This window comes from Mustela nivalis (genome assembly GCF_964662115.1).
Source record: "Mustela nivalis genome assembly, chromosome: 17".
Classification (NCBI taxonomy): domain Eukaryota; kingdom Metazoa; phylum Chordata; class Mammalia; order Carnivora; family Mustelidae; genus Mustela; species Mustela nivalis.
The window spans coordinates 18,346,825-19,481,825 of NC_139036.1; the positions used below are offsets into that span (position 1 = coordinate 18,346,825).

Below are 1,135,001 nucleotides of genomic sequence, written 5' to 3' on the forward strand. Positions count from 1 at the left end.
CTTTTGTTAAAAAAAAAAAAAAAGAAAAGAAAAGAAAAGAAAGAAAGAAAAGGAAAGGAAAAAAAAAAAAAGGATTTCTTGGTTCCCAGACCAGTCCACAAAGAACCCTTGACTCCTGGTAGCTCCCAGGCCCCTTGGGGTCCACATTCCACCTCCACATTCCACCTTCCCACCTAAAGCTGAGGACTTCTAGATTAACTCAAGAGGAAACTGCTTCAGAGCCTCATCGACCCTGTGACATGCCTCTGGGGTACTCAGTTGGAGTTTACCTTGGGGACTGCAGGATCGGGTCCCTCCGGGGACTGGGTCTGGCCCCGGCACAAGGGTCTGGTGGGGGCTGAGTCTGGGGGCTTGTGTTGCATCAGGTCTGAGAGGTTTAAGGGGGAGTCCTTCTACCGAGGGGTAGCTTACAGCCAGGAAGCAGGACAAACAGCCCTTACAGGCCAGGATCTGGATATAGAGACCTCCTGGGCTGTGTTTTTTCTGTCTTGCAGGTCCTTGTTGCTCGCTCTCCCTCACCTGTTATGGCTCAGGATTCTCACTCCTACCCTGCGGGTTTATCCTGAGTTGTTTTTTTTTTCTTTTTTTTTTTTTCCCCTTTAATAAGAGCTCAGTGTTAGAAATGCGATAGAGCGGTGCGTAGGTGGTTCAGTCGTTAAGCTTCTGCCTTCGGCTCAGGTGGTGATCGTAGGGTCCTGGGATCCAGCCACACATCCGGCTCCCTGGTCAGCGGGGACCCTGCTTCTCCCTCTCCTACTCCCCCTGCTTGTGTTCCCTCTCTTGCTGTGTCTCTCCCTCTGTCAAATAAATAGAATCTTAAAAAAAAAAAAAAAAAAGAAATGTGATATAGTATATTGTGGAAATAAGAACAACTGTCCTTCAAAGTTTATAAAATAGGGCACTCCTATAAAATAGAACCCCCATGCCTCCTCGCTCCCACTCTAGGCAATCATTCGAACCCCTAACCATTCTGCTGGCATTCACTTTTGTACCAAAATTCAATTCGGTATCGAATTCGATTTCTTGATTTTTTGGTATTACATATTATAGAACACAATATAAAATATCATACCATATACATGGTCCCCAACACACATATGCTTCTTACCCTTCTGTATATCCTTATATCCTGCCTCTGTGTTCATTCTCCAATCTTGGCCTCTAGCCCAGCCACACAGCCACTACCATCATCCTGGGGTCTCTCTCTGCCCCTCTCCTGTGTTGGATCTCCAGTCTCCAGTCCCCGCTATCCTCTTTCCTGGTTTTCTCCCTTGTCTGGCTGGAGCACATTCTTTAGCTGCCTGAGAAAAAATGTATGGGAGGTCAATTATTTAAAAATCTCACATGTCTGGAAATATCTTCATTCTACCATCACTGAGATTTGGCTGGGGACAAATCTAGATTAGAACACGTTTCCTATCAGAATTCAGAAGATAATACTTCAAAATCTGCTTTGAGAGGGACGCCTGGGTGGCTCAGTTGGTTGAGCTTCTATCTTCAGTTCAGGTTATGATCCTAGGGTCCTGGGATTGAGTCCCACATTGGGCTCCTTGCTCAGTGGGGAGCCTGCTTCTCCCTCTGCCTGCCACTCTCCCCTGCTTGTGCTCTCTCTCTCTCTGATAAATAAATAAATAAATAAAATATTAAAAAAAAAAATCTGGTTTGGGGCACCTGGGTGGCTCACTTGGTTAAGCAGCTGCCTTTGGCTCAGGTCATGATCCCAGGGTCCTGAGATCGAGTCCCACATCGGACTTCCTGCTCCATGGATAGCCTGCTTTTCCCTCTACATCTGCCTGCTGCTCTGCCTACTTGTGTTCTCTATCTGTCAAATAAATAAATAAAATATTTAAAAAAAAATCTGGTTTGAGAATTTCAATGCCATTTAAAATCCCTGATCCTTGGTATGTGACTTGTTGCTTTTTTTCTTTTATCCCTTTAGGATTTTTAATCCTGGGATCCTGAAACTTCATGATAAGAAAGCTTGCTATAGTTCCTTGCTTTATTTTGAAAGATTTCAGAACTATAAAATAATGCAAATATAACACATAATGAAATACTATGATATAAACATTGTAAAACCATCTATCCATCAATGACGTTAAAACATTACTAACACGTTGAAACCCCTCTGTAAATGGCCCCCTCTTCTCGAGATGTGCCTTGAGATCTGTTGTTTATCCTTCCTGTGCATTTCTTTATTCTTTCACTGCATAAAATATATGTTAATGTATGTCATTTCACCCCGTTTTAGAATCTCTATATAGATGGTGTCATAAAGTATATATTTTTCTGCCATCTGTTTCTTTGCTCCTGGTTGCTCGCGAGAGTCATCTGAGAGTACCCACTCATTTCCACCAGGATATTTCATTGTTGGACTACACTGGATCACCGCTTATGTATCTATTCTTCTGTTGACACTACGTAGGTCCTTTCCAATTTTTGGTTAATAAAAAGGTACTGCTCTTGACACTCTGTACGCGTCTCCCGGAGCCCACTTCTGTACTGAAATGGTTCCCATTTCTGCCAGCACACTGGAGTCATGTGTGGTTTACAGAATCCTAATGTCAAGGCTGAGCCCCAAATTGATGAAACTAGAATCTTGGAGAGTGGGGGGGGGAGGTGGGGATGGTGTCCGGTGTGATGGGCTTGTAAAACTCAATGGGTATTCATATTAGCCCGTGGTGATGACTACTGGTCCGCCTGGGGGCCACCAGCCCACACGTGTGGTCCTCCAGCCAGCGGCTTGTTAGACGGACACTCACAGACCCTGGCCCTGGCACCGTGAACGAGAGTCTGTTTCGGGAGACCTCAGGTGATGGAGAGATCGTCTTCAACACTTTTCAAACTCCCCCCCTTTTTTTGTGTGTGTGTTTCTTGGTTTGAAATGACTATCAGTTGGAAGTTGGGCCTTCTTCATGGGCCTTACCTTTGGGTTGTCCAATTTTCTTGACTTTTTCCTTGTACGCTCACATCTCTTTTTGTGTTTTACTTCCCGGGAGATTCTTCTCTCATCTCCATCCCTTCTAATGCTTTTTTATTTATTGTAAAAATTTATTTATTTTTTAAGATTTTACTTATTTGAGACAAAGAGAGAGACAGAGAGATCACAAGTAGGCAGAAGGTGGGGGGGGGGGGAGGAAGCAGGCTCCCTGCTGAGCAGAGAGCCCAATGTGGGGCTCGATCCTAGGACCCCAGGATCATGACCTGAGCCGAAGGCAGACGCCCAACTGATTGAGCCAGCCAGGTTCCCCTCTAATGGGTTTTTAAATTCTATTATATTTTTAATTTTCAAGAGCCTTGACATTTCCTTTTTATTTCAGTTTAACACTTCTTTTTTAAAAAATTACACTCTTGATTTCAGTTCAGGTCAGGATCTCAGGGTTATGAGATCGAGCCCCCGGAATTGGACCCTGGGGTCAGCATGGAGTTGGCTTGAGGATTCTCTTTCCCTTCCCCCCGAGGGGGGACCCTTCCCCCTGGCTAGATCTCTCTCTCTCTAAAATAAATAAATAAATAGATCTTTATTAAAAAAAAAAAAAAAAAAAAGATTCTCCCTCTCCCCTCTGTCCCTCCCCCCACTTGCTTGCTTGCTGTCTCTCTATAACTAACTAACTTTCTTTTCCTCTTTCATGGGTGAGTACCCTCGGAGGATTGTTCCCTGACCCCTTTCTCCTGAGTATTGGAATCTCTATTTTTGGTTTGTTGGTTTTGGTCAACTCTTGGCACCTCTGCCTGTTCCAGCTGAGGGCCACACAGCCAAGCTACTAGAAACTGTACATGTAGGCAGGGCTTGCGTACAAGGGGCCTCATGGGGGTGACTGGGCAGAGAAGGGGAAACGCCAACATTAGGATCTGTCAACCTTTTCAGTTCATTCCCCAGTGACAGACTGAATAACATCTTGCCTTGGGGGCAGGTAGATGGAGAATAAGCCAGCTGTTAGTGGGGAAGGGGCTGGAGAGTCTCTCCATTAACCACTGCCTCATTCCAGTTTTTTGGCTGGGCTTGGGGTCCCCAGTCCCAAATCCTTCTAGTGCACCCTTGGCCAGCAGTAAACCCAGCAGTAAACCTGGGTCTTCTAGGGTCTACCAGGGTCAGGAAAGGGCCATGTGGGCTATGAGAAGGGACCTGGGGATCTAACGTCTTCCCAACAATACTATTTTCATACCCTTCCTAACTTTCACCTTAGGACACCTGGCCTCTCCGAGTTCTGAGAATTCGGCAGATTCTGCAAAGCAAATGGGCTTGTTCATGGCTGGCTTTCTCCCTTGGAGACATTTTGGGGAGCTGGGGAAGCTGACAGTGTATCTTCCATCTCCCCAAATTCCCAGACCTCTCCTCTCCTTTATGGCTTTATAATTTATGCCACTTCACTCCTTTAGGTCGTCCTGGTGGAGCTTGGGGGTAAGAAGAAATAAAAATGTGTTCAGTCTTCTCTATTGAACCACAAGTCCCTGTCCATTTTACAAGCATTTTCACATTTGTGCACAGAAGTTCTTACAACTCTGGGGCACCTGGGTGGCTCAGATGTTCAGCATCTGCCTTTAGCTGAGGTTGTGATCCCAGGGCCCTCGGATCGAGTCCCGCATCGGGCTCCCAGCTCAGCGGGGAATCTTTTTCTCCCTCTCCCACTCCCTCTGCTTGTGTTCCCTCTCTCTCTGTGTGTCTCTGTCAAATAAAGAAATAGCTTAAAAAAAAGTTCATACAACTCATTTTGATTATTTGTATGTATACTTAAATTTTTTTTTCTAAGCAGAAATGGCCTTGTTTTTCCATTCAACATGAGGGTTTTGAGTTCTACCACACAGAGATCGAGCTCATTCTTTTCACTGCAGGCAACATGCTACATTCTTTTCCAACCAGTTCTCTATCGATGCGTCTCAGAAACACAAGTGACTGTGGTCTTTGGGGCCACACACCGGCTCAATGCAAATTCTAATCTTTATTGTTACAGATTTTGAAGCATAACTTGTCACAGAGAAACAGTATGTCTTTTTACCACCTGCCAGCGGCAAGGGCAAAAAAGCTAACGGTGGGAGCCTGAGAGCCCGGAGAGAAGGCCCTTCGAGGAACAGGAGTACGGGGCAGTGGGAGAGTGGCCGGATGGAGAGATGGGGATACCAACACACACACACACACACACACACACACACACACTCTCTCTCTCTCTCTCAAGCTCTGTCTTCAGGGAAGGGTTTTTCAGAAGCATTTGCTCACTGTCTAAATTATTTTTCATGCCCAACTGAAGCCACTGAAGAGGAGTGAATTTTAAAGGCTTAGGGGAGACTTGTCCCCCAGCTGGGGACGCAGCTGAAGACTGCTCTTCAATGAGGGAATTCACCGTATCCCCCAGAGCCCTTCCAGGCTCCACGAGCTGGAGAGAGGCTGAGCAGAACCTGGGGAGGCTGTCAGAGAAGTCCCCAGAAACCCAAGCAAGGGCCAGCATTTGACAGCAGCACCTGAGCCAATCCTGAGCCAAGGAGGGTGCTGCTTCTGCTCCCAGAGCCCTCGGGAGGTGGAAGGGTGGGCAAGCCTCTCACCCAGCACCCTCTAGGACCCACTGCTCATCTCTAGGGTCCAAGCTCAGTTTTGAAGGGTAATGGGTTCTTCTTCCATTAATAGGAGAAAGCCCAGCCCAGTGCCTGCTGCAGTGCATATGGGAGGGCCCCATAAGGCCGGTCTGCAGGCCCTTCCGGCCCACCCCAAGACAAGACCAAACTTAAAATGAATATGGAGGTAGACTGGGGGAGGGTGCAAGGGAAGGGCAATAAATAAAGGTCAGGGCTGAGTGGGGTGGCTGTGGGGGGGGGAGGGAGGAGGGCTCCCAGGGAAGAAGGGGGCAGAAAGGCACTGAGTGGGGGTTAGGAGACTCAGCCCCCCAAACATTGGTTGGTTGAGTCGGAGGTCACGTCCAACAGGGCTGTCCAGCTGAGGGCTCCAGACTGCTCACCAGACCCTCCCAGCTCGCTTTCTCTCTCGAACTCCTCCACTGCAAAGTCGGCTCCGTGCACCAAACATGTCTCTGCTGGGGCAGGCAGGCGGGCCCTTCGGAGGTCGTGTCAGCAACGGGGAATTGCCCAGGCAGGCCTTTTGCCTTTAGGGGAGAGGAAAAAAAAGGCCACTATAGGGTGAGCAGAGGTTGGATCCCTCCCCAGCGACAGCCTGAACTTTGGGAATAATGTGGTAATGCAAAACTTCCCCCAGCTTGTTCCGCAAGCCCTGGGGCCCCTTCTATGCCCTGGGACACCCAGATAGCCTTCCTGGCTATCTGCTGAAGACCTACTTAGGGGACACACTCCACGAGAATGTTGCATTTCTCCCATCCACCCCCAGCCCCACGAGGAACACAGCATGGTCCCCACATTAGCCATCATGGAACTGGGTGCAGAGAGATCAAATATTAGATTGAGTCATATCGATGCCAACATCTGACTATTTTTGATCTATAAAGAGGCAATTTCATATGGCTGAATCTGATGGTTTGCCCAGGTTCACGTGTCTGTGGGTGGCACGGCTGGGACTAAAACGTGGCTGATTCCAGACTGTCCTCTGTGGGGGATTTCAGGAGAAGGAGGGGAGAGGGTACACTCCACATACACGGCCCCGGGGCCTCCCTCTCCAGAGACCTGCTCACCTGTGACCTCTCTTAAATGCCCTAGCCTGTAGCTTCTTGGCACCATCGAGGCAGGAGAAAGGGGAGGAGGGAAGACAGGGAGCGGGTGAGAGCTCCCACAAGGCTTCCCGGTGTGTGTGGGGGGGCTGCTGCCAGCACACACAGCCTGTGGGAGAGTCACTACTGGGCGGGGTGGTGGGGGGTCAGCTGCCAGCTGCTGAATGCATGGGCTGCGTGTCCACGGCTCCTGGCCCAGAGGTGCCAAGTCCAGCTGGGGCTTCTTTCTTGAAGGAGACTCACACTGCCTGAACCCACTGCATGATGCTCCCAGGTTGCCCGGGTTGGTTCACTGCAGGCAGGAGAGGGGTCTGGCTCACTTCGGATCCCCCCGTGCCCGGCACAACGCTCAATAAACAGAGAATTGCGAACGTCACCTAGCACTGTGGTTTGGGTGGACTGAGTGAGGAAGGAGGACCATGGGGAAGCAGAAAAGGGAGAGGTGGGTGCGTTAGAAGGAGCAGCCTGGTACTCACCGGGGCTCTTCGGGTCGGGCCAGGGTGAGGTGCCCTGCGGGTCTGCAGAGCTGGTCCCAGTCTCACTGGCCAGGCTGCTCTGGCTCCCGGAGAGGGGGCTGGGCCGGCGGGGGGGCCCCATCTTGGGGGACTCCATGCTGCCACCTGCAAGGGACCATGAACTGAGATGGGGATAATCTCAGCCTGATAAGGAGCTGATCTAAAATCTCAGTTTGGGGGCGTCTGGGTGGTTCAGTTGGTTGAGCGTCTGACTCTGGATCTCAGCTCAGGTCTCAATCTCACAGTCATGATTTCAAGCCCCATGTTGGGCTCCACACTGAGCGCAGTCTACTTAAAAATAGGTAAAAAAATAAAATCTTCTTGGGGTGCCTGGGTGGCTCAGTGGGATAAAGCCTCTGCCTTTGGCTCAGGTCATGATCCCAGGGTCCTGGGATCAAGCCCCGCATGGGGCTCTCTGCTCGACAGGGAGCCTGCTTCCCCCTCTCTCTCTGCCTGCCTCTCTGCCTAGTTGTGATTTCTTTCTGTCAAAAAAATAAAAAATAAAAATAAAAATAACCTGTAAAAAAAATAAAATCCTCTCATTTGGAACTGTGCTAGGTGTCTGTGGGATTGTCTGCCCAGAGTCCCTTACCTGCTGCCCCACATGGCTGCCATGTTCTCAGGAAACCCTGCCCTCTGACCAGTACTGGCTGGTCCAGGATATACAAAGGTCACTGCCTAGGCCTTCAGGTGGGTTCAGCAAGGAACAAGTCACCAGCATGAAAACTAGCAATGATGAGTTTTTCCTGCCTTCACCGATTGAGGGGGAAGGGTGTACATATTCACTAACTCAATGGGATTTTTAAAAAAGTTTGTTTGTTTATTTAAGTAGTCTCTACACCAGCATGGGGCTTGAACTTGACCCTGAGATCAGGAGTCACATGTTCTATGGCCTGACCCAGCTGGGTGCTCCCCAGTGTTTGTTTTCGTTATTTTTTTTAGACTCTATTTATTTATTTGAGAGAGAGAGAGCATGAGCAAGAGAGAGCAAGCACACATGTTGGGAGAGGGGCAGTGGGAGAGCTTGATGCGGAGCATCAGCTGAGCAGAGAGCTGAGCTGAGCAGAGAGCCTGATGCGGGACTCAATCCCCAGACTCTGGGATCATGACCTGAGTGGAGGGAAGGCAGACGCCCAACTGACGAACCCCCCGGGGCCCCCCAGTGGTGTTATTAATTGCTGCCTTTATTAACTAAGTACTCTTCCCTTATGTATAGCTGTTACCTCGTGGCCAAGCAGAGAGCACAGAGGTGAGGCCTGTACTACTCTGTGCTCCATCTCTTCCTACCTACCACACTCCCTTGGTCATGGCTGAGAGCTGGTATGAGGGAGGGTTCACTGCTCTGTGGGGGGTGGGGGATGCGGGGGCATATAAAATCTGCCCCAGAAACCAAGGCCGGCAGGTGAGTGTCCTTCACACTCTTCTAAGTTAGACTCTTTAGACTGAGAGGGCTCAGAGATTGTCTAGTCCAGAAACAGTGTCGTCTCCTGTGTGGTCTCTACCTACTGGTAATGACCACTTGGAACAGTGTGCTGAGGAGGCTTCTGAGGCCATATCAGGCTCTGTGGGAGAGTCCTGAGATCGACTAGTCATGTCTGCTAGGGGCACTGGAGCGGAAGCGGAAGTGTGCATGCCAGGCATCTGCCGGCTCTGATCCAGCCTGAACTGCCATCCCCATCAGGAATTTCCTCCATATTGGCACTGGCAGATCACCCCACCTTGGTCCCAGGACAACACCCTGAAGCATGTCCTTTCAGTTTGGAACAGTTATTATAAAGCTCTCTGCTTATGCATTAAAATCAGCCTCCCTGAAATGTTTATCAAATACCCCAGTTTTCTACCCTCTGGAGTAATTCTAACTGACCTGGTCCTTTTCCCAGGAAGGCCCTCTGTGGGTTTAAAGGAAAGAAAAGTGTGCCCCCAGGTCTTCTCTGCACTAGCCTCCAGGCTCCATTAACTCTCTTTCATATGACAAGGTCATAGAGGCCAGCTCAGAGAGGTCAAACTCAGAAAACACTTTAGGGACCACATGCTCTGGGAGACAGAGGCCCAAGAGGTAAAGATATGTATTAATCAGGGCCCCACCGTGATTTCACGGCAGAGCCGAGCTAGACCAAGGCACTTTCTACCTGATGTTCACAGCTCTTATCACTCATGAGACAAAAAAAATCTCACCCTGGGGATGCTCGCTGGGAGCCTAGGGGGGGATCCAGGTATGCAGGCAGGTGTGCTAGATCTGCCATCCTCCCTTCGCCCCTGCCGATCCATCTGGGTCTCCTCTATGTCCCGCTCTGCAGAGAAGCTAATGCTTAGCTCCTGGTCATCCCAGCCCCACGCCCCCCTCCTCCCCTGTCAAGAACAGTTCTGCAGACACCAGCTGGGTGGCCACGAGCTGAGGAAGCAGCCGTGCCATCGGCACGAGGGGCTTCAGGAACAAGCAGTGTCCTTGTTCTGCTTACCTGCTTCTCCGAAGGGCTTGGCACCTGTGGGCTCCCTGACCCCTGTCAGAAGAAGTCTGTCCTCCAGGCTAGAGGTGCTGAGATCTGAGTCACTGTCACTGTCACTGGAAACCACTGGAAAGAACAGACGCCAGCATGAGAGGTTACCCTTCCTGGTCACTACTAGTAGGCACATCAGGCAGAGGGCCTGGGGCAGGCCTCCCTTCTGCCGGGACAAACTGGCTGGTCCTTGTGTTTGGGATACAGAAACAGTGGTCTGGGGAGCGGAATGGCAGGGTACTCCGTTCTGACAGCCAAAGAGGTGAGGGCTGGTGTGAAGAGGCTGGGCCTCAGGCTTACCTCCCTACAGCTGGCCGTCTCCATAGGTGACCCTGTCCCACTGGCAGACTCAGGATCCTCTTGCTCTGGTAGAAGCCGATTATCCCCTTGGGTTGCAGGCACAACTGCTCTGAGACGTGCACCTGGCCACACTCAGGGTGTAAGGCCACGCCCCTCTACCTTGTGCTGAGGCTGTGTTATAGGTACAAAATATCCGGTCCTCGCCAACCCTTATAGAGCACTCCAGGCACTTGACAGCTGCTAGCTTGCTCAAGCTTCTGGACAACCCCAAACACGGGGCTTGCGGGTGAGGAAGCCAAGGCACTTGCCCAAGGTGCTAAGTAGGAGGGCTGGGGTCACTCTCTGGCAGAATGGCTCTACCCCTCTGTGTCTGCAACCACTCTGATTTTGCTGGGAGAAATGAACTGGGAGCCAGCAGGCCTGGGCACTCGTCCCAGTTCATCCAGGAATGTACAGTGGGGTCTTGTGAACACAGACGGGAGCTGGGCTGGTGGGGCTGGAGTCCCAGGAGAGGGGAGGAGAGGGAGCTCTCCCAGCAAACACCTGCTGTGGTAGAAACCTTCTTTTCTGGACTACATGGCACCACATTTGGCCAGTGGATCAACAGTGGGAGTCATAATACCGGATATATTCATAGATTAAACATTCTATTTTAATTTTAAGCATAGACATGTATACCCATTCACCCATCTTTTGATGGAGGGATTGGGGGCTGCTTTGAGATCGGGCCCACAGGGTCTTCTGTGTCTAAGCTGTGTCTGTATGGCGGTATCTGTTCTCCCCAGGCACGGGGTCTCTACACTGGAGCACAGCTTAGAGACATTAGCAAAGTGGGATGAGTGCAGGATCCTTCTCTGCTTTTCCATTTCTTTCTCCTGCTTTTTACAGTTGTCCTGCCCACACCTGATTCAATAGCTTTTTTAAGCACGTTGCTTCTCTCAAGACTTTCGGAAGTCCTGGTTTTAATGAAACAACTCTGTCTTTTCCTGGCTCTTTCCAGCAGTTTACGTAACGTTTAATTAGGTGATGTCATCCTCATACCAAGTACCACACAGCACAGAAGGTCTGGGGTCATGGGTAAACCACTCTCACGGGGCACTGACTCGGTGGATGGGGTGTGAGTCCATGTGCCTTGCCAGGGAGGGCAACGTGCTGGGTCCAGAAGGAAGGGACGAGAGGCTGGGCACTCTGCCCCGCACAGTGTCAGCTGCCCAGAGAGCACGACTGCCCAAAAGCTCCGAGCCCCAGAGACCCATGGAGTGGGGTGGGTGACGAGATTGGAAATCAAGTCAGTCCATGCCCAGGGTGGTTGAGAGGCTTCATGTGATGGGTCAGGCTCCCTGTGGAGCCATGTGCAGGGGAAAGCACTGAGCCAGCGTCAGCATCCTGCAGGAAGGACAGTGGTCAGGCAGGGAAATCCCCTGGGGTACAAGAGCAGCTGCAGGAGGACCCAGGCCATGGAGCTTCTAGGGCCTTCTGGAAAGCCTTTGTGCCTTCAGCAAAGGGAGTCACAGGTCACTGAATCTGGCAACCGGAGGGACGGAGCTGGCCAACCATTCCAGCTCTAGGAGATTCTCTACCCCGTGCGGCCTTGGCAGAGCGTCTGGTACACAGGTGCTTCGGGAAGCAGTCCTGATGACTGCTTGACTCTTCCCTCTCCCCATCCCCACATTCTGCCCGCTTTGCCCACTGAGTGGTTCTCCAACCAGTGGCCTCCTCACCATGGTCGCCTGCTTAGCTCCAAACCTCCGTGTCTCCAGTCCGGACTCCTACACTCGCTTCCCACCGGGGCCCCACCTGTGGGCACCTCTCTTGGCACGGAGGGGAATGCTCCAGCTAACACGAACATCCTAGCCTACCCTTTCATTCTTTAAGATCGTATTTATTTATTAGAAAGAAAGAGACAGAGCATGAGCTGGGGAGCAGCAGAGAGAGAGAAAGACTCCCTGCTGAACAGGGAGCCCAATGCGGGGCTGGATCCCAGGCCCCCGGATCATGACCTAAGCCAAAGGCAGACGCTTAACAACTGAGCCGCCCAGGCGCCCCCATCCTGCCCAATCTTACTCAGGCTTCTCCACACGACTGGGTTCTTACCAAACTGCCGGTTAGTACCTCCTCCAGCAACTCACTTCCTACTGCTCAGAATTCCCTGCCCATGCCTCTTCTCCTGGGTACTTTTTGTTTACTGATTTGTTCTTTTAGTAATCTCCACACCCAACGTTGGGCTCGAACTTACAAGGTCAAGAGTCCCACACTGTACCGACTGAGCCAGCCAGGCGCCTGTCTCCTCCAGGGAGCCTTCCCTCTCACCTGAGACTGGCTGGCTGAATGCTCTAGGTATTCTGCTACAGCCACTGTCTGCTTTCAGTGTGCATGTGTGTGCATACGTGTGTGTGTGTGTGTGTGTGTGTGTGCATGTGCTTCCCCAGCAGACTGCTGGGATCCTGGGGGACAGGGCCAAAGTGCACTGGTGAATGAGGCTGGCGCACTTCTTGCGCACAGCCTGACCCACGTGGGTGGGACAACAGTGATGCTAACGTGACTGTTCCCAGCTTTTCCTTCCTCTAGCTGCTCAAGGATTTTTTTGCCTTTTCTGCTCTCTTTCCCTCCTGGCCTTCCCCAGAAAAAGAGTTCTGGTTTGGCTTTGAGGGCTTGTAGCCTGGGATTCAGAGGGGCTGGGGGTCCATATGCCCCTTTATAGTATTTGAGAAGTGCAAAGGCCTGATTTATTCTGCAGCTGCTTTGCAGGTTCCAGATGGGGTGTCTTTGATCATGACTCCATCTACAGGACCTCACGGGTGTTGGTTTTGTAAGCATTGACATATTTTTGACTCACTTGGTGACAGAGGAGGCATCTGCCCTGGGGGTCCCTGGACAAAGGGAGTGGGAGGTGGGCAGGAGGCTGAGAGCAGCTCCCCGGGTCTCCCTTGGGGCAGCTGCAAAGAAATCAGGGAGGTGGTGTCCTCCCAACAGAAGGGGGACTGGCAGCCTGTTAAGCAGAGGGGAGTCCCTGAGGAGAGCTGGGGTTGATTTCCAAATGGCTTCCCTGAGTCTCTGCTTATGCATAATGTAGTCATTCTTCCTGACTTGGAATGCTCTGTCTCCCCTATGGTCAATAGGGACAGGGGGGACAGGCAGCTCTCCAGTGTTGAAACAAGGCCGGGGTCCTTTTGTGCTACTGTGTAGGTGACCAAGGGAGCAAAACACCAAGAGCTGGACGCTTAACGACTGAGCCACCCAGATGTCCCCATCCTGCCCTATCTTACTTAGGCTTCTGGAGAAGGAGACGATGGGAGAAGGTGTCTCGGACTCAGGTTTTGGTGGCAAGATCATTTATCCTGCTCCTTCACCCTCCTCCCTGGCCCGTCATCTGCACATGCAGTGTGGGGTCACGCAGGTCCCAGAGTGAGCTTAAATTGCAAGAAGACAGTCTTGTGTTACACCAGGGGAGCAGCTTTTGTTGTGAGGGGTGGGTCTTGTCCCAAGCATCCCAAACTTGGAGGCCAGTTTGGGCACCATGTTGCCTAGTCCCACGTGCCCAGGTTGTTCAAGTTCTATAAAAAAATAAGTCCTCCTCAAGCTAGGCAAGTTAGGCAGTTGACTTGTTCTTTGTCTCCTTTTACAGACCCCAAATGGCCATAGCCATGGAAAGGGGAAACAGTTCCAGATGACAGCTGAGCTCACAAAGGTGTCACAGGGCAGGGAACCAGCCAGTCGACAAGACTCATCCCCCTAGGCCATGCCTCCCTGGCTCATTGTGTCTGGAACCCTGAACTGGGGCCAGACCTCAGCTTCGAGGTCTTGGTAGTGCAAACCCAATTCCATTCTAATCCACTGTAATAAACTCTGCTTGAAACAAAGAGACCGAAGGAAGCTAGTAGTGTCCACACCTGGCCTTGGTATTTACTGTCGGTGGGAAAGAAACACACCAAGAAGACACTGCTGAGAATGTACCTGGACAGGACCCAGTGCAAACACTATGTACCCCAACATTCCTCCTGCAGCAGGGGAAGAAGTGTTTCTTCCTCCTCCCCCTCTGACTGTGGCCATAAAACCTAAATCTTGGCTAATCTGCCATTCGATTGCCGATTGCCACCTTTCTCGCCGCATGGCAGCTGTGATTGTAAATCTTCCAGGTCTATTAAAGAAGCTTTTAGGCTCATAAATCTTTTGGCCCTTGCTCTTCCATCCTCAACAAAACACTCTGTGTATCTGAAGGCTGATTTTTCCCTTCTAATTCCCCCAAGACAGTCTAAGATGGCTTGTTGATGAGTGCTTGTGTTCAGCCCACGCCTGATTTTTCAGATCGAAGATGGGAAAGCACTAGGGACAAGACGGTCCCACTCATCTGCCCAAGGAGAAGGAGGAGTCACAAATGGACTCACCTGGGCTCTGCCAGAAGGCAGGGAGGAAGGAGGGCCTCCCCCACCCCAGCGGCCCTAGACCCAGGACCCTCTGCTGGGGGAGCTGGCATCCCTGAGATTTTCCCATCATGCCCCAGAAGGGCTGCCCCACTCTGCTCAGCTCTCATCCTTAGCAGTGGCTAGCTTCTCTGGGGACAGGCCAGCTTTTTCTTTTTCCCTGGCTCACTCTTGGATGGATTTGCAATTTGACTGTCACCATGGAAACTCAGAGTTTTGGTACATGAAGGTGGGGGGAAGTTTTCCCTTTTGGAAAGTCTTTCCTGACTGCCTCAAAGGACACGTGGAGCAGCTGCTGTCCTGTGAAGACACCTTACCTGGGATGGTCCAGGCGACAGGCAGGATGCTGGCCACTTGACCTCCAAATACTGCACTGGGATTCGGGGGGGATATAGTTCCTGGCTCTTCTCGGCTACCCCCTCTTTTTGTGGCCCTGGGCATTTCTCAGGGCTTTATCACACACAAAGAGACCAACCTGGACAGCTCTTCAGTCTGAGCCCTAGGATTCAACCTCAGGTCGGCTGTGTTTCTTTGGTGGAGGGCCCCCAGGGTCCCTCTCTGGCTGAGAGGTGGGGAGATGTGACTTCTGGGCCACAACATCCGCCTGCTGGCACAGCAACAGCCCGTGAGCCTGGGAGGCACTAGCGAGCTGCTGCTGTTCCACTTGGAGGCTTCCAAAGCCCCCAGAAATGATGGGAATTAGAGAGGAAGAGAGATATTTTCAGCAAACATTCTGCCAAGGCAAAGCAGATGGTGGAAAATTTTGCATACTAAAACCAAAATAATTTTTTTTAATGTAAAGGGAAGATGAGAAGGCCCCGGGGAATGCATAGACGTCCCCAATTAGCCTTACCCTGCCTACCAGGCTGCAGAGGGCAGCACTGGAACTATCCCCACCGGGACAGGAGAGAAGCTGTATCTCCCACAAAGAGGGCGGGGCCTGCAGCCTGAAATCCCACTGAGGGGCCTCCCAAGTCTGGGGCTCTGTCTGGTGGTCGCAGTGGGGAGGTATGGGGTGGTGAAGGGGCACTGGTTCTGCTGGGTCCTTTTCTGGCTTTCTTGTGAGCATTCACATGGTAACACAGGCGGCATCTGGCACATGGGAGGGGCCTTTTGCTTGAGGGACTCTTCCGGAACTCAACTTCCACACCACCTGCTGCAGGACTGGCCTTACTGTGTTTGGTGCCAGGACCAACCTCACAGGGGTGGACTCACCTTCTCTGGGGGAGGGGGACATGGATTCCTAGGTTGTGCCAGAGAGATGTTTCAGAGGCCATTTGCAGGCTGGGCTAGGATTTCCTTCTGAGACCTCTGCTCGTTCCTCCCCTCCCAGCGGGCAGGGCACTCCCCAGTCTGCCCTTGCCCTCCGTGCTCTGCTCCCTCAGGAGTCCTCCCCTCAAGGCGAGCCACCTCCTCTGCTGTCTTCCCAACGCAGGCTTTCTGGGTTTCTCTCCAGAGAAACTGTCAGAGGCAGGCACTGTGATGTGAGTGACAGACTTCTAGCTCCCTCCCCACATCCAGGCTTGAGTCCTGGCCCTGCCTTGGACACTCCTGGGCAAAGACCTTCATCTCCCTGAGCTTCAATCTTCTCCTCTGTGAAACAGAGACAAGAGCAACCCCGAGGAAATAAGATCGAGTAGGACAAAAGGCACCGCAAGTTCAACAAGCTATGCAGGCCTGTAAATATTTTTAAAAATTCAATTCCAGTTCATCCCCCCAGAAGCCCAGCTAAATTGTGCCTCTATTGAAAAGTGTCTTCGGCCCTGGGGGAAGGGGAAATGGGAGACAGGCCCTTCCTCACTCTCCCCATGACTGCTGGGGCAGCTCTCCAGGCCCCTCAGACACTGCCCGGCATTGCATTTCTTTTCCTATGAATGACTGTCTTGATTCCCCCAACTGTACCAGGAACCGCTTGAGGTCAGGGCCCCGTCTCAAAATCCGCATCTGCCTCCTTTCCTCGGCCCCCAGCACTGAGCTTTGGGTCAAGCAGACACGCAGGAAATACCAGCCCGCTTCCTGGAAAAACCTCCCCAGGAGAGGATGCAGCAGTGAATAGAGACAGTAGGACTGGATGGTGGTCAGCAAGGTGGTGACAAGCCAGCTCCGGTTCCAGAAGGGGTGGACCCAGCAGGCGCCTCCTCACAGCCTCCTCCCTCTTGAAGGACACTCAGGTGGGCCAAGCCAGGCTGCTGGTGGCCTCAGCCTGAGCCAAGGACAGACAGATTGGGGGGGAGCGGTCAGAGGCTGGTTGTCACAAACATGGGGTGGGTAGGCCCTGGGCAGGAGATGATGGGGGGCGGGCCTGAGGCACTGTTCACACACAGTCTGCTCTTCTTTCAAATCCAAGTCCAGGGGCACCTGGGTGGCTCAGTGGGCTAAAGCCTCTGCCTTTGGCTCGGATCATGATCTCAGGGTCCTGGGATCGAGCCCCATATAAGGCTCTCTGCTCAGCAGGGAGCCTGCTTCCTCCTCTCTCTCTGCCTGCCTCTCCGCCTACTTGTGATCTCTGCCTGTCAAATAAATAAATAAAATATAAAAAAAAAAAAAAAGAACAAAAAACCCCCACCAAATCCAAGTCCAGGGGAACCTGTCCTCATAGGGATGGATCCTGGGAAGCCAGAGAGGGACAGAGCCCACCTCCCTCTCTCCCAGACCCCAGAGTCAGGAGATCTGTGACCTTTGCTTGCCAGCTCCCTGACTGCCCTAAGCTTCGTTTCCTCATCTGTGAGGTGGAAATAGCACAGGATAACCTCAGAGAGCGGGGTGAGCATATGGCACTCAGGGAGGCCTTCTTCCTTGGTCTCCCGTCTGGGGTGCCACCAGGGACATCAGTAGCGACAGCACAGACGAAGCTGGGAACTGAGAGTTGGGGAGTGGAGAGTTTCCTGTGCTTGCTTGTTCCTTCATCATTGATTTTAATTAACTCCTTTCTTTGGGCTCACAGACAGACCGGAGGCGCTGGATAATGAAGACGAATCCTCAAATCAATAGTGATGTGGTCGCCAGCATTGAAATCTTGTGGTCCTGCCCTTGGTGGAGGAGCCCCAGATAGAATGGGAGGGGGAGGATGGAAGATAAGAACAGCTTCCTCCAGAGTGAACGTGATACTCTGCGGAGGCAGAGTGTTCAAGAAGAAGGGAAGTCAGGGAAGGCTTCTTGGAAGAGGTGGAATTTAAAACCAGGCAGAGTTTAGACAGAAACGCTGGGACAGAAATGCTGGGGCTAGGGTGTGTCTGGCATCCCTGACAGAGAACAGGAAAGGCAAAGGCCAGGCAGTGGGCTTCGTTGGGGCCTGGACAGCCCCGCTGGCTCAACAGAAAGGCTTCAGGCTCAGGCACCTAGGAGTGAGGTCTGGCTTTGGGTGTGCTCTGCACTATTTCTCTCTGGCGGCTTATTGCTGCTGATTTATAGCACAGATGAAACAAAGTGAATGAATATCTCCTGCCTTTGCTGGGATCCAAAATGTGCCTTGCTTCTCTCCTTACCACAGCTCTCTCTCCTTCTGTCTCTATGGGTCTCTGGGCTTTTGTCTTTTGTCTCTTTGGGCCTCCTTTTTTGCTGATGTTTTAAAAAAAAATCTCTCTGCCTTTGCTTCTCTTATCTTTCTTTCCTGACTTATATGTCTTGTGTGTCTTTGTGTTCTGGGTCTTCCTGGGTTTTTTCCTTGGTTCCTCTGTTTGTGGTCAGGTTCTCACTCTACAGTCTCGTCTCTCAGCGTCTCTGCCCGTCTGTCGTTGGGTCTCTGTCTCTTTCTTTCCCCAGGCCTCTCTGTCCCATTCCCTCAGGGTCCAGCCTTCTTGGCTTTTGGGTTCATCCCTCCAGTTCCCCTACCTGAGCAGAGGCTCAGGGCCATGGGGTCTGTGCTCAGAGCCTGAGTGTGGGGGATGGGCTGCCAGGACTACCTAAACCCCAGGTGGACCCAGAAGCAAGTGAGGCAGGAGAGGCCTGGGCCCCGGTCCTGTATGGAAATCTGGGTAGATGGACTCTCCTATCCTTGCTGCGGCTCCTGGGCCAGCAGTGGGGAATCAGCTCAGCCTATGTGCCAGGCCAGCCTTCACCTATGATGGCACAGCTTTCTCCTTGGGCTTTACTGGTGTCGGACAGGGCAGGCGGGCCTGGGTTTATTCACATCACCTAGGTTCCTAGAGGCTGAGAAATCTAGAGTGGGCAGAGTTGAATTGTAGGTTTCTGCAGTGACACAGGTGAGTGGCTGGAGAGGGTGTGCTTCATGGCACAGGGTGGAGCCCCGCCCAGGCCCCCCAAGTGGAAGTTCAGCACACATCCATTAACAGAAGCCAGAGGCTGACTGTGGGGGCTGCTTCCCCGGGGTTGGCTCAGATGGGGTGGGAGTGGGGACAAGGAAGCCCAAGACCTTGCCTTGGAGTTGGAATCATCCAATTAACTGAGGCGGACACTGGGCTTGGATAAATGAGAATGGACAGCCATGCCCCTGACCTCTGTGGTATGGCTAAGGAGGACCTTCTGCTCTTGGGAAGTCAATCCCCAAGCGAAGGAGGATGCCCAGGACAGGCAGGGGGTGCTGCTGGGGCAGGGGTGGGGCGCAGCAGTGGGAGCCCATAGTTCACTGAAGTTTCAGGCTTCTGTTCTGGGGAAGCCCCCCCTTCCCCCCGCATTCACACCCACTGGCATCGGGCTAGCGTTTGGCTTCACCAAGGGCTCTGAAGGTCAGGACAAATAAGTATGCATGGGATTCTCTTTGAAAACAGCCACAAAAAAAAGGTAGCCGGGCCTCTACTTCCCTGAGATTTAGGGAAAGGGCAGAGTTTCCTAAATGCGGAGGGCATCTTTCTGTCCACACTGAGATTATCTGACCTCTCGGTGCCCAACTGTAACATGGGACCACAGTAGGACATGGCTCACTCTGCCCCAGTTGTCAGGAGATTCCACGAAACAAGGAATGCCCCCCGCCTGGCACAGGCTACGGTGAGAAACCATGCAAGCAAGCCTTGGCAGCCACCATTCTTGCTGGTTTTATCTGGCTGCTCAGCACTGAAGCCTGAGGCCGGCCTCTTTCACCTGCACAGACCTTCAGGCAAACAGTCCCCAGGCCCTCAGAGCGTGCAGGAATGGCAGCCACATGGGAAGACTGCCCGCTGAGCGCCAACCCCCTGGTCTTCCCTGCCTGTGGAGAAGGAAGGCATCTAGCTCCCCAAATGGCTGGGGGAGCTCCACACAGCACGATGACCCTTTCTCATTTATTGGTCTTCTGGAGCCAGACAGCTGACCTACACTATGCAGACTGGAGTCAGGCATTTATGGGTTGCAGTGAGGGACGCCTGACGCCCTCTCAGACACTCAGAAGACAGTGTCTCCAGCCTCTTCTCTAAAGCTCCCGGGATCCTGTGCGCCTGTGCACCTGCGCGTGTGTGCTTGTGTGTGCGTGCACAGGGAGGGCAGGGCCAGTGCTGAGATGGGGCTGGTCTCTGCGGGAGGGGCAGCCTCAGCGTAAGATCTGTGAGCTCCTTCACCACCTGCCAGAAATTTCTCCAGAAAGTTTCCTTCCCTTGGATTTGGAACAGTAAGATACCAAAGCTGGAAGACAACAGAGTGTCCCGGCCCCCTCATCTCCATCCTACTCCTGGGGCAACCCGAGCCCAGAGAGGAAGGAAGACTTCCAAAAACTAATTTCCCTAGCCTGGGGCCAGGATTGGGGGTGGGGAGGCACAGATGTGAGGCTGTCAAGCTCTGCTTTCCACAGGTCAGCTGGCAGTGTCAGTGGGTGAGGTGGGCTGGGCATGATATTTATTTTGATATATTTATCATATTTCTGGATATGAGTATTTATTTCTGCAGAGCAGTGTGCCCGCTTTTGTTGCAACAGATGTTCCCATTGGTCTAATTCCTAGGCTCTCTCTTTTCAATAGGGATGTGGAAACAAGAACTATTTCAGTTTCTTCTTAATAACGCTGGAAGGGTGGTAATCAGAGTGGCAAGAGACAACAAGGAGGGGTGGGGACTTCGGCCAACCCAAGAAAGCATGCCCAGTGTGAAGAGGGAAGCTGCCTCAGCTGGTCCAATTTGTCCAGGGAGGGGGCAGTCAGCAGACTTTCTGATGTTTAAAACAGCCAGAATTCCATATCTTTTCAAATAATAAGAACTCTTCGCATTTAAAAAAGTTATCAGTGAACTTAAACCAGTGAGCCAGATCGAGTTGCAACCTCAAACACAGGCAAATGTCCAACCCTCAGAGGACAGATGGCATCCCACTTCCCAACATGGAAGCCCTCCTGCTCTGCCATCCTCTGCCTCCTTCTTCAAGCCTCAGCCAGCCTGGCCCCCTGCAAGGAACACACCCTCCCAGCTGCTCCGAAGGCTGCAGGGAGTTCATGGGCCATGTTGGAGCCAACGTGACAGAAATGGCAAGTCCAGAGTCTGGCTGGGGACATATTTGGGGGGCGGGTGTTGGTGAGTCGGGAGTGGGAGAGGGCAGCTGAGCGCTCCAAGGAGCTTCCAAAATGCTAATTTCTTAGGAACAGAGAAAGAAGGAAGGTGGCATAGCAACAGCTGGCTCTGGGCAGTGAGCAATCCTGTATGAAAATAAAACATTTTACAATCCACAACCGTGGCTCATTAAGAATGAATGGATCTACTGGTATAAATAGCACGCTGCGTTAAGAAGTCAGGAAACAGCATATGGGTTTGATGGAAAAACGGCTGCCACTGAACTGCTGATTAGTTCTGTTGGCTGCAGCTCTGCACTAACGAGACAGAGGTCTGTGGTTCCAAGCTTTTGTGGGCCATGTGGATTTCTCCATCTTGGGCCATAGCATGTATTCCCATCTCCCCAGCCCTGATCCCAGTACGGAGGCAAACTCTGGACACATAGTAACAACTCTGTGCTGAATTTCCCTCAATTTCTAAAGCACACTATCCTCCCTATAATAGCCAGCCTCTGCTTGAATGCTCCCAGTGACAGGGAACTCACTACTATGTCAGACCCAAAACCTCTAAGTCTGTGGCTACTGAGTAAGAGATACAAATTTCCCCCTGTGCTGTCCCAGCCCTGCTTTAAGGGAAAGCAGCCCTAAGTAGCCATGCCATCTGAAGGGATACAGGCTAGATGTGAAAAGGACAGCCTGAGTAGGAATGAGTTGGGCCAACCACCTCCTCCCTGAGTGCAGATGTGGGGTCGTAAGTGCAGCCAGAGGAAGGGCACGCCAGATGCAGGGGATGGAGCTGACCTGAGAAGCAGCCACTACCATACTCTTCCACCCCAGGGGTCTCACAAGCCTTGTCTCCTCTGTTTCCGGAAGACCTTTACCAGAAGCCTCGCAGCAACCCCTGTACTTGAGCTGGCCTTGGTGGTCTCCATTCCTTGCAACCAAAAATCCTCCTGCCAAAACTGAAAGGGGACAGCCACTGTGCGTGGTGATTTGGGCAACGGTTTACTCTATACTGAACCCAGAGGGGAGAGGAATGGCCTGTGATTCAGAAGCCTCTTGGCTGCAAGTGTGTAGGACAGCCTCCCCCTCCTCGTCTATCCTGAAGCTGCCCCACGGGCTGTCTGAGCATCTGATGAGATAATGACCATGAGTTGCAGAGCTCTGGCTGCTGCCAATGTGGCGCCCAGTGTACTGGACATGGTGGTGTTGGGGGTGGAGGTGGGTTAGCCGGGAGTCATTCAGCAAGGCTGGCCCACGGTAAACATTTGTAGCCTGACCTGAACCAGACCGCTCAACCCAAACAATCCTGACACTTGCTTTCCCTGGACTGCAAACGGAACCACAGCTGAAAATTTTTTAAAAAGTGTTTAAAATTTAGTGAACCAAGGAAGCGATAATGAAACCCCTCTATTTTTCTCAAAACGATCCAACTGGAACAAATCCAAAACCTTGAAGTACTTTTTTGAAACAGACCTTGAATCACCCAGTGTGTAAATCTGTTCAAATCCTTCCAGGAAGCCCTTGCTCTGCTCACGGGGCTGCCAGAGGGCAGGACATGGGAGGGCCCTGCAGAGGGACAGGGACAGGGACATGGGCTCAGCAGAGATGGGAAAGTGCACTTGCCCCACCACTATGGGAACTCTAGAGACCTTCCTGTGCCGCAGCCAGGGACCTTCTGGCCTACCGTGGCTTCTGTGCTCTCTCTGAGGAGAAGTGGGAGGAAAGGGGTATCTGTACACTTGGGTAGGGCTTTATGGGTCTGTGGCGGAAGACGAAATGAAAAGGCCTCCCTAATCCAGCCAGGCCACAGAGCAGTGATGAGGGCTTTAGTCCTCTCCCACCTGCCCAGCCCCAGGCTCCAGGTAAAGGCCAATACGGCAAAGCCTTACCAAGCTCAGGTGGGTCTCCAAGGGATCCCAGCTCTCTGGTTCCCATCTGAGAAAAGCAGACACATCCTAGAATGCCCTTCGAACAGTGTATGTACTCAAGACTCAGGGCTTCAGGCCCCCATTTCCGGAGCTCAGCCACAGCTGGGCCAGTTGGGGCAGACCAACCATCGAGTAGATAGGGCAATGTTGCCCAATGTTGCCTCCAGTCAGAGCACTGGGGGCTGAAGAAAAGAAGCCCCATCATGTTAAGGATCCTTGTCACTGGACGGAGAGAAGCACAAAACCCTGAGAATAATTTTCAGATGTAATGACTTCACTCAGATAAATTCCACTCTCTCTCTAGCTCTTGTAGGAAATTAGGCTCATCTAGTATCCAAGACAAGCCCTCCTCCCCACTGCCTGCTTCTATCATAATGCAAGGCTGCAGAAGTTAAAGGCTTGATTTTTCAGCCTCCCCTGTTAACTTTCTTCCATTCTTTATAGTGATGGCTGGAGCTGCTGCAACCATCTTGTGACCATGAGGGAAAGAGCAAGAATTATAAAGACACCTGTCCTGACATCAATAAGCTGCTGAACCACAGCTTCAGGTGCCTTCCCTAAACTTTCTAGCATATGACAAAACAGATAATCTGTTATTACCCAGATATGCCAGGTTAATATGGTATTGGCCACCCCTACAGCCAGCAAATATCTTTGTGTATAGCCCACGGGTGAGAATCCAGCTCAAAGGAAAGAAGTCTGCTAAAGAGGTGGGCCAAGCTCTAAAGGGATTAAGACCCAAGAACCCATAGTACTGCCTCCACATTTTACACCTTTTTTTCACAGGGGAGCAAAGAGACCAGGAGTGTGCAAACTGGCATTAGTCATTACTGCCATGAACTGGAAGCAATGATCCGCCACTGAAAAGCAGTGTGGAGCACACACTCCATTTAGATCTACCAGGTGCAGGGCACCTGGGTGGCTCAATGGGTTAAGCTACTGCCTTCAGCTCAGGTCATGATCCCAGGGTCCTGGGATGGAGCCCTGTGTCGGGATTCCCCAGTCATCAGGGAGCAGCTTCTCTCTCTCCACTCTGCTGTGCTCTCTGTGTCACTCTGTCTCAGTCTCAAATAAATAAAAACATTAAAAAAAAAAGATTAGATTGTTTAGGTGGGAAGGTGGACCTCTCTCAGAGACACACAGGTCAGACCCAAGGCCACTCAGGTCACTCTGTTCCTTCCTCCATCCTGGGGAAAGAATGAATGACCTGCTATAAGCAAGCTTACAGAAGTCTCGCCTGGTGGTCTGCGGGCAAATCCTTGTCCCAAATCAACACCCAGGGTACAGAAAAGGGTGAGAGAAGTAAACTCAGGTAGTCAGCCAACCTGTTCTGCACGTGCAGGAGCGTCACCAGCTCTCTTTGAGATAACACAGCAGAAAAAAAATCTTGGATCTTTTCTAATATATTGTGTTATTTTTTTTTAAGATTTTATTTATTTGAACGAGAGAGAGAGATCACAGACAGGCAGAGAGGCAGGAAGAGAGGTGGGGGGAGCAGGCTCCCGGCTGAGCAGAGAGCCCGATGCTCAGATCATGACCTGAGCTGAAGGTAGAGGCTTAACCCACTGAGCCACCCAGGTGCCCTCTTTGTGTTATTTTTAACTTTTTTTTTTTTTTTTTTTTGAGAGAGGGGTGGGAGGGGCAGAGGGAAAGAGAATCTTAAGCAGATTCCATGCCCAGCAAAGAGCCCAACATGGGGCTCAATCTCACGGCCCTGAGCTCATGACCGGAGTCGAAATCAAGAGCTGAACGCCCAGCCAACTGCACCACCCAGGCGCTCCTAACATTTAGATCTTTAATCTTTCTGTGGCATGTTTCTGAATACATACGGAACGGGTGGAAATCTAATTATGCTAATTCTGGTTGTTACATAAACCTGTTATTTTCCCACTGAATTGAAAAACTACCTATGTTCAGCTTCCATACATCCTTAGGTCTATTATTTCCCTATTCTGTTCTACTTACCTATTTATCCTATAAATAAATATTCTATTTATTCTGATGCCAATACTTTACTATTTCTATTGATTATAGTAATTTTATAGTAAGCCTTAAAAGTAAACAGCTCTTTCTACTATCTTGCCATTCTTAAAAAAAGAAACAAAATTGGGGGTGCCTAGGTGGCTCAGTGGGTTAAAGCCTCTGTCTTCAGCTCAGGTCATGGTCCCAGGGTCCTGGGATTGAGCCCCGCATCGGGCTCTCTGCTCTGCGGGGAGCCTGCTCCCCGCCTCTCTCTGCTTGCCTCTCTGCCTACTTGTGATCTCTGTCTGTCAAGTAAATAAAATCCTTTTTAAAAACGCCAAAACACTATGTTAAAATGAAATATAACTCATATGCCTTCAAATTCACCCTCTGGAAGTGTAGGATTCCATGGTTTTTAGTATATTCATTAAGTTGTGCAACCATCACCACTATTCAGTTCCAGAATATCTTTTTTTTTTTTTTTTTTTTTCAGTATATCTTTATCACATGTTCTCTGTACCCATTAGCAATCCTTCCCCCTTCCCCCCAGCTCCCTGGTCCTGGCAATCATGAATCTACATTCTGTTTCCATGGATTTGCCTGTTCTTTTTTTTTTTTTTTTTTTTTAAGATTTTATTTATTTATTTGAGAGGGAGAAAGTGAGCAAGAGAGCACAAGCAGGGGGAGTGGGAGACGGAGAAGCAAGACACCCCACTGAACAGGGAGCCCATCTTGGGACTCAATCCCAGGACCCTGGGATCATGACCTGACCCGAAGGCAGACATTTAACTGACTGAGCCACCCAGGTGCCCCATGGATTTGCTTGTTCTGAACATTTTATAATCAGAGTGAGACAACTGTTATGACCTTTGTCTCTGGCATCTTTCACTTAGCAGAGAGTGTGCACAGTTCATCCATGGCATAGCCAATGTCAGCAGCTCACTCCTTTTTTAAGGTTGAATAATATTCCACTGTATGATTAAGCCATGTTTCGTTTATCCAGTGAATAAGAGAAATGTCTGAATCTGTTCCTTCCTAAAAACTCCACTGGGAAATCAGATTTTTTTTTTTTTGTCCTGTAATAAAGTTCTATGATTTTCTTCAAGTCGAACCTACAATTGCTTTTCAACTTCACTTCTAGGTATTTTATAATTTTTGCTGCAATTATGAGTGAATTTCCCCATTGCTCCTTCTAATTAGCAGAGAGTAAAACTATCAATTTTTTTTGGTGTGTAAACTATCAATTTACTTTGCATCCTGTCAGTTCCCAAACTGTCTTATTAATCCCAATGGGTTGTCTAAGCAGGCTCTCTTGGGTTTTCTTAGTATACAGTCACATCATCTGCAAATAATAAAATTTTTTCTCTTTTCCAATAGCAACAGATTATTTTCTTGCCTTATTTCATTAGTTAAATACTATAAAACACTGTCAACTGATGTCTGTTTTTTTTTGTTTGTTTGTTTTGTTTTTTTAAAGAGAGCACGAGAGGGCATTAGCAGGGTAAAGGGCAGAGGGAGAAGGAGACTCCCACTGAGCAGGGAGCCTGACTTTGGGGCTTAATCCTGGGACTCCAGGATCACAACCTGAGCCAAAGTCCCACACTTAACCGACTGAGCCACCCAGGTACCCCGATAGGGGTATTCTTGATTTGCATTTTGATAGAGCATGGCTTCGGTTCTTTATCAGTGAATGTAATATTTGGTAATCGGATATTTTTTCTTCCTTGGTAGTTGTATCATATTTAAGCAATTTCCTTTTATTCTCATATTAAATTTTTAACTTAGCATGTATTTGTTTTTAACCTTGGAGAGGAAGACATTTTGAAGCAAGAGAGGAAACCTAGAAACCACAAAGCCAACAAAAGACATACTTGACTTCACAAAAATGAGAAGAAACAGGTTTTGAATGGCAAAATACTATGAGTAAAGACCAAGGTCAAACAAAATGGAAAGTCAAGGAGGAAAGCATTTGCCAGCCATCTACCATCCCTAACATATAAGCAGCGCCTGCAAATCGATATGAGAAAATAAACCACTTAATAAAAAATGGGGTATGGGTTCAAACGGGTAATTTTTAGTGTATGTGCTACTGTAGCAAGCACAAAACAAGTACCATTTTTAAGATTTTTAAATGTATTTGGGGGGGAGAGAGAGGGAGAGAGATATAGAAGAACAGGGGTAGGGGAAGAGAAGAGAGAGCATCTGATGCCAGGAGTAGCTTTTTTTTTTTAAGATTTTATTTAGTTATTGGGGCGCCTGGGTGGCTCAGTGGGTTAAGCCTCTGCCTTCGGCTCAGGTAATGATCCCGAGGTCCTAGGATTGAGCCCCGTGTCGAGCTCTCTGCTCAGCGGGGAGCCTGCTTCCCCTCCTCTCTCTCTGCCTGCCTCTCTGCCTACTTGTGATCTCTCTCTGTCAAATAAATAAATAAAAATCTTTATTTAAAAAAAATTTTAGGGGTGCCTGGGTGGCTCAGTGGTTTAAGCCGCTGCCTTTGGCTCAGGTCATGATCTCAGGGTCCTGGGATCGGGTCCCACATCGGGCTCTCTGCTTGGCAGAGAGCCTGCTTCCCTCTCTCTCTCTCTGCCTGCCTCTCCGTCTACTTGTGATTTCTCTCTGCCAAATGAATAATGAATAAAACCTTAAAAAAAAAGTTTTATTGGGGCACCTGGGTGGCTCAGTGGGTTAAAGCCTCTGCTTTCAGCTCAGGTCATGATCCCAGGGTCCTGGGATTGAGCCCCACATCGGGCACTCTGCTCAGCAGGGAGCCTGCTTCCTCCTCTCTCTCTGTCTGCCTCTCTGCCTACTGGTGATCTCTGTCTGTCAAATAAATAAATACATCTTTAAAAAAATTTTTTTTATTTATTTAAGAAACAGAGCAAGAGCGAGAGAGAGAGGACACATGAGTGGGGTTGGGGGTGCAGAGGGAGAGGAAGAGCAGACTCCCCGCTTGATCCCACAGCCCTGAGACCACAACCTGAGGAGATGCTTAGCCGATGGAGCCCTCCCGGTGCCCCCTAGGATCAGCTTTCATGCTGGGAAGCAGGGACTGCGGGGCAGGAGGGGGATGATGGTCCTGGGGTTTCCAGAGGCAGGGGCTCTACTTCATGAGGGGAGCTGCTTCATGAGAGTGGGGGTGGTTTTCATAGTCCTCAAGTCTCTCTTGGGGTTGTCCAACAGAACTGTGACCCAGGGGAGTCTGCAGGCCCTAGGGAAAATCCTTCCAAAGTTTTTCAAATATCCTGGTGGGGTATGGGTAGTTTATTTATTCATTCATTCATCCACTCTTTTACCTAAGAAGTCTCTATCCCATGCCTCTCCCATGCTAGGTAGTAAGGAACTGGCCTATTCAGACAGACATGGCCCTGCCTGTATGCAGCTTCCAGTGTGGTGGGGATGGGTTCCCACCCCAGTGCTGCTCCCTCTATTTCTGCCTGGCCCTGAGCTCTGTTTGGGTTGAATGGGGTTCTCTAAGGGCTAGGCTTACCACACAGGCTCTCACTTGGCCTAAAAGCTATAGTATTGACCCCAACCAACTACTAGGCCCCTGGGTATGGCGGATGATAGGCCTGGGGAGGGGAAGCCACTCCTGGAGCTGGAAAAATGTTAATTGGTCCTCCAGTTGTCAGTGGTTTGGAAAGGCCCCGTGAGGTCCCTATGCCAGACTCCCAAGGATGCCAGCTAGGGGTTGTCTGCTGCCAGGAGTCTGACACCTGGAGAACAGCTTGAGAAGGAATTGGGACTGAGGCAGTAGCCCCTGGCAGCTCAGGAGGCTTCCAGACAGGCAAGGTAGAGCATTAGGCAGAGCCTGACCTCCAGACCCGTATACCACCAGGAAGCCACAGAAGGGCTAGTGTGGGGCTGACCTTCCCTCGTCCCAGGCCCAGGCCCATCACAAGGATGGGCCTGGGCTTCCAGTCTCCCACGGGGGTCCAATAGCCACCGAATGCCTCTATGAGTACACAGTAGGGTCTGCAATGGCCAGGGGAACCAAACTCAATTAGGAAGCACAGATCCCACTTCTGCAGAGGCTCATCAAAGAAGACAACCACAGGATCAGGCTTGTGACCCCCTCCTTGCAAACCCCTGGTGCTTTGGTTCCTGTGGCAGAGAACCTCTGAGCTTTCGTCCTCCCTCCCCAGCAATGCCTCCTCCATGTCGTCCACCAGCTCCTAGTCTTCCTCCCTCTCGACTGTGGGCTTTCTCCAGTTCAGGCCTGCCCACACCACATACTCCATGCACCCCCCAGTGTACCCCATCTCTGCATGTATGCAGATACCCTCTGGGCCTCTCCAACTGGCCTGGAGCCAGCAACTGTCACCTTTCTGCTGCCCATGGGCAAGACACATAAGTCATCTGCCTGGACCCCCCCTTCCTGCTCATCACTAAAATGGGGATCATCATCACAGAATTGCAACATGCCTGGCCCGGGGGCTGCACAAAGGATGTGCTGCCTCCTGCTCCAGAACCCTGGAAGCTTCTGACCCAGTCTGCAGATGGAGCCCAAGTTCACCTGGAGAACCTCCACATGGTCCGGCCTGGCCACAGTGCAAACTCAGTTAATAAACCATGCCACCTGCATGTGTGGGGGCCGCTGGCTTCCTCACCCGCATCATCATGCTCCTCTGCATGACTTCGGGGAGGGAGGCCCTGTCCTTCCCAGGGTGTGTGTGAGCACATGAGTGTGTGTTAACGTGTATCCCGTGTGGATGCTGAGCACACAGGGCAGTGAGGACACCTGGGGCCCATCAGAACAACATTCTGTCTCCCCAGCTGTAACTCCTCCATCACCCCAAGGGACACAGATGTGCCCCAAACAGGGCAGGGGCATGAGGAAGCCACAGCTGGAGGGTGGAAAAGGGACTGAGTGGAGGAGGAAGCCACTTCTCCAAAAAACCCCATTCTGGGCTCCTCCCTGAGGCCAGTGCCATGCAGCCTGTGCTCCTGCCCGTCTGCCCAGGGGACCCTTGCCCTTGCCCACGGTCCCTACAAGGGTTTTGCTGCGGCAGTGATGGCGAACTGGTGGGAAGGAGAAGTGCAAACAGAGGCCCCCAGAATTTGTGAGGAAGGCCTTCTGGACAAAGAGGCGGGTGACACCTAGGAGAGGATTTCTCAGGAGACCAGAGACCCCGCAGTTAATGCTGGTCATGGCTGGACAGGCTGACCTACAGCTGACGTTTACTTTCCACAGGATATCACTTGGCAGCCTTCAACATTTTGTAACAAACATACCTTAATTTTGCAACAAGGGGAAAAAAGCCCAAAAGATAGATGCCAGGTCTTAAACCAAACACAAAGATCTTTAAGAGCCCCACAAAAACAGCTGCCATGTCTACGCAGACCCTAAACTTGGGCCCTTTAGGCCAGAAGGAGCGAGGGCCCAGAGGATAAGACCCGGCCTTTTGGTGCCATCTCAGCCATACAGCAGCTCAGTAAGTGCAACCTCTTCCCTGGGCCTCAGGCTACACGTCTCTAAAAAGGGGTTAAATACCCACCCTGATCACCTCTGGAGCCTTATGTGAGACCAGGAATTTTAAAAATGAAGATCACGAACATTAAAGCATCCTGCAAATCGGGGAGGGCCGTCTACCATACCAGGTACTGTGACCACCAGTGGGGCTGAGCTCCCTTCCGATGGCGGCCACCTGGCCAGCTGCCACAGCAGTGCAGCTTCCACGTGACCCAGAGGGCCCTAGGTACAGTCATCTTGCTCATTAGGACCAGGGAAACCAGGAGTCCTCCTTCCAGAGATGCAACAGAAGCACCAAGAAGAGATGGTACAGGCCAGCTTTGGAAAGCTGCATTTTCATACTTTGCGAGAAACCTCAGTAGGTATCATGCTCCTGCGAAGATCCATAGCGCTCACAGCATCCCTAGCCCCAAAGGAGCCTTTGCTTGTGAAATGGCCCCCCAGTGGACCCCCTGCTCCAAGCGATCCCTGTGCTAAGGTCCAGCCGCCCACGTGGGTGTGGGTGGCAAGCCGAGGGCCCAGGGAGGGACGATGTGCCAGGATGAGCCCCATGCAGGTGTGGCAGACCCTGGCCTGGTGCCTTAGCACTGCCCAGCTGGCTGACAGCAGGATTGTGACAGCTGCTATCTAGGGACAGGCAGCAAAGGGGACTTACCTCTCCCTCGGGCCCACGTGTAGACACGACTAGTCTCAGTGCTTCTGGGCTTTTGCTCGGTGGGCTCCATGGGCAGAGGTCGGAAGTGGGGGTCATCGGCCCGGCCGGGGGTCTTCAGCGGCAGGATGTACTTGGGGAGCCCTTTGTAGAACCAGGCCCCCGACCTCTTCCAGACCTGGCAGGGGTGACATCTGCTTAGAGCAAGGGACGCAGGGCAGCCCTCCCTGTACTGCACTCCCATATGGCCCGCCCTTCTCTCCTGTTGGAAAGGGCTCTGTGCTGTGGGTGCCCAGAAGTTGCTCCATATGCTACCTGCATTCCTCCCCTCTGCCCCTTCCCTCGAGGCTCTGGGGCAGATCGAGTGGCGGGAAGCTCAGAGAAGGGCCAGGCTGAGGGACGGTGCAATACTGGAAGCTGGACTGGAGAGCTCCCCGGGGTTGAGGCGCTCTCTGTGCCAGTGCCGGGAGGGCCCCAACCTCAGAGAGTCCCAGGTTAGAATTCCTAGCAGCACTGAGATACGGTCATCAAACTCTCCATGCCTACTTCAAGAAATGCCAAGTACTCCCTGATCTCTTTTCCACCGAAGGATATATGTTCAGGGTATTCAGTAAGGGGGGTGGTGGAGAGTTTGAAGGTACGTGACCTTCTTAGAGAAGACTTTGGCGATGCAGAGCAGATGGCTGGGGTCCAAACCTTGGAACTGTCACTGGGCCGCTGTGAGATAGGGACACATGGACCTTCCAGATTCCCAGTTTCATCACCAGGAGGTGAAATGTAGGAAGAGTTCCTGTCTCACAGGGTAGCCACGAGGACCAGACTCTGGAATGAATGTAAGACGCCACCAGACAGATGAGATGCTTATGGCCGTCACTGCCACCCTCTTCCTCTCATCTGACAGACAAGGAAATCCTAAAACCAGTGGACCAAGTTCCCAAGGGGAAGGGGAGGGAAGGGGTAGAGGGAGAAGAGAGAGAGACTTTTTTTTTTTTAAGATTTTATTTATTTATTTGACAGAGAGAGAGATCACAAGTAAGCAGAGGGGCAGGCAGAGAGACAGGGGGAAGCAAGCTCCCCACTGAGAAGAGAGCCCGATGTGGGGCTTGATCCCAGGACCCTGAGATTATGACCTGAGCCGAAGGCAGAGGCTTAACCCACTGAGCCACCCAGGTGCCCAGGAGAGAGAGACCCTTAAGCAAGATCCAAGGCGGGCTCCGTCTCACAACCCTGAGATCATGACCTGAGCCAAAATCAAGAGTTGGACGCTTAAGTAACTGAGCCACCCAGGCACCCCTCAGAAGAGAGAATTTAAAATCAGAAGGCCAGAGGCTGCCCTGATTTTCTCTAGGACAGAGTTTCCTAATCCCCAAGCCTCCTCTGTACCTTAGTTCTATGGGTTGTTAACACAGGCTGGACCAAAAAAAAAAAAAGTTTCTAATCATGTACACTTGGGAAGCACTAGGTTAAACAAAGCATTACTGCAGGATTTCTCAGAGCCTTTAAGATACCAAAGTACATAGGGTTCTCCAACAGAGCCAAAGAACATACAGTGCTTCCCACTTAGAATCTACTCAACAGGTTTTCCTAGAGAAGCTCAACCCAGGTAATTGGTCTGCACAGACTCGGCACCTAACTGTGCAGCACTGAAACCACTCAGCTATCATGACTCATCTTCTTGTGCTCCAGAGTGCTAGGCCTGGGGCCACTGAGTCCCAACCCTGTCCCTGGCTCAGATCACTCACCCCTCCCTCCCAGGTACCCTTGCAGAAGGGACTGCTTTCGTGTGGCTCTTGAATAACATAGAATCCATCTGGTAGGATGAATGCCTGTGGAGACCCCTTTAAAAAACCCTTTCTGATCCTCACACGGCCCTCCTACAGTAAGTATTTATTTGAATTGACAGAGTGAACACACAGTCTAAAATTGACGTGGTGCAAAATTAAAAAGTCTCCTCCCCATTGCCAGAGGCATCTGGTGATAAGTTCTTTGAAGAAGCTCTGTTACTATCCCCACTTTCCAGATGGGAAAATTGAGGCTCTAACAACTTAAGCAACTTGCCCAAGGCCAGCCCTCATTCTACTGGCCTCTGTTCTACAGGGGAGGTCCCAGAAGAGTCTCATCCCAACAGTTTACAGATGCAAAGTAGATGCTCACTAAGTGTGGCTAAGTGGTGAGTAAAGCCTCAGCAGGGCAGACCTCATCGGGGACTGAGTGTCCTGCAGAATGGGCGCCTTGAAGGGAGGGAGCTGCCGTATAGGCAGAGGGAAGGGGCTCAAGCAGTGGCTGCCAAGGCCACCCCTGTCTTGGCGCAGCTGCTACGTGGTTCCTGAGAACACAGGCCCAAGCCCAAGAGGCCACAGGTGGCCAGCGAAGTGCTCACTCTGCCTCTGCTTTGCCTGCCTCCCCTGAGCACACCGGCCTCCTGTCCCCCAACATGGGCTGGGCCTCGGGGGGATCAAATGGAGCAAGCCCTCAAGAACCAACTGTATGCCCAGGGCACGGACACAATTTGTTCTAAAGGATCGTGTAGATGCACCCTGTGTTTGCCTCCCACCTAACCCTGCATCGAGCAACTGTTCTGTGTCTCCACCACCCCTTTTCCATGGCTTCAGAGTTTGGATTTATGAAACGTAATTAAACCAGCCTTCCACTGATAGACATTTACCTGGTTTCCAAAGTTTCACTCTTGTGAACAGCACTGCAGCGATCATCTTTGCAAACACATCAGTCAGGTGTCTGTTATGGCCTTACACCCATAATGGGTATAACCAAAACACCCTGGGGGCGGATCTGCTGGGTCAAGGCATGCGTCTAAGTTTAGATGGGGACATCCATTGCCGGACCGCCCTCCAGGAAGAAGAGCTGAGGCTCCAGTGGAGTGCTACATGCCTTCAGGCTGGGAAGCCTGCACTACATTTCCCAGTGAGATCTAGGGTCTGGTCTGGGGACCAGCTCAGAGCAGTTCCCACGGGCTGCCGGATGTGGGGGACATGCATGTCGGGACCTGCAGCTACCAGAGTTAGGTGCCACAGGAGGGAGGATGGGGTCCCCATGGTCCCCTCTGGGGCACATTGTGTGGGCCTCTTTGAAGGGGACTGGAGGGGACAACACCAAGGGTGACTCAGTGACAAGGTTTATGTGTTACTGCTGTGTGGCTTTCCGTGGGACAGACCAAGAGATGATACGGAGTTGAGTTTGGAGACTCCACAGGGCCAGACGCATGCCTGATCCTCACTGAGGCCTCATAGTGGGCTTCTCGGTTCTTCCTCCAGAGCTGGGACCATGGTTCTGGCCCAGGCATGTGCATAGTCCTCACTTTCCTTTTTTGTTTTAAATTAAAATTAATTTTAGTTTAAAAAATGTCCATAGGTGGCTCAGTTGGTTGAGTGTCTGCCTTGGGCTCAGGCCATGATCTCTGGGTCCTGGGATTGAGCCCTCTGTCTTGTTGTCCAACTCCCTGATCAGCAGGGAGTCTGGTTCTCCCCCTGTAGCCCACCCCGCCCGCCACCCTGCTCATGCATACTCTCAACTAAATAAAATACTAAAATATTAAAACATAAATCCATAACATGAAATTTACCATCTTAGCCATTTCTAAGTGTATGGTTCAGTAGTGTTAAGCACATTCATGTTGTATAACCCATCTCCTGAGCACTTTTTATCTTGTAAGGTGGAAATTCTGCACCCACAGAACAACAGCTCCCTAGTCCCCTGTCCCTCCAGCCCCTGGCAGCCACCATTCTACTTTCTGAGAATCTGACTCAGAAAGAATTTGATGACTCTAGGTACTTCATATGAATGGAATCGTGGGGTATTGATCTTTTTGTGACTGGCCTTTCACTAGGCATAAGATCCTCAAGGTGTCACAACCTGTGTCAGAATTTTCTTCCTTTTTGAGGTTTAATACTAGTATTCCACGGTAGGTCTACACCACATTTTATCTAGTCATTCATCCATGGATGGACACTTGAGTCATGTCTGCCCTTTGGCTCGTCCTTACATTTTATTTTTTTAAGATTTTATTTATTTGACAGAGAGAGAGAGAGCACAAGCAGGAGGAGCAGCAGGCAGAGGGAGAAGAAGCAGACTCCCTGCTGAGCAGGGAGCCTGACGCAGAACATGATCCCAGAACCCTGGGATCGTGACTTGAGCCAAAGGCAGACGCTTAACCCACTGAGCCACCCAAGTGCCCCTGGTCCTTTCACTTTTAGAGACCACTAGGCTCTACCATCCAGGAAGGGGCCCAGGGACAGGGCACTCACCACTGTATCTTCGAACTCCTAGCACGTGTCTGACACACAGGAGGAGGTGCTCAGCAAACAGGCTGCATGGCGGAACTGGTAGCTATAGGTAATTTGCCAAAAAGTATCCCAATCCATACAGCTGTCATCTTCCTAGAGATGTGACCTGAGGGTTTCACCTAAGTCCTTGTAATTAATGAAGTGGATGAAATGTTTCAGATTAAAGAGGGATAAAGAAGAAGTGTTTAGGAGTGCCTGGGTGGCTCTGTAGGTTAAACGTCTACCTTGGGCTTATGGCACAATCTCACGGTTGTGGGTTGAGCTCTGCATTGGGCTCCTTGCTTAGTAGGGAGTCTGCTTCTCCCTCTCCCACTCTCTCTGCTTGTGGTCTGTCGAATAAATAAATAAAATCTAAGAGGAAGAGGAAGAGGAAGGAGAAGAGGGGGTTGGGGGAAGGGGAGGGGGTGGGGGAGGGGGAGGAGGAGGAATTAGTAGTAGTGCTCAGCAGGGCGTACCAGTGTCCAGCATTCTCCTGCAAACCTACCTGACTAGATACTCCCAGCCCTTCCTAGAGCACCAGTGCCACCCACAGCCGGGGCTGCCCCTGGGTCCCCTGGCTCATCACAGCCAACAGGCCCCAGGCCCTCAGGCTCATCACCTGTTGCAATGATCCACTTCCACCCCGACCCCATGCTTAAAAAAATACTGATCAGTAAAGTGCTTTTAGAAAATAGGATAAAGGGTGCCTGGGTGGCTCAGTGGATTAAGCCGCTGCCTTCGGCTCAGGTCATGATCTCAGGGTCCTGGGATCGAGTCCCACATCGGGCTCTCTGCTCGGCAGGGAGCCTGCTTCCCGCTCTCTCTCTCTCTCTGCCTGCCTCTCTGCCTACTTGTGATCTCTGTCTGTCAAATAAATAAATACAATCTTTAAAAAAAAAAAAAAAGAAAAGAAAATAGGATAAAGATGGCAACCCTCTTGGGTCCCCTCACTCTCTGGGAGCTTTGTACCATCACTTTGCTATTGCTAAACAAACCTAGGGTGCTTTGGTGGCTCAGTGGGTTAAGCCTCTGCCTTCGGCTCAGGTCATGATCTCAGGGTCCTGGGATGGAGTTCCGCATCGGGCTCTCTGCTCAGCGGGGAGTCTGCTTCCCCCTCTCTCTGCCTGCCTCTCTGCCTACTTGTGATCTCTATCAAATAAATAAATAAAATCTTAAAACAAAACAAAACAAAAGCTTGCTTTGCTTTGCTGCCCTCTCCCCCCAAAATAGGATAAAAAGCCCAAAGTTATTAGGCTCCATTGCATGAACACGTGGACAGTCAGTGGTTTTTTTGGTATTCAATTATTTTTGACCTATAAATCCCCCCATTAACTTTCATATAATTCATTCTGACATTTATGCTCAGCAGGGAGATGACCCCATGGGCTTACCCTAGGGTCCAGTGGGTCAGTCATTCCATGTGAGTTCATAATCCTTGGGCCTGGGGTCTGCCTACTTCTGACGCCACCACAGTGGACAGAGACCAGAAGACCAGAAAGGCCAGAGATCCCAGACCGGCTTGAGGAACCGCAGCTCCTGAGCCCCCACAGCAGGGGTGACTGGAGCACGCAGGGGCCTTACCCACTGTGGCGGGCACTCCTGGGAAGGAGCATATGAAATGCAGTGTTTTGGAAAGTGCCTTCCACAGGGGAGAGCAGGACTGCTGAGTTGAGGTGGGAGGGATCCCAGCTGGCTGAGGGGTGTCTCCTCCCCCGCCGTGAATCCCTGCCCATCCTCAGACCTTCTCATGCCTTGAAAAATGCAGGACCGGAGCTTTGACTTTGAACCCCGTTTTTTCTGCTCTGAGCATCCAGGCCCATGCCCTGTGGCCTGGCCCAGCAGCCCCCACCCCTGGCCTGCCCTAAGAACAGCAGCAGCAGAAGCCCTCCACAGATTGGAAAACCTCCACTTCCAGGAGAGGCCGTGGGACTCTGCAAAGCCCTAGTCCTCTCCCCACGTGTGGTCTGCAGTGATAAGGCCAGGACGGCGGCCAGCCTTGAAAATGCCTTTAGTTAAGAAAAGACCCACGCAGCAGCATTTGGAGGGGTGGCCAGTGGCATGAAGCCCTCCCCGTATAGCACTGCTTTTGTGCTCTGCTTCGAGGTTTTCATTAGGATTTCAGCTCACGGCCAATCTGACTGCAGCTACTGATGGATATTAGCCAAGCTGTTCCCAGGGAATTTTAATTACCATGATAACGATCGCTAATCATTGGCGTTTCCTAAATGGCTGTGGCTGGAGAAGGCGGTGAGTGCCAGGCCCTGTCAGGAAGAAGAGGATCCTAGGGGACCAGCCACTGGGGAGGATGGACAAGGGATGGCCCAAGACCTCTGTCCCTGCTCATTACCCCATCCCTTCCATGTGCTCCTGCCTCTCAAACAACTCGGGAGTGCCCTTGAATGAATTCAGGTGAGGCACCTGGGTCTGCGCAGAGGTACAGTTTGGGGCCTTTGCACATGCTGTTCCTTCCACCTGACATGCCCTTCATCCTCGTCTCCCACCAAGGCAGTGACACTGCCCGTCAGAAGTCTTCTGCACCACCTCGAGCCGAGGCAGAGCACATCTGCCATGCTCCTGGAGGCCACATGCAAATGCAGCAGCTCCAGCATTTTGCCCAGCCAGGGAGCTGGGAGCCCAAGGGTAAGGCTGTGCCCGAGCCACCCCCGTATTCCCAGGGCCCCGCGAGGAGCCGCAGCGTGGCAAGAATGTTGCCGACTGACAAATTGAACGAATAAACGAGGAAGGCAAAGCAAAGGAATCATCCTCAGGGGACAGAACTCAGGCTCTGTCTTTAGGGAGACCATGTTCTGTCTGCTTAACAAGCTCCAGGCTGGCCTGGTCTTGAAAAGCCACAAGAAATGGCCTGTTACAGAGACGTCTTCCTGCTTCCACTTTGGTCTTGTAAAAAGAGTTTCTTAAGGAGTCAACCCACCTGGCAGAGAGGCTGCACAGCCTTCCCTAACTCATTACCTGAACACATATACACACACATATACACACATACATGCACGCACACACAGCATGTCAACCTCCTGGGAACTCCACCAGGCAAGCTAAACTCCATAGCATGGCCAACAGGACCCCAGAACTCTACCAGCCTTGCCTCCCTCACCAGCCCTATCTCTTGCCTCCTCCTGCCCTGCCCTCGGGATCAGCCAGACAGAGCCGCTCCCACTCCCTGACCACATCAAGCTGACTCTTGCTTCCAGGCCTTTGTACCTGTTTTCCTTCTTTCCTCCCTGGGCTGGGATGAAGAAATCCAGCCTTTAGGAAATGACATTTATCCAGAAGCTTCCACAGAACTGTGCAGGTCTCCCACTGCAATGCACACACAGTTCTGACTATCCATGTATATGCCTGTTTCCTGCACCAGATTGAAAGCTCCAAATCTTGTAACAGCAGGATGCACATAGGGCCCCAGTGCCTGAAAGCACACCAAAATCTGCCAGCTGGGGCCATGAGCTCATCTGAATTTCAAGGTTTTATGTAACTCAAGTTCCTTAAGAGAAGCCCTGGCTTAGAGGGTGCCATGGACTGAAGTGGGTCCCATGCCCTAATTCCTATGTTGATGTCCTGGGAGGCAGGGTTTGGAGATGGGTCTTCGGGAGGTAGTTAGTGCCAGATGGGGCCGTAAGGGTGGGTCCCTCATGATGGCATTCATGTCCTTAGAAGAGACAACAGAGAGCTTGCTTCTCTGGCCTCTGTGGGAGGACACACGGAGGGGGCAGCCGTCTGCAGGCCAGGAAGAGTGCTCTCAGTGGGAACCAGCTCTGCCGGAGCTCTGATCTGGGACTTCTAGCCTCCAGAGGGTGAACAGTAAATTCTAGTTGTTTAAGCCTTCCTTCTGTGCTCTCTTGTTATGGCAGCCTGAGCAGAGTAAGACAGAGTGAGAAGCCGGGAGGTTATAGAAGTTTAAAAAATGGCCCCTAATTATTATTCTTTCCTCCCATCAAGAAGTGGGGTCTGTTTCCCCATCCCTCACATCTGCTCTAGGCTTGTGACTTACTTTGACCAACAGATCGTGGTGGGGGGAACACGGGACTTCTGGCCAGATCTCGAGAGGCCAGGCAGCTTCCCTTCTCACTGTCTGGAACACTGTGGCCATCCTGTGAGAGAGCCTTGTCCAGTGTACAAGATGAGAGGCCACATGGAGAAGAACGGAGACACCCCAGCCATAGCCAGCACCTTCTGCAGAGGAGGGAGACTTCTCGGACCCCTCCCCCAGTTGAATGGTCCATGACTGCAACCCTCGGATGACGCTGGGAGGTCTCAGCAGAAGAACCTCCCTGCTGCACCCAGCCCACACTGCAGACTCAAGAGCAAAGAAATGATTGTTGTTTTAAGACATTTAAGGCTCCAGGCCTCTAGCAGGAGGTCCATCTCTATTTAGACACTTCTAGAAAAAGAAATAATCAGGTATGTTGATAACTAATTGACTAAAGTCGGAAAGCTAAACTCAGGGACTTAAAAGCAACAACTGGAGAATAAAAGGCTCCTAGAAGTTAAAAATACAAAGTAGAAATATAAAAATGTAAAATCGGGGCGCCTGGGTGGCTCGTGGGTAAAGCTTCTGCCTTCAGCTTGGGTCATGATCTCAGGGTCATGGGATCGCAGTCCCGCATCTGACTTTCTGCTCAGCGGGGAGCCTGCTTCCTCTTCTCTCTCTGACTGCTTCTCTGCCTGTCTGTCTGTCTGTCTGTCAAATAAATAAATAATCTTTAAAAAAATAAAATAAAATAAAGGCTGAAAGAGAAAAATGAGGAAATTTGGAATGTGGAACACAAAGAGAATGAAACAGAAAAATGTAAAAGAAGTGATAGGGAACAAAAATGCTCAATTTGAGGGATCTAAACTCCTAATAATAGACTTCCCAGAAAGAGAAATTTAAAAAAAAAATTCCTGGACCTGAATAAGAACATGTGTCTTCAGATTAAAGGATTTTTATTGAATATAAGGTAGGAAAAATGAAAAGTTAAAAAAGCAATAGTTATATACTCATAAAATCATTTAGTTCCAAGTATAAAAAAGAAGATCCTAGAAGCTTCCAGAAAGAAACAGACCTATGAGGAAACCAGAATCAGAACAGTATCAGACTTATCATCGACAACACAGGTTGAGAAAAGGTATGCAATCCAGCGTTCTATAATCCAAACTATCAATTGAACATGAGAGCAAAGTAGAGACTTTTTAGATCTGCAAGGACTCCAAGTTTTCCTTACACATTCTCTTTTTAAGAGGCTACTTAATAGAACTGTTTTAGAATGGAAATTGCTCCAGTTCTAAACTCAGTCTTTTTACCCCCACACCCTCTATTGACTTGTGACCCTTCATTTCAAAACAGTATATGGGAAACATTATAGTTTGGTGAGAGTAAGGATATTTTAAAGTGGATATTTTACCATTTTACTGCTATAAAATGAGTTGATTTCAGTTGATCATTTTATTTTTTCGATGGAACTTTTTTCTTTTTTTGGTTGGGGAGAAAGAAATGAATGGAAGAAAAATTATTTTGCTTTTATTTGAATATTGCTACTAACAACTTATAATAAAAGTACATTGCAGGAAGTGAAGAAATATTTTGAAATTTAGCAAAATAGCTACAGTATTCAAGTATCTGAAATTTTAATATGGTGAGTCTTAGCGCTTTAGACTTTCCTATAAGTGACAGTATCTAAGTTATTCTTAATAGTCACAGTCGATAATTCTGCTGACCATAGCAGTTAACCTAAAATTGAAGATATTTATGTGACACGAATAGCCTGTGTTTTAAAAATTAAATATTTTATATAAAATTGGAAAAAAAAAAAAGAGGCTACTTAAGGATGCACTCCAGCAAAATGCAGGTGAAAAACAAAAAAGAGGAAGACGCAGGCTCCTAGAAACAGAGTTTCCAACTCTGGAGGGTGGTAGGAGGAAGTCCCATGAGGTCGGCTCTCAGTAACCAGTGCAGGTTGGAGCCCGAAGAGGGTCTACAGGGGTTTCTGACAGGAAAAGAGAAGGCTCTGCACAACAGAAGGTAAAATCAAAAAGCTGTAAAAGGGCATAACATTTCACTCTCTTGTCTTCTCTGCCCTGGGAGCAGCTCTCCTGCCACAGCCCTCACTCCCTGTGATGTCTGCCTGTGCAAAGTTCATCTCCACCCCCTTCTTGGACAGGAGCACCTCTCACCTCTCACTGTCTGCAGTGGGGCTAAAAGCACAAGGGGCACTGACAGATGGGGTACCCTATAAGAACCTCAGCAGCTTGGCAGCCCCACATCCCCTGACCTCACTTATTCCCAGCAACAGCTTCCAAACCAGTGAATTTCAAGGGACATTGACAGGGAAGTCAAGTTCATTGGGACTGGGACTGCTGTGTTGGGGAACCTCATCATCGGTTAGGCCAGGAATCCCTCTCTGAAGCAAGAGCTCTTCTCCTATGCCATTCTGGGCTTTGCGTTCTTGGAGGCCATGAGGTTCTTTTGCCTGAGGTGGCCTTTCTCATCCTCTTCACTATCTGAAGGAGCTGTCTCCACCTCCCATAAGTCTTTCTCCTGAGTCTCATCTGCCCTGTATGTTCCTTTTCCTATACCTCCCCAGGTAGTCTGCAGAAAGTGATTGGCTTAGGGTTTGACAGAAGGGAGGCAAATAAATACCGTGTTAGTAAGATTTTTTTTTTTTAAAGGGCATAGCATTTCATTATTCTTTTGTCATTGAGGAAGAAAAAAAATCAGTAAAAACCTTCAGGGAAAATTGAATCTCAGACCAGAAAGTCATGATCTAAATACCAGGTCAATTAAAATATGGCATAGGAATGAAAAATTCAAAAGGAATTAATCAGATCATGGTAATTTTCATTTGGGGGATGTAGGGGTCAAGATAATTATCATAAATGTGATCTTCAGGGGTGCCTGAGTGGCTCAGTCGGTTAAGCGTTAACCTTCTATTCAGGTCATAATCCCAGGGTCCTGGGATCGAGTCCTTCATCGGGCTCCCTGCTTAGCGGGGAGTCTGCTTCTCCCTCTCCCTCTGCCTGCTGCTTCCCCTGCTGGTGCTCTCTCTCTGGCAAATAAATAAATCTTTAAAAATATGTGATCTTCACATGCCATCTGACCCTGAGGTGTTTAATTGTTACAAAAAATTAAGAAGTTAAATCCCCAGTAATTGTTGAGCATTATGTATGTGTTATGGACCGTTTTTAGGAGTTTATATACAGTAACTTATTTAACTCTCACCAATATCCCGTCCTGTCGGTATCAGCATAACTCTATTTTACAGACAAGGACACACCCAGTGCAGAGAGAACAGGGAAGACAAGAACATAAACTGGAGCCCATGCAGTCTGGCCTGGGACCTGCCCTCTTCAACTTCTTATAAAATCATGCACGGGTTTGCTAAATCAAATGCTATTTTTGCATTTCTCAACCTGAACTAACTTAGGGACAATGTGTTCTAACTTTTCTTAGATTCTGTATTTGTCTATTTGGCATCCATTGATCACATGGCCAAACTACTGGCCAAAGACATTGCTATTGGCCCTGTGATGTGGTTTTTGCAGGCACGTGAAGGTCATGTGACAAGCCCTCATCCCCACACCGCCAAACACTGCCTTAGTTGACCCTCACCCATCCGGCCAGTATCCCCCTGCCCTAAATCAGTCAGGGCCGCCCTGTATGCCCCAACACCTCCCTAAACTGCTTCAACTAGGCAATCCAAAGACAGTTACCCTGCCCTGCCTTGCCCTTCCTGTAGAAACCCCAGTAAAGTCCCTGGCCTAGGTTTTCCCCTAACTCTTTCCTGCCTCCTGACCAAACCTGGTGCTTCTCCATATAACCCGTGGGTGGCGTGCCCCCTTCTCTTGGAACTATATGCAATAGATTGTTCTTTCAAGGGCATTTGCCTCTGTGTTGTCACTTAGTCACTTTTGTAAATTAAGACCCAGGGAGGGAGAAAGAGAGCATGAGCATGCATAAGCAGGGGGAGAGGCAGAGGGAGAGGGAGGGGGAAAAGCAGGCTCCCCATGGAGCAGGGAGCCAGATATGGGAGTCGATCCCAGGACCCTGGGACCATGACCTGAGCCAAAGGCAGATTTTTCACTGACTGAGCTACCCAGGCACCCCAGGAGTCGGAATTTTGATGATGGGAAACACCTGGATGGTTTTCCAAAGGGAACCGGGGCTTCTAGCACTGGGTCCCTCAGAAAGCAGAAAGGGCTGGGGGCATCGTATGCTATTGGCTGGAGTGCATCTGCTCTCAAAGACAGCTGGCCAGGACCCTCTAACCAGGTTTCCGTGGTGACAAGCTGAGTATGAAAAGCTGTAATTATAGCTAACAGCGACAAGCTGATACCGAGCAAGGCAAGTTGACATGAGATGTGCTGATGTAACACACAAATGCGTTTTTAGTACTAGTTCAAACCAGATTGGGACCATCACACCTTAAAGTTCTGGCTAACGGCTTGATTACCTGCTGCCCTACTCAAGAAGGAAGGAGACTTGGCACTTATATGGTGTGTGTGACTGTGGCATGGACCTGACTGTGTATCTGCTCAGCGTGAGCAGCGAGTGGGGGCAGAGAGTAGGCCACTAGGCCTGTTTCCACACAGAGGCAGCCCAAGGAGCCCCATGGTATCTGCCAGCCCTCAACCCTAGAACAGCAACCTCTACCTGCCCTAGGTAAGGGGGTGTCTCTGTGATCTGGAGTATGGCTGTGATTCTTACCCTGAAAAGGTACTGTGGGTCATATCAGCAAAAAATAGAAAACAGGTGCATCTAGTTTTCCTAAAAAAAAATTGCTCAAAAGTAGAATTCATTTGATCAACAAATGAATTAAAATAAAAAGCTCCTGAGTGGGGAACTTACGGTACCAGAAAATGAACAGTGATCAATGAAATAAAGACAGAATTCAGTCTAAATAACTGGGTACGTATAACTACAAAATGATAAAAATGTGAAGGAAATGATGCTTGAAACATAGATGTAAAATAATCAGCTAACGGGTGCCTGGGTGGTTCCATCGGTTAAGCATCTGCCTTTGGCTCAGGCCATGATCTGGGAGATCATGAGATGGAGCCCCACATCGGGGTCAGGGAGCCTGCTTTTCCCTCTTCCCTTGCTCCTCCCCCCTGCTCATGTTCTCTGTCAAATAAATAAATAAAATCTCTTAAAAAAAATAAAATAATCAGTTAACAAAAGAGACTCTGGGGGCACCTGGGTGGCTCAGTGGGTTAAAGCCTCTGCCTTCGGCTCAGGTCATGATCCCAGGGTCCTGGGATTGAGCCCGGCATCGGGTTCTCCGCTCAGCGGGGAGCCTGCTTCCCCCTTTCTCTCTGCCTGCCTCTCTGCCTACTTGGGATCTCTCTCTCTGTGTCAAATAAGTAAATAAAATCTTAAAAAAAAAAAAAAAAGAGACTCTGACCCAAAATTCCAGATTGTCTCAACAAAAGCAAAAACTGGCTTAAAACTGTAACATACATAGGACTAAACCTAACCAAAGACATAAAGGATCTGCACTCAGAAAAACCACAGAGTACTCATGAAAGAAATGGAGCAAGACACAAAGAAAAGGAAAAACGTTCCATGCTCATGGACTGGAAGAACAAACATTGTGAAAATGTCTAAGCTACCCAGAGTAATCTACACATTCAGTGTATCCCTATCAAAATACCATCAATTTTTTCCACAGAGCTAGAACAAAAATCCTAAAATTTGTATGCAACCAGAAAAGACCCTGAATAGCCAAAGGAATGTTGAAAAGGAAAACCAAAGTTGGTGGCATCACAATTCCAGACTTCAAGCTCTATTACAAAGTTGTAACCATCAAGACAGTATGGTACTGGCACAAAAACAGACACATAGATCAATGGAACAGAATAGAGAGCTCAGAAATGGACCCTCAACTCTACGGCCAACTAATCTTCAACAAAGCAGGAAAGAATGTCCAATGGAAAAAAGACAGCCTCTTTAACAAATGGTGTTGGGAAAATTGGACAGCCACATGCAGAAAAATGAAACTGGACCATTTCCTTACACAACACACAAAAATAGACTCAAAATGGATGAAAGATCTCAATGTGAGACAGGAAAACATCAAAATCCTTGAGGAGAACACAACACAGGCAGCAAAATCTTTGACCTCAGCCACAGCAACTTCTTGCTAGAGACACCGCTAAAGGCAAAGGAAGCAAGGGCAAAAATGAATTGTTGGGACCTCCTCAAAATAAAAAGCTTTTTCTGCACAGCCAACAAAACCAAAAGACAATCTATAGAACGGGAGAAGATATTTGTAAATGTCTTATCAGATAAAGGGCTAGTATCCAAAATCTATCAAGGATTTATCAAACTCAACACCCAAAGAACAAATAACCCAATTAAAAAATGGGCAGAAGACGTGAGCAGACACTTCTCCAAAGAAGACATCCAAATGGCTATAACAGAGACATAAAAAATCACTCGGTATCAGGGAAAAACAAATCAAAACCACAATGAGATACCACCTCACACCAGTCAGAATGGCTAAAATTAACAAGTCAGGAAATGACAGGTGTTGGAGAGGGTGTGGAGAAAGGGGAACCCTCCTACACTGTTGGTGGGAATGCAAGCTGGTGCAGCCACTCTGGAAAACAGTATGGAGGTTCCTCAAAAAGTTGAAAACAGAGCTACCCCACGACCCAGCAATCGCACTACTGGGTATTAACCCTAAAGATACAAATTTAGGGACCCTAAGGGGCACGTGCACCCAAATGTTTATAGCAGCAATGTCCACAATAGCCAAACTATGGATAAAGAAGAAGTGGTATATATACACAATGGAAAAAAAAGAAAAGAAAAGAAAAAGAAAAAGAAATCTGACCATTTGCAATGACATGGATGGAACTAGAGGGTATTATGCTAAGTGAAATAAGTTAATTAGAGAAAGACAATTATCATATAATTTCACACATATGTGAAATGTAAGAAACAAAACAGAAGAGTATAGGGGAAAGGAGCGAAAAATAAAACAAGACCAAATCAGAGAGGGAGACAAATCATGAGAGAATCTTAGTCATAGGAAACAAACTGAGGGGTGCTGGAAGGGATGGGGGAAACCGGGTGATGGGCATTAGGAGGGCACGTGATGCGATGAGCACTGGGTGTTGCCTACAACTGATGAATCACTGACCTCTACCTCTGAAACTAATGCAATGTATGTTAATTAACTGATTTTTAAATAAGTTTTAAAAAAGTGGCTGATATGTCTGCTCATGTCTGGGCTCCTCATTCTCAGAGGCCAAGGGGTGTTAACAGACACTCTATTATAACGTAAGCAATTAGACAAATACTGCCTTAAATATTTAAAAACTTCTATAGGTAAGTACACACTTATCCATCCCTTTAAGGTAACCAACAGAACTAAAACTAGGAGAAAGTTTTGTCATCCCAAAATACATGATTTTCTGAATTTTTTTTCTTTCTCTTCCTGCTTCCCTCATTCCCTCTCTCTCTCTTATTTTGAAAATGTTCTCCTTTTCCTTGCCATTTTTGCTCTGTACAAACTGAGTTTAGAGCGGCCATCTTTCCTCATTGCTGGCTTCTCTTATGTCAGAAAGATGACGCTTACAATCAGCCTCTGAAGACGGAGCAGATATTAATTCAAACAACATTCATTCAGCACTGCCTCTGTGTTAAGACAGAGCCATGGAAGAAAAGATTGCATGTGTGTGCAAATGAGTGGCCCGTGGCATAAAGCCACCCCAGACTGAGGGCCACGGCCAAATTTTTCTACCACCGGAGACGATGTTTCATGCCCTGCCTTCAGGAGCCGTTCCTTTCTGACGGTCATCCCTATATCCATCCCCCAAGGGCCTAGAGGGTAAAACCTAGCCAGCTTGCACCAATAAAGGCCTTCGAGTAGCCCCAGAGCCGCGGGACAGAGCTCTCCTACTGCAGGCTCTCCACTTACCCCTTGGGAAGTGCTAACTCATGACTGACATGCTCCAGAAAGCTAAGTGAAACCCCTCCTGGCAGTATTTGTATTTTAAAGGATAAAGATTTTTAAAGGATACTACTTGGGGTGCCTGGGTGGCTCAGTCATTAAGCGTCTGCCTTCGCCTCAGGTCATGATTCCAGCGTCCTGGGATTGAGCCCCACAAAAGGCTCCCTGCTCCTACTTCTCCCTCTCCCGCTTCCCCTGCTTGTATTCCCATTCTGTCTCTGTCAAATAAATAAATAAATAAAATAAAAAATAAGAAATCAAGGATAGTACTTTATAGCCTCCAGAGCGTGTGTGTGTGTGTTTGTCGGGGAGTCTGGCTATCTCCTCTAGGCTCCCGCGCATCCTGTCTGGACAGTCTCCTGCTTCCGGGGTACTGCTGGGGGCTGGCGGGTTCCCCACACTGGAGCCAGGCCTGCGCCTCATCAGGAGACATGCTGGAAATCAAGCCTCAGCCAAGATGGAGCTCACACCTGACCTCTCTGCCAACCCCACCACAGCCTGAGAGTGTGAGGGAGCCCTTGTGAATTTTCTTCTCATTTCAAGTGGTTTTTGAGTAAGCAGATCAGTCTGGAAGGCAAGCAATTGGCAGTGTAGTGGAACAGAAAAAAATGCAGTGAGAAAGACTCTTCTGAGGGTGTTATCTGTTTTCTTGACAGATAATTTAAACACCTTGGCTAGACTATTTCAGAACCAAAGGAAATGCTCTGGCTTCCATTAACCCCTGGCAAGGGGCTCGCTCCTGGGAGGCTTCCTCACAATTCCTGGTGAGGAGTGTTTGCCAGCTTCGGAGGGAGGTGGCTCTCTGTGGCTGTGGCGGGGCTGTGTGGGATGGGCCAGCCTCCACCTGGGGCCTCACCCCTTCCTCACTGCCTCAGCTCTGGGGCTGCGTGTCCCCCAGGTGCTGTCCTGGCCCCCCACGTCTCCCCATCACCTGTGAGATGGAAAGGTCCCCGCAAACCACCGAAAGCAGGGACCACCCCTCCCGCCACAGGGTATAATCAGCATGTCCAATGTTCTGATTCCAGCTCTATTCATTCCCCACGTGCAGCAAGATAGTTAAATATTAATATTAATATGATAGTTAAATACTTCCCCCATCTTCCTTCTCTATCGGGTTCCGCAGGCCATCTTGTCCCCGTTTTTGGAGTGGTCTAGCGAGGTCACCAAATCTGAGGACAGGCTCAGGACACTTTCACAACTGTGGTTAATTACTTGCTTTGTCAACAGAGCCTGCGGGCCCGCTCTTACTCTTCATTTGCCGGCAGCCTGAAATCCCTCTGCACCCCAAATATTTAACTGTCTTGCCTGTTCTAAGCCAGATTTGAGAGGGCAAGCGTGTTGTGGTGGTGTTTGGCCACGGAGCCCGCCTCTGTCCCCAGATGGAGTGGGCCGCACGCGGGAAATGAATAGAGCTGGAACCAGAAAATTGGACAGGCCAATTATACCCAGCCAGGTCTTTTCAGAGGAGCTCTGTGATTTTGATTCAATTCCCAGAACAACAAACATGACTGTGTTTAAACACAGGCTCAGAAACGTATTCCACGGCCAATGTGAAAGTGTTTCTGGGCTGACCGCTCCCCGGCAGGACTGGTGGGCCTCTTGGGAATGCTTTCCTCGGCTACGGATCTGATTATTGCTTCATTTCCAATGGCTCTTGCTCCTTCTTGGGGGAAAACCAAGAATTCTGAGGTTCTATGGCCTTGTCTGTCTTCCAGAGACATGGTGGTTTCTCTTTGTTTGCAGCTTTCTCCCCTCCTGCCTTCTGAGAGAGCTTTAAAGGTTTTGTTCTTAGCACCGACTCAAGCTTTTTGGGGTCTGGTTTTTGCAATCCCCTGTTACCTTTAAGGGGTGTACTGTGAAATCTAGCATCCACACGAAACTGCATGAAAACACAGTATATTTCAAACAATTATACTCAAGTAAACACCTGTGAACTGGTGAAGAAATTAAGTATTACTGAATCTGAGAAGCCCCTCTAAGCCCTCCCTGTCTTCCAGAGGAAGCCACTAGGAACCTTGTGTTGGGGCGCCTGGGTGGCTCAGTCGGTAAGCGTCTGCCCTCTGCTCAGGTCATGATCCTGGGGTCCTGGGATCGAGCCCTGCATGAGGCTCCCTGCTCAGCAGGAAGCCTAGTTCTCCCTCTCCTACTTCCCCCTGCTTGTGTTCCCTCTCTTGTCTCTGTCAAAAAAAAAGTGGCGGGGGAGGAGAAAAACTTTCCAACATCTCGAGACAGGCTCTCTTAAAAAAAAAAAAATCTTGTGTTAAGCAATCCCTTGTTTTTCTATTAAACAACAACAAAACAAAAAACGAAAAACCACCTATGTGTGCCTTTCTAAATAAGATAGTATTTACTATTACTTGTTTCTGAACATCATATTCTTGGATCACTGTGTATTCTTTGGTGATTTTTTTCCTTTTGCTTATTGTGTTTCTAATTCATCCTTTGATGAGTTTAGCTGCTGTTCTTTTTTCACTGCTATATATTATTCCATAGCCACGATTTATCTATCCACTGCACTGTGAAAGGCCATTTGGGCTGTCTGCAGTTTTTTGCTGTAACAAAATATACTGCTACATGCACTCTTGGTCATGTTCTCCTGAGGAGCACTGTGAGAGTGTCTCTAGGTCATACAACCAGGAGTTGGGGGTGACGTGGGACATCGTGCATAGGAGATGATATGCAAAAGGTACCAGGTGCAGTGTGGAGATGAACCAGCCGGGACTCCTACCAAAAGGACTACTCTGATTTAGTTTGTAGACAAGGGAGCATCAGGATCTGGCCCATGACTGTGACAAAATCCTCAAGTTGATGCAGGTTGGAAGAGCTGGCAAAGTTCAAGGGTCAAGGGGACAACCAGGTGCTGGGACTCAAAGCCAGGTTCGGAGATGCAGATGGTTATTAGAAAGCAGTCAGGGCCAGGCTGGGCTTCAGTTCTGGGTGCATCAGCCTGGTCTGGGATGTAATGACCTACAAAGTTGAAACAAGAAGAAGCAGGGCAGGAATCCAGGAGTCCCCCGAGGGGCAGAGGGAATGACTACTTTGGCAATGAAGCGGAGAGAGGTTGAGGACCACCTCTATTCATGCATCCTGTCTCCCTCCAGCCCTGGAGCTGTCCTGGAATAGGGGGGCTGAGGGCCTATTCTTGAGAGCAGTGGTCACTGGTCTGGTAGAAAATCAGGAGCAAAAAGCTGGTCTAGTTGCAAGAGCCTGTGAGACAGCCAGGTTCAAATGCTAGCTATTTGTGTCCTTCCTGTGTCACCTTGGACTTGTCACTTGAGGTCCCAGAGCTTCCATTTGGCTGGAAAGTGGGGATACAAACCCCCATGCCTGGCCCAGAGGAGGATCCCAACAAAGGCCAATTCTTTTCTGCTTTGTTTTTTGACAGAGGGATCTTCTGGCACTGTGGCAGGTCATGTGACTTGAGTTATTTCGTTAGAAGAGGGGATGGATATGTTTTTCCGGGGCTGGGCACCACCTAGGAGCTTAATAAATACTTCCTGAAGGATGGAGTCACACTCTACTCCCTAGTCTCCATCTGCAAGACAGCTGGCTGGGGGAGGGGCATAATCGTGCCAGCCAATGTCATTTGGCATCTGAAAAACGGGCAGGAAAATCTGATGATCCAAATTTTTATTCAAATTAATGCAGGAAAACAACCAAATTATATTCTTTCTCCCTAGCTTTTCGCCCACCTCCCAGGGACACATACATGATGATATCATAGCAAAGAAGCCACGAAAACCAGGTCATAGAGGTCTAATAACAGGGGCATGGGAGCAGAGCTGGGTTGTGGTGTCACGATACCCACATACCCACAGTGACAGTGAAGCTGGACTGTACCATGTTATGCTATAGATGAGGCTAGTCACACAGATCACAAAGTTCCTAAGCCCACAGACCACTGAGCACCATGAGGTGGCTGAGTAAGTGGGGGGCACCCACGATGTGACAGAGCCAAGCGTTAGGAGCTATGGGCCATGCTCCTGGTAAGGCTTCGTAGCTGGCCACATCAACCCATCTCCCTACTTCCTACGGTCAAAGGCCCCCCCACCTCCTGTCAAGCCCCCCTTCCTCCCCCACCCCCGGAGTGGAACTCAGGACTTTGACTTTGGAAGGGGGGTTATCTGACCAGCTCCATGCTGCTCTGTGAACACGTCGGCACAGCGTGTCCCCATCCTGGACAGTTCCTCCCCCAGAGCCCCTGGCCTCCCTGCTCTACCTTCTTTAGGTCTTTGCTCACATCTTACCTTCTCAGAGAGGTCCATCCTGGTCAGTCTCCACCCTTCCCCCTTTTTACATTTTTATTTTTTTAAGATTTTATTTAGTTATTTATTTGAAAGAGACCGAGCGAGAGAGCACAAGCAGGGGAAGCAGCAGAGGGAGAAGCAGACTCCTCGCTGAGCAGGGAGCCCAATGTAGGGCTTAATCCCAGAGTCCTGAGATCATGACCTGAGCTGAAGGCAGATGCTTAACCAAGGGAGCCACCCAGGTGCCCCTCTCCCCCCTCTTTTAAAACTGTGGTTAAAATATATATTACATAAATCTTACCATTCTGCCCATTTTTAGCTACACAGTCCAGGGCTATTAAGTACACTCACAAGGTCGTCTCCAGACCTTTATCAGTTTCATCTGAAACTCTGGCCCATGAAAGAGTACTTCCTCCTTCCCCCAAGCCCCAGCCCCTGGCAACCACAATTCTACCTTTTATGAGTGTGACTACTCTAAGGAGCCCACATACATGGGGTCCTACAATATTGGTCCTTCTGTGTCTAGCTTATTTCCCTTAGCATAATGTCCTCCAGGTTCTTCCATGTTGTAGCGTGTGTCAGAATTCCATTCCTTTTTAAGACTCGGTACTATGAGCAATAATCAATACACACAACACGTTGTCCATCCATTCATCAACAGACGACACCTGGGCTGTTTCCACCTGCAGGCTGATGTGAATAATGTGGCAATGAACATTAGTGGACAATGTCTGTTGGAATCCCTGCTTTCGGTTCTTTAGGGGATACGCCCAGAAGGAAAACTGGTAGGTCACTAATCTGCTGAGATGCTGCTTGTCCACAAAGGCTCCAGTGTTCCACATTCCCCCCAGCAGTGTGCATCCTCACCAACACGTACTATTTTCTGTTTTTTTTGTTTTGTTTTGTTTTGTTTTTAGGATTTTATGTATTCATTTGATAGAGTGAGAGAAGGCACAGCAAGGAGAGAAGCAGCAGAGGAAGAGGGAGAAGCAGGCTCCCCGATGAACAAGGAGCCTGATTTGGGGCTCGATCCCAGAGCCCCGGGATCATGACCTGAGATGAAGGCAGACGCTTAACCAACGAAGCCACCCAGGCACCCCAAATTCTTGCTTTTTCAATATCAGCTATCCTAATTAGGTGGTGACGCCCTCCCCATCCCGCGCCCACCACTCCTGATCCTTGGCTCTGTTCCTCTTTTTTTTTCCCATTCAGAATCTGACAGCCTATATAATTGCTTATCGATTAGTTCAGTTACGTTCATTGTCTGTTCTCTCTCTTCTCCCCCAGCCCCTGCTAGGATGTAAACTCCAGGTACAGGTATTTGGCTGTTTTGTTCACTGCTATGTTCCAAGGGCCTAAAATAGTACCTGGCACATAGTGAGTCCTCCATGATGAGTGAATGAACAAATGAACAAACGGAAGAACAGGAAGTTGAGTTGTTAGAAGCTCTGGAGGCAGACACTCCTGCTCTAACTCCTGGTCCTATCAATTACCACCTGGTGTCTTTGGGCAAGTGACCTCCTTTCTCTAAGCCTCAGTTCCAGCATCTTTCCCACAAGGACAATAATGAGTACCTCACCGGGCTGCTGAGAGGCTGAAGCTAGATATTCACTGTCTGGACCACAGTGGGAGCCCAGTTAATGTCCATACTCAGTGCTGGACTGGGTTCCTCTGGAGTGCACCAGCAGGACAATGGGGCCAGTGGCCAAGAGCACAGTAGTGATAAAGTCCTCTCTGCAGTGCACAGATACAGGTGCGGGCAGGAACCTCAAATAAGGGGTGGGGAAGAGGGCGGGAGATGACTCTGCCCTTTCCCCACAGGAGGAAGGCGGGGCTAGTTGACCCCAGGATCCTACTTCTTCTGCCACTTCCATGTTTGTGGGAGGCCAGGAGCCTGCACCAACGGTCTGCCTGGCACAGCCACGGAGTGTGGGAGGCGACCAACACACCGAGGAAGTATGACCATCCGGGTCCCCCTGGCACGCTGTGACAGCAGCCCAGAGCCAGACACAGATGGTGGGGCCCTCAAGCAGCCACCCGCCTGCCTCCTCGAGTGCCAGCCACCCACTCCTGAGCACACCCATGGGTCTCTGGAGGGGGCCCTCTGGCAAAGCTGTTTGCAGCAAAAATCCAAACTGCAAGCAACAGCAGGACCGGGAGAGAAGCAGCGTGGGGAAGCAGATGGCAGTTTTGCAGGGAGCGCAGGCTGCTGGCCTGGGAAGCAGGTGCCATGGGGGTGCTGGGCTCAGCAGGCGTGGCTGCCTCCCACTGGCACTGGCTGGCAGTGAGGGGAGCCCCTGCTTCTCCTGGCCTCCCACAGGCCTGTGCCAAGGTGGACCCTCTCCCAGGTGCTTATCTGGGCTATACTGGTCAGGCTAGGCAATTTAGAGATGATTTTTTAAAAAAGATTTTATTTATTTATTAGAGAGAGACACAGAGATAGCACAAGCAGGGGAGAGGGAGACACAGACTCCCCACTGAGCTGGGAGCCCAATGTGGGGCTGTATAAGGGGCTCGATCCCAGGACCCTGGGATCCTGATATGAGCCGAAGGCAGATGCTTAACCATCTGAGCCACTCAGGTACCCCAATTTAGAGATGATTTAAAGACCACCACGGGAAGCCACTTTCCTACCTAAAAAACACCTTTCCAGTCAATCAACAAACAGGAGAGAGGGGCCAGGAGTTGAGAATACAGACTCCGTGCCAACGGGCATCCAGGTGGGACCCCAGCCAAGGCTAGCTGTGATGAGACTTTGGGAAATCAAAAGCACCCTGCTGGGAAAAGGTTCTGAAGTGATCTGAACAGGGAACCCTCTTTCCTTTTTTTGCAAACGTCTCTTTCAATTGGGAAACATTTCCTGAGTCCTTTTATATGCAGAGCGCTGCAGGAAGCGGAGTAAGTGTTGGTGTGGCCTGGACTCCACTGAGTTATAATCAGGATGCAGAGTGAAACTGCAAAGGCAAAGCAAACGCTCTAATTGTATTAATCAGCTTTCAATTGCTTACAAATTGGTCTTCTCCCCTTCCTAGCTCAGCCCCCTTGCAGACTGCCTGCATTCTCAAAGCCTTACTCCAAAGCTATAGCCTCTGAAAAGAGGCTAGCGGAATGGTTTCTAGAATCCTGGGGAATTTAGAGTCTAATTAACTTTTCCATGGATTACAGTAGAACTCTGAGTGAGTCACTCATTTTTTTTTTAAATGAATTGGGATTAAAGGCTAAACAAGAAATGAAATGATTTCCGCCTTGCAACGTCATGTGCTTAGAAGCCCACTAACACATTCAGGAAAGCATGTGAAGAAAGGGCAGAAGGACACCAGCCAAGGAGGAATCTGACGGTCAACCTACATACAGCTGGTCCCCCATCAGACGACAGAGTGGGCCAGATGGGAAGCACATCACTGGTCCACCTAGCAGGGATGGTGGGGGGCAAGGGTCCAAAGCCTTCCCGGCATGTCTGTGGGTTTCTGGTGCTGTGGAGGAGCTGTCTCCCTCCCCCAACCCTGTATTCATTGATGGGAGAGAGACTCCCAGAAAAGAACCAGGTGTGGGAAGGAACTGGCATAGTGAGCTGCATCTGGGAAGGTGTGCTTCTTTAAGGCTCAACAGTGGGAGAGCAGGGATAGGCAGGAAGGACAAACTAGGCCTGCAGATTTCTCCATCCCCCCTAGACCCAATGGCCAGAAGGCCAGGTCACAGGAGAGCCATGGTGCGCCTTGGGGGGAGTGAAATCCCTGACAAAGGACAGGGTTTGCTAGCCGTGCATGTGCTGTCTCAGGTAAATCCCGAGTCTGCAGCACTCACAGCGTCTGAAGGTGGACGGATGCGTGTGCACCAAGACAAACACAGACCTCCAAAGTCAGAACGGGGGAATTGAAAATGATCTGGTAGAAGACCATGGATACAGAAGACAGAGAATGGAAATGCACCCTTCAAATTAAAAGTGCCCCCAAGAAGAAACAAGAATGGTTGAGAACGAAGCAACAAGCAAAAACATAGTTGAAACACTTTCTGGAGTCCAAGATCCCAGTCTATCTTTTCTAGACCACAATCAATGAAAATGACCCAGGCATATCCAGACAAAATTTTTCATTTCCCAATATATACATATAAGTAACACCTCCAGGTTATTTAGAGAGGAATAAAAGCAAAGTCTGGCTTCAGACTTCTCCCCCGTGTCTGTGCTTGCCGTGAAAACTACTTTCTGTTGTGCATTGGATCCTGTCATCCCGCCTTCTCTTTTTCTCAGTTTTGCCTTCATGGGCTTCATCTACTTGGAGGCTCAGCTGCACGCTCGAAACGATCCTCTGGCTCCCAAGGTCCTCTTTGGGGTTCTACAGCCGTGCCTGAAGTGCCATTTAACCAGTCTACTGAGGGCCACTTCACGTTCCCTTCGGGTCTGTCTGTCCATCCTTCCCTTCTTCCGCCCCTCCCTTCCTTGCCTCCCTCCTTCCCTTCCATTTATTTATTTATTTTAGAGAAAGAGAAGAGTGGAGGGGAGAGACAGAGAGAGAGAGAGAACCGAGCCAACTTGGTGCTGAGCCTGACGCGGGATTTGACCTCAAGACCCTGAGATCATGACCTGAGATGAAACCAAGAATCAACTGCAACTCCCAGGTGCCAGCCGTGCCCCCTCTTTCTGGTTCTTTAAATCTCGAACACATGTCCAAGTTTATTAAATTGCCAACAAGGAAATCAGAAAAGTGACTACAGAGTGTGCCTGTTCAAGGAGGGAATGGAGATGGGAGTGGGGGAGGGGAGTGGGGAGATCCAATGCTTATGTAGCAGCAAGTTGAAAAAAGGCTAATTGGGTAAAAACTGTATTGTGTGGTCACAAAAACATAAAGACATCATATTCATGACAGTTGGTAGAGCAGAAATAGGGCCTTGGGACTCCAGGCTGTTGGGAGTGACAACCAGGGATCAAAAATAAAAAACAATTGATACGAAGCAAATGATATGGGGCTGCCTGGATGGCTCAGTGGGTTAAGCCTCTGCCTTTGGCTCAGGTCATGATCTCAGGGTCCTGGGATCGAGCCCCACATCGGGCTCCCTGCTCAGTGAGCAGCCTGCTTCCCTCTCTCTGCCTACCTCCCTCTCTGCCTACTTGTGATCTCTGTCTGTCAAATAAATAAAGAAATAATAATAAAAAAAAAAGCAAATGATAAGGAAGCCTATGTAGCTGTTAATGGGAATGACATTAAATTATTGTTCTAGAAAACTACCAAATTAAGTTCAATTGAGTTTTTAAATTTATTAATAAAATTTTTCATTTTTATTTACTTCTTAAAGATTTTATTTATTTGAGAGAGAGAGAGAGAATGAGAGAGAGAGAGCATAAGGAGGGAAGGAGAGACAGACTCCCTACTGAGCAGGAAGCCCGATGCGGAACTGGATCCTGGGACTCCAGGACCATGACCTGAGCTGAAAGCAGTTGCTTAACCAACTGAGCCACCCAAGCACCCCACATTTTTCATTTTTTAAAAATGAAAATGGTTCGTTTTTTTTCAAATGAACCATTTGAAATTCTTGGAAGGGAATTTCACTTGGTTTATTTTTCAAATTTGGTGATTCCTTTCTCAAAGGTCCTATTTGTTTGATGTGGTTTCTCTTCCTTCTCTTATCTCTTTTATGTCACTAATTTTAAAAATGTATTTATATTTCTAGTTTCTTTATTTTCTCCCATTCTCTGGATACCAGTCCTACTTGTTGCATTTGCTGACTCTCCCTCATGGTGATTCTTTCCACATGTGGTTGGCGGACAAGGGACAAAAGCCACAGAATTCAGAGTGAGAAAGATTATCAATTCTACCATCAGTCACGTGTCTTTTTTGTATAAAGGCAAGAGCTAGTGAGGCATCTGCGTGACTCAGTCAGTTAAGCAGCCTACTCTTGATTTGGCTCAGGTCATGATCTCAGGGTTGTGAGGTCGAGCCCCATGCTGGGCTCGGTGTTCAGTGGTGAGTCTGCTTAGAATTCTTTGTCTCCCTTCCCTCCACCCCGTCCCTACTCTCCATCTCTCAAATAAGTAAATAAATAAATCCTTTCAAAAAATTAAAAAATAAAAGCAAGGGTTATTACTAGATAGAAAAAGACATACCATGCATGAGCCCTTATTTATGACTACACAAAATTATATGCCAGCTAATTATGGAATAAATCAAAAGTAGTAACATAAAGGTCTGTAAGAAAAGAGGGAGGGTGCCTGGGTGGCTCAGTGGGTTGGGCCACTGCCTTTGGCTCGGGTCATGATCTCGGGGTCCTGGGATCGAGTCCCGCATCTGGCTCTCTGCTCAGCAGGCAGCCTGCTTCCCTCTCTCTCTCTCCCTGCCTCTCTGCCTACTTGTGATCTCTCTCTGTCAAATAAATAAATAAATCTTAAAAAAAAAAAAAAAGAAAAGAGGGAATATAAATGCTGCTATTTATTTTTCTCTTCCAAGAATCCATTCTGAGGATATAATTTTAAATGCAGGCAAGAAGTTATGTACAGATATATACCGTGGTTCTTAATAAGGGGGAAAAAAAAGGAAATAACTTAGATATCCTAAATAACCAAATGTAGCCATATGCAGAATGTTTTCAAAGAGTTAATGACTGTGCTGAAAACTACTTATGATACAATGTTAATTTTTTAAAATTTTATTTATTTATTTGAAAGACAGAGATCACAAGCAGGCAGAGAAGCAGGCAGAGAGAGAGAGTGGAGGAAGCAGGCTGTCTGCGGAGCAGAGAGCCCGATGTGGGGCTCGATCCCAAGACCCTGGGATCATGACCTGAGCTGAAGGCAGAGGCTTTAACCCACTGAGCCACCCAGGCACCCCTACAATGTTAATTTTAAAACATAGGTTCAATAATATAAAGAAATAAGGCAGAAGAAAGACCGGAAGTAAACATGCCAAGATGTTTGTTAGCAGTGATTGTCTCTGGATCCTAAGATTTTCCATTCTGGGGGAGGGGGAGTGTATTTCTTTATGCTTTTTGATATACTGTAAATGTCAATAATCCACATTAACTTCATAATCAGAAAAGAGTAAAGTATGTAATGTTAAAAAAAATGAAAACTTTAGGGCACCTGGCTGTTTCAGTTGGTGGAGCATGTGACTCTTAATCTTGAGGTTGTGGGTTTGAGCCCCACGTTGGGCATACAGATTACTTAAAAATAAAAACAACAGGGGTGCCTGGGTGGCTCAGTGGTTGGGCCTCTGCCTTCAGTTCAGGTCATGATCTCGGGGTCCTGGGATTGAGCTCCGCATCGGGCTCTCTCTGCTCGGTGGGAAGCCTGCTTCCCTCTCTCTCTCTCTCTCTCTCTCTCTCTCTCTCTCCCTGCTTGTGATCTCTGTCAAAAAAATAAATAAAATCTTAAAAAAAAAATAAATAAAAACAACAGGGGCACCTGGGTGGCTCCATCAGTTAAGCGTCTGCCTTCTGCTCAGGTCATGATCTCAGGGTCCTGGGATTGAGCCCCCCATCGGGCTTCCTGCTCAGTGGGGAGCCTGCTTCTCCCTCTCCTTCTGCCCCTCCCCATTGCTTGTGCTCTTGCTCACACAATCTCTTTCAAATGAATAAATTTTTTAAAATCTAAAAAAAATAAAAATAAGAAATGAAAATTTCAAGGAGTAGCAACAGCTAAGAATTTAAATATCTAGGATAATATTAACTAGGAGAGCTGAAATACCGTCATACTAACTTTGACATTATAATAGACCATTTATTCTCAAAACAATAGCCAGAGTATCCTTTAAAAAGAGGTAGGGGAGGGGCACCTGGGTGGCTCAGTGGGTTAAACCTCTGCCTTTGGCTCAGGTCATGATCTCAGGGTCCTGGGATCGATTCCCACATTGGGCTCTCTGCTCCATGGGGAGCCTGCTTCCTCCTCTCTCTCTGCTTGCCTCTCTGCCCACTTGTGATCTCTCTCTGTCAAATAAATAAAATCTTAAAAAAATAAAAAAGAGGTAGGGGATTCAGGTCATGTCTCTACTCTGTTCAAGACCGTCCAAGTATTGCCCCTTCCACTCAGAGCAAAAGCCAAAGTCCTTACACCGGCCTACAAGGACCAACGTGCTCTGACTCCCTGCCACATCTCTGACCTCCTCTTCCAGTCACACTGGCTTCCTTGCTGTTCCTCAAGCCTACCAAGGACTGCCTGCCTCAGGGCCTTTGCACTCACTATACCCTCCACTTGGAATACTTTCCAATCACAGAACAACATAGTGTGCTCAAATGCCATCTCATCCATGAACCCTTCCCTGACCACCATATAAAACACAGCAGCTACCTGCCACATTCCCAGCACCCTCCCCCCTTTACCCTGAGCACCTTGTCACCATCTGTGACATGGCAGGATTTATGATGTCGGTGGTCTCCCTCTCCCACGAGAGGAGCTACTTTGCCTAGCACATAGAAGATGCTCGGTAAATACATGTTGGATGCTCATATGGATAAGCGCATTAAATTGGGGCTGAAGTTCACATTGGTGGGGCTGAAGTACATAGAGCAGGCAGCAACACCAACCTGAAAGCACCCGGGACCTTTAACCAGCACCCAGGAAAAAAATCTGGACAATTACAGCCAGAGAGGACAAGGAGGGACATGTCAAAAGGAGAGGCAGATCTGAGCGTCTAGACACAAAAATATGAGTCTCCACCAGAAAACTCAGGTTCTCCCATCAGGATGTGGCTTCTGCCGCAGGACAGAACTCCACGTTTTTATCACAGGCTCAGAAACAGCTCTAAGTGGCACTTAAAATGACATTTTAAATGCTTTCTATTTAACTATCTCTTTGTTGTGATTAGATAATTTTTTCTAAGACAAAAAGGCATGAGGAAACCAATTACCCTGTCACTCTCCCACCCCCAAAGCAGCCCCTGGATACAGCCTCCACGGGTACGCAGCCTCCAAGACCTGCATACTGTCTGTTGCGGCCCAGCCACACCTCCTAACTGGCTGCGGTATGCCAGGTACCACAGAGAGGGAACGGAGGAGCACTCCTGATTTTGCTAAGTTGTATTGGCCTCCAGAAGTTCAAGGACAAACTGATAGCACACTGCACAGCCTCATATTCTTTGCCTTAGAAGAGATAAGAAAATTCATCCTAAGCTATTTTGGACTTTTCTGGGCTCTGGAGATTAGGAGGGGCCGGTGGTGGGCCCTGCACAAGGCAGCTCAGGATGGTTGGGGGGGTGGTAGCGTAGGGGTGACCTGAGGGGGTGCTGGCCAGGGGCAGCTGCCTCCTGACTGCTCCACTAAATCATTACATTTGCTGAGTTCATCCTCCACCTCCTCTTCCCTGGCAGCTCCTTCCTCTCTGTCCTCCCACAGCTGGGGGGGGGGGGGGGGTGACTGTCATTTCATCCTGCTAAGTGTCTGCCACAAGATACTCTTTGAAGGAATTTCCTCTCTTGCGGCAGTGGATATCCCTGCCTCTAAAAAGGGAACCCTGAAGACCAGAAAGACCTCAGGTTCAAAGTGGGGATTTCTGGCTGGGTGAGAGGGAGGCCTCTGATATTACGAAGTTCCTGTTCAAGACAGACATTTATGTGCCTTTTGTACACTTTAATGACCTTGCTCGATTCCCACAGCACCTCTGGTGCTTTCACCCTGCAATGGATGAGAAATCAGGGACCTCCAGGCAAGACAGAATCATAGTTCATACTCTGAGGACCTTCCTTGTTCCAAAAACACAGCAGGGACCAATGAGAATATTCTAAAAACAAGAAAACTTATCTGTGCTTTAAAAATAAGATATATTCTCTATACCTATCTCAATGGATCGGAGACTCCAAACAGTTACTATTTTGAGGGGCTGAAGGCACAGCCTACTGAGCTCTGAGTCCAGAAGCAGGTGGAGGGAGGCAGCTGGGAGCTTAGCCTAGCAGGCCACGGGGACTAAAAGTGCCACCTGGGAGGTGGAGCACCAGAAACCAGAGCCACTGAAAGTGGAAGCTGGTGAAGGGATTTCCCACCTGGGGAAGGAGGCTGAAAAGAGCACAGATGTCCGCCCTGCCCAAGCCAGTGCTGATCAACTCTGGGCATAATCCCCATTGTCACTGTGGACAATCACTAACCCAAGACACAAGGCTTTGCCCTTGGGGGTGGGGGTGAGGCGAGGGGGGACCCAGGCCCTGCGTGGAGGAAACGCAGGACCCCTCGGCAGGAGATATGGCTGGCGGTGGTGGGGCAGGGAGACAGACTGACTCCCACTCAAGCTGAGCATACAGACCCAAATTCCAAGACACCTGAGGAAAGCTGACGCTAAGAAAGACAAAGGACAAAACCAACAGTTGGGAGACGGTCCCAAGGTTTAATGAACTAAAGACTACCCGGTACTAACGACTCTCCCCAGAAAGTATCCAGAAAGATTAAAGGAAGAAACAAGAAAGAGCAGTTCGGAGCCCCTGGAGGATGGATTGAGGTTCGGCAATGGATCCAAGGGGATTTCCAGGAGAGGAGACACGCGTTAGCAGGAGAGCAATATTCAAGGACAGCACAGCTGAAAATTTCCCACAACTGAAGACCTTTTATGGATCCTCCAATTAAAAGCCCATATCAGTTGCCAAGCAAGGGAAGTAAAAAAATAAACCCACACCCGGAAAACCGGGGGTATGCTGCATTGTGCCCAGCTCATTCTGTTAGCAGATCCCTGCCCCGTGAGCCTCCACGGAGAGAAGCTTCGTGCTGACATCCTCCGTTTCAGCCCCGACCCTGGTACAGTAGAGGGAGCCCTAGGGTTTGGGGTTAAGAGACACAGTTTGAGCCCCCCCCCCCGTGATTGCCTCAGAGAACTCACTGAGCCTTGATTTCTTCTCCTCAAATGGGGTCAGAACTAGAAGTATGGAAACGTACCAGAAGGGACTCTGGGGTGGTATCATCACAGCAGACCACGGCTATGTTGGGTTTCCAGTTCTCCCACCAACTAGTGTGCCTGTAAGTTACTTGTGTCTCCATTGCTCCACCAGTAAAAGGGGATAATCATAGCAACCGCCCGTGGGGTGGTGTCAGAATGGAAGGAATCTATCTATATAAAGAACTTGGTGCAGTGCCGGGTGCATAGTTAACAGCCTAGGATAGCCATTGCTGTTACTGTAATAAGAGCCTTGCCCAAAATGCTATACGCACCTGTGCTCGGTGCAAAGGACTTCCCACCAAAACCACGGGGCCCAGGCACAGCAGAACCAGGGCTCCCTACCCCCTCTGCACGCGGAACAGGCAAGCAGACAGGCTAACCCTCCCCACCCTTCTTCCTGGCCATCCTCAGTGGTCCCACCTGGCCTCTAGAGAAGGCCCTCCCAGCAACCAACCATGGATTTCCCCAACTGCAAGTGCTTGGACCCACCCCAGGCCACCCCCACCTGTTGCCCTGGGCATCCTACCTCTCTCTGCTCGCTGCAGATCTTACACAGCCAAAGAGGCCTCTTCTGGCCAGGGGAGGCCTCGATCCCACATTTCGTGCAGACTTTCTACAAGAGAGAGGACACAGGAATGTAAGCACTTCATCTACTTCCTCCTTGGTTGAGGGGCTGAGAAACTCAAACTGATGCAAGGAACCCACTGGCCTCTTCCAAGGGGATGGTGTGAGACTCAGACCAGCAGGGTACATAACTCAAAGGGCACAGATCACCTAAAACCCATAGCTGGCTTTAGGGCACGACAGGGGTACCCATCCGTGGATCGCCACGACACAAATTCCCCACCACGCCCCCACTACATTCTGTTAGGGTCCCATAAAAAAGGAAGCTGGCTGATATTCATGGCTTATCATTTTCCACAGTAAAGAGCTGGAAGCCACCCAAACCCCTGATACCAGGGGAAGATCCAGGCCAGCAGAACGGAATACGATGTGGCCTTGACTTAGCAGATTATGTCGCTACCTGGTAACAAGGGCAGTAAATGATACTGTTCAACAACGAACACACACATTTGTATACAACCACACAAACACCTCACATGCGTGCCTGACAAGGTAAGAGGATGATCTGGGGAGAAACACCGGTGGCAGGTTTATGCCACATTGCCCACGGGATGATTCCAGGAACCCTGTTATGTAAGTAGGAGGCCCGTTTTATAGGCAAGCAACCCAGGGGTCAGAGTACTTGGAAAATTTGCCCAAGTTCACGCAGCAGGTGAGTTAGATAGCCTCAGGTCTGACTCTAGAGCCATTATATAATTTTCTCCAGACGCGTAAGTAGCCCGGACCTAGTTTCCTTAGTGTTTTTCCTTTAACAGTGTTGCTGAAGTTCATGACTTCTGCATCCACGTCTCACTTCTCTGAAACACACAGCAGCAAGCAGCAATCGGGGTTGGGCAAGGCCAGATGAAATTCGCAGGGAGGGAGAGGGGGACTTTGTGGGGCTGGGACCTGTTTCCAGCTAACCCAGGCACAGTATGACTCAGCGGCCGGCCGTGTGTCCTCCTCAGAGAGCTGCCCCACCTGCCAACCCATCTTCCTACCCCCATGGAAGCAGCCCTGTCCCTGCCAGGCTGGGGGCTCTCTCCTGCTTCCCGCCACCCGGGGAAGGTGAGATCTGTAGCTTGGCCTTTTCTGCAGGCTGCCAACTGAGCAAGGAGCACACTCTCCTCAGAGAGGGAAATGTCACCGACTTGGCTTCCCAGAGCATGTCGTCACTGCCCGATCAGGCGGATGAGCCCAGCACCGCGGGAGGCAGGAGCCAGCTCTCGGCAGAAGGAAAGCTTGGATGCATGGGGGGTGGTGGGGGGGTGGTGAGACATTTGCTACCATTCAACACTCAGGTATGAGAAATGCCACATCCATTTCTCCAAATAAAATGCAACCTGCTTCAAGCTTTCGTCGGTCTGGGCCGGCAGAAAGTCCATTCCAGTCACAGCCGGGGCCCCTGGGCAGCTCCTGTGAAGGCCCTGAGCTGGGGGTCTCTGGAGGTGCAGTCCATCTGGGAAGGGGTCAGTGAGTGTTATCTGGGGTGCTCACTACTCTGCTGTTCTCCCTCTGAGCAACTGTGGTCCCTCGGAGGAGGGGGATGGAGGCCCGGCCACTTTCATACCAGGCCGGGGTTTGGGCTGTGTGACAGGCTGGGGCAGAGCATCACTGGGGCCAGCGGCCTGTCTCCCAGAAGGCCCGAGCTGCCTCTCATGACCTGGTCTGGGGACTCTCCCTACCCTTCCCAGCAACCGTTCTACCCCAAGGACAGGGGCCCCCATAAGCCCACAAGATGGGCCTCGGAAAAGCACAACATGGGCCTTTCTTGTTGGGGGTAAAGAGAGAGGAAGGAAACCCAGAAGCCAGTTGGCTGGTTTCCTTGCTGTTTCCCACCAACCCCCATGAATGGCACGTGTGAGAGTAAGTGAGGCCCTCCCAGCGTGGCGAGATTTTCCTACTGCTGAGCAGGTAGGATGACAGCTCGTCCTCTAAGTTCACTCTGCCCCTCCCAATGAGATGAACGTGTGAGGAATAACAAGAGGAGAGAGGGCCAGTTACTCCCATTTACTGGACAATGGCAGGGGCCACGCACTAGGGCCCTGGTGACAAAGTATGAACGAGGGGAGGGTCATGCTCTCCATTATGAGGATGAGAAAATTGAGGTTCGGAAGTGTTTATGACTGCCCAAGGCCCCCCAGCAAGTGGGGGACAGTCAGGATTTAGGAGGCTCCCTTCTTCCAGAACCCAGGAAACTGGATAACTCCCTCCCCAGCTCAGGTGCCCAGCAGGTGCCCAGGGCTCTCCAGGGAGCTGATTCATGTCCCCAGGCGTGTGGCTGATGCCTCTTGACGAGGCAGAGAAGGCAACGCAGGATGACCCTGGGTCAAGGCTCTGTTGGGGGTGGGGGAGCAGCCACACTGCTCCCCAGCTGCAGGACACGGGTTCCAGGAGCGAACACTTGGAAGTGAGGCTGGGAGGGTGGGCACACACATTCCCTCGATAAATATCTGGTGGAACGAACATCTGCGCTGCTGGAGGCACTGCAAGAAACTGGGGGAGAGCGCAGAATGGCCGTGTTGTCTTCTCCCCGCAGACCGTGGGACACAGACCGCCCAGCCTAGGGACAGGAGTGGCATGGACCAGCCGCCCTCCAAGAGCTGCGTCAAAGGCTGTTGGTCAATTCTCAGAAAGAGGGATGGGTTGCATGTCCCCAGTGTGCCCTCTGCCTCTTATCCTGTGGGGTGCTGCCCCAGCCCACGCACAAGCCTGCTTTCAAGCTAACAGCCATCACTGGCGGAGAACCCCAGTTCTCGCCACCTTTGCCATCTTCATGGGTCTGCAGCGTCTCTGGCTGGGGAATTCGGGCCAGCAAAAAGATAACATGCTCCAGTTCAAATAATACACAATGGCTGCTCTATTAAATCTTGGATCAATAAGAGAATAATGAGCCTTTTCTCCTTATGGGTTTGGTCTTTGCTCCAAGGTTCCAATGAAGAAAATTAGGCAGGTGGCATTTTAAAAAGCCCAGGACAGAGAGGACAAGGCAGCCATGATATCAACTGGGTGCAAAGGAAACACTGCACCATTATGTCAGGGGCAGTGTCGGGGGGAGGGGCCTGGGGTGGTCCCTTACTTCCTGCCTGAGATGGGTTTCCACGGAGTGGAACTGCCCATGGGGAGAGAGCTCCAGCTTGCGGGCCGGGCCGTGGCTCTCTGTCACTTCCTGCAGCTGCAACCATGTGGGCGTTAAACAGTACAAGTCTAGCTCCTGGGTCAGCCTTGGAGTAGAATCAACAAAGCTCCCGGCCTTCAGCGTGCATGTGCTCACTCTTCTTTGCCTCCACGTCCCTTTTGCAAATATGTATTGCAGCTCAGAGCGGGTGGCTCAGGCCGCAGGCCACAGGCTTTGGGCAGGAAAGTACAATCCGCCATATAGATGCAAACTTGGACTTGTTTCTGAGCCGCACTTCTTTGCCCGTAAAACGGTGGTAACTGGCAGACTCCCACTGTTGGGAGGAGCGAGGAGATGATTCAGGAAAGTGCTTAGCGTACTATGTGGTAAAGAGCAGCAACAACCACGGTTCTTCCCCGCACACCTGTCTCAGCGAAGGATGCCAGCACCCATCAGTCACACAGGCCCAAACCTGGAAATGTCCTCGGTCCTCTCCCTCATTCCCACCAAATAATCCATCGCTGAGAACTCTACATCTCCCTTGGTATAGTCACTTCCCCTTCATCGTGGCCCGCCCCCCACGCCGCCCCAGTCCACACTGCAGCCATCTCCAGTGCCCCTGCCTATACCGTGGCCTCCCAGCACATCTCCTCACCCCCACTTTGGCCAGCCTCCAGTTGCTTCCGGCATAGCAGCAGGAGTGATCTTTTCAAGATGCAAATCTAATCATGTCATTTCTCCTGTCCCTGCCAGCTTAAAAACCTCCAGAGACTTCCTGTTGTTCTCTGGATGGAGGCCACCTGCTCTTACATGGTGTGCCATGCCTGCCCGGGTTGGAACTTCCTCATCTGCCTCAGTTCACACCCTTCTCCCCGGCTTTACCACCTTGCTCTCCACACTCTGAGACCTAGCCATGTGGGCTTGCCTTCAGGCCCTGGTCTTCACTTGCTTCTTCCACCACAGGACCTTTGCAAGTGCTGCTCCCTCTGTCTGGGATATACTTGGTCATGCTCTCTCATTGTTAACCTATGCATCCTTCAGACCTCAGCAAAAAGCACCACTTCTTCAAGGAAGCCTTCCCTGACTTCGTACTTCAATGGAGCTTCTGTAATAGTCTCTTTCCTGTTTTCCTCCACTGTCAGGTCAAGATTTTTACCCTCAGGTGTGGTGACTATCATTGCCTCTACTAGGCTGTCAGAGGCCATGTCTATTTCTGTTCACTTTCCTGTTTCCGGTGACCAGCACAATGAATACTTGTGGAATGCATGAACAAATAAACAGGAGATACGTTTAGTATTATCATTGAGAAAAGCCAAGACATAGCCCTTCGTAGAACATGCCGAACTGCTGGGGAGCTGAGACCCCCAGAGACAGGAAACAGTCTGCAGCACAGGCCAGGGTGCACTCCCACCCCCACCACGTGGTGCTCACCAGAAGGGCAGCAGGAGAGCCCGGACAGGGGACAGAGTGTCTGCAGTGGCAGGATGGCTGGCCAGGTGGGCCTCTGCCTCAGGGCATGGGGCAGGAATCCAGCCAGGCTGGCCCACTCCCAGAGGAAATGACACTGAGGGTCCTTTGTAAAGGATGTGGGGGCATGGGGGAGAGGAGGGATGTGTTCCGTGCCTCCCCGTGACCGCTCCTGCGTGCCCAGGGGTATATCCTGCAGGCCACCTGTGTGTGCAGACTCATTCCATGGTCCCATCAGGTGCCCTCTTGGACATCATCATCATCCAGGCCACTTGGGTCACCCCTCTACTCCTCAAACCCCCGCCCTGCAATCCAACACTTTCACCTTCCCACACCACGCCATGGGAGCAGAAGTACAAAAGGTCTGAGAGGCCACTTGCTCCGGATCTCAAGCATTTTATTCCCAGGCCAGGCCTTTACCTCCTCACTGTGAGCGCCCCAACCCATTTCAGGGAGAACCCACGGTCTGTGGGGCTTCCCAAGCTGCTGCTGGTTAGGAGAAGGGAGGGGGCGCAGGGCCCACAGTAGGCAGGAATGCCACCATTGGGCATGCAGACCCCGAGGCCTCATAGGACCAGGGGTCGGAGAGCATTTAGCTAGCGGGACACAGCTACACGGCCCTCGACACCTCCTGAGGGCTTCACAGCACCATCAGTCGTCCCTTAGAAAGCCTCGTGCGTGATGCTCAGTCAAGCAGAGAGAGATGGAAATGTGCTCAAATGGTTCATGCAAGGAGGCCGGGGCATGTACGCTGGGCAGTAGACATGAATATTGAAGATGGTTCATTTGAGAATATCTGGTGCTTCAGCAAACATCTGATACCTGACACAAGGCTCTGTTCTAGGAAGGAAGGGGATGAACAAGGCATGACCCCTTGTCCTCAGTGGCTCGGTGTCCCTCGGAACAGAGGAGTTTATGAACTGGCAACTCTCATCTAGAAAAAGACTTCCTGGGGAGTTCCGATCATCTGAGGGTGACTCAGGGTAATCTGTAGGTGAGACACCCTTGTGAGGACCCACGCCGCTGTGATACTCACGGAGCGGCTGTCCCACTCCCGGGGAGTGAGGGGACACAGGGCCGCCCCCCCCGAATGTGGGCAGCACCTGCAGGAAGCAGTGGGAGGAGCAAGCATGCCCCTCCCGCCACAGGATGTGCTCCCAAGGCCAGAGATCGAATTCTCCACAAGGAACCATTCGATCGCATTTCAGGGAAAGCTACGCAGCAGTAAAAATGCTGATGACAGAAACCAAAAAAAGTGGAAACAATCCCAGCAAAGCTGTATTTGTACTGAAATGGAGCAACACTCACAATAAATTAAATTTAAAGAGCACGTTATAAACAGTATGCAGAATGTGATACTCTGCCGTATAAATATGCATAAGTGCCTGTATCTATTTAGAAGTCAGTATATGCACAGAAAAATATATGGAAGGTTAGTAACCCAAACGTAAATCCCATCATGCTAGGTCAAAATCTATTTCCAATGGATAAGCAGAATTCCTATTTAAAGGAATGCTCTGGGAAATCACTCACCCCAAGTTCATTTTTTGCCAGATCTGGATTTTTGTGGGTCAGGATGGATTCAAGAAGCCGAAAGCACATGCACAAATAGGTAGGAGAAAGGACTTTTTGGTTGACTGTAGCTTGAATGTAGATCGTCAGCCTTGTCCCTCAGCCTCTCCCAGATGATGTCACTGAGTACCTGACCCCCAGATCAGAGGCTCAGCCCTGCTCAACCCTGGAGACATGAGCCAGGTTTGGAGGGGCTTCACCAGCCCCCGTGGGCCAGGAGTGCAGGCGCTGGGGATGGACTTGTCTCCCAGTTTCTGTGTCAGGAACCTAGTTTCTATATCAGGAACCTGCAGCCAGGTGACTTCACATAGTTGAGATACCCATGTACATATTATAAATATTTATATAGTCCATGGTGCACTTATGCGACAGCAGGCACCAAATTAGGTGTTTTATGTAGAACTTTATCAATTTTCATAATAACTTAGAAGGTAGGTATTACTGTCCCGGTTTTACACATGAGGGATCTGAGGCTTGAGATTAAGGAACTTGGCCATGGACAGCGGGGCTGGGAACCCCATGGTATTTGAGCTCCAAGCAGCTGCCCAGACAGATACCAATCCAACCACCCCCCACACCTCCAAGTGATGGCAGAGCCAGCCCCGCTCCAGAACTGTAGACAAGGTCATGCCTCAAGTGGGAGAGGACACAGCCAGGCACTGCCTCCTTCCCATTCACCCAGGGCCAGTGGGGCGACGGGCACGCTGACCTCAGCCCTGATTGCCTGTAAGTACCGAGTTACTGGGGCCCAAAGACGCGCAGCCTCGAGAACGCCAGCCATCTGCTGCTCCATCTGAGACACTAGCCAGGAGGCAACCGGAGAATTTCAGAAGGAAGTCAACTCTCTCTGTGCTTCCCACCGTAATGCTGGCCTAGGGACACACCAGTTCTCTCCATCCTGGGTGCAGGTGGCAGGCGCATGGCCATGCAGGGCCAAGTTCCCCTCTTCACCCAGACTTCTGGGAGGCTGCATGGCCAGATTGCAGCAGGCCCACCCCCACCAGATGAGCCGCTGACATCCGCCCATCAGCCCCCCCCCACCGCCCGCCCAGCCCCCAGACGCCTCTCCCAGTGGAAAAGAAGCACCATAGATTTCAGGACTAGCTTCCAAAACACCTCACTCCAGCCAGTGAGCACCGAGCCCCGATTGGAGAGTGAAGTTGACAAAAGTCTGAGTTTTTTAACATTCACAAGCAGATGATAAGAAATTGCAATTGGATGCGACTTTGGATCATCTCTGTGCTCGTGCCCCACTGTGTGCATCTGACAGGGTCATAGGCTACTTTGGGCAAGATGAAGCTGCCAGGCTGACTGGGACGGGGATTGGGGGTGGATACCACCCCCTCCCCACACAATCCCACTAACTCTTCCTGGTCCTACTTCTCCTCAGCATCACCTCTCAGACCAGAGACTGTGTCTGGTTTTTGCCTCTCTTCCAGACAAATGGGAATCAACATGCCTAAGAACTTGCCACTCCTCTGAGAACGGTTCTATCAAATCCCTGAACACAACCCTCCTAAAATCTCCTGAGCCTGGTGTGCACCTCAGGGCTTGCTTGTCACTGAGCCAATAGGCCAAGGGAGAAAGAATATAGCAGTCAATGGGTTCCACCTTCAAACTTTCCAGAAGCTCTGAATGCAGCCTGCTGCTCCCCTGGCTTGGCTCTGACAAGTCCTGAACTAGAATCCTTGAGCCTGGATTAGCTCCTTCCAGCCCAGGGGAAGAACTCCTTGCTTCTGCACCTGGCTTGCCAGCCTGGGTTCCTGGAATGGACGGTGCCTGAGCAATGGCTGAGGCCATCTTGTCCCCCAGACTCCTAGCCGCAGGTCCAGCGGGCTCCACCAGAGTCCCTGGGGGACGAGGCTGGGACCAGTGGTCTCCATGGTGTGCCCCACCATGTCACACAGTGGCCTGTCGCTCTCCAGCTCTACTCTGTCAGGAGGGAGGGCAGGCAAAGGCCCAGGTGGTGGAGGGAGCCAGCTTCCATCCATCTTGCTCCCTGCTGCGTGGTTACTTAGAATTACAACTCATAATAATGATAATAGCCACCATTTATTGAGCCCGGCACCATGCTCAGCGTTCAACACACATTATCATCATCATATTCAATCTCGTTTACATTCGCAACAGCCCTACGAGGGTGGTTTTATGATCTGAATGTCATGGATGAGGGATTGGAAGCCCAGAGAAGTGGGGTGGCTTGACCAAGTTCGTGTTACAAGGAAATGGCAGAGTTGGGGGAGGGGCAGGTCCGTAATAATAAAATCAAGAGCTTATATAATGCATACTGTGTGCTGGGCACAGCATGGGGGTTTCACACGGATTATTCATTTAACGATGACAGGAACGGGGCAGACAGATTCAGTAACTTGTCTGGGGTCACACAAGGGAAGTGGAAAGCTGAACTGGGATCCCGGTCCTGATCTTGCCTCTTGCCCATGGCCCTCTACAACCCCCCACTTGTTAAGAAGGATGCTTCTAGGGCCCAGGAAATGAACAGACAGACATTGGCTGTGCCAGGAATGTGAACACAAGGAACCGAAAGTCCCAGAGCAAGCTCTGGCCTCCCTCAGCCCAGCCAGGGCTGCAGCCATCAACCTCTGCTTTTCAGAAGCCTAGGCCTCTCACAGATAATTTCTCACTGGAAGAGCCACCTGCCACCTGGTAGAAATTTGGCTTGGGTTCTGTTACAGGAACCTTGGTTCTTGGAATCACAGCTGAAGAAAAGACTGGATCTTTTTTTTTTTTAAGTCCTCACAATCCAGCATCTTGAAAATGCCCTGCCCCTCTCAGCACCCTCTCAGCACTCAGCTCCAAGTAAGCCTGGCCCCTCAGGGTCCACCACAAAGCCACACCTTGGATGGGGGACACTCACCGTGGTCTCAGTGCTGGCCACGCAAGGAGCCTTTGGCCAGGTCTGCCCAACAGACCCTTGCTCACAAACTCTGCGGCTCCAGGGTCTGTGACCCCAAAGACACTGACCTTACAGCCCCATGTTTGGAAGACTTGAAATCTCTACAGGAAGACGCAAGGCAAGAGGCTCTGTTAAGCCTCCACCATCCCTCTCTCTAGAAGTTGGTGGGCAGCAACCTTAGCTGCAGGCCAGAGCTCATGCAGGCCCAGAACATTCAGTAAACACCTCTGAAGGCCGCTAACCCCAGGTTCTGGAGCAGGCTGCAAGCCCAGCAAGGCTCCCAGGTGAGGAGCAGAGAGAGAAGAAAACATACACACCCACACTTGAGGATCCCAGCCCGGCCCCCCATCCACACCCCACTGTCTGCTCCCGACACTCTAGGTACTTCCATGCTTCCAAGCTTTTTCCCAGGCTTGCTTCATGCCTAGCAAACGTCCTTCAGGCACAAAGCGAATGTCTCCTCCTCCAAGGCTCCCTCCTTGATTTACCACTACCCCTCCCCCCCCCGGCGAAGTACTAGTTACTCCCTCGTGTGCACTTCCACAATGAGTAGACATTTCTAGAGTGTTGACAGCATCATACTGAAATGGTCTCTCCTGGGACTGTGCCCCCTCTAAGATTATGGATGACTCCTTGAAGAAAAAGGACATCGCTTGCATTCAAATGCCCAACTTTAGCAGGTCCTTGGCATGAAGTCAGCCAGGAAAGGAGGGAGGGGCCGAGCGATAAGCAAGGCGGGGATGCCACAGGTTTTGAGGACAGGAGGGACAGATCAGATCTGGGTTTCAGAAAAAATACTTTTGCTGAGTGATTCAGTCACATTCCTGGCCGATCTGTCCTCCACATTCTCAGCAAAGGTTCTTTTTCCAGAACATTCCTAAATGCCTATGGAATTCCAGCTCCCGGTTGGGTAAGGGAGGCGAGGCAAAGGAAGGATGCCAGGTCATTCTGGGCTGCTAGCGTGGACAACAGGTTGTATGGTGGTGAAGTAAACAGGGCGGGAAGAAGGTCAGGCTTTGGACATGCTACTGCCTGCAGTGTGAGTAGACTCCCTTGGAATAGCTGCCTGTGGTAGCTGGTACATGGGATCAGGGCTGGGGAGGAAGGCCAAGCAACAGACAGAGAGGGAGGACTAAAGCTGGGGAACTTGGCTGCAGATCAGGGAACTTTCCATGTTGATTTCACCACCCCTGGAAGGTGCTCTGGGAAGTCCAAAGCTTTGACCACCTCGTTCCCTGAGGGAGCTCTAGAAGCCTGGATGGTGCCCAAGGTGCTCAATAAATGTTTGCTTAGTCTGAAGGGGACTTGAACACTTGGATTCTTAGGGATGGAGCTGGTGGAGAGGGAAAGCACAGAAGGGCAAGGGGCTGTCACAGGGTCCAGTACCTGGAGGAGGCGGAAGGGGACCTGGAGCACAACCATGGGGCCCAAAGCTGGACAAGACTGCCAACTCTCCAACGACCTCAAGCTGCTTGGCCAAAGAACAAGGTTGGGAAACGGGAGGGTTGGGGAGACTGGAGGTGGCTGGTCAGGGTCTGTGAGAAGCCAATCAGGAGACCAAGGTCTGTGAGAAGCTAAGTCATGAGACTAGGGTCCGCCTGGTTCAAGTCAGGAGACCCCATCAATCCCCCATTCCTGCGCCCACCACCTCGGCACGGGACATTCCAACACCTCGGGACCCCCACCTGTCCTCGGGGTCAGCACTGCCTTCTCTGAGTTCACAGGATTATCATTACGCTCAAAAGGTCAGTTAATGTGAAAATACCCTCTCCCTCCAGTGCCTGGGACACAGTAAACATTCTTGGAGCTAAAAAATACCCTGTTGGAACTGATTTTTATTTTTCCCTAAACTTGAAAAACACAGCAGACTAGACAAACACCCTAGGGCTTCAGAACATTCCAGGAGCAGCAGCACTAATGGTCAAGGGGGGGCCCTGCTGATGAGCCCGAACAGAGCACCAAGGAGAGCAGTGACCGGTCTAGGCAGGGTGGAGTCAGGCCCCAGCCTCAGGCCCCCCAGCCCAGGTGTTTCATTTATGCTGCTGACGTCCCCAGCATGTGCCCAGGGAATGGACAGGAGGCCATGGGTACCATGTGGGCACAGTGAGACTTGATGGTGTAGGCCGTAGGGAACAGCACACCAATCACACCTGAGCAGAGAATGAGCTGGGAAAGGAATGAGTCTCCACTGCAGGCAGTCAGGAGCTGGGTGGGGAGGCTCTGCAGGGGCTCCGGGAACTCAGGCCCCTCTCCCTGGAGGGCCCAAGCCACACTCCTGGCTACACCTGGAAGCTCAGCAAGGCAAGTGTGGTTCCCAGACAGGAGGGGTCTCGGGAAGGCCTCCTGGTCTCAGCTTCTCCATCTGTCAAGATACGCCTCCCACAGAAGGTAGGATGACAAAGGTGAGGAAAGGGTTTGGAAGGGACCTTACAGAGTCCCCAAGCTGTCTCTGAGAAGGGCCTGGTTCTTTCTTGGTTTGGAAGCCCGGGCTAACGGGAGCTCTGGGAGGAGAGTGCATTCCCTGCTCTCCCCTCAGCAGGAGAGGCGCCCTATGCTCCTCACAGTGGGGGAACAGAGAACCAGCTAAATCCACCTTGAGTTAAGGTCAGCGAACAGCAAACAGCCAGGAGGGAAATGTCGTGAAGGGAAAAACAGAGGCCATTGGAGAGTGATGAAGAATCGCAGGCCCTCCGAAGTGTGGCAGCTTGCCGGAGAGGTGAGGGCCACACCACTGCCTGGAAATGTCATTATCTGTTATTTACCACAACAGAGGACAAGAGGCTGCACGAAATTACTGTTCCTGGTAACAGCCACTAAACAGATTTGCCAACACTGTTTCCTGCTGTCCGTGTTCTCTCAAAGCTACCCTGACCAGACCCCAGGAAAAGAGCTGCTAAGCCTGGATGGGGCTTGAGGGCGTGCTAGACAGGTGTCCTCAGGGACGAGGCCCAACCACGGTCCCCAACACCCTAACCCAAGCCTGCAGAAGCCTTTGCCCGCTCAGTGAGGAGCTGGCCTCCCAGTGATTCTGGTTCACCACTCAAGAACCCCCAGCAGACCTCCCCCGCAACAGACATCCAGCCACTCAGATACTTCAGGGGTGTGACAAATCAGGGTAAGTCCCCAGGCTCACTCTGTAATAGGTCTGCTTCAGGAGGGGGGGGGGCAAGTGCTAGGATTGGGCACTGCACCCTATGATGGTGGGATCTAAGGGGAATGCACTTTGTCAATAGCCTTGGTATCCCACCGGCAAGCTAGCACCAGACAGCACCTTCCTTTGCAGGGTCTCCTACATGTCTTTAGCAATCTCTACTTCCCACAGAATATATGGGCAAAGGGTTGAAATGAGCAGTGAGAGTAGCTCGTTTAGCCTATTTCTCCATCTGGAAAATGGGTATAATCACTGCCCTTTGCCTACCTACCTCTGAGAGGGGCTGTGAGGGTCGTGTGGCATCAGAGAAACATCAGAGGCAAAGGAGCTCTCAGAAGCACATGTCAACCCCCACACTGCCTTCCTCCTGCTGAGAGGACAGGGAAGCAACCACAGCCAGAGCCAAAGCACACTGGGAAACAAACTGATCACGGCTTTAAAACAAGAAACCCAGCTGCGTTCCGGAGGCTTGAGAAACGAGGTTTAGCTCTCAGCTGCTGCTCCGTGATCTGTGAGGCTGGTGCTGGTCCCTGGGGAGCAGGTCTGGGGCAGGAAGCCTGCAAAGGCTGACACAGCCTGAGCTTCACAGGAGGAAAGTGCTAGAAGGGCCCAAGAGACCCTCTTACCTCCTGGTTTCCCTCTGCTGGGGCGGGGGCAAGGGAAGGGGGGACCGAGGCCCTGGGATGCTGCCCCAGGGTCCCCTGGGGGGATCGGAACAGAGACGTGCCTATGGCAGGCTCTCCTGACTGCAGGGCCACTCGCTGCAGGTGTGGGCAAGGCTGGCCGGTACTGGTGACAGATGCAGATGGCTCGCATCTACAGTCGTAGGCACCCCAGTAGATATGTCCATCCTCGCACTCCCTTCTGGGAAAGAACCTGACTCGCGGCCCCAGCTGGACTGCAGGCTTGGTGGAGGAGAGGAGTGTGCTCACGCATGTGCGCCAGAGAAGCCTGAACTGCAGAGTGGGGCTGTGGCCCTGGAAGAGGTGGGACTTGCGGGGAGAGGACACACCTAAGGGGGAGAGGGGTTGGGCCCCGCGTCCCTCCCCAATCCCGACCCCCAGAGGGTGTTTGTGAGCAGCCTAGAAGAGAAGGGTCACAGAGAAGTGTGAAAAATTCTCTTACGTCGTACAGCTCCTACAGATGGAATTAGATTTCCATGTACAGACCTGAAGGGGGATATCTTTGATGTTATTAAGTGAAAAAAGAAAAAAAAGGTTAAAAAAAAAAGAAACCAAAGAGTAAAGAGTATATTATGGCCCCATTTACAGTTATGTATGTATACACACCTATGCCTACTTGTACACATGTGGAGACAGAAGGGGGCAGGACAAATGCCCAGGCTGTGAAGGATGGGGGTGGGGAGTTGAATTTTACATGCTCTGTACTGTTTGATTTCTAGAATTATTATGCAGTTACCATATGCCAGGCACTGTTTCTAGAGCTTACCATATACCTCACTCCTTCCGCCCCTCCCGCCCCTGTGTGAGGTAGGTGCTATCCCTAGTCTTCATTTCCAGGTCAGGAAACTGAGGCAGAGAGGGGAGAGGCAGTTCGCGCAAGGGAGACGGTGAACAGAGGCAGCACCTCTATGCAAAGGTGAAAAGTATTTTTTGAAATTCCAAGGGGGAAAATAAATTCTAGATGAAGAGAACCAATACAAATAAGGGGAGGCTATCTTACAAAATCCTTTAATACTCTGGGCCCCAGCAACACCCCAGCCCCCCATGACACACACCCCTCCTCACTTCTGAGGGCCTGGCACCCTGTGGGGATGCTAACAGGTTGGGACAAGTGTTGGCACACTTTTTTGGCAAAAGGCCAGAATGTAAGCATTTTAGGCTCTCTGTCACAATGATTCAAGGGTGCCACTGTCAACTCAAAGCAGCTGTATGTGAATTGGCAGAGCCTGTTCCCACAGAACTTGATGGACACTGAAACTTAAATTTCATGTAACTTCCGTGTGTCACAAGATATCTATCTTCGATTTTTTTCAACCATTTACAAATGTGAAAACCATTCCAGTTCAAAGGCTGTACAAAAATTGGTATTGACCCCCGAAGGAGTGCCCCCCAGACCTTGGGTCCCTGGTGCAGGAGAGGAACAGGGAGCAGGCAGCGTCCCCAGAATGCCACACTCGGAGCTGGAGGCACAGGTGCTGGCAGAGTCAGGGCTCAAGGTGAAGCCCGAGAAGGGGCACTGTCAAGAGGGAGCACAAGAAGGTGGCCCCACAAGGGACAATCAGGAGGCTGGGGCAGCGCCTACCCCAGAGCAGAGGAGAACCAACCCTCCCTGGTGGCCCAGCTCTCTCCAACAGCCTCTGCCCCCCAGCACCCTACTGAGCAGCTCCCCTGACATTAACATGGATCCATCCTTCTCAGGGTGATCCCTGTCACACCTGGGTGACCTGACTGTATGGAGCAGGTGCCCAGTGACCCATCCTGGCTCACTAGCTATGCATTTTTGACACTTCAAAAGCAGGACACCCAGTGGGGACAGTAAGTCACAGAAATGTCTCTGGATGAGTCATTTAGGCAGGGTCAAAGGGAGAAGCCAGCTGCCCCCTACTCCCCAACATGCCGCCTGAGGTGGGAGTCTTCTACTCAACCCAGACCTTCACTTTCTCCCAGGTCACTTCAGTCTCCCCCCACCCCCGCAACATCCACCTCTGGGCTGTCGGCTCCCTCTAGGGTCCCTCTTCAGATGCTGTGGCCTCAGATCTTGCATGCCCCAACTGGTCCCACCAGCCACTCCCCAGGCCTGCTCCTGCCCCAGCCCAGCATGCCAGGCCCTGAGCACAAGCATAGCACCTGGGCAAGGCCATCTGACCCTGCCACTGACCCTCGTGCGGCCAGGCAAGGGACAAACACACACCTGTTTCCTCCCCTGCAGAGTGGGGACCATGACCTCCCAGGGCGGACGGTAATTCAGTGGGCTCTCAATCACTGGCAGCTTCTGTTATTTACAACTCCTTTCTGTCTTTTGAGTCTCCATCCTGGTTGTTCCTCTCTGAATTCAGGCCCCTGTTATTACTACTTGGATAATTCAGCATCCAGCAGGCTCCCCAACCCACTATGCATTCCCTCATCCAAATCTGTCTCTGGAAGGAACCTCCCCAAAGACCCACCTGTTTGTCCTTTCCTTTTTCCACACCCTTCGATGGCTTTGCTGCCTATAGGATCCTTAGCAGCCCGCTAGATTCCTTCCCTCCCCCAGCCTGTCTCTCCCCGTCCACCTGCCCCCCACCAGCACTCCCCCACACCCTCAACTGCCAGCTATGGCCCATGGGCCACCAGTCGGAGCTCTCCCTCTCACGCTGCCTCTACACAGCTGTGTCTCCTGAAACGCCCTCCCCTGGGACCTCAGAGCCCACCCTCCTGGGCCCAGCTGGCTGAGAACCAGCTCTTCTCTGCAGCCCTCCAGCTCTCCAGGGGCCCTGTGCTCCAGATCCTGGATCACAACACACCTCTGTGCTACACATTCTCACACAGCCCCGCACTGTCGGTCACCACCGGTGAGCTCTGGGAGGCGGGGCTTGGCGGGAAGCTGAGCTAGGCGGAGAGTCCCCAGAGAACCGCAGGGAGTGACCCAGTGGCCACAACTCCCCCGCCTTCTCTCTCTGGGAAGCTCCTGGCCTTGATCTCGGAAGGCTGTGTGCTTCCCAAAGGCCACCCTCGCTTGTCAGCTCCTCTGCTGCTTCTGTCCTGATGACCCTGAGTTCAAGGTCAGCGGCACAACGGAGTGAACAGAATGGGCTCTGAACTGCACAGAATGGCCAAGAAAGAAGCCAGCGTGGGGGCAGAAAAGCCACGCCACAGGCACCGGAACAGCAAGAGAGAAGTGTGCCCTCGTGGAGATACTCTGTTCCTTAGATGCTGGAGGGAGGCAAATGTTGCCTCCTGTGTGTGTGTGTGTGTGTGTGTGCGTGTGTGGTGTCTGGTCCGTCCTGCAACAGCAGCCAAGTCAATTCCTGCCAAGCAGCCTGGGCAACACACAAGCAGCCAGAGCAGGCCCACAGGGCAGACGAATTAAGTGACTTTTCCTGGGAATTGAGGAAACATGAGTAGCTGAATGAAAAAAATTCATCTTGGTAATGAGGCACAAACACACGTCTTCTACATCTGAATTAGGTCGAGGAGGAGAAAGGACAAGGCGAGGAGAGGACGTGCTGCTGTTGGAGGAGGTTGCTGTTTTTGTGGTCCGAAGACAGCTGCTGGGGATGGGGGCAGGGCAGGGGGCTGGACGGGGCATGGGGATAGGGCTCAGGCATGACCTTCAGCCATCCAGGAGGCGGACCTATGAAAACCTACCCCCTCCCAGCCCTCCTGCACCTTTGGTGGCATTGTGAAAACAGTGTGGGTGCCATGGAGACCTGCAGGACAACTCCCCAGGAAAGGAGACACAGAATCACAATGGCAATGCCACTTCTGGAGAGGATGGAAAGCAGAGCCTTGAAGAGAGATGTGCATATCCATATTCCTCACAGCACTACTCACAGCAGAGAGAATGTGGAAGCAACCCACATTCCCACCGACCCATGCATGCATGGACAAAGTGAGTTAGGTACACCCAGTGGAGTATTATATGGCCTTAAAAAGGCAGGCAATTCTGACACAGACTCCCACATGCATGGACCCTGGAGACATCATGCTAAGTGAAAGAAGCCAGTCGCAAAAAGACAAATGCTCCAGGATTCTGTTTATATGAGGCACCTGGAGAAGTCAGACTCCCAGAGACAAGAAGTAGGCTGGTGGGTGGCAGGGACTGGGGTGGGTGGGAATGGGGGTTAGTGTTTAATGGGTGCAGAGTTTTGGGTTTGCAAGATGAGAAGGTTCTGGAGATGGATGTTGATGGTAGACAACAATGTGAATGGACTTAATGCCCCGGAATTCTACCCTTAAAAACAGTTAAAATCATAAATTTTATGGAATGTACATTTTACCACAAATTAAAACATTTCTAGAAACTGCCTCCTGTTTGGGGGGACTCAAGCACATCAAAGGAGCAGGATGGAGCAGCCCCCACCATGTAGGCCCGACAAGGGGCAGCCTACAGAGATCTGAAGGGTCATCTGTGGGGCTTCTCCCTCCCCAGTCTCCCCGGCCTTCTTTCTTCTGCTTCTCATTTGTGCCTCGCTCTTCAGCATCTTGTCTGCTCACCCCTCCCTTCCCTGGGCCTGGGATGCTTTCTTCAGATCCCACGTCAATTTCTTGTCACCGTCTCCGCTCAATGTCATCTCACAGGGGCCCACCCATGCTTCCAAAATAAAACAGCTCCTTACTACTCCTGCCCCACTGGCTGTCACTGTGCCTCCCCCTCTACCCTATGGTTTGGTCTGCTGCTTTCTGGGATTAGCGTATTTAGTTATTCTTGCCCATCTTGCCTCTTTCTAGGTCATCCACTCCATGGAGGTGAGGCAGGGCCCCAGCCCCAGTGTGTAGCCAGGATGCTCAGGACCGGCCTGCTTGGTTTCAAATCCTGGCTCCCCAACTAACTTGCTAAGGGTCCCTGGGTGAGGCTTAACCGCTCAGTTTCCCCATCTGAAAAAGGGCAATGAGGACAGTGCTGACCCCACAGGGTGGTTAGCAGGACTGAGTACGTTCATGCGTGAAAAGTGCTTACAACACTGTTTGCACGGCCAGTGAGAGGAGTTACTAGCTCCGCTTCCGAGGGCTGGGCTGCCTCCTGCCTTGTTCATCGCTGGTACCGCCACAGCCTGGAACACAGTCAGTGCCTAATAAAGACTGCAGAATGAGCGGAGGACAGAATTCTGCAGACAGACAGCCCTTCATGTAAGTCCGTTTCATTTGCAAGGCCTAGGGAGCTGAGCTGGCCCCAAAAGGAAGTGAAAGTTCCCCAACAGGGCTGCTCCATTCTGTTGCCCGCATCAGCCCTTGGCTCCTCAAGGTGGGCTCGACCCAGCCCCAGGTATTTAGCTTTCACACTGGGAACATCCAGAGAACATGCAGGCTGCTTGGGAAGGTTTTGGGAAAAGGGCTAGAAGAGCTGTTTCCCCCAGTGGTGGTGAGGGCAGCCAGCCAGCCCCTCTGCCAGCACTGAACCGAGCACAGGTGGGAGGGCAGCCTCCAGACAGGGCCATCTGGGTGTGGGGGGGGTCCCCAAAAGTGTCATCCATGTTGACACAGACACCCATTCTGGGAGGGGGTCCCACATAGAGCTCCTTGCTCAGAAGGGGGCCTGCTTATCCCTCTGGCCCTCCCCCTGCTTGTGCTCCCTCTCTCCCTGACAAATAAATACAAGCTCGAATAAATAAATAAATAAATCCGAGATCCATGTAGAATTGACTTTTGTGCCCAGAGTGAGGTAAGTCAAGATACATTTTTTTTTTTCCAGATGAATATCCAAACAGCTTTGCATTATTTATTCAAAAGACCATTCTCTGCCCATCAGTAGCTCCACTGCCCTAAATTACACTTTCTATTTTCTCTCATCTTTGTCTCTGGTCTATGGGAATACTGATTTTCTGACAAGTAGTATTAAACTTGTAGGCAACAACCCTGCTAATAAATTCACCTACTAATTGTGACCATTTGTATTTAAATTCTGTCAGATGCTCTCGTTACATAATGACGTTATTCACAGAGGATGACAGCTTTAGCTCTGCTTCTCCAAAATGTACACCATACATGTCTTTCCTTGCCTGATTGCACTGGGCCGGGGCTAGTTCAATGTTCGATAGAAGCAGTGATAAACATACATAGAACTTGCCTTATTCCTGATTTTAAAGGAAAGTTCTCGATATTTAACCCGCGAATATGCTTCTTCTCCTGCATTCTTTAGAAAGATGAAACCCTGGGGCGCCTGGGTGGCTCAGTGGGTTAAAGCCTCTGCCTTCGGCTCAAGTCATGATCTCAGGGTCTTGAGATTGGGCCCCATGTCGGGCTCTCTGCTCAGCTGGGAGCCTGTTTCCCCAACTCTCTCTCTGCCTGCCTCTCTGCTTACTTGTGATTTCTATCAAATAAATAAATAAAATCTTAAAAAAATAATAATAAATCAAGATGAAACCCTGCTTCTCCAAGGAAGGGAAATGCTGTGACTGCTTTGGCCTGAAGGAGAGGAGGCCCAGCATGCCTCAGCAAACACCCCCGGGGGACCCAGCTCCCCATCACCTGGCTGGGTGACCCAAGTAGGCCACGTGACCTCAACTGAACCCTTACTCTCCAGCTGTGACTGGGGAACAGCCTCACCACCCCTGCTCTCCCTATAGCTTCGTCCTGATGATCAAACAAGGGGTTTTGTGAAAGAGCTTTCTAAAGCCCAAGGGACATCATAAGGTAAGAAAGACCACAGGTTTGGTGTCCACTGTTTGCAAGAGAAAGGATGGCCTGAGGGAGGCTGTGGGGACCCTGAGCTGGGGTGTGTGTGGTGTGGGGGTGGGGAGGTGTGGGGGAGGGCAAGGCAAGCAGAGGGCCAGAAACACGGGCCTGAGTCTGAGCCAGTGGTGGGGGCTAGTGCTGAGGCTGGGATCTTAGAGCAGAAGCTTTCTTTTTCCCCGGGGACTCAGCACACACTGTGGCGACCACTGTTTTCCGGGCAGGCTCCTCTGTCCACACCTTGGAACACATTTTGGCTGAGGCCAGAACAGCTGCGACTGCTTCCCTGTCACGGTGACAGGGCCATCCCAGGCTCAGGCTGGCTCTCCTGCAGCTCCGTCTGGCCTCCCCCATGGTTGGTGCAGACAAGACTCTCAATCAAACCGAAAGCTGGCTGACTCAGCTGCTAAGCAATCAGAAGCGCCAGGCCTCTCTAATTAGCAGCCAGCCCCTCTCCCTTCCCACCACATCCCTGCCATAATGAGGGCTGGTGGCCCAGGCGTGCAGGCCCAATTACCGAGGGGGTCACCGCACCCAGGCATGCCCAGCATCACGGGCTCTGCTGGCACGCTCATTAGCTTGTGGCTGCTGAATGTACCAGGGATCTTCCTGGGGATAGCTCCATGTGGCCAGGAGCACCTGAGACTTAGATCTGGACACCTCCCAGATCTCCCAGTGTCCCTTCTGCAGCCTGCCCCCACCCCTACATTGGGACTGCAACCCACGCGTGTGCATAGTAATGGCACTGGCAGGCAGGCAGGGGGCCCACGGCCCCCCATCACGCAGGACAGACCCAGTAACCTCTCACTCTGGCCTGGCTGCAGTCTAGGACCCGCTTTTCCTCCTGCGACCCTCCATCACCCACCTGCTTCGATACAGTGAAAAGATGGATTTTCTTAGAACATGGCCCCCATGCAATTGCTGCCTCATCTCCAGCCCCACTGTCTCATCCCCAAGGACAGGCAGTGCCTAACTCGCCACTCACTGTCGCTTTATGTCCCCCTGCCATCCACTCACCAGACAGCAGAGAGGCTCATCACTTATAAATACAAATCAGATCACATCACACCATGCTCACAACACTCCACTGGCATCCCATGAAACTTAGAATCAAATCTCAACTCCTGACCTTGACTTACAAAGCTCTCATGTGATGGGCATGTCCACCTCTGCCCCAGAGGCCTTCATCAGTTCCTTGAACATGCCCAGCTGCTCTCCCCCTCAGGAACTTCATGCTGGCTGCTCCCTCTGCCTGGAAAACACTTTTCCATCCAGATCTTCCCAGAGCTGGGTCCTGCTTGTGCTCGGGTCTAAGCTCAGAAAGGCCCTCCTAGTTGTACCCTACCACACTGCCCTGTTCTAACTCACTCATACCAGATAGTATTTTGTTTGTTTGTTGTTCCCCTCCTCCTGGAAAAAGGCTCCATGAGAACAAGGGCTTTGTCTCTCTTGCTCATGGTATTGCCAGCACCTAGAACAGGGCCTGCATATAGTGGGCCCTCTACTATTTGCAGGATGAATGAATGAATGAATGAATGAATGAACAAATGAATGACACCATCTTCTCAAGGATGAAGAAGAAAACACACAAATGCCTACTTGCACCCTCTCCTCACACTTCTACCCAGGAGCAACTTCCCTTGGAAACCCAAAGGCCTCTTCACCCTGCTGCCCAAGCCAAGATCAGATTCTCAGCCCACAGCAAAATATGAACAATTTCAAACTGGACCAGCCCAGGGCTGTCTGGGTTAAGCCCAGGGCTCAGTCGGTTAAGCTTCCGCCTTGGGCTCACATCGGGATCCTAGGGTCCTGAGATCAGGCCCCATATAGGGCTCCCTGCTCAGCAGGAGTTCCATCTTTGGAACTCTCTCTCTCCCTTTCCCTCTGTGTGTGCTCTCTTTCCCTCTCTAGCTCTGACTCTCTCTCAAATAAATATATAAAACCTTAAAAAAGAGAAAAACTGGAACAGCCCAGTACTCCAGGGTACAATGGGGTGGGGAGTGTCCAGAGCATCTAGAAGAACATTTTTTACCACCCCTCCCCAAGCAGCTGGGATCCTCCCCCGGGATTGCCACTGTTGTCTAGGACATGGCTCTCCAAGGACCCTTCACCAGTCAAGACAGCATCCTGCCCCAATAGCAGAGGTCCCATACTTTTCCAGGCGAAGAGAAAAGCCTCTGCCCCCTCATCATGGTCCTGTAAACCTGAACATTAATAACAGTTGTGGGTTGAGGGGCAGAAAGGGGAAATGGGCTGCTGGGCCCCACTGTCCCAGGCAGAAGTCATAAAGTACAACCCTATCTGCCCAAGGGCTGGGAGCAAGACATTCTGAGTCCCTCTGCCTACTGCCTCTGTTGGTATCTAGCCCGGGGCCATGGAAGGGTTAAGGAGAGGCAGGCACACGAGTGCCCACCCCTATCCTGCCACCCAGGCCCCGGCCACATCTCCACTGTTCTTGAGACCCTTGCGACTCCACAGTCCTTAGCCCAGGTCATCACATGTCCCAGAATGGGAGGGGAAATGACCTTAGCTGAAATCCTGACTTTTCCACTTATTAGTTCAGTGTATTGACCCTTTTGCATCTGGGTTCCCTAACCCAGTTTTTGAATGCCACTCAAAATGACCTTATCAAGGTTGCCAACAGCTTTCACGCGGCTAAGTCCATGTTTACTTCTTTGACTTCTCTATATCTTACAGTCCTCTCGGCTCTAGCCACTTCACTCCACCCCATCCCCAATCTTCTATTATTTCTTCCTAGAATGTACTGCTTCCTGAAACATTATTATTTATTTGATCATTATTTGGTTTTTGTTCCCTCATCCAATATAATCTCGAGAGAGAAGTTTCTATCTCTGTCTTGTTGACTAAAATAACTTGAGGCTTAAAACAAATGGAAGAAAAGTACCAGTAAAACTAGAGTGAAAAACAAAGGAAAGAGGGAGATATGGTATCTTGGGAACAGCTCTCTAACCTAGGAAGGTAGTAAAGGGAAGTCCCATAATGACAGCTCTGCAGCAGTTAAGTTTACACTGGAGTAGGACTAAAGATCCAAAAGAGGGGAAAATGTAGGCTCCATGCAATAGATGGTAAAATTGGGATGCTAAATAATCCTCAGGATTGGAAGGCATGTTATTCTTGGGTCAGTAAGAAAAGAAAGGCAATTAGAAACTCCAGGAAAAACAAAAAGTTATTTTAAGAAGTCTGGGACTCGATCTGAAACAATTTAATATGTGGCACCATTTAAGTAACCAGTGGAGTATAAGAAAAGGGAAAAATCCACTTGACTTTGCAGAAAAGATCATTCTCATTTGATGGACCAGGGATCGAGAGCAGATCAAAAGAATTAGAAGTATAATCCTAGCTCACTGTTTCGCCCTGAGGAGAATTTTAGTTCTTTAATAACTAATAAAGTTTTCTGAGTACTTCTGTGCCAGACAAGATTGTTAAGACCCAATGAATATAATATTTAATCCTCACAATTTTCTAAGGTACATTATCCCTATTTTACAGATGAGGAAGATGAGGCTCAAAATATTAAACCAGTTTTCTGAGATCATCCAGCTAGTGGAAAAGCTGAATTTATACCCAGGCCTGTGAGACCCAGAGGTCCACTCCCCAGAGTTGGTCCTAGAAGTCAGACCATTCAACCATAGGTTCTAACTCTTCTTGCCAAGAAGGACAGGATATCAGGACAGGTGTGTGCACGCATCTGCACACAAGGACACACACTGACACGTACAACATACACTCCTAGAAGCCAGGGTGTAGAGTCACAGAGCAGATCCAGATTGGGAAGCCAGAGCAGGGTCTTACCTTCCTGCAGTCTTTGCAGAACACTGATGAGCTGCCCAAGAAGCCTAGCACCTCCCCACAGAGCAGACACTGGGAAAGGCCATTCCCCATCACGTTCCGCCTCATGGTCTCCAGCCGCTCCACCAGCCGTCTGCAGCACAGAACAGAGTCAGATGGATGTGTTTCCTGTTCCCAACCTGACCGAGTATGGCTGCCATGGGGCCCCAGCACTATACCAGGGCCCATGTGCTGTACCCTCACCTGGGATACTGTTCCCTGCCCCACCCTTTTTCCAGGCTACCTTCTAATCATTCATTTGCTCACCAACTATTAATTGAGTACCTACAATGTAGCAAACAAGCCAGAGACAGACATGCTCTCACAGAACAATAAAGAGGAAGCCCATAAAAAGTCAACTAGCAAACTGACTTCAGACAGGGGGGTGCTATGAAATCAAGTAAGTGTGTAGGGAGAAGACTGAGGGGGAGCATGTCTGGTGGTGATCAGTGAAGGCCTCTGTGAGAACATGTGAACTGAGAGCTAAAGAATGACAAGGCAAAACCAGGCGAAAAGCAGGGCACGGTGGGGGGCACTCCAGGTAGAGGGAAGAGCGTTGGGCGGGGGGGGGGGGGTGGCAAAGACAAAGGCCTTGGCATATGAGAATTGCCAGGAGCCCAGTGGCCATTCCCTTGTGAGCCTGCGGGAGCCTGGGATAAAAGGAGGCCGGAGGGGGTGAGAAGGGGGCAGGTTACATGGGTTTTGTAGGACACAAAATAGGGTTTGGATTATTTTCTTTTTTTTTTTAATTATTAGATTTTATTTATTTATTTGAGAGAGAGAGATAGTGAGAGAGAGCATGAGCGAGGAGAAGGTCAGAGGGAGAAGCAGACTCCCCGTGGAGCTGGGAGCCCGATGCGGGACTCGATCCCGGGACTCCAGGATCATGACCTGAGCCGAAGGCAGTCGTCCAACCAACTGAGCCACCCAGGCGTCCCGGGTTTGGATTATTTTCTAAGATCAACATGAAGCCACTGAAGAATTTTAAGTAGAGGAGGGATTTGATTTAAGGGACATTTGAATTTTTTTTTAATTCTTTAAAATTCTTATTTATTTATTCATTTATGTAAGTAATTTCTACATCTGACGTGTGGCTCAAACTTAGTATCACAAGATCAAGAGTCACAGGTTCTTCTAACTGAGTCAACCAGGTGCCCCCCGAGTGGCAGTTTTCAAAGCTCACTCCTAGAAATCCAGGACTACAAGGGAGTGCAGGTGAGGAAGCCAGCAGGAGATGCTGGGAGGCCCAGGGAAGGGGCACTGAGGCAGCATTCATGGAAATGGAGTACAGGAGGTCAGAGAGAGAGAGGAGACCTGGGATGATGTAGATGTTTTGGTTTGAGCAAGTGGCTGAATGAAGAAAGAAAAAGAGCTTCCCTTCGAATCTCTGATGCCGGGTGTCCAGAAGCCAGCCCTGAACCATGCTAAGCCTAGGACAGAGGCCTCTCCTCAGGGTCCCACGGCCCCTCAGCCCACCATGACCCCTTCTTTTCATGGCAGCACTACAACCCTCACAAAAGTAGTGGCCACTTCTGTTTTGTTGGCCACTGTATCTCCAGTCCCCAGTGGACACACAGGGAAAGTTCTTGAATGAAGGAACAAGGACAGATGCAGGTATGTTATCTCAACCTCCCAGAGAGGAGGATGTATTTCCCCCATTTTAAAGATAAGAAGACTGAGGCTGAGAGATGTAAAGTCACTTCCCACCAGCGTTACATAGTTCCTAAGAGGCAGAGCCCAGTGCCCAACACCTAGGCCCCCTCTCCCTATACTTTCCCCTGAGGTGATCAGGAGAGAATATACCGCCTCGGTGGTTCAGTTGGTTAGGCGTCTGCCTTTGGCTCGGGTCATGATTCCAGGGGCCTGGGATTGAGCCCTGCATTGGGCTCTGTGCTCAGCAAGAAGCCTGTTTCTCCCTCTTCCTGCTACTCCCCCTGCTTGTGCTCTTTCTCTTTCTCTCACTCACTGACAAAATAAATAAATAGATTCTTAAAAAAAACAAAACTGCATTTCTACACTGTCTGACTTTTTAAATGATCACATATTTTAACAAAAAAGATGAACAGAACAAGGAGATCAGAATCAAATTAATGCTCAATGCCATGCACCGTATTTGTTTTCCTACTTGTGTTTTTCCGTGTCTTTCCAATTTTCTAGGAGGTATGAACTGCTTTCTCAACTCAACAAATGAAAAGAGACACCACCAAACTGTCTGAAGGCTGGACAGAGGTCAGCTCTGGACGCTGGAGGCCAGGAGAGCTTAGAACAAGCTGGAGAGCATCTTCTCTTGGAGTCCTTGTTGGGGCAGGATGATCCAGGTTCAACTTCCCCTTAAATCCCTCCTCTGGCTTGACCAGAGCAGACCCTCACGTGTATGGAGCTGAAGAGCTCCAAATGCATTTCACCATGCTCATTCATTCCCGCACAGCCGAGGGCCCACGCAGGAGCCACATTCCACTTCTTACAGAGGAGAATACTGAGACTTTGTAAAGCTGGGTGATACATCTACACCCCAGGGGTGTTCGGGCAAAGCACACTCCCTCCCAGGGCTGCATGCCAGCGCTAGGACCCAGGGCGCCACTCTCAGCCCACGGATCTGACACTAAATGACTTTGCTTCCTCTCAAGCATTCTGTTCCTGCCCTAGCTCAGAAGCACTCCTTACCCGATTCTCTGCTGCTCCATGACGTCCAGCCGCTCTGCCCTCTGGATGACCTGCAAGATGGCCTCCACCTCAGCAGGGCTGAGGCACTGGCTCTTCCTCTGCTTCTCTGTCTGGTAGGTGTGCACAGACCAGCCCGTCTGCAGCCTGGAGAGAGCACATGGCCGGCCCTGATGCCACCGCAGGGCAGACTCAGGCAGCCCCTCCATATCACAAAGCCCTCCCACCGCCAAGAACTGTCTGGGGACAGCCCAAGTGCTATATGTGCAGAAGAGGGGTTTGGGGAACAGGGCAGATGCTTCAGATGCTGGCTCTGACGCCTGCCAGCCACTGGACCCCACAAAGACGGCAGGGCTACCTTAGCACCGTGGGTATGACCCACTGGACAGACGGAGAAGGCCACTGCCACAGCACAGGGGGCTGCGAGGGAAGAGTGCAGAAGACCAGCAAGACTGAGATCTGGGGGCACCTGGGTGGCTCAGACAGTGAAGCCTCTGCCTTCGGCTCAGGGCATGATCCCAGGGTCCTGGGATGGAGTCCTGTATCAATCTCCCTGCTCAACGGGGAGCCTGCTTCTCCCTCTCCCTGGGCTCCTCTCCCCTCTTTGTCCTCTCTCTCTCTCTCATTTAAATAAATAAAATCTTAAAAAAAAAAAAAAAAAAGACTGAGCTCTGTGGCATCGAAGTGAATGGAGCTCACTGTGGCATGGATAAGAATGGTAATTAGATCAAAAATTAACCCTGAATGTAAAAGGAGGCGCACATAGCAGTTTGGAAACGAGAGGATTTGAGGGCAGGAGGGCGGCGCTGCCGCACAGAAGGAGAGCCAGCGAGGGTGGGAGGCGACAGACAGCAGTGCAGAGTAGAAGGACGCACGCCCTTCCGGTCTTTCTCGAGGGAATGGAGTGGCAGCCACAGACCAAGCCCCAAATCTCTGCCCAGGGTCCCAGCCTGTCCGAGACATTCTGTGCCAGGTGCTAGGAACACGGAGGTGGGCAAGAGAGCAAAGTGACCGCCCCGAAGAATGACAACAGGCTTGGGGACACAAGACAACCCATCATTGACACCAATATTTACTTAATGCAAAACGAGAAGAGCTATTCATTTGTGAGCTGTTCACTGGGCGTCCTCTGCGAGGCCAGGCTGGGGAGGTGTTGGGGACAGGCTGCTGGGGGGGGGGGGTACATGCAGGTGGACATTAGAAGGCTGTATAAATCAGGGAACTAACCCGATCAGAGGTAAGGTTCTAGAAGGGCCTCCCTAAAGAAATGACAGCAAGCAAGAGTTTCTGATGCAGGACACAGGGCAGGAGGGTGAGGATGTGGACACCTTCTTGATGGTTCCCTGACACGGACGGACACTGGTGGTCTTAATTCACTGCCCTGTCCGGGCTACTGCAGCTAACAGTTCTTGTAACTATCCATGCGGTGCACATCAGGAGAGCTAAAGAACATGTCCTTCCTCTGCAAGTCCAGCAAGCCCATTAAGGGGAAGGGAAGGGTTCAGATCGGTGTCCACCGGATGGTCTTAACTTTAACTCAGACCCTTCCCAACCATGAGAATGTGGGCAGCTGCTCATCCCGGATTTCCTGATCTGTCCCTTTATGGGATGTCACGCAGAGTAAATGGGGCAGGGTATACAAAGTGCTCTGCACACAGCAAATGCCCAACTGCTTCATCCTGATGATGACTAGCATTCTCACGGGCAGAACCATCAGGAATGGCTAGACCAAAGATGCAGTGCTCCTACAGGATTTTGCAGGATGAAAAGTGCTTCCCCAGAGAAAGAAGGTGATGGTGCTCAGGCAGGAAAGCCACACGTGCAAAGGTGCAAAGACGTAAAGTAGGGTGCCGTACCAAGGGTCTCCAGACTTCTAGACTGCCTATGTCTCCAAGTGAAAAAGAAGTACTGCCCAGAGCAACACTTTTGGAAGAGGTCCTCACAGGGCCAGGGAAAGTGAACAGCGGGAAAGGGGCAGGGCCGGTAGACAGAGGAAGGGAGGCCAGTCCTTAGAGTGAGCAGGGGCACAGGCCCACCTTTCTTCTGTGTATCAAGTAGGCTCAAGGGGTTTAGGCCTTGAAAAGAAACACTTGGCCACCCCCAGCTGCAGGTTTTCTCAACCTGAGCATTTCTGGGATTCAGGTAATCAGGGATTGGCCAGGACACCCTCCGGGTGTGAGTCCCTGGGCCAGTGAAGGAGAACTGGAGAACAGGGTCTCCAAGCCACCCCACAGGGAAAAGGCAGGTCCGGGAACACAGAAATGGGAGGGCACAGCACCAGCACCGTCATCTGCCCTGCAGGGTGCCACTCCTACCCAGTTAGCTCTGGGCCTGGCGCCAGCCCCAGGCATGGCATACCTCCTCACACCAGACCTTCCTGTTATCCTATAAGGCTGGCCTCCCCTTCTCTCAGCAGAGTAAGGAGGCTGAGAGCGATTAGTCCAGGGCCCGTGACTGCTGAAAGCCCGGCTAGGCTTCTCTGGGGCATCTTCTTGGCCTCCTTTTCTGCCTCCATCTGGTCACTGACCAAACCCTGACAACCTGTCCCCTCAGACAAACTCCTGCCCTGGCCCACTGCCCCTATCTGGTCAGGTTGCAACTCCCACGATGGCCCTGGTTAACACGGAGCCTCTTGTTCCCCTGAATGCCCCCCACCCGATGCCACAAAGGTGGACTGCTTGTGGCTGCCAAATGCATCTGTGATTGTAAGCCCCAAGGAAGAGTCTTCAGTGGCCCCTGGTACCCGTCAGTAGGGTCCCCTGGTACGGAACCTTCACCCCTCCGCTGCCCTGGCCTCACACAGTGTGCTTTGGGCTGCATTCTGTCTTCTCCAGGCCTTTGCTCACGCTGTGCCCTCCACCTGTAGTGCCTGCCCACCTCCTAAATTCCCTTTCCACTGTGTCACTCTTATTCCTTTCTAAGACTTCTTTTAGGGACCGCCTGGGTGCTCAGTTGGTTGAGCATCCAACTTTTGGTCTCAGCACAGGTCATGATCCCATGGTCCTGGGATTAAGCAGCACATCAAGCTCTGTGCTCAGCGTGGATCTGCTTGAGATTCTCTCTTTCCCTCTTCCTCCTTCCAACATCCCACTCATGCCCTCACCCTCTAAAATAAATAAATAAATGAAATCTTTTTTTTTTTTTAAAAAAAGGACTTGCTTCATATTCTGGGTGAAGATACCCTCCAAGATGGGCTGAGTCCATTCTCAGAATTCCCAGACAACCCAGGCATAGCTCCATCATGGAGCTTAAACATTATTTTAAGGCCAAGTAGGACCCTCTGTCCCCTCCTCTTGAATGTGAGTCTGGAGGACCAGCCCTATACCATCTGGCCCCTGCCCACTTCCCCAACTTCCTTTCACCCCATTCATCACCTCCTTCTGCATTCAAGCCACACCGGCCTCCTGCCAGGCCCTCTACATGTCCTGTTCCTTCTACCTCAGGGCCTTTGCACATACTGTTCTTTCTACCTAGAAGCTCCTTCCCCCTATTTCCATCTAACACTTCCTGCTACTCCAGGACTCAACATAAACCACATTCTCAGGGAAGCCTCTCCAAATTCCCAGATTAAATTATCACCTGCCTTCACCCCCACTGCCTGTTTCTGCTGTCCAAGTAGCTGTGCTGGGGTAATTCCATGTATATTGCTCCCCTCTCCCCACCAGGGTCTTAAGACAAAGGACCACATCAGTCCTGTTCACTGCTGTGCAGTCAGTGCCTGGCCCCTAGTAGGGGTTGAGAGGGTATCCTATAGTGCCGGGGGACAGACCTGAGCCGAAGCCAGGGAAGGCAAATTCCCCAGGCCTCCCAGAGGAACCTTCAGGGCACAGAACCTGGACGCAAGATCTGTAGTGTTCTCCTTTACAGAGCCTGGCATTACAAGGAGCCTGGCATTATAAGGCGGCACACCCTGGGGAGGAGATAAAAGCATCTGCTCTACTAAAAAATGCTACAACAGCTTCTGGCTGCTGCTGAGGGCAAGACAAGGTCAGGGAGAACTGAAGGAAATGCCAGGGGGGTCATGAGGGGTCGCACCAGGCCCCAGCTCCTTGTATCCTGCCAAGGAGGACACATCGTCATGCCCAGCATCAGGGCAGAGAGGGAGAGCGACTGGTTTCCTCCCTGGTCTCCCCCGCACGGGCTGCACAGGGGCCTGAAACGAGCCAAGCCATCCTGGAGAGAGGGACGAATTAACTGAGGCACAGAGATACCTGCCAATCACGGAGGACTCCACTCTTGGGCATTTTGGATTAATTTTTCTAGCCCTCTTTGATGTTTCAGCTCTGTCCCCCTGCAGGCCTATAACATCTAATTGCAAATTTCTTGAACTTGGTCCCCTATGGGAAATGTTGGCTCCCATAATTGGCATGGTTTGACAGATGAAGAGGAGTTCTTGGGGCTTATCAGACACCAGGGGCCTCCAAATCCCTGGATGGGGAGGGAAGCCTGGAAGGCGGGAGAGGTTTCTGGGAGGTTCTGGGTCTCTGGCCACAGTGGGGAGGTGGGTAGAGATGGCCTGACCTAACTGGGTCTGAGGGGTCACCAGGCTGAGGGATGACAGGGAAACTGGGAGCTGGAGGGGACAAACCAGAACCAGAGAGACCCTGACAGGGTACTGGAGGAAACTGGGGACGCTTCGAGGCTGGCTGTGTGTTGCAGCCCGGCGAGGTTCATTGCCCAGACTTCCTCTGCCCTCTCAGTGTGAGGCCCTCAGGTGAAGGGGCATCCAGGTATCAAAGTCTCCCCACTTCCAGGGGCTCAGGGACTGGAAGGCTCAGTGACAGGGGGATGTACACTTTCACCAGAGAAGGCAGATGAAGTGGTTTGATCCCCTTCAGCCTGCTGTAGGCCTGGGAGTCAGGGGGCCTGGGCGTGGGTCCCAAGGTCTGCCATTGGGCAAGGAGCCCGGCCTCCTTTTCCTCCTTGGAGAAATGAGGGTACATTCCAGTTAAAGGAATGAATGGCTGTTCAGTGCCAATCTTGGGGCCCGGAGTGTGGCAGGCATTAGACATGTACTTGTCCCCAAACTTCTCTTTCTGGGTCCCTGATATTGAATCTTGCCCCCAAAAGGAGGGAAGCAGAGAGAAGGAGAGAAGGGAAGGGCTGGCAGAGCCTTGGAGGTACTCACTTGGCTCGCAGGGCGAGCTGCCGATCATTGGGGCAAACCCACTGGTCATTCCCACTGCCGAAGATGGTGTCGGCCATGGCTCGGAGTGTCCAGGGCGGGGCAGGGAGTCACATCTGAAGGGAGAAGGGGGAACAACCAAGAGCATGCCATCAGCTGGGGTGCAGGTGGCAGCCAGGGATCGTCAGGCATCAAGCACTGGCACTTCCAGCATGTCGCTGTACCCGGCCGCCTGCAGATTCCTGGCCATCAGAATCCTCTGGCTTCTGTTCCCTCAAATCTCATCGTTCAAAAGGATCACAATTTGGGGAGGGGAAACTAGGTAGCTCATGTAGCTAAGTGACCAGATTGGACAGGACTGGCAGGACATCCGGAGTTAGAAGCAGAAAGGGAAGGAAGAGGGAAAAGGGGAGGGCAATTGACTCCTGCCGCTCCCAAGTACAGCCCCTACGGATGAAGCACAGTGCCAAGCAGGAGGGGTTGGGGCTGTGGGGCACACAGCTAGATGGCCTGGGGAAGCCGTATGCCACTCCCAAGCCTAGGGGACACACCATGGCCACCCCAGGCCCACAGGCGCAGCTAAAGTTGGCCACTTTCATGGCTTCTGCTCCCCAACATGTTCTGCTGACCATCACAGTGCTCCCCAGGACAGGAAGGAGGGTGGGGAGCCAAAGCTAGGACGACAAGGAAGATGGCACCACTGGGAATCCAGCAGGGAGGCCACTCTGCTTCAGAACTTCCTGGGGCTTAATGTGCATGGTCTAGTCCAGCTGCCTTTCTCTTTGCCCCCGAGGCTATGACCAGCTCTTTGATGATCTAGCATAAGGGTACTGAGCATGTATGCTGAACGGAGTGTGTGTGTATGAGTGTGTGTGTGTATGTGTGTGTGTGTGTGTGTGTGTGTTGGGTGGAGAGAATGGCAGCTGTAACTCAATCCCAGAGCAAAGATCAGGGGCTGCACTGAGTTATCCACACTGCCCTCTTCCAATCCCATCTAGACCAACAGATCTCAAACAGAGGAATCCTTCCTACTCTTAAAAACTACTGAGGCTGCTGGGGAGCCTGGGTGGCTCAGTCGGTTAAGCGTCTGCCTTCAAGGGCTCAGGTCATGATCTCGGGGTCCTGGGATCCAGCCCCGGGTCGGACTCCCTGCTCAGTGGGGACCCTGCTTCTCCCTCTCCCTCTGCATGCCCCTCCCCCTGCTTGTGCTCTCTGTCAAATAAACAAATAAAATCTTAAAAAAAAAAAAGCTTGTATATTCATAGCAGCATTATTCACAACAGCCCGAAAGTGGAACTAATTCAAATGTCCGCCCACTGATAAATGGAGATCATATGGAGTTATCCATACACAAAAGAATATTATTTGGCCATTAAAAGTGAAGTAGTGCTATAAGCTATAAAATGGCTGAATCCTGAGAACATTATGCTAAGTCTAAGAAGGTGGCACAAAAGGGGAGCCTGGGTGGCTCAGTCGCTTAAATGTCCGGCTCTTAATTTCAGCCCACGTCTTTATCTCAGGGTCATTAGTTCAAGCTCTGCATTGGACCCCACACTGGGCATAGAGCCTACTAAAAAAAAAAAAAAAAAAAAAAAAAGCCAGTCACAAAAGACCACATGTTGTATTATTCCATTTACAAGAAATGTCCAGAACAGGCAAATCCACAGAGGCAGAAAGCAACCCTAATGGTTGTCAGGGGCTGGAGTGCGGGTGGAGGGAAGAAGGAATGAGTTTCTGCTAATGGGTTCAGGGTTTCTTTTTGGGGTCATGAAAATACTCTGCAATTAGGTCGTGGTGATGGTTGCACAACTTTGAGAATAAACTAAAACCAATGAATTGAATCCTTCTAGAATGTGAATTTTATGGTATATGAACTACATCTCATTAAATGGTCATAAAAAGTTTTTGAGAACACCAAATTATGTGGGCTGTATCTATTGATACCACATTAGAAATTAAAACTGAGAAAAAAATTAATCTAGATTCATCGAAAAACAATAAACCCATTAGGCATTCACATGTTTCATTTAGAAAGTTGCATTTTCAGAACAAAAACGAGTGAAAATAATGGCTTTGTTTTGCATTTTTTTAAAGATCTGTGTAATGTTTGGTCTAACAAAAGTTAGCTGGATGATATCTGATTTTTCGTTCAATCTTTTGTGATTCTGTGGTTTTGTTCCACGTGATGGAAATCTAGACTCTCATAAACACGTACTACAGTTGGGAAAAGGAGAAGTATTTTAACAGTCTTTCCAAATATTCGTGGATATTTTTTTCTCGTGTACCAGGTTCAACAGATGGTAGCTTGTTAAAGATTTAGTGCTAATGTGGCATCTGAAACCATATTCATGAACTCTTCCTTTTCTGTACATTTGTGAGAGAATGGGATGGAGCATTTCATTATTATTATGAATTTCCTGAAAGGTGGTGGAGACACCCTCCCCAGATCCAGATATCATGGTTTGAGAGCTGCTGTTCCAGAGTAATGTCACCGATTCCTATGATGACCAGCAGGGGGCAGTGAGTTGGATGTAGCTAACTGACCCACACAGAGACCAAGCCCATGACCCTGACTGCAGTGGTCTCTCTGTCCCATTTGGCACATCCAAGCACCTGCTCTCTCTCCACTGTGGGCCACCTTGGGAGAGAGCCCAATGCACATCCAGACCCTAAAAGACCCACCTGCAGAGACCCCATGGCCAGGCCCAGCACTAGGATGCCACCATAACCAAAGGCCTTCTCAAACCGAAAGTCTTGACCTCCCCCCAAATGAGGCTAACGTATGATCCAGGAAAACACAGATCAGGACAAAAATGACACACTTATCAAACACCTGTAAACCAGCGTCCCACTTCTAGCCTTCAGTGCTCTGTGGTTTGTTTTGTTGCTTTTCAGAACTTGTTATCTTGGGAACAGCACAATCACACTGCCCCCAGGCTGTGAAAAGCATTACTCTGTTCCAAGTGAACGTGCAGACCACACTACAGTTCATTAGCCCTGTTTATTATTGTTTAAAAGAATACTCTAGGAGCTTCAAGAAATGGAAGTGATGGGGGTCCCCTTACCAGGTCCCCTTACCAGGAGAGAAGGTGCCGGGGTAAAGTGGGTGTCCCACTGGTCATTTGGGATCACCTCCCAGGTGCCACCGCTCCTGCAGGGGGCGCCATGTCCCAGGCCATGAGGGTCCTGAGCCTTCCTTCCTGTCCAGGGGCAGCGGGACATAGTGAGGAGGGGGTGGCCCCTCTGCTCTACCAGTCACCCCCACAGAAGCAGCGGCACACCAGTGGTGACCCCAGAGGGTTGGAGCAAGCCAGGGAACCTCAGGGTGGGAACTCCATCTTCTGCAGAACTTTTAAACCTAGAGTGTATGGAGTTGGGGGGGGGGGCGTGTTGAGGAGAAAAAAGGGTCCTATGCTCTCAGGCTTAAACCTTCACCTGCTTTATGGTGAGGACAGGTGGGGACATCCATGAGAAGACAGCACAGATGGAAAGAAGATGCAGCAGTTTCACAAGCCGAAATCAATCTTTATGGAATGAACCCCTTTTTGTCCCCTTTGGGTCACTTCCTAGAGAGGCAAGATCCTTGGGGATCATGGGCAAGAAAACCCCTAGCTAACATTAATTTTTCCTCTGACCCATTTGAATTCTATTCCTCTTCTTCTCTTTTTAAAACTTTAGCTGAAACAACTCTGCAACCACCCACAGGCATTTCTGTTCTGTTCTCTCTAAATCTCATCACTATTTTTCTTGTTAGACAGAAGAGAAACAAGAGAGGTTAAGAGACTGAGGAAAGGTTACACAGCTAACAGCGCTGGTCTAATAACCCTTTGTTCCATAGTGATGTCTCTGCATGGGGTCACCCTCCACCGTAGGGCAGAGGGAAGGCTTTGGGGGCAATGAGGAGGGGAAAAGACTCAAGGACAGAAAAGACCTGAGAAAGTCTGGCTTTTATGCAAACTTACTGGAAGGCCAGGAACCAGTCAGTGATCTTCCCTGGGCCTGCGTTCTCTCATAGGTACCGAAGGGGCTGAGACAGACATGCTGGAGGGATCACCCTGAGCAATTCCGATAGGCAGGGAGGGAGGGACAGGTGGTAGTAGGGGCAGGGGGGTGGGGGACAGGACACTGGTGGCTGCTCTAACCCGGGAGGTGGGAACTGAGCCCCACCCCAGCCTAGTCCCCCCTGGGGTGGGAGCAGAAAGGCATGCCCCTGTCCCCCAGCTTCAGGGAAGGCAAGCAGACAGATGTCACTTCCTGGGGTCTCAGGCTGTGAATGCTGGCTGGCAGGGTCCTCATCGATGCTAAGATCTGCTAAGATCACGGCTGAGCATGTCCACAGGGGTGGCTCCGGGAGAGAACTCGGGCTTCCACCCAGGCTGCCTCGAACATCTCATAAGGCACAGCTGTCCTCTGCCCACACAGAGCAACCTCGGGACAGATGGGGACAGATGGAGAGAGAGGAAGGGCAGCTTGAGGAGCCACATTTTAGGAAACTGCCAATGGAGCCAGCTTAGGTTCTCCAAATCTCTTCAGTCTGAGCCGCCAGCTCCCTGACTCTCCAGCCAAGCCCTGTCCTCCCTGAACCCTCTTCATCCGGGGGCCCTTCTGCCGAGCTGTGTGCTCACCACCAACCAACACACACCTCCCAGGGCTCTGCTCCCCTCCAATGGGGGCTCCGGAAGGAGGGCCGGGGAGAGCCCCTTCCCAAGGCCCGTGTGCACTTCAGAGCTGGGTCCTTAAAGATTCCAAAGAGCAGGGCCCTGGGAGTTGAACATGGACTACACTCTTGTATGAACAAACTCCAATCAGTCCAGGTCAAAAAATCAGCTAAAGAGGGAACCAAACAGGGGCTTAGAGAAGGCAAGTAAAAAGACGGGAAACGCAAACCACACGTTCTCCAGGAGGAAAGAGGGACTGGGCCAAGGGCCTAGAGAGAAGCGAGGTGGGAGGGTCTGCGGAAAGGGCTGCGCAGAGCTCTGGCCTCCTCTGTAAGCAAGGGGATAACAGGCAGCCGGGGCCAGGTCTGTCTCTGAAGTCCGTCCGGCTGTGAGGGCAAAGAGCCCAAAGGAGACAGTAACCAGTGTGTGTGTGTGCACACTCATATGTGCATTCCACCGAGGAAGGAGACTGGTCCTGCAGGAGGCAGGCTCAGACCTGGCAACCCAGAATCGCCCCACTCTACTGACAACTGGCTCCCATATCCTCCCCCCAGGGGCCCGGGAACTCTCCAGGGGCCTGTGTCCTCCTCCCCTCTCCATCCCTGGAGCCCAGCACAGGGTCAGCTACACAGCAGGTGCCCAGTGAATCTCTGTTCATTGGAACTGACTTCATCAGAGAGACAGGTGTTCCCAGACAAGGAGCGATGCAGATAACAAGCCAAGCGTGCCCAGAGCAGAGCTGGGCCAACCATGCTCTTCGACTTGCTCACTCACAAAATGGTCTGTTCCTCAGGATTCACCACAGGGTAGTCAGCCCTCCAAGAAGGCAGTGTGCCCAAAAGCTGGGACTCCGGGCCTGCGAGTGGGGCCTCCTTCCTGCAGAGCAAGACTCACTGAGCCCTTGGAGGCTATGCCCTCAGGGGCACATAGGCTCAAGGGACACCTTCACTCTGGGTACCAGGAACAGGGAAGTGGAAATGCCTGGTGATCATTTCCTGAGACAATTCTGTGGGGAAGGAGTTCATGAGCCTCAGGCAACTTTCTGAAGCAGATCTGTGAAAACAAACTTGGGCTTCCAGGGAGATTCAATTCTCCTCTCTCTAAGGTCCAAAGCCCCTCACCCTGGGCGTTAGTCACTGCAGACAAACCCTGCCATCACGGCCAGGCTGTCTCCACTGGGCACAGCAGGGTATCACAAGCAAAACCAGCTCACACTCACTCATTGCCCAACCCACATGGAGACTCCTGACGTCTCAATGTAAGGACTCCCATTTTTTCCCCCAGGTATTTCCGTAGAGCTTTCAAATAAAATTGGATTCTTGCCACACATCCTGCTTGGTGGTCTCTTATCACATTGTACTTTCCTATGTTGTTAAAATTCCTCAAAAACATGGGTTTTAATCATTTAGTTTAGCATTCTGGATATATTTTATCACTGTCCTGTTTGGGAGCCCATAGATCGTTTCCAATTTTGTTCTACTGTATTTATATTCAACAGCAAAACGGATCTCTGGGAGGTGAAACTCTATGCCTATCTCTGATTGTTTTCTTAGGATAAATTCCCCATAAATATCCCCATAAAAAAAAGCATTTTTTTTTCTCATATATTGTTGAGACAACTTTTACCACAGTGACATTCAGTCTCTCAACGCTTTCAGGTGCTGGTCTCCGCCTACTCTCTCCAAGGTGCTTCTAGAATTATCTACTACTTTTTGAAGCGATAGCAGCACTTTTGAAGTGTCCCATTAGCCTCCTGTGGATTTTGTATTTTTGATCCCAAAACTTAAAACCTATCTGGAAATCTCCAACAATTTGATTTTAAGATGTACACAGTCCCATAATCACTAAAACAAGGCCTCCTCTCCACAAACATTCAGATCTACTTGAGAGAAACCTTCTGCCCCCTTAAAGGGAGAATCCAGTAAAGTGAACACAGATGTGAACCCAGAGCCCCAAGTGACCCAGGTGGTCAGGTAATTCCCCTCCAGCCAATGTTCTCCTCCAAACGGGGGTGGGGGCTCCCCCTCCACCCCAGTTGAGGATGAGATGAGAGCACGCTCCTATAGACTCCACGGAGCAGCCCAAATCATCACTGATCCAAGAAAACACTACAGTCAGATTCCCAGCCTTCCAAACCGCTTTATCTGTTTTAACACTGCACTGGGACACGCTGCAGCCCAGGCTGTCTCTGAGGTCACAGAGGGTGGGGAGCTGCAAACCCACCAGCCCTTTGAGAAGGATTACACACACACACACACACGCACGCACGCGCGCGCGCGCGCCGGGAGTCTCTGCTCTGCCTGCCAGGGGCCAAGGCGGGTATAAGAGGCAACTGCCCTATTACCAAAGCTAATGACCTTTTCTTTGGTGTGGTTCCGTCTCCCACCTTTAGATCCTGGCATTTTCTGCCTCCTTGATTTTGTTTTAGGGAGACTTCCACAGAGATGACTGGGACAATGACTCCCCTGGGTATGGTGTGCATCGACAACCTCGTGGGAAGAGAAGAACTGATACAGAGAAAAGAGTGGGAATGAAGCAGGCTGAACGGAAGGGCTCAGAGAAACCACGGGGCCAAAGAGGGAACACTGTGTACAAAGGTCAACACAGTCACCAACAAGTACAGGGCTCTGGCTACAAAGAGCCACTGAGAGAGAACAAGAAACATGCATCCCTCCGTGTGCAGTGCAGGAGGTTTTTTCTGAAGCATGATGAAAGGAATGCATGGTCCAGCCAAGGGCCACAGCTGGCCCACGGACTCAGGAACCATAAATAAATGTCGTACCAAGTTTGGGGGTGGTTATTATGCAGCATTATTGTGGCAACGAATAACCGTTACAAATGATACCTGGTAAATAAAATCGCAACCCCAGCCTCAGTACTCCGCCAAACCCCCTCCCACAGCTATCTGTGGAGTTAAACTTCCAAACCTGTGAGCCATGGGAAGGCCAAAAGCCCAGACACAGGAGGCAAATAGACACAAAGGGCAAACAGAAGCAGCCTACCCCCAGCGCCATGCTAGAGTGAGGAGGAGGTGCTGGGGGAGGGCCCAGAGCCTCCTCGGGTGGCCTGTACAGAGCTGGAAAGAGGCTTCATCCTGGTGCCAAATCTGAGCCGACACCCAGACGGCAGCACCCGCGAGGCCTCAGAGCCTGCTTCTAGCCCCCGGGGCCCCACTGCTGTGAGCCTTCAGCCATGCCTGCCTGGGGCGGGAGGGCAGAGAGGCCGTTCCCCCTCTACCCACCAGTCTGCCTACCCGAGACAAGCTCGCTGTGAGGGGATGGGGTGGCAGGGGAGGAGGTGGCGAGGGTCTAAATAAGGGAGAAAAAGCAGGGATGAATATTAAAAATACTTGCTCCCGAGCTGGTGCTTCCCAAGGCCTCCGAGACGCCTGTAAGAGCCCTCAGTTCTACGCCCAGGTATTAATATTCCAGGGAACCCTTAGCAACAGGCCCTGACATCTGTTCGGTTACCATGATACAGGCAACATGCTAATAGCAAGATAAGGTGAGCAGAGACATCCACGTTCCCTCCACCTGTCACGCAGCCCCGGGAGGATCAAAGAGCCAGACAGGAAGCCTCAGAGGCCTGTCTGAAGCCAGAGGGAACCTCTCTGTGGTGTCTTGGGCTAATTACGCATGAGGCAGGGCTCCAGGGTTCGGGAGAAGAGGTGCCCTGAGGAAGCCACTGCCTGACAAACGTCCCTAGAACCTACCCCGTCAGCAGGCATCCTCACAGATCTGCTTCCTCGGGTGACTCTTCCCTCCTGCCCTGTTCTGTTCTCCGCCTCTCCTGTTAGGCCTCACACTTGGCCTTTGGACCTCCTGAGGTCTCACGCCCTTTGCTTGCAGCCAGAGAGCTCATCCTTAAAGCTCAGATCAGGACGTGGGATTCCCTTGTTCAAAAACCTCCAAGGGCTCCCCACTGCCAAAGGAACAAACAAACAAACAAACAAAACCCAATGCCACACTCAAGGTCATCCATGCTCTGGCCCAAAGCACCCCTCCGAGCTCACCTGCCACCACATCTCTCCACGAAACTCATGCTCTAGCTACCAGGAGCCTGGGAGCATTCTGGCCGCAGGGGTCTGCCTCTCAGGAAACATGGCTTCTGCACACCATCTACCTGAGGTGGCCTGGACCCGCCTGTCTGGGAATTCCCTTACTCCTCCCCACCCAGCTCCTGTTTGGAATCCAGCCCCCAGGCCTCCCCACAGCATTTCATCCCCCTTCGTATGGGGGACAGGGGGGCACTCCACCTCTGTTACCCGTATGAAGACCGCAGCTCCCAGGACACACCCCGGCGGCCCCAGCACGGTGCTCAGAACACAGCGGGTGTCGGTCCACCTCTACGGACCTAATACTAACTAATCTTCGAGCATTGACCGCAGCCTGTGGATGAACGCCCAGCCTCCCCGGCCTCAACCGGAGGCCCCACAGTGTGACTCTCACACTTCCCTAACCACGTGCAGGCCCATCCCCCGCACAGGCCTTGCGGGTCCTGCCTCTGGCCCACCCTTCAAAGTGGTCTCCACCAACTAGAACCATAGGAAATCTAGAAAGGACCCCAGCTCCTGAGGAATGGTCAACAACAGCATATCCAAGCACAAAGGCACGGTCGATATCACAAATGACAAATGACCTGGACAAGGGTTTACGGCAGGATTCTGTACAAGAAGTAGGCACAATGATGCCACGATGGACCCACTGCATGCCCCCGCGGGAAATGCAGAGTCCACGCCTAACAATACGCTTCGGCACTGGGGGTGAATTTCTTTCCGTCATCATTTTCTAAGGCTACGTAAGGCACCCTACCTGTCCTCGTGGCTCCGGCTCACTGTCCTCCTTTCACACGGGGCTCTCTTAGACCCCACGGCCCCTGCTCGGATTCCCACAGCCTTTCTTGTCCATTGTCTTCCAGGCCAGCCAATCCTGGACACCCCGTGGCCCATTCTGTGGCACAGCCCCACTGAGTCACAGAGCGAAGAGTCTGCTGTGGCCCTCCGAAAGGCAAGCAGCAGCCACTTTTGGCTCCATCACCCTCATTCATTCAATAAAACAGCACTGAGTGGGGACCGTGTGTCTGACTTTGCTGCAGGGTGAGCTGGGGTGGTTCTTTGCGCCCCCAGAAGGCTTCCCGAGGGAGGAGGCCTCCCTTACCACGAAGTAAATCCTGGGTGAAGTAAATCCTCACCCATGATGCCCACTCGGCTGGGCCCAAACCCCTGCCTGTCTCTTTGTCTAACTGAATCCGTTTTCTCGTTCCCAGGCTGAAATGCTGTGGAAAGCCTCCAATCGAAATGAGATGCAAAGCATCCCACTTCTTCCCCCTCTCACTTCGAGAGCCAGCCCTCCAATTTTAACAGCCACATGCTCTGCCTACATGTCCCCAGAGGCACAGCTCGCTTTTGTTACTTCTGAAAGGCCTAAAACAGGGCAGGGACAAGTCCCAGCTCCAGACAGTAACAGCTGGTGGAGCTCCACCCTGGGGGTCCAGACCCCCAGAGCCAGACTCTACCTGCACACACACAGGAGGGACTGCAGCCTCACCAGCAGTGGTCCATTCCCCATCAGACCACGTGGCATCAGTCTCCTAGGGCTGCTGGATCCATTCACCAAAAACCAGGGGGCTTACACAATTCTAGAGCTCAGAAGTCCAAACCTGAGATGCTGACAGGGCCAAGTTCTTTCTGAAAGACCTAGAAACGAATCTGTCCCATGCCCCTCTCTTGGCTTCTGGGGTTCACATGGCAATCCTTGGTGCTCCTTGGCTTGATACTGTATTGTTCGAATCTCCATCTTCTTCTTCACGTGGCATTCTTCCTGTGCGTGTTCACATGGTTGTCTCCCTGTGCCTCTCACTGTCCTGGACTGAGACCAAGGGGACTCCAGGATGACCTCACTGGGACCAAGGACAACCACAGTGCCCCTAATTCTCAATAAGTCCACATCCTGAAGTGCTGGGGGGGTGGGAATTCAACATAGCCCTCTGGGGGACACGATTCAATCTAAAACACAGGGCAACCACAGAAACCGGAGCCCTACACTGGGGGTGCAGACAGCGGCTTATGAGGACCCTTTGATGTGTATGCACAGATGCATGAGTTGGTCTAAAATGCCCCCTGGAGCTCCTAGGTGCAGGAAACTGGGAGAGGAGCCTAAATCTAGGAGAGTTGTCATGGTTGATGCAAAAAGAGGATTCAAGGAAACCATTTCTGGGACACCTAGGAGGCTCAGTCAGTTAGGGGTCTGCCTTCGGCTCAGGGCATGACCCAAGGGTCCTGGGATCGAGTCGGGCATCCTTGTTCAGTGGGGAGCCTATGTCTCCCTCTGCCTGCCGCTCTCCCTGCTTGTGCATTCACTTGCTCTCTCTCTTTTTTTCTCTCTCTGACAAATGAATAATCTGTGAATAATAAACACAACAATCTCCTTTGGTCATTGCTTCTCTTGGGAGCTCTTAACAGGGGAGTTGTGACTCAGATGGGAATAAATTATACCTTTACTTTTATTAACCTGCAACTGACATTATCTATTTTCTTCCACTATAAATGTAGGCAACACATCATAGTCATATTATCAGTATACCTGTGGCTTGGCCGCTAATAGACCAATAGATATTTACATATCACAGAATTGCAGATATCCCCAAATATTATTTATGTTCATCACTACTTCAAAATTGTAATAGTTATTAGACCTACTGTAAGGTGATTTACTTAATGATTCAAAGGACAGAGATTACTGTATCAAAAGCTCATTTAAAAAAAATATTCAGATAACTCCAAGTCAATATAATTGGTTGCTCTGTAATCCTGTTTGTGCATTTAAAATCATTATCCTGAGGAAGTTACCACAGGATTCACCAGGCTATCAAAAAAAAGGGTCGATGGCACACACACACACACAAAAAAAGAATGGGAGATGGAATCAGAGCTCAGTTAAGGTAATCAGAAGAAAACAGGCTTGCAGTGTGATAGGTGATGTGGCCCCTGGGACTCTGCTTAGAAAATCCCCAGTCCTCTCGGGGCTGCCAAGCACCCCACTTAGGGTGCACATGGGAAGGGGTGTTAGCATTGTTTGTCTTTTAGTGCAGAAAGACAAGCCTGCTTTTGTGTGTGCAATGTGTGTGGGTCTGAAAAGTCGTAGTCCAACAATTTTTGCAAAGGAAATCTGAGTTTAGTTCACACCTGGGAGTCGTCGTTAGAGGAGCCCAGCAGAAACTTCTCCACGAAGCAGAGAAACCTCGGGAAGGAAATAAGGTGCAGGCCAGCTCACTGGCTTGGTACAGTCTCAATCCTCAAGTATGCAGACAGGGGCAGTCCCCCAGGTCTGGGGGGCAGCTTCAACACCGTCACTGCCCCCAGCGGCCTCCACACGGCCCCGCCAGGACACTGGCTCTCGGGGGGTTCTTCTCAGGCTCTGCCACGTACTTCTCCATTCTTCTTCCACCCAGTTCGACCAGAGCCTGGGCAGGGACCCTGGCCCTGGCTATATGCTTAAAGCCAGCAGCTAAGGCAAGCCCCAGCCGACCTAGCCTGCTATCTGCTAGCCAGCTGTCCTCTCTTGGTCATGGAAACACAAACAGACGTTTCTCTGTTCCGAATCCAAGGTTAAGTACTGCGCTGCCAGGTGCCAGCCGTCAACTTCTCTGCACCCATTCCCCTGGTAGAGGCGAAGACCCCAAACAGATGGGGGTGCCCATCCTGAATGTCCATGGTGAGGACTGCCAAGGACTCAGGCATGAGAGGAGGGAGCACGCCCAGCATGCAGCATGGCACAGAGGAGACAGCAGGAGAAAGGCCAGCTTGGCCCTGAAGCTATGCCATGGGAGAGAGAAAGCCGCTGGCTTTACGGGGCACCACCTACCTGCCGGTCCTTGCCCCAGGCTGATCCACTGAAGTTCATCACAATCCCAAGGGGACGGCTTGACCATCACCTCCTTCCAGAGAAGGAGCTGAGACCTGACGCTTGAGAGGTGCAGCCTCAAGGCCACCCAGCTGGCCACTGGCACTTTTGGTCCCCTTCTTTGTCCCCCAAGGAGCCTTGGCTATGGCATGTAGCATCTAATGAAAGCCAAAGACTGGAGTAGTCGGACACCATGTCCTGTGCTCCCAGCACCACGGAGCGTGCAGGGGTTCACAGAAACTGAGACGCACAGAAACTGGCCAAATAGTCCTGGGAAGGCTTGGGGTTATCTGGGTCACAGCCGCACGTGCAGGCTGCTCTGGCCCGCCCCAGAGCCCTCAGAGCAGTGAGGCATGAAGCCACAGGTCTCTGACGGCCCCTGCTCCCCGCCATTCCCACTGCCTGACTCAGGTGCTCACCCAGACCTCGGGCACCCTGTGATTCTAAGTGGTTTGCCTGCCTCCAGTATCGCCCGCCCAGACGTAGCCTACCCTGCCATCAGATGGGCCTGACAAAGGCCCGGCTCTCCTTAGACACTTCCAAATCAAGCCCAGCATCCTCACCTAGAAGTTCATGGCCATCCACAGGTTCTACCCCACCTTGCCAAATTTGTCTCCAGACACGCAGAAACACTTGGCCTTCTTCCTCATGTCTCAACCCACACCACCTCCAAGCAGCCCTCTTGCTGCCCCCCACTCCATACCCACTGCCCCAGCCTGAAGCAACTGACATCCTCATACACACTTTTTACCCCTTCCTAGCACCTGACAATTCCTGATGGCTCATGAATGTGTCTGACCTTTCCTATTGGACCAAATGTTCCCGGGGAGCAGGACAAGCCTCGTGCCTGGACAATGCTCCAAATGTGCACTGGAACAGGACCGAGAGTCCAGGAATAAGCCCATGCATCTATGACTGGGTGATTCTGATGCACTTGACAAGGGGGTCAAGATCATTCAATGGGGAAACGAGATTTCTTCCAACAAATGCTGCTGTCACAAATGGGGAGCCATATGCAAAAGTATAAAATTGGACCCTGCCCTCACACCACTTAAAAATTCTAACTAAATGGGGGTGCCTGGGCAGCTCAGTCAGTAACCATCTGTCTTCAGCTTGGATCATAGTCCCAGAGTCCTGGGATCAAGCCTCACATGGGGCTCCCTGCTCAGTGGGGAGGCTGCTTCTCCCTCTTCCTCTGCCACTCCCCCTGCTTGTGCGCTCTCTCTCTGTCAAATAAATATATAAAATCTTTTTAAAAATTAACTAAATGGATCAAAGAACTAAAACTATAAGACTCTTAGAAGAAAATATAGGGGTAAATCTTTACACCCTCAAACTTAGGAGCAGTTTCTTAGCTACGACACCAAAAGCATGAGCAACAAAAGCAAAAAAAAAAAAAAAAACAGATAATTTGGTCTTCATTGACATTAAAAACTTCAGTGCACCAAAGGATGCTCTCAAGAAGGTGAAAAGATGACCCACAGAATGGAAGAAAATATTTGCAAATCATCTATCTGATAAGGGTCTAGTATTCAGAATAAGTAAAGAACCCTTCCAGCTCAACAGTAAAAGGCAACTCAATTTAAAAATGTGTGAAGGACTGACATAGACATTTCTCCAAGGCCGATATACACGTGCCCCAAAGCACATGAAAAGATGTCGGACACTGTCAGCCATCAGGGAAACGTAAACCGAAACCACAACAAAACAGTGTTTCGCACCTACCAGGATGGCGAACATTTTTTAAAATGGAAAACAGTGAGTGTTGGTGAGGATGTGAGGAATCAGAGCCCCCTTACACTGCTGGTGGGAATGTCAAGTGTTGCAGCCACTGTGGAAAAGAGTTTGCCGGGTCCTCAAAAATCAAACACAGAGGGGCACCTGGGTGGCTCGGTGGGTTAAGGCCTCTGCCTTCAGCTCAGGTCATGATCCCAGGGTCCTGAGATCGAGCCCTGCATCGGGCTCTCTGCTCAGCGGGGAGCCTGCTTCTCCCTCTCTCTCTGCCTGCTTCTCTGCCTACTTGTGATCTCTGTCTGTCAAATTAATAAATAAAATCTTTAAAAAAAAATAAATCAAACACAGAGGGGTGCCTGGCTGCTTCTGTCGGCAGACAGAATGGCTTTTGATCTCAGGGTTGTGAGTTTGAGCCCCACCCTGGGTGTAGAGGTTACTTAAAAGTAAAATCTTGAAACAAACAAATAAAAAAGTTAAACGTGGAATTACCATATGACTCAACAATCCCACTGCTAGACGTGTTCCCCCAAAGAACTGAAAAGAGGTGTTCTATCAAAACCTTGTACACAGATGTTCATAGCAGCACTGTCTGCAACAGCCAAAAGGCTGTGGAAACAACCCAATGTCCATCACCTAATGAGGGGAGAAACAAAATATGGCAAAACTGTACAGGGGGATATTACTTGGCCATAAAAAGGAACAAAGTTCCTATTCATGCTACAACACAGATGAACCTTGAAAACGTGACAACCACAGATAGCTGCCTCGCCTACAACTACCTTTATGTGAAATGTCCAAAACAGGCAAATCTATAGAGACAGGAAGTAGACTGGTGGTTGCCCAGGGCTTACAGGAAAGAGAGCAACTAAGAGTGGAAGGATACAAGGTTTACCTTCGCAGTGATGAAAATGTTCAAAAACTGGCTGTCGGACGGTTGCCCCATCTGTGAATATACTAAAACCCACAGAAATGTACATTTTCTTTTCTTTCTTTCTTTTTTTTTTTTTTTTTGAATTGTACATTTTAAATGGGTGACCTGTATGGTATATGAGTAGTATCTCAATAAAGCTGTTTAAAAAAAAAATCACGGGGCACAGTGAAGAATGAATTGGGGTCTGAACAAGACAACCAGGTACACAGTCTCCAGCAGGCAAAGAAGAGGCTGTTTATATTTCACCATCAACCCCTGATGGTCTGGGGCCAGTTTAACTGTAAATTAACCTCAAAAAAAACAAATCACACAACAGATGGTACATTTGTGGAAACACTGCAGGAGAGGGGCAGGGGCGAGAAAGAGAGAGACAGAAAGCAAATACATTCAAATGCTAAGAATTACTGAATCTTCGGGGAGGGACGACAGGTTTCCTTTGTACTATTTGCATCGAGCTCTTCTGCAATGGTTGTAAACCTTCATAATAAAAACTTTCATGGTGAGCTCTCAGTGGCTAAAGCTGGAATGATGTGGACAACAAAATAAATAATACTAACATCGGATTCTATAACCCGTAAGGTAAATATCTATGAGTCCTTATATAAATAATTGAGCAAATAACTAAAGAGGGCAGTTCCTTTTTGCAGAAGAGCTCCAACTAATAAATGTAGAAGGAATTAAGGAAACCGAAGAATCACCATAAAACATCTCAGTAACAACCGTTACTGCCTCCCAAAATTAGGAGGCAGAAGTTTGAGAACAAACAGGGTCTATTTGCATAGTCCCAAAGTATCTCCCCCAGAATATTTGTTAATTATGAAGGAAAAAATAGTAACTTTAAAGGAGAGAAACCAGCAGACACTACCGGAACCAAGTGATCCACACTGACACCACCAGTGATAAGACATTTAGACATCACGTATCTCCTCATACAGTTCACTGAGAAAGACATATCCCTCTGGGAGAGTCTTACCAAAAATTCACAGCCCAAAATGAATCACGAAAAAATACCAGACAAACTCAAACGGAGGGACACTTTAAAAGTAACTGGTTAGGGGCGCCTGGGTGGCTCAGTGGGTTGAAGCTTCTGCCTTTGGCTTGGGTCATGATCCCAGGGTCCTGGGATCGAGCCCTGCATCGGGCTCTCTGCTCAGTGAGGAGCCTGCTTCCTCCTCTCTCTCTCTGCCTGCCTCTGTGCCTACTTTTGATCTCTGTCCGTCAAATAAATAAATAAAATCTTAAAAAAAAAAAAAGTAACTGGTTAGGGCGCCTGGGTGGCTCAGTGGGTTGAAGCTTCTGCCTTTGGCTCAGGTCATGAGCTCAAGGTCCTGGGATGGAGCCCCGCATCGGGCTCTCTGCTCAGCATGGAGCCTGCTTCCCCTCTCTCTCTGCCTGCCTCTCTGCCTACTTGTGATCTCTCTCTGTCAAATAAATAAATAAAATCTTTAAAAAAAAATAAAATAAAATAAAATAAAATAAAAGTAACTGGTTAGAGCTCTTCAAAAATGTGACCACCATGAGAGAGAAGGGAAAAATGAATGAGGAGTGGTCATATTGTTACATAAGCAAGTCAAGCAAGGTGAAGGGGACACAGGAACTCTGTGAACCATTTTTGCAAATTCTATATGAGTTAAATTATTTCAAAATAAAAAGCTTTTAAACTGTGCATAATTAAAAAACAACTTGAAGGGGCGCCTTGTCTGTGTCAGGCAATTTTTAGGACTTTCATTGTTTGAAACTATTACACTTGTATTATTTCAATACTTCAAGATAACATGGATTAAAATCTAGATGACATTTTGTTTATTTTTAAAGATTTTTAATTTATTTACTTGAAAGAGAGAGAGAAAACAGCAAGCAGAGGGCAGGGGAGGCGGGACAGAGGGAGAAGCAGACCCCCAGCTGAGTAGGGAGCCTGATGGGGAGCTTGGGACCTTGGGACTTCGGGATCTGGCCTAAACCAACCAAGCACCCCCAGATGGCATTTTTAAATAATGCTCCAATCTATTTAGTAACCAGTTTGAACTAGTTTTGCTTTAACAGTGAGTAGGGTCATCCATGGCCCTAAACTCCTCCAAAACCCTGGTTAATGAAAACCATCTTTGTCTCATTACCCCGGTCGATGCTATTAATGTATTCTCCTCATGGAAAATTCATATTGCACTCACTGACCCACCAGCCAGAGATGACGCTGACCCGAGTTCCAGAAAAGGGAACCAGAAGAGAAGTAAAATATTAATAATAGAATCTAAGCGGTGGGTATGTCAGATTTCACGGTAAAAGTCTTTTGACTCAGCTTTACATTTAAAATTTTTCAGAATGAATTGTTGTTAAAAAAAAAAAAAAGGAAAGGAAAAATTACGAATGAGTATTTTGGGCACTCGATCCATAAGCCGAGATTCACAGCCTCAGTGGGAGAAAGCAGAGGAGCGCAGGGGCCCCATTTGCTGAAAACTATACCTGCATGCCCTCCTCCTCCCTACAGGGTCTGCAGGTGACGGGGCTGCCTGGAGGAAGGAGAAGGAGTGGGACTTCCCTGCCACGGCAGAGGCCTGGGGCCTGTGGAGACAGTCTCCGTGTAAATACATTCAGCCCTGTGGATCCAAACCATGGCAGAAAATGAGCAGCAGCCCACTGTTTTTATTAGCTCCAAATGAATTCGGCAACGGATGCCCCGGCTGACCACGCAGGCCCAACCTGGTCCTGTACTCCCAGGTAGTCCCGTAGAAGGGCACGGAAATTTGCCTTTTCTGACGAGCAATAAAGGGCAATGGTTACAAGTCTGTTCTTTGGGTCAGGTGTCAGGTTTGCATTCTGCCCTGTGAATTATGAGCTCGGTGACCTTGGACAGCTCCTTTATTTCTCTAGGCCTTAGCAGCCTCATCTGTAAAACGAGGAGCTGTCTCCTGGGGCTGTTGAGAAATTAGATCAGTGCTTCTGAATCAGGGTGATTTTGTCTCCCAGGGGACATCTGGCGCGTTCTGGAGACAAGGCAGGGGGAGGGGGTGCCACTGGCTACAGTCCCGTGGGCAGAAGCCAGGATGCCACTAAGTATCCTACAAGGCACAGTCCAGCCCCCCACAATATGAAATCATCCAGTTGAAAAGGTCAAAGCACAGGTTGGAGACGCTCTGGTTTATTTAGATGCTGCGGATAAGACATCCAGCACTGGACCGTGACACTATGCGCTCTCTGTGAAGGCCACCATCACAACCATCGCTGGACCACCACCTCGGCCACCAGCACCCTCACCATCACTGCCATGGCCCATTATTAGCAGCATTGAGATCCCAGGACCCAGCAGAATGCAGGGAGGGGGCATCAAGAAATGCCACTGTACCAAACAGAACTAACAGGTCCTTCCTTGGGGTGGAGGACCGCCATCTTTGGACCTGCCCCTTCAAGCGGCTGAGCTCATCTGAGCAACCTGAAGCAGTCTGGGGCAAGGAGTGGGAGGTGGGTACGGGGAGTACAAGTGGGGCACTCTGGGGAAGGGGTCTGAACAGATGACGATGATGCCTGCTGACACCTCGTTTAACACTGACCACGGGCGCACCTGGGTGGCGTGGTTGGTTAAGCGTCCGACTCTTGAATTCAGCTCAGGTTATGATCTCAGGGTCCCAGGGCTGAGTCCCTGTGTGAGGCTCCCCACTTAGGAGGGAGTCTGCTGTAGAGTTCTTTCTCTCCCTCTGCCCCTTCCCTCACTGGCTCACTATCACTTTCTTTGGAAAATAAAAAAATAAATAAATCTTTTCCAAAAATCCACAAAAACCTTAACTCAATTCTCTCAGAGACCGAAGGAGGTCACGTCGTAACAGAATAATATATCCACCCTCCCCATCATGACTGCAACTACGGAGCGGCGTTTCCCTGGCAGGGAGGAGCAACGTTTCACAGAATTTGCCCTTTGCCTGTGGCCAGTCTTTCCACGTATCTGACCTCTGCACAAAGAACCTCAGAAGGTAGATGGTTCCCAGGCCTTCCACTCCGTTTTGTGGGATATGTCCAGAGGATGTCATTTCCAGGCAGGGCAGAGGCCTGGGGAGCAGCAAGTCCCCCTCCAGCAGGAAGGGAAAGGCCACACTGCCTCTCCAAGAGACCTGTCGGGACCCACTGGTGAGGCCATACGAGGAGCCAACTCCAACGCCCATGTCTCATGGAGCCAGGAGCCAGCCAGCCTGCAGCCGCTGCCGGGACACCACCGTCCACCCGGTCACTTTCCCAGCCCTCCTGACTTCTCACTGCCAACCGCAGGAACTCACTCAGACGAAACGGACCTGAGGTTCATCCCCAGAGAAGTCAGAAGGAGGAGGACCTGGGGTGTCTACGCTTGTATCCAGGCTTGGAGAAAGAGCAGCTCAGGGGACAGGGCCCATAGCAGGTGTGGTCAAGAGCAGGCGAGTGCAACAAGTCTGGGGCTTGGAACGAGGGAAGTCAGAGGAGGCCAGGGAAGGGCTGAGCCGAGAAGCGGGTGCCTGCTGGGGCATGACATGCATTCCATACACACACACACCCTGCCTGCTCTGGGGTCTCAAAGACTAGGACACAAAGGGAACACAAAACATCATACAGGAGAAGTGAAAGGCATGCTTGTTGATTACCTGTTAGAAGAACCACCACCTACTGAATATTTACTTATTTGTCAGGCTTGGTGCCAAGTGCTTTGGCAAATCATGGCAGGGTTTTGTTTTTTATAAGATTTTATTTATCTATTTATTTGACAGACAGTGAGCGAGAGGGTACAGCGGGGGAAGGACAAGGAGACTCCACGCTAAGCACAGAGCCCAATGCAGGGCTTGATCCCACAACCCTGAGTTCATGACCTGTGCCAAAATCAAGAGTCAGATGTACAACCAACTGAGCCACCCAGGCACCCCTCACAGCAGGTTTTAACATGCCCATTTTACAGGTGAGCAAACTGAGGCTCATAAAGACAAATGATTTACCCAACGTCACACATTCATAAGTGACAAAGCCCGGAATTCGAACTTTAAGCCCAAGCTCTTAATTTCAAGAATATCCCAACAGCTCAACACTAAACAGAACTACATGTGTTTTTAAGTCAATCACCCCCACATAAACACACACAGTCTTTTTGCTTTATCCTTTCAGGTAAGTCAGAGATGATGAATAAGATTCCAAATGGGGGAACACTATTTTTTTCAAAAATAAGAAAACAACCCAGTTAAAAAATGGGCACAAGATCTGAACAGACACCTCATCAAAGAAGATACACAAATGGCAAATATTAGCATACGAAAACATGGTTAATATCAAGTCCTTAAGGAATCACAGATTAGGATAACAATGAGATACCTATTAGAAAGGTCAAAAATCCAGAACATTGACAACACCAAATGCTGACAAGGATGCAGAGCAACAGAAACACTCTTCTTTTTTTTTTTTTTTTAAAGATTTTATTTATTTTTTGAGAGGACACACACAAGCCAAGGGAAGAGCAGAGGGAGATGGAGAAGCAGACTCCATCCTGAGTGCAGAGCCTGATGCAGGGCTTGATCTCACAACCTTGAGATCACGACCTGAGCTGAAATCAAGAGTTGGGTGCTTAACTGACTGAGTGACCTGGCACCCCGGGAATCTTACTCACCGCAAAACTGTCCAGTTACTTTGGAAGGCTGTACTTTACAAAACTAAATATACTCTTCAGTTATAATCGTGACCCCACAATTCCACTCCTTGGTATTTACCAAAGAAATGCAAACTTACATCCACACACAAAAGGGCACACTAATGTTTATGCCCGTTTTATTCATTATTGCCAAAACTTGGAGCAACCCACACGTCCTTTGATGGTGAACAGATAAATACGCTGTGGTACATCCATAGAATGAAATAAAATTCAGTAATAAAAATGAGCTTAGCCCATGAAAAGACATGGGGGAAACTTAAAGCATACTGCTAAGTGAAAGCAGCCAGTCTGGAAAGGCTATGCGCTGTATGACTGCAACTCTGTGACATTCTGGAAAAGGCGAAACTATGGAGTCAGTAAAAAGATCAGAGGTGTTGGGGGAGAAAGGAAATGAACTTGTAGAACACAGGATTTTTACGGTAGTGAAACTATTATAGGATACTGAAATGGTGGATGTACTCATGTCTGTCATTATACAACTGTCAAAACCCAAGGTACAACACCAGGAGTGACCCCTAAATGTAAAATACAGGCATATAATTAATAATTATACATCAAGGGATGCCAGGGTGGCTCAGTTGGTTAAGTGACTGCCTTCAGCTCAGGTCATGCTCCCAGAGTCTTGGGATCAAGTCCCACTTCAGGCTCCCAGCTCCATGGGGAGTCTGCTTCTCCCTCTGACCTTCTCCCCTCTCATGCTCTCTCTCTCACTCTCTCTCTCAAATAAATAAATAAAATATTTAAAACAAAATGAAAAATAATAATTATGTATCAATACCAGCTCATCAATTGTAACAACTGTACTACCGCATCAATGCAAGAAGTTAGTAAGAGGGGGGACCTGGGGGCAGGAAGGGGATATGTGTGAACCCTCCCTATGTTTCACACAATTTTTTCCTGTAAACTTAAAACCATTCAAATCAAATGCTAATAGAACAATTTTTTACTTTTCTTCTACAGAGGGAAAAAAAAACATGACTCCCCGGTCTTCATCTGTGGGAAATCTGCTACTAGGATTAAAATTAAGTTGGTAGACCACGTCAGACCCTTCAAAATGTTTTTGTGTCAGTTACGGATCTGCTATCATCCCCGATCACAAACAAGGAAAGAAAGCACGTACTGTTCGTGCCTTTATTCCGCGAATGTCTTCTGTGTCCCCACCACATGGGGACACAGCCCTATCGCAGACGGCTGCCAGGCTGACAGACGCTAGCTCCCAATGCTTTTCCTTCCCCGCCTGTATCACAATTTGAACGTGTGCATTTCTTTGTTTGTTAATCTCTGTAAGATCCTGGGGTGGGGGTGGCTCCGTTTTGTTCGCTGCAAATCCCCAGTGCAGCCGCCCCTGAGCAGGAGGAATCCCGAGTGAACCAGACAAGGACTCCACGAACGCGGGGGCCACACCAAGAACGGCAGAGGCAAGAGCAGGTCTGCTGGGGTCCTCTGCGGCAGCCCCGGAGGGCCTCGGACAGAAGAGTCCGGTGGAGAGCCAGAAAGGAAAAAGCAGGGACTTGGCAGGCATGAGGCCGGCATTCCAGGAAGACAATCTTCCTGGTAGGACTGCCAGAAAGGAAGAGGCCTCTGTGAATTTCAGAGCTGGAAAGTCACTCAGGAGATTGTTACTTAAGATCACAGGCCTTAAGGACACACAGCTCTTGGGTACCAAGTCAGAGCAGGTGAGATCCCAGGACCTCCTAGGAGCCCAGGAAAAGGGCAAAGTGCACCTTGATTCTTGGGCCTTCACCTAAGTGAAGCTAATGATAGAGGAGAGTGAACGTAGACCCCCAAACCCCCGAACCCCCTGCAATCCCCTGCCATCCAAGGTCAGGGAGTGTAGCCAGAAACAGCCAGCTCAAGGATGAACTACCTCTGATGTCAAATCCCCATGCTAGGCCATATATACTCATTATTTTTAAATTAAAATAATTTTTTAAAAATTTTAATTAAAATTAATTTAAAATGAAAACAATCACCTCTGCTGTATCATAACTCCCAGAATCCCCATTATAGCGCTGCTGGATTTCACAGATGTGCCCAGGATGCTGTGGGGGGCTGTACCCCACGCAGACAGTGACTGGCTTCTTCCAAGTTACAGACCCTGTCCAAAGTTTCACCAGAAAGTATACAGAAGCGGGCTCTGCAGCGAACAGCCTGTGTCATTTGGGACCAGCTCAGTTTCCCCACACTCTTTTCCCTCTTTCACACAAAGAAGCAGCTATCCAGGGGCGCCTGGGTGGCTCAGTGGGTTAAAGCCTCTGCCTTCGGCTCAGGTCATGATTCCAGGGTTCTGGGATCAAGTCCTGCATCCGGCTCTCTGCTCAGCGGGGAGATCGCTACCCCATCTCTCTGCCTGCCTCTCTGCCTACTTGTGATCTCTCTCTCTGTGGAATAAATAAATAAAATCTTTAAAAAAAAAAAAGAAGAAGAAGAAGAAGAAGGCAGTCATCCTTTCTCAACAGGTTTTGTCCCAGATGAACTCTGTTTAACTCCAAGTTCCAAACACGGTGCCTGGAACATAGTAGGTCCTCAAGGGGAAAAAGAAAAAAACCCTTGCTTTTAAAACCAAGCTGGTCTCTGAACACCTGGTGAGCTTCTCTGCACTAGAAGGAAGAAATGGGAGAGTTAAATAAGACAACTGGCCCAGATGACCGCAGGCTGAACGAAGCCCTTGCCCAGGGCTATCGGCCACGCTGCCTGGGCCAAGCTGGAGGCCAGGAAAATGCTTGCTTCCTTCTCCTGCAGGAACTCAGTGCTCTGGCCTGGAGAGGAGTTTCCTTCAGCTGTCCCCACCCATTTCCTCCAGAACATTCCATGTTCAGCCAGGACATACCAAGAAGAGGCCACTGGGACCAACTGGGAGGGGTGGCCTGAACCCCTCTTCCAGGCCTCTCTGTGCACACGACCTGCACTTCCGCCTGGCTCCCACTGCCTCCCCACACAGAGACCAAGCCTTGGTTTGTCCACCCTAGACCTGCCTCTCTCTAGATTCTCCAGGCTGCTGGCCAGAAACAGCAGGAGACAGGCTGGGGAGCTGGGCTGCTTGCCCTTAGCCATGGCCCTAGTTTGGCCTCTTATACTCTCTTTACTTAGGTCCCTGACTGGTCAGTCTACCTCTAGTTCTGGTACGTACTACAGGTGAGTCTCTTCAAGGGCCGTCATGAACCACTCCCCTCCTCAAGCACCTTCAATGTCTCCTACTGCCACCTGAATGAAGTTCGGAGACCACACCCAGATTGACAGCTCTCTCCGGCATAACCCAAACCCACCCTCCAGTCCCCACAGGGCTCATAATGAAATGAATTCTACCAAGATCTGAACACACATTTCAGGACCTGGGAGTACAGATTTGCCCTAGCTGGATCTTATTCCTCCACCACCCTCCCCCCACGCCTCCTGACTCTCCCGAAAGCCCTTTCCCTTCCTGGTCTCTGAAGTCCTCTAGCACACTGTCCCCAAACCTCAGGCATCTAGTGCCACTTGCTATCCCCACGCAGCCCCCGCACTAGTCTTTACTTAATATTTTCCTTAACATCCACTCATTCTTTCGCTACTACTTCTTTTCAAGGGAAACTTTGTATCTCCACCTTAACTAGGAAACCATGTCAGGGTGCCTAGTCTGACTCTTGATTTTGGCTCAGGTCATGATCTCAGGGTCATGAGATGGAGCCCTGCGCTGAGTGTGGAGTCGGCTTCGATTCTCTCTCTCCTTCCCCCTCTGACCTTCCCCCTAATTCGTGCACATGTGCACTCTCTCTCTCTAAAATAAATAAATCTTGGGCGCCTGGGTGACTCAGTGGGATAAGCCTCTGCCTTTGGCCCAGGTCATGATCTCAGGGTCCTGGGATGGAGTCCCACATTCAGCTCTCTGCTCAGCGGGGAGCCTGCTTCCCCCACCCCTCTACCTGCCTCTCTGTCTACTTGTGATCTCTCTCTCTGACAAATAAAGAAAATCTTTAAAAAATAAATAAATAAAATAAATAAATCTTTAAAAAAAGAAAGAAAACCATATCATTTGCCATGAACAGATGGCAACTGAAGAAAACAAAGTTATATTCTAATAGACATGAAAATAAATACATAATTCATTAAGTGTTTCAAATGCTCATCTATATAATGTACTTAATATTACTATGTACTTACAATCACACCCCAAGAAATGCTGTCTTGGCGATTTATTTTTGCCTCTCATGGCCCTTGGTTTTTCCGGCTCTGTCGCACAGTTATCTGGGGACCTGTTCTAGGCCTGTCCTGGTTGACCCCAAATGTGAGCACGTTGTGGGCAAAGAGCCTATCGCCTCTTTCCTGGTGCCTATGGACAGCATCATGTGTAATAAAGATATTTTATCAAACCAAATGTTTCAATTAGCTCAAGTCGTATTAATGGGTCCCATTTTCTGCCTCGCCTTGGGCTCACTACTGCTCAACTCTCTACTGAAACACACATCCTCTCTGCCCACCAAATCAATTCCTGTCCACCGGGTCTCTTGGACAATGGTATAGACAGTGACGGTCACAGCAGCACCACCTGCGGCAGTTGGGGGAGACCCCTGCTTTCTCTTCCTCCAGAGCAGCAGGACCTGGGCAACCCAACCCGGAAAAGCAAGTCTCCCATTAACCATTAACCCACACTCTCCGGCCCAGACACACACACCCAGCCCTGGGACTTAGCAGAGTTCTGGGAAAACCCCTGTATGAGCTGAGCCTCTGGTTCCAGGAAATACAAAAGTCCTCTTCCTGTCCCCTCAGAGCCAGAGACCCCAAAACACCTACCAGGAGCCGGAGAGGCTTCGCAGAGGGCGCCTGGCCCTGGTGGCACCCCGGCGGGAGGTGACTCTCCCTCCCACCACGTGTTGTCAGGGGTGACCCCAGAGGAAGATCTGAATCACTCAGACTTAAGTCAATAAGTGGCAGCCGCAGGGAGGCCCCAGCTGGAGCCAAACCAAGGCCTGGATTCTTCCCAGTGGACTGAAGCTGGGACAAAGGCAGCCCACAGCCGGTCTGCTGGTGACCAGTCTCCCTGACAACACAGTCTTTTCTGTGAACAGACTAGGGACACTTCCTATTAGAGGGAGACCTCCTTTGGGAATGTTTATAATCTTTTTATCTTTTTTGTATTATTTTTGTAGTCTGGTTACTTTTATGAATTTCAAGGATTTTTTGTTGTTGTTGTTAGAAAGGGTACCTTTCATGGAAAGGTAGCCAAAATATGCATTCTAGGGGCACCTGCGTGGCTCAGTCAGTGAAGCATCTGGCTTCAGCTCAGGTCATGATCCCAGGGTCCTGGAATCGAGCCCCACATCAGGCTCCCTGCAGGGAGCCTGTGTCTCCCTCTCTCTCTCCTGCTCCCCCTGCTTGTGCTCTATCTCTCTGTCAAATAAATAAAATCTTAAAAAAAATAAATAAATAAAAAACCTCGTTCTAGATAGTGTCATGCATGAGACATCTCATAAGTATGGGTGTATTTCCCCAAGGAAAAGGTAAACTAAGGAACAGATAACTTGACCAATGCCATAAACGGAACAGCCTCCCAAATATAGCTTGAGGAAGACAAGGATACGGAGTGAGCCCCTGTGTAGCCAGGGGCCGTTACATGCTGACACCTGCCTACAGTGGGAAGATGACAAGGATCTCCTTTTTGACCTTTTCATAGTGCAAACAAGTTAACAACAGGAAAAAAGGTTGTCTTGATAAGAAAAAAACACCATGTCTGGCAACCTATCCCTCATGGAGAACAAAAGCAGATGCCACTGAAAGGGATGGTTGGAGAGCATCATGAAGAGGTTCTCAAACTGGGTTCCAAGGAGCCCTGGGGTGTCACACCACCTCTTCAGGGCTGCTGATGGAGAATGGAAGGAATACAGAGTGTGTGTTCCAACCCAACCCAGAGCAACACAGCACTCCTCTGCTCCCTATACTGGACTTTCAGGGAAGGTTTTATTTCAGGAAAGCTCCCATAGCTAACAATGTTGGGGAAAGCTAGTAGGTGACACTGGTGGTATCACGCAGGAGGACGGGACACAGCTGTCTCTGAGTTTGTGGGAATTGGCGGCCACATCCCCAGGTACACTGGGAACCAGCTGGTCCTTCATCCTGAAGGTGGGCAGAGGCTGGCCCAGGCATACATTTCGTCTGTCCAGCATTCCCGTCTTTGCGCATGAGTCTTCCTCCAGGCCAAGGAAAATTATGCCCACAAGTCCTTGGGGGAGGGGTCCGCACAGACACTATATGGCCCCACGTTCCCTCCTCAGGGTGAACGTGACTGGGCCCAACCAGATAGAATATCCCCACCCCTTGAGCACAGTGACTGGCACAGGACTGGGCGGGCCTGTGGGTCCTTCCAGGGTTCTCTCAAGAGTTACTGAGAAACACACTCTTTCCCAGTGAGAGTAAGCTGTGAGGACAATGTTGGCTTGGGATGACCAGTGGCTATCTTGCCACCACAGCCTAAGGATGAAAACAAGCTGAGCTGAGAGATGGAGGTAAATAACCCAGATGGCATCGTCAGTCGCTGGATCCAGCCATGCCTGAATCACCACCCTGATTCCAAGTTGCCGGGTTCACAGAGTCTCCTTTATGTTCAAGCTGGTTTAAGTCAGGTCTTTGTCAGCTGTAATCAAGAGTCCTGAGTAAAGCACCTCTCCAGGAATGAGAAGGAGCGGAAACGTATACAGAAATTTGAGTGAGCTTGACATGAATTAACATGTTGGGCGCCTGGGTGGCTCAGTGGGTTAAGCCGCTGCCTTCGGCTCAGGTCATGATCTCGGGGTCCTGGGATCGAGTCCCGCATCGGGCTCTCTGCTTGGCAGGGAGCCTGCTTCCCTCTCTCTCTCTCTCTGCCTGCCTCTCCATCTACTTGTGATTTCTCTCTGTCAAATAAATAAATAAAAAAAAAATTAAAAAAAAAAAAAAAAAAAAAACATGTTAACATGTTAACAGAAATGTCCTAGAAAGGAGCTTCCTGCTCCAGAGATCACCGGCCCCTGTGGAGGGCTGTGCCAGCAGCAATCTAGCCTGGAGATACCAGGGCAGTGGCTGCTTCCCCTCAAAATGCCCAGGCTTCATTCCCAGGCCTACTTGGGCCCTTTGCAGCAGCCGCATGCCCAGAGGAAGCCCTGCACCCCACTGTGGGCTTCTTCCCTGGCCCCTGGATGGTGTGGCAGCCTCCCCATTTGTCCCCACAACTGAACTGCCCCCTCGGGATCCACCCAAGCCACTACGGGAGGTTCACCCACTCTGCATGCCCCAGGGCTATGTGAGGCTGTCCCAGGTCTTCCCAGACTCTGGCTTACCTGCCAGGCCCAACAGCCCCAGATTTGCCAGGGCAACCAGACTAGTGCAGCTAGAACAAACGGCAAGGAAGTAAGTCTTGCGTGCTGACTTGAGAACCTTCCACACTAACATGTGGGGCGTGTGTGCCCCCTCTGGCCTCTCTCAATCCAGCATCATCCTGCAATGTGGGAATCCCAAGCAAAAAGGCCCCCGTCACTGCTGTGTCCCCACCCTCTTTAGTCAAAACCTCACCGAACAGGCTTGAGCATGAAAGTAGGAACCCAACTGTTTCATGAATCCAGAGGTAAGATGTGCAAGAAGGAGGCTGAAAGGGACAAAGTGAGTGACTCGTATATGAAAGAGGGTAAGGTGATACTTAATATAAATAGGAAATAAAAGTTCTTTATGTAAGTGACTGAAAAACACCTTAAAAAGAAGAAGAGGGGGAAATCAGTAAAATAAATCTGTTCCTGGAAAATAAAGGCATTTAAAAAAAGCCGTGTGCAAGAGAACATGCTACAGGGGTGCCTGGGTGGCTCCGTGGGTTAAGCCTCTGTTTTCGGCTCAGATCATGATCTCAGGGTCCTGGGATGGAGCCCTGCGTCAGGCTCTCTGCTCGGTGGGAAGCCTGCTTCTCCCTCTCTCTCTGCCTGCCTCTCTGCCTAGTTGTGATCTCTGCCTCTGTCAAATAAATAAATAAATACATTTTTTAAAAATGCTACAAATATGATCAGTACATATTCCATTTTAAAACTGGAAATGTGGGGTGGGGAAGCCAGGTGGCTCAGTCATTAGGCATCTGCCTTTGGCTCAGGTCATGATCCCGGGGTCCTGGGACTGAGTCCCGAGTTGGGCTCCCTGCTCAGCGGGGAGTCTGCTTCTCTGTTTCTCTCTACCACCCCCCGCCCCTGGCTCATGCTCTCTCTCACGCACTCTTTCTCGCAAATGAAAAAAATTTTTTTTAAATCTTTAAAAGCAATAGATAAGATAAAATTGGATGTGTGGGCAGAAGCGTTATGCAGTGAACTAGAGGCACAAAGCGCCTCCAGAGAGTGGGGCCAGGCCAGCAGGGGCGGCAGGCATGACCAGGGCTACGTTGGGGTCTGGAGAGCCAGAGCCTGCCTAGGGGGGGTTCCCCAAGGATTGACAGGCACAGCAGAAGCAGGATGTAAAGACTGAGGAGCAAAGGCTCCCTCCACTATTCCTGCATCCACTTGGGTTTGATCTTTCCTGCCCTCCTCCCCTCTGCCCCTGCCTGCCTGAGGTTCCTCCCCCACCCCATCCCTGCTCCACCCACAAACCTGCTGCCCTCCCCTCTGCTGCCCAGTCGCCTTTGCGCATTGCTCCAGCAGCTAGCTCCCCACCCCCGCCACTGCCCTTACAGCACCCCAAAGTAATCCTGGCCCTTCCCTCCTCCAGCGCTGCCTCTGTGCCTCAGCTCCCTGCCCCCAGGGCCTTGGATGACCCTTCCCTCCACCTCATCCTTGTAGCCTCAGCCAGTGGGGCTACACCCAGAAGCCTTCCTTGATCTCCTTGCCCCCTCGGACACTGTCCCCACCCCCCTCAGGGCTGGGCATTGGCTCCCTTATGCCGGTTCACCGGAAAAGCCTGCACCTGCTTCACCTTTGTGCTTTCACTCATTCGCGCCACAGATATGCACCAGGCACCTATGATGTATCAAGCCTATGCTGGCATAGGAGGGGCGTGAGCAAGACACACCCCGTCCCTGGCTTGGAGCTCGTGTCTTGGAGGGCAACAGAGTCACCAAACAAATCAGTGCAAATAAATGCATCGGTACCAGCTGTGATGGGGGCTGAGAGAAAAGTGCACGGTTCCTGAGCTCCAAAGTAGAGGAAGTCGAGGAGGGCATCTCGGAGGTGGTGAGGGCCCCAGAAGGGAGAGGACGGTGGGCCAGGCACACTTTGCTAAACACCTGGGGAACGAGTGAGTGGCTAGAGTGAGTCAGGAACTGCTGGTGTGTCCGTGTCCTTGCAAATGCATTTATCCCCTCTTCTTACCCCGACAGGTCACTGGTACCCAGAGGGCTTTCGCAGCAAACAGATCTTCGGTGCACACAGGACAGGCCCACCTCTGTCACATCTCGGCAGCACTCAGCAAGAGCATGTGGCTCTCCGCTCACGGCTCTCTTGTGGCTCCCAACACGGCCAACACGCCCGGTGCGGGCACAGCCCTGGTAATGGATGCCCAGAGGACATGCTAGAAGGATGGCAAGGTTCTGTCTGGCCTCTGCAGGCAAGGGCCACCACCGGTCAGTGACATCTGCCCACGGGAGCAGGAGTACGCCACCATGTCCCATATTTTCTGTACCATTTGCGGTCCCATAGAGGACCACACAGGCAAGAAATTTCCTGTAGATCTAATGGCCTGGAGTAGCCCCCCGTGACTGGTATCCTATTCCTTATGGACCACATGGACCGTGCGAATAATACTGTTTTCCTGCTTTGACCACTCACAAGTTCAGAGCTAACTTTGTGGTTCAGAGGCAGCCGACTGTGCACAGCTCTCTGGCTTGAGTGTGTATTCTCTCTCCCTGGTTCTGACCTTCTGGTTAATCTACATTTTTCCTGATCTTGCTTTTGCAGGTTTCTATTTAATTACATACACACAGACACAAACATATGTACCTAAGTATACAGAACACACCCTCTTCTAGATCTGACACATATAACACCTATTTTATGTTTCTGTTGCAAAGACACATTTCTACATGTTGTCTATATTCCAGATCTAGAGAGAAAGCTACATTCCCGTGGGCATCTGGATTCCTTCGTGGAGCCAGATGGAGGCCTACAGGGAGAGATGGGCAGAAGACGGGGAAAACAAGGAAGAACAAAAGCATTCAGATCACCCCCACGCCCTGCTGTGAACAGAGTCTGGGATTAGAGAGGAGAGGCTGGGCCTTTAGTCCCAGCTCGGGCCAGCAGTAAGGGAAGTACAGGAGAAAAACGACTCTCACCACTGCGCCCCTCGCCGGGCAACATGAGGTTTTACCAACTACTGAATGCATATAAAACAATCTGTCCTACTTACTTTGTTCAGTTGTAACAGAGACTAAATGGAGAGGTTCCTGACTGCTAATCAGCGCTAAGCCCCCAGCTTATGCCACCGGCATCATTATCAGCACTGGAAAGAATATTCTGGGCAACCAGCATCCAGCCATGAGCAAGAAAACGCCACACTGCACGGCTTCCTACAAATGCTGGAGGCATTTAACAAGAGTTGAGCCTTTGGAGCCGACATCTGTATGCAGAGTCCTTCCTTGTCCCTCCCTTCCCTCCACCCCAGTGTCTGAGAACAGCGCCTCACTGAAGGACTTCAAGTCCCTGCTTCGCACAGCCAGAGAAAAAGCACCGTGCAGATCAATCACACTCCTTGGGGCTGGAACTGGCAGCTGCCACCTCCCCCTGGTGCCAAGGACCAGGGCTCCAGGCCCCATGCACCACCTGCAGGCCAGGTAAAGAGCATGAGCGAAGGCTGGAAACCATGGGGCAGTGTGAGGTCACCGGCAGCCGACACCCACGCACACCTCCCACCGGACGTCACATGCACTTCCTCTGGCCTCCCGTCTGCAATCAGAGGCCCATTTACTCCACAACCACCAGGGTTTGGAGGTACCCTAATTCAGTGCCACGGAGTTTCAAGTAACAGGTGAAAACGAGACAGTGACAATTACCGGGGAACGGTTAGGTCTTTCTTTACTGTGGGAACGGACAGAATTCACAAAGGTGGTAAGACGAATTCTAAATTCTGGAACGTTCCCGGCCCAGCCAGAGGCTGAAAGTAAAGGCCAAAAAGCGTAGGGGAGATGGACAATCAAGAATGAATCTGCAGAGGCACCTGGGTGGCTCAGTGGGTTGAGCCTCTGCCTTCAGCTCGTGATCTCAGGGTCCTGGGATCGAGCCCCACATCGGTCTCTCTGCTCAGCAGGGAGCCTGCTTCCCCCTCTCTCTCTGCCTGCCTCTCTGCCTACTTGTGATCTTTCTCTCTGTCAAATAAATAAATAAAATCTTTAAAAAAAAAAAAAAAGAATGAATCTGCAAACCAGGTCAAGTGACAGAAGAAGGTCTCGTGTAGATTATCCCTGGGGATGCACTCTGCCGTAAAAGAACCTGGCCTTTATCTGATGACCCTTCCCCTCCTCCACCTTACCACTGCTGCCCAACTGTCTTCTGGGGTGGGGGCGCTATAGAAGCCCAGCATTTACACCGTGACCAGCCTCCTCAGGCCCAATGGACCCTCTGGGGGGTGCGTCCCGAGCAAGCAGGGATGTTGAAATCCTTCCCCTTGAAAATCTGGGAAATGAGCTGAGTCTCAACTGCTTTCTGGAAGAGTAAGCTGTAAACCCAGGAGCTGGTGGAGGGCCCACTTTCCCCATGTGGGTACCCAGGAAAGAAAACGATCGTGTGCGGTGGGAAACAAGAGGCCACATGAGGCTGAAGCAAACACTAGTCAGAGAGAGGGCTGCTGTGTTTCCCTTGGGTCCATGGGCTTGATTCAGCCCTTCCAGCGGCCTGAGCTTCCATGAGATACTCCAGTGACCTGGCAAGAAATTCCCATTTTTGTTCAATGGCTACTGCTTGCAACCACCTAGCCCTTGTTAGCCGGATGAATATGAGGTCCGTTCCTGACCACACGTTAAGCCAGGAGATCTCAGCCAGTCTCTGGACTGATGAAGAACACCCAGGGGGGTTCCAATCGTGGCCGGGGAGGTCTGGCTCCATCTAGTGGGGAGAACCTTGAACAATAACCTCCCTGAAATGCAGAGGCCTCCCCAAAACCACCGATGACACTCTCCAATCCATTCTCCTCCAAGGTCACAGAGAGCTCTTCAAAATGCAACCCAAAATGGAACTCTCTAGGTCCATCCTCCAGGAGCCTCCTACTGCTCTGAAAATAAAACCAAAATCCTCCCTGCTAGCCCACCCCCTCCCAGCACTCACTCCCCATTTTCCCTCCCCTCAGCAACCTCCCAACAACCACTAATCCCCTTGTTTTCTCTATGAATTTGCATATTCTGGACTTTTCATATAAATGGTAACAGGTGGCCTTTTCTACTCTTTCGTTTATCTGTGCTCCAATCTTTATTATTTCTTTCCTTCTGCTCACTTTGGATTTCGTTTCTTCTTCCAGTTCCTGAAGGTGGAAGATTATTAATTTGAGGTCTTTCTCCTTTATTAATACAGGTACTTTTGGTTTTTTTTAAGATTTATTTATTTATGTATTTGACAGACAGAGATTACAAGTAGACGGACAGGCAGGCAGAGAGAGAGGAGGAAGCAGGCTCCCTGCTGAGCGGAGAGCCTGATGCAGCACTCAATCCCAGGACCCGGAGATCGTGACCTGAGCTAAAGGCAGAGGCTTTAACCCACTGAGCCACCCAGGCACCCCAATACAGGCACTTTTAACATAAATTTCCTCCTAAGCACGGATTCAGCTGCATCCCAGAACTTTGGACATGTCGTATTTTCATTTTCTTATATCTCGAAGTATTTTTGAATCTCTCTCATGACTTCTTGGACCCATTGGCTAGATAGCCATGCTTACTTTCCATCTGTTTGTGAACTTCCCAAATTCCCTTTTGTTACTGATTTCTAATTTCATTCCACTGTATGCAGAGAACATACTTTGAAGGATTTTGATCCTTTGAAATTTAAGGAAGCTTATTTCAGGATACAGTTATCTCCTGGAGCAAACTCTATGAGCCCTTGAGAAGAACGTGGACTCTGCTTCTGTTGGGAGGCGTGCTGTGTAGACATCTGTCAGTCTTAGCTGGTTGACAGGGTTGTTCAAGCCCTGTGTTCCCTTGCGGGTCTGGTCTGCCCCAGTCCATCTACTACTTTGGAACCTTGAAGGTTCCAACTATGACTGTTGAATTGTCTGCTTCTCCCCTCATCTCTGCTAGTCTTCGCTTTGAGTATTTCAGGGGTCCCTTGTTAGGTGCATATATAATTGACATGTTTTCCTGATCAGTTAACAGTTACAAAATGTCTTGTTTGTCTCTCGTCACTATTTCTGTCTTTTTTTTTTTTTTTAAAGATTTTATTTATTCATCAGAGGGGGGGGCGGGAGAGCGAGCACAGGCAGACAGAATGGCAGGCAGAGGCAGAGGGAGAAGCAGGCTCCCTGCCGAGCAAGGAGCCCGATGCGGGACTCGATCCCAGGACGCTGGGATCATGACCTGAGATGAAAGCAGCTGCTTAACCAACTGAGCCACCCAGGCACCCGTCACTATTTCTGTCTTAAACATTTTTTCTGCTATCAGCGTGGCCATCTCAGCTCGCTCATAGTTACTGCTAATGTAGTATATCTTCTTCTACTCCCTTACTTTCCACTGACATGTATCTTTAAATCTAAAGTGTGTTTCTCGTAGACAGTATAGAGTTGGGTTTATCCATCCTGTTAATCCCTGTCTTTTATTGGACTTTTTAGTCCATTTGCACTTAATGCAATTATGGATAAGATTTATGCCATTTTGCTATTTGTTTTCTCTATGTCATGTCTTTTTATTCCTACATTCTTCCATGACTGCTTTCTTTTATGTTAAATAGGGATTTTCCAGCATACCATTTTAGTTCTCTTTTACCACATATTTTTAAATTATTTTCTTAGTGGTAGTCCTGGAGATAACAATTAACATTTTAACTTAAAATGATCTAGCTCTGATTAACAGCAAATCAATTTCAATCAACATACGAAGACTCCACCATGATAGAGCTCTGTCTCCTCCCCCTTCCTTTGTGCTGTTATTGCTATGCAAACTACATCTCTTAAGGTTATCACCCTGTCAACACAGTTTTATAACTATTGCTTTATGCAGATAAAAGAAAGGAATTCAAAAAAAATACATCTATAGCTTTAAAGGTGCTCCTGATATCTTCATGTGGATTTGAGTTCCTGTCTGGTGTCCTTCATTTCAGCCTGAAGGACTCTCATTAGTATTTCTTGTAGGGCATGGCTGACAGCAACAAATTCAGTTTTGATTTGTCTGACATGTCTTAATTTCTCTTTCACTTCTGAAGGATAGATTTGATTCTGGATGTAGAATTCTTAGTTGACAGTCTTTTTTGTGTTAGCGCGCTTTGTCACCCCACTGCCTCCTGGTTTTCATGGTCTCTGATGAGAAGTCAGCCGTAAGTCTTATCAGGGATCCTTTGCCAGATTAAGTCTTGCCCTTCATTTCTGAGCTCAACCATCTCCTCCTCCCTGGACTAGGTCAGGCCCTTTTGCACATGCCCCCCAGCACTCTTTACTTCTCTTTTGTAGGGATGATTACAACTGTAATTAAACAATTAACAACAGAAGTAGCTCTTGAGTGCATTCACACGTGTGTGTGTGTGTCTCACTAGAAGTTCCATAAGGCAAGAACCAGGACTGTTTTGTTCACTGCTCTATCCCCAGAGGCAGCACAGTGACAGCACACTGTAGTCTTTCAAAAAAATATTTAGAGTGAATGAATGAAAGTCATCTCAAGGTAGACTGAGTTACTGGGGTCAATTCTTTACTTCCAGTCATTGAATAAGATAGCCACACTCTGCCATGGCCTTGTGGTGGGCAGTGTACTTCCCTGTCCCTTGGCTTGGGACTGAACACATGGCCTGGGACTGGCTGATGGGATGTTGGCGGATATGATGTGAGAGAAGGCTTGAAATGTGCTTGTGCCCCTGAGCTCGCTCTCTTGTACTCCTGCCTGTCACCATGACACAAACATACCTTGATGGTCACTGGTGCAAATGATCAGACACATGGAACACACCTAAACCCAACTCCCAGCGTGAAGTCAACAAATCCCACTGAGCGCAGCCTAGGTCAGCCAGACCCCACCCAAACCAAAGACCCATGATGAGGAATAACCACTTACTGACATATGCTGGTGGGTTTTGGGTGGTTTGTTATGCGGCAATATTGTGGCGAGAGATGACTGAGACATATGTCTTGGCAAGTTTTGAGGAACACAAGGAAGTCCTGGGGAAGGTCTTCCATCTGGTCCTTCATATGGCCCACGACTGGGTCCAAACTGATTCTATGGTAGACCCACCTCCCTCCTCCAGACTTACAGAATAAACACTCTAGAATTCTACAGTCCCACACCTGGGATAATGATCCCGAGTGGCAGCCTTCTGGCTGCTGGAGAAGCCCAAAGTGGATTAGGTACCTGCACAGTACCAGGCACACAGTGGAGGTTAATGGGAGCTCATCTTTGTCCTCCTCCAACCACCCTCTCACCAACACCCAACACGGCCTGAGAGTGCGTCTTCACAGCCAGAAAAATCTGGGTTTCTCTGCAGTGGATTTGGGGTGGGCGTTCCCAGTTACTGATCCTTCTTGGGGCCTCCACTGATTCCCCCAAACTCAGGTAAAGAGGAGTGGGCAGAGACATGGGCAGGCAGAGCCTATGCCTTACATTGTTACCCTGATTCAAGGTATAATCTAAGGTTATACTCATCCATTCAAAATGTATAACTGTCTCTTTCAAGGAGGGCTTGAGGCAGCTTGGGGACTAAACACAATAACAAATATACTTAGGGATCAAAGAAAACAGAGGCCAGGCAGAGAGCAGAAAGAGGAGATGCCACCAGAAATCTGAAGATTAAACTGAGAGACACATCGAACTCACTGAGCTCACAGCTCCACAGAAAGGGAGCAGGTACGTGGGTTCCAGAATTTGATATAGCACTGATGTCTGAGTATGAACCCCACTAGCAGGCGGATCCAAGGCCCAGAGGACACCCCATAGGCCAAACCAAGAACTCGTTACTAGCAATAAGAATCACACTCACCCACATACCAAGCATCGTTCTAAATGCTTTGTCCAAGACTTCTCATTTCATCCTCACGACAGCAACACAGGGACTCATTGTTTCCATTTTATAGATGAGGCAACTGAGGTCGAGAGGCAAAGCAACTTTTCAAGGTCACAGAGGAGTGCTAGAGGCAGGATGAAACCTCTAAGTCTGAACCCAGAGCCCCTTGCCCCTTACCCAGGAAGCAATCCAGCTTCTGCGCTGCTCATGCTAGGTCCCCACCGCATCCTACAGACGCGGGGCACTTCTGGCTCTGGGCCAGCTACAGGCCACCCTCCTCTCTGCTGAAGCCTCACTCCCTCAGCTTCCGAAGCTCTACCAACCTGCTGGCCTCGCCTAAGTGTCAGAACCCTACAACTGCCCATGAGCCTCCTGCGGATAACCCGCCCCCCGCCAGCCTCTGGGGCACTTTACCTTCCCACCCCCACTAACCCTGCCACCCCAGCACACAGCCCTCCTCGCCGCCCAGCCCTCCTCCGAGCGCAGCGGCTCCCAAGCTATCTCAACGTGCTGGCCATCCCACATGCCTGCCCTAGACTCCAACACTAACGCCCTAGGAGCCCATGTTCTTCATCAGTCCGCAGAGCTCAGCCCTCAGAGTGATGTCAGGGAGGCTGCTCCAGGGCAGGGACCTGTGGCGGCAAACCCTCAAACCCTAAGTAGCTCCTCAACCCATGCTCCAGACAGGCCTGCGCAAAGTGAGGTCCGTCCCTAACTGAATTCTGGCAGCTCCCTTGGCTTGTCCTCTCCTCGAGGACCCCAGAGAGGGACCCAGGCATCAAGTTTCAATTCTGTGAAGGCGACTGACATGCCACACAAGGCCTGCTTGGTCCCAAGGTCCCTCCCTGCCAAGTTATCCCCCATCACCCTGTCGAGGGTAATGCAGTTCACCATGGGACCCAAATCCAAAGACAGGTTTACAGGCAGTCTGAGGCCATCCCAGCCCATGACCCATTTTGTGCAGGATGAGAGGAGGCTCCTTTTATCCGAGGTGCTTCTCTCCCCACTGTTGGAAAATTATTACAGTACACTGGTAACATGAAAACAAGAGACTTAATGTCCATTTGTTGGAAAATCACTGTCATCAACTACGTAAGAAGAAGCCGTCTTCTGTATGGTACCCTCATAGGACACTCAGCTTGCAAAAATGACTTTGGCAAACCTACCACAGCAATGTCTACCTGCAGCTCAGGCCAAGCAAGATGCTCCAAGCAGCTGAATGACAGGCCTGGCAGCACCCTTCAGAGGGAGAGGGGGAGGCTACGTGGGGAAGAACCAGGGCCTGTTTCTGCTGAGCTCAAGTCTTAAGCGTAAGGTCCTAACAAGCCCAGACAGTGGGAGAAAGCTCTTCACGTCTAGACCCCAAAGCTGAGGCTTCCACAAATGAGGAGAGCGCCTCGAAAATTAGAACTGGCGCGAAGAGACGGCTGCAGGAACCGGCCGTCCAGAAGGGCCCTCGGATGGAAACGGTAAATGCGGGCCACTCAGGCAGCTGCCCCGAGACACAGCCTGGACTGGGTTTTATCATTTGAGGTTAGAAAGGACTTCACATTTGTCTCTGACCTTTTTTTGGCAAACGTCACCCATGGACCCTGCCCCTTGATCAAACACTTTCCCAGACCCTGACATTAAGGAGGACAAGCACTGTGACAACTCAGACACCAGTCGGAATTGGGTCGTCTCCTATCACTAATCGGTGTGATTCAATGACATTAAAAGAGCAACCAGAAATGACTTCATTTCCTTTTTTACTTTCAATGAGGCCCCACTTAGAATAGAACGATTTGGATGTTGAGCTTTCTTAGGCAAACGGTCCCTGAGGGATGGTGTGGAAGAACCCCGACTCTGGGTCTACCTTCTGATCAGAGCCCCGAGCTCCCCCTCCTCTGGCCCCCCAAGCGCTCCACTTGGAGGAGCAAGAGAAATGAACCTGGTTTCCAAAAATGAAGTTCAGAAAATCATACACACTCCTACATTTCATCTTCTAAATTAAGACAGCGTTCTCCATTAACTTCCCACCGGGGACCGAGAGAAAACTGTTCCAAAACTCCAAACTAAATTTAAAGTTAGAGGGGAAAGAAAACAAAACAAAACAAAACAAAGATTTGCCAAGCCCAAACGTTTGAAGTAGCTTTGCCACCAACTTTTTAATTAGACGTAAAGTGACTACTTGTCCGAGAGCTCACCTTGTTAGCCCAGGAGTCCAAGGGTTCAAATGGGGTCATAGAAAAATATAGGTATTGGTTAAAAGCAGATTCCACTGCTAAGAGAGTTCTAGCAAGATGAGGGGTGCAATCCACTAAAATATGGGGGCTAGCAGTTTGGCTGCAAGCAACAGAAGCCAGGACGGCTGACGTGAGCACAGAGGAATTCACCAGAGGGATACCTCCTAGCTCAAAACCAATGGCAAGGCTGAAGGCGCTGATGTGGGAAAAAAAAAAAAAAAAACAGGAACTCTAGTAGCGGCAAGAAGCCGGTCCCCAAAGTCTCTTCAGCAACACTGCAAAGACAGTGACTCCACTAGTTTCCTTGATTGCTTGACTCAGCACAAGTGTCAGATCCCAGAATGGCAGCCCCGCTGACCCGCCCAGTGTGGGCCCAGATCCCACCCCTTGACCTGGGTGATGGCTACATGACAGCGTACACTTTCAAAAATGACTCAAGCAGTATACTTAGGATGTGAGTAGTTTTCGAAACAGATCTTATACTATTTAAAAAAAAAAAAAAAGTTAGGCCTAACCTATGACCCAGCAATTCTACTACTCCCTACGGAGGTAAAACATGTAAAACAAATAATAATACATAAGGCACCTGAAAACATATGTCAACAAGGAACTCAGGGTTGCTCTGTTTACAACAGCCAAAAACTCAAAGCAGCCCAGGGGTCTATCCATAGGCTAGTGGGTAAGTAAATGGTACATATCCATACAATGGAGCATGACAGCAATCAAAAGTAAGCTCACACCAATGACAAGTATCAAGACTTTATGTCAGGGGCGCCTGGGTGGCTCAGTGGGTTAAAGCCTCTGCCTTCGGCTCAGGTCATGATCCCAGGGTCCTGGGATTGAGCCCCGCATCAGGCTCTCTGCTCAGCAGGGAGCCTGCTTCCTCCTCTCTCTCTGCTTGCCTCTCTGCCTACCGGTGATCTCTGTCTGTCAAATAAATAAATAAAATCTTTAAAAAAAAAAAAAAGACATTATGTCAAGTGAGAGAGGAAGAAGCCTTTGACAAGGGGCGCCTGTGTGGCTCAGTTGTTGAGCATCTGACTTCGGCTCAGGTCATGATCCCAGGGTCCTGGGATCGAGCCCCACATCGGGCTCCCTGCTCAGTGGGAAGCCTGCTCCTCCCTCTCCCACTCCCCCTACTGTGTTCCCTGTGCTCCTTGTGTCCCCTGCTTGTTTCGCTGTGTCTCTCTCTGTGCCAAAGAAATAAAATCTTTAAAACAAAAAGAAGCCTTTGACACAAGAGTACATACTGTATGATTCCATTCATAAGAAGTTCTAGCACAGGCAAAATTGGTCCATGATGGAAACAAATCCAAACAGTGGTTGATTCTGAGGGAGTCCTCCTCCCTCACTCTCAAAAGAGATACAAAAATTAAAGATAAATAAAAAATAAAATATATATAAAAAAAAAGAAAAGATAGGGGATGCCTGGGTGGCTCAGTGGGTTAAGCCTCTGCCCTCAGCTCAGGTCATGATCCCAGGGTCCTGGTATTGAGCCCCACATCAGGCTCTCTGCTCAGTGGGGAGCCTGCTTCTCCCCCTGCTTGTGCTCTTCTTTCTCTCTGACAAATAAATAAGTAAATAAAATCTTCAAAAAGAAAAAGAAAAGATGCGATTAAGATAGTGAAAAAGCTAGCCATAAGCTGGGAGAAGTGTTTATTACACATAATAAACAAAGAATTAGTACCAGAATGTGAATGTGGGAGGATCACTTATGAATCCAATATTTTTTTTTTGAATCAGTAATAATCTAATAGGGTACTACCTGGAGGAGGGGGAGGGAAGAGACAAAAAGTCAAATAGGAAAGAAATAGATAAAGAAAAGTACAGGTGCATAAATAAGGAAGCACAAATCACTCATAAATACATTCAGTGTTAGCCATAATTATCAAAATGCCAATTTTTAAAAAGATTTTATTATTATTGCTTTTTTTTTTTTTTTTTAAGAGAGAGAGACAGAAAGCATGAGTGCAGGGAGTGGTTAGGGGCAGAGGGGGAGAGAATCTCAAGCAGACTCCAGGGCCAGGATGGAGCTCAACTGGGGGCTCAATCTCAGGATCCTGAGATCATGACCTAAGCTGAAATCAAGAGTCAGATACTTAACCAACTGAGCCACCCAGGCACCCCAAGATTTTATTTTATTTTTTAAAATAATCTCTATACCCAATGTGGGGCTCGAACTCACAACCCCAAGATCAAAAGTCACATGCTCCACCAACCGAGCCAGCCAGGCACCCCTTCAAACGCCAGTTTAAACGACAGTAAGATATCAGCTCCTACTCACCAGACCGACGAAAACGAAGAAAGTGGATGGTATCAAGGATTGGTGAAGAAACCAAGCAACCAATGCTCTGGTCCAGGGCTTCGGGGAGCACACGTGGCTTCGAAAGGACAGGAGGTGAAGGAGCACACGAGCCTACAGCCTTGTAATTCTACTCCCAAGTAAACATCCTAGAGAAATTTTCACATGGAGAGGATGTTGGTGATAGTAGAGAAAAGCAGAAATAACCCAAATGCCTATCAACAAGTGGCAGGGAGAAATAGACTGGGTACTAGCCACATGCAACAACAGGTGAATGTCAACAACACATAAACACACGCATCAGTTTAAACAGGGATCCGGCCTGAGTCCACTGCCAATACCTCAAAGCATACAAAAATCCGACAATATATTGCTGAAGGATATAAACCTGTATGGTAAAGCTATGAAGGACAGAAGGTTAATAATTATAACAAAATCCAGGTTAGTGCGTCCCCTGGGGGTGGGAAAGAGGGAGAGCCATTTAAGGAGAGGTAGAAAAGCAGTTCTAAAGGGCTAGCAGTGCTCTATTTCTTAAGCTAGGTAGGCAGACATCGGTTTCATTATTCTCCTTTAAACTGTACATGTATGTTTTATATGTTCTTATATACATACATTTCACAATAATTTTTTAAGTCAGTAACTTCTTATATTCCAACATATCCAGTTGAAAATAAATGTTTAAGGGGCACCTGGTGGCTCAGTGGGTTAAAGCCTCTGCCTTCATCTCCGGTCATGATCTCAGGGTCCTGGGATTGAGCCCCACATCAGGCTCTCTGCTCAGCAGGAAGCCTGCTTCCCCCCCTATCTCTCTGCCTGCCTCTCTGCCTACTTGTGATCTCTGTCTGTCAAATAAATAAATAAAATCTTAAAGAAAAAAAAGAAAGGAAGAAAGAAAGAAAAGAAACGTTTAAAAAAAAAAAAAATCCCAGGGCTGGGTGCCTGGGTGGCTCAGTCAGTTTGCATCTGCCTTTGGCTCAGGTCATAATCCCACAGTCCTGGGACTGAGTCCCTCATCGGGCTCCATGCTCAGTGGGGAGCCTGTTTCACCCTCTTTCTCTGTCCCTATCTCCTGCTCGTGCTTATTGTCCCTCTGTCTCTCTCAATCTCTCTCTCAAATAAATATAATCTTTACTTATTAAGATTGTATTTATTTGACAGAGAGAGAGACACAGTGAGAGAGGGAACACAAGCAGAGGCAGTGGGAGAGGGAGAAGCAGGCTTCCCACTGAGCAGGGAGCCTGATGCGGGGCTCAATCCCAGGACCCTGGGACCATGACCCAAGCCGAAGGCAGCTGCTTAATGACTGAGCCACCCAGGTGCCCCTAAATATAATATTAAAAAAATTTTAAAAATAGATGCACCGGGGCACCTGGGTGGCTCAGTTGGTTAAGCAACTGCCTTCGGCTCAGGTCATGATCCCGGAGTACCAGGATCAAGTCTGGCATCGGGCTCCCAGCTCCACAGGGGGTCTGCTTCTCCTCTCTCATACTCTCTTTCACTGTCTCTCTCTCAAATAAATTTTAAAAATCTTAAAAAAAAAAAAAAAAAAAAAAACAGATGCACCTAGGTGGCTTGGTCAGTCCAACTCTTGATTTTGGATCAAGTCATGAACTCAGGGTCGTGGGACTAAGCCCCCTGTCAGCTCTGTGCTCACAGGGAATCTGCTTGAGATTCTCTCCCTCTGCCCCTCCCCCCACCATTCCCCCTTCTTGTACACAGGTGAGGTACACATCCACATGTGTATATCTTGTCCACATGTGAGTGAATGTACATGCTCTCTCTCTCAAATAAATCTTAAAAAAAATAAAAATAAACATAAAAATAATTTAAAAACCATGAACTAAGAAAAAGGTGTGTTGCATGTGTGTCAATCATCGTTCTTACAGAGAAGCAAACATGTTAAATAAAATCCAGGTTATAAAATCATGTATATAGAATGATCTCAATTTTAAAACAGTTAAACAACAGTTATCTCTGGGGGTTGAGAATCAATGGCTTTTATTTTCTTGCATTTCTGTGTGTTTTCTAAATTTCCACAGGGAATGTGAGTTATTTTTATAATTCAAAAGACCATTACTTTGAAAAAGTGTTAGGTCGTGGTTAAGCAACATCAGGGCAGAGGGTCCTGTTCTGCACAACTCTAGGATGGCTTCGAGCCAGGTGCCCAGCACAGTCTGGGATCTGGAATGCGTGATCCCTGGGACCCTACAGACTCTACAAGGAACCCCTTTAAGGGGGGAGTATTTCTCCCCAGAGCAGGTGGGCATGACAGGGATCTTGCACCAGTGAAAATCCCAGCCCATGGAAAAGGCTGATTTGAGATGGCTCCAAAGGGACAGATTCAGAGGCAGAGCAACAAAGAGACTAGCTCAGTTCAAACAACGGAAGACTTTCCACCTATGCCAGCTGCCCTTAAAAGCCAAGCACTAGGGGCGCTGGGTGGCTCAGTGGGTTAAGCCAACTGCCTTCAGCTCAGGTCATGATCCTGGAGTCCCAGGATCGAGTCCCACTGGGCAGGAGTCTGCTTTTACCTCAGACCCTCCCCCTTCTCATGCTTACACACACTCTCTCTCTCTCTCAAATAAATTAATAAAATCTTTAAAAGAAAAAAAAAAGCCAAGCACTAAACAGTGAGCATGTCACAGTCCACCAGTGCTCAGAGATGCACTGAGGAAAGTCTCCTATCACAAAGGGGGTTAGACTAGTATTAACCTCTAATTATATAAGTACTCTTCCTTTTATGGATTTAAATAGATTGTATACTTAAAATGAGTGAATTATTTGAGGTATATGAATTAACTTATCAATTTAAATATAATTTTAAAAATTTTAAATATCAGAGAAGGATACATTTCCTTTTGATCATCCCCACCCCACACACACACAAATCTGGTCCCCTTCTCCCTTCCCTGGAGATAACATCTTTTATTATTAGTTTGGAACATATTTTTCTAGACCATTGTATATGCTTTTACATATAGATGTGTGCTGCATGGATGCATACTCATATAAAGTATAAAGGACTATGTGTATATATTTCTACAAATAGCATCATAATCTATTTACCACTTTGAAACTTGGCTTTCTTCCTCCCATAGACTTAGAGATTCATCTATATTATTTCATATGTACATATATTTATATATATAGTTTTGTTTTGCTTTAGGGGGGCAGGCAAGAGGGAGAGAGAGAGAATCTTAACCAGGCTCCATACCCAGTGTAGAGCCTAACTTGGGGCTTGATTTCACAATTCTAAAAGATCATGACCTTGGCTGAAATCAAGAGTTGGATGCTTAACTGACTAAGCCACCCAGGGGTCCTTCATCTATATTGTTATATAAAGATCTAATTCCTTTTCTTTTTTAAAAGAAGGTTTTATTTATTTGAGAGAATGAGAGCGCACACAAGCAGGGGGAGGGGCAGAAGGAGAGGAAGGAAGCAGACTCCTGGCTGAGCAGAGAGCCCCTGCACGGGGCTTGATCCCAGGACCCTGAAATCATGACCGGAGCCGAAAGATGCTTAAATAAGATACCCAGATGCCTCTAACTACTTCTTTTTCAAAGCTACAGGCCAATAGGCCACCACCACTCCCAGCTACTCATACCTGGTACCATACGATTCCATTTATATAAAGTGCAAAAAAGGCGAAACAAATAGAAGGTGTTGGAAGTCAGTGTCATAGGTTCCTAGAGGCATAAGGAAGGCTCCTAGGAGGCTGGTAATGATATGTTTTCTTTATCAGGGTGTTGGTCACATGTGTGTTCATATTGTGAAAATTCATCAATTTTGTTACGTGTACTTCTCTGTATGTGTGTCATACTTCAAGACTTAGCAACAGGACGCCTGGGTGGTTCAATGGGTTAAGCACCTGCCTTTGGCTCAGGTCATGATCCCAGGGTCCTGGGTTCAAGTCCCTCATGGGGTTCCTCACTTAGCGGGGACCCTGCTTCTGTCTCTGCCTGCTGCACCTCTACTTGGGTCCCTGCTCTGACAAACAACACCACCACCAACAAAAAGATTTAGCAAAACCAGAATAAAGGCAGCAGTGACCTTAGACCCAAGACATGAATAAAGACATGCCACCCCTTTGACTTCACTCTACCTGGAACCTTAGACTTCTGGTGACAGTTGGGAGGTGATACAAAGGTGGGTGCCCAGGTTCTGGGGGGCCATCTCTGGGGATGTGGAAGCAGGGCCAGATCAGCTCTGGTTTCCTCCTGTCCCCCTCCACTCTATTGGGTTTGGGGAGCACTTGCTAAGCTTGGATGTAGCTGGTGGGGAATCGGCCAAGTCAGTGTAATGGCCCTTTTCTTGCTGCTGTGATGCCTGGGGGCAATCAAGGTGACGTGCATCCCTTTCTGTTGGTTGTGGGGTATCAGGCGGACCTGGAGAAATTGCAGAATCCGGCAGGTGCTACAGTCCTCAGCGCAGACATCCTCAACCCTCTGACAGCCAGGCCAGCCTGGAAAGGGAGCGGCATTCAATGGGAGAGCATCTCCTTTCATACGGAGCTGCATGCTGCTAAAAATACCAGAGCACCTTATGTAAGACCAGAGTTACGCAGTGAGCACCTTATGTAAAGGCACTTAGTACACCATGGCAGCCCAACAGCTGGGGGATGCCATGACGACTGTGGGCAGTGTTATGATGCTACAGTGTGTCTGCCTGGCGAGGAGGGTGAGTGATCGTCACTGTCCAGCCCAGCCTGACTCACGCTGCTGTGCGCAAGCCAGCAACGTATTGGCAATTTTCGTCTTTAGATCTGGCCATCCGAGCAGCTGGGCTGATGCTGGGGTTTATAAAGTGGCCTCTTGCTTGCCCTCAATCCCCTTCTCATTCACCGAGGATACATCCTGATTCCCAGAAATGCAGTGTCTTGGATTTAAAAGGGTCTCCTCCCCACCCGAGTCCCCTCACGGAGTAGCCGGGAGGAGTGGCCGATTGGCCTGTGCGTGGAAGTGAGCGGGGCAGCCCATCTCGTTGTTGAGTGATGGTGTGAGTAGGAAGGAAGAGCCATGGGACAAAGCTAGGGCACAGAGTATACCAGGGAGAACAACCTCTGTAGGGCCAAAACCGACCAGAGGAAATTTCACAGGGACCAGGTTGATAAAGCCATGGGATCTGAGGCTTAGAAAGGAATGTCACGTGGACATCAATTTGTTAAAATAAAAAATGCATCTGCCCTATGACCTAAGGATTCTGTTTCTCAGGATGTGCCCTAAGGAAACCCCGGCCTGTGTGCACAGGTGGAAAGTTCTGGAACAGTCTTCATGGCAGTTTGGAGTCACGAGTAACTGTATAGTCTGAACATTTACAGGTGGTGGAACAGCTAAAGAGACTCAATCATATGGTTTGTGTGATACATCTGTGTACCGTGTGCCTGTCAATGGGTCATCCCCGCTATAGTCAAGTGTTCTAGCCTGTGTATTTCCCCCAATTTATTTGTCCATCCTACTGCAGTTGGGTGATTTCCAGTGTTTTGGCGATTACAAACAGCGCTGTTACAAACATTTGAGTACATGCCTTTTCACCACAGCCTTTTGCCATTAAGACATAAAAACTGGCAAAGTGGGGCACTTGGATGGCTCAGTGGGTTAAAGCCTCTGCCTTCGGCTCAGGTCATGATTCCAGGGTCCTGGGATAGAGTCCTGAGTTGGGCTCTCTGCTCAGCAGGCAGCCCGCCTCCCCCTCTCTCTCTGCCTGCCTCTCTGCCTACTTGTGATCTCTGTCCAATAAATAAATAAAATCTTTAAAAAAAATTGGCAAACTGAAAGGGCACCTGGGTGGCTCAGATGGTTGTGCGTCTGCCTTCCACTCATGTCGTGATCCTCCGGTCCTGGGATCAAGCCCCATATCAGGCTCCCCACTCATGCCCTCTCCCCTACTTGTGCTCACTTTCTCTCCCTCTCTCAGATGAAGAAATAAAATCTTTTTTTAAAAAATGGTAAACTGGGGCACCTGGGTGGCTCAGTGGGTTAAAGCCTCTGCCTTTGGCTCAGGTCATGGTCCCAGGGTCCCCAGATCGAGTCCTGTGTCGGGCTCTCTGCTCAGCGAGGAGCCTGCCTCCCCATCTCTCTCTGCCTGCCTCTCTGCCTACTTGAGATCTCTGTCAAATAAATAAATATATATATATTTTTTAAAGATTTTTATTTATTTATTTGAGAGAGAGACAGTGAGAGAGAGCATGAGAGGCGAGAAGGTCAGAGGGAGAAGCAGACTCCCCATGGAGCTGGGAGCCTGATGCGGGACTCGATCCGGGGACTCCAGGATCGTGACCTGAGCCGAAGGCAGTTGCTTAACCAACTGAGCCACCCAGGCGCCCCGTATTTTTTAAAAATTAAAAAATAGAGGTAAACTGCAAAAATAAATAAATAAAAAGTGGAAAACCACCACTTTAAGCCTCAGTCTTGAGAAAGCCAACATAGCCTACCTTGTCAATTCACCCTTTTGGTTTTTAAACACTGTCCTTCCACGGGCTACACCAAGTAAAGGGCACTGGCCACAGGGGCCACACCTTCTAGTACCACTGCTGTGTGTCCTCCGGCAAGCGCTTCGCTTCTCGACACATCAATTTCCTTACCTATAAAATGGGGATGGGGCGCCTGGGTGGCTCAGATGGTTAAGCATCTGCCTTCAGCTCAGGTCATGATCTGAGAGTCCTGGGATCGAGCCCCGCATCGGGCTCTCTGCTCAGCAGGTAGCCTGCTTCCTCCCTCCCACCTCTGCCTGCCTCTATGCCTACTTGTGATCTCTGTCAAATAAATAAATAAAGTCTTTTAATAAATAAATAAATAATAAAAACAAAATAAAATGGGGATAATAAAAATACTTTGCCCTTCACCTGGATGAGGATGAAATAAGAGAACAGTGTCTTAGTCAATGTCAGGAGCTCCGACCACTGCCAAAGGCACCCTCTCTCAGCCCCCGTGATGCACCCTGCTTTGGGAGGCCCACCCCCCAGGAGAGCCTAGCAAGACTCTAACACAGAAGAGGGCAGCGACTGAAGGCAATCTCAGCCATCTCCCAGGGGAGCAGAGTGGCACCAAAAAGCCGTCCCCACCACACCAAACCACTACCCCTCTCCGCCTCTCCAGTCATTGAAGACGCGGTGCGATGGCCCTCACTCAAAATATGGCCTAAACCCAGGGGCATCTTTCTAGAGTCATTATTAACGGCACATGCCAGCAGTCCAGCAATAGCAGCAACCACTGCCCAAGAAACACATTTTTTAATGTTTATGCAAAAGAAGAGAGTGAAGCGTAGTATTTTGTGTTTTTAGACGACAGAGATGGAAAAAAGCCCCTCAGAGCTTACAGTACAGAGACTTAGGAGCAAGAGACTCAGGGCCTCACGCTAGTGGTTGCCATGGCAACCGTACTTCACAGCTGGAATTCATTTTCATATGACAGTGACCTGCAGAGGGAAGGAAGGACCAGGAAACTTCTTCTGTTGAAGGTTGAAGGTGGTACAGTTTGAGGGGGAGGCGGGGAGTTGATTTTATTGACCAAAAAAAAAAAAAAAAGGTAAAAGTGCCTTAGGGGACAGATATGACCCTAGCTACCAGAGGGCCCTGCAGGGTTCTCTGTACCACAACTTTTACTTAAGACACACACGCAGGGCACCTGGGTGGCTCAGTGGGTTGGGGCCTCTGCCTTCGGCTCAGATCATGATCCTGAAAGACCCCTCTCCCCTTTCTAAAGGCTTGTTTAAGTAACCTGATGTCCCCACAGCACCCCCTCTCCCCTTGCTGAAGGCTTGATTGTCCCCATAGCTGGATGGCAACACATACCAGGATGTCTATTGTCTATGGTCAACCAGCCTGTCAAAAAGGGAAGACAAATGAGGAATAGAGTGTACCTTGGACTTTCCAGAGTGCTGAGCCAAGGCCCACCAGAACAAACCGTTGTGTCCTTGCCTTAAACCCAGTGCCTGACAATGCTTGATTTAAATTAACCAATCAGATCCCTGTAACCATGCATCTGCTTCTGTAAGCTTGCTTCCCGCCACCCCAACCCTTGCCCTATATAATCTGTTCCCCAACCTAGCCTGGCACGCTCAGTCCACAAAGGCTGATGCGTCCGCAGGCGCCTGTGTAACCAATAAACCTCTTGCAATTTGCATCCAGTGGAGGCATGCTGTTTGATTCTTGGGTGCAGCTCCAGGGTCTTTCAATCCCAGCGTCCTGGGATTGAGCCCCGCTTCGGGCTCTCTGCCCACCAGGGAGCCTGCTTCTCTTCCTCTCTCTGCCTGCCTCTCTGCCTGCTTGTGATCTCTGTCTGTCAAATAAATAAATAAAATCTTTATTAAAAAAAAAAAAAAGACACACACACACACCGTCCTGTTTCTAGGGCCTCAGGGCAGATGTCACAGCCTCCCTGAGTCATTTGCCCAGCCATTAACCATCTGTTCTGTTACAAAGTCTTTTCCTGGAGTCCCAAAGCAACCAGCTGACCACGCCACGGGCACAGCCCACGCACCTGGGCCAGGTGCCAAGAGGACAAAGAAGATTCCTTGGACGGAAGCACACGCTTCCCCAAATGGCAAATCCTAGCACTGGAAACGTCTTGGAAGTCAGGCCGACTGGAGTTCCAGCCTCTGCCCTGCCCACCTACAAGCTTTGCGACGAAGGCAAGTCGCTCAGGCTCTCTGGGTTGGTGTCCTCATGGGCAGGAAGAGACAATGATGGCAGAATTGAAGCACCCACCCCTCTAGGCACTGGGAGAATCTCTCTCTCTCTCTCTCTCTCACACACACACACACACACACACACACACACACGGGAAAGATCAGCACCCTGCCCCACTCCTAATGACCACTTAGTAAACAGCCGCTGTGGTGTGGGGCCAGAAAATCCTCTCTCACACCCGCGATACAACTGGAGGCTGATGGCAGAGAACAAAGCATTCAGTTGGGTGGCACAAACTGTAATGAATCCATCCATAACTCAGAGGAGGTGTAGACAGATGGTGATCCGGAAGGCTGGAAGAGTCTAGGCCAGAGGTGTGGTTTCAGCCAGACACTGAAGGATAAAAGGGAGGTATGCCCAGATGTTTGGGGCTGGGAAGTCCTTTCTCGAGTGCTTGCAGGGGCTTAGGTCCCAGGGATCCAGGAGAAAGGGAACAGGCCTCAGGGGCCCAAAGAGCCAGAGATCAGCAGCAGAGAGCTGCACCAGGGGTGTGATGAAGAGGAAAAGCCAAGAAAAGGGCCCCCAGTGTGGCCGGAGGAGTCACAAAGCTTTCCCAAGGCACAGGACTCAGCTGGGGGTCCCGGAGGGTAAGGACAAAAGGGCTGACCATGGTAGGGAGGGAAGAAGCTTCAGGCCTGGCAACTGGTTGGGGAGAGTGAGGGCCCAAAAAGGAGGAGACTTCAACTCTGGGAGGAAGAGATCAGCTTTGTGTGGGAGGAATGGCTTTGTGTGGAATGAATGCCGAGCCTCTGAAGATTGCTGTGGGAGGAGGGTCAGCCACAGGGCGAAAGCAGGAGTCAGGGACCATCCATCTACAGGTGATGCAGCAGATGGACCGCAGAGGCCAGACTGAATGGCTGGCATCAGAGAGATCCACTAAAGGGCCTCAGAGCCTGGCCCGAGATGTTCAAGGCCTGCCATGGTAGCCGGTTCACAGAGGGGCAGCGAGAGGCAGACATACTTCAGGGAGAAGGGAGTATAACGGAGAAGGGAACCCCACTCCCGAGAAGCAAGTGAGAGCAGCTTCCTGGGAGGAGGAGGCCAGACTCGGATGCACCAAGTTTGGAGGTCACTGGAGCATCCGAGCGGGGCCAGGACTGGTGCTAGAAGCCAGAGAGGGGGGCTGCCCCATGGGGCTGCTGAAGAGAGCTTCTGGGAAGCTAAACACAGCACCCCCAAAAACATCCCGCTATGGGGGGGTCCAAAGAGAAAGAACAATGGAGAAGAACCAAACAAGAAGAGCAGGACACCCTAGAAATCACAGCAAAGCAGACTGCAGAGCAGGCTGCATGCACACAGGGTCCACTCCCCAGGCGGAAGGACCAAGGCAGCAAACAAGAGCAGTGTTTGGAAACAAGATGACTTTCAGGAAAGCAGTTCCAGCAGAGCAGTGGTGGGGCTGGGCTGCACCAGGCTGCAGAGGATTAAGAAGGGCAGCTTGGAGCTGAGAGGCCGGCACCGGGTGCAGAGCACTTGTCTGGAAAATGTGACAGTGAGAGAAAAGAAGAAATGAAGCTTAGGCCTCTGATGCATGATTCCTCCCCGCCCCCACCCCAAAGATGAGAGGGCAAGTGGATGTCACAGGCAAGAGGATGAGGGGCATGGACAGGAAGAGCACTTTCGCTCAAGGTGGAGGGGAGGGAATAGAAGGTGCAGAGACTGGACAATAGCCCTTGATCCGACAATGCTCTTTAGCAGGGTGCCCAGGGCCACCCCTGGCTCCCCCAGCCCCCAGCTGCTAGGAAGATCAAAGAGTCCCATGAAGCAGCACAGGTGGAACCTGATCATTTAGCAGAATCCCCCTGGCCCTGATCTCACTGTAGGGTTTCCACCTTCTGCATCACACTTCTCCCTAGAACGACGTCAGGGGAAGGAATTGGGGGGGGGGGGGTGGCGTAAAAGACCACCCAGATGGAAAAATCAGGTCCTCAGCCTTCCCCGAAGCCAGGCAGGACAAAAATCCCAGACCTCCCGGCAGAGCCCTTGTTGAACCCCAAAAAGGGGGCTTCTGCCCCAACAGCGCAACTGTCATGGGCACCACTAGGAGCCCCGAGCCTGCATCCTGAAAGCAACAAGGCACCCTGGATGGATTTCAACAGTTCTCCAAGTCTTCTGCCTGGGAAAAACAGGAGGGCCTGCCTGATGGCTGGAAGTGGCTTTCTGGAGGGCGAGAAAACAAACCCAGGGCAGGATTCCCACACTGAAAGACGAGGGCAGAATGAACCAGAGGAATCCCGTCTGGCCAGTGAGAAATACCCGCATCCCGCACTCACACACTTCTGGGCACGCACGTGCCACAGGGGTCCCACTCCCGACCACCTAACGACGGGCAACAGCTCAGGCCCGGGCCCACCGAGGCGCCCCAAGCCAATCACCCGGAGTGTGGGATCCTCACACCGAGGGCAGGTTGAGCACAGAGGAGCGGCGGCTCCACCACACCCGGGCCCCTTTTGCCGCACGTGCGCGCCCCGGCGGGCAGCCGGCGGCGGGCGCTCGGTAAACACGGCACTTGTTGACTTGCTCGCGGGGAACGCTCACCCCAGCGCCGCCTGGCGTCTGCAGTTGCGCTCGCCGCCCACTCCCTTCCCCCACCCGGCCGCCCCCGCCTCGCCCACCGCGGCGCCCCACCCCTGGGCGCACCACGCGCTCCCTCGCGGGCCCGGGGCAGACAGCAGGCCAGGCCCGGGGCGCACGCCGTTCCGGGACGGGGGGCGCTGCCTGCGGCCGCTCAGGTCCAGCCCGAGCTCCTGGAGAGACGGGAGGCGGGCGCGGCGGGGACGGGAGTGCGGCTCCAGGGCCTGGAACGCCCCGCCGGCCCCCGGGGCTCGCCCCCACCCGCGAGGCGAGAGCTCCCGGGTCTGCCCGCCGCTCCGCAGCCGCCCCGCGCGCCCGCCTGGGCCCCGCTAGGAGCCAGACACACCCCCACCCCCGGCCCTCCGAGACTGGGCCCCGGACGAGGGGTGGCCCCACTTTAGCCACACTCACCTGGGATGGGGGGGGGCGGTTCGGCTCTGCCGCCGGGCGCGCTCCCTGGCTGCCCTCTGCCGGCCGCCGCAGGTACCCCGGCGCCAGCCCGCCCCGCCCCGCCCCGCCCCGCCCCTCGCCGCCCTGGGACCTGTGGCCGCGAGCCGGGAGTCGGGCCTGAGGTCACCCGGTCGGCGAGGGCCCCACTACACAGCAGCTCTCTCCATAGGACGGGTGTCGATGGCTTCTTTTTGATATTGGATTCCAAATATCACTCTTTTCTTAAGGAGCTTCAAGTCCCCAAAGCCAAAAATGACCTAATCTAATAATCCCTGGACGCAAACGGAAGGCGGGTATGGGTTCTGGAGCCTGAAACAGAACCCGGGACCCGCTGGAAGTCAGCATCCTATTTGTTCAATGAACGAATCCTCCACTGATGGAGGGGCAAATGGAGACAACGCTACAGTCACTCAAGGAAGCAGCAACAAAAAGCTAAAGCTTTCAACAGCCTGATGACTTGGTTCCACCATTTTAAGAACCTCTGCAATGTTCTCCATCTTATCCACTCTGAGCCTCGAGGTGGGAGGGGGAAGAATGGAAGGCTACGCTAAAGTCCTTCAACCCTCCACTCTACCCTCCCAAAATTTATAAAATGACTTCCTGAGAGAACGCCAGAAATCCGTAGTTGAGTGATCACCAAATCAGAGCCCTGCTTTCCAGACACACAGCAACCCCAACCTGTACCAGCGGGAGACCTCCATTTGGGATATGGATCTTCCCCATGGGAGATGTGATCTTGGCCATGTGAGCAAATGTCTCTAAGCTAGCACCATCCACCAGACTTCCCACAATTACAGAAATGGCATACTCGGGGCGCCTGGGTGACTCAGTCGGTTAAGCATCTGCCTTCAGCTCAGGTCATGATCCCAGGGTCCTGGGATTGAGTCCCTTGTCTGGCTCCCTGCTCACTGGGGAGCCTGCCTTCCCCTCTCCTCCCTGCTCATGCTCTTTCTCTCTCTCAAATGAATAAATAAAATCTTGAAAGAAAGAAAGAAATCACATACTGCTGGGCTGCCCACTAGCTACTTGTCGTAGGAGACTGATTCTTAAACTCCATTTAATTTTCCTTAATTTAAATCTAAATCACCATGGTAGCTAGGGGCTAAGTCTCAGTTTCTTTATTTGCAAAACGGACAGAACAGTCCTACTGTGAGGATCAAATGACCCAAGACCTGGCTCTTTGTAAAAAATCAGGGGTGCCTGGGTAGCTCAGTCAGCTGAACACCTGTCTTAGGCTCAGGTCATGGTCTCAGGGTCCTGCTGAGACCCCACTCAGCAGGGAGTCTGCTTCTCCCTCTGCCCACCCCCATGCTTGGGCGTTCTCTCTCAAATGAATAAATAAAATCTTTTTAAAAAAATAAATAAAAGGGGGGCGCCTGGGTGGCTCAGTGGGTTAAAAAGTCTCTGCCTTCCACTAGGGTCATGATCCCAGGGTCCTGGGATTGAGCCCCGCGTCGGGCTCTCTGCTCTCTCCTCCTCTCTCTCTGCCTGCCTCTCTGCCTACTTGTGATCTCTGTCTGTCAAATAAATAAAATCTTATAAATAAATAAATAAATAAAAGGAGTTGTTAACATAATTTTTATCACCATCACCTCACTAACCCTAAAATCTCAAGGCTGCCAGGATTCTACAGGCTCTACCCCAGCTACCCGCCCAAAATCCACCCTCCAGGAGGTGTGCCCTTCCTGCTTTTGCAATAGCTGGTGACAGAGCACTTGTCCCCTCTGGGGGAAACTAGTTTCTCTTTGGACTGCTGACCACCTGGAGAAGATTTATCCCCAACACTTCTGTGTGAGTAGATTTTGGTGGATGACGCAAAGAAGTGTTGAGTTTCAAGAGTGCTCAACAGCTAAGGACAGGGTGAGGCCCAAGACAGCTTTGAAAGAGTCAGTGCCTTAAATTAGGGACAGAGCCTGCTTTCATTTCAAGTCTACATATACTTGTCAGGTATGTTGGAGGATGCCCCATTACTGGGATTTTTCTGTGTTTTTCACAGTCACACTGGGACTAAGGATAGGAGGTAAGGATAGGCAAGGACCCATTTTCCTCCCATCATACTGATGTAGGAAAGATGTTAGAGTTCGAAACTGAGGGCCACGATAGAATTCTTGAGATGTCTTTGGTGCAAAAAGGTATTTTTTTTTTTAAGCACGGGGACAGGACACATGGGCAGAAAGAGCTGCACCGGCATCATGAGGAGTACTCACAAGTTGGGAGGGGGTTAGAGGTAGCATAAGTCTCTAAGAAATTTTGGGAGCAAGGTTTCCAGGACCTTGAGATGGCTAGCTATTGTTGGGAAAATGCTGTTTATTACTGTCTAATAAAACCTGAGTCATGAGACCCTTCTGGGTCTCATGGGCCATATGGTTGGGGGATTGCCAAAACATATCTTGGGGGGTTTAGAGATGAAGGAAGTTTCCAAAGGAATTTTTACATGTTTAAGTAGACTTACAGGATCCTGGTGTGGGGAGTGGGGACTTGTCAGGCTAGGATTGCCTTTTGCCCTTAGCAAAGTATTAACATTGAGGCAGTTGAGTCCTTAGAGGAATGTCACTCTGTCAGTCTCAGGGACTTGTGAATGGGCTACAGGTAGTAAGGAAATTAAATAATTGGGGTTTTTTTGCCTTTGTTTCCCACATCAATATCAAGAGTTTACAACTGTTGCCCTAATTTATCACAGTTTTGGCTTTGATTACCAAACTGAGGTAGTGTAAGATTTCTTCACTCCAAAGCTACTGTCTCCAGGGAAGTCACTACGCACAGACCACACTTAAGGAGTGGGGTGTTATGTTTCCCTTCCTTTTGGGGGGGTACCTACATAATTTATTTGGAATTCTTCTGTATGGGAGACTTGTCTCTTCCCTCCTGTGATACTGTGATAGGACAAGAAATATATATTTTGGTCTTCTTCCCGACTCCTAACCAGAGTTCCTAAAACACTTCCAACTTCTGGAGTGGTAAGAACAATAGGGGCATCTTTTGTTATAAAATTCAGGTTTTGCCCCAGACTCCTAAAACAGCTCCAGTGATCAAGTGAGAGGAGCGTCTTTTCTCATTCATGACAAGCCCCTCTCAAGCAAACCTGAGTCTGTATTAAGGAGTGACTTTTGGAAAGACCCTAAGGATGCCCAAAAGATGGAAGAGCCAGTTGCCAGGGGGAACTAGCTGTGTTTAAAGGGTTGGAATTTTCAGCTCCCATCTCTGAGGAGCAGAGCGGGGGGAAAGGGCTGGGACTTGACTTACTGGTCAATGGCCAAAGATTTAACCAAATTGCTGACAGAAGGAAGCCGCCACAAAAATCCTAACTGAAATGGTTGGGAGAGTTTTGGGGTTGGTGACCGCATGGAGGCGCTGGGAAGGTGACGCCGCAGAGACCGCACGGAAGCTCTGCATCCCTTCCCACGTACCTTGCCTAATGCACCTCTTCATCTTGCTGTTCGTCTGCATCTCTTAACATATCCTTTGTAATAAATTGGTAACACCTCCCGCCCCCGCTAATTTATAACCAATCAGTTCGAAGCGTGGGAGGCCCGGACCTGTGATTGGCAGCTGAATGGGCGTGAGGGTGGGGGAGGCGTTGTGGGATTGAGCCCTTAATTTGAGAAGTCTGTGCTACACCTCTGGGCAATTAGTGTCAGAATTGAATTAAATTGTAAAACACTCAGCTGGCGTCTGGCGACGAGTGGAGACTAGCTTGCTGTGGAAAAACCCATGCAGCTGGTGCCAGAAGTGTTATGTGTCTAAAAGGGAACAAAGCAAAAATTTCCTTCAGTCCTTGTCAGGAAAGTGGGATTGGGCTGGAATGGGCCCCGCTTGTGAGAACGGCGTGCTTTGGGAAGAAAATGAATAAAAAGTTGAGGAGTGAGGAGCTGTGGACTCCGAGGTGGTCCCGGAAGGTCTGATGCAACAGCTGTGTTCAGTTACTCAAGGTAAACGTTCCCCGGGGAATTTAGAGGTAGGTCCAATCCCAGGATTTAGCTCCCAGGATGTAGAAGGAAATGCAAACCAGTAATAAAACAGGCAAAATAGTCCTTTGGTTATCATTGGTAATAGCTCAAATGAAACTAGAAGAGAGTTCTGGGTTGGACTTTGATGCTAGGCTAAACTCCGATTTGGGTCTAAGTTTCAGTTACTGGCCTTGAAGCCATCCACCAAGGGAAAAAGTATGCAGCCACAACAGAAAGTACTTCTAAGACCTCTCTAGTCCCCAGGAAGGTAGTCAACGTAGGGAGAGGGCAAAATCAAGAAACTGTTGAAACCAGGAGGTAATGGTGTGAAGGAGCAGTTACATCCTGTAGATGGGTGTCAGCTGACCAGGAAGCCTTTTTTTAACTTTTTTTTTTTTTTAAGATTTTATTTATTTATTTGTCAGAGAGAGAGATCACAAGTAGGCAGAGAGGCAGGCAGAAAGAGAGGGAAGCAGGCTTCCCACTGAGCAAAGAGCCCAATGTGGGCCTCGATCCTAGGACCCGGAGGTCATGACCCGAGCCAAAAACAGAGGCTTAACCCACCGAGCCACCTAGGCGCCCCCCTGGGAAGAAAACCTTTAATAAAATGGGTGGCATAAATAAATGCATAAATACATAAATAAAATAAAATGGATGATGAAAGTAACAAATTTGGGGGCTATGTCTCTGTTTGGGTTTTTTGTTGTTGTTGTTGTTTGTTTTTTAAATTTATTTTATAGAGAGACAGTGAGAGAGGGAACACAAGGGTAGGGGGGCGCAGGGCGGGGTTGGGGAGTAGGCTCCCTGCAGAGCAGGGAGCCCCACGTGGGGCTTGATCCCAGAATCCTGGGACCGTGACCTGAGCCAAGACAGACGCTTAACGACTGAGCCACCCAAGGGCCCCTATGTCTCTGGTTTTGAATGCTGCTGAGTGGAAGAGCACGTTTGGTGGATGCGGGACCCACAGGTCACTAGGGAACAAGCACAGACTACTGGGTTAAAAACCCAGAAACATAGCTTCTTCTTCCCAAGGGAACAGCCAGCTTTCGGACTGCATAAAAGCCACAGTAGGGTCTGTTTACCCTGAGAAAGGGACAATCTGTGCCCCCACCCTCCAGGTAGAGCACCTCAGATGAAGTAGCAAGGCACGAGGGATGCTTTATGGTGACCCAGATAATCACTGCTGTATATGCCCATTGCTCAGATCAGGATAAATGCCAGGGTTAATGGGGGTGCCTTTCACATGGGCACCCCATATAAATTTACTGCTGTCTAAAACGAGGGACAGTTCTGGAATTTGCTGCCTCGGCTTCCCCTCATGGGTCTTACTGATATTAGTAAAAACAGTAGATGAGGGACGCCTGGGTGGCTCAGTTGGTTAAGCAGCTGCCTTCGGCTCAGGTCATGATCCCAGCGTCCTGGGATCGAGTCCCACATCGGACTCCTTGCTCCGCAGGGAGCCTGCTTCTCCCTCTGACTCTGCCTTCCACTCTGTCTGCCTATGCTCGCTCTCGCTTGCTCTCTCTCTGACAAATAAATAAATAAAATCTTTAAAAAAAAAAAACCAGTAGATGAATTAATGAGAGATGGGGGAAGGGCAGAGCCTAGGCACCGGTTTAAGCATGGTGGAAATTTTTAAATGGCTATTAAGAAAGAAGGTGAGGGGCACCTGGGTGGCTCAGTCAGTTAAGTGTCTGCTTTCGGCTCAGGTCATGATCCTGGGGTCCTGGGATTGAGCCCTGCGTTGGGCTCGCTGCTCAGCAGGGAGCCAGTGTCTCCCTCTCCCTCTGCTCATGCTCTCTCCCTCAGTCTCTCTCTCAAATAAATAAATAAAATCTTAAAGAAAAAGGGTAATAAAGCAAATATTGATTAAGAGCAAAACACAGTGGGGCCTGAGTGGCTCAGTGGGGTAAGTCTCTGCCTTCAGCTCTGGTCATGATCTCAGGGTCCTGGGATAGAGCCCTGCATTGGGCTCTCTGCTCAGCGGGGATCCTGCTTCTCCCTCTCTCTCTGTCTGCCTCTCTGTATACTTGTGGTCTCTGTCTGTCAAATAAATAAATAAAATCTTTTTTTAGGGGTGCCTGGGTGGCTCAGTGGGTTAAAGCCTCTGCTTTCAGCTCAGGTCATGATCCCAGAGTCCTGGGATCGAGCCCCACATGGGGCTCTCTGCTCAGCAGGGAGCCTGCTTCCACCTCTCTCTCTCTCTGCCTGTCTTTCTGCCTGTGATCTGTCAAATAAATAAATAAAATCTAAAAAAAAAAAAAAAAAATCTTTTTTTTTAAAAAAAAGAGCAAAACAAAGAGGAAAGAGAAAGGAAAATCATGGGACTCACTCAGCAGAGTGGAAATCTTTAGATAGCTATTAAGAAATACTTGAATGAAGCAGACATTGATGGGGTTAAAACAAAGGTGTTAATACAGCACTATCAAAGGTTGAGTAGACCAAAAGGACTCCCAATGTTAAAAGGCCCCAAAGAAGTCCACTTTATTGAGGCACCTGGGTGTCTCCACTGTTTAAGCCACTGCCTCCGGCTCAGGTCATGATCCCAGAGTCCAGGGATCGAGTCCTGTATCAGGCTCCCAGCTCCGTGAGGAGTCTGCTTCTCCCTCTGACCTTCTCCCCTCTCATGTTCTCTCTCACTCTCTCTCTCTCTCAAATAAATAAATAAATACTTTAAAAAAAAAAAAAAAGTCCACTCTATTTACCCCAGTTTGGAGAAGATACCTAACCAGTTCTACCCAGCACAGTGGTTAGGTAGAATAATCAAGATTAAGATTGACAAAAGGGCTGGGCTGGCTCAACTCCTCACTGGGAACCCAAAGCTGTTGTTGTTGTTGTTTTAAAGATTTTATTTATTTATTTGACAGAAAGAGAGAGAGATCACAAGTAGGTAGAGAGGCAGGCAGAGACTGAGAGGGGAGGCAGGCTCCCTGCTGAGCAGAGAGCCCAATGCAGGGCTCAATCCCAGGAACCTGGGATCATGACCTGAGCTGAAGGCAGAGACTTAACCCACTGAGCCACCTAGGTGCCCCGAAAGTTTTTTGCACATTAGGGAGTAAATGGTCAGAGGGTGAAGAAATTAAGTTCCTGGGACCCCTTTGCATGAGAGCCCCACGAACCATGGTGTCAAAACCCATTGGCAAAGCCTCCATTCGGGCCGCAAAGAGATGGAGAACATAGAAGTATGTTGAGTGTTGGTAAGATTATGAAAGTCACGGGGCGCCTGGGTGGCTCGGTGGGTTAAAGCCTCTGCCTTCGGCTTGGGTCATGATCCCAGGATCCTGGGATCGAGCCCCACATGGGGCTCTCTGCTCAGTGGGGAGCCTGCTTCCTCCACTCTCTCTCTGTCTACCTCTCTGCCTACTTGTAATCTCTGTCTGTCAAATAGATAAATAAAATTAAAAACAAAAACAAAAACAAAAGATTATGAAAGTCAGAATATTTAAACAGGCTCTTATGTAAAGCAGTTGTGTCTTCTTTATGTGAAGGTTTTATGGGAATGAATATTATATCTGCCCAGGAAACATTTCTACTTATAAACCAAAACCTGTTGATGGAATCCTAATGGAGGCCACAGTCAGGCACATAAGGATTGCTGGAACTAAGGTAAAAGTTTGTGGAACTGGAATGTTTGAACAGGCTTTATGTGAACCGGTTACATCTCCTTACCTGATTATTTATGATGAGAATGTGTTAGAGCAGAAAGCTAGTTGGGCTTTAACAGGATGCCTGGAGGCCAGCAAAGGGGGAATAAAGGCCCACTTCCCAAGAAGGTTCCAACCTGCCCTGACGGCATTCCACACATGAGGCCACAAGAAGCCAGACCAAACTGGACAGGCCCCAGACAAAGAAGGCCTGAGACTCTGACCAGGTAAGAAGAAAAATCACAAAACCCTGCTCCCAAAGAAATCCCCTCCCCAAGTAAGAAATAGTCCACACCTTCGTGAACAACTGTCAATAAAAGATAGAGACTTAAAGCCTTGGCACAGCTCTCTCTGGGCTTGCTCTCTCTTGCATCTCCAGAATCCACTCTCTCTTCACGTGTGCGGCTCAACCACTGTCTGGTTCGTCCTTGAATTCTTCTCTTGTCACAAGAATAAGACTCTCCAGTGACCTCTGGGGGATGGGCTGGGCAGTCGCCTCAGAGCCTGCAGTTCTCCCCAGTCCACCCAGCAACAGATGCACATTGTGTCTGGTTGGGAAGGGTTCCCCCTACCTGATATTGTAAAATAGAAGGGATACAAATCCGGATACCTGGGTGGCACAGTCGGTTAAGCATCTGACTCTTGCTTTCAGCCCAGGTCGTGACCTCAGGGTCGTGAGATTGAACCCCATGTAGGGCTCAGCACCCAGCATGGAGTCTGCTTACAGCTCTCTTTTCCCTCTCCTTCTGCCACATACTCCCCTTAAAATAAATAAATAAAAATTTTTAAAAAGAAGGGAATTAATTCACCCTCAAGCAATATTCCCTGGACATGCTAAATGGGAACCAGTAAGCCTGTTTGAGCCCACACAGTGTCAAATATAAGCTTGGGCCCTGCTAGGGACAAATTCTCTGTGTCATACCCCTGTGTAGGATATAGACTGGGACTTCGGGTAGAAGCCTGTGAGTGAGTGCCTCGGGAACTAGAGAATTTCCATTTGAAGGGGAGTGACTAGCTTGCTCTCTGACATTCATTGAAACTGCCCTAAGGACAAAAGGACAAGAAGTAATCTTGAAGCCTCAAGTCTGTGAAATGTCTTGGGGGAGGTCAGATGAGGCACTCCCTTGATGATGGCAAAGCCCAGAAGACTTCCATAACAGCATGGAAATGGTTTCTGTCAGATCATGCTGCCTGGGGAACACATAAAGACGCCGGAGTTTCTGGGGCAGGAGACCATCACCGTGGGGGTTAGGCTGAAGAAGACTTCTGCTTGTGTGTGTGTCTGTTTAAGAGACCATGTTTATACTTTAAGCCAATTTCTCAGATGGGACCTCTTGTGTCAGAAGCACAGGAGGGCTTGGTAAGTATGTAGACTTATAGGTTCTGGTATTGAATCACATTTGCACATGTTCTCCCAAGGACTCCGATGTACACCAACATTAACCCTTTCAGGAAGGAGTGGAAATCCACCATCATACCTCTTAAGAGACAAAGTCCTCTTTCTGCAGATGCCAACCTTGGTTCTTCTTCAGCCCATGTGTAGAACATTGGAACAAACACATTGCTCCATTTTGAGCCCATAAGAACCTCAGCAGGAACAGTCTCATTGACCATCCTTTTGAGAAAGACTCTCATGTTAGCCAAAATTATCAGGTTCCTCTGATCCCACTTCTATTCTTTTTTTAAAGATTTTATTGATTGATTGCTTGGTGAAGGGCAGAAGGGGAGGGAGAGGGACAAGAAGACTCTTCATCCTGTTGCCAAGTCCGAGGTTGGGCTCCATCCCATGATCCTGAGATCAGGACCCGGGCTGAACCAAGGGTTGGATGCTCAACTGCCTGAGCTATCCAGGCACACCTCCTTTGATCCCACTTCTTGACTGGGCCTCCATCTTGGCCTATAAGAGCTGCAACTTTGAACACGAACAATTTTGTTCACTCCCCTCATATAGAGACTTGAAGAAAAAAAACCTAGTATGGCTTTTAGTAGCCTAATGTCACCACGTCACCAGGATGACCAGCCTTCCTTGAGTTCCTGTCTGAAAAAGTTCAAGGTTGCCAAAAGGATCTACCATTTGTTCCAGCTAACACTTGTCTTTAAGCCGCTGACCTCCATTTTCTTAGGGCATTTAATCAAAAAATTTAGTATTGCATATCCTTTCTGTGTCCCTTTGAGAGGTACATGTACATCCTAAAACCTAGGAGTATATTCCTCAAGGACCTGGGAACCATTCCTTTAAAATATAATCATCAGGGATGCCTGGGTGGCTCAGTGGGTTAAGGCCTCTGCCTTCGGCTTAGGTCATGATCCTAGGGTCCTGGGATTGAGCCCCACGTCAGGCTCTCTGCTTAGCGGGGAGCCTGCTTCCCTCCTCCCTGCCTCTCTGCCTACTTGTGATCTCTGTCAAATAAAAAAATAAAATCTTGAAAAAATAAAATATAATATAATCATCAGGAAGGAAGGAATGACAAGGCCCCTGTGTCTCAGTCTCTGCAAGATGATAGGTGCCGAACTGTGTTAGTGCCAGATTAATGGCCTAATCCCTTTGACACTGACCCCTTACCTGGCTTTGGTAATTTTTCACTTTCCTGACTGCTCAAGCCCCTACTTGCTCACTGTCCCTATTCCCTCATCCTCCCTTTAAAAGGCCAACTCCGCTCCACACAGCGCAGAATGAAAGTCAGTTCTATACTAAAGAAGTCTCTTCCCCCTGTTGCTATAGTATTGAATAAAATCTGTCTTTACCACCATCATCTAATAACTAGTTTTGTGTTTTTGTAACACCTCCCAGGAATGTTCTGGATGAGATGGAGCCTGGGGCCTCCTGCCACCTCAGGCCTACAGTCCTGTGACTCAGAATTAAACAGCAGCTCACAAAGGCAAGCTGGAGGGCAAATTGCTCAGCCATCAGCCAGTAAGGCCTGGATCTGGTCACACACACAAAAATCTCCCCTTGCTCGGTCAGGGAGGCCCTAGAGAGGCAACAGCCTTCCTATAGAGCTGGCAGCACAGTCAACAACAACTAATACAAAAAGAAACTTTGAGGGGCAAAGTTTCTGGGTGGCTCAGTGGGTTAAAGCCTCTGCCTTCAGCTCAGGTCATGATCCCAGGGTCCTGGGATGGAGCCCCACATGGGGCTCTGCTCAGCGGGGAGCCTGCTTCCCACCCCAACCCCCTCTCTGCCAGCTTCTCTGCTTACTTGTGATCTCTGTCAAATAAATAAAATCTTTAAAAGAAAAAAAAACAAAAACAAACTTTGATCTCTAGAATTCTGGAAACAGCCTTAGGGTGGAAGTGTAGATACAATCAATTAACATTCTAAAAAAAACTACAGTCCTCAGAAGGGCCCCAGCACTTAATCACACACAGTGTGGGGAAAGGCTATGCAAACAAAACCATAAGCTGGTGGGTCCCAACCTCCTAGGACTTGCATCATGAAGAGACAGCCAACAATGGCCCAGGCCACAGATCGTTACATTCATGGAGCACACAGACCCAGTGTAAGTACTTTCTCTGCATTATCTCATAGGTACTATGAGAGTCCCCATTTCACAGGCATGGGAACCAGGGCTTAGAACAGCTAAACGTACTTCTCCAAGGTCACAGAGCTAATACGCGATTGGCCCAGGATTCCAACGCAAAACATCTCGTCTCTAGGGCTGGCTCTTCTCTTCTCCATTCCAACACAAAGGTTGCTTGGTGCCTCAGCTCCCCCATTTCTGCCGCTGGTAGAGTGGAGTCCATTCAGCCTTCGTCAGGCCTCTAGTCCCACCTCCCTGGGTTCCGCCAGCAGAGCCCCTCTCCTGGGCTTCCAGACATCCAGGATTTGGGGGATCTCCAAGAGGCCAAGGTCCCCATGGGGGCTGTTGGCTCAGTGCTGCCCAGTCGATGGCAGGTGTCATTTCAATGCTCCCAGGCACTTACAGGAAGGGAAATACTCCAGGAACATCCAAGGTCCCCACCTCTGAACCAGGCTGAAATATTGATCGGGTCACTATGTCTGTAAGGGAAAATCTTGAAAAAAGCACCCTTGGTGCTGGGGCCCGGAGGTATGGCCCTGACAAGCATCATTCTCATTGGCTTCCACGAATTGCATCAAATATTTTGAAAGTTGTGTTTTCAAGGAATAAATGTCAGCCAGGAGCTGAGAACGTCTCATCACTGCTACTTCACCCAGGTCTTTCTGTCTAGAGAAATAAACACTGATCTGAATGAAGCCGGCATACTAGGGTTTCAAGCAGACGAGGTTCAGCCCAGCACCACCAAAGTCAGAATAACAAAACAAGAAAGGAAGTTACTTCCTGAGGCCAACACAGAGAAAACAGTGGACTAAAGTCTCAAATACTGTCTCCAGAGTGCCAAAAATTCTTCCGGGTTATGTAAGGAAAATGTGGGGCAAAGTGGATGGGTACTGAAAGACCCCCCCTGTCATTAACTAATTAACTGCTCTTTTGTTGTGTAAAAGTACCCCTCCTCCCCTTGCAATGTAAAGACCCTTCCCCCAGGGTTGAATTCAATGTAACTGCTCTTTTGCCTTTCTGTAACCGCTTGGCTTTTAGGGCATGACACTTGACTCCTGTTTGAACAATATACCCTCTCCAGTGGCAGTGTTGGATTCTTGGGTAAGGGGATCCGCGGGTCTTTCAGTACATGCAGGTACAAAGTCAAGGTCAAATCCATCCCTGCCTTAGAGTCAATCACAGGTGGGGCTTTACTGGCTCAGGGCCATCCTTAGCTCTTGAAGGAGTAGTTTTGAACCCTTCAGGGGATGCTTTGCCTGCAGAGTCTTCCACCTAAGCAAAAGTCCTCTTTCGTGAATTTTTTTGTTTCTGTTTTTTAAGGTTTTACTTATTTATTTATGTGTGAGAGAGAGCACAAGCAGGGGGAGTGGCAGGCAGAGGGGGAAGCAGGCTCCCCCTCTGAGCAAGGAGCCCAAAGTGGGACTCCATCATAGGACCCTGAACTGAAGGCAGACACTTGACTAACTGAGCCACCCTGGTGTCCCGTCTTTCATGAAGTTTAAAGCAAACAAGACAAAACAAAATACGATACACTTGTGAGGCAGGCAGGCTGGCTCTGGGGACCCGGAGGGGGTTCCACAGGACCAGCCAAGAGGGTCCCTGGGTGTGCACAGGATAGAAAGCAGAAGTGAGCCAGCAGGAGGTAAACGTGGAGATTATTGTAGGTGTAGAAAGAATGCAGGTGTGGTGGGTGACCCAAAGGAAGGGAGGGAGTCTCCTCTTTGTTTGGGGCCTGGGGGTTTTTAACTGAGCATGGTGGCCTGACATTCATGTCCTCTACGGCATCCAGGAACTGGTCAGAACAAAGATGAGGGCCCAGGTGTTATTCCTTAGAGCTGGGGGGGACCGGGGATCCAGATGTCTAGTGCTGTGCTCTGAATTACACATATGATAGTTTTTTCCCTGTCATTGACACCTGGTCCTTTCTTAGATTTTATCCACCCTAAGGAAATCATTAACTCCTTGTCCCTTATAAGCAGGACATACACTATTTGGTTTCTTTTTTTTTTTTTTTTTTAGGAGGGTTTTTCCTCAGTAAAGAGTACATTCTTTAATAGGACTCTATTTGAATAAGAATTCCATACAAATAGAATATATACTTAACACAAGAAAGCAAGGGAGGATTTTACATTACACAGAACAGACATTCAGTTGGTTCAATCATGGGTGAGTTACCCTTCCAACCAAATACTTATTTTTTATATTTATTACAAATATTGCATTCAGTTCAGTATATGACAACAATCACACAGTTTTAACATTTAGTAGCATGAAGCCCACTTAACTGTTTCCTTCCAAAGGGATATAGGATGTAGTCTTCATTTCACAAGGGTAGAAGTGACTGAACTACTGTCTGCTCTTTAATGTTTCAACTAACCATTCCATTGCCTCATCAAGGCCAGTGCCTTTGGTTGCTGAAGTTTTGAATATTTGCCATTTTCGGTCCTTCAGTGCGGGTAACCCAAGTGAATTTGCCATCTCTGAGGGAGTCATGGCCTGTTCCATGTCCTGCTTATTTGCAAACACCACTAAAATGGCTTTTCTCAGCTCTTCTTCCTCCAACATAGCAACTAACTCTGATTTGGAAATGCCAATTCGATCTCGGTCACAACTGTCTACCACATAAATGACTGCATCTGTGTTTGAATAATAACATCTCCAGTATGGCCTGATACTTGTCTGTCCTCCTAAATCCCAAACTTGGAATTTAAGGTTCTTGTATGTTACCGTCTCAACATTGAATCCAATAGTAGGAATAGTAGTAACGACTTCTCCAACCTGTAATCTGTATAAAATTGTAGTTTTTCCTGCTCCATCTAATCCCAAAATTAAAATCCTCATTTCCCGGGTTCCAAACAGACTGGAAAAAATACTTGAGAAAAACCCACCCATGGTGAACCGCCTGTCCGCCCTTGTCGGTGGTCAGAGACAGGCCCCGGCCTCGGCAGCTACTCCTATTCGGGCCTCGGCGCCTCCACCTCTGCTCGCCTTGGCCTCCGGGTCCGGCTTCGGCTCCCAAGCGAATCCCTTGGAAGTCCGGTCAGCCAGCAACTTCCACGTCGGACTCCCACTATTTGGTTTCTGAGGCATGTGTAAAAGTGAGGGTGCAGGTCCTAGCAAGAACAGAAGCAGGAAGGTGCCTGGGTTAAGCGTCTGCCTTGGGCTCAGGTTGTGATCCCAGGATTCTGGGATCCAGCTCCACATTGGGCTTCCTGCTCTGTGGGAAGCCTGCTTCTCCCTCTCCCACTCCCCCTACTGTGTTCCCGCTCTTGCTGTCTCTGTCAAATAAATAAAAATCTTAAGAAAAAGAAAAAGAACAAAGCAGGAAAAGGAGCAAAAAGCAGGTTTCCCTATCTCACAGGCATGAGGGACTAGGTTAAAGGGTTTTCAAAAACACTTAATCCTCTCCACAGCTCTAGGATTTAAGTATTCATTATGGTAACTATTCAAAAGATGAGAAAACTGAGAAACAGAAAGATTAAGTATTCCCCCAGGTCACATAGCAAATAAGTAGCAGAGCTAGGACTGCAATCCCACCAGTTTAGTTCCAGAACCCCTACAAGTAAAACCAGCACAAGACGTAGCCACCCAGGTGGGGCACATGGGTCCTCCCCAAACCCCCCATCTCAGGCCTTAGGTCAGCCCAAACAGTTCTCCAAGCTCCTGGCATTTTCCCTGCCAGTTTCTCCCTCTGGAACCCCAGCTCCTACAGGGTCTGGGTTCAGGTCTGAAGATGGGTTTTTAAAATGCTAAAAACAAGGGCCATCCGGTTGGCCCTTGATCTCAGGGTCATGAGTTCAACCCTCACTTTGGGTGTAGAGAGTATTTAAAAGTCTAAAACCAGGACGCCTGGGTGGCTCAGTGGGTTAAAGCCTCTGCCTTCGGCATGGGGCTCTCAGCTCAGTGGGGAGCCTGCTTCCTCCTCTCTCTCTGCCTGCCTCTCTGCCTACTTGTGATCTCTGTCTGTCAAATAAATAAATAAAATATTTTTTAAAAATAAATAAATAAATAAAAATAAGAACTTAAAAAATGTATTTTAGACCTACATAAAGGTATAAGGAACAATATAAAATATACATATATGTGGATGCCTGGGTGGCTCTGTTGGTTGAGCATCCGACTCTTGGTTTTGAAAGACCCGCGGATCCCCTTACCCAAGAATCCAACACTGCCACTGGATGCAATCAGCAAGAGGTTCTTTATTGTTACGCAGGCGCCTGCGGGTGGTCAGCAGCTCCTGCTAGCTGAGCACACCTGGCTGGGGTGGTGCAGGATTTTTATAGACAGGTACAAACAAGTCCTGGATGGGACGGGGCCGATTGGCTGACAATTTGAACATTTGAAAAAAGGCATACTTGGTGTTAGTGGATTGGCCCTGGAAGACCCCCTCGCGTGAAGAGAAAGGGCGGGAAGGGGAAACAAAGAGGAGAAGCTTGACCCCATCACTCAGCAGAAAGGCATCCTGTCTACGTGACCTATGTGACCATGCAGCCCCCTTGCCTACATGACCATGCCCCGGCTATACATGACCATGCCCCGGCTATTAGGAGAGGGTATCTTGTTCAAACAGGAGTCAAGTGTCATGCCCTAAAAGCCAAGCGGTTACAGAAAGGCAAAAGAGCAGTTACATTGAATTCAACCCTGGGGGAAGGGTCTTTTCATTGCAAGGGGAGGAGGGGTACTTTTACACAACAAAAGAGCAGTTAATTAGTTAACGACGGGAGGGGGGGTCTTTCAGTTTCAGGTCAGGGTCTTGAGATCCAGCCCCAGATCTGCTCGGTGCTGGCTGTGGAGCCTGCTGAAGATTCTCTCTCTCTCTGCCCCTCCCCCATCTCCCTCTCTAAAAACAAAATAAATAAGTTACATACACACACACACACACACACACACACATACACAAACACACACACAGTGTACCTGCTGCTCAGCTTAAGAAATAAAATGTTTCAGGACCACTGGGTGACTCGGTCATTAAGTGTCTGCCTTCAGCTCAGGTCATGATCCCAGAGTCCTGCTCAGCAGGAATGCTGCTTCTCCCTCTCCCATTCTCCCTGCTGTGTTCCCTCTCTCTCTGTGTGTGTCTCTCTCAAATAAATAAATAAAATCTTAAAAAAAAAAAAAAAGAAATGAAATGTTTCTGGGGTACCTGGCTGGCTCAGTCAGTAGAGTATGTGATTCTTGATCATGATCAAGATCTTAGTCATGAGTTTCAGCCCCACATTGGATATAGAGTCTACTTAAAAAAGAATTTCAAATGTTTAAAAAATGAAATGTTCCCAATACAGTAGAAGCACCTTGTATAACTTTTCTGGTCCTGGTCATCTCCCAACCTCGAGAGGTAACCTTTTCTAGAATTTAGTGTTTCTGGTTTCCCTGCATTCCTTTATACTTCTATATACCTGTGCATCCTAAAATGAAATATAATGTTGGTTTTTGTGCTTTAAACTTTCTATAAATGGTAACATTCTCCATGCTTATTTATTTACTTATTTTTAAAAGACTTTATTGATGTATTTGAGAGAGAGAGCAAAGCAGGGGGAGGGGGAGGGAGAGAAGGAGAAGCAGTCACCCTGCTGAGCAGGGAGCCCAACTTGGGACTCGATTCCTGGACCCTGAGATCATGACCTGAGCTGAAGGCAGATGGTTACCTCACTGAGCCACCCAGGTGACCCATAACTGCTCAGTTAAAAAGAACTCATTTTATTATTTATAGATTTTATTTATTTATTATATTTGAGGGGGGAGGGGCAGGAGAGAGAGAGAATCTCAAGCAGACTTTCCGCTGAGCGCAGAGCCTGACTTGGGGCTCAATCCCGTGATCTTGAGAGCATGACTTGAGCTAAAGGCAGACACTTAACCCACTGAGCCAACCAGGTACCCCTACAATTAACCATTTTAAAGTGTACAGTACAGGGCATTTACTGTGTTCACAGTGTTATGCAATCATCATATCTCTCTAATTTCAAAATTTTTCATCACACTAAAAGAAACCTCCACATCTGTTTAGTAATAACTTCCTGTTTCCCCCTTCTTCCCACCCCCCCTGGCAACCAGTAATCTGCTTTCTGTCCCTATAGATTTGCTTATCTGTATTTGGCAACTTTTTTGCTCAACATCCATGTTGTCCCATTTGACCATAGCTTGTTTATTTTCATTCCCATAAAATAAAATCAATTCCATTATGGGAATCAACCACATTTTTAAAATTCTTCCTCTTAAAAAATTTGTTTTAAACAAATTATTTAAATAATAAAGTAAAATAAAATTCTTATTCCCGTTGATGAATTTATAGAACTTAAAAAATCATTTAAAAATGTTATTAAAGATTTTATTTACTTGACAGAGATCAGAAGCAGGCAGAGAGGCAGGCAGAGAGAGAGGAGGAAGCAGGCTCCCCACTGAGCAGAGAGCCCAATGTAGGGCTCGATCCCAGGACCCTAAGATCATGACCCAAGCCGAAGGCAGAAGCTTTAACCCACTGAGCCACCCAGGTGCCCTTAAAAAATCACTTTAAAAATAAGTATTATATGCATTGGGCAACAAAATTAAGCATCACAAAAGAAGATAAAAGTGAAAGCAGTCTCTCTCTTCCTCTCAAAGAGACAACCACTTTACCTGATATTTATATATCCTTTCAGCACTTTGCCAGATATATATATATATATATATAGAGAGAGAGAGAGATATTTGTGTGTGTGTATGTTTATATATATTTAAATTTTTTTTTTTTTTAAAGTATGCTCCATGCCAGCATAGAGCCCAGTGCAGGGCCTGAACTCACAACCCTGAGATCAGGACCGGAGCTGCGACCAAGAATAAGATGGTCAACCGACTGAGCCAGCCAGGTGCCCTATATATGGCATATATTGTTCACGCATGTGTTACTTAATAAGCATTTTTTAAAGTTTATTTATTTTTAGTAATTTTTACACCCAATGTGGGGCTCAAACTCATGATCCCAAGATCAAGAGTCGCACACTCCTCCAACTGAACCAGCCAGGTGCCCCTAGTAAGTATTTATTGAGTGCTTGTTGTATGTCAAGCACTGCTTTAAGTGTTGGAGGTACAGCAGCGAACAAAACAAAGTTTCCAGCTTATTCTCTTGCAGAAACAGACAGAGGACACACAGACAACTAGATGTAGATGTCAAAGAACGATAAGCACTCTGGAGGAAAATAAAGGACAGTCAGGGACAGTAGTCAGGAAAGGCTTCTCATAAGATAATATTTGAACTGTATCTATCCTCCAAGGTTTGGTAGCTAGGATCTGTGAATTAGACTGATAGAAAACAGATTTCAAGAGAATAAAAGTTTTAAATACCTTATGCCAGAGCTTACAGAGAAAAAAATGTGGTCAAGGAGGAGGGCTAGGTGCTTGAGGCTTGTATACTACCTTAAGTCAGACAAAAGCAAAGGGATTTGGGGTTTCCAGGTGGCCAGGGAACAGGGGAAGGTGACCAGGGGGAGTATGGTAAGCAAGGGTTGTCTAGTAAGGTTTGTTATGCAGATTTAAGTCAGTGACTTCTGGAATTAAGAGTTCACTTCTGGTATGGCAGAGGGAGAATTCTCTACAAATGTAAATTTCATTTATAAATGTCAATTTCCTTTACAAGAGCTTTTTAGAGCTTTTCCTGTGTCTGCTAGTTCTCAGTGGTCTTTCGCTCAAAATAAACCATATTCCAAAGAGGTATATTTTGGGGTGGCATATTCTGGTACCCTTTAGAATGAAGGCAGGACATCTAGAGCAAGAGTGTTCTGGGGGCAGCAAGCATAAAGATGAGAGCTGAGCTGTCTCAACGTGTTGAAGAAGCAGCAAGCTCAGTGGGGCTGGCGGAAAGTGAGGGAGGGGGTAGGAGGTGTTAGCAAACCATTTCCACTGCTCTGCACTATTCTCCTCCATGAACACTTTCTTGGCCTCTGTCCTGAATCAGTCTAAATCAAGCTGCCTTATTCTGTTTCAGAAGCTGCCAGGGACTCCACCATATGGATATGGTGCAATTTATTGAACTGGTTGTAGGGTATTCCTTTAACTTTTTTTTTTTTTTTTTTTAAGGTAACAGGAGGTATGAAGTGTATATAAAAGAAAACCACAGGCCCCAAATGGCACCACTTGGGCCCAGTCAGCTAACAAGATTTCATACCTAACCTAACTGCAGTTTCAAACCCCCAGCCATGTAACCTTTAACTGTAACAAGTTAACATGGAATTAACTGGTCAATGCTAGGAAATTTACTGATAGAACCCTTCTATTCCCCTCAGGAGGGCAATCTTGCCTAAACAATGCATTCCTTGCTAATAATTTCCTTTTCTCCTCTCTCCCTCCCCCCCCCTTTTTCCTTCTTTCCTTCCCTCCGTCCTTCCCACATCCCTTCCTTCCTCCCTTCCTTGTTTCCACTCTCTCTGTCTTTAAAAACCTTTCTTTCCTTTGGCTCAGCGGAGCATCTCTCCACTTGCCAGATATCGGGATGCTGCTCAACTCATGAATAGATTGATAAGGCCAATTAGATCTTCAAATTTATTCAGCTGAATTTTTGTTATTTAAAAGTGAAAATCAGAAAACAGTTGGAGTGGGTAATAAAAGGAGGAAAGATAAAGAACAGACCTGCTCTTAACAGTTGCAAAGCCTGGGGCAAGCGTAGAGACAGAGGCCCACATACCGTATGTCTAAATATTAAAAGTTATAAATTAAACTGACATACTGTTAAATAAAAGATGTACCATTTCCCACCTTGACAAAGAGACCTTCATAACAATCTGGGAGGCTAGATTTTAATTTAAAATTTCAGTGCCTTTGGGGTTCTGCACCCAGCCCATGGCTTGCCTCTCCCTTCCCATTCCCAGCTCCGTCCTACACTGACAAGGTCTTTGAATGAATAGGTCTGGACACCTCAGTCTGCCTATTGAGTTGCCAGCTATGCTGCCCTTGGCCCAGAGCTACTCAGGAGGACAGACTCAGGAAAGAGGCCCAGACAGGTCCTACAAAGGGGCTGGGTCATTTGCACAATAAAATCCAAGATGTTAGGGACTCAGATTGTGGGTTAAAGGACGGGAGAGAGGGAGCACTCGATTCCATAGACTTCTTGTAACTTACGGAGGGAGAGAGCTGGAGGAGAGTCAGAGTGGGGTCCCGTGAAGCACAAGACCCAGGATGGAATCTCCCCTTGCCCAAGTCTAAGGCTGGTTCTGCTAAACAGTGGAAACTGCCTGGTGGCCTTGGGAAAGAAACTGACAGCATGGAGACAGTGGGCAGGGCAGAGCAGGGAGTAGGAACCAGCAGCCCAGCCAGCCGCAGGGACCCAGCTGAGCAGGTAGCAGGAAGGGTTAAAGTCACAAGCTCTCCAAGGCAGGCCCACATAAAGCTCTGGCCAAAGGGAAAACTTGATTCTTACAAAGAGACCTCAAAAAATACTGTCATCTCTACCTTTGAATCTCATAATACAGTATATGTTAATTAAATTGAATTTAAATAAAAAATATTGGGTACTTAAAAAAAATACTGTCATCTCTTCTGTTGGTCGGTGAAGATCATGGTAAAATCGACTGCTTTCCTGCAAGAGATGTAGAACTAGGAATGTGGGTTTTGTCACCAGCAAGACTCCAAGACCTGACATTTACCATTCACGTGCATGTACCCATTCACCTTGGTTTTCTCAAGTTCTCCCTAGCTTTTTTATTTTAAGCAAACTCACCTGCAACATGGGTTTAGAACTCACAACCCCAAGGTCAAGAACTGAACCTCATTAACGTAACATACAACATATGCATGCTTAGGCACATTTCCTTAAGATCCATTTGTGACCTGAAGCTCTCTTCTACATACAATGACAATATTCTTTCTGAATATTGATCCTAAACCAAATAAAAGAGACCCATTCACCCGTCTTTTGGGGAGTCATAGTATGGCAAGTTATAGCTTTGGAAGTTATTCCCTGTGATCTCCTTATTTGCTGCAAATAAAGTTTCTTCTGTCTGACACTCCACCTGGTATAGTCTCTACCTGGAACTCACCAAGGAGGGAATTCCCATTAGTTCAGTTGCAATTTCAGGCCTGATTTGGTAGCTAATTAACACAGAGAGCCTGAGCAAGTCACTTTGCATCTCTCTGATTCTTCATCAATCAAATTGTGATATACTTCCTCAATTCTATTTGCAAGAGATTTTTTTTTTTTGGATTTTTTTTTTTTTATAAACATATATTTTTATCCCCAGGGGTACAGGTCTGTGAATCACCAGGTTTACACACTTCACAGCACTCACCAAATCACATACCCTCCCCAATGTCCATAATCCCACCCCCTTCTCCCAAACCCCCTCCCCCCAGCAACCCTCAGTTTGTTTTGTGAGATTAAGAGTCACTTATGGTTTGTCTCCCTCCCAATCCCATCTTGTTTCATTTATTCTTCTTCTACCCACTTAAGCCTCCATGTTGCATCACCACTTCCTCATATCAGGGAGATCATATGATAGTTGTCTTTCTCCGCTTGACTTATTTCGCTAAGCATGATACGCTCTAGTTCCATCCATGTTGTTGCAAATGGCAAGATTTCATTTCTTTTGATGGCTGCATAGTATTCCATTGTGTATATATACCACATCTTCTTGATCCATTCATCTGTTGATGGACATCTAGGTTCTTTCCATAGTTTGGCTATTGTGGACATTGCTGCTATAAACATTCGGGTGCATGTGCCCCTTTGGATCACTACATTTGTATCTTTAGGGTAAATACCCAATAGTGCAATTGCTGGGTCATAGGGCAGTTCTATTTTCAACATTTTGAGGAACCTCCATGCTGTTTTCCAGAGTGGCTGCACCAGCTTTCATTCCCACCAACAGTGTAGGAGGGTTCACCTTAAGAGATTTTTTTTTTTTTTAAAGATTTTATTTATTTATTTGCCAGAGACAGAGGGAGAGAGAGCGAGCGAGCACAGGCAGACAAAGAGGCAGGCAGAGGCAGAGGGAGAAGCAGGCTCCCCTCTGAGCAAGGAGCCTGATGTGGGACTGGATCCCAGGACCCTGGGATCATGACCCGAGCCAAAGGCAGCTGCTCAACCAACTGAGCCACCCAGGCGTCCCAAGAGATTTTTTTTAAAAAAGATTTTATTTTTATTTATTTGACAGACAGAGATCACAAGTAGGCAGAGAGGCAGGCAGACAGAGAGAGGAAGGGAAGCAGGCTCCCTGCTGAGCAGAGAGCCCAATGTGGGGCTTGATCCCAGGACCCTGAGACAATGACCTGAGCCGAAGGCAGAGGCTTAACCCACTGAGCCACCCAGGCGCCCCTTGCAAGAGATTTTTATGATCATTCAAAACTGCATTCCGGATGCCTGGGTGGCTCAGTCAGCAAAATGTCTGCCTTTGGCTCAGGTCACGATCCTAGGGTCCTGGGATGGAGTCTTACATTGGGTTCCTTGCTCAACATGGAGTTTGCCTCTCCCTCTCCCTCTATCCCTCACCCCTGCTCGTGCTCTCTCTCACTCGCTCTATCAAATAAATAAATAAAATCTTAAAGAAAAAAAAAACAACAAAAAAAATGCAAACCCCAATATACTAAAAATGCATTCCCGAGGTCCTGGATGGCTCAGTCGGTTAAACATCCAACTCTTGATTTTGCCTCAGGCCATGATCTCATGGTCATGGGATTGAGCTCTGAATTGAGCTCCCCACTCAGCAGGGAATCTGTCTTTCCTTCCTCTGCTCCTCCCCCCACTCACACTCCTTCTCTCTCAAATAGATGAATAAATAAACTCTTTTAAAATAATGTATTTCTTTGCTGGATGTGAATTTTCTCTTTCAAAGCTGACTGGCTGGCTCAGCATAACCTCAATGCAACCTTCACCAAAATCAAGAATAGAAATGTGGGCAAGCTGTTTCCTGCCAGATGAGCACCCAGGCAAGGAGGACCAGCTGAGAGGGAACACATGCCAGCCTTTCTTGGAAAGGGAGAAAAGATAGCCTTTCCAAGCACCTGTCTGCAAGCACCAGGGGGGAGTAGGGCAGTGTACCTGGAAAGTAAACCCTGACATCTCATCCAGCAGGTGATCATCTGTGCAAAGGATCTCTGTCATTTACACCCCCACTTAGCTCCTAGGGAGAAAAACAGATAGGTGAGGGGCAGCTTCCAAGCATTCACCATGTAGAGAGTTGTGCTGGACAAAACTGGGAGCTTGCCAGTGTCTGAGAGGACTGAATAACAGAAGGGTCCCTTACAGAGTGATGTGGCCACACATGCCTGTGTTTGGGTCAGTATTAATGACTGTCATTACTGAGCAGAAGAGTGCCAAGCTTGACAGAGCTGATGCAATTGCCATCAAAATCCCAACAGGCTATTTGAAGAAATAGATAAGATGATTTGGAAAATGTAGATGGAAAAGCAAAGGCTCTACAATAGTCAAAATAATCTTCAAAATGAACAGAGCCAGAGGGCACAAACTACCTGATACCAACATTTACTACAAAGCTGACCAGAACCAGAGGGATGCCTGGGTGGCTCAGTCAGTTAAGTGTCTGTCTTCAGCTCAGGTCATGATCTTAGGGTCCTGGGATGGAGCCCCACGTTGAGCTTCATACTCAGCGGACAGTCTGCTTCTCCCTCTCCCTCTACCCCTCCTCACCCACCCCCCACTTAGGCTCTCTCTCTCTCTCAAATAAATAAATAAAACAAAATTTTAAAAAGCTTATAATAACCAGGACAGTGTGGTATCAGTGGAAAGAGAGACAAATACATTGATGCAACAGAACAAAACCCAGAAATGGATTCATATAGTTAGTTGATTTTCCCAAAAAGTGCCAAGTCAAGTCAATGGGGAAAGGAATGTTTCTTCAATGGAAATTGCTGAATCAACTGGAAATCCATTTGGGAAAAAGTGAATCTTGAGCCTTATCTGACCCTTATTCAGAAAATTAATTTGAGGTGGATCATAGACCTAACTTTAAACTCCGGGACCCTAAAGCTTCTTGAAGAAAACAGAAGACTATCTTTGTGATTAGGAATAAGGGAAGACTCTTCAGGCAGGCTACAAAAAAATGGCTTCCGCAGAATTTAAAATGTCTGTTTATCAAGAGATACTATGAAGAAAATAACTGACAAGCTGCAGATCTGGAAAAATATCTTTGCAGCCGTAACACTGACAAAGGATTTATATGCAAGACACGGGAAGGGCTCTTACAAACTGACACTAAAAATAAAAACATTCCAGTTACAAAATGGGAAAAGACTTCCGATAGACACCTCACAAAGTAAGATACACAGGCAGCCAACACACAGTTGAAAAAGTACTCAACATCGTTAGTCCTCAGGGAAATGGTTTACAACCACAGGGAAATATGACTTCATATAAACTAGAATGTCTAAAATAAAAAACTGATGCTCCAGTTACTTATTGCTGCGTATCTTGTCACCCCAAAACTTAGAAATGTCAGTATAATAATTTATTATCTATATTTATTATCATATATTATATGACAATATAATCATTTTATTATCTCTTACAATTTCTTTGGGTCAGGAACTCAGGAAGGGCTTGGCTGAGAGAGACTGGCCTGGGAGGTAGGGGAGGTCGCTCCTGCTGTTGCACTCAGACTCTAGCTGGACATGGGAAATCAGAGACTGGATAGCTGGGGTATCTCGCGCTCTCTCTCTTCATGGTCTCTCTCCTTTTTATGGTCTTTCCATGTGGTCTAGTTTGGCTTCTTCACAGCATGGCAGCATCGGGATACTCAGACTTCCTTCCTGGGGGCTCAGGTCTCCAGAGCTAACAAGGATGCTGTTGCATTATGTTTTATGACCTAGCTAAGAAGGGACAGCATCAGTTTCACCACATCCCGTGGGTTACAAGTGAGTCGACCAAACCCACCTAGATTGAAGGAGAGTGGAATTAGACTCTGTCATTTGATGTGAAGTGGCAAAATTCTCGAAGAGCACGGCGGGAAAGGCGCTATTACTGGAGCCGTTTTTGGAAAATACAATCTGTGGTGGATAAACCTGTCAAGAAAAGCAGACAGATCACACCAGGCCTTGTAAGGTATTGTGACGGGGACCCACTGGAAGGCTTTAGGCAAGAGACTGAAATTCGCCAGCCAATTGTCTTTAAAAGTTCGTGGCAGCGGGTGTGCGGATAAAGATCTTGCGAGGAGGCTTTGGAAGCAGAGAGACCATTTAGGACGGGGGTCCAGCAGCTCAAGTGCCAGGCATGGCCGTGAGTCCCCGCCAGGATGAGGGAGGGCCACCAGGTTTCCCCTGGTCTAGCTGTTTTGCTCACTGAGAACCACGGAGAAGTAAGTTTGTTGGAAACGCGTTGGACTTGAAAGGCCAGGGTAGACGCTTGAGACTGGAACTCGGGACATAAAAATTTAGGGAGACGACCAACAGCATTTTAAAAGGCACGGAGGTGGACTTACGTGTCAGGACAAGTTTTATACACTCTCCCCTCACTCCTCCGGGACGAACTTAGGACTGTGCAAAGGTCTCCCGCAGGCTGAAGGGCGCATGCGCACACCTACGCTCCCGGGCGGCCGCTCCTGGATTGCGCACGCGCGGTGTGTGGCGGTCGCCATGGAAACGCGTGGCGCTGACCCGGCGCTCGGCTCCTGCTGCCGCGGGCTCGGCGGCAGGGGTCTCCGGCTGTCCCTGGCGCAAGTGGCAGCGCGGAGGGCTGATGGACTGCCGCGGTGTGGTAGGGGCGTCGGGGTACGGCGAAGAGGGCGAGGACGATGAGGACGACGAGGAGGAGCGAGAGGGTGGCACTGTGGGCTGCCTGGGGGCCAAACTGCCCCCCATCGCAGGCAGCGCCTCAGAACTGAACAAACGGAAGGTGAAGAAGAAAAAGAAGAAGAAGAAGACCACGGGGTCCGGCAAGGGGGACGGTAAGAGGAGCAACTAGCGCAGCAGCCTAGGCTCCAGTACCACAGTTTCTTCTCCGAGGTCACCTGTCCTCACTCCTCACAGAGACCGCCATCTACTTGGGGACCACTTCAGACCAGAGACAGAAACTCGCCAGTCCCAAACAGAGGTCCTCCCGCTCTCCACACATACCACTTAACGCAACACAGTAATGCCCCAGCCCTGCCCATAAAAACCATACATGTCCACAGGACCCCAAGTCCTGCATGGAGAATTCTCAACATTCATGGAGACCCTCTACCCCACAGAGATCCCCAACACCCCCAGCGTTATTCCTGCAGAGCTTCCCAGCTCACACAGGAACTCAGCTTTGCATGGACACCCTCTCCATTTCCTAATCCCTCAGCTAAAATTCAGAATCTTAAATAACCACACTTTCCCCAAAGAAATGTCAAGCCGTCCTACAGAGATACCCTCATCTTCACCAAGACTTATCCCAAGCCCAAGATACTAAGACACTGGTGACAAACAGTCACAGAAACACAGGATTTTGCTTTCTGCCCCATGTGTTAGGGGCACCTGCCTTCTTGATGTTATGTAGACTTACTGTAAATGCATAGAAAGAATCCTTCCTGCACAGGCTGTCTCCTGCCCTCGACTACACATGCACCATCACACCAGTCACTGCTACATAATCCCCAACACCCTCAACAACACCCCCGATAGCATTATAACCACCAAAAATATAACTAAAGTACAGATACCTCAACCAGCACACACATTCCCAGGCGACACATACATATGGGTACTTGGCTACACACTCAGGTGCATAACCCCCACCTCCCACAAACACTTCATACACACGCCAACACCTGCCACAAGCCCATAGAGTACCAATATTTCACCAAGTTCCTGTTTCAGCAGCCTTTGGATTTCTTGACAAAGGCACTGAGCACCCAGTGTATGGAGAGTGAGTGTAATGATGACATAGAAGGCACCTGCCTCTGAGTGCTGTTTCCACTGGTGTGGTCCCTTTCTGGGTCTTTGACTGTCAGGGAGGTGGCTCTCACCTCTAGCACAGGTAGTCCTTAGTTCAAGTTTCTGGGCCCTGGCCTGTTGTGTGTAGAGCTGGCATTGCTTGTAAGCTGGAGGCAGGGGGAGTGGCAGCCTTCCCCACGTCATCCTTGTGGTTTGCGAAAGGGAGCAATAGGAAGGTTATAATGACTTCCTCCGGTGGAATCTTCATAGGCAAAAAAAAGTTCTGGAGTTGAGGTCAGAAAGCCCCACGTGTATCTGCAAAACCAAATTAGGAAACTTACTGTCTTTTGGCCTAGTTTCTGACTCTGGAAATAATAGTGGCATGTAACTCTTACGGTCAGCAGGGGACACCAAATAGTTTTTGAGGAATAGGAAGAAAGAGAAATGCCCAGAGAGGATTATTTTCTTATTTTCTCTTTTTTTGCAGGGGGGGGGGGTTGTCTGTCTACCCAAAAAGCAGAAGGATAGGCTGATGAAAGAACCACAGCTTACAATATTTTATATAAGGGCTCTATAATTCAGAAATGGTATTAATGTAAAAAACAAAACAAAATAAAAAACAAACAAAAAAAAACCCCACCTCAGTAGAGGCCACACAGCAGAAATAGTTCCTGACTGGGCATGATATTGCTTTCCACAATCAGATTTAGGAAGCTTTTCTGTTTTCTCCATTCTTCCCATTGTAAACAAGTCCAGACTCCAGGTGGAGTCATAGACTCTTTAAACTGCTCGGTACCTGGGTGAGATAAAGAGCATGAATGGAACGGTGGAAAGAATAGGAACAGGGCACTGGGATCCAGGCCTATGTTCAAATCCTGGCCCTACCTCTCACTATGTAATTTTGGTAAGGTAGACTTTTGGAGTTTCAGTATCCTCACCTGGAAAATAAGGCTTATCACCTTTATCCAAAGGACCCGGCCTATAGTGTGTTTTCAGTAAACCGTTCATCTTTCCCCCAAATTACTTGACCGAAAGCCTAGAGCCAGTGGGTATATAGGAGGCCCTTGGGCTTGCCTCTTTGAGCCCTAGGTCAGGAAGGGTCTCCATGCCCTTACATCTCTGGGGATTTGGGCATCACACCTGCACAGGCTGAGGGCAAGCCTGACCACACAGGCTAACACCCTTGATCTGCTCAGCAGATAAACAGCAGAGTCGGTGCCTGAAGAGTCAGCAGCTGTCCTCGTCCTTTCACGACATCTTAAGTTCCAGCAAAGATCATGGCCCCAGGCAAGAGCACAAACAGGACAAAGGTGAACACAAGCCCATCCCGCCTTACTCCACTGTAAATCTCCCCCATTTCGCTGAAATAGAAGAGAACCTCTCCAACCACATCAACGAAAGCCTGCGTTGGGACGGAGTTCTCGCTGACCCAGAAGCAGAAAAAGAAAGGATTCGCCTATATAAGCTGAACCGGAGGAAGCGGTACCGCATTTTGGCCCTCAAGGGCTTCCACTCTGACCTGGGTGGCGAGGAGAGCCCTGAGAACCTTCTGTACCTCTGCGATAAAGACAGCAGCTCAGATGGCAGGTCCTGCTTTGAAGGAAGCCTCCCTCCCAAGCTGCTGCCCTCTGACCTGGCTGCTGCTGCGCCAGAGTGAAAATCCAGCTTGACGCTTTCCCCGAACCACCAGCTTTTGTGTTACCAAAGAATAATAATAAAAGGAAATCAGACTGTCTGAAGGAAGCAGATGTCTGGTGTGTTGATGAGGTCAGCTTCTCCGTCCACCAGGGTGCCTTTCGTGGCCTGGGGAAGGCACTGTTTCTGAACAGAAGCCACGTAATGGACAGAGCTCTTTCTGATTTTTTTTTTCTCGGATAATCTGGCATCTCTTTGTTACTTAATTTCTCATCACCAACATCTGTAATCTTCCCTAAAAGAGAAAATGTGTAGATTATATCGATTCTAAATCTAAAGCTAATTTAATGGGTGAAACTCCTCACACAGCATGCTTCTCTAGGCCCAAGGAAAATGCCCCAAATATCCCAGAAGGGTTTTTTTGGTTTTGTTTTGTTTTTTTAAATTATATACACTCCCTGCCCTTATGTGGTCTTCAAAATAACTGAGTTCCAGAACTCCATCCCTGGGAGATAATTATGAGAAGTCTCAAAAGGAGTATTGCTTCTCTTCTAAATATGGTCCTCCCAAGGGAGCGAATTGGCAGTTGCCAGAGGGGAAGGGGGTTGGGGGTGAGGGAAATGGGTGAGGGGGCTCAGTGATGGGTGGTAAGCAGACTTGTGGTGGTGATCACATTATAGCATCATACACCTGAACTTATGTAATTTTACTTCATTAAAAAAAAAAAATATATATATATATATATATACACACATATATATATATGGAATATATATACACACACACATATATATATGTGTGTGTGTGTGTATATATTCCTCCTCTAATCTCCTAAAACAGCATTTTAAGCAAAGTTCTAGTTGTCCTAAGTTAATATTCTTGCTTTGCTCCAATATTTATTAAGTGGGGGCCAAGGTATTGCATTAGTTTGGGTTCTCCAGAAGCACACCCTGAGACAAAGACTCAAATGGAAATAGATTATTTGGGATCTAAAGGAAAGCTCAGTAGGGAAAGCACAGGGAGTGGAAGCCAGCCAATCCAGGGGCACGGTTAAGCCTGTTTCCCTACTAGAGCTTAATCCCACCTGGAAACATTGTCAAGATCCTCCGGCCTGAGCCTGAGGGAGCTGGGCCCTTCTACTGCCCACAGGCCTTGGCTGAGGGATGGTCCTGGGTGTGTGTGTGTGTGTGTGTGTGTGTGTGTGTGTGTGTGTTAATTTCCTGGCATTTCCTGGAGGCCTTCCTCAGGCACAAAGATGCAGATCCAGAGGTCCAGGGTGGGGTAGTCTCTATGCAACATAGTGCAGGGCCCAAAAGGGACAGAGCGGCGGTTTAAGATCAGGTTCCTGCCTTCCAAGGAGTTACAACCTGCATTGTACTCGGGAGAGGTTGAAAGCCAATACAAAACATTACAGAATGCTTTTTTGAAAGTGAAGGGAAAGTGGTCATCTTGGTCCCTGCTAGCCCCAGCTGACACAGCAGCCCTCTTCTCACCTTTCCTTAAATGGCCATTTACAAAGTTGTTACCATACTGTGACAAAATATAACAAAGGGACTTTTGGAAAAGCCCTGTCCTCTCCCTAGACTCTCTAGGTTAACAGGCAGGTCCAGCAGGGGCCATTAAGCAGACAGGAATGGCCCTCCCTGGGATGCTGTCCAGATTGAGGGGCACCTATAGAATCAAGTGAAGAGGAACAAGGGCTTTGGTGTGTCCCCATGGGGAGGAGGAGATGGGACATGTGTTAATCCTCAGCCACAGGACCTTGCCTGATGCCTCAGGGCTCCAGGTAAAGACAGCAGAGGATAGAGCGGTTCGGGTGGTTCAGTTGTCCTCCGGATCAACTGTAGTGGCTGGGGGTGTGGTGCGTGGGACAGTGAGGCCATAGGATCCCTTGGTCTCTTTGCAGGGGCGTCTTCCATGCGTGGTGAGAGTGGGGCTGGCCTGTGATCACCTTTCTGCTATGAGATATCCCGGTGCGGTAGTTAAAATGATGAGCTTTGACATCAGAGCTGAATTTATGTCTTTCCCGCTATGTGCTAGCTGTGTGAACTTGGGGAGATTGTTTAACCTCTCTGAGCACTAACCCCCCACATCTGGAAACAGGGACACAGCTGCTTACCTCAGTGCGGTGGGAATCAAATGCAGTACTTACATAAAGCCTTTAGCAGAGTGCCTCGCCCCTGGGAAGTACTCAGTCCACTGGGAGAGTTTTGAGCAATGATATTTTAGGTTGGGGTGGCTGCACAGCCACTGAGGAGGCTGTCCTGCTGATGGTGTAGTGCTCATCCCATCAGAGGGTGTTTCACAGTGGGATGTGGGCAGCCAATAGATACAACTTGAAGAAACCACAAAACAAATTACAGGGGTCTGGAGCAAGAGGGAATGCAGGAGAAATGAAGCCAGGGTCTCAAAGTCTGGTGGACTGGGGGCTTTCGGGCCAAACATGAAAGTGTCCCCGTGTAACCTGGGACTACCAGCTAAGGAGCCTGCTTCAGAGACAAGCGGAACAAAGCTGAACTCAACACCTAGCCTTGGGCAGAACTGCCCCATCAGACCTGTTCATTTTTACACAAGAAATAAATGCCTGCTGCCATGTGCCACTACGGTTTTGTGGTTGTTACGCAGCAAGAGCTGACTAATAGCAGGTGTTCCACGAAGGCCCACAATAAACATATTTGGGATCTGCAGCTTTTCATTTTCCCAAACTTATTTGATCATAGAACCTTATTTTATTCCATAGAAAGCATTTTGGGAAGTAGTGTTATGAACAAAACACTTTGTAGTGATTCTACTCTAAAATAAAATTATTAGAATTCAATTTCGAGGGGTTCCTGGGTGGCTCAGTCAGTTAAGCGGCTGCCTTCAGCTCGGGTCATGAATCTGGGGTCCTGGGATCAAGTCCCGCATCAGGCTCCCTGCTCAGCAGGGAGCCTGCTTCTCCCTCTCCCTCTGCTTACTGCTCCTCTTACTTGTGTGCTCTGTCTCTGTCAAATAAATAAGTCTTAAAAAAAAAAAAAAAGAATTTAGTTTTGAGAAGAAGTATTTCTTGCAGTAAGATTTGTTACCTAATCAATAGAGTCATTCCCTTCTCATATCTCTGGGGAGTATACGAAAATGGCTTCCTAAGATTTATCATATTATTCATACACCTGCTACTTTTTCCCTTGAGGTACCAGCTTAATCTGATTTGCTTAGGTATTTTTGAGGCAAAATTGAAATATTATTAGTTTCAACATGTTTGCTTCTCTCTCTCTCTCTACACACACACACACACACACACACACACACACAATTATAGCTTTAATCTACACGCTTTAAATATTTTTCCAACATAACCTTGAAACTGCTATTCGCTCATTCATTTTATGGGAAATTTACACTATATAATCTAAGTGGCAGTGTTAGCTCTTGTCTCCTGAGCCAGCCAAATTAGACTTAATTTCTGTTAAAAAGAGACTGGCTTAAAAAAAACCAAACCCCATGCACACACATAATTATATGCATTCTTGGGACATATTTAAGTTGTAACTCAAAGATTAACCGATAAGCCACCAAGCCTTGCGGTGAATTTGACACTTGAGTGAAATAAGATGCCTTCACTTTCGATTATTCTTATCAACTCTTCTCTTATCAACACTTTGCCCAAAAGGACTTTGCATCAGGGAAGACAATGGCCTGAGATTGAAGAGATTGTAGGTATTAAATGAATTATGTTATCACTCCAGCTGCCTCACTTCGAGATACTGGAAGTAATAACTTCCCACAGCAGGCGGACCTCACTTCTGCCCCTGTACTTCATTCTTGACAAGAGTGTGTGAAGGACACTGATAGACAAGGAGCCCTACAGTGGGGTCCTGGTGCCCTGATTCCAGTGTTTCTAACTGTCCCTTTGTCCAGTGCCTACAGGTTTGTCTGGCCCAGAGCAATGTCCCACCGTCAAGTAAAGATGTGTTAGACTAACACATGTATTTCTTCTACAAAATGGGAGAAAGGCAATTTTTAAAAAATATTTTATTATTTGACAGAGAGAGAGAGATCACAAGTAAGCAAAGAGGCAGGCAGAGAGAGAGGAGAAGCAGGCTCTCCACTGAGCAGAGACCCCAATGTGGGGCTTGATCCCGGACCCTGAGACCATGACCTGAGCTGAAGGCAGAGGCTTAACCCTCTGAGCCACCCAGGCACCCCAAGAAAGGCAATTTGAAAGAAGAGCCAAGAAGGAAGGGACCGGCCCAGTCATAATTTCAGGGTAGGTGGGTTTTCGCAACAAGTACACATTGAATCTGCGAACAAATGCCCTAAAACTATCTGTGCTGAGGGGTGCCTGTAAAATCTTTCTGTGCCCCAGGGGAATGCTCCTCCCGACAGAAGTATCATGGTATTAAAATATAATCACATCTTAAAGTGTCTCAAGATGAGGTGTTTTTCTCATGTTTCTTCACCAAAACATGATTTTACTGTAAAAAAAGAGAGGCATCTCTAAGTTTTGTTTCTTTAAAGATAATTTATTGTTAAATGAAGAGGTCACAAAGCAAAATGGAATGGGACAGATGTCAAAGATAAATTTAAAAAATAGTTTTTGTCAAACACTGTTCTGGATTTTCTAAGGTTAGAAACAGGAAAAGAGTCAAATGAAAAGGTAATTATTCTTTTTCAAAAGGTCTGACCTTGAAAAGGAAACAACTTTTCTCTGAAAATACAAAATCATCCTTCTTACATGAAAGCTATAATTTAAGAGACTGAGAAAAAAGACTTTTTAATTCATAAGTAAACTGTATCTCTCCGATATGCTTAAGAATGGTTGGTTTTAAGGAATTTTAAAAATCATTGCTTCCACCTCGTAAACTCACACACAAGTCCACCAAGATCAATGTCATTTGATCCACCCTGAAGTGTCCCATTACATCTTCTTATGCTTCTTTCCTGTAACTTGCAGCAAAGCAGGTTTGAAGAGAAAGAAAGGATTAGAAAGAACTGCAGTTAGTTCCCTAGTGAATAACTTAAGATAAAACCTGCTTTTCAATTTGCCTTACCCATTCACAATGACTCACTTCTACTTACTTTACTGATATATTTCAGATTCTCTCCACAGCTAGAATGCTTTGTCCAAACTTAACCCAACCCCCCAAAAACAAAACAAAATCTCATACGGACATCTCAAAACGTTGCCTTGTGCAAAGGCCATGTTCTCCCATACGTGTCTCCTGCCACGCTGCCTACAATATCGTTCTGAGCTCATTCACATGTCCCCTCTGGGCCAGGACACAAAGCCTTGGGAACTCTCTTAACATAATTTAAAAATTACATTTACCGCTTGTCTTAAATGCCAAGATTATGAAATCAGAGAGGGAAAAAATCCATTTTCATCAAGAAATGCCACGTAATTTACTCTTCCAAAGGAGGACAGCATCTGTCACTCTGCATAGTGGAGGTCCTGGAGTCCCAGAGTGCCACCTTTATCAGTCGCCGCTGAGCTTCGCTGTGGCAAACTGGGGACCACGAACCCACTCAAAGGCTTCACCGAGGGTTTCGTCCAACAGTTAGGAGCATGACAGACCACACATTGTTAAAGCTGAAGAAGACACTGGACAGTTTGGCTCTAGAGGCTTCGAATGACTTTAAGGGAGAACGATTATCATCACGCCTGCTCTCCTCAGAACACAAGTCCCTGCTGTGGCTCCATGGTCCCCAGTCAGCTCTCGATTCTGTTTTCAGGACACACAGAAGCCATCAACAGAAACCCCAAAATACTGCGGGAATCCGGGTTTACAATACTCTACAACCCTTGAGCACATGGTCTAATTTGGATGTATTCAAAGGAAATATTCATGGATTGTTCTTTCCAATATTGGAAGAGAAAAGGCCACCTGCCACATTTTTCACTCAAACCCTTCAGGGCTTGGCAGGAGGAAGAGGCATGGGCTGGTGGGGAGGCAGAGGGGGCCGTAGGCTGAAGCCAGACACAGCCTGGCCCACCATAGCCTCTGGCCCAGCCACCCCTTCTGCTTCTGAGCCTGGCTCAGCTGAGCTCTTGGAGTGTCCTCCACATGCACCAAACGCCATGATTGTCTCTCATGTTACGGTAAGCACTTACAAGAAACGTGCACCATCCCAACGGCGCCCAAGTTTTGGGGTTTGGCTTGTGACATCAATCCCTATCCTGAAGTCACCTTTCCTGCACCTGGAGGGAATGATGGGGCGATTTTCTTGCTTTCTGGCTTAGACTTAAGGCACTGCAGAACTCCTCTGCGGTGTTGACCCCGTCGAAGTTGACCCGGGGTCCCAGGAAAGGACGCACATCCTGATGAAGCAGGTCACTGGAAACATCTACATCTGCCTCTCCCAGACGCCAGCCAGTCCTGAGTGGGCCGAAACCTCATGGAGTCCCCAAAAGTGGTTTCCCTAAGCAGTCCTTCAAAATGCTATTTCTCTAGGCTATGTTTTGTCTTATGAAGAAAATAGGAAAGTATTTGGAAACCCAAAATACATATCAGGAGAGTTACACAAGCCTGGGGAGACATTATCAGATGCCAAGTGTTCAAGGCACTTTGCCCAAACTCGGACCCTACCGGTGGAAGGACCCAGAACTGAGGCCACGGCTCTCAGACGGGCCCCTGATGCATGTGAGCCTCCTGAAGAGTGGGGAGAACAGGGTGAACCTTTTCTCCCTTTCTTAAAAAGGCATCTTATATTGTGGCTTGGGTTTGGTTTTTTTTTTTTTTTTTATATGAAGAGGATATAGAGAATTCTGAGAGTTTGGGTGAACAGGAATACGAATGGAAATGGAAATAAACGACGGAGTGGAACTGAGCTCTCCATAGGTTGGACCCGGGTGGCGGTCACAGCTCAGGGAACCAGCACTGCTGTGGGGGAAGACCACTCGGGGCTGGAAGGTCTTACAGCTCACTTTTTCCAGCCCAGAGACTTTCTCCACGCTCTTCCTCAGGCTAACCAGCCGAGAGGAGAAGAGCCCTCTCCTCCCTCCGGATTTCAAACTGGGGCCATTTTCCTTTCGCTCCAGTTGGCTTTTTATTTGTTCAACAAATTGAGACTTTGGGGAAGCCATGCAGCTGCAAATGAGAAATACACGCCTTTGGAGACCAATCTGAACACTTTTAAAAACCCATTTCTCTCCATGACTATAAGAGGCTGTGACATTGTTTTCTTCCCCAGGCCGGACTTTGAGGGACGACGAGGCCAGACTCCTCTGGAGCACGTGGGCCCCTCGAGGGCAGCGGAAGAGCCGGTCCGAGCCCACCCCACCCCGTCAGCACTCATCCGAGAGGCTGTCGCTGCCCAGGACCTCTGAGGCTTCAAGCTCTACGCTGGACAGGAACCTCCTCAGGGTCTTGCGGCAGTTGTAATCCAGCGTGGTGGTGTAGATGGTCTTGGGGTACTTGGGGTAGACGATGGTGGTGCTGAGGAAGCGGGCGGCCCTGTGGCGGGGCTCGAAGCGCACTTCCGCCTTGTAGCTGCGCCAGGTGGAGTCGGGGAGGCAGGTGACGGTCTGGCTGCAGGAGGCCACTGCCAGGCCCAGGGGCAGGTGGACGTTGTCGATGAAGTGCCGCTCAGAGTCATATTTGACGGATGACGTGTACCTGGGCAGGAGAGAGAAGGCAGCTCGAAGCTGATCCCCTGAGCTTGGGGCACGATGGCCCCCACTGTGACCTTGATCCTCTGGTGGGGTGCAAACCCCGAGTTGGGGCTGCTCTTTTCAGAAGCAGCCCAAAGCTGAGGAAGAGCTTACTGGGAGGTACTGTTCAAAGCACTTTCTTTCCAGGATCTAATCTAACGGAACCAAGCACCAGGGAGAAGAAATGAATGTACAGAGGTCAAAGTCACAGTAGGTGTGAGTGGTGGGGCGGGGATTTACCACGTTCACCCTGCACGCACTGTTTCTCCTGACAGGGGGCAGCCCCTGGAGGCAGCGCCTGTGTGTGTAAGCTGGAAGAGCCGCTCTGGCTGCTTCTCCATGTCTTGTTTCCTCTTTCTGAGAAACGTGCCCAGAAGTAACTGAGCAAAGTGTTCACATGCAGCAAGTGGTGTATGTCAGTGGCAGAACAAGGCAGGTTCTACCCCCTCATAAGGGGTCCCTGCTTTGTTTTCTCTGTCCCCTGAAGTCACCATCAGCTTGCTTTTTTTTTTTTTTTTTTAAATGAAGCTCTCTGTCCAATGTGGGACTGGAACTCATCTGACCCTGAGATCAAGATTGCATGCTCTACCGACTGAGCTAGCCAGACGTACCCCCCACTCCCCACATCGGCTTTTTAATGACAGAATGAAGGACCCAGGAATTCTTAAAAGTTCAGTAATACCAAGTACTTGAACTTGGTCCCCCGTGGTCTTTGATGGGGAGACCCCTCAAACCAGAGACTCAGAGATCTGACCTTATCAATTAGAGCCAATTACCATCTTGATTTCCATAAAATAAATCAACTTCCATGTTCCTCAGCAACTCCTTTACCTTTTTTTTTTTTTATTCTTTCTTTGGTAATTTGGGAGCTAATTATTATTATTTTTTAATGTAAGCAAAGCATTAGTTCATTTTATTGAGTAATTATTACAGCTTCATAGAGCATCACACAGACCCTACCCCGTGGGTCCAGGAGTAAGAATCAGCATTCTTTCCAGTGGGTCGGTTGGATGATGGAAACATCTATTCATTCCCCTTAAGCAAGTGGGTAAGAGGCTGACGGAAGCTAAGGTCGGGAAGTCATGTCCTCATTTTGTTCAAAATAAAAGCTCCACAGGAATAAAGGACTGAACGGCTCACCTCCAAACTGGTGAGCTGCCTTTGTTCCCCATCAAAGGGCCCTTTGTGTTAGGGAACTGAAACTCCAGCAAAAAAAAAAAAAAAAAAAAAAAAAAAAGCCCACAAGCTACCAAAAGTAAAATTCCTTTCCCTGAAGAGACAGATCTTTAACGGAGACTCTGTGGATCTCTGCCCCCAGGTAATCCCGGATGAGATCAATTCCCAAAGGAAGACTCGTCCTTGCCCAGTGAAACTGTAACAGGAGACAAGGGTAGAGCACCTTGAAGCAGGGACGGGGCAACAGGGCACGCAGCTTCCTGAAAGAGGAATTATTTTATTATAAAGCTCTATGCATCTGATGGTCACGATATGCAAAGGCAAAAAGGGCAAAAAGCAAGTCGCAGGACTTTACATATAACATGATCTTGTTTTTATTTCAAAGGGTACACCCTTTGAAATAAAAACAAGATCATGTTATATGTAAAGTCCTGCGACTTGCTTTTTGCCTTTGCATATTTATCATATAGATAAATATATCTATAGATAGATATATATAGATATCTATAGATAGATATATTATATATAGATATTTTAAATTTTTAGAAGATTTTAAGATTTTATTATTTATTTGGGAGAAAGAGCACAAGCAGGTGCAGCAGCAGAGAGAGAAGGAAAAGCAGGCTCCCGACAGAGCAAGGAGTCCGATACGAGGCCCTATCTCGAGCCCTGAGATCACAACCCGAGCTAAAGATAGCAGCTCAACTGACTGAGCCACTCAGGTGCTGCAGGGTGTGTCTATATATTTAATTGGTTAGAACACATAAGAAATCCAACATAGTACCCAACAAACTATGAGTAGTCTTTGGCACTTTTTTGTGATCAACTTTTTTTTTTCCAAAGATTTTATTTATATATTTAACAGAGAACACAAGTAGCAGAGAGGCAGGCAGAGAGAGAGAGAGAGAGAGAAGCAGGCTCTGCACTGAGCAGAGAGCCCGATGTGGGGCTCGATCCCAGGGTCCCGGGATCATGACCTGGGCTGAAAGGAGAGGCTTTAACCTGCTGAGCCACCCAGGCGCCCCTGTGATCAACTTTTTAAAAACAAACAAACAAACAAACAAACAGGCATTCATTTCTAGAATAAAGAAGGAAAAAATGAAAAACTCCAATCCAATCTGGACCCACTGTATTTACCTTACTTCCATTGGTGGTAAAGGGTCAAACTCTACTCCTTCACCGAAAGACAGAGGGCACAGCCTTGGTGAGCAGGCAAAGGTGAGAGGGCTAGGCAGAGATGCTGGGTTCTGCAAGAATGGAGAAGACAGTTAGACCACAGGCCAGGCCCCCCATGGAGGTGCTGGCTCTGAGCTTCCAGCTGATGGGCTCGACTGTGATTTGTGTCCCTGTCCTGGGAATGATCCTGGAGAAAGGCTGCCCCACAGCATTGGAAGAGCTTTGGCTGGAGAGCCAGGAGGCCTGGGTTGCATCATTACCTGTACACCAAGGGGATGCCTCCTTTCTCCACTGGGATTTTGTGAGAGGTTAAGGAGCTCAGCATCATGACCCTGGGATGAGACCCTAGGGCAGTTGCCCCATCCCGCATCAAGGCAGGGAGAAAACCTTGACAAACTGGGGTTTCATTAACCAGAACCCTCAACAATGTGTCCCCCAACCCTGCCATGGTCTCAGCAACACTCCAGAAAAGGCCAGAACAAAAAACTCTACCACAAATTTTTTCACACTGAAGATTCAATGGGACTTGACCTGTGCCTTCCCAGCCTCTGGGACGGCTCGATGAACACCCAAGCAAGCAGAGGGAGCCACAAACTCACTGGTAAGATGGACACCAAAACAGTTCTCTATACCACCTTCCACTGCTCAGCAGACTCAAAGAACCAGAGCACAGCATCCCTAGAGGTTAACTGGCTCCTGGCCTGGACGAGGCCCTGAACTTTCTGGTTCATCAGGTAGCCTGAATAAGGGAGGGTTCTGTCCTAGACACAGGTGCTAGTTTTCCCCGAGTTGACTGGAATTGGGCCTCTGTGGTAAGTGTTCAACAGGGAGAAGCGCCTTGGGTTCCTGGGGTTACTGGCAATCTGTCACTTTCTTTGCCTCGTTTGAGAGAAGGATCCACACTTGGGCCAGGATGTGGAGGTGGCAGCCCCGCCCCCCGACATCTTCCAGGGTAGAGAAGGAAGCAGAGAGTTTTAGAAGGGAGGCTCTAAGACTTATCGTGTTACCAGGCCAGTGTCAAGTGAGGGTGCAGGGTTGAAATACGAAGTCAGAGGGGACCAGGGTAGGTGAGGGAGGAGCAAAGTGTCCTCTGGGTCCAGCTCTTGAACTTGGGTGGAGGGCTGAAGAAGCCCTGGCTGGAGGAGGGGCTGTGGCTGGGAACCGTGGTCAGTAACAGGGGCAGGAGAAGGTGTGGGCACTGACTGCCGCAGAGCTTTCGGAAACAGCCCCCGAGCAGGGACAGTGGGCCCTGCTCTGCCCCCAGCTCCCTGGCTACCAGACCCTCGACCTAGGGAGTGCCTCCGGGCAGCCCTGGGGGCTGTGGGATGATAGCAGGAGGGGAGGTGCACAGCTCTGCCACACTCACACTGTAGCCAGGAAGTCACACAAGCCCTCAGTTCTCCTGCCCCTGCCTTATGGGCTCGCTCCTCCCTGCCAACCCAACAGACACGCCACACCTTGGTGCAGGTGCAGGCTGGAAATGGGACAGGCATCAGGAATGACAACAGACACATGAACAAGGTGCCACCAGGGAATGGGGACCAAGCCATTGATTTTGGCATGGCTCTGGGAAGCATCAACGAAGACTTCCCAGAGGAGGTGACAAATTGAGCTTGAAGGGCCAGCAGGGGTCTGACAGGTCAAAAAGGCAGCTGTAGGAGAGGGTGGGCTCAGAAGGAAAAGGCATGCGAGATAGAGGGACAGCATCAGAGACACCAATGTATGTATCTGCCTGTGGTCAGGAGGGTGAAGCTAGAAGGACCAGACAAGGGTTCTGAAGGCCAAGTTGAGGCAAGTGATGCACTCCAAAGGGAATGCACTCCGATGTCCCAGAGACAGGGTCACTGGGTCAAGAACTCCAAGCCCATCGACGTGCATAGGTCTTTAAGGAACAGCAGCTGCCACTGACTACTTCACCCCAGCGGAGAGGGTCATACAGAGTCATCTCCAAGGGGTAGGAAGGGGGGCTGAGAGCCCCACTTTGAGCCTTGGCTGAAGACAGGATGTGGCTTCCCCTGAGCTCTAGGTAAAGGCAATAAACACCACCACTGAGCGATTCCTAAGGCAAAAAAAGACTACGTGTTTTTTTCTTTAAATAAAAACCTTGAAATAAAATAAAAGGATTCCTTTTTGAAAGGTTCCACCCATCTAAAGGCCTCCCACCCTTCAAGTGCCAGATGGGGATTAGGTGACAGGAGAAGGGGCTGGCACCAGGAGGCGGGAGGCTCAGGGGGTAACTTTTCTCCAAGGTCCCCTCCCACACCATGAACACGGTCCCCAAAGGCTGGTCCCTCCTGCTCTCTGAATCAGGGAGCTGAAGCACACACACCCTTCTCCCCAAGACCAGCCAGGAGGGGGCTGGTCCTTGGGAGGCGCCACCGGTGGGGCGCTAAGCCCGGGGGTCCCAGGCCCGCAGGACAGAGAAGGCTGGGGTTCCTTCTCGGTGTCCCCGGCCCCTCTCCAGCCCGGCCCCGGGCAGGAATATGGCCGAGCCGCTGCCTGGCAGCCCCGGGGGCCGCCACCCCAAAGACAGAAGGCGGGGGCTCGCCTCTCCCAGGGCTCCCGCGCCTCCCAGGCGATGACAATTTTCCAGCCACCGGCTCCAGCTGGCCAGGCTCTCGCCGCGCTCCCGCCCCGGGCTCCCCGCGATGGCCACGCCGTCCCGACGGGCGGGTGGCGGCGCCGACGGCGCTCCCGGAGCGGGCAGGCAAGGCTGGCTGTCCCCAGGGAACAGGCTGCGAGTTGGATGGGGAGGGAAGGAGCCCGAGCGGGGCACTCACCGGGGCCGCGGGGGTCGCCGCCACGTCGGGCTCCAGCGTCCCGGGGACCGGTGCGCGCTCCCCGCCGCTGCCGCCGCCCCCGGCCGCCGCGAGCCCCCAGTGACTGGGACTGGGGCTGGGGGGCAGCCCCGAGTCCGGACTGTCCAGGACGCCGTCGCCCTTCTTCTTGGTGTCCACGAGCTCGGGCACATCCTGCAGGCTGAGCCGGCCCACCATGGCTGCTAGCGCGCCGGGGTCGGGGGCCGGGGGCCGGGGACTAGCGAGGGGCGCGAGGAGCGCACACGCGGGCCGGGGCCCCTGCCCGCCCCGCCGCCCTCCCTGCCGGCTGCCCGCGCGCCGTCCGGGTCCCGCGGGCCGCCGCGCTCCCGGCCCCGCCTTCCGCCCCGCCCCGCCCCGCCTCTCCCGGCGCGCGGGGACCGACCCGCACCGGCCGAGCCGCGAGGCCCGGCGCCAGGGGCCGCTGCGCTCCCGCCGTGCGCCGCCCGAGTTCCACTCGGCGCTGCCGCCCAGTCCGCCTCGCGCGGCCGATTCGGGAGCGCTGGGGGCGCCGGGCGGACTCCGCCTCGGGAGGGACAGGCACCCCAGCGCCGCCGCCACCCCGCTCCCCGCTACAGGTGGATGCGGGACCCTGCTCGCACCAGGCTCCTCTTGGCGCCCTGGCCCCTGGCCCTGGCCCGGCAGGGCCCGGCGGGCGCTAGTGGGGAGCCCTGGCGGTCTGGAGAGCCAGAGTGGAGTCCCGGCCTGCGGAGGCCTGGGGAGCCGGCCGAACCCAGCGAGCAAACAACTGGAAATTATTAATAGTTAATGCGCCTCGTATGGCTCCAAACGCCTCTTGGCTCAGCCTTGCGGGCTCTCTGTGTCTCCGGCTCTCACTTCTGCCCCGGAGGAGAAGACCTACTCCGAGTATCCTCAGGGGACTCCAGGAGGGGGACCCGCATCCCTCCCTGGTCTGGCGGCTCAGCTGAACATGCTGTGACCACACCAGAGGGGAAAATTCTGCAGTGGGCGCAGACTGGGACCTCGAATGACACGAGCTCAGTAGGCTGCCCAAGGGCTGTCTAATGGGCTAGGGGCTCTAATAGGTGGGGGCCCTAGTTTTCATTCATAACTTCCTTTCTAAGAACCAGATTGGGGGATTCCTCCTTTCTTTACTTTGACAGAGAGACTCCATCTCAGTGGGAACTCGGTTCAGTACCGCCAGCTGTAGAACTGGGCTATCCTCAAATCTAGGACTTTTGCTCCCAGAGCCCTTCATGCTTTTCAGTAAATGCTGGAAGCTCCCACCCCCACCAGCCACCCTCCTCTGGGAGTTTCTGATGGGTGTTTAGCTCAGGGCTTGGAGCTGGAGCCGCACCTAGACCCAGCTGGCACGTGCCAGCCCTGAGAGGCGCTGTGTCCTGTGCCCCACCCCCCACCCCGGGCAGTCTACGTCCTGGCAAAAACAGGTCCCCGCGCTTGGGACCGGTTAAAGCCAGAATTCAGAGTGGGTCAATGTTAGAGTTTCTCCTGGCAAAGTTCAGCCCTCCTACCTTCCTCACTCATCATTTTGAAGTAACAGAAAAGGGAATTGACTTGGTCCAAATCACATAACAGGTAGGAGGCCGCTTGCCTTGGATCATTCCCTTCCCTGGAAAATAAAACCTGGCACATGCCTGTGTCCTGGGAGGTCGCTCATTCATTTACTGTGAGAATGGATTACAAAGTCAACAGGGCACAGTCTTGGACCAGTGGTTAGTGCAAGGATGAACTGTTAGCAGTGGGCCTTAGAAGCTGGGCCAAGTACGCCGCTGTTCCTTCCTGCCCATGCTGCTCCCACCATCTGCACCTCCCAGGCTGCCTTCAACACCGGGGCACCACGGGAAGAATGGGCGTGCTTCTTGGCATTGTGGAAAGCGTGGTCTGTTGATTGTGGGAGGACTTGGCGCCCTGGAGGGAATTTGCCCCCCAGCATTCCCAGCTACATTCTAAGAACCCTTCAAGTAGAGGTTAGGCAGGGCTTTCTGAACCCAGAGGACGGTCCTCAGGCATCATCCAGGACAAATGCCAATGAGTTCCTGAAGCATAAGCCAATGGTCCACTGTGGCCTCCTTCCCCGCAGAGGAACCCAGTATTGGTTCACACACAGAAAAAATTGTGGAGGGGCTTGAAGACGAATCCAGCCCCAGGTCTGGACACTGATGAAGAAGCAGAGTTGGAGACCCACCCAGATTCCCCAGAAACAGGTGCTCCCTCTGCATAAGCCGCACCAAATTCGGGTCTTCTGCTGGCTCCCAGCTAATCCAAAGACAATGAGGAGGAATCCCAGGTTTCTACCCCCCATCAGACTGTCTATGAAGTCAAAGGGAAGTCAAAGCTCAAAGGGAAGTCCGAGCAGATTGGAAGTCTCATGACGACCGAGGGGAAGGCAGGGAACATCCTGCCCACTCTGGTATCTCCACCAACTCACCATTCCTGGTGGAGACAGCAGAGATGCTCTCACCATCCAGCTTCGACCTGCCCATGTGTCCTGAGTGTGAGATCAGGGGGATGTCCTCTGTCGCTATGAGGGAGCCACGCCCCTCAGCCTGGAAGGCAGCTATATCTGCTCTGCCCAAGCAATGAGCTCATACTGTGAGTTCGTATGGTTGTCCTTTGGAAGAGCTCCATGACCTGTGCTCATCGTTGTCCTCGTCTTATTACCGATTGCTTTCCCAAGGACGCTTCTTTAAAAATCTCTAACCAGGGACGCCTGGGTGGCTCAGTTGGTTGGACGACTGCCTTCAGCTCAGGTCATGATCCCAGAGTCCCGGGATCGAGTCCCACATTGGGCTCCCGGATCCATGGGGAGTCTGCTTCTCCCTCTGACCTTCTCCTCGCTCATGCTCTCTCTCACGGTCTCTCTCTCAAATAAATAAATAAAATCTTTAAAAAATGAATAAAAATCTCTAACCAGAGCTGGAGAAGGACAATGGGTCCCACCTTTACCCACCCCTGGTCAGCCTCTAAAGATAGGCCTTCTTTTGAGGGATTGCCGGGACTCACCTAGAAATCGGGGGTGGGGGGACTCCATGACACCAGACAAGACCGCAGAGCCTATTGAAGAGTGGCCTCTTCTTCACACTGGCGTTCCACAGCTGGCCAGGGCCATGGTCCCCCTGCCTGGGTCACAGAGACCAGTGTCCTCACAGGACTTGGCTTCTGGCCTAAGGCCTTTCTCAGAGGCGTCTGAGAAACAAAAGATGCCGATCGATGATGCCAATCCTGCATTTTCCCTTTTTCTGCACTAAATTAAGCAGATGCCTGAATGGAGTTGAGTCAGACAAGCACAGGGCAGGACCTCCCCCCCACCCCGCCCCGGCCCCCAACTGCCACAGCTTATTGTTTTGGAACAGCTGGTCTTCAGTAAACCCAGCCAGACAGCAGATTAAGAACACCCAGGGGTCCAGCATGCTGGCTTGTGCCCCTTGCCTCATGGCACCTTGTCACCCCAGCCCCTTGGGTCCCAGGGTTCTGGAATTCTTGATGCGGTGGATTTGCCTTACCGTGGAAGCAGGTCCTTCCTTTCCTTCATCTGCCCCCCATCAAGCCAAATGCTTTCCAAAAAATGAAACTTTTTTTCCGTAAGTATTTTAGGGCTAAGATGATAGTTTTCAAAGAACATCAAAAGTGACCTGCTGGATTCAGTTAAAAGGAGGAACTGAACTGGGGCACCTGGGTGGCTCAGTCGTTAAGCTTCTCTGCCTTCGGCTCAGGTCATGATCCCAGGGTCTTGGGCTTGGGCCCCCGCATTGGCCTTCCTGCTCAGCGGGAAGCCTGCATCTCCCTCTCCCGCTCCCCCGCTTGTGTTTCCTCTCTCACTGTGTCTCTCTCTCTGTCAAACAAATAAATAAAATCTTTAAAAAAAAAAAAAAAAGGAGCTGAATTAAAAAGGGGATCCTTGGAAACGACACCACTCGCGGGAGTGTGTGTGCACAGGCGTGGTGAGGTCAGTTTCTAACCCTGAGCCCCTGGCGCTCACAAAGATAGCCTCCACCAGAGAGAGCCAAGGGATCCCAAGGTTCTGGCTTGGCGATGTCAGAGGGAAATGCGCCTGGGGGCAGAGATCAGCTCCTTCTCTGACCTTTCAACTGGGTGGAGAAACCTCCGGCTCAGCCCAGCGGGGGGCGACACTGAACTTAGAAGCTGATTGCGGATTGGGCGGGAGTCAGGCTGGTGTCCCCTGTGTGGGGATCCCCTTGACCCCAGACACAGACTCTATGCTCCTCTATCCTATTTGTTTGCTGAGAGCAATACTCCCAAAAGCTCCCTAGTTACACAGAAAAAAGCCATGGCCTCTGCAAAATAAAACCCAGATGGGATTTTGCAGAGAGCTGGGGCACACGGCCTCCTTGGAGCGGCATCAATACACTTGCGCTCCTGGCTCCGTCCTGTGTATTCACACTGAACAAGGATTTGCAGCCCAGAAAAATCGCTCTGAGTTGAGCAATTGAAGTTAAGACCCTTGGCTCCCTGGCGGAAAGGCAGGATAGAAGGGTGTGCGGTCACCATCCCTGGGGAACACACAGCAGGTCTGTGCGGTCACACTCCAGAGGACGCAGGGAGACATCGTGGTGTTTTAGGACCACCCCAGGATTTGCGCTTGCCTGGGCTGTGAGGGGAGAGACAGTGAGTGGGAGCCCGTGGAGGCGGCCAGTTGGCTCCACGGTGAAGATCTGAGCCAAGGTGTCCCTTCCCTTCCCGGGAGCTGTAGCCCCAAAGTGCATTCTTCTCCTCCCCCAAGTTCAAAGCTGAGTAGACGCAGGCAGGAGGCGGCTGTGGTTTGCAGCTATGTACAACTGGGAACTCTCCATACTTGCTGAAGACATTTACGTGCCTTTGAAGAAATGTTTTTCAGTTCTGAGTCTCAGCTGAAAATTAGCCAGGGGTGGGGGAAGAACGTGGGGTGAGAGGAGAGGGACCAAAGAAAAACTGCTTCTCATGTTTTCCCACGCCATATCCCTGCGGGGGGAGGGGCGCTAGCATTTTCCTGCCTCTTGCCCTGCGCTTTTGTGGGATGACCCCAACCCCTGACAGGTATTTCTGGAAATCTCTGAAGGTGTCTCTCATGTGCTCATAAGTAAATCTGGTCACACACATGAGAAGCCTGCCGTCAATTTTCTTTTTCCTGTCCCCTCACTACCCCTGCCTCTGGTTCTGCTAAGTTGTGTGATGGTGTCCCATGAAGGTGACCCACCACGGTCCCCTGGCAGGCTGCCCTTGCTGAAACCACCCTCGGATCCACCAGGCGCCTGGGGATCCACCATGCCGTCGTGGGTACTGTGCCTCTGCCCCTCACCAGGCACTATCCAAAGCCCTGGGCGCTGCTGCCAACCCTGATGGTGGGGGGAGGTTAATTTGGAGGGTGGTCCTGGAGAAGCATGGCTTCCTTTTTGCCAGCTTCTCGCACTAGGATTAGAACTTGAACCCTGCAGGGCTAGGCCAAGGAGTGAATAGTAAAAGATACACAACTAAAAAACCCCTTTGAATTCCAAATCCCTCCCCACTGAGCCAGGCCCAGCTTTCTGCCACTTCTCCTAGGACTTCTTTAAGAGGCTCTCGGGTCCTGTATGGAAAGAGGCTGTCTGGACCTGGGGTTGATGGGATACTCCACCTAGGCCTCAGCTGGAACTTCTGCTCCACCAGTACCATCAAATGTCACCCAAGTCCCATCTCAGTGCTTTGTTTTTGTGTTGTTGCTGTTTTAAACATTTTATTTATTTATTTGAGAATGAGCAAGAGAGAGCACGAGCAGGGGGGAGGGGGGGCAGGGAGAAGCAGACTCCCTGCTGAGCAGGGAGACCAACAAGGGACTCTATCCCCGGACCCAGAGATTAAGACCTGAGCCGAGGGCCAACGCTTAACCAACTAAGCTACCCAGGGCCCCTCAATGCCTTGTTTTTGAAGGCTGAAAGGCAGACCTGATATCCCACAGATATCAGCTAACCTGTTAGCATCAATGCTGTCTGCGTGGCACCCTCCTGGGGCCAGGGCTGCCAGGTCAGAAAAGGGGCCTTCTGCAGTTAGCAGGCCGTGTTGGAAGCAGGAGTTTCTAGAATGTCAGGTATCATCATCTTCTACCCCCCAAGATAGGCTTCCACCTAGGACACGATACCTGCCTGTCCTTCTACACACTTGTAATCCAAAGAGCAGGTAACACAAGCTAGGCCCGGGCCTTTCATCACACACAAACATTGAAAACTCTGGGCTCTGTGCTCCTAGTTGAAATACTATTTATGGCCTCATTCCACCAGAACACATTTAGCTCTGCTCCAAAGGCTGATAGCTCTTACCAAAATCTGTTTTGAATTTGAGTGTCCGCTCTCCCACAAGACTCATTCATTCGACCAGCACCTACTGTATGAGAGGTAGAGAGCGTGGGAGCACAAAGAGAGCTCCACCCAGCTCGGGCAAAGAGGGAGGTGAGGCTTGGGGAAAGATTTCTGGAGGAAGTAGCACATGTGCTGATTTTAAAGCACCGAGGAAGAAATAGGCAGGCAAAGAAGAGAGGGGGAGAAGACAGAGGAACAACAGGCCAAGGCTGGGAGCTCGGATGGTCTTTGCTTATGACTGAGGGATAGACTGTGAAGCATCCTCTTTACCTAATGCCACCTGCTTCGTGGTCAATCTTGGGAGCTTTTGGTGGCCCCAGCCAGGAAGGCCTCAGGCTGCCCGAACTGTAGGGATAAAGGCCATTGTTGGAATCCAATCATATTTCCTCGAGTTTGCCTAAGTCTCGGACTAGATCTTGAGACATCATGGCAGAGATCTGGTGGTCGTCCTTCTCTTCTGGCTTAGCTTCATTAGGTAGAGGGCACTGCAGACATGGCCAAGGCTCCAAGTTCAATCCCTTCTGGAGTCGGTTCCACGGCTGGACATGCGTCCTGCAGAGCTGTTACCCTGGTGACCAAGGGAAGCAAGAGGTAGGGTGGCTGGCTTCCAGCCATGCTCTTGGCTGGAAATGCCATGTCAAGTTTATGGTGACAAGCTCTTAATTCTCCTCTTCACTTGGGATGGGGTTGTTTCATGACTGTGTGCTCTGGCAGATGAGAGGATAATGTTTTTATTTTTTTTAATGTTTTAATTTTTTTTAACAGGACTCAGTTGAGCTCATGTGCCTCCATATTCTCCCAATGGAGAACTGTATTGCTAACTCAGTTTAGTTTCCTATCTTCTAGAAATGACTAGTGGCTTTTAGGTAATCACTGTTCTTATTCTCTTTTGCCTGGGTGGCATCTAGGGAGGCTTATTCTGACATGGTGACAGCAGGGGTGAGGTGGCTGGGGTGAGGGCCTGGTCCATGGTCAGCAGGGGTGAGGTGGCTGGGGTGAGGGCCTGGTCCATGGTCACCTTCCTACCTCTTTGGCCTCCATTAAGGAGAGCTTGTTTGGCTTGGCCATGGAAGGCTACTTTTCATAGCCATAAGCCACGCTTTCTGCATCATAGTTGTCCTGTGCAAGAGGTCTTCCAGTGAGCTGGCCCTTTCATTACCTCTGGGAACTCAGGCTGCTTGGGAGCCATCGTCTGCCCATGATGGGGTGTGAGAGGCTCTGTGGGGCACACCCTCCCCTAAGCCTGTCAGACACTGTTTCTTCTCCCTCAGGTGCTTCCTTTCTACCTCCTCCAGGCTCCTCTATGGGGCATGAGTTCTCCTAGATTGATCAAAGCAAGCCAGGCAAATAGCTTCTAGATCAGTATTTCCCTCAAAATTAGGGGGGTGTCTCTTATACACCCAGAGGGCTCAGCCCAGAGTGGTGGGGTTCTGGAATTCTTCTCAGTGGACTTCAGCCTCTAAGCCAATTTATATTTCCTCTAGTTTTTCCTTTCCTGATAGTCAAAACCCTCTTTCTTTTAAAATGGAAAAAAATAGTTATGTCAAAATGCACAGTGATGATGGTGTGGCTGGTATGCCAAGACTTCCAGAATTTTGTCTCTTGAAACATAAAGGTAGGGGCACCTGGCTGGCTCAGTTGGGAGAACATGCAACTCTTGATCTCCGGGTTGTGAGTTCAAGCCCCACATAGAGATTACTTAAAAAAAATTTAGGGGTACGTGGGTGGCTTAGTCACTAAGTGTCTGCCTTCAGGTTGGGTCATGATCCCAGGGTCCCCGGATCAAGCCCTGCATCGGGCTCTGCTCAATGAAAAGTCTGTTTCTTCCTCTCCCACTCCCCCTGCTTGTATTCCCTCTCTTGCTCTGTCAAATAAATAAATAAAATCTTAAAAAAAATTAAAGGTACACTTTTAGAATAAGAAACAAAACCCAAACACAGTGCTATCCCAATACTCTCGCATGGACCTCCACACTTTCAAGACCTCTCAAGACTTTCCTCTCTACTCCAGAATCACAAAAGTCTATGTAGTTCCGAAGCTAAGGATTTAAGCTATGACATCTCTGTATGTTCCCTCCTGAGGACAGTGCATATAGGACTGCCTGTGACTGGAGTGGTGGGCAGAGGGGAGAGATAAAGAAGAAAAGAGGCTCAATTTAATATCAAACTATTACCTCTCTCATACACAAAGGATAACCTTTGCTTTCATGGGTGAACCAACAAAGCACATCCTCCAGGAGCCCTGACCACGAGGGAAGCCACAGGGCTCTTGCTTCCTAAGTAAGCTTCCTTGCTGCAAGATATAGGCCCGGTTGAATCACATTTGGTTTTATGTAACGAAACCCAAAGGGGAACTTCTGCTTACTGAGTTTCTAGAGGCAGAACTACAACTATATCCTCTAGATCGAGAAGCAGGAAAAAACATCTCGGGCCCGTAAGGTGTGTGTGTGGGGGGGTCACACATGCTGTTGATAAGAGCAAGTGTGAAACCATCTCTTTAGAGGATGTTTTGGCAAGGGCTAGAAAGATTTTATTTTTAAAGATTTTATTTATTTATGTATTTGTCAGAGAGAAAGAGAGAGAGAGAGAGAGGGCACAAGCAGGCAGAGGCAGAGGGAGAAGCAGGCTCCCCGCTGAGTAAGAAGCCCAGTGTGGGACTTGATCCCAGGACCCCGGGATCATAACCAGAGTGGAGGGCAGTGGCTTAACCAACTGAGCCACCCAGGCATCCCAAGCTAGCAACACTTTTTTTTTTTTAATAGTTTTTTTTTTTTTTAAGATTTTATTTATTTTTTTGGGAGAGAGACAGTGAGAGAGAGCATGAGTGAGGAGAAGGGCAGAGAGAGAAGCAGACTCCCCGTGGAGCTGGGAGCCCGATGCGGGACTTGATCCTGGGACTCCAGGATCATGACCTGATCCGAAGGCAGTTGTCCAACCAACTGAGCCACCCAGGCGTCCCCCAAGCTAGCAACACTTTAAATGTGCACTTTAAACGTGTCCTTTTAAATGCCAACAGAATAATTTTAGAAGAGTATCCTACAAAAAGGTGAGAACAAGTAAGCAAAGATACTTACACACGTGGAGCTTCACTGATTTTTTTTTTTTTTTAAGATCTTATTTATTTGAGAGAGAGAGAGAGAGAAAGCACAAGAACGGAGAAGGTCAGACGGAAAAGTAAACTCCCCACTGATCGGGAGCCTGATGTGGGACTCAGTCCTGGGACTCTGGGATCATGATCTGAGCTGAAGGCAGATGCTTAACTGACTTAAGCCACCCAGGTGCACAAGAAAATGTTTAATGATCAAATAACCATATTGGTTGACAAGGAGAGTTGTTAAGGGTGACTAAGGCTTTGAGACAGAGGAACAAGGAAAGGAGGGTGGTGCCATAGAGAAATGGGGCTGAGGTTATCTGGGGGTGTACCCATGTGCTAATGATGGGACATGCAATAAGCTGCGGTCAGCTAAGGGGGAAGGACACATATGAAAAATCTGAGAAACTTCAGAAGGCACAGCTGGTATTTACACCTGGGATACCTGTTCTCTGAAGGAGTGTGGAATGCAAACTTCGGGGCTTCACCACAGTTCAAGGGTCAGGACAAGAAGAGTCGGGGAAGGACACCAAGAAGTATGGGAGCAGGAAAGCAAGGCATCTAAGGAGTTTAGGAGTTCCCAGGGGTGGGGAAGGACTCATCAAACAAATGGAGAGTGCACGGAGAACGAAAATTTAGCAAGAAGATCATCAGTGACCTTCCACAGAAGTTTCTGGAAACTAGCTGACTAGATGCTGAGTAAGAAGAAATGCATGTGGGGGACAGAGGCAGTAGCTGTACCTTCCATTTGAAATGATAACTAGAGCAACAGAAGTAGCACAGGGGCTGGGAGGGGGCGCAGGATCACAGTGGGGATAAGCAAGTGAATGAAACTCTCAGGGCCTCCATTTTCCATCTGCAAAATGAAGGAATTTGATCCATGTTCTAAAACCAAATAAACGAACATACTATCTAACACTTATGCTCCAGTTCAGGGCTTCCGAACTACAGACCTGGGACTAGCTCACACACAGCAAAGACCCAAACTGATCCCTCCAGCTCTGGGGCTGTTTGGGGGACACTCTGAAGCAGCCACAGTCCCCATGTCCATTGCCCCTGGCCCCCGCACCCTCTTCAGTTGAGTTGCCCCAGTGGGAGGGAATGGGAGCATACACATTCTCATTTCCATGTTTCAAGTCCGGGGACGTTTGGGAAGCACGCATACACAGACATGGTTTTGAAAGAAGGATGAGCTTCCCTTCAGATGGTGCCCAAGCTTCCTCCGCCCATTCCAGTGGCATTGTTTTGTTTTTAGAACACAGCTGCCTTGCACCAGGGGTTCCTTGCCCCTGATGGCCTTTTTCAAGGTGGCAAGGGTGAGCCCAGGAGGGGGACCCTTAGGCTACTCACACAGGATTTGGGGGACAGCTGAGCTGTTGAACAGGGAGTGTGAACTTCAACTGAAATGGTGCCCTTTCCTGTCCAAAGGGGACACTGTTCCCCACCCCACCTACTCCACTCCAAGGTCAGAAAAGCCACATGCAGCAGTTACTAATAAGGTGAACAGCTTCTGGACTGACTTCTGGAGGAAATCCGTAGTTCTTCAGACATGTTCTGGGGGGCAAAGTAACTCCACAAAGGTGTAATTCTAACCTCCCCTTTAGAGTACATATTTAAGGGGCGCCTGGGTGGCTCAGTGGGTTAAGCGTCTGCCTTCAGCTCAGGTCATGATCCCGGGGTGCTGGGATTGAGCCCCAAATTGGGCTCCCTGCTCAGTGGGAAGCCTGCTTCTCCCTCTCCCAATTCCCCCTGCTTGTGTTCTCTCTTTCACTGTTTCTCTCTGGCAAATAAATAAATAAAATCTATTTTTTTTTTAAAGAGTGCATATTTAAAACCTACTCCAGTAACTGAACATTCAGAACTCTAGTAACACCACATGCATCCTCAGATGTGTTCCAGGCGCAAATGTGTGATGATACAGACCCTTCGTGTGTGAATGGGAGCCATCGGGGCTGCTCTCATGCTCGTAGAGCTAGAGTCCTTGTCACGGCTGTGTAAGCAAAGAATATCTGGGATTGGAAGGAGGGCTGTTAAAATAAAACTGCTGTTAGTTGCAAATTCTAAGATGGATGAAATTAACATTTCTGTATCTGGTGCAACCAAAGCCAAACACAGAAATATACTACTGGATGAGGGGATTGGTGCATATAACCTTAGATTTCGAATGCTATCTGTTGGGACACCTGGGTGTCTCAGTTGGTTAAGCGTCTGCCTTCAGCTCAGGTCCTGGGATCGGGTCCCACATTGGGCTCCCTGCTCAGTGGGGAGTCTGCTTCTCCCTCTGCCCCTCCCCCTGTTTGTGCTTTCTCTCTCTCTGACAAATAAATAGAATTTTTAAAAACAATAAATAAAAAACTCTATTTACAAACAATAAAATGCTTTCTAGTTAAAAAAATAATTTCAACATTCTCATGGATTTGCTTCGAAAGTTATTTGAACTCAGAAAATACATGCATAAAAATGCTTCTGTGTCAGGGACCCTGGGTGGCTCAGTGGGTTAAGCTGCTGCCTTCAGCTCAGGTCATGATCTCGGGGTCCTGGAATCGAGTGCCGCATCAGGCTCTCTGCTCGGCAGGGAACCTGCTTCCCTCTCTCTCTCTCTGCCTGCCTCTCTGTCTACTGTGATCTCTCTCTGTCAAATAAATAAATAAATAAATAAAAATCTTAAAAAAAAAAATGCTTCTGTGTCGTAGAGCAAAAGTCCCATGTAAAACTGTCTCGTACACTGGAAAGCCATAGGTATTGCATGAGGAGCATGAGCAGAGGCCAGAGTCAAGGCCGCATACCACCACCTACCAGCCACACAGCCTCGGCAGTATTTGCCCTCCCGGTCCCCAGCTCCACGTCTATAAAATTGGAGCCAATCGCACCTACTTCACAGGGATTTTGCTCTCCTGAGACATTACCAGGTGTTCAGGACACAGTCAATCCTCAGTCGCTAGTTTCCGGATAGCACTGGAAAAGCACAGACCTTTCAGGCCCCCTTAACAATCAAAGTCAGTATCTGCCTAACAGTAGCCGGGTGGCAACCCAACGCCTGGGGCTAAATCAGCTGGGCCCTCACCTAGATCAGTGCCCTCTTCTGACAACCGAGCCAGCCAGCTACCCTGCCCCCGGAACACAACAGGGTATTGGGTTGTGGGGTCTCTCTGTGTGAACTCATGCATTCATTATACAATATTTGTTATTTTTCCATCTGTCTGCTAATGGTAGCCCAACCACGGGGCTTTCATTCGTGAAGAATTCTGTGGAATGTGGGCTCTCCAGCAGCTGGTCTGCTTCTGTTGTCCCTGAGAACTGCCTTCCTTCTCCAGTAGTGCAAAGCAAACAAGCACAAGAAGATAGAGTTTCTCTCCCCCATTTCACCTGGTACCCCTGAAAGTGGCAGCCCGCCTTGCAAATACTTGTCTTGGCCTCGGAAGTAAAGGGAAGTTTTTGGAGAAGCTGTTCTTAATTTCGCACTTTTGGAAAAATTACCCCAAACAGGAAGAAGCCCGGCAAGCATACAGATTCCATTTGATTACTGAGCAGAAGCTACCAGAGCCCTCAGATTAAGTGATATACATTCCCAGGGGACAAAGCACCAAACCCTGTTTAACTTTAATATCGCTCTATCTCTTAGCACTCTCTGTATCAAAATCCCCAGAGGGAACTGAAAGCCCAGATTACAGGGATTCAGCTGGCCTTGAGAAAGGTCTAAACTTCTTTGAAAGGCAACTGTAAACTAAATAGCTGGTGATAAATAGCCTGTCCCAAGATATTCTTGCGCAGTTTTTTTTTTTGGTCATTGTAGGTGAGGGGGTGGGGGGGTGGAGAAAGAGGGCAGGCGAGAGTTTTGTCCCTGCCTGCCATGAATGGCCAGTTGAAATCTGGTCTGTGGACACCAGACACCGTATCTAAAGAATTCGTTTGGAAGGCAGCCTTCTAATTTGCATTCAGAGGAAACGTGCCGCATTTTCCACAACAGGCAGCCCAGCCAACAGGAGGGAGGGAGAAAGCTCTCTTCTCCTTGTCTGCAAGTTTATCCCTAAATGCTATGAAAATAGCAGCTGCTCGGGCAAGGGGACGAGAGGGTTTGGAGAGTCCTCAAGCTTTTGAATAAGTTGGATATCACGGGCATGACCTAAAAGGGCAAAGACCAGCTATTATTCCAACACCCGTGGCAGAGGCAGCCGGCACAGAGCAGCATGGTTATGTGGCCCACTGGCCGTCTTGTTCAAGTCAGTCCAGGAACAGAACAAGCCCTGTGGCTGCCCACCATCCAGCCAGGCCAGCTGCCAGGGGTGTGGGCTTGGCCAGTGATAATGAACGCTTCCTACTTCACACTGCTTTACAGTTTACAGAGCATGGGCATATCACCTGGTCTTAGGTGACCTATATAGTCTGATTCATTAGAAACCCCTTTTACAGACCCTGGAAACTAAGGTTCAGAGCATCAAAGACTCATCCGATGTCAAAGTGCCAGACCCAGCCCTGGAGACCAGGTCTTGGACACCTTCTTCCCATTCTGCTGCTCTCCAGGGCCTCTCATGCCCAGTTATGGAGGTTAAGAGGGAAGAGACCCAGGCAGGTGAACCATCCCGCCTTGCCCTTCTAGAGGGTTATAAGGAAAGGTTTCTTTCTTTTTTCATCAGACTGATCTCTGGGTACCCTTCTGAAGTGGGGGAGTTGGTGAAAATAAAGAATGGAAACTAGGTAATGATCTCCAAGCCAACTCAATGGAAGTGCTGCAACAGATTTTCCACCACTTAAAGAAACATCAGATTTCCCAAAAAGTTCACTGCAAAATGCCCACCCAGTTATTAAGGAAACAGGATTAACTTACTGTGGACGGGAGAGAACTCATTTGCAGTCACATGGAAAAGCAGGCTATGACTGGAACAGCAAAGTGGAGAAGGGAAAGTCAACAGGATAGAAATTCAGGGCACAGGAAGGGTTCCAAGTTGGAAGCAGCACCCTTTATACATATTTACAGAAGGTGTCTGGCACAGCCCGGACATGCTAGGACCCTGCTGATGAGCAAGGCTGTCTTCAGGCACTGGTCACTTCGGTGGTCAGGGAAGGGGCCTGTCTTAGGCAGGGAACAGGGGCGCAGGGGAAACACTGCGGGGGGCCCATGGCTCAACGGCTTCCTGATTCCTTTCTATTGTCCGTTCTGTTTTCTGTCAACAGTGAGGAAATACACCCTAGCAAATGACATCCAGTAATGTTTAATTAACTGTAGTACTTCATGCTCCAATATGCACCAAGAAATCACTTCCAGATGGGGGAGATGAAAGATATTTACACAAAACGCAGTCTCTTTATTTTAAGGAAACTGATACCTCCCAAAGGTATGCAACTTTGAGGGTCTGACAGGCTATCTATTTTGATAAATCCTAGAATGAGACTGGAAATTCGAATTTGCTATATACAGTGCAACACGGACTCTTTCTGCATTCCAGCTTTTCATGCGGCCATGTTTCTAAGGCTATTGTTTAAGGGGCCCAATGCAGTTCTAATGATTTTATTTTTAGAAATCTGACTTAGAGTAGACAAAAAGTGTGAAACACTGGGTTTACCGTCAGCAAGTTAGTTTTTTCTTTTCTTTTTTTTTTTTTTTTTGAGATTTCTCTTCCTAGGGAGAGGAATTACATTTCCAGCTGTGACCTTTTGGCATTTTTCCCTAGCATTCCGCAAATAGGGAACCAGGTTTCCTTGTCCAGCAGCAATCCAGGAGCGGCATAACAGCCCCACATCAGGCAGCAGCTGCAGACCTGCTTGCTCGCCCCGTTGGCCTCACAACTGTCATCCTGGTCTTTGGCAGTCTGCTCTCAGTCCTGTTTGATCTGCACCGAAGAGCCATCCTAGGCATGAGAGACCAGACACCTTTTTCGGGGCGGGGGGGGGGGGGCAGGCAAAGTCCTAGGTACTAGTTCTTTGTTCCTTAAGAAAGGAAAGGGAGTGGTGACAATTTCAATTCCAGAACTGAACTTGGAGGTCAAAACACTCTAGCCATTGTGGTTCCTGTCTCACTGTTATGATCCAAACGGAACTTTCTCCAGCCTGGGCCCCTCTAAGCCAGCCAGCAGGAAGTCTGTCCATAATAAGAACAGCAGCTCTTTTTCAGTTATAAATGGTCCATATTTATTTTACCCACATAAAGTGGCTTCAAAGTTTTGTTTTTTTTTTTAAACTTAGAGAAAGCAGGTGGGGGGTGTGGAATGGTTACAGTGTCTAATTTTATTGCAGTGGTTTTTAACAAAAGGGTAAACATTATAATTACTTCTATGCCAGGCCCTACTCCAAACATACTGATTCAGAATCTCCAGGCAACTGTAGGTGTAAAAAGGGCCCCGCATGATTCTGACACGTATCCCCAGCTGAGAAACACGCTGTCTTTAGAGGACGCATATGCAGCATTCAGACCCCTTCAATGAGGCATTTAACATAACTCCTCCTGACATCTGCTGGCTCCTTGGAGATTCCTGACAATGTAATAAATCAAGAAAGCAACTACCCTGGCTGTGACCACCAACTGGGGGAAAACATCGGCTTGACATCTCAATGCGTTATGGAGATGTCCAGAAAAAGACTCTTCAGGAATGAACTGAAAAGAGAAGTATGCATTGATAAACGCCGAGAGTGACAAGAACCATGTGAAGCCTGCCGGCTTCCCCGGCTCCCCAGGTTGATGACAGATGGCCCAAGTGGTGGTGCCATTTGTAGATGGGCCCACTGGCCCCTTTCTAGAGGGATGGGGCCGGCTCTGAGCAGGTGTTTAAGGCCAACGTTCTGTTCCTAAGGTATCCATGGACCTGCGTTCTTTCCCGATAGTAATAAAGTCATAGGTCACTCTGGCACTTCATATTGCTTTTGTTGTTTCAGATCATTCTGGAAAGTAATTTGGGTTTGAAAATAAATGGGCAGGAAGGGGATTAAAGGGCTCAGGCCTCCTGCACTGTCCCACAGCTTCATCTGAGGAGAAAGCCTAGGACAAGTTTTTCTAGGAAAACGTCCTAGTTTCTCTTCACAGAAGGCCATCCCTTCCCTAGAAGTCAGGAGTAGGGTGGGGATAAAGATATGGAGAAAATAATCTGCTTACATCATGCAGTGAGTGGACAGATACAGGTCTATCCCCAGCCCCAAGCAAGGAGCCCTACGGCACAGAGAACACATAGAATCTTCCCAGGTGAGACACACAGTGGGAATTTCTCCTTAGACGTATACAGACAGGGGACTGTTGGTTATGGAGAAATGAGAAGAACGCACTAGCCCAGTCATGACAATTATGTACCAGGAAAATGGACCTATGAGGAAGAGTGCTCCTGCCTCCACTGCCTTCATAAAGCAAGGCCAATGTCCTCCACCTGTATTCTGCCACCTCCTCCAGAGCCAAGCCCACAGAGCAGAGAGGACAAGTCTTAGGGCTTGGCTGCAGAGGTAACCTCAAACAGCAGCAGACGGAGGAAAGGGTGGGATCCAGGTTTTCTCACCCAAGCTGCCTGCACAGGCACGGGAGACGGGGCCACAAGCCAGACGGATCTGACTGCAGAGGTTGGGGAGCTAGACTGGTGACAACGGGATGGTTTGAAAGCAGCCCAGGAACACAAGTGGACTGTGGGTTCCTTTTGCCCACCGCCGCCTCTGCTGTAGGAATCTGGGATCAACTAAGGAGGCTTTTCTTCACCCTGCCCTTGCTTGGCTTCTTGATCAGGACGCAGATTAAGACAGGTCATGGGCAAGACTCATTAACAACCTGTATGTCTCAGGAAGTTTCAAGACAGATGATCCGAGAGTCAGGGGGAGCACAGGAGAGTTGGGGGGGTTGCTGAGCATCACAGGCCAGGAGACAAAAGTGCCCTGTGTCAGCTCCTACAGTCTCTTTTTAATCAGTTTCTCTAGTTTGCGGATACGCGAGGACTCCTGTTCTGGTGTTGGGGCCAGTAAGGACAGGGAGCTGGAGCCTTCTGGACCTGAAGGTGGAGTGGGGAGCCTCTGGCGTAGAAGCTCCAGCATGCTGCTCTGCTCACTTCTCTTCAGCCCCTGATTGAAAGACAAAGGAGGATAATCATGAAATCTGGCCCCAGAAAGGCCTGGGGGGAAAGCGCAGCAGTGGATTGTGCAAATGGTGTAATTACTCCAGGTGTACGATGAACACTTTATTGAGGGCAGTTACCAGCCCAGGCCAGGAGCAGCCCGGGAGAAAAGCAGAGGAAGGAAAAACAGATAATAGGAGCAAAAGAAGGGGTCAAGAGAGAAGGGGCAGAGTGCGGAAGGGTACTACTCCTTCCCCACTGCATTCCTTCTGCTCCCAGCCTCCACGGTGCCATGGTCCTCGAAGGGGCACGGAGGTACCAGCACCATCAGGAATTTATTTGGCCCAGGAGCTTTCTCCCCAGAACACTTCTTAGAATCTGGTTTGCAGCATGGGGTCAGGCAGAGGCACTTTGAGAGAGCTACCCAGGACCCCATGTCCCAACCTTCTCCCCTCCCCACCCCAGTTAAGAACCAGAGTGTGACAAGGATGTGCGAGTGTGGACAGAACAACTCACTGAACTGACCTTCATGTCCAGTATCTTCTGGAAGGTTTCTGTGTTGCAGTCCGTAAGGAGTTTGATGTAGTTGTCAACAAACACCACCAATGGTTCGTGAGGAGCCATCACTACCTACCAGGGGAGAGAGACAGGAAGTCATGACTGGAAGGCAGATGATCATTTTTTCCCTAATTGCAAGCTGACCTGAAATGGATTCTGCAAGATCTCCTTAAGTGACAGCAATCCTGAGCTCAGAAATGTCCCAATGCCGTATTTCATCTCCAAATTCAGTGACAGCATGGTTTTTAAAATTTGCTAAATCACAAGTATCACCTTTTGATTGCTTTTTGAGTACAGATTCCTATGTCCCCCTCCTGAAGACTTTAGCTCAGAAGGCCCGGGCTGGTTCCCAGGCGATTTTTACATATTGGGACCATTCTGCGAAACACCGTGTTGGAGTCTCCTGTTTTGAGACAGGGGTTCACGATAGCTGCTCCTTCTGTCCCAAGGCACCTCATCCCTGAGGGATGGGTCGCAAAAGTCATAAAGCTAAGTGGGTTATAGGGCACCTGGTGTGTCTTAGTCATTAGGTTAAGACAGCTGGGTGTCTTACTCATTAAGTATCAGCCTTTGGTTCAGGTCATGATCCTAGGGTCCTGGGATCGAGCCCCCATCAGGTTCCTGTTTCTCCTTCTCTAGCTCCCCCATGCTTGTGTTCCCTCTCTCACGACCTCTTTCTGTCATAAATAAAATCTTTTTTTTTTTTAATTAATTTATTTATTTTAAGATTTTATTTCTTTATCAGAGAGAGTGGGCGAGAGAGCAAGCACAGGCAGACAGAATGGCAGGCAGAGGCAGAGGGAGAAGCAGGCTCCCGGCCGAGCAAGGAGCCCGATGCGGGACTCGATCCCAGGACGCTGGGATCATGACCTGAGCCAAAGGCAGCTGCTTAACCAACTGAGCCACCCAGGCGTCCCCATAAATAAAATCTTTAAAAAAAAAAATCTAAGTGAATGAGGACAAAAAGACAAAAATCTCAAAGCTGCCTCACTCTTCAAGACTTAAACTCTGAACTTCATTTAACTATATTCATTTAAACTATTGATTAATACACAAACAGAAAAAAACTAATGGTATTGAGAGCCTCAAATTCATTCCTCTTTGGTTTTGGAATGTCGTGTCTGATTTTCTTCCTGCCGTGGACTGGTTTTGTTGTGAACTCCTGAGAATGGACCACAGAGGGGCAAGGACCAGTTCACTCAGACATTCCCTGCAGATAGCTCCCAAGCTTTGAGCTCTCTCTCCGGTGGGTAAACCAGCTGTGGGGGGGAACCAACGAGGCTGCTTCTGACTTCCTAAGGCCAGAACCTTACCTGGTCCCACGGACATCTCAGGTGCCATAGCTACCTTCCACTCCTGCCATCATTTGAGAGTCATTCTGTTTGGGAGACAGACCTGACCAGCCTGCAAGCCCTGCTCTTTTAGGAACATTTCATGATGGTTTCATTCGTTCTCCAGGTTTCCCCTCTCCTCCGAGAGCCCCTCACCCCACTTCTCAACAAGGGCAGGTGAAAATCAGATGCAGGTGCTCAAGGCTTCAGACATTTGCAACATCATCACCCACATAAAATAATTTGTTACATGGGGCTTTAGAGAGCCCATTCGCTGATTAGATTCAGTCCCTGAAACATCTGTTTAGAGTTCCTGTAAAGTCGTAGAATACAGAAAGCTGAAGAGGTTTATGGAGAAGGGAGTAACTGATACCTGGGCTGGAAAGTCCTGCTGAGAAGCAAAGAGATCCTTGGCTGAGACACTGATTCATGGTGACAACCCACCTGATTTCCAATCTTGGCCAAATCCTACTACAAGAGAATCCCTTTACAACAAAAAATTCATTTGTCAGAAAGAATTACTGATCACCTGAGTAACTCTGTCTATTGACTTTCAACAGTATCTAATGAGGTCAAAATCTAGTCCAGCTAAGGAATGTGGACAATCCCTTGGAACTGATAGGGACAGACCCTAACCTGTACTTTCAAAACCAGTACTACTTGGAATAAGCCACCAGATAACCAACCCCTTTTAACAGAAACTCCGAGGAAGACATAAGCCCCACCTTGAGTATCATTTCTGCGCGGGTCATGCCTTTCACAACAATCTTGGTGTAACTGGCAGGTGCTTTCCTCACCACCTGTGAGCCAATGGAAGGTAGATCAAGCAGGACCATCTTCAGGGAATGGGTGTCCAGCAACAGCTGTGGGAATGAAGCGGCATATTACACAACACTTAGTATACCTATGCTGATTAGTAACAGTTTCCTGATTTTAAATGTAATGCATTGGAGAGAATTTTGAAAATAAAAACTTTCTTTACAACTCCTACTGCCCAGGAAAAAACAAGGGAGACACAGTTAAATGTGGTATATCCCTTTGAAAGCTGGTAAGCTTTTTGTTCTTACCACAAAAAGGAAATGGAATTACGTGACAGGATGGAGGGGTTAGCTAATGCTGCAGTGGTAATCATTTTGCAATATATAAATGTATGAAATCAACACCCTATACTTTTATACTTACACAGTGTTGTAGGTCAGTTATATCTCAATAAAGCTAGAGAAAATATGTAGTAGAATTCCTGCTGGTCTATGTATGTGTAGATAAAACTAAACTAGAGGGACGCCTGGGTGGCTCAGTTATTGAGCGTCCGCCTTCAGCTCAGGTCATGATCCTGGAGTCCTGATTGAGCCCTGCATCAGGTTCCCTGCTTGGTGGGAGGCCTGCTTCTCCCTCTCCCATTCCCCCTGCCTGTGTTCCCTTTCTTGCTGTGTCTCTCTCTGTCAAATAAAAAAAAACAAAATTAAACAAAACTAAACTAGAGGGGTGCCTGGGTGGCTCAGTCAGTAAAGCATCTGACTCTTGATCTCTGTGTCGTGAGTTCAAGCCCCATGTTGGGTTCCACGGTGGGCATGGAGTCTACTTTAAAATAAATAAATAAAAACACCACCCCCCACTAAGTTAGAATCATAGTATACACACAGTTTTATATTAGAATCATAGTATATATACAGTTTTATAACCTGGTTTTCCCAGTTAATATATGGAGTTTTTTTTGTATTTTATTTTCCCATCTTGGCAGTCTTAAAAATTATTCTTTTTTGAAGGTTTTATTTATCTGAAAGAGTGAGAGACACAGAGAGAGAGAGATCATGAGCAGAGGGAGGGGTAGAGGAAGAAGCACTATCCCCACCAAGGAGGAAGCCCGATGTGGGACTCCATCCCAGGACCCCGAGATAATGACCTGAGCTGAAGGCAGGTGCTTAATGACTGAGCTACCCAGGCGCCCGTTAAAAATTATTTTTAATGGCTACTTATACTCTATGGTGTGTGTGTATATAACTTTACTTATTTATTTTTAAGATTTTATTTATTTATTTTAGAGACAGAGAGAGAACGAGCATGGGGAGGAAGAGAGAGGGACAAGCAGACTCTGCACTGACTGTAGAGCTCGATGTAGAGCTTGATCCCACCACCGAGCTGAAATCAAGAGATGGACACAGGGGTGTGTGGGTGGCTCAGTGGGTTAAAGCCTCTGCCTTCGGCTCAGGTCATGATTTCAGGGTCCTGGGATCAAGCCCCACATTGGGCTCTCTGCTCAGCGGGGAACCTGCTTCCTCCTCTCTCTGCCTGACTTTCTGCCTACTTGTGATCTCTGTCAAATAAATTTTATAAATCTTAAGAAAAAAAAAAAAGAGTTGGACACAACTGACTGAGCCACCTAGGCACTCCTAGATTTTTATTATTATAACCAATGAATGCTGTGGCGAACAACTTTGTATATACTAATTCTAGGTCTATCAAAGGCATTTCCTTAGGAGAGTCTTTAGGACAGATCAAAGGATAAGGACATTGTAAGGTTCTTGATACAGATCTTGAACTGCTTTTCAAATGGAATGTGCACCTATTCACGTATCTGGCAGGAGTGCAGGCTACACCCTTCCTCATCAGCCCTTAAGATGATCATAAAATTCTTGCTTATTCAACAGGCAAAAAATGGTAACTTGATATATATATAAATTTTGTTTTAAAAGATTGTATATATTTATTTATTTGAGAGAGAGAGAGAGAGGGAGGGAACACAAGCAGGGGGAGAGGGGGCTTCCAGGTGAGCAGGGAGCCTGATGCAGGGCTCGATCCCAGGAACCTGAGATCATGACCTGAGCTGAAGGCAGATGCTTAACAGACTGAGGCACCCAGGCACCCCTAATTTTTTTTTTTTTAAGTAAGCTCTATGCTTAACCTGGGGCTCAGACTCATGATCCTGAGCTCAAGACCTGCACACTTCATTGACTGAGCCAGCCAGGTGGCCCAGTATTGCTGTATTTTTAATTTCTCTGATGTTAGTGAGGATGTAGGAGAGAAACCAAATTTAAACATCAGTATCTTGGTAACAATCTGCCTTTTCCTTCCTTTGTTCCTTTGTTCCTTCTTTCCTTCCGTTCTCTGGGATGCCAACTGTTCAGAAGAATATTAACTTTCCTGATTGCATACCAAGTGTCAGGAGAGATGACTGGGATGTTTTGTTTCATTTAATTTTTACAAGAGCCTCCCCAATGGGCATTTATTGTTCCCATTTTATAGATGACAAAATCAAAGCTCTAGAGATTGAGTTAACTTGCTGATGAAGGTGTGTCACATGATGGACAGGTGCGCCAGATGATGAGGTGAACAGGACACTGTATCTCTGTTTCCTGCCGCCCGGATACATGCTGTGGAACAGTGTTGGCTTCAAGTTCACACTGTTTCCTGATGATTCCACATGCACTGCTAAGCAGCTGCACTGTTGGCAACCAGGTGGCAGGGAAATGGCTGAAGCCTCAAAGGGCATATACACTCTGGCCTGTTCCAACAGTTTAGGAGAAGAGAATCACATACCCACCAAAGGTGGCAGAGGGTGACAATCCTACTGCCACCATTGCTCTGACAGTGAAACTTTTTTTTTTACATTAAAAAAAAAGATTTTATTTATTTGACAGAGATGCAGGGGGCACAGCAGGCAGAGAGGGAGAAGCAAGCTCCCTGCTGAGCAGAGAGCCCAATGCCAGGCTCGATCCTAGGACCCCGGGATCATCACCTGAGCCGAAGGCAGCCGCTTAACCGACTGAGTCACCCAGGCACCCCTACACAAATGTTTCTAACAGGTTTATTCATAATTGCCCAAATTCGGAAGCAACCAGGATGTCCTTTAGTAGCTGAATAAACTGTGGTAATGGAATATTGAATTTCAAAACTACGCAGAAATGAGCTTTAAGCCATGAAAAGACATGGAGGAACCATAAATGCCTACTACTAAGTGAAAGAACCCTGTGTGATTACAACTACATTATATTCTAGAAAAGGCAAAACTATGGAAAAAGAACAAATATCAGCAGTGGCCAGGAACTGGGGGTGGTAGTGGGATGGATGGGTGGAGCACAGAGGATTTTTAGGGCAGTGAAATTTCTCTGTATGACAGCATAATGATGGATACATGTCACTATACGCTGAACCTACAGAATGTAACACTAAGAGTGAACCGTAACATAAAATACAGACTCTGAGTGGTAACAGTATGTCATCTTAGGTGCAGCAGTTGGAACAAATGTAGCAATCTGGGGCAGGCTATTGCTAATGGGTGAGAGGCTAAGCTTTTGTGGGGTAGGGAGGCATATGCGAACACTCTGTTCCTGCCCTTCAATTTTGCTGTGAGCCTTAAACTGGTCTGAAAAAAATTTAAAGCCTCAATTAAAAAAAAAAAGCTGGCGAGGAAGCTACATGGAGGAAAGAAGAATGCCATGTGGTAGTGTGGCTAGTCAAACTGCCAGTCATTCAACTATTAGGGCATTTGGGGCTCTTCTTGGTTTTCAGAGATGAAAATTCTTAACTCTCCTAGTATCTGTTTTTTGAAAAGGCCTTGGGCTTACAGTCAAATACCTAAGCTAGGTGCCTGGGTGGCTCAGATGGTTAAGCATCTGCCTTTGGCTCAGATCATGATCTCCAAGTCCTGGGACAGAACCCCATATCAGGTTCCCAGCTCAGCAGGTAGTCTGCTTCTCCCTCTTCCCCAGCTTGTGCTGTCTCCATTTCTCTCTCTCTTTCAAATGAGCAAATAAAAAAATCTTTTATTTATTTTTTAAAAAGATTTTATTTATTTGACAGAGAGGGAGAGAGAGAGATCACAAGTAGGCAGAGAGAGGCAGGAAGAAAGAGAGGGATGCAGGCTCCCCACTGAGCAGAAAGCCCGATGCGGAACTCGATCCCAGGACCCCGAGGTCACGACCTGGGCCAAAGGCAGATATTTAACCCACTGAGCCACCCATGTGCCCAACAAGTATTTTATTTTATTTTTTTTTTAAAGATTTTATTTATTTATTTGACAGAGAGAAATCACAAGTAGATGGGGAGGCAGGCAGAGAGAGAGAGAGAGGGAAGCAGGCTCCCTGCCAAGCAGAGAGCCCGATGCAGGACTCGATCCCAGGACCCTGAGATCATGACCTGAGCCGAAGGCAGCGGCCCAACCCACTGAGCCACCCAGGCGCCCCTCCAACAAGTATTTTAAAAAATTAAATTAAACTAAAGTACTAAGGGGCGCCTGGGTGGCTCAGTGGGTTAAGCCGCTGCCTTCGGCTCAGGTCATGATCTCGGGGTCCTGGGATCGAGTCCCGCATCGGGCTCTCTGCTCAGCAGGGAGCCTGCTTCCCTCTCTCTCTCTGCCTGCCTCTCCATCTACTTGTGATTTCTCTCTGTCAAATAAATAAACAAAATCTTTAAAAAAAAAAAAAAAACTAAAGTACTAAGCATGCACAGGAGAGATGAGGTTAGACTGCTTGAGGCCTACACGAGGAGCCCAGCATCAGAACACTTATCAGAGCCCACTAGAAATGATCGCTGCTCTTGCTCCGAGGGAACCCAATACATGCCTCTGAAGAATAAGCATGTTAAATCCCAGGTATATTAAAAACCTAGATATGATAAGAACAACTTTCAGAAGAAAACAGATTCTTCTTCTTACTTATAGATAGAGAAGAATGAGAAACAGGACAGATAAAAAAAATCTATTACCTTAAAATGAGGCTAGATCAAAAGATACAGAAGCAAAGGAAAAACACAAATCAGAAAAGGGTATCTGCGATATTGGTAAAGGAATAATATTCAAAATATATAATAATTCCTACAAAGCAGCAACAATAAAAAAGGCGAGCAAAACCTCAACAGTAATAACACCAACAGTGGGGCAAAGATTTGAACAGGTAATTCACAAAAGCAGAAACTTAAGTGCTCACAAGGCATCTGAAATGATACTCAACGTTATTAGTGATCCAGTAAATGAAAAGCTACAAGCTATATACCATTTCATGATCATCAGAGAGACAAAAGTAAAACGGTTGATACTACCAAATGTTGGCATGGATATGGTGCAATGAAATTCACACTTGTCGTAAGAGTACAAATAAAAGCACTTTGGGGGAAATCCAGTAACGTTTTCCTACCTGGGGATGTGCATAACCCATAACACAGCCCTCACACTTACATCCTTCAGCGAAATTCTTGCCCACGTGAAAAATGCTTCCTGTATCCACTGTTTATAAAAGCAAAAGACTGGAAACAATCTAAATGTCCATGAACAGCTGAATGATAAACGAATGGTGGCATATTCATGCAATGGAATACAATACTGAAATTAAAATGAACGGATTCAAACATACATCAACACAGATAAAACTCAAAAAACTGCTAGGCAAAAAAAGCCAGCCAGGAAATGATATGTAGAGTACTGTTTATATAAAAAGTTTTAAAATGCAAACAAAAATCATATAATTTGAGAATATACACAGATGGAATATACCAAAATACACATGGGAATGATAAAAATCAGAATCAGAACAATGGTTACCTCTGGGCATGCAGGCAAGGGAATGGCTGGCTAGGGCCCACAGGAGGCTTCAGTAATAATGGTAATGATTTACTTTATTAAAACAATAAAGCAAATGTGGGAACATGTTAAAATTTGACTGAGCTAAGTGTTAAGCCAGTATTCTTGATATTAGTTTCTACACTTATGTTAACTGGGAACACTTCTTTTTTCTCTTTCACTCTCTCTCTCTCTTTTAATATGCTATTTGATGCCTGGTAAGGATTCAACTTTACCTTCCATGCAGCAAATTTTCAGAGCCTTGTCAAAATCAAAGCCGTGTCTTAGCATTATTTGTTGGAGGGAAAAAAATGATTAGGTTTAAAAACATATGGGGATAGTTCCCACTTTTTCTGTACTTCCTACTTCCCAGAGATATATTATATGCATAAATAATTGTATGGTCTTAAGTGACAGGGAGAGTTCTGAATGAACTTGACATAATTCTTTGGGTCTCCTCTATCTTGAGAGATTTGGTATTTTCAAATCCCTAGTCAGTCACAATAAAATTCTGTTCTCACCAGACATCTGTACTGATGGAAACCTCAGTCTCAGGTTTTACAAAAAGCAATGAGGTCAGAAAAGGCAAAAGCCAGTCTGACAGCCTTTGCAGCTGTCTGTGGGAAGTGCAGGTGAAAGGCTCCATTTATCATGAAAATCTGCTGCTTGTCATCTCTGAAAGTAGCTAATAGTTCATCTCCTTAGGCATGAAGCATTGGGCAAGAGGTGGCCATCAGCCAAATTTGAGCCTCAGAGAAAACTTTTGGGGTGGTATAGCTTATGTTGTTCCTGTGTTACTGGGGTGCAAGCCTGGCCAGCATGTTGTGTATATGGAAGGTCATCACCCAGATGTGGAAAGTTTGAAGAGTTCATCTCTTTTTCTTTTTTAAAAAGATTTGAGAGAGAGCGAGCAAGTGAGAGTGTAAACATGAGTTGGGGGAGGGCCGGAAGGAGAGGGACAGAATCTCAAGCACACTTAACCTATTGAGTGTGGAGCCCAAGGTGGGGCTTGATCTCATGACTTTGAGATCATGACCTGAGCGGCAATCATGAGGGCGACACTTAACTGAGCCACCCAGGCAACCCTGGAGGGTTTGTTACCTTCCTTCCTTTTCTTTCTTCTTTTTTTTTTAAGATTGTACTTATTTATTTGAAACAGAGAAAGCACACAAGCAGGCAGAGTGGCAGGCAGAGGGAGAAGCAGGCTCTCTGCTGAGCAGAGAGTCTGACATGAGACTCAATCCCAGGACCTGGGATAATGACCTGAGCCAAAGGCAGTTGCTTAACCAACTGAGCCACCCAGGCGTCCCTAGGGAGGATTCAGTTCTTTTTCTTACCTTCAGATTTTTAACTTATTTGATGGAGAGAAGCACAGCGAGAGAAGGAACAACACAAGCAGGGAGAGTGGGAGAGGGAGAAGCAGGCTTCCGGCTGAGCAGGGAGCCCAATGTGGGGCTCGATCCCAGCACCCTGGGATCATGCCCCGAGCCACAGGCAGACGCTTAACGACTGAGCCATCTAGGCGCCCCATGAGGAGGATTCATTTCTTAAAGAGTCTCCTATAGGGCACCTGGGTAGCTTGGTCAGTTAAGTGTCTGTCTCTTGATTTTGGCTCAGGTCACGCTGTCAGGCTTATGAAATGGAGCTATGTGTCGGGCTCCATGCTGGGTGTAGAGCCTGCTTAAGATTCTTTCTCTTCTTCTACCCACCCTTCCTCTCTTAAAAAAAAAAAAAAAAGAAAAAGAAAAAGAAAAAAAACCTCTTACAAATCTTGGGCAGGGGAGGGGGAGCATCATGACTATCACTAGTTATGAAAACCTTAAGAAGATAAAGGCACATTCCTAGAAGGTTTTTGTTTATTTAGTAAATATTTATCCATTTATTTGAGAGAGAAAGAGCACAAGAGAGTGGGAGGAGGAGCAGAGGGAGAGAGAGAATCCTGAAGCAGATTCCCCACTGAATGTGGAGCCTGATGTGGGGCTCCATCCCAGGACCCTGAGATCACAAACTGAGCCAGAAAGAGTTGGCTGCCCAACCTACCAAGCCACCCAGGGGACCCTATTTTTCACCTTTAGAGCTTTAATCCACCTGGAATTTTTCAAATCAAGATATAATTTGCATATGAATAATATTTACCCTTTGAAAGCATAATTCAGTTTTTAGTATATTCACAAGGTTGTGCAACCATAACCATTATCTGGTTCCAGAACATGTCATGACTCCACAAAGGAACTCCTACCTCTTTGCAATCAAATCCTGTTCCCTCCTCTCCGCTTGCCCTCACCAACCACGAATCTACTTTGTCTTTTAGATTTGCCTGTTCTAGATATTTCATGTAAATGGAATCCTACAATATGTAGCCTCTTATATCAGGCTTCTTCCACTTAGTGTAATGTTTCCAAGGTTAATCTATGTTGCAGCAAAAGTACATACTTCATTCCTGTTTGTGGCTGAATAATATTCCCATTCCAGATGATACCACATTTGTTTCTCTCTTCATCAGCGAGATACATTTGAATTGTTTCTACTTTGTGGCTATTATGAACAATGCTGCTATGAACACCCGTGCACAAGTTTTGTGCAAACAGACTTTTCCAGTTCTTTTGGGTATGTATCTAGGAGTGAAAATGCTGAGTCGTTGGTAATAGCCCTATGTTTAACTTTTTGAGAAACTGCCAAAGTACTTCCCCAAATTTCGGCATTTTACATTCACACCAGAGGTGTAGGAAGAGTTCCAATTTCTCCACATCTTTGGTGGAACTGATTTTTTTATATGGTGTATGGTAAAAGTCAAGATCAACCCCCCCCCACCCCGTCGCCCCAACGTGGATATTCAATTACCAGCACTGTTTATTGAGATCATCCCTTCCCAACTGAACTGCAGGGTCACTATGGCAGAAATCAAGTGTCTGTAACATATACACATAGTGGGTCTATCTCTGAACTGGATTCTGTGCTGTTGGCCTGTCTGTTGTCCCTGACGCCAGTACCGTGCAGCCCAAATTATATGATAACATTAAAATGCCACCAAAGACATTGTCATTCTCATCACACTGCATATCTGGAGATTTAAGTCCTCTGACTGTTCTTTTTTAAAAAACTATTTTAGGTATTCTAAAGTCTTTTGCATTTCTACCTAACTTTTAGACTCAGCTTATCAATTTATATCCACACTCTCACACCACCCCACCCCTTGCTAGTTTACTATATCTAGAGATGAATTCTAGAAGAACTGACATCTTCTTAATATTGAGTCTTTCAATCTATGAACTTGAGCTACCCTGCCATTTTAATGTTTCTTAATATTGTGTTGTCTTCCATGTAGAAGACTTGAAAATTTTTGGACAGATTCATTCCTCAGTTGTTTCCTGAAGCTACTATATATGGTTTCATTTAAATTTTTTCATTTCAAATGGTTTGTTGCTGGTATATAAAAATATGAAAAATCAATACTGGCCTGAAAAAATCAATTCTGCAACTCTGTTAAATTTGTATTTTAAACTATTTTATTTATTTTTTTTAAGATTTTATTTATTTATCAGAGAGAGAGAGAGGGAGAGAGAGCGAGCACAGGCAGACAGAATGGCAGGCAGATGCAGAGGGAGAAGCAGGCTCCCTGCCGGGCAAGGAGCCCGATATGGGACTCAATCCCAGGACGCTGGGATCATGACCCGAGCCGAAGGCAGCTGCTTAACCAACTGAGCCACCCAGGCGTCCCTAAATTTGTATTTTAATAGTTTACCTGTAGGTTTCCGGGGATACCGTCATTCATAATCATTTTTCTCTGTGAAAAATGACAGTTTTGCTTCTTTCTAATCTGTACCTATCTTTTATTTCTTTAAGAATTAATTTTCTTTTTGTCTTATTGTTCTGAACAACAGAACTTCAAGGGCAATACAGGAGAGAAATGGCTAGACAGGAATGGTGGTAGCAGACATCCTTGTCTTACTCCTAGTTTGAAGAGAAAATCTTTCTATAATTGACCATTAAGCAGGTTTATTGTAATTTTTTTTTCATTAACTGATTCCTTGATTTCGCAAGCTTGCCTGGTCCTCCCAGCTCCAGGACCTTGGTGACCCTGCTGATGGTTGTAAACTCCTCTGCAGGGGTGGCTATTGTTTGTCCCCTTGCTCTGTGTGGCACAGCGGGAGGACCCTTTCGGCTGAGTGGTAGAAAGGCTTCAAGCTCAGTGGGAAGGATGGGCTCATAGAAATCAAGGTGGGTCATGGCTTAAAGAGACATAGGAAAGTGAGTGATAAGGTAGGTAGATTCAAGAAGCTCTACAGAAAAAACATGGAGCACAACATGGGGCTTGAACTCACGACCCTGATATTAAGACCTGATCTGAGATCAAGAGTTGGACGCTTAACTGACTGAGCCAGGTTCTACAGGTGCCCCTGAACGTAAGTTCTACAGTCAGAAAATACAGAAGGAAGCTAGTTTAATCTCAGAAAGCATGGGGTTTTATGTCAATTCTCAAAATTTTATTTTGGATTACTCATGAGTAGGGTAACACCACTGTTGTTGTTTTTATTATTATTATTTTGGTAAATTTTGTTACTATGGAGAGGTTTAAACCTATATGAAGTACACATAATAGTATAGTGACTCCTTATGTACTGCCACGCTGCTGCCACCAAAGACATCGTCATTCTCATCACACTGCATCTATGCTTCTGATCCAGTGGCTCTCACTGGGGGTGGTTTGGTTGTACCCTCACTTGTGCTCGGATGTCTGGCGATGTCTGCAGACATCTTCCCTTGTCACAATCAGGATGGTGTTGCTGGCGGCTAGTGGGTAATGGTGAGGGGTGCTGCCAAATATCCCACAATGCACCTGACATCCCCACAGTGGAAGGTTCCTGGGCCTAAAACGTCAACGGTGCAGAGGGTGAGAAACCCTGCTGTTAGTGCTCTACCCTTCACTTAATTTTTTGGGGTAAAATGTAAGTATATTGGGATGTACAATTCTGAACTGTAGAATTCTGACAAACGGATTTAGCCTTTGTAATGCACACCCCTCTCCTAAGTTTCTGTATAAAACCTTTATCAGAGTCAACCATCTTTCTTCTATTCCTAGTTTGCTGAGGCAGTGGTTGGTGAGTTTTATTTAAATCTATCCCTATGGGAATTACATTGTTATTGATCCACTTGCTTTTTTATTTATTTTTTATAGATTTTATTTATTTGACAGAAAAAGAGCACAAGCAGGCAGAGTGGCAGGCAGAGGGAGAAGGAGAAGCAGACTCTCTGCTGAGCAGGGATCCCGATGTGGGGCTCGATTCCAGGCCCCTGGGATCATGATCTGAGCCGAAGGCAGCCGCTTAACTGACTGAGCCACCCAGGTGCCCCGTCCACTTGCTTTTTTAAAAGATGTGCTGAACTCCACACTTAGAAGAGATTTACTGGGATTTGCCAAGAACTGTGCCCAGGAATAACCATTCTATTTTCTCATTCTTCCAACTGCCATTATGCACATACTACCTGATTCTTTTTCCTTCTCCTTGGTGTTTGCGCTTAAAAAAAAAAAAAAAATCTAAATTTTGCTTTAAATATTTTTTTCCAGATGATTTTGAATTCTGTGAATTTTTAAAAAGTCAATATGGTCAAAATGGAGTGTGTGTTTATGTGTATGTGATGGAATATTATTCAGCCTTAAGAAAGAAGGAAATTTTGAAACATGAATAAACCCTGAAGACACACTAAAGTGAAATAAGCCAGACACAAAAGGACAGATATTGTATGATTCTGCTCAGATGAGGTACGTAGAGCAGTCATATTCATAGGGATAGGAAGGTGAATGATGGCTGCCAGAAGGAAATGGGAAGCTACTGTTTCACGGGAATGGAGTTTCAGTTTAAGACGATGACGAGGTCTGCTGGTGGAGAGCTGTACAACAATGGGAAGGGACTTAATACTACTGTACACCTAGAAGTGGTTCAGATAGTCAACTTTATGTTATGTATGTTTTACCACAATAAAAACAGGGTCAGTATGTATATGAAGACAATATAAAGGAAAAGAAAATAGCTTCATAGGCGATACACTGCTCAAAATATTTCAGACTCTGTAATATGATACATCTGGAAGGGGTGTGTGAGAGTTTGATTCAGTGCTCTTATTTAAACATGAGGAAACTGAGCCTAGATCAGGGAAGCAATGGCTCATGATCACAGGGACCATTAACAGCAGAGTAAGGACTGGGCCTCAAGTCTTGGGATCCTTTCCCCCCCACACCATATTGTGCTGCTTCCTGTATGGTAAGTTCGTGCAAATGGATTGTATTTCTCTTGTGTGCTCAGTCACAGATACCATCGCCATAAGACTAATTAATGACTCTGCAAATCCTGTAAGATCAACATCTAGGAAGAAGCATTACAAATTTTGGTACAGTTCAGTTCTATGTGCCCCTGCAATTGCTCAAGAGGACTCTGAGGTCCACAGATAAATAATTCAATTCATATAGTAATCAGGAAGAGAATAAAGAGCTGGGAAATGTCTCCTTTCCTATTTTCGGCACAAGTGTTGAAGATAATCTAAATTTAGGATCTAGTGCCTTTGTGACAAAGCAAAGGCAGCTGAGATCAGGCAAAATCTTGGCTTTCAATTCCACAGCTTTGTGAAAGCTTGGATTAGAGCTGCTACAAGACGTGAGTCAGAATCTGTTGCAGCCTTTGTAAACTACCGGATTCCTGTGGTTCTGTTGTCCAAGTAACCGCGCCTCCAGCTATAGGACTGCGTGCGTTCTCAGCCCAGGTACTCAGGGCAAGCGTGGACCCGCCTATACCTGAACTTCATGTGGGTATCCAACCGGGGTCACCTTGCCCTTCAGTTCCCACCTGTGCCCACTTCTGGGCCAGGCTCCCTTATCACACACTCCCATTTGCCTTGTGAGCAAAGTAACATCCAGCTTCGCAAATGGTTTTCTCATCCACATCTCAAAGCAGGAGTTAATTCTGGCCAAACTGCTGTTTTTCAGAAGATATGGGCTTTGACTCCCAAGCTGATTATTTTACCATTCTTTTGAAGAAGAGAAAATCTGAGGAGCACAGGTAGGATATTGGATTTCTGTGACAATATGAAAATATCATGGTTATTAGACACTCAATCAGCTAGCATGGCCCACGCAAAGCTGCAGACTCACAAAAACATGTTCCCAACAGGCCGACTTTGTGTTCCAGTGGCTTCGTCAAGTCTAGAGACAAAACGTTAGGAACTCGTACCTCTAGAGCTTCTCTTAAGATACAGAGATCATTACTGCACATCCTCTCTGATTACACACAACAGTGAGGCGCACAGAACGATTTCCCAGCGAACAGGTACTAATGACTGGAGACATGCTGGGGCATTATTCTGCCGTCTCCAACGGACAGAGTTAGTTCTATGCTTATGACATTCAAGAGTCAAGAATTGCAAAACACTGAAACTCTATAGTCAGTGTCTGGATCTATGCAACCTCCCAGGAAGCTTTCTGAGACAACACTTTGGACTCTGGCTTTTAAAGCTGGTCAGCCAGACAGCTGCAGCAAGTAGCAACCAGATGTCATGGGTGGGCGAGGCGGGTACTGAAAGCAGAAACAGAGTCATGTTCTTGGTCTGAGCAAGCGAATATCGGGAAGAGCCAGCCTCTGCTGAGGGCATACACATGCCAGACGTTGCATCAAGGACTTGATGTGCACGATCTTGTTCAATCCTCACAACTGCCCTGTAAGGCGCAACTACAATCAATCCCCGTTTTCTAGATGAGGAAACTAACTTGCTGGGAGGTTTGCTGAAGGACAAGCAGTTGCTGTGTTGCAGAGATAGGATTCAACTGCATACCTTCAGCATTCTGGACCCCAGGACCTTCATGTATATACCATTCAGCTTTTTCATAAGATAGGAAGGCAATGGCCCTTACAAAAAGAGTATAGAAACAGGGCACGTATCAGAGTCAAGAGACTCCTGATGTTCACAGCTATTGCATCCCTGGCTGCAATATCTCATGAAGGATCCATGATGCACTGGGGCACAGGCCAACTTGCCGTCTTCCGGAGACATGACTCGGGTCAGCAATGCTGAGGGCCCAGGGTGAGGGCAAGTCACTGGGCTGGGAAACATCTGAGCCTCTGCCAAGTCGACTAACTCAGGGGAAGAGCAGGACTTATGGAAATGTCTTGAATTACATCATCTCACTTAAAAATGTCGTTGGGAGTTCTTTCCAATATAAAAAGTAACCGAAACAGGTAAAATGTTGCTACCTAGAGGTCTAGAGAGTATTTCTTTTAATGAATACAAGGGAATCATTTAAGGTCAGGACACAAATAGCTTGTATCTGAATAGGTGTTTATCAAGAGTTAGGGGCTGAGTATTATTGTTTTTGTTTCTAAGGTTATTTAAATTGTTCTCCAAATCCAAGCACCTCAAATTTCAGACAGTCTGGATAGGTGATGGCCGAAAAGAGGGGACTCCGCTGTAGCACATACCTCAACCCATCAGCGCTGAGGTGACACAACTGGTGAGCAGAGGTCTCAAAGCACAGAATTCAAGTGAACAGGGTGGGGTTAATCACAGAAGGCTTCTTGGGTGAGGTGACTGGCGTCTCAGTACCAAAAGGATAAGCCTTTCTTTGCTTGATACTCGGAAGTGTCTCTAACCAGCAAGTAAAGGACCCAAAATAATCAGAGTCTTTGTTGCCCCCTCTGCCTGGACTCTTCACTCTTCTTTCTTCTCAAGTGCCAGCTTTTGGGGGAGCCTTCGTGGAGTGTCCAATCTGAAGCCATTACTCCTTCATGCCCCTAAGATATTTTTTCACAGAACCTAGTTTTATACCCTTTAGCATATTTAAGGTAAAATTCTCATTTATTTATTAACTCACGTCTTGTCTATCTCTTCTTACCCGGGTGTGAGCACCTGGAAGGAGAGATCTTTTCTATCTTGTTCACTGTGGTACGCCTGTGCCCAGCATAACGCCTGGGTACGTAGGTGCTTGACAAAAATGGTTTAAATAAGCAGATGAATTAAGCTGCCAGGTCATCTTCTGTCCCCAAACAGAAGAAATTAGCAATCTGATTTCTCCAGGGTAAGTCCCTACTAGAAAGATTTGTGTTTGACCTAGGACAAAAGCCTAAGAAAAAGGCCGATTTATCTCACCTGTTCTGCTCCCACCATGCTAATTGGCTTGCACTTGAAGAGATGGGTTATAAACTTGGGAATGAAGGAGCTGTGGATTAAAAAAGAAAAAAAAAGAACAAATTAGGCTTATTCTCTCTCTCTATTTTAAGGTTTTACTTATTTTAGAGGTAAAGAGCATGCACGAGCAGGGGGAGGAGCAGAGGGAGAGGGACAAGTAGACTCCACGATGAGTGCTGAAGCCCGATGCGCGGCTCAATATCAGGACCCTGAGATCATGACCTGAGCCGAAATCAAGAGTCAGATACTTAACAGACTGAGCCACCCAGGCACCCCAGGCTTATTTTCCTTTTGGTAAAGAAACACAGAAAGTTTTTTTAAAAGGCCCTACTTCCTTCTACAAGAAAACAGAAATCAAAGTAGATGCTATTATCACCTCCCAGCAACCACTGCCTTCTGTTTCTTCCAGCCCAAACTGTGGTTTTATTTAGGTATATGTGGTCTTGGGATGCTGGGGAAAAGCTGATCCCTCCCAAACTGCAGAGGGGAATTCTAATTAGCCTTAGCCAGTCAGACCATGGCATTTCTGTGCTGACTGTTGGTGGTCCTGAGGTTGGGACATGACCTTAGCCGGCCACCCGGACCACAGGAGTGGACTTCACTGCATGGCTGCGGGAAGATGTCCTCTCTTCTTCAGGGTATTCTTATGTTTGGCTAGAACACTGAGAGCCATTTTACCATCATTCTAAGAATGAAGCCAGCCCCAGGAGAGCAGGGTAGAGTAAGGAATTTGGGTCCTTAGTGACATTGCTGAACCACTGAATCAACCATTTTTGGATGTGTCCTACCTCCGACCTTCTGGTTATACCGAATACAAAGCCCACCTCATGTTTAAGTGAGTTTAAGTCACAGCTTCTCTTACTATCAGCTGAAAAAAACTCTAACAGATATGAGAGTGAGATAGTAGAGGATGTTAAATGCAAAGACAGAAAATAATTGCTAAGGGAGTAACTGTCAGAACAAGGGAAAAAATTCATGATCTCTGAAAAATTTACTGGGGACTGAAGGGCAAGCTGGGTTGGGGGAAGGGAGTAGGAATTTCAACAGGTCAGGAGGGCTTTTTAGAAAAAACTGCGGGCCTGCGGAGGGAAAGCTGTTGTACAGGTGCAGAATGGAAGGTGTAAGAACAAGAAATGCCTATCACCGAATAGCCAAAGGGATATTAAAAAAGAAAGCCAAAAGTTGGTGGCATCACAATTCTGGACTTCAAGCTCTATTACAAAGCTGTCATCATCAAGACAGCATGGTACTGGCACAAAAACAGACACATAGATCAATGGAACAGAATAGAGAGCCCAGAAATAGACCCTCAACTCTATGGTCAACTAATCTTCGACAAAGCAGGAAAGAATGTCCAATGGAAAAAAGACAGCCTCTTCAATAAATGATGTTGGGAAAATTGGACAGCCACATGCAGAAAAATTAAATTGGACCATTTCCTTACACCACACACAAAAATAGACTCAAAATGGATGAAGGACCTCAATGTGAGAAAGGAATCCATCATAATCCTTGAGGAGAACACAGTCAGCAACCTCTTCGACCTCAGCCGCAGCAACATCTTCCTAGGAACATCGCCAAAGGCAAGGGAAGCAAGGGCAAAAATGAACTATTGGGATTTCATCAAGATCAAAAGCTTTTGCACAGCAAAGGAAACAGTTAACAAAATCAAAAGAAAACTGACAGAATGGGAGAAGATATTTGCAAACGACATATCAGATAAAGGACTAGTGTCCAAAATCTATAAAGAACTTAGCAAACTCAACACCCAAAGAACAAATAATCCAATCAAGAAATGGGCAGAGGACATGAACAGACATTTCTGCAAAGAAGACATCCAGATGGCCAACAGATACATGAAAAAGTGCTCCATATCACCCGGCATCAGGGAAATACAAATCAAAACCACAATGAGATACCACCTCACACCAGTCAGAATGGCTAAAATCAACAAGTCAGGAAATGACAGATGCTGGCGAGGATGTGGAGAAAGGGGAACCCTCCTACACTCTTGGTGGGAATGCAAGCTGGTGCAACCACTCTGGAAAACAGCATGGAGGTTCCTCAAAATGTTGAAAATAGAACTGCCCTATGACCCAGCAATTGCACTACTGGGTATTTACCCTAAAGATACAAACGTAGTGATCCGAAGGGGCACATGCACCCGAATGTTTATAGCAGCAATGTCCACAATAGCCAAACTATGGAAAGAACCTAGATGTCCATCAACAGATGAATGGATCAAGAAGATGTGGTATATATACACAATGGAATACTATGCAGCCATCAAAAGAAATGAAATCTTGCCATTTGTGACAACATGGATGGAACTAGAGCGTATCATGCTTAGCGAAATAAGTCAAGCGGAGAAAGACAACTATCATATGATCTCCCTGATATGAGGAAGTGGTGATGCAACATGGGGGCTTAAGTGGGTAGGAGAAGAATAAATGAAACAAGATGGGATTGGGAGGGAGACAAACCATAAGTGACTCTTAATCTCACAAAACAAACTAAGGGTTGCTGGGGGAGGGGGGTGGGGGAAGAAGGGGGGTGGGGTTATGGACATTGGGGAGGGTATGTGCTTTGGTGAGTGCTGTGAAGTGTGTAAACCTGGCGATTCACAGACCTGTACCCCTGGGGATAAAAATATATGTTTATAAAAAATTTTAAAGAAAGAAAAAAAAAAAGAAATGCCTATCACCGAGGCCAGACCCAGGGTGGACTGACCAGGAGAACACAGGGCCCATGACCAAGGAAGGAGAGATAATAAAACAAGGACATGGAGGTCAAGAGAAAGTGCTGGCTAGCACTTTCCTCTCCCATTCTGCAAAAGCTGCTCTCGGGGCCATGACTCCTGCTCTCCCATCTCTCTACACATTTGTGCCTGCTCACAACTGATGACGTACTGGCCACCTCAGTGGAATGGCACTGGCCCCTCAATTTCAGCATATCCAGGACTTGGCCCCACCCTGGAACCCAGGCTCAGTGGACCAGAGTTCACCTACCCAGTCACCCAACCCAGAAACCAGGAGTTCCCCAAGGCTGTTCCCTCGGCCTTCCACCCCAGTATCAATCAGTTCCCAGCCCTTTCCTTGAACTTCCCCGCCCTCCTGACCACGCCCACCACTGCAGCCCTTACTCTCCTCACTTGAGCTCTTTCAATTTTTTCCTAACTGGTCTTGCTGCCTTCAGCCTTATCTTTGCAACTATCAGCTGCCAAAGGGATTTGCTGCAGATGCAAACTTCTTAAAATGCCTGCAGACAAGGCCTTCCTTGATTGTTTTGATTCTCTGTCCCCAGCCATATCATGCTGAGCTGAGGCATCCTATGCTTGATTCTTCAGGCTACTTAATGCCTCTCTGTGCCTTTGCGTACCCTGCCCCCGTGCCCAGAATGCCTTTCCCTGTGACCTTGTGGGACACTACATACACATATCCTGCACCCTGCTCAAGGATTTCTCTCCTTATGAAGCCTTTCCTTGGTTACCTGCACCATACTCTACACAGAGCCCACAGACCTCTAGCCTAGCATATAACCTTCTTTACGACACTTATTTGCTTGCATGTTTTTTCCTCCCACCTGACCGTAAGGCAAATGAAAACAGGGACCACGTCTACTAAGCCAAAGCACTTAATTCTGTGTCTGGGACATAGTAGGAGCTCAAATGGCGGCATGTTGAATAAATAAATAAAAACAAATTAAAATGGTAGCAGCTACCATGTTTGAATGCAACCTTGCTACCAGCACTTTACCAGAAGTTTATGCATGACTTCTCATTTTACCCTCTAAACCACTATTAAGAGATTTGCCTTACTGTCCCCATTCTTTTTTTTTTTTTAAGATTTTATTTATTTATTTGACAGAGATCACAAGTAGGCAGAGAGGCAGGCAGAGAGAAAGAGAGAGAGAGAGGGAAGCAGGCTCTCTGCTGAGCAGGGAACCCAATGTGGGGCTCAATCCCAGGACCCTGGGATCATGACCTAAGCTGAAGGCAGAGGCTTTAACCCATTGAGCCACCCAGGTGCCACTACTGTCCCCATTCTTGAATGGAAGATAATCAGTTTAGTGGTGAGGGAAGCTGCTTGTGGTTCAAACAGTAGTTTTTTATTTTTTATTTTTTAAGATTTACTTATTTATTTGGGGTGGGGAGGGGGCAGAGTAAGTGGCTGGATCACACAATCTTGAGATTGGGACCTGAGCAGAAGGCAGAGGCTTAACCCACTGAGCCACCCAGGCAGCCCTCAAACAGTAGTTCTAATCTAGAGCCGATTTTGATGTCTAAACAGGAAAGACTGCTGTTGCTTCAGAGACCAAATGGAGGCAAAAGCAAACATCTACGGCCTCACACTGATGAGCTAAGACAGGAAGTTAAAAAGAAAGAAAGATTAACTCCAGAGATCAGGTCTAAGGGGAGGTCTACTGATCAGGCGGGAGAATGGGGATCATGTAGAAAGGATTCTTCAGGGCTCGAAACCAGAGCCAGGCCAAACAAGTAATGTGACACTGAATTCATGACTAATCGCAATGGTACATACAGTTTATAACCAAAGTTACTTCTCTCTAGACTGTACCCTGGAATCGGTTGGCTCTGGGTGCGGGGCCACAAGAGTGGGGTGAGGAAAATACAGGGACCAGGAATGTGTCATGGGGAGGAGAGAAGTCCCAGCAGTGTGACTGGGGAATGGCCGGGGCTTCCCCAGTTGTGTGGGATGGTGGCGGCGGCCCTTGCTAGGGAGGAATCTTGCCACAGCACTACCGCTGAAGTTTCTCCTCTTGGTTGGGGTTTTACAAGTTTGAGAGGGTACTGTGGATTAAATAAGAGCACCACTTTTTCTGTCAGGGGTTAAACTTTTCCAGGTGTGAGAGATGGGCATCCTATTCCTGGCTCACCCAAATATGAGCTTAGTAATAAAATTTAAGGGCTCCGAGAGAACGTGAGACTGAAGCTGGGACTAGCTAAGCAGATGGACCCTTTACTCACTTTGATGTTTGCTCAGTCAGACCCCTGTGCAATCACACTGGAGATTTTTTGCCACAGTAAAATTTTACAGAGACACTGTTTCAACCCAGGATATGGGAGTGTCACAACGTGATTTATCAGCAATGCCTTTAACACACACTGAAGAGCACTCAGGGAGCGAAGGGAATGTCAACTCCAGGGTCATCTGCCATATTGCAAACATTAATGCCTCCCTGGAGAGTCCACTCGATCCTTTCTTGACAAACTGGAAACTGAAGCTAATGCACAAGCCCCCCTATAATTGTTGTTCCTTAGGGATTTATTTGTGAGGGGGAGAGCGAGCCGTAATTGAATACAAACCAGCAGAGATCTGGGGAAGATAGAAACCTGGAGCCCTAAATCCCCACCTTGGGACTGGGATGAGGACAAGCTAAACACAGTAGCTCGGAATAGGCTGACCTTCCTGAAGCCCCTTCCTTGAGATGTGTGCCAAAATGCCTGTTTGCTTTTTGGTCAGAGGAGGCACTGACCCTCTACGCTGCCTGGCCTCCGGGGAAATGGTGCTATGGCCAGATGCTGCCTGGCAAGGGACCAAACCATTTATTTCCCTACTTCCAAATGTCAAGCCAGAAATGGCCACACACGAGAATGTAGCAGAAAGACATGTAGTGCAAGCATTCACTTCATCTCCTTTGGCACTGGAAACCCCTGCCTTGCTCTGCCCAGTTTCCAGTACCTTCCCTGGACTCAAGGATGTTTAGAAGCAAATAAATTCTGACAGTCCCAATAATATGTACTGAGGGGAAGGAGGAAGTGGAGGCTTAAAAGAAATAGAACAAGGGTTCCTACCCTAAAAAAGCTTATAATCTAGTTGGAGAGACAAACAATATACATGAAATTACTGAAAAATAATTTTAATTATCCAAATCTATAGGGAAGCAGGGGTACTGTTACGTCCACATCATTCAAAGTAACAGTTTCCCCAACTCATTTCTGAGTTTGTCTTCATTTGGTTGATGTTTTCATGCTGTTACTGCTGTCTGCAACTTTTTAAAGTAGTGGATTTAGTTTTATTATGCTTCTTTGGGGTACAAAAAATTAGCTCGCCTACAGGCACCAGAATAAGCCCCAGCTGGATGGTGGGACACCTAGATTATGAGCATACGGGTGGTAAGTATGGCATTCAAAATAACCCAGTGATGAGAATGTTCCAGGAGCACTGGTGTGGGGGGGAGGGTCTGTCAGTTAAGGATTCAAAAAAAATTTTTTTTTAAAGATTTTATTTATTGATTTGACAGGCAGAGATGGTAAGCAGGCAGAGCGGTAGGCAGAGACAGAGAGAGGGGGAAGCAGGCTCCCCACTGAGCGGAGAGCCCCATGCGGTGCTCGATCCCAGGACCCTGGAATCATGACCTGAGCCGAAGGCAGAGGCTTTAATCCACTGAGCCACCCAGGTACCCCTAAGGGTTCAACTCTTGATCTTGGCTCAGGTCTTGATCTCGGGGTCATGAGTTCAAGCCCAGAGTTGGGCTCTAGGCATGGAGCCTACTTAAAAAAAGAAGAAGAAGAAGAAGAAGGAGGAGGAGGAGGAGAAGAAGAAATAAAGAATATTCCAGGACTTACTTTGCAAATTTAATGCAGAACTGCGTAAAGTATTTCCGTGTGGAAGCCAGGTTGTCACGGATGATAGGGACATTCTGTTTAATGTGAAGAATGACAGAGGTGACATAAGGGCTCTGGTCACCAACGTGCTCCACATTCTGCCACTGCATCTGAAAATGGATATGGAGAAGAGAAACCTTTAGATCCCTCATAGGAGGACAGTCTGACCCGTTCTGGGAGAAGGGGCAGGCGGAATGGCAATGAGGCTAGAGCTTAGCCTCACACCCACCATTTTATCTTGGGCAGTGCTTCTTACCTCATCTGCCGTGGTTGACTGTGGATAAAAACATGTAAGCCCACCTTATCCTGGCCAGTGAGATGTGACTTAGGTATCTTTTCCTAACCTGTCCCTCTGATGCTTGAAATAGCCGTCCCTTCCCATTCAAGTGGCCATCTTGTAAAGGAGCCCTCACCACATAGGTGAACTGGATGGTCCTGTGGCAGTTCTGTCAGAAGAGGGGTGTGGGGGGACAGGGCAGGGGCAGCCACTTGTGAGCATGTTGGTAGCTTGGGAGAATGGAGCTGTTTGGGGCCAAGTGAAATGAAATCCAGATGAGGGCTACTTAGGTCTTTCTCTCAAGTATATTGTGAAGAGGGGAGGATTTTTGAAAAAAGGGAGCTGGACCTGATGTGACATGTGTGACTTTAACTTCAAAATAACCTGGAGTTAGGAGTAGATAAAATAAGATTAGTGAAGCTGGGTATGGGTCCATGAGGTCTGTTATACTGTTTTCTCTACTTTTGCACACAATTGAAATTTTTTCGTAATAAAACATTCAGGGGCGCCTAGGTGGCTCAGTGGGTTAAGCCTCTGCCCTCAGCTCGGGTCATGATCCCAGGGTCCTGGGATCAAGTCCCACATCAGGCTCTCTGCTCGGCAGGGAGCCTGTTTCCCCCCCTCTCTCTGTCTGTTGCTCTGCCTACTTGTGGTCTCTCTCTGTCAAATGAATAAATAAAATATTAAAAAAAAAAACATTCAAACCTTACTCCTAAAACCATTGAGATTCTGTTGGGGTTTCCATTAAGGGAAAGAAAAGAAGATCCCTGGCCATTACGAAGGAGTGGGTCAGAGGATAAGACAGTGACATGAGGAAGAGGGCGGGAAAGTGGGGCAGGGACTGTGGGTGGCAGGTGCTGGGCAGACCAGCACCACTGAGAGGACCCAAGTGATCCCTGAGCAAGCTGTGAACACAAAAGAGAGAACTGCTTGGCTCAAGCTCTAACCATATGAGAGTTGGGAGAAATGCTCTGGAAAATGTCTATAGTAAAACAGGGAAGGACGCAATGCTACAGTGCCTCTCCCACCTTGGACACAGAAGGAGGAGAGAGCCTGCGGAACAGGCAGCAAATGGGCACTTTAATCCTGAAAAGAGCAGGAATGTCCAGGAGGAGTTCTGCTGAGTCAGCCTCTCTAAGTGGAGCTGGGCTGTCTGTTAAAAAGATCCGAAGCCAAACGCACACCATATAATATGTTCATAGAAGGAAGGCAGTAGTTCTGAGGCCCTGATGTCTCTGGCAAGAAAACACCATTTTTTTTTTTTTTTTTTTATAGAGCTCTTGGGGAAAGGAAAAATTCAATACTGAAGGAACTTGTTTAAAAGTATCATATTGTGCATGAACAACTCCCCAGTGCCTGGGAAGCTTGAGTGACTCTACGTTTTGTCCTAATATTTCGTCAAATCAGCAGATATTTATATTTTAAAAGCTTTAGGTATGTGTAAGGATATAAAAAAGCAGGAAGGACTTCCATCTTCATTTTAGAGATAAGAAAATCAAGCCCTAGAGACGTTCAGTCTTATGCAAAGTTCCACAACAAAGTGCCAGAGAGGAAAAGGTCCCCAAATTTTTTATGGGGGAGAATCAGAAACAAACAATGGAGTAACAGTGGAAAGTTCTGTATTAACTGACTTTATAGTCTAATGCTTTGGTTATGTGTAATATTTTCCTCATTATCTTTTTATCTTATTCAAAAGGTTTCTTTTCCCATCTGATTTCAGAGAGTTGACCCATCCAAACAGTGAGCATCCTAGGTGAGGAGCTTAAATGAGCTCACAGGGTGAGGCCAAAACTGACAGATGCTGTTAATGTCTCTACTTCATCTTCTCCCCACGTCCGTAGCAACACCTGGAGCAGAGCATTCTGGGTAAACACAGAATCTGGGAAGGGAGTTCGATGCCCCTCTCCTCCAATGGCCATGAATGACTATTCATGAATGACTACTGTTTTCCAAGTTGGCAGCATTTTGTATTTCAACATCTCAAAAAGTTAATAGATAATTACCTGACAGAAGACAACTGTAAAAGGAGGTGGGGATGTGGCCTGTCATTGGCTACAAAGCAACTCTGAAGCCAGAATGCGTGGGATGACGGACTCTGAGTTCCTGCTGGTGAGCTAACCCCTCTTGATCACCACTGGCCATGCCAGTACACATCCACATTTGCAATATATGTGAAAAGATTTGATTTGCTTTAATACCTTAGCCAGTTATAACTCTACTGGTCAAATTAAAAGAAGTATTAGCAAAAACAAAGTAGATTTGTGATTTTAAATTTAAGTCAGCTTAATGACATAGGAAACCCATTTAAGCTGCTGGAGAACAATGAAAGTTGATGTTGGTTTTACTATTTAAAAAAGAAAAATCTGCAAAATGTAATTAGCAATGACTCCATCCAGTCACTACCTCAGATGGGTTGATGCTGGCTGTCACCCATCCCAGATGACTTAAGGTTTGAGCTGTAACCTGAATGGCCCAAGATACACACATGAGGACCCACCATAGGCAGGTCCCTTCACCTGGCACTCTGCATACATCACCTCATTTACTACTCACACATGAGCTCATTGGGTTCTCACACCAATCTTGTACATGACGAAAGTAAAAAAGCTTAACGAGGTTAAGTAACTTGCCCCAAGTTACGCAGCTGGTAAATGACAGGACAGAGACAACAAGTCTGTCTAAAGCCCAAGCATTAGAGTACCAGGCTGTTTCCTAGATGCTTGTTTTTTTAAAAAAAGGAACAAAAACACTTAATGTGCCTTAATGCAAGGTAAGCCTTATTTTTCAGGGAGATGCTAATGAAATATACAGTGACCAAGCAAAGTTCTCTTCCAAAAAAGGCAACAAAAAGTAGCTTGTACTAGAGGAACAAACATCATGAAAAGCCATCAGTAGGAATAAAAGTCCAACCTTTCCAGGTAAACTTTGCATTTGACAGTTAAAATTTACACTGCCCTACTTAAAAGGTTTTCCTTTTGTGCTTTTTGTTTGGGTGGGGCTACACAGGATTGTTCCTGTATAAACAAGAAAAACAGTTTGCCAGAGAAGCTGTGATTAAGATATAGGACTCACAGAAACAGCACGAGAGGAAATGATCGCACTAAGGTACAGAGAGAGACTGTGGGGCCGGGGCCACAACCCTGGTTTCTGCTACCTGAGGAGCAAGCGTGTGATGGATGTTAGTTACCACTTTCCAGGGAAGGCCCAGGAGATAATCACTTCCCAGCGAGAGCCCACTGCAGCAAATTCTGACCAGTCCACCAATCAGAGAACAGAGCTCTGCAATCAGTTTACTTCGGACCTTGTTCTTCTCTGTTGCTGTATGAAGCTTGGAGAGAGGCCTCTCCTGAGAAGCTACTTTTCCTCAAATTCAAATTCCTACCTATTCATTTTGAGCATGGAACTAGAGATAGAGAACACACTGACACACGTGGATTCTGGAGCTGTTTCAGACAATCGGAGTCTACTGGTGTGGTTTAGGCTGCCAGGCCACTGGGCCCCAATGACAGTCCTTGCCCAGGCAACTCACAGGCACTCGAACGCCTGTCTGGGCTACTTTTACTCCTGCAATATGCATCTGATGTATTTATAGGTACCTCGTGCGTGCACAGCAGTGGATCGAGCACTGCGTGGGAATTAAAAAGGGAAAAGGAACATTTTTTGAGCACCTGTGTGATCATGCATCACGTGGTTGACATTGTCACATTAACTTATTGTCTATAACAATACAGTAAAGGACGTAATATTACTCCTGCTTTACAGATAAGACAGACTTGAGGATAAGACGTGCTTTGGCTAATGAGGCATAACTGGTAAGTTAGCAGGGCTGAGGTCTAGAATTTGGTACATCTAACTCGAGAGTCCATGCTCCTTCCACTTTACCATGCTGCTTTCCAAAAGTGTTACCGCCCTAAATGAACTTGACATTAGCTGAAGGCATCGGAGCAAGCAAAATCTAGGTATGAGGCTGTAGATATGCAGCTGACTTGGTGGTGGTGATGGCAGTGACAGGAGGAAGACACACGTTCCTTAACTTTAAGGGGAAAAAATCAAGAAGATCCAGAATAGAAAGTGGAGTAATAAAGGCTTTAAGAAGATAAATATATGTATTTTTTACTCACTACTAGGCCAATAGAAAGGTAAATTTGTACAACATTTCTCTTTTTAAGATTTATTATTTTAGAGAGAGAGAGAGAGCGAGCGAGCAAGTGTATGCATGGAGGGGGGTGCAGAGAGGAAGCAGACTCTCCGCTGAGCTCCCCACAGGGCTCCAACTCCCAAGAGGGAGATCATGGCCTGAGCTAAAACCAAGAGTTGGATGCTTAACTGGCTGAGCCACACAGGCACCCCTGTACAACCTTTTGGAAATCTCTACCAAAAATTTTAGCATTTTACATAGCTTTTGATCTCTACAATTCCCTTTAGGACAATCTGATGTTAATAATTATGAATGTTTAGAAAATACTCACATAGTCACCCACATACGTGAGGCTGTCTATTGCCAGACTGGTTTTTTTTTAAGATTTTACTTAATTTTTTTGATGTTCTTACCATATAGCTTATTTATTTTTTTATTATGTTCTCTAGCTACTATATAGTACATAATCAGTTTCTGATGTAGTGTTCAGTGATTCATTAGTTATGTGTAACACCCAGTACCCTCCTCAATACCCATCACTCTGTTATCAATCCCAAGATTTTACTTATTTGAAAGACAGAGAGCAAGACAGCATAAGCAGGAGGGGGGCAGAGGGTAAGGGAGAAGCATGCTCCCAGCTGAGCAGGGAACCCGATGTGGGACTCTGTCCCATAGGACCTTGGGGTCATGACCTGGGCTGAAGGCAGGCGCTTACCTGACTAAGCCACCCAGGCACTCTGCCAGACTGTTTTTAAATGTAAATAATTGGAAATAATTACCAAAAGTGAATTCATCACATACATTTTAAGGGAAAGAGTACATTAGAATACTTAAAATGAGGAAATCTGGAGTCTCTGCCAGTCCAGAGTTCTAATACTGTCTGTCCAACCAGGTAAGTTACCCAACCCCTCTGAACCTCATTTTTCTTGGCTGTAAAACTGGGATGATAATATCTATAATCCATACAGTTACTAAAAGATGACACATGGAGTGCTCTTAACATAGTGCCTGACAGGTATTAATTCCATGGTAAATGTTAACCTACTGTTACTACTTAAACAACAAATACTCTGTACTATGGAAAACTATGCAATCACTATAAATTACTGTAGCTCTGAATTGAATGACACAGAAAACTCTTAAAACCTGCTAAATGGGAAAAAAGTTATGAAAGAGCACATACCGTATGAACTTATATTTTTAAAATACATGCATAAAAGACTAAAATTTATTAATTATGAGTGATTTAAATTTTCTTCTTTTAAAAAAATTGTATTTTTTTACAATGAAGGGGATATGTTTTGGTCATAATGAAAAAGGAATCCCTTGGGGAGCCTGGGTGGGGTGGCTCAGTGGGTTAAGCCTCTGCCTTCGGCTCAGGTCATGATCTCAGGGTCCTGGGATAGAGCCCCACACTGGGCTCTCTGCTCAGGAGGGAGCCTGCTTCCCTCTCTCTCTGCCTGCCTCTCTACCCACTTGTGATCTCTCTCTCTGTCAAATAAATAAATAAAATCTTAAAAGAAAAAAAAAAAAGAATGTAAAAGACATAAAAAAAAAAAGGAATCTTCTATAAAAAAAGAAAATTTTTTTTTTAAAGATTTTATTTATTTATTTGTCAGAGAGAGTGAGCACAGGCAGAGGCAGAGGGAGAAGCAGGCTCCCCGCTGAGCAAGGAGCCCCATGCGGGACTCGATCCCAGAACGCTAGGATCATGACCTGAGCTGAAGGCAGCTGCTCAACCAACTGAGCCACCCAGGCGTCCCAAGAAAGATATGTTTTGATTGTAAGTGGAAAAGTGAACTTGAGGGAGCCCGATGTGGGGCTTGATCCCAGGACCCTGAGATCATTGTCTGAACCCAAGGGAGATGCTTAATGGACTGAGCCACCCTGGAGCCCCTTGAGGATTAACCATAGAGTTCTGTTGGCCTCCTGAAATAGATCTACATTTTAATGACTGAGGAAAATGAGAACAGATTTGAGCACTGTTCTAGCTATTTCAAAATGTCTTTGGGGGACAGAAATGCAACCTCCTAAATTAGTACATGTTCACAATCTTAAAACCTAATAGAATAGAAATTACATGCCAAACTGTAAGGAAATTTAATTTGTTCAGTTTCTTTTTTTCTTTTTTTATCCCCCCCTAAGACTACCATTAATGGACAAAAGGCAAAGTGTGTTTGATGTTGGACAGAGAGATTCTTTTAACCTAGTGATGTGAGAAGCCCTAGGAAAAAGGACATAGTGAGGAAGGTACCATGTGACCTTCCTTTCTTTTTAAGGAAGCCACAGAATTTTTTTAAAAAATCCTACTTAAAAAGCCTAATTACAGTAGCTAATTGCTAAGGATTTATAGAATTTACATTTAAAAGAATTTTATATTTCCACTAAGCAATTGCCCAAGCAATTGCCTTTTCAAGAATCAGGACACTTGGTTTTATTTCTGGCTTCACTGTTATACGGTTACATGGCTTTGGGCATATTATGAAAAAGAAAATAAATGCACTAGAATGACAGTTCGTTGCTTTTCAGGGAGAAATATCCAGACTAGAATACTTGGGTTGGCCACTCAGTCCCTTTTCTCCCCTGTAGGAAAGCCATGGTGTCAGATCGAGAAGGGCTGAAGATAAATTTCAAACAGGATGCTTGTGGATACTTGAAGAGCTCGTGATCAGGGAAGCATGACTATTTACATAAATCCAGCAATACCAGGCATACACCAACTTAGGGCCCTTCCACTTTAAGGCAAATTACTTAAGCTACTTTTGCTTCAGTTTCCACGTTTGCCAAAAGGACTTACTCTGTATGTATGGCATCGTACAATCCTCCATAGAGAGACCTGAATTTGAATCCTGGCTCTCCCACATGCTAGCTAAGAGGTTTGGGACAAGGGACTTGACTTCTCTGAGTAAGTAACCTTATCTGAGAAAGGAAGAAGGAAATAATAATACAGGTACCTTGTAAATTTATTGTCAGAATTGAATGAGAATACTCCATTTGGGTGCTGATTCCTGGTAAAGTGCTCCATAATAATAACTTATTACCATCTCATGGAACTCATCTAAGAAAATAAAGCAATATGGGAGGGAAAGTAGCCTGAAAGGTCATTTTGACAGAAGTTACCCACAACATTACTGTAATCTCAAAGTCAGAACTTCAGAGAGACCATTAAACTCTTTTTCTTATTTCACATCTGCCATAGCGGCCTGGCCTGTTTAAGGCTATTCCTGTGTATTTCTACCAAGCTGTGCCACTCTGTTTTCCTCTCCTTTTCCAGCAGCAGGGTTCTTGTCTATAGTTGGGGAGCTAATAGCTAGATGTGGGCATTTCCTATTTCTGACCTGCCTTCGATCAGCTACAGGATGCTACTTGTTAAAGTAAAAAGCCCTGGGGCACCTGGGTGGCTCAGTCCTTAAGCGGCTGTCTTCACCCGGGTCATGAACCAGGGTCCTGGGATTGAGCCCCACATCGGGCTTCCTGCTTAGTGGGAAGCCTGCTTCTCCCTCTCCCCCTGCTTGTGTTCCCTCTCTTGCTATGTGTCTGTCAAATAAATAAATAAAATCTTCAAAAAAATAAAAATAAATAAAATAAGAATCTCTTTATTGAGACACCTAGGTGGCTCAGTGGGTTAGTGTCTGTGTTTAGCTCGGGTCATGATCTCAGGGTCCTGGGATCAAGCCCCGCATCAGGCTCCCTGATCAGTGGGGAGACTGCTTCTCCATCTGCCTGCTGCTCCCCCTACTTGTGCTCTCTGACAAATAAATATAAAAACTTCAAAAAAAAAAAAAATAAAAGGACCCCTATTACTGAGTACTATCAAGGAGCACCATATCTTCAACAGCCCTGTATGCACCTAAACATTTCAATCTATGATCCTGCCATTTCCTATAACAATACTCTATGTCTACCAGCTCCATCCTAGGGTCATCTATATCTCACTTTGTCACCATTCTTTGGTCAAATGGGTGTCTCCAAAATTTAGTTCTGTCTTCTTCTTGTCCTCTTTACCTTCAAAGTCATTCAGGGAATACTACATATGTTAAGCTATGCCTTGGAGATCCAAAAATGAACAGACACAGCCCTCAATCTGTTTAAAGCTTAAGAAGGGAGACAGCTATAATAAAATAGAAAGGCAGTCTAGGTATGTGGTGTTTTTAGGGAGAAGAACACTGTGGGTGAGACAAAAAAAAGTGGTGACACTGTAAGAGATCAATTGTTTATTATTATTATTATTATTATTATTATTTGAGAGGGAGTGGGAGGGACAAAGGGAGAGGGAGAGAGAGAATTTTAAGCAGGCTCCATATCCAGTGTGGAGCCCAACACGGGGCTCGCTCTCATAACCCTGAGATCAAGAGTTGGATGCTTAACTGACTGAGCCACCCAGGCACCCCTGCCAGAGATCAAAATAGCCAAAACAATCTTGAAAAGAACAAGGAGGATTCATATTTCCTGATTTTAAAGCTTGCCACAAAGCTACAATAATCAAAACAGTGTGGTACTGGCATAAGGACAGACATAGAGATCAATGGAATAAACGGAAAGTCCAGAAATAAACCTGTGTATCTATGATCAACTGATTTTGGACAACAAGAGTATTAAGACCATCTAATGGGTAAAGAATAGTCTTTTCAACAAACGGTACTGGGATGGCTGTAAATCTACATGCGATGAAATGAAGTTGAATCCTTACTTCACACCATATACAAAAATTAATTCAAAATGGACTGAAGGCCCAAATGTAAGAGCTAAAACTATAAACAGTCTACAAGAAAATACAGGTATAAGTCTTTGTAATTCTGGATTAGGCAATGGTATCTTATATAGGACACCAAAAGTATAGCACCAAAAGATAAAATACAAAGATTGGACTTCAACAAAACTAAAAACTTCAGTGTTTCAAATAACAAATAACTGAGTGTGTGTTGAATCTAAGCACCTTGGGGTAAGGTCCATGTCTTTCCCAGCATAATCATAATCAAGAAAGTGAAAAGACAACCCACAGAAACGGAGAACATATTTGCAAATCATGTATCTGGTAAGGGGTCTAGTATTCAGACTATTAAGGAACTTTTACAACTCAACAAAGAGACAACCCAATTTAAAAATGGGTAAAGTGGGGACGTCTGGGTGGCTCAGTTGGTTAAGCAGCTGCCTTCGGCTCAGGTCATGATCCCAGCGTCCAGGGATGGAGTCCCACATCGGGCTCCTTGCTCAGCAGGGAGCTTGCTTCTCCCTCTGTCTCTGCCTGCCATTCTGTCTGCCTGTGCTCGCTCGCTCTCCCTCTCTCTCTCTGACGAATAAATAAAATCTTAAAAAAAAAAAAAAAATGGGCAAAGTGGATGCCTGAGTGGCTCAGTCGGTTAAGCCTCTGCCTTCACCTCAGGTCATGTTCCCAGGGTTCTGGGATCAAGTCCCGCATTGGGCTCCTTGCTCTGTGGGGCGTCTGCTTCCCCCTCTCCCTCTGTTGCTTGTGCCCTCCCTGTCAAATAAATAAATAAAAATTTTTTAAAAATGCCACTTCCTCAAGAAGACTTTCTTCGCTTCCCTCCTTGATACGAACAGAGAGATGAACTCTCTCCTCTTTTAAAAGAGAGCGTATTTTGTACTTTTCTTATAGTAGTGATTTTCCCATACCTAATACTGCTGTTATTTGAGCAGTCCTCTCGTCTCACACATCTCTTACCCCACACTTTCCGAAATCTAAGCACCTTGGGGTAAGGTCCATGTCTTTCCCAGCTTTGCAGCTCCCAGCACTGTGCTGGGTAGAGTCCGAACTGAACTGCCCAACTAACGGTAAAAATGATGGAATTGGGAGACAAAAATAAGCATTATCGCAACACAAGTTTTAAGAAGTCCTAAAGAAACCACACAAAAGGGCGCCTGGGTGGCTCAGTGGGTTGAGTCGCTGCCTTTGGCTCGGGTCATGATCTCAGGGTCCTGGGATCCAGTCCCGCATCAGGCTCTCTGCTCAGCAGGGAGCCTGCTTCCTCCTCTCTCTCTCTGCCTGCCTCTCCATCTACTTGTGATCTCTCTCTGTCAAATGAATAAATAAAATCTTAAAAAAAAAAAAAAAGAAACCACACAAAACAGGACACAGGAACAAATAACTGAGTGTGTGTTGAATCAATCTGTGACCACTTGGCTTGTTTATATCTGGTCATTTTCATCACATGGATCTCATTTCACTAGAACTCCAGAAGACTCAGACAAAGAGTAATGGTCTCCCAGCTGCTGCGTTCCCTAGTCTGTGGTTTTCCTATGATATAAACAAAAGATTCTGGAGGTATGGTCTCTGTTAATATTTGCTGGTGTGGGTCTGGGGGAGAAATGGGTGGTGGTGGGGGGAGTGTGAGGGAAATCCACTAATGAACTGACAGTTCATATAAGCAGCACCTGGAGTGTTAAACTTGCCTACAACTGTTATTTTACTAGGGGGGAAAAAAATCCACTCTTCCTTTGGTAAATGTAAAATTCTTTTACCAGCTGCATTCCGATCTAAAGTGTGTGGCAGTCCAGGAGAGATGGCAGCTGGAACAGATCACATGCAGACACAGTGAATGTTCACCAGCAGCTAGGGGATAATCAGAGCCCAAAGAATGAATCTTCAGAGCCACATTCCTTTAAGAAAATGGGTTAGCCTCAATTTGCCTGCTCACATGCTACTCATAAACACTGAGAATCCTGGAAATACACATCCACATCTGATTGGTGGAAGGATCAATCTTTTGAATCGAAACTCTGTGACATCAGCAATTCTGGACTTCCCACTTAGCTTCATAAAACCCTGTAGCTTAAGCTTTGGTTTTAATCCTATTTTTGTTAAATATTTATGATCTACTACAAAACTAAATTCAGACCAAATGTGTGCTTACACAACCCTGTGACACGGCCACTGCTCCTGACCGGAGGGAAAGAGCAGCAACACGGATTGGCACCAGGCCAATCACCTTCTTCATGCCCTATCCTTGCCACACTGGGGGGCAGAGAGCTGCATTTCACGTACTGATGAGATCACCCGGGCCCACAGAGGTTAAGTTGTTTGCTCAATACCCCCAGAGGAAGAATGAGGAGAGTTCGGTCCATCTGACTCCAAAGCCAGTGTTTTTTCCACTGTACTCTGCTACTGTCCAGTGGGTTCCAGAGTTCTTTCTTTCTCCAGAAAACTGCTACAAGAATCTGATACCTCAAGAACAGGCATTGGCAAACTTTTTCTGTAAAGGGCCAGTCAGTATTTTAGGCTTTTTGAGCCATATGGTCTCATAGTTTGCTGACCCCTGCTCTAGAAATTCTAGCGTAGATAGCCTCATGTTATTTGGATTAAAGAATCAAGAAAGAACTGCCCATTTCCAACTTAATTAATCAATGAACAAGAGAGTCTTCCATAGGCTGTATGGTCCATGCAATTCAGGAATTTGGGTACTTTTAGGAAGAAAAGGGTGCATCAAAGCCGACAAGAGAGTCTTCCATAGGCTGTATGGTCCATGCAATTCAGGAATTTGGGTACTTTTAGGAAGAAAAGGGTGCATCAAAACCGAACAGTAACATAAGGCAGCATGTGCTCCAGGAAGAGACGGAGCCCGACCGATGCGCCACCATGACAGCAGGAAACCAAGGTCCACAATTTGATCAAATATTATTGTGCTGATACTGGAGCTCAGAAAGAGTAAGAAGTTACTGCTGTAAGCACTAACAAAAACGCCCATTCTGGTGAGACCCCTTTAAGGTTTTTCACATGTGTCAGATGCTCAACAAAGACGTACCAAACATACCTACTCCCTGTCTTATTCTCAGAGGACAAGCAATTGGCCTAAGGCACAAGATAAATTCATCTCCTAGAGGCCTTTCGGTCTCCTCCCAGCTGACACTTGAAGCAGTGAAGAACCCGAAGAAGCCACTGGCCAGGGATGATAGCAAGCACCTGTGGTCACTCTTGGAGGACTAAGAAGAAGCTCTTCCCCAACCTCACCTTGCTCATGGCAGTCAGGGCAGGATCGCAGGCAGCATCCAGATCTTGGACCAACAACTGGATGCTGCTAGAGATGACACTGCAAATCAAACAAATTATAGTGGTCATCACTTAATAATTTTTTAAAAATTTATTTATTTATTTATTTAACACAGAGAGAGAGAGAGAGAGACAGTGAGAGAAGGAACACAAGCAGGGGGAGTGGGAGAGGGAGAAGCAGGCTTCCCACTGAGCAGGGAGCCGGACGGCAGGGCTTGATCCCAGAACCTTGTGATCATGACCTGAGCTGAAGGCAGATGCTTAATGCCTGAGCCACCCAGGCACCCCGGAGGTCATCACTTTAAAGAAATAACTTTTTGAATGACTAACACAGCCCCATATCAAAATCAGTTTCATCATTTCATCAGAAAAACTCGAATTTGCTTTCAAAAAGGAATGGATGACAACGAGGAACGTCTTGGCTCTTCATTCTTGCTTGCATGTCCTGGTCTTATTTGGGTGTGTCCCCCACGGAGTCAGGTCGAAAAATTTCACGGCTAGTCTCCCTAATCACTCCACTCAGAATCCCTCCTTCACTTCTTCCTCTAAGAGCACCTGTTCGTTCAAAATGTTTAAATGAGAACTTGGGGGGGGGGGGAGCTGGGAAAAGGAGAGGAAATGATCTAAGAAGAGAATCCTGATTTTTCCTTAGTAATGGCCTACCTTAATCTCATTTACTGACCACACACACACACAAAAAATACTGCAAGGCAACACTAGTGAAAGAACTATTCTGAGAAGGCTTTACAGTTTGAACTTCTTGGATAGACACCCTCTACCCCAACCATCCCCCTCCCCCCACCTGGCTAAAATCAAGCTGCTCACACTTTGTGTTCTAAGACACTGAAGTGGAGCTGACCCTCTGTGGATTTGGGGTGGCGTGGGAGGCAGACAGGAGGACTTGGACTTGCCTTCCTGCAGGGATGGTCAAGGGAGGATTTCTTCTCTTTCGTTATTTTAGATAGGGCAACAATAAAGACCCTGTTAAGCTAAAAATGACTGCCTCTGAGCAGGGCAAATGGGAGGCAGCTGCGCTAGTTTCTGATGCTTCTTCTTACTGGCTGCTGAAGAATAATCCTCATTCAACAAGGGGCCCTGGAAACCTCTTAGGTTCTGTGGTGGCCGAAAGCTGACAGTCCAAGACATGTTGCTTTGTGGGGGGTAAAGGGCAGGCCTTAAGCAAGTATGTGCAAGGTACGTACGTGCTGAACGTATCCATTTCTCCAGTCAGATTGATTCGTTCAGTCAGACTTACATCAACTTTTTCCTTGAGTTTTTCTTCTAGCTATTAAAAATGAGAGAAAAACATGCTTAACAATGATCCAAAGGAGTATCATCATAAGAGCACGTAATATTTACTGAGTTTGATGATTCAGGTACAATTCTGGGCACTTTTCCTGTCCTGACTCACTTCATTCTCACAATCCCATGAGGTAGATTCTACTATTATCTTCATTTTACAGAAGAGAAAATAGAGGTGTGACAGCAGTGCCGGGAGTCAAACTTCCTCCATAACCTTTGCCCTTTAGCACTGGGCTGTAATTGTCTCTTATGACACACTGACAATTCATTTCATTAATTTTAAAAAGACCCCAGTTTTCAGGATCCTCCCTGCTCCATGAACTGAATGCAGGCTCACTCACCAGCACTGGAAGCCTCTGGCGGTGAGCGGTAGTAAAACCAGTTCAAGTATTCACTGAGTGCTCCGACAGGCCACCCACTATGTTAAGGTGTTGGGGATACCGAGGTAAACAAAAGAAACACAGTCTGCCTTCGTCAGCCTACAGCCAAACAGGGAAACACTGGCCACGCTCCCAGCCGCCTCAAAGAAAAAGACAACTGACCAAGAATTGTAAACATCTCAGAGCATCCCAGGAACTGACTCACCCAACACTCCCAAAGCCATTGATTACACAAACTCAAGAATAATGAGTATTTTGTCTTAAATTTAAAAATGCTCTTAGGGGTGTGTAAATTCGTGTATCCTTTCAGAAGGTAATTTGTTTAAAAAGCAGAAATGTAAATACACATACTCTTTAAAACAGCAATTTCAATTCACATCTAGAAATAGACTTCGACGAGAATGAGTATGATATACAAAGATCCCTGAGTACTCTTTGCAGCATTCATGAATTCAACCACAATTTTCAGAAAGCCTGTTTTGTGCCCAGCTCTGCAACAAGAGTATATATGAGTTACTAAGTGAACAAGACAGAGAAGATACTCTTTCCATGAAGCTTCCATTCTGATCTTGTTTATGTTAGTGACAAAACTGGAAACCATCCACATGCTTATAAGGGACCGATAAAGCAAATTACAGTAAAGGCTTTCAAGGCTTCAACTCTTCAGTGGCCTTTTCCTGTTACACTGAAAAAAAATTCAAACTTTCTAACTATGATTTGGGTTCCGTCAGGCTCTCTGGCTCACATCTTCTTCCCCCCTTGCCTGTTTGGCTTCACTTTGTGATGTAACTTAAGGTCCTGGAACATACCAAGTTCACACACACCTCCTCAGGGCCTTCATACTTCACACTTCCTGCTTTGTCTTCCTGAAATGCTCCTTGCTCACCCTTCCTAACCGGTTCCCTTGCTTTGCCACTCCCTACCTCCCAACCCTTCCACACTCCTCACCTGGCAGTCTCCTTTGCCCACCCTCCGTCTCTGCTTCAATATCACCTCTCCTCAGAGATGCCCTCCTTGACCAGCTACTTCAGTAGACAACTCCCTACCTAGCACTCGCCACAAAACTGAAGTTACATCTTGGCTACTTATTACTGTCTTGGCTCCTCCTTTAATTCTAAATTCCTTGACAGTAAAAAACAATCTACTTTGTTCACTGTTAATTAATGCCAAATACAGTGCCTGGTCCTTACCACAGTAAGTGCTTCCTGAAGAGCTCTTGGATGAAGGAACGCAATAACAGGTGTAAAAGTGTTACACAATTAATGAACCGATATCAATAATTGGTATTGTTTAAATTTTTATTTTCCAATTCTTGTCTCTGGTTTCTTCTTCCATTTCTTTTTGCCCTCTTCCTGCAATTTTTTTCCTAAGGAAACTGGATTGTTTGGATTCTCTCTAGAATTTCCTACAGGTTGGATTTTGTTGATTGTAACCATGAGGTATTAACATGTTCTTCTGTTCCTTGTATTTTCTGTAAATTGTAATTTGATGTAGAAGCCTGATCAGATTCAGGTTCTTCTCTCGCTCTCTCATTTTAAGAAACCTATTTCATGATGGTGTTGTGCTTTTTTTTTTTTTTTTAAAGACTTTACTTATTTATTTCTTATGGAGAGAGAATGAGAGAGCACAAGCCGGCGGAGCAGAAAGCAGAGGGAGAAGCCGGTTCCCTGCTGAGCAAGAAGCCCAATGAGGGACTTGATCCCAGAACTGTGATTAGGACTTGAGCCAAAGGCTGAGAGGCTCACCTGACTAAGCCACCCAGGCATCCTGGTGTTGTGTACTTTTATCAGGAGATACATGATGCTTGTCTCTTTTTTGTAATGTCAGCAGCCATTGATGGTCAATGCCAGATCCCTTATTTCATTAGGAGATATAAAAGAATGATATTCTAATTCTATTCTTCTTCATTTACTAGCTGAAATTCTGCTTTATAATGAGGTATTTCCTGGGGCTGCGGGTGGCTCAGTTGGCTAAGCGTCTGCTGGTCCTCCCTCTGCCCTGCTTGTGTTCTCTGTCTCACTTAAATAAATAAAATCTTAAAAAAGAGAGAGAGAGAGAGATATTTCCCATTGTCAATGATTTCCTTAATCTGAGGTATAAGTTCAATAGGAAAGAAAGGTTAAGAACTTTCCCTTTATTTACCAGTATTCAAATCATATCAGTGGTTTCTTAGGCTCTTCGAAGATAGTGCACTAAGAAAAGAGAAATCATCAAACCACATGGATATAAACATATCTGATGTTTTCGGTGCATTGCAGTTAACTTCTCATTGATGTTTACACAGCCCACCTCTGACCAGCAGAGCTTATTCCTTGGCTCCTGTGTTAGGTTCTTAGACTGCTCTCACAAATCACTATAAAACGTGGTGGCTCAAAACAGAAGTTAATTCTCTCATAGTTCCAGAAGCCAGAAGCCCAAAATAAGGTGTTGGCAGGGTTGGTTCCTTCTAGAAGTTCTGAGGGAGAAACTATTCCACTCTCTTCTATCTTCTGGTTGCTGGCAATCCTTGGTGTCCCTTGGCTTATAGGCACATCACTCCAATCTCTGCCTCTTTCTTCATGTGGCTTTCTTCCCTGTGTTGGTTAGATCTCCCTTTCCTAAGGATGCCAGTCATTGGATTTTAGTCCTTGGATTGGATTAGGGTTCACCCTAAATGCAAGATAATCTCTTGTTGAGATCCTAACTTGACTACAGCTTCAAAGACCCTATTTCTGAACAGGGTCACATTTACAGGTATTGGGAGTTAAGACTTGGGCATATCCACACATCCTTTTGTACAAGAAGCCCATTATGGCTCCTGAATCCCTCTGAAATGACTGTCACCATCTTTGATATTTTTCTTGCTTTTTGCATGACATGATGCTCCAGGCTCACCTTGTACATTTCCTCTCCCAGACCCGCAATTACTCAATTCTCAAGGAATCTCTGGTTTCTTTTAGGGGACAATGGTATTTAGAGATCACAATATAGGTGCTAAGAATGACTTTTTTTTTTTTTTTTAAAGATTTATTTGCTTGACAGAGAGAGAGAGATCATACGTAGGCAGAGAGATAAGCAGAGAAAGAGGGGGAAACAGGCTCCCCGCTGAGCAGAGAGCCTGATTGCTGGGCTTGATCCCAGGACCCTGAGATCATGACCTGAGCCGAAGGCAGAGGCTTAACCCACTGAGCCACCCAGGTGCCCCTAAGAATGACTTTTATGATCAGTAAAAATAATCTTCACTAGGGACACCTGGGTGGTTCAGTCAGTTAAGCATCTGCCTTTGGCTCAGGTTATGATCCCAGGGTCCTGGGATTGAGTCCCAAATTGGCTCCTTGTTCATCGGGGAGCCTGCTTCTCCCTCTGCCTCCTGCTTCCCCTGCTTGTGTGCGCGCGCGCACGCTCTCTCTGACAAATAAATAAAATCTTAGAAAAAAAACTTCACTAAATAACAAAAAAATTGGCTACATCTATCATGAGTCATCAAAATGATCTTTGGTCTACTAGTACTTCTAGAACTTTTAAGAATCTGTTGTAGAAAAATAACAAAAAACATATTAGATGTTCTTTGTAGGAGTACTTTAGAAGCAAAATCCTGAAACAGCATAAACAATTATGAGGGATACTGTGAAATAATTAATGGTATTATCCCTTAATGAAATATTATGTAACAATTAATAATGCTGCTAATAAAGACATTATAGAAACAGGAGAAATGCTAGTGCTGTGATGTTAATAAAAACAACAAAGGGATATGAGACTGAATTAAGTTAAGATGATAGCATACAAAACTATGTTTATGAAAAAGGACTGAAAGAAGTATTCCAAATGGCTAATACGATTATGTGATGATGATGGAATTAAGAGTCATCATTTTTATGTTTTTCCCCCCTTTGGTTCCACGGTCATTTTGCTTTTCTTTTTAATTTTTCAAATTATTTATTTATTTATTTACTTAATTGACTTTTATTTTTAAAATACTCGTGCGTGCGTGTGTGTGTGTGTGTGTGTGTACACACACGTGTGCATGTGCACACGCGCATGCATCTTCCTTTCCTGCACACATCCAAAACAGTTAAATAGACAGCATTTCTTCAACACCAAACTCTGGGACCTCTGTCTTGGAGGTCCTCACAGACACTGCCATCCTGCCCTGGGAGTTCTTGGGGCTAAAGGGAGTACTGTCTCTGACTCCAAGGCCAAACCTTGCCAGATCATTCCCTGTGTGATTCAGTGTGACCACATCCCCACAGAGAGCAAGCTACTGCCTCTGGCTGGCTTAACCTCAACTGTGAAGCTTTGGGGAGAACACTTCTTATTTTGGCCTCCTGTATTCATGCCCTGGCTCACAGGCACTCTGAGCTGTACTGTCTGAACCATCACTTATGATTACCTTCCTGTGATCCAGACATGTGTAAATAATAAACCCTAAGAGGGGGCAAGAGCACAACCTTCTCTAGTTCTTTTCCTTCTCTTGGCCTTAGGTGAATTCCAGCCTGAATGTGAAAAGGAACTTCTAATCCCACATTGAGGCTAAGTGAAAAATTCTTCTTCTGGGTCTTCCTTCTGCTAATGGGGAGCTCCAGGAGGAGCATCATCCTTTCCTGCTTCACAGTTCCTGAACGTCAGCATCCAAACAATGGTTGTTGGTTTAGGCAGACTGGGAATGCTGTGTACATTTCAGGAGACGCATAAAAGCCCAAAGGATTTTGCTTAGCCTCGTAACACTTCTGAGAATGGAGTCACTGGCTGTGACTCATCGCCACCAGTGGCCGGGTCCTAGCATCGTTAAGTCTGTCACTGCTTTTCTCATAGGGGAGACAGTGTTACTGACCTACTTTCAAAAGGGCATGTCTTTTGAGCAGCTGAAACTAGCCTGGGGAGGAGATTGGTCAAACTTTCTTCCCTGGTCTCCTCTTAACAAGGCTCTGCTATAAGATGGCTGCCTGGACCGTCTGCTGGCTGCTGCAGTTTTCCTCTATGACCAACCAATCTTCTCAAGGCTGTACATGGCTTGTGAGGGCCCACACTTTTACCAACTAAGTCAGGAGGCCCAGATGGTTCTGGAAAAGGCAGCAGCGGGCAGCTCACCTGCTGGGTGGTGGCCAGACAGTATTCGGCGGTGCTCAGGATACTGCAGATGAGGCAGAGCTCCTCGAGCGTGAACTTGGCTACTTCTGAGCCTTCCTTCTCCTTGAGGAGGCTGCTGATGGTCAGCCCTCCACTGCTGCTTGTGGTTCTGAGGAAGGGGAACAGGAAGTGGTTAGGAGGGGCTTCTCATTAGCTTCCTGAACTGGTAACTGCCCATCTTAAGACAAAGAAAAGGGGGAAGGAAAGGCCGGATGTGGCCCAAACAAACCCACATACAATGAGCCTTTTCCTACTGACCTTACCTTGACTATCATCTGTTTAAGTTCTCTGGCCATCAGGAGTAGGAAGAAACAATTCCAACAGTGAGCCAGTAACCGGTCATAGTAACTATGATGACCTGGATACTTGCAGAGAAGCCCGCCGAGTGGCCTCTGCTTAGCTTGCCATCTCCTGATCTGGAGAGCTCATTCAGGATCATCTGTAGCATAAAGCTTGTTTCACCACTGTTTCAGGTAAGAAAATTCTGCACAGGAGTTTGTACATTGTGCTTGTGGTGGGGTACCAAGGTGAATGCTAATACATGGTTCCTGCCCAAAGCCCCGACTGCCTTCTCCCTGCCTACTGATCTAAATCACATGTTCACAAAACATACAAAGAGTTATAAAACCTCCTGCTCTTTCAACTGTGAGAGTCTAAGTTCTTTTTAAAGCAGACAGAATTCAGTGACATTTACCTTAAAAACATCAAAAAAATAACCTTAAAACCGCCCGGTCTTTCTAGTAGTCACAGATTAGAAAATATCTTCATTTCCAGTACTGACAAAGGTGTGAGGGTACGGACACTCTCTTGCACTATGGGTCACGGGCATGAAGCTGTCCAAACTTCCTTGAGGTGTATTTCACGAGCTTAAAAGACACATTCACATATTTGACCCAGTAGTTCTACTCCTGTTCAGGGATGCTTTCCTGAGTGTTATTTAAAATACTAAAGTAGTAAACCCAACCTAAATGATCAAGTAAGAGAATGGTCAGTAAAAACGTCAGAAGCTCAGTGAGGTTCTCCTGCATGTTGGATTAGCATGACATCATGAAAAGTGCTGAATGTTCTCTGCTGGCCTCCCAGATCCATCCATTACTCTGTTACTCTTCCCTTCCCTTCTCTGTGGCTCAGGAGACTGACCTCTACAGACTTATCACCCTGGCTCCCTGGTCTTTTGGCCTCCTGTTGGTTTCAGTCAAGTCACCAGGAGATGCGACAAGAAGGCGGAGAGGTAGAGGAGAGAGAAAGTCTGAATCCTAACAAGGCCTCCCACTCCCTGTGCTTCCGTGTGGTGCTGGCAGGGACTGTGGCTCTCCATTTTCTGTGTGGCAACCATTTGTCCACAGCCCCAGCTCTCAAGGGAGTTTTAAAGTAGTAACAATCACCACCTAGTATCTGGATGCTTCAGAATCCTCTGTTGGCTCCTTTCACTTTGCCCCCATTTCTGTGAATAGTTGCTTTGGTAACAATACCCTAGCTGAGTGCATCATTTGTTTCCTGCTGTGACACATGGGGAAAATGCCAGGGCAGAACGATGCTGAGTGAAAGCAGCTGGGTATAAAACTCCAAGCAGTATAGTCCCAATACCCTTAAATAAACAAAACCACAAAATCACACACATTATATTTATAAATAAAAAAACAGAAAAACATATACCAAAAGGTTCAATTTGTTTTCTCTGGGTGGTGAGATTATAGTTAACTTTACTTCTATCTTTCTGCTCTTCTATGTTTTGTGAACTATAATATTTTGATGATCAGAATAAAAGTTATTAAAGAATCTTAAAAATGTTTTTATCATAGTCAAAGAAATTTTCATTGGTGAAATATATCTGTTACTTCAAATCTCTGGTTAGAGCATAGAGCTTTTATTTTCTTTCCTCCAAATAATGTAAAACTCCCATATATGACACATTTTAGTGAAAGTAACAGCAACTACTTTCAGAATTACTGAATTTAGCCATGGGGATGATTAAAAACACTAAATTTCAAAGCATTACTTTAGATCATAATCTACCATAATCGAAATTGCTATAGAACCAAAAATCTTTGGCTCCATGCCCAATGGGGAACCCAGTGTGGGGCCTGAACTCACGACCTTGAGATCAAATCCTGAGCTGAGATCGAGAGTTAGATGTTTAACCGACTGAACTACCCAGGTGCCCCAGAACCAAAAATCTTTTAACTTTAGTCGAACAGCCATTAATTTCAATTAATAAGCAATATAGCAATATTCTAATGTCCCAGAATACAGTGAAGCCACGATAATTAGGGGCTGTGCTAGGCATCCCCCTCTCCCCAAATCCTACTATACCTTCAAACATTAGGCTATATTCAACAAGACACACACACTCTGGAACGTAATCACATCGAGGGAAAAGCAGACTCATGCCTACCGTGCGCTCATCATCCTAGGGTATGCTCTCATTGAATGAAACTGCCCATGCTGTTTAAGAGTGATTGCTACCACCACCTTACCTTTTTTGGCCAACAACCTATTGTTGAACCTAGATAAATTAAATATATACATAATGGAACGACTCCCTTGGGTCCACTGTGGTTAAGATCTGACCTGTGTTGGCAGCCAATGTGGGCATTTCCCCCAAAGGTCTTGATTAGCTGTGGAATCCCATTAGAAAGGAAATAGTTTCAGACCCTCGGGAACTCAGTAAGAGTGTTTCCCTCCTTGAGACTCTTAGCAGTTCAGTAAACAATGTCAGAGGAGATTTCCTTGGATTCCCATATTTAGGCATTTTCAGAATCTTACTTCCCCACTGAGGTCACAAAGAACAGCACTCACTTGGGTAGATTGCCAGAAAGGATTTTCCAGGCATATTCTCGGAGGTACTTCTGGAAAATGGTGGTCAGGGCGATCATTGGCTCCCCAGTACTGAGCTGGGAGCACTGCACCATGCACTTCTTGTAGTAGACAAAGAGGTCAGCACAGCTGGGGAGCACAGCACCCCCTTCGTCAGTGTTGGGCTTAGGTGGCCCCTGGGCTTTAAAATCGGCCACAAACCGATCAATCAGCTCGCCAAGGTTTCTAGGAGGAAGAAAGTCTATGATGTTATTTCAAGAAACATAAAGCAAATGTGCTTGCATGTCATGAGTGAACAATTCCTAATGCTCTTCACATTTAAAGCTGGACCATGTACATCCCTATCTTCATTAACTACCACCAGCACTCGAACAATAGCAGCAGCAAGAACACTTGGCATTTACTTGTGTGCTGCTCTATACCTTTTCCAGGCATTTCATGATCACATCTGACCCCAAGCCTCTGTAAGGGGAGCTAAGTTATTAGGGGACCCTCTAAGAGATGAAAAAATTAAGGTCTAGAAAGTTTGTCACACAATTTAGTGGCCCAGCTGAGCCTAAAAGCTACCATTTAAATGCCTGCCCTGGTCCTACTACCCTATCAGCACCATTTCCCCTCTCCACAGATGAAAACCCTAAGTAACAATAGTGATCATTTTCTGAACACTTATGATGTCCCGGGCACACACCATGTCAGCACTTTATTTTTATTTCTTTTTTTATTTTTAAAGATTTTATTTATTTATTTGACACAGAAAGAGAGATCATAAGTAGGCAGAGAGAGAGGGGGAAGCAGGCTCCCCGCTGAGAAGAGAGCCAGATTCAGGGCTCGATCCCACGACCCTGAGATCATGACCCAAGCCAAAGGCAAAAGCTTAACCCAATGAGCCACCCAGGCACCCAGGTCAGCACTTGAGAAGCATCCTCTCACTGACTTTGACTCACTCTTCCCAGTAACCTTACAAAGTAGATAGTACTCCTGTCCTCATTTTCCAAAAAGCAAGGAGCAAAAAAGTTAAGGACCTTGTCTGGGGTCACAGAGCAAGGGGGTAGGGGACCCGGGATTCAAACCACTCTACCTTCCCATCTCCGAAAACACAACAAGGTTATGATGTCAGTAAATAGTCTATAGTTAACCTAAATGTGCCCACAGGACAGATACCTGAGCAGGGAGAAATGGTAAAGTATTCTAACATTTTCCTTCTCCTTTAATGTAGTTTTTCTCCTTAAAACTTTGAGAATTGAAGGTGGAAAAAATCTTGGGAGAAGGCAGGGTGTGGCAGCCCCAGGCTTACTGCAGGTCACGATGGTGACAAATGGTGGCAGCTGTCCCCCCATTCCCCTCTCAAACATCACCGAGCATGCCTCAGTCATACTGAGTCACCACAGCTCGGGTCCAGCAGGGCTCTCTACTCATTGTTTCCTACACTGTTGAGCTGTACGAAGAATGGGAGGAGTTCCCACCCCTTGACATTTTATGTCTTTTTAGGTTACTGTCTCAGGCTACAGGAATCCAGCTGTGCTTTCAAAATGTATTTATATAACAGGAAGACCAAGACAAGAACCACACACAGCATCAATTAGCAGGAATAGGAGAAAATTTGACATTTTACCCAAGAGCTTTTCCTACTGAAAGTTGATTATACCCAGATGTCACCATTCGGCCCTCAAAGAACTTCAGGGCCTGGGCTGGGTCCTTGTGGTGTTGGGTCAGTGAGCAGGGAAGGAACTTGTTAGCCAACCTGGGAAAGCTGCAGGGTCACAGCCCCCTTTCCTGCTCTGCCTGCTCCTCTGCCTGCTCCACCTTGCCACTTCGCCACCTCTGCCCATCCCACCTGCACAGGGCCCCTCCATTCCCAGCCCAACTCACCTTAACTGCCCCCTGCCCCGTCTCTGTCCCTGACTCTGGGCCCTTGCCTGTGATGCCTGGATGCCTCCCCAGGCCAAGATGCTCCCCTTCACCTCTCCACTCATCCGTAGGCTTGGCCCAGATGGCTTCTATTCACGCCAACCCTCTGTCTCAATTTCAACTGCTGTCATCTGTGACACACTCACACTTCATTATTATTATTTTTTTAACACTTTACCCTCCAGCATAAGGATGTCAAATGTTCCAGAAACATGATGACCTTCTCCCATCCTGGGCCTGTAGAAGGCGATGCTATCAATGAGGGCTCTCTTTTTCATTGATCTGTGGTATAATTTCAGAAGCCTTCTTGATACAGCATTCTTGCCTGTCACTGAGGAGCTGAAGCTCGTACATAAGGTTAAAGGGGCTTGTTCTACACTAGAATCTTCTCTGATTCATGTTATCACATGTTCTCTTGAGAGTAGGGATAAGGTTTGTCACTTCTGCTCTCCCCAGGTCTACCCCTCACGTGTATGTGTGAAGCTAATCTAGTTATGTCTGTGCCCAAGACATACCAGCTGAACAGCCACCACACTGTTTCCGAAGGATGGCAACGGAAGGGTGGGTGCGTGGAGATGGGGCAAGGGCTGGTGCAGTGGAGGAGAACATGCAACAGAAAGCAAAAGGTTGCACTTGAGCCTTCTTAGGAGAGGTTCTAATTGCCAAATCTCTAGTGCCAACAAAAACAGGGGCCAGAGCTCTGAAGTGTTTTTACTTTAACCAACTTAGTCCGATTCCCCTACTAGTTGAGGTCAGGATACTTACTTCCCTTGTGTTTCAGAGCCAATCCGATCAATCAGATTATAAATTAACCATGCTCACAGAACATAAAGAAAATTTCCACTTAAAAAAATCTCTGAAGATCCTCCATACTTTGTAATCTGTCTCTCAGGTTATTTCGGACACTGTTCTCTGTGCGGATGAGATACAAACCCATCAGAGTAAGCTTTCCTCCCTTACCACACTACTCTTTGTATCTCCATGCTTCTCTGCCATATGAGACACTGGAAAACGAGTGATCAATGTGTCACAGCACAGATGGTCCAATCCAATTGATTTTCAACTAAGCACTTCATATGTGTAAGGCTCTGGGTGCCACACATATAAGATATAAATGAGTTCAACTAAAACAACAACAACAACAACAACAAAGGTTGTCCTTTCTTCCAGGCACCAAACACTAGCCCGAATTCTGATGAGACCTTCTTGTAAGATTACTGGAGAAAGGAGTGTGTGGCCTATCGAGCCGCTGACTGGTCATGAGGAGGTGTTTTTTAACACCATAAAATAATTACAATCAAGTAAGAGTTTATAAAGGTTCAAGTCCTGATCAAGGTGTTTCTGTGTATGGGGGTTAAGATACAGCATCGGCCCATTAGAAGCTTTGGTCTATTTGGGGAGCTAGGACCCTGAGGCTCAGGATATTTAGATTTCAAGACAGCAATAAAATCCTAATTTGGCAGTACAGACGATATGAACAATTTGTTGCAGACGAAGGAAACTAGAGAAAAAATTTCGCAGCAGACTCAGATGAGGGAATAAAGGCCTGGAGTCAGAGGTGAGCACAGAACATGGTGTATGGAAGCGGGGACGTGAGGAAGAAGGGATGTGGCTAAGGCAGAAGTCACGAACTGGAAAAGTTTGACGTACAGTTTGACTTACACAGTCCTCTGTATTCCCACAGCAAACTACTGGAAGCTTCCTGCCTTCACACCACACACCACAATCAGGGCACTAGAAATACAACCTCCTCACAATGGCCCTGAAGAGAAGGCATTCTTATGTCCATCTTGTAAATGGAGAAACTGAGGCTGAGAAAAGTAATATAGCTTGCCCTAGGTCACAGAACTCGTTGGAGCTGAAACCAGAACTTGCGGACATCAGACTCCAAAGCCCAACTCTACCTGCTGTGCTGTGCTTTGATTTTATGATACCCACACTACAGTGTGGATGGTATCTTTCACCCCTGCCCCTATAGCATGAGCTTTCTGCCCAAGAACTGTAGAAACATGTCGGGGAGTCATGCGAACTACTGCTGGGGGTCCTATCCTGCTGATCAGTGAAGTGACCAAGGAAGAGAGACAACCGCAGAACAGTTTCAGCAGAGGAACGAACGACCAAGGCGGTTTCTTCTGGTGGATTTGCAGTCCGCATCCCTAGCAACAATATTCAAACCAGAATGACACAGAGAAAGGAAGATGGCAGTAAGACAAAGCTGGCAAGGAGGTGAGCATGGCCAATGCCGTTTAGGATCCCCAGGAGCTTACAAAGCTTGTTAATTCAAGGATACTAAAGCTAATTTGCACCTCTTCCTCCCCTGCCCTTGGGTTGGGGTTGAGGATTTGGCTCTGGTGTGGCCAGTGGGGGTGGGAAGCCAAGGTCTGGCTTGAGCACAACTGGGAGATGGATTACACACAGGTAAGTGAAGCAAGTAAGTAAATCCATGAAAGATCTAGGGAGCCAAGTTTCTCACTGCTGCAGAGTGTAGTCAGAGATGAAGGAAGGGAAAGGCAAAAACAAACCCTGTTGTGTTGGATCAGAATTCGAGTCAGCATCAAAGGCTTCTGCACAGCAAAGGAAACAGTCAACAAAACCAAAGACAACTGACAGAATGGGAGGAGATATTTGCAAAAGACATATCAGATAAAGGGCTAGTATCCAGAATCTATAAAGAACTTACCACACTCAACACCCAGAGATCAAATAACCCAATGAAGTTAAATGGGCAGAAGACATGAACAGATATTTCTGCAAAGATGACATCTAGATGGCCAAGACACACATGAAAAAGTCTCCACATCACTTGGCATCAGGGAAATACAAATCAAAACCTCAGTGAGATACCAGCTCACACCAGTCAGAATGGCTAAAATTAACAAGTCAGAAAATGACAGATGCTGGCGAGGATGCAGAGAAAGGGGAACCCTCCTGCACTATTGGTGGGAATGAAAGCTGGTGCAGCCACTCTGGAAAACAGCATGGAGGTTCCTCAAAAAGTTGAAAATAGAGCTACTCCACAACCCAGCAATTACGCTACTGGGTATTTACCCCAAAGATACAAATGTAATGATCCGAAGGGGCACATGCACCCCAATGTTTACAGCAGCAATGTCCACAATAGCCAAACTATGGAAAGAACCTAGATGTCCATCAACAGATGAATGGGTAAAGAAGATATGATATACACATACAATGGAATACTATGCAGCCATCAAAAGAAATGAAATCTTTCCATTTGCAACAATGTGGATGGAACCAGAGGGTTCCATTATGCTGAACAAAATAAGTCAATCAGAGAAAGATAATTATCATATGATCTCTCTGATATGAGGAATTTGAGAGGCAGGGCAGAGGGTTATGGGGGCTAGGGAAGGGAAAAATGAAACAAGATGGGATCAGGAGGGAGACAAACCATAAGAGACTCTTAATCTCAGGAAACAAACTGAGGGTTGCTGGGGGATGGGGATAGGGTGAGGGTAGCTGGGTTAAGGACACTGGGGAGGGTATGTGCTACAGTGAGTGCTGTGAAATGTGTAAGCCTGAGGAATCACAGACATTACATGTTAATAAAAAGAATTAAAAAAAAAAAAGAATTAGAGTGAGCATAAACTCACAGGTTTTAATATACAAATTGGCTTAAAAATAGACACAGGTGTATATGTCTATACATGTATGTACACACACATATATTTGTTCACTCTCTCAGCTGCATGGACCTAGAAGCATGACACTCAAGCAGTAATGAACATACCTGATACCCAGAACTTAGTTTTTTTTTTTTTTTTTTAAGATTTTATTTATTTATTTGTCAGAGAGCGAGCGAGAGCAAGCACAGGCAGACAGAGTGGAAGGCAGAGTCAGAGGGAGAAGCAGGCTCCCTGCGGAGCAAGGAGCCTGATGTGGGACTCGATCCCAGGACGCTGGGATCATGACCTGAGCCGAAGGCAGCTGCTTAACCAACTGAGCCACCCAGGCATCCCCAGAACTTAGTTTTTAAATATCATTCCCTGGCAAAGAAACAAGAGAGCCTGGAAAAGTGGGTGATTCCTGGGCTGGGATAGGAAAATACCAGATGAGCTGGTATATTTTATTGTGCCAGAAAGCAAGGGCCCCAGAAATGATAGGCTCATACAAAAAGAATGAAAAACCAGCCTGCAGGGGTCCTGGTGGCCAAATCAGAGACAGTTTGAGCAATGAAATAATGATGGATCCTGAGAGAGGAAAAGGACATCAGTGGAAAAACTGGTGGGAAATCCAAATAAGGCCTGAGTTTAGCAAATAGAACTGTTAACTCGCTGGTGCGGTAACTATCCTGTGGTTATGCAAGACGTTGACATCAGGAGAACTTGGGAGAAGGGAATATGGGAAATCTGAGCTATTTCTGAAACTTTTATGTAGGTTTAAGTTTATCCCAGAATAAACTTAAATAAAGGTAATAACGGCTATAATCCACTGAATAAAATAGGAATCTACGAGTACGTGCTGACATAGTAAGTGGGGGAAAGAGAAAGCTTTTGAGAACTAATAAACACAGAAGAAATGATGGTATTAGAAAAAAATCATCATTCAGCAACTATCTTAGTAATAAATGATTCAGGCAAGTATCAGGGGGAAGTGAAAGATGAGAAAAAGACTATATGATTTCAACGTTTTTCCTGACAGTTATTGTTATTAATTACTTATTAATAAAGAAAGAAGCCTAGCAGACTCCAACTAAAGAAAGTAAAATAAATGGGGCACCTGGATGGCTCAGTAGGTTAAGCCTCTGCCTTCGGCTTAGGTCATGATCTCAGGGTCCTGGGATTGAGTCCCACATCGGGTTCTCTGCTCAGTGGGGAGCCTGCTTCCCCCTCTCTCTGCCTCTCAGCCTACTTGTGATCTCTCTCTGTGTCAAATAAATAAATAAAATCTTTAAAAAAAAAAAAAGGCAAAATAAAAATGAACACCACAGGCTGTAGGGCAAACTGATACTGCACGCCTCTTGATGTGAATTACTGAGAAGCACCCGGCCCCACTTCTGCATAAATCACTGATCATGAGAAAACATTAGTCAAATCCAGACGGAAGGACATTCCACAAACGAGCTGCCTGTACTATTAAAAAATTTCAAGGTCATGAAAGATAAAGAAAGAATGAGTTGTTTTTCTGGACTGAAGAGACCAAAGAGATGTGACAAGTAAATGGACCTGTGGTCCTGGCATGGATCCTGGATCTAGAAAAGACATGACGGGGACCACCAGCAAAATGGAATGGAGTCTACAGATTAAATGGTACTAACGGATCAGGTTAACTTCCTGATGTTGACAGGTGTGCTACAGTGAGGTAGACTGCGTGCTCATTTATAGGAAGCACGCACTGAAGTCTCAAGGAGTAATGGGGGCACTCTTGCCTGCAAATTGAAGAAAGTATCTATGTAGAGAAATCTCTTCTCCAAGGGTCAGCCAGAGAAAATCCCTGCATTCCCAAGATGGAAAGGTATATGAACTTCCTTCTGGAACATAAACAAAAGTTGAGAAAGCCGCTTAAAGCATACAAGGACAGCTCAGCCAAATCTGCTAAGGAGATGGCTTTGGGGATATCCCTACTTCCTTCGTCCTCCCACTGCTGTTTGGCTTTTGGTTGGCACAGGTGCTGCCAGAACTTTCTCTGGGCAGGTGGGAGGCTAGGGAAATGAGAGGGCCATGTCAGGCCCAACAGAAAGCTGGCAACACTGATCAGGCCACCCAACCACTGACAAGTCTGGGATAAGAGCACCAGACAGGCAGGGCAGGCCAGGCACGGTTCCTGACTACTCGTGCCAAGTGCCAACATGTCTGCTATTCTCAGCCTCGCCACTAATCCTGTGAGGGGAACTTTACTAACTGCACTGGAGAGAGGACAAAGCCAACTCCGAGAGGTTAAGTACCATGCTTGAGCTCTGACTCAAATCCAGGTCTGTCCGGCATCCAGGCCCACGCTCTTTCCACTACACTCTGTTGGGTCTCTGTCATTGGGGAGTTTGTGAATGGTCTAAAATTTTCCTCCACTGCAGATTTTTTGAGTCAGAGCTACAAGAATGAAATAAGTACCAAAACAGTCCCCACCTGAGTTTCTTCCCTTCAGATTCTTGGACAAAAGGGAGGAAGGGCTTTGCAGAACCCCTTGAAATTGCACTCAAGATAGTGTGTGGGTTTATGTGATTTTTTTTTTTTTTTTTTTTTTGTAAGAGAGTCTACAGTTTCATTGGGCTCTCAAAGGGATCTGTGACTCAAAAAAGGTTAATAGCCACCGCTTTAGGCATTATTTTGTCTGATTCTCTGCTTTAAAAGTTGAGGGAATGGATTTCTTGAACTCTCTTTTCTACTTCAAGCCTTTGCTGCTTATTCTGGAACGACATCGGTACAACCTACGCAATTCTCCTCCGAGTAGCTCCTGCTATATCCCCGGGGCTGTGGAAACATCCTAGTGAGGCCAAGCGGCAGGCTGAGTGGCCAGCACTTCATTTTGCAGAGAGAAATGGAGAGTCCCTAAGGAAGGGAGGTCGGGCTCTCTGCCCGAAGTATCACGAACAATGACTATACTCTATATGAATCAAGGCCATGTGAAAAGAGTAGAGACTGGAATTATGATAATTCAGGAAAACGATTCTCTAGACCAGGAAGGTTTGGGGAAAGTACGTGTTATTCTCAGATATGCACTTTCAAGTCGGGATCCAACAGCTTTTAAGCCTCTCTAAAAATAAGAATTTGGGTTGGTGAGGGAAGAAGGGGTTTTGTCCAAAGTCATCCAGGTGGACTGCGCTAAGACCTGTTAATCTCATAGGTAAACAACAGCTCTTCTACCTGCCCCCCGCACGTGTCCTATTGACTTCCTGAGAAAGAAGTTAAAAAAAAAAATTTATTTATTTGAGCGACAGAAAGAGAATGAGCGATGGGGAGGGGGAGAGAGTGAGAAACAGACTCCCTGCCAAGCAGGAAGCCCAAAGTGGGGCTCAATCTCAGGACCTGGAGATCATGACCTTAACTGACTGAGCCACCCAGGTGCCCCAGGGAAAGGGTTCTTGTTCTTTTTAATAAGAAGACAAGGTGTTCCAAGAGAGCGAAGAGCAATAAGTAATTACTGCCTTTCTGTGTGCCTTCGGACAGAAGCCCAATGGACAGAGAGGATGAGGCAAACTGGCTTTACAAAGCAAAACGTGAAAGTAACTCTTTTTGGGAGGGATGGCAGGTAGGAGGTTGTTTTTGTTAACACAGATGGCTCTTCTATAAAGTTCGTTTTCTACGACTTTAATAACAAAAGATTTTGTAATTGGGGACCAAAAGAGTTGACATAATCTACAAAATCAAATAGGTGAATAATAATGTCCTATATAGCGATTCCACTGGAAATAGCCTCTTAGTCTCATGGTTTATGTCTGAAACATATTTGGAAATAAGAATTTGCTAACTCACAACAGAAGCATTAAAAAAAGGGGGGGGGGACACTAAACTTTACTGCCTAAATGCTTTCCCAGAGAACTCCCTTAGAGAACTTTCTCATAGGCGCTATTGTGCTCCCTGTGTGAGCCACTGTCTGGTCCTCCCAAGTGTGTTCTTCAGACAACGAGGCCTCGTCTCAGAGTAGGGCCAGTACCTCCAGAAACCTGACCTTTCCAAAATCTGGCTTCCAGTGTGGAAGGGCCTTAACAGATCCTCTGGCTGTGGACAGACTCAGGGATGAGGAGGGGGTCTTCCTCCTCTGTATGAATAATGGACATTGGAACTTGAAGATAGTCCTCTGACTGTGAGGAAACTTGGCAGCAGAAACTTGTGAAAATTTTCAGGAACTCCTGAGTTTGTAAAAAAAAGTATATATATTGGGGCGTCTGGGTGGCTCAGTGGTTTAAGCCTCTGCCTTCGGCTCAGGTCATGATCTCAGGGTCCTGGGATCGAGCCCCACATCGGGCTCTCTGCTCAGCGGGGAGCCTGCTTCCCCCTCTCTCTCTGCCTGCCTCTCTGCCTACTTGTGATCTCTCTCTGTCTATCAAATAAATAAATAAATAAATAAATATTTTTTAAAAAGTATATATATTAAATGGATGATAATCAACAAAAGAAAATAAGAATCCACCAGTCCAAACTGACATAAATAAACACAAACACATGGGGGGAGAGGAGGAAGTGCTTTCTTACAGAACTCCAATCAAAGAGGAGAGGAGATGGAAACAGAAAATCAGCATTTGGCAAACACTACAGTAATAATTGCTTTAGGCAGAAATCATCAAGGGATGTCAAAATGAGTGGGCAAAGTGTGAGGAGAAACAGGATATTCACACAGTCCCAAAGTATCCCCCCATAAGATACTTATTAGTTACAAAGAGAAAAATAGTAGCTTCACAGCAGAGGAAGCTAGCTGGCAAGCACCTTAAGCCAGTGATCAAAGTTAACAACACCAGTAATGGGACACATCCAAATGACGTACCCAGAGGGACAGAATGTCACCTATAGGGGTGCCTGGGTGGCTCAGTGGGTTAAGCCTCTGCCTTCAGCTTGGGTCATGATCTCAAGGTCCTGGGATGGAGCTTCACATCAGGCTCTCTGCTCAGCAGGGAGCCTGCTTCCCCCCCCTTCTCTCTGCTTGCCTCCCTGCCTGCTTGTGATCTCTTTATCAAATAAAAAAATTAAAAAAAAAAATCACCTGTAATGGAATACTTGCCTGCAATGCATAATCTAGATCAAATCAAGAGCAAACATCACACAAACTGAAACTGGTATACTGTAGAAAATAACTTGTCAACACTCTAAAGTGTCAAGGTCATGAGAGACAAACAAAAGACTGAGGAAATATTCAAGGTTAAGGGAGACTAAAGAGACCTGACAACCAAAGGCATGACGGGATCTTGAGCCAGAAAGTGGACACACATGGCACAATGTTACCCTCCTGATTTTGATAATTGTGATTATGTATAAAATGGTAGCATTCTCTGGAGGAAGGATCTATGAGAATTTTTTGTAACTTTTTTTTTTTAAGTCAAAATTACTTTAAAATGAAAACCTAAACAAAGTATACTTGAAAACACGTATGTTAAAGATCAGGTTTCTTTCTCCATTTTCCAGTGCCTGACATGGTCAAGCCTTGTAGCTATGTAAGAGCTCAGTGCCCACGTAGGAAGGGGTTGTTGGGATCCATTTGGGACATAAGAGTCAAACTCAGGCTTCTAAGGTTAGTCAAACTCTAAGATTTACGAATACAATGAATGATAACACTCATAAGATATAAAAATACCCTAGGTTTCCAGGCAGGGTCAAAGGAGGCCTGCCAAGTCCCTCCTTCAGCCTCTGGAAGGGCTTATGCCCTTATGAGCCCCAATCATGACCAGAGGAGGGAGAAACACAGTAGAAAACAGCAAAATGTTCATCACTCACTTGTCCTGGGACTCAATATACACGTAGAGATGAGGCTCGAAACACTTGGAAACAATGCCATGAAATGGATTGTCTGGGGCTTTCGGCTTCTTTGGCTGTAAAGAGGAGGAGAAAAGAAGAAAGAAACCTATGCTTGAGCCATCTTTGCAAGTTTTCAAGCAGTTTCAAAGAATACATCCCTTCAAAGTTGACTCCTGACACAGATAAGTAGCACTTGATGTAAGTGAACTGGGACTGTGTCTTGCATTATGATTCAAGCCAGTTTGTGCACAACGAGCACAGCTTTGTTAGCATCACTGACTTGCTGTGTATGGTGAAAGATTCACTGCTGCTCTGATAACACATGCGCTTTCGATCTGGAAGCTATTCATCATCCGACTGATGTTTTAAAAAATTTAAATCCTAGCTAATACCAGTACCTTATATTTGTACAGTGCTTTAGAATTTCTAAAGTGCTCTCATGTGATAAATTTTTCACAGCCTTCATTTAGTGATTGTTTTTATAGACCAAGCACTTTATATGACAGCTCATCTATTCCTCACAACAACCCTTGGTGTAGAAATCAGTACTATCACATTACACCTAAAGGAAGGCTCAGAGGGTTCTAGTGCCTGTCCAAAGGCAGACGGTGAAGCTTCCTACCTCCTGAACTAGAACTCTTTCTGATACAGCATTGCTTTGCCACTATGGCTTCCAGACTGTTGAATTGCACTGATGAGTAAATGCAAGAAAAAGAATGGTAAAGGACCAACATAGCATTGCCAACTTTTTGTTTTGCCACTTCCCATTCTCATCAGTTCCTAAGAGTATTTTACACACAAACACTATAGCAGCAGGAGGGCAGTCCTTCCTATGAAAAGACAGTTGGTGACCTTATGCCAGATAGACAGATAGATAGGCAGACAGACAGACAGGCAGTTTTGTCTTTATTTTTTGCCATGGACCACTGTAAAATGGCCAGCACTGGTCCCCAGTTGATACTTAAAAACGACTGATATACAGGCCATCTAGGTAGACAAGCATTTAAAAACTGTTTGCTGGGTGCCTGGGTGGCTCAGTGGTTAAGCCGCTGCCTTCGGCTCAGGTCATGATCTCAGGGTCCTGGGATCGAGTCCCGCATGGGGCTCTCTGCTCAGCAGGGAGCCTGCTTCCTCCTCTCTCTCTGCCTGCCTCTCTGCCTACTTGTGGTTTCTGTCAAATAAATAAATAAAATCTTTAAAAAAAAATAAAAAAAAAAAATAATAAAAACTGTTTGCTCCCTAATTCCTTTTCAAAAAAAAAAAAAAAAAGTGAAGCTCCTCCTAGATATCTCTTTCAATTTCTAAAAAAGTCAATTCTATTTATTATCAAATGCCAACAAAAGGACCCTTAGCCCTTGCTGGTGTTGATGCTAGAGTATAATCTGGGCATAAATTGATAACCCATAGCATACCTGTTGGGTTGAACTGTTCGTATCTTTTAATAAATATAGGAAAAACTAAGCCCTTAATGACAAACACAATAATGATTCTCTTCCTCTAGTAACCTTTTATTTTTTAAAGATTTTATTTATTTATTTGACAGAGATCACAAGTAGGCAGACAGGCAGGCAGAGAGAGAGAGGGTGAAGCAGGATCCCTGCCAAGCAGAAAGCCTGATATGGGGCCCGATCCCAGGACTCTGGGATCATGACCTGAGCCAAAGGCAGAGGCTTTAACCCACTGAGCCACCCAGGCAACCCCGTCTAGTAACTTTTAAAAATAAAACACTAGAATGGCTAAAAACATCTGTAAAAACTGGAAATGAAGACCAAAAATTCAATGTCAACCTTAGTATCCCCTTCAATGTCCTATTTAGCTCTCTCTCTTATCCCTTTCGGAGAGTTCCATGTTTTTAGGGTTTTTTGGCAAGGTTTTAAGAAACTTTGGTATTCCCTAAATTACATTGGGTTGTTTTTCTTATCAGCCAGAAGCTACCACCAAAGTAGTCAGGTCTGAGGCTGAGTCCACAAGAGACTCCCCAGCCTGGGTTCACCAAGTTTGAATTGGCTGGATCCAAAGTTCCACTTCATTTCACAGATGCACTGAAGTTTCTCCTACACTCCCAACTTTAAAATGGTGGATCCATGATTTAGTACAATGGCTGTATAGGGGTGGTCCTTATCTAATTGTTCTATATTTTCCAAATCAGTTATCTATTATTTCATTCTTTTCAATAAGGTAATTGTTAAATGAATAGATAAATGTGATTTGTCTAACTTATATATGACCAGATATTCTGATTTTAGAACTGAAAACTATAGCCACAATGCACAGATTAGTCATTATAAGGCTTTTATTTATATAATCCTTTAATATATTTAATATCAATACAATTATTGATATAGTAATAATCATTAATATAGCAATATAATCAATATATCAATATTAATAACCCTATAATATTTATCCTATTTATATTTTTCTTGTGCCAAAAATCTTCACACATCTACAGGGCAGCTTCTGGTAATTATAAATTGGGAGTTTATATAATACAGAATGTTCTCATGTTTTAAATCAACATATTTTAGGAATGCCTCGGTGGCTTAGTCTGTTAAGCATCTGCCTTTGGCTCGGGTCATGATCCCAGGATCCTGGGATCAAGTCCTGCATTGGGCTCCTTGCTCAGTGTAGAGCCTGCTTCTCTCTCTGCCTGCTTGTGTTCTCGCTGACAAATAAATAAAATCTTAAAATAAATATACCAACGTATTTTATTTATTTATTTTAAAAAAGATTTTATTTATTTGATAGAAAGAGACATGGAGAGAGAGGGAACACAAGCAGGGAAGGTGGGAGAGGGAGAAGCAGGCTTCCCGCTGAGCAGGGAGCCCTATGTGGGGCTCTATCCCAGGACCCTGGGATCATGACTGGAGCCAAAGGCAGACCCTTAATCCACTGAGCATCTAGGCACCCCTAAATCAACATATTTAACATAAGTATTTTGTATTTGGCTTTACTAATTTATGTGCAATTTTCCAATTACTGACAATGTTTTAGTTTATCACCTTAGAATGGCTACATTATGAAATTTAAGTTCCATAAATTAGATAGTAATACTGTACTGATATTACATTTTCTGATTTTGTTTTTTTTTTTTAAAGATTTTATTTATTTATTTGACAGAGAGAGATCACAAGTAGGCAGAGAGGCAGGCAGAGAGAGAGGAGGAAGCAGGCTCCCTGCTGAGCAGAGAGCCCGATGCGGGACTCGATCCCAGGATCCTGAGATCATGACCTGAGCGGAAGGCAGCGGCTTAACCCACTGAGCCACCCAGGCGCCCACATTTTCTGATTTTGATCTGTGGTAATTTAAGTGAATGACCTTCTTGCTAGGACGTACATACAGACATATTTAGAGCTAAAGGACATGATATATGCTAACTTATAAATTATTCCAAAAGAGAGAAAGAGACGAGGGGAAGGGGCAAAAGTGGACAGGGGGAGAGAGAAGGAAAGGAGGAATGGAGGCAAAAAAAAAAAAAAAAAAGGAAATGAGAGAGTAAATGTACCAAAATGTTAACAACTGGTAAACCCAGGTGAAGGATATTTGAGAGTTCTTGTAATATACTTAAAACTCTTCTCTAATTTAGGTATTTTCCTTTTAAAAAGTAAAAAATAACAATAAAAAGCTTGGGAGATGGGAGCCAAGGGCCTGGCAGATAACCCCGGGAACAGTTGTGGAGCAGTCAAGCAATGGCACGTCACCAAAACTTTGGCTAGCCCAGCGGACATCGTGTGGGAAAATATGGGCATTTGCGCCTGAGTGAAATAGGGCTTAGAATCAATTTCACGGTCTTAACAATGCACTATAGTTATGGTAGCTGTCACCACCAGGGGAAGCTGGGAGATGGGTACATGGGACCTCTCTGCATTCTGTAACTACCTATGAGTTTATAATTATTTCAAAACACAAAGTTTTTTGTTTTTTAAGTGGTACAGGAGAATTGGACTCTGAATGTGAAGTGGTTTTAGCAATATCTTAACCTATTTATTTGGCTCTTATTTTCCTTTTTACATATGTGCAAAAGTGATATACAATAAAAATCTGGGTCTAGAGAAGTCTGAGGAGCTCATTCAGAATATGTATAAGAGACAGATTCTAAGTAATAAAAGAAAACAGTTCCGTGCTATTCAAACAATGTCAACTCGGTCAGTCTTCCGCAGACCCTGTGCTCCGAGGCACCACAGAGCACTCGGAACCTGGCCCTCAGGGAGCGGCCTCATCAGACAGTGTGGGTGTCCCAACCCTACAGGCAGGTGACCGCTCTGCCCCGCCTCTGCCCACTAATGCCAGCCACTCCTGGAAGCGAGAAGACCTGACACCACAGTTCGGTCCGGTCCCTTGCAGCGTTTTGAGTGTGAGCTGTTAGCAAAAGGGGAACAATGCTTTTTTCCCACAGGGCTGCCTCAGGGCTGTGGCTTGCTTGCTCCTATTTAGATAAGAGGTGCTGGAATTTCAGCTCACAGTGGCGTCTCCCTAGGCACTGTCCAGCTCCCCAGAGGGGCAGGTCTCTGCTGAGAGAACACATGAAGCCATTTAGCAGTAGCATTCGGGCTGCCTGTCTGAGTGTGTGAATTCAGTCCAAGAGCCGCAGATGTTTCGGTTATTTCCTCCCAGAGTTGGAGGGAATAATAGAAGGTTACTGTTGTCACAGTAAGGAGCTCTACAGCTGGCCCCACTTCCTTTTATTACCATCCAATGTAAACAGATGAAATCTAACTGCTTGGATCACCAGAAGGGTACATTTTTCAACCAGAAATTCCTTATTTCTTCTCCCCTTTTCTTTGAGCACCCTCAGTCCCCTTCTGGGTACAATTTTTGTTTCATCACTGGGGAGTGCATGGGCAACTGGTGGCTCAAACTAAGTACATTTTTTCAAGCTCACACTCTTTTCTCAACAGCCCACACTGCAGGAACAAGTGGGGAGAGACCCTGTCCTTAAGAGTCAACTGTCTACTTACTGCGGCAGTGACACACGGCTTGGGTAACCCCAGACAATCACTGGGGGCCTTCTCCTACACCTCTGGCTCCACCCAGCCCGAGCTTCCTGTGAACTTTCTCTCTAAGGCCTCCAACTCTAGAAGCCAGTAAGTAGCTGGGAAGAGGGAGATCCTGGAGCTGCCCCCTGAGGAATTACAAGCAAGACAAGTGCTGGGGAGGCTGTGGGAGGCTGGAGGTAGTATGTGGGTGTCATCACTAACAAGCCATGGCCAGTGAAGCTGCAGCTGGGCCATACAGTCCAGAAGTTTTTGGTTCTTTCTTTTTAAATGGATCTCAAACCCCTGATTCCAAAGAAATTTTACTTGGAATTCCATTATAGAAGTGACTCGTAACAGAACTGCTGTTTGGAGAGAGTCAGAGCCCTGGTCTCCTTCCAACACCCCACTAGTGACATGTGATGGGAGCACCAAGGAATACAGTCTGAAAACTATGGGCTCTCTCTAAAGAGGAAAACACTAGGCAAGTCTAGAGAGAGTAAAAAATCTACCGTGTGGTCAGTTAATGGTGGACAGGAGTCTGCCTCTGCTTTACCCCCTGTATTTGTACTCTGTGTGTCCTTAGAAGGAACAGTCTTGGTCCTTACAATAATAATCTCTAGCTTCCATGATGAGCAGAAAGTTCCATGAGAGAGAAATCATATTTTATCCAGTAAACAAATTTCATAGTAATGGGGGCCTCTATCATAATCCAGTTTAATGATATCCGGGATGACTAGCTGAAGGGGTAATTTTTCATGGTGGCACAAGGATAATGACAGCCACAGGGCCCTGAATAGGGCACTACAACCCAAAGCAAACTCAAAGGGTGCAGGTGATGGGCTGTGGGTAGAAGACACACCCAGAAGAATAAGCTCAACGACCAGACTCTTCCTTTCCAAGTCCTTCCTTTCCACATGCAAAAGATGCACTTCAGTTAGAAGAAATCTTTTGTTATCTCCCACACTAGCTGATATGATGGCTTCAAATCAATTACAGCTAATCCCACAGATCTCTGGGATATAGCCCATAAGGTATCCTTCCAGTTTTATTCATTCACCTGGGGTTCGTTTCTGTGACTTCCACTTTTCACTGAGACAGCCCCGTGTAGTAAAAGAAAAGAGCTCCATGGAAGGAATTCTAGTCTTTGACTTTTAGATCTTGCTTCCAGTTCTAGCTTGTCCATGCCCGGACTCTCTAACCCTGGGCAAATCCCTTAACCTCTCTGAGCTGCACACACTGCAGCCCATAGAAAATCCTATAAAATGAGGGGCAGGCATTGGGAAGACGAAATGAAACAGAGCCCATAAAAGACGATGAAACTATAAAGCCCATAAAAACGTGAGGTATCCATGTTATTAAAACCGTTTAATCAGTGGACCAGACACATTTTACTGCATCACTTCAGAATTGCTCCTGGAAATGCTGTTGTGGCTCCTGCCATGATTGTACACCTACCCTCACCAGGCGAGGAATGTGGGTTAGCGGCAAGCGCTTGGCTATGGGGATCCCGGGCTGGTCTTTCCAGCCAGCCTCCCTTTTGGTGGTGTCTGGAGCAAAACAACACTATAAAATAACTGCTCAAGCAGCCAAGTGTAGAAAATTAAAAAGAAGGATCACTAATCCAGACAGGAAAAGGCCTGATTTATTGCTCTAACTGCTCTGTCATAAAACGGCAGTGAAACAAAAAGCACCATTCTATAGGATGAAGGGAGAGGAAATTTGGAGTTGGACAGAAAATCCGAAGGAAATGAAAGTGCTAGTGTGCTCTGAGAAGTAACTCTCCAAATATGCCAGTGGTGACCTTGATGTTTCCAGGCCTCCCCAACGCCTTCCAGACCTCAAGTGCTCAGCTCGCCCTGAGTGGCGGCCTCTCCTCGCTAATGGTGCTGAGAACTCCACTAGGGATCCTGGGGTCTCTCTCATGTCGTCACCGGCCCAATGAGAACCTAACAGAGAGTGAGGCTGGCAGGCGTAGGAGATGATGAATGAGGAAGGCAGGAAAGGCTCGGTTTTCAAAAGGCACCTTCAGATAAGGGCTTTCTATAAAGACCACCAAAGTTGTAATCCTCTGAACGCTGTCAGTGGCCAAAGGGCCACATGGAGAGGTGGGCAGACCCATTTTCAGAAGCAAATACAAGGTAGGAGGCATGGGGAAAAGGCAAACTGGACTTACCTGATCTAAATCTCCTTTCTCTATCACCAGTTCCTCCATCTCTGGTGTTGGCTCATCTTCCAGGAAGGGATTGGTGGATGGGGGTGGAGACTCAAGTTTTTTCTGTTAAGCAGATATGAGAAAGAGACAGGTAGTTTCTGAGCATATTCTCAATGCCTTTCCCCATTGATCTGCTTTTTTCTGAGGCTCTCCCAACTGCATATGATCTAATGAGCAAGAACTGAGACAACACGGACCACATCTCTTATCTCCCAGCCTTCGTACCATTTCCCACCTTTCTGAAACCTACTGCCCACCCCACCCCAATCCTAATCTGGCTAAAACTCTCATTCATCCTTCAGCCCTCAGATTAGAAGTCCCTTCTTCTGGGAAGTCTTCCCTGTCTCTTAAGTTTGGGACAGATGTCCTGCTCCATGTTTTCATCCCACCCAGTATGTCCCATCTACCCAGGTATTTATCAGAATGTTACCACTATCCATTTATTTGTCTTGCCAGAGAGCCAGCAGGAGCCTGAAAGCAGAGCCTTCTGTGGGCCATGGTGAGGGTGGTGTCACCATTAATAAGTGACAAACCTGGGTTTGAGTCCAGGCTCTCTCACTTGGATACATGGCTTTACTTCTCCAAGCCTCAGCTCTTCCCGAATGCCCACAAGGCAGAGCTGCGTGAGGATCAAATGAGACCTTGTGTGTGAAGCAAGAGATACATACATAGAACAGCTCAACGCAACATCTGGTGTGTAGGGAAAGCTCAGTAGGTGGGAGCTCTTGTTAGGACTTAAGGGTTAGCAGAACTGTGGCGGTGCCCCTCTCAGTGGAGTGACTCTCAGGTGAGAAAAAAGTGAGAACACAGAGCTAAGAAGTTCTGTAAAAAAGAACTCCTTTTAATGACAAGTTAAGACCCTGTCCCTGCTCTCGTGCCTCTCTGGAATACCTCTGGGAATTGGAAACAATGGGTCCATCAAATTACAAAGGCAGAGGCTCCCTGAGCTTCTGCCTTCTTCCCTAGCCTCCAATGAGGCTCTCCAGGTACTGCCTGTACCACTGGCCTACCAGTAAATAACACATTAGGAAAAGCTGATGGGAGGACACAGACTCCTGCTGGTTGGAGGGCAATGTTACTGCTCAGATTAATTTGCCGTGATGAAAGAGTAAGTCTTCCCAGCAAGCAACTGCCAGCACCACTCAGCCTTCTATGCAAGAGCCCTGTTGTCAGAGCCAAGCAGACCACACTTCTCATTTCTGCTCTGCAGCTGTCGTAAGCCATAAAGAATTACAAGTTTGGGTTTAGATTTTAAATAACTCAAATGACATATTCCATGAGCTCTGGGGCTGCTAAATCAAACAAAAAAATTGCCAAGAAACGAACGACTTTCCAATTTTAAAGGAATTCCTTCTTTTTGCTGTGATGACAGTTGGTTTCAAGTCCATACAGGAAAGAAAAATTCTTCATATAGCAAGTTAAGTCCTACTAATTAAACCACATGGGATCCCAACACCTCCAGAACAATAAGGTCCCCAGGATGGCCAAGCTGTCTGACTGTTAGGAAGAGAACCTGGCCTTAGTCAGTAGTATATCTGCATCTGGGTCCGCCTGCACAAAGCCTTTTCTGGGGCCCTCGCTGGACATTTTAAATCATCAGAGAAGGAACTCTGAAATTTAAGACTAAACTGTTTCCTTTCCCAGGAGGAGGAAGCTTTCAGTTATAAGATGAAAATTCCACAATTTCTGCATTTCTCATTCCATGTATACTTTATTCCAGCCCAACTCCTGATTTGTCCTGAAAGAGATGGCCTGCAGGCTTCAACTGCTAATGACTGTAAACACAGGGACCCGTGCACCTGGTTTAATATTACTGGGACCTCTCTCGGTACCACCACACTCCTATCTCATATTGTGATACTCATGTATAGGCTTCTTTCTCCATTAGACCATAGGCACCTGTCTGATTCAATTTTTCATCCTTTCCCAAGGCTCTGCAGAAACTGAGCTTTAAAAACTCCTTTTTAGGGGAACCCTCCTACACTGTTGGTGGGAATGCAAGCTGGTGCAACCACTCTGGAAAACAGCATGGAGGTTCCTCAAAATGTTGAAAATAGAACTGCCCTATGACCCAGCAATTGCACTACTGGGTATTTACCCTAAAGATACAAACGTAGTGATCTGAAGGGGCACGTGCACCCGAATGTTTATAGCAGCAATGTCCACAATAGCCAAACTATGGAAAGAACCTAGATGTCCATCAACAGATGAATGGATAAAGAAGATGTGGTATATATACACAATGGAATACTATGCAGCCATCAAAAGAAATGAAATCTTGTCATTTGCGACAATGTGGATGGAACTAGAGGGTATCATGCTTAGCGAAATAAGTCACACGGAGAAAGACAACTATCATATGATCTCCCTGATATGAGGAAGTGGAGATGCAACATGGGGGGGTAAAGGGGGTAGGAGAAGAATAAATGAAACAAGATGGGACTGGGAGGGAGATAAACCATAAGTGACTCGTAGTCTCACAAAACAAACTGAGGGTTGCTGGGGGGAGGGGGATTGGGAGAGGGGGAGGATATTGGGAGAGGGGGGTGGGGTTATGGACAATGGGGAGGGTATGTGCTGGGGTGAGTGCTGTGAAGTGTGAAAACCTGGCGATTCACAGACCTGTACCCCTGGGGATAAAAATATATTATATGTTTATAAAAAATAAAAATAAAAAATAAATTAAAAAAAAAACCCTCCTTTTTAAATTTGTGAATAAACCCTGATCGGATGAGAAACACTCAATAAAAACCTGTGTGTGTATGTGTGCGTGTGTGCACACGTGCACATGCTTGGAGCACAGTCTCAAAAAATATACCCCAAACTATTACACAGTGGACATCTCTGGGGAGAGGGATTAAGAAGGAAGAGATTGTTTTTTTAAAGTGTTTTACTCTGGGGCCCCTGGGTGCTTCAGTGGATTAAGCCTCTGCCTTCAGCTTAGGTCATGGTCTCAGGGTTCTGGGATCGAGGCCCGCTTTGGGCTCTCTGCTCGGCAGGGAGCCTGCTTCCCCTCTCTCTCTCTGCCTGCCTCTCTGCCTACTTGGGACCTTTCTTTCTGTCAAATAACTTAAAAAATCTTTAAAAAAAAATAAATGTTTTATTCTGTTTGAGCTTTAATAAGCATGTATTTCTCACTCTCCTTTTTCTGGTAGGCAAATTATCTGAAGAGTGAGGATGATTTATAACTAAACTCCGTATTTCCTAAAACCCATAATATTTTAAAAATTACATTTTAATATAATTAACATCAAATTCACCATGTTAGGTGACTTATAATTGAGTGATTTTCAGTATGCTCACAAGATTGTGCGAACATCACCACCATCCAATCCCAGAACTTTTTTTTACTCCAAAGGAAGCTCCATATCCATTAGCTATCATTTCCACTCCTCCCCTTCCCCGAATCCGTGGCAACTCCTGACCCGCTTAATGTCTCTATTGCCTATTCTGGACATTTCATACAAAATGTGGCCTTTAGTGTCTGGCTTCTTTCAGTCTGTATAGTGTTTCTAAGGATCATCCTGTGTTATGTGTCAGTATTTCCATTTGTCTATTAAAAGATTTTTGGGCTGTTTCTAATTTTTTATTATTGGCAATAGCGCTGCCATGAACATTCATGTACAGGTGTTTGTATGAACATAAGAAAAGTTTCAATTCTCTTGAGCATATACTTCAAGGAAGCATATGTTACTCTAAAAAAAGTTTCAGATTGCTTTGCCTTTTAAAAAATCTGGCAGTTACCCCTTTACATTAGGCATCTGTATGTTAGCACCACAAATTGCATGAAAACAAAGAGTAACTATTTCTTCTGAATGTACAAACCATCACTAACACCAAGACTCAGTGCTGGGAGACTAAGCAAGTGCACCGATAAGAGACAAGAATAGAGAAAATAGTTTAAAACAGAGGCTATCTTAAATTTGAAAAAACTCATTAACTTTTGGTCCTGTAATTCAACTTGTATCATAAGAAAATAATCTCTAATGTGAACAAAAATCTGTTCGCTGTGGCTCTGTTTAGAATAGTGAAAAAATAACAAGTACTTAAGGGTCTAACAAGGAAAGGACAGTTAGGGAAATTCTGGCCCATCTCTATAATGAAATATAATGACTGAGAAACCCCTTAAGACAGGACATATGAAAAAAAGCTATAAAACTGTATTCACACATCATATATAAAAATAAACTCAATATGGATCACAGATCTAAGAACCAAAAACTATAAAATTCTTAGAATAAAGCATAGGTAAATTCTTGTGACCTTAGGGATGATACCAAAACTCAAATAACAAAAGAAAAAATATATAAAAGTAGAATTTCATCAAAATGAAAAACTTTTGTGTATCAAAGGACATTATCAAAAAAGTGATGACAATCCACAGAATGGTAGAAAATATTTACAAATCATGTACCTGATAAATGATAGACTATATCTAGAAAATATTTTTTAAAAACATACCCACAACTCAACAGTAAAAGAGACAAACCTAGGGACTCCTGGATGGCTTAGTCGGTTAAGCGTCTGACCCTTGAACTCACCTCAGGTCCTAACCTCAGGGTCCTGAGTTCAGGCCCTGCATTACATAGGGAAAAAAAAAAAAAAAATAATAAGCTAATTAAATAATGGGAAAAGGACCAGACATTTCTCCAAGAAGATGGCCAAAAAGCACCTAAGAAATATGTCCAATGTTATTAGTCATTAGGAAAATGCACATCAAAACCACCACAAGAGGGGTGTCTGGGTGGCTCAGTTGGTTAAGCATTCAACTCTTGATTTTGACTCAGGACATGATCTTGTGGTCGTGAGATTAAGTCCCAGACTGCTTGAGATTCTCTCTCTCCTTCTGCCCCTCCCCCTGCTCTCTAAAATCAAAGTTAATAAATCTTGGGAACAAAACAAAACAAAACAACCTACCACGAGAAACTAGCTTATACCCATGAAGATGGCTGTAATAATAATTTTAAAAACCCAAAAAATCATAGATACTGACAAAGGTGAGGAAAAAATCAAAACCTTCCTACACTGGTGATGAGAATGTAAAATGGTACAGCTTCTATGGAAAACAATGGCGGTTCCTCAGAAGGTCAAATATAGAGTTACCATGTAACACAGCAATTCAGCAATCCCCCTCCTGGGTATACTCCCAGAATTGAAAGCAGATACTTACACAAAAACTTGTACATGAATGCTTATAGCATTATAAACAGCCAAAAAGTAGAAACAATTCAAATGTCTATTAAGGGATAAATGGCTAAACAAAATGCACACCCAAAGGAGGGAATATGGGTCAGCCATAGAAAGGACTGAAGTACTGATACATGACACATCACTATTCTAAGTGAAAAAAACCAGGCACAGAGGGCCACACAGTACAGGGTTCCATTTATATGAAACATTTACAAGAGGCAAATCCATAAAGACAGGAAGTAGATTAGTAGTTGGCTGGGGTGAGGGGAAGGAGGAAACTACAAGTGGGTGCTATGGTGGGGAGGGGTTCTTTGGGGGGCAATGGAAATGCCCTGGAATTGGATAGTTGGGATGTGGCATAACCTTGTATATAAACTAAAAACAACTGAACTGTATACTTTATTTTTGGCAGAGGGAGAGGAAGAGAGGGAATTCTCAAACAGGCTCCATGCCATGGATGTGGGGCTCAGTCTCATGACCCTGAGACCATAACCTTGAGCCAAGGAGGTGCCCCGAACTGTACACTTTAAATATGAGTGTTATGTGAAATTTTGTTATATGAATTATATTTCAATTTAAAAAATGTATTTTCTTTAAGCAGGCTCCACACCCAGCCCAGCCCCAATGTGGGGCTTGAACTTATGACGCTGACTGAGATCAAGACAAGAGCTGAAATCAAGAGTCAGATGCTTAAGTGACTAAGCTACCCAGGCTTAGAATTTTAAAAGTGTAATTTTAGGGGTGCCTGGGTGGCTCAGTCGGTTCAGAATCTGACTCTTGATTTTGGCTCAGGTCATGATCTCAGGGTTGAGACTGAGGCCCACAATGGGCTCCATGCACAATAAGGAGGCTACTTGAGATCCTCTCTCTCCCTCCCACTGGCCCTCCCCATTCCCCTGCTCACTCGTTCTCTAAAATAAATAAATAAATATTTTTAAAAAGTGCAATTTCAATTTTAGAAAATGAGCACAAAGTCCAAAAGTCCAAAGTCCTCCTTTCTGACTGTTTTCTCTTGTCTCCATTCTTGCTATAATTTCTACCTTTTCTATCTTGACCTCATATTACTCTCTTTCCAGAAACAAATTATCAGAAGTTAATCTCTTCCAATGTTATTCAAATGAAGGAATACATTCCTTCACCATCAAATAAACCATTTATAAAATGTTTTGAAGCACAGTGGTGCAGTGGAAGCATGCTGGGCCCATAAAATGTTTTGAAACATCAAAGGAGAGCTATTTCCTTGTTCAGGACAGAAGTAATTGTACTGTGGCGGAAGTGCTGAGACCCCACCCCTCCCCCACTTGCATGGTTTCCCTGACTCAGGTGTTAAGTTGCTGGAAGACTGAGGTACAGCCACTCTGGGTGGGCTTTCTTACATAGTGAGCCTTCTGCAAACACTCTTATATGCTCAAACTGCATGGCTGAAAATCATAACTATAGATTGTAAATTTATAATTTAATTTTTAAAATCAGACAAATATAAATGTATACTAAAATGACCCCTATAAGCCAAAGGATGATTCTATTTAGAAAGGCAATTTACACAATGGCCAAGAGGAGAGGAAATCCAGCTGCATGAAATGAGAACATTTTAAATTTCATTTAAAAAAAAAAAAAAAAACTTCCAAATTTGTTGAGCTTGTTACAAAGACTCAACCCAAACTATTCTGCTTGCCTAGAGGTTGAATATGAATGTTTACCTTGAATCTCATCATTGAGTTACTAAGAATACATGTAGGTGTAGTTAAATCACATTGAGACATTTGCTTTTAATTTCAAGGCATTTTAATTTATAGGGTACTTTGAATCCCTCTTAAGGGCCAGGAGTTTAGGCAATTAGCAGAAAGCAATGGCAGCTCACTTCTTCCAATAAATTACAGGGCACTGTAGGGCACTATAAACTTGTTAGGGCTAGTACCATAAAACAAGATGAGCCCTGTCCTTAAGGTTCTTTCAGTTTCCACCTCTATCAGATGTCAAAGTTGCATCTGTCAAAAAAGAGCCAAAGATGACGCATCACACTGATCAGTTAGGAGGAGCTGGACTGTGGCACGTCCTTCTGGGTGAGTTCATAGTCTCTCCAGCTCACCCTAATTGTTAATCAGTCAGCAAAGGACTTAAAAGGAACTGAGTAATACAGTGAGAAGGGGGTGGGTGGGGCTGGGAGGGTCTTTGGTCAACATGACTCCTTGGCTCACTTATCTGTTCCCTAACTTTGCAAGGAATTCAGAGCCCTCTATGAAATTTGGCATACACTACAGGATATCAAGATACACCTTGGTTCATTTTGTAGTTTATTCTGATGCCCTGAAATAAAATGGTAACCACAAGCAATTTCCCAAAAACCAACGCAGCACAGGGAGGAGGTAAGGAGTCAAGGAGCAGCAAGTCATCAGGTGAGGTGCCGAGCAGCTAGACTGTGAAGTCAGGCCACTCGGACCCCCAGCCTGTCCCAGGCCACCTCTTCCCAGCACTGTTGGTAGCATGATCACTGGCTATGACTAATCCACCAGCGGCCCTGGTCCTGAGGCCTACAGGCTGCAGATGAAGGTGTGGCCCCACCCGGCCCACAACATAGAAGTGGTAGGAGAGGCTCAGAATGAACATTACCTACAGTGAGGAGCATGACATTTTCATATTCCCAAGGCAGGCTGCAGTGAACTGATTCTCTATGACCTGGCTTGCCCCGGTGAGGTGGCGGTGGGAGTTCTGCTGCCTTTCTAGAAACTGACCTTCAAGGGAAAACCCTTAGAGATGTTATGGACCAGCTAATGCCAGGACTTGGAATGCAAAATGGTTGCTGGGCCATGATAACTAGGACAAAGAGTGGTCTGGGGAAAGAGTCTGACCTAAAGAAGTTGAATGATTGGGGCACCTGGGTGGCTCAGTGCGTTAAGCCTCTGCCTTCAGCACAGGTCATGATCTCAGGGTCCTGGGATCGAGGCCCACATCTGGGCTCTCTGCTCAGCAGGGAGCCTGATTCCCCCCTCTCTCTCTGCCTACTTGTGATCTTTCTCTGTCAAATAAATAAATAAAATCTTAAAAAAAAAATAAGTTGAATGATTTGGAGAAGTCTGTGGAAAAGACAGCTGACCACTAGGGGGGAGAATAAAGAGTTTATGGCTTAGCAGGATTCCCTGGCCAAGGATTTGTAATCTGGAACGCTCCACAAACCTTAATAGTAGAGGATGCAACAAGTGAACAATTGGAGAAATTTATAAATCAATTCTGCCAGAAAATTTCCAAAACATAAGGCAAAAAATGGTAAATTGATAAAAAAGAAAAGCCAAAAGGTTTAAGTGTTCCCAGCTGACCATGACCAGACTCCCTGGAGCACAGCACCTGCCAGGAGGTGGAAGGCTCAGTCCAGAAGCCTGGCCCTGCAGAGTGAGCCTAAGTACAGAGAGGCCACACGGCCCCAAGAAACAAGCCCTTCCAAACCCTCTCCTCCCTCAGACAAAAGGTACTGACTGTGGGCCAGCTGCCACTCTGACATTCATAGTTATTTTCTAAAAAACAAAACAAAAAGTGTTGTCTTCAAAACAGCTCCTTCCCGTTTTTCATGGTCTGTATCTGTTATCCCATTTAACAGGCTCACCTTGTCCAGAGGGAGCCTTCCTGAGCCACATTACTCTACCTCTTTGGGCCTCTGGGGCATCTACTAGCACAAATGAGATGTGATGTGTCCTAGGACAGCTCCAGGTTTACGGGCTATCGTGGTCATCAGATAGAACAGGGCCATTTGTTCCCCTGCAATCCTACAGCTCCCTAAATGTAAAAGCAAAATCAGCAGTGAGTAAGGCCCAGCCAAAGGAGACAAAGGGTTCAAAACAGGTGTTTGGCACTAGTGTTATTCAAGCAGCCTGCATCGGGATCTATTTCCCATACGGGTTGCTGGAATACCGGCTCAGAGAACCCGTCCTTAGGCTCCCCTGACTCGTCCAGCAGAAGCCAAGGGCACACAGTGGGGCGCTGCCTGGTGGGGGTCTAGGCTCAGTGCTTCAGCTGTAGGGCTGAGCCCAGAGCTGCATGGGTCTCTGTATGAAACCAGGCCAGAAACACGGCGCAGGTAGCGCAGAGGGGAGGGTCAACATAAGGTTATCAGGTGCTGAAGTCAACCGAATACTTCTCAGGAGAGAGACACATTCTTTTTCCAATCACATTCCACTACCTATTATTTCCTTTTGTGACTTACATCTTATTTAGGGGTGTTTTCATTTGTTTTATGGCCTATTTTTTTCCCTTGTTACTAAAAAGAAACCAATTTTGAACATGCAGTAACAAGCAGAGGAATATATGTATGTATTTTTATTTTTTCAGTATGGAAAGAATGCTCTGTGGTTCCTTATATTTTATTTCAATACTCTCATGACTGGCCCTAAGTAGGCAGGGCCTTCTGGTCTCACCTTAAAACTGCCACTGCCACCACTCTTCATCCCAGTGTCCTGAGGGACCAGATCCCAATACACCTACTCTGAGGCAGGTCTTACAAGAAGGCAAAGACGGGATGCCGCTGACGTCCCAGGATTTTAGGACTAAGAGCATGGGGGCTCAGGAAGGTAGGAAAGGTGAAGTGTGAACAAGCGAACAGGACTCCAGGCCCAATCTCTGTTCTGACTTCCCTGCTTCAAACAGAGTAGCTGTTTTTCTGCATTTGCAGTGGTTGTGTGACCACTGGTAAATCTGAAATGAATATAGCACTTCCCTCCTACAGCTGATGAAGCCCAGCGACTGACCACAGACAAACGTACATAGCACAGTGTGGAACACACAGAGGATGTTCAAAAATGTTAGCTGTTATTTCATGTGGATTCCGCATTAGAATTTGTTAAACAGTTTGGAAGTTCCTGTTTTGGCTCATCTCCCTCATTTAAAAAAAACTGAAAAATGACTTAATTAAAGCATGTGAAAACAAAAAGTATTTTTAAAAAACGATGGAAATGTATGTGTGTAAGAAAATTTCAAACAAAATACCAGAATAAAATAAAAAAAATAATTCTCTGCTTCTCCAGTACTCTCACTCCAACTTCCTTCCCCAGAACATCCATTGTTATCATTTCTTGACCTTATTTTACACGTTTACATTCATAAAGATGCTTTTTGGTTTTTACATGTGGAATTACACCATATATACTAGCTGCAGCTTCCATTTTCCATTTGACAATGTATCTGAGAGGTTTCTTTAAGATTTTATTTGTAATTTTAATTTATTATTTATTTATTTATTTTAGTATTTATTTTTATTTATGTGCCAGAGAGTATGTGAACACAGGCAGGGGGAGAAGCAAGCTCCCTGCTGAGCAAGGAGCCTGATGTGGGGCTCGATCCCAGGACCCCAAGACCCCAACCTGAGCCAAAGGCAGATGATTAACTGACTGAGCCACCCAGGTGCCCTGAGAGATTTCTTTTCTATGATAATACATCTAGATAGATCCCACATTCTACCATTATTCCACAGTATGGATATATCATATTTTATTTAACTATTCTTCAGTGATAAACATTATAGAAACCTTTTTTTTTTTTTGCTTTGAAGGCTGCAGTTCCCCTTTCTTAGTACATCATCCTCTCCATGTATGGATTTTTCTGTAGACCTCATATCTAGATGTAAAACTGTTAACATGTAAAAGCACATGTTAGCTTTTGATACATAAAGACAAGTAGCTAAAGACTGCACCAATTTGTCTCTTAGCACTAAAAGTCTGTATTGTTAGTCTTGTAACTTTTTGCCAACCTGATAAAAGAAAATGAGTATCCTGTTCTATTTTCTTCATGTTTATTGGCCAACTGTATTTCTTCAGTGAATTTCCTGCTAGACTCTGTACTCATTTTTCTAGTTGGTTACTTGCCTTTTTCTTATTGATTTTAAAGAATTTTTTACTTTGGATATAAATTCTTGGCCTTAGAGCTTAAACTGTTTTTTCCTAGTTTGTTATCCCTTAATTACATTAATGGTCTCTTTTGTTCTTTTTTGTATTTTGTGAAATCTTTCAGCTACTTTTCATTATGGCTTCTGGGTTTGATGTCTTGTTTATCTCCCTTGGTACTCTGTTATTCAAGGCTAGTTTCTTCTAGAAGGCAGTTCACTGAATTATAGCAGGGTCTGGATTGGATCACAAGTGTCTCTTGATGTGTTGGTCCAAGGATTTTCCTACCAAATCATATCACTTCTCCATTACCACTTTTAAAGGAACTTAAGAGGTCTGACTCTCTTGACTTGGATTTCTTCCTCCTTAGCTCCTGTTTTCCTTCTCTCCTCATTCCTGCTGGCCTGCACAAGGTCTGTGTATTTTTTGCATGACTAGGGAACAGAGATGAATCAACCATGATTCCTACATTCGAGGAGCTCAAAGTCCATGTGTGTGCATGCCCATGTGTAATGATGCAAACAGAATTTACTATAAAACATAAAAATTTGGTTTCCTTGTGGAGAGGAAATCTGAAGAAAGCATATTGATGTGTTAGCAAGGAGGCTGGGTTTCTGAAAAGAAGTTTTTAGAGAGATGCTTTGAACCTGGTCTTTGCTTACATAGATATTAAATGATATTAACTAACAACACACACTCCATCTTTCCAACAGAGGTGCCTGGTCCTCAGATCTATGTACCTTTCTGTTTTAATCTTTTAGTGTTTCTCTGACATGCAAATTTGTATACTTGGCTTTCAGGTTTACAAAGACACACTGACCTGGTCTGCTGCCCAAAGACATTAAGAAAACAAATTCTAAGGTAAAACATACCCTACATGTGATACAGATCAACAGCTGATAAAGTAATATGGTATTTGTGACTAAGTAAGTGAGGCTACATGCAGCCACTACTTAAAATGATGACAGGACGTTCTAAAAATGTGCAATACTCTGTGTCCCCATTTGCACAATTTAGTGAAATCCCTGGAATGAGGGACTGAGCAGTTGAGCCACTGGAAGGAACCACCAAACTGGTAAAGACTGAAGGGAAGCCCCACCCCCCAACCCCCTGATTTCCTGTTCCAGCTTCCCTCGGGAAGTTCCTACCAGAGTTCCATCTGTCAGGGTGCACCCGGAGAAGCGTTTGGCGAGAAACCCCTCAAAGTTAGTCGTTCTCTGAATAGCAAACAGAAGCAATTTCACTTCAATTTCCTTAGCTCTGGTGCGCATAATCTTGGCAAGTTCTGTCCTTCAAAATAAAGAAATAAGAATGATGTTAAAAAAAAAAACCCAAATCTGTTCAAGATAGGATAAATGGTTTTAGCTTATATTCCCCCCCAAAAAACGGTTTTAGCTTACATCCCCCCACAAAAAATGTGGTCATTTTAAATCCTGAGGTCTGTTACCAAGCTGAATGTTTGGAGAATAGAAATACATGCTCTAAATAAGAATTTGAAAGTGAAATGGCCCACTAGTCAAAAGAAATCGAGGATTAAGGAGATCAATTTGTTTATATAGTCACTACTATTTTTAGATCTTTCAACCTTTCTGTAATTTGTTAATAATGTAAATATAAAGCACTTACGAAGAATTTTACAAGCATACATTTGATGTATGATGTATTTATATATGCATAATTTGACATGCATATATTTTATATGATGTCACAAGTCATTCCTTACTGGATTACAAAGCCCCCTCTTCCAAAGAGCTCAATCACCATCTCTTCACCCAGAGAGCAGGAACCCTGGAACTACAAGTAGGAGGCTACAGTCCCCATGTGAGAAGTGACGTGCATGTGCTCGGGCGGGTCCTGCCTGCAAAGCTTGTGTGCCATTCCAGTGTTCTGCTTCAGAGTGGGAGCTGTGGGGTAGCAGTGACCTGGGAGCTCTTAGGAAGTACTGAGCCACAGTACTGAGCCATGGTTATCTTCCCATACAAAGAAACGGCAAAACCAAACAAAGAGCCTCTGCAAGTCTTTGAAAATTATGTATCTGTAGAATTTTAGCCAAAATTCCAACAATAAAAGCTTGGCAGCAACAGAAGCAACATGGCCATTAGCTGCCACTTCGATGGCAGATTTGTGGCTGACTCCCTGCCTCCTGCAGACTGCTTTCTTTGCAGAATTAGTTTGCAAGTCACTGAACTGTAGCCTCAAGAGAATTATTTATCAATTTCTCAAGGAATGTGCTTTCTTTGCTAATCGGGACTTAGAAAGCGACAACCACAACTGTCCTTGAATCAACATTTAAAGGTTATCTAAACCTGTGGTAGCAAATATGCTTCTGAGAACAACAGCCACACAGAATGTACATCAGAATGAACTCGAATGCACACTGTGGGCTCTGGGTGGTAATGGTCTGTTCCTGCAAGTTTATCAATTTTGACAAATGTACATTTTGGTGGGGGATGTTGATAGAGGGGGGCTATGCACGTGTGGGGGCAGGAGTATATGGCAAACCTTTGTATCTCCCTCTCAATTTTGCTGTGATCCTAAAATTACTCTAAAACAAAATGCCTATTAAAAGAAAATAATAGGGACGCCTGGGTGGCTCAGTTGGTTAAGCGGCTGCCTTCGGCTCAGGTCATGATCCCAGCGTCCTGGGATCGAGTCCCATATCTGGCTCCTTGCTCGGCAGGGAGCGTGCTTCTCCCTCTGCCTCTGCCTGCCACTCTGTCTGCCTGTTCCTGTTCTCTCGTGCGCTCTCTCTCTCTCTGACAAATAAATAAATGAAATCTAAATAAATAAATAAATAAAATAATAAAGGCAAGAGCCTTAAGAAATCTGCCCCCAGGTGTTTAAAGCATACAACTTTATTATATATTCTCTGATTTTAAGAAAAATACCTACCATGAATTGTTCTAAGGTGGCTGAGTTATGCTCACACATGGGGCTTTTAAAAAATAATTAGCCTGGAGTTAATGTAACTGTGCACTGTGAGAAGGGCATAGATAACTGGGGCGCCTGGGTGGCTCAGTCAGTTAAGCATTTGACTTTGTCTTAGATCATGATCTCAGGGTTTTGGGATCAAGCCCCATGTCAGGCTTCCTGCTCAGTGGGGAGTCTGCCTGTCTCTCTCCCTCTGCCCCTCCCCCTGTTTATGCTCTCTCTCTCTCATTGATAAATTTAAAAATAAAATCTTAAAAAAAAAAAAGAAAGAAAGGCATAGATAACTAATAAAACCCAGTTACTACCACTGCTGTGGTCAAGCAGCAAGTAAAGGATTAAAAAAAATTGACTCTAGCTTTAGCTTTGTCATAGACACACCAATCTAAACTTCTTGGGTTTTAGCTCTTCAATGTAAATGGACTCCCTGGCCCTGGGCTTTGTTCATGAAACTGCAGAGACAGGACGAATGACAGAAGGTCTTTAGGATGCTTAGAACATTCAGATGCCGATATTATTAACTATCCAAAGACTATAAAAACACTGCATTAGGGGCAGGAAATTTGTTCAGGAAATATTTCTTGAGTGTCACTGAAGTATGTGTCCCTGTCCCTATGGAACGATGTATGTAGGAGCAAGTCAGAGAAGCATGGATATATACACTGTACACTGATATATATGATAGAGACACAGGAGAAAATGTAGGGTGATGAGTAACACAGGAAAATCTGGTGGATGAGCCTTGTGTAGGTTAAGTCCAGAAGGCAGGAGCTGTTCAAGGCAAGGGTCAGGCTACAGGAAAGTCTTAGAGCAAAGACAGGAGCAGACAAAGCTGCTGTGTTTTATACATATTACTCTAAAGGGGGGGAAGAGGGGAGGAGGCTTTGACTATAGGCTACCAGCCCAGGACTCTTGTGTACCCTTTTCCACTTTTTTTCTAGAAGTTTTTACTCTTACTCCACATACAAGCCCTCTCCCTCTAGGTTTGGATCTCTGAAGTTGGAGAAGTCGGAATACAGCTGCAGCTGGAGTTCAGGGGTTGATTTTGGATTTATAAAATATGACCTTCAACAGAAAAAGGGTCATCTAAAAGGAGAGAGTCCAGCACAGATGAAGACGTTCTCATTACAATGATGACTTTCCAATAACAACAACAAAAAGGTGGAAATGTTACCCAATCCACAAGACAAGATGGAACCTCCAGACACCAGGGGATTGATTTCAACCAACCAATTTCAATGAACAGTAAAACCAGCAGAGTTGGACTCTACCTTGTGACATGGCAAAATTCTACTGCAATCCTCTCGGTCATGTACCACTCACGTGGAAACATACGACCATATTTCTCCTCATAGTCCACAAGCTGGCGTTTTATCCAGGCATAGCGTCTGTCGATTTTGTCCAGCCAGGCGACCTTAGGAAGGTAGGAAACAAAATCCACGCAGTGCTCAGAAGTAGTGCTGACAGTTTTAGGAAATAAACAAAAACACAGAACCAAGAAAAACACAACCAATCTCTTTATTTCTTACAGTTTTGTTTTATTTTGCTTAATTTTATTTTACTTTATTTATTTTTTAGAGGGGGAGACCGAGAATCCCAAGCAGGCTCTATGCCCAGCGCGAAGCCCAGTGCAGGGCTTGATCTCACAACCCTGAGATCAGAACCTGAGCCAAAATCAAGAGTCCGACACTCACCCAGCACCTGAACCTCACCCAGACACTCCTATTTCTCACAGTTTTAAAGAATATGGGCTACTTTTTCACTTGATCCAGAGGTTCTTAACTTGGCTCTATGATTAGATTTCAGGGATCTGGAAATTTCCTGAAGCGGTATGCGAAGTTTTATGCACAGGTACATTTTTCTGGGGAGAGGATCTATAGCTTCCATTAACTTCTTCAAAGGGTCAATGACCTCAAAATGGTTAAGAACCATTGAACTGTATGGGGCACTTGGGTGGCTCAGTGGGTTAAGCCTCTGCCTTCGGCTCAGGTCATGATCTCAGCGTCCTGGGATGGAGTCCCGCATCGGGCTCTCTGCTTGGCAGGGAGCCTGCTTCCTCCTCTCTCTCTCTCTCTCTCTGCCTATCTCTCTGCCCGCTTGGTCTCTCTCTGTCAGATAAATAAAAAAGTCTTAAAAAAAAAAAAAAACAACCATTGAACTGTAGAGTCAGCCCCTAAAATTCACAGTTCAACATCAACATTTTAAGGCAGTAATACTATTAAAATATGAATCAGCAGACTCGAGGTATTTAATTTTCAATAAAATTCAAATGTCACATCAATTTCATTTGGTTAATACTTACATCTTGGTTTTCTTGAAAAAGTACTAGATATTCTGACAGATGCTGTTTAATAAACTTTTTGATGATTTCTTGTTTGATTCTAGGATCCAAAATATTAGCAACCAGACATGCATCCCGTAGGACATTGCTGGGTCCTCCTGGCCTCTGGTAAAACAAACAACACAGCATTTCAAGAGCCTGAAACAACCTTTCATTCTCCAGGACTCTGACAGCTGCTACTTCTTGTTCCTCTCTTGAAGTTATTATTACTTCCATTCCCCTGACACTTATTCTTTTGCTGTGGATGGATATTTTAGTTACTTGCTACTCAATGAAAGAATGATTAAGCTAGTATGTAGTAGCCAATACAAAAGCTACTCTGCGAATCAGCAAGGAGACACTGTGGAAACAGGGCCAGCAATGGTCATAGGAAATTCTGCTTTCTGAATACAAAAACTGAAATCGCCTTGGTGAAGAGCCACATGTCCAGAAGGACACCACTCTTACCCCCCACATGCCACTTTCCCCTGATTCCAAACTCCGACTCCTATTCTTAAAGTGCCATATTTGTGCCAAACAGTGCAGTGGCATTTAAAATCTAAAACCAGGTTCCAAACTGCCAGACTTGTTTGGCTGTCAACAACCGAGGCAGGTAGCCAGAAGTAAAATATTAGTATACTGGTCCCTTGATCTGAAAGGCATTAGAAGGCTACTGCCTTCTGAGGGGCTATATTGATCCATCACGATGGGAAGGCCTTTATTGTTACTGAAGGCAATGAATGCAATCTAGCCAACTTTTCTTTAAAGTAACTCACTGAATGAACATGGTTGGCGGGGTGGACTAGAACAAAAAGAACACCTGGAATCTACTCTTGGCTTGACTAGATAGCTGTGTGGCTTTGGCGCAATTACTGAAACTCATCCGAAAAATAAATTAAAAAAAAAAAAAATAGGACTTCAATTAGGTGATGATTAACGTTCTTCCAAATCTTTATGACTCTTTTGGGTAAACTCTGTCCAATAATGTGTCTGTCTTGACCGAAGTTCAAGAGTTTTGTTAAGTGTTACTAAGCTGCCTGAGAGCTAAATTGTTAGGATGCTGACTCACTCTGTGCTGAATGGTTGTTATGCTATCTGTTGAACGCTCTGACTGCCCACCTCTTGCTTCTGGATGAAAGTGTTTGATCTGATAGAGAAGTCACAGAAGCCGAAACCTATGGGCTCATGGATTCAGATATTTTCATTTAAAAAGGGCTTAGTAGGTTACCTTGTACAATTTTTACATTACACAAATTTTATTTGTGAAATAGGAATAGCAACACAAGGCCTTTAAGAAAAGATCAGTCACTGAAAAGGAGAATACAAAACTTAAAAAAAAATTAAGTTACCCAGCCACAGAAAAAGTAAGCAAGTTGTTAAAGAAAACCATTAACTTCATCTGCCTGGTGAGATCTGAGAAAAAGATATAAAGTAGGTCATGACTCGTTTCTTCTAAACCATAAAGCTAGGCTTCATTCATATCTTTCTGAAGCTCCATGAAACTGGGCTAGATACCAGAGTATAGTATAGCAGACTCTGGGCTAAGAACAGTCTGGGCTAAGAACAGTTTATAATTTGTGAATGTCCTGCAATCCCTTTTAAAAGAATGGCTTTCCAACATCCACTCCCCACAGTTATAGCAAATGAATAAAGAAAATAGAGTCCTGAGAGGAACACATTTTACAAATAAAAATAACTGATTACTAGAAGGCAGCCATTAACCTATGCAGACATTAAAATCCAGAGCACGTTTCCTATAGGAAGTAATCTACAAAGCCGGGGCAGCTACCCCCACCTACTTCCTAAGTCTCTTTCATGGAGCACAAAGAAAAATGATCAAGATATTTCCAGTTACTGAATTATAAAGCAGGTCCAGGAAATGTCCCTTGGCTCAGTAAATGAACATATACCGCCACCTCTACTTGCCAAGTGCAGTGAGGAACGCTGCTTGCCTGTGTGTGCTCTAGTTCATTTCTGTGTTGAATAATTCTTTCTCTTGAAATAGCTCAAATAATAGAGAAAAAAAGCTTCTAAAGGTTCTTTTCTCCCCAACACATGCAAAGCATTAAGATTACATCTGCTACAATTTGAAAGATAGAGCTAAAAGCAGCTACCCAGGCACAGTGACAGCCAAGTGAGGCAAAGCTTGTTATGGGAGAAGTGTAACCGTAGCCCACAAGCAAAATACCAGAGCCTTCGCAGACACAACACAAACAGCCATGCCACCAGCGAGAGTTAAAGGGATTAATCCCAAAGAACAGGCTTCTGATCATTAAAAGTGAGTCTCCTGTGACGCTCTGAGAGTTACATAAGCCTGTGGATGCTCCTCCCAGCTGTCTCTTCACCAAACTGAAACCAGTAAGTTATGTAACGATTCTAAAAAACACTGCGGCTTGAAAAAAAAATTTTAACACAGGCATGAGAAAAAAGAAATTTGCTGGGCAGATGAGATACTAGGTTTGACACATATTAAATTAAACCAAAATAAATTCTCGCTCTTTGATGCTGAAGACCACAGATAAAGAACCAACATCGCTTTGGGATATTTAAAATCAAGGATGGTCTCATCACCCCAAACCTCTAGCAGACAGACTTATGGCTGCCAGCAGGCACTTCTGGAATGGTAAAGGAAGTCATGGCAGAGAATGTGAATTAGGAAAGAATGGTGATAACTTCTAAGACAGGATGGATAATAATACCTTGGTGCCCTGGGAAGGAAATGCTTCTTCAAAATCAGCCAGGATTTGCTGTCCTAACTCAGTCTGGGCAGCCTTCACTCTGCAGGGAAAAGAGAACATGTTATTGCCTGGTGTCATTTTCATATATCCGTAAGTAAGTATGCAAAGATCGATTGGGCTCAGATTGGGTGGTGGCTAGAGAAGAGAGGTCACACACTAGTTAGTAGCGGCTTTATGACCAGGACCCAGGCATCTGATTTATTGCCATGATGGATTTTCTATATCCTAAAGTTTTTCTAGGCTAACCCTCGCCTGGTGTAAGGGAGTATATGTTTATCTTTCTAAGGTGTCATCAGAGGGTAGTCACGCCATGAGAAAATGCTACAGAAGAACCCCCAATCCAATAGAAATCCATGTTGGATTACTGCTAGGCCTGCATTCCTGCTCCTTGGAGTCCAGAACACAGGAGGACTCCAACCTGCCTCAGAGATGCTGCTTTTTCAATCCTTAAGTCAACATCAGGATCCTAAGTTTTAACAAATGAACAAAAGAAGGGGCACCTGGGTGGCTTAGTGAGTTAACCCTCCGAATCGATTTTGGCTCAGGTCATGATCTTGTGGTGGTGGGATCAAGCCCTGGGTTGGTTCTCTCTCCCTCTCCCTCCTGCTCTTGTGCGCTCCCTTGCTCAAATAAATAAATAAATAAATAAATAAAATCTTAAAACAACAACAACAAATGAGCAAAAGGAATGTTTCCTAAAGTAAAAAGAAGAAGATTCGAAAGACAAAATAAGCTGTTACTTGGGGGTGAAGGCCACTGAATGAAGGCTGAAGTTCACTCAGAAGCCTGGCTGACAACAAAAATGAGCTCAAAAGGAGAGGTCAGTACCTAACCTAGCATTTGTGTGTCTACCAGGAGCTCAAAAATACTTGTCGGCTGAGAGGAGAGAGGAGAAGCAGCTGGCATGAGAAAGGAACTGTGCGTGTCAGCACCACCTGCAATGATCACGTCCTCCCCCTGGGCCGGGGAGCTGGATGCCTCCCGCCAGCCATTCTCACAGAGCTTACTGCCCTGAGCCTGAGGCAAATATTTTACCCTTGCTAGAAGCGCCATAAAATCATGTTCTTCCTTTTTTGGTCTCCACCCTGTTACTTTGGAATTAACTTTTGAAGTTTCTAGAAATAGCAAATAGCTCAAAACCACAGTTTCTTGGGCTATTCAGCAGTGGCTGGCAATCAACTGAGAAATTTTTTTTTAAATGAGGGGATAGGCAGGACCCCAAACAATCTGGTTTTTTTCTGTGGCATCGTTATAATTATGCTTTACTCCAGGTACTTTTCAGGGTTTTTTCACCATCTTCAAAACTTTTAAAACCACTCTTACAGGTGGCTTTGTAGCCTCTTTAGTCACTCAGTGACAGAGATAAGGCTGTTACCGGAGCGGCCCCCAGATCATAAGCAGGACCAGCCACCTCAAGATGCCGAATGCACAGTGGGAAATATGCCCTGAGTGTGAGCTCTGACAGGAGAGCAGAGAACATGCTTCTGTAAAACTACCTCAGAGGTCTTGTGACTCCACATAATGGGCCAGGCAGACAGCCTCCCCTGGGCCCGATCACAAGACAGAGCTTCCAGAGCCTCCGGCCCTTCTGCTCCGGCTTGCCTCTTGGCACCACAAAGAGAGAGCACCAGTTCCTCCCAAGACACAGGGACAGTTCCTGGAGGGGAAGTTCTACCCCCCCGTCAGGGACATTCCTGGTCATACTCTCATGGCTCCTGAGCACCTCAGTGGTATGAAGGTTCCTCTGCCCTTTACACCCTCCCCCCTCCAACTCCACCCAGCAAAAGCTGGGGTGCCTGAGACAGCCAGAGCCTATGGTAAGGCTGGGTACTTCCAGAGTGCAGAAGACAGGGGAAGTACAAGAGTATTACTGGCAGATCCCCCTATCGTCTTCTTCAGTCCATTTCCAAAGTCATGTCTTGAGATAGTCTAGACTTAGCTCTGCCACCAGCGAGCCACATGTAAACAAGTCATTTCCCTTACCTGGGCCACAACTGAGAAGATTTATGAAGTAAGAGGGTGGGGATGCAGGCCTGGACCGGATGCCTCTCCCTGTCCTCAGGAGGACTGCTTATGCCTCTGCACCCACCTTCATGGCGAGCTGGCAACAGCAGACCCCTGCACTGGTGACTGAAAGCGAGACCTATGGCTAACACAGGAGCAGAAGAGTGGGCTTTGGAACATAAACGTTTCCATGGAATATAACTGTTTCCAAGCATAGTTTTCCAAGTGTCCATCGATGACTTGGATGAAAGAGCAACCATGTCCCCCTTACTGATGTTAGTGACGACATCTATAAACCCCAACCAGGCCTCCATGCATTTTCAGGGTGAGACGTGAACAGCAGTCTTTACCACCAGTTGCCTCAACAGGATCCTAGAAAGAAGTCAACACTAAAAGAACACATCTTTGGCCACACTCCTTCCTCTGCTAACGAAGAAAAGGAAGTTCCTATGGTAAACAGATGGGACCAGCTGAGACGCTGGTAGCAGAAGAGTTGAGCTATCCTGATTTTCATAAGAATGATTAAGAAACCTATCTACAACTAACAGAGAAGAGAGTAAATAAAAATTCCTCCCGGTATCCAAGTAAGTCATCCACTTAGATGGTGACAACTCAGGGTTGATCATACTTAGAAAACAAAGGAGTCACTATGCTCCTCAGAAAGGAAGGTCAACCAATGACTTCTAGCACCTGCCATACCATCTGACGAAGGACTGTTCAAAGATGACCTTTCCTGGGACGCCTAGGTGGCTCAGTGGGTTAAGAGTCTGCCTTCGGCTCAGGTCATGATCCCAGGGTCCTGGCATCCAGTCCCACATCGGGTTCCTTGCTCACCAGGGAGCCTGCTTCTCTTTCTGCCTGCTGCTCCCCCTGCTTGTGTTCCCTCTCTCTCTTAGACAAATAAATTTAAAAAACAAAAACAAAAAACAAAGGTGACCTTTCCTACATGTGCTATCAGTTTGCACAGTGGGTGGAAGCAGAAGGATACAGCAAATTATGAAAATTATTTAGACATTTGTAGATAAAGTAATCCTGATGCTTCCATTACCTTGTAAATGCCCCAAGGGAAATACCCTCAGGACTTCACAATGAACTGACCTCCTAAACACACAGTCTGTCCTGGACAGAATGGCTAATGAGTCAGATTAGTCAGATGCTCTATTTCCAAACAGACAGGCTTTCTAAAGAATCCGAATCCAGAATCTTAAGTGTGATTCTGGGGGACAATGAGGCATAACCCTTAGGCTTTTGAAACTGAAGTTCTTTCAGAAAGGACTTGTTGAAGTCACACAGCTAGTCAGGCCGTTTCATTCTCTAATTTCTTTCATTGCTACACCATGGAACCCCCCATCCCCTCCAGCCTGCCAAGTACCTCTCCCACGTAAGAGGTTAGTTATAGTCCCGAAAAATATGTTTTTTTTTTTCTGAAAAATATTTTTTAGTTCAAGAGTTTTATGGGTTTCAAGAGAGTGTAAGAATCTTCTACTCTTTCTCAGGAAATACTGACTGATTACTAGAAACATTTGCTCTCATGGATATTCTTAAGCCAGGAGGCTCTGAAATGTAAAGATGATATCAAAGAAAAAAAATCTTTCCCTCAATGCTACATTAACATTTAAGCATTTTCCAGAAGGGTAGCTGGAAGAAATAGCTACATTCAAATCAAAGCCCATGAACCTCATATTTCAAATGTACAGGCAAAGGTTTCAGAGCACAACCTTTCATGTGACTACTACGATTTATAGAGAGCAAGCTATTAAACTGGAGAAACTGAAGCAATGTACACAGCATAACTCTGCTGCCTTCTCCCCTGCCCCCCAACAAACAGCTATTTCTATCATTTCCAGATGGTTCTACCATCACCATGCAAACATAAGGGAGGAGAATTCACCAGAAAAGATGCTAAAAATAAGAAATCTGGACTTTCCTCAAACTTTGAGTACCTCTTGAAAAACAATTGTAGTCAAGCACTAAAAACCAGATTTCTTGTGTTTAGGGTTACTTAATAGCACATATTTATTCTGTATTAACCTACACAAATTTTTTGCTAATAGGAGTTGCGAAATGAACTGAAAGAAAAAAGTCCTCCTGTTGGCAGCAACGCTACATGATAATGAATGTTCGGAGCACTGAAATACATTACCAGAATGTCAGATTGTCTCTTTTCAAGGAGAATGTCTTACAACAGTAATCACAAAGTTCTTTCAAATTTATAAAAACCACCTCTTTGAAAAATGTTAAAAAGCAGAGTCCTAAAAGACTGCATCCTCTTATTCGTCCCTACATTGCTTTTTTAGGAATAGAATTCAGTTCTGCTATATTCCTGCCATCCAATAATGCCGCCCAACAAAACCGATTTTTCTTTTTTAATATTTTAAAAATTTATTTGGCAGAGAGAGAGACAGCGAGAGAGGGAACACAAGCAGAGGGAGTCAGAGAGGGAGAAGCAGGCCTCCCGCCAAGCAGGAAGCCCAATGCGGGGGTCGATCCTAGGACCCTGGGACCATAACCTCAGCTGAAGGCAGACGCTTAACAACTGAGACACCCATGTGCCCCAATGCAACCAACTGATAACAAACGCCTCCCCAGATCTCCTTGGCCTCATGGTTACTGTCTTGGTGAGGTTCTTATCTTTTCTGGTCTAGAACATAGTCTCAATCTCCAGTCCTTTATAGCTACTACAAAACACAAATGAGATCATGCCCCTCCCTGCTTAAGATCTTTCCTGTCCACAAAATAAAGAATAGACTCTTTCACAAGGCGTACAAAATGCGACTCTACCTACCTATGCAGACTTTCACACTATGCTGTCCTCCAAAGTACCAACTGATCTTTTAAGATCAGATGAAAACTGAATTCTTCTGTGACCCTGCCCTCAGCCCCTAAAGGCTGAGTCCTTCAGTTTCTCTTCTGAGATCTGGCTATTGCTGGTACTGCATCTACCACTTCCGTTGTATCTATGCCACACTAGAATTTTCTACTAGTGTCTCTCTTCTGCCCACAACAATGGTGAACTCCTTGAGGGCAGAGTATGTATTTCTTACTTTGTGCTTTCAATACCCTAGCACGGGCCCTAGGACACAGAAAGTCCATAGTGTGTATCTATTAGGTAAATGAAGGAAAGAATAAGTGAATGAGAAAAAAAAGATCAACTCTGGACTGTCACAAGGGTAAGGGGAGGTGATAGTGCCTTCCTTTCCGTTCTTCTCCCCTATCCCCTGAGAACAAGTCTGCCTTCTCCATTTGAGTCTCCTTCTTTCTGGCAGCTCATAAGGCTCTGTTTGTCTGCTCTCTTTGCTACTTCATGCCCCCATGTGATATGGCGATTGGCCAGTTCTAAGTGTGAAGGAGTTAGGAAGGATGGGGGAAAGGGTGGTGATTTCCCTAGTATTCTGCCAAGCTCTGTTCTTACATTCCCTAATAGTTCTCTGGCATTTCCACTCTAAGATGGCACACTGAGCACATGCTGCAACCTCCCCTTCCTGCTCCAGATCCTGAGAAATAATAAAAAGGTTTTAATAAAAATCCAGAACCAGGCAAAAAAGGAAGAAGCATGCTAGAAACTCAGAACTGCTTGGTAGCACGGGCTTGAAGAAGGAAACCACTGCTGAAAACTGTTTTTCAAAAACGAAAGACATGAGGACAGTGGATCCCATGAGCAGGAGGGACCCTAAAGTAAATGCCAGCAGGCTATGTTGGGCTCTTGCAAGGGGAGTAATGAAGCCGGCTGGTGTCCAGGTCTGCATCCCTGCCTTGAACGCTCAGGTCATGGAATGGGTATGGGTCTGAGAACCTCCGTAGTGGCCAGAGGGCTGACAACATCCAGGCCGATCAAGGAGCCCCCAAGCCCAGCAGATCAGCCACTGGCATATCTACCTGGCAACTCCTCCAGCTCCAGACCCATGTCACCTAAGAAGAGCTATCTGTGGCTCTTAGCTGAGCAGCACATTCCACCCCTCTCTTAGCAGGTGGTAATAGAAGAGCAACCCTGATCAGGATGACAGAGAATCTCAAAGCCAAAAACGAGCTTTCAGTTAGAAATCACCAAACACTGGAGGAATGCCAATGCCAAGAAAGAGTTACCATGCTCAGCAAACCGAAAACCTTCTATCAGAGGACAAAGAAACAGAACAGGCAAATCAGAGCTTTAAAATACATATAATCTGGGGTGCCAAGGTGGCTCAGTTGGTTGCGTGGCTGACTCCTGATTTTGTCTGGGGTCATGATCTCAGTCAAAGTTGTGGGATCAAGCCCTGTGCTGGGCTCTGCACTGGGCATGGAGTCTGCTTCAGAATCTCTCTCGCCCTCTCCCTCTGTATCACCCCCCCATCCTCCCTAAAGAAAGAAAGAGAGAAAGACTTAAAAGTTCCCGTATTCACATAATAGAAATTCCACAAAGAGAAAGCATAGAGAACAAAGCACAGAAACTACTCAAAGAAACAGAAGAAAGTGATTCCTCAGAACTTAAGAAACTCATGAGTCTTCGGACTGAAGATATGGTAAGTACAGAGCAACATGAAGGAAAAGAGACCTATATCCTAGTAAAATTCCTGACCAGCCCCTCTCCCTAATCTCAAAGGCTTCCACAGCAAAAGAAAAATGAAATGAAAATAGATGACCTTATTAAGGAGTTAAGAATCAGATTGACCAGATTTTTAACAGGCAACAAGAAATGCCAGACCAAAGATTCGCCCAGTCTATCATACAACAGCTAATGGGTAGAAGCAATCTGTGTATCCACCCACAGATGAATGGATGAACAAAATGTAGTGTATATATACAATGAAATATTCAGCCTTAAAAAGGTATGAAATTCTGAGACATTCTACAACACGGATAAACCCTGAAACATTTTACTAAGTAAAATAAGCCAGACACAAAAGAACAAATATTGTTTGATTCCATTTATATGAGGTACTTACACTAGGCAACTCAGAGAAACATAAAATAGAACACAGGTTCCCAGAGATGGGAAAGGAGATAATGGGCGTTACTCTTTAATGGATAAGAGTTTCTGTTTGGGGTAATGAAAAAGTTTTAGAAATAGAAGTGGTGATGGTTGTATAATATTGTGAATATAATTAACACCGTTGAGTTGCACACTTGAAAATTATTAACATGGTATATTTTATGTATATATTAACATGATTTAAACAAAAGAAAAAAAAGAAATAAGAAACCCGAATAGACCAATTAATAACCATGGAAGAAATCACAGCGAGAGTCAAAGATCTACCTTTAAGAGAGTAACACACCCAGATGGTTTTACAGGCAAGATCTACCAGCTCTGACAAAGTATCAATGTCCAGAATATATAGAAACAATAAGAAATAAATAAATAACTCAACAGACAAAAAGGCAACGGGTAACAGGCATTTCAGAGGAAACACAAACGGCCAATAATCAAAAGATAACTAGTCTCAGTAGTCACCAGGGAAATGGAAATGAAAGGAACACGATGCTATTTTTCATCCACCAGTTAAATAAAACAGGAAAAATGACAATATAAAGCTTTCTTGAAGGTATGGGGAGTGGGCACTCACATACTCTGCAGATGGTACTATAAAACAGATAAGGCCTCTTGGGAAGGCAAACGTGCAGTGGTTATTAAAATTTTAACTGGACTTTACCCATGACATAATCTTTCCTAGGGAAATATTTATCGATGTGCAAAAAGGGATCACTTTTAAAGATTAGAAGCAAACAACCTAGTGATAGGAAAATTATTAAATAATCTGTGGATGTTATACTACAGAATTCCAGGCATCAATTATAAAGAATGAGGTAGGGGCACTTGAGTTGCTTAGTTGGTTAAGCATCTGCCTTTGGCTCAGGTCATGATTCCAGGTTCTTGGGATCAAGTCCCACGTCGAGTTCCCTGCCCAGTGGGGAGTCTGCTTCTCCCTCTGCCTCTCCCCTCCATTTGTGCTCTCTCTCTTTCACTTTTGTGCATTCGTTCTTTCTCTCGCAAAAATAAAATCTTTAAAAAAATAAAATAAATTTAGAAGAATAAAAAGAACAAGGTACGTTTGTATATCAATGTGGAGAATCTCTAAAATACATCGTGAGGGTAAAACCAAAAAGTAAGTTTCAGAATGAAGCATATGGTGTGAAACCATTTATTTAAAACCAAACAGCCCAAACCCACAAACTGAAACTACAGATTTCTATAAGTGCACAGATAAAAATCAAGAGGAATCCACATTCACTTGATAATAGTCACTACTGTCACTGCCTGTACAAGCAGCACTAGGATCTCAAGGAAAGCTAAAGGGGACTTCAGTTCCATCTGTATATTTATTTGGCTTTTTTTTAAATAAAGAAAATGCATACCTATATTACTTACATAATTGCTTACATGATTAAAAATATAGAAACTTAAGGAAAAAGAGGCCTGTGGCAATCAGGCCTGATTAAGAAGACGGAAATGAGAATGCTGGCTGCTGTCAAGGGCCCAGCCCCTTTGTCTCTTCTTTGTTCAAGAAAGATTAGGATTCGTCAATTGTGACCATCTCTGCCTCCTCAGTATTCTCGCTGCGGCTATTTCTAATAGAAAACACGCTCAATTTACTCCTCTCTTATTCTCCTTTAGAATCTTCACCTTCCTTCTAAGTATCAAGTCTCCTTCCTACTGGCTCTGAATCTGGGACTGAAACTCCCAAGAAGTAGGAAGAAAAGAAGAGGTGAAGTCATCATTTTGTCACATCTGAAGTTCTAGTGGCAAATGAGACTTTCCAAAAACTGCCACAACAGTACAGCCTGTCCCACGTGCTCTTTTTGTCAATGAGACTTTGCTGTTCCTCCAAGTGAGGGGCTGTGGGGAGACTACGTTCCTTCCTCTAATCCTGGCTGCCTTGTGACTCCCTCCCACAGTGACTTCCAAGGCCTAGTTCTCTTGGGAGGCCCATTCTTGGGACCCAGCCACCTAACCGTGAGGAAGACCAAGCAGCCCATGGAACACAACCCAGCCGAGCTCCCAGCAGACAACAAGCACCAACTAGCCAGCCACCAGAGTGAGCCCTGGATCCCTCAGGCCCCCTCCTGACCCATCCCAGCTGATGCCGCATGGAGCGGAAGTGAGAGACATTCCTGCTGAGGCAGGTTAAATTACACAAGTGAAATACTTGTTGTTGTGAGCCATTAAATGTGGTGGTGGTTTGTTATAAGGAAACAAACAACTGGAACAGTTTTCCTCACAAATGTGGATGTCCACCTACATAATTCGCCAGCTGCCCCTCCAATGATGCCAGGCCAGCAGCAATCTAAGAGAGATTGCTTTAGAAGACATAGTAAGGAGTGGGAAAGGGGTGTAGACATCTATATTCCACCAAGTTACATGACATGACATCTGAGGGTCTCTCTTACAAGAAGATGCTGCAGTGAACATACTGAGCTAGCTGCTGAAGCACAGCCCAGCGCCATCTTCCTCTAAAGCAGAAGACTGTCTTCTCCAGCGACATTTTACCTTTCGGAAAGCTGCCGGATCTGTGGAATTCCCATATACTTGTGGAAGTGCTCCAGAACATTCATCACACCCTGAAGAAGATTAGCAACTTCTCCATATTGTCTTCGCCTGGTCATAACTCTGCAAGGGAATAAGAAGTTGAGAATCTAGAAACACCCGAAAGACACAAGATACAGATATGGAACAACCTACTTTGAGCTCCAAAACAGACATCAACTTGATGTGGTAACCATTTACTAAGCGCTAATTGTATATGGTCTTGCACACTGGAGGTGGGGGAAAAAAAAAGAACTAATCAAACGCCTCAAAGTGATATCACTTAGTAAGAGAGACACAGCCAAGTACATGAGTGGGATAAATTGAGTTCTCAACAGAAATACACATTATGTCCTATGGGGGGTACAAAAGAATGTGTGGGTGATAGATTCTCATTGGGTGGGGACACAGAATCTGGGAAGACTATGGATTTGGGTTGGGTATTACGGGATTAGCAGACTTTTGACAGAAAATAGGGATAGGAATGTTACTATCTAAGGATTACAGCATATGGGCAAACCAAACACATCTTCCCAAGATACAACAAAGGACATTTTTAGGCATTTATATGTTAACTCAAAGCTGTAGGTGTAAAGCCAATGCTAAGCAACTCTCCCAGACATGTCTACTTTCCCTATGGTTAATAAAGCTTAAATAAAAGGATGCTAATAAAAGCACTGGGAAGGTCAAATTTGTAGATCTAAATTTTTTATTAGGGTTGGAGTTTTAAATTAAATGTTCAATATACAACCTCCCTTAAGAAACATTAAAAAAAAAAAAAAAGGAGGCATTTAAAAAGACAGGATCTTCAAACCAACTTGGTGTTATGGTGCTACTGCAGCCTGGTCGGATAGTCTGGTGGGAAGAGACATCTGGAGCATCTGGAGCAAGGGACAAGGAAACTGCTCTTCTAGTCTACCGCTGGCTGGCTCATATCTCTGATCACTACTCACAGGAGAATAGACTAGGGTTTGCTGGAGCTCATAACCTTCCTGGAGAGACCAGGAAGGAGTCTGACCCTGTCCACTTCCCAGCTTCAGACACTGCATCTAAATTTCTGTGAAGATGTTCTTTCTTGGTCTACACATGAGACACTACTGAGGCTGGGGCAGGGCAAATTCTCAGCCACGTCAGAATCTTGCTGGTAAAAGAGGCGTTTGGATTGCCTCTTATGGTAAATAACCAGTGCCTCCTTTGAATACTACTTCTAATGTCCTCAGCCATCATTCCTTACAGCTCCTCTATAAACCAAACAGGATGCAACCGTCTTTGAAAAAGTGGGTTAAAAAAAAAAAAAAAGGAATGAATGATAAATCAAGACTTTCTTTTTCTCTCTCTCTCACTTTCTCTCTCTTTCTTGCTTCCTTTCTTTTTTAAATCCCTGTTTCTATACAGAACATCCAACAGCATTGCAACTGAGCCCAACACAAGTAGGAAAACTTGCCCAGGCAGGGGCTATAGGGACAGAGTATGGTCCCGAATGACTCTGCTGGCCTTAATGGTAGAGATCCACCACATTTAAACGAGCCGTATTCTTGGAATCATTCTCCACACATTGTCTGGGTCCCTTCCACACTCACTTGCAACTCACTTCAGACTTTCAGGTGTTTGTGACATTTTGAACACCAGAGGGCACAAAGCCAAATGGTGACTAAACACTTGAGACCAATTTGCAGGAAGTGGGGCAGAAGAGTGAGCCTTCCCTGGCTGAGTAAAATACCTATGATGCCATTTTCTTTACATGGCACGTTCATTTCCTGAGGACCCCAAAGAGAAAGTGGACGCTGCTTACTCGAGGGAATCCACACCACCTGCTAACATGTGCAGATGGTTCAGTGTTGTGATCGACGTGGTCAGGTGGCGTTTGGCATGATCTAGCTGTTTAATATCACGGGTGATTTCTTTAACCTATGGAGTGAGAAACCACAGGAGAAAAAGGAAGAAGGTTTAGAAACATGGAAATCCGGGGCGCCTGGGTGGCTCAGTGGGTTAAAGCCTCTGCCTTCAGCTCAGGTCATGATCCCAGGGTCCTGGGATCGAGCCCCGCGTCGGTCTCTCTGCTCCACAGGGAGCCTGCTTCCTCCCCTCTCTCTCTCTGCCTACTTGTGATTTCTCACTCTCTGTCAAATAAAATCTAAAAAAAAAAAAAAAAAAGAAACATGGAAATCCATCTGCAAGTAGCTCCACAAGAAAATAAGGCAAATGAAGCAAGGAAAAACAAAAAACAAAAAAAACTGAGGTTAGCCCCTGGAGAAAACACAGACATTCTCATCATATAAAATTGAAATACCTTCCAATCAGTCCATTTAAACCTCATCTGGCATTTCTTCAGAAGACTTTTTACCCAGAGGTACAAAATCCTCAACTGTGAGAACTAAATGAACTTTGTTTTTCACCCCAAAAGAATCGATCCAAATGGCAATTTAGTATGGAGCTTACAGGGTCCAGGAGCCAAGTTTGGCACGTCTGCTCTGGAACAAGATCAGGAAAGTATGCTTTCTGACAGGAGGGCCACCAGGTTCAATACAGAATGGATAGTATTAGGCGACTAATTCTGTTGAAATGATCTTTATTCATGAAACCAAGGTTTACTGCCCGATCCCCAGCAAAGAAAGACTTGATCTCAAATCTCAAGAAGACTAAAATAATGTAACATATGCCTAACATGTACTGTGAAGTCTTCAGGAGCAAGAAGATAACTGGGGAAGTAAAATTCAGACACTGTTGACCCAGTAGATCCAAGAGAAATAAACTCTACCTGGAAAACAAGTATATTTTAGTCACTAGAAAAGCACATTCAGTAATAAAAGTGGGAACAGTTCTCCAACTTTACTAACATCTAGGCAGAATGTCCAACTAGACTGCCTGAGCTCATGTTGACCAAGAAACTTTCTGAAGAGCAATTTGGTTTCCCAGGTTCTTTGATACCTAGAAGGAAGGGGAGTGCCCTGGACACTAGACACAAATATTCTAGTCCCTGGAAAGACCCAGCTCTCATTAAAAGTGAAAAACGTGGGGAGTTAGGTTCACATGATCCGGTTTTTCAGAGTTTGATCACCCTGGGTGAACCCATAAAGTAAAGATGATGACCTTCACAGCTTTGTTCCACACCCACAAACCTGCTAAGCTGACCTGGATCTTGGCAGTAAAAGTCTCTCTCACAGGGACTCCCCCCATCAAGCCCCCTCTCCCTGTTACTCTCAGGCCATCAAAGTATCTCTACATCTGTTCCCTGGGGGTAGGAGCAGGGGTATGGGAATAGGCTGAGAACTTCTTCCCGGAATAACTGAGCTTAGGGAAAAACAAGATCAGGAGTGGTACAGTGAACTAGTATAGGAGTTTGGTCCTAGGATCTGATAACCCACTTCCAACACTGACTCATCACCCACTTTTCTACAGAAAAATCCCTGCACCTCTTCTGAGCTTCCTCAGAAGTCTTTGACTATTGCATTAAGAATCACAGTCATCTGTGACTCTTCTCATTCCCATATCATTATTCAGCCACTAAATATTCTTTCTGTGCCTCATCACAAAAACTGCCCCTGTCTACTCATCCTCATCCTTCAGGCCCTCCCTGGAGCTCTGCACCAGAAGTGACTGGTTTCTCCATTCCCAGTACCTTCCGTCTCTCCCCATCACATATCCTGTCTTTCCTGAACAAACGGAGTTCATGCAAAGGATGCTCAGGTCAAAGTCACAGGGATCATTATACCTGGAGTTAATGTGCCTGAACTGTAGCCAGGGGCAGCCAAAAAAGGACAAAACATGCTATGGTAGGTTTTGGAGTTAGGCAGCTTTAGGGTTGAATCTCAGCTCTTCCACTCACCAACTCTGTGTCCTAGAATAAGCTCCTTAGCTTCACTGAGTCGGTTTCCTCACCTGTAAGATGGATAATCACAGGGGCACCTCTGTGTCTCATTCAGTTACGCGTTTGCCTTGGGGGCCAGGGCCCTGTGATCCAGATCTAAGCCCAAGGCAGATGCTTAACCAACTAAGCCATCCAGGTGCCCCAATATATAAAATCTTTTTTAAAAAATGGGTAATCATAAAATAATAATGATAATAAAACCTAGTTGATTAAGTTGCTGTGAAAGCTAAATTAGATTACTTGTATCAAAGGATATCTATGACAGTAGCTGGCACCCTGAAGAAGCTCAACGAACATCCATTCTCTCTCCAGTCCCTCTTCTTCCTCCCTTTAGCAAAGCACGAGCCAGGAGAGCAAACTGCTGGAAAATAAAACATCTACTAACTCTCGCTCTTCAGTGAACAGTGGATGGTGCTGAGGCAACACATCCTTGGGGAAAGAACCATAAATCTGAATCCCTCTCAGATGACAGCTGCCTCTCAAAGCCTACTGAATTCTGCGACAAAGCACAAATATTCATATCTTCCCTCTGATGAAAGGGTTCTGTTCCTCTGACCCCTCCTTTGGTAGTTAAGGCCCGTAACACTGCCTGCCTGGAAGGAGGAAGAGAAGAGCTGACGGTAAGAACAGCAACAACCGATTCTCACTCAGGGGCTGTGGGTGTCACACGTGATCTCAATTAATCCCCACAATCCTGGGATGTACCCAGGACTATTACCTCCATTTTACAGTGATGAAACCAGGCACAGATGGGTTGATTGACTTGCCATGGTTTGTAAGTATAGGTGCTGGATCCCAACGCAGGCAGCCTGCCTTCAGAGGTTGTGTGCTGCACCACTCTGTCAAGCTGTCCATCCCCCTCCCACTCCATATCCTTCCCTATCTTGCCAAATGGCCACTGAAAGAGAGCTGCAGGACACACAGAAAGGTGACAGCAGTTCTGTAATAAATCAGAAGAGGATGTAGGGCAAGAAGGATTCGGGAGTTTCTGTAACCAAAAGAAGTAGGGGGGGAAATGACTTAAGTAATGACTTTAGTCACAAGCTTAGTACTATGCTCAGTGCCCTTCATACATTTAATTTTCCAATAGTCATTTAAGGCAGGTGTTATCATACTTATTTTGCACCTGAAGAAACTGGAATTCAGACATAATTCAGAGATACAACACTATGTGGTCAGAATGTGAGTGCAGGAGCTAACATTTTACGGTGTCCCCTATGGTGTCCCCTCACGGAGCAGGAGTGGGGTAGGCTGGATTCCCAATGAGCAGATAGGCCTCCTGTGTACATCACCAGGAAACACAAATTTGTCAAGGGAGAACTTAATCAAAACCATAAGCACGTATCGTGGCAGGAGACGCACCCCCTCCTCCCAGATCCAGTAGCAGTTTTCACGCTACACCATATTATATGTCGTGTATCTCAACTGAGAAATATATGACATATAAAAATGCCAGCGAAAGGAATCCGAAATGACTAGAAAACTATTTTGGGGAGAGAAGAAGAAAACTTTTTCCATTTAAAAATAGGGCTGCAACTGCAGGGCAGCTGGGAGGTGAGTCACCGTATGTCTAGCAGCTCCTCTTGAATCGATCTGGAAGGTACTCCCAGGCCTTGATTCAGAGATGTGGGTGCTGTGGCTGGCAGTGAGTGGGAGAAAAAGCCCAGTAATCAGAATGACTGGACAAGAACTGAACTTTCTCTTCGAGTGCAAGAAAGTTTGGAAGAAAACGAAACTCACCATTTGCTCTGATTTTTCTGCTTTGTCTTTGATATCTTTGATTTTGCCAAAGAGTTGCTGAATAGCTTTCTGAGCCTCTTCAAGTGCCTAGAGTAAGAATGACAAACATGAAGCAACACAAGACAGCACCAGTCATTAACCCATAATCATGTCTAGTTTCAGAAGAAAACTACCACAAAGCTCTCTGGATTCACTATACTTGTGTGGACAATTTCACAGCGCCCAAGCGGTAGACAGACTCTAGCATTCAGATACAGGCAAATACACAGGATTCTTGCCAATCTGAATCATAAAGTTTTAATTTAAAAAATGAGCTCCCTCCATCCATCTCAGGGATTACTACAGGTTTTTAAAAAACTTTTTTATTTTATTTAGTTTTATTTTATTAATTTTATTTATTAAATTCAATTAATTAACCCAGAGTGTATTATTAGTTTCAGATGTAGAGTTCAGTGATTCATCAGTTGCATATGACACCCAAGGCTCATTACATCACGTGTCCTCCTTAATGCCCATCATCCAGTTACCCCATCTCACCCTACTCACCCTCCCCTCTAGCAGCCCTCAGTTTATTTCTTATAGTCAGAAGAGTCTTACGGTTTGTCTCCCTCTCTGATTTCGTCTTATTGCAGTGTTTCATCCCTTAGGGATTATTACATTATTGATAACAACACATAAATAAGACATGCACATTTGTGCCTTTTTGTGCATCTGTTTGTACATGCACACATCCATAATAACCATCAAAGCTTATAGAGAGACACAGGTGGCTGTAAGTTGGGAGAAATTCTGAATCTTGAAAGTTCCAGCAGACTGTACTTTCAACAAAATCAACCATACCTGGGGATTCCAGAACTGTGGCAAACCTTACAGACGTTTCTAGTACCCTGTTTAGAAACCTATGACATGAAGTTAGAAAGAGACACTTAAAACTAACGGTGAGGGGCGCCTGGGTGGCTTAGTGGGTTAATCAGGGCATCAAAGCCTCTACCTTTGGCTCAGGTCATGATCCCAGGGTCCTGGGACCGAGCCCCGCAAAGAGCTCCCTGCTCAGCGGGGAGCCTGCTTCCCCTTCTCTCCCTGCCTCCCTCTCTGCCTACTTGTGATCTCTGTCAAATAAATAAAATCTTTAAAAAAAAAAAAAACACATCAAAAAACAAACTAATGGTGAGCCAAAGGCTTCTTACTGGAAAACTGAGAAGATAGATGCCACACATTAAAAGTACGCTAAGCCATGGTCATGTCTGTGAGTAGGGGAAGCAATGTTCGCGGAGTTGTCAGGGTGCTAAAACCACACATGTGCAGAACATTTGTACTTGGAAAAGATGCGGCAGCCAGAACAACTAACGCTGCATTTCATCAAACATACTTTATTTACGTTGGACTGAAGAGTGGCCTGTCCCAACCAGTCCTCACAAGCCCTCTCTGAATGTAACGATAAGGCCAGTGTAAGCCTAGAGCCGTGTGCGGCCCTCGCAGCCTGCATAGGGAAGCAGTCATGCTCCCTGACAGCGCCACCCCACAGAGCCGAGACAAAGGGAGAAGAACAGAAGCCTGGACAGAATGATTTGGACTCCTGTGTCCAGCTATACCCAATGAAAAAGCTACCTCTGGACCACAAACTCACACGTCTTCTCTTTGCACTTAAAAAAAAAAATCCCCCCAAAACAAACGCGGGTTGGCTTCTTCTGCAAATTCTTTCCTGGCTGGAGGCAGGGTTTGTGCCTTCCTTTCCTTTGTAGGTTTCCCAGGCTGTCCACTTCTGATACTGGGACTCCTTGTTGCTTCTGGAGTTCCTTGCCCTGTGTGCGGCTCAATCCCAAACAGGAGATGCATACGCTGAGCTGTCGCACATGACTGTGTTACGGCTTCTAACATGCATGTCCAGAAGGTCCTCTGAGAAGCCGTTCCTTTAGTCCACTGTGGCTGAGCCTGAGGGGACATTATTCTGGCAGCGGCTTATACCCCCTCCTGGGGCAGACCAGGTCGGCGCATGTTCTCCCTGCTGGATCGCTTCACTTGTATCTACAAAGGTTTGTGAGCAAAGGAGTTTTACACTCGTGATTTCTGCCACCTGGACATAGGATCTTAATCATCAGAAGGTCTGGTCTTCAAACAAGAGTTGGCATTGCTCCTGGAGCCCCAAATTCCTAACTTGGGAAATGTTACCTACAAAGTAGGAAATGATCGAAAGATGAGACGAAATGGAAATGGGTCACACTGAGCAGCTTCTCTCAACCCCATTCTGTCCCGAGAGGGTGACTCACTTGGCCATCTTTTCTCCCAGTTTCATGCCATCCTGCCCTTCTCATTCTAGGACTCAGCACCCCCAAATTGGCTGTGGTGGTGCGAGAAAACCCTGTGTTTTCCAGCCAGCAGGCAGCAGTGTGAGGCCTGCCTCTGCCATCTCACTCTGTGTGCAACTTCTCTGGGCATCTGTTTCCTCATCTGCAAAGTGGTGATAATGGCACTTACTTCCACGGTTCCGGGGAAGGCTTAGTGACATAACAGGTGTAAAAAACTGCACAAATATTAGGTTTATTTCCAGGGCTCAGGACGACCCAAGCAAATGCATGCTGCACCTCTGCACAGACACAAAGAGACATGCACATATAATGTTCCCTTGACCATGACTTTCCTTCTCATTATGACCACAGGGCTGCCCACTATCTGATGATTCCTACCCTAAGCCCCTCCCTGAGTGAATCCTCGTCTACTCATTCCACCTCCCCATCCCAAGAATTCACTTCCTCATTTCTAAAATTCACCTCCTCAAAACCAGCATATAAGCAAGAGTCTTTCGAGCGCTGCTTACTACCATTATCACCCAACTTCAGGCTTCCTAAGATTATGACAAACCAAGTCCTACCAATATTAAAATGATAAAAAGGAATAAAAAATACCAAATCTCCATTTACAACCAAAGGAGGGAAGTTTCAAAATAAAATGTTCAACACAGCCACCAACAGTGTGCAAATCTCTGCTGTATCCCATGGCCTAGTTCAAATGCCACTTCTTCCCCTTCCCTCCCAGTGCCCTCGCCTGTAAACACACATGCAGCACACGGTGGAATCAATTCATTCATCATCTGGGTGTCTCTGACCCTTTATGCATACTTAACATTTTTAATAATTTTGAGGGGGATGTGTCTTTTGGTTGGACCATGACATCCCTAACAGGGATGGATGTATCTCATTCATTGTGACTTACTGGCACTGAAGGCAGTGCCTAGAATACTACAGTAGGCTCTCAATACATTTATTAAGTTGAATTTTAAAATCCATCATGGGGTACACACACACACACACACATACACACTCCATCTTTGCTCTCAGGAAAGTTAGGTAACAAATACATTAACCACAGTAGTTCTGGCTATGCCAGCATTTCAACTGCAGACCTTCTTTCAAGCAATATAATTCAGTTTTGCAATCCTCCCATACTGAAAAAAATACAGGCTAATTAACCTAGACAATGAGACAGGAAAATGTTTTACCTTGCTATGCTATCAAATTTTATAAAACCGTAGCTAGAGTAGTAAATTATTCACTCATATATAGGTGTGTGTGTGTGTGTGTGTGTGTGTGTATACACATATATATACACACACACAATTATGTATTTTTCATATATATACTTTATATATATGTATATAAAATTTCATCCACCCCAGAACCTTCCATATATTCCTCTCCTCTCCATTTATGAAAGGAATTTTTCTATGATTGTCTTTGAATAAACTATATTTTTAGATTATCTCAGATATCTGTAAACACTAGATCATAATTTTTCCTTCAGAAATAACTGCTAAATCATTGTGTTTGGCCATGCTGCTCAGGAACTAGAACAAATTTTAATATCCACTTTATTCAATCAACAAACATGATACTAGAGATGCAGGGATAAAAAATGTAATTCCTGCTCTCAAGGAGTTTATATTCTAATAAGGCAAATAAGATAATAAATAGTAAAACACTGAGATATGATAAAGATATGTACAGAATGTTGTGGGAGCCCAGAGAGCCCATCGCCAGCACTGGCTTTTGTTTGTCTGTTCATTCACTTGGGAGGAGGAGAGAAAGAGAAGGAAGGGACGCCACATATTCACTGTGAAGGCCACAACTTCACAAACTACGATTTAAGCCAGAATGTTTTAAAATAATAGCAGTAAAAGTAGGGAGTACTTTAAATATGCTATTTTAATTAATAACTTAAATTAATAATACATTAATAAATTAATAATTTTAAAATGCTATTAAAACTGCTATTTTTCAAATCTATACTCTTGCCACAAATTCTCACTTTCCAGCCACAGAGACCCTCACTGTCTTGTGACTGAAGACAACCTCTATCTGAACTGTTACTCTGTCAGCATTTCATTAATTCATTCCTTCTATCATTCAACAAATATTTATTTATTTGACAGAAAGAGAGAGAGAGAACACGCAGGGGAAGTAGCAAAGAGAGAGGGAGAAGCAGGCTTCCCGCTGAGCAGGGAGCCCAATGCAGGCCTCGATCCCAGGACTCCGGGACCAAGACCTGAGCCGAAGGCAGACACTTAACTGACTGAGCCCCCCAGGCGCCCCATCAACAAATACTTACTGAGCATCTTTCATGCACCAGGTATTCCTCTAAGCACTGAAAACCCAATAGCGGATAAGACAAACATGGTCCTTCTCCCTGTCCTCAAGGAACTTACTCCGAGAAGTGGTATGTGGGGGAAGATACTGGAAAAAAAAAAACAACTAACTGAAGAAAGGAAGGAGAAAATTTCAGAGAGGGACAGGTGTGTTGGAGGAACTAAGGAGGGCAGTGGGAGTGAGGGAGATGGTTGGTCACAGAAGAAAGAACATATGAATTGGGACCTGCAGGATGAGGAAGAGTCTGGATTTTCAGATCTGGAGTAAGAGAATTCCAAGTAGAGAGAACAGCAAATAAAAGATCTTAATGCAGAAAAAGACCTCGGTGTTTGGAAGGACCAAAAGTATGGCAGTGGATGGCAGGGTCATCGAGTGGGAAGTGCCAATAATTTGGAGAAGCAGGCAGTTGCTGAAGCCTGGGTGGCCGCAAAGGCCTGGTAAAATCACAGGATTTTGTTCGAAGTGCAATGAGAAGCCACTGAAGGGTTTTAAAGAAGGGACTGGCAAATGGTTTACATGCATAAAAGACCACCCTGGCTGCTGTGTGGTAGGGGCTATAAGAGGCAGGCATGAAAGAAGAGACTGCTGGGAAGGGCTGGTCTAGGTGAGAAACAGGGCAGGTCTAGAGCAGGCTGCCAGCAGTGCTGGGAAGCAGCTCAGTGACTGGGATTTCTGGGAAGATCTCACCTGTGGGACTCACTGATGACTGAATGTAGCTAATGAGGAAAAGGAAAGAATCAAGGATTACTCTTTGGACTCAGAGCTCAGCACTGAGTCTGCCTGTCCCTCTCCCCTTGCTCCTACCACTTGTGCATGCACGTGTGCTCTCTCAAATAAATAAATATTCTTTAGAAATTTATGTACACTAGGATCGAGAATTACCACTGATTTTGACAACAGGGACGTTGCTGACGACCTGAACAAGAGCAGCTGCAGTGCAGTCAAGGGGATGGAAGTGGACTGTGACGATGTGATGAACGGAGGCGAGTACAGAGCAGGGGCCGCCACACAAAATATTTACTATATGACCCTTAGGAGGAAAAGGCTGCTGACCCCTGGTGTAGATTATTTTTTCAACACGTGTTTGCTACAAGAGGTGAGAAAAATGGGGCAACAGATGGGAGTGAAGGGAGGACATTTTGAAGACGAGCAATGCTTGCACCTGCCAAGTGTGGGAATAATTCAACAGAAGAGGAGAAGCTGCTTCGGGAGTCTGGGAGGGGGGATGGTAATGGGACAATAAGAGAAGAGACAAACTTTTTTTTTTTTAAAGATTTTATTTATTTATTTGAGAGAGAGACAGGGAGAGAGAGCATGAGTGAGGAGAAGGGCAGAGAGAGAAGCAGACTCCCCGTAGAGCTGGGAGCCCGATGCGGGACTCGATCCCGAGACTCCGAGACCATGACCCGAGCTGAAGGCAGCTATCCAACCAACTGAGCCACCCAGGCGTCCCGAGACAAACTTTTTTACAAAGTTCTGAGATTATTTAGTGTATAAATGTTAGTTCTTGGGGCGTCTGTGTGGCTCAGGCAGTTGGGTGTCCAACTCTCAGTTTTGGCTCAGGTCATGATCTCACAGTCGTGGGACTGAGGCCCCGAGTCAGGCTCAGCACAGAGCTGACTGTGGAGCCTGCCTGGCCTTGTCTCCTTCTGCCCCCGCCCCCCCCCCCCCCACTATTCACGTCTGTGCACGTCCACGCACACTCTCTCTAAAAAAAAATGTATTAGCTCTCAAATAAGGCTGTAAATGTCCTTCAGAGTGTAGACCAAGGACACGACTGGCATTCTTATATCCCCTATAGGTTCAGGCAATCACCCATTCTGGCTGCCAGAAGGACAGGCCCAGTTTCTGACTACTGTCTCAGTATAATTATTAACAGCTTCTTCTGGAAAGTGAGTCTAGGGACTGAGTATATATACGATCACATCACCTACAGCATCTAACCAAAGCCAGAGCACAGCTGGAACTTGCCAAGCACTTGCCAAATCATTACAACTGTCACAGGGCACTTCCAGAGGAGCAGCCATGCTGAGACCACTGCTCTGAATGCGGGGTGCTGACACCCCTGTCTTTCCCTAACTAGCAGTGGTTCAAAAGCGTTGTACCACGCTTTCTGTAACTGTTTTCTACCTGGAAAATATGGAGTCTCATGCCCCTGATGCTGCAAGGGGTCAATAAATTCTAAACCCTCTGAAGTCTTCTAAAAAGTGTCAGGTCATGGTATAAAAAAGCACTACCTGAAAGGCAACTGTCCACCAGCAAGGACTGGCTTTTTGGGGGCACAGCTTGCACAGAATTATGTGATATTACTGATCATGTCATGCACAGTGATGCTCTTATGGCATTAAAAGAACCATCTTCTAGCCAAATATCCTAAGACACATGACATTCAGCTGAGAAAGGCTAAAAGGACCAAGTTCAATACTTGGGTGTAAGGTCTGAAGAAGTGTGCATGATCCCTTCTCAGACAGTTTCCAGTCGAAGCTCCTTTAGATCTGGCATCCTACCAGAACTGTCTTTGCTGAAGGTACCACGTTTTTCTTCCAGCAAACAAGATCGACACAATCCTCCATTTCACAGTCTTAAAGAAAGATAAATTGCCAGATTTTTTTTTCATACTGGAATACTTCTCGTTATAACAATGTATGAAGTTGAGGAAATTTAATACAACTCCTTTTCCAGAAGTCAACAGGGTTCTTCTGAAGCTTATTCCATTAAGCACGTCCATTCTCAACACACACCCTGATGTCTGCTATCTAATCTCTAATAATCAATGACATGGGAAGCGTTTTGTCATTCAGAAGGAAGGATCATTAAGGACTTATAAAAGGTTTAGATTTTATTTTCAAGTAACTCTAAAATACTTTTATTACCTGGCTAATCAGAAAATGTGCTGAAAGATAGATTCTGGAGCTGTCCCTAGAAACTCTTTAAAAGAAAATGTGGCTACTTTCCCACTCCAGGCTGTATGTGGATTAAAAACAGAAGTAAGCACCCAAAAATGTCTGCTTTCAATCTCCCCTTACTGGAATTTCTAAACCGAGCACAGAAGCGTGGCTACCGCCTGAATTCGAGGGTGTTACTAAGCGGCAGTTACTACAGTGGTCCTCCTTAGAAACTCTAATTCTACCGCTGGGAGAGACAAAGCCTCCCACTGAGCTGGCTTAGAAGGTGGAGCAGAACCAATTAGGCAATCTCTGTATTTTTGTGCATCATTAACCATAACTGTTATTCATTTTCCTTGCCTCCCAAAGTAGACCCCAAACAGACCATACCAAAGCCACGTTAGGTCATGTGCACAGAAGACAAGCAGCATGGAACCTGGCGCTGCAGACTCTACTGCTTTTTGCTTTCATCTTAAAAAAAAATTTTTTTTTCCAGAACTGTCATTTGCCACCTGTGTAGACAGAGATCTGAGCCAGTGGAAATGCCTTGAGAAATTAATATCCCCTTTGGCTCTTAGAGGCATGTAATTTTGTAGTTTGCTCTATCAGAGAACTGTATCGCTTTTATCCCGTGAGTCCACACAGCCTCTAAGAGATCTGAAACCAAGATCCCATTTGTCACCACTGCAGGAAGGAGGAAAAGGTTAATCATTTTCAGAAGAAGTGGTATGGCTTCATGTTCCTTGAAAAAATACAGTGCTAATACTCAGGCTTCCTGGGAAGAAAGTTTTATATTTTCCCACTATTCTGCTATCATTTCTGTGGCCCAACTTTACATCTGTCTGCCAGTTCCTTTCCTATTGTTTGGAAAAGCAGTGCAACATATTAGTAAAGAGCAGGGTTTCTGAACAAGCAGACTAAGATTTGAGTGTTGGCCTTGCCACTTACTGTGTGATCTCTACCAAGCCGCTTTACCTCTAGGAGGCACAAGCTCACCATTCCTAGAACAGAAGCTCCGCCCACAAAGACAATTTGTCAGGAAGGGAAACAGGGTTTATTTGTGAACACCTTTGGAACTGTCTACCCAGTTCCTTCCTTCTGGGAATCTTCCTCTCATCGTGTTCTTATGGAGTCTGCTGTCTCAGAAGCAGGCCTGGTCTATGCTGAGCCAAACAGTTTTCTTGTGATTTTCCAGAATAAATTGGCAAAGAGTGTTCACCTCTCTCTGGTGGGAGCCCCAACATGAGAAGCTAAGTTAGAGAGCAGCAGGTTCCCCTGTAAGGGAAAGAGGCTGGTCTCCAGATAGGGATGATGAAGCCAACACATGCAGAGAGACAGACAAAGAGAAAAATTCTGAGCACTATTCCAATCCCGGCTTCAATTGTTTGATAAGCTCAGCTGAGACAATACGCTTCCACGGTCTGACTTCAACTTCTTCAAAACAAGACACGAGTACCTTTCAAATAGTCCCCCTTTTGACCTAAGCCCGCTTGAACTGGGATTTTGTCTTCTGTACCTGAGAGAGTCCTAACCGAGGACTCAGTTCATAAGAGGGACTCACTAAATGGCCATTACTAATATTATTCCCAGATCTCCCAGATGGGAGTACGATATTTCAAATGTGACTATCCCTTCAATGGCCAAAGGTTGCCGACCGATCCTTTAGCGTTTGTAAGTAAGCTGGTTAAGGTCAACATCTGCAGGCATACGCAGAAGAATGGCTCATGGATCAGGGAAACTGTACCTTTGAACTATGCTGAAAATGAGACATTCTCCAGGAAAAAAAGAAAAAAGTCTCAATCTTTTGTTCACTTCTTCAATAAAAAGTAAGCCTATTATATGTACTATGTTAGACACTGAGGAGAGAAGATCACTAGATGAGGACCCATCTTTAAAGAGCTCATAAGGAATACACATAAGAAATAGAAATAACTGTAAAATAATGACACAAAGAGGGCAATGTAAATAATGCTAGAATCATTTGGAAAGCAAGGGACATCTACCAGAGGTAGACAGCTAGGGATAAGTAGCCTTTATTTATGGAATGTCCCTTGTTTTGATACTGTCTGCCACCCCTGGCATTGCCAAGAGCTGTTGCTATGGAAACAGGAGAGGTGCTTGAAGAAGCCGATAATCACAATGCAACCCATTCCCCCCACAAGGGCGCCCAATAGTAGTGGAGAGTACAGGAATCTCACAGCTATGGATGGCTGCATGCGCAATTTCCCCGTATCCTAGAACACACCGGGGACCTTCTAGGTCTGCCAGAAATCATCAAATGCCAGATGGGCACCCATGAGATATGACTTGCTGGTCTCAACCCTAACTCCTCCACTGGCCATTCAGAACCCTTAAATATAAAGCGGTTTTATTCAAAGCACAGATTTCTTGCCACGTTTGTGAACCAAATGAATGTAGAGGGCAAAAGGAGTAATTCTCACCTTATTTGTTAAAATGCTCCGTTCCACCTAAGTCACTTTTATTTATGATTTCTGCAAACCACATCCACTGAAAACATGAACCAGACAGTTCATTTTTATTTTTTTAGGAGACAAGCTAGAAGTTAGAATCTAAGACGAGACTGGGACACAAATGCAGCAGTGCCCAAAAAGACTAAACACTGACCTTTTCCAGTTCTGCTTCTATCTGTTATCGCCCATAACTGAAAACAACTCAGCCCTGACAGAGCTGGGAGCAGCGAATGCATCTGAGCACACCTCGCCCTGCAGAACTGCAACCTAGCGCACTAGCACACTGAAAGCAATAACCCCGACTGGCAGCGAGAAGGAAGTGTTTAAACAAACGTCTCGGCCAAACAAAAGGTACAGAAATTCAGTTTTTAGGAGATGGGGCACGCTTCAAGGAACCATTTGTCCAAGTTTAACGAAGGACTGCTTCCCACAAACAGCTCAGACTTCCCGGTTGCCAAGTTAAATTTGAAGCCCCCATATTTTACTGCTACTCCTTATTTTAGTCATTTAGAAACTCTCACCTAGGTCATGAGTTTTTATTCAGAAGAAAATCCCCTTTCGTGCTGGCATCTGGGTGTTCCTCCAGCTGATTTTGGAGATACCTTCTGTACCAAATGCCCTTTAGGCTATGGACCAGACCCACCCCCCCACCTTGGGGTTTCATCCGTGATCTTCTCTTCCTATTTCACTGAACTCTCTCCAATACCTCAGGTGCACAAAGACCACACAGCTCTCTCTGTGTATCCCTGAGCTCTTCTTTCAGCCTGGTTTCCTGATCATGCTGAGATGGATCCAGAGGGTTAATCAGGCCACAGTCACTTTCATTGCTAGGATTCCTTTGGGAACCCCTTAACTTTTCAGGCTCTGAAGTAGAAAAATGTGGCTCCCAAATCTTCTAAATTTTGACACTCTTTCAAAAGAGAATTTGGGATGGGCAAGTACACAGCATCCTGGGAATCAGAAAATCTGGATTTCTGATTCACTGAGTGTGACATGGGCCAAGTCACACATTCGTCAAGATCAATGTGTGCACAATATGTTGAAGGTAAGATAAACATATTTATGTTGTAGTAAAACATTAGCATTATAGGTCCAGACAAATGTCTCCAAATTTACCTTCTTTCAAAGCAACTCAAACATGTCTTCGCTTATAGTGAACCCATCAAGAAAGACCTACTAGTCTTATGACAATTCCGTCTTAATTCTAGAGAAGAGGGTAACTACACGCCTGACAAATGTACTGGAGCCTGGGGCTCCAGGGTGGCTCAGTTGGTTAAACGTCTACCTTTGTTGGGTCCCCCAATAATGGGTCCATGATTAAAGGAGCAAGACTGATACAAAGCGAAGGTCAAGCAAAGCAAAGGTCAAGCAAAGCTTTATTTTGCGCCAAGCATTGAGAATCAAACCGACCATTCGGGGATCTCCTCTTACAGAGAGGGCAACCCCTCCCTGCCTTACAGTCTAACTTTTATAGAGCAAAGGCCATGTGGTTGGGCCTGGCCACACACAGGTGGCCAATGAGATTGTAACACACAGAGGAAGCTGCACAGTCATGCTAGGTCACACACGGGTGGCCAACTGAATTACAATTCACCCCATAGGAGCTATTTGAACTAGCCTATCACCTTAGTCAGAATTGGCGCCCAAAAGGCGGGGCCCACACTCCTTGGTAGCTAGGGAGACAGTATGTGTGCTTTACTGATTGGATGTCTCTACTCGACCTGACCCACCCTTGTATTTGGGCTTTGTTACCTGGGACTGGTTTCCTGTGCTTGGCTTTTAAATAAGTTCCCGTGAGGGGGCAGGGTCAATTTAAGTTTTACCGCATAAACAACAAAATGGCTGTTCAACCAGGGTGGGACTGCTCTAGCTGAATAGGCCCTTACACTTCCAGCTCAGGTAATGATCCTAGGGTCCTGGGATTGAGGACTACATCAGGCTTTCCTGCTCAATGGGGAATGCTCAATGCCTGTTCTCACTCTCCAGCCCCCCCCCAAATAAATAAATAAAATCCTTTAAAAAAAAATGTACTGGGTGCCTGGGTGGCTCAGTGGGTTGAGCCGCTGCCTTCGGCTCGGGTCCTGATCTCAGGGTCCCGCATTGGGCTCTCTGCTCAGCAGGGAGCCTGCTTCCTCCTCTCTCTCTCTCTCTCTCTCTGCTCTGCCTCTCTGCCTACTTGTGATCTCTCTCTGTCAAATAAATAAATAAAATCTTTAAAAAAAAATGTACTGGAGCCTGACCATAAGATGCTAATCCAATCATCAGAAATCTCCAAAGATCAGAATCTCCAAGCATTCAATGAAAAAAAAGAGTGCAGCACTTGGCCTACTATAGATGGTATTACCATATGAATAACAGTTGGTTATCTGTCCCTACTGCACTTAAGAGACTGAGAACAAGAACACTTCAGAAGTATGACAAGGAAACAAAGGTGAGTAATTAGGTCTGTGATGGGGTAAAGACCCCTCAGAGTTCACCTCTTCTTCTGCTTTATAAAAGGCAGTATTTGGGGGCACCTGGGTGGCTCAGTGGGTTAAAGCCTCTGCCTTCAGCTCAGGTCATGATCCCAGGGTCCTGGGATTGAGCCCCGCAGGAGCCTGCTTCCTCTTTTCTCTGCCTGCCTCTCTGCCTACTTGTCGATCTCTGCCTGTCAAATAAATAAATAAAATCTTAAAAAAAAAAAAAGGCAGTATTTGGATCATCAGATTTACTGGTCAGTAAGTGTAACTCCAGAAGAAACTGTCACCCTTCTGGTTGGAGGCCATTGTGACAGGAGCACTGATACGGTTTGCCTAACATCCATATTCTAGGTATCACATGCGATGCCTAGAGATGAACTGCATCTATCCAGGGTTTACAATATAACATGGAAACAAAGAGCCAGAAATCCTGGCATGTGATCCAATACTGTATGAAGGATGGTAAATTTCTCACATGTTTTAGAGCTTTAATCTAGATGACTGTAGAGCACCAGACCAAAGCAAACTTAAAAAAAAAAAAAAGGCATTATCTCTAGTTTTGCAAAATTAATGTCCTTCTAGAGGAGACCTGAGTCCAAATTACAGGAAAGGAAATTTTATAGCTGTATTACAGACTCACAGGGATTTAAAAATGGAAAGGATGAGAGGGCAACCACAGCACTGAACTCATGCTGTTCTAAATTCTGCATTTCCATGGACAAAAAAAGGAAGAGGAAAAAGGAGGTCAAGTTCTTACATGAAGACAGAGTTTCAAATTTCCATCCATTGTTTAAACATATCTGAATGACTTATTTTGTCAAGGACCTGGAATCCGGAAAGCTTTGCCCTGTCAGCAATTTTTCTAATGTGCAGCCTCAAACTAAGGATGGAATTTTCCTTCCAAAATCACTAGCTACTAGCAGTCAGAAGCAAGAGTGACCTGGGTAATAGCCAGAGCAGTTACAGCAGTGATGAATGGCATTTTCCTCTTTAGATGCAGAGACTCTGGTTTAAACTTGTGACTGCCTTTAACATGGAAACAAGCAGATGGCAAAAGTTACACTTGACCTTCTTGCTTGGCTCCTGATGTCAATTTATATGGAGATGGCTCAGAAGAAGAATAAACTTCAGTGTTCCTTCTTGGCACACTATTTTCCTAAAACCATTTTCAGTAGTCATGTTGCACACAAGTGGGACTTCGTGTGTTTCTAAGGTCAGGGAGGAAAGAAGCCAACTGCTGGACTTGCTAGCTAAAAGAAATCATCTGGGTAGTTTTTCTGGTTGGAGGGGGCAGCATCACTGTTGGTAGGTACTTAACACAAAAACTTTTATGACTCTATGGCTAATCTGAAACACACGGTCTCTATGGAGTAAATGAAGATAAAATAGGAACGTATGCTTGTCTAGTGGAAAAATAAATCTATTAAAGTTCAGAACAATGGGGGAAGCATGTGTCCAAAGAAATTAAATACTGAAATGATTAAAAATTACTGTATGATCCAGTGATTCAATGCCTAGGTATATACTAAAAGGAATTGAGAAGGGGGGACTCAAAGAGATACTTGTATGTCAATATTCGTTGCCATTTTTCACGACACCCAAAAGGTGGAAACGACTCGAGTGCCCAAGAACAGACAAACAGATACACAAAATGTGGCAGATGCATGCAGTGGAATATACTCAGTCATAAAAAAGGAATGAAGCTTTTGAATATGAATGCAAATCCCAGATTAAAATGCCAGAACTCAGCAATAAATTAAAGAGACAATATACAGTGACATAGCAGGTAGGGTTAAATATTACAAAACCAAACCAAGGGGTGCCTGGGTGGCTTAGTCACCGGGCACCTGCCTTCGGCTCAGGTCATGATCGCAGAGCCTTGGGGTCGAGCCCCATATTGGGCTCCCTGTTTGGCAGGGAGTCTGCTTTTCCCTCTCCTTCTGCTCCTCCCCCCAACTCATGCTCTCTCTTTTACTCTCTCAAATAAATAAGACCTTAAAAAAAAAAAAAAGGCAAAACAAAAAGCTAAGCTAACTGATGAGATGGAAAAGTCATACGATCACCAGTAGAAGCTGAAAAGTCATATGATAAATTTCTATATCCATTTTCTGACAAACATGCTTAGTGAACCAAGGTCACAGGTCTAATTCCTTAACAGATACAAAATCCAGAAAACAAGTAAACATCACAATTCGTGTCTCTTTGCTTAGTTTGTTGGCATTAGTGCCCAGCACACAGAAGGCAAGCACTCAGTATTTACCGAGTGAGTGAATGAACAAATATATTAATTAGAGTCACTGTCATAAAATCAAGAACAAATTCCCTGCGGGGGGCACATGGAGGGCTCAGTCTGTTAAGCCTCTGCCTTCAGCTCAGGTCAGCATCCAAGCTCCTGGGATGAAAGCCCATATTGGGCTCCCTACTGAGCGTTCCCCCTGCTTGTGTGCTCCCCTTCTTAGGCTCGCTTGCTGTCTCTTTCTCACTGTCAAATAAATAAATAAAACCTTAAGAAAAAAAAAAAAAGAACAAATTGCCTGAGATCCCTACTTATTTAACACTGAAATATTACTCAGAAAGAGCATTTCTAAAACTTTTTATCTCAGGTCCCTTCATATCCCTGGAAATTACTGAGGGCCGCAAAGAGATTTTGTTTTTGTGGATTGTATCTACTGATATATATACCATATTGGAAATTAATGCTGAGAAATTTAAAAACCATTTATCTATTAATATATTTAAAAATAACAATAAGCTCCTTACACGTTAACATAAATAACATATTTTTATGAAAAATAACTCTATTGGGCACCTGGGTGGCTCAGTCATTAAACGTCTGTTTTCGGCTTGGGTCATGATCCCAGCATCCTGGGATCGAGCCCTGCATCAGGCTTCCGTCTCAGTGGGGAGTCTGTTTCTCCCTCTCCCTCTGCTGCTCCCCTGCTTGTGTTCTTGCTCTCTCTCTCAAATAAGTAAAATCTTCAAACAAAAAACTCTACCCAAACAAAACAAATTTCTTGAAAACAGTGTCACTGCTTCTATGCCTTTGCAATGATCTTCGGTGTCTACTGTAATAGAGGCCAGCTGGACTCGCACATATGCTTCTGTACTGACTCTGCTGTGATACGTTGTTATGGTTGAAAAATATGATGAGAATCGGGCTTCACACAGATAAGTAGTTAGAAAAGAAATATTTTAATACCTTTTTCAGGTGCTCGCTGATAATCCTCCTTGAAACGACATCAAACCTTGAAAAGTGGTGGCTTCTTAATGATTAGCTGCAATGTGGAACCTAAAATCTTTTTTTTTTTTTTTAAGATTTTTAAATTTATTTGACAGACAGAGAGCACCAGTAGGCAGAGAGTCAGGCAGAGAGAGAGAGAGGAGGAAGCAGGCTCCCAGCCGAAGCAGAGAGCCTGATGCGGGACTTGATCCCAGGACTCCGGGATCACGGCCAGAGCTGAAGGCAGCGGCTTAACCCAATGAGCCATCCAGGTGCCCCTGGAACCTAAAATCTTAATGAACTTCTCACACCATTCTACTTTAAAAGCCCTTGGTCAGCTGTGCTTTCGTCAAGGATGCAAGGAAAAATCTTAACTCTTCTTGAACCCATCAGAACTGAAGGCAACCAAATATCCTACAATCCAAGGAAGGCCAGGCTCCCCACGGACAAATGGGGACACCCATGGGCCACCACCTATGTGGCAGAGATGTTCAAGGAGCCAGAAAGGCATTAACTGCAATTTCTCACAGATTACCAGGGGCCACTTACTACTCGCACTGAGCCCTACCACCTCCAAGTCAGCACAACAGCTGAAGAACCCTAGGCTCAGAGAAGCTAATTAACTTGTCCAAAGTCACACCCAGTGGCACAGTCAAAACTTAAATTCAAAAGGTTTTTCACTTGACCCAGGCTGCCATCCCATGTTACATCAGTGACAACATCCAATCCCCCCAACGCTTAGAGAATTCAAAGGAAATGCTCACTCCTTCACTGTACACAGAGGAGAGAGAAGACAGCTGTTTGAATTCCTTATGGGTTGTCTTCAAATCACAGATTTTTAGAAGACAAGTGGCGAGGGGTTCCAATACTCAGCCGCCAAGTCACTGCCAAAACGTGCTGTGGAGGATCCTGTGCAGTAAATGGGACACAGCATGGTGCTAAGACCGGCCCAGTCTCTCTACAAGTCTTTGCCTCGACTACAGTCAGTAGCTCTACAAACAGGCCAAACTTAACACTCACTCAGAGTTAACCTCAAGTAAATGCAAACCAACCTTGACCTCTGCACCGGATGTCAGAAATCCTGGTTGGGGAGCCTCGATCAAAACCAGGGACTCCATTCCCCTACAAAAGTCTGCAGGCAAAACACAGAGCCCTAAAAACTCTCACAACCTGACTCCAGCACTGCCCCACTGGGTGGTCATGGTGCTTCCCTCCCAGGTCATTCTAAGGTCTTAGCAATTTCCAAAGGTTAATGTCTTCTGTGGACATTTTGAAAAAATACAATTCAAAAAAAATGTAAAAGAAACAAAAAACACCTAACCATTCTCAGTCACTACTGGAAAAACTTGAGCGTGTGCTTTAAAAGCTCAATTGCTTTAGAATTAGTATCTTTCAGCAGGAGGAAGTAAGTGCCATGCCCCCTCCCCTTCCTTTTCAAACTATTTATAGTCCCTTTAATAGTAATGCCATTTATTTTATTCCATTTACGGGCTTCATTTTCCTCCCAAAGAGAGGATGAGAGAGAATAAATTTGAAGTGATGAAGGAGAAAAATTCAAACCATCCTGCAAGAGAACTAACAAGTACAAATTCATAGCCCCACGTAACGAAGATCAATGTTATGCTGTGAACTGCCACCATTTACCTAGTGCAAGCTCTTGGGGAGCACAGCTATTTTTTTTTTTTTAAAAGATTTTATTTATTTATTTGACAGACAGAGATCACAAGTAGGCAGAGAGGCAGGCAGAGAGTGAGAGAGAGGAGGCAGCAGGCTCCCCGCGGAGCAGAGAGCCCGACGCGGGGCTCGATCCCAGGACCCCAGGACCATGACCTGAGCCGAAGGCAGAGGCTTTAACCCACTGAGCCACCCAGGCGCCCCATCTATTTTCATTCTAATGCCTGAATTAGATGAAAAGCTAATTTTGAGGGTGAAAAGCAAAGAACACTTTCTCCTTGGAAGGCAAGATGCTTTCCTGATTTAGTTAATAAATCTTATGATCTCTCCATGAAAAGAGAAGGCAAGTATGATTAGTCCCCTTTTCTGAGAAAATGGAGACACGGAAAATTTAAGAAACATGGCCCTGGACAGATACCAAGGACAGGAAGAAATTCTTTGTTTTCTGGGGCTGGCATTTGATACCAAAATGAGGATAAGGAAGAGAAGAGTAAGTCTCTCAAAGTATGCCACATGGCTCTGAACCCATCCTGTTCAACCGTTTCCTCTACAATGTGAATGAAGACAGAAGGCATGCCTGCAAGTCTGCTAATGATAAAACGGGGAGGTCATCAAGACTCCAAAAGGCCTCAACTGGCTAGGACAATCAAGCAGAACTAGCAAGAAGAAATGGGGTGTGTGGCAGGGGGTGGGGGGAGGACATAAAGTCCAGTACTTGATCTCAAAAGAATCTCTTAAACAAACAGAGGAGGGAAAAGTTGAAAAGTAGTTCATACGAAAAAAGACCTGGGGCAGATGTTGCAAACTGTTGGCACACACGTGTTTTGTTTGGCCTTCGCAGTATTTGTGGAAGACACTAAGCCAACATCTAAAAATCTGAAGAGTCACATAAAAATCCGGATTTCCGGCTTCTCTTGAAAAACTGATAGATCTGGCATCTCCGGGTCTGCACTGAGGGCTGACCACAGTCGGTCTGAACTGGGCTGTAGCTGTCTCCTTTTAGAAAGGGCATTCACTCATCCACAGGATACACGTGGATGCACACTGGCCTACTGAAGCCATTTAGGTTACTTTCTTAGCTCTGTGGGCATCTGTCTGCAACTTTTGACCTGGGGGTTTCGGAGAACTGCCAACTCGACTGTCAGCAGAAGCTAACAGCGGGACACAGCTGCCAGAAACTGCACCCAGTCTGAGGTGATGGGACAACAGTGTCTAAACCAGTGGTTCTTAACTTCTGAAGAGTCATGGATTCCTTAAAGAATTAAAAAAAAAAATCAATGAGTACTTTCTCAAGAAATTAATCTATTCATACAAAAATGAGTAATCAATTTCAGGAATTATAATAATGAATTTCAGTCCCCCTCAGCCCCCAGTTCCCACATTCACAGCACCAGTGCAGAACAAGGAGGCTGAGGCATCCCACTATGTGTCCACACAGCATGTCTACTCCTGGCTAGGAACCCCATTTTAAGAATGATGCTGGGTGGCTCAGTTGGTCGGACAGCTGCCTTCGGCTCAGGTCATGATCCCGGAGTCCTCGGATGGAGTCCCGCATAGGGCTCCCAGCTCCACGGGGAGTCTGCTTCTCTCTCTGACCTTCTCCTCGCTCATGTTCTCTCTCACTGTCTCTCTCTCAAATAAATAAAATCTTTAAAAAAAAAAAAAATTAAAAAAAAAAAAAAGAATGATGCTGACAAAAAAAAAAAAAAGAATGATGCTGACAAACTGCAAGGGAACTGGGATGATAAAGGGTCTGGAAATAAGATCACAGAGCTGAAGAAAGAATGGTTACCCTAGGAAAAGGAACACTAAGAAAGGAACATAATATCCATTTAAAATTTTAGAAACTATAATAAGGAAAAGGGATTAGGCTTGCACCGGTCCAGCTGGCACAACTAAGAGCAATGAGAAGTTACAATGAGGTCTATTTTACTATTTCAGTTCAGTCTAAGAAAGAAGTTTCTTACAATTAAAGCTGTTCAAAACTGGAAAAGACTGAGACTGCCCTGTAGAACAAAACGGTAGCTGCCCATCACCATGAGTGTCCAAGCAGAAGCAGGCCAGTGAATTGTCAGGGATGTCACAGAAAGGATTCCTGAACTGAGTGCAAGATTGTACTATGGATACCTAAAGCTTCTTACAATCAGATTCTGGTGAGCTGGGCTGGAGATGGCAATTAATAGTTTCTTCCCCTCCCAAACCTTAGTCTTGCTCTAATGCAACAGTAACATGGCAGCCAAGCTCTACTCCAGAGACAGAAGCCCAGGGGCTGATCCTTCTGGTGTTTCTCAGTGAGCATACTGGGAATTGGTCAAGCTTTGGCCACTCTTGAGATTTCACATGCCAACCTTTTCTTTTTCCAAGCCGCTCCTCTATTCACCTCTTTCTACCCGAGGTCAAGCTGTCTGTTTTAATTCTCAGGAAGCTGCATACAGTTCACAGCATATCAGATCATGTATTAGTTGAATTGACTCATCTTATCCACGAAGTTTGAAACATGTGGGCATTTAATTAAAGCTTTTGCCTGATGATTTCAGCAGAAGAAAATGGGGAGAATTCTGTGCCGTATTAACTTTGTATGAGCATCACAGTCTGGTTAGAAGAGGTCACAGACTAAGCCAGGACCAGTTCAAGTCTGCCACGTAGGAGGTGGTAAACAATCAAAGGTCTCCACAATGTGGAACTGAGTGCGAACCATGCAGCTGGTATTTCAGAAATCTCAGAAATCAAAGAAAGTGCCTTACTGTGTCTTCAATTTCTAAGTCACTGCCTCTTCAGAAATAGTTTTGTAGCGAGAACCACTGCTTTTCTAAAAAAATTTTGCTAAAAATATCTTTTAAGACACTGTGAAGGGGAAGTAAACATTTCCCCCTTCTTTAGAGATTAAAAAGCACATCAGTTCCGGTCAAACACGATCAAGATGAAATTTCCTTTGGTCCATAATACTGCCCTCCTCCCGAGTGTTCCTCAGAAGCTTCGGAAACAAGTTCTGAAAGCAGACTTTTCCCTCTATTCCAGGGAAGAGGGAAATCTGGGGCCTCTTGACCTATAAAACTCAGTATTTTGGAACATCCATAACTCTCCCAAGTCTGTGCCAGTCAAGTCAGAGTCTCTCTTCAGCAAACCACCAGCCAGCCAGAGCTGGACAGCAAGACTTTTACCCCTATGAGTTGACAAGGATGGGACCCAAATGCTCCTTGGGAAAAAAAAAAAAAAAAGTCTCGCCATCAGCTTGCATTACAAACTGCTGGAAAAGACAGATGGAGGGGATGACAGGAAAAGCAATTATTTCTTCTGGGCTTCCTTTCTGTCTGGATTGTAAGGAGACGAACACAAAATTCCACCACAGATTGAAATGCTATCTAAACATTCTTGAAAATGTGGTCTTGCTCTCTGAAATACGACCCGCCCCTGCGGCAGCAACCTGTAACCTATTAATATGGGAAGGTGGGGAAGGCCAACATTCCCACCGGCTGTCCCATCTGGGGCCCGACTCTCTACTACAGGGGGTTTGTGACCACAGGTTCAAACACAAACAACTAAATAAAAGATACAGGATCGACAAAGCATGACCCAACAGAAAAATCCTGATGAATCATTCACATTATTTTCCCATTCTTGGAATTTGATAAACCTGAGACTCCTGTAAAGTATTTTTTCCTGAGCTACTCTAAGAAGAGGCTGAGAGCCCAATGCGGGACCCGATCCCGGGGAGCCTGCTTCCTCCTCTCTCTCTCTCTCTCTGCCTGCCTCTCTGCCTACTTGTGATTTCTCTCTGTCAAATAAATAAATAAAAAATCTTTAAAAAAAAAAAAAAAAAAAAAAGAAGAGGCTGAATCACACGAAATAGTTGGGTTATTTCAAATGGTAGTCACTGGGGACTAGTCACACACAAATCAGGCTCTCAACAGCTTTGTGGGGACACACATTGATCAAAATGATGTTTTATGGTAAAGGGCTTTTGTTTCTTTGCAATAAATAAATAGTCTCATAGAGACCAAATATTCAATACAGTTGAATAAAACGTTACTGGTCTGAACATAAAGCCTATGTGTTGAGAAAAATACAGAGATGAGAAGATTCGATTCTTGCCTCAAGGAACTTATAAACTAGTCAAGGAGACAAGAAGTGTTCACTAATAAGTCAAAGGAGACCATGGAAATCAAATGGAAAGTACAGGCACAGGCCTGGGAGCTTGTGGGCGGAAAGCACATACATCTAGCTGAGGGATAGCAGGATAAATTTGCTCATCTGCAGAACGAGAAGTGTGGACCAAATGAGTTCCAATTCCCTTCTAGGTCTAAAATTCTGATCCTTTTGTATGTTCAGGTGAGCTAAACAGAAAATTTCATGGAGGATTTGAGGGGGCCCTTAGGTAAGATTTTGAGATGAAGTTACTAGAAGAAGAAGAGGAGAGAGATAATTTCAGGCAGAAAGAGGTCCATAGGTTCAGAAAGCACAGGGTGTGCTTGTAGAGCACGGAGTCTTCTATATGGATGGATCTCAGCAGGATGCAAAACTGGAAAGGCAGATTGAGGCCTTGAAGGCCAAGCAAAGAAACTTGGATTAAATTCGATAGACAGAGGCCACTGAGGTTTCTGAAGAGGTAGATGACAGGGCCAGACATATAGAAGGAAGGCTCAAGGGCGGAAGGAGGCAGGAGCATTTGCAGGTAACCTTGTTACTCTTGATTCCCTCCCAGCGCTCCATGTACACAGGCCACCCTGTGAAGTGGTGCTTCATGGGAGAAACCTAAATGACCAAAACAAAGCAATAAGAACTTAGAACCACGCAGGAACCAGGAAATCGGATCAGCTATAGGAAACTAATATGTCCATACAGAAATACTGATGATAACAACAAGGAAGAAGGTAGATACTTACATAGAGGCCAATGGAAGATGATTATTAGGAGGAAAAGAAAGTAGCAAAATGGAGGAGAAACAGAGGCAACGATAAAACTAAAAATGTAAAAGGAAGAAAAAGAGACTGGTAACACTGGTCAGCTACTAGCGGAAGAAACACGAGTATGAATGATCAGCACATTTATTCGTAGATGACACCTCCTACCCCCCGCCCCCAATTTGGGTAGCACGACGTATATCTGAAGAAATGGGCTGCACTGCAAGTCGAAGAGGACAAAAACACAGAACTGGAGTTACTACAGAGGCACACAGCGACCTGACTGAGTCAGTACTGAAGAGGGAAGAGCAGACACAGCATGAGAAGACTACAAAGGCGTGCTCAGAACCTTTATTATGACAGCAAGTTTTGAAATATGATGCCTAAACAGAACAGAATCCAAATAAAAAGGAAAATGGCTGATAGATAACATCTGCCCCCCGGTCGTTAACGGAGCCCTCCACCCCATACACTCCCTTCCCACCTTCATTCCCTTGCAACAGCCCTTCTTAGCTAGATCCAAAAAGAACTATAAAACTTGGAAGTGAATACATGTCTGACACAGAGGAGAAAGACAAGGCAACTCTGGTTTTCACACACGGGCTCGCACGGCCTTAGCCTGGGTGAGCTGTGCTACCATAGGCTCCTGCTTGCACAGGCAGTGAGTGAGAGCTCGCTGCTGATCTGGGCAGTCTACCTCCAGGATTAGTGGGACAAGTCAGGCACATTTCCTGCTGCGTATGGACACATCCCTAAGAAAGTGCTCTCTACAAGCAGGCAGATCAACATTTTGGTTGCTTGTTTGCCGGGTCATGAAGAAATCAGAAGAGAATGATTAATATGGAGGAATAAGTTACTTACTTGCCTGCCATCCTGCCCCACATTTGTTTGACCTCTTACAACAGTTCGAATATTGTCATCCAGTCTCCTAGGAAAAAGTTAAAGGATAAGAATGATTAAAACAACCTCCATTCTAAAGTGACCAAAAGATAAAAAGGTGACAGCGTACCCACCCACTTCCGCAGGTTGTACCTCCTTGTCCAGAAAACCAGACAGGTTAGAATGATCTAACCGAAGACCGAGGCCTTAGACCATAGCTAAGGCAGCAACAGTAATGTAAGAAGCCAAGTACAGTACAGACTGATGAGTAGTCCTTGTTTTTTAAAAAACGCTATTCTTGCTTAATATTCAGAGCTGTCCAAATGGGCCAGTGTAAGGTTTAATATTTTTCAATAGCAAAACCCAGGAATGACGATGTTGCTGAAACTTAACGGAACAAGTCAGAGAATTTGAAGTACCCTCCGCAAAACCCTCAGTTACTTCCTCAGGAGCCAGAGTGCTACATAAGATCCATGATGCACCCTCTGGGCCCTAACTGTGCAAGCTGTGTAGGATGTGGGTCTGTGACCTCTGGCTCTAATAGCGACCATTTAGTGGTCCCTCAATCAGAGAAATTTACATCAGTCAATTTCATTTTTCATGTAAAGAATCTTTTAAAGGTATATCGAGAGAAAGCCGAAAATAACCAGTTTGCAGTGATTTTTGGAACATTAGGGAATTCCCATTTTCTGTGCAAATCCCGGACATATTAGCAGTCTCTACCAGAATTGTTATAGCTGAAATCCACCAAAACAATGAGAGATGCCCAACTAAACAATACATTCAAGGCAAAGGTCTTCACTGAAAGACCCAAAGCTTGTAAGGAAAAAAGGAATCATCTCCTAGATTGAAAATGAAGGCTTCTCCTCATCAAAAATCAAACAAAACAAAACCAAACAACTAATTTGCCCTAATGACATTAACCATTACAGTATTAATTACAGTGAACAGACACTGAGCAGCTGCCATATGTCACAACTGGAAATCCAGATGTGGGCAAACCAGAATCAGGCTACTGGGGAGGAAAGACACTTGTCTAAGTCTGACAAGCACATTCGAGATTAATCACAACATTTAATCTTGGGTCACCACAAATACCAACCAGCAGATCTGACCATCCTGTTAGCTAGTATATGGCCACAGAATACATGTATATGCCCATCCTTGTATCTAAGCCTTAGGAGAACAAAAAAAGGTAAATCTGCTAAGGAAATAAAACCATTAAAACTACAATAGAGGGGCTCAGGGTTAAAGCCTCTGCCTTCCGCTCAGGTCATGATCCCAGGGTCCTGGAATCGAGCCCCGCATATTGGGCTCTCTGCTCAGCAAAGAGCCTGCTTCCTCCTCTCTCTCTGCCTGCCTCTCTGCCTACTTGTGATCTCTGTCTGTCAAATAAATAAATAAAATCTTTAAAAAATAACTGTCATCAACAGCAAACTTGAGATTTCAGTTTTCTAACAGATAAGTGTGATCCAGAACATGATTAACTAAATTAACAGCATGCTTTTCAGTAATTATTAATAATCATATGGGGTTACTTACCTTATTTTCAGTCTAATTTTGTTCACAACTTCATCTATGTTTGCCAGAGACTACAATAAAGAAGGAAAATGACAACTATTATTTCACTTTCTAGATCCTTTTATATGGAAATGATAAGCTATCAAACCTATTTATAACATCTCAAAACATTTAATCATAGTGTGATACAATTTTATTTTAAAAAAGTAATGGGGGGGGGTGCCTGGGTGGCTCAGTGGGTTAAAGCCTCTGCCTTCGGCTCAGGCCATGATCGCAGAGTCCTGGGATCGAGCTCCACATTGGGCTCTCTGCTCAGGGGGGAGCCTGCTTCCCTCTCTCTCTCTCTCTCTGCCTGCCGCTCTGCCTACTGTGATCTCTGTCAAATGGATAAATAAAATCTTTTAAAAAAAGAAATAAAAAAATAAAAATAAAAAAGTAATAGGGGTGCCTCGGTGGCTCAGTGGGTTAGGCATCCAACACTTGATTTTTTGACTCAGGTCATGATCTCAGTGAGATCTAGCCCCACCATGGGCTCTGCACTCGGGGCAGAGTCTGCTTAAGATTCATTCATTCTCTATCACTCTCTCCCTCCCCCCTCTCCCCATCTGCCACTCACCCAGCTCTATAAATAAATAAATAAAATCTTAAAAAAAAAAAAAAGTATAGCAGTTGTTGGCAACTATTGCAAATTCCAGCTTGGTATCTGTTTTTGTAAATACAGTTTTATTGGAACATAGTCATGTCCACTCATTTACCTATTATCCACAGCTGCCTTTGAGCTACAAGTGTGAAGCTGAAATAGCTGCAACACAAACAGAATGGGTTGGGGCACCTGGGTGGCTCAGTAGTTAAGCAACCCCCTTCAGCTCTAAATTGTACAACTCTACTTATACAGTTCAAAAATAAATGAGTGTATTCTCTCATGTTAGAAGCCAGCAGGACAGTAGTTATCTCTGAAGAAGGTAGTTACTGTGATGAGGTAAGAGGGGCCATCTAAAGACAAGGGCATCAGGGTGGCACAGTCAGTTAAGTGTCATAAGATCAAGCCCCAGGGTGGGTACCATGATCAACATGGAATCTCCTTGACATTCTCTGAGATTCTTTCCCTCTGCCCCCCAACACTCTCTAAAGTAAATAAATCTTTTTAAAAATAATATGTTGTATTAATGTCTTCTTTCTTTTTATTTATTTGTTTCAGAGAAAGAACATGACCAAGCAGGAAGAGGGGCAGAGGGAGAGGGGAAGCAGGCTCCCCACAGAACATGGAGCCCAACGCAGGGCTGGATCTCCCAACCAGGAGATCATGACCTGAGCAGAAACTAAGAGGTAGATGCCTAACTGACCGAGGTACCCAGGTACCCCCCCTTTTTTTTTTAAGATTTTATTTATCTGAGAGAGAGAGAGAGAACAAGCAAGAGAGTGAGAGGGCACAGGAGCAAGGGGTGGGGGAGAGGGAGAGGGAATCTCAAGCAGACTCCTAGCTGGGAACAGAGCCCACGCAGGGCTCAATCCCAGGACCATGAGATCATGACCTGAGCCAAAATTAAGAGTAGGATGCTCAACTGACTGAGCCACCCAGGCACCCCTAATATCTTATTTCTTGATCTGAATGGTGGTTACATGGTTGTAATCATTCTGTGAAAATTCATCAAATTATATACTTAAGATGTATGTATGCATCTATATTATACTGTATTTTGATGAATAAATCTATTTTTTTCTGAGTTTGTAGGTTCATCAGAAAAAATGCCTGGAAAGATAAATATTAGTAGCTTTATAATCTAAATCTACATAGTAGCTGTAAACTATGAAATCAGCAGCCAACAGCTGTATCTAAGAAAAGGATTTAATTTTTTTCTTCTTTTTGCCTATAAGTACTTACTAATTGCTCTACACTGGCTATCCACTGCTACCGTAATTATAATAAAGTTATTTGTATCTTAAAGACAATGACAAAACAATGGGACTACTTCCAACCTTAAGCCAGCAGAAAATGTGAGGAAATGGTGCCCCCTAGTGGAATATAGTACAATTACAGAGCACTTTTTTTTTTTTTAAGATTTTATTTATTTATTTGACAGAGAGAGATCACAAGTAGGCAGAGAGGCAGGCAGAGAGAGAGAGAGAGAGAGGAGGAAGCAGGCTCCCTGCTGAGCAGAGAGCCCAGTGTGGGACTCGATCCCAGGACCCTGAGATCATGACCCGAGCCAAAGGCAGCGGCTTAACCCACTGAGCCACCCAGGCGCCCCAATAGAGCACCATTTTAACTCAAGTTGTCAAAATGTAAATTTTAGAACTCTTTCCCTCTCCCCCAACAGATATTTTACCTGAAAAGGAATCGGGGGTAATGCAGGAATTGTGTTTATAAATTGCTACCAGCAACCTCTGGTGGCAGGAGGGGGCTAGGAGCCTGCCAAGAACCAGGTCACAATGTTTGAGATGTCAGACCAGGCCATTTACATCTTGTATGTTCTGACAAAGGCAATGGTTGCTTAGAATTTTCAGAAATCTAGATCAAGGTGATGATGAATCTCAGAGAAGAGAAGTTGTTTTAACTGATGAATTCTCTGTCCAGTCACTCTGAAACCAGCCTGGGTATAAGTCACCACCATGGTAAAAGGAGCTGAGTTTGTTGAGGACCTAGATTTGGCCCAGCTCTGCCACTACAAACCTGCTTAATGTACAGAGGGCAAGCTGTTCAGCCTCTCTGAATTTATACTTCCTCATGTATAAATTGGACACAACAGTTCCTACCCTGACTATCTCTGCTGGAACCCATTCCCTTAAAAACATTTTCTTGTTTTTGGTATTTAAAAAGAACTATTTTAAAAATGTTAACATTTGGAGAATCTGGGTGAAAGGCAGCCATGAATTCATTGTACTATTCTTGTATATTTTCTGAGAATGGATAATTATACCAAAATTTTAAAACAGTACGGGGCGCCTGGGTGGCTCAGTGGGTTAAGCCGCTGCCTTCGGCTCAGGTCATGATCTCAGGGTCCTGGGATCAAGCCCCGCATCGGGATCTCTGCTCAGCAGGGAGCCTGCTTCCCTCTCTCTCTCCCTCTCTGCCTGCCTCTCCATCTACTTGTGATTTCTCTCTGTAAAATAAATAAATAAAATCTTAAAAAAAAAAAAAAAAACAGTAATCTAGGGACACCTGGGTGGTTCAGTCGTTTAAGCGTCTGCCTTTGGCTCAGATCATGATCTTGGGGGTCCTGGGATCCAGATCCATGCCAAGCTCCTTGCTTAGTGGGAAGTTGGCTTCTCCCTCTCCCTTTGACCCTCTCTACCACTGGTACTCTCTCTCTCTCGCTCTCCCTGTTTCAAATAAATAAATAAATAAATAAAATATTTTTTAAAAATTGTAATGTATTTGAAATGGTAAAACATGGACATGACCAAAATGGCAATAGAACAAGTGAAGAAATAGTGAAAATCAAGGCTTCCTCTTCCCCTGTCCTGCCTGTCTCCCCCAGTTCTGCAGAGGCAAGGGCTCTGAGATGGTTTCTTTTGTACCTTCCCAGAAACAATCTATGTATTTAAAAATTATCCATAACTTACATCCCCTGCTTTAGGTAATGTGCAGTGTCTTGCATCATACTTTTTTCACTTAACAATGTAAGTTGGAGGTCATTCCGCAGCAGTAAATATTGCTTTGGGTGGTAGAGTAACCAATTCTTTTTTTTTTTTTTTAAGATTTTATTTATTTATTTGACAGAGATCACAAGTAGGCAGAGAGGCAGGCAGAAAGAGAGGAGGAAGCAGGCTCCCTGCTGAGCAGAGAGCCCGATGCGGGCCTCGATCCCAGGACCCTGAGATCATAACCTGAGCCGAAGGCGGAGGCTTTAACCCACTGAGCCACCCAGGCGCCCCAAGTAACCAATTCTTAATTAATACTCCTTAAACACGAAGGCCTTGCTTAAGCCATTACAGTTTTTCTAAGGAGAATAATTCAAAGTATGTATGCCTTCAGATATTCAACTGCATTTAAGGGAGCATTTATGGCCTAAATGGCCATAGTAGAAAAGTCAAAATAAATCAGGCCACATTTACTCGAGGGACTTTTATGTCACTACAGACACAGGGCAGGGAGGCTCTGGAACAAAGAATCCAGATCGGTGACCCTGGCTGCAGGTGATATATCCCCTCTTTGAGAATCACCTTTCTAGTGTAGGTATAATGCAGTTATACAGTTTTATTTTATCATTTAAAAATGTTTTAATTATTGAAAAGTATTCCCTGATTCTTTTTTTTTTTTAAGATTTTATTTATTTGACACAGAGAGTGAGCACAAGCAGGGGAAGCAGCAAGCAGAGGAAGAGGGAGAAGCAGGCTCCCTGCTGAACAGGGACCTGATGCGGGGCTCGATTCCAGGACCCTGAGATCATGACCTGAGCCAAAGGCAGAGGCTTAACCAACTGAGCCAACCAGGCTCCCCTGGAAGTCTTTTTGAATCTAAAAGCAATTCTTGCTGATTACAGAATATACAGACTCCCCCTCCCCGCCCCTCCATTAGAAAATAATCAATCACCATTAGCATCTTGGTATATTGCTTTCTACAGTTCCTTCTAAGCAAATATGTAGCTTAAAAACAAATTAAACTGGGATGATAAACAATCTGACATGTTATTGTTTTCACTTAACAACATAACACCTAGAGCACTTTGGGGGGGGTCATTAAAAATTTTTTAGATATAGCTTCACATTGAAGAGGAAAATTACCCAGAGCAGGCCCAGGCCAGGAGGCCCCAGAAGATGGAAAGTTACTAACAATAAGCTAGAGATCACCAGAAGCCCTACTGGGAGCAAGAAATAACCAGTCGCTTCTGCTTCTATAAACAGGCTTCCTGCCACAGGCTCCTTGACTACAGTTCCCACTTAAAGCAGTCCCTACTCCCCCAGTTTAAACCCACCCACAAGCCGGCAGCTTTGGAACCTAACTGCCTTCAGTCCCTATAAAAGCCCTATAACCCCATCGCTGGGGGCCCAGAACTTCAAGCATGAGCTCATCTGGGTCCGCCGGCCTAAAATAAATCCGAGTTCTCCTACTTCTCCAAAAGTCACTTGGTCTCTCACAGGTCTGATTATTTTTTTGCAACAACATGACTCTTCTTTCAAAGTTCTTGGTTATATTAGTTTTATATTCATTTTTAATAGATTTTATCTAGATTCCCCTAATCAAACCTCTAATGAAAACATGACAGGGTGCCTGGGTGGCTCAGTGGGTTAAGCCGCTGCCTTCGGCTCAGGTCATGATCTCAGGGTCCTGGGATCGAGTCCCGCATGGGGCTCTCTGCTCGGTGGGGAGCCTGCTTCCTCCTCTCTCTCTGCCTGCCTCTCCAACTACTTATGATTTCTCTCTGTCAAATAAATAAATAAAATCTTTAAAAAGAAAAAAAAGAAAACATGACAAATGATTACTTTGTTTTCTTCTAGGACACTAGAAGAGTTTCCCAGATTATTGCTAACAAACCTGGCTACTCTTCAGAACTACCCAGAGAGCCCTGATAAAGAGAGAAAACGGAGTTCCTCCTACTTGGACCTAGGGAGTTAGAAACATCCAGGGATCTCCTTGCCTCCCCGAACATACCTCCAGGCAACCACAGACTTCCAAGTTACTGCTGTTCAAAAGAACTCACACACACATCCTCCTCCTCCTTTAGGTGACACTAAATTTATTCTTGATATACTGACATCTACTTTAAATATGCTAAACTTATGATTCAGAAGAATTCACTGCAGGGCCCTGACTTGGGTGGCTTTTGCCCAAGATCTAGCAAGAGATTTCTAGAATTTCTAACAAGAATTTCTAAAAGAAATTCTAAATCATGCCACTATTTTCTGCTACCTTTCCATTAAGGTCCATGGGACTCTGGGTTGAACAATATATTACTAAATGAAAATCCGGGATTGGGGAAATAAAGGTAACCTTGTGTCATAAATGTTCTTAGTTTGCTATAAGAAACTGCACTACAGGGCACCTGGGTGGCTCACTGGGTTAAGCGGTTAAGCATCTGCCTTTAGCTAAGGTCCTAATTGGGATTAGTCCTGTCCGGCATTGGACTCCTTGCTTGGCAGGGAGCCTGTTTCTTCCTCTCCCTCTGTCGCTCCCTGGCTTGTGCTCTCGTGCTCTGTCAAATAAATAAATAAAATCTTTAAAAAAAAAGAAAAAAAAACCCTCACTACACATTATCATGTATGAGGAGGCATAATCAGACAAGACATATAACTGCATATGTGTTCTCATAAACATGCAGAGCTACCTTCAATAATTTAAAATAAAATACATATAAAAACATACCAGGAAAAAGTAAGAACCTGGCGGTTTCCTGAACAATTTGCAAATCTACCAGTTATTTTGGCTTTGATGAGTCAGCCTTCTTGACAGGGTGGGGCAGATGACATTTTCACGGCTAAAACTGCTGTTTTTATACCAATTGTTCCCAAATTTCTATCTCCAGCTAATTCCTAGAATTCCTTTCACAGAAAACAATGAGCTCTAAAGGCTATCTGTGAAATCTCAAAGACAATTACAGGGAATCATACCATTTCTCCAACTTCATTTTGAAAAATTAACATGTCCGTTAGAAAAAGTTCAGGAAGGATATACGCCAAGGGGTGCCTGGGTGGCTCAGTGGGTTAGAGCCTCCGCCTTCAGCTCGAGTCGTGATCCCAGGGTCCGGGGATCGAGCCTGGTCGGGCTCTCTGCTCAGCAGGGAGCCTGTTTCCCTTCCTCTCTCTCTCTCTCTCTCTTTCTGCCTGCCTCTCTGCCTACTTGTGTTCTCTGTCTGTCAAATAAATAAAGGATATATGCCAAAATACTAACAATTATGGGGATTATGATCTCCAGACTCAGATATTCCAAGTACATATTTCTACCTGGATGGTCCCAAAATGCTCAAAACTTAGCTCACTCTTAAGCCTACTCCTACCCTATTTACCACTGAAGCTTACTTTTCCTCCTTAGGCCCAATTTTAGGTAAAGGTGTCAACATCTACCCAGTCTGCAGGCTGGAAATCAAAGCTCAAAATCCTTCATTTGGTGCATAACGTGCAGCTGAAATGCCATTTCTTCTGTGAAGTCTGGATCCCTCAGACTTAGTAAGTAAGTGCTCTGTTTTCACAGTACACTACATGCTTCTTTCATAGCAACGCTACCACATTTAAGCTGAGCATTCTTTCTCCCTCTGGTCTTCCTGGTTCTCATCCCAAAAAAGCATGTTGGGGGTACCTGGGTGGCTCAGTAGTTAAGTGTCTGCCTTCAGATCAGGTCATGACCCCGGGGTCCTGGGACTGAATCCCGAGTTGGGCTCCCTGCTCAGCGGGGTGTCTGCTTCTCCCTCTACCCTTCCTTCTGCTCGTGATCTCTCTTTCTCTCTCTCTCAAAGCAATAAATAAAACCTAAAAAAAAATACCCCAAAACAAAAAAAAAACAAGCATGTTAACAAGGCGGTGAATACATCACTATTAAATGTTTAGAATGGTGTCTGGTACGCTCAATAAATGTTAATTATTATTAGAGTGGTCGCAGAACTTAGGACTCTTCTGAGAGCAAGCAACAAGTAATAATAGCTATACAAACAAGTCGTTGCAGAGTCATAATAACTTACTGCTAATCTGCCAATGGTGTAACTAGTACCCATCAAGGTAAACTGGAAGCCCTATGTTGGTAAGAGCCACATCTATCCTGTTTATCCTCCAGCCCCCAATTTCCTAGAGAGTGAGACAGAAGAGCTGTTTTTTGATTTGAGGAAATTTTAGGTTATAAGTCCTTTCAACCACCAAACTCTGACTTTTGACTCCCAAACAGCTTTCCAGTCTTGCTCTCTCCATCCCCGTGTTCACTCAGATTCTCCTGGTCCCTCTTAAGTGATCCATCACAGCAGTCTACTAACCGGTCTCCCTGCCTTCCAGGTCTGCCTTCCCCCAGTTCATCCTCCCCACTGTGGCCAGGTGGGATTTTGAAAATGTGACACTCTGATCCAGTAATGACCCTGATGAGAGTCCCTGAATGAACACCCCTGCCTAGTCACAGTCTCTGGTGTAGGGTATGCACATCCCCAAGAGGTTTGCAATAATGCTTATTAGAGTGTGAAGAGACAAACATTAAAACCTCTGTTTTTATTATGTAGATGACAAACACTACTAAAACCTCATTTATTTAAGATTGGTACTAGAATATGTGCATAAGATTTCGAGGGTATCCAAGCTTAAAATTTAGTTCAGTGAAAATGAGTTGTGTGGAATGAATTCTACCATGAGGTGTGTGGTATCCAAAAGAATGCAGTCTGCAAGGCCAAAGAACAAAGTTCCTTCAGGTTCCTGGCTCTGCCAACCCCTTTAGCCCCCACTTCCTAGAAGGCCACGCTCCCTGTGCATGCTCTGTGTTTCTCATCTCTGAGTCTGCCCTGTGCTTAGAAGGACCTTCTTTCCCTATCATCCTGGAAGATTTGCCTGGTGGTTTACTCTGCCTCATTGTGTTTTGCCAGACTGCCACAAACCTGGCCACTTTATAGGTATCAAGTGTCACTTTATAGGTTAAGTACCTCACACACAGAGACCTTCCCCGACCACCCATCTCAAGGAGCCCCTCCCCAGGCGGTCATGTTCTATCACTGTGCCTGCTTTTATCACAACATCAACGATGGTTTTCTTATATTAGTATTTATATATGTATTTGTTGATCTGTTTATTTTTTTCCTTACACTACACTCCATAAGACCAGAAACTTGCCTATCACATTTACCATTTCTCCCCAGTTTCTAAACAGCGCCTGGCGCTTAGTAGACACTTAAAAAATGTCTCTTAAGTGAAGGAATGACTCCTTTAAGATTTGGTGGAAGGGCTCCCTCCTCTCTGAGGTTTTGATCTTCTGAAGAATTGTTTCCCTGTTCCTCACTAAACCATTGCATAACTCTCTTCCAGTATTCACCAATGTCTCCCCCGAACCTTGATCACATACACTTCAAGGGAGCATGGATTAGGCATCATTCATTTTTGTGTCCCCAGCACCTAGCACAAGTTGACCAATAATACCTGACAGGTGCCCAATGAACCACTAAACATTTGCTGAATTCATAAATGAAAAACCAAGAACTCTAGCTGGTCTCCCAACTCTTTTTTTTTTTTTTTTTTTTAAAAAAAGGAGGCTCCATAAGCCCAAAGTGGGGCTTGAACTCAGGACCCTATGATCAGGGACACCTGGGTGGTTTAGTCGGTTAAGCGACTGTCTTAGGCTCAGGCACGATGCCAGGGTGCTGGGATCCAGTCCCGCATGGGGCTCTTTGCTCAGCGGGGAGACTACTTCTCTCTCTGCCTTTGCCTGCCACTCTGCTTGTGCTCTCTCTGACAAATAAATAATAAAATAAAATAAAATGGACCCTAAGATCAACAGTTGGAGGCTTAACCAACTGAGCCATCAAGGTGTCCCCCAGCTTTGCTGTTTCTACTTCTGATCTACTTCTCACCGACATACCCATAAACCAATTTTGTAAGAAAAACCCATCTGGCAAGTCACAGGCAAGTCACCCAACACAACAAAGTAAACAGTAAAGTCTGAAAATTTACATCTCGTAACAGGAGTGAAAGTAGCATTATGATTCCTGGGTTATCCTGCCCTCTTCATCCCACTCTTCCCCATTAGTTTCAAAAATCCTTTCTACTTCCCAGTATACTATGAATGTGGGGGTACTCTTACAAGCTAAAGGTGTAATTTCTAATAATATGCTCACAAGACAAAGAATTCCACTCTCACACAACAGTATTTTGTATTAAGATACCTCCCACCCTTAATCCATTACAGTGGGGTTTGATTTGAATTTACCTCTCACTTGTTGATCAAGTCTCCTTAGATTATGTAGTATAACACACCAATCATAACACTAACGATGAGATAGAAACCACTGGCATGAAGGAAACACTATACTTACTTGTTCCGTTGGGAACAGGGTATTGATATACTCCACGGCATTGAAATCTGCTCGATCTAGAGGATCCTGGCTTGGAAATACCTACAAAAAGACAGGGGATTTAAAATAACTGTCATTTTTCTGTCTTGTTTCATGTGTTATTTCTTTCCTTCCTATTAAATGGTAAATTCTTTGAAGGCAAAAAAAAAAAAAAAGAACAACAACAACAACACAAAATATCTTTTTCATCTTACAAGGCCTAACGCACAATTGCTCAGTAAAATTATCTGTTAAAGTAAATCTTCAATTTTGACAAACATCTGTAATTTTAACATCTTGGTGCCACTAACAGAATGTGCGACTATGGCAAGTTCCACAGATATCAACAAAATCCCATGGACAAGGAAAAATAAATGGGCATTGTCCACTATCAGATTAAATCAGCTGATGACATGATTGTACTAAGGAAGCCTTGAGAAAAGACTTACGCACTATGTCTCTGGGAAGGCTCAGCATTAGAATTCACTACGAATCAAAGCAATTTTTAGGCTCAGACAGGGTCAGGAAAATGGAGCTTGCCTTTGGGAACTTGCCCTTTAACAGAAGAAAGAATACTGCCTTCTGAAAAATAATTCCCTTCAAAAGCTACAACTTGAAGAATATATAACAAGCAGTCGAGGGGCACCTGGGTGACTCAGCCGGGTAAACGTCTGCCTTTGGCTCAGGTCAAGATGCCAGTGTCCTGGGATGGAGCCCTGCATCTCCCTCTGACTGCTGCTCCCCCTGCTTGTGCACACACTCTCTCTCTCTCTGACAAATAAATAAAATAAAAATCTTAAAAAAAAAAAAAAAGAAAAGAAAAGAAAGCAGTCGTGTGATCACCTGAATACCAAATTTCACCAGTTCAACATAGTCATTCTGAAAACCAATTCTTTTCTGATGTCTCTTATTAGATAAACTTATGCCAGAACCCAGTCTTATTAAGAAAGAGCAAAAATGTGCTCTTCTAAAATTCTTGCCAAATGGTAACTGACTGAATTGTTTGTTTCTTCTACTAGAACCCACTAGAGAAAATGAAATGCATGTCTTTTTCTGTCCAGTGGAGGTGGGTGGGGAGCTGTGTCTTGAACAACTAAACCTTTGCCCAGAGGTCTGGCATCCTCAGGATGTGCCAAATGTGCTTTGTATGGCTAATCCAACCACTGCTAGAAAAACACATATCCAAAAATCTATAAATGGCACAATACAAATAAATCAGCACAGTGACAGACCTAGAGTAAGTGTTAATGCTCAGTAAATATTAGCTATTAGTAATAATAATAGCAATGCTTTACTTCAGAAAACTTCCCAATGGTCCCTAAATGCGGCATAAACTTCCTTTACTTAAATCTTATCCCCTACACCACTACCTTTAAAGGAAATCCTCTCTCTTTATCAGGAGCAAAACTCTGCACAAGAGTCTAAATAAATAAACTTGAAAAGAGAATTTAATCAACCAAAAAGTCCTTGAAGGGAAGAAGGCCTCCGGGCAATATCCATAAATCCAATCCAAATTAATCAACAGCAGGAATTCTCAACCATTTAAGTATAGTAAAGGGGTCCTTTCCCAACCGTGTCCCCTCTGCTCAGTGATCCGCTTCAGGTATTAAAGTTGCTCCTCCCCTCAATTCCGAGTCCCTCACAAAGGGCTAGACTGAGACTCGGGAGCAGCGGCACACCAACCTGGTAAATAACCTCCCCACAATCTGAGGTTGGTGTCCGTGAACTCCTTTTTTCCAGGTTCATGCTTTCAAGGGTCACGGTTTCTCTGCCCAAACAAACGAGGACGCCTTACCCTCCAAAGACAATCAAGGCCTAGAAAGGGCTCTCTCCCTCCCTTCGATTCAAAAACCCCTTCCCACCACCACCTTCCTCAAACCTTTCCCTTCCCTTCATCGCCTAGCTCCCACTTCTCCGTCCCAAGACCGCTTCCTCCACGTCCCACCCCGGGTCCCACCCCCAGACTTCCCAGTCCTCCGCTCTCCTCCCCTCAGGGGGCGGAACGCTCACCTGCTCGATGGCGAGCTGCACGTCAGGCGTGAGCTGCAGCACGGCTTCCAGCTCCTCTACGAACTCCAGCTCCTCCTCCTCCATCATCCCGCTGCCCAGCTCTCTCCTGACGCCCACCTCAACCCAGAGTCTCTCCTCCAGCCGTCACCCAAGCCCCAGAGCCACAGCTCTCTCCTTGCAGCGTTCAGGAAAATCTCCTGTCACCCAGCCGGGCACTTCCGGAAAGCTGGGCACTTCCGGAAAGCCGGGCACTTCCGGGATCCGGGGCACTGTGGGATAGCGGAGGACTGACCTCTGGTCGCCCGGAGGAGGCATTCCCATCACGTTCCGAGTCTCCCGGGGCGGACTTGTGGTCCGGCGGTCCCTGCCTGCCTTCAGCTCTCCTTAACATGATGGGGTCCCGCTTCACCTCGCCGAGGGCGCGCCCCCCACTGAAGGCCCCGGTGTTGAGGAGGGCCTGGCTGCCCTGGCAGGACCCCCAGTGAGGGTAAGCCCCAACAGCGTCGCGACGTACCGATAGCAACCCTCACAGGCCGCGAAGCCGGCGATCCTACAGCTCCCAGGGCCCTCTTGATCAGTGTCCCCCAGGTGTCCCCCTGCCACCGGGGGGAGAAATGACCCCAGCTGGTAAGTGGCGATGTGGCCAAGGACAGTTTTCGGAGGGATAGCGTCCACTTGACAGTTAAGTTCTCCATGTGCCAAGCCTCTAGTAAGGGTTTTCTGGGGGTGTCTGCAGCTTCTCCATGGGTGGGGGGAGGGGGTATGTTGGGCGTGAAGGGCTAGATTAGACAGTGCTCCGCCGCTGGGGAAATGTTTACTTTCTGAGACTCAGTATCTAGAGCCTAAGTCCCATTCCAAGACTGATAAACTGTGGGTTCATGAGCAGATCACTCCGGCTGCCCTGCTTACCCCGCAAAGATAAAAAGCGCTATGCAAATTTAAGCTAGTAATACAGGTAATATTAGGGTGTCTAGCTCTTGTGCACCGCAAAGGAAGGAGAGGCCAGATCACCCTGTGGAACCACTTTTCCTCCAGACACTTAAAACAATGAGGCGATGGCAGCCAAGGAAGAGTTGTTTTACCAGTTAAACATTGTGAAATTGCAAAATGGAAGAGTCCCTGGCCCCACCCAGCTTTTTTTTTTTTTTAGTTTTAGTTTTATCGAAGTCGTTTGTAGTAAAAACATGGAAGCGATTTCTAACCGTAAGGGGAGGCTTAAAAATGTTAATGGGCTGTACAATAGAATAAATAGTTTTGACTCGTGAAATCATGGTTTTGAAAGTTACTTGCAGGGGAAAATGTGCTTAATATATGCCAGAAAGTAAAATGTACATTTGAGGGGCCCCTAGGTGGCTCAGAGGGTTAAGCCTCTGCCTTCTGCTCAGGTCTTGGTCTCAGGGTCCTGGGATCCAGCCCACATCAGGCTCCCTGCTCAGTGGGGAGCTCCCTGCTCCCTCCCCACTCCCTCTCTGCCTGCCTCTCTGCCTACTTGTGATCTCTCTCTCTCTCTCTGTCAAATAAAATCTTTAAAAAAATGTACATTTGAGAAAGCAAAAATGTACAGTGTGGTCCCAGTTCATGTGTAGTTTGCACATATAAAAATGATAGCAAATAGTACTGTTCTGTGGGTGATGGCATGTACACTCTTTGTACATTTTCCCAAAATGTCTACAAATAAACTGTCATACTTTTGTAACACTTTTTTGAAAAGGAAAATGTAATTTTATCCACCTGTTTTGGGTCTGTATCTTTTATATGAGGGCTTAATTTACATATAGTAAAATTCAGCTTCTGGTTTATAATGCCAGGAGTTTTGTTAAGTGCATATAGACATGTCACTACCACCCCAGTCAAGTCCTAGGACAGTTCTGTCATTCCTCCAAATTCCCTCATGCTCCACCCCATTGCTTGGCAACCACTGACCTGATTTCTGTCCCAACAGTTTGGCTTTTCTAGAATGTCATATAAATGGAATCATATAACATGTGGCCTTTTTGAGTCTGGCTTCTTTCACCTAGCATGAACCTGTTGCGTGTCATCCATTTTGTGCATCTATCAGTAGTTCATTCCTTCTTGCTGGGTGGTATTCTGTGTAGCTATACCACAATTTATTTATCCATTCCTTGTTTGAAGGACATTTGGGTTGTTTCCAGTTTTTGGCAATGATGAATAAAGCTGAATAAACATTTGTGCGCAGGTTTTGTATCAGCCAAAGTTTCCATTTTATTTGGGTAAATACCTAGAAGTGGGATTGCTGGATTGTATGGAAAATCTGTGTTAAACTCTGTAAGAAACTGGTAAACTCTTTCTCCAAAGTGGCTGTGTCATTTTTGCATTCTTACCAGTGCTGTATGAGAGTTCTGGTTGCTCATAGAGTTTGTTTGTTTGTTTGATTTGTTTTAAAATTTTTAAAATTTATTTATTTGACGGTGTGGGGGGCACAGGCAGAGGGAGAGGAAGAAATGGGCTTCTTGCTGAGCAGGGAGCCTGACGTGGGCTTGATCCCAGCATCCTGGGATCATGACCTGAGCTGAAGGCAGATGCTTACACAGACACTTAATGATGGAGCCACTCAGGCGCCCTGCTCATAGAGCTTATTTTTAACAATGAAAATAAGTAACATTTCCTAGCCCCTACTATAATGTCAGGCACCATGCTAGGGAGTCATTGTCTCTTAATCCACATGGCTATCCTGAGGTTAGAAATTAGTATCATTGCCCCATTTAGCAGATGAGAAAATGGAGATGTAATTACAATAAAAAACTTGCCTAAGCATTTCCTTGGGAATCTACAAGAACCTTCCCTTTCCCCTCCCCCAATAAGACTATTTAAGTGTGTGTTAAGCAACTACACAATACTGAATGAAATGTTTGGCCAAACAAACAAACAAACAAAACAATACAAAAAAACCTTGTCTAAAGTCCTGTAGCTAACTCATCCGAACATTCATTTACTCATTCAGTAAACTCACTAAATGTATTGAATGAGTGAACGAATGTTTCTACTGTTCCTGCTGGTGATAGGCACTAGGCTAGGTGCTGGGAATTTAGCAATCAACAAAGTAAACCCATTGCTTGCCTCCACAGGGCTATTTCCATGTCTGAAAGGGTATTCATACAAATAAACATAACTGTGATAGGTCTAATGGAAGACAAGACATATATCAAAAGACTATTTTGATAGAGTGTCTGGATTGGATTTGGGGGTCAGAAAAGCTTCTCTGAGGAACTAATTTTTAAGCTGAAGCAAAGGGTGGGGGGTGGGAAGAATTGGAGGTGACAGATGAAAGGAATGGTACATGCAAAAGCCTTTAGATTAGAAGAAATTGGCTGCAGCGGGGGGAGACTTTGAAAGCTAAGGGGAGAATGGTACAAGGGGAGGCTAGAGAAATATCTGGTGCCAGATGACCGAGGCTCCTGAAGGTCATGCTGAGGAATGGGAAACCTTTGAAGGATTGTAAGCAGAGAAGTGATCTGATCAAGTTTAGCATGCCTGCCATCAGCCTTAGTCCTCTCATTTTTGTTTTCTTTGCTTCTGAGCAGCGTGCATTATTGTAGCCAGTCAAGCAATGAGGATAGGCCATCTCCAGTCCATATTCGTGCTGTCCCAATTTCCACTGATATCCTTTTATGCATCCATTGTCAACTCTCAATTACACTCCCCTAGCCTTCCTATTCCAAAGCTCCCAACTCAGTGATTTCCTTTCTCCCTCTTTGCAGATATTAGTAGTGAACATGAGCTTGAGTTTAGGAGAGTTGCACAGTAAAAAAAGTGTGAGAAGATAAAAGCACAAATATAGGTGGACACTAGGTTTTCAAAGAAGGCATTAATAGGGCACCTGGGTGGCTCCATCGGTTAAGTGTTGACTCTTCATTTCAGCTGGGATCATGGTATCAGGGTTGTGGGAGCAAACCCTGCTCTGGTTTCTCTGCTAGGCATGGAGTCTGCTTAGGATTCTCCTTCTCCATCTGCCCCTCCCCCTTCCAAAAAAGGGGTGTATATATATATATTTTTTTTAGATTTTATTTATTTATTTGACAGACAGAGATCACAAGTAGGCAGAGAGGCAGGCAGAGAGAGAGCAGGGGAAGCAGATTCCCTGCTCAGCAGAGAGCCTGGTGCTACAGGGCTCAATCCCAGGACCCTGGGAGCATGACCTGAGCCAAAGGCAGAGCCTTTAACCCACTGAGCCACCCAGGTGCCCCAAAAAGGGGGGTATTAAAAAGGGGGGCTAGGGGTGCCTGAGTGGTTCAGTGGGTTAAGCCTCTGCCTTCGGCTCAGGTCATGATCTCAGGGTCCTAGGACCCAGCGGCTCTCTGCTCAGCAGGGAGCCTGCTCCCCGCCCCGCCACCTGCCTGCCTACTTGTGATCTCTCTTTCTGTCAAATAAATAAGAAATCTTAAAAAAAAAAAAAAAAAAAGATAAGTAATGGGCTAGACTGATTTATTTATGATTAGCAGAAGAGGGAAGTGGAAGAAGTCAGGAAAGACAGCTTATACGGTCTTAAGATAAAATATGGACGTTTACATATAGAAGTTTGGATATGAAAAAAAGGAGCTTGTGATATTGTCACAAAGGAGCTCAGTTTAAAAAAATTGTTTTGCCCCTGTGGGATGGGGTATAGCTGGTGACAGAAAACATATTTTATCACTTGAAGTTTTACCTTATACATAAATTTAGTCTCTAATACTTAAAACACATTCACATATCTCAGAGACCCTGTCTTTTAATGGGCAATGGAGAAAGGGTGGATTGGCAAAGAAGGATAGGCCACAGGGGGTTTGCGGTATGCATGTCTGAGGACAGCATCAAAATAAAATGGAAAAAAAAAAAAAAAGACAACAACCACCAGTAATCCCCAAAAGAATTCTTATAACATTTCTCATTATGCCATAAAACAAACCAAACAAACAAACAAACAAAGCTAAGTCTATAGATGAAAGTATTAAGTCGTTTTAAAATAGCCTTTGTTAATGAAACCCAGTGAGGTCTCTAAATTTCATGTGCCTGTCAATTTAGCATTTCTTTCTGACTCAGTTAAAAGGAGTCCCCAATACCCTGTTGTATTTGCAACTGGTTTCACTGTTTTCGAAGTAGCTGTACTACATTAAGTGGACATCATGCAGAGTATGTTATTTTATAAGATCAAGACAGTATCGTTCTTCATTTAAGCTTCCCTTCCATAATGACCTTCACTCTCCATAATAACCTTCCCCTCCATAATGACCTTCCCCTAAACACCTGAGTTTTTTGTGAAATTTCTTGCCAACCCTCCCCCCGCTGCCAAAAAAAACAAAAAACCTGCAACATGTCTGAATGATCTGATCCTTACCTACTGAGCCAGTAGCATAGCCCCTTGCCAACGTTGTCTTAACTAAAAATACTCCCTACAAATTTCCAAAATGCCCCCTAGGACTCCTCAAACCCCATCACACACAGATCCTATTATCACTATGGGTGGCAGAGTTCCCACATCAACTTGTAATGGGGGAATGCAGTTTGATTTCTGCAAGAAATCTTATTCGAAAAATGTTTTCTTGGCTTTCCTTTAAGGACTATTTTTAGTACACGGCTTTTCATGAAGATACAGTCTTTTGCTGACCAAGCCTCAGTTTTTTGAATATCCAGAACACCACTGCTCATTCTTGATTGAAATTCAGGTGTTCTGCTTGTTCCCATAGGCTGGATACCTGGTTTCGTTTTGATTGGTACTCTGGTTCTCTGTGCATGCCCATTCTTGCTAAGCAGATCATAATCTCCAGCTAGCTTCAGCAGCTCCCCTGTTCCCACGATCATAGCTCAGGCATTCAGTCATGTATACACGCTAGCTCCCAGATGTTTTTAGAACCCTTCCACATTGGCTACATTGGGTTCACATTCAGTAATTCCCTCACCTACTCAACAAGGTGATAATTATAGAGGCCAAAATGACAAGCCCTTTTGTGTAAGTCTTAAACTTTACAACAAAAGTAACATTAGTTTTGTAAAATTGACATTAACTAACGAATACAATCATTATAATGTAGCTACCATTGATTCATTGTATCTGACTCCTTTGAGTGTCCAGTATCTTTTAATCTTTCTTGAGTCTGGATCCCTTGGAGGACATGAAGAACTCTGTGTAGATCCTTTCCCCCAGAAAAATATACATTTGCACATTTTGCATGCAACTTTAAGGGCAGGGGGATCCCACTGAATATTTCTTTTTTTTTTATTTTTTAAGATTTTATTTATTTATTTGACAGAGAGAGAGATCACAAGTAGGCAGAGAGAGAGAGGAGGAAGCAGGCTTCCCTGCTGAGCAGAGAGCCCAATGTGGGACTCGATCCCAGGACCCCGAGATCATGACCTGAGCTGAAGGCAGCGGCTTAAACCACTGAGCCACTCAGGCGCCTTGAATATTTCTTAAAGTTAAAAAAAATTTTTAATGTCTTTTATAAATCCATGCCTCCTTCTGCTGAACATAAAAATCTTGTGAACAACCCTCCCACACATAATATTCTCCAGTTTCACAATCACTGATAACACGGTTGATATCCCTTCTCCACCAGCCAAGAATGTTTTAGCTGGCTATGTTTTAGGTTTACATTGGAAAAGCAGTTAAAAGTTTTATTTCCTTTTTCTTTTAAGATTTTATTTATTTATTTGACAGAGAGAGAGACAAGCGAGAGAGGGAGGGGGAGAAGCAGACTTCCAACCAAGCAGGGAGCCCGATGCAGGACTTGATCCCAAGACCCTGGGATCATGACCGAAGGCCATTGCTTAACTAACTGAGCCACCCAGGCATCCCACATATTTATACTTCTACCAGTATTGAGAAAAGTACCTATGTCCTTGTGTCTTTATGTACACTGGATATTATCAGTTTTTTAAATATTTACTTACAAAGCTTTTATTGGCCTTTTTGTATTCTGTTTATTTCCAGTTTATATTATTTGAATAATTCTGTTGTGTCATTTGTGTTTCTTCTTGACTTATAGGATTTCTTTGTCTATTCTGGATATTAACCCTGGTTTTGCTACATACTACAAATATTTTTTTCTAAACTTTTAACTTGTAACTAGTGCCCTTTGATGTACAATTTTGTTTTTAGCATACACAAATCTGTCTTTTTCTATATGACGACCTGGGTTTCATGCCTTGTTTGGGAAGGCTTTCTCTAGACTGTGAATTCTAAAAATAAAAATATTTTTCTTTTTTTTAATATATATTTTTTAAATTTTATTTATTTATTTGAGAGAGAGAGAGAGAGAGAGAGCATGCGCGCATGAGAGGGGGTAAGGTCAGAGGGAGAAGCAGACTCCCTGCGGGAACCTGAAGTGGTACTTGATCCTGGCACTTCGGTATCATGACCTGAGCCAAAGGCAGTCACTTAGCCAGCTGAACCACCCACATGCCCAAAAATATTTTTCAAACTTTTCTTCTGATATATCTATAATGTTGCTTTTCATGTTAAATCTTTTATATATTGAAATTTATGTTTGTGTTTAGTGTGTGGCATTGTATTAGTTTTCTGGGACTGCCGTAACAAATTACCAAAGGCTGAGTGCCTTTTGACAACAGAAATTAATTTTCTCAGTTCTGGAGGCTAGAAAAGTCTGAAATCAAGGTGTTGCTAGGATTGATTCCTTGTGTGTGGTGGGGGGTGCTCTGAGAAGACACTGTCCTTGAGAGAGAAGCCAGTCCTTGGCATCCCTTGGCTCATAGATTCATCTTTTCAATCTCTTACTCCACCTTCACGTCATCTTCTTTTCTGTGTCTGTGTCCTTTTCTGTTTCTTATAAGGATACTCTCATGAATTTAGGGCCTACCCTAGTCCAGTCTAGTCTCACCTCAATCCTTACTGTAATTAAATTTGCAAAGACCCCATTTCCAAATAAGGTCATGAGGTTCTGGGAGGACAACATTTCTGCAGGGACAGTACTCAACTAATTTTATTTTTTCCAAAGGAAGGCTAATGGTTTCTGTGGTGTTCTTAGTCCTTCCTTTCTTCACAAGTATGATGTGTTTGCCACATACTAAATTTGGTGGGTCTGGTTTAGGACTCTGTTTTATGCCACGGATTTGTTTCTTCTACACTATTTTAATTACGATAATTTGAGGGTGTTTTGATATATTGTAAATTCCTCCCTTCCCCCCAGTGTTCCTTATTCAAATATTTCTTGGCCATTCTTGCACATTTTCTCTAATTCCTGTGAGCTTTAGGAAGAGCTTTCTGAGTCTATGAAAACCGTGTTAGGAATTCCATTGGAATTGTATTGAATTTAACGATCAATTTGAGGAAAATTGACATGTTTACGGTATTGAATATTCCCTTTAGGACCATGCTCTCCATTTGTTTAGGCTTTTATAGCTTTCAGTAAAGGTTTGTAGCTTTCTCCATTTGGGTCTTGCATATTTCTTATTAGGCCTAAAACTAACCAATATTTTTTAAATTTTTATTTATTTATTTATTTTTTTTAAAGATTTTATTTACTTGAGAGACAGAGATCACAAGTAGGCAGAGAGGCAGGCAGAGAGAGGAGGAAGCAGGCCCCCTGCTGAGCAGAGATTCCCAATGTGAAACTCGATCCCGGGACCCTTGAGATCATGATATGAGCCAAAGGCAGAGGCTTTAACCCACTGAGCCACCCAGGTGCCCCTAATTTTTAAAAAAGATTGTTTATTTACTTATTTGACAGAGGGAGAGAGAGTACAAGCAGGGGGAGCAGCAGAGGGAGAGGGAGAAGCAGGCTCCCTGTGGGGCTCAATCCCAGGACCCTGGGACCGTGACCCAAGTGGAAGGCAGATGCTTAACTGACTGAGCCACCCAGGCGCCCCTCTAACAGATTTTATAAATTTAAAAAATGTATTATACCTGAAACTAATATAATACTGTATGTTAACTGTACTGGAATTAAAAATTTTAAAAATACTATAAATGGTCTTCCTTTTCTGTCACATTTTCTAATTGATATTTGCTGGCTTATAGAAAAGCCGTTTAATTTCGTGGATTGATCTTGTATCCAGCCACTTTATCTCACTTCTTTTATTCTATATTTCAGTTGATTTTCTTAGTTTTTCTTCATAAGTTACTATATTCTCTTTCTTTTCAATGTTAAAATCATTTTTGAGGGTTTATGTGTGTGCTGCTCTATTGGCCAGAACCCCAACAGTAGAGTATTCGACAGCAGCAGATTGGAATGAACATGGTTCTTAAAATTGAAAGAGAAGAAAACATATAAAGAGGAGCCACTTGAGCCACAGATGCTGCATAAACAAACAGTGGACTTAGAACACCCAAAAGAAGGAAAGTGACAGAGTCTTGACTAGCAAGTGCTTCCTGTCCTTCACATTGTGGTAGGATTTAAAACTTTCTGAATCCCAGGATGCTGGGTGGTTCAGCTGGTTAAGTGGTTAAGTATCTGCCTTCGGCTCTGGTCCTAATCACGGGGTCCTGGGATCGAGCCCTGCGTCGGGTTTCCTGCTCAGCTGGAAGCATGCTTCTCCCTCTCCCACTCTTAAAAAAATCTTAAAAAAAAAAAATCTTAAAAAAATAATAATAATAAAAATGGGGCGCCTGGGTGGCTCAGTGGGTTAAAGCCTCTGTCTTCGGCTCAGGTCATGATCCCAGGGTCCTGGGATCGAGCCCCGAGTCGGGCTCTCTGCTCCACAGGGAGCCTGCTTCCTCCCCCACTCTCTCTCTGCCTGCCTCTCTGCCTACTTGTGATCTCTCTCTATCAAATAAATAAAATCTTAAAAATAATAATAATAATAATAAATCTTTCCGAATCCTTCTAAGACCTGTGCTGGGCAGCGTGGTCATGTTACCTCACAACATGGGAACTTGCTCTACCTCCAGGGTAAATGTATTTCAATCTGGCCCCTAACTCAACAGTTTATTCAGCCTTTCGACTCACGATTAATAGTTTGTGATTCTGTGAGGTCGGTCACAGATGGGGGCGGCGACACTCAGCTGCTACATAAGCCTCGGCCAGCATGCTTGAGGCCAAGGTTCTGGTTGCTATGTATATAAGAAAGATCCCGACCTAAATAAGAAACTTACTTCCTTGTAACTAATTAGCTTCCTCTGCATTGTTTTTAGATTTTCAGCCATAATCTTGTTGAGAAGTCATTAAGTCTGGGGTGAAAATTGCCTGTGTGTGGTAAAAGACACTACAGACTTAGCTTTGCAAAGAAGGGTTTCCTTCATTGCTTAAACAGGCACCAAGGGCCTACATAATTACAGTTTCCTAAATAGGTTAATAGAGCTCAGCCTATAAAGAGCAAAAACTAGATACTTACATAGCAGCTTGAGTTTCTATAGATATTATCACGCCCACTTTAAAGACATAAACCGAATGCTAATAAGGATGGGGCTCTTAACTATTTTTAAATTTGAAGTTACCAGAACAGATGAAGACCTTGTCTATGTTTTTGTGCCAGGGTATATACATCTGTGCTCAAACCCACTCTCCCCCAGTTAAGAATTCCTTTCAAAACAAGTGATAACCCACTTTGAAAGATAATCTATAATCAAAAATCAAATTACTTTTGACTTATTAAAAATGAAGTTTGTGGGGTGCCTCGGTGGCTCAGTGGGTTAAATACTCTGCCTTCAGCTCGGGTTGTGATCCTGGGGTCCTGGGATCGAGCCCTGCATCAGGTTTTCTGCTCGGCAGGGAGCCTGCGCCCTCCTCTTTCTCTGCTTGCCTCTCTGCATACTTGTGTTCTCTGTCCATCAAATAAATAAAATCTTTTTAAAAAATGAAGTTTGTAAAGATTTTAATAACATTGAAAATACTTACAAGTGAAATATTATTCAAAATTAATTTAAGGCACGATCTCAATCAAAAATATAATAAATGCAGGGCGCCTGGGTGGCTCAGTGGGTGAAAGCCTTTGCCTTCGGCTCAGGTTGCGATTCCAGGGTCCTGGGATCAAGCCCCACATCGGGCTCCCTGCTCAGCGGGGAGCCTGCTTCCTCCCCTCTCTCTCTCTGCCTGCCTGTCTACTTATGATCTCTGTCAAATAAATAAATAGAATCTTAAAAAATATATATAATATATATTATGTATAATATATATATTATATATATATATAATAAATGCATTTAAAGAAGACTGGGAAGGGGCACCTGGGTGGCTCAGTGGGTTAAGCCGCTGCCTTCGGCTCAGGTCATGATCTCAGGGTCCTGGGATCGAGTCCTGCATCGGGCTCTCTGCTCAGCAGGGAGCCTGCTTCCCTCTCTCTCTGCCTGCCTCTCCGACTGCTTGTGATTTCTCTCTGTCAAATAAATAAATAAAATCTTTAAAAAAAATAAAATAAAATAAAAAAATAAAGAAGACTGGGAAGAATTTTACCTGGGTGCGTGGGTGGCTCAGTCATTAAGTGTCTGCCTTTGGCTCATGTCGTGATCCTGGGGTCCTGGGATCGAGCCTGGCACTGGGCTATCTGCTAAGCAGGGAACCTGCTTCTGCTTCTCCCATTCCCCCTGCTGTGTTCCTCTCTCATTGTGTCTCCCTTTCTCAAATAAATAAGTAAAATATTTTTTAAAAAAGAATTTTACCGAAATACTAGTACCTGAGAGTAATATCTCTCAGTGATGGCATTATTTGTGATTATTTTCCATAGTGGGCATGTTTTCTTTCTAACATATTTTTTTCCTGACATATTTTTTAAAAGAATTTATTTAGAGAGTGCACGTGAGCAGGGGGAGGGGCAGAGGGAGAGAGAGAATCTCAAGCAGATTCCTCGCTGAGTGCAGAGCCTAATGCTGGGGCTGGATCTCATGACCCTGAGATCATGACCTGAGCCGGATTGATTCACTTGTTTAACAGACTGAGCCACCCAGGTGCCCCTGACATATTTTTTGATTAAAAAAAATAACAATACCGGGACGCCTGGGTGGCTCAGTTGGTTAAGCAGCTGCCTTCAGCTCAGGTCATGATCCCAGCATCCTGGGATCGAGTCCCACATCGGGCTCCTTGCTCCGCAGGGAGCCTGCTTCTCCCTCTGACTCTGCCTTCCACTCTGTCTGCCTGTGCTCGCTCTCACTCTCTCTCTCTCACAAATAAATAAATAAAATCTTAAAAAAAAAATACTTAAAAAAAAAAAATAACAATACCATCAGAGTTTAATTGAGTAAACAAAACAATCCTTCTACGGAATTATTTATGAGACATGAAGTCACTAAAAATTATTGATCTGATTTAGGAAGGCAGCTGAATTTGTTCACAGCAATTTGCTGGCTCTAACTCATTTCCTTAATGGTTCGATGCCCTTGAATATTTTCTTAAACTTGAGTTTGGAACTCACACTACTTTTAGTTAGGTGTGACTCTCTGCAGACAAGCAAATTTTTGCACTTAACAGCAAAAGAAATAGGTGAGAGTGCCCTAAAAATACAAGCAATACACAAAGGCAGGTACTATATAATCAGTTCTTTGTGTAAATTACGGTCTTTATTGACAGGGATCATTATCACTGTGTACCAGAGCGAGGACTTCCCTGTGGTGCGCAGCTGTGGTCACTGTTTGTAGAAACCACGTGCTTGGGGTGTGACTGTGCCTCTTAGACTTAGAGTTTGCTTTTGCAAATAGTCCAGGATAAAACCGAGGAAGCGGCAGCCTAGAAGCTGGCTAAGGCCAGGCCTACCTAGATCGTCTTCAATCCAATCCATGTTTACTGAGAAGTTTCAACAGCCAGTAACTGTGCTGCAGGGAACCAAGATAATGAAGGGTCCCTTGCCCCCGTCCGGCACATAGTTTACACGTATTTCTGAAATTCTCTCATCTAATTCTCATAACCACCCTGTGAGGTCGGTAGAGGAACCCATATCTTAGAGAGAGGTTAAGTAGTTTTCCCCATGTCACCCAGCTTACGTGAAGCAGGGCCATCGCTGGAACTCAAGCCTCCTCACGCTCCCCGCTGCGCTGTGTGTCGTGGCTGCCTTCTGAACCGACAGGCCCTGCCTTGCCCCTTAGAGAGGCCCGCAGTCCACAGGGGAAACATGTAGACAAATATCAATGCCAGGCCGCATTGACCAGGTATTCTTGTGGAGTGCAAACAGAGTACAGGAGAAAGAGGAGAAAGGCAATTGATTAACTTCCTCCTGCCACATTCTGGCCTAAAAACAAGCCGCGCCTCCTTCCTTGTGCAGTAGAACTTCAAATGCATTATGGCTTCGGTTGGTTCCAGCTATTCCCATAAAAGGCTGTCACTTCCTTCCTCTTTGTACACCTCCTTTTACCTTTCTCTATGTCTCACAGTGCCTCCCTTTTGTCCCCTTGTTGTGAATTCCAGTTTCTGGATCCGTCTCTCTGCTTGTTCTGAGTCAAAGGAGCTGGATCGTGCCCCTTTTATTCCCCGTAACAGTTCTGATCTCAGTCTTCTGAAGGATCTTCCTGTGCTGTATCTCCGTGTCTCCCATCATTTTATTTCCTCCCTTGTTCTTGCTCTGTCTCTGCTTCCAAAGCCTGTAATACAGAAATGAGGTGCAGTTCTAAGCAAAATAGTTCATTTCAGAATAGAGTTTTTCTCTGTTACGATTTTTAAGTAAATGGGTGGCTATAGACCTCCAAGGTCTCTCAGTCCTGGAGCTTGAAATGAGGAGGTCCTATGTGTGAATCTCAGTTGTTTTTCCTTGACGCATTTTTCTGGATAGGAAGAAAATGTCCTTGATCAAGGCTAGCAACCTACACATTGCACATCTTTTTGGCATTCACCTGGCTATTCTCAGAGTCTCGTAAAAGTAAATACGGTATTTTCAGTTTAAGTCTAGAGAAACCAGGGAACAGAATGGGGGAGAGTTCTGCTATCCTATCCCCTAATGGTATCCAGATCAGGGTTTAAAGGAATGGAAGAGATAGGGTAGAAACCAGAGGAATCCCACCATGGCTCTCCCACACTTGGAGCTTGATCAATTCCCATTCAAGGGAATTTTGCAAATGAGTTCTCACTTTGCAAGTGAGTCTTCTCTTAACTAACATCTGGTAACTCCAACCTCACTATCAAAATCCACCTAAGAGACATAACTAAAAACTCCTTAAATCCCAAGTCTACGAGATGAAATCACCCTGAACATCAGTCAGGAGCCCTCAGTTCTAACTTGAGCCTTGCCATGTCATAGAGTGGCCTGTCAGTTTACCATTCGCTCCTCGATTTCTTCATCTAAGAAAGGAAGTAATATATTCACCTTCCTCACCAGGTCATTTTGAGAACCAAGTGAGATTAATATATATGAAAGTGATTTGAAAAATTGTAAAGGCATATATAAATATGAAATGATATTAATAACAGCAGCATCAGAACCCATAAAGTACAGTCCACACATTTAAATTTATGAGGAAACAATTAGGAACAGTGGTTATTAATCAGAAACTATGTTGTGAAAAACAACTACTCTTCCCTTGCTTACCAAGTTTGAAGGTAGTGTAGTCATTAAGCACACTGACCTTGAAAGCAGAAAGTAATGAGTTCAAATCCCAACTCTGCCACCCACCAGGTGAACTTGGGCCAGTTTTTTTTCATTGCTCTGGGTCTTATTTTGCGCGCACACACACCCACACACACACAGAAGATAGATTCTTTGTGACCAATCCAATGAGATAATGCTTGTAAAATGTTTGATACAGTGCCTGGCACATAGTAAATATTCACTAAATATTAGCTTTGAAAAGTATCAATATTTCTTGAGCACTGGGAATGTGCCAGGCCTAACTTGGAAAACAAAAAGAAAAGACATCGTCCTGTCTCAAAGAGCTAACAATTAGTGATCTAGAGGGACATTTATAAATGTGCCCCAAAAAACCAGATAGATAGAAACCTTCCTGGAGAAGGAAACACAACTCAAAACTTTTGAAGGATGAGTAGAAGTTTCTGTTAAAAAGACTTTGTCATTTGCCTAAGGGGTTGAAAAACCAAGGCTCGTATTTATGCTTGTTGGCTTTCTGGTGATTCAAGCTTAACATTCTGGTGACAACGTGAACCCGGTGTTGGAAACTTACTTGACTCACTATTTTCTGTATGTGAAACCTAAGTTTATTTTGTTTTCATTTCATAGACTCCTTAAGAGCTGTACAGACAACTTCTTGCATAGGGACTAGACGGGTTCCCACGACTTAAACGTGTTAGCATCCTTGGTCCGTCCGCTGATCCCTAAGGAGAGAAGGCAGGGAAGACTGGTAACCACTTATCCCTCTGGAAAAGCTGGAGCTGGAGCTGGAGGTGGTTGGGATAAAAAGGTAGGGAATAGAAAGTGCAATGCATAAGCATTTGTTTTGGAGACCACGAAAAGTTTACACTTAGCTGTCCTTTGTCCACATGCAAATGTGAAAATACAGAAAGCTTTGTATTTGCCGGATATCTTGCTACCATACTGAAGTGTCTTTTTCAGTTCACCAAGTATGTTAGCAGTGAATTTGGGAGTTAGAGATGTTACCCTAATTGGAAGAAATTTCAGATTTTCCCTTGGGTATTCTGTTTCCTTAAAGTTGATTAAATCTCTCAACAATATGTAAGATGTTAAAAGCTGTGTTTATGTCTGCTTCTACATCAGTAACTGCCGTGTTAGAGAAATGTAATTGGCATCTATTTGCAATCATCTGTTATCTTTTAAAAGTCACAGAATTGTAAGAATTTAGAACTGGAAGAACCTTAAAGAGCTTTTAGTTTAGTCTTGTCCTTTCACAAATCAGTAAACAGTGGCTTAGAGAGGCTGAGCCCCACTGTTTCACACAGTCCTCTTACAGGGCTTTCCTCAGGATTTTGCATGGTGATGATGGGAAGAGACCCACAGAGCCTTCCAATCGCAGTAGGCATAAGTGAATTAATTGCCCCCCCCCCTCCGGCCCATGTTAGCGGAGGATGATAGAGACCAAAGCAAAGTAAAACGTTGGGAAGTCCCAAGAGGGAGAGAAGCCAGTAATGTTGAAGCTACTGTATTGGCCCATGTGACTGGTGTTGAGTGAAGATGACTCGTTTCCAACCCATTCAGGTTTGCGGCACCTGGATGGAGCACTTTCAAAAAAGAAAACGTTGTCAGTAGTCCCGGAGACTGCCTAGGATCTTGACCCGAAGGCAAGAGGCTGTACCGCGGTGCTGCAGAAAGTCTGCAGACCTGGTATTCCACCTCGCTAGGCGGATGGAGAGAGGGACTACTGGGTTCCCTAGCATGATTTAGAGCTTTGAGGAGCGACCCCCGCCCCCTTGGAGGAACTGCACCAGTTGGCAGGACGCGGAAAAGCCTTCTGTGGCCTACAGAGGGATCATTTCCTTAAGACTCCCGTTTGGACGCAAAAGTGCTTGGTAGATAAGCCAGGCGGGCATGGCCGCAAGCTCGCCCGTCCTCTCCTTCCTTCTGCCAAAGAGAGATGCCCGGGCCCGACGCGGAGGGCTCGCCCACCCTCGGGGGAGGTGTGGGGGGCTCGGCCGAAGGCATCTTTCTCCCGGACTTTCTCGGGGCCTCCCCCACGCCGCCGCCTTCGCCTGGGGCTGGGAAGCCAAGGAGGGCAGTGGGGGCAGGTGCGGGGCGTTCCGTCGGCCGCGTCGGTCCCGCCGGGAGGGGGACGCGTCCGCGGTGACGGAACAGAAGCCCGGGGAGCCTCGGCCCCCCGCGGCCGCTCGGAAGGCTCGTGCGGGGCGCGGCGTCGGCGCCTTCGGAACCTCCGGGGCTGCAGCTCGCCGCCGCCGCCCTCTCTCCGGCCGGCCGGGGGAACCCGGGGAAGCCTCGCGGCCCAGGGGCGGCGGCGGCGAGACCCCGCCCCGCCCGGCCGGCCCGCGCCTATCGCGGCTGCCGGCCTGGTCACGCGGAGAGTGGCGCTGCGGGCTCGGGGCCAGCGCCCGGCGGCTGCCGGAGTCGCGGCGGGGCCGGGGCCGGGGCCGGGGCGGGGGCGGAGGGCGGAGGGTAGAAATAGGGCCGGGCGGGCCGCGCCAGTCCGAGAGTCGCGCAGAGCCGACCTGAGCCACGCCGAGGGCGCCGAGCGCGGCGACCGACCCCCGGAGCACCCATGCTGCTGACGCTGGCCTCGGGCTCGCTCTTCTTCCCGGGGCTCTTCGCACTCTGCACCTGGGGGCTGCGGCGCGCGCGGCCCGCCTGGAGCGACTCCGACTGCGTGATGATCAGCACCAGGTAGGGGCGAGGCCGGGCGCCGTCCGCCGCACCCGGCCGCGCGCGGGCTGCCCGCCGCCCCGACCCGCCGGCGCCCGCCCCTGCGCCGCGCCGAGGGCGGAAAAGGGGGGCGACAGGAAGCGAGGGGGCTGCTTCCCTGGTGCCTTGCCCCTCCGGGGCGCTGGCCGGAGCTCTCGGAAGACCCCGGCGTCCTCGCGGGGAGGGAGAGAGGGAGGAGGATGGAGGGCGCCCACGCGGGTCCGGACCGGGCGGGAAGCGGCTGGTCCACGTCTGCCAGCTGCTTTGGGGGTCAGGAGCGCGGCGGCGGCCGGAGGCTCTCCCTCACCGCCCTGGCAGCCTAGGGGAGAGGCAGGTTGAAGGCTCTGGGCTTTATGCTGTCCGCTGGACTGGATCCCACCCCCCTTTTCTTTTCTGCCGCACGTTAGGCTGGTTTCTTCAGTGCAGGCTGTGTTGGCCACCGGGTCAGGGATCGTCATCATCCGTTCCTGTAGCGACGTGATCACGGACAGGTAACATCCAATGCCAGGTGGAAGCACCAATGACAGCGCTGAACTTTTTCGAAGTTTCCACGTTTGAGTGGCTCCCAGGCGCTAGTCCTTTATCAGCACAGGCGGTTGGGTAGCTGATGGGAGAATCTTGGCCCCATAATTAGCCCCTCCTCTCTCTTTACCTCTTTCAGCCTCGCCCACTTCAGAGAAAGTAAACTGAAGACGTGCTAGAGAATGACAGGGTCTGAGTCTGATTTAAGGTGGCCCACTGATTCAAGTTCTTTATGAGCCACCTAAGTGTGAGAATTATTTGGAGTGGGGGGTCTGGCCTTTGGGTCTTTTAAATGATTTCACTAGATCCCTGCTCTGGGGCATTCTTTGGCCCAAGGGTGGTTAGCAGAGACCCTCTGTGGAAAAGGGACAAATCCACCAACCCTTTCTTTACAAGGGCTGCTCCCGTGTTTCCTCTGGATTTGCTAAAGGCAATGAAAAAAGGTTTCTAGGGCTTTTAGGAAACTGAACTGTACCTGAATTACAGCTCAGTCCCCAGGCAGGTCAGGAAATGTGCAACCAGTGAAACAAATCATAAAGACCAGTGTACTTTGTATAGTGTTTAGACCTGGGCAGTTGTGCCCCCGCCCCAGCTTATTCCTAAAAAGCCATTGTTTTCACCTTTTTTCCTAGAACGACTCTTTCTCTTCCTTAAAGAGTGGTAGTCAAATGTGCAGGGAATGTCTCATAGCCTTTCCTAGTCCATTTCTTGTCGATTCTGCAAAGTGTCCTGGTTTTTACCATTTGAGCATGGAAAGGGATGGGAGCAGGAGCGGGGTATCCATTTCTCTGTGATCTGCAAATTTAGTGTCTGAATCTTGGGATTAGTCCTGCCGTTGTGACTTTTGTGCTTTCCTTCCTGTGCCTCTTTTAAACAAAACCAGCTACTGGCAATGAATGATAGCTGCCAAGAGAAGATAGGTCAGTTGATCTTGACTGCATATACCAAAGGCTAACAGCATTTGCTTGGCTGGGTTCAATTTTTTATTTTCATTGAGCATTTTCTGATCATGCAACAAATTCTCTCACTGTTCCCACTCTGTCACATTAAGCTTGAAATCAGCCTCTTTTGCAAAGATTAAAGTGACAAATGTGACTTTGCAGTATTTTTTTGAGCTGATATGAGGGCAGGCATTGGGCAACCACTATATATTTCAGATGTTTGCACACCATTAGTTCTGTAGGACCCCTTTTGTGTCTTCCCCTCAGAAGCTCTGTTTTTAGTGGCTGGATCATGGTGGCACACCTGAGTTTGGTTTTAGGTTCCTCCTTTTCTGTATCTTTATGCCTTAGATTTGCTGGTCACAAAATGGAGACAGACACATCTCTGTGCCCTCTGCCTTTGCATGTATGTATAAGCATGTTTTAAAGGCACCTAGATCATCTTGGGGGGGAAAAAGGCCTTTTGGGGTTCGTAGACTGTACACTCAAATATTTTTCTATCGTATGCCTTTTCTTTCTTTTTAAAAAAGATTTTACTTACTTGAGAGAGAGTGTATGTGCTTCCGCACTCAAGCAGAGGGAGGGCAGAAGGAGAAGTAGACTCTTCCCAGAGCAGGGAACCCGACATGGGACTCCATCCCAGGACCCTGAGATCATGACCAAAGCTGAAGGGAGATGCTTAACCGTCTGAGCCACCCAGGCGGCTATTATATGCTTTTCCATTTTATGTCTTCACACAGAATATGTATTTATAAATCCCCCCAAATTATATGCATAATATGGTGTGGGACTAGAGATTTCAGGAGATTCTTAAAGCAGTCCAGATCCCCAAAAGGGCTAAAAATCCTGTGCAGTTTAAGCACTTATATTTGGATAGTGCTTTTTACATTCAAAAGGACATTCACACTTCTAGTTTTTTAATCCACACAAGAACTTTGTCAGGGAAGGAAAAAACAAGAATTATTATCTTGATGCTACAAAGAAAGTTAAGTCCCCGGCTGGTGGCAGTTAAGATTATAATCCAGACCTCTTGTTGATAAGTTTTTGGAGAGTCCTGCCTATCAGCCACAATTTCACATCCCGTTGAATCGGTTGTGCAAAATATCAAAATCCCAGGTACCTCTGGAGGGGAGGGATCAGTTGCATTTCAGCTAAGCTTAGTAGTTCTTCATAGTTATTGTGCTTGGAATTGCTTCAGGAAAGCAACTGGAGGCCGTAGATGAGCAGTAGAATAAATATTGCCATATCTTTGTTGCCCAATGGAACCTGGCTGAGGAATTCACATGCACATCTTGTATATTTGCCATTACTTACTTGTTTGCCTGTTTCATTGCTTCTTAATGATACAGTCATGCCGTGAGAAGTGTGGACTCGTTCAGGAACAGGGATTTGAATGGCACCCTCTCTGGAATATATTGCCAGTGTTGCAGTTCAGTGGGTTGGCTTCTTAGGAAATCACCGGAAACAGAGTTAAAAATACAAACTTGAGCTCGCGAGGCCGTGCAGGTAGAGGCTCTGGGGAGTAGAGTCCTTAACCAGCACTGCAGGTGATTCTGGGGTTCAGGTAGTTTGAGAACCATGAAACTAAACTGTTTCTTCTCACTGACTCAGGGGTGCTCAGTAAAAATGTGACAATTGAATGAAGCTAATCCTTCTCAGCGAGAGTATATGATTTCTGTTTTGATTTTCTCCTTTTTCTGTAGAATGATTATTTCTCATTTGGGAACAAAATGGTAGACATTGGAGACTTTCCTTCTAATCTGTTCTGGGCCTGTGATAAACAGTTTAAACTCTGCAAATATGGAATAAACCCCTTTGGGCAAGTAAAGGGGAATGCTGTCTTTTGTCAGAGCTTCTCTGCTCGTATCTGACTGCTGTAAGGTAGTCCTTGAGCTCTGGGCTCCTTTCCAGATGTATTTTTCTTAATGAGTGGATTTGGGATTAGCCACAGAATTACCCACGTAATTACCCACGCAGTTACCCACGGTCAGAGTAGCTTCCCAGAAACTTCCGAAAGTGGGGTTGCGAGCAAATATGTGAGGAAACTCCCAACTATTGAGCAACTAAGTAGAGTTAAACTGGAAATATTGGATTGGGCATTTGGGACACCTCTGAACAAGTTCTTGGTGGGGCTAATGAATCATTTGTAGAGATATCTATATCAAAGTTAGCTTTTATCAGAAAATGCATTCGAAAGGGCTAAATCAGGGAAATGGTGACAGCTGGTACTGAAACACCTGGTGCTGAGTGAGTCCCAGCTTTCTGCCTCTGACACCTAGTAATTGGCCCTGTAACTGAGAGAAAAATCTTCACTCGCCTTATTTATCACTGTCAGAGTCTTCCTTGTAAAGCGTTTGGAGTGAAAACAGCCACTTAGGTACAAAACTGACATCTGTCATCATCTCATGGACTGTTCATACGCTTTCTTTTAGGCACTGGCTTGCCCGAGAGTATGTCTGGTTCTTGATTCCATACATGGTCTATGACTCCTACGCTATGTACCTCTGTGAGTGGTACCGAACCAGAGACCAGAACCGCGGACACTCCCTCGCCACCTTCCGAAACTTCCTGTGCAAAAACCGCCTCATGATCACACACCACGCAGTCATTCTGTTTGTCCTTGTGCCAGTTGCCCAGGTATGGCCTTCCCAGACAGCCGACAGCCGACTCAGTCCCTCGTCTCCTCCTGTTAGACTGGGTGTCTTTGACCAGTACTTGCGAGCCTGGATTGTCCCTCTTTCTTTCCCCTTCCTCCCGCACCCACTGTCCTTTGCCCACTCCTTCCCTGGTAAAGCCTCCCCGGCAGATACTGTGGGGGAAAAAAATGCAGTCTGCAATGTCGCTGACCCTCCCTACCAGTACTTTCCTTTATGCAGTACCCTAGCCCTCTGTGATTCCCTGGCTCTGTCAGAGGCCCTGTCTTTAGTTTATACAATATAAGAGCAGCATACAATACAATACAAAACAACATACAGATTTTTTTTTTAAAGATTTTATTTATTTGACAGAGATCACAAGTAGGCAGAGAGGCAGGCAGATATAGGAGGAAGCAGGCTCCCTGCTGAGCAGAGAGCCGAATGCGGGGCCTAATCCCAGGACCCTGGGACCATGACCTGAGCCGAAGGCAGAGGCTTAACCCACTGAGCCACCCAGGCGACCCCAGATTGTTTTTTAAAAAAAATGAGAGTAGCTCATTCAACTGGTGAAGTGCTCTAACGTTGTCAGAGAGTACTGTATGTGCCATGTTGATGTCACAAAAACCCACTCTCAAAGCAGATAGCCTTAGAATTTCTCCTCGGGTCCATTTGCCCATCCCCCTCTTCCCCCTGCCCTGAGTGAGAGAGACAGGGAGTGCAGAAAGGAAATTATTAATTCCTAAGTGCCTACCAGGTGACAGCTTCTGGATTGCAAAGCTCATCGCTTTCTACTAATAATTTGAAGTATTAGAAATGACAATTAGATATTCTCCGCCCTATACCAGAGATGAAGCAGCTGGGGCTCTAAGAGCTTACTTATTGTGGTAGTAAGTGACAAAGCGGTCCTTCTCCACTATCCTATTTTTTTCTGACAAGATAAAAGGAGTGGTGGGAGTACATTACATTCGTAACAAAGATTTTCCTGGTTGCTCTGGGACCCTGACATCTAGCACAGGGCCTGGCATATATTTTGTTGAACTAAACTGGCCAAGTGCCCTTGGCATGACTAAGTTAGATACCCAAAAGTAGGCTACAGGGTTCCTTCCGGCTGACATTGGATTTCAGAAAAAGCTTGGTGTGTGAAGCGATCCCCTGACCTCTGAGTTGCCTCTGGATCCAAGGGGGTTTGACCCTCCGAGCACTACAGCTGTGGAGGCCGAAGACTACCAACCAGGTGTCTACTCGCTCCTCTAGCATTGCCCTTTCCCTTCATGGTCTCATGGTTCCCCTGTCCAGTAGCAGCTTATTTCCCTTTCCTTTCCTTTTCTTCTGTAGAGGCTCAGGGGAGACCTGGGGGACTTCTTTGTCGGCTGCATCTTCATGGCAGAACTGAGCACTCCTTTTGTGTCGCTGGGCCGAGTCCTGATTCAGGCACGTATGGATGATGGGGCTGTAGTGGTGGGAGGAAGCTGGCCCGCGGCTGACTGGGGGTGTGTGGGAATCCCATAGCGCTAGGTATGGTGGGACAGGACACCCTTCAACAGATGCAAAGGTCTTCTGAGCCTGTGGGGGTGACATTGTACTTTTGATTCACATTTGATACAGTTTTTTAGGTATTTTTTCCTGGCCAGATTTGTTTTGTTTTGTTGTTGTTCTTGTTGTTAAATCCACTGTTCTTGTGTGCCTCTCGGCTGGGTGGCTTAGGCCAAGTTCATATCACTGTCGGAAAAACTTCGAGCCTGTGTGCACACAGAGAGCAGCACTCAGCCAGCTTTGCCACAGGTGTCAGAAGACCGGATGTGTGGCTGTTCTGCCGTGGGCCTTGGGCCGGTCGCTCCCGGAAGGCACGGAAGGCACGGAAGGCATGGTGTGGCACTAATGGCCCTCTCCTCCCCTTCCTTCTGCAGCTGAAGCAGCAGCACACCCTTCTGTACAAAGTGAATGGAATCCTCACGCTGACCACCTTCCTTTCCTGTCGGATCCTCCTTTTCCCTTTCATGTACTGGTCCTATGGCCAACAGCAGGGACTAAGCCTACTCCAGGTGCCATCCCGTATTCCCTTCTACTGCAATGTGGCCAATGGCTTCCTCATCGCTCCCCAGATCTACTGGTTCTCTCTGCTGTGCAAGAAGGCAACCCGGCTCTTTGACAGCCTCCCAGCCAAAAAGGATGGCTAAGTGCTCCTGGGGGTCAGGCAGTGAGGGTGCCGCCTCAAACACTCACTGCCGCCTCCATGCAGTATTCCCATGGACCAGACTGTGCCCTGGCTGGCCTCAGGCTTTTGGGTATTGATGAGCAGCCGGGTTTGAGTTTTTCTAAAGGATAGTCATCTGATCTCCCTCTTCTAACCTGCCCCTTTGGCCAAAGCACTTTTTTCTAAGTAACAGTGACTGGATCCTGTCAGACCTCCACTGGCAGCAAGGCAGTTTTAATGAAAAGCCCAAGGATCCCTCCTTGGGTCTTACCTCCAGGGTTCTGGGAGGCAGAAGCATGGGGTGTGGAGACAGGTAGACCAGGGTGCTAAGTGTCCAGGCATCTGCCTGGCCCGAATATTGGCGGCTACCCACCTTTCCTACCACTCAGGGCAGCATCTATACTCACTGGACCAGCAGTAACAAGTGATGAACTCAGTTCTTGAAAAATACATTCTTGTGATGTTGGCCTGGGAAAATCATTGTGGGTAGGTAGTTTTTTACTGTTTACTAGGTAACTCATCCTGTCATCCACGTGCCAACGTTGAATTCCCATGTCCACTGACTTCCATTCAGAAGTCTTCCTGGCAGGGGAGTAAGAAGCAGGGAAGGGAACACTTGAGTGGGTCAGGAGGCCGATGGGTCTGCGCCACTACAGGCTGACGTGGGAAGACTAATGTCAAACTTGTGAGCTTGTTGTCCCGTCACAAATCCTATTCCTATCTTATGTCCCCTCAAACCCAGCTTTCATCATGTCCACACGCACAGGATGCTGTTGTTAAAACGGCAGGGGTAAAGGGACGTGGTGCCTAGCAAGCTCTTTCCCAGGTAACCCCCCCACTTTGACATTGTCCCTTTCATAGGATGTGTTAACAGGCTTCTGTATCCTAAACTGTGAGAGGTATCCTCTAGGCTGCCTCCTGCTAAGCCAGAGCTTCTGTTACAAAGCCTGTTCCCGCAGAAGCGTACTGCCACCTTGCCGCAGAAGGCTGGGGAACAAGAATGCAAGAGCTCCCTGGCCAAAACATGTCCTGTGGACTGACCCATCTACCATTTGCAGATAGGATCCTCTGGTGCCAACACTAATTGTTCCCTATCCACTAGGATGGGTTTTTAGAAACTGCTACCATGAAGTTTTTTGTTTTTCAAATGGTAGTAAAAATCTAGAAGTTTTAAAGTGCCTTTGAACTCACTGTTGTCCATGAACTTGCAAAGTACTGAGTATGTAACAGTGTCTCAAATTCTATTTCTGTCTTTAATGGGTGCCATTTAAAAAATGTCAAATGCTGTAATTTTTTTTTACCGTTTTTGTTTACTGTCAGTCTGTCTTTATAAATCACCCCTGTGGTGATTAAAGTGCACTAATATTTCCCAGCTTCTTCTCATTTGTGAAATACATCAATATCGACTTCTCTTCAGACCCATCCTGTGACCTGACAGGAATCCCTGCTGTGAGCTCTGGCTTCTGGTCTGTATTCACATACACCACACAACTGGCAGAAGTTGGGGTGTGGTCACACCTTCAGCATTCAGGAGGGCCTAGCTCATACCTCCCTCTAACATGTTCCTGGGGTTCCAAGAGTACCTCATCAGGTCCTAGAGTTCAAGCCCAGTGGTCAGGCAGCTCTTGGCATGATCTTCCCTTCCTATGTGAATCCCAGTTAGGAGCTGGAAGGGAGCCAGAATAATGCTTTATTGTGAGTGAGAGTTAAGCATATGAAAGTGATGGGGCATATCCTTTTTCCCTCCTTGCCTCTCAAACACCTCTACAAACAGTTCTCCTAGTTCTGTGATAGACATTGGATACATTAAGGCCCCATATTTAAGGCCCTGTGTACACCACTGACTGCTGCCACTCAGTCTTGAAAACCATGACAGCCTCCCCCAGGCATAAGATAATTATACCCAGACTTTAAACCCATCTCTGGTGTTTACCAGACTGTTACAAAACAGCCCCTCCCGCATCCACTAAATGGAGCTCAAACTCCATGGCAGAAGTCCTCCATTATTAGTCTACTAATATTAGTTAATTAATATTAGTTAATATAGTTAATATTAGTTAGACTAATATTAGGTTATTAGTCTACTCCCTGACACTCTTCTTGGTACAGTGTTCTTTTTCCCTTTTGGGTTCACAAACCACATGGCCAACTCGTGGCTAGTTTTTTCCCTTGCTGCCCTTGTTAAGACACCACGAAGGGACTCTTGAAGAGGCTTTCAGTGGAAAAGAACATATACCTTGTCGTTTTTCCACTTGGGTAGTTTCACCTTTGGACTTCTTTGCTGAATTCTAGGGTAGGTAAGTCCAGTTATGAACACATTCCTCCCAGCCGGCCTTGATATTTAAGACTCTAGCTGAGCCCAACCGCACAGCACATCTGAGTCTAGTCTATTGACCAGAATAACTCAAAAGAGACACAATGAAACTCAAAAGAGAATTTATAATTTGTATGTTACAAACACCTAAGAAACTATTTTCTTTACAGTTATTGCCGTATACGTTTTTAGCTTGTGTACAACTTCATGTAACTGAAAGGCTTGCGTTTTTCAGTTTGAGCCCCTAGAGACCCCACCTAGCCAGGGCCCAGCTGTTCTCTGGTGCACAAAGGTCAGAAGTTGCTGATCTTCTGCAGCAGGGTCTGGCGCCGCTCCTCAGGGCTAATGTTCTCAGCGATGGACTTCAAGAAGCGCTGCTCATTTACCTTCTGGAGCAAGGAGCTACCAGAAGGGTTGGCCTTGCTCAGTGTTTCGTAGCAGGTGAGGATCTCCAAGGCCAGAACATAGAGCGGTTCGCACACCTCTTGGTGGAGCATGGCCATGATATGCAGAACGTGACAGAATACCTGGGTATAAAAGAACAGGGTCTCCTGGGTCAGGTCCTGTTCTTGAGCCCAAGGGCCAACCGACTGAATCATCCGAACAGAGTCCAGGAGGTGGGTCAGACTGTTACAGAGAAGCTTGACTACGTGGCTCCAGCCTTCCATTGGAAGCCAGTTACGACAGCTCTGGCTGCAGAGAAACTGGAAGGCTCTCAGAAAGAGCACGGAGAACTGGAGCTCCTGGGCAAAGGGCTTTAGGTTGAGCAGAGGAACGAACTGAATGTACTCCAGGCTGTATGGGACGTGCAGGAGTTGCTTCTCCAGCAGTCTCCTGGTCAGCTGGTACAAGTGCTGCCACTCTTGGGGACTGCACCAAGGCAGGACTTGTACCATGACCACCAGGAAGCCCTTGCTGAACAATCTGACCTCCTCGGGGTTGCCAACATCCACCACCAGGAGGGACAGCATCTGCTCGGAGATGCTGCTGGAGATGGAGCAGCACTCCATCCAGGCTAGCAGCCCTGTGCCCGGGCCATAACCAGGGTGGGCTTGGGAGGTCCACTCATCCTCAGAAAGCTTACAGATCTCAAAGAGCGTGGCGGGCACCTCACACTTGAAGTGGCCCTCAAAGAGGTTCTTCATTCTCAGGCGCACAGTCCAGTCAAGCTGCTCCAGCTTCCGGTGGAGCCAAGACAGGGACTTGATCCAGGTGTCTGGGGAGAAGGTCTCAGTATTGGCCAATATAATTTCACAGAGGACCTCCAGGATATGGATCACCAGGTCCTTCCCATCCAAAGAGAGGCACCGTTTCTCCCTGGGGAGCTGCCAGTATTTGCTGAAGCCATCTAAGAGCTGGCACAAGCTGAAGAGGAGGGGGAACGGAGAGCAGGTGTGGAGCCAGTATTCCTCCAAACACGCATTTGCTTCAAGAGTCTGGATGAAAATCTTCAAGCTGAGGTCCACCTCTTTGATGTCGAGCAGCAAGAAAGGCAGGACGAACTCCTTCAGCACCTCATCTGGCTCAAGAAGAGCGGCAACCGGGATTCCCTGGGGCTTCACAGGATTCATCAGGCAGCCCAGGAGCTCTAAAAATTGCTTTTCTTCCTTGGGTGTGGAGAACTTTGTCCAGACGGTTTCTTTGAGGCAGGACACCACAAAGCTGGTGGATGGATTTGGACCCTGCTCTTCCAGAAACCGGAGAGCGGGGAAGGCAGTGAGAATCTGGGCCAGGAACTTATGGGTGCCGAGACTGACCACGGCCATGCTGCACATTTTCTTCACGGTGACCTCCGGGTGCAGAATGACCAGGCGGGCCACAGAGGCCACGGCTTTAGCTAAGCCCTGTTCAGAGGTGCTCTGTGTGAGCTGGTTGAAAGTTGTATTGACGTCCTCCTGAAACCCATCCAAGAAAGGCAACAGCTTTTCAGAGAGACCCTTCCGGCCCCAGGAGAGCAGGGTGCCTGAGAGGACTTTATTTTTATCTGGCAGCGAGAGGTCTGCATAGCATTCCAGAATCAAGCTGATCACTTGTTTGATCTGAGATTCAGGGATGGCTCTGTCTGCCGTGGTCACTTCTATCACCGTTTCCAGCAGCTTTAACACCAGGTCTGGCTCTCGGAAGAGGGCCCGGTTATTAAGCAGGCAGGCTAGCCACTCGTCTGAAAAGGCCCACTTCTTCTCAGAAGCAAAAATGTAGCACATTTCCATATGCCGGTCCATCTTCTGCTCGATAATGGCCATGGCAATGGAGGCAGTGATGTCCTTCTCAAAGCCCTTGTTCTTCAGCACCTTGGCTGTTTTCCTCAGGAAGTCTGCAACGCACTCTGCCAGCTCCGAGACCACCTGCCTCTCCTCCTTGGACAAGCTGGTAGAATCCAGGTAGAGCTTCAAGTTCTGGCTGAAGGAAGTCAGGCTGTCACACAGCCGGAAGCTGTCATAATTTGTCCCCTGGCTGCCATTGAGCATGGCCTGCAGCTCCTCCCCCCACTCCTGCAGCAGGCTGCACATGAACTCAAACCCAATGAAGATTGTCTCGCTTGGAAGCTTGGCCAGAGAGGTCAGGCTGATGTCCCGTTCTGCCTCCTTTACCTTCTCTGCCAGTGCCTGCTGGTGATACGGGTTCTGGGTGTCCGAATTCCACACGGAGATCACCGTGGCCAGTTTGTCCAGATACATGGTTGCAGACACTTCCTGGGGGTCATCCTCCATCAGTGCAAACACGGTCAGCATGTCTGCCAAGTTGGCTAACGCACAGCACTTCATCCCTGGGCAGAGGATTCGACTCTGGATTTGCTTCAGCCCGGTGAGCAGCATGGCCAACAGGGGCATGGTGGGACACACATCTGGGTCCGACTTAAACCTCTTTGGAGGGTGGGAGAACTCATCTGAGGATGACAAATACTTATGGGCCATTGTTCTAAACTGGGAGAGCAGGGGGTCCTGCTGATTGCCTTTGTGCTTCATCATTTCCCACCAGACGCTAAGGAAAAAGGCCACATCCTTTGAAGATGTGTCAACGGACATGTGCTCCAAAAAGTGCTCGAGTTCTGCACGGCAGATAGCAGTGGGCAGGGCCATAAGGAGCTGGATAAAGAGTCCAGAAGCTTCCAGAGACTTGAGCAGCTCAAAAAGGACCGTGTGATTGATGGTAGGGATCATGTTGCCTACTGAGAAGAACACATCTTCCTGCCACCGAGTGTCAGTGTCTGAAGGGGTGACGGGGTAGGGCTGAAGAACCTTGGCCCAGATGATGATCAGAGCTTTCTTCTTCCAGGCAAAGGGCTGGGAGCAAGCTGTGGCAGAGGAGATCTCCCTTAGGGCTTCCACAATGGGCTGCCCAACGCGTTCCCAGTCAGACTTTGTCATTTCTGTCAGTGCTTTGGGGTGGAACAGCTGCTCGGCAAGCAAAAAGCCCCCATGCAGAATAGTCATTTCCTCACAGATATTTACGGGTCCTGCACAGACAGAAGCCGCAAAGACAGAGGGTGGTGACAAATCTTTAAAATAATCAGTAGAGGTTAGATGAGAGACCTCAGCTGGTAGGTTGGCTCTCATTATCAGGGTTAGAGACAATAAGGGTTCTAAGGGGGGGAGGAGGATAGGTTTAAGAGCCGCTGCAGAGCTGGAATCAAAAGGACTCAGCTAAGGAATAAAGGACTCCCAAAATCCCTAGCCTGGATTGAGAAGACCATGGGTATCACTGGGTGAAGAGAATCAGAACAGCTTTGGAGGGACCAGTGTTCAGTTTTTGTTATTTGGAGTCTGAGGTAGAACATTAAGGTCAAGCCGTCCTCCAGCAATGGAAATGAGAGACTAGCAAGGGAGGTCTCTGCCCAGAGGGGTCAACTGAATGAAAAAGCAAATGAGACCCTGCATGAAAGCCTGTGTAAAGGAAAGGGCTAGACCCTCCAGCAAAGGATGGGCCAGTAGAGGACGTGGGGAGGAAGGGCTGAGAGAGAGCGAGCGAGCACAGCAGTACCAAGCTACAGGGGCCACTAAGTATGTACTGTGGAATATGACAGTCGCGCTTCTAAGTAATGATATAGTCTAAAAGGGGCATGGGCCAGGGCTGTGGACATAGAAGCCATCAGGCAAGCCCTACCTTCCCTCTTTTCTCCTAAAGCCTGTCTTGCAAACAGATTTCTAGTTTTCTGCCTTTCAGGGAAGCTGTTGACCCTACAGCTCTGTCAAACAGAACAAACTACCAAAGGCTCTGGTTCTTTGGTAGAAACCAAGAGGTAGACTCAAAAAAATTAGTAGATTAGGAAAGAAAAGTCCTTTCTCCAGGGAGCCAGGAATCAAAAGGCTTATCAAGGAAGGCATTTGGGGATGTTTAATTAGACATGGCTTTAAATCCTAGTTCAACCACCTGGAAGCAGCTAAAGCTTCTCTGAGCTTCCCTTCTGTGTATGTGGGGAAAATACAGACTTCGTATTAGACTGGGAGGATCAAATGATATATACTAGTCAAGCCCTCAACACTGGTTGTTCAGTATTAGCTCCCAATTCCATCTCCCAGAGCTGCTGAGTGTTACACAGGATACAGCTGTTATAAGCCTCTGGCTACAAAGAGCCTGAGAAGTGCTCAGTAAGTGATACCCCACAAATGTTTCCATTGTTGGAAGGGGAACCTTGTCATTATTCTTTGCCTTCACTTGCTCAATAATGGGAAAAGACATAGGTCTTTCTCAGGTAAGCTGCTTCTGGCCCAGGAACAAAATCAGAGTACAAACGCTACTCACTATCCAGTATTCCCAATTTCTCCCCCTCTTCCCAGGGCCCGGAGATGCCACCCCTTCTTCATTCGCTCACACCCCCAAGAACACATCTTTCCCAATTTCACAGGCCAGGAGCCAACAAGAGAATCTTGATTCAGGAGACTAAAATCTATCTTGGCCTTTGACTTCAAGGGAACGGCAAAAGCCAAAGGATCAGCACTCCCATACAACCAACTGCTGAAGGCAGTCCAACTTGGCTCCCAGTGATGGAGGCAGGCTCCCAGGAACAGTAGTTGCTGACAGGTCTCACTAGGGATTCTGCCCCCCTCCCTTTTTTGGCTCAGGCTGCTCTCCTAGGCTCCCCAAATGTTCCCATTGACTCTGTAAATTTAAATTTATTGCACACTCCTGAGATATTTGTCCCCCAATATGCCAAGATATTATGTTCACTGTGCTACCTAAAGGAGTAAGTCCCGGGACCTATTGATTAATAGCTGGGCAAATCCCACCTGTTTTTATCACTAAGTGCCCACGTATGTTAAGTGCTTACTCCATGCCAGGCACTGTGCAAGATCTCTTTTAAAATTCTTCAAATCAACCTTTTGAGAACTATTCTTGTTTTAGAGAAGGTAACACTGAGATTCAGAACAATCTGCTCGGATGTCCAACTACAGTGTGGTGGGGCTGCGATTAAAATCACCACAGCTGCAGCCCTCCATGCTTTGAGTTCTGCTGTTCCACCACTGAAGGCCTGGCTGGCAACAGGACTACACCATTTCTCCACAGCCTGTTCCTGGCACCTCTTGGGGTGCCTCACCCCAGCTCTCTCAGGACAGCCTCCTGGTCTCATCTCCTTAAGAGCATGACCAGCGGGGGGGGGGGGGGCAGAAAAGGAGCCACCAATTTATACCAGCTCCCCACTCCTTCCTCCCAGACCCTGGGAGGTCCCATGAGGTCTCTGAATCAAAGCGCAGGTAGATTCAGGAGTGCCACCTCAGCTCCTGCAACCCTTCCCGCCAACTGCTGCTCGGGTTAAGCAGCTGTGCGCAAAACACCGCACCAGTCACTGTATACATGTACTCTCAATCAAAACGCCCCCAAACTCGGTGTGGTAGGTACGTTCTCATCATCCCCGTTTCGTCGAGGGGGACCACATGAGCGTTAAGACGCTTGCTCAAGAACCCAGTGGCCGTCCAATAAACGGAACAGTCAGGGTAGCCAGGATTCCCCGGGGGCGTCTCGTCCGAGCCCGGCAGTTTCCAAAGCACGTGCACGAACCCTGTCCACGTTCAGGAACTCTACACATTCGCTGGGCCCTTCACGTGGAAAGGCGCCCGAGGGGGGCAAGAGGCGGACCTCGGAGCGCCGGGGCCGGAGCTAGAGCGGGGCCTCCCGCACCCCCGCCCTCCTACACCCTTCCCGACCCCGACAGCTCCCTTAGTCCGGCCCGCTCATCACTGCCCTGGTCGCGGGTTTCGGGACGCAGACCACGAGGGGTGAGAACCGGGAGCCAAGACACCCACCTAGGTCCATGGCGGCGACGCTGGCTGCAGCGCGGGCCGCCCCTCCCCCGCGACGCCCAGAGGGCGGCGCAGGCGCCACGGCACAATGGGTGGTTCCGGGGGCGGGGGCGGGACAACCGGCCGCGCCTCAGTCCCCGCCCACCATCTCAACCCAGGGAGGCACCGCGCCGCCGGCCGCTCCGCGCACGCGCAGTTCTCACCAACAGGTCTGCGGAGCGCCAGCAACCCGGCCCACAGCGCCCCCTACCAGCCCGAAGCCTCCAACCAGCCAACAGGCAAGTACCCGCCCTTCTCTTCCGCAGAGTGCGCCTCGCCCCGGCCCCCAAGTCCGGTCCCTACAGTTCCCTTTGCTCCCGCGGCTCAGCCACGCCTCTGTCCAGCCCGGCCCAGCCCAGCTTCGTGAGTCCCGGCGGTTCCTACCCGCTAGCTCCGTCCCAGGCTCTGAGTTCGCTCCCATCCAGGAACCCTCGGGATCCTTCGCTTACAGTTCATCCGTATTGAACGACCTCCACAGACTGCCCACTAACCCGCACAGATGGGCCATTCTGAGAGGCTTCCTGCCCTGAAGAGTGTCTGTCGCACAGACGCACATTCCACTCCCCACAGCTACGCCCCAGCGCACTTTTCTCACGGCAACACAGTATCCTTAATTTTCTGGAATTGTTGGCGCCTTTAAAGTGTTACTGGCCGCCCTCCCCAGAAAATAAACTTTGCTAGCGAGAGCAAAGGTGGGGGAGATCCAATCCAATAGCCCCCAGTTCTGAGAGCACACACACACGAATTTCCTATGTTCTCACACAGTACCATGTCTCCTGTGCTCCCTTTCCCTTCTTCCCAGACCTAATCACTAACCTCTAGTGTTTCTAACTCTCCATCCTCCAGCTTCTAGCACCAGCTATCACCTAGAGAGGGCATAGGGGCCGGGCTTCCCCTCCTCCAATGTGCCAAGTGGAGTTTGAGCTGGCCTGTGCTGCTATTAAGCAGTTGAAGGGACCTGTGAGTGATCAGGAGAAACTGATGGTGTACAGCTTCTACAAACAGGCCACCCAGGGCGATTGCAACATTCCTTCCCCACCTGCTACAGATGTGAAAGCCAAGGCCAAGTGGGAGGCATGGAACGAGAACAGAGGGATGTCCAAGATGGATGCCATGAGGATCTATGTTGCCAAAGTGGAAGAACTAAAGAAAAAGGACACTGGTTAAGAAAGTGGTTAAGGTGTGAAACAGAATGAAGTAGCAGGGTTCCTCCGGTAGGGAAAAGGGCTTCTTAAAAGACCCATGGCTGACACACCCAGAAACCATAACCACCATAGCTGAGAAACATCAATAAATCTCTTAAACTGCTTGAGTGTGAGTGACTGTTGTTGGAAAGATGATTAAAAGTAACTGAGAGTCCTGAGGTGTCCACAATATATAAAAAGCAGCTCTGCTCTAGGGAAAGTTCCATCACAACTGGCTTTATGATTTTAAAGAAGAGTTCCCAGACTTCCTATCCCAGAGTATATGCAAATGTTTGGCAGGAGGAGAGAAGTTGGGGGAAGAATCATGCTATGAAATGCCTCAAGATCTGAGGTCAAAAGACCATTCTCCAAAGGCTTGGCCTCCCAGGAAAGGGGAAAGAAGGAGAGGAGGCCAAGGCCTCTTATCTCTTCAGGGGTTGTCCGTTCACTACTAACCCAACATTAGTGAGGGGAAAAGGGCTTTGGTTTCCAAAAAGCTAAAGTCAAATCCTACTACCAAAAGCCCCTACTGGAACGCAGGCCTGATGGAGTTAATATTTTGAGGGAGTCAAGTGAAGAAATTGATGCATAACAACACAGCTGACTAGAAACAACAGATCAGATGGTTTCAAAATCTCAGTCTTGAAAAGCCTCATTGGAGGCCATGCAACCAAAGTTTTCTTGGAATTAGTTTGTAGCTAACCCTGGTTTCTGCTTGGGGATGTCTATGGGACAATACATGGAAATGAGTTTGTTTTAGAAGCACAACACACCCCTTGACAAGAGCCAAACACACCCCTTTTGGCAACGGCCAAAGTGTCTCTGCTCACCTTCCACTCCTTAGTGCCAATTATCACAGCGGCATCGATGCACAGTAAGTGCCCTGGGATATGGAGGAAGCTATGTGATATCATTAACGGCATATCAGAGAAAAAGCTCTGCCGTGGCATGGGCCTTCCCAACACTTTTCCTCAAAAACTATTTTCATAGATTAAGACATCAGCTCAGTTCTAGTTCCAGAAGGGCCATTAAACAACAGAAGCAACAACCATAAAGATTTCAGAGGACAAAGGAAACCAAATCTCACCATGTATTTTCAGGATCTTCTGTTCATGTCTTTGCAAGAAGTTGATATAGACTAAGTACATGACGTGAGAATAAAGTATCCCCAGGATGTCACAGTGACTGAAGAACTATTTTAGGTTGGGCAAGAGCCACTTTGTTGTACAACAGCTGTGTTGTCCTCTCTCCTTTTGGAGGATATTACAAGCACATTTTGATGCTTTAAGGCCCCGATTCACAAGAAGTGTGAATTACTAGTAAAAATAATAATGGAACATCTTGCTCCAAAATACGGTGTTAACTGAGGCACTGCAGGTGTGTGTACAGTATGCTGAATTTTGTGGGGAAAAGGGAGAAAATGTATTTGTCTGCTTAATGAGGCAAGGGGAAAGAAATTGGTAGGAGCAAGACTTTTCAATGTATATCTTTTTCATTTTTGATTTTTGTATTACTGACTCTGTTATAGAAATCTGAGGGAAGAGTATTTCTTGGGGCGCCTAGGTGGCTCAGTTAGTTACAACCGACTCTTGGTTTCCACTCAGGTCATGATCTCAGGGTCATGAAATCGAGCCCCACATTGGGCTCCAGGATCCGTGTGGAATCTGGTTAGTTTCTCTCTCCCTCTGCCCCCATCTTGGCCCTCTAAAAATAAATAAAATCCAAAAACAACAACAAAACAAGATTATTTTTTCGTTGTTATTGATCATTAAGACCAGAGTAAATTTCCTATTGACTTCCCAGAAAGATAAGAAATCTAAGACCAAACTGAAACTACCCATGAACTCTCACCATAAATTTCAGTGGACAAATTGGAACCCTCCTAAAAACTGCTAAACCACAATGGCAACTGCATGTGACAGGTGAGATGGGCAGAAAGTCCCATAAAGGAGCTGTGAATGTCCACAGCTTTGCTAATTCTACCAAGATGTCAAGCAAATATGGATTTCATACTAACTCTCTGGGTAGGCTCGGGGAGCGCTTGCAACCCAGCCATTCTAAAATTTCTCTGGATTTAAACCCAAGGAAAATTTGAATTTAAACTTAATATGCCAGAACTCCTCAACCCTCAAGGCAAAAAAACCCCAAAATAACTGTTATGAAAACACAATTCTAGAGAAGCCAAAGAACTTTCCAACTTCATCTGTTTTAAAACGCCAGCTTGGGCAAAACCATCTTATAACCTTGTTTTCTAATAGAGCATACCATCCTCAGAGGTGTTATTCAAAATCCATACAATAATTTCCCTGTGTAGAAAAAGTGAACCAATGGTCTAGAGAAGGTACATATATAACTTGGTTTGCTTTGAAACTCTGTCTCAAGACAGTTTAAGTTGAAAGTGCCATGGAGCTGGAAAAAGATTTTTTTCTCTCGGTGAAGGTAAGATTACCCTAACAGAAGGTGAGCTGAAACCCTGAAATTTCCTGGCAGCACAGAACATCACAGGTGATTTCATATATATTATTCTGGAACTGGTAACCTCTGAGTCAATCCTTTTCAATCTCCTCAACTTCTTGCCTAAAATCTGAACCTGGCCACTACCATTTTAAACAGACTCTCAGAAGCTGGTGTAACAACGTGATTCAAGAAGTATACTTTCAAAAACCATTTTTTTTTTAAGACTTATTTATTTGATAGGCAGAGATGACAAGTAGTCAGAGAGGAAGGCAGGGAGAGAGGAGGAAGCAGGCTCCCCACCGAGCAGAGAGCCCAATTCGGGGCTCGATCCCAGAACCCTGGGATCATGACCTGAGCCAAAGGCAGAAGCTTTAACCCACTGAGCCACCCAGGTGCCCTAAAAACCATTTATAATAAATATGGCCAATGTAATTCTATTTCCAATGATTAAAATTTATTTCTTCTTTGGAACCAAATAGAAAACTACAAGAAATCATTAAAAAGGGGCGCCTAGGTGGCTCAGTGGGTTAAGCCTCTGCCTTCGGCTCAGGTTATGATCTCTGGGTCCTGGTTGCCCCACATTGGGCTCTCTGCTCAGCAGGGAGCCTGCTTCCCCCTCTATCTGCCTGCCTCTCTGCTGACTTGTGATCTCTATCAAATAAGTAAATGAAATCTTAAAAAAAAAAAATCACTGAAAAAAATTTTTTTCAGGCTGAAGAAATAATCTAATCCATATTTAAGAAATCTAACCCATATTTAAAAAGTCGAAATTCTTCCAAAGATTTAAAAAAGTTATATAAGGAAAATAGCATGAAGCCAGGCATGTAGCAACATAGCACATTAGCTCCTTCCATCTGTTTTCTCTGGCTGCTCAGAATTTCAAAGCAAAGAATGTGTGGGGTGTTGGTCAAATCTCTTGATTCAAGAACAAAATTTCTTTAATATATTTTTTTAATTAAAAAAAATTTTTTTAAGATTTTTTATTTCACAGAGGAGAGAGATCACAAGTAGGCAGAGAAGCAGGCAAGGAGTGGGGAGCAGGCTCCCCACAGAGCAGAGAGCCCAACTTGGGGCTTGATCCCAGTACCCTGGGATCAGGACCCGAGCTGAAGGCAGAAGCTTTAACCCACTGAGCCACCCAGGCGCCCCTCTTTAATATTTTTGAGTGTCAAGGGCCTGCCAGAAGAAGGCGTTAGAACAGCATGGTGCCAGTAGTCCTGCTATAAGCTTATCAAAATTCCCTCCACCTCCAACCACAGGTAGTGTCCCACATAGCTGCCCAATCTAAAAAATAATTTATGACTAATCTAATAGAGTTACACAAAGAATGTGCCATTCCAAGAACAGTGCTGATCACAGCAACAGTTCTCCTCTAACTGGATAGACTATAGGATTTTATTTCTAAAATATATCTTAGCGCTTTCAAAGATTAAGACACACAGATTTTTACCACCCCAGCCTCCTTGCTGGTACAGGAAACAAGCAAGGTGTGAGGGTCTTTATCATGCATGGACACATCACGCCTTGCAGGTGCCAGACAGGAATCACAAATGCTTGTTCCACATCATGTCCTCTGTTACCCCGAAGCCTTTGGTTTCTTGTGTCTAGCAAACCATTCATCACTTTTATCTGCCGCCATTGCCTGCAGAAAAGAGAATCGGAATATAGATTTAAGCCCATAAAACAATACAGTCCACTTTGTACCTCATTGCACTGCCTGTAGTCATTAACAAAAAGTGCTCATTTGGGGCACCTGGGTGGCTCAGTGGGTTAAGCCTCTACCTTCGGCTCAGGTCATGGTCCCAGGCCCCTGGGATTGAGCTCCGAATCAGGCTCTATACTCAGTGGGGAGCCTCCTTCCCCCTTTCTCTCTGCCTGCCTCTCTGCCTACTTGTGATCTCTGTCTGTCAAATAAATAAAATCTTAAAAAAAAAAAAAAAAGTGCTCATTCAGGGGGCACCTGGGTGGCTCAGTGGGTTGAGTGTCCAACTCTTGGTTTCAGCTCAGGTCATGATCTCTGGGTTACAGGATCCAGCCCCATGTCAGGCTCTGCACTGAGCGTGGAGTCTGCTTTAGTTCTTGCTCCCTCTCCCCCCAGCTCACGTTCTCACTCTCGCAGATAAATCTTAAAAAAAAAAAAGCATTCATTCAGCATAGAGTATATGTTTAATTTGACAGGATGTAAGTATTGAGCAAGTGTCTGCAGATTTTTTTTTTGAAAATATTTTATTCACTTTTGTGAGAGAGAGAGAGCGTGCACGCGAGAAGAGTGAGAAAGCATGAGTTGGGGGGTAGGGCAGAGGGAGAAGCAGGCTTCCTGCTGAGCAGGAAGCCTGATGCGGAACTCGATCCCAGAACGCTGGCATCATAACCTGGGCCGAAGGCAGACACTTAGCCAACTAAGCCACCCAGGCGCCCTCAAAAAACTCTGTTAAGAAAATAAACTGGTGGGACACCTGGGTGGCTCAGTTGGTTAAGCAGCTGCCTTCGGCTCAGGTCATGATCCCGGCGTCCTGGGATCGAGTCCCACATCGGGCTCCTTGCTCTGCGGGGAGCCTGCTTCTCCCTCTGACTCTGCCTGCCACTCTGTCTGCCTGTGCTCACTCTCGCTCTCTCTGACTAAATAAATAAAATCTTTAAAAAAAAAAAAAGAAAAGAAAAGAAACTGGTAAGCCATAGACTGGGAAAAGTACTTGCATTTGTAGATACTTAAAAAATGACTCACAACCAGAACTCCAACCAACAAGATAAATAACCAATTTTTTTAAGAAATTGATTTGAATGGGCCTTAAAAAATAAGCAAATATTTAAATGAGGGACATTCCAGGAGAATAAAATCGTGTGAGCAGTCACGTAGTATGAAAATACATTCATAGAGATTACAGACTAGAACAGCTAAAATGTAAAATAGATCAGAGGTGTGTCTTCTAAGTAGTTTGTCATGAGTCTCAATGGCTCATATAAATCGTTCTGTATTGATATAGCCCAATTGTATTAAAACTACTTAAAAAATGCATAGGGAAAACCAACTATATAAAATCATTTTTCATTAATTAGGGAAATTTTATTTTATTTTATTTTTTTTAAATTTTATTTATTTATTTGACAGAGAGAAATCACAAGTAGATGGAGAGGCAGGCAGAGAGAGAGAGAGAGAGGGAAGCAGGCTCCCTGCTGAGCAGAGAGCCCGATGCGGGACTCGATCCCAGGACCCTGAGATCATGACCTGAGCCGAATGCAGCGGCTTAACCCACTGAGCCACCCAGGCGCCCGGGAAATTTTATTTTTTTAAAGATTTTATTTATTTATTTGACAGAGAGAGACGCAGGGAGGGAACACAAGCAGGGGGACTGGGAGAGGGAGAGGCAGGCCTCCCATGGAGCAGGGAGCCTGATGTGGGGCTCGATCCCAGGACCCTGGGATCATGACCCAAGCCAAAAGCAGATGTTTAACAACTGAGCTACCTAGGCGCCCCTAATTAGGGAAATTTTAATAAAACTGGATTTTTTTTTTAAAGATTTTTTTTTTTTTTTAATTTATTTGTCAGAGAGAGAGAGAGGGAGAGAGCGAACACAGGCAGACAGAATGGCAGGCAGAGGCAGAGGGAGAAGCAGACTCCCTGCCGAGCAAGGAGCCCGATGTGGGACTCGATCCCAGGACGCTGGGATCATGACCCGAGCCGAAGGCAGCTGCTTAACCAACTGAGCCACCCAGGCGTCCCATAAAACTGGATTTTAAGTGACATTAAGGATATACTGCTGATTTTTAAAATTGTGCTAATATCAATATGGTACATAAGAAATTTCCTTGACTTTTACTTCTTTTAAATAATTTAAAAATGTATAAAATACTGGAGTGCCTGGGTGGCTCAGTCAGTTAAGCATCTGCCTTCATTTGCCATCCATCCCGACAGCATCAGCTTCCTAAAGCATAAATCCAGTCACTTCAAAAACTGTTTAATCTTCGCAGAGTCCTAGGATCGAGCTCCACATAAGGCTCCCTGCCTGGTGGGAAGTCTGCTTCTCCCTCTCCCTTTGCCCCTCCCCAGTTCATGTGCACATGCAGGCAAGCACTCTCTCTCAAGTAAATCTTAAAAAAAACCCAAAATGTATAAAATACTTAAGTACTTAGGGTTGAAACAACACAGTGTCTAAGATTTGCCTTAGAATTCCCTAGCAAAAAAGGGGCGCCTGGGTGGCTCAGATGATTAAGCATTGCCTTTGGCTCAGGTCATGATCCCAAGGTCTTGGGATTGAGCCCCCACGTGGCCCAGCAGGGAGTCTGCTGCTCCCTCTCCCTCTGCCTCTCGCCCTGCTCATGCTTTTTCTCTCTCAAACGAATAATCAAAAAATCTTGGGGGTGGGGTGGGGAAAGAATTCCCTAGCCAAAAAAAATGTGGGGTGGGAAGGAATAATGAAAAATTATGGCAGTGTTGATTAGTGACAGTCACACAGAAATCTGTTGTACTCTCCTGTGTATTTTTGGAATTTTTAATCACCAAATATTATAAATAAAATCTATTATAGAAAGAAATGGATGGGGCGCCTGGGTGGCTCAGTGGGTTAAAGCCTCTGCCTTCGGCTCAGGTCATGATCCCAGGGTCCTGGGATCGAGCCCCGCATCGGGCTCTTTGCTCCGCCGGGAGCCTACTTCCTCCCCTCTCTCTCTGCCTGCCTATCTGCCTACTTGTGATCTTTGTCTGTCAAATAAATAAAAAAAAAAGAAAGAAATGGACAAAAGACTTGAACATAGAATTCGTAAAGGAAGGTGTGCAAATAGCCAATAAGCATACGCAACGGTGCTGAACATCAGCAATTTATCAGGGAAATGCAAATTAAAACCACGATGAGAAGCCATTTAACACATTCTAGGACAGCTAACACAAAAACCCAGAAAAACACAAATGCTGATGAGGATATGGAACACGTGGAACTCTCAGACACATACATGGCTGACAGGAGAGTAAAATGGGCCAATTACTTTGGACAACTATTAGGCAGTTTTTCATAAAGTAAAAGCAATTCCACTCCTAATTATTACCTAAGGGAAATGAAACATGTCTATAAGATTTACACAAGAATGTTCACAGCAGTCTTCCTTATTGTGGAAATAAAATCTGGAAACAACTCAAATATCCACCATCAGAAGAATGGATAAGCAAATTGTTATATTTATAAAACTGAATACCACTTAGCAATAAAAAAAGAAGAAGAAAAAAAAGAACTCTGATGTGTGTAATTACATAGAAGAATCTCAAAAATGTTATGCTGGGTGACAGAAGCCAGGCACAAAAGAATACCTACTGAATGATTTCATTTATATGAAGTCCAAAGACAAAAATAATGTGACAATCAGTACAATACTTACTTCTGGGAGGCAGTGGCGAGAATTAGCTGGAAACGGGCATGGAAGAACTTTCTACAATGATGAAAATGCTCTATATTTTGAACAGTGGTTGTATGAGAATATTTAGCTGTCAAAACTCATCAGATAGAACACTAAATTTCTGTTCATTTGTATTTCGTGTACACCTTACCTCAGTAACAACAAAAAAATACTTGTTTAGAGCTTAGGGAGGAGTAGGAACTAGAAATTAGGAAGTCAGAGAATGGATGATGGTTGCAGCTCAGAGAAGAAGTAACCAGAGTAGTAGGTAACTTCTACTCAGAGAAGAGGAAAAATGTAGAATGAGAGTAAAAGACAGCTAGAGTGGGACTGTGGGTAAATTGTTCCGGAATGAGACAGAAAGATATGCTTGTGTCAGAGAAGCTGTCAGGGAGATATGAAAATGTCAGGATCTCTAAGACAAAAGAAGAGAACTTGAAAGAGGAGGAAGTTAGTCAGTGATATGAAAAAGCAAGGAGGAAAAAGTCTAACAAATGTGCCAACTGGGAGGTTGTCCAGGATTCTATTTTCCTTTATGATAAAATTTATTAATGCTATATATTTTGTTTCCTGTTTTAATTAAATTGAATGTCTATTATGTCAGCAGTTTGCCATGCTCTGTAAACCATACAACCATCCTATGAGGTACATATCTTTTTCTCAAATTTGCAGGTAAGAAAACTAAAGCCTAAGGGATCTTGGCTGGCTCAGTTGGTAAAGCATGTGACTCTTGATCTTGGGGTTGTGAGCTCACGCTCCATGTCAAGCACAGAGATTACTTAAAACAAAATAAAACAAAACCACCAAAACTGAAGTTCAGAGAATTTAAGTAAATTACTTAGAGTCAGCCACACAGATAGTAAGTGAAGAGCCAGTGATTCATTCCCTGAATCATCAACAGAGCATTCCTAAGTTCCTACTACACACCAGGTATGTGCTAGAAGCTGGGGTACAATGATGGCTTTGGATGTTGATTCAAGACGGAGTTTGATGAGGATAGAAAAGTCGTTGCTGGACTTGGCAAGATGAAGTCACTGGTGATTTCAACAGGAGCGTTCCCCCAAGTGACAGCAGCCAGTGCAGAACAGATTCAGGTGTGAAGGGGAGGTAAGAAGCAGAAACAAAGTGTAGGCAGACTTTTTAAAAAAGAACTGTGGAGAAGGGATATGGGGCAAAAGACTTTTAAAAGATGGAAGGCATGAAACCTCGTCTGCATGCTGACCAGGACGATTCATTAGAAACGAAGGGACTGCCACTCTACACTGGAGATGAGAGGACCAAGAAAGCTAAAGAAGCAGGGCGGGGAGTATCCAGGCCTTTCCCCTCGTTGAGCAAAATCATGATGCATGGGGCAGGAGTGGTTCCCCAGGCAGCGTGAGCAAGCGCAAAGGCATGAATGCTATACCCAGTTAAGAGTCATATGGGTGCTGAGGTGCCTGGCTGGCTTGGTCAGTAGAGTGTGCAACTCTTAATGTTGGAGTCTTGAGTTCGAGCCCTATGCTGGGTGTAGAGATTCCTTAAAAAAAAAAAAAAACCAAAATATTTTAGGGGCGCCTGGCTGGCTCAAGCGGTAGAGCATGTGACTCTTGATCTTGGAACTGTGTGTTCAAGCCCCATGTTGAGTATAGAGATTACTTATTAATAAATTTTTTTTTTTTTTTTTTTTTTTTTTTTAGGGGCAACTGGGTGGCTTATTGGGTTAAGCCTCTGCCTTTGGCTCAGGTCATGATCTCAGGGTCCTGGGATCAAGCCCTATGTTGGGCTCTCTGCTCAGCTTCCCCTCCACCCCGCTTGCCTCTCTGCCTACTTGTGATCTCTGTCAAATAAATAAATAAAAATCTTTAAAAAAATTTTTTTTATTTTGTGACAGAGAGAGACACAGAGAGAGAAGAAATACAAGCAGGGAGAGTGGGAGAGGGAGAAGAGGCTTCCCATCCAGCAGGGAGCCCAACGAAGGGCTCGATTCCAGGATGCTGGGATCATGATCTGAGGCGAGGCAGATGCTCAACGACTGAGCCACCCAGGTCTCCGTAAAATCTTTTTTTTAAGATTTTATTTATTTATTTAACAGAAAGACACAGCGCACAAGTAGGGGGAGTATCAGGCAGAGGGAAAAAGGAGAAGCAGGCTCCCCGCTGAGCAGGGAGCCCCATGTGGGGTTCAATCCAAGGACTCTGGAATCATGACTTGAGCTGAAGATAGAATGTCACACCGACTGAGCCACTCAGGTGCCCCACTTAAAAATAAAATCTTTTTTTAAAAGAAGAGTCATAAGGGTAGCAATGCAGACACATGTTCCTGGCTCAAATGGCACCCTACTGCCAAAAGGACACAGCACTGGACCCTCCTGCTTCAGCCTTTCCCCCACACACTTAACACGATCCGCTGTAGGCCTATGGGGATACAAAGTCAGAAATGAGACTCACGTCATCCAACAATTTGCCTCCCTCTGGATCCATCTTAGAAAGTTTTCGAAATGCTTCATCTCCCACAAAGCAAATTTCATGTCCATCCTACACCAATAACGAGAAAAGAAATCTGGCAAAAAGATACCTTGAAGAAACCCCTGGTGCAGCCCATCCCTTTCTTGAGTAATAATACTTACAGGGTCAGCCAGAATGACCACTTGTACCGTTGCCTTCCCTGGCGTATCCAGACTCACCAGGGGAGTCAGAATCTTCTGGTTCTCTCTTTTCATCAAGTCTTCTAAGTCCGGTAACTGGAGGAAAATAAAGTGGGAAAGCGAGCATGGGGTCATGTACCACTCCCACACTATGGTCCTCATCAGCCCTAGGGGAATATCAGATCAATCAGAGAGAACCCAGGCACCACTTGTTTGATTTTATTATCACAGCCACTCTTGAGACAACTGGTGAACTTGATACCAAGCCATAACTGGAACGAACCTGAAGAAGGGAGGGTTGAGGTTCTTAGCTGATTCAACTGGCTAGTCCCAGAACTTACACGAAAGATCCAGGAACAAACATTACCTCTTTCTCGGGGCAAGAAAAGGCAATTCTTCCAAAAGCTGCTGCATGATCAACTCTACCCTTGATACCCTGCAGCTCCAGCTTACACTGAAAAGAAGAAAGAAAGTGGGTCTAGTTTTTTGGAACAGGTTATGTGGTTAAAAGAAAAAAAAAATCAAACAGTATTAAAGGAATAAAGTAAAAACTATCTTTCCCTTCTACTTTCTCCCAGAGGCTTCCTGTGTGTCCTGCTAGACACATGGCATGCACAGATTTTTTTTTTTTAAATATAAACAGTAGCATCATTTACACATTTTTTTCTTCCCTTGTTTTTATCCAATGTTACTCCGCTGGCACATAACAACTCACCCTATTCTTTCTGATAGCTGCACAGTAATCCATTCTATGGATAAACCAAAAAATATTGAACTATACCTCTAATGCACAGGACATTGAGGTTATTTCTTATCTTTTGCTATTTCAATGCTGGAACAGATAACCTTTTACACATTTCTTTGCCCACATGAATGGTGAGTACGGCTTTGAAATAAATTCCTTTGAGTAGATGTGCTGGGTCAGAGTGCAAGGACTAAAGGACTAAATCATGTTCAGATGCTAAGTTATTTAAAAAAAAAAAAAAAGATAAAATAGATTATCATTATAGTACTAGATGTTATCTCCCTCTGTTCTGACTCAGCAATTCCACTTCTGAAAGGCTATATCCCCAAATATAAACAAAGGTAATATCTGGGTGATGAGGTTATCAGCAATTTCTATTTTTTTCTTTCTGTTTATCTCTGTAAATATTGAATCACTGTGAAAAAGCTCTTGAGAATAACCTTCATATAACCTCGTTTATAAGCTAAACTCAAAGTAACAGATTACTTCTCTCCAAGATCACTCACCTGGTTATCAGCATAGCCCAGCAAAGCCCTTTGCGTCTCCTCATTTTTTTCATAAATTTTCATTCCCAGTAGATTAGACCAGTAGTTCAAGGACTTCTTAAGATCAGACACTGCTAGAGTTACTTTTAATATAGGATCTGGAGAGTAATAAACAATAGCAATTTATAGATCAGTGCAATGGAATCGAAGAAAGACTAAATCAAGCTTGGGTATATATAAGAACTTAGTACATTTTTTTCTGAAAATTTTATTTATTTGACAGAGAAAGAGGAAGAGAGAGTATGCGCACAAGCAGGGGCAGCAGACGGAGAGGGAGAAGCAGGCTTCCTGTGGAGCAGGGAGTCCTATGTAGGGCTCAATCCCAGGACCCCAGGATTATGACCGGAGCAGAAGGCAGACACTTACCTAATTGAGTACCCAGGTGCCACAGGAACTTAGTTTATGATAAGAAAGGGATTTTAGGCTTAAGGATTAAGTTTAAAGAATGAAACCATGAAAATACTAAAAATAGGTCATTACTGCTACAGCTTGGGGATGGAAAAAGTTTTTTTAAAAAAAACCTGACACCAGAGATAGAAAAGCCATGAAGGAAAAAATACACTAGGTTAATTGCATGAAATGGAAAATTCCTAGGCAATAACCACCAAAAAAAAAAAAAAAAAAAAAAAGAAAAGAAAGAAAAAGAAATGAAAAAAATTATAATCAAAGAATAAATGACAAAGTAGTAAACATTTTTGGAACATATATGATAAGAAGTCCTTAATATTTAAATAATCTTCAAACATTACTAGGAAAAAGATGAACATCCTAGAAAAAAAAATAGGTAAAAAGCACAAAGTGGTATTCCACAAAGAATGAAGTGGAATGGTCAATGAACATATACAAAAAATTCAACCTCACAAATAACCAAAGAAATTAGAATTAAAACATTTTGTTATTTCATTGGCAAATAATTTTAAAAGTTACAGTGTTAACTGTGATAGGGCAGGGGGAAAAAAATCACAATCATATAATACTGGCAGAGGGCAAACTAGAATACTTCTGGGCAACAATTTGACAGAATGTACCCAAAGCCTAAAAAATGTAAACAGCTTTTCAAAGAGCAATCCTATTATTACCAATTAAAGAATTAATTGCAAATGTATGAAGGCCTTTCAGGACAAAGACATCTTTACAGTGCTGCTCATAACAATGAAACATAGGGACAACACAAATATCCAACATTTAGACAACGGTTTAATCTTCCCACCAAGTAATAACGGTAATAATAATGGAATTGTTACAATGGAACATATGATATATAGTTAGATTTTTTTTGGATAAACGACTGGAAAAATACTCTCTAAAATGTTAACAGTGATTATCTGGCTATGTGAGTACTGTTTTCTTCTTTCTTCTTCTTGGCTTATCTGCCTAGGGAAAAAAATCTATTTTTGCAAAACAGATAAAAGTTATACTAAAACATCTGACATCATTGGAAGTTTTTATATTGTAAGGTGACCTTCTGAAGAGCTGCTCTGAGTATGAAAAATTCGGTATATTCTTCTTTGGTTTTCACTGCCTCAGCCCCATTTGCTAGGACAGCAATACCATGACAAACGCGAAGTGTTTCTCACAGATACCTCTGTCTTCCAGACTGTTCCTTTTCCCTGTTCACTGAGAAATCAACAAATTCCAGCCAGCTGAGTCCCTGAAGGATGAAGGACAGGAATGGTAACAAGTGGGTGAGACTACCGAGGACCCAGTGAGTAAAAGGAAGACTGGACACCAGCTAGACTGATAGATCTGACTCGATTACCAAATGGAAATTAATGCCACAAAGGTATTATCATTTCAAAGGACAAAAACATCTTGGGATTGTGGGGCTCTCCATTTTTAGGGATCTTTAAAAATTTATTTTTATTTTTTTTAAGATTCTATTTATTTATGGGCGCCTAGGTGGCTCAGTGGGTTAAGCCTCTGCCTTCGGCTCAGGACATGATCTCAGGGTCCTGGGATTGAGCCCCGCATTGGGCTCCCTACTCAGCAGGGAGCCTGCTTCCCCCTCTCTCTCTGCCTGCCTCTCTTCCTACTTGTGATTTCTCTGTCAAATAAATAAATAAAATGCAAAGAAAGGGGAGCCCTCCTACACTGTTGGTGGGAATGCAAGCTGGTGCAACCACTCTGGAAACAGCATGGAGGTTCCTCAAAAAGTTGAAAATAGAGCTACCCTACAGCCCAGCAATTGCACTACTGGGTGTTTACCTTAAAGATACAAATGTAGTGATCCGAAAGGGCACATGCACCCGAATGTTTATAGAGACAAAGTCCACAATAGCCAAACTATGGAAAGAACCTAGATGTCCATCAACAGATGAATGGATAAAGATTTGATACACACACACACACACAAACACACACACTGGAATACTATGCAGCCTTCAAAAGAAATGAAATCTTGCCATTTGCAACGACATGGATGGAACTAGAGGGTATTATGCTTAGCGAAATAAGTCAATCCGAGAAAGACAGCTATCATATGATCTCCCTGATATGAGGAAGAGGAGATGCAATGTGGTGGGGGAGGTTTAGGGGTAGGAAAAGAATAAATGAAACAAGATGGGATTGGGAGGGAAACAAATCATAAAAGACTCTTAATCTCGCAAAACACACTTAGGGTTGCCGGGGTTAGGAGGGGTAGGGAGAGGGTGGTTTGTTATGGACACTGGGGAGGGTATGTGCTATGGTGAGTGCTGTGAAGTGTGTAAACCTGGCGATTCACAGATCTGTACCCCTGGGGCTAACGATACATTATATGTTAATAAAAAAATCTTTCACTGTCCACAAAATAAATAACAGACTCTTTCGCATGGCTTATAAAATGTGACCATCTGCCAGCAAGTCCTACAGTAACCTCCCACACTGGAAAAGATCGTTATTTCCTTTGCTGAGCTCCAGATGAAAAGCATGTAGCACTGCACACACAATCAGACTCAGTACAAGGGGCATTTGGGCACTGAGGCAGACCAGTGGAAGGAAGAGAATATATGTGTCCCATCTCAGGTCCACTTAAGGAAGTGTGCCCATGCACTGAAATGGCAGGCAGAACTGCCTTTGCTATTCACTGGTACCTTTCTCTGCTATTGTTTTTCTTTTGGCAGAGCAGAGAGCAGAAGGTGCAGGGATTACACATGGGATGAGGATGGTTCTTCAGTAAACGAAACATGTTGTGCAAAGTTTCTTTCCACATGGCAGTCACCGTGCTGGGCCCCTCACTTCCCTTCTGCCCTCACTCACCTAGCGCCAGCACTGTGGTTTGTGAAACTGACCTCAGTGGGAAAGAGAAGACCAACCGGTCTAAGGATAAAACCTATCTGCCTTAGCAATGATTTATTCAGAGCAGGACTGTGAATCAAATCTGACCAGGAAGTCTGCAGGAAACTTCCAGAAGAGTTTTGCTCTGCTCTTAATAAAAGCAACAGGAAGTCAGTCTCTCCTGCCATATGAGAATGTGGAAGCAGGTAGCCCCAGCTGCTACTGGCAGCCACCCAACAACCACAAGGGAACCGGCTCTAGAAGTACACCCCTACAGACAAGAGGATGGAGAGAGAGAGAAAAGTTAGATTCTTGATGCCATTGTTGAGCTGCTGAATCAGCTAACCTATAGAAACCTGCTCTGTCAGCTATTTTCTTATCGTCCATGCTAGTCTGAGATCGGTTTTCTGTTACAGCTGAAACAGATATACTCCCAACAGAACAGAATCAGAACCAGTTAGATCAGGGCGCCTGGGTGGCTCAGTGGGTTAAAGCCTCTGCCTTCAGCTCGGGTCGTGATCCCAGGATCCTGGGAATGAGCCCTGCATCAGGATCTCCGCTCAGCGAGGAGCCTGCTTCCTCCTCTCTCTCTGCCTACTTGTGATCTGTCAAATAAATAAATAAAATCTTAAAAAACAAAACAAAACAAAACAACAGGTCCCCTAGGATTATGCACTAAAGCTCTAATATGAAAATATGATCTCTCAGGATGCCTGGGTGGCTCAGCTGTTTAAGTGTCAGATTTTTTAAATTTCATCTTAGATCATGATGTCAGGGCAGTAAGATCGAACCCCACATAGGGTTTGACACTGGGTGTGGAGCCTGTTTAAGATTCTCCCTCTCCAGGGATGTCTGGGTGGCACAGTTGGTTAAGCCTCTGCTTTCAGCTCGGGTCATGATCCCAGGGTCCTGGGATCAAGTCCTGCACTGGGCTCCTTATTTGGCAGTGAGCCTGCTTCTCCCCCTACTGTTCTCCGGCTGTGTGCTCTCTCTCACTCACTCTCTAAGGAAAAAAAAAAAAAAAAAAAGATTCCTCAAAGAATAAGAAACATTTGCTTAGGATAGATATCATGTCAATATAGAAACTCCATAGGAGAAAGAGATCTGATTCCTCTCTCCTTTCATCAAAGATGGTGTTACACAGAGGGCTTTTATTAGTCCCAGTATAATTACCTGACTGAGGTGGGTTGTGATTCTGCAAATAGAACTTATATCCTCCTGGGGCCTTGATTTCAAAAACACCTTCTGTAACTTCATTGAGTGGCCACTCCAGCTTCCTGGCATTGCTGACAGCCTGGCTAGAAGCGAGTGTGATACCCTATGACAAAAAACAGTATTACAGATCTTTTCTAGAGCAAGATAATGAGGCAAAACCATCATGTCACCTAAGATTTAATTGGCATTCAAAATTTTCTTCTAGTGATTTTTAAAAAGATTTTATTTATTTATTTGAGAGACAGAGAGCAAGCACAAGCAAGGGGAACAGCAGAGGGAAAGGAAGAAGCAGGCTCCTTAACCTGGGGCTCCATCCCAGAACCCTGGGTCATGACCTGAGGGAAAGGTAGACACTTAAGTGACTGAGCCACCCAGGCGCCCTAAGAAGTTTGACCATTTTAATACCAAAGATACTTTCTTTTAATTTTAAAGATCTAGTCAGAGAAATCTTGATTTTACCTTGGCCTGCCAGCTACCTACTTGAGAGGTTTTTATTTATTTATTTATTTAAGATTTTAATTTATTTATTTGACAGACAGAGATCACAAGTAGGCAGAGAGGCAGGCAGAGAGGGAGAGGAAGAGAAGCAGGCCTCAATTCGGGACTTGATCCCAGGACCCTGGGATCATGAGCTGAGCCGAAAGCAGAGGCTTTAACCCACTGAGCCACCCAGGAGCCCCTATTTTTGCTTTTTAAACAAAAAAATTTGGGTGCCTGGGTGGTTCAGTCGGTTAAGTGTCTGCCTTCAGCTCAGGTCACGATCCCAGGGTCCTGAATTCGAGTCCCATGTTGGGTCCTCTGCTCCTCAGGGAGTCAGCTTCTCCTTCTGCCCCTCCCCCCACTTGTTCTCTCAAATAAATAAATAAAATCTTAAAAAAATAAAAAAATTTAAACCAACTATCTGGGTATTACTTAAAATTTAATCACAATATCTAAAAATGTACACTATGCCTTCTGATAAGACCAGCTGCAGTTCTAACTGGGATTATCATAACAGCCTCTCTTTCCCTGAGTTGTCAATCCATCACCCACTCTGTAGGCAAAGTAAATTTTCTGATGCATACTCTACTCTCAAGACAGCAACCCTGATTGTATTTCCCCTGCTTAACACCCTTGATAGCTCACAGTTTCACTCAGGGATGGCTTCTAATGGCCTGAAAGGCCCAACACAACCTGATCCCATCGTTTCTGACCCCATCTCCTCCCACTTTCCCCTTGTTCAGTCTATTACAGCCAACCTGGCCTCCTTGCATTTTTTGGGAACACGCCAAGTGCTTTCTGAGGGCTTTTGAATAGCCTGTTCTATCTGGATTGCTCTCCCCTGCAATATCCACATGGCTAACTAACTCTCTTCTCTCACATGAGCTTTTCCACAAATGTCCCCTCCTCCCTGATACCCACCCTCAACACCCTCCTTAGAATTAAAACCAGTCATCCGTCCCATACTCCCCATCTCCCTTCCTCTGCTGTTCTTTTCCAGTAACAATGATCACCTTTAAAACAACATAGCATGATTTATTTTCTATTTATTATATATTGTCTGTCAGGCCCTGATTCCCTCCCCTACAAGACATAGATTTTTTCCCATTTTGTTTACTGGTTATCCAAACTTCCTGGAACCATGCCTGGTACATAGCAGGCATTCAATAAATACTTGTTGTATGAATAAATACCACCATAAATAATTTAATACAGTTCATTTCACACAGCTGTTAACATACATGTAAACTAAATTCCTAGGTGTGAAACTGCAAGGACAAAGGTCAAAAGCATTGTTTTGATACCACCAAACTGAAGCTGTAGTAATATATGCCCTTATAAAAGTAATGTATGAGAGTGGCAGTTGGCTAACACCCCCTTTTTTTTTTTTTAAAGATTTTATTTATTTATTTGACAGAGAGAGAGAGATCACAAATAGGCAGAGAGGCAGGCAAAGAGGGAGAGAGGAGGAAGCAGGCTCCCTGCTGAGCAGAGAGCCCGATGCGGGGCTCGATCCCAGAACCCTGAGATCATAACCTGAGCTGAAGGCAGAGGCTTTAACCCACTGAGCCACCCAGGAGCCCCGGCTAACACCCTTTTTAACACGGTGTGCTATCACACTTCTTGTTTTTTGTCAATTTGATTGGTGACAAATGGCACCTTGGCAGTTGAACATCTTTTTCAATGTCTGAGAGACATTTCTATGGCTGTCTGTTCAGTTTTTGCCCCTTAAAAAAAATTAAGTTGTTGATCATTTGTTTTTAAAGATTTATTTGAGAGAGAGACAGACAGAGAGGGAGGAAGGATAGAGGAAGAGGGAGAGAATCTCAAGCCGACTCCCAGCTGAGCAGAGTTGGAAGTAGGGCTCAATCTCATGACCCCAAGATCAGGAGCCAAAATCAGGAGTTGGACACTAAGCAAGTAGGCCACCCAGGTGCCCCTGGATCCTCTTCTTTTTAATGTATGGGAATTCTTTATATAAATGGGAGTTCTATGTAACCTGTTTTTCTTTTTGTTCCATGAACTGAGGAGCCCAGAGTTTCCTTTTATTAGGGATATTTTATTACCAGAGTCTCTTAAAAAGACCCACAGTGGAGCAGCCCCGCTGTTCTCCACCTACATGACCTCTAACCCCAGCGGCACCATCATTCAACATCTGACTTGAGCTGGTGACATGATGATGGTGCCAAGATGCTTTTGCTCTTCCTTCCTCTCCCTGACTTAGATTTGGAGAGTAAGGAAAAGATAAGAAGAAACAAGAAAAATCACTAAATCCTATTAACTTTACTTCCTAAACATCTCTCAAATCCACCCAGGTCTCTCCATCTCCCACTACTGCGTGAGTTAAGGAGCTTTGAGTACTTTGCTGTACTACCCTTTGAGCTAGTTTCCTCGCTTCCAGTTTTGCTTTCTTCAAACCCAAAACCCATGCTCCAGCCAGGTGAATTCTTGCCTACCACATATACTGTGTCGTTCCCCTACTTCAAAAATGGCTTCACCCTGTTTTTAGAATAAAGTGTAAATGCCCTAGTCTGATGGCCCCAGCTTATTTCTCCAGCCTCATCTTTGTCCACATACATCCACCTATGCCTATTCCAATCTTGGCACTAATCGCACTCATCAATCTTTCCTTGTTTCCCCCACCTGACAGGAAGCCCCTTAGGCGAGGGAACATGCTTCACTCTGCTGTAACCCCAGGACCTAACCAGGTAAGTCACAATAAACATAAATATAGTAAATATATATGTACTTATATATAACTAAATATAAGTATAGTAAATATAAATATAAATATAAATAATATAGTAAGTCACAATAAATATCTGTAAAATGAATAAATTTGGGCTACCTGGGTGCCTCAGTCAGTTAAGCATCTGACTCTTGAATTGAGCTCAGGTCATGATCTCACAGTTGTGAGATCAAGCCCCTCATTAGGCTCTGAGCTGGGTGTGGAACCTGCTTCAGACTCTCTCTCGGGGTGCCTGGGTGGCTCAGTAGGTTAAAGCCTCTGCCTTTGGCTCAGATCATGATCTCACAGTCCTGGGATGGAGCCCCACATCTGGTTCTCTGCTCAAGGGGGAGCCTGCTTCCCCCTCTCTCTCTGCCGGCCTCTCTGCCTGTGATCTGTCAAATAAATAAATAAAATCTTAAAAAAAAAAACCCAAAAACTCTCTCTCCCTAATAAAAATAAATAAATGAGTAAAGACATGAAGAATGAGAAAAAGAAAAACAGACACTAATTATGTTAAATCTGAACTATCCTTTTCATTTATAAAACACTTTTATAGATATTTGAGTCATAAAAATTCCATTTAAATGTCATTATTATTTTAACATGAGTTAAGAGTGATAACAGAATCAACTGACCAAAATAACATCTAGCATGAGGTAGATTTGCTTGGCAGATCCCGAGAGAAAACTGGTTACTTCTATCTCACTGTGTACTTGGACCCAGTGGCATTCTATGTAGCACATAGTAGCTGCTCAATAAGAGGCAGATCCTGTAACTATTATTAGATACACAGTGACTTGAACTCTTGCATGAATGAAGCAATAAATGCAGTATATGCAATGCTTCTCTCTCTTTCTCCTGAAAAGCTTCTCCTGTTTTTCTCTGACTAGCACTGCCATAATAGCAGAGCCCGATCCTAATGGTTCATTAGAAAGAAAATACTTCTCTGTTTGATGACCAGGACCTGCTTAAGCAGAACAATGACTCCGGTCCTTCTATCTCTCAAGGTTCAACAGAGTCTTGTCTCTGTCAAAGCTGTCTCTAAATCTCGAGTCTGCCTCCTACTGAACACTGGAAAAACACATTTTCTCCCAAAGCAGCTCTGAGACTGGCACACAAGCACTAATCTGCACTCAAAAGCCATCAACTGAGCAGTTATCATACTTAAAGTTGTATCAGGGACCTCAATAAAGGCACAGCCAAAATCTGCTCAAACAAAATGCCATTTACCATGAAGTCATTGCCAAGCTTGTAGTGTCCAACGCCATAATTGTAGGTCAGTTCTGCAACAAAATGATCATCCTCAGGTCCAAATCCCACCATTGTCTTACTCCACTTCCCATCATAAGGCCTAGAAAGATGAAAGTAAATGAATCCAGTGAATACAGACAAAATCTGCATCAGGCCTCCCCTCAGGAACTCTCGGGACAGAACAGTGGGCAGTCCCCTCTGGTCCTCTAAGTACCTGTAAGGATGCAATGACCTCTCAGCTGTTGCTAAAAGCAGCTTTGGACAGTGCTCTTGGGCCCCACCACCAGAGGCTCCAAAGATCCACCTGTCTGGCACTTACTTGAGGGAAAGATTTGTCTACCTTTTCTTTAAAGCAGGGGACATACTCCTATAAAGATACTTCTCCAACCGGACCTTTATATTTTTGCATATCTCTCAACAAGCATGCAATTCTCATTAGGCCTTGGAATTTTCCATTTTGCTATGGCTACTAAGCTAAGACACTCAGTAAGACATTGCTTCATTTAGGGCCACTGGGTGGCTCAATCAGTTAAGCATCTGCCTTCAGCTCAGGTCATGATCCCAGGGTCCTGGGATCAAGGCCCATGCTGGGCTCCCTGCTCAGGGGAAGTCTGCTTCTCCCTGTCCCTGCTGCTCCCCCTACTTGTACTCTCTCTCTCCCTCTGTCAAATAAATAAATAAAATCTTAAAAAAAAAAATACAATGATTCATTTAGAGGATACACTTACTTGTGTTTTTTTAGAGCTGCCACATTAATTTATTGATTTCTGAATTTATTCTACTGCCTTAAACTCACCTCAAACAACTTTCTTCTGTTCTCCAAGGGTATTCAGAGCATAAAGGAGATTTTAAGAAACAAGGTGTCATACCCATTACAGGCAGCTTTGCAGCCCTCTTCAAATTCCTCATGCCGCAGAATCTGATAAGGAAATTAGAATACCAAGAATCAGATAAACAACATTGTGAAATCTACCTAGATTTGGAAGCAGCACTGTGAAGTTAAAACCTTCACTACCACCCAGAAAACCAAAGGATGGCCTCCAGCATTAGAGAATTCTGATTTGGAATCCTGGCTGTCACTCAATAGTTGTCTGAGATTGAGAACGTTGCCTGAGAATGTTGCTTAGGGCCTGAGTCTCCCCATGTGTTGTGAGAATAGATAACTTATTACACCACTGGACACAGAACCCCACACACAGTAGCCTCTCAATGTCTTAAGTTTCTATTCTCCTTTTTGATTCCCACAGCTATGGCTCCAGTTCAAGTTCCTATCAATTCTCTCCTAGACTATTAAAAATCATCTTTACTGATCTTTCCTTAATACCACCATAAAATTACGTCCCTCATGCACAGCTCTCATCACAACATTACCCTGTTCTAAAATGTAAGAAAGCTCCCTACTTACTGTGCCATAAAATCCAAATACCTCAGTATTCAAGATACTATCAGAAGTAGTCCCAACCTATTTGTCCTGATATCCCATCTCAACTTCAACTAAGAAATCTAAGCTGAAGGCACAGAAAACTAGTGGTGTTTCCCAAACAAACCTTATCTTTGCATGGGTTCTTTCAGTTTTTCCAGTATACTCCTCCCTCTTATCTTTGTAGAAATCCTGCCTATTTTTATAGATCAACTCAAATGCAAGAAGTCCATGAATTATTTCCTGATGACCCAAGCTGAAGTTAAATCTTTCCTGTAGTTTTTAATACTAGTAGCTACTACTTATATAATACATATGATGTATCAGATATTCAGTGTTTAATCTTCACAACAACCCTTTAATCAATGAGGAAACATATTAAGGGAGAGTTCTGTGGTTTTTCATCACTTATGAGGTTTTCACTTCCATTACTGTTAGCTAAGTACAAACCAAACTGTCATCTCCACCCCTATCCTAAGCCAGAAGCTTCAATTGAGGACACTAAGGTCATTTTCATCTTTGCCACCAAAGCTGTTACCAACACAGGACCACGAAGGACAGACAATAGGTTTTAAATGTCTGATGAATTCGGGTAACTCCCTTGCCCTCTACATCTTCTGCACTCTCTATATGAAATTGCACTCTTACACCTCTAAAGCCCTGGTTTATCGGGAGCTCCCCAAGAGCTTCCACCTGCATTTGCCACCCAGGTGATCCCTGCAGAATCGCAGCTGATCATGGCTGGAGGGGCCGCTTCCGGGTGTTGGAGACAATGGATTCTGACTTCACACTTAGATCTGGACTGTTGAGAGGAGGGCCGGAGCATTCACCCGGAGACTGAATACTCGTAAGAGACCATTCAAAGCAGGCCTGAGAAAAGCAGAGCTCTAAACAGGCAGATTATCTTAGCCGAAAGGCTTCAAACCGGAAGAGATTGGGTTATTGTTCATTGGGAGAGTATTATATTACTGTTTATTGTCTTTCCCACTAGACTGGAAAGTCCACGAGGGCAGAGCCTCAATATTTGTGAATGAACTCAAATGAAACAAACGTGTGTGGGGACACAGTCGGCGACTTATAAAGACCCCTTCCAAGATCACCAACCCAACCAGCAACATACAACGCTTCCTGAAGGTGAAAACCCGACAGGGCTAATGGGGAGACCAGGGCTAAGGTCGGACACCTGGGCGCCATTGGAGATTCAAGACACACCCAACTGTCCCTTTCCTGGGCCAGTGGGGCGCAGCGGCCCCGGCCACCCACCCTCGCGCCCCAGCCCCTCTCGGCCCCGTCTGCACCTTCATCCCCAGGACATCGCGAAAGAAACGCGCGGTCTGGAAGCGGTTTCCCACTTTGAAGACGAAGTGCAAAGCTCGACGAGTAGCCATAGCCACCAGCGGCACACATCCGGCAGAACTAGAAGCCTGCCCGCCCGCAGATGCGCAGACGGGTCGTGACGTCACTGGCCGCCGCCGGCGCGCTTCCGTGACGGCGCGGGGGAAGATGGCGGCCCTGGTAAAGGGCTGGAGGTGGGCCACGCGGCCGTTGCTGTGGGTGGTCCAAACCTGGGACCTCGACAGGCGGCGCTGGGTCCGGGCGCTGCGGCGGAGCCCGGTGAGGGTGGTGTTTCCATCCGGACAGGTCGTGGAACGGAAGCCCGGTCCTGGGAAGCAGCCCCAGAGGGCTGCGGCTGAGGCCAGTCCCTACGAGCAGCGACCAAAGCAGCCGCTTCAGGTGTCCCGATCCCAGACGCCCTGCACCTGGGAAGAGTCGGGGCTTCGCTATGATAAGGCTTTACCCGGGGACAGAAGGCTGAGGTGATGTGTTCCTGAGACTTCTTCTGTATTCCCCTTTCTCTTCCCACCTGCCAGCGGGAACTTAACGTTTTTCCTCCCATTGGAAGACTTCTCCCGGTATAACCCTCGGGTTTTTATTATGTTTGGAGGGCAGAATAAGTGTTTTCTTTGGAATTCGTTTATGTTTATGAAGCTTTTTATGTTTCTTAGAACTAGGTGTGTCTCCGTAACAACGATGTTGGTCATTACCTGTCTTTTTGTTTCCACCCACAGCAATGTAATGACAATAGTTAAGTCCAGGCCATTTCGGGAAAAGCAAGGAAAGATCCTGCTGGAAGGCCGCAGGCTGATTGCAGATGCTCTCAAGGCTGGTGCTGTGCCCAAAGTTTTCTTCTTTAGCCGTCTGGAATACATAAAGGAGCTACCCATTGATAAGCTGAAAGGTGTCAGCCTCATTAAGGTGAAATTTGAGGATATCAAGGATTGGTCCGACCTAGTAACACCACAAGGAATAATGGGTCAGTGGTTATACTATGTGTCACTAGAAGTAGAGATCTGGGATTACTTATTCATAATTGACTTAGGGCAACACATTTTATTTGAACCAAATGCAAAATGTTTTCTTAAGACACCCAGAAGAAGGGGCACCTGGGTGGCTCAGATGGTTAAGTCTGCCTGCAGCTCAGGTCATGATCTCCAGGTCCTGGGATCCAGCCCTGCATCAGGCTCCCACTCAGCGAGGAATCTGCTTCTCCCTCTCCCACTCCCCCTGCTCTCTCTCTCAAATGAGTGAATAAAATCTTAAAAAAAAAAAAAAAAAAAAGACACCCACCAAAAATACAGTTCTGAAATCTGTGGATCTTATAGTATTTTCAGTGGAAACTGCAGTCAGTTTTTCTGTCAATTGTATTAATGGTTCTTTTTTTTTTTTTTTAAGATTTTATTTATTTGTCAGAGAGAGAACGCGAGCGAAAGTGAGCACAGGCAGACAGAGTGGAAGGCAGAGTCAGAGGGAGAAGCAGGCTCCCTGCGGAGCAAGGAGCCCGATGTGGGACTCGATCCCAGGACGCTGGGATCATGACCTGAGCCGAAGGCAGCTGCTTAACCAACTGAGCCACCCAGGCGTCCCGTATTAATGGTTCTTTACAGTCTCTAGGAATAACCGCTGTTCCTTAAACATTATAATTTTTTAGGTAATTTTTTCAACTTTTAATGTCCAACTAAAATATATAAGAAAATGTTTACAAAAATATTTAGCCCTCCATTTGCACAAGACTTCTGCCAGTGTGGTGATACCTCTGCAGCGTTGACCCCGTTATTCTAGAAGCTTACTTACGAGGAGTAAGCTGCAAGCTATTAGCCTGCTTGGCCCATTGAACAGGAAACCGTGTCTTTATTTGGTTGACTCTAACAAGATTCTAATAGACTGTGGGGTCTATTAGCACTTGGAAGATATTTTTTTCAAATATGGAAAAACTAAATTCTTTTTTTTTTTTTTTAAGATTTTATTTATTTATTTGACAGAGATCACAAGTAGGCAGAGAGGCAGGCAGAGAGCCTGATGTGGGGCTTGACCCTAGGACCCTGGGATCATGACCTGAGCCAAAGGCAGAGGCTTTAAACCTCTGAGCCACCCAGGCACCCCAAAATTGAATTCTTTATATCTTTTTGACTTTGGAATTATACCTTAGATCTGATAATTGAATGGCAGTAAGTGGAGAATTTTCTCTTGGATAGTAAGGGGCAATTGGGGCAGGGTCTCTCATATCATTGTGCATGTGTTTCCTTGTGGTCAAGTTCAGTGATTAGTTGGGAGAGGATATTCTGGGGACCATCTCTTGTTCTGTAATCCAGCAAGTCATAAGGATCTGTGACCCTGCGCTTAGAACTCTCTCCCAGGGTGGGGATTTGGGACTGCTAGAGTCCTTCATTTACTCTAAGTGTTTGTGCTCTCGTTAGCTACACTTCTAATTCCTTACTTTATGCTACAGTGCAGGTATCACTCATTTTCACTATGCTTGCCACTTCGGGCCTGTGTGCTAACAGTGGCCAGCCCACCCAGGACTTCTGTAACCCTCCTTGTCATGACTGCTTTCATCATTTCATGACTCTGAAAAATAAATGTTATTTAGCTTATTCTTTTTTTTTTTTTTAAGATTTTATTCATTTATTTGACAGACAGAGATCACAAGTAGGCAGTGAAGCAGGCAGAGAGAGTGGAAGGGAAGCAGGCTCCCCGCTGAGCAGAGAGCCCGACGCAGGGCTCGATCCCAGGACCCTGGGATCATGACCCAAGCTGAAAGCAGAGGCTTTAACGCACTGAGCCACCCAGGTGCCCCTATTTAGCTTATTCTTATGTATTATTTATATGGGGGGGGGTTGGGCAAAGGGAGAAAGAGGTAAGACCGCCTGTCAGATTTCCAGCACCTCTCTAAAATCCAGTGATAGAAGCAGGGCCTCTGGTAGAGAGCTCTTATCACTACAGCTGATCAGGTAGAAGTTAAAGAACTCCTGAGGCCCCTGCCCCACTGAATGGACTTAAAGCTGTCTGTGGCTCCTAAGGGCAGGACCTTTAGACAGGTGCCTAATATCATCTTGGTGCTTTCATTGATGGCTTAGGTGTGTTCTTGGTGTAAATAGATTGGACTGGCCTGTGGCGGGGGCGGGGGCGGGGGGGCGGCAGTTTAGGAGCCTCTGATAACATGAGGAGCCCCCACACAGCATATATTGATTGTGTTTGCAAGAGTTTTTCATAGGAAATGTTAGGACATGTGCATAGAGATACAGGGATATTCGCTGCAGGGTTGTTTATAATAGGGGAAAATGGAAAATAAGCTAAATGGCAGTCAGTTGGGGAAGAGCTAAATAAACCTGGGATGTTCATGTTACAAAATAACGTGAAGCAGTTAAAATAAGGTAGCTCCAAATGGATCGATGTGGGAAGTTCTCTAAGACATCTCATGTTAGAGAATTGAATAAGGTTACAGAATAACAGGGTGTGAATCTTTTGTGCAAAAGAAAATAATGCCTCTTTATGGGTAGATGTATATATACATAGGTAGATGCATGAAACATTTTGAAGGGATACAGCCTCTGATCCAAAATAGTTATGGGGGGGTGCCTGGGTGGCTCAGTGGGTTAAGCCTCTGCCTTTGGTCAAAAAAGTTATGGGGGTGAGGGGCACCTGGGTGCTCAGCCGTTAAGGATCTGCCTTCAGCTCAGGTAATGATCCCTGGGTCCTGGGATCAAGCTCCGCATGGGGCTCCCTTTTCAGCGGGGAGCCTGCTTCTCCCTTTCCTACTCCCCCCTGCTTGTGTTCCCTCTCTCACTGTGTCTATGTCAAATAAAATCTTTTTTAAAAAAAAGCAAAACAGGGGCGCCTGGGTGGCTCAGTGGGTTAAAGCCTCTGCCTTTGGGCTCAGGTCATGATCCCAGGGTCTTGGAATCGAGCCCCGCATTGGGCTCTCTGCTCAGCAGGGAGCCTACTTCCCTTCCTCTCTCTGCCTGCCTCTCTGTCAAATAAATACATAAATAAATAAAATCTTTGGGAAAAAAAAAGCAAAACAGTTATAGGGGCTGGGTATCACTGGTAGGACTGTATGTGTGAAATCTTTTTTCTTAAGATTTTATTTATTTTTTTGACAGAGAAAGACCACAAGTAGGCAGAGAGGCAGGCAGAGAGAGAGAGTGGGGGAAGCAGGCTCCCTGCTGAACACAGAGCCTGATGTGGGGCTCGATCCCAGGACCCTGAGACCATGACCTGACCTGAAGGCAGAGGCTTAACCCACTGAGCCACCCAGGTGCCCCTGTATGAATTTTTTTAATCAGAATGTATTCCTGTATTACTCATGTAACTAAATATAGGAAGATGGATAAAGTAATGAAAAGCCAAATAATTTCCTTGGTCACAGCAGACAAGTGAACCACCTGTTTTATTTCCTCAGGGATTTTTGCCAAACCTGACCATGTTAAGATGACATACCCAGAGACTCAGCTTCGCCATTTGCTGCCCTTATTGTTGATTTGTGACAATCTCCGTGACCCTGGGAACCTGGGGACGATTCTGAGATCTGCTGCTGGGGCTGGCTGCAGCAAAGTATTACTCACCAAAGGTAGAGCACTTGTTACTGGGTGGGTCAGGTGGCCATTTGTAAGTGAGCCAGCTCTGTGGGTAGACACTCATGGATTTGAGTCTTGGATCTGCCCCTTATTAGCTCTATGTGTGAGCAATATTCTGAGTGTTGGTTTCCTCCTCTGTAACATGGTAGATAACAGAATCTGGTAAGACTGGTAACATGGTAGATAACAGAACCTGGTAAGACTGTTTGAAGATTGAGATGGCATGCATGTGGGGTTCTCAGCACTTGGCTTGGCACAGCACACACCGAGTACTTGAGGAAATGCGGATGCTCTTTTAAAATTATTTTGCTATATTATTAACTGCTATATTATTAACTTAAAATCAGTCAGGGGAAGAAATAGATGCCAGTTTTAAATTTCAAGTCCTTCCTGTAATGATCTTGAGTTACCAAAATATTGGGTACATGAGACCTTTCTAACTCTTGACCTGCTGAATGCTATAAAAGGAATGATGCAGATGGAGTGTGATTATAAAATTGGGATGCATTTGTCTTAGCCTTGGGATGGGTCAGACACCCCCACACAAGTTAGCCTCATGACATTTCTCTCCTGTCATCAGAAATGGGATGAGTAGGAGGCGCTTGGGTTCCTCAGTCAGTTGGTTAAGCCTTTAACTGCCTTTGGCTCAGGTCATGATCCCTTGGTCCTGGGATCCAGCCCCATGTCAGGCTCCCTGCTCAGCGGGGAGTCTGCTTTCCTTCTTCTACCCTTCCCTCTGCTTGCCCCCCCATCCTGCTCTCTTGCTCTCAAATAAATAAAAACTTTAAAAAAAAAGAAAAGAAATGAGATGAGCGGGCTTGGTTCAAAAGAGACTTACCTAACACCTGGGACCTACCTAAAAACTGCTTCTTACAACTTGTGAGAAGGGTGGGAGGGAGAGGATCATTCATTGTAAACTAGTAATGACACCCACTGCTGAGACTTGCCTCTGTGGTTTCTTTCAACCCTTTGTCCCTGTCCCACGTTGTTGGAATAGGTGGAGTAGATACAGGGACACCAGCATGAAGAGCTCGGTCTGGGGTTCCATCATCAGTACCCTGCCTGCTTAGCCACCCCCAAGAGCCAGTGTGGTTTTGAAAGTGTACCTCTATATTGCAGGTGGGCGGTTTCCACATTGATGGTAGTGGTGTGGAGAGAGGAGGTGGGGAAGGAGCAGGGAACACTTGGTGTGGTGCCCAGGATGGAGGGTATGAGGGCGAGGGAAGAAATCTCTTGTCCCTTCCTCCCCATGGGAAAGGGGTCAGGCTGGATGGCTCTCCTCATAGGTCTCGGCCCCTCCCCTATCCCTCCCTCACCTCCAGCTTCTTGACAGAGAGCCCACCTCCCACCTTTGGGTCCTTGCGGTGTTGGGGGAAGCCCCTTGGTGCAATGTGTGGGCACATTTTAAAATTTGGTTTGCCTACTTAACTCTTTCCTGAAGTTTTTGCGGTAATTTAGAATGTAACTTAGAATGCAGAGAGTTATGCCAATGAGTTCGGGGAGGGTGGGCCCCTGGCCTGCAGTCCTGGGAAAGAGCGCGTGCAAGTGGCTGGGCTTAGCAATTCTTTTTTTTTAAGATTATTATTATTATTTTTTTTAAGTTTTTATTTGACAGCGATCACAAGTAGGCAGAGAGGCAGGCTGGGGTCAGGGGGAGCAGGCTCCCTGCTGAGCAGAGATTCCCGATGCGGGGCTCCATCCCTGGGTCCTGGGATCATGACCTGAGCCGAAGGCAGAGGCTTTAACCCACTGAGCCACCCAGTTTCCCTGGGCTTAGCAATTCTTTAAGAAGACTTCCTTTAGCCTTGTTACTGTGTTGTGAGAGGGCGTGCAGGTGTATGTAAGAGAAGGCTGTTGCCTTGGCTCTCCCTGGATTACTGTAATCGTTCCCATCAATTTTCCCCCTCTCCAGTGGCTTCGCTGCCCTGGTGCAGATTCAACATTGAAGCCAAATGGGTCTTTCTTTCTAACGCATAAATCAGATTCTGTCACTCCTTTGCTTAAAATCCTTCCACCCCATTATGTTGTCTGATAAAACCCCAAATTCCTCAGCTTGGCTACCCACCCTCCTTTAAATTGGTCCTTGCCTGCCTCTTGTCTCATCTCCCACTGCACCCCATCCATTATTGGCCAGATCACCTTCCTTACAGGGTTTGGGCTGTGGCGTTCTCTATCACTCCCCCCGCCTTTCTTTGACAGCTTCCTCCTGTCCTTCCAGATCCAGCTCAGGGTCCTGTTCTGTGGGGTGTTTTTCCTGATTGTTCCACTTTGTACCAGGGTTTTCTGTCACCCTGTTCATGCTGCTTTTATGTCAATCACTGATATTGTAGTCGTGTTCAGATATTGTCCCAACACTATTGCCCACTGTGCCACTTGAGGTTGGGGCTTTAATGCTCTTTGCATCTCCTGTACAGTATCTGGCCCAGGTGGATGGTCCTGTTGAAGGCAGGAAAAAAGTCTGTTTCAGCACTAGCAGGAATGCATCCTGTGGTCCCTTTGCTGGACGTTGCCATAATTAGGGAGGCAGAGGTCCCAGCTCTCAAGAAGGCTACAGTAGGACAATTTTTGCTTTCTTTCCTGACCCAGAATTAATCTGATTTATCCAAAAGTCCCCTTGTCTGGGAGGGTTTGTAATCCTCATTGAATCCTGTCTTTTCTAGGCTGTGTGGATGCCTGGGAGCCCAAAGTGCTACGGGCAGCGATGGGTGCACACTTCCAGGTGCCCATCATCAATAATCTGGACTGGGAAACCTTGCCCAACTACCTGCCCACAAACACCCGGGTCTACGTGGCTGACAACTGTGGCCTTCATGCCCAGGCCCAGCTGTCTAATAAAGCCAGTGACCATGGCTGGGTATGTGAACGACGACTTTCAAGGCTGCACAAGTATGAGGAGGAGGTGGAGGAGGAGGAAGATGATCTAGAACCTGGAGCCGGTAAAGCCTGGCTCCCTGAACTTGAGGTCCAGAGCTATGACTTGGACTGGACAGAGGCACCAGCAGCTGTGGTGATAGGTGGGGAGACCCACGGCTTGAGCCTGGAGTCCCTGCAGTTGGCCGAGAGTACCAGGGGCAAGCGGCTGCTAATCCCCGTTGTGCCTGGTGTGGACAGCCTGAACTCGGCTATGGCTGCGAGCATTCTGCTTTTTGAAGGGAAGAGACAACTGCGTGTGAAGGCAGAACACTCGAGCAGGGACAGGAGTTAACCACTGAGAGGGAACCTGGAAGTCAGTCCTTGATTAAAGGGGGTCCCAGACCCTCCTGCATTGTTAGGAGATAGGCAGAGGCAGTAACTTGTGGCTTCCCAGGCCACATCCAGGAGGCAAGCGGTGGGCAAGGTGCTATTATATTATTACTGGAAAAATAAGAATCTCCACGGGTCTCTGCTTATCCTCAAGAACAACAAGGGTGAGAATTCTTCCTGAGCTATCCCCCTGCTCCCTAACAAAACTTCCTCTTGAGAGAACCCAGAGATCGAGCATGAGTTGTGTCCCAACTGGTGGCAGCGTGGGATTGCTTTGATACATTTGAGGGGAGCGGTTTTTTGGCAGGAACAGTCCCAGGCGACGGCCTGGACTCTGCTATGGGGCCCTACTGTGATCTAGTTGGCCCAGGACCTCATGCAGATGTTCCATGCCTGTGGCCCGCACATTGTTCTTGAGCCCCTCCATGCCCTGTCAGCTTTTAGAAAGTTGGAGAACCCATAGCCTTTGTGCTGTGCTGAGCCCACCAAGACTGGGGCCTGGCCCTCTAGCTTCACAGAGCCGTACTGCCAGGCCCACCAGCAGGCTGAATCTGGGAGGCAGCATGGGGACCTCTACCACTGGAGTCTGTCGACATTTGTTCTCAACACCTTAGAAAAGTACTAAGAAAGCAGAGATCACGAACAGAAGTTCATGCCTTTCCAGCATGAAACCGGTCTCCTGCAGCTTTGTCCTGGATTATTTGTTCCTGCTGATTCTTGTTACAAAATAAAGATCAATGAAAGAGCAACAAACCCTATGCCTTGTTCCAGTAAAAACAAAACTGTAAAAAGAAGTATACCTGTCCTGTAACTCTCAGCCTATTTTGTCACATCAGGTGAAAGAAATTTTCATCCCATTCACTTTGCAGTCAGTGGCTCATATACCGTGACTTGTGAGTTCTTCCTGCATGTTTGTGATCAGTCAGCAGAGCAGAGGGCGTGCTTTCCTTTCTTCAATATGACTACAGGGGAAGCAGGTGGTGGCGGAGTTTTTTGAACGAAGATAGAAAATTGCTCTCTTACATTCTTTTCCATCTGAAGGCCAACATTTGTTTATTTGCCACTTCCCCAGGAAATCAGAATAAAAAATGAGCAGTACATGACAAGCACGGGCTCAGAGATGCTGTGGGATGGTTGGCCCCCGGGCTCCTCGCCTTTGTGCGGAGTGAGCACTGTGGGTGATTTTTGCCACAAGGTGGCAGCCGTGCTTCAAAGCCACTCCCAGCCCTTAAGGAGGGGACGGGTTTCGCGGATTCAAGTTGTTGGAAATGCTGGAGTCGGTCTCTCTCCACAGAGAGCAGGCCTGTGTTCTTGTGTTCAGAGAGGCAGAAGGTGGAGAAACATCCAGCTTCTAGTTCTCAGCAGAATCTGAGGCCTAGGTAGATGGCGGGCCAAACACTAAGGAGGAATCAGAAGTGGGAAGTGGCTGCAGTAAGGAAAAGTGGCCCAACTCCTTCCCTGGAATGGAATGTCTGGGAGGGCAGCTCTGGGCAAATGCTACTGTCCCTGGACACCTGCAACTCCCCTTGGGAACCCTCACCCCGGTTTGGAGCTTCAGGGCAGGGAGAGCTGCAGAGCCCTTTCCCAGCCCCCCAGCCCCACCGGCCAGCTTGCTATGAGAATCCTGTCCTTAAGGCCCAGAGGGTGAGCAGACCTCTGGGGACAGGTTTCCACCAGTTTCACCTGGGACCTCCTACCCCTTGCCCCATGGTTGATAGGAACACCCACTGTATCCTTCCAAGCTGAGCTGCCTTTAGCTCTACTTTGGACATCTTGCCCCTTGAAGGCCCCAGCAGCAGCACCTCACCAGGGGTCCTAGGATTAGTGCTGAAAGCCACCAGCTGTGCTGCAGGGCCCAGATGTCCCTCTCCCCCCACCCCAGTCCTGAGGCCCAACCCCTCACCCCATTCTTCCCCAGGAGCAGATCTGGCTGGCTCACTTAAAACAATTTTAGGAAACACTCACGTAGGCATCTTTAAATTCCAGGAACTTACATTCTGTCTTCCATCAGTGAACACGCAGAGGTAATGAGCTAGAAGCCAAGTGAATGGATGAGCTCTTTATTGCTGTGGACAACTGAAAGTCTGAACAAGGTTGTCCTGTTTTGTCAGTGCGGCTGAGACAGAGCAAGCTGGACCGCCCTGGCTGGACTCAGGAAGCCTCGGCCAAGGCCAACGCTCAGGGGCCAGGCATAACCGGTCTGTTGCAGATGGCACTGGTTCTCTTCCTACTATGTTTGTTGTAGGGAAGCTACCTTCAGCTGAAGCCGCCTGTTTGGAGGGCCCTCCTCAAAGCTGCTGCTACTTTAGAATGCAAGAAGGGAATAAGGGTTGGGGAGGGGACAAGGTTGCAGCAGGCTTCCCTCTCACCTCTGTGATGGGAGGTATGTATGTATGTTGGGGTGGGGGGCGAGGGGTGCATACTGACTGCAGACCAGGAGGCATAGTGGCTCCTGACTCGTTGGGGACTTCCTTCCACATCCTGTGATGCCCAAAGATTTCCTTTTTAGCCTTGGGTCCCAACATCATGCCTCCTACTGAATCCTAGTTCTAGCCTGTGTGGGTGACTGGCTTGTGTGAGGCACGAGCACCCAGGAATCTGGACTTGGGGCTGCCTGCCTCCTTTGGGCTATATACTGGCCGACAGGCTTCCATGAGTTGGTACGTTTAACAGAAGTCCAACAGTCCTTCAGAACAAGTCCTACCCAACTACAACCACACACTTCCTGGCTTGGGAAGTATTCCAAACCCCCAAGGGGCTGGAACACATCGTACCTTAAACAAAGCAGATTTTCTTCATGCTTTCTCATTTGAGGCATACCCAGGATATTCTAATGTCATAGTTCCCCTACTAGATGGAAAAATCCCAGCCATAAAGTAGACCCAACATAAAATTGTCCTGCAAACCGCCCTCTGCTTCCCAGAAAATATATCCTTTGCACCATTTATTAACATTAAACAATCAAGAATGAAGCTAATAGGCAACGGCCATTTGTCAACAAAGAATTCTCCCTTGGGCGACCTGCTTGGATGTAAGCCATGGAGTCAGCAAAGAGGGAGCCTGGGTGCCTGGGTGGCTCAGTGGGTTAAGCCTCTGCCTTTGGCTCAGGTCATGATCTCAGGGCCCTGGGATCAAGCCCCACATTGGGCTCTCTGCTCAGGGAGCCTGCTCCCTTCCTTCTCTCTGCCTGCCTCTCTACTTGTGATCTCTGTCAAATAAATAAAATCTTTAAAAAAAAAAAAAGGGGGGGGTGGTTCAGGGAAGTTGTAAGATCCCAAGCTCTGGGCCTCGGGGTCAGTCTTTGGGGTCAGTCCTCTGTTCACACGGCACCACCGAAAGGAGCCACAGAGGGCCACTGTGGAAGCTCCCCACCATCCACATGAGGCCATGTTCTAGTCCTATGGGGCAAGCACTGGCCTCCCCAGCCTGGCCCAGGGAGATGGCTTACAATCAGGATGTGTCTGCACCTGTGCCTGTGTGCTGGGGGCTGGGCCAGGTGCCTGCTCAGATCCCTCCCGGAGCTACGAGCCAAGTCTACACACAAGTGCAGGTTTGTGCACATGCACGCGCGTGCGCACACACAAACACTTGGTATTCTCCCTAAGCTGACACCGGTCTGGGTCCTGCTGATCTGATCTTGGACCATGGTTCCGTCTCTAGATCACTGCAGAGTTCCATTTGCTACCCCAGAACAAGGCAGCAGGAGGAGAGAACAGCTTTTTTGTGTCTTTAATTAGGCAAGAGGCAAAAACAAAGTCTGGCTGAAAATTTACCACTTGAATCTTGGCTGATGCCAAAGACAGTACCAGCTCCCTGTGCTTGGGTAAGCGAGAGCCACTGCATTTGAGGATATGCTGGGCGATGGTGGGTGGGTCGGGGTTGGGGTTGAGGGGGAAGCAGGCAGCCACCTCACTCCTAGAAAGGAAGCTTCAGTTGCGCCCTGGCATTTAGCGCTGCCCACTGTATGTACCAATTCCAAACACACTCCCTTTCTCTTAACCGGATCTTTATTGTTGGGGACAGGTTAAAAAAAAAAAAAAAGTCTCATCTCTGTTGTGAAAACGGGTAGAACAGGTCATTGTGGCGAGCACAAGATCTGGAACCCCAGGGTGGCATCTTCCCCTCCCACCTTCCTGCCTCCAGACACGGTTTCCCTCGTTTCCCTCGCTGCTGACCGAAGCCCTTGAATAGATCACAGCTGGGGTTTTAACCTGCTTCCAATTAGTGACAAGAATTAAGGTACCTTGGAGCTGCTTAGTGGGACTTGGGAAGCCACCCACATCGTCTGCATCAAGAACCTTGAGGATCTCTGGCACTAATGAGACGGGGGTTTGCTGGCATCGGGGAAGCAGTCTCCCCCAGCGTTTGCCCTCAGGGCCGCCATATATACTCAGAACTTTCTTGTTGTAAACCTTCTCACTGATCTCAACCCACATGCCGCTCTAAAAGGGGAAGTCTGGTGACAAGGATCCAGTGGCCCTTAAGGGGCAGTAGTTCAGTCAGCCCTGTAAGGCCCTAGAAGAATCACAGATGACCTAATTTGTCTGCTGCAGGGACTTACAGGGACCCGTCACGGGACTGGGTTCCTTCTGCACCAGAAGAAAAGAGACTTCTCTTCCCGGGCTATCATGATACAGGACACAGGCGGAAGTCCAAGGAACTCCATCTTCCAAGTGAGGGGAGTTCACCTTGTCCTTGCATCCGCCACACTCCCAGAGGAGAGTTCCCAGAGAAGTCCCTAGCCCAGGCTAGAGCTAGGGTTGCCCATTCACAGGGAGAGCTGCGTGGGGTTCCCTGTTTCAGCAACTGGCCTCGGGCTTCAGAGCATGTGCTCCCCTGTGGGGAGGGAATGAGCACCAGTGTCCACAAGGAGGCCCGTGATCAGGGAATCCACCCTCTGCCAGCACCAAGCAGACCCAGGAGAGATGGCAGCCAGAGCTCCAGCAGGGATCTGCCTGTGGTCCGCTAAGCCAAAGGAGCTCCTCGGCCTTAGATGACCAGTTCTTGACAATTCTGAAACACCGCTACTAAAGCCTCCAAAGAAAGTCAAGAGGATCTTGTATGTCCCCCCGCCCCTCCCCAGAGCCCAGCACCACGAGCAAAAAGATTTTTGTTACTAAGCACAGGAAGGGCCAAGTTGTTGATAATGTCCAGAGATGCCTGCTTTATTTCTCGCTAGGCGAAGCATTTCAGGCTTGTGACAAGTGACCGATTACCAGCTAACTCCGAACCTCCAAACTACGAATCAACAATCAAGTCAGCAAGGAGCAGTGCTGTCAACAGCTGACGGGGGCCTGGGGGACAAGTGGAGCCAAGGGTAAGGCCTGTGATCGCATGAAAGACCCTAACGCCTGGTTAAGAGAGGGCCAAACTCTGTGAATCCCTAGGCGAAGCCCTCCACCCCAAGTGCCAAGGACATAGCTGTTAACTTCCTTCTGTGGGAGCCAAGCTACCTGAGCCTAGCCGCGTGCATCCAAGGCCCACTTTTAGTGGACATGTCCTCTGCTCCCCCTGCCAACCTAGGACACAGCTCTTTGTGCAGGTTCTTAGGAAAAAAAGCTAGGCTTCTGGTAATTTCTTGTCTCTTTTTAGTTCTGCTTTGAAAAGAAAAGAGGGATGACAGGTAACCAAAGGGGACACAGGTACCTCGGCAGAGCTGCAGCGGCCCCAGGTCCAGAGCTGGGCCGAGTCAGAGGTCTGTGCCGGCGAGGCGGGGCTCCTCTAAGGACACAGGGCTGGGTGCCTCCCGGGAAGCTGTCCAAGAGGGGGGAGTTTATGAACAAAACTCCAAGACCATAGAGGCTGTCCATATGAGAAGGCAGAAACTTGGAGAGGTAAGATCCAGGAAGAAAGATGTAAGGAAAAAATGAGAGGCTCCTTCTTATCACGGTAGGAGCTCAGAGGAAGCCACCACTACATGAATCACTACCAGAGCTATGCTTTTTCTCCCCGAGAAAGAACACGAGCTTCCTTTGAGATCTTGAGATCCCCTGGCCCAAGAACCGGCTGCCAAGCTGGTGTTTTCCCCTCACACCAAGAGAGAAGAAGTCACTTAGGAGAAAGGAGGTTGTTGTCAGCAGCTCCCTTTCCCTCACTGAGCTGTGCTGGGCCCTGCGCAAGCATGCGGACACCAGGGGTGGGACCAGAGCTCCAGTGTGCTGTCCCGCCATGTTCGTTCGGCACAAGACCACCCTGCAAATACTTTGCCGAGAGCTAGTGACTGGGAGCAGGCTGCAGTCCTGGTTCTGGCCGGGTTCTGCCAGCCCTGTGGATCCCAAGCAGAGTCTCCAGACACGGTGGGGTTCTTCTGCTGTGGAGAGGAGGTGCACCTTGGGGTGCTGAGTTAATGCAGAAAACAAGGCACCACAGAGAGGTTGGACACTTGGGTTGTGTGATTCGGGACACGCTGGAAAAGTCCAAGGGTGGAGGGAAGGAGAGGGAGAAGGAAGAGGAGAAGACTGAGTTTTTAAATAACATCTCCTGAGGCTGGAGCCCCCTTAGATGGGCTCTGGTTTGAGCTTTTCTGCTAGGAAGTCATTCACAAAGGCCTCCACAATGGCGGGGGTGATCTCTTCCACGTCCATCACGTACTTGGCCCGGGCCGACATGTCCAGAATGGTGAGCAAAGGGGCGGCCTCGGGCAGGTTGGTGTAATCACGCAGGGAGTCAGTCATGTCATCCTGGAAGTTACCAGAGGGAGAGAAAACCAGTCAGTCTTCGAGAAAGAGGGCATCCCCCCCCGATGGCATCCCCTCCAGTGTCCTGAAGAGTGGGTGGCCCCTGGGAAAGATGGGCTCTCAGAGACCAGGGAGCAGCGGACTCGACCCTGCCTTGGAGAATACTCTACATCTCACCAGACCACCAGACAAGTCCTCTTTTTTCATTAGCAGAGAAGCAACCTCTGCTTGCTAAAAACGTGTTGTCCTTTAATGACTTCTTTTTGCCATTATCTCTTCAATTATCTGCAGCCCCACTCTGGGTATCTGAGGCCAATCTGGACTCCCAACTCTGGAATGATGTGAACAGAAATGGCTCACTGTCCCCATCCCACCCCTGAGGTTTAGGGGGCAGGAGCTGCAGAGCCAGTTCAGAAGACAGGGTTCGTGAAGCTTATATGGGTGCCTGTACTGACCATACATTCCCACGGACTGGCCTGTCCGGGTGAATTTCCCTTACTAAGTATAAAAGCAAACCCAGAACCCCGAAGACTAGTAGAAGAATTTGTAAGGGAGCAAACATCTCAGACCACCTCTCATTTGGTAGAGAGCAGGAAACGGACTCCACCCTCCCACCCCAAGGCCATCTCCCTATAAGACAGCACACACAGCCTTCTGAAGTGGAGGAAGGCCCAGGTCCCTCTGCACAGGAAGGGCTCGGGGTACTCCTGGCCTTAAATGCTGGCGAGCAGGAGGCACAAAATTTACCAGTCATTGGTTTCTCAGACAAAAACCATTCCTTTTTCAAAGGGCAGATCTTTAGGAAGATGATTAGAAATGGCACACACTTCCAGCAACGCCCGGTGATTCAGCATCTCTGTTCCTGTTGACCCCCCCGCAGGCCCTCCGTGTGGGTTCATCAACCATCTCCAGGATAAGCAGAGGGGAGGCTCCTGGAAGACGACGGTCCACCGAACTCTCATTAGGAGGTCTGGGCCAAGCTGAGCACAGTGCTGTAGCCCTTCCCCTCTCCCTTGGAGGAAACCACGGGGAGATGAATTTTAATGTCTACTAAGGCTTCAGTCGGATGACTTCTGCCCTCAGAACACGACAAATGCCCTTAGCTCTAGGAGGAGTGGGAGACGGTTAGAGTCCTGGCTCAGAAGTGCCCCGTCAGTGCCTGATGACCCAGCACCCCATGCCCAGCCCCTTCCATGCCGCCTGGCTTCTGAGCATGGAGGGCCAGGGAACGGGACTAAGAGAGCTGCAAGGTCAGGAGCCCAGGTCAAGTGCACAGCAAGGACAGGATGGCAAGGTGGGGAGCTGGACAGCAGAGGATTCTGTCAGACCCTCCCCGGTCCTGGCGCAGGCATCCTGCCCTCGGGGACTGGCCACCTGCAGGACCCCATGGACAGGAGTGAGAACACTGCCTCAGGGGGTCCCACTGACCTCACACTGCCTTTTGCACAACCCACTTAATGTGTGGCCCTGATAAGTCACTTCTGTGAGCCCAGACTTTGTCCCCTGTAAAATGCATTCAAGAACTACGCGCTCGGGTTTAAGTGCGAGCCAGCAGATGAGCCAGCAAGTGCGCATGCCCGGCGGGTGCCCTCCAAGCCTCACTCTGCTCATCTGTGAAACATAATGACGCTGTTCCCAGTCTAGGAGGGTGGGGCGGTGGGGAGGAACATGGGATGGTGCCCATCAAGCTTGCTGCCTGGTACACAGAAGACCCAAATGCGCCTTTTCAGTCACATGCCTAATGCACTCACTGGAGCTCCCCAGCCCCACCCCTGCCCCCTGGCTCCGCTAGTCTGTTGTGCACCCATCTCTCCTCTCACAGGCGTCTGAAAGGGGTTAGAGTTTAATACATTCAGAGCAGCCTCCATTTGTGCTTTGTGTGGAGGGGGCTTGTGTCGCCCCAAGGCAGGGCCCTGTGAACCTGCTTTGTTCCCTCCACCCAGCAGCAGAGCAGGGGGGAGTTTAGCTGCCTGCAAGGGGCCCGGCAGGGCTGAGCAGGGGTGGCTATTGAAACGGTGATGAATGGGTGGTGGTTCGGGGTGTCTGGCCATGCGGGCTCTCGGGAGACCCCAATGGCACAGCGTGAAATGAGTGCCGGGCTCTGACCCCCTGGGGATACAGATGGGCGGAAAGAAGGCAGGGGGCTTCCAAAAGGGTGTCTGTCCATCACCAGGTTTGGCCCGGCGCTGGGATGGGGCGGGGGGAGATGGCGGAGCATGCGTGGATGGGCCGCCTGGGGGTGGGGACCGAGTCAGAGCAGCGACAGCCATCTTACAGGGACTCCTGCATTGCCGGCATAGAGGCTCTGGCCCCCTGCGGGAGCTGGCCCAGCTCAGCACCAGGCCTTCTCGCCCTGTGAGAAGTCCTCTGCGCAGTCCGTCCCCGATGGAGGCCCTCAAGAGACAAGGCCTGGGGCGCGAAGAGACTGGGACAGCAGCAGTGTCCAACCTCAGCACCCTCCCCGGGGGGCTGGGAAATACAGGTCTGAGTCGTGGGTATTGCCAGCCATAGGAAGCGCCCACTCTGCAGGCCAGGGCCCAGAGACTGGCCATGCAGACGCTTTGTAAAGCATCCCAGGCCTGGTTTGGACCCAGCCAGGATGGAGGGAGTGCTGCTGACCATCTTTGTGGCTGCCACTCTTCCTAGCAGCCTGGGGAGCAGCCCTTTCCCAGGAGGGCACCCCTGTGGCTCCGAGGCTGCCGAGTGGCAAACGAGGGAAGAAGGTACAGCAGCCACAGAAAACGGTTTTCCATATGGGATGATACACTTTTTCATGCCACATCTGTCTGTGGGTTCTTCACCCCAGATCCTGGGGTTCCTTCTAACATCCCCTAGAGCTGCATCATGCACTTCCCAAAAGTTGGGTCTGCTGAGCAGCCCGTAGGCCCCAGCGGCACCTACCTCCCCCGCCACAAAGAACAGAAGTGGGGCCTCCTCCTCTTTGGCTTTGTACTTGGCAATGATCTTCTCGGCTATTGGCTGGATCAGCTGCTTGGCTGCCTCAGACTCCCCATCATCCTCAGAATCTGTAATGGGGAGAGAGAGACGCGAGAAGCACTGGTTTGTGGAACAGATGGAGTGGCGCCCCCTGAGGGAGCTGGGTCCAGGGCCTGAAATGGCCATTTGGGAAGCCCCTGCACGGAAGCAACATTTCCCCTGGGACACAGGCCTTGCCTCTGGGGTACATGAGGCGGTGGGGGGGGGGTGTAGGGGGAGTCCGTGGCACATGCACACCACTGCACTGTGCTCCCACAGGAACAACTCACTGACACCCCAGACACCGCTATTCTTTCCACCGAATTCATCACAAACTGGCCTTGGAAGCTGAGCTTCTCCAAAGCCAGGACCTAAGGTCCTTGTAGTTTTTCTCTCAATCACAGAACCGCAGAATGATCTCAGATCTGACCTCCTACTGAAGATGGCAGAAGAGGTGGTAGCTGGGGCAGTGAGGAGGGGGTCAGGACTACAGTCCAGTCTGCAGCTTTGTGGCAATGGGGAGGCACTGGGACTCCTGGAAAGCCAACTTCATGGCTGGCTGGACTCATCAGGGAGAGGATGGACTGCCTTCCCTGGATGTCCCAGAGTCCCTGTTAGTCATCTCTTGCCTCCAATGAAAGAACAGCAGGGGAGCAACTCCGGGGGGCCCTGGGGCTCACTTCCGCAGGAACTTGTAACCCAGAACAAGACAACTCCCTGAGTGGCAAAGCAGGGAAGGGGAGGCAGGCAGCAGGACTTTCACCCAGGAATGCCACATGGCCCCAGGGGCCCGCAGCGTGCAGACGTGTCAGGACCTATTCCTGACTCACATCCAACCCGCTCTGTGATGCTGGGAACTCGCTTTGCCTCTCTGGGACTTCCTAACCAACATCTAGAGAGGGCCTGTGAAATGCAACTGTCCCTCAGTTCAAAACGATTCCCTAGAGGCCCTGCAATGTGGGTATGTGAGCCAGCGGCAGGCAGCAAAGCCCCGAGGACAAGGATTCCCCAAGACCATCCTTCCCCAGGAGACCTCTTTTCTCCAAGCACAGTGACCAGCCTGCAAGTCAGTTTGCAGGCTTCCAGAACACCTCCCCTACCCACCCCATCAACTGAATGGGTTTCACAACATCTCAGCCATGGATTCTAGGACTCCAAATTATTTTGAGTTGGAGCTGAGTAACATGTCCCAAGGCAGAAGGTGAGGTGGCGCCTGACCAGCAGTCACTCCTTTGCAAAAGGAACAGGGGTCATCCCACAGGGCTACAGGGAGCCTGGAGTGAATGTTCTGGTGTCTTCCTGCCCCGCAGAACAGCCCCCCACTGAACAGAGAGTGGGGAGACTGAGAGGGACACCTGGCCTGAGATGCGGCCCTGTGGCTAGGGTGGGGGTGGGGCCTTCGCCCAAGGGAACCCAGCCCGCAGCTGCAGCTGCTGCAGCAGGCTTCCTTCCAACAATGGGTCTGGTTGTGGGGCGGGCTCCAGCCTGACCTATTCTTCCCAGCCGGCAGTCTAGGAAGGAAAGCACAGAGCCAGCTCCCAGAACCCCTCCCGCAGGGGCAGAGCCATGAATAAATCATTGGGGTCAAAAGCAAGGCTGCAGGGAAAGACAAAGGCCCAGGCTTGGCATTGTTCCTGACAGAAAGAAGCTGCAGGGACAGACACCCCCCCAAATGTGAGATCCTTTGAGTCTGGCCCACCCTGGGACTCCTACCAGGATTCCTACCTACGAACAGGACAAGGCAGGGGCCCTCGTTGAGCTGCACAGCATTGGAGTCGGAGAGCTCTAGCACGGGCTTGGGGTGCCACGGGAACTCCCTGCAGTCCTCATCGTTCAGCACCTCCACTCGCCCCTGCCGCGTGATCACCTCCCCCTGGGGGTCCAGCACGATGAGGGTGGGGATGCCTGCAAGGGAGAGAGAGCTCGGTTGAGAGTCCGGAAGTGCTGGGGCGGGTTCCAGGCTCAGTCACTGAACAGCCACAGGACTCCCTTGCGACTTGCCCAAGGAAGCCGGCAACTCCCTTCCCCTCTCCTGGCCTCATGGTCTCAGTGTCCCCCACTGCAGTGTGGGAAATGGACAACACTTCCCTCCTTCTCTCACTTTGTAAATATCGACAAGGTAGTGCATTCAAAGAACTTAGCACCGGGTCTTGGCATACAGAAACACGCAATAAACCCTCAGGAGATCTCAAAGAAGACACCCCTGCCACCTACAGGGGACCAAAAACCCAAGCAAAGGGTGTGAAAACACAGGCCCATACTTGCCAGCCTGCCAGTGTGAGGGTGGGGGAGCCTGGGGCAGGGGCTGCACACAACAGGGGACAGCTGGCTGCCAGGGAGCCCGCGACCCCACCTCCATCTCTAGCCCTACTGCCTGGAGAGAGAGGGTCCTGGGCTGGAGAAAGAAATGAGACACAAGACTCCCAGTAAACCACACATATTCCCAACCATTAAGCCTCAAGTGAGAAACCAGAGAAAACTCCATCCTGGTTATAGTCGCATTTGGGATTTCGACCTCCTGGCTCTTTGTACCCCACTGCCCGCTGCCTCTCCTCCATCCAGGGTACCCCCCACCAACCACAGACCACAGCCACGGCTCTGTCCTCTTGGAGACACTTGTCTCTCCAATGACAGCAGCTCCTGCCCACCCCCGCCCCGCCCCCAACCAGCCACCTCTCCTCTGGAGCTGACCAGAGCTTTAATTTTATCTGGGCCAGTGACAGCCATAGCAATTTAATATTTATAGATTCCAAAGTATTCAGTGAGTAATTTGCTCTGCTGACATTTTACTTCTCTGTGGGGGGAAGAAGGGGCAACAGCCGTCGAGGGACCAGGAATATGGCCCCAGTGTTTTGTAATGCTTGTGCGGCTGTTGGCTCAGCAGGGAGGCAGTGGTGGGCCTGACTTCAAAAGGACTTAAACAAGTCCATTATGTTCACACCTATTAGAAGAAGTGGCTGGGCATGTTGGAGAACGGGTTCACAGAGAAATGGAGAACTGCCGTTCCCACTGTATCACGTACAGACGCACGCAGCCGGGGCTCCTGGGACATTCTCAGGACTGGCCAGGCCTCCTGAGTTGTGTGTCACACAGAGCACACAAGAAATCTGGGGTGTTTCCAGTTCCATCCTGACAGCAGCAGGTCAGCCTCCAGAGTCTGGCCTCCCCATCCCCGAGGATGGGTGGACGCCGCATCCTGAGGGATGGACGCGGACACCGCGACACGCCAGCCGGCTGTTGGCGAATGCCTCCCATAGCCATACCCCATCTCAAATAGGCTTTGGTAAAGTTCTTGGCAATTATAAGTGCTGGGTTGAACCGGGGCCCGCCTCCTACTATGATTAGACAGAGCAGCTGGCCTGTTTGTAGTCCAGACGTGGGATGCTGAGCTGGTCTGTGAAGAACACACAGGCAAAGGACAGAGAAGCGAAGAAAAGTAAAACCTGAAGGCAAAGAAACCCACTTCCCGGTTTGGTGCCTCAGTTTCTCCAAGGGACTCCTAGTTTCTAAGGGGTCTTCTCGATTACCACGACTATAGACTCTGAAGTCCTTGGGGTCCAGCAGGACAAGGACATGGGAGCCCCAGGCTGGCTGCTGAGGAATCCTCAGCTGATTCCACCAAGGAACAGCACCGCCCCGGGCCTTGGCTCTCCCCAGCCCTTAGATCACCCACCTAAGGTCATCCGGCCACAAGTGGCCACACTGAGATAGGAGCCCTGGTCTGCCTGTTGTTTTTCTTTTATTTATTTATTTATTTATTTATTTTAAAAGATTTTATTTATTTTATTTGACAGACAGAGATTACAAGTAGGCAGAGAGGCAGACAGAGAGAGAGGGGAGGAAGCAGGCTCCCCACTGAGCAGAGAGCTCGATCCCAGGACCCTGGGATCATGACCTGAGCCAAAGGCAGAGGCTTTAACCTACTGAGCCACCCAGGCGCCCCTGCCTGTTGTTTTTCTACCTGGCCACTGCGGGTGGGGGCGCTCTCAAGTAGTTGAGGGAACTCCCCCCTAAAATCTCCCCCCAGCATCCACAGCTTTCTCTACTTCTTCCTCAAGGCTACAGAGGGAGGCTGGGGCTGCCATCCCCTCTTCCCTCTCCTCCCGGCAGCAAGCCATCCCCACTCCCCTCGCTTGAAGCAGGTTCTCCCAGGCAGAGACTTCTAAGGAGAAAATAGGGCAAAGCCTCTAATGGGAAACTGAAAGGGAATGGAAAATTTCTAATCGATGCCTCTGTACGAAATAACTTCCACGCCAGCGAGGGGCTTCTCTGAAGGGAATGCAGAGGGAGCACCTCATCTCTGCTGGAGCTCGTCGGCTCCCGGCTGGCTGGGTTGACCGGGATGGCTGAGGGAAAGCACAGGGAGAATTCTAAGGAAGATCCAGGCCACCCACTTAAACTTCCTGGAGCCTCATTTCCACAGCTGTCACAGGGGGCGGACACCGTCTCCTCCTCTCTTGCTGGGTGTTGTGAGGAGCGAACAAGAGGATAAGTGTAAAACGCTGAGAGCGGAGAAACTGCTGTACCATGAGTATACTCCATCCGCGCTAGCTCTTCTTATAAAGTGGTTCCTTATTGCTAGTTTTGGTTGTCCCTGGGTTGATTATTTGGCCCCTGGGAAGGCAGAGGTAAGGAAGACTGCTGCCATAGCCTAGTGGGATCAACAGCAATCTCTGGGCTGGCTGGAGGAAGTTACCTGAACAAACAGAATTCAAGACAATGTCAACGCCGCCGCGAGGACTCTGTGACATCTACCCCGCATGGGGCTGGTGTCTATTTACTTGCGCCATCCCAAGCTTAACGCTGGGCAGAGGAAGAACATAACACGCCCTGGCTTCTAGAGAGAGCTTCTGCCTCAAGCCCTCGGCCCTGGGCCTCCGGGCTGGCCCACGAGCAGTGCCTACACGTCCCCTTCACAGTCTCCCTCAAAACCCACAAAGAAAGAGCAAGGCCTCAAAGCCTGCTCCAAATGGTTTCCTCCTGGGAGGAAGCTATCTCTGAGTCTTTAAAACAATCTCAAAGCCATGTGTCCTGAGCCTGTCCTACATTGAGTTTGTCTGCTTCTCTACTGCGGGGGGAAGAGAAGCTTTTGAAGGAGGTGGTGGTGGTAGGGGCCTGGGGCCAGGGAGCTCAGTCAGGACAGGAGCCGGGCAGGCTGTCACCCTGAGAGCTTTCTTTCTCTGCTTCTAGATGGCAATAGGATCTGAGGGGGCTGGGAGTCATCACGCAAAGACTGCTGGGAGCTGGAAGAGAGAAATGGAGGAAAAGCAGCCCCTCTGCAGGAAGAGCAGGTGAGGGCACATGGCCGGGCAACATGTGATCCCATGGTGGGGCCTATAGCAAGGAGGAAACAGTTTGTAAAATACCGTTAAATAGAAAGTAGCGAATATCTAGCACCGTGTGTGCGATTACAGCTCTGGGTAAGTATGTATGCGTGTGGACAGAGACCAAAAGGAACTCAGAACAGGAAAAACAAGTGTGTAGCAAGGCAGGAATGTGGGTGAGAGGGATAGAGATCTGAGTTTTCTTAATTGGTGTTATGATAAATGTGTATTAGCTTAAAATAAAAACCAAAGAAGAACTGGAGGGCAGTCAGGCAAGGACAACAGACACAGACCACGCCTGGGCCACATGGCCTGCCAGTTTCCTTCAGCAGCTCTGTCTGCACTCCCCGCTGACTCCCCCAAACCATCCCCTGCCTGGAAAGCCCAGGGAGGGAGAGGGGCAGCTGGTCTGCGTGGTAAAACTCGGGAGGATCGCAAGGCAGGGTGCAGGGATGGCTCTGGCCAACTTGAACTTGGCCCGTAAGCCCGCAAGCCACTGGGGCCGCGTGTCTGTGACGGGAGGCACAAAGACATTTATGGTCCCATTCTTGTAAGAAAGAGAAACCAGACCCAACAGAGTGTCCATCAACAGTGGAAAGGCGACGTAAACTGGGTCGCTCCCACGGTGAAGCCCTTTTCGGCACTGCAGAGAAATTAACCAGGTATCAGAGCAACAAGAAATCTTGAACACAGAACTTTAGTGAGAAAAGCAAGTTACAGACTGGTATTACAGCATGTCAGCACTTAAGTTTGCTTCTAAAAAACACACCTGGCACGGCTATTTATTATTCATGGGTTTGTACATAGGCAGTAAAAATATGAAAACCAATTACAAAGATACACATGAAACGTATGGCAGCATTTCCCCCGGGGAGGGAGCCCAGCACTGCGGGGCGGCACGGGAGGCTCCCCTTTGTCTGTGTTCCTGCACCCATTTGTTTAGATTTTTAACACCTGCAGCAAAACGGTCACTTCTAGGTGGTGGCCACATGGATACTTATTCTTACTCTTTGTTCTTCCTTATTTTTTATTTTTTATGTTCTCCAAAGTAAACGAGACTTTACCAGAATGGGACACCGAGGCAGTGCCCAGCCTGCCCCCACCCAGGGCTCCGGGGCCAGCCCTCCAAACACTGAGACTGGGCTATGAAACACACTGGCACTGGCCTGTCCTCCCCCTCCACTGAAAAAAAAAAAAAAAACAAAAACCACTCAAAAACACGATCTCCAGATGGGTTGTTTCTGTACGAAATCAATAGGTTCTGCCTCAAATTCATTTTTGATGGGGGTGGGAAAGAGGGCCAAGTTCGGGAAAGAGGGAGGAGGATGGCAGAATCAAGAGGAAGGCGGGAAAGGGAAGAGGAGGAGGACGGAAAGGGGGTGACAGAGAAGCCAGAGAAGGCAATCCTGCTGCCCAGGGTCCTCCCACTGACGCCCCCGCCCCCTGCTATCCCTCTACCCCCCAAGGTTGGAAGCACCATCCCACTCCAGGACTGTTCTTCTGGAGGTGGGGCCTGCCTCTGTCCCTCTGTCCCCTACACAGCCCTTAAGCTGTCTGCCCTCCCCAAAGGTCAGGGCCAGCAGAGGGGAGAGGAGGAACAAAACGCTAGGGCCCCCAACCCAGGAGAGAAGGGGCACTAAGCCTCCTTGCAAAGAATACAGTGTTCTCTGACAGCCAGGATTAGGCAATTGCTAATGGGATTTGCCTTTTGCCAAGTGTGTCTAAATGCTTTTCTTAGAAAGGCATTTTTAAACCGCTCCTAGGGCTGCAAACTCCCCAGGCTGCATGAAGCTGGGGCAGTAGGGAGACCTGGGACTCAGAGTAAAAGGGCCACTCGTGGGACAAAGGAATACCAGGGCCTCGGTGAGCCCAGATGTCCTGGTGAAGCTGCTGGTTAACACTGCCTGGGCTCAGTCCAGAGCGCCAGAAGGAGCAGGGATCAGCCACCAGCAGCGGCAGCAACAGCAGCAGTGGTAGGAACAGGACTTTCGGCTTGGGCAGGCCAGTCACAGGTCTGGTAAAGTCCTCAAGATCCGTACACTGCCACGGCCAGCTGCACAGGCAGCTCAACAAGGCATCTTATGCAAGGTGTCCTTCGGGATGCTGGGTCCAGCTTCCAGGATGAACATTTTCATTGGAGCTTGTTGGGATCACACAGGGAAGCTCTGTGCTCATGTGCCTCAATACACAAAGTGACCATCAGATCAGGGTGCCTGGTCCCTGTAAGGCACGGGCCAGGCGGAGGTGGCTCGGCAGTGGGTTGAGCAGGGGAACGTCCCCGGTGCTGCTCTTCATCGGACCGCTTCAGGAGGAGACACAGACCCCAGGACACAGAGAGAGTCAGGAAGCATGAGCTCTCCCAGACAGCCCTGCAGGATTTGCTGAAGACCGGATCCTCAAAACGGTAAGAACCCTCTACTGACCCCACATACGTGTGGACTGTGTGTACATGGTGATATTGTAATATAGTAAGAAACACACAATTGGTCTTTATCCCCAGTTCCTGGCACTGAGCTCCCCAAACCCTTGTAATTTCTTGGGAGGAAGGGGTGAGAGGGACCTCCTGTTATAATACTTGGTCTTAACAACATTTGATCTCAGATCCTGACACAAGAGCTTCTAAGACCCTTGGAATCTGGCACGATGGTGTCTTTGCATGTTGATGAGGTGACCAGTGGCTGGGGACCCCTAAAAAGCTTCAGAAGGTGGAGTTTGGTGGCCAGAAAGGCCTGAATGGAAAGTTGGATCATCCAGCTGGGCCCCCTGACCTCTGCCCCTGGGGGAGGGGAGAGAAGGACTGGAGGCTGAGCTAATCCACAATGGGCAGGAATTGAATCAATCCTATCTTTGTAAAGGAACCTCCATAAAGATCCCTAACTGGTGGGGGCAGAGCTTTGGGTTGGATTGGTGAGCACCTGGAGATGCTGAGAGGGTGGTGTGCCCAGAGGACATGGGGGCTCTGCGCCCCTTCCCACACACCCCAGGCATCAGTTCCCTCTGTCTCTTTCTGGCTTGTAGCCTTTACAATAAACATGAGAATAAATCAACTGCTTTCCTGAGTTCTATGGGCCATTCTAGCAAAGTACCAAACCCAAGGAGGGGGTCATGGGCACCCCTGATTTATGGCTAGTTGGTCAGAGCATGGGAGGCCTGGACTTAGGATTTATGTCTGAAGTGTGGGGGTTCTGGTAGGACGGAGCGCTAGATCTGTGGGATCAGACACTAAGCCCAAGTAGATGGTGCCAGAATTTAGCTGACTTTTAGGACACCCAGGCGGTGTTAGAGAATCTAGGAGGTGAGTGTGGAGGGAAAACCCCACACACATTTGGTGTCAGTGTGTTGTAGGGGCGCCTGGGTGGCTTAGCTGGTTAAGTGTCTTGCCTTCAGCTCAGGTCATGATCTCAGGGTCCTGCGATGGAGCCCTGTGTCAGGCTCTCTGCTCAGCAGGAAGCCTGCTTCTCTCTCTGCCTCTCTCTCTCTCTCTCTTTCTCAATTAAATAAATATTAAAAGAGGAATAAAGAAGGAAAAAAAAGTGTTGTGAGTAGGGGCACCGGGCTGGCTCAGTTGGTGGAGGGTGCAACTCTTTTTAAATAAAATTTTTTTATTTTATTTATTAGAGGGAGAGACAGTGAGACAGAGAACGAGTAAGCAGAGGGATAGAGAGACCTGCAAGAAGACCGTATTGAAGGCAGAGCCGGATGTGGGGCTTGATCTCATAACCCTGAGAACATGACCTGAGCTGAAATCAAGAGTTGGATGCTTAACCAACTGAGTCACTCAGGTGCCCCACGTGCAACTCTTAATCTCAGGGTTGTGAGTCCGAGGCCCACGTTAGGGGGAGAGCTTACTTAAAAAGTCAAAAGAGCCCAAAATATACAGTCATACATATAAACACATCTGTTGAATGACTTTGGAGTTGTAACCAGAGAGTCAAACAAAGCTCAGAAAATACTCAGGAGTCAATCAAAAATAATTTTCAGAGTTCCATGATGCTATGATGAATAGAGAAGAATCGACAATTCCATCAAGGTCATAGGTATCAGAGCTGGACTGGAGGCATTTAAATATCCTCAGACGCAAACAAGCAAAATCCAACCGAGATGGTGCACCTGGCAAAGAGATCCCTGCTTCCAAGACTCAAGAAATGATACCACACCACGGACGTGAACTACAAGGGCTCCAAAGGCAAAAACCATCCTAGGTGGAGGGCAAGGAGCCCGGATGATGGACCTACGCAACCTCCGCGAGTCGGGAAGAGACTTCCTGCGGCTCCGGTGCCAGGCCCAGGGCACCTCACTATTGCCTTCTGCTTCCCTCGGCCGCCTCGCCCCGGCTGCAGCACTCGGGAGATGCCCAAGAAATGATTCCTGAAGCAAAGCCTGAGTGAACAAGAAAGAGAGGAGGAAGGATAGGAAGGAAAAGAACTCCTGGCTTGGAACTTACACGTCCCCACTCCGTGTCCTAAAGCAGCAGCCAAGCCACAAGAAAGGAGTCAGCCCTTGCAGCTACACACGGGAACGGGACACGTGGCAAGGGATCACATGAGCATGGGAGGCCGCAAGAGGAAGGTCTGCGCTGGAGGGAAGGCACTGGGGCAGCAGGCCAGGAGAGATGGCAGGGCTGGGGGGTAGGAGGGGAGGGTGTTCACAAGGGAGCAGTAAGAAATGGGGCTGCACAGGTATCTGAGACCAGACTCCGGAGAGTCTTGGAAGCCAGGCCACAGCCATGAGGGCTTGCTTCTAGGCAGGGGATGAATCCCACTAGTGGAGCCAATCTTCTGGAAGGTTCCCAGGGTTGGGTTGGTGCATCCAACATGCTGGGATGAAGCAGGAAAACCTGGTGCGGAGGAATGCTGGCGTTCCAGGTGTATTAGAGCACCAGGCCTCTGCGAAGGAGATGCAGGAGAAACCCAAGAAACCGAGTGGCAGGAAATAGCAGATGGGTGATGTGGAAGGAGAGGGGGAAGGGGAAAGGATTTCAGGGGTAGCCCCAAGCGTCGGAAAACAAAAGCAAATGAAGCGAGAGGAGAATAGGGAGGTCAGTGGATTGCCAACATCCCCGGTCATTCCCACGAGACCTCAGCCCATGTTAGGCTTGATCTAGAACTACGGGACAACTGGAAAATGCCAGATTTCTACCTCAAGGCCCGTCTCCCTCCCAGTGCCAGACTGCTGAATCCACACCACCAGCTAATGGGCAGATGTGACTAATGGGCATCTCAAACGCAGCATGGTCTAATGGGCATCTCAAATGCAGCATGGTCAGAATTAAGCTACCGTTCAACTGAATTCATACGGCTGCTGGCCACATGCCCCACACCCAGCGCACACAGCTCCCCCAACTCCGCTGACGGGGGCTGCCTCCTTCCGGCCGCTTGGGCAGGAAGCCATGGAGCCGTCTCTGACTCTCCCTCACTCTCACACCCCACATCAAATCTGTCAGCAAACTCTAAGACCCTATCCTCAAATTCTGTCAATAACCTGCCCGGTCTTACCACCCCCACTGCCATTCTTCCTCCCTGATCACTGCCATCTTGGCCCTGGATGACTACAACATCCCACAGCAACCCCCAAATTAATCTGTTACTGAGGTATCGCTTTAGCATGGGGTCTAGAACCGAACCTGTGCCATCCCCGAGGAGTGTCTGTACTTGCAAGAAACTTGTACTTACAGCTGGCTGGTAAGATCAGTACAAACTACTGCATAAGAACTTACCAACAACAGGCACTTCCAACAGAAACCAGACCCCTGATGCACGCGGAACCCCGCCTCCCCAACAATGCCAAGAAGCAGAAGATTGTAAGTGGCCCTGTGAGGCTGGAGGGAGGAAAACGCAGGGGCATGGGCTCTGGGCTGCAGCAGCCACATGGGCCACTTGTCTCTCTCCCCACAGGTAGGTCCATCACGAGTCCCAGTGTGAGGCCAAGTCACAGGGGGTGCTCACTGTGTCCACCATAAGTACCAGTGGATGATCTGCCTCTGGGATTTCTCTTCTAGTTTAGATTAAGTGTCACTATGGCACTGATCACCACTTTAATCAAAACTTTCAAAAGGCTCCAAGGTGCAAAGGGTCAAGATCAAGATGTGCGGAATGGTGCTCGAGGCTCGCTAGGAGGTGGTGTCACTGACTTACTGCCCACTCTGCCCTACAGTACACTACAGGCATCCTATTCTGACCTTTGCCCTCGCCATTCTCTATCTAAATCCCGTCCATTCTGAAAGGCTCTGCTCCAGAGCCACCTGTCCTAGGAAGCCTTCCTGGTTCAACAGCTCCAAACCAGAGTCTCATCTGAATTCAGATTATTCCGCTGCGCAGCCGGTCACTAGGTGCTGCCTTGAGAAGGATCCTGTGCTTCTTTCCACACTCTCAGGTCACTGCGCCTTAGTGCGTGTCTGGCTTGATGGGGCCAGAGGCAGACGGATCAAGGTCAGCTGGCAATGCCTGCCAGGATGCCCTCAGGAATGGGTCCTAAGGCTTCGCCCAAGAGGTCAGTGATCAAGGAGGCAGTCAGCACAAACACTGTGCCAGGGAGACTGTACACCTGAGAGCGAGAAAGCAGGCGGCTCGGAGAGGGGACAGGTCCACTCTGAAGAGAGACTAGCACAGAGGGCAGAGGGGGTTGTATACCAGGGAGCCAACCAATGAGCAGCAGCAGGCCAGCCTGAGGCAGAGGACGCTCGCTGGTGGGAGCTAAGATCAGCCTGAATCTCATTTTTTCACCGTGGCTAGCTGCGCCTGCACACAGTGCCCCTCCAGGTCAGCCTGCTGGTCCTTAACTGAGAGCCCCTTGCAGTCCCCACCACATGCGTGCTTCTCATCCCCACACTGCCAGGGCCTTAAGAGTTGGTGCCAGATCAACGTGTCTCCGAGAAGTCCCCATTCTCCTCCTCCTCAGTCGTGGGCAGCCACTTTCCGGCTGCCCGGGCCACACCTAACAACCGCGGCTCCTACGTCTGTAATATTTATAGGTTGGCAGCTGCGGAATCTGAGTGTTCCCTTCTCCGCTGGCCGAAGGCAGGCAGAACGTGATCCATTTAATTCTTCTGTGCCCTGCCCAATAGTCTGTAGGGCAACCTTGAACAGTGCAGCTTGTGATCTCTCCTTCTGAGACTGCTGTTCTGTACCAACCCTTGCCACACTTCCCCAGGGTCCCCAGAGGCATCTCACGGAGCAGAGAGAAAGGGCACAGACTGCCACCCTAAGTGACTATGCATGATATAGACCATCTTTTGGTAATTGTTAGTTTCAAGTGATTCCACAGCCTTAGCACTGACTGCCAGGAACACCTGCGCCCCACCCCCCCACCCCCCCGCCACTTTCCCCATCCAGTAAAGGGCTCTACCTCGGGGAGGAAAGATTCCGCTCATTGATGGCATGGGCTGGGAAAGAATGTGCCTCTGCATGGAGTGGCCTTGTGATGGCTGGGACAAGTGGCAGTCTTCTAAGCCCTCATACAAAATGGCACTTACTGGACCAACACTTTCTAGTTCCTCAAGACATCATCATACTCTGCTCTTGAGATTATCCCCCAATGTAAGTCTCCTCCTGTCCACTCAAGGGCAGCACCAGGCTACTCTTCTGGTTTCCTATTTCCCACGGAGCTCAGTGCATGGGCTTGGTGGTTAGCGGAAGTTCAAGAAATAGATTCCCATGCATTTAAACCTACTCTGCCTTTCTTCCAAAAAGGATTGGAGACTGCTTAAAAAGTATGTGATATAAGCCAATAAAAACAGATGAAAATATCCTCCTGAAGGGAAAACAGGAAGAGTAAATGAAGCTAACAGGGTCAAGGGCATGCAACAAAAAAGGTGAGTTTTGCAAAGTTGCTAAAAGTGGTTAACAAATTCAGCTCTGGGTTTTCTAGGGGTTACGGGGTGGGGGGTATGTGGTCCATAATGAAATCCAACATACACAAAAGATGAAGGAAAAAAACTAAAAACAAAAATCCACCACTTGCTCAAGAGAAGTTCAGCTTCTGCCGGGCACTATAGGATAATTTCCTGAGCACTAATTCCTACAAGTGGGATTTCTAAATTAAAGGTTTTGTAGATTTTTAAAGGCCTTTGATGTATATTGCCAATTGGTCTCCTGAAAGTTTGTCCTGATTTACATTTCTACTAGTAGTCTGCTCTCTTCCCTATACAGGGATTCTCTTTTAGTGGGGATCGGGGTGCTCGGAGTTCTTTGCAAATGAGATAGATACAAATTCAGTGTTTTCATCTGTAAATCATGATATGATCCTATCATACCAATGCCCTGGATGAACTGCCTGCCTCATATCCTATACATAGTTTTTACTAAATTCTCTCTCTTTTTTAAAGCTTTTATTTATTCATTTGACAGAGAGAGAGAGCGAGCGCATGCGCGCACAAGCAGGGGGAGAAGCAGGGCCCCTGGGTTCATGACCAGAGCCAAAGGCAGAGACTTAACCAACTGAGCCACTCAGGTACCCAATTCTCCCTTTTTTTCTAAGGAGATCTCTTTTTCTATTAAAGATATTGACGATTTGCCATACATGTTATTAATATTGTTGGTTGCCTTTGTTTAAGTTTTTTGACATCCAAAAGTTACCTTTTCTATTGTAAAAGGAAATTTAACCCTTTCCTTCAAGTTAATCTGTTAAATATTTATTAAGGCCCAACGCTGAAGCCTCTCAATTTTACTGAGGATAAGAACTAGTTCAAGTTCACTCAGTGGAAGGTAGAGACAAGACTGAGTTGTTGGTGGCCTAGACAAGAGAGGTGGTATCAGTGAAAGTGGAATAATATGAGAAACAGGAAACAATGCCCCAGGCAAAGATCCAAGAGGCCCCGGGCCTGGTAGATGTAGGAGAGTTGAGATCCTTCTTGGTATGTACCTCTAAGATGCCTCCGTGGTCATATGTGAGGGTATGCTCCACGGCCCAAGCATGTCGCAGAGTCACGTTTTGTGCACATTTGTGTGTGAATACATGCATGTACACAGACACGTACAGAAGCTGGAAGAGAGGAGGCAGGAGAAGCCAGAACATGACTGAAGGGCCTTTGTTGGGGAGTCAGAGGCAGACACATATCAAAGACGCCTGCTGGTGTATAGGGGGAGTAGAGAATAGAGAAAACTTAGGAATGTCTCTGTATTGCTGCAAGGACCAAGATGAGAAATCTATGGTCCTCAGAAGAAGCAGGGTACAGCTGCATGTAAACCTGGGCACTTAAGGGCAGCAAAATCTAGGTATCACTAAGAAAAGCTCTGGAACTACCCAGCCTACCAGTAGGTCTCACCTAGAGCCCCTTCAAGAACATCTAGTCACAACCCAGGGACTGAGGCTGAGGGACATTCACACTGGCTGACTGCACCCCTTTCCCACTATGCAGTTACAATAAGATTGTGATGGGATGCCTGGGTGGCTCAGTGGGTTACACATCTACCTTTGGCTCAGGTCATGGTCCCAGGGTCCTGGGATTGAGCCCTGCAAAGGGGGGCCTTGCTCACTAGGGTGTCCACTTCTCCTTCTGCCTGCTGCTTCTCCTTCCACCTGCTGCTTCTCCTCCTACTTGTGCTCACTCGCTCTCTCTCTGACAAATAAAATCTTAGAAAAAAATGTAAGACTGTCACATCTCCTTTAAGCGACACACAGAGTCACCTCTGGGGTGAAGATCTGAATCCTAGGACTAAGGTGTGTTTTTTAAGTGAACAAAGGGGACCGAGGAAAACATTCAAAACCCTCCAGCCCTGTCCTTTCCCTGTCATACTCTGATTGCAGAGGACCCTTGCCCTGGATCTCTTTCCCAGTAGCCCTACACCGGCAGGGCCTCTGTGTCTTCTGCTGATAACATTCTTTCTCTTTATTTTACATTTAAAACTCCTATGGTTTCCAGATCTCCATTTGAATGTAACATTCTTACCTTCCCAGCCAATCTGGATTCCCTGTTACAGGCCCCGCTAGCACTGGGGACACCTTCCTTCAAAGCACTCACAATCGCACTTAGGTTTATTTGTACAATTGACTGATGGGGTATGAGCCTCCCGTTTAGGACTGTAAGCACCCTGCGGGTAGGGATGGGGTCTGTTTTTACTCAAGACTGTGTCTCCCAGGCCCAGAAGAATAGACCTCCTCTAGCCAGCTCTCAGTAAATAACTTGTCAGATGAATGAATGTAAGAATTCAGAGACCTGAAGTTTCACTTATCCTCACAAAGGGGCAATTTAACCCTCTGTTTAGTACCACCAGCCAAAGGTCATTCCTGAGACTCCTCTCGACAGATGCTGCTCCTACACCAAGGCCCGCATGATTTAAGTCTCTGTGCAAACAGAGTGCGAGAAGGAAATAAACTTGTGATATTTTCTTAAAGTCACTCAACCCAGTACCCTTCCTTCTGGACCAGTAAACAATTCCTATCTATCACTTAGCTTTTGTTGGGGAAGGGAACTGATTTCATTTTTTTAAAACGAGGCATGAGCCTCCACAATCCTGAAGGGTTAGCTTCAATAAGACCTAGCTTATCAATACCCAAAGTGTGGTCCCTGGGCCACCCGCATCAGTGTCACTTGGGGGCTTGCTAGAGAGGCAGGATCTCAGCCCCACTCGTAGCCAGACCCAGGGAATCTGAATCTGCCTTTTCACAAGCTCCCTAGAGGCCTCTTATGTGCGTTTGGAATGGAGAAGCACTGACTTAAAATTAACTGTTCATTTTTTTTTAAAGCTTAGCTCCAAACAAAGCCATATGCTTTCTCTAAATGGTAAAGAAAAAGCTCAAAGAACCTTATGAGTCCCCTCTAAGCTGTGGAATTTGTGGCTAAATTTTGATTTGCCTTTTTTCTTCCCCCTCCTACTCCCTATAACACAAGAAGCACTGAGAACTCAAATATTAGCTGTGTCTGCCTAGGGCTAACCGGGACCTGGTACTATGGCTACCAAGGAAATGAGTTTAATCCTTTTTTTAAAAATTGAGTTATAACTGACATAGAAGAATGCATTTAATTCTTAATAGGTCAGTTAAGTGCTTTATCAAGACAAAAGCCAGCCGGGTGAAGGCTGAGAAGAAGATATTCACATTATAGAGAATAAAAACACAGTTTGCCTCATTTAATAACTGTTACTCCCAGAAAACACACATGATTAGTACTTTAAGTCCTAGTTTTCAACACTCTCAGGAAATGAGTTTTCTCACCTACAAGTCCCAGCCACTCAGCCCTCACTACTGTGCCTCAGGAACGAGAAAATGCTCTATATCCCTTACCCTAAGAATGCTCCCAGAGACTCCTTGCTGCAGGGATTTATCAGGCCCACTTTGTGGATAAGGAAACTGAGGCTCAGATCATGATAATGAGCAATGAGGAAACGGAGACTCAGAGTCTCACTGATGGAACCAAAGACCATTCCTAGGTCTGTCTGACAGGTAACCTTAGGATAGGGTTCTGCCCACATCATTTGGGATTGAGGGCTCCACCGCCCAACTGCATCAGAGCACACGAGGTCAGGCGCTGAGAAGGGGCTGTTCCGCCTGGACAAGTACTTCAAGAAAAACAAAAACAAAAAAACAATGGCTTTAATGGGATATAATTTACACACCGTAGAACTCACAGCATATAATTTTTAAGACAGCCAGGAACACGAACAGTTATGGAAATAAAGATGTCCTTTTCCCTCTAAAAGAAAAGCCAAAGGTGTGGTGAGCCAGTCCAGCAAGTCTTCAGGGAGCCCCATGGAGTCAGGAAGGCCTACCTTGGATTCCGTACAGCCGGTTGAGGCGTGACCGCCGGGCCTCGTCGGTATAGGGGACAGCGAGCCAGGGCATCTCACTGAAGTACTGTTTGAATGAGTCCTCGGACCTACAGAGACACACATGGAAGCAAGGCTCGGTTATCCCCAAAAGCACCACTGCAGGGTCCTCCCTGCCTTCTACCAAGCTACAGCCAGGGCTCCACAGGTTTGGCGCCCCTATTGTGCTCCTCGGATACCAGATTACGGGGTGAGGGGGCGATGGACTATTCTACCCCCTCTGGTGTACACGGAAAAGCAACAGCCTCCTCACAACAGGCAGATGTGATCTAGGCCATTCCAAGCAGCCCGCTCCCTGGGTCCTAGCAATTGAACTCCGGCCCAACTTCTCATTTATCAGCAGCGATAGGTAGCACTTCTATAAGCAGCCTAGGTGTCCATGGACACTGCATTCCCATGACACTTCTAGTCTGTGCGTATGACAGTGTATAAGCACACTCTTAACCAAGCGGAAGCCTGGGATTCCATGTATAAAAAAAAACTATAAGAACGACAGATCTAACCACAGTGATAGGAAGCAGATGAGGGGCTCCCCGGGGCTGGGGTTTGAGGGTGCGGACTGAGAAGGCACCTTGTGATGATGGAAATGGGTACATACACTGGTCAACATACATTGGGTACATACACATACATACAAGGGTACATACACTGGTCAACAATCATTGAATTGTACGAAAGTGATACTTCAATAAAGTTTTTTTTTTTAAGATTTATTTATTTGACAGAGAGAGAGAGAGAGAGATCACAAGTAGGCAGAGAGGCAGGCAGAGAGAGGAAGGGAAACAGGGTCCCTGCTGAGCAGAGACTTTTTTTTTTTTTTTTTAAGCTTTAAAAAAGCGACTGCTCCATGGGTTATGCCTTCAAATCTAATCCCCAGTCCCATGCAGAGATGGGGATCTGGGGATGGAGCACGGCACAGTGCAGACTTCAAAGAGACAGAAGGGGGGGCACCTGGGTGGCTCAGTGGGTTGGGCCACTGCCTTCGACTCGGGTCATGATCTCAGGGTCATGATCTCAGGGTTGTGGGATTGAGCCCCAGCATCGGGCTCTCTGCTCAGCAGGGAGCCTATTTCCCCCTCTCTCTCTGCCTGCCTCTCTGCCTACTTGTGATCTCTGTCTCTGCCAAATAAATAAATAAAATCTTTAAAAAACAAAAACAAAGAGCAGAAGGCCCTCGGTGTGCTGGCATCCTGGAGAATGTTCTGTGAACAGGGACTTAAGAAGCAGGAGCACCTGGTAGCTCGGTCTGAATGGGACCTGGGGTTTTGTGATGAAGGAGGGTCATTGATGAGTAAAACTAATAAGAGGGCCTGAAGCAGAGGAAGTCGCAGTGAAAAGGACCTGACATGCTCCAGGAGTAGACTTCACCCTTATTGTCTTTAGGACAGCCCCAAGGCCAAGCATGTGGCCAGAGTGAGGGGAAATTGTGGCACAGCCATTCCAGACAGGTGTCAAATTTCATGAGCCTCTGGCTCTTTCCTTCCCATCCTTCCCTTCCAAGCCCTTTCATCGTAATCCAAAACGCTGAACACATCAGAAAATCACATCCTGATCTCTAATGACCCAGGCTGGAAGTGGACAGGCCTCAACATTTACAGCAAGGACAGGTTTTTCTCGGCTCCCCTTCAGACAGCTGTGTGAGGAAATCTGAAATGTATCTCTCCGTTTGCCAATCATCCCACATAAGCCTTCCCCAACCCCCATCTCCACACTCTACCCTTGGGAGGTGAGGAGATGGTAAGGCCAGAGAAACGCATGTTAACCACCTCTGGAAAAGGAAACCACATAGCCACACGCCCCAGCTCGCGTTACCTGTCCGCACTAACAAAGATGATCTCAAATTTCTGGCCTGCCTCCTTGATCTTCCGGTAGGATTCCACCAGGACCCGGGTGAGGCTTCGGCAGGGTGGGCACTGCAAGAGGAAAGGGGGATCCTGCAGCCTGACGCTGGGTCTGGCCTTCCCATTTCCCAGCCACTTGCCAAGAGAGACCGGGTAAGCAGGACCCAAATAGGACTGGGAGAGCAAAACCCAGCTTATTCATGGGTGCATCCCACCCACACAGGGCATGCCAAGGGGCGGCAGTTCAAACAAACCCCCCATAGAGACTGCTGGAAGCCTCATCAGAAGGGGTCAGGAAGACTATCCTTTCAGACCAGTCAAAAGAAGTCATCTTCTTGCTGCCATCATCATTCATAATAATAAGCGCCCATAACATGCCAACAATGCGTCAGGTACCGGAGGAGGTAAGAACACTGGGGAGACGTGCCCGAGCAGTAACACCTCCAAGAGCCCACCACGATGGGCCCTGCTGGCAACATCCCCGCTCCCTTCCGTCTGGACTGAACACTCACCCAGTGTGCGGAGAAATAGACTCCCACGTGAGACCCCTCCAGGCTGCTGCTCTCCAGGGACTGTCCATTATTTCTAAGCAAGGGCCCTGCAATGACTTCCCTGAAGGGTTTAGGTCCCCAAGGGAATTCCAAACCTGAAAACAGGCAACAGATGGTGAGAACGTTGTTAAGATTCTTCCTTACCGCCTCTGGCCCAAGAGACCTCGGAGAGGCACAGCCCGACAGCGTTACCATCAAACAGTACTAGTACTTGTTAACACAAGCGTAGACTCTGGGGCTAAAACACAGGGACACAGGTGGAATCCATTCGTGGCAGAGCCCCACCTACCTCTGAGACAGTGGTTCCTGAACCCAGGTGATCACAGGGCCCATCTACTGGGCAGGGTGGGGGGTTGGAAAGTTACGGAAGCCTGGGTCACATTCCGAGTCTTGGAATCTGGGGCTAAGGCTGAAGAGGTATGTCCAAAACATGGCCAAAGAGACTCCCCGGGTAGGTCTCTGATGCTGGGCCAGGCTGGGGAATCACTGCCTCATGGAGTTTCCTCAAGTCCAGCCCTGGAACCTCCGCAGCTCCCAACTCTGACGGCGTTTTAGAGTCAGCCAGGGAATTTTTGAAAATACGATGTTCCTGGGGCCCACCCCCAAAGATTCTGATGCGGTTGGTCTGGGCTGGGGCCCGGGGAACCCAGTGAGAATTAAATCCAGTCAAAGGAAAGAGTAAAACTCACTCAACCCAGATGTTCTACATTCTGATGACACGTAAGCCCCAGGCAGGAAGAGCAACAGAACAGTGTTTTCTCACGGGGTGGTCCGTGGACCACTGCCTCAGAAATTGCCTCGGGTGGGGGAGATGGGAGAAGCACAGACTGGTTAAAAATGCAAGTGGCCAAGCCCACCACAAAACAAAGGGACCCTAACATCTCTGGAGGTGGGGCTGGGAACTCTGCATTTTTAACCAGCTCAGAGTAGAGAGAGAGTGTGTGTGTGCATGTGCGTGCATGCGCTTGTGTCTGTGTGTGTGTGTGTGATCCGAGAAAGTGAAGACTGGGTTCTACCAGGCCTGGGTTTTAACTGAGGGCTATTCTTTGAAGCAGGTGAAATTTTTACCGGAAGAATCCGTGACCAGGGTTGAATCCCCTAATCAGGAAGTGAGGAAGGGAAGACCTCACGACACTTGAGGGCTCCAGTGCGGCAGGGAGAGAACCAGAGCTCGGACAGCCAGTGAGCAGGACGGTGATAAGCACTCGGCCGCTCACCCGGCTAGTCAGCAAGGCCTACGCTGCGGGACTTGAGCAGCACCAAGAAATGAGGTCAGTCACCTCCGGGGCCAGGAGAGCGACACAGAGACTGTGACTTTGCGATGGTGAGAGTTTAAAAAGACAAAAAGCCCACAACCTTCGAGTCCGCCTCTAATTGTTAAGGTGACAGTTACTATGGACACAGCACCGAAGTCCGTCTCCGGGCTCTCATGGCTTCTCACTCAGCCCTCAAAACCGAACTTCCCTTTTCCCATTCCATCTCCTTTGGCCCATGAATTAAAGCCCCCAGCAGAGACATTCTCATCTCTTTAAAAATCTTAACCGTGACCTGGAGAATACTGTAACTTCCTCATGGCCATACGCTCTTGCCGAGTAAACCCGCTCATAGACATTTCATATGCATGATCTCTGCCACTGGGGACGAATCAGGGTAGGGGGACGGAGCGGGGAGTCCGGGATGGCCACGTCAAGGTCCTACCTTCTGGGTCATCGCGGATCACCAGCAGCCCATTCCTGCACACGACCTTCCCGGTGGTGGCGTCTAGGAATATTAGTGAGGGAATGTTGGAAATGCGGTATTTGTTCCAAAGTTTAAGCTGTAAGAAGAACAGTGAAACAGGTGGTTAAGTCCAAGCCACACGAATTGCAGCGTCCCTTGTGCGCTTCAGGCCCGAGCGGTGAACACACTGAAGTACAGATCAACCAACAAGCGAAGCTGCAGGCCCATGCACCCATGGGCCCCTCTGGGGCAGGGCAGGGCTTCTGAGTCCCACCCAGGCAGGAAGGGAGGCTTTTTGTCGGTGCCTCTCAACCCTTCTGAGCGTGCAGGCGCTCCTCTGCTTCCCCGGCTCTGCTGTGCCCCCTGAGCCCCAAAGGAGAGGGGACAAAAATGAGAAATGTAGCAAACCATAAAAGTTAAGATAAAAATAAAAAAAATAACCGGTTTCCCGCACCTGGAGCGCCGGCAGTGTCCGTGTGTGCCACTCACCCACAAACAAGGGGGAAGCAGCATCCTGAGCCAGCCCCAGCCCTCAGTTCTCGGTGCCACTTAAAACAACCCACAGTCTACTGGCAGACTCTTGAGGATGGCTGTGCGAACAGCCCAGGACACGGAGCTGAGTGGGGGCCGGCTCCCTTCCTGTGCTCTCAGCCATCGGGGTGAACACCATTCAGGTGGGCCACTGGGCGCTCTGGAACTTGACTGCCAAGCCCAGAGAGTGACATAATTACACAAAATGTCCAACTACCAAGGTGGCTCCAGAGAAGAAAGAAACCAGGGGAAACAGAAGAATGGCCCACTGGTGATTTAACTGCAGCCTCCCTTCCGGGGGCCGGGGGCCCAGGCAAGGGGGCCGGCCGCCTGGGCATTGGCAGAATGGGGCACGGATGTGTCCAAAGGAAGCAGGCACCAGAAGTGCAGCTGCACAGAGCAGATTACTGTTTTCAATCCAATCCCGAGCAGCAAGGGAGTCGGGTGGGGTATATACCAAGAAGTGTGAGGGCTTCCCCTGTCTGTGGAGACCTGAGTCTTGGCAGGAAAGGCTGTGGGACCCCACCTCCAACTGGCTGGGTCCCGCCTTCACAGTGGGCTTCTGAACCAGCCCTTCGAGCACGTCGTTTGCACTGCCCAGAGCTGCATCATTCCAGAGAAACCTGATAGAGGCTGCAGCGTCTACATGTTTAGAAGAAGTTGTTCGGGGCCCCTGGGTGGCTCAGTGGGTTAAAGCTCTGCCTTCGGCTCAGGTCGTGATCCCAGGGTCCTGGGATTGAGCCCCACATCGGGCTCTTTGCTCAGCAGGGAGCCTGCTTCCTCCTCTCTCTCTGCCTGTGCCTCTCTGCCTACTTGTGATCTCTGTCTGTCAAATAAAATAAATAAAATAAAAATAAAAATAAAAAAGAAGAAGAAGTTGTTCAATGACAGAACAAGACCATCCTGTTGCTGGGTTTGCTCCGAAAGTTCGCTAGTGCGAGGATCCAGCCAGGTTAATAAGCTTGAAAGAGGGCAGGGAGGAAGATGAAGTGACTTCTCTGGTTTAAAAAGTAATTACTGGGGCGCCTGGGTGGCTCAGTGGGTTAAGCCGCTGCCTTCGGCTCAGGTCATGATCTCAGGGTCCTGGGATCGAGTCCCGCATCGGGCTCTCTGCTCAGCAGGGAGCCTGCTTCCTCCTCTCTCTCTCTGCGTGCCTCTCTGCCTGCTTGTGATCTCTCTCTGTCAAATAAATAAATAAAATCTTTAAAAAAAAAAAAATAAAATAAAAAATAAAAAGTAATTACTGGGAAAGAAAAGTAATGATTGGAAACAATGAGAAATGTAGCAAACCATAAAAGTTAAGATAAAAATCAGCCATGACTCACCACTTATGAAAGCTGGGACAGCTTCACATTTCTACCAGCGGTCAATGAGAGAGCCCATTCCTCAGTATTCTTACCAGTGTTAGTTTTTTGTTGTTGTTGCTGTTTTAATTTGACAGGAAGAAATGAAGCCTTGTTTTTGTTGCTTATCTTTTACTCATTGATCTTTAGGCATCTCATGTCTCACTATTGTAAGCACACTGTTTCTTCCCCATATTTTTTTGTGACTGGTGAGTGCTAAAATGCACTCAGCAGATACTAACTGGCACTTACCAACTTAGCATTAACCTCCCTCCTTAACTCCGCACAAAAGATGCAAGAAAGAACAAGGCAGATGAAGTCATTGCCTTCTCAGAGCTTCTTTTTTTTTTTTTAAGATTTTATTTATTTATTTGACAGAGAGAGACCACAAGTAGGCAGAGAGGCAGGCAGAGAAAGAGAGAGGAGGAAGCAGGCTCCCTGCTGAGCAGAGAGCCCGATTCGAGGCTCGATCCCAGGACCCTGGGATCATGACCTGAGCCGAAGGCAGAGGCTTAACCCACTGAGCCACCCAGGCGCCCCAACTTCACAGAGCTTTTATTCTAGTGTGAGTGACACACAACAAAACAAACAAGACTAGAGCAGTAATTTCAGATACTTGAATAAAAGAAAAAAGAGCAGGCTAAGAGCAAAGGCATCCTGAGGGGGGTAGTGGTACCTACTTCAGAGAGAGATCAGGGAAGGCTATCTTTGAAGAAACGACATTTGAGTACCAACCCCTGATAGGAGACAGAGTAGGATATAAATCGGAAATCATCACTGCCTGCAAGCTCTCAGGGGTCACGGGCCTGCATGAGGTTCTCCAAGGATAGGACACGGCTACAGATGGAAAGGCACTCCCGGGCAGATACAGGGGCAACCCACTAAAGACTGAGAAGGAGTGACAAGTGACAGAGGAGGAAAACAGGAAGACTCTGGTGTCCCAAAAGGCAGGTGGTAGAAGTGTTTTGGGGCGGAGAGATTAGACTCCTGTGTCAAATGCCACTGAGACATTGAGTTTGATGAGGACAGAGAACCAACCAGCGGATATGGCAACCAAGGTGATTCACGACCTTGACCAGTCAAGAAATCAGTAATGCAAGGATGAAAGACTGAGGGAATGGAAGACAGAGGGCCTGGGTGCTGCTCTGTCCAGGACACACACCTGGAGTGGGAGGGGGACCAGACAGACTCGAATCTGCTTGCCAACACGAGACACCTAGCAGAGGACAATAATTAAAGGAAAGGTTGTACAGGGGAAAAGAAAATGGCAGAGAAGAGGCTAAAGTGGTGACAACAGCCGACTTTCCCTTAGAGTTTTGCTGTAAAGGGAGCAGAGCACAGGACTGTAGCTGGAAAAAAACAGGATGAGGTCAGAGAGAGGATATTTTAAAGATGAGGTCAGGGGGTGGATATTTTATAGATGGGAGATACTTTAACATATGCTGTTGGGAATAATCCAGATCAGGAAAAAACTGATGAGAAGGAAAAATCCAGGAACAAAGCTGGTGAGTAGGCCAGAAGGTGGGATCGAGATCATAAATAGAAAGACAGAGCTGGAAAAACAGCTAACTTTTGAATGTAGAGTATACTCTTACTTCAAAGCACGTTGGAGCCTGCATAGAAAGCCATGCTATTTGTAAATAAAGGTAACTTTAGCTTCTTTTTTCAACCTTTATACCATTTCTTTCCTTTTCTTATAGAACTAGATTGGCTGGAATTTCCAGAACAGAACAGTAAGTAGCAAGCATCTCTAACTTTTCTACCTGATCGTAATGGATAGATCTTTTACTATCATATGTAATTTCAGCCCTTGGTGTGAGATATTCTTTACACGATTATTATTTAGCTGTAAAAGGAAGGGAATTCTGATACATGCTATAACATGAATGAACCTTCTGGACACCACGCTAAGTGAAAGAAGCCAGTCACAAAAAGACCAACACTGTGTGATTCCATTTCCATGAGGTACTTAGAGTAGTCCAAGTCGTAAAGACAGAAATTATAATGGTGGTTGCCAGGGGCTGGTGGACGGTGGAGACGGAAGAAATGTGGCATTAATGGGTTTACAGTTTCAGTGTTTTTCTTTTAAAAACTGATTCACTTCTTTGAGAGTGTGAGATAGAGAGAGAGAGAGAGAGAACGTGCGCGTAAGGGAGTATCAGCTCGATCTCACGACCCTAAGATCATGACCTGAACCAAAACCAAAAGTCGAGCACTTACCCTACTAAGCCACCCCAGTGCTCCTAGAATTTCAGTTTTACAAGATCAAAAGAGTTACAGGGATGGATGGTGGTACTGGCTACACATTGATGTGAATATATATAACACTATTGAACTGTACACTTAAACATGGTTACGATGGTAAATTTCATGTCATGTCTATTTCACCAAAAAAAAAAAAAAAAAAAAAAAGCCTCCCATTACTTTTTGACCAGGAATGGATGGCTACTTTATGGGTATTTCCCCTCCCAACATTTTATTTATTTATTTGACAGAGAGTGAGAACACAAGCAGGGGTGATGGCACGCAGAGGGAGAGGGAGAAGCAGGCTCCCCGCTGAGCAGGAAGCCCGACATGCGACCGGATCCAAGGACCCTGGGATCATGACCTGAGTCAAAGGCAGACGCTTAACTGACTGAGCCACCCAGGAGACCACATGGTTATTCTTTTGATCTGTTGCAATGTATTTCATTAGTAGTCTTTAACTGCAAGGTTAAACCATCCTTGGCTTCCTAGAAGAAATCTTCCCTGGTCACACTTATTATTAAGGGATCCCAGCTACCATCTTTCCCAGGCCTTGGGGCTCCCACAAACAAAGAGCATCTGGCTACAGACCTTCTTTAGGGGCAGCCCAACTGTTCCCTAAAGTAAATTGCAGCCTGTGAGCCTGAAATATAAAAATGGAAGATTTGTTGTGATTAGAATAGAGGCACCCACATTGCACTTGAAATGTAAGCATTGGCTTACTGGCTAGGTCTTTTTAAAGGACAGGTAGCTTCTGGTACCCAGGCAACCTAGCGCCTAGAAGCTGAGCCAACCCAGTGTGAGTCAGGGCCATTCCCCAGTTGACATAATAAAAGGGGGACCTGCAGGTTGGCTGGCCTGCCGGGTGATACCCTACGGGCATTAGTACAATACCTTTTAAGACTCTAAGAACAAAGATGCTGTCTCACTACCCCGCACAAATTAAAAAAAAACAATTTGTTCTGGGTCCCTCCTGTAGGCAGAAGGACTAGAAAATCCTTCCTCCGTCCCACCCTTAATCATCAGAAATCATTCTTTTCTCTTAGTATCCTTCTTGGAAAGGTAAGAAACCTCTTCAGAATCCCCCTAACCCTTCCGTTCCCTCCCTCCTTACTACGTATGCCCCCCCTTTCTTTCTCATTGGGGCTCAGGGGAGACAGGAGGTCTTGGCTTATGTTTTATCCACAGTTGTTGGATCTTTTGTTTCCAAATAAAGGCCCACTGGTTCAATGGAAAGTAATGATGCTCATCACTGACACTGCAAAGTCCATCCTTCTGTAGACTAATACATCATGATATAATTTTATAGAAAAATGATTTACTGAGGAACTTCCGGCATTCACAGGTGATGCACAGACTGCGCAGGCCCGTCCTTTTTGGGCTGCCGCATCACGACCGCCCTGCTCTGAGTCAGTGCAGAAGGCACGGGAATGATCTTTCTAAGGATGTCCATTTTGATACCTCAGTCAGAAAGTGAACCTTATGTTAGAAAAGTCACAGAGGTCCTCTTTGATGATTCTCTTATGCTGACTGGAAAGGAGAAATGCCAGAGCTTGAAGAAATGATCCCAAGACTCACCCTTGTGTATTTTCAAGTGTGTGTGACATCTCACATCCACTAACGGTTTTCAAAGAGGCCTCTTAAAGCAGGTTTCATAACCATTTTGGTGTTGTGGACACTTTGGAGGATAAAAGCTACAGATCCTTTCCCCAGAGAAAAATGCACATTCACAAAAAAAGTCTGTGTGTCATTTCACAGATTTTGTGAACTCCCTGAGGGCTGCGGTCAACCTATCTGATCCCAAGTGGCCTATGGACCCCAGATGATGACCTCCACCATCTTGGGAGTTCCTCGTAGGGCACGGCTTGACCTTGATTCAACTGAGAGAGCTACGATAGTGCCCCATCCATAAAACTCCCTCTAATAAAAATCAGCATTTGCCTAAACTCTGAGATGATGTAACAGTGAAGAGTGGGAGGTTATATCCTGGTCCCACGCTGCTGCTACACTCCTGAACTCTGTCGGAACCAACTACTGCCCACGGCCTCCAATTCATCCTCTGCCTTCACGATGCTAAAGATCAGAACCACCCAGGACGGAGTGCCGACTGTACCCTGTTTCTTTGTTTTAAAGATTCATATATTTAATGAGGGAGAGAGAGAACATGAGACAGGGCCCCCTGATGTCTCAGAAGGAGAAGCAGATGCTCTGTTGATCTGGGAGCCCGATGCAGGACTCGATCCTGAGACTCCAGGATCATGACCTGAGCCAAAGGCAGTCGCTTACCCGACTGAGCCACCCAGGTGCCCCTGACTGCACTTAGTTTTAAGGATCTCCAAGGAAGGAGTTCCTCTTCCTTCCTGGTGTGATATTAGAGCATTTCATCAGAGACAGGAACCAGAGTCGGGGCCTTCTCACGCTCTTAGAGCTCCTCCTTCTTGGGAGGAAATCCGGCAGTGCAGAATGAACATGGGTGCCAGCAGGCCGGGTTCACCTCCCGGCCTTGACCTCTCAGTGGGCGTCAGTAGGAGACACGGTTATGGAGCTTAGGCGGGTCACGCCTGCTTGCCTGGAGCAGTAATGCCCACGCCTTGGGTCGAATTTGAAACTTAGGTGAGGTGACAGGGGAGGAGACGCTGTGAAAACCAAAGCACAGTACACATGGGACACGTCACTAGGGTCTGCATCCAATTTATGCTTATTGCCCCCTTGTCTTGTCAGCTTCCTCTTAAAAAAAAAAAAAAAACAAACATTTTCCTGTCAGCTCTGTTATAAAGTTAATCAATCAAACACATAGTTAGTGGGCTGTATATAGAACTCCCTGGAAAATGGGATTTCCTTCTGTCGAGGTGGTATTTTTGCCATGAGCACCTTCTGCAAAACACATACCTATTTTTTTTTAATATTTTATTTATTTATTTGACAGACAGAGATCACAAGCAGGCAGAGAGAGAGGAGGAAGCAGGCTCCCCGCTGAGCAGAGAGCCCAATGCGGGGCTCGATCCCAGAACCCTGGGATCATGACCTGAGCCAAAGGCAGAGGCTTTAACCCACTTAGCCACCCAGGTGCCCCAAAACACATACCTATTTTGAGGCCAGGTTTATGAAGTCTGTTGGCTTCCCCCCACCCCCCTCCTCTGCCTGCCCTTCCGTTTTGGACTTCCAGATTTTCAAGGGGCATCTGGAAATTGTTTTGAGTAGACTCCGTGGACTCTGCTCTTCTCGTTCCTCAGAACTCTGACACGTGTGACACGTGTGGTTCGGACAGGACTCTCAGCTTGGCCTCCTCACCTTGTGGCAGGTGACCTCGGGGTCAAATGCAGTGTGCCTGGGGTGGAGGTGCTGGGGAGGAGGGAGGACCCCAGGCTGGCTGCGCCCCACCCCCATCCCCGCAGCCTTTGAACCAGACACTGGAGAGAAAAGGCTCCCAGCAACCTCAGCATGTGGACAGGGCCTCCCTGGCTGGCATGGCTGCAGCTGGAGACAAACGAGTGATGTTCATATCCAGTGCCTGCCCTGTCTCGGGTGACCATCTGGCCAAACGTCCACCCCGAGTTCAGTCCGACGATAGTCGGACTGGCTGTGCTACCTCCTTTCGGAGCTGCCCAGAGGCCAGGTGACGTGGGCAGAAGAGGTCGCAGCAAACCCTCTGGGCACAGAGATCTAAGGGCTTAGAACTAGTCTGCCAGATTCAGAAGCAAGGCAACAGAGATGAGATGGGAAAAAAAAGGCAGAAGAGACAGTATTAGCTCAGCTTGGCAGAAATCAACAAGGATGACAAAATGGGCTATTGAGTTACTTGAAAGTTCCCGTTCCTCGGCTGGCGGCTGGTTCTGGTTAGCAAAGCCGAGGCTGTGGTTGGAGCTATCATCCTAGGAATGCCGGCCAGGAACGCTTCTCCAGTGACCCACGAAACAATGAAGCAAATATCAAAAGGGACAGGGCTGGGAACCGGCAAACTGCAAAATGGCACGCTCGAAAGCCGAGCGCTTCTGACACACGGGGAGGAATCTGTCAGCACCCACAGATGCCACAGGGAAATGCAACCTGGCGATTTCCGAGAAGCCCCAACTCTGGAGGGTGACTCAGAATCTGTCTCTCGTTCCGAGGTCTGGGCCTTGCACTTGACTGGGGGTCCAAGTTTTTACTTAACAGCTGCTGCAAATCTATGGGATCAAACCCAAAGCTAACACAGATGTAAGATTCATCAGCAAGCTCCCTGGCAAGGTCGGAGAGCCTTCTTAGGCAAGGCTTCCCCGTGCCCTTCCACCAACTGCTGACCACAAAGCCTTAAAAGCATCCCCACCCTTCCTAAATGAACACTACTGAAGTTCATTATCTATACAGTCGGAGAGAAAAGAAGCCCTCCACACACAATCTGGAGGCAGCCCATAAGGCTGCAGGTTATTTAGCATAGGCTCTGGAGCCCAGACTGGCCAGATCTAATTCTGCTCTGGCCACCCGCTGGTTGGTGACCTCAGACAAGCTATCTCACTTCTCTCTTGGTTTTCTCATCTGCAAAGTGGGGATAACAGGGGCACCTGGGTGGCTCAGTGGGTTAAGCTGCTGCCTTCAGCTCGGGTCATGATCCCAGGGTCCTGGGATGGAGCCCCACATTGGGCTCCTTGCTCAGCAGGGAGCCTGATTCTCTCTCTGCCTCTCCCTGCCACTCTGCCTGCTTGTGTGTACCCTCCCTCTCTGACAAATAAATAAATAAAATCTTAAAAAAAAAAAATGGGGATAACAACACCTCTACCTTTGGCTAGAAGTTGTGAAGATTTAGATTATGTTCCATGAAGTGCTTAGACAGAGCCAGCATGGATGGGGTACTAGAGGGTTAGTTAGCTGCTGTGATTACTATCAATTACTATTATTGTTGCTGTTGTCACTACTGTCATCGCAGGATCACTCTCAGTGCTCCAGCAGAACCCTCTCCCAGAGGTAAGATGAAACCTTGTTCCTGAGGCATGATTCCAGCATGATCTGTCCTGTGACTGAAATTTTAGCCTGGTACAGCTGTTGGCTGGCCAAGTTCACGCCCGGATACATGTTATGTGTTCAATGGATGATGGGTGACCAAGTGGGATGAAGGACTGGAAGGGAGGGCACACTGTGGAGGGGCCAGCCAGACGAGACGCCTAGCTAACCACTAGCTAAGGGCCCCCTGACGTCTAAGACTCTTCCCAGGGCCCTGGGACAATTGGAGGCCCAGAAGGCTTTTTAAATTGAAGAACAAATTGTTCAAAACAAGTGCTGGTGGAATTAGAGCTCTTCTCCCTTTCTCTGATGGGGTCTTAGACTCCTGCACCCTCTTCATCTTCCCACCTCTCCTTTGCCTGAAGCCAACACAGAGAACTGACCAGCAGGTGAGACCAAGGGAAAGAGGCAGGCGATGGGCCAGGCTGAGGACGAGAAACCAAAGTCCTCCTCGAGGATTTGCACTCATGAACCTGGAGTGATGATCAATGCTCCCTTCACCATAGCTCCTTCCCAAAGAGGGTCCATGCCCCATGGGTCACAGAGTGTGAGGTTCAGGAAAGAACACGTCCACCTGCTTCCCGCAGGCACAGGTATCAGGCCTTACACGCGCCACACACCCTCCTTCTGGGATCATCTCTGCCACTGAAGGCTGTACTAAACACAAAAGACAAGACTGGGTTGGAGTGACATTAAAAAATTGATCCTTCATTACTCTAAATATCAGAACGGTAAGTTTTCTAACCAACGGATCACTGACTTAGCTGGGTTATGGGATCCAATATTGGCTCTCGTTGCCTGCCAGCATGAATCAAAGTTCTGCAAGACAGAAACAACGGGGGTGAAATACTGGGTCTGCCTTCAGGAATCTTACAGTTTACCAGTTGAAAAGGATTACATTGACAGATGTTACCTTTTATCTGTTTTACCACAATTAAAAAAAAAAAAAAAAGATGGAAACACAGGACGTCTGGGTGGTTCAGCTGGTTAAGCATCTGCCTTTGACTCAGGTCAGGATCCCGGGATCCTGGGATCAAGCCCCACATGGGGTTCCTTGCCCAGCACGGAGCTTGCTTGGCCCTCTGCCTGCCGCTCTCCCTGGTCCTGCTCGAGCGCTCTCTTGCTCTCTCTCTCTGACAAGTAAATAAATACATAATCTTAAAAAGGGAGGGCGGGGCGGGGGGGGTGGAACCATGACTACTTTGTCCAGGCCCAGGGCAGATCACAGCAACTGCCAAGAGGAAGGAAGACACGGTGCAGGAGGTAGGTTTGCTCCATCTCAGGGGATGCAGCGGGAGAAAAATGTGGTGACCACCCCCCCCAACTCCTGTTTATTAGTGCCCAGGTCAGCTGCTGGTTCCTATGCTAGCGGAGGGGGTGGAGGAAACGACTTCTCTGGCCTTGTAGCACTTGCAGCACAGGTAGGGGAACCGGGCCAGGAGACAGCCTGACGGAGTGAGGGAATGCCAGTCACTCACTGGTGCTGTGCGGACTTAAGTTCTTGTGAGCCTCACCTTGCTCTGCATGAATTCTTTTACAACAGAAATCGCTCTGCCCCTGGTTGGAGAGGTGCCGGAATGGTATGGCACTTCCTTTTATTCAAGAGTTGTCTCTCCTCAGCAGCGGCCAGCCCTCCAGCACACGCCGCACCCGTCCACAGCAAGCCAGCCTCTGCCTTATCCTGCGACTCCAGCGCACTGTCAAATGCACGGCTGGTTCCCAGGTTGAAGGGCCACACACGGTCTTGGGCACAAACCAACCACTATCCCTTAATCCTTTCTCCCAGGGGATCGCTACGTTCTGACAGCCCCCCAGCTTTACTGCATCGAGGTGGGAAGCAGTGTGGCCAGCAAGCGCTCAGGCTCTGGGTGCAGACAGCATCCACTGGAACCTTTGCTCTGCTGCCTCGGCCAGATTGGTCTCTCCAAGCCTCTGGCTCTTCAATGGTGAAACAGTCCGGTAGTACCCATCTCCTGGGAGAATCACGCACGTATGTACTCAGAACGGCCCCTGGCCCCCAGCAAGCACTCACATGAGGACACGTCTAACATGTGCCCTTCCAGGTTGTACATCAGAAAGCCCACTGAGGGCAAGGGCTCTGCACACAGTCACACTGCCAAGAGCACTTAACAGGGAGTCATAGACTTGGGTGATTGGGACAGCTTAGCGGCCCTGGTCCACTGGGAGCCAGGATGAGAACATTCTACAAGAGAATTTCTGCTGGGGTGCCTGGGTGGCTCAGTGGGTTAAAGCCTCTGCCTTCGGCTCAGGTCATGATCCCAGGGTCCTGGGATCTAGCCCCACATCAGGCTCTCTGCTCTGCAGAGAGCCTGCTTCCTCCTCTCTCTCCCTGCCTGCCTCTCTGCCTACTTGTGATCTCTGTCTGTCAAATAAATAAATAAAATCTTTAAAAAAAAGAGAGAGAGAGAGAACTTCTACCAGCAGGTAAGCAGATCAAGCCTGACAAAGGAAGGGAGAGCAGAGGAGTCTCTACTTCCCCAGCAACGATGCTGGGGGTGGGGCAACAGCTCCCCTTCTTCGTGGAAATGAAGACAACACTGCAGGCTGCCCCCCCAGTCTGTGGACCCTTCTTTCTGTGGAGTGACAGAAATTGACTAAGAAACGCTCACAAGCACCTGAGGCGCAAGGGGGGCTGATGGTGGCCATGTGGGTGGGCATGAGAAATTAAAAAATAAAAAAGGAGTGTCCCCCACGGCTTGGAGACCCGGGTCTAGCGGCAGTGGGCCCCCATCTTGTGAGTCTGGTGACAAAGAGCATGGGAAGGAGGCTGCATCCCACATGCAACCAGCAGCGGAAGAAGTCCGCAGGGAGCTGAAGCCCAGTGGCCTCCTCCTCCCTCTTTCTCAGAACTCACTCACCAACCAACTCTGTCACCAAACGTCCTTGCAGAAGGCCACACCTTGGGATCGGCCTCAATCAACAACAACAGCAAATTATTAAGATTCTAAATGATGTCCACCAACATAAACACAACATAAACACAAAAATGTTAGTATTTTCTTCTTGCCCTTTCAAAATTGCTGAAATGCAAAATATTTCTTTCCTTCCTCTGCCCATAGTTCATTGGCGCTCTAGTTCCCTGTGGCCTTGGAGAATTTCGTTCCTCAATGCTTGCAACCTTGGAACCTGGTATCATTTGTAACACTAATTAAAGAGGTTCGTTGATTCTGCTATACAACTTCCTGCCCTAATGACTCAACAGGCCAGGAGATGAGCAGTTTGTTGGGAGTACAAAGGAACATATGGCTGCCAAGTTCTTTCTGGCCGACACCACAGACGGAGGGAAAGGCTGTTCTGTTTCCCCATGCTGTAGCTCTCACAAGCTGACAGGGGGATTTCCTAAAGCCCCATCTGGTGCAAAAAACCTCTAGCTGGGCAGAGTGGTTTGGAATAGTAAGAGGGTGGCTAGTAATAACAGACCAGGGCCAAATGCTATAGAGGGAGAAGGATTAAAGAAGCTGGGAGTTTGCCCATGAGACAGGATGAGGAGCCAGAATCAGACTGGAATCTTGAGAGATCATGTCCTGGTCCCAGAAGCAATGGCTCCAGGGTCCTGGGGGATGAGGGGGTAGAGCTGGGGCTTCTGCAGCTTGTGTCACTGAGGTTCCTCTGCTGATATAATCAGGAAAGAGTTCAAGTTGGCCCACGTTCGTTGGGAGCAGTGTATTTTTACTCGAATGCTGGGATCCCCAATCTGCCACCTCCTTTGAGAGACGTGTCACCACACCAGTTCAACCCAGAATGTTGAGTTCATACCACAGAGAAATAAATCCTGAGTGTCTGCACACCAGATTTTTATAGGACCCAGAAGGTTGCAAGGAAACACAAAAGGAAAAAAGGAACTCTCAAAATAAGGACCATGTGGAAAGAAGAGTGCCATGCCATGGCTTGTAGATGTGGTGATTCTGCTGAGGAAGTTACTTGTCGGGGCAGGACTATCTCTCCATTCCTCGCCCTTAGTTGGAAGGTGGCAGACACCATCAATTCACTTCAACTAATCCAACCAAGGGACTTTGCAAAAAGTAAGTTAGCAAGGTTTGTTTCATTTTGTTGAAAAAAAGAAAAAAAATCCATGCTAAGAAGCCTTTTCTCATCTGAAAACAGAATAAGCTCTCGCCCCTGACGACCACTGTGATGGTGTTAGCGCAAGGTCCCGGACACGACAAAAGGGCTCCCCTCAGGGGCACCTGGGTGGCTCAGTGGGTTAAAGCCTCTGCCTTCAGCTCAGGTCACGATCCCAGAGTCCTGAGATCGAGCCCCGCATCGGGCTCTCTGTTCAGCAGGGAGCCTGCCTCCCCCTCTCTCTCTGCCTGCCTCCCTACCTACTTGTGATCTCTGTCTGTCAAATAAATAAATAAAAATATTTTTTTAAAAAAAGGGCTCCCCTCAAGCCTCCTCCATTCTGGGGGTGCTGACAAGCCATGATCTTGGAGTTCCGGACTCTGATTTTCTACTCTCACTCAGCACTAGAATGACACATCCAACATGAACACTGCACATGACAGAGCCCCCCTGAAGCACGTACAACAGTGGAAAGCTCTGATGAGAAAGAGGCAGATGTTGCACACCGTGGAATCAAGGGCGTTTTGGGCTGTGAAGTGACTTGCCAAGTCAACAGCAAGTGGGGATTCCATCCTTCCAGAAGGCCTATTCCCGTCACCTTCACAGGGCTCCAAATCAAAAGACGGGCTCATGTGTCCTTCACTAGACACATCCCTCCCAGGTAATAAAATCTCCTGTTACTTTTGCATATAGTCAGCGCTCCATAAATGATTATGGTGACAACGGTGACATTCAGGTCAAGAAAGAGGCAGCTTCTCAGCTTCTCGCATGTGACTCTACAGACGCGGCATGAAAAACAAGCCGAGCTGGTGTCTGCTTTTTCCCCGTTCACTGTAGTTTCCTAAACAGCTACTAAAGAAGTTGCTTTCCAAAAAGAAATCAGGCCAGTAGGCTGGAAACTTCCCGCAGCTTCTAGTCAGTTGGGACGGCGACGGCGTCACCCCTCCTAACCCCAGTGCTATGACACACAGGCCGGCAGCGCAGGCTGAGCGTTTCCATGTCCACTCCTGAGATGAAAACAGGGGCAGGAAGTGTGGTTTGTGCGAATTACAGAAATGTTTAGCATTTCAGCACTGTTTGTACCTGATCCATGGCGGGGCCACTGGCACTCAGTAGAGCACTCCTTTCCATTTCCCAGCTGATTGTTATTTCATTGGGGTTTTTTTTGCTGTGCAAACCACCCCCCCCACACACACACACTGGCTACAGGAAAGCTCTGTTTCTTGGCAGAACTTTCCAAGTGCCCAGTTAAACTCCTTGTTACCACTTTCCTGCCTCAGGAAGGCCCGCAGTGCTTGGGCCAAACGACAAGAGGAGGGAAGGAAACATTTACAATGATGTGAGAAATTTCCCAGTCTGGTGGGGGCGGTGGGGGAGATCAAAGAGGACAGTCATTGGGGCCCATTCGGTGCAGAGCCTGGCACAGGAAGGTGCTCCGTAAATTGGACTGGACTGGGCCATGACAGGAATGCCATTATGTCACCGGGAACTCGGCAGGCTCTGCTGCAGCTCTTAGGAGCGGCAGGAGTTACCCTGCCATGGACCAGCTGTGTCCTGAGTGAAAGGAGTCGCGTCCTGTCTTCAGAAGCTGTGATCACCATGCCCCCCAAGGCCTTTATATAGAAATGGATTGCGGCTTGCACGGGTCCCTTCTGCCAGTTCTTGAAATGAAAGGGTCCACAGTGAAAGGAGGAACAGCAGGGAGAGAGAAAAAGGGAGGTAAATTGTTTGGAAAGTAGAAGACTGGGTAGAAAAGATGAAATTCAAGACAGATGTATGAGAGCCGCAAACAAATGTCCTTGAATTTATGCATCCAAGTGATTCATGTAGAATAAGGAAAACAAAACAAAACAAAACAGAGCTCCACATCCAATATAGAAAGAAATATGGGAGTAAATACAGAACAACGTATTACATTCCCCAATTCTTACAAAGAAATATTGGCGATCCACATCTCTCTGCTAAAACAGAGCTGTTATGAAACAGGGTAAGTGAAAGGGCTGAGACGAAATCGTTAATTAAGCAGAGGGTCTTTGCAGTCTCTGTCACTCTCAACAGGATGTCAGCCACCAACAATTTATGTCCAATTACTGAAAGCTGATTTCTTATCTCCAAAGGTAACTGCTGCTGCTTGCTTAACATCAGCAGAATTTTTAAAAACATAGTAGTTATTTGCCAGGTTAATGTCTGTCCATTAGGAGGAAAAAAGGGGGGGAAAAAAAACCCAAGCAGGAAATATAGATGGGCGTTTCCACAGAAACACAAAAGTCCAAGATATTGGCCGGAAAGACATTTTTACAATGAAGTATTAGTGTGTGTTGTTTTACTTCTAAACAGCTAACTCAAAGGGGCCATGGCACAATTGGTTCCAAATGCTTCATACTGAGAAGAAACACAGGCAGCTGGCCTCGCTGGTTAACGACTCTCAGTTTGAGGCTTCAGATGGTAAAGAGAAAGAAGAAAACAGCAAGAATGTCCCTGGTTGCTAGGAGGGCCAGAGAACTGGGGTGAAGCAGCGTCCGAGGACAGGACATGGCCAGAGGTGCGGGGGGGCAGGGGGCGAGGGAGTTTTCTAGAGACATCAAGCGTCACACTTTAAGACACCGCTCAGAGTAACCTCAGATCTATACCATGCATATGCCTAGTCGCTTACTCATCAATAGACATTTACTGAGCATCGAAAACCTACCAAGTATTTGTGCCAGATGGTGTGGGGATCTTCAAGGGAGGAAAGGAGTCTGCTGTGTACCTGAACCTGCTTGCCATCTGGATACTCCACCTGGGATGCTGGTCCTTGACCCACACACCCCCAAGCCCCACAGTGGGACATGTGAGCTCCATGGGCACCAATCTCGGGCCACAGGGGACTGCAGCAGGTGTGTACAACTGATCTGAGGCCAGTCATACCCTCTCCTGCTAATTTAGAAATTGAGCCTGGGTGGCTCAGTCGGTTGGGTATTTGCCTTCAGCTTGGGTCGTGGTCCCAGAGTAGGGCTCCCTGCTTCTCCCTCTTCCTCTACTGCTCCCCCTGCTTGTGCTCTCTCTCTCTGTCAAATAAACAAATAAAATCTTTAAAAAGAAATAAAAGACAGATTCAGTACGGTCAGAACTTCCCAACCAACGTGTAACGCCTAGGTTAGAGGAAGGCGCCATATTGATCCTCTCAGCCCTCAGGGCTGCTAGAGCGCCCCCGCCCTCACTGCCCACCCCCACCCGCCGTTAGTCCCTGCCCTCTGGTGGCAAGCTGCCCTGTCCCTTCATCCCAGAAGACAAACAAAGATTGTTTTCTAAATGCGGTAGGGATGGGGAAAAGGTGGACCAGCGCTGATTAGACATACAGTGGTGGAGGTGAAGCGGAGGCAGTAGACTTGCTAGATCAACGACAAGCAGAGAAAAATGAAGGTGACCGAGAAGGAGCAGGCACAAAAACAGACGGCAGAGAACAGAGAAGGAAATGAGAAACTGCAGCCCCCAAGGAGGAGGGCGAGAGAGGCCCGCTTTCTGACTCCCATTCTGGTCCTCTGCCTCCCAGCTGAACTCGATTTCCTGAATCTGGATGCCCGTGTGATTAACAACTGTATTCTGAGAGCCTAACCCAATCCACTCATGCCAGCTCGAGTGCATTTCTGTTCCTTGTAAACAACCCCTAACTAAGCCAGATACATGCATACGTGTGCACGGGGGCCCGTGTGCACCATGACATCCTCACCGCTTAAAACACCAGCGAGAGAAAAGCAAAATAGCGTTGTATCCTGAACCCTTTCTAATCCCTTTCTCATCTGTCCTTCCTCTGTCGCCCCCATGGCATTCCAGGACCCTGGGGAGGACACTCCTCCATGTGCTATGGATGCAGGGACGGAAGCAAGACGACTCGCCCAAGGTAACAGAGCCCACCAATGCCCGCCAGCAGCCTGGAAGATACAGCACTTCTTAAATAGAAGCCTTTTAAAAATACTACATGCAGACATGAGAAAAATCAGCCCGCTTCTCCGACTTGTGGGTCAAAGGGAAGGCGACCGTGAACAAACTGTGACAAACTTGCAGAGAGAAGCGTCCCTCTTTGAGGTCCCCCCGTGGAGGGGTGGCTCTCCCTCCAGAAAGGCTGTGCATTCTCTTTGGCTCCAGAAGACGCTGCCCTAAGCTGAGTCAGGAGGGAGGAAAGCCTGAGGTTTCTACAGACAAGAAGAATGGCCACTTACAAAAACCCCAGTGTCCTTTCCAGCACATTCCCAAGGTACCACAGCATTCGTGATATCCAGAAGCAGACGCTGCCTGTCGCCACCGACATCAGTTTCCAAGACAGGCGCTGTGCTTTGCGGACGCTCCCTGGCTAGGTGCGCCAGCTGATTCTAGATTCTAGAAGCCACTGGTGCCACAGAACTGAAAGGGGCTGGGAGTGTATAGTTTCTGAGGTTGCCACCAGACTGCCTTTCTGCTTCAGAATAGAAACGTCCTAGTGAATCAGACCTCGACTATGCCACTAATCACAAAGGCTTTAGGAACTCAGGATGCTGAACAGAAACCACACACAAAGTGATTCTCCAGAAGCAGCTCGAACTTTCTGGGACACGCTGACCATTTTCAGGAGCTCAATAATCTTGTCAGCCTTTACCAGAACTGAACTCTTCAATGTCTACAAGCTTCAAACTGGCCTCCAGACCCCCCGAGGGCCCCTGAGCTCGGCTGTAGGTGACTTAACAATTAAGACCCCAAGTTCTCCAGGCTGAAATGAAAAAGGTCGGGACCAAGGGTGGGGTCAGCCCGGCCCGCTCCTCTGAGAGCAGCTCCAGGCCACAGACAGAAAGGGGAAATGCCCAAAGAACCAGGCAGAGGAAGGAGGGGAGGGGTGGGGTCTCAGAAACGTTTGTGGTCACTGTGTGCCCTAGTCACGGCGAGAAGCTGGCTGAGAGAGCAGAGTGGTGACGTGGACCAGGTTGTCCAAGTCCCTTTACTTCCCTGAGAAAGCGATCTCTGCTGCAAACTGGGGGAAATGGCCATTCTTGCCTAGGAGGGTTGCAAAGAGGATAGAAAGACACAGAAAATCCAGTGGCTCCTTCCGGAGTGCAGATTCCCCACACGCCATTGTTCATATCTATCATTGTCACAAACTTGACACTGACAGTCTGTACTCCCTAACTCTTATTTACTGGTTTTAAACACTCTTTTTTAGAAAACAAAATTTATTTTGAAAGGAAATTTTATACTGCTATTGTAAATGGAAAACCAGTACCACTAAACAGAAGATAAGTTTATTTTCAAAATAAAAAGAACAAAAACCAAAGAACTATTAAGCTTCATCCAGCCCCTGGTGCCTGCAGAAGACTCTGAGGTCTGCTTTCTCTATTGGCAAGGAGGTTAGCAAGCGTTCCAGGGGTTTAAAGGAAGAATGTATTCAGCACTCTTTCCTGATATAAGCACAGACTTGAAACGGCGGATGGAAAAAGCATAATGTAGATTAATCAGTGACTCCAATCCCAGTAACAGTCCTGTCACTTTAAATTCTTTGGGTCCTGTGCCAATGGAGGCAGTGATGAGAAAAGGGGACAAGAATCTAGTGGGGCCCAGCTCAACCTTACATGCTGACCGTGGCCCCACTGCTTCCAGAAAGCTCTATAGAGGGGCACCTGGGTGGCTCGGTCATCTGCCTTCAGCTCAGTCATGATCCCAGGTCCTGATCATGATCCCAGGATCGAGTTCCGCATCAGACTCCTTGGTCAGTGGGGAGCCCCCTCCCTGCGCTTCTGCCTGCTGCTCCCCCTGCTTGTGTGTGCTGTCAAATAAATAAACAAAATCTTAAAGAAAGAGAGAAAGAAAGAAAGAAAGAAAGAAAGAAAGAAAGAAAGAAAGAAAAGGAAAAGAAAGAGAAAGTCCTCTACCAAGGAGGAAACCCTGCCAGCTTGGTCTCACTTTTGTCATTGGGGTCGTCACAATGACTCCTCCCCACAAGCCCCTCCCCACCCCACCCCCCAAGAACCCACCTCAGCCACAGCAGTGGGTTGCCATCAAGGAAACAAAAAACGCACCATGACCAGGAAGCTGGCAAGGTCCCCTGAGCAGTTGGGTTACATTTATGCTAAACCTAACTGTATCCACCTTGACAAAGGAGGCCTGGAGTCCTCTCCAGCGAAAAATGGCACATTGAAAACAAAGAGCTTCTCCAACAACGTTTAAGGCATTTCCCTCTAGGAAGACCTGCATCAGAATCCCCTGGGGGGCTAGAGATTGCTGGGCCCCACTTCTGACTCTCTGAGGGTGAGATGCAAAAAGATAGATTTTAAGAAGCTGCCTGGCAATTCTTACACCAGGCAGTAAAGTTTGGGTCCTAGCTGCTTTTTCCTACATAAGTCCCTGTGACTAGGTTTGTTTTCTTTTTTTTTTTTTCTTCCCTCCCTGGGTTACTTCTTACCCATTCTGCAGACCTCAGACCAAATGTCATTTCCTCAGGAGAGCCATCTCTGCCCACTGCCCCCTCCGAGTCTTAGCCCGGGTCCATCATTATACGTCCAGGTCCTGACGTTCCTCCTTCCTAGCCCTGCTTGTGATTTTCACGATACATGTGACCCGTCTTCCTCAATGGCCCTGCCAAGCTCTGAGAGGACAGAGCTGAGAGGCCCCATCTTGGACACAGGGCCTGGCGCCAGGTCCGCCCATAATCCAAATCTCTGCTGAGTAAGCGAATGAGTCTGGATCACTATCTCTAATTCTCATTTCTCACCATACCTTGCTGGTCTCCATCCCAGTTTTTCCACACCTTGAAAGTCCATGCCCTACTGGGTACTGGGAAAGGGGAACCCTATTGTTGAGAGGGTTTTGTTTTTGTTTTTGTTTTTGTTTAGTTGAGTATTTTTTTTTTTTAAGATTTTATTTATTTGACAGAGAGAAACACAGCAAGAGAGAGAACACAAGCAGGGAGAGTGGGAGAAGGAGAAGCGGGCTTCCCCCTAACCAAAGAACCTGACGTGGGGCTTGATCCCAGGATCCTGGGATCATGACCTGAGCCTAAAGCAGATGCTTAACAACGGAGCCACCCAGGCGCCCCAGTTGAGTGGATTTTTAAATGATTCCATCTGCTCACCTGAGGGGAGTTTTAAAAGTTTAGAGTTCTTTATACACAAAGAGAGGGTTAAAAGCCTTCACAGTCCCCCCTGCTCATTTCAGCCCTTGAATCTCCTGGGACCCCTTGTACCCCAAGGAGACCCAGCAGACTTATACCCAGGGCTACAAGCAGAGGGAAAGGAGGGCTTTCCATCTGGTCCAAAAGAGCTTTCCTATGGCTAGCAAGAACTTGACTGCTGCCCTAGGATCGATTTATCCCATAGATTCTCTTCGTAAGTCTGTTCAAAAGTTTTGTTTGAATTAGTCCAGCGCTCTCTGCAAATGGGCCCCAGAAGGAGGCAATCCCTGATCCTTCAACGAGTATAGACACGGGCCCATCTGATCCATACCACCAGCTCTGGCAGGCCCAACACCCGCAAATATTTAGCTCTGCCATGGGATATGTAGGATAAATTAAGTTTAAGGGGAAAAAAAATCATAAAACAAGCCTCTAAGTCAGAAGACTCTGTGTACCTTGGCACAGGGAACGTATGTGCTACAACAAATCAAATCCAGTGTGCCAGAGAACTGCATCGAAACCAACAGAGAATGATCCCTGTCATGTGAGACAGGGAAGTCGACAGCAGTCCCTGAGGGGAGACGGAGATAAGAGGGTCTAATCTGGCCCCTGCATCTGCCAAAATTCTTTTCAATAATGGCTGAAGAAAGAAATGGCCTAAAACCCTATGTAAGAGGAGATGGACACTCCAAAGTCAAGGCTTTTGCAAACACAGAAGGAACAGGAAATCCCCTCAGGTTGGCTTTCTCACGACGGCCCTCGCTTCTAGCATTCTGACTGGAAGCGCTGGGCGGGGGGAGAATCTTACCTCATGCGAGGGCATGCTTTCCACTGGGGACCTTCCAGATGTAAACACAGGGCTTCATCTTGTTTGCTAAGTACTTGCCTTTCACTAGAAACCCCCCAGTTTCCATGGTAGAGCCTGGCCTGCCCCTGGACGGCTAAATTCACTCTAGCTGGCCTGCCTGCAAGCAGCCCCATCATCCACAATAAACGGGGGTTTATTGGTGACACTTACCCATCCCCGGCCAAAGAGGTGACGGCAGGTACCGATGAGATACTTGCTTAATGAGCCAGGGTTTCTCAGGCCAACGTTTTATCGGGATTTTACCTCATACCCCAGTCACTTTTCCCAACTTGGGGACAGATCCATCAGAAATCTCAGATTACCCGTAGCTCTGAAGGAGCCCTTCTTCTTCGGATAGGAGCAGGTCATAGGCCAAGGGCATGGACACAACCCTGGGCTACTGAGGCTCATCCAGATCCTGTACTGTGATCATTTATGAGTCACAATCAGAAATGTTCTCCTAAGGGAGTGGTTTCAAACAGATCAGAAGAGATTTCCATTCTAGCCTTTCTTCTTTGTAAATTGTTTCTAATGATGACACTTTCGGATGAGCTGGGCAGACCTCTTCTAGAACAAAATATACAGATAGGCCTTCTTTACCACCTATGGTGCAAGTTTATGGCCTCAAATGGAGAGCTGATTATGCTAATTAACTGTTGCCAGAAGGGCTTAACACCAACTATTCTAAAGCCAAAGTTAGGGACGCCTGGGTGGCTCAGGTGTTAAGCAGCTGCCTTCAGCTCAGGGCATGATCCCAGGGTCCTAGGATGGAGCCCCGAGTGGGGGCCTTTCTGCTCAGCAGGCTCTGCTTCTTCCTCTCCCACTCCCCCTGCTTGTGCTCTCTCTCTCTCAAATAAGTAAAACATTAAAAAAATAAATAAATAAAGCCAAAGTTACTGTTTTTGGCTAGAGGTTTTCCAGCTTTTGGTTGATCTGTATATGAATCAGCAGCTCCCCCCACCCCCCACCCCCACCAGCTGCTTCCTTCAGTTGCCACCACACAGAGGTCACCAGGAACCAGGACCACAGCTAGGGAGTCTGACAGGGCTTTGCTAGGGCTTTCTTTCTTGACAGGGCTTTGCTAGGGCTTTCTTTCTTGACGAGGGTGACATGAGCTGTTAGGACATGCATAACCTTACGTCTCTATGTAGCAGGTGTACCGTTACCGTGATACACATTTTTAGCCTCGCTGCTGATTCTTCTTTGTTCTCTCCTCCCTTATTTTTATTTTAATTCTTATGTATCTCGTCCCTTGTTTAGCTTATTGTGTCTCACCTTTATTTTTATCCTGTCACATCTTCTGGCTTTTTTGAACATGGATTGCAATAGGTATGCCTGTGATCTGTTTCTAGAGGAAACACCAGTGCCTTGATCTGAAATAAGGGCGTTTTTAGACCCTTGTCCACAACTATGAAACCCCTAGTTTTCAAGGACAGTCTAAAAACTTGAGCATAAAAGCAATCTGTGTCGGTGGTTACCACCATCCCAAACACCAGCAGGGGAGTCAAAAATCTGTCACTGGACAAGGTTTTCCTAAGCAGAATTCCTTATCTATACCCAATGGAGGTCAACTTTCAGTGGCACAAATATTCCCTGCTCAGTAGTAACACTGAATCAAAACAGGATCAAATACTGTTCCATTTTCGATTTTCTTCTGGTCCTTAGGGGAAAGTCTTAGTTTGATGCTAATAAATGATGAACATTTCTCCAACACCTGCTCATCTCCCTTTCAACAGTGAAACAAATCAAAACTTTAAAAGTGAGTTGATTTAAAGAAAAATAGTAAGTAAATGGTAATATAGCTGGTATTCTATGTAACAAAACCACAAAGGTGCTAGAAGGACTGAGATGTGGAAAATATCAGGGAAAACCTCACATCTCCCTCTTTAACCCATCGCAGGCCAGGAGCAGGCAGTGGTCAATTTTCAGAGTTTATTTCCTCCCTTCCGAGTGCCCTGCCACGGTCAAATTAGGCTTCACCCGCCAAGGAAGAACTGACGAAATGATTTAAGACTGGAAGGATCCGGTTCAGAGGACATCCCATCTCCCACTGTCCGGGAGTTTCTTTACCAAGAACATTCACCACTCAAGAAAAAGACCAAGTCATTCCAGGAAATGCTTTTAGATCCAACTTCCTGTTCAGCTCGAGTTTTACAGCTAACGCTGCTCAATCTGACCCCAAAACCGTGTTTAATGGAATCTATTAGACATGTTTATCCACATTTACCAATAGCAAAAAGTTGTCACTTGGAAGTGAGACCAGGAGGCACTCCCTAAACTCACCAAAGGAGTTAAGACCAGAAATACTGGAAGAGATCCCTACTGAGGTCATTTGCAGTTTAGGGGAATTTTTGGTTTGGGTTTTCTCTTCGTTTTAATTGCTTATAAAAGCTCCTTAATGTCAAGGAAAGAACAACAACAAACGTGAAAAATTAACTTCCCCGAGATGTTTATTCTAAAGAAAAGCTGTGTTCCCTGCAGCTCTGTTGGGGGAGGGGATTAAAGCTAGATACTAGGGTATGAAAAGGAAAGGGAAACTCCAATCACTACAGTACAAAACAGCTGCATTAAAAGGCCCGCCAGAGAAGCAACTTCTCTGCTTTGTCAAAATCTGTTTCCCAGATCCCAGATCTGCTCCAGGGGTACCAGCATCAGCTCCATTCCTGTCAAAGGCCGTTACGCCGACTGTCGAAACCAGACTTGGACATCTTCATTCTCTCTGGAAGGCCTGCACCTCAGGTCCTCCTAGTGACCCATTAACCATCCTCCCAGAGTGCAGCGCCTTTCACACAGATGACTAAAGTGACAGACACAGCTAAGCAAATTGACAGAGCAGGGGTGGGGGTGGGGGATAAAGAACAATGCATTTCACTGTCCCAAATCTGCTTCCTATGGTCAGGGCCAACCCTGAGAACCAGCACCTCAGACCATTCCTGGGTAACTGTGAAGAACAGATCCTAGGACAGATAGGTATTCGTTGGTTTTGCAATAAGCCAGACAGAAAAGATAAATCAGGAGCTAATGAAAATGGTTACTTCCGGGGTAGCTGGGTAGCTCAGTCAGTTAGGCGTCTGGTTGTGATTCCAGCTCAGGTCATGATCTCAGGGTTGTGGGATTGATCCCCTCATCTGGCTCCAGGCTCAGCAAGGAGTCTGCTTAAGAGTCTCTCTCTCCCTTTACCCCTCCCGCCGCTCTCTCTCTCTCTCTCTCTCTCTCAAATAAATAAGATCTTTTTTAAAAAAATGGTTACTTTTCAAAAGTAGAAGTGAGACTTCTCTTAGTTTATTGTTTTACACAGTTTTGACACTGGGACCATGTAAATATTTAATGTGTTAAAAGAATAAAATCAAAAAGCATGAGAAAAAAAGCAAATGCTAAAGTTGAATAGGAATAGAAACATGTGAACCTGACTGTTTATGGTAATTATTACATTATCTGTACAGAAGAGCAAAATCATTCAAGTGACTTTTGGGTACAGTTCTGACTTTTCACTCTTACCTGGAGGAAGGAAGGAAAGAAGGGAGGGAGGGAGGGAAAGAAAGCAAAGGAAAGAAAGAGCTGATGGGAAGAGAGGAAGGAAGGGAAGATTTTATATACAATTTTATAAATTATATATTACAGTTATAAATTTAAATTCTATAAATTGTAAATTTGTAAACAAATTTGTAAATAAAGGACATTTGGGATAAGAAGAATGCAAATATGCAATAAGAAAGTAAGGATGGGGCGCCTGGGTGGCTCAGTGGGTTAAGCCGCTGCCTTCGGCTCAGGTCATGATCTCAGGGTCCTGGGATCGAGTCCCGCATCGGGCTCTCTGCTCAGCGGGGAGCCTGCTTCCTTCTCTCTCTCTCTCTCTGCCTGCCTCTCAGTGTACTTGTAATTTCTCTCTGTCAAATAAATAAATAAAATCTTTTTTTTTTTTTAAAGATTTTATTTATTTATTTGTCAGAGAGAGAGCGAGCAAGAGCGAGCACAGGCAGACAGAGTGGAAGGCAGAGTCAGAGGGAGAAGCAGGCTCCCTGCGGAGCAAGGAGCCCGATGCGGGACTCGATCCCAGGACGCTGGGATCATGACCTGAGCCGAAGGCAGCTGCTCAACCAACTGAGCCACCCAGGCGTCCCAATAAATAAAATCTTTAAAAAAAAAAAAAAAAAAAAGAAAGTAAGGACGTGGGGTGCCTGGGTGGCTCAGTGGGTTGAGCCTCTTCCTTCGGCTCAGGTCGAGATCTCAGGGTCCTGGGATCGAGCCCTGCATCAGGCTCTCTGCTTGGGAGCCTGCTTCCTCCTCTGTCTACCTACTTGTGATCTCTGTCTGTCAAATAAATAAAATCTTAAAAAAAAAAAAAAAAAAAAAAAAGAAAGAAAGTAAGGACGTGCCCTGTGATGCCAGTTCTGAATCGAACAGACTGTACTGAGCTCGAGATTTTAAAAAACATTTGGGTTTCTTGGTTATGTCTACTGGAAGTGTCTGGAAGCAGTGACACCCCTAGCAGCAGGCACGCCTGACATCTACACCTTGGTTTCTATTTTTTTTTTTTAAGTTTTATTTATTTATTTGACAGACAGAGGTCACAAGTAGGCAGAGAGGCAGGCAGAGAGAGAGGGAGAAGCAGGTTCCCTGCTGAGCAGAGAGCCTGATATGGGGCTCGATCCCAGGACCCCGGGATCATGACCCGAGCCAAAGGCAGAGGCTTTAACCCACTGAGCCACCCAGGCGCCCCCACACCTTGGTTTCTAAACACCATTTCTCTACCAGAAGGAAGCAGGGTTTCTAAGAACAGCTGATTCTAATAAGATGGGGTCAAGGAAAGCAGAAGTTGAGCATGAACAGCTGCCTGTGTGCCAGAACAGCAAGGATATACTTAAAGAATGTTGGGGACAGGGTCGCCTGGATGGCTCAGTCATTAAGCATCCGCCTTCACCTGAGGTCATGATCCCGGGGTCCTGGGATCGAGCCCCGCATCAGGCTCCCTGCTCGGCAGAAATTCTGCTTCTCCCTCTCCCATGCCCCCTGCTTGTATTCCCTCTGTTGCTGTTTCTCTGTGTCAAATAAATAAAATCTTTAAAATAAATAAAGAATGTTGGGGACTTATTAAAAGGACGCAAGAGATACCCTGAAAAGGTTCCCATTCATATGGCTTGGGGTTGTGAGAGCACTAAAAAGAATAATAAAATTAATAGATGCATTGAACTCTTTAAAAATCCATGAGTCTGAAGTGATAATAATAGAATGTAAAGATCAGCATTCTGCACTGACCCATGTAAAAACGTATTTAGGCAAGGGATCGTCAGTGTATCAATGAATGCTAAGCCACTGGGTGGGGCAGACAGGCTCTCTCTCCTCTGCTGTCCTGTCCACTGCTCCCCTGCGGTGTATTCAAGAAACCTCTACCTTAAAAAAATAAATAAATAAAGCCACTGCGTGACAAGTTCCTGGGGACAGACTGTTCCTATGGTCCTAAAACATTAGAGCCTTTATTGCTCATTAATTAGGAAGGAGAAAATGCCTTTACAAGAAACAGATCTGGAGGACTTTTTAACCAAGCGGTTGGGCTCAGCCTTGCCAATTGCTACAGACGGAATGTTTGTGTCTCTTGAAGTTCGTCTGTTGAAATCCTAATCCCCAACACGATGGTATTAGGAAGTGGGGACTTTAAGGGGTGAGTCGGTCACGAGAGTGGAGGCTTCATGAATGGGATCGATGCCCTTATAAAAGAGGCCCCAGGGAGTTCATCTGCCTCTTCTGGCCACATGAGGACAAAGCCAAAATAAGGTTATCTATGAGCCAGGACATGAGTCTCACCAATACCAGACCTGCCAGGGCTTTGATCTAGGACTACTTAGCTTCCAGAAATGGAAGGAGAAAGGGTCTGTTACTTAAGTCATCCAGTCTATAGTATTTTGTTATAGTGGCCCCAATGGACTACGATACCAGCAACAGGACAAAATCATGACGTGCCTCCTGATAAATTACGATCCAAAGTATATGCCTCAGCTGTCCAGTGTTGCCAAAAATGTTTGACTTGAATCTTATCATGGGACACAAATTCAGACTGACAACTTCTAGAAGATAAATGACCTACGTCCTTCAGGTATCACTATTCCATTTCTTAGTTATAAGAATGATACTGTTGTTGCAAAGAGAAGTCCTGTTTTCCCAAGATACATAATGAAATGTTTAGGAATGAACTACCATGACGTACACAATCTATTTTCAAATACTTCAGGGGAGCAAAAAAATACCCACCACTCATACATTTGTACAGATTTATATCAGGTTCTTAAGGAAGCTCTGTGGCCAATGTGGGGCTTGAACTCACCATCCTGAGATAAGAGTCCTATGCTCCACCGACTGAGCCAGTCAGGCGCCCTGTGGGTGTATGCCACAGGTTCCTCAAAATCAGCTCCGCAGGCCAGCAGCAACATCAGCGGCAGCAACAGCAGCAGCACCTGGGAACTTTTTTTTTTTTTTTAAGATTTTATTTATTTGACAGAGAGAGACAGTGAGAGAAGGAACACAAGCAGGGGAAGCTGGGGAGGGAGAAACAGGCTTCCAGCCAAGCAGGGAGACTGATGAGGGGCTTGATCCCAGGATCCTGGGATCATGACCTGAGCCAAAGGCAGATGTTTAACGACTGAGCCACCCAGGCACCCCAGCACCTGGTAACTTATTGCAGGAAAATGTTTACCATTGGTAAATTTACGTGTGGGGTGCAAGATGGACATTTATCACACTAATCTTTAACATTTCTGTAGGTTTGAAATTTCCCAAAGTGAAAGGCTGGGAGTATAGAGAGGGAAATGCATTTCCTTCTAGGGGAATCTAAAGATGGGTCTTCCTCAAACTGCTAGTTCTTGAATGTCCATGTGCTCTGTTCCACGTATAATGTGCTACTGAGACATCAGTCCCGAGGGGGTAGGGGTCAGGCAGAGGGGGTGACTCTCTAAACGAAAGAAAACAGAAGAACAAATGGGGTTCCGCCACATGAACTGCCACCTTTGGTGTTTGGGCCACTTTTCTCTAATAAACTTCAGTTCGACCAAGATGTACGAAGCTTCGGAAGAACTCATCTTGCATTTCTGCCCTATCTAGACAATTCTCTGGTCCGGCACCACCAAATTTTTTTCCCCCAGACTTCTACCCTGAGAGAATTTCCAAGCTAATTGCAACGGAAACCATAATTACCCCATCCCTCACTCTGAGGTTCTTCTAATTAAAGGGCCTCCTTAAGGAATGTATTTGGCATTAAAGGAGCAAAGAGGATGATGCAGTTAAGTAAACTGTTATGAATTCTCCTAAAAACACAGATGACCCAGGAGCTGTTCAGCCTGTCCGCTGCCCAGGGAAGGGCCAGATAGCCTGGAGCCTTCTCACTTTGTTAAGTGATGCTGAAAGGTAAAGGAACTAAAAATTGAAGGGCAGATTAAAGTTTATCTCCTGGTTAAGCCCTTCCCAGAGGCCAGGCTTCTAAGTCTCAGAACTAGAACAGTACCCGGGTTTACAGAAAATCACGGCATGGGACTAAACAGATCATCTTGCCCGCACTGAGTGGACAAGAAAACCGAGGCACCCAGAGGTCATCTGTCTTGACAAATGTCATTCGTGCTCCTTGCCAGTGTGGCCTTACAGTTTGTAATGCGTGTGCTTATAGCCTCCGTATTAGGGATCAACAATATTTTCTGGGAAGAGGAAACTGCCAGCATTTGGGAGCTGGCAGTAAGCAGCAGGAGTGAGATTTTCTAATAAATAAATAAAAATTTTAAAAAAAGATACACAATTACAATTTTTAAAAAAGATTTTATTTATTTATTTGACAGAAAGAGAGATCACAAGTAGGCAGAGAGGCAGGCAGAGAGAGTGGGGGAAGCAGGCTCCCTGCTGAGCAGAGAGCCCGTTGCGGGGCTCGATCCCACGACCCTGAGATCATGACCCGAGCTGAAGGCAGAGGCCCAACCCACTGAGCCACCCAGGCGCCCCCATAATTAGAATTTTTTAATCAAGCTTTTTTTCCTTGGGTAAATGAGACAGATTACCCATACATATATGTGTATTTATGAACATGTGGAGAAAGATATGTGCATGTATTCATACTCCAGCAGAGTATGGTTACTGAGTGATGCCTGTGTTTTACCCTCCAGTACAGCCTGCGTTTTCTAACCATGTGCCTGTAGCTCTGCTTTTGTACGTAAAGAAAAAAAGGGGGAAGTCCTCTTCTTTTTGGAAAAGTTCTGGCAGCCTTGGAGGCTGCTCAGTCTCGGCCCAGATCGAATGAAGACTTTTTAACTGAATTAGCAATTACACTGCTGGATGTGAGCTAATCTAGTTTGCTATCTCCAAATACATACTCTTAGCGAAACAAATGATTGGAACATGGGTCAGGGCAAGGCCAGCACTCAAATACTGCTTTGCTGCAAACCCTTAGCTGGTGCCAGCCTTAGGCTGGAGTCGGAACATTCGAGTGGAAACATTTTACAGGAAAGAAAACCGATGCCAGCTCAGTCAGCAAGTTCTCTGGCTTCTCCAGGGAATTCTTTCCAGTCCTTCAAGTTATATTCAGGGAAGGGCTTGCACAGCTACGGAAGTAGAGTCTCCCTGTGTTGAAGGCCAAGTCCCACAAAACTACGGAGCTGCAAAACACCAAGGACATTTTTTTTTTCTCAAAGCTTGGAGAGTAGCAGTTTGGCCTTCTGGATAATCCCAAACTTGTGATTAATAAGAGAAAAACAGACAGCCTAATTTAGGAGATTCAAAAGTTTAAACAAACTTTTGTTTGTGAGCAATCAGCTAGCTTCCGAAGGATACGCTGGATATGACAAAGTGTAAGTGAAGGTCCTGGATGGGGACTCCACCTTGTCAGTAGAGACCCTCAGAGTTACAGGAATGTGACCTAGTTGGAGGGGCTCAGGGGCAGGTTGTGGGGAAGATATATGTGGGGCTTCCTGTGTATCCTCTCCTAGCTGGACCCTGCAAGAGCTCCAGGGGTCTCCCTGCATCCACTCCTGGGGTCACTTCTCTCCATCTCCTACCCACCAGGCCGTCTGCAGACTTAACGTAAAACACCTGTTTAAAGCCATTTCACGTTTCTTGCAAGACCTATTTGAGGTAAGCTTTTAAAAAACTACAGAAAAACAAAAAAATGACCTTGTAAAAAAGAAAGGAATACTGTTTCTGCCTCAGACCATGGAACATCACAGAGATCTTGTGCTCTAAGTTAATATGTAGCTCAATTAAAGTGATCACGAAAGAATAACATCAGGTTTGCTTTAAAGTGTAGATGAAAAAAAGTCAAGAATGGCCAGTAACCTCCTGAAAAATACAATAAAAATGCAGGATTTGGGGGGCACCTGTGTGGCTCACTCAGTGAAGCGTCTGACTTTTGCTCCGGTCATGATCTCGGGGTCCTGGATGGAGTCCTGCATCAGGCTCCCAGCTCAGCGGGGAATCTCCTTGTCCCCCTCTTTCTCCCTCTGCCCCTCCCTCCTCTGCCTGCCTCTCTGCCTACCTGTGATCTCTCTGTGTCTAATAAATAAATTAAGAAAAAAGATACACAATTACAATTTTTAAAAAAGATTTTATTTTTTAAAAATAAAAATGCCCATGCCCTCCCCTGCCCATGCCCTCTCTCTCTCTCTCTTGCTCTTAAATATTTTTTTTAAGTGTGGGATCTGTACTACTGGTTATTAGAAGTTATCATAAAGTCTCCATACATACAGTGTTTTGGTACATTATAGGAAGCCAATGCAATAAAACAGAAAATCCATAAATGCATCCAAGTGTATATTTTTTACAAAGCCATTTCATGTTCGAAACCCTTCTGACTCCTTCAAAATGAAGTCTCATGTACTTCCCAAATCAGTTTTGCTCCTATCACTCTTTCCAACTGCCAACCTTATCCTTTAACATTCACAATTGTCTGTCCTCAGAGACACCCGCCCCACCGCCACCCCGCCAACCCTGTCCTCTGCATATGTTCTTCCCTCTACCTGGATGGCCCCACTCTGTCCTGTTTCTCTGAGACTTACTCTTTCTCCAGGACTTGATGAGATTTCTGTGAAATCCCCCGATTTCATCGCTTTTAACTCTCATCCAGCCAGCAGAGTGACAGCACTGGGTATGCAGCGTGCCCAATGCCATCCCAACACACACATCACAATTCTCTCCTGCTCCCCCTGACCCCCTGACACTGAGAGCAGAAAACATGCCCCTCCACCATGAGGGCACCAGGCTCGCCACCCAGTATGTGTGTGTAGGAGTAAATGAAAAGAAGGGAAATGTCCAGAAAGGACAAAGAGGAAAAGAGGCTACTGAGGCTTTCATCTCAAAAATCACTGCACAGGACCCTGGGTGGCTCAGATGATTAAGCGTCTGTCTTCTGCTCCGTTCATGATCCCAGGGACCTAGGATCGAACCCCGCATCAGGCTCGCTGCTCAGTGCAGAACCTGTTTATCCCTCTCCTTCCGTCATTCCCTCTGGTTGTGCTCTCTGGCTCTCCCAATCAAATAAATACATAAAACAAAGAAAATCTTAAAAAAAAACCAAACAAACCAAAAACCCAATCACTGCACAAACGACAGGTGCAGAGCACATAGAAGCCCACATCCAGAAGGGAAGCAACAGCCGTGCGTACGGCGCACTACCCCGGCCACAGGCCTTTATCCGGTGTGGCCGTCTCACAGATGAACCTCAAGACCTAGCGAACCCCATCTGCCAAACAATTCCTTTCCTCGCATCTTTTTCTACTTCATTATTTGTTAACTTCCCGACACAAATCTGTTTCTCATCAAAGGGTAGGCAGTCGTTACTCACACCAGGTTCCATCAAAGGCCAGACCGCCTGGAGGAGGCCATCCCAGAACAGACACAGCAGCCGCTCCGGCAGCTCCTGACGCTGACCCAGGGGCGTCCCAGCTTCTGACTCACCAGGCACCTGCTCGCACTCTCCGATCGGGAAGCTCTGGGCAGACAGCTTCAACGTCCAGGGGGCTGCCTGACACATCTCTGCTCTGATCCAGCAAGGGCTTCGAACCTTCACAGATTACAAAGTGGAGGGAGGTCTCTAAAGCCCTCGAAACAGCCCTGAGCTGCAAATGCAACCATCTTCCCAAGGCATTTTGGCAGAAGTTTCTGTCCCTGCTCACTTTCACATACTTAATACTGAGCGTTATGTCTGCAGCATCTAAACTGGATACTGTAGAAAGATCCTGTAAGAATAATCGGTGTAGATGGGATTCAATAGAAACAATGAGCTCCCTAGCTCTACCCACTAAAACAACACTCCTCATTACAAATACTCAGTTCTGTAAGTTAACCGGAGAAACGAGTACAAGGGAAAGGAGAAAGTGTTAAACAGGTAAATCTTGACTTCATTTCTTATTCCCTCTGCTCTTTTGTATTCCATGAACAATCAAGGGCTAAGTCCCACCAAATCTCCCTCCCAGTGTCTCTGGGAACAAGTCCCTCACTTTTTCTTTGCTCTCGGTCAACAGAATGGTACTGGGGGCGGGGTTGTGTCTGGGTGGCTCGGTGGGTTAAAGCTTCTGCCTTTGGCTTAGGTCATGATCCCAGGCTTCTGGGATGGAGCCCCACATCGGGCTCTCTGCTCAGCAGGGAGACTGCTTCATCCTCCCTCTCTGCCTGCCTCTCTGCCTACTTGTGCTCTCTGTCAAATAAATAAATAAAATCTAAAAAAAAAAAAAAAAGAATGGTGCTGGGATTGAGTGCTTGCTCCAAACAAGGGGTTCTCAGCCAGGGGTGATTTTGTTTCCCAGGGGACACCTGCCAATGTCTGGAGACATTTTTGGTTGCCACACCTGGGGAGAGCAGGTGTTATTGGCATGTCCTGGGTAAAAGGCAGGGATAATGTTAAATATTCCACAATCCACAGGCTAGCACACCACCCCACCCCCAGCAAAAGCTGATCTGGCTCAAAGGGTCAAAAATGCCAAGGTTGAGAAGCCTTGCTCCAAGCCTCTGCTGCCATCCTTTTGGTTTCCATTCAGTCCTGAATCACTTCCTAATTCTCATTCCCCAACATAAGGAATGGAGGTAACAGATTAGAGAAACTGAGGGGAAGTTAATTTAGTGAGGCACAGGTTCTGCCAAGTCTTAGTAATAAGGAAAGCATCTTGAATTTATTGTGTGATACAGAAGACTCACAGGCAAGCTTTAAGGGTTCATTTTTATAACCTGATATGAATTAGGAGGTGTAAAGGAACATCATGGAATAGGAAGGGCCAGGTTGGATGAGGAATCCTATCCTCTTTCCTTCTAAGCAAATACTCTGGAATTACCCACAGGTCCAGAACTTTGACATATGTTTTGATTTTAAACAAGGTGATCTTTAACTGCTGTAATTCTGAAGGCATAGTCACAACTGCCATTAACCAAAGAGTATACGATTCTCAGGAATCCAGGAGCTCCAGTATTAAGACTGGGCCAGTACAATCACCTCCATGATGAGACAGACAAGGAATCAATTATTAGTATCACCTAAAGGGAAGTTTGTAAACCATTTCTTTTTCAAATATGAACCACAGCACATGCATGTTTCTCACAAGCTTCCTTGAGTGGAAAAAATTGCAATCTAGTACCTAACCAGGACTTAACATGTTTTATCCATTCCCAATCTAGCTATGCTGCATTACTGATGAACACCCAAGAGTTTTTCTCAAGCTCGTAAAATGCTTTCATTAACAAGTCACAGAGGGGCGCCTGGGTGGCTCAGTCGTTAAGTGTCTGCCTTTGGCTCAGGTCATGATCCAGAGTCCTGGGATCAAGCCCCGCATCAGGCTCCTTGCTCGGCAGCAAGTCTGCTTCTCCCTCTCCCACTCCCCCTGCTTGGGTTCCCTCTCTCACTGTGTCTCTCTCTGTCAAATAAATAAATAAAATCTTAAAAAAAAAAAAAAAAAAAGGATAAGTCACAGAGCATCTCTGGTGCTATTTCTTTATTTCCTGGGAAACTGGAGGGTGGGATACGGGGAAGGAATTGTCAAAATCTGGACATGGCCACAGAAGAATACTATACATGTAATTTTATACGCCATGTGTGCTGTGGGGGAAAAAAAAGGAGTAAAAAGTTGAGGACTGTGGTTCTAGTACAGAACAAAGAAGGCCTGAAGTAATACCAGCTGTATATGGAGACACCCAGGACAAAAAGGCGAGCTCCAGGATCAAGTCCGAGCCTTGCAGCTAAGCTGCTGTACACTCCAGGCTTGGACACTGAACCACACCATCAGAAGACAGACAGCTACACAGAGTGTGCAAGCACCTGTGATAATCTGAATGGCATGCCCAGATATGGATTAAACCTTATTCTGGATGGGTCTGCACCTAAATCATAAATCAATGAATTGATCATAAATCATAAATCAATAAATTGATCATAAATCAATAAATTGATTGAATAAAGCAGATTTCCCCACCCCAGTGTAAGCTCTGTCCAAGTCAGTGGAAAGCTTGCAAAGAGCAAAAGGCTGAGTAAGGGGGAATTCAACTGCCTACTGTCTTTGAGCTGGGACACTGGTGTCTTCTGCTTTTGGTCTTCTACTGGAACTTACACCACCAGCACTCCTGGTTCTCCAGCCTGCCGACTGCCGACCTTGGAATTTCTTGGCCTCTAAAACTTCATGAGTCAATTCCTTATAATAAATCTCTTCATTTATAAACACACACACACCTCTATGGGCTCTGTTTCTCTGGAGAACCCAGGCTAATACTGAGCCCGAATCAATGACTTGTAGGTCACTGAGAGAGACTATCGCCTTTGAAATTATGCACTGGGGAACGTCAGACTCTTACTGGAAACTTTTAGCTTCTGCTTACCTGAGACCTCCATAGCCCCTGTGGTAGAAGGACTGGGGGAAGTGAAGTTCTAGAAGCTTTGTTCATAATAATAGTGGTAACAGGGGCGCCTGGGTGGCTCAGGTCATGATCTCAGGGTCCTGGGATCAAGTCCCGCATCCTGCTCTCTGCTCAGCAGGGAGCCTGCTTCCTCCTCTCTCTGCCTGCCTCTCTGCCTACTTGTGATCTGTGTCAAATAAATAAAATCTAAAATAATAAAAATAGTGGTAACAACCAATGAGTTTGTAGGAGATTTCCTCCCTCCACAAAGAAAATAAAAAACCCCAATTTTCTCACAGTTGGTCAAGGAAAAAATGTTTAAGCCTTCATTTAAGTCATTTCCCTGGAAAATCAGGGCAGTTCATTTACTACACAGGACAACAGAAAAGGGAAGGTGGGAAAAGGAAACAGACCGGAGTCTAGTAAGAATGAACTCTTCTCGGCTTTTCATTCTCCAACACACACTCCTAAAATAGAATCATTGTCTTCTCCTGCCTGAGTTCTCCGCTCAAGCACCATCCTTTTGCCACCAAGGCAACTGTCATTACTGCAGAGGCCTACCTGAGAAAACCAGAGTCTGCTCTAGATGAATAAACAAATTAGCTGGAACAAAAGACAAAAAAGACAAGAGAAAAGAATAATTTTGAAGGAACACATCAACACTACAATTAACATAAAGGCAACTTATTATTAAAAATAAGAATAATTCTAGCTATCATTAGTTGACTGCTTACTTCGTGTCAAGCATCACATGCTTAGAACAGTGCCGAGAGCTGAGAGTGCCACATCAAGTATGAGCTATTTTGATTATTTAATCTTGTTGTAAGTTAGAGCAAATGGAGAAAGAAGAGATGTCTGAGCTGCTTTTTGAAGAATGATGTAGATTTTATCAGGCAGGTTATGAATAGGTTGGGAGAAGGCAGCCAAGACAGAGTGAGAGAAAGGATGAACCCAGGACACTTGGGGAACTGGAAGTTTTTGGAATACTGTGGAATATAAAGCCTTGGAGGGTGTTCAGGAGGGTAGGGGAGCAGTGATGGTGATGGCTGGTGCCATGGGGGTTGAGAAGTAGGACTCTCGTTCATGTCATCATGGAAACAAACTATTGGAAATGAGGCCAGAAGAGAAAACCCCTGCTACACACTGGGGCCATAGTCTGGAGGAGGAAACAGACAAGAAATTGTCCTTTACTTAAAGGAGAGTTAGGGGCGCCTGGGTGGCTCAGTGGGTTAAGCCACTGCCTTCGGCTCAGGTCATGATCTCAGAGTCCTGGGATCGAGTCCTGCATCGGGCTCTCTGCTCAGCGGAGAGCCTGCTTCCCTCTCTCTCTCTCTGGCTGCCTCTCCGTCTACTTGTGATTTCTCTCTGTCAAATTAATAAATAAAATCTTAAAAAAAAAAAAAAAAAGAGAGTTAATGGACGACACGAGAGAGATCTGCCGAGCCAAGAAGTAACCGCAGAGTGGAGGACCGGTGTGTTAGAGTCCTCCACAGCTGAAGGGACAATGCATACAGTTTATTTCTGAGCCCCTCGACACCAGATAGAGAAGAAGGGAGGGGCAGCCTTGGTAGAGGAATCAGCAGGCACAAAGGCTCAAGGTTGATGCAGCCGGTGGCGGTCTGAGGATCTCTGGGGCAGGTTGACACGGTAGAGTGCAGAGCACTGGTGAGTGTGCACACCGGCGCACAAGAGGACCCGGGAAGCTGGGTGGGGCTCGGCAGTGAGAGGCCTTAAGGTCCACACCAAGGAGTTTTGGATTCAATCCGCCTGCAAAGACGGTGTGTTTGTATGAACAACTGGTGTTGTTAGGAAGGTCTTCTGGGAGCCCTGTCACGGGGGTGAGACTGGAGGTCAGCAGACTGGTTAAGGCAATCCTAGAGCAATTCTGCAGGACCTAATCGGACCCTGAGAATGAGGGGAAATGAGTTGAGAAATGCCAAGGATTGTAGCTTGGGTCCATGAATCAGTAGGACGCTGTTATGGAGTTAAACAGAGCCTTTAAAAACAGGTAAAACCTGTTAAGAGATCAAATATTGAATGAACTAATTAATGAAAGACTGGGTGGAGAGTGAGGAATGGAGAAGTCGTGTAACAAAGACGAAGCAGAAGGGGTGGAAGTCGGGAAACAAGTTTGGTTTTGGATCCATGGAAACTGAGGTCTCTCCAGCAACCAGGTAAAGACACCACCAGCTGACTGACCGAGTTGGAGACATCCAACATGAATACTGCACGCGAACCTACTGGTAATTTGCTGGACTTGGCCTTTCCCCACCTGGGGTGAGGGGGGGTATGGTTTACCTCCTACAAAGTGGGGAGGAGCTTTCAGCAACTGCATCTTTGTGGCCTCTAGCAGGGGGCAGCAAAACGGGATGGCTCAGAAAAAACAACTCCGCTAAATATGTGCGGTTCAAGCGAAAGGTCTCTAGAAGCTTCTCTCACAGGTATGGAATTCAACAACAATGCCCACTGTGGTAAAGCAGTGTTTTTTTTTTTTTTTTTAAAGATTTTATTTATTTATTTGACAGACAGAGAGGCAGGCAGAGAGGGAGGAGGAAGCAGGCTCCCTGCTGAGCAGAGAGCCTGATGCAGGACTTGATCCCAGGACCCTGAGATCATGACCTCAGCCGAAGGCAGAGGCTTTAACCCTCTGAGCCACTCAGGTGCCCAAGCAGTGTTTTGATCCAGGCAGAGAGTGATGAACAAAATGACACTGAGAACAATTCATCTTTCAAGGAGAATCTCTGAGCTATATTTTGTTTGGTTAAGAATGGAAATTCCACTTGCATTCCAACCTGATTGTCTGATGCACCAAATTCAAGGATGAGGTTTCATTCAAGAAATTTAAAAAAAAAAAAAAAAATAGCGAGATCACAACAATTTTTTTTTAAAAAAGCCATTGTTTTTCTTATCCTCAGTCAGGGCATAATTCCTAATCCTCAGTCTCTGAATACAACACATGGCCTTGAGCAAATCATTCTTTTTTGGGGGAGGGGATGTTTATTTCCTCATAGGTAAAATGAAAGAATTTAATTAAATAACTTCAGATTAACAACCAGGGCTGAGGTTTATGATAAGATTGTGTTAGGGGCACATAAAAGAAGAAAATGTCTTAATAAGCACTTCTTTGTTGCCTGCTTGAGCCTTTCTCAGTAAACTAATAAGTTACACTTTTCCTGGAGAGAAAAATCTTGGAAATGACCCACTTCCCCAACAGGAGAGCACTTCCTGTAATTCACATGTGGTAGAGTTAAAAAAGATCATTTGAACCTAGCTCAGAGAGGTCAGGGAGAAAATTCAAAATAAGTGTTTGTTTTTCTGATCAGATCCAAACAATCGGTCTCAAAATAGAGCACCCCAGAAAAGCCACAGACTCTTCTAAGTGGCCGGAAGCTAGCACACCCGAGGACCTCTACTCACGGGAGTGAGAAGCAGAGAAGAGAAAAAGGCGCTCAAGGCTCCCTTGACCACAGCAGGTAGAACTGGGGATCCCTCCATCAAATTCCTTTTACATATTTAGGAGAACATTCTTTTTTTTTTTTTTTTAGATTTTTAAAATTTATTTATTTGACAGAGATCACAGAGAGAGGGAGAAAGAGAGAGAAAGAGAGGAGGAAGCAGGCTCCCTGCTGAGCAGAGAGCCCGACGCAAGCTGAAGGAAGAGGCTTTAACCCAATGAGCCACCCAGGTGCCCCAGAACATTCTTTAGGCCAAAAGAACAAGTTGACTGTTAAGGTTAGATGCTTCTAACCAGAAACCAAGCAGGCCATTTGGGCTGACAAGAGGATAAGGCTAGCTTAAACGAGGCCCTCCCCTGCAAATCCCAGTCTGGGCCAGAGCTCCTAGAGGTGGATCAGACCAGGGTCAGTGGCTCAAATGTCTGGAACTGTCTCCCTCTCTTGCTGCTCCCTCTTTGGTGGGTAACGTGAGCCCTGGCCTCTGCTCGGTGAGTCTATGCTGTCCACAGCTGTCCACAGGAAGCCTCGTGTTGGGGGTTGAGAAGCTAGAACAAAAGAACAATCGGCTGGAGTCTGCATGCTTGTGGAATGTCTTCCTGGGAAAAGTGAGATGGGAAATTGGTGGGAAAAGTGAAAAGGAGTCCTAAACACCAAAGGCAGAACAATAAAGCTTACAAGAGTCAGAAGGTAAAAGAAAAAACTGAGAATGAAAGCACCCCCGGGTTGGTAAGGATTTCTTCTTGTGACCCAAGAGCACAACCTTAAACGAAAAGCCTGACAAATTTGACTTCATTTTCAGATTAATAAATAATTCTATTTATATAAAGCTCTAAAAAGGTAAAAGTAAACTATAGTGTTTAGGGAAGCACACTCGGGCTGAAAATTCTCCAGAGAGGCAAGGGAATCATTGCCGTGAAAGTCAGGGTGATGGTTTCTTTGGAAGGTAAGGGGGGTGGGGTGGGAGCTGGGCCAGGGAAGGTGCACACACAGCAGACTTTTAGAGTCTGGTGAAGGTCTAGTTCTTGACTTTGATGTAGTTATATGGAAGCTATAATGTGGGAACTTGTGTATTTATGTCTTTTGCACTTTTCTGCATGTATGTGTGCTGGACATAAAGGTGGTTTTCTTTTTTTTAGGATTTTATTTATTTATTTGAGAGAGAAACAGCACAAGCAGGGGAGGGGCAGAGGGAGAAGGAGAAACAGGCTCCCTGCTTGACACAGGGCTTAATTCCAGAACGCTGGGATCATGACCTGAGCCAAAGGCAGATGCTGGATGCTTAACTGACTGAGCCACAAAATGCCCCTTTGGTTTTATTTTTAAAGTTTATTTATTTATGAGAGAGAGCATGCACAAAAATGCAAGTAGTGGGGAGGGGCGGAGAGAGAGAGAGAGAGAGAATCCCAAGCAGACTCCTTGCTGAGTGTGGAGCCTGATGTGGACCGATCCCACAAGATCAGATCTAAGATCATGACCTGAGCTGAAACCAAGGTCAGATGCTCAAGAGACTGAGCCAGCTGGGCCCCCCTGGACATAAAGATTTTAAGAAAAAGTGAAGGGGAAGAAGACAGCTAGGCTGAGAGCACATGACCCCAGAGGGACTATATACAAGAAAAGCCAGGATGGAGGAAAAAGGACCAAGCTTGTCTTCTCCCAGTGATGATCAAAACTCAGACAAAGGCCATTCAAATAAACTGTTAAAAAACAAAATTATTATTAAGCAATTATTAATTTTTAAGGTGTGGTAATTTGGTTGTGTGTGTTTGTGTATTTGAAGATTCTTTATCTTTTGGAAATACATTCTAACATGTTTATGACAGAAATGACATGACATCTGGGATTTGCTTTGAAATTAACTGATGGAGATCAGACGAAACACCACTGGCTGTGAACCACTGAGGCTGAGTAAGTAGATACGATTCATACAGTATTTTCTCTACAGTGAAATTAAGTTTGGAAGTTCCCATTATTTATCATCGTTTTTTAAAAATAACACAGAGGAATATATTCTTGGAAAGACTCTAACACTGGTTATTCTACAGCTTGGGAAGGACTCTCCCTGGGACCACAAATGAACATATTTCTTAACATCCAGAGCCTCTCCTAGGCCTCCCTGGGCCCTGCTCAGCTCCGATCCCCACCTAAACCCACAGTCAGCAACTGTGACTGTGGTCACAGAAAGTGCCGCACACCCTCTTTCGAAGTCCGAAATAAAGGATTATGATCACTAAAGAACCTTTCATAATATCTTGGAAAGAATCTAAAAATGCCTCCATTGCTTTTAGATGGGTAGAACCAAGTGGTATTAAATCTAAAAATGTGCACAAATGTTCCTTTGACAAAGGACTCGTACCCCAACTATATAAAGACCATTTACAAATCAGCTATGAGAGGAGTGATCCAATTAAAAAAAAAAACAGGCAAAAGATTTGTGGACACTTAAAAAAAAGGAGATGCGTGGATAGCCAATAAGCAAATGGAAAGTGTTCAACATCGTAAATCATCAGGGAAATGCAAATTAAACCACTTCACAGGCACTAGAACAGGAGAATTATAAAGGACTGACACCGCAAGACGCTGGTGAGAACCCTCATGCCCCGCTGGGGGGTGTATAACATGGTGCAACCCCTTCAAAGAACTCTTCTGAAGGTAAATATACATGTACCCTCTAACCCTATAATCCCACTCGTAGGTATTTCCCCAAGGGAAATTTAAAAATATGTTCATGCAACAAACTGTCCCAGCTTCTAGCAGCCATCTCCCACCCCAAACTGGAAACCCCTCCAACAACAAAAGAATGGAGAAATTGTGCCATGTTCATTCAGTGGACTACTTCTCGGCAACATCCAGGAACTACTGACACGTGCCACGATACAGATGAACTCCACAAATGCTAAAGGTGTATGTGTGATTCCATTTATATGAAGTTCTAGAATGTGCAAAAGCAAATGATAGTGACAGAAGACCAAACGTGTTCGGGGGGTGACTGGGAAAGGGCAAGAGGAAACTTTCAAGGGAGATGGAAATGTCCTACATCTTGTTTTGCATGATATTTACATAACAGCTGTCCAAACACATTGAACTCAACACTTAAGACCTGTGCATCTTTTCTTTCTGTATTGAAAAAAAAGTTTGTTCTTTCCATCTTGGGGTAGGTAATGGCAAACTCCAGAGTGAACACGTAGTGCCTGCCTACCCAGCGTGTTCACCTTCCCAAGAGTGATCACCTCCCCTTCCCATCTTTCTCTGCTGTTACTCTGTCCTGTCAATCTCCACCCAATCTGCCAAGCCAGAGCACTGGGAGTTGTCCACCATCTTCCTTCTACTCAGTCACTCCCCGGATCACTCCTGAACCCACCTCTCCTCTCTCCATCCCAGCTGCCTTAGCTGGAGCTCAGATCCACGTTACTACACCTGCCTCCTGAACATTTCTGGTCTGCCCTCCCCCCCCCACCCCTGAATCTATCCTCATCCAAACACAGAAGCCTCTGCTTAACTTCCTTCTACTGCTCTCCCTCACCCTGAGCATATAGACCACACTCCTTAGCAAGAACAGCAAAAGCACTGAGGTCCTTTCGTGCATCGAGCCGTTCTTCGTTTTCGCTGTTAGCTGCCCAGAGCACCCTCCTACCACCTTCCCTCTTCACACTTCCCTCCCACCCTATCTTCACACCCGTCCAACCTGCTAAGTCCCCACTCGTCCTCAAGGCTTGGATCAAGCATCAGCTACTCTCACAGGCCTAGCACCCCTCCATTCCACTCTGCCTCCAAACATCTTTTTTTTTTTTTTTAAGATTTTTTATTTGACAGAGAGAGAGAGAGAGAGACCACAAATAGGCAGAGAGGCAGGCAGAGAGAGAGCGGGGAGCAGGCTCCCCACCAAGCAAAGAGCCCAACGAGGGGCTCAATCCCAGGATCCTGAGATCATGAACTGAACCAAAGGCAGAGGCTTAACCCACTGAGCCACCCAGGCACCCCTCCAGACATCTTTTTACACTGGTGTGGGGGGCTTCTATACGTCTAAGATGGTTACAACTGTGTGCAAAGCACCTGACATTTGTTAGCTCGTTTAGTAGTAATTATCCCTCTGCATAATGAGGATTGGCTTTCTGTCTCTAAGCTGTAAATGGGGGCTATTTTGTTCAAAATTTCCCCTAGTACCTTTTCAGGCACCGGGAGAATATAGGTACTAGCTTACCGGTTTGTTGAATGAATGAAGGAACGTCAACACAAGTGAAGGCGCAGGGTGGCTGCTCTCTTAGTCCAACTAAGTGAAGCGAGCACAGTGAGCAGGCCAGCTGCTGAGCCTTCCACCGGCTGGGAGTGGCAGAGCCCAGGCGTAGCCAGAGCAGCTAGTCCGTGAGGTAGGTCCTGTGCCGTGCCCAATCCCCAGGCGCCTCAATGGTCTTACTCTCTTCTCTAACTGTGAGCCGCTCCTCACAACCACCACTTACAAAGAGAGTACCTGCTGTATACTGCACATTGTCCTGGCCCCTCACGCACCTGCAGTGATCTCACCCCAGCAACGGTCCTGAAGGTGGGCATCACCATCATCAGCCCCGCGTTTACGACATGAGAAGACAGAGGTTCCGAGAGAGTGAAGGAACTCGGTGGAAAGAACCAGAGCCACTGGATGGTAAAGGGGGAACAGACAGCAGCTCTAAAACAAAAAACCTATGCTCTTCCCACTCACCACACTGCGTCCCAAGAAGGACAAACTGAGTAACTTTCTTCCTGCTTTGAGACACCGGTGTTGAGTCCTGGTCATATAGCTGTGCGTACACTTTTCAGAGAATGGGAAACCAAGACTCATGGCCACTCTGTGCCTTGCTGAGGCCAAGAAGTAAGGACAGGAGGAGGCGGGGGTGGGGACCGCAGGCCCAGGCCCCTCCTGATGGTTCACCCCGCGTGCCACACTTCTACCTTCTCAAACCCATCTTCTGGCTGAGAAGACCGGGCTTCATGTTCAGCACTTCTAGAGAACGAGAGGAATGAGCATAATACCTTTAGAGTTTCTAATGGCTCTGGTTTAAAAAAGCAAAACTCTTGAAGGCAGTGGATTAAGTAAGCCTCTGCCTTCGGCTCAGGTCATGGTCTCAGGGTCCTGGGATCAAGCCCCGCATCGGGCTCTCTGCTCAGCAGGGAGCCTTCTTTCCCCCTCTCTCTGTCTCTCTGCCTACCTGTGATCTCTCTCTGTCAAATAAATAAAATCTTCAGGGGAAAAAAAAGGAAAAATCTTTAAAGCTGAACTTCTCACAGGCAGAGACAGAGCTGACAAGAGCCTGTTTTGCACGAAAATGGCCTTGAGGGATAGGTGCAGTGTTGGAGGCAACTGGGGAAGAGAAGCCAGAAGGCATGAGGATCTGGAAGGAGCCTGTGGGAAGCTGGTGGTTTAAGGTGAGGTTGATTGTATCAACCTGGGACTTGAGGAGGTGACTGGCTCGCAACCTCCCAAGAAGTGATGAAAAGCAGAGAACCCTGCTGACAGAACTGTGATCTTGTGGAGAACACCACAGAATCTGAGGAAAGCAAGCTGGACTGTGCCTGGCTATGTGGAACCATGAGACAGAAGCCACCGAGGTCCCCAAAGCCAGGCCGTGGAGCAGGACCAGAAAACCGGTGGGTGGGTGGTCCCGTCTTCCCTGAGAAAAGGTGGGGTGAAGGAAAGATCTCGGAGCAATCGACCCAGCCTCTTCCCCCTCCACGTATCTGAGACATCAGTTCATAGAACCTGCACTTCACTGTTAAGTGGAAGAAGAAAAGAGGAGTTTTCTATCTTTTCCTCTCATTTCTTTCTTCACACCAATGTGTGTAAGAATCGTGCCTATCAAGGCAGAAGTTAGCAGGCCGGAGGAAGAAGACAGGTCCTTTGGATGAGGACCTGGCTGGCTCTTTGCTAAATCTCGGTTTCTCAGACAGGCAACCGCCCTGCTGGAGGCCCAGGTCTCTCTTCTCTCCCTGAGCTCCGCAGGCAGGAGCTGCTCGCTGGCTATTGTAAAAGTAGTCTTTGTTCTTGGAGTCCAACCAGCGTGGGCCTCAAATTTCCATGACACCCACAGCGGGCAGTCCCTCCCACGCCACCTTCATGACCTGAGGCTAAAGAAAGAAAAAAGCTGGCAGTAAATGTCCTGGGCTACAAAACTAAAATCTCCTCCCAAGAGAGATCACACATGAGAGGACCCCTGGAATTCTCCCCAGAAAGCAGGCACCCGGAAAACCAGAAATTCCCCTAAAGAGAAGCAAGGAAAGCTCGCTTGGTGGAGATTTTTTAGAGATAATTGTTCCAAACAGTGCAAAGTAGAGAGATGGAGCAGCCAGACCACAGGACCTTGGCCTAGTCAGGGGGATAAGCACAACTAAAGGAAGACCGGGGCAGAGGTGGGGGAAGGGTGTACCATGGACGTGATGTAGGGCGTGGTGAGCAAAGAACAGAGAAAATCAGGATACACAAAAGCAAGTTCTGGAAGTATGCCCCACACTGTTGGGGGAGGGGGTGGACTGAGTGCTCACAGAAGGGTTGAGCTGGGAATACCTAGAAAGAAGTATCCCTCTATCTTGCCATCCAACTACCTTTTTGAAGAAAAAAAAAAAAAATCTAGGGACGCTTGGGTGGCTCAGTCAGTTAAGCCACTGCCTTCGGCTCAGGTCGAAGGGATCAAGTCCTTCTGGGACTTGATCCGACTGGGATCAAGTCACACATTGGGCTCCTTGCTTGGCAGGGAGCCTGCTTCTTTCTCCACCTCTGCCTGCTGCTCTGCCTGCTTGTGCACTTGCGTTCTATCTCTAACAAATAAATAAATAAAATCTTTTTTTTTTTTTTAAGATTTTATTTATTTGACAGAGAGAGTTCACTGTAGACAGAGAGGCAGGCAGAGAGAGAGAGAGAGAGAGGGAAGCAGGCTCCCTGCTGAGCAGAGAGCCCGAGGCGGGACTCGATCCCAGGATCCTGAGATCATGACCTGAGCCAAAGGCAGCGGCTTAACCCACTGAGCCACCCAGGCGCCCTAAATAAACAAAATCTTTTAAGAAAAATTTTTTTTAAAAATCTAGTTCCTAATCTGGTTTTCTAGCCACCAGAGAACAGGGAAATGCAGTGTCCTGGATGAAATGCAAATGATCAGACACCAGCACAGGGATGGAGGCCCCCTGCAAGTTAATAAATTAGCCTGAGCCACTGTCTGATCCAAAACATCTCACCATGCGTGGATGTCCTGGTAGAACTGATTTCTAGAGTGTGAATAAACGGTTCCGTGGCAGCTATACCCCAACAACCAGTCTAGTACCCAGGGAAGCAAAGATCAAAACCATGGTGTCCCCACACTCACAGTAACCCACCCCGCGCAGCTACTTGGTCAACTAAAGCTCCTGGTGGCGAACTGGTCTACCTCACCTTAGTAACAAACACTGTCGGCCCGAGTGGCCCACTTGCCTGTCCTTGTAATTTCTAGATCCAATAAAAATGAGTATTAAAATATGCTATTAATTATTATTATTAATTTGTGGGGGTTCTTTCCTCCAGATACATAACTGAGGACAAGGAACAATGACGGAGGAATGCAAGGAAGAAGAGCGTGGCTGAGCACATCAGCGGGCAAGAGCCATCTGAGGGGGAAGCAGGGTATCTAAGAGAAAGCAATCCTAGGCCAGGTCCCCCGGGTAAGATGGACTGGTACAAGGGAGAGAGATCCAGGAACGGGGCCTTGGCAGGACAGGTCCCGTAACAATCAGGCAAGCCTTGGATGTGCGCATCTGAGCAGGAGATCGGCAATCAAAAGGCTGAAGGATTCCGCAGCGGATCTCCTCCTTCCAGATTTCCATTTTTCTCCTGTTGAGTTTCTCAGCCAGGGATGGTCTCTGCGATTAAATGACCGAAAGGTCCTTTTTCTCCACAAGCCCCATTCCGAAGACAGGCTCTGTGCCTACCTGGGGACTGAGATGCTGGCTTTTTGAGCTCTCCTGGGAAAATGGGAACAAAGGCTCTAAATATGGCTCAAAACCCTTGCACGAGACCACATGGAAAAGGCAGCATGAGGCCGGCAGGAGGAGGAACCCATCAGAATTAAAAGGCTCTGCATCCAGGACCCATCCCGTTTGGATCGCTGTGCAAGATTTCTCCAACCAAAGCTCCCGGGTCCCAAGTGTAAGGCTGACTGGATTCCCATCAGGAAACTGCGCAAGGGTATGTTCTTGTACAGAGTCTCTCCAACGTTATTCTTGGCTCTGCTAACATTGCTTTGGCTTTAAAAAATCAATAAATAAAGCAAGCAGAAGGTCCCTTCACATCCAGGCTGGACTAAAGGGGCTTTGCCCTTACCAAGCCAAAGGGATATTTAGCCCAAGGAGATCACTTCTGCTGGATACCTGACGCTTCACATGATTTTTCCTTGGGAAGGCCAGCAGTTCACAGGAAGCTTTGCTACATGAGAATCGATGTTGCTAAGCTACCAAAAGTCACTGTGGTGAGAGAAAAGCCAGAGATTGGGGCGGGGGGGGGGGGGAGTACAGGAGAGGGGGATGGGACATCAACAGGAGAAAAGCAGGAGAAAGGGAAGAAGAAACAGGAAATATAGTCCAGATTACACAATGACTTTTAAGGCTCTGAAAGGAAATGGCTAAATCCTGAAAATTTCAGTTCTATAAAGTGGATCAAAATCCTTTCCAGTGATCCTAAAATGACATGACACAAAGAAGTTATCTAGAAAGAACAGCTCTTACTCCTCTGGGTACTTTGATCGAAATCGAAAGGAAAAATGCCTTGATCTTGTTCTATTATTTATTTTATCATTTTTGTCTGACAATCTGGGTACAACAAACTTTTATCTAGTAGGAGCTCAATAAACACTTGCTGGTGGACTGGCCAGTACTCTCCCAGGGAGAAGACCGCAGTGATGAAGGACGGATAGGATAGGGGAGAAGAGGGTGTGTACGAAGTTCTGTGCTAACGGGGCTGTGTGTGATTCGGGGGGTGTGATGCAGTAGGTGGTCATTAATGTGCTTTTTAAAAAATATATATTTATTTATTTATTTGAGAGAGAGGGAGGGAGAGAGCACAAGCAGGGGGAGGAGCAGGTGGAGGGAGAGGGAGAAGCAGACTCCCCGCCCAGCGGGGAGCCTGATACAGGGCTGGATCCCAGGACCCTGGGATCATGACCCAAGCGGAAGGCAGACACTTAACAGACTGAGCCACCCCCATTCATAAGCTCTTGCCATCAAAGTCAACAAGCGTACTTCTTGTTTTGCAACACATGGTGGAGTTTTTCCAAATCCCGGGCGTTCTCAGTCCTTTTCTCTGTCCACTAAAATCCTACCGCTTACTTCTCCAAAGTGAAGAGGCTAAGGAAAGACTCCATATTGTCAGAACCAGCCACAAGGTAAACAAAGACAAAGAAAGTGTGTGGTAGCCAATTAAACAGAAACACAGGCTCCTGGCAGCGACATGACCCAGTTTTTCCATTCACTTGATGTAAGTAAACCCCCTTTACTGAGATGGGCCCTCTGACGGCTTCAGGGGGGGAAAAAATGAAAGGTTTTCCATGTGTTTCTATAAGGCTTCTCTACCTCCTTTTCCCTAAGAAAAAGTAAAATTTCATTAAACCCAACTCCCATTCAATGGAAAGGAAATTATGTAGGGTGAAAGCACATGGGCTCTGGTGGTGTGCAGACCTGGGTTCGAATCCTTGTTCTGTCCCCGCCCATTAGCCATGAAGTCCAAGGGCAAGTCTGCTGAGCCTCCCCCAAGCCTCAGTTCCCTCGTTCACAGAACACAGATGTCAGTAACTACTTCGCAGGTTGCTGAGGTAACTGGGACAGGCAAGCCATGTTGTCCGTGTGTGCTCTGTGAGTGTTCCTTTCCCTTCCGCTTGGATTCACACCACACCTAAGGGAGTAAGCACAGAAAAGAACAGAACACTGGGCTTAAGGGGTTTTTAATGGGCTGGTGGAGGGGGGATACTCCACATCTCAGAACTGGAGAAGGTTCAGCAAGATTTTAAGAACTTTAAAAAAGTAGGGCGCTCTAAGGTCTTCAGACAACTGTGATTATCATTCACAGAGAAAAACGACAGTGGGGATGTCAGAGAACCTTCTAGATACCTGGGAACTTATGCAAGCACTGACTGATCCACTCCAATTGCTAGACTCAAAAAACAAGTCCCAGGAAGTTGGGAGTTAGAATCTCAGAGCACAAAGAGAAAGCACCATGGCCTTCTGCTTAAGGGCTTGTGCGGGTCAGGAAACAGGTTCGGCTCTCAGCTCCTCCCCCCACCAGCGAGGCGACCCTTGCCTCCTTGGAGAGTGAGAAGGCAGAGCAGTAAGCCCAGTCCCAGCTGGAGCCAAATTCTTACTAAGTGGTGAAGTTATCGTGCTTGCAACACGCTGAAAGCTTTGAGCCTTGATGGCTGGATGGTTGTGCCATTCAGGTCAAAAAGTAGATGGTGGAAAGGTGAAGATAAAGGAGAAAGGCTGGCGGGTTAATCCTGGGGGGTCACAGGATGCAAAATGAGTGTGGTGCCTGGGGTTTCAAGTTTAAGGCCATAGACACTTCAGAGCCCGTGGATACTACTTCTACTTCAGAGAGATCAACAAAGCACTGGAATGCTTAGTCTTTGCTCCCCCTGGATTTGCCAACACAAAACGTGGCCTCACTCACAAAGGGCACGCAGGAGCATGGCCAGTTCACGATCCCCACACCAGCAGTCTAAGGAAAAATGCCCAAACCTGAGATCCAAACTTACCGAGACAATAAATTCGAAACAACCAAAGTCGACACCTCACAGGTAAGGATCTTAATTAAACAGTGTCAAAAATGCAAATGTGCACGCCGTGTCTGGACCTACTGATTATGAAATAAACTTGATTAAGAACAAATCCCTTTTAAGAAGAGGAAAGAACCCAGCAACTCTCAGTGAACATCAAATGCTGTTCTCAATTAGCCCTTTTCCTCTGAACTTCACAAAGGACCAGCAGGTGGGAGATAATTAACGTTTTAATAAAACTTGTTTTACATGTCTCGGTTGGAACCTTTTTTGTTCTGCGAAGCTTTTCCCTCTCCAGCCCCAACACCCACGAAGGAAAATTTTTTTCCACAACATCATTTTTCTGGTTACATTTGGGGTTTTAGAGGACTCCGGGAAGATAACGGTGGACGAGGTAATTTATGAAAAGGAATATTTCTCTTTATCCATATTTACATTCTGCAGGGGAGTGAGTTTGGTTTTTGGATTCTCCTCCCAGGCCTATCAGGGGAATAAAGGCCTTGCTCCCACTTGACAAGATTTACGGAGCAATGAGAGGTCTGCAAGCTGACGCAAGCTACACCACCCACTTCATGCAGCGCACGCCCCCACCCCATTTTCAGAAACGGCTGACTGACAGCTTGAATTTCTCCCTTACAAACCTCTTGTCTTTAAAAGCAGCCTTCTAGTAGCTTGCCACCCTCACCCGCAAACCTCGGCATCCGCATAAGCCTGTCCCAGTATAAAAAGGCTAGTGCGTGGGGCACCTGGGTGGCTCAGTGGGTTAAGCCTCTGCCTTTGGCTTAGGTCACCCTCTCAGGCTCCTGGGATCAAGCCCGGCATCGGGCTCTCTGCTCAGTGGGGAGCCTGCTTCCCCTCTCTCTCTGCCTGCCTCTCTGCCTACTTGTGATCTCTCCCTCTGTCAAATAAATAAATAAAAACTTAAAAAAAAAAAAAAAAAAGGCTAGTGCTTGGCAGTGTGTATTTGATTAGGTCTCCAACAGCAAGCCCTGTTGCCTGCAGTCGGCATCACAAAAGCTAACATTGTACACACTGCAGAGACCAACTCGTCAAGGTACCCTAAGCTAAGACAAGGAGGACAACTGTCTTCCTTTTCAGAAAAGGAAACTGAGGCAGCTGAGAAGATTAACTGTGATGCTTAAACCCAGGGGATCTGAACCCAAGACCTGGGCTTTTTAGTCCTGGATAGATCAGAGACTGCATTCCATCTGAGAGTAACCTAAGCTCACCCTGCCGTGCACAGCCCAATAATTATGATTTTTGGCATTTTAATTGGACTCAGACCTCAGGGTTTGAATTTAAGAGGGTGAGAGTTAAAGGAATGTGTGTAGGGATTAGGGCTGGAATGCTGCCTGCCAGTTACAGTTCGTTTTCTCCTCGGGCCTTTCCAAACCCTCCCGGATGCCTCTTTTCTGCCACTGCACAGCCAGGCCAGGCCTCCCACCATCCAAACGCCAGGTTCCTTTCCAGCCCTGGAGCCTCTCCACCCCACCCCAACCCCACACACAACCACACCCGCACGAGGCTCCATACAGCGGGGTTTCCCAACCATGGCACTAGTGCCATTTTGTCGGGGTACAGCCTTGCACATTAGAGAACATCTGGTGGCAGCCGTGGCCTCTCTACTCATTAGATGCCAGTGACAGCCACCTCACTGTGACCGGCAAATATGTCTCCAGAAGGCACAGGAGATTTTTAGGGCAGAGAAATCCTTCTGTGTCATATGGTAACAGTGGGTACATGTCATTAGGCGTTTGTCAAAACCCACAGGAGGTACAACACGAAGAATGAACCCTGATGTAAATTACAGACTTTAGTTAGTAATAATGGATCAATATGGGCTCATCATTTGTAACAAATGCACCACACTAGTGGAAGAGGTTAATAAGAGGGAAAACGGGGAGGAAGGGAAAAGGGGGGGACATGGGGACTCTTGTACTTCCTGCTCAATTTTTCTGTAAACCCAAAACTGCCCTATAAAATGAAGTTCATTAACAATCCCATAAATGCAGAGAACAAAATGATGGTTGCCCGAAGGGATGGGGGTGTGTGTGGGGGGAGGGGTGAAGGCATAGGCAAAATGGGTTTTTAAAAAAAAAGAACGAATCATAAAAAAATTTTAATGAAAAAATAAAGTTTATGAATTTAAAAAAAAGTCTCTAGACACTGCTATCTGTCCTTATGGGGCAAAATCGTTCCAGGTGAGAAACCGCGCTGGAGGGGGCAGGATGGGAGCCTGGAGTGAGCCGACCAGTCTAGCTGACTGGGATGGTGGACAGAAAAGGTGAGTTTTCTGAGTGTACGTGGGTTGCAGAGATGCCTCTGGAGGACCATCTTATTGGGAAGTCGCGGGGAGGAATAGGGTCCACGCAGAGCCAAGAAAAGAGGGACCAATCCTCCTGTCCTGACCTCAAAGCCAGCTCCTGGGCCACTACATGAAAGAGAGAGAGTCAGCACAAGTTGGGGGAACAGGGGAGGGAGAAGCAGGCTACCCACTGAGCAAGGAGCCCTATGCGGGACTCGTTCCCAGGACGCGGGATCATGACCTGAGCTGAAGGCAGATGCTTAACCAACCAAGCCACCCAGGTGCCTCTGCCTAGGCGATTCTGAGGGCTCTGGCAGGGTTATGATGGAGACAGAGACCCATGTATCCAGCCCTTGCTTTGTTTTTTTTTTTTTTTTAAAGATTTTATTTATTTATTTGACAGAGAGAGATCACAAGTAGACAGAGAGGCAGGCAGAGAAAGAGAGAGGAGTTAGCAGGCTCCCTGCTGAGCAAAGAGCCCGATGCGGGACTCGATCCCAGGACCCTGAGATCATGACCTGAGCCGAAGGCAGCGGCTTAACCCACTGAGCCACCCAGGCACCCCAGCCCTTGCTTTGTATGCCCCCCAGGATGCAGGAGATGGGTCAATATGAAGTTTACATCCATTTGGCAGACACACAGACATGCACACACCTGAAATGTGAAGTCAGCCTCCCCTGCAGCCTTGAGTTCTGACTCCTGTCATTCCTTTCACCTGTGACCCCATTTCTTTCCTCTTTCCTCTTTTATCACCCCTTCCCTTGATGGCTCATCTTCTCTAAGAGAGAAAGAAAAGAGGCTCCCTGGAGAGTCAGATGAACAGGACACAGTCATACACACACTGCGGGAAACAATCAGGGTGCACTTCGTGGGAAAGCCAGGCAAGGGGACGAGCGGCACTCAGCATCCCTAAGCTGCTTTGGGGACACGGCCTGGCCCGGCTCGGAAAGACCAGAGCTTTCCCACATGGTCCATTTTCCTTTACCCCATCCATTTCTTCCACGGTTGAACCTTTTGGTAAAACAGGCCTTAAGAATGACTCCTCTTCCTCCTAGGGCCTTTGGGTGGATCAGATAGGACCGTGTGCACCTAGCCCTTAACCTGGTGCCCAGCGCACACAGCACACACAGTGACCTTGAACGCCACGGGTCTGAAGAGCACACATCCCTTTACACATGGATTGTTACAGTCCGGTTCTGAAAATGTCTCTCCTCCTTACGATTTCCTTACTAACATTCTGTTCTAGCTACTTGATTGTGAGAACACAGTATATAAGACGTGTAGCATACAAACTATGTCTTGTCAGGCAACTGATGTTATTGGGAAGGCTTCCGGTCAACAGTAGCCTATGGATAATGAAGCGTTTAGGGGAGTCAAAAGTTACACGTGGGTCATCTGGCCGTGCTTACTAGATGGTTTCTGCTATTATCTAGAGCTCTGCCTCAACTTCACTTTTAACTAAATCTAAACACTTACTAAGCCGTCTCATCTCATCAAGCCTAGCCCAGGGAAGTTTCTACAGAGTTGGCACAGCTGTTCTCGTAACAGGAGTTTCTTCCCCAGTTCAAGACTCTCTCAAACCCTTACCAACAGATGCTTGAGCCTTCCAGACTTCCAACACCATAGAAAGGACCAAGCGGCCCTGGGCTACCCCAGCCCACTGAGGCTCCCACAGCGTGTGCCCCATCAGCAGCTCACCCCATTTCTCCATTGCCTTCTATCACAGAAAATATTCTCTCCCACCCCCTCAACCAGTGGTGATTTCGCATGCCTCACTGTTTAAACTACACCTCTCAGAAAAATCCCCGCAGCAGATAAACACAGGATCTGTAATGGGAACTCCAGCACTCCCAACAATAGTGCCACTGTCACACATGTGTGAGCTCTCGTGAAAGCAAGGGATTGGCAACCTAGGGCTGCCGTGCCCAGGAAAATTATTTCCTGTGAGAGAAAGAAAACAACCTTCAGCTCCTGGCAGGTCCCGGGCAAGTCCAAGGCAGTCTCACTGGAGAACTGGAATGCCCGTCTTTGGGAATCCAGGAGGCAGAGGTGGGTAAGGACTGCAGCCACCCTCGAATGCCCAGATGGGTGAAAATAAAGGCTGCAGCATCAGGGCCTGGCTTTTTCCTAGCAGAGGAAGAACAAAACCACCATAGGCCGCCCAACACTGCTTAGAGGACAATCAATTAGCGCGATGAGTCATGTGGTCAAGAGAAGCGGGGCGGGGGGGGGGGTCATATTCCATTTCTTTTTGAAAGCAACTTCCCAGGTCTGATACAGTTATGGCTCATCAGTCCAATGTAGAAAGGCAATCGCTTAAATTTAATAAGAGAAAGAAAATGCTGGGCAGCCTCGCTGACATCCGGAATGTTCTGCTATTAGGAAAGGAAATAGAGAATTGACAGACAGCATCATCTATTGGCCTTCAGGATGCGCAGGCCCCTGGCAGTCAGCAAAGACTTCAATACTGTGAGCTCTTCAACTCGGTGTTATTAAAAGAATTCTTGGTTCAAGATTATTTAAGGCAACCCGATATTATTGGCCGAGAAGTTTCCATGAATGGAGCTGGATGAACGACACTGAATTCTCAAAGAACTACCTACCCACTGCCACTCCCTCCTCCTCTCCTATTCACCCTTGTTCCTACCTCAGCCCCCCTCTAGGCCTTCCGAGACAGTTCTCTTCCCCTAGCTCAGGTTTTCTCCGCCTTGGCTCTTTGGGGTGGGGTGGGGGCCCCCACCTGATCACAGTAAGATGTTTGGCTGCATTCCCCTCCAATTGTGACAAATGTCCCCACAGGTACCAAATTACCCCTGGTATGTGAACCCCTTCCCTAGTGTACTGTGATCCTCTGGACTATGTTCCCTTCTACTTCCCACTGCCTAGAATAGTTTCTGGTCCCAATTTTATCTCTTAACTGTTTTGCCATCAGGAATCAGTTTGGACATCACCTCCTCTGGAAAATTACTATGACATGCCCACCTTGCCAACCCCTCCCCCCACCAAACAAAAAGGGAAAGGGGCTGGGATTCCTCCCATGTGCCCGCCCTGCCTTGTGTATGGTTTTCTGATAGCACCTCTGTTCCATAAGTGTCTCCTTATCTCATTTAATAATTCATCCCTCCACTCATTCATGCAACAAATACTGAGCTGCTAGGTATAGGAAATATGACGTAAGACTTGGGTTCCTGCTCTCCTGCACTCCCATACTAGCAATGGAAGACAAACAATGAACAACTACAAATAAGAAAATGGCAGACATTAATAGAAGCCATAAATACTGCAGGTCTAGGAGACCTAGCTCCTTAAGGGCAAAGACTGCCTTATTCATTACTGTATCTGTAGGAATCAGCACTGGGCCTTAAAAAAACAAAACCAAAAAACTAGCACTTTCCCCTGTCTCTCCAGGCTTATGTCATCTTCTGCTCTCTGTCATGGTGATTAAGGTATGGGGGTTCTCTCCTGGGATACAGTAAGCTTCTTGAAGGAAGGATCCTACTCTATTTAGAAATTTTACAGAGAGAAACCAGAGGGTTTTGTTAAATGATTGTCCTCACACTACAGTTTTTAACGCTAACATTTTTTTTACTAAAGGTAGAGCTAAAATGCTTGTAGGAGGAGAAACAAGCATTTTATAGACAGAGAAACTGAGGCTCAGAAATGGTAACTTGCCCAAGGTCAGAAAAACCAGGAAACCAGACTGAGCTCCCAAACCCAAACTCTTCCCACCACATACCACTGCGTCTTATAGAAACCAGACAGACACAAATCAGGTAGAAATGTCAGGAGAAAATCTCCGTCCTCACAGAAGACTGCTGGCAAGCTGTGGCTAGCGTGTAGGGTCCTCCCTGGGTGGGAAGAGGGAGGTGGTGAGTTTATTTACAGGCAAAAGGGATCTGCTAGTTCAAGAGGAAGAAGAATGAATGACATTAATTTTTCACTCTTACCGCTGGGACTGGGCCTAAACTTCAGCTCTTTCTTAGAAGGCCAAAAACCACTCAAAAGCCAACGCCTATAAAGAAGAGGGCCAAAAATGTCTGCCTTTTTCTTTTCAAGAAAGAAGGGTTTGCAATATTTAAAAGCTTGGGCTTGTTCTGTACAGATATTTAAAAATGACCCCATCTGTTGAGCGAGAAGCATCTTCTAAGAGGCAGAGTGGTAGAGTCATTCCAAGGAACAAGCATGGACTTCAGGAAGGCAGACAGGCATTCAAATCTGCACCCACTTAGCCTCTCCAAAGTCAGGTATTTGGAAGGCGCGGCTATGATATTTAAGTGAAGTGGGGGATAACAGGGCCTAGTACAGAAGCGGACTTACTGATCGCTAAGTCCTTCCTTTTCTGCAGTTCATGCCAGGAAAGAACCTTGGCCTGGGAAACAGGAGAGCTGGTTGCAATTGCCAGTTCTGCCCCAGCTCCGCTGTGACTCAGGTACTCCAACGGTCCTGACCTCCAGCTTCCTCTCCAGTCCCTACCTCAGGCAAGAGTTCTAGGATTAAAGGACGCTTTGTCATTTAAAACCAGCACAACGCCTGGCAAGCTGCAGGCACTCCCTAAATGTTAGCTCAGTGATACATCACCTGGATTTTGTCCTGGAAACACTCGTCCTATGAAAGCTGCCCCCCTCCACTTGGGTGTAGTCACATCTGTCAGCTGAACAGTGACACCAGAAAGAGGTTCCAGCCCTCCATGGTCACGTCCCCAGAATATCCCTGGCTGTTTGCTCCAGCTGATAAGTCAAGACTGAACCTGAAACTAAGGGAAAGTATCATGACTCACCTCCTACCTCTCACCAGTCTTACCATTGTTCACACACACAAAGAACAGATATCCGTGATCCAACCCAGGCGTCAATCAACGTTAGCACTATTCCTTAAAATCTATTATGATAAAATAGGGGAAAAAATGATCTTCCAAGAGCAAGCAGATTATCTTCCTCTGATATCCACAAGCAGAAGGCATAAAATGTCTTTCTGAAGCTCCCCATCACAGTGAGGGTCCTAAGCCCACCTCTAGAGAGGCAGGCGAGGACTGGGGAGGAAGACTGCAGGGATGACAAAGAGGTCACCAGAAAGCAGGCGTCCTCCTGCAGCTGTCTCACGCTGCTCTGTGCCCCAAGAGTCAACTGTCAATCCACAGGCTTTCCGGGGCTTGTTTTCTTTCCTGCAAACGTGTCTACAGGGACGTGAGGGAGGGGAGAGAAGAGAAGCTAGAGAAGCACCTTTATATGCTCATTTCTCCTATCATGCCAACACTGCGTGCTGCCCCAGAACCATTCCCCCAGGGAGCGATTACTTAAGAGCAGTTAACAAAAGCAACTGAGGTCGGTCACCAGGTGCTGGCTTGCCTCTTCCATTCAGCTACTAGCATTACATGCAACAGTGTATTCAGTACCTACAACTCTTTAGAAGCATTATTATGCCCATTTTCCAGATGGAGCCTTATTAAGGTTCAGAAAGGCCAAGGAACCTGCCCGAAGTCATACACGATCTCTAAGTGGCTTAGGAGGATTCAAACCCAAGATGTTGAACGCCACAGCCAGAGGGACTGACCGCTGCCTTAACGAGAAGGATCAGAGTAACTCCCTTCTGGAGTGACCTCTCGGAAGCAAACCACCCCCCCACCCCGCCCCAACAAACACAGGTTCTTTTTTTTTTTTTTTTTTAAGATTTTATTTATTTATTTGACAGAGAGAGATCACAAGTAGGCAGAGAAGCAGACAGAGAGAGAGGGAGCTTGATTCCAGGACCCTGGAATCATGACCTGAGCCGAAGGCAGAGGCTTTAACCCACTGAAACACCCAGGCACCCCCAAACACAGGTTCTTAATAAAATTTGCGATCCTTTGTGGGAAAGGGAAAGTCACCGGTCTGTGGACAAGGAATAGTTAAGGCCACATTTCTGGGCTTCATTTTCTCCGTTTTGTGGGCTCAAGTCAGATTCATAGCATTAACTTTAATGCAAATTTTTTTTGGAGGTGATTCATGTAGAATTCCTGCCAAGAATTTTAATAATTAGGCTGAATGAGACCAAACTCTGTCGGTACATGCCTGACAACATCTGCTGATGTTTCAGTGATCCTGGAAGGCCCGTGAAGCCTGGGGAAGGCCTGGCGAGCAGGCCCCGTGCGGGGCTTGGCAGTGGAGAAAGACACCTGTGGGCTGCCCGCGACTTCAGCCTTCCATCCGAGTAACAACTAGCTCCAATTTTATGACACCCCATAGCCAACGGGGATGGGAGGAAGGGAGACAACAAATCAGAAAAGGCTCATAAAGAAAAATGTTTCCCAACGGTCTCTTTTCTACTGCGAGTCAAGGGCTATAAAGTGTTTCTCTCTAACTTGATTTTTAGCCTTTTGCTCTGCCTAACTCAGTCCACTCCCAGCAGGAACGGGGACTCAGCCACAGGGCTGGAGTTCTTTAAGGGGAAGGGGAGAATGGTAGAGAATCCAAATCTTTTTTCAGGAATCTGATTCCTGAAGGGTGGGGAGCCGCACAGTTGGGCAAAGGCCCCTGGAGGGTCTGTTTCCCATCTTTCTCTTCCTCTCTCTCCCGGACACACACGTGCACGTGTGCTCACATACAGTCTCACACTCAGAGCACCAATGACGCCCAACAAAGGCCCATGGATCAAAACTTTCCTGCAAGGTGCTATCATTAAAAACACTGAAATTATACTGAGATTATAAAATAATCGATAAGCTTCTTAAAGCAGTCCTCTAAAAAGAGAAGTTTAGGTCACCCTGCCCCTTCCCACAAAGGTGAAGGACAATTATGTCCCAGAATGGTAGTGAGATATAAAGGTGTATTATTTGTGTGAGACACAAATCATACTTTTGCAAACCATGGAAAATGGTTTCAGCCATTACTGTCTGATAGAAATATAATGTGAGCCACCTATGTAATTTTAAATTTCTGGGCGCCTGGGTGGCTCAGTGGGCTAAGCCGCTGCCTTCAGCTCAGGTCATGATCTCAGAGTCCTGGGATCGAGTCCCGCATCGGGCTCTCTGCTCAGCAGGGAGACTGCTTCCCTCTCTCTCTCTCTCTGCCTGCCTCTCCATCTACTTGTGATTTCTCTCTGTCAAATAAATAAATAAAATCTTTTAAATAAATAAATAAATAAATTTCCTAGCAGTCCCATTAACTAATCTTAATAGATTTTAACTCTATATAATTGTAATATTATCATTTCAACATAGAATCAATGTCAATAAGTATTAATGGGATATTTTACATTCTTTTTTTCCATATTTAGTCACTGAAATTCAGGATGCATTTTTAAACACAACACATTTCCATTTCAGGTGCTCAGTAGCCATGTGAGGCTTGTGGCTCCTGTATGGACTCCAAGGCCCTAGGAATCGGTGTCACTAAGTACAGTCCAGAGTTCCAGCTGCTAAATTGTGTATTTCTGAGTGACCAGCCTGTAAATAATAAATATACACACTATGCTTTTAAAATATTTCTTTAAAATCCCAGGGTCCTGGGATCGAACCCCGCATCGAGCTCTCTGCTCAGCCAGGAGCCTGCTTCCCCCATCCCTCTCTCTGCCGGCTTCTCTGCCTACTTGTGATCTCTGTCAAATAAATAAATAAAATCTTTTAAAAATATATTATTATAAAATATTTCTTAAAAAGAAAAGGCCATTTTTAAAATGACTCTAGGCAAGTAATCTTAACCTTCTTGAGCTTCAGCTTCATCAAATGTAAATGGAGGGACCCCTGGGTGGCTCAGCTGGTTAAGCATTTGCCTTCGGTTGAGGTCAGGATCCCCAGGTCCTGGGATCGAGTCCCATACCAGGCTCCTTGCTCAGCGGGGAGCCTGCTTCTCCCTCTGCCTGCCGCTCCCCCTGGTTGTTCTCTCCCTCTCTCTCTCTCTCTGACAAATTAACAAATAAAATCTTTTTTTTTTAAGTATTTTAAAAAAATGAAAATGCCCATGCAACTTCCCTTACATGGGTGTTGTAAGGATCATATGCTAAAATATTTACAAAAGGGCTTTGTACAGTGCTATGCAAATGCTGATTATTGTTAGTACAGCTCCTGGAAGAGAACAGATCATCCTTACAGATCAATAGCATTCCTGTCTTCAGTCTATAAACATTTTGCACACAGCTGTCCTTCCTTCCTGAAGACATATATAAACAGTAAGAAATGTATACCAATTATCAATCCCCTAGCACTGGTACCATATCACAAGCCACAAACCTACTTTATGAGAAAAATCCCATCATAATTTCCAAGGCATATTTAAACAGTTATTTGGTTAAAATGAAGACCTTGGTTTAAAAACAGGAATACAGGGGTGCCTGGGTGGCTCAGTGGGTTAAGCCTCTGCCTTTGGCTCACGTCATGATCTCAGGGCCCTGGGATCAAATTCCACATTGGGTTCCCTGCTCTGCAGGGAGCCTGCTTCCCTCTCTCTCTCTCTGCCTACTTGTGATCTCTCTGTGTCAAATAAATAAAATCTTAAAAAAAAAAAAAAGACTATATCACTGGTCAACGAATTCCAGAGAAAATGAGCCTTGCCTCCCAGAGAATTAGACAATTCAGGAAACATGTCCTGAACTAGTGAACAAAGATGGAGAACAGCCACCCTCCATACCATCCACCCATTCACCCCACCTTGCTCCCTTTCATCCAGCCTCCTCTTTTCAGTGTTCTCACAAATTATTTGTGAATTTGGGTGGTTAGAAATAATCAATACTTTAAGATTCAGGGGAGAGCTGTTGTCTAAATATTTCCTGATAATTGAACAAAGACTTGCTGGGTTCTCCTCCTTGCCCCACTGTTAGGATAATGCAGACAATAATGCAAGCTTTGAGTAACGATTAAGTGAATAAGTGAGTAGTAATTATGTTTTGAAGAATGATTTAGGTTAAGAGAACCCAGAGAAAGCTTCTGTCTTTGGAGAATGAATTGTAGGCAGAGAACAAATCCTCTTTTGCAACGGCCACCTGCAGTACTTGGCGGGCACGCTCTTCCCTGGACGCAGAATGCTGATCCAGGCAGTGGTCGTGGGTGCCATCAACGACAGCAGCCCCACTTTACAGCTAAGCCATAAACGCGCCAGGTTTCTCTAAGTCCAGATACATCTAAGAGCAGCCTTTCCCAAAGTGTGTTCCGCTCGACATGTCCATCATTTCAGGAAGGACGAGGGGGAACGGGCAGGGGCGGCATGGCCCAAAGTGAGTTTTGGGAAATCCTGAGTCCACATGGCGCTCACCAGGTTCTTTGGCTCCTAGTAGTGTTCTGGGATGGGGGTGGAATGGGGGACCAAGCCAGGTGTGGGGGGAGAGAGGGATTTTTCAGGAATCAGATGTGGAGTATTCTCAAGTTGATATGAGCGTATCTTCAGACACTTCCACCTTCATAAAGAACTACAAAATATACTGGGAGGCAAAAACAACAACAACAACTAGAAGAAGAAGAAGAAGGTGCAGAGTACCTGTTTTGCTGTCTTCATACTTCCTAAACAGCACTCGACTGAGTGCAGCCTGACAGCATGGGCTCGGCAGCCAGACCCACCTGCCTTCTCCCACCCAGGCCACCCCTACAGATACCAGAGGCCCCTAATCAAAGGCAGTTCTGCTTCTGTACCTAAAGAGACCAGTAGCAAAGGTGTTAACATTCGGAAACAAAATGAATCATAACAACTTTTGCGCTCTTAACCGAGCGTTCCCCAGAGTTTGCTCGTGGTGGGAATGTGCTACAAAGGAAGGACCATGCCAGTTCTGACCCCTGATTTTTCTACTCTAGAGCCCAGTTTGGGTGTTTCAAAAGCCCATGTTCTAACTCTCTGGACTGAAGACACTGAGGTTAAATGTGAACAGTGCCCAGCACTGTTGCCCAAACATCAGCCTCAGGGTCATCATGAAGTTCCTTCCATCCACTGGAGCGCCAAAAACCGTCTGCAAACCCAAAACTCGAAAGTACACCTGCTTCTGTTATGAGGAAATCCATGTAACCTTTGATGTTAAAAAGAACTCCTCATGTTTAAAAAAACAAAACTGGAAAAGAAAAAACAAACAAACAAACACTGGAAACCGAGATTAGGGCTTTTAAAAAATACACACCCTAAAAAAAAAATATATATATATACACCCTGCCAGTAATCTGTCCTATTAAAGAACACATCTTGCTATCTTCTTTTAAGTTAATATTAATTCAATGATTAAAAAAAAAAAAAAGACTTTGGTCTTCTCAGTTTTAATCTCAAGACATGGCAAATTCTGAAATTACAATAGCTCATAAACCCAAGTGTTCCATGTAAGTATCCTCCCTGACATTCTATGATTTTTCTATTATTTGGCAAGGACAGATTATTGGAATTTGTGTTTGTTTTTCAGTGATACCAAACAGAAGCAGATACTGATGAGCCTAGAATGAAGTCTCAGTACAGCATTTTGACTGACCTGCGCTGATTAGAAAAAGAGGAAAGCCACCAAAACCATGACAACTTTTGGCTATTCACAAGACAGCATTTCTTTATTTCTACTGGAGCTTTGCAAGGGATGAAAAATGAAAGCTTCATATACTTGTGTTTCAAAGGAAATGAATCTTAACTACTTTACATGACCCGGATAAGCCAGCTACTGGGAAACGGCCTGTAACAGATAACATATCTTAAGAAATTTTATCAAGTGAGATCTCCTTTAATATCTACATCTATTTCCCATCAATATTACAAAAGAGTCACCACTAGGGGCGCGGGACTGGCTCGGTCCATGGAATGTGTGACTCTTGATCCCAGGGTAGTGAGTTTGAGCCCTGCGCTGGGTGTACAGATTACTTAAAAGCAAAATCTTTAAAACAAACAAAAACCTCCAAAGAATCATCATGAAATTTCCTCCACACATATAAGCAATTTATTTGTCAGGGGGAAAATCTTAAGAGTCATTTCATTCATTCACTGTGAAAATTTCATGAAGACCTACAAAAGAAACTGTTTTCTTCTATAAAAGTTCTCTCCAGTTCTAGGTTGGAGCAACATGTCATACCTTCTAAATCAAAGAAGTTATGACTAAAATTCTGATTTTTATAACTGGCAGAAAGATGATGAAATGTCTTCCAAATGCTGTGGGAATTTTTTTTAAAGCTCCCAAGGCATCATATTGTCTATTCGTTTTTTTTTCTTTTTTTTAAGAATTTATCCTCAGTTCCAAGTTAGAGTTCAAGTGCAACAATACTCAGAACTGACGACTTTTTTTCTTAAACAACATACTTTGTATATACAGTGTTATTGCTTCGATGAATGAATGCCAACAAATGCGGTCAGTATTGTTTCCAGATTCTTGGAGCAATTGTACTCCTTGTACAGTCAACCCAGTCCCGTCTGTCCTCGATTACTTAATTTTCAGTCATTTGCAAACTCAAAAGTGAAAATGTAGAGGCATCTCGGCCACTTTCTTCAGCAGCAGAACAAGGAATGCGGGCAGTTCACAGATGTTCTCACACAGGTCTTTGCAATGCAAAAATACACTGTGGGAAGAATTCCCTCCCTAGATGAAGAAGATTTGGGGAGAGGGAGTTTCCATTTGGGGGGTGGGGGGTAGGGAGACTATGGACTTTAAGAAAGAATCTCTCTTGTTATAGCTTATCTTTTGTAAGCTTTTTTTTTTTTTTAAACTATCTTTTGCTGATTAACTCCATTCTGTCTATTCTCTCAAAGGACTCCAAGTTCCCACAATACACATGTATTCAATTTTACTGCTTTGCACTTGATATACTGCTTTGTAACTGTTCAAGGCATTTTCTGTGAACATTATGTTTCTGTCTCCCAAACTGTACTCTAAGCTTCTTAACGATAAAAACCATGCCCTGCCTTCACCTTAAATTTTTTTTTCTTTACCATGACTGCATTAAACCTATACATTAATTTTGATTAAATGACATCTTTACAGTATTTCACATTTCCAGCTAGGAACAATCTGTTTCTCCACTGATGCAAGTCTGTTCATTGTTTTTTTGTTTTGTTTTGTTTTGTTTTATTGGTTTTTTTTTTTCTTTTAACGTCTAACTAAAGTTTTGAGTTTTCTCTATCTAGAAAAACCACCATGCAGATGGTAGGAAACTCCAATGAGTCTGTCTCCCCAGGTTTCAGTCTTACCCCTAGAGGTAACACCTCTCAACATCTTTTTTTTTTTTTTTAAGACTTTATTTATTTATTTGACAGACAGAGATCACAAGTAGGCAAGAGGCAGACAAAAGGGCCGGGAGGGGAGGAGGAGCCTGCTGAGCAGAGAGCCTGATGCGGGCCTCTATCCCAGGACGCTGGGATCATGACCTGAGCCAAAGGCAGAGGCTTTAACCCACTAAGCCACTCAGACGCCCCTTCTCAGCATCTTTTTATGTAGTTTCCAGAAGACGTTTGTGCCTGTGCCTATGTTTATAAGCAAAAATATCATCTCTTCCCGCCCCCTTGCTTTAAAAATGCACGTTATCACCTTCTTACCTCTCAGCTGGAGACAGAGAAATACTCAAGGGAACGGATTCCCTTTCATAGACTAGGCAATGCAGGATGAATTTGGAGCTGAGAGTCTATAAGCTGATCCTGGGCACAGAGGGGCTAAAGATGAGCACAGTCTACACAGCACAAATGAGAAATCTTTTCATAATTTACTTAACCAGTCTTCTCCTCATAGGCATTTATACTATTTCACATCTCACCTGCAAATATTGCCATCATGAATATCTTTGTATAGATATCTTTGTTTACATTTGTAAATTCAGATGGATCAATTCCCAGAAATTGAACTGGTAGGTCAAAGATGATAAACATTTTATCTATCTATCAATTGGTTCTTGTGGGACTTGAACTCATGATGACCTTGAGATCAAGACCTGAACTGATAGCAAGAGTCAAACACTTAACCAACTGAGCCACCTAGGCACCCAGATGATATGTGTTTTAATTCTGAGTGACAGCACCAAGGAAACTGTAGCTGTTTATACTCCCATGAACCACATGAGGACCTGCCTCTCCACACCTTTGCCAACGCTGAGTATTATCCAGTGTTCTTTCTGCCAATCTAAATAGTGACATATATTTTATCAGTTGCACTTCGTTCATTGTAAGTGGAACCAGGTATCTGCTCATTTTCACAAACATGTTTATATGTTTCTCTCTCTGTTTAAATTCTTTAACTCCAATTTAAGAGCTGTTTATGCATTTCAAAAAAAAAAAAAATGGGCCTTTTTCTCTGTTGTATGTGTTGGAAAGATTTTTTTTTTTCTCCTCAGTCCATGGCTTGTCATTTGATCTGCTTTCTGGTATTCTAAATCACACAGAAGTTTTGTTCCAGTCACCAACAAAATCTCGTTTAATTTTCTGTATGTTAATTTCCTTTCAAGAGAGGTGAAGTCAGACAGCAAAATTAACAACCAGTCACCAAAAATCCTTCCCCCAAATCTGTGAGAACTTGGAAGAACAAAAAGCTGTGAACCAAGCCACTGCCAGCACCCAATGATGTAATTCATCGAAATGGCACATGCCCTGGAAAGGCACGTTTTCTCCTTTTGTTTGAAAAGTCCATTATGCTTGTCCGTTTCCCAGAGTCCAGCAACCCACTCTGCCTCTAGTAAAAGATGCTGTGGCTTAGCCGTTTCCAAACAGAAGTGATTACAGATGAAGATTCTGGCCCTTGCCCTGCCACACCAGAGACTCCTCAGCACAACGCCCAGTTCAAAAGGTAAAGAAAGACTTGGTCAATTTCCCAAAGAAACTATGGCTCAACACAAGACCAAAAGGAAAAAAAAATGATAACGAGGCAGGTTCTCCAACTACCCACTAGGTCCCCAGGCAATGAACAGATGACAGATGTTCTCAGATAACTATTTCTCTTCCAGCACTTTCTTCTTCTTATCCTTTCCAGTAAAAGAACAGAGAAAAATGAAATAGAAAAAAAAAAAAACCCACACATTTAAAAAGATTTCTCTTTTCCCCTCCACTGGCATAAAGTCACTTACATTACAGCAAAGACGTTGACTCTAATTAGAATGGTGTGTCCTCCCAAATTCAGGGAAGATTTTTTAACTGCATTCTAATTTGTTCTTGGTAGTTGAACATGACGGTCCCAAATTAATGCCTGTGCAGGCGGGAGAGCTTAAAAATAATAATCAATGTGCCACCACAATGATAAGCAAAGGTTCTTTGTAGGGGGTTTATTTAACAAATCCCCTACAAATGTTTGTTTACTTAACAAACATTTCTGGAGCCCCTGCCACATGTCCGGATCTGTGGATGTGAAGTCCGTGCCTTTCAGAAGTATGCCATCTAATGAGAGGATGAAGCCCATGCAACGGGAACTGCAGTCACCTGAAGTCTTCTCAAAGAAGAACGCATCAAAGTGCTAAGAAAAACTATGGGGGGCTCACACAATCAGACTGGAAGTGGGGGGGGCATGAATACAGCAAGCGTGGATTATTGTAAAGGGAAGCCTGGAAATAAAAAGGACAGTGATGGAATAAGAGCTTAATTAAGGGTTTATGAAGGGAGAAGGAAGATTTTTTTTACAGAGGAGGAAGTAGACAGATCATAGAGGAAAGATGGAAAACAAATACTGAGATTGCAATTGACAGAGCAAGCAAGATTCCCAGAGGAGACAGGATATACACAATTCAACAAGTATTTACTTACTTATGGAGCATAAGGAATAACACGGAGGACATGGGAAGATAGGGAGAAGTGAGCTGGGGGAAATTGGAGGGGGAGACGAACCATGAGAGACTGTGTACTCCGAGAAAAAAAACTGAGGGTTTTGGAGGGGAGGGGAGTGGGTGAGGTGAGCCTGTTGTTGGATATTAAGGAGAGCACGTACTGCATGGAGCACTGGGCGTGGTACATAAGCAGTGAGTTTTGGAACACCAAAAAAATTTTTTTAATTAAAAAAATTAAAATAAAAATTAAAAAAATCTTAAAAAAAAAAAAAGAACCAAAAACACCACACACACAACACACACACACACACACACACACACACACACACACACACACACCATACCAAGTATTTACTAAATGCCACCTTGTGCCAGCACTGGACTGGATGGAGACAGAGATGATTAACAAAGACTTGCTTCTGAGCTTCCAGAAGCTCACAGTCCACTGAGTGAGGTAATTAATGAAACACGCAATTGAACAGAGAGTATTATGATATGGGAAGGTGAGGTGCACGCAAGGCACACCCAAGCCCTACCCGGGGAATCAGGGCTTCCTGGAGGAAGTGGTAAGTTCATGGAATCAAAGGCAGAAGTAGAAGAAAGAAAACAGATAAATAAAAATATGAAAGGTGAGGGGAGGGGTTAGAAAGGAAGCCGTATTAGAAAAAACAGGATTCTATAGTGGACCATAAGTGGGATTAGGATTAGGATGCTGGATAACCTCTAGGAATTCTTTCTAAGAAGGGACCAAAAGTGAGAGAGAATTAATTAATACCCGGCATAATGCTCACCAGCCCTCACGCAGAACAAAGGAAGAATAAAACAAGGGTACCCTGGAGCTGGAAATGTGACGGCAGTTGACCCAACAAAGGGTGGGAGCTCTCGGAAACCGAATGGCACAACACTAAAATGAGTGACCACATACGGGGGGCAGATCTGGAACATCCAGGGTTTCCCTCGGACCCCCTGCCAGGTCTTCTCCCCTATTCCCCAGAGTTTCGCTCTCCAAGCAATCAGGTCTGTTTTTCTCTTACTCTCTGTTTTCAACAGCATTTTGAAAAGGCACTTTTGCAAGGCAACGACTGGGAGAAAAGTACTGAGGCTCACTCCTGTCTAGCTGCCAGAGCACTGTTTTAGTCGAATGTCAAATGAACAGGGAGAAACGGAATGATGATTTTATTTGAGTTGCTTCCAAGGAAAAAGAACCTCCAGTGAAATACTGGGCCCACTTTGCTGGAAATTCTGGCATGTCGACAACAGAAATGAAAGCAGAAAATTGCATCTTCCAGAAACAAAGTATCAAATGGGAAAAACCTCAAGGAGTGATGTGCTTTCGGGTTCCTGTGGCTCAGGATCCATTTTATTCTTTTCTACTTCTTCCTGCTGAAAATGAAATGATTTCAAACATAATTTCCCCTTACAGGGGGCTTTTGGAAATGATTAAAGTTCAAATCCCTTGTTTTAGGTAAAATTAATGTATTAAATTCCAAACTTACTGAACTAAAAAGGGAGGCAAAGAAAATAAATAAAAATATATTCCCAAACTCTAGGATCAAGGAGATTTTTAGGCGTGGTTAAGCGATGGTTCCTCCTGGTGACATGTGAAATTGCGCCCCAGCTAGATTAGCTACTGTAAATATTCAAGGACTCAAAGTTCTAAGTGTTTGGGGTTTCCAGGGATCCCGGCAGCCCAGAGGTAAATGCTATGGGCAAATGGGGGAAAGGCAAGATGAAAAGATGGGGCAGTGATCTTGGAGCTGTGAAGCTATCCCAAAGTATGGAAGGTCTTACCAGTATGCTCAGAAGTTACAACAGCCAACAGGCCTCCCTCTGAGTTAATCGCCATCTTAACCTCTTCCTTAGAAACTAACTTACTCTCCCTCCCTTCCTTCCTCCATCACTCCTTTCCTTCCTTCCCTCCTTCCCTTCTTCCCGGTGTTCTGCTATTTATTCTTTCTTCTTCTTCATCTTTCTTAATATATAACTGGAAAAAAAAATCTGGGTATGTTTCAGGTACACAATGCGATGATTCAACACACACATATATTGTTAAATGGTTACCACAATTGGACCAAATAACATGCCCATCACCACACACAGTAACACATTTTTGTTTTGTTGGGTTTTTTTTTTTTTTAAGATTTTATTTATTTATTTGACAGACAGATCACAAGTAGGCAGAGAGGCAGGCAGAGAGAGAGGGGGAAGCAGGCTCCCCACTGAGCAGAGAGTCCGATGCGGGGCTCGATCCCAGGACCCTGGGATCATGACCTGAGCCGAAGGCAGAGGCTTTAACCCACTGAGCCACCCAGGCACCCCCAGTAACACGTTTTTTATGTATGTGGTGAGAACGCTTAAAGATCTGACCTCTTAGTGGATGTCAAGTACACAGTACAGTGTCAGTAATTACCATCACCATGCTGTACATTACATCCTTTTCTTAAAAAAAAAAAAAATTGTGCTTTGGTGAGTGCTGGGAAGTGTGTAAACCTGGCGATTCACAGACCTGTACCCCTGGGGATAAAAATATATGTTTATAAAAAATAAAAAATTTAAAAAAAAATTCTAACCAAGTGGAAGGCAGATATTCTCAGCGGGTCTTTATCTTCTTTTCACTGATCACATTCATACTACACTCACTTCCTCCTGTTCCATTACGCATGCTGGAGTTCCAAATCAAATAGACTTTGCCTCCAACAAGACCGCTTATTCTGATGTGAACAAAGGGGAAAAGTCTTCTGTCTGGGCCTCTTTGACTCAGGAACCAAAAGCCAAGCCCCAAGTGCCACCCTGTCACCTCCTTGTTTCTTCTCAACCTGCTCCCACTCTCTCATCAAGCTGCTGCCTCTTCCCTGACCCCTGTTCTTCTCGTCCCATCTTTTTTTTCACACCTACGCCTTGAACTCAACCCTGGCACCTAGGGGCCTAGTTTGGCTTGACCCTGGGCACTCTGTCAAGGACTTGGCTGGGACCAATTTAACTGTTCCACCCAAGTCAGACCACCCACCATAGGTGGACGCTCCAACCGGCTTCAGCCTCCAGGAGGTAAATCCCAGCTTCCAGATTGGCAACAGGCACGTAGTGAGCGTATCACAGGAGTAACGGGAAGGAGAGCGGACACGATCGGGCTCTGCAAAGGACATGATGGCCAAGGGAAGGGAGTCCTAGAGGGTGGGCAGAGTGGGCAAGGGTGAGGAGGGCATTCCAAACACAGGGGAGAGCACGCCAGGGAAGAAAAAGAATGTGTTTTATAGTCTGCTTTGTGGACAAGCACCCCTAATTGATTCTAATAAAATGTTGACTGAGCTCTGGGCGCATGAGCCTGTGCTTATTCCACAGATTAAGTATTTGTGGAATAAATGAAATAGCAGTTTCATTTAAATGAAAAAGTCAAGCTGTATGTCTAACTCAGAAAAGAACCTAGAACATTCTCCTACCAGAAGTACCAAAATGAAAACGAAAGCCCCCAGAAAATTCAGTATCAAGTCCCCCAAGACGCAGAGCTCTTCCCTTCTGTAATCACAGGATGACTGTGTAAGGCCTGGCCCTTTGTGCCCGAAACAGAGCCACAGAACCCCAGGCCCAAAGCAGTCTGGTCCTGATTAAGGCTATTTTCATACTAGAGGGAGGAGGAAGGAGGATCTTAAAGGAAACTGGAGGAGCCCAAGAGGCATTGGTGGCCTCACCACGGCACCCTCCTTTGTGAACCGGGCTAGGGGGGCCCTAATTCTCATCTTCACTTGCCTGCTGAGTCAACAACTCACTTCAGTTCTAACAGTCTTCTGTCTTCCTGACTTAAAAAGGGTTTGGTTGAGACCTTGGTGAATTTAAGGCCTTGGACAACAAAGTTAGGTTAAATCAAATCTGCAGAGCCTCTTTCCTTATTAAAATGGTTCTGGAAGGGCTGTTCCAATTAAGCAGCCTTTGTGATAGGGCTCCATCAATGTTGTGTGATAGTTCTTGGAAACTGAAATGCCATTAAATGTGAGTGGCAACAAGAAAAAAGCTCTATAATCTAAGCATGATTGGAAGTTAAATTAATGCAGCCAAGTCTGTGAATACTGGGTCAAATCCCTTTCCATATACGTACTTTCATCGGGGGGGGTCCCAGATTCCGTGTGTCCCTCCCCCCCACCCCCCGCTGCCACCGCCGCTGTCCATGCTTTGCTCACTGAAATCCCTGCATTCATCTCACTTGGACCTCAGGTGGAAGCTAGGACAGCATATCAATCGACATTCATCAGGTAGTACCTAGCTCCGGAGGCAAAAAAACAACTGGGAAAATACTGTAGGAAAAGAATCCAGAAAAATCCAACTAGACGCAACGCTTGGGAACACGCCCTGTTCAATCTTGGTAGACCTACTGTTGCGTGAGCTCATCTGTCCGGACCTCCCTCTGCTCGCCCTACAAGCGAACATTCCTGAGCCTCCAGGCCACAGAACAAAATGTTATTTCCTTCTCTCTCCGCGTCAACTCCCACCAGCACCCTAAAGGTGTTCATCACTTGGCTACACTGCCCACCCAGCTCCATAACGCCCTCCACGCTGAGGACCTCGACCTCCAGTTCACCTTAGCGTGGCAACATCCCAAATTTGTAACACCCGACTGCCCCAAATTCCAGATGGCAAACTTAGAAATCCTACTTCCTATCCTTTCACTTCTCCCATACAGCTACGTCTTTGGCCTTGGGGAATCTGACAGCACCTTACAATTATATAAGTTCAGCCTAATAAGCCAACATGACCCCTACGGCTGTCATCTCAGCAAGGCACACCTGGGGAACACCTAGGCCCCGCTGGAATCGGACTCCACAACCCAGCAGGGACTGTGCCACCACCTGGCCTTGGTGCTCATGCAGTCTCTTAGCTCAGTTCCTCCCTCGTCCCCCGGCCCAGCATCCAGCTGTGTTCCCTCCAGATGTGTGGTGCTCGCCCCGGCTCTCTGACTCAGAGTCACTGTCCAGCCGAGACCGCAGGGCCTGGCTCATCAGCTAGAACCTCACTGCAGCGAAGAGGGCATTCTCCGCCGGCTCTTAATTTTTGCTGCCCTGCAAACCCAGTCTCTAGTCCTCCAGCCACCAAGGCATCTAAGGATTCTGTCACTCGCTCAGGAGTCCATTCCCGTCCCTCTCTTTCAGCTCCCTTGCTGGTGCCCACAGCAGGTGTTTTCCAAGTCTGCCCATTCTCCCACCCCAGAGCCATTCACTCAAGAGCCTTGGCTCCACCATGAAAAGAGGACATCCAGTAAGGATGCTCCGGGTCCCTCCTTCCTCAGTTTCCCTCCTTATCTCCACTGCCCCCCACCACGGTCTCAGAGGTTGGCACCGCACCTCCCACCGCCCACTCTTCCACCTGGGCTCTTGTTACCCCAAACCTGCCACGTAAATGCTATGTGACCTCCGGAAGTTGACTGGCCGTCCTTGTGACTCAGTCTTCTCATCTGTGTCATACAGAACGTTGCACCCATCTCACAGATCCATCCATCTCTACTAACCACTCAGTTCCCCGTGCTGAAGACCAGGCGGGACCACAGAGCTAAAGCACTTAGAAAGCGGCCTATACCATAATGTGACACCAAGGCCCTCCGTCTCTTCCTCAGAACTCTTCACTTGCCTCTCCTGGCTCCTTAGCCTCCATCATTTGTCCTTGCTGGCCTCTGTCCCCAGCCCCTCTGCCTGCCCCCTAAATTCAAGGGCTGGTTGCACCCTTGGCTTTCTTGTCCTCTCTCAAGGATGAGCTCATCTGTTCCCCCAACTTAGATAAGGTCTGCCAGCTAATGGCTCATTCATTCCTCATCAGGCCTCTTTTCTGGGCTCTCTCAGCCTGGCGTCTCCACCTGTTCATTCCAAGGGAATGACAAACATGTCCAAGCCGAGGTAAATGCTTTGCCCAATCTGCTTCTTCCCCTGGATTTCTTGTATTGGCTGATGACATCATTATCAACCCAGCTCCCTGCTTCAAACCTTTAGCAGCACGCCAGGCAAAGGGCACAGCTCTAGTGTACCCATGTCACCTGGGGCCATTCTGGTAAAGAGAAATGGGTAACCACTGTATTCACAGGCATAGATTCCAAGTAAGGATCCTGAGTTAGAAATGGGATAGGGCCACAAATAAAACCTAAGGGGTATATTCTCAAAGCAAGAGCTTAATAAAAGTCCCAGCTAGCTCAAGTCTGGGGGTCAAGTTTGGGGCTAAGAGCCAGAGACAAGAGAAAGTGAGAAAGGGCCTGGATGAAGCCTGTGCCAATTCTCCCAAGGTGCTGTGTGTGACTCAGCACATCTCATCTGATGTCGCTCATCTCCTTCTACTTCTCACTCCAACTCTACTAACCACTCAGTTCCCAAGCTCCTCTAGGCTCCTCCTGGTCGGCTTTCCCTGCTACCACCATCCCACCAACCCAAGGTTTCTCTTGTGTCTCACTGCACCACCAACAACCACCCCCAAGCTGTTCCCAGCCTTCTCTCTCTCTCTCTCTCATCGCCCATCTCTCTAAACCATAATTATGATCATACCATTGCTCGGCTTTAAAACCCTCAATGGCTCCTGACTATTAGGAACAGGCACCAGCTCTTTTGGTCTTCACAACCTAGCCCCAACCTGCCTTTCCAGCTTCCATGTGGCATCACATGGAAGATACAACAGATGACTACGGTTCTTTGTTGCCCTGGAACATGCCACACTCTGACCCCTTCACCCACCATGTGGGTTATCTCCTGTCTGGGGCACCCCTCCTTGCCTCATCCCTCCTACAGCCAATGCCAACGCTTCTCTTATGTCTCGGGACGTGAGGCTTCTTCCTCAAGCAGAAAGCTCGTTATTTCTCCATCCCTGAGTTTTTTTTATGTTTGTTAATGCTCTGTATTCCCTATACATGATGATGGGCTCCTCAAAGATAGGGCCCTTATCTTCTCCATCCAGTTTCTATCCCCAGGGGGTACTATTAGGGCATCTAGCACAGAAGAATAATGTAAATAACCATCTAGTGAGTGCTTAACTTTTTACATGCACCATCTCATTAATCCTGACAAGAACACAGAACACTTTGAAATACTTGGGCAACTCCAAGAGATTCTTGGATTCCAAAACACACCTCCGCCCTTTGCTGCCCATCTCCCAGAAACCAGGTTTCTTTGTCACTGGAAACCTCTGATTCACCCACTGACTGCAATGTTAATTACTCCTTCACAGACTGGTGAAGGCTGAGAACTTTCTTCAGAATTCCACCAATTAAAAGCTCATTTGGATGAAACAGATACTCTCAGAGAAAAATACAAAAGACCAAAAGTAATTAAGAAGTAAAAAACTTGAATATAACAATAACCACAGACTATCTACACCTTGTTGTCAAATCAACACTTGCCCAAAAAGGCACTGGGCTCAGACAGGTTCACAGGCAATTTCTTTCAAAGCTCTAACAGATATTATCATGCCATTTAAACTATTCCAGACCCCCAAAAAAAGGACTGTGAGTGATGTTTACTTTTCCCTTCTTTTTTGTTTTCTAAAACTCCACACAGAGCATTATTACTTTAATAATTATAAAAACACACTAAACGTACCAGATTTAAAGGAATTTTTAGCAAGGAAATTATTATGAATTTGTACAAAGTTTTATCTATTTAAAAAAAAGAGCTTTCGGGGCACTTGGGTGGCTCAGTTACGCATCTGCCTTTGGTTCAGGTTGTGATCTTGGGGTCCTGGGATTGAGCCCCAAATTGGGCTCCCTGCTCAGCAGGGAGTCTGCTTTTCCCTCTTCCTCTGCCCCTCTCCCCGCTAGTGCATTCTCTCTCTCAAGCAAATTAATAAAATCTTTAAGAAAACATGAACTTTGGGATGCCTGGGTGGCTCAGTCAGCCAAGTGACTGCCTTCCATTCAGGTCATAATCCCAGGGTCCAGGGATTGAGTCCTACATCTGGTGCCTTGCTCAGCAGGGAGCTTTCTTCACCCTCTGCCTGCTGCTCCCCCTGCTTGTGTTCTCTCTCTCTGTCACAAATAAATAAAATCCTTAAAAAAAGATTTATATAAATCAAGAGCTTTTATATATACTTTATGAGCAAAAATCAGGAAAGGAAATGTTCAACAATGCAGAAATATATTAACTTTTTAAAAAAATGATTTTATTTATTTATTCGACAGACAGAAATCACAAGTAGGCAGAGAGGCAGGCAGAGAGAGAGGGGGGAAGCAGGCTCCCCGCTGAGCAGAGAGCCCAATGCAGGCCTCGATCCCAGGACCGAGATTATGACCTGAGCAGAAGACCGAGGCTTTCCCCACTGAGCCACCCAGGCGCCCCTCTATTTACTTTCTGTTTACAAACCTACAACATGCCAGGCAGGTCCTGGGGACAGTACGGTAAGCTAAACACACAAAATACCTATCCCTGTGGCATTGACACTCTTGTAAGGAGACAGACATCAAAGAGCCCCAAACACACATATTAAAAACTCTTTATTAATAAATACAGAGGTCACAATGAAAATGCCTATGATACTGGGACAGGGGCCTTATCTGGGGATCAGGAATGATGGGAGTATCAAACAACTGTGAAAACTAATGATGTCTTGAATGATAAATGCCATAGGAGAATATCCGCAACACTTGGAGTGAAAACTACAAACTGTATGTATAGTTTAGTCCCACTTTTGTATAAAAATTCTATTTACAAAAAAAAGTCTGGAGGGATACACAAAGGCAGTGAAATGCAAGATGTTGGCAGTAGTAATTCAGGATTCCTATTTTCTTCTGTTTCTCTGTATTTGCCAAATTTGCTAAAAGATCTTGAATTCTTTTTTTTTTTTTAGATTTGATTTATTTATTTGACAGAGAGAGACGTAGTGAAAGAAGGAACACAAGCAGGGGGAGTGGGATAGGGAGAAACAGGCCTCCCGCTGAGCATGAAGCCCGACACGGGACTCGATCCCAAGACCGTGGGATCCTGACCTAAGCTGAAGGCAGATACTTAACAACTAAGCCACCCAGGTGCCCCAAGATCTTGTATTCTTGTATGGTTTGTGCCTTTTCTTCAGGAAAGCCTCATTTGAAATAATTCATTTTTTAAAATTGTGATAAAATATACATACCCTAAAATTTTAACCATATTTACAAGTACAGTTCTGTAGCACTACGCACATTCACCTGATTCTACAACCATTACCACCATCCACATCCAGAACTTTCTCATCTTCCCAACCTGAAACCCCATACCTATTAATCACTAACACACCAATCCATTTCCCCCAGGCTCCAGCAACCACCAAGCCTCATTTGCTTTTCAAACGCCAACATTCAAAGACCAAGCTCCATTCACACGTTACGTGTCAATTACAGCCATCTGCCAAACTCCGGGCCCTAGGAAAGACTGTCCTAGTAAGTCAGGCGGGTGCTAGGATTTTACGGAGCTGGGACACAGGTCTAGGTGGCAATTTTGGACAACCAGATGATGACAGGTCGGGGTGCAGCAGGGGGAGGAGTTTCCTTAAAACAGAGATGGGAAGGCAAAGTAACTGCTTGCTTTGAAGTCTGGCCCGGGGCCCTGGGGGCAGTAGGATGTTTTCCAGTGGCAAGGACTAGCCGACCATAAACTTCTTCCTTCAGCTCAATACTCACTGCCTCTGGCTAAGAGACACACACACTGGCCAAAGAAGTCAGAAGGAAGGATTGATGGTAAGGAAGAGATAGAGAAACTTAAACATCATAGAATCAGATCACCCGGAAATGAAATGCAGGAATTTTCTTTCACAGTACTCTTGACAGCTGGCCACAGAGCACCTGTCCCATCACATCCAATGACAGGGGTACAACAGAGCCCTGACATTCCGGAGAAGAACATCCAGACAGCTCCATAAATCCCCAAACCCATAAATACAGAAAGAGGGATCGAGGCTTCTGACTTTTTCCTGATTTTTTTTTCTTTTCCATGTCTCACCTCTCACTGCAAGTTAACCCCCTTTTCAACCTTCTCCAGAACTCTATCTCACTGGAAAAAAATGCTGTCCTGGCTCAAGCAACCGCTAAAACTTTCATGAACTTCCTTGTTTCCCTCTGAAGTATCCGGTGGACTTATTCCCAGCACAGCAAAATTCATCATCCTAGTCTTTAATTTATCCAAAACTCCTTTTTTTCTGGCTAAAACCTAGCCCTTCTTTGGACATCTTTGCTTTTTCTTCCCTAACATCATTAATACTAGCAGCTGATTTTCTTTTCAAAACAGCCATTTTGTTTGTTTTCTTCCCACAAAGAAAGTTTTAATTAGTTAAGATTTACAACCAAGCTGCAATTCAAATCCACGTCTCAGTAAAATTACAAATTACTACCTGTCAGGAACCTGTGGGATTGCTTGAAACACTCAAAAATTCAGGACAGTGTTAAATCTGCAAATCCTAAGTATATACTATTTATATGGCTTCCTGCCCCTCTTTTTTTTTTTTTTAAGGTTTTATTTATTTATCTGACAGATCACAAGTAGATAGAGGCAGGCAGAGGTGGGGGAGAGCAGGCTCCTGGCCAAGCAGAGAGCCCGACTTGGGGCTCAATCCCAGGACCCTGAGATCATGACCCGAGCCGAAGGCAGAAGCTTTAACCCACTGAACCACCCAGGTGCCCCTCCCACCTCTTTTTTCAACGGCAGCCTTCCCCTGGGAACATGGTTCTAGGTAATGAAAAGTTCTGTTCTTAAATATGACTGCCCGTCTTCCCACCTGAGCAGCCAGTAACCTGTTCAGAATACCCTGGAAGGTGAATGGGTGATCTGATGGAAGGCTGGGAGGAGTACTGGAATAGAAGATTAAAAACAACAACAGTCGGCCAGGGATAGGGGGAGGGTTGGGCTGATCTGGCTAAAGGGCAGGGGTACTTCACCAGAAGGCCCTGGGCTTTGAGCACTCGGGTAGATCAGCTGGCTCAGCATCTGCCTTTGGCTCAGGTCTTGATCCCAGGATCCTGGGATTGAGCCCTGCATCAGGCTCTCTGCTGAGTGGGTAGTCGGCTTCTCCCTCTCCCTCTGCCTGCTGCTCTCCCTGTCAAATAAATAAAATCTTAAAAGGGAAAAAAAAGAAAGAAAAGAAAAAAGAAGGCCCTGGGCTCTTGGGGGTAGAGAAGAAAGAGGTAAAAAGGAGACGGGCTAAATGGGAGACAGGTGATAGCGCATTTCAAAATAGCGCCTGGAGACAGGCCCGGCCACCCCTCGCCAGCGGTCCTTCAGTTCCTGAAGTCCCCACATCAGGTTCCTTTGACTCCCCAGAATGTCAGCAGCCAGAGAAGCTTCTACAGACAAAGCTATCTCCTCTGAGAAGCTGGGCTGCTGGTAATTAAGAGAGGCAAGGATAAACATCACAGATAAAGGAAAACCACCGTTTGTAAGCCTGAAGCCAATCTTGGCCAAAACTCTGGAGGAGTTGTTGAGGTCACGGGACTGTTGCGGGGAAGGAAGAAGGGCACAGATGAAGGTCTGCGGCCATTCCAGCCTCGTACAAACGTGCTGTTCACCTGCCGATGAGCCGAGGGTTTAGGCAGTGGGGTCAGGAAGGCACCACGCCGCTTCTTTAAAATGTGCTGACTTCGTATTTTACTTCCAAACAACGGCAGTTTGGGGAAAGGTAGTATATTTGGGATATCTGACTTCACGGGGAGAACATTCAACGAGCTTCTCTCCATGGAAGACTTGTGGACAAGACAGAGGCCTGAAGGTCGGAGAAGGCCAACTGGTAAGGGGCCAAAGCAACATGCTTTCACCAGACTATTGGATGAACATTAACCTGGGGGGAAGTTTCTCACTGTGTCCCAAAGGACTGCATTCTGGCCCGGTTCGCCTCAACGTTATTCCTGATTCCCTTGAAGAAAAGTATCAGGGAATAAATATCACCAACACATACAGATTATCACAAAACTAGGAGACACATAAATAGTATGATCAGCTGTGTAAATGTAATACTGAGAACAATTTTTATGATCTGCTTCCAATTTACATGGAATGCCCATACGGCAGAAGTCCTCCTTCCTACAAGGCAGCATCAGCTGAAGGTGAGTGGGGCCTTCCCCCTGGATGGGCCTCCATCTGGGGGCCCAATTCACTCCTCTTCACCTGCCTGGCCCCCACTGGCCTCTGAGTTGGTGACTCCCACAGTAAAATGTTGGTTTTTTTTTTTTTTTTTAAGATTTTATTTATTTATTTGACAGAGAGAGATCACAAGTAGGGAGAGAGGCAGGCAGAGAGGGAGAGGAGGAAGCAGGCTCCCTGCTGAGCAGAGAGCCCAATGTGGGACTCCATCCCAGGACCCTGAGATCATGACCTGAGCCGAAGGCAGCGGCTTAACCCACTGAGCCACCCAGGCGCCCAAAATGTTGGTTTATGTTATTAAATATGACCCTGTGTAATTCTTTTTGATGGTGCATTAAACTCCCAATTCAGTCTCCTCTCACTTTCAGCCTTTGCTGATTTCGCTTCTGCAGCAAAAGCCAACCTCTGATCAAAACAACTTCGTAACAACAACCTGTATATACAGAACATACCAGTTTTTCAGGGTGCCTTCTTTTTCTTTGGTTTATTTGACCTTCCCAATATTCCAGGAAATCTGGCTTTACTGTCTGTCTTACCTGGGAGATCAACTAGCTAACAAGGGTCAATGGCAAGATTTCAACTCAGGGTTTGGGTTAAATCTTCATCTACCATTTCCTAGCATACCACACACCATCCCTCAACCCCGGGAGAAGGCCTTGATTGGGGCTGACCCAAGCAGAGGAGACTTAAGGCCAGATCGCAAAGCCCCGGGGCTGCCCTGGAGAGAGAACAGACCTTGGAATCCTTGCTTTACTTCCACTTTTAATCTTCTTAAAAAAAAAAAAACAAAAACTTTATAGTAATGTTTAATCCAAAGACAGCTGACTCTCATTTACACCTAACCTGTGTTGAACTCATATACTAAATTTTAAATCTCTGTTCCCAAAAATGCGTTTTGCTCTTTAAGATCTCCTTGGTAACATTAGTGATTGGTATCTGGGCTACAAAAACAAAAACAACTCAAAAACAAACCCCAAAACAACCCCCCAAAACCCCAAAAAACATAAAACAAAACTTGGACCCAATCAGTGACTGGAGTTAGAATAAAATCCCATTGGAAATCCAACTCAGGAAAAGTTCCAACATGACAGCTGTGTGGCACACTCCGAGAACAACCTGTCTAGAAAGAAGGAAGACTGAAGAATCCCAGGAAAGGGGGCACTCAATAGAATGCCTGATTGAATTGAGTCTTAAAGGAGGCCATAAGTCAAATAAGACAAAGGGGAACAACTAGAAAACTAGAAACATCAACAAAAACAAAAAGCTATGCAAAAGAATAATTATAATACACTGGCTGAATTTGCCTTGAACAGTATTTGCAGATTCTCAAGCAAGTAGGAATCACAGTTATATAACAATGTAAGTAGCAATGACTTTGGTGGAGTAAAAGTTAAGGTACAGAAAACAAGACCAGGAGGGGGAAAAGAGGTGAAAGTGGGAAGAAACCAATAGTCTCCAACCAGGAAGTCTTTACTGAAGGATGAGGATTAAAGGCATAAGCATGTGATGTAAAGCGCAAAGTGTAATCAAGAAAGCTGTGAATGGTGACATGATCATATCAAGAGAACCAGGAAGGCAAGGTTCAGTTTAAGTGAGCTAAATAATCATCCCTCCTAAGAGAAAAGCAACTAATAATGTTGATAAAGGAGGGACAGAGAAATAGGAGCGGGAATATGTAATTATTTAGGTAATATTAATTACCAGAATTAAACAACAACAATAAAAAAGCCGTAAACAGTTCAAAGGGGTAGTTTTGGGGAACAGAATGAAACAGAGAAAGATCCCTGTTTATTACAAACCTATGTATGTATGTTTATTTTTAGCCACAAGCATATATATATTTTTTTATTTTTATTTTTTTCCCACAGGGAGGAGAGTGCAATGGTAACTTTACATGGGAAGCAGGCACTTGCTGTTTTCACTGCAATCAGTATTACCTCCCAGGGAGCCAGAAAGGCCCTGCAGGAGGCTGCCTTCTCTGACACATTTGCCATTTGCACGAGGAACACCTGCTCTGGTCCCGCAGTGACAGGTCACACCTGCCAGGGGCACTTGGTGCACCCTCTACCCTCTGTCCTCACCGCTGCGTTCAGTGATTCAGACCCAGTCGTCTCAGAAAGCCCTCACCCATGGGTCATTCATGACCAGGGCCTTGAATGCAGAGTGTTGAGCAGATTAAATTATAAAGAGAGGATCTAGGGGTGCCTGGGTGGCTTAGTGGGTTAAGCCTCTGCCTTCGGTTCAGGTCATGGACTCAGGGTCCTGGGATCAAGCCCCACATCAGGCTCTCTGCTTCTCGGGAAGCCAACTTCCCCCCCACCCCCCACCTGCTTCTCTGCCTACTTGTGATTTCTCTGTCAAATGAATAAATAAAATCTTTAAAAATAAATAAATAAAGAGTAGATCTAGCTGCACGCAGGTGGTAGGGGAAGTCAATTACCAGGCCACATCTGGACCCTCCAGATCTGGGTGTTGGGGCCATCTCCTCCAGCCCCAGCCCACTCATCCAGTGCTCCTCACAAAGAAGGAAGTGTAAGAGACAAGCATATGGTTACCGGGCCGAGGGTGGCTTGCTAGGGGTGCTCATCTACAGGAAAGAAAGAGCAAGCCGTGGGAATCTGGGACACTTGGGACACTATTAATGATAATTGCGGCTGGACACTAGGTCATTTTACAAGGCTAAAAGGAGAACCCAATGGAAAAACAACCATATATAAATACAAAGAGGAAGGGTAAACCTTTAATGGAGATGCTACCAGGAAGGGATGCACCGAGAGGAATCAACCATCGTGACCGCAGGAAGAGTGAAAAGACACAGATGGGTTTCATGTACGGGAAATGGGGAAGCCCCAGCTGATGGCTTATCCTCCTCTGTACAGGGCTCCGAGGATAAACTAAGAACAGCGCGAACTCAGAGCAATGAAGGCCCCCGTGTTGGAGGACAATGGAGAGTCTGTGTTGGAATATATTATTTAATTGTTTATACATTTTTAAAATTTGAGAGACAGTGGGTACACATGAACAGCGGGGAGGGGCAGAGGGAGAAGCAGACTCCCGGCAGAGCAGGGAGCCTGCTGGATGCAGGGCTCCATCCCGGGACCCTAGCATCATAACCTGAGCCAAAGGCAGATGCTTAACCGACTGAGCCACCCAGGTGCCCCAATTTTTAAAATATTTTTAATCTCTTCAGAAACAGGAAAAAAGTGAAGGCCTAAGATCATCTGAAAAGTCTGCCTCCCTGCCTGGGTACCGGCCAGTGTTGCATGGTTTTGTCCTGAGTGCTGGTTCCCAAAGTGTGATCCCTGGCCCTGCGGCCGTGACATCAGCAGCATCACCTGAGAACCAGCTAGAAGTGTGAATCCGGGGGCCCCACCCCCGGCCCAACTGGCCAGAAACGCCAAGGTGGGGCCCAGCAATCTGTATTTTAGCAAGCCTTCGGGTGATTCTGATATGGACTTGGGTTCAAGAACCACAGGCCTTGGGCGCCTGGGTGGCTCAGTGTGTTGAGCCGCTGCCTTCGGCTCAGGTCATGATCTCAGGGTCCTGGGATCGAGTCCCGCATCGGGCTCTCTGCTCGGCAGGGAGCCTGCTTCCCTCTCTCTCTCTCTCTCTCTGCCTGCCTCTCCATCTACTTGTGATTTCTCTCTGTCAAATAAATAAATAAAATCTTTAAAAAAAATAAAAAAAGAACCACAGGCCTTAAGCAAAACAAAACTCAGGGACAGTTTTGGGGGCTATCTGTCATCTCCTTAGCAGAACTGCTCACTCTCCATTAAGTGAAACTGTTCCACCCACTCGAGTCCCGTTTCCATTTTCGCTGCTCTCCGGCCCTGAGGCGACTCTGTCACTGAGTTTTGCTTCACCTCAGGTGAAAGCCAGAGCCCCTTCTAAGACAAGAAGCATCTTAAAGCAATCTAAGAGCTAGTCTCCCCGCCCCAGGGTCAGGGCCAGAGGGAGGCCACCCTACCCTGAGTTCTGATGGGAGCCAGCAGAAAGGACTCCTCATAGGAAGAAGCTTCTGAGAGGTACCCGTCTGCCCCAGCCATCGGTGGGCAGTACGTGAGCTGGGGGGCCCCTCTTCTGAGCAGCTGAGCGGGGCAGGAGTGCCATGTGGCTGGCTTTGCCTAAGTCATCTGCTATTACAAGGACGCAAGAGGCACTTCTGTTCTGGCTCCTGGCATTCTCAACGGAGCTCTCAGATATCCTCTGGCCATTTCTGACTTAAAATAGAGCAAAGTGGGAGTCGGCAAGCAGTACCTATACCCTATACACTGGGATGACGGGCTCCAGCGATGCATCTGCTCCCAGTAGGAGGCCGTCAGCGCTCCAGGACAGCAGAGAAGGTTTCCTGACTGCCACCATTTTCCTCCAGAGAGGCCCCGACAGGCCGGGCAACCAGACGAAGCCTTGGGATCGCTAACATTCTCCCCATTAGTCGGTGTTGACTGGCAAGATGTATTTATCATACCCAGTTCTGGACACCCCAGTGTTTTGTCACCACAAAGCCCCGACGACACAGATACCCTAGAGACCCTTGGTGGGAACAGGGGACCGTCATTAAAGACGGAGTTTTCTTTACATCCTCCTGCTGAGGGCAATGAAATTTCATACATTAGTTACCAGCTCCATGAAACAGAACTCATTTTCATTTCTCCTAAACAGTCTTGTGAGAAGTTATGTCCAGAGGTTGGTGGGCTGATCTGCGGGCCTGACCATCCTCAACGAGGGAAATGAAAGTTGAAAATTCCAAAAGCCCATTTAGAATAGGGCTAAGGCCCACCTGAACATAAACAGGGTGGTCTAAATGTTCAGTACTGTTCCCTTTCTTCAAAGTGCTTATAACACGGTTTGGAGAGCAAAATGAAAATTACAAATCAACGTGAGTGCCAAATTGCTGAGGAGGAAGTAACACCAGATGCTCCTGAAAGGAGCCCAAAGAGCTGAAGGTCCCCAGAAAGCTGGGGAAGGCCTTCTGGAGGTCACAGCTGGGTTTGGGCAGACTGAGCACAGAAGGACAGACCCTTTCCAGGCAGGAGACACGACCGGCGCCAAAAGGAAAATGGGCCAGAGCCTGTGGCGGGGTCCGGGTTACCTGAGGTCTGGGAAATTGTTGAAGGAACCTAACATGACTCCTTCGAGGAAAGTTAGTTATAAAGGCAGTGGGGTATAATGGTGGACGGAATCCTGACTGCATGTGAACCCAGATGCCATCACTTAACCAATCTATATAATCTTAGAAGTTCCCGAACCTCCTTCTCATCTACAAAATGGGGCTAATATCAGCCCTTACCTCATAGAGTTGTTTTGTAGATTAAATTAATACACGTAAAATATAAACAATGTCGGGCACCTGGGTAGCTCAGTGGGTTAAAGCCTCTGCCTTCAGCTCAGGTCATGATCCCTGGGATCGAGCCCCGCACCAGGCTCTCTGCTCAGCGGGAAGCCTGCATCCCCCCCCCCCCCGCTTGTCTCTCTGCCTACTTGTGACCTCTCTCTGTGTCAAATAAATAAAACCTTAAATAAATAAATAAATAAATAGATAGACAATGTCTTACATATAGTAAATGTTTATAAATATAGGTACTGTCAGTAGTAGTATTATCCCATATGTTAACTATACTAATTCCAAGATTATTTGCATGGATTAGTATTTCAAGTCAACCAGTTCACAGGTTTTTCTTGCAAAGTCTAAACATCCTCAACTGTATCTGAACCAGTGTGAATGCCTGACGTTCACATAAAATTTTGGAGCTGGAGAGAACTTAGGAATTATCCAGTCCAACTAATGGGATAAAGATGAGGAAAGAGACTCAGAAAGGCTATTTGCCTGTGCTCAATAAAAATCTCCTTTTGACTGATCTGAATTATTCAAATCCCAAAGGGAATAAGAGATGGGTGGTCAAGCCCCACTCTTCCATTTTTTTTTTTTTAATTTTATTCATATATTTGAGAGAGAAAGTGAGTGTGAGCATGGGGAGGGACAGAAGGACAGGGAGAGGCAGACTCCTCACTGAGCGGGGAGCCTGGTGTGAGGCTTGATCCCAGGTCCCCAGAATCACGACCTGAGACAAAGGCAGATGCTTAATCAACTAGGCCACCCAGGCGCCCCTTCAGCTCCTCCCCCCTTTAACCCTGCCTCTTTTCAATCTTTGTGACCACTCAGAATAGTCCCTTCCCACCAACTTTAATATCTGCAGCCTGAATCCCCTAAGAGGACTAAAAATTCGCCCGTTTCCAAATCCTCAAAAATTCCAAAATGCAAAATAATTTAGTGTCTCATTCCTGGTGCCCCTGGGACCAAGACACAATGTAACCAATCCCATAAAAGGTACTTTGGTGTTTCTGGTAAGATTTCCTCCTTCAGGGTGCAGTCACCATTGGCAGAAGCCAACATCCGCATCTTAAGCACAGAACCCTTCTAACCGCCAAGAGTGCTTCATAAGACTGAGGCAAGGCCTTTGGGAGAAGAGCTTGGCCAAGGGAGAAAATCTGATTAATAAGAAGATAAGCAGCCAAGAAATAAATGAAAGGACTGCTCACAGAGAGAGCACGAGAGGAAGGAGGGGGAGAGGCTTGGTACACACACTGCGAGAGGGACAGAGAGCTTTAAGGATAAGGAACGGGGGAGGGTTAAGAACTGGTTTTCTAATATTAGACTCACCACATGCTCAATTCCCAAATCCCAGCCAAAATGAGGGCCCTGTCCTGCCGTGAGTCCCAGGCAGCATTCTGTTTCAGGACACTTTCTGCATCAGGACTGCACGTGAATGCCAAAGTACATCCCATCCACTTCAACTCCTCACTCCAACAAAAACTACTCACAGGGCTTATCTTGAGATGTCCTTTCATCTCTGCCTCCCACTAACTTAAAACAATGCATTATAAAACTATTCAAGACCCCTACAGCAAATCCACATCCCTATTATTCACAAAACACTTCTTAGAAAGCTGTTCATCCTCAACCCTACGTGGTCTGTTTGAGAAATCCCGCCTTCATTTAAGTGGCTTTGATAGAATAAATGAAAGCCTTCGTGACTAGCAGAACGTTATCAATTTGGACTAAATTCACAGATTCCAATGCAAGCAGCTGAGGGCCTCAAGCCTTGAGCACAAACATCCCTTGCCCTTTATTAATTGAAAAATAAACAGATGGGAAGAGGCATGGGTGCTTGCCTCGCTGTGCAATTTAACAAGTGAGGTGACGTCTTTGGAATTCCATTTATTTTTTTAAGAAGGCATTTATATTTAACGGAATGATAAAAGTCATAAATGCTGACTATGGGAAACTTAGGAAGCGCAAGAAGAAAACCAAGGGGTCACTTCTGAGAAAGTTCTTAAAACTGAGGGTCAAAAAAAAAAAAAAAAATCATCCCAAGTCTGGCCAAATTGCAGCCCAATTAAGTACATTCTCCTAACCTGTTTCCAAGCGGACTTTCTAGTTGGACGGAGCATTCACCTGCTGCCACTCATGGTTCTGTCACTTAAACCAGCCGCAGGTCTCCACTCCCATTCCTGGGTTTCTGGGGATTCTTGGGCAAGGAGTCACTTCTCTGCTTTATGTGGTCTACGTGACATCCAAAAATCTCCCCCTGCCCACTGAACAACACTGAGACGTCGGGGGGGCTACCACCCGATGGATGGCTGCGACAATAGGGCAGGGGCAGGGACAGGGACACACACCAGAGGCTCTTCTGAGGGCAGCCAATCAGGCAATGAGGTTTGGGAAGGGCAATTTCTGGAATCTGACAGCCATGAAATTGGGTCAGGGTGTGGCCAGAGGAAAACTTGAAAAGCCCTAGAATCTTACGGCCAAAGAAGAATCAAGAGGAATCTAGAAAATGAGAGGTGATCCAAGTTCAGAGAAGACCTGGTAAGCTCTTGCGAAAATGAGAAGACCCCAGGCCTCTGCCAGTCCTTGAGGGCTACAGTGAATGAGTGTTCTGATCAGTGAGCTGTGTATTTGTTCATCCCAAATATATATATATATGCACGCAGCACCTACTGTGTCTCAGACCGGGTCCTGTGTGGAACAGGACCAGGGGTCACAGAAGGAGCTTGCTGTGACAGAGCTCTGGGAGAAGATGCTATTAAGGTGGGTGCAGATGGCTGGAGTCTAGCGAGCAGAGCCACCACGCTGCCCAGATCAAAGTCTGCTTGGCATCCTTCAAACATACCCAAATAAGATCTGTGGCTCCGTGGCTGTGAGGTTACGCTATCCTCGTCCCCCTCCTGCTTACATCCGTTGTCCCCTAAAGAACGGCTGGTCTCTCCATAGCACTAGCGTGCCGCCCATTCAACCTGTGGAGTAAAGCTGCGTGTCCCATCAGGCCTCAACCCAGTGTAAACACTATTCACTTGCACACCTGGCTGAAGCCACCTTCTCTCATTAGATGAAAAATGTTCTCCATGACAAAAAGCCTTCAGTCTTACCTTTCCCTCCTCCTAGCGCAGAAGAGTGGCCCTTTTGTCTGAGCACTACAGCTGCGCAAGACCCCCTGCCCACCCCCTCGAGAGTGGCCGCCTGGCAGGTGTGAGCCCAGGGCCCGCGTTCACCCCAGCTAAAGGCCTTCCGTGAACAGACACGCTGTGCAGCTCGGGCTCGGAGTCTTTCCTTCCACACCGTCCAGGCCCCAGGAATGACCAAAGACCAGACGCTACTGTGACCATCGGACCCGTGTGAAATACACGAAGCGAGGGGGGAGCAGGGAGAGAATGACCGGTGTGCCAGCCTGCCTTGGCGCTCCCATGCCAAACACTGGCCATGCAAACAAGTGAGGCAAGAAGGATGATCCGGCACCAGCCTTAACAAGCGTGTGGACCATCGGTCAGGCGTCAGAGTGGTCGGCTGAACCAGTTTTCAGATTACATGGTCACATAATAGACTTTTTCCCAGTACAAAGACATAGATCACATTTATACATATAGACTCACCTTTACCAGAAAAGTTAAAATAACAGGGGCGCCTGGGTGGCTCAGTGGTTTGGGCTGCTGCCTTTGGCTCGGGTCATGATCTCAGGGTCCTGGGATCGAGCCCCGCATCGGGCTCCCTGCTCCGCAGGAAGCCTGCTTCCCTCTCTCTCTCTCTCTGCCTGCCTCTCTGCCTACTTGTGATCTCCGTCTTTCAAATAAATAAATAAAATCTTAAAAAAAAAAAAAAAAGTTAAAATAACATAAAACTGGGAGTGTCCCAGAAAATGCAGGATGTGGGTTCACCATCACAAAACCTACTGATATAAAAGAGATGGAAAATAATATTTTCCCTCTGGTAAATACAAGCTAATCTTGAGGGCTATTAGGAGAACAAGAACTAATATGTACCTATACGCACTTAGATCAACGTTAGGTACAAAAGGAGTGAGTGCTATGCAAATTTGTTAAACAAGGATAAAGGAATGAGATTTTATTTTTTTTATTTTCTAAAAAATTTTTATTGATTGATTTGATGGGTAAGCGGGGGTGGGGTGGGGAGCAGCAGGCTCCTAGCTGAGCAGAGAGCCCAACTGGGGGCTTGATCCCAAGACCCTGGCATCATGACCTGAGCTAAAGGCAGAAGCTTAACCGACTAACCATCCGGGGCACCCAGATGCCCCAGGAATAACATTTTTTAAATGTCACCGTTTGGTGGGCCGCCTGGGTGGTTCAATGGGTTAAAGTCTCTGTGTTAGGCTCAGGTCATGATCCCAGGGTCCTGGGATTGAGCCCTGCAATGGGCCCTCTGCTCAGCGGGGAGCCTGCTTCCTCCTCTCTCTCTGCCTGCCTCTCTTCTGACTTGTGATCTCTGTCAAATAAATAAAATTTAAAAATAAAATAAAATAAAATGTCACCATTTGGAACAACATGTTTAACAAAAATTTGCTGTGATCTCAGAGACTCAAAGTTTATGGGGCAACCATCATAGCCTCCAGGGGCTTCAAGCCCACAGAGAAGGAGCCCAGGGCTCTAGCTACCGGGGCTATCTGGTTAGAAGGGTCTGTAGCATGGGGCCAGACACCAATTCCCCTTGCTAGTCTTGGGGGGATGTTTAATTAAAGCTAGCTAGGCCTTAGCTGGGTAAACACTTAAAGAAAGCTTGAGATTAACTAAGATATAGGTATAATTTTAAAAGATGACCCTTAAATACATATATAAGACAATAGGGAGTATCTTTTACTCCCTATCTGTACACTGCCTGCCTATTTGACATTATCAAGTAATTATTAATTTGGGGGCATGGTAACAGTATCAATTATTTTTCAAACCCTAATCTTTTAAAGGTCATAGTCAAATACTTATGGCTGAAATGATAGGATGTCTGAAATCTGCTTCAAAATAACAGAGGGGAAGAGGGAAAGTAGGGTGGCAAAGGGAAGAGATGGAAAAAAAGGTGCTAGGAACTGATCATTGTTGCAGCTGGACGATTGGTATATGGGGGTTCACGATGTTGTTCTGTCCACTGTTGTATACATTTGATATTCTCTAAGGAAAAAAAATCCTTTTTTTTTTTTTTTAAGGAAAAAAACGGGCGGGGGGGGCGGCTAGCATGACTAAATGAGGAGGCCAGGCATTCCAGAGAGGGAAATGGCCAGAGGAAGAACTTGGGGGAAACAACAAACACCACTCAGAAACAACCAGACCATGATCCTACACAATGAATACCGAAGTCACAGTTTAGGGGAAAACTTGTGGGGAGGGGAGGGGCAGTGAAAAAAAAGAAAAACTGAAATATTCACATAATCAAGAATAACGTATGTTCGTCCAGCATTATTGCCAGTTAAACTTCATTTCCTTCCAAACACATACACAAAGTTACTGGGGTCCCTCCCTCCCGACCCCCAACACCCCCTCCCAACACACTCACACCAGACAATTTCACTCTTCTCTGCTCAGATTCCAGGGAGGTATCCTGGAGACAGACATCAAAGGAGTGAGAGCTGGCAGCCCAGAACAGGTCATGCTGTCAGAGGGAGGCTAGGAACCACATGAAAAGCAGAGGATTCACAGGGCGTTTTATTATTATTATTATTATTTTTTAAAGAGCTTCGAAATGTCTTTCGTTTTAGTTTTAGTTTAAGGACAGCTGCCTCTGGGGGGACGGCTTTGAAGTCATATAGCCGAGAGCAGCACTCAGCAGCAGGCCAGCGAGGGAAGAAAAATGCTGCACCCAGCGGAAAAAACCAGAGGGATCGCGTCGGGTTACGGGTTAGCCTCTCCTCACTAAATAATAACCCAGGAGATTTATGCTTGATATAAGGACATGACGGAAGGAAAAGGAATATTTTTGCCAGATATAAATAGTGTAGCTGGGGCTGGATTCGAACAGGCTACCAAGGCTAGAATGGCAAGGACCCTCCTGAACAGCAGCAGTCTACAGAGATTAAGGGAATGAGAGCCTGGTAGGACCCCACTAATGACCTCTTATTCGGAAGGGCACGTGCTGGAGGATACGAGGGGCCAGAGACCAGAATAAGCATATCACTTGGGTTGTTTATTGCTCTAGAAAGCGCTATCTGGAAAGCAGGGGATGGGAGGTCCAAGGACGGAGGTGTGGCGTCTGCAGCAGAGATGTGACAAATAGGGGGCTGGCCACGGTCACGGCTGACAGTCAGCAGGAAGGAAAAAAGAAAAAAGTCAGAGCATAACGTTGACCCCAGCTCAGCAGCTCCAACTGACACAGAAGAAAGAGAACAGAGACGTTCCCTGCTCAACCTGCCTGTGTGTCCAGCATCTTCCCAACTCCTGTGGGGATACTGAAGAGCTGAACTGGCCGTAACTTTGTAGTAACAATCCCAAGGAGGCTGTCGGCAACAAGGCAGAGGGCAACCAAGCTGAAATTACAAGCCCCATCTGTGGGCAAATATAAGACCTGACAAAACTTTATTCGAGAGCAAACAAACAATACAAACTAGGAAGCTTCCAGAAAGATTCTACAACACAACAGCGAAGTTGCATTTAAGATCCAAAGAGTAGACCACTGGAAACAGGAGAAAAATGTGCAAAATGCATGCTTGTGTTTAGGCCAAAATGTTTAAAAAGAGAGAGAGGGGGCTGAATAAAATGAGGAAATACTGTAAGAAAACTAAAAATGCAGTTACATTTTTTACAAGATCCATTTAAAGGCAATAAAAAACAACAGAGCCAAAACTACAGAACTGAAAGGAACAATAAAAAGAGAACAGGGAACATAATTTTAAAAAGTAATTAAAGGGAGGAAAAAGGAGACGAAACTGGGGCGGGGGGTGGTGCTGGGTGGCTCGGTCAGTTAAGTGTTCGACTCTTGATTTCAGCCCAGGGCGTGACCACCGGGTGGTGGGATCGAGCCCCGCACGAGGCTCCATACTGGTGTGGAACCTGCTTAAGACTTTCTCTCTCCCCCTCACTCTGCTCTTGCCCCCCTTCCCGCCCCGAACCCTCTTCGGTGCTTGCTCTCTCTCTCCCCCTGAAAGGAAGAAATAAAGGAAGGAAGGAAGGAGGCAGGCACACTGAGGATAGAACAAATGAAAGCGGAAAAATACCTAAAGATACAAAGGAATCTTTGACCCAGGAGTTCTTAGGGATTTATTCTTCGCAAATAACCAAAGACATGCATGAAGATGTACATAAAACCCAGTTTATATCCACACTGATTATTATAGCAACATTTGGAACTGGCCCAAGTTTCCCATAGTAAGGAATTGTTAAATAAAGCACAGCATATTTATATAGTGGTATACAATGAAGCTATTAGAGATCATCTGTTAGAAAAGTATATTCTTGGGCGCCTGGGTGGCTCACTGGGTTGAAGCTGGGTGGCTCAGTGGGTTGAAGCCTCTGCCTTCGGCTCAGGTCATGATCCCGGGGTCCTGGGATTGAGGCCCACATCGGGCTCTCTGCTTGGCGGGGAGCCTGTTCCGCCCCCACCTTCTGCCTGCCTTTCTATCACTGTCTGTCAAATAAATTAATAAAATCTTAAAAAGAAAAGAAAAGTATATTCTTGGGGCACCTGGGTGGCCCAGTGGGTTAAGGCTCTGCCTTTGGCTCAGGTCATGATCCCAGGGTCCTGGGATCGAGCCCCGCATCGGGCTCTCTGTTCAGCGGGAAGCCTGCTTCCCCCTCTCTCTGCATACTTGTGATCTCTGTCAAATAAATAAATAAAATATTTAATAAAAAGGGAAAAAAGTATATTCTTACATGGAAATATGAAGACACAGGAAAAGGGGCCAATAGGTGATTTCCCCCCCATATGCTTTTTGTATTTTCCAATGTTCTACCATGATCCCATATTACTTTTCAAAGAGAAAAATATCCCGATAGATGTTTTGGTAAAATGAAGAAAAAAGAGCCTTGAGCAACTTTAAATTCAACAGCAGAGCTGCCAAAAATCAATTCCACTAAGGTCAAAGGCAGCTCCCCTCACGAAGCTATCGCCCAAACAAGCCTCCTCACTACTCAGGATTGGCACCTTACCATTTGCCTTATTTTACAACAACCCAGCAGGCTTTCCAGAACCCTTAAAAATAGGAGTCCGCTGCACAGCCATAAATTCGTAGCCTGTGTTTGCCTCCTCGGATTTTCCACAGGACAGGCAGGCTCGAGACTCTACCCTCCCTTCCCTATGCCAACATATTTCATTACTTTTAAATAACCTGTCATTTTCTAAAGGTAAATATTAGGGTTAGCTCCTTCTCAGGCATCATAATTCTCTCGCGACTAAAATGTTTGTGAATGTTAAATCTCTCAAATGAGGCGCGTGTCCTACGAGAAGCGACCCTGTGGACCACGGACTCCCAGCTCCACGCAAAGGATCCCAGCTCAGGGGCCCCCAGAGAAAAGTCACAGGAGGGGCACAGAGGCTCCAAGGAGATCTACTGGACGGAGGTATCTGAGATCACAGTGGAAAAGCAATAGGTATTTGCTGGCAAGGTCCTAAGAATTCACCCCCAGGTGGGTCCGCTCTCCAGAGCTACATACTTCTTCCAGCCTTCAGGCACTGAAAATTAAGTAACACCTTGTCACCCAATCATAGATCTTTCTTCAAGAGAACACTACTAACATATTTTAAAATAATCCCTCCGGCCACGTGAAAAAATTCGTAATTGGCAGTCCTAGTTTATGGACAGAAAACAGTGTTACGAGAGGGAAGTCAGAGATTCATAAAACCACAAAGTTGGAAGAGAGCTTGAAATCTATCTCCATGTCTATGGACAAATGAACAGATCAGCCAAATGTGGTACGCACGAGACGCAGCGTTAGCCTGACAAATTGAAGGAAAATCTGATGCGTGCTGCGACACGGATGGACATTGAAGACATTACGCGAGGTGAAAGATGCCAAACACGAGACCAGTACTGCATGGCTCCGCTTCTGTGAGGTTCCTAGGGGAGTCAAATTTATAGAAACAGGAATGTAGAATGGTTGATGCCAACGAGAGGGAATGAAGAGCTATTGCTTAACAGGTCAAGAGTTTCAGGTGGGGAAGACGAGAAAGTTCTAGAGATGGATGGTGGTTGACAGTCGCACAGTAACGTGAAGGTGCCTAGTGTTACTGCAGTGTACACTGGAAAATAGCTAAAATGGTAAATTATTATGTATATTCTACCACAAGAAAAAAAATCTTAAAAAAAAAAATTTTTGTGGGGCTCCTGGGTGGCTCAGTGAGTTAAGTGTCTGCCTTCAGCTTGGGTCATGATCCCAGGGTCTTGGATCGAGCCAGGAGTGGGGGCTCCCTGCTCAGCCAGGAGTCTGCTTCTCCCTCTCCCTCTCCCCTTCCTCTCCAACCCTCCCGTGCTAACATGCACATGCTCTCTCAAATAACTAAATACAATCTTAAAAAAAAAAAGTCATTTCACTCAATAACTCTCCCACTTAAAAATATATATATATATCACCTGCTATACAACTGTGCTCAAACTTCTGTAAGGTGAGCTTGGCATCTAGGTAACTTGTGTTCCAATCTTGTCTGTATCAGCCCCAAACTCCATATATACTTCTGACTTTGGAGCTTCAAGTTTACACAGACCCTTCCCTATATGAGGACCGCCTCCAAAAAGAGCCATTTTCCTGTCAGCTGCAAAGGCCTTGCTTTGTGTTCAGGTCTACACCGTACCTCCTCTCACATGTTCGCTCTGCTTTAGCCAGTCGCTCCTCTCCGAGCAACAGGAGGACTCTTTCAGTTGAACAGATGGCAAAGGGCCAAAAGTAATGGTGAATTTTTGTTGTATTTGTTTCAAATAACTAAAAGTGACCAGATCCAGGGCACCTAGATGGTAGGCCACGAGTCTCTTGATCTTGTGGGTCGTGAGTACGAGCCCGACCATACTGGCCACAGAGCTTGCCATCAGTCAGTCAGTAAGATAAAGGGCCAGATCCTTTTTCTTTCATCTCTGACAAATTATCCAGTGCTGGAAAAGTCCCTCTGCAAGCAGCAGGGTCAGTCAGTGGGGTAAATGAAGGTGGGGAGAGAGGTAGGAAAGGAAGGAAGTCCCTTTCCTCATTCTCACCTCAAAAACACCAAGCTCTGTGTGGGGATTCCCACGGAGTTCATAGTCCTCAATCTCAGAAACGGAATAAAAAAATCCAGAAATGCTTGGGCAGAGGTCAACATTTTAAAAATTGTGGCCAACAGGGTAAGTGTTCTCGTTTGGGCAAGGGCCGCACTGGGAAAAATTTTAAAACCAACAATAACAAACCACCTACCAACTGTGAAACACATGGAGAAGAGAAAATTGGGTGCAAAATGGAAATGGCTTTTTCTAAAATGGAGTCAGCTGCCCAAAGGGCTCACCAGAAAACTCTAGGAATGGTTGCTTCAGTAATCAACAACATACTAGTGATTTGTAACAGAAAGCCTTTCTCTTTTAAAGTACTCGTGGAAAGCGCCAAAAGGGGCTAAAAAACCATTTTCTCAAGCCTGCAGTCCCGTGACAAGTCTCTGTGACAAGCCGTGCCCTCTGTCACCACCCTGGCCCGCGCCTTCTCATTAGCCTCCCCGGCCGCTCTTCCCCGCTCTAGTTCCCCAGCAAAATCATACCAGAATAATTTTCCTGAAATACCACAATCAGCATCTCATGCCTTTGCTCAAAACCCTTTAATGGCTGCTTAAATCATCACACACCCAGGGTAAACTTACTAGCCTGCTTCTCTAGCCCCACCTTAATGCAGACTTGCGCTCCTCTACTCCCAGAGAGCACCTGCAGCGTGGGGCCCTCTCGGGACCAGAGTTCGAGTCCCTGGTCTGACTTTTACAGCTGTGTGGACCAGACCACTTTGTGACAGAAGGAGGCTGGGTTTTGGACAGGAGCTTGAATCCCATCACGGTCACTTGCTAATCTGTGTGGATTGAGCCTCAGTTTCTCCCTTGAAAAAAGTGGATTACCACCACCTACCTCCCAGCGTTGTTTCAAGGGTAAGGTAGAGAAGAGCCTGCAAAGCATCGGCCCGGTCCCTGGCAGGCTGGTCTTCCCTCTGTGAGTGCCCTCACCTCACAGCCCTGTGGCAGGGAAGGACACTGCTGGCAGCGCTCTGAACATAGTCCAGGGCTCTGAGGACAGTATGCATTATGCTCACGCTGGGGACTCTACCTGAAATGTTTCTTCCCCCCTCCCCTTCCAGGCCACGGCAAGTCCTAGCTTCTCAGCCCACTCCAGGAGGTCCCAGGCTCGCCTTCCGACTCATTCCACACGGTTCCACGTGGCTGAATGCCATCTCTGTTTTTCATGGCTTCTCTGACCCAGGTAGGGCTTTTCCTCCATAAGAAGAACATAAACTCCCTGGAAACCATGTGCTGCAGACTCCCAAATGTTCCTAGGGTCTCCCTGTGCAAAGTCCCCTACCTCCAGCTGCCCTATAGACTGCAGAGTGAAAAGAGCACAGCGATAGGAGCTGTTGCATCACTGGCAGCCCTTAAAGCCAAAAATCACCAAGAGGCCACCCGAGCACCAAACCAGGCCATTAGAGGTAGCTCGTGACACACACAGTTTAAATGTTAATTAGCTGATGACCCTTAGAAATCGGAAGATGCCACATTTTGTAAACATTCTGAAAGATCTGACCTCCCGGCTACTCCTTTGAGACGAAGGATGCCCTCACCAGTTCAGCCCAGACTTCCCATCATCTCCGCACGGGATGAAGCCAAAGCAAAACCGAATTACTTTTTACTCCTAAATCTCTACCAAAAGTTACAAAATAGAGATACATGAGAAAGGATGTGTGATTCTAGAAAAAGGGGCAAGGAGCATGTTTCTTTGCAGAAGGCCCCCAGTGTAACAAATCAAGAGGTCCAGCACCAGTGTCTCAAAGCAGGCCACAGGGCCACAGCGCACATAGCTCTGCCCACCCTCGGTTGTTGGCGGCGGGTCTCTCCCATTTGCTCCAACTACTTAGGTCTCCGGGGACTTTTTTTTTGTTTTTGTTTTAACCTTTTTTCTCTAGAATCTTGTCAATTCTGCCCTTTCACAGAAATGCTAACCTTTCAGAGATAAACAGCCAATCCGGAGCTCCCCTTGGTTAGGGCAGCAAACCACAGCCTGGAAATGTCCCTGGAGTCCTGGGACCTTGGCTGTTTTCTCCCTGTTGGCTGCTCAAAGGGCTCTTTCTTCGCTTCCATAGACATTCCTTCCTGGGGTAGGGTTAGACTGTGCGTGTGTGTGTGTGTGTGTGTCTGCTGTTGGGGGAACTGGGTTCACTAAAAGAAGACAAGGGGCTGATGGATTGTATGTGCTTGAGAATTCAGAAGCCTGTCTTCTGAGAACTGAAAGTTTCAGCCGCTCTCCTGAATTCTCTCTTTTCCAAGACTGTTTAGTGTGGTCAAGACCCTAGCCCACCCTATCTCCAGGAACACACCAGCTGAGAAATTCCTGCCAAAGACAGGCTGTATTTGCTTCCCAAATGTGCCTTAAAACTGTGATCAACCGGGGCACCTGGGTGGTTCAGTGGGTTAAAGCCTCTGCCTTCAGCTCAGGTCATGATCTCAGGATCCTGGGATCAAGCCCCACATTGGGCTCTCTGCTCAGCAGAGAGCCTACTTTCCCCCACACCCCTCTCTCTACCTGCCTCTCTGCCTACTTGTGATCTCTGTCAAATAAATAAATAAAATCTTAAAAAAAAAAAAGAAAAGTGATCAACCAGGTGATTCTGCCACTTCCTGGCTCCATAGGCACACCTTTTCATCTCTCTGGACCTCAGTTTCCTCCTCTGTGAAATGGGGTAAAATGCCTACCTCACAGGTTCTTATGAAAATTAAACAAGGCAGGGCATGGAAGTATATCCCACCCACGAAGGTGCTCTGTGAAACCTCCATGTGACAGCTTGGGTCAGCCACTAGGTAGTTCAGCACAGCCGGTTCTGGAAGCAGAGGGCCAAGTTCAAACACCAGCTCAACCACGGATCAGGGTGACTGGCAAAACTACCCAGTGCAATAGTGCCTCCATCAGAGATCATGTTGAGACAGGGAAGCCAAAGGGACCCCATGAAAGGAAAAGCTTTTCTCTCCTTTGCTTCTTTTCTAGCTTCTACTCTTGCTAGGACTGGCACCCCAACCTTTCATCTGCCTTAACAAATGTCTACCTTGTAAAGGCCAGGGAATTGATGTTTATTTGGAGTCTTCCAGCATAATAGAGAACATCTGAGGAGTGTCCAGTGAGGTCCCATGAACATTTTTCAAGAGCATGGACTCCAAACACCTTGAAGCAAGACCCCTGGCTCTAGGGCATAAATGACTTATGAGGGACCCCTGAGCATTCATCTTTGTTCAACCAATTCCAACTTCCTCTCAGCTCAAGCTTGATTTCCATCCCGTAGGAACCCAAGGGCCTCTTTTGCTGGTCCTGTGGGACACCCCTCGGGGTCCTCAGACCTGGCCTCCTGCATCGGTGTGACAGTATAAATAAATACATACAAAGCAGTTAGGGTCTGACAGAATGCACACCCAATAAATGGAAGCTATAATCCTTCCCCTTATTATGATTCTTTATTCTCAGCATCCCCCCCCTTTTTTTTTTAAGATTTTTTAATTTGTTTATTTGACAGACAGAAATCATAAGTAGGCAGAGCACCAGGCAGAGAGAGAGAGAGAGAGAGAGAGAGAGAGAGGGAAGCAGGCTCCCTGCTGAGCAGAGAGCCCAATCCCAGGACCCTGAGATCAGGACCTAAGCCAAAGGCAGACAGGCCTTAACCCACTGAGCCACCCAGGCGCCCCAGCATCCCCTTCTTTTATGGGGATCATTCTAGATCACAAAGTACTAGATGTCTGAGTTTAGTGGTGAACTTCAAGCATATTAACACCAGTAACCATCAGGGCCTGAGTGAGACGAACCGGAGCTGCTGACTACTGGATCTCACGTGGGAAGGAAGGCTACACCTCACAGCTACTCTGGATTCTACGTGTATGAATGACAGACCACTCACCTTCCCAGACATTGCAGGCAGGAAGAATGGGGTTTCCATGCATTCAACTCGTTTTATAGGTGCATGTCCTATGTGGTATCTGCTAGTATGCAACAGTGACAAGCACAGGGAATATGCATTTTTAAAAGATTTTATTTATTTGACAGACAGAGATCACAAGTAGGCAGACAGACAGGCAGAGAGGGGGAAGAGTGGGGGAAGAGTAGGGAAGAGAAGGGGAGCAGGCTCCCCACTGAGCAGAGAGCCCGATGAGGGGCTGGATCCCAGGACCCTGGAATCATGACCTGAGCCAAAGGCAGAGGCTTTAACCCACTGAACCACCCAGGAGCCCCGGGGAATATGCATTTTTAAAAGCTCTCCATTGACTCTGAATATCAGCCAGGGTTGTTGTTTCAGTTGGAATAAGCTCTTCACACAAAGCTAACAGAACTAGATCCAGCCACCATGCCCTGCCTCTCCCTACTGCTCTCCGAGGTTGGGAAGTGTATTCCCATATGGACCCACACTTTAGAACAGGAAGAACAGAGACTAAGTCTTTTCCCTGTTGGCCTGCCTTTCCAGCACTACCCCCTCCCTCAATCCGGAAAACGCAGCAAAGCGAAGGCCCTCCAGCCCCCTGGGAGCCTGGGAGCAGCAGCCAGGGCTGGGGCTGGGGCTGGGGCTGGTGTAGGCAGATAGGACCCATCCAGAGGCCTCGGCTTGCAGGTCCAACACCTTGGGATAACAGCCATTTGGCCAGAAGGAGCCAGGGAGGGGATAATGCTGAAATCAAACAGCTCAACAGCCAGAAGCAATTTGCCCCAAGAATTGGTCCTGCTTGGAGGCAAAACAATTAGTAGGCTGATGACAGTGTGATGCTTGAGAAATAATTTTTTTATAAAAGGAAGGAAAAGCAGGGTTGCTTAAAAGAAGCCCTTTAACTCAGAAGGCAGTTCCATCCACCTTACAAATTCAATGCCCTCTGAATACACATCCATCTGTCACAGCAGGGAATCTTTTAACTAGCAAAAGAGCAAGAGAAGGAATTCAGATCAACATCACGGGCTCTAGCAATAAAGCTGGTGCCAATTCACCCCTTTCCCTCGAGGCAGGAAAGAATCAAGGAAGAATTTCAAAATCTTTTTATACAATTAAAGACAGGGATCCGGTGGGGGAAGGGAGCAAGGACAGAGATCAAGAAGCTTAAGGCTTGTTATTTTCAGCTCAAAATAAATCATGATAAGAAAGGAGTAGACGGTGTGATTTTATTTTTAAGATCTAATCTAAGGCAGGAAGGGTACTGAGTGTTGGGGGAGGCAGGAGGGTGGGCTGAGCAAACAGTCAGGCCGGTATAGATCTTCTCGCCCCTCCTCCAGCCCCCCAAAACAAAACCAGAGCTTGCTACATGCCTCCAGAATTGTACAGTCTTGAATTACAGTTTTCAAATAATTCAGATTCCACACTTAACAAATTTCAGAGATGTGAGGCAGATTACAAAGAATATCCAGCAAAATACATCCAAAGAACTGTACACAATCAAGATGGTAGCAGAGAAAAGAACAAGACAATATGGTAATTTTGGCAGAAGAGGACCAGCACATCACACACCAAACCAACAAAAAGGACTCCATAAGAAATATACTTTCATAGGGAATCTGGGTGGCACAGTCAGTTAAGCGTCTGCCTCTTGGTCTTGGGCTCAGGTCGTGATCTCACAGAGTCATGGGATCAAGCCCTGGGGCTCCAAGATCAGTTGGGAGTCTGCTTGAAGATTCTCTCCCTCTGCCCCTCCCCCCATTGTGTTCGCTCTAAAATAAATAAATTACACACACACACACACACACACACACTCATGATTTCTCAAAATGACTTTAGCATCCGCTGTTGTCAATGATCCCTTTCTAGAAGTCGAACTCTTAACATGCTCCAATCACTGACTGTTTATGAAGCCAACACAAAGGAAAATGGGTAGAATCCTCGCACTGTGCATTATTAAAAAGCATTTCCTTGGGGTGCCTGGGTGGCTGAGTGGGTTAAAGCCTCTGCCTTCGGCTCAGGTCATGATTCCAGGGTCCTAGGATCGAACCCCGGCATTGGGCTCTCTGCTCAGCAGGGAGCCTGCTTCCTCCTCACTCTCTGACTGCTTCTCTGCCCACTTGTGATCTCTGTCAAATAAATAAATAAAATCTTAAAAAAAAAAAAAAAAGCATCTCCTCAGCAGAGCCAATTAAGCTCTTTGAAAATACACATCAGTGGGCTGCCGGGCAATTGCAAGGTCTACAGGTACTAAGACTGGCGACCCAGGGTTGGGTTGGGTTTGGTGCTTCCTTCTAGCAGAGCACAACCACAAATTCGTTTGTCCTCCTCAGATACTCTTAAATCAGGGACAAAAATGTACTATGCTAATCTATGTTCATGCACACACACATACGCGCGCGTGCGTGAGTGTTTATAAAAGAAATCTCTTCCCCCCAGAAAAGCTTTTCTCCTTATTTTAAGATTTACTGGCTCATCACTCATGAGATTAGAACTTTCTAACGACTGCAAAGTTGGAGATTAAATGTTGTAGTCCCAGCCCTCAGAAACCAGACTGCAGATTCTGCTGCCTGTTTTCTCCGTGGAGATGGCCAAGTTCCCTTTCTGCAGACATGGGTGGTTAAATCTGGAGTCTTTTCCAATAAATGCATTTTAAAAATGTGAGCCAGAGGGTGTCTGTCAGTTGTGGGGAAACAAACCTCCTGCTTACAGGCACTCTCCTACGGAGGCTGGCAACCCCACTTCCATGTATGGAAGTGAACGAAAGCAGAAAAACCTCAGGCATGAGTCTGGGCAGGGCTGGGGGGCGGGGGCAGCATTCCTCACGGTGAAGCCAGTCCTGGTCCAGAGGGATGGGCTACGCAGGCCCTGCCACCCTGCCCCTGGCCTGGGGTCCTGCAGATTCTTTAGTGGAATGGCCATAGGGCAGGAAGGATGGGGAGCAGCAGAACAACGGGCCCAGCTGCATCAACAAGCAGAAGGCACCCAGGAAGTGGAGGCTCATCCACTCCGAAAGCTCAGACGAAAGGAACCAAGCCGGCTCAGGAGCAAAGGCTGAGCCCGGAAACCCAGTGCTACTCGGCTCCCGCGTGCACTGACCTCAGCACAGTGGAATGCAGAATTCTCCACAATTTGCCATCCATCACCATTGCTCTCACAAGGCCAAGCACTAAAGGAAGGGAAGATTTTTGTGTGTGGTCTAAGAGACTCCTAAGGCTCAAAGGACAGTGCCCCACTTCTTGCCAGGGCAAGTGTAGAAGTTGCAAAAAAAAAAAAAAAAAAAAATGTTCAGGTCACACAGGGGCAGGGGAGCACCCTGCAGGTGTCATTGGCTATAAGACTCTGGGTAAGTAATTGCAGGGCTCTGTGCCTCAGTATCCTTGTCTGTGCAATGAGGATAAGAACCATACACCTTCTCTTTCCTCTCACTCTCTAGAAATCGCAGCCACTCTCCTGGCTCTATTTGCTGGTGACTAACGGGCCTTTCTGAGGCCCAGACCCTCCACTCTGCAAAGGAGCATCTCTACCTGCTTGTACTCTCCTTAGCCTCCCCCTGCAAACCACCAGCCTCCCATTTCCCAGGTCTCAGCTGGTGACACACCTCGAAGCCACTAACTCCTTTCTGTCTCACCCTGTCTTAGCTCAGGCTGCCATTAACAAAACACCGAGAAACTAGGGAACTTTAAGAGCAGACGTTGATTTCTCACACTTCTGGAGGCTGGGAAGTCCAAAAATCAAAGTGCTGGCAGTTTGTGTGTCTGGTGAGAGCTCTCTTCCTCGTCCACAGACCACTGCCTCACACGAGGGTGTGGGGAGAGCAAGCTCTCATCTCCTCATAAGGGCACGGATTCCTCGATGAGGGCCCCATCCCGTGACCTCATGGAAACCTCGTAAAGGCCCCACCTCCAAACGCCATCACACTGAGGGCTAACTTGCACACATCCATCTGGGAGGACAAAAATATGAGCATACGTCATTTTACTGCCCTTTGCTTGACCATGCTTTGCAGATGGTACGTTTTTGTTTTTTGTTTTTTTTTTTTAATAATGACAGTCTGTGGCAAGCCTGTGCTGAACAAGTCTATCAGAGTCATTTTCCCAAAGCATCTGCTACCTCTGTGTCTCTGGGTCACGTTCTGGCAATTCTCACAAAATTTCAAACTTTTCCAATATTACTATATTTGAATTGCTGCAATCTCATAATGGTAAAAATTTTTTCTTAAGATTTTATTTATTTGACAGAGAGAGAGATCACAAGTAGGCAGAGAGGCAGGCAGAGAGAAGAGGGAAGCAGGCTCCCCTCTGAGCAGAGAGCCCAATGCGGGTCTCGATCCCAGGACCCTGAGACCATGACCTGAGCCAAAGGCAGAGGCTTAACCCACTGAGCCACCCAAGGGCCCCATGATGGTAAAATGTTAATGGATGAAGAGTTGTTTCTCGTGGTTGAACAAAGAAAGTGGTTTCTTGAGACGAAATATACTCCTGGTGAAGACTCTGTGAAGACTGTCAAAATGACAACAAATGGTTTTTTTAAAAGATTTTATTTTATTTATTTGAGAGAGAGTGTTTGTGTGTGAGAGACAAAGAACATGAGAAAGGGAAGAGTCAGAGGGAGAAGCAGGCTTGCCATCGAGCCGGGAGACCAATGTGGGACTTGATCCCAGGACTCCAGGATCAGGACCTGAGCCGAAAGCAGTCACTTAACCCACTGAGACACCCAGGGGCTCCAATGACAAAAAGATTTAGATTATTGCATAAGGGTGGTTGATAAAGCAGTGGCCGTGTTGAGAGGATGGACTCCAATTTTGAAAGGAGCTCTAGTGTGGATTAAATACCATCAAGCAGCATCACAGGCTACAGAGAGCTCGCTCATGCAAGGAAGGGTCAATTGATGCAGCAAACTTCACTGTGGTCTTATTTTAAGAAATGGCCATAGCCGCCACCCTGATCAGCTGTTACCACAGAGGCAAGACCTTCCACCAGCGAAAAGATGGTAACTCACCAAAAGCTCACATAGGGTCCACATTTTTTAGCAATAAAGTATTTTTACTTAAGGTATGTACATTTTTAGACATGCTATCACATACTTACCAGACTACAGTATAGTACGAACGTAATTTTTATATGCATTGGGAAATGAAAAAATTCATTTGACTCGCTTTTAGGGCAGTAGTCTGGAACAGATCCTGCCATGTCTCCCAGGTCTGTCTGTTCTGGTCCACAGCAGCTTCCAAAGCCAAGGACACAGCCACAGGTTGTATCTCCAAAGGCTTCTCAGACACCCCTCCCTCCCTCGCCTCCCATCCCCACTGCCCTGTGTGGTTTCCTCACCATCTTTCCCTCTCCATCCAATGCTGTCCACTAGATAAACAAACCTGGTGTCCGATGATTTTGCCCAACTGCAAGTGTTTGGAGCATGTTTAAGGTAGGCGAGGCTCGGCTACAACGTTTGGGAGGTTAAGGTACAAAATGCATTTTCAACTTACATGGTATTTTCAACTTACGACAGGGTTTATCGGGACAATCTACACGCAATTTAAAAAAATTTTAGTAGCCACTAAAAAGTAGAAAAAATCTGGTAGAAATTAGTTTTCATGATAGAGCTTACTTAACCCAATATAGCCAAAAGATTATCATTCCAACACGCAAGTGATTAAAAAAAAAAAAAAAAAGGATTAATGAGACAGCTTCCATTTTTTCTTGGCACCACCTCACTGACATCTGGTATATATTTAATACGGTACATCTCAGGACCAGCCACATTTCAAGGTACTCAAGGTCACACATGGCTAGAAGCTGTTGCACCGTGTGGCTCTGGTCTCTTGCCCTCAAGTCCATTGTCTACATGGCTACGATGGTTATCTAATCTGATTATGGAAGGGCCCTTCTCAGAATGCAACAGTGGCTCCCATCAGGACACAGTCCTGCACCCTAATGTCCCTTCGCCTTCTGCCCCCGCTTGCCTATTTAGCCTCATCCCTTACCATTCACTCCTACCTCTCATGTTGGGCTCTGGCAATGAGGAAACTGCAAATTGCAGCTTGTGTAACAGTGAGTATGGCAGAATACTAATTTTTTTTTTTTTTAAATAAACTCTACACCCAATATGGAGCTCAAACTCACAACCTCAAGACCAAGAGTTGCACGCTTCAATGACTGAGCCAGCCAGGCACCCCCTAATTTTGTTTTAAGCATATTTCTTTAATTTTAAAGACTTTATTTGTTTATTTGACACAGAGAGAGACAGCGAGAGAAGGAACACAAGCAGGGGGCGTGGGAGAGGGAGAAGCAGGCTTCCGGCTGAGCAGGGAGCCCAAAGCAATTCCAGGACCCCGGGATCATGACCTGAGCCGAAGGCATGACTGAGCCACCCAGGTGTCCTTAAACATAGTTATGCATGGATATCTGTAAAACGTGTGAGGGTACAAATGACAGGTACACATTTGCATAGAAAAAACTCCAGAAACATAGGCATCAAAATGTAAGAAATCATGACCCGTGGTTGGTGGAATATGGACAATTCTGAGCATGCTTCCTTCTGCAAATGTATATTTTTCTCATTTTTTTATAACCCCACAATTAAAAAAGGTAGTGGGAATAAAGGAACTTGCCAAAGGCATGGGCCCTAAAACCCAGCCCAATTACGGTATAAACGTTGCTCTGCATGTTTATTCGGTCCATCGTTATTCATGAATTCCATCTTTGCAAATTTGCCTCCTTGCTCAGATTTATTTGTGACCCTCAAATTGATCTAGTGATGCCTTTGCAGTCATTCATAGACATGCGCTGGTGAAAAATCTTGAATTACCCGCCTGCCACACATGTCCCAGAGGAGGTCCAACTAGGCAGCAGCACGCTGCCTCCTTGTTCCAGCCTGCCCTGTAAACAACTGTCCCTTGTCTGGTCTGTTTAGTGCCATGTTTTTCACACTTCTGTGCATTTTGTTGGTGGGTGACCTCACTGTTTAAAATGGCTCCTAGACACCATGCTGAAATGCTGTCCAGTGTCCCTGTGTGCAACAAGACTGTGCCATGTCCTAAGGAGGGAGATAAGCTGCGTTCAGACATGGGCTCTACCGCTGTGGCCCTAAGTTCAGTATCACTGAGTCCACAGGCTGTGTCGCATGCAGTGTCGTAAGGCGGAAAGAAGACTGAAACAAGTTCTGTGCGTGGTCCCCGGGGAGGGAGGGAACCGCGCGTGCCCACGGTCACCACGGCTCCATGCCGCATCCGCTCTCTGAAGGGCAAAACGGCAGAGCACGGCTTCAAGAAGACAGCGCAGGGTTTCGGAAAGTATGTTCAAGCGCACCAAGATGATGCATTAATAAGAACTGCCTCGAGGAATGCTTCCCACCCGAAGTTCGGGACATCTAAAGTCTCCCTCTAGGACAATCACTGGTCTGGCCCAGCAGCCCCCTTTCCGGACTCAAGGCCGCAGCCAAGTGTGTGTCCAAGGAGGGCGGCTCTGTGCCGACTGTGCTGCTCTCCACTCCGGCTTCCCTCTTCCTTGCCCAGGTCAGAATGATCTCCTGGAAACAGAGGGCAAGTTCCCGCGACCCCAGGCCCTGCAGCAAGGTACCCAGGGTTCAGGTCCCGGCGATCCCTCAACACGGGAAGGGCGCTAACTGCCTGGACAGGCCCTGAGATAACACACCTCCTCTCCCTTCCCCGCTGGCCCAGCAGGAAAAAATGCCAAGGCCGTGGAGTCATCCGAATGGAATTTCTCTTTCACGCTTCGGAGCCCCATCAGCCTGGACTCACCAACTGAAACACCTGGCTCCTTTTAAATGCCTTTCTTTACATCGCCCATATTGCAGCCTTGGTCATAATCCCCTTCATAAGTGCTCAGTGTGGTTGTTCGGCAAAGTAACGTGTTTGTTTTTTCAGCGATGAGCTCCAGCCACTTGAGGCTTTCCACGGAAGGAGGTCTCCCCGGCGCCCCGGGCCTGACCCCAGCCCTTCCTCAGGAAAGGGCCTTGGCTTGCAGGCACAGGCTCCTGGGACAGGGAAAAATCGCAGTCCTGCTGTCTACAGGCCAAGATCCACAAAATCACTTGGGAAAAACAGGACTGTGACATTTCCCTCTTTCCAGGATGCTTATCTCTCTGTGCTACCAGCGAAATTTGGTAATATCCTACCGAGGCTGCTGGCCATTTTTATTTAAAGTGCCACCAGCGAGGCACCTGGGTGGCTCAGTGGGTTGAGCATCTGCCTTCGGCTCAGGTATGATCTCAGGGTCCTGGGTTCGAGCCCCGTATCGGGCTCTCTGCTCAGCGGGGAGCCTGCTTCACCCCTCTCTCTGCCTGCCTGCCTCTCTACTTGTGATCTCTGTTTGTCAAATAAATAAATAAAATCTTTAAAAAAATAATTAAAGTGCCACCAGGAAGGATATCAAGGAATATCATGGACCCAGCAGTAGGAGACCTGGAACCTAGAGGCTGGTCAACAGCGTGGCAGCATTCGCTCCGGGCCTCAGCTTTCTCAGCTGTAAAGGAAGGCAGCAGCTACATAATCCCCAATATCTTTCTCGGTTTAACATTCAAAGACCCCACTGCCCAATGCTATATAATAAGAGTATCTGTTTAACTATGATTCAAGCACAAATATACAGAAGAATGTATGTCTCTCTTAACTTTGAGACTCGCCTTATTGCTTGGAATTCTAGTCCTCTTTCCACCCAACTCCCACCAACTCTTCGATTCTTGGTCCCGACCACCTCATTCTTTCTTTCAATAAATATTTCTGCCTAACATTCCTTAATAAGTTATACCAAATGTATTAAGGATGAAGACCATAAAGATGAAGGGCGCAGAGTCCCTGCCCTCGGCAACATTCTGGTCTGGCCGGACCAGACACTCGGCAGTCACCACCACCCGACCAGGGCAAGGGCCATAGGCCACCGCCATGCTGAGGGCTTTTTCAACTCTTTGTCATCTTCAAACTTCCACAGCGGCCCTACAAGGTAGTACTACTACCATTCCCATGTTACAGGTGGGGAACCGACTTGGGAAGATCAGAGTACATTGTCCAATCTCAAAGCTAGAAAACAGGAGAGCAAGGTCTGAGCCAGGTCACCCACGAGAGGGGTCAGCCTCTCCAGCTGCTGTCTGACTGGGTCAGAGCCGTCCAACTCAGTTCTCGGAGCTTCTGCTGGCAATCCCAACCCTATTACAATCAACTCACCAATCATCGTCCAACAGAGACTCTAAGTTCATATATAAATGTGTGTGTATGTGTGTACATACACACACACATCTCTCATGCCTTATCTCCCTAGGACAATTAAAATTAAAAATGCCTTTGAGACCAGGGACTTTGTCCACTAATTTCGCTGCATCCTGACACTGCCTGTGGCAAATGAGATACTCAAAAAGCACATGACTGACCAAGGCTGGCCAGTGTCAATACAAAGCAATGAAAAGCACAGGCTTGATTTTTGTAATATGAGTGCATATTGATGAGAAATCCAGCTTGGGAGCCTCTTAGTCCCTGTCATTGCTCCCCCTCTCCCCAACACTGCACAGCAGTGGAAAATTCCCAGAGAGATTTCTTTTCCTTTATTTCACAAACAGAAGCCATTAACCCCAGGTTTCTTCTATTGGATCAAACGAAGCACATTAGAAAAGGCACTTCTGCAACCTGGCCCGCAATGAGCTTCTTGGCTTTGACTTTAACCTCTTTGGTACGAAGGCATCAGTTTCCTACTACCTGGCACGTCCGGAATCCAGACCTTTTCTCATTCCAAGCCCAAACCCTGAGAGAGGCCCCGATCACTGTGTAAGCGGTCAGCTTTCCAAAGTCTTCATACATGAAATCGCCCCTCCAAATCAGAAGCAACAGAAATGTATTCTCCTGACCACCTGCCAAAGGAACTTTTGTTTTCCTTATAAAAGGTAACAATGTTCGCCCTGAGCTTAGGAGCCTGTGGTCACGCATCAGTTTCCAAACAGGCAGGTCTCTGTCTCGGTCTCTCTCTCTCTCTCTCTCTCCCTCTCCCCCCACCTGGTACTTGGTACTTAATTCTCTCCAGGGCTGGATCAAATGAACTTGCTCCTTCTCAACTTTCCCCCTTCATTCCCACATGGTTATTTATATCCAGAATATCTTTCTTTCTTAATCCACTGAACCACCCTCTCCCTCATTTGAAAAGGTCACTTTCAAGTTATTCTTTCCAGAAAGCTTTCTTGAAGGAGGTTGTCGCTAACTCTTTTTCCCCCCTCCGTTTTACTTTGCTCAGTAAGACACGATGGAGCAAGGTTGCTTACTCTTTTCTGAAAAAGTGCCATTTAACTGCCAACTAGATCAAAAAGGGGTAAAAACAAAACAAACAAACAAACAAACAAAAAAAGCCCTATGCTAAGACAAAGCATTCACAAACCAGATACACACTCTTTCGGGCAAGAGCACCATTTTTTTTTTTTTTTTAAGATTTTATTTATTTATTTTTCAGAGAGAGAGAGAGAGCGAGCACAGGCAGACAGAGTGGAAGGCAGAGGCAGAGGGAGAAGCAGGCTCCCTGCAGAGCAAGGAGCCCGATGTGGGACTCGATCCCAGGACGCTGGGATCATGACCTGAGCCGAAGGCAGCTGCTTAACCAACTGAGCCACCCAGGCGTCCCAAGAGCACCATTATTTTGTTCACATAAGTTTTCATTACGAAAGTGATTACATTGAGAGCATTTGTAAATCAGGGACCCACCACCACAGACACCACTACCCTAACATAACGTTAAGCAATGTGGGGTATTTGGTCCAACCTTTCTTCTTATACATCTGTTTAAACAGTGTTGTACTATAATCAGGGTATCTGTATAATTTAGGATCTTTTTTGAATACAATATCTGAAGTACAGTTCTGTGTTCCAGCAAAGGTCATTCACTCCATTTTTAATAGCTGTTCAACATGATTCTGAGACTGTAATTTACTTAACCATTCCATAGTGAACATTTCGTGTTGCCAATGTCTTACTATTATTAGGCAGCTTGAAAAGATACCTTCATGAAGATAAGGTGAGGCAAGAATCATTCTAGTTTTGTTCTGTCCTACAGGACTTACAATCAATTCTCATTTATGACCAACTGTTCAGAAAATATTCTCCCTTCTAAACTGACACTCAGGGACACCTGGGTGGCTGAGTGCGTTGAGCCTCTGCCTTCAGCTCAAGTCGTGATCTTAGGGTCCTGGGATCAAGCCCCACATCAGGCTCTCTGCTCGGCAGGGAGCCTGCTCCCCCCGCCCCCCGCCCGCCTGACTCTCTGCCCACTTGTGATCTCTGTCAAATAAATAAACAAAATCTTTAAAAAAAAAAAAAACAAAACAAAAAACCTTACACTCATTCCCTTTCTCTTCTTAAATCAAATCCCATTTTAAAGTTCACTAGGTCTTTGCAAAGTTTGCCTTTCATAATTTGTATTATCTATTTATCTATATAATAAACCTATTTAATTCCCACGGCAAACTTCTGATTTTCCGTAAGCAACCTGAATCCACAAACTTACAACTGAAGTAGTTACAAGTTTTCTCGGCTGCCACTTACAAAAATGAGTAAGGAATGTTCAAAGGAAGGGGAAAAGCTGTGTGTGATATATGATATGACTTTTGATGTAATATTTGTACATTTTTCTCAAACAACAGATGCATCCCGAAGATGTTGTAAAGGAGGTTTTTTCCCCCCTCAGTGGAAGAAATCACATCTTGAACATCTCTTAGGAGCTTACAATCTAAAACAGTTTGGCCTAATAAAATGAAGATCCTTCCATAATGAAAATAACAGACATAATCCCTTACTATTTCATAACTTTGGATTCTGGGAGTGATGGATTTTCTCAATGTGCAGCACACTCAGTAAATAAAAACTGATATTAAATACGGTTTGCCTAATACCAGTCATCACAAAAGACACAGCATAATACAAGGGGCTGGCATGGGGAAGTCTTTTGTCCCTGTACAGACCCAAATACTCTTGGAAGGGAAGAATGACAGCTCAGAGAATGAACCTCTTAATTTAGCCAAATGGCAGGGCTCAGCACTGGAAATTCCAATAGACACAGCCTTCTCAGTGCTTTATGTCAGTTCTAGAAGGGGCCCCTCTGCAAGGACAGGGAAAGCTGCTTTCAAAGTTCTCCTAGGCCCTCCGTACTCAGGGAACATGTCAGGCTAAGCCATTTCCCTTCTAGGGATAGTGGTGTCTGGGAGGATTCTGTTCCTTGTCTCTGTGTTGGGTTCAAATACCAAGGCAGGCACGATATGAAGTTATCACAAGGCCATGCGATGACATTTCTAGTCTTTACCCACCGGGAAGAAAAAGTAGCACCTGTCATGGACAGCCAAGATCTGTTTAAAAGACTTAGCTTAGGGACACCTGGGTGGCTCGTGATCCCGGTTCCGGGGCTCCAGGACTGAGCTCCACACCAGGTTCCCTGCTAAAAGGTTTGGCTTTTTTTTTTTTAAGTGTGTCTCAGAGACACACACATACGTACATGCTTGAATATGTACAAAGTACCTCTCAGGAAATATGCAAGACACCGGTCACGGTAGCCACTCTAGGGGAGGCAAGCTACAGTCAGCAGTGGGAGGGAGATTTCCTTATCCCTGCATGTCTTTCATTTTATCTGAAATTTTATTTAACATGTGAAGACATGGTCCTTTCACAAAACAAAAATTTCCAATGTTAAATCTACCTGTGTAGAAAATATGTAAGCAGAGACATTCGTATATGCAGGATGTGTTTATTCTTTTTTATTTAAGATTTTATTTATTAAATGAGCACAAACAGGGGTGGCAGTAGAAGAAGAGAGAAGCAGGCTTCCCGCTGAGCAGGAAGACCCACGCAGGACTCAATCCCAGGATCCCGGGATCACGACCCGAGCCGAAGGCGGATGCTTAACCGCCTGAGCCATCCAGGTGTCCCTATCTATTCTTTTTCTGGAAGAATATGTAAGACACTGTTAGTGATTATCTCTAGGAGGATTATTTTTATAACTAAAAAATGAAATGCTGGCTTTCTCTTGCAAATGGGAAAAAAAATAATAAGTAGAAAACTGTGTTTACGTGCATGCAGAGTAAAGAAATGATAAATGGCTTTTTAACGTGAACATCATTCATTTGTTCTATGGATGAACACCGACAAATCCTGGCTCCTCATGAAGACACACACCATGTTTGTTTCAGGAATCTGGACTCTCCTGGTAACTACTTTCTCCGTGGCTGTATGAGCCAAAAACTAGGCTCTGGTGACCTCGGAAGAAGCACAGGAAAGCTGTGCTTCGAAAAGAGCCTCAAAACCAGAGTGTCCCACCACAGTCGCTGCAAATTAATACTCTCCACGACTCCAAATGAAAGTGAATACGTTCAAGTGGTATTAAGTAGTATTTTACTCTTAAGCACGTTTGTAAAAGTAGGAACAATGCATTCGAGGGCTGAAGCCAGCAACGTTTGGGAAAGTGTTTTCCCCCAGGAAAAGTGCTTTAAGGCATTTAATTCCAATTCATCCTCAAACCTAACATATGAAATGTCAGAATTCTTAGGTGCCAAACTGTTAAGCATAGAACGGGTTTACGCTTCACCTTGAATAAGAAAATACACCTGGGTGAGAAAACAAGCACATTTTCAAATAGAGTAAAATTTTGAAAGTAAACAGAGTAATTCATCCTAGAAAGTCAAATATTACGAAAAATCTATCTGCACAAGGACACTCGATTGCTTTGTAGCTAGTTTCCTGTCTCTTGCTAATTTTGAAACAAAATGCCACACTTAATTAGCCAGCCAGATTCTCATCCTGCCTGAGCCCGATGGGGAGAAATGGCATTAAGGAAAAGACTCCCTCAGGCTCTATTAGTGCCCTAATGAGCCAGTAGGGAGAGGGAAGTGTTGGGATAGGGACAAGGCAGCCACAGCCTTCAGAAAGAGCAGGATCTGGACATCCAGAACAAAGCGGGGTGCTCCCGCTACACACGGACGGGGTCTCTGGCCGTCCTACTCTGGTCTGGCTCCTCCTACAACGTCCTCTGGAGGAAACAAATGCACCAACACTACACAGGGGCCCAGCCGACCCCGAAACTCTCCTCCTGCAACGTATGAATTATATCCAAGAGGGAGAAAACATGCCCCCAAGATCACCTACCCCCAGCCATGGTTTCTTCACCAGCAGCTAACAGATGGAAGGAGCAAAGATTTTCAAAATGGGCAAAAAGGGGAGATTCTGCAAACTACAGATCGGTGGAGTTGACACCAACCCTTCAACAGATGCTACAGCTCATTAGAGTTACTAGACACACACTTTGGAAAAGAAGTAATGAACTTAGAAGCAAGCATGGGTTACACTACACAGAAGTCACTTCGGACTATCCTTCCTTGAAAGGGAATCGGCAAATGCCTAAGTTATAGCAAGCGATCTGTTCAGGTCTCTGACGGTCAATGCGAACTGCATGGAGAAATGCAGGCTGAATAATATATATCATTGGGCAAATTTGAACTGGCTGGATTTTAAGTCATTTCGACAACTGACTAATAAACCAAGATTAGGCTGGAGGAGTCTTCCATGGTGTGACCTGGGCCTCCATCCCCAGATATAGTGACAGTCTGGAAGGAATCACGTAGTTCAGAACTCAGAAAGGATTATGATTATCATGGATGACCAGACACACATGTGAAAAGATTTTGACAGATGGCAGAAAATTATAAAATCTACGTAAACTTATTCTTTTTTAAAAATGCACTAATTTGGGGCACCAGAGTGGCTCAGTGGGTTGGGCCTCTGCCTTCGGCTCCATCATGGTCTCAGGGTCCTGGGATCGAGCCCTGCATCGGGCTCCCTGCTCAGAGGGAAGCCTGCTTCCCCCTCTCTCTGCCTGCCTCTCTGTCTCTCTCTGTTAAATAAATAAATAAAATATTTTTTTAAAAAAATTTACTAATTCATCTGAGAGAGAGAGAGAGAGAGAGAGAGAACACAAGCAGGGAGGAGGGGCAGAAGGAGAAGCAGACGCCCGGCTGAGCAGGGAGCCCAATGTGGGGCTTGATTTCAGGACCCTGGGATTATGACAGGGACCAAAGACAGATGCTTAATTGACTGAGCCACGCAGGTGACCCTAAGCAAGCTTATTCTTGAAGATTAACAGATACAAGATTTGGGACTGTGTTCTCGTTTGTTTAGGTACTAAAATGATGAAAAAGACCTTGGAGTTTTGGTTGACAAAAAGGTCAGGGAGTCAACACGGTGTAATGTGATTGTCAGAAAAGCTAATGCAATCTCAAACTATGACGGAGTTAAGTTTACATAATACCTCAACAAAGAAGCTAACAATGCCTGACTCTTTGTGCCCAGGACAGACCACCGTGGTATCTGTGTTCAGGTTTGGGGACTACCCTTTAAGAGAGGTCCCAGACAATCTTGGAGAGGGCTCAGACACAAATGGCCAGCCAGGATGGGAAGGAATTCGGAACCCAAATCATAGGAGAAATGGCCAAAGGACCAAGGGAATCTTTCATCTCAGAGGCAGAAGAGCTGTCTACAGTTCCTTGATTGCTGGCCATCCCCGAGGAGAGGATGGCTGATGTCAGAATGGCCTTCCAAGGAGATGGTACTTTGTGGTCACTAGAATGCTCCAGCAGAGACTGACCACTTGGCGGGCATCCCGCCATGGGGTTAGCACAGATGACTCAACTGGGCACCTGCAGTTCATTCTTATCCCCTCCCTCGGGTAACACATTCTCATTTTCCTTGGTAAGTGTCCCCCCCCTCCCCACAACCATCCCTTTCCTGATTCTCAGCCCACTTGGTCTGTGACCCCACCCTCTGGCTCTACAGGTGAAGATATGACTTAGGTTTGGTCAATCAGAATATTACATACCCTGACTACGGGGACTGGTCCTGGGATGACAGGGTGACCAAGCTGGTCTCCTTCTGCTGGAGTTCTGAGAGGACAGGACACAAACCCAGAGCAGAGGTGACCCTCGTGTCAGTAGGAGAGTAGCCTGCTAGAGGTCAGGGCCCCAGCACACAGATGGAGAAGGGCAGCCCATCTGGAGGACCTACGAGGTGGCCAACACAGTACATCTCAGAAAGAACAGCCTAGGATACTTTTTAACCAAAGAGTCAACATTCTATAGGCCTTTAGAGATTAAGGGGGAAATACAGATAAGGGGTTGGGAATGTGGCAAGGGGGCAGACCCAGAGAAAGTTTAAGTGGAAGAAGAAACTTTAGAGACACAGCTACCAAATGCAATGTGTAGACCTTATCTGGATTCAAACAAATAACTGTAAAAAAAAAAAAAATTATGAGACTATCAGAGAAATTTGAATACTGACTGGTATTTGCCGATATTAAGGAATTACCAGATTTTTTTTAGGTTTGATAGGATAATGTGATATTTTTTTAAAAAGAATTGCCTAGTGAAATTTTTTTTTTAAGATTTTATTTATTTGACAGATAGAGATCACAAGAAGTCAGAGAGGCAGGCAGAAAGAGGGGGAAGCAGGCTCCCTGCTGAGCAGAGAGCCCAATGCGGGGGCTCGATCCCAGGACCCTGAGATCATGACCTGAGTCAAAAGCAGAGGCTTAACCCACTGAGGCACCCAGGCACCCCAGTGAAATATTTATGAAGGAAATGATCTGATGCCTGGAAGCGGCATCAAAGCAGTCTAATGAGGGGGAGGGAGAGAGGGTGTATATGAGTTGGTGATCCTTCTATCTGGGTGCTGGGTACAAAGGGACTCACTGTGCTATTTTCCCTTACCAGTGTGATGTTTGAAGTTTTCCATAATAGTCAAAAAATAAATGGCAGGAGAAATATACACAGACCAGACTCCGCTACTCCCTCCCAGCTCAAAAGTTAAATTGGAATCCATTCAGGACAACTGAACAAGCAGTCAAAGAGATGGTCTAGAATTCTACCTATATTCAAAGACACAGAGGTGTCATCAAATCAACAACTGGCCAGTAATTATCGCTGTCCTAGTAAGAAACTGCAGGGAAACAAGAGCACATGACCGGCCACTAGATGCTGAGTCTAGGTGCCCAGTGTAAGAGAATGCTGAGGGTAGGAGTGATACAAAAAAATAAAAGTTGAGATCTGTTCTCTCCTGTACTCTGAACAGGCATAACATAGGGGCTGGAATATCCAAGCGCCTGGGGAAAACATTTAAAAGGCACTTACTAGGCACTCGGCACTGTTCTAAATACTTTTCGAACATTAACTCATTTAACCCTAACAGCAACCCTATAAAGTGGACATTATCATCTCCATTTTAAGGACCAGGACCTAGAGACACACAAACTTGGTAGCTTGCACCAAAATCATGTTGTTAGAGAGTGACAGAGGTGTGATTCAAACCCGGGAAACTCAGGCCCAGAGCCCACACTCTTACCCCCCGTGCAAGATTCTGAGCATTCACTTCTAATAATGGAGAATTTGTGAAGATCCGTGGGGACAAACGCCTTCTTAAGCTGCAGCTAAGCAGGGGTCCAAAGTGGAGAAAAAGCTGTCCTCTCTCACCTACACTCACTGCCATCCAGAGCTGTGGTTTTTCCCCATCGCAGGTTGTTCCGCCCAATCTGTATATTTCACATCAAACCCTGAAAAATGACTAACAGATGAGGCAGCTGTGCTGTGAGCCACCACGATCAAAAGAAAACTGTCTTGACCTGATCACATTTAAAGGGAAAAAAAGGCAACATCTTCTGATTTTAAACAGACTACATCCATTCAGATTTCTATCCCTGGCACGCTGACCAAAAAAGACAAATAAAAAGCAACACGACGGATTCATCTGGATAAAATTCTCATAGGAAAACAAAAAGAGAAATCCTATCCCTAGAAGAGTGAAACTCACCACACCCTGTTTTATGACTATGCAACAATGATCTGAGATAAAAGCATTCTTAACTGGCGAAATATTACTTGAATTTACCTGTAATTGGTGTCTGCATTGAAATAATAAGATGGGGAGTGGGTGATAGAAAGAATGCTGAATTTAAGCATACATGGTTTTTTAAAAAGGATTTTCTTAAGTGTAGTTCAATGCACCGTATATCTGGTCCAAGAGTTAGGACCAGCAAGCGGCAGAAAATTTATGTTTGCTTTTAATCATGGATGCCACAGAACAAAAGTTTCCATTACAGGGTTTCACTTGAGAATAACAGCACTCAAGCAATTTTCAATTACTATACTTCTTACTTGTCATAAAGCAGAAAGCACATGTTTGAGATTTTACTGGAAGTTAGAACAGCAGTTTCTGAAAACCTCATAAAAGGGAGGACTGATTTAGTCCTAGGATCTCTGCAGGATACCTGAAGTTCAATTTTGTCTCTGAACAAAAGCACTGTAGCAGCCCGCAGGCTTTGCATAGGATAAAGGGAGTTGGGGGCACTTCACTCACTGGCTGATCTAAAAAAAGCCAAATCATTAAAAGGCCCTTAGAAACCACCATCACCACCACCACCACCACCATGGAAAGGAAGCAACAGAAAAGAAGCTCTGGCTTTCCCATCTTCCAGGCAAATGCTTTCAGCGGTTAAAACTACTTCTATCTTATTTCAGGGTCTTCTATGCAGATCTAGAGTGAATTCACACCAGAAGCCATTTGTTGAAAAGAGAACTTCCAGCTCCCTCCTCCTCCATGGAGAACGTTTGATGTGAACGTTTTGTAAGATACAATTTCACGAACAGAAAGGACTGAGTTGCATTTAAGGGAGTTCAGCTGAGCCCTTTCATCTGACACTGTGACCCTAATCTAATAATCGGTTCTCTTTGCTTCAGTTCTCCAACTCGAACATACTTTGAAAAGTTAAAGTGTTTGGTATCTACTGATTACTAGCTGCTGGAAGATGTAATAGGCGTGCATTTCTGAGTTCCTTGGAAGAAAAATTCTTGAGAAACACAAACTATCTATGAAATACAAAAGCTTGGAATGGTAAGTCTGCAGATAGAAGACTATTTTAATGGCCCAGGATTTTTTACATTTCAAAAGCGGAGAGTAGAGTCTTTTCCTATTTTTGAGCACAGAATTACAGGGTAATCGAGTTACACATCTATTTGCTTGTGTAAGTGCTCTCTGAAGCACCCATTAAGAAATAAAAACAAACAAAAACACCCACATACTGCAGATATATACAATTATACAATTCAATTAAGGCCCAACTCTAATATTAAATGTTAAAATCAAGCTCTGTAATAGTGAAAGTGCACATTTCAACTTAACACGGTATGGAAACTACCAAGTTTTCCCGTTTCCAGTAGAAAAGTCACATGACTACTTTCTGTGATCACCTTACCCACAGTCTCTGCACCTAAGAACTGATTAGCATCCCTTCCCTCTGGTTGGTTTCTGTCCTCAAGGAGCTTATGGTCTAAATGAAAACAAAAACAAAAATAAAAACCTGAGGTGCCTGGGTGGCTCAATCAGTTAAGTGACTGACTTAGGCTCCTGTCATGGTCATGATCAGCAGGAGCCTCCTTCTCCCTCTCCCTCTGCCCTTTCCCCCACCCCTGTTCATGCTCTCTCTTGCTCTCTCTCTCTCTTTCAAATAAATAAAATCTTAAAGACAAATAAAATAAATGAAACAAATAAAAAACAACCTAAGTGCTAGACTATTTGTGCACAAGAGCTATGGAAGCCCACAGAATCATCTCACGAAGAGGGAAAAGAGACAGGAAAGCCTCTTAGGGAAACAGGGAGACCAGGACTGAGTTTAAAAGTTCCCAACTCAGGGAAGCCTGGGTGGCTCAGTGGGTTAAAGCCTCTGCCTTCAGCTCGGGTCATGATCCCAGGGGTCCTGGGATCGAGCGCCGCATCGGGCTCTCTGCTCTGCGGGGAGCCTGCTTCCTCCTCTTTCTCTCTCTCTGCCTGCCTCTCTGCCTACTTGTGGTCTCTGTCTGTCAAGTAAATAAATAAAATCTTAAAAAAAAAAAAAAGTTCCCAACTCAGTCAGTCAGGAGGAAAGAGAACACCATGCAGGTGAGGGAGGAGACAGAACAATCAAGGACCATGCTCTAGAATTTGGACTTGACCCCTAAAGCTATGAAGAACTACTAAAGAATTTTTAAGCAGGAGAATGACATAATCAAAGTTACAATTTTGGATCTGACCATTCTGGAAACAGTCTAGAGCAGTGCTGTTCAAGGTGGGTCTGCAGGCCACTGCTTGCCTATAAGCTGTTTGTTAATGGTCCACACAAGGTGAGTACAAACGCTGAGAATGAGTACTCAGAAACGTTTATGGCAGCTCAACATTGCAACAATATTGGGTTTGTGATTGATGGGTTCGTCTTGTTGAATAGGACAGAGACCAGCTTGCGTGAGGTCAACTTATGGGGTGGTTGCAGGTGGTTCAACCCAGACAGAAAGAAAAGACGGAGTCATGTTTAGTAAAGGCCACGTGCATTGGTGTGACTGGAAATTAACAAAACAAAATAAAACTGACCATTGACAACAGACAGCTTGAGAAGCTGGTCTGAGAATCATTTCAGGAGTCAAGACTGGAAGCAAGGAGGGGCGCCTGGGTGGCTCAGTGAGTTAGGTGTCCGACTCTTGGTTTCATCTTGGGGCATCATCTTGGGGCATAATCTCGGGGTTGTGGGACTGAGCCCCCTGTTGGGCTCCATGCTCAGTGTAGAGTCTGCGCCTCCTCTCTTCCCCTCCTCTTGTGCCATCCCTCTCTCTAATAAGTAAATAAAATCTTTAAAAAGGGGGGGGGTCACCTGGGTGGCTCAGTGGGTTAAAGCCTCTGCCTTCGGCTCAGGTCAGGATCTCAGGTTCCTGGGTCGAGCCCCGCATTGGGCTCTCTGCACAGCGAGAAGCCTGCTTCCCCCTCTCTCTGCCTGCCTCTCTGCCTACTTGTGATCTCTGTCTGTTGAATAAATAAAGAAAAATCTTAAAAGAAAAATAAAAAAAAAAGATTGGAAGCAATGAGCCCCAGGAGAAGCTGCTGGTGCACAGTGGTCCAGATGAAACCTGAAGTCGAGCAGTGATGGTAGGGATGGTGAGAAGAGGTCCAAGCTGAGAGAGGTATTAAAGAGATCAGATCCACACCAGGACTCAGTGCCATGTGGATGTGAGGGGTGCAGGAGAAGCAAGGATGGCTCCTGAGATTCCAGGACTCTTCTTTCCTTTTAGAAAAATGGCCAGGTATAAAGCAATAGCATGCAAGGACCTCATGAGCGTCAGGACCAGCAAAAAAATTCTGAGTTTGTAGCCATTTTCTTGGAGTGCCTTTGAATGAGCAGAAGAGCAAGTTAATGAAATACAGAAAACTAAGCACCCTGGCGGTTAGCACTGAGCACTGCTGGGAATTCAGTGCGTGAAAAAGGAAAACATCCTATGCCAAGCCTATGCTCTCCCCCCTTAAAGGAAATCAAGCCTCAAGGAGCCCAGTCTATTCATTTGGGACCAGCTGGAGCCCTGGAGTCCCAAGTACTATTAAAAAAAAAAAAAAAGACCCTCCCCCGAGGCTATATGCTGAGGGACTCGCTCATCTCCCCACCCCAGCTGTGTATAACACAAACCCCTCCTTCTCAAATTTATGCAGATATTAAAACAAGGCCTCAGACCAAAGGGAACAATGATAAAAGAGGGGTTGTGGGTAGAAAGCGTAAATGAAATCAATGATCCTAACCTCAAAACCCGCAGCTTTCCTCTTGTGCTCCGGTTCACAACCCTGTATCAATCAGCAGGGGCTGTGGACAGCTAGCCAGTCAGGCCTGAATTGCTAGCTTGAGGACTGAACAGTAACCCAGCGCGGGCTACACTACACATCTGAGCAAACCCATCCGACAACATTCCAGAGCTAGGAAGGGAGGTGGCAGCGTTAGGGGGTGAGATCTTCACCTCTCCACAGGGCGGGCACCATCTTCTTCCCAGGCAGCAAGAGTGGCAATCTGGCAACCCTCAGGCTGCCCAGACTGAAGCAGGCAGGATCGGCAGCAGACACGCCTAACAGCTCTGGCAAACCACAAACGAACACCAAGTACATAATTAATCTCTTTCAAGAAGGGTGTCTCATCATCTTAAAGTTGTTACCCTTTATCATGTCTGAGCTTCACTGATCTGATGTCTCAAGTTTCACCGGCAAGTGTGAGTATGGGGCTCAGTAAATCTCAGAACTCTCAGTTCTTTCAGGAGTGGTATTTTTTATTTTTATTTATTTTTAAGGATGTATTGATTTATTATTTATTTGAGACAGAAAGAACACGCATAAGCAAGGGGAGCAGCAGGCAGAGGGAGAGGGAGAAGCAGGCTCCCACTGAGCAGGGAGCCCAATGTGGGGCTCGATCCCAGGACCCTGGGATCATGACTTGAGCGGAAGACAGATGCTTAACTGACTGAGCCACCCCTGTGCTCCTAAGGAGCGTTATTTTTTAAATATTCATTTGCTTTTGTTGTTTCATTCTTCTAGGTCTTTCTCCTCGGTCCTTTCCACTGAGTTCCTTCACCATATCCTCCTGGATGCTGGTAAAAGTCATTTGTTAGAAAAATCCAAACAGTTTTGCATTTCTGTAATGTGATACATTCCAGAGGCTCAAGCTCTGAAAGAATTCCTCAATTTCACAACAATTTAGGAACAACAGCTAGCACTTACTGAGCACATACTACACGCAGGTGCTATTACCATCTCCACTTTCCCGGTAGGAGACCTGTGGCACAGACAAGCAGGGCAATTTGCACAAGGTCCCACAGTTAACAAATGACACAGGCAGGATCTGAGGTCAGACGTCTTCATGATGCAGAGAAGAAAAATTAAAGGTTTAAAAAAATACATGACAAATGATGGAACAAGGAAAAAGCCTCTCAAGGAAAATTGCTCTTATTACTTTAAGTGAACCATGGTCTTTTATTAGACAGATCCAAGTCCTGGAAACAAAACAAACGGAGGGAGCCCATGCTGCCTGGTCTAGGCTCCTTTTGCAGAAGGCAGAAAACCCCGATTTCCAAAGCTGTGCTTTTCTGCCATCTTTCAGCGCCTTCCAAGTGGTCTGTCCCGATCACAGAGGTCATTCTCCTGGATTTGAGGGAAAATGAGCTGGAAGCGATGGAGCTCTAAGACTCCTTGGGTTGATACCAAGCTTGCCCCTTTCCAAAGAGCCAAAGGGATTTTGGTGAATTCTAGTTCAAGCCTCTGACTTGAGTCTGACCCAATACAACCACCCAGGACAAGCCACCTACACAGAGAAGCAAGAAGATTCCACTTCCGCTGACTGGAGCAGGTAGACCAGGGATACCTCCTGGGTGCTGGTCTCCTGCCTCCAACTTTATCTTTTCCTTTCTGTCTGGCAGGAAGTTGAGGCCAAGCCAGACACCAGCAAACCTGTGTGATCCAAGACCTGTGGTCCCGTACCATTTCGTGTCAATACTCCCACACTGACTAAATGTAGTCCATCAGACATCCCGCCCAGGCAGAATGGAGTCCAGTGGTTTTAAAACCAAAACCCTTGTTCCCCTCTATGACGCTGTGGATCGACTCTCCTAGTCTGACAACTAAGCAACTTATCCTCATCTGAAGGAATAGAGCAAATCCCTGAACTTTCCAACTACTCATCCCATTCTCTCTCTACAGAAATCTGAAAAATGTCTACCAACAAAACAAAAAGCAAACCTACTTATTAAAACAAGTCTAACTACCTTAACTTCAAGATTATATGTTTCCTGACAAAACTGCTCTTATAAAAGGCACTCAAAGTTCTATTATCATCTAATTACAATTTCTATACAGCTATTTATGTGTGTGTGCTTGGAAGCTAAAAAAAAAATGAAGCTTTCAATTACTTTTGCACCTACCACAAAAGCAAGTAGAAACAGGACAACCTTTCACCGGGACTTTTTTTTTTTTTTTTCTTAAATGCTAGAGTCCTTTTCTTTTTTTTTTTTTTTTTTTTTAAAGATTTTTATTTATTTATTTGACAGAGAGAGGTCACAAGTAGGCAGAGAGGCAGGCAGAGAGAGAGAGAGAGGAGGAAGCAGGCTCCCTGCTGAGCAGAGAGCCCGATGTGGGACTTGATCCCAGGACCCTGAGATCATGACCTGAGCCGAAGGCAGAGGCTTAACCCACTGAGCCACCCAGGCGCCCTAGAGTCCTTTTCTTAAATGCTGTTTTCTCACAGCTCCAATCAAGGTGAGCAAAGCCAGGCAAAATGCAAGCATAACGTATATGGTCATCCCCAGACTTTCTTACTACATAAAGGGGAAATTGATTAAAAAAAAAAAAAAAAAAAAAAGTACCACACAGCATTTTCTTTCCCCACCATAATTTTTCAATTTTCTTTAGAGTAATGCCAGCCAATAACTAATTAGAACCATACCCTTTGTCATCCCAATGGGAAGCAGTATATGAAAGGTTGTAAAGAACAAATGTTAATGAGAACTTTTAAAAATTAGTAATCTGGAACTCTAGTTGCCCCTCTGTGTAAAACAAATTCTATCCTTTGAAACTATTTTTAGAGTTGGTGAGACAACATGGTCAGGGTCCATCAGCAAGAAGGTAAGTAAGTGTTTACCCACTCAGCACCCTGAACTGAACTGGGGATGCGCTGGCCTTCTTCACTGTTCTTATTATGAAGTTGCCATCACAAGCTCACAGACTTACTTCTAAGCATCTCGATTTCAGACAGGAGAGATAAAAACTCGAAATTTTTTTTAAAAAGAAGGGAATTGTTTATTCTCTTTGATTTCAAGGGAGAAAATACTTCCTGTCAAAGTGAGTACCTTGCTTTTGTAGTTTCTAAAAGTATGTTTTCCATAAGAAACACAGCTGAAGTCTTTTTACCTGGTATATCACAACGATTATATCTGGGATCAGGTCTCGAGCTGCCCAACTGCGAACATCCAGAAGCAGAAACTACAGCCTTAAAAACTGGACTTCTTTACCAGAACAAAGTGAACCAGTGGATGCGAGACACAAAAACTGAGAAAAAATGAATTTTTGACATGCTCGGCACCACGGTTTGGCCATGCTCAGCATTCTGAACTGTATTTTCAAATGAGGGTCTGCCCTGTGTGGTCCAGACTTTCACCCCGGTGGAATGAGCAGGTCCAGACTAGGGACAGAGACCTACTTTTTGTGTGTGTGCAAAAGGACTAGCCAGGGCAGAGAGAACCAAGCATGGCACAGATCATATGAAATAGTCTCCTTTTCCAAGAAAAAGCTTAAAACATTTGCAACACATCTTAATTTGCTTCATGTTTTTACCATCCAGCAAATTTCCTTCATCCACTGTGAAAAACACAATAGGCCTTAGGTCTGTAACATTTACCATCATTATGTGTTTGCAAAAACTAGAAATCATTTGTATTGCCCAATAAGGACATTTTATACCCACTGGTATACTACAGAAATTCGCGGTAACAATGAAAATATTTTTTGGTAAATCACTTTCTGAACATTATTCCTCCCTCAACAGATCATCAAAACAGCCACCAAGGAAAACAAAGAATTCCCATACATCTTAAGCAAATAAAGGACTGGCCATTCACATTCATGCACTATCAAGTACATAAATCAAATAGGAGCAAAATCATCTAAAAAGTGGTTAAAATGCCAAGTTTTGCCTCTGTGTGGTTAGTGAGCCCATGTTTTCCCAATGTTAAATTTACAAACTGTATTTGTTAAACTGTATTTCCTACTTTAAATCCCAAGTCTGTACCTTACACTGCCTGGGGATCGATGATTTACTGGAGACATTTGGGGTCACAGTATAAGCCTTTCGCTCTTACTAAATCTAAATCATGCTTCTCAACAAGGCTCTGTACATATAAAAGGAACACACGGCAGGCCGTTACCATCCTCCCTAGAGGCACCTAAAAGCCCCTGAACGGCCCTTCTCCTGTCCACTCCATAAACTAAGATTCTCCTCTGAAAGGGAAGGGGCTAGATTCACACGTTGCGTCAGGCTCACCAATTAGGCAAGAGCTCTCCAAAACTTGTCCTGTTTCGATTCATGACGAAATTTCACGAATTCGTTTTCTTAAAACAGACACCTTCATCCCAACTGACACTCGAAAACGCAAACTAATTTCAGCAGGAATGAAAAGTTGACAGCGAAGTGTAAATTTCCCCCAACCCTCGTTTCTCCACTTAATCTGCACCTCTGTTCAGCGTTTAATTCGAAGTGTGCCGAGACAACCCGGACCCAGCAACTAGGGGGCCGCACGGACGGGTCCGTTCCCGTGCCTGGGAGGCATCTGGGGAGGGACCGCCGGACAGGCAGACAATGAAAAGCTCCCCGGTGGCCACCAGTCGAGCCCGCGGGTGCGGAGGGAAGAGAAGAGGAGAGGAGTGAGCGCCCCTCTCTCCCAAAGCCACGGTCAGCGGCTGCCCCCCGGGACGCAGGGCGGCCTGGCCTCGGAGTCCCGGGTCACTGGGTGGGGGAGGGGCGGGGTCCCCTGAGAAGCAGATTTCTTTTGGGGAGAGGAAACTTCCTGGTCTGGGCATTATGGGTAGGGGGCGAGCGCCTCCCCCACCCACTACAGGTATCCGCCGAGAGCCTGGCGGCTAAGGGAAGGAAGCAGCCCCTCCCCGCGCCTCCGGCCGGGAGCGCGGTGTCACGGGGTCGGGACCCCCAGCGCGGCCGCCCCTTCTACGAGGCTCCCAGCGCGTGGGGACCTGGCTCGCCACTCCTCGGGACGCAAGCCGGTATCCAGGGCCGGAGGGTGTCAAACTTACCCCCACGGGAGCGGTCTGACGCCCGCACGGAGGAGTTGCCGCGGGAGCCCCAGGACGGCGGGGTCCTCCGACCGGGGCGGGCATACACAGAGGAAGGGGACACTGAGGGACACGAAGGGAAGCGCGTGCAGGAGCGCACGCAGGAGCGTGAGGGGCTGCGAGGGGCGCGGGCGAGGCCGGCGAGGACCCTGCTCCCCCAACTCGCGGGCTGCTCTCCCAGGCCGGGGGCGCCGACGAGGCCCGCGCCGCTCACCTTTCTGTGCTTCTCCTTGTAGGGCAGCGCCAGCCACGGCATGTCCCGCACGAAGTCCTGCCACTGTCGCTGGTCCTGGTCCGAGGACACGAAGACTATCTCCAGGCGGCGCCGCGGCTCGGGCTCCGCGGCCGCCCCGGCTCCCGGCCCCGGCCCGGCTCCAGCCCCGGCCCCCGGCCCGGCCGCCGCGTCCCCCCGCAGGCGGCCGTAGAAGGCGGCCAGGCTGCCGCTGAGCTGCGCGCAGGGGGCGCTCAGGCTGCAGCCGAAGTAGAGCCCGAGCAGCGAGATGCCGCGGGCGCCCAGCGAATGCACGTCCACCTCCTCACCGCCGCCCGTCACCAGCTTCTCGCCGAGCAGCTCCTCTAGGAAGCCCGACATCCTGGCCCACCGCAGCCCCGGGGCACCCGGGTGGGCAAGCGGCGGCGACCCCGCTCGCTGGGTCCGCGAGGCGGGCGGAGGCGGCGGTGGCGGCGGCGGCGGCAGCGGCGGTGGCGGCGGCGGCTGGCGCGGGGCAGGAGAGAGCCCCGCCCGCCCGGGCCCGCCCACGCCCCGCCCCCTCCGGGCTGCCCTTGCCACGCCCCCTCCGTGGCAGTCTCGGGCCACGCGCTGGGCCCAGATCTGCTGCAGCTGGCCAGCGGGGCAGGGGCTTCCACCACGCTGCGGAACCGCCCGGGAAAGCACCCGGGCGAGAAAGCTGACCGGAAACGCCCCACTCTGAGGGCTTTCTCCCAGCTAAGTGCAGAGAGAAGAGGGGTCCTTGGAACCGGCCTCTCTGAAGCTGTAGTCCTCAGGGAGCTGGACTTGGCCTCCAACCTTCGAACTCTTGATTCTCTCCGGACCTCCCCCAAACATTCCCACAGTACCCCCCACCCGAGTGCTCGCTCGCCTGTGCTCCTCTCTCTCCCCAAAGCCTCATTGACCATTTCGTACTCCTCTGGCCTCTTGCAATGCTTACAGGACTTAGCATCTTCATACACAATTACTTCATCAGTCTGGGTCTCACTTGCACTACTTTCTCTACTGTATGTTTCGGGTATGTTTTTGTCTACTATAGGAGAAGCGGAGGACGCCACCTCTTATATTTTTCAGGTAGCTTCTGATCTGGAGCTAGGGATACGTGAGAGAGTCCACGATACTTGCACGTGGGTCACAGGTCTCCATGTGGGGGTTCAGTCCACAGGTCGCCAGCAGCCATTCCCCTCCAGCGAGTGGCTCTGTTCCATCTCCACAAGTGTAGGCAACAGATGCCACAGCGTCTTTCAATCAATGCTGATTGCACTCCTGAATGGGTTCCATAGCTTTTATCAAGTCTGATGATAGTTAAGAAAAATTCTAGGAATTTTTTTTTTTTTTTTTTGCCAGCTGGCAAGATGCTACCCTGTGCTTAGCTTAAACAGGTGGCCTGTGGAAAGCTTTCCCGCCTCACACACACACGAAAAAATAAAATGCATACCCTGCCAACCCGCGAAAGAGGACCTTTAGTGTGTGTGCTCAGCTACCAAGAACCTAGTGAAAGGAAAAAAACGCTCCTCTCACTGCCCTCCAGCATGCCTTGTAAGTTATTTCTTGGGCACCTACCGCCATCTAATGGAAAGAGTGAAAAAAACCCGAGCTCTGCCAGAGCCCAATATGTAGAGATACTGGCAGGCATGGTATTTCTGTTATTTTATAGCGGCTTTCCACACACACACAAATACAGATACAAATCGTGGCACGCTTTACAAGAGTTCAATTAAACTTCAATGTAATTCCGAGATCTGGGCACAAACATAAATCTTCATGCCTGAGGTTCTTAGTTTATTTAGGATTGAACAGGGAGTTGTACTGGTTTTCAGTGCCATGAAATGTTATCACACAAACTGGTGAAACAGGCGGAGATGGAAACCCAGAGCAGATAGGCAATATCTAAAAATCAGATTCACTTTCTTAGTTTCCACCTAATATTCCTGCTCATTTCACAAGGAGGATCTTTGAAGTGAGGATTGCCTTTAAACAGGCAAGAACCATATCACAAAAGGCAAATTCTGAGTCTTAGAGTGTCGTGCCAAAATTCTATGCCACCGCAGGGATAATCTTACTATAAAACATACAGAAAGCATCACTTTTTTTTTTAAAGATTTGTTTATTCATTTGAGAGAGAGTGAGTGCACACACAGGGAGAGGGAGAAGCAGACTCCCCGCTGAGTAGGGAGCCCGATAGGGGACTCAATCCCAGGACTGCAGGATCATGACCTGAGCCGAAGGCCAGGCGCCCCAGAAAGCATCACTTTTTAGTGAAAATATATTAAGCTATGAACATAACAGACATTAACTTACTAGATATCTTTTAAAATCCTGAAAGTAGAGGCCCCTGGCAGGCTTGGTTGGTAGACCCTGCAACTTCTGATCTCAGGGTCGTGAGTTCAAGCCCCACACTGGACATAGAGATTACTTATTTTTTTAAAAAGGCAGGGGGAAGTCCTGAAAGTAAGTTAAAATCCTCGTTTTCTCATCTATATCATATTTGAAATACCCCTTGGTGGGTTACATTAGGCACCACTGAAATCATGTGAGACAGATAGATCCTATGTTCTGACATTTTAAAATGAACACTGATGAGGTATAAAAGGACTAGAAGCATTTACACCCTGTGGAAGCCAAAGGACAAAGTGTATGGTGTGGAGCTAGGTGAAGTGGGAGCTGGAGGGATTGCAAATTTGGGAAATCAGTGAAGTCACGATTAGAATACTTAACTGTGGTACACTAGGTGCAAGTCTGATATAAAGAGGCAGTTTGTTCAGTATTTTACTTTTATTATTTTACAGGAAAGCACTTTCCACTGGAGTATGTCCAAACCAGCATCTGGCACCTGGGAAAGTGAGAGTTTGAACATACTGCACATGAAATATAAATAAAACGTAGAGAATTGTTGGTGCAGCAGGCCTTGGTTAGAAGCCAAATAGCGCAGCTGCCTTTTAAAGGGGTGTGGAAAGAGTGGATTTGCGGTGGAAATGATTCCAAAATCATAATTCTAGTGGGTGTTTTTTACAAGAAGCCCAAGGAGACTCATTAGGCTTCCTGTAAAGAATAGCCAACATCCTTTGGCTTGTGAAAACCACTTTCTCTGCGTATGCACTTCAAAAGACCCACTTATAGACAATGTCCCTACTGGTATTTAGCTAGTTATAGGAGTTGACTGGCTATTCCTTTTGGGTGTTTTTTTTTTTTTTAAGATTTTATTTATTTATCAGAGAGCGACAGAAAGAGCTTGCACAAGCAGTGGGAGAGGCAGGCAGAGGGAGAAGAAGAAGCAGGCTTCCCACCAAGCAGGGAGCCTGTTTCGGGATTCGATTCCAGGACCCTAAAATCATGACCTGAGCTGAAGGCTGATGCTTAACTGACTGAGCCACCCAGGTGTCCCTGGCTATATGTATACACATATAGATGCCACCTTTAAGATTTTTAAATCCCATTTCTTGGTTTTCATGTATAGTAGCATATGTGCGCAAAGATATCTGTATATACAGATACTTACTGATACGCTGGTGAAATCAGAAAAAGACTGGAAAATTGGAAAGAGCCAAACTGTGAAAAGACAGAAATGATAAAATCATAATCAACCTATGATTGAAAAGAATGAAAATTCAATGTGCACTGTATTGGTCTATGTTCTTCAAAGAAACAGAACCAGTATCTATAGTGATTTATTATAAGGAATTGGCTCATATGATTAGGGAGGCTGAGAAGTCCCAAAATCTGCAGTCAGCAAGCTGGACCTAGGAGAGCAGATAGTAGAGTTCCAGTCTGATTCCAAAGGCCTGAGAACCAGGAGAGCTGAAGGTGTGAGTTCTGAGTCCAGGAGGTCTTAGGAGAACACCTAAGTCTCAGCTTGCAGAACCAAATCTCCTTCACCTCACTTTTTTGTTCTGTTCAGGCCTTCCTCCAATTAAATGAGACCCACATGGGAGATTCACAGGTTAATCTCATCAAGAAACGCCCTCACAGACACACCCACCATAATGTTTAACCAAATATCTAGGCACCCTGTGTCCCAGTCAAACTGATACATAAAATTAAACATCACATGTCAACCCCTTTTGTCAACTTGGTGCCCACATCTCCTTAAACCATGCTTACTCTCCAAATAAAGACAATAATAATAACAAGATTGCGATTCCACCTAATGTGATACAGATATCCTGTGTAGAACCAAACATGTACTAAGCCTTTCCCCATGAGAGGAGATGAAGTCCTTCAGTGATATTTACTCTTCTCCCTCTGCTGTCACTTGAATACAATACTGTTAAATTAACAACCCTTAAATACATCTTATATTACATTATAAGTGAATAAGAGAGGGAAGAAACAAAGACATGTGCCAAACATATGTGTATACACACATACTCATAGCGATAAAAGAAGGAAATACTCACGAGATCACAGCTAGTATTATTACTACCTTTTGCTACTATCCTTCTCATATTTCCTTTGTCTTCAGCAAGCACCTCAGCTGGTCTCGTTTCTTTAGCTGGTGGAGTGACTCCAACCTTCACTCCTGAAGGGTCTGGGCCATTAGTAGTCCCACCTGAGTTAGGTTGTTGTAGTTTTGCACTGACTGCAATCACGAGGTATGCCCTTAGGGATCTCCTTTATCCCAAACGTAGTCTTCCTTGCCTCCATGGTGGAGTAGGAGTCCACTTTCTCCTTGAGAGTCAGGATTCATCACCAGCCAGCTTGGTAGCACCCTTCTTTGCCTGCTGGTTCCGAGGCATGAAGAGCCCCAAGGGGCTGGATAGCAGTCTTAACTTCCGGGACAATGGAATCATTGTTGTGTTTCCTTGTGTAAGCATCCCTCCCTTTGGAAGGATGACCCCAGGCCAGGAGAGCAGAAAGTTGTGCGAACAACAAGCAAAATTTTTGCTAGTGGGAAACTAGGGGTAATAATTAGTGGTGCCCCCTCCCCTGCCTTTCCCTTGATTCCTGGACCCATGAATTCAGTGGACACTAGTTCGGAGCATACACAGCCTTCTAGAGGATCTTTTCCCCACCCTACAAGGTACTGCCAGTTAACAAGCGCTATAAATTTCACCTTCAGTGTTGGGGAAGATGGTGAAAAACACAGTAAAACCAGTGAATTCCGTGAGCATGGGTCCACTGCCATGTATCTTTTTGAGTTCCAGGATCGAAAGCAGTGCCGTATGGCATACCACCATGAGGCATAAGGCATCCCATAAGTCCACGGATAGAAGTTTTGGCTGAAGCCAAAAATTGTGTGCAGGGAAGGCAAAGCCACATCCAAAGTAAGTATCTATTCTAGTAAGAACAACACATCTTCCTTCCTTGATGGAAACAATCCAAAGTAACCAACCAGCCACCAAGTATCTTGTTGATTGCCCCGGTGCCACACTAGACACCCGGTGCTGGTCTCCGTTGCTGGGAGATCTGGCGCTTGGCAGTGACTACAACCAAGTTAGCTTTGATGAGCAGAAGTTCATGTTGCTGAGCACATGCATGACCTCCATCCTTGCCCCCCAGGGCCACTTTGTCCATGAACCCAATGGGCGATGCCAGGTGTAACTGTGCAAAGAGGCCAATTAATAGGCACAGAATGGGTCATCATACCTACTAGATGAGTAAAACCTTCCTTGGTTGAGGTCACCCTTTGGTGAGCATTCACAGAAGACGTAAATATCTTCCTGTATTTTTGCCACATACTTTTCCCCCAAAGTTTCTTGTGACCAATTTTCTAATTGCACTCCTTCCAAGTCCCTGACCATTCAGGCAAACCATTAGCCATACGCCATGAATGAGTATATAATCTCATATCGGGCCTTACTCCTTCTAAGCAGAATGAATAACCAGGTTCATTGCTCAGAGTCCCGCCCACTGTTTAGAAGGCATAATAGCAGAAGCTGGGAGCATGGACACTTGAGCCACTTGTTCATGTATATGACTTGTGCCTTTAGGACCTGCTTGGGCACAGTCGTTAGATACCCCTTCCATTTGACGATGGAGTGTTCCTGCACATTTACAGCTTGTTGGGTTAGATCATACCCACTTCATGATGGTAGCATGGAAACTTGGTGGCCCACGGTCAAGCATTTGGCCTCTATTAAGACTCAGGAGAAGGCCAAACATTGTTTCTCAAGTGGAGTACTGTTTCTGAAATACCATTATTTAGGGCGCTGGGGTGGCTCCGTTGGTTGGGTGTCCGACTCAGTTTCAGCTCAGGTCATGATCTCATCAGTTGTGGTGTGGAATTGAGCCCCACATTGGGCTCCCCACTCAGTAGGGAGTCTGCTTGAAGATTCTCTCCCTTTGTCCCTTAACCCACTCTCTCTCTCTCTCTTTCTACAAACATAAAGAAAGGATGGGGCATCTGGGTGGCTCAGTGGGTTAAGCCTCTGCCATCGGCTCAGGTCATGAACTCAGAGTCCTGGGGTCCTGGGTTCAAGCCCCAAATTGGGCTCTCTGCTCGGTGGGGAGCCTGCTACCCCTCACCTGCCTTTCTGCCTACTTGTGATCTCTCTCTCTCTCTGTCAAATAAATAAATAAAATCTTTTTTTTAAAAAAAAAGAAGGGAATCTTTTTTTTTTTTTTTAAGATTTTACTTGTTTATTTGACAGAGGGAGACACAGCGAGAGAGGGAATATAAGCAGAGGGAGTGGGAGAGTGGGAAGCAGACTCCCGACCAAGCAGGGGGCCCGATGTGTGGCTCAATCCCAGGACCCAGGGTTCATGACCAAAGCTGAATGCAGATGCTTAACGACTGAGCCACCCAGGCACCCCAAAAAAGGAATCTTAAAAAAACAAAACAAAACACATTATGCACAGAGAATAGCAGAGTTTTGCTTAATAATCTTAAAGACCTCACATACAGGGGTCTGCCAGGGGTTCCCCACAACATCCCTGTCTGCCACTGACTTTTAAGCTCCATTGGCCTATATGACTCAAGTGGCAGAGCAGTGCCCTAGACAGCCTGGACCTGTTGTAGAGCCTTCTTTCGATCTGGGCACCACTTAAAAGTTAGCAATTTTGGGGCTCACTCAGTAAATGAGTCCGAGTAACACACCCAAATGAGGGATTCATTGCCTCCGAACAGCTGGGCACATCGTGGCCCAGTCAAATGGACCCATAAAATTAACCATTACATACACTAATATGGAATGCCTCTAAGATGTAGCATGAGAGAAAGTCAGGGACAGAACAGGTAGGACATACTAAGCTATCACTTGTAAATTTTTTAAAAGATTATTTATTTATTTATTTATTTATTTATTTATTTGACAAAGAGATAGAGAGCACAAGTAGACAGAGCAGCAGACAGAGGGAGAGGGATAAGTCCGATGCGGGGCTCAATTCCCAGACCCTGCGATGATGACCTGAGCCAAAGACAGCTGCTTAACTGACTGAGCCACCCAGGTCACCGCTTGTAAATTTTTTTTTTTTAAAGATTTTATTTATTTATTTGACAGACAGAGATCACAAGTAGGCAGAGAGGCAGGCAGAGAGAGAGGAGGAAGCAGGCTCCCTGCTGTGCAGAGAGCCCAATGCAGGGCTTGATCCCAGGACCCCAGGATCATGACCCGAGCCAAAGGCAGAGGCTTTAACCCACTGAGCCACCCAGGCGCCCCCCCCAACTTATAAATTTTTAAGTAGAGAAAAATACATATATGCACACACAAAGATGTTTACATACGGATGAACTATATCTGGAAAGACATTTAAGAAGTAGTAACAGGTTGCTTGGGGAAGGAAATTGAGGGGCTCAAAATATATATGAGAAAAATATGGAAGGGATTTTTTTTTTAAGATTTTATTTGACAGAGATTACAAGTAGGCAGAGAGGCAGGCAGAGAGAGAGAGAGGAGGAAGCAGGTTCCCTGCTGAGCAGAGAGCCTGACGCGGGACTCGATCCCAGGACCCTGAGATCATGACCTGAGCCGAAGGCAGAGGCTTAACCCACTGAGCCACCCAGGCGCCCCTGGAAGGAATGTTTTTTTTTTTTAATTTTATTTTTAAAGATTTTTATTTATTTATTTGACAGAGAGAGATCACAAGTAGACAGAGAGGCAGGCAGAGAGAGAGAGAGGGAAGCAGGCTCCCTGCCGAGCAGAGAGCCCGACGCGGGACTCGATCCCAGGACTCTGAGATCATGACCCGAGCCGAAGGCAGCGGCTCAACCCACTGAGCCACCCAGGTGCCCTGGAAGGAATGTTTTAATCCAAAAAAAAATACCTTTTGAATTTTCAAATAAGAAATTTTTCAAAAGATAAGATACACTAAGTGGAGAAGAAAAAATATTAAAAGTACATCAGAGCATCTCTGAACAAAAGAGAAAAAAGGTCTCATACAAAAAATTGAAATGCCATTATTTAAAAAAAAAAACTGTTAGTACAAAATGAACATTTTGATTATAAGTCTTCCAAGTCCACTTAGTTAAAAAAATAACTGATTCAACAAATGTTGTTTTTTTTTTTAAGATTATTTATTTATTTGACAGAGAGAGATCACAAGTAGTCTGAGGGAGAGAGGGAAGCAGGCTCCCTGCTGAGCAGAGAGCCTGATGCGGGGCTCTATCCTAGGACCCTGAGACCATGACCTGAGCCAAAGGCAGAGGCTTAATCCTTTGAGCCACCCAGTTACCCCCAAAATATATTCCATTTAAATGAGAGTTTCCTATAAAAGATTTTACCTGTAGGTTAATGTATTACAGATTCTACATGTGTTTTATCTGTTCCTTAAATTTTTTTTTTTAAATTTATGGGCTGCCTGGGTGGCTCAGTTGGTTAAGTGGCTGCCTTTGGCTCAGGTCATGATCCTGGAGTCCTGGGATTGAGCCCTGCATCAGGCTCCCTACTCAGCGGGAAGTCTGCTTCTCCCTCTGACCCTCTCCCCTCTCATCCTCTCTCTTTCTCTCTCAAGTAAATAGATAAAATCTTAAAAAAAAAAAAAAGATTTATTTATTTATTTGAATGAGAGCACGCGTGTGCCCATGAGCATGGGCACTAGCGGGGTGGGAGGGGCAGAAGGAGCGAATCTCAAGCAGACTCTCTGCTCAGCTCTGAGCCCGATGTGGGGTTCCTCTTGGGGACATCCCATAGGGTTCCCACGAGGTCTGATCCCACAGCCCATGAGATCGCAAACTGAGCAGGAACCCAGAGTCGGTCACTTAACCAACTGAGCCCCCCAGGCACCCCATTATCTGTTCCTTTTTTTTTAAAGTTGGTCTTTTTGGCAGATCCACTGATAAGGGAAATTCCTGGACAGAGAGTTGAGCCGGTAGGTACATGGTGACGAAAGTCACCATGAGGGACAGGAAAGTAGGGCACCATCCCCACTGGTTACAACCAGAATTATGGTGCTTATCTTGTTGGCACCACTTCCCAAGTAACTTTGGGGAGTCACCATTACTATTCTTTGTATTGTTCATGCCATCCCTCAGCAAAGCAAGAGGAGTCTCCAGTTCCTGAAGCTTCCTAACACTTCTCTGAGTTGGAAGTGTGAGGTGCGAGAAAAACAGTATGCGTATTTCCATTGCCTCCAACGAGTCTTGGATCAAACCAGGATCCCAACTTGGCATCGCCATGACCCGACTGCAGACCCAGGCAAAGTAGCTGATTCATTAACCGAGTCTGAAGTGGGTCCCAACAATCCAGACAGCCAGGACTGTTTGCCAAGTCTCCGATCGCTTGTTGTAAGCAAAGCCAAAGCAACAGCCTAAAAGATAGTGAGCAAATCTGGATGGCAAGGAAGTAAAACCCCCAAACAATGATGTTGTTAGGGAAATCTGTTCCAGGGCATTAAGACCACCCACTGAAATCAGGCTACAGTCTCAGGATTTGTCACTGGAAGCAGTACAGGCTACCTTTGCTCTCAATGGCTATCTTAGGTAAAAGGCAAAAGGGAATTAAGAGATAGAGCTCCTGGATGGCTTGGTCAGTTAAGCGCCTGCCTTCAGCTCAGGTCAGGCCATGACCTCAGGGTTCTGGGCTCTGTGCTCAGTGGAGAGTCCGCTTTTCCCTCGGCCCCTCCCCGCTCGTATGTGCATATGCTCTCATGCTCTCTCTTTCTTTCAAATAAATAAATAAAATCCTTTTATTTTTTTTATTTTTTTTTTAAGATTTTATTTATTTATTTGACAGAGAGAGATCACAGTAGACAGAGGCAGGCAGAGAGAGAGAGAGGGAAGCAAGCCCAATAAAATCCTTTTAAAAAAGAATTAAGAAATAGTGGGCGCCTGGGTGGCTCAGTGGGTTGAGCCTCTGCCTTCGGCTCGGGTCATGATCCCAGGGTCCTGGGATCGAGTCCTGCATTGGGCTCTCTGCTCAGCGGGAAGCCTGCTTCCTCCTCTCTCTCTGCCTGCCTCTCTGCCTACTGCCTACTTGTGATCTCTCTCTCTGTCAAATAAATAAATAAAATCTTTAAAAAAAATAATAATAGTAAGTATTTTCTAATAATGGTCCTTGACTGGAGAACAAGGCACAAATCAAGGAAATGACACATAGTCAAAGAGTCTGAGCTCACCTCTCCAACACTACAGATCACCAATGATTAAGAATGATTCTGAGCCATCCCTTCTAGATCCAAAAGAGATATGGAAAGCAAACAATTGGGAGTGGAAATGTTCAAATGAGAATTGAACGTGGCCTGAAGTCTTATGTGCCTTTTTGGGCACAAGCTATAAAGGCGACAGGAGATTTTCTCCTGGCACGGCAAAGAATTCTGAGCAGGGAACTAATCACGTTTCTGGGCTGAAAGATCGCTCTGGATGGTTTGGAGAAGGGCAAGGCAGTAGATATGAACAACAATTAAAATTCTATTAAGCGAAAACTGACTAGAGCCCAGACCATGGCAGTGGCAATGAATTATAAAATGAAGCGATAGATTTGAAAGCTATCTACACGGTACTTAGGGGAATGCAGGAAGCAAGGAGTAGAAGAAAATTGAGCTCAGAGAAGCACGTTCACCTAGATGGGAAACTCAGAAAGAGCAGTTTTGTGGAGGAAAAGAAGTTCTCACTTAGATCCACCCAATCCCGGTAGCCCCCTAGAAGCTTCTACCTGTGGGTTCACAAAAAAAACCACACACCCTTAGGCAAGTTCTCTGGTCTACCTCTCAGATCTGCTCCCCTGGCCTCAGGGAGCCTGACTGGAAATCTGACCTTTTTTCCCCCCCTAACTCCCCCGTAGGTACAGGCTCTTCTGTGCTTTCTGAGGTTTTCTACGGGGCTTCTGCTCCCAGTTCACAGGCAAGAGCCTTTCCTGCCTCCTGATATCTCAGAGAGCCCACGTGGGGCCAAAGTCTCTTCTGGGTAGGGATAGAAGCTTGTCTCTAAAACCCAGGCTGGCCTCAGCATTCTGAGCCCTGGACCTGCTTCCAATCCAACCAACTCTTCTTGTCCATAGGAGGTTCCCATGTCTGAGCAATTCATTCAATGTTTGGCCCGTACTCTGCTGTCTGATCAGAAGCCTTCCTGCCGGTGTTCCTTGCAGACCACAGTGCTCCTGAGTGACAGGCGATGAGCAGTGAAGCAGTTCTAACAAATAATCAGGACTCTACTTGCCCTCCCTGAGCAAGGAGCCTGCTGTGGGACTCAATACCAGGACCTGAGCCAAAGACAGACACTTAACTGGCTGAGTCAATCCCGTGTCCTTAAATAAATAAAATCTTTAAAAACAATAAAAATAAAAGACCCAGAAGAGCTCCTAAGCCACGTTCTGTCCACACAAGGGATCCCAAATGATACCAAACATGGTGTTACATTCACGGAAATAAGAAACACCCATTCTCTTTTTTATTATTATTCGTAATCTATACACTCAACATGGGGCTCAAACTCACAACCCTGAGATCAAGAGTCATATCCTCTACAAACTGAGTCAGCTGGGCGCCCCAGAACCCCTCTCTAATTATCAGTCAGGAATATTCACCATTTCCTGGGACTTCCCTGCATATTTCCAGCAGTTCATGTCTTACTTTTCTGCCCTATGATCTCCCAATTACTGGTTTCATCAGAAAGGGGAAGGTGTTCTCAGTTTTGAAAGCTTGCTTGTCGTGAGTGCTACGCTGGCAGGTATGAACAGTAATAAGAACAAAAAAGCTCTGATTTGGGGTGCCTGGGTGGCTCAGTGGGTTAAGCCTCTGCCTTCGGCTCAGGTCATGATCTCAGGGTCCTGGGATCGAGTCCCGCATCGGGCTCTCTGTTCAGAAGGGAGCCTGCTTCCCTCTCTCTCTCTCTGCCTGCCTCTCCATCTACTTGTGATTTCTTTCTGTCAGATAAATAATTAAAATCTTAAAAAAAAAAAAGTCCAAACAGTAGAGAACTCATCCTGCTTCTCTTAGAGGGGTGGACAGACGGAGGTTCCTCATCAGACACGACTTGACCACTGCTTCCAAGAAGTGGGGTGACTTAACTCCCTTTTGAAAATCCAAGTGATTCGATAGAAACCGTTTCCAATATAAATGATTTTCAATCACAACTTTATTTGAGACGCTGAAAACTATTACTATATAAAGTATCATCAAGCAACAAGCCAACAAAATAACTTAGGATTGGGAGAAAAATGTGTGAACTTCGCAGGAACACCTATGATTTGATACTATCAGAGCCTCTCCCATTCAGCACCTACCCTCTGACGTCCTTCAAGTGATGAGTCCTCCCTTCAGAGTGTTGTACTTCCTACAACCTTCCCCATGAATCTAATTCATTTTTTTTTATTATTCATTTGAGAGAGATATAGACACAGAGACAGAGAGAGCACAAGCAGAGGGAGAGGGAGAAGCAGGCTCCCTGCTGAGCAGAGAGCCTGACATGGGGCTCGATCCCAGGACCTGGAATCATGACCTGAGCCAAAGGCAGAGGCTTAGCCACCTGAGCCATTCAGGTGCCCCAAATCTAATACTAATTAATTATCTTTTTTTTTTTTTAAAGATTTTTTATTTATTTGTCAGAGAGCGAGCGAGAGCAAGCACAGGCAGACAGAGTGGAAGGCAGAGTCAGACGGAGAAGCAGGCTCCCTGCGGAGCAAGGAGCCTGATGTGGGACTCGATCCCAGGATGCTGGGATCATGACCTGAGCCGAAGGCAGCTGTCTAACCAACTGAGCCACCCAAGCGTCCCACTAATTAATTATCTTTAACTGTCCCTTGTTCCCCCTGTAGCCTTGGGGCCAGGACAGACAACCTGGGGTGGGAAACCAAACTGTAACATCAGTCTGTTGGACTCCAGGGCTGGAGAGAGTCCCTAGACGACTGGGCAAAGTAGACACGGAAAACCACTTCTCACTTTCAGAACATGCTTGAAGAGGTTCAAGTTTTCCATCAGGTGAAACCCATTCCACTTAGGGAGGGAACTGGTGGGTGGCGAGAGATACCAGACCAGTGTCTGTAACTGTTCTCTCTCCATTTATGATCCAGGCCAAGGATTCAAGGATGTTCCATAAAAGGCTCCCTCCTTCATGGACCTTGGCCATGTGGAATTTCTTCTTGTGCTGACCTGGATCTCATCTGAACTCTAACGCAGAACCTTCCTTTGAGGATTGATTATTGCCTCTAAATAGTTCCATGTGTTAATTGTTCAGACCAATCCTTGCTTTCCAAGGCCACCCTACCTGGGACTTGTCGGGGGTGGGGGCAGGTCCTACTTTCTCTCAGATCCAACTGGGGCTCTTAAGACCTCGGCATAAATCAGAGCCCTGGGTCCCTCATTCGTCTGAAAGGAAAGGAAGGGTGGGTGGGAGGGCGTGTTGAGTTAGAGGTGCTTATGGGAAACGTCTGGTTCTTGTGTTTATGAGAAAGGTCTGAGCTGGAGAGAACGATTTCAGATTGTTACTGCATTGGAGATGGAGTAGAAGCCACGAGGATGAGTTGCTCAGGTAGAATGAGCTGCATAAGAAGAGAGTAAAGGATGAAGCCCTGAGAGGACCAACAAGAAAAGGCCAGGCAGAGGTGCCTGCAAAGGAGACAGGGTACCTAACTGTGGCAAGAGTAGGAGACATTCCACCAAAAATATGAAGAAACTTTAGACAAGGAGGAAGGAGTCAACAGTGTCAAACGCAGTAGAGAAGTCTAATAAAATGAGGTCTGAATTAGATTCAGCAACTGAGAAGTCCCGAGGACCTTGGCACCAGCTCATTCAGGGGCTTGGTGCGAACAGTGCTGTTAGGCACAGAGAATTCGGTACTGGCTAGGCTCACCACCTGTTTCCATTTATGTTGTTTTTTAGCTAAAACACCCAAATACATTGCTAGTCTGGAGCAATGCAAAAGCTTGGGATCTCCTTTAAAAACTATGCAGATGTCTCTCTGGGTTTATACAGAGTACTGTCTTACAGTTTACCTTTAGGTTCTGAGCCTGCGAGCTGGTGAACACTTGCATTTCACATAACATAAACGTGGCTTTCCAGGGCAATACTAGTCCCACATCACCATTCCCTCTGACTGCTAAGAGTCTGGAGTACCAGCCCCAGCCCTTGCGCTCTCCATCCGGGCATACGGCTCCACCTCCTACACCGTCCCTGCCTTTTCCTACACTTGGCTAGCTTCGCTCGTTTGCTCACTCATTTGTTGGGCCCCTTGTCTCTCCTCAAAGGTGTAATTGTCAAACAAAACATATACCGCGTACATCTAACCATGCTTTCACGTTTACTTACAAAGCACCGTCCACCACTAACCTCTGTAAGGAATGCTTAAGCTGGAAGGGCCGCGGGGAGGCGCGTGCGCCCCCTGCCGCAGCCCCGGAGCGCTGCAGCCCTGCGGACGCGCTCCCGCTCCCCGCCGCCTCCCGCCTTTGGGCGCCCGGGAGGAGGCAGCAAGGGCAGTGCCCGCGCAAAGCCTCCTGGGAAAGGGCTGGCCGGCCAATCCCTGTACTCACCGCGCCGCATCCCCAGAGAAGACGGCGCTTTCTGGCGACTCTACATCTTGATGCTACCCAAGCCTGATTCAGTATTCACAAGAGGCTTTGAGGGAACGTGAGACCTCTTTCGCCGGATGCCTGAGCGGACTTTGCTGCCGCAGTTTCTTGGACTTGCTCGTTGTGGCGAATCTGCCGTTGCGGCACAGTGGCTAGGCGCGCAGGGCCCTAACGTGAGGCTTGCGGAATCTGCTGCGGGAAGAAGAACGCGAGGGTTTCTGCGGCAGCTGAAGTCATGGCGGCAACTGCGCCCAGCGCGGGGGGCTCCGCGCCTGAGGCGCCGGGTTCCGCCGAAGCCCCGCTGCAGTACAGCCTTCTTCTGCAATACCTAGTGGGCGACAAGCGTCAGCCCCGGGTCCTGGAGCCCAGTAGCCTGGGCGGGATCCCGAGCCCGACCAAGAGTGAGGAACAGAAAATGATCGAGAAGGCGATGGAAAGCTGTGCCTTCAAGGCAGCGCTGGCCTGCGTGGGAGGTGAGGCAAGACTGGGGGTGGGGGGCGTTGGGAGGCTGAGGGCTTGGACGGCAGCGAGGTCCTCTGCCAAGACCACGCTCCCGGGAGGCGAGGAGCCTGTGGACCTCGATCTCGACTGCACCCCTGCCTCGATGCGTGAACTCGAGTAACCCTTCTCTAGGCCCTGAGGTTAATTTCCGCCTCTGAAAATTGGATCAGAAAGTCGGTACTGTATGGGTCGGGACTTGGAGGTTGGTTATAAAATGGTCGACTTCATTCATTCATTGATTCACTTTTAAATAAGCATTCTTTTAAACAAATTGTTACAAGTAACCATCACGTGCTCGGTGGCGAGGCAAGGTAAGAGACCAGAGCCTGGTTCTCATGAAGATAAAATTTTAATATATACAGAAGCAGGAGTGTTGGGAAGGAGCCTGGCAGGAGAGTGGGACACAGGGGACAGCAGATGCAAACGTCTGACAGGAACCGGCTTCAGGTTTGAAAAACACATGTCAGTGTGGCCAGTATGATCAGATGGTGGTGAACATAGGGGCAAAGAAGTCTGGAGCACCCCCTGCTCCCCCTTTTTAAACCTTTGAAGGTTTAAATGTTTGAATGTCGGGTGTCTTGTAAAGAGGTTGGCCACATTTGCAGATGAATTGAAATCTTAATATGAATGAAAGACCAGCAAGAAACAAATAATAAATACGGTGAGTGCAGATGTGAAGTATAGTAGAAAGGAAAGGGGATTTTTTGGTTTGGGGAAGGCTACAGGAGGTGAGACTGCCCCTGTATCTTGAAGGATTGAGAGAATGGGGGTAGCCCTTTAAAATTGGGGGTGGAGTTGGGGATTTGGTCTTTTTGCCTTTGGGCAGTAGGGCAGTAATTGGTGCACGTGATGATCCAGCAAGGAGTGTGGTGAGGGAAAGAAAAGTCTATGGATAGGGAGATGGTATAGGGAATTGGCTAAACTGAACCTCAGTGAGGCCTGGGCTGGCTCTTTGTTCATCATTATGCCTGACACTAATAAGTCGCTTACATATTTGTTGAAATGATGAATAAGTATTTGTAATGCTCCCGAGTGGAAGCGGTAAAGGTCCTAGACTAGGATACTTGTGAACATAGGTTTGTAGGAGGGGAGCAAATCAGCTGTCAGAAATGCCCTTGAAGTTTGGAGCTGGAGTGACTGAAAAGAAGGAGCCATAAGTAAGAAAGTTTGGAGGGAAGGTACCATGATTTCATTAAACATATATTGACCTTGAGGTGATGAGAGGACATGTAAATGGAAATGTCCAGCAGGCTCAGGAAGTTGGGGACAGCAGTGTGTGGTTTGCCTTTTGGTAGCTTTGTGAACTTATGGAAGTTATTTAACCTCCCTGAGCCTCAACCGCTTTAGCTACAGAATGGAGACATTAATAGTATCAACAATATAGGACTATAGTGAAAAATAAAAGAAGCTGTGCCTATAAAGCATCAGTAACTGGCGCATGGGTACTACTCACTAAATGACTTGTCAATGTCACCATCGTCAAGGGAGTGATTTGCAAAGTTGCTAGCTGAATGTAAGAGTATAGACAGAGAACAGAAGGTTAAAGATTGAATCTTTAGGAATGTCAGAAAATGAAAGGCCGGAAAAGAAAAAGAAAATCAAAGGAGGCTGGGGTACCTGGGTGGCTCAGTCGGTTGAGCATCTGCCTTTATCTTGGGTCATGATCCCAGGGTTCTGGAATCCAGGCAGCCTGCTTCTCCCTGTCCTCCTACGCTTGTGCTCCCTATCGCTGTCTGTGTCTTTCTCTCAAATAAATAAATGAAATCTTCAAAAAAAAAGAAAGAAGGAAGGAAGAAATCCAAAGGAAGATAGAGAAGCTGTCAGCAAGACAGTTCCTGGCTTGTGTGATGTGGAAACCAGGTAACTGGAGGGTCTGAGTGTTAAGGTGGAGTTGGAGGGGTAGATAGGGGTGTCCTATTTGCTGGTGGCCATCCAAAATGTGCTATTCGAGTATGATGACCTCGTTACAGTATCCCAGAAAACATGCCAAAGAAAAAATCTTCATTTCTATGTTTGTTTTTAGGATTTGTCTTGGGAGGTGCCTTTGGGGTGTTCACTGCTGGCATTGATACCAATGTGGGCTTTGACCCTAAGGATCCTTACCGTACGCCGACAGCAAAAGAAGTTCTTAAAGACATGGGACAGAGAGGAATGTCCTACGCCAAAAATTTTGCCATTGTGGGCGCCATGTTCTCTTGCACTGAGTGTTTGGTAGAATCTGTAAGTGTCTCTGCCTTCTGAAAAAAGCCTTGCCTGTACCATCTTACGAATTCCTTTTTTTTTTTTTTTAAGTTTTTATTTATTTGATGGAGAGAGAGAGAATAAGCAGGGGAAGAGGCAGGCAGAGGGAGAGAGAGAAGCAGGCTCCCTGTTGAGCAGACAGCCGGATGCAGGGCTCCATCCCAGGACCCCAGGATCATGACCTGAGCTGAAGGCAGAGGCTTTAACCCACTGAGCCACCCAGCCCCCCCCCCCCCCATCTTATGACTTCTAACGAGAAATGTTCATTAGAAAGCAGATCAGATATGTCTGATACTTGGTAGATTGAATTTTCATTAGATAGCCCCAAAGGTAAACTTTTTGGGCATTTATTGCCTTTATTTAGGCTTGCATTATTTTTTACTTCTCTCTGTAGGCTAGAAGTTGGTTAATTATTTTATTTTGTAAGTTTTTAAAAATTCTAGTTAGCATACAGTGTAATATTAGTTTCAGGTGTACAATATTGTGATCCCACACTTTCATACAATACCCCGTGATCATCACAAGTGCCCTCCTTAATCCCCATCACCTATTTCACCGCCCCCCCACCTCCCTTCTGGTCACCATCAATTTGTTTGCTATAGTTAAGAGTCTGTTGCTTGGTTTGCCCTTCTCTGTCTCTCTTTTTTCCCTTTGCCCATTTGTTTTGTTAATTAAATTCCACATGAATGAAATCCTATGGCATTTGTTTTTCTGCGACTGAATTATTTTGCTTAGCATAATACTCCTAGCTCCATCCATGATGTCTCAGATGGCAAGATTTCATTCTTTTTTATGGCCTGAGTAATATCCCTGTGTGTGTATACATCTTTATCCATTCGTCAATAGATGGAAAGTTGGGCCGTTTTCATAATTTGGCTATTGTAGATAATGCTGCTATAAACATTATGATGCATGTATCCCTCTGAATTGGTATATTTGTTTTCTTTGGGTAAATACCTAGCAGTGTGATTGCTGGATTGTACGGTAGAGTCCTTTTTTTTTTTTAAGATTTTTTTTTAAGTAATTGCTATACCCAACATGGGGGTCAAACTCCTAACCCTGAGCTCAAGAGACACACACTCTACAACTGAGCTTTCCAGGTGCCCCAGGAGTTCTGTTTTTAACTTTCTGAGGAACCTCCATACTGTCTTCCAGAGTGATTGTACCAGTTCATATTCCCACCAGCAGTGCAGTGGGGTTCCTCTTTCTCCATGTCCTCGCCGACACCTGTTGTTTATTGTGTTTTTAGCCATTCTGACAGGCGTGAGGCGGTAGCTCATTTAGTTTTGATTTGCGCTTCCCTGGTGCTGAGTGACGTTGTGCATGTTTTCATGTGTCTGTTCCAAGTTGGTGAGTGATTTTGACCTTGAGACTTATTGGGGAACCAGAGAAGAGATCTGGATTACTTCTCAAGTGGCACACTTGGTTTCAGCACTCTGGTACCACCTGCAGGAAGCACCCATGAACACACTGAAATTTTAGGAACTATATTTTGGAAAGCAAAAAGGATTAGGTTTCCTTTGGGGAGGGACTGAATTAGCCAGCTAGAAACCCTGTGTTTTTTTTCCCTTAATCATCTTGTGTGGCTTGTTTCTTTGGCTCTAAACTGCACTTCTCCGCCCACAGTACCGGGGAAAATCAGATTGGAAGAACAGTGTCATTAGTGGCTGCATCACTGGAGGAGCCATTGGTTTCAGAGGTTAGTAAACAACTCTCGCATGGTTTTCTTTGTGGCCTTGGACACCGTGCCGTAGTTGACGTTTCCAAACACATGAGTGTTCCAGGGACAGCCCAAGGCATATGTGGACACTTGATACTCTTCTAAGTAAATCACTTTTACTTCCACATTAACTTAATTTTGGAAACTTCTAGTATTTAGATCGGGGTTTTTCATCATTGGCATCGTTCGTGGGCATTGTGGACCACATAAATCTTTGCTGGAGGGATAGTGGGGCTTTCCTGTGCATTGTGGGATGTTCAGCATTATCCCTGGCCGCTTACCCACTAGAAGCTGATGGCATCCCTTCGATGCGACAATTGAGAGTGTCTCTAGACACTGGCAAATTCCCCCAGGGGACAGAATCACCCATGGCTGAGAACCACAGAAAGATCTGGATTTTAGAAAAAAAAAAACTGCCCTCACATTGAAATGGTGGGCAGAGCTTCCTCCCAGTAAGGAATTCCAGAAGTGTATTGATCTGTAGGTTAGGACAGAAGCACAGCTAGGTCTCGTTCAGCCCCAGAGAGCCCACTGATCCAAACGGCAGGCGTTGTTGTACTCTCAGGTCCGTGCATTTCAAGTAGTTTAGACATTTTTTTTTTTTTTAAATACTATACAGTTGTCAGTGTAAGTTCTGTGGTAATGTCTTTCTGCAGTTAAGGATTCTTAGGCTTCTACCCCCTGAAAGCCCGATAGGAGTATTCTGGAAGTGTCCGGTTATCAGCAGTAAACAACGAAGAAAACCGTTCTCTACACTTCTGTCAGTGTGCCCATCAGGAGTTGGTTTGGAGGGGGGCACCTGGGTGGCTCATTCGGTTGAGTGTGTCTGCCTTTGGCTCAGGTCATGATTCCGGGGTCCTGGGATTTAACTCCACATCAGGCTCCCTGCTCTGTGGGGAGCCTGCTTCTCCCCCTGCCTCTCTCCCTGCTTGTGCTTTCTTTCCCTCTCTCTCTCAAATTTAAAAAAAAAAAAAAAAAAAGTGCTGTTTGGGGTGTCAGTGACCTGACTCTCCTCCTGGTGGCAGTTGCTGGGTCACTCTCCCTCTGCCATGCCCTGATTTACCCAAAGCAAAGAGCCTGTTTTCTCCTCAGAGAGACAGGATGATTTGCTGTCATTAAAAGCTGCTTCTCCTTGGACAGGCACTTGTGATTTATAGAGTAACTTTTCCTTTGGTCTTCCCATCGCTCAGCTCTGTCAGGGACATTGAGAAGCTCAGCTCCCTCCAGGACTGCTTTGATCACCTTCCCAGGAATTTATTTCATAAACAAATCAGGGTTAACAGGCCATATGCTTTCACTTGCTTCCAAGGGCTGGTTCTCTTAACCAGTTTCCTGCCTGTGAGGGGCTATTTCGTGAAACTGGAAATCGTCATCTTTTGGAATGAGAAAAGTTGAACGTACGACTAGATAAAACCCACTGGTGTAGACTGTGGACACGGGTTCCTACAAGTCTTACACATCCCGTGGCTCGGCTGACTGACTTAGAAGCTTGACACAGGCGTCCCTGTCGCCGTGGCCAGGTAGACTTCTGAAGGCAGCCTGGCTCGGTGTCTGTCCCCGCAGGTAACGTCATTTCTGTTTACTTCACAGCGGGCTTAAAGGCCGGGCTTCTCGGGTGTGGCGGTTTCGCTGCTTTCTCTGCTGCCATTGATTATTACCTCCGGTGAGAGAGCCTGCCTCCAGGGAAGGACACTGCCAGCCCAGCATTGGAGCTGCTCCGTGGGGGCCGCGCTCTGTCCACTGCAGGGCACTCGCTTCAGAGACCGCAGACGTTTCCCCTCAGACCGCTGGTCTCATGAGGGAGCCACCTGGCTGCTGCCTGCCTCCGCCTCCAAGGAGCCACATACTCTGTTCCCGGGGTGGGCAGTATGCTGCGCCAGCCTCTCTCTGAGGCAGATCAGCAGTGTGCTGACTGGTGGGAATTAAGCTCCCCAAAGGTTCCGTCCTGCCCATAGCTGGCCTGTAGGCGGCTCGGGGCGGTGGGACCAGAGGGGACTGAACTCGTACCAGCAGGCTCGTCTGCTTTGGAACTCCGCGCATTCAGCCATGTCACATGGCAGGGCAAAGTAAATTTACACCATCTGACCCATTATGTCATTTTGTGGTCTGTTGTCTTTGTTTAAAAAAATTAGATTACAGTTTAAAAGGTTGGTTCGTTTTGGCGGGGGAAGGGAACAGTGACAGAGTAAGTGTTTAGAGCCGCCCCAGGAGCCAGTGGTCCTGCCCCCCTCTTCCACTTCCCATTACGAACAATAAAGGCCGTTCATACCATAAAATAAATGAATCAGTAAAGGGTTGGCTGATTTTTATTTTCAGATTCCACGAGTCCCAAAAGTGGTACCAGGTGGCCCAGAGACTGGACATCTGGAGGGAGAGAGAGAAAGCTCCTGCAAAGTGTGGGAATGTTCAATTCGCGGCGTGTGCAGAGTAGCGTTCCTCTGACACTGTTCCTTCAGCCAGGACCTGCCTTGCAAGCAGCCCAGCCGGGCCATGTCCTGGGATATGTTGAAATTCCATGCACAGGCCCCGGCCTCTTCTAAAAACCCTTCTGTGGGCTGGCTGATGGGAATGCCTGCGGTCCTGGCCACACTGGTTTTAGGCTCTGACCGCTGGACCAGGCCCAGCTCAAGGACACGGCGTGCGGAGTCCTGCTGTGGTCCTCCTGATGGGTCCCTGAGCAGCGGCTGGTGAAGATCAGACAGTGGTGAGGGGCTGTACTCTACTATCCTTGGTCTGTGGTATCAGGGTTTTTTGTTTGTTTTTTAACATATTAGTGTTTTTTTTTTTTTTTATTTGAACTAGGGACCTTTTTCTGACAACAGAAGCTCAGCCTAATTGTGTGCCTCAGTGCAAAAAAAATAGGCTTTAATGGTTGGGATCTGCTGTGAGCACTTCTTCATTCTGGTCCTGTGGTAAGGACACGAAGGGAATGAGCTCAGGCTTTCTCCTGGGGCCAGAGGACAGGCTTGTGGGGCTGCATGATTCCAGCAGCCTGCAGCGAGTGGTGATGGCTCCTGTTCTCTGCTGTATGCTGACTCCTTCACCATTTTTTGTGTTCTCCCCCTTTTTCTGCATTCTTCTAGTTTATGCCCCCTTAACCAGAATTCAGACATGGCTGAGACGGTCAGATGTCCCAGGTGTGTATGTATGTGACTGATAATGTCAAAGTCAGCCGGTCACACCTTCCTCTGGTCACACCTGCCACCTCCTCTGCAATGAATGTGAGCTAAGCTCGCTTGGGGCTTATATCCTTCTGTGGTGAATTCTAAGTAATATCCAGCCCCATCTCACAGGTATGAGGCTTCGTTGCTCCCAGCCCAGCTGGAGTATCCTCAGAGGTCTGGGGACAAAGCTAGGAGTGTTTCCTATACTGTCCCTAAATAAGTCACCTGTAAGCACCTTGAGAGCATGGGTAGATGCTCCTGCCTGGCAGCTGTCAAAGTACCTGGATGCCTGGCATCTTCCACCAGGCAGCCTAGCAAGGAGGGTCGAATATGCCCGGCGAGTACCAGGAATGCTGCCTGTATGACTGCCTTGCAGCAGATGAGCCCTGGGGCTGTCCGTAGCCATCACTTCAATAAGCCAAGCATTGTCCACACTGGCTATTCAATCAAGAAAGGAGATGAATAGTTTCCTGTTTTAGATGGCTAAGGAGTCAGTATGAGCTCATAAACCAAACACCAATTTTCAGAGACATCTGGTCCTGATCTCCAGAATAAACATAGTGTCCAATGGCTTAGACTGGTGGGAACCCGTATTAACCCCACCGATTCTCCTGAAGGGAGGCTGTGCTCCCTAGGGGATCCAGCCTCTCCAACTGTCAGGCTAGGCCAAAAGGCTGCCCCAAAGACGCCCACTTCCAAGAAAAATGTAGGGAAGAGTTTGCATAAAATAAGAAGCCTCCACTTTGAGCAGAGATTTCTGCCATCTCTCGAAGGGATGCTGATGATCAGGTCTTGGTGGGACCTTTGTCCTTCCTGAAAGGAAATGTGGCTGGTGCCTGACTCGGAGGCCACTGTGAACCACAAGGAGGGGGCTCACCACCCCCCAAACTGCCACAGTCCCCACAGGGTGAAGGGAAGCTCAGGGGAAGTTAACTAGGTGCATAGATTCCTGGAAACACATGTGGATGCAGCTGGAAGAGTTAAATATTTAGATTCGTGGTCTTCCCTGGACTACTGAGTATACAAATGTCCACACCACAGGGCTGAGTTGTGTGCAAATGTTGGGGCTTTGCATTTTTTTTTTTATTAACATTTTCCTCTCACGTGGTTTACATCAATTTATAATAATCTACATAAGTTGAAACAGAACATAGACAAAAAAAATATATCCTTACCAACTTAGTAAACTCATATTAATAAAGGTTCCCATCCTACCTGTGTCAGCAAAAACTGGCAGCCCACAGCCACTGCCAGCAGGGACAGGCATCCCGGCACTCCCGTGGCCTGTCTGCTGGGCTCCTGTTGGCACAGCCTGCCCTGCTGGGCACAGGGGCCAGGGGTGCTGGGCTGCACAGTCCCTGACTCTTGGGAGAACCCATGGATGGGCTCCTTCCTTGGTGCAGCTTAGTCCTTGTCTGGTACCTGCCCTTCCCCACCCTGGGGGTAGAATTTATAAATATTCTGAGCCTTTTGCATTTCTCAGCCCCTCCAGCCTTCCTCCCTAAGCCAGCTTGGGGGCTGCAGTAGCTACCTTATTCCGAGAAGCAAGCCCCTCATTTGGGGGAAGTGGGAGGCACCCATTTGGGGCTATAACTAGCTGTAGCTGGGCCTCCAGGTCACTCCCATCAATGGCTCTGGAAGCAAGATGCCACACACCAACTCCCAAGTGCTGGGCACAGACTCCAGGGAGGATCACACGCTGGGATGTTTGACCCAAGTGGTGTTCTTTCTCCACCTGTCCCAGGGCGCGGGGCTCCTTGCTAAGCCGCTCACAGGCAGCTACGTGATCAGGATCGGTTCCCTCCTCTTAGGCATTTCTTTCCTCTGATGTGCACAGAATGTGTACCGTTCTGCCCAAGACTGGGCCACAGGTGTAAACACAAGAAAGGACCCCGTGTCTCATGAGCCAATGCTATGGCTTCAGGACCAGCAAACCATTCTTTAAAACATAGCCCTGAGCACAAGCTAAAGGAGCTGTTCTCTCCAATTCTGAGGCCCTAGAGTCTGCTCTCTGCCACCTAGGAGAGCCAGAAAGCCATGTGCCCAAGCCCCTGCCTCCCGGGAGTGTTTGTTCCCCCCCGGCCAACTGCCCTGTGCTGACAGCTACTGCTCAGAGGGGAGGAAACTGCACTGGGAGGATCCTTCTCATTCTGTTCCGGTATGGAGAAGTGGGGCTTAGCACTGGGACTTGAACCTGCCAGTCCTCTACTCCAGAGCAGAGTTTAGACAATGAACATCCCTAGCAAAACCCAGCCCCTAAGAGAGGCAGGTGCCTGTGACTCCCCAACCTCTAGAGTTTCCTAGAGCTCCCCCAAAGGCCGCATCTGGAAGCTGCGGGTGGGGAGGCAGCACCATGGGGGCTGGCTACTGGGGACGGGCGCCGGTCTCTGCCAGGCCCCAGAGCACACATGGCCGTGGGGGCCGCCCTGTGGCAGTGCGTGGTTGCGGAGGACTGTACAGTCTAAGGCAAAGGCACCGCAGGGTAGGCGAGGTGCCAGGAAGGGCTGCCTCCTAGACGGAGCCTGCCTGTTTCTGGATACCTGCTTCAGCCATATTCGCTGCCATCCAAGAGACCTGGCTCCCCTAACAAAGCCACTCTAATGTTTTGCTGCTGAGAGCTGCTTCCCCTCAAATCCGGGCCGCCAGTGCTCCGTGGCACTCCTCGGAATGTTCCACCTGTCCCATTTGCTCAGTGGCCCGACTCTCCTGCCTCCCCTGATTCCTGACCCCTCTGGCTCTCTTGATATCAGATCACTTGTAAGTCTTGCCACTGAAAGGAAATAGAACACCAGGGGAGAAGGAACTGAAAAGCAGAAGAAACAGTCAAAGATGCCTCACTAGGAGGCGGGAGATCGAACAGATAAACCCCAGAAATGGAGATTGTCAGGTGGAAATTGCAGAGATCGGCTCTCTAGCTCTGTGCTAAGCTGAGGACTCGTGTGCAGCTGTCTCCCTGTCCAACATTTGCACAGGCAGCAAGGCCAAGCAGGTGTGCTTCCACAGGCGGAGGACGGGGTTGGGGGTGGGGGGAGGCCTGGGAGGGGAGGCAGCAAGCACAGCCTTGGACGGACCACTGCTGCCACCACTGCTCAGGGCTGCCTCAAGTTTCAGAGTGATGGAGTGAAAACCAAGGCTGCACATGCATGTGGGCAGGCCAGGAGGAAGGGGACGGTGGAGGCAAACCGAGGGGACGCTGCCCGGAGACTGCAATCTGGGAGCAGAGCTAGGAGAAGATAAGCTGGCCAGAGTTACACAGCGCAAAATAAAAGCCCTTGGACTGGACTGGTGGCGGGGGTGGGGGAAGAAAGTGCTGGAGGAAATGAAAGAACAGGCAGTCCGTATGCCCATACTGGGTCGGTCACTACCATTTCTGCATGACAAATAGACAGGAAACAATCCCCCAACGGCATGGGCAGGAGACACAACTAGAGGGACAGAGGGCAGGGCCCGGGGCTCACGGCGGTGGGGCAGGGCCCGGGGCGCACGGCGGTGAGGCTGGGGGCTGGGACAGCTGGCTTTGTACAAGGTGGCACGGAAGATGCGAGTATTCCAGTTCTTGGAAATCTGCGTCCCTTGGAGTCTATAGAGTGCTGGGTGTGGGAGTTTTCTATTGGAGTCTTTCAAGTCTGTGTTGGGTCCCCTGGCCAGAGAAGCTGGCCTGGGCCGCCCCCCCACCCCGCAGCGGCTCCCACCTTGGGCTACACGTCGGTGGAGAAGTACAGTGTGTTCCGCTTCAATTCTGCGAAGGAAATGGGGGGGTGCTGCAGGTAGTAGAGGAGGACCTGGACCTGTGAGGGGACAGGGAAGACTCAGCAGGGCTCCCTGGCCTCTTGGCCCTCCTCCGATTGGGCGAGAACTAGCAGTCCCGAGGCTGGGGTCCCCTCTGTGCAACCCCCTCCCTGCTCTCAGGCCATCTCAGGCTGCTTTGCCTCCCCCCTCTACCCCCGGCAGCCTGGGTGTGTATGGCAGTGAGCATCAGTAAAGGACACCGCAGGGTGGAGGACTGGGCAGCCTGGGGCCACTTCCCCAACCTCCATCGACTGGCTCCAGAGGTTGGCTTTGGGTGGGCGGGCCCTGCCTCCAGACTGGACTCTGACCCAGATCTTGTAGGGACAGATTTCACAGAAACTTCCTCACCCTGGAAGCAATCTTAGAGCTTCCACAGGGGAGGACAAGGCTCCCAGAGGTCTCCTGGGCCTCTGAGCTTGCTGTCCAAGACTGTGGCACTCCCAGGATTGCAGTCGGTGCCAGGACATGTGTTCTTTGGGCCCCTGGTCTAGGCTCACGCCTTTTGTTTTGGACTTGGAGGCAGGACTGTCCGGAGCCCTGTCTCCCTGGTGACATCCTACTGACCGTCCACCCAGCTGTTCTCTCTCTGACCCTGTAGGGAAGCCCACTGCACAACGCGACCAGCCACAGGCCCGGACCCTGCCGCTGGTACCTGTGCCATGACATCATGGGACCAGATGTCTGCGGCCGACGTGAGGTGTGCTTTGCTCTCCACTTCCGAGGGTCTCAGTAACGTGGGGCCAAACACAGTAGCCAGGTTGTGAAGGGACATTTTGTTGATGGGTTCCTTCTCAGCAACCCTGGAAGGGGTGGGGGAAGGGAGGGGGAAAAAGAAGTCATTTCTCAGCAGCCATTCAGAGCTCCAGATGCCTGGCTTTAACTATAAGAACTCCTAGAAAGATTCCCAGAAGGTAGGTACTAGCCTCTCTCTCCTCAGAGGGTAGAGACCTCTTGGTAGGGAGGGACTAAGCCAAAGGACCAAGTCTCCAGCTATGTCCCAGGATGTTCCTCTATTAGATTCCTAGCCCCCAGGGCCATTCCTTGACGGTAAATAGCCAAAGTCAGAAGAACCTACTCCCAACTCCTTCCCCTTGAGGATGATGTCATTCCTAACTCAAGAACTTTCCCTGCAAGAGCTTCTGCTCATCACAGCCTTATGGGAAGGTCATTATCATCACCACCGTACACACGAAGACACCAAAGAATAGAGGTGTGACATGGTTTGCCTGAGGTCACATCGCTAGCCAGTGGCAGAGCTGGGATCTGACCCCACGCAGTCTGCCTCCAGAGTCCGTGCTCCCTCGGGTCAGCCAAGCTGCCCCAAGTGGCCTGGAGTGGGGGGTAGGGGGAGTCTAATGCGGGGGTGGCAGGGGAGGGGGCCGGAGATCCAGTAGCAATCCTTTAGTATATGTGCTGCTGAAGCGAGCACTCCAGTAGCAGTCCTTAACTAGACCTAAGGCTCCGCCTGCTGTGCTGACGCAGGACGACCCTAACCCCAGATGGAGCCTGGGGCTATTCTCCCGTACTTTTCCAGAAGGGTCTTCTTCCCGGGACCCCAGAGTTACCTCCCTGTGGATCTTTCTCAGCTTCTCTTGTGTAATAGGCCACATGCTCAGTAGATACTTCCCTTGAGTGACAGCAGGGGCTGCCATCTGTGACTGGCGTCCAGGCGGACCCAGTACCACCCAACATGTCACAGAGGCCCTGGGCCTTCCTCAGGCCTAGGAAATGTTTCTGGGGTTGAGAGCGCTCACCCCAAGCAGCACCCCCCCACTCCCAACTACACGGACGTGCATGCTGACTGTGCTGGAGACGGGCAGACATTGCCATGCCAGGAGGCAGCTTGGAGCTGGCCAAGCCCCCCTCTATACACACACACACACACACACACACACGCACACCAGCCAGGGGCCCAGATGTGGGAACAGACTGTGCCTAGTTCCCAGGGTGGAAAACCTAATGAATTTTCCCCTCCCACTCCTCCTCTGTGTGTCCTCCCCACAGTGCTCGCCAAACTATGGGAACCAGTTGGGACTTCAGTTCTGGCCAAACCAGAGGGAAAAAAATCTCATGATGGGAAAAACAAGACAGCAGCCCCAGGCATTTCCAGGTCTCCACTGGCCCTCCAGAGCTGGCCTGGCTGAGCCACAGCCAGGAGCCCGGGCCCGATGGTGAGAACCTGGCTCTGGGAGGAGCGGGCCCACCACGTGGCCCCCAAATTGGGGCTCCTGGGTGGCAAGTGGATTGAAGGGACACCAGAAAAGTTTTCCTCCCCATTTACACCCGGACCGGTGCTGGGGCTCAAAAGCGAGTGACGAGGACCCTGAAAGGACTGGTTTCAGTTCTGAGCTTGGCTGCAGGCATTGGCTTGAGCAGCTCTTGGTTGGACCCCACGACAGAAGGGGTGGGGGAGAAGGTGGGAGGGAACTTAGCTTAGGACTGGGGACATGTGCCTTCTGAGGACAGAGCTGTTGCCAACCCCAATCAAACTCCTCCTGTGCCAGGGCTCAGTTTCCCTGTTAGATGAGGTGCGGGTTGCAAACTTTTGACCATGACCCATAACGAACACACTTCCTGTTACAACCCAGGACACATGACTGTGTGTAACAAAACAGAATGGCAAGCACACTACTGCTTACAGCCTTCCCTTTACAACTGGGAAGTGGACTGAATGACCATGGACTGCAAAAGCCATCGACAGTCCTTGGCTCTGGCCCTGCTGATATGGGAGGTTGCTATTAGGACCCCGATATTTCTCAAAACAAGAATTTGGAGGCAAGAGTTTGAAAAGCAAACTCTCACCCTGTGATGGGTGACCCAGCAGAAGCCAGCACCTAAGAGCTTCAGAGCCAAGGAGGTGGATCCCCCCACAAAAGTGGCCTCCCCAGCAAGGAGGGGCCTTCCCTGGGCTCCCTGCCCACCTTCCCCGCCAGCCTGAGTTGTTACCTTTTCAAGTGTTCCAACAGGAAGAGGAAGGTGATGAGGTTGGGGTCGGGCAGGGTGCGGAGTAAGTGCATCATGCAGTTTTCCTTGGCAGCAGGGTCCGACAGGGCTGTGGAGGGGGGAGTGGAGCAAGGCTGAGGCTTGGCTCCTGGGTGGGGAGGCCTGAGCCAGTGCCCCACCAGGGTCTGGAGGCCGTGGGACCCTGAGGGAGAGCCCAGGTTGCAGGGGTGAGGGGAGCAGACCCTGTAGGGAAGGAAGGGCCTGGTAGCTTTCCAAGGGTGGGCTATGAACAGCTGGTTCCTGTGGAAGCCCCCATCCAAAGCTCAGTCAGGAAGCACGCTGGCGGGGATTGAGTGCCCTCCCACCCCTCCCGTACGTGCCTTCGCAGCTCTGGTCATAGCCTGTCCCTGGTCTAGGAGGTTAAGTTTAAGGCAGTGAGAACACTGTTTTGAACGTTTCCTCTTTCAACTGCCTCTGATGCTAGAGCAGGCAGTGAACAGCCATCCACGGGGTTCCTCACTTCCTGTGGTGGCTGAAGCCCTGACCTGCCCATGGAGGAGGCAGCAGGGAGAAAAGGGAGAGGCAGGAAGGAGGTGCCCAGGCGCCCCACTGGCCGAGGCCTTCAGCTTCATCGCTGCCCAGGGCATCAGTGGGAGCGAGAGACTGCTCCTCTGGAAGGCTGGGTTCTGGCCAGCTCTGGTACACTCCAGCCAGGCTTGTCTTTGGCTCAGGACGCTGGCCCTGGCCACCTACCTCAGGGCACATTTCCCTGGCTGCTTGGCTTTCCAAGCAAGGAGGTCAGTATTTGGGGAGGAAGCACAGAGGGTAGCCACGGGGACAAGAGGGGAGAGAGGCAGGCAAGAGAGGGTCCAGGCTCTGCCTCAGGCCCCAGTGGGTCACACCCCACTCTCTGGACCACTCAGCCACGCCACCCCAGAGCACTGGGCAGATGCACAAGCAAGGAGAGCCACAGGTCTCCCACTCTTTGCTGTCAGGAAGGCCTGGCTCAGCCGGGCCCTCGGTGCCCCAAAGCCTCACCGATGCCCTCCATGAAGGCTGGGTAGAGTCTGTCTGTGAGGAGGGGTTCAGGCAGCTCCCGGAAGTAGAGCTTCAGGGTGCCGGCAATGGCATTGATGTCCATGTCACTCAGCATCAGCAGGATGTCCTTGTTATCTGCAGAGGATGTGGACAATCGGGAGTGTACCCATCCAAGCCCCCCTCTTCCATGCAGTCCTCAGCTAGGCAGGGGCGGGGTGGTGGGCCCTGCTCCATTCCGCACCACACAGCTGGGGAAGCCCCCACCCACTCCATCTCTGCCCTGGTCTTGCCAGGAAAGGCAGGAAGTAGGTACAGTGCCCACAGGTGGTGTGTGACTCAGCCCCACTGGGGCAGGGGAGCCCCATTCTCCATCCAGAGTCCTCACACCACATGGCAGACACCCTCTCTGGAACCTCCCCACCGCTAAGCCTCTCTCTGGAAGGCCCTGCACATTTTTTACATGAAAAATCACGCTCCAACAAAGCCTCAGCTTCCAGGTTGCACAGAGGACCAGTATGTTGGCACATCCCCAACCTCTCACCCCAGGCTTCCTGAACACAGGCCCCTCCCTTGGCTCCCCTGGAATCAGCCCTGCCTGCCCAATTCAGGCTTCCTGGCTATCACAGCACAAACTCACATGATGGGGGGAAAGAAAAACCAGAGAGGGCAGCCCCCACCACGGAGGAATTTACGGAGGGAGACAGCGGTGCTCCTCCCAAAGGGCCCTTGTTCAGGGCTTTGGAGACAGCAGAGGGGAGCCTGAGCCAGCCAGCCTGGGTTCAAAGCCCTTCTGTTTCCTTCCAGTCCCTTAGGTACCACAGAGCTAGCAAGAAAGCCAGAAACACTGGAATAAGAAAGATCTGAGTTGAAAGAAGGCTCAAAACCTACAAGCTGAGCAATGCTGAGCAAGTGGCTTGGCCTTTCTGAGCCTCCTCCATTCCTCATCTGCAACAATGGATAAGAGAGTGGGGAGGGGGTGTTTACATGAGCACACACAGGCAGAGTCCCGGCATCAGACTAAGAGAGGGCCCACCACACACCACATGGGACTGTGGTTCACAGAACAAGGCTCTTCCACCATCGGTGACTTGGGGCCTCTCTGTGGAGAAAGGCCTCTGGTGCTCCTGGGCTCCCAGAGCAGCCTGCTGGGCCCCTAAGAGTGCCCTCTCCCCACCAATGCCCGGGCCTCCCACACTTACTGGCATCAAAGGCGGCCTTCAGTGCCTGGATGTCGGTGGCCACCCCTGATATCCGGTAGATGCCGACCTCCTCGATGCCCCGCTTCTCCACCTCCTCCACACACTGCCGCACGATGTAGGGTACCTTGGAGCGCTCCCGCCTGGTGGGGAGGGGCTGTGAGGGGGGGGCGGAAGTCCTCCCTCCCTGACTACCCCAAGCCCCCACTTCCCCTGCACACCCAGGCTTCTGGTATCAGGGTTGGGGCTGCAGAGAGGACTAAGAGGCCATGCCACCCCCACCCTACCCAAGCGGCCCAAGGCCGGCCTGTTGCAGTGTGGCAAGGGACAAAGGTAGGAGGTGGTTTGGGAGACAAGTGCAAAGATGCTGAGATGAGAATGTTCCTTAGAAGGCAGATCTCAGCTTCAAATGCTATGTGGGGCTGAGCCGTAGACCCCTGAGGGAGGTGGCTGAGGTCCTGGAGGCCCAGGCCCTGGAAGGGGTGGTGGAGAGTGGAGGGGCAGCCCCTCCTGGATTCCCGCTGGTCGTGGCCAAACCTCAATGTGTGCCTATGTCATCAGAGCATCTCACTGACCACAAGAAGCTGACAGCCTGGGATGCTCACAGGTCATCTGGTGTTTAATGTTGGCTTGCTGACTTCTGAAGCATGTGTGAGATGAAGGCCTACGTCTGTGGGCTACTTTGGGCCTCCGAACTGGTCATCCCTGACTACAGAGCCAGGGGGTGGGGTGACTCGCTAGGGGTCCAGGGAGGGACCCCAGGTGCTAATGCCACCACTCACGTGCCCCAGGGGGACCTACTTAGTCACTACGCTGATCTTCACGCCAAAGACACCAGTCTGCTTTTTTGATGGGGTCCTCTTCAGGCTCATATCCCGGCTGGTGAACTTCATGGAGAATTCCACTTTGATCTGGTTGGGGGTGAGGCAGGCACAAATCCCCCAGGGTATGAGCGCCTGAGGAGGGCCTCCGAAACACGGGTCCCCTCCCCAGCGCGGCCAACCACTGCTGCCTCTCCCACCCAGGGCTCCCTGCAACACCTACAGGGTGGGAGTGGGAAGGGTGCGGGCACAGGGGACGGGAGAGGGTCTGGGTTGAGGGAACAGGGGGCAAGACAGCACCCCCGAGGACAGCAGCCGGGTGCCCGCCCAGTGTGTGGACATTTCCTGTCTCCCCAGCTCACCCCGTTCATCTCAATCACATCTGTGTGCCAGTTCTTGGTCTCCACAGTCTGGGGATCCAACTGCAGAGAAAGGAAGAAAGACAACGTGAGATGGGGAAAGCAGAGGAGGCATCCCTCACAGGGGACGGGACCGGACTCTGCTCCTCTGACGCAGTGGCCTGCGGACTGTTTTTCCTTGCGCACCCACACAGTGATTTTGAAAAATTATGTACCGCCCAGCACATTTGCGACTCGACGTCTGAATATTTCCAAGGCAAGTTTAAAGAGTTGCAAAGGCTATAGCTTCCAGGATAATGTAAATATTTACATCTTAAAATAAAACTGTGACATCATTCTTTTCAATGTATTCAGTGGGATCCAATTACCACAGCGATCTGCTACCCACCATCATTCATGAGGAACATACAAGCTCTCCTTTCCCTTGCAGACACCCTGCATTGTTTTTTTTTTCTCCCAAAGAATTTTGTCCTAGTTTGTATTTTTCTATCTTAAGGGTTTTATTCATCACCCTATTAGATTTCGCTTCAACAAAAATATCTGTACCGGGGCGCCTGGGTGGCTGTGTTGGTTAAGCATCTGCCTACGGCTTAGGTCATGATCGCAGGGTGGGTGCTGGGCTCCTTGCTTAGTGGGAGTTACTGCTTTCTCTACCTGCTTCTCCCCCTGCTTTTGTGTGCACGCTCTCTCTCTGACAAATACATAAATAAAATCTCAACAAAAAAAAAAATCAAAGAATCTGCCTATCCTCCCAAACAGATTAAAAAAAAATAACCCCAACAAAACCTTATAAAAAAAAAATCTGTACAAATGGCAATGAAACACTTCCTGAGACCACAAGGCTCCAAATATTCAAGACATGTTTGAGTTACTACAGCGACTGACAGCACGCAATAAAAACACTAACCAGCAGGTTAAAAATAAGTATTAATAAATATTCAGTAGTAAGGTACCACTTTGGAGGACTTATGTCTCTTCACGAGGTGGACAGAACATTTTTTTGTTTTAATTCGTGTATTTTTTTTTTTGCTAGGGTAGAACTGGGTGCAGCCTCACTATGCTCGTGTGGGGCTCAAACTCATGACCCCAATCACAGGCTCCATCACCTGAGCCAGGCGGGTGCCCCTGGTTTTGCTTTTAAACATGTAGAGGGAGAAACATCTTGTTCCTGTAAATTAACTAGATGGGGCTGTTTTATTATAGCAATGTTACAGGATTCTCGAAACTCTCTCCTTCTCGTTTGCCTTAAATTGAATAAATACCGATTAGCAAAATTTATTTATTTTTATTATTCCTTAAAAAGATTTTATTTATTTATCTGGCTGAGAGAGAGAGAGCGCACACAATCGGGGGAGCGGCAGTCAGAGGGAGAAGCCAGCTCCCCGCTGAGAAGGGAGCCCAATGCAGGGCTCAATCCTAGGACCCTGGGATCATGACCTAAGCCAAACGCAGATGCTTAACAGACTAAGCCACCCAGGCACCCCCAGCAAAATTTATTTTAAATGATCTGTCAGCTGACAATGTCCATCAGTTTTGTGGAAAGCAAAGAACTGGAAAGCACCTGACTCATGAGCGGATTTGGAACTTGGCCATCAGCGTCTTCTACCTTCTCCACACCCACACCCACATTTCAAGAGGCCCTACTGTCAGCAAGCAGGAGGCACTGGCACCCTGGGCCATGTTCCACTGAGAGCCTTGGGCTCCCCCGCAGAGGAAGGGATCTGAAGGCAGAAAGCCCTTCCCAGGCACATCGCTTGCAGCCAGTGGCACCTATGGGAGTTGGGAGTCTGCAGACTGATTCTCTGGAAACTCCCTGCCCATGTACTCCCTGAGAAGCTTCTGTGGCTTCCCAACCCCGCCAACCCCCACGCTGCCCAGAGCACGTGCACCACAGTGTGAACACCACTGTTCCAGCAGGCCCACAGCACAGAGGAGCAGGGTCTGGTCAGCCCAGGGTGGGTTGGGCCCTGGGGTCTGCATTTGGCGTAGGCCCAGCCTTCAGGAGTTGCTTCCCCCCGCCCACCGGACTAAGGGTGCAATTGAGGAGGACACGGAGGGAGAGCAGTGTGGACGGGACCCAGTAACCCCATGTGCCCCACTCTGCCCCAGCACCTCCTCTGCACACAAGGGAAGCACATGGGACTCACCAGCCTGGCTATGGTCCAGGCTCACTAATCCAGAAGCCTTAAGGTCAAGTGTCCCAAGGGTCCCAAAGGAAGCCCCTGAAATGTCCCTCTCCCGACACTTTTTCTGTCCCAAAACCTCACCAGGTCTGTGGCACGGACCATCCCTTAGGCACCCCTTCACCTAATCCCTCTCCTGAGACCTGGTGCCTCCTAGTAGCCACCATGGCCTAAACCAGGGGTCCCTCCCCAGGTCCTGGAGTGGTGTCTGGGCACAGCCAAGTGGGGGAAGGGCAAGGATTGAGACTCAGGCCTATGTAGGTCCAAATGTCCACTCTTCCACTCAACTGTGTGAATCTGGGCAAGTCACTTAAACTTCCCTGAACTTCAGCTTCCTCCCTAGGGCATCCATACCACCTCAGAGTCCCAGAATTAATGTATTCTGAGCATTTCCGAGGAGTCCGCATGAAGACAAACCTTTCACACAGGCTATCTCAATCATGGTAACAAAGTACATGGTAACAAGGCTGTGAGGTCTAGCCTTTTCACACTCCCATTTACAGATGAGAACACTGAGGCTTAACGAGACTAAGGAACTTGCCCAATGCCACTATCTAGGAGGTGAGACGCTTCCTGCCGTGCTGAGACGCTGTCCCTCTGCAGCCGACTGGCACCCTCCCATCAGTCTGAGGCCAGGGCTGAGGAAGGTGGCACTTCCGTGTTTTACTGTGAGTCCCCACAACCGCTGTCTCCCAGAACCCCCTAGTGGGTGCTTGAGGGAGGCCTGCCCAGCCCCTCGTGCCCAGGCTCTGAAGATCTGCCTCCGAGCAGACCGGCAGCCTCCAGAAACCAAGGCTATTTTCAGGACGTCACTTAAATACAGAGAAGGGAGGGCGAGGAGTGGAGAGGGACATGGCACATTTTCCAGAGAAATGATGCTGCCTGAGCGGCTGTGGCTATTTATAACCCCTGGGAAATGTGGACTCTGCTATTTCCTGATTAGATTAGTGCCGGGGGCGGAAGAGCCAGCCCCCAGGATGTCAGTGGATAGAGCACCTGACCGCTGACCTCTGAATCCCAGCAGATAGGTGCCAACCCCCGGCCCTGGGCAGTGGGTACTGAGGCCAGGCCAGATCGGGCAAGGGAGGCAGACAGATGGGGCTGCGAAGGGCCAGGCTGGGGGAGACCCCCAGGAGGCCCCTCCTTCACCCCACAGGTAAGACACACACAGCTGGGTCTTCCTCAAGGTGGGGCATGGGCAGGAGACAGAAAGGAGCCATAGGGCATCCTAGAGGAAGTTCTAGGTGGTCCACACACAACGCCTGCCGCCAGGAGCAGCTCAGTTATGTTCTGTCTACCTTTGCTTTTAGACTCGGTCAGGTCATGGCTGCACTTTCAGCCCTGCACGTGTGCCAAGCAGACAGAGCTGACCCCAGGGACTGATGTCCACAGAAGAACTGCCCAGTGTCCACAACAAAATCCTGAGGCCACAGAAGGAGATGGAGATGCAGGCTCTCAGAGCGCTTCCCCCGCATCGTGTCGAGGACAGGAAAGCCCAGTGGCCTCACAGGCCTGTGGGGGCACCTCGTTCCTTCAGAAAGTCCTGAGGGGTCCTTAGGCCTACGTCCTTCCTCCCAGCCCATTTGTCACCAGTGCATCTCCTTCCCCCCGGTTCGAGGGCTGTTCGTAGCCACCTCCGGGTGCCTGGGGTTTCCGAGGCACCAGTGAGTCTGGGGTCCCCATTCTCGCTCCCTGGGGTAGATGACACAGTCCCTGGTCAAACCTGGGTCCTTCTGAGGGTAGAGCCACAGCCTTCCCTCTGCCTTGTACTCTTGCCTGAAAGCCTTCTGGTGATTTTTGCCACTGCCCTGCCCACACCTGTTCACGGGGGCCAGTGGTGGCACCGCCCCGTTTATGGGCAGCTACAGTCCCAGTGGTCAGGGAAGCACAAACCAGGCCGCAGTGCATTACTTTAGGACGTAACACCGGGGCTCCCAGGCCTCCGCTTCCCCTCCCTCCCTCAAAAGCCTCTTGGCACTGGGCCCCTTCCCTCAGAACCTCACTCTGTCATTTCCCCAGTGCAGGCCTGAGGCCCCCAGGAGCCCAAGGACCCCTGACCTCCCATCCCTGTGGGCCTGGCTTCCTGAATCCGGGACCTGGCATCCTGGGCCTGACCGGGGAGGTGGCATGGACTTCTCTCAAAGCCAGAGTAGTTTCTAGGGTTAATAAAAACAAAGTGCTTAATAACGAGGGCAAGAAATCCAGTGTGCTAGAGCTGTCGCCCTCAGAGGTGAACGGGGTGCTGAAGGGAAGGCAGAGATGGCTGGCCGTGTTTAGGGGGTGCCTGCCAGAGGCTGAGTGTGGGGCTGGGGAGACCAGGCCCTGAGCCAGGTGTCCTGTCTGATGGGGGTACAATTCCCGGGGCTCCCAGGCCAGTGGCCCGGGTGGCGGTACTGGGCTGGCTTTTTCCTGCCCTTCCCCGAGTATGTCCATATACTCTGGGCTAGGTCCCCTTCAGACACCAAACCCAGTCTGTCATTGGGACAGACCACAGGCGTGAGAGGCATGGGAGGGCTGGCAACAGGGGGACTAGGGAGCTGCCAAGGCCTGCTTCTCCTCCCTCTTGGGAAGGGTACGGGAGGATTCTGTCAACGTGGCTGCTCAGAGAGAAACTCCTAGAGAGGGAGGGTGAGGTGGGAGGGGGATGCCAGGGCCCACGCTGGGCTTCCAGCTCAGCAGCCCGGCCAGGGGAGACCACGGACAGGCCATTTTCCCAGAGGCTGGCTCCCCCACGACTAGGCTAAGCAAGCTTGGCCCCTCTAGTCCTCACCCTGTAGGGTCAAGTGCCCTCTCCCAGGGCAGCTGCACGAGGGGCTTATGCTGACTCTGTAGGCAAAACACCGGGATCCTGTCTCCCCTCCTCCAACCCCCACTCCCCCGACTTTGAAGTTCTCAGAGGCCCACATATGGAAAGGGTTTAGCCGCTCTGAATGAGGCTTTTATTGAAGTCAGGTTAGCCTCACAGCACCCACTGTGACCTGCCTTCCCTAGCACTCGCTCAGCATTCCAGAGCCCCAGTCTGCCCTGTGCCTGCCACACTTTTAGTCCTTGGACTTTTAGTCCTCAGTCCCAAAGCCGGGCGCATCCATCCCAGAGCCCCGGGACCCTGTCTTTCTTGGGACTGGCTGGCACCCCACTGCCTTCTCTGTTCCAGGCAGCCTGGACAACTTCGCCCCAGAACCAGGCCTCACACAAACGGCCAGGAAGCTGCCAAGCCTCAGCTCAGGGCCATGTTGGGGGCACAAGGGCAAAGAAGGGAGGGTCACTCTGGCTCGGCCCAAAGCAGCCCAGAGGAAGCCCAGAGCAGCCTTGCCTTCAAAGTCGGGAGTGGGAGGCCGGCCTGGGGAGCACGGTGGGCTCCACCACCTCCCTTTGGCCTTGACAGTACTTCGATGAGCATTGTGCAAGTCCTCCTCTGAAGCTGACCTCATCCTCCCTGCCCAGGCCAGGAACGCAGTCTGGGCACAGAGCCTATGCTTGAGAATGAGCGGCGCTGGCAAGGCCACTACCCATGCCCGCTCTGGGGGGGGGCCTCCCGGTGGGCTCCAGCCCTCGCCCCGCACTCACTAGACAGCACGGGAAGTAAGTGCTCATTTCTCTAACAGCGTGCTCGGCTGGGTAGTCTGGGCAGGAAGGCTCCCCATGCGGGGCAACCCACCCCAACCCCAATGGGCTCCAGGAGCACCTAGACAACCAGGAAGCTGAGGAACAGCCCCAGGCCTCCACGGGGCTCTGACCCTCTATCCTGGCAGGGCAGGCTGCAGGCTGCCACTCTGGGTCACTCTCTGAGCCTCAGTTTCCACATGTGAAATGGAGTAGATGGTAACAGCGCCTCACGGCATGGGCTGAGAATGAGTCTGGTCCTCAGCCAGGGCTCCAAACCTAGCAGCCTCAGAAAAACTGGCAGCATCACTAAAACCCAGGTCAAGCTTCCCCGTGGCATCCTGCCCGCCGCACTTCCATTAGAAGCTGAACATCTCGCCCCAGCTGGCCCCCGCCTGCTCCATATAGGGTGCCCTTCTCCGCTGTCCCGTGGCCTCTGTCTGCTTCTGAAGATGCCGCGCCCACCCCACCAGCCGCAAGGGTTTCACCTTGCCAGTTCCTCTGCCTGGAATGTACTGTCTTGGATCTTTCCAGAATCTTTTTTTTAAAATTAACTAATGTATTTATTTGAGAAGAGAGAAGGTGCAGCAGGGGTGCAGAGGGGCAGAAGGAGGGAGAAGGGGTTGGGAGAGAGAGAGATATTTTGAAGCAGACCGTGTGCTGAGCAAGGAGCCCAACACAGGGCTCGATCTGACCACCTTGAGATCACGAGCCAAGCCGAAACCAAGAGGTGGACGTACAACCGACTGGGGCCACCCAGGCGCTCCCAGAATCCTTCTTACCATTTAAGTCTTAGTTCAAAATTACCTCTTCCAGCAAGTCCTCTCCCTCCCCATTACTCTCTAGCCCATTACCCAAGTTTATGTTCTTCCCAGCACTTGTCTAGCCTGAAATGATCTTTTTGGTTGCCTGACTCCTGCGGACAGAAAGTTCCATGAGATTAAGGGCTCTCTGCCTTCTGCCTCTGGGGTGCCCAGTATATTCAGGGAAGGTGCCCATCAATATTCAGGGACCAAATGAATGAAACGGGATGTGGGGGATGGAGAGAACAATGCCTTCCCACCAAGGCTCCTTCGGGACGGGGGTCAAGAAGCCCCACGTTCCCGCTCACCTCTCCTCTCCCATGTCCAGGGAATGGCTGGCCTGGGCCCAGGCACCACCCTGTGACCTCTCCCACCCAGACTTCCCCAGTGTGTTGAGAGTTTAAGGCTTAGGAACAGGAATCTTGAGCCATGGCCAACATCATCATATGAGCTGGATCTAGGAGATCATCCTGTTCAGCTCCTTCATGATCCTGATGCCAGAGAACTAGAAAGGGGAAGAGATCTGCCCAAGGTCACAGAGCCAGTAAAGACAGCAGACCTGGGGTTGGAAAAAGAGGCCTCTTGAGTGCTACGAGCTCAGCCGGGTCTCCAGCACCCCGTGCCGCATAAGCCCAAGGGGTGGGGTGACCCACGGAGGAGGCCTGAGCATGAAGAAGACTTCAGGCACGTGATGGGGTGTGGAGCTATGGCTGTCACGGCTCTGGCTGGGCCCATCTGAGGCATCAGCGTTGGCAGGGATCCCTGTCCCAGACAGAGATGGTTCTAGCTCCTGGCTGAGGCATCGCCACGGCGTTATGGTGCTCTCCTGGCCTCTCTGCAGGAGAATCCCAAGGGCAGCTCTCACGGTGGCCTCCCATCTCTCTAGGCTCACCCCAGGGACAAAGGACAATGAGGCCTCGATCTAAGGATCCCTGGGATTCTGCACTGGCTCTGGTTCCTCCCGGGGAATGGGCATGCAAATTCCAGACGTGGGGGAATGTGTGTTCCTCTAAGAGCTAGGGAACTGGCAGAGCACACATACCCTTCCTGTCCCCAACACTATCTGCTTGGGAAAAAGAAGCTGAAATAGTACCTGGTGACTGGCTCCTGACAGTTTGGGCAGCTGGCAAGGCCACTCGGCAGAGAGCTGGGCCTTTCCAGACGTGTGCTCCCTTGTCAATGTCTGGCAACTCCCCCAAACTAGCACCTGCAGAAGTTTCTGGGCTCTTTCCAAAACGTCTGCCCTCCTGGGGCCTCACTGCTTCTGGAAACTCCTGTAACACTGGGCTCTCGCAGCTTTGGCCTTTCGGAAACCACCTTGGTTGGCAGGCTTAGCTCCCCCTGGTCCAGGGCCATCTAAAAGCTGGGGCACCAAGCCCAGCGTGGCTGCCTGGCCAAGCCACCTGTGGACCACAGAGATGCCAGAGAGGGCCAATGCCCTTTCCAACCTCCCCAGGTGCAAAGAAATAGTACCCTGCCAGTTGCACTTAGAGCAGGGGTCCCTAAGCTGAGCTCTGTGACCCTATCTACAACAGCATTCAAATTGTGCATGTGGGTGGCTCCGTGTCTGCATGGGGCTCCATGACCTCTAGCAGACTCTCAGAGTTGTGGATTCCTGCTGTGTGGAACTGAACAGGCCTCCTGGGAGTCAGCTTAGTAGAGAAGTAGGGGCACTAGTGGTCAGGAGACCACTCATGTGGTCCCTCTAGGGAGTGAGCAAGTGCTGTGAGAAGCTTCGAGGCTGGGGAAATGCTGGGAGGTTGCTCTGCTCCCCGCCCCACCCCAACTCTCCAGCCAGCCTGGTCATAGTCCTGGCTCTCCCAGATGTCCAGGGAAAATGGAAAGACTGCAGGGGTCTCCAGCCCAATGGAGAGGGGCTACCATCCCTTTCCTAGAGCTGAGGGATGGCTATAGGGACACGAGTGGGCATATGGATGGTTAAGATAGGGACAGGGGTCCCTTCCCCTCAGCAGATTAGCCTGACAAGGGTGGGGCAGGGGGAAAGAGACAGGACAGATTGGGAACAGCCAGGGCAGGACACAGGTCTACCGTGTAAGGTTTCAAGATCTTCTTGATGCCTGGAGCTCGATTATGAAATAAAGTTAATGAGCCCAAGACAAATCTACATCTGATAGCCTAGAGCCCTCGGACCCTCAATGCCTCGAACAGCCAGCGAATGGCTGCGTGAACCTGGGTACACAGTTTGCGTACCCGGTGCTACCTGTTACAAAGAACGGTCAAGTTCAGTGGCAGGCTCTGGGAGGGGCTAGGAGCTGTCCTGTGGTCGCAACTGAGACAGCAAAGAAAGGGACCCTCCTAAGCCCTAAGGTTCCCCAGACAAGTGGCCCAAAGGGGGCACCCCATCCTGTCCTTCCTCAGGTAACACCTCTGACTCTCCCCAGAGACAGAGGAAAGCAGACCCTGTCACAGAGCAGCAGGTATCCTTGAACTCTGTGGTTCAGCAACAAACACTTCCATTCACCTTGCCAGCCTCTAGCATCTGGACAGAAGTTCTTCTGAGGCAGGGAATTCTCAGCCCCACGTGGCAAACCATCAAGCAGAGACAAAGTCATCAACAACTGTCCTCCTCTCTCCCACCCACTCCTCTGGACCCTGCCAATCCAGCCTGAGTTCCCACCTCCAGGCACCCCCACCCCAAATGCTTCTGGCTTGGCCTCTGCCTTACGTTGTGGGTGGGTGGGGGTTCCTGCCAGCCTCTCTGTGGCTCCCACAAGTGACCCCATTATAACCTTTGGATACTTCAGGGAGTGGGGGATGGGACTCCTCCTTCAGCCTCTCAGGTGCCACCTCAGGATCTAGAAGCAGGTGGGAAGGCATGAAGAGAAGGCACCGAGCCTAGTCTCCGTCAGTGTGATCTGAAGCAGAAAGTTGAAACATACAAAACGAAGGAAAAGGAAAGTAGAAATGTGTAGTGCTGAGAGCGCTGGCAGAACCCGCAAACCCCAGTGCCACGTGTCTCCTCTGCTCAATGCTTGCACAGCAGACCAACTGCCAAGTCAGAGGCCGGAATGAGGCGTCAGCCCCAGAATCTCCTTGGGGACAAGAACCAACCCAAACACAGCTCCCTGAGACCCGCAACTGCAGACTCCTGGGGCCAGGGACCCCCCCCCCAGGTTAATATGAGGACTCTTCCATCTGAACAGCTTCTTCTGCCCCAGCATGGGGTCCCCCGATGAGTCACAGACACCCCTTTAGGGCGACGGGAGTGGGAGGCCCACAGGTGTCCTGACATCCATTCACGGGAGACCCTTCCTGCCAGGCTGGGCGGTCCCCAGCACCCTTCCCCCACACCACCTAAGCTCCTGCCTGGTCCCAGCCCCCTGACTGGCAGAGAGCCCTCGGCACTGACAAAAAATAGGTTAATGCAGCTGAGGAAAGAAGGGAAGCGGGCAGCGGGCCCAGCCCCACGAGTCCGTCTGCTTGCCTGCTAGCCTGAGCACAGTGAGGCGGCCACAGTGGGACGCATAACCATGCCAGCATAGAGACCCTTGTATCTGTGAGGCGGACATACTCTGTCACACAGCAAGAGCTGCCAGAGCACCCCTGTGGCTGCATGGATGGCGGGCGGCTCCGCAGGCCAGCACCTGGCCAGCCCCCGCCATCCTTGCCCATGGGCACCATCAGACTAGAAGCGAGAGACCACCAGAGCGGCTCTGAAGCGAATTCTTGGAGGTGCCGGTCATACATGCACAGGGAAAGAACAGAAAGTCTGGGATCTGGAGGTTTAAAGACTGCCGCCCCTTCTTGCCAGGCCTCTCCCCAAAGGATCAGGTAAATTAGAAAGGCTTTGCTTGGCTGGCAGAGGGCCGGGAGACTGCGGGGTCCATTTCTCACTGGCCTTGAGGTTTGGGAATAGACAACTTGAGCCCAGGGCTGGTGTCTGCTGGCCTCACCAGGGGCTGGGCGGGGAGGGGATGCAGGGAAGGGCCGGCCCCGTGCCGCCGGGCACAGACAGCTGCCTCAGCACAGAGGGGCTCTGGTAGCAGCTGAGGCCAGCAGGGCCCGGCGAGCCTGGTCCCTGGGGATGCCGAAGGTGACCCAGGGGCCAGAGCAGGACAGCTCAAGTTGCTGCCCTGCTGGCACTTTCCAGGACTGATGTCACCTCTGGGAGGTCAAGTATGCCCCACGGGTAGGGGGTGAAATGAGACAAGGAGCCAACGGGCCAAGCTCACTTCCTCCTGGCAGGTGCTAGTTGGCACGGAGCACTTAGCCAGAGGGCTGCCCCTCCTCGGAGCCGCAGGATGGCTTGCAAATGCAAATCTCCCTCAGCCCCACGGAGTAGCCACAGCCTGAGTAGCCACAGCCTCCCCTGAGGGACGGACCCCCTGCGACCCCCTGCGACATCTTGCTCGGGCAGCCAGTTCAGGCTGCAGTTATCTAAGGGTTTACTGTGTTCTAGGAGCCGGGTCTGGTTCTTCCGCGGACACCCGATGCCAGGGCCCGAAGCCAAACCCAAGGCAGGCTGCCCAGATGCAGGACAGTCCGCTTCTATCTCCAATTTTCATCCTCACCAAGGTCTGGGGCTGCAGGCGGGCCGGGCGGTCTGCCCTGGCTCCGCTCGAGCAGAGCTGCCTGCTGGGTCAGGAAACCCCTGGCACTCTGGTACCTCACTGGCATGGGGCCAGCAGTCATCTGGGTGGTCCCCGACTGGGCAGCCCCTCAGAGGTTGCAGCCCCTCACCTCGGCAGCACCCCCACCGCCACATGACCTCCCCCCAACCCTGGGGGAGCAGGAGGCCCAAGACCCCGCACAAAGAAGTCTTCCACGGCCAGTGGTGCTGAGCTGCTTCTGCCAGTGTCCCCCCTGTAAAGGGGCAGCCAGCTATGTCCATTGGGTTCAGGAAAGGGGGCCTGGTCCGGGCTGGGTGGGGGAGACCCAGGAGACCCTTGCTTAACCACTCACATTCCAGCCTGTATAGACTCAGAATATGGCAGTCCTCTCCCACAGAAGACGACCCCTTTTTCTGAGCTGGGGACAGATGCAGAGAAACCAGCAGGGGTCAGGGGTGGAAGTGGCAACAGCATTAATCATTAAATTAAGGCCACTTGGAGAAGACCCACACATAGCCCCGTCTCTATCCTAGGACTCCATGATCAGGCAGGAGCTGGAACGGATCTCCAAGGGAGGGTGGGGGAAACAGAGCACCCCGGCAGTCCCCAGCCGTCCCGCCCTCGGGTCCCCCCCCCCCCAACCACCACCGCTAGCACCTTTTGGCGGAGCAGTTTGCTGCGAACCCGGCCCCAAAGCCGGGCGCCTGTGTTGGGGGGCCGCTTGCTCCCCGGCTCCTCCAGCCGATCCAGGCAACAGCGCTCCAGAGGCTCGCACACCGCCTTCAGGCTGCAGTCTGGCTGAGGCAGGATGTCGGTCATGCCGGCGGCAGCAGAGGCCCGCCCGGACTGCCCCCTGGCCCGCGGCACCGGCTCCAGGGACCGGGTCCCGGGAGAGGCTGCGGGCAGCCCGGCCGCCGAGGCGCTCGGCGCCGCGAAGACCGAGGGAGCGGGAAGTGCTCACCCCCGCAGCCGGCCCGTACTGTGGTTACTCGAGCCGGGCAGGGAAGCGCATGGTGTGAGGCTCCGCTTTCTCCTCCCCTCCCTGGAGACTGCCTCCCAGAGGAGCGCACTGGGGGCGGCCCGCTCCTCCCGCCTGCTGGTGACCGCTCTGCTTGCGGGGACGCCCCAGTGCGTGCGCCACGGACCGCCCGAGAAGGCGCAGGGGACCCGCCCCCACTGAAGGAAGTGACTCAAAAGAAGACGCTGGAGGCTAACCCTCCAAAAAACCCAACCTCCGGGTTTTTAACTCTTGGCGGGCTGGGGCTTCGGGCTCACTGACCCTCAGCCTAAGTCCTAAATAAAGTTTGACAAGCAACTAAACACAACCCAGTCCTTTCCCCTTCGAGGTCCCCGGTTAACCCCTTCACCACCAGGCTGCTCCCTGGGGGCCAGGACTGTGTAAGGGAGGCCTGGGAGGAAGCCAGAAGGGGTCTGCAGGGACAGGAACTGTGGTTGGCCCTCTGGCAACTGCCCCTGTCCCAGGCCAAGGGCCTGCACTGTCCCGGAGCTCTGCTCCCCCTGCTCCCACCTTCTGCCCCAAGGCCCTCCTCAACTGCCAGTTTGGTGACAGCACCAGACATGTGTGGAACGGCACTCACAAACCTCCTCTTGGGAACGTGAAGAATAAAGCAGATCCCCAGTAGGGCAGCCTCCTGGGCTTCAGGGGACAGGAAGGAACTGGCCACTATGGGCTGTCTCCAAGGACATAAGCCAAAAGCCAAGAATGACCACTGGTTACAAATACACAGTGAGAGGTGCCTCTTACCCAGACACTTTTAATCATGGCCCTGTGCACCTCACCCGAAAAGCCCAACGCAGCCTGTGCCACTGGGGACAGAGGACATTCAGTGGTAAAGGGGCAATCAGCCCCTGGGTCTGGGCTGGGTGTGGCTCAGAAGACTTCTCAGAAGAAAGACCTTGCTCTTAAAGCTCAAGTTGGGAAAACAGTCTAACCAGAGTGAGATGTGAAGCTTCCGGTTAGAGTCTGGGGTCTGGGGTAAAGAGAAAGGCCTGAACCCCAGACAGGCCAAACAAGCCCCAGAGGCACCCAGGGCATCACATGATGCACCACTAGGCTCAGAGTAAGGAAGGAAAGCAACATGTCCACGGGACCACCCATGAACCAGGTCCCATGCAGAGAGCTTTCAGATATCCAGTTCATTTAAGGCTCACAACTTTGGTAATGATTGGCTTATGGTCTCTGTTGTTGGGTTTGGAGGACTTGAGCTTGGGGAGGTCAAGTTCTGGCCTGAAGTCAGGCCACCAAAGCCAGGGAATGACAGGTCTCTTCCACAGCTGAGGGTGCTCATGCGTCTGGCTTCGCTCAAGTGTGGCTGGTTCTTTAGAGTCAGGAAAAGGTGCCAGGTCCACGCATTTCTTGGGTGACCCCAGGGCAGGAGGGCCCAGAAGCAGCCCTTGGCACCTGGAATGCTCCTGCTGGATCCCCACCAAAATGCAGGTCTTGGGGCTTAACCCCAGACACCCTGTGTTCTGTTGAAAGAAGGGCGGCTTCACTGCAAAGATAGACAAGACCGGGTCATAGTAAGAGCTGCCCTTAAGGAGCACTCACGGAGCGGCAGGTACCATGCTCAACCTCCACACAGATCAACTTAATGCTCACACCACCTTATGAAGGAAGTCCCAGGAACCCCATTTTCCATTAGAGGGAATGAAGGAGACTGAGAAGTGCAACATCCTGCCCAAGGCCATGCCGGGCCAGGCCACGAAGTCTGGCCCACAGCACGACTATGAGATCCTGGTATGGCAGGCTCTGGTCCCACGCTGCCCCTGCCTGGCTGGGGGAGGTGGGGTCCTGGAGCTCTGCTGGGTTCTGAGTGGGGAGGGGTCCCTGCAGGGTGGCTGGGCCAGCTCCACACTCCATACCTGCTTCTACACCGTGCAGACAGGCCTGGGCTGCCAAGGCTGCACAGAGCCTCCTCATACCTGGGCCGAAGTTGCCCAAACCAACGGCAGCTAGACAGACTTGGCCCATAACACTTTGCCCAGTACTCCGAGGCGGAGTTCCCCACCTGCCTCTCCCAGCACCAGCACCAGGGGCTACCTCTGAAGACGGTCACCCTCCAGTCCCATAAGGGGCCAGGCAGCCTCCCCACCTTGGCTGTCACAAAACTCCTTTCCCCGGGAAGGCTTGGCTCACTCCTACAACCTTCACTTCTCCAATTCATTCATTTCATTCAAGAGCCACTGACTGAGGGTCCGATTCTGTGTTTGACCCTGGGTGGGGGCTGAGGAATCACAGACACGAAACCAAAGTCTGTGCTTTGTCATAAAACTGACAGCCCAAGAGGAGAGCAAGACATGGGCTTAAATACCTCTTAACAGGAAGCGTTCATGCACTTGGAACATAGCAAGTACGTACCTGCCATGTGCCTACCCAGATGGACAAAACATCATCTTTGCTCTCAAGAAACCCAGCCTTAAGCCGTAAGAACACACAGATAAAGTGCTATCACAGTTGAGAGAAAGGAGAGGAAATTTCTAGCCAGAGGAACCACAGAAGGCTTCCTGAAAGAGGAGGGAATGGCATGGGCCTTGAGAGCTATGGAAAAAGGCCATCTGCCCTGGCTTTTTTCTGTATTCCTCGGGCTAACGTGCAACGGCTGGTTGTGTAACTGGCTGGTAAGGGGCCATTATAATTGCTGACCATGTCAGTGTGCTTGGCACCACCAGCTGGCCTACTTCAAAAATGGCCCTGTGCTGGCTTTCTAAGGTTCTCCCCCTTCTATCTGGATCATACGCCACAGGGTGTATTGGGGGAATGCATTGCAAGGTGTGCCCCCCACCCCCACTGGGTGTGTGGGAGGAGGGCAGTACATATCCTGTTCCCAAAGCCTTGTGCTTGTCTGTCTTAGGAAGCCCAGGCTCAATACTTGTCTGGGTAAAGCAAGCTCCGACTGGGTGAAAGCTGGCCAACTGTCTCCATGGTGACATAAGCGCCTCGGCAGATGGGTAGCTGAGTTGGAAGGCTCTTCCCTTGAGATGTTCATCTTTCCCTGCCTCCCTGTGGGCTGGGGGCTCTCTCTGGGACAGCACAGATTTGCCTTCTCTTCCCTCTGCCTGACTCACTCCCTCCTGGAATCAATGGTCTAGGAGCAGGCTGCGGGGGGCGTTGGGGTGGGGGTTGGGCAAGACAAACGTTCCCTGTCAGTTCCTCAAAAGCGAAGGTCTGAATTCTGGTCCCTCCCAGCCCACAGTGGATCCTTCCACATCTTTGCTGGACAGGCCAGGTTTGGGCTGTCCTGACCACCCAGGAAGGGAGTGCATCCCCCCCTGCCTCTGTCTGTCCCTTCCATCGAACCACACCTGGCAGGACCCGCCTCCAAGGACATGCAAGCCCCCCCCCCACCTCATCTGCATAAACAGAGCCTGGGCGGGAAGGCCCACGTGAACAGACACAGACATTGCGGTCTTTGGAATTAAAAACATTCCTAGTAGACAGTCCTGTCCTCCCTCATTCCTGCCACCCCAACCCCCAACCCCCTGGGCTCTCTGCAGGAGGAATGAGAAGGGCCACCCTTGAGGAGATGCAGGGTCCCGGGTTCTACTTAGAGAGGAGTATATACCCAGGCTGCTTCTGTCTGGGCACCCAGCCACAGGAGGGGTCTGAGGCAAAATCAGGTTAAAGTGATCAGCAGCAGCATCACTGAAGGAAAAAAGGTCAGCGGGGAATATATGCAGCCTGAGATGTGTGGGCGGGAGAGGCAGGGACTGCCACCAGTGCTGCCTTGGTGACAGCTGGGGGTGGGGACAGCTTCCAGGCAAATCCTCCAGCCTGTGAACACGAGGAGGAAAGTTCTTTCTCGGAAGGTTCTTTCTCAGAACTTTGGGATGCTGCTGCCACTTTCTGGAGTGACCTCCATTTTCCCACTGGAATGCCTTTTGTCTTCTCCCCAGCCTAGACTGGAACACTGATTCCCTCTCCCGGTCCTTTAGCCAAATGACCCGAAATCAGGAAAGGGGGTTTCTGCGCAGCCAGCTGGACCAAGGCTATAGGCACCGCAGTGCACAGCCTGGGAGCGAGGGTTGGAGGGGAGGGGAGCCCCAGCAGACTACCCAGAGAGTCTGGGTGCAGACGCTGGGAGCGTGAGAGCAGCCTAGGACTGTGCTGAGGCTGAGGACCAGGAGGTCTGCCAAGAACGCTCTTTCTCAACTCCAGAGGAGCGCAGCTGGGGCAGGCCCCACAAGAGCAGAGCTGGGGGGCAAGGTGGGCTCTCTGAGGCTGGAGGGTTGCAGAAAGGAAGCTCCTGGCAATCCCTGCCCAAAGATGGGCACGGGAGTCCAGGCCGAGAACCAGCAGGTGGCCAGCAGGGTCCGGGTGGCCAAGAGAGATCGAAGCCCTTGTGCAGGCTGTGCAAACTGGCGGGGGAATGGGGGAGGCGCACACTGAAGGGCAGCTTCGAGAAAGGAGGATGGGAGACTCCCCGTAGGCAGGAGATTCCTGGCTCCATAGTGCCTGCCTGCCTAATGCGTGTTCTCACCTCCTCCTAACCCAGACTTATCCTAACTGCACCGGAAGGGCAGAGATCTCCAGGAGATGAGAAAGTGAGACCTGTTTACGTTTTTCTATTTATCCATCCATCCTTTCCCCCGTATCTGCTATGTTTAAGGTCTGCATTAGGCTCAGGGACAGAAACCCTTTGCTCCAAAGTCGCCAAACAGCCAATGGCAGCGCGGGAGCCTAGATGCTGTCTTTTCAGTTGTGACTGATTTTTCAGTTGTGACTCATTCATTCATTTTTCACTGAGAAGTTACCCATCCCCCATGCCAGTGGGGAGGACCTCGAACGGGTCCCAGTGTAACGTGAAGAGGTAAGAGCCATCAGGATTCTCTTAGACAGTCCAGGCCAGAAACTCCCGTGGGGCCTGGGCCCAACTCACTGACCAGTTGTGCATGGGGGTCCGGGCTTTTCAGCTCAGGACCACCAGCCTCAAGGCCTGCCCCAGGTGTGGCACAGTACTCCCACGTCCCAGGGCCCGTGCTGCAGGACAAGGCACACATGGCTCCTCACACAGCCTCATTCTCCACTCTGCCTGGCTACCTGGGCGGGCGTCTTGAGGGCGCTTGGTGGCTCTAGATAGGCTGTAGAAGCCGAAATAACCACAGAGCTTGTCCACGGCGGGACAAGCCTGCTGGCCCATCTTTGGCCAGCTACAGTGATTCTCACGGTGTATTGGTCATGGAAACGGCTGGAAATTCCACTTGAGTCTTTGGGAACATCTTGCTTATCTAAAACAAAACCCACCCAGGGACAGAGTGGGCACAGCACAGCACACCCACCAAATGTCCTTCCATTCTTTTTTTTTTTTTTTTAAAGATTTTATTTATTTGACAGAGATCACAAACAGGCAGAGAGGCAGGCAGAGGGAGAGGGGGAAGCAGGCTCCCCACGGAGCAGAGAGCCCGATGCGGGGCTCGATTCCAGGACCCTGGGATCATGACCTGAGCCGAAGGCAGAGGCTTTAACCCACTGAGCCACCCAGGCGACCCTGTCCTTCCATTCTTTCCCCATAAGAGTTATGGCCAGACCAACACCCAGACTCCCCTGGCCTCTTGCCTGCTCCTTCTTACAGGAGAGAGAGGTGTACAGCCAGGGTCTCCCAGAACAGTGGAAGAATGGTATGTGTGTGTAAGCAGAGCACCACTGGGCCCCCCCAACAGGCCTCATGCTGATGACATAACAGCCTCAGGCAGGAAGGTTTGGAAGTGAGGTCAGCGTCCACTGAGCCTCCATGCCTTTCTTCTCCTCTGTCATTACCCAACTCCTTTCCCACCCAACTCTGAGCTCCAAGTGAATAGGAGAACACTCCTGGGAGCCAGGGAAGCTGGGTGAGAGCCCTGCCTGGTCCCTGGAGACTCAGCAGTCACTCTCAACCTCTGGGCTCAGTTTCCACACCTGTCAAAACAGGAGCTGGGACCAGACAAAAGTCATCAACGATTTTTTTTTCTTTTTTTTAAAAGAGGACGTTCTCTTTCCTCCCAAATTAAATCTTCTGCTAAACTCTCCCTGCCCACCCCTCATCAGATAAAACCAGAAAAAAGCAGAGGCCCCTGGCTGACAGTCCCTCCCAGCAATCCCCAAGTGCTGTGGGCAGAACCTGGAGCCCCCAAGCCTCCTTCCAGGGGACGGTTCTCATGAGAATTGCTGTCTCTCCTGACCACAGTCATTTTGCACCCCACCCCCCACTCCACTTGCCCTCAGGGTGGGGAGATGTGGAGGCTGGGGAGATTAGGAGCTTTTTAAGGAAACTTCCGGGTCAGAGTCCTGGATCTAAAGTTCGTGTCTTATCTCTACTTGTCTCTCTGTTTTGGGAAAACTGGGGGCCTTGGCTTTGCTGCTGTGGGTTCCCTTCGGAGTCCTTACAACGGGATAACGCTTATCGAGTCACTAAAAGCTGGCGTTTTCTGGGTCACCTTGGCCCTGAAGCCAGCATGGCTTAGTCTCCGGCTGTAAGGGCCCAAGTGGGCTGTGTCTGGGAGCAAGGGCCTTACCGAGTGCCACCACACTCACCCCCCCACCCACAGAAGCCACGGCAGACGCTGGGCTGAGGCGAGGGGCCATGGTGGGGTCTGTGGCACCCGTGGTGACGGAGGCCGGCGGAGCCCACATGAGGTGCCCTTCCCAGCATTCATACTGGCCTCAGCCCTCGCTCAGGGATGGCCCTGGCAGTTCCTCTAAGCCCTTTCTTTCTCTCCGAGGTTTCAAAACAATCAAAAGTGAGACCACCCTAGGGACTGGTTTTTTGGCTTTCTAGGGAGACAGCCGCAGCCTCCACCTGCGGGGAGCTTAGTGGTTACTGAGAGTGTCAGTAGGCCGGGATAGTCACCTCTGTAATCTCATTTACTATTCACAGGGGTCCAGGAGGGAGGAAAGAGGTCACCTGGGGCCACCTTGCTAATTAGGTGGTGGAGCTAGGATCAAATCCAGCTCTTCAGCCGGAGTCTAGGAGCCCCACTCCCCAACAAAGCTGGGAAAAGCACATCCCTCTTTTGGTTTGTTGAGAAGCTGGGTCTTCTCAGGCCCTGAATGAGTCAGTCCCCAGGGTCTTCTCTGGATCGGCATCTCTGCTCGAAACCCACCCCTCCTGAGCCGTGGTTGGGGGCCAGGGAGTGGGCAGCCAGCCTGCCCCTCCAGGAGGCATTCTCAGATGGGGCGAGAGAGCGAGGGAGACCTGAGCCTCCAGCTGCTTCCTACTGAATGCTTCTTGTCTCCAGAATCCACGGGGCAGGGTCGGCCTCCCCAGATCGGGAACACCTGGGAGACAGGCTGCAGAGCAAGGGCAGGAAGAGGGAGGTTGTGCAAGTGCGGGGAAGCATTTGGGCAGCAGGGCGGCTCTCTCAAGGGATCCTGCCTCTGGCTCCCCGCCCCCCATCATGTTGCGGGCTCTCCAAGGGTCACTGAGGCATCTGGACCTATCTCGTGGAGGACAAACAGCAACTCCAGCGGTGGTGGTGGTGGTGGGGGACCATGGCTCCAGTCTCAAGGCCTCTGGGGAGGAAGTAGTGTCTGAGGCAGGAAGAGGAACAGTCCTGGCCCTCACCCTCCCCCACCCCCACATGCCTCTGGGTTGGCATGGTGGTGAGGACAGCAGCAAAGGGAAGATGCCCACGTGGGCCAGCGCTGGGAACAGCAGGCAGTGGGGGTAGGAATCACACGCTCTAGAAACAGACGCTTCCCCTGGTCATGCACAGCGGGTCTGGGGTGGAGGAATGAAAGGCAGAAGCCAGCCCCAAGGCTTTCTCCCAGCTGCCCCCACTCCTCCCCTAGTCAAAATCAGGCCATTCCCAGGACTGGGGGCCCAGCTGTGGTCAGTATGGCCTGAAGGACATTGGGAGAAGGTGGTAAGGACCCATGTGAATGCCGCTCTGTCGTCCCACCCAGGGAGGGACCCAGCACCTCCTGGTACCAGCCATGAAGAACCAGAGTGGAAAAGAACTAAAAGCGTTTTTGGGTCCACCAGACCAGTGCCCCAGAGCCCAGGCTCCCAGATCAATAAAGCAGGGTCAAACAGGGACAACAGAACCCCTGAGGACCAGAGAGAGGGATGTGGGGTAGGGAAGCCTTTGACTTCTGCCCTAGCAGGCTCCTGACCCACGCTTACTCTGAATTTCCTCCTGCTCTGCAGAGTAATTGAAACCAGAAACGACTCCGGGCCAACAATGGCCCCTTGTTCCCAACTCCTCACTCACTTTGTGCTCTGGGCCTGACCACACCATGCCAAGTGGGGAGCTACACCAAGGGGTAAGAGCCCAGGGCTGCTCAAGCCAGGGCTAAGGCAGGAGGTGAGGGCCCTAACCTTGACCACCAGTATACTCTGAGGTTAGTTCATCAAAGCTGGATCTGACTTCATCAGTCTAAGAAAACAGATGTGGCCTGAGCCAGCCTAAGGCCCATCATAGGGGGCCTCTTGCAGGTGATGGCCTTTGACCAGGGAGACAGGGGGCTGCTTGAAAAGCTAAACCTAGAGTCCCTCCAAGAAGACAAAGGGCACCATACCTGGACCTGCCAGCTGGGAAAGGGGCTGTCATCATTGGATGAGAACAGACTCTGTGCCAGCCCTGTGCCAAAGGCTTCATGAATTTCTACATTCAAGTTTCAAAAGGATCCATTTGAAACTGAGGCCCCAAAAGTCAAGTAACTTACTCTGTTCTCCCAACTAATGAATGGAGGAAGGTGGAATGATCCCCAGATCTGTCTGGCCTTAAAGGCCCATCGACCCTGATGGATTCTATGCTGGGGCGCCTGGGTGGCTCAGTGGGTTAAAGCCTCTGCCTTCCAAAATTCTCTTCTGTCTTCTTTACTACATGGTGAGGTCCTTTTCATCCTTTTTTTTTTTTTTTTTTAAAGATTTTATTTATTTATTAAAAAGAGACAGACCCCAAGAAAGGGAACACAAGCAGGGGGAATGGGAGAGGGAGAAGCAGGCCTCCCACTAAGCAGGCAGCCCTATGTAGGGGCTCGACCGCAGGACCCTGGGACCATGACCTGAGCGAAAGGCAGATGCTTAACGAAGGAGCCACCCAGGCACCCTGGTCCTATTCATTCTCTGTGTCCACAGCACAGTGCCTGACATTTAGAGGGTGCTAAGCAAGTAGGAATGCATAAATAAGCTGATGACAAGACGAATGTGTACATCACAGCTCTAGTACATTCTGTCTTTTGACCTTCACAGTAAGCTGGTGATGAAGGTAGAATGGGGATAATTATCCCCATTTAACAGAGAAACTGAGCCCCCCATATCAAAGAACTCAGATGGTGATCTTCTGAGCCCCTTCTGACCTTCTGACTCTCTTCACGCTTGATAGATATAAACCATGACCAAGGGGAAGGCAGAAGAGATCTGAGAAATAAGGTCCAGGAGATAGGGATGCCTGATTCGGGGGAGAGATAGCCAGGAGGCAACTGTTTTAACCAAAAGAAGCTAACAGTGACCAGTTGTGTCCTCCACTCATGGGGCCCTGCGACAGCTGGGGTCCTGTGATAGCTGGAGACTGGTGAGCAACTGGGTGGGGATGGGGAACCTTGGGTCTGGAGAGAAGCAGGCTATGAAATCTCCATCCTCAAAGACCAGGCTCTTTTTCTCAATTAAAAGGGTGAAAGTCTAACACGAAAACAACTGAAATGTCCCTTGGTGCATGAGTGGATCAACAAAACGTGCCCCATGCACACCAGCCTTAAGCATGGAAATTCTGACGCGTTCTACCACGTGGATGAACCTTGAAGGCATCATGCTAGGTGAAGTCACAAAAAGACAAACACTGCAGGATTCCACTTCCATGAAGTCACTGGAATGGGAGAGTCAAAATCATTGACAGAAAGTCAAATGGTGGTTGCCTGGGGAATTACTGTTGTTTTTGTGTGTTGTGTTTTGTTTTGTTCTGTTTTTTAAGTAAGCTGTATGCCCAACACAGGGTTTGAACTCATGACCCTGAAATCTGGAGTTGTGTGCTCTACCGACTGAGCTAGCCAGATGCTTCTGCAGTTACTGTTTAATAGGTATGGTCAGTTAGGATGGTAAGAAAGTTCTGGAGGTGGTGGGGGGGTGCGGGGGAGAAAGAAAGTTCTGGAGATGGACAGTGGTGATGGTCGCACAACAATGTGAATGTACTTACTCCCTCTGGGTGGTACACCTAAAAATCACTAAAATGATAAATTTTATGGTATATACATTTTACCACAGTTGAACAAAAAGTAAGGGCTGAGGCACCTGGGTGGCTCTGTGGATTAAGCCTCTGCCTTTGACTCAGGTCATGATTCCAGGGTCCTGGGATCGAGCCCCACATCAGGCTCTCTGCCGGGCAGGGAGCCTGCTTCTGCCTCTCTCTCTGCCTACTTGCAATCTGTGTCAAATAAATAAATAAAATCTTAAAAAAAAAAAAAAAAGTAACGGTCTAAATATTGTCAGATTTGCCAACCTGGGCTCTGTATCCTAGTCCTGAAGGTGGGGGACTGGCCTTCATGACCTCCTCCTGAGTGTCATTGATAATTGCTCTGAACCCTCAATAAGCTTCCAAGAGGCCGGGGGAAGACTGTTACAGAGATTCCCCTTTTCCCCTTCAGACTCAGGCTCCAGGCTTCAGAAAGGAGGATGGAGACCATGCATCCCATTGGGCCTGAACTTGGCAACTGGGGGTGCAGGGCACCAGCCTGAAGCTGGAGCTTCACCTTTCCTGGCTTGGGACCCTGCCCCTTCCCAGGCCAGGGTCTTGCGCACTCCCAAAGAGAAGCCGCCTTCTACTCTGGGGTGTGGGGGTGCGGCAGAGAGCGGAGGGTGGTGGGTGTCCCCAGGTTTGTGGCAATGAACAGGGGCATGGAGGGGCTCCCCTGGCTTAGGTGGCTTCGAGGTCTCAAACTCCTCTTTAGTCTGGAGTCAGTGGCAAAAACTGAGCTGTGGGGTCCTCAGGGAGAGCTCTCTCCTCTGACCCAGCCAGTCAACAAGGGCTGGGCCCTGGGAATATGCTAATCAGCCAGTGGGTAGGTCCCAGTTGGGGATAGCACATCTGGAGCCTAGAGCGGCATGGTTGGAAATAGACTGGGATAAATATATGGGAGTCCCCTGGGGCCGGGGAGTTGAGGCAGACAAAGGGGGGCCTCCTGGCTGAAAGGATCCTGGGCTGGCCAGGGGCGGGGCGGGGGGGGGCGGCAACGAAGAGGCAGGCAGTGGGGGTGGCCTAGATGCTGAATCTGGAGATACTGGCCCCTTGGGGGAGGAGGGAGGACAACAAAGGGAGGACTCCTGAGCCTGGAAGAGGAGAAACACATCCAGCTGGGGTGGTGGTGGGGGAGGAAAGAAGGGCTCCACTGAATCTGTAATGACAAAAGGGCAGACCCCTGAGGGTCACAGACTGACATTCAAGTCGGTCCCTGCCCCATCTAGAAGCATTTTCTTTCACTCATTTGTCTGGCAGCCAACCAAACATCACCAGCCTGGGCCTGGGCTCCTGAATTTAGAACCCTTGCTCAACCACTGTGGCATGTCCCTCACCCTTCCTGGTTTCAGTTTCCTTCTCCACCCAAAACAGAATTGGATGAAATGCCCTCTAGGAGTCCTCCAGCCGGAAACCCTCCTGATCCTCTTCTCTCATTCATTCCATCAACCTTCCTCTTACTTGTGTGCTCACAATCCCTCCAGCTCAGGGCAGGCGGGCTCCTTAACTTCCTGGGACACTCCCATGAAGGACCTTCCCCCTGAATGCCTACCCTGCTCCCTTTCTGCTGATCCAAGCCTGCCCACCTTGCTAGAGTAACCCAGAGCCTTAAAATGGCAATTAAAGTGCTGGCCATTATGTAAAATGATTTTTATATGGTATAAGAAGTATTTTTGACAACGTAACAAAAAAAGATCATTATAAAGACTACATAGAGCCCTAGAACAAAGAGAGGTTTATGATACGATTATGTGAAAACATGAAAAAAATACAAAATACACACTGTGATTAAAACTACATAAAATTTCTATGCCTGAAGAAGGAAAAAGGCACAAAATCGAATGGCTGTTTCAGAGGAGTGGGAGTAGGGATGGTTAGTGATTATGGATCACATTTCTTTACTATAATTGTCCTTTTCCTTCTAATGTAAACACTGCATTTGGAATTGAAAAAACCCAGTGTTCTCCAATTCCTCTCCCTCCAGCTCCTCCTGGGAGCCTCCCTAACTCCAGCCCACAATGATCTTGCCTTCTTTGAATTCCTCCCGCACACTTTTCCATCTAACTCTGTAGGGAACAGTGGTCCGTGGGAGAGCACCTGCAGAGGGCAAGGCCTGGGTCGGCTTCCAGTCCTGCTTTCAGGCCTGCTTCTGATCCTGGTTCCAGTCTTACTTCTGGTCCTGCTTCTGGCCCCAGTTCTACTTCTTGTTCAAGTCTTACTTCCAGTCCTGACTGTGGTTCCGCTTCCAGCCCTGGTTCCCGTTCTGGTTCTGGTCCTGCTTTTGGTTCTGGTTCTAGTTCTGCTTCAGATCCTGCTTCCAGGACTGGTTCCAGTCTTACTTCCAGTCCTGTTTCCAGTCCTGGTTCCAGTATTACTGCCAGTCCTGGCTCCAGTCCTGTTTCCAGCCCTGGTTCTGGTCCTGGTTCCAGTATTACTGCCAGCCCTGGCTCCAGTCCTGCTTCCAGTCCTGGTTCTAGTCCTGCTTTAGGTCCCGCTTCCAGACCTGGCTCCAGTCTTCCTTCCAGTCCTGCTTCCGGTCCTGGTTCCGGTCCTGACCTCCTCCCCATGGGCTGCCTGGCCTTGGACAGGTTACTCACTGCTTCGTTTCTTCGCTTTCTCATCCACGCATGTGTGATCACTTTGCTTGCCCTAGGGGACCCCTGAGATAGCGGCTGTGAGCATCAGCCCAGTCCTGGGCTCCCAAGAAGCTCTTGGGTGTTGTGATCATCGTTCCTGCCATCTTGTTGCACTTTCTAGTGGCTTGGCATGTCTTAATACACTTGTGTCATCTTAAAGCCAGGCCCTACGGCCCTTGGAGCAGCCAGCCAGTGCTGGGTACAATGCAGAGGGACCCTAGGTCTCCCCGCACTGGCTCTTTCCCCCGTGCCTGTGCTCATTCTGCTTCCCTCCAGGCGCACCGGGCCGTTAAGTGTCCGCCACCAAGGTAAGAGGACTCCAGACTAAGCATGGCTCAGGCTCACTTGCACCATGAAGTGGGATGCTGGAGTGGGACATCGCCCTGGCTCTTTCTCTAGGACCCAGGCTGAGAGACTCCCTGTCAGAGGCCTGGGGCATAGGGACCCAATAGAGGGGAGAGGGCTGGCTTTCCTGCACTAGGTAAGCAGAGGCGGCAGAGGCCTCAGTGTCCTCCTGGGGATGGTGTGGTTGTCATTTTCCTGGCAGGGCCATGGCAAGGATCAGAGGAGATCACATTTGGGCATATGCCTCCAAGAGCACAAGTGCTACACACATGTGTTGCTGATTAGTGCTGCCATTTGCCTGTTCCTAAATGCTGCCCCCATCCCCCAGCCTGCTGCTCCAGATTCCCTGCCCCCATTGCCACATCAGGCAAACCCACATGGAGACTCATTTGGGAACAAACACCTGGAACTCAGGATAGGGGCTCCCAGTGCTGTTCTCTAGATGGACGGGGTGAGAAGGGGCACAGATGGGGACAGAGGTGGGCCTTCTTCCCCCTGCCTCTCCTTTAGGCGACCTGAATGTTAGCAAGGATAGCCCCTACCACAAAGCCACCCTTTGCTCCATCCTCGGGGCCTGCTTTAGGGGAGCAGAACCAAGTGCCAGGGGCTGGTGCCAATTTCCTTCCTTGGACACGTGGCAGAAAGGGAGGTGGGAGAAGCTGTGGGAACAAACCGTTCCGTGGCTCTGGTGGGCCTGGCCACATGGGAATGGCTCAGTGCAGGCTTCCCACCCAGCCCGGTCATCCTCAGGGGCTCCGAGGGGGCATCACAGGGCAAGCAGACCTCGCGGGACACCCCCACCCCTCCCCGACCCACAGGAAGGCTAGCAAGACGGCTCCACGGCTGACGGCCAAGGGCTGCACCAGGGCTGGGCCCTGAGGAGGTGAGGGCTGGGAGACTTCGAAGTCCTCTAGGGAATGCTGGCTCCGGCCTGGCCACTCACAGGCCCAGGTCAGCTGGCAGCAGGAAGGTTTGTGTTTCTTTTAATATCAACTCCCAGGCATTTAACATTCCTCGAAGCTTAAACACAGAAACATTTTCCTTACCAGACTCTGCTTTCTGCTCTGCCAAACATAACCTGGCTTCCTCCCCTTCCCCCAAAGCCTCCATCTGCTCCTGTCTCCAAGATGTAATGATTTATGGTGTGTTTCCCCTGGGGCTTGTGCAGCTGACAGAAACGAGGAGGAGGGGAGCAACGGGGCTTGAAGTCCAGGTGGGGACAATGCCACGGGGCCCTGGAATCTGGGTTCTGGAGGGCGTCAGGGCCCGTGATGCTCCCTGAGAGGGCTGCCCTGGACAGCCTTCTGACCTCGTCCATTTCATGGCCACCCATGGCCCACGGAGCAGGGCACCCACACATTTCTTGGCTGGATACTTCCTGAGGCTAAGCAGGCAGAACCCCTTCCCTGCCCCGTCCCTCTGGCCAGCCCAGGGTTGCAGAGACAGGGCTCTCACCCCTCATCCCTGCAGGAAGTGGGGTCCCAGGGCTGAATCTGCAGACCTCTCTCTCATCTAAATGACGAAGGACTGGCTTCCAGTTGCCTGGCAGTACCGTTTCCCAGGCGACGGTGCTGAAGAGCTGGTCCCACGGCAGGAGGAAGGGACATGCACAGGAACACAGGGGGACACGAGGCAGATGGCTAGGCCCCCACCCAATGATGCCACTCTGCTGTTCAAACACTCAGGTGAAACAGATGGGGAGAAGAAGAGGACCCCACGGGTCCCCAAAGGGCACTACCACCAAGAACACCGAGCCAGAAGCTAGATCTCAAACTCCGCAGCCTCCACGGGGCATCAGAGAACAAACTCCCCTGGCCCCGACACTGGCCAGATCACATCTGGGCAGTTATTAAGAAGCTTAGAACAGGGGCGCCTGGGTGGCTCAGTGGGTTAAGCCTCTGCCTTCAGCTCAGGTCATGATCCCAGGGTCCTGGGATTGAGCCCCGCATTAGGCTCTCCAGTCAGCAGGGAGCCTGCTTCCCCCTCGCTCTCTATGTGCTGCTCTGCCTACTTGTGATCTCTCTATGTCAAAGAAATAAAATCTTTAAAAAAAAAAAAAAGAAAGGAAAAGAAAAAGAAGCTCAGAACACCGAATGCTCATAGGCTCAGTCCCAGTGCCAGTTTCCCTTGATTTCAGGGTTACCAGAACCCATCCTCAATGAGGCCACTTGTGTGTCCCAAGCATGAGGCCACAACTGGTGCCAGATGGAGTGTGGATGGCTCTGAATGTCAGCCTCCCAGACCTGCATCCTCTTGATAGGGAAATGAACAGCAGTCATCTTTAGAACTGGCAGAATGTTCCAGAGACACAGGCTGCAAACCAGGGCCTCCAAGAAACAGCTGAGGCACATATACTCTTAACCTGACTCTGACCTGGCTCTATCATTATCCAGAGACCCCACCTGCAGTCAATGAACTCCTGGCATGAGTAAGGCCCAGCAGCTGTAGCAGCAAGTCAGAGACCAGCCCCCAGGAAACCACTGGGAATCCCAAGCCCTTCCAGTCCAGTGGCAAACGCTCAAGGCTTCACTCCTCCAATGCCAGACACGACTAACCAAACACAGCATTCATGGATACAGCCTCAGAATCCTTCTTAATACAATGTTCCTGGGAAGAGCCCCCAGCAGACCAGAGGTGGGATATGAAAACAAAGATAGTTGTCACCCCTCCTGTCCGTTGTGCAGAGGTGTGCATATCATGCACCAGAACCTGGGATGGAAGCCTAAAAAAGCCAGAACACATGGGCTTCTGGAGGCAAAGTAGGACACCATCTCTAAAAAAAAAAAAAAAGAGGGAAAAAAAAAAAAAAAAGACATCATCTCCAGCAGGAGAGAACCACCACCTTGAGGAACTTGTCTCAAACCAGTTTTGAACCCAAGTCACAAAAGGCCAGGCACCTTCACCAAGAAGGCAGGTGAGAAGGACTGCTTCCCAGTAATACTACCTCCTGGCAGCTCCTAGAGGCCTGCCTTGGTGCCATGGCTCTCACCTGGATCTGCCCTTTGCCCATGATCTTGTCCACGATCTCGTTGTTGTCCTTGTTGACCTTGGTCTTGTCGTAGCACTTTTCGTAGCACAGGATCCTCAGGGACTGGGAGCCCTCCAGCTCAATCTCAAATTCCTGGGGAAAGACGGTATGACGACCCTGAATCTCCAAGGCTGACACACACAGCTTCCTGGCTAGTGTGGGCCCCAACTTGGCAAGGGTGAGAGGGGGGTGCCCAGGGCTCAAGAGGAGCATGTCAGAAGGCATGCAGGAAACTTCCTCCCTTGCTACAGCTCCAGAAGGCTCTGAATTGCTGGCATAGTAGAGTCTGGGCCTGAGCTGAAAACCCCACGTCTAGCCATAAACACAGTATCAGACACTAAGTGAGCAGGGAGTGGAGGGCAGAGAGGTTAGGGAGACGGAAGTCACCCAGCCAGCAGGCCCGACCATCCCCCATCAACAGCGAGGGAGCACAGGGAGTGGGGTGGGCATGCTTGGTGACAAGCTCAGGGGTCCCTGCGGGGACGCCAGCCGCCTCCACTCACCTCATCCCACTTGGGCTCTGTCGTGTCCCGGAACACCCTGGTTTTGGCTTTGCTGACGAAATAGCCAAAGGAATCCACTTCCAGGGTACAGTACAGGTCTGCAGCAGGGATGGGCAGAGACACACCAAGTGAGGCCCAAGACTCAGGACCTCGGGAGGGCAAGGCGGATAACTGCCTCTGTCCCCCCAACCTCCCTGCAGGACACCCTCTGTGTTCCCCTTCCCCCAGCCCTATGGGCTCTGACTCCTTCCCACTTCTCTGCCCTCCAGCTACACTGGCTTCTGCCCTCTGACTTGCCCCGCTGCTCCCACCTGAGGCCCTTATGCCTGCAGTCCCTCCATCCCCGGTCCTTGCTCGGTTGCTCGTCACCATTGAAGCCTCAGGCCAAAGTCTTCACTGGCTAGACTGGCTTCCCTTCACCCACCAACCCCAGGTTCCTGAACAGGGCACCTGGTTATTTGAGGCGGAAGTCTCTGGAGGGCGTCTGACCTCTGGGTGCTGAAAATCTGGAGTAACCCCCACTCATGGCGACAATCAAAAATGCCCCCAAAGCCTAGCTGCTTGTTTTCTTCACAGTTAAGTTCTCTTTTCTGCCTGTTTCCCCTCACTGTATCAACCCCACACAGGCAGAAGCCCCCAGTGAGACCCAGCTGACAGGGACACGGCACTGGGGGGCCACCCCAGGCACTCTGCAAATCCACACCCTCCCTGTGGGGCTCAGACCCTGACACCTGTCCCTGTCCACGGGAGTGACCACGGTTGCATCCCAGTGGGATGGCGCATGGGAAGGGCCTTGGGGCTATCCGAGCCAATCCTCTGCAGTGGGAATCAAGGGGCAGAGGTCAGAGGGTGGACATCCATGCCCCTCAAGGCCCCACTCAAGGGCTTTCCTCAGAAGGGAGAGTGGATGGAGCTGCCCCCAAGTTGTCTTTGGCCGGGTAGGATGGGGACCAGACAGAGCTGGATATCAGGGCATGCTGTGAGGTGGGCACAGATTAACAGGCGAACAACACCAGAGGCCTTAAGCACCCTGGCCTCTGCCAGGTCAGAAAGCAGGTAGAGAGATGGAGGGCGAGAGTGCCGTCCCCATTTACTGACTTTCATGTGAGTGAGCACTGTCAGGGGTTAGGGGGTAGTTCGTGAGCTAGAAGGAAGGCTTTGAGTCTCACTGTCTGGGTTCAAATCCCAGCTCTGCACAAATCACTGAACCTCTCTGCCTTAGTGCTTTCATGTGCAAAGCAGGACTAACAATGGTGCCTACACCCCAGGCCTGACTGTGCAGATGTAATGAACGTATTGGGACAGAGAGCCACAGCTGAAGATTCATGGGGCCTGAGCCCACTGAGTCAGAGTGAACACATGTGCGGTGCAGGAGGCTGGTAGAGGGAGGTGGGAAGGATGATGTGGAGGTCAGGAGAGATTTCTGTAGCAGCTCACCTCATGTCTAACCTGTGACCCCGTTTGGAGGGAGAACACCTGCTCTGGGAGAGGAGGCCATGCCACCTCCATGGCCCTGCTCCCTGAGGCCCATCCCAGCCAACAGAGAGCAAAGAGCGAGGGTAAGGCATCTGGGCATGCTGGGCCACAGACTTAGGTGTGTGGAACAACCTTCTAGAACTTTACCAATCAGGACTATTCCTGGGCAGTGCCCCCTAGAAAGAGGTTCCATGTGTCTGGGGAGGGCCCAGGAGGCTGCCTTGCAGCATGGCCTGAGTGGTGAGCTCTGTGGTCCTGGCCATAATGAGAAACATTGCTCTAAAGCAAAGGGTCTGGGCTTTGGTAAATGGAGTATTAGGGACCTCAGAGTGACATCAAGGGCATCAGAGCAGAAATGCACTTGAAAAGGCTCCGGAACAGGCCAAGGCATCACCTACACACTGGCCATCTTTGAGCTTTCTCTAGCACCTAGTAAGGTATCCAGGCACCCAGCAGTAAGGGACCCCCATGAACGTCATAGGAAATGCTTGTCAAATGGCTATCTGCGTGGTGCTGGACAGGTTGGGGGGCCCAGGGCAGACCTCTCCTTCCAGAGACGAAGAGTAGGGAGAGGGAAGGGGCAGGTGGGGAGGAGAGGAGTCAGGATCCCTGGGTTTCTGATCCTCTGTGAGGTTCAGTCCCTTTATCTATAACTCAGTTTTCTCATCTGGCAAATGGGAAGAAAAATTCCTATGGGGGGGGGGGACCTAGATAAGTGTAACTGTATCTTGCCAAACACTAAGAACTGCAAGGATGTGGGCGATGGTGATAAAGAAGGCAGGAAAAGGGACGTGTGTGGCAGGGTGCTGGCACAGCAGGGCACTCAGGCATCTCTAGGAGAAAGAAGCTGAGGCTCTGAGAGGTTAATAGATTTGCCTGAGGTCCCACAGCTTGACAGGGGCAGATGTGGGGTCAGGGTCCAGGATTTCAGACACCCAGAAGCTAGGGAGGGCTTAGGGAAGAGCAGACCTTGGAGACACAAGGCAGGAACGACCCTCCTGCCAAGAGGAGCTGGTACCTGACTGCTGGGGAAATGCCCACCCACATGTCAGGGCCCCAGCCTGGGGAGAGCAAGGCAGACTTGATGAGCCATGGGAGGCCCCTTCAATGGGTCCACAGGGATTTCCTGTGAAAGGATGAACCATGGCCCCTGCTCTTCCTAGGGCTAGGGGTCAGGGGTACTTACTGGCTGACTGCTTGAACCCCTTGGCAGAGTGGACGATGACATGGAGGAAGCCATAGAGTCCAGGAGACTCATCGTCTGTAAGAGAGGAACCACCTGGTTAGGTTTGGCGAGAGGCCGGCTTCAGACCCCCCTTCTCACCCCAGGCTCCCAGGAAGGCCAAAAGGGTGGCAGATACCATCTGAGCCCTGGTCTCGCAGCACCACCTAGTGGCTGGAGGAAGAAGTTTCCAGAGCCCACTGCTTCCTGGAATTTGACCTGGTACCCCTTCTCCCTCCACTCAGCCTGGAAGGCCAATCCCCATCTTCCCTGCTGGGCCAGGGATCTCATACCATTCCACCAGGGGCACTTTTCCTTCCCCTCTAAAAACTGCTTATCCCCCGGCTGGCTGTCCTCCTCAGTGTAGCCTTTCAAAGTGAAAATTAACCAATATACATCTGCCCCCTAGGGGGCAGATTAACCCCATATGGGGAGGAGAGCCTGCCTTCAAACCCCTCCCCAGCATCCACGGGGCAGCCAGATTCTACCCATTCTGGACCAGCACTGATCATGGCTCTCCCTCGCTCAAAAAAACCTCCCACTGGTCCCTCAGCTTAAACAAACTCCTTTGCTTGGCATTCCAAGATCTGCCCCTGGAAACTTCTAGCCTTATTCATCATATGCTAATCCACCTACCCTTTTCCCCTCCACCTCCACCAGGCCCCATGCTTCGGTCTTTTGCTTCCATCATCTGACTACCTCATGAACATATAACAACACGATTCCAGTGCACAAGGGTGCCAGAGCCTTCTCTCAAGCCAGAGGGGGCCGGGGAGCAGTTGGGACCATGTGAACTCAGTAGAGAACAACCCCTGTTTGAGCTCTCTGTGTGCCTGGAAACTGGGTTGTTACAACCACGTGTCTGGCTAGGTCCTTATGGAAGGTTCCAGCAATGCCCTGGGAGCTTGGACCTGCTGATCTGATCAGACAACCTTGGGTTCTCGATCTTACCGTCTTTATTGCTGGTGACGGGAATGTTGTGTACAGTCCTAAGTTTGAAACAGGATCCCGTGAGCACCTGGAGCTCCACGGAGCTCAGGACAAAGGCCTGGAGATCTGCAGAGGAGCCAAGAAAGGACAACATCATCAGATCCATCAGGACCCGCTGCTCTTCTCTGGGGGCTGCTGCAGGAAAACAGCTTAGCTCCAGGGGCAGAGTTGGTCCCCAGAAGGGAGGGTAAGATTTGTAGGGACATAGGGACATAGGAACAGTCACAGGTGGCTCACAATTGCGTGTGTGCAACCGTGAGAGCAAGAGAGAGAGAGACAGACAAGCCTGAGCTGTGGGCCCAATCCTATTGCTAATTTATTCTGTGCCATTAAGCAAATCACTTCAGTTCCTTGGGCCTCAATAAGTGCCACCCACTCTGGCCCCTTACAGACAGCCCCAGAGGAGACTGCAGATATGAAAGTACGTGAAAACACAGAAGGCCACCCTTGCCATGGACACCCTCAGGGCAGCCTAGAAGGGGAACGCAACTTTACCTTTCTTCTGTAGCTTCTGAATGGCTTCTCTCCATTCTGACCTCTCATAGTCTGAGGACAGTAAAAACAGGTAGCTCTGAAGAGAGGAGAAGAGAATTCAATAGAGTGACCATGTGGCCAAGCGCATTCCTGGCTCCCTCCTGCCCATGTACCCTGAGGCTTGGTGAAGGTGGGAGCTGGGAAGAGAGCCTCCTTTCCCGGAAGCCCAGCCACAGGAGTGGCAGTGCTGGTGATGGCCAGCAGGGGGCACTGGCTCCACACCAGCTGGCGGAGGCAGTCCCCAGTCCAGTAGGAGCTGGGACAGCATCCTTGCAAACTGGGCCTGAGTCCCTGAGTCCCACAAGTCATGGACAGGAGCCCTAGAGAACAGGCAGCCCCGGGACCAAGAAAAGGGGCCACCTCTGTCCCGTCCCCACCCCTTTCTGACCTTTCCATTACGATTGTGGATCCGAAACGGGATCGTTGGGGAGTTAAGCAGCAGCAGGAACTCATTCTCAAACATCTTCTTTTTCAGGCGCTCGATGGCCCGGCTCTGTCCTTTGTTGGCTTTCTGTGGGGGCCGGAGGGCACAGATGGTTTCCCTCACACAAGCCCCTCCTCCCTCGGCAGCTCTAAGCAAAGCATTTCCTTGTGCATTCATTATGTCTTTTAATTTTTTTTTTTTTTTGGTATTTTATGATGCTCTGACATCTTGGGGGAGCCCAGCTGTCCAGGGAGAAAGCTACCTTCCCAGGGCAAGCTGACCCTTAAGCTGGTAAACATGCGCATACCTTCCATATACAAACCAATTGGTCCTGAGTTCCTGCCCCCATTCACCAAGCTAATGTTCCCCTACCCGTCTTCTCTCAGTGCCATCAGCCTAATAATGTCATCACTCAGTCACTTCTGTAAATCAGATCCTGGGTACCCCACTTCAGAACCTCAGACACCGTTCAGCAGAAGGCCCTAACAGCTGGCCTGGCACACGGGGCCTCCCAAGGCTGGGGCTGTCCTCTGTGTCCAGCCGAGGCACCTACCACGCCTGCCTTGACCCCTCCACCTCAGCTGCACCACACCATGCCTTGTTCTGGAACAAGCCCCACTTTTGCAGAGAAGGTACCAGAGAGAAATAGGAGCGCAGTCAGGTTTACCAGTCTTGCCTGTTAAGAGGAAAGAACCAGAAGCAATCTAAATATCTCCTACATCATTGCGCAGCCAAGCGATAGAATAGGCTACAGCTGTTAAAAAGATTCTGACAGATCTGGAGAGCTCTACAGAGCACCATTCAGGGAAAAGCTTGAGTGGCAAAAATGGCACACAGAGTCTCGTCTCATTAAAAAAAAAAAAAAAAAGACAAACCAGTATAAGCATAGAAGAGTCTAGAAGAATACACCTCAAACTGTTAACAGTGGGGGGTGGGTGATAATCTGTTACAGCCTGTAGGCTTCAGTATTCTATTTCTTGTGATAACAAGCCAGCGTTAGGTTGGTGATGAGAACAAAAAGAAGTTTTAAGAAAGTATTATTGAAAGAATCAATCATGCTTCTTCTGTGACTCAGAGAACAACAATGCGCCTCCCTGGTGACTCTCCTCACATTATGTCACATGCTGAGGTCAGTCACCGGCAAGACACGGACTCCGTGAGGTGTCTGGCACACCCCTGCAGCGAGCGGCTAGTGGAGCTCAGGAAGTGTGGGTCTGACTGAGCAGAAGAGGCCATGTCTGTGCACCCGGGGCGGGAGGGAGGGGACAAAGTCCACCAGCAACCAGCTGGGAGAAACAGGCAGGGAAGATGCCCTGGGGTGGGGGTGGGGGCCAGTGCCAGGTGGGGAGACAGGCTCCACTGAGGCAGTGGGGGAAGGAGAGGGAGGTCAAGGCCAGTCAGGAAGAGGACACCTCTGCCCCTCTCTGGGCTGATGTGCTCCCAAGAAGACCCTCAGTCCTTGGTCAACCCATACCCCAGACATCCCTGGGGTCATTACTGTGGTCTTCCTCTCCTTCAAAGAGGTCTGTCTAAACTGAAAGGGGTGTTTTCTTTTTTTTTTTTAAGATTTTATTTAATTATTTGACAGAGAGAGAAAGATCACAAGTAGACAGAGAGGCAGGCAGAGAGGGAGAAGCAGGCTCCCCACTGAGAGCCCGATATGGGGCCTGATCCCAGGACCCTGAGACCATGACCTGAGCCAAAGGCAGAGGCCTAACCCAACTGAGCCACCCAGGCGCCCTTAAGCTGAAAGCCTTCTTAGAAGCCATCTAAGCACAGATTCCTCAACAACTGTTTACAAAGCACCTACTATGTGCTGAATCCTAGAGACATAGAACTGGAGAAAACAGCACTGTTGCTAGAGTTTAAATTCATATGGGGAAAAGAGAAGGTGGCCTGTGCAATTACAATTCAGGACCAATAACGCAAAATAAAGAGGCAGACCCCAGGACCTTTCCAGACACAGTGGGTACACAGCAGGGAAGGCTTCTGGCGAGGTGTGGCCTAAGCTGAACTGACAGGTGGCAAAGGGAAAACAGGCCAACAAACCAAGCCTCTTCCCGCCCTTTATGACATGCATGGGGAAGCCTCCTGAGGTAAAGGGGACTTTCCTCTAGCGACTGTTTTCAAATATATGAATTTAAGGCTATACATTTTCCTCTAAAGAGTGCTTTGGCCATACCTGTGGGTTTTGATATGTGTACTCTCATTTTCATGCAGTTCTAAATAGTCTGCAGTTTCCATTAGGATTTCCTCTTTACCTTGCAAGTTTTAATTTTCTAGGCATATACTTTAAGTATATTCTAGTTGTTCATTTCTGATTTTGTTACAGTGTGGATGGACTGTGAATATAACCAGCATGCTATCAATTTTTTTAGAGCCACCCGGCTGGCTCAGTCAGTAAAGCATGTGACTCTTGATCTCAGGGTTGTGAGCTTAAGCCCCATGTCTGGTAGAGCTTATTTTAAAAATAAATTACCAAAAACGTGTTTTTTAAATTTTCGATTTCCTTTGTGGCTTTAATACATGACAGATGTGTATAAATGTTGGGTATGGGCACAGGCTTCTGTGCATTTTCAGATTAAGCAGGAACATGTTAACTGTGTCATTCAAAGCCGCTCTCCCCTTACTTATTTGCCTACTTGATCTATCAGTTTCTGAGAGGCTCTTCAAGCTCCTTCTCTTACACCCATCCTTCTTTTCCTCAAGAAGGCCTTCTCTTGCTTTCCTTTTCTATGGTACTTGACATACAGTAGGAAGCTCCCCATCACTAGCCCCACTAAATTCTGAGCACTGACTTTTTGGCCCTCCTTCCATCTGCTCTGTGCTAATGTGCCACCACCACAGTCTTTCCCTGACTTGGTACTTGAGGCATCTTACTCGAGCATCCCGTCTCCCTTATCAGACTCTCAAGCCTTACAACCTCCCCTCCTTCTGCCACCCTGCCACACCCAGTCCAAAGGGCCCGGAGGAAAAGGGCCTCCCCTCCCTACTCTCTCAGTTCAGATACCAGGCCCTGCTCACCTCCTTCTGGATTTCACTCTTGAGGGCAGAGATCTTCATTTTCATGTCCTCCAGCTCATGGTCTGGGAAGGGATGCACCTGGGGGCTGGCCTCAGACTCTTCGGGGGATGGAAACACTAGGTCGGCCAGGGGGATGTACCATTTGCAGTCATATTGCTGGTGCTTCCTGCAAACAAGTCGGAGAGAGACGTGAGTGAGCGGGAACTTGGCTCTTCAAGCCTCAACTGCTAGGACCAGAAAAACACCCGAGAGGGATTTGCTAAGAACCTGTCTCTGGCAAGAATGATCCGTGTCCTTGAGGAGTCTGATCAAGAAACCCCCATGTGGAGAAATGACAGGGGGCTCTGGTCAGGCAGCAGCTCTGGACCTTGGCCTTGTCAATCTTCAGGCCCGATTGGACTGATGTTTTTAAACATCCCAAACCTCTAATGCTTTTCTAATCCCCATCCCACGCTCTTCCCTCCCCTTGGCCTATCTATACTTAGCTCATAGTCATTGCCCGTTGGGCTGGAGATGGAATACACATGTTATTTTTAACGCCATCCCTGATCGATAGAGGTCACATGGGGGTAGCGAGTGAAAGATTATAAAGCCACGTCCACGTCCAATGGGAAGTAGTGTCGTGGTTCATTAGTAATGTGTGTCACGGGCAAAGGACTAAAGGCACAGGTGTGTTTGCTCATTATGACTGCCACCTGTGCTCTAGAATGATCTCATCTAGTTCCAGGAAGTCACCCTCTTTACTGAAGCTCATACTAAACTCTCCTTCCCTCACCTCCCCCAGGACGTGCGGTTGCCCCCTCACTCTGGGCCCCTAGTGCTGAGGTGAGCTTAAGGCTTGTCTCCCCCGGGAGGCAGTGTCTAAGACACGGAGGTGGAAAGCAGCTCTCAGATCTGACTAAGGCTCAGATCCCATCTTCTCTATCTCTAGTCATGCAACCTTGGGCAACGGATATAACTTTTCTAAGTCTTTTCCCTCCTTTGTGAGAGTTCTGGGGAAGACTGGAAATAATATAGTCAAAGCATTTGTCATGGCACCTGGAATGGCATAAGCACTCAGTAATGACAGCAGACTTAATGAATATTCACGGGATCATAGTTAGCAAAAATGTAGAGATGTCTAATAAAAGGAGAGTGCTTAAGTAAATTATGGCATATCCACTTGTAACATCACGCAGGCAAGTAAAAGGGTGATTATGAAGATTAGGCAGAGACTGGGAAAATGCTTATGACGTGAAATGGAAAAAGCAGAGACCAAAATTGGGCATTCACTCTGATTACAAGTACATGAAAAAACACAAGACGTTTAAAAAAACTGGAAGGAAATATAGCAGCAGGAGACCGATGCTTATGTTCGGGTGGGTGATGGGTTTTTCTCCTATAATTTGGTTATATTATCTTTATAATTAAAAACACAATTTATTTTTAGAAAAAGAATATGTAGTAAAATGAAATTAATTAATCGATTTTTTTAAAGGAGAAAATAAATCCCGGGGCTGGGAGGGCTCCTCAGGGGGCAGAGTCTAGCTCCTTCCCACCCCGCCCCCTGGACTCACCCTGCGGACGTCTTCTTGAGCTTGGCACACAGTAGGACATCTGTAAAGAGGAAGACGTGCCGCAGCTTCCGGGAGCTCTCCGACACTTCCACCAGGAAGCCGTCCTTCACCAGTTGCCGCGTCTGAGGGAGATGGCACACCCACCCCCACCTGCTCAGGGGGCAGTCAGCCCAGGGCCCAGCCAGCACTGGGGGCACCATCCTGCTGGGAGGGGTTGTGGGGAGGGGACACAGCACCTGGTGTTTTTAAGGTCACACAGACCTGGGCCTTCTGGTTTAACACTGGGCAAGTTCCCTCTCTGAGTCTCAGTCTTACCATCTGTGAAATGGGCATAATGATGGTTGCCCTGTACCGCTGAATTCATCAAGATGGTCAATGTTAAAGGGCCCAACGGCGGGCACATAATATGTGATCAATAAATGGTAGATTTTTTTTTAGGAAATGGTAGATTTATAGGTGCCTGGGTGGCTCAGTCTGTTAGGCGTCTGCCTTCGACTCAGGTCATGATCCCAGGGTCCTGGGATCAAGCCCCACATCGGGCTCCTGGCTCAATAAGGAGCTTGCTTCTCTCCCTCTCCCCACTGTCCATGCTCTCCCTCTCTCTCTACCCCCCAAATAAATAAAGAAAATTCTTTCTTTTTTTTTTTTAATGGCAGCTTTACACTTTCCTGCAGCAGTCATCAGCTCTCACCAGGATATACCCTAGTCCAGGATGACCTGGCTCCTCTACAGTGGGGCATGAACACCCCCACCCCCGCCAGCACTGGGGCATCTCCCCCTTCTCCAATCCTGCCTAAGAACTTGGTCTTGTTTCAGTTCAACCTTATAGGCCTTCTCAGTCTGTTTTGGCTGCCTCTGAGTGGATTCTACAGCTGCCCTCAGGTGCATGGGAGACCCAGGCTACCTTTGGTGGGGCTGGAGCACTCCTGGAGGACCCTGCAGCCATCTCTAACCTGGGCTCTGGATGGGTAAGAGCCCAGTTTCTGCACTGACACCCGCACATCCCATGGGTTTCTCAGGGGCTGTTGCGATCCATGCCAACCCTTCCCATGTGTATTATAGACCCTGTGACCTACGTATGCTATAATATGTAGGTGAGCACGGTCAAGTCTCCAGTGAACATGATCTGAAACGGACAGTGCTCTGAACCCTTTGGAGATCTTTCAGATAACCTCGAGTCAGACAAACCGATGACACTCCAGGGCTTGCCAACCAGGGCTGGGAGTTGCACACAGGACAGCTCTCTGTGCCCCATCAATCATGCTCCACACCCCCATCCCTATTACTTCTCTCCCCAGGAGACACTGGAGCCTCATACATGTAATAAAGGAGCATAAACCCAGCCAGTCTTCACTTCTAAAGGTCCCGAATGACCTCTCCTGGACAGGAAGCCCTGCATAAGGCCAGGCTGCTGACCCACTCGAGTAACTGTCCCAGCAATTCTTCAAATCGCTTTCCCCTCTCAGGGGTACCCCTGCCCTTCCACCAACAAGGGCCTCCAAGGAACTGGAGCTGCTGTACCACATCTGCACCTGGGATATTCCAGCAACCTGGCAGCCTTAGCCACCTCCCGTTCCAGCCTTTCTTACTGCTGGGCTCACTGCCGAGCTCCTGCCCCACCTGCTCATGCAGGTTGAGAAGCCGCAGCTCAGAGCTCCTGCTCTCAGATTCCCCGGCTCCCTCAGTCTGAGCCATTATCTTCCAGGGACCCTGAGGGCCTCATACTGCCCACGGTAGGGGGTTTCCATTCAATAATGCCATAGCCACAGCCCCTGGACTGGGGGACAGTGCATGAGGCTTGCAGACAGATAACCCCCGGCTAGAGAATCTGGCTCCAGTAAGTATGGCCAAGAGACCTTGTACCAGATATGCAGAGACTCTCTAGGCCTCAGTGAATTATATGACGATTAATGGGACATTTAACATAAAGCTCCCAGGACCTAAAGACCTTTTCTTGGTGGGGCATGGGACATGAAGGTTGAGAGGTGCCAAAGACAGGGCAGGACAGCAGGGATGGGTGATGTGGCTTGCTGTGCCCTTCTTAGCCTGGGAGAGAGGCAGGGCTGGGTCCTGAGCTCACCTCCCCCTTAGGAGTGGTGACCGCAGTCCGGCGGGGGTCAATGTCCTCATTGATGCTGGACAGGAAGTTCTGGGAGATGCGGAGGGCATCCTGGAGCAGCGGGTAATCTGGATGGTCCACAGGCGTGTGCTTCAGCAGGTCCTGGGAAGAGGCAGGGTGGTGAGTTGGAGGCAGCCGTTCTGGGGCTCAGTGAGAAGACAGTGGGGACTCAATCTTCACCAGAGGAATTCCAAAGCAGGGCCCTAAGGGACCCATGCTCTGATTTGGTCATGCCTGTGAAGTCTGAACTCAAAATGAGGGGCCGAGAGGCAGGGTAAGGGCAGTGGTGCCCCTTTATTACCATCAAGTCATTACTCCTCCCCCTGGTGGAAGAAGCAGGGGGAGGGGTCTTATCTCCCCAAGCAGCTGGGAGAGACACCCCTCTACATATCCCCACAGCTGCTCCAAGCACCCTGGAGACCATGAGGCGAGGGGTGGGGGAGCAGGAAGCGCCTTCCCCCACAGCAGCATGAGCCAAACGTCGAGCTTTGCAGCCAAGCTGTATCGAGGCTCTGGGGTCCCCTTGGCACGGTTACCGAGACCTGGGAGGGGCGGTCAGAGCTCAGGGCCCAGGGCTCCTCTGCCCAGCTCCCCAAGGGGGCGGTTCTCACGGACTCCAGTGCCCGCCTCCCCCCCCCCCCCGGGTTCCATCTCCTAGTGAACTCCTAACCCTGCTCTGTAGGCCACTCAGGGGCTGACACTTACATGGAGGACCAGGGTGCTCCTGGTGACACGGTCAATGGGCTTGTAGAGCAGAGCTGTTGGCCAAGGCAGGGAGAAGGACACAGAACAGATAAGACACAGGGAGCAGCCTGACTCCTCAGAGATGATCCTTATCCCTTCACCCGCCTCACAGTCCCACCACCGGGATGCCCAGGTGCAGGCAGCCCCAGCTCTGTTCTTCCCCAGGGTGGGTCGGACGGCACCCACACGCAGCCATGCGGCGCTGGCAGCCCAGGTCCCACCCCACCCCCGCCCGTCTCATCGCATCTCCTGCCAGACATGACTTCTCGAAGGGCCATCCCAAAGGCCTCTCCTTGTCTGACCAGACTTAGAGAGGGCAAAAATGCTCCTCTGTACCCTCAACCCCATCTCATACAGCCACAGCTAGCCTCACCCCACGGCGCTCCGGCACCCCAGCACGCAGCAAGGAGGCTCCCGCACACCCAATCATCCTTGTACTCCTCTGGCCTGAGGCCTGGCGTCACCAGCTGGGAACCGCCGGCTTCGTTCTGACTCACACGGGCCGCCTCATCTCCACGAGGAGACCCCCCTCCATGCTGTCAAACTCCCCGACAAAACAGGACAGGCTGAGGGCCAGGAAGGCAGGCCAGCTCTTCACGCAAGCCTCTGCTCTCAAGCAAGTGGCAGCTGGGGGAGCGAAGATTTCCCGAAGGAATTCAGGTGGGGCCTCTGGGAGCGCTGACGGGGCTGGGAAAATGCAGACTCAGTGGCAGTGGGGGGAGAGGGGGTCTATTCCCCACCCCCTCCAGGCCAGCAAGTGAAGATGGCTGAGATCCAGCAGGGACAGGTGGAGGCAGCAGCTGGCTGACCACACTTCCAAACCGAGCTTTCTGCAAGCAGCTGTGCCCTGCCGCTCCCAGAGGTGGCTCAGCCTTAGTCCCACACCTGGATGCCTCTGTCCGTGGCGTCACGACCTCTGTCCTCCTGCCACAGGGGCAGAAAGAGGCAGGATGCTGGCTGTGACAGTCCCAGAGCCAATACGCAGGGCCTAACCAAGAGTCCCCAAGCCAAAGAGTCCCCTGAAGCCCTAGACATAAATAGTCCATGCATTGCTAAGCGGACACTTTGGGGAACGATCTGCTGGCCGTGGAGAAGATAGAGTTTCAGTGGTATGCCTTGAGCCTTATCTGCGGCTCTGCTTGGCTACCCTTTAGAATCACTTGGGGAGCTCTTAAAAGAAACAGCTGCCTGTCTCCCTCTCTCCTTCTCACTGATGAAACCCCAATCTCTGCTGGGTGGAACCTGGGAATCAGCATTTTTAAAAAGCTCCTTTGCAGACTGATAGGTAGCCATGGTTGAAAACTATTGCCTTGTGCCAACACATATCCCATGACTTATCTGTAGCCCCTTCTTGGCAATTGCAAGAGATCCTCCCCACAGTCTCTGGGAGCTAAAATGAACAGGACCAGGCTTGGGGTATCCTGGGTCAGTGAGGGTAGAGCCCAGGTACCAGCCGAGGGCTGGGGGGACAGTGTACTGACATTATTTAAGTACCCACCTGTGGCTTAGCTCATCTTCAGGGGGAAATCACACCAGAGAACCCCAAAGACCCAGGAGAAAGTGCAAGTTTAGCAGACACCTGCCAGGGTGGGCCCCAGAGTTCCAGCTTGGGGAAAGCTGATACCGCAATGTCAGCTCTCTCTGTCCCTCTCTCAAGTCCCAGGAGGAAGAGGTTTCTGACTAAGCTCAGAGGTCTGCACAAATGGTGGGTCGGGTTTCAGAAGGGTTATTAATATGCCTGCAGTCACCTAGAGTCTACCTGACTGGGGATGTGGAATGAGTGCCCTGGTTGGGAGAGAACAGCTAGGAGGAAAGGTGGGGAGAGGAGACGGTAGGGAGAGGGCCCTGGGGCCACAGGCAGATATGGAGGGAAGAAGGGGAGGAAGAACCACACCAATGTTCTGTCTGAGCTCCCTTCGGCCCCTGGGCACCGCCTTCCCCTGACAATGCAAGGTAAAGAGCCCACCCTTTCCTTTTCATCTCTTCCACAGCTCTGGCAGGCCGGGCTGCTTCCTGCCGTGGCTTCCCCTTCCCTCCCTTCTTCTCACCATGCCAATCCTGTCCCAGAGATAGACACCATTCACCAAACTGCAACGCCTGTATCCCCACCTCCTCCAGGAAGCCCTCCCTGACCAGTGCTTTTGCAAACAACACCTTCAGTGCTTAAAAGACCACTGACGTGAGCAAGCTGGCCTCTCTGCAGCTTGCTGGGTACTTATTCTGTGTTCAGTGGTGCTTTCTTATATGCACTATTTCCTCTGATTAAAAAGAGAAGCAATTATCACTAGCCCCATTTTACAGATGAGGAAGCCTCTTGAAGGCACAGAGAAGTTATGTAACTTGCTCCCAATAACAAAGCTGCAAATGGTGGCTGGGTTTTGAATGTAGGTCTACCCATGCTCCTAACTTCAAGCATGGGAGATAAGCATCTGCAAAAGCTCAGCGACCTTTGGGAGGATCCTGGGAAAGATTCACCAGGAAGGAGTAGGTAAGCTGGTCTCTTTTGTCTGGATCACACATGACTTCCTTTTGCATCCCATCCCCAGCACCAGGCTCAGAGACCTGCAGAGTGGGTGCTCAGCAAAGAACCATTATGCCAGAGTGAGCCCCAAGGGCAGAATCCCCCCCGGGGTTCCCCAGTAGCAGCATCCCTTCTCAGCATCAAGGGGCTGAGAAGATTCTAAACATTGTGGTTGGTAAGAGCTTCTTCTCTCCTCCTACCCCACTGTGAAACTGACTTCAAAGACAATATCTCAGGGACCAAAGAAAACCTGAACTTCAGTCCCAGGTCTGTTTCACTACGACTAAACCTCCTTTTGGGAAGGGAAGAGGAAGCCAAGGGCCAACCCCATGTCTTTTTTAAGGAGGCAGAGTTGAGGCCTGACCCAATCCCAGCCCAGACCAAAAAGAGCATTTCTCCTCTGATTTTTGAACAGGCCAATTTCAAGTCCATCTATCCTCTTGACCTTGGCTTGTCAGAATTTGAGCTGACGGGTGGTGGCACAGGGCAGCTTCTGGCCAGTAACTAGAGTTCCCACAGCTGTCCTGCTAGGGCAGCTGGAGAGGGGCTGCTTCAGGGGTTCCTCCATCAAGAGCGATCCTCGACATGGGACAGTCTGCACAGGTGAGCAGACAACAGCCCCCCCAGGGCCGTGGCCTCTGAGAAAGAGCCGGGGAAACCTCATCATTTCTCCTCCAGCAAACTGCCACCCCCCTCTGTTCAGCCTTTGCCAAGGAGCTCCAGGTTACCACGGAGATGTGAAGGCAAAGTGACTGAGAGGGTGCAGACAAAACGGCTGGTGGGAGGGAAGGTGGTCCTAAAATCAACCGCTTGCCACTCCAAAACACGGGGTGGGGGGGTAGGGCAGAGGGCCACTGGAGGCAACTGTTGACCCTCCCCTCCTGCCAAAGGCACTTCTGGCCTCAGAGGGCAGCATCCGCTTCCAGACCCCTCCTTCCCTAGGCCTGCTTCCGCCCCCGCTGAGCAAGAGCCTGGACCTGTCGCAGGACCCCCCTGCTGAGGGATCCCCTTGCTGAGGGACCCCCAGGGTCCCTTCCACGGACAGGTGGGTGTGTGACCTTCACAAAGCAGTGGCCTGCCACGCCCCCCTCTCCCACCAGCACACACCAAGTGCCGGCACCTTAGCTTGGGGGCCTCCCGTGGCTACAAACAAGCCCAGGGGAGCAGCCCAGGTCCCTCCTGCTCTCCCAACTGTGGCCACATTCTCCCACTGCCACCGCGGTTCTGAGCAGAGAAGATCTCGAAGGCAGCCCGTGCACTCGGGAGCACACACAATACCCTGGTGGCTCAAGCTCCTCTCCTGTCTCCGGGAACAAAGAAACTCCCAACTTGTCTCTCAGACGGGGGCTGGTGCCCTCCTGGGCCCAGGCAACGCTGCCCAGACCAGATGCCATGGTCCAACTGGCCCCTACTGACCCCCTCCAGCCTCAGGGCTGCCACACCTGCAGACACAGCCTTGTCACTTTCTCTCCTTAACAGCATCATCAGGAAGTTGCCCATTGCCTCCTGGGCCATTTCCCCAACACCAATCCCCACGGAGCCTGGGGGGTGGGGTGGTGCCTGGACACTCCTAGCCTGGTCCTTCCATTTCCAAGCCACCCTGCCCCCGGTTGCCCCAGACTTCAGCTCCAGCCTGCAAGCTGACTAGAATGGGGCAAACACAGAGCCGGTCACTTGTACCCGCCTCCTTTCTCACCCTCCCCGCCCTCCCTACCCCACCCCCACCTTGCCGGCCACATGTCAACCCACTCCAGCCAGCCCCCTGAGGTGGGAAGCTACACCACCTCCCCTGAGGGGGGGGGGGCGCCTGGGTTACCATAGGTGCAGTTACAGCAGAAGCGAATGATGAGGAGGATTTCCATGGCAGCCTCCGTCCCAGCGGCAGGAGCTTGCGGCCATCGCTCGGTGGCTCCCATCAGCAGCCTGGCCACTCAGCCACCTTGCCGGCTGCTGCTGCACAGCCTGAATCAAGCAGCCGCTTCAGAGTGCTCCTCTAGCAAGGGGGAGGGGCGGGGAAAGGAGGGGAGGGGAGGCGCGCGTGGAGAGGCAGGAGGGGGGAGGGGAGGAAGAGAGCGAGCTGCCTGCTGGCATCCTAAGGAGGAGCACGTTTGTAGCTGGCCGGCTGCCTAGGGACAGAAGCTGGATTCCTCGCATTTGTGCAACACACACACACACACACACACACACTCTCTCTCTCTCTCTCATTCCCATGCACATGCTCACACAAGCAGGGCACCGTAGTCCACAGAGCAGACAAAGAACGGTAACTATTATCCAGCCCGCTCCCCAGAGTACCTTCCATAGTGACTGACGTGTGGCTGTCCTTGGAGTCCTTGGGACCTTTCACTTTGAGTTCCTGCCAAACAGAGGGGAGGAATCACTACGTGGCCTGCCCCCTGAACCTCCCCTTCCCTCATAGCAGCCAGAGCAGGAAGAAGCAGTGCTCTGGAAGCCAGGGTACAAACAGGAGGACAAAGACCAGAGCCCAGGTCTCCCCCTGACTCACGGACTCCAGACTCCCAGTGCCGCACCCATGGTCTCCTGGCGAGTGTGGAGTACGGAGGAAGCTGGATATATGCAGGAAGGAAGGGCTGTGGATACCAGAGAGGTGTGGAGCTCAGGTGCTCCTAGGACACACCCCCTAATACCCCGCCCCGGTGACTCAGGGCCTTCTGGAGAGGCAGCAAGAGCTGGATCCCCCAGCAGCATCCATGAGTTAGGGTTTCCGTCCACCATCAGCCTGGGGTACATGGGATTTGAGAGGACAAAAGGCAGGTGTACCCTTAGGGCGTGGGCAGCCCTGAAGATAAGGAGCCAGGGGTCCTGCGCACCCAGAACAGAGACTGAGCTCCATAGGGCAGTCCCATTTAGATCCTACCCGGATAGAGAGGGGTTCATCCAGCCCCCAACCCCACCTGCCACCTCCCACCCACGGGTGGGGAGGAAACTGCAAGCAAGGAAGAGGCCACACCCCTCCTGGCCCCCAAGCCAAGTGCCGGGGAGAGAGACTTTGGGATTGCTTATCTGATCCTATTTTCTCAGCCGTTGGAGAGAGAGGTTGCAGCTCTGCCCCTTGGTGACAGACCACTAGGGCCCGCCACTAGAGCTGTAACGCAATCCCCATGGCAGGCAGGGCTGAGTGTGTGGAGGGGGGCCTCCAGGTGGGGTGTCAACAGGGAAGCCAGGGTGAGCGAAGGCCAAGGTCAGGGACCCAGGGGATGGTGCCTCCTCTCCTCTGCCTGGAAGGGGGGACACACCCAGGCAGCAGGAGCCTCACATTTCCTACTCCTGCCTCAAGCTGTTTCTCGACAGAGAAAACCCCGAGGGACTGAGCCTGGGGATTGGGGTGGGGAGAAGGGGGGGTTACTCAGCTCCCCAAGGCTGTCTCTGGTGGGTGACTGGATTCCCAGCTTTAGGAAACTTGTCCCTGTGCCCCCCTCCAGCGTAGCCCAGAGGTATGAAATCGCTCCTGCTGCAGAGGAGAAGGGCCCTAATTGCAGTAATTAAGTGGAAGTGCCAGTAGGAAGCGACAGCGTCAGCTCGTGAGTCAGGGTGAGAAGCCACCTGGCAGCAGGCCAGGGGGCCCGCTCTGCCGCCAGGGCCAGAGTCTGGGAGAGGGATTCGGGAGGAGTGCGGGGGGTCTCCGCTGACCAGTGAACAGGCAGTCAGCCTAGGCTAAAAGGTGGTTCGCCACTCTCTGGACCAGACATGACCCTGGGACACACATCGGGTGGTTACAGTTTGTTCCCAGGGAGGGCTGGGAGCCATGAGGGGAAGCACCATTTCTCCTGCCTTATGACCCCAAGCAGAGGGACTTCCCCACCCAGCTCGGTTCTCCCAGGCAGAGGGTGACTGACTGCACTCCATGGCTGGGGCTGGAAGAAGAAACTGAGCTTAGCTCCCTGTTTCCATCCCCGATAGATGTGTTTCATAGGCAAGCCCAATGTGCCTACAGATAGATCCAAGGCCACATTTTTCCAACCTGGCTTTTACTAGTAATCGAGTTGACATTTTCATCTCCAGCTATCCAACTTGTGTGCTGCCTCTCAGCGGATTCCAAATTGGAGTAGAACCCGTCACCCCAGGAGTCTCACCAACACTATCCTGCATCTCCCCGACTTTTCTAGCATCAGAGCGGAGATGGGAAAGCAAAGGGTCCGTAGAGGCCTGTAAGGCAGAATTTCCAAAACTGCAGAAGGAGCTCCCCTTCCCTGGACCCAGAGGTTCTCTTGACCCAAGCTTGGAGCTGGGGCTGTGACAGCAAGGGCAGCAGCTTCGGGGGGGTCTCATGAAGATCCTTTCAACACAAGAGGGAGGCTGGGCTGTGCTCCCAGAGGAGATCAGAGCTCCTCCTTGCCGCTTCCTGGAGAAGCAATGGCAGCCAATGCCACAGCTTTGCCCAGCAGAGGAGCATGGAAGGAAGGCTCCCGGCAACAGCAGGGAGAGGCAGGCTTCCAGCCAAAGTGTACGGCTGCTTCTCCTCACAAATGGCCCTGGTCCTCTCTCTGTCGTGCAGTTGCAAAAGATCTTAAGAGACAAGCTTGTCCAGAACTCTTCCAATCTTTCTAATCATAAAAATAACCTGGGGAAGCTTCAAAAATACAGACTCCTGGGTCCCACCCCAAACTCTCTGAATTAAAGCTCCAGGGAAGGTATCTGGAGATCCGCATTTTAAACAGTGCCCCTGATGGTTTTTATCGAGCAAACCAGGGATGAGCTGAAGAACCCAGACCCCTCACTGGACAGAAGAGGAAATAAGGCCAGGAGAAGGGAAGGGACTTGCTCAAGGTCACCACAGCGTGTGACAATACTGCCTTTTTTTTTTCTTTTTCGTCTCCTCTGTTCTGATACAGAATAACCTAAACACAATAACAAAATCAAACGCATCGTTATTCTTATATTACGAAGGAAAATGTCAAGTGCGAGAAAGCAACTGTCAGTCTAAGTGTTCCCCTCAGGGGTACCATTTCCCTAATGGGCAACAGGCCCAGAGGCCGGAAGGCAGGGGCTGTGCGGGAAGCTGCCCACCTCAGAGATCTTCTGGAACTGGTTGTTGGACTGGCTGCACTTCTCAGCTGTCTCCAGAGCGACTTTATAGTTATCCACAAATGCTTTGTACACACCGAGCTGGCTGGCCTGCAGGGAGAAGAGGAGAGAGAGAGGAGGGCAGAGGGATGGGAGGGAGGATTAATGAATGGATGGCAGCGTAAGCAGGGCACCTGGAGCTCCCGTGGCACTCAGAACCTCTAACTTTGCTCCAAGGGGCTACACGTGGAACAGAGGTGAAAGACGGATGAACATACTATAGTATCCCTTTGAACTTGACAGTTTCCATGGAAACCAGCTCAGCCAATAAGATTAACAAGAGGGTACAGGGGATAGGGGGAGCAGGGCAGGGCCTTTGTTGGCACGCAAGAAATTCAACAGCATTTGGCTTTATTTAGCATCATAAAGGACGCCCGGGGTTTGAAGCCCCTAATGCCTCACCCGTCTTTCATAGCCTGGAATTAACTGGAGCCAGGAAGGCACAGTGTGGCCTGCCCAGTACCCCACTCCCCAGGCAGAGTGTAAGGCACAGCGTTTAAAGGCGCAGTCCCAGCAGGGTAAGGGCAGCTGGCTGGCTCAGTCAGTGGAGCATGGTACTCTTGATCTTGGATTGTGGGTTCGAGCCCCAGGTTGGGTGTAGAGATTACTTAAAAGAAGAGATGCAGTCCCCATTTCCCTTGGCCTCCCTCAGTCCCTGTCCCCACATCCTCAGCCTCTTAAGGAGCCAGAGACCCTACCAGCCTCAGGACACATTTGCATGTCGCTCTGAACCTAACAGGAAGCTTCCCACTACTTACAATCACACAGAACCTCAGCTCTGAGAGGCAGAACGGATGCCATCATCCCTTTCTGCAAAAGGGGAAACCGAGGCTCATTAACTTAATTCCTCAAATATTTATGGAAAGTCTTCCTGTGCTTCGCATATATGCATTTCCCCTTGAGAGAGGAAAGGGTAGAAATGTGAGTTACAAGCACGGTGAGGTACTATGTCATCCCCAACAATCTGCCCCAAATTTTAAAGTCTAATCATATCAAAGGTTGGCAAGAATGAGGGGGAAATTAGAGCTTTTACAGACTGCTTATGGGGGCGTCAGGCCTGTTATTTGGACAGTAATTTGTCAATATCTGATAAAGCTAAAAATATGCACAGCTCAGCCTACTTCTTAGCAAACCCACTTCTACATACAAACCCCAGAGTCTGGGGTCCGGTTTGGGAGTCAGTCACTACTCGTGGCAGGTGAGCACCGGACAAGTGGCTAGGCCAAACTGAGATGTGCTGTGTGTGTGTGTGTGTGTGTGTGCGCATTTTTTTTAGAAAGGGAGATGGGGCAGAGGGAGAAGAAAAGACAGAATCTTCAGCAGGCTCCACACCCAGCTCAGAGCTGGACACGGGGCTCAATCTCACAACCTGATCAGATCACGACCTGAGCCGAAATCGAAAGTCGGATGTTTAACCGACTGAGTCACCCAGGCACCCCAAGATGTGCTCTAAGTATGAAATACACATTGGATTTCAAGGACTTAGTATGTAAAAGAGAATGTAAATGATCTCATTAAATAATGATTACATTATAAAATGACAACATTTTTGATCTGTTGGCTAAATACATATTTTTTAACAATAAAATACATTCTTAAAATTAATTTCCTGCACCTATTTCTACTTTTTTTTTTTTTTAAGATTTTATTTATTTATTTGACAGACAGAGATCACAAGTAGGCAGAGAGGCAGGCAGAGTGGGGGTGGGGGGCAAGCAGCCTCCCTGCTGAGCAGAGAGCCTGAGGTGGGGCTCCATCCCTGGACCTGGGATCATGACCTGACCCGAAGGCAGAGGCTTTAACCCACTGAGCCACCCAGGTGCCCCTGTTTCTACTTTTAAGTAAGGGCTACTAGGAAATTTAAAATTACATACGTGGCTCGCATTATAGTTCTAGTGGAGGCACTGCTCTAGTGAAACCTGTCCTTGTATGTCCCCAAGGAGATGTGAGCAAGGGGATTCACTGTTCCATTCTCCCTCCTGTAGAGAGACTGGGAACAGATGCTCACAAATGCGGTAGTTCATATCCACGCTGTAGTTACAATGATGGAACAAGATCTATGGGCAGTAACACCAATAAGCCCCCAAATGATCGAATTGCAAAATACATGAAATATATATGTTGAAAAAGTACATGTAATGCCATAAAAAGATACAGATACATAATAAAAATACAAACTGCAGCCCAGAAGGCAACACACCAAATTCATTCCAGTAGCTGCTTCTGTGCTGAGCAGAAGGGCGAGGGGAAGGGAGAGAGACTTCATCTACAATGCTTTGTTTCCTTGATTAAAAAGTCTATCTTCAGAGCTTAACATCCGTCAGTTCTGGGGGAATGAGTCCACATTTGTTTGCTACATGTATTCTCTAGAATTTCTGGTTTAAATATTTTGCAGTCAAGTAGCAACGGAGGTTCAGCTGCCACGGGGCTTCCTCGGGGGTATGCTGAGGTGCTGGGGAAAGCAGGCTGCCCGGGAGGCCCACCCTGGACCACTCTGCTTTCTGCAGAACTCTCGTGTTCCTCCAGATCCCGAAGATCTGGGGCAGGTGGAAAGCCAGGCAGGTCGGGGGCCGGGAAAGCCAAAGGGGAAAATGAGAACGGGGGTGCTTGCAAAGAAACCAAGGCCAGAGCTGTGCAGGTCTCAGCCTCAGATGGGCCAGACTTTTGGCAAAGACGACAAATCTGGCAGAAGTGCAGGAAGGGATGAATTTAATTCCTTTTCCAGGGGGAGTACCGGCCCACCGGTGTCCCAGGCTACGCGGGAGGTGCTCGACAGTTGCTTCCTAAACCAAAGTAAAAATCATTGCTTTTCTTCTTCTGGAGATGTGCTCTCCTTGTCCCCCCTTCCCACAAGAATGATGAGGGCTGGCTGCCCAGGTCAGAACGCTATCCTCCCACCCCACAGCCTAAGGGAGTAGCAGGAGCTGAGCTGGAGCTGGAGCCACCCGGGCAGAAGACCGGCACACGGGGGTCAGGGCTCGTCCCAGGCACTGCCATCTTCACGGTGTACCCTCGTCTGCAGAGCCTAAGGCCCGGCCTGCCAGGGCCATTAACTGGGATGTGGAGGTTGCTTGGAAACAGCAGCCTGGCACTGGGGTGATCTCATAAAACAAATAGCAGAGATGCTAATTCCCTTCTCTCAGTAATGGAGACCAGCTGAAAATAAACCACCTCCAGATGCCTGGGCTGCCCAGCTCCTCCCCGGCCCTCCCAGGCCTGCAGCCCCAGGGGCCACGGAGAGCCCTTCATGCTGCTGGGGGAGGGGAGGGGGATAGCAAATTCACCACCCGGCACCTGTGGAGCTGAATGGGGGACACTGGTGACAGCAGGGTCCGAGTGACAGAGATACAAGTGGGACAGCATTTCCACTATGTGCTGGCCTAGGCCCCCCCGCCCTCCTCTCGTTTGTTCTCTGATGAGGCCGAGGAGAGGCTGTCCCCCAAGTCAATCCGCTCAGACTCCTGGGACCCGGCCGGGAGTGATGACTGGGTACGTGCCATCCCTGAACTGGAGCAGGCACTCTGGGGCTGCCGGAACCGGGAGTGTGGGGTTCCCCGGCAATACCACCTTCCGGGGTGCCTCTCGCTAAGAACAGCGAGGACGACGGTGGTGGTGACAGCAGTGATGGTAGTAACAGTAATGCTAATGGCTGACTATTGAGTATTTACTAATTTACTATGTTCTGGGCCCTGTTCCAAGCCCTTCTCAGGTATTAACTCACATAGTCCTCACAACAATTCGGTGAGGTAAGTACTATTATTATCCTCTTTTTCACAGATGAGGAAGCTGAGTCAGAGAGGTTGTGCCCAAAGTCATAGGCTTAATCTGTAGCAGAGTTGGGATTCAAAGTCAGCTGTGGCTGGGGGCACCTGGATGGTGCAGTCAGTTAAACCCCTGACTCTTGCTCTTGGCTCAGGTCATGATCTCAGGGTTGCGAGTTCAAGCCCCACTTGGAGCTCCGCATCGGGCTCCGCACTCAGCACAGTCTACTTGGGAGGCTCTTTCCCTCACCCTCAGCCCCTCCCCTCTTCCACATGTGCACACTTTCTCTTTCTCTCAAATAAATAAGTAACTCTTGAAAAAAACAAAACAAAGGCAGCTGTGGCTCTAGAGGCTATGTTTGTCCCTCCAAAGCTGCTGGCCTCTTGGGACACAGACCTTAGGCCCTGTGATGTACGTCCCCCTCGATGCCCTTCCAAGTTCTCCCCAGTCACAGTCGTCAAGGTCATGGTGCACTCATTCATTTACTCACTCACCATGTATTGAGTACTAGGCTAGTTCTGGGGTCTAATGATAAAGAAAATGCAGCCTATTCTCTGAGAGCTTATGGTTCTAGGAGGTTCTCATGTTCACTGAGGGGATAAACAAAGGGGCTACATTGGAAGTTTGGGGGAAGGTTTCGCCAAGGATGTCACTTCTAAGTTGGAAGCAGTTGGGGAAGGACATTTCAGGCAGCTGGAGCTAAAAAAAAGAGAGAGAGGTCAAGAGTGTCTGCTGCACGGACTGAGAATAGAAAGTTCAGTGTCAGTGGGGGGAGGGAATGCACAAGGACAGGGGAAGCAACAGCCAGAGGCCAGGGATGGCCAGCATGCAAAGGGTCTCATACACCACTCCTCAGAGCCTGGCATTTATTCAAAGGCAAGGGGGAGCCACTGAAGGGATTTAAGTTGGGGAGAAGCAAGGTCAGGAGTTCAGGTAACTCTGCTGCTGCTAAGCAGAGGTGGGGAGGCTGGCAGGAAGGGGGGCCTGGAGGCAGGAGCCACTCCTGAGGGGAGGAGGGGGCCCCAGAGGGGGCAGGGAAAGGCAGACCCAGCAGTGAGCATCCTCCAGAAGTGGGGATGGGGACGGGAGTGGGGCAGGAGAGTACCAAGGACTAGTCCAAGGGAGTCATGGATGGATGGATGGGGGATGGGATGGTGGCAACACCCACTGACACTGGGGCAAGAAGAAGAGCAAAGAACTTTCAAGACAGTAAGTCCAGTTCTGAACATACTGTGCGCTTGAGGCCCTAGAAGAATCCTTCTAAAAAGCAAGAGTTTTCTCCAGTGTAAGGAGAGTACAGGCCTGTCCATTCAACCAGTCCCACCACTGCAGGGGAGGTAAAGGAGAGGCACTGCTCCCTGCCCACCTCCATTCACACCCAGACAACGAAGACCACGGACTGGCAGTCTCCTTGCTGCCTCCTGGGTGGGCGGAGTTACGGGCAGGGAAAGGTCAGAAATGAGTGGGGATGGGGGCGCTGTAGGTCTGACCTCGGGGTCCTCCAGGGGACACAGCCAGAGACTGTCTCAGAGCTAGGGGAGAAGGTGTCACAGAAACCTTGGGAACTGGAAGACCTCTGAAAACCTTTCCCAACACTATGTCTGCATGTTAATTCTACCTTGTCTCTCCTCTGCAATGGTGGGTGGGCTGAGTTCTTGATGCTTTTTGCTCCAGGGTCCCCAGGAGGGAATCATTCACAGACCGATCTGACCACTTCATTTCAGAGGCAGCACCGTGGTGAGGCAAATGCCCAGTGTTTCAAGGGAGCAGTCCCTGCCTGCCCACTGGCACTGTTAGCCTCTCTGTCCGCTGAGGGACAGGCAACCTAAAGCCCAGCAGGTGAGCCTTCATTCCAGCCCTGAAGCCCCTCACATCCCTAGAAGCCCTTTCAGGCTTTACAGTGGGAGGCGTGGAGTCGGGACACTAAGCCCAGGGCCCCACAGAGCAGAGGTCCAGGCTTTCCCCTGGGACTAAGAAGTGACCCAGGCCTTTAAGGAGATCAAGAAGGCTGGGGATTCCTGGACGTCTCCCAACACTAGCAGCTCCACTGAGGCACCAGATAAGTGCTGTCCGTCCACAGGAGACTTACCAGCTTCTGGAAGAGGTGGCCCATGGTGACCTGGCTGTCCCACTGCTGCACCTTGGGGCAGAGGTTGTCATAGAACTCCTTGTGGATCTCGTAGATGTCCTGGATCTTGTAGAAGATGGTCTCGATCTGTTGGATGGTGAGCACAGGCTGGGAGGTGGTGGCTGTGGCCTTCAGGGGTTTCATGGGCTGTGAGTGAGGAGGGAGAAAGAGAGAAGGTAAGAACCGATGAACCAGATAGGCAGAAGCTTCAGGGCACAGACACGTACTTCTCGTAGCTGGAGTTGGGCCTTGACAAGGCCACGGAGGGCACATGGCCATGTCCTATCTCCTGTACCCATGGCAGACATTGCAAGTTGACCATGGCAAACATCGTGAGTCAATCACAATGCTCTTTCTCACTGAGCCTGGTCACAGTCCCAGACTCTCTCCATGCTGAGGTTGACAGGTGAGATGAAACTTATCCGTCAACTGAGCTTATCTCCACCAAGATGCTCCAAGGCCTTCAGGTGGGGTGGATACAGGGACAAACAGTAAACCCTTGAAGTGTGGTTTGCATTGAGTAGCTGCTGTTATAGGCTCCAATAAGCCATGCCCTACTACAAGGAGGGGAACCCTGACAGCCAGGGCCTGGCCCAGAGGACCCCCCCCCCAACCACTGGCCCATGTGTTAATGCCAGGACACATTTCCCCCACACCCTTGTCGCCCAAGGGGTCCCTGGCCCCCAGCCTGTACTGGGTTCGCTTACTGGTTTCACAGGATCCATACCTTTCTTTCACAGTGGCCTCATGCGCTGAGTTACAAGCTCCCTTGTCACCTTCCATCAGTGGAAGGGAGGGTTGACTGGGAACTCAAGCCCTGAGCCATTTCCTTCCAACAATCAGAACATGATTCTAGGATTTGGGGGTAGAGTCTCAAAGAGACTCAAGACCAACCTCAGCTGCACTGACAGTTCAAGTTCCCATCCCTTAGAGAGTGAACAGACAGCACAGATGCCACCGTCCTACCTCTGTACCCATGGCAGACATTGCAAGTTGACCAAGGCAGACACTGCTGGTCGACCATGGCAGACATCACGAGTCAATCACAAATGCTCTTTCTCACTGAGCCTGGTCACAGTCCCAGACTATTTCTCCATGCTGAGATTGACAGGTGAGATGAAACTTATCTGTCAACTGAGCTTATCTACACCAAGATGCTCCAGGGCCTTCAGGGTGGATGCAGGGACAAACAGTAACTCAGGACACTCCCTAACACTGGTGGGGAGCTGTAGTTGTTGCCTTCGTGCCCAACAGGGGTACGGTAGGAGAATAGGACCTGGGTGCAATTTCTTCAGTGTGATTTTTCTTCATTTTCTGAACCACCTACAATGAGTAAATATTAATTTTTTAAAAAAAGATTTTATTTGAGACATAGAGAGCGAGCAAATGAGAGAGAGAGTACAAGCTGGAGGAGGGGCAGAGGGAGAGGGAGAAGCAGGCCCCCTGCTGAGTGGAGAACCTGATGCGGGGCTTGATCCCAGGACCCTGAGATCATGACCTGAGCCAAAGGCAGATGTTTCACCTACTGAGCCACCCAGGTACCCGAGTAAATATTAATTTTTATCATCAGGGGATAAAAAGCTATTAAAATTCACAGCTGAAGAAAAACAAAAAAAAAACTCCTGATATCAAAAGATAAGGAACTCTTCCTTGCTTGGCCTTCCCTTAGCCCCAAAGCCTGCAAAGATGCCTAGACTGCACTCCAGAGGCCCTCCAGGAGACAGTACGGGAGAAAGTACGGGAGGGGCAGACACATTTATGCAGAAGACAAAAGCCTGAGTCAGACTTAATGTTCTTCATCTAGTGGAAAGGCTGTGTGGAAAGAGCCCTTTGACTTAGTCTGAGTCACTCTGGAAACCTAGGAACAGCCAGAAGTCATGGGGACAGGTCCCCATCACCTCATAGGACTGGTTAGTGAGCTTTCTAACCAGAGAAGCATTCCAGCCATTAATGGGTGACTAGAGGCTATACTGGCTGGAACAGTGACATTAAAAGAGACTGGAGTTATCACTGGCTTAGTCTGAGAGGACCATCAGAGCAGCCAAGCTCCAGCAATGCCTGTCCATAAGAGGAAGTCCCATCTTCCCAAATACCCAGATGAGGCTCTGACTTCCAGCATCCCTGTCCTCCCAGCTCTAAAAAGTCCAGAAGCGAGGAAAAAGGAAGGGAAAAGCAGAGCCCTCCTTCCGAGCTTCTTAGCACTGGGACCAATTAACCCTAACACCCAGGCTTTGCAAGGGCAGTAGGATGGGGTTTTCCCTGGTGCAGGCCAGGAGGTGTGGGTTTGAGTCTCAGCTCTGTCACTTAGCATCCGGGCCTCTGCAGCCTCATTTGTAAAACTGGGGTAATATGACCTTCTCACGAACACTGATGGGAAGATCAAGAGCCATTATTTATAGAAAATATCCAGTAGGTGCTTGGTACCCAGGAGGCAGTCAATAATGTTAGCGGCTATTATCATCATCTGCCCCACGAATGATGAACCAAGTGCCTAATGTGAGGTCAGACCAGGTATTCAGTGACTCACCACACACGTCCAATCCCTGCCCCGTGGAGCCCCCCATTCAATAGGGGAGACAGACAAAACACAAGGAAACCGTCATACACACTATTTCCACCTGGGCACAATGAAGGAAATAAGGGGACCTCCTGAGACAGGGTGGGGAAAGACAGCTTCTCCCAGAAGGGAACATTTACCCTGAAATGGGAAGCCTGGGGGCTCAGAGGACAGTATTCCTCAATGCCGGTTCCACGGTGGGCAGAGGCTTGATGAGAGAGAGGAGCTGGAGAAAGCCAGGGAGCCCATGTGCAGTGGGCAAGGGGGAGGAGCGGGGCCTCAGGAGAGCTGGAGGACTGGGCAGGGGCCAGACCAGGCAGGGGCAAGAAATGCACTGCCTTTCCCTGAAGGGATTTAGGCAGGTGAGTGACGAAGAGCCAATTCTCTTTTCAGGAGATTATTTTTTTCACTCAAGATCCTTGCTCTGGAGAACATGTGGGTAAACCAGACCATGTAGTGGACAAAGCCAGACAGGGTATTACCCGTCTTGGACTGTAAATACCAACCAAGTGGTCCCAAGGTAGTGCTGATACAGCCCAGGGGGCTTCACAGAGGTGGTGACAGGAAAAGGGCCTCGAAGGTTGGGAAGATCTGAGCAGGTGGAGGGGTGGGGCGTGGGTAAGCAGGGAAACAGAAGAGCCAGGAACCACAGAAAGGAAACACTGTTCTCCCAACCCCAGGTGGGCGGCCGCCCTCAGCTTCAGGGCTCCCAACATTCTGTGAAGGACACGGAGCTATTCCTCAAGATTGCTGTCCTAGTTTATCCTTTTTTTTGTCCCCCCTGCCCCAGGATCCAGTGGAGAGACAAATCACCACAGAGTCCAAGAACCTCTACTCCTTGCTCCTGCCTGGGTGCTGTCCCCATGCAGAGGGGAAAAAAAAGCACATAGGGCGGGAACAGCCCTGGGAAGATGAAGGGTCAGGACTTCTCAGAAGCTGCTGGGGAAGCACCCATCAGCCACCCCAGCAAAGACAAGACCCAAATGCTCTGCTTCCTCCTGAACTTCCCACTCTGTCTACAAAAAGGGAAGCAATGGGTGCTCACCAACAGCGGGTCACATGGATAGGGCCTGTGCTCAGGACGTCAGAGGGTTCTCAGGACAAGGCTGGGGCCCTTTGGTCTTGGGCTTGACTTCACTGGGGTTGGCGGGGGGCAGGGAAAGTGCTGGGCGTGTGGGAGCACCAGCTGGCCAGAGACCCTTGAAGGAAGTTACTTTTATCTGGTGAAGCCCTGAAACCAGGCCTCAGGTCCAGATGACTAAAAGGCAAAAGCAACCCAACACTGAACTTGCGTCCAACACTGTTCTTCTCCCCAACGGCTAGAATGCTGCTCCCTCCTCCCAGAATCCTGCTGCAGAAAGCAGGGCTAGCCCCTGGCTCTCCATTTCGTCAGGGGAGAAACAGATTCTTAAAAGAGAGGATCACTGAGTAACTCGGGAGTCGGGTCTGGCTCTCCACTTTCCACAAAGTGCTTCTCAGGAAGCGGGGCCAGGTGGGTTCTGACTCAGAGCGGGTCCTCCCACAGCCGTCTGTCAGCTCTGTCCCCAGCAACCTGCCTTTCGAAACAGGGGCAAGAAATCAGCCCACTTCCTCCACCTCCTATCCCAGAAGGCCTGGAGGCTGCCAACGTATCATCTCAGTTAGTCCTCCTCCAGGAACCCAGGGAGGGAAGCATCATTAACCTATTTTAGAGAAAAGGAACCTGAGAACCCCAAATGCGAGGCTGAGGGAGGAGGGCCAGCGAGGCCCTATGATGGAAGCGCTGTAGCAATGGCCAGAGGCAGCCCCTGAGCTCACTTCCACATTCCCCACAGTGGGTGAGACGCAGAATGACATGCATCTGGTTGTCTCCCTTCCTCCACCCCCCACTCCAGCCTGGGGCCACGGGCCCACTCCATTTGTAATCTGAGCCAACCGGGGAACAGGAGGTTTCCAGATTACCAAACCTTGCCCCATCTGACAACCCAGGGGTCAGGAACAGAGGCTCCTGTGTGAGTCCCAACAGCGTCTGTGTGTGCACACAGCCTTGGATACACACACCACACACGCCCAGCCATCTGCATATCAGGAAGTGTTAAGCTGAAAATAGTCTGACACAAACAGGGGAGGAGCAGAGCCAGAGGGGCTGGGTGATGAGTAGGAGATCTGGGAGTGGGCCACGGAGAGGAGAGATTTTCTTTCCCAGGGCCCCTGGGTCAGATCACCCACTAAAGGAAAAAGGCTTTGAGGGGAAAGCTGTGAGGGGAGGGCTCCCAGCTCAAGGCCTTGGGTGGAGAGGCCGGATTCCTTATCTTGGTGTTTCACTGTCTGAGGCTGTAGCTGTGGAGGGTCCGCCCCCTCTTCCTGGAGCCCTCCAGCATAGACCTGGTCTCCCAGTCAGCCTCCCCACTCTCCTCCAGGCCTCTGTTCAAGAACCAATCAGGGGCCTGGAATGAACAAGCTGGCGGGAGAGGAGGGATGTGTCCTGGGTGGCCTGCAGGCCTAAACCTCACAGGCTTTGCCTTTGAGGCTTGAGCTATTAGAAAGGTGAGGCCGGGAGGGAGTGTCTTGGCCCCTAATTCTGTTGCTATCTTTGCCCCGACACAGAGAAGCTCACCTTAGGCCCAATGACTGACAAGAAGGCACACGCAGATTGGAATCCATGAGGGCCCGGCCTCCTCTGAGGACATGCCTCCCCTTCCTTCAGGGAAAGGCTGTGTTGACAGAAACAGGCCCCAACCTGCATCTCTCTCAGGACTGGACAAAATAACAGCAGCAGCTAACGCTTTAGTCTCTGTTCTAAGAGCTTCACACACAAACTCCTTTTGTCCCCACAACAACCCCACAAACAGAGTACTCATAGCAGTATCCGGGATCTGCAGATGGAGAAGATGGGCCACAAGGGTTCATCAATATTCTGAAGGGCTCGAACTTGAGAGCGGTCAAGCAGGGATTCTGACAGGCCGTCTGTCAGAAGGTCCTCTGTTGGAACTCCTTTCAATTTCAGTAATGACAATGACACCCCCTCACTTGGCTGTGGCAATTCTCTGTTCCTGAGGTGTGTCACATGCATCTGACTGGTCTTCCGCTTGTCCTCCTTCCTTCAGCTACCCTGAGTGCCTGGGACCCCAAAAGGATCACCTGAGTCTCTTAACCCCGTGAAGAAGATAGAGAAGGTCACGGAATTATTCTCATGTTCAGATGAGGCTCAAGGAGGTTATGCATAACTTGACCAAAAGCCAGGGGTTTCCAAAATGACAATACCCATGAGAAAGAATGTGGCCCAGTACATACATATATATATGTGTATGTGTGTGTATATATACACACACATACACACACAACACACCCGAAGTTAAGTGAAATAGTACTTACTCTTACTATGCACAACGCACACTGGTATTTTCTTTCTCGTTTTATAAAAAATGCTGGCTCCAACCTACATTGATTTCATGATGCACTAATGGGTTCAGATCCAGATAAGAAAAACAGTGCCATGAGTCTATATGAGTAATGGCAGAGTCAAGTCTTGCCTTAGTTCTGGCCCCAGACCACAGTCCTTGTCTGTCTCCTGGACTACCCAGCTCCTGAACAACACTATCATGCCTACCAATAAACTCTCAGTGAGAGGTACCACAGACCGAGCCCAGGCCGTCACAAAGTTATCTACACATTTCTTTTATTAATTTTTTTAATGCACATTTCTTTTTTTTACGATTTTTATTTACGTATTTGAGAGGGGGTAGAAAGAGAGCATGTGAGTCGGGGGAGGAGCAGGGGGAAAGGGACAAGCAGACGTGGGGCTTGAGCTCATGACGCTGAGATCATGACCTGAGACGAAATTAAGAGTCGGACACTTAACCCACTGAGCCACCCAGGTTTGGCAAAGTATCTGCACATTTCGATGGTTATTCCTGGAGTAATAAATGCCAAGGCCCCCGGCATCCTGGGTGGCAACATCTCATATCACAACAGGTACATAAATGTGTATCTTATAGTTCTTACAAGAATGAGTTTCTGGGGTAGCTGGGTGGCTCAGTCGTTAATCCTCTGCCTTCAGCTCTGGCCATGATCCCAGGGTCCTGGGACTGAGCCCCCTGCTGGGCTCCCTGCTAGGCAGGAAGTCTGTTTCTCCCTCTTCCTCGGCTTGTGCCCTACCCCCCTCCTCAAATAAATAAATAAAATCTTAAAAAAAAAAAAAAAAAAAAAAGAATGAGTCTCTACTCATCTACATTTCTTATTCCCTCTTTTACTGATGTCATCCCATGTCTCAGGCTGCAAAATACCCAGGGGGAGGCCTTTACACTCCCCAGTTCCTCTGCGTAAGATCTAGCCACATCTAAGGCACACTTTCTTCAAAGGAAAAAGGCCTCACATCTGTGTAGTACTTTTACCTCATATTACTAATACTTCTCTTCCAGTCTGAGTCTCACAGTGCTGTCATCTTGGGAGGAAACTGAGGCATCTTCACAGAGGGTTGGGGTTAGTCTAATGGCTCAGAGCTATGGTGCTTCTCAAACGATACAGACACCCGCCCACCTCACACTTCCTGCCACGGGACCGGAGGAGAGCCACGGGCTCACTATCTGTGGGAGGAGAAAGGACTGCGACCAGGGCATGACAAAGAGGACTCGGCTTGATTGACTGGTAGAGACTGCCCAGAGCACAGTGTGGAGGTGGAGGCTAGGTCCTCACCTGGGCCGCACCTGGGCACCCCCCCCGACCCGGACAGAGCACCGTCCCTGATCAGTGGTGCCTGTGCGTGGTCAGAGGCCGTGGGAGTGTTCATCTCCAACACAGTTGTGTTTCTCCCACCTTTCCCAAGGCAGGTCAAGGAGGCCTGGGGCCGAGAGGCACAGGCCCCTTTTTGGCAAGGACCCCGGCTGCCCAGTGCCAGGCTGACAGATTCTGCCCACAGGGAAGGAGAGGTCCAGGTCCCCCTTCTCCCACCCCAAAAGCAGTTTGCAAGCATGACGCTGACTGGCAAGCTGGAGCACAGACTCACCAGCAGCAAGGCTTCCAGCTGGTTAATGTAGATCTCTTCACTGGCCAGGAATCCCGAGAGAACCAGCTTCCTCATCTCCAGGCCTTTCCCTGCCTCCACCTGTAGGAAAGCAAACCAAGAACCAAGAGCTCATGAGAAAGGAGGCTAACATCCTGAGCGATCTTTTCTTGCCTTTTTCCTCCTCTTTCGCAGGCACTTTGGTAGGGAATAGAAACCAAATACATTTATGATAATTTGGAAAATGTGGAACAAACAAGGAAAAACAATCCTCCCTATTTCTGGTGCTCACACCTCACTTTTTCTCCCACATTCTTCTTCCCATATTTCCTTATTTGCCATCCAGCCAGCCACCTAGTCCGTGGTAATAAAGGACCTGGGGCAGTTTAGTGGAGGAATACGGACAAGGAGAATCAGAGGGGGGCACCTGGGGGGCTCAGTCAGTTAAGCGGTAAACTCTTAATCTCAGCTCAGGTCTTGATCTTGGGGTTGTGTGTTCAAACCCTGAGTGGAGCTCCAGGCTGGGTGTGGAGCCTACTTCAAAGAAGAAAAAAGAAAGGAAATCAGAACCATGGGTGAGGCAGGGTACGGTCATGTAGGAGGACCCAAGAGGGGCTGGAAAAGGCTCCTGGGGGAGTCGCGACTCATAAACATGAGTTTATACTCATAAACTGAGAAGAGGGGTAGAGAGAATGGAAGTGGCCATGGGAGCCACATCTTGTGGCCTTCTAGCTAGATCTTCCTGTCCCCAAGGGCTCAACCCCGCAACAGAAGGTGCTCTCTGTGGGGTCTTCAGCCTCACCCTTGTATCCCCCAGCATTTCCTGACTGTCTCACTGTACAAGGCACATATCCTAACTAACCTCCTCCCCACTCCAAAATTCCTTCTCCTTTACGGCGATCATGCCCCACTTAGCCTTGGAAGACCATCTTGCTCGTCTCTTAAAATGACGCTGTTCCGTCCCTCCCTGTAGGAGAAGCTAGGGACTTTGGCTCTGCAGCCTGGATTCTTCTAATGGACCTCTGCCTCTCTCTCCTCCCTTCACACCCACACCAGAGCCCGGCTAACCTTCTGAGGACACCACCTTACACCTAATGCCTGCCAAGGACTTCATATCAGTGCTGTGAAACCTTGCCCTTTGCAAGGACGCGTATGGGCCTAGAAGGTGTAAAGTCAAGTGAAATAAGTTAGTTGCAGAAAGACAAATACCATACAATTTCAGTGGTATGTGGAGTTCAGGAAACAAAAGGCAAAAGAGACAGCAAAAAAAACCAGACTCTTAAGTGCAGAGAACAAAGTGGTGGTGGCCAGAGGGGAGGCAGGTGGGAGGATGAGTGAAACGGGTGAAGGGGGTTGAGAGTGCCCTTTTCATGATGAGCTCTGAGTAACGTAGACAACTGCTGAATCACTGTATCACATACCTGAAACTAACATAGCACTAACATAACTATCTACACCAGAAACAAAAATTTCGACGCTGCAAAAAGTGATTACTTGGGGATTCAATTAGGTCATTCATTCATTTATTTATTCATGCAACAAATATTTACTGAACACCCACTGGACTCTGTAGATACACCAGGAAGCAAACAAACTATAATCCCTACTCTTACGTGGTTTATAATCTAGAGGAAAGAGAGTAAAAACAAAAAACAAGTAAATATAATATATAACAATGCCCCGTGATATGGGGTCTGGCTTAGTCTTGGCTTAAACACCTTTGTTGGCTCCTAGTGCCTCTTCTGACCCTGCTGACCTCCGCCTGCCCACCTCCCGTGCAGCCAGCAGGTCTCTGGGTCTTCCCAACCTGCTGGGAGTGCTTGGGCCTCTGTACTTTGGTTCCTGCTGCCTAACAGGCGGGCTCCCACCCTGGCTCTTCTCTGCAGCACAGACTCTCCCACCTGAGGTACTGCTCAGTGATTCCAGGGGTGGAGGTTGGGGGATGAAGCAACATCACAACATCACATTCCTCTGAAGAGCCCTGAAGGCCCGCACTGTACAGTACCCCTGGCACATGGGCACCTTATACTTCCTAAGCCTTGTAAGTTCTTCTCATGCTACTTTAGCCCTCATATAACTCACTGAGGCAGGTACTAGATTTTTCCATCATGCAAATGGAAGCAAATAGGACTTGGAGGAGGGAAGGGACGAGGCTGGGGTCACACAGCCTGGAAGTGGCAGAGCAGGATTGCATCCCAGTCCTTCAGTACCAGATTCCAGGCTGTCCCACTGCTTAAAAGAGTAACATCTCCACCCCACCCCCATCCCTGTTCTCATTTTCTTTTTCAAGTATCAGGTGCTTTCCCGGAATCACGCATAGAACCCTCTCTGGGCATCAGATGCATACCCTTACTTATTTGGCACAGGCTGGGAGAGTATATGAAGCTATCAGAAATTTCTGACGTCCAGGGTAACTGGGTGGCTCAGTGGGTTAAGCTTCTGCCTTCAGCTCAGGTCATGATCTCAGGGTCCTGGGATCAAGCCCCGCATTCTTCCCCTGCCCTCCCCCTGAGCCTGTCTCTCTACTTGTGATCTGTGTCTATCAAATAAATAAAAATCTTAAAAAAAAAAAAAGAAAGAAAGAAAGAAAGAAATTTCTGACGTCTGGAGAAGAATGGCTTTTCCCAGCTGCACAACCTGCCCCACCGTGTTCCCACAGCTTTCCCACCATGCCCCAAGGGAGGGCTAGAATCCTTGGCCTTCCAGCAGCCCAGGAATCCAATCTGCGCCACAGGCCACTGCCTCCAGTCTCTGAAATGTTATCTGATCCTGTGATCGCAAAACAATACCCTGCTAGAGATGTCCACACCCTAGTCCCCCAAGCCTACATACACACATCCCCTTATATGGAAAAAGGGATTTTGCAGGTATGATTAAATTAAGGATTTTTTGATGGAAAGATGACACCAGATTATGAGATCTCAAGGACCTTTATGAGGGGGTGGAAAGAGGGTCACAGTCAGAAAAAGCAATGTGACCAGAGAAGGGGAGCAGGAGGAGGGAAAGTGATTGCAAAGATTGGAAGATGCTACACTACCAGCTTCCAGGACCAAGATGGGGCCATGAGCTGAGGAGTACAGGGAGCCTCTAGAAGCTGGAAAAGGCCTGGGAATGGATTCTTGCCCCTAGAGCTTCCAGAAGGAATGCAGCCCTGCTAAACCTTTAAGGCTTGCATGTAAGAGAATAAATTTGTGTTTTTAACCATGAAATGGGTGGTAATTTGTTTCGGCAGCATTAGGAAACCAGTAGGGACAGCAAGCTTTAGGGAAGGGCAAGAGTTATGTACTTAAGGCTTCACAAGTACCAGGAGCCATTGGGAGAGCTTTCCAGGGATTAACTCAGGACAATCCCACCCTCTGGAAGGTGTTGTCATTATCCCCTTGAGGCACGGAGTGGAAACCGCCAGCTGCCGGGGGCTCAGGCACACAGCACACCCTTCAAGGAATGAGATCTGAGCTGGAGCCCAGAGCAGGCCCCAGCTGGTCCCAGGCCCTCCTGGTCAGACTTGAGGCCACCTCTCTGCACACAGCACCAGCCCCGCTCCTTTCTAAGCCGGACAAATGGGAACTCGCCTTCCGTGTTGGGGGGCCAGTGATTCCCCCCGCACCCCCTTGCTGTTCCCTGCCAGATTTATCTGAGAAGCTGGCAAACATCTTGTAAAAGAAATCACTTGAAGGACATTGTGAGCTTCCCTGGAAGGCTGGCTGGACTAGGACCGGGGATGAAGACCTAATCACCGCAGATCCAGCCACACTGTCCCCCACCTTGGCATGAGCACAGAGCTTGTGACAGTCCCTGCAACAGCCCAGTTCATCAAGACCCTCTCCTCAAGACTCTCTCCTCAAGAGACTCCCACCTCTGAGTCCAATCTGAGCTCCCCCAAAATCTAAAGTCAACCCCCAAGAGTCCCACTATGGGCTATTCTCCCTCCGAAGTTACGCTGGCATGGGGTGAAGGTCGGGGAGAGCTTAAGCACGTGAAATGAAGTTCTGCTCACGTTATCAACAGGAGGCCTATTCTCGGTTACCACCAAAAACCTCTTCCTTTTTTTTTTTCTTTCCTCATACCCCCATGTTCCTGGCTTAGAATTATCTGGAAACTCACAACTGTTTCTTCAATCCTCGTGGGGCTATTCTTGTTTTAAAAAACACCAGGGCTGGACATTCATTCATTCTGTACATGTTTCGGGCTCTGGGATACAAATACAAAGGTGAGAGCACCAGTCTCTGTGCCCAGAGAGCCCGCTGGAGTCGGTATCCACATGCCCAGAATGCTCGAGGCCAGTTCTCTGAAGAGGTCAGGGAACCCCCTGCCCCAGTCTGTGCCATACTTCTGTCGGTCCCCCAGCACAGGGAAGCTGCATGGTCTCTGCTATCCTCCCCAAGCAGAGCTCATGAAACGCAGCCACTGTAGGCTGGTTCACTCCCAGGATTTCTCATAATCTGCAAGGCTGCAAGTTGGTCAGCTCAAGGCCCCCAAGTCCAAGCATTCAACTCCCTCTGGGAGGGACAGTGTCTACAAGGTCAGGTTAGCCAGCTCTGGCCTGGTCTTCTAGAGAGCGCAGAAGCTATATAAATAAATGCCTCTAAAGGTTTGGGTCTAGGCCAAACCAAAATACGATCTGTCCAGGAACTGTGACCTCCTCTAAGACAATAGCAAGGACTGAACAGGCAGGGGCACCTGCCGTTCAGAGCCCTAGGGCCAAGTGGCGCTGTACCCAGCAGAATTCGGCTCATGGGCTGCACCACTTTTCGGGGTGCACCCAGCAGGAACTGCACAAAAGAGATGCCACCAGGTCTAGGGGGCTGTGCCCATGCCAAGCACCAGCCTTAGGATAGCTGGCCCTTCTCTGAGCCAAGACAACGCAGGGCCATCCAGCCATTGCTCCTCTTGCTAGTGGTAGGCACTGGGGAGCTCTCCTTCAGCTATTGCCTTAGCAGAATCTGGAAGGGGGGCACAGCCCACTCTCCTGGAGAGTGGATCCCTCTATTCCAGGCTCCCTGCTGTCTGAGGCCCTAGACAGGTCCCAGCAGGGCTTCCAAAGGTCAGGTGTTTGAGTCCCATCTTTGCAGTTCTGTCACTCACACCTCCGACACTACCATCTACTTAACATCGTTTTTTTACAACTGACTTCTTAAAAGCCCAGCCTCATTCCAAACGTGATATTTCTTTACTTATTTATTTTTTAAAGATTTTATTTATTTATTTGACAGAGAGAGATCACAAGTAGATGGAGAGAGAGGCAGGCAGAGAGAGAGAGAGAGAGAGGGAAGTGGGCTCTCTGCCGAGCAGAGAGCCCGATGCGGGACTCGATCCCAGGACCCTGAGATCATGACCTGAGCCACCCAGGCGCCTCCAAACGTGATATTTAAAAGCATAAGATGCACAAGTCATATTTTTCCTAATACACATTAAAATAGAAACCTAACTATTGAAGTTCAAGAAATACACCTAGGTGCCTCCCAAAATCACAACTCAGGTCATCCTACGTGGGTTTCACACTCCCTGAAACACCTCAGTGGGGGACACAGGCGTGGCCAACGTGGGGCCCAAGGGTGGGAGGAAACAAACGTGGGCGTTTCTGACTCTCCGTTAAAAACTGGCCCAGAATAACACCTGATGGGCTAATCTGCATGACAAAAGAACCTTCATTCCCGACAAAGGAGTTCCTTTAAATAGCAGCTTTTAGATAGCATGGCCGCATTAGCCCTGCGTACCTTGAAATAGAATTGTGCGAAAGATTTTTGGAAAGCATACAACCCTTTACCGCCAGGAGATGGTGTGGCTAGCATATGAGTATGATTATTTGTTTGTGGAGAATTAAGTCGTCAAAAAGGGGTCTGGGTTGAAAGACACGACAAACCCCGGCCTCAGCTCTGGAGGAAACCGCTGCCCTATCCACCTCTGTCCCTGGGGGAAGACAGACGCATCTCAGAAATTACACTGAAAGCAGGACTGATTTATAGGACACATGCTCAGGGACACAGCCGCTGCTGAAGGTAAGTACTCCTGAAGGAAAGTAATAGCCCAGAGAGAACGGCCTTGGATTCCCACCAGCTGCTGAGAGTTGTCTATCGTGCAGACTGCCAAGACCATTCCTAGCCCAGGACAGGAACGCACCCTCCAGAAGTGCCCCTTGACCATGCACATGCACACACACGCACCCGGTCCAGCTCTGACCAAAACAGAAGCGGTCTCTCCTCCTCTGAAGTTCATACATACCCTGTTACTGGAACCCTGAGGACTTTCTCTTTCTAGTCCTTTTATCTGTGCATTTGCCCCCTTGCCCTGAGCTGTGAACTCTCCTTGAGAAAGGATCATGCCCGTTCATCCCGTCTCCTCCCCAGTGCAAGGCAGAGTGCTTTGACTAGAACAAACCTGACAGTGTTTGTTGAGTGACTCAATTCAATGAGGTTTCTCCCCACCCCTCTCCAGCTGACCAAGCTTGGTAGAGAGAGTAAGGGTATCCTGGAGGTGTTCAGGATGAGATGGGAGTGAGGGAGAGGTCTGGAATTCACCAACACTCAGGAAAGGCCCCTTCCCCCATGCTGAGACAAGTCCAGGAAAACTGAGGCTGCAAAGAGGGGAAAACTTCACCTAGACCCTCACAGGGATCCGGGAAGGTCTGGGTTTTTAGGGGTCGTGTGTGCCTGGGCCCCCCAGGCATTGGTGTGCTCCCTCCTTGGAACATCTCTGAATAGAACAAGGCCAGGAACAGGGTACCTTCTTTGCAGGCCCCACGGAGCCTCGCTCCCTCCCTCCACACATTCACTGAGCACCAGCCCCATCCCAAGCTCTTTGCAGTGTTCATCAGTGAATACAATATGGCCCTTGCCCTGGAGGAAAACAGGGCATAGTCGAGGAGGTAGACATCTAGAGTTCTGGGCAAAATGAAATATGGGCTAAGACCCAGGTATAAGCCAGAGTCTAGAGTAAGGGTGGTTCCATAAGGAAGCCCATGAGCAGAACCCCATCTGTGCTGGGAAGGGGTTCCAAGAAGGCCCATCAGGGAACCCCCTACACCTCACATCCCACACACTAGTTGGCTCTTGGTTCCAGCCAGTGCTCTTGGTTCATTACCAGACTTTCCCCCATCTTGTTCCTGGTGGGGAGGTTGCTCAGACCCTAAGTGCAGAGACCTCTGCAGGCCTGGTGGAGATGTGACTGAACCCCAATGCTCTGAGCTAGCTAGCACCAGATGAGAGAACCAGGGGTGGGATGTGAGCCACCGCCAGCCTCCCATTACCTCTCCTCCGCACCCAGGCCCACAGCTACAGCTGCACCTAGATGCCGCACATCAGCCATCTCCTGTGGGTCTCCAGCCTGTTTTCACCTCCATTAGCTTGCCCTTGGAACCACAATGTAGTGTGGGTGTGGCACGGCTGTGATTCCCCATCCTACAGGAGGGGCAAAGAGGCCCAGAGAGGCTCAGTGGCAGCCTCCTGCCCAGAGCAATGCCCCCATGCACTACGCCCTCTGGGGTGCAGACCAGCCCAACAGGGAGGTGGGCACAGATGGACACTCTGCTAGGCAACCTGGACGGCCAGCCGGCCATCTGCGAACTCCCTGCCATACATTCCCACTGGCCTTCCATTCTAGCTGCAGAACTCGGAGGAGGTGAGCAAAAGGCTGAGGTGAGGGCTCTCAGAAGTGGATGAGAAAGAAAGGAAGAATGAATGGCACAGGGTGCCATGTCCCAGGCAGCACTGGGACCCCGCCCTTGGAGAGGAGGGGAAGAGAAGAAAAGGGGATGGATGCACAGCCCCCCTCCCGCTCTGCCTTCAAGGCAACTCCTAAGACAGGACAGGGGCATCGCTGGGGAGAACATTCACAGACCCAGAGTGAGTGGGCCGGCCCGCAGATGCTTCTTGCCTACACCCACCTTGGGAAAAGTGCCTACCCTCCTGGCTCCTGCCTCCAAACCAACTGTTATCACCCCCTTTTCAGCTAATCCAATTCTTTTCCTTCAAGGAAGCTCAGTGACCCCACGCTCTCTTGCCTTAGCTCAGCCTGACAAAGTCTCCTGGCTAGAAAGCGAGTGGTGAGTGGCCCCTTTGGTCCGAACTTCCCAAGTGCACTTAGCCTACTGTTGCCATGGAAACAACGAATTATGGCCTACTGGTTTCGAGTCAGCCGACTCCTCTGGGGCAGCAGGCTCACACCACTGCTGTGCCCACCGGGTGACTCATGTCACTGCCAGAGAAAGCCCCCGGCACAGCTGGCCTGGGGAAAACCGGCTGCCACTCCCGCTGAGGACAACTGGCCCATGGGGAGGAGGAAGACACTGCACCTCTCCCCCAGGAACAGCTGCCGGAGAGCTCAGCCCCTCGCATCCCCTCGCAGGCATGCGCTAGCCCCTCTCGGGCCAGAGTGCGGGGCTTCCACCCAGCCACGAGGTTTGTGCGCAAACCAGCCATTTCTGCCCGCACACAGCTTTCGGCAGCCGAGCGCAGCTAGCCCTGCCCCTCCCCCGACAAGCATCCAGGGCGTGTCACATTCCCACCTTCACAGCCACCAAGAAGGGGGACCCTGAGCCGGGGCTGGTCGGGGTTCCCAGCTCGCACTCCTCCAGGAGAAACACATCTTCATCCTCCAGAACCTTGTCCAAAAAGCCTATAGCCTCCTCTTCCTCTTCCATGGCAGCCGGAGGCGCGGAGGGCAAACAGGAAGCGGGGTCCACGCAGCAGCAGCAGCCGTTGCCGCCGCCGCCCCGGAGGGAGGCAGGCGGGCAGGGAGGGGAAGAGCGTGCAGGGCAGGCCTAAACCAGCATGCTGGCCTCCCCGGAGTCAGTCCTGGCGTCCGGCCACCGGCTCCCGATGAAAGGCTCCATTATGAACCCTTTCCTGCTGCCGCTTCCCGGCCCTCCCGCGCGCCGGGGCTGCGGGCCGCCTCGCGCGCGCCCCCGGCCCGGGAGAGGGGAAGCGGCGCTCGGGCAGCTCCGGCAGCTCCGGCAGCTCCAGCAGCCTCGCCGCCGCCGCCGCGAGCTTAGGGCTGTCCCTGGAGAGACCGCGCAGCGGAGCAGGAGGAGGCGCCCCCGCCAGCCGCCGCTGCCCTTCCCGCTGTGCGTGCCGGGCCCGGGCGCAGGCGGGGCCCCGCGCTCCCCGGCCGCCGCTAGCGAGCTCGGGCCGGCCGCCCCGCCGCCGCCGCCGGCCCCACAGATCCCGCCCTTTCTGGACTCGGAGGCTCGCGTTTGCTATTAATACACAGGAAATGCACGACTTGACTCGTGAGGTGGAGCCGTTCCTTCTCTGCGGTCACCGGCCGGCGGCTGGCGGAGGCTTCTGGAGCGCGGAGGAGGGGCGAGGGGAGGCCGCAGACTGGCCGGCCGCGGGGGGAGGTCCGCTTTCCAGAGACAGGCTTTATTTACAGCCCCTCACCAGAGCCCGGGCCGGCAGGGGGAGGAGCGGAGGAGCAGCTGCCCGCACGGCCTCCGGGAGGGCCGGGCGAACCTCGCTCCAACCCGGGGAGAGCCCCAGGCTGAGTCCCTTTCTCATCTCCGCCGCCGGTTCTGACACCTTTGCGGAGGGGAGGCTGGGGCCTGGTGAGAGGAAACAGCTTCTATCGCCACGGCGGCTGGGAGCACAAGGCTTTGTGCAAAAGGAGGCCTCGGCCGCCTCGCCACAACAGCACCAAAAGTGCCAGCCGGAGTCTGAGGCAGGCCCACCTTGGCTGGCGGGAGCTGCCCCATCTCCTACTCACAGATGCTGCTGGGACGCGCACTCCCACCTCCTTGGAGCGCTTTTGCCTCGAGAGGGGCCTCTGCCCTGCAGAGCCCAGCCCTATGGCAGAGGGTACAGGAAACCCAGGACGGGTAACACCAGCTGCCCTTCCCGCCCCCAGTCTGCTTCCCTTGGCTTCCTCAAGGGCGGCAAAGGCTAAGCCCATCCAGACAGAGAAGTTTACGTTTGGGGCTGTGTAGGCCCCAGCTAGAAAGGAGAATGGTCTTACTCCCCTGGGGGAGGCGTTCAGGGGCAGCACCTGGGAAAAGCGGGAAAAGCTCTTTCACCACACAACACCTAGGGCAAAGGCTGCAAACTCCAGCAGCCCTTAAGATCAATGGAAGTGAGCCAGGTAGGCATGGGGGCGGGGGTGAGAGGTTGGCGGGGAGGGCTGTTGGGTGGAGGGGAAAAGCCAACACCCAGCTCCCCGTTGCTGGCTGCTGGGACAATGTGGGCTGCGCCATCTCAGATTGTCCTAGAGAAGCTGGCAATGTGGATTTTTAGCTGATCTCTCCGTTTAAAAATGGTGGCAGGTCAGTGACGTTAAAACCAAACAAAATGTCTAAATGAAACACACAGGTGACCTGAATCAGGCCCACAGACAAGGCTGCTGCCTTCTTGTAGCTGGTTGTTTTTTTGAGGGGTGCTGGGAATTGCGTGGGTCTGGCAGACACAAGGTGGTGGTCGTGATCCCTGAATATCCCCCCGTCCCACTTCCTCACCAGAACTGGCATCCTGGAATCCAGTTCAGCGTCGCACACGACCAACCCACCACTTCCCCATGTAGACCCGAATCCTCAGTGCCACCACCCACGTAGACCAAGTGGAAGTTCAGGGTTCTGGTGGTGAGCCCTTCAGCCCCACTCAAGCCAACCCCTTCAATGTGCGACCAGCCCCTCCACAATGTCTCCAGCCAGGGAGTCCCTGAAATCTTCCTGATGCTTCTAGCTCACAATTCTCTCTCCCAGTCAATCAATATACAGTTGCTGGGACCAGTCAGTGTGGCTCTTAGTGATGCGGTGTCTGAGCTGTCCACTGGTTTATGTATCTATCACCAGCCTCCTTAGGGACAAGTCCTACGCCCTGTCAGGTGGTAATGGCCACAGCGGGGAGGATTCAAACTCTCTGGAAAGGAGTCCCAGAGGAAGGTCAACTGCACGCCATTCTGCTTCTCCTTTCCACTGGGCACCTCAACTGAGAAAGGGCCCCTGGCTGAGCCTCCAAGCTGGGTGGAGGGCTGAGGAGAGAAGAGGGAAATAGAGAAGAATGGAAATGGTCTATCCCAACCCCCCAAAAGGTCTGTGGGAGCTCTGAGCTTGAGATGGGGCTCCCGCCACAGAGAATCTGTCCTCACGGCTGACTGACTCCCTGTCACTAAAGCTGAAAAACAGATGAAGGGATTTGGGGTAGGCTCTTGGGGCCTCAGGGTTGACAGGGTTCCACAGATGCACACCCCACCTTCCACCCCGCCCCCTCCCTCGGTCCCTGGTTTTTCCCTGTCCCTTCCCCGCTCAGGTTATAAATAGCTAGAGCACATCTGAAGGGCCCTTTCAGCCACAATTCCTCATTTGGTTTGGGCGGGTGAGGTTGCTCCTGGGGCTTGGGAACAACTGGGCCTGGCAATCCCCAGGGCACAAGTGTGCCAGCCCCAGGGCTCTCTGCCACCATTTCTGTCTCCTGTCCTGCAAGCTTCAAGAGCACGGCAGGACTGTCCCCATGAGTCAGACGAGCAGGTGGAATGGGAGAAGGGCCTGAGAGCCCAAGGGTCCCTCTTGTGTCCCTTCCCCTGCCCAAGGGGGCATGAAATACCCTTGGAAGTCTCTTGGAGTAGCCCGGTCTTCATTCCCCACGCCCCTAACCAGCATAGCTAGATCAACACCCACTTCTTCCCCAAACCCTGGAACCTCTCAGAAGCTGCTCCCTAAACATCCAAGGCGTCTCTGCTCCACCCCACCCCAGCTGGCTGGAAATTCCAGTGAGTAAGGAGAATGCCCTTCCATTGCCATCGGGCACACAGACACCACTCAGAGGCCCTCAGTCCTCTCCCGGGGGGGAAATGACTCACAAGTCCCAGCGACGCTCTCTTTCCTTTCCCCTCCGAGTGCCCTGAGCCAGCCCTGGACATGAGCTTCCTTTCTGCCTCCTCCACACTCCACTGCCTCAGTCTGGCTCCTGTGCCTCTTTCCAGAGTAGCAGCTTGCTCCAAAGTTCTCCAAACTGCCTTATTCTGAAGTGAGAGGCCTCTCTCTCCTACTCCACAGCCTCGGCAGTCTGACCACTCCGGCTAAGGTGGGCCCTGCCTTCTCCTGCCTCCTGGAGTCACCCACTCAGGACCCCGGCCTCAGCCGGCTGCTCTCTCCCCTTGACGAACTCCTCCCTTCTTGCTTCCTGGCCAATGGTGCCCCGTCACCACGTGTAGCTCCAGCAACCTGCTCAGCTCCAAGCCCGACATCTCCACTGTCAGCTGGCTCTTTTCACTTGGAAGTCCTGCCAACAGCCCCTCGACTCCACATCAGAGCAAATGACCCTTCCTCCTCCCTAAGGCAGCTTCCCCTTCTGGCTTCTCCACTTCTGTTGGCAGGGCCGCCACCTTGCGACTCTTCCTTCCCTCCCTCCCCACATCCCTTTTACCGAGTCCCTTTGGTTCTGCCTTCTTTTCCTCTTCTAAAGCCACCACCCCAACCAGAGTTTGCAGCATCTTGGCCCTACATGGTCACAATCATGTTCCATTTTGAGCCCTGGTCTTGCCTATCTATCTACCTGGTCACGGTGTTTGCTCCTTCATACCCAGTGAAGCCTGGCATTACGAACACGAATCTGGGAGACACAGCTGTTAGAGTGCCCTCAACCTATGGGAAGTGAAGGCCACAGGAACAAAAGAGACAGTGTCTTGGTGATCACCACAGTGGGAGCACAGGACAAAGGCAGTATCTCTGTCTTAGAGAAAAAGCTTCTTAGGAGAGCGGCTTCTGAGCAGTCGCTGGAAAAGGGGAAGAGTTTGCAGGCAAAGGGAGGAAGGCCAGAAAGAAGAACTTCTGGTGAGCAAATGCAGAGGGAGGACAGAACAGAAAAGGGGCAGGAGGTGAACTTGGAGAAGTAGGCTGGAACCACAGTATGGAGGGTGAGAGGCATGGACTGCCGCATGGGCAAGGGTCACTGACTGAGCTTTTTTCTTTTTTCTTTTCTTTTCCTTTCTTTAAAGAGGGAGGTGGGGAGGAGCAAAGGGAGGAGGAGAGAGATAGAATCTTAAACATGCTCCACACCCAGCGTGGAGTCAGACATGAGGCTCGACCTCACAACTCTGAGATCATGACTTGAGCTGAAATCAAGAGTCAGATGCTTAACCCACTGAGATTTCTGACACTTGCCAAAAGCACACTCTCAAAGCCACTGAGAGTTTCCTCTCCGCAAACCCAACGGCCTTCCCTCACACTCATCCTCATTCCTCTCCATCCATCCCTCATTCTCTTAGCCACTAAATCCTAAGTATTTATTAACAGCCTCCTGGGCACTGGGCTTTCACAATGCAGCCATAATGGGACACTATGTCTCCCTCTATGGAGCTGACAGGCTTGGGGACAGACTGACCATCATGAGCCAAGGCAGTACCAGGAGTAGGACACGATCTCAGAACTATGGGGCTGAAGGACAACTCTCCCCGAAAGGATAATGTGGAAATACCTACTGTGATTTTAAAGGTTCACATCCTCTGACCCAGCATCTGCACTTTAAGGGATTTTTCTGCAAACACATTCCTACTAAGGGCACAAAGATCTCTGTACAAAGATATTCACTGCAGTGATGTTTATACCAGTGCAAGACTAGAAACAGCCAAAGGTCTAGCAGAAGGGGATGGTTAAGTGACTTAAAGAAAGAAGAGTGAGGTAGATCTTTACTTACTGATAGACACAATGTCCAAGACTTATTAAATAAAATAAGGAAAGTAAATTACATAACCGTACCAGTATGATTTAAGGGCAGGGGGAAGCATATATCTAATATGTCACATGGAAAAATAAGGAAAAGTATATAACCCAACTCTTCACAAAAGTTCTGTCTGTAGGATAGGACTTTAGGAGACTTTCACTTTCTACATTACATATTTCTGTAAAGTTAGAATTTTCAGTGATGTAACCAGGGAAAATAAAGAAGTTAAAAAAAGAAGTGTGGCAAGTGCTACGATTGAGAAAGTAGACTGAGTTCTGGGGGTACAAGACAGGAGCAGCTGCTGCAGCAAAGGGAGAGTCCTAGAAGGTTCTCCGGAGGAGGCAACATTGAAATTCATACCCCAACATGTTCAGGGGTTAGCCCCGCCAGCAGGCGCAGCGGGGGGGAGACAGACAGGACTATGTGAGCACAGGAAATTAGTTCAGTCTGGGGGAGAGTGTGCGTTCAATCACTCAGCCAACATTGAGCATCTACGAGGTGCCAGGCACAGTTCTAGGTACTAGTTTTTGGATGAACAAACATCTGGTTACAAAATTGACAAAGCTCCATCATGGAGCTCACATTCTAGTTGAGAGATTGGTAATGACCCGCAGAAGTGGGCAGGGGTCAAGTGGTCAGATCCAGCAGAGCCTTAACAGCATTGCTAAGAGCTGGATTTTGCCACTAGGAGAAAAGAAAAGGAACGCACTGGAGGGTTTTAAGCAGGGAACGAGGAGACCATTGTTCAATAGTCATACCTCCCGGTGACATCAGATCATTCTTTCTAAAACACTGCTCCTCTGTGCCCACAGGAAGCCACCAAGTCAGCCCAAACAAGGGCAGTGGGGCCCTTGCTGGCAACTCAGCCAATCCTACTGTTGACAACAGTCTCCTACCCACTCTCCCCTTAATGGGCCGGGCCATTCTCACCTTCAGGCCTCATCCTGGGCTAGAAGCCTCTTCTCCCTCCTCTCTGACAATTCCCAGCCCTCCCAACTTTCTGGGCAAAGGCTGAAGCTTCACCTCCAGATTCACTGGAACTCTAGAGATTCTGGGCCAGTAAGAACTGGCCCCAAGGGGCCAGTGCCAGGAGCAGGCAGAGTCTACTAAGGCCACAGACAGAATCAGATGCATCATCCTCCTGATTACTGTGCTCCTCCCTCTGCCTTTCCTCCTCTGTTGTAGAAGTCATTCCAAAAATCATACATAGAGTCGAATTACATAAAGCAAATGCTGGGTGTCAGTCAGTACGTGACACTATTTATGCAGTAAAACAAGCAAAGAAAAAAGAACTTCCCAGATTCTGGATTTCAATCCTCACTCTGCCTCTTGCCATTTGTGCAACCTTGGCCAAGTCATTCTAACTTCTAGGGTCCCAGTTTCCTTGTCTGTAAAATGGGATTACAGTACCAACTCCAGGGTTGCAATGAGGACTAGTACATGTAGGGCAGTGCCTGGCAAGTGTCAGCCCTTGTTAAGCACTAGCTAGTCTCCTTTTCTTTGGCAGGGGTGGTAGTGTGTGGGGAGCACAGAAGTGGGGGGCCCTAGCTCACTCCCTGCTTCACCTCCCACCTCTTCTTTTGAACCCAGTACCCAGCAGACCATTATCCTTTTCTCAAACTTCCAGAGGTTTCCCCACATTCCAGAACTTGCATATCCCTCTTTACCTAGAATGTTCTTCCTGACCAGTGCCCAAGGAGAACACTTCCTGCTCTCTGAGGCTGCCTCCCCCAGACTCCCCTGCCTGGTTCCCCTACCTGAGGTCACATGACCCCTCCCTTGGGATGCTGGACATCTCTCCAGGTTGTTGCATAGATGGCCTTGAAATAGAGTGTATATGGGGGAATCGGGGGGACAGCCCCTGTGCATGCGAATTCCCCATAGCAGTTGGAACAATCTCTTGTAAAAAGTGGGTGCTCTGAAAATAATTAGTGAGTAGACATGAATGCTCACAGGGCAAGGCAAAGGGTCTCCCCAGAAGACAAATCAAGAGGTTTCAATGGGATGGATGGTTCCTCTGGAATGTGGTCATATGATGTGGGGTGCTAGGGCTGAAAGGAACACAGTCCTACCACAGGAAACCAGGCTGAGGAGGGAGGAAGGGTGAATATCCACCCACCAGTGCCCAGTGCAGCAGGCCAAGCTGTGGCTGTATCTCGATTTCCCAGCACTTCCCTCCCTGCTTGGTTCTCAAGCTCCTGGCAGTGGCTTGGTGTCTAGCAAGGTGGGCTTAAGGGGAACACCTTCGTGGTGGGGGCTGGGGAGAAGGGAAGGCAGATCGTGGCCAAGTGACAAAGAGCCTAAGACCACTCACCTCCTTCCCAGCAGCTGGGCTCTTCACTTTGTGCCCCTCTCCCCCCTTGAATCCTTCACAGAGGTGCCCCCTCTCCCCTCTCCCTTCAGGGGCCTTCATGAGGCAGGAGTACAGCTGGGAACTGAGATGGGGCCTCCTGGAAAATCGGGTTCAGATTCCAGGAGAGATACAGAATCAACTCCCATCTCAGGAACTAGTGCTCTGTGTGGCTGGCATAGGGCATTTTCACAGGTCCTGTGTCACTTGGTCCTGGCAGCAGCCCTTCTGCATGGGAGGCATTTGTCTTCATTTACAGCCGAGGGTACCAAGACCCCACAAGTTGCCCAAAGCCACACAGCCAGAAAGAGATAGAACAAAGGCAGGCACGAAGGCTCCTGTTCGGGAGAGGTAACAGAGAGGGGCTGAGGCGAGGATCCTACCACTTGCCAGCTGGGGGGCCCTGGGTAGGTGGTGTTACCTCTCTGCACCCCAGTTTCCGTAGCTTAACACAGGGCAATGGTGGTGCCTTCCCCACAGGGTCACGGTGAGGGTGAAGCAAGCAAGTGTTTATAAAGTACTTTAACAGCACCTGCATTTAGTGTTTTTGTGCGTTCTCTTTGCAGGACGGGAGGGGTCTGGAGGCCCTCCTGGCAGAAGCAACCAGCCTACAGCCCTGAGGGTGGAAGGCTCGCCAGCACATCATCTAAGCAAAAGAAAGTCCTAGCAGGCACTCCTGGAGAAACCAGGCTCAGGGCAAGTCCAAGCGCTGGGAGCGGGGGAGGGGGGGCAGTGTTGCGGAGGCCAGAAGAAGAACGGTGATCCCTTCAACACTCTGCCACCCTTACTTTGGATTCTCCTGCTAGATAAAGTCTGAGCCCCTCAATTCAGCCTTTTATTCGAACCGCCTCTGGGTACCCCAGGAACTACAGAATGAGTCTGACACTGAGCAGTCCCAGCCACAAATGTACAGACTTCATGACTGCACAGCACTCTGCCTAACCCCATTGCATGGAAACCTCCCAACAGCTGCGTGAGGTCAGGAAGGAGGAAATTCTCAGTATCTTTCCTTTACAGATCAGTACACTGGAGCCCAGACAGGGAAAGTGACATCCCTTGGGGTGCACAGCTGGTAAGTGCTCTAGCACTGAGACAACACCCAGATCTCTGCCTTGCTTCTGCTTTTTAGGGCGTCTCCCAAGAGGGGTGATGGAGGAGTCTATGGCTTGGGGGGAGCAAGCTTTTCTGTAAGACCCTGGTCCTAGCAGAGGAAAGCGGGCCCCTACTTCTTAGCTGAGATCAAGAGTCCCTGCCCTTCCTCCCCAAGATGGAACCAGGCACAGGACTCTCAGCTGAATAGAGCCAGCACTGGTAGGGGGCCCTGGCCCTACTAAGGAGCTCTGCTCAGCGAGGGCATATCTACTATAGGAGCAGCAGGGCAAGGCTGTAGGGGTATGGCAGGGAGGGAGGAGTATGGGTCTGTCCTACCAGCACTACAGGGACCTGGCTTCATCTGGGCTCCCACACCTGGCAGGACTGATCCAACCTCAGAAAGGAGGTTGCAAAAGGCAGACTCAGTTGTTGTCTAGCAAATGCCATGAGTCTAGGTCCTTGCAATGGTCTTGGCTCCAAAAGCTGGCGAGAAAAGTCTTATAGGTCCCAGTCACAAAGGACAGAGCATCAGGATGAGTCTGATCCAATGCTGTGGGCTTTACCTGAATCATCCCAGTCCCTCCTCTCACCACCCCTTCGGGGAGTTGGTCCTACTTAAAGAGAGTAGCAAGGAGGCACCCCGGTGGCTCAGTCAGTTAAGCGTCCAACTTTTGATTTCGGCTCAGGTTATGATCCCAGGCTCATGAGATCAAGCCCCACATCGGGCTCCATGCTTAGCATGGAATCTGCTTGAGATTCTCTCTCCCTCTGCTCCACCCTCTGTTCTCTCTCTCAAATGAATAAAATCTTAAAATAAAATAAAAAGAAATAAAGCTGAGGAAAGTGAGGCTCAGAGGGGTTAAGTCACTTTTCCAGATCCTACAGCTAGAGAGTAGCAGGTGTTCATCTAGTCAAAGCTCATGTTCCTTTCATGTGTCAAGCTGCCTGGGCCATGGGTACCCAGACATTTGGTCAAAATTATTCTGCGTGTGTTGGTGAGAGTGTTTCTGAGTGAAATTAACATCTGAATCTGGGTAAAGCAGATTGCTCTCCCTAATGTGGGCGGTGGGCCTCATCTAATCCACTGAAGACCCAAATAGAACAAAAAGGCTGAATAAGAGGGAACTCGTCCTACCAGTTGAGCTGAGACATGAGTCTCTTCCAGGCTTCTGACGCAGCCTGAAACACCGGATCTTCTGGGATTTTGAGCCTGCTGGCTTCAGGCTGCAACTCACACCACTGGGCTCTGCTGTTCTCAGGGCTTTAGGCTCAACCTAGAACTAACTATACATCATTCCTGTGTGTCCAGCTTGCTGATGGCAGGTCTTGGGACTTCCCGGCCTCCATAATGACGTGCACCAATTCCTTATGGTAAATCTCTCTACAGATCTAGATCTAGACACAGATCCTATCTGGAGTACCCTGACCAAATACAAAGACTTAACCTTAGGCTTCCCGGAACAAGCTGGCTGCATGTTTGGGTACGAAATGCCCAGCTGCCAGAGGCCAGACATCTGAATATCTAGAACAATTGTCTGATTTAGTCCAAAAGTCCCCTTGGTTCCTAAGGCCCCAACAGGAAGCCTGGCAGGGAGGGGCCCTGCCTGGCCAAATGAACAGAGCCAAGCAGCAGAAATCTTGGTGTTCTTTTTTTTTTGTTTTGTTTTTGTTTTTTTCTTTTCAACCAAAACAACCCCCAAGTACTCAGGAAGGGGTGTGTCCACTCTCTCCTGCACCCCAATGTAAACAGCAATAATTGTGGAGTCCACTAGGTGGAGCCAGTGATCCAGCAGAAAGGTTGGGGAATGCAAACTAACTCTAGGAGGGAAGGCCTGCAGGCAGGGGGTGCACCAGGCTGCAATCTTCATCAGGATCCCCAGGTTGGATAAATGCTCCCCACCCTCAGCATGTCTTCTAGCCAATGGTGTAAAAACTCAACTCTGGGGTTCCCAAGCCCCAAGCCCTTTCATCAGCTGTCACTGTAGCATCTCTGGACTTCAAAGTTCTCAAACCATGTTATTCCCTCCTGAGCCACCTAGCAAAATGAGCAGCCACAAAGTGGAAAAAAGTCACTGCCCCAAAGCCTCGGAGCTCCAGGCAGGGAGGTGGGATGGGGTGGGTCCCCCGCTGTGCCTGTTTCACTGGAGAAAGCACCCAACAGTACCTTTGACCAAGGAATCTAAAAATGGACAGGCAAGCGCACAAGCAAGGCGGTCATGTGGTGAGGGAAGGAGCCGGGACAGGGAGCAAGGAGGAAGGCCGAGAGGGGAGAAGAAGACGGCAAAGGCACTTTTCTTGCCAGCGAGCAGCTCTACTTAGCTACATGTTCTCAGCCCTCAGCCCTCAGCCAGCATTCCTGGCCCTGGGTTGGGTCCTCCCATGAATCTTCCTGCACTGCTCCTTGTGCGGATAACAGGTGAGTCCTCCAGGGGTCCTCTAAGCTCTATTAGGTCAGAGACCAGAAGGCAGAGATGGGAAGCAAGGGTTTTCTCCTTGTTTCCCCTGGCTGGCCTGAGTTCAGGTCCCAGAATACTCCTTCCTTTATCAGTAGAAAAACCCTCCCCTGCCTGTTCAAGATGGTGGTCTCTCACTTTCCTTAGGGATGACAGGACAACAGCCCAGAATGCCGGCTGTGGGGGTCCTGAACCTCACCCAGCCCCTCCACCTCCCACCTGCCCCCACCATCTTTCCAAACTTGCACTGCCTGGCAGCCACTAAGCTCAGCCTCGGCCTCTGTTGCCATGGCAACAATGTGGCTTCCCCTAAGTGGGAAGCTGGTTGCCAAGGCCCTTGTTGCCAAAGGCTATAACAGCCACCCCGGTGTGCGAAGAGGGGGTGAGAGCTCTGTGGAGGGGCGGAGGGTGGCCAAGGAGGCTGGGAGGGAAAGAAGCAGGGGGCTCTCCAGAAATGGTAGAGTCCCAGCAGGTCCCCTGCTGGAGTGGGGCTTGTTGGGCCCTTTAGGATGGGAACAAGTACTCCCCAATACCTCAGTGACTGCTCCTCAGGAAGGATGGAAGAAAGGGCCCCCTTCCCAAAACATACCTGGATAAGCCCTCTACTGAGCAGGACGGGGCCCTCCAAGCCCCACCCCCACCCCCACATGGAGGAATGGCTTTGATGCTCCCCAACTCCAGAAAAACAGTCCCCAGGAACCCCTCTGTCTCGCTCGCTTAGATGCCCCTGTACAAGCTGGGTGCAGACAGAGCCGGGCCCTGCAGCCAGAAGCAGCATTAATTACAAGGATTGCAAACCTCTTAGCCTGTCTCAAAGCACGTACTTAATATTCCTTGTAAAATGCTTCTCTTTGGAGCAGAGCTCCCGTCAGTCGACAAGAGGAGAGGGGGACACCATTAGGGCTCATTCCCTTCCAGAGGTGGGCAGAATAGGGCCCTTGATCTTCGGGGAACGCTGCCTGAGCAGCTCACTCCACCCTGCAGAGAGCACAGAGACCAGCCTTGCTTTGCTGAGCCGGCATCTGGACGTCTACAGCCCACGGGTCACGTGTGCAGCCCCTGCCCGGCTCCGGGCCGGAGAGAAGAGCTGGTTCCCTCCCCCAGACCCCATCCTGCTCGAGAGGGGCTGGAAAAGAAAGCTGAGAGAGGAAGTGAGGGTATCCAGGGAAGCAGATGGCTGGTAGAAGAGGCAGGGGTGGCAGAGAGAGCAGCAGGTGGGGGTGGGGGCGGGGAGCCTACTCTGCAAGGGGCCCAGGACCGAAATGAGAAGACGAGGGCACCAAGAACATCCAGGTCCATGTTTCCCCAGCCCTGCTCCCCACCAGTGGCATCCCAAGCAGACCCTGGCCCGTGACCCCCAGGCAGGCCCCCTCCCCTAGAACTCCCCCATCTTCTCCAACCCCAAAGGAAAAGCAGGTGTACCTACCCCAGGTGCCAGCCCCTCAGGTGGGGTGGGGGAGATGCCATCCCCGCCGCCCTGGCCACGGGCACTGAGCTGGGGTGACATGGTGGGCGACTCGTCGATGTACGGCATGGTCTCCGAGCCCTCCGGGGGCCCCTTCTGCTCCTCATTCCCCTCTCCGTCGTAGTCGTCGGCCCCGTAGCTGAAGTCTGAGACAAGGAACAAGAAAGGCCACTGAGAGTCCTCCACGAGGGCCGCCAGGGACTGGTAGCGCAGTGGGCGCCGACGGCGACCCCCGGCTGCCATGCCCCCCGCTGCAGCATGCACAGCCTGACCCAGGCGGGGGCTGCGCGGGGGGCCCGGGCCTCGTGAGGGGCTGGGGAGCGCCAGCAGGCCCCTCGGCTGCAGCTCCAGGGCTGTTGGGAGTCGGGGAGGAGCGGCTCTACTGTTGCCACCTGCTTAATAGCATGTCAGCCGTGGATTTCGAGCTGCTGTTTCCTTTGCCTCCTGCCTCATTCCAAGTCTAAAAATTCACAGTGGGAGCAGGAGGCAGGATGCTTCCAACTCTCCTCTCTGAGTCACCATTTTGCTTTTTATAGGGACTAAGGAGGTTGGGCGGGCCGAGCGATGTCACTTCCTGAGCCCCTCCTCCTTGGGTACCATTCGTACACTGAGCCGATCCCTGGCATGGGGCGCAGAGCAGCTTTCGGGGTGGAGGGCTGAGGCACTGCCCCCGGGGAGCCCTCCCTCCTCCGAACAAGGCCCTGGCACGAGACGGAGCCCAGGGCTGGCCGAGTGTGGGCGAGAAGGTGGCTCTGAGGCCTGGCAGGGATGTGGTTTAATGGCAGACTCAAAAGCTGGCACTTATTTCTATAATTTCAATGGAGGCTCCCTTTGGAGAAGAGGGAAGAAAAGGCTGCAGGGAAGTCGAGCTGCCGTTTACCCAACCAGGCTGCGGAGCCCACGCATGAATGCCCCTCCCGGGGACGGCATGCCGGGCCCACGGGGGCACAGCCCCGCAGAAAGGCCCCCCAAGCTCCACCACAGGGGTCTCTCCTGCAGCGGCATGAGTGACCCTCTCGCCGCCCCTCACCCTGTCTGGGCCTCGTCCCATCATCTGCTCAGACGGTGCTTCTTCCTGGATGTCTTCCCTGGCATCTCTGCTCAAAATGACAGCAACATGGACTTCTAGCGGCTCGGTTGCTCTTGCCCAGTCGTCTCTGTGCCCCTGGGGCAGGATCTGGCTGTCTCGGTCATCACTGTGTGTGCCCAGAACCCACAGGACCACGTGCGGCAGGATCTCGGGAAATGTGTGTGGAGGGAATGAGTGAGCGGAGGAATGCACTGTCCCGCTCAGGTCTCAGGTTTGAGCCAAATTCTCCACGGGGCCCTGGCTCTTCCCCTTCTGTCACAACATACCAGCCCCTGGGCAGCGAGCAGCCTGAGAATGGTGTCAACAGGTCACCAGGGCGTCTGGCCATGGCTGTACTCAGTCCAATCTGGCCCTTTGGCAGCCAAGAGCTTCCCCCAGGCTTGCTGCACCTGCTCCCTCTGACTTTCTCTCCAGTCCCCGTGCTGACGGCCCATTAAGCTGTCAGAGGATGTAAGCTATTATTTTTTTCCCCCAGAACAGGCATGCATGTGAAGAACCACAGGATCCAGCCACGGAAATGTGTGTAAGCCACGTACACGGAGATAGGGCCCGCTGGCTGGAGAACGCAGGGACTATGCATGAGGCTGGTAGGGGGTGAGTCAACTCTGCTATTTCTGAGGGGGGCAGAGCAAAGGCGAAGAAGCCACAGCATCCAGTCGGCCCAAGTCTGGCATTGTCAGAGAAAGGAGGGCACTGTCTGGTGAGATCTCCTCACTTCGAGAAACACAAGGAGGGAATGAGACATCCTGTTAACCTCCATCTCTCCTCCAGGGGGCTCCAGGCTGCCCTGTGAGTGCCTGGAGTCAAGGCCAGGGGTGTGCGGTACAGTGAACCCTGAGCTGGCCAAAAGCTCAGATTCCAGCGGGCCATGCTGACTCTCCTGTACACTGACCTATATTCCCAGAGGTCATTGGCCCAGATCTGGGTAAGCTCAAATTCCTCCTCATCAGAGGGCCAGCCATGGGCCTGCACCTCCCACAGCTACATCTGGAAGGCTGTTGCTACTATCCCCAGTTTATCAGTGAGTCTCAGGAAGATCTGCCCAGAAAGGTTCTGAACCCAGGTATGTCTCCAAATGCCACCCTTTTCCCTTTGAGTTTCAAACTTCCAGAGGAGTCAACTTCCACAGCTCTCCTGATCTGGAGAGGCGGACCAAAGACCAGGAGGTAGGGGTGCCGGCCACATCCGTGGGGGAGTCCCAGGAGTGGAGGAAAGTGCACATATAGAGCTCTTTGCAAATGTTCTTAAACACTTTCTCTTTTGTTCCACCACCTGTCAAACGCTGACAGCCCAGGAAGTCCGTCAGAGACCCAGGAGGGCGCTCACCAGGAAAAGGTACAGAAAAGACAGAGAAACCAACCCTCAGAGAAAGAAGGTGTCCTGGGGACTCAGGAGGATGGAAATCTACTGAACACAGGCTTCAGTTTATGAGAAGCTGCGGATACAAAGGCTTGGCCACCAAGTCTCAGAGAGGGCAGAGGAGGCTGCTAACAGCCAATATCCGTTTCCCCTCCTAGTAACAGAAATATCATTATATTTGAGTGGCACTGTGCCCAGTGGCTAACTAAAAGACCACTTTCCCTAGTGGTGTGGGCCACATGATTAAGTTCCAGCCAATGAGATGTTAAGTGGATATGTATGAAACTTGAAGGAAGGCTGCTAAAAATGATTGGTTTAGCTGGAAAGCATGCCACTCCTCGCCCTGCCCCCCATGGTTCCTCCTTCTGTTGCCAAAGTTTGGAAAACAGATGGGATGGCTGGAGCTCCAGCAGCCATGTTAAACCATGAGGTAACATTGAGGATAGACACCTTCACTGAAGCTAGCCGAGCAGAAAGCTAGGAACCCAGGCTGGTGATGGCACAATGAAATGCCATACCACTCCAGGCCTGTCTACCACCAGACTTCTTCTTCTTCTTCTTTTTTATTAGATTTTATTTATTTCACAGAGAGAGCACGCGCACACTCTTGTGTATGAGTGGGGGAGGGGTGGAAGAGCAGAGGGAGAGGGAGAAGCAGACTCTCCACTAAGCAGGGAGCCTGCCACAGGTCTCCATCTCAGGACCCCAGGATCATGACCTGAGCCAAAGGCAGATGTTTAACAAACTGAGCCACCCAGGCACCCTTAGAGTTCTTTTACATGAGAGAGAAAAATGCTCAGATGATTTAAGCTTCTGTTATTTAGCTTTTATGTTATAGGTACTCAAACTTAATTGTAACTGATTCAGATGATTTTCCTTGACATTCTTCCTAGGTGCTTTTCCCACTGCCTTCCCTATTCCTTCTAAGTCTCCTTGGTTTCTAAGTCTATTCCCACCCCTTAAAAATAGGTATTCTTTAAGCATCCTTACAACAGAATACTGCTCACCAATAAAAAGGGATAAACAACGGATACACGCAACAACAGAAATAACTCTTACAGGCATTGTGCCAAGTGAAAGAAGTCAGACACCAAGGAGCATATCCTGTATGGCTCCATTTACGTTAAGTTCTAGAACAGACCAAACTACCCTATGGTCGACAATAAAAAAAAGGGGGACACCTGGGTGGCTCAGTCATTAAGCTTCTGCCTTCAGCCCAGGTCATGATCCCAGGGTTCTAGGATGGAGCCCTGCATTGGGCTCCCTGCACGGCGGCAAGCCTGCTTCTCCCTCTCCCTCAGCCTGCTGCTCCTGCTCTCCCTGCTTGTGTTCACTCTCTGTCAAATAAATATATAAAATCTTAAAAAAAAAAAAAAAAGAAAGAAAGGAAAACAATGGTTACCTCTGGGGTTGGGATAGAGACAAGCAGTTGACTGTAAGGGGCACAGGGAACTTTCTGAGTGATAGAAATGTTCTATATCCTGGGATGCCTGGGTGGCTCAGTTGGTTAAACATCTGACTCTTGATTTCAGCTCAGGCCATGATCTCAGAGTCATGGGATCGAGCCCTGTGTCGGGCTCTGTGCTCACCGGGGAGCCTGCTCCGGGACCCTCTCCCTCTCCGTCTCTCCCCCTCTTGCGTGTGCACTCTCTCTCTCTAATAAATAAATAAATCTTAAAAAAAAAAAAAAAAAAAGAAGAAATGTTCTGTACCTTGAAGAGAGATTTGGGGTATATAGGTGGATGCATTCATCACCTTTGTGAAATATACTTAGGATTTGTGCATTTTACTAAACACTGAATTCTGGTTAATGATATTCATGCTTAAGTGTTGAAGTCAAGTGTGCTACTATCTGAAACACCTAAAAAACAAGATGGGTTGATGATGCTCAAAGAAACGGAGAGATGTACGATAAAGCAAGTGTAGAAAACAGAAAACATCAAAAAAATACAGATAATTATAGACTCTAGATGGTGGGTACATGGGTATCCACTGTAAAATTCTTTTTTCTTTTTTTTTTTTTAATTTAAAGTAGGCTCCACACCCAACTCCATGTCATGAACTCAGGAACTCACAACCCTGAGATTAAGAGTCACATGCTCGTGCTCGCTTCGGCAGCACATATACTAAAAAAAGAGTCACATGCTCTACTGACTGAGCCAGTCGGGTACCCCTCGCTGTACAATTCTTTACGCATTTATGTAATAAAATGATGGGGAAAAAATTGGTGCTCTCCAAGCTTCTGTCACCCCTGCTTTGCTCCCTCTCCCAAATTTTATTTACGTGCCAGGGAGAGGTCTAAGCCGTAGACCCATCTCTCTGATTGGTTCCTGGACACCTGCAGGAACTGAAGTTAATATGCTAGATTGAAGTTAATATGCTAATCTGAAGTTAATATGCTAGACTGCTCAAGTAGGAAACCCAGGAGTCATTTTGGATCCCGTCTTCTTCCTGGTCTTCATCTTCTACCTCATGAGCTATTCTCCACTCCCCAACTTCTCCCCCATTTTCACCAGCTCTTACAAGGACGAATCCAACACTAACTCCCCATGAGCCAGACTGAAAATCTGACTGCGTTTCTCCCCTGTTAGAAATTCAACAGTTCCCCATTCACTTCAAGGGTAAATTCCAAACACGCCAACTCAAGTCCCTTTATGGTCAACAGCTGAATCTACCTTTACAGGGTCATCCTCTGCTGCTGAGTAATATCAGACATCTTCCAGGTCCCTGCAGTGGGTTCTATAGTAGCCCCCAAATATAGATACAAACATTCAGGTCTTAACCTCAGTCCCTTATGTGACCTTATTTGGAAAGAGGGTATTTGCAGATGTCATTAACTTGAAGATAACTGACTGCATCCTAAGTCTGACGATATATCCTTATGGGAGACAGAAGGAGAGAGGACACAGATGCACAGAAGGCCCTATGAAAAGAGATTGGAAGAGACTGGAAGAAGCAAGCAAGAATTCTCTCCCTATAATCTCAGTAAGGAACACTGCCTTGCCAACACCTTGATTTGGAATTCTGGTCTCCAGACTGGAAGAAAATAAATTTCTGTTGTTTTAAGCCACTAAATTTGTGGTAACTTTTTTTGGGGGCACCCCTGTGAAATTAATACAGTCCCCAGACACGTGACACTGTTTTCCCCCTCTGAACCTTTGCACATGCTGTTCCTAGATCTAGAACACCCTCCTCACCCCTTGTCCACCCTATGAAATCCTATTTAGCCTTTGAATCCATCTCTGCTGCCCCCTTCTCCCAGGAAATTCCTCATCTCCTGAATACATAAAACACTTTTGTAAACGTCTGCAAAATGAGAAAAAGATGAATACTTTAACTTTCTAAATGTCAGAAAAGTGAAGAGAAAATTAAATGGGGAACTACAAATGCTCAATGTATATATCCATTTAAAATGTAATCAAAGAGAATATATATATATATATACATGTATATATATATATATATATATATATGGAATTTCTTCTACCAAATCTGCAAGGTTTAAAAAAAAAATACTCAAAGTTGTCAGGGAACAGGCAACCTCAGAAACTTTTGGAGGCTATGGGGAGACCCAGCTGGCTCAGTCAGTAGAGCATGCAACTCTTGAACTCAGGATTGTGAGTTTGAGCCCCATGTTGGGTGTAGAGATTACTTAAAATAAAACCTTAAAAAAAAACAAAACCCGGGACGCCTGGGTGGCTCAGTTGGTTAAGCAGCTGCCTTCAGCTCAGGTCATGATCCCAGCGTCCTGGGATCGAGTCCCACATCGGGCTCCTTGCTCCGCAGGGAGCCTGCTTCTCCCTCTGACTCTGCCTGCCTCTCTGTCTGCCTGTGCTCGCTCTCGCTCGCTGTCTCTCTGACAAATTAAAAAAAAAAAAAAAAAAAAACACCTCTTGGAGGGTATGACACAACTTGTCTGAAGTCAGTTTGGTAACTGGTTTTGAAAGCTTTAATAGTTTGCACAGCTTTTAACCCAGCATAAGACAAGACTATGTCCTAAGAAATAATTAGAAATGTACCTAGGGGCACCTGGGTGGCTCAGTCGGTTAAGCATCTGCCTTCAGCTCAGGTCATGATCTCAGGGTTCTGGGATCAAGCCGTGTGTTGGGCTCCCTGCTCAGCAGGGAGTCTGCTTCTCCCTCTTACTCTCCCTCTGTGCTGTCTCTCCCTCAAATAAATAAATTGAATCTTAACAGAAAAGAAGTGCATCTAAAAAATAAGGCTACAAGGTTATTAATCACAGGGCTATCTATGATTATAAAATATTAAAAGCAAACTAAATGATTATACAGAATTCATTGAGTAAAGTATAGTATTTCTCCAAGATGGACTACTATGTAGCCATTAAAACTATATGGATGGTCAGGGCGCCTGGGTGGCTCAGTGGGTTAAAGCCTCTGCCTTCAGCTCAGGTCATGATCTCAGGGTCCTGGGATCAAGCCCCACATGGGGCTCTTTGCTCAGCGGGAAGCCTGCTTCCCCTCCCCCTCTCCTGCCTGCCTTTCTGCCTACTTGTGATCTCTGTCTGTCAAATAAATAAAATCTTAAAAAAAAACCCAAATTATATGGATGGTGTATATCATGAACTGAAAAAGGAAGTAATAGTGTGTACAGTATGATACTATGTTTGAAAAAATAAAAGTGTATGTGCACAGAATAAATGCAAGGCAGCAGCACAAAAATAATCATAAAGCAATCAGGTTCTAAGATTTTGGGAGAAATTAATACATGATCGCTGCTCTCTAGGATGCTGGCACATACTGCTTGTCTCCTACCCAACATTGATCTTTCCTTCATCCCTCCCTACCTACGCTGGTTTTATTTGAGGGGACAAAGGACCCAGTCCCAGGCAAGATGCTCACTTTTTTTGACTCTCACAAATAGGAGTAGCCACTGGCCCATGAGACCCAAGAACAGCATGATGGAGCCTCTGGCAAGGCCCCTGCTCTGATGATTAAAAAGGGACTTCTTGGGGCGCCTGGGTGGCTCAGTGGGTTAAGCCGCTGCCTTTGGCTCAGGTCATGATCTCAGAGTCCTGGGATCGAGTCCCGCATCGGGCTCTCTGCTCAGCAGGGAGCCTGCTTCCTCCTCTCTCTCTCTGCCTGCCTCTCTGCCTACTTGGGATCTCTCTCTGTCAAATAAATAAATAAAATCTTAAAAAAAAAAAAAAGGGACTTCTTGCCCTGAACTCAAGTGTGATGACTGGAGCTATAGCAGCCATACTGCTGCCTGAGGAAACGACCAAGAAAGAACACGAACGTTCCCTTGATGCTGAAAAGCGACTGACCTGCAACAGGAAGAGCCCATCTCATTTTTTATTGAAGGGAAAAATATAAGCCCTTAAATGTTGGGTTTTCTGCCGCTTAAAATAAACACATTCCTGAGTGACACCCTCACAGCCCAGCAGAGGAAGGTTGTCTGGTGGGCAAGAGGATATCCTCGGTGCCATGACAGAAGGACCTCACAAGTGAAGCAGAAAGGAGGGAGGAGGCAACAGTGTGGGAGAGGGACGGGCTGGAAGGGTTGGATGGTACTCACAGGGAGATGGTTTATTACTGTGGCTCCGAGCGAGACCCTGAGGTCCCTCAGCTAAGGCTCCAATGCAGGCTCTGTCCCTAATCTCTCTGTGCTCCGAAGAGTGCCTGGCAGGGCAGCCACCTCTGAACAGATATTGGTTAACCCAGTGAATGTGAAAGAGGATGACGAAGGGGCCAAGTGCCCGGGGCTGCTTTGAGGATTATCTGGAATAACGCACACGAAGCACTTAGCACGTAGTAAGCACCCTATCAATCTTAGTGGCTATTATTAATATTATTAATTGAATCTTGAAGGATGCGTGGGTGCTTGCCAGGCGGATGGGGATAGGAGCAGAGTTCTAGGCAACGGGAAGAGGCTTGGCAAAGGCACAAAATGTAAAACAGCAGGGCCCCTCAAGGGGACTATAAATAGCCTAGCACGGCTAGAACACTGAGTGAGCAAGAGGGTAGGGAGGCAGAAAATACAGGAGAAGTGAGCACAGACCAGCACACCAAGGGCCTCGTGAACCAAGCTGAGAGTTAGGCAGGACCCAGTGGGACCATTCCCTAACGTGGGGTCTTGCCAGACATATAATTGCCATATAATCACTAACTTTACATAATTCTGCCCGATGCCTGTGTTCCTGTCTTGCATTACAAGGCAGACAGAATCTTGGGACCCCCCCCCCCCCACCTTACCTCCTAGAGCTCCTAGGAGTCATCTAGATTGGGAACGCATGTGAATATAGAGTTACCTATTCCAAACATGTAACAGAGCCTGGGCCAGATGGCAGGACGGAAGCCAACTGGCGACAGACCGCAGAGACCTCAGACATGTTCCTTTTGGGGCAAGGTGGAGAGCTAGCCTGTTGGGGGTCGGTTCAAACCCAAATGACCAGCCTTCATTTCTACCATCCCAAGCTCTGGTTGGTGCAGGCAGGGAGGAAGGGTTGCCCTGCCAGCTGAAGGCACACAGGCATCTAGCTGTTTACAACCTTCCCCTGAAGCTGCCCAGCACTTATGATGGACACAGTCACATCCAACCTCCAAAATAGAGGCTGAGGGCAGTTTGGGGGGATCTTTCCAACCTCTTCTTGGCCACTCGAAGAACCTGTGGGCCCACAAGCGGAAGAAAAAATGGATGCCAAACTCTGGTGAGGAAAGAGATCCATTTGGAGGAGGGCCTGAGCGTCCCTTGATGGGAAGCAAGACAGGGAGAGAAGGAAGAAGCTGCTCCCAGTGAGGGAAACAGAGCTGCAAAGAATGGGGTTAAGAACTGCGTCCTGTTTGGGCCACTGCCCAGGACAGACTGGCGGGGCGGGAGCTAAGGTCCCGGGGCTCTCTTGCATGGATGGCGTCGGGTCACTAACTCCCAGAAAATGATTCTGCTCCCTGCTCAGACCTCCCTCAGATGCCAGGTGCTGGGCTGAGGCCTGCAGGGACCCTGTTAGACACAGTGTGAGCCCCTCCCCAGGAGATGCACAGATCTGCTCACTTCCCCCCCAAGATCCTCTAACTCCCCCAGATTGCTCTTCCAGCTAAGCTGTGGGTCTTCCCCACATTCTCGGGCACTCACGGCTATGAAACTCAGCCTCCCCCCCAATGTGGGGGAATCGCAGACCCCACGGCCAACGCGTAGTCTAGGGTCTTCTTGCCCATGCCAGACAGGGGCTGCCACAGAACCAGAAGGACTGTGTTTCATTCCTCATCTTTGAGGTAACAACGGGGATAACAATGCCCATGTCACAAACTGGTTGTAAGCTGACATTAAATAACATAATTAGCTTAAAGAACTCGGACAGTGTCTGGAGAGAACAGGCATCTGGAGAGGTCAGCTGAGGGAGGAGGAAAGTGCGCTGGACACCTTCAGGGCCCCGTGACCCCAGTGGATCCAGGAGATACCCCCGGGAGTCCCTCGGTGGTAGCATGGCACTAAGGTGAGGCGCCCCTGTACCAACCTCTTTGCAGACGCCTCCTTCTCTGTAGCCCCTGTTCAAAGCCGACAGGAGGGAGGCTGGGGAGCCGGGATAGTACAGTGGTCCAGGGACTGTGCTTTGAGTCAGATTCTGGTTATAATCCCAGTATTACTGCTTAACAGCCATGTGATCTTAGGCAAGCTACTTAATCTTCCAGAGCCTCGGTTTCCTCACCTATAAACAGGGAAAACTCGTAATGTCTATACCTCATGAGTTTTCCATAGGGTCCCAATGAGAAGATATATTACTGTGAGGCACCGGGCCCAGCAGAAATGCTAAATAAACAGTAACTGTCCTTACCACCTTGGTCCTCTTCCTGTGTGGTGAGTGCCCTCAGCTATCTCCTAGTCCTTGCCCAAAAAACAAAAAACAGAACGAGGGCTATGGAAACAGACCTCGGGCTAGGCTCCCATGGGCTGGCCCAATTTTTCCTCCAACAGCCTATTTCTGGAAGGTCGGCTTCGAGCAAGGCCTCACAGGCCATCTGAACAGTTCAAATCTTCAACTTTAAGACACCAGTTCCAAACTTCCCTGCACACTGGCATCCCCTGGAAAGTTTGGAAGCTACTATCTGGCTCCTGCTCCAGAGATCTATACTAAATTGGGGGTGGGGGGGCGGGAGGCTGGGCATCAGGGCTGTCATAAGCTCCCCAGGTGATTCTAACATATTGTAAGGCTGAGAACCACCCGATTAAGACAAGGACCCTGTACCGAAAGAAACCGAACTCTGAAACAGCCCTGGGAAGCCATCAGCCACGTGGCATGAGAAGGGTAGGAAAGGGTACTTGCAAGAGGTGGGGTTTGAATTAAGTCATGAAGGACTGGGAGGTCTACCTGGGAAGAGGAGGAGGAGGAAGGCATAAAGGGATTGTACACCGGGTGTAGGCTGAAGGGGCAGCCCCTGTCCCATTCACTCATAGCCCGCAGCAGCCACCTGGACCACAGCGTAGGCTCCTCACACTTCACAGAAGTCACTAACCCAGCGAAGGGCAGAGGTGATGGGACAGCTGGTTCCTGGAGGTGCCTCAGGAGAGCTGGAGTTGGAGCACTCGGTTCTGGCTTGGCCTCGCTGCTAGGAACAGACTCCCTGTCCCCGTGGGGGTGCAGCTGGGCCTCTCTGGTTACCACAGAGATTCAATCAGACCCTCTACCTCCAGACTTCCTGGGGGAGGGAGGCAGAAACAGGGTCCACCTGGAGAAGCCAGGGTCCCAAAGCCTGGGACAAAGGAATCCTAGGTCGTGGGGTTCAGTGGCAGGTGAGGGGGCAGGGGCCCACCGACAGCCCTGGGCAGAGAAGAGAGGGTAGTTTCAGCAGTGTCCAGACTCAGAGAGATCGAAGAGAAACGCTATTATCTGCACCGTGTTTTAGAGTGTACGAACAACCCTGCAGCTGAGCTCTCACAATACGCGGGTGTTGTCAGCGTGGATATTACTCCCCCATTTTACACAGGGGAAAGCTGAGGCTCAAGAGGTTCTGAGTCTTATACAGGGCTATCTGGCCAATAATAAACTGACCCACAGATTGAAGACTTTGAACCAAGTCTCAGGCACAAGGGCCTAGAATTTCTAATTGCTCTATAGAAAAAGCAGTTATATGCCCACTGAACATACAGGAATGCTGGTGCAGAATGGTTAGATGGCTTTGCCATCGTGGAGGAAACCTCTCTGTGTAAATGAGCCACAGTCATTCAACAAACATCTCCTGCGTTATTATGTGCCAGATGTAGTAAAGGAATGGACCCCAAGCAGGACTGGGCATCCCCCCCATTCCTGCTACCACTAGTCGGTGGCTTACAATGAGTCAAGCCCAGGACCAGAAGTCAGACAAATCTGGGTTCTGGGCCCAGCTCTTCTGTACTTGCAGCAAGTTGCTCTTTCTTTCCGAGCCTCCATGTTCTCGTTGTGAAATGGGATGACACGGCTGCCCTGTGCATTCCATGTGGCTGCTCCTAAGAGCATTATCAGAGGCCAAACAAGAAAAGTATTTCACAAACCGCACAGCATTCAATCAATCAGACAAAAAACATTCCCCTAGAAAGTCAAATTCCGGGGCGCCTGGGTGTCTCAGTGGGTTAAAGCCTCTGCCTTCGGCTCCGGTCATGATCCCAGGGTCCTGGGATCGAGCCCCACGTCGGGCTCTCTGCTCAGCGGGGAGCCTGCTTCCTCCGTCTCTCTCTCCGCCTGCCTCTCTGCCTACTTGTGATCTCTGTCTGTTAAATAAATAAATTTTAAAAAAAAGAAAGAAAGAAAGTCAAATACCCATTCATTTGGCCTTTGGTCTATTCCGGCTCCCTCCACTAGGTGGCAGGAGTCTGGAGCGCATTCACCAAGCAGATTCTGGGTAACCGGCAATAGGCAGATCCCATTCACTGAAACTCCTCCCCTAACAACCAATTCAATTACTTAGGGTCTGGGGTGGGGGGGCCAGGCGGTCCCTGAGACAAATCCTTCAGGAATTCTAACCCTTATTAGAGTTAACAGCTTTAACTTGTCTCTAGTTTCGCCTCTGAACTGCCACAGATTGATGACGAATAATGATCCTGGACTGATCTAAGGCTCTGCTCTTCCTCCCCTCTGCCCGCATGCTGGTGGCAAATGCTACTTGGCCCCAAAAAGGCAGAAGGGGGAATGGACAGGAGGCAGTGAAGAGGGAGAATCAAAGGACCATTACTGACAATGACTTTCAAATCGAGTCCCACTTATCACCCGCTTGGAATGGCCTCCTCAGAGACCCCAGTCCCATATATGGTTTCATGAGTCCCTAGCGTATTTATGAAAAATTAAATGACTCTCAATCTAGTGCTGAGAAGTAGGAAGGGACAGTTCAGGAGACAGATAAATAACATAAGGTCCAGAGGGCTCAGTAAGACCCCAAGAGCAAACTTGTACTTTGGTGGCGGCCGGGATCAGAATCCATGAGCGCGGGCCCCCACACCGCAGGTTCCCTTCCATCCCAGGGCCGTGTGGCCTCCCCGCTCCCACCCTTCTCTGCAGATGTCAGCCGAGATATTCCCAGCTTGCACACGCATGCACGCCTTCACACGTACCTCCACACAAACACCCCACATCTCTGTCCACGGCTGCCAGGAAGCCACACTCGCTGGCATTCAGCTCAAGCTGCTGGCTCTCCGCAGACCTTCCCTCGACCTTAAAAATCATTCTATTCTTGTTTATTATTTTTAGGGTGCCTCAAAATTCATGCCCCTTTCTGTCTGCCCCCTCAGGTCCAGAGCATTGGTGGTTTTCCTGTTCCAGTTTCCTATGATCATCCACTGAGAGGAGATGAGAGGACCTCCCGAGGTCAATGGCCTCTTTCTGACCCACCAAATCACCCTTCCTCTGGAGCTCTACCAAGCCAGGTGAGGGCTGAGCCGGGGAAGGGCACTGCAGTTCAGCCAGCCAGCTTGTTTCTGCTCTTTGCCCACACACACAGAGGCACGCACAGGCACAAGCATGCACACACAGGTACAGACACATATCCCCATCAAGGCCCTGCTGCCTTCTGACTCTCTGCTCTGGTCACCCATCATGCAAAATCCTCCATTCCCCTCCTCCTGCCGCAGTGACCTTGGAGGCCACAGGTTCAGACGGGGCAGCCTCTGTCTGCTGGGTCCCTGGGCGACTACATGCAGCAGAGGCCCCTTCTGACCAGCAAGGCTCTGGTGTGAGCAAGCAGTGAGAAGTTAAGTTGTGGAGATTCCAGGGACCGAGTTGGGTCTGCTGTATAACCTGCCGACCCTAGTAAGACCTCCAACTACTCCATGTAAGGTTGGCCGGCTGGCCCCAGTCTCAAAGAAGCTCCATATGCACGTCCCAGTGCCCAACAATCCCTTTCCCCTAACACAACCCATGCCAGGCTCATGGTGAACCACGGCCACCCTTCTCCTATTCAGGAGAGAACCAGGAACCCAGCACCCTCTATGTAGGGCAGAGGGGAAGGAAATCTGGAATGGCTTCAGGCAAGTGGGTTGGTTCTGGGAGCATCAATGGTAGAAGCCAGCACCAGAGGGCCAAGCCTTCCCACGGAATGGGTGACCCACCCACTCTCCCAGGACCAAGTCAGCGAGCCCATCCCTGACCAAGCAAGCCCCAAGGATGGCCTACTGCTGATGTGTGAAGTGAGCCCAAAAGGAGACAAGGCAATACCCAGAGTCAAAAGGTTGAAGAAACAACATGAATGAATCTTGAGGCCATGATGCTGAGTGGAATAAGCCAGCCACAAAAAGACAAATACTGTATGAGTCCACTTACATGAGATACTTAGCATAGTCAAATTCACAGAGGCAGGAAGTGGACAGGTGGTGGTCAGGGGCTGGGTCGGGGAGAAGGGGGAGTTGGTGTTTAAAGGGCACAGAGTTTCGGTTTTGCAAGATGACGAGTGTTCTGGGGATGGATGGCAGGGACGGCGGCACAGCAGTGCAAGTGTACTTAAAGCCTCTGAGCCGCATACTTAAAAATGATTACGATGGTAAATTTTGTTTTATGTATTTTGTCACAACTTAAAAATAGAATAAAACATACTTTTAAAAAAGCAGACAGGAAGGAGCAGAAGGAGCAGAACTGGAGACAGAAACTCTTTGGTGAGGATTAGCAGGGGGCATGGGGACTAAACTAGGCCTGGAGTCCACTTAATTTTCAAAGAAGGCTTTGGAGTCACTTTCGGAGTTACACAGTTAGGTTCCACGTCCACAGTTCATCTCTGTTTTGCTGCCAACTTCCTGGCACCAGACAAGCCTGGCTTTGCCCTAGACATCTGTCGGCTCCAATTCAATACTCCCTCTCCCATCAGGCAGCACCTGGGCACCCATTACAGTGTTCAGCGGACCCTAGCAATGACCTAGAGAACACACAGAATGACCCAGGGTCACAGCTGGAAATGCAACTCCTCCCCAGGCCACCACTTCCCCTGGCTCTGCCCCCACCACTCTGCCACCTCCCAAGTTCTTCACTCGAATCCACAGGGTTCCATCCTCCCACCTGGCTTCGAGAGATGCCACCCTTACCTTCCACAGTAAGGAAGTCTCCTCTGAGAATCAAGCTCAAGACCAGACATGGCCCAGGGGCTGACACAAGATTGGGGAGGGAAAGGAAAAAGAGATGATTGAACTTGGCTCTCATAACAAATGTGGCTGCAGACCACAGGACAGAGAGGACAAGCCAAGAGAGACAGGTGCCAGGGCCCACAGGGCCGGCCAGGTCGGCCTAGGTGTTCACACTGGATCGTCTGAGTGCAGGCAGACTGGTGGGACAGGGCCAGAGCAGCAACAACCAAGGTCAGTCACCTCTGATCCCAGGAGTGCTCCTGGAAATGTCCCTTCCACATCTGGGCATGTGAGCCTGAGAGGAGAGAAGGGGCACAATACCCACAAACACCAGAGCTTGGTTGCTGTCAGAGGCCACATCTCATACACAGGACCTCCAGGCAGGCAAGTGGACACATCTCAGTCTCCTAGGAGAATGAGAGCAAGATTCTGAATTGAGGTTAAGAGAAGGGGTTATAGGGTCTGGAGGCTTCCTGTGGGAGCCAGGAAAGGGCATAGTAGGCCATAGTGCTTTTATAGCACTGACTCTGGAGTTACACTATCTAAATTCAAATCTCAGTTGTTAGCTGTGTGACCTTGGGCAACTTGCTTAACCTCTCTGTGCTTGAGTGTCCTCCTTTATAAATAATGACGATAATAATAATACCACTATTTCACAGAGCTCTCTGACAGTTAAATGAATTAGTTAGCTCAAGTAAAGGCCTAAGAACAGTGCCTGGCATGAAGTAAGTAATGTTAGGGTGGTTATTATTGGTGATATTATTATTTATCCCCCAAAACCTGGCCCTTGGAAAGACACTTAGAGGTCACTGCCTGCTCCTCCTGGGACCACTGTCCACACTCAGCCCTAGATCCAAGCTCATTCCTGGGGGCCAGGACCCTTCAACAGGATCAGACAAGCAATCCAGGTGCACGGTGTGCAGCAGCAATGTTCCAGAGCACTACATGAGTGGTGGCAGAGCACACAGACTCCTGGGAACCACAAAGGCAGGAAGGAAAGAAAGAAGGGGCCCTCGTGCTCACTGGTACAGCTCTTCCTGGGCTCCCGCAAATGTACAGGCCGTAGCCATCAACACGCAGAAGCTCAGAAGTGCAGTCTGCAGCCTTTCCTCCCACTGTCGATATATTGGGGTGTGTGCACACACACATGCATACTTGTACACACGCCCTCCCCATGGTGGGCCACACAAGCTGACTCCCTATCATCTTTCCAGATGTTCTGGAGCTAGACTTCTGGGCTTTAGTTCCAGCTCTACCTCTTAACCAGCTGTGTGACCTTGGGCAAGTCACTTAACTTCTCTCTGTCTGTTTCAGGTTCAGAATAGAATAACAGCATCCAAACTTCCATGGCTTCTGTGAGGATGAATTGAGTAACTACATCTGAAGTACACTTAGAAGAGTCCTAGTACCACCCAAGTACTTACTCTTCGTTCTTGGTCTTCCCCTGGACCAGGTCACCAGACCCCTCTCTGCTGAGAATTCATCTGACAATCAGTCTTTACCCCTACAGGGTCCCAGTCAGAAATCCCAAGTCCCGTTAATGAACCCAGTCTGGGCTTTGTTAGTGCCCTCCCCTGGTATGACCTCAATGCTTCCTGGGTTCTTCTCTGTCCACAGGCAACACCCGCATCTCTCATTCGTCCTGTTCAGAAGCCAGAAACAGCTCCATTCAACCATGCTCCACACAGAACAGATGGTTTTCTCTGCAGAGAGACTGCCGCGGTTTCCCCAACAAGAGATGGACCGTGTGTATCATTACTAGACATCCTAAAAACTCCTGATTCTAGCGGGTTCTGGAACCTAAAAGAGCACTGGACACGAAGCTCAAAGACCAAGATTTAACTCTTTGGGCAAGTCACCTGAAACTCTCTGGGTCCCTGAGACCGCCCTCTGCAAAAATGGGGACAGCATGACCTACTAGATTAAGTCGTAAGGGGACGATAAAATTAGACAATATTTAGTGCAGTGCCTGGCACAGATCAGGTTCTTGATGTGGCTAGAATGTGGACATTTCCTCTCCCTTCCCACTACAGGCAAAATGTTGAGAGAAGAGATTCTGAACCAAGGTACTGTGCTGGTTTGGCCAAGCCATCTATGACCGTTAGCAAGATGAACTCTAGCAGGTGGTTTAGCAAAACAAACAAACAAACAAAAAAACACAAAACAGCCTGGTTGGGTTTTATTGTCTGGGATACAAAGCTGCCCTCTCTACTCGGCAACAGGTTACATCCTGGATCCCTTCCCTCCCCCAGGAGCTGGTTTACTTGCTCAAATCACCCAATGTTTCCAGAATGAGGCAGAAGGGCTAAGGGAGCTGCTGGCGTCTTCTGGTCACACACACCAGACCTGGTCACGGCTTTTGGAGCAGCTGCCCCATCCTGGCCACCTAGGCCGATGATGACACATCTCCCCGTGGAAGAGAAGTACAGACCCATGGACGGTGCCTGTCACATGAAGGCATTGCAAGGCAAGAAAACCACACCCAGCAACTAACTTGTCCTCCGCACTGGTTTGAAGCCTCGTGGTCACCATAGCAACAGGCTCCCGCTCCAGCCTGCCAGGCGGGGCTGATGCAATTCTCAGGCAGTGAGCAACTATGCCTGGGCTCACCCAGCTCTGTTCCCACTTGGAGGTGGGAGAGTTGGGGGGGGGGGTGGCGGACAAACACAGAGGAAGGAGGTGGCACATGCCCTACAGAAAACTCTGTTCTTCCCCCAGTTCTGTCCAAGGGATGGAAATAAGGGAGCTGGGCCCTGAAGCAAGCCATAGAGTCCCCTCTCGTATACCTAACGCCTAACAAATACGGTGTCATCTCAGTGGCTGCCAGTTCTAGAAGGTTCATCTCTAAGGCCTTAGGAGATCTGGAGGAGGGGCGACAGACAGCACCAAGGGCCTCTCCACCGCCATGCAGCCCCTTCCCTGCCTTCTGAGCCAGCACCCCACCAGGAAAAGCACCCCCGCCCCCCACTTTCCTCAGCCCACAGGCAACCCAGCAACACAGAATTCAACAAGTGATGCTTTACAGTTCCCTGCTCCATTGTGTTCTCTGCCTGTGTTCCACAAAAGTACCCCTAAGCCTGGAACTCCCCCGCAGCCAACATGTCCCCATGATACCACCGATCCCCAGTCTCCCAGCTCCTGATCCCACTCCACAAAAGTCTCATTCACTGGCTGGAGTCAGTGTGAGGCAACAAACCTACACAGAGGACATTCTGGCCAAGAGCCACCTGACCTCTTCAAGCACCCAGGTCCCCCAGCCTCATGGAATAAGAACTTGGAAAGGAGAGGGATCAAGTCACACATTCCCATTCCTACACACACACACACTCTCTCTCTCTCTCTCTCAAGAAACAGGGAAGGAAGCCATGTTAGGACCAGAGCTTGGCAACACTAATGGCCCTTTCTAGCCTCCCAGTGCCTACCCATGGATGCCGGGTTCTCCCTCCCAAGGCTGTTGTCCTGGTGAAGATGCCTCTAGTGCCAGGAATGTTTCCCTCCTGCAGGCTTCACTCCCTTCTCCATCCCAAGAGCCACTTCCCGCCCTACGGCCCCTCCTACCTGGCCCACACCAAGGCCATCCACCCAATCAGAAGCTGGGCTTTGGCACAAACAGGCCCTGCTCTGGGACCTCTCACCCCACACTGGGAAATGTGCCCGCGTGCAGGGAGAGGGAGGGAAAGCACGCTTCCACAGCACCCATGGGCTTCCAGGGGCCGGTCACACTGGGCCCTCCCAGTGGCCACCGTGACAGATGTGGGCAGTGCTTAAGTCCAGGGGCCACCTGGGAGAGGGTGTTCAGAGGATGTCCTGGTAATGTGTCCTGTAGGAGCCTCAGGACGACTGAGACCAGATGAACAGAGATGGTAAACGCTCAGAGCTACAGGTGGCTTGCCACATCTACAGATCCATGGAGTAGATTTGAGATGTCAGACATGAACATGTCCACGTATGGTCAACTAATTTGCAACGAGCGTGCCAAGACCATTTGACAGTTTTTCAACAAATGGTGGTAAGACAACTGGTATCTGCCTACAAAAGAATGAATGTGGGCCCTTAATTCATACTTTACTGCATATACAAAAATTAACTCCAAGTGGACTGAAGACTTTACATGTAAGCGCTGAAACTATAAACCTCTTAGAACATAAGGGTTAAAGCTCATGACCTTGGATTGGGTGAAGGACAACTAAAGCATGAAAAGAAAACGCAGATAAACTGAATGCCATCCAAATCAAAAGCTTTTATGGTTCAAAGGACAGTATCAAGATAGTGAAACGACAACCCATTAAAATGGGAGAAAATATCTGCAAATTGTATACCTGATAAGGGACTTGCGGCTAGAATATGTAAAGAAATCTCACAGCTCAACAAGAAGACACATAACCCAATTAAAAATAAGCAAAGGATCCAATGAGACATTTCTCCAATGAGAGGTGGCTCTCCTCCATTTCATTGACGGATAGCTGATATGTACCTACTATGCGCCAGGCACTGTGCCTGTGGATGGGGATGCAACATGGAGGAAAAGCAGACTCAGCCTCTGCCTTCATGAAGCTTCCATCCAGTGGGCAGGAAGAACATACTGTGTCTGGTGCCATAGTAAGTCCCTTAATTCTCACAATGAGGCCAACAGTCTGAAAGCTCCTGGCATGATACTTAGTACTGTCAGGAGTCCCGCTACTAGCACAGCCTTCCGGGCCTCCGTGGCCCAGTCTGCTGGCTTCCTGAGCCACAGCACTGGTCCCACCCTTCACCTTGCACTTAACACCTTCTGCTCTAGTACCTCGGACTGCCCCCGGACATTCCCAAACTCAGCACTGATTCTTGCGTCTGTGCCTCTGCACGTCTCCATCCCCACTTGCTTGCCTAAATGAGAGATTCAAACCCGGTTCAGCAGCACGTCCCCCCAGCAGCTCTCTCTGGCTCCCACTTAGAAGGAATCACTTCTGATGACACTCAGTATCATGTACTTGTTCAGGAGAGGAGACGGCCCTGAGGTTTGAATCTTGGCTCCACCACTTATTAGCCGTACGCTCTTGAGCTAGTTACCTAACCTCTCTGTGCCTTTGCTTCCTCAGGCCGGGAAGGCTGAATAACTTTCTCATGGCTATAGGACTCGTCAGTGGTGGAGCTGGGATATGAATACAGGCAGCCTGGTCCAGAACCAGGCCTTCCATCCAGCTCTAGCTTCTTTTCTTTTTTATTTAAGATTTTATTTATTTGTCAGAGAGAGTGCTCATGCACAAGCAGGGGGAGTGGCAGACAGAGGAAGAAGCAGGCTCCCCGCTGAGCAGGGAACCCAACGTGGGGCTCGATCCCAGGACCCGAGAATCATGACCTGAGCCGATGGCAGACGCTTAATGACTGAGACACCCAGGCGTCCTGACCTCCGATTTCTTTTAACTGAGTGTCTTGACCTCTTCCCAACATAACCATTGTGTCCAGAGATATTAGCCAAGAATTAGATATCGGACCCTGACACACAATTGGCCTCGGAAGCAATAATAAGAGATGCAAACAATTAATTCACTTTATCCTCACACCACCCCATGAGGTAGGTACTACTAATACCCCCATCTTCCAAATAAGGAAAATGAGGCACAGAGAGGTCACATATATTATCCAAGGTCACATAGCTGCTGAGCGGTCAAGCTTGGAACCCAGACAGTCTGGTCCCAGACACTACCCTCTCTCTTGCTGCCAGACTAAAACCATAATGCTACAGTGCACACTTGTCTAACATTCCCGGGATCTGGTCTCTCAGGCCACGGCCCAGGAGATGTGCTACAAGGGCGAGGCCATGGGTAGAAGCTGCCCCGTAGGAGCGGGGAGATGCCAGCAGTCATGACAGATGGCACAGTGTTCCCATGCCAGTGGGTGCATGCGCAGACAGCCTTGGCAAGAACAGCGGAGCCGTGACCTGTGCCCACCTGCTGGGCACAGACCCCCAGGGCCATCAAGCCAGACATACGAGGGGGCACTCTGAACCACTGCTAATTGACCCATTGTTGCAGGATGCAATCAGTTTGGCAGGTCACCTTTTGGAATGGATTAAAAATGAGCATGTCACAGACTAAGAGTAGGTATTTCTTCGTGAAGCTTGTTTCAGTTATACATGTGTGTGTGTGTATATATATATATATATATATATATATATATATATATATGAAACTATATATATATATATAGTTTGTGTGTGTGTGTGTGTGTGTGTGTGTGTGTGCTGTGTTGCAGTGTAAAATGATTTTCCTGCTACGGATTTTGTCCAAAAACATAGGAGTACCATTATTACTACTAAATAAGTTGTAGCTTATTCACAGAATGGGATTCTATGCAGCTTTGACAATGAATACTCTAGAGCTGTACACGAGAACAAAGACGAATCTCAAAAACACAATTTTAAGCAGAAAAAGGCAAGCCACAAAAAAATACTTATACGATGATTCTATTTACATAAATTGCTGGCAAACCTGCACAGTTATGTTATTTAGGAATACATTCCTATGTGCTAAAACTCTGAAGAAAAGGAGGGTGAGCACAAGATTCAGGACGGTGTTACCTCTGTCTGCACTGCGGGCGGGGCGGGGGGGCGTGAAAATGAGTGTGATGGGATGAATTGTGTCCCCCCCTAAAGAGATGTTGGGAGTCTTAACCCCCAAGACCTCAGAATGTGACTCATTTGGAAATACGGTCCTTACAGAGGTAATCGAGTTAAAATGAGGTCCTTACGGTGGGCCCCAATCCAACATGACTATTTTCTTTATACAAAGGGGAAACTTGGATGCAGAGACATGGGGAGAAGGCCATGTGAAGAGGGCAGGCAGAGGTCAATCTGGGTGATGGATCTATAAAGCACACAACATCAAGGATTGCCAGTCACCCAGCAGAAGCTGGGAGGGAGGCACAGGACAGATTCTCCCATGGAAGGAATCAATAGCAGCTGGCACCTTGACGTTGGACTTCTGGTCTCCTGAAGTGTGATCCAACACATCTCTATTGTTTAAACACCCGTCAGTGGAGTTTGTATTAGCAAATGAACTCAGTGAGGCCTACATCAGCTTCTCAGGCCTGGCAAAGGTCTCCTTAAGCTTCATGGAGGACAAATGGATACTTGTCTTGGAAGTCCTTATTAAGCCAAACCCAGACGCTTTATATTCTCTTTCGGATGTATGTTATATATTTCAGATAGAAAATAGAAATCAAAATCATGCAGGCATGGTCCAACCATTCCATTTTATACTTCAGGGCACTGAGAACCTGCTAAGGTCACAGAGCCAGGGAGCAGCCAGGCCTGGAGAAGAGCTTGCCTCCCAGTTCAGTGAAGGCCATTGTCATAGGCACAGCCCCAAGTCACCCAGAGAAGGCTGAATTCTACTGAGAGTACAGGGAACCTGGAACTTGCAGGAAATGAGAAGGAAACCTTCACACTTTTGTGCCACAGACCCGTGGCCGTCTAATGAATTGCATAGACCCTTTTCTGAAAAATGTTTTTAAATGCATAAAGGATGTAGGACTACCAGGGAAATCAGTTACTCTGACATGCTATGCTAGCCACAGGGACTCTGGTGAGGCCAAGAGAATGAACTGATCACCGCCCATGCACACTGAGACTCAATATAAGTCAGTGATGGTTATTGTCAATATTAGGAACTACTTCCATGTCCTTGGGCCTGGGTCAATGATGCTGAGGACAGAGACTGGGGACCCACACCTGGGTGCTTGGGGACCACCATAGGGCCTGGATTCGGTCAAAGGAGGAGGGATGCTACCCCTGAATGCAGGCCCCTGTGAGTGTTGTTCCCCCCAGGGAGGCAGGTGCTGTCCGGAGAGAATAGGCCCCTTAGGACTGAGAGCGGAGGGACCCATAGCAGGCCCTACCTGGAGCCAGAGAGGCTGGCCATATAGTAAAGCACGAACACTACCAGGAGCAGAGCCATAAGGGCCTGTGTTCAAAGGGCCTGTGGTCTCGTCTATTGCAAAAGGGCAGAAAGTGACACAACAGATGCACCTATGGGGCCGGGCATCTCCATGCATTACGTAACCGAATGTCATCAATGTTAGCACCGTAGGTATGAACCACACCGTGAATTCACAGGTGAGGGGATCCAAGGCTAAAAGATGGAACTACGTCCCAGAACCCACACCTGAGGCTCTTGGGTTCTACAGAGACCTGGGTTCTATCATGGACAACATGGACAACAATCACCCCTTACTCTAGTATAAATAAAACAGGATGATGGACACGTGTCATCACTCTTCACTGCCTCAGCTATTTTTCCAGCGACCTCACATCATACACGGGGTGGGTTTTATAACTCTCACTCTGTAGATGGGGAAAGATTCAGAGAGAATGATCTTCCTGGACACAGCCTAGTGTCTTGGAGTATGTTCCTCCAGGTCCATTCTCCTTGCTTCTGCACTCTGGTTGCTCCAGAGAAATCAGAGGAAGGGAGAGTAGGAGGGAGTATTTCTCCGCCACCACCTCCCCCGCCGGCCCTCCCTGTGGGCCACCCAGGCTGTGTGCTTCCCCTGAAGGCTGTAGCTCCTGCCAAGTCTCACAGGTGGCCTCTGTGCCTCCAGGTGTGGGAACCAGACCCTCCCCTCACCCTGCTCACATTTTGCTCATAGTCCCATTTAAGCTCTCCCCAAACTCCCCAGCCTGAATGAACCACCTGTTTCCTGCTGGACCCTGATGAACGTGGAGGTAACTGGAGACACGGAGAAAAGGAAGAAGATGGCAGAGAACTGGAAGGAGTGAGTAACAGAGACAACAGACAAAGCTTGTGGTCTCAGATTTCTCTTTGAATTAATTGGAGTTAACCTTCGGAAAATGAGGAAGGACCACAACACTGAGAAACTGGGCCTGGGGGAGGCACGTGGTGGAAGAAGAGGCGGTGGAGACTTGGATGCGGGCTTCTGGCCAAATGGAGCCGCTAATGCTCCCTATGTGAGCATTCTGGAAACTGGCCTCTAGTCACAAGCTGGGATAGGGGCTGGGGCAGAAAAGCTGGGATAGCAGCAGGCACCTCCACACTGTGCCCCTAGGATGGGCTGAGGTGAGGGTGGGTGGGCACATGATGGCCTGGAAAGGAAGCTGCAGGCCTCTCCAGTCCTTGCCCTGGCTGAAGGAGCCAGCTGGAGAAGGGGAGCTGCTAGATCCTCTTTCCTGGGCACAAATATCCAGGGTTGGTGCTTATATGTGGGGCTCTGAGGGGCTTCTGTCATGCCCTGGTCCCCAGCCTCACCTCTGCCAGGAGCACGCAGGTGGGCTGGGTGCCCAGACCCAAGACAACAGAGAAGAGCAAAGAGGAAAGCTCTTCTCAGGGGTTAGGACAGTGGAACATGGCTTTTCTCCCCTCTATTTCTAGGCATTTTTCTCGTCTTCTATAATGGCATGCATTCCTTTTATAAAAGAGAAAAAAATTCTATCCTGGAGAATCATGAAGATTTTCAAGGAAAAGGAAGATATCACATTGTGACACAATTATGTGTGAATTAATAAATCTGAAAAGGACCTGGAATTTGGATTTACAGGCATGGACCTCAGACATGCCTGGAGCCTGGGCCAGTTAGGGACGCTCACTTTCTACCACCTCTCAGCAAAGATGGATCAGTGTATCTTGTACCTGGTGACAGGCTGGCATGTGGCCAGTCTCTACAACATTCAGGGGGGTAGTGGGCAGGTGGGTAGGGACCCTAGCATGCGCTCCTCACACCTGCCCGAAACCCTCTTTCCATCCAGGGATCTCCAGGGAAACCATGAAGTCACACCTCCCTCTGGGAGCAGGCTGTGTTATCAGCTGCTCTGTGAAACCATCCCTGGAGGTTTCCATGTCCTTGACCTCAAAGAAACTTTACATCTTTAGCAGTGGCTGTTGGTAGGCAAGATGTAGCCTCGTGTCCTGTTAAAGAGCAAGAACACTGGGGCCCCACTCTACGGGTTCATATCCCAGCGCATCCCTTAACTAGCTATGTGACACTGAGCAAGTTACTTGCCTAATTTGTGCACCTGCGTTCTCATCAAGGGTCTTCTCCATGGGACTCTTATCAAGAAGAGAATTTATAGACACAAATTGCTTAGAACATTGCTTAGGACATTTGCCAAGTGCCAGGTAAATGCTAGCTGCTCCCACCGCCATTTGCCCATGAATCACATCATTATTTTTTCCTGTCAAGTCTATAAAAACAGCCTCAATATTTCTGTGTCAAATCCACAGAAACTTCTCGTCCGCTTAGCCTCTAGGGGGTCAGCCAGGGGGTGGGCAATCAGGGGGTAGGAGGTCCTGAGGAGGGCTGCAGGCAGCCAAGGCTGCAGCCCCAGCCCTTCCGGAAGCTGCCCCTGCCTGGAGCTGAAACCTGGAGGCAAAAAGCCCAGGGGAAAACTCCGGAAGCAAGCACCATACTGAAGGAAACCCCTCCGGAAGTCCTAAAATATTTCCACAGCCCAGAGAGAAACTTTTAAAGTGAAAGCAGCCATAAGAATACTGACAGGAGAGCCAGGCTGGCCTCTCGGGGTCCTGGGCACGACCACAGGGCCCTGGGGCCCTGGCCCCGGTCACGAGGCCTCCTCCCCAGAGCTCACACAGATGGCTCCTGCCTCCCGGGGCTCCAAAGAGTGCCCCCATGCCTTCCCAGGGAGGGGCCCCATCCCTGCCCTCCTGGACTGAAGTTTCACTTCAGTCATTCTCAGCTCTATTTTTACTCAAAGGTGGCAAGAAACAATGAGTGTCTGAAGCAGGACAATGAAGTCACCTGATTCCAAGGCCAGGGACCACAGCTGACCTTTACTGGGAGCAGGGACAGGGAAGGGTTCTAGAAACCTCTCAGGGACTTCTCTCCAGGGCCAGAAGCTTAGGTCTAGAGCTCACTCCCCAGGCAATGACTTCCCAAGGAAGTGATATTCAGCATCATCCTCATCTAAAGGCCAATAAGTGCTCCTCTAGGCAAAGGAACATCCTATGCAGAAAATACCAAACTATGACCAGGCATGGTGTGTCTGAGGAACCATGAAGAATTCAGTTTGCCTGGAGGGTTGGGAGCATGGGAGGGAGCACGAGGAGGCAAGGCAGCAGGTGGGCTGCAGTGTCTGAAAGGATGTCATACTAAGGAGTTTAGATTTTATCCTGCAGAAAGGAGGGAAGTGGGAAGGCACTAAACTGGCAAGTGACTCAGTCAGATCCTCCAGAAGGGCTTGGAGGAGTCTAGGTCCTTCCTACCCAGGGCATCAGCAGAGGGCTTGCTAGAAATGCCAAGTGGGAGGGCGCCTGGGTGGCTCAGTCAGCTGAGCATCTCCCTTCGGCTCAGGTCGTGATCTCAGGGATCCTGGGATGGCAGTGGTGAGTCTGCTTCTTCCCCTCCCTCTCCCTAGGCTCCCTTGCTGGTGCACACACACACTCTCTCTCTATCAAATAAAAATACCTTCTAAAAAAATGCCAAATGGGAGGCCCTGCCCTAGACTTGCTGGATCAGAATGTGTATTTTCACAAGAAGTCCCCGCTGATTAATATGCCCAGAGCTGAGTGAGGCCCTGAGCTCTGGATGGGGCCAAGAGAGGGTCACTGACTCGGTCTCTCCAAAATTCTTTTCTGACTGCCCTCCTCAGGCCCAGCCCTGCTTCCTCCTTGCATCTCCCCTGCACCATGATTCTCTTAGACGGCCCTTGTACGATGGACCCAGACCCCCGCAGAACATTCCATTACTTCCTACCCTCTCTCCACCAATCACAAAGCCTTTCCAAGTTCCCACCTGTGTGAGGGCACAGCTTGGGGTGTGGAAAAGGGAGAAGCAGGCAGTGGTTAAGAGCCAGTCCCCAGACTACAGGGGGTGTGCAGAAGAGCTTTTCAAACACACAGTTCTCATTCAGAGGGCCCTGGCACTTGGGTTCTTCTAGTGAAGACTGCGGGCTGGGGCATCCACCCAGATCTAGGTTTACAGCCCAGCTCAGCCCTTTACAGGAAAGCTATTTAATGTCTCTAGAATCTTAAAGGAAAAAAAAAAAAGTTTCCTCATCTATAAAACTGGATAAAAATAGTTGGGACCGCCACAGGAGGCTGAAGATTAAATGGAACATTGTTTGCAAAGCGCTTAAGGACAGTGTCTGGCACTCCATGAACGGCAGCCTTTGTTATTTGTCTTCATGGTGCTAAGGAGTTTAGAGTCTGGCAGGAAAGAAATGACAACAGCCTGGAAACGCACACAGGTAAACACAAAACAATAGGTAAGAAAGCAGCACCCCCTCCCCATGATGCGGCCCAGAGCAGTCAGGATTCTGAGCTGGGGTCCTCACTGAGGCGAGGGCTATTGTCAGGCATGGGTGGGCGTGGGGGGGAGCCTTCCTGAAGGTGGTGGGTGCCCAGGTGAGGCTTGAGAGTGAGGGGAGTTCAGCAGAGCACAGAGGGTGGTTGCAGGAGGCCCACACTGCCCGGCATGGGGAAGGCTGAAGGCAGTTTGGAGCTCATGTGGAAATACAATGCCCCATGGAAGGTTTCTGGGCAAAGACGTGGCCAGTGCAAGTGGGTTTGTCATCACTAAGGCCACTTGGAAAGGGGGTGGTGTCAGAGAAGGGGTCTACTCAGGCGTCTGCTGAGAGGGCCTGGCTGTTGTGGCGGTGATCAGCCAGGACAGGGTGCTTGAGCCAGAAACTGCATTTGGACATCAGATGTGGCCCATCCTTCCTTTGTAGGGAGCAAGAGAGAGAACCTGCTCCTGCTTCCAGTCTCTAAAGGTTTTACACCCAAAGATGGCACATGGCACCCACAGAGACATCGGGGTAGGCACCATCCATGCCCAAAGGAGGAACGTTTAGTCAGGGGCACCATGGGGTTTGCAAAATGTTTGCCCACCTAAATCAGGGGGAAATGGTGCTTCCACATGGCTGAGTGGCACGCCAGCTGGTCCCTCATTAACCCTCTCAGTGATGTGCTAGAAAATTAACAGCCAAGGCATTCAGCTCCATTAACACCGAAGTTGGCCCTTCAGGGGGAAAGGGGGTGGGGAGGACACGGGTTTCGTCTAGACAGAGGCACTCAGAAAGGCAGATGCTTGAGCTTCTGCCATTCAGGGAGGGGGTGAACATCAGAGGCCTGGTGTGCCCCCCCGCCCCATGGGAGAAATCCCTAGCAGAGGCCAACCCCAATGGCGGCTCTCTCTTCTCGCCCTCCAGCACAAGGGTAATAACAACCTTCCATAGGTTTCACTGTGAGGATTAAATGAGATCATGAACTCGAGAACACTGGCTCAAGTGTGGTACCCATTAAATGTGCAATCAATTGCTCTGTTCTTTTTGTTTTTATTTGAAAAGTGGGCTCAAAAGAGAGAGAGAGAGGTCATGGGTGGCTTTTCGTCCAGCTAGAATCCGGTTACAGAAGGGTCTGACTTGGTTCACGGTCTGTAGTCAGTCTCCTAGGGATGGGAATTAAGAACCTTGGAGCTCTCCTCCCCAAACTATGGTCCCTAGACCTTCAGCAGCACTGGCATTACCTGGGAACTTGCTGGAATGCAGAGTCTTGGGCCTCAGACCTTCTGTGTCTTAACAAGACCCCCAGGTGATTCAAATATACAACAGAGTTTGAGACTCTGCTCTAATATATTTGTTCCTAGGAGAAAACTGTCTTTTTTCCTCTCCTCTCCCACCACAGGAAACAGGGGACCCCAGACTCTGGGTAGATAGAAGAAGAGAATGCCAACACAGAAGGGCCCTTTGATTAGCACCTGCTTGCTAGCCACACTGCATTAAAGCACACTCAAGCACATATTGAGAAAATTATTCCCTTCTTGATTCCTTTCAATCTCCCTGTTACTGAAGAAGAAAGACTCTGTTTGATGCTAGTATGTCTATAACATCTTTCTATCTTCTGTTCCTTTTTCTTTAAACAAGAACACAGGAGGCTTAGACCAAGATCTTTCCAAGGGCAACAGTGCATAATTTGAATTAATAATCTTGTTTAGTTGTTTTTTTTTTTTAAGATTTTATTTATTTATTTGTCAGAGAGCGAGCGAGAGCGAGCACAGGCAGACAGAGTGGAAGGCAGAGTCAGAGGGAGAAGCAGGCTCCCTGCGGAGCAAGGAGCCCGATGTGGGACTGATCCCAGGATGCTGGGATCATGACCTGAGCCGAAGGCAGCTGCCCAAACAACTGAGCCACCCAGGCGTCCCGAATCTTGTTTAGTTTTTAGTGCATTTATTTGTAAGGTAACTTTTGGTTTATTGCAAGTGGTACATATTGCCACTAGTTCCCCTTCTAAGAAAGTTCTATTTTAAACACCGAATAGAACTGAAGAAAAACAGTAAGTCCATAAGAACAGAATTGTGGGAATCTGGCAAAAATCCCAACGAAGGTATAGAAAGCACCACGGTTCGGTAAATTATTATTCCTTACAGTTCATAAAAGCCCTTTGGAGATCATCTTGCCCACTGTTTTCCTACTGCAGGTCACGAAATCAATGTAGTAGGTCATGACAGCACTTTCCAGGTTTGCTTTGAATGCAACAAAATGGAACAGAACAGAAGGGCATAAAAATATAAGTGCACTACAAACATTATAGAAAGGGTAAGTACTGTCCAATGAAACTTTTGTTTTGCTTTGCGTATGTACTGGCTTATAGCAGAAAATATGTGTATTATGTTTAGATTGCAAGAGTTAGAGCCGAATCTCCCTTTGGTAGGTGTCCCCAGCTGCTGCTAATTCCAGTGGCGAGGAGAGGTCTCCTCCGGCCAGACCACCCATGAGCAGAGTGCCCTTCATGCTACACCCTAAGAAGGTCCCCACCTTGGCTCTTCAGCTCCTCTCTCACAACACAGCTGACAATAGTAGTTACTGCCACAGGTGATGAAACAGGCACTCACTCCCCAGCCCTGCTCAGGTGAGAGAGGCTGGGCCTGCTCAAGGCTGAGCCTCTGGTCTGGAACCTCAGGGAAGGCAGTAGCAACTAAGGCCTTGAGGGCAACTGAAAGTCTTTATTTGCCCCTCTATAAACAGAGGAGCCCGGGGGGTGGGGTTGGTTGGGGTGGGGGAATGCAGTCATGGATTCCTACACCCAGCCAAACAGGGATTCCTAAAGATGCCTGCAGACTCAGAGGAAGTAAGCTGCCAAGGCAGTTTTGGGGCAGGGAAGGGAAAGGAAGAGAATGGAGTGTTGGAGTGCCCCCTCCCTCGTCCCTAACTTACACCTCTGGGCTTTGGTTCTCGGCTCAGGGCGGGCAGTCCTCTGTTTCATCACCTCCGGAATGCTCACCACATGCAAGCCCTTTCTGCAACTGTCTTGAAAGAGGGGTCTGCTAGGGTGAAAGCCGCAGCAGACTGACCCCTTGGCAGGGGGCTCTGGGGCCCTGGGGGAATGGGGAGTGGGGCTGGAGGCTCTGCCCTCCCCAGGGAACCAGCCCATCATTAGCATGCTGGGTGTGGGTGAGTTCAAAGGCAGAAGCTAGATCTGCAGCCCAACTGGCCCTGGGCCTCAGCAAAGGACCTTGGTGTGCAGTGGCCTAATTTAGGGCCGAGGCCCTTTATTCTCCTCTGGAAACTGTGGAGGTGAATTTTAAAAGGCCGAAGAGTGAGGCCAGCACGACTAGGCTCTGCCAAGTCCCCATCCTCCTTCAGTCCCCAACTACTCGCCTCTGCCCTTGCTCTGTTCTAAAAACTGGGCACTAGCTGTACCTCATCTCTGCCCCCAGTCTATTTTCTCTCTTTCCCTTAAAACTCTTTGTTGTTGTTGTTAACCATCAGTGTTTCTTGCCAGTGATCCCAGGGACAAGGTAATGCTGGGATATGGGCTCTAAGCGCCCACAGGGATAACTCCTTGGGATCATTCCTTTGGAAGACATCGTACTGTTGGTAGGCACTTACAGGCCACCCAAAGGCTGAGAGCTACCTGAACCCCACGGGGGAGCCAAGATAGTTTTTACAGTTGTCATTTTAGCTAGATAGGTGAACAGATCAAGCAGCTTCCATGAACAACCAGCTGCCAAAGGGACTTGACTGGTATTGCTGTGCAAGGCAAGGAGTATGGGAGAAAGCACATGTTATTAGAATCCAGCCAACCTTGTGCTCAAAGCCTGGCTTGTCCTCTAGCTTTAGAACCTGAAATTAATTACTTAACTTCCCTGAGCCTGTCTCCTCTCTATAAAAAAGAGATAAGAACTCCTGCCTCAAAAAGTAGGGCCTTGATGAGGACTGGTCATCGCACAGGGTTAATGCCTGGGACTGCGATGACACATTGTAGCTACTCCAGAGTACTGGCTACAATCATTATTGCTGTTGGAAGGCTAAGCAGAGAGACAGAGCCCCCTGAAATGTGATCCAGTCCAAACTGGAGATCTTTGGCCATAACCTAGCCTCTCAGGGCCTCTGTTCTCTCCTCTTAGGATAACCTAAGGGAAGTATGGAGCACAGCACAGCATCTGGCCCATAGTGGGGCTGGTTTTACATCATGTTCGTTCTTCCCAGACCAAATGGAAAATGTAATTTCTACAACCTCAGCAGGACTGATGAGCTTTCTTTTCTTTTCTTTTTTTGAAGATTTTATTTATTTGAGAGAGGAAGAGAGAGCATGAGCAGGGGCTGGAGAGGCAGAGAGACAAAGAGAAGCAGGCTCCCCGCCAAGCAAGGAGCCCGACATGGGGCTCAAACGGGTCTCAAGCCCAGCACCCTGGGATCATGATCCAACCTAAAGGCAGAAGCTTAACCCACTGAGCCACCCAGGCACCCCAAGCTTTCTTTTCATTGGGCCCATTGAGAGACCCAAGGGTGAGGTTTCTATGTACCTCTGTGGAACCCAGACACGTTTCCCAAAGAGGTCCCCATTTTCAACTCCAAGGTATGTCATCGTATGGATGGAACTCATTGCCTCTCTGACCCTAAAACTTTCAGAAAGGGCTTTTTCTCCTAAAATTTCACCTTCAAGGGAAAAACTCAATCACAAAGATGGTCCCCAGGCTTTTTAAGCCCAGGGTAACTTGCAGCTGAACAGGGTGACCACAAGTGAAGAAATCAATTGTTGCTGTGGAGAACAGATGTCTCCCAGGTAGGAAAATAACTGGGCTTAATTACACAACATCTTTGTTCTCCATAATCTTGATCCATTAAACCCTTGCTGCTAGCCAGGAGGCAATGCCCAGGAGGAAGAGGTTAGCCTAGTGCACTAATACAATCAACCTTTCAATCCCATAAAGGTAATTATGGTCACAACCTTTCCCAACAGCCCTGAGGAAACCCACAGATCCCTAGCCAATATGGGGCTCTTCTAGGCAGCCCCAGCTACAGCAACACACCAGACAGGCCAACGGTCATGTTGCCCAGAATGACAAGGACTCTGAGCTCCTCAGCACTGGTCCACCCAAGGCTTTCTAGCCCCCCAACCCTTTCTGGAGACCTTCCTCATCTGAGGCAAAACACCTGACCATACCTTCCATGTCTGTCTGTGGTCTAGAGGGATATGCAGGCATCAGAAGTGAGCATGGAGAGAAATGGCACCTGACCAATTAGGTCACTGCAGAGCCCAACCCATCATCTCCTGAAGACCACACTAACCAGTAGTTTCTATATGACTAGGAAACCCATATTCATTTTTTATTCTGGTGTGTGGAGGGGAAGGAAAGGCAGAAGAGAAGATAGGAAAAAAGCATAGGTGCAGAAAACTGAGTGAGAGGCTCAGATAAGGTCAGAATCTGGGGACAGAGAACGTTATCCTTCGTCCAGTCAGTCATGGTACCAGTTGGCCCCACCTTGAAAGGCTCTTTGCCAAATGCCTTGGGCAGGGGGGTGGATTGGGCATCTATCCCCCAATCCTCATATGGGGATGTTTCTATAGACTTCCTACTGCTCTGATTTCTTTCTCTCCATTTACCGGGTATGGGCAGGTTTTCCCCAAGCTTCAGGAACAAGCAGAACACTCCCACTGCCAGTCAGGAGTATCACGGCTCATGGCTCCAAGTGACCCTATGTTGCCCCAAGAAACGCACAAGGCCACAAATCAAAATCAGTCTCTCCTGTCCTGTTCTGGGTACAGGTAAGCTTCAGGCCTCTTCCTACTGGTACTCAACTGAAAGTGCTAAGACCCTGGTAGAAAGTGATGGGTACTGAAGCCCCACAGATTGCTTCCACCTGCCACAGCCAGGGGCCTGGCAGAGGTGAACAGGGATGGACGTGGAATTGACAGTGAAGCTGCCTAGTTCCCAGTTTGTCCCCAAAGGGCTCAAGCTGAGCCAAACAGCTGCAGGACCAACACTGACAGTGAAGTCTTCTAACTGCACAATCGCAAGCCCTAGCAACCGTAGAACTCCCTTGGGGGGTCTCTGACTCCATTGCAAACTACTACAATTACCAAATCCACACAGCTGGAAACTTGTGAATGGGCCAATGAATGGATTTCTGGGATTTCTGGTGGAGTAAGAAGTTAAAGGAGCCAAGAACCCAGGAGTTTCCTTCTCCCTCTCATACTCATGCTACCAAAAGTCACTGAAAGCTTATGTTGCAGGGGGAGCTGGCCTAGGCACCACCTAAGAACCGGGTCCAGCACTCTGCACCTGCCAGCACCCTCACCCCCTTCATAGCCCTTTTCCACTCATCAGCAAGCCCTTCACAGACTGCTGTTTGTGATGAGAACCACAAGGAGCTGGATAGCTGAGCAACAGTCCCACAGCACTCCTCACCTTCAAAGCAGCTTATAAACATGAATGAATCAGCGTGGAATGTACGAGAGACATCCTGGTCTCGCATTACAGAGAAGTACGCGCAGGGCACCCAGGAACCAGACCAGACCTCAGAGAGCAGCCCAAGTCTTCCGTCCCACCCGCAAGAGTGAGGCGGAACGGGTTCTCTCCCTATTCCCGTCTTCTACCCACTTAGCTAATTCTTCACAAATGTTCCTGTCATTTCTTCTGTTTTCCAAAGAACAGCAGCAACAATCACAGTAACAAAAATTCTCCTCCAAGTAGATGACTTCATTCTGCCAGCCCCAACTCCAGCAGCCGTGACAATAATGGACCAGTGTTAACGAGAAGGAATAAACGCTGGGGCTTTTCAGAGGGGGAAGAAAGCACCCAAATGCAGGTGTTCACAAGGACATCTGGGGTGGTCTGATGCGCTGGAGTGAGACAGCTGCTCTGATCAGACCCACAGTCTGTCAGGCCAATCGCCAGGTCCTTGGCGTGGCTGACAGAGGAGTAAGATGGGAAACTGAGGCTGGTTCATGATGGTCTGGAGATGCGTATGTATGCCCACAGATGGGCTGTATGCCCACAGCCCCAAATGCTTTCTGGGCTCTTGGATAGGGTACGGAGTCTACAAGAGACATGGAAATATCACAAGTGACAGAAATATGCCTTGGAAGTGTTGCCTGGGGTGAAAAAAGAAAGATTTCCCATTTGAAGAGGTTCCAAATCATTGCCTGCCATCCCTATCTCAGTTCAGCTCTGTTTGGAGGATATGGTATCCACTCGGAGGGGCCGGCTCAGAGCATCCCCCACTTTGTTATTCCACAGAACTTAGTTTAAATCCAACCTTACCCCATGCTATAGAAGAAAACTGAGAGAGTGGTTAAGAGCTCAGTGGAGAAGGGAATGAGAGAAAGACACAGAGAAGATAAAAGGAAGAACGCAGCCCTATAGAAAGAATCAGGCCAGCTATGGGGAGAGAGTCGAGGCAAGGCCCCAAGGGACAAAGCTGATGTTATTACATTAATGTAGGAAAACGAATGGTACAGAGGCAAGAAGGGGTGGCTGGAAGCCTCATCTGCCATTCCAGCTTGTTGGGAACAAAGACCCTGCTCCAATCAGCCCCATACCGCACTGGTAGCTGGGAGTCAACTCATCTTCTCAGGTCAGACAAATCCCATCACAGCATCCCTTCTGGACTTCTACCATTGGGACAAAGGGGCTCTATTGTCTACCTCTTCTCAAACACCCATCCACCTGCAATGAAAATGTGCACACTCCTCCTGGCACTGATGCTGAAGCCAGGAAGAATGAGCCGACATCCCTAAAAGCAAGAAGCAAGTCAGAGGAGGGGCCAGTTGGCAGTCTGGCACCTTACAAGTAGAGAATCAACAGTGAGTTCAACCATTCCCCACCATGGCTCTAGGACCAGCTCTCAGGTCCTGCAAGAGAAACAGGGACAGCTCGGGCTCCCAATCACTGAGGTTACTTTTCCTGCTGGACCATTTCAGGAAGAATCCTGTTTAAACAGAGGATCAGAGAGACAGATGCTTCCCATCCCATGGCATCCCAAGGCCTTGGGTAAGCTCAGATGTCTCTAGGTGACACTCAGAGTCTTCCTCAACAACGTGGGGAATGATGTAATTTCTAGCCTTGTTACTTATCAGTTATGTGACTTTGGATCATGATCAGAGCTTACCATAGCTCTCTTCCTGCAAAACAGAGATGAGACCACAAGTCTTGCTCAGTTGTGTGGCCTGAAGAGGATGGCTGGAGAGAGCCCAGAGTAGTGCCTAGCATATTCAAGCTCCTCAGGATATGCTATTATCTGGTTACCAGGAGCAGCACTGAGGAAGGGCCCCTATCACTGGGGCGAGGGGAGGGATGTCCAGTCACATCTCTGAGACATACACGGGCCACCCTGTGCCTGGGAGACATCCCCTTTATAATGCCGCTGGATATAGCTTTGTGGGGACTTCCCCCCCAGGACTGTGAGCCTTGTAAGCAAACAGCTTTCTGAGAGGCAGAGCAACTTCCTCTGGGAGCCACAAAACCAGGCTGCCAGGCAAATGACAGCCCGGGTATTTGTTTTAATTGAGGCTCCTGTCAAGAGGAAACTTCATGGCTAACAGCCCAAACATGACTGCACAGCACCTCCCCAGGAAGCCTCATTCTGTGGCTCTCACATAAGCCATTTTCAGGAGGAAGGCAGGGACTCCTCACATCGCTGCCAACTCAGCGCCTCCCCCGACCCCAACCCAGGTTGCCCCAGGAGCCCAGGGGCTGGGGCAGCAAGGAGCATGGCAGACAGTTCCGATGCCAGCCTGCCTCCGTCAGGCCTGGTTAGCAGGCACCCCCAAAGAAGGCTTCAGGCCAATGCCCTGTCCAGGCCCTATCTTCCTCTGGTCAGCAGTAATGTTCAAGGAGACCTCTCAGACAGTCTGACTTCCCTGCTCCAAGGGGTGGTGGTTGGGGGGAGAGATAGGAAAACTTGGAATAATTAGGTTGAGGAGTCTCCGTCAGGGCAAAAGAGAGAAAACCAGAGACAGATCTCCATAGGATTCTATGCTTTGAGAAGTAGGGAAATCACTACTGGGTTTTGCAAAAGGGCCAGGAATATTCAGGAACAGAAGCAGCATGTGAATATGAGGCATTGTATTTACTGTTATTTGCAAAAGCACAGCTAAGAGGTCACTAATCCTTCCTCGGGGTCAGGAGTGGATCTATAGCAGGGCCCTGAACAGATGTATGCCCCCATTCACGCAGACACACGTGTGCACACACAACGCCGCACAGCCATGGGCCCTGACCTTCACCCAACGGTGCTGGCCTCTGCCAGGGAAGGAGCAGATGGAGTGGCTGGGCTCAGTGTAAGATTGACACCCAGGGGATCCAGCTTTGCCCCTTTGATGTTGAAAAACCAAAGTGGAATGAACCATCACAAGGAGAGCTGGAGGGGGATGAGGAAAAAAAGATGGAAGGGGAGGAGGAAGGAGAAGAGGGAGGAGAAGGTACAGGGAATGATAGGGACCCAAGGGGATACAGAGGTCAGAGGCTGGATGATAAGTACTGAGGAGCCTCCAGGGCAAGGCCTTGGGGTTCAAGGCACCATCCTTGTCCATTCCTCTCTCCTTCCATATAACTGTCATCAAGAAATTTGAGACAGGTTAACCTTTAAAAAATGTCCTTGTCCCATGGCAAGTGTCCAGAAACTGAACTTAGCACCCGGCCTCCGGGAACCCCTAACCCCCTGCCTCAGGACTCTGCGCTAGCAGACACAGCCAGAGATTGGGAGGGTCCCCCGGAAGTGCTCAGAGAAGGCAAAAGCCACTTACTAGCTTCTGCAGGGGCCAGCAGGACCCTCTTCCTACCTCGCTGAAAGCTTTGGGGAAGGTGCTTCAAGGGAGAGGTGGAGAGAAGGGCGGAGGTTCCGTCACCTCTGCAAGGCAGGGTGTAAAGTGAGGGCGCTCAGCTCTCCAGGAGCCCCCAGAATGTACGAGTGATCAGTTACACATCCCCGGCGGCAGCGCAAGAGCAATCACATGACTGAGGCAGATTTGGGAGCGAGGGGGTGGAGAAGCCGAGGTTTTTGGTGTGTTTTTTTTTTTTTTTTCTTTTTTGGGGGTTGGTGAGGATGGGGGAAGTGATGAGGCGGGCAGGAAAGACTGCTGAGCCGGAGGTTTCCAGCTCCTTCGATCCAAATGGCCCCCATGGAAATCTGCACCTACAGTCCCTTCCAACCGACCTCGCCTCCACCCCCAAACACTCAACGGCCCCAGGATGTCCCCGAGGTGACAAACTCAAGCGCCAAGGACTTTGCCAAAATGGCCCTTCTCCTTCAGCGTGGACAGAAGGAAGCGGAGGGAGCACCCTACAAGAGCTCTCCTTCCTAAGGGCTGGGGAGTGCTCAGTTACACAACAGGTGGGAAAGGGGTGACACAGCTCTCCGGATCCTGTCGGGCCACTGGCCCCCACCCGCTCGAAGTCCGCTCCGGGGACCCTATCTGCGGCCGATCGCTGGGGGGACCCCCACGTCGCCCCCCATCCGCCCTACCTCCCGGCCCCCTGGCACCTGGCTGGCGGTGCCCGCAGCCCCCAGCCTCGCGCGGGGCTCCCCAGACAAGCCCCGCAGGTCGCGCCCCGGGGCCGTCGGGGCGCGGAGACCCGTCCCCGTCCGGCCTCCCCGGCCCGAGAGCACACGTACTGCTATAGAGGGTGTCGATCCAGGAGAGACGCGGCAGGCCCCGGTGGCTGAGCGGCTCCATGCCCGCGGCTCGGCGCGGCGGCGGCGGCGGCGGCTCCGTCAGATCGGAAACCCGACCCTCATCGCACAACAAAGGAGGGAGGGCGCGGGCGGCGGGCGGGCCGGCCGGCGGAGAGCCGGGAGGGGCGGCCAGCCCCGGAGGCCGAAGTTGCCGGGCGCGGAGTGGAGGCGGGGGGAGGCAGGGAAACAGGTAGCAGGGAGGAGCGAGGTGGAGCTGCGGGAAGAGGAGGAGAGGGCGGGCGAGCGCAGGCGAGCGCCCCCGGGAGCCCTTCCGGCCACTGCGGCCCCGGCAAGCCCGGCTGCGGATCCCCGAGCGGCGGCCCCGCAGCCCGCCCGCAGACTAGCAACTTCCCCGGGGCTGCGCGGCGGCCAGGGGCGGGGGGCGGGGGGCGGGGGCCGCGACCAATCGGCGCTAGGCTCCCGCGCCCCCTCCCCCGCCGCAGCACGCCTCCAAACCCGGTCCGGGGTGTGGGGAGCAGCCCCAGTCCCCTCGGACGCCCAGGCGAGAGGGGCTCCAGCGGGTGACTGAGGAGTGGTCCCGCTGGGGGTCTCCGGACTGCGGCGCAGGCCCAGGCGCCTCTTCCTCCCCTCGCTGGGCTCTGCCGAATTCTGACAGCCCGCAGACTAAGTGCCGCGGGGAGACCTATGGGCCCCGCAGGGGTGACATCACCTGCCACCCCAGGATCTCTAAGCGCAGTTTCTGGGGCCGGTGCCGCCGTCAGGCCCCTCCCCTAGGCAAGCCTGGGGGGCGGCGCGGACCGGGTTAAGGAAAGCCTTGGCCGCTGGGACACTCCTTCCAAACCTTAATAACCTCATTTGTTTAAACACCCTTGACCTAAACGCAGGCCGTTCTGCCCAACACACCAGAGGGCAGGGGCTGGAGAAAGGCAGGGGGCTGGGGGTCGACGAGGGTCAGTGGAGGACACACTGGAGACAGAAGAGGCTCCAGGGTCTTCACTGGGTTCCCCAGGAGACTTCCTTGGGGACCTACAGTTGCAGCCCAGGAGGCATACCTTGCACGCATAATCACATACAAGTTGAGAGAAGTCTGGGGGCAAGGTAGCTTTGTGAATAGAACCTTTAGAAATGAAATTCCTGGTTAAGATCTCCCAAGAGCAGTGAAGAGTCTGTTGAGGGGGCTTTAGGCCCATCTCCCGGGACCCACGGCAACTTTGCTGCAGATTTGGTCCTGTAGGCCTCCTCTGGCCAAAGGACTCTGAAGGGCCAGGGAGGGAGGGGAGGAAAGAGAGGGTGGGCAAGGGCAGGGGGCACTGAAGCTCCTCTCCTGAACCCAAGAGAACGGAAGCTCCATGGTACTCAGCTCTCCTTGGACCCACCCACATGGCGGCAGGGCTCTGCATCCTTCCAAACAACCACAGATCCAGTTCTTCTTGAGGGGAGGAGCAGACCCTCGCCCACAATGCTGAAAGGAAGCATGCAACCAGCCCCAGCTGGGGGTAGAGGCCTCCAACTCACAGCAGGTGAGCTGAGCCCCCAGTAGGTGCAGGGGGGAGGGCATGGAAAGCCTTCACAGGTGGCTGCAGTGGGTGTGTTTCCACTGTGAGGTAACACTGGCCCCTCCTCACATTCACTTAGCTCGCCCCCAACTCAACTCTCCTGGCTCAGATTCTGACTCTGGCTCTTGTGGCCCCTCCCTGCTCAGCTGTCACCCTCCCACTATCCCTGACTTGCACACAAGACTGGGAGGACCAAGCAGGCACCTGGAGCTTGGCAGAGGGGAGGGGGGTGTGCATCTCCAATGAGATGCTCCAGAAATAGAGCCGGGATGGGAGAGGAAGCAAATGGGCTCTCAGAGGAACCAGAGGGAGGATGGTGAGGGCGGAGGAGCAGAGAGGGGCCCAGAGCCTCTCTTCCCACGTGGGACTCTCAGAAGGCACGGAACCCAGAAGAAAGGCGGCAACAGGAGCGCAGCCCTGGGAGGCAACAGCATGGCGCCCTCCCCAGTAACAACCAGCACCACCGAGGCAGCCTGGGCTCTTTCTGTATGCTGCAAGGATTTTCCTGATGGCCATATCCGGGCACTCACTGTCAGGAGGCCGGAGATGTATGTTTCTGCGTGAGACACATACATTTGCATACATTTTACATTTTTATCTACAAAGGCTTGAACATGCTATTTTCAGCATTTTCAAGCTAAAATGTTACAGTTGCTCTCCTTAGCATTGCCACAGTTTGCTTCCCCCCCCCCCCCTACATTCTGTCCAATCCCATCCTGGACCTCCCACTCCAGAACACAATATAGGTACAGGGAGAGAATAGTCTTAGAGGCAGTAAGGAGGAATGCTTGTAGTAATTAACGGAGATCGTCTGTGGAGCACCTGGTTTGGACCCCAGTGCTTTGCTTACAGGATCATCTCACTGCGAACCTCACTGCCATCGCAGCTCCCTGAATTTTCTAGATGAGAAAACGGAGGCACTGAGTAGCCCTCCCAGCCCTCCTCAATCCCCACACACTCGCCTCTCGCACACAAGTCCCAGGAAAGGGCAGTTACTCCAAGATGCCCCTGAAGCCCTTTCTGGTGGCTTTCAGTAGATCGGTAACACCACACAGCGGGACTCTAATCTTGGCTGGGAGACAAGTGTATGGGCCTTTGAGCACCAGGGTGATTCGAGACTGGAAAAGAAGCCTCCGGATTCCTGGCACTAAGGGTGGGGAGGAGTTTGGGGAGACCCAATACCACATGCGACATTCGAGGAAGGAAGGAGTTAAGGAATCATTCTCCTCTGCATTTTGCCAAAGGTTAAGTGCTCTGCCAGCAACCCCAATCTGTCCGAGCAAGGGAGGGGCTCTCCCGTAGACAGACTGCCCTGAGTCCGTGAAGCATAGATCTGCCTTCGAACCCCAAGGCACTGAATCAGCACCCAACACACTTCATCCTCCAAGCCCACACGAACCATTCTCTATCCAGGTTTTTGGGTGAAATTCTCCACCGTCGCCAGCCCTCCCTCTGGCCTGTGCACAAGGCTGCTCTCAGCTCCCTACTGGCCTTGCTGACCACCTGCTCCTGCCTTACCACCCACGCATCTATGGGGGATTGAAGGGTCGGCTGCCTTGCCTGTAGCACGGGGCAGTGGATGAGAGGCTGAATGAAAAGGGGATGTATCCAGTTCTGAAGGTCAGCGGCCTTGCCCTTAATTCACAGGTGTGCTGCTCACTGCCTTCCCAGCAACCGACTCTTGCATCTACCAGCCACTTAGCCAGATGGAAAAAGAAAGGGTAACTGTGTTTTAAACCAAAACTCAGTGCTGCCGCTTTTCTTCCCTCCTCACTTAGCAACCCAGCTCCACTGTGCAGAAGAGGAAGGCCAGGAAGTCCCTGCTTCCTTGATCACCCAGAGGTCACTGCTGGTGAAAAGGATGTCCATGCACCTTTCCCCATGCTGGGGCTAGCAGGGGGCACCAGTGTGCATAGGCTGGAGGTACAGGTGAGGGTGGAGGGCCTCTGCATTCCAATTAAAAAACAAAAACAAAAACCAGACTATGATAGCCAAAAAAACAAGACTTTGTACCGTTCCTGCCAGATCCACTCTTTAAAAGCTGGAACTGCATTTTTCCTCCCCACTGGGGTATCCAAAGCACTCCGCCCAGTAGATGACTGAGGCTCAGGCAGACTCTAAAGCAGCCATAACCACACTGTGCCCCCAGACCAGACTCTCTGCCCAAAGCCCGACAGACGGGCTTCTAACATTACAAGTTGAATATGTAAAATGAATGACAGCTGACGTTTGCCCAGTGCTTGTTGGGTGTGGGGCACTGCTCTATGGGCTTCATGTAGATTATCTCCCTTAATCCTTATAATAAGCTAACAAGATAGGTACTGCTCTTCTCTCCCATTCCCTAGAAGTAGACAGGCTAAGTATTGGCCAGCTAGAAGCTGCTGACACTTAGAAATGAACTGTGATGTGTACGTCTCTGTATTGGGCTGTGAAGGGTGAACAAATGAATGAACAGAATGAAGTTAAACTCGGAGAAAGACACTGAAGCCATAGTAGGAATGCAAGGCAGTGTAATTCCAGAAACCCTACCCACACACTCAACCACCCCCCCCCCACCCCTGCCCACAAGCCCACCAATGATTAAGCAAAAGCAAAAGGAGAACTGCTTCTCCAAGCCACATCTACCACAACAGGGCCAATGACCCTGGACACAACCTGGATGCAATCAATCCAGTGACTATCTCTGAACTCCAGTGTCCACTAACCCTACAGCTTCTATGCCTTGGGCTAGTCTCTAGTCTTCCCCAGCTCAGTTTTCAAATCTCTGGGTGGGTGCCCTCATGGATCAGGCAGACAACCTCCAGGCTTCCTACCTGCCTTCGCAGACCATAAACTCTGCTTCCTAGCAGAACTTGCGGGGCTGTTTCTGGCTCCTTGCTTCATTTCTTTTACCTTGGTCCAGCAAAGTGCCACTGTTCCGAGGCTCACTTCCCCTACCCCTGCCACCTTGGGCCTAGAAAGCAGGAAATTCCTTAGGCGTCTGCTGGGTCATCACCTCTCAGGGACCCAGGCTTGGCCAGACAGTTCTATCCTTTGTCCTCTTCCTACCTATCTCTTCCCAGCCTCTTACATTTCCAGAGACAGTGAGATCTATAGACAGCACAGATGAACTCAAAGCCTTCCCCAATTATTTATTTCTCCATCAAAGTTTGTGTCAGCTTGAGTCATAAATAATCTGCAGCCTTGGCAAGATGTAAACCAGAGTACAGCATTCATGCCCTTGTCGCCTCCCTCAGCATAATGGCCGGGGAGAGGCAGAGTGCCATCCCAGTCTCTGTAGCTGGGAAGCTCCCGGCATGGCCCCACATAGTTCCCAGAGGCTCTAATGAGGCCTAGCTCCCCCAGGGCCAGCGGCCGCAGTGAGCCTAGCTTCCTGGGCTGAGGAGCTGCCTCGGATTGTATCGGGTAAGCTGCAATTTCAGGAGGGTCTCATGCCAAGCCCCTAAAGTGACCCTCATCCAACTTGGCTCAGATTGTACCCCAGAGGTCAAGATGAGAGGCTTCCTGGAGAGTGGATCAGAGGGCTCAACAGTAGGGGGTGGAGCCCCCTTCCTAATTTACTCACCACGGCATCCCCATCAGCGTTTGGAAAGAGGCCAGGAGGAGACGGAAGGATTCTCTAAGACCCCCAAACCCAGAAACAAAGTTCAGCGGTTCCAAGCTTCCCAGGTCCAAGAGTGCAGCAGTGGTGTGCCCCGCCCTGGGGTCAGAGGCCAGCCCCCTGCCCTCCTGTGGCCTCCGCTCCCCTGCAGCTGGCTGTGCGTCTTGTTCTTGCAGCCAGACTTCTGCAGATGCACCCCAGCCCTGTGCTCCTCTGCCAGGAGCTGTGACGCCACCAGCCAGAGCTGGCCCAGTCCCTGTCAGGCTCAGGAATGGTCGCAGGGGCTCAGGATAGGCTGTCAAGGAGACTGGCTCCAAGAGCTGGCAGCTCAGCATTCAAGAAGGCAATGACAAAGGAGCCTCAGAGCCTAGGCAGTGGTGCTTGTCATCAGTGGTCTTGTTTTGGGGTGAACCGGACAAGTTTGCGGTGTGCTGCCGTGTCTCTTTAAGGAGCAGGCCTCTTTAAGGCAAGTTCCCTCTGCAGTCACTCCTGCCACCAGCAGTCCTGCGGAGGACTGCGCGGGGTTGGGGAGTGGGGGTGGCGGCTGGACCAAGGGGGGGGTGTCTCCCGAGTGCCATCTGGTGGCCCAACAGAGCAGCAACTCACCCACTAGAAGCGGCCCTGCCAACCTTGGCCACAATCCAACAGAGAAGGCTGGGAAATGCCTGAACTAAAATCTCAGCTTTGCCCACCAGATTCTGCACAGAGCTGCAGGCGACCATTGTGAGTGACCAGGCTAGGGAAGGCAGGAGGGATCCCTGTGGGGTCAGGAGACATCAGGAGCCCCCATGGGTAGCCTGGGAAGAATGACCATGCCCCTGAACAAAAGGGTCTCTAAGAGATTCTCAAGTGGGGGGAATTTTCCAGTGTCCCAGGCCGCCAGCTTCAGGACCTAAAGCACAGCTGTGCATACCCTGTGCCCATAAACATGGGAACCGGGGTTCTCCATCAGGGAAAGGGGTAATTGGTACCAGCCCCCAGGAAGTGTTTGCAAATGTGTAGGAGCATCTTATTTATGTATTTATTTTTGCAGGAGCATTTTAAAGCTGGAGATGTTAAACCATCCCGAAGTGTCAATAGTGGTGACTTGGTTGGGCAGAAAAAAGGAGGGTTCTTTGGCGCGCTCACTCCTCCTGTTGTTTTCCCTGGCATTCTGCCTATGATGTCCTCCCTAAATTTCATCTTTATAATCTTAGAGGTAGAGAGAGGAAGTGGTCTGGCCCAGGCCACCAGCACAAGGGATGCCCCTACCCAGACACTAGGTACACACCTGTATATCGCTTGCACTGGGCCGTCACAGCCCTTGGAAGGGGGAGGCAGCAGCCCGTTGGGGGATCTATAGCAGACCCTTGGGAACAGCAGACAGTGTCTGAGAAGATCACAGAAAACCAATCACCTCCTTCTCCAAAAAGACCACCCCGCTATCCTTCCCCTGTGGATGAGTCAACCTAGCGCTGGCTTTCTCTCCTGAAACTGACCCAGGGCACCCGTCTTTTACATAAGGCATCATTTTCAGGTTCTAGTCATGAAACCTTGAGACACCTCATTTCCCCCTTCCCCAAGCTCACCACGCTCTGTCCAGGGCTGGACGGCGCAGTCTCAGGAATCCCGTCTGGTGTTAGCAGCTGACGCAGGAAACCGACACATGGGACAGGTCTTCTAATGAAGGGTGAGTAAGAAAAGAATGAAAAGTTGGCTGTGGTAGCCAAAGAAAGCCACACAACGGTCACATCTGACAGGAGTCTGTTGGTTTGAGCAGTCCCAGGCCCACAAGGCTGACGTCATCAGGAGCTGGTCCAGCTGGAGGAAACACTTTCCCAGCATCCCACAGCAACTCGAGCACTACCCACTGTTGTCAGAATAAAGACCCACATCCTTTTAGTGGCAGACGAGGCCCTGTGGCCTGGCTCCTTACTTCCTTTCAGCCTCATCTGGCACAGTCTCTTTGCTCTCTCTTGCACTTTCAGAACTTTTGCCCAGAATGTTATTTCCAGCTAAAATGCCTGGACATCTCTTCATCTTCCCTCCAACCTTAACTTGAATATCACCTCTGCTAGAAAGCCTTCCCTAGCCACCAGACCACCAGTTTGTTTTTTGTTTAAGATTTTACTTACTTATTTGACAGAGAGAGACACAGTGAGGGAGGGAACGCAAGGATGGGGGGGAAGTGGGAGAGAGAGAGCAGGCTTCTCGCTGAGCCGGGAGCCCAATGTGGGCCTTGATCTCAGGACCAGCCCGATGTAGGGCTCGACCCCAGGACCCTAGGATCATGACCTGAGCCGAAGGCAGACACTTAACAACGGAGCCACCCAGGTGCCTCTACTCACTGCTTGTGTAAACTCTTCAATGCCTGTCTCTCCTGCTAGACTGAGCCCCCCAAGAGGATTCAAACCATACCTCTCTTGTTCCCCACTGTAACCCCAGCACCTTAAAACAATGGTTTCAGTGGATGAATGAATGGATGGCTGAACCTGTTCCTGGTCATAAAGGCCAGGGACGTATGATGGAGTATAGACGTTTCAGCCAGCCCACGTCCTCCAGCTAAAAAACAACTGTCTGGGCTGACTGGGATATTGTGATGAGATGGAGGGGTCATGCTCTCTGGACAGACTCAGGGCAAACAACAGGATCCTAGAATCATATTTGGGGCAAGAGGATTGCTGCTCTAATTAATTCCTAACTGTTCACATGAAATCCCAACTAAAAACTCCCCCCCAAAGGACAGGGCTCCCTTGCCAAGGAGTCAGCATTTAATGCTGTACTCCTTTTTACCCAATCAGATTCCAATATGGAAATGGAATAAAAACCAGGAAATGGTTCAGCCCACTAAGGGAACTGTGGTCTCAATTCTCAGAGTCCTTCTCCTGGGCTGGTCCCAAATTTGCAATTACATTTGTTTTTAGAGGGAAGCAAACTGTAGTGCTCCTATGGGAAAAAGCAGTCCCTTGGGGCGCACCTGTCCGGTCTCTCCTGTGCTGTGGCTGGAGACAGAAGTGGAGAGTCTGAGAAATAAGACGCTACTGGTCTGCAGCGACGCCGAACTCCCCAATCCCTGGGGCTGTCGGCTGAAGCTGTCACTCACTGGGTTCCAGACTCTGGTGTGCCTCCAACCAGAGAGATGGGAAATCCTGCTTTCAGCTCAGGGAGGGGAGAAGTACATGGAGACTGATTGTGGGCACCCTGTCTAGGTTCCCAGGACCTAGCTTGAGAGGGTCTGCAGGCTGCGTCACAGAGAGACAGACAGGGCTTGGAAGGTCCTGTGGCTGCTGCTTGCCCTGAGCCATGGTGACCCCTGGGCCGGCTAAACAGCCCAGGCAGTGTGCCAGACTCACCCAGTCTGCTGGGCACCTGCAAAACAGTAAGGCGGGCCTTGGGTCTATGTTGGTTCAGGAAAGTCACCCTACACTCCTAGGGTCAGTACACCAGAGGGTTAGTCCTCTAAAGCTACCTGCTCGCTTCTTCCTTGCTGCCTAGGAAGGATGTTCTGGCATAGTTAGTACTCCCAGGGTTCTTTCTCCCCTGAAATGATGGGACCTGGTGGGAGGAGGTAGTAGTTGCCAATGACGGGCAGAGGAATAGTAATAAAGGGGACAGCAATAAACACTTACACTTATTCCGGGGCTTGGGCTGATCTAAGGACTCTGCATGTCTTAAATCACTCAATTATCGGGGCTCCTGGGTGGCTCAGTTGGTTAAGCAACTGCCTTCCGCTCAGGTCATGATCCTGGAGTCTGGGATCGAGTCCCATATGAGGCTCGCCAGAGAGTCTGTTTCTCCCACTGTCCCCCCTCTCTCTCTCTCATATTCTCTCTCTCTCTTAAATAAATAAAATCTTAAAAAAAAAATCACTCAATTATCAACGTATCCCTGACTGCCCCAGAATTTATGTTTTTGCCCCTCAATATTCCCCTGCCTTCCCAACGCACTAAATCGAGCACACCACGAGTCTAGGCCCTGGCTCTGCCACTAACTTGCTGTGTGAACTTGAGGAACCTCTTTTCACTCTCTGGACCTTGCAGGGATGAAAGGCATCATGCCTATGATTCCTTGGGAGACAGATGACCAGGAAATGGTTTATAAGGGAGGGGAAAAACTTTCTCCTTTCCCACCCTCAGTTCCCCAGTATTTCAGGAAGTCCCGTGGGTTTCAAGGGCTAGAAAAGTTATTCATTAGCCCATCGAATATTCCCTGAGCTCTATGTAAGACTGGGTTCCTCCATCTAGGATACCTGTGATAGTGGCTTTGAGACATGTCTAGAAGCCCCCAAGAGGCAAGGCAGTGTCTGGCAGGTCCAGAGAGCAGTGTGGACAGTACGTTGTGGAGGGGAAGAAGGGGTCACCACTTCTGATGACTAAATCCTTCTTGGAGGAAGTGTCATTTGAACCAGGGCCTGGAAGGACAGCTCATATTTCAATGGCAAAAATGGTGGGGGGGGGGCAACAGGGCATGGAGGGGGGCAAGCATAAGCAATTATGCAGAAACGTAATTAGGCAGAAATGGGGGTGAAGAGGGGAACCAGAATGGATGCCTGGAAGAGAAGGTTCTCTGGGGATCTGGGGGAGAATACAGGCAGCTGCTAATATACTGTGTGACCTCAGCATGAATTCAGGGACACGACAGAATTTGCAGCTTTTCTCAGGCCTGTCTTTATAAAGAAGGAACATCTCTTGCCTTCAACACCAACAACAAAAGTCTGGGACTCACGTCCTGTCCCTGTGAGTCTGTGGGCAGAGGCAACCATTACCGAAAGCCCTCAGTCAGTGTGTCTCTGGGTTCCCCAATATTCACATTCCAGGCACTGTATTAGGCACACTACTTTCACCCTTTTTTCTTTCCAGGCTATTAAGGTGTGACTGACAAGTAACACTGGGTGAGTTTAAGGCGTACAATATGATGATTTGCTGTCTGTATCATGAAAGGTGAGAAAACTGAGGTGTTCGCTCTACATCCAGCCCTCCGAATGTTCACGTCTCCATTGCCCTGGCCCTAAGTACACTCGGAACGTGTGAACACAAAATCCTTTGTATTTTGAGCAAAGCTAGAGGCCCTGGGGGGAAGATGGCATCACATGGTGAGGTATGAGAGATGCACGTTCCTAAGGAAGGACCCTTTCCACAGAACCTCAAAGGATAAAGGCTCTGAGGAATTTCTGGGCTGGCGGGTTTGTCCCTCTGCCTCCTGAGCCCTCAGAAGTCTCACGCTCTAGAAATCTCCTTAGATTCTTAGCTATGACTCAGATGAAACCTGGTTCCTCTCCCTGACACCCAACCCCCTTCTCATGGCCCAAAGCCTTCTAGATAAGTCATTGCCCAATCCCTTACATGCCCCACTGAGTTTTTTTTCCAGGTTCCTATTTCTATCTGATTATGCAAGTTTCTTTCCTCCAGGAAGCCGCATGCTCATCACATGAGGGTAGTCACAGGTCACCAGCAAATGGGACAAGGGTGCTGGAAGGGCCCCTTTCCTGGACCCCAGAGCAGTGCGTGGTTGTTCTCCACTTCTCCCCAGGGGCCTGGGACCACCAGAGGGAGACCGGTGCAGCCCCAGGTAAGATCATGACTTGGTTTTCTGTTTCACCGGAGAGCAGTCCCCAGGGGTGGCCCCCACACCCAGGCTCTATGCCAGGCAGCCTCAACAGAAGACAGTAGCCACCACTCCACATGGGTGAGGAACAACATGGTGCCTCCCCTTAACACCAGGGGCCTCCTCCTCTGGCCCTCAGATCCCTGGCTCTTGGGGCAAATGTACGCTACGGACTGTTGGAGCAGACTCATGCTAGAAGCTGCTGAGATCAGAGCCTTTGCTGTCCCTGGCTGGCCAGAGCCTCCACACTGGGGGTTCAGTTTTCAGGAGGCCCTTAGGGAAGCTGAGCTGGAGTTTGGTTTTGTTTTGTTTCTGGAGGTAAAAGGACTGCTTTTATAAAAGAAATCCCATCTGCCTCCCACCATGACTAACCACAGATGAGGAAGCAGTCAGAGAGAAGCCCGGGCCCCTGCAGACCCTGGTTTCCTGCTGTTCTCTCTTAGAGACCACACATGGAGCTGCACACGCAAGCAGGTCACATTTCCTTCCAGGCCTACTAGGAACCTTGACTTCCTACAAAGACCACTACTGCCAACATCAGTACACGCGGGCACGTCTGTCCACAGCAGCACTTCTGCCGATTTCAAAAGGAAGAGGTCTGTCTGGCCAAGGAGAACAGGGCCGCAGACACTGACAGAAGCTGACTCACCAGCTCGCCTGCCCGATCATGCAAGCACAGGTGCCTGACCCACCATCGATGCTCTATCTCCCGTGAAGACCCTAGTTCAAGGGGAGCTGGCGAAGGTGTGGAAGCTTTGCTCAGATGTGGTCATGGTCACAGACACTTGGGCAAACAAGTTCTTTCTGGGTCTGCAAGAGGCAGGGAAGAATGGAGGGACATGGACTGTGGCCAGGTCCTGCCTGAACACCCATGCGGTTGGCTCAGAAGCCACACTGCAATTAGCACCTGTCATTTGCTCACTGGTAGGCATCCCACATGTCAACGGAAGGCTGTGTAGCGAGTGTGAAACATATAGGCTGTTTTTTTGTTGTTGTTTTGTTTTTTTTAAGATTTATTTATTTACTTGAGAGAATGAGAGCAAGTGGTTGGGGAGAGGCAGAGGAAGAGGGAGAGAGAAACTCAAGCAGTCTCAGCACTGAGTACAGAGCCCCATGCGGGGGCTTGATCTCACAACCCTAAGCTCAGACCTGAGCCGAAACCAAGAGTGGGAAGCTTTCACTGTCTGTGCTACCCAGATGGCCCTAGCTGGTTTTTTTTTTTTAAACTAGTGAGTTTTTTCCGCTTTTTTTTCCCTCCTGTTCTAAAAGTAATAAAGTCACAAACACATTTTTTGACAATAAAAGAGTAAAATGGGCATTAGCATTTTCCAGCTTTTTTGGGTATGGCTACAGCCAGGGTCTTTGCATAGTTACAATCAAAGCAGCTCTCCAGACTGTGCTCAGAATTTCTCAGCCACTGATCTATGGCCAGTCCAGCTTTCATTCTCTCCTGTGTCCAGCAAGGCAAGCTTTACCTAGGTGAACTATAACCTCACTTGGCTCAGGGCCACCTTAGCCCCAAATACGAAGATGAGCCCCCACCCCCACGCCGCAGGGGTGGGGGGACTCTATTTCCTCATCCACCTTTGGTCCCAGTACAAGTGACATGTCTCTGATTCTTGGGGGAGGGAGGAACAACACCTGCTTGTCAGCACTGCCCAGGAATACTGCCCAGGAATACTGGCGACAAAGTCTCATCTGTAGTGTCCTTAGTAGAATCAGAACTGCTTCCGACAGGGCCTGGGGACTCTTCCTTCCTTCCTTGGGGCTGCGCCACAGCTTTGGGATTAGAACAAAGTCTGGCGATTGGCTGCATTAGCTATTAGCGACATCAGCCCTAATTTAGCAATGGAAACTGAGGGGGAGCGGAGGGGGATGCAAGAGAATTGTAGAAAAAAGAATTGGGTTTGAATTCACCACCCAAACCCCAATCTGTGATAGGAACAAAGTAAGCTGGGTTTGTTCTTGCAATCTCAGGAGAACTGGAGAGAGATGTGCTTATCAACCTTTTTCCACATCATGCCACAGGCAGGAAATACCAGTGTCTACACCGCTCGCTGGGACAAGCAGACCAAGAGTCTAAAACATCAGCATTTCCTCATACTTTCAACACATTCTAGAACACTGATTGGGATGCTGTGGGAGAGGGAATGGGAAGAAATGGCCCTTTTACAGTCAACCAACCTCCCGAGTGGCCACAGGCTTCCTAAGACTTTACAAGCCCCCACACTGCCAAGATAAAACCAATGGAACTCCCTCTAAGGCAGTGATCCTGGCCCCCACAGCCGATGAAAGGAAGCAGTGCCCAGGTGAATTCCCCTGTACACTCCATGGGACTGAGGCATGCTTCCCAGGACACCCTATCTGCTGGGCATGGCTGCTGATAAAACAGAACTGATAGCCAAGAGGAGAATGCCAGACAGTTTTGCCAATCTTGTCAAAAGGTTCCTGTTTCCTGGCTACGGAGTTTGCAGGCCTGCCGGCCAAAGCAGAAACTGATTATTACTTAAGAAAAGCAGACCCACGCAGGAGTGACTCTTCTCTAGGCTGGGTTAGCCCATCCCCCCATCTCAGGTGCAGGGGGAGGGCGGGGACACCTGCTATTTCCCCTGGGCACTGCTGCTGAAAGCTCCAGCCCCCTGCAGGCTGCAGCGTCCCCCAGAGCCGCTCATGTAAGCAAGAGCTTCATGGGGCCAGTTTCTGGGCCGCTGCTACTCCGGATGCGCCATTCAATGGTCAGGATGTGGGTTCCAGAGACAGAACAGACCTGGGTTTGAGCCCTGGTGTCCTTAATTCAATCTTACCGGGACTCAGTTTCTTTCGTTGTAAGATGAGGATAGTCATGGTAACTGCCTTATCTGAGACGGCTGACATAGAACAGATGTGAAGACAGTGGGCCCGGTGCCTGCTCAGTCTACAAACTCAGCACCGTTAGCTATCACCATTATGCTGCTTGAGCTTTGCACACGCGTGCACACAAACACACACACAGAGTACACCTCTCCCCCACCCCCAAGATTACAGCAAACCTTGTAAAGAGATACTGTGAGATGTGCTGAGGTTACCGAGGCCAAACCACACCCTTTTTTTCTGTGGGTGTCTCATCTTCATTGTGGAGTTAACTCAATAGCATTTTGTAAAGAGTCAAAGCAGCCCGATTCCCTCTTCAGAAGTGCAGCTGCTAGAGCTAGAAGAGGAAGAACCATCTAGAAAAATGTAATCCCTTCACTGTAAATCAAGGCTGTCAGGCTTGAGAGAGCCAAGGGCTTCCAGATTGGTAAAGGTCCTTCAAAGACCTCCAAAACAATGGAAGCTGAAAAATTCAGTTCAGAATACAATACACTTTCTTGACAAAGAGAATTTTCTCCAGGACACTAAGTAGACTGCCCTTCTTGGGCAAAAGGGAAATAGGTCTGAAGTAGCTAAGTGTGTAAAAAAAAAAAAAAAAACAAAAAACTAAGATATGTGGGTAATTTTATGTGAAAATTGTAAACCTTGAGAGGGGTCTGGGTGGCTCAATAATAAAAGCATCTGCCTTTGGTTCAGGACATGACCCCAGGGTCCTAGGATGGAGTCCTACGTTGGGGCTCCTAGCTCAGCCAAGAGCCTGCTTCTCCCTCTGCCCCTGCTCCTGTGCATTTTCTCTCTCTCTCTCTCTCTCTCTCAAATACATAAATGAAGTCTTTAAAAAAATTTTTTTTTGTATATCTTGGATTATCCAGAGTAAACACTATACCAGAATGTTGAACTAAGAAAAAAAAATTTCTTAGAAATTAGTATATACCAATACACACACACACACACAAATGATGAGGCCACACTTATGGGCATTTCCCTGGGAGACAAAGAGCCCAATGTCCCAACCCTTTTCTGAAGGACCTCCGGCTATGATGTACCCATTAGGGTGTGTAACACCCTCTTCATGTCTCACATATTAGCCTTTGGTAAATGTTGCATGAAATTTGATGATCCCGCTAGGAAAGGGAAGATGATTCATAATCATCCATTCCTAATCCACAGACCCTTGATGAAAGCCTGCTAGGTTCAGGGTTTGAAACATGGGCTGGGAACAGTTGGTTTGAAGACAAATGGTCCTCTCATTTAAACGACAAGGTTCCCGACGCCTGCAGAGACGGTAAATTCAGTTCTTCCTTGACCCTTCTAGTTCCTCCATTAGTCTGTGTGTAGCGGGTCCTGGTGAGGCCCCCGTGGGTGGGGTTTCCGACCGTAACGGGGCTCCCGGGCAGCTCCCGGGGGCGGGGCTGCAAGCTCTGGCTCTCCAGACCCTGCGCTGCGGCATTTAAATGTGAAATGCAGCACCAAGGCTAAACCAGAGTTGCCTTCACCTGCACGCATGATTAATCCAACATCACAGAAGTCCCGTGGTGGCCCGCTGCTCCAGGACCCGGCGGGGGAGGCGGCCTCGGTTTCTGAGGTTTACGCAGTTATTGAGATGCAAATATATTCTGGGCCTGGGGCCTAGTTTATCTTCCCTCTCACGGCGAAAGCAGATGCCAAAACCCTCCGGGATCTGCCTACACCCTTGGCGCCTTGCGGGGTGAAGGAAGGCCCAGACTCTGCCTGCCGCGGTGAGAAGGGACCCGCCAAGGGGTGTGGCATTCGTGTGGGTCTCGCGGCGCTGCAAGCAACTAGCCGCAAACTGCGGACATTCCAGCAGGCGCTGGCTGGAGCGGGAGGGGCTAGCTCCGACTTTTTTTTTTTTTAAAGAATTTTTTAAAGATATTTTTTATTTATTTGACAGAGAGAGAGAGATGGAGAGAGGTCACACGTAGTCAGAGAGGCAGGCAGAGAGAGGAGGAAGCAGGCTCCCTGCTGAGCGGAGAGCCCAATTCGGGGCTCAATCCCAGGACCCTGAGATCATGACCTGAGCCGAACAGACAGGCCTTAACCCACTGAGCCACCTAGGTGCCCCTAGCTCTGACCTTTTATTCAGGCTTTAAAACAAACAAATAGATCAAAGAGTTTCCGTTTCCCAGTGTCAGATCCACTGGGGAAATCCCTGGAGCAATGGAGGAATGAGCGAGAAAACAGGCGCACCTGTCCTAGGCGCCAGGCCACCGTAATTTCTCTTGGCATCTCCCCCAGCTCATCCCAGCCGGAGGTGCTGTCAGGATCTCTGGAAGTTCCCCCAGGGACACTTGGGGGAACTGTGAGAGTCCCTAGCACCTGAAAACCTTTCTTGGAAGCTCTTCAACGATGTCTTTACACAGGCCTTAAAACATCCTAGCAAAATGGAAGATCTGAAATCCAGATGAGGGTCACCTGAAATTCAATTAGGCAAGGGCTTGTTGCTCCCTCCAGTCTCCAAAAGGACAACTGCTCAAGGAGAATGTAGCAGAGTGGGAGACCCGAGGGTCCCTTACACTCCTTCAGACCAGTTTCGGTTTGTCACCACTGAGCAAGGCTCATTCTTTTTTTTTTTTTTTTTTTTTTTTTTTAAGATTTTGTTTATTTATCTGACACAGGCACAGAGAGAGAGAGAAAGGGAACACCAGCAGGGGGAAAGGGAGAGGGAGATGCAGGCCTCCCACTGAGCCAGGATGAGCCAGGCTCCATCCCAGGACCCTGGGATAATGACCTGAGCCAAAGATAGACTCATACAGACTAAGCCACCCAGGTGCCCCTAGTTCATTTATTTTTTTTCAAGACTGGTGCCTCCACCTCCTGAGAAAGAGGCACTGGCTCTTTTCAAAATAAGAAACATGGGTTCAAACTAATTACCTGCGGGCCACTTGGCACATTGCCCAACTTTCTTGGGCCTCGATTTTGTCATCCATAAAATGGGTTAATAATACTAGCCTCTTGTGGCTGTGAGAACAAATGAAACAATGCACAAATGAGATAAAATATTTGTATGTGTGCCACAAAAGGACTGGAGCGATATCTTATCTACAACAAACTGTTGACTACAGGTTCTTTCTGGAGAGAGGAGTGAAAGTGGTGGGGATAGATGACTGGAACTGATGTTTTCTTCCAAGGATTTCAGTACTATTTACATCTTTTATATTAAAAAATACCTATATGCATAATTCAGGGACTGCTTCATGGTAGATACTCATGTTAAATTTTAAAACTGAGATCTGGGGGCACCTGGGTGGCTCAGTGGGTTAAGCCGCTGCCTTCGGCTCAGGTCATGATCTCAGGGTCCTGGGATCGAGTCCCACATCGGGCTCTCTGCTCAGCAGGGAGCCTGCTTCCTCCTCTCTCTCTCCTGCCTCTCTGCCTACTTGTGATCTCTCTCTGTCAAATAAATAAATAAAATCTTTAAAAAAAATAAAAATAAATAAAACTGAGATCTGGATTTTAACTTAATTTTCCTTTGGGGCTTCTGGTTCAAGGTGGAAGACTGAGGACGTGGAGGTTTTTTATATGTTTCACACCATTATAATAAACTTGTCATATGTCTCCCTTTCTTAACCCAAATCTCTAGACATGATCTAAATCATGGATTAAGGGGTGCCTGGGTGGCTCAGTGGGTTAAAGCCTCTGCCGTTGGCTCAGGTCACGATACCAGGGTCCTGGGATGGAGCCCCGCATCAGGCTCTCTGCTCAGCAGGGAGACTGCTCCCTGCCCCCCCACCCCTGCCTGCCTCTCTACCTACTTGTGATTTCTGTCAAATAAATTTTAAAAATCTTTAAAAAAAATCATGGATAGGGGCGCCTGGGTGGCTCAGTGGGTTAAAGCCGCTGCCTTCAGCTCAGGTCATGATCCCAGTGTCCTGAGATCACGCCCAGCATCCGGCTCTCTGCTCAGCAGGGAACCTGCCCCCCCCCTCTCTCTCTGCCTGCCTCTCTGCCTACTTGTGATCTATCTGTCAAATATAAAAATCTTTTTAAAAAAATCAAAAATCTTTTAAAAAAAAAAAATCATGGATTAACACACAAAACCTGTAACAAGGTACCCTGACACAGGGTACTCTCAGGGACCATGAATGCTAAGTAATCTTAGGGGATAAGTAATCTAAGAAGGGGATAGGAGTATTGGATGGAAAGAAGAAATCACAGGCCCCAACATACCAACCCAGTAGAGGACTGCTGCCAAAACAGTGGATAAAGTGGGGTGCAGGGAAGAAGCAGATCCTGGGGGCACGTTAAGCGTCTGCCTTTGGCTAAGGTCATGACTTATTTAGTGTACCAGTGAGCAGCCCTCAACCTTGTATAGCAGACCAAATAGGATTTAATCCCGGGAATACAGGCCTAGTGCAATAAAACTTCTTTAAATAGGGGGCGCCTGGGTGGCTCAGTGGGTTAAGCCGCTGCCTTCAGCTCAGGTCATGATCCCAGGGTCCTGGGATGGAGTCCTTCGAAGGGCTCCTTGCTTGATGGGAAATCTGCTTCTTCCTCTCTCACTCCCCCTCCTTGTGTTCCCTCTCTCGTTTTCTCTCTATCAAATACATAAATAAAATCTTAAAAAAAAAACAAAAAAGAAAAAAGTATACGATCATCTTAACATATGTGAGAAAAGCATTAGTTAAAGAGTTAACACCCACTTCTGCTTAAAATGAACAGAAAAAATATTCCCAGAAACTAGAAACACAAAGAACAGCAGGAATGCTGAGAGTCCTAAATTCTTACTGGGTTCGTGAAGATTCTCCATACACATTCTTTGAGGTTATCCTCATGGATCCACTCCATAAAGCTGTCAAAAGAAATCCCAACACCCAGGTCACCAGACCAACCCAGCTGCACAGGTTTCTGCGAGGGCTGACATCGGCAGGTTCCAAGAGCCGTGACCTTGGGAAGGGTCACAAGTTCCACCACAATATGGGTGGTTCTCACCATGCAGCTTGGAGAAGACACATTCTCCAGCTTCATCCTTCCCACTGATGTAAGTAATGTTTATAAAAAAAATATTTTTTAATTTGATAGACAGAGATCACAAGTAGGCAGAGAGGCAGGCAGAGAGAGAGGGGGAAGCAGGCTCCCCGCCAAGCAGAGAGCCCAACTTGGCGTTGGATCCCAGGATGCCAGGATCATGACCTGAGCTGAAGGCAGAGGCTTTAACTCACTGAGCCACCCAGGCGCCCCAATGTTTGTAAAATTCTTAACTAATAAACAATTTAGGACAGTCAATAGAAAGAAAAAAGGAATAGTACATTTTCCTTAAGTAAACCTATAATTAGCATACTATTCAAAGATAAACCATTCACATTAGATTTTTAAAAATGGGCAAAGAGGGGCGCCTGGGTGGCTCAGTCTGTTAAACATCTGCCGTCAGCTCAGAAAATGATCCAGGAGTCTTGGGATTGAGCCCCTCATCAAGCCTCACATCAGGCTCCTTGCTCAGCAAGAGCCTGCTGCTCCCGCAGCTTGTGTTCAATCTCTCTCCATATAAAATAAATAAAATCTTTTTTTAAATGGGCAAAGAATACCACAAAGAAGAGGAAATAGGAATTGTCAAAGAATATAAGAAAAGAGACCGAACCTTATTACTAATTGGGGCCATATGTATATTGAGATGCCATTTCTGTCCATGAGATTGGTACAAATGAAAAAGAATAACGATTTTGGTGAGGGAGTGAACAGGTTCCCCCAAAAAGTGTGGAAAAGAGTCTAAGCTGGAACAGCATTTTTGGAGAACAATTGACAATTCTGATTAATATATATTTTTTAAAGATTTTATTTATTTGAAAGAGAGAGAGATCACAAGTATGCAGAAAGGGGGGGGCTGAGCAGATAAATGTGGGGCTCAATCCCAGGACCTTGAGATCATGGCCCGAGCCGAAGGCAGAGGCTCAACCCACTGAGCCACCAAGGCGTCCCCCATTGTGTTATTCTTTTTTTTTTTTTTTTTAATATTTTATTTATTTATTTGACAGAGATCACAAGTAAGCGGAGAGGCAGAGAGAGAGGGAGGAGGAGGAAGCAGGTTCCCCAGTGAGCAGAGAGCCCGATGCGGGGCTCAATCCCAGGACCCCGGGATCATGACCTGAGCAGAAGGCAGAGGCTTAACCCACTGAGCCACCCAGGTGCCCCAAAATACCGATTAATATTTTAAAATGCACATGCTTTACAACCTCGCGAGACCATGCCTAGGTTTTCTCTAGAGAAATATTCACACATATGCACACATGGGTTGTGTACATGGTTTTAATTGTGGTATTGTTTGGAAGAGCAGAAACCGGGACACAGTGCCAGGGATTAGATTTATCCCCTTTGCCTTTTCTCTAGAAAAGAGAAATGCCCTCTCACCCCCCAAATGCTCTTCGAGTCACAAACCTGATAGCCTTATAATTCCTTAGGCATTCTGTCTCAAATCAGGGCATTCTGTCTCAATCAACTGCTTTAGAACCACTGACATCAGAGGCAGCCTCTTTGCTGCTGTCTAAAAAAGATGGTGTGAGAAGACCCACTGAGTTCAGAGGGCTTAAAAAGAGAAGTTTTCCAGTCCCCCAAGATGGGTCATCCCCCATGGAAAGGAAATAGTGGCAGATGCTAGAACTTGTCCTCCCAGCCTTCCTGGGCAAAGGAACACACAGGAAGCCACTCTGTCGATGGCCTAAAGGAACTGGGTGTCAGGAGCAGGTGTCCCGGGAGGAGCTCAGCACGGAGGAATTAACGTTGTCGTGTCCCAAGGACGGCTGTGCTGTGCATCCCCAATGCCGTCTCTGTTTCCAAGGTCACCTGCTGGCCTGTGCAGTGAGAAGTCCTTACTGCTAATGAAACTCAAGTTCTCTGCTGATTTGGGTTTAGTAGCACTGACCACTGTCCCCTCTTTGACTCTAAGGGAAAGCCTCAAAAGGGAGCTGCTGGGATGTCTGCTGGAACACATGTGGGCACTGGAGCTGATGGGATGTCTGCTGGAACACATGTGGGCACTGGAGCTGAAGAAACAAAGAAAAATGTCAAAGGATGTGCCCTCAAGATTGTGAAGCTGGTACGACGACTTCTGTAACCATTGGTCAACCTGCGAAGATGTGGTTGTTACTGTTTGGTATCTGAACACAGTGGTCCCCGACAGTTTTATTGAATCCTTCTTTGTGTCTTGGGAGGCAGTTAAAGATGGCAAGCCCTTAGCATGGGTCTCTATTATGTTTACATTCCTGCAGGGAAAACCTGTTTGCCAGCCTGTTCCCACAGAGAAACTGACGAGTCTTGAAGCAGAGGTTTGAACCCTTTCCCCAGACGCACATTTGGCACACTTCAGGTGTCAATGACATTGCTTTAACGGTGGTTGCATCCCTTTCTCCTGGAGAGAAGGAGTTTATGGTAGCCCAGAACTGATCTCACACGGTCATGAAATCAGACATATGAGGCTTTACTCTCCGCAACCTGCTTGGAAGTGGATGACATTTTGTTTTGTTTTTTTAAAGATTTATGTATTTATTTTTAGAGAGAAGTAAGGGAGGGACAGAGGGAGAGGGAGAGAGAGAATCTCAAGCAGACTCCCAGCAGAGCACAGAGCCTGATGCAGGGTTTGATCTCACAATCTTGAGATCATGACCTGAGTGGAAACCAGGAGTCAGACACTTAACCAACTGAGCCACCAAGGCGCTCCATGGATGGTGTACAAATCCTTCTCTTTTAACCCTCTAATACTTGGTGATTTAGATACTCCATAAACATTGAGAATTATGGTAGAGGTATTTGTTGACCTTTCTTATTGATCAGTTTGGAGGTTATAAGCACTCCATGCTATCCAGTAACTTTAAAACCCAAGAAAAAGTTCCAATTATTAAAGCCCAGCAGGTTTGCTTAACTATTTACATGTTCAGCAAATTTTATAAATTGCCGTGAAGTGGTCGTCTTAACTTCACATTAATCTCCGCTCCCCAAGAAAATACACACACAAGTATTTCATGCCACCTATGTCTGAACGAGTGAAGGCTGATCTCTTTGAAAGACATGGAGGAAGTAGATGCAGAAAGTAATGAAATTCAGAAAGGCACAAGCTCAGCCTGTGTTGGGACTTTGGGGTTGTCACTTATAACCTGAGTGCAAAGACGTGTCCCCACCCCACTGCCCTCCTTCCCCCAAAGCTCAGGAGGGGGAATGAATGCCAGTGAGCATCCAAACCCGACACCTTCAAACACCATGATTGCTATCTGGGGGCAGCAACAGGGTGACCTACATGATTCAAGTCACAACCAGCCAAGTGTTCTGAAATGGGAGACCACAATGGGCTTCTCTGTGTCCTCATCCAAGTGTCACTCAGCTTGCTGATGCTGTTTGTGCTCAGGCCAAAGGTCACCCTGGGCTGTTTCCTCTCTCTAACTGCTTACTGGCTCCTAACACAAATGGATTACTTTATCAACTGTCTGGCAATTCCTTATCTACTCACACACAAACACAAAAGGCCTTTTCCTCCACTTTTTACTTAGGGGCACCTAAAGTTCTTTTCTCTTTCTTTCTTTTTTTTTTTAAGATTTTATTTATATATTTCTCAGAGAAAGAGGGAGAGAAAGCACAAGGAGGGGGAACAGCAGGGAGAGGGAGAAGTAGGCTCCCCACTGAACAGAAAGTCCCACGTGGGACTCAGCCCCAGGACCCTGGGATGACGATCTAAGCCAAAGGCAGACATTTAATCGACTAAACCACTCAGGCATCCCAGCACCTAAAGTTCTTAAGTAAACGGGATTTTTTTTTTTTTTTTAAATGGCTTCCCTTTAAAGTCAACCTTTGGGGCTGTATGGGCAGAAAGGGCCTTACCAAGCATTTTCCAGCAATTCTACTTCTGGGTATTTACCCAAAAGAATGGAAAGCAGAGTCTCCAAAATATATTTGTACTCCAAGTTTGCAGCAGCATTACTCATGAAAGCTAAAACGTGGAAGCAACCCAAGTGTCCATCAATGGATGAATGGATAAGCCAAATGTGGTACAGACATACAGTGGAATATTATTCAGGCTTTAAAAAGAAGGAAATTCTGGGGCACCTGGGTGGCTCAGTCAGTCAAGTGTCTGCCTTCGGCTCAGGCCAGGGTCCCAGGGTCCTGGGATCGAGCCCCACATCTGGCTCCCGGCTCAGCGGGGCGTCTGCTTGTCCCTTTGCCCCTAGTGCTTGGTCTCTCTATCACTCTCAAATAAAGAAATAAAATCTTTTTAAAAATTAAAAATAAAATACAAAGAAGGAAATTCTGATATACGCTACAGCACAGATGAAACTTGAGGACATCATGCTGAGTGAAATAAGCCAGTCACAAGAAGACAAACGCTGTGTAATTTGTTGCATGAGGTACTCACAGAGTAATCAGATTCACAGAGGCAGACAGAATGGTGGTTGCCAGAGGCAGTGGGGAAGTGGAGGTTGGGGAGCTATTGTTTTATGGGTATAGAGTTTCAGTTTTGTATGGGGATGATAGTGGTGATGGTTGTACAGCATTATAAATGTATTTAATACCACTGAACTGCACACTTAAAAATGGTTAAGATGATAAACTTTACTGTTATGTGTAATTCACTGCAATAAAAATTTTTGAAAAGAAAAAAAGGGGGGGATGTAATGTACATAGCCTCACCCTATTTTCCATATTTGATGGCAATTATAACAAAATTTCTTTTTTTTTTAAAGATTTTATTTATTTATTTGATAGACAGAGATCACAAGTAGGCAGAGAGGCAGGCAGGGAGAGAGGAGGAAGCAGGCTCCCCGCTGAGCAGAGAGCCTGATGCGGGACTCAATTCTGGGACCCTGAGACCATGACCTGAGCCGAAGGCAGAGGCTTTAACCCACTGAGCCACCCAGGCGGGCCCCCAAAATTTCCTTTTTGAAAAGACAAACTCTAAAAGTGCACACAAGGGGCACCTGGCTGGCTGAGTTGGTGGAGTGATTGACACTTGATCTCAAGGTTGTGGGTTCATGTCCCAGGCTGGGTATAGAACTTACTTAAAAATAAAATCTCTATTGGGGCGCCTGGGTGGCTCAGTGGGTTAAGCCGCTGCCTTCGGCTCAGGTCATGATCTCAGAGTCCTGGGATCGAGTCCCGCATCGGGCTCTCTGCTCAGCAGAGAGCCTGCTTCCCTCTCTCTCTCTCTGCCTGCCTCTCCATCTACTTGTCATTTCTCTCTGTCAAATAAATAAATAAAATCTTAAAAATAAAATAAAATAAAATAAAATCTCTATTTAAAAAAAGAAAGGAAGAAAAGTGCACATGAAAAACAATACAACAGTAACCAAAAAACCCCCAGATGTTGACCACTACCTCATATTGAGCACTTAGCAAAGCCTGCGTAACTTCAGGGTGCTGGGCTAGCTGCCACGAGTCCCCAGGACTGGCTAAAAGTATAGATTTCAGGTTGTGCCCAGATTCACTGGATTCCCCATCAGTGGGTGTGGGCACTAGGAATCTTTTTACAGTGCTCCTGCAGAGAAGACTCTGACCTGCAATCAGTTCCTTACCGAGATTATTCTAGAAGTAGAAGAAGAATACTTCAGCAATTTCCTCCATCATTCTCTCGGGCTAATCAGTACACATTTGTCAAACACACAGGACACATATGGCTCAATGGCAGATGCTAGGAAAACAGAGGGTAAATAAGAATATGAGGGATGCCTGGGTGGCTCAGGTCATGATCTCAGGGTCCTGGGATCGAGCCCCACATCAGGCTCTCTGCTCAGCAGGGAGCCTGCTTCCTGTTCTCTCTCTGCCTGCCTCTGCCTACTTGTGATCTCTGTCAAATACATTTTAAAAATCTTAAAAAAAAAAAATATGAGTTATCATTTACTGAGTGTTCACTCTGCATCAGGCTGAGTACTTAACCATGGATTACTTCATTCCTTTTTTCTTTTTTTTTTAAAGATTTTATTTATTTATTTGAGAGAGAGAGTGTGTGCATAATCAGGAGCGAGATGAGGGGGTATGAATGGTGAGGGGCAAAGGGAGAGGGACAAGCAGGCTTCCTGCTGAGCTATTGCTTCCAGGACCCTGAGATCATGACCTGAGCTAAAGTCACACGCCTAACCCACAGAGCCACCCAGGCTCCCCACTTTATTCAATTCTTAACAACATTCCAGGAGATTTATCTATTCACACATCCATTTTACAGATGAGAAAACAGAGGCACGAAGAGGTTAAATAACTTTTTTTTTTAAGTTTTTATTTATTTATTTGACAGACGGAGATCAAAGAGAAGGAGGCAGAAAGAGAGGAAGAAGCAGGATCTTTGCTGAGCAGAGAGCCCGATGATGGGGGGCTGGATCCCAGGACCCTGAGATCATGACCTGAGCCAAAGGCAGAGGCTTTAACCCACTGAGTCACCCAGGCGCCCCTAAATAACTTTTTAAAGTCCTCACAGCTGGTAAATGTGGCTCCAGGGGTCTGCATTCTTGACCACTGTAAACCAGTGCCTGCCTCCAGCAAGCCTTGTGAAGTGGGAATAACATGGAAGTTACCATAATAAGAGGCAGAGCGAAACAAATGTGACACTGAAACACAGAGACAAGTGCTGGGAGAGGAGCCACAGCGGGCATGGTAGGTTTAGACTCAAGAGGTTTTTTACCCTTTTGCCAATCAGCTGTGAAATTCCCCAGCAAATCCTTGAATGAAGAATCAGTAAGAGGCAACTCATCTAAGCACAAGCAGAGACCCAGAGCTTCTCCTAACACACATCTTTCTTTGAGGTATGACACTGACCAAGCTTTAGCCAGGGACCAAGGAAGAGAGCAGGCAATTTCCACCTCTCAGTTACTAAAACCTCTTACTTTTATTATGTGCTCAGGGTGTGAGTCAGGTCAGCCTGGGAAGGGGTCAAACAAAAACCTGCAGATTTTGTGTTTTCTTTCCATTCTGTGACTACGACTGATTCACCTCGAGAGGGACTGGCAGGGACAGAGAAAGCTGTCAGTCAATTTGGGAGCCAGAAAGCAAACTAATGAAGTCTGAATGAAGGTCACTGAGGTCACTGTCTTAGGTCATAAAAGTTCTGTGCTGGCTTCTCAGAGATTTGTATGCAAATTGCAGCAAAGATGCCCTCTTAACCCCACGGTGATCTCACTTCTTCAAAGATGTGACAGGCCCTGTGGTTCCAAAGAAACAAACTGGTTTAAAAGAAGGCAGTGTGTGGAAATTTCTATTTTGAAGAGATGTGCGGTGCTGCATAGGACATCTTTTCATTTCTTTTTTCCTTAATCCTAAAGATTCGCCTTTATAGGGTCCCTCCTAAAAATAAATGTACTTTGGCTTTCATCGATTTTTAAAATTTATGATACATACATTTGATTGTATTCTATATACATATACCTCCTCCATGAGTAACTGCTGAAACAAGTTTATGTTACCTACTTGAACCCAACTTAAAGGAAGAAAAAAAAGAGAGGTTTAAGATTTGAATTTAAAAATTCTGATTATAAATGTCTTTCTTCCTCTAAGTTGGCTGCGATCTCAATGTACATATAAGCACCATGACTAACTTGTGTGTTTCTCCAAATAAGTAACTCAGATGAAATGCTACTGCCCAAATCTAATTTTGATATCCCAAATCAAGGCTCTTGTGTTATGTAGGAATTTGAAGCGTGAGATTAAAAACAGAAAGGTTGTTTCCCTTCTTCTCCCCGCAGTAAACCAGACAAAAAAACAAAAACAAGGCAGTCACCCTCTACAAGCTAAAAGAAGCAACAAGGAAATAAGCCCGGGGAGATGTTGATTTCAGGCGTCTTTACTGTGACTGTGGGGGCAAAGACAGCTGAGGGTACACCAAAGATTCCCGCCCCAGCCCCTTTCCCAGAGCACGGCTCTTGCGGGAAAGGAGCTGCCTGTTAGGGGCTATACTTGCCAGGACTCCAGAGTCTAAGAGGGGACGCAGGCCTTGTCTTCGCCATTGCAATGCCAGCGAAAGAAATGGGTATCACTTCTGGGTTAAGAAGAGCTAAGAAGCATGTGTGTCTTCACTCTCTTGTTTGCCCAGTGCCCTCTGGAAGCCGAGAACTACCAGGACCTGGAGGAGGGCCCCTGCACAAGAGCCCGGGAGCCTGGGTTCTGAGTGACCATGGGAAACAGGCCTGCCCATTGGGAACATGTGCAGCCACTGTCATGGGAACCAGAAGAAACTTCGCCTGCTAAGCCACGGACATGTTAGAGCAGAGGGCGGCACTATGCTGATGGCTCCCTCCAAGGTGGTGAGTGTAGGGGCTGGAGGAGGGATAAAAGACTTCTTAGAGTGAAGACACACACTAGGAAAGAAATATATTTTCTTCTTCCACGGAAAACTTTAACACAAGGACTGTCATCTCAGATGCCAAGAACGCTAGGCCAGTCGTGCAATACTAGTAGCAACTGACAACTAAGCAGCACTTACGACGCGACAGGGAGCTCGAAGCTCTGACACAAACTCACTCAGTTCTCACCTGTTTACTGGGTAACCTATTACTACAAGCTCTATTTTGCAGATGAGGAAACCGGGGACCACAGGCGTTGCGTAATTTGCTTAAGGTCATACAGCTTGTGCATGGCAGAGGCAGGAGGCGAGGCCAGGCAGCCCATCGAGAGTCTTGTTGTTCACTGCACGATACCCACGGAAAACAGGACCAGACGAGAGCTGAGGCAGTTCGTGAAATCACGCCCGGTCTGAAGGAGTCAGCAGTGCTACACGACCTGATGATTTCCACAGGTACCGCAGATTTTCCCATCTTTCAAGAATAAGCCAGAAATCCAGATTTTCCTGGAGAGTTTCTGGGTTTTAGATTGGTTTGCTTTTGTTTTAACCCCCTACAGCCCAAACAAAGTGCCTGGGCAGACTGCATGTGGTCCAGGGCCAGCCGGCCACCTGCCATCCCGGCTCTCAGGGCAGCTGTCTCCCAGGACTGTGCCGTCTCCTGCTTGCCCAGAGGCCCTGGGGAGTTCTGAGAGTCTGGTAGCCAGAAGGGGAGTCAACTCTGTAAACAACAGCTCCCGTCAGGCCCACTGATATGAATAATTAATTTATGTTTTCTCACTGCCAGCCCACAAAGGTTACCAACGGGCCCAGCATTCAGGAAGCAGCTCTGTCCCCTTCTGAGACAATGAGGACAGGCCTGGAGGATCCTGGGGGTATTCAGGGAGCCCCATAATGAAGCCAGGAGCCGGGGGCCAGCGGGCCTGTGCGCGTGCTCCCTGCCTGGCTGCCTTGGTAGGGCCCTCAGAGCCTCTGAGGCTCATTAAAGACGGACACTCTGTGGCTTTCACTGCTATCAGCGGGAGGGGGCTCTGAATTCCTCAAGATGCTTTATAATAAAACAAAAAGGCGCAATTATGCAGCCAAACTGAGGACAAGGCAGCTGCATACAAAGCTGGGCTTTCTCCATAATAGGACCAACCTCAGCTGGACGGTGCCGGGGCCTCACCTTCCTCCCCAGGCTGCAGCTATGAGGCATCCGTCTTGGATGCTTGCTGCTCCAGCTCTTGGATTATTCAAACCGCAGGATCTCCAGAAGCCTCGCATTTCCGTTATGCCCAGGTGATGAGAGAAGCCACGTACCGTTTCTCACCCTATTTCAGCAATACGTCCGGCAAAATAAGTCATAACTTAACCACCACACACCAAATATTGTGCATCAGGGGCTTTTCTAAGGGCTTTATATATTAAGCTATTTTAATCTTTGCACCAATTTAATTTGGTATTGATACCATGTTACTGTCACTCTCAGTCTGCAGACACAGAAACTGAGGCACAAAAAAATTAGCCATAAGTGGCAGAGCTAGGCTTGAAACCCAGGCAGTGTGGTTCTAGACAGTATGCTCTTGCCCATCACGCCAGTGGCTGTTTGCATTTACACAGAGCTTACTGGATACCAGGCCCTGGGCTACGTATTTTCTGTACCTTATTTCATTTCATCTTTACAACACCAGGTGAGATGTAATTATCTCCACTGTACAGAATAGGAAAAGGTTTATAGAAGGGTGACGTAACTTGGTGAAGGGCATAAAATAACAACTGGCCTATAGACTAGATCCAAATCTAGGTGTCTCTGACTCAAAGCCAGGCTCTTAACAATTACTTGGTACAAAGTACCAGTTCATCTGACTTAGTGGTTTTTGTAAAGATTACGCCTGGAAAACCTCTAGTCTAATCACTTTTTTTTTTTTTTTTAACAGGGGATGAGATGTAGCTTAGAGAGATTGAGAGTTAGTGGTGGGGGCCGCCTAGCTGGCTTGGTTGTTACAGCATGCGGCTCTTAACTGAGTTGGGGCCCCATGATGAGTTATAGAGTTCACTTTAAAAAAAAAAAAAAAAAGAGGGGTGCCTGGGTGGCACAGCTGGTAGCTGGTTAAGCATCTGCCTTCAGCTTAGGTCATGATCCCAGGGTCCTAGGATGGAGCCCCATGTTAGGCTCCCTGCTCACTGGGGAGTCTGCTTCTCCCTCTGCCCCTTCCTGCTCATGCTCTCTCTCTCTCAAATAAATAAATAAAATCTTAAAAAAAGAAAAAAAAAAGAGTTAGTGGTGGGTTGTACTAGAGTAACTTTGGCCCCAGAAAGAGCTGGGTTCCAATCCTGACTCTGTCCCTTATTAGCTGTGTGACATGGGCATATAACTCAGTGTTTCTAGACTTATTAAGTGGAGACTTAATCGTCTCATGGACGATAAAGTAAGTGTAATATATACTTCTAATAAACACTCCACATGGCAAAACCATTTCATTACAGTCAGGTGGTCCCAAATTACAGGCTGACAATTTCAAACTTCTGCTTACAAATTTGTTCTTTATGATTTGAAATTATGTGTAGGTGGTGAGCAGGTTTGCCACTGTTGGCCCCCAAAGTCTAATTAACACTCAAAAGTCTCGGAAAATTGCACTGCACTTCCAAAGCTTTTCTGAGCGGCACCCTATTGTGCAAAATCCCCAAGAAAATCACATTTATCAGAGATCTGAGCAGTCAGACATTGAGGCCTTCCACTCTCACAAATAAAGTTAATATACCACCAGATCAATGACACTGTGGAGAAGGTAGGTTTCCATGGTTTTTAAATGTAGTATCCTTTACACGATGGTACTGATTTCATGATTTTGCACCTGGAACAATGGCCCACGCTGTGATGGCTTGTTCCGTCCCTTGGCACAGACGTCAAGTCTGGTGATGTACATTTGGTTTCATTTTGGGGTTCCTATTTTTGGTTGCCATAGCTGGTTGTTTACCAGGATATGCTCATGAGACAAGCACCCCAATAACAGTCTCAACCCTTAAGACTCAGACTTTGTAGGGAGTAGATATTCCGCGTATGTCTTTGTAGTTTGCTTTTAGAGAGAGAGAGCACTCCCACATGGGAGGATAAGCCTTTGCTGGACCTCTCATGTCTGTCGATACATATATTTTTCTTGCTGCTTTCACTCTGTATCCTCTGTAAAACAATCTTAGCCATGAGTATAATCTGTTATGGAGTCTTATAAATCCTTCTAGCAAATCACTTAACAAAACAGTGGTGAAACAACTGAGCCATTTCTCACACTGTTGTTCACATTTTTGAGACCTACCCTCTGATAGAGACCCGTAAACAGCTGTGGCTACTGCTTGGTCTCAGCCAGAAGGGAACACAGAGGTTTGTTTCAGTTTGTTTTTTTTAGTGCAGGTTCAGGGTGGAGCCTGAGATCCTGCATTTCCTTTGTTCTTCTCCTTTCTTTTTAAAGTAAGCTCCATGCCCAACATGGGACTTGAACTCATGACTCTGACATTAAAAGTCACACTCTCCACAGGCCTCACCAGCCAGGTGCCCTAGGAACTTAGAGGCTTTGAGGAAAATACTTTGATCTGAAGCTTCAAGGAACCACTCTTCTTTATGAATGTGAGTCAGATATTTGCATCTGTCAGGACAAGCTAGTAATGCTGCCGTGACAACGAGCACCAGATATTTCAGGGGCTTAAAATACAATGGTTTGGGGCGCCTGGGTGGCTCAGTGGGTTAAAACTTCTGCCTTCGGCTTACGTCATGATCCCAGGGTTCTGGGATCGAGCCCCGCATCGGGCTCTCTACTCAGCAGGGAGCCTGCTTCCTCCTCTCTCTCTGCCTGCTTGTGATCTCTGCCTGTCAAATAAATAAATAAATTTTAAAAAATTTTAAAATAAAATGATAACAGTTCATTTTTCACTCTAGTACCTGTCCACCGAGCTCTGCTCCACTCTGCCCTCCCTCTAGGAGCCAGGCCGACTGAACAGACACCAGCAGCAAAGGGAAAAGAGGTCTCATACCAGCATTAAGTGCTTTGGGGCAGAAGCTGCCCACATCACCTCCATTCAAACTCACGGGTTAGAACTAGGCAACGGTCTCTACCCAAGTTCAAGGGAACCAGGAATGTAATCCTACCTACCATGCTCCTGGAAAGCAAGAGGGAATCCAAATATTTAGTTTATAGTTCTAACAACTAGCACAGGTCTCTATTAGTTGGCCAGATTTGAAGTATTATCCTTTTTCTGTATTGTCCACTTTCAGGAAACAACACCCTCCCATTAGGAAAGGGGGCACAAACATGGCAGATTCTGAACTGGTGGACAGGAGACAGGATAGTAAGCTAGAAAGTCACGTGTCAACATCTCCTGGGGGCATACGAAGTTTGAAAATGGCTTCAGGAAGGATGCCTGGATAGCTCACTTGGTTAAGTGTCTACCTTTGCATAGGGTCATGATCCCAAGGTCCTGGGATCAAGTCCCACATTGGAATCCTTGCTCAGCACAGAGCCTGCTTCTCCCTCTGCCTGCTGTTCCCTCTGCTTGTGCTCGCTCTCTCTGACAAATAAATAAAATCTTTTTTAAAAATTTAAAAAAAGAAAATGGTTTCAGGAAGAAAAAAAAAACCACAGCCCTTGAGAATAATGGCTCTATAATAGGTATTATCAATTGGTCTTACTGGTCCCCAAAAAAGAGAAGAGGGAGGAAGAGATGAAGATAAAAGCAAAGAAAGAGTGCCTGGGTGGTTCAGTCAGATAAGCATCTGCCTTCAGCTCAGGTCACGATCCCAGGGTCCTGGGATGGAGTCCCACGTTGGGCTCCCTGCCCAGGAGTCTGCTTCTCTCTCTGCCCCTTCCCCCACTCACTCTCTCTCTCTCTCAAATAAATTAAATCTTTAAAACAAACAAAGAAACAAAACCCCAAATACAATACACCAGCATTGTGCTGGGGCACAAACATGGCACAAACATGGCAGATTCTGAACTGGTGGACAGGAGACAGGATAGTAAGCTAGAAAGTCACGTGTCAACATCTCCTGGGGGCATTTTAAAAAGTAGTCCTTTTCTTTTTCTTTCTTTCTTTCTGATTTTATTTATTTATTTGACAGAGATTACAAGTAGGCAGAGAAGCAGGCAGAGAGAGAGGGAAGCAGGCTCCCCGCCAAGCAGAGAGCCCAATGAGGGGCCCGATGCAGGGCCCGATTCTAGGACCCTGAGACCATGACCCGACCCAAGGCAGAGGCTTAACCCACTGAGCCACCCAGGCCGCCCAAAAGTAGTCCTTTTCTAACACCCCTATACTTTAAGGGTGTAGAATCCAGTGGGGGAAGACAGAGAGGCAAACCTTTTTAAACCGTATTATAATTGCTCAAATGAGTAAATGTACAAAGTGCAAGGAATAACTGTGTGACTAACACTAGGCTGGTTTTTCAAAAGCCAATCACAGTCTCTTTCTCTCCTTAATCATCTTTACAACAGAGGCTGAAGAGCTGAAACCCTGCTCCCCTAGCCCTCCTCACAGCTGTAATGATAGCCATGTAATGCTGGCCAATAGCATGAAAGCAGCAGTTGCTAGGTAGGGCTTGAGGGGAAAGCTTTTTAAAGCAACAGCCAGTATGATCTCTACAGTCCTTTGCACCTTACTCCCTTTCTGAAACACAAGCACACATCTGGTGATGCAGCAGGTTTTTTTGTTTTGTTTTGTTTTGTTTTAACCCTGAGGCAACAAGCAAGAGGACAAGCACATTTCTGCTACATGATTGGGAAAGTCTGGGCCCCTGACCACACTGCTCAGCCATCCCAGAAAGCCTGCCTCTGGAGTTCTCATGACTGGAGGAAAACAAATCACTATCTGGTCAGGTCATTGTGTGTTTCTATTGCCATTAACAAATTATCACAAGTTTTGTGACTTAAAACAATACCAATGTATTGTCTATAGGGAAGAAATCCAACAGGGTCTTGCTGCTGGCAGGGCTGGGTTCCTCTCCAGTGCTCTAGAAGATAACTAGTTTCCTGGCCTTTCCCAGCTTCTAGAGGCTGCTCATACTGCTTGGCTCAAGGCCCCCTTCCTTCCTCTTCAAAGCTGGCAACAGTGTGTTGAGTCCTTTACATTTTGCATCATTTTGACCTCTTCTACCTCCTTCTTCCATTTTTTAAAAAAGATTTTATTTATTTATTTGACAGAGATCACAAGTAGGCAGAGAGGCAGGCGGGGGTGGGGGGAGCAGGCTCCCTGCTGAGCAGAGAGCCTGATGCCGGGCTCAATCCCAAGACCCTGAGACCATGACCTGAGCTGAAGGCAGACGCTTAACCCACTGAGCCACCCAGGCACCCCTCTTTCTTCCATTTTTGAGAACTTCATTACTACTTTGGGCCCACCTGGACAATCCAGAATAATTTCCCCATGTCAAGGTCCTTAATTTTTTTTTTTTTTTTTTTTGAGAGAGACAGAGCATGCCTGAGTGGTGGGAGGGGTGGAGGGAGAGAGAGAATCTTAAGCAGACTCCATGCTGAGTGTGGAGCCAGACGTGGGGCTCAATCTCACGACCCTAAGCTGAAATTAAGAGCAGAACGCTTAACCAACTGAGCCATTCTGGGGTTTCTCAAGGTCCTTAATTTGATCACATCTGCCAAATTCCTTTTGCCCTGTAAGGTAACATAGGTTCTGGGGATTGGGACCTGAACATTATTTGAGGGGCCATTCTTCTGCCTACCACAGTCACTACAGCTGTTTTGTCTTATTTGCAGCCAAGTGTACTCCTAACTGACACCCAGCTCTTGGATCTACTGGGGAAAGCAGGGGAGGCTTTACAGATCCAGCAGCCTCCTGGCTGAGACCTGAGAATGAACAGTCATTTGTCATACAGGCAAATACGGAAAGGGCTTTCCAGGGAAAGGGTGTAGCCCCTACAGGGAAACAAGTATGCAAGGTATGTTTGCAAACTACAAGCAGTTCCGTATTGCTAGAGCTGGTCAAGTGTCTGCCTGTATGGGTTGGGGAGGGCGGAGAGGAGGGTGGACTGGATCACAAATGGCTAGGCTAGGTACATTTTCATCTAAGAAGCTGTGACTTTACTTTGTAGGTGACAAAGAGTCATTGAAGAATGCAAGCAGGGGGTGCACAATTAGAGTTAGGGGTGAGAGCAAGCTGGTTGGCTTTCATGTGGAAGACAGCCAGGGCTGGAGGCAGAATAATCCATGCACTGGTTTCTGTCAGGGACAATGTTGATATTCATGAACATTGTTTGAGTACCTCCTGTATGTGCTGTGACATTCTGGGGTTACCAAGGTGAGTAAGACACAGATCAGAGCAAGGGTGCCTCTCACCCTGCCAACCACAACCCTAGGGCAGGACTGACAGGTCTCACGGAACCCAAGTTGGGGGTGTTCTGTCCCCCTGCGCCAAGTCCAGGAAACACAGACAAGGTGGGGTGCGGCCCAGGGGAACTCAAAGGGGCACCAGGACCATCGGCAATGATGGGAAAGCAACTGAATGAAAAGTCAGATGGCCCTTTCCTGCCCCTATCTCACCCAAAGGCGCCCTGATGTTCCCCCCAAATCGGCCCTAGTTATTTTATTTTATTTTTAAAGATTTTATTTATTTGAGAGAGAGAAAGAGAGGGAGAGCAGGAGAAGTGGAGGGTCAGAGGGAGAAGCAGACTCCCTGCTGAGCAGGGAGCCCAATGCGGGACTCGATCCTGAGACTCCAGGATCACGACTTGAGCTGAAGGCAGTCGCTCAACCAACTGAGCCACCCAGGCGCCTGGGCCTAGTTATTTTAAATCACTGCATGTGGTGAGTGAGAAGAGGAACTGGTGTGGTCACAGGAGAAGCCTAGGACTCAGACACCGTCACCACCCCGTCCCCAGCCGCCTGATGGAAACAGTCTGACATTAGAGATGACAGATGGTCGCACAACTTTGTGAATACACTAAAAACTCATGACTGTACACTTTAAAAGGGTGTTTTATCTGATGTGAATTATCTCCGTAAAAGAAGAATTAATTTTTTAAGCAGGAGAAAAAAATAACCCCAGCCCTGAGCCCTAAGGGAACCTGGACTTGTGAGGTCACTGGTCAGAGCCTCAGGTTCCTCCACTGCCAAATGAGAGGAGTAGTAAAGAACAGTAGACTGTTCTGAGTTTTCTATGGGATCATGCAGGTCAAACACTTAACAGAGTGCCTCGCAGGCAGCAGTTGCTAAACATATTCATGTTCGTCTCCTCCAAAGTGCCAATAAAATTTTTAAAACAATCATTTTCTCAGCAGCCCCAAGATGTGACATAAGCTCTAGGCAAGCTCCCTTCAGACGGTCTCGGCTCCGGCAGACCAGAGCAAGCCTCCGACGGGAAGACAGCCACAGGCACGGATGCCCAAGCTCTCCGCAGCGCCCGCAGGCTGGGTCTGCAGCTGTGCAGTGCAGGGATGAGAGCGAGACTGGCGCGGCACAAATACAGCTACGCGGAGCTGTGGTAGAGAAAGGAGGCGCAGATATTTGTGCTTGTAATTCTGGTTTGATATACAAACTCCGCCGATTTCCAAAATAGCCACTCCCACCCCAACCCTTGGACAAGTCCACGTGACTACAACGCGGCCCTGGTGTTTAGTGATGACCTGCGCCCCACGCTGCTCCTCATTCTGGCTCCTCCAAACCACAGTGATGCAGAAACAGGCCTTAACTGACTTAATTTTCCAGCCCAGTACCCAGGCCGGGGATTTATGTTTTCCCCAAACTTCCCATTTGTGAGATTCCAAAATCAACCAGGGACTTATCAAGTGCCTGGCCCATGCCCAACCCTGTGAAGGGTGCCGCGGGGGAGAAAAAAAGAAGCATAAGTCGGGGTCCTGCTCCCAAGCAGCCCAGCTAACCTCTGAGCTGGAAAGCAACCCTTCACGGTAAACATATAAAAGCCTTTGTGCCTTGCACAGAGCAGTGGTTCAGTCATCATTTGTTCACTGGGTCAATGAATTAATAGAGGGCACAATAATAAGACAATTGTGTGAGTGTGGGGCTCACTCTAAGAACCACAAGATGGGTTGGAGTAGTTGTTAAAGGCTTGTGCCAGAGGCTGCTAGCTGCTTAGTCAATACCAATTCTTCCATTTTTCCTTGTAACAGAGCCCCTATTTTATTTGAGGTGGCCGTATTCCCAGATAAAATACTACATTTCCCACTTTCCTTGTAGTTAGAGGTGGCTCATGAGATTTAAACAGAAATTGTTAGGAAAGTCTACCAGGAAAGTGCCTTAAAAGGCAGACCAACAGTGGCCACTTACTCATGTGTCCTTCCTCCCTTTCTTTTAATTCTCATCTGAAATATGAGTGTGATGGCTGGATTTACAGCAGCTGTTTTGGACCATGAGACAACCTTGAGAGAAAAGCTCGAAGACAAAAGAAGCCCAAATTCCTGATGATTAAGGAGTCACCATACTCTCCCTGGACTGCTTGCTTCTGGCATTCTTTTACTTGAAAGGGAGATAAACTTCTATCTTGCTTAAACTATTTTGGGGGGTTTTTTCATAGGCAGCAAACCCCTGTCTCAACTAACACAAGTTTCCACAGAAAAGCTGGGCTTTAAAGGAAGGGTTAGTTGGCTTTGTGATTGGGTGGGTGGGGATGGAAGGGCATCTCAAATGGCAGAAAGAGCAAAGGAAAAGACACTGGCAGGAATGAGCACTGGCTGAAAGCAAGTGGGTAGAGAGTAGGAAATAAAGAGAAGCCAGATGACAGTGTTGTAGATGTCAGGGGAAACAAGGATTGATTAGGGAAGAACCAGGGACCACAAAGGAACAAGAAAGTTTGGGGTGTCTGGGGAGCTCAGTCGCATGGGGATCCAACTCTTGGTTCCACTCAGGTCATGATCTTGGGGTTGTGAGATTGAGCCCTGTGGCATGGCGGGCTCTGTGCTCATGGAGGAGTCTGCTTCTCTCCTTTTCCCTCTCTGCCTCACCCCTCAGGCGCGCTCTCCCTCTTTCTCTCCATAATAAATAGATAAATCTTTAAAAAAGGAAGAAGAAATCTTGTTTCCCTTCAAAGGAGCAAAACATCTGTGGACCTGGAGGGAGTAAGAAAGGAGAGAAAGAGGCAGAAGAGGCTGGGGGAACTTCATCACATGAAGAAACAGGAGCATGAGCTGTGGCTTGGACTTGGAACAATACCACCACCAAACTTTATTAAATGCGTATGTGCCTTGCCCTGGGCTATGCACTCTCCACACACTTATCTCCTTTATGCTTCATGACACGTCTACAACATAGTCCTATCATCACCCACATCTGGCAGATAAGGAGCCTGGGGCTTAGTCAGTGACTTAGCCAGTGTAAGCCTTACCACCCTGTAAGCTGGCTTCCATCCACTCCATTTTTCAGATGAGGAGTGTGTTTGTACCATTATTTCAAAGCCAGGAAAATATGTCAAGATCCTGATTTTCTTTCTCTCTTTTTTTTTTTTTTAAAGAGATTTATTTTATTTATTTATTTGACAGAGAGAGACACAGCAAGAGAGAGAGAACCCAAGGAGAAGGAGTGGGAGAGGGAGAAGCAGGCTTCCCGATGAGGAGGGAGCCTGATGTGGGGCTCAATCCCAAGACCTGAGCTGAAGGCAGACACTTGATAACTGAGCCACCCAGGATCCTGATTTTCAGACATAAAGATCCAGAACCAAGTATAGAGTCAATTGCTTTGTGAATGCTCTCTTAACCAGAAAAAAAACCAAACAGACAAGGAAAAGAAAAGTTTGGAGTCTTGGCTGTGTTTCCTACATGTCAAAGAGAAAGGACTTGTTAAACAAACGCACCTCTACTCCCTGGCTGGTTGGTTGAGTGCCCCTGAGGTGCAGAGAGTGCTGAGATGGCAGGGATGAGGGGTGGACGGAAGCAAGCATTAAGAAACCAAGCAGGCAGTGATGCAATGTCAAATCTAGTGACAAATGAATCGCAGCCGACCAGCGGCTCATGTGTTTCAGAGAGTGTTTTAATATCTCTCCACACCACGGAATGGGAAAAAAAAAAAAAATTACTCTATCACAGCTAAGGCTGAAAACTCAATACTTTGAATTAAGTTAGTCAGATACTTCCACTGAACATGAGGAATTCTTCCTGGAGCTAAAATCTCATTAGTCGCTTGCGAGAAAGGGGGGAAAAAACCCATCGGGTTACAAATGATTTAGGTAACATGAGTACCTAATAGGAAGTGCATTTCCCATGAAGATTAAAAATAAAAAAATCTCGTTTGGCAGCCTGGCAGACTCTGGTGGCAGGGCCTCCCCAGTATGGAAATCTAGAATTCTACAGCTGGCCCAGGACCCAAGAGACCCAGCTGACCCAAGAGTGCGATCTTTGTTAGTCCTGAGTTCAAGCTGATTCTAGCAGAAGCTTTGACTCTGGGTGCATGCCTTTACCTCTCTTGGCCTCAGCACTTCACTTATAAAATGGCACTAGTAATTCTACCCCCTCCCCCGCCCCACAGCCACCCTGAGAAGGCTGAGAGGCTAAAGGAAGGGGCCTCCTGCTCCTGTCACCGTGACTTTGACAGAACTTATGTCTTTAGAGTTCTCTGCCTCAAATTCTAGGAAAGAAAAGACCACAAGACAATGGAAAGAGCCACGTCCTGGCGCATGGGCCCAGCCTTGAGGGTCACAAGCATGTGACCTTGAGGTTACTTTTAGGTCTCCCTGGCTCCGTCTGAAGAGAGGCAGGAGTAGGCCTACTCTCGGATCTCTTCCTCTTCTAGACTCCCGAATGTCACTAAGATTCGGATGGACAATCCTTAGGGAAGATGTTTCTTTATCTAAAAACATACGGTTTCTACCCCAGGAGCCAAAGAGTTAGTGAGAACCATAAAGGCAGGTCACGGGGTTTTGCACACTTGAGCCTTAAAACAGACCTGGCATGAAGTAAGACCCTGATAAATTCTTGTTGAATGGAACAGATGAATGAATGATAAACAAATGAATGGATTTCAAGGGCCAGCCAAAACGGAGACCACTTGTCCTCCACCGAGCAAAGTTTAAAGCAAGAAGAAAATGCTGCCAATTTAAAATACTAATGATAATTACTTTGTCATCTGAACTACAGCCAGAATATCAGATGAATAGTTCGCCAGTCAAAGGGATGCCTGATGCAGAAAAGCCAACTTTGCGCTTTGCCAGAAGAGTGTACTTTGGGGCACAAGGAGTACAGATGTGGCACAGGAAGTCCACAGGCTCCAGAAAGGATGCAGAAGCTCTGAGAAGGAAATGTCACCCAACCTCTATGGCAGGAGGGGCACACAAGCATGTCACCATGAAAGGAAAAATACCAGGCCTCCACATGTTGGCATGCAGTTGTGTCCGCCCAACAGTGCCCCGCTGAAAAGGAGAGTTCTAAAATCCAGCAGGTGGTCTGCTCCCCTGTGAGACCAAGTCCACCCAGGAGCCCCACAGGAGGGCAGCAGCCCTGATGGCTGCAGCAGATGGACTGGGGTCTTCTGGGGACTTTAGCGACGAAGAAAATAATAATAACGCACACGGGGTGCCTGGGTGGCTCAGTAGGTTGAGTGTCTGCATTCAGCTCAGGTCATGATCCTGGGGTCCTGGGATCCAGCCAGGATCAGACTCCCTGCTCAGTGGAGAGCCTGCTTCTCCCTCTCCCTCTGCTGCTCCCCCTGCTTGTGCACGCGCTCTCTCTCTTGCTCTCTCTTGTCAAATAAATAAATAAAATCTTTAAAAAGAAAGATTTAAAGAAAAAAAAAAAAGAACGGGCATTCTAACTTACACTCAGGTTTGGCTGCTATGTGTAGAAACAGATCAAATGTGTCTTTGTATGGGAATCTACCTCTCATAAGAGAAAATGGTCCTTTTACAAGGAGGCGGGCATTTCTGCCCCTCGGCCTTTTTATGTGGCTCTCCCATGGCTCTCTCTTCTTAAGACCTCAAGACTGAATGGCCCAATAAAACCCAACCTTCAGTTGAGGATCTCTGAATACAAATAATGGGCACGATTGCCAGGGAAGAAGGAGAAACATGAGGGCCAAGCCAGCAAGAGAGCCTCATGAGCCAAGCCTCGGCCCTGGGTCCTGCCCTGCTCCCAGGTTTCTAGAAAGAGCCATAGCAAAGCTGGGGGGGGGGGGGGGGGGACAAAACCCAAAACACATGCATCATAGAAAACCAAATTATCTGTGATTCAGAATGGTCTGGGAATGAGAATCTTTGAAGCATCAACTCAAAGAAAATGACCTGTAGTCACGGTTAAACACTGTGGGTGCCTACTTTGTGTTAAGAGTCCTCTAGAAACAAAACCCCACTTATTACTCATATTAATGATTTGATGTAAGCAGTGTTTATTAGTCTCATTTTACAGATGAAGAAACTGATACACAGAAAATTCAAATAACTTCTCCCAAGTTCACACAAGCAGTCTAGCTTCAAAGCCCATAGTCTTTATCAGCATTTTCAAACCTTTCTCTCTAATCCAGAGCAAGAAATATATTCTACATCAGGACCCAATATACACTCACACATTTATACATAATTGAAACAAAGTTTGAAAATAGAAAATACCATTACCATGGGCAATTCACTGCCATGTTTCCTCTTCTATTCCATCCTATTAAAAAATATATCACTTGGACGCCTGGGTGGCCTGGGTGGCTCTGTCCGATAAGCATTTGCCTTTGGCTCAGGTCATGATCCCAAGGTCCTCAGACTGAGTCCCGCATTGGGCTCCCTGCTCAGCAGGGAGTCTGCTTCTCCCCCTGCCCCCCTACCCTGTGAGCTCGCTCTCTCTGTCTCAAAAATAAATAAAATCTCAAAAAAAAAAAATGTATCGCTCAACAACTATCTATGAAATACCTACTATGTGTTAGACACTATTCTAGGCTTTGTGGCTATGTCGTAGGATAAAAAGTTTAAAATCCTTTCCCTCTTGGACCTTGCATTTACTGGAAAGACAGTGAATAAGATCAACACACAAAATCATAGTATCTGAAGCAGTAATCTGGTCAGGGCTAAGGAGAAAATAAAGGAGGGAGAACCAAGAGAGGAAAGCCTCTCAAAGCTTTCATTCCCCCCCTAGACTGATTTCAGTGGGCTGTCACCCACCAGGTGAAAACCCCTGCCCTTAATCCATCCACCCTGGGGACTCTATGGATGCCTGACAGCTCTTTTTCCTAGACCGTGTGCACATGTACACATTATGGGATTGCGTGCACTGTGCATATGTGTTTAGGCATGCATATACGTGCATGCAGTCACTTCCTCACAGGCGAGGTTTTGGAGACAGAGCCCCAACAAACAGCTGTCCAGGGGTTCCATCCACAAGCCTGACCTACAGAGGGGGTCCTGGAGTGAGGCCTAGAATCTAAGCCCAAGCACACTAGGCAAAGCCAGCAAGTGCCAGCCACATGACTGGGCTGGAGTCTTTAATCCAGAGGAATGAGGATCTTTTTATCACTGGTCCACCCAGAGCAGGCACCTTTTTGAAATTCGTTAGGCCGGAGGGAATGCTAACTCCTAATCTGCGAAAAGAGGATCTTTGTGCAAGAATGCCCTCAGGGAGAGAAGAGACAGCCAACAGAAATAAAAATAACTTCCTGGGGAAAATGCAGTGCATGGGGCATACCTGAAGGGGTGATTGATGTGGGTCTCCGAGAACATGGGATTGGAGCCAGCTCTGAAGCAGCTCTGGGCCACTTGGGTAGCTGCCATTCGGTATCTGGAACTTGGCACTAGAGTGAAATCCAGACTCTTCCCTTAAGTTAAAGGGGCACATAAAATGTTACTAGCATGGGCAGCAAAAGCATTACCTATGGGAAAAGCAGCCAATCTCTGCTAATGAATAAGTGTAATTGATCACAACAGATGACTTGATGGACCTTCCAAATGTGCTTTTAGCAAAGTGGACAGTTTTTCATTCAAATGCAAACTCACCCAGATAAGATCTAATAATGGAGATTTTGGAACAATCCCAGCTTCAGTGATTTCTTTTCTTTTTTTTTTTTTTCCTCCTTCACTGAGCAGGAAGGCATCTTAAGTTCCTGATCACGATTTGACCCAACCAGACATCAGTTTAATAAGCCTTCCCTATGACTGAAGAGATCCTGAGAGTTCCAGGGGCAGCAAAGTAGTGGACACTGGCCATCCTCACGTCCCTATCTGTCCTTTCTTCCTCAGCCCCACTCCCACTCCCTGACCTATGAGGAGTTGGGTGGTGGGGAGACATTCAGTACAATGCAGTCATCCATTTATTCAAGAAATATTTAGTGAGCCCTTACCATGTGCAAGGCACCATACTGACTGCCACAAGGGGATTCAGAGATGGCTAGGACCGGACCCTGTCCTCAAAACAGAGGGCAGATGTCCAGGGAAACAACAAATGACAGAAGCCCCGTGTAGGATCTCAACTCACTTCAACATGCACTTAATCTTCCTGAACTTCAGCTTTCTCCTTTGTCAAACTAAGACACTGCATTAGACATGATCTCTGGGCACCAGGCCAGCTTGAAAACTACGATTCAATGCCCTCCCCTTCCCACTCAGGCTCCAGGAACCTGAGTGATGAGGTGTAGCCTTCTAGGAAGGGGACAGCCAGCAAAGGGAGGGGACAGCAAGGATTATGGACCTTTCCCTGAGTGAGAGGGTGTTGCCATTTGGCCAGAACACGAGACACAGGCTCTCAGAAGATAAGAGATAAGTTGGGAAAATTATGTGCAAGATTTAAACTTTCACATCAAGGAATCTGGGGAGAAATGGGGACCCACTGTAGTTTGTGTAGAGAAAGGTACTATATAGTGGTGCAAAGGAATCGGATCGACCTGTGGAAGAGAAGCTGGAGGGAGGGCGGACCGTGATGTTATTACCACAGAGCATGAGGGCCGAGGCCTGAAATGAAAGAGTCCTCCCATGGTCTAGCCAGGCACACCATTCCCTCACCCCCCCCCCGCCCCCGGCATCGCCATACTGCTTGTTTTCATAAACTCGCCCGAGGCGAAATCATGTTGCACAATCTTTCCCCCCACCCCCAATTCTACAAGTGGTTTCAAGGTAAACAGATTAATGTCATCTCCCTTCTTCCCAAGCGCCGGAGGTTAAACGGGACCAACAAGAGGAGTCAGGGAGGGGGTGCGGGAAGGGGCCAGAAGCCCCCGGGATGCGCGAGGGGTGCGCCTACCTGCAGAGAAGCCGTCCTCGTGGTCCGAGCTGTTGCGGCTGCAGTCACTGCCCCTCTCTGGAGAGCTGTGGCTGGGCGAGTCCCGCTCCGGCACCCGCAGGAACCTCTTGCGCCGCCACGGGGGGAGGTGCTCGCGAGCCCCACGCCGGGGATGCTCCTCGGCCGCCAGGGGCGAGCTCCGCCCGTCCTTGGCCTCCGCCTCCAGCTGCTCCAGGTCGCGGCTCCGGCGCTGCTGCCGCCGGCCCCCGGGGATCAGGTGCATCCAGCGATGGGGGCTGCCCGCCCGCGCCGGCTTTTCGGCCTCATCGCGGGCTCCGAGCCGGCAGGGGCCCACGAGCAAGTGGCCGAGGACGAATTTCTCGTTCAAATCCACCATCTCGAAGTCGTGGTCACTGCTGTTGCCCCCATCCTCCGCGACCGAGGCGTCCGGCTCGCCTTCTTCCGAGCCCCGCCCCGCGCGGGTCCCGGAGGGCAGCTCCTCTTCCTGGGCGCTGGGGACTGTGTCATCGTGGCCGGGGGGCGCGTGATCCTCCTGGGACCTGAAAAGGAGGCGAGGCTGCACCAGCTGCTGGTGGATGGCGGCGGTCAGGCTGCGCACCGCGCCCCCCGCTCCCGCCGGCCCGGGCCAGGTGGGAAGGTCCGGGCACGCGTAGGGAGGAGCCTCGGCCTTCGCGGCCGCCTCCGGGTCCCCGCGCCAGGGGCCTGGGGGGTCTTCGCCGCCGCCCGCGGCGCCCTGCTTCTCGCGCGGTGGCGGCGTCCGCTCCGGCCCGGCCGGCGCCGGCTCCTCCGCCCAAGCTCCCGGCCGGTCGCCGTCTCCGCCCTCCGAGCGCCCGCAGCCGAGGTCCCGCTTCTCCGCGGCCAGGGCCGCCTGCAGGTAGGAGACTTTGAACTTCTCCTCAGCCAACACCTGTTGCAGCCGCTTCAGGTTGAGTTTGCAGCGCTCCAGCTCCCGCTCCATGTCCAGCACCGAGTCCAGCCGCATGACGGGGGCCTTCTCCCCGGGGAACTCGGCCTGCCAGTAGCGCTCGAAGTCCTGAGGGTCCCACATGGCGGCCGCCCCTTCGGGCCTCCCGGGCCCGGCTCGGCCGCGCGCAGCGGGCTGGGGTCGCGCCGGGCTGTTCCCGGAAGCCCGCGCTGGCGCAGTCGCCTGCCCTTCACTTCAGCCCCTGAAGAAAATAGGAGAAAAAATAAAAGTTTTTCCCCTTCCGCCCTTAGGCCTTTTTTTTTTTCCCCCTTCTTCTGGGTTTCGCCTCCCTGACGTAAGCGGCCACCCGCGGCGGAGGCGGGCGTCTGGGGGCCCTGGGCCCGCCCTGGGCCGGACGCGCAGAGCCCACGGTCTGCAGTTCCCGCCGCCCGGCCCAGGGCGCCCGGCGGGCTCCGGGCTGCGGGGGAGCCTCGGCGGGGGCGGAGCCTCAGTGGCGCCGGGCCGCCTCCCCCCTGAGGCTGGCGCGCCCCGGAGCGGCGCCCGCGACACTCCAGCTGACCACGGTAGGCCGGGCTCGCACCTTCCCCGCCGCCTCCGCGGCGCCGCTCCCGCAGCCGCGCGCAGTCCGCGCCGGCTCCCTGCATCCGAGCGCGGGGCCGCGCGGCCGGGGGAGGCGGGAGCCCCGGTGAGAGAGCGCGCGGGGGCGCCCCGGGCTCCGGGCCAACCTCCCGCCCCACCGGCTCTCCGCGGCCTCGTCTGCCCAGAGCCGGCACGGCGCCTGGGACCTGGAGGGAGAAGGTGCGGGGAAAGGCGAGGTGGCGCGGTGGCGAGGACAGGTGTCAGAGGGAGCGGTCTGCCGCCCGGCGGGGTTATCCCTACCCGGATTTATTGAGCGCCTTGGGCTGACGTGATCAGGATAACAGAGCTGTTCAGTCCAGAACGGGGGAGGGAACTTTGGTTTTTGCGAGTCCCTTTTCATGCGCTCTCTCCAGTGTTCACTGGAGCTTTTCCGGGGGAGAAACGGGCAAGGGTGACAGCTCCAAGTGGCTCTGCTAGAGACCCCTGTGACTTCAAAGCTGAGCGTACTCCCGCCTGACCGAATCAAACCATGGCAGCAGGAGCCTTAGACACGTGGGCATCTAAGACGGCCCTCCAATTCCACCTCCTCTTTGTGGCCTCACACAGTTACCCTAGGGAGGAAAAGAAAAGAGGAGCTGGGGACAGGTGCCTGGGCGCTCGTGGTGGAGTGCATGGGGGGCTTCTGCTTTGCTTCCCCTCTGCATGTGGCTGCAAAGGACTTTGCTCTTCCTCTTTCCAGGGTTTCCGCTGAGGCCCCAGTGTCCCCAGAGAGGGATCCTGATCAGCTGCCTTGTGCCTGCTGCAATAGAGGGGCCTTATTGGTGATTCACGTTTCCTTCATTTTAAAGATGAGGAAATTGATATTCTGAGAGACTGGAAATTCTTCCTGCCCTTTGGGGCCTAGAGCTAAGCCCAGCAACCCTTTTCCTCTAGCCACCTGCCCTTAGCTTCTCACCTGAACTGTCTGAACAGGCTAGCCTACCCCCACTCCTCAATCCCTTTCAGCCCATCCCTCAATGCTGGCTATTGCAAAGATACCAGGAAGACATTTTTTTTTTAAGCCACAAATGGGATAGTGCCATGCTTTTGCTAAAAACCCTTCCTTGGCTCCTCATTACCTACAGGATGGTGCCTAGTCGCTGCAGGACATAGAAGGTCCTCCCATACATGGTCCCGGCCCACCTCTATAGCTTCTTCCTATGCTTTAAACTTAACAACTCCACACTGTCCTCAAAGATGTCTCCCTCTTTCCGAGTGACCTTTCCTCCTCCTTGGAACTCCCATCCCTACACACAGGCATAACTCCCTGCTGCCTGGGGGATTCCCACTGAGAAGACTTTTTTGCTGCGCACCACCCCCCACCTTTGTGCCACCACTGCATCTCCTCCTAGTCTTTATCTTTGCCCTTGCTCCAATCTATTATAACTATTAGTGACATCTTTTGTTCCCTCTACTTGTAGAGCCCTCAAAGACAGGTTTGTATCTTTTCCACTTTTTGTATTCTTTCTGCTTCTTCCAGAGGGTAGTAGAGATTATTGATCATTGTTGAATGAAAGAAATGAATGAATGAATGAATGAGCAGGAAGATGAATGAATTTCCACCTTGTGGCTCCTGCTCAGTTTCTCCAGTTGTGAATCACTTCAGACTAGGAGCAGATGTGCTTCCCACAGAGGCTTCTCAACTCTAGAATTTCCTTCCTTGACAAAGTCTGTGTTTACTCATTTTCCCAATATCCTTTCTTCCTTCTTTCTCTTAAAAAAAAAAAAAATGGTGTGCTAGTGGCATGACTCATCATAGTGTTTGTCTTGTGCAAACTGAAGGAATGAATATGTTTTAAAATAAATTAATTGAGGGGCGCCTGGGTAGCTCAGTAGGTTAAAGCCTCTGCCTTCAGCTCAGGTCATGATCCCAGGGTCCTGGGATGGAGCCCTGCATCGGGCTCTCTGCTCTGTGGAGAGCCTGCTTCCTCCTCTCTCTCTCTGCCTGCCTCTCTGCCTACTTGTGATCTCTGTCTCTCTGTCAAATTAATAAATAAAATCTAAAAATTAATTAATTAAGTAAGTAAGTAAGTAGTCCTCAGTTTGAGTGATTTCTCCATCCTTCACCTAGTTCGTCAAGCGGCTTTCTGTCCCACCTTAGCTTCATATTCTCTCCCTACCACCCCAGAGGTTGCCACAATCTCTTTTGTCCACTGGGAAGTACTGAGGAGCTCCCGATGCCTACAGAGAGCCAGGGCAGGGGTAGTCCATCGAACAGAGTCCACAAATATCTTGACTTCTGTTAAAATTTCAGAATGGGAGAGAAATGCTGCACAGTAAGGATGGATGGCCCCAGTCAACAGCATATTGATTGGAAGATGTTTTGATATGTACATTTAAATGCACAAAGGAAAAAAAAACACACCCTGTAAGTTACTACAAGCCTCAATTTCTGAATTTGTAAATTTCCTAGGAGGATAGTTTCAACTCTGTCCTTTAATTAAAACAGCCGTATGATTCCCTTTTGGTCCAAGGAAGTTGTTACTAATGCCACTAATTTTTTCCACAAGGACCAATATAGCTGGAAATGCCAGCATACATCTTCTGTAAACAGATCCCAGGAGCAACCTTCATTGTCTCTAGCTAGTGGATAGTTCAGCTTTATTACTTGGCTTTGGGTCATCATGGGGGCAGGGGTAGAGTGGCTGACATTTATTGAATCCATACCTCTAGTTGCCATACATCTTTGATCTCATCTAATTCCTAACAACAACCCTGTAAAAAAGGTATTATTGTTGCTACTTCAGAGAGAGAGAGAAATAAAAGATCAAAGAGGTTGGAAGCCACACAGCTAGTCTACTGGATTCTAAAGCCCAGGGGATTTGCAAGGGGTTGGTCCAGGTGCATCTGTCATTAGCGGTCATTCGTTCAATAAATATATCTACTGAGCCCCTGTAGGAACATCTGGGTGGTGCGCTCCATTAAGCATCCAGCTCTTGGTTTTGGCTTAAGTCATGATCTTGGGGTTGTGAGATAGAGCCGGGCATGGGACTCTGCTTTCAGCAGGGAGTCTGCTTAAGACACTCTCTCTTCTCCCTCTGTCCCCTCCCCCACCTATGCCCTCACTCTAAAATAAATAAATAAATCTTTAAAAAATAGATATTTATTGAACACCTGTTAGGTGCTTGGTCTGGCAAATAAAGTTTAAACTTTGTAACCTGGCATATAAGACTCTTGACAATGGATCCTCTGACCCCAACCTACTTTTCCAACCCATTTCCTGAATATTTTCTTCCACTTGCTGCACCCATTCAGTCCCTTAACCTGAGTCTCCCTATGAGCAAATACTTTTTGGGTCTCATGCCATCTCCCTTTGGCCCATCTCAGATTTCTGCTACAGCTGCAGTGGACACTTCCCATGAGCTGCTGTGCTCTCACCTCAAGCACCCCCACCCCTATGATCTGCCACTTTCTGGCCTGGGTTTTGTTTTGTTTTGTTTTGTTTTGTTTTGTTTTTCCCAAAGTCGCAAAGCTCTCAAGGGCATCCCAGATGGAAGCTTCTTCTTCTTCTTCTTCTTTTTTTAAGAGTTTATTTATTTGACAGAGATCACAAGTAAGCAGAGAGGAAGGCAGAGAGAGAGAGGGAAACAGGCTCCCTGCTGAGCAGAGAGCCTGATGCAGGACTTGATCCCAGGACCTCTGAAGGCAGAGGCTTTAAATCACTGAGCCACCCAGGTGCCCCCCAGATGGAAGCTTCTAAGGGGGATGGATGTTAATATCCCCAGGGCATCCCAGAGAAGGTGGAAATAAGAGCTGCTTAATAAATTCCCTGGGAAGGGGCACCTGGGTGGCTCAGTGGGTTAAGCCTCTGCCTTTGGCTCAGGTCATGATCTCAGGGTCCTGGGATCGAGCCCCGCATCGAGCCCCGCATCCGGCTGTCTGCTCAGCGGGGAGCCTGCTTCCCTTCCTCTCTCTCTCTGCCTACTTGTGATCTCTGTCAAATAAATAAAAATATATATTTTTTTAAAAAGTAATAATAAATAAATGCCCCGGGCTCCTGTCTTTGGAGGGCGTTTCTGACTCAGTGGTCCAATAGGAATGAGCCCCAGTGGTTCATAGTGGTAACCAATCCATAATGAACTCTCTGTTGACTTTCCCTTCTTGTCTGTCTCTCTCACTTCCACTTTCTGGGATAATCTCCTGACAAAAATATTTGCACTAGGTCCTGTGTCCTTCCCTGCTTTCCCTCTCTGTTCTCTCCACTAAGACCCCCTCCAGCCTCCCCGCCCGCCCCCCCCCCCCCCACGTAGCCACACCAGATGCTTCACCATTCCCCCAGTTACTCCTTGGTCTCGGGTTCTACTTTTGCCAGGCTACTTCCTCCTCTGCCTGGTGAGAGCCTTTTGCACCTATCAAAGCCCAGCTCACCTGTGACTTTCTCTCTAACGCCTTCCCTTCCCTGGGTCTAGTGAGACATACTGATCTGCAGAGGGATTTCCCTTGGTTCCAGCACTGGTCACACCACACTGTAATTAATTCCATGGCTCCTTGAGGATATCCTGGCTCTAGCCGACTGGCATTTCCTCTTCCTCCAGCTGCCAGAGTACCTAATGTGGTTCCAAACAGCCAGAACCTACCACACATCTCCTGAGGAATGATAAATGACAAATGAATGAATGAATGAATGATTAGTACTCCACCTGGACCCTTGAGCCTCTACCTTATGCAATCTTTTTGTTTGTTTGTTTTAAACTTTTATTTTATTTTTATTTATTTATTAAAATTAACATATAATGTATTATTTGCCCCAGGGGTACAGGTCTGTGAATCATCAGGCTTATACACTTCACAGCACTCACCATAGTACATACCCTCCCGAATGTCCATAACCCAACCACCCTCTCCCTACCCCTGTACCCCGGGGCACCCCTCAGTTTTTTTTGTGAGATTAAGAGTCTCTTATGGTTTGTCTTCCTCCCAATTCCATCTTGTCTTGCTTCATTTTTTCCTTCCCTACCCACCAAACCCCCCACATTGCCTCTCAAATTCCTCATATCAGAGAGATCATAGGATAATTGTCTTCCTCTGATTGACTTATTTTGCTCAGCATAATACCCTCTAGTTTCATCCACATCATTGCAAATGGCAAGATTTCATCCCACAAGATTTTTATTTTGGGGGCACCTGGGTGGCTCACTCTTTAAGCCTTTGTCTTCAGCTCAGGTCATGATCCCAGGATCCTGGGATTGAGCCCGAAGTCTGGCTTCCTGCTTGGCGGGAAGCCTGCTTCTCCCTCTCCTACACCCCCAGTTTGTGTCCCTCTCTCCCTGTGTCTCTCTCTGTCAAATAAATAAATAAAATCTTTAAAAATATATATTTTTATATAAAAATTATATATATATTATTTATATATATAATATAGAAAGATTTTATTTATATATTTTATATATAAATTATATATATTATATAGAATATATAAGATTTTATTTATTTATTTGACAGAGAGATCTTTAAATATATATATATATATATTTTAAAGATTTTATTTATTTATTTGACAGAGAGAGAGATCACAAGTAGGCAGAGAGGCAGGCAGAGAGACAGGGGGAAGCAGGCTCTCCACTGAGCAGAGAGCCTGATGTGGGGCTCGATCCCAGGACCCTGAGATCATGACCTGAGCCGAAGGCAGAGGCTTAACCCACTGAGCCACCCAGGCACCCCGCTTTTTCTGGAATTTCTATGAATGAAGGCAGTTTGTGGTGTTCAGACTGAGTGCTGAAACTTAGCATAATGTGTTTGAGTCTCATCTATGTTAAGTGTATTTATATTTCATTCCTCCCTTCCCTCTGCCCCCCCAGGGTTGAGAATAGGCATTTTAATGTATTTTATCAATTTCAGCCTTTATCGTAAGTGCTATGAAGAAGTATTATCATCATCTTGCAGATAAATGGATTCTAGTTTGATGAGATTAGGAGAGTTGGTAAAGTTTAGGTCATTCCTTCCTTTCTATTGCTGAGTCGTACTCCATACTATGAATACCCATATTTGTTCATCCACTTTCCAGGTGATGAATGTTTGGGTTGTCTTTGTGTGGAGATTCGTATTCATTTCTCTCCAGGAAAAAAAAAAAAAAAAAAAAAAAAACCACCCACACAGGAACGGAATTGTTGGGTTGTATGACAACTGTATGTTTAACTTGGTAAGATTCTGCTTCCAGAAGTGACCGTACCATTTTCTGCTACCACCAGCAGGGTATGAGGGTCCCATTGCTCTATATCCTCTTCAACACTTAGTATTGTCAGTCTTTCCGTTTTAGCCATTTTAGTTTATGTTGCTTTGATGACTAGTGATATGTAGCATATTTTCATGTGCTCATTGGCCATTCACAAATACTCCTCGTGAAGTGTCTGTACATACCTTTTATTCATTTCATAGAGGATGTTTGTCTTCTTATAATTGAGTTGTAATACTTCTTTATATTCTTTATTCCAGCCTTTTGTCAGATGTATTTTGCAAATAATTGTCTCCTAGTCTGTGGCTTGCCTTTTCATTTTTTTCAGTGAACATGTTTTTATTTTGATGACATAGTTTATTAATTTTTTACAGTTTATAGATATGTATATACAATTTACAGTTTATAAATTTTTTTGTTCTTTTTGTGTTCTGTTAAAGAAATCTTTGTCTAACTCAACATCACAAAGATTTCTGATGTTTGCTTCTAGAAGTTTAATAGTGTTAGGGCTAGTGTTGTAGTCTCTAATCCACTTTAAAAAAAAAAAGATTTTATTTATTTATTTGACAGAGAGGCAGCAAGAGAGAGAACACAAGTAGGGGAGTGGGAGAGGGAGAAGCAGACTTTCCATTGAGCAGGGAGCCCAATGCAGGGCTTGATCCCAGGACCCTGGGATCATGACCTGAAACAAAGGCAGATGTTTAACCAACTGAGCTACCCAGGCATCCCTCTAATCCACTTTTAGTTAATTTGGGGGCATGATAGAGGGTCAGGGCAGAGGCTGTTTCTTCCCATGTGAATATCCAATTGTTGCAGCTCCATTTAGTAAGGAGACACTTTTCAGTATCTAATTACTCCAGCAGCTTTGTAAAAAGTCAATTGACCATGTAAGTGTGGCTCTATTTCCAGACTCCATTCTGTTGTGTTGATGTCTATGTCCATTTTCATAGCAATATCACTGTTTTGTTACCCCAGTTTTATAATAGGTCTTGAATCAGGTAGTGAAAACCCTCCAACAGCCCTTTTAAAAATGTTTCTTGGCTATTTCTAGGTCCTTTGACTTTTGGTATAAATCTTAAAATCAGCTTGTCAATTTTTCAGAAAAGCCTATTTGAATTTTGTTTGGGATTTCATTGAATGTGCAGATACATTTGTGGAGAACTGCCATCTTAACAGTAAGTCTTCCTTCCAGACCATGAACTCAGTGTATCTCCCCATACGTTAAAGTCTTCTTTAATTGTGCTTAGCAATATTTCACATTTTCAGTGTGTAGGTTTGCATATCTTTTGCTCAGTTTCTAAGTACTTTATTTTTCCTGATGCTCTTGTAAATGGGATTGTCTTTTATTTCATTTTCTAACTGTTCATTGTTGGTATATAACATTATAAGTGGTTTTTGTATATTGACTTTGTATCCTGAGACCTTGCTAAACTTGTGCATTGGTTCTAGTAATTTTTTATTGTAGATTAATTATGGGCTTTTTTTTTTTTTTAAAGATTTTATTTATCTATTTGTCATAGAGAGAGAAGCGAGAGCAAGCACAGGCAGACAGAGTGGCAGGCAGAGGCAGAGGGAGAAGCAGGCTCCCTGCCAAGCAAGGAGCCCGATGTGGGACTCGATCCCAGGACGCTGGGATCATGATCTGAGCTGAAGGCAGCCGCTTAACCAACTGAGCCACCCAGGCGTCCTGGGGCTTTTTTTTTTTTTAATTGAGATACCATTCATATGTTATAAATCTTGCCATTTTAAAGTGAACAATTCTGTAGTGTTTGGGTATTTTCTCACTTGTGTAACCACCACCATTATTTATTTCCAGAATCCTTTAAGTCCTGTGCCCATTACCAGTCACTGCCTATATTCCTGCCAACCCACTAGCCACCAGCCTTCTTCTGGACTTTTCTGACTTATTTCACTTAACATAATGTTTTCTAGGTTCAACCATATTGTAGTATGTATTAGTAATAAACATGGGAAGGCAAATATCTCTTCCAGATGGTAATTCCATTTACTTTGGATATATACCCAGAAGTGGGATTACTGGATCATATGATAATTCTATTTTTAATTTTTTTTAAAGATTTTATTTATTTATTTGACAGACAGAGATCACAAGTAGGAAGAGAGGCAGGCAGAGAGAGAGAGAGAGAAAGAGAGAGAGAGGGAAGCAGGCTCCCTGCTGAGCAGAGAGCCCAATGCAGGGCTCGATCCCAGGACCCTGAGATCATGACCTGAGCCGAAGGCAGAGGCTTTAACCCACTGAGCCACCCAGGCGCCCCTCTATTTTTAATTTTTTGAAGACCACCTGTACTGTTTTCCATAGTGGCTGCATCAATTTGCATTCCTAAAACAGTGCCTGGGGTTTCCTTTTCTCCACACCCCTACCAACACTTATTATCTCTTATCTTTTTGATAACAGACACCCTAACAGGTGTGAGCTGATGTCTCAGTTGTGGTTTTGACTTGCATTTCCCTACTGCTTAGTGAGGCTGAGCACCCTTTCATATGCTTATTGGTCATTTGAATGTCTTCTGTGGAAAAATGCCATCATCTCTGGTCAGGTTTCTTCTTGTGAGGTTAGCCTCGATTGCTGATGATTGCAAAGGATGTTACACTATCATCACTTCTTCATTTAGTAGCTGGAAAATGACCGTAAAGAGACATTTGCCCTCATTGACCATTTGGCTATCCAGAGATACAGTTCATAGGGGAAACACAGGATAGGTGCTTGATTTTTTACCTTTATTTCAATTTTTTATTTTTATGTTTTAGGATTTTATTTATTTAAGAGAGAGCGTGTGCTCATGCAGGAGGGAGTCGAGGGGGAGGGAGAAGCAGGCTCCCCGCTGAGCAGGGAGTCCACAGCCAATATGGATCACTCCGGATTCCATCCCAGGACCCTGAGATCATGACCTGAGCCACTTAAGGCAGCTGCTTAACCAACTGAGTCACCCAGGAGCCCCTATTTCCAATTTTTTAAAGTAATGACTTGGTTTAGGGGTGCCTGGCTGTCTTAGCCAGTGGACCATGCAACTTCTAATGTCAGGGATGTGGATTCAAGCCCCACGTTGGGTGTAGAGATTAGTTAAAAATAAAAGCTTAGGGGCACTTGGGTGACTCAGTGGGTTAAGCCTCTGCTTTTAGCTAAGGTCAGGATCTCAGGGTCCTGGGATGGAGCCCTGTTTTGGGCTCTCTGCTCAGCAGGAAGCCTGCTTCCCCCTCTCTCTCTGCTTGCCTTTCTGCCTAGTTGTGATCTCTCTCTGTGTCAAATAAATAAAATCTTTTTTAAAAATAAAATAAATAATAAATAAAACCTTAAAAAATAATAAGATGAGTTGGTTTACTAGTGTCCTTGAGAGGTAACAATGAAGTTTTATTTTGTCTTGAATTGCTTTTAATATAATAATTGATTTGGGGCTTTAACTATGCTCACGTGTTTTGTTCCATTGTCACTATTGTCTTTACTGATGTTCCGATTCTCCCATCTTTGCCAGCAGGAGCTTCTTCAAACTGGGGCTTTCTAGGCTTTTGACCTCAGACCAGTGGCCTTTGATAGCTTTATTGTTTTCTTATTTGACAAGATGTTCCAGGCTTATCTTGTCTGTTGTATTTCCTGTCCCAGGCATAAAATCAGCCATTTCTCTGAAGAGCCCAGTTTTCCTTTTAGTGGGAAATGGCATTTGGAGACGTCAGTTAAGTTATTCAAGGTGTTTGTTTCTATTGCATTAGTCATTATTTCTAGGTCTTTTCAGTGGAAAAAACTAGGAAATATTTATATTTAAACTACATCATGAATGTAGAGGCCGCTTTTAGGGAGCAGGCATAAGCCCTGGAAGCCAATGGGGTAGAAGGGCACGCAGGGACCACTGGGCTGAGTGCGGACAGACCCATCTGAGTACAGAGGCGACCCATCTCAAAACAGCTGCAAGACCAGGGCGCCTGGATGGTTCAGTCACTAAGGGTCTGCCTTCCAATCAGCTCACGATCCCAGGAGTCCTAGGATCCAGTCCCGTTTCGGGCTTCCTGGTCAGCAGGGGACTCTACTTCTCCCTCTCCCTCTGTTCCTGCTCCTGTGCTCTCTCTTTGTCAAATAAATAAAATCTTAAAAAAAAAAAAAAAGCTGCAGACCCTAGCTGACCAAAGGGTGACTTACAACCGGGCACAGGTACCAAAGAAGGAAAGTTCCACACATTCCCATACCTCCTCACTCCCCTCCTGAATTATAGCCCCTCAGCGCTGCCTCCTGACAGACAGTCTCTCCCTTGCTGTCCTGCTGTCCTGCAGGCTGCTCCCGTGAATTCAATAAACTTCTGTCTTCTTCATTCTGCCTTGGGTGAATCCTTTCACTGCCTGTGCCACCGGCCTCTACCCCATCGGGTTACCCCACAATGAATTTATAGTGATTTTCCCAATTCATATACAGTATGACAGAATTTCTACTTACTCTCCTCCTATTTCCATCTTAAAAAAAAAAAAAAAAAGCTCCCGTTCTCAGTAACACCAACCTGATCACTCCTACAACAGCCTCAAGGGAGAGTGATTATGAATTTGCATGTCATCTGTACCCAGGGACCATGCCAGTCCTCTCCGTGGTGTTCTAAATTTAGTATATGTGCTGCCAAAGTGAGAACATATAATCTTTATAATCTGTACCAATCTGAAAGGTGAAAAACCGTATCTCATTCTCATTGGAGTTTGCAGTTCTTTGGTAATTAATGAGGTTGGGGCGGGGTATGTTTTCATTAGAGGCCAGGGCTGGTTTAAGCCTTTATAAAATTGCTGGTATTGTCCACAAAAGCATTTCCCAATGGTCATTTGCTTAGATCAACAAATGTCCGGTGCTACTATTTACTCACTGGATTTTTTGTCACTGAGCCTCCTCTTAAGCAGCCATATACAGGCATGTTACACATTAATAGAATTGGCGCCTCTCCTGTATACTTCCCTAGTGCCCAGTAACATATGCACATCACTCTTATTAAACAAGCAAGTGCCACCTGAAATCATCTCATGGACCACCCACCTGGGGATGAGCACCACCCTCGGGAAATCCCTGACCTACACGCATTCTGACACTGTGCCCCATGTCCACATCTCTTCCATAAGAAAGACCATGTTCAGGGGGAAAACCAGACACCATGCCTGCCCTCACTTGGTGCTAGGGTCCAGTTCACCCTAATGATGATGTCCTTCACCATCTAGATGGGAAAGACAACCCAGGGCTGGACTTGCAGTGCTGCAATGGGCCAGCTGGTATCTTGGGGAGCTAGCCCCCAGTATCCCTGCTAGCCCCCAGTGGCCTCATTGTAAAATGGGGAAATCGGAGCAAATGATGTGAAATAGACATGAGAATGCTGCTCCTTAGGGCCATCCATTTTCTCCCATTTTGGGATCCCAGGAAAGGACTGGTGGTGGGTGGTCCCCATCTGCACCAGCAAGCCTCTCTGGTGTCGGTGGTGTCATCGACAGAGGACTCACACACCTCAGGAGCCTACAAGCTCCGATGCCCAGGGGAAACCAAAGGCTACTGAAGAATGAGAACAGCTGTGCCCAGATCCAGAGGAGATGAGGTTAGTGTGGAGGCCGAGAAAAATTAAGGCCATCCCACCTCAGGTTTAGCCTTAGCATAAGAACAGCCATCTTAGCTCCGGCAGCCATCTCAGACCCCTATGCCCAAGGGTTGAACTTTCCCCTACTTTACTTTAGTTCTAAGAACCCCCCACCCTGCTTTGGTTCCAGAGACCCCCACCCTACTTTAGTAACAGGAAGCCCCACCCTGCTTTAGTAACAGGAACCCATAAATACCCCTGCCTTAACTAAGCTCGGGGTCCAAGTCCCTCCTCTGCTGTGTTGGGTATACTTGGGCCCAAGCTTAAGCTTGTTAAATAAACCCTTGTGTGATTGCATCGGTGTTGGCTCCTTGGTGGTGTCTCAGACGCGACAACTTGGGTATAACAGTTAGGGCAGTGCGGGGCTGTGTGATCATCCTGAGGGTGAGACTTGCTATCAGGTCACCCCTGGACAGGGGCAAAGCCCAGCACGAGAGGGCGTCAGGAGTCCAGAAGAGACAATGCACAGATCCCAGAAGCCCAGATGGCACCCTGCTTCCAGCAGCGGTGTCCAGATCAGGGAGGATCTGAGAGTATGTGCGGTGTGTGTGCACGCATATGGCGTGTGGAATCTGGGGAAGTAGAAAAGCACAGCGGTTTTAAACCAGGGAACCTGGCCTTGACTCCCACCCTTGCCCCTTCCTAGCTGCATGGCCTCGGACAAATCACTTAATGACGTCTGCCTTAGTTCCTTCCTCTGCAGAATAAGGATCACAGTATTACCAACTTCATGAGAGTGACAAGGCTTCAAACAGTTAACACATGAAAAATGTCACAAGCATTAGCTTCTGTATTTGAGACAGAGAGGAAAACAGGAAGAGGGTGAAGGAGAAAGGGCAAATTAATCAAGGCCACTTCTCCAGGGAGGTGGGGGTGAGGGGAGTGATCTCCAGCCCTGAGTTCTGGGAAGAAGATGGGATATGCCCTAGTGGGCTTCTCTCACAGAGCTAAGGAGAAAAACAAACAAACAGAAAAAATGCCTAGAGGTGTTTTGTTACTCAGTTAGGGCCCAGAGGTGAGGCACCTGACCTCACCCAACAAGATCTGGTTAAGAAAAAAAACAATGAACTGTTCAGTGGCCCTGGGCCTGATGTTATCTGTTAGAGGAAGCACTGAGTTGCCAGATTCTTCTGTGGAGACCAGCCTGCAGCTCAGAGGGGTGCAAATAGCACGTAGTCTTAGGGACAGTCAAAGGGACTGCCTGTGGGCTCTTACCACCTGGGAAAGCAACACTAAGTTTGTGGAGCGCACTGTGCCACCACAATTCCATGTGCAGAGAAGATGATAAATGGCCCTGGATGGTGGGTCAGGTACCCTGTTTGTGGCATTAAGCTCAGTTACAAATGCTTAGTGCGGGGGCCACCCAACCGTCCCGAGACCCACTGGTATTGGTAATCCTTTCCAGATACCATGCCCACTAAAAACAGCTCCCCCAAAAGAAGTTGTTTTTTCTTCGCACCAGAGCAGAACCTGACATCTGTTGCCACCTTTACTTTTTTTATATACTTAAACACTCTGGCAATTTCCTTGAAGCAGTGTGTGTGCACACGTGTGTACAGGTGTGTGTCTGGGATGTCTATAGAGAAATCTCCCTTTTGGCCCCTTTCCTAAAATGCCAGAGAAGGTTTGAGTCGTCTGGGATGTCTATAGAGAAATCTCCCTTTTGGCCCCTTTCCTAAAATGCCAGAGAAGGTTTGAGTCGTATCCCATCTTCTTCCACGGGGACTTTTCCCTGCCCGGGGGCTTTCTCCTCAGAGACTGGCCACCGCCCTCAGCAGGAAAGCTCACCTGCCCATAGAAGCAGCAGGAGAGACCCAGAGGCATCAAGACATGACATTCCTTCATACCTCCTTCGTATTTCCTCTACCTGCTGCTTGGTGACTGAAATTCCTTCAGCAAGGTCAGGCCTTCTGTTCCCCATCAAGAGACAGTGAGCTATTCCGTAAAGGTCCAGAAGTAAAGATTTGGGGCTTTTGGCCCTACAGTCCTTGTCCCAGCGGCTTAACTCTCACATAGCTAGAAAGCAGCCTTAGCCAATACACAATGAAAGAGCATCGCTGTGCTCCAATAAAGCTTTATTTACAAAAGCCGGACTTCGGCACTGCAGGTCCGGAGTTGCGGGCGGACTATCCCACATTTACAGAGAAGGGCAGTGGGCTGGGATAGGGAGAGCTGTCATTTACAGGATGGATACCACATGCCAGGCACTTTTATACTTGGGATTTCATTTAGTCCTCACAAAAGTCACTATGTAGAAGGAACGATCAATATCCCAATATCCCCATTTTATTTTTTAAAACCTAATTTTTTTATTTTTTTATTTTTTTTTAAAGATTTTATTTATTTATTTGACAGAGAGAAATCACAAGTAGGCAGAGAGGCAGAGAGAGAGAGAGAGAGGAGGAAGCAGGCTCCCTGCTGAGCAGAGAGCCCGATGCGGGACTCGATCCAAGGACCCCTCAGATCCATGACCTGAGCCGAAGGCAGCGACTTAACCCACTGAGCCACCCAGGCGCCCTCATTTCTTTTTTTAAAAGATTTTATTTATTCACGTGGCAGGCGGAGATCACAAGCAGGCGGGGGGGGGGGCGTGGGGAGAAGAAGGCTCCCCACCAAGCAGAGCCAGATATGGGGCTAAATCCCAGGACTCTAGGATCATGACTGGAGCGGAAGGCAGAGGCTTTAACCCACTGAGCCACCCAGGCGCCCCTAATTTATTTATTTATTTGACAGAGATCACAAGTAGGCAGAGAAAGAGGAAGGGAAGCAGACTCCCCGCTGAGCAGAGAGCCCGATGGGGCTTGATCCCAGGACCCTGAGATCATGACCTGAGCCGAAGACAGAGGCTTTAACTCACTGAGCCACCCAGGCACCCCTATTTTTTTTTTTTAAGTAAGCTCTACCCAGCGTGGGACTTGAACTCATGACCCCAAGATCAAGAGTCACATGCCCTACTGATTGAGCCAGTCAGGTGCCCAATATCCCCATTTTATAGCTCAGGAAATTGAGGGTCAGAGAGGTTAAGTAACTTGGTTGAGGTTGCTCAGCTGATGCCAGCAGAATCTGAACTCGGGTCAGCAAAGTTCCAAAACCTGTGTTTTGTTTTTTTTTTTGTACAGAAATAAAGATGCAGATTCCTAGAGCCAAATAGGGCTCAGAGCTCAACGCATCTAACATCCTCATTTTACAGGGAGGAAGTGGGGATAGCAGGGGGAGACAAGACTAAGACAGACTTGCCTTAGTCTTCTTTCTCCGGTTTGTACAGGAGTGGTCCTAATACTGCCACCTGGGCAAAGCATCTCTCCTCATGAATAAGTGGTCATCAGCAGGGTCTCTTTTCCTCAAGGTGATACAAGACTCCCTCTTTCCATGTTCCTGCCCTATCCTCTGCTGAACATCTAGTCCTACGTCACAGAAACAGCTAACAATTTTTTCCCCTCACTGGAAGAACTATATTTATTGTAGCATTGGTTGTGGAGGTTTGAATTAGCTGGACAACTTAATGTTGTGAATAACAGAAACTCAACTCAAATTGGCTCAGATAATAAGTCATTTATTGGCTTACATAACCAAAGAATTTAGAGATGGGGCCCACTTCATGTGGGGCTTGATATAGGCTCAAACAATGTGCCTAGGACCCAACATCTCTGTTGGTTCCTCATCATCCTTAGTGTTGGTTTTATTTGCAGGTGTGTGCTCCCTCATGGTGGCACAATGGCTGCCAGAAACTCCAGGCACTAGTCTTCCCTTATTTGCATACTTTCCCCAAACGAGGGGGCTCTTCTTTGCCAGAAACACCAGCAGTCATTCCCTTGCATTTTATTGGCTTGGGCTAGACTGCATCGCTACATCCAGGGGTTGGGAAACTCTGTCTTAAGCTAATCAGAATCGATCTCTGGAACTGGGAGTGGGGTTAATTATACCAAAACCACATAGCTGAGAACCAGGAATACATTAATTTCCCTTGACAAGTCAGGGTGACGCTGGCAGGAGGAGTTGGTGAAGAAAAAATGTCTGCTGTGGGTTGAATTCAGGGTCCTCAAAGCGCTCTTCCATTACCAAGAGTTCACTGGTCCATTCTGTTTCTTCCTCCTCCAGGCAGAGGAGGCTGATTTTGCAAATGCCATCCTTCTCTTTTTTTCTTGGAGGCAAGGGTCAGCCTCCTCTGCATCTGCCTGGCTTCCAGGCCATGTGAGGATGGCTCCCAGGCTCAATATGGGGTAGCTATGCTCCTCGTCATGGGCACTTCTTGGTGGCCAAGCCCACGGCCAAAAACGCCAACGCTTGGGCGCCTGGGTGGCTCAGTGGGTTAAGCCGCTGCCTTCGGCTCAGGTCATGATCTCAGAGTCCTGGGATCGAGTCCCGCATCGGGCTCTCTGCTCAGCAGAGAGCCTGCTTCCCTCTCTCTCTCTGCCTGCCTCTCTGCCTACTTGTGATTTCTCTCTGTCAAATAAATAATAATAAAATAAAATCTTTTTCAAAAACGCCAACGCTCAACCCACTGGAGAAGGGGTTTGAAATATATTTTTTAAAAGGTTTCATTTATTTATTTGAAAGAGAGAGATCATGCGTAGGCAGAGGCAGACGGGGTGGGGGGAGGTGGGGGAGGTGGAGCAGGGAGCCTGATGCAGGACTCAATCCCAGGACCCTGAGATCATGACCTGAGCCGAAGGCAAAGGCTCAACCGACTGAGCCACCCAGGTGTTGCGGGTTTGAAATATTTTAAGTAGAGGAAGCAGTTTCGAAAATAGCCACTCACCCACGATCCAGGGTGAGCGCACACTGATGCCAGAGACGTGGGCAGGACTGAGAGCTTATTTCACGAATTCACTGGTGCCTTGGCACAGTTTAATGCTTTTCGGGGTGTCCCTGCCCAGAAGCCCTCTTAGAGACCGTCAGGAGGCTATCAGCAAATTACTGAGCTTGCAGCCTTTTTCAGAGTTCTCATTAGCAAGTGATACATTAGTGTCACCACAGGCCATCGTTGCTGAGTGCCAAAAAAACTGTGATAGTTAGAGGCACGGCCCTGGTTCCAAATTACAAGGAGCAGGTAGAAGCTGCAGACCCATCTGTCTTCTCTATGGAGGGGTGCGGAGGGAGGTGCCGGGCGTCTTTTGGATTCCTTATGGTCTGAGGATGAAAACCCACATGAGATATCAGCGCAACTGTGGATCATCTGTGAAAATCATCGTGGCAACAGAGGGGAGGTATTAAAACCTGTGGCCTCACATTCCTCTGTGAAGGCCATTTGGTTGTGATGCATTTATGTTGGCTGTCTTACACTGTTAAGTGTTTGTATTCTAACTCGCACTCAAGGTTCTCCCCTCCCTACCCCCGAAACATTGATTAATTAATTTAAGAGAGACAGAGATAGCAACAGAGAGCACAAGCCAGGAGGAAAGGGAGAAGCATGCTCCCCGCTGAGCAAGGAGCCCAAGGTGGGACTCGATCCCAGAACTCTGGAATCACAACCTGAGCCGAAGGCCGATGTTTAACCAACTGAGCCACCCAGGTGTCCCTCATAGTTGACGCTCTTAACATCTAGTCCTTAATCTTAATCACAGGAGTGTTGCTCTGGCCAGCTCAGTTGGTTAAAAGCCAAAATTAGGGCATTTCCACTCCCAGATGTTTATTCCCAGAAGAACTGAAAGCAGGAATTCAAACAGATCCTTGGACACCAACGTTCCCAGCAGCGTTATTCACAATAGCTAAAAAGTGGAAACAGCCCAAATTTCCCTCAGCAGATGAATGAATAAATAAAATGTAATTTATCCATGCAATGGAATGTTATTCAGCCATTAGAAAGAAAGAGATTCTGGTACATGCTGCCCCATGGATGAACCCGGAAAAGGTTAGGCTAAGTGAAATAAGCCAGACTCAAAAGGACAAATTTGTATGGTTCCACTTACACATGTTATCTAGAATAGGCAAATTTATAGAGACAGAAAGTAGAAAAGAGGTTCCCTGGGACTGGGCAAAGGGGAAAAGGGGCAATTACTGTTTAATGGGTACAGAGTTTCCATTTGTGATGGTGCAAAAGTTCTGGAGATGGGGTGCCTGGGTGGCTCAGTCGTTAAGTATCTGCCTTGGGCTCAGGCTGTGATCCCAGGGTCCTAGGATGAACCCCACATTGGGCTCCCTGCTCGGTAGGAAGCCTGCTTCTCTCTTTTTTTCCTGCTTGTATTCCTGCTCTCACTGTCTCTCTCTCTCTGTCAAATGAATAAATAAAATCTTAAAAAAAAAAAAAAGATTAAAAAGTTCTGGAGATGGATGATGGTGATGGTGGCACAACATTGTGCATGTCCTTAATGCCACCAAATCACCGACCTGAAATGGTTGAAATGACAAATTTTATGTTATGTTTTAATACAATTTTTAAAAGTTTTTTAGGTCAAAGTTAGGGGCAAAATCAAAGTAGGGGCCAGTGAGCTCCATTCTGCCCCTTAAGTCACCTCAAGCCCATCCCAAATCCAACTGGTGTTTAGAAATCAGTGTATTTGGGGGTGCCTGGGTGACTCAGTTGGTTAAGTATCTGCCTTCGCTTTGGGTCATGGTCCCAGGGTCCTGGGCTCGAGTCCCGTGTTGGGTTCCCTGTTCAGCAGAGTCTTTTCTCCCTCTACCTGCCTCTCCCTCTGCTCATGCTTGCTCTCTCTTACTCTCTCTCTCAAATAAATAAGTAAAATCTTAGATAGATAGATAGATAGATAGATAAATAAATCAGTGCCTGTGGCCAGTAGAAAGTTTGACTTGGGGCAGTATCTTCCAGTTGATAAGAAATACAATCCATCTGCTGTTTTAATGGTGGGTCGGGAAAGTTGGCCATGACTCTGAAGGTTACACCCAGAATTATAAATAAATAAGACACCCACGTTGTTCAAACATTAAACATAAAAGGCAGTAAAAAGTCTTCCTTTTAGGCTTTCCCCATCCACTCACTTCCCATGTCCTCCAACAGGTGAGTCTGTTTTTAGTTTCTTGTTTATCCTTCTAGAAAACTGTTCTCCAGGGGCACCTCAGTTCTTAAGTGTCTGCCTTCAGATCAAGTCATGATCCTGGGGTCCTGGGATTGAGCCCCACATTGGGCTCCCTGCTTGGCAGGAAGCCTGCTTCTCCCTCTCCCACTCCCTCTGCGTGTGTTCCCTCTCTTGCTGTGTCTCTGTGTGTCAAATAATAAATAAAATTTTAAAAAAGAAAAGAAAACTGCTCTCCATATACAAGATATTGTGAATATATGTTTTTTTCCCCTCTATTTTGGTTTTTGTTTGTTTGTTTGTTTGTTTTTTATTTTAATTCCAATATTGGGGCACCTGGGTGGCTCAGTTGGTTAAGGGTCCAATTTTTGATTTTAGCTTGGGTCATGATCTTGGGGTTGTGAGATAGAGCCCTGCATTGGGCTCTGTGCTTGGTATGAAACTGCCTTGGGAGTCTGTCTTCCTCTGTGCTCCACCATTCCTCCCTCTCTTAAAAAAAAAAAAAAAAAACCAGTATAGTTAACACACAGTATTATATTAATTTCAGGTGTACAATAGAGTGATTCAACAATTCTATACATTCGTCAGTGCTCATCATGATAAGTGCGCTTCTTAATCCCCATCACCTATTTCCCCATCCCCCAACCCTCTTCTCCTCTGGTAACCATCAGTTTGTATTCCAGAGTTAAGAGTCTATTTATTGGTTTCTCTCTCTCTCTCTTTCCTTTGCTCACTTTTTTGTTTGTTTCTTAAATTCCACATATGATCAAAACCATGGTATTTGTCTTTCTCTGACTTATTTTGCTTAACATTATACTCCCTAGCTCCATCCATGTCTTTGCAAATGGCAAGATTTTATTCTTTTTCTTTCTAAGATTGTATTTATTTATTTGAGAGAGAGAATGAGAGAGAGAGAGAGAGAGAGCGAGCACAAGACGTGGAGGGTCAGAGGGAGAAGCAGACTCCCCGTTGGGCAGGGAGCCCGATGTGGGACTCGATCCCAGGACTTCAGGATCATGATCTGAGCCAAAGGCAGTTGCTTCACCAACTGAGCCACCCAGGCACCCCAGATTTCATTCTTTTTCTGGCTGAATAATATTCCATTACATATATGACATTTGTTACTATATATATATATATCTGTGTGTATAGTATATAGTACCACATACTATATATATATATATATATATAATGTGTATATACACATTACATCTTCTTTATCCATGCATCTATCAGTGGACACTTGGGCTGCTTCTGTAATCTGGCTATTGTAAATAATGCTGCAATACTATAGGGGTACATGTATCCCTTTGAATTAGTGTTTGTGTGTTCTTTGGGCCAGTACCCAGTATTGCAATTGCTGGATCATAGGGTAGTTCTATTTTTAATTCTTTGAGGAACCTCCCCACTATTTTGCACAGAGGCTGCACCAACAGTGCAAGAGGGCTCCTTTTTCTCCACATCCTAATCAATATTTGTTGTTTCTTGTGTTGTTGATTTTGGCCATTCTGACAGGTGTGAGGTGACATCTCATAGTAGTTTTTTTTTTCATCTCCGGGATGATGAGTGATGTTGAGCATCTTTTCATGTGTCTGTTGACCATCTAGATGTCTTCCTTGGAGAAATGTCTGTTTATGTCTTCTGCTCATTTTTGAATTGGATTATTTGTTTTTGGAGTGTTGGGTTGTATGAATTCTTGTTATATTTTGGATACTCACCCTTTATCAGATCTGTCATTTGCAAATATCTTCTCCCATTCTGTAGGTTGACTATTAGTTTTGTTGACTGTTTCCTTTGCTGGGCAGAAGCTTTTTATTTTGATGTAGTCCCAGTAGCTTATTTTTGCTTTTCTTTCCTTTGGCTTAGGAGACCTATCCAGAAAGATGTTGCTACAGTCTATGTCAGAGAAATTACTGCCTGTGCTCTCTTCTGGGATTTTTATGGCTTCAGGTCTCACATTTAGATCTTTAACCCATTTTGAGTTTATTTTTGTGTATGCTGTAAAAAGGCAGTCCAGTTTCATCCTTCTGCATGTCCAGTTTTCCCAACACAGCTTGTTGAAGAGACTTTTTCTCACTGTATATTCTTTCTTCCTTTGTCAAAGATTAATTGACCATATAATTGTGGGATTATTTCTGGGTTTTCTCTTCTATTCCATTGATCTGTGTGTCTGTTTTTGTGACAGTACCATGCTGTTTTGATTTCTACAGCTTTGTATTATAACTTGGGAGTTTGGAATTGTGACACCTCCAGCTTTGTTTTTCTTTTTTAAGATTGCTTAGGCTATTCGGGGTCTTTTGTGGTTTCATACAAGTTTTAGGATTGTTCTAGTTCTGTGAAAAATGCTGTTGGTATTTTGATAGGGATTGCTTTAAATCTGTAGATCTCTTTGGGTAGTATAGACATTTTAACAATATTTGTTCTTTTGATCCATGAGCATGGAATGTCTTTCCATTTCTTTATGTTATCTTCAGTTTCTTTTATCAATGTTTTACAGTTTTCAGAGTACAGGTCTTCCATCTCTTTGGTTAGGTTTATTCTTAGGTATTTTATTGCTTTTGGTGCAAGTGTAAATGGGATTGTTTTCTTAATTTCTCATTCTGTTGCTTCATTTTTTTTTAAAGATTTTATCTATCTTTTGGGGCACCTGGGTGGCTCAGTCATTAGGCATCTGCCTTCGGCCCGGGTCATGGTCCCGGGGTCCTGGGATCGAGCCCCGCATCGGGCTCCCTGCTTGGCGGGAGGCCTGCTTCTCCCTCTCCCTCTGCTTGTGTTCCCTCTCTCACTATGTCTCTCTCTGTCAAATAAATAAATAAAATCTTTAAAAAAAAAAAAAAAAAAAAAAAAGATTTTATCTATCTTTTGACAGAGAGAGAGCACAACGGGGACAGTGGTAGGCAGATAAAGAGGGAGAAGCAGGCTCCCTACCAAGCAGGGAGCCCGACAAGGGGCTTGATCATGACCTGAGCTGAAGGCAGATGCCCAACCGACTGAGATACCCAGGTGGCCCGGTTGCTTCATTCTTAGCATATAGAAATGTAACAGATTTCTGTACATTGATTTTGGATCCTGTAACTTTACTGAATTCATTTATCTCTTCCAGCAGTTTTTTGGTGGAATCATTATGGTTACCCTCTTTTTTTTACACAAATGGCAACACCCTGTTCTGTTGCCTTTTTTGGTTAGAATGTATCTTGTTGAACTTTCCATAAAATACGTAAGGAGATTCCTTAGTCTCTTTTTACAGCTGTATAATATTCCAGTATATAAAGGTACCATCCTTTATGTAATCAATCCTTTGTCATTGAACATTTAGCTGTTTCTGATATTTTGCCATTACAATGATAATAAATAACCTATATGAATGTCATTTTGTACTCATGTAAGGATATATGCAGAAAAGAATTCTGGAAGTGGGTACTGGATCAGAAGGTACATGCACTTGTAATTTTGATAAATTCTAACAGATTGTCCTTGATATAGGGTGTCAATTTACCAGCAATTTATGAGAATGTGTATTTGCTACTCCACAGTGTGATACCAAATTTTGCGAATTTTACTGGGATAATGAGTGAGAGAGGGTATCTCAATGTGGTTTGATTTTTTTAAAGGATTTTATTTATTTATTTGACACACAGAGAGAAAGAGAACAAACGAGGGGAGTGGCAGAGGGAGAAGCAGACTCCCCGCTGAACAGAGAGCCCGACATGGAGCTCCAACCCCAGCACCCTGACATCATAACCTGAGCAGAAGGCAGACACTTAGCCTAACTAACTATGCCACCCAGGCACCCCTCAATGTGATTTTAATTTGGAATTATCATGACTGGGGTTGAGCATCTTCATCATAAGAGCCATGTTTCTTTTCTATGGACCATCTGTTTATTATCTTTTGCCCATTTCTCTCTTGGGCTATTAATCTTTTTCTCATCAATTTTCAGGGGATTCTTAAATATTAGGGAAATTAGCCCTTTGCCTGTAACATAAGTTGAAAATGTTTTCCCAAGTTGGTCATTTGTCTTACGACTTTATGTTATGTGCCTTGCAGATTTTTTTATGAGCCAAATGTATCAATGTGTTTGTAGTAGCTTTTGGATTTTGTGATACAATGAGAAAAGCCTTACTGCCTTCAGAATTTTAAGAGAATCCTCTCATTACTTCTATTTATTATTATTACTTTCTTCCATTTCTTCTATTGTTCTATTACTTTCATGGTTTCATTTTCTCCCCCATTTTAAACTTGATCCAATTAGAATTTATCCTTATATGAAATGTTAAAGTAGGGTCCACCTTTGTTTTTCCTGTGGCTACTCAGTTGTTCTAATACTGTATATTAAGAAATGAATCTACTCCCCCAGATATTTTATATCCTATCTGAATTAAATACTATGGGATTGGGGCTCTCCGGGGTGGCTTAGTCGATCAGCTCAGGTCACGATGTCAGCATCTTGGAATCAAGTCCTGGGTTAAGCTCCCTGCTTCATGAGCCTGCTTCTTCCTCTGCCTCTGACCCATCCCCCCTCCCTACCCTATGCTCCCACTCTCTCTCTCTCAAATAAATAAAATCTTTTTAAAAATTTAAAAGTTAAAAAAATAAATACTATTGGATGGGGTATTTTACCAGAATCCCTACCCTATGTAGATTCTATCTTTTGCCCCCCGTTCCTGTTGCACCACCCAAAGTACATCATAGACTCTCAACAAATGTTTCCGGATGTGACCCCAGTACTTTGCTAACCAATCTGTACTCCCAAATTCGCCCAGAGCTCATCCAGTAATCGATCCCTATCTTGTTAACTCTTTGATACTTTTTTTTTTTAAGACTTTATTTATTTGACACAGAGAGAGAGATCACAAATAGGCAGAGAAGCAGGCAGAGGGAGGGGGGAAGCAAGCTCCCTGCTGAGCAGAGAGCCTGATGTGGGGCTCGATCCCAGCACCCTGAGATCATGACCTGAGCCGAAGGCAGAGGCTTAACACACTGAGCCACCCAGGTGCCCAACTCTTTGATGCTCTTTAAAATTTTTTGTTGGACTTTGTCCACCTTAGAATTTTTTTGTGTGTGTGGAGAAGATTGTTCAAAATTACCCAGTCTACCACTACCAGAAGAGGAAGTTCTGGGTTTTGGTAGTAGAGTTCCGTATCCTGAAGCAGTCTTGAATTCCTGGAATAAACCCCATATGGTCATGATATATTAATTTAACATGCTCTATTTTATGTACTAAAATTGCATTTGGACCTTTTGCACTAACATCCTTGAGGTATATTTATCTATTTCATGAAGTCTTTTACTGGCTTGGTATCAGTCCTGTGATCATATTTTTTAAAGGTTTTGGAAAATTTTCTGCTTTTTCTATAGTATATAACAGTTTAGACAGCTCTGTGATCATCTTCTCTTTAAAGGTTTGGTAGAATTCCCCTGTGAAACCGTGTAGAGCAGTCGTTTTAATTGCAGCCATTGGGACCCTTGCTGAGGGGCTATGGAGGGGACAAGTGTAATCTAAATGACAGACAGTATTTGATCCACACCAGTGCACACAGCTGGAGCAGGAGTAATTGTGTGATTTAAAACATTTTAATTTCAGTACATTTTTAATACCAAGAAATTATAAAGATTAACTCTTGGCTTTTGTTGTTGCAAGAGTCAAAAGCTTTCAAGTTTTTTCTTTTACTCATTTCATGCTCCAGTCTTTTTCAGGGATCAAAATGCATTGGGCCACCTCCCAAATATGTATTCTGCCTTTCTCGACTCTCAGAGCCCTAGAGATGTGTCTGGTTGCTCCAGGCCATAGGGATAGCCCTCCCTCCAATTCCCAAAGTTAATCTCCTATAAAATTTGACATTTGCTCATCAAAAAAATTCCTGTTTCTGGGCTGCTTATCTGTGCTGTTCTCTCCCAAAGGGAGAGGGTTTCATCTCTTCCATTAATCCTATAAGTGGAGTAAATGTGATCATTAGGAATAATGATGAAAGCAAGATGAGGAGACAGACTGTCGAATTTGCACTCTAAAGCAAAATCAAAACAGACAAAACCCCAAAACAGAAACCCCAAAACTCTTTTAGGAAACAATGTGATATTTATTAATAGGCTTTTTTTCTCATTTCCCCTTCTGAAGGAAAAATCACGCAGAGAGACACTGATGCCCAGACAAAGGACCTCAGGTCAAAAGTGACCTTTCTGGGGTGGACTGGTTTCATAGGAAGTATGGGATGTAAAGTGTAATTTAGGGCTTCAGAGTTAATAGGAGACAGAGGGCAGCTGAATTGGAACCCTGCCCTGCCCTCAAAAGCCTGAAAAAGAAGATGGGAGTCAAGTTCACTGCCGAGATTGAAGTGCTGGAATTTCAGGATATTGTCATGTCCAGCCAGTATGTACCTCTACTATGTGGGACTGATGTGATTTTGTTGGCTAAATGAAGTTAGTTAGCTACTCATTAGGGGAAGATACAAATTCTAGTTGCCCACATTCATGTCTGTCTCAGGTGTATATTGTAATCTCCTTGAGGAGATTTAAAAAAAAAAAGATTTATTTATTTATTTGACAGACAGAAATCACAAGTAGGCAGAGAGGCAGGCAGAGAGAGAGAGGAGGAAGCAGGCTCCCGCTGAGCAGAGAGCCAGATGCGGGGCTCGATCCCAGGACCCTGGGATCATGATCTGAGCCAAAGGCAGAGGCTTTAACCCACTGAGCCACCCAGGCGCCCGTCCTTGAGGAGATTATTATTTATTTTATCTTTTGAAAGATTTTATTTGAGGGGCGCCTGGGTGGCTCAGTGGGTTAGGCCTCTGCCTTCGGCTGAGGTCATGATCTCAGGGTCTTGGGGATGGAGCCCCACATCCGGCTCTTGGCTCAGCAGGGAGCCTGCTTCCCCCCCCCCCCGCCTACTTGTGGTCTCTCTGTCAAATAAATATCTCTCTTCCTGTCCAAACCCCAAAAAAGATTTTGAGGGAAAGACACAGAGTATGAGCAGTGGAGCAGTGGGGAGAGGCAGAGGGCAGAATGAGAAGCAGGATCCCCACTGAGCAGGGAGCCTGATTATGAGACTATCCCAGGACCCCCTTATCATGACCTGAGCTAAAGGCAGATGCTCAACTGAGCCACCCAGGTGCCCCGAGGATGGTTATTTTATTTTTAATCTCTGAATTCCCAATGCCTGGCGCAAAGTACACGAAAGAAAGAATAAAATAATTAAAATACTGGTTTACATGACTTCTTCGTTTGTTTGTTTGTTTGTTTATTGTGTATGTGGGTTAGGTCCTATGCTGGGTGCTGGTAATAGATCAGAGGATATCCGTGGTCTCTGACCTAATGGGGTTTGTGGTCCAACGGCCCAAGATGTTCAAACGCCAGAGATGGTCATGGGAGGGACGGTGCATGTGGTCTCAGCGCGCGCTCTAGAGAGGCTTCCCACTGGCTGTCCGTGGGACTTAACAGAGCGGAGCAAGAGTCTTGGGAGAGATGACTCAGATTCTGGGGGTCTCTGAGTGCCTCTGCCCCTGTGCAGATAGCGATGTTCTCCTTGAGTAAGAAGAAAGCCAGGGCGCCCACCTCGACGGCCTCTCACAGTCCGAGGCCCTTTGCGCAGACAAGGTAATCTGCACCCCGGCTGTTCCAGAAGGGAGACCGAGATGTGGGGGTGTGGTTTCCCGAGGCAAGCGCTCCAAATCAGGCGGCGGCGGCGCGCCCCCTGCTGGATCCAGGGCCATTCTGCAACTAGCGCCCCATCAACCAGGGAGGAAGGCTGCTCAGACTGGAGAAAGTCAGAACAAGGACGTTTTTTCTTCCTTCTAAAGGCAGAAAACAGATTCCCCAAAAGGAGAAAATCTACCAAGGGACCCCATATCTCATACTTCCTGGGGGAATCAGGAAGGAATCAGGAATGAATAAGTGGTAAACAAAACTCCCATCTTGTAACCTTGGCTACCCACTCTACTGACCCAAACCTCTATTCCCTTCGATTCCCATTTTGGGCTCAACCTGAGAAAAGTTACAAGAATTGTTATAAAACATCTGTCCCCCTCTTTTTTTCTGCAAATAAAATAACCCTAACCCTGGGCGTTGGTAATAATACAGATAGCATCACTTGTAAAAGGTATGTCTAGTTTACTGGCATCTCCCTTCTCCCCAGCATGTAATTTGAGGATTATCTTAAAAGAAAGACTTTACCGCCCCCAACTAATCTTTTCCAAAGAGTGATAATTATAAATTCCAAACAAAACTTCGAGGCATGTGAGCCTCTCTCAGGCTTTTCATTTCAATAGATCTACTAATTAAAAGCTATAATTTAACAAATAATGACCTAACCATCTCACTTTGAAACCAAACAAAAACTTACCACTACAACGTTGGACTAAATAAAGATAATGAAGCCAGGCGCAATTCAGACTCCTGCTGGGCCCATGCTGGCCCCCTTCCAGCCACAGGCCTGACGCCTTTGATTAGAAGCAATAGTTTTCCAAACCATTTGGAGCAAACTCACGTCAGGGTGGGTAAGTGAGCAATTTGTGAGGCTAAGTGTTTTTTTGGATCCACTCCCACTGCTGATGGAGCAGGATGGAATACTTATCTTTTCCTTGCCCTCATTCATTGTCACTTGGTCAATTTCATTTTCTCCCCGACCCTTCTTTGGCCCTCAGGGGAGAGGAAGAAATCGCGGAAAGGAAAACTAGTGATGAAACCGGGTGAGGCTCGCTGCATACAACAGCATCCTCAGTGGTTAATAAAATAATAAACGATGAAAGCAAGATTGCTTCCCACCTACCACGCCCCCTCCCTTAGCTGGGAATTGGGCATCTGGGCGAGCCTAAAAATAGCCTAGTGTTCTGGAACCTCCTCCGCAGCCCAAGCTCGCACCCGTCGCCAATGTGTGCCATCCGTCTGCTCCGGGCAGCACTCATTCTCCATGGTTGGAGGGCTGCAAACACTGGCCCCTTCCTGCAGTCCTGGAGAGGGGAGAGCATTGGGCGCATCGGAAAGGCATAGGGCGGGGCAAAGGGCTCCCTGTGGAGCTGAGACACTGGTGGGTATTGGGTGAGACCTCAGGGTAACACAAAGCTTGGACTCTGAATCTATCTGTAGATGTAGGGAGAAAGGAGCTGCTAGATGTCTTCACGTCACACTCCCACCTCCAGGACCTCGTCCTGTACTGTTACCTCCCTAGGAACTGCTCCTGCTTTGAAACCTTAAGTCCTTCTCTCTTGAGCACAATCCCTGTCCGTTATCTCCTTCTCCCCTTTGTTCCACCTGTAACCTGTTCGTCACCCTCCTCCTCCTCCATGCTATCATACACTGAATGCTTACAATGTGCCCAGCACCTATGCTAAGTAATATATGTGGATTGATTCCTTTAATTCTCGCAACAACCCTAAAGCAATCGTAACAGATATTTTTTAATCCCTTGTTCCCTCATTTTCTTCCTCTGTTCTCTTCCTGTTCAAACCAACTTTACTGCATGAATCATACAGATCTGCAGGTCTGCTACTATCAGAGTCCTTCTCTGAGGACTGTGATTACCTTCTAAGGGTTTCTTGCTTTGTCCTGGGTCATGTGACTGAACGATTCTTCTGGAGCTCATAGGTTGGTTCCGGAAACGGAGCCCAAGCCCAAAGTGGCTATGCACAGGTTGGACCTAGACCAACCAACCGCCCACGTATGAGCCTGTGAGAATCTGTCCAATAGGGATGCTCCTTATTGACAACATCAGCCTATCAGATTCTCTCTGGAGGTTCCAATGTCAGGTGCATGCTGGGACAAAGGAAGAGAAAACAAATAATAACCACAGTAACTGTGTGGAGCCGGATGTGTGCATACCAAGTGCCAGGGGCTGGGCCCAACACTTCTCAAGTTTTACTTGATTTAATCTCACAGCAGTCTTAGGACATAGATTACTATCAGCAACCCCCACTTTAAAATGAGAAAACAGAGGCTTGAGCAGGTTAATCAAGGTGCTAAGGGTCACCCAGCCATGATAGAAAGGAAATTCAAACCCAAGCAGTGGGATTTAAGAAACTTTACCATTTTAAAAAATAACTTAAAGTTGTAAATTAATAAAAGATAATAGTTGGTTGCTAGGGATGAATTAGCCAGAGAACAAAAGATGGGCAATGAGACTGCTCTGTATGATGCTGTAATGGTGGACACAAGTTGTTTTATATTTGTCCCAACCGATCGACTATACAACACTGAGAATGAACACTAAGCTGTGAACTTTGGGTGATTATGCTGTGTCAGCGTAGGTGTGTTGATTGGCTGCATGTAACGTATCACTTTGGTGGAGGATGGGGAAAATAGGGGGTGGGGGGGCAGGGAAGGTGTGTATGGAAAATCTCTGTACCTTCTGCTCAATTTTGCTGTGAATCTAAAACTTCTTTAGGGGCCTGCCTGGGTGGCTCAGTGGGTTAGGTCTCTGCCTTTGGCTGGGGTCATGGTCTCAGGGTCCTGGGATTAAGTCCTTCAGGGGTCCTGGGATTGAGCCCTGCATTAGGCTCTCTGCTCAGCCGGGAGACTGCTTCCCCCCACTCCCTCTGTCTGCCTCTCTCCCTGCTTGTGATCTCTCTCTCTGTGTCAAATAAATAAATAAACTTAAATAAATAAATTAATTAAACGGTTCTAAAAAATAAAGTCTGTTTTAAAAAAGATCATAGAGTCACGTGATCCAAATGTTTTTTATTTTATTTTATTTTATTTTAAAGATTTTATTTATTTATTTGACAGAGAGAAATTACAAGTACACTGAGAGGCAGGCAGAGAGAGAGAGAAGGAAGCAGGCTCCCTGCTGAGCAGAGAGCCCGATGTGGGACTCGATCCCAGGACCCTGAGATCATGACCTGAGCCGAAGGCAGCGGCTTAACCCACTGAGCCACCCAGGCGCCCTATTTTATTTTTTTTAAGATTTAAAAAAAATTATTCATTTGAGATGGAGGGGGCGAGAGAGAGAGCGCACAACCTGGGGAGAGGGAGAGGGAGAAGCATGCTCCCCACTGAGCAGTGGTAGCCCCACATGGGGCTCGATTCCAGGACCCCAGGGATCATGACCCAAGCCAAAGGCAAGCGCTTAACTGACTGAGCCACCCAGGTGCCCCAAAGTTGGTGTTTCTTACAGTGTGGCCCGGGATGGCAGCCTCAGCCTCCCCTGGGAGCTTATTAGAATGCACGTTCTAAGGCACTGCCCCAGACTTACTGAGCCAGAAACTCTGGGAACCAGTTCCAGAACCATGTTTTATACAAGCCCTCTGTGTGATTCCGATCCATGCTTAGGTTTGAGAACCATCACCCTAAGGTAAATTGAGAAGTCCCTTCCTTGTATCCTAGAAGAACCTCATAATACAGCCAGTGCCATAATCCAGTCGTCAAGATGGTTGATCGTCTTCCTCGACTTCTTCAATTTAGGACTATGGCTGCTTTCTTGAAACGTTCTACTCACTGGTTTCTGTGAGTCTTCTCTCGTGGTTTCTCTCCTACACCTCTGGCCTCCTTTATCAGCTTCCTCTGAGAGCTCCTCCTTACCACGCACCCCGACTTCACTGCTCTTAGCGATCTTTCTGACACCCACCGTTCTTCTCACTCTATGTGTTTCCTCAGGCGATGTCGTCCACTCACCCAGCATCAGCAGCTACCAGCACTGCTGCTGCCGGTCTCTACCCCTACACCAACCTCTCCTCAAGCTTCATGCTTGTATCAACTTCTACCTATTGTGACTATCTCCATTTGCAGGTCCCACAGCCAACCCAGACTCAACTTTTCAAAAACTTGAGTTCTTTGTCTTCTTCTCATAATGTGCTCTTCCTCCAGGAGAATGGAAATTCCAAAACTAGTCCTATAGTTGGCTCCCCCTGGCAACCAGACCCCATCCTTAGAGATGGTCCGAAAGTCACCTCATTAATACAACAAAGGACACCTTTATTGCTCTCATCACTTAGGAAGGTCGAAGGATTTTAGGAGCTCTGTGCCAGGAACAGGGTTGTTTCCATGAGTGCATCATATGCAATTCTGTGATGCTTTTACAGAACAGTTAGGGATGCCTGGGTGGCTCAGACAGTTAAGTGTCTGCCTTTAGCTCAAGTCATGATCCCAGGATCCTGGGATCGAGTCCTGCATTGGGCTCTGGCTCAGCAGGGAGCCTGCTTCTCCCTCTGCTCATGCTCCCTCTCTCTCTAATAGATAAATAAAACTTAAAAAAAAAAAAAAACAAAAAAACAGTTAAGGGGCACCTGGGTGGCTCAGTGGGTTAAAGCCTCTGCCTTCGGCTCAGGTCATGATCCCAGCATCCGGGGATCGAGGCCCGCATCAAGCTCTCTGCTAGCAGGAAGTCTGCTTCGCCCCCTCTCTCTGCCTGCCTCCCTGCCTACTTGTCATCTCTGTCTATCAAATAAATAAATAAAGTCTTTAAAAAAACAAAGTTAAAAACACATCTTACATGAGGGAGGTAGCTGGGGGGATGGGCTCATTGGGGGATGGTCATTAAGGAGGGCACTTGTAAAGAGCACCAGGTGTTATATGTAAGTGATGAATCACTAAACTCTACCCCTAAGGAGATCCTAAGTGGCTCAGTCAGTTAAGCATCTGCCTTTGGCTTGGGCTCTGATCCCAGGGTCCTGGTATCGAGCCCCTCATCTGGCTCCTTGCATAGCAGGGAACCTGCTTCTCCCGCTCTCCCTCTGCCTGCCACTCACCTTGTTTTCTCTGTCAAATAAATAAGTAAAATATTAAAAAAAAAAAAAAAAAACAAATTCTACCCCTGAAACTAATAATACACTTTATGTTAACTAAATTGAATTTGAATTAAAAAAAAAAAAAAACCCCACACAAAAACAACAAAAATGGGATGCCTAGGTGGCTCAGTCAGTTAAGCATGTGACTCCTGGTTTCGGCTCAGGTCACGATCTCACAGTCCTGAGATGGAGGCCTGAGTCAGGCTCCCCACTCAGTAGATTTTTTTCTCCCTCTTCCTCTCTCTCCCCCTCAGCCCCTCCCTGCTCCCACATGCTCTCTCTCTCTCTCTCTCTAAAATAAATCAAATCTTTAAAAAAGAAAAACCCACATCTTACAAGATTTTTCTAAGAATTATTTGAAAGAGGCTTTCAGCAAAGTGTGACCTCAGTGAGTGGAACCTGTATTCACTCAGTAGTGCTTAAATTGTTTTTAAGAACACCTCTTATAGGACGTTTCTAAGAAGGGAACTGAACTATGCATTCATTGCAATGTTGTTTCAGTGAGTGAAACATAGGGCCGTTCTCTGACGATTATACAGATAATGTGTTTTAAAAGACTTCTTACAGGTTTTCAAAGGATTATTTAAAAGATGATTTCAGGGGTGTCTGGGTGGCTCAATGGGTTAAGCCTCTGCCTTTGGCTTGGGCCCTGGTCTCAGGGTCCTGCGATCCAGCCCCGCATCCGGCTCTCTGCTCAGTGGGGAGCCTGCTTCCCCTTCTCTCTCTGCCTGCCTCTCTGCCTACTTGCGATCTCTCTCTGTGTCAAATAAATAAAATATTAAATAGATAAATAAATAAATAAATAAAAGATTTCAGACCTGCCTGACTGGCTCAGCTAGTACAGCATACGACTCTTGATCTCAGGGTTATGAGTTTGAGCCCCACATTGGGTGTAAAGATCATGTAAAATAAAATCTTTTTTTAAAAAATGATGATTTTAGCACAGTGTTTGTTGAGTGGGTAATGCTTATACTGGAATGTTTAAGAGTACTTCTTAGGGGCGCCTGGGTGGCTCAGTGGGTTAAGCCTCTACCTTCGGCTCAGGTCATGATCCCAGGGGCCTGGGATCGAGTCCTGCATAGGGCTCTCTGCTCAGCAGGAAGCCTGCTTCTCCTCATCTCTCTCTCTGTCTGTCTCTCTGCCTATTTGTGATCTCTCTCTCTGTCAAATAAATAAATAAAATCTTTGAAAAAAGAAAAAAAAAGAGTACTTCTTAGAAGATATTGTTTCTAAGATGCTATTTGAAAGGAAACTGGGTGAAAATTTATGGGGACTCTGTATTATCCTCTCAATGTTTATGTAAGTCTAGTAAATCTATGTAAATCTAGTCATTTAAAAAAAATAGTCTGGTTTTCAAAAAGTTAAAAAGAAAGAAAGATTGATTTTGTAAGAGCTGGAAGGGAAGGGGCTCCTCAGCTCAGCAGCAGGGTTAGCCTCAGCCAGCTGGAGGGAAGGAGAGGTGGTGCTGAGAGAGACGTGTGAGGCCCAGCCGGAAGTTGAGGGTTCACACCTGAAGGCCTCAATTTCTCTTCCTTGACCCAGAAGTAGAGGGTGGGCTCCCTGTTGAAAGAACCTATGAGAAAACTGTGAGTTGCATGTGGTGATATTTGAAGAGCCCCTGAGGGCTGAGGGCAGTGGAGGAAGAAGCTGACCGGAGGACAGAAAAGAGCCACTTCCTGCCGCGTCACAGTGTCGTGTGGCAAGCCTCTCCCAAGAGCAGGGCCTTGAGGCCTGGATTGACCGTCTCCTTGGAGTTTCACATATTGACCAGCGGAGGGCGCTGAGACACCACACTTTTAAAAATTTCGTTCGCGTTCCCACACCCCTGGTTTAGATTTCCCAATTTTCTTCCCAAAGTTCCAAAGCCTTTGATTCCCAGAGGAAAAAGTTCTTTTCTGAGCTAACTATGTTTGCAGGATGAGACACTCTTTGAAACACCGCGAAGGGAATACCTTAGAAGAGAAAGAATTTGGTAGTGCCTCTGGAAGCTTTTCTTTTCTTTTCTCTTCTCTTCTCTTCTCTTCTCTTCTCTTCTCTTCTCTTCTCTTCTCTTCTCTTCTCTTCTCTTCTCTTCTCTTCTCTTCTCTTCTCTTCTCTTCTCTTCTTTTCTTTCTTTCTTTCTTTCTTTCTTTTTAATTTATTTATTTTTACACTTCTTTCTTTTACTTGCTTAACTCAAGGAAGAGCGGGCAGTGTCCAGACCGGCCATTACTGAATAGCTCGTGGGCATCAAGCGAGCTTCTAAGGGCTGTTTCATTTAATCCTTACAACCACCTCTGAGTGGTCACTGTCACCCCCATTTTACAGCCAAGTAAACAGAGTCACGGAGAGGTTGAAGAGGTTACTGGAAAATCATTCCTGTTGTGCTAAGCTGCATACCTATTTGGTTTTAACCAGTTAACAATTCTTCAACAGACTTGTGTTCTGGAAAGCCTGTCCTGGGACCCTGTGTCAGTAAATTTGGCAAAGCTGCGAACTCTCTCTGGTTCTGTGCGTATGGGCACAGTGGAGAGAGACTCCCAGGAGGCAGGTGGCCAAGAAACTTGCTTGGTTTTGTTCAAACCTGTCATTTTTCAAATGTCTTCATCCAGGGAACTTTTGTTGTTAACACCTGTTCACATCTACACAATAAACTTGGTGAAGTGCGGTGGTCAGTTCTGCCTGCGGTGGCAGGGAGGGGGGAGACCAGACTTGTTTGGGAAGGGTGTCTGGGTAGCTGAGTGCAGGGAGAGATGAAGCATAGATAGACCGAGGCAAGACCAGTGAGAGCAGTCTGGGAACTCTTCTGCCATGAGGCAGTAGCCCTGAGGGTGGAAGGAAGGGGAGAGACTGGAAGACAAACCAGGAGGTAAAACCAACAGGTTCAGCGGACCATTGGATCTGGGATCCGACGTGTGGATTTGGGAGGGTAGTGGACCATCAAAAGTGGGACGTGTGCAGGACGGCTCCTTCTGGGACCTCCCAGCTCCAGAAAAGATCCCAGATGAGTAAAGTCACATCAGTGACCCCAGCTGACATCACATGAGGCAGTAGAACTGCCAAATCAACCCACAGAATCATAAGATATAACAGATGGTGTTTTAAACCACTTGGGGTGGTCAGTCATGAGGCAGTAGATAATTGGAATAGTGCCCTATTTCTGGACTGAGGGGAAGGAGCCCGGGGGCGTGACACAGACACATGACCGAGGAGGAATAATGGATGGAGTGAAGTTTGTCCGGGAGGATGAAGGGATGACCTGGGCTGAGGGAGGGCTTCTTCCCCTGACACAGAAGCAGAGGAGAGTGTGGACACAGAAGGGTTACAAGGTGGGAAGCTGGGGATTTCCCTGCGCTGGCCCAGCCACCTCAGTGACTTCTGCTTTCATCATGGACACAGAGGGTGGGGCCTTGCCAAGAGCGAAGTGCCAGAAGGAAGTGGGGGTGTAGGTGAGCCCTGGAGGGTTGGCTCTGTGATAAAACCCACCCACAAAAATACGAACTCACACTACACACGGAGAGCCCAGTAGGTCCTAGGTTACCTGCTCTCCAGGTGAACGGTGCAGGGGACGGAGAGACATTGGACTGTTGGAGACTTTGACTCGAATCCTGGCTGGTCCTATGACTTGGGGCTCCCCTTTAGGGTATTGGACTAGATTAGTGATTCTTAACCTTTTTTGGGTTATTGATTGCTGTGACAATCTGATAAAAGCCTACAGATATAACTTTCTTTCCTTTTTTTTTTTCCCAAAGATTTTCTTGACTTATTTGAGAGAGAGGGAGAGAGAGTATAGGCACGCAGAAGAGCCGGGTTGGAGGGCATAAGGAGAGGGAGAAGAAGCAGACTCCCCGTCAGCAGAGGGAGCCGGACACTGGATTTCGGGACCCTGAGATCATGACCTGAGCGGAAGCCAGACACTTAACCGACAGAGCCACCAAGACGCCCCTAGATGTAACGTTTTAAATAAACTACATATTATTTATTTGTTTCCACCCATGAAGACAGAATCTGTTGTCTGTTTCATTTACTAGACTAGAACAGTGCCTAACACATAGTAGATGTTCCGTAAGTACTGATGAAGGAATTTGAGTGGGATGCAGAGACCATTCCCACCCCCCACACCTGAAGTCAGTCAAGGTTCAGGACCCTGAAATAAGATGATCAGCTTTCTGTCTCAGGATTCTTAGAGTCAGGGCACTTGGGTGGCTCAGTCAGTTAAGCAGCTGGCTTCAGCTCAGGTCATGATCCCAGAGTCCCGGGATTGAGTCCCATATCGGGCTCCTTGCTCAGGAGGGACCCTAATTCTCCCTCCCCCTGCTTGTGTGCTTGCGTGCTCTCTCTCTCTCCCTGTCAAATAAATAAATAAAATGTTTTTTAAAGAAAAGGATTCTTAGAGTCTATGAAATTCCATCCTGAGTACTTCTGATGCAGACTGTAGCTCACTCCAGTAAAAACAAACTTCTAGCCCTGTACCCTGGGAAAAAATATTTGCTATATAGGAGGCCAGAAGTTGTTTTAAATGCATTTTATGTTTTATCTTATTTAAGCTTCACACCAGTCCATGAGGATTTTATTTTTCTAATTTTTTAAATGAGGAAACCAAGGCTCAGGTTAAATAACTTACAGGTGCCCAGCTGATCAAAGGTGGAGCTAGGAACTAAGCATGAGTCTGTCTGGTTCAAAATCCATTGAAAGATCTTTCTTCCAGGGCTCCTGGGTGGCTCAGCCAGTTAAGCATCTGCCTTCTGTCAGGTCATGGTCTCAGGGTGCTGGTATAGAGGCCCTCCTCAGGCTCTCTGCTCAGCAGGGAGTCTGCTTCTCCCTCTCACTCCAGTTTGTACTCTCTCTCTCTCTCAAATAATTAAAAAAAAATTAAAGATTTTATTTATTTATTTGACAGATCACAAGTAGGCCGAGAGAGAGGAGGAAGCAAGCTCCCAGCGGAGCAGAGAGCCCCAAGCTGGGCTCGATCCCCCGACTCTGGAATCATGACCTGAGCTGAAAACAGAGGCTTTAACCCACTGAGCCACCCAGGCGCCCCTCAAATAATTAAAATCTTAAAAAAGAAAGAAAGATCTTTCTAGGAGCAGCTGGAACCTCACCATGTGCTGTGTCAGGAATATTTGCAGGAGAGGGAGACCTGGTTGTCCTGTTCATCTGTGGGAGGTCCTGGAGCCAAAGCCCCTTTCCTCCCTGAAGCCTCCGTGAATTCCTGTGAAGACAGGGAATTCACCTGTGTACTCCTGTGTCCTCACCTAAACCAAGAAAGAATACAGTCTGGACACCTGACCTCCCATGAACTGCTAATCCACTGGAGGCTCGGTTTACTTAACTATGGAAGGGGCTTAAAAACAGTCATGGCAACGGGCTGTCTTAAAACTAAGAGAGGCATCTGCAGTGCCGGGAGACTCTTTGCCCACTTCCCAGACCCACCCCAAGCAGGTGCTGGCGTCAGGTGCTGGCCTCCTCTCCCTGGGACTTCCTGAAACAGGTAAACAGATACCAGAACACTGGAAGATGTCCTGAGCCTGCCCAAAGGATTTACGTGGATGACCACCGGCCTCCCTGGCTTCTGGCCATCCTGCTCCCTTTATCTCCTGCCAGCCTCCCCTCTCTTAGCTCATAAATCTCCTTCACACAGAGGGCGATAAATCACGGGGCTGGGAGAGACCCCCCAGCTCCCTGCGCCTTCCCTCCCCCTTCTGGAGAGGACCAGGGCTCAGGAAGCCCCAGGGACAGGGTGGGCGGGGCCGGCTCAGACCGGCCCAGTGCGGCATGTTAATTACAGGCCCCAGCGGAGGGGCCTGATTTATGGTGGGGCGGGCCACGTCCTGCGGCAGGCACTGGGCACGTCTAGGGGAGCCTGGAGGGGCAGGGGCAGGACACCTGACAGTCTCCCAAATTCTGAGGGCCTTGTGGAAATGACAATCTTGATAGCAACAAACTGTAGTATGTTTATATATAAATAAAATATAAACGGAATAGCAATAGCTAACATTGATTGAAAGACTGCGCCAAACCGGGCTAAACACTTTATTAATCCATTCATCAAATATTTACTGAATGACTATTCTGTGCCAGGAATTTTGCATATACTATCCCGTGAACATCTCCAAACAGCCCTGCAAGGTAGTCCTTATGGTTCCCATTTTGCAAGTGGAGAAATCTCAGCAAGAAGTGATTAAGTGACTTTGCCAAGGTCACTAAGCTAGAGAGTAGTGTGTCCAGGACTCATGCCCTTCCCTGGCTATCTGTCCTTGGAGCTTAAACTTTTTTGAGTAGACCCTACTGCCTCCTGACTACCACTTGACTGCCTGTCTTCCCGCTCCACCCGGAGTTGCATGAGCTCATTTGCCTTTGTTGGCAAAAGAGGAACTCTTGGGGCACCTGGATGGCTCAGTGGGTTAAGCCTCTGCCTTCAGCTCAGGTCATGGTCCCAGGGTCCTGAGACTGAGTCCCTCATCGGGCTCCTTGATAAGCAGGGAGCCTGCTTCCCCCTCTCTCTGCTTGCCTCTCTGCCTACTTGTGATCACTCTCTCTGTGTCAAATAAATAAATAAAATCTTAAAAAAAAAAAAAAAAAAAGAGGAACTCTTCCCTACCTACCGCACGAGGAGTTAGGGGGATCAAACTAAATGGAAGTTTATGGAAATGCTTTTAAAAATTGTCTGTAGAATACAGCAAAAGTGCAGAGAATAGACAAGGATACAGTGAGAAAGTCTATCCTGTGTGTCATTGGATGGCCATAAGAGAAAAAACAAAAAGCAACAGAGGCAGTATTTGAGAAGACAAAGGTGAGGAATTTTACCAGTCTGAGAAGAGATAACAAATGACAAATTCAAGAAACCCAACCGCTAAAAAACACACACATTTAAATGTGTCCTAGTGAACAAAACAATCGAAACCACTAAAAAACGATGCAAAGCTTTCAGAACCAATCTGGGAAAAGAATTACCTTCCAAGGAGCAACTGTTATTCTGAAACAAGCATCTCATCAAGAGGGATGGAATAAAAAGACAACATCTTATCTTCAAAGTGATTTTCTAAAAATGTAATCTTCAAACAGAGCCATCACCAGCAGGCTTTCTGTAGAGAAAACTCTAAAGATTATCATTGAGGCAGAAATAAATGGCCGCAGGAACGCCTGGGTGGCTCAGTTGGTTAGTTAATTGTCTGCCTTTGGCTCAGGCCATGATCCCAGGGTCCTGGGTGATCGAATCCTGCGTCAGGCTCCCTGCTCGGTGGGGAGCCTGCTTCTCCTTCTGCCTGCTGCTCCCCCTGTTCATGCTCTCTCTTTCTCCCTCTCTGAGGGAGAATAAAGAAAGAAAGAAAGAAAAAGAAAGAAAGAAGGACATGGCCCCAGATGGAATGTCTGAGATATAGGCGGTTAAGGCAGGGCAAAGAAATCCATGAATGTATGAGCAAATCTAAATGAACATTGATTGTATTTCTAAAAGATCTGTTAGACACTGTATGAAAAGTGTATTGGTTAGGGTGATGTTAGGGGCAGCTCTGCCCCAGGCATGAAGAAGAGCCCAGACACCTTTTCCCTTTTGACTCCATCATCTTCAGTTCATGGCTCCCATGGCTGCCCGCCCCCCATCTTCGAGCCAGAAGGAAGCCAGAGGTTGGCTGTGGGAAGTTATTATGAACATGACTGGAAGTGACCTACATCTCTCAAATTTACTTCTGCTCAAATTCAGTGAGCCCAGCCGACTGCAGGAAAGGCTGGGACATGGTGTAGCTGCTGTATTCACGGTCTGTTTCTGCATAACAAACTACCTCAAGACTTAGTGACTGAAAACAACAATGCACATTAATTATTTCACAGTTTCTATGGATCAGGATTTGAGGAGCCTACATGGTGGATTTCTTCTTTTTATTTATTTGAGAGTGAAACAGTGAGAGAGAGCATGTGAGGGGAGAAGGTTAGGGGGAGAAGCAGAGCTGGGAGCCCCAACCGGAACTCGATCCTCCGGGATCTTGACCTGAGGTGAAGGCAGCTGCTCAACCAATTTAGTCACCCAAGAGCCCAGAATTTCTTGTCCTTGTTTGCATGACGGAGTGTGCACGTGACTCCTAGGGCTCCCACAGCTATTTTGCCACCTTGAGAAAGAAACATACAAAGAAGAAATAGGGGCGCCTGGGTGGCTCAGCGGGTTAAAGCCTCTGCCTTCAGCTCAGGTCATGATCCCAGGGTCCTGGGATGGAGCCCCGCATCGGGCTCTCTGCTCAGCAGAGAGCCTGCTTCCTCCTCTCTCTCTGCCTGCCTCTCCACGTACTTGTGATCTCTGCCTGTCAAATAAATAAATAAAATCTTAAAAAAAAAAAAAAAAGAAAAGAAACATACAAAGAAGAAATAGGGGCGCCTAGGTGGCTCAGTGTGTTAAGCCTCTGCCTTTGGCTCAGGTCATGATCCCAGGGTCCTGGGATCGAGCCCCACATAGGGCTCTCTGCTCTGCAGGGAGCCTGCTTCCTCCTCTCTCTCTGCCTGCCTCTCTGCCTACTTGTGATCTCTGTCTCTGTCAAATAAATAAATAAAATCTAAAAAAAAAAAAAAAAAGAATCACTGAAGAATAATCAGAAGGACAATTATCCTAGACAAAAGGATTCTAAAATTCCCATGGAAGTGTAAAGGGCAAAGAACATCCAAAACAATTCTGAAAACGAAAAAGGAGGCTTGGGATGACCAGATCACAGAAGGATGAAGCAGAAATGGCTGAGAGTGCCATTATAGAAATGTGGCGGTATGAATCACTGCAGACATAATAAGCTATTTGTCAAATGGAGTTGGAAAAATTGGCACCTGGGTTCTAATAATAATAAAAATAGAAATCCAATAATCATGAAAGCAGTAACAGTAACAACAATGACTGCCACTTAGGAATACCTACAAAGTTGTAGAAATATACATTCAATTTATCATCTATCCTCACACCGACCCCACCAGGTAGGTGTAATCATTTAGTGTTCCCAATTGACAGATGAGAACACTGAACTTCAGGAGGGCAGAGATGGCCCCTTGAGACACCTAGCTCTTGGCCTTCTGGCCACCTTGTTTTTCTGCCCCAATAGCAGTGCCTTGTCCCAAGAATTCCAGGTCAGGTAGAAGGAACCTTGTTTTTCTGCCCCAATAGCAGTGCCTTGTCTCAAGAATTCCATGTCGAAGGAACCTTGTTTTTCTGCCCCAATAGCAGTGCCTTGCCCCAAGAATTCCAGGTCAGGGCAGTGGCTGCCTCCCTGGGAGAGAGGGAGACAGAGTCCTCAGTCTACACGAAGGTTGGCCCCAGGACCCAGAATTCCTACCTTACCCCTGACTGACCCTGGGGCAGATCTATGGCTGATTAGAACTAGGCTAAAATCACAGAGGCCCTTTGTCGTTGCTTTAATGAGAAGCCAATCACCGGGTCATTAGTGGGTGGAGGTGATAAGGAGTTTGGTCCTGGAGTGGAAGCGGGGAGGATGCTCTTAGTTCCTGGGTGATTTACAACTTTAGTGGCGACTGGCTGTGGCAGGAGGAGAAAGTTACCATTCGTAGAACACATTAGAGGAGCCAGGCACTGGGCTGAAAGCATAAGATACTGTTTCATTTCATCCTCAGGACAAATCTGATGAAGCCATATTACTACCGGTCCCCACTGTACGGATAAGGAATAAGGAAACTGAGGCTTGGAGCAATTAATTAAGCATCTTGCCCCAGGCTATACAGCTAATTAATGATGGTCTTATCCCAGAGCCCAAACAACCACTCTGCTGGGAAGCGTTATAGAGACAGCAGAGGTGAGTGTAGGTCAAGGAATATTCTAGCTTTAGAGCAAGAAGGAACAAGCTATCGGGATGTGCTTGATGGAGGGAAGTTACTCTGCGGGCTGGGCATTTTGGGGTAGGGTGGAGGGGTCCTATGCCTACGTGAGCTTGGAAGAAAGAACTCCTGGGTGGTTAGTCTGCCAGAAAGAGAATAATGATCCTAATAACAAAATCATATTAAGTGCGGCACCTGGGTGGTGTGTGGGTGGCTCAGTGGATTAAGCCTCTGCCTTTGGCTCAGGTTGTGATCTCAGGATCCTGGGATAGAGCCCCGCATCAGGCTCTCTGCTTGGCAGGGAGCCTGCTTCCCCCTCCCCCCTGCCTGCCTCTGTCTACTTGTGATCTCTCTCTCTCTGTCAAATAAATAAATAAAATCTTTAAAACAAAACAAAACAAAACAAAAATTGTCTTGTCTGTGCACCAAGCACAGCACCAAGCATTTTCTGTGCAGAGTGTCATTTACTTATTATGATCTGTTTAGGAGGCAGTTACTGATCCATTTTAGAGATGAGAAAACTGAGGCTAAGAGAGGCTAAGATCAATGGAAAGAAAGACTGGGGATCAAGTCTGGGAAACTCATAGGAATTACAGGAAACTTTGTGTCTGGAACCAGGCCTAGGCAGGAACTTCCTGCCCCTGCAAGACACTGGAGGCTTCTGGCCCAGGGAATGGCAGAGCAATTTCTCCTGTCTTGCCAGCTCCACATTCAAGTCAAGACTCCAGTCTGTTCCAGCTGGGAGGAATTCATCCCACCCGGAGCCCCACCAGGGAGCATCCCTCCCTCCAGCTAAGAAGACTATCTGATGCTACTTAACAAACAACAATGACAACAAAAACCAGAAATCCAATGCCCCAGTGCCCCAGGTCGCCCCCCCTCCACAACCCTCCCCCCGACCCCCGCCATGGTGACCATGATGCCATCAGCTAGCTCTCTGCCCTTCCTGAGCCTTCTCCTTGTTCATAGTTGGACCCTAGTTCAGAGGGCCCATCACTAGGGGCTGCTCAGAGATCCTTGGCTTCTGGTTCTCGAAGGAGGATGGGGAGAGGATAGCACTTTCCTTTTCATCATCTGCCACATCCAGTTGGTCACCCCCAAACAGGCATTGACTCCAGTGTTGCCCCCCACCAACCTGCATGGCTCAGACCCCTCCCCTGTCACTTGGACCCTTCCAGTAGCCTCTTAACTGGAGTTTGCCTTAGATCCAGTCTCCATGCTGCTCCAAGGACCTCTAGCTACAATCCATATGCCATATATGACTGTGTCACTCCTCACATTAATATCCTTTTGTGGTACCCAGGGACCTACAGTGACAAAAGCCAAGCCTTTTAGCATGATGCCTAGTAATCCCCAGTCATGTCCCACTCCCTGGTCTTTTTTTTTTTTTTTTTAAGATTTTATTTATTATTTAACAGAGAGAGAGAGAGAGAGAGAGAGAGAGAGCGCGCGCACAAGTAAGCAGAGTGGCAGGCAGGAGAGAGAGGAGCAGGCTCTCCGCTGAGCAGGGAGCCTGATGCAGGGCTCGATCCCAGGACCCTGGATTCATGACCTGACCCAAAGGCAGCTGCTTAACCAACTGAGCCACCCAGGTGCCCCTCCCTGATCTTTCTTATCATGGCTTGGCAAAGCGAATTTACTGCATTGTCCTCATTGTACTACAATGGCTTAAACTTCCAGGCCCTCCCACATATTGTTCCCTCAGTCTTCAATGCCTTTCCAGACCTTGTCTCCTTGGCAAATTCCTATTCATCCTTTGAAATCTAGTTCAGGCATCATGTCCCTTGTAAAAACCTTTCCTAACCCCTCAGAGAAACCCATACTCTATCCTCTACATCACTTCTAAACCCCTGAGTTCTTTTGTTTGATGCCATTGAAATAATTTGTTTATGAGATAGTATTCTGCGCTAGGTGGTGAGCTCCAGGAGGATGGGGAACCCTGTCCATTTTGTTCATCACTGTAACTTCAGTACCTAATCCAAGACCTGGCAAATAGGTGCTCAATAAATGTGTAACTCAATTAACCAGAAAAGGCTTGCTGAGATCCAGGGGCTGAGATCTCTCTCATCGGGAGATGAATGAATAAGAAGAGGGGTTCAGGAAACTGGGGGTTGGGGGTGGTGAGAGCCATACTTGCTTTATGAGGGGTGAAGGGGTGAGAATTGATGGCAGGAGATGAAAGGAAGAAGATAGTCATTGCGGATTGTAGGGAAAGTCTAGTTTGGAGAAAGCAGCCTGAGCACATTTGTATTTCCAAGGAAGGAGTCAGTGGGAGAGGGAAAGCTATGAGGCCAAGGGAGCAGCAATCCATGAGCCAAGGTCCCCAGAAGAGGTGGGGTGGGGAGAAGAGGACATGCCCCCAAGAGCACTGGCAGGGGAGGGAGGACACCAACACAACCTGCTTCTCCCTCTCTACTGCTCTCTACTGTTCCTCCTGCTTGTGCTTTCTCACTCTCTCTGTCAAATAAATAAATAAATAAATAAAATCTTTTTTTTTTTTTTTTAAGATTTTTAAAAAGTAATCTCTACACCCAGCATGGAGCTTGAGTGAACAACCTCTATATCAGTTGTCACAAGCTCCCCGACAGAGCCAGCCAAGTACCCTGTTTTGTTTTTAAAGACCGAGGAAATCAATGTTTAATGGCTTCCCGTCTCTTGCCCACGTACAACTTGAAAATACTGCAGTAGCCTACGTGCCCATGTCACCAACCCAAGCTCCCTTGTTACTCCCTTACCCTCACTGGGCACCTTGCTTGTCCATATGCTCCTGAAGCTTGCTCATACTCTCCTGCCTCAGGACCTTTGAACATGCTGTTCCCTCTGCCGAAGGCTCTTCCTCAAGATAGCCACAGCGCCTTGTCTCATTCATATCTCTTTACTCAGATGACTCTTTACTCAGATGTCACTTTCTCAGGTGAGCTTTCCCTCATCCCACCTCCCCCAAACCCTGAACCTGCACACACTCTCCGCTCTTCTGTCTTTTCTGACGTTTTGTTTGCTTTGTCCCCCCCCCCCAACATTTATTGCCTCCTAAAGTACATCTAATAGTACTTATTTCCTCCATAAGTGACTTATTTTCCTGATTATTTGCTTTCCGCACTAGAATGTGACTCCTACGTGAGTCACACAGAATGTGAGGACAAGCTTTTGTTTTCTTCATTTATCTGCACCAGTAACTAGAGGGCAGTCCGTACACTTTCACGGAAGGAATGAATGAAGGAATGAAGGAATGGGCAGCGCCCGAAACGGAGCGCACATTCGCCAGATTCCAAACGACCCCTACACTCTCTCGGAACCGAACCGCTGAAGGCGAAGGAAGGCTGCAGGCCTGCTCGGGTCGGCTCTGCGGCGCGATCCCGTTCTCGGCCCCCCCGCGGACTCCGTTTCTGCGGAAAGCTCGTACCCCCGTTCCGGGCTCTCTCTCTGGGGGAACCTGGGCCCTCCCTGGGGCGAGCGACGCCGGAACTTCCAGAGGGAGAGCAGGAATTCCTGCGATCCAGGCCCAGCCGAGAGGTAATAGGCACCTTGGCGGCCGCCAGCGGAACCGCCCGGCCCTAAATCACGGCCGCGGCCCCTCCTCCCTGCGCTGCCCGGCCGCGGCGGGGCGGGGCGGAGCTGTGCTCCCGGGCGGGGGCGGATTCCAGCCGCGGGGCCGCCGCCGCAGGTGCCGCGGAAATACCTGCCCCGCTGCCCGCCTTTGATGTCCGGCCGCCCCGCCGCGCTCCCCGCGCCCGAGCCCCCCGCGCCCGAGCCCCCCGCGCCCGAGCCCCCCGCGGAGCCGCGCGCCCCGGGGACGGCGCCCCGCGAGCCCACCCGGTCCGCGCGGCTCCCCGGGATTCGTGGGCAGCGGGCCGGGGGCGGGGGCTCGGAGGCGCCTCTTTCGGGCGGCCCCGGTCATTTGTCAGGAGAGTGTGGCTCAGAATTATGAATTTGGAGCCGTGGGCCATCTCCTGATCCGTGCGGGGAGGGGCGCGGAGGGGTCGGGGGAAGCTGGCCTGGAAAAGTGTGAAAGGCGGGAAAGAAGAGCCAGAGCTGTTTGGGGGGTGGGGGAGGAGGGGATTGGAAGGGTGGGACCCTTCCCAGGCCTGGGAACTGGGGCTGCTTGGGCATTTTCTTGGCTTTTCCTAACCTTGTTTTTTATTTTTATTTTTTTTTTTATTTTTTATTTTTTATAAACATATAATATATTTTTATCCCCAGGGGTACAGGTTTGTGAATCGTCAGGTTTACACACTTCACAGCACTCACCAAAGTCCTAAACTCGTTTTAAGGTCGGTTTGAGGGTTTATGTTAGGGGACCAAAAGAGAAGTCGGTGGTTCAATCTCATTTGTTTTTTTCCTTGCTGATTTTCTATGGCTATTTTGTTCCTTTTGAGACTCATAGTTGTCTCTTGGCATAAATTTTCCCTCCAACACATGGGCAGGGATTTCTTAAAGTTAATGTGCAAGAGGAAAATTGCTTGTAATCAAAATTATCCTTGAATAAACCTTACATTGTGGTATGCAAGGCACATGGAGCAAACGCGCAGCAGTCGTTCTGATGCAAGCTAAAATGTAATAGCCACTGAACTAGACGCTGGAGGAACAAATACATCCTTCTGAGCATTCCAACCACGTTGCTGTTAAGACAGAATTTTGAGTTCCATAGATCTGGGATGAGCTCTCAGATACTCTACAACACATTATGAAACCCCGCCCTCCCTTTCTCCCTCCCTTTCTTCCTTGATTTTATTTTTAAGTGATCTCCACACCCAACATGGGGCTTGAACTTACAACCCCGCAAATCAAGAGTCACCTGCACCACCAACGGAGCCAGCCAGGCACCCAGAGGACCACAGCTTTGACAACGATCAACCCCTGCCCAGGGAATGGGGTGGGTGGGGAATATTAAAGCATTTCTATGTGCCTGCAGTTTATTTCCTTCTGTTTTAATCCCAAGCTTCTGTAGACTTAAGTTAATACACGTTTGTGGTTGTCAACACAAGGGAAAGACTATACAGCTGGGTCTGGTATTTATAGATGTTCAATAAATGTTTACTGGATTTGAATACAGAGCTTGTTTGATCAGACCAGTGTGGTGTTTCCATAGTTTCATGAATTTTTTTTAAATCTCAGGGATTGTACCATTTTTCGATGCTCAGAAAAAATTTCCTTGTACCCGCTGTATACCAGGCACTGTGCTAGGACTGGGAATACAGAGGGGACCTAGATGTGGCCCCAGCATGAATATAAAAGCACAATCTGATCTGCTAAATTCTGAGATGGAATCAAGAAGCAGGCCCACTAGTTCTATCCACGTCGTTGTAAATGGTAAGATTTCATTTTTTAAAAAAGATTTTATTTATTTGACAGAGAGAGAGATCACAAGTTGGCAGAGAGGCAGGCAGAGAGGGAACGGGAAGCAGGCTCCCTGCTGAGCAGAGAGCCCGATGCAGGGCTCGATGCAGCACCCCGAGGTCCCCCTCTCTCTCTGCCTGCCTCTCTGCCTACTTGTGATCTCTGTCTGTCAAATAAATAAAGAAAATCTTTAAGAAAAAGATTTTATGTACTATTATTATTATTTTTTTGTTTGTCAGAGAAAGCGAGCGAGCACAAGCTGGGGGAATGGCAGGCAGAGGGAGAAGCAGACTCCCCGGTGAGCAAGGAGTGGGATGCAGGACTCCATCCCAAGACCCTGGGATCATGACCAGAGCTGAAGGCAGATGCTTAACTGACTGAGCCACCCATGCGCCCCGTATGTGGAATTTAAGAAACAAAAGAGATGTACATAGGGGAAGGGAGGGAAAAAGAAAATAAGACGAAATCAGAGGGGAAGACAACTATATGACACTCTTAACTCTAGGAAACTAAGCATTGCTGGAAAGGAGGTGGCCAGGGAGATGGGGTAAATGGGTCATGGGCATTAAGGGGGGGCACTAGATGGACTGAGCACTGGGTGTTGTATGCAATTGATGAGTCATCGAACTCTACCTCTGAAACCAATAATACACTGGATGTTAACTGATTTTAAACAAAATAAAAATAAAGGGGAGCCTGGGTGGCTCAGTTGGTTATGTGACTGTCTTAGACTCAGGTCATAATCTCAAAGTCCTCGGATGGAACCCCACCTCGGCATCGAACCCTGCTCTGCCCTCCCTCCTCAGAGGGCGGTGGGCGGTCCTGCGTCTCCCCCTGCTCCTCCCCCACCCCCACTCTCGCGCTCTCTCTCTCTTTCAAATACATAAATAAAATCTTAAAATAGTAAAAATAACTAAAAATAAAAATAAAGAGGGGGAGCCCGCGGGGAAGGGGGACCCCAGATCTCCATCCAGAATTCTGGCCTAGAGCCTTCCCTCCCCATGTGGGTAGGCAGCTCCGGGCTGTTCTTGACGCCTGGCCTACTGGGCCCTTGCTCACCTGCAGGAGGTAAGCAGGGGGCCACTGGTCTGTCTCCTGCTCTCTTGGGCTCTCCCTGGGGCCCCCATGGCCATCAGTTCAGCCAGTGTGGGAAACAAGATTAGCCAAGGAAACCCCAGGCAATAAATCTCATTCTGGGAGGCGGGCAGTTGGGCTCCTCTGGACTTCTCCTGGCTTCCAGCCTATGGTCTCTATTCTTTTCAACTTGTCTTTCTTCCTTGGGGGGGACCCTTGAGGAGGGGGATCTCTCCCTCCCTCCCCCAACCCCTCTATCAGTCAAGCTCGCCCTTCCTTTCTTCCTTTCTTTCTTTCTTTCTTTCTTTCTTTCTTTCTTTCTTTCTTTCTTTATTTATTTCTCCTTTTGTTTTTTAAACTTGCTTGAAACTATTTGAATTTCTTAATGGCTTTTGTTTCAAGGAAGGAGGTGTCGGGCCTCTAAAACAGCAGGTGGTTGGTGGGGGTAGGGAGACTGAATTGAGAACGCAGGTCCAGCCCAGATGGGTTAAGAGCTTGATCTTTGAGTAGGAGCCACACTGCCTAATTTGAAATCCTGGCTCGCCACAGCTCAGCCCTCTGATTTGGGGCAAGCTACTTAGGTTCTCTCTGGATCACAGTCTGTAGAATGGGTACTATAATAACAAGCCCCTCCATATAGGATTGTTGTGGGGCTAAGATAATATAGGTTTAAAAAGTACTCAGTAAAAATAAATAAACAGCCCTTAGTACCATGCCTGGCCTAAGTAAGCACTCCATACAAGTCAGCACCAATGTTATTAAGATGATGATTGCCATTATTACTAATTAGGACTAAGCAACATCCTGCTCCTGGTGGACTGTGAGTTCTCACTAGGAGGAAGGAAAGATGCTGCAAACACTTAAACCTTGTGAATCACCCTAGTGACACTCTCCCTTCAGCTCCTGCCCTCTCCTCTGTGAGGCTGCCCTGGGGATTGGTGGGAAGGGAAGGATTCCTTGGATAGGTCATGTCTATCCTGTGAAGATGAGGCGGGGGGGGGGGGGGTTGCTCTGGGCTTCCCCATTTCCCCCTGATGGGGTGAGAGAGGGTTATGGGCTCCCTGGAGACACCATAGGGGAGGGGAAACCTGTTAATGATCACACTGGGACAGAGGTTACCCTGAAGATAAGCAGTTGCAGTATTTCTTGAGGACCACTCTTTACTGGGATCCATTTCACTGAGACCTCTGAGGCTGGTATCCTATTTTGCAGGTAGAGGACTGAGGTTCAGAGCCTCTTCCGAGGTCTTTATGAGAGAAACAACTATCAGATGAGTTTAGATTCAAAGTTTGTGCTCATTACCACTACACTACTGTGTCCTACACTCAAGGCCACCACCTTCATGGGCATGGGACCTGTGCACACCACCCTGCTTAGAAGGGTCCCAAGCTCAGTTTAATGCTCTTTTGTCACCATCTTCAAATTCTCGATTAATTTGAACAAGCGACCCCACATTTTCCTTTTATGCCAAGCCCTGCAAATTACGTAGTGGTCCTGCCTACGTTCTTTTGTAGAGAGGATGTCTTCTTTGCAAAGAAAAAGAAATTGAGGTACAGAGAAGAAGATATGACTGGTACAAAGTCATGTAGCAAGTTGGTAGCAGAATTGGAACCTGGTCTCCTGCCTTCCTGTCCAGTGGAATTCACTGGAAGCACTCATACGCCCAGCTGTGCCCTGGATGGGAGAAATTTCAGAAAGGGACACTGGCTAGGGGAAGTTTCAGAAGGGCACAATGGCTGGGGTGGGAGGGGTAAGGTAGGAATGGGTTTCCATCCACCAAATCACTTCTCCCACGGGGTCCTTCTGGGACTGAATTGTCTACCTGCTACCTCTTTTTTTTTTTTTTTTAAGATTTTATTTATTTATTTGACAGACAGAGATCACAAGTAGATGGAGAGGCAGGCAGAGAGAGAAAGAGAGGGAAGCAGGCTCCCTGCTGAGCAGAGAGTCCGATTCAGGGCTTGATCCCAGGACCCTGAGATCATGACCTGAGCCGAAGGCAGCGGCTTAACCCACTGAGCCACCCAGGCGCCCCTACCTGCTACCTCTTGACCTGCCCACCCTTGGTCCTTGGGGCCAGGCTTTTCTGAAGGGCTGGGCAAAGCCATGAGCAGAACAGTGACTCAATTCTCTAGACTAGGTTGGAGGGGCTAAGGGACCTGGATAGGGTTGGGAGCAGAGGTGACCATAGAGTAACACTCAGAAAAAGGATTCTCTGGGTTTTGACCCGATTTTGTCTCTTGCCCTGAGACCCAGTGAGACTGACATTCTGTTCCTTGAGCTGGATGCGTGGACATGGGTGCTCAGCCATCTGTGGCCTCTGGTTTGTGTAGAATCCTGCTGGAGGCATGCTTCTTTGTTTGCTTATGTGTGCATGTGTGTGTGTTGTGGGGTGATGGGAAACAGATTGAGTAGAGAGGAGAAAACATCTCTCTGCCTTCATTCACTTGATTTTCACAGATATTGCAGATTTGGGGAATAGAGCCCCCTTGTAGTGAGCAAGACTGACAATAAATCAAATAATCACACAGCTACATACATAATGTGTTTTCTGGTGCCTGTTCTCTTCCTCGGTGGAGCAATGAATAGTTTGAAATAATGGGGTTGTTGGCACGCTCTCTGGTGAGATGGATGTGAACCCTATACCCATCCCAGCTGATGCCACAGCAAACCTTTGCATTTTGGAGGCATTTGGATGGTGGCTGGGAATGAGATTGACCTTGGTGCTCCAAATAACTCTCTTGTGGATGCCTGAACTTGTATTGAGGGTTTTTCTCTAGGATTAAGTACTATTCTTTTTCTGAGACTCTATTTAAAATTGAAATCCCCAGGAATGTGTGGGTGGGATGGGCTCACTGAGTTCATAACTTGGCAGTGCTGTGTCCTGAGACAGAGGGGCCCAAGGGCCCTGAATACCAAGAGATGCCCCAACGGGTACCACAAAGGGAGCTGGAGGACCACACGACCATCTCCATCACACCTCTGCTGACTCAGTCCAGCTCTGCCTTCAGAAGTGGGAACCACAGTGGGTTAAAGCCTCTGCTTTCGGCTCAGGTCATGATCCCAGGGTCCTGGGATCGAGCCCCGCATCGGGCTCTCTGCTCGGCGGGGAGCCTGCTTCCTCCTCTCTCTCTGCCTGCCTCTCTGCCTACTTGTGATCTCTCTCTGTCGAATAAATAAAATCTTTAACAAAAAAAAAAAAAAAAAAAAAAAAAGAAGTGGGAGCCAGAGAGAGGTAGAGGAAGAGTAAGGCCCAATCAAAACCCAAACCCAGAACCCCAGCCAGCCTCACTCTGGTAGCTGAGAAAGCAAGAAGCTCCAAGTCCCCATTGCCTGCGGGGCCCTGCTGTATTAGATATGCCTCCTCCTTATGGGTCCCTTATACGTGTCTGTGTTGTCCACAGGTCTTGATAAGAACTTCAAGGTTCTTGAAATGAACTCAGCTAGCCCCCCCCCCCCCCATGATGTTCCTGTGCCCCTATCAGCACTCCCGCCCAGAGGCCAAATTTGGCACTGTATTTAGGGTCTGCAAGGTACAACGTTCAACCTGGTCGCCAGACAGAGGCCCTGGAGTGAGGCAGAGCCAGTTCTCCCTGGCGGCTGGAGCACTGCCCTGGGCGTGGCCGGGCTGCCCCTCTGGTCCCCTCGTACAAGAATCTGCATGCTTCCTTCCTTGGTTGTTTCCTTCCTCCCGGTTCCTCCCTCTCCAGCCTACCTGGAGGCAGGTAATAAAGCAGGAGGAGGGAGATGGATGGATGGGAAGGGTGGAGAGCCACGTGGTGCCATAAAGCCCAACTAGAGACGGCCCCTCTGGGGAGTGTCCAGCCTGCGGGAGTCAACGCTCAGAAGGTGAACTGTCAGCCCCGTGAGCCAGAGCCGGGGCAACAAGGCCTGGGGAAGGTCATGCACCGAGGCGGGCCAGGGCCAGGCCTCAGAGGCCTCAAGGGGGCCGAGGGCTCCTCTGAGGACTTGGGGGGCTCCTGCCTGGAGGCCGGGAGGGGTTTTGGGGTGCTGAGGGAGAACTGCGAGGCAGAGGAGGAGATGGCGGGTGCCAGGACACGCACCCGGCCGGTGCGCTCCAAGGCTCGGCGCATGGCGGCCAACGTGCGGGAGCGCAAACGCATCCTGGACTACAACGAGGCCTTCAACGCGCTCCGCAGGGCGCTGCGCCACGACCTGGGCGGCAAGAGGCTCTCCAAGATCGCTACCCTGCGCAGGGCCATCCACCGCATCGCGGCGCTCTCCCTGGTCCTGCGCGCCAGCCCCGCGCCCCGCTGGCCCTGCGGGCATCTGGAGTGCCACGGCCAGGCCGCGCGCGCCGGGGGCAGCGGGGATGCGGGCTCTAGCCCGCCGCCGCCGCCCGCCCCGCCGTCCGCGGGCCCCTTCGAGCCGCGCTGCGCCTCGTGCTCCCCGCACATGTCCCCTGGACGGCCTCGGGCGGGGGCCGAGGCTCAGGTCTCGGCTCAGGCGTCCACGGGAAGCTGGCGCCGAGGTCCCGGGGCTCCCTTCACCTGGCCGCGGGGGCACCTGCGTGCGGGCCCCGGGCTGGGCTTCCAGCACTGCTGACCGGCCCCGCAGAGACCCGGTGCGCCTGGAGGCGGGCCGGCCAGGGAACCGCCAAGGGCCGGATGGCTACAGGAGGGAAGACTGCTGAAAACGTCCTGGACCGAGAAAAACTGAAGGGCTGAGGCCTGAGAGAGAGAGGGGAGGCAGCCTTGCCTGTTGGGAGGGAACCAGAGACCAGGGCTGCACTTCCCAGCACCCCTCTTCGCCGCCCTGATCCCAGCAGGGGATGGTGGCTCTGGGAAAGGAGCAGGACCCTGCTGGGCTCTTTCTTCTGTTTGGACTTGAAGACCTCTTCTTGGAAAGTGAACTTCGCATTCCTGTGCCTCTGAGCCCTATGTTCTCTTGCTGGTTTTGTTTTTGTTTTGTTTTGTTTTGTTTTGTTTTGTTTTGTTTTGTTTTGTTTTAGGCGAAAGGGAGCTTTCGGACAGGGGGACTTGTATGTGGGGAGTGTGGGTGACACCCGGTATAGTCTGGTGACAATGTGGCATCCACATCCCTGCCTGCGGAGGTCCCTGATCCGTGATGTAAGAGAAGCAACGGAAGGAACCAAATAAAAACGGAAAAGCTAACATCTCTGTCTCCTATCAGGTGTCCCCTGGGCCCTATGGCCCAAGGTGGCAGGAAGGCCTGAGGTGGGGAGCTCACTCTGGAATGTCAGGCCCAGGGCCTGATGCCCACAGGTAGGTATGTACCTGGGGCATTGATCCATGGCAAGACCCCAGTTGTGTCTGGACACCGTGAGGAGCACTGTGGGAGAGAGGACATTATTTGAAGAGGGGGAGTGGCTCCAAGAGACTATGGATACAGTCTGTCTCATCTCTGGATGGGACACCTCACTGAGCTGCTGTCTTAGGGGACGTGGAGTCTGGGCCAGTGTCTGGGAAAGGAAGCCTAGGGCAGACCAGGGATAGGAGGCCAGTAAGTCCTGCCTGTACCCTGATCCTGGGTGCCTGGAGCTCCCAGGGAAAAAGGGTCCAGTGCAGCCAGGGCCTCTATGATGAAGGGGCAGACACAGAATCAGGAAAGATTATGGGGAAGAGGTTAAGGGAATGAGATGAGGGCTTCAGGCCAATTCTGCTGAGAAAGTGGGAGGCACAACCAGCCCTCCCTGAGAGGTCTGGAGAGCATTTGCACTGAGCACTCCCGAGCTGATCTCTGGCCTCACTCATGCTGATGAGCTGATCTACAGGTGGCTGCTGGCCACGCTGAGAACCCAGATGTCAGGGGAGGCCTGAGGGCTCTCTGGTCTCCTTGGAGAGCAGGACACTTGCCAGCTAGGGGAAGAAAAGGGACCCAGCTCAGAATGGGGAACATCACAGAAGCTGGAGAGATGCGTATAGACCCACAGATGAGCAAGGAGTCCTCTAAACAGTCATAGTGAGGCCATAATTAAAGATATAATTGCTTTATGCAAGCAAGACACTGGCTGGCAAACTTGACGTCCTGTCCTCCTGTCCCCAGCCCATAGGTGTTAGGGTTCCCAATTCCACAGGGCAGCCGTCTGCAGCACAGATCCCCAGGAAGGTTCTGATTCTGGGCAGAGGAATCACAGGGTTCAACAAGAAACAGAATGTGGGAATCTGGCCCCAGGCCTTCCCACTGAGCCTTCCATCTGTGGGGAGGCAGTGCCACAGTCTGATAGTGGAAAGGAAAGAGACAGACCATCCTGGGGTCCAACCTCCACCCAGCCCCTCACTCCATGTGCAACCCATGGCATCACTCAGCCTCTCTAGACCTCTAGTCCCTCACCGCTGGCACAGGATTAACATTCATTCAGAATGTACGGTTTCTGGCAAGGAGAAGGTGTTCCATAACAGAAGGTATTACTGTTTGTATATTATTATAATCTTATGACCAGTTTGGACAGTGCTTCCACCTCGCTTCAGCTCCAGGTTTTCATGCCTTGGAAACATAGTAAAATGACCAGCAAGTCCTGCTTTCTTAAGTTCCAGGGCAGAAAGAGGTGAGTGTTCTGGCTCGCGGGCAGGCTGAACTCAGGCATGGTGAGGGCGCCCCCTGCAGGTGGAATCGCACACGTGCAGCAGATGGGTGAGGTCGCAGGGAGGGATGTGAAAGTACTTCTCAGTCTCTGCACTTTCCAGCTGAGTGGCCTAGGGCAAATGACTTAAGGGCTTTGAGCCTTGGTGTTCCGCTCTGTATAACGGACTAAAATAAGCACTTACATCATAGGCTGTTGTGAAGACTACATGAGAGAATGTATTTCAAGCACTTAGCATAGTGCTTGGCCCTGTGAGCACTCACTGAGTGGAAGCTATTAAGACATATTCTATTCACAAGGTTGTTATAAAGATAGAATGCCTGGGAAGGTGTTTTATAAACTCAAGTCCACAACACATTAGTACTGTCTCATCAGGACTAAATGTTTAAGTGCACACGTGTGTGTGTGTTTCCATGCTGTTAGGTGTTTGTCTAGTATTTAAAGAGTGTTTTTTTTTTTAAGACTTTATTTATTTGAGGGTGAATGAGAGACAGAGAGAGAAAGAGAGCGCATGTGCACAAGTAGGGGAAAGGACAGAGGGAGACAGAGAAACACTCCCTGCTGAACAAGGAGCCCGACATGGGGCTCGATCCCAGGACCCTGGGATCATGACCTGAGCCGAAGGCAGATGCTTAACCAACTGAGCCACCCAGGCATCCCTCAAAGGGTTTTTTTCTTGTTTTTGTTGTTGTTTGTTTGTCATAAACATTTTCTGACATCCACACATTATGTGACTGCTTATACAGACATGTGGACATGTGAGTATTTGTGTGTGCATATGTGTATGTGCTGACCTAATAGGTTCTCCCTGCCTCTCCCTGATGCATTAGCGTCTCCTGGGCCAGAACACCTTGAATCTGCTAGAGATTCTCTCCCTCCCTCTCTCTCTGCCCCTTCCCCAGCTCATGTTCTCTCTCTCTCTAATAAATAAATAAGTCTTTTAAAAAGATTTTTACTTATTTATTTGACAGAAAGAGACACAGCAAGAGAGGGAGCAGAAGCAGGGGGAATAGGAGAAGCAGGCTTCCTGCTGAGCAGCGAGCCAGATGTGAGCCTCAAACCCAGGACTCCGGGATCATGATCTGAGCTGAAGGCAGACGCTTAATGACTGAGTCACTCAGGCGCCCCAAATAAATAAATCTTAAAAAAAAAAAAAAAAAGATACGAAGAACTGGTATACCTAAAGAGAGAAATCCTGTATCTATAAGGGTGAGAACGGCTGTCCACTGGAAGAGTCTCGAAGGAGAGGGGGCCAGAGAAGAATGACAGACACTGGCAGCAGCCCCATAGCTCACAACGGGCTCCAATACACAAGGTCTCTTGGCTGCTCTTAGGAAGTCTGCGCCTTCCAGGCCCTTCCTTTATCCTCGTTGCCTCCATCACGGGGAGCAGTACCTTGTCTGTCTAGCAATGAAGGAGACACACCAGCAAAAATAGGTAACAACTGTCAGACTGACGTCACCAAAGGTTTGGAGAAAAGGGCATATTTATAGATTGCTAGTTGTCCTGCGTCTCTGTTCCTTTTCTGGTAGAAAAAAAAATGGGCAAAGTCACACTAAAAAGACTCCAAGGGAGTCATCCAAAACCGAAAACCCTGTTTGCAAAAAGGCAGCCCCAAAGGCACGGCACAGGAAGAGATTTGTAATCATACGAATGTCCAACCATTGAGGCTTGGCAAAGCAAACTCTGGTGTTCTAATAGAGTGAAAATCGTGAGTTAGCAGAGCAGATCGCAGAATGGTCTGTTCCTACGATTCTAACTGGAGACAGGCATGTAGGTACACGAACATACCCTAAGAGAATTTGGAGGACGCAAACAGAGTATCTATTAAGTTCTTCATAATTGCCCTTTCAAGGGGAAAGATTTGTCTCCTCAGAGCACTTTCCAAAGACTTTCTATATTTATTTCTTTATTTGACAGAGATCACAAGTAGGCAGAGCGACAGGCAGAGCGAGAGGGAGAAGCAGGCTTCCTGCCGAGCAGAGAGCCCGATGTGGGGCTTGATCCCAGGACCCTGAGATCATGACCTGAGCCAAAGGCAGACGCCCAACTGACTGAGCCACCCAGATGTCCGACATCAAGTTTTTCTTACAGTGTGTGTGTTGGTGGGGGGTGGCTGTGGGCTCACACGTGTGCTCACACAGATCCCAGATGTTCCTTGCGTGGGGTGAGCTGAGCCCAGGGCAGACAGGGGTAGGAATTAGTGTCCATGTGGACACACTGGGCATGTGGTTTCTGTCTGCATCTTCCTCTGGTTTGGCCAGCCAGCTGTAATTGGGCCAGACCCTGGGCGAGGGAGCCAGGGGGTACACATGAGGCACCCGGGACCTCACAGCCACACCAGGAAATTGGGGGAGGGAAGGAAGTGACTTTCTTCAGCAGCCAGGCCAGGCAGCAGTGGAACAGAAAGGTCAGTCCATCTGTCTAGCTGCAGGGGCTCCCAGCTCAAATCCCCGCAGGCAGGCAGGCCTCGTGGGGGTGGAGCTGGAGGAGCCGCATATCTCCTTCTGAAGGCTGCTCTTCAGAAACCGGTCCCAGAGTCCCCGGATCTTCACGTTACAAGTCTGAAGCTCTGTGTCTATGGGAAACGGATTGCAGCCCAAATCCATTTTGGATGATGAGTATGGCCCATGGGCCTCCGTGGAAGACCCTAGTTGGGAGTGGGGGGCATGGGGAGGCGACCATTGCAGGCTGCAGACCCAGCAGCTCGCTAGGCTGAGCTTACCAGCCTGGGAGCCCCAACCTGAGGCACCTCCCGGCCTCTCCCATTGGAGGGGGATGTAGTGGGTGTGGGGGAGCAGGAAACCCCGCCTCTGGTCATTCCCCTCCTCACTACCAGGCCACTAGATGGCACCGTGAGCCCAGCAGCACACAGTGAGGGGGGCAAGCCTGGCCTACCCCCACAACCTCACAGCCATAGAGAGCCACCCCGGGGACTTCTTGGCTTTTTTTTTTTTTTCCTCTTAGTGTTTTTATTAAGTCATATAAGTCATGTAAATCATGTAAGATGCCTCTATGTTGGATTCATTCTGTTCGAGGCCAGCACTGCCCAACAAAAATGTAATACAACCCATGTTTTTAATTTTTAATTTTCTAAAGAGTGTTTTTTTTTTTAAATTTTTATTTATTTATTTGACAGAAAGAGAGATCACAAGTAAGCAGAGAGGCAGGCAGGGGAGGGGGAACAGACTCCCTGCTGAGCAGAGAGCCCAATTTGGCTGATCCCAGGACCCTGGGATCATGACCTGGGCCAAAGGCAGAGGCTTTAACCCACTGAGCCACCCAGGCGCCCCTAATTTTTAATTTTCTAGTTGGCATATTTTTAAAAGGCCAAAAGACGGAGGTGACATTCATTTTAATCTCGTTTTATTCAACTCAGTGTAACAACAATGTTATCACTTTAATATGTAATCAATGTACATAGTATTCATGAGACATTTTATGTTCCTTTCTGAACTAAGTATTCAAAACCCAGTATGTTCTATACTTACAGCACGTTTCAGTTGGAACCAGCTATATTTCAGCGGCTCAAGAGCCATCTTTGGGCCAGAGGCTATGGAATCTTTGGGCTGGGCAGCTGTAGGCCCCATGTGGGGGCCCAGGGTCAGCTTCCAGCTGTAATACAGAATTCTGTCCAAGCCAGAAACTGACTTGGAGACTAGGGGTCCCAGGCACCCAACTTCCCACCCTCTGCACGAGGTCTCATGTTTAAAAAGACATTAGCACATTTCCAAAAGTTCCCGGCCAAGGAAGCCCAGCTCACTTTCCTGCCCGACCCCTGGCCTTGGGGAGGAAGAGCTTCCTTTAAGAACCTAGAGGAGGAGGAAGTTCGGTCTCTCTCTCTCTCTCTTTCTCTCCAGGCCAACAGCAACAATCCCAGAGGCTTGCATTTTGCAAACAACAATGGGTTTCCTTTATGAAGCAAAAATTCTTAATGTAATATACTCAGATTTACCAAACTTGACAATGTGTGCCAAAGCTACACAGTATGTTCGAAACTTATGATCCTCTGGAGCCTTTTCAGCTCCCCAGACTCCTCCTGAGCCCCTAGCAGGCAGGCTCTTCTGTGCCCTGTTCTCCCCTCTCTCAGCTGGTCACGTCCCCCATCCCCCAAGTCCCCCCCCCCCAACCTGGACACAGCCCTTGCTGGAAGCAGCATTTCAGAGCCCAGCTTGACACACAAACCAAAGCTATTTCTTTCCACTACAGTGGTTCCTCTTACTCCAAACTGGCTCCAGGACCAGGACAAGGGACTGATGTCTGCTTGAGAGGAGTGTTGTTCCGTTTCCGGCCTCACATGTGGGATATCAGAGGATCTGAACCCCACAACCTCTGAGGCCCCATCCTGCTTCTGCCTCCCCACCTCCCAACCGCCTGCCCCAACACATACACAGGCGCACACACACAGGGGTTCCAGGTCACGCTTCTGAAACACTGTAAGGAGAGAGAGATCGGGGACACAGGGGAGATGTGGAGCCTGGAGGAGGAAACTGAAACAGGGAGAAGACAGGAGAGGGAGTGAAGAGCGACAGGAAGAATCAGAGAGGACTGACGACCAGGACTGAGGTCCTTCAGACCAGCGAGAGCTCCTGAACAGGTGTATCTTTGCTGCTTTTTAAAAGCACCCCAGGGGCACCTGGGTGGCTCAGTGGGTTAAAGCCTCTGCTTCTGCTCAGGTCGTGGTCCCAGGGTCCTGGGATCGAGCCCCACATCGGGTTCTCTGCTCAGCGGGGAGCCTGCTTCCCTTCCTCTCTCTGCCTGCCTCTCTGCCTACTTGTGATCTGTCAAATAAATAAATAAAATCTTTAAAAATAAAGTAAAATAAAATAAAAGCACCCCAGAGGGGCACCTGGGTGTCTCAGTAGGTTAAGCATCTGCCTTCAGCTCAGGTCAGGATCAAGCCCCACATTGAGCCCGGCATCGGGGCTCTCTGCTCAGTGGGGAGCCTGTTTCTCCCTCTGCCCCCCTCTCCTGCTCATGCTTTCTCTCTCCCTCTCAAATAAATAAATAAACACAATCTTTAAAAAATAAATAAGTAAAAGCATCCCAGGAAAGCTCAGATGGGCATGAAATAGACCCACACTTCCTTCCTAACACCCCTTGGTGAGGGGTCCAGAGACCCACTGAGACAGGATCCTTGGTGCTTAGTCTGCCTTCTCCTCCTGGAGCAGGGAACTAGGCTGTGGCCTAGACATGTCCGGGGGCCAAAGGTCAGGTGGGATGCTCTAGGGTAGGTCCGGGGCTTAGCTATGCCTGCAAGAGAGGAGGAGAAAAAGGAGGAAGGGCCGAGATAGGAGGAAGTGTGACCCGCTCCAGCAAAAGAGAAGCAGAGGGCTGCGTTTCCCAAGATGGTTGAAGACACGCCCCTTTGTGACCCACTTGGTCTGTTTCCCGATCTGGAGCCCCCAGACCAGAGAGGCGGGCTCTGTGGCTGCAGTGGAAAGGAGAGACCCACTGAAGTCCCTCTGGGCTCTGGGCTGGGCTGGGCTGGGCTGGGGCTGAGGCAGCACACAGCACGGTCTCAGGGGAGAGGGGAATTGAAAAAGAAAAGCATCTCAGAGGAGGGTGGGGAGGGAGGGAGGCTGTGTGGTGTACTCTCTCTCTCTCTCTCTCTCCTCTCTTTGACTTAGCCTAAGCCTCACCCGGGAGAGGAGCCTCTTTGCTCTGCTCTCGGAGCTGCTTTCTGTCACTTCCCCGCCCATCTGTGCTGTCAGCAGCACCAGCAAAGTTGGCCTCAAACTTGAACAGATCTGAAGGCTCCATCCAGCTTCCCGAAGCTCCGCGGGGGCACCAGGCTGGCTTCAGAGACCGGGAGAAGCCAACCCCTGTCCTTGCTCCCCTGGGGCACGCTTCAGCCCCCCAGCTGGTGGCCCCCAGTCTGGGCTGAGGAATGGTAAGCTGAGCTTCCCCTGCAGCCGAGCGTCTCAGCCTGAAGCTGGAGCAACCCCAGACCCAAGCCACCATGGCCAACCCAGGGCAGCCTCAGTTTCCCTCAGCCCAGGAGCCAGGCACCGCCTCACCCCTGGACCTGCCGGAGATGGAGAAGCTCCTCACAAAGGTGGAAGACAAGGATGACAAGCCCCTGAAGCTGTCCACGTCCCTCTCGGGGACTCTGGACCTGGAGCAGAACGGCCACAGCCTGCCCTTCAAGGTGGTATCGGAGGGGTGCCCTGAAGCCACACTCCCCTGGTCGGCCTCTCGGGCCAGCTCGAGGAGGGCGTCCTCCATTGCCACTGCCTCCTCTGCCCAAGACCAAGAGGTCCCCAAAGATTACCTCATCCTTGCCATCGCCTCCTGCTTCTGCCCTGTGTGGCCTCTCAATCTGATTCCCCTCATCTTTTCCATCATGGTAAGTGTGGCTCTCTGTTCCAGGGCTCAGTGGGCACCAGACCTTCTGCCTGGGGCATGCAGAACAGAGAGTTGGGGGCGGGGGTTTGGGGGCAGGCTCCCTTTCTCACCAGGCCTACTACCCCTCCTGCTGGAGAGGGGGCCGCGACCGGGAGACCTTCTGTTTTCTGTCCTGCCTCCTCTCTTGCTCTTCTGCATCGCAGCAGCGACTTTGCACATACCCTTCTGGGGAGGGGACCCCCAGGAGCCACCCTGAGCTAAACTCTATGCAGTAGACAGGCGGCCAAGTTGGGGGGCTGGCCTTTTGCTAGGGGTGTCATCCTAAGTGGGGCTGTGGGTCAGTAGAGGTTGGGGCCAGCGTGGGGTCTCAGGACCCCGAGTTCTCTGGAGGGGAGCCAGCTGCCTCCACCCCTCACCCCAGGCCACCTGGGTATTCCAGTGGCCTTTGCCAGCATTGGTTTCCAAGAGCCGGCTGTGACTTCCCTGCCACGCGCACGGGGCCCTGGGGCCGGGTTCCCCCGAGGCTGCTCCTTCAGGGAACTGGTTGGGGGGGCTGTTTTTGCTGGGGCCCTCTGGGCCTTGGTGCTCACACTGATTCCAGCATCTGTCTTGAGTCTGTTTTTAGGGTAGGGGAGGTCTGGGCCGTGGGGGTAAAATGTGTGTCAGCCCTGCCTAGGAGCATGTGGGCTAGTCTTCGCTTCTCATACACTTAAGTGCCTTGTTGGGTTCTGAGTAGACTATCTTAGCTTGTCCCCCAAACCAAGCTATTTGGATAGAGCTGCTTATAGAAGATCCCCAGAAAATGTCCATGGATGTTGGCAAGTGACTTGAGTTCCAGGAAGAGGAGGGAGGAAGGGGGTGTGAGAGAGAAAGCCCAGGCAGGCAGTGGCTTCCAGAAGGGAAAAAGAAAGCAGGAGTAGTCAACTCCCAGTCCCGGGCTGCTTAGGGCTGGGGGACAGGGCAGGGAGATGCTGTCTGCTTCCTTCTGGAGTGACGTCCTGCTGAGTCATTTATCACCAAGTCCTTAGGACCTGGGGTCACTCCTGCTGCACCCCCCCCCCCCGGGCTGTCTTCTGAGAAAGAGTCTGTTTCCTCAAACACATCCTTCTGCCTCATGGAGGTCTGGTGTCCAGCTGGGGATGCCTTCCTTGATTCCCCGTCAAATCTAGCTCCACCTGCTAGCACGTCGGGGGACCCCGGTGGCATTCCTGAGACTTGGGATGGGCACAAGAGCCAGGGCTGAACAGGGGCCGGAGGTGGGGGGTCTTTGAGGCGTTTCCTGTGCTGCCTGCTGCCCTTGGGAGGCAGCTGGGGGCAGAACCAGGTCCCAGGGATGCAGCTGGGAGCTCTGGGCAGGGCCAACCTCTTAGTTACAGGGAGAAACCCCAGGAGGGGAGACAGGCTTCGGGGAGGGAAACCACACAAGGACCCAGGAGAGAAGAGTTGCTGGAATCCATCTCTTTGTTGGGGAGGCAGTGTGTAGGCTGGATAGATGCTGCCTTTGTCAAAGGTGCCTGGGTCCCAGACTGAGACCACTGAGCCCACTCCCAGCATAATTCTACAGCCTTCTCAGTTTCCTGAGTCAGTTCTGAAGGCCACTGGGCCAGGGGTGGGGAATCTGGTGCTAGGTCAAAACCAGACACTATCACCAATTCCCAGGAGCCTCAAGTCCAGTGGGGAGAAACTTGGAAACAGATCCTATAACACATTGTAAGAAGTCCTCCTGCTAGACCAAATCACAGCGTATCATGGGGCCTCAGGCAAGTCACTGAAATCTCTCTTCTCAGTATTCCCGTCTGCAAAATGGGTGTCACATAACACCTACATTAGAGAGCTGTCTGAGGGTAAAGGGAGATGAACCACGCAAAGAGCGTGAGGAAAGGGCTCTTAAACCATAGCAATAAACTGAGTGGCACCTGAGTGTCTCCCTGGACAGGGGTGGAACCATCATGGCTTTTGGGGGCTTTTCTTAGAGCTTTGACCTATAATACATATTTTATACAATTCACCTATTCAAAGTGTACAATTCAAAGATTTTCACAGATCCATGCTACCATAACCACAGTCTGTTTCAGAACATTTTCTTCACCCCCAGAAAAGCTCCACACCTTTTTTTTTTTTTTTTTTTTTAATCACTCCATCTCTCCCTTGATCCCTCCCAGACCTACAAAGCACTAAGCTTTCTATCTGTATGGATTCGTCTCTTCTGGAAAGTTCATACCAATGGAATCATACAGCATGTGGTCCTCTGGGACCAGTGGCAAGCTTCTCCTGGTATTTACTTCACAAGGTTTGGAACCAGAGAGAGGTGTGGTTAGGCTTCCATTGTGGTGGAGAGGCTGGTGTGGGGTAAGAGAAAGGACGGAAGGGGCCCCTCTGAGCCTGGCAGCGGGGAGAAGGAACTTTTGCAGGAGCCTAGGTGAGAGATGAAGAGGTCTGGACCAAGACCCTGTCAAGGGGCAGAAAGAGTTTCTGGAAACCCAAGAGTTGTTAACACAGACCATACATTTATTAATTCAGTCAATCACTCACTTGACTGGCAAGTTGCTTGTTTGAAGGTGACTAAGTGGTAGAGAATGAATGGGTTCCCCATTAACGAACACACCTCTTTTACCAATGAGGCGCCATGTTAGGCATTTGGGAAGATGGATGACATGGTGTATTTGACATGGCCTATGGATGCAAGAGTATAGTGATGGAGGGAGGTGGGCAGGACTCACTCTAGGACTTTAAGTTTTATGCTAGTGGCTCCGGGGAGCCCCTGAAAAATTTAAGCAGAGGCGTGATGTGGTCTGTTCATATTTTAAAACCAACACCCAACTGCACTGGGGGAAATGAGCTTGAGTTGGTAGGACTAGGAGCAGGGAGACCTCATAGAAGGCTCTTGAGATTCTAGGAGGGCTGATGAAGGGATGGACCAAGCAATGGCTTAGGAAGGAGGGCACTGATGAGAGAATTGTTGAAGTGAAGTAGCAGCACTTTCTTCACACTCCTGGTTACCCAGCTCCTGGGGACTGCAGAATTTAAGGGGTGGGCAGAGGGAAGGGGACAGGAAGGAGTTTTGAAAAGATTTCAGGGGGTGGGAGGCGAACTAGAGGAGAGGGGGAGACACCCATGGAGGGGCGAGTTTGAAAGGAGGAGGGGTGGTCCGATGCAGTGCAGAGGTTCGATCCAATAAGGAGTGTCCACTGATTGGGCCATTTACAGACCCCCCCTGTGACCCTGGTGAGGGACAGCATTAGGCAAAAAGGAGAGAGGTGACTCATGACATTCATGAAGAGTGCAGAGATGGGATCTCGAAGAAGGACCCCGTTCCTGGGAGCCTGCAGGAAAGGTCATGATGGCAGAAGGGGATAGAAGCACTCAAAGGAAAAGGAGCTGGTTCGTGCTATATGGGCTCCATGCCACCAGGGATGTGGAGGACAAGGCCATTTGCTGAGAGAGAAGGAGCTGGTGACAGAGGAGAGGTGACAAGGGACAGAGAGGCCTGAGGGCTCTGCTGAGGCTGGACCCCTTGGGTCTGAGTTGTTATCAGCCTGTGTAGTGGTGCATTTTTTTCTCCAGCTATTGGTACAGAGTCACAGATGGGACATTGGCCCACCTAAGGCTGGGGATGGCAGGGTTGCCGTGAGGGTAGACCCACTGGCACAGGACAATGCTGGTGAGCGGGGGCAGAGGTGGCACACTCAAGGATCAGTCTGGACTGGGACAGCGTGAGGCTGGGAAGTTAGTGATGACCTTGGAGGAGAGGGAGGGGTCACAGGTTGAGGATCCAAGAAGTTGAAGGACAGCTGCTGTGCGAGAGAGGCATGAGAGAGATGCCGGGGGCTGACGTTTCAGCAGAGGGATTGTGTGGGGTGGCGGCCAAGTGGAGTACAGTTGTGGAAATGAATTTCTAAGGAGAACCATGAGAAGACAGGAGGTTGGAGCCCAAGGGAGCCCCGTGGTAAGGGCTAACTGTTCTCATTTAACACATGAGACAACAGAGACACTACAGCAGTGCCTTGCCCACGGTCACTCAACTGGTAAGAGGCATGTCAGCTGGACGCTGACTCTAGTGTTGTCTCCATGACCCTGCCCTCCATCTACCTCTAGGGACAAGGATGGTGTGTACCTCCCAGGAAAGCCAAACCTGTGGGGCATTTGTGCAGGAAGGGCAGAATCCATTTCATTCCTTCTTTCTGTTCACTCTGTCCACTCCCCAGCTGTCCTTCCCCACCCCTACTGATTCTGTCAGTAGGAGGCTAATGGGCCAGCTGTGTTCCTCCCACTGTGGCTTAGACAGGGGCTCAACCTAAGGGGCTGGGATCCCAGGTATCCAGACCCAGACCTGCTCAGCACAGCACCCTCCAATGAGCCTCCCAAGGTGGTCAGGTCAGGGCTGCCTTCATTCATTCTACTCCTGGGTCAGGCTGAGAAATGGCCATATTCCCAATGCCAGCAAGGTCTCCTGTCCACCAAAGGAGCTGCACCCTCAGGATTTCATCTAACAACAGTGCTTAAACCAGCATCAGATAGACCTGTGTGTGTGGGTCCCAAGCCATGTGACCGTGTCCAAGTCCCTCAACCCCCTTCTGTAGCCTCAGTTGTCTCATCTGTAAAATAGGTGTCATAAGACCATTGACCCCATAAATCTGTCAGGAGGATTAACTGGGTTAATATGTGTGAAAACACCCAGCACAGAGTCTGCCACATAGAAAAGGGCAGTGGTTACTGTTATCATTAACACCAAACAAAACTTTGTAGTCTCAGAGCAAAAGGCAGATCCCCAGTGGCCCACAAATTCTGACTTTAGCCAGTCTGGGGGAGACTGGAGTGCCAGCCTTCATGCCGCTACTGGGGAGAGGAGCAGCCCAGTCTGTGGTTTTGGTGGAAGCCTCAGAGAAGCCGCTTCTCTGTAGATTCCTCCTATCATATGCAGGAGTGCGGAAGAAGTTCAGAGTGGCTCAACACTCCCTTTCTCGGGCATTCTGGGTGACCTGGTTATTTAACTGACCTGTGTCAGGCTCCTTTTCATGCATTCATGCACTCGCCCAGCAAGAGTGCTGAGCCCCAACCAGCACTGATCAGCTGGCATGCAGATGCGTGGCTGAGAATATCGACATACTTCTCAATGGGTTGGCAAACAGCTGCTGTCTCCGAGTCCTAAGCATCCCCAAACACTCCCACCCACCACACAGCAGCTGCCCCAACTCCTTCTCCAGGACCACACTCCCCCACATCCCCTCCAGCAACTATGGTCAGGCATTCCAGTAAGAATTGCATTGTCATAGAAAGAGGGACATGAATGGGGCATGGAGAAGCACATTCCTTGGCTTTGACCAGCTGGGACTTGCTCCATCTCTGTGGAAGGACAAATAGCTCATCAACGATCAGCTGATCACATCTTGTCAGATGTCAGTAGGTCTCCGCAGACCTGCTGGGGCTTGGCCTGAGCCTCATGGGGGGGGGGGGTGGAAGCTCTTTCCCAATAAGTTCTGTTGCCATCCTCCCCTGGCTGGTTTCATCCCCTGGCAGCTCTCCCCAGAACCTTCCCTACTCCATCCGCTTCCCTCTCCAGCCCTACCAGCTCTCTCAGACTTTTTTCAATGCCTTTCCTCACTGATCTATTAACCCGAATTCATTTTCTCCCTTACCATTCCCACAACCATTGCAATCACAAATGATCTATTAATTCACAGTCATTTACAACCATTACTGCAATTATCATTGTGTCTTCAACTTGAGCCATTTTGTAGGAGAGGAAGAGGATGCCACTAAGTGGGGTTTGAAATGCAGCTGGTAATTAACTCATTAAAAGTAATGAAGGGTCTTCTTCCATCCCTGAGGTCGAGGGACAGGTTTTTTCATTTGGGAACTAATGGGGGAACTTTGGAAAAGAGTGTCGGCTCGTGGTGAGTAACTTCTAGATATAAAAGTGGGGCTCTACTCCTCAAGGCAGCTATTCTCTCCATTTTACAGATCAGAAAACTAAGATTTACAGAAGAGATGTGAGGTTTATGTGGACAGCGTATAACCCATAATGTGTATGACCCAACAAGGCTGGTGCCGTCAAGTCTACTTTGGTCATCTGGCCATTCCCAGTGCATCTTCCTCAACATTGTCCCTCCAGCTCAAAGGAACAGGCATGACGGGATGCACAGGCTGATGGCTCTGTGGATAAAGAATGGGGATTGGGTTTAGAGTGGCTGAAAAATTCATCTCTCCCTCTCTCTCGCTTCCCCTCCCTACCTCTCCTACCCAAGCAACCACATGTATGCCTCTCTCCACGGTCCTGAATCGTTGCCCCGTGCACAACGATTTCTCTGGCAAGTGAGGAGAAGGATTCATCACAAACCCTGTGTCCCTCCCCACTGCGTGCCATGCTTACAGCTAAGAATAAGTCTCTTGGTAATGAGTCAAGCCCCAGCATTTCTAAGGCCGAACTTCCTGGGAATTCCTGAAGCCTGTCTGTATGTTCCCCCTCTTCCTCCCAAGAGGAAGGTGTTTCCTGGGTGTTGAAGTCCTTCATTCGGTGACCTGGACTGGCCTGCAGAGAGCTGGAGGTGGCATGGGTTAGTGGGTGGGGCCAATACCCAGATAATAGATATCTTTTTTTTTTAAGATTTTATTTATTTATTTGACAGACAGATCACAAGTAGGCAGAGAGAGAGAGGAGGAAACAGGCTCTCCGAGGAGCAGAGAGCCTGATGCGGGGCTCGATTCCAGGACCCTGGGGTCATGACCTGAGCTGAAGGCAGAGGCTTCAATCCACTGAGCCAGCCAGGTGCCCCCAGATAACAGATATCTTTCCTCGGGTACCCATTGCCTTCATTTCACTCATGAATCTTCTATTAACTTGGACCGTTCCACTGGCTAAGTTCGGTGGTGAGAAAACAGCCTCTCCTCATACTCTTTTTCTCTTCTTTTATTCTTTTACTTCCTCACGTACTTACTGAAGGTCTCTTAGGGCCAGTCCCTAGGTTACATAAGAGGGACACCAAGCTTGAGGCTGAATGGTCCCTGTCTTCAAATGTAGGGAAAGAGACCGACACAAGAACTGATGACACAAGGTGGGAAGGGAGGAAAAGAGCATGGTGTAAGATGCGACAGGAGTCCCAAGGAGGGGCTGATTAATTGCTTGTGGGCGCGAAGTAAAGTTTTACTGGAGGTGACTCTTGAAGGGTGAGAAAGAGCTGCTGAGGTAGCAACACAGAAATGAGGAAAGGCATTCCAGCAGAGACAGCAGTCCATGAAAAGGCACTGAGGCATAAAAATGTGTCCCTTTGGGGACATTTGGCCGGCTCAGTTGGTAGGGCATGTGACTCTTAATCTTAGGGTCATAAGTTCAAACTCCACGTTGGGCATAGAGTTCACTTAAAAAAATTTCTAAAAATTAAAACAAGTAGGAAAAATTTAATTTAAAAAAATATATGCATTTTATGTGGAGCCGTGTGACCAGGCTAATGGCTGTTGAGAAGAGGTTGGCTGGGGGCAAGGCTGTTGCTGAGAGACTCATGAGGATGAGGCTGGTGCAGTCTCCAGATGAACTCTGTTGTGGGAGTGGGCTGGGGCAGTGGAGTCAGCTGGAGAGGAAAGGACAGGCTTGAGGGACATTAGAAATGTCAGGAATTCATGCGTGACTATATTTGAGGATGAGGAGAGAGAAGAAGCCCCTCATCCAGGGTCATGCAGTTGGGACAGCTGTGGATGGTGGGGACAGGCCCCCAGGAGGTCTGGCTCTGAAACCTGTGTTCCCCCCCAGGCTGCCCTTGTAGGGAGCTGGGAGGCTGCACCTGCTCCTTGGCAGGTCTTTGCCAGGTCCAGGATCGCCTGTGAGTCTCAGGACGGGCTCCTGCCCGAGCCCCACCCATGCCTCAGCCAGACCCATCTTCTCTTTCACCTCTCACTGGATGACTCTTGCCCATTGTCATTGGGCACCCCGAGGTCCAGAGGCGTGGACACTCACAACTTTCTGCCCAGTTACAGATCTGTTGAGGTGTGACACCACCCTTACCCACATTTGTCCAGTCTCCAAGGACAGCAGCGCTCTCTTCTGCTCACTGCAGTTCAGCCCTGTGCTCAAGTTCAGATCTCTCTCGGCTGCCCTGGGACATTGGGGCACCCGTCACTTCTTGGTCTTTTCAGCCTCTCCCTCTGACTGGATCTTTTTCTCTCCTGTTTTTTTCGTTTTGAATATTTTATTTATTTATTTGACACAGACAGAGAGAGACGGCGAGAGAGGGAACACAAGCAGGGGGAGAAAGAGAGGGAGACGCAGACTTCTCACTGAGCAGGAAGTATGATGCAGGGCTTGATCCCAGGACCCCGGGATCATGACCTGAGCAGAAGGCAGACACTTAACGACTGAGCCACCCGGGGCCTCTCTCTTGTTTTGATGAAATCGTCTATAGAGTCACCCGGTTGTAGCTGCCCCCCCCCCCACCAATGCCTACAAGACAAAATCCAGATTCCATTCTGTGGCAGTCAGGGCCCTTCTTGATCTCGCCGTTCTCCCCTTCTCCAATTGCTTCTCTCCCACCAGAAGTCCGCGGAGGATGGAGAGGATGTGGACAGGTGGTTGAGGGGAGCAGAAAGGCGGGCAGGAGAGTTGCACTGGTAGGTGCTCAGACCTGTAGGGGTTCAGACTGGCAGAGTCCAGAGGTTGTGGAAGGGAGGAGTAGAGGATAAAATCTGGAAGTGCAAAGCTAACCTGGATTCAGACTGTTCCGGAAACAGTGGGGGGAGCCATGGAAGATGCTGGGCAGGGTCACAGGTTAAGCCACCGTCATCTCCTTGAACTCGTGCATCAGCCCCTGAGTCTCCACCTCTTCTCTGATCCCACCCCAGGACCGCATGCCAGGGGCCCTACCATGGGGTCTGGCATAAATCTCTGTGGAGTGGCATGGGGGTGTGGGGAGCGGCATGGGGATGAAGAGAGCATAGAGCTGGGGCAGGTGCAAGGCAGCCGGGGAGGACTGCAGTGAAACTGACCGGGAAAGGAAACATCGGTAGGGTGGCAAGGGACAGGTATTGTGACCGAGTGGTTGGACTCCAAGCTGTGGCCGGTAACGGGGCAAGTGGGCAGAGGAGCACACGTCCAGGAGCAGATCTGAGGCGAAGCGAATCTGATGGCATCAAGCAGTATGGCAGGAGGTGGCTCCGTCCTGGGAGGTGCTTGGACAGGGAGTCATGGGGTGCGGTGGGGGTTGCTTAGGTTTCTGTGAAGAGAAAAGGACAGGACCTGAGAGACAGGGGTGCCCTCCTGAAGAGAAGAGTGAGGGGAAGGGTATCTTCCCTGAACCTCAGCCTCTTTAAAAGTGGGCAACACTGGCAACCACACGGATGGTTCTGAGCCTCAATGAGATTGTTCAGGTACAGTCCTTAGCAAGCTGCCGGGCACAAAGTAACCACTCAATAAATCATCGTCACTACCAACACCACCACCATCATCAAGGGACTCAACTCCATTCCCCCGCTGACCCACCTGCTTTCACCAAAATTAAATAAGGCTGAGGAAAACTGAGCTCACTGAGAAAGAGTGAAGATTCAAACGGGCCCCCATAAAGCCTGGCGTGGCTCCCCACACACCCTTGCCTCTCAAGTTCAAACCTTTCAGATTGCGGAAGTCAGCTCGGTTGAACAAGGATATGATTCCTGGGTGGAAACTAGGAGGAGGGAGGATCAATGATGCTTTTTTTTTTTTTTTAAAGATTTTATTTATTTATTTGACAGACAGAGATCCCAAGTAGGCAGAGAGGCAGGCAGAGAGAGAGAGATGGAAGCAGGCTCCCTGCCAAGCAGAGAGCCCGATGCGGGGCTCGATCCCAGGACCCTGGGATCATGACCCAAGCCGAAGGCAGTGGCTTAACCACTGAGCCACCCAGGCGCCCCAATGATGCTTTTTTCCTGGTGTGGAAGAGGAGGGTCACAGAGGAAAGGAGGCAGGCACCTCGGACCACAGAAAAACCCAATGGGCCTCCTTAGTGTGGCCATAGCAGTGAGCCTTGGACAAGGGCCCAGGGAGGCCTGGCTTATTTGCTTCCGCCCGCTCAGCATGGCCTGGCCCTGGCCCACCCTCCAAGACCCTCGGGCTCCATCATGCCACCCGCCACCCTGCCCACTCACTGTTCTCAGAGCAAGTGCCCTGCACTGCTTGATTCTGCTTCCAGCCAGGGGTAGGCTCCGCATGGGGTTCCCACAAGGGGTGTGAGCCAGTTCTGCAGGAGAAGCCTGCTTCCCATCCCCAAGGTGGATGCTGGAATAGAGGGTGCAGTGGGGGCTGGGTGGGTTCTGGAGGCCAAGGCAAGGGGTGCCCCCAACCCAGTCTGCTGGGAACAGCCTTCCTTAGGTCTCTGCCACCCTCTCTCTGCAGTCCCGAAGTAGCGTGCAACAGGGGGACCTGGACGGCGCCCGGAGGCTGGGCCGCCTGGCCCGGCTGCTCAGTATCACCTTCATCATCATGGGGATCATTATTATCATCGTGGCCGTGACTGTCAATTTCACAGGTGAGGCCCAGCCGCGTGGAGCTCAGCGAGCCAGCTTGCCTGGGGTGAGGACCACGGAAGGGTGCAGCCCAGCTCCCTGGGGAGGGGACAGTGGAAACGGTGTAAGAGCCTGTAGGGGACACAGGCTGATCCTCTCTGAGAAGTGACCCCATCCCTGGCAGGACCCAGCTGAGTAGGACGGGCTTCTGCCTTGCCTTATGCCCGGATCATTAGGAAAGTGTGCACAAAGAGCCCAGGCCTGGGAACCAGAGATGGCCAACTCCTATCCCAGCTCAGAGGGCTTTGGGTCCTGGGCCAGAGTTGTGTCTGGCTGAGCCTTGAGAATGTCACCCAAGATCATGGCTGTGATGCTGCTTGGTGAATGGTAGACTTTCCCTGCAAGCATTCCTGTTGAGACGGCCAGCAGGAACCAGACACAAACAATGCATGTCGTAGAATTTGGCAGTAACCCTCTTGTGAGCCCCCAGAGCTGGCCCAGGGAAGTTAACCAAGCAGGGGCACCCTTTCCAAAGGAAACTCTCAGTGGCTCAGTGGGCTGGCATGGCTCTGAGGGTCTGCATGGCTCTGAGGGTCTGGGCTCTGTGGGGTGGCGCTGTCCTTTCTCCTCCCTGCATGCACCCGCCTTGTGAGGACCCCAAGCCTCTCTGCATCTTGCACTGGTCAGTCTAAGCTCTTCCCCTAAAGACTTTGCTGCTCCAGACGTGCTGCGTGGACCAGCGGCAGTGGCTGCTGAGCCTGGGGAAAGGGTCAGAAATGCAGAGTCTCAGGCCCCTGCCCAGAGCCACTGAATCAGTATCTGCATTTCAATAAGATTCCCGGCCCTCTCCTTAAAGGAGGCACTGATCTGGAACCCAGGGTGTTCAACCTGGGGTGGAAAGCCTGGGATTCAGCAGTGGGGTCACGGGCAGATTTGGCCACTTTGGAGAGAGGAGAAGAGGTCAGGTCTGTAATCAGCTTGCCCTGGGTTTAAAACCCACATCCCCCACTGTCCAAGTATCTGAAATGAAGCGTCTTCTGGGGTCTCTGGGGGGCTGGCGGCCCGGCTGGTACGTGGGGTGGGGGGACCCGCCAGCGCAGGCATTAGCTCAGGAGCCCCCTCTCTGGGCCTCAGTCTCCTCCTTGTCACGCTCGCCACAACTTTGTCCACAGCCAATGACCCCTGCTGAACTCAAACTGGCAAAGGGAATGGCTTCTTAAGCCCGTTAAGGAATTTTAAAAATTCAGGCCTCCATGGTTCTCTGTTTGGAGGGGGGGTGTCCCGTGGTGCGCGCACCCCCAGCAAAGACCGCCTCCATGCTACAAGCGGGAGCTCTTTTCCACCAAGAGATCCCGATCAGGCAACCCTGGTGCTGTTTCCCACCCAGAAACAAAACCCCAAATCCTCCAAACAATGGCTTGAAGGCCTGTTCTGAGCTCTGCGCTGCTACGGCTCTTCTCGTTACAGTGCAGAAGAAATGACACGGACCAGGGCGCTGTGCTGGCGGAGGCGGCCCTGGGCAGCCCAAGGTCTCCACGCTCCCACGCCCCCTCTCCCGCCGGAGGACAGGACAGGGACGTCCATGCACTCCCAAAGCACCGACTTGGAGGGAAGCCCCCAGGCCTCCCCACTGTCAGCCCACCTCAGATGTGAAAAAGCGCCAAGAATAATTAATGGGGTTTAATCTCCTGGACACGGCCCTGTATTTGGCCTCCGGGCTCCGGCTGGTTTCTCATCCCCACCGTCTCCCGGGATCCACCGCGCCACATACACTGCCTGCTGGAGGGGGAACCAGCCCCGCAGAGGACACGGAGACGAGAGGAACAGGACCATGGCAGGAGAGAAGCTGCACACTCCCCACCTGTCTGAGGACCCAGAGTCAAGATGTGGGACTTGCTCTTTTGTACTTTTCTTTGGGGCGGGGGGGACAGGGTGTAAAAAAAGTTATTTGCATGCCTCGTGCCACATCCTTGCTGCGATCCCGGCTCAGGGGCCCAGCTGCTGCTCCACGTCCATCCTGGGACCCCCTTGGGTGCCCAAGATGAGCAGTTGTCTGGACAGAGGTGTCAGCTACATGCAAGACATGTAGCTGACATGGCAACACCAAGAGGTGGGCTGGTGAAGACAGGATCAAGAACTGCAGGACCCACAGACATCTCCAGCTTTTCAGTCTCAGGCTCATCTCTGCTGTCCCATCATGTCTCCCAGGCTGACCCAGTCTGCCTCTTGTTCCCTTGCTCCCTGTGCAGCCGCCTGGGGCCCGACCCCAGCCCCGCTCAGCCAGGAGAGAAGGAGCCTTGAGCTGAGCTCCCTTCCTGCCACATCCTCCCTGATGGTCCAGGCTGCACACTTGGGGCCCCATGCGACGGGGCTCAGGTGGGGCCCGGGCCCCTGTTCCCAGCCTAGCAGCACCTGACGCTCTCTGTGCCTTACTTACCCTGAGCCCCTGGCCATCCACAAAGCACAAAGACTTTCTCTTGGGTGGGGGGAGGAGTTTGGGGCCACCTCTAGGGGAAGGACTTCCCCAGAGCTCCCAGGCTGTAAACAGGGGAGTGGGCCAGAGGGTTTTTATGAAGGTTTATTATTGATTTGGTCTAGAGAGTTCTAAGACAGAGGGAAGAGCCTGGCTGAAGGGGCCAGTCTTTGGGGGAGTAGGAGGCCCTGGGCACAGGCAGGGGGTGACACCATGGCCTCTGTCTCAGGACCTAATGGGACACCTGAAAGGACTGAGCAGGGTCCTTTGACCTCCTGTCTGGTTTCTGGCCCCGGGATTCTCCGAGGCTTTGGCTGGCACAGGATCTGCCCACAGGGGCCCTTCCTATGCCCACCTACCTCTCTGGCTTCAGCTCCCAGATTCTCAGAGAGGAAAGCTCCAGGCTTTCCCGCCCTGGGGGGCCCTGCCCAGCCATCGGGTTTCTCCAGCCGCAGCCAGAGGCTGGCAAAGACTGTTTCCCCGGCACCCATTCAGGGCCCTGGAGCCTGCTCCCTGTCTCCCCGACACTCCTCGGAGACTCCTGGGAGGGAGTCCGTTAGCACAGAGGCACTGTCTACCAGGAGTCCCAAGGGTAGCTCTGAACCTTCTAGGAGGGCCGTCGTGGCAGGGGAGGGGTGTAGGACCCAGGGGCCCTGGCAGGGTCCTTCTGGGGCCTGCGTTCCTACGTCAGTTCCCCACCTGGGGAGCAGACGCCAACCTCTCCAGACCCTAAGCGAGGGGCTGGCTTTGCTAGACAAGACCTCTGAGGCCACAATCACAATGCTCCTGTTGGGGGAGGGAAGAAGTGAGCCCAGAGGATTTGTGTCACCTGCGAAGGCAGCTCAGGCCAGGAGGTGAGTCATGAGGTCTACGGAAATGGTGGCTCATGAGTTGGTGGTCCTCTGGCCAGGCCCTGGGGGCCCCAGGCTCAGCACCACAGGGAGAAGAAGGTACTCAGATGGAACTTAGAGGCTCTGAGGGTTGTGGAAGGAGCCTGATCCCTCTGTCGGGAGGAGAACAAGCCTGAGGACCAGGAACCCTGCAGAGATCAGACTGGGAAGGTGGGTCCCTGACTCCCCTGCTGCCCACCCACAAGCAGCCTGGCACCCTGAGGCCTCACCCCTCTGCTCCCAGCTCCATCATGGGTCCTTCCCCTGGCTGCCTGAACCCTGCAGTCTTCCAGCTTGGGGCAGCCTCTCCCATGTCCCAGAGGAAGCAGCGAGAACTACCCCCCCACCGCCGCCCGGCACCACACTCTCCACACTCTCCAGTCGGCTCCTCTGTATTGCTCGGCATGGAAAGAAATAAAGCTGAAAGTGCACGTGCTCCGTGGGCCTGTGTCTTATGCTGCTGGGGTCCAGGGGTCTCCGACAACAGGGAGCGGGGAAGGGAGTGCACTCAACCTGTTGGTTCCAGGGTCAAGGCCGGGAGCCTGGGGACGCTCGAGGTGTTCCCCTGGGCAAGTTTTTCTTCCCCAGGCCTCTGTTTCTCCAGGGAGGAATATCGGACCCACCTTCCTTCAGGGGTCCTTTCTGCATCTGAAGAAGGACACAGTAAGAAGAGAGCGGGAGCCCGACACCTGCTCACAGCCGGGCTCATGCCGGGGGTTTCACATATACTGGGGTTAGCCCCTGGGTCAGATTGGTAAACAGAGGCTCAGAGATGTTCAGGGACTTGTCCCAGGTCACACCGCGCCTGGTACACAGAAGGTACTGAACACATGGTGAACCAACTCTGTCCCTGGAGCTGACCCCGAAGTTGGCTTCTTGCTGCCATGCTTTGCCACCCAGAGAGGAAAGCTTTGTGAGAGGAAGGGGCTCTGCAGGGGGCCGGGGGAGGTGGGAGGAAGGATCCACTTCCCAGGCTGCTGGAGGGCAGGCCCAGCGGGAAGGTGAGTGTGGGCAGAGAGACGCCCCTCCCCTATCATTCCCTCCCCCTCTGGGGTATCTTTTATAAGGGCATTAATCCCAGAACCCTCTTGACCTAGGCACCTCCCAAAGTTCCTACCTCTTAATACCATCAGCTTGAGGGGGAGGGTTTCAACATGGGAACTCGGGAGGGACACAGGGCAGCATGAAACACAGGGAGGTGTTTCAGTGGGGCGCGGGGGGGGGGGGGGAGAGGGGGTCCCTGGGAGAGCCAAAAAGGGAGCAGCAACCTTTGCCTGGGAGTGGGAGGGAGGTTGCCGGAAGGACCCTGGGCTAGGCCCCCTCCCTCCTTCCTCCCACAAACTTGTACTAAGTGTGGAGCACTCTGATCGGATGGGGGCGGTCAGCAAATGTGGGGTTGGGAGCTGGTGGTGCGGGCAGTGAAAGGATTCTCCCAAGGCAGGGCAAAGGAGATGGAAATATACTGAATATATTGGGAGGGAGCAGTGGGCAGGACAGTGAGGGAGAGACCCCGTGGCAAGGTGGTGGTCGTGAGGGGGCCATAGTTACAGGGCAGAGTGAGGGACCATGGGAACATGCGGAATGTTCTCCTTTTTAAAGGTAATCTCAGGAACCACGTGTGGTTGTAACTGGTCAGTTAGGGCCTATGGCCATTTTGAGGTGGGTCGTCTCTTGAGCCCGCTTGCACTCAGCCCGGTGGTCACTGCAGGCCTTCTAGCTCATTCGGCTTCCAGCTGCCTCTACATTAAGCACCTACTAGATACCAGGCCTTGCACTGGACCCTGAGGACACCAAGATGAAAAGCACAGGCTCTCTGGACCATATGAACTTTGACCTAAAGGGAAAGTTCTGGAAGGAAGGAGAGAGTTTGTTTCGGGAGGCAGGGGAAGACAGCAGATGAGGGCAGCAGGGAGGGGAACCTGGGACAGAGGTCAGGGGAACCAAGAGCAGGAAAGTGGCCTCCACCAGGAGCCTCTCCTGATTTTCCAAAGATATTTGAAGATATTTGAAGTACAACCGGGGATCCAAATGAAGATGAAATGCCACCATTGTAAGCCTACCAATTTAATAAGACACAGGTGAAGGGACACTTCCTATGCATGGGCTCTGCCAGTCACAATCACATCGCCTTAGTGCCTGGTTTGAGGCCTGAAAGCATCGTTCATCAGACACAACCCAATTCTAGAAACTCTGAACGGGAAGGGGGTACACCTGTCTTACAATCATTGAGGGGAAAGTTAGAGCTTCTGCAACGCAGGAGGCTTCCCACGACGGATGGTGGTGCCCAGGGACCAAGGGACTGGGCTCTCTGAACCTCAACTCTCCATCTGTAAGTGGGGTGATCATCACTTCTGCACACCCACAGGGCTCTCGGGGTCTGATGACCCTCCTTGGTGAAACGTGAGGGCTCGATCCATATGGAGAGCACAGCCTGGCCCCAGCCTGGAGAGTGTCCTGGAGTCTGGGTGGTTCTGGGCACCCTGTCCTGACCCTTGAGGCCCCACTGTCCTCCATCCCCAGCCCTACCTGCCTCCTCCCCACTCCCCCACCCTGTGTGCCCTGGAAAGCTCTCTGAGCTAGTCTAGGGCAGGCTTCTCAGTCCCCTCTGGACAATGGTATCACCTGCAGGCATTAGGAAATGCTGATGCCTGGCCACTGCCCCTTCAAACAGCCCCAGGGTGGGGCTGGAGCATCTGGATTCTTGAAAGCTTTCCAGTGGGCATCCCAACGGTCTTTTGAGGCTGGGAACCACTGGAATAGACTCTAGAGCCTGGCTACTTGTTGCTGGACCATTGGCTTGGGCATCAGCAGAAGCTGGCAAAAAAGGGCAGAAATTTGGGCCACACCTTGAACTTGAACAAGATCTACCTTTAACAAGATCCCCAGGTGGTTCATTTGCATGTTAAAGTCGAGGAATCTCCAGTCTGCATGCCTGAAAGGGAGCTAGCTGGCTAGTCTCACCTCAGAGGTATCTTCTCCAGTCTTTTATCTCCCCTCCAAAGACAATAGTCACTTCCTTTCTTTCCTACTGCCAGGATCTAGTGTAACAAACTGAGAAAATCTAGGCAAGACTGAGAAACAAAGAGAAGGACAAAGAGAGGAAACCCTGGGTACGTTTGGCAATTCACAGCTGCAGAGGACTGCATCCCTCTTCCCAGAGTGTTTCCCAGGGAGGCTGGGTCCCTTTGTGGAGGAGGGGGCCTATGTGTAGAGGACATATGTGCGCGCGCGCGTGTGTATGAGTGCGTGTGTGTCAGAGGGTCATCATGGTGGGTGTGCCCCCAAGGCACCATACCCAAGGAAGCACAAAACTTCACCAGCCTCTGGCCCCTACAGCTGTGGACCTGCTGGAACCTGCTAGAACCTGTTAGCCACCCAGAGAAAGTCCAACAGGTGTCTTCAAGCTACAGCTTGGATGGAAACTTCTGTTCGCCACCAACATGAACTCTCTGACTCGTCTGAGTCTCTACCCGCCAGACTCTGGGTCCTAGAGGACCAGCGGGGGACATCTCTGGCACCCTCACCCTGCGGCAGGAATCCCTACTCTCACGGTTGGGTCGGTACCCGGGGTTCCTTCTCAGTTTGCGGAGGGACGCACGGGCCCCTCCAGGCAGAGGAGGCACGGGAATGGTTAAAAAAAAAAAAAAAAGTTCCCCTTCCTGGATATGTCCGCAGCCCAGCTCCCAGCCTAGATCCCCAAGGGACAGCTGGGTCTCAGCTACGGATTTCAGAGACCCGGGCACGGAGGCCTGCCCCCGCTCCCGTTGCGGGAGGGCTGTAGAGAGTCCCTCCCTGGAGCCCGGGGCAGAGCGGGTCAGCTGGAAGCTGGGCCCAGCCCGGGCTTCTGCCTCCTGCATAATTGATCCGCTGCCTGGCGGTGGACTTGAATAATTCATCCCGGGAAGGAAGCTCTGAGGACTGCAAATTGGAGGCAGCCAAGCTCCTCCCACCTCATGGAGCTCAGGGTTTACTCCTCTTTGCCTAATGGGCTTCCTGGGAGGCCCTGGTGAATCTCAAGTTTCTCCTCCTGCCCGTGGGTGGGCCCAGCAAAGGCCCTGTAGGTTTGGGGGGGATCGGGGCTGACTGGTACACAGCTGCCTGCAGCCCCTGCAGCCAGGTGACTCATCCCGCCCAGGCTTCCCGCTGCTTCCCCGCTGCTCCCCCGGATGCTAGAGTCACTGCCGCAACCCCCACCGCACCCCCATGCTGAAGCCTTTCACTTCTAGGATGAGCTGTTTGCTTACACCTGCGAAGGTCCTAAGGCCATCGTGACCTGTGGCGCCTGCTCCGTAAACTCCTTATTGATGTCGATGCCACTTATAAATGGTGGCACCGTCGTGGCCGTCCAGGTCGTGGCGAAGGGCTGAGGGCAGCAGCTGGGAAGGGGTGTGGGGGCGGATGATGAAGTCCGCTTGGGCCGGGGTGCAGTCTGAGCGTCGGGGGTGTGGGGCTTGTAGCGGAGGGCAGGAGGTGTGGTGGGGGGGGGGGGCGCGGGAGGGCAGGGGCCATCCCAAGAATTATTCAGGATTCCTCCAGGGATTTTCTCTCTCTGACCAAACTTTTCCAAAGGACCATCTCAGGGGCTCCAACGCTGCCTGGGAAGGGCAGAGGGACTGCAGGGTTTGGAGCCCCCCAGCTTTTCCCTGACACTGTAGATCTTGGGATCGATTCTGGTCCCTGCTTCCATTTCCCACTTATTTATGAAGGGTAAGTTCCAGCCTATAAGTCAGACCAACCTGGGGGATGCAAGAAGCATCATTTCTCCTTTGCCCCCACGTGGCCTGGTGGCAGAGACGTAAACTTGGTCAGTTCGGATGTCTTTCCCCTGACTGTAGCAGCCTGAGGTGTGGGGGACCTGCGTGGTGACAGTCTGGTCCCCGCAGATGGCTGTGGGGTCAACCCTCTCCTCTTCAGTCTCCGTTCTCTCTCTCCTTTGCTCCTCCGCCCTCTCCTATGTTCACGGATGGTTCCATTGTCTCCTCACTGAATCCATTAAGACATATTTTTGGTGGAGGTCCTCCCAACACCAGTGTATACAAGATAGGGTTCTTTTTATCTCATTTAACAAGAAGTCCAGAGGTAGGCAGCCCAGGGAGAGGCAGTGTCTCCATGGGGTCATCATCCCAGTGCCTGCAGTCTTCTGGCTTCACTCTGAGCCTGGGGCTTTTGCCCTTCCGCATTCCAACATTCCACCTTCCCAACATTCCACCTTCCGCGTGGCCACAGGATGGCTGCCATGACTCCAGCCATTCCCGCTAGCAAGAATGAGGAAGGGGGGAGGGCAGAAAGGGCCAAAGAAGGTTGGGTGGGCTCTGTTTTAGGAGCTTTCCTGCAAGTCCCATCTTGTGACTTCTGCTTTGCATACTTTGACCACAGCTGTGTCACATGGCTTGGTCTCTGCTCACAAGCTGCTCATAGCCTAGAAAGGCAGAGAGACACGCAAAGTAGACAGAGTTGGGGCTATGTGAAGATGGGGTTAAGCAGAGAGAACCCCAGCAGCGCTGAGGAGGGGCCAGAGGGCTCCTCAAGGAGCTGAGCTCTGGGCTGAGCTGAGTGTTGGTGTGGGAGGAGGAGATGATAAGGAAGGGCATCCTAGGGAACAGCCTGAGCAAATACCCAGAGGTCAGGAGGGGCGTGGCTTGTGCCACAAAGAACATCATGCTGTTGGATAGCCTGGGAGGGGTGAGAGCAGACAGGTGGTGGGAGGGGTGAGAGCAGACAGGTGGTGAGGACCTGACCCGTCCCAGGAGGCCTGGGAGTTGTTGCCTGCGTCCAGGACCCCAACCTTGAAGACGTTTGTTGTTTCTTGCTTCTGTCTTAAGTGGAGCCTGTCCTAACTAACCCGTCTCTCCAGATGCGGGGCCCGACTTCTCACTGAGCTATCTGCTCTTCAGGTGGCCAGATCAGAAGCAGATGCTTCCTTCTTACTGCTCAACCGCGTTCGTCTTCCCGAGGGCGCTCCGAGCCAAGATGACCAACGTGAAAGCCAGCATCATCATTATTATTACTGCTAGTATGCGCGGCTGATTGGCTGTTAGTAATTGCCGAAAACTACAAGTTGCTTCTTTCTTGCTTTGAAACAGTATTTGCAACATAGACACTTCCCCTTTCCTTATCACTCGAGGTGAATCAAATAAAACGCATTACGAAATCCTCTAAGTTGGGGACTGGCTAACTTTTTCTGTAAGGGGCCAGAGAGTAGCCCTAAAGGAGCCATAGAAAATACAAAGAAATGAATGTGTACGGCCAGGTTCCAATAAAAGTTTATTTACAGGGGCGCCTGGGTGGCTCAGTGGATTAAGCCGCTGCCTTCGGCTCAGGTCATGATCTCGGTGTCCTGGGATCGAGCCCCGCATCGGGCTCTTTGCTCAGCGGGAGCCTGCTTCTCTCTCTCTCTCTGCCTGACTCTCTGCCTACTTGTGATTTCTCTCTCTGTCAAATAAATAAATAAAATCTTAAAAAAAACAAAACAAAACAAAAAAACAAAACAAAAGTTTATTTACAAAAACCTGCAGTAACTACTGGGTATTTACCCCAAAGATACTGATGTAGTGAAAAGAAGGGTACACCATCTGTACACCAATGTTTATAGCAGCAATGGCCACAGTCACCAAACTGTGGGAAGAACCAAGATGCCCTTCAATGGACGAATGGATAAGAAGATGTGGTCCATATACACTATGGAGTATTATGCCTCCATCAGAAAGGATGAATACCCAACTTTTGTATCAACATGACAGGACTGGAGATGATTATGCTGAGTGAAATAAGTTAAGCAGAGAGTCAGTGATCATATGGTTTCACTTATTTGTGGAGCATAAGGAATAACATGGAGGACATTGGGAGATGGAGAGGAGAAGTGAGTTGGGGGAAATTGGAGGGGGAGACGAACCATGAGAGACTGTGGACTCTGAGAAAAAAACAGGGTTTCGGAGGGGAGGGGGGTGGAGGATTGGGTGAGCCTGGTGGTGGTTATTATTGAGGGGACGGATTGCATGGAGCACTGGGCGTGATGCATAAACAATGAATGCTGGAACACTGGAAATAAATAAAATAAAATAAAATAAAAATAAAATGGAAAGACAAAAACAAAATCAAAAACATGCAGGGGAGGGCGCCTGGGTGGGTTAAGCTGCTGCCTTCGGCTCGGGTCATGATCTCAGGGTCCTGGGATCGAGCCCTGCATCGGGCTCTCTGCTCAGCAGGGAGCCTGCTTCCCTCTCTCTCTCTGCCTGCCTCTCTGTCTACTTGTGATCTCTGTCTGTCAAATAAATAAATAAAATCTTTAAAAAAAAAACATGCAGGGGACTGGAATTGCCACATGGGCCATGGTCTGCCCACACTAGCTCTAAACCCATGCTCCTGCCTGGTAGGTGATTAATCCCTTATTATAGGTAAATCAGGGACAGTGGAGGGGTGGCTTGATGGCTTATCCTATGCTGATAAAACCCATCAGAAGCACCCATGAAGGAAGAAGGAAGGAACAGTCAGATGATCAATATCTACACTGGAAATAAACACGATGGAATCTTCATTCCCAAAGGTGTTCCCGCAACTCCCACGGGCCAGGCCATGGGCTGGGAACTGGAGGCGAGGGGGAGGAACGAAAGACAATGTCTGTGGGTCACGGTGCTCCTGGGGCCTCCAGGGAAGAGGTGTGGGGAGCCAGCCGTCTGCAGGAGACACAACGACCAGCCAGCAGGGGGACAACGAGGCAGGCAGGGTGACACCCCTTGATCCTGTGGCTGGGAAACGGGTGCACAGATCAAAGAGATCAGGAAAACACTGACTTAAATAAGGCTAAGTACGGGCGCTTGACTGGAAGACTTCTCAGAGCCTTGAACACGCTGGCCTGCCACGTGAACCACCAAGAGAAGCTAGAGAGGGGTATTTCCTAAAACTAACGCACAGCCCAGCCCTTTCTTGCAAACCTACTTTAGATTTGTAGAGCCGGACATTTCCCTGTGTTATTAAAGACTCTTGGTGAACATCCTTTTTAGTGGCTGTATAATATGTATAAACCATCATTTATTTATTGGCTTATCTTTCTTCCCATTGCTGGGCATGGCTCAGCAAGGTTGCATGGCCCCTGGCACCCCCAGGCCACAGGATTAGCAACCAGGAGCCTCTTTCTCCCAAAAGTCAGGAGCTGGAGAAGTGGCTGGCTGGGGGTCAGTCAGCCCACATTCTTGCCTCAGTTTCCTCCCATGTCTCCAAAGTTTCTCTGCTTGTTTCCCCGGATGCAGAATTTTCTTCTTCGCATGTCTTCATTTGCTTTGAATTCTAGGTTCCTCAAGGACATTTTTTTTTTTAAGATTTTATTTATCAGAGGGAGAGAGGGGGAGAGAGCGAGCACAGGCAGACAGAATGGCAGGCAGAGGGAGAAGCAGGCTCCCTGCTGAGCAAAGAGCCCGATGTGGGACTCGATCCCAGGACGCTGGGATCATGACCTGAGCCGAAGGCAGCTGCTTAACCAACTGAGCCACCCAGGCGTCCCCCTCAAGGACATTTTAACAGGGATCTCCTGGTGCACAGTGGCCTGTCAGGGCTGAGGTTTCCGGGTGAGAGACCTGGTTTTTCTGGGAACCCTCCTCCCACCCGGGAACGAAGTGAGCAGGAGAAGCATGCGTGGCGCAGGGACCAGCATTCCCAGGAGACTCTCAGGCCCTGCGAATGCGGTCAGGAACCCTCCTCCTCAAGAATTTGGTGCTCCCTGGCCGGCGCAAACTTCGTTTTTTAACATTGTTTGTTTGTTTGTTTGTTTTTAAGATTTTATTTATTTATTTGACAGAGAGAGAGAGAGAGAGATCACAAGTAGGCAGAGAAGCAGGCAGAGAGAGAGGGGGACAGGCTTCCTGCTGAGCAGAGAGCCCGATGCAGGGTTCAATGCCAGGACCCCGAGACCATGACGGAGCCAAAGGCAGAGGCTTAATCCACTGAGCCACCCAGGCGCCCCTAACATTGTTTTTAAACATAAAAATGATACAAGTTATGCACCTCAAAGTGAAATCAGCAGGCATCCCAGGGGAAGGGACAAAGGAGTCCTTCCAGTTTTTAGTCCATAGTCTTTCCTATCCTCAGACTCTCGCAACAAGCTCTTATTTCTGTATTACTCTCACAATTTATATATGTTTTTAAAAATAGGAATGTAGGGGGGAGGAAACAATCTTCCCCATAATCCATTAGCTGAAGCAATCACTGTGATTACCTGAGCATTTTTCTTCCAGGCTTCCAGAAAGGAATTTGTTTTCAATACACAGCAACTTGCTCGGTAGTAAAAGGGCTCAGCTCCGGACTCTTGGCACGGGAGTTGGACCTTGAGGAGATGAAGTAGCTGTCCCCTTCCATTTCCCACAAAACGACCTCCTCACACATCCCAGCCTCACACCACCAAAAGGACACACAGAAAAGCACAACGTGGGTGGGATTGGGGGGCTGGGGGCTGTTTTGGGGGGCTAGAAGCCTAGAGAAGCTCTCTCTCTCCTTGTTCTGACTGGGATGATCTCCAGAAAACCTCCCTCCCCTGGCCTGGGCATCGCCTCCAGGGACCTCCCCAGGCTTTATGTCTCCTGACCTTTGCTTCGGATTCAATTTTTGCTCTTGGCCCTCGCCCTAGAACTTCGGTCTGGCTCTTGTCTCAAATCTTCTCTCAGTCCCTGCCCCAGTTTTCCTTCGCTGGAACCCTGCCCTCCCATGGCCCCATCTGGAGACAAATACCTCCAGGACCTCCTCCTTCCCCTACTGAGGTCAGAGGTCCTTCTCTATGGGCCGGGCTTTCTGTGGGCCTGTCCACATAAGGGACCACTTGGACGCTGGAAAGTGCAGGGATTCAACGTGGATGGGCCCTTGGTTTCCTTATGTCCCTCATACCAGCTCATAGCTCTCCCCAAATCTACCCATCTGTGGGGACCTTTGGGAAGCTGAGTCAAGTCCCAGGCCAGGCTCCCTCTAGGGTGTCAGGACATTCCTCGGAGAGGGAGACACACGGTTCCAGGTCCAGCCAGCTTGCCCTCCCAGAGGAACCAAACGCAGGGAACTCATGTTTTGATCATGGCCCGTGGGAGCTGTTCTTGTGTTGGTTAAATAGGCAGGAGGTAAACATGCACCGAGGAGACCAACTTTGGCTCCCTGTGCACCGGGTTTCATTATAATGACGACAGCATAGAAGGTGGGCGGGGGGGGGGGCAAGGAAAAACCCCTTAGCAGTGCTCCCCCGCCACCAGTGTGTACGGGCTCTCCTGTGCTCCCTCTGGATGACTTCTTGGGAGTGTGCAGTGGTCTCTTCCTTCCTTAACTTCATTCTGATTACAAAATTAATACTTCATTGCGACAGACTTGGAAAATGCAAAAAGTGAAATGAACAAGACAGAAATGTCCTGAAATTGCATACTTGAGTCACTCTCTCCCACATTCAGCAGGCACGCACCATTCTCTGAGCTCATCTTACTGATTTGTTTTGCTTGTTGACTGTTGATTTCTCCCCCACCACAATCTTAAATCCTTTTTTTAATTTAAATTTAAATTTTTAAAAAAGATTTATTTTATTTTAATCTATTTTTATTTATTTTTACAGAGGGAGAGAGAGAGAGACAGCAAGAGAGGGCACACAAGCAGGGGGAGTGGGAGAGGGAGAAGCAGGCTTCCTGCTGAGCAGGGAGCCTGATGCGGGGCTCGATCCCAGGACCCTGAGATCATGACCTGAGCTGAAGGCAGATGCTTAACTACTGAGCCACCCAGGCACCCCAAGATTTATTTTATTTTTAAAAAGAGTTTATTTATTTGACAGGGAGAGAAACAGCTGAGCAGGGAGCTGGGTTCGGGGCTCGATCCCAGGACTCTGAGATTATGACCTGAGCTGAAGGCAGATGCCCAACTGACTGAGCCACCCAGGCACCTCTCTTCTTCTCCCCTCTTCCTCCTGCCTTCCTCCCCCTCCTCTTCTCCCTCCTTTTCCTCCCCCACCTTCGTACCCCCTCCTTGCCCTGCCCCTCCCTTTCCTTCTTTTTTTAAGCATTTGCTGCTTAGAACCATCATTTATTTGGTTTGGCTGTGAGTACGAAGTGTATACAAGTTGAGTTGCACCAAAGTCCAAAAGTCTGTCTTCCGTCTGTCTTGTATCCCAGTGAATGCCCAGGGCCCATGAAAAGGCTGGGCTGGAGGTGCTTTACTGTACTCTGATGAGTGAATGAATGCAGGCCAATGTGTAGGTTTTCACTCTGTGGTGATCACCCACAGGAGACGGTGGTAGGCAGGAGAGGGTAATAGTTTAGCAATTGTCTGATACTCACCACTTCAAATGAAACCTGTCAATTGCACTTGCTAATTAAAAATAAAATTCCCCCCCTCTCTGGATCTTCACTCTTTCCAAACCAAAAAGTATCTCAGTGCAGCTTTAGAGACGCCTGTCGCACTTGCTGTCTCCCACCAGCAACCGTTCCCAAGTGGGATCCAACACCACAGCTCCTGACTGTCTATAGTTTAAAATCCAGCATAGGTCTCTCTGTTCCCCAAATCCGGGCTCTTTCCCAGCTGCCTCCACCGAGGCCGTCAGTCTTCTTTCTGGTCACTTACAGCCATCAGCACTTCTGAAACCAGAATATGAGATCTTGTATGGATTTTTTTTTTTTAAGATTTTATTTATTTATTTGTCAGAGAGAGAGAGATAGCACATGCACAAGTAGGCAGAGAGGCAGGCAGAGGTGGAGAGAGAAGCAGGCTCCCTGCCAAGCAAGGAGCCCAATGCGGATGGATCCCAGGACTCTGGGATCATGACCTGAGCCCAAGGCAGTGGCTTAACCAACTGAGCCACCCAGGTGCCCCAGAGATCTCGTATGGATTTAACTTCACAGGCCAAACCATTATTTTAATGAGAGGCCTTAGAGTTTTCAACTCTGGATTGCTGCTCATGTTTCTGGGGTTTCTGGGGAGTCTGTTCCTGAATGTTTCCTCCAGCCCCTGGGGCAGCTCTCACTGGCTCACCCACAACAAGGGCAAAGTCCTGCCTGCCCAAGGAGCCTCCTTGAGACACGCATGACCCAGCACCTGCAGTCCCAAGAGCCCTCTGCCCCAAGATGCTTACCTTGCTCAGGGGGGTCTCCCCAGGGCAGATCAGGGGTGCGGGAGGTGGGGGGGTATGGTTGGGGGAAGCTGAACACTGGAGGCTCATTCTCAGGGGGATAGTTGGTCCTGCTGGGAAGGAAAACCACCTCCCTTGAGCCTTCTCCTGCCTCAGAGAAGGAATTCAGCAGAAATTAAGAAAACCCTCCATCTGGGAACATGATCCTGTGTTTGGAGAGAACAGACCTGAAGAAGTCACCTCCTTTACAGATGGTTAGTAGAGCACACAGAAGAGTTAAATAGCAAATTGCAGATTTTCATTTTCACTAAAAACATTAGTTTCCTGGGGATGCCTGGGTGGCTCAGTTGGTTAAATGTCTGCCTTCAGCTCAGGTCAGGATCCCAGGGTCTTGGGATCGAGTCCTGCATCGGGCTTCTTGCTCAGCAGGGAATCTGCTTTTCCCTCTGCCTGCCACTCGCCCTGCTTGTGCTCGCTCTCTCTCTTCAAAGATTTTACCTTTAAAAAAGAAGGAGGGGGGTGGTGCCTGGGTGGCTCAGTGCCTTCGGCTCAGGTCATGATCTCAGGGTCCTGGGATCGAGCCCCACACCAGGTTCTCCGCACAGCAGGGAGCCTGCTTTCCCTCTCTCTCTCTGCCTGCCTCTCTGCCTACTTGTGATCTCTCTCTCTCTCTGTGTCAAATAAATAAATAAATAAATAAAGTCTTTAAAAAAATATTTAAAAACAAAAACAAAATAAACTTCAGTCTCCTTCTTAATGCCAGCTACCCGGGGACAAATCATAAGATCCTCCCAGAAGCTCTAGTTTCACACTCCACTAACATTTACTGAACATCTCCGATGGACCACTTACCTTTCACATAAACTCATTTAAGTATATGTCACAGGGGTGTCAAACTCTTTTAAAGGGGATTTAGTTTTCCCATTTTACAGATGAGAACCCAAAGGTTTATAAATGCCTAAGTTACTGTAATTACACACAGCTAGCCAGGAGCACTGGCAGAATGAAAATGACATCTTTGGCTTCAACCCTGACAGCAGAGAATCTCTCCTCAGTTTTAAACCCACAGTGTTCAGTCGTCATTTTTTTTTTTAAAGATTTTATTTATTTATTTGACAGAGAGAGGTCACAGTAGACAGAGAGGCAGGCAGAGAGAGAGAGAGGGAAGTAGGCTCCCTGCTGAGCAGAGATCCTGATGCGGGACTCAATCCCAGGACCCTGAGATCATGACCTGAGCCGAAGGCAGCAGCTTAACCCACTGAGCCACCCAGGCACCCTCATTTTTTTTTTTTTTAAGATTTTATTTATTTATTTGACAGAGAGATCACAAGTAGGCAGAGAGGCAGGTAGAAAGAGAGAGAGGAGGAAGCAGTCTCCCCACTGAGCAGAGAGCCCGATGTGGGGCTTGATCCCAGGACCCTGGGATCATGACCCGAGCTGAAGGCAAAGGCTTTAACCCACTGAGCCACCCAGGCGCCCCTCAGTCCTCATTTTTGATTGCAGTAAAATACATGTAACACAAAACTTACCATCTTATTCATTTGAAAAAAAAAATGGAATGCTTCATGAATTTACATGTCATCCTTGCGCTGGGGACACGCCCATCTTCCCTTATTCCAGTTTTGGCAAGCATCCCTCTTACTCGTCTTTACGTGTACGGTTCATTAAGTCATGTTAAATATATTTACATCTTTGCAGCAACCATCCCCATCCGTCTCCAGAACTCCTTTCATCTGCAAAATGCAAACCCTGCACCTGTTAAACCCTAACTCCACATTGCCCCCCTTCCCTGAGTCCTCTGGCAACCACATTATTTTCTATTCTGTTTTCTATCTCTGAGAATTTGACTGCTCTATGTGCCTCATCTAATATGTGGAATCATACAGTGTTTGTCTTTTTGTCACTGGTTTCCCTCAGCCTAATGTTCTCAAGGTTCATCCATGTTGTCACAGGTGTTAGGATTTCCTTCCTTTTTAGGGCTGAACAGTATTCCACGGGACACACATACCACATTTTGTTGATCCGTTCATCAACAGATGACAGATCCGTTCATCAACATTATCAACAGATACTTTGATTTCGTCCACCCTTTGCTTATTGTGAATAATGCTATGAATATCAGTGTCCACGTAACTCTTAGAGACCTCCGATTTCATTTCTTTGGGGGCGTATACCCACAAATGGAGTTATGGATCATATGCAAATTCAGAGTGACAATGCCAAGTGTTGACGAAGATGTGGAAACTGGAATATTCATACGTTGTTGGTTGGAATGGAAACTGGGAGAGTCATTTTGGAAAACCATGACAGTATATCCTAAAGGTAAGTATTCTAAATATATGTATAAATCTATAATCTAATAGCCCTACTCCTATGTTTACCTAACCAACCGAAAAGTGTATGTATGTGTTCCAAAACCCATGTTCAAGAATGTTCAGAGCAGCCCATTTTGTAATAGGTCCAAACTGACAATTATTCACCATAGTACGATGGCTAAACAGAATGTGGGTATTCATACAAAGAAATGTAAAGACCAGTAGTTCTTACCATTTGTGTGCATTAGAATCACCTGAGGGCTTGTTAAACTCCTGATTGCTGGGCTCCAGCTGTCTGTCCCCTACCACCTCACAGAACAGATCTCACATTTCTCCCCCTTAGGTGTTTTTACCATTGTTGAAGATGGCTGCCAGCCACCTCCCCCTGCTCATTCTCTCCTCCCCTACATCAGCAGGAACGGGGACTGAGGAAGCCTTAGAAGCCTGGTTTCTGATCATTAGTACAAACTCAAAAATCTCTCTTCTGTCAGGTCAGCCCTGCACCCCTGGATTTGTTGTTATGCTTATGAACGCTATCTCCCATAACTCCGACAAGTAATTAGTGCATAATTATGACATAATTATGACACCCATCTTTATCCTCTTTTATAGACAAGGAATTGACAATTAGCTGGATTAATTGCACGGTCCTGCTGCTAGACAAAAGTAGAGAGGAGATTCAAACGCACATCTTCTGACTCTGGGTCTAATGTTCCCTCTTCCATTGCCATCTGTGTCTCCACACGCCCCCCCCCCCAATCCGGATGCTACCAAGTTCCAGCTCTAAGGCGAGGCCCCCTTTCTCCAGGAAGCAAATACTGCAACCCGAAGCAAGATGGTTTTGCCTGATGTGAATATAGTATTGTTTAGCTACCTAATGTGCTTCTGGGCATTAAAAGCTCAGCCCTGAAAGAGCTCCTTTAGGCAGTGTCTGCTGTTTCTGTTGCTAATTGGCTGTCTAGGGAGGTGGATGCAGCTGTAGTGAAATGCTGATCTTTTCACCCTAATCAGCAAGAGCCAGCTGGGATACTGTTTCCTCCATGCATCAGCATTTCTGAAACAGCTGCTTATGACTTTGGCCAAGCCAAGTGGGAAGTGGGGACTCCCTGAGAGTAGCCTGCAGCCTAAAGAGATTCAGCACCAAGGGCAGCGACTCAAGTCTCACTGAAGGCGTAAAAAGCCACAAAAGCAGAGAGGTTCTCAGTCTTGACTGCAAGCTGGAATCATCTAGAGAGAAGAAAACAAAATTCCAATGTCTGGGCTCCATCCCAAGTCCAACTGGGATAGATCTGGCAAATATATATATATATATGTATATACATAGTGTTAAAACTCCTCTTTTCCAAGTGATTCCAGTGTGCAACAAGGATTGAGAATGGTCACAGTAATGAACCAACAAATAGGAGGGGGAGTGTTCCAAAGAACAGGCAGTGATCACAAGACTTAGGGTTTATTTATTTATTTATTTTTAAAAGATATATTTATTCCTTTGAGACAGCAAGTGAGCAGGAGGAGGGGCAGAAGGAGAGAGAGGGAGAGTCTCCAACAGACTCCCGGCTGAGTGTGGAGCCGAAAGTAGGGCTTGATCCCATCACCGTTAGATCATGCCCTGAGCCCAAATCAACAGTTGGGTGCTCAACTGACTGAGCCACCCAGGTGCCCCGAGACTTAGAGTTTTAAAAGGAACCTTCCAGGGGAGGTTACTTAGCTCTCTGCAGCCTTTCTTCCATGAAAACTATTCCTGGCTCACTCTAATTGGGCAAGTGCTACTCTACTCTGGCATCATCCTCCTTGGGATCCCTCTTTTGTATATCTATGAGAAACAGCCTGGACATTCTTCATGCAAATTGGAGAGCTCAATTAGGTCCAATTCAAAACACACACACACACACACACACACACACACACACACACACACACACAGAAGGAAGAGGCTGCAGATGTCTTGAGAATTGGCAGAATGTTTCCTTCTTTCAAGATTTTTAAAAAGAAAAATCAAGGTGCGCCTGGGTGGTTCAGTGGGTTAAAGCCTCTGTCTTTGGCTCAGGTCATGACCCCAGGATCCTGGGATTGAGCCCCACATCGGGCTCTCTGCTCAGTGGGGAGCCTGCTTCCTCCTCTATCTCTGCCTGCCTCTCTGCCTACTTGTGATCTCTGTATGTCAAACAAATACAATCTTAAAAAAAAAAAAAAAAAAAACAAGAAAAATCAAGTGTTGCTCAGTTATTTATAATGGTGTAAAAACTGGAAACCACTTTAAAAATAGGGTGTTGTTGGGGCCCCTCGGTGGCTTAGTCAGTTGGGTGTCCAACTCTTGATTTCAGCTCAGGTCATGACCTCAGGGTCGTGGGATTGAGCCCTGCATTTGGCTCTGTGCTGGGCATGGAGTGTGTATAGAATTCTCTCTTCCTCTCCCTCTGCCCCTCTCCCCTGCTGTGCGCTCTCTCTCTCGAAAATAAATAAATAAAATTAAAAAATTAAAGAAAAATGGGGTGTTGGCTGTATTTGTATAATTGAATAACCAGGGGTTGGGTGTCTGCATAGTGAAACTCAGAGCAGCCATGGCAAAATATGCTTCATATGAAAATGTAATGGTATAGAAGCTGTGTATGCTCTACTCCCTGAAAAAAAATTGATAATATGTACCACATGATCCCCACTTTAGAAAAAATATATGCACGTCAATATTCGGATATGTTCAAAAATGAAAACCATTTCAAGTGTTAGCTGTTATCATGGAAAGTTGGTGAAACAGGGAATTTTTGTTTTGAATTTTTGAATTTTCCTACCCAATCCTTATTTCCATAATAAATACACATTTCTTTTGTCAGAAAAAAATTAATACAAAAACCCCTATATGATGAATGAACCAGTGAATTGATTCATAAGAATTTCCTGTTTTCAACAGAGGAATACAGGGAGTTTTAGGCAGGAATAAAATGTTAATGACATTCAAATAATGACAACAGTGTAGATCCTTCCCTACAATCAAGAACTTCTTTAAGGCAAATGTCCATGCTTCCTTGGGGTTAAATATTAATCTGATAGAGCCCAGGCCAGCCTAGGAGATGAATTTTAGTTTATGTGAAATTTTTATGAACTAATTAGTGGGTTGGATCAAAGAGCAGGACCAGAACAGAGTCACAAAGAGGTCTCAGAAGATAACGCATTTCTTATTAATTCACCACTGCTTTCTTAAAAGGACATGAACTTGGACGAGGCAGTCACCTCCCCTGGATCAGAACACCTACAGATCTAACGCATGTCCCAGGTGGGAAGCAGGGCTGGAAGCGGGAAGCAGGCTGTGGGAAGGAAACTTTACCAAATCTATCACAGACAAGGGCAGCAGAGCCAGCCTTTGGTCTTCTTTCAGTAAGCCAGCTTCAGCAGGGAAGAGGGAGGAAATGAGCAAGTTGGAACCATATTCACTTAAACATAAATGCAAAGCAGGGGCGCCTGGGTGGCTCAGTCAGATAAGCATCTGCCTTCGGCTCAGGTCATGATCTCGGGTCCTGGGATGGAGCTCCGCATTGGGCTCTCTGCTCAGCAGGGAGCCTGCTTCCCCCTCTCTCTCTGCCTGCTGCTCCCCCTGCTTATACTCACTCTCTCTGACCAATAAATAAAATCTCTTTAATGAAAAAATAAAACAAAACCATAAATACCGAGCCCTGTTTGATGGGGTCTTAGAGGAGTCCTGGCCCAGCAGCAGTGTTGCCCCTGGTGTGCCACCATGAATGATTAAATACGAAGCGATGTAAAAAGCTCATGGTTCCATTAAGGCTTCAGGGCTCCAATTTCCTACCAGTGCGGAGTGTCGGAACTGCTCTTGGCTAAACAGAGCAGTCTCCCTCCATCTGTTATAAAACACGCTTTCAAAACTGACATCTTTCTAAGCAGCCTATTTCCCTTTTAAAACACTATAAACAATTATAAGAGACAGCATTCACAGGGTGAGAAACGAAGAGCCCTTCTCGACTGTGGCCTCCAGTTTGCTCATTCCGTTTCCTAGAGCCGGCAGCTCATACCATCTCCAATACCTTTCCTGATATTCCGCACACAAAATAACCTATAAAAGTGGGCAAAAGATTTAGACAGACATTTCACCAGGAGAGATATGTAGGTGAGAAACACTGGAAAGAGCTCGACATCATTAGTTATTAAGGAAATGGAGACTAAAACCACAAGACATGACTACACACCCGTGAGAATGGCTAAAATGTAACAGATTATACCAAATGTCAGTGAGGATGTGAATGAACTGGAACTCTCATAGACTAGATTATGCAATGGTACACATTGGGGGCGCCTGGGTGGCTCAACTGGTTAAGCGTCTGCCTTCAGCTCAGGTCATGATCCCAGGGTCCTGGGATTGAGCCTGTCTCGGGCTCCCTGCTCGGCAGAGAGCCCACTTCTCCCTCTGCTCCTCTCCCTGCTTGTGCTCTCTCTCTGACAGGTAAATAAATAAAATCTTAAAAAAAAATAAAATGGTACACTTTGGAAATCAGCTTGTCAATTTCTTAAAAAGTTAAATGGAGGCTGGTCAAAGGATCCAGTCCGTCCACTCCTAGGTACTTACCTAAGAGAAAGGGAAATACATGCCCATGCGCAGACAGGTGTGTGAAAGTCCACAGCAGGTTTATTCATGATGGTCCCAAACTGGGAACAATCCCAAAGTCCAACAGCAGCGAAGTAGACGAGCACATTTTGCTACATTCAAACAATGGAAAACTATACAGCAAGAAGAAAGGAAATCATCTATTGGTACATGCAATGTGGATACATCTCAAAATAGTTATCCTAAGTGAAAGAAGCCAGGCCCACATACATATTGCATGATGCCATTTATATAAACCTTTAGAAGATGTCAACTAATCAATAAAGACAGAGGGTAGAGCAGTGGTTGCTTGGGGATGAGGGGGTGAGGAGGGTTAGAGGGAAAGATTTACAAAGGGGCACAGGGAAACTTTGGGGGGTGATGGATATGTCTCCTATCTTGATTATGGTGATCCAATTGTTCACTTTTTAAAAGATGTATTTATTTATTTTTGTGCGAGAGAGGGGGAGAGAATGAGCATGAGAGGGAGAGGGGGCAGTCTCCGCTGAGCAGGGAGCCCAATGTGGGACTTGATCCTAGGACCCTGAGATCATGACCTGAGGGGAAAGCAGATGCTTAACCGACTGAGCCACCTGAGTGCCCCAATGTAGATCACTTTAAAGTGTACAGTTCAGAGGCACCCAGGTGGCTCAGTGGGTTAAGGCCCTGCCTTCAGCTCGGGTCATGATCTCTTGGGATTGAGCCCCGCATCGGGCTCTCTGCTTAGCGGGGAGCCTGCTCCCCCCAACCTCTCTGCCTGCTTGTGATTTCTCTCTCTTTGTATCAAATAAATAAAATCTTTCTTAAAAAAGTGTACAGTTCAATGGCATTTAGCATATTCACATTTTTGTGCTCCCACTACCTCTGTGTGTTTCTAGAAACAGTGCCTCACCCCAAGAAAGGAGCCCCACACCCATTAGGCAGTTACTTCCCACAGGTGAGGTTTTCAAACAAGGAGGATGTGTTTTACAGGCAGGCTTGGAAAGGAGGTCATTCATTCCAAAGGAGGAAATTTACAAAGCCCTTGTCACATCATGTCACTCCGGGACAGTGCCAGTATGTATGAGTATGTATGCCGCAGGGCTGAGGAACGGGTGGGGTGAAGCAGGAGGGAAAGGCAGGGTGAGGGGCGGTAAAGATCACGTGTGCTGGCTCTGCCTTATAAGCAGTTGGAACCAGTCAAGGGCAGTGAGGAGGGATCGGTGGCAAGGGGACCTCTCTGAGTAATTTTCATCCCTGAGGGATGCTGTCAACTTTCACATGAATTCAGTTTGAGCCAGGGTTTCTCAACACGGGCGCTCTGGCTCTCGGGGCTGGATGATTCTTTGCCCACCGGCGTGGGTGGCTGTCCTGTGCGCCGTGCTTGCCTCTACCCATGAACCGCCACAGTTGTGACAACCAGTGATGTCTCCAGACACTGCCAAATGTCCCGTGGGGAGGGGTGTGGAAGGACTCCAACTCTGTAGTCCCCAGCTCTCAGGAGCAGGCAATTCACAGCGTGTTCTGGGAGGCCTTTGCTCGGAGCTGCAGAGACAAGAGGATATGGGGCAGGACGACCCCTGAGAGCTGGACTTCTAGACACAGAAAATCTGTGTTAGAACTTTGTGGTGTTTTTTGTTTTGTTTTAATTCCTTCTTCCATTTACTCAACAAGCACTTAATGCCTACCTTGTGCCGGGTATTGAGGCTATGGCCGGGGCAGGGGGGAGCAGGGGTGAGGGGAAGGGTGAGGAGGAGCACCTGTGGAAGTTAGCATCCCATCCTTTCACCTCCCCAGCCAGTCTGCATCTGGGACAGTGGCGTCTCATCCTGGGAGGGGCAGGGAAAGAGGAAGGTGGGAAGAGCCAGGGAACTGTGGGAGCACGCTGGCAGAGTGGGAGGTGGGGGGGTGATCACTGGTATCAGCTGGGCTTGGCCCTTTGCCAGTGTCCCCGTCCCTCACCGTGCTCCCACCTCAGAAGAATAGGTGTGGTTTGGGGTGCACCAGGGAGGCTGAGACCCAGGCCCAGGAGCACTTTGGCAAAGATCCCTGTGTCCAAAGGTGACATGGAGGCAAAGTGGCCAGTGGCTTCAAGGACTCGGTGGGCTCAGATAGTGAATGTATCCGTGGGGCTCAGTGTGGATCAGAGTGCCTGCCCCCAATGTTCTAGACACTGAAAGACTCTTCGAAGCACAACCCAGAGGCAAAGGAAAGGCGATTCAATTATGACCAAGATTATTTCCTTCTTTTTCTTTCATTTCTTCCCTCCTTTCTTTCTTTTTTCCTTTCCTTCCCTTTCTTTTTTTTCCCTAAGCCCTGGACGATGGGGCTCTGAGTCCGATTTCACTGAATTTAGAAGAGTTGTGTGACAGTTTCTGCATAAAGTTCATGCACATGAGGCTAAGAACAGAACACTGCCCTGGCCCCCAGAGACTTGAGGTCTAGTGTTAAACTGCCCCCATCTCTGCCATTATTTCTGGAGAACATTCCGAGAAATTTTATACCCTTGTTCTCTTTTACTTGGTTCAATCTTTACAACTGCATCAAGTTGCTGAGAGTCCATTTTGCAGATAAGCGAGCTGATCCGAGAGCGGTGTGGTGACTGCCAGTAACCCAGAAGTGTCTGATCCAGCGGCAGAATACAAAACATCTGCTCTTCCTCCTGCATTAGGCAGCCCTGCAGTGTCCAGCTCATGAGGGCAGCTGATGGTTGTTGGGGTTGTGGGGGCTCTGGTGGCCAAGCGGGCTCCCTCCCTGCGTGGCCCTGGCTGTGCAGTCACCGCACTGGCCACCACACACCACACTGGCAAACGCAATAGGGAGCTGCCAGCTATTCTGGAACAGAGCGATTAAGAGGTTGGCTGTTGTTCAGGAACATGAACTAGGCAGCTGTATGCAGAGCACGTTGAGGGGTTAGATGAGAGGCAGGACACCCAGCTCAGGGCCGGCACGCGCAGTTAGTAATGAACAACAGGGCCCCAGCTCGTGGGACCTGCAACAGGGGACAGGAGAGGACAAGGTGGGGACTGAGGACTTATTCCAGAGTGAAAAACCCAGATGCCGTATTCTTAGCACATTATCCATGAGTGCACGTATATCCGGGAGAATTGTATGAATTATGTGCCACACTCATTTAGAGATAGTCACTTTGGGGGAAATGATTATGTTTAAACCATACTTTTTCAGCAGTGATTTAAAAGTAGTTACCAATCATATTTGCCTGCTCTCCCTCAAGCTGTAAGCAATTTCACCAGCAAAAGCATGACCTAATTGGATGCTTGAGAATATCTAAAAGAAATGCACTAATTAAGAGAAAGTGACGGTTTCCTAAGAGCTTTGTATCCCAAAGGAGGAAAACTGAATACCACAGATCAGGGTAACAAATTAGATGATAATTTGATGAGAGCAGCAGAACACTGTCAAGTGATCTCTGGGATTCCTCTAAGCAGATATTCAGCACCTGATCTTAGCTTTTAAGTCTTTTCAGAGAGTTAGTAATAAAGAGCTCTGCAAGCTGAGGAGGTCTGCCAAGGTGGGGAATCTTAGCGGAGCAGAGCCCAAGGCGTCTGGTGGAAGTGCTTTCCTCTCTGCTCCAGTTCAGTCGGCAAATCTGTATCTTCAGGAGGGGAATATACTTTCCTCCTGGCTTTTGCTGTAGAGAAACAAGGGAAAATGTCTTGATAATAAACGTCTTCAGTGAGATTCTCCAGCCAGCTTTTTTTTTTTTTTTAATTCTAGGCATCCCTGCCATCAGACAAGGCATGCTGGGACAGGGCCTCAGATCCTTTCCCAAGGAGAGGGCAGGTTCCATAGGAGTGGCGGCCCATCAAAGCCATTCCACCCAGAAGGAAAATGCAGCGCACCACTGCCATAGTCGGCCGTCTCTAGGAAGAGCTGTGAGGTTCTAAACTAGAAGGTAGGAAGAGTTGAACAGGAAGTTTGTCCACTTAAGGCCACTAAACCACCCCCCCACACTTTTTTTGGACAACCTCAATGCATTATATTACTTCTCGTAAAGGAAGTGATTTACAAAGGAAAACTTTACCAAGCAATCACAGCAACTAGTTCATATTCCTTGAAAATAATCAAGCTGCAGGACTTTAAATGAGATTTAAATGTACCACTTTTAAAACCAGGCCAAACTGGTGGTTCTTTCCTAACTCCTCTCATAATCATGCAGCACAAGTTAAATTGTATCTTGTGGAACTAGCACAGTATTTGGCTCAAAAAGCCCTCAAGATTCAAATCCTTGCTTTATTGTTCACTCTGATTTTGAGCAAATTGCTGAATCCTTTTGGGCTTGTCCCTCTATCTGTAAGAGGGATGGCTAAACTAAGAGTGGTGCTGGATTTTATGTAGGTCTACGTGGGGGTGCACACACACAGGGTTGGGCACACGTTCATAGCCAAAAGGAGGTCAGGACCCCAAGAAAGAAGTGGGGGGGTGGCCCCTGGGTGGCTTGGTGGGTTAAGCCTCTGCCTTCGGCTTAGGTTACAGTCTCAGGGTCCTGGGATCGAGCCCCTGGAATCGGGCTCTCTGCTTAGTGGGGAGCCTGCTTCCCCCTCTCTTCTCTGCCTGCTGCTCTGCCTACTTGTGATCTCTCTGTCAAATAGGTAAGTAAAATCTTAAAAAAAAAAAAAAAAGTGGGTACTTTGGAAACTGAATGGATGAGAGGGGGAAAACTGGGGTGGCCAAAGCAGTAAGAACATTCTGGTCAGTCTAGTCAGATAAAAAGGCCAGAGATGCGGGCAGGGAGTCACTGCTAATGGGGACAGTGCTGCTTTTTGGGGTGGTTAAAATGGTTTGAAATTAGTGGTGCTAGATGCACAACTAATATACTAACACCCTTTGGTACATTTTAAAAGGGCGGATTTTATGGTGCATGCATTTTATTTCAATTTTACTGTTAATTTTTTATTTTTTTAAAAAATATTTTATTTATTTATTTGACAGACAGAGATCACAAGTAGGCAGAGAAGCAGGCAGAGAGAGGGGAGGAAGCAGGTTCCCCGCTGAGCAGAGAGCCTGATGGGGGCTCGATCCCAGGACCCTGAGATCATGACCTGAGCTGAAGGCAGAGGCTTTACCCACTGAGCCACCCAGGTGCCCCTAAGCTATAATTTTTAAAAAGGAAGAAGGGGGCACCTGGGTGGCTCAGTGGTTTAGTTAAAGCCTCTGCCTTAGGCTCAGGTCATGATCCCAGGGTCCTGGGATCGAGCCCCGCATCGGGCTCTCTGCTCAGCTGGGAGCCTGCTTCCCCCTCTCTCTCTGCCTACTTGTGATCTCCGTCTGTCAAATAAATAAAATCTTAAAAAAAAAAAAAAAAAAAAGGAAGTAGAAAATAAGAATAAGGACATTTGGAGAGGTAATGGAACATGAGGGATTTTCAAATTCTTTGGTGTGTTGAAGAATCAAGTTCTGTTCTTTAGGATAAAAAGTCATTATTTAGGGAGGGTAAAAACCCATTTCTCTTGTTAAATTCTACAATTTTACATTGCCATCATACCTTCTCAAGTTTCATTTTGAGAAGAGATTGTCCTTCATTTCTAGGGCTAAGTTATCAGTGGAATATTCATACAATAGTTTTGAACGATAGGTGATGGGCAGCTTTTCAGTACCTGTACTGTTTCACTCTGGGTTTTAGGACATCACGAGGAATACTTATCAATACCAAAGATTTCATAATTATCATCGCAAACTTCCTCGATGGTACCATTTCAAATAACCACAGGCACAACCATTTAGATTTCTAATTTATTATTAAATTACATAACAAAGCTTCTTCTATACAGTCAGAAAAAGCACATTTATATGAGAACAAAAATTAAGTACAAATACAATAAATCTGGTTCCAAGAAGCCATTTTAAAAGCAAAAAAATTAGAAAGTGCATTTGGAATAGATTTTTAAAAATCTGTATTGGCATTTTTCATGAGGAAACATCTTTCATCATGGTCACGTGTGACTGGAATTGATTTCCCTCTCTAAGAGCTAATAGGATGGGAACAGATGCAAATACTCTTACACTAAAGTGAGAGTTGGGTACAAAGAAAATGAGAAAGATCCTTCAAGACATGGCTCAGCTTTGTCTCAGCTTTTTATCCAATAAACGTCCTTTAGTCACTTAATCCTTCCTTATTTTCTTTTGCCAGAGAAGCTTAAGGGTATGCAGGTTTATAAAAGGAAGACAAGCTTGGTTTAAAAAGACCACGATGAAAAGCTCTGCATCTGAACAGAGACCCGGCTAAACAACCTCTGACCCGAAAGAACGGAGCGCAATTGGTTCACTTTTCTGAGTGGAATCCGGTTGTGCTTTAGGGACATTCACCACAGACTTTAGTGTCATCCTAGATATGGCCATTTATCCTCCACGGCAAGTTAGAGAACTGCGTCAGTTTCTAAGGTATCGTATCTGGCTAATGATCAAAAATGAGGTATGAGAAAACCAAAAAGGTTCGTCCAGTTCTTTGAAGTCCTTTTCATCAGGTTGAGATTATTAAAGTGAAATAGCAGATCAGTGGTAGGAATGCAAGTCCAAGGGGCCTCTGTTCCAGAGAGGCCGAAAGTCATGACATCAAAAGGCTCAGTAAGTACATTTTCCTAGTCAGATGTGTTGAGCATCCAGTAGGAAAGAATTAAAGTAACTATTATTTGGTTTCAGGTATAAAAAGTGCCTGCCGAGATGTCTCCTCTCTTCACTTGTATTAGTTTTTAGGATTTTACTTCCAATGCCTGATCCATAGCAGGGAAAAAGGTATTTTCTATACAAGTTTGGTACAAAGGAAAGAGGAACAGTGGAGAAGGAAAGCCCTTTTCTAACACTAGAAAAATAAAGGGTGAGCAATGCAGTTTACAGGGAATCCTTCAGCATCCTTCAAAACACTAAGAAGAATATAGAGAGAGCCAGGACAGATCATCTGAAGCACTTGGAAATTGGGTTTGAATTTAGTGGTCAATTAAACATTTTTAACTAAAGTTATCAGCACACATTAAAACAAAATCTCAGAAGTACACTTTTGGGAATTTTGTCCGTTATGTTGCCATGGTTTTTCATACTTCTTAGTGAAAAGGAAAGTTTTGAATGGTTACTAAAATGATCCCAAAGGAAAGATGCATTATTATGTAAGACAAAGGCTGAGGGAGAATAATTTCCTCTAAGAGGCAACTTCCTTCTGACCTCCCAGCTCTAACAAGCAACTTACAGTTGGCTCCTGAGCCTAGCAGCAGGTCTGTAAGGGCAGAAGAAAAACGGGAGAAAACTAAGATGGTTTAAAAAAAAAAAAAAATTAAATGGCATGAAACTGAAAATTCAAATCAGCCATCATGGGATTCAAATCCCCTTCTTGTAAATGACATGGCATACTTGTATTTCCTTATTCCAGGGCTTGTTTCTGCGAATGAAGGAACTATAAGAGGAGAGGAACCTTGCTATCTACACTTGCACTGGGTCACCTCACTATGGGCTACAGCACCGGGTGGTTAGTCAGAAAGACTTACCTGACACCAATATCTACACCAAGCTTTTTCAACTTCCTTGGAAGAACTGGTTTATTTTCAAAATGAAAATAACCAACATAATTCTATTACTTCATTTAAGAATAACCCTAACTGAGAGGCTCATCACCCATCAAAAGTACGTTTGCTTAGTGCAGCAAGCTAGGTTAGCTCAGGCCCTCGGTTTACCCTCATATAATCAGCTTTAATGAATGTACCAAATAACCAGACCAGTAAAAAAGACTGGTAGTATAATTAAATAAATAACTTTATTTATGATACTTCAGATTTTATAAATGCCAACCATATAGCAATGAAAGTCCCAATAAATTCTAGCTGAGGCACAATCACCAATCAAGGCCCTTTGAAAAATCAAAGATAATAATAAAGTGTCAGGGGAGAGAAGTTTTGTTCTCCCAACAGAGAATTTAATAAATGAACTTCTCTGATCCTTTAAGGTTCATGTTGGGAAAACTCAGACTTTCTTTTAAGGGCATCCCCAATCAAGTAACTGATCGATCAACCCATATTTAGAAAAATAAACCCCGTAGTTTAAAAAAAAAAAAAAAGTATCAAATGCCTTTCATACCCAGGACATAATAAAACTTTGACACCAGAAGGAAAAACCTTTGTTTCTGTACCAGACCAGGGGTTAGCATAACATCAGCCTGTGATTCAGTTCACCTGAATGTCCTCACCCACGCACTGTGATGCAGTTAAGAACTACACACTAATATCCTTTTATTCCCTGTGGCACAGTCTGAAGCCAATACTATCAATACCAGAGTCAACTGCAAATGGCGAGGAGCAACTTTCTTGGTGAGGAGTGCAGATGCTGAAGCTTCAAGCTGTCTGTGGTAGTTCAGTTAGACAAGTCATACATTTGCAGAAATGGAGAAATGGTTAAACCTGAAAAGAATTCTGGTGGAATTCTGAATTCTGAATTACTGTCACTGTCCAGGGATGGTAGTAGAAGACAGGTGCAGATGGAGACAGATTCTGTTACGTACACCTTTAACAGTAAAACCGTTCTCTGGATGAACAGATTCGGAATGAACAGGTTTTCATAAAACCCAGAATTCCTAGTATATCAGGCAGCAGTTCTCAAACTTCTGCTCCTAGACCATGGAGCATTTACAAATGGAATCATTTGGATGGTGACCCCTCAGTCAATGTCTTTTTACATGAGGCTTGTTGAATAATCAGTTGAAAACTGAGCAGTCCACTCACTCTGAGGAACTGGTGAGGGCAATGACAGACACTGGCTATTACTTTTATCATGGTAGAACTGGAATTTCATTGACTTGTAGTAGCAAATATTAATCCAATGAAAGAAATTAAAAAAAAATCAAAAAATGACTGACAAAAAAAGCCTGTTATTCTTGATGCTTTTCCAGTAATATAGTCAACCCCAGTGTGCATACAATTTACAAAAAGAAAGGGGGAAAAAAAAGGTTTTTTGCACTGTTTGTCTTCTGTTTCAGACAACCACAACTGTGTGGAAGTTGACCTGTTGGCATCTCAAAGAATCTGTGAAAAATGTAATTTTCCTTGAATATCAAAACAGGGACACAGAGTAGAAATTTATAGTACAGCTTACCAGGAAATGACTTGTGGTTTCTCATCATGAGTGTAAAATAAAAGCACAAGAACTATTTTTATTCACAACCCAGTCTGGGGGCTAAAAGGAAAGCAGTCTTTGGATACAGAGAAACCTGGTTTTCTGGAGTCCAGCTGTAAGACCTGGCTTGTCATCCGCCTTCCATACTATTACTGAAGCACAGAAACTCTGTTTCTGATTGATTTACTTACCTCCTGGGAAGACAAAAGCAACTGACACTTTTTTTTTTTTTTTTAAACTCATAACAGAAGGAAATGTGTGTTAGAAAAGACAGCACAGAGAAACTGTGGCTTCAGCTCACCCTGACCACGACACAGAGTCCACCGCTGTCAGTCCTGAATTACTCCTGCTGGTCAGGCTAATCATCAGGACAATCAACTTCTCCTTCCTACGTTTCTTTATTCCAGATCAGGGTGTGAAAGTGGAGGCCGCCAAGAGTACCCCAAGGTGTTCCATCAATGGAAAGCATACAGCAGCAACAGGATGGTACAGACGCCAATGACCCCGCCCAGGATGAGGGAGTCTCGCCGCTTCCTAAGATTGATCCGCTGGATCAGGCTGTTCACAGCAGGAAAACGATCTTTGGGAAATCTTTATTAAGGTCATATTTGAAGAAGCCTCTTTAGTGAAAAGTCACAGGAGTCACAGAAATAGAGATCAATGTGGTCCAGAAACAATAAATAATGAGAAGAAATACAGGGCAAGAAAATTACACTGAGGGAGCCCTTAAAAAACACATGTCCCAAACAAACTGAGGGATTACTACCAGGCTCAAGGTCCCAAACAAACTGAGGGATTACTACCAGGCTTCAGGTCAGGGTGGGAGCCGGTGTGCAGGGCAGGGAGGCACGGTACCGGCAACTACTGCTGCTATTGCAGCCCTATTCCCCACCCCCACTCCCCTCCTCCCTCTTCCCCTCTCCCCCTCACCCCCCCCCCACCATCTCTCTTTAAACCCCTTCTCTCACGAGAGTAGTACGTTTTGCCAGAAGAGTTTTGAAGAAGTAATTGATCCTCTCCTCACGGGGTGAAAACCCCCTTAGAATCAGTCAATTGGTGGGAACCAAATCTAGGGCCTGAATAAATCAGTCGCTGGTGAATTATTGAAATTTTTAAATATACTTTGCAGCAGTAGGTAGGATATGGTAGGAAAGTGGGTTACACTGCTCTAGCTGTCCTACGTGGGAAACATTTAAAAAAGATGGCAAATTTCCAATTTTAGAAGTTTAAAAATAGTCACAACTACATTTTACTTAGTATTTCTTACTCTTTTTTTTTTTTTTTTTAAAGATTTTATTTATTTATTTGACAGAGAGAAATCACAAGTAGACGGAGAGGCAGCCAGAGAGAGAGAGAGGGAAGCAGGCTCTCCACTGAGCAGAGAGCCCGATGCGGGACTCGATCCCAGGACTCTGAGATCATGACCTGAGCCGAAGGCAGCGGCTCAACCCACTGAGCCACCCAGGCGCCCCTTTACTTAGTATTTCAAACTGCCTTCATACTCTAGCTTGTATGCTGCAGACCACAGCAAATGCCTGTCCTTCCTATATTGCTTGGCATTTCCAACAACACACCTGCAGGTACGCCCTCTTTAACAGAGGGATCCCAGCAAAGTCAGAAAAACCACTAACAAAAAGCACCTACAACTCTAGCGAGCTGAGTCTGTACTGCATTTTCCTGTAATTAAACTACTCCGCAGGGACCATGTTCCTGTACTTACACATTCTACGTATTCTATGTTTAGGACCGTGTCTTCTAGTAATCTTGAATTTCCCTTCCTACCCAGAATAGAGCTTTATATACTGTTAAGCATTAATGTGCTTTTTGAAATAATGAAAAAAAATGCAGAAACAACTTTTAAAATATGCAACAGGAAGCATGAAATAATAGGCAGTAACTTTTACAAGGTATGAGTCTCATACAGAGCATTTGTAATTGGGAAAGAAAACTTTTCTTCTCCAAAAGGCTTGACTTCTCAGAGAGTAAACAAAATGTTTCAGAGTAACAGGCTTACAAGTTTCTCCACTGGCTTTCATGGAAGTATTAGTAATCTAATTCAAGTCAGGAACTCAAGAATTAAAAGTAGAGGTCACAAAAACTATCTGAGCACTCAACTTGTGCATGAAGAGTCACATGAAAATACTGGCAGTTACACTCATCTACAACATGTTATGGCTGGCTGTCTCCTTCCTTCTCCTTCTAAGCATCTGCCACTGACTTAATTCTCCAAATTGGAAAAAGAAGAAAAAGCATGTCATTTACAATGTTGAGGTAAGAATAATATATGTTGTGGCATTCTAACATGGATTCAAGAGCTTTTAAAATGTAAAATAATATTGTGAATAATTTGAAAATTCAAATTGATAATTTTTTTCTAAATCTATTAATATCAGACTTCTAGTGTACAATCTTTTACAAATGGCGCTAAGTGGTATAATTTCTATAAAGGAGGAATGCAAGGCATATTCATATTATGTAATAATGGCCTCAATTGCTACTGATGATGGCAACATGACCAAAAAAAAAAAAAAAGCATAGACACCTCCCCCCTGCCAAGAACTAGAGATTTCAAACTTTCAAAAAGGATACTGGCCAAAGTATTCATTTTGCTCTGAATCGACTTCAACATTCCTCTTTGGGAAGTCATATTTTCTTTTGTTGCCATAGCAATGCTGAAGGAGGAAAAGAGAAGATAATTACATTGGCATTTAAAATTATCCTGCACAGATCCATCAGACCCTTAAAAAGTGAACAGAAAACTAAGATAAGCAACATCGTGTTAAAAAGCACGGGCAGAAAAAAATCATTTCCCAAGTCACCTTTACACTGTCCTTTTCTCAAATGACCATTCCATCCCCACTAATATCCTCTGATGGACAAAGCAGAAGGCCATTCCCTGTGATTTCTCCCAAAGTAACCAATGAAATAACAGACTAAATCACTATTATAAAAGCTTCTTAAAATGGTTTTGAAAGGGGCTCCTGGGTGGCTATGTCGGTTAACCATCTGCCTTTGGCTCAGGTCATGATCCCAGCATCCTGAGATTGAGTCCCGCTTCTTCCTATCCCCCAGTATTCTCTTCCCCCCACCCAAAATAAATAAAATATTAAAAAAAAATAGTTTTGAAAAGGGCCAGGTATTAAAATATCCTTAATCAGGAAAAAAACTGTTGAGGGAAGTAGGAAATTACAATCATAAAAGTAGAACCAAAAGTGTAACACATCACAAAATATTCGTATATAACCAGTCCTTAATTTATGAAAAGATTATGTTCCAGAATTCTACTTAAGAACCAATTAGGCAGATTTTATTATTTATTTATTTATTTATTTATTTAAAGAGAGACAGCGAGAGAGGGAATACAAGCAGGGGGAATGGGAAAGGGAGAGGCAGAAGCAGGCTTCCCACCGAGCAAGGAACCCCATGTGGAGCTCGATCCCAGGACCCTGGAATCAAGACCTGAGCTGAAAGCAGATGCCCAAGGAAGGATTGAGCCACGCAGGCACCCCTCTTTTAAAAAATTTTTTTTTTAAAAGGATTCTATTTATGTATTTGACAGAGAGAGAGAGCACAAGCAGGGGGAGAGGCAGAGGGAGAGGGAGAAGCAGGCTCCCAGTGGAGCAGGGAGCCTGATGCAGGGCTCAGTCCCAGGACCCCGTGATCATGACCTGAGTGGAAGGCAGACGCTTAACCAACTGAGCCATCCAGGCGCCCTAATTATGCAGATTTTAGGAGACACATTGAACATTTTCCTGGGTTTCCATGCCAGGTGACAAAGGTTACACATTCACTAAACAACTGAGAGAGATGGGGAAAAGTCCATTCTCTTAACGAGACTATACAAAGTATAGTCTTTTCCATGCGACTACTTTGATGTACTGTTTAAAAGATCTCAGCTATTATTTTTTTTGCTATCAGTGCCAGGACTCACTTTCAATACCCTTATCTCCCAGGACACGAGAAACCTAGAGGGCAGAGTCAGTATCCATTTTGATATTAACACATCAGGGGAATGCTACAGCAGGAAAGAAAGAAACAGCAGGAAACAGAATGTCCTCGAATAATGCTGAAAATATTTGAAACATTGAAAAAAAAAAAAAAAAAGATAACAGAGATGAAGAGATTCTGGGAAGATGATAATCAGAGCACATAACTCCTGACCTCATCTCTGGTCTGATTTCCTCCATGGAAGAACACCAGAACAAGGCAGATGTGAAGGGGAGGGCCTGGTCCACCTGAGACCTGGTCTACCAAGTTCTTTAGAAATTCCCAGGGAAGAAAGCCAGGCAGGCTATACTCTCTCAAACAAGGGAAGAACCAAGGAACTGATGGCATGGAAGACTAGATTTTTCTTCAAGCCTGGGGCAAAGACCTATGTTTCACTGCATTGTGAGGAGCCCAGAGAGCGGAAGAGATGCAGCCGCATGCGGGGAGCTGCACTGATGGGCTGAGCTGCCCCCATACCTGCAGCTGGTGAGCGGTGGCTACGTACAACTAGAGGAACCTATCGGCTGAGAGCTGACAGTCCACCAGCTGCTGCGATGCCCAACCCAAGAAGGAAAAAGTGCTGGGCCATCCACTACCGCCTGACAGGCCTCTGCTCAGGGGTCTCTAACAGCCTAACCTACCTGGGAGTTGACTGAAGATACTTTCGAACAGGCAACACCAGGTATCCTACTAGAGGAAAATGCTAGGGGGAATACTCTAAACAAACGATGAATCAAACTGAAATTTCAAGATTTGAGAAGGAGGTGAAGAAGAAACAAAAGCGTGTGAGGATAAAAGGATATATGAGCACTGTTTGACATAGTAGAAGACAAACACAGAAATACACCTCCCCCATGGAAACAACTTTGGAATGGTTTAACAGATTCTGATATAACCTTACTATGAAATAACATTTGGTTATTAAAAAGAGTAAGATGGCATTATTTCTATTAACCTGGAAGAATGTTTATGATATATTGAATGATTAAAGCAAGTCACAGAATGTGTAAAGTATGAATTCTCTTTCATTTCAAGCAATAAATACCTTTGTATATGTCTGTATGGCAGTGACAGCGTAGTAGATATTAACAAATGTCAGTTACTACAAGTTACTCAGGGGATAGAAACGGAGGGACACTAACCAGGGAGTAAACTTTTTCTTTATACATTTTACTTTTGAATTGTTAAAATAAGAACATTGTACTTTTCTAAAATATACATCTTGAATAATGAAAACTGAAAAGAAAATTGCGCAAATTCTACCTGAATAACTAAGAAATGTGAATTACATTATCAGCACCGATCTGCTGCAGATACTTGCCTCAGTACCACTACGACTCAAACCATGATTGAGAAAAGTTTTTCCCAGATCCTAGAAAAGATCAAGAATTGAGGGAATCAGGTATCTTTGAAGGCAAAACTGTGGAATAGGACTAAAGATGGGAGTTCTTAGAAATTTGTACAAGGAACTGCCAGACCCCTATGCTTCTTTCCCTGACCTATGAAGTCAGGTGACGGCCCCCCAGTTCAGGGGAAGATCTAACCTAGAAGACACCTGAGAGATACTGAAACCTTGAAGCTCCCAACAAAATGGCCAGGATCCCTTCTGATCATCCACTGCGATGCCTACCACTCGGTAAGTGTCCCACAAGTTATGGACACAGAACGAGCTTCCGAGTACTGGATTTTGGAGCCTCCCCTTTAAATATGAACAAAGAGGGGCGCCTAAATGGCTAGTTCATTGAGTGCCTGCCTTCAGCTCAGGTCATGATCCCAGAGTCCTGGGACCGAGCCCCACGTCGTCATCAAGCTCTCTGTTTCTCCTTCTCCCTCCTGCTCCCCCTGCTTGTACCCTCTCTTTGTCAAACAAATAAATAAAATCTTTAAAAAAATTAAATATGGGGGCGCCTGGGTGGCTCAGTGGGTTAAGCCGCTGCCTTCGGCTCAGGTCATGATCTCAGGGTCCTGGGATCGAGTCCCGCATTGGGCTCTCTGCTCAGCAGGGAGCCTGCTTCCCTCTCTCTCTCTCTGCCTGCCTCTCCATCTACTTGTGATTTCTCTCTGTCAAATAAATAAATAAAATCTTTAAAAAAAAATTAAATATGAACTAAGAACCAAGAATCACTACAAATTTGAGAAGAGCCTCTAATGAAAGACAGAAATCCAAACAAACCAATCAGCAAACAGAAAAGTGAATCTGAGGAAACAGAGGCAATAACAGAAGCTCAAGAAACTCTAAAATCAAATTATATTTAATGTCTTCAGGGAGAGAGAAAAGAAGGCATCATATCCATGAAACATATAAATACATGTATATATATGTGTGTGTATGTACCCATCCTTTAGAAAAGGGCTGGTGTAAATTTTAAGAAAGGATGGAAATGAAAATGTAATAGAAGTGTCATAAGGACAAACTGAGTAAACCCCTCAAAAAGTAGAAAAACAGATAAATGGAAACTGGAGAAAAGGTAAGACAGGAACAACAGAGACCCAACATATTTATTGCCTTTTAAAATTAAAAACAAAAACCAGAAAACAAAACAGTGAACAAGGAGGTGGGAAAATGATAGTTTAAGAAAATTTCCCAGGGCGCCTGGGTGGCTCAGTGGATTAAGCCACTGCCATCGGCTCAGGTCATGGTCTCAGGGTCCTGGAATGGAGTCCCGCATTGGGCTCTCTGCTCAGTGGAGAGCCTGCGTCCTCCTCTCTCTCTGCCTGCCTCTCTGCCTACTTGTGATCTCTCTCTGTCAAATAAATAAATAAAATCTTAAAAAAAAGAAAAGAAAAGAAAAGAAAATTTCCCAGAACTGAAGATGAATCTCCAGACGGTAGGAGCCCACTCAATACCCAGTGCAATGAACTGGAAAAGATACATGATCAGCTCACTATGGGGAGGTTAAAAAACACCCAAAACATGGGGGAAAGTAATGATGGTCCTAAAAGCTTCCAGAAGACAAAAGCTCATCACATACTAAGGACCAGATATCTTAGTTGGCACTGGACTTAATAATACCAAAGGGGTGCCTGGGTGGCTCAGTTAGTTAAGCCTCTGCCTTTGGCTCAGGTCATGATCCCAGAGTCCTGGGACTGAGCCCCAGGCTGGGCTTCTTGCTCGGTGGGGAGCCTGCTTCTCCCTCTCCCTGCCGCACCCCCACCGCAAGCTGTGCTGTCATATAAATAAATAAAATTTTTAAAAAAAAATTTATTTATTTATTTGACAGACAGAGATCACAAGTAGGCAGAGAGGCAGGCAGAGAGAGAGGAAGGGAAGCAGGCTCCGTGCTGAGCAGAGAGCCTGATGTGGGGCTCGATCCCAGGACTCTGGGTTCATGACCTGAGGCAAAGGCAGAGGCTTTAACCCACTGAGCCACCCAGGAACCCCTAAATAAATAAAATCTTTTTTATAAAGTACTGAAAATAGCATCTTCAAAAATTTCAGAGTTACTTCTAACCTAGAACTCTCTAACTTAGCTAAACAATAAATTAAGAATAGATGTGAAAAGTTCAAAATTGTACCTCCTGTTCTTTTCTCAGGAAACTACTAAAGAACATGGTCCAGCATAATGAGGGAATAAACTAAGAAAATGGAAGACCCTAAATTCAAGAAATAAGTGATCCAATAAAGGAGGTTATTTGAAGGTTATTTGAGGGTAACTGCACCCCAGGACCAGTGCAGTGAAGCAGGCCTGAAGAACAACCAGACGAGAATAAAACGGAAGGAAGCTAGCAATGTTAATTTTACACTGAATTTTAGATCCCCAAACCAAAAAGAACACAAGAAGAGTCCAAACTAACAACACCCTTTGCATCATTATTCTTATTCATAATTATGTCTGTGATAGAATACGATACTTTTAAAATGTGGTTGTTTTAACATAAATTTATAATGTCCTTTAAAACAGGTATTACGGTTTTGTATAAAGTAACACAATTTGATTTAAAGTGAGGCTGAGCCTCTGAAGGCAAGCTTCGAATCATATATGCCTCTGTTTTTTATCCTGGGACTACCACTGTCTCTCACGCACTTTGACTCAGAAGAGATAAAGAAGATTAAAAAATAATTTCCACAAAGCACTTTGTATTCCTTAGAGAATGGATATCATTATGTTATTATCTTGTTGAATATGCATGATTGCCAGTACCACACAGAGTATATCTAGACATACTTTCCCATCTCATTACATCATTTGGAGTCAAGCTGAGTGAAATCTAGGTTGTTATTTCAAGGGTCAAATACTCGGAAGCAAAACATAAACTCCAAATAATATATAATGCTTTTAAAATGATAAATCATTGATGTGCTTACTGGAACTTCCTTACCTGCTCTGTAAACTAAGCTCATACACTTATTTTCTCAACAAAAGACAAGACTAGTTATACACTTAAAGCTTAAGAATAAATACTAAAAATATTAGTTCAGTTGTGCACATATTCTTTTTTTTTTTTTTTAAGATTTTATTTATTTATTTGACAGAGATCACAAGTAGGCAGAGAGGCAGGCAGAGAGAGAGGAGGAAGCAGGCTCCCTGCTGAGCAGAGAGCTGATGTGGGGCTCTGATCCCAGGACCCTGGGATCATGACAACCTGAGGCAAAGGCAGAGGCTTTAACCCACTGAGCCACCCAGGTGCCCCCAGTTGTGCACATATTCTTAAAAATTCTTAAAATCTCCAAAAGAAAAAAGTAAATTGTTATATATAGAATATGCAAAAATAATTATTATCTGACACTTAAATTTTAGATTGTTTATAAGTAATCATAACTGGGGCGCCTGTGTGGTTCAGTGGTTTAAGCCTCTGCCTTTGGCTCAGGTCATGATCCCAGGGTCTTGGGATCGACTCACCCCCTCACCCCCTCTGCTCAGCAGGGAGCCTGCTTCCTCCTCCCCCTCTGCCTGCCACTCTGCCTATTTGTGATCTCTCTGTCAAATAAATAAATAAAATCTTAAAAAAAAAAAAAGTAATCATAACTACCTTAAGAGTCAATAAAATTTTACCTGTGGTACCTACCAGATCTAAATAAAGGAAAAGAATAAAATTTTTAAAAAACTGCTAATTACTTTTTTTTTTTAGTTTCTTAACTGGCAAAATAGTAGTAGCAGGGATTCTATGGTTCTCAAATGTTCCTATGGTAGGAAGTATCCCAAATTTTTATACTCATAATTACTAGTCCTTAAATAGGTCAGCTTTGAGTTGAAAAGCTTAATTAAGGAAGCCTGGCCTAAAGAAGATCAGAAAGAAAGAGCAAGAAATAAAAGGAAGAAAAAAAGGAAAAGGGTAATAGGGAAACTTTAAGTGAAAAATTCTTGGCAAATGTGATTTCACTTTATGTGCTGATGAAAGGGAAGGAGTCACAAGGAAAATATTTCAGTTGACAATTAGGCAACGGTGCAAAAACTGTTCAGATGGACAACCCAGTGCATGTAATTTAAACCAAATCTCCAGATATGATAACTGCATATTGTTTTAAGAGATTATACTTTATTAAATAATGATAGAAACATTATAACCTACTGAATAAAATAAGAATCTATGAGTCCCTATCAATATAAATACATATTTAAAATATGAATGATGAAATATTAAGTGGCAGAGAGGCATCAAGTCTGCAATTTATTTTTAAATAGTTTAGGGAAAAAAAATGAAAAAGCCAATGTGGCAAAATGTTAAGGTGGGGAATCTAAGTAAAAGGTAAATGGGAATTCTTTGTACTACTGGAATTATTCTGAAATCTGAAATATCAAAATAAAAGGTTTAAAAAAAGTCTGCATTAATAATACGGCTACTACTTACAGATTACCCACTATCAGCCAGGCATTGTATTAGGCATTTCACCTCACATTATATTTAATCTTCACAATAATCTTTTAGGGTAGGTATTATCATCAATCCCTGTATTTAAACACTAACAAAATGAAGGCCCTGAGTAACTTATCCAAGAACAGAGATCTGATAAGTAGCACAGACCAAAGCACACTCCAAAGTTTGTACTCTTTCTACAAGATGGTAAACAGTGTAGTCATTTAGATAGAGCTCTGGTTCTACAATTAAAGAGATTCAGATTTGAGGATCTGAATTCTCAACACAATGTATCAATCATGTGACCACAGGCAAATTACTTACCTTAATTTCTTTTTTGTTTTGAACACAGTGTTTATTTCATGGGTTATTGAAGAAATTAAATAAAATAAAGCAGGTAAAGCAATTGAGCACAATACCACAGCCTTAAGTAAGGGTACACATGTTTGCTGATGTTTCCATGTAGATCATTATATCTTTCCTGAAAAATGCTTCAGACATTGCTGAATTCTCAACTGCAGAGATCACATCTAGTTCATTTACTTTTTTACCGTCATAAGACAGTATCTAGTAATTCACCAATCCTACAGAATTAAGCAGTTCAAACCAACTAATAAATGTCCCTTACCTTAAGTAATAAACTACTTCAGTGTTATGACAGATAATACTAAATATGACTGCAGAAGATTTTCTGCAGCTGCTGTGATAGAAACCAAATCGACATAAATGGTATAAATAAGATATTTACCAAATCACATGTCTAAAATGGTTTTCCATTAAAAAGTGAGAATGAAAAAACTGAAGCTGAAAGTACTGAGTATGAATTAATCAGAAGAATTAACCTAAGTAAATCAGCCTAATTCTAAAAATGAATATTTTGGGCTTCAAATGTCTCTTGATAAGAGAAGGATGCAGTAAAAATACATCACAATCTAGTGTAATTCCTATCTTTAAGAATGATAAATTAGGGGCGCCTGGGTGGCTCAGTGGGATAAGCCGCTGCCTTCGGCTCAGGTCATGATCTCAGGGTCCTAGGATCGAGTCCCGCATCGGGCTCTCTGCTCGGCAGGGAGCCTGCTTCCTCCTCTCTCTCTCTCTGCCTGCCTCTCTGCCTACTTGTGATCTCTCTCTGTCAAATAAATAAATAAAATCTTAAAAAAAAAAAAAAAAGAATGATAAATTAACTTTAACGCTAGTTGCAGGATTAACCTAATCTGTTCATTTATGTTGCAAGCAAACAAAAAACACACTAAAGTAAAACAAAAATGTTTTCCTACCTTATTGTCTCTTCTATCAGACGATCTGAGCTGCAAATAAAATGGAAATTAAAATTCTGAAATTATTAAGGTACATTTAAAACTTATATTTTTTCTACATTTTAGTGATTAACTTCTCAGCCACTTATATAAACAGAATACCCAAGACTTTCGAAAGCATCTAGAGAATATTTGGGCTCTAAAATAAATGTAACTGATCCACATATATAATTTTCATCTTACTTGTATTTGTTAGCTTAAATCTATTTCTTCCACAGATATACTCGATGATTAAAGACAGAACAGTTTTAATGACAGCATAAAGAAACGAAACTTCTTTAATCTAGATAGCTCAAACTTGTCACCACCATCTCTTCAAAACTTAAGAATTACAACCAACTTGTTGAGACAGGATAAGGAAATACAGTTCTGACGCCTATAAGTAGTAATTATTTCCACCTTAAAGTTCCTTCCATTTTCGGAAAACATTTTTCTTGTTTTGGAAATGAAACCAGATTTTAGCCTACCAATTGTACAATTCAAGAATGTGAATAAAGACACTAAATGCACCTTTGATCTGTCAAACATTTGTCTTTATGCATTACACAAGGAAAAGAGAGAAGTCTAGTATTTCAGGGAGGAATTCATAGACATCAAAATTGGTAAAGGTGCTGCCCTACAGGGGACAGCAGGAGAACTAACTCCTAGACATCTGTGTCCATCTGGCAGAGTGCAAGACGCATGGCAGGTTCTCAACTTATTACGTGCATATTTCTTCCTACCTACTTCTTTCTAAAAGAATTTTTTTAGAAGATTTTATTTATTTATTTGACAGAGAGAGATCACAAGTAGGCAGACAGGCAGGCAGAAAGAGAAAGGGGGAAGCAGGCTCCCTGCTGAGCAGAGAGCCCGATGCGGGACTTGATCCCAGGACCCTGAGATCATGACCTGAGCTGAAGGCAGAGGCTTAACCCACTGAGCCACCTAGGTGCCCCTCCAAAAGAATTTTTAAGTTCAACTAGTAACTGGAGGTATCATAATAAAGTAGTGGACCAGGAAATCTAAGTTACTGCAGGAATTAGGGGACAAAGATGAACTTTCAAAAATGTCAATTTCAAAAATAATATTTTTGTTAAGAATTTCAAAAATAACATGGGGCACCTGGGAGGCTCAGTCAGTTAAGTGTCTGACTCTTGGTTTTGGCTCAGGTCATGATCTCAGGATCGTGAGCCAGGGCCCAACTTGGGCTCTGTGTGGGACACGGAGCCTCCTTAAGATTCTTTCTCTCCTTCTTCCCCTGCCCCTCCCCACTCCTCTCCCCACTCTTAAAAAAGAATAATAATTTCAAAAATTACAAAGATAGTGGAGGAATTAAGGGCCAGACTATGTAGCTTCTGAATGCTGTTTCTACCACTTAATAGCTATCTGACATTAGATAAATTACTCTATGGCTAAATTTTCTCACCTGTAAAATGGGAATGATAAACACGCAAAAGAGCAAAAACAAAAACAAAAACAAGAAATAAAACCCCCCTACCTATTAAGAGAATTAGAGAAGTTTATGTATAGTGATTAGAAGAGAACCTGGTACATGGTAAACACTAAGTATTTTTTGCTATTATTACAGTAATTTCTCAGTAACTATGGACTAATTCCAAAACTAAGCATAAAGTTGATATAAATTTCCAAATAAACCCACTGTTCTGATGAATTCTATTGATAAGTATGCATTTGTTTTGTTAACAAATGTGTATAGAAGTGCCCTGGAAGAAAGCTGCATCAGACAGGGGCTACAAAGACAAGGTACTAACTTCTGCAGACCTTACTATGGAGACGGATACTACATATGCCTACAGGTGTCTTGGTAAGGTGGTCATAAACTCACAAAAAAGGGAGTGGTTAACTAGAATTGGGTTAATATCTCCTTGTTCAAAACAATGGTTTGGTTGACTGTCCTCATTAAAGCCTTTTAGTGTATCGAAGGGCAAAAAAAGTAAGTCATTTTAGGATGCAGGAAGTACAATATGAAAGTAAATAATTACATTGCCAATCTCAGCAAACCAGTTTATTTTATTTTATTTATTTATTTGAGATGGGGAGAGAGAGAGAGTGCGCACACAGCAGGGGGAGTGGCAGGTAGAGGGAGAGGGAGAAGACGACTCTCCACTGAGCAGGGAGCTTGACATGGGACTCAATCTCAGGATCCTGGGATCATGACCCCGCTTAACCAATTGAGCCGTCCAGGCAGCCCCAAACCAATTTGCTTGGTTTTTTAAAAAGATTTTATTTATTTATTTGAGACAGAGACAGTCAGAGAGAGAGTGTGCAAAAGCAAGGGAGGGGCAGAGGGAGAGAGAGAAGCAGACTCCCTACTAGTCTCCCCTTATCCATGAGGGATACATTTCAAGACCCCAGAGAATGCCTGAAACCGTGGACAGTTCTGAATCCTATGTAGACTATGTTTTTTCCTATACATATATACCTATGATAAAGTTTAATTTATAAATTATGAACAGTAAGGGATTACAACAAGAACTAAGAGTAAAATAGAGTAATTGTTAACAACATACTGTAGTAAAAGTGATGTGAATGTGATCTTTCATTCTCAAAATTCCTTACTGTACTGTATTCACACTTCTTTTTGTGATAATATGAGGTGATAAATGCCTATATGAGGAGATGAAGTGAGGGGAAAGAACAGTAGCATTAGGCTACTACTGACCTTCTGACACACTGTCAGGAGTAAGGTCACCTGCCTCTGGACCACAGATGACCACAGTTAACTGAAACCATGAAAAGCAAAACCACAGATAAGAGGGGACTACTGTATAGGCCAATATTCCTGATAAACACAGACGTAAAAATCCTCAACAAAATGTCAGCAAACCAAATTTAATACAGTAAAAAAGGATCATACACCGTGATTAAGTGGGATTTATTCCAGAGATGCAAAGATGGTACAACATCTATAATCAGTCACTGGGATACATCACACCAACAAAATGAAAGATAAAAATCATGATCATCTTAACAGATGCAGAAAAAGCATCTGACAAAATTCAACATCCATTTATGATAAAAACTCTCAAAAAAGCAGGTACAGAGGAAACATACCCTCAACATAAGGGCCATCCACGAGAAGCACACAACAACATCTATGATGAAAAGCTGAAAGCTAAGATCAGAAACAAGGATGCCTACTCTTTTTAAAGATTTTATTTATTTATTTATTTGACAGAGATGCAGTGAGAGAGGGAACACAAGTAGGGGGAGTAGGAGAGGGAAAAGCAGGCTTCCCAGGACCCTGGGATCATGACCTGAGCTGAAGGCAGATGCTTAATGACTGAGCCACCCAGGCGCTCCTTGCCACTTTTATTCAAGTTTATTCAGTTTTAGAAATCCTAACCAGAGCAATCAGGCAAGAAAAAGAAATGAAAAGCCTCCAAACTGGAATGAACAAGGCAACTGTCACTATGTGCAGGTGACATATTCTATATAGCCATGTATTTATATATTTAGAAAACCCTAAAGACTCAACCAAAAAACTGTTAGAATAATGAATTCAGTAAAGTTGCAGAACACAAACCCACGACTCAAAAATTTATTGTTTCTATACACTAATAATGAACTATCAGAAAGAGAAAGTAAGAAAATCCCATTTACAACTGCATCAAAAAGAACCAAATACTTAGGAATACATTTAGCCAAGGAGGTGAAAGAGCTACATACTGGAAATGACATTAATTAAAAAGACACTGAAGAAGACATAAATAAATGGAAAGACATTCCATGCTGATCGACTGGAAGAATATTGTTTAAATGTCCATACCACCAAGAGCAATAGATAAATTCAATGCAATTTCTTTCACAATTCCAACAGCATTTTTTACAGAAATGAAACAAACAATTCTAAGATTTGTAATGAATCATAAAAGACCCTGAATAGCCACAAAAATCTAGAGAAAGAAAAACTAAGCTGGAGGAATCATGCTCACTGATTTCAAACTACATATTACAAAGCTATAGTAATTGAAATAGTATGGTACTAGCATAAAAACAGATATGGATCAATAGAACAGAATAGAAAGCCCAGAAATAAACCCAAACATATACAGTCAGTTAATTTATGACAAAAGACCCAAGAATATACAATAGGGAAAGGACAGTTTCTTTAATAAATGGTGTTGGGGAAACTGTACAGCCACATGCAAATGAAACTGGAACTCTATCTTACACCATACACAAAATTAACTCAAAATGGATTGGAGACTTGAACATAAGACCCGAAACCATAAAACTTTTAAAGGAAAATGTAGGCAGTAAGCTCCTTGATAGATCTTGGTGATGATTTTTTTTATATGACACCAAAAACAACAAAAGCAAAAATTAACAAGTGGAACTACATAAAACTAAAAAATTCTTTTTTTTTTTCCCAAACGAAAAAATTTCTGCAGAGTAAAGGAAACAACAAAATGAAAAGGCAACTTACTGAATGGGAGAAAATAAATGCAAATCATGTATCATGTATCTGATAAATATATGGGAGAAAATATATGCAAATCATATATCTGATAAATCATATATCTGATAAGAGGCTAATACCTAACGTACATAAGAACTCCTACCACTCAGTAGCAAAACAAAACAAAACAAAAACCCAATCTGAATAAAAAATGGCATAAGACCTGAATATTTTTCCAAAAAAGACATACCACTCGCCAAAAGATAGATGAAAAGAGGCTCTACCTCATAAAGCATCAGGGAAATGCAAATCAAAGTATTGTAAGATATCACCTCATACCTGTTAAAATGGCCATTATCAAAATAATTAGAAATAACAAATGTTGGAAGGAAGTGGAAAAAGGGAAACCTCTGCACTGCTGGTGGAATATAAACTGGTAGAGTCACTATGGAAAACTGTATAGAATTTCCTCAAAAAACTAAAAATAGAACACATGATCCAGCAATTCCACTTCTGGGAAGTGAAAAAAAAAAGCAAAAAATAGAAAGCAAAAATCCTACCTCAAAAAAATATATGCATTCCCATATATTCCCCATGTTCACTGCAGCATTCTTTACAAAAGCCAAGATATGGAAACAACCTAAGTTCATCAACAGGTGATTGGATAAAGAAATTGTGATATATATAATAAAATATTATTCAGTGGTAAAAAAAGAATGAAATACTGCCCTTTGCAACAACATGGATGGACCATGACAGCATTATGCTAAGTGAAATAAGACAGACAAAGATAAATACCATATGATCTCTCTTATATCTGGAATGTAATACATACACTGCCATATATATATATACATATTTTCTCCCTCTCTCTCTGGCTCCTTCCTCCATTTGTGTGCTCTCTCCCTCCCTCCCTCTCTCAAATAAATGAAAAAAATCCTTAAAAAAAAAAAAAAGATGGGGTGCCTGGGTGGCTCAATGGATTAAGCCACTGCTTTTGGCTCAGGTCATGATCTCAGGGTCCTGGGATGGAGCCCCGCATCTGCCTCAGCATCCCTGCTGAGAAGAAAGCCTGCTTCCCTCTCTCTCTTTGCCTGATCTCTCTGTCAAACAAATAAATAAAATCTTAAAAAAAAAAAAAAAAAAAGACAAAAATTGAATGATTACTGTGAACAAGGAGAGAAGTTACCAAATCTGAGAAAGACCAAAGAAATTATAAGAGCATTCATATGTTCATTCTTTGGACTGAAGGGTCAAAGAACTGTTGAGTCCAGAATATGGATAGTGTGCCCTCCTCTGTTGTTATTTAAATTATTTCCTAGAATGATACAATTTAGAATGGGGAGATCCTCCAGTGACTCAGAGGTTGCTAGATGAGAGGACAGGGGAAGAATAGAGAGATGGAATGAACCTTTAGAGTGTAGATTTTTATTAAAGTAGAGGTAACTCATTTTCTAGTAGTAGCAGGGGAAACTTAAACTGATTGTGGAGAAACAGGGGAAGAGAGCTATTATTTATTGAGGTAACAAGAGGCAAATTTCTGAAGTCGGACTGCCTGAATTTGAATCCCACTTCTGCTATTAACTGTGTGACTGATGATCAAGTTACTTTTCTCAGTCTCAGTTTATCTGTAAATGATGAGAAGGGTATCCAGTTTTGGGTGTGTGTGTATATATATTTATGTATGTAATAACTCAGCCATAAAGAAGAATGCAATCTTGCTGTTTGCAATGACATGGATGGAGCTAGATGGAGAATACCATGTTAAGTGAAATAAATCAGTCAGAGAAAGACAAAAATTGTATATAAATTTCACTTAAATGTGTAATTTAAGAAATAAAAGAAGTAAGGAGAAAAATGAGTGAGAGAGGGGCAAACTAAGGAAGAGATTCTTAACTACAGAGAACAAACTGATGGTTACCAGAAGGGAGGTGGGTGGGGGATGGGTGAAATAGGTGACGGGGATTAAGGACAGCACTTGTGTGATGAGCACGAGGTGTTGTATGAAGTATTCAGTCACTATATTGTACATCTGAAACTAATACTACATAGTATATTAACTAACTGGAATTTAAATAAAAACTTTTAAAAAATTATTCAAAAATCAATCAATGTAACCCACCATATATGAACAGGCTAAAAAGCATTTGACAAAACGTAATAGCCATTCATGAGAAAAAGTCTCAGAAAAGTAAGAACAGCTTGATAGGCATTGTACTTAACAGTGAATGACTGAACACTTCTCTGTAAGACCTGGCACAGGGCAAGGAACCCTATTCTCACCACTCTTATTCAACACAGAGCTGGAAAGTTCTAGCCATGCAATAAAGCAAGGAATGGAAAGAGAAGCCATGCAGATTGGAAAGGAAGAAATAAACTGTATTTGCAGATGACAAGACTGTCTACATAGAAAATTCCAAATAATCTACATAAAAACTCCTAGAGTGAGTGAGTTCAGCAAGGTTGCATTATATAATATAAACATGCAAAAATCATTTGTATTTCTGTGTACTAGCAAAAAACATGTGAACACCAAGCTTAAAAAGACAATGCCATTTATAACTGTTCAAAAAAGAAAAGCACCTGTCTAGAACTCGTACAGGACACTACACAACACTGATGAAGAAATCAAAGAAGACCTAAATACATGGAAACACACGCCACATTCATGGATTGGAAAACTCAACATAGTTAAGATGTCAATTCTCCCCAAACTGACTTATAAATTTAATGCACTTGCTAGATATAAACAAGATCAGTGTAAAATTTATAAGAAAGCCAAAAGAATTAGAACAGCTAAAACAAAGTTTGAAAAAAGAATAAATGAGAGGAATCAGTTTACTCAATTCCAATACTGATTACATAGCTACAGTAATCAAGACTGTGTGGGGAGGGAAAAAAAAAAAAAGGACAGAGGGACAGACACAGAGATCAACAGAATAGAAAAGTGTCCAGAAATTGTCCCACACAGATATGTCCAATTGAATTTTTCTCATGTGTATCTCATAATAAACACTTGAGGTGAATATCTAAGAGCTGATTTTTAAAAAGTTAAGTGAAATCATGTAACAAAATCCAACCATTATAAAATGGGCATTTAGGGACACCTGGGTGGCTCAGTTGGTTAAGCAGCTGCCTTCGGCTCAGGTCATGATCCCAGCGTCCTGGGATCGAGTCCCACATCAGGCTCCTTGCTTGGCGGGGAGCCTGCTTCTCCCTCTGCCTCTGCCTGCCATTCTGTCTGCCTGTGCTCGCTCTCTCTCCCTCTCTCTCTCTGATAAATAAATAAAATCTTTAAAAAAATAAAATAAAATAAAATAAAATGGGCATTTAGAGTACATTCATATTGTTGGGCAACCACCACCTCTATCTAGGTCTAAAACATTTGTATCGCCCTAACAGAAAACTGTATCCAGTAAACAATTCAAACTGATTTTTTTTAAAAAAAGATTTTATTTATTTGACAGACAGAGATCACAAGTAGTCAGAGAGGCAGGCAGAGAAAGAGAAGGAAGCAGGTTCCCTGCTGAGCAGAGAGGCAGATGTGGAACTCGATCCCAGGACCCTGGGATCATGATCTGAGCTGAAGGCAGAGGCTTTAACCCACTGAGTCACCCAGGTGTCCCTCAAACTGATTTTTGACAGAAATGCAAAAGCAATTCAATGTCAGAGAGAAAGCCATTCAACAAATCAGGTCAGGGCAATTAGACAACCATAGGCAAAAAAAATGAACCTTAACTGAAGTCTCACATCTTATACAAACATTAACTCCAAATGGGTCATAGATTTAAATGTAAAATAAAATCATGAAACATTAATGGGACAAAAAAAAAAAAAAAAAAAAGAGAAAGTCTTTGGACTTCAACACAATTAAAAGTTTCTGCTTTGGAAAAGACCCTGTTAAGAAGATGAAAAGACAAATTACAGGCTAAGAAAAAAATAAGTGCAAACCACACATCTGATGGAAGATTAATATTTAGAAAATATAAAGAATTCTCAAAACTCCACAGTAAAAAAAAAAAAAATCAATCCCATTAGAAAACAGGCAAAAGACATGAAGAGACATTTCACCAGAGGACAGACCACAAATAAGCACATGGAAAGATGTTCAAGTTCATTAGCCATTAGGGAGACAGAAACTGAAGTCCAATGAGAGATCTCTATACAGCTATCAGAATGACTCAAATAATTGTAAGTGGCAACATCAAACGCAGGTGAGGATATGAAGAAACTAGATGACTCGCACATTATTAGCACATTATTAAATGTAAAATTTAAAGTTTTTTTTTTTAAGATTTAATTTATTTATTTGACAGAGAGAGATCACAAGTAGGCAGAGAGGCAGGCAGAGAGAGAGGGGGAAGCAGGCTCCCCGCTGAGCAGAACGCCTGATGTGGGGCTCGATCCCAGGACCCTGGGATCACGACCTGAGCCAAAAGCAGAGGCTTTAACCCACTGAGCCACCCAGGTGCCCCTAGATTCTTGTTCTTTTTAAAATTTAATTTGATTTAAACATACCGTGTATTATTAGTTTCAGAGGCAGAGTTTAGTGATTCAGCAGTTGCACATAACACCCAGTGCTCACTACGTCCAGTGCCCTCTAAATGCCCATCCCCCAGTTCTCTCTTCCCCCTACCCACTGCCCCTCCAGCAACCCTTTTCGTTTCCTAGAGTTAAGAGACTCTTGTGGTTTGTCTCCCTTTCTGATTTTGTCTTATTTTATTTTTCCCTCCCTTCTCCTACGATCTTCTGTTTTGTTTCCTAATTTCCACATATGAGTGAAATCATAGGATAGTAACACAAACCCAATTCCCAGTGAGACTGAATTAAGGTACAATGGTGTTAATCAATGGTGAATGAATGTTTAAAAAAAAAAAAAAACAGAAACTACTGCGTGGAAAATACATTTCTATCTTACTAAACGCAAGTGAATCTGCCTAGACAGCAGACAGCAATGAAAAAATAGAAAGCTAAGCACTTCACACATATCAGAAAATCTACCAGATAGTTATTTTAATTACCTGATTTCTGTAAGATTTGAAAATACAATGGCATTTCTTTTCTATCTGTTCTTGCCCATAGAACAGGGCTAAAGTTCACTGCACTCGCTAATAAATCAGCCTAACTATTAGATTTTGGTTGGAAGAAATGAGGTTGAAATGGCCACTAAGGAACAACTATCCTTACTCATTTAGCTAAGCCCTCCACTGAATAAACACCATAGTGTGGCTACCACTCAACAACAGAGTGGCTCCATAAAGTATGGCATAATATGGGGCACCTGGGTGGCTCAGTCATTAAGCGTCTGCCTTCAGCTCGGGTTATGATCCCACGGTCCTGGGATCGGTTCTGTGATTGGTTCTGGGATCCAGCCCCACATCAGGCTCTCTGCTCAGTGGGAGGCCTGCTTCACCCTCTCCCACTCCCCCGCTTGTGTTCCCTCTCTTGCTATGTGGCTCTCTGTCAAATAAATAAATCTTAAAAAAAAAAAAAAAAAAGAGAGAGAGAGAGATGAAGAGATGGTATAATCTAGTAAAAGTCGAATTTAAAATTGCTTTCCTTTGGGGCTTAACGTATACAATTAAGTGGAATTATCCTTCTTAAACTAGTACTTCATAACAGCTCGGAGGCATTCCATAAAGTTATCTGGAGTCTGTAATTAAGCAACAAGTTTCTGTTTCTCTCAAGACCAATTTAAACTAGCTGAAAACAATGAGCTAAATTTCATCACCAATTATTGTACAGAGGAATCACTAAAGCCATGTTAAAATAATTCTCTTTTTAATAATAATTCATTTCCCTCAAACACATACTGCAAATGGCACAAATTTCACGAATAAAAATGGGATTTCAAGCACATATTTTAGAGCAATTTAAACCAACAAAATATAAGAAATTTGGCAAAATCATGAGATAACATCGGGGCGCCTGGGTGGTTCAGAGCGTTAAAGCCTCTGCCTTCGGCTCAGGTCATGATCCCAGGGTCCTAGGATCGAGCCCCGTGTCGGGCTCTCTGCTCAGCAGGGAGCTTGCTTCACTCCTCTCTCTCTGCATGCCTCTCTGCCTACTTGTGATCTCTGCCTGTCAAATAAATAAATAGAATCTTAAAAAAAAAAAAATCATTAGATAACATCTAGTTAGAATCCTCTTTTATTCTAGTAAATAAATAAGCAAGTAAGAAAATAAGAAAATTCATAATAACAATTTAAAAACTGACCCCTTTGTAAACTGCAAATGATGAGGCTGTCACCAACTAATCATATCATTTACTGTGGTGATGCAGTCTTTTACTTAAACAGACCCTTAGGATCTTTATCTTGTTTCCATATATATATATATATAGATAGATATCTATCTATCTATATATATCTCCTTTTGTAAACAATGTAATTTATTTATGGAAACAGAGACAGACAGCACAAGCAGGGGAGGAAGCATAGGGAGAAGAAGGGGGAAGGAGAAAAAAATCTCAAGCAGACTCTGTGCTCTGGCTGGAGTCTGACTTGGGGCCAATCTCACAACCTGAGATCATAACCTCAGCCAAAACCAAGAGTCGGACATTCAACCAATTGAGTTACCCAGATGCCCTTCTCTCTCTCTCTCTCTCTCTTAAAACATGTTAATGCCTACTTCTTTTTGAAATTTTATTTACTTATTTGACAGAGAGAGAGTTCACAAGCAGGCAGAGAGAGGAATGGGGGAAGCAGGCTCCCTGCTGAGCAGAGAGCCCGATTCGGGGCTTGATCCCAGGACCCTGAGACCATGACCTGAGCCGAAGGCAGAGGCTTTAACCCACTGAGCCACCCAGGCGCCCCTCTCTGCCTACTTCTGATCTCTTTGTCAAATAAATTAAAAATTTTAAAAGAATTATTAAATTTAAAAAAACATGTTAATGGAGCATTTGGGTGGCTCAGTCATTAAGCGTCTGCCTTCGGCTCAGGTCATGATCCCAGGGTCCTGGGATAGAGCCCTACGTCAGGCTTCCTGCTCTGCAAGGAGCCTGCTTCTCCCTCTCTCACTCCCACTGCTTGTGTGCCCTCTCTTGCTGTGTCTCCCTGTCAAATGAAAAAAAAATCTTAAAAAAAAATTTTTTTTAAATGGCAATTAAGCTGCAATAGGTTACAAAAAACTGTCTTAGTGCTAACAGATAGTTATTTCACAGATAACATCTGGGAAATACACAAAAACAAAGATGAAAGTATAAATTATTTGTAATCCCTATTCAATTAATAAGGTGGCTTACTTCCTTCTAGTCTGGGTAGATCAAGAATATCTTTACTTGCTTTTTTTATGGTTTATTTGGCATAGAAATTTTGTTTTGTAATTGTCTGAAGGTACCTAAGGACAAAAGTAAAGCATCTGACAGACTCAAAATTCTAATTTAGGAAGGAAAAATAGTAAAGCTAGATTTTAGCAGTGAGTTCTTGGAAAGTCACTTTTTCCATTTTTTAAAACTTAGAGGAGGCTTATTTTTTAGAAGAGTTTTAGGTTTATGGAAATAGTCAGCAGAAAGTATAGAGTTCCCATATACCCATTTCCCCCATCTATTATTAACATCTTTTAGTGTGTGGTACATTTATTGTAACTGATGAACCAATATTGATAATTACTAAGTAAAATCCATAGTTTACATTAGGGTTCACTCTCTGTTATATAGTTCTACAGGTTTTAACAAATGCATAATGTCATGTGTCCACCATTATAGTGTCATACAGAATAGTGTCACTGCCCTGAATCTCCCGTGTGTTCCACCTACTTACTCTTTTTCCTCCTCTTCCCACTCTGAACCCCTGGCAACAGCTAATCTTTCTACTGTCTATGGTTTTGCCTTTTATCATGTAGCTGGAATTATACAGTATGCAAGCTTTTCAGACTGGCTTCTTTCGAGTATTTAAGGCTCCTCCATGTCTTTGGGGGCTTGCTAGCTTACTACCTATACCACTGAATAAGATTCCATTGTATGGATGTGCTGTACTTTATCTGTTCATTTACTGAAGGGCATCTTGGTTGCTTCTAAGTTCTGGCAATTATGAGTAAAGGTTCTATAAACATTTGTGTGCAGGTTTTTGTCTGGACACAAGTTTTCAATTCATTTAGATAAATACCTAGGAGAGTGACTGCTGGATCCTGTGTTTTAAGGAAGCTGCCAACCTGGCTTCCAAAGTGCCTATACCATTTTGTATTCCCACCAGCAATGAGTGAGAGTACCTACTGCTCCACATTCTTGCCAAAATTTGGTGCTGTGTTTTGGATTTTAGTCATTCTAATAGGTATCTAGTGGTATCTAGTGGTTTTAATTTGTAATTTCTTAATGACATGATGTTGAACATTTTTTCATATGCTTATCTGCCATCTGCTTATTTTCTCTGATGAGCTGTCAATCTTTTGCCTACTTTTTAATTGTAGAGTTTTAAGAGTCCTTTGTATATTTTAGGCAACAGTACATCAGATATGTGCTTTGCAAATATTTTCTTTGAGTCTGTGGCTTGTTTTTTCATTTTCTTGACTATCTTTGGCAGGGCAAAGCAGAGGTGTTCAATTTCAATCAGATCCATCTTACCAGTTTTTTTTCTTATAGATGGGTGTTTTTGCTGTTGCATCTAAAAACTCACTGCCAAACCCAACATCACCTACATTTTCTCCAACATTATAGAGTTCTCTATTTTACATTTAGGTCTAGGATCTGTTGAGTTATTCTGGGGAAATATGAAAGGTCAGTGTCTATATAGATAGACATATATGGCAAATGGATATCCAGTTGTTCTAGCACCTTTTTAAAAAACTCTTTTCTCCATTCAACTGCTTTTGTTCCTCTGTCAAATAATCAGTTATGTTTGTGTACATCAATTTTTGAACTTTCTATTCTGTTCCATTGATGGATTTATTTTTTCACCAATACCACACTATCTTGATAACATACAACATATAATATATATATACAACAGGAAATCAAGAATAAACAGAGAGATTTTTGTTTCTCTTTTTCCTTCCTCAAAGCATTTTTACCAAACATTTTCATGCAAAAAAAAATTTTTAATGTCAACAAATTTGTTCAACTATAGCAGAAACAGAAAGCTTAAGAAAGAATGTGGGGATGGCAGTTTCCATTGTCTGTTATTTAGGTAAATGGTTTAAGAAGACTGAAAATCCAAAAAAACTACCTGAGTCACATAGAATCTATGAAATAGCAAAGCACTTGCCCCCCAAAAGAAGCATTTTCCAATGTTTCTGAAACCTCTAAGAAAAACTCCTCATGTACTGATATATGCTAATCTGCTTATATAAATAAAAATTGAACTACACTTTTCATTTTATGTATTTTTCTCTCCCACTTACTTATAACTCCAAAAACAGTTCATAAATATAATCACAGAAATTCATTAATACTAGCAATCATGACATTTAAGAAACTACAAAGAAAATGGCTAGAGTTGCTCTCTCTTAGATCCTAGGACCTGTAGGCTTCAGGTGCTTGGCTGTATGAACTCACTACAGAAAGTTTTCATAAGGCTCAAAAGAGATAATGTAAATAGAAGTATTTTGCAAACTGTATAAGCCTACACATACATGATTGATACAGATCAAGCACTTTCATGTCTTAAGTCTTTCTCTTGCCCTGGAATCCCTTTACCTGATTCTCAACATAAATTGCTTATTTTAAAGTCCAACTCAAAAGTTAAATCCTTAGTGAAGCTTTTCCCATCATCATCCACCCAGGCAGAACTACTACTACTTTATACTATATATTATGCTTTCCTTGTTCTTTGTTCTTTATCAATTCATTCAAGGATAAACAAGCATTTAAGATATATCAGACACTGTACTACGCAGTAGAGGAAAAAAATCTTAAATTTGTAAAGCTAACTAAGTTTTTTTCATATATGTTATCTCATTTAATAATTTAAAAATATTATACTTTGGGGCATCTGGGTGGCTCAGTGGGTTAAAGCCTCTGCCTTCAGCTCAGGTCATGATCCCAGGGTCCTGGAATTGAGCCCCACATCGGGCTCTCTGCTCCGCAGGGAGCCTGCTTCCTCCTCTCTCTCTGCCTGCCTCTCTGCGTACTTGTGATCTCTGTCTGTCAAGTAAATAAATAAAATCTTTAAAAAATATATTATACTTTACAAAATACCATAATCACGTTTATTATTTCTCTAACCAGAATGAATTCCCAAGGAGTAAAGCCAGAGTCTAATTCATCTTTGACTCCCTGGAGTCTAGCATAGTACCTAGCACACAGGAGACACTCATTAAATGAATGAGTAAATGAGTAACAGATACATGTCAGATTAATAAAATATCAATCAGGGTTAACAGAGTTAATTTATAAATTTCCATGGGGGGCAGAAAGGAATATATATGTCACATTGTGCAAATATGTATCTGGAGAGAGAAAATTCCTCACTATAGAAGAGCATCTCCAACTCAAGTTTTATTGTATAACAAAGCAACATACCAAATGAAGATAGATTTGCTTTCAATATGCTCCAGGTGAAGAAAAATGAAGGAAAAATTGAGCTCCAAACTAGAGGGGTGCCTGGGTGGCTCAATGGGTTGAGCGTCTGCTTCGGCTCAGGTCATGAACCCTGCGTCTGCCTCCCTGATCAGCAGAGAGCCTGCTTCTCCCTCTCCCTCTGCCTGTTTCTCCCCTGCTGGTGCTCTCTCTCTCCTTCTTTCTCTAATAAATAAATAAAATCATTTAAAAAAAACAAACAAACTCCAAACTAGATTATTTTGCCTTGTAAATCTGTATATTGCCACATGACTATAAACATAAGAAAAGTATTATTCAGGGTTCTATTAATTTGCTTTGTCATCTATTTCCATATGGCAGACAACTGCACCACCTGGGACAAATGGGGCTTTCACAGGTTATGTTAAAATTTCCCATGAATGAGGGCTGCCTGGGTGGCTCAGTGAGTTAAGCCTCTGCCTTCAGCTCAGGTCATGATCTCAGGGCCCTGGGTTCAAGTCCCGCATCGGGCTCTCTGCTGGTCAGGGAGCCTGCTTTCTCCTCTCTCTCTGCTTGCCTCTCTGCCTACTTGTGATCGCTCTCTGTCAAATAAATAAAATCTTTAAAAAAAAAAATTTCCCATGAATGAAATGATAGATAACAAAGTGAAATAATCAAATGCTACCAGTCCTCGTATGTTAAAAATTTAACTCTATTATACAAAAGGCCCCTAAGATAGGTAAGGGATATATCTCCAGATCTTTGCATAGTCCCATATTTATGGTTACTACTGATACATGTAGCATCCTCCATAAGCTTCCCATTCTTCTACTCAGGAGCACCACTTTTTGTAGGATCATTTCACTAGGATTACCTTTATAATGGTGTTTTCTGTAATATGTATGTGTATGTATAAATTATTTCAGGTAGTTACCAAGTAAATAACCACAAGCAGCAAATATGAACACAGAAGTGAAGATGAAGTGTAAATGTAGGTCATACATAGTTAGTAAAGTGACTTCCTCAACATCAGCTCCTTAGGTCATAACATTCAAGTTTGTATCTCGACAAAACCTCATGAACCTTTAGGTTTCATAAGTAGTTGAGAAACCTAATGTCAAATCCTGAATGACAGAGTTTATTATCCCACTCACAGATGTTATAATAAATACCATTATTTAACTGGAGTCATATGCTATTTATTAAACTATAAATGAATACAGGATTACACCAAAAACTTTTGGGATAAACCCACTCCTTGTAAAAGTCACTAAATTATGGTGATCATACGTCTCATACTTTTCAAATATGGTCATGGTCCATTAATAAAATTAGAATTTAATTTCACAAGGACTATCCCAGCATCAAAAGTATTTCAAATTATGTTTAAGACATGTAAATTGATAGTGCATATAAAAAGTTTTCTTCTTTAGTATTTGCTTTTCTTACTCCTAAAACCCTCATTATGTTCTGCTTTAAACAGACATGCCTCACAGTTTACAAAGCTTTTTTACACGCATTATCTTAGCAACTCTATGATGTAGAATCCATTAAGAATAGGTTTAGAAAAGCAGTACAGTATTGCAGAAGCAACACAATCAGAGGACCTGGGGTTCCATCTTGGCTTTTACTAGCTGTGGGACCTCGGAGAAATCTGGCTAAAATCATGAAACAAAAAAAAGTAAAACCAGTACTACTGTTTTTAAAAAGTCTATGTAAAATAGTTCACCTACCACAACTTTGAATCACCTAACCTAAATGATAAGCCTGGTGAATTAAAAAAATTCAAAATACCAATAGTTTAAACATAGGCTAAAAGAGAAAGGTCATGAGAAAAATTGTCAGCAGAGAAGAGGTAAGTCTCTGACAATATAATAATTCTGCTCCCTGACATATTTATACCTAATTGTACAACTACAAAATAAGATATGTGTGCCATCTCAGAGAATAACAATCATATCTGCTGAAGTCAATGGAATGAAAACAAAATAAATTCTCAATACTGTAACTGATCCCATTTATTTAAGTAAAATTTGCTTTACACACAGTCCTATATTTGAAAAGTTACGTGAAACAAATTCTTCAGATTTTTTAAAGTGCTTTCAACTTTGTAAAATGTCTTAACTCTTAAGTCATTCTTCCCCCAAATCATGTAACATAAGGAAACAGCTACAGTCCCATTACAAAAAACCCAAACACCCAAAACAGACACAGAGAGGCCAGGTCACCTGCTTTTAAGAGAAATGTAAAGCAGATGGTCCTTCAAATGGCAGAGCATTAAACATGCTGAATCCCCAATACAAGAGAAGTAAAATTGTAAAGAAGCAAGTCACAGGAAAGGCAGTATGATGTGGGACAAATATGGAAATAAGTAAGGAAATGTGGGTTTAATATATTATTGAATATTTATGAAAGCTTGGGCTATGTCCTTTCTGAATCTTGTTTCCTATCCATAAATAAGAGAGATGCTTGCCAAAGACTGTTAGTATGTACCATAGATTTTGATTTTTAATAATTCATCACATTAATAATATCCTCTTTAGTTCTCAAAATCAGATTTCATATATATATATAGCATCTAGACCGATACCATATACACAGTATATATTCATTAAGTATTTCGGGAATAGGTAAATGAATGAAATAGGTGTCCTACATTTACATGTATATGAAACCAAAATTAATACCTTCTGTTTATATCCATTCAGTTATACAAGAAATAAATATTAAGTGTCTATCATATAACAGGAACTAGGCACACAACACTTCCAAGAACTAGACAGACTAACCAGGTCCCCTCCTCTTATGAAACCTACATTTAAGGAGAGTCAAATAATAATAAAAAATAAAAATTATTACAAATAACGAATTATTATAAATTCTCACAAATGCTATGAAAGAAGCAAAAAAACCTTTTTTAAATAATAAAAAAGGAGGGGCCTATTTTATTTATTTTTTAACAGAGAGTACACGCTGTGCACACAAACAGGGAGGGGTGCGGGAGACAGAGGGAGAGGGACTAGCAGGCTCCCTGCTGAGCAGGGCACCAGATGAGGGGCTTGATCCCAGGATCATGACCTAAGCCAAAAGCAGATACATAATCAAATGAGCTACCCAGGCCCCCTGAGAAGGTCTATTTTAGATAAGACAATTGGGAAGTCCTTTTGGAAGAGGTGACAAGTGAGCTGAGACTATAAAGATGTCAATGAATAAGCCATATGAAAAGCTAAGAAAAGAGTATTTTAAGCCGATAAAAAGAAATATAAGTACAAAGGGAAGGGGAGGGAAAAGGCTTAATATGCCTTGGGAAGGAAATTAAGAGAGGCCAGTATAGCTGGTGCCTAATAAGTAAAGGGAAAGAGTGATAGAGAGGAAGGGATAGAGATGAAGTTGGGAGATTTAGGCAGTCTGTTGATCATGAAAGGCCCCACAGGCCCATTAAAAACTTTTAAATTTATTAATGGGGGAGCAGAATGGAAAAGTGAAGTAAAAGTCCACCTCAATAATATCACTAGGAATAAACCCAACTATTTCTATGTTTATGGCTTGGAATACAGAATACAGAAGAGAGTATAGTAAACCCAGCGGAAGCAATTAAGTTGGTTTATAACTTCTCTGGAGCCCTGTATATGCCACATTCTCTTCTGATAATAGACTTTCTGAGTCACAGGGATGGATCTGTGACCAGCTGAGCCCATCAGAGTAACCCTCCCAACCGCCAACACACCCAGCCCAGGGATAAGTCCAGAGCCATAGCCTTGCAGCTCCAAAAGAAAATCTTGCCACAAAGAAAACTCCAGGCTGAGATAGATTCACTAGTAAATTTCATCAAACATTTAAGGAAGGAATGACACTAAGCCTGTACAAATTCTTTTAGCAGACAGTAAAAGGGACATTTCCCAACTCATTCAATGGGGCCAAAGACATCTCGAGAAAAGAAAACTAAAGATATTCTTCACAAGCATAATACAAAAATCCTCAACAGAATAAATCCAGCAATATATCAAAAGGATAATAAATATATCATGACAAAGTGGGGTTTATTCTAGGAATCAAATTTGCTTTTTTTATTTTTTATTTTATTTTTTTATTTAAAAAAAATTTTTGTTTTTTTTTTAAAGATTTTATTTATTTATTTGTGAGAGAGAGAGAGTGAGAGCGAGCACAGGCAGACAGAGTGGAAGGCAGAGTCAGAGGGAGAAGCAGGCTCCCTGTGGAGTAAGGAGCCCGATATGGGACTCGATCCCAGGACGCTGGGATCATGACCTGAGCCGAAGGCAGCTGCTTAACCAACTGAGCCACCCAGGCGTCCCCAAATTTGCTTTAATGTTTGAAAATAATCAATGTAATTCACCATATTACAGCAATGAAGGAAAAAAAGTGATCACTTTAATAGATCCAAAACAAGACATGAAAAAGTTCAACCCTATCCATGACGAAAACTTTAAGCAAGAGAGAGCCTAAAAGCAGTAACATTTCAGTGGCAATAAGCACAATTAGCACCCATTCTCTGAGCAATGAGCTGAACCATTCTCCCAAAACAGGGAATAATGCTGCTTGGAGAAGTGGTTAATTCCAGGGCTGAGGCACAGAAAATACAAGAGCCATGAAAACTGTGTGGTAAAGAACTGCAAAGAAAGTGACCAAAAAAAGAAAGGGCATGTCAAATGACAGAAGCTAAGGGAAGGCGCTCCCACTGGCCAAAGTTGGAAAAATGTGAACAATAAAATAATGCTAGTATTGGATTATAACCCAAAGTATAAAATATTCATGAGTCTACACTGATAAATAAATAATTAAATAAAATAAATGATGGAGAAGAGGCCTCAGAGAATCTCAACTATTAAATGTACAAGGACCGATGTATAGAAAATCGCCAGTAGGAAAACCCAGGAATACCTGGAGAAGCAAGATTCACTAGGGAATACTAAAATTAGTGGAAAAAGTTTGCAGAGAAACAGGTATTTGCAGTTTCAAAGCATCTTCCCCTATATTCATTAATTACAAAGGGAAACAATTTTAGAGCCGAGAAACGTGACAAACACCACTTTAAGCAAACTAGATTAACATTATCATTAAGACATACTGACATGATATACACCTGATATGATGCTCCAAGAAGGGCCCAACATCACCCGATGGTATTCATGCCAAAACTGCATAAGGTCAGGATCATAACAGTTTAAGAGAAGTGGTTATTTTTGTAGAATGTCCCTTAACTTGGGTTTGTCTGACACTTTCTCTTGACAAATTAAGGTAAGGCAATTTTGTCACAGATCTCAGGAGACTATGGAGACATGATTAAATGCAACATAGGAGCCTGATCTAAATCCTGTAACATAAAAAGAACATTAGTGGAAGACCTGGTAAATAAAGTCTGTAGTTTAGTTAATATTATTGTTAATATTTAGTTAATATTATTAATAATATTATTGTATGATAATTTGCTGGATTTGATAGTTGTAATAAGGTTCTATAAAACATTAACATTAGGAAAACTGGTTGAAGGGTATACAAAAATTCCCTGTACTATTTGTGTAATTCCTCTAAAGCTAAAATTATTTCAAAATAAAAAACTAAAAAACCCAATCACAAAAAAAGCAACTCTTGGTAAACAGGAAGAAAGGGTTCTTCCTCAACCTGATTAAGGGCATGTAAAAAACCTGTCAATATTGAACGATAAAGTCTCCTTAAGTACAAAACAGGATGAAAATATTTGCACTAACTGCCTCTATCCAGCATTGTGCTGGAAGTTTTACCCAGTGCAATGAGGAAAGGGATAAAAGGAAAACAGATCAGAAAGGGAGAAATAAACTACATTCTTGGGTAATAACATATACATGGAAAATCCCAAAAGATTTACCAAGAAATTACTATACAATAAGTAAATTTAGTAAGGTCATAGGATGACATTATATATAATAATCAATTATTTTCCATACTAGACAAAATAATTAAAAAATTAAAATTTTTAAATTCCATTTATAATCACATCCCTAAAGAGGAAATATTTAAAGATAAATTCAACGTAATTTGTGTAAGGCCTGCATGGTGAAAACCATAATGTGTTACAAGAAGTAAAGGGAGACCTAAATAAATAGAAAAACATATCATGTTTCTAAGTTGGAAGATTTGCTATTGTTAACATGGCAATTCTCCCCATATGGTTCTAGAGATTCAATGTAATCCTATTTAAAATGCCAGGAGGTTTTGTTTTTTTTTTTTTTTTCCACAAGCTAGTTATAAAATTTATATGGCAATGCAAAGGACGTGGAAGAGCTGAACAATTCTGAAAATACAAAACAAAGTTAGAAGACCTGCATTACCTCATTTCAAGACTTAAAATAAAGCTACAGTTAAGCTATTGGCATAAGGATGGACCTATGCAGGTCAACGGAACAGAATAGGGTTCAGAAATAAATCTTTTCTCAACAAAAGGTGCCAAAATAATTCAGTGGGGGAAGGAGTAGTGTCTTTTCAACAAACAGTGCTGAAACAACACAATATCCATGTGATAAATGAACGGATCCCTTCACTCAATTAGACATAAAAATGAAGTAAAAATACTAAGACTGTAAAACTTCTGTTAGAAAACAAAGGGCAAAATATTTGCAAACTTAGGTGAAGATTTCTTACACTGAAAATAAATGAACCATAAAAGAAAAACTTCATAAAATGTAAAACATCTGCTCTTTTGGAAGTCACCATAATGAAAATGAAAAGGTAAGTCACAGCTTTAAAGAACATATTTGTAAAACCTCTAACAAAGAATTTGTATTCAGGATACAGAAAGATCTTTTAAAACTCAATAATTGAGTAAGAAAAACAAAACTAAACAAAACTCAACTGTAAAAAGACAAATAAACCAATTGAAAAAAGGGCAAAATATATGAACAGACATTTCACTAAAGATAAATAAATGGCTGATAAGCACTTGAAAGGATGCTTATCATTGGTCAGCAGAGAAGTGCAAATTCAAACCACAATGAGATACAATTACATACTTACTAGACTAGCTAAAACAGAAGGAATGACAGTATCAAATGCTGCCAAGGATTTAAAGCAACTGAAACTCTCAATATGGGATTGTCAGGAATGTAAAAATGATAAAACCACTTAAAAACATCTCACAGTTTCCTATAAAATGAAACAAACTTACACCTGCCATTAGAACCCAACAATACAACTCCTAGGTAATTACTCAAGAGAAATGAAAACATAGAGCCAGATGAAATTTTGTCTATGAACTAGCTTTCGTGGTAATAGCCCAAAACTAAAACATTAACCTAAATATCCACCAATGGGTGAATATATAAACATATTGAGGTATATCATACAATAGCAATATACTCAGTGACAGAAAGGAACTGACTACTGAAACACAAAGCAAAAACAAACAGATGAATCTTAGCAACCCTATCCTAAGTGAAAGAAGTAGACATTGTATGAATTCATTTATATGAAATTCTGAAAAAGGTAATCTACAATGGCAGAAAGCAGGTGAGCAGTTGCCTGGGATTGGGGGCAAGAATCAATTACATAAGGGCATAAAACTTTCTTGGGGTGATAGCAATGTTCTGTATTTTAACTATAATGGGCAATTAAACGAGTGTGTGTGTGTGTGTGTGTGTGTGCGCGTGTTGCGCGCGCCCACGCGTGCATGTAAACGTATATATACATGTTTGTTATAACCACACCGTTTAAAAGTAAAGAATGAGAGACGGGTCACAAATGTAAAACTTCCTTAAGGAAAAAAAAAAAAAAGAACTTTAAAGTAGAAAACTAATTCAGATACTTCTTTCAAAAAGGAATATATAAAAGAACAATGAAAGAGAATGGTTAAATAAAGGAAGAAAGAGAAATTAATCTAAATAGCAAGCAGAGAGTTCAGAGAAATGCAGCTACACTATAGCCCAGTAAAAACCAAATAGCTGCAAGCTTGACACTAATTCAAAGTCAGCCATCTTCCTCTGACTGATGTATTGAAAACAAACTCAGAGAAAGACGAGTCAAAATGAAAGCTACCTTATCCACAGAAAGAGAAATTACTGCCCTTCAGAAAATAGTTAGCAAGCTAACAACATTAACTTTTTTTTTTTTTTTAAGATTTAGTTATTTATTTGACAGAGAGAGACTCGGCAAGAGTAGGAATACAGGCCGGGGGAGTGGGAGAGGGAGAAGCATGCTTCCTGCTGAGCCTGATGCAAGCAGGGCTTGATCCCACGACCCTGGGATTATTACCCAAGCAGAAGGCAGACACTTAACAATTGAGCCACCCAGGCGCCCTGCAACAATTAAGTTTAAAGACAAAAAGTATTAACGGGGGGGGGGGGGCCCTGGGTGGCTCAGTGGGTTAAGCCGCTGCCTTCGGCTCAGGTCATGATCTCAGGGTGCTGTGATCGAGTCCCGCATCGGGCTCTCTGCTTGGCAGGGAGCCTGCTTCCCTCTCTCTCTCTCTCTGCCTGCCTCTCCATCTACTTGTGATTTCTCTCTGTCAAATAAATAAATAAAATCTTTAAAAAAAAAAAAAAAGTATTAACGGGAACTGGTAAAAACAATTACAAAGTTAGGCTTTTGTTTTCCTTTTACAGTTTGGCATTCATTTATAAAAACTGTTTTATTCTTCCTCAAGGCAAAAATATGTACTTTTGAAACAAGCTGTAGAAATTTACATTATCATATAAAATGTTAAAAAAATTTTTTTTTTAAAAATCAGATAAAAAATCAATGCAATGTACAAAATCACGCTTGTTACCTCAGTAACTGGGTATTAAAAACTTTTATCCATGAAAGACCAAAATAAAAATTACCCTAGCAGCAAATCTGGCCTACTAATTACAAATGAACTATATAATCTATAATCACTATAAGTTTCTATATAATCACTTTTAGGTTAATTTAGCTACTACTACTTTATGCTTCTTTTGCTTAGCTGTTTAACCTATGTTTTCTCTAATGAAAATATATCCCTTATATTAAAAAAAAATCTATTACTGGAGAATTTTTACCTATCTTGGCATAAACTTTAAAAAAATCAAAATATCAGTGCTACTGAGGGCACTGGGGAATGTTTATACATATGCCACAAATGGGACTCCAGCAAACCTTTAGAGGGAAATTTGATAATAGCATATCAAAAGATTTACAAATGAATATATTCCAATTCTAGGAACTTATCATAAGGAAATAATTACAGATATTTGTAAAGACTTCAATATGTATAAAAGTAAAAACTGAATGTAATCCAAAAGGCCAACATTATGGAAATGGTTGTTACACCATGGATTATCTGTATCATGAAACAGATAAAAAAGAACAAATAAATTATCAAATAACATGCAAAAGACTTCCAATCTACTGATGAGTAAAAAATGGTTACAGAATCTGTTCTTACAATTGATTTCAATGGTCTCTTTTGTGTTATCCATACTTTCTAAATTGAGTGCTTTATTATAATGAGCACTTATAGTTTTTGTATGGAAAAAGTTCTGAAAAGATCTTGCCAATTCTTCCCCAAAGCACTTAGCCAATGACATAGGGATGACATTGAAAAAAACAGAAAAAGTTTTCCATATTATTTGTATACATATCATCCATCATTTTATTTTATCACCTAACAAATATTCATAATTTACATATAAAAGATTGATTTTTCCAAACTGCATTTGGAAGCTATGTTCTAATACTGAGACCAATGACTAAACCCTTGTTTTCAGTCCTGACAACTTCCCTAATTCATCAGAAGCTCATATTCCATTCAATTCTTCCTGTCTCCGTTTCTCTCTGTATAGAATGAGCACATACAAACTTTTTCACAATACTGAAAGGAATATATATAAAGTATATCATATATAAAACTGAGAAAAGTGGAAAACACCTTTTTGATTTCCAATATTCTCATTTTTATAACCCAAATTATTTGTTATATGCCCCTGAACAGATGTATTTTTTTCCCTGTAAAATGGACAATATAAAATTCCTGATGGGTTTTCTTTGAATTATTAAAACAAATACAAAACTGCAAATTTTCATACACAATTATAATAAGCAATATGTTTTAAAATAAACAAAGGATATTAACTTATATAATCACTCTGGTATACTCTTTGGCAACAAATTATTCTTGAGGTAATTCAACTACTGCATTTCTAATTTTTTAGTATCTTTTTAAGGCAACAGAGAAACACTGATGGAATCTAACCTTTATTTTGTGCTACTTGAGTATCTTACCCTTTAAATTTACTCTGTAACCAAAGAATGTATTAATATAGCTTTGGATGTAATGCAAAATTCTTTATTTTTTAAGTTTTTATCAAATAGAAAAAAACTACCAAAGCTCGTAGTAACTATAAACTAAACATACTTTAGGAAAGACTGCCCCCTTGTGCCAATCAATAACAGTCAACAGATTAAGAAAGAACACTAAGAACTATATCTAACATGAGAGGAACCCAGGCTTCTATTTTTAATTTTTTAAATTAAAAAAAAATTTTTTTAGGAGCCCTCCTTTTTTTTCAAATAGTAAATTACATTTCATTTCATTTACAGAGACCTTGGGGCAAAAAGGTGGTGTCTGGAAAAAGGTTTTGATTTTTCCATGTTCTGATTACAACACCTTATATACCTAAAGTGATAATCTTTAAAGAAAAATAAATTGAACAGTACACTAAGCTCATACAGACATGACTAATTAATGATATTCATCAACAAATATCAATATAATTTGTAACATTTATTTATAATGGATACTAGCTGCTCAAGGCCTTAGAGGCTATAGAGGTAAGTGACTTTCTGACCCTTAAGTTCTAAAAGAAAATATTAAGAAACCAGTAGCTTGCAGAGAAAAACATACACAAATAAGGGATAGAATATGGTGGCTTGTTCTAAAACACATATATAGTTCATCCAAGTCTTTAGGAATTTTCTTCTCAATTCTCAGGACATAGCAATTTCTCTGGCTGGCCTATTACTCTTTATAAAGCTTCTCAGCTTATATAAATGGTAACAGGCCATTCAAACATAAGTCATTATCAGCATCTTTACTACATAATCTACAGTAGTGAACAAATATATCAGAAGGATAGACTTGCTAAAGACATGAAACATTAAGGCAGTAAAAGATATAGTACAAGTAACAAGTGATGTGAATGTCAATTTTGGATGGTCGATAGCATAATATCTTTCCTAATTAACAGCTGAAACAGTTACAATTCCACTTCTACCAAACAGGGTCGTTAGAATTAAATAAGTTAGCACTGATAAAGCACTTGCTATAAAAAACACAAAATGTTTGTTATGTCAATAAAGGAATTAGTAAGTATGGGAAACTACACGGTATGTATGTATACAATAATACCTACTTTCGAAGGTGATCATGTTCTTTCAAAAATAGTTCAGTTCTTCTGTTGTTTACTCCAGACCCACTTTTATATGACCTAGAATAAAACAGAGAAAACGTAAGAACATTTCTGGCAGATACTGCAAAACAGAAGTAACTGACTCTAGTAATATCCAAAGCAAACAAACTGAGCCTCTCCATAATTTTGAATGAAGTTACAATGTTTGATCATTTTCATCTTCTAAAAATGACATACATAGTAAATAGATAAATAAAATTGCTTCTCTAATTTAGGGCTAGCTCTTTATTTTTTTTTCACCAGAATAATCTAATGTTTTAAACAAAAACATTACTTGTCTTTGTCTATTATTATTTTTGTCTATTATTATATCTTTATTTTTCCAAGTAGACATAAAAGTTTAAATTGATAACTACACAGCCCTTGGGGTAGGAAACTACTGCCATGGAATGTTTTCCTTCACAGTGGTATATGTAGTCTATCAACTAGAGCCTACAGAGTTAAAATGAAGCTTAAGACCTGCCAATTTTGGCATACTTAAGGATTTCTGTCTTGGTCTGCAGTAAATTTTACACAAAAATGCATTCTACCCTTACTATCAACACTTTCATGTTTCTACTCTTTACTCAAGGTAATAAGAACAAAAATAAAAAATTGAAGAAACTGCACATACACTAGAGTAAGACAAAAGAGGGTCATGCTGATAAAACTGAACTACTGGCTAAGAGGCAGTGCTCATTTGCAAAGCACAGAAGCAAAGAAAATCTCAGGTAGAGCAGCATGAGATAACCAAGGTCAAGCAGGACTCCCAAGACAGATGATATACCTTTTTTTTTTTTTTATAAAAGATTTTTTATTTGACACAGAGAGAGAGAGATCACAAGCAGGCAAAGAGGCAGGCAGAGAGAGAGGGTGAATCAGGCTTCCCACTGAGCAGAGAGCCTGATGTGGGGTTCAATCCCAGGATCCCGATATCATGACCTGAGCCGAAGGCAGAGGCTTAACCCACTGAGCCACCCAGGTGCCCCAGATGATTTACTTTTATTAAGATATATATATATATATATATATATATATATATATATATTTTTTTTTTTTTTTTAGGGCTCCTGGGTGGCTCAGTGGGTTAAGCCTCTGCCTTTGGCTCAGGTCATGATCCCGGGGTCCTGGGATGGAGTCCCATGTTAGGCTCTCTGCTCAGCAGGGAGCCTGCTTCCCCCTCTCTGCCTGCCTGCCTCTGCCTGCTTGTGATCTCTCTCTGTCAAATAAATAAATAAAATGAAAAAAAAAAAAAAAAAAGATTTTATTTTAAGCAATGGCCACACCCAACATGGGGCTTGATGTCACAACTCCAAGATCAAGAGTCATGCACTCCTCTGACTGAACCAGGCAGGCATCCTGAAAACAGGTAATCTAGATTTAAATCTATATTCCCATCATTAACTAGTCAGTTAACCTTAGACAAATCTCATAATACCCAGTTTTATAAAATGGTACTAATAATTTCTATCTGTACCAAAAGATTATATGAAACCCGAAAAGAGATAATACATGGAAAAGTAGTGTACAATTGCAAAGAACTTTAAAATGTTAGTTATTACTACTATATCTCATCTCACTAATCTTATTCTGCTTTGTATTATATTAATTTGAATATATGTCTTACTCCCCTCTAGCACCTAGATTATAAAGTGTTTTTTTCTTTTTTTTCTTTTTTTTTTTTAATTTTAATTTTATTTATTTATTTGACAGAGAGAAATCACAAGTAGATGGAGAGGCAGGCAGAGAGAGAGAGAGAGAGAGAGAGGGAAGCAGGCTCCCTGCTGAGCAGAGAGCCCGATGCGGGACTCGATCCCAGGACCCTGAGATCATGACCTGAGCCGAAGGCAGCGGCCTAACCCACTGAGCCACCCAGGCGCCCCTGTTTTTTTCTTTTTTAAAGATTTTACTTATTTATTTGACAGAGAGAGATCACAAGTAGGCAGAGAGGCAGGTAGAGAGAGAGAGGGAAGCAGGCTCCCTGCTGAGCAGAGAGCCCAATGCAGGGCTCGATCCCAGAACTCTGGGATCATGACCCAAGCCGAAGGCTTAACCCACTGAGCCACCCAGGAGCCCTGTAGCACCTAGATTATAAACTCCTGTTGGGCTAAGTTGGTCTTTTCATTTCAAGCCTCTACTGTGCCTGATCTAGAGTCTTACTCATGGCTGTTAATCAGGAAATAGTTTAATGAATGGATGAAACCTGTTTCTTTTATGACTGTTTTTCAGAAAGCAAGTTATTACAGTGGACTATATTCTAACAATTCCCACAAATTTAGGGGTAACAAAATGCCAGTATAGGCTGTCCCCTATACTGGTTCTCAATGTATACCTGAAAATACATACACAAATAGTCTGCACAGATATTAAACAAAAGACTTACATGTTCCTGAGAACTAAAAATATTACAAAATATCTAATTATGGCAGAAATTTTTTTTTAGTCCTTCATGCTTCACTAAGTACATAAGACTAAACATTAAATAAATAGAACAATAAAAACTAATTTACCAAGATAATTTTTAGGGGAAGGAACATAACTTTGATGGCTAGATAATCCTTGATTAGTTTTGAGCAAAAATTTTGAATGCAGTGAATATGAAATTATTTCTTTTGCAAAAGTCTTACTTTGTAACAAAATAAAACTTTTCTAGGAAAATGTTTCAAGAGTACCCATGACACATATCAGTTTATGATACGGTAATGTGTATCACAGCTATGTTTATGAAACACAGTAATTACTTATGAAACAGTAAGTATCATACATTTATCATAAGTGAGACAATGATAGGCATCATTAGATGGTCCAAAAATGAAAGTCTTCAGTTTTAATTAGATGCTCAATGGATTTAACTTATTGTGTTCAGTTGTGAAAAATGCTTTTTTTTTTTTTTAAGATTTTATTTATTTATTTGAAAGACAGAGAGAGAGAGAGAGAGAGAGGGAGTCGGGGAAGAAGAAGAGGGACAAGCTGACTCTGTGCTGAGCACGGAGCCCAACAGGAGCTCCAACCCACAACCCGAGACGTGACCTGAGCTGAAATCAAGAGTTGGACACTCAAATGACTGAGCCACTCAGGTGTCCCATGAAAAAAAATTTAAATGTCCATATGAAACATCAGAATGCATTATTGAAGGTGAGGTAAAGGGATGAAGAACAAATTTTTAAAGTTATGGATTGAGATTAGCATAAAAACACTGGAAGTTCTTAAATAATTTGACGTACGCTATTAAGTCTGAATAAGACCTGGAAAGCACGATATTTCAAATTCCAGAGAAATAAAGATTACTTTAAATATATTATATATATATATGTTACCTAAAAAATTACTCCATATATATAAAACTGTTAAGAAAGAGGGTAGGGGGGTAGCTGGTAAATCAGAAAGAGAAACACAGAGAGCTTCAGTTATTGGCAATATCATTATTAAGGTGGGTGGTAGGAGATCAGAGAAAAACTCAGAAGATAGCATCTAAGCTGGATTCTGAATTAATACAGTAGAGTCAAGGCTGGCAGGAGCCAATGATAAAATGAGGAGAAGCTAGAGAAGACCAGCAAAGTAGATTAGATTCAGCAATGTTTAAAGAACAGTGAAATGAGAATTAGAGAATTCTCTACAAAATTAGAATCAGAAACCCTGAAATCTAAATTATGGTTCTGCTACTCAATTTACATTTAATCATAGATATGGTCTAAGTCTAAATATGAGTAAACATCCTACAAAATAACATAAAAGATAACTTACTCAATATCCTTTCGTACTGATCCCATGAGATTCTCCCTTTCCCGTATTGCCATAAAGTTTGCTTTGGTTTTATGGAATTCATGTGTATAATCCTGCAATAAATCAACATCCAATCTCAACATAAGCTCATGTTTTCCTCTTACTGAACGATTAGATATTGTCATCATATTATAAATGTCTGTCAGGAAAACTGCTATTTAAGAATCAAACAGTCAAGAAGTAAAAATAACATTATAATCCGTTTCCCCAAGAGTGACCAGCTTCTTTCAAATGAAAACAATTCAGTGTTAGGGTAACAGACCACTAAATCACTATCCTTTGTATCTTCTAGTACTTTGTCTTGTGGGACAGAATTATTAAGAAAAAAAAAAAAATAAGATAAAATGATTCCAAATAGCCTAGGATAAAATTTGAGGGGATCTCTCTACTTATTAGTGTATACCCAATGGGGCTTATTTTCAAATTTCATCTTTTTGGAATTCCCACAGAAATTTAATTCCTAAACCAGTCAAAGGAAGAACAGAACCAAAAGAATTGTAAAGAAAAAGTAATCTTCAGATATTTCCCTTTCTTTTTCTACTACCATACTTTTAAGAGATTAAGGAATATTCATTACTTTTTAAAATTCAGAGATGTGTATAGAGAAGATAAAAATCATAATCCCATCTCCCAGAAAGCCCTTACTGCCCCTTTAAACACGAAATATAAATGAACATGAAGAGAATACTAAAAGTGCACCAAAAGGGACAAAAACAAAAACCACCCTGCTCTACAGCTCATAACTCCCTTCACTTTCTTTTATTTTCTTTCAGGAACTGTGTTTCTGTATATACAAACTTCCTATTATTTCTTTGATTTATGCTAAAGAAATCAAACTACAGCTGATCCTTGAAAAACAGATTTGAAATGCAAAGGTCCACAAATATGTGGATTTTTCTTACAGTACAGTTCTGCAAATACATTTTCCTTATAATTTTTTTTTTAAGATTTTTTTTATTTGACAGAGAGAGACACAGCAAGAGATGGAACACAAGCAGGGGGAGTGGGAAGGGGAGAAGCAGGCTTCCCGCTGAGCAGGGAGCCCAATGTGGGGCTCGATCCCAGGACCCTGAGATCATGACATGAGCCAAAGGCATACGCTTAATGACTGAGCCACCCAGGCGCCCTTCCTTGTAATTTTTAGGTAACATTTCTTTTCTCTACCTTATTTTATCGTAAGAATACAGTATGTAATATGTATAACATACAAAATATGTGTTAACCAACTGTTTATGCCAGGCTATAGTCAGTTGTAGGCTATTAGTACTTAAGTTTTTAGGAGTCAAAGTTATATGCAAATTTTCGACTGCACAGGAGTGGAGAGGCAGGGTGTCAGCACCCCCAATCATCACATTGTTCAAGGGTCAGTTGTACTTTGCTATATACCTTCTTTTCAGTAGTTCATAAGGTATCAAGCAATCTTTTCATATTAACAAACAGAAATCTACATTCTTTTTAACAGCTGTATAGAATTCTATCTTATGACTGTCATAGTTTTGTCAATTCCCTACCAGTAAACATTTTAGTTATTTTGTTGTTTTTAAAAAATGCTGTTTAAAAAATAAACATTCTTGTATATATATTTTACTGACTCTTTCTCTTTTTAAAGTGTGTTTAAAGAGTAAATGCCTAACAGATGAAGTGGATCAAAGAATCTTACATTTAAATTTTGATAGTGCTAAACTGCCTTCTAAAAAGACGACCAATTTATGTTCCCAGCAACATAGTGAACGAGGGCCCATTTTTCTATTATCTTGTAATGTGCTAGAGATATTTCAATAGTTGCTATTCTGACAGGTGAAAAATCCTACCTCATTTTGATTAGTATAGTATAGTTTTGGCATGTGGAGGAACATCTTTTTATGGTTTTGGTCATTTTCTATAAGCAGCCAGTTCATATCCTTTGCCCATTTTCTTATTAGGTTATCTTTTTATCTCTATTATTTCTCTGTACACTAAGCAAATCAGACATTTGTTATAGTTTTTCTGCTATTAAGTATTGTTTAGAAATGTATAATTTTTTTAAAAAGATTTTATGTATTTATTTGACAGAGACCAAGCTGGGGGAGAGGGAGAAGCAGGCTCCCCAGTGAGCAAAGAGCCTGACATGGGCCTCAACCCCAGGACCCTGGGAGCATGACCAAAGCAGATGATTAATTGAGCCACCCTGGCTCCCCTAGAAAGGTCTAATTTCTAAAATGTATAATTTTACTCATGCTTTATTTTGAACTTCTATAGTTTATTTTTCTACATATAAATCTTTGTCCGTTTGGAATTTATTCTGGATGTGAGGATTGAGACAGAAATTCAAATTTGTTCCTCCTGGTCTCTCCCTCTTTTCTCTCCCCTGCAACCACCACCAGCCACATAATTAGTCAATTATTATTACAGGCCTACTTAATTTATGATACTCTGTTTCCCAATGATCTAAAATACCACCTCTAGGGGCACCTGAGTAGTGCCTTCGGCTCAGGTGGGATTGAGGCCCACATCCAGTACTCTGCTCACTGGGGGGCCTGCTTCTCTCTCTGCTGTTTCCCCTGCTTATACTCTCTCTCTGTCTCTCTGTGCCAAATGAATAAATAAATACATAAATAAAATCTTTAAAAAAAAACTTAATAATAAATAAAGTAAGATAGCACCTTTATCAGAAACTTAATTTCCATGTGAACTCTGTTCTGTTCTATTGGTATATTTTTTTCCTCCAGAATCAAACTGTCTTAATTCTTCCAGCTTCTTAACAGGTTTTAATATTTGGTAGAATTAGGTATCCTTTACTACTTATCTTCATTTTCATATTTTTTTTTCTTGGTTACACTCGTATGTCTGTGATTCCAAATAAACTTTGATGTCATTTTGCTAATTAAAAAAGAAAAAGAAAAAGAAACAAAAACCTCTTTTTCTATTTGGAAGACACTCAATTCATAAGTTGGCTTAGAGAGAAATCTTCCAAAGGCAGAGTAATTCCTTCCCGTACTTAAATCTTTTATTTTCCTTGTAATGTTTTATACATGCAGGTACTATTCATTATTATTAAATTTATACACAAGGATTTCAGTTTCTTCCATTATATTTTATCTCAGGTTACTGTTATATGTAAGGAAACTTGTTTCAATATATTAATTTCAAAATCTACCATTTTATTAAATTTGTTTCTAATTTTTTCAGTTGTTTTTCTTGGTTGTGTTAGATAAGTAATTTTTCACTGCTACATAATAAAAGTTTTGCCTCTTTCTTGTCACTATTTAGATCTTGTTTATTTATATCTCTGTCTGACTGCACCATCAAGAACTTCCAAAACAATAATAAACATCTGTGGTGATTGGGGATATCTTTATCTTGTTTCTTTCTTCAGAGGGAATGCTTTCAGTGCTTTATTATTAAGCATCAGGCTAGCTTTAACATGAGATAAACATTTTTGTCTTAAGTAAATAAAGTATCCTCCTATTCCTATTTTTATAAGCGTTTTTAAAATTAGAAATGATTGCTGAATTTTTCCAACATTAAAAACACTTGTCTTCCTATTTGTACTACTTCCTATTTAACACATTTGTATGTAAATCTGAGAGTTTATTTCATTTTGTTGGCACACTTTTAATATTTTCTCAAACAGACTAAATATAGTAAATTACCTCCCTTCCAGTTCATCTTCAAAGCCTAATGAAAGTACACTCTAAACCATGGTATTTGGCCTATGCATGACCATTAGCTATTTCACTGTTACTGGGAGCTAGCAAGGTCTCCCACAATAGAAGTATATTTACCTAGTGATGCATATTATTCATTTTTACCAGGCAAAAGCAAGAGCTATCAGATATTTTCAGAATTTTATCATACCAAGAGAAAAAAAAGTAAAACAAGACAAATTTCTACAGCAAAGTATTTATTGTCCCAGAAGAGTCTTCCCTTTATTCTCTTAAATACATTTATACATATTCTATTCAGGGATTTAAAAAAACAACAACAACACTACAATAACTTAAAAATCTCAAACCCAATACATTACCTGCAAAATATCTCTATGTCTCTGTAATGTATGCATCAGTGCAGCATTCAAAGATGGGACACCTGCACTGTTGGTATATTCTGCCATTTTATCATTTACTCCCGTAAGCTAAAAAGAAGAAAAAGAAAACAAATAAAAATATTTTAAAAAGCACTATAGATAATAGTAAATTATTTGCCTATATGCTTGTTTAGCTAAGAGCAAAGCAAACAAAAAGACCACCCCAAAACCAAAGACAGAGAAGGATTCAGTACTTCCCCCCAGGTAGTCCATAAAGCCTAAAATAATACCCATAAGACCTGAGAATGGCTATAATCAAAATTCAAGGGGCCTGGACAGGCACTTGTCTTGGATGAAAGGGTGATTTCTATAAACATGTCTGTGTTAATATAATCTAGTACCGTATCTAACAAGTGATTAACACAGTTGACTAATAAAATAGCCATTTAACAGAAAGTACTTACCCTTGCCAAAAGCTGTTCAATCTCAATTGCCATTGTTTCAAACATTCTGTCTTGGCTTGATCCATTTAAAAGGGGTGTTGTGTCAGAGCTAAAGAGAAGTTCCATTAAAGAGAATCCATTACTCAAACCTAATTCTTTATAAACATACTTAAAATAATAAGGTACTCTTAAAGAGGTCAAGTGGAACCCCAGATGTTCTCTGTTTAACTATAGTTTTATGAAGTTTTCCTATAAAGATCACACACATTCTAATTATTATAGTCAGTATAAAATAAAATTTGTTTTTGTGGGGGTGTTGGGGTGTTGTGGTGGTGCAGGCAGTGAAGAGGCAAAGGGAGGGAGAGAATCGTAAGCAGGCTCTACGCCCAGTAGAGAGCCTGACGCAGGGCTCCATCTCAAGAGTTGGATGCTTAACTGACTGAGCCACTCAAGCACACCACAGTATAAAATATAATTGTATAGAAGTTTTTTTAAACTTTAATACATACATCTAACCTTAATAATGTAAAGAAATTTCCCAAATGAAAGTAACTTACACAATACAATGGCAGTGCCCAATTAAATGCTAAATCTAAAAGAGCAAATTATGTGGAACAAAACCATAGAACTAAGTGGTACTACATATAAAAGGAAGCATAAAAGGTATTACAGATTATGTTATGGGATCTGTGAGGAATAATCTTTTAATTTTTACTCCAAAGCAATAATGGCTCCTCAAATTAAGTTCGCTCTTCTTTTTTTTTTTTTTTTTTTTTTTTTTTTTTTTTTAAAGATTTTATTTATTCATTTGACAGAGAGAGAAATCACAAGTAGGCAGAGAGTCAGGCAGAGAGAGAGAGAGAGAGAAGCAGGCTCCCGCCGAGCAAAGAGCCCGATGCGGGGCTCGATCCCAGAACACCGAGACCACGACCTGAGCCGAAGGCAGCGGCCCAATCCACCGAGCCACCCAGGCGCCCCATGTTCGCTCTTCTTACCAAAGAGAAATAACACTGAGATTTACATAAACTAGATTGGGTACCTAGTTATTAAGTAATCAGGAACTGACTTTAAGTCTAATACAGATAACCATGTCCAGCAACTCTCTACATTTCCACCTATATTATACAACTGTTTCAGGTTTTGTTTTGTTTTTTAAATATTTTATTTATTTATTTGACAGATTATCACAAGTAGGCAGAGAGGCAGGCAGAGAGAAGGGAAGCGGGCTCCCCACAGAGCAGAGAGCCAGATGTGGGGCTCAATCCCAGGACCCTGGGATCATGACCCGAGCCGAAGGCAGAGGCTTTAACCACTGAGCCACCCAGGTGCCCCTGTTTTGTTTTGTTTTTAACAAAAATGTCAACTGTCTTCTAATATGAACAGTCAGTCAAAAATCTAACTTTTTGCAAATGAAACTTACGTTTGACAGATTCAAATCCTAAATTAAAACCAGATGTCCAGAAAATTTCTCTTGCCTCTTCTGAAAAACCACTAACCTTCATTCTCTCCCCAAATGGTATGCATTATCATGTGAGCAGCTTAAGAGAGATCTCAGTTATACTGGACACAGATAAGTATGCAGGCAATGACAATGCTCTTCAATCTTGCTGAAGACTTTGTCCTGCCCTGTGACAGTGCTTGGGTGTGGTGAATGAAGAGAGATTAAATCATCAGTTTAACATCAAAAAAACACTTTAGCTACTATTTCTCTTCTCCAGGTACAATTCCACAGCAATAGTAATGAGCAATGAAATAACCAAAAATTGACTAATAAAAAGGATTTTTACTTTTAAGATGTTTAACTAGGTCCAAATTTTTATTGCTTCTTAAAACATGTCAATTTACTTGCCTTAAAATATATCCTAATATCTAGTTCTTTATATGTCAAAGTCAACCCAAAGTTCTGTGGTTATGTATTAGAGTGCGCCCAGGCAAAAATGCCTTAAATACTACTAATACAGATCCTCCCCTACCAGATACATGAAAAAGAACATTGGGCCAACGAATATGAGCTCCATGAAGAGGGAAACTGCCTGTTCACAGATATATGGCAAGCACCTAGAATGGTAGTGCCTGGCACATGGTAGATACTCATTAAATGAGTACGGAGATGAGGAGTATAGAGTGAGGAGAGTATAGAGTATATGAGAATGAGTATAGAGTGAGGAGACAATCTCTATATTCACCATTCTTAGAGTATAGGAGTTCACGGAAATAGTCAAAAACTCCCTTCTCCACAATACTACGATTCAGTTAAACTGAATTTATTTTATAGATATGTGATGATCCATAGACCATCAAGTTCTCAAAATACATAAAGTAAAAAAAAGTTACTCCTAGATGAAAAATTGTGGTCATTACTGAGATTCTTCATTATGACATGCTTTCAATCTGGACAATAACAAAACACTTAGAATACACACTGGATCTTGATCCTCATGGCCTGAGGCTTCTTACTAAAGGGAGAGTTGGGCTACAGGAATCTAAAAACTCAGTCTCAATCTGTTGTAGAATTCCTTAAGAAATGTTTTCAAGATAGTTTTCCCTTTAAAAAGGTCATAAAAGTATAAGTTCATGAAGCACAGTAAACATAGAAAAAGCATCATGCAACTGTGTCTCCTGACAATTAATTCAGTTTCAAAACTGTATGCTCACTGGCATAGTCAAGTAGGAGACTTAAATTCAGGAAAAATGCTTTCCAGTGATAAAATTAAGTTTATACATACAAAAGAACCTTCTTCATTTTCTTTGCTTGCTAAATAAAGGCAAGTCCAAAACAATGTACTACAGTCAAAGCTTTATGACATGCTGGCAGCTTACTTTTAGGTCCTACAGTCAATATGTTGGCCTTGCTATCTTTAATTCTTTAATAATATGCGCTTTTGGCTATGGTATTGAAATGAGTCTTTTGTTGGAATGTTCACAGAAAGGTTTAGCGTACAGGCTCTGGAGATAGAAATACCTGGGTTTAAACCCATGCTCAATTTTTATTGTTTTATTATTATTAGCTGGAAAAAAAAAAAATCCCACCCACTGCCAATCTTCAAAAAAGTATGTGAAAGAAAAGATAACAACTAACTATGCAACCAGCAATTCCACTGCTAGATATACAATATTTGTATAGGTAAAAATGTTCCTAGCAGACTTCACATAAAAGGCTAAAAATAGACTACCTGATACCTGAGGAACTCTGTGTCAGCTATTAAAGTTATTATTAATTAGCAAAAATTAGAAACAATGTCCATCTACAGACTACAATATACAACTATATGATCACAATATGATACTATATGCAGCAAATGAATATACCACAGTTAAATGTATCCAAAGCTTAATCATAAAGATAATGTTAAACAAAAAGCGAGTTGCAAAACTACAGAAAGATACCATAAATTGTTTAGGAAGCAAACATGTAGTAAAAACATGGAGACTATGCGGAGGCAGAAAATGGGATACTGATAACTGAACTGATAATGATTATTTCTTGAAGAGGGAGATAGACACATGAGGATCCTTTATTCTTTATACCTTTCTAAGTGTCTTAAATATTTCCTAATTTTTTTTTTTTTAACAAGTAGATGGCCTAAAGTGAGCATAAGATTCAAAGATTACATTTTACAGGTGTTCAATATAATAGCATTCTGATTTCTCAAAAAAAAAAAAAAAAAAAAACCTTCAAATTAAAAATAGCTTGGATGGGGCGCCTGGGTTGCTTAGTGGGTTAAAGCCTCTGCCTTCAGCTTGGGTCATGATCCCAGAGTCCTGGGATCGAGCGCCACATCACATTGGGCTCTCTGCTCGTCAGGGAGCCTGCTTCCTCCTCTCTCTGCCTGCCTCTCTGCCTACTTGTGATTTCTGTCTGCGAATAAATAAATAAAATCTTAAAAAAAAAATAGGTTGGATGATTAATAGTGAGGATACACACTGCATTAGATTCATTCTAAAACACCAGACTAGCAGTATGTATACTTTACATCTGGGTAGTTTCTCAGATCCAGTCAGCAACCAGGAGAAATAAGAAATAGAATGTGAGATATAAGAAATACAATAAAGAAATATAAAGAAATACAAAATACAAATCATATTTCTTACACTGGCTGAACTAGAAAAAGAATGAGAAACTCATTCTTAAGTCTTAGCATCTCCCTCTTAATACCATCACAACCTTTGCCTGAGGATCCCAAATGAATGTAAGTCTCAAGAATTAAGAAGAATTTTTATAAATCTCTAAAATATAATCAGTAACAAAAAAATAAAATACGAAAAATTCACCAATAGACCAAGTTACAGAGTTACATATTTCAGTTTATTTTTTAATGCTTTTAAAAAATTCTATAAAAAAAAAATTCTATGCTGTAAGGCATAAGAGACAGAATCTGGTAGTACCTATACCTGTCGCGTCTTCCATCTCGGGCACTGCTGTGACTGTAACTTGTACATAGTTTACTGAAGGAAACTAGTTTCAGGTCAAGTTCATTTTCCAGCTGTCGAGCCTGTTTCCTGAGATCTTTAACAAAATTTGAAAAGTAAATAATTAAACACAAAGAGTCCATCAGCAGACATAAAAATTACAAAACTATTCTGAATAAACCATGAAAATAATCATATATTGATCTAGATTCCTCATAAAGAAATGTGTTAAAAGGAGACAGCCAAAGACTTACCCAGAAAGGCAAACTGTCTCTTACTTAAACTTCAGATGGGTCAAGAAGGGGAGAAATAGTGACAGGTAGAAAACTTCACCTGTATTCCAAAGATAGCTAGACAACAAATGTTCTAAATCTCTGAAATTATTTCTGTAACAATGTCTACAATTTTGTAATTTGGGGGGAAAAAGAAGAGAATACGAATCATAAAGAAACTGCCTATGATTTATAACAGGCATTGTAACAACTTATCAACTAATTTCATAAAAAAGAGATCATCACTGTTTTTGACAGAGATTGTCCTATCTCTTTATATTCCAAAGCTTATGAAATTATAAGTAGAATGACTTAGTAGCTGAAGCTTAAAGAAAAAAATAATCAACAAAGGATTAAAAATTGGTCTTTCAATAAGTTTACTGAAAGAAATTTAGAGATACTTAAGTTAATAAGGAACTGTGTGACTAACAAGGTCAACTATAAGTATGACAAAATAAGGGCCTAAGTTTTAAAAGAACACAAGCAAACAGAAACACTGCTATAGTAGTTTGGCCTAGTAGTTGAGGGAGAGAAGCCCCAAGCCAGAAACCTACATCTAAGATGTGAGTATTCTCATTCAAGGTCAAGTGGCTGTCAAAATAAAAGGGCTGAAATTTAGAAAGGAATATTGTAAGGATCTCATCTTTCGGGAATAAGGGTTACAAAACATTATTTCAATATATTTATCAGCAACCAGAAGTAAGAAGCACTGTAATATAGTGGAGCATATTTTGCCAGAAATGACCAAGTCTCAGAATCTTCTCTCACCCTAATGTTCTAAGATTCTGAGAACTGACTCTGAGATTTATTGAAAATCTACTTAGGAACCTCCACTTTTTAAAAAAGATTTATTTATTTGAGAGAGAGAGAGAGCGCGCGCGCGCACCAGGGGAACGGGCAAAGGGAGAGGGACAGAAATCCTCAAGCTGACTCCCCACTGAGCTCCCCTCCTGACATAGGGCTGGATTCCAGGACCCTACCTTCAGGGTTTAGTAACCATGAGCTTAAAGCACAGAGTAAGTTGTCAATAATAAGATGCTATAATTACTACAGCACAGCGCTTCAAAAAACTACAGCCTAATCACTAGTATTAAAAATACTAATAGCCTCGTGTACATAATTTTAAAATATTTTCTATCTAGTATTCATTTCAAATAGGCATTTAAATGCGTGTGTTAAACTATAATTACGGTTCTCTCTAACGAGTAACTGTCTTTCTTAATAGAAAACATCAACTAAAAGCATTCTGAAAGTAGGCCCGAGGTACATACATACAAGCAAGTATGGATGAACTCAGAATTAATTAAGCTCTTAGACCAAGGGGCTGTGACAATACTGTTACTTGTGGTTTCCGAGAGGCTTGGAGAGTAGTTTCTATCGTAATAAAGCAAAGACACAATTGAAAGAAAAAGACGAGCATTCTCTGATCCGTGGTCGTTATCATGGTCCAGGAGTGCGTTTTACATGAGCGCACTTTATCGGAACGTATTTTCAGTGATTAAAAAAACGTACTCGTCAAATCACAAGACAGTTCTTTTGGCAGAAGAGGGACAGCAAATGCAATCGTTGCAATTCACACTGGTTCTCTCAACTTTCTCTTTTTGAACAAAACTCGTCTCACAGCAGAGTTTGGTAAAGTTATTTCCTCTGCCTTCAAACGGGACTCGACACCCAATCCTTGAAGTCCCAGCCTGAAGCTGCCAGGGGGACCGAGTAGGAGACACTTCGTTCATACAACTTCTCTCGAGGGACCGGACTGACAAGTTCCTTCTTTCCCTTATCCTGCTCAACTGTCCAACAGTGACCTCAACTCTTAAAACGCTGAGTCTTCCAGCCTCCTGGGCTCGGAATATTCTCGTTCAAAACTCGTCTCCTCTCAGAGTTCGTGTCCCAAACCCCTGCGTCCAAGTTCGCTTAGCTCCTCAACCCAGTCCTCCTCCAGTGACTCAGGACCCTCTTCCACTTCATCGCCGCTCACCTCTCTCCGCCCACCCCCTGCTCCAGGTCTCGCTGCCTCTCGGGTCAGCCCCCTGCCCCAGACCGTTCGGTCTCTTCAGCGCCCAGGCCCGCGGCCCCGACTGTACGTGCCCCACCCGCCGGCGCGGCCCCTCCGGAGGCCAGGCTCTTTCCTCTGCCGCCTCCCCCAAGACCCGTCCCCACCCAGCCCTTCTGCCTCTCGGCGAGACACATACGGAAGCCTCGCCCTCACCTTCCCAATAATTGCTGGTTCCTGCAGCCATCTTTGTTGTCCAACGTCAGTCGGGATAGAAGAGTAGAGGCGATGCGAACCAGAGAATTACCTCCGCACCTTCTTCCGCCCCGGCGCCAGGGCCGATGGGATACGTAAGCTTCCACAGACACCGCCACCTGGCGGTCAATTCATCACCTTACAGCTTTTGAGCAGTGGGGCTGAAAACTAGTTTTAACCCCTACACTACCTGAATTATGTGCCCTTCTGGTGCTCATATCCTCTCTCGGCGCCCCAAACCCGCATCATCGCCCTCAATCGGCTAATCCCCTCTCTTAGCAGGGGCCTGCCTGGCTGAGAAGAAAGTCATCGTCAGACGCAAGTCCCTATTCCCCTTTGCTTTTCTCAATGTGTGTCTTTAGCCAACCTGAGGCTCTTTTCTTTCCAAGACCAACCCTTTCATCTTAAAGTGTGTGCTAACTGCTTCCACGCACCTCATCCTGTCCCCCTCAACCTGTTAGAATCCGCCGTCCAGAGCCACCCATATAGATACATAAATTCTCACACTCGGCTTGTGCCCACATTTTACCAGTTCCAGTGAAATGTAGTAAAGTTACCTCTTGTAAAGGTGTTTAAATCATACCTGTCCCTTTACCCACTTCCATTTAGAACTCTCTTTAAGAGTTCCTCTACATTCATTGAGAACCACATCAGGTAACGTTATCGGTTTTGCTTCAACTGTCAACCGTAATTTATAGAATTCAAAAGAAGGAAAGCTAACTGTATTTACCCATATTTTATTCTTTCCATTTTTCTTTCTTCATTCCCAATGTTCCAAGGTTTCTTCTTTTACCATTTTCCTTCTGTTTCAAGAACTTCATTTAGCCATTTTTAAAAGAGTAGGTCTGCTGGAGACACATTCTACTAGTTTTCCCTCATCTGATAACGTTTTGATTTTCTCTTCATTCCTGAAAAATATTGTTGCCAGATATAGAATCTGAGGTTCACAATTTTCTTTTTTCCTCAGCACTGGAAAATGTGCCAATTCCTCCTGTCCTCCAAGGTTCTGATGAGAAGTTGGCGGTTCTTTGAATTGTTTTTCTGTTATAGCTAAGGTATCTTTTCTCTCACTGCTTTCAAAACTTTTTCTTTTCAGAAAGTTGATTAAGATGTGTCTTAGTATGGATTTCTTTGGTTTTATCCTGCTTGAGATATGCTCAGCTTCCTGAATCTTCAGTTTATGTCATTTGCCAAATTTGGGGAATTTTCAGCCATTGTTTCTTCTAATATTTTTTTCTGCCCCATACTCTTTTTCCTCTCCCTCTGGGACTCCAATGACACAAATAGTAGACCTTTGGTTAGAGATCTGGTGTACTCTCCATATCTGAGGCTTTAATAATTTTTTTCAGCCTGTTTTCTGTTGTTCATATTGGGTAATTTCTGTGCTCTGTCTTCAAGTTCACTGACAGCCATATCTTTCCTCTGTCCCTTCCATTCTGTTATTGAAGGGGTTGACTGAATTTTTAAATTTCATTTATTGGGGTTTTCAAATCTAAAATTTCCGTTTCGTTCCTCATATCTTCTATTTCTTTGCTGAGACTCTTTTTATCATTTGTCCTAAGTTTATTTGTAATTTCTCACTAAAATATATTTTATGTTCTTGTCAGATAATTCCAACATGTGCATCATCTTGATATTGACATCTATTATCTTTTTTTCTTTCAAGTTGAAATTTCCTGGGTCCTTGGTATAATGAATGATTTTTAAGTTGTAGTCCTGCCTATTTTAAGGTATTATAAGACCCTGGATATTTAAGTCTTCTGTTTAAGCAGAACTCCTCTGACGTTGTGCTAGTGGGGGTGATGGGAAACTGGCTTGTTGCTTCAAGGTTGAAGTAGAGAAGTTCAGGTTCTCCCCTGGCCTCTGTCGATAACCCAGTTGCTATGTTGGGGATGCCTTGTTACCCTTCCCCGGATGGCACCCACTGACACCATAATGGGGGGTGTGTGCTTATAACCATTGTGCTGTGATGGAGGTCCTGGCTCTTTACCTGGTTCATCATCTTCATTTTAAAAAAATATTTATTTCAGAGTGTGCAGGGGTGAGGGGCAGAAGGAAAGGGAGAATAAGAGGGGAAGTGGACTATCCTTGTGCGTGCTTCTGTGGTGGGCTTGATCTCCCAACTTGGGGTTGTTCTTGAATGGAAACCAAGAGTCTGACAGTCAACCAACTGAGCCTTCCAGGCTCCCTGACCTGGGCCTTCTTTGACACCACCCACCACCCTGGCTTCTTTATAGCCAGGCGCAAGTAGAGTCTTTGCCCCCAGTTTAGCCATTGCTATAAGGGGTAGAGATGGGCCTCAGTTTTCTCAGTAGCATTTGGCTGGAGTAGTGCAATTATTGTTTAAAACTATTCCATCTCGGGGTGCCTGGGTGGCTCAGTGGGTTGAGCCTCTGCCTTCGGCTCAGGTCATGATCTCAAGGTCCTGGGATTGAGTCCTGCATCAGGCTCTCTGCTCAGCGGGGAGCCTGCTTCCTCCTCTCTCTGCCTGCCTCTCTGCCTACTTGTGATGTGTCTGTCAAATAAACAAATAAATAATCTTTAAAAAAAAAAAGAAATAAAACTATTCCCTCTTGGTAGGCTGCCCCTTTCTGTGTCCTTTGGCTACAGAAGTATTTTCTTTGGGATTTTTGTGTCTCCACCCTTTGGCATCTCATCTCTGGATTGCCAGCTCCTCCATTATGGGATATATAATGCAACACCCACAGTAGGATATATGAGGCAGAAAGAAAACCCAAGGAATTCACCACATATCATTTCTTGAATCCTGAGGTCCCTAACTGGTCTGCATTCTTCTCTCCACCATCCTGAATCTTATTTGTTTTGCAGACAATACATGAGATTTTTTGCTCTGGTTATTAGGAGGAATAGAAGAGAGATATATCTGCTCCATTTTGTCTGGAATCAAAACCTCCCTTACTTTTTACTAGATTTCAGTTCTTTGCTAAAAGTTTTCATCTTTTCTTTTTGCATTTATTCATTGTCATGATTAATAAATGAAAAGTCTGTAACTCTTGTGGAACTGTTCCTGTCCCCCCCCCTTGATCTTTCATCTTTTGTTTTTTGACAACAGAAATAACTTTCAATTATTTGTATATTATAAATTATACATCATAAATTAAAATTTGTAGTAAACATTTGAGGCTTCAGATATTATCTTCCCCAAGAGTCCGTTTATTGCTGCTTGGTGCCAGTGGTTTGGGTAGTGGCACATTAGCTTACTCCAGCCCCGGGTGGCACTAACACCACATAGGATTCTGGGTTTGTAAAAATGTGTCTGTCTCTGATTGTCCCTTGCTCTAATACGTAGCCACTCAAGTGTCCTAATTGAAAGCCTGTTGAGCAGCTCTCCCTTCCTTGATAGATACTAAATTTGTATTTTCCCCCGACCCAATGATTACTGCCTACAGCTTCTGCTCAAGTTCTCTGCCTCTTGACCTCTTCCCTAGTAGCTATCTCTCTCAGTCACTGGTTATGCGTCAACAAATGCCTTACGATAAAACTTTACTATCATGTTCACCCCTGAATTCCCTTTGCTTTAGGATCTCAACCCCATAAGTCCTTGGTAACTTAATAGTTCTTCAATCCTTCAAACAAGTTTTTGGTTTTGCTTTTAAATCCAGCTTTTCTCATTGTTCTTGATGGATAGGTCTTTATGTTTCAAGCCAATTCACCCACAGCTGGAAGTCGAACTGAATTATCTTATTATTTCTAATTAGCCTGTAGGTTATTTTGTATTTTTCAGGTGCACAATCAAATCTGCAAGTGATGACAAATTTGCTTTTTCCATGTCAGAATCCATATTTTATATTTCCATGCTTCATTCATGGCTGAGCTCTCTTCCATCAGTCTAGTGAAATTCAAGCACTTGGTAGTAGGTTTCTTGTGGGTTTGTTTTGGTGATAGGGAGGGGCTTTAAGTGCTCCAGTTTTGCACTACTCTTAACTTTTTTTTTTTTAAGATTATTTATTTATTTATTTGACAGAGAGAGAGAGAGAGAGAGATCACAAGTAGGCAGAGAGGCAGGCAGAGAGAGAGAGGAGAAAGCAGGCTCCCTGCTGAGCAGAGAGCCCGATGTGGGACTCCATCCCAGGATCCCGAAATCATGACCTGAGCAAAAGGCAGAGGCTTAATCCACTGAGCCACCCAGGCGCCCATTGCACTATTCTTATTTTGGAAGACTCTTGAATTTTCCTCCTTGCTGCTTTTCTTCCTCATTATCTAATTGTCAAAGGATGTTTCTACTTTTTCCACTTTTTTCCTTCACCAAAAGCTATGTTTCATGCTGTCCCTTTAAATTATGCCTGCCCCCTTTGAATTGTGCCCACTTTGAAGCCCCTTCCCTATAGTTTGTGCTCTGATGTACTTGGACATGTTTTTAGATTCGGACTGAGGATAGATTTGGTCTTTCTGGCAGTGGTTACAGATTAACGTCTGCAACGTCCTTGCACAGTCATCCTCCTTCTGTCTTTCTTGCAGATTATCTCCATCTGCCTTTGCTCCATAAAGCCCTGCATTGGGATGGTGCCAGTGCAGACATATGAGAGTACATGTTGAGATCTGGTGATTTTGCTCATTTTATTAAGTTTGATTCAAAATTCTCTGACTTCAAGTTACTCTGAGAGTGTGGCTTTTGTGTAGGTTTCCTTTTCCCTTCTTTTTCTTTGCATTATTTTGCAATGAAACATTAGGAAACAGGCTGCCATCAATGACTTTAGTTGCCTGGAAGCTGACCTTTACTCTTGAATGGTATGTTTAATGTAGAATTCTATGTTGGAAGCTATTTAATGTTTTACCCAGAACTTTCAAAATACGATTTTTACTGTACTCTGGTTTCTGTGGTTGGGAGTGAGTCTAATCTTTTAGTCCTACTGCTATTTTTTTCAAGTTAATTTATTTTCTCTCTGACCACTCCCCCCAACTTTGTCTTTTGTGCTCAGCAGCTTCACTCATTGTCTAGGTGTGGGTGTTTACTTTTTCTTACTTAGATTGAGTTTCTTTAATCGATAGATACCACTTCTTAATTTAGGAAAGTTCTGCATCATTGTCTCAAAATAGTTTACATTCCATTCTTTTTCTTCTAGAATTCCAATGACCAAACATGTATTAGTCTTATGTTGTCACATTTTTACCCTCACCTTCCTATTTTCTTCTACCTTTTTGTCTCTGCACTGTGTCAGAGAGTTTCTTTGGGTCTGTTTTGAAGGTCACTGCTTCTGTGTGTCCAATTTGCCATTTTAACTGTGCATCCTAACTTCTGTACTTTCACTGCTGGAATTTCTGTTATTTTATTGTTTCCTGTGATAGTCTCAGGCTTATCTTTTATTCTTTGAAAACAGTTTATTTGTTTTACAGGGCCTGATAATGTCAACACCTGAAACCAGTATACGGCTTTTTCTGCTTTCTTATTGGTGGTGTCTTATTTCTCTGCATGCTGGGTTATCTTTGCCCATGTTTGGTCATTGCAAAATCATTAGGTCTCCCCCAAATCTAGGATGGAAATACCATCCATTAGAGAAGAACTGAGTTTAGCTCAGTTCACTGAGGTATCACTACATGGCTTGACACCTGGATCACGTAGACTATGCATGCATGATTAGATTCTATACATGGTATTTGCTGTGCCCAGTCCCTTTCAAATGTGTTCCATTCAAGTCTGATGAATAGAAAACTATATATACAATCTTTCGTCTGTTGCCCTAACACTCACATGCTCCAAATAAAAACCCATTGCCAACTCTATATTATCTTTGCAAGTTTTCTGTAAACCTAAAGCTATTCTCTAAAAAAATCCAGTTGTCCAATTCAGCCATTATCATAATCAGCCCACTCACCACCTATCCCATTCCCTATCTTTAGGATCAGTTCTTATGGGCATCCTTCAAATGCTAAATCAAAAGCCTGTTTGATCTTGAACACCTCTACTGGAATCATATAATACCTAGTAAGGGACAATAATAATTAGAAATATTAGAATAACTTCAAATACTCAAAAAAAGTAGTGGTTCAGATCTAGCAATCTAGATCTCTCCCCCACAACCCCCTTGCTTTGCCTCAATATCAATGGCCATCACAGAATGTAATCCATGTTATGACAATTTCTATTTAATCTGCAATCTTTCTAGATGTTCCATCTTTAATTTCTCCACGTGCTGCCTTCGATTGCATCACAGCCTTTTTATATTGCTTGTAACTGAATCCATAAATTGTCTTTGCTGAATTTGAGGTGTCCGTTTCAATATATTCCCACTTCCAATGACCACACTTTCAATCTTCTCACCCTTCCATCTTCAATCTTGTTCAGGCTGGTCTCTAAACTTGGACAACTTTCTGCTCCAATTCTTGTTTGCCTTGTCTACATTTGTTTACACAGTTAAAAGGGAATAGGATTCCATCTGACTTCAGACGAAATGCATAAGTAGTAACATGTTTGTTTTTTAACATTCTACTGATTAATGTAGGTGGAAATTGTGATATTAAAGTTGGGCTTCATATGCTGATTTCATTGCTTTTAAATTGTGGGTAATAATGGAGGTATTTATCTGAGCTCTGCAACAAACAGCATACAATGAGTTGGCTTTCTAGCTGCAGGTGAGTATAAGACATGAAGCCTTCGCAGAATGGCACTTATTCAGAACTGAATTGTATTAGCACTGAACATCATGTGTAATTGCTGAGAACAATCAGCTTCTAGAAACCTGAAAAATGAAACATGATTGATAGATAACCATTTATGATACAAACCAAAAGTTTCTTGATCAGTTACAAGAAAATTCCTGACCAAAAGAATTCAGAAAAATATTTCAAACATTGAAGGGAAAAGAACCATTATTACTATTTGGACTTCCTGCCACAGCTAATTAAGGCTCTTTTCACTGAATATACATAAATGCAATTTAATTTCATTTAAAAACAAATATGAAGCATTTGGCACAATTCTAAAAACTTTACTGCCATGTGATAGTCTATGGGACTACATAATGGAAAATTTCATCGCTCTTTTTTTTTGGTATTCATGTGTAGGAATTTCTTCTAAATTAAAATGAACTCCTGTAAACAGATCTTTGTTCATATATTTGCTACAATACCTCTCTTTCTTCTTTCAAAAGATCAGAAAACAGCAAATGAAGGAAAATGATGCTGATAACCATGGGCATTCAATTCAGAGTCAATTATTATATCAGTACAATCCTACTGGGTATTATTCCTTAACTGGTAGAGAAAGTAAGACTTAAGAGAATGTGAAGAAAACTATACAATGCAAGGCCACATAGGAAGCAAGTTGGAGAGCTGAGAATTTATCACAGATTGGGCCAACTCCAATGTGCACACTCACATCTCCATGTTATAGTTCCCCTCCAACAGAGATTTTATTTTTAGAGGAACCAACTGCTGTGGAAGTACGGCTTTATTCCCATTTCTATTTCTCTGGTCTGGACTATGAGTTCCTTGTCAGCAGAGCCCATCTTTTTACATAACTTCACTTTCCCTGTGTCTATTGGACCAGCAGTATCAACAAAAACGGAAAGCGGATGGTGAATTCATCACCACTGTGCCTAATGCAGCAGGACACATTATAAAATGTGGCTTATTTGGAAAAAGGACAAAGTTTTTAACAAACAAGTTTGAAATGTGCACATAAACTTTTCAACAGTCATTTTTGTGGTGTTTCTTGTGGAGTGATTGGACATGTTATCAATCTAGCTGAGCCACAAACAGAAAGGAGAACTCTGGCTATTATACGATGTGATTATTTCAGAAACAGCTTTCTTTTGAGTAAATTCCTGAAGACAAAAACACTCTACAGGTGACACTCTATGTTCCTAGCCTACTATTTTTCCCCTAATATAGGGAGGAAAACGAAATACATAGCTTTCAAATTGAGACAATCATCTTTTCTTGTCTATTGCTTTTGAAAAAAGATTAGGAGACAAAACACAAAGAAAGACAAACATCATAAAATAACTTTTATACAGGATTAGTAGATCTGTTTACATATAAAAAACAGAAAGGACCTTGTTACAATTAGATTTCACATAAATTACACAGATTGACTTTTTAAAACTACTATTCAACTTCATTTAGAGTCCCTTTTAAAAATTTCATTTTGAAGGCACAGTGCATGAAATAAACCAAAGACTGAAGCACTTGAGATGAATGAGTGTTGGGCACCTCAGAGAAGTAGCTATAGAATTGTTAGGGAGCCTGGGAATGTCACTCGGACAAAATGGAGAGGTGAAAAGTTGATTTTTACTCTGAGCATAAAAAAATACCATTATATCATACCTCCAGAAAATCTGCGCATGGCCAGCACAGAATGTAGCTAGTACATTCATGTTATGCCATTTATAAAAGTCATAATCATACATATTTACATAATTTATATCCAATTGCCTTAAAATGATAGCCTATTTTCAAATTTCATAATATGTTCTGTCTAATCAAAATCAACTAACAATATTCTGAAAATCAGGTGGAATATTAATTAATTATTGCTAAAGATTGGAGGAATGGGTGTTGGGAGATATTTCTTTATGAACTGGAAATCCAAGTTTAATTGACATTAATCAAGGGCCCTAATCACCACCAAAGAATCTGCTACAGTTAAAACAAATCAGAAACTCAAGGAGTTACAAAAAGTTGCTAGGTAGAAAGTCACCAAACATCAACCACAGTGGAATTTTTTGTAGTAGCAATAAAGTTACTATTTTTAAAGCAATCTACCATAGGCAGGGCACCATCACAGCATTCATAGCCAAGAAGCTTTTAATACAACAGGGGCAAAACCTGGCAACAAGTGCATATCTGGCAACAAGAAGTGGAAACTATTTAGTATTGAGAATAAATTGAAATGGAGGAGTAAGTCATGGTTACTGTGTAAACTGGTATTAGCTCAGAAACACAATAAGCTCAGGCACAAGGACTACCTTTTATTTATTTGTCAACTCATAATGATTTTTAAGTTCAATATTCATTAATTCAGCAAATTCCATCCAGGTGAAAGTTACCAAAGATTAACGAATCAATCGCACTGGGCCAAATACACATTAAGTTTCCTTTCTGGAGGACGACAAAGTTGCAAAGCAAATTCCCTCCAGTGAGAAGTGCAAGCATTCCTCAACTGGACGGGATCCCAAACACTAAGCAAGTGGTCAGCAAAACACAACAAAACCAAAAGGGGTCTCCACCCATTTGAAATTAACTTGAGTTCATCTTACCGAACTGCATAACCAGTACAAGTACATTTACACAGGCAGACGCTTTGAAAATTACCTACTCAATCACTTTGCTTTTATTAAGGAGCTGGGAGGTAAGAAGGCTTACAAACGGATCACCAGGACAAAAAACATGCCTTGTGAGTAAAGAAAGGCACAACTCCGATTTGGGCCAATTTCTTAATACTGTGATACTTACTTGCCTCCATGACTCCAAGAAAATGGAAAGTCTCTAGGAGAAACACTGAAGAAATGCATTCCCTATTCCATATGGCTTCAATGCCTTAAGCAGTTAATGTGGTCTAAAATTAGAGCCACAAATAAGAGACAAAGTGGGACTGAGAACACAATCTTAGTAGTCATGACCCTATACATTCATGTTCAAAGCTAACACAGGCTGAGAAGGTCTTATTTTCCAGAGCAACACATGATTTAGAAATTCATTAAAGAGTCAAGATTTATAGCAGAATTTGGTTTTACTTTCAGGAAAAATTACTAAAAGAACTATTTGTGTGTTCACTTCTAAAAAAAATTGTATACATGCTTAAAGACACGGACTCCAGCCACTGTGATGAACAGTTAAAGACATGGTTATTTCAAAAGAGAAATGAATTTAAAAGGCACCCTCTAGTGAAGACCAATGCTAATAAAGAAAAGGCTGTCCCATCAACTTTGTTTCATTACTACCTACAATGTCCCAAGCAGGACCAGCCACTCAGGCTCTTTGTTGGTTTTGACTTTGCGCTCTTAAAAAGTAAAGCTAAAAAGAGCAATGCTACCACATCACCTCCTTAAAGAAAATGTAAAGTATTGTTCAAAGACATTAAATCATGTATATTTCATTAAGTATTAGTTGTGTATGTGGTGTGGTGAGAGTGGGTGGCAAGGGCTCAGAATTTAGAGTTGTTAATACTAGGATTAATATCAGAATGGCTTAACCTTGAACCACCCAAATTTATCACAGATACTAACAGGTGTCATGACCTCATTATTCCTGCTAAACCAAATCTCTTTATATAAAGCCACTTTGGGCGCATTCCTCACAAAACTTGGAATGACCTAAACAGGTGATAAGCCATTCCATATGAAGGCTTTGGGATGACCAGTACATTAATGGATACAGAATACAATTTGAAAGGATGACAGCAAGTTTTTTGATCCCCTGATTTAGTACAAATTCAGCAGCAACTTGGCCATTAAAAACATTCAAAAGTATTAAACCATTAGATCATTGGTAAGACTCATACTTACAAAAAGCATCAATTCCATTGAAAAGCATGATATGATAGACACAGTAAAATGCAAATCTTTCAGGTCTTTGCAATAACCTGAGTGGCAGTGAAGATGATACTTTCTCACCACAGTGTTACAGTACACGGCAGTCCATTGTTTACACTTTTTTTTTTTAATGGAGGGAGCCATATTTAAATGCTTTCAATTGAATTCTTAACAAAACTGGTTGATCAAAAAGAGACTGTCAAATGAAACATTAGGACAAAGAACCCAATCATTTGCAGAGGCCTATATGAGTAAGACGGCCCAAGCTATTTCAGTAACAGTAGCATATCCGTAGGCTTGAACTGGAGCATGAACCATACGTATTTTGTGTTCAAATGCCGGTGAAAGAATGTGCAAGTAGGTCTCTTCTACACTTCTAGATGTTTTCAGTTGAATTCAGATCTTGTACATTGCCGGGTCATCTGAAAGCCATAAGTGTACAACACAGAAAAAGGTTCAAATTTAGGAAATATTAAAGAATTAGGCATTCCTAGAATAAACTAGTGCTTCACAGATAAAAAGCAGCAGCACCTGTGGGATTATTACCAAGTTGAAAGATATGCGACACAAGTTTTAGCTTTTGGTAGATCTTCCTCTCAGTTCTATTCAAATGGACATTCAGATCTTTTACAACAAATTCAACAAGTTCTCCCTTAAAATGGGGGTATTTAGAACTTTGCTAAACCTTATAAGAGAGGTAGTGAAATCCCGCTTTAGAGCATAGCCCACCAGTTCTGATCTAACCTTGGAAAAAGTAGAAAGCCAAATGCGGAAGCCCATTTATTCATTTCCTAATGTTATATATATTTAAAAATCAATTCAGCCTCCATTAAACCTGAATAAGAGAAACTCCAGCTATTTAATAACTAGAGAAAAGTACTTCTCAGTAGGTTGAGAAAACCTTGAGTTTTTAAAGCTTTATGTCAGATTCTGACTGCTGTCCCTGCCTAAATGTTTCTGGATTCTTTTGGCCATTTAAAATAAAGAGAAAAAGTCAAGCCACTAGTAAACACCTGATGTGCAAAATATAACATCCACTAGTTGGCTTTATAACATAAGCTCCAAACAGCTCATCTTAAATTAAAAAGAAAAACAAAGTGGCTGTCCCATCTGCTGCATAAATAGAAAGCAGATTTTTTTTTTTTTTAAGGTAAGAGTACTTAAAGGAGGGGAAGTTCAAAACTGCCAGCCAAATTCACAGAGGATACACATATAGCAAGTTAACTTCCCAAAGCTCTTTGAAGAAGCAAGAGAGTCTCTCTTCTTAATGCAGTGTCTCCCAAAAGGAACTGTAATTTCACTTGGTACTTATGCTGGGAGATGTGTGGAGTCTGTGTTTCAATGTTTGCTAGAATATAGTGTTTCCTCTTCAGTGTCCGTTTCATCCTGAAACTCATGGCTTAAGAGGGACTTCTTGGAGCCTGTTGACATCATGCGAATTTCATCTTCATACTCATCATGATGTTGCCTGAGCCGATGGAAGCCATCCTTGTGTCTGTTAGACTTGATGGAGCAGATGCACCAAATAATGCAAGCTGTGAGGACCAAGGCTGACATGGTGGCACCTGCCAAACAAGATCACCATGTGAGTGCTGTTCCACTTGAAGCATCTAAATAAGCTGCTCACAATGACACTTTTGATGATATGCCCTTTATTTAATTTTTATTTCATACACTGAGAAACAACCTTTTATTATTACACAGGCAGTACATGTTTACTATGCAAAATTAGAAAAATAGAAATAAACAAAACACCAAAACCCCAAGCCAAAACTCCACATCACATCTCCATTAACTAGAGATAATTTTTTTTTAATTTTTAATTTTTTATAAATATATATTTTTATCCCCAGGGGTAGAGATCATTTTTAACAACTCTCGTGAATGTACTTCCAGAGCTTTCTTCATGCATGTGTACGTATACACATATTTTTCTTTTACCACAGTGAAACCAAACTGTCTACTGTTCTACAAAGGGCTATCAGTGACTTCTACTGATCCTTTTCAGTAAATTTTACCTCATCCCAAACCCCTCATTTATTCAAAGTATTTATATACAGGTTATCAAAATAAGAGTCTTAGTAACAGAAAATAATAATAAAATCAGAATAAAAATTAAGTTCATGACAGCAAATGGGTGGGAAAGCCAGATTTAAACCACTGCTGACTCCTAGCTCCTATGTTTCTAACCACTAAGTTATTCACACTTTATCTGATTCAAGCTAGTACTCCTTATTTTAAACACTCCACAACAGACTCTATGATTTTACCATGTTTCCAATATACCATTCTCTATTAATTAAGAATCTCTCCCCCCCACACCCTATAATAAAACTTGGCTATTCTGGGTCAAGTCCAAATTGCACTTAGAAATGAACCAAGGTTCTCTGTGTCAAAAAGATACAATACAGCAGAGCATTTATTATTTTACTACATTTTTTTTTTCTTTCTAATCTCAGTGATTCAAGCTATGGCACAAATTAATCCTGGAGAAAACAAATATTTCTTCCTTCCAGGATCTTAAAAAAATAGACTATAAGTCAAAGTCCAAGGAACTTACAATCTTAATATAAAGCAAATGATTCATTCAGTAAACAACTCTTCATTAAGGCCTACTCCATGCCAGCCATGGTCCTAGGTGCTGGAAATGTAGATAAACTCCCTGTTTGCTCAGAGCGATGATGTTTTAGTGGGAAAGATCAAATATAGACAAGTAAATGACTAAATATATAATGTAATGTCAAGTGGTAGTAAGTTCTATAATAAAAAAAAGTGGTTGGAGAAAGTGAGAGGGGGACAATTTTGGCTAGGGTGATCAGGGAAGGCCTCTTTGTGGAGGTGACATTTGAATATAGACCTGAAAACGTGAGGGAGAAAGCCATGAGAACACACATACGGGAGAACAGTGTTCCAGGAAAATCCAAAAAAATGTTTAGATAAAGAGATATTAGAAGAAAAGTGATCAGCTTCAGGTGATGGGGAGGTGATCCACTTTCAAACTGGAATGTCAGAACTGGTTTTACTGATTTTTAATTTTATTTTTCAAATTTTTACTTAAATTCTAGTTAGTTAACATACAGTACAATATTGGTTTCAGGAACAGAACTGGTTTTAATCTCAACTACTAAAAATTTAAATTTCTTTACCTGATACAGTTACCACAAGCTCCCTTGGTAAACCAAATATCCGGTTATCTGTGTCAAAGACTATTACCACAGAACTAGCCGCGTCATGATGCACAAACACCTAGAGGGATAAAGTGTAACAATCATGAAAATGTTTACTTTTCATATGACTTTTCATGCAATATAAAGAATTATGAAAAAGTTCACTTTTCTTTCAACTTTTCATAAATTGTATCCCAGAACTATTCCTAAGGCCTTTATACTAAACCAAGGAGAATAGTCATTGTCCTCTGAAGTATATAAAATGTTATAAAAATTTCCTTTTTGTTGCTGAAGGATAGAAAGATAACAAGATATCATAATCCAGAGTTAGTTACACATTTTATTTCTTTATCCTCATAAGAGTTTCAAAATAAAAAGGAAATACTATTAAGATTAAGAATTTACATGATACTATTAAATTTGAGTTTCTTACCTGGGAATGTTGTTGCTGATACCCATCAGCGATGGCATTGATATTATGGACACCTGGAGCTAACAGCACATGGAAGTAGCCTCCTTCTTTTGTGTGGACCTTTATTCCTTCATTGAGTACAATGACTGCTTTAGAAATTGGTTTTCCAGTTTTATCTTTAACAAAACCATGGACTCCTTTGTGAACCTGTAAAAAATATTCAAAATATAAATTTGTTTCCAGATATTCTCAGGGCAATAGCTTGCGGCATGACAAAAACAATACACAAACAAAGCAACAACCCCCCCCCACCACCACCACCAATAAAACTGACTTGTTCGTCCTTCACCACTGATTCTGGCCTTGTATGCTACTCATTCCTTGCTTCAGAGCAATAAGGGATAAAAGAACTCTGATACAATCAAAACCTAAAGCGTTAGGACCCAAATATTCTGATGTCTTGAGGATTTACTTTCCACCACAGTATGCTGTCTCTGCATGACATTCAAATGAAAAAATGTGCAACATCTCAAAGGGTTTAATTATCTCAATTACAGCAGATTCCAGATATCTGAAATCATGGCACCTATTTAGGTGATATAAATTCAACAAGACTCTTTCTATATATATATATATTTAAAAATAATATAAATTATTAGTAAAACACTAAGAACCTGTTTTGATAAAGCTTTTCATTCCTGGGAGTTTTCTTCTAGTTAAAAGGGAAAGGCTCACCTCCACCAACATGCTAAGAAGAGACTTCTTATTTTCTGCCCACAAGGAAGGCAGTTGTGCTGCACTAGGAAAGTAGCAGCAGCTTGTGTATACTGTGATTTCCGGACAGTGGCCATAGGTGACACTGTAATCCTGCAATATAAAATTCAAAAACAGATGTGGAAAAATTAACAAATAAAAGAATGAGGCTATGTAATCCAACATATGGAATAGAAAGAAAACTTGGGTAAAATAAACAAAGAATCTGTAAAGCATTTTACAGCTAATATAAATAAACCACTCAGTATTACAATCAGTCACAAACATGGCTGTTGCTAAGAGAGTCCCTGAGACTAGGGACTAGGTCTAATTCACTGCTGTATCTTCAGGGCTTGCCACGGTGGCTGGCAGGTAGAGGGGGCTTATTAGGGTTTGTTGAATAAATCAGTGAATAAATAAGTGCATTTGGATAGCTAGCTTCCCCCTCAACTTCAGAACTTCACAGCTGTTCTTGGAGCCTGGAGGCAGAAGCTCGAGCATTTGCCCTCTGATACCTTCACCCTACTGGTGACAGCAGCCATTGCTTCCTGGATAGCTATTCTCCAGGCACAGCAACTGCTTGTGTGGACAGGTTCCAAAACCCAACTTACCACCTTCCCCCCAACAACCCCAAACCCGTCCTTTCTCCTTATTCAGTTAATGGTATTAACTCATGTTCTCACACAGACATGAAATCTCTTGTGTCTGACTTCAGTTTCTCACCATCATTCATAATTTGCCAAATCCTGTCAATATCTCTGTAACTTCATCCTTTGACTCCATTCCCATTTTCACCACCCTAATTGAGGCCCTCATAATTCATTGTCTAGGCTGCTCTTCACTCGTCTCCCTGTACCACAGTCTCTCCCTCCTCCAAACTATCCTAACCCATTGCTGAGAGATTAATTTTTCCATAGAAAGTTCCAATCATGTTACTATATACCTGCTCAAAACCTTCAGGGGCTTCCCATTCCTTACTAAAACAAAGTATTCAGAGCCCCAAACTCTCTTTCCATTCTTGTCTTCTGCTGCTCTCCATTACACCTCCTGTTCTAACTAAACTAGGCTGCTTATTGACTCTGCCCCTACTGCTTCCGCTTTCTGGAATGTTCTGCTTCACCATCTCTACATCCCAAATGCCATTTCCTCTATGAAGAGAAGACTGTATCTCTAAGTATAATCTTTTCTGTCTATAACTTCTCATGGCACGCTGAGAGTTGCTCTCTCTGAGATCAAATCAGTTAATTCTGTAACATGGTTATTTGTACAATGGGATAGGATTTATCACTAGTAGAGCAAAGTGCCTCACATGTTAAGTTCTTAGTAAATAAAGGAGAAAGAAAGGTAGGTAGAGAGGAGTATGAAGTCAAATTTCTAGTTGCACATGGTAATAAAATGATGAGCTAACCACCCATCTGCTAACAACTCGTCACTAATTTGAAGTGGGTGGACAACCAATTAAGATATTATCAGAAAGAAATTAAAGAAAACCTAAGTAAATGGAAAGACGTAACTGAGCTCATGAATAGGAAAACAGTACTAATGAGATGTCAGTACAACCCAAAGTGATCTACAAATTCAACACAACCCTTAACAAAATTCCAACAGCATTTTTTGAAAAGAAAGAAAAAAAGAAGAAAAAAAAGCCAATCCTCAATTCAAATGGAATTTCAAGGACTTCTGAAGAGCCAAAAACAATCTTGAAAAATAGAAAGTTTAGAGTACTTTCATTTTTTAATTTCAAAACTTACCACAAAGCTACAGCAATCAAAACAGAGATACTGGGAGAAAAACAGACATAAGTACTGATGAAATAGAATTGAGAATCCAGAAAAAAAACATACATCTATAGCCAGCTGATTTTTGACAAGGGTGCCAAGACCATTCAATGAGGGAAAGAATAGTCTTTACCACAAATGGTGCTTGGACAACCCGACTTCCACATCCCAAAAGACCAAGTTGAACTCCTACTTCCCATCATATACAAAAATCAGCTTAAGATGTACCAATAACTGAAATACAAGAGATAAACCAATAAAACTTATTGAAGAAAACATGGAGGTAAATTTTCATGACCTTGGATTTGGCTATGAATTCTTAGATATGACAACAAGAGCATAAGCAGCAAAAGAAAAAAACAGATAAATTACTTCATCAAAATTAAAAACTTTTGTGCATCAAAGGGTATTATTAAGAAAACGAAATGAAACCTACATGCTGGGAGAAACTACCAGTGAATCAAGCAAATGCAAGTGTTTAACATCCAAAATAAATACAGAATTCTTATAACCCAACAGCAAGAAGATAAGCAACTCAATTTAAAAGTAAAGGTAGGGTGCCTGGGTGGCTCAGTGGGTTAAGCCACTGCCTTCGGCTCAGGTCATGATCTCAGGGTCCTGAGATCGAGTCCCGCATCGGGCTCTCTGCTCAGCAGGGAGCCTGCTTCCTTCTCTCTCTCTCTCTGCCTGCCTCTCCATCTACTTGTGATTTCTCTCTGTCAAATAAATAAATAAATAAAATCTTTAAAAAAAAAAAAAAGTTTTAAAAATAAAAAAAATAAATAAAAATAAAAATAAAGATATAAAAATACCTTTATAAAAAATATAAAAATAAAGACATAAATAAAATAGACAATGGAGAAACAGACATTTCTCCAAAGAAAAAACAAATGGTCAATAAGCCCACGAGAAGATCCTCAACATTATTAGTCTTCAGGAAAATGCAAATCCAAACTACAATGAAGTAGCATTTCACACCCACCAGGATGGCTGTAATATTTTAAAAAGGGAAATAACAAGTATTGGTGAGGATGTGGAAAAATCAGAACTCTCATACACTGTTGGTGGGAATGTAAAACAGTTCAGGTGCTGTGAAAAACAGTTTGTTCGTTCCTCAAAAAGCTAAACATAGAGTGCAGACATGACCAGCAATTCCATAGGTAGGTATGGACCCTCAAAGAATTGAAAACAAGGGTTCAAACTTATATTGTACACAAATGTTCACTGCCTGTTATTCTCAATAGCCAAAAGGTGGACACAACTTAAATGTCCATCAACAGATGAACCATAAACAAAATGTGATATACATACAAAAGAATACTATTCAGCCATAAAAAGGACCAGAACACTGATACAGGCTAACAAAGCAGACAAACCCTGAAAACATTATGCTAAGTGAAAGAAGCCAGGCTCAAAACGACAAATATTGTATGATTCCACTTACAAGAAATATCCAGGATCTATAAAGAACTTCTCAAACTTAACACACACAAAACAGATAATCATATAAAAAAATGGGCAGAAGACATGAACAGACACTTCTCCAATGAAGACATACAAATAGCTAACAGACCCAGGAAAAAATGTTCATCATCACTAGCCATCAGGGAGATTCAAATTAAAACCACAATGAGATACCACCTTACACTGGTTAGAATGGCCAAAATTAGCAAGACAGGAAATAATGTGTGTTGGAGAGGATGTGGAGAAAGGGGAACCCTCTTACACTGTTGGTGGGAATGTAAGTTGGTGCAGCCAATTTGGAGAACAGTGTGGAGATTCCTTAAGAAATTAAAAAAGAGCTTCCCTATGGCCCTGCAATTGCACTACTGGGTATTTAACCCACAGATACAGATGTAGTGAAAAGAAGGGCCATTTGTACCCCAATGTTCATAGCAGCAATGGCCATGGTCACCAAACTGTGGAAAGAACCAAGATGCCCTGGGGCGCCTGGGTGGCTCAGTGGGTTAAAGCCTCTGCCTTTGGCTGAGATCATGATCCCAGGGTCATGGGATCGAGCCCCACATCAGGCTCTCTGCTCAGCGGGGAGCCTGCTTCCTCCTCTCTGTCTGCCTCTCTGCCTACTTGTGATATCTGTCTGTCAAATAAATGAATAAAATCTTAAAAAAAAAAAAAAAAAAAAAAAGAACCAAGATGCCCTTCAATGGACGAATGGGTAAGGAAGATGTGGTCCATATACATTATGGAGTATTATGCCTCCATCAGAAAGGATGAATACCCAACTTTTGTATCGACATGACGGGACTAGAAGAGATTATGCTGAGTGGAATAATTCAGAGAAAGTCAATTATCATATGGTTTCACTTACTTATGGAACATAAGAAATAACATGGAGGACATGGGGAGATGGAGAGGAGAAGAAAGTTGAGGGAAACTGGAGGGGGAGATGAACCATGAGAGACTATGGACTCTGAAAAACAATCTGAGGGTTTTGAAGGGGCAGGGGGGTGGGAGGTTGGGTGAGTCTAGTGGTGGGTATTATGGAGGGCACGTATTGCATGGAGCACTGGGTGTGGTGCGTAAACAATGAATTCTGTTACACTGAAAAGAAATTTTAAAAAAATGATTGCAACGGCAAAAACGGAAGAAAAAAAATGCTATCAGAGGTTGAAGGCTGTCTTGTCAAGAAAGCCATGAAGCAGATGCCATTCACTTTGATTATATCAGAAAAAAGTCACCTATTTTGTCACTGAATGGCCAATAATTATAATTCTCACTGTATTGTATAGAGCATACCTTCATGCTGCCCAAGTGACTATGCCATTCTGCTCCACGCATTACACCTCCTGGGATATTCTCATCTATAAAAGTATTGAAGGATATAGGATTAACAAGACCTTAAGATAAGACACCCTCTATACCCAAAAGCAGCAACAGGAACAAAGGGTATGGAAAATATTTACCTGATTTATTTGGGCAACCGGGCTGCCCCATGTGCATGGATGGATGATTATTTGCATAAAGAGATGCCAAATGCTTCAGAGTCTCTTTGTTTTCCACTGTACAAAGAAAAATTCAGAAGTTGGAGAAATTCAAAAGATTTTACTCCAAGTTCAACTTCATGGATGCAAAAGTCATTTTTCTCTCCTTCTAGTAAATCCTGTACCCCACCCAAGTTTATCAAGGAGTTATTATAATAATTGGTTCTATTTCACCCAGGATAATCAGGCAAAGAAGATATATATCTTTCTTATATTAAAAGGTAATAATGGTTAGTTTAAATAAGAGGCTACCACACTAAAATACAAACTTGTTTTGGTGTATTTTACTACATTTTAGGACAACTGGGGCCTACAACAGTAATTCTTTCAAGCTGTATTGAAAACAACACAAAGTACTTCCATATACAATGGCCCCAGACAGATTCAATAAGCAGTGTTCATCTCATCTTAAGTGCAACCAGCCAGTCAAGGTTTAAGCCGGGGTGGGGGGGGGATTCTCATCTTTAGATCTGACCTCTCTCCTCCAAGTAACTAAGCTGTTGATATATGTACAATCTTCCTAGATTGGTTATTTGCTCATGGAGTGTGCACAAATGCTCACGATTTTGAAAAAATTTAGATGGGACATTACTTAATTGAAATTTCCTATCTAAGCTTGAATATCATATAATAAACTGACATTCTACATACCTGTTTGTACTGGTTTGTCATATGGGTATGTGACTAGTACTGAACCACCATCTAAAGCCACAGAAAGACTGAAGTCCTGTTTTTGAATCAAATTTTCAATGATGGCTTTAGTCTCAGGCTGGGAGGCATTATCTAAAAAATAAAGTCAAGCATAAAATAACAAGTTTTAAAATTTTAGTATGAATAGCTAAGAAAATACTTTGTATGTGAACACAATCAGAGGCTAATTTAAAAAATATGTATAAAAATACCTTATTACTCTACAAGCCACTAACTCAACAGCATAAAAGACACACTCTAGAAAGTAGATTATCTTGAGTTTTATATATTTCAGATGATGTGTAAAGGTTAATGATCTAAGCAAATTTAAGAAAATGCTTATTTGGAAACAAAAAGGGATGGATATATTCTCTTCTAAAAAATAATATTGAGACTATATAACTAACCCATCTTTGAAAGAAAATAAAACTTTCAAAAATCGGGATGTTTTTCGCAGTGCAGTTTGCAAGAGCAAAAAATTAGAAAAATACTAAGTGTCCATTAGTGGGAAAATTGTTGAATAAACTAGAGTATTAACAGCATACTAAGATGTCATTAATAAGACTATGTTAGAGATCTGTAAGTACTGAAATGGAAAGAGATCAGTGATAAAGATATGCTCAATGAAAAAAGTTGCAGAACAATATGTATAGTTGATCCTATTTAAGTCAATATCAAAGACTCCATCAAATCAACATACACAGACATTGTGTGCAGGTGTATATGTGTGTATACATGTATGTATGCGGGGATAGAGAGAAAATATACCTATTTGTATGGCTAGTGATGGAACCCCTCCAATATTATTCACTGAATTTCTAAGAAAAAACTTGAATTACTTTACGCATCTACACAATCTATCAATCTCTTAGTAAAGAAAAATAAAATTATCTGCAAAGTACTTTAATGGCCTAACAATCAGGCTTACTTGTGAAGTCTGTATCCAAATCTTTGCCATGAGCATTTGTTTGTCCTCTCTTTGAAGTACAGTCTTTCTCTTGTGCCCTCTCTCGCCCATCTGGATTTAGAGAAGGGACAATCACAATTCTAGTCCTGTCAACCAGCTAAAACAGAAAGAGAAATCAGTTAGCTCTATGTGGATCATAAGATACCCTTCCATGCCTCAAACAAAGTCTTTCTTGTTTTAAACAGATGTAAAATATAGGAATAAAAATAAACAGAAAATTCTCTATAGATAGATAGATAGATAGATAGATAGAAAATTCTCTCTTGCTCTGAACAAATTTAAAAAGAAATATAAAACTACTGCACAGCTAATATTCCCAGAGACATCCTGATGATGTACAAAGGGGTCAGAAACCACTGCCTGCAGGCTAAATCAAGCCAGCTGCTTGCTATTGTAAATAAAGTTTTATTGGCACACCACCACACCCATTCATATGACTGTTTTTGTGCTGCAGTGGCAGAGTTGAATAGCTGCAACACAGAACAGCTGTCCCACAAAGCTTAAAATCTATACTATTTATCCCTTTATAGAAAAACTTTGCTGACCACTGGCTGAAACCAATAATAGACTGTATTTTTCAGATTAAAAACTGAAATGCATAGTCTAACAAGTATTAGTGTATGTCTGGAAACAATGAGACAGAAGAGCTGAAATCAGCAAAAGAAAAAAAAAAGAAGTAGATACTTGTCTTACTCATAATAATTTCTCCTTCGGATAATCCATAGGCATCAATACCTACATATGCAGCATTAACTAATTTCTGATATACTTCATCCTATTTATTTCTGAGAGCAAATCAGAATAAGTGATCCCTGGCTTATTTATTCTGTTAAAACAGTCTACAGACTGAAAATATCAGACACACTAAATTCATTGGTTCTTAACTTTCTTCCCTGGGAGAGAGATATTTTTCTAAAGTGTACATGCTTGAGCTTTGCTACAGGTCTCTGGGTATGTGTATATTTTCTTGAACTTGCCAGATAATTCTGACCCTTATTTATCTGAAAAAAAAATGGCAATCTAGAGTAAGAGTACTACCTCAAGCCTAACTAGACCAAATGAGGCAAATTCTCATAAACTAGAAGTTTTTAAATTCTTGGTAGGAGTTTTATCTAGAACATATAGTCTCTTATAACTATAATATCAGTAGGTAGCAATATGGCCAAATATTAGAATAACCTAAGGAGCTTTTAATTTAACCTAAGGAGAATACTGATGTCTTTGGGGATGGGGCTCAGGCACTCATATTTTTAAAAACTTCCTAAATGTTTCTAATATGTAGGCTGTATTAAAACCCAGTATCCTAGATATTCTCCCACTTTTTAAAAAAGAGAACAACAAAATGTCCTTGGGATATTCCTTACAACTCACATTAAGAAATCAATACAATTTGCTTTGCTGAAAATGGTAAAATAATTTTTGGTCAAGTCTGACTGAAGTTCATCTCACCTAATCCTGTAGGTGCTTTCTGATCCTAATCATGACATAAAAGCTTCCCAAATTTCTTTTAGGGGAGGCAGTAATGTAAAACAAAAGAGCACAGACTTTAGAGTGAGACACGCTTGGGTTTAAATCCCAGTTTTACCACATACTGCTGTGTGGCCCCTGTAAGTTATCAAATATCTCTGCCTCACTTTTTAGATCTATAAAATGAAGATAACATAAATTGAGGATTAAATTATGACACATGTAAAGTACTTGGTATAAGCTCCTGACACATAGTAGGTATTAAACAAATATTAGTTCCTTTCTCCTTTCCTAAAGTCTATATAGACAGTGCCAATTAGTGAGTGCTCTAGGAGGATGCACACTCTCTCTTTCTTTCTTTCTTTAAGACAACATGGAACTAGGTTATTCAATCATACATGACCAATCCTCTGGATCAAAGTTCTTTTCTGTAGTCATGGGTGGCTAAAGTAGACAATGCCATATTGCTTTTTCTAAAATTTAAGCAGCTAAGATGTCCAATAATTTTGAACTTCTTACATAAGAAGAAAAACTATTTTTCTTCCACATCATTTTCAATATAGTATCCTAATTACAAGTAACTAGCAATGGAAGTCCCTCAAGTTAGAATGTACAGAAAGGTGAGTAAAGGAAGAGTAATTTGACTATTAAATAAAGGAGTAAAGGACTGAATGCAAATCTTCAGTATTTTTTCTTCTATGCCTCTTAATTACACACAAAGAAATGTAATGGAAAGTTGCTATCCAGAGAGGATAGAAAAAGATGGTCCATTTTTAAAAAGTCTGTAATGCACTAAAAGTGCCTCTGTGTAAAATCCAATAGGAAATTTAAAAAAATTTTAAAGTAAGCTCTAGGCCCAATGTAGGTCTTGAACTCACAACCCTGAGATCAAGAGTTACAGGTTCTACTGACTAGCCACTAAGCAGTGGTTTCTGACCCCTTTGTCAGATCCCTGAAGCCCCTGAAATTTTTTTAATGATGCACTGATCTCAATGTGTGACAGCTTTTTTCTTCTAAAGCATGTCAAAACAGGCTATTCTCTTACTTGAGTGACAGCTGGGTTCTTTTTGTAGTTTAGGCAGAGAAATTCTGCCAGAGCCAAAAGTAGTTCAGTTCCAACCGGAGCATTTCCATGGATACCAGCAACAAAGCGGATCTTTGGTTCTTCGGGCTCAGATATATTAGGCTTATTGGAGATTTCGAGGGACCAAATGTGACGATATTCAGAGCTCTGTCCCAAACTTTCAAAAACCAGAAACAAAAAGTCAGAAGTAATCAAGGATTCTGTTAATGCTGACATACAGATTTTTTTTAAAGACATGAAAACAAACATGAAAAGCCTTTAAAAGTCTTTAAAGAATGAGTCATTGAGTCAGAAAACCTTAAGAAAATCAGTTTCCCTTGACCAAAGAAAATCAAATACAAGTGAGATATTATCCAATTTAGGAAAAGAGTATGACATGGTTCACCGGTCCTCCAAATTCAGTCATTCTCATACCATCTTCACCGTACTTGCCCTACCTTCTATAATCTATACTACTATTTAGCTAACATATGTCTTTTAAACTAACTTTAATTTTTTAGGAAAAATTTATATATACACAAATGTACAGAACCTTACTTTCTAAATGTAAATTAATTTACATAAATAAGACAATGTATACTTTACTATAAATGCAATACTAGTATTGCAGCAAAAATCATTTAAAGTGCTGTGCTTGCCCAAGAGTTCTGAGCTTAAGACCTGTTTTCTTGTATACAAAGTGAGATTTACAAGAGTTATATAGAAAAAAATATTAGCATTAAATTTAGGCAGGTTGGGGCGCCTGGATGGCTCAGTGGGTTAAGCCGCTGCCTTCGGCTCAGGTCATGATCTCAGGGTCCTGGGATCGAGTCCCGCATCGGGCTCTCTGCTCAGCAGGGAGCCTGCTTCCTTCTCTCTCTCTCTCTGCCTGCCTGCCTCTCAGTGTACTTGTAATTTCTCTCAAATAAATAAATAAAAAATTAAAAAAAAAAAGATTTAAATTTAGGCAGGTTAATAGAACAGAAAAATTATTGGTTTCCCATGATTCTATACTTAGTGCCCATAGGTGAACCACCTAGAACTGTCTTGTGTCTCACCACTGGCAGGTGTTGCCTATTTGGGGGAAAATACTTAACTAAAAAGTGCGTCTTGAATTGGAAGTTTAAAAAAACTTAAATGAACTAAGTAATGGATAGCAAAATAATGTCGAATTTTTCCTTTATTTTATTTTTTTTATTTATATTTTTTAAAGGTTTTATTTATTTATTTGACAGAGAGAGAGAGAGAAATGACAAGCAGGCAGAGAGGCAGGCAGAGAGAGAGGGGTACGCAGACTCCCCGCCAGGCAGAGAGCCCGACGCGGGGCTCGATCCCAGGACCCTGAGACCATGACCTGAGCCGAAGGCAGTGGCTTAACCCACTGAGCCACCCAGGCGCCCCAAATTTTTACTTTATTTTAAAATAAGAAAAGACTATAAGCTCTATACAGCACTAAGGTGGACAATATTAAAACCTGAATTGGGCAAAAATATTCGAGAATGAGCTGAGGAAGAGAGGTAATTGGTATTGCCAAAGCAAGTATCACTCTTTGCATCTAGGAACATTATAAACCAGTATTTGAGAAGCTAAATGTACTGGTAAAATCAGAAGGGTCAGTGAAGAAAAACAGGGTAAAAATGTCAAAGGCAGGTGCCTGGGTGGCTCAGTGGGTTAAGCCTCTGCCTTCGGCTCAGGTCATGATCTCAGGGTCCTGGGATCAAGCCCTGCGTCAGGCTCTCTGCTCAATGGGGAGCCTCCTTCCCCTTCTCTCTCTGTCTGACTCTCTGCCTACTTGTGATCTCTCTCTCTGTCAAATAAATAAATAAAGTCTTTTTAAAAAAATGCCAGAAGCTAGATAATGCTCATGAGGTATGTAGAAGAGAACTAAAACGAAGCTCGGGGGGAAATGTAGAAGAAAGCCTTTAAAAGGCAGACAACAGGAGTCAACAAACAAAGAAAATAATTTCCAAGTGACTGTAACGAGACCTACAGAAGATTTACAATCAAAAATGAAAGTGAGACAGGGCAGCCACAGAAAGTGAAGATACAGGCTGGCTCAGTATCAGCTTTGCTTAAGCCAGTACTGCGTATTTTTCCAGGACCCTCAATCACACACTGTCCTTAAGTCTTGAGGGAATAGCAACTGTGAGTAGAGACTGGAGTACAGAAAATGACAGCAACCAGGCTTCGTTTTCTATTTGAAAAAAAAAGAATGATCTCTGACAGGTGAGCTCACAGTTCCAAATTTGTCCCTTGCCCTCAACAAAATAAAACACACCAAGTAACAGTCAGGACACGAATATGCAGCTGAGAAGTGGAGAGCGATTTTTATTCAGTCAAAGTAATCACGAGGAAGACTAATTTTACATTTCCAGGAGGAACAGACCATCCATTGCTAATCTAACAAGTAATTCTCCAGTGTTCTTCATAACACTTTCAGAGTCAGTGTTAGAAAGATCTCTAAGCAACATAAGTTTCAAAATAAGTAAACTCCAATTCCTCTCTATGCAGGTCCCAAACAAATTACAAAAACCAACCCAAGAAGTTGAATGTAACTTCTTGGGGTACCTGGGTGGCTCAGTGGGTAAAGCTTCTGCCTTCAGCTCAGGTCATGGTCCCAGGGTCCTGGGACTGAGCCCTGCATCGGGCTCTCTGCTCAGCAGGGAACCCGCTTCCCTCTCTCTCTCTGCCTGCCTCTCTGTCTACTCTGTCTGTCAAATAAATAAATAAAATCTTTAAAAAAAAAAAATGTAACTTCTTAAAAAAAGTGGGGGAGGGGAATGAAAGGACAGAAAGAAAAGCAGTGAGAGCGTGGCACTTACTTGGTGAGATTCGTGATGTGTGGGTAGTTCATCACAAGTCCTCTCAGAAACTCTGATAAGTCTTTGTATGAGTGGTATCGGTAAAGAGCCAGATTTGAGGAGGACCGTAACATGAGGCCTTCCAAACCATTCTCGGCCGAAAGGTCTTTAATTAAAGTTTCAAACTCTCTAGTAGTTGGATCACTGACATCATCAGTGTTGGTGCGATCCCCCTTTCCTTTCTTTGATTCATTGCTTGAATCCGCTGAAGATCGAACCAGTGTGAAGTTGACCTGAGTAGCACCTTCACTCTTCACAGTCACATTCTGGGTAACTGGATTATACCTGAAATAAAGGAGAGATCAGAGCCAGGCTTCTGCAGTGGGAATACTCAGTCTGCAGAGGGTATATGAATCCTTGAGATAAATCCTGTGAGAGTCAAATACATAACTTTGCATAATTTATTATTTGTTTTAAACATTAACAGACATGTTAATGTCTGTCTACCCAACAGACATAGGTAGACTGTAAAATGTAAATGAGTTTTTAAGATTAAATATATGACCTCAAAACAAAGTTCATATTTGCAAGAAATAACTCATGTCTCCTGAAATCTGAGTTCCCTTGCCTGTCATCAGAGTACATGGTTGGAAAAATCTGAGCGATATTACTAACTTAGCACATTATCTATCTACCAAATGCATAATTCCTGGCCTATTTTTTCAGATATCTTGCTCTTTCCGTTTTTCTAATACTATGCCAATATAGAATAAAAACAGAAAAGATTTCATTTCTCATTAGTGTGAAGCTCTAATTAATTATATCCAATAAGGGGTTAATAGCCCAAATACATAAAGACCTTCTATGACCTAACATCAAAAAAATTCCAAACAATCTGATTTAAAATTGCTACAGGACCTGAATAGACATTTTTCCTGAGAAGATATATAGATGGCAAACAGGCACGTGAAAAGATCCTCAGCATCACTAATCATCAGGGAAATGAAAATCAAAACCATAATGAGATACCACCTTATACCTCTCAGAACAGCTAAAATCAAGAAGACAAGAAATAACAAGTGTTGTGAGGATATGGAGAAAAAAGGATCCCTTTTATACTACTGGTAGGAATGTGAATTCCTACTAGGGAAAAATGTATGGAGGTTCCTCAAAAAGTTAAAATTACAAGTACCCTACAATCCAATAATTCCAATGTTGAGAAACAAAAACAGTAAATCAAAAAGATACACACACCCCTATGTTTACTGCAGTATTATTTACAATGGCCCAGATATGGAAACAACCTAAGTGTCCATCGTTAAACCAATGGATAAGGAAGATACGGTGTATATACACAATGGACTATTATGCAGCTATGAAAAGATGGAATCATGACACTTGCAACAACATGGATCGACTTAGCGGGTATTATATTCAGTGAAATAAGTCAGACTGAGAAAGGCAAATACCAAACAATCTCACTCAGATATGTAATCTCAGAAAACAAATGAACAAATAAACAAAAAACAGAAATAGACCTATAAATAAAGAAAATAGTATGACTGTTGCAGGAAGGGAGGTGAGCAGAATTGGTGAAGGGGAGTAGGAGATACAGACTTCCAGCTCTGGAATGAATTAAGTCACAAGGATGAAAGGTACAAACAGGAAATACAGTCAATGGTACTGTAACAGCACTATACAGTGATTGCATTTGTGGTGAGCAGAGCACAAGGTATAGACTTGCTGAATTACTATGTTATATACCTGAAACTAGTGTAACATTGGATGGCAACTATACACATATTAAAAAAATTTTTTAAATAAAAAAGAATGGTTTAGGTGAGGATAGGAAGAAAAAAAGTGTGAAAGAGCTTTAAAAAGGAACAAATGTAAAGTGGTGGTATTTATTGGACAACATGACTAGAAGTACAGCAGCAGAACAGTTATTCTTTTTTCCCAACTAATAGGCACTTCCCAGAATTGTTACCAGTAGTGAAGGAATCACTCACTAGAGCTTTACATCTGGACAGGGCCTAGGGACCTGTTCAAAGTGCAGAATTTCATAGATTTCTTCAATCTGACAGTTTATGTACTCACTTTATCACTGGAAGAGAATCAAATGTGTAACCAGCTCTAAACTTCCCAGCATTAAACCCAGGGTTACTTGACTTCTCTAGGGCTTTCTGGCAATAACCTTCTAGAATAGAACAATGTTTGTCTTGCCTCAAGCCCTTAATATCAAAGTATTCAGTCAGTCAGTCACTCACCCTCGAGCAGATGCTGTGATTTTATAAGTTCCTGGAACCAAGAGACGCCAGTAATCTCCAGTTTTGTAGGTAGTCACTGGGTGATTAATTTCAGCAACACTAATCGTGGCATTTAATATACCTCTGCCATCTGTGGCATCTAGGACAAATCCTTTGACACCCTGATGAACCTGGATAAAGTACAAGGATACCCAGATGTCAATGTCAAGATCATCTAATTATTTTGAGAGCTCTTATCCAAAATAACGGATTGATAATAAAGTAAACATGTGGAACAAATAGGAATTTAGGAGTTGAGAGTAAAGCTAGATGTAAACACCTATTAAGAAAAATATTTCAGTTTCTGAAAGGCTAATTTTTCATAGCCTAGATTTGTCTTTATCATGAGGAATATAAATAACACTGTTTAAACTTTAGCACATCTGACAATTTCACTATATAGGGCATTCTACAAAAAGAACTGCCCTGTCCTCTTTATTATTATTTTTTTCAAATATTTTATTTATTTATTTGACAGAGAGAGAGAGAGATTGAGAGCATGCACAAACAGGGGGAGTGGGAGAGAAGCAGCCTCCCCGCTGAGCAGGGAGGTCCACTCAGGGCTCGATCCCTGGATCATGACCAGAGCCAGAGGCAGCCACTTAACCAACACAACCACCTAGGAACCCCCTGTCCTGCCCTTTTTAAAAGGGAAATGTCAGGGCGCCTGGTGGCTCAGTCAGTTGAGTGTCTGACTCTTGATTTTTGGCTCAGGTCAAGATCTCAGATCAAGAGACTGAACCCTGTACGGAGCTCCATTTTGAGCCCCATGTTGGGGCTCCACATTCAGTAGGGAGTCTGTTCGAGATTCTTTTCCTCTGCTCCTCCCCCCACTTGCTTGCATTCTCTTTCTCTCAAACAAATAAATAAATCTTTAAAACAAAAAAGGGAAAGGTCATTTTTAAAAAACAGAAGGACTATTCTAGATTAAAGTTGAGTAAAGAGATGTAATAATCAAACGCAATGCATGACCCTTGACTAAATCCTGGTTCTAAAATATAGCTATAAAAAGACATTTTGGGGTAAAAGAAAGGGAAATTTGAATGTGGACTAAGTATTAGGCAATATTAGGGAATTAGTATTAATTTTTCTTTGGTAAGATAATGGCACCCAAAGATACAGGTATAAGAGACAGGTAGATAAAGATATAGGGATCCTTATTCTAAAAGATCCACTGCAGGGGTGTCTGGTCGGCTGTCAGTTAAGCATCTGACTTGGGCTCAGATCATCATCTCGGGGTCCTGGGGTCCTGGGATCAAGCCCCGCAAGGAGCCCCACATCAGGCTCTGCACTCAGCAGGGAGTCTGCTTGTCCTTCTGCCCCTCCCCCCAACTTGTACACTCTTTCTCTCTCTCTCCCAAATAAATATATAGACTCCTTTTTTTTTTTTTAAAGCAAATCACCACCGTCCTGTTTAATCATTTTCAAATCCTCCCCTGCATACAAATAAACTCATTTTCAACCATGAGTTTTCTAGATAAACACACTGAACCATGAATAGGATGAATTCAGAAGAGTGTATTTGAAAATCACTGTGTGAAAATCAAATATACACACAAAAGTATTTTTGCTCTTGGGAGAAATTTCATACTTCACTCCTAAATAGTTACCTGTTTCATAAACTGGATTAGAGATCTTCGATTCTGTTCCCAAAATTTTGGCAGATCTTTCTCAAATGGGTATTTCACACAACCTAGCTCAATGGTCACTTCAAAGCAATTTGTTTGTAAATAGTTCCAGTCCTGCATACCACCTAAAGGATAGAAAATTAAAATCAGTAACTCTGAAGAAGTAGTACTAGGCCAGATCCCAAAAAGTAAACAACATTCTTAGTAAAAAAGCCAAATCCATCTTTTCTCAACATTGGTTGAGAAACAGTGATATGCTCATTTGAGAGCACCTTGATGCTTATGGTATAGGTAAGACATCTGCACTTTCATGTTCAAGAAGAATTCAAGTATAGCTTACCCACTTCTTATTAGCACACCTAAGGATTTTTTTAATAACAGCCAGAAGTAAAATATAACACTTTCATAAAGTTTTAGTACAATCTCTTTACTCAAAACTCCAATTATACCAAATTAAAAAATAGTTGAAAAGGTTATTTGAATGTTTTAAATTATTTAAACAGTATTTTTTAAAAATGATATTTTCTCAAAATTAAAAAATCAGTAAGAAGCAGCACCATCCAGGGGGACAGGAAATCCATCAAGTTATATGGCCTTGATATTAAAGAACGTTTACCTGGGACATTATACCAACTAGCTCCATTTGTTATTCCATGAGGAAAATATTCATTAGGGTACATATTCTTGCAAGGTCTACCTTGGAACATCTGGGAATTTTCCTGAAAAAAAAAAAAATTAAGAATCTTTACTTATATTTGTTTGCATCACAGGAAGGATAAGGCAATATAATAAATGTAGTTACCAACAGGGTGTATGTGGAGGTGGGAATAGGGGTGAGTGGAGCCATGGGAAGCACTGAGACTTTTTTTTTTTAAGATTTTATTTATTTATTTGGCAGACAGAGATCACAAGTAGGCAGAGAGGCAGGCAGAGAGAGGAGGAAGCAGGCTCCCTGCTGAGCAGAGAGCCCGATGTGGGACTCGATCCCAGGACCCTGAGATCATGACCTGAGCCGAAGGCAGTGGCTTAATCCACTGAGCCACCCAGGCGCCCCGCACTGAGACTTTTCTAATGTCTAACTTTTTATGCCATTTTGATTGCTTACTATATGAATTTATTACCTATTTTTAAAAATCAAAATTACACATGCTCTGTAAAAAAAAAAAAGTAGACGTTATGACTTGCAGTTACAAGTAATATAAAACCCAACTCAATCCCTCTCCAAAAATATTCCACAAAAAAGCCTTCATATTCCTGTTTTCATCTCATGTTTTCAAGAGGCTTGAATGTCCTCAAGATAATTCTCTCACTTCCAGATGGTGCCCCTGTGCTTCGACTGCACTCTGTACCATTACAACAGGTTGCGTCTTTTTCTTCCCTAAAAACAAGACACTACTCCCTGAAACAGTGCGTGCCTTTGTGTCCCCAGCACCTAGAGGCGTCTAGCATAGCACATGCGCAATAGCTTGCCTGAGGAAGAGGAAAACTGCCATGAAGATACAAGTAAGGGCTGCTGGCATCTAGAAGAAAAAGATTACTGGCCAGAGCTGCAGTAGAGGTTTCCTGAAGAAATCAAGCTTTGAAAGATAGTAAAAACTTCATTTCTTTCTTGTGGAAATAGAAAAAAAAAATGTATAGAAAGCATGAAAAGAAAAGTAACAATTTCCTATTTTCCCACTACTGAGAATTAACCATTTAACTTTGAAATACATAAACGGGGTGCCTTGGTGGTTCAGTCAGCAGCGCATGCGACTCCTGAGCTCGGGTTCATGAGTTCAAGTCCCATGTTAGGCATAGAGCTTACTTAAAAAAAGTGTGTGTGTGTGCGTGTTTGTGCACGCGTGCGCGCTTGGGCGGTGTATGTATGTATGTGTATATAAACAACTCCCCTGGATTTAACATAAATAAATAAATACACACACATACACACACATATATATGAACAATTCCCTTTCATAAACTTAACATACCAATTACAAGCTTATGATCCCACTGCTTTACCCCATCGCTGGGTAGTGCTCTTTTGCTTTCTGGTTTTTTCACTGAAGATGTGCATGTACCTCCTATGTCTATCTATGCATTCAGTTATAAATTATATATGTGTACTATTATACTAATATACATATAATATAACCTGGATAAAAATAAAAAAATATTTAAGGGATAAACTTAAAAATATAAATAGAATTTTTAATATATTCTTCCTACATCTTATTGGATCATCTAGTATAAACCTCACTCCAGACACCATAGTTCTAGGAAGTAGCTATTCCTTTATTTTGACTTTATTCTCAGAGTAAAAAAGAGCCACTAAAAATCTCCAAGGAAAGGGTGATATGTGAAATATCCATGGCTCTAGTAAGTTTATAAAAATAATGTGAAAAAGAAACCAAAGTCAGGGAGACCCATCAAAGTACTACTGAAATAATCCAAGAGTGAGATCATGAGCCCCCAGAAAGTGATGGCCTTTGATTTTACCATGCGCATTTGCCATCTCCTTTAATTCTCTCTCCTCTGACCATTTTTTAAAAACCTAATTAAGGGACGCCTGGGTGGCTCAGTTGGTTAAGCAGCTGCCTTCGGCTCAGGTCATGATCCCAGCGTCCTGGGATCGAGTCCCACATCGGGCTCTTTGCTCCGCAGGGAGCCTGCTTCTCCCTCTGACTCTGCCTTCCACTCTGTCTGCCTGTGCTTGCTCTCGCTCACTCTCTCTCTGACAAATAAATAAATAAAATCTTAAAAAAAAAAAAAAAAAAGATTTAAAAAAATAAAAAAATAAAAACCTAATTAAAAATTTCAAGCTAATGGCTTGACAACTTAAAGAAGACTGAGGGTGAGGATGTCTAGTCTCAGTCCACACACAGTCTAGAACTCATATACCAAGATTTTAAATGATGGGAGCTCTCTAGGTTTATTTTCTTCTTGTTTGCCTGTATCTTTTCATCTGTTTAAAATAACTCCCATTCCGTGAAACAGTTTTTTAAAAAGACATCCACATAGTGGTGATGCAATTGGATGCAATTGCTAAGATAGTAAAAATGGCTAAGGATGGAAGATGGAGAGGGAAAAAAAAGTGAAAGAGACAATGTGCAGCCAACAAAAGAGAAAAAATGGCAGAACTTTCTAATACACAATGGGGCAGAGATCAAGGGGAGAAGACAATAGTGTCAGACTTCAGAGGTCAAGAAAGTAAAACAAAAAAACCCAACAGACTTCTGGTAAACTTTGAGGGGAGGCTTCTAGGTAAAACAATGGAGGGAGAAGACAGATGACAAGAAACTGAGAGGAGAGAGCAGTAAGGAAGCAGAGACAAAAGACTACTCAGTTTTCTTCTTTTCTTTTGCTCTCTCCTGAACTAATTTTAGACTTGCAGAGAAGTTGCAAAAATAGTACAGAGAGTTTTATATACTCTCAATCCAGCTTTCCCTAATGTTAGCATCTTATGTAACCAAACTACAATGATCAAAACAAGGAAATTAACACTGGTGTAATACTGTTAACTAAAATAAAATAATTTTTATTCAGAACTCACTACTTTTTCCACTAATGCCTCCTTGAAAGTTTCTTGTCAGTTGGTGTCTGTGGTGTCTGTCACGTTGTACAGCAGAAAGCTGTTTCTTCACTCTCACTTAATTGAATTAATTGAATTTCATTATACTTAAAATATAATAAATGTTATTATAAAAAGATTAGAAAATTCAAGAGCACAAAAAGAAGAAAAATTATAAGCCAAAGATCACTTAATATTTTGATACGTAACTTCTAGATTCCTTTTGGCCTATACCTAAACTGGGATGGATGGGAATGGATGCCCCACCCCTCAGTCTTCTTAAGGTTCTTAAAATCTGCTTTACTGAGATATAATTCACATACAACATAACTCACCCATTTAAAGTGTACATCTCAATAGTTTTTGAAGTACATTTACTGAGGTGTGTGATAATCACCATGGTAATTTTAGGACTTTTTTATCACCCCATAAGAAATCCACACCCATTAGCACTCCTCATTTTCCTTCAACCTCCTCTGTGGCCTTCCTTGCCTCCCAAGCCCTGGGCAACCACCAATCTATTTTCTACCTCTATGGACTTGCCTATTCTGGACATTTCATATAAATGGAATCATACAATAAGTGGTCTCTTGTGACTACCTTCTTCCACTTAGCATAATGTTTTCTGGAGTTACTCAAGTTGTAATTTATTGTACTCTATCCCTCTTTATGGCTGGATAATACTCGCTGCATGAATAGACCATATTTTGTTTATCCATTTATCATTTGATGGCCATTTGGATTGTTTTCATTTTAGCTACTATGGATAATGCTGCTATGACATTCGTGTATAGTTGACCCTTGAACAACACAGGGATTAGTGGTGCCAGTGCCCCCACACAGTCAAAAATCCAGGTATAACTTCTGTTCCCCTAAAACCTAACCATTAATAGCCTACTGTTACATTACCAATAACATAACAGTGAATTAACATATATTTAGTATATTATATACTGTACTCTTACAACAAAGTAAACTAGAGAAAAGAAAACGTTATTGAGAAAATCACAAGAGAATATATTTGCAGTACTGTATTGTATTGCAGGAAAAATCCATATACAAGTGGGCCCAGGCAGTTAAAACCCCTGTTGATATTCAAGGATCAACTGTATAAGCTTTTGTGTGGCATGTGTTTTCATTTATCTTGGGCATCTATCTAAGAGTGGAAATGTCAGATAATATGGTAGTTCTATACTTAATATTCTTAGGAACTGTAATACTGTTTTCTAAAGCAGTTGCACCATTTTACATTCCCACCAGCAATATAGAAGTGTTCCAGTTTCTCTACATCTTTACCATTTTCCATTTTTTTAAATTATAGCCAAACCTAGTGGGTACAAAATGGCTATCTCATTGTGGTTTTCATTCCCATATCCCTCATGGCTAATGATATTAAGTCTCTTTTTGTGTACTTCTTGGTAATCTGTGTATCTTCTTTGGAGAAATGTGGATTCAAATCCTTTACTCATTTTTCAATTAGGTTGCCTTTTAATTATCTAGTTATAGGAGTTCTTCCTATATTCTAGATATAAGATTCTTAAAGATTATTTATTTATTTATTTGACAGACAGAGATCACAGGTAGAGAGAGAGGAAGGGAAGCAGGCTCCTGCTGAGCAGAGAGCCAGATGCAGGACTTGATCGTAGGACCCTGGGATCACGACCTGAGCCGAAGGCAGAGGCTCTAACCTACTGAACCACCCAGGCGACCCTAGATACAAGATTCTTATCAGACATATAATTTTCTCCTATTTTGTGGGTTGTCTTTGTATTTCCTTGATACTGTTATGTGTTTTGAATTCTATCTCCCCAAGAAGACATACTGAAGTCCTAACCCCCAAAGACTTCAGAATATGTATTTGATTGCAGAGGTAATCACATTGAAATGAGGTAATTAGAGTGAGCCCTAATCCCACATGTCTGATATCTTTATAAAAAGGGAAAATTTGGTTATAGACATAGGGAGAATGCCACGTGAAGACAGAGGACTGGAGTACTCAATCTAGAAGTCAATGAATGCCAAAGATTGCCAGCAAAACACTGGAAGCTAGGAAGAGACAAGGAAGGATTCCCCTACAGGCTTCAGAAAGAGCTTACCCTTGCCAGCATCTTTATTTTGGACTTCTAGACTCTAGAACAATGAGAAAATAAGTGTCTGCTGCTTTAGGGCAACGAGCTGGTGAAACTTTGTTGCAGCAACTATCGGAAACTAATACGGTAACCTAGCAAAAAAATGTTTTAATATTTGATGATATCCAATGTATCTTTTTTTGGATCACTTGTACTCTAGGAAACCAGTGTCTAACCCAATGTCACAAAGATTTATTCCTGTATTTTTTCTAAAAGTTTTATAGGCTTAGCTCTTACATTTAGGACTATGATCCATTTTGAGATAATTTTGGAATATGATGTGAGGAAGGGACCCAAATTCATTATTTTACGTGTGCTTAGTTTTCATATCACCATTTATTGGAAAGATTATTCTTTCTCCACTGAATTGGTCTTGGTGCCCTTGTCAAAAAATCAACTGAACATACAAATAAGAGATTATTTCTGTACTCAATTTTAATTCACTGATCTTTAGTTATGTCAGTATGGCAGTATCTTAATTACTGTAGTTGTGTAGTAAGTTTGAAATTGTATAGTTGTGTAGTAAGTATGAGGTCTTTAGCTCTTATAAGTTCTTTTTGTTTTAGAGATGATTTTGTCTTGTTCTCTTCCTATCTTTTTTTTTCTATTTCTGTTTTCATTTTTTAAATAGCTGAGCCTACATGGTTTTTCATATACTCAATGTGTGTTTGGGTATATTTAATCTGTTTGGAGTGTTTGACTTACAGTTTTTTTCTGCTTCTTGATCATTTTTTGGTGATAGTTCAGGTTTCCTTAGACAATAGGTACAAAATTTCATTTCCTAATTTTCTCAAATAGTTCTCCATGGATTTTACTAATCTTGTGCTCATTTTTATAATACTGGGCTGTTATACATAAAATTCTTAGTTAAGGGTGCCCTTTTCTGTCAGTCTAGCAGTCAAGGTACTTTAGCTTGTTTTTGTTTTATCTGTCTTGATGTTAAGGGTACAGCTGTGAGTCTCCTGATTTTATGGTTTTCTTCTGTCTTGTACAATCCTACACCTCCCATTCTTTCTTTTTTTCCTCTTCACTGTCCAATTACACCAAAGGGCATTTCTTCATTTCTTTTTGCCTTTTTTTCTGCCCCAGAAGTTAAGAGTTTGAAAGATTTCCCTTTAAATCCATCTATCTTTTTAAATTATGTCTGTCCCTTTAAATTGCACCAGATCTTGTAAGTTGTATATACTTTGAAATCTCTTCCCAATATTCCAGTACTCTCATCTTCCCAGCTGCTTCTTTATTTAGGTTTCAGATTTTGGGTGTACTTTATGTTTGGTGATCATTCCATCACCTTCAGGCCTACCCTTCATTAGTCCCCCTCTTCTGTCTTTGCAGATTGTCTTGGTTTGCTTTTCCTCACCATGAAGCTATATGGCAGGGCACAAGGGGGATTGATAGATCATGACAGATCATGGCTAAGAGAAAGGAGGCTGTGAGTAAAGAGTGAGGTTTTTAATTATCACCTTTCCCATTTACAACAGAAGAAATGGAGGCATAAGATTTCAGAAGAAGCAGGATGTGGTGGGATCAAGAAATGGAGGAAAATATGGGAAAGTCACAAATTGGTAATAACAGAGAAGACATTATCTGAATGAACTCACATCAGATTATGCATAGGTATACTTAGTCAAGGCAAAGTGATCTACTAAGAATAAGGGGAGTAAAGCTGGGATTAGGAGGTTCAGATAGAGGACAAAAGTTTAGAATCACCCAAGTGGGAAATGAGCCAAAGAGTCAAGGAGCAAAACATGAAATACTGCCAAGGAGAACTGAGGGCTCTGCTGAGATTAGAGAGCATAGATACAGTGTGGTCAATTTCCATGACTGTGCGACTTTTCTGGGATATAGTGGTAATTACTGTGGATTGGACACTGGCAAGGCAGGTAGGTCAAAAGGGTATCCCAAGGTGTGAGTGAGAGTATCACTGAAAGGGATGTCCGTAAGTAGTGGGATAGAAAGTAAAATCAAAAGGATTAAAAGTCAAAGAAAACAAAAACAAAAAGGGCGCCTGGGTGGCTCAGTCGATTAAGTGTCTGCCTTTGGCTCAAGTCATGGTCCTAAGGCCCTGGGATGGAGCCCTTGTCAGGCTCCCTGCTCAGCAGGGAGTCTACTTCTCCCTCTCTGTCTCTCCCCGCTGCTCAAGTGTGCTCGTGTTCTTTTTCTCTCTAATAAATAAATAAAATCTTAAAAAAAAAAAAAAAAAGAAAACAAAAAGAGGCTAAGGAACTCAAAGTCACAATGAGGATAAAAAGAAGAACTATAATATCAGGCACCAAATTTGATGGGGATATGAGCAAAATCTGATCACTTAATTTTTATTTTGATTATTCAGAGGGTATAATATTCTCTTATGCCATGAACATCCCTCTACTCCTGGTGTGCCCAAACAGAAGGCAACTATTTTAAAGTGTAATAATAGATATATTCTCTTGTTAGAAACTCCCAACAATCTCACAATGAAGGCACGGGCAATGTGAAATGACAGAAGGCTGTGATTGAGACCATAGAGTTGCAGTGTTAATATTTTATTTACAAAAGCAGTTAATGGGCTGGATTTGGCCCTAGAGCTGGAGCTTGTCAACCTCTACCTTAGACTACAAGTAGGTTTATAACTTAAATACTAGCCAAATGAAATAAACCAGCATGCTAATTTATATTACCATGTTTAGTTTATTATGATTCAGGTGCTATGCTAAAAATTGTAGACAAAAAGACATTACTTGAGATTAAAGGCTAATGGAGAAATATGTAGTATAATCAAAGTAAGGTAGAAAACAGTAGAAAAAGCAGTTAAGACTGACTGAAAGGAATCATGGAAAGCTTAACCAAAAAGAAAGCACTTGACCATAGTCTTACCTGACTTTGTTTCAACCCATTTTTTAAATTAATGAATCTGAGAGTACTTTTGTTTAAACACAAACTTACCTTGGAATAAGAAAGTGCTATTTGTTGAAACACAGCATCATCTGGTGATTTACTATATGTGGCAAGCCCTTGTTCATCATCATCAAAAGGGTAGTTCACTACCAAAGAACCTGCAAAGGGAAAAAAGGAAAATGTATCATGTTATCGCCTTCAAGATGGGTACCAACATAAAGTACACTTTGACAACAGTACCAATAGAAATGCCAAGAGAAAAAAACTAATACAATTTTCCAAGGCTTATTTCCTCATCAGAAATAAAGTTGCTAATTTCCTCAACGGAAAATCCATTGGATAAGTGAAATATTAAATAGCTATGCATGACACTTAAAGGTTGCCTTAACTAGAAAGGTCTTAGGAATGTACCTGAACTTCTAGGTATAATTTATGTCAGAGCCAAAACCAGAAGTATACAGGCTTAATTTAAACAGTTTTACAATATATTGGATCAGAAAAAATGAGCAAAATGTGATACTCTTCTAGTAAAGTTCAGTCATTTATAATGTCATGGAATTTTAAAATAAGAAAGGATCCTTGAAGGTCAACTAATCCAGCCTCTTCATTTTGCAGATGTGGAGTCTAAAATAGAGGGGTAAAATGACATGTATGAATAGCAGAGCCAGCCCTACACTCAGTAAAAAATGCTAAAATTTCCCTTATGCTCACATTAGAAATTAGTTAACTGGAGTGGCATTGTATGATTTTTCATGACCTAAGGTAAAGAAACTGATGCTTTAAAGCATATGTCCCTTCATGCTCCTCATAGGGCATAAAGAAGTTAGGGTATTTCTCAAGTAAGAGCCCTGAGCTACACATGCCTACTCTCCCACCCCAAGATGAAATCCCTTATTTTTCTATTTGTCACATGGTTTTCATTTGTTCATCTGTCCATATAGCCTACCACTGCTAAGCATAGATAGATATTTGCCCTTTTTATCATGCCACTTCATGGGAATGGAATTGAAAGAACATACTCAATTTGAATTTAGATGAAGTAATCTTGTGGTAACAAATACCAGCAAACACTGACACAGAAAAAAAAAAATTCTTTAAGAAGTATGAAGAACTATGCTTATTCTATTCCCCAAAATAGTTCTAACAAAAACAAGTATACTTCAATACCTCTTCCTAGACAAATGTAATGTGTCAAAAAAATTTAATTTCACCCCAGAATTATGACCCATATCTAAAAATTCAAACAGAAAAAAGTCAACATCAACTTCTAGTCAGTACTGTTTTTCCAACAGCCAATTTTCTAAGGAAAGAAAAAAAAGGTCATAAGAGACTTATTTCTGTGAAACAGTCTATTTTTTTTTTTTTTTAAAGATTTTATTTATTTATTTGACAGAGAGAAATCACAAGTAGATGGAGAGGCAGGCAGAGAGAGAGAGGGAAGCAGGCTCTCCGCTGAGCAGAGAGCCCGATGCGGGACTCGATCCCAGGACTCTGAGATCATGACCTGAGCCGAAGGCAGCGGCTTAACCCACTGAGCCACCCAGGCGCCCCGAAACAGTCTATTTTTAAAAAATAATTAGTATCAACCTAAAAAGCAGGAACAATAAAGGAAAAAATAAATTTGATTTCATCAAAATTAAAAACTTTTTTGTGTCAAGGACATCATTAAGAAAGCTAAAATATTTCAAAATCAGCAATTGGATAAGGGTCCAGAATCTAGACTATATAAAGAATTCTTACATCTCAACGAAAAGACTAAAAATTTCACATTGGCAAAAGACTTGAGCAGATATTTCTCCAAAGTAGATACACAAATGGCCAAGACAAGAAAAGATGCTCATTATTAGTCATCAGAGAAATGCAAGTGAAAACTACAATGATATATCACTCTTTAACCACTAAAATGGCTATAATATAAAAAACAGAAAATAATAAGCGTTGATGAGGATATAGAAAAACTGGAACCCTCATACATTGCCAGGAATGTAGAGTGGTATGGCAACTGTGGAAATCAGTTTGGTAGTTCCTTAAACAGATAAAGAGGCAATCATCATATGATGGCTTTTCCATCAAAAAGCTAAAACATGGCTGAATGAAATAAGTCAGAAAAAGACAAATACCGTATGATTTCACTCATATGTGGAACTGAAGAAACAAAACAAATGAACATAGAAAAAGAGACAGACAAAAAACAGACTCTTAACTACAGAGGACAAACTGAGGATTACCAGAGAGAAGCTTGGTAGGGGGTTGGGGGAAATAGGTGAAGGGGATTAAGAGTACACTTATCATGACGAGCACTAAGTAATGCAGAAAGTTGTTGAATCACTATATCATACATCTGAAACTAATATATCACTATATGTTAACCACACTGGAATTAAACTTTTTTTTTTTTTAAAAGCACTAAGCATGGGGCGCCTGGGTGGCTCAGTGGGTTAAGGCCTCTGCCTTCGGCTCGGGTCATGATCTCGGGGTTCTGGGATCGAGCCCCGTATCGGGCTCTCTGCTCAGCGGGGAGCCTGCTTCCCCCTCTCTCTCTGCCTGCCTCTCTGCCTACCTGTGATCTCTGTCAAATAAATAAATAAAATTAAAAAAAAAAAAAAAGCACTAAGCATGGAATTACTCAAAAGCATTGAAAGCAGGGACTCAGATATTTTATACTATTGTTCACAGCAATATTATTCATAATAGTGAGCAAGTGGAAACAACCCAAATGTCCTTCAGTGGAAAAATGGATAAATAAATATACATATGTACAATGAAATATACATACAATGAAATATTATTTGCCCATAAAAAGGAATGAAGTACTACTAATAAATGCTACAATCTAAATGAACTTGAAAACATTATGTTAAGCGAAAGTAGACATAAAAGATCATATATTGCATGACACAATTTCTATGAAATATTCAAAACAGGCAAGTCCACAGAGACAGAATACCGACTGGTTGTTAGCAGGGCTTGAGGGGAGGGAAAATAGGAAGGAATTGCTTAGTAGGTAAGAAATTTCCTTTTAGGGAGGAAAAATGTTTTAGAGCTAAATAGAGATGGTGGTTGCACAACATTGTGAATACACAAAATGTCACTGAATTATTCACTTTAACATGATTAATTTTTTTGTATGAATTTTACTTCAATACAAAAATTGTATCAAAATTTACAAAGAGGAATTTTACTATTCTCTATATTCTTTCAAAATCCTGGGGCACTTGGGTGGCTCAGTTGGTTATGCATCTGCCTTGGGCTCAGGTCATGATCCCAGGGTCCTAGGATCGAGTCCCATGTTGGGCTCTCCACTCAGCGGGAGCTTGCTTCTCCCTCTCCCTCTGCCTGCCACTCCCCCTGCTTGTGTGCACTCTCTCTCTTTCTCATAAATAAATAAAATCTTTAAAAAACAAAACAAGACAAAATCCTTCTAAATTTTTGACACCAAAGAAATCCTCTTTTAAATTTCTTTGCTAAGATTTCAAAACTCACTTAAAGATTTCATGATAAGAAAACAAAATAAATCATTGAGAGGGAGGGGTAGATGGTGGTAGAATAGAACCACAGGCTCACTGCATCCCATGAATACAGCTAGAAAACTATCAACATCCTAAATACCCCAGAAATCAATCTGAAGTCTGGCACAACAAATTCCACAACTAAACATAGAGAAGAGGCCACACAGAAGAAGGTAGGAAATGTGGAGACATGGTTTAGGAGAGAAATGGATCATGGCCGCTACAGTGGAGAGAGAACCATAGTTGCAGAGAAGGTCGAGAGACAGAGGGATGCACAGGGGAAAACAAACCCCCGTAGCAATTGGTTTGGAAAGCAAAAAGGCCTGAATTCCACGAGTCCTTGCAACCAGTGGGGCCTAAAGCCTGGAGTTTTAAATGTCAGCATGCTTGGCTCTGGGAGAGCTTAAAGGACATTGGGGCTGCTCTTTAAGAGAAGGCAGGGGAAATTGTGTGTGGACATGCAGCATGGAAGCAGCGATCTGAGGAGCACCTGGGGCACAAGGAGGGGAGGTTACTTGCTCATCTCAGACTGTGTCCCAGAGAGGCAGCATTTACCGAGAGACATCTCCAGGAACAAAGAAACTGGCCAGAGCGATCTCCCTCCCCCATTCCTCAGCATAAGCACAGGGCCACCTGTGGGAACCAGTGCAGCATTGACACTCACTACCTAACTTTCTTACACCAAGCTCTATCCCCCCATTCCTCCACCTTCCCACATCCGTGCTCTGGAAGAGCCACCCTTCCCAGTCTCACTTGCTTGAGTTCCAACCCCATGGACCCTCACCCTAGAAGACTGGCCTAAGCCCTTGCCCACAATGTGTCTCCTGAACTGGGAGTTCTGTAGGGCCCCAGTCCCAGTGGTGGTGGCAACAGGTCTCATCTCACAAGCAAACAAGAGCATATCTAGTTAAAACTCACCTCATTCAAGACAGGGACCAAATACTGCCCACAACAGGCAAAGAGAGCCTCTGCAGGCAACTGGCCCGAAGGATTAAGCAACCAGGACAAAACAGCAGAGCACAGATAGCACACATTGAAGATAACTCCTAGACACACCAGGCTTCTAGGGGAAGAAGGGATGATATACAGAGCAGAACAATACTAGACCTTTTTATAAGGCCCTTATCCTCAAGATAGGAAATGTAGCTAACATTCCTAATGCACAGAAACAGGCACAGAGACTTAGACAAAATGAGAAGACAGAGATATGTATCCCAAATGAAAGAATAGGCAAGGCTAGAGCTGGAGATCTAAACAAAGCAGATATAAATAACATGGCTGATAAAGAATTTAAAGCAATGATTATAAGGATACTCACTGGACTTGAGAAAAGAGCAGAGGATATCAGTGGGACCATTAACACAGAGATAAGGAATAACAGCAGAGTTAAAGGGGTCAATAAATTAAATATTTGATGGAATGAACAGACCTAGAAGACAGAGTAATGGAAAGTAATAAGGTTGAACAAAGGAGAGAAAAAAATTATGCAAAACAAGTCCAGACTTAGGGAACTCAGTGACTCCATCAGACACAAAAAGATTTGTATTATAGGGCGCCTGGGTGGCTCAGTTGTTAAGTGTCTGCCTTTGGCTCAGGTCATGATCCCAGGGTCTGGGATCGAGTCCTGCATCAGGCTCCTGGCTCAGCGGGAAGCCTACTTCTCCTTCTCCCACTCCCCTTGCTTTTGTTCCTCTCCCACTGTCTCTCTCTCTGTTAAGAAAAAAAAGATTTGTATTATAGGAGTCCCAGAGGAAGAAATTGAGAAAGGGGGGCAGAGAATTTATTTGAAGAAATAACAGCTAAAAACTGCCCTACTCTGGGGAAGGAAACAGATATCCAGATCCAGGAAGCACAGAGATCCCCCAACAAAATCAACAAAAGCAGATCCACACCAAGATATATTGTAATTAAGGGACACCTGGGTGGCTCAGTGGGTTGAGGCCTCTGCCTTCGGCTCGGGTCATGATCCCAAGGTTCTGGGATTAAGCCCTGCATCGGGCTCTCTGCTCGGCGGGGAGCCTACTTCCTCCTCTCTGCCTGATTCCTCCTCTCTGCCTGCTTCTCTGCCTACTTGTGATCTCTGTCTGTCAAATTAATAAATAAAATCTTAAAAAAAAGATATATTGTAATTAAAATGGCAAAATACACTGATAAAGATAAAATATTAAAAGCAGCAAGACAAAAGACAGTTACATACAAAGGAAACCCCATAAAGCTATCAGTAGATTTTTCAGCAGGAACCTCCGAAGTCAGAAAGGAGGGGCATAATAGTGCTAAATGGGAAAAACCTACAACCAAGAATACTCTATCCAGCAACTCTATCATTCGGAATGGAAGAAGAGATAAAGATTTTCCCAAACGAACAAAAACTAAAGTAGAGTTCGTGACCAGTAAAGTATCCCTAAAAGAAATATGAAAGGAGACTCCCTGAGTAAAAAAGGAGAGAAAAATAAAAAACAAACCTAATGATAACCACAGTTCACAAATTCATAAATTTGCAAAGAATAAAGAGAAAGAAATCCGAATATATCACAAACCATGGAGGACAGGAAATATTCAGAAAACATCTTCAGAAACAACCATAAAACAAATAATGAAATGGCAATGAATACATATTTATCAATAATTACTCTGAATATAAACAGACTAAATGCTCCAGTCAAAAGACAGAGAGTGACAGAATGGATAAAAAACAAGATCCATCTATATGCTGTCTATAAGAGACTCATTTTAGGCCTAAAGACGGCTGCAGACTGAAAGTGAGGGAAATGGAAAAACAAACATCTATCATACAAATGGATGTCAAAAGAAGGCCAGAGTAACGATACTTAATCAGACAAAATAGACTTTAAAACAAAGACTACTGGGCGCTGGGTGGCTCAGTTAGTTAAGTGACTGCCTTTAGCTCAGGTCATGATCCTAGAATCCCGGAATCATGTCCCACATTGGGCTCCCTGCTCAGTGGGGACTCTGCTTCTCTCTTTGACCCTCCCCCTTCTCATGCTCTCTCTTGCTCTTTCTCTCTCAAATAAATAAATAAATAAAATCTTTTAAAAATAAATAAATGAAAAAATAAAACAAAGACTGTAATAAGAGACAAAGAAGGACACTATAGAGTAATAAAGGTGATGATCCAACAAGAAGATGTAACAATGGTAAATATTTATGCACCCAGGGATTCCTGGATCAGTCAGTTAAGTGTCTGCCTGTGGCTCAGATAATGATCCCAGGGTGCTGGGATCAAGTTGTACATCGGGCTCCTTGCTCAGCAGGGAGCTTGCTTCTCCCTCTGCCTGCCGTTCCCCATGCTTGTGCTCTCTCTCTAACAAATAAATAAGTAAAATCCTCAGAATATATATTTATGTACCCAATAGAGGGCACTCAAATACATAAAATAATAATAAACATGAAGGAACTAATTGATAATAACACAGTAATTGGGGACTTTAACACTCCACTTATATCAATGTACAGATCATCTAAACAGAAAATCAACAAGGAAACAATGGCTTTGAATGATACACTGGACCAGCTGGACTTAACAGATATATTCATCCTAAAACAGCAGAATACACATTCTTTCCAACTGCATATGTTATACTCTCCAGAACAGATCACATATTGAGCCACACAGCAAGTCTCAACAAACTGAAAAAGACAGAAGTCATACCATGCATCTTTTCTGACCACAATGCTATGAAATTAGAAGTTAACCACAAGAAAAAAATCTGGAAAGACCACAAATACATGGAGGTTAAATAGTATGTTTCTAAAAAATAGATAGGTCAATCAGAAAATAAAAGAAAAATTAAAAAGTACATAGAAACAAATGAAAAATAAAAACACACTCATTCAAAACCTTTGAGACGCAGCAAAAGTGGTTCTAAGAGGGAACTTTATAGCAAAATATGTCCTGGAAAGAAACAAGTCCACATGATTGAAGATGTATCTCCCACCATGCCAAGGTCTTGATACCACATATGTCAATCTCTAAATTATGTTCATTGGAATGGAGTTAGTATTATAAACATCATAAGTGTGTACTGTCATTCTAAAATCACAGGTAAAAAGAATAAAAAAAAATAAATAACATGGCAGGTTAATCTATAGTCCATCAAATTTCAACTCTGATACTTTATTAGATAATCCAACATATGTTGACACTTAATTACTTCCCTTACTCTTGATGCTAATACCTTTGCTCTTTAAAACAAAGACAAAACAACACAAAAATCCAGCTTTATTGAACAGTTGACCCCTAAATAACAGGGGCTTGAATTGCATGGATCCACTTACATGCAGACTTTTATCAATACAATACTATATGTGTATTTCTTAATGATTTTGTAGAAATGAATTAATGTATTTCTAAAAACGATTTTCTTGGTATCATAAATTTGTTTTCAAGCTTACTTTATTCTAAGCATACAGTATATAATACACGTAACATACAGAATACATGTTAATCAACTGTTGTTGTTATCAGTAAGGCTTCTGGCCAACAGTGGGCTGTTACTAGTTAAGTCTGGGGGAAGTCAAAAGTTATACATGCATTTCCAACTGCACATGGGCTAGCCCCCTTAACTCTCATGTTGTTTGGGGGTCAACCGTAATTCACGTAACATATAATCCATCCCTTTAAAGTATATAATTCAATGTTGTTTAGTACATTCACAGGGTTGTACAACCATCATTACTATCTAATTATAGATCATTTCATCATGCCTGAAGAAAACCCTGTACCCATTAGCAGTCACTCCCATTTCCTCCCACCATTGTTCACCATAGCCTGAGGCAACCATGAATCTGTTATCTATCTCTATACATTTACCTGCTCTGAACATTTCATAAAATGTAATCATGTAACGTATGGTTTTTGGTGACTGGTTTCTAGCACTTAGCTTATTTTCAAGGTTCATTTATGTTGTAAAATGCATCAGAACTGCATTGCTTTTCACAGTCAAATAATAATCAATTGTATGAGTATACTATATTTTATTTGGCCACTCATCAGGTAATGGGTATTTGGGTTATTTATACTTTCAGGTTATTATGAATAATGCTACTATGAATATTCATGTACAAGTTTACTTGCAGACATATGTTTTCAGTTTTCTTTGGTATTTACACTTTCACTCTTGCTCATATAGCCCTAGTCAAACATTGTGATGATTTTTAATCTTGACCTCTCATCCTATCCAACTGACCAATTCCTGCTGAATTCTATGAAAGTGTATACGCCCAAACACTACAGAAGGATGAGGCCATTGTGCTACAGTTTAATTCGTAGCAAGGCAAAAATAAGGGAATGTCTTCTAAACTTACATAAAACAGTATTAAATTCTAGTGAAGAATAGGACTAAAAATTTCAAGTTTGTTAGTGTTTAATTTCTCTGAATGACAGAGAGTATGTTACCAAATTCCCACTGAGAGGAATGAATATAAATGAATATAAAACACATGTGAAGGATACATATAAAACACTTGAATAACTAAGTGAGGGTGGGGGAGAGAGAGGGACAAGGAGAGAGAGAGGAAGAAGAATGTAGGAGGGAGGATAGGGGAGGGGAAGAGTAGGAAAGAAAAGGGGGAAAATAGGAAATTTGCTTAAAAAGCAATGAGACAAGATGGGATCAGGAGGGAGACAAACCATAAGACTCTTAATCTTACAAAACAAACTGAGTGTTGCGGCGGGGGCGGGGCGTGTAGGGAGAAGGTGGTTGGGTTATGGACTTTGGGGAAGGTATGTGCTGTGAAGTGTGTAAACCTGGCGATTCACAGACCTGTACCCCTGGGGTTAATAATACATTATATGTTAATTAAAAAAAATTTTTAAAAAAGCAATGAGAAAAGATCTTTATTATTTTCTGCTGTAAAATCGGTAATAGGATACCCATTTTAAGAAAGCCTGAAACTATAAACAGATAACATTCCACCAGGATTTTCAAATGCTCTCAACAAGAATTAATTACTGGAGTATCAGGTTGCTATTACCTCCATGCAGGTTTGCTGACAGTACAAATGGATAGGACTTCATCCAGCTCATTACAGCGATAGTTTCCGGCTGGGTAGGATCTGTGATCTGAAAGAACTGGTCTGGGAAATTTCGGTTCAGGTCAAAGTTGTTGCTGTTGTTTCTGCCAATTACACTTACTGAATCTCCTGTATGATAAAGTATTTAAATTTAAGCCATGTTTCACTTACATTTTAACCCAACACATAATATTTCAGCTATCTTAATCCAAAAGTAAATGTGAACACATCAGTCTTCACTACGAGTAATCACACTATGATTAAACCGAAAAATACATTTTTCGGTATTGCACATTAAAAAATTGTATCTCCTCCAGATCTTTTCACCAGAAAGGTGAAACTATTATCCTTTCTTTTCTGCCCTCTGTCCATACTTTAAGGGGAAGAAAAATCCAACTAGAGAAATTATATTAAAGTACTGGCTCAAAAAAAAGTATTGCTCAATTGCTAATAATCCATACACCGACACGATCACAATGTCGAGGGGACACACTGATCAGAGGGAGGTTCTGTTGTATTGGTATACACGTCACTTAGACATCCTAAAGAAACAGACCGAATGAAAACAAGAAAACTGATATGCTTACATTAAAGTAATCACAAAAAGGTAGTCAGTCAAGAACACAGTTGGAAGTTTAACCTGATGAAGAAAGGGTTGAATCTAAATTTACTCTTTTTTAATAAGGAGTGGGAATCCTATTATAATCACAGCAATGAGGAAAATTTGCAAGTGAATGAGAAAAACCTACTGGGGGGTTCACTGGTAGTGAGTTGTTCCATCTCTCAGTAAAGGTCTCAAAAGAGGAATGTGGAGGGATTTGTGAGGCTGACAATAAGGAAGGTCCTTAGTGAAGTACACTGAATAATAAAAAATGGATTAACCTGCTGATTCTCTCAGTGTTCAGTCAGTGAGAGCCATGTGGCTGCATATTCATATGGTGGTACCTACTCTACTCACTGGTATGATTGCCTGGACGTAACCGCGGGTGGGCAAAAACAGACTCTCACACTCCTAGTGTTCAGCGTAAAGTGGCCCCTCTAAGCAACCTGCCCCCCACCCTCTTCTGACTATATTGCCCTGAGGCAGATATGGGCTGGCCCAGAGGAGGTAGAGGAATGGTAAGTCAATACCTCAGCAGGTTTAGAATATGCAGGGGGAGTACAACTGGGAGTCAATATAGAATCGCTGGCTTCAAAAGAGATTTGGTGTTGAGTTTTCACCTATGCGACAGTGTTCCCAATACAGTAATTTAACAAGATTACTGGGTAATGGTAATTTTTAAAAGCAATTAAACTTTTAAAATTAAGTTATTTGTTAATTTCTTATTAATCAAATAATTAAGTTATTTAAAATTATTGTTAAAATGGAAAAATTTATTAAAATCTTATATTATCTTTAGGAAATAAGAGCCATTACCGAAGTGGAGAACTCCATTAAATGTAAACCTGGTATCATAATTGTTGAATGAACTAGCCTCTTATAAGAATACAAAAGCCAGAACAATTATATAAGAACAAAATGATAAATTCCAAGGAAACAACCAGTTCAAATTCTCTTCTACTCCCAAATAATCATGCTATATGATAACCAAAAAGGTTAAGCATTAATAGATAGCTGTTCTTTACCTTCCTGGGCCTTTTCATAACCATCAGGATTCATGGAAGGCATAAGGTGAATTCTAGTGCTGCGGACTAAATCTGTCACTTCAGGATCTGTTCCAAAGTTCTTACAAAGGTATTCAATGAGGTTCAATAGCAGTTCCCGTCCGACCACTTCATTTCCATGCATGTTTCCAATGTACTTAAATTCTGGTTCACCTAAAAACAAAATAATTACAAGGAAGAGTTTCTTTCCTTTTTATTTTACCATGGACTCTATTTTTTCCCCTACATATGTAAGACCTTGAAAATTTAAGAAAAGATATATTTTGGCAAAAGAAACAGGAAAAAGTATCTTATAAAGCAGGTTCTTTACTAATATACATCTGCGCAGGTTCAAAGCATACACACATGCACACACATGCCATATAATATGAAAAAGATATATTTTGGCAAAAGAAACAGGAAAAAGTATCTTATAAAGCAGGTTCTTTACTAATATATATCTGCGCAGGTTCAAAGCATACACACATGCACACACATGCCATATAATATGAAAATAAAAATACCATTAGCAGAAAAAAATCTAATCTATGCAGTACATTAAATACCGTGCCTAATATGGATTATGAAATGGATTTTCTTTTTTTCTTACAAAAGATTGGTTACATTTTCCTTGTTCCAGTTACACATACTTAAGGTGACTTTTCTAGATGAAACACAGAAATATGGTACATAGCTCTGAAAGGCACTACTGAAATTATGTATAAGACCATGCTTATTACCTGGTTCATGGACACCTGGGTTATCAGATATCTCCATTACATAAAGTTCCCTTGACTCTACTGATTTTCCTAATGAATAAAGCCGGGTGATGTTGGGATATTCATTGGCAAACCTTCTCAAGAAGATTTCCATATCAGGGAAATGGTGGTGGTGAAAGTCCTTTGGCTGAATTGGCTGGTGGAAGGATTGTGTTCCAGGAAGATTATTAAGCAGAGCGACTGTGCTAGCAGTTACTACCACCTCAGTTGTGTCAGGGATTACTGAAGCCACAGTTGGCCGAAGGGAAAAATTCACCTTTGTGGCCGGTCCTTCTTTCACTATTATATTATTAATTGTCAGTGGCATATACCTGAAAAAAAATTTTTTTTTTTTAAAGTAGGTGGCTTGGAGTTAAATTTAAACACAAAATGCTTTAACATTATGAAAGCACAACAGCCTTTTCATACTCTTACACTCGGTGTTCTATCAAAACTCAAACTAAATAAAGATAAATGGGTAAATTCCAGACGTTATGACATGATCTCAGAGAATCCCAGATTAAGTCTTTAAAGAACTACTTCTCTTACCGTCTTCTCAGTCCCACGTATTAGAATGCTTACCAAAAATTACACGCAAAGGAAAGAATAATATGAAAGATGGAGGTCACTAACCCACCATAGCAATTGCTACAGTACTCAAGGAAGGGATAAACCATTCAATCCTTTGCTGTGCCTTATCACACTGACATTCCAACTACTTTCCCAAATAGAAAAGCTCAAAATTAAATGAAACATTTTCAATTAAATCCTTAACAAACTGGGATTCCTGAAAGGTGGCTGGGGGAGGTAACAAACCACTCATTTATTTCACGTATTAGAAAGCTGATGTTAGGGCAACTTTGTAAAATGTCTTTCCCAGAGCTCTGAGTTTTTTCTATTTTGGTACTCAGTTAGCTTTGAGGCAATGCTTTATACAGCTGACCATCTTTTTAAGCTTTTAAAACTGTGGTTCCTCAAAATTTTACAATTATGCTTCACATCCAGTTATACTGATAGACTATGTCCCAAGACTCCACAATACTATTTTTTCACTGTAAAAGGGAAAAAATCAGAAAACAAGGAAAAAATAAAAGCCAGGTACAGTCAATAATGTTTCCTAGACTGTATTTCTCTCTTAGCTATAAACAGAGGCTTGGTATTTTCAGATTCTAAATTCTTACCCAGTTGAAACAGCTGTAATGTTGTAAGTTCCAGGGACAAGTAATCTGTGGAAATCACCAAATCTGCCTGTTGTGATATTATGATTAATACCAGCTACTGAGATGGTTGCATTCTCTAAACCAGATCCCGTTACTGAATCTTTAACAAATCCTTTAACTCCAATGTGAACCTAAAAAAACAGGAATCGAAGTAGACGGCTCAAAGACAATTTGGAAGGCAAGAGAACATCACCTCTCTCTGCATTGATGCTAGAATTTCTAAAAAAATTAAATAAGGTCGCATCTCTATTTTGCTGAAATATTTTTCAATGCCTTCAAGTGAAAATAAAATATAGACAAAAAATATTGTCGCTTACACTTAACACATATCTGACATGTAGACTAGTAATATGCTTTCGAAATTCCCTCTCCTCCAAACAAGACTTTTAATTTTCTCAACAAGTAATAATTTTTCATTAAGTAATAATTTCTGGTATATTCAATAGTATATTACCCTGCCTGATATTTAAATTAAACTGATGTCCATGGCTCTCTAGCAAATATGATCACATGACATTGTAAGAACCTGACAGTACAAATTTGGCTGATTATTTCAGTCTATAAAGTGTTCTAAGACAATCAGAGAAAGCCCTCCAGAGGAAAAGAACTGTTAAAGATTGTTACTCCAGTGCAACTGAATTTCTTCCTTATATCATCTGCTATTTCTATTCCCCAACCTTCCAGTCAGCTACTTTTACCTTTTCAATCAATGTGATCAAAGACTCACGATTGTTCTCCCATTCTTGTCGAAGCTGAGAAGCAGGTGGGTACTTGCAACAAGATAGTTCTAATGTGATCTCAAAACAGTTGGCCCACACATAATTGTAATCTTGCATACCACCTGTAACATAAGGGAAAATATGTTTATTCTCAGAAAGACCAAACAAATTAAATCAGCCATCTCTGCATCTATAAATTTTCTTTTGTGAAAACATGGTTTGAAATTGGGGAAGGCTCTTGGATTACAGAGGAGACTAAGAAGGAAGGTTAAAGGAATATATGCTGAAAAGGAATATACATAAAGGAAATGTATTTGACTGACAGGATGAACAGTTAAGAAGAGTACAAACACACCAGTTAATAACAGTATAATGATAACAGCTCTACGTTTGGGTCTTTACCATATGTCAGACCTGTCCTACGAGCTTTAAGAATATTAACATTTAATCTTTACAAGTGTATAAGATAGGTATTATTTCACCCATTTTACAAATTTAAGAAGTAGGATAGACAGAGAGAGGTTAAGACTTTTGACAGCATGAGCATGAAAGGTATACATGATCTTAAAGTTGTGAAGGATGTTCATGCCTAAGCATTATTAAGTGCCTACTATTCTAACTGTACTTCCCTTTATCAAGAACGTAACAAGAGAAAAAAAAAGGCAAAATCTAGGGTGATGCAACTGCACAAATCAGGGGAGGGGAGAGAGGGTGAGACATAACAAACCCTTTCAAAATGTGTTCAATGGAAGAGGGAAGTAAAAAGGGGAATAAGCATCCACAGCAACCACTTTCCCCACTTCTACACCCAGATAAGCCCTCATACTCGTTCTGTAGAAAGTTTATTACCTTACCATTTCTGTCACTTGATTTTTCAAATAAATTTTATTTTTTTATTTTTTATTTTTTTTAATTTTATTTATTTGACAGAGAGAGATCACAAGTAGGCAGAGAGGCAGGCAGAGAGAGAGAGAGGAGGAAGCAGGCTCCCTGCTGAGCAGAGAGCCCAATGTGGGACTCGATCCCAGGACCCTGAGATCATGACCTGAGCCGAAGGCAGCGGCTTAACCCACTGAGCCACCCAGGCGCCCCTAAATTTTATTTTTTAAGGCAATTTTAGGTTCATAGCAAAATTGAGAAGGTACAGAGATCTTCCATGTTTCTACCCTTACAGTATCATATAGTTTCATTGCCCTAAAAATCAACTGTGCCCCACCTACTAAGCCCTCCCCTTCCCTAACCTTTGGCAACCGCTAATCTTTTTATTATTTCCATATGGCTTGGCTATTTCCAAAATGTCACAGAGTTGGGATAGCACAGTACATAGCCTTTTCAGATTGGTTTCTTTCATTTAGTAATAGGTACTGAAAGTTCCTCCATGTCTTTCCATGACTTGATAGTTTTCTTTTTAGTGCTAAATGATATGCCATTGTGTGGCTGTACCACAGTTTATCTTACCCGTTTACCTACTGAAGGATGTGTTGGTTGCTTCCAAGTTTTGACAATTATGAATTAACCCACTATAAACATCTGTATGCAGATTTTTGTGTGGACATACGTTTTCAACTCCTTTGGGTAAATACCAAGGAGCATAGCTGTTAGCATATAGTAAGAGTATGTTCGGTTTTTTAAGAAACCACCAAACTGTTTTCCAAAGTGGATGCACCATTTTGCATTCCCCTATCACCAATAAAAGAGAGTTCCTGTTGCTTGACATTTTTATCAGCCACTGTTCTGGATTTTGGCCATTCTCGATTTTGACCATTCTGGTAGGTAGGAAGTAGTAACTTGTTGCTTGCTTATTTATTTATTTATTTATTTATTTATTTATTTGAGAGAGAGAATGAGAGAGAAAGCACGAGAGGGGGCAGTGTCAGAGGGAGATGCAGCCAAAGGCCATCGCTTAACCAACTGAGACACCCAGGAGCCCGTAACTTGTTGCTTTAATTTGTATTTCCCTGATGACATGCAATATGGAGCATCTTTTCTTTATTTTTTTTTTAACTTTATTGATTTATTTGAGAGAGAGAACGCAGGGAGAGGGTCAGAGGGAGAAGCAGACTCTCTGCTGGGCAGGGAGCCCGATGCAATACAGGGCTTCATTCAGGACCCTGGATCACAACCTGAGCAGAAGGCAGAGGCTTAACTCACTGAGCCATCCAGGCACCCCACATCTTTCCTTGTTTGCCACCTGTATAACTCTTTTTATTTAAAGATTTTATTTATTAACTTGAGAGAGAGAGAGAGCAAGTGGGTGGAGGAGCAGAGGGCGACGGACAAGCACTCTGTCCTGAGCACAGAGCCCAATGCAGGGCTCAATCCCCCAACCCTGAGATCATGACCTGAGCCAAAATCAAGAGTCAGATGTTCACCTGACTAAGCCACTCATGGGCCCCTGTCACCTCTGTAACTTCTTTGTTAAGGTGTCTGTTAAGGTCTTTGGCCCACTTTTTAATCAGGCTATTTTTTGCTGTTGAGTTTTAAGAGTTCTTCATGTATTTTAGATCACAGTCCTTTATCAGAGATGCTTTCTTCCTTTTTGGGCACAATAATATTCTACTGTATGTGTATACCACATTTTCTTTATCCAAATGTCAATGGATATTTAGGTTGTCTCTTGGCAACTGTAAATAAGGCTGCAGTGAATCTCAATGTACAAATATCTTTTCATGATCCTGCTTCAATTCTTTTGTATATATACTCAGAAGCAGAACTGCTGAATCATATGGTAATTCTATTTCTAACTTTCTGAGGAAGCTCCATACTGTTTCCTATAGTAGCTACACTATTTTTATATTCCTACCAACCACGCAAAGGGTTCCAAATTCTCCACATCCCTACCAACATTTGCTATTTTTTTTTTTTAGATTGACCATCCCAAAGGAGTATAAAGTGATAAGTTATTGAGGTTATGATTTGCTTTTCCCTGATGATTAGTGATATTGAACATCTTTCCATATATATGTTGGCCATTTGTATATTTTCTTTGAAGAAATGTCTATTCAAGTCCTTTGCCCACTTTTAATCAGATTACTTGAGAGGTTTGAGTTGTAGGAGTTTTTTACATATTCTAAATATTAACCCTTTATCAGATATACGGTTCACAAGTATTTTCCATAGGCTGCTTTTTTTTTACTCTGTTGATTGCTTCCCTTGCCATACAGGACATTGGAGGGTTTTGAACAGAGGTGTGATATAATCTGAATTGCCTTTAAAAAAAAAAAAAAAAGTAGGCTCCATGCCCAACATGGAGCCTAACACAGGGCTTAAACTCATGATCCTGGGATCAAGACCTGAGCTGAGATCAAAAGCTGAACACTTAACTAACTGACCCACCCAGGTGTCCCATGAATTGCCTTTTTAAAGATCATTCTGACTGCTGGGTAGAGAATGACTTGGGGATGAGGAGTAAAAGGGGAAGCAGAGTGAAGAATTAGAAAAAAATGATGGCTTGGATCATAACTAAGATTTCTGCTGGTAGGGGAGATGAAGCAGACAGATCTGGATTTAGAAAGGATTTGTTTATACAGAATCAAGGACAACTTTTAGATTTTTAGCTAGGGAAACTAGGAAGATAGTAGTGCCATTAACTATCTGAAAGGAGAAGAACAAAGGTACAAGCTATGACATGCCTAAGCTCTGTCTTTGGTCCTCTTCTCTTATTTATTCCCTTGATGTCTCATGGTTTAAATATTATCTACATGCTGACAACTCTCAAATTTCTATCTCTAGAGAAGACCTCTTTCCCAGACTCCAGACTTGTACATCCAATTGCCTATTCAACATCTCTACTTGCATATCATAAACTTAAGGTACCTTCATCTTCTCCGAACTTGCTCCACCTGCAATCTCTCCTATCATGGCTATTGGCACTTCCACTCTTCCAGCTGCTCAGGCCAAAAATCTTTGGAGTCACATTCCAATCTAAAGCATCGGAAATTCATGGTAACTCTAACTGAAAAATCCAGAACCCAAAGATTTCTCCTCACCTCCATGGCTGCTGCCCTTTTACAAGCCACCATCCCGTCTTTGCCTGAATTTCTTCAATCACTCTTAACAGTTCTCCCTATACCTGCCCTTACCCTTCTATATTCATTTCTCAACAGAGATGTGAAATTAATTCTGTTAAAATGTTAAGTCAGGGGCACCTGGGTGGCTCAGTTGGTTAAGCAACCGCCTTTGGCTCAGGTCATGGTCCCGGAGTCCCAGGATTAAGTCCCACATCAGGCTCCCAGCTCCATGGGGAGTCTGCTTCTCCCTCTGACCTTCTCGCCTCTCATGCTCTCTCTCACTGTCTCTCAAATAAATAAATAAAAATATTAAAAAAAAATATTAAGTCAGATGTTACTCTTTTGTATGATGACTCCCTTTTCCACTCAAACTAAAAGCCAAAGTCTTTATAGAGGCCTAAGGCCCCATGCGATTTGTCTTCTACCATTTCCCTTTCCACTTTAACCTTCTTTCATACTCTCTCCATCACTGGCTCTGCATCTGCCACAATGGCCTCCCTGCAAGTTCACACACTGGGTACCTCCTGACTTCGGGTCTTTGCTCCAGCTACTTCCTTTGCCTGTTATGCTCTTCTCCCAGATATGCCTGCTTGACTAATTCCCTCATCTCCAGCTCTTTGCTCCAATTTCAACTTGACTTCCCCATTTAAAGTTGCTACTTGCTTCTCCCCAACATTATCCCCAAGCCCATCCCACCAACACTCACAATTCCACTCACTCTTTTGTACTTTTTCTTTTTTCTAGAGTACTTAACAATATACCTATTAAGTTTATTATTTACTGCCTATTTCTCTAGACTAGATTATAAGCAACACAGGGGCAGAGATTATCTACTACACCCACTGATGGATATTCCAAGCACCAGACGGTATCTGGCACACAATAGCCCTTCAGAAAATATCTGTTGAAAGAATGAAACTAAGTAGGTAATTAAGATTTCTGTTTTGAATGTATTAAATTTGAGATGCCAAAGACTTTGTCTTCCCAGAATATACATAAGTTTATAACCACCAAAAGCCCAGTAACTTGGTCTTAATATTCTTCTTAGAAGGCAAGGTATCCATCTTTTGACCTTTTCTTATTGTCCAGCATCTTGGTATGAACTTTGGGTCTGGCATCTATGATCATCTTTGCTTAACTCTCACCTGCATGTACAATGTGGACATACACATACTATTCGTGATACATATTTATTAATCTTTTCCAATTTTTACTACTATATTGGTCATAGTACAATGGTCATTGTGTTTAAGATGTTATACTAAAAAATTACAGGGATTTATAAATAAGAGACATACCTTCATTCATAGTCTAGAGTCTTGGTGAGGAAGCAGAACACAGAACACATAAAAATAACAATTTCAGAGCAACGCATATGTGAGCTCATTTTTTTTTTGCATATGTAAAACTTAATAGCTATGTTAAGTTGCAAACATGGCCAATTAATACTTTAATTACGCCAGAAGGTAGGGAAGTAGACAGCTTACAACACTATAATCACCAGGCTGGAGTTCTGGCATTCTTTTGTCTGTTCCTTAATTGTCTTACTTAAGTAGCTATTTAAGAAACACTAGCTAAGAGCAACACGAAGACCAAGTTTACAGTAGTATTTTGGAGTATTGTCTAATCAGCTTTTTAAACTTTAATAGTACTATAGCTAGCCATTGCCAATCAATGACACAGAGAAATATATTCCCAGGGTAGGGGAAGAGAGGAAGGATAGAAGTCTTCTAAAAGAAGACTTTAAGACAAGAAATTACATTCAGTGGACTCTAGCCCCACAGATCACGCACTGTAGTGATATTTTTTTTAATAACTCTACAATCTAAAACTAAAGGTCAGATTCATGGAGACAAAACTCTTTTTGTAGGTCCTACAGATTTGAGGAAATATTACAGTGAGGAGTGTACCTAACTGTAACACATCTTTGTGGAGTCAATCATTGCTTTACAGCATAGAATCTAGTGGAAATAGAAAATATTCATTAAATCTTGGGATGTATCCCCCAAATTTTCCTTTGATAAGACCCTATTTAACAGGAAGCCATGTAAATATTGGAAATAAAATTAAGGAGGAATGAATTAGTCAGTAATTGTTACATGAACAACTGGTAACTATGTGAAAAAAAATACTGGTGAGCTTTACCTCCTATCATACCAAATAAACCTAAATCCATATGGAATTTGATGTAAAAATGAAACTGTAAACAAACCTGGAACTCAACATGAATATTTTTGTACTCTCAGGATGAGAAGAATCTAAGTTTGGCAAAAAGTAGCATGAAGGCATAAAAGGAAAAAAAATGATAGATTTAACTATTAACAACTGTAAAATATTTGATCAAAAACCTACCTTAAAAAATTTTAAAAAGAGACTAAGAAACAAACCCCATAAAATAAGAGAGTTATAGAACACTCCTGGGTAACAACTTAATAATTACGTGTATGACATCTTTGGCATGACCTTAACAGAGAAAATTTGTTTTCCAGAAACTTATACCAAGGTAATAGCTACAAAGAAGAGGACTATAATGTTTAAACTAAAAGAGAATAAAACTGAAAAATACCTGACTATCCAAAAATGGGGGATCAGTTTACAATTATATAAAATGGGCTACTGTACAACTATTTAAGGTATTGTGGACAAACATTTATGGGCATGATATTTACCATATAATAACAAAAAAGGTATTAAACAGCATATACAGGGTGATGGGTATTGAGAAGGGCACATGCTGTGATGAGCACTGGGTGTTACACTTAACTAATGAATCACTGAACACAGCATCAAGGACTAATCATGTACTATACAATGGCTAACTGAATGTAATTTTTTTAAAAGATTTGGGGCGCCTGGTTGGCTCAGTGGGTTAAAGCCTCTGCCTTCAGTTCAGGTCATGATCCCAGAGTCCTGGGATCAAGCCCCGCTTCGGGCTCTCTGCTCAGTGGGGAGCCTGCTTCCTCCTCTCTCTCGCCTGCCTCTGACTACTTGTGATCTCTGTCAAGAAATAAATAAAATCTTAAAAAAAAAAAAAAGATTTTATTTATTTGACAGAGAGAGATCACAAGTTGACAGAGAAGCAGGTAGAGAGAGAGAGAGAGAGAGAGAGAGAGAAGCAGGCTCCCCGCTGAGCAGAGAGCCTGACGCAGAACTCGATCCCAGGACCTTGAGATCATGACTGAGCCGAAGGTAGCAGCTTAAGCCACTGAGCCACCCAAGCGCCCCCGAATGTAGTTTTTTTTTTTAAAGCATATAAAGATAAATCTTTTTGCATGACAATTTAAACTTTATTCTTCTTTGAAACATACAGTTTCTCAGTTTCCCTATACTCAAGTATGAGTTAACTGATTCAAAACAATTTTGACAATCTAACCAACATGCTATGCTGTTTTTTTTTAAACTCAAGTTTATTGAGTCATAGTTTATATTCTATAAAAGTCATCCTTTTTAAGTATATAGTGCAATGTGTACATTCATATAAGCTCCACCACAATCAAGATACAGGACATTTGTCTCATCCCAGAAAGTTCCCTTCCTCCAGCTCCCAGGTTTTGGGCAACCACTAATCTAATTTCTTTGCCTATATTTTTGCCTTCTCCAGAATGTCATATAAATGAAATCATGCAGTATAAAGCCTTTTGTATGAGGCTACTTTTACTCAGCACAATGCTTCTGAGATTCATTCATACTGTTGCATATATAAATTCTCCTTTTTATTTCTCGGTATTTGCTTGCATGGATGTAGTACAATTTGTTTATCCTTTTACATGTGATGGATATTTGAGCTGCTTTCAGTTTCTGGTGATTGTGAATAAAGCTGTGCACAGACCTTAGTGTGGGCATAAATTTTCATGTTTTTTTGGATAAATATCTAGGAGTGCCTTGGCTGAGTTATACAGCAAATGTAAGTTTAACTTTATAAGAAACTGTCAAACTATTTTCCAAAGTGGCTTACCATTTCACATTCCTACCAGCAATGCATGAATGTTCCAGTTTCTCTGCATCCTCACTTAAACTGCTCATGCAACTGGTCAGATTTTTTTTTTTTAAGATTTTATTTATTTATTTGACAGACAGAGATCACAAGTAGGCAGAGAGGCAGGCGGGGGGGGGGGGTGGAGCAGACTTCCTGCGGAGCAGAGAGCCCGATGCGGGGCTCGATCCCAGGACCCTGAGATCATGACCCAAGCCGAAGGCAGCAGCCCAAACCACTGAGCCACCCAGGCACCCCAACTGGTCAGATTTTTAACTAAATATTCTAGTAAGTGTACAAAGGGATCTCAATGTGGTTTTAATTTGTATTTCCCGGACAACAAATAATATTGCACATCCTTTCATGTCTTCAGCATCTATATTAGGAGACCTTGGAAGCTAGGGACTACTGGTGATATTGTAGAGAAGGAAGGATATTAAGAAAGGGATCCCATAAACTGTCTACAAACTCTTGGACTTACTCTTGAACTGCATGGAGAACTGAATAACAAAACAGCTTCCAGACTGGCCCTTGGGAGGTAAGTACACAGAACAGATCTGAACAGAACTGTAAATACTTTGAAAATTCAAACTGCCATCACAGCCCATAGGAGGCAAGTCAAAACTTAAAACTGAGCCTACCTGGGTCATTGACTGCTAAAATAAACAAAGAAGTTGTCATTTTTTGGTAGAATTTATTTATTTATATTTTTAAAGATTTTATTTATTTATTTGACAGAGAGAAATCACAAGTAGATGGAGAGGCAGGCAGAGAGAGAGAGAGGGAAGCAGGCTCCCTGCTAAGCAGAGAGCCCGATGCAGGACTCGATCCCAGGACCCTTGAGATCATGACCTGAGCCGAAGGCAGCGGCTTAACCCACCGAGCCACCCAGGCGCCCCATTTTTTTGTAGAATTTAAACAAGACTTGGATCTCATAAGATCCAAAATGTTCAGCCTATATAACCCAACATTGTTTGATATTAAAAGAACCAGGAAAATGTCAACCACTTGAAAGGAAAAAATAATCAATAGACACCAACCCCAGTGTGACCTAGATATTAAAATTACCAGACTAAGCTTAAAGCAGTTGTTTTAGCCACATTCCAAGGAAGTAAGATTAACCATTCTTTTTTTTTTTTTTTTCTTAAAAAAATATTTAATTAATTTATTTGACAGAGAGAGACACAGTGGGAGAGGGAACACAAGCAGTGGGAGTGAGAGAGAGAGAGAGAGAGAGAGAAGCAGGCTTCCTGCTGAGTAGGGAGGGCAGATGCAGGCCTTGATCCCAGGACCCTGGGATCATGACCCGAGCCCAAGGCAAACGTTTAACTACTGAGCCACCCAGGTGCCCCAAGATTAACCATTCTAGAAATAAAAAACAGAAGACACAAAGAAGAAGGACAAAGTGGAAATTTCAAAATGATAAATTCAATAACCAAAATTTAAATATTTACTTGATGAATTCAACAGGAGAATGGAACTGACAAGGGGGAAGAGTTAATTTGTAGACAGACAAACAGAAATTACCTAATGTAAGTAACAGAGAAAAAAAGAATACTTTTAGGGACAAAGGTCTACCGGAAGGTCTGGCATTCTTGTCACTCGAGTCTCAGAAGGAGAGGAAAAGGGCACAATGCCAAAAAAGAAAAAAACAAAAAGATGAAGAAATTATAGCCAAAAAGTCCCCAAATTTGGCAAAAGATGTAAACTTAGATTTCAAGAAATTCAGCAAATCCCAAACTGGTTAAACTAAAAAAAAAAAAAAAAAAAAAATTCATGGCTAGATACTTTATAATCGAATTGCTCAAAACCAAAGACAAAGGAAAAACTCTTGAAAGCAGTAACAGAAAAATAATATGCTCATACAGGGGAACAACAATTCAAATGACTGTGAGTTTCTCATCAAAAGCTGTGGAGGCCAGAAGGCAAGAGCATAAAACAAACAAACAAAACCTGCCAACCCAAAACCTAGAGTTTTATATCCAGTGAAAATATTCTTCAGTAATGAAGGCAAAAAACAGACATTTTCAGTGAAGGAAAACTAAAGAATCCACCACAAACCAACTTGCTTTAAAAAAAAAAACAAACACTAAAGTCAGCCAACAGAAAGGATGATTACCCACCACCTGCATCAACATAGATGGAACTGGAGGGGATTATGCTCAGGGAAATAAGTCAAGCAGAGAAAAACAATTATCGTATGGTTTCACTCATCTGTGGAACAAAAGGAATAGCGTGCAGGACCACAGAGGGAGGGAGGGAAAACCCGGAAGAAATCAGAGAGGGAGACAAACCATGACAGACTCTGGACTCCGGAACCAAACTGAAGGTTACAGAAGGAAGCTGCTCCTTCAATCGGTAACCGGGGGATGGGTATTGAGGGGGGCACATGTTGTGATGAGCACTGGGTGTTATATGCAACTAATGAATTGTTGGACACTACATCAAAAACTAATAATGTACTATATGTTGGCTAATTGAACATAATTAAAAAATAAACAAAAACCAAAACCAAAACCAAAATAAATAAAAGAAATGCTAAAGAAAGTCAGTTATTCAAGTAAAAAAAATAAAAAAAATAAATGACACCAGAGAGAAACTCAGGATTTCCAGAATGAAAGAACAGCAGAAATGGTGAATATCTGGGTAAATACAATGAACTATTTTTTTCCTCTTAAGTTCTTTAGAGTATGTATGACAGCGGAAAGCAAAAATCATAACACTGTCTGGTGGGATTTTCAATGCATATACATGTAATACAAATGACAACGGCAACATAAAGTGGGGGACGGTACAGTGTGGTGGTGAGATTTGTGCATTCCTCCTGAAGTGGTAAAATATCAGTCCTGTGATAGAACTGTGAAAAATTAAGCATGTAAATTGTAACTCCTAGAGCAACTATCAGAACAAACCATATAAAGGAGATACAGTAAAAAACACAAGAGATAAAATACTAAACATTCAAACAATCCCACAGAAGGCAGGAGAGAGGAAGCAGTAGAATAAAAAACAGAGGAAATAAAGAGGAAAATAATTAAAAAGTAGACTTAAATCCAAACATATCAATAATTACATTCAGTGTAAATGGTATAAACATACAGACTAAAAGACAAATTGCCAGAGGCACCTGGGTGACTCAGTCTTTTAAGCCTCTGCCTTCGGCTCAGGTAATGATCCCAGCATCCTGGAAACCCCCACCCCATAGTCTCCCTGCTCAGTGGGAAGCCTGCTTCTCCCTCTTCCCCTCTGTGCCTTCTCGCTCACTCTCTCTCTCTCAACTAAGTAAATCTTAAAAAAAAAATTAAAAATAAAGGACAAATTGTCAAACGAATTGAAAAATAAGAGCCAATTACATGCTGTCCATCAGAAACTCACTTTATTTTTTAAAGATTTTATTTTATTTGACAGACAGAGATCACAAGTAGGCAGAGAGGCAGGAGGAGGGGTGGGGGAGAGGGGGAGGTGGGGGGAAGCAGGCTCCCTGCCTAGTAGAGAGCCCGATGTGGGGCTCGATCCTAGGACCCTGAGATCATGACCTGACCCTTTATTTTTTTTTTAAGATTTTATTTATTATTTGATAGAGAAAGCAAGCACAAGTAGGCCGAGCAGCAGGCAGAGGGAGAAGCAGGCTCTCTGCAGAGCAGATAGCATGAGATCATGACCTGGAGCAGAGGGCAGATGCTTAACCGACTGAGCCACCCAGGTGCCCTAAGAAACTCCCTTTAAATAAATATAATGGTACAGAGAAGTTAAAAGTAAAAGAAGGTGGGGCACCAGGTGGTCCTGAAATCAAGCCCCACATTGGGCTCCCTCCTCAGCAGGAAGACTGCTTCTCCCTCTCCCACTCCCCCTGCTTGTGTTCCCTCTCTTGCTGAATCTCTGTCAAATAATAAATAAAATCTTTAAAAAAAAAAAAAACGTAAAAGAAGGTTAAAAGATACACCAGGCAAACATAAAACAAAAGAAAAATGGAGAGGCTAGAGTATTATCAGCCAAAGTAGACTTGAGAACAAGGAAAAGTAGCAGGGTTTTATTTTATTTTATTTTTTAAAAGATTGATTGACTGATTGATTGATTTGACAGACAGAGATTACAAGTAGGCAGAGGGGCAGGCAGAGAGAGAGGAGGGGAAGCAGGCTCGATTCCAATATCCCGGGATCCTGGGATCATGGGATCATGACCGGAGCCGAAGGCAGAGGCTTTAACCCACTGAGCCACCCAGGTGCCTCAGTAGCAGGGTTTTAAAGAGGGATACTACCTAATGATAAAAGGGTCAATTGACCAAGAAAACATTGTAGTCCAAGTTTACCATCAAGTAGATCTAAAGGACATTTAGAGCACACCCCACCCAACAACAGCAACATACATACTCTTTTCAAGTACAAATGGAACACTCATCAAGACAGACAATACCCTGGGTTGTAAAACAAACTTAACAAATGTACAAAAACTCATACAAGGTATATTCTTTGACAGGAAGGAATTACAGAGAATCAGTAATAGAAAGCTATATACAGGATATCCTTTTCTTAATGAAATCTAAAAGTAAAGCACATTTCCTGAGTTTATAATAATAAACTACTCTCAGAAGTCAACTTACAAGTTGTGGTATCTTCCTAATCCACATATTTCTAAACTCATAGGAACCCACCAACGTGAACAGTGGTAAACTCATTTTTATTTGCTATACAAAAAAAAAAGATTAAAATGCTATTCTAACTCTAGAATATCAGAAAGTTTTTATTCACCAGCTTCAAGTTTCACTTTAGCAATTAAATTCTGTAAATCATCTCTAAAAAAACCTGGAAGCAAATGAAGATATTAACTGAGTTTTGTGAGGTGCTACCAATAGGCATTATTTGCTATCTGGGTTAAACTTAACATTTATTTTCCCAGTACTAACTGTCAATGAGTAATCTTAACTAGGCAGCCGGTTGAGATCTTTCTGTCTTGATCTTTGCCCCAACAACAACAAAAAAAAAACCCTACCTATACAAAGCTAGAGTTTCCTGTAACAGAGAACAGCCATTAAAATGTAGATAAGCCTGATGTTACTGACAGCTGCGGCTACTTACCAGATTCAGTTCATATGTCTGCTTTTTTTTAAGGTGGTGTCATGTGGCTCAATACAGGCTACAGGATTAAATATCAGACCTCAGAACAGTATCTTTATCCAGTTAAAGAAAATTTAAATTTGGGGAGTGGAACATTCATTACAGGCATGCCTCAAAGCAATAAAATATTTTACTAACAGTATAAAAGGGTCTGTTATTTATCTGACTTATTAACAATCATAAATAAGCATACCTCTGTTATCCATTTCTCTCTCAAGGGGCTAGCTAAGCCAATGACCTTCAAATTTGTTTATTCGTACTAAAATAATTTTGAAAAATTATGCAGTGCTTCACATAGGTAGCATCTAAAAGTTTTCATCTTTAGTTTAACTAGTTGCAAACAGTGTAGTTTCCTGGATGGTATAAATTTTTATATTTTTAAATAAAACTTTTACATTATTATTTTAGATGTACCCCAAAAAATAAAATATAGATTTAATTCCTGGAATCATCTATATAAAACTTGTGTGAACATATACTCTTCTTTCACAATAAGAATTTTACATCTTCCCTTTTTCTATCTGAACTTACATTTCCATTCTGCTTCATCCACAGGTTATTTGAATGTGATATACTTGTATGGTTCAAAGTATTATACCGATCATCCTATAACACTTCAAACTATAATATGTATGTATATGTATGTAAATTTTCCTAAATTTTCAATTACCTTAATACCCTAAGAACTAATTTTTATCTTTTAGATTGAATTATTATAACTACGGGCATAAAATTTATCAGAAAGGCAAAATTATCAATTTTACTAAGCAATAAACAGGTAATAATTACTGAAAATATCTTTTTTTTTAAAGATTTATTTATTTATTTTACAGGGGAGGGCAAAGAGAGAAGAGAGAGAAACCCAAGCAGACTCCCCGTGGATGAGGAACTGATGTGGGACTTGAGCTCATGACCCTGAGATCATGACCTGAGCCAAAATCAAGAGTCCATTGCTCAACTGACTGGGCTACCCAGGTACCCCCAAAATATCTTTTAATTTTAGGAAAGAGTAGGAATGGAAGATCTGGAAATTTATTTCCTTAAAGCTATCAAAACAGGTCTCTTCCTTCTCCCCATACATATCTCAGTTTGAAAATCACTGATTTAGATTCTTTCCTCTACTTACAAGAATTGACAAAGAAAGAAAAATGGTACAAATTTTGCTTTTAAACCTATCTACCCAGGTGCCTGGCTGGCTCAGTCAGAAAAGTAGTGCATTAGAGCTTCATGTTGTAGAGATTACATTAAAAAACAAAAAACAAAACAAAACTTTAAAAAAAACATTACCTTGCCAATCCAAAGTTTTCTTTGTTTGGAAAAAACTGAATGTAATGTACTATGAAATTTACAATCCCTTCATTCCTTTACCATCATCAAAAAAAAAAGACTAAAAATGTAACCATTAGCAAACTGTCCAGTAGTACAATAAATTGTGATTAACAGTAATTGCTATAGGTGGCTAAATCTTACGATAAAAGGATCTACTCATACCCATTAAACTCCTTTATTTGTCCAACAACAAATTTTCATATGCTTTAGTCACTCAATTCATCGTTATCATAGAACCAGTCCCTATTACTGTTTTCACTAAAGAGATCTAGCTTTGTTGGGGGCATGAGAGGTACTTAAATAAATTCAACCCTTCATTCAAAAACAGGGAACTAGGGGTGCCTGGGTGGCTCAATGGGTTGAGCCGCTGCCTTCGGCTCCGTTCATGATCCCAGGGTCCTGGGAGGTCCTCCACCTCCACCCTGCCTTGCTCAGTAGGGAGCCTGTTTCTCCCTTGGCCAGCCACTACCCCAAATTGTGCACGTGCTCTCTCTCTGACAAATAAGTAAATCTTTAAAAAACAAAACCAAGGGACGCCTGGATGGCTCAGTTGGTTAAACAGCTGCCTTGGGCTCAGGTCATGATCCCAGCGTCCTGGGATCGAGTCCCACATCGGGCTCCTTGCTCAGCAGGGAGCCTGCTTTTGCCTCTGCCTCTGCCTGCCATTCTGTCTGCCTGTGCTCGCTCTCCCCCGCCCTCTGATAAATAAATAAAATCTTTAAAAAAATAAAAAATTAAAAAACAAAACCAAAAAACTTCAAGAACACCGGCGTGGCTCAGTTGGTTAAGTGTCTGCGTTGGGCTCAGGTGATGATCCCAGGGTCCTGGGACTGAGTCCCAGATGGGGCTCCTTGCTCAGCAGGGAGTCTGCTTCTCCCTCTGGCTACCGCTCCCCCTGCTTATGCTCTTTCTCACTCTCTCTGACAAATAAATTAAAAAATCTTAAAAAAAAAAAAAAACCTACTTCAAAGGACAGCGAGAAGTTCTCACAATTTTGACATCTGTGAACAATTTATTTATAGATAATAAGTGAGTTAATAAGTGATAATTTTGCACTCCCTGATATATTTTTTTTTAATTTTTTTTTTAAAGATTTTATTTATTTATTTGACAGAGAGAAATCACAAGTAGATGGAGAGGCAGGCAGAGAGAGAGGGAAGCAGGCTCTCCGCCGAGCAGAGAGCCCGATGCGGGACTCGATCCCAGGACTCTGAGATCATGACCTGAGCCGAAGGCAGCGGCTTAACCCACTGAGCCACCCAGGCGCCCTCCCTGATATATTTTTAAAACCTAATGAGCATAGCGCTCAAAAAATTTTAAGTGGGACATCTGCATCAAATGAACAGAAAAAAACAGAGGCCCTTTAAAAATTCCCCATATTCCTGGTCTTTAAATTCAAGTTTACTATGAGCAAATCTTAATTGAACTTGGTGTTTGTATTCTCAGCAACTTTATCTATTTTCTTCACCACTCCCACTGAATATATATTTGCTAATGATATGGTTCTACAAAGTTAAACTAAATTACACAGTTCTGCATCTGTTTTCAGTTTTGTTTAAGTTGGTTGGTCAACAAGATCTCTCACACAGCTCTTTGAACTGCATTTTCCTTTTTTTAAAGTACTCTCCCATTCTCTACCACCTGAGTTAAATAGAAAATAGAAAAAAGAAAAAAGAAAAGAAAGGAGAAAAAAAACCTGATTATCTAGACCTCAGATCTGAAGATTTAGGGACCAAATCCTAAAGTAGTGATTAACATATGGTTCTCCACCTTCATGTAAGTCTATCATGTTATAAAATATACAATTGTGCTGCTCCTAAAGGTCAGATTTTATATCAGGCTGTATATTTTAGTTTACTAAAACAAACTTGTGACTTGAGTAGAAGCAAATATATTCTGTTTGAGAACTGTTTTACCTTTTTGCTTTCCTTTCAAATTAGGCAGCATTCACATTAGAATAGAGAAGAAGGAAGAAAGAGGTCCAAGCACCTCCTTAATGTACAAGTTTAGATAAGACCAAAAGCACTTTACTAATGCACATTTGATTATCAATAGTATTCTTCAAGCATGAACAATGGCGTGAAAATTAATATGTGAACTTCCAGCATTGTTTAAAGAAAACATCCCAGAGCAAAATGCCAGAAGTACTTATACTTTAGAGGTTAAAAAACAAACAAACAAACAAACAGACCCAAACCCCACCCATTTGTTCATTTATATATGTACTCTATTTTTTATTTTCAAAGACTTTATTTATTTATTTATTTGTCAGAGACAGAGAGAGAGATTGAGAGAGAAGGATCACAAGCAGGGGGATCAGGAGAAGGACAAGCAGGCTCCCCACTATGCAGGGAGCCCGACATGGAGCTCCATCCCAGGACCCTAGAATCATGAACTGAGCTGAAGGTAGACTCTTAATGGACTGAGCCACCCAGGCGCCCTATGTATTCTATTATACATATATATTCTAGTTGAATTTATGGCTCCAGCTCTAAGCAATTAAATTATGTCAGGAAACAATACCAATTCAATTTCCAAAATCATATATGCTGCCATACGTTTTCCTTATCTCAAAACTGCTAAATCTCTTTATTATCTTGACTTCTCTCCCAATCTCCAGAGCCTATTTCCCAACTGCCCAATGGGCACTTGTAACTAGTAACTAATACCTCAAGCACCATCCCCGATCTTCACTCCTCTCTCACCTGAAGAGAACATGAACACAAACACACATACTCCTCCAATTAGTATTCCTAGGTTCAATCACCTCCAAGTTAGATCTTTGGGTCCCTCTTTTTGACACTCTGTTCTACCATCTAACGGATGGTCACCCTGTAGTTCTTTTTGCAACAATTTCTTATATCTCACACTCCCTCTTCATTCCCCTGGCATCCCTCTAGATAAAGCCCTTATCTCCAAAAAAAACTCTGCACCAAAGAACAGTGAACACTCCCTAGTCTCTCTTCCTCTAGCACTTTTTCACTGCCAATACATTTTGTATAAAGAAAACTCCAGGGGCACCTGGGTGGCTCAATGGGTTAAAGCCTCTGCCTTCAGCTCAGGTCATGATCCCAGGGTCCTGGGTCCGAGCCCCAAATTGGGCTCTCTGTTCAGCAGGGAGCCTGCTTCCCCCTCCCTCTCTCTCCACCTTCCTCTCTGCTTACTTGTGATCTCTGTCTGTCAAAAAACAAACAAAACAAAACAAAACAAAAAAACTCCAAATGAATAGTAACACACTGACCTTATCAAATAATTCACACTCTAGCAGGACACACAAAAAACTATTAACAACAAACCAGACAAGCATCATAATGATGATATTAACAAAAAGCTCTAGGAAGGCCAGAGAGTGACAGTTACTACCCTAGAGTTTCCATCCACAGTGGAACTGGAGAAAAGCATCCCAGAAAATAGCCCAAGGTTTACATTTTGGGGAAAGGACAAGTAGTTCAATGACAGGGGAGAGGTAGGAAAGAAGAGAAGAGGGGAGGAGAGGAGAGGAGAGGTAGGATAGAAGACCAGAAATATAAGCTTGAGTCAGACTCTAGGCCCTTTAGTGTCATGCTAATAAGTTTAGACTTGATGCTATTAAAGTGTGAAACAAGCAAAGGTGTAAGAACACTTTTGGGTTTGTTTGTTTTTTGTTTTTTTAATTTATTTATTTGAGAGAGAGACAGTGAGAGAGAACATGAGTGAGGAGAAGGTCAGAGGGAGAAGCAGACTCCCCATGGAGCTGGGAGCCGGACGTGGGACTCGATCCCGTGACTCCAGGATCATGACCTGAGCCAAAGGCAGTCGTCCAACCAACTGAGCCACCCAGGCGCCCCAACTTTTGGGTTTTTTGTTACTTTGCTTGTAACATGTAATTTTAAAAACAAAGTAATACAAGCACCAATAGAACCAGACACATAAGTATAACTAATGGTAAATTACCTTTCCTCTCTACTTCAGATTAGTAAAGATGCAGGAAAATTAGATACAAGGACAATAACCTGTATATGTTCATTAGTCAGGTTGGTTTATTTATGTTATTTAAATCTGTGTCCCTACTGATATTTTTGTCTTTGTGATCTAACAAATACTGAGACATGTTTAAAACCTCCTACTGTATTTATGGATTTGTCTATTCTTAATATATCAGATACTGCATCTTTTTCAGTTCTGCACTGTCCATTTGATTTTTTCTTTGCTTTAAACAGATTCCAATTTCCTGACATCATATGATTAACTCATAATGCCCTGGGTTTGTTTGCTTTTTGTTTATTTATTTGAGTATAGCTCCAGGTGTACAACATAGTGATTCAACAAGTTCATACACCATGCCATGTTCACTCCAAGTGCAGCTGCCACCCATCCCAATACATCACTATTACGATATCATTGACTGTATTCCTTATGCTGCTCATTTTATTCCCCTGACTTCTTCATTCCATAATTGGAAGCCTTTATTGCCCACTCCCCTTCACCTACTTTGCCCAAGCCTCCACTCCCTCCCTTCTGACAAACATCAATTTGTTCTCCATCTTTATAGGTCTGATTAGGCTATTTGTTTTTTAATTAATTTGTTTGCTTTTTTTAGATTCTACTTATGAATGAAATCATATGGTATTTGTCTTTCCCAGTCTGACTTATTTCACTAAGTGTAATATCCTCCATTCATGTTGTCTCAAATGGCATGGCTGCATCCTTTTTATGGCTGTGTAATAATCCATTGTGTGTATACATATACACATATTTGTGTATATAAGTACATATGTGTGTGTGTGTGTGTGTGTGTGTGTGTGTGTGTGTGTGTGTATACCACATCTTCCTTATCCATTCACCTACTGATGACACTTAGGTTACTTCCATCTCCTGGCTATTGTAAACAATACTGCAATAAACAAAGGAATGCATATCATGTCTCTTTCCAAATTAGTGTCTTTCTTTTCTTTGGGTAAATACCCAATAATGGGTATTGGATCATATGGTATTTCTATTTTTAATTTTTTTTTAAAGACTTATTTATTTATTTATTTGACACACAGAGAGAGAGAGAGAGAGAGAGAGAGAGAGATCACAAGTAGACAGAGAGGCAGGCAGAGAGAGAGGGAGAAGCAGGCTCCCCACCAAGCAGAGAGCCCAATGTGGGGCTTGATCCCAGAACCCTGGGATCATGACCCAAGCCAAAGGCAGAGGCTTAACCCACTGAGCCACCCAGGCGCCCCTATTTTTAATTTTTTAAGAACCTCTGTACTGTTTTCCACAATGGCTGCACCAATTTCTATTCCCATCAACATTGTACCAGAGTTCCTTCTTCTCCACATCCTCACCATAATGCCCTGTTCAATGACACAGAGTGTGCTCCCCAAGAATAAGCTTTTCAGTTCATTTTTTTGGACTAAGTGTAACCTTTCATGCTGTTCAAAACAATTTGGTAATTATTTTCCCCATGGTTTCCCCTTACTGGCAACAATCTACCTCAAGCCAAATATACCCCAATATTTAGAGCATATTAGTGCTGCTCAGTCTGACCTCCACTTTAGGCAGAGAACAGCTGCCCACAGGACCAAAGAAGTTTATTCTCACACACAAAAAAAAAACCTGAATTAGTTACATTATATGCTATCTGGCCACATTTCCTAACTCTCTGCCCATAAAAGGAGAAGGGGGAAAAGGCTGAAATAAAGCACAAAAGGAGAGGAAAGAAAGTTTGATAAATCCACAGACCATTTTCTTCTTCCAAAGGAGAAAAAAAAATCATAATTACCAGTCTGAAAAGACACAGCCTGAAGTTAGCAATGTTTAAAGACTATGGCAGCTGACCTAACTAATCAGAGAATGCACAGGCTCACATGAACAACACACAGGCCTGACAATATTTCTGACCAATTTCTTATCTCAGTACTCTTTGATATAAGGAAAACAGTCTAAAAGTAGGTGATCTCAGATCAACAGATGGCTCAGTCCTCACTGGAAATGACTAACATAAACAAGACAGGGCAAAATAAAAAGCCTAAATAGTAAGTTATTACATGCAATTTATAAGGTGTTTTGTTCCTACTTAGAATTTGAAAATAAATTAATTTTACCAAGAGTAACAAAAAACAGTATACTTTGAAACTATAGGTCATGACCCATTAGTGCACTGTGAGATATAGAAGTAGGTTCAGATAAGCATTTTTTGTTTAATGAACTAGTAGAGACAAGAAAAAAGCAATACCAGAATATATCACAAAGTACTATTTCATGAAATTGTTTCGGTTTTATGTACACACATATGAGATGTATTTAAATGACTGAAAGGTAATTTTACATTTTAGATTACAATTAAAAAAAAAAGTTTCAGGAAAAAAAAAAGTTTCAGGACACCTGGATGGCACAGTCAGTTAGTTAAGCGTTCGACTCTTAGTTTCGGCTAAGGTCATGATCTCGGGATAGTGAGACTGATCCCCGTGTGGGCCTCCATGTTCCAAGTGTGAAGTCTGCTTTGGATTCTCTCTTTCTCCCCCTCTACCCCTCCCACTTGTGTATATACACTCTCTCTCTCTCAAATAAATCTTTAAAAAAAAAAAGTCTGAAAAACATTCACCTCAGATCTACCAGTAAAATAACTTATTTTCTCAGAGTGTGAACAAAATTAAGAGGAATATTTTTATAAACTTGTAAGATTATCTTGTCTACACATCATCTAAGATTTTAAATAACTGTGTACACATTTCTCAGATGCAAGGATTCACTTATTCAAAATTCAAAAAAGCCTTATTGTTTACCTTCTATAGACCAGGCACAGCTCTATGTGCTAGAAACAGAAAACTGAAAACTGAATAAATCAAGTTCCTGCCCTCCTGAAGTTTAAATTCCACCAGATATAAGCACCCACGATGCCAGCTGTTAGGTTAAGAGCTTTATATCCATTCTCACTTGGGCCTCATAATCCTATGAGGTAGATAGTATTTGTCTTCCTTTTATGTATGTGGGAAATGAGTCTCAGAGAAATTACTTTACTTGCATAAACTTCTCTTTCTCCCCCCACCCCCACCTCTCACACACGCGCACGCTCTCTCTATTTCTCTCGCACACACGTGGCTAGTCAATGGCAGAGCTGGGATTCAAACTCAAGGCAGCAGGATTCCAAAGCTCTGCCCTTAGCCACTATACTACACTGCCTTCCAGAGTTGTTCTATCTGCAAGAAAAAAATTTAACAGCATTCTGCCTAAGAAAGCTTCTAAAAATTATATCAAATTGTGACTTTTGATCATATAATTTCAATTATAGGTGGCCTGGGGCTGCTTGTCATTTTTAAAATTTTGTAAGTTAAAAGAAAGCAATTCTTACAAGTTGACCTAAAACTACCATTCAGTTTCATTAAATTTGCTTTGGAATAAACATTAAACCATCAGATGATTTTTATGTCTCCTTAACTGTGAAGAAAGAAAAAAAGAATGGTAGACAAAAGGCAAAGAAATCAGCACACTGTGGTTTAAAAAAAAAACAGCAGCAGCAGCAGAGGGTCTGCTCCATGAAAAACTTTGCCTTAGGCTCTCACACAATAAGGAGACTTTTTAGCAGCAGAGCATGACTACTCATTCAGAGGCCTTATTAGGATAGTCATTCCCTAGAGGTATCCTGCAGATTTGAGAAACATGTTGAGAGAAGCAAGGCCCATCCACCTAGACAGCTAGATATGCTGGGTCAACTCTACTAACCAATGTGATCATGGTGGGGCCAGATGACCCCGCATCCCGTACTCCTAAAACACGGTCTAATCCTTGACAGCAGGAATTGCTCCTGTTTGGCTCAAGCTCCCATTACCTAACACAGTATATGGGAGATGGCAGAAGTTCAGTAAATATTTGCTAAAGTAATAAATGATATTGTACAAGTTATTCCCTCTCAGGGGTCTTGATTCCCTATACAACAAAAGGGTTGGAGTAGATCAATACATTCGCTTTTAGCTCTAAAAGTATATACTACTTCGAGCTAGAATTTCTAAATACATCACATAAAGCGGCAGTCAAATTACTCCAGGACATCCGGGTCTGAGTACATGCCTAGTCACGAGGTTTCACAATATCTTACTCACTGCAGTCCTGGATAAGATAAACAAAGTGAATTTGCCCTGCTGAATTTCTTAAAACTGCTCAATATTGCTAGAAGAGATATAAGTTAGTTGTAGAAATAACCAGAAAATAGATCTGACCATCCAGCTAGAAAAGGAGAAAAGTTGATGTTCATTAAAACAATAATAGTGGCAGCAGCAAAATGTAACGTTTTCAGATATTGTATTTAACCAAACAATCTTAATTACTGTGAAGGCAGCACCCTATTTTTTTAAATAGTATAACATAGATTTGCCTTCCTTAACCATCAATTAGAAATTTCTTTCTGTTTGCAATTTTCTCCAAAAAAAAAGTAAATTATTTTTAACACATTATTTTAAATGGTATCTCCAATTAATGAAGCAACTTGACTGCATCATAAAACCATTAGTTCATAAAGTCAGACTTTATTAAATATGTTTCCTGAAGACTGAAATGGGATTAAACATCAAAGTATGTTTCTTATCTATAAAAGAAATTAAATAATTTTCAAATCATCTCTAGCTGTCATGGACAGAAATGGCTTCTAATTATTTTAAACCTCTTTATGGATGTTTATTACATACAAGAAATAGTAGAAACTATAGGGGAATCAAAAGACCCTCAAAGTAGCAAGTTCTCAAACTTAGGATCCAAATTTGAGTAAACAGTGCTTGACAGATAAAGTCAAAGAATAATCCAAAGGTTTAAAGGCCCATTAAAAGAAATGTCATAAGACACTTTATAATGTAACTAACTCATTGCCATTAAAAAAATAAGGAAGAGCTACGGCATTTTACCATCAGCAGATTCTAAAAGGAGAAAAAGTTTATACAGATGACATTTCCATGAATTAATTTCTACCTTCCGCTTAGTCTTTTTTTTTTTTTTTTTAAAGATTCTGATTATTTATTTGACACAGAGAGAGAGATCACAAGTAGGCAGAGAGTCAGGCAGAGAGAGAGGCAGAAGCAGGCTCACTGCTGAGCAGAGAGCCCGATGCGGGGCTTGATCCCAGGGCCCTGAGATCATGACCTGAGCCGAAGGCAGAGGCTTAACCCACTGAGCCACCCAGGTACCCCAACCTTCCGCTTAGTCTTAATTAAATAGTCTAAGACTGCATGAAAAGAAAAAGGCTATTATTCAAAGGACATCCAAAGTTTAAAAAGCACAATAGCTGTTTATATAACATTTGAAAAGAAAAGGTAAACAAACTTACTTTAACAACTCTTTTAAAAATAATATTCTGTGGAAAATGAGAACCCTTATATATTACTGATAGGAATGTAAAATGGTACAGCCACTGGGGTAAATAAACAATTTGATGGTTCCTTAAAGCTAAAGAGAAAATTACCATATGATCCAACAATGCCACTCCTGAGTACATATCCTAAAGATATGAAAACAAGGACTTTTTTTTTTTTTAAGATGCATTTATTTTAGAGAGAAAAAGAGAGCATGAATAGAGGTGGGAGGAGAAGAGGGGAAGGGACAGAGAGTCCCAAGCGGACTGTACTGAGCATGCGGCCTGATGTAAGGCTCAAATCTAACAAGCCTGAGATCACACCTGAGCAGAAACCAAGTCAGCTGCTCAACTGACTGCACCACCCAGGAGCCCTGAAAACAAGGACTTAAACAGGTATTTGTACACCAATGTTCAAGTAGCATTATTCACAACAACCAAAAGGTGGAAACAATCCAGCGCCCATCAATAAATGAGTGGATAAACAAAATGGAGTATACGCATACAATGGAGTATTTCTTCATCATAAAAAGCAATGAAGTGTTGAGATATGCTACAAATTGCAAGAACCTTGAAAACATCAGGCTAAGTAAAATAAGCCAGACTCAGGACAAACATTCTAAGATTCCAGTTCTATGAAATATCTAGAATAGGCAAATCCAGAGAGATAGAGAATAGATTAGAAGGGGAATGGAAAATTATGGCTTAACGGTCACCAAATTTGTTTGGGATGCTGAAAAAGTTTTCTTAAGTAGTGAGGACATTGGGTGCACAACACTGTGAATGTACTGAATGCCACTTAATTCTATACTTAAAAATGATCAAAATAACAAATATCATGTTATATGTGTGTATTCAACCACAATTTTTAAAAAAATTCCATGATCACCCCATAGATTAAAATATAAAAGGAAACCATGTCCTTATATAAAAGGGAGAGAACTGGTGGTCAGCCCAATAACTAAGATGTCTGCAATGGACACTGACTGGCACAGGTACTTTACGTGGGTCCGCATATGATGTGATGTAATCTATATGAGTCTTACTGGGAAATCTGACCAAGTTCCAGAATATGGGATGTTCTGTAGGACAACTGGCCTGAACTCTTCAAAGGATTCACTATCATTAAGAAAGTATTGATATTGATGGTTCTACACTGGGGAAACCACAAAAGCACAAGAGCCAAATGTAATGCTTGAACTTTGCTTGGATCTGATCTGGAAGAAAAGAAGCTATAAAGGAAATCTGAGGACTAATAAAGGAAATTTGAGTGATGGACAGAATGTAGGATGGTAGTACTGAATTACTGTTGACCTCTCAGTTATGATAATAGTATATGGTTGTACACAGAAATGTTCCAGTACGTGGAAACCACATGCTGAGGTACTTACAGGTGAAATATTAAGGAATCTGCACCTACCTGTGGATGCTTTGGCAAAAGAGAATGTGTGAGGGGAAGGGACAGGAGAGGAGGAACATTTAGGGTAATAACAAAAGTTGGTGAATTTAAATGAAGGATATATAGGCCTTCGTGTAGTCTTTCAATTGTACTATGGGTTTGAAAATTTCAAAATAAAAAACAAAATTTTTAGAAATTAGAATTCCTCAAAGTTTCCTCTTTTCCACTCAGAGTATTCACAAGAAAGCTAAATGAGGAGCATCTGGCTGGCTCAGTCAGTAGAGCATGTGACTTTTGATCTCGGGGTCAGGGTGTCGTGGGTGTGGGGGGTGGGGAGTCCATGCCCACATTGGGCACACAGCTTACAGGAGGGCAGGGAAGGGCAGAGAAGGGGAGGTGAGGGGAGGGGAGGAGAGAAAAAGAAAAAGAAAAAGAAAAAGAAAAAGGAGAGAGAGAAAAGCCAAATGATAAAGGGGAAAATATAGCAAATTCAAGGCTTTCCATACCTTCCACATCATACCAATGTGCGCCGTTTGTGATCCCATCTTTGAAAGTCTCGTCTTCCTCTCCTGGACAACGAGGGGCGCCAGTTTTCATTATGGGATGGTTTGATGCATAGGCTTTTGCCAAGTATTTAAAGACTTCATCATCTGAGGTTTTGCTATAGATTCCAGTGGCCTTATGTTCTGGAGAGTCATCAAAAGGATAGCTTGCTACCACCGAGCCACCATGCAGATTTCCAGAAAGCACAAACCTTTGAAAAAAACCAAAGCACATGTCACTAAAAAAAAAAGTACAGAAAATGCCATGTATTTAAAAATTCTACATCTTTCATAAATGAACTCATGTATCTCTTAGAGAACTAGAAGAGACAACACTATCAGCTACTGGAAGCAGAACAACAACAATGAAAGAAAAGGAAAGAAAACATCATCAGTTCAACAAATTTCAGGCAGTTTATACAAGTAACTTTAAAGAATTTTGCCATCATTGAAAATGTAGCTGAGTAACAGTATAAATTAACATTCTGGGAGACAACTAATTCAGGGAATTCAAAATGTATGTGTTAGGTTGAACAATATGAACTTGCCAGTGTTCAGTTACTTCTTGACCTACAAAAATGACAATTTCATAGAGTTCAACCTAATACTTGTATTTCATAACATGTTAACATTGTAGAAAACGTGGCTTGTATAAATATGTGTTGAATACATGAGTTAGGTTAATAACCTTCATGATTTTTTATATTTACCATCCCAAAATGTTAAAGGTAGGGAATCTAATTTTAAAAGTATGTGTTTTGCCTGACTCCAGTTTCACAATATACTAAATTCACATTTTCAAGAGAGAAGCCACAGTTGAGAAGACTGGGGGTGGGGAGAACCTGATACAGTGAGCTGCTTTCAGAGAAAAACAATATAGCACAGAGATTAGTCCTTCAGTGCATCACCATAGAAGCAGCTTTCTAAGCCCAAGGTTTCTGATTGGTCCATTAAAAAATAAACTGACATGGAGACAGGGCTGCTCCCATAAAAGAAACATTTTTTTTTTTAACGTTTCTACTTCTAAGTGAACCAATTTATAATTTGGTGAAATTTATAGATACAAAAATACTGAAGAACTCCTTTTATGGTGAAAGTAAAAACAAAAACATGCTGAAGTCCTATTTATACATCTTTCCCTCATGGAACAGTTCAAACTATTAATGTGACTACAGATTAAACACTTTCTTCTTTGCACTTTAAATTGGTTTTTCTTGCTTCTGCCTTTTGGTGGCTGAAATGAACTGACCTACAGACATTCTAAAGGGGGCTATATATAACATTTCTTTCTATATGCTTCAAAGAAACTTAAACCTATAGTATGTCTAATTTGAAAGGTTATTTTCAGTGTGATCAGTACCATCCCAGAAAACATCAAAAAGTGAAAATTACTTGTAACACAGAATCTGTTCATCAGAAGATAAAACTTAGCCAATAAAAACAGTGACTAAAAACTAGAAGAGACTATGAAAAGAGACTAGTTAAAAACTAACATATATTATTATAAGTAGCAACCTTCCAGACACCAGAGAATGTCACTTGGTAGAGCAGCAATAGCTCAGGTTTTGGAGCCAGGCAAATGTGGGCAAGAACATTCAGTCTCTCAGAGCTGTCACTCAGTAATAAATATGATGTCACCAGTAATAAATACGATATCACCAGTAATAAAATATGATCAGGAAGAAGTTACTGCCCCTAAAGTCACTGAACCCCAGTTTCTCTCTCATTTGTAAAATGGGGGCTGAAGCTACCTGCTTCCCAGGGTTGTTCTAAGAATTATTACATGTACAACACCTTCAGCACAACCACTGCTGTGTATCTTCTGCTCAACGAATGTTCACTCCTTTGAAGATATCTAGCATCCTACTTAGGGAATCAGGGAATCACTGCCTTCAGACTTTCATTCTACTCCCCACTACCACTGCTAGCTCTTGGGCGAAAGAATGACACAGAAACAAAGCCTAAGTACATATTCTAACATTTAAACTCCATTCTACCCATCTGGCCCTCATCACTAAGGTATTATCAATTTACTTTAGATTTTTATGTCTAAAGTAATTTAAGTACTTTTCTCTCCCGCTCTGATTTTGGGAAAGATATGAGAAGGCTAGCCTACTTCAGGTAATCCGTTCAGCCACTATGTCAACTATGTGCGAAATGTTCTAGGCACTAAGGAATACAACAGGGAACAAACAAACATAAAAATGTCCTCATGGCACTCATATTCTTGTAAAATAAAATGGATAACTGCATATTCTAAATAAATGAAGCAAATATATTGCTTAATTGTATATTAATTGTATTTTTCAGTTAAATTGTATATTTTAATTTAATTGTATATTTTCAGTTAAAACTTTAAAGTCCGATTGAGATTTTCTACTAAATGCTGTTTTCACTGTTAAGCATTTCTGGCAATGCTTCTCAGAGATATTAAAATGGTCTAACTGAATACTTCAAGAAAAACAAAATATTTGCAATCTGCTTGAGTGATAAAATTCAATTGTTAGATTTTCCTTACTTGACTTGTGTAGTCTTAAAAGTATGAATGCCACTCTTATAAGGATTTCAAGACAAAGTGATACCTATTATAGTAGCTAGAAGTTTATCATTTGTAGTCTTTATCAAACCAACTTTGCATGTCAATCCAATTTTATTTGAAAAGTATTTTATGGCTTCCATGCAAATAAATTCTTTTAAATGTACCTCATACTTGACTTCAGATCATATATTATTCCTTGCATAAGATTTAAGGTACCTCCTAAACATATTATAAATATTATAAAAAAAGATCTATAGATATTAAAAAGCCAATCTTTAAGTTAACTCTATTGTGCTCTCCAGATAACCCTATAACTTTTTAAAAAATTATGAGGACTAGACTAATAATACATTATAGGTTAATAAAACAAAACAAACAAAAGGCCAAAACAAAACAAATAAACAAAAATTATGAGGATTTGAGGGGTGTCTGGGTGGTTCAGTGGGTTAAGTGTCCGACTCTTGAGTTTGGCTCAGGTCATGATCTCAGGGTCATGGATGGAGCCCCCTCTCCAGCTCAGTGCAGAGTTTGCTTGAAATTTTCTCTCTCCCTCTCCTTCTGTCCCTCCCCTCCCGCATTCATTCTCTCTCTCTCAAATAAATTTAAAAATAAATAAAAACAAAGAAATAAATAAAAATGATGAGAACTTGAGTCTGATACAATAAATTCTAAAGATTCAGGAAACTACAGATATAACACAAGACCCTCAACAGTAGTTTGTACCCACTCCCAGCCATAAGATAATATTTCAACAACATACCAGAAAATCACCTAAATGCTAATCTCCTATTAAAGTCTAAGCAGATATATTTAATTAGAGAAGCCTCGTATGCCAAAAATGTGGGCCAAGAAAACTATAAAAACTATAAAATCTTTATTTTCATGATGGGGTTAAAATCTTATATATTTTCCTAAGTATGTGTCAATTATCAATAATACAGAAACACCACTGGATGAAGTATAAGGTAAATAAAGAAAATAAAATTCACTTTCCTAAGCAGAAGTTATTGAGATAAGTCTTAAATTCTTACATACCCAAAATAACAACAAAAATCTATTTCTAATCTAGCCAGGTGAATAACATATCTAGAAATCATTTAAATGATTTCAGAAAATACACTGAAAAAGGTAATTTTCCCATTTAGACTGATGTGTTCAGTTCTTAAATTTCCTATTCACAGAGCTGACTCCAGAAATCAATTTCAGATTGTGTGCATGCTTGTGCTTCTAATTTTATTTATATATCAGTGTCCTGTTATTAATTTATCACTAAAGAATATGCATTTATTTGTGAAAAGTGAGAATGGATGGATGTACTTTTCACCCTTTATAGGCACCTACTTTCCCTTCTTATTAGAGTTACATGTTTGAAACGTGGTTCGTTATGACTGGGACAGTCCATAGCCACAGAACCAAATGACTTTCTGTGTAATGCCAAAAAACACAGTTTAACTTGTAAATTCATCACAAGCTCCTGTCATTGAACTAACTGGCCCAACCAAAACTTATAATCATTAAACACTATGATATGAAAAAGTTAACCAAGAGCAAATTTTTTGGTTCCACATTTAAAGTTTAAGGCTTTTGGTATAGCCTCAAGGTGACTTGCACCAAGGCAAAGCTCATTTTCATTTCTGGTCACCGCAGAACTAATAATGATGAGAAAAATCCAGTCACGGAATTTATATCCCGGCAAGGGTCATGACAGGGCATTTTCATTTAAGCAATGCAAGCAGTTCATTCGATATATCATCTCAGAAATGCCCTGGCCATCATAGATTCTGACAACAAGATACACATTAAAGTCACGTTTCTTGGGCAAATGTTCAGAGCTCATTTTTTTTTACAAGAAAAAAATTTCTTCCCAGAATAAGTATGTGAAATTAAATATCTACAAGGGATCTCAAAAGGAGGAGCAAAGTGAAAGGTGGAAGATAAAAAAAAAAAATCTAGGAGTGTCATAATGCCTATGAATTTTCTAGGTCCGTCACATGCCTTGAAATCTTGTAGACAAGATGATCCCAAGTCCCAGAGAGCAACTTCTCTATTCATTATTACTTTTATTATATCTGTCACTTAGAAACCTTTAAATCAAGATGGAAAGATTAACTATTGCCTCGCAAGCCTTATGAAAGACAAAAATGGGGATACGGGGGCAAAGCCGAAAAAGGGAAACTGGCAAAGCTTGAAAAGAGAAGTACATGCTCACTTCAGACATTATTCCATCTGGAGTAAGTTCTCTCTTCTTTTATTCCTCCCCTCCTCCTTTTTGCTGACAATCCTACTCATCTCTCAAGACACAGTTCAAGTTCTACCTCTTCCACAAAGATGGAATATTATTGCAGCCCACACACATTTTGTCAGTAGGAACAATTCCTGTAAAGTTTAACTGGGTACATAAACACATATCACAGATATTTATAATGTTCTCGTTATGTATCAATTTCTTGAGGTCCTATTGCTTTTAATTTTTTACAACGCACACAGTGCTTAATAACACTTAAGGTACTAAATGTGATAATTAGCCATTCAGCTCTGGCCCACTAATAAAGTACACAAATGACACCAGAAACCTCTCAGAGAAGCTAAAATGAAGCAGCTCGCAGATGAAAGTACCAGCTCTGTGCAAGTTCTCCAGCCATAGCCATATGCTCCCTAGCTGAGTCAGAAGTAGAGACTGGAAGAGAACCAGTTTCCTTCAAATAACCAAGACCCTGAGAGTGTCATTTATCATTAATGGGTTACAACCTCCCTCTACAGCTGTTAAGGGCACTGACAAAGAGTCAGATTGCCTGCATCCAAGTCCCAGCTACACTTCCTACTGTGTACATTATTTAACCGCTCTGACCCTCAATTTCCCCTTTATGCAAAACAGGGATATTAACGATGTCTGTTTCATGAGGTTGTGACCCACGTCAAGTGAGATCATGCAGTCCAGGGAAAGAGCTTACTTAGCACAGTAATAACAGCAATATTAACAGCTTATCTATAAAATGAGTGAGCTGACCTAAGGAGTTATCCTTAAGTTCTCTTCTACTGCTCATATTCTATGATTCTGTGACAATAGGGACCAGAATGTCGGAAAGAAGTCTCGCTTCTAGCCAAACAGCTCTTTGCATCGGTTGAACAAATGACAGCCTCTAGGCAGCGCTTCTTGGACTATTAGTGGGACAAGAGACTAAGCGGCCTGGGCCCTGCCCCGGGTACCAGGTGTCGCCTTCCACCTTCACTACCCCCGTCCCTGGGGCCTGCAAGCAAGCACTGTTTGAATGCCTACTGAGTGCACTGTCGGAATGCCCACTCAGCCTCTGACCCCGCAGGCTCACGTGGGTGGGCGAGTTGGGGTGGGGGTGGAGGGTTAAGGTTACGACACTCACTTGTTCTTGCGCATCCAGTCCATGAGGGCGCGCACCTCGGGCACTTCGTCCAGGTTTGGGGGCTCGCCGGTGCTGAACTGGTCGGGGAAGCTGCGGTTGAGGTCACGGCCGCGGCTGTTGTCGCGACCGCTGGCGCCGGGTGGGCCACTATCGCTGAGGCCGCAATCTCCCTCCCGGGAGCGCTCAAAGCCGTCGGGGTTGAGGCTAGGCAGCAAGTACACGTCGGTGGTGTTGAGCAGGCTGACGATGCGCGGATCCCCGCGCCGGTAGCCAGCAGCCAGCTCGCGGGCTAGGTAGATCAGCACCTGGCGCGACACGGTCTCGTCGCCGTGCATGTTGCCCACTAGCTTCACCTGCGGTCGGCCGGGGAGGAGCGGCCCCGCCGCGTCGGACCCCGAGTCACCGTCAGGAGGCGGCGGCCCCAGGCCGGCCGTGAGGCGCAGCACCCACAGCGGCCGACCCTCCACCGAGCTGCCGATGCTGAAGAGGCGGGCCAGGCCCGGGGGCCCTGCGGCCGCCGCCTCCCTCAGCGCCGAGCCCAGCTCTTCTTCGTGGTAGTAGCGATTGAACTGGCCCTCGTCCGCCTCGGCGCCTGCGCTCGTCGTAGTTGTCGTCGCCTCCGCCTTCTTGATGTGTGCTGCCCAGGTCGGGTTCCGCAGCAGCGGCAGCAGGCACAGCAGAAGCGGGAGGCGCCCGGGCCGCCACGGCGGCCGCGCGTCCCAGCCCCTCGCCATCTTCCAGCAGCGCCGCTAATCCCCACTCGGCTCCCGCGGCTCCGCGCTCCGGGAGGCGGGGGCCCGCCGGATCCCCTCTGCGCCTAGCAACCCCCCTCCCGCCCTCCAGTCGCAGCCAATCGTGGACGGGTCTGCTGCGGCGTCACGTAGGGGGCGGGGCTTTCCTTAAAGCTGCAGCTTCGCTCTGGGCGTGCCTTCCTCCTGTCCCGGAGTAGTTTGGTCGGTCTCTTCCTTCCCTCGGCTTCCTCTCCCTCGCTTTCCCTCCTCCCCGTTTCCTCTTCTGCGTTTGCTCCGCGTTTCCTCTACTCGCGCAATCTCGCCTTTATGGTTTACGCGTTAAATTCTCACCCACTTTTCTCTAAGTACTCTTACTAGCTCCCTTCCCATCTTTGTTGCAGCTTTTCCCCGTTGCGCTTTAACGCTTCGAACTGAGAATCGAAAGAATCAAAAGATTCCAAAGAATCAAAGAACTACAATAAAAAAAAATAATAATAATCAAAAGGTTCGAAAGAATCTACCTTGAAAGAGCCAAAGGACGCCCTAGCCGTTTCCACCCCGTGCCTTTCCACTGGAGCCGTCCTGCCTTGGCTTGAGCCCAGCGCCCTGCAAGCCACGGAGGACAGCAGGACACTGGGACACTTAGAGCTCACTTCTCAAGGCAGTCCATTCCAGTTTTTAGTTTCTGTGTTGAAAGAAGGTGTCTTCTTTATGTTTAGCAGAAATCTGCTACGTAGTAGGCTCCCTTTGTGTTAATGTATAATCATGTATAATGTATATGTCCTTAAGTGTCACTCCAGGTTATTTCACTGCCACTAATTCTTGTGTGTGCTGATCTCAGCCTTCTGTCGGCAGATTTCATTTCATAGTTTACTTTCTCCCCTCTCACAACTCTCCTGAAAGAGTTATTTGTTTAATTGTGGCCTTAGAATGACATTCTTTTTTTTTTATTATTATTATTTTATTTTTTTATTTTTTTAAAGATTTATTTATTTATTTGACAGACAGAGGTCACAAGTAGTCAGAGAGGCAGGCAGAGAGAGAGGAGGAAGCGGGGCTCTCTGCAGAGAGCCCGATGCGGGGCTCGATTCCAGGACCCTGGGATCATGACCTGAGCGGAAGGCAGAGGCTTTAACCCACTGAGCCACCAAGGCGCCCCCTTAGAATGACATTCTTAAAGAAGCAGGTATGACATTTCTGGAAACACTTGCTTAAGCGGTGAGTATATATCAATGTTTTGTCAAAGCTGGCAAATAGGGTTTTTTTTAATCGTCTACAGACAAGGCCTTTTAAACTGGTTCTTAAAATAAGCTTCAGTCACTTCAGCTTGAAGAAACACAAAACCTCACAATTTTTGTATCAATTGTGAAATTTTACCCATCTAACAACATAATTACAATAACTGTGGTATTTTCTTCTTTCAGAGCCAGGCATTTCAAGGCCTTTCTTGAACTATGATTGAACCCTAATATGACTAGTAAAGAGTTCATTCATTTCTCTGTCAAATATTCATTGAGCATCTACTGTATGTCAGAGCCAGATGCTGGTAAGATAGAGATCAGATACAGTCTCTGATAGAGATGTTCAGGTATGATATGAGGGAAACCTCATTCAACCTGAGGAGGAGAAAAGGAGAAGAAAAGCTGAAGGGGAGAGGAGGAATTCTGGGCAGAAGGAGGAGCAAGCCCAGAAAACTGCAAGGCCTGAGAACACTTACTCCATGTTCTGAGGACTGGGTGCAGATCAAGATTTCGATGTGAAGATGCTCACAGGTGTGGAGGTGACCTGACAGGACCTAAGCCAGAGAAGCAGGATCAGAACCTGAAAAGCCTCACAAGCCAGGGTCTGGGGAACACATAATACAGAAGACCATGGGAGCCATGGATGGATTGAAAACCAGGTAGATTTTAATTTTGAAAAATTCCCTTGACCCTAACATAGAGTCGAAGGCCTAGGGCTTGAGACCAAAAAACTCGGGAGGAAGATACAATCCAAGAGGACATGATGAAGCCTTTAACCTTCAAAGGCGATGCCAGTGGAAGCAGAGAGAAGGAAATGGATATGAAAGACTTTCGGGAAAGGAAGTATATAAGGTCTGGTGGCCGAAAGAGAGGACTGTAGGCTGACTCCAGGTTACAGCCTAAGCAACTTTTGCAGGTGTTCACCAAGATACAGGCGAGAAGAGAGCTCAGGCTTAGGTGATGATGATGACTTTAGCACAGTCACTGTGACTGGTGCTATAAATGCCTCGTTTGTTTGAGTCCACATCATACACAGCAGCATAACACATCAGGAACAGAAGCCTCCACTTGATACAGAGACCACTTCCCCCTGGGGAGTGCTTAATCGTTACACAATGCACTTTTACAATAATCTAAATCAAAGAAACCCCAGGGGACATGTTAACCTCTAATCAAATATTTCCTTTTCTACTATTTTTGCTCTCCTTTGAAACCTCTTCCTGCCACCTCACTCCCAGCCTCACCTAGGAAGGCAGCCTTGAAATGTAAATAAATAAGCTTGAGGGCAGTGAGACAATATGATGTGACTTGAGCCTGAGCCCTCCCAGGAATCCTCAGACCTCTCTCAGGTCTAGAGCCTCCGGTCCTAGCAGGTACACTGTGCCAGTGGCTAGAAGTGAAACCTGACCCTGGCCACGGCTCACTGGAGGAGAAACCTCCAGTTACATACCTCTAGCTGTCCCAGAGAAGTCTTGAACCTTGTGACAGGTGTTCCTGTCCTCCTCCCCCACAGGGAAAGTGTTGGCCTCATAAATGAAGGAAGTTAGGAAAAGCTTGAAGGTGAAAAGGCTTCCTGTTCACAGAAGCAGAGCAGTAAAGACCTGGACTTTTCAAAACAAGGCAGAGCTGTTGGATGGCCTTGTTGACTTTGGTAATCACTTTCTTTAAAAGACTTGAAGGTAACTGAAGAACAGCATAAACCATGAACTTGTAAATGTCACATTGTCTGATGCAAACATCTGTAAACTTACAAATTCAGTTTGGTAGAGGCTTATGGAGCACCTACTCTAGATCTGCTTCGCTGGGCACAGGAGGACTGGAAGATGAATGAGAGATTCTCCTTTTCCAGAAGGCCAGAGTCTGGTGAGGGAGATAGAACATAGACAGAACAGCGTGTACCCATAGGGCCAGAGCTATGCAAAGGCACTGTGCTAAATCCTTTCTGTTGGCTGATGTGTTTAATCCTCACAACTACCTGAAGAAGGTACTATTATCATTCCCCTTTCAAAGATAAAAAGGCTGAGGCACAAGGTCTCACAGCTGACAAGCCACAGACCTAGGGCTCAAACCCATGGAGTCTGGCTTCAGAGTCTGTATGTTTAACCTCTGTAATAAAACTGCTTTTGTGTAGTGAACTAAAATGAAACAAAACAACAACAAATGCTATTGGAACACAGGAAAAGGCAACTAATTGTGATAAGTCAGAGAAATTTTCACCAATACTGTCAGATCATGAACCAAGCTGAAATTCTAGATCAACCATTTCCTAGCCGGGTTTTTTTGTTTGTTTGTTTTTTGTTTTTAAGGTTTCATTCATTTATTTGACAGAGGGAGAGAAGGAACACAAGCAGGGAGAGTCGGAGAGGGAGAAGCAGGCTTCATGCTGAGCAGGGAGCCCGATGCGGGGCTCGATCCCAGGACTCTGGAATCATGACCTGAGCCAAAGGCAGACACTTAATGACTGAGCCACCCAGGCACCCCACCCCTCAGCTGGTAAAGTTATTTCTGTTTTCTGATAATTAAATGAAACAATGCATGTATAATATTTATGGCATAGTTTGCATATTACAAGCTTTCAGAGATCATTATTTTTTTAATAATAAGAAGAAATCTCAAAGAGGAAAAAAAATGGAGAAAGGGGCAGTCTAGGTAGAGGGACCGGCAAGGGTAGAGGGACAGCGGCAGGTTGTGAATGGTGGCTAGAATATAAGATGTGTTGAGAGAAGCCGTGAAGGCAGGCTGGGGCCAGATGGTGAAAGGACTTCAGTACTATGCTGGGGGGGGGGGGGGCGGGTTGCTTTATTGCACAGGAAATGGGAAACTTACAGAGCCACTTCGGAGGGGAGTGGTGTGGATTACAACTTTGTTCTAGCAAGAGGATTGCAGGGGCTGTGTGGGGAGGGCTAAAGAGTAGTTACCGTCTGGACAAGAGCTGTCTGGCAAGCTTTTCGAGGTTAGAAAGGAAAAGATAAATAAGAAAGATGTTTGGGTTGTTGGATTGACAAGATTGAACAACTGCATGGGTAAGAGGGGAGAAAAAGAAGAAAAAGATGACTTCACAAGCTAGTGAGAGTGCCCAGATGGATGGCCTTGCCATGATCCAAGACAAGGAAGGCAGAAGAAAATCTTTTTAAGATGAGGATGAAATTGAATTGATCTTTGGATTTAGCAATGCACAGGTTCCTCGTAACCTTCGTAAGAGCAGCTGTAGCAGAGTGGTGCAGGAAAAACCGGAATGGACAGGGCTCAAGAGAGACTAGGAGCGGGCTCCTGGCTAGCTCAGTCGTTAAGAGTCTGCCTTCAGCTCAGGTCATAATCCAGGGGTCCTGGTTTGGAGCCCTCCATCGGGCTCCCTGCTTGGTGGGGAGCCTGCTTCTCCCTCTTCTTCTGTTCCCCCTGCGTGTGTTCTATCATTCTCTCTGTCAAATAAATAAATAATATTTGGGAACGGGTTTGTTTTTTGTTTTTAAGGTGGGAGAAAGGTTGTGTGCTAACGGGAATGATCTAGTAAAGAGGGAAAATCTGATGATACAATAGGGCGGGAAATGGCTGAAGTCACAGGATCTAATCCACCAGTGGAAGGGCTGGCCTTTAGTAGGAGCACGGATCCTTGATCTGTAGTCACCCAGAATACATGGGCATAGGTACAAGTAAGCGGGTAGGCGAGGTGGAGTGCACTAGTGGATATTCTCGATTGCTTCTCTTTTCTTTTTCTTTCTTTCTTTCTTCTTTTTTTTTTTTTTTAAGATTTTATTTATTTATTTGACACAGAGAGATCACAAGTAGGCAGAGAGACAGGCAGAGAGAGAGAAGGAAGCAGGCTCCCTGCTGAGCAGAGAGCCCGAAGCGCGGCTTGATCCCAGGACCCCGAGATCATGACCTGAGGCGAAGGCAGAGGCTTTAACCCGCTGAGTCCCCCAGGCGCCACTTTTTTTCTTTCTTTTCTATTTTTTTTTAAAGATTTTATTTATTTGACAGAGACAAACACAGCGAGAGAGGGAATACAAGCAGAGAGAGTGGGAGAGAGAGAAGCAGGCTTCCCACCAAGCAGGGAGCCCAATGTGGGGCTCGATTCCAGGACCCTGGGATCATGAACCGAGCCCAAGGCAGAAGCTTAACAACTGAGTCACCCAGGTGCCCTACTTCTCTTAATGAAATGGGAAATAAGGCCATCAGCAGAGAGTAAGGATGTTATAGTAGGTGTCAGAAGTTCGAGAAAAGACAGGAAGGTGGGAGAGAGAAATGGAGACTAATAATAGTTTTCAGTCTTTGATACTTATTTTTTTATTATTTTTTTTTAGTCATTGATACGTAATAGGGACCAGCTGTTTTTATCATGTCCTCTATACCTCAAAGCTAATGGGACATGGAACAGAAGGGTTTCTTTGATTATTTGTTTGTTGAGGAGATCATCTGGGAGCCTAAAAAGTATAGTTAGAGTCCAAAGAATTGAGTTCCGAAAAGCCAGCTTGAAGGGATGGGGAGGCCTCTGCGAAGATGAATGTAGATGAGGGAAAGACTGGATCACAGTTACATTCTCCATTTCACTTGAATTTTGTTCCATGCCCAAGTTCCTCTAGTGTTAACTCACCCAGACAAGTGACCACTTGCTCTTGGTTGCTTCTGCAAGAGTATGTCCAATCCTAGCACCTCGCAGGCCAAGAAACACGCACGAGTAATAGATTAAGTCATCTCATTCTGATCCAAAGTAACCATATGAAAGCAAACTTGGGATTGGAAAGACATGATGTCAATGCCTAGTTTGTGTAACCATATCACCTTACACGTGCTTTCACGTATGTTATTTCATTTATGTACACAACAACTCTTTAGGGGTAGCAGGGCAACCTAAAAAGTTTCTAGATTTAAGCTGCCACTAACCAGCTCAGACAAGTCCCATAGCCAGACACATGGCAGAGCTGGGAACTCCAGCCCTATCTGCAAAATCTTTCCAGAGCTCCTGCCATCACACCCTGGGGCTCCTTTCATTCAGCCCACTCTGAGCTGTCCATACTTGGTGTGCACATCTAACCTACAACAAGAGAGTTTGAAAGAAATAAGCAACCAAGTCTAAAACAGAAGTAGAAATGTATGTTGGTGAAAACTGTTTGAAGACTGTGGAAAAATGGGTTGCCTGGGTGACTCAGTTGGTTTAGCCACTGCCCTTGGCTCAGGTCATGATCCTGGAGTCCCAGGATTGAGTCCTGTCTCAGGATCCCTGCTCAGCGGGGAGGCTACTTCTCCCTTTGACCCTCCCCCTTGTCATGTTCTCTCTCTCTCATTCTCTCTCTTTCAAATAAATAAAATCTTAAATCTCTCTCAAATATATAAAATCTTAAAAAGAAGAATGTGGAAAACCAGTTTTACGGGATTAGTGGTTATTAACAAAGAAATGAAAGGCATTTTTCAGGTGACAGACACTTGGTTAGTGCCTATGGAGGAATTAACTGGAGAATTAACTGAGGGCTGTAGAGACACGTCCACTTAAAGAGGAGTTAGAGAAACTGACAAAAATTGCCTACAAGAGACAAGGATGAGAAAACATGAAGCAATATCCAATTGGAATTTTCACAAATGTGCTGCTGTTGTTCCCAGCAGCAAAACACAAGAATGATTTAATTTCTGAAGGGGAATTTTTAAAAAAATATTTTATTTTATTTATTTGACAGAGAGAGATCACAAGTAGGCAGAGAGTTAGGCAGAGAGAAAAGGGGAAGCAGGCTCCCCACTGAGCAGAGAGCCAGATGCAGGGCTCGATCCCAGGACACTGAGATCATGACCTGAGCCGAAGGCAGCAGCTTAATCCACTGAGCCACCCAGGCGCCCCTGAAGGGGAATTTTTTAAAAAGGAATGAAGCCTCAAGATGGCTGAAGTAAGAAAATTTTGAGAGAAGATTTGACCACATCAGTTCTTGCAGATGCTGTTGGTTCACTGCCCAGATCCTCTTTACCAAGCCAGCATATCCATCCCCTAGCTGCTATTACTTCTGCAACCTTTTCTAGAAGATTTTTTTCCTTAGCTGACAGGAAATGCTTTGCCCAGAAATATCTGTCAAGTTACACACACAGCCTGTGTGCCCCTCCCCGCTTCTCACTCCACTATCCCACCAGGGTCATAGATGCAGGGTCCCTTGCCTCTGGATGGGAAAACTTAGGAGCAATTTATGACCCAGAGCTTTACATGGAATCAGGCTAAGTAAGAGTTTTTTCATCTTTACTTAGCTTCTTCCTTTATCTTGCCTTCCTTTAATCCCTTGTAGGTTTCTCCTGAGGGCACTTTCTCAGTAAATCATTCATCCAAGAATCCCTGCCCCAGACTGTGCTTCTAGAAAACCTGCTTTAAGATCACCCAGATAAGGTGTAATACCACAGAATTTCTCTCTGTGAGTTAGATGGAATACATTTTGTTTTATGTTTTTGTTGTTTGTTTTTTGTTTTTATTTTCATAGAGTTTGCTCTTACGTCCTCAGAGTCTGTATCTTTCCAGGCCAAAGATGTTGATTGAAATCGCTTTCAATTTACCTTGGTTAGGTAGGCCTGTTCTTTAAATTTTAATTAGACTTGTTTCTAGGTTGTAGAAATGCTGCTGCCCAATCATGATGCCACCACAGTGATTCCGATCTGTATTTCCAAAAACAAAACAAAACAAAAACTCGCTATTAGCCAGCACCAAATGGACAGAAGTTCTAGTCTCATGAGGTAGAAAGGGAGGAAAGCAAGTATCAAATACTTTCAGTTACACATATGAGAAAACCTGACTCATTCTAACTTCAATAATAAATGGAATTTATTGGCTCATATAACTGAGAAGTCTGCATTGAGGCATAGCTTTACCCTGTGACTAAATTGGTCACCAAGCACCTGCCTTCTTCAATGTTCACTTTATTCTAAGTTTGTCTCCCTTTGTGGTCCCATGAGGGCTGTCCGAAGCTCCCCTACAACCCATGCTTTCTCATTCATACTCAGTAAGAAACAGAGGAGGCCCTTTTCCTCTTAATACTGCTGAGTTTCAGCTTAGGTCACATGGCCACCCCTAAACCAATCACTACGGGCGAGATGGAGTACACTGATTGGCTTAACTTAGGCTATGCACTCCATAGCTGGTGCCCTGAACCGAATCTGATCCCAGGCACTGCATGGATCCCCGAATGGAAATCAGAGTCTATAGCAAAAAGTAAGAGGAGAATGGAAGCTGGGAAGACAACCAACCTATACCAACCTGCATCACCATACTAGCGCTGGAACACTTTACTCTCTCAGTGTTTATGAGGTCTATCTATGTGCCCTGCCCTGCGGGGGTGGGGGGGAGGGGGAGCACGTAAGTAAGTGTGTATGAGACAGAAAGAAGGAAGAAGGAAGAGGAAGCGCCGTAATGCAGTGAGTTAAGCAACATGGTGGAATGCGTAAGAAATACGTGAATAAGTAACCATGTGAATTGGCAGTGCTGGTAACTAACACCCGTGTGAGCGTTAGAGCGTACACTGTGCTTTCCGTACAGTCCGTCTTCCTCATCCCCACAATTTGAAGAGGAACACTTGTCCTTATTTCTGGCTCTCCAGTATCCAGACCCCATCCCTTCTTTTAGGGAATCTTCCACCTTCATGAGTCCTGGTGGGAGGCAGGACCTTCTCCCATTCTACAGGCTGCGCATGCCAGGTGCTTACTCTCCGGGGATCTTGGCCCACAGCCTGGGCTAGGCCAAGCAGGTGAATCTGAGACGCACTTTGAATTGTGACACAAAGAGGCAGAGACTGTGGGAAATTCATTTCGGCCGTAGTGGAGTGAGCATGGCAGCAACCCATAGTTTCCAGGTGACGGAGCCAACAGGACACTGCACTCTGAGTGCCAGGGCTTGTGGCAGGGTAAGACACAGCAGGTGGTACTTGGTGACAGTAGGAGCAGTTCCCCTAGTTCTGCTGCTTGCTTTGGGGCATTGTGACTCTCCAGGGAGAATCTCGGGTTTTCCAGGCCTCCTAGCAATTTCACAAACAAACCAGTATCCTTTTAATAAATTCATCTTCAACCAGAATAATTTCTGTGGCTGCAACTTTTGAAATATAACCCTTTGGGGTCAGTTTGTTTTTGTTGTTGTTGTTTTGGTGGTTTTTGTTTGTGTGTTTGGGTTTTTTGTTTGTTTGAGAGAGCAACAGAGGGAGAGCACGACTGGTGGGGAGGGCCAGAGGGTGAGGGAGAAGCGGGCTTCCCACTGAGCAGGCAGCCGGATGTGGGACTCAATCCCAGGACCCTGAGATCCTGACCTTAGCCGAAGGGAGATGCTTAACAGACTGAACCACCCAGGCGTCCCTGGGGTCAGTTTTATTGTCCTCATTTTTCAGGTGAGAATACAGGCTCTGAGAGATTAAGTAACTGATGACCAGAACGATCTTCCAGCCAGTTTCTTCAGTCATGCCTCATTCATAGGTAATGAACAAACTGGGAAAGGCTTCTTTGTCCCCAAACAGTCCTTCCCTTTCCCCACATGTCTAGTGCCTGAAATATACCATTAGAGAGGGGTTCCTTGAAGTCTGAAAGGCTTTTCTCTCAATTCATAGGCAACACGTCAGGGATCTTGCAATCTTAGCTCAGACCAGGGGTGGGGCAGCAAAGCTGGGGATTCTTACCTTAGAGAGGACTCAGCTAAACAGTTGCTTGAGAGAGGGGCCCATGGGAGTGGAATATAGGTGCGTGGGACAGGAGAAGGAGAGAAATACTAAGAATAGGGTTGCTGTGTGACTGGAGCCAAAAACAGACTTTGCCCCCACATTTCTATGGAGGATCTTTGGCTTGGCTGGCTGCTTAGTCTGTCGGGGTAAAGAGTGGAGATGTCAGCAAAGGAAGCCCCAGGAAATACGGGATTATTTAATGCTGATGGTTCTCAACTCTGGTCACCCTTTAGAATCACCCAGGGAACTTACACAAAGCACAAGTGTAAGGGGAATGGGGAATGGCTGCTTGACGGAGCTACGGTTTCCTTTTGGGGTGATGAAAATACTGTGGAACTGGATAAAGCTGACAGTAGCACAACATTGTGAATGTTCTAAATGCCATGAATTGTGCACTTTAGGGGTGCCTGGGTGGCTCTGTTGGTTAAGCGTCTAACTTTGGCTTGTCATGATCTTGGGGTCCTAGAAATGGCCCACATTGGGCTCCCCACTCAGCAGGGAATGTGCTTCCTCCTCTCTCTCTCCACTTGCTCATGCTCTGTTTCTGTCTCTATCCCAAATAAATAAAATCTTTTTTCAAAAAAAGAATTGTACACTTTAAAGGCCTCCAACTCTTGATCTCAGCTGAGGTCTTGGTCTCAGGGTGTGAGTTCAGGCCCTGTATTGGGCTCCATGCCCGCTCTGGAGCCTATCTAAAAAGAAATAAAACAAAATGATTAATTTTATGTTATATGAATTGTGCCTCCATTAAAATTTTAAAAAGATACTAGTGCCCTAAGAGGGGAGAGGGTAATAAAGGGCATGTATGAGGGTGGAGAATCTCAGAGAAAAAAGGAAAATTGGAGGAAGCTCTTAAGAAGTGAGACTTCAGGCATGACTGGGTGGCTCAGTGTGTTAAGCCTTTGTGTTCGGCTCAGGTCATGACCTTAGTTAGGGTCCTGGGATTGAGCTCAGGTCATGCTCTCAGGGTCCTGCAATCGAGCCCTGCATTGGGCTCTCTGCTTAGCAGGCTCCCTGCTTCCCCCTCTCTGCCTGTCTCTTTGCCTACTTGTGATAGCTCTCTGTCACATAAATAAATAAAATCTTTAAAAAAAAAAAAAGAGAGAGACTTTAGGAGAGATAATATGTGCTCTGTAATGGTAAGGTCAATTATAAAGCAAAATGTAGAGTTAACTCTACTTTACTTATCAAGGCTTTTATGGGATTTGGATTCGGATTTCTCTTGGATAATATTCTGTGCTGGGAAAGGGCTAACTATAGCCTAGTTTTATTTGGGTAATACCTTATACTATTTTACAGGTTTACCCAAGGAGGACCCTTGAATCTAGCCACATATTCAAACAGGACCAGGTGCTCTCTTGCCCAGATGTGGTAAGGAATGCCCAAATCCAAAGATACCCTCCAAAAAAAGAGCAAATAACTGAGACTATGTACTCTTGCATAAAGACCTCAGAGCACAACCCACAACCCCCTAACCAGAAAAGTAGTCAGTTACCAGGGAGGCTCCGGCAGCCAGCAATTCCAGCCTCTAATTTTGATGAAAATACTTGCCGAGACTGAATTGGCACAAACAACGCACATTCACACCCAGCCAGCTGGACTCCATCTCAAGAGTACACGATAAAGCTCCAGAAGGTGAAGAGATTGATGCTATTTATGGGAACAATCTGCAGTCATCTTTCTGTTATAGGTCTGGGTGGAATGGTGCAAGGGAATATAAGGAGCTATAAGGAGACAGCAGCTACCAAAATGCCGCAAGCCCACACAGGAGCCAAAGCTCCCAGGAGACCCCCAGTGCTGGGGACACCGAACAAGGCAGTGGGTTTGCAAAATGACCCTTGTAAGAAGCAATTACCAGCTCAAATACTCACTAAAGAAGGGAACCACTTTTCACAGCACCCAAAGAAAGGAATGAGAAGACAACGAAGCCAGAGAAAGTAAGGTGAACTCCTCCAACCAAAGTGAAGACAGAAGGAGTGGAAATTACAGCCAATCTCTAAGGACACCGGAGCGGATGTTTGCAGCAGATTCTCAAATGCTGCTTCCCACCACCACCCCATCCCTCACTCCCATCTTTGCCTCCTTCCCAGCATTCTGTTCTGCAGATATCCCATCCAGCTATTAGTTCATCCAACAGACCTTGACTAAGCACAGTCTCCATGCCAGACCCAGGACAAGGTTCTGGACATACGGAAATGAAAAAACACAATTAAGATCAGATTAAGAAAGCCCCCCCAAGGCCTTAAGCACTGAAAAGATCACTGTGTCACCTTCCCAGAAGAAAATTCAAAATAAGATTGTTGAAAATGCCACAAAACCTTACATACATGCTCAAATTAAAATAGCTTCCTTCTAGATAAAAGGATGACAAAAGTCTTGTTACGTTAATTAAACATAAGTGTTTCTCTTGCTTTCAGTTTGGTGTTCTTGTTCTGCTGCTGTCTTAAGGGGTGACCAGCTCTGGACATTTATTTATTTATCTATCTATCTATCTATCTATCTATCTATTTATTTATTTATTTATATTAACATATAATGTATTATTTGCCCCAGGGGTACAGGTCTGTGAATCATCAGGCTTACACATTTCACAGCACTCACCGTGCTCACATACCCTCCCCAGTGTCCATAACCCAACTACCCTCACCCTATCCCCCCATCCCCCAGCAACCCTCAGTTTGTTTCTTGAGATTAAGAGTCTCTTATGGTTTGTCTCCCTCCTGATCCCATCTTGTTTCATTTTTCCTTTCCCTAGCCCCCATAACCCCCTGCCCTGCTCCTCAAATTCCTCATACCAGAGAGATCATATGATAATTGTCTTTCTCTGATTGACTTATTTTGCTCAGCATAATGGAACCCTCTGGTTCCATCCACATTGTTGTAAATGGCAAGATTTCATTTCTTTTGATGGCTGCATAGTATTCCATTGTATGTGTATATCATATCATCTTTACCCATTCATCTGTTGATGGACATTTAGGTTCTTTCCATAGTTTGGCTATTGTGGACATTGCTGCTGTAAACATTGGGGTGCATGTGCCCCTTCAGGTCACTACGTTTGTATCTTTAGTATAAATACCCAGTAGAGCCATTGATGGGTCATAGGGTAGCTCTATTTTTAGCTTTTTGAGAAACCTCCATGCTGTTTTCCAGAGTGGCTGCAGCAGCTTGCATTCCCACCAATAGTGAAAGAGTGTTCCCCTTTCTCTACATCCTTGCTAGTATCTGTCATTTCCTGACTTGTTAATTTTAGCCATTCTGACTGGTTTGAGGTGGTATCTCATTGTGGTTTTGATTTGTATTTCCCTGAAGCCGAGTGATGTGGAGACTTTTTCATGTGTGTCTTTGCCATCTAGATGTCTTCTTTGCAGAAATGTCTGTTCATGTCTTCTGCCCATTTCTTCATTGGATTATTTGATCTTTGGGTGTTGAGAGTGGGAATTTCTTTATAGATTTTGGATACTAGCCCTTTATCTGATATGTCACTTGCAAATATCTTCTCCCATTCTGTCAGTTGTCTTTTGGTTTTGTTGACTATTTCTTTTGCTGTGCAAAAGCTTTTTATCTTGATGAAGTCCCAATTGTTCATTTTTGCCCTTGCTTCCCTTGCCTTTGATGGTGTTTCTAGGAAGAAGTTGCTGTGGCTGAGGTCGAAGAGGTTGCTGCCTGTGTTCTCCTCAAGGATATTGTTGGATTCCTACCTCACATGGAGGTCTTTCATCCATTTTGAGTCTATTTTTGTGTGTGGTGTAAGCAAATGGTCCAGTTTCATTCTTTTGCATGTGGCTGTCCAATTTTCCCAACACCATTTGTTGAAGAGACTGTCTTTTTCCCATTGGACATTCTTTCATATTTTGTAAAAAAAATTTTGACCATAGAGTTGAGGGTCCATTTCTGGGCTTTCTGTTCTGTTCCATTGATTTATGTGTCTGTTTTTGTGCCAGTACCATACTGTCTTGATGATGATAGCTTTGTAATAGAGCTTGAAGTCTGGAATTGGTTTGCCACCAACTTTGGTTTTCTTTTTCAACATTCCTCTGGCTATTTTTTTTTCTGGTTCCCTATAAATTTTAGGATTATTTGCTTCATTTCTTTGAAAAAAATTGATAGTATTTTGATAGGGATTGCGTTAAATGTGTAAATTACTTGAGGTAGCATAAACATTTTCACAATATTTGTTCTTCCAATCCAGGAGCATGGAACATTTTCCCATTTTTTTGAGTCTTCCTCAATTGCTTTCATGAGTACTTTATAGTTCTCTGAGTACAGATTCTTTGCCTCTTTGGTTAGGTTTATTCCTAGGTATCTTATGGTTTTGTGTGGAATTGTAAATGGGATTGACTCCTTAATTTATTTTCCTTCTGTCTTGCTGTTAGTGTATGGAAATACAACCGATTTCTGTGCATTGATTTTATATCCTGACACTTCGCTGAATTTCTGTATGAGTTCTAGCAGTTTTCTCCAGCTCCTTTAGGTGTAAGGTTAGATTGTGTACTTGAGACCTTTCTTGTTTCTTGAGAAAGGCTTATATTGCTACGTACTTTCCTCTCAGGACCGCCTTTGCTGTGTCCCAAAGGTTTTGAACAGTTGTGTTTTCATTATCATTTGTTTCCATGATTTTTTTTCAATTCTTCTTTAATTTCCTGGTTGACCCATTCATTCTTTAGTAGGATGCTCTTTAGCCTCCATATATTTGGGTTCTTTCCAACTTTCCTCTTGTGATTGAGTTCTAGTTTCAGAGCACTGTGGTCTGAAAATATGCAGGGAATGATCCCAATCTTTTGGTACCAGTTGAGACCTGATTTGTTACCCAGGATGTGATCTATTCTGGAGGATGTTCCATGTGCACTAGAGAAGGATGTGTATTCTGTTGCTTTGGGATGGAATGTTCTGAATATATCTGTGATATCCAGCTGGTCCAGTGTATCATTTAAAGTCTTTTTTAGGCTTGTTGATCTTTTGCTTACATGATCAGTCCATTTCAGTGAGGGGAGTGTTAAAGTCCCCTACTATTAATGTATTATTGTCGATGTGTTTCTTAGATTTTATTATTAATTGGTTTATATAACTGGCTACTCCTATGTTAAGGACATAGATATTTAAAATTGCTAGATCTTCTTGTTGAACAGACTCTTAAATATGATATAGGGTCCTTCCTCATCTCTTATTATAGTCTTTGTTTTAAAATCTAATTTATCTGATATAAGGATTGCCATCCCAACTTTCTTTTGATGTTGATTTAAATGGAAAATTGTTTTCCACCCCCTCACTTTAAATCTGGTGATGTCTTTGGGTCTAAAATGAGTTTCTTGCAGACAGCATATTGATGGGTCTTGTTTTTTAAATCCATTCTGATACCCTATGTCTTTTGAGCAGGGTATTTTTTAAAAGATTTTATTTATTTATTTGACAGACAGAGATCACAAGTAGGCAGAGAGGCAGGCAGAGAGAGAGAGAGAGGAAGGGAAGCAGGTTCCCTGCTGAGGAGAGAGCCCGACTTGGGACTTTATCCCAGGACTCTGGGATCATGACTCGAGCCGAAGGCAGAGACTTTAACCCACTGAGCCACCCAGGCACCCCTTGAGCAGGGTATTTAGCCCACTTACATTCAGGGCTATTCAGTAACTATTGAAAGATATGAATTTAGTGCCATTGTACTGCCTGTAAGGTGCCTGTTACTGTATATTCTCTCTGTTCCTTTCTGGTCTGTTCCTTTTAGGCTCTCTTTGCTTAGAGGACCCCTTTCAATATTTCCTGTAGGAATGGTTTGGTGTTTGCAATTCTTTTAGTTTTTGTTTGTCATGGAAGCTTTATTTCTCCTTCTATTTTCAATGACAGGCTATCTGGATATAGTATTCTTGGCTGCATATTTTTCTCATTTAGTGCCCTGAATATATCATGCCAGTCCTTTCTGGCCAGCCAGGTCTCTGTGGATAGGTTTGCTGCCAATCTAGTATTTCCACCATTATATATTACAGACATCTTGCCCCAAGCTGCTTTCAGGATTTCTCTTTGTCACCGAAACTTGTAAGTTTTATTATTAGATGACGGGGTATTGACCTGTTTTTATTGATTTTGAGGGGCGTTCTCTGGATTTTGATTCTTGTTCCTGTATTTTGATGCTTGTTCCCTTCACCAACTTAGGGAACTTCTCTGTTATAATTTGCTCCAATATGCCTGCTGTCCCTCTCTCTCTTTCTACTTCTGGGATTCCATTTATTCTAATACTGTTTTGTCTATGGTATCATTTATCTCTTAAATTCTCCCCTTGTGGTTCAGTAGTTGTTTGTCTCTCTATTTCTCAGTTTCTTTATTCTCCATCATTTGGTCTTCTATATCACTAACTCTGTCTTCTAGCTCATTTATCCTAGCAGTAGGAGCCTCCATTTTTTATTGCACCTCATTAATAGCTTTTTTAAATTTCAACTTGATTAAATTTTAGTTCTTTTATTTCTCCAGAAAGGGATTTTATTTATCCAGAAAGGGATTCTCTATTATCTTGCTTGCTTTTTTTGACGCCACCTAGCGCCTTGATAATCATTGTTCTGAACTCCAGTTCTGACATATTACTAATGACTGTATTGATTAGGTCCCTAGCTGTTGGTACTGCCTCTAACAAGAGGTGAGGTGAGTTTTTCCACCTTGTTATTTTATCCAGTTAAGAATAGATGAATGAGAGAACAAAATATTAAAAGGGTAGTAACGACCCCAGAAAGATACACAATAACCAAATCAGAAGAGACCTGAAACCAGGGGTAGAAGAAAGGAGGATAAAAAGAAGGAAAAAATATGTATATACATATATAATCATATATATTAGACTGGTGGATAGAACAGAGCCACACACTTGATTTTGGGTGTATTTTGATCTGTTAGAAGAAACTACCTCCCAAAATTATAAAGAGAGAAAAACTTATATGTATACAAAAATACAGGTAAACACAATGAAGGAATGGAGTATGGTGAATGATGAAAATTTTAAAAAGATTCTAAAAAAGGAATTGATAAGATAAAAAGTAGGTTGAAAAAAAAGAGAGAGATTAAGAATGTGATCTGGCTGGAGACTAGAACAAAGCCATGTGCTAGATTTAGGGTATATTTTGATCTACTAGAACAAAATGTATCCCAAAATTTTAAAGAAAGAAAAACCTATCTGTATACAAAAAAGAAGGTTAAATATGATGAAGGAATAGGATATGACTATAACAATGAATTTTTAAAAAGATTTTTAAAAAGGTATTGATAAGGCAAAATAGTTAAAATAGGAAAGAGGAATATTTTTAAAAATAGAATAAGAAAAAATTTTTTTTAAAAATTTAACTTTGAAAGACTCAGGAATCATGGGGGAAAAGCCATGAATTCTATGTGCTGTATTCCCCTAGCTCTGGAGTTCCCCAGTTCTCATTGACTAGTAAACTTGGCCTTGGCTGGATGTTCTTGCTAATCTTCTGGCAGAGGGGCCTATTGCAGTGTTTCTTAAATGTATTTGCCCAAGGCAGAATTACACCACCCTTGCCAGGATCCAGGCTAAGCAATCTGCGCAGTTTTGCTCTCAGTAGCTTTTGTTTCCTGAACAATTTCCGTACTGCTTTGGAGGACGGGAATGAAGATGGCGGCCCCAAATCTCCTGCTGAAGGAGCTGAGAGCTTGGGGTCCCACTCCTCAGTGCACCCTCAGAGAAAAGTGGTCAATCTCTCCTGTCTCCCTGGTCTCTGGCAGCACTCTGTGTTCCCCCGGCCCCTGACCAAGTATTTCTATCTTTGGCACACGGCCCCCTTTGGAGTCCTAAACCCAGCAGAAACCTGCAGCGTGCTCCTGCGCTGCTCCTCCTGGAGGGGGAAGGTGAGTCTCCCAAATCTGCCACTTGTGGGATCTCTGCTCAAAGAGCAATGACCTAACTCTGCCTTGGATCATGGTTTAAGGTAACCCAGAGCTGAAAGCCCCCTCCTCGGCTCTGTCTCTGTAGTCGGCCTTCCCGCTCTGATACCTGGGGGCTCGGCCACACTCACACACCCCTAGTCTTTCTGTGACCCCATGGGTCCTGAGACCACACTATCCCTGCAAGGGCTCCACCCCCCCCCTCCTTCACCACCCCCCGTTTAGCCTCTGGAGAGACATCCATGAGTGGAGCAGATTTCTAAAAGTTCCAATTTTGTTGCTCCACTCCTTGCTGGGAGCTGGCCCCTCCCCTGCGGTCTCTTTCCCATATATCACCTCAGATTCACTTCTCCGCAAGTCCTATCTTCCAGAGAGTTGTTGCTTTTCTGTTCCTTGAATTACTTCTCTTCATGTCTTTGATCTCCTGTTGAGTTTGTAGGTGTTCAGAATGGTTTGATAACTATCTAGCTGAACTCCTGGGACTTGCTGATATTTAGGTCTCCTACTCCTCTGCCATATTGCTCCTTCCCCCATCTCTGGACATTTTCCCTGACCTTTAAAAGCTCATAGGAAGATGGCTCTTACTTTTCTAGCCATCATGACTGCTCTTCTCTTTCCCAATTTCTGGTAGTCATCATGATTGTTAATGAGTGAAAGGAAGAAGGGGTGGGAACAAGGGAAGAATTGGTATTCTAGAAAAAGAACCAGTGTGCTTATTGACAAAATCCCACAAAAGTCCACAAAATCATTGGTCTCTTTCATCAGGATACTGAATGAGCTTTTGGTAGTGGTGCTTCAAACTGTGGAGAAGGTTTTTGAGAACATCAAGATATTAGGGAGGCAGAATGGCTTCCATCTTCTCAATCATTTTGTACCTTGAGTATATTTAGAAATATAGAAACTGGGAGGTTATACAATCCCAATCATAAAGATATGGCTTCAGCAAATGTGGCCTTCTTTACCATGGCCTTGAGCACTAGAATTACACATCACTTCTCAAAGCTGAACTCGGGTACCAGTGGAACCCAGAGACAAAAGCTTGGGTATAATGTTAAACTAGGCAGGACTTGGTGTATAACAGGTCCAGCAAAAAGCAGTATAGGCATGGGTCAAGGCCAGGAAGGAAAAGTGAGTTCCTGAGATGGCTTCTGAGAGCCAAAGTAATTAGATTTAGAGCCTGGGGATTGCAGAAAAAGAAAATTTCCAAAGTTAAAAGCTGGACAATGGGAGAGAAAATAAAAGCAGTGATTTGCTGACTAGAGTTGTGTTCTGAAGGCAAGATGAGGTAGCCAAAGGGAAATATAGGAAATGAGAATGTTGACATGTTAGCAAGGTGGGGTAGGTTGTTTGTTAGGGGGCCTAGATAGCATTTGGCTACTGGGTCCAAAAGGATGTCGTTCAAGTGGCAGTCCCCTCCCAGTGCTTAAGTCATGGTTAGATAGATCGACTCATAGCCGAAAGATGTACGATGAGTTAAGTGCAATTAGAAGAGTCTGGGCTATATCTCTGACTTGTGGTTGTCAGTCAAGTGAAGAACATGGGCTCCAGGACTTCGGGATCTCATGGCAATAGAAACATCCTTAAAAATCAAGATGAATATATAGATGTGTATTGTTTTACCTGCCTCAAAGAGTACTCAACCTCTTTGGAAACTGCTCTTCCCCATTCCAAACATAGTTATGGTGGGATAGTCCAATCATACTTTCTCCATTCTCCAGCTGCAGGACTGGCACACAACCCAAGCTGGTCTCTGCCATAAATACAGTGATTGGTTCAGGGATCGTGTGTACCCCAAACTAGAATGATCAGTTTCTAACCAGAACTAATGGGAAGATGATTGCTTCTCTGTTCAATCAGAAGACTATATGGATGAAAGCCTAGACTTGCCTGAAGACAAAGTTCCAATTTAGCGGTGACAAGTGAATTTTGAGAATGAAGCCACATATGAATAGAGGCAGAGAGAACAGGTTATACAGAAGTGATCTGGGGGTAATTTCAATCATTCTTGAGAGTAGCTCCTTCCAACTCTGTGGTCCATGGTTAGCTTGAGGAGGAAATAGAGACTATTTTCCATTTAAACTAGTTTAAGCTATGTTTTTTAACTTTTATTTGAAAAGTCCTAATCTGAAATATTCCTTGAAATTGATTGCCTTGAGGAATTGATATAAAGTTGTACAATCACCATTACACACCAACTACACTGGTTTAAAAAAATTTTTTTAAGATTTTATTTATTATTTATTTGACAGAGAGAGAGAGAGAGACAGTGAGAGAGGGAATACAAGCAGGGGGAGTGGGTGATGGAGAAGCAGGCTTTCCACTGAGCATGGAGCCCAATGTGGGGCTCAATCCCAGGACCCTGAGATCATGACCTGAGCTGAAGGCAGATGCTTAACTGACTGAGGCACCCAGGTGCCCCATTGGTTAAATTTCTTTTAAAACTGGCAATACCAAAGGCAAAATTGTGAAAAAACGGAGACTCTCATACACTGCCGGAGAGTACAAGGTAAAATGGTAAAAATAAAAATAAAACACTTTGGAAAGCTGTTAAGCATTTTCTAATAAAGTTACCCATACACCTCTCTGATGAGAGCAAATCCACTTCTAGGCATTTATCCAAGAGAAATGGAAAATATATATCCACAAAAAAAAGATACACAAGATTGTTCATAACAGCTTTATGATAGCCCCAAATTGGAAACAACCCAAATGAGAATGAATAAACAAATTGTGTATATTCATACAATGGCATAACACTTAGCAATCGAGGGGAGTGAATTTCAATGTCGCTGAAGCTCAAAAACATTATACTGAGCAAAAGAAGCCAGACGCAAAGGAGTCCATACTGTATAATTTCAGTTATTTTAAGTTCTATAAAGGCAAGATGAATCTATGGTGATAAAAGTCAGAACAGTTGTTGGGGAGGGGAGATTTAAAGGAGGCACAAAGGGGACGCCTGGGTGGCTCAGTTGGTTAAGCAGCTGCCTTCGGCTCAGGTCATGATCCCAGCGTCCTGGGATCGAGTCCCACATCGGGCTCCTTGCTCAGCAGGGAGCCTGCTTCTCCCTCTGCCTCTGCCTGCCATTCTGTCTGCCTGTGCTCGCTCTCTCCCCCCTCTCTCTCTCTGATAAATAAATAAAATCTTTAAAGGAGGCACAAGGAAACTTTTTGAGATAATAGAAGTATTCTGTATTTTGATTCAGGTGACAGTTACATTAATCAATATCTTTTTCAAAGTTCATCAAAACAGTTCACTTTAAATCTCTGCATTTTGTTATATGTAAATTATATCTTGATTTTGTCTAAAAGAATGTTTGTATACCCTTGTTCATAGCAGAATTATTCACAGTAGCCAAAGGGTGAAAGCCTTCAAATATCCACTGACAAAAGAATGGATAAATAAAATATGGTATATACATAAAACGGAAGATTATCTATCCTCAAAAGGGAAGAAAATTCTGACCTACACTACCTTGAACCTTGAGGACATCATGCTGAGTGAAATAAGCCAATCACAAAAGGACAAACATTATATGATTCTACTTAGATAAGGTACCTAGAGTCAAATTCATAGAGACAGAAGCAGAATGATGGTTACCGAGGGTGAGGCGAGGAGGGAATGGGGAGTTGCTCTTTAATGGGGACAGAATCTCAGTCTGCAAAATAAAAAAGAGTTCTGAAGAGGTACGGTAGTGAAGGCTGCCCAGAGGGTGGATGTATTTAATGTCACTGAACTGTATCCTTAAAATTTGTGAATATGATAAAATTTAAGTTATGAGTATTTTACCACAATTTAAAAAAAAAAGAAAAAAGAGTACCAAGAAAAGATCACCCACGGATTGACATGAAGTTGTCTGTCTTTGGTTCTGCCAAGTAAGCAAGAACAGTAAGCGGCCATCTACTATCGGTTAGAAGATGATAACTTCATCTTCTTCATAAAAGGAGGTATATTTTTGAAGTTAAAAATGTAAGAAGGAGGGGCACCTGGGTGGTTCAGTTGGTTAAGCAGCTGCCTGCGGCTCTGGTCATGATCCCAGATCCCTGGGATCCAGTCCTGCATTGGGCTCCCTGCTCAGCGGAGAGTCTGCTTCTCCCTCTCCCTCTGCCTGCTGCTCTGCCTGCTTGTGCTCTCTCTCTCTCTGTCAAATAAAAAAAAAGAAGAAGAAGGACACAGCCTCAGGATAAAAAAAACAGTTCTTTCCCCAAAATGACATTGCTATGTTCTCCTGTATTATTCTTACACTTTTTATTTCATACTGGCAAATAAACAAAAACAAAAACAAAACTTCCCAGATTAGCACCAACTGGGAGACTAGAGACTAGTCTTTGTAGGTACTACAAAGTAGGGATTGACAATACCACCAGCCATGGAAATCCTGAGCCCCCCAAACCATTATTCTGATTCAATATGACATTTCTAGTGTCCTGAAAGCAGGCTTTTTTTCATATGGAAGAATTTAATGCAACAATGTCCCAGAGACAGCTACTGAAAGACTGAAGACCAGAGAGACCTCTTGACCAGAGGATGATGATGAAGAAAGCTGGGGAAACAGGGCTCTCCTCCCAGTGTCACCATCAGATACTGCACTGGTGCTTCTCTTGCATCTACCTTCTCATTTGCGTGTTTTTAATGGGGGCATTGCTTAGCCTGCAAAAACTCTGGAGGCTGTGGTTTCCCAGAAGCCAGGAAGTGAAGCCACTGAAAGCTGATGTAGCAAGGGAGGCTGAACTTGTCTGGGTGGTGGTAAAGTGAGAAAAAAAATATATAACAAGTGTGAAACCACAAGGAACGACATAGTTGGTTTCAAGGTTCAGCCTTTGCAGCAGAGTCCCCGAAAACCCTGGGAGCCTGAACACTGACTAAGTTTCATGTACCTGCCATGGGAAGAAGTGAATGGGCACAGCAAAGTGAGGTGGTCCAGGAAGTGTCAGTGTCTACAGTCTACCCACTTCATATTCTTTGAGTAGCATTAAAATGTTTTTTTTTATTAGCATACCAAAATTCCTTAATGATAGAGCCAAAAGTATTAGAAAAGCGAGACACAGTTGAAAGGAATCCATATCATGTGATTGATTAATATGATACTCCCAGCCTTTGTATACATACATATCAAATAAGACTTTAAAACCATTTTCTGTGTTGTTTCCTTCCACGTAGGTAGTTGCAATGTCAGAGAAAAAGTCTGTGTGTGCCCTTTTAAAAAAATAGTCACACACTGTCAGAAAAATCACAATTAAGGACAAGACAATTTTTTTTATGCCCTCCAATGGAGATTCTCTTTCACCAGGCTCAAGCTCTCATCGTGCTCTCAGGTGCCAGTCTGTGCTGCCATGGAGAGGTCCTCCTCACCCTGCTTGGGCTCTGACACCCTTGCCAGGTCACCTCCTTGCATGGACACTTTTTTTAAAAAATTTTATTTATTTGTCAGAGAAAGAGAGAGAGGAGTGAGAGTGAGCACAGGCAGACAGAGTGGCAGGCAGAGGCAGAGGGAGAAGCAGGGTCTCTGCCGAGCAAGGAGCCCGATGTGGGACTCGATCCCAGGATGCTGGGATCATGACCTGAGCCAAAAGCAGTCGCTTAACCAACTGAGCTACCCAGGGGTCCCCATGCATGGACACTTTTGCCACCTGGCTCAGACTCTGACACTCTGCTCTCAACCACCACCACTGCCACCCCACCCCCAACCACCCCACTGGATACTATTCTCACCTTGCACAGGCTCCAATGTCTCGCACTCAAGAAGCCTTTCAATGCCAGTACCTTGCATAGACTCTTTTTTTTTTTTTAAGATTTTATTTATTTATTTGACAGACAGAAATCACAAGTAGGCAGAGAGAGAGAGGAGGAAGCAGGCTTCCCGCTTAGCAGAGAGCCCGATGCGGGGCTCGATCCCAGGACCCTGGGATCATAACCTGAGCCGAAGGCAGAGGCTTTAACCCACTGAGCCACCCAGGCGCCCCCCCTTGCATAGACTCTTGACACCCACCCAGTGTGGGGCTGCTCCTGGGCGTGGATGCCCTCCTTGTCCACTCAGGCTCTGACACCCTGTGTTGGGTCACACCACCACACGGATGTCCTCCTCACTTTGCATGCTGGCTCTTCTTTGTTCAAACATGGAGGACTTGTTTGGGAAGGACCTGTAATTGCTTTGCTTTATTTCTAGATTTACATAGATTCAACTTCATGACTAGTCCTATTATATCATATTTCCCCCATTCCCTTAATTTTTTATTCTGAAATATCCAAATTGGCTGGATTTCATCATTATGTAGCTTTTACAAAAAATTTTTTTAATTTTTAGAAGACTTTTATTAATTTACTTATTTTTCAGAGAGAGAGAGAGAGAGAGAGCGCGCGCAAGCAGAGGGAGGGGCAAAGGGAGAAGCAGCTCCCTGCTGAGCAAGGAGCTCAATGTAGGACTTGATTCCAGGATCCTGGGATCATGACCTGAGCTGAAGGCAGAGATCTAATCAGCTGAGCCTTCAAGGCATCCCTATAAAAAGTATTTCTATATTGCCTTACTTGAGCAAAGTCTAACCATGTGTCAGACTATTTGTTGGTTGCCTTCACACACAGGTAGAAATTGGGCTGGGTATAAAATTCTTGGGTCCCACTCATTTCTCCTTAAAACTCTGTAAACATTGCTCTATCATTTTCTGGCATGGACCGTTGTGGTAAATAAGTTTGAATCTGGCTTTACCTTTTCCCATTACAAGTGACTTGTGTTTTTTGCCTAGAGATATGTAGGATTATTCACTTGTTCATCAAGTTTGGTCATTTCATGTGACTATGTCATGTTTTTAGACCTCTTGTATTAATTTTTCCTACAACACAGTGTGTGATTTAAATTTGTAGATTTTGTTCTTCATTTCAGGAAACTACTTTTCTATTTGAATATTCTTATTCTTGATTTGCTCAGCTTTCTACTTCAGGGACACCAAGTATATACATGGTGGATTTCATTTTTTTAAGATTTTATTTATTTATTTGACAGAGAGAGATCACAAGTAGGCAGAGAGGAAGGCAGAGAGAGAGGAGGAAGCAGGCTCCCTGCTGAGCAGAGAGCCTGATGCGAGACTCGATCCCAGGACCATGGGATCATGACCTGAGCTGAAGGCAGAGGCTTTAACCCACTGAGCCACCCAGGCACCCCTACATGGTGGATTTCTGTTGTCTTTTCTAAAAATGTATCATTTCTTTTTTTATTATTTTTAAGATTTTATTTATTTGACTGAGAGAGAGATCACAAGTAGACAGGGAGGCAGGCGGAGAGAAAGAGGGGGAAGCCAGCTCCTCACCAAGCAGAGAGCCCAACACGGGGCTCTATCCCAGGAACCTGAGACCATGATCTGAGCTGATGGCATAGGCTCCAGCCCACTGAGTCACCCAAGCACCCCAAAGTGTATCATTTCTATGATTGCAAAATACTATAGAGATGTAAAATGTCTAAGTTTGAGGTGCTGTACCGAAAGTACTATAGACTGGGTGGCTTACAAACAGAATAATTTCTCTTAGTTCCGGAGGCTACGAAGTCCAAAATCAAGGTGCTGACAGATTCAGCGTCTAGTGAAAGTCCACTTCCTGATTCATAAATGTCTTCTCACTGTGTCTTCATGTGACAGAAGGGGCAAGAGAATTCTTTGGGGTCTCTTTTATAAAGGCACTAATCCCATAAGGGCTCTGTCCTCATGACCTTATCACCTCCCAAAGGCCCCACTTCCTAATGCCATCACATTGGGGGTTAGGATTTCAACATAGGAATTTGGGGGAGACAAAAAAAAAGAATTGGGGGGGAGACAAAATATGCAGTCTTTAACATATGGATAATCATCATTGTTATAGGTATGATCCAAATACAGGAATTTTAAAGTTCTTTCTCAGTTTAGGTCTCAGATACTGAGAACTTTGTGGATAGTCTTTAGTGTGTGTATGAATGAGTGTGTGTGTGTGTGTGTGTGTGTGTGCGTGTGAATGTGAGTATATAGCTTTTGTATGAAATTATTAGAAAACCTTAAACATGTGCTACATGGGTGCCACTGTTTATAGAAATATCGAAAGGGAGAAAACAACACTTATTTAGGAACAGATTTAACAGGCTTTATAAGTATGTGAATATGTAGTCTCTGATGTAGTAGGCTGAAATAAAAGATAACACAGCAGCCAATTTGTTTTCCAAGAACTACAGAGACTAGCCAATAATTAGAACCAGTTTTTATTTAGTGCTTAAATAATGCTTGAAAATGATACAAGGCCGGGATGTCTGGGTGGCTCAGTTGGTTAAGCAACTGCCTTCAGCTCAGGTCATGATCCCAGGGTTCTGAGATCAAGTCCAGCATCGGGCTCCCTGCTCAGTGGGGAACCTGCTTCTTCCTCTGCTTGCTGCTCCTTCTATTTATGCATACTCTCTCCCTGACAAGTAAATAAAGTCTTAAGAAAAATTAAAAAACAAAACAGAACGGTAAAGGCAAGGATATAAGTACTTTACACAGCTCATTCAATTCGCACAGTAATGATATAAAATAATTATTATTAGGTCATGATTTAATAATAGCGGAACTAGGTCTTAGGAGGATTAAATAAGTCCCCACAGTTGCCTAACTAGTGAGTGGTAGAGTGGGTTTGGAATCTGAGTTTCCCAGAGCAGTGCCTCCACTTTAAGCCTCTGGATTTCCTCTCTCACCCATCTTCTGCTACAGTGGGAAGTCCTGAAGGAGAAAGAGAGATGTGTGTGCCTCTAAAGTGTACTCATATTTTAAGAAGTCAAATACGTTGGCTCCCATGAATGCATATTATCTTCACAGCAATATGTTAGAACTGTAAAACATATGGACTGGAAAAAGCCATTTTTAGCCACTGTCACCCACTCTTTTTATCTCAACTGCTCCTTTGATCTTCTCTTGGAAGGTCCCAAAAGGCACTCAAGTTTGACATGTTTAAAATGAAATTCAGGGGCGCCTGGGTGGCTCAGTGGGTTAAGCCACTGCCTTCGGCTCCGGTCATGATCACAGAATCCTGGGATGGAGCCCCGCATTGGGCTCTCTGCTCAGCCGGGAGCCTGCTTCCTTCTCTCTCTCTCTGCCTGCCTCTCTGCCTGCTTGTGATCTCTCTCTGTCAAATAAATAAAATCTTTAAAAAAAATGAAATTCATTGTTTTCTGTCCCATCAACTTTTTCTTCCTCTGGTCAGTCACTGATACCTTCCTCCTCTTGCTTTCTATTTTTTTTTAATGGCAGATTTAAAAAAAAAAAAGAATTTTGTGTATCTATTTGAGAGAGAAAGCAAGAGTGGAAGGAGGGGCAGAGGAAGAACCAGACACCCCACTAAGCAGGGAGCCCAGTGAGGGGTTCAGTCCCAGGGCAGGGTTCGATCCCAGAACCCCAAGATCATGACCCGAACCAAAGGCAGACGCTTAACTGAATGAGCCACCCAGGTGCCTTTCTCCATGCTTTCAAAATACCATTCGTTAGTCACCAAAGCTTTTTGCTCTGTCTTCTCATCACTTCATTTTCTTGAATCTGTTCCTTTCCATTCAAAATGTTACCACCCTAATTCATTCTCTTATTACCACTGATCTGGAATGTTGTGAAGCCGAGGTACCTGACTGGTCTCCTGTTTTAACAGCTTTTTGCCCCTCTCTTCCTTTATCTCTTACATAGGCTCAGACTTCTCTTTGTAAGCAGTGGTTCTTATATTCTTTTGAGAACACACCCTCTCAATAAATATGATTGAGCATGAATCTCTAGCATATTTATTTATTTCTAAGTAATGTACGCATGTGACTAAACATAGATGAACATTGTAAAATGTGCAGAATACAAATTGAAGGGAAATAGAGAGGAAATGAATATGTTTATTTAAATTTTTATCTGATTTCTCAGAGATGCAAAACATTTTTGCTCTCTCTATACCTGAATAAATTTCACTGTTTTTGTTTTAATGTAGGCTTAATAATTTGTGACTCAGAGATGCACAAACATATTTCTAACTTTGGTTTATTTTGAAAAAAGGTTTTATTCATCATCATAGCTGAAAAAAGATACTCACAAAGTAATGTAGTATTAAAATACACCAAAAATGCATTACTAAATCTGAATATTCATTTTCATCCACCAGTTATGCAAAGTTTTATAAAAATTCAGCCAATAAATTTACTGATGTCAAAGAGTTATTCTTGCAAACCAGTTAAAGTCATTGTAAACTGATGTCTCGAATATGAATAGCTTAGAGGACTTTGTTTCCAAATTTTTTTAAGCATGAAAATTCAAATGTTTCCTAGGTGATGATACAATTATACCAATTTCAGGAATAACAATGGAAACATTTCCAGGCATCATTTTCAAAATGATCTCTCAGTAAAAAGGGTTTCTTTGCAAAAGTAGTTACTTTCACATTGCACCACCCTTTCTTTAAAGATATTATCTAAATGCATTCATTATTTTAATATCTGTTAGGTAGCATAGTAGTGAAAGTCACTTGTCATAAGAGAAAAGGTCAGGAATTTTATTTTGTTTTATTTCATTTATTTTATTTTAAGATTTCATTTATTATTTGATGCAGAAAGACACAGCAAGACAGGGAACACAAGCAGGGGGAGTGGGAAAGGAAGAAGCAGGCTTCCTGTTGAGCAGGGAGCCTGGCGCAGGATGGGATCCCAGGACCCTAAGATCGAGACCTGAGCCGAAGGCAGACACCCAACAACTGAGCTACCCAGGCACCCCTGGAATTTTAGAATATTAGTCTTTTTGTAAGAGAACAAAATGTGTAATTCATCTTTTTTTTAGAAAGAGGGTGGGTATTATGGAGGGCACAGATTGCATGGAGCACTGGGTATGGTGAAAAAATAATGAATACTGTATTTCTGAGAATAAATAAATTAATTTATAAAAAAAAAAGAAAGAGGGAGAGAGTGCACACATATGTGAGGGTTGGGGTGGGGGAAGAGGGAGAGACAGAGAATCTTTTTTTTTTTTTTTTAAGATTTTATTTATTTATTTGACAGACAGAGATCACAAGTAGGCAGAGAGGCAGGCAGAGAGAGAGGAAGGGAAGCAGGCTCCCTGCTGAGCAGAGAGCCCGATGCGGGGCTCCATCTCAGGACCCTGGGATCATGACCTGAGCCGAAGGCAGAGGCTTTAACCCACTGAGCCACCCAGGTGCCCCTAGAGAGAGAGTCTTAATCAGAGTCCACAGCCAATACGGAGCCGGACATGGGGCTTGGTCTCACAACCACAAGATTACGGCCTATGTGCCCTTATGTGGCACAGTCTGACCTTAGCATCTTAGTTGCCAGGTGTCCTCTTTCCTCAGTGCTTAGGTTTGAGTCTCAGACTTAAAAAAATACATAAAATAAAATAAAAGCAAGTACTACAGAGCTTGCTCCTGGCCTAGCACTGTTCTAATATATTTAGAGAAGAGGAAACAGAGAGATTACATAACTTCTCCGAAGTTAATACCTAATAAGAGATGAAGATGGGTGAGTTTGAGTCTACACAGTCTAACTCCAGAGCCTGTGCTTACAACACCCGATTGTTCTACCCTGTGTCCTGCCAGTGTACCATGGCTAATTGTGAAAGCAGTGGAGAGGCATTTCTAAGCCTGACAGCTTTCAGCCAATAGCATGGTCAGGACAAGTCCAATACCAAGTTCAACAGGAGGCATCTCTACTTCACAGTAGGTCAGACATTCAAGTTCAGGAACACTGGCATTGATTAGGAGCTGGAATACAAAAGCTTAGGAGTCAGAGATGGTTCGAAAGCTACAGTGAAAAACAGACTTTTGCTGACTCCAAGAAAAAGGACCTGGTAGCCAAGAAATAGACTGACCCAAGACTATAAACAGGCACCGGTTATTAACATTTCTGTGTCCAAACACTGTCTTATTCACTTTATGTCCATTGTTCCTCTAACTCCCACAATGACCCTGTAAAAAAGGCATTATTATATCTTCATTTTCTAGACAAAGAAAATGAGGCTTGGGGCTCCTGGGTGGCTCAGTCTGTTAAGCCTCTGCGTTCAGGTCAGGTCATGATCTCAGGATCCTGGGATCCAGTCCTGTACCGGGCTTTCTGCTCAGTGAGGAGTCTGCTCCTCCCTCTATCCTCTCTCTCTCTCTCACAAATGAATAAAATATTTTTTAAAAACCCCACAAAAGGGTAGGAGAAGAATCAATGAAACAAGATGGGATTGGGAGGGAGACAAACCATACGTGACTCTTAATCTTACAAAACAAACTGAGGGTTGCTGGGGGGTTGGGAGAAGGGAGGGTGGGGTTATGGACATTGGGGAGGGTATGTGCTTTGGTGAGTGCTGTGAAGTGTGTAAACCTGGCGATTCACAGACCTGTACCTCTGGGGATAAAAATACATGTTTATAAAAAAATAAAAAATTTAAAACATAAAAAAAAACCCCACAAAATATCTATTTAAGAAAAAAGAGAGAAGTGAGGCTCAGAAAACTCAAGTAATATTCCTAAATGCAATTTCAACATGACCTCCTTCCAACCAGATTGCAGCACCCTTGACCTGTCCCAGTCTTATTCCAAAGACAGACTGGGAAGCATCAACAGATCTGAGAGGTAAGCGTAGACATGATCTTGTACCGTCATTTCTCCAGCTTTGGATCGCGAGCAAGTGACACAGAGAGCAGGAACTGGTTGTGGTGCCTAGAGGCCGCCTTGGTGGCAGAAAGATCCATTTGCTGGGGCTACGGTTTAGCAGTGGGGCAGTGTCCTGGGCCTCCGGGGAGCGCACACCAACCTGTGGCATTCAGTGGTTTAGCAGGTATAATCACGGGATCTTCCTGGACTGATTTATAGTAATATTTAGCCTCTGGACCTGGTTACTGCTAGAACACCCCTTGTTCTATTTTCCGAGCCTATTTCTCCATCACCCAGTAACATCGTTTTAGTAAATTTTCTTTCGTGCTTAAACCACCTAGAGTTAGTTTCTGCTGCTTGCAACTAAGAACATTGACCCAACAGTGATTAAATTTGCATTTTCATTGCCACTATCCCCGTGAACCACATTTCCCAAAAATTTTAAAAAGAACTAGCAGCTCAGGCCTCCTCACCACCTTCTCTTGTCACTCACTAACACCAGGGCCACCTCTAGTTTGCCAAGCCCAGCCAAAGGAAAAGGGGGGTAAGTAAGAAGGTCTTTATACCATGGCTGTTCCAAAGTCTACTGCCTGCCAGTGGACCTGTGGTAAAGCACCAAGGAAGCAACCTGCTAAAAAAGCCACGTGCAAGAGTGTGCCCTCTACTGGAGGGGTGAAGAAACCTCATCACTACAGGCCTGGTACTGTGGCACTCTGTGGAATTAGACATTATTAGAAGTTTATTGAATTTTTTTATTTCTAAATATTTTTTTCTAAAAGATTTTAAAATTTTTTTCTATTTTTTTTCTTTTTTTTTTAATTTCTAAAGATTTTATTTATTTGTCAGAGAGAGAAAGAAAGAGAACAAAAGCAGGCAGAGTCAGAGAGAAGCAGCCGCCCCACTGAGCAAGAAGCCCTATGTGGGACTCATTCTGAGGACCCAGGGATCATGACCCAAGCCTAAGGCAACCACTTAACCGACTGAGCCACCCAGGTGTCCCGCCATTGAATTTCTGATCCACAAACTTCCTTTCCAGAGTCTGGTGTGAGAAATTGCTCAGGACTTCAAAACAAACCTGCACTTCTGGAGTGTAGCTATTCATGCTTTGCAGGAGGCAAGCGAGTCTAACTCCAGAGCCTCTTGGGCCTCTTTGAAGACACCAACCTGCGTACCCCTCATGCCAAGCATATAACAATTATGCCAAAAGACATCCAACTAGCACCTGGCATATGTGGAGAACATGCTTAAGAATCCACTGTGATGTGGGGCAACCAGGTGGCTCAGTCAGTTAAGCATCTAACTCTTGATTTCAGCTCAGATCACGATTTCAGGGTCATGGGATCAAGCCCCACGTCAGGCTCTGCACTCAGCACAGAGCCCGCTTGTCCCTCTCCCTCTGCTTGTGCTCCCTTCTGTCTCTCAAACAAAAGATTTGAACAGACATTTTTCCAAACACGATGTACACACGGCCAATAAGCACATGACAAGATGTTCAACATTGTTATTCACAAGGGAAACACATAGGAAAACCACAGTGAGATTGCGAAAGGGAATGGAGTTTCTTTTGAAGATGATGAAAGTGCTCTAAAATGATTGTGGTGATGGTTACGCAACTGCGAATATATGAAAAACCACTGGATTGTACACTTTTTTTTTTTAAGATTTTATTTATTTATTTGACAGACAGAGATTACAAGTAGGCAGAGGGGCAGTCAGAGAGAGGAGGAAGCAGGCTCCCTGCTGAGCAGAGAACCCGATGCGGGACTCGATCCCAGGACCCTGGGTTCATGACTTGAGCCGAAGGCAGAGGCTTTAACCCACTGAGCCACCCAGGCGCCCCTGGATTGTACACTTTAAAAAGAAATCTTATTTTAAAATAATCTCTGCATCCAATGTTGTCTTTCAACCTGCCACCCCGAAATCAAGAGTCATGTGCTCCACCCACGGAGCCAGCCCTCAGTCATACACTTGAAATGGGGGAGTCGTATGGAGGTGAATTATATCTCAGTAAATCTGTTAACCAAAAAATTCACAATGAGATGCCACTTTAAGCATACTAGGATGGCTAAAATGGAAAAGACAGACAATAACAAATGATGATAAATACGCAGAAAAAATGCAACCCTCACACATTGCTGCGGGGAATTATAAAATGGTGCAGCCAGTTTGGAAGTTTCTCAAAATGTTAGACATAGAGTTACCATAGGAACCAGCAACTCCTCTCATAGGTATATACACAAGAGAAATAAAAACACTTGTCCACACAAAAACCTGTACATGAATGTCCATGGTGGTATTATTCATGACAGCCAAAAAGTGGAAACAATCTAATTGCCCATGTACTGATGAAGAAATAAGTAAAAATGTGTCATATCTATATAATGGAAAAATATTTGGCCATAAAAAGGAATGAAGTAATGACAGATAATCAGGTGGATGAATCTTGGAAACATCATGCTAAGTGAAAGAAGTCAGACATAAAAGACCACATGCTGTGTGATTACATTTATTGGAAATATCCAGAATAAGTAAATCTGTGGAGACAGAAAGCAGGTTAGTGGTTTTCAGGGGCTGGAGGGAAGGGGGGAATAGGAGTGACTACTAATAGGGGGAGGGTTCCTTTTTTGGGTGATGAAATTATTCTAAAATTTGATAACAGTGATCGTTGCACAACTGTATGAATGTTCTGAAAACCACTGAGTTGCACACTTTCAAAGGGCAAACTTTATGTGAATTATATCTCAATCAACCTGTTATTAAAGTTTTTTTTTTTAAGATTTTTATTTATTGACAGACAGAGATCACAAGCAGGCAGAGAGGCTGGCAGAGAGAGAGGAGGAAACAGGCTCGCCGCCGAGCAGAGAGCGGGATGTGGGGCTCGATCCCAGGATCCCGGGATCATGACCTGAGCCAAAGGCAGAGGCTTTAACCCACTGACCCACCCAAATGACCCTGTTATTAAAGTTTTTAAAAAGAAATCATAAATACGGGTGCCTGGGTGATGTAGTCGGTTAAGTGTCTGACTCCTGATTTCAACTCAGGTCACGATCTCAGGGTTGCAAATTTGAGCCCCTCATCAGGTTCTATGTGGGGTGTGGAGACTGCTTAAGAGTCTCTCTCTCTGTCTCTCTCTCTCCTTCCCTCTATAAAAATAAAAATAAAATAAATAATATAAAAGCCACGAATATAGTAAGGTGAATACCACAAATCAAAGTAGCATGATAGAATTAAGTCATGAGTAGGACTCTAGTGAGAATATGTAACTATGTTGTAGGCTACACATCTGAAAATGTAATTATTTTGCACAAGTAGGCAAAAAATTATAGTGCAAATAGCAAAAGGGATAGTGAGTATCTGAAAATTGGACATTACTGGACTAGCAATTTATTCATCTCTATTCCTCAATGTATTGTTTATTATGAACTTGTTCAGATATAAACATAAAGCCACCCATGACTTTTTATTGTCTTTTTCAAACAAAACATGGTGACCTCTCAATAAAATAATAACATTTTTTCTAGAGTAAGAACAAAATAATATTTTCCAAATTGATGAATTTGGTTTTTAAAGGGAGCCAGAAAATATAACTATAGAACATTATTGAAATCTATACTTCTGCAGCAAAACAAGGCTATAAATTATTATAAATTATTACCAGAAAGGTCTAAATCCAATTACAGAGCTAATGACACATTTTATGCTTGAGTAGAAGGCAAACAAAAGTTGTTTATCTAGTGATGCTCTAGGCTGATGCAAAAACTCAACAGCCTACAATGTAAAAATCAAATAGGGTCGTGTGCGCATCCTAAAAGATATTTCCCTTCACATACGAAGGAAAAGGCTGATGTTCTATGTACAAAACAGCCCTTGCTATATGTGTGCAACATACAGGAGGGGATAATGCTCCGTGACATTTTATTCTATTCATCGCTGCAGATTCATGCTATGGGAGAAGAGAGTTTTCATCTATAATAATTATTTTGTGAAAAAAATAGATGTTGGAGTCGTTACTGATGGAAACCTGGCCATATGCTTAGCAAAGAAGAGCGTTATTCTAAGAATAACAGGTTGCACTGGAATGCTAATCCATGAACTGCTTCACTCCCAGCCAGTAAGCGAACAACAGGTGCCCTGACCTTGACTCGGGGATGAAGGAAGGAGAGGAGGTTGCAAATATGCAATGCAACCAAGGAATGCATGCCTTTTCAGCATGTTGCAAGAAGAAACAAGACTCCGAGACTCCGCTTCTTTAAGCAGAGGCATGTCGTCTGCTACGGAAAGGCGCTCCCACACATTTTTTTAAATAAAGAAAGTGATTTATAGTATTTCTTCGTGACACTCATGCTGCCTGGAGAAATATTTCTCTAATTTCAAGGGGATTATCTCAGCTCTGTGTTCACATTCTTGCATGGCCTGAACCTGGCACATTGAGGCTGAGATAGCGAGTCTAAAAAGTTGAGAATGGGAGTAAACTTGCAGGATTTAAGATGTAAACAACTTATATTCATTATTTATTGCTGCATAAATAGGTACCCCAAGATTCTGCGGTTTACAACAATAGGCATGCTGTCACAGTTTTTGCGGGGCAAGAATCTGGGTGCAGCTTAGCTGGGTGACTCTGGTTCAGGGTTCCTCACAAAGTTGTGGTCAAGCTATCGGTGAGAGCTGCAATCTTCTTGGGGCTTGATTGGAGAAGATCCATTTTCAAGCTAACTCATGTGGCTTTCACCAGGTGTTGATCATTCCTGGCTGTGGGCTGGAGGGAGATAGGAGTTCATTGCCATGTGGACCTCCCCAAGGGCCTCCCACAACTGGATTCCCTCAGTAAGTGCTCAGACGGAGGCCAACACAGAAACCATAGTCTTTTTGTAACCTATTCTCAGCAGTGACATCCCAAAGCTTCCACCATAATCTCTTTGTTAGGAATGAGGTAAGGAGTCCTGCTCACACACAGGGAGAAGTGACCACACACAGGTATGGCTTTACCTGGACCAGGGATGCCCCTTGATTCACCAGGTCTTGGTCAGTGAAGCCCTCCACTCCTCCATCTGGCATGGCCTGAATTCTCATTGCTCTGTGATCCAGAAGGCATACCTTGACCCACCATGTTAGTCATTGAAGACAGGGGAAAGGTCTAAATAAAATCCTAGTTTGGAGTCCAGTGTTCTTGGGTACACCTCTGTTGGAGATGCTTCTCCCTGCCTCCTTTAGTTGGCATGGCTGTGTGGTGGGACAGGTTTAAGCCTACTGCCTTTTTCCTGTGGCAAGGACAAAGCTTATCTCTAAGTAGCATGCCTTCTTAGCCAGGATACATTGAGTTACTAATTATCCCAATCCCTCAAATGGAGTTGGTCTGCCCTGACCTGAGAGGTCAGTGGAGCGGGTGCAACCTGAGAGAACGCTTCATCTTTATCCTTGGGAGTTGACTCTCAAACATGTATAATATTTGGTTAGGCCAGTCAACCCAAATAAGAGTGGCCTGAATGGAGGCAGTGAGTGTCGTATTGATCTGCTCCATCAGGGATTAGAGACGACTGGTTGTTCTTCAATCTCCATTTTCCTTTGTACTGAGGAACAAAATCCCTGATTATTAGCTGGGCACATGATTGCCTGGAATAAAAACAACAATGATCAGGCTTCTTGCAGGGAGGTATGGTCACGTGACCGGGTTCTGGCCAATGACAGAGAAGCAGTAGTTGGTATGAACAATGTAAGTAGCTGGTATGAGCTATGAGCTATTTCCAAGCAACAGCCTTAAAGGAAAGCAGAGCCCTGCTTTGCTCTCTTTCCTCTGTGTTGGCTATAATATGGACCCAACGACCAGAAGTCTAGGAGCCATGTTGAGATTACCTTGGCAGGGATGCCTGGGTGGCTTAGTCAGTTAAGCATCTGCCTTTGGCTCAAGTCGTGATCCCAGGATCCAGAGATCAAGTCCCACATCAGACTTCTTGCTCAGCGGGAAGCCTGCTTCTCCTTCTGCCTGCTGCTACCCCTGCTTGTGCACGTGCTCTCTCTCTGACAAATAAATAAATAAAATCTTAAAAAAGAGAGAGAGAGAGATAACTTTGGGAATAGAAGCCATGCAGGATTAAGAAGGATACCATGGCATACCTTACCAATCATGGGATGACTATCTCTGGACTTCTTAAATATAAGAGAGAAATAGATTTGCATATTTAAGTCATTTCCAGTTTTTTCCTGATACTCCTAATTGATTCTTGACCAAACTAATGATGTGGCTTTGTTCAAGTCCAGACCCTAAATGTATACAATTCCAATCTCATCTTGCCATGACCTGAGCTCCCCCACTACTTCTTATGATATTCTCCTAGCAGGCAGGTACTATCTGTACTATCTGTAACTGTCTGCAAAGAGATCAAGCAAACATTGCCAGGTTCCCACGGGCAACTCTGCAATCTGCAGAGAGGGGTCGTTTTCTGCTGGACTGTAGGACAGGGACTAGTCCTTGGGTTCTCTTCATTTTTTTTTTTTTTTAAGGTTTTTTTTTATTTATTTGACAGAGAGAGATCACAAGCAGGCAGAGAGGCAGGCAGAGAGAGAGGAGGAAGCAGGCTCCCGGCTGAGCAGAGAGCCCGATGCGGGGCTCGATCCCAGGACCCTGGGATCATGACCTGAGCCGAAGGCAGCGGCTTAACCCACTGAGCCACCCAGGCGCCCCGGTTCTCTTCATTTTTATTATTTTTTAAGATTTTATTTATTTGACACAGAGAGAGAGAGCACAAGGAAGGACAGAGGGAGAAACAGACTCCCTGCTCATCAGGGAGCCCAATGTGGGGCTCAGTCCTGGGGCCCTGTTATCATGACCCAAGCCAAAGGCAGTCACTCAACTGAACAAGCTACCCAGGTGCCCCTCTTGGGGTTCTCTCTTTTTTATTTATTTAAAGGTTTTATTTATTTATTTGAGAGAGAAAGTGAGAGAGAGCATGAGAGGGAAGAGGGTCAGAGGGAGAAGCAGACTCCCCATGGAGCAGGGAGCCTGATGTGGGACTTGATCCCAGGACTCTGGGATCATGACCTGAGCTGAAGGCAGTCGCTTAACCAACTGAACTATCCAGGCGCCCCTTGGAGTTCTCTTTAGATAGCAGGACCAACAGGTGCCCGTGGGGCTCAGAACTGAGCTTTCCTGCCATCTGTCCTCGCTGTTGCTCAAGCCTAGGTTCCAGATGTGTAGGTCAAGCCCTTGTCTAACTCAGCTACACAAAGCCAGCAGGTACCTTTAAGAACAAGTGGGACTTGCTGGGGATGAGGAAGTACAAACAAAAGACAAGTGAAGCTGTCTTCTAGAAGAAGGCAGGGACTGGGCAGAAACAAAAACTCCGTATCAAGCACGAACATGGACAGTGTTTGCGTTGTGTGTGTAATGTCAGCCAGAGGGCCCCTGGAAACAAAGGCCAAGTCTGTTTTCCTTTCATGGCCTCTGCTGCTCGGTGTCAATTACTTTCTCTAATGAAACCCACACCCAGGCTTATGCCGGGGTTATGCCCAGCTCCCACTCCTTTTCACCACTTGCCAAGGAAACAACTTGACTCCGGGCACACATCGGGCTGGGGGACATTCCTGGGGTATTTTGTGCTGATGATAGAACCCAGAGTATCTACCAGTTTCTTGGGCCCATCACATTCCTAGTGTAAAATGCAAGTCCTGTTTTAAAGAAATGGCAGGAATTCACCTTAGGCCATAGGAGGATTTCAGCCAATTATAACCGGCTCTCCGAATTCTGGCCCGTGCCTATTCTTTAATGCTTCTGAACTACACTCAACTTTAGCTTGATAAACTCACTCCAATATCTTCAGACCATTCTCTGGTTGTTGACCCTGGCCCAAGAATACCTCTTGTTCAAAATCCATTACCCAGTGGCTATTATTTTTAATATATTTTCAGAAACAAGGCAGAGAGACACTCACTGGCCCAGAAGTAGTCAGCGGGATGGAAGAGGTGTGGGTCCTCAAGTCAGGCAGAACTGTAGTGAAACCAGGACCCTCACGCTGGAGTCCAAAAGTATTGTCTGTAGTTGTGGAATAAGAGATAAAGGAGTCTGTGCATTACTTAGAGTTACAAAGGTTACTAGCTGAGGAAGTAAACATATGGATAAAGCCTTAATGGGAAGCAGTGGGGGAGGTGAAAAGGAAATGTTAGCACACCAGATCCTTATCTTACAGAGCAGGAAGCCAATTGATACATCAAAAGATGGTATTTTTTTCAACAGATATTTATGATATCCTAAAGCATTGAGGGTACAGACATAAAACAAACTGAACAAAGTCACTACACTCATTCTGCTAATAAACCTATTGGTTAAGGATAGAGATATTAAGGTGACTACCAGAAAAATAGTAAAAGTCTAAAAAGAGTTGCCTTGGGGGGGCACCCCAGTGGTTCAGGTCATGATCCTGGGGTTCCGGGATCAAGCCCCTGTCAGGCACCCTGCTCAGTGGTAAGTCTGCTTCTCTTTCTCTCTCTGCCCCTCACCACTTTGTTCTCTCTCTCCCTCAATCATTCACTCTCTCTCAAGTAAATAAATAAATAAATAAAATATTTTTTAAAATAAAAAATAAAACAAAAAGAGTTGCCTGGGGGAGCAGATTTAGGAGAGGTGGGGGTGGGGAGAAATGAGACAGGGATTGATTTTCCTGCAAGTTCTGCCATTCTATATATATATTGTTATGTTAAGTCGCTACGAAAATATTCTCTTACCTATTAGCTATATATTCTTGAATATACTACTCCATTCTTTTGTCTGGAAATTGGGGATAGTAATGATCTCCTCAAAGGCTATTTGTTACATAATTATCTGCCCAAAGTAGACATGAAAATGACAGTCCCCTCCCCATGTCTCCCATGTAATATTTTGCACTTCAAGACTTTCAGGCGCAGAAGTGACATAACATTCCTGGGTTCTGTCCATCTAACCCAAAATGCTAGTCTCAAATTTCTCCGAGTTTTAGGGGAACAGGATGTACTTGGTGAGAACCTGTATCTTGAAAGAACACTGACCAAATATTAACATAATTTCCATTTGGGTGATACTGTGCAAGTTGCTGATATGGTCTGCATGGCTCACTTATGGATGGCTCAGGTGATTTGGTTCACTTACGGATGGCTCAGGTGATTTGCCGCCCTCACAATAACATTGCCTCAGAAGCTTTCACAATTGGCTACTTAGTCCCTGATGTACTGAAAGCCTCATGATGTAAGGGAGAGAAAACTGTGAACCTAAGAGAGAGAGGGAGAGAGAGATATCACCATCTGGGATCAGGTTGTAAGTAGCAGAAAAACACTGGGTCAAAAAAAATGTCAATACAGAGCCAGGAGGATTGCTGACATCCAAGCTGACTATGAAGGGGAAATGTACAAATGTGATCCTTTGTGTGCTTACCCAGACACAAACACACACACAAGGTGGCCTGCTTGCAGGTTCTGCAATCTGTCAGTTTGTGGGGAGGGCAGTGAGGGGAGGTTTTAGGGGTAGAGCACAGGCAGTGATATGGTGGTAACTATCTAACAACCGGTCCTGGTTGGGGGAGCCCTGAGTTGCAGCAGTTGCCAATTTCAATGGTGTAAATACTCCCAGCCTGGCTGATTTCAAGCTATGGGGTTGTAGTAACTGAATGCAGGGTGGAAGAAATGCGCTGGGTCAGCTTCTACCGGTGGGTACCAGTCCATCCCACCACATCGCTGGCTGCAAATTTCCAGCACTGTTCTCTTTCAGAAGAAACTCTCGGCTCCTTACACTCACCTGCTTCTGAAATTGTTGCATCTTGATTTAATCTGGATTCCAGAATCCATCTCTACCTCCTGAATAGCATTCATTGTTCATTCAACCCTGATTGATTACTTACTCTTTAAAGTAAAGTAAAGTAAAGTTCATGGCCCATCACAGCTCATAGGAATTCTGGGACTGGAGTATATCCCCCCACCACAAATCTACACAATGGTTGGCAAGACCATTTATTTATTCAGAAAGCAGCCAACAGGATGCTACAGGCCGGTCAGTGAACTACCCTGCCCCTTAAGATTTGGCAGGCTCCCACAGCCCAAGGAAAGCTCCAGGCAGGCGAGAGAGAGTTCCCTCACTTCTGGTGCCTCCGCAGTTACGGTTCTTTGGAAACTAAGTGACTGCCCTGTCGTTTGACACATGTATAAACTTCTTCCTCTCACAGGAAACTCTCACTCATTAGTCTCCAGGGCGGCCTCCCTTTCAAATAGCCCTCGGGCCCCTTTCCTCTCCAAATCCTGTATCCTAAAGTCGAAGAGGCTATATCCAGACTCTATGGGGGCCTGACATTTACGTACTTGGGGGACAACCTTTAAAGAAAAGAACCCAACCTCATAAATATAAAGCTACTAGGGTCAGGCCTTTAGAATGACCTATGCAAAGGAGGTCGGGCCTATGCAAAGGAGGGTCTCCAGCGGAAGCCTCGTTTGCTTCCAGTAAATACGGCTCTGCAGCTAGACTATGCTCCAAAGAAAGCTGGACGTTTGCCTGGTGACGGTGAGCGACAGGATGTCCTGTGCGTATGTGCATGTGTGTGTGTGTGTTTCCCTTGTGAGAGAGGAGGAAGCTTCAAACCCTGAGCTGCTTAAAAACGCTGCCTTGGAGCCTAATGCTGGAAGACATTACCCAACGTCTAAGGAAGCCATTTTATGCTGCACCACTCTTGCTGAATCACACCACTACTCCCCCCAGTGCTTGACACAGACTACAACAGTAAGCCTGTAACAGGCTGAGACCTTCCCCAGTGGCCCAGGGAAACACCCTAATCCCTAGCAGACAAACTTCAAAATCACTGCAGATGAGAAAGGACCTCTAGTGGTCAGTCCCAAAGGTCATATCCCTGCTACCTTCTCCCTCTCTCTCTGAAAGGTGTTCTGGTCAACCCTTTGTCGTCTGTTCCAAGAGGTAGAACAAAGAAAATAGAGAACAGAGCAGAAGAATTGGGGGTTTGGAATAAGGAGGATGTGGAGGGTAGGATGACATCTTATGGCATTGAGATGATGGAGTGGATATTTTTTGCTGTACTAGCAGACAAAATCTGCTCCTTTCCGAGGGAGACCCGGGTCCAGTGTTGTGCGAGGGAGTGAAGGGATAAAGGGGAAGCAGAAATGAGACCTCAGTCGAAAGTAACAGATGTTCTGCATTTTGAAGGTGGAGCATAATACTGTGAAAGCATGGGTTTTAACCTCGTTTTAAAAATCATGACTCCCAGGGCACCTGCGTGGCTCGGTGGCTAAGTGTCTGCTTTCTGGTCAGATCATGATCCCAGAGTCCTGGAATGGAGCCCCGTGTCTGGCATCTTGCTCAGTGAGGAGCCTGCTTCTCTCCCTCCCCCTTTTTGTGTTCCCTCTCTTGCCATCTCTCTCTCTCTGTCAAATAAACACAATCTTAAAAAAAAAAAAAAATCATGACTCCTTTGAGAAACTCATTAAAGGGCAGACACCATCTCCTCAGGAAAATCAGTGTGTGCACTTGCACACACAAGACATACATCTGCACGCGCATTTTTTGCCTGAAATTTAGGAATTTCACCGAGACTTCAAGGCACATCCATAATGGTTCAAGAAGCCAAGGTTGAACTCTGAAGTAAGGCATTTGGATGAGAATTCAGTGGGGGCAGCCAGGAATCCTGAATGGATTCTAACCCCTGTGTCACTTTGGCCAAATCTCTTTACCTCTCTGAACACCATTTCCTCATCTGTGAAAAAAAGGAAGGGTTGACAGATGTAGGATTTCCAGATAAAAGAAAGGATACTTAGTTAAATCTGAATTTCAAATTCAAAACCTGTATTTTTTTTTTTTTTTTAGTACAACTATACCCCAAATATTGGCTTTGGTCATGAATTAACAGACAGTGGTTGCACAGGACAAATGGAGACTAAAAAGATATTCATTGTTTACCTGGATTTAAAATTTAACAGGGTGTCCTGTATTTTTATTTGATAAATCTGACAATCCTAGAAAGGTGGCCCTTGAGGTCTTGATTTAAGATCTAAGACTGTAGTGGTGAAGGAACCCTAGTGGAGACTGGGACGTTACAGGATCATTAATCACTGTTTAAGCTAGGAACTCTGAAGTCCCATGACTGAGGGTAAGGAGTTTATTTAATTTTTAAAAGATTATTACTTTTTTTTTTTTTTTTTTTTTTTTTAGTAACCTGTACACCCAACGTGGGGCTTGAACCCAGGACCCCAAGATCAAGAGTCACGTGTTCTGTCTAAGCCAGCCAGGCACCCCTGAGTTTAAGGAGCTGAGTAGGACACTGGTGGAGCCTGGATGGAAAATTCACCACACTGGATCCTTTGCATTGCTCAAAGGACCACTCTATTGTTGCTAGGCTATGATTGCCAGATTTCTAGCTTTTCTGTCACTTTCAAACCTTCAGTGCAGGTCGCCCTGGTGGCTCAGTGGGTTAAGTCTCTGCCTTCGGCTCAGGTCATGATCTCAGGGTCCTGGAATCGAGTTCCGCATCGGGCTCTCTGCTCAGCCTGGAGCCCGCTTCCCCCCTCTCTCTCTGCCTGCCTCTCTGCCTACTTGTGATCTCTCTCTCTGTGTCAAATAAATAAATAAAATCTTAAAAAACAAAAACAAAACAAAAACCCTTCAGTGCATTCCCAGTGACCAGCTAGATGATCTCCCTGGCTTGCAACCCTCCACCCATTTGCCCAGCTGCTGCCTCTGTCACAGAAAGCTTGGTGACAGCAGATGTGAAGGCTATGGCTCAAAGACCTTAGGGAATGGCCCTGGTTAAAAATGCCGTAAAACCTGTGCCTCTCATGCCTTTCCTACATGCTAGTTGCTTGGTCCCTCTCCTGTCCTTCATTCCAGAAGCACCGTGAGGCCCATGTACCTACAGAGTCTGTCTCCCACAGATGGCCCTGTGCACGCATTCTCTTCCAGGGGAGCACCCAACTTGCACCTCCAATTTTTCTTCAAGTGGGTATCCTCCCAGCTCGTTCTCCCTTCCTTTCTTTCTCTTCCTTCCCTTCCTCCTTCCCCTCCTTGTACTGTTTCTTGGGTGCCTGCCATGCAGTAGGCGATACTCTGGGCAGGTTCCCCTTAGCTGAGGCCCTTCCACCTCCATCACGCACACCAACCCTTGGTGCATAGACTGTGGTTCTCAAAATAAGAAGCTGGAACACTGTGTGAATCACCCAGTAGGCTATTAAAGATGAAAATCCGGAGTCTCAACAGAACTGATGAAGGAAAGGGGCCTGAAGACTCCCCAGGTTGGTCTTCCTGTCTTCTTTCCTTTCTTTTGAGAACTTTGTTCATTTATTTGACAGAAAGAGAGAACCCAAGCAGGGGGGAGGGGCAGAGAGAGAGAGGAAGAAGCAGACTCCCTGCTGAGCAGGGAGCCCAACATGGGGCTCAATCCCAGGGTCCTGGGGTCATGACCTGAGCTGAAGGCAGAGCGAGCCACCCAGGCGCCCCTCCCCAGATGTTTCTTATGCTCACCGAAATCAGCAGGCTGCCAGTTCTTCTCTGCCCAGAAGTGCACGGGGCCTGATGTAGAGCAGATTGGCTTCCATTTCCAGGAATTTCCAGATTCCAGGCTGACTCTCTCCTCTCCTGCTGGGCCTGAGCTATTTGTGGAAGGTGTCAAGTCCTAGACTCTGTTAATACTCCAAGCAGGCAAACTACTTAGGCTTAATGGTTAACTACTAGGCTTCACTCTTTATGGCAAAATTGTTTCCCTTTTCTGTCAGTTATAGCAAAGCAGAATGTTCTAGGAATGACTTTTATGACCTTGGACAAATCTCATCACTTCTCTGACTCTCCAGAAGGGGCGCCATGATCTCATTCTTGAAAAATCTGAACTCCCTCTCCGGCACTGAGGGCACTCTACCTGGATTCTAGCCATTTTTAACCTTCCCTTCTAGAACATCAGGCTCTTCAAGATGAAGACCTTTGTTTTGCATATTTTCGTATCTCTTGGAATACCCACTTAATGTTGTAGAATTGAGGGAGCACCATTCATCGTGTAGATGTCATAGATTCGTATAGTTAGTAAAGCAATTTTCCACAGATATCAGGAGAGTGAATTGAGAAGTCCAGTCTTTCATTTGTTCATGATAAAAACACCATATTGGGGGGCGCCTGGGTGACTCAGTGGGTTAAATTCTCTGCCTTTGGCTCAGGTCATGATTCCAGGGTCCTGGGATCGAGCCCCACATTGGGCCCTCTGCTCAGCAGGAGCCTGCTTCCCCCTCTCTCTCTCTGCCTCTCTGCCTCCTTGTGATCTCTATCTGTCAAATTAATAAATAAAATCTTTTAAAAAAATACCATATTGGCTTGGATGGCACTGGCCCTCCCAATGTTTCGAGTACTCAGCTCATAGGGAATAAATATCTATTAAATACATTCCCTCGGGATGCCTGGGTGGCTCAGTTGGTTAAGCGGCTGCCTTCGGCTCAGGTCATGATCCCAGCATCCTGGGATCGAATCCCACATCGGGCTCCTTGCTCAGCAGGGAGCCTGCTTCTCCCTCTGCCTCTAGCCTGCCACTCTGCCTGTGCTTGCGCTCTGTATCTCTCTCTAACAAATAAATAAAAATCTTTAAAAATATATACATTCCCTCAACATTTTACTTATGAAAATGTCAAATATAAAGAAAAATTGAGTAACTGTTTAACCCTATCTAGAGTCTAGATTCAGTAGGTGTGAATATTAGCTATTATTGCTTGTGTGTGTGCGTGCACGCATGTGTGTTTGTTTTGGTTGAATTGTTTGAAAGTTAATTGCAATCCTCATGACACTTAATCCATAAATATTTCACCAGGTATCTCCCAAGAATTAGGACATTCTCCTACATAATTGCAATTCCATTATCACACCTGAGAATAATTATTTCCTAATATCATTTAGAAATAGAATTTGGTGTTGGTGCCCTGCCCAAATGGCCTTGGCCTGCCTAGAGGTCACCTGCCAACAGTTCCCATATAGCAAACAGGTGACTTCCTGAGTGTCTCTCCCTGAACCTTCATGGCAGGATCCAAAGAGTGTACTCGGCCCTCATAGGATGGGCTGGAGATATTGGGGAGTTAGTACCCCAAGAGTATTCCTTAACCAATGATGGAAAAAAGTTAGTGGATATATACCCAAGCTTCCTTCCCCTCATGAGTTGATTCTCAGGTATGCTCTACAGAGTGTGTCAAAGGGCCTACTAGTGACAGTCACCCCCAGCACTAACCTGTTCATTAACACACCCTTTATTGGTTGTCCTTCCATCTTGGAAGGACTTTTATTGGTTGTCTTTCCTTCCCTACCTACCTCGCTTCCTTACTGTACTTCCTGAGATCACCTTTAAATAAACTACTACTTGCAGCCGAAGCAGCTGTCTTAAGAGTCTGCCCTGGAGGGACCCAGAACCAAGACATTATCAATTCATTAGCTAAATTCACTTCCAAATGATGATGGTAAAACACCCTGCTCTTAATCCACAGAGTGGTAAGCTCCAAACCTTTCAGATGGTGCTTGCGAGTCAGTCACAGAAACCACTCTCGGTCATGATTCTTCTGGAACAATGCGATATACTGAGGCTGGGTCCTGCTCAGCCCATCTTAGTAATAACAATAGCTCCTGCTAATGAAGAGCCTACCGTGTGGCTGCTTCACATGCTTCACTTCACCTACTCCTCACAGTGACTTTGAAGGGAGGCCACTATGATTATTCCTATTGCATTGACAAAGAACTTGAGACTCACGGAAGTTCAATAACTTGTGGAAGTCCCAGATCTCTGGTATGCTTCACCATTGTGCTAAAATGTGCAGATAACCATAAATCTTCTTTTATCCATTTCTTGTATAAATGAGAATGATAGTGCTACCAAGGAATCACTATATAGCTCAGAGTAATGACACCATAAATATACTTATTCTTTAACCAATAAAAAAGTTCCCTTCAAATTGCTGATTCTTGAGAGTGTAACACAAGGATTCCCCAAACACGTGAGGGTCTCAAAGGGATAAAACTTTCCCCTGTCCTATAGGAGCTCATTAGTCTTCAAAAACTTTCTTTCCTTCTGTCTTGAGATCTCCTTGGTTCACCTTTTACTTTTGCTGTACCAGACCCAAAATCAGCTGTTTCTTCAAGAAGTCCTCGTTCATTGTCATGAAGAATGATATTAAAGCCCAGATTCTAAGTACTGCGAGTAGTCTTTTCTACTGGACTGGCAATGTTTCTAGTCATTCCAGATTGTATACCTCGAAAAAAAAAATGCATGTTTAAAAATAATTTTCAATTCTGTTTACCATTACAGTGTTTTACTTTGTTCTTTGATTTTCTGATAAGGTCTTTTTTTTTTCTCTTATACTAAAACTCCTGATCTTCTTCCTCTTCTTCTTCTTCTTCTTTTTTTTTTTTTAAGATTTATTTATTTATTTATTTGAGAAAAAAAGAGAGAGAGAAAGAGAGCACAAGCCAGGGGAAGAGGTAGAGGGAGAAAGAGAAGCAGATTCTCCCTCCTGCTCAGCAGGAAGCCCAAAGTGGGCCTTCATCCCAAGACTCTGGGATCACGATGTGAGCTGAAGGCAGACACTTAACTGAGCCAGCCAGGTGCTCCTGAAATTCTTGATTTTTTTTTTTTTTAAGATTTTATTTATTTATTTGACAGACAGAGATCACAAAGTAGGCAGAGAGGCAGGCAGAGAGAGAGGGGGAAGCAGGCTCCCTGCTGAGCAGAGAGCCCGATTCAGGGAAATTCTTGATTCTTAATGTTATTAACTTAAAAATGTGTTTATCCTACACTATAAAGAAAGTAATTTCAAGTAATAAAACCAATAACAATACTACCAAGAAAATGACTGAATGAAATTATTTTTAAAGACTTTATTTATTTATTTGACAGACAGAGATCATAAGGAGGCAGAGAGGCAGGCAGAGAGAGGAAGTGAAACAGGCTCCCTGCTGAGCACAGAGCCCAATGCGGGGCTCCATCCCAGGACCCTGGGATCATGACCTGAGCCAAAGGCAGAGGCTCTAACCCACTGAGTCACCCAGATGCCCCAACTGAATGAAATTTAAAATGTCTTTTTAGTTCTTTTTGTCCTTGCAGGGATCTGAACTGTGTTCTAAAGACATTGGAAATAAATCATTTCCAAGTGTTGGACAAAAAACCCCCAAAGCCAAAAAAACAAAAACAAAAAGTCCCCAAAACCAAAAACCTTTTCCCTGTCGTGCTTGGTTTAGTATAGCTTATGCACCAAGCATGGGTAACCAGGGGCCAGTAATACTTTTCCAGCATGATTTAAGTTGTAGAATCTTCCACTATTTTGGCCGCTGTGTTCAAGTTGGATAACTTTGATAATCTGACAGCCTGAGAATGGTAAGGGGGCGATCTGAGGAAAGGGTTGGTTTTCACAGCAGTTGAAATATTGGAAGATTCCACAACTTAAATCATGCTGGAAAAGTATTACTTACCATTGGTAACCCACGCCCGGTACCCTATCTAACTTAAAAATGGCAATGTTCAGTGAAATGTGCTACACACTTTTGCACAAGGTCAGGTTTTCCTGGTATGATTATATCCCTGTTAGTAATCTCTGGCCTCACCTAGTAATTTAGGGACATATGAAAACTTAGATCTGAAGATGTCTTTCCTAGTTAGTGTCTTCTCTAAGAATCCATAAAAAGAAACAGACTTTGAACCCAATTTATTTTGCTGACTTGACCCTACTGTCATAAAGTGTTTAAATTCAAGTAGTATAAAGATGGTAACAGGGAAAGGATTCAGGGTTCCAGATGAAGGAACAGTTGGTCAAGGAAGTCAGCTTTTCAGAGCTCAGCAGGTAAGCAGTAAATCTTTGTCTTGTATAGAAAGTTGTGAAAATTAAAAATAAGAAAGGGAAATTCATCTTGAAAGGATGTTGTCTGGTATGGTGGAAGAGAAGGGAAGAAATTAATCCTCCTCCTTAATTAATAGGTCAGGTATGGTCTGCTAATGAGCCCACACTCTCAGATCTTATTAGGCACCTACAGTGGACAGTGCTTGGGAAAAGGCTATTAATGACCAAATTCTGAAATCATCACATTAAAGTATTATGATAAAAATCTTTATTGGCAAGGTTTTAAAATTACAAAAGAATTGATTTAAAAAAATATTTTATTTATTTGAAAGAAAGAGACAGAGACAAAGAGAGAGCATAAGTGGGGAGGAGAGGGAGAAGCAGGCTCCCGCCCTGAGCAGGGAGCCTGATGCGGGACTCGATCCCAGGACTCTGAGATCATGACTTGAGCTGAAGGCAGATGCTTAACCAACTGCACGACCCAGGCATCCCAAAAGTATTAATGTTATTACTAATGGTATCTTATTGAAATATTGACATAGCGTTGCCAGTCAGAAGAGGTAAGTCTGACAAGAATGAAGCTTGCTCCTGTCAGGACAGGCCTGGGATGGGGAGGAGCAGAGCCTGCCTATAGAAGTCCTAGGCAGGTTAATATTTGAATTATATTCCATCTCTTAAAGGTTAATATTTGTATTAGGGGGACAAAACTTCAGGTCGCTAATGTTTATGGAGAGGCCAAGGCTCAGAAGGGATTAATGGCAGCTTCTTAAAGGAGGAGAATATCAGTGTACCCAGTAGAATACTTAAGAGCCCTGGCCTTGCAAGTCCAGGGTTCAAATCCTAGCCCGGACATTTCCTGTGTTCAGGATGTTGAGCAAATTATATAGTCCTTCCAAACCTTTAGCAGTAATCTCAAGAGGGCTGTTAGGGACTTCACTGAAATTGAAATAATGTCTGTAGGCTGTTCAGCACAGTGCCTGTTGCATAGAAACCACTCAACATGTGTTTCTACCATATTCATAGTGGTAGTCTTGAAAGGAAGTCATACATCCATGTTTTTCCCAGATGAAGTGGAAAGTATCTAGGGAGAGGGCTCGTGGCAGCAAAAGCATAGAAAGAAAAAAAATGGAGGACTTTATTATCTATTATTTTTAGTCTATACTGGGTTAAATGGAACGTGTATTCCAAGGGGGATGATGGTAGTGGGATGGGGGAAAGCGGAGAGATTGATGTGATTCAGACCATGTGGCAGCTGAGTCTTTTCTAAGGTACGAACCATCTGAGTCTATGGGATTTGGAGCAGTCTCAAAAACTCTCTGTAGCAGAGAGCAACTTTTACAACACTGGTCCAAAAGAGGCTTTCAGAATCAGAATTACTGCAGCTCAGTAGGGACTGTCTGTGAATGAACAAAATTTCTTCTCTCTTTCTGTTAAAATGACATCCTATCAATTTCTCCAAGGAAGACTGGTTCTGCCTTTGCCAGGGCTGCCCTATAGTATTTCCTTGTGGTTTTCTTTTCTTGCCTTAAAAAAAAAATCCCTAATACTAAAAGTACTTTGAACTCAGTAATCAGAACAGGATTGTTTAATTAAAAACTAGAAAGAGTACAGCTGGGATGACTCATCTGGGATTTTATTTTAAATGCATAATAGACAAGAGGAAGGTTCATAAAGTCAGTGTAGACCAAAGTACAGAACCAACTACACTCTTTCTCCCCCAGCAGATCAGACGTAAATTTGTTAAAGATGGTGTGGAACGTCAGTGGCCTCATGAGAACATGCAGATTTCTTCTCTTAGTGATTTTGTTTCTGCCATGTGAGGTTACAAGTAAGTTAATATTCCTTTGGTCTCTTTGTAAATAAATATTGCCAATTAAAACCTGATCAGCAGGCACTGGGAAAATCCAAATCACCAAATACACAGCCAGTATGGCTCAGAGTAGAGGAGTCAGACCACATGATAAGACATTAAATGGAAAAACATTTTTATGGTTCTGATATTATAAAACAGAGTAAATATTCTATTCTCTCCAGAGCCACAGCTGTTATTTTTCTACGTTTTAATGCATTTCATTACTAATGACATCCAAAATACACTCTGCTGTTTAGGTAAGCATAACCACTCACAAGAAAATCTTTTCTGCATTTGTTCTCTACCCCAACCTGGAAGTAAATCCCCTCCCCCGCCAAACACCAATTTTAAAAGTAATACACAGTCTTTGTAGAAAAAAATAGGAAATATATAAAAGGATAAAGAAGGCATACGTGGGTGGCTCAGTCAGTTGAGTGTCTGACTCTTGATTCCATGGGATCGGCCTGTGTCAGGCTCAGGCTGAAGTTCAGCGGGGAGTCTGCTTGGGATTCTGTCTCCCTCTGTCATGTGCATGTTTTTTATTTTATTTCACATGTGTGTGTGCTCTCTCTGTCTCTCTCTCTGTCTACCCCTCTGTCTCTCTCTCTCTCTAATAAATAAAAATTTTTTAAAAGATTTATTTATTTATTTATTTGACAGATAGAGGTCACAAGTAGCCAGAGAGGCAGGCAGAGAGAGAAGGGGAAGCAGGTTCCCTGCTGAGCAGAGCGTCCTATGTGGGGCTCGATCCCAGGACCCTGGGATCATTACCCAAGCCGAAGGCAGAGGCCTTAACCCACTGAGCCACCCAGGCGCCCCATCAAATAAATAAAAATTTTAATTAAAAAAAAAGAATAGAGGCCCCTGGATGGTTCAGTCATTACGTGTCTGCCTTCAGCTTGGGTCATGATCCCGGGATCAAGCCCCCTGGTGGCCTCCCTGCTCAGCAGGAAGCCTGCTTCTCCTTCTTCCACACCTCTTGCTTGTGTTCTCTTTCTCACTATGTCTCTGTCAAATAAATAAATAAAATCTTTAAAGAAAAAAGAAGAAAGAAAACTAAATCCCATCATCTAGAGATAACCACTCAACAACATTTTGATATGTATTCTTCCAGATTTTTAAAAAATACTGGGCAGCAATCACATCATTTTCACCAGTAGTTCATGCATTTTAAAGGAAAAATTCATATGATTACAGATTATATTAACAAATGTCAAGTCAGGGGCAAGTGTGTGCAGTTAAAGTCAATTTTAGCTTTTGTTACTTGCTTTTGAACTAGGGAAGTAAGAATTCAAATTCCAGTATGTTACAGTGAATGGATTTCTGAAAATCAGAGATGGAAACCAGCTGCTATATATCCTGATAATCCTTCGCACAACAACTCGATTGTGCTAGAGACCACAGCTGTTTAAACATCAATTATTTTACTACACTGCCAAAATAACATTCAAACATCAGAAATGCAAGACTAAATTTTCCACAATCCCATTACCTAATCAGAAACCTTTTCAAATCAGCTTTTGCCCGTATTCAGTTGCATATTCAATTTTTATACACTCATAGTAATTACTAGAGATGTAATTTACCTTCTGCCTATTCACCTAATGTGGTGTCCTAAGTATTTTTCAATGTTACTATCAATCTTTTTCATTTGTATTTCCTCACTCTCACACCCTTCCTTTGCCACTTTCAACCCCTTGAAGTAAACAATTAATGTCTAGAAAGCACTTCTCTACTTTTTTCTCTATTTTTACCAATCCTGTTCAGTGTACACACTGAATTTTTTTCCAAGACTTTTCCTCTTAAATGCATGTGTGTGTATATCCATGCATGTGTGTGTGTAAATGGGGTAATTCTGTGCATAGTAGTTCTCAAACTTCACTGCGCATTAGAATTGCCTGAAGGCATTTTGCAAATGCAATACCCAGATTGCTCTCATATCAGTTAATCAGAATGTCTGGGGGTGGGAGCCAACCATGTGTTTTTAAAGATCCCCAGGTGATTCCAATGTGGAGCAAAATCTGGTAACCATCATTTTAACATTTACTTTTAACATAACTTCTTTTAGTTAATGATACATTACAGAGCTTTTCCCCTTGTAAAACCACATAGATCAGTAGGACTATTTTTAATTATCACAAAATATCTCATTGTACGGGTGTAACATGATTTGTTTAACCAATCCCCCATTTAGTCGTTTTGATCATTCACTTTAGGTTAATACTTTCTTCCTGCCCTCCCAGCTTCTGTTTTAACTGTGAATAATAGCACTGAGAACTATATCCTGGACACTGAGCCTGGCTCCCAAGAATCTCTGAAATGTGCTGTTCATAACCACACCAGAGAGGAAGAACTTCTCTGGTACCGAGAAGAGGGGACAGTGGATTTGAAATCTGGAAACAAAATCAACTCCAGTACGGTCTGTGTTTCTTCCATCACTGAAAACGACAACGGAGTCACCTTTACCTGCAAGCTACAGAAGGACCAGTCGGTGTCCGTTTCAGTGGTGCTGAATGTCACTTGTGAGTGAGAGGGAAGAGACCGCTAGCCAATCGCTGTTGTCTGCACTGTGTTAAGTGGTACTTGAAACCTGGGACTGAAGAGTTGTGTGTGCATTTTCACATGAGCTTGGTGTTGCCTCATTGCCCTATTTATGCTCCCACAACAGTGCGTGAGGGTGCTCGTCTCCCCATGCCCTCGTGAGCACTGAGTATCCTCCAACTCCAAGAATTTGCCAGCCTGATTTGGAATTTTACTTTCATTTTCTTAATTAAGAATGAGGGTGTCCACCCTTTCATAAGTGTACTGGCTGTTCATGTTTCTTTTGTGTGAAATGCCTGCTCATGTCCTTTACCTATTTTTCTATTGGGTTATTTGCCTTTTGAAAATTGGTTTGGCTAGGGGCGTATGGGTGGCTCGGTTGGTTAAGTGACTGAGTCTTGATTTTGGCTCAGGTCATGATCTCAGGGCTGTGAGATTGAGCCCTCGCAATGAGCCCTGCATGGAACCCCCTGTGGGGCTCTGTGCTGGGTGTGGAGCCTGCTTAAGATTCTACCCTCTACATTCCCACTCTCTCTCTTTCTAAAAAAATAAAAATTAAAAAAAAAAAAAAAAGGAAGAGGCAGAAGGGAAAAAAGAAAGAAAAGAATCCCCATCAAGTAAAATGATCAAAGAGTCCTATATCACATGACAGCACTCTAAAACAATGAGCTAGATCTCTGTGGTTCATTGTATATATATCTCAAAAACATGCAAGCTATCGAGTGAATAGAGTCTTTTATATAAGCCTCCTAAAACAATATGATGTATTTCCTATCGGTACAGTATATGTATAAAAAACCTTGTTTGTTTGTTTGTTTGTTTGTTTTTAAAAAACAACAGCTGTAGAGATTTACATGAAACTTACAGCAGTGGGCCTCTTTGGGGAGCCAGGAAATAAACAAGATGGAGTCAAAGAGGATCTTAACTTTATCAGAAATGTGCTAATTTTATAAAAGGGAATACCCACGTATTGCTGACAGTCTTCAAAATTAACTCTGTAAATAGTTAAATAAAAAGGAACAACTAATAGGACATGTCCACAGGCCCTATAGTACATTTGGTAATTCTGTTATCTATTTCAGCAGCTTCCTACATCTCTGAATACCATCTAACATGCTGTTGGATATGGATACAGAATTTCAAGCTCATTCCAAAGAGCAACAAAATGTCATTCTTCTGAAAACGTTATTAATAGCACAGCCTACTCAGGGTCTAATTATTCAGTGTGTATCCAAGCTCCTTTTTTCCTCTTCTCCACCTCTCTTTCCTACTGCCCATTTTTTAAGCACTTTACTGCTCTTCCGCACCTCACCCAGAAAATGCAATGGGCAGAGAGGAGAAAAAGAGTCAGCTCAACCATTTCTCCTCCTAGATGTTGGAACACCCCGGTGGGGAAGAGGGCTGGAATTATTTGGCAATGAGAAACGTGTTCAAAATCTCTGTCTCTGTGCCTGGATGGAGGGAGTAAGGACTTGCTCACACAGAGGGATGAGAGAGACTCAGAAGGTCACAGCTTCCATAGATGTCAAAGTTGCCATGATTGGAGCACCTTCCGGGAGGAGGACATTATTTTTAGAGGATCACTGAGGAAATGCAAGTATGCATTGGTTAAATGTGGCCAGGGCAAATTTGGTTAGATAAAATGCAAAAATAGAGGAGGTAAGGAAACCTCAAAACCACCGTGGCTGCCGCGGCCACCAACACCAGCACCACAATAATATGACCAGCACTGTGGTAAATTTTTTACAGGCATTACCTCATTGAATCTTTACAGCAGATAGAGGTATTAGCCCACTTTTTAGATGAGGAAATTGAGCAGATACTTAGCAGTTCAGTAACTTTCTCAAGGTCAGAGAGCAAAGACTTATAATTAATTAACTATTTTAAAAGATTTTATTAATTTATTTAAGAGAGAGAGAGCATAAGCAGGGGGGGAGGCAGAGGGAGAAGGAGATGGAGATTGGCTGCCAGGCAGGGAGCCAGATGTGGGGCTTGAACCCAGGACCCTGGGATTATAAACTGAGTGGAAGGCAGACACTTAACTGACTGAGCCACCCAGGCACCCCTCATTGTTTTTTAAAAAAGATTTATTTATTTGAGAGAGAGAGAGAAAGTTTGTGTGTGCAAGTGGGGGGAGGGGCAGAGGGAGAGAATCTTCAAGCTGACTCCTTCCTGAGCAGAGAGTCTGATACGGGGTTTGATCCTATGACCCATGAAATCATGACCTGAGCCGAAACCAAGAGTCGGTCAGTTAAATGGCTTATCCAGGCGCCCCAGATTCATTATTATAGACGTTTTTCCATGGTTCATCTTCTCTACCACATAGAAGTTCTATGAGGTTTGGAACTGGATATATGTCATTTACCATTGTATCCCTGGTTCCTAGTTCAGTGCTTGGCACAAAGTAGGTACTCAGTAAATCTTTGTCAAATGAATGAACGACTACATGAGAGAGACTGAAGGAAGATCTTGAACATTGACAGTCAACTACTGCTTATCTGTTAATTCAACCCACCTGCTTGAGTCTTGCAGTTCCTCCTATTCTAAGTGGAGATGACTTCCAAACAGCGGAGGAAGGCAGTGATGTGAGGCTGGTTTGCAGCGTGAAATCCAACCCCCAGGCTCAAATGATGTGGTACAAAAACAGTAACATCCTGATTTTAGAGAAAAATTATCAAGTCCATCAGACAAGTGAGTCTCTCCAACTGTCAATCACCAAAGTCAAGAAATCTGACAATGGAACCTACAGCTGTGTTGCAAATTCATCTGTGCGAATGGAGACCAAGGACTTCCACCTCATTGTCAAAGGTAACTCTCTTTTCAAGTAGAGTAGGCAAAAAGTCAGAATAGGTTTTCATAAATATTTTTGTGGCAACAGATCATGATGACAATTATGATTAGTAGCCATGATTTTCTTTGGAGAGTCATCCCTATCCAAGGAATTTCTACTAAGGACTCCAGTTCTTCCATTTAGGATACCCATTCCATATACAGCAATGCTTTTTGGGCAAAGGTCTTTTTTAGAACCAAGTGGTGGAAGACAATTCTGGTTGGCTTTTAGGGAGGAGTACCTTTCCTGAATTCTCTTAGGCAACAAGGTTCGTAGGAACTGGACTTTGGAGTTTATAGCCTAATGATAAACTAAAAGAGAAGTCAGAAACACAAATAGAAAGAATGATAGATAAGGAAATGAATCTTTAAAATCTCTCCTGACTTTGAAATTGTGATCTATAGGCTAAGCAGCAGTGAGGGAGGGGGAAGATGGTGTAAAAAGGTCTTTCTCTTGGCTTCATGCCTCACCTACCCAGATTTTTCACCCCTGAAATAAAAAACAGGGAACAAATGAAGTTCCAAGTGTTCTTCCCTCCTCAAACTTCTCATTCATACAAAAAGAGAAAGGGGACCTGAGCCGAGAAAATGAGGAAGACAGTAGAAAGAAACCAGGTCAGAGAGCGAATGGAACGCAGACCAGTGTTCCCACACCTCTACTTAACATAGGTGATTGGGGCAAAAATTGACCTCGAGGGGAGCCTGGATGGCTCAGTGGGTTAAGCCTCTGCCTTTGGCTCAGGTTGTGATCTCAGGGTCCTGGGATCGAGCCCCGCTTTGGGCTCCCTGCTCAGAAGGGAGCCTGCTTCCTCCTCTCTCTCTGCCTGCCTCTTTGCCTACTTGTGATCTCTCTCTCCCTGTCAAATAAAGAAATAAAATCTAAAAAAAAAAACTTACCTTGGGGTGAGCAGCAGAAAAAGAAATTGTCAAGAACACAGTTGTGATAACTGGAATGGGAACGACCATCTTGGTAGCAGGGTAAAGAGAGCCACAGTCTAAGCTGAAAACTGGCAGCCATCAAGCTTGTCACTCATTCCTTGCTGCTATGATCTAAGTTCAAAAATAACTTCCTTTAAAAAAAAAAAAAGATTTTATTTATTTATTCGACAGGCAGAGATCACAAGCAGGCCGAGAGGCAGGCAGAGAGAGAAGAGGAAGCAGGCTCCCCGCTGAGCAGAGAGCCCGATGCAGGGCTCGATCCCAGGACCCTGGGATCATGACCCGAGCCGAAGGCAGAGGCTTCAACCCACTGAGCCACCCAGGCGCCCCCAAAATAACTTCCTTTTTGATACAAATTCCGAAAGTTTGGTTAGCATAGTTAAGTTTTCTTAGATAACATCTCTCTTGATTTGAAACAACCATTTATTAAGACCCTTAATTGTCAATTTTAGTTGCTGAATATACAGACAAAAACACAGTAAAAAAAAATCTTTAAAGTTTGCTTTCATGTTAAAACTGTAATTATGAAGTTGAGAAACATACCAGTTTATGTGATCTGCAAACTTGGGCAAGCCAAGTTAATTTTCTGGTTACAAAGCCTTAGTTTGGATACATGTAATGACTCCCTTCTCCTTCTAATTGGACAATGTGCATCATTGAAATAAAATTTAGTTTTTCTGAAAAAAAAAGAAAAAGAAAAAGAGAAAGACAAGATACCTGGAGTTGCAGATGCCGGAAATGCTCACATACACATCTCCTGGTCTGAGGCCAATATGCTAAGAGCAGCCAAACAAGCTGAGGTACTTATTTCTTGTTAGAACATTTTTCACTTTGTCATTTGCTTCCCCGTGCCCACACATTGCTTTTCTTGCTAGTTCCTGGGAAGCCAATTGAACCCCTGCCAGAAGTGTTGGACGATGTGAGCACCAGGCTTATTTCCTCCCTCTCAAGGGGAGGTCGGGAAGACCGACCCAGCCGAATGCCCATGACTGTGATTACTGGCCTGTCCAGTAATTTGTCCTGCAGAGTGGTGACAGTATGCCCAGGGGCTGCTTGCTTTCAAAACCAAAGCCACAAATAACCCAAGTACTCATGGGATCTAGCAGTGGAGGAGGAGGTCCCTTATTGAAGCCTGCCTATTCACCTCCCCCTCCAAAGCACGGCTGGCAGGCACCTCCAGCCACGGCATTCTAACCAATTGTGAAAATTATGCACGGAGATTAGGGAATTATATCATCTCTCTTGGTTAAGAAAGAATCACAAGTTCTCTGTGCCATTAAAAAAAAACAAACCCCAAAACCCACAACAACAGCAACAACAAAAACATATGACTCATGTGGCAAGCAGGATGCTAGCTTGGCAACTTGGCTCTTGGATGGGTGGGGTTTTGGATGGAGCTCTTCCAAACCAACTTGTTTTTCTGATTTCTTCCCGCTCTATTATTTCCTTGGCTGTGGGCTATCTTCAAAGCATTAAGTGCTCTGCTGCTGGGGCTCAGGCTAAATATGCTTGTGGTGAGCCTGGGCAGGCTTTGTTGTTCAATAGAGTGGTTTCTAAATGAGGCCGTGGAAGCTGGAGTGAAAGCATGGATCTTGGGCACAAGAGTATAGCCTGTGTGTTGGGATTATCTTGCCCTAATAAATATGAAAGGGAAAAAATACCAAGAGAGTAAAACAGGACAGCAGGAGAGCTGCAGTACACTTCTTATTTCCAATAAATTCCTAAAATACTATCTTAGCCAGGATTGCAGCCCCTCCTCTTCTGAGGGTGAATGAAGTGGCCTTAGACTTACACTTGCCAAAGTGTAAGTTCCGAGTTCACTTGGAATCTGAAGTGAGCCAGTGGGTCAGGCAGTTTTCAGCTTGTTTATGGAGTGAAAGCTGCCAGGAGTGTCTTCATTTTATTCAGCTTGGTAAGAATATTCAGGTCTGTGGATGATTTTTGATTTCCTTTCCCAATTGTTCCTTGACACTGAAAGTGGAAGGGGTCCCTAAGAAGGTGAGGTCCGTTTGGTGTCTCTCAGGGCAAGCTAACAAGAAGGCCCACGGAGGAGAATTTCTCCAGAGTGTTGGTGCAACTCACACCCTCATGAGAAAAATTTTTAGTAACAGCTAAAAAAGAGTGAGAGGAAAGGATGCTTAATCTACGTACTCCCCCAAATTACCCTGAGCAGGAACTGGATACATAATAAAGAGGAAAGCAAGTAAAAGGTAAGTGGTTATTGTGTCCTACAGGTATGGGGGGGACAAACCCTATTTTTTAATATTGAGGAATAGAGGACTTGGGCTTTGAAGTGAGATTTATTTAAACTCTTCTCTTGCCCTCCTTCCCATCTTTTGCCCCTTGTGTACTATCATGTGAACCCGTGTCCTTGATAACACTGATCTCAATCTGTTTGTTTAATGTAGTTTTGTTTGTTTGTTTGTTTAGTATCTGTTGTTTTTGTTTGTTGGCAACTAGAATGTGAGCTCCTTGAAGGCAGGAGCCTTCCATATCTGGCCTATCTTTTGCAGGTTGAGCACAACCTACTGCACCAGTAGTTGTTCAATAAAAATGTTTTGACTACACTCAATCAACAAACTCAATTGTATGATAAATAACACACTTTTAATTTCCTATAAATTCCTAAAATAGTATCTTGGCCAAGATTGGAGCCCTTCCCCCTCCTAGGGTGAATCCAGGGGCTTAGACTGGTTCATTTAAATATTTTTGTTGATCCGAATTAATCACTCTTAAAAGTTTCATCCCATATCATAGCAAATATATTAAAATGAAGCACATTAAGTATACTTTTTTGCTGTAAAATTTTTGAAAGTTTGTTTGTAACTTGAATACATTTTTAGTCTTATTATAAATAGGATATTAATTTGGTTCTTAAGGTTTAATTATTATTATTATTAAACAGTTGGGTTATAGTTGACACAAAGTTACGTTTTATAGATGTTTAAACATTTATTAATTTTGAGTAATTTTGCCACTTTATTTTCATATTTTAGAAGCTATATACATATATACTTTAAGATTTTATTTATTTATTTGAAAGAGAGAGTGTGAGCCGTGAGGGGAAGAGGGGGTGGGAGAAAGAATCTGAAGCCGACTCTGCCCTGAGCCAGGAGTCCGATATGGGGCTCGATCCCACGACAGTGAGATCAAGACCTGAACCGAAAGTAAGAGTTGGATGCTTAACCGACTGAGCCACCCAGGCTCCCTGGAGTCAATTTTTTTCCAGGTCTCAGATATTTTCATAGGCTTTTGGGAACTGCGCCCACAGTGCCTGATGAACCAAATAGCTCTAGGTTTCCCTGGTGTTCAGAAAACGAGGGGGTGGGTTTTCATTTCTAGCTGACATGATTGCTGCCGATCTCTTTCTAGCCCAAGTTAGAAGTAGACTCTGTTCTTCCATGTTGTTTAGAAAGGTATGAACATCTTTGCCAAATTTGGGAAGGCTGGAGCTTAGAGTCCTACTTCCCTCGGGGCACACACAGCCCCCTTATATAACGTTTTGTCCCCTGCTTGGGGTATTACCACAACGCTTCTTCTCGGGCCCACAGGCCTCTGTCCCCTCAGTCCAGCAGGCTCTTTCACTTTTCTCTACCTTTTTTTTTTTTTTTTTTTAAGGTTTTACTTTTAGGGGCACCTGGGTGGCTCAGTGTTTAAGCGTGTGCCTTCGACTCAGGTAATTATCCCGGGGTCTTGGGATCGAGTCCCGTGTCGGGCTCCCTTCTTGGCAGGAAGCCTGCTTCTCCCTCTCTCTCTCCTCCAGTTTGTCCCTTCTCTTGCTGCCTCTCTCTGTGTCAGAAAAATAAATGAAGTCTTTAAAAAAGAAAAAATATCTTATTTTTTAAAGTCTCCATACCCAATGTGGGTCTCGAGTTCACAACCCTGAGATCGGGAGTTGCACGCTCTACCGACTGAGCCAGCCGAACACCCCTCAATCTTTCTCTTCTTGCTTTTAAGTCCTTCTTCCCTCTTTTGTCCCCCGTGGAGATGCCTCTAAATATCTTTGGGGCTTTTTAAAGTGCAGGGAAAACCACTGATACCAGCCTATTTCTACCTTCTGTGTGGCCAAAATTTGGATGAGGAATTCACAAAATGGTCTGATTACCTGCTTTAGGGGAGTTATTCCCATTACAATAAATTATCCTTCTCCAAAGTAATGGATCCAAAGCCTATCTCTGCTAGTTACTAGCTTGTGACTTTGGGTCAGCGGTTCGTCACCCATAAAATGAGGGACCAATACCTACCTTCTTGGGTTGTTTGAAGGCTTTAATTAAGAGGATGGTCTATGTTAAGTATAAGGCACCATGGTGGGGACATAGTAGAAATATGTGAACTAGATTCATAGAAATGTTATCTCTTGTTCCTTATGTTTGCCTTTCCAACAGATAGAACTGTGACTATGCCAATAGAACCCATTATTGCTGCGTGTATTGTGGTCTTTCTGACGCTGTGCTTTGGACTCATTGCTAGAAGAAAAAGAATAATGAAGGTATCTAAGTATTCTAAGCTATGTGGGTAACTAGTCATCTAAATACAGGCAGAGAATCAGCTGTCTAAGTGACTAGGGAGTTGGGAACCATACTTGGACACTCTGTTTCCTCTAAAGGTCTAAAATGGAAGCTGCTCAAAAAAGTAAAACTTGTACAAATACTCTGAGTACAGCTTTAACAAAGAATGGAAAGTCATCGGGACAAACCCTGGGTGAAAATAGCTGCAGGGGGTTGGGGGCTGATTTTTCTTCCCTTTAAATTCTCCTTTATTGTTGCTATAGTACCTTCGGTACAATAAATAAATATACAGAGAAACATCTGCTGTGGGTTCAGAGATCTGCTTGAAAAAAATGGCCCTTGCTGCTCAACTTACAAGGGCAGCCACAGGCCCTGCGACCGGAGGGTTGGAGCTTGAATTGTTGCATGGTTCACCTTGTTGGTTCGCTTGGTACAACGAATGTGTGTGTATAGGTTAATTCCATGCATTTGGCTCCACCAGTTATTTCAGTGCCAAAGGGAGGCAAATGCAGCAGGAAGCCTGTAAGAAAAGCCCAGTACAGTCTAGGCTTGTCAGTTACGCAGCAAGATGCAGGCTTCTTGAAACATATGGTAACTGTGTGTGATTCAGGACAAGGGACAACAACGTCCCCCAAGAAGAAATTCACCCACCCCCTGGTGCCAATCCAAAGCAATTTTTTTTTTTTCCGGTGGGGGGGGGGAGAAGGAAGAAAGAAAAGGAGAGTAAAAAAAAAATATTCAACTACCTAAGACTCCTAGAAGCATTTTAAGAATTACATCTCTGTAGGTTCAATAGAGATAATTAATATGGCCAAAGACGTAAGACCTGCACCCATGCAGAGGTGTCTGTATTTCTAGCCATCTCTGTATGGATGAGTATTTTTCTCGGTAGGAGATTAACAGCCATTTGGGTTTCCTATCCCTTGAGCCACTTTGGTGCCTTCAAAATGTTTATCTACAGCCTCAGAAAAGGAGGCAAACTCACTGCCCTTGTGTTTGCTTTTAGCTGTGCATGAAAGATGAAGGTCCTCAAAGAGACACGGCTCTGTAAGTACTCTGGGCTGGGGCCAGCGATTTCCCAGAAGCAGATGGGAGTAGTGGCGTGTGTCATAAGCCCATCCTGGGCAAACTCCTCCTTAGATGGGAGGTGTTGGGAGGTGCTGGAGGTGAAGAGGTTCAGACAAGAACAGAGGGTGGAGGAGAATCTGCCTCCACTTTAGAGGAAGACAGGTGAGGCGAGGTTGGAAGGTTGCCTAGGACTGGGAATACTGCTGCCATTGGGTGGGTTGGGCCTCTGCCTTTGGCTCAGGTCATGATCTTGGGGTCTTGGGATCAAGCCCCGCATTGGGTTCTCTGCTCAGCGGGGAGTCTGCTTCTCCCTCTCTCTCTGCCTACCTCTCTGTCTACTTGTGATCTCTCTCTCTGTCAAATAAATAAAATCTTTAAAACAAATTTAAAAAAAAAGATTTTATTTTCTTGTCAGAGAGAGAGAGAACGAGCAGGGGGAACGTCAGGCAGAGGGGGAAGCAGGCTCCCCACTGAGCAGGAAGCCCAAAGCAGGGCTCGATCCCAGGATCCTGGGATCATGACCTGGGCCAAATGCAGATGCTCAACTGACTGAGCCACCAAGGTGTCCCGCTACCACTGGCCTTAAGACTGCTCTCCACTTAGGAAGTTTTGGGCTAATGCTATGTGCCTGCGTTGTATTGCCACCTAATGTAAATGGCTGAGAAGGCTTACCCTGGGGGAAGCAATACTGCTTTCTCCTTCACAGCGGGGTCACGCACCCCTCATTCTTAACATTGTCTTCTCTGTGACAGTTCCTGTAGTCTGTCAGCTCCAGCCTTGGAGAAGTAAGCAGTAGGTAAAAAGAACAAAGGTGTTTTTTCTGAGAGCATGAATTTTGTTTTGATTTTTTTTCTTATTGCCATGATTGTCATTGTAATTGATTTCTTGGTTCATTTCAGATGAGCAAGCTGAGATACCATCTCACACAGAGAGAGGTTTGGATCAGGACTTCCTTGATTTATGTAGTCCCATCTGTATTTATTGCTATTATTAAATTCACTCCTGTCAAATTGTCAGAGGTTATGAAAAGTGTTTCATTAAGCCCTGAACAGTAGTTGTTATGACTAATTTGATATCCTTGCAGAACATTTTTATGGAGAACACTATTAAGAAGGAAAAGTAAGATTCTGTTAAGGCCTCTCCTGGGAGGTTATGTTAATTAATGGAAGTTGGTTCCAAAAAGGTTGGTCACCATTTACCATTGAGTCTGTATTTTTCTAGGGAGGAGATGAACACAACATATTTGGTTTTCACGAATTAGTGCCATACCAAAATGAAAAAGGGGAACCGAACACAGATTGATCAATTTCTAAGTTGCCAAGGAAGCACATAAATAATATCAATCATCATCTACTTTCACAGTCGTCTCATAAAAGAAATGTTTAGGACTAAAAAAAAGGACGGATGTAATCTCAGAATATAAGGCATCCCTTTCAACAGAATAAATTTAGCACTGTGAAGAAGTCAGCATATGTTCTTATTTTTCTCATCTCATCCTGGTGTGGTGACACAGTCGCAGACTTTGTGAGCCTGCGTAGATATGGAGACGAAAACAGCAGGGGACCTGCGCTAGCCAGCAGTTCTGCTGTGGGAGGGGGCAGTCTTTACCCCTCTGGAGCAGTCCCTTGCCTAGATCCAGCCCTATTGATTATGAATCAGCCTGTATGTACTTTCCTCATTTATCTCCATTTTAAATTTCGGCTCTTCTGATTTATCATCCACCTTCCCCACTTCCATTCTTTCTTCATTCTTTTCCTCTGAGAGTCTCTGCTTCTCTGCCCCACGCAGGTGGGATGCGTTAGGAAGAGAGGTCATCCTGGCCAGAACAACCTTGAATGTCTCTGCTGTGCTCACCCTCTAACTTAGAAACAACAACACAATTTTTGGCCTAATATTGCAGGAGATAAATGTGCTACAGCAAGAGAGAGAGAGAGAGATCTGCTATCAGCCAGGTGGTTCAAAGCTTCTTACTGACATGGAAGCAAAGAGAAGAAATGAGCAGATTGTATGAAATCTTAACAATCTCGTGTGTAAGAGGGACCCAGACACATTCTCCTGGAGGCTTCTCTCTGCTTCCTTGGAAACTTCTGCATGGAATGGAGAGAGAGACTGTTGAAGACTGATTTTCAAATTTCTCTGTTTTCTTGGAGGCCCCAACAGGACTGTGTGGGGAAGCCTCCAGATCCTGTTCTCCTCATTCAGGATTTCTTCTTCTTTTTTTTTTTTTAAAAGATTTTATTTATTTATTTGACAGACAGAGATCACAAGTAGGCAGAGAGGCAGGCAGAGAGAGAGAGAGAGAGAGAGAGAGAGAAGCATGCTTCCTGCGGAGCAGAGAGCCCGATGCGGGGCTCGATCCCAGGACCCTGAGATCATGACCTGAGCCAAAGGCAGCAGCCCAAACCACTGAGCCACCCAGGCGCCCCCTCATTCAGGATTTCTTAAAGTAGACTTTGGAAGCCTATGAAAATGGTGTAAGGACAAGGTAGTAGGATTGTGAAAATCTGGAAGTTTAGGCGATGAAGGAGAAGCCTGGAGACTATTTGGAAAAACACACACACATCTCTGGCAATGAGGGGGTTGGGATAGTTTAAAGTGGAAGGGGAAATGGGAAAAACTTACCTATCTAATTGGACTTGGAATCAGGAGACCAGAATTCCGGGCTTGGCTGTGTTACCTTGAGCAAATCCTTTAAGGTCCCTTGGGCCTTTGGAATATGAGGATGCTACATTAGAAGAAGGATTAATTTTCATGTTAAATTTCATTTAACTCATGTGATTCTCAAAGGATTCCCAAATACTTTAGTTAAATGCTGGAAGGAGTTGGCAAGAAAAACTGACAATGTAATACCTTTGGCCTACGTGGTAGAATTATGAATCAGCTTTGTTCTAGGACTTATAGCAATCCTTGAGTATTATGGGTCATCAGTAGGGAATTTCTTCACCCTTACAAACTCCAGTGACCTTGTACATTAGCATAGACAAGGAACATCAGTTTTAACAGAGCATAGTAATGTCATAAATGATCACTGCCTTTCATTTTGCCTTAGTTTGGTAAAAAAAACCCACAGAGCCTTTATTAAAAACTCTGTCTATTGTTATTTTTTTGAAGGGGGGAGGGGCAAATGGAGAGGGAGAGGAAGAGACAGAATCTTAAGCAGGCTCCATGCCTAGCAGAGTCCAAGGTGGGGCTAGATCTTAGGACCCTGGGATCATGACCTCAGCTGAAGTCAAGTCAGACACTTAACTGACTGAGCTGCCCAAGTGACCCAAAACGGTGTCTCTTATTTAAAATTAGAAGTTGGGGGGCACCTGGGTGACTCAGTGGGTTAAGCCTCTGCCTTCGGCTCAGGTCATGATCTCAGGGTCCTGGGATCGAGCCCCGCGTTGGGCTCTCTGCTCAGCAGGGAACCTGCTTCCCCCCATCTCTCTGCCTACTTTGGATTTCTGTCTGTCAAATAAATAAATAAAATCTTTTTTTAAAAAATTAGAAGTTGGGGTGCCTGGGTGGCTCAGTGGGGTAAGCCTCTGCCTTCGGCTCAGGTCATGATCTCAGGGTCCTGACATCGACCCCGGAATCAGGATCTCTGCTCAGTGGGGAGCCTGCTTCCCTCTCTATCTCTGCCTGCCTCTCTGCCTACTTGTGATCTCTCTCCCTGTCAAATAAATAAATAAAATCTTTAAAAATAAATAAATAAAATTAGAAGTTCAGCCTACAACTTGTCTTAAAAGGACATGAAATTCCAGAATTTAAAAGAAGCCCCTCTAGCCTTTTCTTAAGTGTCTTCTCTATCTATTAGCAGATACTTGAATTTCCAACAATAATATTCTGTTTTTGACACTTTGGACTACAAATACCAGTGGAGAAGTGACAAACAAAGCCAGTTGTTATCTTCTCAGCCTTTCTACCAATAGGGACACCTTTTATAATTATCATTTTTCTCTTTCTTGGGCCTCATTTTTTGAAAAAAAAAACAAAAAACAAACAAACAAACAAAAAAAAACCTGGTCTATCAACCAACCAGTATTTATTAAGTAATAATATTTGCTTTCCCAATTTTCAAAGCATCAGTGACAGGGACACCTGGGTGGCTAACTCAGTTAAGCATCCAACCCTTGATCTCAGCTCAGGTCTTGATCTCAGGGTGGTGAGTTCAAACCCTGTGTTGGGCTCCACACTAGGTATGGAGCCTGCTTAAATAAAAATAAAAATAAATAAAACATCAGTGATCTCTACTTGCCAATCTGAACTTCCTTCATGATGACGCAATTACCCAGTTGATATAATTCAATTTCAAAGCAAAGAAATCTGATGCTTTACTTAACCTGGACAATCTTTAATAGGTTAACAATATAATCACTGCCGTTAGGTTTTTTGGATCACTGAAAATAGCTTACAAGCTCCTTTGCTGACCAATTTTACCCCTGTTATTGTTCACCATCACCCGAACCTACTGGCCAGGGGTCATAAAGTTAAATTCTTACAGATTCAAGCAGGTCAGTGAAATAGGCAAGTTGTTAAACAATAGGGAGCGGTGAGGACAGGGGCAAATGTCTAAAAGAGGGTGAATAGTTGCCATTGGGGACAGATCTTCTGATTCTTTAAGAGAAGCCAGAACTCTGAATTTTTATGTGTAATTTTCTTAATTAAAAAATTTGGGGGGCACCTGGGTGACTCAGTCAGCTAAGTGTCCAGTTCTTAGTTTTGGCTCGTCATGATCTTGCAGTGGTGGGATTGAGCCCCGTGTTGGACTCTGCGCTCAGTGGGGAGTCTGCTTGTCCTTCTCCCTCTGCTCTTCCCTCTACTCTTGCTTCCCCCCCCCCAATAAATAAATCTTAAAAAATTTTTTTTTTAAATCCTGGATGTCTAGGAGTAGAAAAATCCTCTCACCCCAATACATGTTAGTCTCTGTTAGTTAGTTAAGTGACAACCCAGCCTTGTCTTGGGTTTTCATTATCTCATGGAGATTTTTATGAAACAACTCATGTAAGTTTTCACTCCTGTCCTCCTCTCCTCCGAAGCTCAGGCATGATCACGAATAAGTAAATCAGAGGGAAATTAGTTATATAGTGCTGAGGACTTTACCTGCGTTTTTTGATCCTGTCAACAACCCTTATGAAGTACTCATGACTGTCCCAACTTTGATGACAAGGACACCAGGGCTCAGAATGCTTCACCAACTTAGAGAGTGACTAAAGCTGGGATTCATATTGGGCTGATCCAAAGCCTGGGGCCTGGAGTAAGGGAGAGGATATTACAGAAGGAACAAAGTTTGAATAATAAAGACAAACTTCACTTCGCTCATATATTGCCAAGAATGATGTCCAATGCTACCTTAGTGACCTATAGATAACTTAGGGGAATTTACAATTGTAGTTGGTAAGCATTTTGAAGTTGTTACAACACTCCCTGAGATCATTCGAGATGTCCTACAGTGTTGCAGTCTGGGAGCTGAGAACTGCTGCCCTACATATTTGCTTGTCCTCCTGACGATCGTAATCAGCAAGTACTACTCTTTGCCAAAGGGTTTGCCTAGATAATTTCTTATCATTGCAACAACCCTAAAAGGTAGGTGTTGGAATCCTCATTTTATAGATGAGGAAATTGAGGATTAGAGAAACAAAATAAATTGGTCCGACTAGCACAATTAGCATGGGGTGGAGCTGGGAGTCACTGACCTCACACTGACCTCACAGTCCATGCTCCTGTCCTGGGGCAAGGGGGGGACAGGGGTAAAGATACTGGAATGTGATTGACAGCATCTTACTGATGGGGGTTTTGGGGGTTGGGGCAGATATTTAGCATTAACTGAATACCCTTCTGTTCTTCACACTTCCCTGCCCCCTTTGCCATTAGGTGGTACATGTGACTAGTTCTAGCCTATTGATAGAATTAACAGTGTCGCTTCTGGACAAGGCAAAGCAGAATGGGAGAGTGTTCCTTAGGTTCTTTTTTCCACCGATATGGCCATTATGGAGAGATGTTAAGAGCATCTGTCAGCCCGAGATTCTGAGTAACAGTGTGGAATAGAGCTCCCTGCTCACAGGTAAGTGAAAAATAGACCCTTGTGTTAACCCACTGGATTTTAGGATTAATTTGTTAGGGCAGCATAACTTAGTCTATCCTAACTAATACAGACAGGTGTTTCATTATAATAAGAAATCAGGAGAAGGTTTAATCTAGTTTAATGAGATGATGTTTAATTTCAGGCACAAGTTTATCATAAGCCGTCCCCCCAACCCCAACCAGGGACACCGAATCATTTAAAATGCCGAAAAACCTGAATAAAATCACATTTTCCTCTTTGAATAAACTCACTTTTTTTTTTTTTTTTTTTTTTTTTTTTTTTTTTTTTACAGAGAGAGAGAGACCATAGTAGGCAGAGAGGCAGGTAGAGAGAGAGAGGGGGAAACAGGCTTCCCACCGAGCAGAGAGCTGGATGTGGGGTTCGATCCCAGGACCCTGGGATCATGACCCGAGCTGAAGACAGAGGCTTTAACCCACTGAGCCACCCAGGCGCCCCTAAACTCACATCTTTAAAGAAATAGGGCAGCAGGGCACCTGGGTGGCTCAGTCATTGAACATCTCCCTTTGGCTCAGGTCATGATCTCAGGGTCCTGGGATTGAGCCCCACATTGGGCTTCCTCCTCAGCAGGAAGCTTGCTTCTCCCTTACCCTCTCCCCTTGCTTGTGTTTCCTCTCTCACTGTGTCTCTGTCAAATAAATAAATAAAAATCTCTATTAAAAAAAAAGAAATAGGGCAGCAGTAAGGCAAATCAGAAAAAAATTAACTTGTCTCTCTAAAAAATCCGAATAATATTTAATCTCATGCCAGTGACTATAGAACATAAAACTCATAATGAATCACAAATTCTTGAACAATCAGGTAATCTTTCCTCAAGAGCCTATCTCTGCAACACCAAGGTTATTCTAGAACAAACAACTTAGAGCATGGGGAGTTTTCATTGACAGAATACTGGAAAACACGGAGGACACTATCGAAAATTCCCCAAAATCTGAGTTTTCAGAGAATTGCGCACATGTAAAGAAAAAATTGGGGACTCTGGCATCCCTGCCGACAGATTCCCACAGTCAAGTATTGCTGTGGAAATTCAGAAAATATCTGACTTTATTTCTTCAGACGCTCTCTTTAGCCACAACAATAGCTTTAGGCTTTGTTTAAATTATGGTTATTAGTAACAATTTCTTACACTTTCAAGCTGCCTTACAGTTAGGAAACATTTTCACATAGATCTTGTTTGATCCTCCCAGCCACCCTGGGACACAGATAGGGCTGTCTTCCTGTATGACTTGCAACCGGAAACACTCAAGTTCAGAAGGTCGAAGCGATCTATCCAAGGTCACACAGCTAGTAACGAGTCACCCCTCCTATCACCTGCTTTCGGATTCTATGTAAAGTATTACAATTGCTTTCGTTTTATTTTATTTTATTTTATTTGAAAGAGATCACAAGTAGGCAGAGAGGCAGGCAGAGAGAGAGAGGGTGGGGGGGAAGCAGACTCCCTGCAGAGCAGAGAGCCCGATGCGGGGCTGGATCCCAGGACCCTGAGATCAAGACCTGAGCCGAAGTAAGAGGCTTTAACCCACTGAGCCGCCCAGGCGCCCCGACAATTGCTTTCAATTCTGTCCAGGACACTCATTCAGTCCTTTTGCCTCAGAAATATGCCAGGAAGAAGGAAGACAGAAGATGAGAAATTAAACTAGCACACATAATGACTTGGAATTGTCAAAATTGAGTTCTCTGAGTGACCTGAAGACAGGCACATCACATAACAATAGTTACCCTCCTATACATACTTGCCTTGTTCTGTCCTAAGCACCTGAAATATATTACATTTCATTTAATCCTCATAACAACCACACAGCAAGGGTCCTATTTTTATCATACCCATTTTATAGGAGAGGAAAACTAGGGCGCAGAGAAATTTAAGTCATGTGCGCCTTGAGTCACACAGCTTATTAGGGGCAAAACCAGATTTAGCCCCAGGTGGTATGGTTTCTGAATTTTTAACCACCAGGAAAAGTTACCTTTACATTAACAACTGACTTGCACAGTCCTTCTTACATGGTAGGAACAAACATCCATGGACTGATTTAATCCCTATTAGTGACACTAATTGAATTAATTCAAGTTGAAGGTAGATACAGAGAGATAGGGAGGGAGTGAGTGAAAAATGGGCAAAGAAAAGGGGGGGGTAGGGGTGAGGAAGGAGGGAGAGAGGATGGAAGTCAGGGAGAGATAACAGTGGGAAAGTACTGTGAGAGGGCAGCCATTTGAGTCAAAGAACATGTGGCCTGATATGAGCAGAAGAGGAGAAGGAGAATCAGTGAGTTACCTCATGATTCTTAAAGCATGAGCATCTCATGAGCGGAGGACGAGTCTAGTGTCCAAGGATGTGCACTTTTCTTACAACATGGCTCCTGAATGCAAGCCAGCTACTTACTTTGGTTCCCAACCAAAGAGACAGCCATCTCTTCCTGTTCTGGAAGGAAAACCTTCTCTGCTGTGTTTGTTCAGAGGAGGTGTTTGGGTCCCTGAAGCAACACTTCCCCAGTGAATTTCCAAGGATGTTGATGATAATCAATGTTTGCCTTACTTTGGAACTTCATCCTTGAGTCTTAAAGCCAAACCCACTTGTATCATCCAACCTGATTGGTGCTAAAGGAGGTAATTGCTTTCCTGTAGTTTGTAATGCAATTCTGCTGTGTATATTTAACGTTGCTCATGGAAAAGTTTGAGCTACCAGTTGTACGTGAAGCTACCAGATGTATGAACAGTTGCTTCAGAAAACACCCCTGCCTCCCTTCTTGCTCTGGCGCTAATGAGCTACTCAGCTCCGGGATGTCCCATAATCTTCCAGAGATTCCAGACTGAGGTTCTAGACCCAAAGATAATCTCTAAGATCCTGGGAGTCCTCATATGAAAATGACTGATAATGAAACACCTCTTGGGAGGCCTCACCACCTCCTTGTATGGCATTTTGCAAACTGTATGTTTCTTCTACAACAGATTCTCAGTCCCAAATGGGTCATGTTTCACTCTAGATTACATTTGTAGGCTTTATAGGCTGCTCAAGGGCATAATTTAAAACATTCCGCCAAAGAGGATATAAACTTTGCTTCTGCTAAAGCAGCATAGCCTTGAATTCCTGAATTTTATAGTTATGGTACTCATAAAAGTGTTTAATAACAAACTTGGCTCACTTGGAAATCACCAGTCTAAAGGACTTTGCCCAATTTGAGATGTGTCATATTTGTTTTTAAGAAAACATTTACTGATTTATTAACAAGTTTATATTTCGGCTAAAGATTTCTGTATAATATCTTCTATTACTCTAAATGCAGGTGTGACGTGTTTTATGATTCTACAATGCTATCAATCATCCAGGTAAAGCTTCTGTCATTGATCCATTTTTGTCTTGTTGTGTGGTCTTCATGATTTTCTTTCTTTCTTTTTTTAAGATTATTTATTTATTTGACAGAGAGAAATCACAAGTAAGTTGAAGTAGGCAGAGAGGCAGGCAGACAGAGAGGGAGAAGCAGGCTCCCTGCTGGGCAGAGAGCCTGATGTGGGGCTTGATCCCAGGACCCTGGGATCATGACCTGAGCCGAAGGCAGAGGCTTAACCCACTGAGCCACCCAGGCGCCCCGCATGATTTTCTACCTATATCAGACAAATTAAAATGGGCCAGTGTGAAAACGTAACAGCTGCATATGTAAATGTCTAAGACAAATATCCTGATAATATCCCATTTGTCAAAGCCTAGAACAAAAGCACCCATAAACCTGAACCATCCACAAACAGAATATCCACAATGGTTCCTTTGTTGCAAATTGAAAAATGACATATGACACACAACAATTTATAAATCTGCATGCTTATTGTTTAGGCTGACATGTCTAAAGTACTTCAGTTTCAAAATGCTTTCATTTACATTATCTCTCCCCCACTTTTTTTTTTTTTTAAGATTTTATATTTATTTGAGAGAGAGAGAGAGGGAGAGCACAAGCAAGGAGAGCAGCAGGCAGAGGGAGAATCAGGCTCCCCACTGAGCAGGGAGCCCACTGCGCGGCTTGATCCCAGGACCCTGGGATCATGACCTGAGCCAAAGGCAGACGCTTAACCGATTGAGCCACCCAGGCGCCCCTTATATCTCATGAGCTTACATATATAGTTTCTGGAATCAGACTACATGGGGGTAAATCCCAACTCTACTTCTTCACTAGCTATGTGATGATGTCCAAGTTACCTAACCTCTCGGCTCATTTAATCCTTACCATGAATTAGCAGGTGCCTTCTATCACCATGCCCATTTTGTAAATGAGGAAATGCAGAAACAAAGGCTTTTCCAGTATAAGATCGTGGGATAGTAAGCGCTCACTAAGTTTTGGGAATTACAATTGCTACCCTACTTTTCAGAACAAGAAATGGACACTCAGTTTAAATTATTGTTTATGCCTATAAATAGGAGTTGGGACTAAAACCAGACTTAATGGACTTCAAACCTTGGCTTCTTAACTCCATGCTGCCTTTCTTATTTTACATAAAAAATCAGGTTTTCTATTTGATGGCTTTTAAGAAACATTTTTTTTTTAGTCGTAAAAAGAGAGACCAGTTTTTTTTCACTCACTTTCAGGGTGAGAGGCATGTTGTCTTTTTTTAGTTTTTTCGTTTGCCCCATGAATGTGCTCAGTTTTACTCTTATCTGATGAATTATTCTTCTTGGATTAGGGAAGAAAGAAAATTAAATGAAAGAAAAATAAGATGAGGTATAAAAATTAAAATCAAATGAAAAATTTTATAAAGGATACACATTGGAAAGGGTCCAATTTTATAAAGGATATCTATAAAAGATATTTTATATATTTTATATTTTTTATAAAATATATTTATATTTAAATTTAATTTCATATAAAATATATTTATATTTTATAAATTTTACAAATTTTATAAAGGATACACATTGGAAAGGGTCCAATTTTATAAAGGATATCTATAAAATATATTTTATACATTTTATATTTTTTATAAAATATATTTATGTAAATTTATATTTTATTTCATATAAAATATATTTATATTTTATAAATTTTACAAATTTTACAAAGGATACACATTGCTTTTGGGTCATCAACTCCTACGTGTTAACTTTATTTCTGAGATTTTTTTTTTTCTGAGACTTTTTTTTAATCCTTTTCATTTGACGCTTTTTATGCACCTCAAAAAGAGCCTCTTAAGAGAGGCCAAAAATGCCATAATTAAAACACTCCAGTATTTGCTTCAGACAGTGAAGAATGCAGTTCACGAACAAAAGAAGAATTACAGAAAGCTCTGGTTTTGTTCTTTACGGGTTTAAGGGAAACCAGTCTAACAACATTCTTAAAAGGAAACAAGGATCTATGGTCTTAGTGGTGTATTTATGTATTTATTATTTTTTTTATGTCATTTTTGTTTGTTTCAAGTTTTTAATTTAAATTCTAGTTAGTTAACATACAGTGTAATACTGCCTTCAAGAGTAGAATTTAGTGATTCACCATGTGTACATAACACCAGTGTTCCTCACAAGTGCCCCCCTTAATCACCATTACCCAGTTAACTCATCCTGGCACCTCTGCCCGTTTCCCTCCAGCAACCCTTAGTTTGTTCTCTGTAGTTAAGAATCTGTTCTACAGTTTGCCTCTCTTTCTTCCTGCCCCCCACCCATGGTCATCTGTTTTGCTTCTTACTTTCTTTTCTTTTCTTTTTTTTTTTTTTTGAGTAGGCTCCACACCCAACACAGGGCTTGAACTCATAACCCTGAGATCAAGAGTCAGATGCTTAAGTGATTGAGCCACCCAAGCGCCCCTGCTTTGTTTTTTAAATTCCACATGAGTGAAATCATATGGTGGCACTGGGCTGACTCAGTGAGTGGAGTGTGAGACTCTTGATCTCAGGGTCATGGATTCGAGCCCCACATCGGCTGTGGAGATCACTTAAAAAAAAAAATCATATGGTATTTGTCTTTCTCTGACTGACATATTTTGCTTTGCATAAAAAACTCTAGCTCCATCCACATCATTGCAAATCATATATATATATATATACCACAAATTCTTTATCCATTCATCAATTGATGGACATGTAGCCTCTTTCCATAATTAGGCTACTGTTGATAATGCTCTTATAAACATCAGGGTGCATGTGTCCCTTCAAATCAGTATATTTGTATCCTTTGAATAAATACCTAGTGCAATTGCTGGGTCGAAGTATAGCTCTATTTTTAACTTTTTAAAGGAACCTCCATACTGTTTTCCAGAGTGATTGTACAGCTTGTATTCCCACCAGCAGCGTAAGAGGGTTCCCCTTTCTCTGCATCCTCGCCAACACCTGTTGTTTCCTGTGTTGTTAATTTTAGCCAGTCTGAAAGGAGTGAGGTGTATCTCATTGTGGTTTTGATTTGTATTTCCCTGATGAGTAATGTTGAGCATCTTTTCATGTATCTGTTGGCCAGGTTTATTTCTTCTCCCAATGGTATTTAATTATGTTCTTTCAGATCCAATTTCTTCTTTTTCATCTCTGTCATTTTCTCTTCTATTTGCTTTTTTTTTTTTCTTTCCTCTTCATTTCATTCTTTTTGTGATTCCACAAAATATAGGTTTTGGTGATCATTTTGTAAAAAATGATTAGTACAAAGAGAAGCATTTTTAGAATAGCCTGATCAAGACCTCCCCATAGCTAGATTCATTCAGAGCATTGTATGGGTGCCTTCTTTTGTTGTTCACAGGGATTTCTTCTCTCTCTGGCAAAGGGAAAGAAAAATGGAGGCAGTTTTCCTGCATTTTCAGAATAAGGTCTCAATCCCTCAGGAGACACAGTTTGTCCTCCATGTTTGACTCCTGCCCTTTCTTAGTTCTAGCCGTGTGCTCAATGTTCTCAGTTCCCGAATAGCACTTGTTGCCTTAAAATCTTTTTATAAGTCATTTCACCCACCTGGAATGCCTTTCCTCAGTCATCACTTAAGGCATGTGTGATTGTCCCAAACTCAGATGATCTGTCATCTCTTCCAAGAAGCTTTTCCTAAAGCTCCCAGTCTGACTTAGATATTCCTCTTGCGAGCTCTACTTTACATGTGCAAACCTCTACCAGAGCATAAAGGTTAGGATCGGACTTAGGGTTAGGGCTTGGGTGATTAGCCTCTGAAATATATCCCATATATAGCCAATGCTTTTTCTTCTCTATGGCTGCCTCCTGGATCCAAGCCACCATTCACTTTTTGCCTGATCAAATTCTTGTCGCCTAGCAGGTCTCTTGCTTACCTTGCTGTCTCTCTTCAGTCCATCATTTACACTACAGCTAGAGTAATTTTTTTAAAAGATTTTATTAATTTATTTGAGAGAGAGACAGAGAGATCATGAGCTGGGGGAGGAGCAGAAGCAGAAGGAGAGGGACAAGCAGAGTCCCTGCTGAGTGGGGAGCCCAACTCAGGCTCAAAACCAGGACCCTGAGATCATGACCTGAGTCAAAGTAGGCTGTTTAATGGACTGAGCCACCCCGGCACCCCTAGAGTAGTTTTTTTAAGAAGAAATATTTCATATACACAAAATTATAGATAATGTGTAAAATTAGGTATAATAAAGTGAACAGCCTCCAGTGTAAGAAATAAAATACTGCCTATCACTTTGAAGCAGACTGTGTCTCTTTCCCAAAGGTAAACACTATCCTGAATATGGTGTTTAATTTTCCCTTGTTTTTTAAAAAATTTTCTTTTCTTTTTTTTTTTTTAAAGATTTTATTTATTTATTTGACAGACAGAGATCACAAGTAGGCAGAGAGGCAGGCAGAGAGAGAGAGAGGAGAAAGCAGGCTCTCCGTGGAGCAGACAGCCCGATGCGGGGCTCAATCCCAGGACCCTGGGATCATGACCTGAGCCGAAGGCAGAGGCTTTAACCCACTGAGCCACCCAGGTGCCCCATGTTTTTAAAAAAATTTTAAAAAGATTTTACTTTAAGTAATCTCTATACCCAGTGAACTCACGATCCCTAAATCAAGACTCCCATGCTCTATCAGCGGAGTCAGCCGGGTCCCTTCCTTTGTTTTGTTTTGTGTTTTAATTCTTTTCCCATGCAGGCATCTCTAAACAATGCATTAAGTTTGCTTGTTATTGAATCTTTAGATTTACATGCCATTTGCTTTGCAGTTTGTTTTTTGCACTCAACATCATGTTTCTGAATTTTATCTATGTTGATTTTCACTTCTGTGTAGTGTTCCATTTTACAAATGTGTCACAATTCATGCAAATTCCTGTTGATGGACTGTTGGAATTCTTCCAGGTGCTATGCAATCACCAACAATGCTCAGATAAATGGTCTTGACTATGACTTCTAGTGCACATATGCAAGAATTTCTCCGGGGCAGGGCTGTCCAACACAACTCACTGTGATGATGAAAATGTTCTATATCTATACTACCCAATGCGACTACTACAACTGAGAAATTAGATTTTTTATTTAATTTAACTGTAATTAATTTAAAGTTAAACAGCCACAAGTGGCTAGTGGCTACCATACTGGATGGTATGAACATACATTAGAAAATACACCAAAGAATAAAGTTGCTGGGTTATAGAGTGCATGTGACTTTAACTTTATAAATATTGACAATTGTCTTCAAAGGGGCAATATTAATTTATACTTTCACAAGCTATAAGAATCATCAACAGTATTTTTAATGTCTGCCTTTAAAATTTTTTCCTGTCTATGTATTAAGTGGCATCTTATCACAATTTTATTTTCCATTTCCACCATGACTGTTTATTTGCTAGTCATGCTTCTTTTTTGGGTGAAACGTCTATTTTGCCTTTTTTTTTTTTTTTTTTTAAATACAGGGAAAACAAGAAGGTGGGAGGAGGGGCATAGGGAAAGGGAAAGAGAAAATCTTAAGCCAGCTCCGCACCTAGCACAGAGCCCCACAGGGGACATCATGAGGGACTCAACACAGATTTCCATGCAGGAACCTAAAATAAATGATTGAAACGACATAAACAGGGGATTGGTTAAACAAATAATACTACACCCGTACAATGAAATACTCTAATAATTGAAAATAGTCATATTGATCTGTATGATTTTACAAGGGAAAAGCTCCATAATGTATTATTAACTAAAGGAAGGAAATGTTAAAACGATGATTACCAGATTTTGCTGCACATTGGAGCCCAACATGGGGCTCGATCTCTCAACCCTGAGATCATGACCTGAGCTGAAATCAAGAATCATATGTTTACTGACTGAGCCACTGAGGCGCCCCTATTTTTCTATTAAGTTGTTTATCTCTTTCCTACTAATAGTTAGGAATTCTTTGTATAATTTTAATATTATTTTATAATTTAGTGTGTTCCATATATCTTCAGTGTATCCTTAAAAACATAAACCAGAACACGTTTCTTCATTCCTTTCCATTGCACTTAGAATAAAATCTGAACATCTTACTGGTGCAGTGGGCAGGTTGACATCCCACAGCCATCCCACCCATCCTGCACTCAGGAGAAGAAATACAATTTGGGGAATTGAGTATTGCACCAGGGATAGACCCGACAGATGGACGTAGGGGATAAATCCCCTTCCCTTAGCCAATGACCTGTTCAGGAGAAAGCACATGACCTCATTGTGGACAGTACAATTCAGGGTGAAATTTGCCAGAAACGTCCAGAAAGATGGTTTTAACTCTTAGAAGGAAGGAAGAAAATACCAGACTTAAAATACCAGACTTTCCCCCATTGGACTTGAAAAAGGAAGCATGAGGGGGGAAAAGGCCAAGAATGGTACTAACACGGGGGGTGGCAGATCCTGGCACCAGGAGGAAGCTGGGTTCTTTCTGGCCTTGTTGACTGCTGCTCGTTTCTATACTGAAGTCCTTGGCCTTGCTTTTCCCTTTTCTTGCTACTTTTCCCCAGAAATCCTCACAGGGCCAGCTCTTCATTGCCATTCAGGCTCAGTCCAAATGGTCACTTCCTCAGATGGGCTATTGATGCTATCGGTATCTCTGAACTGTCGCTCTCACATCATGTTTTATTTTCTTTATATCACTATTGAAATTATCTGCATTTCTTTATTATGTCTCCTGCAGTAGAATGTAGACACCAGGAAGGCAGGAATCTTGTCTGTCTGTCTTTCCTGTATATTTCTACATCTAACACAGTGCCTGACACACACACACAAGTAAGTACTCACTGAATATTTTTTGCATTAATCAAAAAATAAGGATTGATTTTATTTTTTATTTTCTCTACTAGATTGAAGCTCCTGAAGATCAGGGACAAATGTCTTATTCATTTTTGTATTTCAGGTGCTTCGTGTAGTTGCTGCCAAATAGTAGATAGTTCAATAAGCTGTTGAATAAGTGAAAGGAAGGAAGGAAGGAAAAGAGGAAAATGAAATATTTGGGATAAATATAATACTAACCTATTGCCTTTACGGGCAATATTACTTGAAGATAATTTTCTCCCATTCTCCTTGCTACCTATAGGGGAATTTTGTGGATATAGTAATATCCCCATGAATAAAAGATGCATGACCTTCAAAGTGCTTCACAGTCTGTCTATAAACAATCTGTCCAACCTTATTTCTTACACCTATATGTCTTCTTTCTCCCTATCATTTACTCTTGTCACACCAAATTCTAGCACAGTTGAATTTTACACAAGGGATACATACGTTCCTGAAAACTTCACACAAGGTTAAAAACATCCATAATTCAAGACTATTTAGAAGCAGTATTTAGCAAGACTATTTTGTGATAAATGTAAATTTATTGCAGGGAGGATACTATTTTACTAGCTAAAATGGCTCCGCCGTGTGGCAACAGCAAAAGTAGTTCGTTCGTTCATTTGTTCCTTCCTTCCTCTCTCTCTTTTTCTTTTTTCCCCTCTTTCCTTCCTTCCCCTCTCTCTTTCTTTTTCTTTCTCTCTCCCTTTCTTTCCTCCCTCCTTCTCTCTCCCTCCCACCCTCCCTTTCTTTCTTTCCTCCTTCCTTTCTTTCTACACAAGTACTTTCTGATTGACTTAGCCACCACCAGCTTTGAAAGTATGTCCTTTCTAACAAATGTTAAACATTGTGAAGGCTTCACATTGCTTCACATTTTGTGCATGCAGTAAGGTGTTATTGATAGTTTATCATGAACTATTTCAAATTTGTATCAATAAAATACTCATGAAACTTGACCAGACTTTCTCACTTTTTCTAAATCACACTCAAACCCATTCGTGCCTCTTTGTCTTTGCGTATGCTGTGTGTCCTTCTGCCTGGAATGCTATGTGAGTAGCTAGCATCCAGAACAGCGAGGGAGTGGCAGAAACAACATATCCAGAGGAAGGTATAATATGGCTGATACAACAATGTTGTTTTAGAACATGGACAATGTTTAAAAAAAAAAAAAAAAGGCACTGACATGATTTACAACTGCTGTCAACTTTGAATCTGAAGGGGGGTAGTAGGGCTAGATTAAGCCTACATGGAGTTTGGGAATGGCAGGGAAGGTAGAAGTCCTGAAGTTGTCAGTTACCTGTACTCAGATGGGTATGTCTGGAGGAAAAGTGTAGTGAAGGGATACTGGCTCCTTTGGGCCCTAAGAGTCCCAAGATTCAGTATCTGAAAGCCCTATCCGAGTCCCCTCCTGTTGACATTACTCATCTCAGGGAGGCAAGTATAGGCGGGAGTATAGAAGGAGAGAAGTAGTCCTCCCAAACTGCACCTAGGTCACCCAAAATTAGGGGATGAAAAACTCAAACTTAATAAATGTAATACATATAAATGAGTGAAGCAAGCTTGATATAAAGAAGTTTATATGGGATCCCTTCACTTGTAGTTTTTTTCCCCCACTTTTGATAGAGAAATGACTACCATTGGGAAACAGTATTTTTCACTTTTGATAGAGAAATGACTATCGTGGGGAAACAATATTTTCAAAAGAAGCCAGTAGTCCCGATTTGTATGCAAAACCTCTCGATTCTAAATATTGGCTCAAAAATTTTAAAACACCATGCAGGCCAAGTAATACATCTAGGAGCTGAATTTGGCCCAGCTGAGCACAAAATGTGACCTCAGAAGCTTACTGTCAGGTTTGATGAACTATCAGAAGGCTTCCTGATCAAAGCAAATCTCAGCGTTAATTAAGGCAACATTTATTTATTTATTATCTTATTTTTATTTATTTTTTAAATTGTAATTCAATTAATTAACATATAATGTATTCTTGGTTTCAGAGGTGCAGGTCTGTGATTCATCAGTCTTATATAATATCCAGTGTTCATTATATCACATGCCCTCCTTAATGTCCATCACCCAATTACCCCATTCCTTCACTCCCCTCCCCTCTAACAATCTTCTGTTTCCTATGATGAAGAGTCTCTTATGGTTTGTCTCCCTCTCTGGTTTCATCTTGTTTTATTTCTTCCTCTCTTCCCCACGATCCTCTGTTTTGTTTTTGAAATTCCACATATCCATGAGATCATATGATAATTGTCGGTCTCTGATTGACTTAGCTCGCTTGGCATAATACCCGCTAGTTCCATCTGTGTCGTTGCAAATGACAAAATTTCATTTTTTGATGACTGCATGATATTCTTGAGTGTGTGTATGTACCACATTTTCTTTATGGATTCACCTGTCAATGGACATCTGGATTCTTTCCATAGTTTCGCTATTGTGGACATTGCTGCTATAAACATTGGGGTGCAGGTGTCCCTTCAGATCATTACATTTGTATCTTTGGGGTAAATACCTAGTAGTGCAGTTGCTGGAATGTAGGGTAGCTCTATGTTCAACTTTTTGAGGAACCTCCATACTGTTTTCCAGAGTGGCTGCAGAAGATTGCATTCCCACCAACAGTGAGGAGGGTTCAACTAGGACAACATTTAAATGTAGAATACTTGGGTTACATCCTAATCCAGAATTCCACCCAACATAAAAATCTGGTCTTTTCCATCAAAGTAGAAGCAGGTGACCAACACATGTCAAAGACCGGTGGACAGCACGGAATGGAGAGCAAGGACACAGAATTTGCCTTGAGACTGGTCCTGTTTGCTTTAACTGGGGAGAACCCGTGGAAGCAACAGGCGGTTGGCACATCTACAATGACAGGTGGCCCCACTTCACAGGATTTATAAAAATTTTCTTTGCTAATATTGGGGACTTCCTACTAGAATTGTTTCTGCTTGCTTTGTTCTATGAGGTGTCACCGAGCCCAACAACATCTCTTCTGGACAGAGTTAGAGGGGTAGGTCCTAAAAATTCTATTCTTGGGGAAATGTGTTGCTGGGTAGGTCATTTGGGGTGAACCCACTGGGAAACCAGTTTTCTTCTGCATTCCATCTCTGTACTCACACGGGGGCTGGATACATGGGTGTGAGCTGCTGAGTGGAAAGCTGGTACTAAGGGTACCACCCTGACAACGAGGGCAGAGTAAGAGACCTGGCAAAGTGTTGATAGGAATCTCTGGGCATGGGGTGGGGAAATGTAATCACTGGCATGCAAAGGGTGGCACTGGCTGCAAAACTGGCCCCTCCACCTTCCCCAGTGATTCCATCCCTCCTCTTTTTCTGGGTTCTTACTCTAGCCATCATACCCTTCTGGCATCTGGCATCTCTATTGGTTCCTGCCTTTCATCCTCCTAGTGGACACATTTTCCTTTTCTCCCCAAAGAGCTTCCTTGCTAGTTCTTCCCTCTCCGCTTCCTGCAGTGTGGTTCTCCTCTCTAAGCTCACCCATGATCCAGTTGCCAGACTTTCCTGAAGCTTTCAGTCCCCTTCACCATCTTCTCATTGCCCTCCTAGATTCCAAGACATAACACTCCATGTCTTCCTCTATCTCTCTGTCTGCTCTTTCTGTCTTTTCCTGCGGGCTCCTCTGTCTTTACCCGTTCTTAAATGTTGCTGTTTCTAGAGTTAATGGTACCCCAATATGGCTTCCTTGTAATAAACAATAAAAGTTGCCCCATACTCTGAGCACAGCCCTGGGCCAGGGGCCGTGGCTTGGCAAGCAGAGCTTGGACTGGGCTTCAGGTCCTATTCCCCCCACTCAGCCTGGCACCCTTGTGCCTCAAACACCCAACAAAGCTGCATGGTGCCACCCAGGGCACTATGCTTGGTCCTCGATCCTTTTTTGCTTTACTCTTTTCCTCTGCCAACCTCGTTGACTATCATGGCTCCAAGACTGGAATGTTTTATTTAATCTGTAGACATCTTTTCATTCAACTCCTGTCCTCCTGTTTTTGGGGGTCCTGTGGGTGCCCCAAACTTGCCATGGTCCAAACTGGATTCATTATCTCCCTGCTCACATACTCCCAAACGTCTATTTTCCTGTATTCCCTCTCTGGGTTAAAGACACCGCCATCCAGCTTCTCATTCAACTGAAAACTTTCCAGATTGTCTGCGTCTCTTCCCTTTCCTCAGTTTAAGGATCGTCTCTCAAAGGCACTACTGGAACAGCTTCCTAACTAGTTTCTCTAACTTCAGAATCTCTCCCCTCTACATCACCCTCCTCATCGCCATTGGGTTTCTTTCATTACACAGAATTAAGCATACCGCTTCTTTATTTAAAAGCCAATTCTTCTAATTAACCATAGGATAAACTACAGATGCTGGGGCATGGCATATAAAAGCCTTCATATCCTGACCAAACGCACCTTTTCAGCTCTATACCTCGCCCCTGATCTCGACACCTTCTTTGTTCTTAACCACATCAGACTATGATGCACAGTTTCTTTAACAAGTTCTTGCCATGTGCTTTAATGTTCTGTGCCTTTGCTGGTGCCTTGTGTGTCCTTCCTCTGTTTTTGGTTTGTTTGTTTGTTTGGTTGGTTTGTTTTGTCTTCTAAAATCTCATCCACTCTAAGATCATGCTGACTCATCATCTGTTTTTCAGGCACTTCTGTCCCTAATTCACAGCTCTCTCCTCACTGGTACTACAGTACTACTGGTATGCTAGTACAGATTGTCTAAAAGTTATTTTATATCCTCCCCACCATATTGTGAATTTCTTAAGGGCTAGCCTAAGCTTTGTGGGTCTTGGTATCATCAGCAGCTTGCTCTGTGCCTGGTACCTTGTAAGACATTGAATAAAATTTTGTAAGTCGAATTGGGCAGGGTGCTTGGACATCGTTTTGTGAAAGGACCAATGGCTTTCTTTCAGCATAACTTCAGCCCGTCCCTTTTCTTCGGACATCAGAAGCATCTCAAAATAGGATGTGTTCTGTTGGAGACAGTTATGTCATATCCCCAAACTTTAGCTATGTCTCTGTAGGGACATAGAGATTGTACTTCTCAACTAGTACCTGAGTGTGGATCTTTTGAGATAATAGGGTTCCTTAGAGCCAGTCATGATTCTCAATCGAAGACCTAGGTTCCGGGTTCCACAATAGACTCTCACACTTCTGAGTAGCAGAAAGGATTTTCAATAAGGCAGATACATTTGTATTTGCTTTATCATCCATGGGTCCCACTTCAACATCTTATTAAAGACTGAGAATTTCAGAGCACGAAAGACAATATAACAGGGCTTCGAAATCTCAAAGCCTTCTAAAACATCTGAGTTATCCCGAAAGCCTGCGGAGAGGATAGGGATGCTCACTGGCAGGTTTTGGAGAGGGTTTGGCGATCCTCCATTAATGAGGAGGACAGACCTCAGTCATTCCCCTTAGCTAAGCCCCAGCACATGCTGGGCTAAGCAGGAAACATTCACTGACTCCCTGAAGCCCAGAATAGGTAGTTTTCTTGAAACGAGCAGATGTATGTTTGTAGAACCGTGGTAGTAGCTCCCGAGTGGGTGGGAAAGAGCTTGCTTCCAATTTTCCCTCAAATACAAGAACTTGGTTCTGACTAGAATCCAAGCAACAAGTTGCCATCGAAAATGCGGTGAATGGTCAGCAAAGGATGCCTACAGGAAGAGCCTTTGGGAACATTCTGTGTGTGTGTGTGCGCGCGCGCGCGTGTGTGTGTGTGTGTGAAAGACAGTCAACTGATCCTAAACCTGCGCTTAATTATGCAGCCCCTCCCCTCCACCCCGCTGCCTCGAGCGCCCTAAAGGCTTCTGGAAAGGCTTACTGGGTCCCGTCCCCAAGGCCAGAGTATTGGGGTCCGGGCCCAGCACGGAACCGCGCAGCCACCCCGGCAGCTAGGAAGCGGGAGCAGGGTGGGCCAGGAAGCCGTGGTCCCGTGGGGCCCACTCACTGCGGCGCCGAGGCGGGGCAGGGGCGCGGGCGTAACCGACCGCGTCGTGAGCCCGCCCGGTCGCCCCTCCCCTGGGCGGGGCCAGCCCAGACGGCGCTGACTCAGCAACGCGAGGGGGAGTTTTGTCCCTCCGCGGACCCCGTTTCTCTGGGCCTCAGCCCTCCGCCGCCACCGAGCCGGGTCCCTCTTTCCGGCGCTCCGAGTGCGAGTGGCAGGCAGGTTCGGCCGCTGAGGCAGCGAGCCGCGTGTAACCCCGGTGCTCCCCCTAAGAACCCCGAAGCTACCGGTCCCCAGCCGGGCGGCGTGGCCACCATGAACAACGCGGGTGAGGCGTAGCTCTTCCCCGCCGAGGCCCTAGCGGGGTCCTCTCTGGGGGGTGCTCAAGCTGGGCCCTGGAGGCCCGGCGGCTGGGAGAGTACCGGGCCTGGGACCGGGGACGAAAGCGGGAATGGAGCTTTCAGGGCGGGCTGGAGCGGTCTTGGAGGGAGACAGCACTTGGGGGAGGTCGCCAGTAAAGGGCTTCGCCGCCGCAAGGGTCATCTCCGGATGGTCGGTCCTCCGAAGTTGGAGCCAAGCAGTGGGAGTCCGGGATCGGCCCTCTAAAACCTCCTTTTGGTGTTAGAAATACCATTTGGTTTTCCAACAGGGCTGAATTCGGAGAAGGTAGCTGCTCTGATTCAGAAACTGAATTCCGACCCTCAGTTCGTACTTGCCCAGAATGTCGGGACCACGCACGACCTGCTGGACATCTGCTTGAAGAGGGCCACGGTACAGGGTGCCCAGCATGTGTTCCAGCACGCTGTGACTCAGGAAGGCAAGCCAGTCACTAACCAGAAGAGCTCAGGTGAGGTCTCACAGCTCCTTGCACACTTTACTGGACCTTCCTGACAGCGCCCCCATTTTGATGTCTTAAGAGTGGTCTTGAGTAGAAGTTTGTGTTGAAAGAACTTGAAGTAAATTTCCAGAGAACAGGCAGATCCAGGAAAGACAGATCCAAGGACGTCACCTTGTGACTTATTTTGATCCTCTGTGCCTTGATAGTGTATGTTTTAAGCACTGAAATGACAAGTCCATGGTCATCTGTTTGAATGTAATTCACTGTATGGTGTCCTGAAGTTAGGTGACTTTAGCCTGGTGTTTTGGAGATACCTTGTTTTGGTACAGAGGGAACCATGCAAAAATGTTCATGATCCAGAAACTCCCCAAAATGTTCTTGCCCTGAAGGCCATACACAAATGTATGAAATGGAAAAGACACGATGTTATTTTTAAGTAGGCTTTTTGGTTGCAGTTTGAGCAGATGTGCTAATGGGCTCACTTCCTGCCAGTAGACCAGTTTGTAATACAGAAAAATACTCAATTCTCATGCCTTACTCCTCAAGAGCTCTTGTTTTGTTGTCTAGCACTGCTGTCAGAAAAACAGCTCCGGTGAAACATTGGTTATCCAGGAATCTAAATAAGGAGGACATTCTTACAATAAAATCGTACTAAAAGAACTTTGTAAAGTGTATCCATTTAAAAATTATTCCCAGTCTATTTTTTTTTTTAAGATTTTATATGTTTATTTGACAGAGATCACAAGTAGGCAGAGGCAGGCAGAGAGAGGCAAACAGGCTCCCCGCTGAGCAGAGAGCCCGATGCAGGGCTCAATCCTAGGACCCTGAGATCATGACCTGGGCGGAAGGCAGAGGCTTAACCCACTGAGCCACCCAGGTGCCCCTCCCGGTCTATTTTTTTTTTTTTTTAAGATTTTGTTTATTTATTTGAGAGAGAGAGAGAGCGCAAGTGGGGGAAGTGGGAGAGGGAGAAGCAGACTCCCCACTGGGCAGAATGCGCGATGTGGGGCTCGATCCCAGAATCCTGGGATCATGATCTGAGCTGAAGTCAGACACTTAACTGACTGAGCCACCCAAGTGCCCTACTCCCAGTCTGTTTTGACAGAAAGCAGATCAGTCCTTGCTGAGAGCCAGTCAGAACTCAAAGTGTACACTTCATATGGATATATTTTGTTGTATGTAAATTATACCTCAGTAAAATTGGTTTTTGAATGTTAAGGAAAAAAAAAGTCATGACCTTGCCATAATTACTGTTTTGCCATAGTAGGACGTGCTTGGGATGGTGTGGATTGTCCGGCTACAGATGATCCATTTAGTAATGTCACAGTGGCCCTACATAGTCTGGATTTCAGTGACCTCTGGAATAGATCAGATCTTATATATTCTGTAGTAACACTGTTATTTACAACAGATATCAATACCACATGAGCTATGTAGTTTATTTTCATGCAGTTTTCACATTAACAGTTCATCCAGTTTTTTCTTTACTGAGAAATAATATATAATATATATAAATAATATATAAGTGTAATATACTTATAATAATAATATAAGAGAGGTGGCATCCAGACAAACCCAAGGTAAAGAGCTAAGTCATTAGTGACTTTCCAAAACCACTATAGTTACTTATTTTTAATTGTTTTTTCTTGTTACAAAATTGTTATTTTTTTTTTTTTTAAGATTTATTTATTTTGAGGGGGGCACATGGGCAGGGGGAGGGCAGAAGGAGAGGGAGAAAGAATCCTCAGCCAGACTCCCCTCTGAGTGTGGACCCTGTTGTAGGCTCTATCCCGGCACCCTGAGATCATGACCTGAGTTGAAATCAAGAGCTGGCCACCTAACCGACTGAGCCACCCACTTATCCCAGAAAATTATTGTTCTTCAGTGTAGAATATTTGCAAAATACCAACAAGTATATATTTTTTTCTTTCAGATCTTTATTCTGTGTGTGTGTGTGTGTGTGTGTTCAATATAGATGGATACCTTACATATTGTTAGGTAACCTGTCTACCTTTCTCACTTACCAATATAGCATGAACATAAGTTCATAGCAGTAAAGAAGTTATGCCCAAAAAAGAAGTCAGGGTTTTTCCTTCTGAATTTTCCTTTAGGAAAGAGAGAGTTACCCTACCCTACAGAGATCCTCGTAATGAGCACTCTTGGCCAATTTATTTTGAAGTAAAATACAATTTGGCAAGCACTTTACTCTGAAATGACCTCAATCTGTGCGAGTTTTGGATGCTTATAGAGATCATTGGATTGAATCAGTTTTTTAAAAAGGTGAAAAATTTGACCATAATATATTCCTAGGACAGGACCTCACATGGAAATGTTGGCTATCATTATAAATAGGCCAATGATCACTTAAATCAGTACAGGTAATGGTAACATTGTAGAGTTCATGATTATCTGCTTACCAGAGAAGTTAAGAAGATGATTGTATAATTGGCACGGGCAAACAGTTTTCAGGAACAGCATCATGCATGAATTCAAAACATTGCTGTGACTCAAACATAATAGATGGAAGAAAGATGATGTGTTCTAATTGTAAGAGTGGGTTTAATGATGGCAAAAGCACGATACCAAGATACAAGTGAAGAGTGAATCAGTGTGAAAATGACATATGTGAAAGTGAAGAAAACAACGCTACATCAATTTATTAATGTTAACATGACTTTAAATATCTGTATATGTTTACATTACTAAATGTTGTTGGTGGACATTTACTATTTTATCTCTATTTTTTAATGTCTGTATGATCCAGTTAGCTAAACAACTTTTTCTTTTTTTTCCTAAAGATTTTATTTTATTTGTTTATTTTTGAGAGAGAGAGAGAGTGAGAGTGTGAACCTGTGTGCAGGGGTCAGGGGCAGGGAAGAGGGGCAGAGATAGAGGGAAGAACTCCAAGCTGGCTCCACACCCAGTGCAGAGCCCAATACGGAGCTCTGTCTCACAGTGAGATCGTGGCCTGATCCAAAAGCAAGAGTTGGATGCTTAACCAATTAAGCCACCCATGTGCCCCCGAAGATTTTATTTTTTAAATAATCTCTGCACCCAATGCAGGGCTGGAACTCTCAGCCCTGAGATCAAGGGTCACATGCTCTACTGATTGAGCCAGCTAGGCATCCCAACAACTTTTTCTTTTTAATTCTCTTGGGAGACTGGGGATTGACTTATGTTAGGGTCATCTTATATAGAAGCATATACGGTATGTTCCAGATTAAAGGGTGGGGTCTTTTTAAAGCTTTTGTCATATATTGCCAATTGCCCTCAGGTATTTCGTACCTGTTTAGATCTCTATCCAGACTGTATAATAATGCTGTTTCCCAAATCCATCCCAATACTGGGCGTAATCAGTTAAAAAATAATGTATCCCCACCTAACATTTTGAAAATATTTCTTTGCCATTTGTATCTTTTTTGGCCAGTATGTATTCTGTATGATCTGTATGTATGATCTCTGCTCATGTCTTTCTAGCCATATTTCTTTTTCTAATATGATTTTCTTAGGTGATTTGTATTGGATTCTTTAAATGATATGTAAAGAGATTTATTTCATATGTTAAGGATATTATGCCTTTGCATATATATTTCAAATACTAATTCTTACCTTTCTTGTTTTGGTGTTGTTTTAATCTTTCTGTTCTTTCTGATTTAGTTTTAAATTGTTCAAGATCTTCTCATGCATTCAGTTTTGGGAAACAGGGATAGGACAGTGTTGTAATCTATGTGAACACTCAGTCTAATTTCTTGGTTTGCTTTCTTGTTTCAGGGCGATGCTGGATCTTTTCTTGTCTGAATGTTATGAGACTTCCATTCATGAAAAAATTAAATATTGAAGAATTTGAGTTTAGTCAATCTTATCTCTTTTTCTGGGACAAGGTAGGGGACTGATCTTGCAAGATTCTTGTTTCAGTATCAACCTTGATAGGGACTATCTCTTCATTTCTTGCTTTTCCAGTTGTAGTTTGCCTTCCATTATAGATGGGACACCACTTATTCTGATTTCCAAAGTATCAAAGGTTGACTCTTCAAAGGCAGAACTGCTTTTGTTTGGTAGGTGGCTACTTTTTTGCAAGGAAATAATAAGTCTACTTACTGACTCACCTACTGCTTCTTTGTTTCTTAACTTATTTAAAATATTTTATTTAGTTTTTAGTAATTTCTCCTTTTACCGTCTTTATTTAGGCTATTTGGTCTTTCTAGGACCTAATTTCCCATCTCTGGGCAGTACTTATATGAAAAACAGTAAATAATTTTACTTAATTTTTTAATTTTTAAAATGTACATCATAAAAGTGTTCATTAGATATTTACTGATTAAGACTCTAAATATCAGATTTTGTTTCAAAATAAAGCAGTGCACGGTTTTGGATAAACTATTGGAAGGTAGCTATAGAAATATAAGAAGAAACTTTAAATATTCTTATGAAGCCAGATACTGATACTTAATTACCAACTTTAGTTTAAAAATACCTACTGTGGTGGGGCTATGGTAGGCCCAAACTCCTGTTGTATTGCTAGTGCCAATAAAAGTTTTAGCTCTCTTTTCCTTTAATTTTATTTAACTTCTCTTATCTAGGTTGAACGTTGTTATTTCTTCTTAAATGCTTTTGTGGAAACCGCTCAAAAGAAGGAGCCTGAGGATGGTAGGCTGGTGCAGTATTTGCTTATGAATCCTGCGAATGATGGTGGACAGTGGGATATGCTTGTCAATATTGTTGGTAAGAGCCTTTCTTTAATGGAACTGAAACTCAGCATGATCAAGCAAGGGCTGTCTCTTTGGTGGTTATGTGCAGGGTAAAATCAGTCCCCCAGAAGGATGTACAGTTAGTTAGCTCTGAGAACTTTTATCTCATACTCTAACCTTTTAAGTACCTTTCTTAAATGAGAGATAAGGAGATAGGTACTGTAAAGAGTTGGCTGGGGAAGAAATGGTTGTATTAAGTAGAACCAACTTGCTATGAAAAAGTTTATCTTTTGTCAATCAATGTAATCAAGACACAGCTGTTTAATAACAACTGCAGCTGTTTAATAATATCCTCGTTCAAAAAAGTGGTGTCTTTTGGGAAAACCTCCTCATGCTGAGCTCTTTACATAGTATTATAGATAAAAAGAGCAGAATTCTTTCTTAGATCTATTGATAAATATCCAGATTCAGTGACCTGTTTGATAGATATGAAGCATAAGATCGTTAAGTTTTCAGATTTAGACCAGCAAACAATGGCCTGTTCTTTAAAGCAATAGCTATTTTTGCCACAGTTTCTAGTGCTGGAGTATGCTTTTACCTTACTGAACACCAAAATGTGTTTTCTTTTAGAAAAATATGGTGTCGTCCCTAAGAAATGCTTCCCTGAATCTTATACAACAGAGGCAACCAGAAGGATGAATGATATTCTGAATCACAAGGTGCAACATATGGAGCAGGGTGGGATTGAATTTAGTGTACTTACCTTAAAACTCTTAACTGATTTTCAAGAGGGATTCCTGGGCATTTCAGTGTACAGTTTATGTACAAGGTAGCTACTCAGTGTCTTTCAGAGGCAGTGTAGCTACATATTAACTTCAAAAATAATTGAGCTTAGAGAGGTTTTTTTTTTCTTTTTAAAAAACTTCAACTTTTATTTCTATTGATTTAAATTTTTTTTTTAAGATTTATTTATATATTTATTTGACACAGAGAGAGAGAGAGAGAGAGCGCACAAGTAGGCAGAGCGGCAGGCGGAGGGAGAGGAAGAGGCAGGCTGTCTACTGAGCAAGAGCCCAATCCAGGGCTTGATCCCAGGACTCTGGGATCATGACCCGAACTGAAGGCAGCTGCCCTACTGACTGAGCCACCCAGGTGCCCCAATTTAAATGTTTTCTTATGGGTACTGAGGAAAGAAAGTCCCACGCTTAATATGGGCCATAAACCCATTGGGTTCCTAGTGGCTGGGAGAATTTTATGTTCTAGTAGAACCAGAGAGAATTATTTGTGAGACTTTCTTAAAGAGTATGCAGAGTTCTGAGGCGTCCCCAAACCACATCAGTGTAGTTTATCCACCCACTAAAGATTTGATGTAGTCACTGAACTGCTTTTTATTGCTTCAGTTATCTTACTGAATCATTCTTTTTCGCTACATAACCCATTTTCCCAAGGTGGGATATATATATATATATATATATATATATATATATATATATATTTTAAATTTTTAATTTTTAATTTTTTGAGTAAACTCTGCACCCAACGTGGAGCTTGAACTCACAAACCCGAGATCAAGAGTTACATCCTCTATTGACTAAGCCAGCCAGGCACCCACCCCCCCAAGAAAGGTTGGATGCTACTCCACCAGCCAGACCTTTTTTTTGAGAACTGGGAGTTTCTAGAATCACCTTTCTTGATCTACAAGGCTGAGATTGGATTTGTCACCCCTGGGAGAAAGATTGGATTTTAATATAAACTATAGATGTGTTTCCCCAATATTAGAAGTAGGTTATTTTCCACCCAGGAAACTCAGAATTCTTATCCACAGGTTAAAAGATCCTTAATAGTATATCTTTGCATTTCATTTTAGAGGAGAACAAGATCCTTTTTAGAGCACTGTGGTTAGATTTAAGACTCACCTTTATCTCAGGTACTTTCAAAATTGAAAACAACAAAAATGAAAACTATAAGGTTGGCATAGCTATTGTTATAATGATTTGGTAAGGAAGGAGAAGTGAACAACCAGTAAAATTCTAAATAAAAATCTACTAGAGTGACTTAGTGGCATAATAATCTTAAGTCTCTTGCTTTTCCTAGGAGTGATAGGCATTATGGAATCAGATGTTTTCCCCATACCTAGGCCCATATTGGCACAGAGAGTATCATTAGTTGAAGAGCAGAACAGGTCCCTCTAGAATTCTTTGGGAATAAGCCATGTTTTTTCCCTGTATGGAAAGTTTTTAGCCATTTTAAGCGGACTGGTTGGAGAGATACATACATGTTTTTATGAACTTTACCCTGGGTCTTGGTTTAGTTACACTTCAAAAGAACTAGTACTGGTCTACTAGGCTCATTTATATTGAAGTTGGGTTAACTATTTGGAGTACTGAATAAGTTTCTGTCATAGATGAGAGAATTCTGTATACGACTACGGAACCTGGTACACAGTGGAGCGACCAGAGGAGAAATCTCAGCCACACAAGATGTCATGATGGAGGAGGTAATAACAATTATTTGGATTTTTTGTGACCATTCTAAAGAGCTCTCAGAATATTTCCATCTGTTAAACTGATTAGGGAGCCCAGTCATCACAGTAAATGTAGAATTGAGTTGAAAATTAATTACTTTACAACTAAAAAACTGAGGTGTAAACTTTGTATTTTCATATGGGACTTGCACTTAACATCTTCTAATTTTCAATTTAATGTTCTATACAATTCATTATTTTATTCATTTTCATAAATATTGAGTATCTGCTAGGACTTTGGCACTAGGGATACAAAAAAGAGAAAGACATAGTCTCTACAAAGTGTTCAATCTCTTGGAAAAAGAAACATACGATTAGTTATGGTATATCCTGTGTCACAGGTGTGTAAAAAAGGATTTTTTAGTCCTCTAGGACTCTCTCTTAGAGGAGGGAGTAACTAATTCAACAAGCTGAAGGTTTCATGGGGAAGATATTTGAACCAGCTCTTAAAAAACAATAGGAATTTATCAGATGGCTGATTGGGAAGACCATTCTAGACAAAGGGAATTGCATGTACAGTGGCATGAACAAAGGTAGAATCCTCAGAGAACAGTGTAGCTGAAACATAGTATCTTGTGTATGATTGGTAGCAAATAAAGCTGGAAAGGCAGGACCGTAAGGGATCTTCAGTAGTGGCCAGGACTTTTGGCTTTATTTTGTAGGAATAAAGATTGGAAGCTGTTGATGGTTATGTCACTTAAAATAATGTATGTGAAAACATTTTGGAAAACATGAAAAGCATTAAGCAAATATTAGGTGGTAATATTTATTTTCAATGCAGTTAATCTTTATTAAGACTATACATAATACAGATGGATATGTATCAAAGTATGAATTACTTTGAGAAAAGAAAAAGCATTTCCCTTTTTCATCCAGTGGGCCCATTACTAGTGGGTTCCATGAGTAGGAACCAGTCAACTAACAGGATCCTTTCAAAACTGTATAGAGTTAAAATGGCCTAATTTTTTCACTGCTGTGGACAAACCTAATGCTTCACTTGTGTTTTCCTTTGAATTTCAGAGAGCCAGTTAAAGTGTAGTTGAGAGCATGGTCCTTGGAATCAGACTGTCTTGAGTTCTAGTCTTCTCATTATTTAACAGGTGTGTGACCCAGGACAGGTTCCTTAAGCTCTCAGGTCTGTTCAAGTAAATGTGTCTAGCCTAGTGCTTCACACAGTAGTTGTTTTTCCTTTCCTTTCCTTTCCTTTCCTTTCCTTTCCTTTCCTTTCCTTTCCTTTCCTTTCCTTTCCTTTTTCTTTCTCCCTTTCCTTTCCTTTCCTTTCCTTTCCTTTTTCTCTTCTTTTCTTTCTCCCTTTCTTTCTCTTCTTTTCTTTTTCTTTCTTTCTTTCTTTCTTTCTTTCTTTCTTTCTTTCTTTCTTTCTTTCTTTCTTTCTTTCTTTCTTTCTTTCTTTCTTTCTCTCCTTCTCTTTCTTTCGAATCTCAAGCAGACTCAGCGCTGAGCGTGGAGCCCAACAGTCACAACCCTGACATGACCTGAGCTAAACCAAGAGTAGGACACTTTACTGACTGAGTTACCCAGGCAACCCTATTTCTTAAATATTCATTGAGTGGATTGGATGCAGGGGTTTCATTTTGCTAAGTTCATTTAAGTTATCTCCTATCTACCCCTTTTTTCTAAGGATTCCTATTTAAGAGAGGTATCTGAGAGTAATAGGAAAAAGTAGTCTTTGGAGTTAGACATGGATTTCAGTTTTGGCTTTATCACTTACAGCTCTCTGATATGCAGTAATATGCTTAACCTATCTGAGATTCAGTTTGGGATTTAAAATATATTCCTCGGGCGCCTGGGTGGCTCAGTGGGTTAAAGCCTCTGCCTTCAGCTCAGGTCATGATCCCAGGGTCCTGGGATTGAGCCCCACATCGGGCTCTCTGCTCAGCAGGGAGCCTGCTTCCCCCTCTCTCTGTCTGCCTCTCTGCCTACTTGTGATCTCTCTCTCTGTCAAATAAATAAATAAAATCTTAAATAAAATAAAATATATTCCTCATTGGATTTTTGTGGGGATCAAATAAGAAATTAGAAGAATGCAGGCCATGGTCCCTGGCACAAAGCAGTTGTCCAGTATATGTTAATTCTCTTCCTTCAAGCTTGGAATGATTTCTCTTACTGAGGCCATATTTCCTGCATGATTTGCCTTCATTTATGATTATAGTAAAATGGTAGGATGTCGTAAGCCTAAAAATTCTGTAAACAGTTCTGGAAAAGAGCCTAGATAATATTTCTTACAAACTGTAAGCATCCTGTTGGCTTTTGTTTTTTGCTTTAATGATCTTTCAAATAGTGTATCTCAGATCCGTGTCCTGACCCTGGGATTGGCTGATAAAAATTAGGACAGATATATTTCATATATTTTTCCTTCCCTATTCCTATCTTGGAAAAATAGTAAAACACCACCTTACTAAGTCCTGAGTATGGTGGATGTTTTATAAGATTATTTACCTAATGATTCTGCCTAAACTGTTGACTCCAGAATTCTGTGTGGTCAGTCTTTAGATTTTTACAGACCCCCTAAACCTCTCTTTATTGATTATGACTCTTTGGTAATGAAGAGTCTAGCTCTGGTTTAAAAGCCACAAATTAGTACCTATGATTTGCCTAGCCTTGTAGGCACATCAAAATAATTACTAAATCAACAGCCATGAAGCTCAGATGGCTTTGAATGAAATGTGTTTGTACTAAAGGCATTATTTAGAGAAGTGCAGGTTGCTTGTTGTGATGACAGACCAGACAGACATGTTTCCATTTTGGAAACATGTAGTCCCCTTTACTGCAGTGTTTTCTTGGTGCATCTACTTTTTTTTTTTTTAGCCTCCAGATTTCCTTGGGATTATTAATGTAGTCTCTCAAAACTCCGTTAAAAACAAAACATAGGGGCGCCTGGGTGGCTCAGTGGGTTAAAGCCTCTGCCTTCCGCTCAGGTCATCATCCCAGGGTTCTGGGATCGAGCCCCGCATCGGGCTCTCTGCTCAGCGGGGAGCCTGCTTCCTCCTCTCTCTCTGCCTGCCTTTCTGCCTACTTGTGATCTCTGCCTATCAAATGAATAAATAAAATCTTAAAAAAAAAAAAAAACACATAAAGACTAGAAACAATATTTACCAGTGCTATGAAAAGAGATAGGAAGCCATTATGATTTGCTGAAGAAATTCTATAGCAGTGGCTCTCAGCTCTTAAAACTGGAATATAGGCCTAGGCTTGCCCCAGGCGTGCAAGATCAGTTTTCCTGAGACTGGAGCCTAATTATCTGTATTTTTATTTTTTATTGTAAAGACATCTTTGCATAAAAAACATTTTCTAAATATCAAAAATATGAGAAGGTATACAGTGAAAAGTCTTCTTTCCCTCCTATTCTCCATCCTTCTAATTCTCCTGTATCCCCCAACCAGTTTTTTTAGTTTGTTTCTATATTAGTTGTTAGTTATCCTTCCAGAAACCTTTTTTTTTTACAATCCAATATGAGTTTATATTATTTTCCTCCTTTTTTTGCAGAGGCGTTAGTCTATGACTCATATTGTTCTGCACAGTGTTTTGTTTTTTAACTTAACAATATGTCTTGGTAATCTTTCTATATTAATACCTAAAGAGTTTCTGCATTTAAAAAATATTTGCATAGAATTCTGTTGTATAAATGATTTATTTGGTCCTTAGTAATGGACATTCTGATTATTTCCAAGCTTTTATTAAAAATATAATAAATAATCTTGTACATACATTATTTTGCATATATGCTTGTATAATTGTAGGTATATTTCTAGAAGTAGAATTTTTTTTTTTTAGGTAGACTCCATGCCCAGCATGGTGCCCAATGCAGGGCTTGAGCTCACAACCCTGTGATCAAGACCTGAGCTGAAATCAAGAGTTGGACACTTAACTGAGCCACCTGGGTGCCCCGAAGTAGAATTTTTTTTAAAGTAAGCTTTACTACACCCAATGTGGGGTTGAATTCATGACCCTGAGATCAAGAGTTGCATATTTTACCGACTGAGTCAACAAGGTGCCCCAAAGAAGTAGAATTTTTGAGTCAGGAAAATATTCATTTGTAATTTCAGTATGTAATGCAAATTATCTTCTTTGGGGAGTTTATACTCACGTCAGCAATATCTGATAGAACCTATTTCCCTTTAGTTTTACCAAGGCAATATACTTATCAAACAACTGGATACTTATCAGTCTGATAGGTCAACAATTGATTGATGAACGATTTGATAGGTAAAGTATCTCATTATAATATTTTCTTACTTTGAGTGGGGCTGAGCATCATTTCTGTGAACTATATATTTATATCTTTAACTTGTTTTTCTTCTCTTATAATTTCTAGGTACTCCTTACCTTAGCCCTTTTTGATAAAAATTGCATTTTTTTCCCTTAGTCTTTTGTTTATCTGTGATATGCTTTTTTCTTGCTATGCAAAATTTTTTAATTAGATATAGTATAATTTGAAATTTTTTATAGTTCTTAAGTAGAAAGACTTTAATTATGAAAGAATTCTTCCATTTTTCTTCTACTACTTGTAGGGCTTTGATTTTTGTATTTGAATCTGTAATCTGTTTAGAATTTATCCTGGCATAGGGTATGAGGCATGGATCTAACTTTTTTCCCTGAAGGCTACCCAATTTACCCACATTTTTTTCCTTTCCATCCTCTCTCTACCCCTTAATTTGATGCCATTTTTATCCCTTTAAAGCCTCTGCGCTTTCAGTTCTGTTCTGTTAGTTTGTTTATTCATTTGCCAATAACTTTAGTTGCTGGAGCTACTTAGAGTGTTGTAATATTTGTGAGGCTAGTCCCGTCTCATTCTTCTCTTATTGTTTTCCTGGCTAATTTTGTTTTCGCATCTAATTAAGGCATCTGTGCTTTTAAAAGCTTCTCAGATGATTCTGGTTAAGATCCACTACTATGAAGGAAATAACATTTTCTAGTATGGTCTTCTCTTTTGGATTCTGGAAGAGAAAAGGGAATTATTCTTTTGATAGCCTTGGAGGACATCTCTGACCCTGAATAAGGGAGTAACCTCAGGTTAGTTCTTAAAGGTTCTTAAAGGAAAGAGAGAATGTTCACCTATTATGTTTCCTTTCCCTTTTTACTAAAGAGATATAATCAGGAAAATCAGTGAGTACTTAAACCAAAGACTCCCATTAATAGTTAAAATTCTGAAGTAATATGAACTAAGTATTTAAATTCAGGCAGTCTCTTAAGTATTCTGGAGCTGAGAGTTAGTTGACTGAATTCCTTCAGAAGTGAAAATTTCACATCGCCAAACAATATAAAATCCTTAGTTTAAATGGAGATAAGTTGTGTATCATGTTTGCTTACAACCCTAAATACATTTTGCATCATTATCTGTCATGAAAACCAAACATAATGAAGACATTTATTCCTTACCTTTCTGAACTATCATTTAAATGTCTTCGTTGGATCTGAGTCACATTTTTCTATTTAGCTCATTGAGAATCAGAGTTGTTTCGAAAATAAACCTGCATTTCTTCTATCATAGTTTAGCAGATATTCTAAAAAGAAAAACAAAAGCCCATGAAGATGTGTTTTTCTTCTTGAAGTGGATGAAAAACTTTTATCCTCCCAGCTCTTGACTTGAAATAATGTTCAGAATTGCTTGCTGAGTCAGACTTGGATCCAACCAGCCCAAGGTTCTGTTTTGATGGTAGCACCCACGAGGCATACTGTGTGAAGCATTCTGGACCCCCACAGCACTCAGTCACATATTTCTCAGTGCCTGTTATATGGGAGGAGTTGCAGATAATACATGTTAAGTAACTTACATTTAGTAGGGGAATAAAATGAGTAATACAAAGTGAAGTAAAGTAAATGTCTTAAGAAGTATGGAAGCATGTCTAACTTCCGAGATGGAATTAGTACATATTACTTGGGGGATCAAGGAAGGCTTCCTAGAGAAAGTTGCATTTGAGATACACTCTGAATGAAGTAAGTTTGGAGTGAAAAGCATTCTAGATAATGCTTATGGGAGATTTGGTGAGCAGTGAGTAGGCTCTTTTACCTAGAGTCTTGGGGAGGAGCAAGAATGGTATTTCTCAGAAAGTGATGTGAAGTCTGTCTGCATTAGAATCAGCAGAAGCTTGTCAAAAAGTGCAGATTTCTGGGTCCCACTGCAGATATACTGAATCTGAATCTCTGGGGATGGGCCCTGTAATCCACATTAAGTTAGTGATCCTGAGACACAGTGAAGTTTGAAGCTAGAATAATGTGGAAAGTTAGAATTAGTCATAGCATCATGAGAGTTTTGAATATTAGTATATGTGCTGCCGAAGCAAGCACGAGTTTTGAATATTAGGGTAAGAGTTTAACTAAGTAGGAAATGAGCAGGTAGAAAGATTGGAGGGGAGTGATGTGAAGTAAAGCTGCCCTTTAGGAGATTAATTTAATTAGGTGAAGCTGGAAGGAGGAGAGTTAGACCAGTTACGAAGCTGTGGCTGTTCAGGTGGGACTGATTAGGCCTGAACAAGGGTAGTGACAGTAGAAATGGAAAAAGGAGAGAAACTGAGAGCTCTGAGAGGAAAAATCTCTATGACTTGGCAGTTTACCTACCAAGAATTCATCATTAAAAATAATGTTAAGGAAATGAATAAATACAAACAAGAGAATCAGATTTATACATACAGACAACAAACTGATGTTCACCCAAAGGAGGTGGTTGAGGGACTAGGCAAAATTTTGGGGTAAAGGGGAGTGAGGAAAAAGGTTGATTCTTGTTAATTCCATAAAGCATTAATGGAGTACCTACTAAATACTAAGCATTTCTAAGTGCTAGTGGTATAGTGATGACCAAGACAGACATGGTCCCTGCCCTCATGGACTTTACATACTAGTGGAGGGAGACAGACAAGTAAATGAACAGGAAACTATCTAATGTGATACGTACTTTGAAGAACAAATAATATGGTGCTTGATGAGGTGGTCAGGAAAGGCCTTTCTGAGGTCAAATTTGAGCTGAGGCATGAGTAACAGGGAGACCAGCTATGCAGAGATGTGGATACAGAGCATACCAGACAGAGGGGACTGTAAGTGCAAAAGCCATAAAATGGAAGAAAACTTGGTATTTTGGGGGAACAAAGGAAGGCAGTGTGTCTTGAGCTTGGAAAGAAGGTGGGAATGGTTGGAATGGGTCATGTAGAGGAAAGGAGAACATGCAGCCTACAAGCCAGGGTAATGAGTTTGCATTTGTAACCATGGCAGTTAAAAAAAAAAAAAAAAAAAATCCCTCTGAGTGTTTTGAGAAGGGATAGTAAAATAAAGAGAAAAAGTAGGGAGACTAGTTAAGAGGCTCTTCTGGTCCTATAAAGGAGAGGTTATAATGATTGGGACCAGGCTGGTGAGGGTGAGGATGGAGAGAAGGCCATACATTTTGGAATATATTTCCAAAGTGAAGCTCTCAGGACTTGCTGAGGTTGGGGGGACATCAGTTGATGGCCTGGTACCTTGGGGGGGGGGGGCTGCAGAGACAAGAGAAGGTCTGTAGGCAGTTAGGGCAGTGTGTGGAAAGGGCTAGCAATTGCAAATGAGAAAAATAATAAATAATAAGGTTTTGGAGGAGGGAAAGAATAGATGTGGTTTGAAAGTAGTGCTTTCAAACTTCAGTGTGCTCACCATTTCCCTAGAGAGCTTATTAAAATGCAGATTGATTTAGGTCTGGGTGGAGCTGGAAAGTCTGCATTTCAATTTCTTTGATTCAAACGCAGCTCTAGAACTATTCAAAATCATCATTTGACTATTAGTTATCAGCTCTCTATATGAGCACATTTAACATCACAGAGGGGCACATAGCTTTTAAGTCTACTTTTTAGTGTCTTTCCCTGCCTGAAAATATATTTAATGCCTCCAGAAAGTATTTCCTCTGCCTGCTTTTGCAGGCACAGTTGGGTGTTTTATAATTTGTTCTTAAATTAATTTATTTTAGAGAACGGGAAAGGGGCTGAGAGGGGCAGAGGGAGAGGGAAAGAGAGTCTCAAGCAGGTATAGTCCGATGCAGGGCTAGATCCTGCGATCCTAAGATCACAATCTGAGCTGAAACCGAGAGTTGGGCACGTAACTTACTGCGCCACACAAGGCCCCTCGATTTTTTTTTTTTTTTTAAACAGATTAGTGCCTTTCTTATGTTCCCCACTAGAAGGCAGTAGAGAGCTGTCTTCTCTCCACTGCGTTAATCAGCAGGAGCCAAGGTCACTACTCCTTCCTGCTTGTAACTAGCTTATTTACCCACCACACTGAACTTTCTTCAAAGTTCAGCTCTTTCCTGCTACCACCTTTGTGTCCTTGGGGCCTTTCTACTCTGAGATTGTAGGTCATTTTACCTTTGGGCCTGATTTCTTGGTCAGTAAGTTGGAGCAGATGATTTTTCTTTTTAAGATTTGATTTATTTACTTGAGAGAGCTGAGTAGGAAGCCCATTGTGAGGGGCTCAATCCTAGGACCCGGAGATCCTGACCTGAGCCAAAGGCAGATGTTTAACCAACTGAGCCACTCAGGCGCCCCCAAGCACATGATTTCTTAGGGGCACTGTAGCTTTGCATTTTTATAACAGTAAAAGCAATTAATATTTCTGCAATGCTTTAGACTTTATTGTATATTCTCTCAACAACCCAGTGTTGTAAATACAAATTTAAGATTCCAAGATTCACTTCTGTAGTGGTTCGAAGCACTGAAATCTTTTAGCTCTGCCAGTTTTGCTCCATTACAAGTAGTTAGGTTGTTATCTTTTTTTTTTTCTTTTTAAAGATTTTCTTTATTTGACACAGAGAGAGAGATCATAAGTAGGCAGAGAGGTATACGGAGAGAGAGAGGGAAGCAGGCTTCCCACTGAGCAGAGAGCCTGATGCGGGGCGTGATCCCAGGACCCTGAGACAATTACCCGAGCCGAAGGCAGAAGCTCAACACACTGAGCCACCCAGGCGCCCTTAGGTTGTTATCTATGAACCGCCTTTCCATTCTAACCCTTCTCACTACTACAGCTTACCCTGTTCGTGTCTGCCTATAGCCAGCTTTAAGCTCTCACCTTTGTAAGGATTCATGACTGACTCTCAACTTTGTATCCTCCCTTCCTCCTCCCACTTGATGTCTGTCTCCCATTGAGCCAGGGGTATGGGAATTGACTTAGTCCCACATCATTTGTCTTTAAATTGAGGTCTGCATGTTCTGTGTTCCATGTTCCATGTCTCCTGCCTTCTGTGTCCTTTTTTCTTTTTCAATTCCTTATTGATTTTATTATTTACCATGGTAGACTTCAGCAAATCATTGCACATGAACAGATCTCTGTGATTGGGTACAATATTTTTAGGGACCAATCATAATGGACCTTTTTTTCACAAAATTAGACTTGAGAGGCACAACCTTTCTTTATAATTTACATTCTGCTTACTTATAGGCTGTATAATAGGTAATAATATAGGCAATAAGTAGAAATGGATATAAACTGCAAATAGGACTTGGGCCTTTCTGACCCCAAGTGAAGCTTTTCTGATACCTTATAGGTTGTTCCACATATCCACATTATGAGGTTAGTTTAAAGTCCCAGTGATTTTATAATTATATATATAATATATATATATATATAATTTATGTATTTATTTAACAGAGGGAGAGAGAGAGAGAGAGAGAGATCACAAGTAGGCAGAGAGGCAGGTGGGGGGTGGTGGAAGCAGGCTCCCCGCTGAGCAGAGAGCCCGATGCAGGGCTCGATCCCAGGACCCTGGGATCATGACCTGAGCTGAAGGCAGAGGCTTTAAAACACTGAGCCACCTGGGTGCCCCAACTCCCAGTAATTTTAATTAGCCAAGGAGATGGACCCATAGAAGCCAGGTAGCCACAGGAGGCAGGTATAGTTGTGGCCTATGGCAGCGAAGTTTCCCTTTACTCCCCAAGTTTCCCAGCAAGGGAAGGATCTCCGTGAATCCTTCTCCAACATCAGTTTTTGGCACACTACTGCCCTCTTATGTTTGGCTCATGTCACAGTTTTAAGACCACATTCTCTACCAATCTGTACTTAAGGAAATAATTGCAAACATTGGATTCTCCTGGGTTTTTGTTGTCGTTTTCATTGTTTTTTAAACTGTAGTGAGAATCATAAGGATTACCTCATTAATTGGCTGAGAAGTGAGAGAAAAACAGAATCAGTTCCCTGGTAGCACTGACACATAGATCTCTCTGCCTTCAGCTTTCTAGCATTTTGGAAAGCCTGTATTCCCTGAATCCATCCCCTTGGCTCTCTCTTAATACCTTTTTTTATGGGGTTGGTTCCGACACTAAGTTTAATCCAAAATCACAATTACAAGTCATCTCATCCAGTAAATATTTCTTAACACATTTACCTAGTAGTGTCTAGCCAGGCATTAGGGATTTAGCAGTGAACAGAACAGACAGGAATTCCTGCCGTCATATAGTTTACTTTTCTAATAGAGAGAGATGAATAAAATATATAAAAAATACCATGTGCCAGAAGGTTAGTGCTATGGAGAAAAATAAAGAAGGGAAAAACAGAAGTTCTGGGATGGACACTGGGTAATTTCAGTTGAAGTAAAAAATATATTTCCCTAAATAGACTAATTGTGGTTTTCAATATGTACTTATATTCTGAGGAATATGGTTATAGTCTTACTTTATTCAGTTGTGTGCAGTGACTTGTGTTCAATGCCTGGTATTTTTCTTTTGTCCTGAATGCCAGGTGCATCCTGTGAGAAGCAGGTGACACTCCCAGGTTAACCACCAGAGAGCAGACCTGGCTGTCTAAAGCTCTCTTGTCAGTTTTGTACCTTTGAGAACAGAGAATGTTATTTTAGAACAGCCAGGCCTCTTATCAAGAAGATAGAGTATCAGGACCTCTGGAGATTATACTTTGGAAAAATTTTTTTTTTATGTTAGAGCTTATTTAACTATTGTTAGTTGGGTTGGAACCAAATATTTTTTCCAGAGGGTTACACCCTGACCTAAATGTGAATGACTTTGGGTAATTTATAATTATGGTAAACAAACAATATAAAACAAAGCAACATGTCTCAAATTATAGTTTTACTAAAATTCAAGAGAAAGATGGTACTCTTATCCTCATTCATGCCTTATAGGCATCTTTAGTAAGAATTCAGACTTACAAAACATATGCATTAGGGCATAAGCATTTATCTTGCAAATGGATTCACCATAGAATCTATTTAGATGGTAAAAATGAATTTCCACTAAGGCATTTTTAGGGAGAAGGGAGAAATGATTTAACATTATTTCTTTAGATAGAGCCAAATGGACAGTAAGGTACTATGTAAATTATAGTATAAAACACTTATATTTTTATTTAAAATGTGTTTAAAGTAAACAGAAATTGACCTAGTTGTCTTCATCTTCATTAGGCCTGGCCCTAGCCATACATATGTGACAAATACTAGTTGGTAGTACACATCATTTAACAATGTGATGACTACCAGAGGGGAGGAGGGTGGGTGAAATAAGTGATGGGGGATTAAGGAGTGCACTTGTCATTATGACCACAGGATAATGTATGGAAGTGTTGAATCACTATATTGTACACCTGAGACTAATAGAACACTGTATGTTAACTGGAATTAAAATAAAAACTTTTAAAAATGCTCATCATTTAGGTTTATGAAACCTTCCTTGTCTAAGCGTGTTCTAAATGTACACTTTCCCTGTTACTGTCTTGAGCATGGTTACCAGGGATGGTGTCGTCCTCATGATGACAGATTCCTAAGGTTGCCATTTGTGACCTTGGTGCTGAGCAAATACGAAGGATTCTCTAGTCCATGCGAATCCCAAACAGTTCATTAATCCATGGTTAGAGTAGCTCAGTGACAGTTGCTAATAAGATGCGCTGCCCCTTTGGTCTTAGAAACCAACCTGAGAATGATAGAGCATTAAGAGAAGGGTGGTTTAAGCACCAGCTGTTCAGGCTCTTATAGTAAATATCAGTAAAGAACATTCTCTCTTGGAAAACAGAACATAACAAAATGAAAGGCAAGCATAACCTCTTCTGTTGGTTAATCTGCTTCTGTTAAGATAGCAGAATCATGCTTTGTCTTCTATTATAAGCCATCAATTAAGCTCTTTATCCTTAATTATTGGCCTCATGTCGTAGGCAGGCATGTAACTCTGTTAATTTCTGTTATTTTAATTGCTGTCACATTCTAGCTTTGGTCAGTACATAGGTTTCAGTCTATCCCAAGGCTTTTGGAGGCCGGGAATGCAGTGGGGATGATGAAAAGAAGTAAATACGTAGCAATTTCAGTTTTTGATGATGAAATACAAATGCAGACTGAGAGATCTCATGTGTGTGGGTTCCTGATGAGTGACGAAGTCAGACGGGACTGGGGTTCTCTAATAAATTTCCCTCCAGATCAATCTGGAGAAAGTCCTGGCTTCTGAAATCAACCACTCAAGTAAGCTCAGAAGTACTCAAAACTAAGCTTGTTAAGAGGTCTTTTGGGGTGAAAGTAATAGATGGGGATAGGAGAGACACAGATTATCTGGTGATTCTCTAAAACAAAGGCACGAGCAGAGATTTCTGAAGGGAAAGGAGCGTAAAGTGGAGGAAGAATGTGGGTTCTGTCAGTTTAAGGACAATAGAGTTCTCCAGAGTAGGTGGTCCAAGGAGAGGAAGGGGAAGAGTGGTGTTTCTTATAGGCTGTAGCTTTGTTTTGTCCTCTGAGCATTTCCTTTTGCCTGCTTTTAGGGTACCTTTGGGATCTGGCACCGGTCATTCTCTGAGATATGTCATCTTCCTTGGTTGAGACCACAGGATGGAAAGAGCCCATAGAATTAGTAGGACAGGGGCGCCTGGGTGGCTCAGTGGGTTAAAGCCTCTGCCTTCAGCTCAGGTCATGATCCCAGAGTCCTGGGATCGAGCCCTATATCAGGCTCTTTGCTCGGCGGGGAGCCTGCTTCCCTTCCTCTCTCTGCTTGCCTCTCTGCCTACTTATAATCTCTGTCTGTCAAATAAATAAATAAAATCTTTAAAAAAAAAAAAAGAATTAGTAGGATGTTATTTTATTTTTTTATTTTTTAAGATTTTATTTATTTATTTGACAGAGATCACAAGTAGGCAGAAAGGCAGGTGCGGGGGTGGGGGGAACCATGCTCTCCACTGAGCAGAGAGCCGGATGCGGGGCTCTATCCTAGGACTCTGGGATCCTGACCTGAGCCAAAGGCAGAGGCTTTAACCCACTGAGCCATCCAGGTACCCTGAGTAGGACATAATTTTAAAAATAAAATAGCTCCACTGCTTCCAAGAATGACTGCAACATAGGTAGGTTTGGCCCCCCTAATCTTATCCAGGTTTAGTATACCTTAAAATGTAGAAGGACCAAGTTTGGAGATTACTTCATCCTAATAGAGAACTTTCCAAATTCTAGTCTATGAAATGAGAAAATAACAATGTTACTTTGGGAGCCATTGTTCATCCCTTAACTTGAGGAGAGAGAGAACAGTCCTTAATGATAAGTAGAATTGATAGGTGATGAATTACTTGTATAATCAGCTTGTGGCAGGTGTGAATCCATGGTCTGTTTGTCAGAAATGGACTGGAGCTGGTGTGTTTGGCTTCACCACCAAACTCTACATGTTGGGAGTATAGGAAGACATTGCCTATACCTGTGAGTAAAGCCTTAATGATCAGAATGGTTTTTTTTTTTGTTTTGTTTTGGTTTTTTTTTTAGATTTTATTTATTTATTTGACAGAGAGAAATCACAAGTAGATGGAGAGGCAGGCAGAGAGAGAGAGGGAAGCAGGCTCCCTGCTGAGCAGAGAGCCCGATGCGGGACTCGATCCCAGGACCCCAAGATCATGACCTGAGCCGAAGGCAGCGGCTTAACCCACTGAGCCACCCAGGCGCCCGATCAGAATGTTTTTAAAGAGAGCAGAGGTCCAGTTCAAAGCCTCTAAATTCAAATTTCACACCAATCACTGGAGAACTTTTGATTTAAGAACTTTTGATTTAATATGGTTCTTCTAGGGCTTGTTGGGCTACATCTAAGACCTAGTTAGTGTCCCTACTGATTAAATCTAGTTGCAGGGGGAGACCTTAGAGAAACATAAACGGCTCTAAGCTCTCTGTTAAATTTTTATGCCAGAAGTGTTCAGAGAATGGAACAGTTCGTGTGAGCTGGAATAATTAATTGGTGAAAACTTTCTGGGGGAGGGGTATCCTGCCCTGAGCTGTAAAATGGGAGTAGGATTGGGATCCACAAACAGAGGAGACGACAAAATTATGAAAGTGATAGTGAGCTGAATGCCTTCAGTGGACAGTAAAGAGAGACAGACTAGCCTGAATGGAGTGTGGATCTATGATGGGAAGTAAGATTTGGTGAAGTTATAGGGAGCCTTTAAAAACTGATAAAGAGGGGTGCCTAGGAGGCTCAGTGGGTTAAAAACTGGGAAAGGCACATTAAAACCACAGTGAGATATAATTACATAGCACATTAAAACCACAGTGAGAGGGGCGCCTGGGTGGCTCAGTGGGTTAATCCTCTGCCTTTGGCTCAGGTCATGATCTCAGGGTCCTGGGATCGAGCCCCACATCGGGCTCTCTGCTCGGCGGGGGGCCTGCTTCCTCCTCTCTGCCTCCTCTCTGCCTGTGTCTCTGCCTACTTGTGATCTCTGTCTGTCAAATAAATAAATAAAATCTTTAAAAAAAAAAAAAAAACCACAGTGAGATATAATTACATACCAAAATGACTAAAATTAAAAATAGAATGTCAGGTATTAGGAGGAATGCAGTACAACTGAAACTCTCTTACCCTTTTTTCCTCTCACATTGGCGAGTATGTAAATTTCTTTAACCCCTTTAAAAACTGTTTGGATAAAAATGGCCATAGCAGTTTTATTCATAATAACCCCAAACTGCAGACGACTCCTGCATCTCATCTCAGGAGAGTAGATAAACTAATCTGTTGACACAGTGAAATACTAACACAGCAAAAGAGAATATGCTGTATGAGTCCATTTATATGAAGTTAAAGAAAGGCAAAATTAATCAATGCTTATATAAGGCAAAATAGTAGTTACCTTGGGGGAGGTGTCAGTTATTGCTTGGTAGTTACATGGGTATGTATGTATGCAAAAAGTTGAATAGAGCTGTGTATTTCAGATTAATACACTTTACATACTCAATATACGTTATGTCTTAGTAAAAAAGTGAGAATAATCAGATTCTGGAGTTTTAAATTTGTTGTGGGGGGTATTAGGGAAGCGTTATGGAATCTTAACTGGGGAGGTGACTTGAAGAAACTGGTACTTCTAAAATGAGTCATCCTCTTATAATGTGGAGAATGGAACAGTGTTCAGATCAGCTGTCATATCTAGATCAGATACAGCGCTACGTGCTATAGGACAGACAAAATAGCGGAGACCTGGTCCTTAGCCTTCAGAAGTTTAAGGTCTTTTGGAGGAGATAAGTTACATGAAACCCAGAAAGTTAACAGTGATAAATGCTTGATTCATGGTAGTATGGAAACAGCACTGAAATCAGATCTGAGTTCAAATCATAATTCTGTCATGTATTAATTTTTTTACTTCAGTCAAGTTATTTATTTCCCTGAATGTTGGTTTCCTTCTCTGTAAAATAAGAATAACATCTCCTTTTGCTGAGAAGATTCAGAGATGTGGTATTCAAAGATTATAGTACAACACAGTAATATTCAGTAAATGTTCCCTTTTCTTAAACCCTTTACCCATAGAGTGATACTTTTTTTTAAACAACCTATGACCTTAGTTCAGATCATGGTTCGGCACTTATTGGCTACGTGACCTTAAGTAGTTTACTGAATTTCTTTGTCTCAATCTCTGGCAGGGAGGGGAATAGGGAGGGAAATTATACCTAGAGTGAGTGTTATGAGGAATTAAGAAAACCTAACAGATAGGTAGTATCTAGCATGAAAGAGGCACACTAAGTAAATATAAGATCATTTCTCTTGAATGTAATGGACTATACAAATGTGTAATACAAATAATGCAGGTAATTAGTGATGAAATTGGATCAGAGTGGGTACTGCAGGCTAGAGACAGAAGAGGTTCATCATGTTGTAATTTTAAAAGACATAGCAAATTTAAGCCATCAAAAGAAATGAAATCTTGTCATTTGGGACGACTTGGAGGAACTAGAGGGTATTATGCTGAGTGAAATAAGTCAATCAGAGAAAGACAGTTATCATGATCTCCCTGTTACGAGGAATTTGAGAGGCAACGTGGGGAATTTGGGAGGTAGGGAGGGAAAAAATGGAACAAGATGGGATCGGGAGGGAGACAAACCATAAGAGACTCTTAATCTCACAAAACAAACTGAGGGTTTCGGGGTTGAGGGGGAGGTAGGGAGAGGGTGGTTGGATTATAGGGAGGGTATGTGCTATGGTGAGTGCTGTGAAGTGTTTAAACCTGGCGATTCACAGACCTGTACCCCTGGGGCTAATAATACATTATATGTTAATTAAAAATTAAAAAATAAAAGACCTAGCAAATTTAATATAGCAGAGGGAGCTTTTTCATGCTGTGACCTTAAAGAAGGTATTTCTCTATGCTTCTATTTTTGTCTTTTTATAAGATGAAAATAATACAGAATATACCCTTGGATTATAATGATGCTAACTTGAAGGTGTGACATCATTAGAAACTGCCACAACCCAAAAATGATGCCTTCCACTAGAAATTATTCTTGTTCTAAAAATACTTCTAGTAGGCATTGTTACCCAAGCTCCACCTGAAAAGTTACTGTCTTTTCTATGAGTGGAGATCCCTGTCACAATCAAAGGAAAACCTAGATGCCTAAAGGGATGGTAATCCATTTATAATATGTCCCTTTGTCACTTGAAATATAATCAGCACAGCAGCAACCCCGGTCTTGCTGAGTATCAGTGGTGAGTGGTTTCTTGGCTAAAGAAGTTTAATTTGCAAGGCAAATACTAAGCACTAAATATTAACATTTCAGAATTGTATTGTTCAGAGTGTTTATGAACTCACAAGTCAGCTGATCAAATCCTGGACATCACATATTGCATGGAACACTGGGTGTGGTGTGTAAACAATGAACTTTGGAACACTGAAAAGAAATAAAATAATATAAAATGAAAAAAAAAAATCCTGGACATCAACCTTCAAATTTTTGGAGCAATATTAGATGTCCTATGAAACTTCTGGCCTGAATTAGCAGCTGATTTCTAGTGTTTCCCAAGCTTGAGGAAAACAAAGAGGTAAAAAACAATACTTCTCCCTAGCCATTGCTCATTTGCCCTCCTTCTTTCTTCCAGATATTCCGAGTAGTATGCATTTGTTTGGGTAATCCACCAGAGACATTCACCTGGGAGTATCGAGACAAGGATAAAAATTATCAGAAGATTGGCCCCATAACACCATTGGAGTTTTACAGGGAACATGTCAAGCCGCTCTTCAATATGGAAAATAAGGTTGGAGACTGGCACTGGGAGCCACTGGCTCTTTACTTTCAAACATGTGTTGACTACAGGGAAGGCTCTAAGAGTTAACATGATGAGTTAACATTCTTGAGTTAACATGGATGGTCATCAGCCTGGACAGTAAACAAACTTTTTTCTCCTTTCCTCAGAGATATTTTATGTACCTAATGATGGAGTTGGTCTTCTGAGGATCTCTCACCTTTCCCCAGTGCTACTCTTCAGAGACTTCTAACCAGCAGTTAGTTTAATTCCCACACAGTCCCCTGATTGGGGCCCAGAATTGATCTCAGGTGCAAAACAATAAAAGGAGATTAGGTGCTTCTCACTGTGAGTTCAGAGCATCTCTGTACCATGGGCCTCACTGGAAACTTTCACATGGAAAGGAGCACTCTCCCCTCCTAGTTTTTCCTACTCTCTTTAGGTCTTCTCCACTAATCTAGCAAGATGACCGGAGCCTCTTACTTCCTTGGCATTTTGACCCTCTTAGAAGCAAGTGGCTTTGTTTTAGGAATGAAGTCTCAGTGTGGCTGCTGTCTTGCCAGGAGTTGAGCCTGTCTTGTAACTTGAGAACAGAAGTCTTATAGTGATGGGATATCCATCTTGACTTACTCAGTGCATACAGTTCGTGAGAATTGGTTTTGGGGCAGTTCTTGCCAGTAGGAAAAACCAGTAGATGCAGCTTCCAAAGGGTGTTCCTTGCACTAACTAGATATGCAAGAATCTCTCTTCACATGACTTTGCCACCTTTTGTTTCTTTGTTATTTAGCAAGGTACTTGTAATGTTTTTTTTCTTGCAGACAAAGGTGATAAATTTGATGCCATATATGAATTTAGAGGAGAGGTGAACCTTGTTTAACTTTCCTGGTTTTATGTTCTAATCAACATGTTACTAATCTCAATAGATATGTTTAGTGAATGACCCTCGGCCCCAGCACAAGTACAACAGAGTTTACACAGTGGACTACTTAAGCAATATGGTTGGCGGGAGAAAAACTCTATATAACAACCAGCCCATTGACTTTTTGAAAAAGATGGTTGCTGCCTCCATCAAAGATGGAGAGGTTGGTATTGTTTCTGTGTCTTCCCCATTGGGGTTAAAAACCTCTTCTTCACTTGTTTGGTGTAATAGGAAGACGAGATTTATATTGACTTTTTTTCTTCTTCCTTCCTCTATTTCTAGGCTGTGTGGTTTGGCTGTGATGTTGGAAAACACTTCAGTGGCAAGCTAGGCCTCAGTGACATGAATGTGTGAGTACAAGAAATGTAAAATAGAAAATATCTGTGGGCTATTGTTGGAGTGCACTCCTGGTTTGAAATGACTCAGTTGAGGTTTGCCCGAAGATTAAGGATGGCCTGAGGGTGGGTCTCTCTCTTTCCATCTTGTAGAGTTTGAGGGCTCATTGTGTAAACTCTGTATAACATATATGTTCTAACCTGGGAGATCAAGATCATACTTTATATTTAAGTTGAAATTGTTGTGTGTTCCTAAAAAGCCATCCTATATGAGAAAAGCACTTTTAAAAAGGAATTGATTAAAAAAAAAAAAAAGGAATTAATTATTGTGTAAATCTGCTCAGTACATTTGAGATATACTGAAAGGTTTTCCACACTTCTTGTTTACTGTTTCATCTTTCTTAACTACTACCCTTACTTTGATGCCTTATGTATTTTGTCTTTATGACTACTAGGAGTAATTTGCATGCGTGCTTTAAAGCATGTCTCCTGATTGTTTATGGCAGTGAGGTTCATTTGCTAACCAAATAATACAAAATTCCTTGACTATTAAAATAACCCCCTTTACAGTTTCTTATTATTAGCTATAAGAAGTTGAGTAAGTAAGTAGTTAAGAACAGAGAAATCTTCTAAAACAGAGAATTCATGATATTTTTTTAACTTTGACAATATTCTCCAATATTTCTGACATTATTTATTTAAATATCACCGTCAGTAGTGGTCTAAATGAGTTCAGAAACTGGGTGGTTCTGAACTGGGTGGTTCAGTTCGAAAGAGACTTTTTTTTCCTTGAGAGAGAGGGATAGGGAGGGGCAGAGGGAGATTGAGAATCTTACGCAGGCTCCACACTGAGTGCCAGCCCGATGCGGGCTCCATCTCATGGGGCTCCCTCTCATAATCCTGAGATCATGACCTGAGCCAAAATCAAGAGTCGATGCTTAACCAGCTGAAGCACCTAGGTGCCCCAAAAGAGACCATTTTTTAAAGAGATTACTTCAAAATATTTTTTTTAAGGTTTTCTTGCCAAAATGACCAATACAAACTCATCTTGTCCGCCTTTGAGATGGGGAATTTGTTTAATACTTCATATTTTCCTCAGTACTCTTGTAGCACATAGAGAATGGAATCCCAACAAGAGACCAAATTCTGCATGTGTGCCATATTCTCGGAAGAGCTACAGCCCATATTTATTTGGAACTATGGATCTCCTTACGTTTCTTTTATGTCCCTTTTACAACCAGAAGCCAGTTTCCCCCCTTGATTGTACTGTCTTTATTCTGTACTACCATTCTTTTTACAGCTATGATCATGAGTTAGTGTTCGGTGTCTCCTTGAAGAACATGAATAAAGCTGAGAGGTTGACTTTTGGTGAGTCACTTATGACCCATGCCATGACCTTCACTGCTGTCTCAGAGAAGGTATGACCCTCAGCCTGCTTACTGCACTGTTTGCACAGGTAGACCTACGTTCTCCTGTAGACTGTTATCTAAAAGAGCTTCATTTGTGTGATTTCTGTTAAAAGTTAGCTTCCAAGCAAGACATTGGCACTCATATCACTTGGGGTTTGGCTGCATGCTCGGAGATAATAAAAATGGGAACTTTGGGTGAGGAACAGAATTTGGGTCAAAAGGGAGTAAGGAAGTAACAGCTTTTCTGTGACTTTGGAAGTTCTTGATGTGAAGAGAGGTCAGCGAGAGAATGTGGGGGAGAAGATAACTTCTATGTGTAAGGAATTAGAATATGCCCTGAAAGCGTTCATATCTTGATATCTTATGTTTTCAGGTTTACCTTTTTTTCATTTGTCATTCAGATTCTTCTGCAGTAAAATGTCAGTAACAATAATCAGTGGACTCCTTGCCTGTGGCTGGATTTATACAGACCTATTCAGGAAATTGGATGTCAGGTGTTTAGAATTTCCTATGAAATACTCTGAGTAGTAGCATCACTATTTCTAGAACCTGGTGTTGGAAACAATAACTAAAATTTTACCTTTCACAAATAGGCTTCCCTGTTTCTAGGCTGTAGAGTATATATTTCACTCCTGTGCTCAGGGATCATAAGAAGAAAAGACTTAGAACTACTTTAGTTCTTTACCACCACACAAAAAAATGTTCTTTTTCTAGCCTAATTGCTAGAAAGAAAGTTATAGAATAACAATCTTGCCATTAGAAGCTAAGTGTTAGAAGGAACTTTTCATAAAATACTATTAAAAAAAAAACCCAATACGAAAGTAAACAAAATACTAAAATACTTAGAGTAAAATACTAAGTGGTTTAAATTTTATATTTTTATATTTATTTATATTGTATGTTTGGACCTGCTGTATTGGATTTGTAACAAAAACTCCTTAAATTAAAGTTAAACTTTTAAGTTATTTAGTAAATTATTAAAAAATAAATAAATAAATGAAAACCTGTAATTTCCAGGAGAGGTTCAGTTTTGTTTTAATCCTTTTCCATCTCTGTTATATTCCTAATTTTCAGAAACAAAAATCATATACACTGTGTCATTTTCTCTGGAACTTCTGTTCTTTGGTATGGCTTATTAACATGCCTTTTTTTCCTCAGGGAAATGGAGCTACGTTATATGCTACTAGTATAAAGCAGAATTTATATGATCATAACTGGAATTCTGTATTGAAATCTCTCTCTTCCCTCAGTTTGGGTTTTGGACCACCCTACTAATTTGCACTGCATTTGAATGATTATGCAAAGATAAATGCTAGTAGCTCTATTCTGGGATATCCTTTCTTAGTTGCTGATTTCTTGGAATCCCTATGATTAAGGTCCAGGTATTATTTCTTATTTGTAGATGACACAGAGAAGAGCTGTCTAGGTCATGCAGGAATTCATTGGCCAAGGAGAGGAAACATTTGCAGACTCATTATAGAAAATGATCTTGGGCTGCATAGATTCTAACGGTGATATTTACAAGGAAAGTAAAAATATACTATGATGGGGGGAGCAGAAACCCAAAACAGACATCTGATAGGCTAGCTCCAAAATGTATAGTTTAGTTATGGGGTTTTGAAGGTACCTGGGGCCAAGATTAAGAGGTAGTACAGTTGACTTGATTGTTGGCTTTTTCTGAAACAGAAAATTATTGAGATCTAAGAAAACTGCCAAGGGAAGAGTCAGATCCCATGTAGGTGAGACTCATGCACTTATATGCAAGTGGGAGTTGACAGATGAAATCATTAGGAGCCAGCAGTCTTCTCAAAGATTTGAGTTGTTTTGACATCAGTGAATGCCCTGGGTAAACGTAAAAGAAAAAAGTCTTCCCAGATGGAGCCTTCCTCTTGTTCTGCTCTGTTCCCATAGTAAAGGTTATAAATGAAGGTTATCATTAAGTGTCATTGTCCCTTTAGAGAGATTATAATTGAGTATATTTTATTAATGAAGATAAAGGAGGGAGAACAAGAGCTGTCTGGATTTTGTTATAGGAAAATACTCTTTTTACTTTGGCTTTGCCATTCCGTCTCTTTTTATTAAATTTAGTATTTGTGTTACCGAATCAGTAAAAGCGCACATTGAAGCATATCATTACTTGGTTCCACTAAATAGAAAATTAGGCAGTATGATGAGAATGTGTTTGTTTTCTTTTTAAAACTCTGACCGGGTCTTCGAGTCATTTGTAAAGTGAATACAGTGGGAAGCCTTTACAGAGAATGCTGACTGATAAAAGCAAGGGTCCCTGGCTTCAGATGGTATTCACCACTCTTAGTAACTTAATATTTCATATTGTCAGCCAAGTAGCAATTTAGTATGCTTATTTTTGGTTTAGAATATAATGTAAAGGAGAGAACAGTATTTGTCATTTTGTTAGGTATATTGTACTTTTATTCCCAAGAAAGTTAAACTTCACTTCTACTAGAGTATCCCTTTTGTTATAGTAGAGTATATGTATGTTCCTGATCATGTACATCATGGCTCTTTAGAGAAGGCTGTTTTTTCTGAGTAGCTGCAGAAGAGCTAAAATTCCATGACATGTTGGCGGGAGGGATCTGTTTCAGACTATACACTGTTATCTATTCTTTTGCAGGATGATCAGGATGGCACATTTGTGAAATGGAGAGTGGAGAATTCATGGGGTGAAGATCATGGCCACAAAGGTGAGCTTAGTCTGGTAATGCTAACTCAGGGTGACTGGCGTCTGTGCTACTCTCTGCCTCCTAAGAGATACAGGTAAAAAGCTGCCCTAGTATGGAGCATTTTTCAGTAATTAGTTCATTAGCTAGACTTCCCTACAGAAAATCTGAGGATCTAGTTTTACTCCGTGATCCCTGTGACCAGCGTGTTTTGCCTGAACCCACAGATGATTCTGAGACCAGTGTGTGCGGGCCTTCATTCCACACATTGCTGACCCTGTAGACCTCTCTGCACCAGGACCACTTGACCAATGAGCAGGTTGAGTTCCCTTTGCCGGGACACTTGCTCTATAGCATTTGGTGCGTTTTCATCTACCTCACCAACTCTAGAAAGTCAGAATCTTCTCAGTGGGAGAATGGGATTGGCAAGAAGCTTTAGCCATTAATGGAGTATCCTTAGAAGTTGTGAAGTCCAAAGTGCAGAGGAATGCCCAGGCAGAAGACATAAGGAAATTATAGTAATTGAGCTAAAAGCTGACAGGTATTCTATGAGTTATAGCGTTCTATGAGATATATATACAAAATGAAGAAAATAAAAATATAAAGTAATCTTGTCACCCAGAGATCACTACCGATTAACAGTTTAGGGTATGTTCTTGCAAATTTTTTTTAAAGATTTTATTTGAGATGGTGAGAGAGAGCACATGCGTGCATGCACAGGACCGCGGTGGGGGACAGAGGGTGAACCAGGCTCCCCACTGAGTAGGGAACCCAACATGGAACTTCATCTCAGCACCCTGGGATTGTGACCTGACCTGAAGACAGATGTTTAACCACCTGAACCACCCATGCGCCTATATTCTTGCAAAATTTGAGACCATACTTTTTAAAGACAGCTTTTCATAGTAGATAAAATCCTTTTAAGGTGTGATTTAAGATTTTATTTATTTGAGAGAGAGAGTGAAGGAGCAGGGGGAGGGGCAGAGGGAGAAGCAGGCTCCCGGCTGAATGGGGAACCTGATATAGGCCTGGATACCAGGATTCTGGGATGAATGAGCTGAAGGCAGATGTTTAACTGATTGAGCCATCCAGGTGCTCCTAAGGCTTTTTTATTTCTTAATTTTTAGTGTTTCAAACCCAAAGTGGCAACTACCACAAAGTATTAGGCGAGAGAGCATGTATGTGCATGTGTGTGGGTGGTATTTTGTAGCAGTTCTTTACCAGAGTCCGCATTCTGAACATTTAGCCAGTGGATTCTGGCTAGGAAAAATGTAGTAACCACAGCTTGCTAGACTAGCTAGAAGACTGACGAGGTGCAGGTAGGGAATCCAGTGAGAGATACCCAAACATTTGGAATCCAACTTCAGCACACATCCCCCCAACCAAGAATCAGCCAGAAATTTCCTTACTAAATAAGAAAAAGAAAATAGAGATCTTAGCAACTCTTTGCCTGTTCCGTCTTTAGATAGTGATTTCCCAACCGTGTTTGTCAGAGACTAGGATTTCCAAGGGTAAGAGGTAGGGAGCAGGTGCTCACGTTTGGAGGTGAGCAAATATAAATGATGTCATTTATATTTGAAGACTGCTGTCTTCGAAGAGTCTATTAACCCGAGTTTTGAACTTGACTTGAGTATGCTGTGATTCAACAGCACAGCCTGAAACCTGGAAGCCATTTAATTCGTTGTTCTAAATCTTTTCCATCTTGCCATGATGTGATCCTTGGTGGATTTTCACTCACCATGCCTGGGATCTGCCATGAGACTTGGCAGCTCAGTGTCTCTGTGTAAACAAATACAAGCGCTGTTAGTGCATTTCTGTTCATCCTCAGTTGGGTGGGCCCCTTCCGTGAGTTCAGTGATTGTTCTGTGGTTATGGGCTGCTTGTTAAATTAACTATTATGAATTATAGGGCAGTATATTTTTAAACTGGTGAGTCCTTATATGATGAATTTTATTTTAAGACAAATACACACTGGGATTAGGTGAATTAGAGATCTTAACAAACCTTGCAGAAAGATGAAGATAACTCATGATTTAGTTAATGCTGCAAATTGGTAGTAGTTAAGAAATGAATGCAAAGGAATAACTTGTCTTGAATTGGAAGGATTTGATATTTGTAACATTTTAAAACATAAGAGATTGCTTCAGATGAACCTCTATAGCATCTGTTTCATTTTTGGTCTAATTTGGTCCCTGTAACTGGGTTTGTTATGGGAAAGGTTAGTGTTGAGGAAGAGGACTACAGTTACGGTTTAGATGAGCCTGGATCTGTTGGCTTGCTTCTGTGTTATTTTTCCATCTGTAACTGTCACTTGATTTGTTGATGAGTAGTGTGTTTTTTGTTGTTTTTGTTGGCTTGTCCACAAGCAGTGTTGTGGCTTGACCAGGCCTTGTGGTTTTTATTCTGGAATTTTTTTTTCTATTTTTTATTCCGGAAATTTTGAAAAAAATAAAGATTTATTGCTTACAGAACCTCGAAATTACACAGCTCACCGGGGGCCACACCTCAAGGTTGCAGGTAGACAGCGTGCATGTGCGGCAGGTTCTCCTTTAAAGGGGGTTGAGGGTGGAAGACTAAGGTCTCGCAGTCTCACTGTTTATTGGTGAATTTAAAAAATAAGAGCAGAAGCTTAAAGCTTGGGAAGAGAAGCTGTAAGTGGCCTGAATGGTCAGTTATTGAATCAACTAAGATCTCTTAAAACAAAGGAGCCTCAGTGGGGGAGGTGGCCTGGCTCTTTATCTAGTCTAGTGCCGGGCAGTGTGTTTATTTGAGATAGGCATCTTTTGTAGTGAGGCCTTAGCAATCAAAGCTTAAGTCAGGCACTTGCATTAAAAAAAGAAAGAAAAACAATTCTCAGGGTTTACACTACTTGGTGATATCCATTTAAGAGAGAATAAACACAATTAAGTCTGGTAAATGCTCTGTTTTGAGTAATGTGAGTTATTGTCTTTATTACTTTGAACCTAAATATTTATTCTTTTTTTTTTTTTTTTTTTTTTTAGATTTATTTATTTGAGAGAGCGAGAGAATGAGGGAGGGAGGCGAGAGGGAGAGGGAGAGAAAATCCTGAGCAAACTCCGCACCAAGCACAGAGCTGACTGACATGGGGCTCAATCCCCAAGGTCACTATCCCAGCTGAAACCAAGAGTCGGAAGCTTAACCAACTGCGCCACCAAGGCGCACCCCTAAATACCTACTCTTAAAGAGGATTCTGGGCCACTCTGTTATTTTTTTCCCATTCAGCTTTACCTCTTCACTACTACTTAGTGATTTTGCTGATTTACTAATTCTGTTATGCTGAGAGCTGAGGTCTTGATTCCTGTGATCTCCCTATAATCCTTCTTGGTGAAATCTTTAGCTATCTAGTTAAGGTTAAACGAACTTTTTTGTTGTTCTTGAATAACTTAGCAAAGCATTTCAGTAGAGAACTAAAAGATAGGAGCTGAGTGGGGGTAGGGAATAGTTCATTCAAAGCCAAAATAAATTATTTTCGTGTATTTCTTAGTAATATATGGGGAGGGGCAAATGGAGAGGGAGGGAGAATCTTTTTTTTTTTTTTTTTAAGATTTTATTTATTTATTTGACAGACAAAGATCACAAGCAGGCAGAGAGGCAGGCAGAGAGAGAGGAAGGGAAGCAGGCTCCCTGCCAAGCAGAGAGCCTGATGCGGGGCTCGATCCCAGGACCCTGGAATCATGACCTGAGCTGAAAGCAGAGGCCACTGAGCCACCAAGTGCCCCAGAAGAGAGAATCTTAAGCATGTTCCGCCTTTAGCACGGAGCCTGACATGGGGCTTGGGGATGGATCTGACGACCCTGAGATCATGACCTGAGCCAAAATCAAGTGTTGGATGCTTACTTAACTGACTGAGCCACGCAAGGCACCCCTTAGCAATGTTCCTTTTTACTTAACAGGAAGTAGGAAAAGAAAATATGATCTAACTTAATTAGCACACCTGGCCTGACCTTAGGAGAGTATGTGTAGTATGTAATTATGCTGATGCTATATATTCAAACCAGCGAGTCCCTCTTGTCTGTCAGCCTGGTGGGCACTGGCCAGCATGTGTGAGGCAGAACTTGCTCTCGGGAGAGGAAACAATCTTAAATAGCACTGCTGAGATTTTGTTTCTGTAGATAACATTAACAGTCTGTTACTATTCTCTTTGAGATTTCTGCCTGTTAAGATGGGTGGTTTCTGAAAAAGCAGTTTTGATGATACAAGCTAGATACAAACACAGCAGAGATACTTAGGCATGCTGCCCTTGCCCTCTGCCCAGTCCTGGCTTTGGTCTTCCCCATTGGTCATGGTCATGGCCTTTCTTACACAGAGATGACTAAGTAAATCGAATAACCTGTTTACCAAAATGGACAAAAGTACCTTCTGACCCCGAGAGACATAAAAGGAGAAATCAATTCTTATCTTACTTGGACCCATTGGGTTACTTCCTCTTATTGAACTCCAGTGTTCTTAGTCAGCTGGACTGAAAATTGGATACATATCTAACATGCTGTATTAGCATCATGGCTTTCTTTTTTCACTTGCTTCTTAAAGCATTTTGTACATGTATGGATCATATCAGAAATGGAGGGATGCCTGGTTGGCTGAGTCAGTAGAGCTCTGACTCTTGATCTCAGGGTTGTGAATTCAAGCCCCCACAGGAGATGTACAGATTACTTAAAAAAAATAAAAATAAAAATCTTTTTTAAAAAAGTGGATTTCACATCGGATGGGGGAACAGACTTTGGGACTTGTTACATTGTCTTTCATTTTAAAAAGTTGGTAAGCTTATTAGAGTAAAATCATTTATAAAAACATCTAAGAATTTAAAGTAGAGGAAATAACCTTTAGTGCTTCACTCTTAGTCAGAAATTCACCTGAAAAGGGTATATTCTTTAAACCAAGATAACCTGCAAGTCATTTAGCTAATAGGTGATTGAGCCAGAATTATAATTCAGACAGTTTAACATGAGAGCCTGTTTTCTTAGCCATGAAACTCTGCTTTCTCTCAGCTTCTCTGTTCTAGTAGCATCCACTCCACTCATGGAAATAATGGATCGATTCATGGTCTTTGGTGATCAGAAACTAGTGGTGGAGGGAACATATAAAACTATAAAGAATCTGGAGACATCATAAATGTCCCATGCCAGCAGAAGGGGCTCGTGGAGCACCATTTATGGCTGGGAATCTGGAGGAGGAAGGAGGGATGGGGTATCTAGTGAAGGTTTATGTTCAAATATAGCACGTTGTGAGTGGGGCAACTAAAAAACTCTAAGCACCTATTATTTCCCAGAGTTCTTGTGTCTGTGCTGCTTTATAATATGTTGGCCTTTTTTTCCCCCTTAATTTTTTATTATGGATAATTTCAAGCATGTATAAAGTAAACAGAATAGTAGTAAGGAACTCCCTTGTACCCATCACCCAACTTCAGTAGCTATCAAATTCTGGCATGGATATAAAAAAGTGTTTCTGAGAGTCAGTAAATTGAATTCTTGGATATTCTTCCTAATGAACCAGTCTTATTATGGAACTTGACTTCTTCATGATTGGTTCACTTAATCTGAGATGTATTCTTATTTTAAAGTCTGATACAGCAGAACTGTGAACATGGAATTATCGTAACAAAGTTTTTCATGTTCATTAAGTCCAGTTTCTTAATATACTAAATAATACAACCTTAAAGTAAGGGTAGGGAGAATAGTATTTTCTAATTCTGCAGTGGTCACTGAAAGAAAAAAAAAATTTAAGGTTTTTTTTTAATGATCTCTACACCCAACATGAGGCTTGAACTTACACCCCAAGATCAAGAGTTGTTTGCTGTACCAATTGAGCCAGCCAGGCGCCCCAGAAAACATTTCTTTGAAAAATTTTGTCTCCTAGTTTTTATTTTGAACAAAGATTAGTTTTTCATTTTTAATACTGCTTTTGTACCTTTCAGATACATGAACATTTAAAATTGTTCTTAACCCACATTCTTCATCTTTTCTCACAAATGGCCTCTCTGTTCCTGATTTAATTTTAGTGAAATTTCCAGACTTCCTCCTTAAAAGAAAGTATCTTGAGGGGCACCTGGGTGCCTCAGTGGGTTAAAAGCCTTTGCCTTTGGCTCAGGTCATGGTCCCAGGGTCCTGGGATCGAGCCCTGCATCGGGCTCTCTGCTCAGCGGGGAGCCTGCTTCCTCCTGTCTCTCTCTACCTGCCTTTCTGCCTACTTGTGATCTCTCTCTGTCAAATAAATAAATAAAATCTTTAAAAAAAAAGAAAGAAAGAAAGAAAAAAGAGTATCTTGATTTCCATCAAAGAGACTTTGGCATATTGGAAATTAATCTGGAAAGAAATTTATGTGGCTGATTCAGATTATATCTGGAGTTCTACTGCTTCCTGAAAATTAGCCTTACCAGCCAAACTATTGCATATGATTTCAGATATCTAGGCAAAAAAGTCATCATATCCTTCATCTAATGTTGTATTGTGGAACCAGGAGAGACAGTTACTACTTTCTTGATTATAGATCCTGGACCACAGTTTAACTCTGTATAATTTCTATTTCTTTGCAACATGGATAATTTCTGTTTCCTTATGAGGTCCTATAGTTTGTATATAGCTGTCAAATGAAATAATGCGTGAAAGCATTTTTCAGACTATATGCTGCTACAGAACTCTGAAGAGTTCAATGAGTATTCCATATTTCTGTCAGGGGTGCTCAGTATATATAATTCATAGCATCTTCATAAGAATTCAAAATTTGCTGATACATTTGCATTTATTTTTCCTCAGGGCATCGAGTAGAGTAACTCAGGATATGAGCATGGGTGATTATACCCATGTTGAATGTGAAAAAACTGAAACTTCAGGCACACTCCCCAAGCCCATTGCAGGGCTCGATCCCAGGACACATGAGCCATGGCCTGAGCCAAGACCAAGAGTGGGACACTTAACCAACTGAGCCATCCAGGCTCTCTGACAGAGACAGTGTCCCTAAAAATATATGTTACCTCTAAAAGATAACACAGCATTTGCAGAACTGTTTGAGATTCCATTTTGTATATCAAGCACAATTAATGTAAATTACAGGCAATATTGAGCTGAATGTACTGAAATAAGAGAAAATTGTATGAGCTAAAAGCAGAGGTCTCCGACTTTCTAGAAAGGGGCAAGATACAAATATGTGATATCACCTCGGAGTTTTCATGTCTCTACCAGCTTGGGAAAAGTGCTGCTGTTATCAAATCCCAAGTATCCGAGGTCCTTCCGAGGGACTTCCTGTCGTCCATCTTTATTAACCAAAGAGCCTGCATGACTGGGGCTAAACAGCAGTGCGTGAGAGCGGGACAGAGCAAGCATACACTCTCAGGTTGACTGCTGCTCCCTTATCAAAGCGTGTGGCTGGGAAAGGGCTACCGTGTGTGAGGGGGGACAAACTATGGCACAGTAGCTCCTTTTGACCGTAACCAGACCTCAGTCTCGGGGACAAATTCCTCACGTTCCCATAGAGTTTTGTGCGTGTGTTTGCTTTCACCTGTGGAGAGGACCCGCTGTTTTCACCTGATTGTCTCCAACATGTTCCTGCATTGGTTTGAGAGGGATAAAGGGGAAGCACAGGCTCTGGAGCCTCACCGCCTGGGCCCTGGCAGTCCCATCTGTTGGCTCTACGACCTTGGTCATGGTATTTAACCTGCAAAAGCCGTACGTTTCCGATCTATAAAATAGGTCACAATTGTACCTCCCTCGTATGGTTGTTGTGAGAACTGTGCCAGGCATGTAAGGAGTGCTCAAAAACATCAGCTGTCGTCGTGACCGTTGTTAATGTTACCTGTGGACAAACGAAGGCAGAACAAGTAGTCCCCCTCAAACGTTGTCTTCTAGAGTGGGGCTGTTTAACTTGCCCACAGCTCCAGTTTCAGATCTTAAAGTAATTCAGGACCGTAGTGTGACCATTGCGCTACATGACCCGTTTACCGGATGGATGGCTCGTCATGCAGCCTTAGTTTCATGAGAGAGCGCAGTGGAAGTGACTAAATCTAGTGCTGAGGAAAAACCATTAGCAATAGCATCACCTCACATTTATTGATGGGATGCAGGGAACCGTGCACAGATCATGGTGGAATGAGTGTCGGACCCTCCAAGGAATTCATACGTATTCACCAGGGGCACGGGAAGGGGACTTGAAGAGGGCTGTGATGGGACAGAAGTGGCATTCGTGGTGTGCTCCTCGGACTGTAAGATATAGGGTAAGTAGACCCAGAAAGGGAAAAGAAGAGATGATTTCTCCAAGAAGGCAGATGACAGAGAAAGAGGAAGAACTGGAGAGGACCCCCACAGTGGGGAGACAATCGGAAGGCACCGAAGCTTTTGTTGGGGAGGGGTTAGAGAGAAGTCAGGGAGAACTTGGTGGTGCATAGTGTGAGTGGAGCAGTCAGAAAATGAGTCAAGGGAAAAGGCTTTGGGGCAGGTTTTAGAAAAGGAATGAAAGCCCAGCTGTCCTGTTCTACCATATCAGCACCAGTACCAATCCCTTCCAGTGCTAGGTGCGGTGAGGAGACAGGAAGATTGAAGCTGGGACACTTGAGATTGTAAATCTTGCTCCATATATAGTGTTTGTAATTAATTATAAGGACAAATAAGTAAAACATAAACAACAGAATAAGTGCAAAATAATGTAGGGGATAAATTGCAAGGTAGATGAGTGATTGGAACTGTGAAGGCTCCTTCGTGAGTCTTCAAGAGGGAATGGAGTTTTTAAGAAAGGTCGTGACTGTTTTGGTAAGGAAGTGGGAGGCCAGCCAGAGCAAGAGTAGCTGAAAAGAGTGTAGTGCCCGGCATGTGGGGCATGCTTCAGGTGGGTCTGAGGAAGGAGGCCAGGACATAGTGTGAGCTTTTGAGGAGATCGAAGAGCAAGTTTTGCCTGAAAGAGGAGTAGTGGCCATTCTGGGGTCAGAGAGAAGTCACTGAGTTTCAGTGGGAAAATAGACCCTTGGGTGACATCTGAAGTCTTTCCTCCCCTGTCCGTTGTTAGAGATCTGGCAGGATTGTGTGTGTTCTCAGGCTCCTCTGGATCGTGCTTACTGGTCCAGGGAAAGGAGAAATCTGACTGGTTGGTTCATTGCCTTCTCTCCTCAGCCCAGAGACAATCAGGCTTCTTCTGGACTCCAGCAGAGGATGCTTCCTCAGAAGTGTATGCTTCTGCTCATTGAACGTGGTTGTGACTTGATGGTTTAAAAAAATACAACCAACCCATAACCAAAACAACTTTGTTTCCCTACTATACTTTTCCCTCTAAGTTCTCTAGCTTTTGTTTCTGAAAAAAAGCCTCTGGTGGTATTAAGCTGTAAGAGGATCTCTTCTCTTACTAGCAAAGTGTTCGGGAGCATGAATGTGCCCCACCATACAGCCAGACTTTTGTGTTTACTCTGGAGGAAAAAGAAAGCCTCTTCTTAGATCACTGTCCGATGTCTGTCTCATAAATGGTGCATTTGGTTCCCTTTCTTTTTTTTTTTTTTTTAACTCCCAGCCCATCCTGTTCTCTGTCTTCTAAGTATGTGCACCTGGCACACATGACATCTCTTTGATCTAAATACAAAATATCTTATAAGCAGCACCCGGACACATGACATGGGATGTGTGAGCAGGTGGAGTTGGCGCCAAACAGGTGTCCGAACTAGATGACGTGCTGTGACCTGCTGCCTTGGCCATAAGTGCCAAGTCTCCGAGCGCTGTAGAGGAGGGGGCTGAGCCCCGTGGAAAAGGCTGAATTTGAAGACCTGGGTTTGAATACAAGCTATATGACTTTAGACAATTCACACCAACCCTTCCTGCCTTGCAGTGTTGCAGGATTAAAATCAAAATGAGGACAGTGGATATGGGATTGCATTGTGAAATGAAGCACCCTATAGATTTATGTGTGTGCTTTTGTTTTGCTTTGTTTCTAGAGTATAATTCTTTTAATAAATCGTAAAATCACAGTGTTCCAAAATCAAATTACAAAAAAGCATCTAAAAAGCATCTTGTTTCCCTGTCAGTCTCTCTCCACTCTCCTCTTTCCGGTTGCCATTCCTGTTAGTTTCTCTTTCCGGTTATCAGTGTGGTTTAGTGCATCAAAGGTAACACACCATGTTAGCCTGCTCTGCCTCTTGCTCTCACTTCACTGAACAGTGTGTCTTGGAGGCATTTCAAATCAGTATGTTTCCATATCGGGACAGCATCATTATTTTCCATTGTCTGGATGTACCATAGTTTATTCAGCCAGTTTCCTTACTAATGGAACTTGGGGTATTTCCCGTCTTCTGCTATTACAAACAAGGTTGCAGTTAGTTAATATATGCGTGATGTTTTGAGCCATGCCTAACATGGTAAGTGCCAAATTTGTATTAGTTATTGTGCATAAATACTTACTATGTTCCTGCAAGTATTGTTAAGTCTGTGGGACAAAATCTCAGAAGTGCCATTAGGGAAAGGGGTAAACACATTTGAAATTTTTATAGACACTGCCAAATTTCATTTCATAACGATTGTGTCATTTTCCACATTTGCTATATATTCTCTAGAAATGTAAGGTATTGGAGTACCTGGGTGGTTCAGTTAGTTAAACATTTGCCTATGGCTCAGGTCATGATTCCAGGGTCTTGGGATCGAGCCCTGAGTTGGTGGGCTCCCTGCTCAGCAGGGAGTCTGCTTTTTCCTCTCCCTCTGCCTGCTGCTCCCCCACTTGTGCATATGCACTCTTTCTCTGTCAAATAAATAAAAATGAAATCTTAAAAAAAATTAAATAGATAATTAAGGATAGAACAAAGATTTAGTTGCAAAGATATTCATAGCAGTGTTGTTTCTAAGAGTGAAAAAACAAGCCAGACTTCGTCAGTAGGGGACTGATTAAATTCATTTTGGCTTGCTTATCCAAATTCCGCACTTAAAAATTATGATGTAGAGTCGTTGTATTGTTTAAATTAATATGAAAAGAGATGAAGTGGAAAATCTGCAGCCTGTGTGGTACTTAGTAATAAAAGAGCATGTGTGATGTCTCTTTTTTTTTTAAATTTGTAGAGTCTATACGTAGGAACTTTATTAAAGGCCGGATGTAAAATCTGAATAGAGTGTATCTCTAGATGGTGGGATTGCAGGCATGTCTTAAATTTATATTTCTTGGGGCGCCTGGGTGGCTCAGTGGGTTAAAGCCTCTGCCTTTGGCTCAGGTCAGGATCCCAGGGTCCTGGTATCGAGGCCCGCATTGGGCTCTCTGCTCAGCAGGGAGCCTGCTTCCCCCCCACCGCCCTCTCTCTGCCTGCCTCTCTGCCTACTTGTGATCTCTATCTGATAAATAAATAAAATCTTTAAAAAAATTTTTTTATTTCTCTCCTGCTCCTCATTCACCTCTTCCTCTTCCTTCTCATTTTCTACCTTTTCATCTTCTTCCTCTTCCCATATTTCCAAAATCTGTTATAAGTGTTTATTATTTGAGTAGTCTTTAGAATTAGGAGCCAAAACCCAGTATAAGAATTCTGAAGTTTTGGGCACCTGGGTGGCTCAGTCAGTTGAGTGTTTGTATTCGGCTCTGGTCATGATCCCAGGGTGCTGAGATCGAGTCCCACATTGGGCTCCCTGCTCAGCAGAGAGCCTGCTTCTCTCTCTGCCTCTGCTGCTCTCTCTGCTTATGCTCTCTCTCTCTCTGTCAAATAAATAAATAAAATCTTAAAAAAATAATAATTCTGAAGTTTTGAGGAGAAAATCACCTACCCTGTTGAATAAAGATATCATTTTGTTATTTCTTGTAAGGTTTTTTTCACCTACGCATCTGGATTCGTAACATTGTTATAATTATATAAGATATATTGTCTGTATGCTCTTCACTTTTATCGCTTAAATGTTTTTTCCATGTTGCTGCATGGTCTTTGCAACTTCATTTTTTTTTTTTTGAAGGTTTTATTGATTTATTTGACAGACAGAGATCACAAGTAGGCAAAGAAGCAGGCAGAGAGAGAGGGAAGCAGGCTTCCTGCCGAGCAGAGAGCCCAATGCGGGGCTCGATCCCAGGACCCTGAGATCATGACCCGAGCCGAAGTCAGAGTCTTAACCCACTGAGCCACCCAGGTGCCCCTGCAACTTCATTTTAAATGACTGGCTAATGTCCCGTGAAGTAGTTTCTCAGTGTTTATTAGGAGGTTGGAAATATGAGACAAATGCCCGTGAGGTGTTTGCTTTCTTTTCTTGGAAGCTTTCTTCAGCCTTGAGTTCTCACCATCAGGTGAGAGATCGGCAGTGACGTCATGAGGCCCCGAGAATCCAGCCTCCTTCGATCCATGCTGCCAGGCACACCCATCAGAGCAGAACAGAAACTTGATTTTGTCGCACCTTTTTCAAAAAATAGCTGCCCCAAGACACCCCGCATTAACCACAGATCATTTGTTAGTGAGGTAAAATACCTCATAGAAGGCAGAGAGCAAAAAACAGAAAACATCTAACTCATAAATGATAATATATTTACTACCTTAATCAAGTCTGAAAGGTTGGGAAATGTTAGATCTCTGGTAGAATTTCAGAAAACTGTTATTTTCAGGTAAAGATCTTCCCCTTAAACTAACCTGTTCAATACTATTCTGTTTCTGAGTGAATTTGACCTCATCAATCTAGAGTTGTATCAACAGACACCGTTTTTCCCTTTACCGACCAACACTACACTTTCTCTTAACCAATACAGAAACACTGGCAGTTTTTTTGAGGACTGTTCACATATTTTGTTTCTTTCTCATTGCCTGTAAACAATTTACAGCTTAAGCAAAATGTGATTTCTCCATAGTTCCTAAAACTGACTTTCTGTTTCCTTAAATATAACCTTGGGCTCCTTGTTGCAGATTTTTCTTCTTCTGGGGAACCCCTGTTTCTGGTGGCCAGAGTGCTTAAGGACTGGAAGCTGCAACTTTCTTCAGATCACAATGGCCATTTTTAACCACCTGAAAAAATAAAACATAAACCTGCCTGAATGGGCACTTTGCTGCCCCCGCACATGGCACTCACTTGGGTCTCAGACATACTGATCCTAATCTCCAGCTCCTGAGACACGAAAGATGCAACAGTTACAGCAACCCTGAGTTCGTTATCTGCTCAGGGTGCAATTACCTGGCCGCCACCTAGACTGTGAGGTTTTTGTGGGCCTCCAGAGAACTCATATCCTGAAGAGAGAGGTGAATCAAGGCAGGTCCTCTGGGTAGGGACACTGAGAGGGCAGATCGCATTTGATAGGAGTTTTAATTTGTGAGGACTTAATCTGATCTGCTTTTGGAACAAGATAGTGTACATGTACTTATTGTCCATTTTCTCTGTGCATTCTTTGAAGACTCATTTGATTGTGTGATGATAGTATTGTCGTAAGGACACAGAACTTTATTACACAAATCTGCCTCTGTCCTTCACCTGCCTCACTGTCCAGAGCCATTCTAGGGATTTATTTAGCCTGGGAAGGGGAAGGATGACTAATGTCTCAAATTGTGTGGTGTTTAGTAATCTGGTTTCCTGCCCACTGAAAGCCCCTCTTGGGGAAGGCAGATAATGAATTTCTCAGGAAGCAGTGACTTGGGATGCAGCAAGAGATGGTACTGGTTGGCCCTTCCGCTGCCCGAGCGGATAGTTGGTGTCTGTTGATAGGACTCTCTGTCCGTTGAGAGAATTTAGTGGCACTCGTGTAGGTGATAGCGCGGGCCAGGTTTTCGACAGACACAAGCAAAGCCAGGGGCTTGGGGGTAATGAATCCAGGCAGGAACTGGAAGCAGCCCTGGTTACAGCGTCCGTTGGGTCTGTGGTCCCCTTGCCTGTACCTCTGGTTGAGAAGAGGAGTGCTGGATCAGGAGGCGGGCGTCAGTGGACAGAGATGCATTCCCTCAGCCTACTTGGAGGGAGCCCTTGAGCACTTCTGCACCGCGTTCCCTTGTGATGATAGACATCCTGTGCCACATCAGGGGGAGCTGTCCTTGGCTTCTGTCACAGGTGAAGAGGAGAACTGGGCACAGGAAACCTCACCGAAACAGTTGTGTTTTCATGTTAAATAATGTCCTCTGTGACACCATTTAGCTTACACAATTAGACTTGCCATCATTTTGCATTTTAATGACTTAAATCAGTCTGGCCTTTAGGGCAGCGGTTGTCAAAGTGTGCTCTCAGGACCCCCGCGGCTCCCTGGGACCCTCTTAGGGGGTTTGCAAGGTCTTCCCTTCAACAACAAATCTGTATGAGGCCAGGTTTTCCTTCCTCTCCTTCAGCCAGAACAACAGATTGCAAAAGATTGCAGACAGAGCAGATACAAGAATTCATTTGTCTTCTGTGAAGCCAGACGTTAAAGTGTAAAACTATGCCATTTTTCTAACTAAGGTTTATTTTATTTTGGAGAATTTAATGGTTTTTTTCCTTAAAATGTATTATTTCTATTCATGTTTTTTAAAAAAATTCTTATGAATTAGTATTTTAAACTTTGTTTTCATTTCTAATATGGTGAACACCAGTAGGTGTTCCCACATAAACAACTTTCTGGCATCCTCATTTATTTTAAGAATATAGTGGGGCCTGGACATTGGAGAACTGCTCCCCTAGAGGACTGCCCTGGGAGAAACACCTACAACTTCTTCCTTTTTCTTGGTCTCAAGTAGTGAGAAATGATACAGCACAAAAACCGATTTGCACAAACACTTTGAGGGAAAAAAGGCTCAAGTGTCTAGTATAGACCAGGTGCCGGATATGGTTAAGATGGGAGTGATGATGATGACGGTGATGAAGACTGCTAATTCCTCTGAGTCCTTGGGTGTGTAGGTGTGCACAGCAGCCCTGTGTAAGTTCACATTTCTGTGCTCTGGGCTCTCTCCTTGACCAATTCGTATTTTAAATATGCACTTTAGTTGCTCACTTTAATTTTACTCTTTATATTATCAGTGCTCAAGTGAAGCATTTTTTCCCCTCTTTAGGTTTGTTGGAAGGATGTTCCTGAAGGGGAATTTGTTTTGTCCTAGTGGAGCCTGAAATAGAGGTTAATCGTCGTCCTAATGGGAAAAGGCAGGCTTCTAAGATGGGTGGATGATGGCTGACACCATGTTTTCTCTGGGCTGAGCTCTCAGCCTAGGGCATTCATACGGTCCTACCCAGTGGAAAGGTCTGTAAACTGTAGGGCCTCTCTGAGGAAAAGAGATCAAGAAGCTGTCTCAGTCTCCCATTTCTGCCTGATCTTCACCACAGATTTTCCACTAGGAAAGCAAAGACCGTGTTATCATTTGACTTACACAGGATCACCAGCAAATAAGCAGCTACCTAGGAATGAAGACACGGGCCCCATCAGGTTCCCCCTAGCAGCTTAGCTGCTCGCAGGAATTTACAGGGGAGAGGAAGGTAGGAGAAGAGCATGTGATGCTGAGAAGGTGGCAGGGTAAGGATGAAACTAGGGTGCTTGCCCTTCTGATCCTAGAGGTCAGTCCCCTTGGTGTTGGCTCTATGAACAAGAAGCCTTTTCTCCTGTCTTCTAAGGTCACATGCTCCTCTTCAGCCCAGACAGCCCAGGCAATGAAACAGCACAGGATCTTCGAACAGTCTTAGGTTCGAGGCCCAGGTCGGAGCCTCCCCTGTGCGACCAGGCCTGTCACCTAATTACTCTGAGCCCCAGTTTTCTGATAGATGAAATTATAGCCATGCCTGTCATGTCTGCATCACAGAATGGTTAGTAAGACCTAGAGTAAGTGAGGTTTTAGACGGGAAAGCTGAAAAACGTGTGCAGGTATAAGTTTTGTAAAAAGCTTCTTTAGAGTGCTAGTGGGGCTTCTGCTCTTTGCCCCTTGCCCTCTGGTTCATGAGCCTTCTGTTCTTTCCTCCAGGTTACCTGTGCATGACAGATGAGTGGTTCTCTGAGTATGTCTACGAAGTAGTGGTGGACAAGAAGCACGTTCCCGAAGAGGTGCTAGCCGTGCTAGAGCAGGAACCCATCGTCCTGCCGGCCTGGGACCCCATGGGGGCTTTGGCCGACTGACGCTGCCTCTAGCTCTTTCCTCCTCCTCCGGGACCTGAAGTAGCTGCAACGGACAGATCCAAGGACTGAAGCCAAAGTTACATGGGTTCCCACAGGACACAGTCAGACTCTTGGATTTCTCCTCCAGGAACCTCTTCGGAGAAGTGTGCTTTATGATGAGACAAAATATTCTTGAAAGGAAGGATCAGGTCACACTCTGTACTCTCCTCATCCCCAACAGCTCAGGATCTCTTAGCATTTTAATTAGCTGTCATTGTTTGTCCTAACTCTGTCAAAAGGTCTGGCTTAGTGTCTTTTCAGAAGACAGGAGAGGATGAGCAATTGATGGAGAGAAAATGGACCTGATGCTCCTTGTTTCTAGGGTAGAGTTGGGGGAGGGTTATCTTGAGATTTGAGCTTTCAAACTGCATGCTGCCTGACAGCATCACTGTCCTTCCTAGATGGCAGTCACTGAATCCCGTTTTTGTCAAGGTAGTTTTATGTGCCTCTGATAGCCCAGGAATGGGAGGTTGATCGAGTCTGACATGATTCCTTCCTGTTCGGAACTGTGGGGAAGCACAGGTCTCCTTGAGTGGAGGCTTAGAGAAAGAGGAGTGTGAGAACAACCAAAACTTTATCATGATCTGAATTATAACCCTTAGGGGGCGCTCTAGCCCAACGGTTTAACTGCGGCCTCTGGACTCTGGAGTCGGGTGGGCAGGAAAAGGCGATGCCATTCTTTCTGACAACTAGATGGTGCTGAGAAGCTTTTGAATAAAACACTTTGCTAAATGAGAGTAAATGGCTTATTTGATCTAGCTAGGAGTTTATTTAGCAACAAAAGAAAGCAACCAGGTGACTCCTATTCCTCAAAATGGAGAAACCGTAAGATGCCTCAGGGCTTCCCTGCTTCACTTTCTGTGTGGTCTCAATGGTCCTTCCCAGCCAGTGCTGACCCTCACTGGCTTCCGCAGAGGATGTCCAGGCACCGCATCTAGGAGAGCTTGTGTCCCTGCCACTTAACCGTTTTTTCATCCAGATCTTAGAAGAGTAAGAAAGGAAGCTTTGCTGGGTTCAGACTTGTAAGTGGCTGGAGAGTATGTTTTACTGAGACTGGGTCTCCCTTTCACTGAAAGCAATTAAATATAGCCTCCTAATCAATATTTCCATCAGTGCCTGAGCCCCCTACCTTTCTGGCTTTCCTAGAATCTTCTCAGTCCTAGCAGGGCTGTCTGTCATAGCACTTTCCAAGATAACATTAGATAAAGGATCAAGCTTTAATCGAAGTGTTGCTATTGTTGTAAACCCTTTCTGTTTCAAGCAAGTTAAATAAACCCATTTCTAGGCACATCATGGCAAAATGCTAGAACAGATCTTTAAGGCATCCAGGAACACAGACCATTCCCTCCAAAGAAAAGACCATTAGTTGACTACTATCTTCTCATTGGCAACTCTGTAAGCAAGAGGACATTGAAACATATCTTCAGGGTGCTAGGAGAAGTTAACTGTGAGCCTAGAATTTTATACTCAATGAAATTGTCTTTCAGAGGTGAAATAAAGTACACTTGCAGTCAAACAGAAGGGAGGTGATCCAGTATGGAAGATAGGAAATGTGATAAGTACATGCATCATCCAAACAGAAAGTGCCTGTAGGGAAGTCTAACAGGGTTCAAAGAAAGATGAGACCAATATACCTGAAAAGAGATGATGATAATTAGGGAGGTGGTTGGACTAAACATATCCTTTGTCATTCAGGAAGGGTTTTTTAAAAAAAAAAAATACTGCATATTCAAAATGGCAGGTAGAGCTAAAACTACGTAAATTTTATAGCCTTAAAATTTTATTAGAATGGAAGAAAGCCTGAGAATTGAGCTTAGCATCCATGTCAAGAAATTAGAACTGTAAAATAAACTTTAAAAAAGGTAGAAGGAAATAAAATGTATGTGCAGAAACTAAAGTTCAACAAAGCCATAAGTTGGTTCTTAAAAAAAAAAAAGTAAATTAACAGATCTTGACAAGACTAATGAAAACACATACACAAGAAATTAAAAGGAGAGCACTATTATACATACTGCAGATATTTGAAAACTGGAAGATAAACTTTGTTAAACGATTCATTTAGAAGACCTAATTCCACAACCTCCAGAGTAACAGAAGAGAAACAATAAGTTGGAAAGCAGACAGAGGCATTAAGAAATTTAGCAGAGCTGAAACCATTGAATCCTCAGCTCGTGGCGGAGACAGCCAGTGCTCTGCAAACCAATCTACACTGCATAATACCACCACGACCACCCCCCCACCCCCCCACCTACCACCCCCGCCAAATACAGCATCTCCAGATAGCCACTACGGGAACTGGGGAGCAAAAGGAGGGTTACTGGAGGGTTGACTGTCTGTTAGATCCCCTCCTTACCTTGGGCAGCTGGGTAACTGTCCCTCCCCTGCTCTTTCAGCCAATTCAAGATTTATTCTCTAGAGAAAAACAGCTTATAGTCTGGAGGTCAGCAACACAGTTGGGGATGAAAGTACCGTAAGAGGGTTGAGTCTTTGCATTCCGAATGTTCTCTGCCATCTTGTGCTCCTAGAACTCCAGTGCCGGGCAGGAGTGCCCCAGGGGGCTCAGTCAGTTAAGTGTTGTCCATCAAGAGATGGTTTCAACTCAGGTCATGATCTCGGGGTCCTGAGATGGAGCCCCACATCAGGCCCTGTGCTCAGTGTAGAATCTGCTTGTCCCTCTCCGTCCGCTCCTCCCCCCTCCCCTGCTCCCTGCTCTCCCTCTCTCTCTCATAAATAAATAAATAAAACTCAAAAACAAAAACAAAACAAAACAAAAAAATGTAGTGCCCAGGGGATTGGAAATCTCTGGGGAATCTCGATTAGCCCAAAAGGATAGATGTAAAGAGAACTATTATGGTGGAAAGCCTTGTCTTGTGAGACCAGCATAACTCTGACAATGATAGTAAGAGGAAAAATTATATGTAAATCACACCCATAAACATAGATGCAGAAGTCCCAAAACAAATTATAAGCGAAATCCACAATATGTAAAAAAATTATCTTTATAACCAAATATTTAATAAAAAATATTTGTCAAAATTAGGATCAAGTAGGGAGAAGCAAACAGCAGTGCTCCTGGGGAAATGGGTCAAAGCTTAGCCAGAGACCTGAACTGGAGGACCCTGCTGATATTTGGGGGACTGCTGAGCGCAGAAATAGGAAGGCGTGTCTGGGCACTCCTCTAACTGCTGCTCTGACGGGTGGAAAGTCCTTGGCAGCCAGAGGACTCTGGGGACATGTAGAGTCATGCTGAACCCACACATCCAAGAAGCCAGGACCTGATAATGAGATGTGCCTTCAGGATGTGGTCACGGACCCATGTGCCGTCTCCAGCTTGTCCTTAAAGAACAGCTTGAGGGTGCCTGGGTGGCTCAGTGGGTTAAAGCCTCTGCCTTCGGCTCGGGTCATGGTCTCAGGGTCCTGGGATAGAGCCCCATGTTGGGCTTTCTGCTCAGTGGCGAGTCTGCTTCCCTTCCTCTCTCTCTGCCTGCTTCTTTGCCTACTTGTGATCTCTGTCAAATAAAATCTTAGAAAGGAAAAGAAAAAAGAAAAAGAACAGCTTGATTCTAATGGGCTGCGGGCAGCACTGGGGCCCTCGCACTAACGAAGTCCTTTAGCTGGCACTGCTGTTGACCACAGCCAACACCACTGGTTAAGCTGGACTTCTTTAAGTAATTCCAGATGAGCATTCCCCTATTTAGGACAACTTGTTCAAACCGTTGTTGCCTGACGCCAACTCTTCCTTCCTCCCTGGGGTCCATGCTACAGTTTGATTAAAAAACTAGGAATAAACCAGCCTGAGTTTTGTTTCCTTTTTTTTTTCATCCCTAAGAGAAAGAGAGTAAGTGGGTGTGGAGGGGTAGGGGAGGAGTTGGAGGGGGTGCAGGCAGAGGGAGAGGAAGAGAGAGAATCTTAAGCTGGCTTCACGCCCAGCATGGATCCACTCTCCATCCCACGACCCTGAGATCATGATCTGAAGCCATAATCAGAGTCACACGCTTAACAGACTGAGCCACCCAGGTGCCCCTTGTTTCCCTTTTCAAGTTCCGCCTTTCCCATTTTATCACAAAAGAAAGGAGGAACGGGAGGGACGGAATGTTTGATTCACACCAGCTGCTGTCATTTGGGAACAACAGCTCTAGTAAGTGCCCTACGGTGGCAAAGGGGCTTGAACTCTGAGAAGGGAAGAAATGCTGCCTGGTTTTAAACTAACTTCTAACCACGGTGACCGCAGACCTCAGTGAGGGTGAGGGATGAGGGTGATGAGCTAGCCAAGAAGAGATGAAGGGGAAACCTTCAGGAAAGGAGATCCCTGGGGATTTGGCCCTAGATGAATTTCCCAAGCTTGCCCAGGAATCACCAGCCTGGCTTTGCAGCCCTTAAATGCCAGTCGGCTCACCACTACCTTGCAATCGCCCCCCTGACGTCTAGAGGGCACTAAAGCCTCACACTGATTCCTTCCAGGGCAGGAGAGGCCGCCAGGGCCCCAGCAGACACACTTGCTCAACCTGGCCCCCTATGTGCT

General features: G+C 46.1%; 19 protein-coding genes, 13 long non-coding RNA genes and 2 pseudogenes across 71 annotated transcripts; 17 read left to right on the forward strand and 17 right to left on the reverse strand.

The window, feature by feature from the left end:
• Positions 1 to 4,921: 4,921 nt before the first annotated feature.
• Positions 4,922 to 174,373, reverse strand: RPH3AL (rabphilin 3A like (without C2 domains)). 14 transcript variants are annotated; one of them, XM_082707180.1, is made up of 11 exons: positions 174,156 to 174,373; positions 135,405 to 135,571; positions 93,934 to 94,046; positions 88,809 to 88,952; positions 86,109 to 86,238; positions 62,663 to 62,749; positions 30,819 to 30,993; positions 9,643 to 9,756; positions 9,359 to 9,474; positions 7,145 to 7,288; positions 4,922 to 6,092 (listed from the first exon to the last, which is right to left on the reverse strand). In XM_082707180.1, exons 3-11 carry the CDS (start codon positions 94,008 to 94,010, stop codon positions 5,904 to 5,906), a joined length of 1,176 nt encoding a protein of 391 aa, XP_082563306.1. In that variant the 5' UTR covers positions 94,011 to 94,046; positions 135,405 to 135,571; positions 174,156 to 174,373; the 3' UTR covers positions 4,922 to 5,903. The 14 variants fall into 14 exon arrangements, with proteins under 14 accessions (XP_082563306.1, XP_082563305.1, XP_082563303.1 ...); XM_082707179.1 differs by lacking the exon at positions 174,156 to 174,373 and adding an exon at positions 147,094 to 147,176; XM_082707177.1 differs by lacking the exon at positions 9,359 to 9,474.
• On the forward strand, positions 40,452 to 41,648 carry LOC309850729 (ATP synthase F(0) complex subunit C2, mitochondrial pseudogene; annotated as a pseudogene). Its single transcript has one exon. The product of its transcript is annotated as an ATP synthase F(0) complex subunit C2, mitochondrial pseudogene (transcript).
• Positions 160,396 to 161,308, reverse strand: LOC309851485 (ADP-ribosylation factor-like protein 1). Its single transcript, XM_082706797.1, has one exon. The coding sequence runs from the start codon at positions 161,134 to 161,136 to the stop codon at positions 160,591 to 160,593; it is 546 nt and encodes a 181-aa protein (XP_082562923.1). The 5' UTR covers positions 161,137 to 161,308; the 3' UTR covers positions 160,396 to 160,590.
• LIAT1 (ligand of ATE1) lies at positions 172,784 to 175,798 on the forward strand. Of its 2 annotated transcripts, none has more exons than XM_082707258.1 (2): positions 172,784 to 173,108; positions 175,260 to 175,798. In XM_082707258.1, the coding sequence occupies exons 1-2, from the start codon at positions 172,901 to 172,903 to the stop codon at positions 175,718 to 175,720; spliced, it is 669 nt and encodes a 222-aa protein (XP_082563384.1). In that variant the 5' UTR covers positions 172,784 to 172,900; the 3' UTR covers positions 175,721 to 175,798. The 2 variants fall into 2 exon arrangements, with proteins under 2 accessions (XP_082563384.1, XP_082563383.1); XM_082707257.1 differs by having other exon boundaries at positions 172,785 to 173,108; positions 175,263 to 175,798.
• Positions 175,799 to 180,179: 4,381 nt separating this feature from the next.
• RFLNB (refilin B) lies at positions 180,180 to 188,803 on the reverse strand. The gene is made up of 3 exons (XM_082707259.1): positions 188,461 to 188,803; positions 185,642 to 185,751; positions 180,180 to 183,293 (listed from the first exon to the last, which is right to left on the reverse strand). The coding sequence occupies exons 1-3, from the start codon at positions 188,674 to 188,676 to the stop codon at positions 182,963 to 182,965; spliced, it is 657 nt and encodes a 218-aa protein (XP_082563385.1). The 5' UTR covers positions 188,677 to 188,803; the 3' UTR covers positions 180,180 to 182,962.
• A 15,195-nt stretch (positions 188,804 to 203,998) lies between these two features.
• Positions 203,999 to 341,700, reverse strand: VPS53 (VPS53 subunit of GARP complex). Of its 2 annotated transcripts, none has more exons than XM_082707067.1 (22): positions 341,448 to 341,700; positions 339,420 to 339,500; positions 329,509 to 329,558; positions 327,949 to 328,015; positions 304,838 to 304,924; positions 301,022 to 301,137; positions 299,194 to 299,313; positions 289,686 to 289,764; positions 286,969 to 287,112; positions 285,938 to 286,080; positions 282,887 to 283,028; positions 270,643 to 270,744; positions 263,473 to 263,567; positions 252,164 to 252,406; positions 249,326 to 249,473; positions 243,776 to 243,858; positions 242,535 to 242,613; positions 230,115 to 230,263; positions 223,490 to 223,559; positions 208,530 to 208,667; positions 206,441 to 206,545; positions 203,999 to 205,922 (listed from the first exon to the last, which is right to left on the reverse strand). In XM_082707067.1, exons 1-22 carry the CDS (start codon positions 341,532 to 341,534, stop codon positions 205,752 to 205,754), a joined length of 2,499 nt encoding a protein of 832 aa, XP_082563193.1. In that variant the 5' UTR covers positions 341,535 to 341,700; the 3' UTR covers positions 203,999 to 205,751. The 2 variants fall into 2 exon arrangements, with proteins under 2 accessions (XP_082563193.1, XP_082563194.1); XM_082707068.1 differs by lacking the exon at positions 341,448 to 341,700 and adding an exon at positions 340,084 to 340,203.
• A 107-nt stretch (positions 341,701 to 341,807) lies between these two features.
• LOC309851677 lies at positions 341,808 to 357,814 on the forward strand. The gene is made up of 3 exons (XR_014304856.1): positions 341,808 to 341,934; positions 356,490 to 356,670; positions 357,423 to 357,814. It is a non-coding gene; the product is annotated as an uncharacterized lncRNA (long non-coding RNA).
• LOC309851682 lies at positions 353,868 to 358,514 on the reverse strand. Its single transcript, XR_014304861.1, has 2 exons — positions 358,385 to 358,514; positions 353,868 to 354,903 (listed from the first exon to the last, which is right to left on the reverse strand). It is a non-coding gene; the product is annotated as an uncharacterized lncRNA (long non-coding RNA).
• On the forward strand, positions 358,273 to 374,383 carry TLCD3A (TLC domain containing 3A). 2 transcript variants are annotated; one of them, XM_082707244.1, is made up of 5 exons: positions 358,273 to 358,556; positions 358,982 to 359,065; positions 362,470 to 362,674; positions 364,009 to 364,104; positions 374,306 to 374,383. In XM_082707244.1, the coding sequence occupies exons 1-5, from the start codon at positions 358,435 to 358,437 to the stop codon at positions 374,327 to 374,329; spliced, it is 531 nt and encodes a 176-aa protein (XP_082563370.1). In that variant the 5' UTR covers positions 358,273 to 358,434; the 3' UTR covers positions 374,330 to 374,383. The 2 variants fall into 2 exon arrangements, with proteins under 2 accessions (XP_082563370.1, XP_082563369.1); XM_082707243.1 differs by lacking the exon at positions 374,306 to 374,383 and adding an exon at positions 364,581 to 366,239 and having other exon boundaries at positions 358,274 to 358,556.
• On the reverse strand, positions 367,287 to 373,809 carry GEMIN4 (gem nuclear organelle associated protein 4). The gene is made up of 2 exons (XM_082707052.1): positions 373,424 to 373,809; positions 367,287 to 370,638 (listed from the first exon to the last, which is right to left on the reverse strand). The coding sequence occupies exons 1-2, from the start codon at positions 373,431 to 373,433 to the stop codon at positions 367,475 to 367,477; spliced, it is 3,174 nt and encodes a 1,057-aa protein (XP_082563178.1). The 5' UTR covers positions 373,434 to 373,809; the 3' UTR covers positions 367,287 to 367,474.
• On the forward strand, positions 374,363 to 378,375 carry LOC309851667 (diazepam-binding inhibitor-like 5; the record flags this gene model as incomplete). Its single annotated transcript, XM_082707286.1, has 1 exon — positions 374,363 to 378,375. One exon carries the CDS (start codon positions 374,363 to 374,365, stop codon positions 374,624 to 374,626), a length of 264 nt encoding a protein of 87 aa, XP_082563412.1. The 3' UTR covers positions 374,627 to 378,375.
• Positions 378,034 to 398,209, reverse strand: GLOD4 (glyoxalase domain containing 4). Of its 6 annotated transcripts, none has more exons than XM_082707209.1 (10): positions 398,049 to 398,199; positions 397,443 to 397,552; positions 396,127 to 396,165; positions 395,310 to 395,430; positions 390,827 to 390,971; positions 386,360 to 386,496; positions 385,476 to 385,562; positions 385,091 to 385,204; positions 384,912 to 384,998; positions 378,034 to 378,742 (listed from the first exon to the last, which is right to left on the reverse strand). In XM_082707209.1, the coding sequence occupies exons 1-10, from the start codon at positions 398,136 to 398,138 to the stop codon at positions 378,677 to 378,679; spliced, it is 996 nt and encodes a 331-aa protein (XP_082563335.1). In that variant the 5' UTR covers positions 398,139 to 398,199; the 3' UTR covers positions 378,034 to 378,676. The 6 variants fall into 6 exon arrangements, with proteins under 6 accessions (XP_082563335.1, XP_082563337.1, XP_082563338.1 ...); XM_082707210.1 differs by lacking the exon at positions 378,034 to 378,742 and adding an exon at positions 383,296 to 384,001 and having other exon boundaries at positions 398,049 to 398,200; XM_082707211.1 differs by lacking the exons at positions 396,127 to 396,165; positions 397,443 to 397,552 and adding an exon at positions 396,200 to 396,249 and having other exon boundaries at positions 398,049 to 398,209.
• Positions 398,210 to 398,213: 4 nt separating this feature from the next.
• On the forward strand, positions 398,214 to 406,661 carry MRM3 (mitochondrial rRNA methyltransferase 3). Of its 3 annotated transcripts, none has more exons than XM_082707166.1 (4): positions 398,214 to 398,279; positions 398,820 to 399,064; positions 402,491 to 402,658; positions 405,326 to 406,661. In XM_082707166.1, the coding sequence occupies exons 1-4, from the start codon at positions 398,254 to 398,256 to the stop codon at positions 405,868 to 405,870; spliced, it is 984 nt and encodes a 327-aa protein (XP_082563292.1). In that variant the 5' UTR covers positions 398,214 to 398,253; the 3' UTR covers positions 405,871 to 406,661. The 3 variants fall into 3 exon arrangements, with proteins under 3 accessions (XP_082563292.1, XP_082563291.1, XP_082563293.1); XM_082707165.1 differs by having other exon boundaries at positions 398,219 to 398,567; XM_082707167.1 differs by lacking the exon at positions 398,214 to 398,279 and adding an exon at positions 398,285 to 398,567 and having other exon boundaries at positions 398,820 to 399,006.
• A 1,296-nt stretch (positions 406,662 to 407,957) lies between these two features.
• LOC309851678 lies at positions 407,958 to 763,084 on the reverse strand. Its single transcript, XR_014304857.1, has 2 exons — positions 763,020 to 763,084; positions 407,958 to 408,968 (listed from the first exon to the last, which is right to left on the reverse strand). It is a non-coding gene; the product is annotated as an uncharacterized lncRNA (long non-coding RNA).
• NXN (nucleoredoxin) lies at positions 409,898 to 561,731 on the reverse strand. The gene is made up of 8 exons (XM_082707162.1): positions 561,234 to 561,731; positions 436,738 to 436,855; positions 435,001 to 435,134; positions 434,460 to 434,560; positions 432,591 to 432,697; positions 417,287 to 417,466; positions 415,487 to 415,611; positions 409,898 to 412,588 (listed from the first exon to the last, which is right to left on the reverse strand). Exons 1-8 carry the CDS (start codon positions 561,609 to 561,611, stop codon positions 412,406 to 412,408), a joined length of 1,326 nt encoding a protein of 441 aa, XP_082563288.1. The 5' UTR covers positions 561,612 to 561,731; the 3' UTR covers positions 409,898 to 412,405.
• LOC309851703 lies at positions 440,331 to 441,832 on the forward strand. The gene is made up of 2 exons (XR_014304883.1): positions 440,331 to 440,365; positions 441,128 to 441,832. It is a non-coding gene; the product is annotated as an uncharacterized lncRNA (long non-coding RNA).
• Positions 475,326 to 477,423, forward strand: LOC309851693. Its single transcript, XR_014304874.1, has 2 exons — positions 475,326 to 477,096; positions 477,234 to 477,423. It is a non-coding gene; the product is annotated as an uncharacterized lncRNA (long non-coding RNA).
• On the reverse strand, positions 484,462 to 486,591 carry LOC309851692. Its single transcript, XR_014304873.1, has 2 exons — positions 484,855 to 486,591; positions 484,462 to 484,524 (listed from the first exon to the last, which is right to left on the reverse strand). It is a non-coding gene; the product is annotated as an uncharacterized lncRNA (long non-coding RNA).
• Positions 576,009 to 582,870, forward strand: TIMM22 (translocase of inner mitochondrial membrane 22). Its single transcript, XM_082707269.1, has 4 exons — positions 576,009 to 576,597; positions 578,649 to 578,845; positions 580,493 to 580,565; positions 582,177 to 582,870. The coding sequence occupies exons 1-4, from the start codon at positions 576,360 to 576,362 to the stop codon at positions 582,251 to 582,253; spliced, it is 585 nt and encodes a 194-aa protein (XP_082563395.1). The 5' UTR covers positions 576,009 to 576,359; the 3' UTR covers positions 582,254 to 582,870.
• ABR (ABR activator of RhoGEF and GTPase) lies at positions 582,875 to 759,067 on the reverse strand. 9 transcript variants are annotated; one of them, XM_082707031.1, is made up of 25 exons: positions 758,601 to 759,067; positions 757,694 to 758,232; positions 676,825 to 677,009; positions 655,861 to 655,959; positions 648,281 to 648,466; positions 642,373 to 642,480; positions 639,640 to 639,700; positions 634,785 to 634,837; positions 634,041 to 634,181; positions 631,961 to 632,082; positions 630,405 to 630,570; positions 627,345 to 627,467; positions 626,918 to 626,993; positions 626,384 to 626,488; positions 625,397 to 625,471; positions 622,735 to 622,832; positions 622,193 to 622,324; positions 593,900 to 593,959; positions 593,518 to 593,627; positions 592,720 to 592,859; positions 591,521 to 591,655; positions 590,486 to 590,591; positions 588,192 to 588,339; positions 587,443 to 587,538; positions 582,875 to 583,270 (listed from the first exon to the last, which is right to left on the reverse strand). In XM_082707031.1, exons 2-24 carry the CDS (start codon positions 758,067 to 758,069, stop codon positions 587,449 to 587,451), a joined length of 2,895 nt encoding a protein of 964 aa, XP_082563157.1. In that variant the 5' UTR covers positions 758,070 to 758,232; positions 758,601 to 759,067; the 3' UTR covers positions 582,875 to 583,270; positions 587,443 to 587,448. The 9 variants fall into 9 exon arrangements, with proteins under 9 accessions (XP_082563157.1, XP_082563155.1, XP_082563158.1 ...); XM_082707029.1 differs by having other exon boundaries at positions 757,694 to 758,756; XM_082707032.1 differs by lacking the exons at positions 757,694 to 758,232; positions 758,601 to 759,067 and adding an exon at positions 714,699 to 715,364.
• LOC309851700 lies at positions 627,564 to 630,398 on the reverse strand. Its single transcript, XR_014304880.1, has 2 exons — positions 628,519 to 630,398; positions 627,564 to 628,056 (listed from the first exon to the last, which is right to left on the reverse strand). It is a non-coding gene; the product is annotated as an uncharacterized lncRNA (long non-coding RNA).
• On the forward strand, positions 704,036 to 705,611 carry LOC309852127. The gene is made up of 3 exons (XR_014305083.1): positions 704,036 to 704,202; positions 704,529 to 704,615; positions 705,484 to 705,611. It is a non-coding gene; the product is annotated as an uncharacterized lncRNA (long non-coding RNA).
• A 23,483-nt stretch (positions 763,085 to 786,567) lies between the features above and the next one.
• On the reverse strand, positions 786,568 to 787,597 carry LOC309851098. The gene is made up of 2 exons (XR_014304629.1): positions 787,499 to 787,597; positions 786,568 to 786,927 (listed from the first exon to the last, which is right to left on the reverse strand). It is a non-coding gene; the product is annotated as an uncharacterized lncRNA (long non-coding RNA).
• A 16,006-nt stretch (positions 787,598 to 803,603) lies between these two features.
• On the forward strand, positions 803,604 to 806,394 carry LOC309851683. Of its 2 annotated transcripts, XR_014304863.1 has the most exons (4): positions 803,610 to 803,988; positions 805,215 to 805,348; positions 805,648 to 805,785; positions 806,052 to 806,394. It is a non-coding gene; the product is annotated as an uncharacterized lncRNA (long non-coding RNA). The 2 variants fall into 2 exon arrangements; XR_014304862.1 differs by lacking the exons at positions 805,648 to 805,785; positions 806,052 to 806,394 and having other exon boundaries at positions 803,604 to 803,988; positions 805,215 to 805,527.
• Positions 806,395 to 810,789: 4,395 nt separating this feature from the next.
• On the forward strand, positions 810,790 to 811,452 carry BHLHA9 (basic helix-loop-helix family member a9; the record flags this gene model as incomplete). Its single annotated transcript, XM_082708492.1, has 1 exon — positions 810,790 to 811,452. The coding sequence occupies one exon, from the start codon at positions 810,790 to 810,792 to the stop codon at positions 811,450 to 811,452; it is 663 nt and encodes a 220-aa protein (XP_082564618.1).
• A 7,566-nt stretch (positions 811,453 to 819,018) lies between these two features.
• Positions 819,019 to 834,062, forward strand: TRARG1 (trafficking regulator of GLUT4 (SLC2A4) 1). Its single transcript, XM_082706817.1, has 3 exons — positions 819,019 to 819,800; positions 830,154 to 830,286; positions 831,731 to 834,062. Exons 1-3 carry the CDS (start codon positions 819,414 to 819,416, stop codon positions 831,742 to 831,744), a joined length of 534 nt encoding a protein of 177 aa, XP_082562943.1. The 5' UTR covers positions 819,019 to 819,413; the 3' UTR covers positions 831,745 to 834,062.
• A 24,268-nt stretch (positions 834,063 to 858,330) lies between these two features.
• On the reverse strand, positions 858,331 to 916,101 carry GOSR1 (golgi SNAP receptor complex member 1). Of its 5 annotated transcripts, none has more exons than XM_082707251.1 (9): positions 914,947 to 916,101; positions 911,673 to 911,793; positions 907,308 to 907,395; positions 906,844 to 906,951; positions 902,799 to 902,890; positions 899,019 to 899,093; positions 872,765 to 872,794; positions 864,294 to 864,376; positions 858,331 to 862,284 (listed from the first exon to the last, which is right to left on the reverse strand). In XM_082707251.1, exons 1-9 carry the CDS (start codon positions 914,948 to 914,950, stop codon positions 862,160 to 862,162), a joined length of 726 nt encoding a protein of 241 aa, XP_082563377.1. In that variant the 5' UTR covers positions 914,951 to 916,101; the 3' UTR covers positions 858,331 to 862,159. The 5 variants fall into 5 exon arrangements, with proteins under 5 accessions (XP_082563377.1, XP_082563379.1, XP_082563376.1 ...); XM_082707253.1 differs by lacking the exon at positions 914,947 to 916,101 and adding an exon at positions 914,774 to 914,792; XM_082707250.1 differs by lacking the exon at positions 914,947 to 916,101 and adding an exon at positions 914,178 to 914,305 and having other exon boundaries at positions 911,679 to 911,793.
• A 6,069-nt stretch (positions 916,102 to 922,170) lies between these two features.
• CPD (carboxypeptidase D) lies at positions 922,171 to 999,634 on the reverse strand. The gene is made up of 21 exons (XM_082707018.1): positions 998,770 to 999,634; positions 992,818 to 993,065; positions 967,162 to 967,304; positions 966,425 to 966,594; positions 965,226 to 965,575; positions 964,468 to 964,659; positions 962,803 to 962,970; positions 953,348 to 953,457; positions 945,360 to 945,462; positions 944,726 to 944,868; positions 943,077 to 943,246; positions 940,831 to 941,154; positions 937,991 to 938,186; positions 935,440 to 935,575; positions 934,473 to 934,604; positions 933,744 to 933,839; positions 933,577 to 933,641; positions 929,024 to 929,155; positions 928,310 to 928,495; positions 927,856 to 927,955; positions 922,171 to 926,274 (listed from the first exon to the last, which is right to left on the reverse strand). Exons 1-21 carry the CDS (start codon positions 999,501 to 999,503, stop codon positions 926,048 to 926,050), a joined length of 4,125 nt encoding a protein of 1,374 aa, XP_082563144.1. The 5' UTR covers positions 999,504 to 999,634; the 3' UTR covers positions 922,171 to 926,047.
• Positions 999,635 to 1,008,502: 8,868 nt separating this feature from the next.
• On the forward strand, positions 1,008,503 to 1,011,726 carry LOC309851697. Its single transcript, XR_014304877.1, has 3 exons — positions 1,008,503 to 1,008,603; positions 1,009,078 to 1,009,162; positions 1,010,704 to 1,011,726. It is a non-coding gene; the product is annotated as an uncharacterized lncRNA (long non-coding RNA).
• Positions 1,011,727 to 1,030,444: 18,718 nt separating this feature from the next.
• Positions 1,030,445 to 1,031,125, forward strand: LOC309852228 (histone H3.3C pseudogene; annotated as a pseudogene). Its single transcript has 2 exons — positions 1,030,445 to 1,030,601; positions 1,030,871 to 1,031,125. The product of its transcript is annotated as a histone H3.3C pseudogene (transcript).
• A 3,070-nt stretch (positions 1,031,126 to 1,034,195) lies between these two features.
• Positions 1,034,196 to 1,043,462, reverse strand: LOC309851476. The gene is made up of 3 exons (XR_014304798.1): positions 1,043,352 to 1,043,462; positions 1,037,803 to 1,037,903; positions 1,034,196 to 1,035,487 (listed from the first exon to the last, which is right to left on the reverse strand). It is a non-coding gene; the product is annotated as an uncharacterized lncRNA (long non-coding RNA).
• A 4,173-nt stretch (positions 1,043,463 to 1,047,635) lies between these two features.
• TMIGD1 (transmembrane and immunoglobulin domain containing 1) lies at positions 1,047,636 to 1,062,432 on the forward strand (the record flags this gene model as incomplete). Of its 2 annotated transcripts, none has more annotated exons than XM_082707234.1 (6): positions 1,047,636 to 1,047,682; positions 1,049,401 to 1,049,507; positions 1,051,775 to 1,052,053; positions 1,054,605 to 1,054,880; positions 1,060,226 to 1,060,329; positions 1,061,355 to 1,061,399. In XM_082707234.1, the coding sequence occupies 6 exons, from the start codon at positions 1,047,636 to 1,047,638 to the stop codon at positions 1,061,397 to 1,061,399; spliced, it is 858 nt and encodes a 285-aa protein (XP_082563360.1). The 2 variants fall into 2 exon arrangements, with proteins under 2 accessions (XP_082563360.1, XP_082563361.1); XM_082707235.1 differs by lacking the exon at positions 1,047,636 to 1,047,682 and adding an exon at positions 1,062,316 to 1,062,432 and having other exon boundaries at positions 1,049,426 to 1,049,507; positions 1,061,355 to 1,061,395.
• A 21,274-nt stretch (positions 1,062,433 to 1,083,706) lies between these two features.
• On the forward strand, positions 1,083,707 to 1,131,216 carry BLMH (bleomycin hydrolase). Its single transcript, XM_082707157.1, has 12 exons — positions 1,083,707 to 1,083,964; positions 1,084,286 to 1,084,483; positions 1,088,246 to 1,088,355; positions 1,089,055 to 1,089,196; positions 1,089,793 to 1,089,881; positions 1,091,567 to 1,091,659; positions 1,108,969 to 1,109,124; positions 1,110,036 to 1,110,194; positions 1,110,314 to 1,110,381; positions 1,111,667 to 1,111,784; positions 1,114,408 to 1,114,477; positions 1,130,289 to 1,131,216. The coding sequence occupies exons 1-12, from the start codon at positions 1,083,952 to 1,083,954 to the stop codon at positions 1,130,438 to 1,130,440; spliced, it is 1,368 nt and encodes a 455-aa protein (XP_082563283.1). The 5' UTR covers positions 1,083,707 to 1,083,951; the 3' UTR covers positions 1,130,441 to 1,131,216.
• Positions 1,096,183 to 1,100,996, reverse strand: LOC309851681. Its single transcript, XR_014304860.1, has 3 exons — positions 1,100,726 to 1,100,996; positions 1,097,084 to 1,097,432; positions 1,096,183 to 1,096,641 (listed from the first exon to the last, which is right to left on the reverse strand). It is a non-coding gene; the product is annotated as an uncharacterized lncRNA (long non-coding RNA).
• Positions 1,131,217 to 1,135,001: the final 3,785 nt, after the last annotated feature.

Bases quoted from the DNA above. Each gene is read 5' to 3' on its own strand.
- RPH3AL (XM_082707180.1), bottom strand. From the start codon at position 94,010: ATGGCCGACACCATCTTCGGCAGTGGGAATGACCAGTGGGTTTGCCCC. The intron at 62,750-86,108 runs GTAAGACCCTGC...TCTCTCTTGTAG, and splicing joins TCTGCAAAGACTGCAGGAAG to AAAGTCTGCACGAAATGTGG. The intron at 9,757-30,818 runs GTAAGTCCCCTT...TGTTCTTTCCAG, and splicing joins CACGTGGGCCCGAGGGAGAG to TGGTTTCCAGTGACAGTGAC.
- LOC309851485 (XM_082706797.1), bottom strand. From the start codon at position 161,136: ATGGGTGGGTTTTTCTCAAGTATTTTTTCCAGTCTGTTTGGAACCCGG.
- LIAT1 (XM_082707258.1), top strand. From the start codon at position 172,901: ATGGACTGCCGCGGTGTGGTAGGGGCGTCGGGGTACGGCGAAGAGGGC. The intron at 173,109-175,259 runs GTAAGAGGAGCA...TGATCTGCTCAG, and splicing joins GGGGTCCGGCAAGGGGGACG to CAGATAAACAGCAGAGTCGG.
- RFLNB (XM_082707259.1), bottom strand. From the start codon at position 188,676: ATGGTGGGCCGGCTCAGCCTGCAGGATGTGCCCGAGCTCGTGGACACC. The intron at 185,752-188,460 runs GTGAGTGCCCCG...CCATTCTTGCAG, and splicing joins CGGCGACCCCCGCGGCCCCG to AACCCAGCATCTCTGCCTAG. The intron at 183,294-185,641 runs GTAAATACAGTG...TCTCCTGCCCAG, and splicing joins TTACCACCAATGGAAGTAAG to GTACACGTCATCCGTCAAAT.
- VPS53 (XM_082707067.1), bottom strand. From the start codon at position 341,534: ATGATGGAGGAGGAGGAGCTGGAGTTCGTAGAGGAGCTGGAAGCCGTG. The intron at 299,314-301,021 runs GTAAGCAGCGTC...ATTCCCTTGCAG, and splicing joins GGTGGTGTGGATTCCCTCGA to AGTTATGACCAGGCGAAGAC. The intron at 283,029-285,937 runs GTAGAGTCCAAC...TTTATTTTGAAG, and splicing joins GAATTTTGCCATGTCACAAG to GACAGAACTTGCCAAGATTA.
- TLCD3A (XM_082707243.1), top strand. From the start codon at position 358,435: ATGCTGCTGACGCTGGCCTCGGGCTCGCTCTTCTTCCCGGGGCTCTTC. The intron at 359,066-362,469 runs GTAACATCCAAT...GCTTTCTTTTAG, and splicing joins AGCGACGTGATCACGGACAG to GCACTGGCTTGCCCGAGAGT. The intron at 362,675-364,008 runs GTATGGCCTTCC...TTTCTTCTGTAG, and splicing joins TCCTTGTGCCAGTTGCCCAG to AGGCTCAGGGGAGACCTGGG.
- GLOD4 (XM_082707209.1), bottom strand. From the start codon at position 398,138: ATGGCTACTCGTCGAGCTTTGCACTTCGTCTTCAAAGTGGGAAACCGC. The intron at 396,166-397,442 runs TGGAAGCTCTTG...ATCTCCTTTATG, and splicing joins ACCTGGGTGGCAAATGCAGG to CTCTGAATACCCTTGGAGAA. The intron at 385,563-386,359 runs GTGAGTGATCTT...TCTTCTTTTCAG, and splicing joins TGGGCTATGCTGATAACCAG to TGTAAGCTGGAGCTGCAGGG.
- MRM3 (XM_082707165.1), top strand. From the start codon at position 398,254: ATGGCGGCCCTGGTAAAGGGCTGGAGGTGGGCCACGCGGCCGTTGCTG. The intron at 398,568-398,819 runs GTGATGTGTTCC...TTCCACCCACAG, and splicing joins CCCGGGGACAGAAGGCTGAG to CAATGTAATGACAATAGTTA. The intron at 402,659-405,325 runs GTAGAGCACTTG...TGTCTTTTCTAG, and splicing joins CAAAGTATTACTCACCAAAG to GCTGTGTGGATGCCTGGGAG.
- NXN (XM_082707162.1), bottom strand. From the start codon at position 561,611: ATGTCGGGCTTCCTAGAGGAGCTGCTCGGCGAGAAGCTGGTGACGGGC. The intron at 417,467-432,590 runs GTAGGCCTTCCT...TCTCCCTTGCAG, and splicing joins CCGGCTGTACGGAATCCAAG to GCATCCCCACCCTCATCGTG. The intron at 412,589-415,486 runs GTAGGTGCCGCT...GGTAACTTCCAG, and splicing joins TGTTCTTTGTGGCGGGGGAG to GATGACATGACTGACTCCCT.
- TIMM22 (XM_082707269.1), top strand. From the start codon at position 576,360: ATGGCGGCAACTGCGCCCAGCGCGGGGGGCTCCGCGCCTGAGGCGCCG. The intron at 576,598-578,648 runs GTGAGGCAAGAC...GTTTGTTTTTAG, and splicing joins AGCGCTGGCCTGCGTGGGAG to GATTTGTCTTGGGAGGTGCC. The intron at 578,846-580,492 runs GTAAGTGTCTCT...CTCCGCCCACAG, and splicing joins CTGAGTGTTTGGTAGAATCT to TACCGGGGAAAATCAGATTG.
- ABR (XM_082707029.1), bottom strand. From the start codon at position 758,741: ATGTGGGACCCTCAGGACTTCGAGCGCTACTGGCAGGCCGAGTTCCCC. The intron at 639,701-642,372 runs GTGGGCAGCTTC...TCTGTTTGGCAG, and splicing joins AGTTCCAGAAGATCTCTGAG to GAACTCAAAGTGAAAGGTCC. The intron at 587,539-588,191 runs GTACCAGCGGCA...GTCCCCTCACAG, and splicing joins CCCATGATGTCATGGCACAG to GTCCAGGTCCTCCTCTACTA.
- TRARG1 (XM_082706817.1), top strand. From the start codon at position 819,414: ATGGCCAACCCAGGGCAGCCTCAGTTTCCCTCAGCCCAGGAGCCAGGC. The intron at 819,801-830,153 runs GTAAGTGTGGCT...CTCTCTCTGCAG, and splicing joins CCCTCATCTTTTCCATCATG to TCCCGAAGTAGCGTGCAACA.
- GOSR1 (XM_082707249.1), bottom strand. From the start codon at position 914,208: ATGGCTGCAGGAACCAGCAATTATTGGGAAG. The intron at 899,094-902,798 runs GTAAGTTATCTT...GTTTTATTCTAG, and splicing joins TCAGTACGAAAGGATATTGA to GTCATATAAAAGTGGGTCTG. The intron at 872,795-899,018 runs GTAGGTATTATT...TTTTATTTGCAG, and splicing joins GAACATGATCACCTTCGAAA to CTCAGATCGTCTGATAGAAG.
- CPD (XM_082707018.1), bottom strand. From the start codon at position 999,503: ATGGCGAGGGGCTGGGACGCGCGGCCGCCGTGGCGGCCCGGGCGCCTC. The intron at 944,869-945,359 runs GTAAACGTTCTT...TCTATCCTTTAG, and splicing joins TAGTTGGTATAATGTCCCAG to GTGGTATGCAGGACTGGAAC. The intron at 943,247-944,725 runs GTAACTATTTAG...TACTTTATCCAG, and splicing joins TAATCCAGTTTATGAAACAG to GTTCATCAGGGTGTCAAAGG.
- BLMH (XM_082707157.1), top strand. The intron at 1,084,484-1,088,245 runs GTGAGGTCTCAC...TTCTTGTTTCAG, and splicing joins CACTAACCAGAAGAGCTCAG to GGCGATGCTGGATCTTTTCT. The intron at 1,089,882-1,091,566 runs GTGCAACATATG...TTTCTGTCATAG, and splicing joins ATGATATTCTGAATCACAAG to ATGAGAGAATTCTGTATACG.